This window comes from Cervus elaphus, chromosome 13 (assembly GCF_910594005.1).
Source record: "Cervus elaphus chromosome 13, mCerEla1.1, whole genome shotgun sequence".
Classification (NCBI taxonomy): Eukaryota; Metazoa; Chordata; class Mammalia; order Artiodactyla; family Cervidae; genus Cervus; species Cervus elaphus.
The window spans coordinates 27293073-28446505 of NC_057827.1; the positions used below are offsets into that span (position 1 = coordinate 27293073).

General features: G+C 42.3%; 11 protein-coding genes, 1 non-coding gene and 2 pseudogenes across 26 annotated transcripts; 8 read left to right on the plus strand and 6 right to left on the minus strand.

The window, feature by feature from the left end:
* Positions 1-13917: 13917 nt before the first annotated feature.
* Positions 13918-18240, minus strand: MEX3B (mex-3 RNA binding family member B). Its single transcript, XM_043922212.1, has 2 exons — positions 17633-18240; positions 13918-16809 (listed from the first exon to the last, which is right to left on the minus strand). The coding sequence occupies exons 1-2, from the start codon at positions 17898-17900 to the stop codon at positions 15332-15334; spliced, it is 1746 nt and encodes a 581-aa protein (XP_043778147.1). The 5' UTR covers positions 17901-18240; the 3' UTR covers positions 13918-15331.
* A 69483-nt stretch (positions 18241-87723) lies between these two features.
* Positions 87724-199230, minus strand: EFL1 (elongation factor like GTPase 1). Its single transcript, XM_043921791.1, has 20 exons — positions 199113-199230; positions 198244-198353; positions 196806-196873; positions 195072-195156; positions 189961-190094; positions 187997-188134; positions 186192-186406; positions 180184-180307; positions 177891-177967; positions 177046-177182; positions 175653-175775; positions 172347-172446; positions 166538-166689; positions 166141-166307; positions 163574-163712; positions 117282-117413; positions 114997-115144; positions 108859-109844; positions 96816-97000; positions 87724-88046 (listed from the first exon to the last, which is right to left on the minus strand). The coding sequence occupies exons 2-20, from the start codon at positions 198332-198334 to the stop codon at positions 87858-87860; spliced, it is 3390 nt and encodes a 1129-aa protein (XP_043777726.1). The 5' UTR covers positions 198335-198353; positions 199113-199230; the 3' UTR covers positions 87724-87857.
* LOC122707272 lies at positions 111188-111293 on the minus strand. The gene has a single exon (XR_006344785.1). It is a non-coding gene; the product is annotated as a small nucleolar RNA U13 (small nucleolar RNA).
* Positions 199231-199263: 33 nt separating the features above from the next.
* On the plus strand, positions 199264-219372 carry SAXO2 (stabilizer of axonemal microtubules 2). The gene is made up of 5 exons (XM_043922493.1): positions 199264-199415; positions 199857-199928; positions 201106-201285; positions 207406-207608; positions 216815-219372. Exons 1-5 carry the CDS (start codon positions 199378-199380, stop codon positions 217756-217758), a joined length of 1437 nt encoding a protein of 478 aa, XP_043778428.1. The 5' UTR covers positions 199264-199377; the 3' UTR covers positions 217759-219372.
* Positions 219373-232917: 13545 nt separating this feature from the next.
* ADAMTSL3 (ADAMTS like 3) lies at positions 232918-596036 on the minus strand. 5 transcript variants are annotated; one of them, XM_043921940.1, is made up of 29 exons: positions 595899-596036; positions 594361-594464; positions 531105-531224; positions 475485-475612; positions 447633-447678; positions 438120-438356; positions 430827-430953; positions 402717-402791; positions 394492-394649; positions 382495-382606; positions 378744-378882; positions 377115-377165; positions 375868-376072; positions 372142-372289; positions 369619-369703; positions 353616-353905; positions 338796-338925; positions 330097-330289; positions 329824-330003; positions 317990-318143; positions 303923-304994; positions 296108-296235; positions 293468-293596; positions 275354-275536; positions 260254-260437; positions 257604-257808; positions 251540-251640; positions 235915-236129; positions 232918-234934 (listed from the first exon to the last, which is right to left on the minus strand). In XM_043921940.1, exons 2-29 carry the CDS (start codon positions 594427-594429, stop codon positions 234828-234830), a joined length of 4971 nt encoding a protein of 1656 aa, XP_043777875.1. In that variant the 5' UTR covers positions 594430-594464; positions 595899-596036; the 3' UTR covers positions 232918-234827. The 5 variants fall into 5 exon arrangements, 4 of the variants coding, with proteins under 4 accessions (XP_043777875.1, XP_043777877.1, XP_043777876.1 ...); XM_043921942.1 differs by having other exon boundaries at positions 235898-236129; XM_043921941.1 differs by lacking the exon at positions 595899-596036 and adding an exon at positions 594906-595302.
* Positions 577855-593681, plus strand: LOC122707001 (annotated as a pseudogene).
* LOC122706387 (translation initiation factor IF-2-like) lies at positions 595322-613922 on the plus strand. The gene is made up of 4 exons (XM_043921552.1): positions 595322-596776; positions 597476-597621; positions 601293-601415; positions 613847-613922. The coding sequence occupies exon 1, from the start codon at positions 595322-595324 to the stop codon at positions 596681-596683; it is 1362 nt and encodes a 453-aa protein (XP_043777487.1). The 3' UTR covers positions 596684-596776; positions 597476-597621; positions 601293-601415; positions 613847-613922.
* Positions 610515-717699, minus strand: SH3GL3 (SH3 domain containing GRB2 like 3, endophilin A3). Of its 7 annotated transcripts, XM_043921947.1 has the most exons (12): positions 717278-717327; positions 667324-667392; positions 665711-665771; positions 662036-662108; positions 659605-659748; positions 654058-654191; positions 650163-650223; positions 639761-639864; positions 635314-635423; positions 622858-622908; positions 621603-621799; positions 610515-611182 (listed from the first exon to the last, which is right to left on the minus strand). In XM_043921947.1, exons 5-12 carry the CDS (start codon positions 659726-659728, stop codon positions 610977-610979), a joined length of 987 nt encoding a protein of 328 aa, XP_043777882.1. In that variant the 5' UTR covers positions 659729-659748; positions 662036-662108; positions 665711-665771; positions 667324-667392; positions 717278-717327; the 3' UTR covers positions 610515-610976. The 7 variants fall into 7 exon arrangements, with proteins under 7 accessions (XP_043777882.1, XP_043777879.1, XP_043777880.1 ...); XM_043921944.1 differs by lacking the exon at positions 665711-665771 and having other exon boundaries at positions 717278-717699; XM_043921945.1 differs by lacking the exons at positions 621603-621799; positions 665711-665771 and having other exon boundaries at positions 650065-650223; positions 717278-717699.
* Positions 694878-717156, plus strand: LOC122707002 (annotated as a pseudogene).
* Positions 717700-852262: 134563 nt separating the features above from the next.
* BNC1 (basonuclin 1) lies at positions 852263-882201 on the plus strand. Of its 3 annotated transcripts, none has more exons than XM_043922555.1 (5): positions 852263-852366; positions 870024-870123; positions 871172-871407; positions 873783-875647; positions 880073-882201. In XM_043922555.1, the coding sequence occupies exons 1-5, from the start codon at positions 852358-852360 to the stop codon at positions 880752-880754; spliced, it is 2892 nt and encodes a 963-aa protein (XP_043778490.1). In that variant the 5' UTR covers positions 852263-852357; the 3' UTR covers positions 880755-882201. The 3 variants fall into 3 exon arrangements, with proteins under 3 accessions (XP_043778490.1, XP_043778489.1, XP_043778491.1); XM_043922554.1 differs by lacking the exon at positions 852263-852366 and adding an exon at positions 853399-853599; XM_043922556.1 differs by lacking the exons at positions 852263-852366; positions 870024-870123 and adding an exon at positions 870138-870376.
* Positions 882202-948302: 66101 nt separating this feature from the next.
* Positions 948303-1027233, plus strand: HDGFL3 (HDGF like 3). Of its 2 annotated transcripts, none has more exons than XM_043922623.1 (6): positions 948303-948428; positions 998160-998236; positions 1003136-1003274; positions 1005994-1006152; positions 1010187-1010333; positions 1022368-1027233. In XM_043922623.1, exons 1-6 carry the CDS (start codon positions 948318-948320, stop codon positions 1022371-1022373), a joined length of 639 nt encoding a protein of 212 aa, XP_043778558.1. In that variant the 5' UTR covers positions 948303-948317; the 3' UTR covers positions 1022374-1027233. The 2 variants fall into 2 exon arrangements, with proteins under 2 accessions (XP_043778558.1, XP_043778559.1); XM_043922624.1 differs by lacking the exon at positions 948303-948428 and adding an exon at positions 949154-949819.
* TM6SF1 (transmembrane 6 superfamily member 1) lies at positions 1023265-1054423 on the minus strand. Of its 2 annotated transcripts, XM_043922622.1 has the most exons (11): positions 1054207-1054423; positions 1048400-1048503; positions 1045458-1045555; positions 1040535-1040638; positions 1038142-1038224; positions 1037398-1037519; positions 1035361-1035465; positions 1033524-1033616; positions 1033213-1033332; positions 1023943-1024104; positions 1023265-1023400 (listed from the first exon to the last, which is right to left on the minus strand). In XM_043922622.1, exons 1-11 carry the CDS (start codon positions 1054296-1054298, stop codon positions 1023398-1023400), a joined length of 1086 nt encoding a protein of 361 aa, XP_043778557.1. In that variant the 5' UTR covers positions 1054299-1054423; the 3' UTR covers positions 1023265-1023397. The 2 variants fall into 2 exon arrangements, with proteins under 2 accessions (XP_043778557.1, XP_043778556.1); XM_043922621.1 differs by having other exon boundaries at positions 1023265-1025201.
* A 35210-nt stretch (positions 1054424-1089633) lies between these two features.
* LOC122706997 (cAMP-regulated phosphoprotein 19-like) lies at positions 1089634-1090781 on the plus strand. Its single transcript, XM_043922625.1, has one exon. It carries the CDS (start codon positions 1089687-1089689, stop codon positions 1090215-1090217), a length of 531 nt encoding a protein of 176 aa, XP_043778560.1. The 5' UTR covers positions 1089634-1089686; the 3' UTR covers positions 1090218-1090781.
* Positions 1090782-1095184: 4403 nt separating this feature from the next.
* Positions 1095185-1143696, plus strand: BTBD1 (BTB domain containing 1). Its single transcript, XM_043921713.1, has 8 exons — positions 1095185-1095747; positions 1106919-1107075; positions 1112660-1112765; positions 1120155-1120352; positions 1131065-1131257; positions 1137917-1138004; positions 1141169-1141315; positions 1141829-1143696. Exons 1-8 carry the CDS (start codon positions 1095347-1095349, stop codon positions 1141985-1141987), a joined length of 1449 nt encoding a protein of 482 aa, XP_043777648.1. The 5' UTR covers positions 1095185-1095346; the 3' UTR covers positions 1141988-1143696.
* The last annotated feature ends 9737 nt before the right edge of the window (positions 1143697-1153433 follow it).

The window sequence follows — 1153433 nt, forward strand, 5'->3', positions numbered from 1 at the left end:
CAAATTTGGGACTATGCTGCTATTAAAAAAAAAAAAAGTGGTTAAAATGATAAGTTTGTGTTAAGTATATTTTAACCACCATTCCTTTTTAAAGTTGTGTTAGTCACTCAGTCGTGTCCGACTCTTTGTGGCTCCCTGGACTATAGTCCATCAGGTTCCTTTGTCCATGGAATTCTCTAGGCAAGAATACTAGAGTGGGTTGCCATTTCCTGCTCCATCTTTTTAAAGTTAAACATAAACAAAGAAGGGCATGTGAGTCAAACAACATCTAGACCTGTCATGTCTGACTCTTTGAGACACCATGGACTGTAACCCACCAGGCTCCTCTGTCCATGGGATTCTCCAGGCAAGAATACTGGAGTGGGTTGCCATGTCCTCCTCCATGTCCCAACCCAGGGATTGAACCTGCATCTCTTATGTCTCCGGCATTGGGAGGCGGGTTCTATACCACCAGCGCCACCTGGGAAACCCTTTTCTACTCCTCTCCAATGAGTCCCCTTAGGAATTTGGAAAAAGATGTGGACCCTACAGATGACTTCTTCAGCCGGCCCAGAGCCAGTGTTCATGTCAGAGCCCCTGCTTGGAGAGCAGGTCCGGTCCTCACTAACCTCCACATCCAGTCACTCACCAACTCTTGTCACACACCTGGCAGCAAGTGTGGTGCACCCTCCACGGGCTGTGTCAGGACCACTCGGCATGAGCAAGTGTGGTGCACCCTCCACGGGCTGTGTCAGGACCACTCGGCATGGGCCAGTGTGGTGCACCCTCCATGGGCTGTGTCAGGACCACTCGGCATGGGCCAGTGTGGTGCACCCTCCATGGGCTGTGTCAGGACCACTCGGCATGGGCCAGTGTGGTGTACTGTCCACGGGCTGTGTCAGGACCACTCGGCATGGGCCAGTGTGACTGAGCCACCAAGAAGGTGAACACTTCCCACAGCGACGGGAATGGAGGCAGGCGCCCCCCGCTCTGCTGCTGCGTGAGCACACCTGAGTACAAGTGTCCAGTCACGCGCTACCGGACCTCAGGGTGGACAAAAGCACACCATTTACAGAAAAGTGAAAGCCCTGGAGCTACACAGCACGCAGGAGAGAAGATTCGAGTCTCATGGTGTCTTCAAGTCACTGCTGAGCCGTCAGGAAAAAGGTTAACGTAACTTGGTTCATAACATGAAGGCTGCTGGGTGGAGTTTCAGCTTTAGACACTGGACAAGGACCAGCTTTCTCACAGTTAGACTGGCCCAAAGGCAAAAGGGTGATGAGGTTCCAGACAGAGAATGACAAATACCGTATGATTTTACTTATATGTGGTATCTAAAAAAAAAAAAAAAAAGAGTGAAGATAACAGAACAGAGTCATAGACTCAGAGAACAAACAGGCAGTTGCCAGAGGGGACAGGTTGGGGGGAGCAGAGAAATAGTGGGGGAGGATTAAGAGGTATAAACTTTCAGGGCTTCCTGGTGGCTCAGTGATAAAGAATCCATATGCCAATGCAGGAGACATGGGTTCAATCCCTGGTCCGGGAAGATCCCACATGCCACAGAGCAACTAACCCTGTGGGCCACAATTACTGAAGCTCACGCGCTCTAGAGCCCATGCTCAGCAACAGAAGAGAAGCCCCCACAATGAGAAGCCTGCACACCACAACTAGAGAGTAGCCCCTGCTCACTGCAAGTAGAGAAAAAGCCCACACAGCCACGAAGACCCAGCACAGCCAAATAAATTAATTAATTAATTAAATTATTTTTTAAAAAAAGATACCAACTTTCAGTTGATATCAACAAAATAAATGAGTTACAGTATGAAATGTACAGTGTGGGGAATACAGTCAATAATTGTGTAACATCTTTGTATGGTGACAGATGACAACTAGACTTATCATTTTGAAACATATAGAAATACTGCAACACTATGCTGTATACCAGGAGCTAACATGGTTTTGTAGGTCAGTTACACTCCAAAAACACTCCTAGAAAAAGAGATCATACCTATGATCACCAGACGAGGCAGGTGGGGGAGTGGAAATTGGATAAAGCAGTTATAAAATAAATAAGTACTAAGGAGATAACATACAACATGGTAAAGATAATTAACACTGCTCTATGCTATATATGGAAGTAGTGAAGAGACTAAATCATGACTTTGCATAACAAGGAAAATATGTCTGTTTCTTTAAGGTTGTGTCTCTGTGAGATGATGTATATTCACAAACCTATTGTGATAATCATTTCATGATATATATGTCAAATCACTGTGCCATGCACCTTAAATTTATACACTGCTATAGAACAATTATATCTTAGTAAAATTGGAAGGGGGAGAAAAATGATGACTTCTCAAAACTCTTCAAGAAAATGGTGGCTCCAGCATTGGTGGAGGTGCTGTTTGAACTAGATTACATTTATTTATTTTTAGCAAAAAAAAAATAATAATTATATCACTGTCATGTAGCATAAACTTGTGGAATTGATTAACTTATTTAATTCCTTTTTTCAATTAAAAAAAACTTCTCACTGGAGTATAGTTGCTTTACAATGTTGTGCTGGTTTCTGCCGTACACCAAAGTGGATCAGCTACACGTACACATATACCCCCTCCTTTCTGAACCCCGTTCCCATTTTGGTCACCACCCAACATTGAGTAGAGCTCCCTGTGAGATACAGGAGGTTCTCACTAGCTATCTATCCTATTGGTTAGTCACTCAGTTGTGTCCAACTCTTTGCAACCTTGCGGACTGTAGCCCACCAGGCTCCCCTGTCCTTGGGATTTCCCAGGCAAGAATACTGGAGTGGGTTGCCATTTCCTCCTCCAGAGATCTTCCCGACCCAGGAATTGAACCCAAGTCTCCTGTGTCTCCTGCATTGGCAGGTGGATTCCTTACCAATGAGCCACCTGGGAAGCCCATTAATAGTATATATACAGGATTTAAACTCCCTTCTTGTGCCAAGATTCCCTAATCACCTCATTGCATTCCCTCCCTCTGAGTCCAGCTGCTATCTCCCTGGGGTGGGGCGCTCACCACCTCATCTTGGGTCGCTGATCTTTTTTTGTGGGTACTCAACCCTGCCTACCACCAGCAACCTCATCTTCTTAAAATATCATGTTCCTTCATGTGCTGCTCCATTCCAAGTTCCCTTCCCAACCCTGTCAAATGTACATGCTTCTCTCTGCCTTCCAAAATTTTGATAATCTTCCTCCACCCCAGTGAGTTCATAAACTTTGCTCGAGGTAGATCTTCGATCTTTCATGTCTCTTTTTAGCAGGCTGCTGCTTGGATCTTTATATATATATATATATATATCAGCACCTTTCCTAGGCAGAGGGAATGGTTCGGACAAAGGCATAAATATGTAAAAGCACAAGATATAGTCCGGAAATAGTAAGCAAAAGCTTACTCTAAGCTTGCACTAAAATTCCATGACACTCCATTTAGTCATCACCTCAAACATCCTCATTCCTCTATTTTTAATAACAGTTTTCTAGCCACTGAGGCTTAAATCCCCAAATCACCCTGCCCAACCTCACCAGAAATGCCCTCTGCCCTGTCACACTGTTGATTCTACTAGGTTGAATGAATGAAATAACGGTCCAATATCAGCAATTTCACATGACTCAATCTAATACATTTCCAAGGCTCTCTCCTCTTCTCTCATCATCCCGGATGCTCTACAACTTAGCACCTCCCCACCTACCTCCTGGTTCCCCAGTGGACTCCCACTCCAGCCTGTCCTGGAGTTTTCCCAGCCCATCTGGCTCACAGTTCTCAGAAAACACTATGGGATTTCCCTGCTGGTCCAGTGGTTAAAAATCTGCCTGCCAATGCAGGGGACACAGGTTCAATTCCTGGGCTGGAAAGATTCCATATGCCATGGAGCAACAAAAGCCTGTGAGCCACAGCTACTGAAGCCCACAGGCTCTAGAGCTTGTGCTCTGCAACGAGAGAAGCCACCACACTGAGCAGCCTGTGCACCGCAGCGCGAGAGCGGCTCCTGCTCCCCGCAATTTAAGAAAGTCGCTGTGTCACAGCCAAAATAAATAGATAAGTAAATAAATGCATACTTTTAAAAAAAAGAAGAGAGCACGATGGAAACCACATCCCCTGATGCCTGCAAGACACACCAAACCCCAATTCGAGCTTTCCAGACTCTCCACAGCCTGTATCCAACCTGCTTTTGCAAACTTACCTTCTACATTCCAGTTCACCTGGAACCATTGGTGGAAGGGGCCTTATATTCAACCAGTGACTCCCAAACCTAGCTACACATCAGAATCTCAAAGGGAGCTTTTACTTTATCAGCCCATCAATCAGGTTAGCCTCACATTCATTCATACATAGGTCTACCATGCCTAGCACTTTTAAAAAAACTGTTTTCATTAATAGACCTTATTTTTAGAGAATTGTTATGTTCACACCAACATTGGGAAGAAAGTAGAGTTCCCATCTCTCCCCACACCCCCTGCCCACCCCGCCACACATGGCATACACACACAGCCTCCTCCGCCATCAACACAATACATATGTTACACTCAATGAACCAACGCGGACACATCATTAACAACTACAGAAAATGTTTTTGAATAGGTAACATACAATTTTTTTTTTAAAGCTGCAAATGCTACAAAAAGATACACTTCTCTCTCCAGCCCCAGATTCCTGGCCGCCAGTCTCCCTCCCCAGAGGTCAATATTATGAATATACAATTATACTTGTAGTAAGTCTCCATATACAATTTTAATACAAATGAATAGTGTGGCATACTATATACACTCTAATGTACCTTAATGATTTCCCCTGAAGAATACATATTGTTCAATATCAACACAAATCAATCTGCTTAATTCTTTATAACAGCACTCTGCAGGGTTGTCTAAGGTCTAGTATTTTTATCTTTAACTAACTACTCCCTATTAAAGGAATTGTTGTTTAGTCGCTAAGTCATGTCTGACTCTTTTGTGACCCCCATGGACTGTAGCCTGCCAGGCTCCTCTATCCATGGGATTTCCCAGGCAAGAATACTGGAGTGGGTTGCCATTCCCTTTTCCAGGGGATCTTCCTGACCCAGGGATTGAACCTGTGTCTTCTGCTTCGGTAAGCATATTCTTTACCACTGAGTCACCAGAGAAGAGAAGGAATAGAAGAAACTTTTTAAACTGCAGTTTTCCAGACCTCATCCCAATTGTACCGAATAAGAATTCCAAAGGGATAGACCCAGAAATATCTATCTTATATGTGTTTTCCAGGTTCCTCTCATGTAGGGATTAATATGCTGACAAAACTGGAAATGGAGGATGTTTAGTGATTTTCCCAAAGGCTCAGACCAAAGGCAGAGGTAAGAGAACCACAGGATTTCCTGAATAGGAAATGTGGGAGACTGATTGGATCTGAGAGGTACACTATAAAAGTGTGACTGTGATGTAACCCCAAATATCATGGTCCACTTTATCAAGAGGTTTTAAGTGATTATTTTCTTGCTGTACCATTCACTGGTGTTGAAGTGCTTTCTGAGTCATCGAAGGAATATTAAGGCAATGTCATCATGATTTTTAATGAGAAGTATGTTTTACTGGCCTCAAAATCCATGGGTGGTAGGTTTGGATATTTTCAGCAAGCAGTCTATTAAATTTACTCATAACTCATTGGAGTCACTCTGGGCTGTTCTGTAAAAGCAAGAGTCTTCTGTGTATATGCACAGGGCACGTTTAGAGAGAACTAGCTTTCCAGAACTCTCTAGTCTCCACTTCACCAAAGACGCCCTGTTGGGCAACGCATTTAAGGTCAGTTTCTTAGGCTATAAAATGAGGATAATAATGAAAGCCATATTATTCACTACTTCACGGGGTGGCTATGAGTTGATTCATATGAAAGCATTTTGAAAAGTGTAATATCTCCTCTATGAAATAAAATTATAGCGTTGTATCACTTTAAAGATATGTTGTGCATCAAAATGTTCAGGGGCTTCCCCGGTGGCTCAGACAGTAGAGAATCTGCCTGCAATGCAGGAGACCCAGATTCAGTCCCTGGGTTGGGAAGATCCCCTAGAGAAGGGAATGGCTACCCACTCCAGAATACTTGCCTGGGAAATCCCATGGACAGAGGAGCCTGGCGGGCTACAGTCCATGGGGTTGAAAAGAGTCGGACACAACTGTACGACTAACACTTTCTTTCACTAAAATGTTCAGATGTAGAAGATCAGGCCCAGACAAAATTGACGGACATCACTCACACATCCGAGTCTAAATTCTTCAAATTATTTTCAACCTATGAATGTGATATAATCACATAGTAAAAAAAATTCAAAGGTCATGAGGATATGAAATGAAGAAATAATAATATCATAAGGACTGATAGATAGAGGGTGCATATCATAAGCCATGCATTATCCTCAATGTTTTTCAGAGTAACCCTTTGAGGTGTTACCATTATTATCTTCATTTCATAAGTGAGGCACATAATACAACATTATGAAGCAACTATACTCCAATAAAAATTAATTTTAAAAAAGTGAGGCACAGACAAGTTGAGTAACTTTCCCAAGATACACAGCTAGGAAATGGCAGTGCTAGTTTTCTGTCTTCACCCCCAAATGTCAGCCTTCTTCTCCAAGGGTGACCACTGTTTTACAGTTAATTACCTGTCCGTATTCATTTTCTGTTTCTACATAACAAATAGCCCTAAAACTTAGTGGCTTAAAAGAACAAACATTTATTGTCTCACTGTTTCTGTGGATCTAGAATCAGGATTTGGTTTAGCTGGGTCTCTCTGACTCAGGGGTTCTTAGGAGGCAGTCAAGATGTTGCCCAGGGCTGCAGTCTGAACTGAACAGTGGACTTGGAGAGGGTCTGTCTCCAAGTTTATTCACATGGTGGTTGGTGGGTCTCAGTGTCTCACAGACTATTGGACTGAGCAGCTCAGTTTCTCATGGCCAAGGACCCCCTCAATTTCTCAGCACATGGACTTCTCACTGGATTGCCTCAGGACATGGCTGCTAGCTCCATCCAGTGTGAGAGATCTGAGATCACATCCAAGAAGCCGGTCATTTTATAACCTAATTTCGTAAGTATATCCCATCACTTGTGCCATTTTCTGTTCACTAGAAGCAAGTCACAAAGGCCAACCTACTCTAGAGGGGTGGAGGTTACACAAGAGTGTGAACACCAGGTGGGTAGGGGATCTTTAGAGGCCATCTTAAAGACTGTCTATCGTGGGACTCGCCTGGTGGTACAGTGGTGAAGAGTCCATTTGCAATGCAGGGCCTATGAGTTCAGTCCCTGGTCAGATCTCACATGCCGCAGAGCCTGTGTGCCACAACCACTGAAGCCTGAGCACTCGGTCCAGTCACAACTAGAGAGCCTGAGCGCAGCAGTGAAGCATCTCATATGACGCAATGAAGATACTGCATGCTACAACAAAGACCCAACACAGCCAACTAAATAAATAAATAAAAATTTTTAAAAACACTGCCTATCATGACAGCTTTCTAAAAAGTGTTTGTGCATGCAAAGTGAAAGTGTTACTCCTTCAGCCATGTCTGAGTCTTTTCGACCCCATGGACTGTAGCCCACCAGGCTCCTCTGTCCATGGGATTCTCCAGGCAAGAATACTGGAGTGGTTTGCCATTTCCTTCTCCAGGGGATCTTCCTGACCCAGGGATTGAACCTGGATCTCCTGCATTGCAGGCAGATTCTCTACCATTTGAGCCACCAGGGAAATCCAACACATACAAAACTTCTTTCCCAAAATAATATCCTTGGCATGTGCCTTTACAAACATCAAGAGGATCATCCCATTTATTATAACACAAAGATTCCACCGAGTAGCAGTTGCATAACTTAAGTCCAAGACTGATGGGCAAGCAGGCTTTTTCAAGTAAAATACGCTTTTTACTAGTTTTCATGGTGTGTATTGAGCACTCCTGTGGGCAAAGCTCTGTGCTGGATGTGGGGAACACAGAGGTGGAAAGATAAGACCCCTGACCTCAAGGCATCCTCAGCCTAGTGGGGAGAAAAGACAAAGAGATGGACAATGATGAAGGCCCCCACAGACATGACTGTGGCAGGAGGTTCAAGGAGTCCTGTAAGAGGGACTAAGCATGTCTGATAATTCCAGGAAAAAGTAAAACCTTTCTCTTCCCACAGATAAGCAAACTAAACCACAAACCTACCATTTTTCTCACCCACACCTTCCCTGAAAATACACGCTCTTGTTGGAAACAACATTACAGACTCCTGGGGTAAGCAGCATGCATGCGTGTGTGCTAAGTCACTTCAGTCATGTCTGACCCCACAGACTGTAGCCGCCAGGCTCCTCTGTCCACAGGATTCTCCAGGCAAGAATACTGGAGTGGGTTCCCATGCCCTCCTCTAGGGGATCTTCCTGACCCAGGGATCAAAACTGTGTCTCTTATGTCTCCTGCATTGGCCTCCATGATGCCATGTCTAGACCATGTCCAGATCCTATATGGTCTAAGAAATGCCCTAGAAAAATGATGTCAGTGTGAAAGAGAAAAAACAAAACAAAACACAGAGCTTGGCCTTCTGGAAATCAAACAAGTGACTATATTTCACTTTTTAGTCAGGACGGTTTTGGCATCTTTTAGTCACTGTCTAAATTAGTTCATGTGACATTTTTATGGATTTTTTTTTTAGAGAAAGAGAATTCTGTATTCACTTTACCCTCATTAAATACTAATTTATTTTGTCTACCTGGAAAGACTATACTACAGAATTAGCTTATTGTTCATTGTTCAGTTGGTCACAAAACAGTCACTTTAGAATACATGTCAAAGAAATACCCCTGTGTGTGTAAGGTATTGATCATGCTTTGGGTTCTCAGCAGCATTGCTGTGTGTCCTGAAGTCATTATAGCAACTTGGCCCTGCTCCATCTTTTAGATCAGTTAAAGGTCCGTAGAGTTAAAGCAATGGTTTTTCCAGTAGTCATGTACGGATGTGAGAATTGGACCATAAAGAAGACTGAGCACCAAAGAATTGATGCTTTCGAACTGTGGTGTTGGAGAAGACTCTTTAGAGTCCCTTGGACAGCAAGGAGATCAAACCAGTCCATCCTAAAGGAAATCAATCCTGAATATTCATTGGAAGGACATGCTGAAGCTCCAATACTTTGACTACCTGATGCGAAGAGCTGACTCATTGGAAAAGACATTGATGCAGGGAAAGATTGAAGGCAGGAGGAGAAGGGGACGACTGAGGATGAGATGGGTTGGATGGCATCACCGACTCAATGGACATGAGTTTGAGCAGATTCTGGGAGACAGTGAAGGACAGGGGAGCCTGGCGCACTATAGTCCATGGGGTCGCAGAGTCAGACATCTGACTTAGTGACTGAACAACACTTATCAGTAAGAAGGGAACATCATTCCCATGGTTGACCATTTTGTAACAAATGAGTGCCGGCTTTTTCTGAAAATATCTCATTAAAAAAACACTTTTCTCAGGAATTCCCTGGTGGTCCAATGGTTAAGACTCTGTGCTCCCAATGCAGGGGGTCCTGTTCCATTCCTGGTCAGGGAACTAGATTCCACATACTGCAGCTAAAACCTGGAGCAGCCAAATAAGGAAATAAATATATAATTTTTTTTTTCTCAAGTGGTAATAATAGGGGCTTTGGATTTAGGTACCCAAGTAGGAATCCTAGGTCCAGTGCTTAGGATTGTGTGACCCGAGGTTAAGTCATTTAACTTCCCTCCAACTCAGTTTCCTTATGTTTGAAATGGGCTTAGTCACACTTACCCCTCTGGGTTGGATTAATGTAAAACCCTTAGCACAGTGCCTGATTCTGAGTGAGGACTTATTGAACTATAGCAATCATCACCAATGTCCACTAGACCAGTGTAAGAGATGCTTAATTCTCTCTCACATTCCGCTTCCTAGAAAACAGATGATTCTTAACAAAGGCAGGGAAGAGACATTAGCTCTTTAAGTATCACTGGTCAGGTTTTGACTGGGTCAGGGGAAAGAGAAAGGCAAAAGAGGGGCAGGACTCAGCCCTAGAAGGGCCCTTGGTGCCTAAGCCAGGGAGGGAGGGATTCCCTTCAGGTGAGGAGTGAGTGAACTCATTTGTTTGTTGTTGTTGTTTAGTTGCATAAGTTGTGTCTGACTATTTTGTGACCCTATGGACTGTAGCCCACCAGGCTCCTCTGTCCATGGGATTTCCCAGGTAAGAATACTGGAGTGGGTTGCCACTTTCTCCTCCAGGGGATCTTACTGACCCAGGGATTGAACCTGCGTCTCCTGTACAAACCCACCTCCTCCCAAGTTGCCTTGGCTCTATAAAGCTTTAAGGATAACTACTACAAGCATTGCACTGGCCAGCAGGCTCAAAACCCCCTTGACATGGAGCAGATTTGTTCATATTTCTTGGAAAGATAAGGCTTAAGAGACAAAAGTTCTGCATCACTTAGTGCCTGTTATTCACTGACAGTAACAGAGCCAGTGTTGGTAGGATAAGGGGCCCCATGCAATAGGGGAAGGAGGAAGAAGAGTGGCTGGCCCAGACCCACTTCTAGAGTTTACCCATAAATCTGCCTCATAGCTACAGGCAGCCTGACACGACAGAAAGAGTGCAAACAGAGGCTAGAAAACCCAGGTTTGAGTCTGCAAGGGCTATAGTTTGAGTATTCATGTTTTACTACAAACATGCACCGGAGAATCACAGTGGTTTTTCCCTTAGGTTGTAGGAAGGACCACCGGAGAGAATGGGAAAGAAAACATTTTGAATACTCCAGGCAAACATTTTAATTTTTATTAAAAAAATAAAAATCATTATTCACTGAGTGCAAGCTACCTCTGTTTGGTGAATAACAGTGATTTCCTTCATTTGGAACCCCTGTGCTCACACATCTGCTTTTGACTTTCCTTATAATATTCCCTGATAAAATCCCTGGTGGCTCAGTTGGTAAAGAATTCACCTGCAACACAGGAGACCCGGGTCCAATCCCTGGGTCAGGAAGATTCCCTGGCGGAGGAAATGACCATCCACTCCAGTGTTCTTGGTCTGGGAAACCCCATGGACAGAGGAGCCAGGCGGCCTACAGTCCATGGTGTCACAAAGGGTCAGACACAGCTGAGCGACTAAATCACATAAACCACAAAGTATTCCTCATATCACTAGAGATACCCTGGCTCATGCTGCTGCTGCGGCTAAGTCGATTCAGTCGTGTCCGACTCTTTAGCAACTCCATGGACTGCAGCCTACCAGGCTCCTCCGTCCATGGGATTTTCCAGGCATGAGTATTGGAGTGGGTTGCCTTCTCCACCCTGGGTCATGGGCAATCCCAAAACACTACTGAGGGTCAACTTTATGCATTTTCTAAACTTTTAAATTATTTATTTTCATCCGGTTGTACTAAGTCTTAGTTGTGGCATGCTGGATCTAGTTCCCTGACGAGGGGTGGAACCCAGGTTCCCCTGCATTGGGAGCGCAGAGTCTTAACCACTGGACCACCAGGGAAGTCCCAACCTTTATGCCTTTAAATATCAGGATAATGTCACCAATTTCAAGGCAGTGAAAAGACAGCAGGGAAGATCCATTTTCTTTGTCTACATCAGGGTTTCTCAACCTGGGGTGGATAATTCTTTGTTGGGCTTTGTAGGCTGCTCAGCAGCATCCCCAGCTGCTACCCACTAGACACCAGTAGCACTACCTACCCCACGTGGTCATAACCCAAAGAGTCTCCAGAGATTGCCAAATCAGGTGTCGGGGTGGGGTGGGGGTTACAACATCACCCCCAGTTGAGAACCAGTAGGTCACATAAACAAAGGACACATGCACCAGTAATTTGGGGCAGAGATGTCTGCTGGCTGATATTTTGTTGCTACAGAAAGATTTCAGGTGAGTAGATCCCCTGGAGAAGGAAATGGCAACCCTCTCCAGTATTCTTGCCTGGAGCATTCCACGTACAGAGGAGTCTGCCGGGCTACAGTTCACAGGTGCAAAGAGTCAGACTCGACTGAGCCCCGAGCACAAGCGTGAGAGCAGGAAGTACAGAGGACATCTGACGGCTCCTCTCATGTTCCCAGGTGAACGGTCACCTCCACAGCCACTGACCACCTCCACAGTTGTCCTCTGGGGGGACCTGGGGAATGCAACAAGAGGCCTCCCTGGGATCAGAAGTCATTGTTATCTAACCTCACTAGCAGGACTTCCCTGGTGCCTCTGATGATCAAGAATCCACCTGTAGTGCAGGAGACCTGGGTTCAATCCCAGGGTTGGGATTCATGTGTCCACATCCTCCGCTGGTGACAAGGGCCTACCCTGCAGAGGAAACCAGTGATGGAAAGCTCCCTCTCTTCTCAAGAATCCTGGTTTTACTAATGCATCCCCAAACTTCATGTCAGCCAAGGGGACCCCTCACCGCAAAGAAATACAAGCCATCCAAGGGTGTGTCAGTAGCCTCCAAATCTGATATTTTTTTCTTTCTCATTTGCTAAAACTTTTCAAAATCTGATTTTTTTTTTTTCATCTTTATGGACCATAAAAAATCTCGGTGAGCAAGAGCCCATGAGAAATCCAATGGAAGCTTTGATTTTTCCTCACCTTCTGTGGAATCATTCTGCTAAAACAGCAAAGCTGTTTTATTAAACAAAGCTGAGTTATTAAAGAAATAAGTGCAAAAAAGACTCTTGGTTCTGTTCTAGGCACTTCGGAACAGCTGAAAGAAAGGGGGGATTGGACCGTCATGTTGCTCCTTGCCAGGCCTCAGCTAACCTCCAGTCCTTGAGGGAGTGAAAAACGGGGGTAAACACTGCCTGGGAACTTTCCAGAGCTGAAGATGATGCCAGAAAATTCCCAAACAGGGCCTCTCCTTTTTCTCCTCCCACCCCAAAGGCTGTCTCCTGCCTTTGCACAGAATCACTCAAACCAAACAAATCAGGAGCTATGCTGTAGGCAGCGACTACACTTCCGGACAAATACAGAAGAATACAAAGGGGAAAAGAGGAACCTTCAACATAGGTTATAGTCTGCTCTTTGGACTCACCTGCTAAATGTTACCCATCAGCAAAGATTAAAATAAAAGCCTGCCACATTCCAGGCAGACACGGTTCTCCAGGAGCAGCTCAGCCTGGAAGTCTGCTGGCAGTTCAGTGGCATGGTCTGGTCATTCCTAAGTACTCTCTAGAAGGCAGAGTTGCAGGTCAAGTGAAAGCATGCTGGCTCCAGCCCTTGACAAAGCCCCACAGCCAGGGAGCAGGTGTAGCCTGCCAAAAACAAACAAAAACTTCTCCCAAACAACAACACACAGTTAACACCCACAGCCTGTCAACACCAATTAGCCTGCCTGACAAGCAGAAGCCTATTAAGACCAGCACTCCAACCCAGCCAAGGTCCCCTGCAAGCAGAAACTGTCATCTCCGGGCTTCCCTCAAGGAATTGACCTTCAGTGGAAACCCACCACAGCCCGCACAGCCCTCAGATCCCCTGTACTTTTAGGGGGGTCTTGCTGGGTGCAGTTATGACTTTCCTGGGCTCTAGGCACTTTGGTTCCTTCCTCCACAATAATATTAAAATTTATTTGTGATACAACTTTCAATACTTTGATACCTGGTTTTTTAATGTTTCAGGCAAAATTGAATAGATTTTCGAGGGCCTGAAAATACTTTTCAATATTTTCTTTTTTTTTTCCTTCGAAGAGAAATTAAACATTTTCCTGGGCCCCCAAAAATTTCTCAGATCCTTGGCACTGTGCCCACAATGTCTAATGAAGTTAGCTCTGATTCAGTAGATAACTTGCAATTAAAAAAAAAAATACCATTACCCACAGCCTTAGCCTTTCTAAAGTCCATTCTATGGATAAAATACCGACATAATACACCTGGAAGTTGTTTCATCAATTAAGAATGATTCCTTACAAAGGGAGATGCTGAGAAGCTTAAAAAAAAAATCAAGTCACCACACAAGATAGATTTTCTTCAATATTTTATTTATATAGAAATACTTAAAAAATGAAGTAGCACCATTACTTAAGTTTTACCTTTATTATGTAGAACTTTAAATGTCAGAAAAATAAAACTCTTGATACAATTTCAAATCTTGTCTCAGCAAATATAATATTAGTATTTGACCATGAGGTTAAAGGCCCTTTATCATAAAATAAAATATACTTTGTTTTTTTAAACTTTGCTCAGTAAAGTACATTTAAGCTCAAGTAACATCACCTACATATACATAAACAAGTGGTAAACAAATGTATTAAAATAGAAATACTAAAACTATAGTGGTGCAACAGAATTTTTGTAACTTGCACTGAATTCTATTTATACAAATGTTAGAAAGCATCAACAGTTCCTTTTGACATGTTTATACATTTCCGTTTTTTTGTAATAATATAGAATAAAATATGTTTTATATCACTGAATAGAAAATATGCTGGGTGAAGCAGTTCTAGAAGATTTGTCTGAACCTATAAAATCTCCATCCCAACAGAATACTGTTCAAAACATTACACATTTTATGGTTTGTAATTCTGTCACAATTGTGTGATTATTAAAAAATAATACAGTGTTCTTTGCCATAAGGCCATACTAAAATAAAAAGATTTAACCCAGCTACAAAAAAGTTCACTGAACTTAAATTAAAATACTTGTAAACATCTTTGCAATATGAAATATAATTTTTCAAGTCAAAAAAGAATAAAATACTTCAATCTGTATTAATGCAATTTCTCTTTAAAACTTTTAAACGTTTTTTTTTAATATATAAGAGATATGTTACAGTTTCTTTAACTTTAATAAAGCTGCAGTATCCTGGTATTACAGGAACTCCTGGCCCTTCTACGAACATTCAAAAAGGATCCACTGTGTTCTATAATAAGAATGGTAGGAACCCAGCCACAAAGGGGAACACACAGAAACAGTCCACACACATCCCATAGCACTATTATTATCCTCTTCATCATAATAATTATTGTTCATTTTTTTCCCTACTTTTAAGAAAATGGAAAACTTGTGGGGTTTTCTTCTTTTGGAAGCTTCCTATTAAGTACAGTGTAAAAACTATCATTACTAGAATGTCGCCGTTCCTATTATTTATAGAGCATGCATTTCAGGTGGTTTGGAGGTTTCCCAGGCTACAGTACTCGGATGCTGATATCCTGGCAAGTTCCTTTGTTTAAAAATTAAAATTAAAAAAAAAAAATGAGCGGATACTACAGCTTTCCAAGTTCCTCTTCGGATCTCAGAGTGTGAGCAGGAGGGTGGGGAGAAGGTGGGACACCTCGAGTTAGGCAGAGAGGCGTCGCCAGGGATTGAGGACAGAAGGAAAGGGGGGCAGGGGGTCCTCCTTCGCCCTGCGGTGCGCGCAAGCGCGCGATGCCTTCACGAAAAGATGCGGATGGCCTGAGTGACCGCGGTGTGGCAGACCGGGCACTCGGGCTCGCTCTTCTCGCAGATGCGGTTAGCGCACTCCATGCAGAAGAGGTTGTGGCCGCAGGGCACCAGTGCGGCGATGACTTCGCTCTCAAAGCACACGGAGCAATCTCGGCTGCCCTTACGCCGCAACCCGGAGGAGGAGGAGGAGGAAGAGGACGAGCTGGAGGACGAGCTGGACGAGGACGAGGAGCCGGACGCGTCCGATGACGAAGGCTGAAGGCCCGCCGGCAGCTGCGCCCCCAGCCCATTGGCATAGGCGGCGTAGGCCAGGCCCCCTCCGCCAGGGTCGCTGCGCACACGACGAGCCAGGTGGTGCTCGCCCGCCCCCGGGGCCATGTGCAAGGGCGGGGACAGACGCGGGCAGCTGGCGCCTGGGTGCAGCCGGCGGTGCACCGGCAGCCCCAGGTTGGCGCTGGAGGGCGCGCTGGCTCCGCCCCCGGGAAAGACCACCGAGGAGGACGAAGCAGCGGACGAAGATGCGGAGGAGGAGCAGGAAGAGGACGCGGGAGCTGCAGGTCCGCCTCCCGGGGACCGCTCGAACTGGGCCCAGAGAAGGGGCGCCCCGGGCGGTGGAGCGGGAGCCGGGTCAAAGGCTGGCGGTAGCTCGGGGCAGCCGTCGGGGGAAGGCACCGAAGCCTCCCCCGCCGCAGCCGCCGCGTAGGTGTATCCATTGCCGTTGTTGTTGTTTCCGTTATGAGCAAAGCTGAGCGCGGGGCTGGGGGGGCTGTAGTCCGCCAGGCGCGGGGTGGTGGCTGCGCTGCCGCTGGTGCCCGCGCCGAAGTAAGAGTCTGTGGAGGCGCTGCCGAGCGAGCTGGAGCTGTCGTTGCGGTAGCTGGAGAAGGGCTTGCGGCCCGGAGTGGGCGTGATGCTGGGGGTGGGCTTGCTCCAGAGGCTCCCTGGGCCGGACCCGCCGGACCCATGATGCAGATCGAAGCCCACATCCGTGCCGTTGGCGTGGAAATCGTTCTCGTCGGTGAGCTCAATGATGCCGCCGGTGCGCAGGGCGATGTGGGCCTCGATCTCCTCGCGGGCGCGGTCCACGTTCTCCGGCATGCCCGTCACCTCGAACACCGGCTCCTTGTCGCGGCTGGGCGTCACGATGTACGTGTGCGTCTGCTGCTGGATGCGCTTGATCGTGGCGCCCTTGGGCCCCACCACGAGCCCCACCACACGATAGGGCACGCGCACCTGGATGGTGGTCTGCCCTGGCAGGTTAGGCGGCCCGGGCACTGCGCCGTTCAGCGCCGTGTTCTTATTGCGCGAGGCGCGGATCATTGAGAAGTGCTCGGCGGCGGAGATGATCTCCCTCCGGGCCATGGCCACATCCTCCTTCCTGCCCGTCACAACAAAGACAGGCTCCTCCCCGCGAACCGGGGTCTTGATATAAGTGTTGGTCTTTGCCCGCAGCGCTTTGATTTTACAACCTGGGAGTCCGGGTGCAGGGGAGGGAGTGGGAGACAGAGACAGACACGCCCATTAACCGCGGAGACCTGCGACTGCCCGCAGCGGGCAGCTGGAAGACAGAATGCGCGATGGGCGGAAAGGGGGCGGCTCCCTCAGAGACCCCCGGGCCGCGCCACCGGGCTGGGAAGCAGGTCCCACCCGCGAGGCTCTAGAGGACCAGCCCACTGGCTGCCCAGCCCTCCCCCAGTGACTGCAGTCAAATCCGAGAATCCCAGAAAAAGTCAGCTGGGGAGATGCCGCTGGGACCCAGCGGGACGCGCCGTCCGCCCCGAAGACGCGGCAGAGGGATTCGGGAAAGACGACCAAAAGCCGGGATCCCCCGGCGCGGGCGCCAGGGTGGGAAGTCGGGGGGGTGGGGGGAGCAGTCCCGGGACCCATTGTTCCTCCTCGGGGCTCCATTCCGCTTTGCAGAAATCCAGAACCCTCCTCCCATCCGAGGCTCACTCCTCCTCCTCCCCCCTCCCCAAGGACCGCTCGGAGGCCCCCTCCCCCAAGCATCTATTTAAATTCTGTTTCCCGGGAGTGGGCTGGGTGGGGGGCGCCAGGGGAGAAGGCGGTGATTTTCTCAGGAGAGAGTGTCTCCCGCCGTGGCCGCGGCGCAGCTCTGGGAGACAGCCTGCCTGCACTTTCTTTGTCTGGGGCGCCGGCCCATCGCGCGGCTCTGCCTTCCTCCTCAAGGCTCCCCGGCACCGCGGGTCTCCCAGCCTCCCTCTCCCGCCCTCCCCGAGGGGCGGTGGCCCGAGACCCTCTTTCCTGCATCCGCCCATCCCCTGCCGGACCCACCTTGCCGCCCCACGATCTCGGCGACATGCTCGGAACTGGGCACCGGCACGCACTCGGTCATGTTCACGCTCTTCTTTCGCGGCTCGCTGTCGTATAGAGACGCGCCCTCGTCACTGTCCAGCCCCAGCAAGGAGAGCTGGTCGAGTGCGAGCTGCAGGGCTCTTTGGTCATCCAGGGTCTCTCCGCCGCCGCCTCCTCCTCCTCCGCCGCCGCCCCCTCCGCCGCCGCTGCCGTTGCGCTCCAGGTCTGCAAACAGCGAGCTGGGCATCTCTCGGCCGTGCGCGCCGCGCCCCCGCCGGCCCTGGGCTCGGCGGCGAGAAGCTTCGGCCACAAAGGCAGCCGGGAAGCTAGTGTTCAGGGGCGGGGAGGCCGGCCGGCTGCAGACAGCTCCGTGGCTCTTTCCTCGGCTCCGGCAGGAGTGGATCGCTCCTGGCGGTCCGCGCCGGGCAGTGGCTGCGGGAGCCGCCGCCTGGGTCCCCACCCCAGATCTGCTGGCGGGTGGGGTGGGGGCAGAGCTCGAGCGGCAGCCGCGCGTGCCCCCCGAATGCCCGGCTGGCTGGCCACAATGCCGAGCGAGAAGCGAGCAGGCGAGCGACAGCAGCGTTTCTTTAAGGAGCCCCTCCCCGGCTCCTCCACTCCCTCCCTCCCTCCCGCCCGCCCGCCCGCCCTCACTCAGCGCTTTTTCCTCCTCTCCTCCCCGCCTCTTGACTGAGCCTCTGCAGCCAGACGGCTCCGGAGGGGGACGAGGGAGGCGCAACGTCACCGGCGGGAGCTGACACTACAATGCTACTGACACTATCGCTGGGGGAGGCGATTGGCGCGCGCCGGCCCGGGGGCGGGCGGAGGCCGCAGGCTGAGCGAGCTGAGAGCTAGCGCCCCCCACCCCCGCGCTCGCCGCAGCCCGCCCCGTCCTCCTCCCGCCCGCGCCCCTCCCCCGCCGCCGCTAACGCCTCTCTTTGTTGTCTAATGCGGGACCGGCCGGCCCGGGACACTTGCCTGCACCTCTCAGCCGAGGACAGTCACTATCCCCAGGTCTCCTCCCTTGCCAGACTGAGAAAAGGAAACGCGCCCAACTCTGATGCCAGGGCCCCAGCTCCAAGAGAGCGGTCCTTAGAAAGTCCCGTTAGCGTCCCCAAATAAAGCACCCCTAGAGCCAACGATGCCTCCGGGAGAAAGGTCTATTGTCTGCCCCCCAAAAGACAGACCGATCCCTCGGACAAGAAAGACAGGTCTCGAGATCCTTGTGTGCACTGGCCAAGTGGCCCCCGGCCGGGGCTGCCCACCTGCACGCGAGCGCAGGAGACACAAAGGCATACGCCCGCTCGCATCCCCACTCGTGAGCGCGCGCGCCCGCAATTCTGTCCCCTTGGGCGGCAATTCGCCCAACTGGCCCCGAAACTGCGGATCAGAAAGCCAGAAACAGGCTGCAGTGCCGACCTGGCCCTCCCGGCCTCCGGCGACTTCTGGAATGCACCGCGCAGAGGTCCTGCCCGTGCCCGGCGTGCGGGCAGAGACCCCGCGGGCGCTGACACGCGCACGAGCTCCGCGCCGCCACCGCGGGGACGCCAGTCATACCTCCAGCGGGCGCGGGCGCGGGTGTGCGCGCCCACCACTCTGCGGTCCCTCCCAGCCCCACGGTCGGGCATGCGCAGTGCGCGCGACGAGCGGGCGGGCCCTTTAAGGAGAGCGCGGCGGAGCTCGCCCGCCCCTCCCGCGGCCCCGCCCCAACGGGAGGTGTGTGCTCGCAGCCCGGCCCCTCTTTGTGCGCTTCTCCGGGTTGGGGTGGCGGCGGAGGGAGGGTGCGATGGGACCGGCCGGCGGGGACGGCGAGCTGCGCCCCCTCCCGGATCTCCCGGGGGCCGCCTCCGAGCGCAAGGGAGAAGAAAGGAGGCTTTGAGGGGCGGGCCGGAACGGGGCGCGATGCCCGGCCGCCCCGCTGCTCGGTCTCTCTCCGCCCGAGTCCCCCCTCCGCAGCCAGCACGAGCGGATGCCGCCGGGTCTTGGCGCGCGCGCTCCCCTCTTTTGTTCTGGGCTCCGCCTGGGTCGCCGGGCCCCTTGCTCCTGACCCCGGCCGTTCCGCAGAGCGGCCGGGGCCGTGAATCGCGAGGATGGCCAGCGTCCGCGCCGCGGGGCTCCTGATGAAGACAATGAGGCCATGTGGCCGAACCCACAGACGGGTTTACTCCGGAGTCCTCGCGGTGCCGCGGGGCGATCTCGGGGCTCGAAGGCAGAGGCTCCCCAAAGTGCGCCCTGCGTGACCCAGGGACGAGTGAGGGAGCGCCCTGGGTGGGCCTCGAATCTTTTTAATCCATAAAATAGGGGAAATCAGACAGCCCTCCCCACCTCGTGGGTTCTGGAAATTAGATGTGACAACAGACGGGAGCGCGCCTAGTAGGCAGTCAGACACAGGCTAGACTGCTGAGAACGCGAAGGTGTTTCTGCTGCTTCGCTCACCTGGAGCTGTCTTGGCGAAGAGGTGCTGATTATTTCCTTAGGGAAATGAGACTTGGAAGCCACTTGCAGTGGTTATTTCCGCAGGATGTTTACATCAGCTTCCTGGTGTGTGTTTCTTCAAAGGGGAAGCATGGTGATGGGGTGGGGATCGGGATGGGGGTGCTGAGCCTTCCCAGAGTGTCACCACCTAGACCCCCAGTAGAGAATTCTTCTAGTTTTTAACCTAGTTTTTGTACTCAAGCCCTACCAATTTGAGAACCAGGAGGGAGTGTCCTTGAAGATTCCTGAGGGCTGAGAGTAAAGGGTCCTGGCTAGGGGAGGGGGGTGGCACAGAGAAGGCTCAGCCTGGAGCCCCTCACTAAAGGTCTGTAAACACCAAAGCAGACAGGAGAAGCCCTCCTGTCAAAGGCCTCAGTATTTGCATCTTGCCAACACCATCTACTTTTGGCCTCTCAACTCAGTTTCTAAGAGTTTCATACACTCCTGATCAGGCCAACTGAAGTTTCTTTTTTCAAATAACCGACTTGATGAAGGTCAAATTTTTGCTGGACTTCCATGGCTGATGAGGCCTGTGCCCAGGTAGATGAAGACCCTCCCCCCACCTGTTTCCTAGGCAACAATCCTGTCATACATCCTCCCCTTCACACTGAAAGCAGTGTGAAGCTTTCAGATGGTCAGTTCAGAAACTGGTCTGGAGATACGAATGCTTCCAAGTCCCTCAGTCCTCCCAGAAAGGTGAATACACTTTGTGGATGTGGAAGTGACCCGGGTAATATCTTCTTTCCTTACTAAATCAGGAAGCCAGGATCTCCACCTGCCTGTTGTGCAAATGCTGCATGAAATCTCAGCCCCCATGAAGGATAAGCTAAAACTCTGACCACAGGAGTTCATGGAAAGCTGCCAATCCCAAGGTGCCCATGAACTGCCACGCAGCTCAGGTCACCCTCCACGGACCAGAATTCTTCGGTTAAAATGTGTGCAAAGATAGCACATTTTTGGAAGATACCCATGAAATCTAAGGGCCTCCAGAGAGTAGGAGTTGTATGATCCTGGTGGCCTGAGCTGGGATGGCCGACAGATCTGGTTCCCAGTCCAGTTCTGCCCCAATGTTTCTTGCCTACAAAAAGAAGATAGTATCCAGCTTTCCGTCTACTTCCCAAAAAGGAGGGAGTTGGTTTAGCGGGTAGAAAATGACAGTGAAAAATGATTCATTGTACGTTGCAAAGTCCTAAGCAGAAGTATTGGAAAATGGGTGTTTTCCCCACAGCCACTTCTTACCTCCTTATATTTATTAATAATACTGACTAGTCAGGGTATCTTCTGACACTTGAATGCTATTATAAAAGTAACAATCTGGAAATTTTCATTCTCATTTAATGGCTTTTATAAGCCAAGACATCTTAGAGCTTGCAAGTCTAGTTCTGTTTTAAATAGATGATAACACCCAACCCCAAAGTTTCTGGTTAGACTTTCCCAGGCTCCTTCAGGACCCCAGAGCTTAACTACTTTTCCTGACACAGGACATGTTCCCTAAGGACATCCCCGATGTGGCTGTATTATTTTTTGTTGTTGTTAGCACAAGAGAGAAACTTGCAGAATGTGATCTGGTAAGACAATAGGGAAATTCAGTTGTCATAAGAAAAGGTAAAGTCACGCAAAAACAAGATTAGCAAGAGACCGCCCTGTTCTCCAGAAGCTCCAAACTGTTTTGCACACATCTTGCTTCCCCTTGGCAAACTAATTAGCTGGCAAAAGAAACTAAAATCCTCATGGGAACACAAGTGCACTTTCAATCAATTCATTCAACATTATCAAGCAGCTACATACTTTATTATAGGTGCAGAGTAAAGTGCTGAAGCTACAGAAATGAACAAGGCAGAGGAATCCTTCCCCTTGGATCCCCTGTGTGCGTGGTACATGTGTGCTAAGTCGCTTCAGTTGTGTCCGACTCTGTGTGACCCTGGGGACTACAGTCTGCCAGGCTTTTCTGTCCATGGGACTCTCCAGGCAAGAATACTGGAGTGGGTTGCCATTTCCTTCTCCAGGGGATCTTCCCAACCCAGGGATCAAACCCGTGTCTTATGTCTACTTGCATTGGCAGGTAGGTTCTTTACCACTAGTGCCACCTGTGAACCCCTCCCTGGGACACCAGTCCAAATCCAGTTCACAGCAGAGGTAAGTGTCCAGATGGTAGTGAATCTGCCTAAGGTCCCAGGAAGACCTCATAGTGAACTTTTGAGCTGCGCTTTCAAAGGATGAGGTGGGTGAATTAATTGAAACTAGTGGGTAGCATAGCATATGATAGGATCTCAATAAGTGTTTATTAAGTGAATGAGTGAACCAGATTGAAAAGGCCTAAGGCATAATTTTCTTAATTATATGGATGAATACCAATGTCTGGGAAATGGCTCAGACAACTTCAGCCACAACTACATGATTCTGAATAATAATATTCACAGGTAATAATCATTAAGCACTTATTATGTGCCTGGCACTTTTACCAAATGCTTTATAATGCAATATCTTAATGGGCTTCCCAGGTGGCTCAGTGGTAAAGAATGCACCTGCCAATGCAGGAGATGTGGGGTTGCTCTCTGGGTTGGGAAGAGCCCTTGGAGAAGGAAATGGCAACCCACTCCAGTATTCCTGGCAGGCTACAGTCCATGGGGTCACAAGAATTGGACATGACCTAGCAACTAAACCACCACCACAACTGGTATTCTTGCCTGGGAAATCCCATGGACAGAGGAGCCTGGTGGGCTGCAATCCGTGGGTTCACTAACAGTTGGACACAACTGAGCAACTAAGCACACACACATACACACACAAACACACACTCACACACACACACACAGGTGCAGCTTAAGCCTCTGGAGCCTTCCTTACACAGGCTGTTCCTCAATCTGAGAGGTCAGTTCAGTTCAGTCACTCAATGGTGTCTGACTTTTCACGACCCCATGGACCACAGCACACCAGGCCTCCCTGTCCATCACCAACTCCCAGAGCCTACTCAAACACATCTCCATTGAGTCAGTGATGCCATCCAACCATCTCATCCTATGCCGTCCCCTTTTCCTCCTGCCCTCAATCTTTCCCAGCATCAGGGTCTTTTCCAATGAGTCAGCTCTTCACATCAGGTGGCCAAAGTATTGGAGTTTCAGCTTCAACATCAGTCCTTCCAATGAACACTCGGGACTGATCACCTTTAGGATGGACTGGTTGGATCTCCTTGCAGTCCAAGGGACTCTCAAAAGTCTTCTCCAACACCACACTTCAAAAGCATCAATTCTTCGATGCTCAGTTTTCTTTGTAGTCCAACTCTCACATCCATACATGACTATTGGAAAAACCATAGTCTTGATGAGATGGACCTTTGTTGGCAAAGTAATGTCTCTGCTTTTTAATATGCTGTCTAGGTTGGTCATAATTTTCCTTCCAAGGAGTAAGCGTCTTTTAATTTCATGGCTGCAGTCACCATCTGCAGTGATTTTGGAGCCCCCCCCAAAGTAAAGTCAGCCACTGTTTCCATTGTTTCCCCATCCATTTGCCATGAAGTGATGGGACCAGATGCCATGATCTTAGTTTTCTGAATATTGAGCTTTAAGCCAACTTTTCCACTCTCCTCTTTCACTTTCATCAAGAGGCTCTTTAGTTCTTCTTCACTTTTTGCCATAAGGGTGGTGTCATCTGCATATTTGAGGTTATTGATATTTCTCCCAGCAATCTCGATTCCAGCTTGTGCTTCATCCAGCCCAGTGTTTCTCATGATGCATATAAGTTAAATAAGCAGGGTGACAATATATAGCCTTGATGTACTCCTTTTCCTATTTGGAACCAATCTGTTGGTCCATGTCCAGTTCTAACTGTTGCTTCCTGACCTGGATACAGATTTCTCAAGAGGCAAGTCAGGTGGTCTGGTATTCCCATCTCTTTCAGAATTTTCCACAGTTTGTGGTGATCCACACAGTCAAAGGCTTTGGCATAGTCAATAAAGCAGAAATAGATGTTTTTCTAGAACTCTCTTGCTTTTTTGATGATCCAATGGATGTTGGCAATTTGATCTCTGGTTCCTCTGCCTTTTCTAAAACCAGCTTGAACATCTGGAAGTTCATAGTTCACGTATTGCTGAAGCCTGGCTTGGAGAATTTTGAGTATTATTTTGCTAGCAAGTGAGTTGAGTGCAATTGTGTGGTAGTTTTAGCATTCTTTGGGATTGCCTTTCTTGGGGATTGGAATGAAAATGAACCTTTTCCAGTCCTGTGGTTACTGCTGAGTTTTCCAAATTTGCTGGCATATTGAGTGCAGCACTTTCACAGCATCATCTTTTAGAATTTGAAATAGCTCAAGTGGAATTCCATCACCTCCACAAGCTTTGTTCATAGTGATGCTTCCTAAGGCCCGCTTGACTTCCCATTCCATGATGTCTGGCTCTAGGTGAGTGATCACACCATTGTGATCATCTGGGTCATGAAGATCATTTTTATATAGTTCTTCTGTGTATTTACCAGAGATTCCCTGGTGGCTCAGATGGTAAAGCATCTGCCCACAATGCAGGAGACCTGGGTTTGATCCCTGGGTTGGGAAGATCCCCTGGAGAAGGAAATGGCAACCCACTCCAGTGTGCTTGCCTAGAAAATTCCATGGATGGAGGAGCCTGGTGGGCTATAGTCCATGGGGTCGCAAAGAGTTAGACACAACTGAGGGACTTCACTTTCTTTCTTTCTGTGTATTCTTGCCACCTCTTCTTAACATCTTCTGCCTCTGTTAGGTCCATACCGTTTCTGTCCTTTATTAAGCCCATCTTTGCCTGAAAGTTTCCCTTGGTATCTCTAATTTTCTTGAAAAGATCTCTAGTCTTTTCCATTCTATTGTTTTGCTGTATTTCTTTGCACTGATCACTGAAGAAGGCTTTCTTATCTCTTCCTGCTATTCTTTGGAACTCTGCATTCAAATGGGTATATCTTTCCTTTTCTCCTTTGTTTTTCACTTCTCTTCTTTTCATAGCTATTTGTAAGACCTCCTGAGACAGTCATTTTGATTTTTTGCATTTCTTTCTCTTGGGGATGGTCTTGATCCCTGTCTTATACAATGTCACAAACCTCCATCCATAGTTCATCCGGCACTCTATCAGATCTAGTCCCTTAAATCTATTTCTCACTTCCACTGTGTAATCATAATGGATTTGATTCAGGTCATACCTGAATGGTCTAGTGGTTTTTGCTACTTCTTCAATTTAAGTCTGAATTTGGCAATAAGGAGTTCATGATATGAGCCACAGTCAGCTCCCAGTCTTGTTTTTGCTGACTGTGTAGAGCTTCTCCATCTTTGATTGCAAAGAACATAATCAATCTGATTTTGGTGTTGGCCACCTGGTGATGTCCATGTGTAGAGTTTTCTCTTGTGTTGTTGGAAGAGGGTATTTGCTATGACCAGTGTGTTCTCTTGGCAGAACTCCATTAGCCTTTGCCCTGCTTCATTCCGTACTCCAGGGCCAAATTTGCCTGTTATTCCAGGTGTTTCTTGACTTCCTACTTTTGCATTCCAGTCCCCTATAATGAAAAGGACATCTTTTTGGGTGTTAGATCTAGAAGGTCTTGTAGGTCTTCATGCAACCATTCAACTTCAGCTTCTTCAGCACTACTGGTTGGGGCATAGACTTAGATTACCGTGATTTTGAATGGTTTGCCTTGGAAATGAACAGAGATCATTCTGTTATTTTTGAAATTGCAACCAAGTACTATATTTTGGACTCTTTTGTTGACTATGAGGGCTACTCTATTTTTTCTAAGGGATTCTTGCCCACAGTCTGGGAGGGGTCTTAGCAGTTTATTTACAGGATCACAGATCTTAGCAAAATTTTCAAGAGTAAGGGTTATTTTTTTTTTTAATTCCTTTTCTTAAGGAGTACCCCTTAAATGATGTAACCTTCTAATCTTAGATCCACTATTGCACCTAAGGTCTGGAAGCTAGTAAGTGGTACCTGAGCCTGTGATCTTAATCACCCCTAAGTTCCTTCTCATTTCTGAGACACAGTTCCTCAGCTGGAAGTTGGAAATTTTTCCAGCCTTGCTTCTGTAACAATCACGTGTGTGAGGGGATTTGACAGCGTTTTGTTTTTCTGATGTTTTATGGCTTTTATACCATTAACGTGTATGTAACATATAACACGTGGAACTTGCACATATATTTTAAGAATATTTTAAGAATATGGGAAATGTTCTTATGTTGAACAAATGCAAATAGGGAGCTAAGGTATGTGTGTGTGTGTGCTATTAAACACTCAATAAGCTTTAGAAAAAGCAAATGAATAGGCTAGAAAGAGACATCAAAGTTTGACAGTGAATATTCTTTAAGTGGTGGGTCACAATTTTATTTTCATTTTGCTTTTCTGTATGTTTCAGACTAGGCATACATCTTTATTCAATTTGTTTTTTAAAGTAATGCATGCTTAGTTTAAAAATTAAATAGTGCTAAAAGTCTTATTGGGCTTCCCAGGTGGCACTGTGGTAAAGAACCCTCCTGCCATTGCAGGAGACATGAGAGATTTGGGTTTGACCCCTGGGTCCAAAAGATCCTCTGGAGGAGGGCATGGCAACCCACTCTAAGAAAAGACAACCAGCATAGTGAAAAGTCTCAAAATCATGATGTAAGAGAAATAATGGAGGGAATTTTATGACTCTTTGGACAAGAGGAGTTTGGGGCTAACAATATTTATTCCTCAGAGTTGAGAGTGACAAACAGATTAAAGTAGTAAAATAGGGACTTAGCTGGTGGTTCAGTGGTTAAGACTCTGTGGTTCCAATGCAGCAGGCACAGGTTCAATCCCTGGTCAGGGATCTAAGATCCCAAGTGCCTCACAGCCAGAAAACAAATAAATATAAAACAGAAACAGTATTGTAACAAATTCAATAAAGACTTTAAAAATGGTCCACATCAAAAAATCTAAATAATAATAATAAAACAAAAGATAAAGTGCCTCATAGTCACAAGTCAATCCTAAAGGAAGTCAATCCTGAATATTGATTGCAAGGACTGATGCTGAAGCTGAAGCTCCAACACTTTGGTCACCTGATGTGAAGCACCAACTCATTGGTAAAGAACCCCAATGCTGGGAAAGATTGAGGGCAGGAGAAGAACGGGGCAACAGAGGATGAATCAGAGGTTGGATAGCACCACTGACTCAATGGACGTGAGTTTGACCAAACTGCAGGAGATAGTGAAGGACAGGAAAGCCTGGTGTCCTGCATCCATGGGGCTAAAAATATTCAGACACGACTTATCAACTGAACAACAACAACAGTCTTAAGTGCTCAGTAAATAGAGGTTTAAAAAATCAAAAGTTGAAAGAGACAAGGCAGGGAATGGATGGTTTTAGGATATTTAAAGAACTACTCAATGGGAGATGAGCTCTGTGAAACTCTGTGGAGCAGAGCAAGGATAGAAGCTACTGGAAGGCATACTGGCAAAGGATAATAATTTGCTTAAGCAGCAGGTGATCAGGGTGGGCCACCTCACAAGGGATGCTCACAGACATGAGGACCACTGGACCAGGAAACACCTACAGAGGGCTCATGGGCTGGCTGGGCAGATAGGTAAATTTAATCACTCGTAAAATTTTGAGGTTTTTTTTTCCTTTTGGTCTGTTAACATTCAAGTAGTCACCTAGTCTCTGAGCATCAGTTTTCTCATTTGTAAAATAGAAATATTAGTCCTTATGTAGGCAGGTAACAAATGTGAGATAGTCCTTCTTGCCAGTGGGATGTAGGCATAGTCTAGTAGATGAGGGTTTCCTTGTTTTCTTGTCAGACTTCTTATAAAGTGATAGAATACAGAATGGGGAAAAAGTAGTAAAGGCTCTTTAGTCTTTTCCAAGACTTTCTATGAGCACATTGTCTCTGATCTCATAACTTTTTTTAAAAAAAGTAAGGAATACTTCTATAACCTAGAGAACTTCTCTGTGTATATTAAACATCACCCCAAAAGTCAGGATGCTAATTAATAAAATGCAGCTGGTGAGCCGGTGGTAGAGACTTCACCTTACAATGCAGGGGTTGCAGGTTCAACCCCTGGTTGGGGAGCTAAAATCCCACATATGTCAGGGCCAAAATACCAAGACATAAAACAGAAGAAATATTTAACAAATTCAATAAAATTTTAAAAATGGTCCACATTAAAAAAAATATTAAAAAAAATAAATACAGCAATGATATTCTCACAAAGAACTCTGAACTATTATCTAGTTTATCCTCATGATAAAAGCATTTTTTCCCATGCGTTTGAGTTCAAACAATAAAAATTATGTTAAGGCCATTGAAATTTTAGCTAATAATAGAATCAGTTTTGTCATGTTAATATAATAAATCTTGTGGACGATGGTCCAATGGTTAAGAATCTGCTTTGAAATGCAGAGGATGCAGGTTTGGCTAAGATACTAGTCAAGGAACTAAGATCTCACAAGTTGTGGGCATGCCATAACTAAGACCTGAAGCAGCCAAATAAATATGTTTTAAAAAATAAAACAAATCTTCTGCAATTTTATCAAAATTCTACCATTAGTAAAATGTGTAGGCAGCCATATCAAAAAGATTCACTGACCCTGACAAGCAAAGAAATACTAGTGAAAGAATGCTTTGGAGTAAGCACAATCGCTAGTAAACCTAACCAAAGAATTAAAACAGAGGTCATAAAGTAAATCTCAGGGGTGAAAAAAGAAATGTGGTCTCTAGCTGGAAGCATTATAAATGAGAAGTATAAAGCGAAACACAATAAAGCATACAAAATCATTGTGGTTAGTCACATCCAACTCTTTGCAACCCCATGGACTGTAACTTCCCAGGCTCTTCTGTCCATGAGGATTCTCCAGGCAAGAATACTGGAGTGGGCTGCCATGCCCACCTCCAAGGGATCGTCTCAACCCAGGGATCGAACGCAGGTCTCCCACATTGCAGGCAGGTTCTTTACCATCTGAGCCACCAGGGAAGTCCAAGAATATTGTAGTGGGTAGCCTATCCCTTCTCCAGGGTATCTTCTCAACTCAGGAATCAAACTGGGGTCTCCTGCATTGCAGGCAGATTCTTTACCAGTTGAGCTACCAGGGAAGCCCATACAAAAGCATTAAACAACCAAATAAAGCAAATGCCAACAAGTTGATAAAAACAAATATGAGGAGAATAGATTCCTTCTTGAAGAGAGTTTGATTCTCAGGTTTAATTTTACCTTCTAAAGGCCAAGGTCATGGTCTCTGGGGCTGGACTGCTTGGGTTTGAGAGCTTCCAGTCCTGCTAGTTATATCTCCTCTTCCTGGGCTTAGTTTCCTCATCCATAAAATAGAAGTGGTTATAGCACCTGTCTCCCTGGGCTGATGTGAATGAAGTGTGAGGAGTGATACTTGCCAAGGCACGGGGTGCTGCTCGCATAACTGATAAGGAAAACTCTGAAATAAAGAGTAGCATGTGCACTCTAGTGTCTGACTATGTTATGCATCTGTAAAAAATTAAAGCTGCCTACATCAGCATCAGATGAGAGCTAGATAATTACAATGGACATGAACATTCAGAAATAAACACAAACTGTAAAAGTATTTACTCTATGACAAGGGTAGAAATGAAAATGAGTGGGGGAAAAGATACTCCAAAAATGACTGTGAGATATAGCTGGCTGTTTAGAAGCACTACATTGGGTTGATATTCTTTTTAACCTCATTGCATACAATGGAATAAATTCAAGATGGGTTGAGGAATTAAGTTTGAAAAATGAAATCATGAATGAACTGAAAGGAAATCACCACTGCTGTGATTTTTAAGTTGGAAAAGGGCTTTCTGAGCATGATCCTAATGGTGGAAGTCATTTAGGGAAAGGCTTATGTAAAGAAACTATGAAACTGTAGTGCCAGACAAAATAATGTACAGCAGGGCTTTCTCAAATGTGAGGTACCAGCAAGGACCTTGGGAGGCACAGAGATAAGTCTATTTTATTTTAGTCATTCTATATTTATTTTAATTGAATTATAAGATCTTAGTATACCAAACCTTAGAATTTACTGATATCAAGGCAAGGAAGAAGCTAAAGTTGATATGCATGCTTAAAAGGAAGTCAATTTGGACACAATATTAGATAAATAATATTAGAGTTTGTTCTCAGCTATTGTAACAAATACATAATGAAAATGTTTACTATTTACCATAGCCAAGACATGGAAGCAACCTAAATGCCCATCCACAGATGAATGGATAAAGAGGATGTGGTACATATATACAATGGAATACTACTCAGTCATACAAAAGAAAGAAATGCCATTTACAGCCACATGGATGGACCCAGAACTAAGTGAAGTGAGTCAGAAAGAGAAAGACAAATATATATCACTTAAATGTGGAATCTTAAAAAAAAATTATAAAAATCAACATATTTACAAAACAGAAATAGACTCACAGGAAATAAATTTATGGTGACCAAAGGGGAAACGAAGGGGAGGGACAAATTAGGAATTTGGGATTAACAGATACACATTACTATACATAAAATAGATAAATAACAAGGAGGTACTATGAGCACAGGGAACTATAGTCAATATCTTATAATAACCTATAATGGAAAGGAATTTAAAAAAGTATAAATATATATGTAACTGAACCACTTTGCTATACACATGAAACAGTAAATCAAATACATATGTACACATATATATAAGCAAATGTTGTATGTGTGAATGGTGATTAGAGGTGGAACTGGGTGAAAAGGTGTTCTAATTAAGTTAATTCTCTAAAATTCATTTACAATTAGAATTTTATATTAGGGTTTCCCAGGTGGGGATAGTGGTAAAGAACCTGAAATGTAGGAGATGTAAGAGATGTGGGTTCAATCCCTGGAGGAAGGGGAGGAGGAGATCCTCTGGAGGATCCTCTGGAGGAGATCTTCTGGAGGAGAGAACGGCAACCCACTCCAGGATTCTTGCCTGGAAAATTCCACTGGTAGCAGAGCCTGGTGAGTTGCAGTCCATGGGGTCACAGAGTCAGACACGACTGAGCAACTTTCACTTCACTTTAAACCTATCACCTACCACCATGTGGTACAGGGAACTCTGCTCAATGTGATGTGGCAGCCTGGATGAGAGGGGAGTCTAGGGGAGAGTGGATACACATATATGTGTGACTGAATCCCTTTGCTGTACACCCGGAACTATCATAACATTGTTAATTGGCTATACTGCAACATAAAATTGAAAAAACTTAAAAAATTTTTTTTTAAACTGAAAAACCAAAATAATAATAATAATAATATACTATTTGAGTTTTATACTTATCTTATTGAGATAAGTACTAGATGGCATCAACATCTGCTACTTGGGTGGCATCACCGAATCAATGGACATGAGTTTGAGCAAACTCCGGGAGGTAGTGAAGGACAGGGAAGCTTGGCGTGCTGCAGTCCATGAGGTCACAAAGAGTCGTACATGACTTAGTGACTGAATGAACAACAATAACTAGTATTATCTCCATTTTCTCTGTGGTTAAAGATTACAAGCAACCCTATCATTGCTGGATGGGATAGTTGTAAAGAATCTTTCCACTTGCTTCTCACTAGCTACTTCTTTTCCTTTCTTTTTTTTTTCTCCCCCTCCTTTCCTGCCTCTCTTCCTTCCTTCCTGCTCTTCCTTCTTGACACAAATTTGTAGAGAGTGCCCTGTGCACCAGGCACTGCCTGGGCCCTGAGATTCAAGGATAATCAAGATAAATGTTCTCGGGGAGTTTACAGCCTAATGAGGAGACTAGCGTTGATCACACACAAATAAATGGATAATCACAAACGGGGACAGGTATGCTGACAGACAAGCATGTGCTGATCTGTGCGTCACCTTTGATTTAAGGTTTCCCACTGAGGTGGGAAGAAATGTAAATCTGTTTTTCTCTTAAAGCCAGGAGCCTTACATATTTTCACAAACCTCCCAACTCCCTACATCCATGGCCAATGTAATGAAGATTCCCCATGTAGGTTTAGGCAAAGGAGACCTGGAAACTTATGATTCTTAAAGGGCTTTGTGTTGAGGAGGAGAATCCTAGAAAGAAAAGCCACCTGTGCTTTTAACATTATCAGTTTGGCCTTCTGATCACCTGTTGATCTTAGATCTTTTCACTAACAGTGTTTTTGGTTTCCGGTCTTGGGAAAGGAATGATTATATCTTTACCATACCTAAGTGGAGTTTAGGCAAATGTCCCCTAAGAGGCAGAAACCACTGGTCTTCCCCTCTCCTCCTCCCCTGCCCCATACTGAACAGTCCCACTTTTCATTTATTTAGTATATACACACAAGACACAACACACACAAACACACACACACACAATTTTCCGGTACCTTTTTCAGGTTTGGTGCAGGTGCCCCAGGTTTGGGGGTGGGGTGCATCCATGGGAACTGGCTCCCCCTGGGATGAGTTTCCTATCCTCACTAGCTTGTCATCTGCTGCCAGACAGGCTCCAGAGAGCTGACCTGGCTACTGTGAATGAGCCCTTCCCCGCCCGGGAAGCCTGGGTTCCCGTCATCCTCTCCATCCTGCCTGTGGTGCCTGCCTGCCAGGACTCTCTGCTAAGTCACCTACCGACTGCATAGCAGGAGTGAGTTGTTTTGGATAGTTTAGTTTTAGTGTTTTTTTTTTTAAATTTTTATTTATTTATTTTTTTTGCAGGATTTGGAAAAGCATCAAATACCAGAATCAGAGCTGAGACAAGAATAAGGAAATGGCTTGGGAAGGGAGAGGATCTTGTCTCCAGAGCATCTTTTATCCTTCAAGCCTGCGACTTTTTAAAAAGACATCTTATATGTCCCCAAGCAGGGAGTGATCACCAGCTTGATCAAGGCTAAAGGCAGAGAGGATGGAAGCCAAACTCCCAGGACAGCTTCTTAAGCCCTTCAGGACTTAACCCCCAACCCACCACCACCAATCACCACTATTACTATCAGTGCTACTATCATTGCTGCTACTACTATCATCACTACTGCTCCTGTTATTCCTACTGGAGTACTATTGCTATTACTGCTGCTGTTACCACTTCTGCTATTCCTACAGTTACTACTGCTGCTACTATTCCTTCTCCGTCTTCTCCATCCCCTCCCCTCCTCCTCCCTCTCCTCTCCTCCTCATCAGTATCATGATTTAGCCATTATCAGGAAGCACTTTTTAACCTTGCAGGTTTGCTGTCACACCAGATGTGTATAACCAGCGTGATGCCGCCATGCCTCCCTTTCTCATTTGTGAAATGAGGGTGGTCCTAGGACTCACTCTGGAGACTGTTGCTTTAAGTGAGTTGATGGATCTAAAGTGCATCCCATAGCACGCAGCGCTTAGGTAGGGCTCAGTCAATGCCAGCTATTATCATCTCAACACCCATGGGATTTTTCCATCAACATAGCTCTCTATAACACCGCCTTGAATTCCCCTCCTATAAAAATTCTTTTCCTCATGTAATTTTTCAGCATTCTTTTAGACGCCATTCAAAGGCCACCTCCCCGATGAAGCTTCCCAGGCCAACCCTGAATCAAACGCCATTCCTCTCCTTTTCATCTCCCAGCTAAGAGTTAGGGTCTGTCATCAGCACCCCTTTCCTTCAGCCTGATATAGTAAGTCCCTTACAAATGACCCTTTAAGTTGTGAACTTTCAGCAAGGAACCAGAACCTGTGCCATCAGTGTTAGGCCTGAGTGAAACAGCAGCTTGCCCTCCGTCTCCTACTGCTGGCAACCCTTCCGCTTTACCATCTCCCACCATATCTCCCTCCTCCAGTCAGCAACCCTTCTTGCCTGTTCACTCGATGCCAGCCCCCGTGTGCCTGCTGCTTTCTGCACTACTGTCCTTCTCAAGGTACTGTGTGTAAGATTAAAAATATTTCCTTTGTTTTGTGTGTTTGCTTATTTTTTATGTATTATTTGTGTGAAGAGTATTATAAACCTATCACAGTATGGTACCATTTAGCCGATTGTGTTAGTTAGGTACCACGGCTAACTTTGTTGGACTCGCGAACAAACTGGACTTATGAAGGTGCTCTTGGGACATAGCTCGTTCGTATGTAGGAGACTTACTGTATTATTGTTCTTCGTGGATCCTCTTACTGCCCTTGTGAGGCTACAGGTTCGTTGGAGAAATCTCTACCCCACTTTTTTCTATGTTATCCCAGAAACTACTTAACCTCTGTGTCTCAGTCTCCACTTGTGAAAAATAGGAGTGCAAGTGTGCTAAGTCACTTCAGTCATGTCTGACTTTGTGCGACCCCATGGTCTGTAGCCCACCAGGATCCTCTGTCCATGGAATTCTCCAGGCATGAATGCTGGAGTGCATTACCATTTCCTTCTCCAGGGGATCTTCCTGACCCAGGGATTGAACCTGAGTCTCCTACATCACCTGCACTGGCAGGTGGGTTCCTTACCTGTAGCGCAAATAGGGAAAATAGGGTGGGGGCAGAGGGATATTAATTGTATGATGCTCATGGAGTCAGCACAAGGATTTTTGTAAATGCTACATGTAATCACATCATGCGGTCCCTGTCCCTAGCACCGAGGAAGCAATATCACCCAGTAAGATGCTCAGAACACGTTTGTGGAGAGATGCTCATGACAGCTGACATGGTGAAGGTGAGAGGGTCTACAGTTGGAGGGCTCAGGGTCGCTGCGGTGAATGGAGTCAGCAGATGTGCGGGCCACAGAGAGCCCTAACTGTCCCCACTCACAGCAGGCGAGTCTGCAGCCACACTGACGCCACTGTCCCCACCGGCCTCCAACTGCAGGCCCCACTGTTCCGAGGGGGCCGCATCTGTGGCTGCAGGCCCGACACCATCTGGGCATCTGCCCCAGCACGTGTCGGCTGGCTCCTCCAAGGCACAGGCGGCACTGTCCTCCTAGCATCACATCTGCAAGGCAGCCCACCCGCCTCTCACGGAACACAGCCAGCTGAACTTGAAACAGAGTCAAGGCCCAGAAATGGGGAAAGAAAACTGGCCGTGATGAGTCAGTCTGAAGGGAGCATCGTTCAACCTCACCAGCCTCTGTTCCCCATGTTTCAGAGAACATTCATCACACCTTTTTCTCCAGGGTGTAGATCTTCCTCAAGGTCAGCAATTTTTTTTTTAATTCAGGTATTATTGTTATTTTTAATTTGGGGTATAGTTGCTTTAACAATGCAGTAATTTTTGAACTTCAGGTATTTTTTTTATTGGGATATAATTGCTTTACAATGAAGCATATTTTTTAATCTTCTGCTTAACTCTTTTTTTTCCCTTTTTGAATTTTTTATTTTGTATTGGGGTATAGCCGATTAACAATGTTGTGATCATTTCAGGGGAACAGCGAAGGGACTCAGCCATACACACACATGGGTCCATTCTCCCCCACACTCTGCTCCCATTCCGGCTGCCACATAACGTTGAGCTGAGTTCCACGTGCTGTACAGTAGGTCCTTGTTGGTTATCCTTCTTAAATATAGCAGTGTGCACATGTCCATCCCAGACTCCGTAACTATCCCTTCCTTTCCCAGCAATTATAAGTTCATTCTCTAAGTCTGTGAGTCTCTTTCTGTTTTGTAAGTTCATTTGCATCATTTCTCTTCAGATTCTGCACATAAGGGATGTCATCTGATATTTTTCTTTCTCTGATTTACTTCTCTCAGGATGACACTCTCGGTCCATCCATGAGCTATTAATACAAGGCAGCAATATTTTTAACTTTTTGTTTCAAACTTACATAAAAGTTGCAAAAACAAGAATAGTGCAAAGAACCTTCATATACTCTTTACCCAGAATTTACCCCATTAACATTTATCCCACTTGCTTTTTGTTGTCTCTCCCTCTCAGTATAAACAAAGATGCAGATACAGATAGATATAGATATACACAGAACTAGTATGTACATCACAGTGTGTACATCATGGCTTTTACCACTAAATACTTCATCATATTTTTTTATAAATAGGAGTATTTTCTTACAAATTCATATTGCAATTACCAACTTCAGAAAATTCAACATTGATACAACACTTTCATCCACTCTGCTGTCCTATACCAATGTTGTTATTAAGGGTCAGAATTTAAAACTTTAAAAATTCTCTTCAAAATAAAGAAGATGAAGGTATTTCCCTGGTGGTCCAATGGTTAAGACTCTGCACTTCCACTCAGGGAGCACAGGTTTGACCCCTGGTCAGGGAACTAAGTAACCTGGGCTTCCCCGGTGGCCCAAGCTGGTAAAGAATCTGCCTGCAGTGTGGGAGGCCCGAGTTCAGTCCCTGGGTTGGGAAGATCCCCTGAGGCAGGGAAAGGCTACCCACCCCAGTATTCTGGCCTGGAGAATTCCATGGACTGAATAGTCCATGGGGTCGCAAAGAGTCAGACACGACAGAGTGACTTTCATTTTCACTTTCTTTCAGGGAACTAAGAGCCTGCATGCTGAACGGCGTGACCAAAAATTTTTTTTTAAATTAAAAATATGAAAAGCTCAGATAGGTTGAATAGGGTCATATTTATTTTAAGACCTTCAGCTTTGGGGGGGTAGATGCTAACGTGTGCACCTGAGCGCACACACACATACACACTCGACTGGCAGTGCTTTAAGCATCGCATCTTGGTCTGCCTTACATCCGTTTATGTCTCTGTTATGCTGACAAACTGTCCAGCATCCTGAGTCCGTTGTGCGGGCTGGTGTCACAGGTGTTCTAGAAAGGGTACCCCTGCAGGTAATGAACACCTCAGGGAATGACTGAGGAGGAGTGGGAGTGGGCTCTGCCAAAGCCTGTAACGACTGATGTATTCAACTCTTTCTACAGTGAGCCATCCAGCACCTCCCCCAGGTCGGGCATCAAAGATACAAATGTCAGAGATAATCTCGGTCCCAAACTTGCTTACATGACAGCTGAGAGCACAAACTTAGGACTAGGAAGAACCTGGGTTTTATTTACTTGTTTTGAGATGTGGGTGGGTTACCAAACTCTGAGCTTCAGAGCTAGAAATGGGGGTGAGAGTAAAAACTACCTAGGATGTCTTCCCTGGCACTCCAGTAGTTAGGACTCTGTGCTTCTGAAGTATGAGACAGTGGGCCTCTGGGCTGGACTCCTGGTGTTTGTCAAGCAGAGTAAAACTGAGCTTTTGTTCTCACCCAGACACTCCAAGGGCAAATCTAGTGGCAAAAGTTGAGCTCTGCTGAAGCAAAGAGATAAGGTGCCCACTCTGAGGTCAAGGAAGACATCCCTGTCTGTACATGCACAGAAAGCTTTCTGCGGGTTGAAAAGGGAGGGGTTAAGTGTGGACAAGTACCCATAGGCCTCTGCAGTGGGATCTGTTTTATTTATTTATTTTTCATTTATTTTTATTAGTTGGAGGCTGATTACTTTACAATATTGTAGTGGTTTTTGCCATACATTGACATGAATCAGCCATGGATTAGTGGGATCTGTTTTAGCAAAATTTCCACCTGCGCCTTGGGGAGAGTCCATGGACTAGTCAGTGAGTGGTGAAGAAACAAAATAACTGGCCAGATGTCAACAAAGACCTGGAAGGACTGTCCTATAAAAGCGATGTAATCACCTCTTCACTGTGTTCCCCCTCCCGAGGGACCCCACACCCCCCTCCTGGTATGTACCTCTGCCTAGTTTCTGACTTCTGACTTACTGCGCTCCTCCCCATTAGAAAGGACGGCCACACCCTTTCTCCCCAGGTGCACAGCACTGCCTAGTTTTTGACTTACTGTGCTCCCCACTCAGGATGCCCACATTCCTCTTCAGGAGTGCAATTCGGCCTTGCTTCTGTCCTAAATAAATAACTTGTTTCTCTGTGCTCCCTCCCATACATTGTTCAGTTCAGTTCAGTCGCTCAGTCATGTCCGACTCTTTGCGACCCCATGAACCGCAGCACACCAGGCCTCCCTGTCCATCAGCAACTCCCGGAGTCCACCCAAACCCATGCCCATTGAGTCAGTGATGCCATCCAACCATCTCATCCTCTGTTATCCCCTTCTCCTCCTGCCTTCAATCTTTCCCAGCATCAGGGTCTTTTCCAATGAGTCAGCTCTTCTCATCAGGTGGCCAAAGTATTGGAGTTTCAGCTTCAACATCAGTCCTTCCAATGAACACCCAGGACTGATCTCCTTTAGGATGGACTGGTTGGATCTCCTTGCAGTCCAAGGGACTCTCAAGAGTCTTCTCCAATACCACAGTTCAAAAGCATCAATTCTTCTGTGCTCAGCTTTCTTTATAGTCCATCTCTCACATCCATACATGACCACTGGAAAAACCATAGCCTTGACCAGACAGAGCTTTGCTGGCAAAGTAATGTCTCTGCTTTTTAATATGCTATCTAAGTTGGTCATAACTTTCCTTCCAAGGAGTAAGCGTCTTTTAATTTCATGGCTACGATCACCATCTGCAGTGATTTTGGAGCCCCCCAAAATAAAGTCAGCCACTGTTTCCACCGTTTCCCCATCTATTTGCCATGAAGTGATGGGACCGGATGCCATGATCTTAGTTTTCTGAATGTTGAGCTTTAAGCCAACTTTTTCACTCTCCTCTTTCACTTTCATCAAGAGGCTCTTTAGTTCTTCTTCACTTTCCCATACATTGTGCTGTCTCTCTAATAATAAACTTTGTACCTATTTTTAAAGTGTTTGCCTCCTGAAAACATTCTTGCTTTCAAAAGTGGGCAAGAGCCAGGGTCACTTTGCTTTTAGCCTTTAGCCCCTTGTGGTCTAGTGGCTAAGACTCTTGGTTTTCATCCAGGTTAAAGTGAAAGAAAGTGAAGTCGCTCAGTCGTGCCCGACTCTTTGCAACCCCATGGACAGTAGCCTGCCCCTGGCTCCTCCGTCCATGGGATTTTCTAGGCAAGCATACTGGAGTGGGTTGCCATTCATCCAGGTTACCCAGCTTCAATTCCTGGGCAGGGAAAAAAGACTGCTCTTCCTCTGAGATAACTTCCACTGCAGGGGGAGCAATTTGGATCCCCATTCAGGAAGTTCTGCATGCTGCCACAGGAAAAAAAAAAAAAGGCCGCTTTGCAGAGTTGCTCTGATGATCTGATGAGAACATTGGTCCAAAATGAGTATAATACCTGGTCCATGGAAATACGCCGTAAATGCCAACTAGCATGATCAGGGGGAGACGGGCACATAACCATGCATTTATTATACACTCAACCTATTGATATCATGGTGGTTTGGAGTGCCAAGGGATCCCCAGATAAGGAGGCTCTGGGTCTTTCAAGTGGAATTGGAGATGTCTTGAGAGGAGGAATTTGAGCCAAGATTGGAAAGGACAGGAGGGAGCCTGGAGGCTGAAGGGAAGGAAGAAGGAAGGAAGGGGAGGTAGTCCTCATTCCATGCAGAGGAAATTGCACGTGCAAAGCATGGATGATCAAGAGACGACAAATTACTTCACTGTGGCTGGCCCCACAGTCACAGGGGCTGGTCTCTAGGAGGTGAGGCTGAAAAATGACCAGGGGCACCACAGCACCAGTGATATGCAGGCAAAATTCCCTCAAACACTTGTATGTTAATGTCATCAACCACACTGCCTTTGGTCAGCTTCAGACCCAGGAGCCAGATACAGCTAGAACAGAGTTAGGCCATGCATGTGGTCAGCTCATCCCTCTACTTTAATCACTCAAAACGGCCAGACGCTTTTTCATGAGAAATACTCTTTTTCTGATTACAAAATGAATAACGTTCATTATTGCTCTATTACCTGATTGTGTATGTGCTCAGTCCTGTCTGACTCTTTGCGACCCCATGAACTGTACCCTGCCAGGCTCCTCTGTCCAAGGGATTTTCCAAGCAAGAATACTGGAATGGGTTGCCATTTCCTTCTCCAGGGGATCTTCCCAACTCAGGGACTGAACCCATGTCTCCTGTGTCTCCTATGTTGGCAGGCAGATTCTTTACCACTGAGCTACTACAGAGGATTGCAAAAAGATTTTCTTTAATTTCTTCTCCCACTTTCAGTGAAGAACCTCTCAGTCACGGCTTTGTTATCTGGTGTGTTGAGTTAATCAAAGGCAGGTTATGGAACTCCTGCAGTCTCCTTGCTTCCACCTTCCCTCCTGTCTTTGGTATATGCTGAGTAAAAATCAGCTCCCTCCCGTTGCCCCAGCATCACTTCTCATCTTGTTGCTTTCTTTTCTTTGGGTTGGGGAAGTGTCCTGTGATGCTAGTCATGTGCTGGTTTCCTCAAAAGTGGCCCATTTTAAAAGCAATGGATTTTGCCAAAAGTCAAAACTGAAGCTTTTCAATAAGACACGTTCACCGTGGTTTCTGACTGGAAACTGGTGGCTGAGTTACCAGGGAGCTTTGTCAGCTCATACAGCCATGCCCTCCCCTCTTCCATCCCGCTCATGGGGGTAGGGGCCATGGGCTGGGGTAGGGGGCTGTATATGGGGCTATACCTTCCCCTAGGTGATGCAGAGGAACAGCCCTGGTTAAGAACCTCCCCATCAGAAGGGGTCTGTTTACTCACTTCAGTCAGTGGGAAAGGACCCCAGAGCAAACTAGTTACACCAAACCCCAAAGCTTGAATCCCCTCATTAGAGTTCTACTCACCCCATTGTTCCTTTAAACAGCACAGTCTCCTGGAGCTTTAAAGTGCAGTTTACTTTCAAAATGTCGGTGCTCGCTCCTTCTCTTCCAGTAACAGATTCGCTCAGTGAAGTCAGGCTCTATAATCTGGCCTCCACTTGGCTCCAACAGCAGTTAGTAAAAACAGCATGAAGCAGAAGTTGGGTCCTTTAGATGGTTAGTCCTGTTCACTGGGGCTTTTCCAACATAATGTTTTTGTTTTCTGATTTTCAAAATATGATCTTACACACAGGCTCATGAAAAGATTGTGGTCCACTTCACAAAAGCACTTTAAGAGTATATAAGAGTGGGTTTCCCAGGAGGCGCTAGCTAGTGGTGAAGGATCCACCTGTCAATGCAGGTGACACAAGAGCTCCAGGTTCAATCCCTGGGTCAGGAAGACCCCCTGGAGGAGGGCATGGCAAGCCACTCTAGTATCCTTGCCTGGAGAATCCCATGGACAGAGGAGCCTGGTGGGCTACAGTCCATGGGGTCGCAAAGAGTCGGATACGACTGAATCGACTGAGCACAGCACAGTGAAAGGAGAGTGTAGGTTTCCCCTTGCATGCACTGATAATAGGATCCAGTTTCTCTCCATAGGTTTTATATAAAATTCTTGAGGAATGCAGTTTACCCATCAGAGAGGCACAGCTATCACAGACAAGGCCTGGGTGTCCGAAGCTCTCCATGATCCACCTTTGAATGTGAGCCATTGTTAAAAAGTCTATATTGAATTTGTTACAGTTTCGCTTCAGTTCTATGTTACGGTTTTTTGGCCAAGAGGCATGTGGGATCTTAGTTCCCTGACCAGGGATCAAGCCCACACCCCCTGCACTGGAAGGCGAAGTCTTAACCACTGTACCCTCTGTGGATTGCCAGGGTAGGCAAATCCACAGAGACAAAAGCAGACGGTGGTGACCAGGGACAGGGTGGGGAAGCGGGGATGAGAAACAATTACTTGACAGGTATAGAGTTTCCTTTGGGGGTGATGAAAATGTTTTGGAACCAGATAGAGCGGGTGGATGTACTAACTGCCACCAAGCTGTTCACCTTACAATGGTTGTTGTGGTTTAGTCGCTCAGTTATGTCCATGTGACCCCATGGACTCTCAGCTCACCAGGCTCCTCTGTCCATGGGATTTTCCAGGCAAGAATACTGGAATGGGTAGCCATTCCCTTCTCCAGGGGATCTTCCTGATCCAGGGATTGAACCCACATCTTTTGCTTTGCAGGCAGATTCTTTACCACTGGCAAGCCCCCAGGAAAGCCCATAAAATTGTTACTTTTATGCTATGTGAATTTCGACTCAACAAAACACATACACACACACAGTTACCCATTTCCCAGAACCATCCTCCCTCTCCTCCCCCCATCAGTTCCTGGGGTCCGCCCCCAGCCTCCTGCAGTTCACCCTTCAAATCCCAGGGTGCACCCCCTGACTCCCATGCCCCCAGGCCTGAGGCCCCACTGCGCTCCCTCAACCCTGGGAACATTCCTTCTCTTCCAACAGCCAACTGAAACGCTGTTCCCTCTCCCAGCAAGTCTGAGTTTTCTGTTTTCCTGTATTTTCCCACGGATCAAAGTCTGGTTCTTTTGTGTGTGTGCCCTGTCCCCATAGCTCATTAAACAGCCTCCCCTGAAAAAGAGAAAAAAAAAAAAACTTGTCTACATATTTCTCCTACCTCTGCCTTGGCCTTCCTTTCTGCCTCTGTGGAGATCTTGCTTTATCATTTATCCCCCTCACCTGGGCTTCCCAGGTAGCGCGGTTGGTAAAAAATCTGCCTGCTCAATACAGGAGACATAAGGGATATAGGTTTGATCCCAAGGTCAGGAAGATCCCTTGGAGAAGGAAATGCAACCCACTCCAGTATTCTTGCCTGGGAAATTCCATGGACAGAGGAGCCTGGTGGGCCGGAGTCCATGGGGTCACAAAGAGTCAGACACGACTGAGCCCGGTCACACCCTCTCCACTCAAGTTCTCTCTATCTCCTATATCTTTAAATTCTTCCTCATATATGCTCGCTTCCCATTAGAATGTCGGCCTGTCCCACTCTCTCCTTCATAAAGAATTCCCTCCCTTCACTCCACACCTGATTTGAGCTCCTGCCCAATGTCTCTGCCTGTTCATGTAAGATTCTTGAAAGAACTATCGCCTCAGTTTCCTCCAGTCACCTCTGAAGTCACAAAGGCATCCTGAAGTCTGTCTCACCCTGCTGCTGAAAGGACTCATTCTGCTAGATAATTCCACCACCTTTAGGTCCCAGACTAGCTTTCTCTTCATCTAAGAAAGCTTTGCAGATGCCCAAGTCTGGGTTGAGATCTCCTAGGTGTTTCCCAAAGCTCTTATGCTTACTTTGTCTAGAGCATCTGTCTTATCGCACTGAGGTTGCCTGTTCAGCCTGTCCCCTCACAATGAAGAACACCTGAAGGGACACATCTGTGTTAAAAAAAAAACACCACCACTCTACACTCAGCACCTAAAGCACTTGCATGTTGAGTCAATGCACTTGTCCTCCTACTTTTCTGGGTGTCTCCTATGCATTTGTGCCTGTGTGTGCATGCTAAGTCACTTCACTTGGGTCTGGCTCTTTGCAACCCCATGAACTGTAGCCTGCCAGACTCCTCTGTCCATGGGCTTTCCCAGGCAAGAATCCTGGAGTTGGTTGCTGTGCCCTCCTCCAGGGGATCTTCCCCACCGAAGGATGGAACCCACAGCTCCTGTGTTTCTTCCATTGAGAGGTAGATTCTTCACCATTAGCACCACCTGGGAAGCCCCCAGATGTCAAGCAGCACTTATCAAATAATCTTTCATTGCTTTCTGGTTCCAAAACACTAACCATTAAATTTTTTTATTTAGCCAAGTATATTTCTGGACCTTTTGCTCTGCTCCACTCATCTATATTTAGTTTGAACTTGCACATATTTTAATATTGAAATTTAAATCATTTTATTGTAACTATTTCATCTGTCTTTTAAAATAAAGTTTGAAATTATTTTCTGTATCTCCATTAAATAGTCTCTTGACTTTTTATTCTGATTATAATGTCTATAAATACATCATAGAGAAAAATCATCTTTCAATAGCATTTAGCCTTCCCACATGAAACATAGTATAGTTATTTATTCAAATCTTTATTTATATCTTCCAAGAATATTTTATGTATTGTTTTCTCTTTAGATATTATGTACTTCTTAAACTGGGTACTGTGAACTACCACTTTCATTATTTTGCTTCGGTGGCTCAGGCAGTAAAGACTCTGCCTGCAATGCAGGAGACATGGGTTTGATCCCTGGGTCAGGAAGATCTCCTGGAGTAGGAAATGGCAACCCACTCCAGTATTTTTGCCTGGAGAAGTCCATGGGCAGAGAAGCCAGGCAGGCTACAATCCATGGGGTTGCAAAGAGCAACTAACATGTATATATATCTTGCTTTGTGTGTATACATATATTCAATTGTTGTATGGACCTAACAGAAGCAGAGGATATTAAGAAGAGGTGGCAAGAGTACACAGAACTGTACAAAAAAATCTTCATGATGCAGATAACCATGATGGTGTGACCACTCACCTAGAGCCAGACATCCTGGAATTCTAAGTCAAATGGGCCTTAGGAAGCATCACTATGAACAAAGCTTGTGGAGGTGATGGAATTCCAGTTGAGCTATTTCAAAGCCTAAAAGATGATGCTGTGAAAGTGCTGTACTCAATATGCCAGCAAATTTGGAAAACTCAGCAGTGGCCACAGGACTGGAAAAGGTCAGTTTTCATTCCAATCCCAAAGAAAGGCAATGCCAAAGAATGCTTAAACTACCACATGATTGCTCTCATCTCACATGCTAGCAAAGTAATGCTCAAAATTCTCCAAGCCAACCTTCAACAGTACATGAACTGTGAACTTCCAGATGTTCAAGCTGGATTTAGAAAAGGCAGCGGAACCAGAGATCAAATTGTCAACATCTGCTGTATCATCGAAAAAGCAAGAGAGTTCCAGAAAAACATCTACTTCTGCTTTATTGACTACCCCCAAAGCCTTTGACTGTGTGGATCACCACAAACTGTGGAAAATTCTGCAAGAGATGGGAATACCAGACCACCCTACCTGCCTCCTGAGAAATCTGTATGCAGGTCAAGAAGAAACAGTTAGAACTGGACATAGAACAATAGACTGGTTCCAAATAGGAAAAGGAGTACGTCAAGGCTGTATATTGTCACCCTGCTTATTTAACTTATATGCAGAATACATCATGCGAAATGCTGGGCTGGGTGAAGCACAAGCTGGAATCAAGATTGCTGGGAGAAATAGCAATAACCTCAGATATGCAGATAACACCACCCTTATGGCAGAAAGCAAAGAAGAACTAAGAGTCTCTTGATGAAAGTGAAAGAGGAGAATGAAAAAGTTGACTTAAAGCTCAACATTCAGAAAACTAAGATCATGGCATCCGGTCCCATCACTTCATGGCAAATAGATGAAGAAACAATGGAAACAGTGACAGATTTTATTTTGGGGGCTCCAAAATCACTGCAGATGGTGACTGCAGCCATGAAATTAAAAGATGACTGCTCCTTTTTACACAAAAGCAGAGACATTACTTTGCCAATAAAGGTCTGTCTAGTCAAAGCTATGGTTTTTCCAGTAGTCATGTATGGATGTGAGCATTGGACTATAAAGAAAACTGAGCACTGAAAAATTGTTGGTTTCGAACTGTGGTGTTGGAGAAGACTCTTGAGAGTCCCTTGGACTGCAAGGAGATCCAACCAGTCCATCCTAAAGGAGATCAGTCCTGAGTGTTTATTGGAAGGACTGATGTTAAAGCTGAAACTCCAATACTTTGGCCCCCTGATGGGAATATCTGACTCATTGGAAAAGACCCTGATGCTGGGAAAGATTGAAGGCAGGAGAAGAAGGGGATGACAGAGGATGAGACAGTTGGATGGCATCACTGATTCGATGGACATGAGTTTGAGCAAGCACCGTGAGAGTTGGTAATGGACAGGGAAGCCTGGTGTGCTGGAGCACATGGGGTCTCAAAGAGTCAGCCATGACTGAGTGACTGAACTGAACCGAAGTATTTCATAATAAAAGAAGATCATAATATCTCAATTGTTTTATTCCCTTGTAATGAAGTAACTTTATTAAATTCAAAAGGACAATTTCCTTTTTAAGAATGTGTTCAAGAATGCTCCTTTAGCTACAGTTACCTGGCATCTAGTACTGTATGTTATTATGTCTCCTTAAAATGATGACATCCTTGTCTCTCTTTCCAATATTGTACTCCTTTTATTTTTCATGTCCAATTACATTGTCTAGTCTTTGTATTGCTTCAAGCAATCACCCTCCATCTGTCAGACATGGTAACAAAAAATCAGAGTTCTGATGAGTGTGTGATCAAAGCTCACTCAGAGGTACAAAGGCAGTTGAGTTTCCATGAGATCCTTCACTGAAGGAGGAGTGGTGCCGACTGGAAGTCAGGGGGTTGACAGAGAAGATTTCTTCCACTTTAAATGGTACAGACATTAGGTTAAGTTCACATTGGGTTTTGATGAAAACATTAGCCTTCCTTAAGAATCAGAATACTGGGCAGTACACAAATATGATTCTAAGTTTCATTTTTGTACTAAATGTTCTTTAACCCTGATAGCCAAAAATGTTTGCTTTTTCAGAAAGAGACAGAGAATGAACTTATGGTTGCCTGGGGGATGGGACAGTTAGGAGGTTAGGGATGTACACACTGCTGTACTTAAAATGGATGACTAGCAAGGACCTACTGTAGAGCCCAGGGAACTATGCTCAGTGTTATGTGACAGCCTGGATGGGAGGGGAGTTTGGGCGAGAATGGATGCATGTATATGTATGGCTGAGTTCCTTTGCTATGGGTAGCAAAACTATCCTTTTTGTTAACTATCCTTTGCTATGGTTAGTTCCTTTCAGGTGGATAGTTTCCACCTGAAACTATCACAAAATTGTTAATTAGCTATAACCTGATGTAATATAAAAAGTTTAAAAAATAAAATAAAATATCTGAAACAAAATGTTTGTTTTTTATAGGTTCTCATGCTTTGGACTAATTTCTAAATTAAGAAGGATAGACAAAAAGTTGTCTTCAAGAAGGAATATCTTCTGTTTTGAAGCCCCACCTTTTCCACCAGCCCCCCAGCAGTACCTCATCTTCGCTCTCACCTAAATTGCTCTCCTTTCTGAGCGTTGCTTCTCTGATTGGTTAAAAAGTCACTGGACTAGATGACTGTCATGAACTTATGGGACTGTTGATCTATGTCGAAAGCACATTTCCTAGCAGTATTCACTGGTTGATTAACAGATTTGTTGAGATACCAAAACAGAGAAATGTGTTTCCATGGGTGTTGTTGCCAGGAGTTGCTGAAAAACCATTTTTGGGGGTAAAATTGAGGATGGGCTAGAGATGGAACTTCTAAATTCCTTCTGAAAACAAGTGCTAAGTCCAGGACTTTAGAAACAATTATCTGAACACATTGTTCAACATTATTTCTTTTGCAAACATTTTCCAAATGTCCTTCAGACACAGAACTTCCCATGCCTTCCTGAATGCTACTTTGTAGACACCTCTGTTCCCCTACTTTCCACACTGCACCTGAATTATCTTTTCACTTGTTCTTTGTCCCTATGAGACAGTAGGTTCTCTGTAGTGTGCGGCTGTGGCTTATGACCTCTGTTAAGACTATCAGCCTTTAGCTTAGCACGTGGCAGAAGATGCTAGAACTTCTGCTGAATAAATGAGACAGACAGTGAGTAGGTGAATAAATGACTTGAACCTACGGCTCTGAGGTATAGACTTATGCTATATGGCAGCCACATGTGGCCACTTAAAATTCATTCAGCCACATGTGGCTGGTGACTACAGTATCAGGCATCACAGATTGTAGAAAATTTCCATTATGGCAGAAAGTGCTTTTGGCGCTGGCCCAAACTCTTATGTGCATTGCATACACACGTACACACACCCCACAGGATTACAGGGACTCTCCAGTGGAGTTACAAGGAGGGTCATCTCACTCCGAGAGGCTTAGTTGAGTCACTACCGGATACGTATGGCTCCCCTGCTTTTGATGGAAAGAAGAGTTTCTAGAGGAAATAAAAGGGTGTGCCTTCCACTCCCAACTTCAAACCCTCTTAGAGGTCAAAGTGCAAGGAGACACCCAACTGCCACGATGTTAGATGGGATTTCATTCCTTTCCCAGATAACAAGCCTTCCATGATATTCCCATTACTCTATACTTTCGATTTATAAAGGGAAACTCCCATGTCTCACATGATAAATCATCTTTATTTATTTAAGGCTGGGAAGAGGCCAAAAAAGCAAACTGTCGGCGAACAGCACGCTGTAACCACAAATGCCTGCCCAGAAAGCCCTCGTGGAGTGCACGCGTTCCCTGCAGATTCCAAAACACTCTTTGTTGAGCAACGCTTGCTGGGGCATTCTTAGGTGTGCTGTGTGTTTGTCCCTGGGGCTTGATCTTAAGCTCTGCTCATCCATCACCTTCTGAAGGTCCACGGATTCGGGAGAGATGCCTGGCCACGGGGACGACAGCCCCCTTCAGCCAGTTAGGGCTGTGCTCAGATACTGCCAAACTCCCCCATTCCCTTTTTGGAAACAAAAAGCAATGGTTACTGTGTGCAACAGGGAAATCCCTGGGGCGATCACTGGATTCTTTTTTTTTTTTTTTTTAATTTTTTTATTAGTTGGAGGCTAATTACTTCACAACATTTCAGTGGGTTTTGTCATACATTGATATGAATCAGCCATAGATTTACACTTATTCCCCATCCCGATCCCCCCTCCCACCTCCCTCTTCACCCGACTCCTCTGGGTCTTCCCAGTGCACCAGGCCCGAGCACTTGTCTCATGCATCCCACCTGGGCTGGTGATCTGTTTCACCATAGATAGTATACATGCTGTTCTTTTGAAACATCCCACCCTCACATTCTCCCACAGAGTTCAAAAGTCTGTTCTGTATTTCTGTGTCTCTTTTTCTGTTTTGCATATAGGGTTATCATTACCATCTTTCTAAATTCCATATATATGTGTTAGTATGCTGTAATGTTCTTTATCTTTCTGGCTTACTTCACTCTGTATAATGGGCTCCAGTTTCATCCATCTCATTAGGACTGATTCAAATGAATTCTTTTTGACAGCTGAGTAATATTCCATGGTGTATATGTACCACAGCTTCCTTATCCATTCATCTGCTGATGGGCATCTAGGTTGCTTCCATGTCCTGGCTATTATAAACAGTGCTGCAATGAACATTGGGGTGCACGTGTCTCTTTCAGATCTGGTTTCCTCAGTGTGTATGCCCAAAAGTGGGATTGCTGGGTCATATGGCAGTTCTATTTCCAGTTTTTTAAGGAATCTCCACACTGTTTTCCATAGTGGCTGTACTAGTTTGCATTCCCACCAACAGTGTAAGAGGGTTCCCTTTTCTCCACACCCTCTCCAGCATTTATTGCTTGTAGTCTTTTGGATAGCAGCCATCCTGACTGGCGTGTAATGGTACCTCATTGTGGTTTTGATTTGCATTTCTCTAATAATGAGTGATGTTGAGCACCTTTTCATGTGTTTGTTAGCCATCTGTATGTCTTCTTTGGAGAAATGTCTGTTTAGTTCTTTGGCCCATTTTTTGATTGGGTCATTTATTTTTCTGGAATTGAGCTTCAGGAGTTGCTTGTATATTTTTGAGATTAATCCTTTGTCTGTTTCTTCATTTGCTATTATTTTCTCCCAATCTGACGGCTGTCTTTTCACCTTACTTATAGTTTCTTAATAAAAATTCAAAACTGCCCACAATCTTCCAGGCAGCAGCTTCTATGAATGGAAGATTTTTTATATGAAAGGGATCTCAGAATGCTACTGAACAACAAATGCCACGTAGAGCACAGATTGTCACTGTCTTAGGCTGGACGTGTAGAAAGGAACCTTTATATCAAGAAAGTGTCAGACTTCCCAGGTGCTCCAGTGGTTAAGACTCCCCGATCCTGATGCTGGGGGCACAAGTTCTATTGCTGGTCGGGGAAGTTTTGCATGCCACAAGGGGCATGGCAAAAAAAAAAAAAGAAGAAGAATATATCATTAAAAAAGAAAGTAAGTGTCCCACTCTGTTTGGCCCTGGGAAGCACACATCAGTCCAGAACTTGGGACAACACACTGGGGAATTGTCTAGAGCACAGGGCCTGATGAAAATGGCAAAGATGATGAGGAAGCACTGCCTTCCCAGGTGGCTGAATGGTAAAGAAACTGCCTGCCAATGCAGGAGACACAGGAGACATGAGTTTGATCCCTGGGTTGGGAAGATCCCCTGGAGGAGGAAACGGCAACCCATGCCAGTGTTCTTGTCTGGAGAATCCCGTGGACCCAGGAGCCTGTGGGCTATAGTCCATGGGGTCCCAAAGAGTTGGACATGACTGAGTGTACACACACACATAACCATTGCCTTTGGCTACTAGAAACCATATTGGCTGACATTTCTCTGGACGGAAGGATGAGGATTCAAAATATGCTGTCAGGCTGACATTGTGGTGAGGTAGATCTCGACAAACAAGGATAAACTCTGGCAACAAAAGAGTTTATTTGGTGGCAAAAATTAATTTGTAAAAGTAAATGCCTAAGAGTTTCAGATAACCGCAAGCTCATTATAAGGCAACACAATAATTGGGATATTAAAAATAAAAATGTAAATGCTCATGAATGATACGGACTGAGTGGGGGTGGCTAAGAGTGCCCTCAATGCTAGACACCAGCATTCACCTCCAAGGGCTTTCTTAGGAAAGGGGTTCAGAGCGGCATGATCAGGATGTCATGGGCTGGGAGAGTTGAGTCTGGAGAAAAAGTATTTGATGGTACTGATGGATATCCACAGATCTCTTGAAGCTCACCTTATAGGGGAGAGATTCGATAGGCATTTTACCTATGTGGTTTATTGTTCTGAACGAGTCACTGAGCAGAGAAATGAGAAGCTAGGGGAACCATGCTAGAGGCATGACTTCATTTAGTCCTTAGGATAACTCCAGCAGATCAGTCTTATTATTCTCATTTGACACATGAGAAAGATAATTATGAATTATCAAGCTCAAGGTCACAAGTTTGTAAGTGGCAAAGCGAGGACTCAAACCTGCACCTGGGAGTCCCCTTCCTCCAGGAAGTCTCCCCTGATTATGTTCCCCCTAACTATACAGGAGGGTTTCTCTGGTGGCTCAGATTGTAAAGAATCCACCTGCAATGCAGGAGACCCGGATTAATCCCTGGATCCAGAAGATTCCCTGGAGAAGGGAATGGTTACCCACTCTAGTATTCTTGCCTGGAGAATCCCATGGACAGAGGAGTCTGACTGGCTACCATGGGGAGCAAAGAGTGGGACATGACTGAGCAGCTAAGCGTGCACGCGCACACACACACAACTATCCAGGAAGTCTACCCGCTTGACCTCTGACCTCCCTGTCTCTCAGGTGCACCTCTCCTCTAGGGCTGCTTCTCTCTCTTCATCCATTCCCTGGGATCTTTCATCCTATGCCCTCCACAGAACCCACACACTCACAAAGTTTCAATCTTCATCACTCCCTGTTGGCAGGTCCCAATTATTACCTCCTTAGCTTGCCAATTTCCATTGCCCCATTTCATCCCTTAGGGCAGCTTTATCACTGGTAGGTACATAAAGTTCCAGACAATGACCAAACACAGCAATCAGCCCTGCTTGAACATCTACCGGGCTCAGGGGGAGCGGAGGGAGGAAGTTATCAGAAAACAACCAATGAGAACAAAAGATGCTCAGAAATCATCATCTGATTGTCAAAGAGCACATTCTCTGCATAATTAGCTAGTACTCAGTCCCTGACGTCTAGGTATTCCCCATCCATTGGAAGAAAAAAAAACAAAGATATGCTAACAAATAATTTCAGGTACTTTGAAGTGATGCAGGGGCTTCCCTGATGGCTCGGTGGTAAAGGACCCACCTGCCAATGCAGGAGACATAAGAGACACAGGTTCGATCCCTGAGTGGGGAAGATCCCTTGGAGAAGGAAATGGCAACCCACTCCAGTATTCTTGCCTGGAGAATCTCATGGACAGAGGGGCTTGCCAGGCTATAGTCCATGGGGCTGCAGAGAGTTGGATACTACTGAAGTGACTTAGCACTCATGCACAAAGTGATGTAAGGAGCACAGAGGCGGAAGAGTGAGGACCTGCTGAGATGTCTCGGCCACCGTTCTGAAGGAGTTTGAGGGCAGACAGAGTGGCCGGGGCTTTCCACACAAAGTCACATTGGAGTAGAGAGTGTGGAATGCCACCCATAGTGGTGGACCTGCGCTGTCTGGAGATGCCAACAAGTATGGGGTGACTTGGGGTGTTAATCACAAAGGTCAATAAGTTCCCCTGTCCATGGGATTTTCCAGGCAAGAATACTGGAGTGGGTTGCCATTTCCTTCTCCAGCGGATCTTCCTGACCCAGGGATTGAACCCACATCTCTTTCATCTCCTCCACTGGCAGGTGAGCTCCTTACCACTTGCACCACCTGGGAAGCCCCCACAAAGGTCAAGCTGTCAGTTAATAATGAGCAGAGGTGAGGAGATGGGCATTTGGCATACATGTGACTTGGGCACACATGCTTGGTACTCATTAAGTTTGTTTATTAGAAAAAGAGCCCAGAGACTTTGAGGAGGGAATTTTGACACTACCTGATGATCAACTAGAGATGAGATACTTTCTGACCCTGCAGCTCCACTCTAGGACTTTATCTTACAGGAATGCCCGTTGTTCAGTTCAGCACTTTTTTTTTTTTTTTTTTTGGCAATAGTGGAACACTGGAAAAGATTCCAAAAAATGTTTTTTGCCAAAGAATTACTTGGCAAATTATCGAAACATCATACAATGGAATATGATGGAGCTGATAAAAAGGAATGAGTTAAATAAATATGTATCCACATGGAAGGGCTTCCCTGGTGGCTCAGTGGTAAAGAACCTGCATACCAATGCAGGAGATGCAGGTTCAATTTCTGGGTCAGGAAGATACCCTGGAGAAAGAAATGGCAACCAACTTAGTATTATTGCCTGGGAAATCCCATGGACAGAGGAGCCTGGTGGGCTACAGTTCATAGGGTTGCAAAGGGTTAAACACAACTGAAGCAACTTAGCACGCACACATCAAGACTTTGAGGACTTATTGCAAGATCATACCATGCATTCATTCAGCCTTTCACCAAGCCGCTTACTGTATGCCAAGCCCTCGTCTAGTATATTAGTTAGCTGTTGTTTTTGGCTGCTAGTTACAGGAAGCCAAACAAGTTATAGTGGGTATTTTTCTCTCACATAACAGAAATCCAAGAAGTAGGGAGTCTATGACTTGTATGGTGGCATCCTATTTCATTAATAACATTCTATATTTCTGCTTTACCTTTTTTTCACCATTCTGGTTTATAGTCTAAAAGTTGCCTAATGATCACAATATGACTGCTGCAATTCCAGTCATCACACCTAAATTCCAGTCAGCAGGGACGAGGACAGGGAAATGGCAGTAAAGGCATATTTTCCATCTGAATCAACCTCTTTCAAAATAGCTTTAGTGGAAACTTTACCCAATTTTAATTTGTATTTCATTGGCCATTTCTATGTGCAAGGAGAATGAAAAATGTAGATTTTTACTATAACTTGATACAATAAAGAGGGAGGAAAGAAAAAGAGATGCTGGGAAGATATTTCTCACAGCTGGGCACCATGGGTGATGCAGAGATTAACACACAGCTCTGCCTTCAAGGAGCTCAACCTTCAGGGAGAATAATTTCCTTCCAAAATGGTTAAAAGAATAATTACATCTTGAGGCATAAAGTTTCATCTCAAGAAAGAGACTCTGTAATTTAGGACTGCACCATCCCAGAAGATTCTAGACCACAGAGAATTTTGCTGAGTTTATTTGTTTTCATTCACTAAGAATTGCATTTCTGTCTATGAAATCGCTTGGGCCCTGCTCCTACCCACCAGCATTTATATTTATATTACATATAACTCTGTGGTAGGAAATGGGAGAATTATTTGCTAATAGCAAATGTCCACAGAATTTCTGGGCAGATTTCCCTGTGAGACAAATGACAGGTAGATGCAGAAGGGGTTGCAGTCCTGTCTGTCCCCTCCCCTCCCTTAGGTTAACCCCAGTTACACTCAGGTTGTGAGCGCTGCGGCTTTATTAAGAGCGGGATTCCTGTAGGAGGAGTGCAAAACCCTCTATCTGTGCATTATGTAGCTCCAAATCCAGACACAGGAGAGACACATTTTTCTCTCTATTTTGTTTTAAGCAGATCCCTTGTTTTTAGACAAAGTCAATGTGGTGGGCTCTGGTGGTTTTCTGCCCCCAAGGGAAAAGAGTGATTTTTTTTTTTTTTAAGCTGGTTTCTTCTATTTCTATCTTGGCCAGGGGTGAGGATTTCCCCCAGAGCTAAGAATAGAGAAAGTATTAGTTTTTCAGTTGTGTCAGACTCTTTGAGCTTCCATGGACTATAGCCTGCCAGACTCCTCTATCCATGGGATTTTCCAAGCAAGAATACTGGAGTGGGTTATCATTTCCTCCTCCAAGGGATCTTCCCAACCCAGGGAAAAAGCCCATGTCTCCTGAGTCTCCTGCATTGGCAGGTGGATTCTTTACCACTTAGCCACCTGGGAAGCCCCATTTTTTTAAGCAAGGAAGAGCCAAAGATCTGTAGGACTGGCTAGGCAGAGCACAGCTTTAGAGCAGGGCCACTCAGCAGTCAGGCAACAACCTAGGAAGTGCAGCCCGAACTCAGACTAGTCAAGACACTAGAGATGAGGGGGCAGGTACACAAGCTGCCAAAGGGATAAACCAATAACCACTGGTGAGTGATGGGTATCAGAAGCCTGGAGGAGGACCTGGTTTGGAACTGAGCGACTTTGTCCCAGCCTCCCATTCTGCGTAGGGGAAAGATGAGTCCAGAGAGTCTCCGTGAGTGAGGGGTTTCGTGGGTCATCACGGAGAAACCTCAGTCAGATTTAAGCTCTGAGAAGACTATTTCCTCTCTTCTGCTGCCCCATAGGTCTAAAGACAAAAGAAGGGCTTCCCTGGTGACTCAGTGATACAGAATCCACCTGCCAATGCAGGAGACTCGCATTCGATCCCTGGGACTGGAAGATTCCCTGGAGGAGGAAATGACAACCCACTCCAGTATTCTTGCCTGGAGAATCTCATGAACAGAGGAGCCTGGCAGACTACAATTCATGTGGTGGCAAAGAGTCATACACGACCGAGCAACTGAACAACAACATGAGCATAAGGTGCCATAAGAATGAAGCAGATGCCTCAAAACTCAGCAGGGGTGGAGGGAGAGGGGAATTTATATGGAGACTTTCTTGTCACTTGCTACAGGAAACACATTTCTTCAGAACACCTTGATAGGTGAGTCCTAGAATGAGCTCCATTTGACTCATAATGAATCTAGGATCAGAGATGGAGAGTGACTTATTCAAGGTGACCCAGTCGATTAGGGACAAACAAACATCAGGTTCCAGGTCTTTTGATACTTGGGTCAGATCCAGGCAGGGAGTTTCACCCAGTGATCCATCCATGGACTCTGGAGTTTGGTTTGACTTCATACTCTCCTACCTGCTCACATCTCTGAGCTCTGCTTAGTCATTTGCAACTTAAGGATAAGGATTCTATCTTCTCACAGAGATGCTGTAGGACAAGACTGAGATAAAGCACACCTGTAATACACTTCACACTGCACCTGCTGCTGCTGCCGCCGCTAAGTCACTTCAGTCGTGTCTGACTCTGTGCGACCCCACAGACGGAGGCCCACCAGGCTCCGCCGTCCCTGGGATTCTCCAGGCAAGAACACTGGAGTGGGTTGCCATTGCCTTCTCTGGCACCTGATGCTAGAGCTGCAAAATTGCCACCGTGACTAAGGGACTAAGGGGACATCCCTGGCGGTGTAGTGGTTAGACTTTGCCTTTCAATGCAGGGGGAGAAGGTTTGATCCCTGGTCAGGGAGCTAAAATCACACATGCCTCAAGGCCAAAAAACGCATAAAACAGAAGCCATATTGTAACAAATTAAAGACTTTTTAAAAAGGTCTGCATTAAAAAAAAACAAAAAACATGAGGAGACTAGAGTGGACCCTGCCCCTATGACAGAGGGAGCTGGTCAACGAAATGTGAATTTCTCTGGATCAAAAAAGCTGAGTTCATCCTCCCTCCAAAGCTTCCTGCAGACCAGAGTCTTGGCCCCCAACTAGGATTCGAAGGGGAATTTAAACCCCACCCTCCTGGTGTGCCTGACTTATCCAGAGACAGCAGACAGCACCGCTTGCCTGGCCGACACAGCCAGGCTCCTCTGTGGACCCACTGAGCTAAGAGACTCGGCCCACACTTCCCAGCCCCTCTTGCCCCTCCCTTCCCGCGCGGCCCTGCCCTCTCGGAGTCGGGCCGGGTGGAGCCAGGCCCTTGGCAGCAGTGCGGAGAGCCGGGGCCTCAGGCAGGGGCGTGGCCAAGGCGGGCAGGGGCGTGGCCGGGGCGTGGCCAGGGCGGGCGGGAGCGGGCCGGGGAGCGCGGAGGGAAGCCTGTCTTTGGGAACCGCCTTCCGCCCAGTGGGTGCCAAGGCAAGCAGAAGGTCTGACTCAGCCCAGCTGCTTCATCCGAGCCCCTCGTCACATGCTCGCGGTCGGGACCACAGGCCCCGGCGACGATGGCACTTAACCGTGAGCGAGCCAGCTGACGGCCCCGCTGTCCCTTTCCTGGTAGGGCCCCTGAGGATTTCGTGAAATCTTGTTCCTGTGGTTGCTATGGACCACTCTTTGAGTTCTAAAGTTCAAATGTAGCCTTTTCTTTTAAAAAAATCTGCCACAATTCAAAGTGAACTGTGTTTCTATAAAAAGGAAAAAAAAAATAGTGCTTTTTCGGAAAAACCATAGCCCAAACTGGAACATTTAAATATGAGACTGATGTATAAATATGCATACCCTCTCATAAAAATAGAGTGGTTTCAGCTTATGCTTATTTTTTCCCTTCATGTGTTGAGTGACATTGAAAATCCACCAAAAGCCATCTTGTGGGGAATAGAGTCAGTGGGTCATGCCCCTCCCCTACTGATGGAGACAATTTTTTTAAGCATTATTTGTTATTAGCCATTTTATTCATTTGGCCACGTGGGATCTTAGTTCCCAGACCAGAAATGGAACCCATGCTCTTTGCATTGGCATTACAGAGTCTTAGCTATTGGACATCAGGGATGTCGCCAGAAACAACTGTTAATCCAGGGAATGGATCTTCAAGCTGCTTACAGAGACAAAATTTGTTGATTAAATAGTCATCCAGTCACCTATTTCCATTACCTCGCACTGAGGTGTGTTTCCAGACCCCCAACCAGAGATGAGGGATGGGCATGGCCTGAAAGGGATGGTGTTGAAGGGTCCACAAGGAATGTTTCAAAGGAAGGAAAAGTGGGGAAGACTTGGAGGTCCATGTTCCCCTCAAAGAGGTGCTAGGACTGCACTTGCTCCAAGAAGAAGCTAAGGGAGCATCTCCTCCAAGTCAAGGCCACTTCATTGTGTAAGAGAAGCCTCGGGTTCAGGTCCCACTGCCTCTCTGCATGGTTCTGGCCCAATTACTTCACGTCCCTGACTCATTCTAAGATGAGCCGGATCGTGCTGATGCAGAGGTGTGCTGGGGTGACTAACTGAAAACATGCCTGCTCAGCCAGGAAGAGACGTGGGCAGTCCCTGGGTCACCCACGGGAGAGGGCTGGGCGGGTTTGGTGCTCTGGCAGTCGAAGCATTTATTTTATTTCAGGAGAAAAAAGAATTGAGAACAAGACCAAGAATAGCCAAGAGTGGGGATGACAAGACAAGAAGAGAGCATCTTGTAGTGCCCGAAAGTAAAAAGTGATTAAACACCCAGGCACAGGTGTGGACGGGAGTTTGTCAAAGGACCACAGGGAGGGTGAAAGAGCCCCCACTACGGCCAAAGCTGGACCGATCTGAGCAACACAATTAAGGGACATTGGATAATAAACCAAAGTATAAAACAAATGGGCTTCCCTGGTGGCACAGTGATAAAGAATCCGTCTGCAATGCAGGAGATGCAGGAGATGTAAGTTCAATCCCTGGCTGGGGAAGATCCCCTGGAGGAGGGCATGGCAACCCACTCCAGTATTTTTGTCAGGAGAATCCCCATGGACAGAGGAGCCTGGTGAGCTATAGTCCACGGGGTAGCAAAAGAGCGGGAAATGACAGAGTGACTGCACAACAACAACATAAAATAAATACCCCTGCCTCATACTGATAGAAATAAAAGATTGAATAACTAAGTGAGAGAGAAGAGAGCTGCCCCATGCAGAAGAATCCTAAATCATTCCTGTTGGACGCTGACCCTTCCAGGAGTTGGGCATAACTCCCCATCCCTTATGTGTGGGTCATGTGTCCTGGCTTCCTTCAAAAGACCAGAGGATGGAAAAGCACGGGGAAGGGGCAAAAAGAGTAGCTTTGGGACTTCCCTGGCGGTCCAGTGGTTAGGACTTCACCTTCCTATGTAGGGGGTGCTGGTTCGATCTCTGGGGAAGCTAAGATCCCACGTGCCTCAGGGCCCAAAAACCAAAACATAAAACAGAAGCAATATTGTTACAAATTCAGTAAAGACTTTAAAAATGATCCATATCAAAAAAGACTTTAAAAAAAAAGAAATAGAGTAGCTTTATGGTGCAGAAGCTGACAAATCCTGTGTCTCCCAAGTGACCAAGGCCAGTGTTGGCAGCCGTATTTCACACTGAGAGTACGTACTATTGATGTCGATGTCATAGGCTCTTTCTTGCAAAAACCCATAACCCCAGTCTAATCATGATCTATTCCAAAAGAGGGACATCCTACAAAACACCTGACCAGAATTCCTGAAAACTGTCTAGGCCACCAAAAACAAGGAAAGTTTCATAAATTGTCAGCCAAGAGGAACCTAAGGAGATGCAAAGACTAAATGTAATGTGCTGTCTTCAATGGGATTCTGGAACAGAGAGAGGACATAGGGAAAAACCAAGAGAATCCAAATAAACAGTGGACTTTAATTAACAATAAGGGACCACTAGGCATATATCCAGAGAAAACCATAATTCAAAAAGATGCATGCACCCCAGTGTTCATGGCACCACTATTTATGATAGCTGGGACATGGAAGCAACCTAAGTGCTCATCGACAGCGGAATGGGTAAAGAGGATATGGTTTGCATACACAGTGGAATATTATTAAGCCATGAAAATTGTGCCATTTGCAGAGATGTGGATGGACCCGGCGAATGTCATACAGAGTGAAGGAAATCAGAAAGAGAAGAACAAATATTGTATATTTAATGCATATATGTGGAATCTAGGAAACTGGTACAGATGAACCTATTTGCAAGCAGAAATAGAGATACAGGCATAGAGAACAAATGTATGGACCCCAAGTGGGGAGAGCAGGGTGGGATGGGTTGGGAAATTGGGATTGACATATATGCACTATTGATACTATGTGTAAAATAGATATCTAATGAGAAGCCACAGTATAGCACAGGGAATGCCTACTGGATGCTCTGTGGTGACCTAGTGAAAGAAAGTGAAAGTGAAGTCGCTCAGTCGTGTCCGACTCTGCGACCCTGTGGACTGTAGCCTACCAGGCTCCTCAGTCCATGGAATTTTCCAGGCAAGAGTACTGGAGTGGGGTGCCATTGCCTTCTCCAGGGGATCTTGCCAACCCAGGGATTGAACCCCGGTCTCCTGCACTGCAGGCAGACACTTTACTGTCTGAGCCACGAGGGAAACCCAAATGGGAAGGAAATCCAAAAAAGAGGGGGTGTGTATACACACATACATAGACACATCTGATTCGCTTTGTTGTAAGCAGAAACTAACACAGCATTGTAAAGCAATTATACTCCAATAAAAATAAATAATAATGGACCACTGTTGTTCCATTGATTCTCCTAGTGTCCCATACTGGTAGGTAAGGTGATAATAATAGGAGAAACTTTGTCGGGGGGTGGGGGGTGTGTAGGAGAACAGTCGGTACAATCTACTCAATGTTTCTATAAGTCTAAAATTCTTCTATTCTTGAAAAGTAGAGTCTATTAATGTAAAGGAGGAGGAGGACAGGAGGAGGGAAGATAATTTTTAGTACTTGCCTCCATAAAGAGCTGACTGAGAGAGGGTATGGTCAGCAGAGGAGGTGAGGGTGACTCAGAAGAGGGGGAAATGGGGTATCCTCATATCCCCCAAAGTTTCAGGGAGATGGACAAACCTCCAAGGTGAGCCAGGGGGAGGAACTGGCATCAGGGACCTGGGTCCAAGGCTGTCCGTGTGCCTGCAATGCAGTAGGAACACCCAAGGTGGGGAATTTCTGGTTCTTGAAACTTAATTCTGTAAAGGAGGAAAATGTCTTTGCTATTTATAACCACAATAGCCCTCTAAGGAAGGGGTGCTCCAGCCCACAAAGACGCTTTTGTTCTGCCAAACACCTCTATGAATGCAGACTCGCCTGGAGCTGACTCTGGAAGGGGATGAAAGGCAGAGAGAGGAAGAGAAGAGATGGAGAAGAACCAGCAAAGTGGCAGAAGGCTCTGCAGGGTGAAAGGGCCAGTGAGAAGCCCTCCTGAAGTTCGGTCAGAAGGACATTCCTTTATAACAGGAATGTCAAGTGTGCTGTTTTAAGTTGCTTGCACTCAAATCCACCACCTGAACTTCCTTGGTGACCCACAGCTCATCCATAGATGCTCCAAAAGCAATGGCCTGGAACATCCTCAGTTGATTTCCTGGAAGAGAAAGAAGGTGGAGAGTTTCCGTGGGTCATCACTTGGGTGGAGATAAAGAGGAAAGTGCAGGGAAGAGAGCATCAGATAATTCAGTAGATGTGCAACACTGGGTGTGGAGGTGCCTGTGGGGATGGAGACCCCCAGGGAGCCCCAGGCATCTTGGGGAGAGTTGAGCCTTCCTTGCATCCTTTGGGGAGGGGCTCCCTGGAACAAGGTGTGAGCCAGGATCTCCTGGACCTCCATGGGCTGGGAGATGCCCACTGACAACTGGGCTCTCTGCACTACTTTCTCAGTGTTGGCGGACTTGCCAACAGGTCCATGTGGACAGAATGGCTGGGTTCATCTGTCCGAGGAAGTGTGCCTGGGGCCCTTCCGAGGGAAGACAGGCACCCAGAACTTGCAAACTCAGCTCACACCACGGAGCCCTGCACCTAGTAGGTCCTCTAACCCTGCACACCTAGTTCGTTTCCCAGCGAAGCTTTGCTTAGAGAACACACCAGCCTGATTGCATCAAAAGAGCACAGTGCAGTGCCGTTCCTTCCATCGGGTGTGTTTGCCTCGTTGCTGACAGTCATCTCTGGTGGGTAATGACGAGCACACCATTCACTAATTAACACCCCCAGAAAACATCTGTTTTTCTTCTTTCTGGTTGGTATTTGGAAATAGAAATCACCGAGGATCTAAACCATCTGTGTGTGTGTGTGTGTGTGTGTGTGTGTGTGTCTGTGTCTGTGTCTGTGTGTCTGTGTGTGTGTTGGCGGGGTGCAGGGTGGGACAGCAGGCAGGCAGCCAAGAGTGACTCTATTTAAAATCTCCCTGACCAGCCGCAGCTTGCTGCCTGGCACAGAATAACTGGCGTGGGTTAGGCTTTCAGTCAGTGGTGGCTGTGGTTGGCTGTGGTCGTTACTCTTGTCAGGAGCCACTGAAGGTTTGGGATGGTAGGGCATGAGCATCCATCTCTGGATGTAGAGTGATGGGGACAGTGTGTTAGTCGCTCAGTCATGTCTGACTCTTTGTGACCCCACAGACTGTAGCCCACTGGGCTCCTCTGTCCGTGGGATTCTGCAGGCAAGAATACTTGCGTAGGTTGCCATTCCCTTCTCCAGGGGATCTTCCTGACCCAGGGATTGAACCTGGGTCTCCCGCATTGCAACGGGTTCTTTACCGTCTGAGCCACCTGGAAAGCCCCTGGGTTCTGGCAAAGGATAAGCTTTAGAATATCACCTCTGATGCTGGACACAGGAGGATGAGCTTGTGGTTGGATGTGAGATTTTTTCATCTGGACCAGAATTCTTCTTTTTATTTTCTTAATTGGAATATGATTGCTTCACAGCGTTGTGTTGGTGTCTGTTGCACAGTCAAATGGATCAGCAGTGTGTATACATATAGCCCCTTCCTCCTGAAGGGGGCTGAGCCTCCCTCCCACTCCATCCCACCCCCTAGGTGGTCACAGAGCTCCCCCGTTACCCAGCAGGTTCCCACTGGCTTTCTGTTTTACACGTGGTGGCGATGTGTGCCAGTGCGATTCTCTGTTTGTCCCACCCTCCCCTTCCCTTCTGTGTCCACATGTGCATTCCCTATGTGGACCAGACTTTTTAATACGTACATGTGACTAGTAAGTTTATATGTTGCTGGGATGACATTTTTAAAAAAATGAAAAGAACTGCACAGCTGAAGTTGGGATTTTTTTTTTTTTTACTGTTCCATGTCTATACCCCCTTGAGTTCAGACTGTTTGATAAACCAGCTATATAGGTATAGATGTTCATGTGGGCAAGTTTAGAAAACATTTGTCAGGAGAAAGATGGGCATAAAAATCAGCTAGATAAGGAAAGAAAAATATTCACTTTTTGTGAATAACATTACAGTTTTGATGCAGTTTCTTTGTAACTTCTGATTTTGATGTAATGTCAAACTTGCAGAAATGTTGCAAGAGAAGTACAAGGTGTTCCCCTGCACTACTCTCCACCCAGATTCACCAATTGTTCACATTTTTGCCTTATTTGCTTGATTTTTCTCCCTTTATTCTTCCTTTTACCTCTTTCTCCCTGGAGATGTGTGTGTGTGTGTGTGTGTGTGTGTGTATTGATATAGCCAACTATTTTTATAATATGCTAAGTACATTCTAATATCTTTATAAATATATTAAGTTATTGTGACTATTAAAAAATAATAGATTTTAGCAATGTACTCATGTAATTTAGACAGACAATTTCTGAATCATTTGAGATGAAATCAGAGATACCAAGCCCTTTATCCCTAAATACTTTAGTGTCTATTTCCTAAGAATAAGGCTCTTTCAGACCCATAGTGCCAGTATCAAAATCAGGAAATTTAGTATTAATGCTATTATGTAATCCACAGTCTGTATTCAAGTGATATCAGTTGTCCTAATCATCTTCTTTTTAAGTTTATTTTATTTTGGCTATATTGGTTTTTCACTGTGGCACCGGATTTTCTCTAAGTGTGGCATGCAGGCTTAGTTGCCCTGAGGCGCGTGGGATCTTAGTTTCCCGACCAGGGATCAAACCCAAGTTCTCTGTATTGGAAGGTGGATTCTTAACCACTGGACCACCAGGGACATCCCCTAATAATCTTTATAGTAGTTCCCCACCCCCTGGATCAGCAACCAACCCAGAATGTCACAATCCATTTCATTTTCATGTCTCTTTAATCTCCCTTAATCTATAAGGGTTCCTCAGTCTTCACCTTCCATGACCTTGATATTTTTAAAATACAGGCCAGTTAATTTATAGGAAGTCCCTCAGTTAGGGGTAGCCTGATGTTTCCTCATGTACAACCCATTCAGGTTATACATTATTTTTGTTACAAATGCCCCAGAAGTAATGAGTCTTCACTGTGTCTTATCATGGTGCATATGAAATGGACTTACCTCACTGTCAGTGATGTTAACATTCTCACCCACTGATGGTCAGATATTAAGGAAACTGGGTTACACTGGAGGACACTGTTTATAAATAGCTTTTTCACTTAACAATTGATTACAAATATTTGGCATACTTTAAATATTCTTATACAGAATCATTCTAATAGAAGTGTCATTTTCCACTGTCATATCATATTTACTTATTAAACCCCTATTATTTTGCCAAATTTTAATGTTTTGCCAAATATCTCCTACCATGAGCAATGCAATGTTGAATATTTTTATAAATAATTCTTTTCTATACCAAAGACTACTTCCTGAGAGTAAATCCCTAGAATTGAAGTTGACAAAGGTTACGAATAATTTTGGGCTTCCCTAGTGGCTCAGACACTGAAGAATACCTGTAATGCATGGCACCTGGGTTCCATCTCTGGGTCGGGAAGATCCCCTGAGAAGGAAATGGCAACCCAGTCCAGTATTCTTGCGTGCAGAATGCCATGGACAGAGGAGCCTGGAGGGCTACAGTCCATGGGGTAGCAAAGAGTAGGACACAATTGAGCAACTGAACACGTATTTATGTTGTCATCGTTTCACACACTTGTAAATGTAGTTGTAAATAATTGTTCCACTGGTAATTAATTTGTGGAGTTAGGTCTTCAGTTAAAGAGCACAACCAAGGGACTTCCCTAGTGGTCCAGTGGTTAAGAATCCTCCTTCCAATGCAGGGGATGTGGGTTTAATCCCTGGTTGGGGTGGGCGATGAAAGATCCCACATACAACTAAGACCTGACACAGTCAAAAAAAAAAGGAACATGACCTAGAAGCATGGTGGTGAAGAGCACAGGCTTTGGGATCAGGCTGACCTGATGTTGAGTCCTGGCTCTGCTGGGTGACTCTGGGTGGGTCAGTCACAGTGGGTCTCAATTTTCTCAACTGTAAGCTAGGGGATAATAATAGGGTCGTGGTGAAGATTAAATGAATTATTGTGTGTAAAACGCCTGCTACTGGGCACTCAGTGAATGTTGGTTGTAATGGTTGTTTTGTTATTGTAACCCAGTCTACTGAGGACTGCATTCAAAGAGATTCTGATTCACCAGGAAGTGTGTCAAGGAGATGAGAAGAGCAGAGTCCAAGAAGGAGCAGCATGGTGGGGCTGGGTCCTGTACTTGTTATGCAACATCCTGCATTGATCTGCTTTACAGACTCTGTCCAGGCTCAAAGTTAAGGAGTCTGAGTGGTTAGAAAAAGTGTTGAAGTGTTAGTCACTGAGTCGTGTCCTACTCTGTGTGACCCCATGGACTGTAGCCCGCCAGGCTCCTCTGTCCATGGGATTTCCCAGGAAAGGATATGGGAGTGGGTTGCCATTCCCTTCTCCAGGGAATCTTCCTGACCCAGGGATCTCCTGCATTAGCAGGCAGATTATTCACCATCTGAGCCACCAGGGAAGCCCTCTGAGTGGTTAAGGGGTTATCATTGTTTTTCTTTAAGTATTTTTTTAACTTTTAATTTTATATTGGAGTATAGAGAATTAACAACACAGTGATAGTTTCAGGTAGACAGCAAAGGGATTGTATCCATTCTCCTCCAAACTCCCCTCCCATCCAGGCTGCCGCTCAACACTGAACAGAGTTCCCCATGCTGTACGTAGGTCCCCGCTGGTTATCCATTTTACATATAGCAGAGTGCACCTGTCTACTTCAACCTCTCCAGCTATAAGGGGCTGTCATTTTGATGGGTTTACTTTTCTGAGCTGCGTAGATGCCTGTCCCTTGGTGACTTTCAACAGCTATTTAAGGTCCCTGGATGTATGTACATCTGCAGGCTGCTGACTTGGAGTTTCAACCTCAGTCAGGAGCACTTTGTTGTTGTTGCCATTCTCCTTCCGTCTCCTCCAGCATCAGACTCTTTTCCAGTGAGTCGGCTCTTCGCATCAGGTGGCCAAATGACTGGAGCTCCAGCTTCAGCATCAGTCCTTCCCATGAATATTCAGGACTGATTTTCTTTAGGATGGACTGGTTTGATCTCCTTGCTGTCCAAGGAATTCTAAAGAGTCTTCTCCAACACCACAATTCGAAAGCATCAATTCTTCAGTGCTCAGCCTTCTTTATGGTCCACCTCTCACATCTGTACATGACTACTGGAAAAACCACAGATTTGACTCTACAGACCTTTTTCGGCAAAGTGATGTCTCTGCTTTTTAATACTTAGGAACCCCTAAATGACGAATGGACTTGGAAAACATTGAGCCCAGTGCCTGGTACATAGTAGGGGCTCATCCAAGGCAACCTGCTTCCCTTTCCCCCACCCCCTCCCTCCCCATTCCTCACGGACACAGCAGACGATGGGTCAAAGCATGAACCAGCAACCTGGTCCTAGTCCGGTCCTGCTCGTTACCTGCTGCACGATACTGGGCAGGTCAGGTTCACTATCCTCTGAACTTCTCTTTGCTCCTCTGTGAATCATGGTTTGGGGACAACATGCTTTCAAAGGGCCCTTTCAACTCTAATATTCTATGATTTTATCATATAAGATTTAATAGAACTGCTTTTTCCTGGAAGCTCACACCTTTGCAATGTTTACGCACAGGAATCAAAATATAAAGCGAAGGGTGCAAACTGCCCAAAGAAGAAATGCCTGAGGGTGTTCAAAAGGACCTCCATCCGCTTAGCCTCTTATCATCTGACCTGCTTGCCAGGCGCTAAGTGCCTCCGTAGAAGCTCCCAGTTGCCAGCCCCCCATAGAAGCCAGGTTTCCTGTGGTGGCCCCACTAACTCACTACTTGTCAGACCCCAGCTATGCAGTTGTCGGTAGGGAGGGTGGAATTCTTTCCAGCCTCATGATGGAAATTTCAAGAAAATCATGTGAGACCTTCACAGGGAGCTGCACCCTCACCACCGCAAATGGTATCATGGCGAAGACAAATACGTAACATTTCAGAACTTGGGAGAGACCCACGCTCAGAAAGGGAGCAATCTGGCTGATGCATGGCCATCCTGTGGTCCAGCCAAGGGAAAAGAAAAACAACAAAGTTTCTAATTACCCAGCCACAATCCTGTATTTTGATGGCAGAGAAAGGAAATAACAGAGTTCTCCTCTAGTCCCAGGCACGCCAAAGGGGCCAGGAGAAAAGTCTTCAGCCCAGACGACTGCTGAGCCCACGGCTGGCCCTTGGCCCAGGCGGCCCCAGTCGACACTCCTCAGATGAACCCCCAGAAGCTGATGGTGGTCCCCAGTTCCTCCTCTGCCCCTTTTGTAGGAGTATCAGCAGCAATTACCTCCTTGAGACCTCTTAACTCTCTCCTATGCCCTTTCTCAGACATATGTGTTGGGGTGGGAGGAATTGGGGTCAGGGAGATCAAGCAACAACCCTAACTTACCCGATGATAAACCAAATTGCAGCTCATCCATCCCAGGCATTTCTGATCTGGGTGCTTCTTCACTCCGCACTCTCTGAAGCTCTGACACATCCTTCAGCTCTTCTGAATGTCACCTGTGGCCATGAGTTCAGTGAAATTCTCCTGTCTTAGCGGACTGCAACAGTAGCGGACTGGAGCTTCAATCCTAAGATTTTAGAGCATGATTCATACCCCACCTCAAGAATTTGTCAGAAGCGTCAGCACAGAGAGTCTGGCATGAAAGACACTGCTGTTTAGTCGCCAGGTCGCGTCTGACTCTTTACAACCCCATGGACTGCGGCCCGCCAGGCTCCTCTGTCCATGGGATTTCCCAGGCAAGAATACTGGAGTGGGCTGCCATTTTCTTCTCAGGGGATCCTTCCGACCCAAAGATTGAAACCTGAGTCTCCTGCATTGGCAGGTGGATTCTTTACCACTGAGCCACGTGGGAAGACCAGCCTGTCGCTATACCCGTCATTGAATCAATGGGAACCCTGGAACCTCACCCAAGACTTTGCAGCACATGAAGGGCAGAGTTGGATTGGGCGTCCTGGTCCAGATCCTAAACTTTGCTTAGGGTGTCACGTGGCTGTTCTTAACTGTGAGTCTAGGCCAGGAAGTTCTCAGGGAGCAGGGATGGTCCCTGGGGGACATATTAGAAACACAGATCCTCTGGCCCCTGGCCCACTAACTCAGCAACTCTGACTGTGGGTCCCAGAACTCTGCGTTTAACAAGTCCTACAGGAGATTGTGAGGCTTCCTAGGTGACGCTAGTGGTAAACGCAGGCAACGTAAGAGAGGTGGGTTGGATCCCTGAGTTGAGAAGATTCCCTGGGGGATGAAATGGCAACCCACTCCAGTATTCTTGACTGGAGAATCCCATGGACAGAGGAGCCTGGTGGGCTACAGTTCATGGGCTCGAACAACTGAAGTGACTTAGCATGCACACACAGGTAATGCTGAGTCAGGGTCAAGTTTAAGAATTTGTATCCCTCAAGATGTGGATTTTTTTGGAACACTGAACTCCTCAAAAACAATAGTATATGACTTTTCACTCTTCTTCCCACATCTAGCATGGGACCTGGCGGTCAGGCAAGTCTCAGCAGCAGGCTGTGGTCCTACGGCCCCTACAGCCTCCAAAGGAGGCGACCTCGATGGAGGGGAGAAGCAGGGGGCTCATTTTCCAAAAGGGGCATCTATTTAGTGATTGCTGTTTAAGATAAAATGAAGATTGTTAGGACTACACTGAAAAGATATTAGGGGAAGTGGTTGAAACCAGATGGTGAGAAGGGCGGAGAGAGCAGGCAGAAGGCGGGCCTGTTTTAAGTGATCACTTCCCACCCAAGCAGCCTGCCCTCGTCCAGTTCACTCACTGACTTGCTGTTTGTTTGTTTGTTTCTTAAATATTTACTTATGTGGCTGTTCAGGGTCTTTGTTGTGGCATGCAGGATCGTTCAGCTGTGACATGTGGAATCTAGTTCCCTGATCAGGGATCAAACCCGTGCCGCCTGCATTGGCAGCGTGGAGTCTTAGCCACTGGACCACCAGGGAAGTCCTCACTCACCATTTTTAGAGCTCCCCAAGTGCCTGTATTCAGGAACAGTGTCACCTGAACAAACTGACTGCTGGGGAAAATTCCTGAAAGCAGTTTGCCCAAACAGATCAATATTTAATTTCTAATGAGCAGCTTTCAGTTAGATTCTCGGTTTGACTGCCATCTGATCACTCACCTGTGGCCATGCATGGCAGGCCTCATGCTCCAGCCAGTGGCCAGATGTGTCTGACTTTACAGCCGTGTTACCCTGGTGTTCCATCCCACGGTTACAGGTTACACCTAGGCCAGTGGTTCCTCACTGGGGCAACTTCACCATCCAGGAGACATTTGACAATATCTGGGGACATTTCTGGTTGGCACAACTGAATGATTTAATGGCCTCTAGTGGAGGTAGAAACGTGGATGGTGCTAGACATCCTTCAATGCACAGGAAAGAGGCCCCACAACTAAGTGAGGGGTGCAAAGAGAGAGTCTCCAGCACATGGCTTCTTTCCCTTCTGTGAAACCCTAGAGTATATCATCCATATCAGAATTGCTCCCCCAGGACCCATGACAAGCCTGGGGCTTTGCATATAAGAGTGGGTTATTAATAAATATTTGGTGAGTGAATCTTTCATCATTAGCTGGTCAGTATGTCTAGTGATTAATTTTCAGACATCTCATGGAATTTGGTCACTTAAAGAAGTTTCTCAGAATATTCTAAGAATGTTCATAACTCCAGAGAGAAACCTGCCAGCTGAGGCCCCCATGACGTGGCTGGGAAAACCAGCTCATTGTATTTCCCAGCCCTGTCCACCAATTTCTTGCTTATATATCACTTTATCTTTCAAAGCAAAGAATATAAAATAGCGATGTATCAGGCTTGTGGAGGAATGTTTTCTCAGATTTCAAGTCATCAAAGAAAACAGAAAAGAATGGAATCAACAACAGAGAAACTAGTCTTTTAAAAGTGAATTATAAGCAAACTAAAATTAAAGGGAGAAAATTATCTGCAAAACATATTTGCATTAGAAGTGATCATGAGTTCAAATGGATTATTGTTGTTGTTCAGTCACTAAGCCATGTCTGACTATTTGTGACTATTTGTGACTCCATGGACACACCAGATTTGCCTGTCCTTCACTATTTCCTATAGTTTCCTCAGACTCATGTCCATCGACAGTGATTCCATCTAACCATCTCATCTTCTATTGTCCCTTCTCCTCCTGCCCTCAATCTTTCCCAGCATCAAGTTCTTCACATCAGGTGGCTTCAGCTTCAGCATCAGTCCTTCCAATGAATATTCAGTACTGATCTCCTTTAGGATGGACTGGTTGGATCTCCTTGCAGTCCAAGGGACTCTCAAGAGTCTCCTCCAACACCACAGTTCAAAAGCCTCAGTTCTTCAGTGCTCAGCCTTCTTTATGGTCCAACTCTGACACCCATACATGACTACTGGAAAAAACATAGCTTTGACTATAGGGACCTTTGTCAGTTAAGTGATGTCTCTGCTTTTTAATATGCTATTTAGGCTTGCCATCACTTTTCTTTCAAGGAGCAAGCGTCTTTTAATTTCGTGGCTGCTGTCACTGTCCGCAGTGATTTTGGAGCCCAAGAAAATAAAATCAAATGGATTAATTTCTTGTAAATATGTAAAAAAAAAAAAAAAACTTGAGCTTAAGAAAGAAGTGGTCTTATATTCTAGCACAACTGGTGATCATTTATTGAGCACTTAGTATGTGCTGGGAACTATACAAAGTGTTTTATGTATTTTATCTCATTGAATCCTCACAACTGGCATTTGAGTTCTGAAACATGGTGATTTTCACTTTTCACAGATGTTGAAACTGAAGTACTGAGAGGATAAGTAAGTTTTCCTGGTTCTCATAGCTGGTAAAAAGGCAGAGTTGGAATTTAAATCCAGATTTGCCTAATTAAATCCAATTCTCACTAGAAAATAGATAGCTAAATGCTGAGACTGTAATCACTGTACAAATTCAATTCAGTGACTATCTGAGTGCCATTTACACCTACTAAATTAGTTAACACTTTTTAAAAACTATTATTCAGTTCCACTGCAGATCAGGCACTAGGAAAAGGTGTACCCACAGAGCTGGCGACACCATGGATGGATACACACTTTGGGGAAGCAACACCGCGGAACCCATCAGAAATTAAAACCACGTTCGCAGTGTTTCTTCCGTGATCAGAAGACTGGTTCACTGTGCTGTTGGAACAGCATTCTGTATGAGGGGCAAGAATGTGTGGTCTGGGTCTTGGCTTTGCACTCTTTGCAGTAGAAAGACAAGTGTCTTCAGATATGCGAGCCACTGTGCTCTTATCTATATGACCTAGCCCCGCCTAGGAGCAGCTTCCCCCAAAGGACTGGGGTGGGGTGGAGTGTGGCATTGGTCAGCTGACTGGGCTGGACGAGGGACAGGATGTGGTCCTACTAAAGCCCTAGGATGGGGTGACCCAGGCACTAGGACCCAGACAGAGGGGCACAGCTATGTTCCGAGTTGTACCCTTCCCAGAAGACTCTTCTTTTGGTCCCAAGCTGGACTCTCACTCACCTGGCTATAGCTGCTCTCAGAGGTGCCCCACGTTGATGTCCAGATATTGAGCAGGTGGAGCCAGGAGGTTCCTAGCTAGAACCTACCATCCTTTTCTGAACTGGAGGACAGCTGTCTCCCTGTGCCCCTGCTGTGAACTCTGGGAACTGCAAGGGGCTTTCTAACATCCCCATCCCAATTTCTTCTGGAAACGAAGCAGGAATTTTCTATTTCCTTCAGTCGTCTCTTTGCCTGATCTATATTTTGGGCTTTCCTAGTGGCTTGGTCGGAGAAGGCAATGGCACCCCACTCCAGTACTCTTGCCTGGAAAATCCCATGGACGGAGGAGCCTGGTAGGCTGCAGTCCATGGGATCGCTGAGAGTTGGACACGACTGAGCGACTTCCCTTTCACTTTTCACTTTCATGCGTTGGAGAAGGAAATGGCAACCCATTCCAGTGTTCTTGCCTGGAGAATCCCAGGGATGGGGGAGCCTGGTAGGCTGCCGTCTAAGGGGTCGCACAGAGTCGGACACGACTGAAGTGACTTAGCAGCAGCAGCAGCAGCAGTGGCTTGGTGGTAAAGAATTCACCTGCTAGTGCAGGAGACACAGGTTTGATCCCTGGCTCGGCAAGATGCCCTGGAGAAGGGAATGGCTACCCACTCCAGTATTCTATCCTGGGGGATTCTAGGACTAGAGGAGGCTGGTGGGCTACAGTTCATGGGGTTGCAAAGAGTCAAACACTACTTAGCAACATAAGCTACAAACCCCTCCCTATATTTTAGTGGAAGCAGCAGACTGGGCATCCCAGCACTGCCGCTCACGCACTTCAAGTCTCGTTCCCCTGCTCCATCAACACTGTTACCTGCCTCACAAGGCCGTCCTGAAACAAGATACACTGTGTTTTGTAAGGGCTTGGCATGTAACAGGCAATCAATAAATATTCACTTTCCCTTTTTCTTTATTTTCACCCCTTCAACAGATGACAGGTGAAAACATCTCGGAGTGTCTTCATTTTGTATGATAAGGCCCATCTCGTGTGGGGCTTTCCTCTCCCTCACATGTTTTCTTACATGGTCAAAGGGTTGCACCGCAAATCCCTCCTGGTAAATCAACCAGGGGCAGGCAGGGCAGTACAACAGGGCTCCACCAGGGGGCAACAGAGAGCCGGGCTCCACGGGGCAGGGTCTGCACAGGTGACCGACCTCAGGAGCAGGCAGACACACGAGGCTGCGGAAGCCTGGAGACCCTCCCAGGCTCTGTCATTAGGGACTGAAGATTTAGGGAGAATGAGCTGTGTCACCAAACTGAAAACTCTAGAGGTGCAGACCTAGGCGAGGTGAGCCCAGCATGGCTCTTAGGTTAAAGAGGAAGTAGTTCTATAAACTTCTATTATATTTATAAAATATAAGCATATTAATATATTTATAAATATGAACATATAAATTATATTATGTATACTATAAATATGTGCCTATAAAGCCATGTGCTTTATATTTTAAAATAGATTCATAATATATATATTTATATTATATATTATTTATATTTATATTATAAACATATATAGAAGTTTAAGATCCCCCCAATAATATCCTTACTATATCAGCACATTTGATTAATAGCATCTCTTATTACTATTACTCCCCTATCTGAGAGGGTTTCTTCTGGACTATATTTAGGCTGCAGCATGTGGGTCTTAGTTCCCCTCACCAGGGATCAAACCGGTGCCCCCGGCATTGTGAGCACAGAGTCTTAACCACTGGACTGCCAGGGAAGTCCAACCAATATTTATTTTATCTGTGGTCATGTCTAATGTCAAACCCAGTATACTCAGGTCATAGAGATTCTCCTGGAGCATGGTGAAGACAGCCCAGCAGTCACAGGCTTCAGGACCCGGGGCCGGAGGTGGTATTGTGTAGGAGGAGACCATCCAGACAGGAGGAGGGCTTGGAAATCCTGCTGTCTCCTCTCCACTGCACCACAGAAGGAAGACAGAGGAGGAGACACAGTGGAGCAGACACGTGCGTCATGGGCTCTCCACTGCAGCCCAGCTCACAAGATGTGGTGGGGCTGGGTATTAAGACGAGGGAAAAGCCAGAAATGGGGGGAGGGGCCCGCCAGAAAGGCTACAGAGTCCACAGTTTAGCAGGGGTCAGGTGGAGGGTGTGTCTGAGATTCAGAAGGCTCTGCAGGACTGAGAACAGTTGGCCAGGGAGAAAAATCAGACTTTGAACTGCAATAAGAACACAGACTGCGAGTTAATGTCCATACCCAGGGAGAAGTAGCCCACGGGGAGGGTGGGCATCCCTGCCTCTGTGTCTGCCTTCCAGCCACCGCGACCCTCCCCCAACCCCTTCACAGCAGCCGCACCAATGTCCTCAGGTTTCAGCGCTGCCAGGCTTTCTCCAGCCACAGGACCTTTGCACATCCCCACTCTCCTCCCTCCAAACTCAGCCCCCTGTCTCGGTCATCTTCTCCATGCTCTCCTTTACGACAACACTTGTCAGAGTACACGTCTGTCCCCTCCTTCTTGGACCTCCCTCCCTCCCGTCTCCCCCACCCCACCTCCCTAGGTCGTCCCAGAGCGCCAGGCTGAGCTCCCTGTGCGATGTGGCAGCTTCCCACTCTGACTGTTTTATAGATGGCAGTGCATATGTCTCAGTGCTACTCTTTCCATTTGTCCCACCCTCTCCCTCCCCTGTCCGTGTCCACAAGGCTGTTTTCTACATCTTTCTATTCCTGCCCTGCAAATCGGTTTATTGATACCATTTTTCCAGATTCCATATGTATGCAGTAATATACAATACTGGTTTTTCTCATTCTGACTTACTTCAGGCTGTATGAGTCTCTAGGTTCACCCACCTCAGTTCTGCCTCTGTCTTGGATCAACACCCGCCTCCCCCACAAGATGATAAGTTCCCTGGGGGCAGGGACCATGTTTCCGTTCACCCGTCACTGTGTGCCCAGCACCCAGCACAGACACTGGCGAATGACAGACCCTCAGTCACCTTTGCTGAATGATTGGACACACAGCTGAATGAGTGAATATGTGGCAACAACTTCATTTCCACTTTTGGAAGAAGGTCAGTGGGGAGCTGTGTCTGCACAGAAGATGGGGGAGACGGGTCAGAAGCGGGGCAGATCCTGCCCTCCTGGAAGAAGCAGGCCTGTTCCCACATCATGCCAGCTTTTCTTTCACCCCCAGTCAGAGCAGCACTTTTCTTTTCAGATGAAGAACCTGAAAATTTGCAGGGTCTTTTGGAGAAAGGAATGGTGACCCACTTTTGGAGAAAGGAATGGAGTATTCTTGCCTGGAGGATCCCCTGGACAGAGGAGCCTGGAGGGCTACAGTCCATGGAGTTACAAAGAGTCAGACACCACTGAGAGACGAACACTTTCACTTTCACTTCGGTTTTGCATTTACTTCTCATTATGATAATTTTCAGCAGATGAGAAAAGTGAGAAGGACAGTATAATATCCATTGGAGAAGAAATATTTTAAAGTAAATTATGGGCACCTCCCTGGTTGTTCAGTGGTTAAGACTCTGCTGTTCCGCTGCAGGGGGCATGGGTTCGATACTTGGTCGAGAAACTAAGATCCCACATGCTGTGAGGTGCAGCTCCTTAAACAAGTTTATGACAGGACAACGGGAACAAAATGATATTTAGAAAAATAAAGCAAATTACAGCTATCATGACAATTTTCTGTCAAGACTTCAATTTTCTTCTTTGCTTTATTTATGTATCTTTGTGTCTGTTGTTAGGGGTCTAATGGTTTATGATGTCTATCTTCTTTGTGAATTGTACCTTTCATCTTTACAAATATTCATCTCTGTTTCATTTAAAAATAAGTAAATAAATTTTAAAAGAGAAGGACACTTCCCTGCATAACCCAAATACGGATTGGGTTGATCCATAATAGGATGATCAGGAATTTCTTACTATCACCTCACACTCGGGCCTTGTTCAGATTTCCCCCACTGAGCTCCAAAATGTCTTCTACACTTGGTTTTCCTAGAGCCAAACGAAGTTCTTGCCCAGAGCAGCATGTTTTGAAAACCATCTCAATTGTCTTAATTCAGACCATATGCTGACCAGCGTGGAACCAGATGTCTTCCATTTACACACCGGCATCCTCGGTCCTTCTTCCTTCTCATCCATTCCTGGACAGCCTTGCAAATCCAGGGAGGAATCGCCAAGGAGCCCAGATCCCTGGGGGGAGAGACCCACAGTGCTCCCCCAACCCCAGGAGAAGCAGCATCATGCAAGTCAGAGGAGCAGAGAGATGAGCCAGATGGAAAGTATTTTCTTTTTCCAAACTTGCCAAACCCTCCCGGGAAATCTTGCCACCCCCTTCTGGAGGAAGGTGCTGCCCCCAGGCGAATCCTGCGGGGGTTGGGGGGTGGTGGTAAGGTTGACCTTTGCAAAGTCACCCACTTAAGAGACAAGGCACTTTCTCTGGCTCCCGGCCCCAGCGAAGCCGGCCTGAGGTCGGCCAGAGGGGCTGCAGACGGGCGTGTCACCAGGATGCCTGGGAGCTGAGCTGGGGGGTGGACAGAGGACTTGGCTGTGCCAGTGAGATTTTTTTTCCCATCTTGATGGGAATTTTGTGGTTTTCACATTGCCTTGGGATAAAATAGGACCTGGGTTCATCGTCCCCTGAGGAGGTGGCTGCTGAAGTGTCCTGCAGATGACTCTCTCAGGTCTCCAACTTATACTTTGTTCCTTCGGGGGCTCTGGGGGTACAGCTTCCCCTGCCCCCTACCCTTGGATTCCTTGCCTCTACATGAGGGGACATGTGTGTGTGCTCAGTCACTCACTCGTGTCCGACTCTTTGCGGCCCTATGGCTCCTCTGTTCATGGGATTCTCCAGGCAAGAGTACTGGAGTGGGTTGTCATGCTCTCCTCCAGGGGATCTTCCCTACCCGGGGATCAAACCTGAGTCTCTTAGGTCTCCTGCATTGGCAGGAAGGTTCTTTACCCGGCAGGCAGGTTCTTTACCACTAGCACCACCTGGGAAGCCCAAAGCATCTATACTCCAATAAAATTTAAAAAACAAACAAAAAAGGATGGAAGAGACTCCTGGCTCACTGTTCCCTCCTGCCCCATCAGTGCAGATGCTTCTTTGAGGCAAGGCCTGTGCTGGGAGATGGAGGGTGTTCAGCAGAGGCCTGGCCTCTACCCACGAGAGGCCAGGAGCATCTCCAGACATTGCCCAGTGTCCTCTGGGGGCCTAAACCATCCTCAGTGGAAAATCCCTAGTTTAGGTCCTAAACAGAGACTTGTTTAAAAAGCCAGGAAAGTTCCAGAACTGTGCATACCAGGTCAACACAGGGAACTCCGGTGATGGGGAAAACTCCTGAGCATGGGGCCTGGCAAAACTGGGAGCTCTAATGTGTCCAGAAGGACGCTTGTCTCCCTCCTGCTTTCCTCTTCCTCTGGCCTGGGCTGGTGAGAAGGAGGTAGACGGAGGGACTGGAGGCAGCCAAGGCCTGACAGCCAACTCAGGAGAAGAAGGGCGGGAATAAAAGGATGAGGGGCCTGAGGGGGCCAGGGAAAAGACACAGGAGGTCAAGGGGAAGTGATCCTCTGGCAGCCCCTGCTGGGTAACCCTGAGAGAGGAGGGCTGAGGACCACGTGAGCGCCTGGCGGAGGAGGAGCCCCTGGGATGGGGCTGAGGGGCCACGTGCTGTCCCGGCTCCCCCCACAGACTCTGTGTAAAGCCTGGACTGTACGACTCCACTGGCCATCTTACCCCCTCCCCCATCCTCTGCAGGGGCTTGATGGTCTTGACCTGTCGGCACGTCAACCACATCCCTCTCTTCCTTCCACACAGGGACTGTGGTGCTAGGCTCACCTGTAAGTGTGTGGTTGTTTATTGTTACTTCTGCTGAGGCTCCTCCAGAGGAGGTCAGCATCCTCAGGATCCAGGAGACCCTTTGCTGCTGGTCCTCCTGCCTCTCCCGGTCCCTTCTGCCACCAAGCCCACCTCCCCACCTCACTGAGAGGTCCAGGCCTCTGGGTCTCAGTCTCTCGGGCCCCTTGGGGCTTCAGTCCTTCCTCCAACCATCTCCAAGCAGCCCAAACTCACCTGTCCTTGTGGCTCCTCACCTGAGTCCTCCAGCCTGCCCCGCTCAGCTCGGCTATGTCCTCTGCCTGCCTCACCCACCTAGGAATTTGCCAATTGATGCTGCTTAAAGGTCACCAAGCCCTTCAGGTCACCAAGCTCTCTGAGCAGCTGCCAGTCTGCCACCAGCCCCTCTTCCATTTTCCATGACCCCATCCTCACTGCTGCCTTCAGGACACCAGAATCATCTCCAGACTCACTTCTCAGGAGGATCTTCCTTCCTCTTTCACTAAAGAGCAAAACCAGATGAAGCAAAGGCCAACAGGGGACTTGCTCTGTTTCAAATATGACCTTCTCTCCAGAATCACAGTTTCCGCCCAGGTCAGACCACTGTCACCTTCTGCCCGAAGCACCATAGTCCTTCCCATCAGACTTCTACAGAGCTGCCAGAGTGACCACTTGTGAAAACATATGTAAATCAACTCATGTCACCCCATCTAGAATCCTCCAAGATTTTGATTGCCCCTAGGGAAAAGATGAAATTCCTCAAATGGCCTTTTCTGTCTGGCATCACTTCCCTCCAAGTTCTCTCTGCTCTGGCCATGCTGCTTTGTCTAAAGTCTTCCAGACCTACAAATATTCCCCCTGCCACAGGGCCTTTGAACACTGTTGGATCTGGAACATGATTTTCTTACCCATCTTGGCCCCGTTGTTCAGTCGCTCAGTCCTGTCTGACCCTTTGTGACCCCATGGGCTGCAGCACGCCAGTTTCCTCTATCCTTCACCATCTCCTGGAGTTTGCTCAAACTCATGTCCACTGAATCAGTGATGCCATCCAACCATCTCATCCTCTGTTGCCCACATCTCCTCCTGCCCTCAATCTTTCCCAGCATCAGGGGCGGTTCCAGTGAGTTGGCTCGTCACATCAGGTGGCCAAAGGACTGGAGCTTCAGCTTCAGCATCAGTCCTTCCAAGGAATATTCAGGGTTGATTTCCTTTAGGATGGACTGGTTGGATCTCCTTGCAGTCCAAGGGACTCTCAAGAGTCTTCTCCACCACCACAATTCGAAAGCATCAGTTCTTTGGTGGTCAGCCTTCTTTATGGTCCAACTCTCACATCCATACATGACTACTGGAAAAATCACAGTTTTGACTATAAGGACCTTTGTCAGCAAAGTGACATCTCTGCTTTTTAATAACGTTCCTTCCAAGGAGCAAGAGTCTTAATTTCATGGCCAAGATGTGCTCCAAGGTCACTTTCTCAATAGAAGCTTTTTTCTGGTCCCCCAGGAGGTCAGGTTGCTTTGGCTTACATCCCTTCTTTCCAAGCCACTTACCCTAGAGAACTGGAATTTCATCCCCCCCAACTAGGACCACTAATATGTCCAGAGTGCCTGGCTCAGCCTTTGGTATGTGGTTGGGACTCAGTAAATGTTGCTTGTTGGACGAATCTCACCTCCAGTCCTTCGTTCTCAGTGGACTGTGTCCTGATCTCTCTCTTTCCTCCCTCTCTACCCACACCCCACATCAAAGAGTCTACTAGAGGTGAACTCTTTTAACCGCCGTTCCCTTCGCCCCACACCCAGCCCAGCTCGCACGTCAGAAGTGGGCATTTGTGCCTCCACAGCTGCTCTGAGCCGACCACGAGAACACAGGGGGTGGATTCCACAGCTGCTATCGAAAGCCTTTCAGAACGGCTTGAGTCTTTCCGCTGAACACTAGACTGGGTGAATTTCTTGGAAACAATGTGCTTCTTACGAAAGAGATGAAGTTGAATGTTTCTCAGCAGCTTCTTCCTGGTCTGCCAGACTGCGCCTTGCTAGCTGTGCGCTTTCTGGCATTTTCTGGCTCTCATTTCCATCAGGGAAACTGTGCGCCAACACCCCGGGGGGCCGTGTTGAGAGCCAAGGCCCAGGAACTGGAAGGGCTGAGTCTGAGGCTCTGTTGCAACCACTTATTAGCTGTGTGACCTTTTGGGATTTATCCAAGTTCAAGGCACTTTAGATCAACATCTGTCAATGGGGAAATAACTAACATGAACCTGAGTCAGTTGGGAGGCAGGTTTGGGAATATGAGGTCTGCATTCTTTTTTTAAATTTTATATATTTTTTCTTTGGCTGCACCAGGTGTTAGTGGCAGCACATAGGATCTTTAACTGCAGCATCTGGGATCTTTTTTAGTTGGGGCACTGGAATATAGCTCCCTGACCAAGGATCGAACACCGGGCCCCTTGCACTGGGAGCTCAGAGTCTCAGCCACTGGACCACCAGGGAAGTCCCGAGGGCATCTGCTTTCTAAGACCTTAATTTTTGTATGTAAATAATGCTAAGACCCAGAGGGAGGGTGATGAAAGTTCCCTCCATTTAATGAAAGAATGAGTGATCACTGTGTGTGCATGTTTTCCCAGAGCCCATAAGATTTGGAAAATATACCATTTATGGCAAAGCGGAGCGTCTTCAGACCACCATCACAGGAAAACAGAAGCAATCCCACCCCTCTGGCTCTCACCCACCTGCCTTTATATGACCTGTAGCTCTTAAAAAGGAGGCCCCTAGTTTTTTCTTGAAGTTCTCTGAGAGTGTCTCTGAGGTGGGCCCTTGAGCTGTGAACATGTAGCTGTGCTTCCTCGAGCCCCCTGGGTGTTGAGACTGAGTCACGGGCGTTAGTGGGAGAGGTGTCTTTGCTCTCTCCTCAGCTGCCCTTTGGGCCAGGAGGAAGGAAATTGTGCAGTCTTATCTCTCTGGGGGCTCAAAGATTTAGCAAAGCAGCTTTTCCAGTGTTCACCCAAAGCCTGCAATGGGTTTAGGGGGACAAATCTGAAATGCAGATCCTCTGTGAATTCAGAGTTGCTCCTGTCTTCTTTCCTTGCCACTGTCAAGAGCATGTGTGCTAAGATGCTTCAGTTGTGTCTGACTCTTTGAGATCCTATGGACTGTAGCCCACCAGGCTCCTCTGTCCCTGGAATTCTCCAGGCAGGAATACCAGATATGTTCCAGGGCTACTCTCTCAATCCATCCCACCCTCTTCCCCTCTGTGTCTGTTCTGTGTCTGCCTCTCCACTGCTGCCCGGCAAGTAGGTCATCAGTACCATCTTTCTAGATCCCATATACATGTGGTGTGGTGCTGTACTTAGTCACTCAGTCATGTCCGACTCTGCAAGCCCATGGACTGTGGTCCACATATGTGTTAATATATGACATTTGTTTTTCTCTTTCTGACTCACTTCACTTTGCATAGTAGGCTCTAGGTTCATCTACCTTATTAACTGAGTCAAATGTGTTCCTTTTTATGGCTGAGTAACAGTCCATGGGGTCACAAGAGTCAGACACGACTTAGCAACTAAACCACCAACCACCACCAATATTCCATTGTGTATATGTACCACAACTTCCTTATCCATTCATCTGTTGATGGACATCTAGGTTGTCCATTCCCTTCTCTAGGGGATCTTCCAGACGCAGGGATCGAACCTGGCCCTCCCACATTGGCAGGCGGATTCTTTACTGTCTGAGCCACCAAGGAAGACCTGAGTAGAGCTAGTGACAGCCATCTGAGTGCATCCCAAGCTACAGCTCGGGAGCACCTGTCTGGTCCTATGGAGAACAAGGTGCCAAGGAGCCCATTCACTCAAAACTCCATAAACCCCAGGACACCAGCTGCTGCTGCTGCTAAGTCACTTCAGTCGTGTCCGACTCTGTGTGACCCCACAGACGGCAGCCCACCAGGCTCCGCTGACCCTGGGATTCTCCAGGCAAGAATACTGGCCATTTCCTTCTCCAATGCATGAAAGTGAAAAGTGAAAGGGAAGTCGCTCAGTCGTGTCTGAGTCTTTGCGACCCCATGGACTGCAGCCTACCAGGCTTCTCTGTCCATGGGATTTTCCAGGCAAGAGTACTGGAGTGGGTTGCCATTGCCTTCTCTGCCAGGACACCAGGGCCCACCTCCATGTGGCCTTTCAGATACAACACCACCAAAAGGAAGAGGGAGCTCAGCATGGTAATCCGTCCCGCCTGGATGAAGGCAGCACATCACTTAAGAGATATTAACCTTTCCTAAATCATAACTGAAAAAGACAACATGCACCCCAATGTTCATCACAGCACTATTTACAATAGTAATAGTAATAGTCATGGAAGCAACCTAGATGTCCATCAGCAGATGAATGGATAAGGAAGTTGTGGTACATATACACAATGGAATATTGGTGGTGGTTGGTGGTTTAGTTGCTAAGTCGTGTCTGACTCTTGTGACCCCATGGACTGTTCCTCAGCCATAAAAAGGAATACATTTGACTCAGTTCTAATAAGGTGGATGAACCTAGGGCCTATTATGCAAAATGAAGTGAGTCAGAAAGAAGAAAAACAAATGTCATATATTAACACATATATGGACCACGGTTCATGGGGTTGCACAGAGTCGGACATGACTGAGCGGCTAAGCATAGCACCGCACCGCATGTATATGGGATCGAGAAAGATGGTGCTGATGAACTTCTTGCCGGGCAGTGTGGAGAGGCAGACACAGAACAGATTCAGAGGGGAAGAGGGTGGGATGGATGGAGAGAATATCCCTGGAACCCATACATTAACATGTAACATAGACAGCCAGTGGGAATTTGCTGTGTGATGCAGGGAGTTCAGAGCCGGCGCGCTGTGACAATTTAGAAGGGTGGGATGGGGGGGGTGGGAGGGAGTTCACGTGGGAGGGGACATACGTATTCCTGTGGCTGATTCATCCTGCTGTACGGCAGAAACCAACACAATAGTGTAAAGCAGACATCCTCCAGTTAGAAACAATTTTTTTTTTTTTTAAATATTAACCTTTCCAGGGAAGGGAGTTACTGCAAGAGAGAAGCCCGGGCAAAGTCTCAGGTTTGAGGGTATTTTTGCCTTCTTTGGAGAAATATCTGACCAGGAAGCACTGCTTTTTCTATATCAAATTCCATCAAATTCCATCTCAAAGGCTAAATTCTATTTATCCTGAAGGGTTGAAGGTGTGGTGGTGGTGGCAATTTTAAAATGTTTCAAAGCCTCTGACAACAGCCAAATGAATTCACCTCTCATTGACATTCTCAAAAGTGCAGTTGTTTTAATAAAGGAAAATATATTTGGAAAGGATAGGCTGTAAAATTAAAAGTGTGTATTTTCAATGATCTCATGTGCTTTGCTGGACAGAAAAATTCCCCTGGCTCTGGTTTTTCTAGCCTCTCTTAAAGATAAAACAAGGGGAATAAACATCCATAACTAGACATCTCATAAGGTCACTTCTTTTTTTCTTTTTTGAATTAGGGCACATAAAAAAGGAAACATCTAAATCTGATGTTCAAACAACCTTTCAGTTTGATCCATTCTTCTCGCCTTGAGTACGTTTTATAAGTGCCCCAAATCTTTGAGCCTGTTCCTCCCTTTCTTTGCTCCTACCAGGTTTGAAAGGCAAATAACTTCTTCCTCCATCAATGTTCTGTCCAGAATGAACACCATATGGATGCTCTTTTTCAAACTGAATTATTTTTGGTTAGTTCTCTCCTTTGACCTTTAGCCTTCCAATCCTAAAATAACAGTGTACACATTTGAAAAGACTTAAGAGTTTCCATATCTACCATGGGGTGGAAGAAAGTTAATTATCCAAATGAGGCCTTGCAAATGTTACTTAAAATTAGACCTAAGAGGTATAGCGCACACTTTTGCTTGCAAATCACGAAGCAGTTAAGAAAATTTTCAAAAAGTGCAAAGTATAGCTTTATTTTCTTTATTATTACTTTTTAATTTATTTAACTATGCTGGGTTTTAGATGCAGCGCAGGGGATTTTTAGTTAAGGCAAGTGGGATCTAGTTCCCTGACCAGGGATCAAACTGGGGCCCCCCGCATTGAGAGTGCAGGACTGGAGCACCAGGATAGTCCCCAAAGTATAATTTTAAATTGGTAATTAAAATCTCTATGGCACTTGTTTTCAAACTTAAGTATGCATCGGAATCACTTGGAGGCCTTGTTAAAACAGCACACTGAGTTCACCTCAGTTTGATAGAGGAAGTCTTAGATGGGGGCCGAGACTTTGCATGTCCCACAAGCTATGACAAACCTAGGCAGCATATTAAAAAGCAGAGACATCACTTTGCTGACAAATGTCCATGTAGTCAAAGCTGTTGTCTTTCTACCAGTCATGTACGGATATGAGAGTTGGATCATAAAGAATGAGTGCCGAAGAATGATGCTTTCAACTTGTGGTGTTGGAGAAGACTCTTGAGAGTCCCTTGGACTGCAAGATCAAACCAATCAATCCTAAAGGCAATCAACCCTGAATATTCATTGGGAGGACTGATGCTGAAGCTGAAGCTCCAATCCTTTGGCCACCTGATGCAAAAAGCCAACTCACTGGAAAAGACCCTGATACTGGGAAAGATTGAGGGCAGGAGGGGAAGTGGGCAACAGAGGATGAGATGGTTGGATGGGATAACCAATTCAACGGACATGAGTTTGAGTAAACTCCAGGAGATGGTGAAGGACAGGGACTGTCTTCAGTCATCCTCATGACTCAAGATCAAGTCTCTGGCTCTCCAGCCCTGGGCCAGGGTTGGCCAGGTTGGGAGGGTCTTGGTCCCTTCACTTCTGCCCTTGCAGGGAGCACTTCTGTATGTCCTGCCCCCTTCCTTTCTTGGAGTCCATGGCATGTGACTCTCTCATGAACTGCAGGACACACAGGCCACAGGCTGGGAAGCCTCCCCAAGGCTCATCCCTGAATTGAGAGAAGATGCTGTCTGTGCCACAGGCTCTGTCTGTGGAAGGGGATCAAAGGAAAGTCTTCTCAAGTTCCATGGTCCAGTTTGTATGTTTAGGTTGACATTCATAATCCTCTGTTTTTAGAATCTGATCTAAATTCTTGGCTTTCATTATTAATTTTATATCCCCCCCACCCCCCCAATTTCGGAAGTTTCAAGTGCTCTTTGCCTTAAAAAGAAAGGATTACTTGGATTGCTTCATGAGGACACACCTTCTAATTCTTGAATTTACTCATCTATTTCAGCTGGAGAGCTCTGGGCCTTACTTGTTGTAAGACAAGTTCAGTCGCTCAGTCGTGTCCGACTCTTTGTGACCACATGGACTGTAGCACACCAGACTTCCCTGTCCTTCACCATCTCCCAGAGTTTGCTCAAACTCATGTCCATTGAGTCAGTGATGTCATCCAACCATCCCGAGGGAAGGAATTTTTCTTACCCAGTTTTAAGGGCATGGGTTGACCTAATATCTGAAATCAATTATTTCTCTAAACTCACTGGCCATAAATCTGAGCAATATAGTTAATGATTTTGAATCTAAGACACTGGTAGGTTTACCTAAGTTTGAGGCACAGGATAAAAATACCATAAATATGAAGATCTTCCTCTTGTCCTCTGTTATAGTGAAGATGTGACTTCTGTGGATGAGTTCTCTGACCCTGACACAAATCAGGCTGCAGTCCCTGGAATCCTTTTGTGATGTGCTCAGAGAAGGAGGTGCAGCTGGATGAGATATGGGACCATGGGCCATGCAACGTCTTCCAGGTTCTCTTTTCATTCAGCACATGTGAGGATCCAGTGAGGATCTCTCTCCCTGTCCCCTCGCACCCCAACACTCGCCCCCCCCCATACATCTAGGGTCATAACAGGAGATGGATATTTCTCCTCAAGCCAAGTAGTGCCAGTGGTAAAGAATCTGCCTGCCAATGCAGGAGATGTGGGCTCGATCCCTGGGTCAGGAAGATCCTATGGACAGAGGAGTCTGCAGGCTACAGTCCATGGGGTTGCAAAAAGTCAGACAGACATGATGGAGCGACTGAGCACATCGAAGTCTCACCCACCCACTTGCCGCCCCTTGCCCACCTGTGCCCTGGGGCTGTCTTAGAAAAGGCAAGAGATTGATGTTGCCTGTGTCTGTCCTCTGAGATCTTAGCACCTCAATGCCAAGGATCCTCCAGGAGTGAGGGTCTTGGTTGTGTGGCCCCCCCCACTGCCCCCTGTCTATAAATGACTGCCAGAGACCAAGCCTGATGTAAGAATAGCAACACCCCCATCCCACTTTGGGACAGGTTAAATACTTGGTTCAGGCTTCTCAGGTGGCCCAGTGGTAAAGAACCCACTGGCAAATGCAGGAGATAGGTTCGATCCCTGGGTGGGGAAGATCCCCTGGAGGAGGAAATGGCAACCCACTCTAATATTCTTGCCTGGGAAATCCCATGGACAAAGGAGCCTGGCGGCTACAGTCCCAGGGGCATCACAAGAGTTGGACATGACTGAGCGTCACAGCTTCTTGGCTCACTTTCACTGCATTTCATACGTGCAGGTGAGGGTCTGAGTGTGGCCCAGGGACAAGAAGTAGACACACACCTCAGTGAGCTGTCACACGTGATGGGGCGTCCCTGGCTGGGGCCCCTTCGCCAGTTACACAACACGGCCGGTGACTCACGTGGCGGATCGGCTGCACCCTGTGGCCTGCAGTCACCTCACTGCTTGCTGATACCTCCCCAAACATGGGGAAGGAAGAGCGGCCATCTATCAGGCTGACGTGCTCCGCCAACACCAGCCCATCTGGCAGGGCCGGCAGAACGCAGTGAGCGCTCCAGCTCTCTTGGGGTTGTGCCTCTTTTCTATTAAATGCAGCATTTGCTGATAAAGTGGAGAGTCTAAGAATACTTTACATGGTACATCTGGCAGTTTGAATGATGTTATTCACAAATGCTATAAATCGATGTGTTAGCTCTTCCTGTGTTATCCAAGTTTTTAGATAACCAGTATGTAGTGGAACTCTCCTCAATTAATTCAGATTATCAGTATCTGTTCAACTTGGACAGACAGTGAAATATCTAGCTACACTTTCCCCAAAGGCAGGGTCAAACAGACTTAACCAGATTTGCCAGGGCTCTAGTGTTAAGAGTGACCTAGTGTATTAACACAAAACAAAACAAATAAAAAAAACCCTAAACAAAAAAAACATTAAAAGCATTTAGAGTCTGGTCTTATAATTTTATGCATTTTGAAAAAGAATCCTTCTTTAAAGTGGCTATAAAAGGTATTAGGGAAACATAAAAAGTTACAAAATCTATTTTTGACTGGACTCATTTGTCCCTTATATGGGGATCTCCCTGAATGAGGCAACTGAGGAGATTTAAGGAAGACATTTACAATAAAGGCAATAATCTCATCATATAAGATAATACCCTTCAGTAAGGCTAAGAGGAAACAGCCAAGAGAATTACAGAAATTTACTCTTTTTTTTAAAAGAAAAATATCAGTTCAGTTCAGTTCACTCAGTCGTGTCCGACTCTTTGCAGCCCCATGGACTGCAGCACGCCAGGACTCCCTGTCCATCACCAAATCCCAGAGTTTACTCAAACTCATGTCCATCGAGTTGGTGATGCCATCCAACCATCTCATCCTCTGTTGTCCCCTTCTCCTTCAGCCTTCAATCTTTCTCAGCATCAGGGTCTTTTCCAGTGAGTCAGTTCTTCACATCAGGTGGCCAAAGTATTGGAGTTTCAGCTTCAGCATCAGTCTTTCCAATGAATATTCAGGACTGATTTCCTTTAGGACAGACTGGTTGGACCTCCTTGCAGTCCAAGGGACTCTCAAGAGAGTCTTCTCCAACACCACAGTTCAAAAGCATCAGTTCTTCGGTGCTCAGCTTTCTTTATAGTCCAACTCTCACATCCATACATGACTACTGGAAAACCATAGCTTTGACTAGACGGACCGTTGTTGGCAAAGTAATGTCTCTGGTTTTTAATATGCTGTCTAGGTTGGTCACAACTTTTCTTCCAAGGAGCAAGTGTCTTTTAATTTTATGGCTGTAGTCACCATCTGTAGTGATTTTGGAACCCCAAAAAATAAAGTCTGTCACTGTTTCCACTGTTTCCCCATCTATTTGTCATGAACTGATAGGACCAGATGCCATGATCTTAGTTCTCTGAATATTGAGCTTTAAGCCAACTTTTTCACTCTTCTCTTTCACTTCCATCAAGAGGCTCTTTAGTTCTTCTTTGCTTTCTGCCATAAGGGTGGTGTCATCTGCATATCTGAGGTTATTGATATTTCTCCCAGCAATCTTGATTCCAGCTTGTGCTTCATCCAGCCCAGTGTTTCTCATGATGTACTCTGCATATAAGTTAAATAAGCAAGGTGACAATATATAGCCTTGTCATACTCCTTTCCCTATTTGGAACCAGTCTGTTAATTTAATTAACATTTATTTAAATATGAGTGATACAATATATGAAGGAACGTGAAAACAGAAGGTTTAAAGGCCAACAATTGAACATTACATTAAAACTATTGTTTTGATGGACAAATAAACCTTAAGATGAATCAGCTGTAAAAGTGACTTGGTTTAACTAATCTAAAGGTAGCTGGTCTTGCAAGTTTGTGGTCTCTTCAAAGGATGTTAAATGCTGTTAAACCAAAGATTACATATAAAATATGTTTAAGTGGAGGATGTAGCTGCAAGTGAGATGCTGACAACAGGCAGAGGTGGGTTGCTCAGTGTAGAGGAGGCAGCCCCCACAGCAGGGTCTGCACACCCTGCCCTCAGCACTGAGCAGACTGCCCTCATCATAGCCTGAGCTTTACTGCCGGGGGCAGATACACACAGTACGGAGGAGGCCCTGGAGGAGGGCATGGCAACCCACTCCAGGATTCGTGCCCAGAGAATCCCATGGACAGAGGCGCCTGGCAGGCCATGGTCCATGGGGTCGCAAAGAGTCAGGCATGACTGAAGCACACACAAAGGGAGAAGGGTCCAGTGCAATGCCTATAGTAACATCTTGCTTTGTAGCAGAATCAATTACAAAAAAATTCTGGAATGCCCTATGTAAAATATTATACCAATCAACTTTATTGAAAGTGAATGCAGAGATGACGCAGCATAAAGAAATTTTCCCAGTATCAAAGCCTGGGTGACCTTTCCTCATTTATTACAAAGGGAAGGATCAGCCAGCAGGGCTGGTTACTTATTCTTGCTGAGGGTTCTCTGCTTTTCTGCGTGCTCCACAATCTTCTCTTCCACATAGAGACCCTTCCGCTTCCGCACTGCGTTCATGTACTTCCGGGCCTGGTTCTCGGAATCGGCCTTTTCCCCAAAGTGCAGGTACTCCTCCTCGGTGGTTGGTACCCAGAAGGGGTCGCTGGGGATGATCTTGTAAAGGAAGGTGACAGAATGTGCTAGATTAGACAACTATACTTTTATTCCCAGTGCCGATTCATACAGTCTTAGCTTAAGAAACGAATGCTAAGCAATGAAGAGGTAAGCTTGCTAGAAATGGTAATAAACAACCATGAACAAATGGAGGCAGATTCAATGAAACCTGTAATATACACGTTAGTCTTTACTCTTAGAGCCTTTATAGAACACTAAGGAAGTAAGACAACTATGACTTTTGAATAATGTAATAGGAAAAACTCTCCCCTACACTACGATATCCCTGGGTAGAGGTGTTATTTCATTAATTTCGCCTTTGTCCTCAGCACAGATCAACACATGGGTCTGTTCTTGATTATTCCGAATTTTTGCTCCAAAATTCAGTGCAGTATTAGGAGGTCAGTATTGCCAACACGCTGACCACATTCTACAAAATCGGCTTTACCAATAAGGACAGTGAGAGTCTGACTTTCATATGTCTTGTTCTTTTTGTTGTTTTTTTCTTATTTTCCAACTGGGCAGAAAAAGGTGGTATGTCTCAAGTGGTCTCAAATCCCAATACTCTTCTGTTTAAGACACAGAAATGAAAGAAGAATTTATTTTATAATAGTCACTCTTCAATACAACAGTAGGAAATCTCTGTGGACCAGGAAGGGAGAGAAGAGAGCCCACACTGATAAACAGAGGTACAAGCCCCATCCACTTCCCACAGGGAGACAAGACAGGAATGGTCATGAGGGCCAGACTCTTACTGCCCACTGAGAAGGGACGGGCCCAAAGCCACATACCCCAGGCATGTGGGAACCAGAACCAACCAGTCTTCTGGGGAGGTGGAGTAACTGTGTCTGGGGCTGTGGCTAAAAGTGACTAGTAGGTCACGAGAGAAAAGCCATCACCTTCTGAAGATGAGGCTCAGCCCATGCAGAGTCTGCGGTCCTGCACCATCCACACTGGGAAAGGCCCTGACCTGAGCCTCAGCCCTCAGGACGGCAGAGGAGGAGAGAAGCCCCGCGGCAAGTGACCCTGCCAGCGTGACTCTCCGAGGACAAGAGGAAATCTAGCACCACAAAAGACAGGCGCCAGACTCAACAAAAGGAGAACGAACAGTCAGAGAGAGAGAGATAACAAGGCAATCTGAAGACAAAGTTCTAGAGAGTTCATGTAAAAATCCTCCAAGAAATAAAGGAGATGGGGGTGGGGAACAGCAGTCATAAACCAGTAGGCAGTTGTAAAACAGAACTAGACCACACGTCACAGTCTCCTAAGTGTGTAAAAGCACAGACAGTGCCCTCAGGCTGAAGTAGTAGACATGAGGACTCAGGTGTCCTCAAGGTATATGTCCATAGAGTACAAGCAACATCTCCAAGGGTGCCATCAGCAAAGGACTGGCAGGAGGCTGTTCAGTCAGTCACTAAGTCGTGTCCAACTCCTTGTGACCCCATGGACTGCAGCATGCCAGGCTCCTCTCCTCCACTACCTCCCAGAGTTTGCTCAAATTTGTGTCCATTTAGTTGATGATGCCATCCAGCCATCTCACCCTCCACTTCCCCCTTCTCCTGTTTTCAATCTTTCCCTGCATCAGGGTCTTTTCCAATGAGTGGCCTCTTCGCATCAGGTGGCCAGAGTGCTGGAGCTTCAGTATTAGCATCAGTCCTTCCAATGAACACTCAAGATTGACTCCCTTTTAGGACTGGCAAGTTGCTGGGGTCCTGCCCACTCCAGGTCTCATCTGACAAGGCAGCAGAGCAGTGCGAGGGGTGATGCTGCTGATCTGGAAGTCCCCACATGTGAGAGGATGTGGAGTGGCCAAGACGCTGGTAGCAGCCTGGGCGCAGGACAAAGGCAGCTGCAGGTGGGGACTTCCAGAGATCAGTGGCCGCTGGAAAGATTCCTGAGACTGTTTGGTGCCACCATGCTGGCTCTAGCAGCTAGATGGGACCAGACCAGGCAAGCCACTTCCCGGACAAGGCCACTGAGGCTCTAGAGGGCACCATGCTGAAGCTGAGGTCCCCACCCTCTCCCCACAGAAGGCCCTCTCTTTCTTGGAGAGGGGAAGGGGAAGAAGGTCAGGAAATGGACCATTTACTTGGGTGGTCATCCACAAACACTCCTTGTAGGACACTAGTTCTAAGCCAGTCATTAGTGTCCCCCTCTAGCTAGTTGGATGATAAACCCATCATGGAATATAAAGAAGCCACATGTTCTTAGCAGGTCTCAGCGGTAGCAGTGAATACATTTTTGTTGTTGTTCAGTCGCTAAGTCGTGTCCAATTCTTTTTGACCCCGTGTACTGTGGCACGCCAGGCTTCCCTGTCCTTTACTATCTCCTGGAGTTTGCTCAAATTCATGTCCATTGAGTCGGTGATGCCATCCACCTCATCCTCTGCCACTCCCTTCTCCTCCTGCCCTCAATCTTTTCTAGCAGTAAGTGAGGGGCTGGTTGGGAGACAGCGGACTTGGACTGGCCAGTTTAAGACCAGAGAGTCCTTTTTCAAGAATGCAGGACCCAGGAGCTTCAGAAGGGTCCCGTTTCCCCTCGGCACATATTTCTGAGGTTTGCTCAGTTTGCTTCCCGAGACTCTGGGGCTGCTGTCTGTGTTCATCTCCTGCTGCCCAGGGACTCGCCTGACACAGGCCCAGTTGCCTGCACCTCCTCTGTCCTGCACCGGCAGCTGACGTCTTCACCTGCACCCCTCCTGTATCTAGGTTCTTGCCCTGACATGTCGAACAAACTCTCAGGAGAGGGGAGATGGAGTACTCTTTGTCAGGAAGAGGCTAGCCTGGTTCAGCCCCATCTGACTGCAGGAGGGTCATTATGAATTTTCTTTGTGGGTGATAAGAAGGTGACCCTAAAAACAGTACAGGTGATGCTCACAGAAAAGCATCTCTGAGGCAGGAGAGCAGAGCTTGCTATCAGTTTTGAAGAAAAGGTGCTTTCTTCTAATTGGCTCATCCAGAATTCATGTGCCTGTGGGGAGGATATTTTTTGCATCTTCAGAATCTAAAGAGGACTTCATCTTCTAACTCACAGGAAGGAAGGCACCCAAGTGCTAGTTGTTGCCCTGAGCGTTAAAACAACAACAACAACAACAAAACTAGAAAATAAAAAAGCTTTGGGAGCTCTATTTCAACGTTTTGCCCCGTCCTCCCTATGATCACAGCCGGCAGGAGGGAAACACCATGTCCACATCCCATGCCTGGTGCTGCTGCTATCGCTTCTTCCTTACCCTGCACGGCCTCCAGCGCACCCCCTGGGGGAATCTCAGCATTAACAGGGAGACTCGAGGTTATGCTGACATACATGGAGAACAGCAATGACTGGTAATATTTCTTTCTGTGTCCCTTATTAGCTCCTTTTCTTCCTTTTTTGCAGAAGGGTAAAACATAGAAAGAGAAATTATGAGATTGCTGACTTCAAAGGTTTCCTCGTGGAAAATGCCTGTAATTTTATTTTCTCTATTTTTCTGAAGCACTTTCTCTCAAAAGCTCTTGATTGTAAATTATATGGTGTGGCAGAATACAAATGAAAAACAGTGCCTTGGAGTGAGAAGCCAGATCTCGACAACTGTGTTATTTCTGAACCTAACTATGGGGGGGGGGGGCGTGGGGGGCGGCGGGAAAAAAACTGAGACAGCCAGAAAATATCAGATCAGTAACATTTAAGTGTAATGGATTTTCAAGACTTTCAAAGATTTGAAGCTTTGGGGAATGGGATCATGACAGGTGGCAAGGGGATGACAGAAGGATGGTACAAAACTGGAGCTAAGTTTTCTTGACTACACTTCCCCTACAGTTGTTTACTGAAGGATTGATTTGTAATAACAAGCTATAACTAAGCCCAAAGCTAGTATTTTAAAAAAACTACTATTAAGTATATAGGATTAACTTTCAATCCCCCACCTCTTTTTTCACATTTTGAGAAAGAAAACTGATGATTTTCATAGCAACAAAAACTGCCTATTTGGTCAAAATTTGCTGTTTTATATTAACTGTTCCTAAATACCTATTCTCTTTTTCTTTGGTAACAGGTATTTCGGGTGGGCATACAGAAGACCGAGGTTCTGGGGGGAGGGGTAGATAGTCACACCTTTTCTATAAAGCCTAAGACAGTAGGTAAAATAGACTGTAGGCCACACGGTCTCTGTCTTAACTAACAGAGTCCACTTGAAAGCAGCCATGTAAGATATGCAAACAAAGGGGTATGGTTATATTTTATTTACCAAAACAAGTAATGGGTCAAAGAGTTTGCTGACTCCTGGTGCTAGTGGCAAAGAAATCACCTGCCAAGGCAGGAGACCCAAGAGATGTGGGTTTAATACCTGTGTGGGGAAGATCCCCTGGAGGAGGAAATGACAACCCACTCTAGTATTCTTGCCTGGAGAATCTCATGGACAGAGGAGCCTGGTGGGCTACAGTCCATGGTGTTGCAAAGAGTCAGACTCAACTGAAGTGACTTAGCATGCATGTATGACCCGGGTAAGACCACACTGCTAGCCTCCTTGTCAGGTGGAGCCTTGCTTGACGTGCTGGATGAGTCGTTTTGGGCAGTGGGATGAAGGGGAGTGACTCGGGCAGCATCCTCTTAAAGGGATAGAGTACGCCCTCTAGCTGTTCCTGGATCTTACTGGCTGGAATGCAGGGGTGATGGGAGGAGGTGGAACAGCCGCTCCAGACCACCAGTGGACAACGAGTGCTGAGAGAGGCAGCCCTGGACTCGAGAGAACCTTCTGCTTTATCTGAGCCACTCTGCTTTGGGATTCTTTCCACAGAGCAGCCTCATCAGTTTCATACACAATGTTATTTGCCAGTTGGGAAAGGATGAGAAGTTCTATAGATTTTTTTAAAAAATATGTGCATTATAGAATCACTTTCAAGGATAAGAGTGACTATAAGGTGATGAAGTATTTTAAACAAATAGAATAAGTGAATTCCAATACAGAACTCTTCCAATGATGGTGCCATTTCAAGAGCTCTGAATATGTGTCTTCCATCTGCATCTACAGAGAATCCCACTGACCACTCAACCTACACTCTCTTTGTTCTGATCAAACATCCTGTCACCCAGTTTTTTGCACCAGAGTTGAGCTAGGTCTTCTTAATGAGATGGACTCGTCATCTCTTAAGACATTCAGAAGCAAAACATCTCTTAAGACATTCAGAAGCACGAGCTCCAAGTTCTGAAGGCTGTTTTCAGTAGTGGTAGCGCAAGTGAAGAAAGTGTTTCATTTCTCAAGGTCATTACTTTGAAGTGGAGTAAGTCTTCTAAGTATCACTTTGCTGCACTGTCCTATAATCACACATCTGGTTGCTAGAACGTTTGGGAGACAATGCTGTTTTTCATTACGAACATCAGTAGTATATTTACCCTGCTCCAATATCTTGCCTCGAGAATCCCATGGACAGAGGGGCCTGGTGGACTTCAGTCCATGGGGTTGCAAAGAGTCAGACACAACTGAGTGACTAATGCTTTCACTTCTTGATAAACATAGTTCTTCAGAAGCTGCCTTTATGAATCCATCCCTTCTATTTCTTACTGGTTTGTGCTCTTATGTAAAAGTTGAGTGCCAAAAACCAAAACCAAAAAGCTAGAAGTCTGGATAAGTGGGAAATTATTGCCCATAAGCATGGGGATTAACAAATAACTTACATATTTTGTGCTACTGTTTTCTACATAATTAAGTCCAGCAATGGTATCTACTCAGACATAAGCCAGTAAAGCCATAGAAACATCATTTAGTTTTGAGACAAAAATGCAAGAAAAATTTCATAGGAAATCATTGTTAAAAGGTAGCTTGTACCAACAACCAAAATATGTAACCTAAATTGGAACAATATTAACTTTAGTTCTATCAAGCACAAAGAATGTAACCTTCTTTTTTTAAGGAGAAGCAGACACAACAGGGTGTTCTGGACTAGCAACTAAATTTACAGATTTAGATGATATAAACTTGCCCAATTAAAATCAAATTTGCCCTGTCCAGGGTTAGTTTTTCTAAAGTGTCACCATTCTTTACTCTTCCAGATTCACTTGACTAGAGAATTCATTTTAAAGAGAAAGCTCTCCCTCAATTATTTCCATTCCCCTGTATTGTCTAAATTTAAGCTGTTCATTTTAAGTGTTCCAGAGAAGGGACCCAGTTGGCTAAAGAAAGTAAAAGAAGTGAGAAGAGCTTAGCACAGAACCTAAACCACGAGCTTTGTCTAAATTGTTTAAGGAAAAAGTCTGGATTATTTGTTTGAAGTTGAGTTCCTTGTGCTATACAGTAGGTCCTTGTTGGTTATCCATTTTAAATACAGCTGTGCATGCATGTCCATCTCAAACTCCCTGACTATCCCTTACCCCCAGTAACCATAAGTTTGTTCTCTAAGTGTACGTGTTTTGATGAGCCATTTTGTGCCACCACACCTGAAGCCCACAGGAGCCCCGAGTCTCCATAATGGGGACTGTAGAACATGAAACACAGAATAATTTAAAGTTCTCTCTTAATACTTAGGAGTATATCTACCTAAAGAAATGAAAGACCTATATATAGAAAACTATAAAACACTGATGAAAGAAATCAACGAGGACACAAACAGAAGGAGAAATATACCGTGTTCATGGATTGGAAGAATCAATATTGTGAAAATGACTATATTACCCAAAGCAATCTATAGATTCAGTGCAATCCCTATCAAGCTACCAATGGTATTTTTCACAGAACTAGAACAAATAATTTCACAATTTGTATGGAAATACAAAAAACCTTGAATAGCCGAAGCAATCTTGAGAAAGAAGAATGGAACTGGAGCAATCAACCTGCCTGACTTCAGGCTCTACTACAAAGCCACAGTCATCAAGACAGTATGGCACTGGCACAAAGACAGAAATATAGATCAATGAAACAGAATAGAAAGCCCAGAGATAAATCCACGAACCTATGGACACCTTATCTTCGACAAAGGAGGCAAGGATATACAATGGAAAAAAGACAACCTCCTTAACAAGTGGTGCTGGGAAAACTGGTCAACCACTTGTAAAAGAATGAAACTAGAACACTTTTTAACACCATACACAAAAATAACCTCAAAATGGATTAAAGATCTACATGTAAGACCAGAAACTATAAAACTCCTAGAGGAGAACATAGGCAAAACACTCTCCGACATAAATCACAGCAGGATCCTCTATGACCCACCTCCCAGAATATTGGAAATAAAAGCAAAAATAAACAAATGGGACCTAATGAAACTTAAAAGCTTTTGCACTACAAAGGAAACTATAAGCAAGGTGATAAGACAGCCCCCAGAATGGGAGAAAATAATAGCAAACGAAGCCACAAAGGATTAATCTCAAAAATATACAAGCAACTCCTGCAGCTCAATTCCAGAAAAATAAATGACCCAATCAAAAAATGGGCCAAAGAACTAAACAGACATTTCTCCAAAGAAGACATACAGATGGCTAACAAACACATGAAAACATGCTCAACATCATTCATTATCAGAGAAACGCAAATCAAAACCACAATGAGGTAGCATTACACGCCAGTCAGGATGGCTGCTATCCAAAAGTATACACACAATAAATGCTGGAGAGGATGTGGAAAAAAGGGAACCCTCTTACACTGTTGGTGGGAATGCAAACTAGTACAGCCACTATGGAGATTAGTGTGGAGATCCCTTAAAAAACTGTAAACAGAACTGCCATATGACCCAGCAATCCCACTCCTGGGCACATACACCAAGGAAACCAGATCTGAAAGAGACACATGCACCCCAATGTTCATCGCAGCACTGTTTATAATAGCCAGGACATGGAAGCAACCTAGATGCCCATCAGCAGACGAATGGATAAGGAAGCTATGGTACACAATGGAATATTACTCAGCCATTAAAAAGAATTCATTTGAATCAGTTCTAATGAGATGGATGAAACTGGAGCCCATTATACAGAGTGAAGTAAGCCAGAAAGAAAAACACCAATACAGTATACTAACGCATATATATAGAATTTAAAAAGATGGTAGCAATAACCCTATATGCAAAACAGAAAAAGAGACACAGATGTACAGAACAGATTTTGGGACTCTGTGGGAGAAGGCGAGGGTGGGATGTTCTGAGAGAATAGCATTGAAACAAGTATACTATCAAGGGTGAAACAGATCACCAGCCCAGGTTGGTTGCATGAGACAAGTGCTCAGGGCTGGTGCACTGGGAAGACCCAGAGGGATGGGATGGGGAGGGAGGCGGGAGGGGGGATCGGGATGGGGTACACATGTAAGTCCATGGCTGATTCATGTCAATGTATGGCAAAAATCACTACAATATTGTAAAGTAATTAGCCTCCAACTAATAAAAATAAATGAAAAAAAAAAAAAAAAGTTCTCTCTTGTAAGAAGCATAACTGTTTGCCTTTAAATGTTACAAGTGCTTTTTCCCCAGAAGAAACATTAAGTTTCATTTTCAAAATATTGGTGGTTTTCTTACCTACAATATATCTTTGGAAGGGAAAAAAGGATTAAACGTTCTGTCTTAAATTTTACATCAAATTAAAAAAAATGAGTGTGTGTGTGTGTGTGTGTGTGTGTGTGTGTATTACAAAGCACATATAATCTCAGGTGTTCCAGTCTGGATGAAAAAATGCCATCTGCTTTGTCCTGTTCATCTGACCAAGCAGGACCAGATAAGACCAACCAGACTGGGAAGTGGTTGGCTCCCAGGGGCGCCCCCTGTGGGAAAGCACAGCCTGAAATGACAAGGAAGGAACTCAGATTTGGCTTCTTACCTCCCAGTGGCTGAACACCAGCTGTGGGCTGGCCAGGCCACTGGTCCTTTTCCGGATCTCATCGGCAAAGCCGAAGCTCTCAGCCACGGGCAGCACGGCCTTGATGATGAACATGTCTGTCCCCTCTTTCATCTCCTCCTGCAGCACTCGTCCTTCTCTCTTTGACAGGACCGCGTAGACCCGACCTGCAAAGCCGCACATCTTTTAAATTCATCGACCGGTTACATGTCTTGAGCTGCACCGAGATGCAACTGTTCCTACACCCTCTTAACCCTCTACTAATGATTAACTTTGGTCCCAGTAATTCTGGCTTACAAAGGCATGGGAAATATCCCAGCATTTATTTAAAAGGATAAGCGTGACAATCACAGAAAAATTAGAAACAAGTAACAAAAGGTGAAATCACCCCAAAGTGCACTACCCAAGACAATCTCCTCCACACAGCAAGGAAAGAGGGAGACCTTTAAAAGGACTCTGGGTACACTGTCACTAGGAGCTGTCGTTGAGTATGAAATCCAATGAGTTAGTGTGACTGGGCTTTATAAATGTTACAAGTATTTTCACAATTACAAGATATTATTAATGTGATGATTATAATTATAATGATGACAAGCTATTTGGGCCTAGTAAGCAAGAAACTGGCACAATGACATTTTTATACTAAAAATTAAAGCCATATATATATGTGTGTGTGTGTGTGTGTGTGTATATATATATATAAATGCTTGCTCATATTTAAGCTGATAGTATTTCAGTGGTACAAGAATATGGGTTTTATTCCCCGAAAACTGATTGTGTTTGGAATCTTTAACATCTGGTGAGAATTTTTGGCTTCTGGGCTTCCCGATGGCTCAGTGGTGAAGAACCCCCCTGCCATGGCAGGAGACCTGTGTTCAATCCCTGGGTTGGGAAGATCCCCTGGAGAAGGAAATGGCAACCTACTCCAGTATTCTTGCCTGGGAAATCCCATGAACAGAGGAGCCCAGCGGGCTACAGTCCATGGAGTCATACAGTCAGACATGACTGAGTACACACAAGTTTTAGCGCCATGTCACAGGAATTCTAGCAAATCCTCTTGGTTAACACCTTTATTTCAACTTCAGGCATAATTCTGCCCTCCACGCAGAAGGGAGACAACCTCCCCTCTGACTGGCCTCTGTGTGAGCGCCACTGGGTGCTCCAGATACCCCTCCCATCAGTAAGCAGAACAAATTGCAAAGAGCAGAGATAAACCAAAAATCACAGACAGTGGTGAGGAACTTGCTCAAATGAGGGGATGGATACACAGCCTCCTCCTTCAGCTACCACTTAGACAAATTACTTCTAAGGACACAGCAGTCTACAAACACGTTATCCTGGAGAATTCACATTGCAGTGAAGCAGAGCACAAGTCTCCTGGGACTACGGCATGGAGTCCTGGACTCTGCCATCCTCAACAACAGGGCAGGGAGCTGGCGTGGAGGTCGCCCACCTTGACTGACATTTTACTTTTTAGACTAGAAACTGAGTGCACAGAGCAAAACTGTCTGAGCTGGCAAACTTTTCTCTCTGACTCAGATTTCCCCCTGGTGGTGGTGATGAGGAAGGAGAAAGGAAAACCAATGGCAGGAAACCCATTGTGTCACAAATAAAAACTTAAAAACTCTGATGGGCCTTCGCATCTCCAGGCTTAGCAGAAAAACAAATTAAAAATGGCCACAGTGATGACAGGGACACCTGTGCTCTTTTCTAACCCACTGAACGCTGCCCCCTACCCCCAGCACCGCCCTCCCCATGTGTCCAAAGGGGCTGACACTGGCTTCTTCACCATGTGCTCTGTCTTCAACGGCCAGCTGCCCTGAGCTCTATTAAAACTGCTTCTTCTGAAATTTCAGCCATTTTCATATTCCCCCAGGTGGCACAGTGGTAAAGAACCCCCTGCCATCACAGGAAGATGTGTATTTGACCCCTGTGTTGGGAAGATCACCTGGAGAAGGAAATGGCAACCCACTCCAGTATCCTTTCCTGGGAAATCCCTTGGACAGAGGAGCCTGGCAAGCTGTAGTCCGTGGGGTTGCAGAGAGTTGGACATGACTGACAACTAACACACACATCATCATCATCAACCTAAGTGTCTTTTCCTCAGTCCTTACTCTCTGTGACTTCTCTGCAGTTTCTGCAACTACTGATCAACACTCTGACAAATCTCAACAATCTTAGGGCTACCTTCCTCTGACCCCTGGCCCTCTGACCATCATTCTACTGTCTACGACAATAATTCTTACGGGTACGATTTCTTCCTGAGTATTCTTTGAGGCTCCAAGCTCTTCTCCAAACCACTTTCCTTTCAGAGAGCCCCTTCATTTCTCATTGGTGCAGTTTAAACGATTAACTTTATGTCTGGGATGCTTGGGACTCTATTTCTTAGCCAGGCCTCTCACTTGACCTCCCACATTTACTGAGACTGTGGCCCTCAGGGCATCTCCTTGGTGGAGGGTGTGCTAAGTCACTCTGGTTGTGTCCCACGACCCCATGGGCCTTTAAGCTGCTTGAAGAAAGCATCAACCTTCTCTCCTCCAGTGTTTCTCTGACATGACCTTCCTTTCCTCTGGCATTCTGACCACTTTCCTGTTTGAACTAATACAACTTATTTACATAGCTTTTAGAACACAGTATCTAGAACTGAAAGCAATATTTTAGTTACAGTGTGAAAAGCTCTTGAAAAAAGCAGAACAATTAGTGTCTTTATTAGCGATTCCCCTCTGGGCTGTGCAAGAGTTGCCTGAAAATTCATATGAGGGAAAAAAATTCACTGGAATTAGCCAGCATGTGAACTAATCATCTTTATTTACTCTGCCACCTCATTCTAATGGAAGTTTTAAGGTGGTTTATGCAAGTATAGCCAAAACAAGGGGGTAGGGCGGGAGAAAGAATGAGTAAACTGGGGCAAATGCACCATGAATAGGTGGGCCAGTGGGGATGAGCCGACTGATTCCGTCCCACTGCGGAGGTTAGAAGCTCTTCCCCTACCTTCACGGGTCACGCCAGCAGGCCTGGATCAATAATTGTAATCGAAACTGAACGTAATTAATCATGCAAATTTGGCCCATTCCATCTTAATTCTGCTAAAACTAAAAAACTGGGACACAGTGATGGATCACTGAACAAAGGAAAACAGTCACAATAAAAAAAAAAAAACCTAGATACACTTGGTGCTCATGACAGGTGTGTCCAATCCTTGGGAGCACTCAGGGACCCTCTGTACAGCTGCTGTTCAGCTGGGAAACACATGCAGCCGCATCAACGAGGATTCGTGAGCCTGTGGCCCCTGATGGGAAATACCCTGAGGCCCTCTTGACTGGGCATTTGCTCCATCACCCCAAGTTGTTAGTTCACTCACTCAAAGGAAGCTCACTGTACGCCCAATGGTATGCAAGGCAGCAGGGGAGAGGCATCCTCCAGGATAGACGCCAGCAACACGAAGGTTAACTGCCTGGACTGGTTGTGATCAGGGCTCCGGTTTTAATGACTACACTATAAATGTCTCAGCCTGTACTCCAGGCCCTTTATGACCTGGCAGGAACCCAACACGCCAGCTCCTGAAACGGCCAGACCCTAGTGCACGGACCCTACGCTCTTAGCCAAGATAAATGGTGCGCTGCCCACAGGACACGTTTGAGGTTTTTCCACTCTGAGCTCAGTTTCTCCAACTGAGAGCACACTCGGCCCAACTTTACAGTCAAATCCTTTCCATTGTCTAAAGCCCATTCAAAAACAACTTGTTCCACGAAGCGCTCTGTGAGATCCTAAACTCAAAATTATCTCTTCACCATTTGGGCCTCACTGGGCCTCATCTGTTCTTTTGTGGCATTATAGATACTTAGGTATCAACACATATTTTCTTCTTCCACACTAGGCAGTAAGATTGGTCTGCAGATTCTACAATCTTTAGAGCTGAAGTCTGGCAATTAAAGTTGACTTTTTTCTTTTCTTTTCTTCTGAATTAGCAAAGGAGGCAGTGGTTCATAGCAATGTTTTCTCTAATAGGAAACAATATGAATTTCCAATGTGGGGATGATGGGAAGTAAACTATAGCATATCAGATTGATAGGATATCATGCAGAGATTAAAATGCACATTATGACTACTAAGTAGCCAAATGGAAGTGTGTTTATAAAGTAAACAATAAATGCAAAAAGCAGAACACCTAGTAGCCTCTAGCATAATACATAACAGCTATGCAAGATGTACTACTGTGTGCAAAGATTGTACAAGAAAATGAAAAACGATGGGTTGATTTCCAAGAAGGAAGATTTTTCTTTCATCTTATGGTTTCTGTTACTGTTGGTGACACTTGTGGTTTAACTTCCACACACACACACACACACACACACACACACAGAGAAATTGGTGGGCACTTCTTATTCCTACTACACTAACTTCTCTTCCTTTTGTCATAGAACACCCAGACTGCTAAATCAAGCCAGTACGGTTGACAGGATGCAGATGGTCTTCAACCAAACATGAGATAAAGTGCGCTGTGGACACAATGGGGAGTGTGGGCTGGTGGCTATAAGATAGATGGATTCAGCCACAGGTCTATAGGAAATGGATGTTAACCCTCACTCCCACGCAGGATGGATGTCCTGAGTTTAGATGGATCAGTGCTCTGCTCACAGCTCTGTCCTTACTATGATAATCAGCTACTTAAAAACCCAGAAGGCATGGGATCAAATCCCAAGTTGACATGAAACTGGCAAAGGTAATAAATACTTCGACAGGATTAGGATAACTATCTAAGAACCCAATTTAACAAGGCACAGTGTGGGTAAACACAAGGTTTCACTGTTGGGTTCAGTCAACCAGTGGCCAGGATTAGAAATATAGTGCTGCATTCGCTATTGTTGGCGGTTAGTCATTCAGTCATGTTCAACTCTTTATGACCCCATGGACTGTAGCCCACCAAGCTCCTCTGTCCATGGGATTCTCCAGGCAAGAATACTGGAGTGGGTTGCCATTTCCGTTTCCAGGAGATCTTTCCAGACCAGGGATAGAACCTGCATCTCCTGCACTGACAAGCAAATTCTTTACCACGCAGGAAGCCCCATTAATGCTGCAGAGCAGTTCCTAGAAAACCAACTAGAAAGGCTATTTAAGTTCAATAGAAGTTTCTGGTGCTGCGGACAAAGACAATTTAATATCTAGTTGATAAACACAAAATTACTCCATCCATCAAAGCTTATTTCAAAGTTCTGTCACTTTCAAAAGACTTACCTGGTTTTGAATTTTGCTATCCAAATGTCTCATAAAATTTCATCAAAAATTTGTACTTATTCCCTAAATTCAATTGTATTTTACTAATTTTTTTACAAAATCAAGCTCTTGTCACCTTAACTCATCTCTCAAAACAGGAACCATGCTTAACACAGCATTAGCATACATAGCTCAATGAATTTTTGTTGCACTGAATTATAAGATGCTGGTGAAATATAAAAACAATTACAACTATGAGATAAAAATAGGTTTTTAAACATAAACAGTAATATAAGTAGGCTTCTGATACATTAAAACACATATATTTATAACAGTATAAGCATTTATCCCTAAAATAAGACAGAACTACAGTAATTGTAGATGTGATTAAACTAATACTATCTAACAGAAAAGTCATTTTTTATATGTGAAGTTTTCACGCAAAGATAAAAAACAATGAAGAGCAAGAATGACAGATATAAATACTTGGAAGAAGAAATATGAAGAGAGACAATTTACTAGTTACATGATGATCAATTAAAAACAAACCAATTCTGACATCTATTCAAGCCCATTAAAAAAAATTTTCATGGGTTAAAAAAATTCTAATAAAACGACACTGCTAGTTAAGTAATTTTGCAAGTAAAGAAGGTCATTTTCTTGGTATTATTTCCCCAGACAAAACAATTTTAAGATGATTATTTTTTCTGTAATATTTCCCATTTTGACCATAAGCAATTCTACACATTTATAAAAGGATTTCTAATTTCAACAATCTGTGTAGAAAAAAGCTTTAAGAGACTAACGCATCTTACTAAATATAAAAGGCCTGAACTCATCCTTTTGTCAATTTTTGCCAATTCTTGGAGAGTTAAAGCAACTGGCAGGCTTCCCTGGTGGCTCAGTGGTAAAGAATCTGCCTGCAATGTGGGAGATGAGGATTCAGTCTCCAGGATGAAGTCTTCCTGGAAAATTGCTGACCATCCAGGTAGGAGGCAAAAAGTCTCAGGAATATAGAGATCTCCTCATTTCTTTCTCCAGTTGTAGGTGATGATTTAGAAAGAAAAAGCAAAACGTAAGAGAACACAAGACCTGACTACCCTCACAGACCTCCAGTACTAAAAACCGGTTATCAAAGCCAAAGCATTCCCCCAAACGAGAGAAAACAGGTTTAGGAGGTAATTCTCTAGTTTAAGAAGGCTTCAAACCAGTTAAAAAAAGAAAACAAATTCCAGATCAAATCTAAACACAGTTTTCTGTAAGGCAGTAGGTAGGGCAGTCAGTCGGTCTCTGAGAAATGTGTTCTGAAGGCCAACCAATGACACTGATACAAACTGTGTACAGTGGACCCTTGAACAGAACAGGTCTGAACTGTGTGGGTCCACTCATACATGTGTTTTTCTAAGTACATACTATGCTGTTGCTGTTTAGTAGTTCAGTTGTGTCCAACTCTTTATGACCCCATGGGCTGTAGCCCACCAGGCTCCTCTGTCCATGGGATTCTCCAGGCAAGAATACTGGAGTGGGTGCCATTTCCTTCTCCAGGATCTTCCCAACCCAGGGATCGAACCTGCGTCTCTTATGTCTCCTGCTTTGGCAGGCAGATTCTTTACCACTGAGCCACTTGCAAAGCCCAAGCACATCTTACAGTACTACACAACCTGCATCTGAAGCCACATATAGGGAAGGCCAACTCTAAAGTAATATATGGATGTTCAGCTGCATGGTCAGTCAGTGCCCATAATCCCTGTGCTGTTCAAGGGTCAACTGTACTAACCCTTCTCCATGTTCACAGTTGAGATTTGTACCTGGATAAGGCAAGGCAAAGACGAGTTCTGCTTTTAAGGGAGAAGACGGCAAAGAACCCTGAGGGCTGAGATAAGCATCTCTTCCTAGAAAATGTCAGAAGTGACTCTGCTGGCCAAGTGGAAAGTGCCCGGTGAAGATCAAAGAGCAGGATGACAAGAGATGCTCCAAGGACCGTGGGGCACAGGCAGGGCCCTGGTGGTGATCTCCTAACACAAACGAACACATGGGCACAGAGGACTGACTCCACAAAGGCGACTCAACAGTCTCCTGGGGACTTCTGGTAAATGCCAACAGCTGATCCTGCCTTCGTTTGCTGTGCTGAAAAAGCTGTCTTCTCAGAAAGGTCAAATGCTGCTCCAAATGGATAATGCAAGGAGAAATGGCAGTTTGGGGAGGAGACATGTGTTCCTGTTACCCTGGGAGTGCAGTGGAGAGACAGGCAGGCACAGACCTACCTGGACCCTGGGCCCTGGGAAGATCATTTCAAACATACAAAGGAAAAGAAAAAAATCAATAAAACAGTTTTCAGGATAACAAACCCTAAGATGAAACTCCTTTTTGGGGGTAATGGGAGTCTGAAAATGTCAATCATGAATGATCCCAATGAGAAAAAAAGAAGGAAAAATCCTCCCCACCCAAAATAAAGCTGTCAGGTCACATGCCTGATGTGCCTCTGACTCCTGTTTTAAGAGGACACACACAGGAGATGGGAGAAGAGGAGGAAGATAGCACCTAAGACTGACGGGGGGCGGGGGGGGAAGGGGCGCGGGGAGGGCACAGTATGTCCCAGATGGTGAAAACCAGAATAAGGTGAGCTGACCAAAATTACAGTTATAAGCAACAAAAGGGTCTTTTCTATGACTTTCAGAACGAGACACACTTACAACGTGGAGAGGTTAGTGTAATGTTAACAGAGGACAGCAGGATAGCAGAGGCTGGTTTTCCATACCTATGTTAACTCCATTTTCCCCAACAAGGAGACTAGAGAAGAAACCAGAACAAGTAGAACAAACCTCATAGAGGAAATGCTGAAGTTCAAGACATCTGAGAAGTTGACAAGCAACTTCTTAAACCTTCTTGACCCTTCTCAAACAAGTTCAAGTCTCCAAGACCAGAAATGTATCCTATCCTGTGGTCCTAAAGAAATCTGCCCTTTTCAGAACTTATGCATAGCAGAGTAGCTGCCAAACTACACACTAAGTAACAAACTCTTTAAGGATAAACTACAGACTAGAAAATCATATGCTAATTTCTTACAAAATTTTAAGAAAACATAAAGATTTGTATGTATTTATACAAGCATGAGTTAAATGAAGACATGGACTTTCTAACACAAAGTCGTTATCAATCGAAGCTTATTTCTTCCTCTAACATGGCTAGTAAGTTGGTAATGAGGGGAATGCTATATACAGAAAGGGCCTCAACTTCATCAAAACATCTGATTCACTACTTTTCACCACTTTTTTTTGCATCATGGGGCATGCAGGATCTTAGTTGCCTGACCAGGGATTGAACCTGTACCCCCCTGCAGTGGAAGTGTGGAGTCCTAATCACTGGAGTGCCAGGAAAGTCCCTGATTCAATACCTAGTGACCTTCCTTTCTCACCAGGACACATTAAAAAAAAAAAAAATGAAAAACGAATCACTGTGTTAAGATTATGGTGTTGAGAATTTTCTTGGCCTTAAAAAACTACCAAACATCCTTCATTATTATTGTAATGTTTATTACTATTTTACACACACACACACAAAATCTAAGAAAAAAAAATTATATAGACCCAGTTTACTCATATGTAAATACAGGGGTTCTAGTAGGACTATATCACTTCAGTTACTGAAATTTAAATCCAGCTTTTTGGGGACAAAATAAGGACAACAACAAAAAAAGCTTATTAAAAAAAGAAGTGAAGTTGATCCTAACTCCTCACAAGTTAATGACAAGATGCAACTGCTGAGACTGTGTTAAAAGAATGCTGTGCCACCCGTGGGAGGTAACAGCGTGTCTGTGTTCGGTCCTGGTGAGATAGTATCTTAGATTGCTTAATTTAAGAGGGAGGCTGACCAAATAAAGTATGTCTAAAGGACAGCAACTGGATTGATGAAAGGATTAAAAAAAAAAAATTCATATCCTGAAAACCAGCTGAAGGACATGGAGAGTTTTCCCCTGGATGTAAAACTAGAAAATAAATGCTCCCCTCAAACATATGAAGTGCTTATGCATGTGAGAGGGACCAATGATGGGATGAATGGCAAGACACTGGCAGGAAACAAGACTTTTTGCTCAATATGAGAAAGAAACTGTTTAATCTCAGAACTGGCTGTGAGCTACTCATCCACAGAAGTATTCAAACAGAGCACCTGTCAGGGTAGGAGAGATAGGAGGATACTTCTGAAGTCTTCTTCAAGGATCTGAAGGAATCAAGACTAGTTGGTTCTAATTCTACCTTTACCTTTTAAACTAAGACAGTTAAGCTGGCTTAAAACTCAACATAAGAAAAAAAACAAACTAAGATCATGACATCTGGCCCCATCATTTCATGGCAAATAGAAGGGGAGAAAGTGGAAACAGTGACAGATTTTCTTTTCTTGGATTCCAAAACCACTGCAGACAAGGACTGCAGCCATGAAATTAAAAGACACTTGCTCCTTGGAAGAAAAGCAATGACAAACCTAGAAAGCATATTAAAAAGCAGAGATATCACTGCCAATGAAAGTCCATATAGTCAAAGCTATGGTTTTTCCAGCAGTCATGTATGGATGTGAGAGTTGGACCAGAAAGAAGGATGAGTGCCAAAGAATTGATGCTTTTGAAATGTGGTGCTGGAGAAGACTCTTGAGAGTCCCATGGACAGCAAGGAGATCAAACCAGTCAATCCTAAAGGGAATTAACCCTGTATATTCACTGGAAGGACTGATGTCGAAGCTCCAAAACTGCGGCCACCTGATGAGAAGAGTCAACTCCTTGCAAAAGATCCTGATGCTGGGAAAGACTGAAGGCGAAAGAAGAGGGCAGAAGATGAGGTGGTTAAATAGCATCACCGACTCAACAGACATGAGTTTAAGCAAACTCCAGGAGACAGTGAAGGACGGAGGAGCCTAGTGTGCTGCAGTCCATGGGGGCCCAAAGAGCTGGACGTGACTTATCGACTGAACAACAATAACAACAATGGAAATATGAAGAAAATCTGGGAATGGTCTAGACCTGTGTTCGCTGAACTCATCGATGGATTCCGTGAGATATTAACAGGATGCCATACTCAAAGTAGGCTGAGAAACACTGTGTGTTCCAGGCCATATCGGCAGATCTGACACCTGGCACACGCTGACTTTAAGCCATCCAAGGGTAGCCGAATCTCTGTGCCTTTGTTTAGCTCAACTGTTTTTCAAATGCTGCTATGTGTGCTCAATTCCTTTCACAGGAACTTTACTGTGATGCAAGTCTAAATTTCTTTGGGGGGGAAAAAAACCCCAACAACTTAGATTTATGCTTTTAGCAATTAATTAGCAAAAGAACCAAACTAAAAGGAAAGCAAAGTAAGCACATACTGACTCAAAGGACCCCAAAGCTAGAGAAAATCCAGCAATTTGGTCCACTTGCTCAACCAGTGCAGGATTCTCCATCTGCCCTCCTCACTGCAAAGCAGCTCCATGATCTCAGGAGGGTAAGAGAACTACTGGGTGCCAGGCCTGGTTCTGGGGCCCGTATTTGTGTTCTCATGTTACTTTCCACAACTTCCAATGAGTTATTACCTTCCTTTTTCAGAGGTGAAGAAACTAAGTCTCAATGAAGTCAAATCTTTCAAAAGTCAAAACAGTTACTGAGTCCCAGGCTCAACGTCTCCTAAAGAGATCCTAAACATTCTTCTCCCAAAGAGAGAAAAATCAGGAGCAGCATTTGGTATAATGTTAGCAGTCGATAAAGTCCTCAAGTCTCCTCAGAAGAGACCCAGAATTCACAGAAGCCCTTTGGGTTAGGGGCACAAGAGTGTTGTCTCTTTGATCCTTGTCACAACTTTGCTTACCGAGATTGATATGGCAATTGATTCCCTTGTGAAAAACTACTGCACAGGTTTGGATGGTAATGTATATGAGCAGTTTAAACCTCATTTACCAGACCTTTCATTACAGAAATGAGTCTTTCTACTTTTGCAGAATAAAATATCCTTAGTTGTCCAACTTCCACTACCTTGCCCCCAAGATTTTTATTTTACATTTAAGGTCTCTGGCTTTGCACGATCTTGCTATTGTTTAGTTGCTTAGTCATGTCTGACTCTTCGTGAACCCATGGACTGTAGCCTGCTAGGCTCCTTTGTCCCTGGGATTCTCCAGGCAAGAATACTGGAGTGGGATGCTGTTTCCTTCTCCAGAGCATCTTCCCAGCCCAAGGATCAAACCTGCATCTCCTGCATTAGCAAGAGGATTCTTTATCACTGAGCCACCTGGGAAATCCTATTCTAAGATCTTGTGCCGTGTGCTCAGTCACTCAGTTGTGTTTGACTCTTTGTGACCCCAGGGACTATAGCCCACCAGGCTCCTCTGTCCATAGAATTTTCGAGGCAAGAATGATGGAGTTGGCTGCCATTTCCTAGTCCAATGGCTTGGCTTTCCTGTTGGTAAAAGATGCAGGAACCCTACATGGCTGGAGCCCCACACCTTGATAAAAGTGAGAACGCAGCAGCTGTGACAAGGATGGTATCAGCTCCTCTTGGGCCCCTTAATTGCGAGCTACCCTTTCCTTTGGCTTGGGGAGTCTCCAATATTCTCTCCAGGGTCCTTCTTGCCTCACCCCATCGTGGCCTACCTCGAGGGACTCAGAGCCTGAGTTTGGGGCTGTGTGCTAATGCATGCAGGGTGGCCCATGGGGAGGTGGCTAAGATCTTAGTTTCTTGAAAAATCAGACAACAATGTAGCTTCTGTGAAAACATATTAAATGAGTTTGGTTTCCTAATCTACAAGAGGTCACTACTACTCAGGGCACCTGTCTTTCCCTCTCCCGCCTTACCGAGAACATCACTGGTGGCCATGATGTCGCATGTGTACATCGCTGCCATTAGTCGCTGCGGCTTCACCTGCAGTGCGTAGCGACAGGCTTCCTTCATGGTGGCTATGAGCTGCCCTGAGAAGGGCCCGTAGCAGTCAGTGAGTGGAGACTCTCCTCTCTGGGAAGCCCTTTTCTCAAAGGGCTCAGAGCCATGGTCTTGCAGCTCCTGCTGTTCGTCTCTACATGAGCGGGTGTCACCTTCCCCCTGACCCTCCTTCGCCAGATCACCCGGTTCTTGACTCTGTTTATTACTTGCTGTCTGTTCTTCAAACTTACTCAGGTCCCATTTTTCCAGGACGAAACACACACCCATGAGCGGCTCCTCGCACATGGGGCCAGAGAGGGTGGCTAGCTGGAAGCCGCTCACAATGCTGTTGCCCAGGTCTCGGTACCGACTGGCTTCTTTTGAAGCTTTGCCATTGAAGCCTGTCCACACTGAATTCTGAAAATCCTCACTTTTATTTACTAGTATGTTGGGCCCACATTTTCTTGGGCCAAATGACCAGATTTGGTCCACTGTGTTCCTCCACTTCCTCCCGGTGAGGTGGTGCTCGAGCTTTCCTTTGAATTCCCAGATTTTCTCTTGGGTCTTCTGATGGATCATCTGAGAATTATTTTTGCCCTCGTTTAGAGAGGACGTTAACTGCTCCATAGAACGAATCAGGTCACTGCTTTCTTCTAGAATCTGAGTGACCTCCTCTGGGAGCGGCAGGGCTCGGACACTGAGAGTGGCAAGTTTGTTGGGAGTCGTCATGGTGATGAGCCCATCGGAGTCAACCTGGATTCCTTCAGGGATTTTGCTCTGATCCTCCTTTGTTTGGTGGATGACCGCAACTTTCTGTTGTTTGCCGATTTCTTCATTGACCATGTCGACTTTCGGGGGTTTTGTGATTGTTTCTCTGAATGGAATGATGGGTTCAGATACACTGATTTGAATCTTTGCAAACCTACAAAGTTGAGAGGAATAACACAAGGTTATCAGCAAAATGGCATCAGAACGCCCATGGAGCAATATTACATAATGAATATTCTACAAAAATGCAGATATATAAAATTTATTTCACTAGGTGAAATATTGGTGATTTACATTCTATCAGAATTCAAAAACCACTTTCACTTCACATTGAAAAGACTACCTCTAGTGGGAAGAGACCTTCAGTGAGTTCCTTGCATATACCAGAATCTCACTGCTTTGTTCATTCATTCTCAAAACAAATAAACCATGTTATTTAGATAAGACTGTTTTGAGTGGAGAATAAATGTTTTAATAAGATTGACATATTAATTCTTTAAAATAATATTTGCCAGTTGAAGAATCTGGATAAGGAAAGCTCAATGATGAAAACTTAATAGAGAGAAAAAAAAAATTCACAGAACATCAGGATATCCACTCAATTCCTGACAGTGTACTTGGCTTTGATGAGGCTCATGGTGAGGCCGGCAAGACTGAGGAGCTTGTGAGCGGCTCTCTCCTAAAGACCTTCTGCAATGACAGGAATGTTCCGTACCTGTACTGTGATTACTGAGCACTTGAAATGCAGCTAGTACAACTAGGGAAATCAAGTTTTATTTTTATTTAATTTTAATTACATTTAAATAGCCACACGTAGCTACTGAACATCTGAAATGTGGCTAGTGTGACTGAGGGACTGAATTTTCAATCTTATTCAACTTTAATATCTGGCCACTGTACTGGATCACAGAAGTCTTGACCCTCAGTGTGGCATCAAGTTTGGAAAGCCCCTTTTCTCACACGCCATCAAGTTTAGTTTCACACTGCACTTTCTTTCAGATGACCTGTAAGTTCACCGAGGGCAGGTTCTGGAAACTGGCAGGGTTTGAGTCTGATGATGATAAAACCAGGCCATCTTTCTTTTTCTCTTATTTTCTGTCTACCTCATTCCCAGGTAATACTAAGGATTTGGTCTGGTCTACCATCGGCAATGTGGATGGATATATGTATAAATGTACATATATATGTACATACATAAGCATACATGTATGTACACATATATACTATGAGATATCTCTGGATCCTGGAATTATGCTTTTTCCCTGGGAAATGTAATTCAATAAGGAAATTAAATACTGAAAGTAAAACGTTTTGAAATGCTTACTTTTTATTCTAGGTTTGTTTTTGCTTTATACATTTTGTGGGTATAGGGCAGGTATTTGGTTTATCTGATTTTATACTTTTTGATAAATTTGAAAATTCAATAAATGGTTTTCTAAAAATAATGTTACCACAAGTGGTTTTATTTATTTATTTATTTTTCTTTTTTTTCTTTCACGTCAGACAGGTAATGTGCCGATGTCGTAACAAGGTTTGTGAGGGAGGCACATGTCACGCAACAGCGTGAACACCCAATCATCATGCTCATGAACTACAAAAGGATCACAAGTGGTTTTAGAATACAGAACCCAAATAGAATCATAAAATGTGGAAGAAAATTAAAATGTTGTGAAAAAATAATCCCTTTCAAGGAAGATGGTCTTGCCAGTATGTTTACTTTCAAGGATTAGTTTATTCCAATGCTATATATATTGTTGCAGAATATACAACAAGATGGATATCTACCTGACACTTTATTATTACTCTGACACTTGAACTTGATAAAGGTGGCAGACACAGACAGAACTGTAGTTCAATCTTACCTAAGAACTGGCACTTGTTTTCAAACATTCACATGCTCTGCACTGCCAGGGTTTAAAGAACCTTTAGCCTGAGATGTAAAATTTAAGATAAAATAACAATGAAAAAAGATGTATATATACATATATGTCTGTGTGTGTTTTCTTCCCACTAATCCCTTATTATGTACGAGGCACTGTGGTACATGGTTTACATGTGTTACTTAGTAGGTGTATTACTAGCCTCATTTTGTAGAGGAGAAAATGAAGTAAGAAAGATCAAATAATTTCTCCAAAGTCACAGAACAAGTAAGCTGGGTTTCAAGTCTAGGTCCGACCTCAATGTGTTTAGCCATTATGCTATCCGGAAAAATCCAATTAAACAGCATATTAAAGGAATAATTCACTACAATACTAAGTAGCTTTTATTATAGGTTATAAAAATTGATTTGTATTAGGACATCTGCTAAAATATCACATTAAAAGTATCTAATAATCTATTCAACTATCTTTACAAATGCTAAATGGCGTTCAGTAAAATTTAATATCCATTCCTGTTTTTTTTAAAAAGAAAAGCACTTAGAAATCTTAGAAACAGGAAAATATTTTTAAAATTATCATTATTTAGAGAAAATAAGTTCATACACTGAGAATACTCAAGAAAACAGATTGCACAGCTACTGAAACTGTGAGAGTGAGTCCATCTATGACACTGTCCCATTTTCCTTCTAGTATAAGGTGCAAAGGGCTAAAAGTCTCATTAGTCCTTCTAATTTCTAACGTTTCCAAGAATTCTCCCACAGTCATCACTTGTAAGAATAATCAGGATCACTCCGCATCATGGAAAGGTTGGTGTGTGTATGTATGGTTGTCATACCTGCAAAGTGCCTCAGAGCTAAAGGTTCTTTAAACCCTGGCAATGCAGAGCATGTGAATGTTTCAAAACAAGTGCCAGAGGCTCAGACTACATTAGTAATTTCCCGTGGCTTCCTGCCATATCTGAGCATTACTGCCTTGAGAGGTGGATGGTGAGAACTCTGACAGTTTTGCTGGCCAAAAGACCATAGGTAGCCCCATTGTCTCTGAAACCTGTACTAACGCATTCCTGAACATGTATGTCAATGTCAAAAGGGCTTATATATTAGAAGGCAGGTTCTGTCATATGAGAGGTTAAAAAAACTTTAGAATTTTCTATATGTTCTAAGTATAACTGCAAACTTTAACAGTCATATCGAACAGTACACAAAGCAAAACTCCACTGATCTATGACTTGTCACAATGTGAACACTCATGTAAACCACTACTCAAGTTAAGAAACATTACTAATCCTCAGAAGGCCCCCTCATGTGTTCTTCCAACCCCATGAATGTAACCACTATCTTGATTTTCACTGTAATCCATTTTAAATTATTTTTTATCACCTAAACATGTAACCCCTATAGTACATATGTTCAGTTTGGCCTGCTTCTTGGACTTCATGTAAATAGAATCAAACTTATTTTTTTCAGTTGTCTTCTTTTGCTCAACATTATGCTGTGAGATTCATCCATGTCTGCACAGTTAGCTTGAGATTATTGTATAAAATTTCATAATTTTTTATCCAAGTTTTTTTTCAGCTTTTGCCTATTAAATTTTTTGTTGCTATGAATATTTTTTAAAATTTATTTATTTTTTAATTGAAGAATAATTGCTTTACAATATTGGTTTCATTTCTGCCATACATCAAGCTATGAATATTCTTGATACATCTGTCCACTGTGTGTTACATACAGATAGAATAAAAACGAGAGTGGATTTGCCAAGCTATAGGAAATAACTATCTTCTACCTCAGGAGATAACACCAAGTAACTGCTGACTTGAAGTAGAATTCTAAATACCAAAAAGTAGTATTTTTAAAGGCAAGTTAATGACCTGAGAAATGTAAGGTTACTTAACACTGGGTTTTACTTTGGTAGCAAAGAGTGCAAAAAGAAAGAAAAGAGTTCAAAAACGCCAAAAAATAACTTTTAAATATTATTAAAAAAATAAAATAAAATAAACCCTCTGAGGGACTTTCCTGGTGGTTCAGTGGTTAAGAATCTACCTGCTAATGCAGGGGACACTGGTTTGATCCCTGGTTGGGGAACTAAAATCCCACATGCCCTGCGGCAACTAAGCCCGTCCGCCACAACCACTGAGCCCAGGCAACCTATAGCCTGTGCTCTGCAACAAGAGAAGCCACTGCAATGAGAAACCCAAGCACCATAACTAGAGAGGAGCCCCCGCTCCCACAACTAGAGAAAGCCCGAGCACAGCAAAGAAGACCCAGCACAGCCAAAACTAAATATATAAATAAAATCTCACACACACACAGAGAAAGAGAGAGAGAGAGAGAGAGAGATACAGAATATAAACCCCCAAGTAGGTGGTGCTACAGAAGCAGCTCTCCTTATTCTACTGTATTATTAGTAGTAGTACAGTAGAACTACAATACCACCTACTACTACAACTAGTACCACTACCACCAATTCATCAAAGGGCCATTCATCAAAGAAAAATAAATGATCAATAAATACATTAAAAAACGTTTCAGTATCATTACTAAGCATAGAAAGTGTATATTAACAATGAACAAACATTTGTCTTCCAGACTGATGAAATTTTTAAAAATTATGATATACAGGGCTGCCAAAAGTTTGGGAAAAGGAACACTTTCAAATACACTTTGCTAGTTACAGTGTAAATTGGTACAGACTTTAAGGATAATACGGATCATAAGCCTAAAAAATATGCCAGCAATATAATATGCCACCTTTTGAGTTAGCAATTGCTAGCAATTAGCAGTTTATCTGAACTAAATAATCAGAACTGTATATATAGATATCTGTAGATAGTTGAGTATGCATAGAACAGACTAGGGATTTATCAACCCAAATGTAATGGTCATATTATCTCTGCATGGCAACTGAATGATTCTTTTTATTCTTCTGTATTTTCCTAATTGCTATAATAAACATATATTACCTTTGGAATAAAGAGGAAAAACGTAACTCACAAAAAGTTATTTGGGATGCCTATTTTATGACACTTACATATCACTATGATAGAAAAATATGAAGATTTACTGAAGGTTTGTACTGCAGAGATGACATCAATAAGGAAGAAAGTCTATCCTAATTACAGCCTAAGTTCACAAAATATGATTTTGTTTTGTTGCCCTGACATACTGTGTGTATATATGCTTAAAGTAAAATACGTATTTATGAAAATATTTTATGACTTACACTAAAAATGCAAAATCATGCAAGTAGAGCAGTGAATACTGTTAGTAAAATTAAATCTATGATCCAATAACACAATAACAATTCATGTTTAAGTTGAGGGCACTTAGTTTTTCTCCAACAACAAACCATAGTATAAGTTCAAGGGGTTTAGCAAACACTAAAATATCCCATTGATCGGGGGCTCCATCTCGGTCGTCACCTAACCTTTCTTTTAGGTCATCCAGGCAGCGCTGAAGGTGCACTTCCCCTGCTGTGACTAAAACGTGCTCTCCTGTTTCCTGAATTAAAATCTGGACACAAGGATCAGCTTGGTTTAACAGTTTCATTCCTTTGACGAGTTGAGGCATTTCACCTAGGTTAACAAAATGAAATACTGATTACAAGGTAAGGACTAACATAATCTAAAGACAGCATACATGGGAAAACTCATGACAAATTCTGAAGGGAAAAGCATAATGCGATGAACTTTTACAATAATGGTTTACTCTGTTTTTCCAAATAATACAGCAATGTGAAGAAAACTATCCTCTAATAATTTATCTGTACAGACAGCTAACATGAGACACATGTCACAAACTTATCATCAAGGCTCCCAAAGCTGAGCCATACCACTTCTTCAAACTCTCAGCAGATACAAATTACCATTATTATACTTGTAAATCACCAAAATATATTAGAAATGTATATACATGTAGAAATGTAACAGAACTCTTTCCACACAGTACCTACAAAACTATAAAATCAGTGTTCTAATTAGTATGAGAAAAATTGAGGTCAGAAAAAAAAATCACCATCTTCATTTCATCAAAATCTGTGTAACTGGTACGTGGGACTGTAAAAATTGATATCATGACTTAGTAAAGCCAGTGACGCATGTCTTCCATTGGACTGTGTGTAACTTTGTGAGGTGCATTTTTCAGTAATAACAGTCACTAAAATCAAGCGCTATAATAAATGGAGCCTAGAAACAGATCTGTGCAGCTATCTTACAAAGTGTTATGGTAAGGTTTTAAAAAATAATGAGGCCTCATTGTGGAAGGCAGACTCCAAGATGGCCCCAAGTCACCCTCGTCTTCTGCTAGCCTGACTCCAGCACAGTACTCTCCCACAGGGAACCGGGCTGGCCCGTCGGACCAACACAATATTGCAGAACTGGTATGTGACTCCTAAGGCAGATCACAGAAGGCTTCTGCTTTAGTGTCCTGGACTCCTGGTGAAAGCCAGTCACCACACTGCACTCCAGGACCACCAAGCAGCTCTGAGGAGAGGTCCCTGCGGAGGAACCCAGGTCCGCAGTGAGCACCGACTGGTGAGGCCCTGTGAGTGAGACCACCTTGCAAGTCCAGGCACACTTTCAGACGGCTGCGGCCTGTGGTTACACACAACTACAGCTGTATAAGACCCCCTAACTGAACCCTTCCAGAACTCCTGACCGGAAGAATCGCCAAAAATAATAAATGAGTCGTTACTGTTCTCTCAAGTCACCGAATTTTGGAGTAACATGTTAGGCAGTCCTAGGTAACTAACAGAATTATAAACCACAATCACAAGTGATTGGGCTGGCCAAAAAGTTCATTCGGGTTTCCCTGTACCATCATACATATCTGTTAAGGGTCTCCGGCAACCTCAGTGGCTAGGATGTATCTCAGAACCTGGGGCAGAGACAAGCTTTCTGAAGGCCCGGCTCTGAGGAGAGAGGGGATATACAGATGCAGGGGCAGTGAGACTACTACACACGCCAACAGAAATCTGTGTTTGTGAGCAAATCACATGTTTGCTCTCTGGTTCCCCTAGAGCAGTCTGGAAGACGCTTCACTGGCTACCCCTGAACGCTGGGAACAGCGGAGTCACAGGGAACAGTGGGTGAGTGACAATCACAGGAAGTAAAGTACAAGAGTCAGTGAGGACTGGCCAGGCACATAGTAGGAACCGAAGACTAAGTCTTAGTTGTTAATACTATAGGCCCTGGTGTATGTGGGTATCACACAGCCAGATAGAAAGGGGCAGAGAGTGCTTTCCAAACACAAAGGGAATGCCCAGTGTCCAGATAATCTAGCACACCCAGAGGGAAGCAGATGTGATTCTGAATCAAGCAGTCTTGTATAAGATTCTAAAGAACCAGTCTCATAAAGAACCAGTCACATAACACAGTCACATAAAGCTCACATGTGAGCTTTGCTGAGACATGACCCTGTGCCAGGGTTCTGGGGGATGCAGAGACGACTCTGTTTCTGCCATAAGGAAGAAGATAAAGTCTCCCTGGATGGCAAAGGTATCTAAAGATGCCAGGTTCCTAAGATACAGGTTAGATTCCCCTGGAAATGGCGGTGGTCTGTGTGGCCTTATGGCTGGTTAAGTTACCCCTGTTATATACCTCCATGAAAATTCACAGTCTATACTAAAACAAACCAGGAGAAACCAAGCATTAAATGCATGCATTTAAAAAATGTAATGAACATCACATGCTTTTAAAAACAAGGTCATCTTACTTGGGTGTTTTGGTTCAATAGCAACCCTCACAATAGGGGTGGCTTCGAAGTTGAGAGGTATGAATGGGGGGCAGGATGGTGAGGAACACAGTGTGGCCGACTTCAGCACGAAGTCCTGAAGGCCTCCAATTCCTGCAGGGAGGAAAAGACCCATGGAGTCAATAAAAGACGACAAATTCTGAATTTATGTTAGAAAAATAATGTCAACCCAGTATATATGTCACAGAGAAAAAACACTTAAGAAATCAGGCTAAAACATACCTACTTTGTCCACAGCAGCGATCCTGTCCAGATATGTATGTCTAAAAACATCACTTACTTTTTAAATTGGAACTCTTAAAATTTTTAAATATGTTAATTTGATTATTAATTTGAAGATGAGTCACTATTGAAATAATCTTTTTTGCCAAATTGACTTGCATGTGGGTAAAGGGAATTTTAGAGACTTTCAGACGAGAGTATCAGCTACCCCCCATCCCATCCGTCTCCTGCCCTGATCCACTTCAGGCTCCCAGCTGGGAGTTGCATAAGCTTCTAGAGCAGGGGTTTCCACCCTCTGGGCTGCATTCTGGTATCTCCTGTCAGATCGGGTGGTGGCATCAGACTAGAAATAAAGTGCAAAATAAACATAATGTATTTGAATCATCCTGAAATCATCCCCACACCCCCAGTCTGTGAAAAAACTGTCTTCCATGACATTGGTCCCTGGTGCCAAAAAGGCTGGGGACTCCTGCTCTAGAGGATACATATTTGTCTTTGAACAGATAGGAACAGAGAGAATGCCTCCAAAAGTGAGATGAAGGGGTCATACTGAACCTCACATCCAGAGTAAGAGCAGACAACACTTTAGAACAAATTAAGAAACACATGGGCTTCACATGATAGCTCAGCTGGTAGAGAATCCACCTGCAATGCGGGAAGATCAGCTGGAGAAGGGATAGGCTACCCACTCCAGTATTCTTGGGCTTCCCTTGTGGTCAGCTGGTAAAGAATCCACCCGCAATGCGGGAGACCTGGGTTCGTTCCCTGGGTTGGGAAGATCCCCTGGAGAAGGGAAAGTCTACCCACTCCAGTATTCTGGCCTGGAGAATTCCATGGACTGCATAGTCTATGGGGTAGCAAAGAGTCAGACACGACTGAACAACTTTCACTTTAAGAAACACACAGAAGGCCCATTTTTGTGCTTTTGGTTTAAGGTAAACACTAAAGAGGGCATGGAAGGAGAGGCCACCTGTTTTAGGAGAAAGTGACACAGGTGAAAGGGGCAGGGCTATGCAAGCAGCATTCCGCTTCTCCATCTCCAGCTTAGAGACAAGTATGCAAAGGAAACAACTCCGCTGCTGGCTGACAATGGATGTAAAGGCAGAGGGTGCTGGGGTGCCACACCATGGACCACCCATCCCGGAGGAGGGAACTGAAGCAGAGCTTTGTGACACACGAGCCCAGAAGGTGGCAGAGGCCCCTCTGAGTCTGATCACACAGGGTGAAAAGCCCCCTCCAGCTGCCCCTCCTGAAAGTCTCCAGGCATCACTCTCCCCACTACATTACAGGGTCACTCCAGCTATAGGAACACCTTCTTCACATTGGGCTGGAACATGTCTACCCCATCTCTACACAGTGCTCGGAGTTCCATTCCTCAAAGGTCCACAGAAAACGTGCTTCTTCCACTTTTACCAACTACCCTTTGGGTTTCAGAGGCATCTGTCAGGCCCTTTTAATGCCTTTCTGTCTCACACTAAACCTCATTAGGTCCTTTGACTTTAACTCATGACGTGACCGCGAGAACTTTCCTGTGCAGGGGACCCTCTTCAGACTGATGTCTCCAAGGTGCTGCCGGTTCATTTCCTTGGTCAAGGTCTACACTTCTTACTGTTGTGCATCTTGGCCCAGCACACAGAGACATCTATGCCTGGCCACGGCTTCCTGTTAACGTGCCCTACGTAGCATGGCAGACCTGGGTCTGCCCAAGTTTCCATCAAGTCTACTAGAAATAACAGCATCTGCCATGAATACAGGGGGTGGGGACAACCTCACAGTAAATACTCCCCCTCAAACCTCATCCATCCTGTTCTGACCTCTGGTGAGCAGGCACTTCCTTCCTGCTCACATAGCACATGGTTTCAAAGAAACGATAAATGCTGGTCTCTCCTCTGTGTCACCAGGGAAGCAGGCTGCAGATAGTCACTATATTCTGAACACTGTCTCTTTAAAAACTTCTGGTTTACATTTTTGCTGTCCTTGCTACTTAGATATGCCCAGATTTGTGAACATGATTGCGATTCCCCTAAAAACAGAAAAACAGAAAGTCAATACTACAGTATTCCTAGTCAAGATTAAGATTTTAAGGAAAAGATGATGCTCCAATGACAGTCATTGGAGTTATTTGGGTGAATCACAATAAAATGACTTAACAATCACTTTGAGAATTTCTTGTTGCACTATCAGATAATTATTAAGATAGAACTTCATATTTATACAAAACACATTTTAAAACAAGCTTTCTGTTTTAAAAATGATGCCATCAGATACAATTAAAAAAAAAAATAGGGACTTCCCTGGTGGTCCAGTGGCTAATTCTCTTTGCTCTCATTGCAGGGAGTTAGGGTTCGATCCCTGGTCAGGGAACTAGATCCCACAAGCTGCAACTAAGAATTTGCATGACACAACTAAAGATCGCACATGCCACAACCAAGACCCAGTGCAGCCAAATAAATAAATAAAAATTGAAATAAATAAATAAAACAAACCACCATATCCCCATGTAATACCATTCTAATATTGTCACTATACTCACTTGATATATTTCCCTTTTTAGTCCTTCCTCTATTGGCACACATAATTTACACTGTTATAATCTCCATATAGCATCACTGACTCAATGGACATGAATCTGAGCAAACTCCGGGAATGCCTGACATGCTGTAGTTCATGAGGTCACAAAGAGTCCAACACGACTTAATGACTCAACAACAACAACAAAATTTCCATATAATTCTGTGCCTTTTTTTCCTATTTAAATCATGGGATTTTCACTTCACTTGTTTAAATCACAACTGTATCAGTTAAGGAGGAATGATTCCTTCACATACAGTACATCTGCTCAAGCATTTTTCAACTGGGATCACGGCTGAAGGACATGTTCCCTTCAGGGAATTATTTCAGAATTTCTGGAATAGGAGACGTGATAGGCCAGAAAAAAAATATGTAAAATTAGCATTTCATGAATTTGTTTCAAGGATTAAAGAGGATGCAAAGTTTTTTCCACGCATATTTCTAAAAAAGCATATGATTTAAAGAAAAGAAAGAAAAAACAGGCTGAGCAAACAGGATTTACTAAACAGCAAGAATTCTAGCTTGTTTTCATACAAATGCCAGTAACTTCTGTCTGACTGTAGATGAAGGATCCAAGTCCTCGCTGGTCCCAATTCTTCTCTATAAACAAGGAATATTAGCTATTTTGGGAGAGTGAGCTCTAGCCTGGGCTTCCCAGGTGGCTCAGTGGTAAAGAATCTGCCTGCCAACGCAGGAGATGCGAGAGACACCAGTTCAGTCCCTGGGTTGGGAAGATCCCCTGGATGAGGAAGTGGTAACCCAATCCAGTATTCTTGCCTGGGAAATCCTGTGGACAGAGGAGCCAATCGGGTTACAGTCCATGGGTCGTAAAGAATCGGACACGGCTGAGCATGCACTCATAAACTCTAGCTCAGAGACTGGGGTGACACCTGAGTAAACACCGAGTTCTCCCACTGGGCACACACTGGCCCTTAACAGAGTATATACCATACCCTTCAAATGCTTCTTAATCAAAAATCAGCATTTTTGCAAACACTGTCAGATCAAAATTTTTTTCCAGGCAGTCTCTGTTTCCTGTTACAAGCTATTCCATTTTTAGTTTTTTTGAGAAACTACTATACTGTTGTCCAGTGGCTGTACCAATTCACATTCACACCAACAGTGTAGTAGCGTTCCCTTTTCTCCACATCCTCACCAACATTTGTTATCTGTGTTGTTTTTGATGATGGCCATTCTGACAGGTGTGAGGCGGTGTCTCATCATGCTTCTGGATTTGCACTGCCCTGATGATTATTGATGCTGAGCATCTTTGCAAGGGTCTGTTGGCCATCTATTTCCCCTTTGGAAAAATATCTATCTAATTCTTTGGCCCATTTTCTTAGTCAGATTGATTTTTTTTAATGTTGAGTTATACTAGCTGTTTATATATGTTGGATATTAACCCCTTATTGGTCATATCATTCACCTATGATGATACGCAAAAAGATATTTCAAATGAAAAGTAAAAGTATTATTTACAGTCACCAAGATATGGAAGCAACCTGAGTGCCCATCAACAAATGAATGGATAAAGACTATATGTATATAATGGATTACTACCAATCCATAAAGAAGAATGAAAATATTGCCATTTGCAGCAACATGGAAGCACTTGGAGGGCATTATGCTAACTGAAATAAATCAGACAGAGAAGACAAATACTGTATGATATCACTTATTCTTGGACTCTAAAAAGTACAACAAACGAAGAAGCAGACTCCCAGGTATGGAGAATAAACTAGTGGTTACCAGTGGGGAGGGGCGAGGGCAACAGAGAGGAGGGGAGGACAAGGCACAAAATCAGTGGGTGTACAACAGGCTTAGGGATGTACTCCACGATAGGGGGAGTAGAGTCACTATGTTATAATAACTGCAAATGGAAATAACCTTTAATATTTACATACAAACTTTTTTAAGTATTCCATAAACAAGTAACATAAAGGAGCACACCTTTTATGATGTGAGACTGAAAATACTGTGTGGGACTGGAGAGATGGATGGGCCTTTTGTCGACAACTGTTTTCCTTTAACGACCCCCTGCTGCACAGGTTGAATCAATTGAGAATGAGGTCACACTGGCAGCAGGAACATGGTGAAGTCACTACTGAGTTCTAACACTGCTTCATGGGGACAAGACTTCGAGCTGTCTGGACAGAGGACGGCATTACTATCTTTAGCAAAGTTTAGATGTGTAAAGTGCTCTTTCATTGCTGGTATAAAAATATTGGAATTGAAAAAAAAAGAACTTTGTGGTAAAACATGTAAGGGCTCTAGACAGAATATGGTCACCTAATCTCCAAAGTTTTATTTCAGGCCAACTTTAACATCACTACACCCAGAACCACCAACCTGTTCCTCTTAAACTGTTTAATAAGCCCAAATTAATGGAATCTTCACAGTAAATCCAACCGTGGATGTCTATAGAGCCTCAGGCCTATGACAGTAATAAACATTACTTTAGAAGACACACAAGGATTCAGACAACTATCACACAAAAAAAATGTTTTTTCTAAAGTACAGGTTCACAGAGTAGTGGTTGAGAACCTAGAAAACCTTCGTTCTGGTCCTTCTGTCTTTGAATACCAAGGAAGCCCACATCCTCTGCTTCTCATTTGTGTCTTTATTCTACACCTTTCCCATCAAACTCGGATTCTACTCTCTGTGAGTCAACTACAAAGGCTATCAGGGGATCCATGTGCTTTATAACCCTTGTCATGGAGACAGCAGGCAGGCAGGTATGATATAATAAATAAGAAATGGGCCTTTTCCAAGCCTGCTTGCCTAGCATCTCCAGCACAGACCAGTACTGCTAACGTTTGCAGAGGATTATCAAGTCTGTCCATTATGCTAAACACGTTTCTTAAATCAACTGCCCTTTAGCTTCTTGGTGTTATAGGAGGCCCAAGGGAAAACTCTCGCAAAATGACATCACTGTGTCAGGATTTTTTTTTCTTCTCCTAGGGACAGATGGAGCTCATAACCAGCTAATAACAGTTTTAAGAAAGTTTCATCAGGATCTGGGGCCTTTTTCTCAACAAAGAGGCTACAATAAATGGAAAATGTAACACCTTAAGAATCAAAACCTTTTTTTTTTTTAAAGCGCTGTGTAGGCTTGCTGTATTCGTCTCTACTTGAGAACAGGTGGAAACTTGGCGTCAGGGTCCTGAACTAGGCTAAGGGAGCTATAACTAGGGTTCACTGTGGAGTTTCAATTTGTGCATCAGGACCACTTTCATTTATGCCCCCAACCACCATTCTTGTGAAACAGAATCACTTGGTAGAGCTGGCTGTCACCAAGGGAATTAACACAGTTGGAAGGGTCTAGGAGTCAACAGGGGAAGAAATTTCACCTTAGACCTGGAGGCAACGCAGAGTACCGGAATAGTGCCGAATGGTGTATCTCAAGGTGAATGAAAGGGCAGTCAGTATAAAACAGTCTTCTGGTTGTCTCTTGGCATGTGATATCATGATAAAGAATCTACTGATGCTAACCCGGGAGAAAGGATGATGAACATAATTAAGAGAGTTGAAAACAATATTTTCTATTAGAACAGAAATCAACGTGAAGGACTATGGGGATGGAACACAGCATATATTAATGCAAACTGCTGGAGTGTGGTGGGAACCCAAAGTGGTTTCAGAATACCTGGTGCACGGAACACAGTTCGGGGGCTGGTGAAACAGGAGGCTGAAGGAAAGCAGAGACAGTGTGTCAAGAGATGTAGATGTCAACCTGAGTTTAGACTTTACTCTGAAGGGTGTGGATGTGGAAGACCGCAGATGAGCTAGAGAAGCGAGGGTAAGCTGTCAAGTCTTGGGGGTTACTTAGGAATTGGAAAGAAGGGGCAAGGAGAAACGAGGATGGAATCCAGATTTCTAACTTGGAAAACTAAGCAGATGATTACTTAGTCAAAGCATTTCTCGACTCTTGAGGTTCATAATTTTTTCCTACCATTTTTACTAGTTCTTTATGTAATAAATACTTTAACTCATCACACTTTTTCCTTCAGACTACAGTTTCCCCATTTATTTTGCTTCTATTTTTTCTTTTTAGTATCTTTTTGAGCTTTTTCTATTGGGTGTCTAAACTCCAGAGCTTACAAAGTTGTGCTGTCAAAGAACAGAAATTGATTCAATGTTCAGTTACTTTTCCAATAACTGAGTTTTCAGGGCAGGGGCATGACTGGGCACTTCATAGAGTTTCTTCAGTGAACAAGTGAACCTGGGGGGCTTCCCGGGTGGCCCAGTGGTTAAGACCCTGAGCTTCCACTGCAGGGGGCATGATCCCTGGTCAGGGAACGAAGATCCCCATGCCACGTGCGGCCAAAAAGTAGGGGGTAAAAATCTGAAGGGGGACAAAGGCAGATGAACAAGCAATTACAGTGTAATGTAGTAAGTGTCACAACAGGAACAATACAAGGTGTGTTTATGTAGGGAGAGAAATTGAGAAGTTAAAGACTTCCCAGAGAAGTTGACACTCAAGGGTATTTGAGATAACTCTGAGTGCTGAGGCCCAGGTAAGAGTGGAGGCCCAGGTGAGAATCCAAAGTCATTACCTACAGCTGCAGTGAGGATCAGGAAGCAGGAATGAAGAGACACTGGCATCCCGTTCATGCCCGTTTCTCTGAGATCTTGCAACTGCCATCAATTTTTTCCCTTAGGCAACATGCTTCTTGTTATGTTTGATTTGGAATCAGAGGGACTTGAATTTAATTAAAGCCCTCACCTTATGCCAGTGACCTGATCCCTCCCTAGTTTTAGTTTCCAAGTGCACTCATGGCACATGGTACTTGCGTAGGTTACTGTGAACCTCAAGTAAGTTAAAAGGATAAGAGTCCCTGGCAGAGTCAGCACTCATAAAGGGAGGCGGTGGCAGTGGTGGTTCTAATGGTCATGGTAGTATCAGCAGCTGTCTTCGCAGCAGTTCTGTTAATTAATCAGGGTTTTCTGGCGTATGTATGAAGAGCATATTTAATTTTTTATATATACCATTAGTCAGTCAACTGTATTGAAGGTTGTAACAACTTCTTGCAAGGCACAAGCTTATAATCATATCCATTTATAAGCTTTGAAGCCTGTCCCACTGACCTAAATTTATATTTTGTATAGTAACACATGGTTTTAAGTGATGCTCCTTCAAAGATGTGATTCCAATTCAAAGATTTCAGTAAGATGGAGGAAACGTAAGATGTTTAGAATATAAGAAAAATAAAACACCTAGTACAATTTTAAACAATAACAGAAATTTGTTTCAAGATTTAAAAAAAAGAGAGATGACTTTATACAACAGGGAAACTGTAACTGGATTTCTTCTAGCTTTAAACTAAAAATATTTCCAATTAAAAACAGGAGGCAGAGACACTTCTGGATGAAATGGCAACTTCATCACAAGTATACAAAAGATTCTAACTGAAATGACCTAAGGAGAAAACAAACGAAGAACTGAATGACCACTGAAACTATGGAGGCCACTTCAAACTGTGAGTCATTTCTGTTAACTGTAGAGCAAATTAAAGAAAAATAGCAAGTGTCAGTTCATAACTCAGTTCTTGAGAAATCAATACAACTTAAAAAAAAAGATTGTATATACAATGTACTAGTGGTAGTCTATTTGATAACAGATCAACAGAAATGAATGAAGAGCCCAGAAACATGTGCGTGTGAAGGTGAAAAAGTAAATGAAATGGAAAAAATAATACAACTGTATCTATACCATATACCATCTAGAAAAATAAATTTCATGTGGACTTGAAAGCACAAGTCAGGATGACATCATGAGACTGCAAAGTCTTACTATATTATAAATCTATAAAACAAAAATACCACAAAGAAAGTAAAAAGTTATAAAATAGATGATTTCAATGCCAAAACAAGACAAAGGATTAGTAGGCATAATATATAAAGAACTAGTACAAATCAACAAAAAGGAAGGCAACCAACAGGAATGTAGGCAAAGAATATAAACAGCTCTAAGAAAAGAGACCAGAAGAAAAGGAAGCTCAAAACACTCAAAAAAATACTAAAAAACTTAATCTCATTAATAATAAGTTAATGTAAATGAAAACCATGAGATACTATTTGACACAAATACAACTGGTATAAATCAGAAGAACCCACATGCTGGCAAGTATATGCAGAAATCATAGGTCTTGTGAACTGGAAATGGGAACAAAAATTGTTACAATCATATGAATCAAGTGAGAGAACAAGTTTGTGATGTTCCACCAAATATGATAGATGTGCAACTCACTGGTTTGATTTCTGCTTGTATTTCCCAAATCAGTGTGAGTAGAAGGCTCAATAGTGGACCAGGAACATACCACGAAGAGTGGTACGACCCTAGGTGATTTGGTAACTGGCAGGAACATTTCCGGTTGGGGCGGACTGCCGGCATTCATGGGCAGGGCCAAAGATGAGGGCCTTAGGAGCCTGTGCAAACATCCCACACAAAGGATTCTCCTAAGCTGCACGGCTTTTGAGTATTCTGCTGGACAAGCCTGTTCATAATGATCTGAGTTTAAATTTAACTCCATCTGAAAAACAAGGTACTTTTGGCACCGATTAACACATGTTGCATTTTCAGGAGTTTTATTCTATTCACCATGAAAATGAGCTAGTCACTGTTTTAGCAACAGCCACTTCTGGCGCCGAGTCGTCAGCACAGTACGTGAGCATCACACACATCCACGGCCATCACATGCACAGTGACTACAGCGTGTATCTAACTCGATCTGTCATCTAGTATAGTGAGATGGGAACGTTTACTCACTGCAGGTTGAAAGTGAAAGTTGCTCAGTCAAGTCTGACTCTTTGCAACCCCATGGACTATATAGTCCATGGAATTCTCCGGGCCAGAATACTGGAATGGGTAGCTTTTCCCACCTCCAGGGGATCTTCCCAACCCAGGGATCAAACCCAGGTCTCCTGCATTGCAGGTGGATTCTTTACCAGGTGAGCAGGTTACTTTATCGTAAAACAACAAAAAAAACTTTTTTAAACAGTAAGAAAACAACCTTTCTGAGGCTTCAGCACCTTGAATACTTGCACTGTTTGAATTATCACACAGCCATAGACCCTGGGATTATGTAGTAAACACATTACATTTGCATTAGCCAATTTAGGCCCTAGAAACCGAAACTGCTCTCACCTCTAGACTGCCAGCCAAAGACTTCCCTGGAGCCTGGTGTGCGCGGAGGGAGTCTTGGATTCCTACCTGATAGGGAGCTGGAATGTTTCTTGAGGTTAATCAAGGTCCTGAGAGTGGGGCATACAGCAGCCTCAGACTCAAGGCCCTGCTCTCAGTTCCACGGGAAGCCCCTAATCTCTGGGTCCATCCACAGGCTGCCCTGGCATGAGAAGTGAGCCTGTGTCACCTGATGCCACCTCTGTGCCCTTTACCATCTATAATGATCACTTTTCAGTGGTAAACATTTTCCTCAGTGTCAATTCCGGAATTACGGAATATAGTGGGGCCTACTGAACCCTACGTTGTTGTTGTTTAGTTGCTCAGTTGTGTCTGACTCTTCTGCGACCCCATGGGCTGCAGCTCGCCAGGCTCCTCTGTCCATGGGATTCTCCAGGCAAGAATACTGGAGTGGGTTGCCATTTCCTTCTCCAGAGGCTCTTTCCAACCCAGGGATCAAACCCACGTCTCCTGCATTGGCAGGAGGGTTCTTTACTGCTGAGCCACCAGAGAAGCCCTGATGTCATTATTAATTTGAGAGTAGGGCTCAAAACAGTTAGTGAAGCAACATTTCACACAATTCCTGAGCTTGTTAAGATTTATGTCAACAAATTTCTACTGATAATTATGTCTGTGCTGAACACCACAGAGGAGGCAGAGATAAAGCCAACCAAGATCCCACAAATTTCTCTCATTTAATAGTATAAGCACTCCTAAAACATTTTTAAAACTCTATCACATTATTGCTGATAATTTATTCCAATCCCTGAATCTTGGAGCTGGAGATTTTTGTGACTACTGCCACATGTCTAAGTCCTGACATGGCACAGTTACTGTGGCATGGCATGGGTACAACTTACTTGATATCAGAACTTACTGAAGAAATGTAATTCCTAAGGTGAAAAGATAACAATGCTAGACTGTTAATGAAATTTTAAGCGAATACAGGTTATTTTAAACCAAGCCAATACCTTTTCCAGGAAATCCATTACTTCTCTGTAAGAAGCAGCTTTCAAAGTGGTTCTCTTATTGTGGCCTGATCACTTCAAAGATCAATGAAGTAAGAATTTTTGATTGAATTTTTTAAAAATGTTAACAGTAGTACAACAAAGCTACAGTAATCAAAACAGTATGGTACTAACAAACAACATTGTAATACAACCAAGTCCAATATAACTCCTAATAAAAAAAAACAGGATGGTACTGGCACAAAAACATAACACAGATCAATGGAACAAGACAGAAAGCTGAGACAAACCACGCACCTGTGGTCCTTAACCTATGACAAAGGAGGTAAGAAAACACAGTGGAGAAAAGACAGTCTTTTCTGTAAGTGGTGCTGGGAAAACCGGACAACTACATGCAGAAGAACCAAGTCAGAATCTCCCCAACACCATGCGCTAAGGCACTTTAGTTGTGTCTGACTCTGCGACCCCATGGACTGAGTCTGCCAGGCTGCTCTGTCCATGGGATTCTCCAGGCAAGGATACAGGAGTGGGTTGCCATTTCCTTCTCCAACACCATACACAAAAATGTGAGCTGGATTAAAGACCTAAATGTAAGGCTGGGCACTATAAAACTCTTAGAGGAAAACACAGGCAGAACACTCTTTGACATAAATTGCAGCAAGATCTTTTTTAATCCACCTCCTAGAGTAGTAAAAATAAAAACAAAAATAAAAAAAAGGGATCTAATTAAACTTAAAAGCTTTTGCATAGCAAAGGAAATCATAAACATAACAAAAAGACAACCCTCAGAATGGGAGAAAAGATGTGCAAATGAAGCAGCCGATGAGGGATTAATCTCCAACACATACAAACACTCGTGCAGCTCAATATCAGAAAACCCAAATAACCCCATGAAAAAATGGCCAGGAGATCTAGACATTTCTTCAAAGAACACATACAGATGACCAAAAAGCACATGAAAAGATCCTCAGCATCACTAATTATTAAGAGAATGCAAATCAAAAGTACAATGAGGTATCACTTAACACCAGTCAGAATGGCTATCATCAAAAAGTCTACAAACAATAAATGCTAGCGAGGGTGTGGGGAAAAGGGAACCCTCCTACACTGTTGGTGAGTATGTAAACTGGTACAGTATGGAGGTTCCTTAAAAAACTAAAAACAGAACTACCATATGACCCAACAATCCTAGTCGTGGGCATATACCCAGAGAAAATCACAATTTAAAAAAAACACATGCACTCCAATGTTCACTGCAGCACTATTTACAACAACCAAGACATGGAAGCAACCTAAATGTCCACTGACAGAGAAATGCATAAAGAAGACGTGGTACATATACACAATGGAGTATTACTCAGCCAAAATAATGCCATTTACAGCAACACGAATGAACCTACTGGTACTGTAAAGAAATCAAAACGCTCTATAAAGAACAAAGGACTCTATACTAAAGAGTTGGATTAGTGCAGACTCAGTTAAAAAAAAAACAAGTGAAAATAAATAAAGCAGGATTTTACTCAGAAGATATAAAGAATGCCTACAAATCACTACAAAAAGGCAGACAATCTTAAAAAAATATAAACGTAGGTAAAGACTTAATGACAATTCACAAATGAGCAAGATCAATAGTTAATAAATAAAAAGGAGTTTAACGTCCCTGGTCATCAGGGAAACCAACTACTACTCCATAGACATCGGAGTGGCTCAGACAAAAACAAAAACAAGTGTTGGCAGGGAGATGGAGCAACTGAAACTTGCAGGCCCTCCTGGTGGAGCATAAATTTGTACACTCACCGAGCCTCAGCATACACCTGCCCTATCACAGCAAATTCTCTTCCAACAGACGTGTACAATGTTCAGCAGAAAACATGCACATGAATATTCAGAGCAACAGTACTCCTGACAGACCAATACCGAAAATAAAATACAATGTCCGCCAACACAAGAACAGATAAATGGTGGCAGTCACACAATACAGCAACTAGAACAAACAGATTACAACCGTGTGCAATGACATGGATGAATCTCACATTCAGAGTGAATGAATACAAAAAGCCCAACCCAAATGCATTCTCTATAACTCAGCTTGTACAAAGCTTAAAAACGTGTAAAATTCACCTATGTTAGAAGCCAGGACAGTTGCTACTCTTTGGGGTGGAGGGTGCAGGTGACAGTGACTGGAAATGCACGTGGCTTCTGCACTCAGGCAGTGTTCTATCTCCGGGTCTGGATGCTACCAACGCTGGGCTACGTTCAGTTTATGAAAACCTATTAACCTGTGGTTTAAAAGATTTGCATTCTTTTCTATATGGCTATTATGTATTAATAAAGCTACTTAAGGTAGCTACTTAAGCTTTATTACTTAAGGGTGTAATTGGCACAAATTACATGGGTATATAAGGTGCTTCTGAGTCTTTCAGAGATGCCATTAGCTGCAGCTAATAAAGATAAACCTTTTTTAGAGCCTTTCAAAAAGAACTGGCAGGAAGAGCGAGCGGACGGTTTGTCTTGTTCACTGTGTCCTTTCTCTGCACATCATCTGAGGACTAATGAAAGGTATCATTCACTTCAATGTCCTTTCATAGATTCTTCTGAACATGTTTGCCCTTGAGCAAATCACTTCTTTATTCAAGTAAGTGCATCCAGGAGGAGACTGGCTACCTACCCTCTGTTGTTCTTACTCTCTGGTTCTTCATTCAGAGGTTGGTCCTTTTAAAACATCCACTGGAAGATAAACAGTTTAGAAAACTATTCTTTGGGTTTTGGTCTGTTTCATTTGTTCTTGTTCAGACTCTAAGTTGTGTCCAACTCTTTGCTACCCCATGGACTGCAGCACACCAGGCTTCCCTGTACTCCACTATCTCCCAGAGTTTGCTCAAACTCACGTCTGTTGAGTCGATGATGCCATCCAACCATCTCATCCTCTGTCGCCCCCTTCTCCTCCTGTCCTCAACCTTTCCCAGCATCAGGGTCTTTCCCAATGACTCGGCTCTTCGCATCAGGTGGCCAGAGTATTGGAGCTTCAGCGTCACCATCAGTCCTTCCAGTGGATATTCAGGGTTGATTTCCTTTAGGATTGACTGGTTTGATCTCCTTAATGTCCAAGGGAATTTTAAGAGCCTTCTCCAACACCACACTTTGAAAGCATCAATTCTTCAGAGCCCAGTCTTCTTTACGGTTCAGCTCTCACATCTGTACAAGTTTCACTGGGGGTGGGGCTGGGGGGGGGGGGACCCATTCCCAGAAAACACCACATAATTCTCTAAGACTGCCTTATTTATATATAAAAAACATTCAACACAATATCCAAGAATTTCCAAGTGTCTCATTCCATTTTTACCAGCTACCACTGCTGAAAACTAAGGACCATTAGAGTAAAATAATCTCAGCTCCCATCATCAGAAATGTTCCTTGGGCACTAAGAAAAACAGAGTAAGTGCTATGAAAAGTAGGTCAGCAAAGTAATGTGAAAGCTGTTTCCAGTTGACTATTTCCATAATATGATCCATGGCGGCCTTGTGTATATTGGTCTCTTCAGCAAATATCCCAGAAATACTGTGAGGTAAGATGATCATTTCTAACTGACCTCAAATAGGAGTCTGGCAAACAGGGTATGCCGGGCGGCCCTCCTTGACTCTACCAAGGCACTTGGGTCTGTTTTCTCAAACAGCCACAGGTGTCCTTCTGATTTATGAACGAGCTCTGTCTCCAGTGCAACCTGTGGCAAACTAAAGAATTCTGCCATGACAAAAGGCAGAAATGCCAACTCAGCATCTATAAAGCACCTTGCACAATAGAGACTAATGGGAACCACTGACTCAAGACTTCCCAGACTGTGCCGACTAGGTGAAGCTGGATGACCAATAACCAAATCCTAGCGGTGCCCTGGTCCTCACCAGTTCACACAGGATCTTCACCTTCCTGACCATCACCTTCGCTAGGAATCCCAGGGGCTGGTCCTCACGGGCTCACGAGCCCACACCTGCCACAGATACTCAGGCACTTGTGTTCTCATGGTGCAGAAACTCTTGAGGGGTCTCCGATGCAGGAGCAATGCTTCCTTTGAATGCCATACGCCTTTAGAGGGTAGACAATGCTAGTGACCCAATGTCTTAAGAGCCAACTCTTCCGGGCCTTACTCCTACCTTCAAAGGTCTCTGTCACAGGAGCAACAGGGTGGCGCCACAAGGCAAATCCAGTGATAGGTGTCATGCCATTCCTCCCTTAGCTACTGGCCTGTCCTGTCACATCTGGTTTCTTGTTCCTTAGGAGCAGTTTCCTTCCAGGAGGTCTCAGTGATTTTCAAGGGCCCTTTCCACTAACACCTTTGTATGCCCCTCATCTGAATCCTGGAAGGTGAAGCAGCCCATGCTGAAGCTGATCCTTGGAACTTCAACTATCTGAGTTACTATTCTACAGGAAGATAATGACTCGCGGTATTTGGCTCAGGAGCAGAAAAGAAGGGGGCAGTGACCATACTGAACCCCAGGCTGTGGGGAAAGCCCTCAGCAAGATGGGAAAGCGGCCAGCTTCCCAGATTGAGTACCGGGTATCAAGTAGGTCACTGCTTCATGGAGGGTAAAATCTGCTCTAGAAGCATCTAACGTTTGCACACGGTTTTTACAGCTTGCTTGTAAAACATCACTGTCCCTAAATAAAAGACAGAAACATCAAATTTCTACTTCAGCAAGTTCCTGGGCTTCCCAGGTGGCACAGTGGTAAAGAACCTGCCTGCCAATGAAGGAGACACAGGTTCAATCCCTGGGTCAGGAAGATCCCCTGGAGAAGGGAATGGCAACCCACTCCAGTATTTTTGCTGGGAGAATCCCACGGACAGAGGACGGGGCAGACTATAGTCCATGGGGTCACAAAGAGTCAGACACGACTGAGCTTTGAGCACGCATACCTCAGCACTCCCTAGAGCTCCTCCCTTTCAGAGGTAGGGAATCTGAGGGGTACAGAGGGGAGAGACTGATCTCACATCAGTTTCTGGCAGTTCCAAAAAGAGTCCAGTTTTCCTGACTCCCAGGACAGGGCTTTTCCTCTATGCCATACTTCATCAGCGGATTCCACAGAAGATGAATTGCCATTTTTCCAGCACCAATAAATAGCCATGATATTTTTGCTCCTTTCCAAAATCCCTAAAATCTCATTCAGATTGCCTGTCCTTCAGTGAAAGAAAAGTAAAAATGATGAATCTGGTAAAGAAGAAGAGAGAGGAGGAAGAACTGGTGGAGACAAGGAGGCAATGGATCACTCTATCCCCGTAGAGCTGGTTACAACAGGGTGTAGAAGCACAGTGCAGCAGTGGGGAGTGGGTGAGGTGTAATTCCTAAAGACTCCAGTACCTGAGCCCCTGCGCTTGCATTGCTGGGGGCACAGGTTCGATCCTTGGTCGGCGAACTAAGATCCCAGGATGCTGAGTGACACAGCCAAAAGATCTAAAAATAAATAATTTTAAAAAATCATATTCCTTGTTATTAATACAACACCACTGCCTCTCGTTGTGCTCTTTGGAATAAAACAAGCCTTTAAATTCTTCTGAAAGCTAGCTATCACATCTCCCGCAACATTTCTGTTTCCAGAAAACTCCCTAAAAGCTTCTTACATTTTTTTTTTTTTTAATTTATTTTTGGCTGCACTTGGATCTTGGTTGCTGTGCACAGGATTTCTCTAGTTTCAGCAAGTGTGTGTCTACCCTCCAGTTGTGGGTCACAGGCTTCTCACTGTTGCAGCTTCTCTTGTTGCTGAGCACAGGCTCTAGGCGCCTAGTCTTCAGCAGTTGCGGCCCACAGGCTCTAGGCATGCGGGCTCAGCAGTGGTGCACGGGCTCGGATGCTCTATGGCATGTGGGATCTTCCTGGACCAAGGATCAAACCTGTGTCCCCTGCACTGGCAGGCAGGTTCTTATCCACTGTGCCACCAGGAAGTCCCCTCTAAAAACTTCCATTCCCTCTGTGCTCCAAACATAAATTTAACAAAGTAGTACCTTCAGGTCAAAAAATAAGCTGCCCACACTGGTACAATTTCAGGCAGTCATTTGTGTGAGAAAGGTCTACGGTGTGTGGATGAAAACAGGTTTGCTGCAAGCTAACAGTCTGAGGCAGCTGCTAGTTCAGTCTTAGGTTTCCTTCATGAAGCCTGGGAACCAGTTCATAAAGTAAAAGGTGCCCGCAACAATCACCTGTATGTGAAGTATTCTTCTGTGAGGAAGGGTAAGGACAAGCCCGAGTCCAGCCAGAAATGGCAGGAGAGGATGTCTTTCTTGTCTGTGAACCATGTTCTATAGTCATGAAGCACGAGGAGCCAAAATGTGGTCTGAAGTCTGGCTTAGTCACCAGAGCAGTCGGCCTGTGGAGGCAGCGGCAGACCAACAAGTGGAGGGAAAGCCTGGGCACCCCCCCTTCCATCAGGGCCAGAGCCTCTCGGGATGGTGCATCTCTAAAGGCATGGGATGGGGAGACAGCGAGGAGGCTGCAGGTAAAAGGGGTCGCCCGGCAGGAAAGGGGAAATGGTGCTGACAGTCGCCGAGACGCAGGTTTGCAAGGGAGACGGCAAAGCTAAGTGGGGGCTTGTCCAGGGAACTGTACTATAGAAGCCCTCTGGCTGTATGTTAAGTATTCAAATCATCGATTTCTCCAAAGTGGGGAGAAAGAAAAGTGGATAGTCATATTTTATAATAATTTTGCCCTGAAGAGCTAAACTTTGTTTTCGTTAGTAACTCATATAGTGCTTTACATATGCCAGGGTATATCTGCCTAATTTTTCAAGCACATGGGATAAAAATAAATACAGCAGTGAAGTTCTGTTTTTTTTTGTTTTTTTTTTTAAAGCAGGCAGCTCTCTCACTTGCTTCTTTGCTAAGTTCATCTCTTTATTTTGCAGTGGGTAGAGGTGGGGCGAGTGAAAGTGAAAAGTGTTAGTCGCTCAGTCGTGTCCAAATCTTTGTGACCCCATGGACTGAAGCCCGCCAGGCTCCTCTGTCCATGGGATTCTCCTGGCAAGAATACTGGAGTGGGCTGCCATGCCCTTCTTTGGGGGAATCTTCCCAATCCAGGGATTGAACCCGGGTCTCCTGTATTGCAGGCAGATTCTTTACCTGCTGAGCCCCCAGGGAAGCCCGTTTTGGCAGGAGAGGCGGGGACACCTGACTCCTTAGGATGTGGCATCACACCACCACTCAGGGCACCTTCCATCGTTCCTCACCCCGGTCCTGGCCCTGCTGTCCCTGCTCCACTGACCACAGCGGAAGCCGGCCGAGGAGAACAGGACCGGTGATAAACTGCACCCACCCGGCCCAAGCCTAACGGAAGGAGTTGAAAGAAATGGAATAACAAAGGTTGAAAGGATGGGCCAGCAAAATGTATTCTGTGGCTCTGAAGCACTGAATTTTTAGCCATTCTGAATACTATTGCTGCGTTTACAATAGGCCCTTGTGTTCTCTGTTTGTGAGCCGGGTCAGCTGGTAGCTGGCTGGCTGCATTTCTCTGGGCGCTACTGAAGGCAACAGTAAAACAAAACCAAGAACAGAATTCCCTAAAAAGTGCAGAGCAGTGGGAAGTCGCCCAGAACACTGTCAGGTTATCTTAGGAGTCCAAAAGTAGAACACAGAACGATACTTATTATTACTGAGGGGCTCACCTTTCCAGGGGGGTGGGGTGCGGGGGCACTCCAGGATCTCAGAGGCGAGGAGAGATGTGAGGCAGCTAGAACAGGTGCTCAGCAAAGCGACCCACTCTTAACAGCTATGATTATAATCGGTGCTCATCATTACTTTTAATCTGAATGTTTCGTCTTTGACACTGTTAGGGAAGTCATCATCATAGACATCTATCTCAGAAAGCAGTGACTGCTACATTACTATGCCAAGACCTGCAGCTGAGACATCCAGGATTCTCAACAGTAAATACTCCTGGTACCCACAGGAACGGGTTTCCCAGGTGGCTCATCGAGTGGTAAGGAATCTATCTGGCTGCCAAGTAGAAGACATGGAGTTCTCAGTAATGGTGTGTGTGTGTGTGTACACATCCTTCAAGCAGAAGACATGGAGCTCTCAGTAATGGGGTGTGTGTGTGTGTGTGTGTGTACACACCCTTCCCCATCACTCTGAATTAGAACATTAGGTCACCTATTTTAAATGATAAAAATTAAAATTACACCTCTACTCCACAGGTAAGCCAACATAACAACCCAGATGGGTTTAACAGTGACATATGCATGCATTTTTTTTGCTTGCATATGCAATACATACTAAACAAAAATGGGGTTTATCAGGAGAAAGGGCAAGACTATCAACATTTCTCTATGTGCCACTGCTTTGCTTAATTCACTATATTGCTTATCTCCCTAAATAAAAAGAGAAGAAAATGAACTAAAAATATATAATTTACTGGGAAGACCCAGAGGGATGGGATGGAGAGGGAGGCGGGAGGGGGGATCAGGATGGGGAACACATGTAAATCCATGGCTGATTCATGTCAATGTATGGCAAAAACCACTACAATATTGTAAAGTAATTAGCCTCCAACTAATAAAAATAAATGAAAGAAAAAATTATAAAGATATATAATTTAATTTTTAAAGATGCTTGGATATAAAAATCAGTTAGCAAAATTCCTGCAAATTTAACAACTAGCTCTTGTAAGCTGTTTGCCTTTTCTGTGTCCTATAGGGCTTACCCTAGATTTTCTAGACGTGAACTTTCTAGAAATGACTTTTTGGAGCTTCCAGTTTGCATGAGTTCCTGTAGAAACAGCCTGTAACCCTCAGGGTCCTTGAATCTTTGATGACTAAGGCTCACTCTGCTCTTACTTGCAAGTCTACCCCTGAATTGACCCCTCAGGATGACGCGCACCAATGCCAGTAATGCGGGCGCTTGCTTAGGTAGTCTTTCCAGCACCAACCCTGCGGCCTCACTGAAACCATGGCCTGGAGTGACTTTAGTTAATGTCTAGAGCTACGCTGGTTGTCATTGCCCTGAACTTGAAACAGAGATCACCATACCACTTTGTGTTTTTTTTTTTAATTACTAAAAATGTTTTACCATACCACTTTGGAGTTCTATTTCACCTTCTTACATAAGCTATTTTTGACCTATTTTTAACAGTGATGTCACACATGTTCTCTATTACCTTTCAAAGGTCACCTTTCAAAGGAAGTTAGCAGGGGGATGATAAGGACCGGAGCTACTGTAGGGCTCTTCTACAGAGGAGGCATCTGCAGGTGAGCAAAGGAACAAATGCTGTGACATGTATTTGGAGTTCAAGTTTCATTTTTTTTAATAGTGAAAAAAAATATTGTAAAATGGGTATCATTTCCACTAAGGCTATTGGGGTAAGACAAAATGCACATGTTTTAAATCAAGGGATTGCCTATATCCTATAGTTGCAAATTTAATTTCTACTTTGTTCCAAAAGTGACTTAAATTGTATTTTCACATCAAACTGGTGAGAACTTTTTTGAATAACTTTTTACTACTAACTTCAAGTTTTAGTTTATTTTATAACAGCCTGTGCAGTTTCTATTAGGAGGACTTCACTAAAATTTTGGGCTTCCTAGGTGGCACTAATGGTAAAGAACCCTCCTGCCAATGCAGGAGACTTAAGAGACAAGGGTTTGATTCCTGGTTCAGGAAGATCCCCTGGAGAAGGGAATAGCATCCCACTCCAATATTCTTGCCTGGAGAAAACCCATAGACAGAGGAGCCTGGCGGGTTACAGTCCATGGGGTCGCAAAGAGTCTGACATGACTGAAGCGACTTAGCATACACAGCATTAAGATTTACTTGTGACCTAGAATCTAATTTTAAAATTTGATGTCTACATAGAACACAATGTTTCATATATACCCAGTGAATCCACCTTACATTCTAATGGGGGAAACAGACGAGCCCAGAAGGTTCCAGAAGTCATGAATCACATTTTCCTCCCTCTCAGAGTTCTGGAGACAGAAAGAGAAGCTTGATGTTAACTTCATTTTCTTTTCTTTATTTTTTAAGTGGGTGTTCTGCTTTAAGCTACCTGGATTTTCTGTAGTATTTTCTTTATTCTTGAAATTCAGATTTTTGTCTGACATATTCCTAGGAGTCTTCTTTTTCCCACAACCATGCCTATTACTAAGGGTGTCTTTTCACTACGAGGACTCAAGTCCACAGAAAACTTTGTATTCTTTCTTTCGAGCAAAGACACATATACACATGTACACATTAGTATACATTATTTACACTGAATTGTGTTTATTGCATGTTTTCAATCTTTTCACTGAGGATTTTAACCTTTTTTCTTTTTGGTTCTACTAGAATTTTTTTAGCTTTCTTTTCATTCACTGATTCAGGTTTCTTCAGTACTGCATCTGCTCCTCATTGCTTTGTTTTAAAATTCTGTGGCCATATTTTTAATTTCCAGTAATTTTTCCTTGTCTCAGATCCTTTATTTTTGGTGACTGCTGGCTCTGGTTTTATCAATGTAGTAGTTTCCTAATCTTACTTGGATAGTTCATTTTTCTAAGTTTTTTCTAGGTCAAACAGTCCTATTCACTCCTGACGGTTAAACTGGTCTTTTTCTTTTGAATTGTCTTCTATTTCTCTATATTCACTGGCATCTTCTACATTCACTCCAAGGGAGGAAGTGACCATGTTAGTTTTCTGAGTGATGAACTGTAACAGATAACACACGTTTTCTGTTCTAATCTAGAGTCTTCACAAAATGAGGAGGGAAGAATTTAGAGTTATTGGAAATTTCTTTGCCATCTTGGTGATGAGATCATCTCTATGGTGTAACAAAGGGCCAGCAAGCAGAATCAGGGAAGAGGGTTTACTTCTGTCTCAAATAGTATCATTCTCATGTCCTGAGTGAAATAAGCGATAATACTGATTTAATAGGGGTATACGGGTGTATGTATGTGTGTGTGCATGCACAAATTACCTTTAATGTCTGTGGAACATTTTAAAAACAGACTGTATGTCAAAACTGAAACCTCACTGAAGTCCTTAAAATATATTCTGTACAGCTATTATTTTATTCTCTGATCTTTCATGACTTTTTCCATCCTAGTTTACATGCTCACGTGATTAAAAAAAGAAGGATTATATGCCATGAAAGTTATTAAAACTGTATTTCCTTCACCTTAGGTACTTAAGGAAAAGTGACAGTTTTCTTTGCCCCTCTTTTCTCCTTGGCTGCATCCACAGCTTTCCCTAAGCATATTACTTATTATCTACATCTCAGTAAATCATATGTATTTGTTATAAAAAAGAAGAATTACAACAGAACTGAGCTGCTAATTTCTAAGATTACTCCAAGTAGTAAAGTTTTCTTTTACAGAAAAGAAAGTTTAAAGTTTCATTGTTCAAATGTAGCCTATCTGGAACACCTGGAAATAATTTCAAAGTTTTCAAAGTCACTATTCTAATAGATACTACTTCCAACCTTACCATTACTGGCCTTTGAAATATAGAAGCTGAAAGCTGACTGGACAGATCAAATACTGTAGATAAAAGCATTGTGAAATGCATACAGTGTTATAAAAACATAAGGTGGTGGTATTAAAAATGGATTTGAACATGAAACCCCAAACTCATTCATTTCAGTGATTGCCTTAAATCTTGGAACAAAGGCAGAAAATAGTGAGACTAATCCAGACCCAGTTCTGCATCTCCCTGGGATCATTTCAGGCCGGTCAACTCTAATCAAATTACACTCCATCCGCCAGGATTAGAAACAAACTGAGAGGTTTTGGTCAAGTGCCATGGTTTTTCACTCAAAGCCATCATGCTCACTTTATTGGGGGATGTCTGAAAATTTTGTGATCAAATCTGAAAGTAACTTTTCAAGAGCTGTGTGCGGTTGTTCTGACAAAGAAGAGCTGTATACTCGTGGTCAAATTAACATCTCTGGCCGTAACTAAGTAGCTGGTGAGAAGATAATCACGATGACAGTGGACAGGGGATACAAAACCTAAAAAACCTCAGACTCTTAACACACGCATGCTAACTGAATAAAATTTACAGTACCACTCTCATCCATCCAGAAATATATGGCCAAGATATAGTCAAGAACATGGAAGAAAAGGACTGCTCAAGATTCAACTAATGGGTTTTTTTGTTTTTTTTTTTTTAACAACATCTGAAAAGGCAAAGAAAGTTACGCACACTGAATCTTAAAGTAACAAATACAGTAAGAAAGATCAGGTGCAGGAATATACAGGACCTACTGAAATAACTCAAATATAAGCAGATGTACCATTTGGTCCTTCTAGAATTATTCATAAATAATTATTAGCAATCATGGTGCTGACTAAACAAAGTGCTTCATGCTTAACCAAGTGCTTTAATAAACATTACCTTATTAGGGTTTCACAACAGCATAGTGAGGAAGCCCCCACGTGAACTGTCAGGGGGTTAGCAATGAACTTGAAATGTGTCAAAGGAAACGATACACTCCGAGTGCAGTGCCTCTTGACACTGTGAGTGAGGGCCCAATTCACGGGTGCTGAACTGCACTAAACCAGTGATGTTCACTAACAATTTTACAGGACAGATGAAAGATGCAAAAACATGTGCGTGCCTGGGCACTGTTAAAGAAAACCTTCGGAAGGACACATGCTGGTTTGTTTTCAACAATTATATCAGAGAAGAGGCTGCAGAGAGGAAACTACTAATTTTTGACATTTCTATTCTGCCTGGAATTTTTATAGACATGTATTACTTTTGAAACTCAAATGAATGAAATCAAAATAAAATGTACCAGCTAAATTTGCCAACAAAGAAAGGGTGTAATTCTGAAGACAGAAAACAAATCGTGTGTGTGTGTGTGTATATATATATATATTTAAAATAAACACACCCTAGGATTATGCTATGGTTTGTGAAATTACTGGAACTTAAGAACTGAATAGTGAACTTCATGATCAAATACACTTGCTAGAGGGAAAAAACACAGATTCACCCGTACTTATTGTGCATTAACTGTCATATGCTAAGCAGATACCTACCAACTTAGGACTCAGAGAATTCTATTTGCACTCAATTTACCCAGAGCATTCCTTATTTATACCCAGTTAGATCACTTCCAGTTTTGCAGATGAGCAACCCTCACACCCTGAATATAAATTCAAAGATTGCTATACTTTCTAAATATCAAGTTTTTAGTCACGAATGTCTACAGCATTATGACATGTAAGCTCAGTTAAGCTGTCTACATTCTTCCTAAATTTGGAGGCAAGCACTTAGCTAGAGTAAAATTTGGCAAAGCCTTTAAAAAGGCTAATTTTTTCCTAGTGTTGTAAACTGCCTATTATGATGAAGTACGAGGCATATTTTGCAACTCAAATTCTAAAAAAGGGCAGTCTTCCCTCTTCTGGCTCATACATGATTAACTGTTATTAAACACACCTAGCTTTCAAATCAAGAAGCCAAATTTATTCCTTAGAAATACATGTGGTTTGACCAACTGGATATGCTCATAAAAATCTCTTTTGTGAACCTGCATGGCTCCCCAATTCCCATTCCACTTGGTTTCTCCCACCTAACCTGGTTCCCGCATCCCCACCCCCACCCTGTCACCTCCTAACCCCAGACACAGTGCTGTCGCCGACCCTGCTGGGGTCACAGTAACTGAACCAAGCTGCTCTCCTCTGTCTCAACCCTGAAAAACTCCTCTGCCTTTACAGTTAGCAGGAGTGTAACCTTCTAGGAAAAGTGAAAGTATTAGTTGCTCAGTGGTGTCCGACTCTTTGCGACCCTACGGACTGTAGCCCGCCAGGCTGGGATTTCCCAGGCAGGAATACTGGAGTGGGTTGCCATTTCCTTCTCCAGGGGATCTTCTTGGTCCAGGGATGGAACCTGGGTTTCCTGCATTACAGGTGGATTCTTTACCATCTGAGCCACCAGGGAAGCCCTGTAACCTTCCAGAAAGGACTTTAATTTAAAAAGTTTACTGAAAACTTCCTTGAGAGTCTCCAGGTAAGAAAACAAGACAAACTGACCTCTTTGACAACTGAGTTTGGGCAGTGGTACTGTGGGACTGACTGGATCCTCAGCCCCAGCCCCTTTACCTGAAGGACGCTATTCCCAGACAAGATCGAAACTCATCCTTCCTTCTGTCAAGCCAAAGGGTCTCCTAAGACTCATTCCACAAGTTATTTCTTGAGCACTTAGTTCAAAGCATACTCCTGGATACTGTCAGAGACACAAGGACCGGGTGTCATCCTGAGAGAATTTATAGTCTAAGTCTTATTTATGTGGTGGGACACATAACATTTCAGTGTTGACTCTTAAATTCAAAGAGTGCTTTGAAAAACATGGAGGCCAGCCATTAACAGAATTAAAAATACAGTAGGAAATGCCCTCTGAAACATTAGAAGATCTAAAAACAGAGTAAACTGTAATAAAATACACACTACAGAAGCACTAAAATCAAGCATAAAACAAAACAATCAAGGACAAAGCATATCAGTCATAACTAGAGTGACAACAGAATTCATTACCCAAGCTAGCATTTTCAAAAGTGAAAGGGGGTGCTATTAGTAACATCTCCAAGACAACAGGCATAAGCCAGGATATCTGAGTAAGCCAGGCAGTGAGGTCTCCCTGCTTACAAAAACAGCTGCTTTACTAAGAGAGGAAATCGGAGTAATTGTTTCAAGTGATCATCTTCCTTTCAGAATCTGAAAATCAAAGAGGCATACAGAAAAAAATGGAAAACAAAATCAGATACACAAACAATATTCTTTCTACAATTTCTGCAAAGAACAAAGCTCCAGACTTGTTACATTTTAAAATAAATTTAAATTTGGTCGTAATACTATGAGTTTGGGAAATATTTTTATATTATTTAAAGTCAGTATATCTAAAATTATCTATATCAGCAAGCTAACACCCTCTACTTGTTCAGGCTTTTTATTTTTTAGACACAAGTCCATATTTTAACATAGGTTTAACATACTGGATTCAGTTGTAAACTTGCCTAACCTCATAAAGGAAAATCCTTCCAAATTTATTATGAAAAAATCTTTGAATATATTTATGTAGAAAATTAAGACTTTTATGGGCCAAACAAATCCAGAAAACACTCAAAGTTACTCAAAATATGAAGATATTTTGAAAGTCCTGAGAAGACTGATGTTACATTACTTATAAACTCCTATAGCCATGAGATTTCAGGTGTGAACAGCCCTAAGGTATCTCCTGTCTGGCAGATTAATACACCTGCACATGTAGGACAGACGGCCACACTCACGTCACGACACCCAGCCTAGATGTCTGCTCCAAGCCCCACAGCTCTGAATTAACGCAGGTCCTCGGGAGAAAGTAACTCCCGGTGAACACACTGAACATCAGGAACAAAGCGGCAGGCAGCCCAGGAGCACACGACTGGTGGTCACGGGCTGAAGTTCAGGTTCTTAGTCCTCTGGTCTTCCACTCCCCGTTCCTGACCTGTAGGCCCTCAATTTTCCCACATGGAATCGAAAAGCCAAAATGCCAACAAACTGGGGAATAACTGTAATAATATCTCCTAGAACTTCCACAGACTTTCTTTTCCTCCTGCTCAAAATTCTATTTCATCTCTGTGCTCAGAAGGTCCAGCTGGGAGGGGAGCACACAGCCACCTGTCTACTCACTCACACTTCACTTACAAGCGTCCCAGTGAAGTGCGCTGAGTGTGTAATAGGGCTGCGCTCAACACCAGAGACGCCCAAAGGAGGAAGATCCTCGGCCTGGGAGCTCAGAAACACCATCTGAAAACACAAATGGTGGAATGGAAGAAATGCTTTAACGTTTAACGTATTAAAAGAGGTACAAGGAACTGGAAGCAAGGAGCCGGATGTCTCTGCCTGGAGCAGCGGGGGAGGCTTCAGGGAAGGTGCTTGTGCGCCGGGTCTAGATTTCAAGTTGATCAGGCAATAAAAGGAAAGGAACATGTGAGGAGAAGAAACAGCAGGTGCTGAAACACAGGGTGATAAAAATCCTGATCTGTTCACTGTTGGTGGGAATGTAACTGGTGTAGCCCTATGGAAAACAGTGTGGATGCTCCTCAAAAAGTTAAAAATAGTATGTATGTATGTATGATCCAGGTGTATGATCCAGCAATTCCCACTTTTGGGTATACATCCAAATGAAATGAAAACAGGCTATCAAAGAGAAGCCTGCATTCCTATGTTTATGGCAGCGGTATTCACAGTAGGCAAGATATGGAAACAATCTACGTGTCCATCAACAGATGGATGGATACAGAAGTTGCCACACACACACACACACACACACACACACATTATTCAGCCATGAGAAGAAGGAAATCTTGCCTTTTGCAGCAATACGAATGAACCTTAAAGAGTATTACAGTTAGATAAATCAGAGGAAGACAAACATGGTATGATGTCACATATACACGAAATATAAAAAAGCCAAACTCAGAGAAACAAGAGAACAGAATGGTAACCAGGGGAAACTGGGGAGGTGGTATTCAGAGGTACAAACTTGCAAGTAGCAGGTAGTCAGTCCTGGGATCTAAACCATAGCACCGTGATTACAGACAACAGGACTGCATAATAAACTTCAAAGTTACCAAGAACTTAATTGTTCCCACCACAAAAAAGATACACAAAAAAGAACCCCCCTGTGAATGCAGGAGACAAAAGATGTGGGTTCTATCCCTGCGTTGGGAAGAGCCCCCTGGAGAAGGGCATGGCAACCCACTCCCACATTCTTGCCTAGAGAATCCCATGGACAGAGGAACCTGGCAGGGTACAGTCCACAGGGCCACAGAGTCAGACATGATTGAAGCGATTTAACACAATGAGAACAACAACAAAGACACAGTAATTACGTGACGTGATGGGGTGTGAGCTAACACTACTGTGGTGACCACACTGCAGTGTACAAACGTATCAAATCCATGTGTTTTGCACACCTGCACCACAAACACTGTTCAATGTCAACTGCATCTGAAAAGAAAAATTTAAGAAGTGCTGATGGACTCAGGAGTGGTAAGAACTAAAGCCCAGGGTTTGAGGTGGGGGAAGCAGACAGTGGAGGGTCTGTGAGGCGTGGACACAGAACAGGTCTAGGCTCCCAGGCGTGCGACAGCAGCAATGAGGAGGAGCAAGGGGCCAGAGGAAACACTTCTCCTGCGGGAGGGGAAGGGGGTGTCTCATCACTTCACCTCTGTGTGGTCTCTTTTCCAAACTGGGTACGACCAACAGTCTCACTGTTCAGCTTCTCTCTCCTCCCTTTTGAGAGGAGCCAAGCTATTTCTCTTCCTCTGTTCCCAGTAGTTTTCTTCCTCCTTATAAAAGGAAAGACCTGAATTCTCGTTTTAACTCTTCCTTCACAAGCTTACAGAAGACCCAATCTTGCCCTGAATCTCGGGCTCCCTTTTCCCTTTTTATAGGAAGAAGGGACTGGACTACACGAACCATAAAATTCAGGGATTGTGAGCAGAATGCCCAAAATCATTATAGCATATTTTCATTTTAACACTCACAGGAAGCACGGAGACCCTGTAACAGAAGTATTCTGAACAATCTCAGCTACCCTACCGTCTACGACACAGCATCTGCCTCTGATAAAGGATGGCTGGGATGGTGTAAAAAAACCACCTCACTCTCGGTTTTCTCATGTGCAAACTGAGGATAATACATTTACCACTCGAGTTTGCTGTGAGACTTAAGCGAGAAAACTTATGTGAAACTGAGTCACTGGACACCTGGCATGCAGTAGGTGCTAAGTCAATGTTGGTGAAATTTAGCTTGATATATTACCTTTCAAGTACATTTCTGTATGTGACATCTCTATGAGTAGCAGTTAACAAAAGATATGCAAACATAATGACATTGATTAAGTAGACTGTTTAGAAAATGAAATTTCACAATTCTCATTTTCGAAAAATTGAAGGCTTGTGGTACTGAAGAAAAACAACCATTATACAATAAATCTAACTGCTGCTTCTGTAAAGAACGAAAAGAAAAGGTTCCTCTCATTACCCTACTCCTACCCCCGGGGGAGAGGGTCTTTGCCTTTGATTTTCAAAGCATATCTGATTTCTTCCAGCCATCACAGAGTCAAATAAGATGGATTTAGATACAGCAGTGAAGGAATAATAACTCTTACTTCAATTCTGCACTTGAACCAATAGACCCAAACCCTTTGAAATATGATCATCAATGCAATTACATGCTGAACTGCTGTAAATTAACAAACAGTCATCTGGGAAACATAAAGCAAAACTGGTGACAATGTGCTTCTAATTGCACGGTAGAAGAAGGGAGATCAGGATATTAGTGTTATTTTACATGCTGCTTCACTGCCCACTGACCGGCATAGATTTTCATAATAATGTTTTTTTCAACTATAAACAACCCAAGGAATCATAACTCAGTTTCCAAGGTGAAGAGGAAACCGAAGGGAAAAAAATATATGTAATTGAAACAATCCCTTTAGTATTTGGAAGAGAGCGGGGAGTGGCAGGAGAAAGAAAGAAAGGGCCAAAATAAATTTAAACGACTGCTTGGAAATCAATCTTCGGGTTCACACAAGGAACTAAACTGATTTCAATTTCCTTATCTTAATGATTCAGACATCTCAACCTCTGATGATAAAAAAATGCCTGCCTTCATGTCTGCAAGACTCTGACCTGGACAAGAGGGGGCAGTTCACAGCGCCTGCATAGAATCCTGTTTGTGTTGACAAACTCAGTCCAGCAAAGCACAGAACCTACTCAGCAGTCGCTTAATACTCTTTATACAGACGTAGAGGCTACAGATTTTACATGGGGGATCTGGCATGGAGTACAGGCTCACTCATACGCTCAACACACAGAAACCCGTCTTTGTTCCTGTTCTCTGATGTGACAATCTGTGGGAAAGGCTGCCCCCTGGTGGTCACCTAGGTGAAGCGCCACCCTTGCTGGAGGAGGAATAACTAGATAGCTGCACATGGCCTTCCACCACCCTAGGATGGCTTCAGAGAGCAGACTTGGCCCACTCCACCCCTGCCCAGAAATCTAGGCTGGTATAAAGGATGATCTTCCCCTGCGCTTTCAGTGAACTTGGCAACGCTGCTGAGTTGGTTCAAGTCCAAGAAAACCATTCTGCACCTCGATTAAGGCACGGCCATGCACAGCTGGCCCTTGTATATACAATCAGGATGAGAACCGCTTTTTGAAAACTCCTGCTTGTTACAGAAGATGTTTAGAGGGATGGAGTTCCTATCTGTCAAGCAGCCTCTGGAACTCTGGTTTTCTGAATGTCATCCAGAGAAATCTACAGATGGGGGTGGGAGTGGGGGCAGAGAGGGTACCGAGAACAGCAAAGCAACTAAAAGAGGCAGGAAAGCCCAACTTAGGGGCTACAATTAGGAAAGTTCCTGGAAAACCAGTTAAGAGAGAATGAAAGGCTTATCGTAAAAGATCATCTGATCCAAGGTTATTTTCTATGGATGTGCCTTCAGGTCTGGAAGTTCCCACAAAAGTGGTCAACTTGCCAGAGGTCTCAGCTGGCATTATCGAGTGTCTCTGCTCATGTAAGAGGCTGCCTTACTGGCTAGTTTGGGATCAAAGCTGTGAAGGGCCTAGAAATAATTTGGAAGATTAAATGTAAGCACTCAGCATGAGAAATCTAACCTACTGGATAATATGTTAATGGAACCAAAATATAGTGAGTATGAAATCCATGTATGTGAGAGAATGACGAGCCCATAAAATTAAGAAAATAAAGATTTATCTTTTCAGAGCAAATGACAGTTCACGTGTTTAAAAAAAAAAAAAAACTCCCATCTTGTTTATTTTTTTTCTTTTAAGAGACTTTGGATACTGATAAAGAAGGCTTATCAGAGATACTGATAGCCCCTCCTCTCTTCCCTGAATCCCTAAACCTCCAAATCTCAAGTGAAATGTCCACAGAAAGGTAAAAATTAGGGAAAGGCTATGTCAACTCAGGAAAAGGTTTCATCCAAATGCCAGGAAAGTGTGAAAAATGGAGCTAAATTAAAGGTCACCCAGGCATCCTAGAATTAATATATGCCACTCAGGGGGCAACTGGTCTCTCCACAGTTGAAAATAAGAGATTCTGGACCTCATAAATACCTACAGTAAGAAAGCCCTGGGCAGGCGACTTCATTCCAGGCAAGACCCTGGCTGGGGCAGAATCAGTCATTCTGGATGCTGGCCAGTGGACTTAGTTTCCAGGGCCCACAACAGAGGCACTTATTTGAAAATAGGAAGAACTTCTCCCCAAACAGACTGGTACTGGTACAATTTAACGGTTTAAAATGATTCGGTCATAATTAAGTTAGGAGGCCAGAACAACACAGAGCTGGGTTTAAGTCACAGTCTGTTCCTAAGCTCCCCATCACTAGAAATGGCTCAACACATTAAGGATGTCAGCTCTTCCCAAATGAATGTATCAATTCACACATATAAAATTATTTCTTATGTATGTAGGAAAAAAACTTATGCACGGACAGAAGTTTGGAAAAATATACATTATACTGTATATTCTAAACACCTACGGTAATTACCCCAGGATGGTAATTCACCTAGTTTTTTCAGTATTTACTGAGCTTTACAGTAAAAGCAGGTGATCAAAATTTACTTCTGTAAAAAAAGTCTCAATGCAGATATTTAATTTACTGGGATGAAATAAAATGATCTCAAGTTCATATGGAAAAATAAATGTTCAAAAAAAGCCAGGAAAAAAAAGTATTAAAACAAAAAGTGATAAAACCAGATTAAGAAAGAATTGACTAAAATCATCAAAACCAAACAATACAGACTGAGGATAGAAAACAAGAGCCTGGAATCAGACAAGTACAGTATTTGTAGAAATTTAACGGTGACAAAAGTGGTAGAGAAACTCAGGGTTTGGTGGGGAAGGTTTATTTGAGAAACTGAGGGCAGAACAGCTGTGCAGCTGGAAGGAAAAAAAAGAACGCTGGAATATTTGGCCAGTGGGTAACCTGGTCCATGCCAGAGCTTAGCTGGGCACACAGGAGCTATGTGACATGAAACAGTTCAAGAACAATGTAAGAAAGAGTATAACTGCCAAAAGTATGTGATACAGGATAAGAGAATTAAACAAAAAGAAAAGAGGAAAAGTATCATGCGTGGTCCCTAAACACCACACATTTGAGAATATGCAGCAGCAAGTGGGGACAAACCAGTTCTCAGCTATGGGGGGTGAGTTCTGCCTTATCTAGGGAACTCTCTTAGGACGTTGGAAAGGGGCCTCAAACGGCTCCTGGGAGGGGGGCAATTTTGGCCTTTACAAAGCCTAGGACAATGCTCTTCTCTTGCCTGGACCAACACACACAGAAAAGAACCAAAAAAGACTCAGATATCTCTGCTTCTCCAACACCAGAAAGCCTCTTGTAGCCCAGAATATACCCTGTGAATCTCCCAGAACACCTGGGATACACGGAATGGAGGAAGAAGCAATTCGTTTTAGTGTCTACACGAGCCAAAGGAAGAATCTCCAGTGATAACAACACCCTGGCGCTGGGGCACCAGACCACCTTATTGCGTGAAAATGTCACTATCCTGATACACTTTTAAATGAGAAACACTCAGACCAAGCAAGGAGTCTACTCTCATCTATGAAATTATAGAATATTTATGGTGAAAAGCAAATGTGCTCACTTCTAAAGGAAAGTGCTCCACACTCTTTCTTTTGTACTTGAGAACATTTTCAACTTTGGAGAAATAAATGATCAACACTAAGTAGCTCTGGCTGCTCATGTGTTCTTTCAACTAAGCTCAGTGATCTTCCTATCTGATGAAATGATTCATTCAACCAATATTCACTGAACGCAGTGCAGAGACTCACGGGGCCCAGTCAGTAAGGTATCTGCAGTCAGTGCCTTATGCCCAAATTAGAGCTTGTGTGAAGTATTAGGATAGTATAAGCCAACTGTCCACCAATGACGGAGAAAGGGGCTTACTTCCCTAGGAAGAGGTGAACTGACCCTCCTCCCCATGCTACAGAACTGGAAAAAGGACAAGTACTTTTGAAAAAACCACAATATATTTTATTCCAGGGCAGAACATAGCTGCTTTTAGCCCCTACAGCTCTTAATACAATTCTAGAGATCCAGCTAAGGATGTACCTTACAAATGACAGTTTAAGAAAATTAATATATTTCCTTTTAAGAAAACAAACTATTCTGCTTTTTTGTGAAGTGCTTTATATTTAGTAATCACTATTATTTTCAGAATAACATTTCAGAAGAATATATACCCAATTTATAGTTAATACCTTCTTGAAAAAGTGAAAGTGAAGTCGCTCAGTCATGTCCGACTCTTTGCGACCCCATGGACTGTAGCCTACCAGGCTCCTCTGTTCATGGGATTTTCCGGGCAAGGGTACTGGAGTGGGTTGCCATTTCCTTCTCCAGGGGATCTTCCTGACCCAGGAATCGAACCCGGGTCTCCCGCATTGCGGGCAGGCTCTTTACCCTCTAAGCCACCAGGGAAGTCCTCACCTTCTTGAGAAGGGCTCCCCAAGTGGCTCAGAGGTTAAGAATCCACCTGCCAATGCAGGAGATGTGGGTTCAATCCCTGGGTCGGGAAGATACCCTGGAGAAACGAATGGCAATTTGGTTCAGCATTCTTGCTTGGGAAATCTCATGGACAGAGGAGCCTGGCAGGTTATAGTCCATGGGCCCATAAAAGAGTTGGACATGACTGAGTGTGTAACACACAGTCCAATACCCTCCTTCTTGTGGGGGAAAAAAAAAATTAAACGTTAACTCTGAATCTACCCCAAACAGCTCATGGCTTTGCTGAGGCACATGACGTGGCCTCTCAGGGAAGAACATGGGATGCTACCACGGTCTATGTCTTCACTCTGTCTTCAGGCTGGTACACATGCTTCTCAGAACTTCTTTACCTCTCCCAACTTGCAAGCCAGTGCCTCTGCCTCAGCCACTCCTCCTCCTCTAAGGCACCACTTTTGGAGTCAGGCTCTGACCCAAATGCAATGGCGTTCTTGATATCAGTGGTGGCAGTTCTGAAGTTTCAAGGATTCTCCCTTTCTGCCTTGCTTCTCTGGGAAACTAATTCCTTCTGCCATCTCTGCTTCAGGGTCTCTCTTGAGGAAGTTACTGAAAGTTCTGATTCTCTGTTAACTCTGAATAACGAAGGATGAGAGGGCGAGTCAGAGAAATAGTTTCAGTAGGAACCAAAGCTTCCCTGGTGGCTCAGTCAGTATAGAATCTGCTGGCAATTCGTGAGGCCAGGGTTCAATCCCTAGGTTGGGAAGATCCCCTGGAGAAGGAAATGGCAACCAACTCTAGTATTCTTCCCTGGAAAATCCCATGAACAGAGGAGCCTGGCGGGCTATAGTCTAGGGGGTTGCAGAGTCAGACACGACTGAGCAACTTAAACCACTACAGGAGCCAAAGCATCTGATTTTTTTTCTACACACATTCTTTTGGAGGATTTTTTCAAACAGCCTTCACAAGAACAACAGAATGTTTATGGTGGCTGGCCTGAATTTTTTCAATTAGATCAAAAGAGCTGCATTTATTAATAAATAAGTGACATACTAAATTAGAAAAGTGTTCTTTAATCTTCATAATTATATGCTTCACTTGTGATTTATTTTCTTAATATGTGTGACTATTGGCAGTCAATTAGCTAATGATAATGTTTCCCATGGAAATCAATGGTAAATAACCATGTTACTGAATTAACATTTTGCCTTTTGATTTTTTTTTTGTAACAAAATAAAGGGCATCCTCCTGCTGCTTTCCATTATCTTCATCTACAAGATGAAATGAAGGATCAGAGGGGTTAAGTACCTTGCCCAAGGCTACAAAGCTGAAAAGTTGCTCAGCTGGAATTTTAACCCAGAGGATCCTATTTCTAATCCATATACTTCATACTTCTCCACTCAATAGCATAAATTTTATAAAATAGCACCAATGGTGTCAAAGAAAGACATTAACACTGTCTTCTCTTCTGATCTTTTAAAAAATCAAATTAGATGATGTTTAAGGTAAAAAAAAGGTAAAAAGAAAAATAAAACAGATATCTGGCTGTCACCTGTTCTTCAAAGTGGTTGTACCAATGTACAAATTACATTAAAAGGTTATAAAAGTTTCAAAGGCCTCATCCCTACAACATAGGATATTGCCAGATTTTAAGAATTTCACCATTCTAACAGCTATCATGATCGAAAAATATATGCATTTCCTTGATTACATTCACATCTAATGAGTCTACCACAGTTTAGTCATACCAGAAACATATTTCTCCCTCCAACATCACACTTTCTCTCAACCACATGGTTTGTTTTTTCTGAAAAAAAAAAAAACAAGAGATGTTGAGCCTCTATAATTACTGCCACCACTCAAAATCCACAGTGACTGTTATCACTCAAAATCACTTCAAACTATTTTAAGAGTCTTTACAAATACTTCCTTTTTGGAAAATTTTTAAAAAATTCTATTGAACCATTTACCCTCTCTCCCAAGACTATAGTAAATATTATAGCCAAATCTTTATGCACAATATTAGTAATTTCCCTCTGAATCAATTCATAAAGGTAGCACTTGTGGGTCAAAAGATATGATGATTTTCCAAGGTGTAATTATCTTTAAAACTCTTGATACATATGCAAGTGGTACTCCAATGGAGGGTATCAATTCAGGGGTACATGAGTGTATCTTGACAGTCAGTTGTCAGCTGGACAAAACTGAATTTGGCCTTGTCAACCAGACTACTGTGTGACTCATCACAGATATCATCCTAAACTGCATAAGCCATTTACAGAAGTCAAATTATTTCCCCACTCTGGCAGGCATTAAAAACACTAAGAGGTCCAGTGCCTCACCATCAGTTTTTTAAACTTGACCTTTGCTTCATCCATTACCACCTACTCTTTCCTACTTCCTATATCTGACATTTGATCTGTTAGTATCTTGGCAGCTTCCATGCTCTGACTTCCCCGGCCTCCCCAGGGTTGGCATGAAAATTATGCAGATTCAGCTCACAAGTATGTTTCCAAAATCATCTGAAGTGGAATATGACCTGCAGTACATTTACTATTATGTGTATGTTCTAAATACAACTGTTCACTTTTTCAATTACTGTATCTGAAACAGGCTTGGCAGGTAGGGCCCAAATCATATAGAAATGAGGAAACTGCAACAAGCTGATGAGCTGAGTCTGTTGAGGTGGCTCAATGATAGGTGAGCCCCTCCCTGCCAACTAGGTCTCAGTGATATTTCCTCCAGGTTTACACCTGGGACTGCTCCAGAATGTCTAAGAATAGTCTACAGTCTCTCCCTGATAGGCACTAGATTCAGGGCAAACTTCTATTGCCACATCTGAGCAATCCTCACTAAACATCCCATCTCCACTTCTTCCCAAACCATCTAGCAGTCCCATCTAGTCAAGGCATAATCCTATGTTGTTGTTGTTCAGTCACTCAGTTGTGTCCGACTCTTTGCGACCCCATGGACTGTAGCCTGCCAGACTCCTCTGTCCATGGGATTCTCCAGGCAAGAATACTGGAGAGGGTACAATCCTATGATCTAACAGCTAGCAAAAGTACACTGTGGTTTCTCCCTAAGTTATCACATGCTTTGAAAATTTCCAAGTCTTCCCTCCTCTTACGGTCAACCAGGTCTTTCACACTGTTGAGTTGCAGAGGTTATATTCTACATACCACTCACCACTGGAACATGTCACTGCATCCTTCATCTTTCCCCTTTCATGACCTCTTTTTCACTCTGAAAAACAACTATCATCGAACTGTCTTTCTCTCTCTCTCTCTCTCACACACACACACACACACACATACACAAACACTCTCTCTCTCTCTCCCCCTTTGCTTTCACCCAACCACTCCTTCAGACTATTAACCCACAGCTTGCCTTTCTTTACTGAAAAACTTCAGCAAAAATCATTTCAATTATCTGTTCCTTTATTTCCTCTAACAAGCTAGTCTCTATAACTGCCATGTAAGAGTAAAAGAGAAATATAGTATTTGGAGACGGATATCCTTCAGTTGGGACACCCCTAGTGGCTCAGACGTTAAGGAGTCTGCCTGTAACGCGGGAGATCCCAGTTCAATCTCTGGGTTGGGAAGATCCTCTGGAGATCTTCCCACTCCAGTATTCTTGCCTGGAAAATCCAATGGATGGAGGAACCTGGCAGGCTACAGTCCATGGGGTCGCAAAGAGTCGGACACCACTGAGTGATTTCACTTCACTTCACCCTTCAGTTAGAACTGGACGTGGAACAACAGACTGGTTCCAAATAGGAAAAGGAATACATCAAGGCTGTATATTGTCACCCTGCTGATTTAAGTTATATGCAGAGTACATCATGAGAAACGCTGGGCTGGAAGAAGCAGAAGCTGGAATCAAGACTGCTGGGAGAAATATCAATAACCTCAGATATGCAGATGACACCACCCTTATGGCAGAAAAAAAAGAACAACTAAAGAGCCTCCTGATGAAAGTGAAAGAGAGTGAAAAAGTTGGCTTAAAGCTCAACATTCAGAAAACTAAGATCATGGCATCTGGTCCCATCACTTCATGGCAAATAGATGGGGAAACAGTGGAAACAGTGTCAAGACTTTATTTTTGGGGGCTCCAAAATCACTGAAGATGGTGATTGCAGCCATGAAATTAAAAGACGCTTACTCCTTGGAAGGCAAGTTATGACCAACCTAGATAGCATATTAAAAAGCAGAGACATTACTTTGCCAACAAAGGTCCATCTGGTCAAGGCTATGGTTTTTCCAGTGGTCATGTATGGATGTGAGAGTTGGACTGTGAAGAAAGCTGAGTGATGAAGAATTGATGTTTCTGAAGTGTGGTGCTGGAGAAGACTCTTGAGAGTCCCTTGGACTGCAAGGAGATCCAACCAGTCCATCCTAAAGGAGATCAGTCCTGGGTGTTCATTGGAAGGACGGATGCTGAAGCTGAAACTCCAATACTTTGGCCACCTCATGCAAAGAGTTGACTCACTGGAAAAGACCCTGATGCTGGGAGGGATCGGGGGCAGGAGAAGAAGGGGATGACAGAGGATGAGATGGCTGGATGGCATCACCGACTTGATGGACATGAGTTTGAGTAAATTCCAGGAGTTGGTGATAGACAGGGAGGCCTGACGTGCTGTGATTCATGGGGTCGCAAAGAGTCAGACACGACTGAGCGACTGAAGTGAACTGAACTGAACCCTTCACATACTCGTTTGTTCTCATATAATGTTTAGAGTGGCAGCAGGTTAATTAACAGTCAGTTTTTAGGTCATGAAGTTGTATTCATCTACCTATTCAAAAGATGTTATGCAGTTTTAGCCAGTTACTCCAGTGAGTAAAAATGTGGATTCGACAGACACATCTGAAAATGAGCATTTTACTAAACCATATGGTAACAATTCCATCCGAGGTAACAGACAAGAGGGCTCCAGCCATCCAATAACCTGCTCAGCTGCCTTGAGGCTAAAAGGAGCAATAGCTTGTCACATTTGTTAAGTGCGACTGCAGTACACGGGTTGAAAAGTGCTGAATTAGAGGACACATAAAAATGTAATAAAAAGAATGCTGCATATAAAACTAAAGAAATCTAGCCAAAGTTATCAGTAAGATTCAGGCTATGAATACTTTCACTTGGGAAAAAAAAGAAAAAAAGAAGAACCAACTCTTCTAAATAAAAAAGAAAGAGATGGTAACAATTGATAAAATTATCAAATCACAACCTGACAACCAACCAGGTATAAATTTCTTTTAAATGTAAACTGGTAATTTTTTTTCTTTTTACTGTGCTGCACAGAATGCAGGATCTTAGTTTCCTGGTGAGGGATAGAATCTGTGCCGAAGCAGGTATAAGTTTCTTTCATGAGGTTTAATCAAATTTAAGGGCCAAAAAATTCTTGTGTTGATAAAACTGTTCTGCAAAACAAGAAACAATAAAAATATCCCTTAATTTGTTATTCCTGCATATAGCTTAGTATAAAGCTGATATTTAAACTACACAAATACATTCAAAAAACTATAGATTGGGCAAACTTACAAATACTATAAACATTTTACAGAAAAAACTACCAAAAATTGAATTCACTGTTCCATTAACATATTGAAATACACTCATCAAATAGTTTATCCCAGGAATATAAAGGTGGTTTGATATTAGAAAACATGTTAAAGTAATTCACAATATAAGTGGATGAAAAGAGAGAAATATCTATCACCTAAAAGATGTGGAAAACACCACTTAATAAATCTCAACATCAACCCACATTTAAAAAATTAATCTAGCAAGCAGAAACAAGAGGATACTTTATTTTCATTATACAGACTATCCAAATCCAATCTCATGGAAACACTAAAATGTTTACAGGAATTCCTCTACCTTAAAAGAAATAAGACACTACTCTTACACTACTCTTCAGCATTGTTCTAAGAGTTACAGAAAATGCACTGAAACAAAAGGGAAAAAAGCTATAAATGTTCTGAGAAGAGATTATCTCAAAGAGAAAAATAAACAGGCTATGAAACTGTACAGAAAATACAATTTTTTTGTATTAAAAATATACTACAGGGATTTTCCTTGTGGTCCAATGGTTAAGAATGTGCACTTCCACTGCTGGGGGCACAGATTCGATCCCTCACCAGGAAACTAAGATCCTGCACTCTGTGCAGCAAAACAACAACAAAAATTACCAATTTACATTTAAAAATCATTCCGAAGGTAAATTTTGTGTAACTACATTTTCATCACAATTTAAAACCCCTAAGTATACACATGCAGAGATTTTAAAAAAGACTGGTGGCTCTCCCTATGTAAGAGAGAATTCTTACTTGGCTTCTCTGCACTTCTCAAATAGATCTCTATTGTGACCCACACTATGCTGATAACTTTCAAAGATGATTATCACATTCTATAGAAATTTCTCCAGAATGACACTGTCCAAAATGGTAGCCATTAGTAACAAGTGGTTACTGAGTTCTTGAAATGTGACTGGTGCATCTATCTGATGAAGTAAGTTTTCTTAATGTTATCTGCTTCTAATCTTTAATGGCATATGGCAAATGGCTAACAACTGAACAGTATAGTTCTAGAGGGTAGAAAAGATGGAAGTTTCCCATTTTGGAATCACCATGACACCAAGAAAATAATGGCAATTTCATTAATCATACAAGAAAAGTCTGGATGAAATACTGGAAAATTGAATATAACAGTGTATGAAGAAAATATGCAACGCTCAAGTATTATTTTCTTCCAGAAACACGAGGACATCTTAATAATCAGGAAATAACTAAATATAATTCATGACATCAATTATAGCAAGGGGAAAAGCTCTATAACCCTGTCTTCAGATGCTGAGAATGCATCAGTAAGATTTAAGTATTTATTCCTGATTTTCAAAAATCTCAGAACTTTCCTAGCATGATTAAAAAATATGAATCTTTGGGCATCAGCAAACCTGTAACTAACATACTAGGAATATTTCCATTAAAGTCAGGAGGAACAGCTATAACTGTTGAGCAGCTATAACTATTATTATTTATCATACCTTTACAGGCAACATAAAAATAAAAAGAAATAAGACAACTATTACAAAATCAGAATAAATTATAATCTATAAAACAAAAGTTGTTAAAAATCAGCTGAAACTATTAATACTAAGAAATGAATAGTAAGGCTGCTGGTTATTCTTTCCAAGTGGAAATGCTGGTAAGAAGTATATTTAAAAGAAATCCACTAGTAAGTGAATTTAAAGTATTACAAAAGTACTACAAAGGCTCAAGAGTCCCAAAAATGTTGAGCTTTCCCTTGAAACAATCAAATCAAATCTGCTAATAAAACTCTTCAAAGGTTTGACTCTTCAATCACCCCACATGAGTAAGGATACACACACTCTCCCCCCATTCAATGCACACTGACTTCCTACCAACCCAGCAAACAACCATGGCAAAACTAAAACTATTTCAGAAAAAGGCTAATTAATATTTATTTTCTTTATGTTGAAAAGAGAACTATCATGTTTCCTCTTGGAATATGCCCCTGAAATGTTAAAGAGTTAACCATATGGAAGAGATCTAAAAGTGTATGAGAGAAAGCTAAAGATTTGGAATCCTAATTCAATTTCCCCTCACATTTTAATAGGAGCCTGGAGCAAACATTTATTTTTAGAGATACTCTCAGCAGAGAACTGAACAAAAGACTATTGTGTGTTCAACCTGGTAAGGTCTCTGTGGTCCCATCTCTACCAACTTTTCAAACATCAGGTTGGAGTTAAATGATTTTCAACCTTCAATTGACTATTTCCAGACCATAAAATCTAACCACACTTATCAAACGGTGTAAGTATTCCAAGTGAGTTATAGCTGAGGTCAAATGTGAAATCTGCATTTTTCAAGTGCCAGTAAAAGAACTTTACTTTAGACTTTGACTCCATACACTGACTTGCTCAAGAATGCCATATAATGTTTTCATTTCCTTCTCCAACAAAAATTTTCATCTGCAGCTGATAAATCTGACTCGGTATCATTTTGGATGAAAAGCATATGGGTATCAGTCATACCACTCTACAATTTTCTTATTAAAATAAGAACTGCACCTTTTTCTCTAAGTTAACAAGAATAAAAAAGATGAAGTTAACAGGCATGCCTGATCACTATAAACATTGCTGTCTCAATTTGTAGTATGTGTCTAGCCACAGGCCTGCTACAATATAAAAAGAAAGAGGAAATCACCTTTGATCCATGGTGTGGTCATCTTAAAACACGTCTTCGAATTCTCTGACGTATCACCCATTGAAGGTGGAGTTAGTTCCCTCCTTGTGATTCTGGGCCAGGCTTAGTGACTCTTACCTCTTAATGAAGAAAATGTGGCAAAAATGAGGCTGAAGGCATTAAGGGCTAGGCCACGGAGGCTGATGCAGTTTCCTCCTGGGATGCTCAGCTGCAGAACCCTATCAGTGTGGTGCAAGGAAGCCACGTGGAAAGGTCACATGTTCCAGCCCTAGCGCCACATCCACACAAGGTCCCAGCCAACAGATAGCGTCAGTCAGCAGACACGTGAGTGACAAGCACCTTCACATGACTCCAGTGCCCAGGCTTTGAGCACTTCAGCTGACACTGTGCGGCATGGAAACAAGCTGTCCCACCAAACCTGAATCGCAGATTCATGAAACATTTAAGACTGCCTTTGTTTTAAGCCACTAGGCTTTGGGTGGTTTGTTTTGCAGTAACAGATAACTAGAACATGTAGATTAATTCAACCATGTTCGGCCATTCAGTTTCTTCTTTTCAGTCCCAGCCCACCCCATCCCACTCTCCTCCTCCCCCCTCCCCTCCCTGCTCATCCCCTATGACAGGAAAACTTTTTAGTAAACAACAACTATGCTGGCATACCTGGTCTCAGTCAACTCACTCTAGAAACCATAGCTAGAACCCCAGCATTTATCACTCTTGCTGGCAATCAGCTTTCTCTTGTTCTCTTGCTTCTCAACTCTTAACACACCCCTGTCCTGCCTTAAACTTACTCCTCACTCCAAAAAGTTGTATTAAACACCTGGCTTATGAAACCGCTACTACTGCTACATATACTCCAGTTTTCACATCAACGAACAAGTGAAATTTGCCTTACAAACTGGTAACTAGTTCAAGATGTTCTGATGGAGCCACTGAAATGGGTTTCTCAACCCAACCTAGTAGCCATATCAAAAATTTACTCTTCCTCTAAGGAATACTAGGAAGAGAAATGTCCTAATAACTGACATAAGATTTTTCTTTAAAAAACACAAGCCTGAAAAGTTAAAGCTAGAGGGGACCTTGGAGATGATCTAGTCTAGGACTTTTTTTCAATCAGTGGTATACTGACATAATCTAGGGACAATTTTTATGACAAAAGTACTAAGCATTTTTATTTCACTCTATCCTCACTGAAATATCAGCCCGCCATAATATAATGGCAATTATAAACTTGAATTTTGTTTGTAATTTATTTTTACATGAGTTTGTATGTATCTTAGAAACATGATGTACATAAAATTTTGTTTATATTTTATAGCTACAGTAATAAAATGTATCCATACAATGCTGTTTAATGTTCTATCCTTAAACTTTAGGATATATGATAGATATAATAAAAGAAGCTCTGAAAGTCCCTAACAGTTTTAGAAAAAAAAAAAGTAGCTGTTCTATTTTTACAATAAGATTGTTAGTAGAAATTACTCTAATCCAAATTATTTTGGAAAGCTGGGGACCAGAAAGGTTATACAATTGGCCCAAGGCCATATACTAGTTAGTGGCAGAACTATGAGCAGAATTTTGGTATACTCATGCTTTATAGTCAAGCATAGGGTTCGAACAGATCTAGGTTAACAGACAGAAAACAATTTCTGTATGCTTCAATTTAGAAGGTAAGCTGAGATTGGCTGGATTCCAATCCCTTCAATATTGCATTTATAATCATTCTGGCAGACTATCTTCCTCCCTAATGTAAAGAAACAGAACCGTAATGAAGGGGCTTCAGGCAACACCAGGCAAATGTCAAGGAAATGTGGTTTAGAGTGTGAACAGGCTCTTCAAAAACCATTCACCATCCCATATCCCCTACCTTACTTGTAGAGACTGTAAGAGACTCAACCTTTGGCTTTCACTGCAGCTAGGGGTGACCACATGACAAAATCACAAAGAAGCAAGGATATATATAATACAATGGTCACTAACAGGGCATCTCTTCCCAAATAAAAACACCAGTCCAGGGGTAAAAAAAGGCAGTGGGGGTCGGGGAGCAGTGCCTGCTTATTCCAACCTCAGGTTGTGGGGTTTCCATACAGACTGGCACCAGTGTGTGCTGGCTGAACACCAGCTCCGCTTCACACCTGCCCACACTTCCCACATCCAAACCACTGAACTTCCTCACCACTCCACAGAGCAAACCAGACCTTTTCATCCCAAACATATCTTAGTTTCTAATTCTACTGAGAAAGGTGAAAGCTGGCATAATGGAATAATCAGAACACACATGACAACTGATATTTAGGAGAGATGAATAAAGCCTCTATGAGTACTTCTTAGTAAGAGATATTTTAGGTATTTGTCTAATAGACCATATATGGGGTGGTCACTGCCAAAGGGTTTTAAAGTAACATCAACCAAATCATCCAAAATAAATAAACTAATGACAACAAAAATAAACGAAACATCAGTGTTGTGAGGGCCTTTGGCCCGTGTGCCCTCTTCCTGCCAGGAATGTCGATGCAGAAGCCATCTTGGATCCATGGGGACAAAGCCCCAAGCTAAGGACTGCGAACAGGCGAAGAGAGGGACCCTGCTCCCTGATGACATAAGACAGCCACGGCACCAGTCCTCAACTGTCCATCCTCTACCCCAATCTTCCCACTGAGGGAAACTGAAGACTGTGCAGTTGGTTTTTTGATCACTGGCAGTTAAATACAATCCTAACGCTCCTACAAAATATATCTCACTTTTCTGTTTAATTCATTTTGTCCCAAAGTTGTGTGTCCATCTTATTTTATTAACAACTGAAATTGGTAAACAAATGTTTAACCAACAGGCACCTTTACCAACACCCTACCTCCTACCACTGCTCCCAAATAACTTCAAAAGATCAGTAAAAGAGAATGAGGTATTTCTCTCTTCCCCAAGACAAAGAAAGCTTTAATCTGTGGGAGGTCTCCTGCAGATAGCAGGGTTACGGCTGCCTTAGGAGGCAGATGAGAGAGACATAACACAGCTGGCCTCAGGGCTGAGCAGCACACGGCTATCTAGAAACAGACAGAAGGAAACCAGAACTACTGCACATCATGTTCCTGACCTCTGCTGGGGAGAGAGCACAAACAACAACCCTTAACTGGAGGGGATCCGACAGAAACCATGCACTGAACCCTTGCTCAGTACTTCTTTTCACTTGAACGTTGTGTTAGAGATCTTCCACCTCACCTTCCATTTAAGAAAAAAAAGTAATTGAGCGTGAGGAATACAGGAATCACAAGGAAGGCTTATAAACAAAAACAGAGTGCTTTCTATTCATCTTCCCATGTCCTTCCTGATAAAAAAATATTTTGCTCGTTATGGAAGCTCATAAATCATGTCAATTGTTAGGGTTCAACAGCATTTTCCAAAGGGGATGAAAAGAATGGGTAACACTGAGGAGAGGCTAGAAATTCATACCCCAAAAAAAGCAAAAAAAAAAAAAAATTTTAATTACGTATTTCTGCAAGGGAGCATCAAAACACAAACTTCTTGGACTAAAGTGGACAAAATCCAGCAGCTCCAGACCAGCAGTCTAGACCGTTTCTCTAAAACATAAAAAGAAGCTGGAGCCCAAGGAGTCACCCCATAAATAACTCTACACCTGACAAGGATTCCAAGGGTTCAGAACGGGACCCAGCATTCCATATCACACCCAGAGTGACTATGACCATCCAAAGAAAATTCCTTCATCTGAGCTTCAAGGTTGCACTGAGGACCTTTAAAAGTGAAGTCCGCAAAGAAGTAATGAACATTATGGAGATGAGGAACAGTATTTATGGATTTATAATATAAAACAACATTCAAAAAAAATAAATAAAATAAAACAACATTCAATGGATTAAAAAATCCTGGAAGAAGACAGACCCTTATATCAGAATAGTTTCTGATACTTTAGAGCCTGAAGTGTCTTATTCATCTGAACTGACTTTACTGTGAGCAGAAATTCTTTCTCATCCCCAAATGAATGGAATCTCAGCTTAGTCACCGATTTCTTAAGCAGTTACTTTTTTTTTTCCCTACCATAATTTACAGCAAGTTACTGCTGTAAATGGGATTCCCTGGTAGCTCAGCTGGTAAAAAAAAATCTGCCTGCAATGCAGGAGACCCCAGTTCAATTCCTGAGTCAGGAAGATCCCCTGGAGAAGGGATAGGTTGCATACTCCAGTATTCTTGGGCTTCCCTGCTGGCTTAGACAGTAGAGAATCCTCCTGCAATGCGGGAGACCTGGGTTCGATCCCTGGGTTAGGAAGAACCCCTGGAGGAGGGTATGACAACCCACTCTAGTACTCTTGCCTGCAGAATCCCCGTGGATAGAGGAGCGTGGTGGGCTCCAGCCCAGGGGGTCACAAAGAGTCGGACATGACTGAGCGACTAAGCACAGCACAGCACTACTGCACATGCTGATTACTGAAATGCACTAGGTTAAAACCAAAGGACATGACCCAAAATAAACAAACAAACAAAAAGAATGAGATCCAAGTCACTTCCCTCAGAGATCTCACGTGATGTGGGTGACATGTCAGGCCACGTCTCGGAACGGAGCACAGATGTGACACACAGCATCACCCTACCTAGCACGTTTCCTGGAGGCACCTCCTCGAGGTCTTCCAGTTCCCTTCCCATCAGAAGGTACAGGTTTTCCAACGTACAGCACGCCATGTGGGGGACCGGGGGAAGGTCCTCTAATGGAGCTGAGAAGCCTAATGGCACCTGGGCCAAAAAGAAAAAAGAACAGAAGCTGAGTTAGGAGACGTCAAAGGAAAACTGGTTTGGGTTAATACCTACAAAGTTACTTTGATTCATAAATAAGGTATAGTGCAGTCAACATTTCATGTAAACCCAAAATATTGAGATCTGAAATGGTGTGATATAAAAATAAGTCTCAGTTTATGAGTAAATTCTGAACTAGAGAGACTTCTCATATACATAAAACCTGTCAAGAATTCCACATAATCATAAACTTTATGGCTAATATAAATTCTGCTGTGACCTGGTAGCAAGATATTAACACACAAAAATCCCCATACCCTTTGCCAGTATTTATATGAACTGTGTCAGACACTGCTGGACACCAGAACCACTGGGCTATTTTTTCAACACTCATTGTTACTATTATCACTTAAAATAGCTTTAACATTATTATATTGTCATGTCAATTACAATCTTATAATGTCCTTTAAGCATATGACAAGGGCTGGTGCTAGTGCTGAGTAACACAGGAAAGTGAATAACTTTGAGGAGTAGTTAGATGTCATAAATATGCCATGTAAGGGCCAAACAGCCACTCTTCTAGGCTGGGCTGTTAATGTGGGAGAGAGCGTGCTGTGAAACGTCAGGGACTCTGGTGAGAAGACACACGACACTCACACAGCAAAGATGAGATACATGGAACTCTTTCTACATCCCATTTACTCTCATGGAGATTCTGTCTCAAATTATTCAAGATACAGTCTTGAATTTTCAACAATTTCCATATAAATTCAAGTGCCCCAAAGGCATGTCAACGAAGGAACCGACTTATCTTTGGTACCCAAGGCACTGTGCTGGTGCTGTGAAGAGGAAAAAATGTCCAGGACATCACATACAAAAAGATAATTATCACTGGAAACATAGAGTGAATGGCAAGAAAGGAAGAACAGGTAAGTAAATGTATAAAATCTCAAGAGGAGAGAGAAGCTACTGTGTTAGGGTAGACTTGGAAACTTCATGAAAATGATGACCTCTGAGGTACAGGCTACATGTACATGCGTGTGTTCTGACTCACTGACAACTCTATAGGGGAGCTCTAAAGATAGGCTGGAAGAAATTTAAAATATAAGGATCATGGAAGAAACAGAATCATGCACAGACAGTAGAACCATTCTAGAACCATTTCTGTAGTTCTACAGAACTACAGAAAAATTACAATTAGTAAGACAATTTAGCAAGATAGTCATACACAGACCAACATACAAAAGTTAACTAACTGTATGTCTATAGATTAGCAGTAGAGAAAAAAGTACATACATATATATTTAAAACAGTAACTTTCAGAATACTAACAAAACATAAGAGAGTTAGGCATAAGTAACAAAAGTGATTAAAGATTTTTATGGAGAAAATGATAACACTTTAAATGACCTAAATAAATGGAGAACTATACTTAATACATTTATGGATAGATGGTAACCAAGATGGTAAGAAGATCACAAGTAGATTTTTATACCCCTTATTACAACACTTTTACCCTCTGCTAAAAATTAACTCCAAACACACCAACTGCTGTACTTCTCCTTGCTAAATCTGAACATGTCACAGACCAGCACAAACTGCTCAGTCACCACTCGGCATGGCAACAGGTCCAAGGATTTGTCCAAGGATCCATCTGCTGCTCACACTGATGGAATAAACATTCAAGGCGAGGAGGAGCTGATGGCACAGACTTCTACCACCACCTCCCCCTCTCATCACAGCCAAGCACAGCAGCACCCCTGGTTTACCCATGCCAAGAGGAGCACGAGCATCTTAGAAGCCCCCAACTCACAGCTTCTCGCTGATGTTGCCTGGCTCCCTGGACCTTTGGCATTCATCCTCTGACCTTTATCATTTAATTACCACATACGCACCTTCTGTATGTCCAAAAATGTTCTGAGACAGCTCTGGCTTGTGGTTTCTTATTTACCCTTTGGTCCAGACACACTTAGATGCTGGCTGTTCACCGACTGTCAGACCCTCCTGATCAATGTCTGGGACCTGCCTGCCAAGAAACGGCTGCCTATCACCTGTTCAAGGCCCATGCCTTTGGCTTGTGCCACCTGGGTTTTGGATCTTTATGTCTTGAACACCTGGCATCGTCCTGGCTCCACCATGACATCTGTTCTTCTCAGTTCTTTCCTCTAGCCTTGAATTTCTAGAAAAGCCTTATAAATTAACTAAATAAGGTTTGAAAACTTGATTCTTGTACTAGCCTAATTCCCTAAATGCTATCACTTGAGACAGGTTTATCAAACTGTACCAAAGTGACACAAGAGGAAGCATAGAGATTCACTCAAATGCGCCTCCCTAGAGATCAAACACACCTACCAAGAAGGTAATCACTAATCGAACAAGAAAGCAGAACCATGAAACAATATACGAATGTTTTACTTCCTGTTCTTACCTGCTGCAAAAACTCAAGAGGACTGTATTTGGGTCCCAGGACAAAAATTCTCTTTCCTCTTCGTGCCACACCACTGAACACTCGAGCGAAGGCGATAAAAGACTCCTGCTCACTTTCTTCCGGGGGCACGGGTTTGGGGGTCTCACTTTCCACCTCCTGCTCATCACCTGCCGGAAACAGAAGCAGCATGAGTGCCCAGATGCTCTCTGCATCCAGGAGCAGCTGAGAAAGAGAGGCGACAAGGAAGACACTATTGTTGGCTGAGATTGAGCAAGGAAACACCAAGGATAGAAGTATACTGATGAAAGCTACCTTCAAAGCTAAAAGCCCAAGAGCAGAAGGACGAGTGTTCCATCCGTATCACCGAGGATGGAGAAACTACTGAGAAAAGCTGTACCTTTTGGCTCTTCTCCCTGTGAACTCATTTCAAGGGCGCCTGCATCTTGGGTGGGCTCCATGGGTGCCTGGCCCTGCGCCGCTGCCAACTTCTCCGCGTGCCTTCGTCTTGCACGCTCTCGCCTCTCAGCAATCTCCTCCTGAGTGAGAGGTCTACAGGACACCACAGACAAGTTAACACCTGGCCACAGCAAGGATCTCAGTCTGTTCCAGCCAAGAAACAGCTAGTATTAATATGGACAGCAAGGAGATCAATCAGTCAATCTTAAAGGAAATCAATCCTGAATATTCACTGGAAGGACTGATGCTGAAGCTCCAGTATTCTGGCCACCTGATGCAAAGAGCCAACTCATTGGAAAAGACCGGGATGCTGGGAAAGCTTGAGGGCCGGAAGAGAAGGGGACGACAGAGGATAAGACGGTTGGGTGGCATCACTGACTCAAAGGACATGAATTTGAGCAAACTCCAGGAGATAGTGAAGGACAGAGAAGCCTGGCGTGCTGCAGTTCACAGGGTTGCCAAGAGTTGGACACGACTTAGTGACTGAACGACAACGTGGCTGGAGAAGACGGTGGTTGGTCCCCCGGCCCTTCCTGGTGCAAAGTTTCTCCGAGTTCTCTCCTTCACCGCAGCAAGAGAAGAGAAGGCCTATCACGCTTTCTCTGGGAACCCTGCTGCTGCTGTTTAGTCACTCAGTTGTGTCTGACTCTTTATGACCCCAGGGATTGTAGCCTGCCAGACTCCTCTATGGATGGATTTCCCAGCCAAGAATACTGGAGTGGGTTGCCATTCCCTCCTCCACTGGGAATGCTGCGTCCCCAGCTACTCTGAGCTCATGAGATGACATGCAAGAGCCCGTGTCCCCTCAGTCACACACAACAGCATGGAACCATCCTCAGGCACTCACGATCCTCCTCTATAGGGCAAATGGCCGGAAAAGAAAGGGAATGAGTAACAGATACCACAGCTCAGAACACTCTTAACAGAGAGATACGCAGACGAACTCAGTAAGAAAGCGAGCTTTTCTCCATGAAAGTAAGAAAATACACCTCCACGGCGAACTAGGGTCCAAAGGGAAGGGCCAGGCTGAATGCTGGCAATCAGGCCGGACAGAAGGTCCAACAGTGACTATCAGTCACGGTGCCAGACCTGAGTTCCACCAGAGGAAAGGTGTGAGGGCACATGTCTGTGTGTTTGCTGGGGGCTCGCCTGGGGGTGGGGCACCTTGCCTGATCCTGCCACATTGTGCCTGCCTCCTCTACCACCCCCCAACTTTGGTACTATGACTCCTGTTCACGCCTCCATCTCCGGCTGATGACCTCGTCTCCCATCCCACCATTCCCTTCCCCTTCTCTCTCCTGGAAGCCACTCAGATGGCCGTACAAGAGTGCACTGGTCCCGTGCATGCTACATGCCATGTGCTCCTGGAGCTCCTAACTTCAGGTGCCCTAATCCCCTTTCTACATCATGTGGGCGGCCCCACACATAAGTCACCAGCTGTCCACTGCTGTCCTCTTCGGACACCCACCTGCTAGACAAGACCTCCCCTCAGGACTGGACACCACTTCTATTCCCTTAGCACCTGCCCCTTGAAATCGATGAATTTGGTTCTAGGAGTTGGCCCCTTGTAGTCACACCCACCCCAATGCAGGAGGCAGGGCTGTGCCATCAGATACAAAAAAAAAAGGGGAGAGACCTTTGAGGATGGCTTGCTCAGGGTTGTCGGGAAGTCACATATGCTGGCATAAGCTCCTCTCCACTGGAAGCTCTCAGTGTTAGAGGCCTTTCACACACAGGATGAAATTTCTAGGCTCTTGTTCTGTCTTCTGGAGCAACACCCAACAAACGTACTCCCCTCTCCCTGCCTTTTGATCATCTGCCCTCACACCCTTCCCCTCACCCTTCTCTTCTTCAGGCTACACACTCCAGCAGCCCTGTCAATCAACCCTTAAGTAACTTATCTTGCTTCTAGACTTTTTGTAAGAGTATCTGAAAAGTATGAATTAACCTATGGCTGATTCTTATTGATATATGACAGAAAACCACAAAATTCTGTAAAGCAATTATCCTTCAATTAAAAATTAAAAAAAAAACAAACATGGAATACCTTATCATCACTATAAACAGGGAGGTTAAAAAAAATAAAACAAACAAACAAAACTGATGCACTGGTTAGCACAGACAGAAATGGTCACTTCCAATGGGCTTATCAGTTCAGTTGAGTTCAGTCACTGAGTCCTGTCTGACTCTTTTCGACCCCATGGGCTGCAGCATGCCAGGCCTCCCTGTCCATCACCAACTCCTGGAGTTTACCCAAACCCATGCCCATTGAGTCAGTGATGCCATTCAACCATCTCATCCACTGTCATCCCCTTCTCCTCCTGCCTACAATCTTTCTCAGCATCAGGGTCTTTTCCAATGAGTCAGCCCTTCACATCAGGTGGCCAAAGGATGGGAGCTTCAGCTTCAACATCAGTCCTTCCAATGAATATTCAGGACTGATTTCCTTTAGGATGGACTGGTTTGATCTCCTTGCAATCCAAAGGACTCTCAAAAGTCTTCTCCAACACCAAGTTCAAAAGCATTAATTCTTCGGCACTCAGCTTTCTTTATGGTCCAACTCTCATATCCATACATGGCTACTGGAAAAACCATAGCTTTGACTAGACAGGCCTTTGTTGGCAAAGTAGTATCTCTGCTTTCAATATGCTGTCTAGGTTGGTCATAGCTTTTCTTCCAAGGAGCAAGCGTCTTAATTTCATGGCCGCAGTTATCTGCAGTGAATTTGGTGCCCAAGAAAATAAACTATTTCATAACTATGGCACAGACATTGTGTTAATTACTCTGCATATATTACAGCACATACTTATCCAAACAATTAGATGACACAGGTGTTCTTACTCCTGTTTTACAAATAAGAACTGGAGCCTTTGGAGAATTACATAACTCGACCCAGAGTCACATGGACAATAAACAGAGGAGCCGTAATTCAGACCCAGATCTGACTCCAAATTCCATACTCATCATCTGTGGCTATATCCTCCATTCAGAAGGAATTAGAAATGATAAAATCATCACATTAAGTAAATGTGGTTTTATTTGAGCTTTGGTTAAGAAAGAAGCATATCTGTTCACATATATTAAATCCCCATTTTGTCAGAGCTCATAACAAGATTAGCATTTACATTCATGAAGTTAACATCAAATGTACAGAGTCTTGCTGTCCATCAACGTATCTATGCATCCACCCAGGTAACACCTGTGACGGGTCAGGCACTGCTGTGAGCGCTGGGAGTGGTGACACAGGTAAAGAGAGCAGACAGAAGAGAAGGCAGCGCGGTTTTATTCGAAGAACCCATTGTGTCAACTAGAATTTACTGAGAATAAACAGAAATTCACTTGCAAGAGAACAGAGCTCTACTAGTCAAGGAACGTCTGTGGGTGCTGACTTACTGAGGCTGTAGCAGAGCTAACTGTGGATGACAGTTCTGAGGGGACAGCAGTGACCAACAGTAGGGGTGAAGGTGACCAGAGGTGAGAATGTGGACTGGACATTCAAAGGGCAGACTGGGGAGGTGAGGCTGGAGAAGAAAGGACAGAGGTGACAACACAAAACCACCCGCCCTCAGAATTCCAAGCTGAATGTCCATGCCCTGACCTCCGTGGAGCCGGCTGCAGGGGTGGGCTGGGCGAGAGACAGAGAGAGGGCTGAGGAGCTGGCTGCAAGGGTGCTACCAGTAACCACAGCGCCAGGGAGCTGAGATGATGGGAACTAAGGGAGCAAGGAGTGCAGTTTCTGTCTGAACATCACACCCTGTGACCACAAGAAACTGGTTCTTAAGAAGGAAGCCAAAGCAGCAGACTCAGGGATTCGGGGGGAGAGGAACTGCCTGAAAACCTCCTAGCAGGATCTTACTTAATAGGCACTTAAACATGCAGTAAGAATTTCTGATAGAGTACTGGAGAAGATGGTGGTTGAGAATGGTCAGAGCAAAGGCCCAGAGTTTAAAAACGGTGAGCAGGATGGAAGGCTGCTGCCGAGATCTAGCGGTGGAGATTAACAAGCTGCATAGACGATGGAGGCCAGATCCCACTGGTGAAGTGGACGCCCGTAGGCTGTCCAGCTGGACAGATATGGATTCACATACTCTTCTGGCCTCCTTCTAACTATGTGACCTTAAGCACACTCAGTTCAGTTCAGTCGCCCAGTCATGTCCGTCTCTTTGCGACCCCATGGACTGCAGCATGCCAGGCCTCCCTGTCCATCACCAACTCCTGGAGTTTACCCAAACCCATGCCCATTGAGTCAGTGATGCCATCCAACCATCTCATCCTCTGTCGTCCCCTTCTCCTCTTGCCTTCAATCTTTCCCAGCATCAGGGTCTTTTCAAATGAGTCAGCTCTTCACATCAGGTGGCCAAAATATTGGAGTTTCAGCTTCAGCATCAGTCCTTCTAATGAATACTCAGGACTGATTTCCTTTAGGATGGACTGGTTGGATTTCCTGGCAGTCCAAGGGACTCTCAAGAGTCTTCTCCAACATCACAGTTCAAAAGCATCAATTCTTCGGCACTCAGCTTTCTTTATAGTCCAACTCTCACACCCATACATGACTACTGGAAAATGCATTACTACTTCACTTCATCTTTTTAAGGCCTCTTAACTTCCCCAGGTTAGACTGAAATAGTAAATACTTGCACTGCAGAACTACTGTTAGATTTAAACGGCATAATCAACAGCGAGGCAGGAATATTACAAGCTTGATAAACTGGAGCCAATTATTAGTGCTATTACCGTTATTATTTAGAACCTAAAAAAGCAAGATTTGAGATGATGCCTGAGGTACCAGGCCCTTCTTAAGAAGTACTATTGATTTATATTCTTTCTCTCAGGTTATTTGAAAGATTCCCACACAGAAACCTCCCAGAGTAGATGTGGACAGTAAAGAAGAGGAGCCTTCAAGCTCCTGGGTAGAGTGAATCTTTTCACTCCAGACATCAAGATCCTGAAAGGAGAATGGCAAGTGGACCGGCCAAGTTAGACACTGGGACGGCGGAACCAGCTAGGAGACTAGTGCCATGATTCCAACGAACGACTGGGATCTAATCACTCATACTAGTGGGGGAGGAGGACCCGTACCAGTTCATACGACGTAGAAGAGATTCTCCAAGGCTTCAGAAATGTGAGAAAGGATCTGTCTCCCACGGCTGCACTCCACCCATCTCTCCACACACAACAAGACACACAGACATCAGCAGAGGCACTCACACGTTCCAAAGTCTCTACTGACGCACACAGACAGCCTAGGTTAGAACCTGTCTGACGTCCAATGACTGTTAGCTGTGGCTACCACTATTCTAACTGCTCTTCTTCAGGTTTATGCCAATTCAGGGACCTCTCTGTTGGTGCAGTGGTTGAGAGTGCACGTTCCAGTGCAGGGGATATCGGTTCAACCCTGGCTGGGGAACTAAGATCTCACAGGCCATGGCACATCTAAGCCTGTCTGCTGCAACCAGAGAAGCCCGCACGCTGCAAAAAAGACCTGATGTAGCAAAAAAAATAACAAACTTTTTGTTTTTTTGGAACATGAATTTGAATTAACAGTCCCAGAGCTGATTTCAACAACTGTGTCCTCCAGAGGGATCACAAAAAGATCAAGTACTCAGTGAAATTTATGTTCCCACAGGGGCTGCTACACAGGAGTTCCGGGCTGAGGACAGAACTGCACCTTCCCCACCGCACACCCTCCCTGCACCCCATCAAGCCCACCCCAACTCCCTGGCCCAGCCTGGCTTCCCGATGATCCTTACCTTGGCTTATTCTGAGGCAAAGCCTTAGCATCAACTGCAAACATTTTGGAAACAAAGATAATAACTGGAGCGGTATCTTCACTTCCACATTTCATAAAAGCTAAACAGACAGGAAAGAAAAATGTTACTTTAATAATCCAGGCTTTTCTGAAAACAATAAGTTTAGAACATGGCATCATCTAAATACATAAGCAACCTATAATCTTTTACAACTATAAGAAAAATTCCATTTAGAAAAGAATAAGATTGCTAGAAAATAGTAGGGTGAGAGCAAGAGAACTGGCAGAAAGGAGAAAAGAAAAGCAAAACTGACAGGGTGGGAGGAGAGCTGGAGGAACTCCAGGTAGGAAATGGGCTTAACTACCCACCAGAAGCCCTCATAACTGTTTCCAGTGGAGAAGGGATAGAATTAAGGAATTTTACCAAGGGACAATAGTCAACAAGGTAGCTTATTAATAAAATAATCAGTAGTTTTTCCAACCTCTCAGAAAAGTAAGTTAGAAAATAAAACAGACAAAAATATCATGATAACAAAAAAAAAACCTTAGAAATGAAGATTAAGATGCAATACTACAAAGATATTGATTTTCCCTAAATCTATAAATCTTAACAATTTCCTAATCAGCATATGGACATTTTTCTTAACCTACATTAAAAAAATACTGGTTAAGAAAAAAAAAACCACTGGTGAGTAATTTTTTTAAATCACCCTACATCAAAATAATTTACACATAAAGAATTCAAGAGTAAAATTCAAATAAGAAGGAAGTAAGAATTAAGTATCTATCAGAAGTCTTGCCAGGGAAAACTTTGAAAGGCTTTGAGGAACAAAGCAACATGCCTTGACTCCCATTCTAACAGGCTCACCCTGGCTGCAGGCAATCAAGAACAGACTCAGGGATACCAGCTGGAAGGCTATTATAACACCCAGGTGAGAGATCACGGTTGCTTGCCCCAGGAAGGCAGAAATGGAAATGTTGAAAAGTAGTTAATTCTGGATATATTTCAAAGGAAGAGTAAACAGGATTTGAAGATGGACTGGAAATGGGGGCATGAAACAAATGCGGAAATTAAGAGCACGCCGTTGTCGTGGGAAGCCTAGAGACTGGACAAGATGAGCAGGAGAGTGACTGCAGACAGATGAGATCCAAATACCAAGCCTTGCCTGGGGCATCCCACAGTTAAAAAGTCAAGGGGATGGAGAAGAATCGGGAAAAAGATCAAGACTAAACAGCCAGCTCCGATGGCAAGGATGTGGCTTGGTTTCTTAGCCTCAAGAGGCTGTTAGTTCAATCTGGAGATTCCTTATGAAAAGTTCCAGCAAAAGAGATTTAAAAGAGCCTACCTGGTGAACTGCTATTCATGCTGAACCTATAAAAACAACCAGGCCAAGTTTAATGAAACTAAACTTATTCTGCAAACAAATGAGTCTTAATTTGGCTATCCTGGGTAGAAATGAGAGTGACTTTAGAGAGAAAAAAAATTATGTTTCAACAGAAACTGTAACACACACTTGGGAATATTAGATTCTAGTTCTGTTACCATCTTTGAGGTTGTGTTTTACTATCTGTAAACTGGCCTGGATCCTGAATTCTTCTGGTTTCCTCAAATATTAGGCTATAACTCTCCAAACTATTATTTCCACTTTTTCCTCCCACTTTTGATGTGGAAACACCGAGAACCAAAGTTGCTCCTCTCCTGAAGCTCTGCAACTTGAGAAAAATTTAAGAGAGACCACCACACAGTAGCCCATTTTGGGGCAATATTTTGGCCCACTGCTGTGTAAGCCACTCAGGAAGTTTACCTGAACACTGGAGGACATCATCAAAGACATTTCAAATTGCAAATGATACTTGACTCTAACATCTAGAAATCTGGACTGGTTGCTCCCTAGGTTCAGAAGCTGGTTTATAATTTGCTCCAACCATGAACCTTTTTGTCTTCACAGAAATGCCTCTTAGAAATACCTGATTGCTTGCACCTTAGAAGCCTAACTTTGAGAGCCCACCTGCATCACTGCTGGCAGAAATGGATTTAAAGATGTCTAGTTAAACCTACTGTCAGGACTAAGAGACTGGCTTAATGAGACACAATCTACCAACTTGGCTTCTGGACTGTGAAACTCCACAAAGAAGGTTCAAAGGCAGAACTGCAGAAGAACAAAATTCGCCATTCCACAAGGTGTTTCTTTAGCGGAGGGTTAATTTAGGCTGATTGTTCTTAAGGAGCAGAGAACTTAGGAAGTTGTTCTTTTTCTGTCCCCTTAGTTGTCTAAAGAATTGAGATAAAGGGCCTGTTCCTGGAATACAACTGTAACCAGAAATATCTGCAAAGAGAAGGGGCTGCTATGGTGGGCAAATCTGGCAGGGCTCAGCGATCAGAGCCCACTCTGTGGCCCGGCAAACACTCTTTGTAACCAGACTTTCACTTTTTCATTTTCCATGGCAAATGCCTTTCTCCCCTTTGAAGTTCTAACCACTGACAGTATTTAAGGTGAGGGTTTCAGACATTTTAGAAGTTATTCTGTTTTCCCAGGTCTCTCCCTTGTACATATGTTATTAACTTCTGTTTGATTTTTCTCCTGTTTTAATTTAAAAAAAGTGGAGGGGGGGTTGGGATAAATAGCCAGGGAAACAGGGAGACAAGGAGAAACAGGTGGAAGCCCAGAAGTCAAAGAAGAAAGGGTCTCAAGGAGGAAGGAGGGATTGACTATGTCAAATGGTGGTGACATATCTAGTTAGGAAGACTGGGAACTTGCTGAGAGATTTAACAAAGGAGAGTCAACCATGGGTCTGAGAACAGCAGTGATCTGACGGCAGGGACTGCAAATCCAACAGAACGGGAGAAAAAGAGGACAGCGTGATGAGCACAGATGAAGTTCATGGAGCCACATGAAGCTGGGAGCAAATAAGGCTCCCTCTCAGGGGGCGAGCATGTGCGGGGCTTCAGGAGGGAACACAGACCCTGGAGTCACTGTTCCACAGGCCCTGAGACACAGTCCCCTCAGGGATGCATTCCTGGATACCTGAGAGGACGGACAAAGCATGACGATAAGATTATGAACTGTGATCTGGGCAAAAGGGAGAGGTCTCAGATCTCCTCACTCCACTAGCAGAGCAAAATGGTTCCGGCAAAACTGAAATGTTAGAAAACAAACAGCAACTGGAGAAATGTTTGTGAAATTGTTTACTGGGGCAGTTGGCCATTTGGCTATTTAGCAAGCTAGCATTCAGCAAATTGGTCTAGAGTAGTCTTGACTTAGGATGACCAAAAATACATCGACTGGCGTGTTCGTCTTTACCTCACCTGCTTTCAGGGCCTGGGTTTCTGGTGGGAGAGAATCAAAAGTCTGTGATCCCGCACACATCAGCTTCTCCACTCTCTCAGCTGTAATGTCGAGAGGACTAGGAAGCTTCTGACACACCATAGCTGAAGTCTGCTGTTAAGGCCTCAAAAGCCTGAGCAAGTGCTCTTCACCCCGGCAGAGACAGGCTGTGTGCAAAGTACGGGAGTAACAACCTGTGTCTATACGACGCCTGGGCTGTAAGGAAACACTCTGGAAGTCACATCTCAAAACGTGGATACAATCTCAGGGAGTTCATGGACGCTCTAGAGCCCAGAAAGGATGTCATGGTAGATACTTTAACATTGACATCCTACGGAACAAATGAGGAAGGACAACAGAGCTTAGGAGTTCGGCTACCTGTGACCAAGTCCTCAAAATCTTTCATACAGTTTCAGTCTCTAACAACTGGCATAAAACCACCATCAGCCACTAGCTGTGTCGTTCCAATTTTAGTATATGTGCTGCCGAAGCGAGCACCAGCCACTAGCTGTGATACAAGCAGGTCCTCCAACAGAGCGAGGTCACTGTAGGGGTCTGTGTCTATTACAGTTCTGTGGTCCACTGTTGGCCCACTCCCCAGACACTGCACTCTCAGCCCACCCCATGGGTACTGCTAAGTACACACAGATCAGTGACAAGAAGGTTTTAATAGTCTAAACTCCTCTATAAAATTACTTTGGTTAGGACTTCCCTGGAGGTCCAATGGTTAAGACTTCACCTTCCAATGCAGGGGGTGTGGGTTCGATCCCTGGTCGGGGAGCTAAGATCCCACATGCCCCTTGGCCAAAGAACCAAAACATAAAACAGAACAAAAGCAATACTGTAAAAAATTCAATAAAGATGCTAAAATTGGTCCACATAACAAAAGTCTTTAAAAAAAAATTAAAAAAAAAAAAAAAGAAGATAGTTTAAATTCACCTACAAAATGACTTTAGTTAAGGTAAGCCACTTAAAATCAAGTCTTTTTGGAATCACTAATTTGAGAGGAAAAGTATAAACAAGGTAAAGAAAATATGGGTTATAATGAACCAGTGATCTTAACACAAACATCTCAAGTATCTACTCCTATGTAAACCTTAGTCTAAGAGTTTTGATTTTATGGATTAAGAAACAAAAATTTAAAATGTTTTTTAAGAACATTCAGATTTGTATTAATCTTAATTAATATTAATATATTCATTTCTAAAGTATTTAATACAGTTTCATAGTAAAATATTAAATAACCCCAGAAAAAACTTACTCTGAATTGGCATGCGTTATTTTCAGAGGACCTCCTGATGGCCAATAACACACTGTTTTTTCTTGTTCTGTCAAATCTATGATTTCATTAACAACCATTAATATAAAGGATACCAAGAACAGCTTGAGATATGGGCAGCCACTGACTGCAGATAGCATTGATCTGAACTCTAGGATCTGAATGCCGTGCCTCTCGGGCTCCGATTTTTAATCCTAAAGAAGTCACGATTTTATCAGTTTTTTCTTTGTCCCTATAGTAAACGAGAGATGGGTGGATGGGAGGTGAGATGAGAAAGATCACATCAAGATACAAAGGGGCAGTGAGGAACAGAAACACAACAGCACATGACACATTTATTCCTAATGCACTACTTGATTATAAAAAACAAAAATGCTGGGGCGGGGGGGGGGGGGCTCCTGCCACAGGATGAAACTGCTCAACCTCTACTTTTCACTTCCAAATGAACTTCTCTTGAAAATGTCCCATGAAGCACCATTCCACAATCGTCTTAAACACGCTATGTCAACTGGTAAAGTGATTTTATAAATAAATACTAAAACCAAAAATCATGATTCCAACGCTGGTACAACTTGGAAATTTACTAAAGCAAACTTTCTTTTCCATTTGCATTGGGAAAGGTTTTTTCCCTAAGTGACCCCATAAGTGATCCTCAATATCAAGCAGCTTTTCTACTACATTTACTATTTTAAACTGAGTTTGTAAAAATCAAAGTCTATGTTTCTTTCCATCCTTTTATCTCTTTGCCTCAGCACTCTATAAAATATTTCTGTTCTGTCCCTCCCGTCACCCTGTAATTGGGTTACACATACTCCTTTAAATGGTTTCCAAGCTCTGTAAAGGCTTTCTTCACTTTCCCAGTCTACCTAGCTTTCGGAAGGGTAACTCGTCAAATTGCAAATTACACTGCCCAGAGATAAACAATTTATAACTGTCTTACTTTTTCAAGAGAGCATCATACAAACTCCATATATTTTCCAGGATCAACTGTACAAATAAAGGTTTCTTTCCTTTTGCCTGTAAAGTAAAAAAGGATGTGTGGGTTTAAAATTTCTGAATATTTCATCACTATCTAACGTATTCATTCTTGATGAGCTTTGTTATCAATGCTTCACTTCTACTAGAAAATACTTATTCAACAACAAAGTGGAGGAAAGTAGCTACATGAATGCTCTAAACAGCCAATAATCCACAGTCAGTTACAACTCACTCTTCTCTTTCTGAACCGTGGACACCACACACGAAACCACTCGGGGCGTGGTGGGGGGAGGTGGATGCATCATCGCGCTGTCCTCCCACTGCCATCAAAAGAACACATGGTACCCAAGCTGAGAGCTAAAACTCCACTCTAAAATGTCCATGGACTTCGTTCTAAAGGATGTTCTTAAAATATGAACACTGTTCAACTTCAAGGAAGAAGGTATTAAAAAAAACAAAACCCCTACTATTTCTCTCATCAAACTATACAAAATCACAGCATAAGCACTTTGAGATGAATACTCTCATAGGTACAAGAGATGGAATATAAACTGAAACCCTCTTTCTCAAGAGCTACTGGCAAGGTATTGGGAAATTAAGTCATTACCTTTGAATGATTGGTAAAAAAAAATCATAAAGGCCTAAAAATGTATGCATCAAGATGCCTATCGCAGCTTTACTTAAAATATCAAAATATTTGAGAAACAGAAATAAAAACTATGTTCAATCTTACGAGAATGATTACACGAATGATGATATAACAGGGTGTTTATTACATGACAGGAATTGCTCTTAAGACTTTTCTTGGATATTTCATATAATTATCATAATCACTCCATGAGATAAATATTACTATCTTCAATTTGTAGAGGAAAGAAACAGACACATGTCACAGAACTAGAAAGTGGTGGAGCTGAGACTCAAAGAGAATCAGATTCTCAAGCTATGCTCCTTGCTACTTCACTCCACTGGCTCCTTTTTAAATTTATTATTTATTTATTTTTAAATTTTTTACAATGTTGTGTTAATGCTACTTTCTGCATTTGTCCCCTCTGCCCTCCCTGTGTCCACAAGTCCATTCTCTACATCTGTGTCTCCATTCCTTCCCTGCAAATAGGTTCATCAATACCATTTTTCTAGATTCCATATATATGCATTAATATATTTTTCTCTTTCTTACTTCACTCTGTATTAATAGGCTCTAGGTTCACAAACCTCACTAGAACTGACTCAAATCTGTTCTTTTTTATGACTAATATTCCATTGTATAAATGTACCACATCTTTATCCATTCCTCTATTAATGGACTTCTAGGTTGCTTCCACGCCCTGGCTATTGTAAACAGTGCTGCTGTGAACACTGGGGTATGTGTCTTTTTCATTTATGGTTTTCTCAGGGTGTATACCCAGGAGTGGGGTTGCCGGGTCATATGGTAGATCTGTTCCTAGTTTTTTAAGGAATCTATACACTGTACTGTTTATAAAGAACTTTCAATGACAAGTGAAAATGGTCACAATAGGATGTCAAGCGGAAAAGCGGCTACATTGTATAAACAGCACAGTCTCAGTCTAGGGATATATGTTATCTAAACAGAAAGAACGAAAGAAATGAAAACCATATCATTAGCAGTGTTGGCCTGTGGTATTTTTTTTCTTTCCTATAGCTTTATATAAGGAATGCCTTCTAAAAGGAATATACATGCTCTTCAATGAGAATACATTTATAAAATCCTTAATTTTACATTAAAAAAAAAAAGTCTTCAAGAAAAGCATCCTTCCTTTGAGGCTAGGTGACTCAGCAGCCCTACAAGACCTCCACCGACAGAATGAAGTGCTCCAGGAAGCATCCGCCTCACCCATCAGCAACGCATGGTGACTGCTGTTCAAGGAGGAGGCCTCGGCTGAGGCTAGGAATAGAGGCCACACAGTGATGTCTACAAGAGCTGTCTCTTTAGGAAGGGGACACACAAATGCATGATGCAAAATATGTGTTTTAAGTTCACCGGCCCAGGATCTGGGATTTCTGCTCCTCTTAAACAGGAAAAACCACCACCACCACCACCACCATGCAGTCCTTTGATCCTGGTAAAGAACTCTATTTAAGCAATACTTGGACATAAGACACATGAGCTCTAGCCAAATATATACAGTAGAAAATCTCCCATAAACTGAGGCAAATTACAAGTGTGTTACAGGGCAGGTTTTCACAGGGCAACAATGTGACCACCGATCAACATGGACAATAGACCACATTACCTGATCCACCTTCATAATCTTCTTAGCCTTCATATTTATATAATAATCTCCCCACAATGTTTTCAAAAGAACTTCCTTTCTGATGCCAGTTTTTTGACTGTAGATTTTGGCAAAGTGCTCAATTCTGAAAGAAAAGCAAGTGTTCACGTTATTAATAACAACAGAAAGAAGTATGAGTCTAGCTAGCATTTGGGTGTTTCTGTGCCAGGTACTGTTCAACGTGCTCTGAATTCATTTCAACTCTCTTACAAGGTAGGTACTAATTATCTCCCCCCTCCTCACAGGAAAGTATAATGAAGCACGAGATATCACACAGGTAGCAAGTAGAGCTGGGATTCAAAGCCAAGCAGTCTCGCCCATGCTCCTGTCCAACTTTCCCCACATTCATATGAATGAGAATTCGTGCTATCAATCCCTTTCTTAATTCTGCAAGCGTAAAACAAGAGGAACACTGGCCAAGGAAACAGGCTCCAGCTGTCCACTGCAACTGTGCCAACAATAAACTCTGTTTCAGCCTTTCACTGTAAGTTCCTATTGCTCATGAAGTAAATAAACCCTACAGCCAGAACCTGCCAAAAAAGGCTCTGTAGCATCTGAGATTAAACAGGAAATACATATACACTTACTTAGCTCTCTCCAGCCCTTAGAGAAACCAGTTAGCAGCAGGTCTGCTCTACTGCAAACCCCAGCCAAACAGGAGCAGTCACTGGACAAATAAGAATGCTATATATTACACCATCTGCACTGTCTGGATAAAGGACCCCCCCAAAAAATACTTTTTGCAGGGAACAGTATGTTCCTACACAATCTAAGCTTTGAGTTCAACTCTCAAAGTACCAGCAACTTACAAGACACCTGCTGTATTTTCCAAAACATCCAGAGGTTAACTACAACCAACTCCAATTGGCTGACATTTCTCTTATGATAATGAAAGCCTGGTGGGAGCAATAAGAAGCGGATGAGTGGAAGTTGATAATTATGCTTGGAACCAGAAATATGAAGAGCACCAGGCAGCAACTTAGAAGCAAAAAGAGACACTACAGAAACTACTGAAGATAGGGAGGAGCCAAGATGGCGGAGGAGCAGGACGGGGAGACCACTTTCTCTACTACAAATTCATCAAAAGAATAACTGAACGCAGAGCAAACTTCACAGAAACTACTGAAGATAAAAACCCAGTGCCCCCTCTCACCGAGAGTCACAGGAGAAAAAAATACCCAATCAGGAAGCAAAATTCATATCACATGGTTATAAGTCATCAATGTTCTGAAAGAGCTGGCCTCAAGGGTCCATCCCATGCAAAGTAATTCACTATTTAAAGCTTTATTTCCCATTTGATCCAAAAGGTATTAACTTAGTAGAGGTCTTAAAAATTTTTTCTAAAAGTTTAATTTTTATTATATTACATTATTTATAACTTTTATATATTTTATATTTATTTATATAAGTTTATAGTGATATTAAAATATAAACTGTATTATTATGCCAGATGTAAATAAGTTTATACATTTACATGTTATACTGTTTCATGTAAAACTTTTTATACAAGATTATAAATAAATTTGTATAAACAACATGTATATAACAGGGCTTCCCTGGTGGCTAAGATGGTAAAGAATCTACCTGCAATGCAGGAGACACAGGTTCAATACTTGGGTTGGGAAGATCCTCTGGAGAAGGGAATGGCAACCCACTCCACTATTCTTGCCTGGAGAATCCCTCGGACAGAAAAGCCTGGCGGGCTACAGTCCATGGGGTCGCAAAGAGTTGGACACGAGTGCACAACTCATGTATATAACAATACATAATTTATATATAATTTATTTGTGTATGTTGTTGCTTGCTCACTCCTGAATTTTTTTTTTCTAATGAAATTTCCTTCTTTTAAAAAAACAGTATCTCCTCAACAGGGGGTACAAATACTTACTGTCACTTACTGTTCTGATCAGGCACATTCTATTCATGCTTCTAGGATTTTTTTTTTTATGTTGATTTGTGCTTCCCAGACTGTTATATTTTCTGTTATCCTTTACAACATGTCAGATATAAGTCCTATTTTTAACTCACAGAGTGGTAAACAAACACTTTCACAAATACTAAAACTGCTATAGAATCATAAATTAAAGTAAGACACTTGCCCATCTGCTTATAGGTCACTGTCTCCACCCTTTTCTAGTCTGTCATTTCTATACACATACCTACACATACAGACACTTATAAATCTTTGAAAATCTTGCTCTTCATCCTTTACCTTCTTTTTCATCCCCTGGTTACCACAAAAGTTGCTTATCAACATCAAACCTTTCTCCACCATTGCTCGATGCTTTTATTCTTTTATCTGTCATTAGTTATAATGACAGCTTCTAGCAGGACTTCTCCATTCTTGAGTTCTATTTTAATTCACTTCCTCTACTGAGTAACTTCAAACAGGATTCTCAGAAAAGATCTGCAGAACATGTTTTCCAGGACTTTACTGACCCATCAATCTTTGGCCAGTCCTCCTGAATGAGGATGTGGCCACGTATGAAATTACTGGGCCACATATGCTTTTGAGTCCGAGGTACCCAACGGGCTAATATTAATTGCAGGATTCTAAGATGCTGCAGCATGGAGAACTACTAGGAAGGGCTTTTCCTTGTCTTCTCGTTCCTGTCCCTGTTGAACAGGGTTGGGCCTCAGCTCTGTTTACCTTAACCAGAAACTATTAACAGACCCTTGTTGCCACCTACCCAAGCCACTGTGTTGCTGCTTTTTCAGAGCAGATTCTCCTGGAGTAACAACTATTAACAGGACACATTCAGGCCATACGGCCACTAGTCACACTTCTTAATCCTGTCCCACTACGTGAGAGTTCATAGAAACATTTTCTAAATTCTGAAATGTGCTCATTTCTCACGTTCTGTGACACGTGGAGTTCCCTATTCACTGACATTTTAGAGGAAAATTGGAAGGAAAGGGTCTCCAGTGCTTTCATTTCCAACACCTTTCCCATTAGTTAACATGTCAACTGGGTGTTCACTGGAAGGACTGATGCTGAAGCTGAAACTCCAATACTTTGGCCACCTCATGCAAAGAGTTGACTCATTGGAAAAGACCCTGATGCTGGGAGGGGTTGGGGGCAGGAGGAGAAGGGGACAACAGAGGATGAGATGGCTGGATGGCGTCACCGACTCAATGGGCATGAGTTTGGGTAGACTCCGGGAGCTGGTGACGGACAGGGAAGCCTGGCGTGCTGCGATTCATGGGGTCGCAAAGAGTCGGACACGACTGAGCGACTAAACTGAACTGAACATGTCAACTAGCTGAGAACAGGCACTAGCAGATCTCCAAAGATGACACTGGCTAATACAGGGGAATTGATCTATTGACTGAAAGTAAGTTAAAAACGTGCAAAGTTATGAGGGATACTGAAGTTCCCCTGATTTCATTCATTCAAATCTCTCCCCATTCCTTCTTCCATGATCAACTCCCCCTAATTCATGAGATTTAGACTAAAATTCACATAAAACATTCAATTATTTATGAAAATAAGTACTAGAAATGGACAAGCCCCCCACCTTGTGGCTCACTAACAAAATGCTTACAAAGTAAGAAATCAATAGGTCTGACTCTCTTATATGACTGAATGGATCACTGAACTTTTTTCAGCTCAAAGAAACTCTTAGACATTATCTTAGACCTACATTATTTTTCAAATGAAGAAACTGAGGACCAGAAAGTTGATAAAGGTAAGTCATCAACTACATATGAAAATTACAAATTTTCAGGTTTGTTAACTTCCATTTTCACTATAATCCATTATCTGAATGTATTTAAATCTGATATGATCTTTATAGTAAACCAAGGAATCTATAATTTGTTACAAACTAACACAAAAAAATTACAGTATTACAATTTATTATGCCGCCCCAAGCAAATGTGTTCAGTCAAAATGAAGTTGAAGAGTAAGTTCTTGTAAAAAGGGAGATGAGAAATAACCAAGGTTGGTTTCACCTGGTCCCTTATTCCTGGTTCTATTATCCCCATAAACTGTATGAAAGGTTAAGCCCACAACCAAAGGAAATTTCATTATATCCCACAACTGTTTATCCAAGTCGAAGACATTTTTTCCCAAGGTAAAAAATCCTTTGAATTTTCTGATTGCACGAGTAAGCAATGGTTGTGGTTAGAAATGTGATCAATTACCTAGCACATTCTAAACCGCCATCACTACTACTTGGCCTGAGCACGTACATATCCAGAAGGGCAATGAGAGGAAACAAGGGTCCCAATGTTCCACAGTGAAGATCCCACAGGAGTACCACGGTAAGGAAGCACGAATTTCAGTGCCAGGCAGTCTTTAAACTTAACAACAGCTCTGCCACTCAGTGGCTGGCTAATGTTTAAGAAATCATCACATCATCTTCACTGCAGCATTACTGACAATAGCCAAGGCATGGAAACAACTTAAGTGTCTATTCACAGATGAAAGGATAAAGATGATGTGGTGTGTGTGTGCGCATACACACACACACACACACACACGAATAGTATTCAGCCATAAAAAAGAATGCAAACTTGTCATGTGCAACAACATGGACAGACCTCGAGATCATTAGGAGATATGTCAGATGAAGTAAGACAAGAACAAATACTGCGTGCACTTACACATGTAGAAGCTTTAAAAAACAAAACCAAAAAAAACAAGCATCTTACAGATACAGAGAACAGATTGGTGGTTGCTAGAGGCAAGGAGTAGAGGGTTGGCACAATGGTTGAAGGGGGTCAAAAGGTAGAAACTCCCAGTTATAAAATAAGTCATAGGATGCAATGTATATAGCATGGTAAGGAAAGTTAGTAATAGTGCACTGTGTAACTGAAAGTTCTTAAGAATCAAAGTTAAAAATCCTCATCTCACACACACACACAAATTTTCTAACTATGTAGTGTGACGGAAATTAGACTTACTGTAGTGATCATCTATATACAAATATAAACAAATATTTACACAATATGTACAAAGATAGATTACTTTGTATACTTGAAATCAGTATAATGGTATAAGTCAATTATACCTGAACAAAAACAAAGTGGGCAAAGAACATGAAAAGACATTTCACCCAAGAGGATATACAGATGACAAATCAGCTCATGAAAAGGTTCAACCTCAGAAGCTGTTAGGAAAACGCAAATTAAAACCATAATAGCACATGGCTAGCCTAGCAGAATGGCTAAAAAAAGAAAAAACAGAAATAGTGATGATACCAAATGAGGGTTAAGATGTGGAGAAATGGATCACCACACATTGCTGGTGGGAATATGGTACACCTACTCTGGAACAATTTGATAGTTTCTTTAAAAATCAAACATATAACAACCCTAGCACTCAGCAAATGCACTTCCAGGCATTCATCCCAGAGAAATGAAAACTTATGTTCACATAAACACCTACACATGAATGCTTATAGCAGCTTTACTCACAGTAGCCCCAAACCAGAAAAAACCCAGACATCCTTCAATGGGTAAATATTTAAACAAACTGTGGTACAACCAATACCATGAAATAGGAGTAGACAATGAAAAGGAAACAACCAGTGATGAATGCAACAATTTAGATAAATCTCCAGAAAACTACGCTGAAAAAAATCCAATCTAGAAAACATTCTATGTTGTTCAAGCACATTTCTATAACATTCTTGAAATGACAAGTTATAGAAATGCAGGACAGTTAGTTGTTAAGGAGGAGTTGGGAGTGGGATGGAAGTAGGTGTTGCTATGTTACTGCAATGCAAAGGTGCGCTGGGGTGATGGATTATATCAATGTTAATAGCCTAGCTGTGATGTTACACTACAGTTCTACATGATAGTGCCTTTGGAGGGACACTGGGGAAAGGAGGAAGAGAACATTCCTGTATTCTCATACATTACAACTGTACGTGAATCTACGATACCTCAAGATAAAAAGTTTAATTAAAGCACCAGTTGTATACAGAATCCACAGAGAGATTTCAGTAGAGTCAAAGACTTACCCAAAGCCCCACCCATCTATTGCACTTGTAAACACCACATTCCCCTGGTCAGGTGAGAAGTACAGGTGGGAGTCATCCGTGTCCTCCAAGCCAGTGCTCCAGTCATACACCTGCTCTCCTTGTTCAGAATTCGGGTTCACCTGAGATTCAGCCTCTCTCTCCGCTCTTTCTTCTAGCACTTTAGAAGTAAAAAGAGTTCCTGTGAGTGCATTAATCTAGGAGAGATGGCAAAATGGCAGAAGGTCATTCGGATGCATGGCACGCCCATGTCAGGAGACACACTGTCTAATTCTCCTTAAGTCTAGACTCCTAAGTCACAGTCTGGACTCCATGAAGCCCATGAGGATGGAACTGGTGTTTACAGCAATCATTAACTTACATGTTATCAGCCACTTATTTCAATACCCAGTAAGACTAAATTCTAAGGCTTTTGGAAGGTCATTTCTTTTTTTAATGCAAACACTGATCTGTCATATCTTCAATTTGTTTTTCAGTATGAGGGCCAGGTGTCACTAGAACTCCTGGTTTCCAAGCCCCACAATCTGAGTTTATGACTTTTGTCAACTCCCTCTCTGTCTCTCATGTCAGATGTTTGAACTGTTCACCCCTCTCTTCAGGCCCTCTTCCTGATCTCTAAGCCCCAAAGATTCTCACTCCTAGGTGACCAATCTTATTTCCTACCTCAGAGAGAAAACAGAATCTACTGTTCAAAGAGCCTGCAGGCTTCTCATCATCCAACTTGTAAGTCCATCTCTACAAACACTGCCCCTTCCGCGGCAGGGCAGGAGTATTCCACCTGTACCGTGCCTGTCTCTTCAGGGAACTGGATCCACTGACCCAGACTTTCTCACTGCTCTACCTTTATCATTTCCTTCCTGTAGCAAACAAACATTCTCAACGTGGTCTCATCGATGGCACCCCACTGTCTTGAAAAAGACATTTCAAACCTCCACGCATGGCATGCAGGGTTCACCAGAATCTAAACTGTATTCCTTTCTACTCCCATCTCTCATCACTACTGTACTTGATCTAGTTCTTCACTTGTAACTTCAATAGTTCTTTAATAATTTACATTCTTTGAATGGAACTTGCACTATGTTTTTCTTTCCTTTATATAATGAATCTGTATATGTTATTTCTTCTCTCTTGAAGGCCTTTGCCATAATTCTCCCCTGGCACATATTACCTTTCTTCCATCTCAAGACTCCTATTATAAGACTCTCCCTAACTCTCCCCTTCCTATTGACCCATTCTGGGTGAGGCAGGCCTCATTTATGTTCTCAAATCATATTTAGGGTTTGTCTCATTGTTCCCCAAACATCTTTTACGTGTTTTTCTCCCTTATCCCATCGTGAGATCTTTGAAGATAGGGACTCTGACCTGTCTGTCTTTACATTCACAATCCTTAGCATGAAGTAAACCTTCAAAAACTCATTTATTCAACACACAGTTATGGTAATGTCTGCTGAATAAATAAATGAATGAAAGCTTTGGTAAAATTTCACCCAAATACAGGTAATAAAAAAAGCCAAGGAGTTTCCTAATATTGGCTTCACTTACAAACCCAACCACAAGACTTTAAACAAGAGAACATTAAGACCTATTGTCCAAGTTTTCTATTCCAGGATGCTCCCAGGAGATGGAGGCGACTCCTAAGATGATGCTAGCTCTATTGCCCCTGCTGCAGTATGATGACTCCAACACATTTAAGTGCATTTTCTGCAGCAAAGCCTCATACTAGCAACTTCCTTACAACTCTCCTTTGAGCCACAGTTTTTAAAGTACCGAAATAAAGGATAAAATACCTGTTCTAATATATTCTTAAGGTGACAGTAGGCCTCCTGTGGGGTGAATTTCAGTTCCACTATCAAGCGATCTATCTTATTGATCACTAAAACCGGACGGATGTTTTCGAGCCAGGCTTGCCGCAGAACTGCCTGTGTCTGATTAAAACAGAAAAGAAAATGTAAAGCTCATGATTTAAATTCAAGCACACATGAGAAAATCCTGATTAATAAGTAGCTTATTTTCATGCTCCTTTATCACATATAACTCAGACCATGCCAGTCAGACACAGGTATTCATTAGACATCAAAAATATATAACACAGAAGCAAAGAACTGCAGGCAGGAAATTGTTCTTGCCTTTATGGAACTGACAATTTATTTAAGAATGATAAATAAAAATTGTGTACAAGGTAGTAAGAGTTTTGTAAAATTAAACACAAACGAGAATACACACAGTTTGTTCAATAATCATTAAAAAAAACAAAACCCAAAAAAAAAAACAACAACAAAAAAAAACCCACTCATGCTGTAACACACAGGTGGAAAAACAGAGTGTGTCCCCAGAGGCTCGCTGTGTACACTTTCCTGATCATAAACCACTTCTCAGCATTAACCACTATTTGAAGTGGTTTGAAGTCACATCTGTTAATTTAACTTAACTTGTCAGGACACCCAGCACACTACATAGACTAAGGTTTTGCTTCTCTAGATGCAGGACCTGTGCGCTTATAGGCAATCAGAGAAGTTAAGAGAATAAGTACAGCACACCTTCCTGGAATGATTAGATTTTCTCCATTTCTACAAGAAAACCTCGTTTCATTGTGCTCTGCTTTACTGTGCATCATAGGTGTTGCTTTTTTTCCCTTTTTTTGTTTTTTAAACAAACTGAAGGTTTGTGCAACTCTGCATCAAGCAGGTCTATTGGCGTTCCAATAGCATTTGTTCACTTCTTGTTGTTCTGTCAGATTTCAGTAATTCTCATGATACTTTACATTTTTCATAATTAATATAGTTGTGATCTGCCATCAGTGATCTTTGATGTTACTTTTACAACTCAATGAAGGGTCAGAAAAGGTTAAGTAATTTTTAGCAATAGAGTATTGTTTTAATCAAGGTATTTACATTTTTTTAGACATAATGCTATTGCATACTTAAGAAACTTCAGTATAGTATAAACATAACTTGTATATTCACTGGGGAACCAAAAAAATCCACGTGACCTGCTTTACTGCAATATTCACTTTACTGCAGTGGCCCAGGAACAAACCTGAAATATCTCCGAGGTATGCCTGTAAAGGAAGCTTTTTACTCTTCTTTTTAAAAATCACTAAAACAAAGGATGGTACAATAAGAAGTAGGACACAAAGGTGACAACATTTTTAAAGAAAAAACATAAGGTTTCAAAGAAAAATTATTTTAAAACAGATTAGAAAGTCACTCTGAGTTTCATGCTGACCAGAGCTGTATGTTCACTCCGGCCTTAGGGAGAACTATTTGAACTTTGGTGGGAAAGGTAAGAAAGTGCAGATTAAGAATCTGGAAAAGGAAGAGAGGGGAGGAAGGGAGAGAGTGTGTGTGTAAGTGTGAGGGGGCCTGCAGACTGGGAAACCAACAGAAGAGACTTTCCCACGTAAGGGAGAAGCAGCTCAGAATTTTGCTGTTAACAACCCCTCACAGTTGACAGACTCTTTCACTGGAGGAAAGCCCCCAGACCCCCTTACATGCCTCTCTCATTTCCACTGAGACCCTCTCCCAGAGGATACCACAGACATGTCAAAGTACCTTAAAGTCATTCTAATATCCCTTCAGAACTCGGGTTACTTAACTCCACCACAGACTGGAACACTATGGAATGTGAAATGGCAACTAGCTTTCCGGTGTCACAGAAATGTCTAAAGTGCCACATCGTCACTGATGGTGAGTGCCTCCTCTCCCCCTGCCTTCTCTAACTAGTTAAACATTTCCAGGCTACCATCCACTACCTGCGGGCAGACCCCTTCCACAGCGTCCACTACGATGATGCACCCGTCACAGATACGAACAGCCGTGGACACTTCTGAGGAGAAATCCACGTGGCCTGGAGAGTCTATAAGGTTAATCAGGTACTCCTCATTGCCTGAAATGAGATTTGAAAACACATATTGAGCAGTGCAGGTATGCAACCCTCCTTCTCGGGCAATTGAGAGCAGGGGAGCTTCTAAGAAATGACTGAAGAAAAGCTCTGTCACATAAAACAAAAGCCATGAGGTCCTCAAAATCATTCAGCATTTTCATAGCCCAACCCTTCATTTCATTTTAGCTTTCATGCTAAAGCTCCCAAAAGGGAAGAGATTTACCCAAGGTCACAAAAGCAGTCACAAGTCAGAAACATACCCAGGTCTATCAATCAGCTTAGTTACTTCCTGTAAAGGTCACAGGTGCCTCTAGACTTTGCAACTGGGGAAACAACACTTGTCTGTTCATCTGGCTCAGAATCAGAATAAGAAACCCTGGAGTGAGAAAAGACTGATGTTTACTGCCTGGAACCCATGTAAATGTCTTAGGCCTCTGCAATCTACTTGGAAATTCTCTTTGTTCATATGACCCCAGACAAAAAGTCAGAGATCAAGGACCAACTATGTTTCTCTCAATTTCACACTGCTAATATATGCCATTATTGTAAGGCACAGGGCCTGCTCTCAGAGTCACTGAAAGAGTAACAGCAGTACACTTTGGTCTAAGTCTTACACACAAATACACACAATTTAAGATGAGAGGCTTGAACATGCTTAAAAGTTGACAGCACCAGGACACAGGAGGTTAAGTCCAGAGCACAAGCCTTTCACAGTGACAGCAGGCAAGCAAAGACACTAACTATATTACATTTTGAGGGGTAGTGGCAAATAGCTGAGAGAATTCTCCTTTTCTCTGTAAAATAGAATGGACAAATGTCTGCTGAGATTGTGGGAGAGGGACTGAGAGGGGGACTCGAAGGGACAAGAGGGTTTAAGAGAGCGCCAGTGGCAGAGAATGAGCAAGGTCTGACAGAGAACACACGGAAGTCTGCCAGCAGCCCAATGACCAGCCGAGAGCCCAGCCCAAGGGTACGAGGAAAATGTGTAGTCAGCTTCACCAAGGGTTAAGAGTTTTACTGGGAGGACAGGAAGCTGAGACAGCAGATACACTGAGGGCCTCAGCAAGACTGTCAGAAAAAGACAAGTCTGGATAGTAGGAGGCAGAGATGAAATGAAGGATGCTGATGGGGTGCAAGACACTGAAGGGCTTCCTGAAGTCAAGTGGGTCCCTCGCTACACAGGTGAGAGAGCTGGAAAACTAAAGATGGTGGAGAAGGCAGTATTTAAATGGGAAATATCAGACAGAGAACCAGTAAGGGGTGATATTAAAATGCAGAAAGCAGCCATGCCAGTGGGTGGGTGAAGCAGAGGTGTACACATCACTACCGTTGAGAAACCAAGCTCAAGCTGTTGGAAGAGGCCATTTTTCAGATACAGGAAAAGCGACCTTGGTGGATTTGGGTAGAAAGGAAAATGGTGAACCAGGTGCCAAAGTCACTAATAAATGGCGACCAGGGACTGTAACCGGAAGCTGAGGTGGTGAGAAGGGGTGGAGGATAACTGGATAGATGGTAAGAGGCTTGAAGGAAATGGAGCTTTAAAGCAATGGTGGAAGAACTAAACTCTGAACCAGAACCAGGGAAGAAGGAGAAGGGTGATCCCATGTTCTTACCCAGGGACAGAGTATGACAGAATAAACAGCACTCACTCAAAAGAAGGACAAGAGAGCAGTGACTAGAAAACAGCCAGGCAAGGGGAGGAAGGAAAACTGACAGAAGACGCTGAGGATGGAGGGACACATGTCTACCTCGGAAAGTTTTCAGAAAAAGGTGTGGGCAGGAAGGGAATAGCGAGGGGTTGGGGCAGGTATGAGAAACACGGGGACAAGATGACTGAGAGGCCAGATCACGTGACCTCCACTTTGGGCAGTGACCAAAGACAACAGAGATGGGGGTAATGCCACAAGAGATGCCCTTAAGGAGCCAGAGCAACCCCTGGTGGACAGCAGAGAATTTCACTGAAGGGGGAATCAGGGGTGGCCTGGACTGAATGACTTTTGAGAGACTCCTGGTCCAAATAAACAGGCTGGAAATGTATTAATAGTTACTTGGTTCCCAGGATCCCTGAAGTAGGAAATGGCTACGCACTCCATTCTTCTTTCCTGGAAAATCCCATGGACAGAGGAGCCTGGAGTGTTACAGTCCATGGGGTCACAGAGAGTCGGACAGGACTGAGCACACATTCATTATGCAGGACTACTGCCACATGCTAACTACTCTGTCTCTGGGAAGGTCTCTTAATCTCTCTGAACTCCGTTTTGCAAACATGTAAAATGAGGAGAACCTCCATTTCCCAGGATTGCCATGAGGATTAAAAAAATCACGCAGATGAGACATGCAGCTCAGAATCAAAACATGGTGCACCCACCTTCTTAGATCTTAAATCATCTGAATGCTTCACAAAGTAAAGTACCCATTATCTTTAGAGGAAAAAATATCTGACCTTTAGTCAAACTAGGCACAAGGGAACCCCATCCTCCAAGCCCAGTCCCAAAGGAAAAGGACAGTGATCAGAAACACGAGTGAATGTTTACGTGTCTGGAAGTGACAGTGGCTACTGATCCGTGCTGGCCTCGTGTGCATCTGGATGGCACGAGTCAGTGTCCCCAGGAGGACCAGAGGGTCACAGAGCTGAAACCCTCTACTCGCCCGTAACCGCAGACCCCTTCGCCTGGTGGCTCAGATAGTAAAGAATCTGCCTGCAGTGTGGGAGACCCAGGTATGATGCCCAGGTCAGGAAGATCCCCTAGAGGAAGAAATGGCAACCCACTCCAGTATTCCTGCCTGCAGAATTCCCATGAACAGAGAGGCCTGGCAGGCTACAGTCCATGGGGTCACAAGGAGTCAGACACAACTTAGCAACTAACACTTTCACTTCCTGGAGGTGTTTACAGAGGGGTGACCTTAGAAGTGGATCTGTCTGCAGACAGCCTCCACATCCTTGGTCTCCACATTTGGAGCACATATAAGCTACCTGGCTGCCTCCTGGGTAAATACTGAGTGTCCCCCTGAACCAGGCTGTCAGCTAGCACATATGCCTGAAGTACAAACTGAAAGCCTGTTAGTGAAAGCCCACTACAATATATATACAAAGCTCTATACTGTACTTTACCATTTTTTAATAATTGCCAGTTCTTTTAAAAACTGGATGAGTTTACCAAAAATCTCGATGCCTTTTCTTGAAAAAAACAAAACAAAACAGAAAAACACAGGGCATCTGTCAGTGGGAGCTAAAAAGCACTAGCCCCCACCCAGGGAGAGGGGGTGTTTCACGGGCAGACCAAGTCTACTCTCTGGCTCACAGCAGTGCCACCCAGACTGCCTCATTCATGTAGAGGTGCTGACGCCAGCACCACACCAAGAACTAATGATACAGTACTTAATAATCAAATGAGACTCGTGTTGGAATAAGTAGTTAACTCTTTGGGCGATGGGCGGGCGGGGGATTTAAGTTAGATGCCTACCTCACAGCTTGCAAGTACACACATACACATGCACAGTTATGACAGGATTAAATGTGAAAAAATAGAATAACTGGGGGAAAAACTAGAGCAATTTTTATTTCAATCTTGTGTTTTACTGTATATTTTCTACATACTGAATTTTCTACAACACATATAAAACTTGTAAATTTTTAAAAAATTTTTAAAAAGATGAATCAGAATGAAACCTTCATTTTAGAAGTTCTGTGATAGCAATTATTTGTTCACAGGTATAAAGAATGGCTACAGAGTAGAAATGACAACAGGCCTTTTGAGACTACTTAAAGAACAGTCCATGAACTTCTAAACTCTTCAAGTTCATAAAAATAAGGAGAGATAGGAAAAAAACTGACCACTGAGCCATTTGCTGGATCACAGAATTAGGACATACTCTTTAAAATGTGAAAGGTAGTTTTTTAAAAATTAAGGCATTACTTTAAATACATTGGGAATTCATGTACCTAAGAGCTTCAAAACTGGTTTAGTTCAAAACCATTTTAAAGACTGATCTCAGAGAGAAGAGTCACGCCCCACACAGCACAACTCTTGGTGTTAGTGTCAGAGACAGGACACTGAAGGATAAACCACAGGCCAGGCCCTCAGGGAAATGAGATACATCTTTATTACTTTCTTCTCCTTATCAAAACTCACATGTTGTGTAACATTTCCAAGCAGTACAAAATAAATATTTTGAAAACTGTGAGTTTTCACATAATCCAGCCCCTGATAATTATGGTTAAGGTTTTGGTATACAGCCTTCCAGACACCTTCATCTACATACTTACTATATTCTTATCATCAAAACACATTTGTGTCTTATAAGTATTTACTTTGCAACTTGCTTTTTGTCTCTGACCTTTATCTTTTCTATATAATCACACAGTTGTTGGAAAAGCTGCAGAGCACCTCACAGCATGGATGTATCAGTCTACTTAACTATTTTCCAAAGACAGACACTAAGGCATTCTTTTCATTGATACAGACATTAGGGTGAATATTAATGAACTTACATCTCACAGCCTTATATGACTATGTCTGTCGGACAAATCCATAAAAGTATTACTGTCAGAGTGGCATCCTGATCTGCGGATAAAAGCTACAGTGACCATGGCAATGCAGAGTCAAGTAAATAAGACTCTAGATCTAACAGGGAGGCCAGAGGACAGAACAAGGACCCAGCAAGGAAATGGGACGATAAGACTGAGCCAGGGTCCTATGACTCCAGACCTTCCCAGAGGAGGTATCTCCACAAGCACCTGGGTGGACAGGGGCAGGTGTGAACTGCCAGTGATTCTGCCCTCAAGCCAGTCAGAGGCCCCCATCTGTACCCAAGTATGGACAGCCTGACTCTGATCTGAAAATTGATCACCTGGAAAGGCCAGAATGAAGTTTGTGGAAGGTAAAGCAAAAAAACCTGAGGCGTGAAACTGATTTGGAAAGAGGAAGGAAGACACAAAAGATACGAAACCACTGTTCTGTAAAACGGAGACCGACGTACCTTCCGCGTAATGCAGAGAGATGGCACTGGATTTCATAGTGATCCCTCGGACCTGCTCGTCTTCTCTGCTGTCCATGTACCTCAACTGCAAAAACGCAACCTTAATGTTAAAACGAACTGATGTGGACTTTTGTTTTCAATATTTAAATTTTTAGGCTTATTATTGCTGTGAAGTTATTCATTAGGTCCCACTATTATTACCTTTTAAATCTCTGCAGCATTTTTCTTGCCTAGTATCATGTAGTTCTTTCTCCTTTCCTTTTTCCTTGATCAGTTTCTAGATATTTATCAGTTGTAATACAGGATAATGATACAATGTCTACATTGCTAGTAATTCTTTTTAAATTAAGACTTTCTTTTTAGAGCAATTTTAAGTTTCTAGAATAATTGGAAAGTAAAGAGGTTCCTAAGTGATTCTACACACAGTTCCCTCCCTGTTATTTACATTTTACATTGTATGCAGTGTGGTACATTACAATCAATGAATTAATATCAATAGGTTACTATCAATTAAGGTCTATACTTTACATTAGGATTCACTCTTTAAATGTACAATGATGTGTCCATCATTACTGTTATCATATTTGTTAGTTGTAAGAATCTTTTGAAGAACAAATTTGGCTTCTTTGATCTTTTCTACTTCATTAACGTATGCTTTATTATTTCATCTACTTACAGTAGAGTTATTGTACTTGTTCTAACTTCTCAAGTAGGAAAAATAAAAGCACTTTGTTCCACCCAGTTTTTAAGCCTCCTCTGGACAGGACTTCCCTGATGGCTCAGACAGTAAAGCGTATGTCTACAACGCAGGAGACCTGGGTTCGATCCCTGGGTTGGGAAGATCCCCTGGAGAAGGAAATTGGCGACCCACTCCAGTGTTCTTGCCTGGAAAATCCCATGGACAGAGGAGCCTGGCAGACCATGCAGTCCATGGGGTCGCGAAGAGTCGGACACGACTGAGAGACTTCACTCACTCACTCAAGACAGTATTTTGGGCCAATCTCCTGGGGACCTGACCTGCTCCATTCTTCCTTTAGTATCTCAGGTCTACTTTTCAAATTCAATTTTGCTTCTCCATCTCCTCTTCTCTGTATTACCAATCACTGGATAAATCCTGCTGACTATATCTTAAATTCACTGAAGGAAGGAATATCTTTATTTTTCTACTACAAATAAATCATTCCAAGTCCTTTCAATTCACAGCTAGAAACAAAGGTCTTTTTCATTTCATTTCCTAAAACACGATTTTCCTCACGACCCTCATACTTCAGAAGCCTTCTTTTGGTACTCAGGTTAGCCTTCAAGATCATCATAATCTGATACATTTTTTTGTACCAGCACATTTTCCTTTCTCAGTAATTGCTAGGCAAATGTTCCACTCAAATAAAGTGCAACTGACAAATTAGCCTTAACCATTTTATCCACATAATTTCCTGCTGTGAAGCATCTATTCCACCTGTGAAATCTTCCACAATTGTGCCAGGTTATCATCTGACTTGCTGCAAAAGCTCATTCTTGCACTTATAAAATATTAATATAAACTAATATAAAAGCAATACAGAAATAATTTTTTGTCAACAATCTATTTTATCTTGCTAAATGGACTGCCAGTCTCTTAGATGCATGAACTATGCTCTATACTTTTGGGGTCTTTATGAACACAACAAATGCTTCATCACATTGTAGATTTGCTAATACTTACTGAAATGCAAATATATATCAAATATAATATACCTTGCCTGCCAGGCGGCTGGAGATGATTCCATTGCTAGATATAAGACAGTCAGCCAGAGTAGTTTTTCCTGTTAAAGTAACAATGTTAATTTAAATAGACTTCTTTTCTTAAAGGGGGAGGTAGGTAAATTGCATCTACATATTTAACATTTAACCATAAGAACTGCTTTACCAAGTATTTCCTATTTACCTACAGTAAACAAAAGAAGACACAATGAGCATTTTAACTAGACTTTTGAACAGTGCACTGTCTGGAAGGGCAAAGATTCTAGCACTCCACAGTGCTATAATCTGTATCTCCAACCCTGTGGATCAACCTCACTTTAAAAGCTGTCCAATAACTTTTTTTATTGAGGCATACTTTACACAGGGGCTTCCCTGGTGGTTCAGTGGTAAAGCCTCTGCCTGCCAATACAGGAGATGTGAGTTCAATCCCTGGGGGGTGGGGAAGCTCCTCTGGAGAAGGAAATGGCAATCCACTTCAGTATTACTGCCTGGAGAATCCCAAGAACAGAGGAGCCTGGCGGGCTACAGTCCAGGGGTTGCAGAGTCAGATACGACTGAGCGACTAAACAACAACCCTTATCCTAGCGCCTTGCTGGCAGGAAGGGGACTTTAAGATACAGCATAGCCTGTCTTTTCACTTTTATCTCCTCCTCCCTCACTTTCAGGATGGCATATAGGTTTTGTTTCACACTCCCACCTCCTATCTTTGCTGTGACTGGGTGAACAAAAGGCAGTTTGAAACCAAGAGCAGGCTTAGCAGGAGGCGATGCTGTGGCATGAAAGCAATGTCTGTCGGGAGCTAAGCACCATGGGTCAGCCCACCTTGCCCTCTTGTGTCCCAGCCTCTGGTCACATACATTTCTTTCTCCCCTTCTGACACTATTCCCCCTTGAAATGAGTGTCCCCATCTGCCATCTTGAATCACCCTTCAGGGTTCATCTCTAATACTAATTATGCTATAAAGCCTTATTTTTTCTTAACCCATTTCTAGCTTCCTGACTCTCCAGCTCTCTCAACCCTTATCATCGACTTTTTGCCTGTCTCACTCTGTGTTGCCTCAACCCCCAAATCACCTCTACAGCTGAGGGGGTGCCCTGTTCATAAATTTCTACCGTCTGACATAGTGGGCAAAGAACCCTGAACTTAGAACACAGGTTCTGAGAACATTATGTTAAGACTATAGACGTGTTATATTAGAAAGCCATTTCAAAAATACTTGATAGCGTAACAAAAACTCAACTTCTCATTTAAAAACCAGTATACTATCTAGAACACCAATCCCCAGTTGGCTGTGTTCTACCACATCGAACTTTTAAAAGAAATAAGACTTCCAACTTAGCATCACTCCAATAACACATGTGTCATTACTGAAAACAAGCTTAATTACTTTAATTACTGAACTGAAAACAAGCTATTTAGAAAGGGCTCTTACCATGGTCTACGTGAGCCAAAACACAGATATTCCGAATGTTAGCCGTGTTTTTCTGGAGTTGAATCATCTTATCCAAACTATTGAGCACCATGGTCACTTATTTCCTGTGACTAAAAATTAAAGACGTATTACAAATGACTACAGATCTGGACAACAAAAAAGGGTTTTTAATACTGGGAACTGACAAGATTTCTCAAGTTCCTTCAAGTAAAAACCCAACGAACCGCTTATTAAAGGCAGACCTAAGTCCAATTTGAGCACTTCAGCAACTACTGTATGTACTACGAGTGTGGATTTTACTCATCCTTCCGGATCTGCGATGAATCACAGAGCTTCTTAGGGTTGGGTGCCCAGTGACACCAAGAACTCTGCCCTGTACTCTGTACAGAGGTGAATTTCTCCAGGTCAGTGATGACGTATCGCAAGGGTCGTAAGCAGGAGAGAAGATGCTGGCATCTCTCTTTCCGCTCCTCGATCTTTTTCCAAGTCCCTCCTCCTATCACTCTCGCTTGCTTTCACTGGAGGGGAAACATTCAACTTGATGATTGCTACGGAGCCCGAATAAAGTTTTGGGTCACGTGCTTATTTGCTGAGCAGGTGCAATGAACGTCTTTCATTCCTTCCCACATTGGGGAAAAGAAAAAATAAACCCTCATCTCCACCTTCCCTTCATCACTCCCTTCTTCTTTGAGGACTCCGAGTCCACAATGAAAAGCAGTCGGGCGCGAGCGGACACTTAAGCTCGGGCGGCAGCCGCTCCCATCCCGAGTTCGCCCCCGGCCCCGCCCCGCCGCCGCGGTGCCCCGGGTGCCCCCACCGCCTTGAGCTGCCAGAGGAGGACGCCCAGCGCCCTGCGGGCCCGCACTCACCGGCTCCCGCCGCCCAATCAGTCCTGCTCGGACCCCGGCGCAGACCACACCACGCACGTCGCAGACGCCCACAACCAGGTGTCTCCCGAATGCCCGCGCGCCGGGGGGCGGGGCTAGCGACGCACGACCTTTGACCCGCGCGTCTCTGTCGCCGCCGGAAGCCGGCGCCGCGTCCGTCTCCTGGGCTCCCGCGGTTGCCTTGACTACGGAGGCCGCGGTGGAACGGCGGAAGTTGCAAATTTGGAGGAGCCGAGGAGCCGGGAGCATGAGGACTTGGTGTCTGTGTCAGATTTGTACTTGCGGGTAAGGAACGGCCGGCGTGGCGGCGGCCGGGCTTGGAAGTGAGCTCGGGCCGCGGGGGCGGGGACGAAGCCCTCAGAGTGGCCGCCCCGCGGAGGTGCGGGGACCCGGGCGCAGCGACGTCCCCACTTATCCCCGGGTCCCCAAATGCTGGCCGCGCACCCGGCCAGCTATCTTGGGTTAAGCAGTTCTGCTTTGTGGGCTCCTGGCACTTTCCAGGTGGCGCTAGAGATAAAGAACCCGCCTGCCAATGCAGGAGACCCAGGAGACGAGGTTCCATCCCTAGTTTGTGAAGATCCCCTGGAGGAGGGCACAGCAACCCACTCCAGTATTCTTGCCTGGAGAATCCCATGGACAGGAGCCTGGCGGGCTACAGTCCATAGGGTCGCAAACACGATTGAAACGACTGTGCACGCACGCACGCATTTGTGGGCTCCTATCCAGGGCGCAGACTCCCAATGCCATCCAGCGGTGGGATTTAATATGCCTGTGCAGCAGCGGCCGGAGGTCAGGCTGGTAAGTGGGGATCTGATTCGACTGGGAGAGTGTATGCCCCACACTATTTTAAAAATTAATAAAAGGAAACAGAAGAATAGAACGGTGTGCAAGTCGATGAGGTTTCGATCCATGTTACGCTTTCTTTTATCCCTTGCTTTCTTTTTTTTCCCCCCACTCCTGCCTGACCGATATTTTCTTTCCCAAGCCCATCCAGCCTGTGCTCCTTTGGAATCTGACTTCCTGAAACCTAGAATTGGTCAGTGAGTCCTGACAACCTCCGGTCACCTAAGAAATAGTCTTCTCCTTCCTCAACTTCCCTGTTGACCCAGGGATTAGATCACTGTTTGCTCAATGAATATTATGAATATGTCAGCCCTGTGGTATTGTAATCTCCTCCAAAGGACAGACACTTAGAATGTTGATGAAAGCAGTTTTCCCCTTAGTTTCATGGTAAATGTTTATAATTAATAATCCAATATGGATTAAAAGGTAAATCGACATTTGAGGATTTGATTCATATTTGAAAACCTAATGCACAAAAATTAATTATTATTTCTAATCTTTCATTTCTATCCAACCCAAGTTCCTTTCCCATCCAGCTGTCAGGAATTTTCAGTCTTCATGATGTTGGAGGCTCCCTTTTCTTCAGGCAGTTAAATGATCTGGGTAACTGAGGCATTGCTAAAGCAAGGAATCTTCTCTGGGCTTTAAACATTGGTAATGCTTCCCACTGACATGTCTCTTGCTGAAGTTCTAAGAATCCTCTCAGCAGTAGTGCACCCCTACTTTCAAGTGTATGTTTGAGGTACAAGAATCTTGGCAAAGCCAGGAGCCACAGTTGGAGGGTTCACCTAGCCAACTCTTGACATTTGGCCACCACCCACAACTGTGATAGAATGGGGCAAAGATCCCTGCTCTTCTAAGAGAACAAACTCATTGATGTTTCAGTACACTGCCTCTGTCTATCAGGATCAAGATTGTTGGGCCCCTTTGGGAAATTTTGACCCGTGTCTGTTACTTTTTCATCTTGCTGTTTTAATCTTTTTTCCCCCCTACTATGTAACTAAAAATTTCGAAATGTCTATTTCTTTCACTTTATCAGTCAAAACTGCCATCTATCATATTTTCCTCTGCAGTGTGCACATACAATTGCTCATGTGAGTTAAACTGTAATGAGTTTTTTATGTTTGCATAGGCGACATCATTGCCCACATGGAACCACAAGGATTTATGAAAATTCTGGCGGGTCTTGTGCCACAACTGAATATTTGGAAAAATATCCTACATACGGCATTGTTCTTCCACCTCAGAGTCTGAAGCCCAAGGAAGAATATCGAGCATATGGTGGCAAAATGGAAGGAATAACAACATTTAAGTAAATATCAAGAAACAATTTGCTTTACTTATTTTTTCACCACTCTCCTGGTTTTAATAAAGTTTTCTTTAAACTATTTAGTTTAACTCTTTAAACTATTTAGTTGATTTAAGTTGAACTAATCTAAAAAGCAAGAAACTGGTTGAGTCACAACTTGAGAAAGACAGAAAGATGAGAACTAAGCTAGAATGACAAAACTGAGAATGTAAAAGGGAAATATAAAAAGTTCTGTTGATTTCTTTTTTAACCTCCTAAAATCTATGTGTTTGTCTGCTTTCCACTGTGACCAGAATGCAATAACTTCCTAAGGGTTATGTTTGTATCTACTCCAGCTTTTGCATCTCTGATCTGTTTTCTAACTTGAGGTGACCCAGATGACCTTTCTTTTTTTAATTTTATTTTTCACTGAAGTATAGTTGATTTACAATGTTGTCCCCGTCTCTGCTATTCAGCAAAGTGACTCGGTTACACACTTACAGACGTTGCTTTTTTAGCGTTCTTTTTCATCACAGGATTTTGAATATAGTCCCTGTGCTATACAGTAGGACCTTGTTGTTTATCCATCCAATAGATTAATATAATAGATCACAATCTGCTAATCCAAAACTCCCAGTTTTTCCCTCCCCCACACCCTTGGCAACCACCAGTCTGTACTCTATGTCCGTGAGTCTGTTTTTGTTTTATAGATAGGTTCATTTTTGCCATATTTTAGATTCCACATACAAGTTATATGGTACTTGTCTTTTTCTTTCTGACTTACTTCACTTACTTATGATAATCTTTAGTTGCACTCATGTTGCTGCAAATGACATTATTTCATTCCTTTTTATGGCTGAGTAGCATTCCATTGTATATATATGTACCACATCTTCTTTATCCATTCATCTGTCACTGGACATTTGTTTCCATGTCTTGGCTATTGTGAATAGTGCTGCTGTGAACATAGGGATGGTGCATATATCTTTTTGAATTATAGTTTTGTTGGATATATGCCTGGGAGTGGGACTGCTGAATAATATGTTAGCTCTATTTTTAGTTTTTTGAGGACCCTCCATACTAATTTCCATAGTGGCTGTACCAACTTACATTCCTACTAACAGTAGAGGAGAGTTCCCTTTTCTCCACATCCTCTCCAGCATTTGTTATTTACAGACTTTTTAATGATGACCATTCTAGCTAATGTGAAGTGGTACCTCGTTGTAGTTTTGATTTGAGTTTCTCCAATAATTAGTGATGTTGAGCAAGATGACCTTTTTAAAATGCAGATCCAATTCTATCACCTCCCTGCTAAAACTGGTCTTGTATTTTCCCATCATATTTAATATACGAACAAATCCCTTCATTGCTTGGTCCCCACTTTCTTCTCTGATTTATTTTCACTGTAATGCCCTTTGCACTGTTGGTTACATCCCATAGGACATTTTTCATTTCTTGAATGTACTAAGTTTCCCTTGTCACATAACCTTCCAAGATACTATATTACCTGCCTGAAATTCTTCCTGTATCTTACCCTAGTTTACATTGGCTCAACCTATGGATCTCAACTCAATTATTACTCAGAAAAGCCTTCTCTGACACCCAGTTTTTGGTGAGGTAAAAGTCCCCTATATAAGTTCTCAAAGTATCTGCCTATTATTTATCATTAGATTAGTCTCAGTGAAAGCAGGAACTGTGTGTCTTCTTATCTCAGCATTCTATTTCCAGAAACCTATTACATGCCTACTAGCTCATAGTAGGTGCTCAATATTTACTCAGTGCGTGAAAGACAGAAAAGTTCTTTAAGCCTCAACTTTTCACTTGGCTCAGCACTTTTGATCTCTTTGTATCTTTGTCAATTCAATTCTTTTCTTTATTCTGTTGATGTGCACACTATATTCAAGGCACAAGCTAAGGCATTAAAAAATATCAATAAACATAGGTTCTTGCTTTCAAGAACCTGTACTTGTACATCAGATTTCTATAATTTAGGGTTTTTAAAATGCTCTAGGACAATGTTAACTTTTAGTATTATCCATTTTCATTTCAAAGGAAGATCATTTTACTTACATAGCAAAGGTGGAGACCTTCAAACTTTTAGTCCAATACTTATACTTTAACATTTCAGGCAACTCTTATGGTTCCTTCTGTAGGTGTGTGGCTCTTCCAGAAATGTGAAGATCTTCCATAGTCCTCAGACTTTTGTGTGATTTGGAATCATCAAGAAAGGCTACAGTTATAGGTTCCAGACCACCACCTAAAACAGTCAGTAGCTAATGGAATGGATTCCAGGAATATGCATTTTTAACCAGCATCAGTGGTAATTCTGTTGCTACAGACTCAATGCAGTGGGCAGGTCCTGGACTGTCCACTAGGTCTGATGTGGAATGGAAAGAAGGGCTTCCCCACCCTTCCCCTGTTTATAGTCTTTTAACTATGAACGGTCCCCAAACAAAAATCAGACAAACAAGATAATCCCAGATCATAGTAAATGAGATGAAGGAACTAAACAGCTAGTTGAGATAGAGCCAAGGGGAAAGGTTGCTCTTTTTTTCTCCACCTCTACTCCTTTCTTCCTTGATGCCTTAGTGATTCATAATGGAGATTTGAAATAAAGTTCACAATATTCATATTTGTTGAATAAAGATTTTGCATTTAACCAACTCTAAAAGATGAAGAAAGTTTAACCTGCCACATGTTTCTTTTAAAAAGTCAATTGCTTTTCAATTCTGGGTTTTCTCCATTGCCTTGTTCAAGTAGCCTTAATAGTAAAAATAAAATAAAACTAAATAAAGATTCAAATATACCAACAAAACGAAACCTTCCATTTCTTAAATCATCTTTCCACTTAGTAAAACACTAGATCTTTTTGTATTTTGACTAGGGAATTAGCAGTATCGTGGCTCAGATGGTAAAGAATCCACTTGCAGGAGACTCAGGTTTGATCCCTGGGTCAGGAAGATCCCCTGGAGAAGGAAATGGCAACCCACTCCAGTATTCTTGCCTGGGAAATACCACAGACAGAGGAGCCTGACGGGCCACAATCTATGGGTCGCATAAAAGTTGGGCACAACTTAACAACTAACAACAGAAGTATTTCCAAGGACCACATTCAAGGGATTTGAAACTCTTGGTTGACTCCCTCATGTTGACGATGTTGACTGGGCAACAGATGGCAGCTGATTCATCTGTACAATTGAAAAATAATGTGTCATTCTGTTCTATACTTTTCTGTACTGTAGGAAGATACTGTAAAGAGCAGATGTCTGGACTTGTACAGGACTTTTGGTCCTTTAGAGGATTACAGTTGTAGCAGAATCGATGACTGCCAGAGTTGGCAGGAAGACTGCCCTGAAAGTCTGAGTCCAGACATGTCCAGAGTTTTAGGATATATCAGATGAGTAAGAGTGCATTTACCCTTCACTACGTCTCCATAGAAAGTTGTTTTGGGTTTGGAGGTACACTTTCTAACATGTAACCAATCTAACTAGAGAAATGAAGACTTCTAAGATTTCTCTGTCCTCTCCCTGATTCTTCCACTTCCTGGTTGCATTTTAGCCTGTTCCTCTCTAGCTGGTATTTGGGAAGAGCAAAGAACAACTCAGGTATCTTGAGCAGCAGAGGTATGTGATGTCTACTGTTGTTCATCTTCTAAAGTATTTCTCAAGCCTTTGTTAAGTGTCAGGCACTATGCTTGGTGCCTGGGATACAGTGAGGAGCAGAAACAGTCCTGATCTCTGCGCTTACAGACATCTGCAGTCTAGTGGAGGTGGCAATCAAAAACATCATTCAGAATGAGTATAAAATTGCAACAGTGATCAAATCTAGGAAGGGTAGGCACCAGGTAACTGGAGAGTCAGAATAAGAGGCTTGACTTTATCAGGGAAATGAGAAGAATGATCTAAAATCTGAAGGCTGTAAAGCACTTAACTGGATTAAGAATGTAAGAACGTGCTTTCCAGGCAGAGAGCAGCATGAAGTAGGAAGGAGAAGGCCAGCAGGGGCAGAGGAAGCACGAGGTGAGTTGAAGCCAGTGGGAGAGGCCATGCCCAGTTTCTTCTGTAGCTTTAGAGCAGTAAGAAGCCACTGGGGGTTTCTTTTTGGGTGTGTGTGTGTGTGTGTGTGTTTTTGTGTGTGTGTGTTTGTGTGTGTGTGGCAGGGGGTATGGAAAGATTGGAGAGAGAACTAGTGAGTGAGTTTAGGAAGCTACTGAACTGATGTGGATGAGCTGATACAAAAGCTTAGAATATCAGGGTGGTGGATGAGACACAGAAAAGCAGTTAGATTTAAGAGAGATTTAGGAGGCAAAGCTGATAGGAGGTGGTGATAAACTAAATTTAAGAGGGAAGTGAGGCATGAAGGGGCTTCCTAGGTGGCGCCAGTGATAAAGGAACCTGCCTGCCATTGCAGGAGACATACAAGACAACGGGTTCAGCCCCGTGAGGCATGAAGGGTCGGTCTAGGTTCCTGATTGTGCAGCTGAAGAAGTGGTGCCATTCACCAAGATAAGGAACAAGCAAAAGGGGCCAGAATTGTTGGGGAGAAATATTTTGATTAGGGGTATAGTACGTTTTGAGGTGCCGTTGACTAGCTGAGGGGCCTTGTGAAAACTGGTCTGGATCTAACAGAAGTGGTCTAAGCAGAGATGTAAGTTTGAGAGGCATTTCCATCTAGTTAGTGATGGCAGCTGTGGGGATGGAGGAGCTGTGCTCAGGAGGGAACATGGGATGAGCAGAGGAGAGTGTGCAGACCCAAGTGATGAGGAACTCTAGCACTTCATGACTGAGTCTAGGAGGGTGAAGCAACATAGGAGACTGAGAAGAAATAATGAGGAAGACAGGGAGAAAGAGATTTCCAGAAATAGAGTGGTCAATAATGAAAGTTACTACTGGAGAGGTCTGGTAAGATGATGACTAAGACTGTCCGATGCATTTCACCATATAGAAGTCACTGTGGACCTTGAAACTGTACTAGAGAGGGCTGTGCTGAAAAACCAGGTTGAAGTGGGTTGACAGGGGTGAGTTAACAAGTCTAAGAAGTTACATTGTGAACAGAGAAGGGATTCAGTGAGTTTTGTTTTCGGGAGGTTATGACCACATACAGAAAATACTGATTAGTAAAAAAATGGTTTGAATAAATCATAAAATAAGTGACCACAGCCAATAGAAAAGAAATGCCAATAGAAATATCAATAGAAAGTCAATGCCAAAGAAAAGAAAGCAATTTGGAAGACTTTTAGTAGTAGTAATCAAAATAATCATTCTTTATGTGTACAAAATAGTCATGTGTATGCTGTACATGCATATATGTGTCAGTCCTTAAAACAACCCTGTATGAGGTAGATGACATTATGGTTCTATTTTATATATAAGGACACTGGAACAGACAGGTGAAGTTATCCAGTATTAATACATGTAGCGAATGACAGAGCCAGGATTTGGGCCCAGGTGGTCAGTCCAAGTCTGTGGTCTTCTCCAGTTCAACAGACAGCCTCAGTGTCTGCAATAACATAATGTTTATCAAATGCCCAGGGTGGCCGGGGTACTGTATGACCCGCATCCCTGGCAAGAGCTGCCAGGGAATCAGAAGATGAGTAAGACTTACATCCATGCTATGAATATGATTGATGTCTAAAGGCCAGAGTCAGATGTACGTGACTCCTTTAACTGATTATTTAAAGATGAACAGGAAGACAGCATGACTCAACAAAAAGACAGCATACCCAAACAGTTCATTAAAGTCTTTAATAGGATGAATAAGGGTTTTGACAAAAGTGGACCCAAGGGATATAGTTAAATTTTTTTTCAGATTCATTTAAACCTTTAACCTGTGATTTCCTTCCAGGTTAGATCAAAAATTCAATTCTTGGAAGATTTTATTTCTGTAAGATCCAATTAACCAATGATCCATTGTAAAGAGGTTTGGAAAAACTGATTTTTTTTAATATTTATTTTTCTTAAGATATTTAGTCACTGGGTAGGACATAAAGGAATTCAATATTCTCTTTCAAGTAGTTTACCAACCATCACCATTTTAATACCTTCTAGACTTTTCTAGTGGAAGTCTTGAAAACTTTAATACTGAATTGAAAGAGTTAAAAACAAAAGAACCTGTGAGGCTATGTTTCAAACTTATATATTTCAGGTCGGATTATCGTCCTTACGAAATAGACAAACAGCCTCGCCATGCACCAGAAGAATATAAACCAAAACAGGGGGTGATTGATCTTGGCACCACCTACAAACGGGATTTTAATTCTTACAAAGTACATCCTGTGGTGATAGTTCGGCCTCTGGAGAGACAACAAGTTGAAAAAGGAAAGCTGGACACTGTCCCAACCTATAAAGGTAACTTGCCATCTCCAGAATTAAAGCACCAAAAAACAAAAATTTAACCTTCAGCTTTGACATCCAACATGGAATCGCAGTTCTGGCAGACTGCCAAACTTAAGTCTCCAAGGCTTAGGAGAAAACTTCTTTCTCTTTTGTCAAAATAATATTGTATAGTGAGGAAAAAAGACCATTTGCTTGGTTGAGAGTTAAGAGACCTGGGTTCCTGTCTAAATTCAGCCACTAAGTTTTCTCTATCTCAAACCATGAAAACAAAGGATACTACTGAACAAGCATTATGTCCTATTTGTCACATTATGCCATTTTGAGTTGGCACTTCTCCTTTCCTCCCAGTATGAAACTACTGAGCATTCTGCAGCCTTTGAGAAAGTCAAATAAATAGCAACCCTCTTCACCATTCAGGTTCTGAACCAACCAAAAGAGTGGCAGGGAGAGAACCAAAATATTGCCTTTTATGCTGATAAAGGCTAGGATAGAGGATGACACTTACCTCTGTTAGCAGATGGTCCCTGATACTGAACTTCAGAATAAAATAGGCGTGTTCACCCAGTGAGACAACGTTGGATCCTCACACAGGCCACCTGCTCCTCTAGGCCTTCCAGCATGGAATACCTTCTGCCTGCTGGCAACCAACTGCAGGGAGGAAGGGGCTGGACGATGTGTGACCAGTTTCTTTCCAAAAATCAATCTGGTTTTACAACACTGTTGCTTTGGGCAGTTCTTTATTTTCCAACAATAGTCTATCTGGTTAGTTCATACTATTTCTATATTTTTTGTTAATAATGTAATTGCATATTTAGGCTTACAGTCTTTTTACTCATATGTGATATAACTGAATGGCTATGTCCTAATATGAAACCTTTTTATAAAAGTGATGCCATCCACAATAACAATAATGATTTATATTTTAAACAAATAATAACTGAATACACACTTATTCTTTAAACATCACTCTTAGCAGTTTAATGGGTAAGTAAAGTGTATGTTCCCTGGAAAAGGAAATGGCAACCCACTCCAGTATTCTTGCCTGGGAAATCCCATGGACAGAGGAGCCTGGTGGGTTACAGTCCATGGGGTCACAAGAGAGTCACTCTTTTTAAGACTGAATGACTAAACAACACAGTATATGGAATTAGTATAGTATGATCTATAAGTCAGCTCAGTAGGGAGATCAGGAACAATGTTCTTTGTTTTGTTTTGTTTTTTAAGCTATGAGCATATAAGACACCATACAAGGAGCAAATTTTTAAGACAACACATACAGTGAACATATCATGGCTTCCCTGATAGCTCAGTGGTAAAGAATCCGCCTGCAATGCAGGAGACCCCGGTTCAATTCCTGGGTCAGGAAGATCTGCTGGAGAAGGGATAGGCTACCCACTCCAGTATTCTTGGGCTTCCCTTGTCACTCAGCTGGTAAAGAATCCACCTGCAATGTGGGAGACCTGGGTTGGAAAGATCCCCTGGAGAAAGGAAAGGCTATTCACTCTAGTATTCTGGCCTAGAGAATTCCATGGACTGTATAGGGTCGCAAAGAATCAGTCATGACTGAGCAACTTTCACAAAGATTTTCACATACAGTGAACAAAGATATTTTAATAATCTAATACAGCATATAGTAATTGCTAAGATATATATTAATTGCTATGCATAGGAGATAATGTATTAATAATAATTTGACATAAAACTGGTGAAATGTTTGTACTAGGTCTTTTATTTTCCATTTATTTTTATTAGTTGGAGGCTAATTACTTTACAACATTGTAGTGGTTTTTGTAATACATTGACATGAATCAGCCATGGATTTACATGTATTCCCCATCCCGATCCCCCCTCCCACCTCCCTCTCCACCCGATCCCTCTGGGTCTTCCCAGTGCACCAGGCCCAAGCACTTGTCTCACCCATCCAACCTGGGCTGGTGATCTGTTTCACCCTAGATAATATACATGTTTCGATGCTGTTCTCTCGAAACATCCCACCCTCGCCTTCTCCCACAGAGTCCAAAAGTCTGTTCTGTACATCTGTGTCTCTTTTTCTGTTTTGCATATAGGGTTGTCGTTACCATCTTTCTAAATTCCATATATATGTGTTAGTATACTGTATTGGTCTTTATCTTTCTGGCTTACTTCACTCTGTATAATGGGCTCCAGTTTCATCCATCTCATTAGAACTGATTCAAATGAATTCTTTTTAATGGCTGAGTAATATTCCATTGTGTATATGTACCACAGCTTCTTATCCATTCGTCTGCTGATGGGCATCTAGGTTGCTTCCATGTCCTGGCTATTATAAACAGTGCTGTGATGAACACTGGGGTGCACGTTTCTCTTTCAGATCTGGTTTCCTCGGTGTGTGTGTCCAGAAGTGGGATTGCTGAGTTATGTGGCAGTTCTATTTCCAGTTTTTTTAAGAAATTGCCACACTGTTCTCCATAGCAGCTGTACTAGTTTGCATTCCCACCAACAGTGTAAGAGGATTCCCTTTTCTCCACACCCTCTCCAGCATTTATTGCTTGTAGACTTTTGGATAGCAGCCATCCTGACTGGCGTGTAATGCTACCTCATTGTGGTTTTGATTTGCATTTCTCTGATAATGAGTGATGTTGAGCATCTTTTCATGTGTTTGTTAGCCATCTGTCTGTCTTCTTTGGAGAAATGTCTGTTTAGTTCTTTGGCCCATTTTTTGATTGGGTCATTTATTTTTCTGGAATTGAGCTGCAGGAGTTGCTTGTATATTTTTGAGATTAATCCTTTGTCTGTTTCTTCATTTGCTATTATTTTCTCCCATTCTGAGGGCTGTCTTTTCACCTTGCTTATAGTTTCCTTTGTTGTGCAAAAGCTTTTAAGTTTCATTAGGTCCCATTTGTTTATTTTTGCTTTTATTTCCAATATTCTGGGAGGTGGGTCATAGAGGATCCTGCTGTGATTTATGTCGGAGAGTGTTTTGCCTATGTTCTCCTCTAGGAGTTTTATAGTTTCTGGTCTTACATGTAGATCTTTAATCCATTTTGAGGTTATTTTTGTGTATGGTGTTAGAAAGTGTTCTAGTTTCATTCTTTTACAAGTGATTGACCAGTTTTCCCAGCACCACTTGTTAAGGAGGTTGTCTTTTTTCCATTGTATATTCTTGCCTCCTTTGTCGAAGATAAGGTGTCCATAGGTTCGTGGATTTATCTCTGGGCTTTCTATTCTGTTCCATTGATCTGTATTTCTGTCTTTGTGCCAGTACCATACTGTCTTGATGACTGTGGCTTTGTAGTATAGTCTGAAGTCAGGCAGGTTGATTGCTCCAGTTCCATTCTTCTTTCTCAAGATTGCTTTGGCTATTCGAGGTTTTTTGTATTTCCATACAAATTGTGAAATTATTTGTTCTAGTTCTCTGAAGAATACTGTTGGTAGCTTGATAGGGATTGCATTGAATCTATAGATTGCTTTGGGTAGTATAGTCATTTTGACAATATTGATTCTTCCAATCCATGAACACGGTATGTTTCTCCATCTGTTTGTGTCCTCTTTGATTTCTTTCATCAGAGTTTTATAGTTTTCTATGTATAGGTCTTTTGTTTCTTTAGGTAGATATACTCCTAAGTATTTTATTCTTTTTGTTGCAATGGTGAATGGTATTGTTTCCTTAATTTCTCTTTCTGTTTTCTCATTGTTAGTGTATAGGAATGCAAGGGATTTCTGTGTGTTAATTTTATATCCTGCAACTTTACTATATTCATTGATTAGCTCTAGTAATTTTCTGGTAGAGTCTTTAGGGTTTTCTATGTAGAGGATCATGTCATCTGCAAACAGCGAGAGTTTCACTTCTTCTTTTCCTATCTGGATTCCTTTTACTTCTTTTTCTGCTCTGATTGCTGTGGCCAAAACTTCCAAAACTATGTTGAATAGTGAGAGTGGGCACCCTTGTCTTGTTCCTGATTGTACTGGGTCTTTTAAACAACCATAGTAAGATTTTCTTTTTTTCTCTGTAAAGTTCACTTAAAATACAATAATACTGATAATCCTTGATGCCTTGACTATTTACATGTAACATACACACATGCACACACACACTCATACATCCAATACTAGTTCTGGCTTCTCATTACCTGGGCTTCCTATAGATTCATGTACTTCTACTCCCATAACCCAATGTTGAGTATTCCTGGGTTCCTTCTGGCCTCCCCTCTCCTGATCTTTCCTAGTGAGGAAAAGTTATCCTTGTATTTCCAGGTTGGGGGCATGAGACAAGAAAACCTATGGGCCAAGGGGACATATTACCATCCTGTGTGATGACCACACTACAGGCTCTGTAGATCCCTCCATAAGGACAGATCTGTAGCTGAAGAGGAATCACAATGGGAAGAGCCTCTCACTATAACCTAACAGAGAATAGAGGGAAGATGGAAATGGGATATGATTAAAAACAAAAAAACTACAGGATGGTGAGAAAGGCGTCATCTAGATTCTGGAGATGTGGCTCTATGGAACTGGTCACTCTTAGACAGAAATTTATCTTCCCCCAGCAGCCTTGGTTTAAAAACTTATTCAGACTAAAGTGTACATAAAGAAAATAGGTCAGTATTTGATTTGATAAATACTTTTTAGGGATTACTCTTCTGTGTGCCAGGCATTACAAGGAATAGAGATCTGAATGGAGCAGGGTTGCTGACATTTAGAAACTTTACAGGTGAGGAAAAAAAAGAGCAATATAGCATGAAAAATTAAATAGTCATACAAGAAATATATGAAATATCACAAGGAGGGGGGAATGATTCATTAGAAAATTATGAAACAATTAGTGCTTCAAAAATTTAGACTGAACAAGATATCACTGCAGGCTAGTCTGAGAATGCATCAGAGACTAGTAAGTATTGATGTATGGAAAGAGGATGGACGTCCTAAAAGCTAGGGTGAGATGAGCAAAAAGTCATAAAGCCAGAAAAATAAAAGGGTATTCAGTGAACATGGTGTGGACCAGAGAATTTCAGGATCTGAGTAATTAGTGTCTAATTCCAAAAATGTAGCTTAAGATTGTGATGTCTTGGTTGTTAGACTGAGGAGCTTAACATTTTACTACTAGTCACTAAAATTTTTTGAGTTCTGCTACCAGATAGGATATAGTAGATGGCAGAAAGCCATAACCTCCACTGAAACAGCTAAAAACATACATAAATTTTTAAAAATCTTGTTTTAAATAGAAGCAAAGAACTAAATTTACAGAAATGGAGGAGCCCTTCCTAGATAAGCTGAGGTGGCCAACTGTTCACTCCTCTGGAAGCATCTGTCAAGTCTAGGCGAGGCTGAAGATTGGGGTGGCATAAGCAGGGGACTCTTCTAGGGGGAAGGGAAATCAGTGGAGAAGCTCACACATAGGCAGGTATGACAATTAGAATCTATAAGTACCCCAGATGCAGGGCTGGTTTCCCTTGTGGGGTGTTTGCTAAGTGTTGAGGGGGCATGGTGGGCTAGAAGACGGCTAGAAAAAGCTCACAGAAATGTCCCACAGTCTCTCTTGGGAACAGGTGCTTGGAAGACAAAGCCCTACTAGAATGAAGGCAAAGCTACAAACACATCACAGGTCTTGTCCGAAGAAATTTGTAATTAGAGGAAGACTTTGTCTAATTAAAGATGTCACTGAACGCCAGTCTTGCTCAGTTCCTGATTGGATCAAGGTGGTCTGCCCCACATCCTATCTGCCCAACAGGAGGGAAAAGCAAGCTGTCTTCTGTTGAAAGTAACACTGATTAGTTTTTATGATTTTCTTATGCATAACGTCCAGCATAAAATAAAACCTTATAAGACCTATGAAGAATCAGGAAGTATTTGAAGAGATAATGGTCAAAGAATTTCCAAAATTGGTGAAGGAATTCAGGCCACAGATTCAAGCAGCTTATCAAACCGCAAAATAAACACAAAGCCATGTCTGGCAACTGTCATCAAACTTCTGAAAACCAAGTAAAGATAACTTCTTAGAAGTAGTAAGAGCAAAACTACAGATTATTTACAAAAGAAAAGTTAGAAATGTACTTAACTTCACCAGAAACTATAGAAGCCTGAAGACAATGAATGACATCTTTAATGTTAAAAAGAAAAAAAAAATTGAGAATTTCAAACCCAGTGAATCCTAGAATTTTATATATAGTGAAAATATCCTTCAAAATAATGTAAAATAAAGAGGTTTTTAGGGAAGGGAAAAAAAAAAGGAGAAAAAGTGTTAGTAGCAGGTACATACTACAAAAGTAATTAAAGGAAGTTCTTCAGGTTGAAGGAAAATGATTCCAGAGAGAAGCATGAAGAGCAGCAATCAATGAGTCTGTAAAGAGAAAAACAGTAGAGAAAATTGATGAAATGGAATGCTGATTCTGTTAAAAGATTGCAAAGTTGAATAACCCTAACCACAATGACCAAGGAGAAAAATAAAAAGACACTAACTACAAATATCAAGAATGAAATAAGGGTCTTGCTGTAAAGTCTGTAGAACCTTATTTTACAATATTTTTTCTTCTATTTCCTTATTCTTATTTTCGATAATTTCATCAGGTTGCTATTCATTGCATGATTGCCTCAGATGGAAAAACTTATAATTTAGAAAGTAAAATAAACAGGACTTGAAAATGACTTGAAACAGAGAGAAGGGAGTGAGGGAGAGAAAATTAACTGGGTGAAATCTTTACATGAGGTGCCATATTCAAAATAGTGTTTTATTGTTATGTTATTTAGGGAAAATGAGTCTGAGCAAGATGGTGAACTCAGTTGGGGCAAACTAAGTTTCAATTTACCTCTTGGACATTTGAATAGAGATTGTCTAGGAGGAAGATGGATATGTTGGCTTGGATTTCAAGGGAAGTCTGCAGTAGAGATTCAAGTTTGGGAGTCATCAACTTACAGGTAGGATTAAAACTGTGAGACAAGTTTGATGATGTGTAGATTGAGAAAGAAAGGATGGAGCCCCCTGACTTTATGAAAATTGGTCCCACATTCTTGGTGCCATAAGACAACGCAGAGAACAGAGCCCCAACTACCAAGAGAAAGAAACTGCATATGCCGCTGAGGACTTTTGTCCTCAAAGAGGAACCCAGAACAGCTCACTGTGTAAAGATGGAGTTGGAGCTCTGCATCTGGATGTTCATGATGAGCAAACACATGCAAGCACCTCATGGACTTAAAGCTGTTTAGAAGAAAGCAAACTTCCCATCTAAACTGAATGGCCCTTATCTAACAAGTGCAGTACTGTAGTTGCCAAATGACCAGATGCATTGTTAGATGTAGATGGCATTATGTTTGATTTTTTTCCATAAGTGTCATAAGATACTAAGAACCAATGATATTAATAAAGGCCATGATGTTTTAAAGGTATTACTAGAGTGTTATTAATAAATATTATAGGAAAATAATAAATTTCCAGGCATATGAGCATAGGGATATTTAAAAGAGGCAAACCAATTTTCTGCAGATCTCTGGAATTAATACATTGCTATCAAATCTTATCTCTAAAATTTTGCTTCCTTTTTGAAAACCAAACTTTTTTGGTAAGGGAGAATATTCTTTTCTATTTAGTTTCTCTCATGAAATTAACATCTTTTTTGTAGACATTTTGGCAACAAAGGGTCTCCCTGTATGTTTTTATTGAACCATAGACCTTCCATTAACATCCTCTGGTTCCTTAGTTACTGAAAAGTAGTGCTACAATTTTATACTTGAGGTAGCAAACAACAGAGAGTCCTTCATGGTGACTCAAGAAAAAGCGAGTTTGTGGTAAAGCTTCCTGTGAAGTGGAATTGGAAAACTATCAGCTGCAGAGGAAGCTTGAGAGAGAACTACCCCTTGCCCACCCCACCACCGCCATCAGCTAGCTGGCTTTTCTCACAGCATCCTCATACTCCTGGACACATCTTCTCTGATCGCCCTCCAAGGTCTAGCCTTCCCAGCCTATGTAACATGTCACTGTTTCCTTATGAGTCTATTCCAAAGTCTTCAGCCCACCATAGCTCTCCAATTCTGCTTCATGGCACCTTTCACATTCTTCTCCCACAAATGTAAGTTCACAAGACCAAGAATGTGCATGACCCAGATCATCTTTTCTTACCAGGTCTCTACTATCCGAAAGATTGCCTGCTCTTAGGTTATTCACTCTCATTCAAACATCAGTAGCTTGAAGGTGGTGGGAGTAATCATTATTTGGTAAAAAATGTGGCTATTTTGGCAGAAATGCCTGTGACTGAGAAGCTTTTCTCTTCAAAAGAAGTATCCACAGAAGGAGCATTTGAACTTTTGCCTTTCCAATAAACACTGCATGGCCTTTAGCCTAGACTCTAATTCTTTATCATGTATATCTTCTGTCTCTTATAAATTAATTTTTGGTATTTAGAGATACGTATTTTGGGGTAAAGTCAATTCCATAGCATTTCTCAGCTTTCTCCCTTTCTCATCTAGAAACAGAAAGCCTAAATAAACCTCAGTTGAAATATATGCACTTCAGTTTTCCATCCATGGTCGAGGTGAGCTGCAAGAAGAAGAATTAAGGTATTTAACACGAAATCCCAAGTTCAGCCCTGATGTTCATTTCTAAATTCCATACTTAGTCTCTCACACTTTAGAGAGCATTCAATCTGGGCCCCTCACCTCCAGATGAAGCCCATTTCCTGAGGAGGAAAATCGAAGCCAGTGCTCCTCCTGGGATAGTACAAGTTACCTTGGGCCTTGTATATTTGCTCAGGGAGTCCTGTTGGCTTCCAGGGGTACAGTGGAGCTGAAGTTTTCCCTACTTTGAGGAGTCCCCCCAAAGTAAGGAGTAATATCCACATCACTCTTGCCCACACAGCAGGGCCCTTGGTTTTACGTTAATTCCTAGCTTTTATGTTTCACACTTCAGCATGTTATAACAAAAATCCCAACCAGTTCCTGGGAACACAACCCAACTGTTTTCAAAAACAATCAACAGTCAGGCTCAGATGTTCCATTCCCATGTTAAATCACAAGAATCTGAAAGTGGAAAGTTGTATGTATTAAAGTGGGGAGATAGGAAGAGGAAAGTAGAAGTGAAGGAAAAAAGGAATAAATCTGAGGGGAAATCAGTGGAACTTCCTACTTAATTGGTGTTGAGATACCTAAAGGAAATGCAAGGACGGCAACGAGACAAGTCAGTCACGATTTTTAGAAGGTGGTGGTGTCCTTCAGTATTTAAAAATGCTCTCTCTCTCTTTTAAATTTTCAAGATGATTATAGAGCTTGGGACATTCAGAAAAGTGAACTCTACAAGCCACAACAAACTTACTATCCCCCTACTGTGAGATTTGGAAATTCAACAACATTTCAGGATGACTATGTCCCTCGGGAGATAAAGCCTAGACAAAGCTGTAAACCCAGCCCTGCGGTCGAACGCTCTACCATCCCCTTTAGCGGTAACACAAGTCATCGCCTTGATTATGTGCCTCATCAGCCAGAATTCAAGCTGGCAAAGCCAAAAGACAGCTACAAGCCACCCGACCAACCCTTGGAGGACCTCACAACCCACCGATGCGACTTTCAGGGTCTCGTTGGTGAAACAGCAAAGATCTGCAGACCTGCACACACCAGAGTGGCCCAGGACGCTCCATTCGAAGGAAGCACTGAGTTCCGGGACAGTTTTCAAGCATGGGCACTCCCAGCACCGCAAGTTCAGAAAGTGCCGGAGTACTTCCCTCCCGCAGGCACCATGCAGCTGCAGAGCACCAGCCACCTCGACTATGTCCCGCATCAGGCCACGCGTGTGCTTCCCATCAGGCCCGCTTCTCGTAGGAGAAATCATAGCTTTCCTTTCCAAGGAAAGAGCACCACGATGCAAGATTTCCCAGCATGGGAAAGCTGCCGTCAGGGACTCATTAAGCAGGAGCCGCAGATCCCCAGCCCGTCCGGAAAATTCGATGGCCTGAGCACTTTCAGGTCTCACTACGTGCCCCATGAACTAATTCCCACCAAGAGCTGCAAACCTGCGGACGCTCCCTTGAAGAGGTCGCTTCCGTTTGACGACGTCACCACGTACTCTCTGGAGTATATGCCCAAGAAACTGGAGACCTGCCCGGCTAGCTACCCTTCCCCTCCTGGCTACCTGTTTGAAACTACAAATTCCCGAGGTCACAAATTCTTCCGCAAGATCGCTCCCGTGGTGAAGGCCTTCTAATTCTCAAATCAGGTTTAAAAGGAAGCGGACTTACACCATGTTGGCTTCTCAAGGACAAAATCAATTTTCTATAGTAGGAAAAAAATTTTTTTTAAGTGAAAACTAATCATTTTTTAAATTTTTAAACAAGAAGTTTAGAAAATCTGTCAGAGGAAATCAGGATTTTTAAATCCATTTCGAATTAACATTTTAACCAAGATTGTTCTTTAGTATGCATTTCTGAGACTTAAATTATGTACATTCCCATCAGAACTATTTTTAATCCCAACATACTGTTTGGTAACTTGTTTCAATCTATTATCATTTATACTTGTGTTTATACTTATGTCAAGTATATGGTTATTCACATAGGTGTTATCATTCATCAAGTGCCTTAGGACTTTTCTAGAGCACCACGGAAAATGACACACGGATTCTTCTTTCAAGATGACAGTATTTTTCTCCTTAGACTTCAAGGTATCTATGAGGTGTTCTCTGGTCAGGTGTTCATTGGTGGCTGTTAAGATGGCTGCACTGCTCCTCACAGGGTTCAGGTTAGTAAGAGGCACCCTAACGTCTCCGTGGGTTGGAAATCGAAGCACCTGAGTTCACAGTTCCAATGATGTTAATTTCTTACTGTGTTACCCGAGGCAAGGGACTCTTGTCTTTGAGTCTCAGTGTCTTCATCTGTAAAAGAATGTCTGCTCTGCCTACCTCACAGAAACTTTGCTCTGAGCATCAGGTCCTGTGATGCCTGGAAATCCACAAAGTAAGAGTGCTAACCAAGAATCAGGGGTTGTTCATAAGTCACCTAATCTCTTTTTGTACCTGTTCCTTCATTTTCATATTAGGAGAATTCCCTACTCAATACTCCCTTTTGGCCTGTAGCAAGGATTGTAGAATAACCTAGCCTGCTTCGAGCTGATGAGGAGTATGACTTCTGAGAGGAGTCTTCCCCTTTAAACCTTCACAAGCACCCTAGAAGTTGTTACAGAGAATGGAGAGTGTGGGTAGGGGAATAATGTGGTTTGAATGACACTATTTCCAAAAAGGAAAAAGCATTTGCAGAAGTTTAGAGTATGCCCAGTCGCTCTGAAGAAAATGTTCAGGGTAACCACCGGCAATTATGCACCCAATTGCCGCTCCCAGAATCACAGTGCAGAAGAAGAACCAGGCTCAGTAGGAGCACAGTTACAGTGTGAAGAGCAATGCCAAGAAGGGAGGGAGGGAAGGAATGGTGGCACCAAGTGAAGTAGACAGAACACACTGCGTATATAAATGCTGAACATCCCCTAATGAATGAGACTCTTCCCCCGCCCCAACCCCAGCCACGCCATGCCGCACATGAGATCTTAGTTCCCAGACCAGGGATCGAACCCGTGCCTCATGCATGGGAAGCGTGGTGTTCCAACCACTGGATTGGCAGGGGAGTCCCATGAAATAAATTCTTATTGGGTGTTTTTGGGGGTAATATGATTTATTTTATCTCAAAAGTTTAGTCTTGTAGTTTTAGAATAGTTTCAAAATATATATCCATAACTAAGAATAAGTCCATCAACATTTGGTTAAAGTATTTTTGATTATGTAGCAGTAAATTGTTTTCATTTACTTTTGTATTTATTAGGGGAAATTATCTTGAATTATATGTATCTAGTAATATTAATAAAGTATCACTTAATGAATTTTCATGAAATCATTTCTGCAACCAATTTTCTCTGGAAGAGACCTTGTTAATAAAGTATGTTCTAGGTTAAGGTATGCATAATTCACACACACACACAGTCACACAACATTTTAAAAGCACTGGAAACTAGTAATATTTAACCATCTGCCAGATTTAGAATGAGTTTCCACTAAGCCAAACTTGGATGAATCTGATGAAGAATGGGGGACATTTGGAGACAAAAAGCAGTAGGAAATTTCATCCCCACCCCATCCCGTCTCTACCCTGTCTCCCTGCATATCCTTGTTGTGGAAAATAAGACCACAGAATTAGAAAGGCTCTGTCATTCATAAGAACTGGAGGGACAACACCACCAAGAGTGAACACTAATGTGCACCATGGACTTTGGGTGATTATGCTGTGTCAAGGTTAAGCCACCCATTGTGACACCCACACCCTCTGGGCACAGGCTATTAAAGGTCGGGAGGCTGTGCAAGTGTGGGGGCAGGAGGTGCAGGTTAACTCTCTGTTCTTTCCACTCAATTTTGTTGTGAACCTAAAACTGTTCTAAAACAATAAAATGATTAAAGAAGAAAACCAAAAACTAGGCGGCAGGAAGAATGGAGGGGGGTGTTCAGCAGTCAGAGGCTGGGAATCCCCATTCCCCAGCCCCTTAAAACATCTGATTTATAGACTTTTGTACAAACTACCCAAGGCCCTCTCTGGGGCTTCCCTGGTGGTTCAGCTGGTAAAGAATCATCCTGCCAATGCAGGAGATGCAAGAGATGCAGGTTCAATCCCTGGGTCGGGAAGATCCCCTGGAGGAGGAAACGGCAACCCTCTCCAGTATTCTTGCCTGGGTAATCCCATGGACAGAGGAGCCAAGTGGGCTATAGTCCATGAGGTTGTAAAGAGTCAGACAGGACTGAGTGACTGACACACACAAGGCCCTCCCTGAGAGTCTCTGTGTGAGAGTAGCCTGTGAGGGGAAGAGGAGACCTCTGAACATTCATCAAAGAAAGGGAAGATGAACCTGGTAATCCTACATTAGAAAATTTCAAACAAAGCTGTTTAAAAAGAGTGCTGCTAACATACTTTTCGAAGGTCACAGTGTCCAATACAACAACAAGAAACTTTCACCTAGTCTTCTCTCTCCTGTTTTACGTGGTGCTGTTTTACGCGGACATGCAGATTTTCATCTTGTGTCACAGACTTAGGATTTTCACCAATGTCACCATCCCCTGCCCCTTCAACTGCACACATAGGTTGCCAGCTGCTCTCTAGGGCAGCTAGGTCTGTGTCTCCATCACCTCCAGTATCCCCAACAAGACTTCTTTACTTGAATTCATTAGGAAGGTACAGTGGTTAGCAAGGAAACATGGCCAGGAGATGCTGATGGTCAGCAAGCCTTGGAAGATGGGAGCCAGAAGAGGGGTGAAGACGCTAGTTTCTTCCATAGACAGACTAACTTATGTGACCTGGTATACGTTGCCTTCCCTGTCTGAGCCCTGTTTCTTCATCTACAACACAGACTTCAAAGGCTGTGTATCCAGAATATATAAAGAGCTTTTAAGACTCAACAATAAGAGGAAAAATGGATAAAAGATCTAAACAGCTACTTCACTAAAGATTATACACAGATGGTGTATTAGTCTGCTAAAGTTGCTGTAACAAAGTTTAACAAAGCAGGTGGTGTAACCATTTTATTTTCTCACTGTTCTGGAGGCTACAAGTCCAAGGTCAAGGTGTTGGTAGAGCTGGTTCCTCCTGAGGACTGCAAGGGAGAATCTGTTCTGTTCTTCCCCCTGCTTCTGGAGCATTGCTGGCAACCTTCAGTGTTTCTTGGCTTAGCAATCTCAGCCTTTATCTTCTCCCTATGTGCAGGCATCTGGGTCCAAATTCCCCATTTTTATAAGACTACCAGTCATGGGACTTCCCTGGAGGTCCAGTGGTTCAGATTTTGTCTTCCAATGCAAGGGTGTAGGTTCCATGCCTGGTCAGGGAATTAAGATCTCACATGCCTCATGACCGAAAAACCAGAACATAAAACAAGCAAATATTATTACAGATTCAATAAAGATTTTAAATAATGGTCCACATCCGAAAAAAAAAAATACCAGTCATATTGATGTTCACAGACTCAGGTCTTCGACCCACCCTAATGTTGCACACCCTAATGGTCTCATTGTTTGCTGATCATTTGCAAAGACCCTAATTCCAAATAAGGTCACATTCTAGGAGTTAGAAATTTTTTTGGGGGGAGGGGGAATGGACAAAGTTCAATCCATAAAAGATGACAGAGAAGTATATGAAAACATACTCAACATCATTAGCCAACAGGGAAATGCAAATTAAAACTACAATGACATACCACTATATTCCTATTAGAATAGCTACAATACACACAGACACACACCTGACAGATGGACATCATTAGTCAATAGGGAGATTCAGATTAAAACTATGAGACACCTATTACCCAGGTGTCCCACACTGCAGGTAGATTCTTTACCATCTGAGCCACCAGGGAAGCCCAATCAGACACCACTATGCATCTAATAAAATGGCTACAAAATACACATGCACACATGTATACATGTCACTCAATCATGTCTGACTCTCTGCAACCCCATGGACTGTGGCCTGCCAGGCTCCTCTGCCCGTGGGATTCTCCAGGCAAGAATACTGGAGTGGGTTATCATGCCCTCCTCTGGGAATTTTCCTGACCTAGGGAATAAACCTGCATCTCTTATGTCTTCTACATTGGCAGGTGGGTTCCTTACCACTAGTGACATCTGGGAAAGCCCACACATATACACATACAGACACAAACATGACAATCTTGTACTGATGAGGATTTGAGCAGCTGACACCTGTATGTCGTTAGTGGGAACATAAATTTTGGAAAACAGTTTGACAGTTTCTTCTAAACATGCACCTATTATATGAGCCAGAAATCCACTTCTAGGTAGTTATCAAAGAAGAATGAAAATTTAAGTTTTCCACAAAAGCCTGTACATGAATGTTTATACAATTTTACTCATCCTTATTCCACACTGGAAACAATCCTGATGTCTTTTAACTGGAAGAATGACACATATCTCTACTATACTCAAACAGACTCAATTCAAGGAACAAACTATTGATTTCCCAATATTATGCATGAATCTCAAAGGTGTTTTGGTCAGTGAAAGAAGCAGGGCCTCAAAGGCCACATAATGAATGATCATAATGAATGAATTCTGGAGAATGTAAAACTGTAGGGACAGGAAATAAATCAGTAATTGCCAGGGGGTGGGGGATGGAGAAAATAGTGATTACCAAGAAGCAAGATAAAGGGATTTGGGGTATAAAGGAGCTGTTATGTGAGAAAATGTGGTGGTTGACAAACAACTGTCTGTATTTGTTAAAACTATGAGAACTGTAGGGGCTTCCCAGGTGGTGCCAGTGGTAAAGAATCCTCCTGCCAGTGCAGGAGATATGAGAAAATGTTTCAATCCCTGGGTTGGGAAGATCCTGGAGAAGGAAATGGCTACCCTCTCCAGTATTCTTGCCTGGAGAATTCCATGGACAGAGGGGACTGAAGGCTACTGTGTATGGAGTCTGCGAAGAGTCAGACATGACAGAGTTCACATGCGTGTGTGCGTGCACACACACACATGAGAACTGTAAACCACAGAGTCAACTTGACTGCATGTCAAATGATAAAAACCATCACCCAGGAGGTGGGGAGAACCCAAGAAGGCACACAGACTGTGACAAAGGAGTGTAACTGTACAACAGATGAACGCCATAACCACACTGAAGCGGGCGGGAAAAAAGGGGGTGACCTGAGTCACCCTGGAAGAGGGTTCTGCTTGGAAGCTCTAAGGCAACAGACAGAAACAATGATGTAACCACTCTACATTCTCATTGGTATATTTTTTCTTTCACTTGGAGTATGCATCATCAATTCTGAGACTACTTGATATGTATATGAAAGTCAAACCAGAAAAATACATTGCAAATAATGCACCCCAGGCTCGTCCCTCTCAGAGAAAGAAGTTGTCAAAAAAAAAGAAAAAGGTATAATCGTATTATACTTTTACTATAATCATGACCTTTATGGTGCTGGATTGGCATCCAAGATTTCAGTGTAAATTCATACATATGGAAGGAAAATAGTTGTGTGTGCATGTATTCACTTGTGTGTATGTGTGTGCACATGCATGCATGTGCATGTGTGTGTGTGCATGCATTCATGCCCTAGTTTATATGCAGTCAACCTTTTAACTCTCCCAATGGCCAAACATAGAATGATTTGAGCAACAAATATATATATATATATATATATATATATACACGGAAGGAAGGAAAGAAGGAGGGAGGAAGTAATGGAGGGAGGAGGGGAAAGAGGAAGGTCAAGTAGGTTGGCAGTAAAGAAGGAAAAATGGGTTAGAGAAAAAAACACAAAGAGCCAAAAGTCATACAAAACAGAAAAGTACAAATTACATTAAGATATAAATTTTCATCCATGGGACTGGCAAAATTTTCAAAACACTGGAAACCTATATAAACTTGGTAAAAAGTGGAATTCTCATATACTGTTGGTAGAGACATTTTGATGGTAATTTAGCAGTATCCAGATGAGTATGTCTGTCAATTTAAGTCCATATCTAAAATCCATCCTATAAGAGTATTACCCTTTAGGCATAAAGATATATGTTCCAGGATATTTATTGCAGCATTAGTTTATGATAGCAAAAAACAGAAACAATTAAATGTCCGTCATCAATGGACAAGAATGAGGTAATAGTAAATACAACAATTTAAAAGAATGAAGTGACCCTTATGTACTCAGATGGGGGAAAAGTCAATAACATATTGATCAGTAGGAAAAAAACAAGTTTCATAAAAAATATGTCTGGTTTATTATAAAGAAAGGACAAACCAGGTGTGTTTGTAATATAAATATATCTTTGAGCGTGCAAAGTAAAACATCTGGGGTGATACATGTCAATCAGTGTGTGGTCTCTATCTTCTGAACAAAATTGGAAACTAGGTTTTCTGTTGAGAATCAGAGTGGCTGTTCTGAACATTTTCCATTCGAGGAGAATGGTTCTGGCTGGAATTGTGTTGGGAATAGGAAATGCAGCTGACACTACATCGACAAAACATAGTGAAGGCTCAAAATGGAAACTGAGCCAATGGTCAGGGTCATCTCATTTTCCCCAGCAACTCATGATGTGGAGGAGGAAGGAAGAGCCATAGAGTGAGCATCTGCTATGACTCAGGCTGCTAAGTGCTTCACACTAAATCAATTAATCAAAACCTCCCAGGCACAAGACAATCTACAGAATGGGAGAAAATATTTGCAAATGACACAACCAATAAGGGCTTAATTTCCAAGATGTACAAAGAGCTTGTACAACTCAACAACAACAATAAAAACCTATCCAAAAATAGGAAGAAGACCTAAATAGATATTTCTCCAAAAAAAGAAAAACAGATGGCCAATAAACACAGGAAAAGGTACTCAACATCCCTAATTACTAGAGAAATGCAAATCAAAATTACAGTGAGGAACTACCTCACACCAGTCAGAATGATCATCATTAAAGAGTCTACAAATAAATGCTAGAGAGGGTGTGGAGAAAAGGGAACCCTCCTACCCTGCTAGTGGGAATGTACACAGGTGCAGCCACTGTGGAAAACAGTATGGAGGTTCCTCAGAAAACTAACAAGAGTTACCATATGATCCAGCAATCCCACTCCAGGGTATAAAATGGACAAACTGAAAATCAAAAGGATACATGCATCCCGATGTTCATAGCATCACTATTCACACAACCAGACATGGAAATGACCTAAGTGTCCATTGACAGAGGAATGGATGAGGATGTAGTACATATATACAATGGAATACTACTCAGCCACAAAAAAGGATGGAATAATGCCATCTGCAGTGACATGGATGCAACTAGACATTATCATACTAAGTGAGATGTCAGAAAAAGAAAGACAAATACCACATGATATCACTTATGAGTGGGATCTAAACAATGACACAAATGAACCTACATATGAAACAGAAACAGAATTAGTGACAGAACAGACTGGTGTTTGCCAAAGGAGAGGAGGTTGGGGGAGGGACTGAGTGGGAGGCTGGTGTTAGCAGACGTAAGCTCTAGCTCTTAAATTTAGGTCTCTGAAAAATTTTGAGTTAATGCTTTTTTTTTTTTTTTGAGTTAATGCTTTGTATACCTTACATGCTAAGAGTCCAAGTTCATTCTTTTGCATTTGCATATTCAGTTGTCCTTCACCAATGAGGAAGAAATTGTTCTTCCCTCATTGAATTGATATTGTCACTCTTGTAGAAGATCAATTGACATAGATATTATGGATTTATCTCTAGACTTCCAATTCAATTTCATCAATCTATGTGTCTATGCTATGTTAGCACCATGGTGTTGTTCAGTCACTAAGTCACATCAGACTCTTGGCGATCCCATGGTCAGAGTGGACTGCAGCCTGCCAGACTCCTCTGTCCGTGAGACTTCCCAGGCAAGAACACTGGAGTGAGTAGATCCAGGGATCAAACCCGCGTCTCCTGCTTTAGCAGGTGGGTTCTTTACTCCTGAGCCAACAAGGAAGCCCAAGTTAGTACTGCACTGTCTTTTGATTATTATTGTCTTGTATTAAGTTTTGAAACTGACATGTCTGAGCCCTCTAACTTTGTTCTTTCTCTAGATTGCTTTGGCTATCCTGGATCCTTTATATTTCCATATGAATTTTAGGATCAACTTGCCAATTTCTGCAAAGAAGCTGGGTTTTTTTGTTTGTTTGTTTGTTTTTGCTTTGGGATTTTTATTTATTTTTCTTCCATTTATTTTTATTACTTTACAATATTGTAGTGGCTAATACTTTACAATATTGTAGTGGTTTTTGCCATATATTGACATGAATCATCCATGGATTTACATGTATTCCCCATCCCGATCCCCCCTCCACCTCCCTCTCCACTGGATCCCTCTGGGTCTTCCCAGTGCACCAGCCCCGATCACTTGTCTCATGCATCCAGCCTGGGCTGGTGATCTGTTTCTCCCTTGATAATATGCATGTTTCGATGCTGTTCTCTCGAAACATCCCACCCTCGCCTTCTCCCACAGAGTCCAAAAGTCTGTTCTGTACATCTGTGTCCCTTTTTCTATTTTGCATATAGGGTTAGCGTTACCATCTTTCTAAATTCCATATATATGCATTAGTATACTGTATTGGTCTTTATCTTTCTGGCTTACTTTACTCTGTATAATGGGCTTTCATCCATCTCATTAGAACTGATTCAAATGAATTCTTTTTAATGGCTGAGTAATATTCCATGGTGTATATGTACCACAGAAAAGCTGGGGTTTTGATGGGGACTGTATTGAATCTGTAGATCAATTTACTGTCATGTGAATAATATTAAGTTTTTTGATCCATAAATACACAATGCCTTTTCATTTATTTAGGTCTTCTTTAACAGTCCTTGGGCTTCCCTGGTGGCTCAGATGGTAAAGAATCTACCTGCATTGCAGAAGACCTGGGTTCTATCCTCAAATGAGGGAAATTCCCTGGAGAAGAGAATGGCTACCCACTCCAGTATTCATGCCTGGAGGATGCCATGGGTATGGGAGCCTAGTGGGCTACAGTACATGGGGTCACAAAGAGTCGGACACGATGAAGCAATCAACACATTCTTTAATGTCCTTTAAAAAAAACTTTCTGTAGTTTTATAGTGTTCATTTTTTAAAAACTCTTCTTCCCTCTATGATTAACTGCTTTTGGACTTTAAACTCATTTTAAATGGGTCTGTTTCAGTCCTTTTATTACACTGCACGACCCAAGTGTGTTCTGCACTGATGCTGCACTGTTTTACTTAACAACAGTTTTGCAGGACACTCCGGCATCAGATTAGGAAAGTCTTTCTATACTCCTATTGATTTGTTTTTCTGAAAATCTCTTGTCCTCACTCACTCTCCCATATGAAAGTAAAAATCATATGAGTTTCTGTGAAAAGAATTCTACGGCAATTTGAATTGGAAGTACATGTTCTGGTTCATTTAAGGGAATGGGCTCCTTTATAGCATTCAGAGTATCTTTACTTATCCAAATTTTCTGTTATGTGTTTCAACAATATATTGTATTTTTCTTTGTGGGTTCGGCGAGGATTAATTTTATGTGTCACTTCTCATCCGTACCTAGCGAAGTGACATTTTAATGAGGTTTGGACTTAGAATTGATGTTTGAATGGTTTAAGAATTCTGAGGATGTTGATGTAAAAGAACAAAATTAGAACATTTCCTAACACCACTTACAAAGATAAACTCAAAATGGATTAAAGACCTAAATGTAAGGTCAGAGACTATAAAACTCTTAGAGGAAAGCATAGGCAGAACACTCGATGACATAAAGCAAAGCAACAACCTCTATGACCCACTTCCTAGAGGACACTTTGCTAAAGTTAAGTTGGCCTGGTATGCTGTGACTGGGACCAAGGTGGCCATTAAGGTCATAAAGAAATGGAAACAGAGGCTTCTCCAGCCTCCAAGAGTTCTTTCATGAGATAAATAGTATGAAGCTGCTAGACCATGAAAACATCGCGAAACTCCTCGATGTCATTGACATGGAAGAAACTCTCTTCCTGGTTACGGAATACATGCGCGGGAAAGACATTCGCACCTCCCTGGATGAGCAGGGCCGCATGACCGAGAAGGAGGCCCAGCGCCCCCTTCCGGCTGCTCCTATCGGCCCTGAACCATGGCCACGAGCGGGGCACCGTGCACCGGGACCTGAAACCAAGCAACTTGCTCCTTGCTGCTGACCAAATGTGAAGATTGCAGACTTCAGTCCGAGCAACAAATACCACCCTGGAGAGAAGCTAAAGACATTCTGCGGCCGCCCTGCCTACGCAGCCCCTGAGGTATTTCTGGGGTCGATGTACTTAGGCCTGCCTGTGGATGTGTGGAGCCTTGGCGTCATCCTGTACGTCATGGTGACTGGGTCCAAAACCTTCCAAGGACGAGATTACTGGAAGATGAGGCAGAGTGTGCTCACAGGGCATTATTATGTGCCTGACTACCTATCATATGAAAAAAGAACATTAATAACAAGCATGCTGACCCTCAACCCAACAGACAGAGCTACTTTACACCATCTTCGGCAGCATCCATGGGTCTAGATGGATGAGAAGGAGCCACTCCAGCCGCTCTGTGAAGAGGACTTGGAGGTGACAGTGCAGAAGCTTCTGGGCTCTAGGTGGGCTGAAAGCCAGAGCTCAGAAAGCCTGGGCTTGAATAGACCCAGGGTGGGGCCCCAGTCCATCCTTGTGAAGCCCTCCCTTGCCATGAAGGACTTCACCATCCAAAAACTCCAGCCTCCAAGCAATGAGATTCCCACCATCATACCAGCCTGGCTATTCCTGAGGGAGACCATTCGGATACCGGAGACAACCCATGATTCAGATGAGATCACTGACCCTACCACTCCCCCACCTACCCCATCTTCCTGGTGTGACCGTGGGGCCACTCCCTCCACCCATGGCACCCCCGACACCCGCCACACCTGCCACACGCCTGACACCCGGGGCACTAGCGATATCTGCTGCACAGGTGGCACCCGAGACACCAGCAGCATCCAAGACATCAGTGGCACCCGTGACACCCGAGACACCAGCGGCATCCGAGATACCTGTGATACCCGCGGCAAGAGCGGCACCCATGACACCAGCGGCACCCGGGACACCCGAGACACCAGCGACACTCATGACACCCATGGCAAGAGCAGCACCCAGGACAAGAACAGCACCTGAGACTCCAGCGGCATCCGAGACGTCAGCGGCACCCGTGACACCCACGGCAAGAGCGGCACACATGGCAAGGGTGGCAACTGTGGCAAAAGCAGCACCCGAGACACCAGCAGCAACCGGGACAAGAGTGGCCCCCGAGACACCCACGGTACCCGTGACATCAGCAGCAAAGCCCCAGAGGGAACCACTACCCCCTGAATGTGGCCAACACCACCGGAAGCTCCTACCAAGGCGGGCAGTCCCACTCCCCAGCCACTCCCTCTCGCCTCAGCAAGAAAAAGAGGGGCGTGGCTGGGAGAATATGGAGGTTTATAAGAAAACATTGTTGTTGTGGGCTGCCCAGCAAAACCCGCACAAGTAAAATAGGCCCAGAACAACCCATGGATGACTGACCAAGACAAAAGGAGCCCTGCTGAGCTCCCTGGGACCCAGTCAAGTGGACTATGGGATTCAAATCCAGCACCTCCACGGCCTTCAGGAGCCCTGGCCAGCTCAGAGGATGGTCTGGAGCAGGGGAGACCAGAAGAGGTGTCACCCTGACCCAGCTGCCCCTCCTCTGCATTGGGTGAAACTTCACAGACTAGACTGTCCCCCAGGGCATGTCCCCCTTTCCCACACTTCCCCCTTCCATGTAGGTGGTGGAAGGGATAGTTTCTGCCAACTCCTTGGTTCTTCATAGTTTTAATAAACTTTATTTCTCCAGAAAGATGTATCTCTGTCTGTTTTGCATCCTCTCCAGTTAGAGAAGTGTGTACCATGTAGTAGTTGGAGTTAATGACTGAAGAATTAGCATGATCATTCTGAAGAGCAAGAATTGCTGCACTGCAGGGCGGAAATGCAGAAAGAGTGTATTATTCTCTCACACTGACAATACTGAAGAGTTCCAGTAGGGCCAAGGGGAACTTTTGGTCCCTGTAATCGTGACATGGAAGCTTAGGATAGAATAGTAAGTGCCCTGAACTAGCCAGTGTTTGGTGTGGTCAGGTCCCTGTGCAGATAAGTTTCCTGAATGTCCTGCAGGAGTTGGGCTCTCTCCTCTCTCATGTGGGGAGGGACCTGATGGGTGGGGTTTGAGTCGTTACAGTATCTGTTTTATGTTCTGGTGTTTTGGCCTCATGGCATGTGGGATCTTGGCTCCCTGACCAGGGATCAAACTCGCACCACAAAGTTGTAACCACTGGACTGCATGCATTCTTAGTCACTCAGTCATGTCCAAGTCTTTGCGACCCCATGGACTATGGCCTGCCAGGCCCCTCTACCCATGGGATTTTCCAGGCAAGAATACTGGAGTGGGTTGCCATGCCCTCCTCCAGGGGATCTTCCCAATCCAGGGAATGAACCTGCATCTCTTATGTCTCCTACATTGGCAGGCCGGTTCTTTACCACTGGTGCCATCTGGGGAAGCCCACAAATATACAGTGCAGACTCATGACAGTCTCCAGTACTGATGAGGATGTGAGCAGCTGGAACATCTGTACGTCATCAGTGGAAAACAGTTTGACAGTTTCTTCTAAACATGCACGTATCATATAAGCCAGCAGATTCACTCCCAGGTATTTATCAAAGAAGAATGAAAACTTGTTTTACACAAAAGTTCACACATTTATAAATTTTACTCATAGTTGTATAATATTTGTACAATTGAGTCTCAATCTGCATCTGTGCATGTCATACTAGAGACGTGTGTCATACGGGAGATGCGTGTCATACTGGAGATGTGTGTCATTTTCCTATCTGTAGTACGGAAAAATGACACATATCTCTACTATACTCAAACAGACTCAATTCAAGGAACAAACTGCTGATTTGCCCAATATTATGCATGGATCTTAAAGGTGTTTTGGTCAATGAAAGGAGCTGGGCCTCAAAGGCCACATAATGTATGATCACACTTGCATGAAATTCTGGAAAAGGTAAAATTGTAGGGACAGAAAATATATCAGTAATTGCCGGGGGGCTGGGATAGAGAAATTACTGATTACCAAAGAGGAAGATAAAGGAATTTGCGGGGTAATGGAGCTGTTAAGTGAGAAAACATGGTGGTGGTTGACAAACAACTGTCTGTATTTGTTAAAACTATAAGAACTGTAGGGGCTTCCCAGGTGGTGCCAGTGGTAAAGAATCCACCTGCCAATGCAGGAGACTTATGAGATGAAGTTTCAATCCCTGGGTTGGGAAGATCCTGGAGAAGGAAATGGCTACCCTCTCCAGCATTCTTGCCTGGAGAATTCCATGGACAGAGGAGCTTGGTGGGCTACTATCCATTGGGTCTGTAAAGAGTCAGACGCGAAAGAGTACACATGCACACGCACACGCACACACACACACACGAGAACGGTAAACCACAGAGTCAACTTGACTGCATGTCAAATGATAAAAACCATCACCCAGGAGGTGGGGAGAACCCAAGAAGGCATACAGACTGTGATAAAGGAGTGTAACTGTACAACAGATGAACGCCATAACCACACTGAAGAGGGCGGGAAGAAAGGGGGTGACCTGAGTCACCCTGGAAGAGGGTTCTGACTGAATGCTCTAAGGAAACAGACAGGAAGAATGCTGTACCCACGTTGGTCGTATTTTTTCCTTTCGCAGGGTGTATGCATTATCAGTTCTGAGACTACTTTCCGTGTATACTAGAGTCACCAAGAAAATACATTGCTGGTGAGAGCCAGGCTCCCTTCCTATCAGAGAAAGAAATTGGCAAAAAGAAAAAAGAAAAAGGTATAATCATACTATACCTTTACTATAATCATGACCCTTATGGTGCTGGACTGGTATCCAAGACTTAATTCAGTGTGAATTTTCATAGATACAGGAGATATGTGTGCATGTGTACACAATACATATATGTATATGTATATATATGGAAGGATGAAAAGTAGGAGGGAAGAAGGGATGGAAGGAGAGAAGGAGGGAAGGAATGAAGGAAAAAAAAGAAAAGGAAGTATCAATACACTGTTGAAATACTTGCTGTGTTCCATTGCTTATCTCATGTGACCTTGGAAACTCCAAGGGGAATTTCAATTTCCACAACATGAATTTCCTGTAGAAAGACTCACTGCTAATTTTGAAGCGCTATACAGTTAAGCCTGAAACAATGGGTTGGGGTTGGGTGGTGGGGGGTTGAGGCACCAGCCTTCCCTACCGTGGAAAATCCATGTATAACCTGTAGTTGACCCTCCAGGACACTCAGTTCCTCTGTATTCACTGTTCCGCATCCATGTGTTTTTTATCCGGCCCTGGATAGTGTAGTATTTACCAGTCATAGAAACCTGTGTGTAAGGGGACCCGAGCAGTTCAAACCCAGCAACTGTATGAGAGCTGGATGGCATCAGGAGAGGTTACTCACCAAACCAGACGGTATTAGCTCTTCTGTGCTGCCGCTTTCCCGCCTGCTGCCCGCCTCCATTCCTGCTCCAGGCCGCACACACTCGGAGCTTCCTTCCCCCCTTGGCCTTCTCTCAGCTGTGATTCACAGGAAGTAAGTGTCCGGGGCAAGGGAGTGAGAGTGGACCTCTGCGTGTTCTGCTCTGAATCCTGTAACCCACACTCCCAAGTTCAGCCCAGAGCACTGAGCCCACCAGGGTCCAGCCCACCTGGACCCACAGAAATGCCGCCAAGGTGACATTACCCCAGGCCAACCAAAACCAGAACGCAAGTGAGTCGCCTGCATTTATGAGGATGCCACTGAATAATCAAAGTACATTTATTTTTGAATTACTAGTCAGAATCATGACAGAGAACTCTTATGTGATAGAAACAGTAGTAAAATACAGTACACAGCAATGTCATTTGAATGATATCAAAGACAAACGGTACAACAGCACATGAAATACAGCAACTTTAACTACAAAGATGAAGAAATTTAATAGGAAATTTTGTTACTAAGAAAAATATATGTCCCATATCTTTATTACATACTGTACAAAATAAAATATTGCACCTATAAGTCATATAAAAATATATACAAAGAGTATTGTACAAATGCTCTCTCTTTTAACTTAAAAACCTCCAGCAATCAAGTGTGATTGGTGATGAACAACTCAGGGGCTGGCATGTCCTCGTCACATCCCCACACCCACTCCCCACCGCCACACCCTCCAGTACAATAGCGCTCATCCAGGTGTCGGTGAGGCTGCAGTGACAAGAGCTGCGGTGCTCAGGATACGGCAGGGACTCAGCAAGCTTGCCCAGACACACCCAAAGCCAGAGCCCACTGTTCACTTACGTGTGGCCAGGGACTAGGGCCAGCACACCTGCCTCAGCAGACTCTGCTGCCACAGGCCACAGGCAGCTGTGACCCTGAAGAAAGACGGATGACCACTTATTTGGGGCTGGGTGCCAACTAATGCCGTAACTGGTAAGATGGAAGGAAAGAGCCCCCTAACCAAATCAGCTTTAGAACATATAACATTTACTCCAAACTTCATCTTCACTCTGACACCATCACTGACCCCAAACCCAAACCCAAACCAACTCTGACCTAACCCTAATCCATAAAGTCAACTGCAGCCTCAACCCCAACTTAGCTTCCATTCTCAACTAACCTAACCCTAAAATTAAAACCAACCCTAAACTTACCAAACCCCAACTCTAACCCTTCATCCTAACTGTACATTACAGCTCAACCCTAATTCACTTTGGATTCACTGAAAAATCAGTTCAAACTAAAACAGTTATTTACTATAAATGACTCTGGTCAGCTATCATGTTTCGTAGTTACATTACTTTCTTACAGTTTTTCCAAAATAAAAATCCTTAGGAATATTATTTTCTGCATAAATTAGGTCTTATAAGACTTTGATTTTCTGTTTGTGTGCAAGAGAATAGTGCTTAGAAAAGTCTCATTCACAGCTCTTAAAAGGATGCTTTGAATATACTTCAAAATCAGTAGACAAGGTGGACTTTCCCTCTCCTTTGAATTCTAAGATACCTCATTTGGTCACACATTTCCTTCCACAGTTGGGAAACGGCAGCCATGTTTACTCTGTGTTTCCTTCCACAGGTTCTCTTAAGAGCGAGGACAAGGCGCCATTCCCTCCAGGACCTCTGGGTCAGTCAGGGTTACAAACCTGTCCAGAGTGACTCTCTCACAGACGACATGTAACAATCCATAGAAATGCCATCAGAGTCAACATCTTAACGACTAGTGGCCAGAGCTTCTAAAACATAGATGCCTTATCAACCTGCTGCAACCCTAGAACTGAGAGAAGCCATCAGCTGCTGTGTTTCCCAAGTCTTCAGGATGTCCCACTCTGTGCTAGTCTACAAACAATAGGAAGAGGCAGCTAGTGACAGTGCACTGGTGACCTTGGGGGTCTCCCGAGGTCCCAAGGGCAATGGTGTGCCTGCTACTTATGGGATTTTATGTTAGTCCTGGAATATATCACTTAAAGGAGTTAGAATTAAAAACCAGTCAGGGGGACATGACAGCATCCAATGTTAACAGTGGTGATTTGCATTGACTTCAGTTTGATCGTAGAATCGAGAGACTTTTAGAGAAGTATTACACATGTTTTGGAACAAGCTACATGGGGGAAAAAGAGCTTTTACATTTTTGTTTTACCTTCACAGCAGCATAATGACCCCCGCAAAGTTTTATCCTTCTTGACACGACTGACAGCACCTTCGTTTGTAGTGGTCTAATGAACACAAATGAAGATGCTTTACAAACGTACAGTAGTGAGTTGTGTCTGTGCAGTCTCCTGAAAAAAATATATATATACATATCCATTTAACACGGAGCTCATTAGGAACCTAGTTTTATGAAAAGTAGAAACAGATCACACAGTGAAGCAAAGTAACTAGGCTTGGGTTAGAGTCATTGCTCTGCACTGGAGTCAGAAGCGCCCTGAGGGCTTCCCTGGTGGCTCAGTGGATAAGAATCTGCCTGACAGTGCAGGAGATATGGGTTCAATCCCTGGTCCGGGAAGAACCCACATGCCATGGGGTAACTAAGTCTGTGAACTACATGGGCCTATGCTCTACTGACTGGGAGTCGCAACTACTGAGCCCACATACCCTAGAGCTCATGCTCCGCAACAAGAGAAGATATTTCAATGAGAAGTCTGTGCACTGCAACTGGAGAGTAGGACCTGCTTGCCACAGCTACAGAGAAAAAGCCTGTGCATCAACGAAGACCCAGTACGGCCAAAAATAATAGATAAATAAATAACATTTAAAAAAGAGTGCCCTGGACCCACTTCTTAGCTGGGCCAGGTGGCTTCTTGCTGCCCTGTGGGGACTTCAGATCCCTCGGGCCACCTGCTCCTCTCACTAGCTTTGGGGGCGTCATGGACCCTGGGAAAGACTTACCAAAGCTATGGACATGCTTTCTAGAAAAATATGTACATGATTCCATTTCACATAGAACTTTAGGACACTGGAATGCCTGCCCAACCCCATCCGGGGAAGCCCTGGCAGAGGGGCTGAGACTCCAGGTAGGAGGAATTCTGTGGAGAGGTGATCGGTGTCTGCGAGAAGGCCACTGGTCACCACTCCCTCAACTGTTTTTTCTCTAAAGAACACCGAGCCACACCCACATCAAAGCATCTACTTCCCCAACATTCCAAGATCCCACACCTGTTCAGAATGACCCTATGGATGAGACCCTGAAGGTTGGCTCCCTGAGGTCAGGTTAGGACAAAGTTTGGGGGCGGCTGTGATACCTGCGAGGGGTACGTACTGTCACAGGAAGGCCCCAGGCAATGCTGCCAGGAAGCGGGTTTCTTCCCTGGTGCACAGCGTGTCTTAGTCACCGGCTTGCAGCTCCCTGGGTGGACACAGTCAACTTTCCGAGACTGGAAGCCTCGGCCACAGGCTGTGGTGCAGGGCTTCCAAGGGCCTGCACGCCAACATGCGTCACAAGCTCCCAACAAGCAGTTCCTCTGAACGATGGGTCTGTGATGAAAAAAAACAAACAAAACAATGCAAAATGGGAGAAGTCTGGGATCAACTCTTTCACTGTACCGACTTTTCAATGTATGAAAGATCTGACAGTTAGGACCTTATTCACTGACTTGCACTGTTCCTGGCGGACTAAGTAAAGAGGTGGAGGAATCCGGACCTTAATGAAGGCAAGCAAAGCACATGTTTCCATGAGCCTTCGACACCCATTCAAGGCCTGCACCCCAAAAGGCCACTCTCCAGAGAGAACAAGATGGCAGAGGAATAGATGGGCACGGAGTACCTCTCCACGGATACATCAGGAACACACAAAAGTATTCAGACACAAAAGTGCCTGCAGAACACCAGCTGAGAGTGGACAGGAGTACCTGACAAGAGGAAAAGAATATATCAGTTCAGTTCAGTTGCTCAGTCGTGTCCGACTCTTTGCGACCCCAAGAATCACAGCACGCCATGCCTCCCTGTCTATCACAAACTCCCAGAGTTTACTCAAACTCATGTCCATCGAGTCGGTGATGCCATCCAGCCATCTAAAGAATATATAGAACCATGCAAAACTCAGTAGGATGAAGAAACTAAGGGAAAAAAACTGAAGTTTTAGTAAGACTGGACCTGCCCTTACCTGCCACTAGCGCATGCGGGAAATGAAGCAGGAGGCAGGGGTCCCATCCCCACACTGGGGCAACTGTCTGAGTCAGAGGAGAAACGTTTAAGGTTGAGAGTGAAACAGCTGATCTGTGGCAGCCTAAATGGAATGAGAATCAGACAGTCCTTGCCACAGCCATACACACCCTGGACAGGGATGCAGGTCCCCTAGAAGGTGCAGCAGCTCGGAGCTGGAGTTTAGGGATTGTGGAGCAATCCCAGATCGAGGGCTGCTGTTGACTGCGGAGAGATGGAGTGAGGGGAGGTGAGGGAGGAGATTGTGGTGGGAAATGCCTGTGGAGGAAAGCCAGGCAGCCATGGAAGCAAGGCGATACTGCTGAGTCACGCGTAGAGGATGGAGCCACCACCATAGCCTCTCTATCCCCACACGCCAGCATCAGCAGCAGAATAATAGAGAGGCTGGCCTGTCAAATGCCTAACACACTGAACTACAGTGTAGGACCCCAGCCAGGGTGCCCCTTTAAGTGTCTGATGTGCCAGTCTACACTGTAGGAGCCCAGCCAGGGTGCCCCTTTAAGTGTCTGATGTGCCCATCTACACAGTAGGACCCCAGCCAGGGGGGCCCCTCTGTGTGCCTGACATGCTGAACAACGGAGAAGGACTCCAGGCAAGGGAGCCATCTAAGTGCCTGAACCAGTGGAGCCACGGAGAAGACTGGCCAAAGAGGCCTTCTGATTGCCAGCTACAACAGGCTTGAAGAAAGACTCTGAGAGGGCCATAACTCCTGTGGAAGAGTCCATGCCCCTGCACACCTGGCACCACCAGGGTCCCCACAAGCCAAGCTGCTGCGCCTCCTTCATGCTCAGCTCTCACTGGCACAGAGCTGCCACAGGCAGAAAAAGTCGTGTGTCTGTGCACACAGGGTCGCTTTGCTTGTGTCCGACTCTTTGCGACTCTGTAGACTGTGGCCTGCCAGGCTTCTCTGTCAGGGAGGGGTGTTCTCCAGGCAAGAATACTAGAGCGTATTGGCCAATACTGGTTGCAATACCCTTCTAGAGCACTATATTTTCTGCTGCCTTAGCCACCAATTCCCCTGAGTACCTGGTGCTGCCAGAACGCCTGCGACCCAAGTAGCTGCACCACCTCCACACCTGGCCCTCACTGGGGCAGACCCAAGTCCTCCAGGGCAACCTCAGGAGCAAACCCCAGTGGAAGACCCACATGCAGAGGTTGAAATAAAACCACAATTGAAACCCAGGGGCAGTGTGGCTAAGGAAGAAGACCCAAAACCTTCCCACCAGCTGTACAAGCTGCAGATTAAATTCACACAATCAATTAGGCAGATTCTGTGTCTATGGAATATATAAAAGGTCATTGAGAGCTCCCACAGAAGAAAATGCACTAGTTCTGATAGCTGTGGACATTGGAGGCAAGAACACACAGTAGAAGGACCAGATTAGAATCTGAGCTGCCCCCATAGCAGGCCCAGAGATCAGCACAGTGTTGGAAGACATCCTAGGGAGGTGAGGTGGACTGTGACTCCCAGCGAGGGAAAGGACTCTGATAGCAGGGACTCAAGAAAAACTCATGTTTTGACTTGTTCTGTCAATTCTTTTGGATTTTTTTCTTTTATTTTCCTCCCCGCCCCCCCCATTGTAGTTGTCGGTTTTATTGGCACTATGAAATCTAATAAGCTTTTGAGGGTTTTTTTTCCCTCAGTCACATTTTTTATTGTTGTTATAAACCTCTGCCTCTACGTTGGGCTTTTGCAGTTCCGTGGAGCTTTGCTTTTTTTTTTTTTTTGACTCTTTTCTCTCTTTTTTTTTTTTAATTTTTTAAACCTATTATTATTTTTTCTACATTTATTCCTTTGTTTGCTTTTCCTACTGTTCTTTGCCCCTTGCAGTTAATCTTTAATGTATATAAATCTTCTACATCTACCTCTATTTAACTTTGCATATCTATTCTTTCTTTCTTTTCTTTCTTTCCTTTCCTCTCAACATTTTGTTAGTTTTATTTTCATTGCTTTATTCTCCAATTGGCACCTTGCTTTAGTTTAGTTTTCCAGTTTGTGCTTTAGTGAGTTTTGTTCTTAATTGGTAGATATAATTTTTGGTTTCCTTTGTTTGCAGGATCAATTTATTGTACCTTATTTTTGTTGGACGGTTTTGATTTTGGTCATGGGTGTATATGTATATGTGTATATTCCATTATTTTAATTATTATTTGCCTGATTTTGTAACTGCAGTTTGTCTGGGATACATCTTTGGTTTCTCATTTTTGGATATTTGTTTTAATTTCACTTAATGCTGTAATAAACCACTTGCAGAATCTTCATTCCTGACCAGAGATCAAGCCCTGAGCCTTTAGAGTGGAAGCACTGACTCCAAGACCCTAGACTACCAGAGAACTAACTCTAGGGAGTATCAAATAGTGAGAACTCACACAAAGGAAACCACTTGAATACCAAACCTGGCATCACCCAACCACCAGATGAGGTTCTTCACCTCATCTAAACAACGAACAAAAGTACAAACCCAGTCATGCAGACAGGATTACCACCTCACTCAGCCTTGCCAATCAGAGGAAAAACAAATAAACAAACAAACAAAAAAAAAAACTCAGCACAAATCTCACCCTATACGAAGCTTACACAAACCACTGAACCAACCTTAGGAGGGAAGAGACCAAAAGGAAGAAACAATTCAACCTTGAAGCCTGGGAAAAGGAGGCCTCAAACATAATAAGTTAAAAAAATAATGAAAAGGCAGAGAAATACTACACAAATGAAGGAACAAACTAGAAACACGGAAGTCTAAATAAATGAAGATGAAACAGGCAAACGACCTGGAAAATAATTCAAAACAATGATAGTAAAGATGATCAAAAACTTTGAAAACAGAATGGAGAAAATGCAAGAATCAATTAACAAAGATCTAGAAGAATTAAAGAATAAACATACAAACAACACAATTACTGAAATTAAAAGTACTCTAGAAGGAATCAATAGATTCCTGAAGCAGAAGAATGAATCAGTGAGCTGGAAGATAAAATGGTGGAAATAACTTCTGAAGAGCAGAGTAAAGTAAAAAGAATGAAAAGAACTGAGGATAGTCTCAGAGACTTCTGGGACAATAAAAAATGCACCAACATTCAAAGTATAGGGGCCCCAGAAGAAGAAGAGAAAAAGAAAGGGTATAAGAAAGTTTTTGAAGAGATGATAGTTGAAAATATCCCCCAAATGGAAAAGGAAATAGTCAATCATGTCTAAGAGGCATAAGAGTCCCATACAGGATAAACCCAAGGAGAAACACACCTAGACACATACTAATCAAACTAACAAAGACTAAACACAAAGAAAGAATATTAAAAGCAGCAAGGGAGAAGCAACAAGTAACATACAAGGGAAACCCCATACACTTAACAGCTGATCTTTCAGCAGAACTTCTGCAGGCCAGAAGGGAATGGCAGGATATATTTAAAGTACTGAAAGGAAAAAATCTACAGCCAAGATTACTGTACCCGACAAGGATCTCATTCAAAATTAATGGAGAAATAAAATGCTTATCAGACAAGCAAAAGTTAGGAGAATTCAGTACCACCAAACCAGCTTTACAACAAATGTTAAAGGGACTTATATAGTCAAGAAATACAAGAGAAGAAAAAAGATCTACAAAATCAACCCCAAACAATTAAGAAAATGGCAATGGGAACATATATATCAATAATTACTTTAAAAGTAAACAGATTAAATGCTCCAACCAAAAGACACAGACTGCTGAATGGATATAAAAACAAGACTCACATATATGCTGTCTACAAGAAACTTCAGACCTAAAGACACATATAGACTGAGAGTGAGAGGATGGAAAAATATATTCTATGCAAATGGCAAGCACAAGAAAGCTGGAGTAGCAATCCTCATATCGGACAAAATAGACCTTAAAGATTACAAGAGATAAGGAAGGAAACTACATAATGATCAAGGGATCAATCCAAGAGGAAGACGTAACAATTGTAAATATCTATGCACCCAACACAGGACACCTCAGTACATAAGACAAACACTAACAGACATAAAAGGAGAAATTGACAGTAACATAATAATAGTAGGAAACTTTAACACCCCATTCACACCAAAGGATAGATCATCAAAACAGAAAATTAATAAGGAAACACAAGTCTTAAATGATACATTAGATGAGATGGATCTCATTGATATATTCAGACATTCTATCCAAATGCAGAAGGATACACCTTCCTCTCAAGTGCACATGGAATATTCTCCAGGATAGACCACATTTTGGGTCACAAATCAAACCTCAGTAAATTTAAGAAAACTGAAATTGTATCAAGCATCTTCTCCAACCACAACGCTATGAGATTAGATATAAATTACAAGGAAAAATTTGTAAGAAACACAAACACATAGAGATTAAACAACATGTTTCTAAACAACCAACAGGTTACTGAAGAAATCAAAAGGGAAATAAAAAAATTTCTAGAAACAAATGACAATGAAAACATGACAACTTAAAACCTATGGGATACAGCAAAAGTAGTTCTAAGAGGAAAGTTTATAGCAATACAACCCTACCTCAAGAAATAAGAAAAACATCGAATAGACAACCTAACTTTACACCGAAAATGACTGGAAAAAGAAGAACAAAAAAAACCCCAAAATTAGTAGAAGGAAAGAAATTATAAAGATCTGAGCAGAAATAAATGAAAAAGAAATGAAAGAAACAATAGTAAAGATAAAATTGACAAGCCTTTAGCCAGATTCATCAAGAAAAAAGGGAGAAGAATCAAACCAACAAAACGAGAAATGAAAAAGGAGAGGCCACAAAAGATAATGCAAAAATACAAAGGATTATAAGAGACTATTATGAACAACTATATGGCAATAAAATTGATAACTTGGAAGAAACAGATTCTTAGAAAAGTTCAATCTTCCAAGACTGAACCAGGAAGAAACAGAAATTATGAACAACCCAATTACAAGCACTGAAATTGAAGCTGTGATCAAAAACCTCCCAAAAAACAAAAAGCCCAGGACCAGATAGCTTCACTGGAGAATTCTATCAAACATTTAGAGGAGAGCTAATGCCTATCCTTCTGAAACTCTTTCAAAAAATTGCAGAGGAAGGAATATTTCCAAACTCTTTCTACGAGGCCACCATCACCCTGATACCAAAACCAGACAAAGACAACAGAAAAAAGAAAACTACAGGCCAATATCACTGATGATCATAGATGTAAAAATCCTCAACAAATTTTAGCAAACAGAATTCAGTAACACATCAAAAAGGTCATACACCATGATCAAGTTAGTTTTATTCCAGTAATGCAAGGATTCTTCAATATAAGCAGATCAATCAGTGTGATACACCATGTTACAGATTGAAAGATAAAAACCATATCATCTCAATAGATGCAGAAAAAGCCTTTGACGAAATTCAGCACGGATTTATGACTAAAACTCTTCAAAAAATGGGCATAGAAGAAACTTACCTCAACATAGTAAAGGCCATATATGATAAGCCTACAACAAACATTATTCACAATGGTGAAAAACTGAAAGCATTCCCCCTAACATCAGGAGCAAGACAAGGGTGTCCATTTTCATCACTATTATTCAACATAGTTCTGGAAGTCCTAGCTACAGAAATCAGAGAAGAAAAAGAAACAAAAGGAATCCAGATTGGAAAAGAAGAAGTAAAGCTCTCACTGTTTGCAGATGATATGATACTGTACATAGAAACCCTAGAGATAGTATCAGAAAATTACCAGAGCTAATCAATGAATTTAACAAAGTTGCAGGATAAAAAATCAATACACAGAAATCACTTGCATTTCTACATACTAACAATGAAGAATCAGAAAGAGAAATAAAGGAATCAATCCCATTCACCATTGCAACAAAAACAATAAAAATATCTATGAATAAACTTACCTAAGGAGACAAAAGAACTATACACAGGAAATTATAAGACACCAATGAAAGAAATCAAAGATGACATAAACAGATGGAGAGATATTCCATGTTCCTAGGTAGGAAGAATCAATATTGTGAAAATGCCAAATACTATACTGCCAAATACAATCTACAGATTCAATGTGATCCCTATCAAATTACCAATGGCAATTTTCACAGAACCAGAACAAAAAATTTCACAGTTCATATGGAAACACTTTTCATTTGGAAATAGCCAAAGCAGTCTTGAGAAAGAAGAATGGAGCTGGAGGAATCAACCTTTCTGACTTCAGACTATACTACAAAGCTACAGTCATCAAGACAGTATGGTACCAGCACAAAAACAGAATTATAGACCAATGGAACAAGATAGAAAGCCCAGAAATAAACCCATGCACCTATGGGTACCTTATTTTTGACAAAGGAGGCAAGAATATACAATGGGGCAAAGACAGCCTCTTCAATAAATGGTGCTGGGATAACTGGACAGCTACACGTAAAAGAATGAAATTAGAACAATTCCTAACACCATACACAAAGATAAACTCAAAACGGATTAAATACTTAAATGTAAGACCAGAAACTATAAAATTCTTAGAAGGAAACATAGGCAGAACACTCGATGATATAAATCAAAGCAACATCCTCTGTGACCCACCTCCTAGAGTAACATAAATAAAAACAAAAGTAAACAAGTGGAACCTGATTAAACTTAAAAGCTTTTGCACAGCAAAGGAAACTATAAGCAAGGTGAAAAGGAAACCCTCAGAATGGGAGAATATAATAGCAAATGAAACAACTGACAAAGGATTAATTTCCAAAATATACAAGCAGCTCATATACTCAATGCCAGAAAAACAAACAACCCAAACAAAAAGTGGGGGAAAGACCTAAACAAGACATTTCTCCAAAGAAGACATACAGATGGCTAACAAACACATGAAAAGATACTCAACATCGCTCATTATTAGAGAAATGCAAATCAAAACTACAATGAGATATCACTTGTAACCAGTCAGAATGGCCATTATCAAAAAGTCTGCAAACAATAAATGCTGAAGAGGGTGTGGAGAAAAGGGAACCCTCTTGCACTGTTGGTGGGAATGTAAATTGATAGAGCCACTATGAAAGACAGTATGGAGATTCCTTTAAAAACTAGGAATAAAACCACCATATGACCCAGCAATCCTACTTCTAGGCATATACCCTGAGGAAATCAAAATTGAAAAAGACACATGTATCCCATTGTTCATTGCAGCACTATTTACAATAGCTAGAACACGGAAGCAACCTAGATGTTCATCAACAGAAGAATGGATAAAGAAGTTGTGGTACATATACACAATGGAATATTACTCAGGCATAAGAGGAATGCATTTAAATCAGTTCTGATGAGGTGGATGAATCTAGAACCTATTATACAGAGTGAAGTAAGTCAGAAAGAGAAGGATAAATATCATATTCTAACACATATATATGGAATCTAGAAAAATGGTACTGAAGAATTTATTTACAGGGCAGCAATGGAGAAACAAACATAGAGAATAGACTTATGGACATGGGGAGAGGGGAGGAGAGGATGAGATGTATGGAAAGAGTAACATGGAAACTTACATTACCATATGTAAAATAGATAGCCAAGAGGAATTTTCCGTATGGCTCAGGAAATTCAAAGAGGGGCTCTGTATCAATCTAGAGGGATGGGATAGGGCAGGACATGGGAGGGAGGTTCAAAAGGGAGGGGATATATGTATACCTATGGCTGATTCATGTTGAGGTTTGACAGAAAATAACAAAATTCTGTAAAGCAATTATCCTTCAATAAAAATATAAATTTGAAAAAATGACTTGGGGAAAAAAAAGACCACTCTCCTGAGGAGTTGGAACAGTCTGTTCAGGTGAGGAGGAGGACACTGATACATTTGTTAACAAGCTACGTTGTGTCTGTATAAGCACTTGAAATATATTCCGGTATGAGTATGAACTTGTGAGTGAGCCATCGTGTCCATTACGGGAAGGGCCTGAGCTTACACTGAGGACACACTATCACTTGGACACCGGACCAACCCACTTCTTAGCTGGGCCAGGCGGCTTCTTGCTGCCCTCGGTGAATGTCACAGTCTGGCAGGCCACCTGCTCCGCTTGTGCTGACAGCAGCACTAGCTCTGTGGGCATCATGGACCCCAGGGAACACTTATCAAAGCTATGGATCTGCTCTCGAGAAGAAGACATATGTGATTCCATTTTGGTAGTGAGACCTTTTGGGAAGAAGGATCTGCCTCTAGTTGCCTCACCCTTTAAAGCAGATCAGAAAGTTAATGAACCTCTGCTTTTGTTGTTGTTGTCAGAAAGGGTCCACTGTGTGTGTATATTTATGTGTATAACCATGCACCCGAGAACTTTCCAAATACTTTTCCACTGACTTATTTATTCCTCACAACTATCCTACATAGTAGGTACTTAATTTTTTTTAATGAAGTATCAGTGACTTGCAATATTATGTCAGTTTCAGATGTACAACAAGGGCTTCCCTGGTGACTCATATAGTAAAGAATCTGCCTGCAAAGCAGGAGACCCGGGTTTGAGCCCTGGGTTGGGAAGATCCCCTGGGGAAGGGAATGGCAACTCACTCCAGTATTCTTGCCTGGAGAATCCCAGGGACAGAGGAGTCTGGTGGGCTACAGTCCATGGGGTTGCAGAGTCGGACACAGCTGAGTGAGTAAGCACGGCACAGCACAGCATATTCCCTGTGCTGTATATCACACCCTTGTATCTTGTTTATTTTATACCTAGTAGTTGACACCTCTTACATCTCCTACCCCTATCTTGTCCTTCCTTCACCCCTTTCCCCATTTGGTAACCACTAGCTTGTTTCTGTGTCTATGAGACTGTTTCTGTTTTAGACATACATGTGTTTCATTTCTTAGATTCCACATACAAGTGATATCATATGGTATTTCTCTTTCTCTGTCTGATGACTTGCTTTACTAAGCATATGTACATTCCAGGTCTATCCAAGATGTTGCAAATGGCAAAATTTCATTGTTTATGGTAGAGTACCATTTCATTGTATGCCATTCATATACACACACAAACACACACCACAACTTCTCTTTACTCATTCATTTGTTGATGGCTACTTAGGTTGTTTCCACGTCCTGGCTATTACAAATAATGCTGCTATGAAAATTGGGGTGCATATATTTTTTCTTTAAATTTTGAACTTTTTATTGGAGCATAGCCGATTAACAATGTTGTGATGGTTTCAGGTGGACAGCAAAGGGACTCAGCCATACATACACATATATCCATTCTCCCCCAACTCCTCTCCAATCCAGGCTGCCACATAACACTGAGCAGAGTTCCCTGTGTGGTACAGTAGCACATCATCTTTTTGAATTAGTGTTTTCATTTTCTTCGGGTTTATACTCAGCACTGGAATTGCTAGATCATCTGGCAGTTCTTTTTAAGGACTCTCCATGTTGTTTTCCATAGTGGCTGCACTCATTTACATCCCCACTAATAGTGTACGAGGGCTCCTTTTCTCTCATCCTCACCAACATTTATTATTTGGTGTCTTTTTGACAATAGACCTTCTGATAGGTGCAAGGTGATGTCTAATTGTGGGTTTGATATACATTTCTCTGATGATTAGTGATGTTCAGCATCTTTTCATGTGCCTGTTGAATGCCCTCTGATTACTGAAAAGATAATTACCCTGGAGGGTGAGCCACCTCAGAGGACCCATTTTGGGGTATCTGTTGTTCTCTAGGGCAGAGCTCCTGGAACTAACATATTTGTATCACATGAGAATATCTCCCCATCCCCAAAGATGACTGGAAGAGGGCCCTAACCTGAGCTAGTTGTCACTGTCTTTCTCCCAGGAGTTTGGAAGTTGCTGGAACAACTTGAAGGCTGGAGTAGCAGTATGGAGTGGCCATACTCTGCCACAAGGGCCAGGGAAGTAGAAAAAACAACATTCTGCAGAGATGAGAAGAGAAATGACACTAATGACTTCTCATTTCGTGGTGATAGTCCCTCCTGAGGTTTCACAGCATCATCCCTTTGGATTGGAATGTTTTTGTGTTCCTATAAAAGCCTTCTTATCCAAACACATAATCTATAAGGAGTGAGAAACACCACTGGGAATGTGATAAGATGGAGAAAATTCTGATAACCTGAACTTCTCAAAGAGAGTGTGTGTGCCTGCTAAGTTGCAAGAGTACTATACATAGTTGGAAGCAATACTTTGATTAGCAAGTAGGGGGAAGACTCCATCAAAGGGTTTACTTAAGCAATATTGTCACATCAAACTGATTATAAGATTTATAAGAGGAAGAGGGATGAGGGTTTCCTGTTAAATGGAGGGTTTTTGTTTTCCCCTTATGGGGCCAAAACTTGGGTTCCTTTAGACAACAGGACAGAGATAGAGTACTCTTCAGCCATCCCTTATGTAGAGATCAATGTTTCTACTAAAAAGAGTTGAACCAACATTCCAAGAATATTCAGAGGATACATTTTAAAAGATACCAAATTGTTGTATCTAAGAATGGCTGTCCTATCTTAAGAACTCTCCCACTATCTTTGTATAAATCATTCCAAGTTGACTTTTGTTTCCAGCCCACAGGACCTTAGTTAATACAGCTACCTTTTCTGCTTCAATAGAAGACAGAGTCAGTGGGAAGTTAGAAGAAACTATTCAGCTTCCTAAATACACAAGATGATACAGGAACATTGAGCTGGACACCAGTGAAGATGCTGAAATCCAAGAGGCTGGCCACTTGAGAACCCAGTAAAAGAATGCAAGATTGCTCCAGCAGAGAGCATTGCTTCCTCATGGCCATGGATGGGACTGCAGATGGTGATGCCTGAGCTGGGGGGTTCACAGTCTGTGTCCCAACACTGAGGACACAAGTGGAGCTCATATGTTTTTCTATGTAAAACATGAAAGCAGAAACGGCAGCAGAAATCACAAAGTAACCCTGTTTCTAGTCTTTCTCAATTTCTCATTCCTCTTCAGTCCAGCTCTGCTCCTGCCTCAAATAACCCCTTTCATCATCAGCCAGATGGCACTATTGATTCTGTAGGGCAATAGATTTCAAGTCTGCCTTATTATCAGAAGTATGTGGGCAGCTTAAAAAAGATGTAGATTCAGAAAGAATTTTTTAAAAAAAGACAAAAGAGATATAGATTGCCAGCTTCCATTCCCTTCCAAAGATTCTAATTCATTAAGTCCCAAATTCTAATTCATTAAGTACCAATTGAGAGCCCAAGAATCATTAAAGAAACTTCCCAGGGAATTCTGACTTGTGGCTGAGGTTAAGAATTTCTGCTCTGGGGAACTGTCTCGGTCCTCAAGCATTTCCTCAGATCCTCATGTTGTCTTCTCACCTCTATGTGGGCTAGTTCTACCCTGATAATTCTCACTCCCTTTAAAACTCTTTCCACAATGGAAGCCACACCTCTCAAACTCTTCCCAGGGTCAATAAAAGAGGCTAGCAGACACCCCGCTCACCACTGATTCTCTACCCATGGCCACGAATAATGTTCAGTTCAGTTCAGTTGCTCAGTCGTGTCAGACTCTCTGTGACCCCATGAATCGCAGCACGCCAGGCCTCCCTGTCGATCACCAACTCCTGGAGTTTACTCAAACTCATGTCCATCGAGTCATGGACATGAGATACCCAGACAGACAGAAGACAATCTACAGAATGGGAGAAAATATTTGCAAGTGACACAACCAATAAGGGCTTAATTTCCAAGATGTACAAAGAGCTCATACAACTCAACAACAACAATAAAAACCCTATCCAAAAATAGGAAGAAGACCTAAATAGACATTTCTCCAAATAAAGAAATACAGATGGCCAATAAACACAGGAAAAGGTACTCAACATCCCTAATTACTAGAGAAATGCAAATCAAAATTACAGTGAGGAACTACCTCATACCAGTCAGAATGATCATTAAAGAGTCTACAAATAAATGCTAGAGAGGGTGTGGAGAAAAGGGAACCCTCCTACCCTGCTAGTGGGAATGTACACAGGTGCAGCCACTGTGGAAAACAGTACGGAGGTTCCTCAGAAAACTAACAAGAGTTACCATATGATCCAGCAATCCCACTCCGGGATGTATAATAGACAAACAAAATCAAAAGGATACATGCATCCTGATGTTCATAGCATCACTATTCACACAACCAGACATGGAAATGACCTAAGTGTCCATTGACAGAGGAATGGATGAGGATGTAGTACATATATACAATGGAATAGTACTCAGCCACAAAAAAGGATGGAATAATGCCATCTGCAGTGACATGGATGCAACTAGACATTATCATACTAAGTGAGATGTCAGAAAAAAAAGACAAATACCACATGATATCACTTATGAGTGGGATCTAAACAATGACACAAATGAACCTACATATGAAACAGAAACAGAATTAGTGACAGAACAGACTGGTGTTTGCCAAAGGAGAGGAGGTTGGGGGAGGGACTGGGAGGCTGGTGTTAGCAGACGTAAGCTTTTATATATAGCATGGATAAACAAATTCCTAATGTGTAGCACAGAGAACTACATTCAATATCCTATGATAAACTATAATGGAGAAGAATTTTTAAAAAGAATGTGTATATATGTATAATTAAATCACTTGGCTGTAGAGCAGAAATTAACACACACTTGCATCAGTCAACTACACTTCAATTAAAAAACAACTTCCCAACCACAATTTGACATGGACAGTAATATCCCATTGTGAAGATTAGGAGCTCAGAAAGTTCAAAGTTACACCAAGAAGAGAGTGGCAGAACTCCAGATTCCATTGGTGGCCCTCTCGGCTCTCTCCTCACTTTCTCTGGCTGGAGCATGTTCCCCTAGGGTGGTGGAGCCGCCAGATGGAAGGCATCTGGATCTCAGAGTGACCTCAGGGAGCAGAGCTCTTCTACCCTCTAAACCATCTACCAGTTCAGACTTTTATGTCAGACAGAAGCATTCTTCTTGTGTAAGCCCCTCAACAAGATAAAAGTTTACTTTATTCTCTGTCAACCCACTGTCCCAACATCCTAATCAAACAGTTCCTAAACAGAGGAATAAATTTAGAATAATTGAAAACACTAGGATCCAGATTTAATCTGTAAATTAAAGAGAACTGACGAATTTGGAAAACTCAGCAGTGGCCATGGGACTGGAAAAGGTCAGTTTTCATTGCAATCCAAAAGAAGGGCAATGCCAAAGAATGTTTAAACTATTGTACAATTGTGCTCATTTCACATGCTAGGAAGTTTATGCTCAAAATCCTTCAAGCTAGTCTTTAGTAGTCTGTGAACTGAGAACTTCCAGATGTACAGGTTTGGTTTCGAAAAGGCAGAGGAACCAGAGATTGAATTGCAAACATTCGCTGGATCATAGAGAAACCAAGGGAATTCCAGAAAAACTTAATACTTTTGCTTTCCTGGTAGCTCAGACAGTAAAGAATGTGCCTGCAATGCAAGAGACCCGGGTTTGATCCCTGAGTCAGGAAGATCCTCTGGAGAAGGGAATGACAGCCCACTCCAGTATTCGTGCCTGGAAAACCCCACAGGCAGAGAAGCCTGGCAAGCTACAGGCCATTGGGTCGCAAAGAGTCGCACATGACCGCGTGACTGACACTTCTTCTTTGCTTCATCGACTATGCTAAGCCTTTGATTGTGTGGATCACGTGGATCACAACGACCTGTGGAAAATTCCAAAAAGAGAAGGGAATACCAGACCACCTTACCTGTCTCCTGAGAAGCCTGTAAGTGAGTCAAGAAGTAGTAGAAAGAACATGAAACAACAGACTGGTTCCAAACTGGGAAAGGAGGACATCAAGGGTGTATATTGTCACCCTGCCTCCTTAACTTATACATAGAGTCCATCATCCAAAATGCCAGGCTGGATAAAGTACAAGCGGGGATCAACATTGCTGGGAGACATATCAACAACCTCAAATATGCAGAGGATACCACTCCGCTCTAATGGCAGAAACTGAAGAGGAACTGAAGAACCTCCTGATAAGGATGAGAGAGAGCAGAGTGAAAAAGCTGGCTTGAAACTCAATATTCAAAAGCCTAATAAGATCATGGTGTCCAGTCTCATCACTTCATGCCAAATAGAAGGGGAAAAGTGAAAGCAGTGACAAATTTTCTTTTCTCAGGCTCCCAAATCACTGTGGATGATGACTGCAGTCATGAAATTAAAGATGCTTGCTCCTTTGAAGGAAAGCTATGACAAACCTAGACAGCATATTAAGAAGTGGAAACATCACCTTGCCAACAAAGTCCGTACAGTCAAAGCTATAGTTTTTCTAGCAGTCACATACCAGTGTGAGAACTGGACTATAAAGAAAGCTGAGCACTGAAGAACTGATGATTTCAAATTATGATGCTTTTCAAGGGAAGACTCTTTCAAGTCCCTTGGATTGCAAGGAGATCAAACCAATTAACCAATTTCCTAAAGGAAATCAATTTCCTAAAGGAAATCAAGGTGATGAGATGGTCAGAAAGAATCACCGACTCAGTGGACATGAATTTGAGCAATCTTCGGGAGATCTGAAGGACAGGGCTTCCCTACAGACTGCATGCTGCAGTCCATGGGGTTGCAAAGAATCAGACACGCCTTAGTGATGGAACAGCAAGAGCATAACATACACCACTGAGGATGGCACCTTAAGAAATCATAATTGAACTGTGCATTATGAGAGGTAATGTATGGGAGGGATGATGCCATTTTCAGACATGATAGTGCTTATCTGAGGTGGGAGAGGTTGTGTGCTGCCCTAGGGTGGGGCCAGTACCTCTTTGTGTCATCACAGCCGGACTCAGAACTGTTGGGGTGCTGACAAATTATGTGATGCTGCTGCATCCTTACAATGCGACCCAGGCAACGTCCAGGACACTGAAACGAAAGCACAGTGCAGTATAAACAACCTTGTGAGAAACTTCCCTGCTGGTCTGCTGGTGAAGACTGTGTTCCCGACGCAGGGGGCACGGGTCCGATCCCTGCGTGGGGAACTAAGATCCCGCAGGCAGTGAAGCATGGCCAAAATAAATAAAGACTGATCTTAAAAAATTAAAAGAAAACCACCTTGTGAGCTCATCGTGCTGGGGTACCCAAACCATGTGCTGTGGCACTGTTGCCAGAGGCCAGCTACAGGGGGTTAGCTGGCCGAAGGAAAGTTGTTGTTCAGTTGCTCAACAGTTTCCGATTCTTTGTAACCCCATGAACTGCAGCAGGCCAGACTTCCCTGTACTTCACCATCTCCCGGAGTTTGCTCAAACTCTTGTCCATTGAGTTGGTGATGCCATCCAACCATCTCATCCTCTGTTGCCCCCTTCTCCTCCTGCCCTCAATCTTTTCAAGTATCAGTGTCTTTTCCAATGAATCGGCTCTCTCCATTAGTGGCCAATGTATTGGAGCTTCAGCTTCAGCATCGGTCCTTCCAGTGAATATTCAGAGAAGGTAGGGAGGAGGGAAGCCCAGCTGTAAGGATCAGATTGCCCTCCTTCAGAGCCAAACAGCTACCTAAGTTTCCTTTCATCCTCTTTTCCTCCTCAGAAACTGAGACCACCCCTGGGGAGAAGGAGTGAAAAGCACAGGGCCAATCCCTAATTGACCAGGTTAACATTCAGAAATCACTGTGCTTAAAAGCATATGCTACAGCCAAGTTTGTGCTTCCCTGCTTAGAGCAAAAATGGAGGCTTGTGTGTAGGGGTGAGCTGAATTACAGGAAGAAAATTAACATTCAGCTCTTAAATTTTTCTGTACTAATAACCCATATCAATTTTTTCTTGTCATTTGTTTTATGCTTGAAAAGGTCTTTCCCATCCTCGTAGTTCTATTCCAGTTTAATGACTACACTGAAGCACTTTAACCAAGGCAGAATTTATTCTGTTGTATGCTGTGAGTTTGGGCTCTCATTTTATTTATTCCTCTTAAATTAGTTGACCACTTTCTCTCTTATACAATTGCTTTTTTAAATTTTCCAACAACATTACTGAGATACAATTCACATAGCCTAAAAGTCACTGTTTAATGTATACAGTTTACAGTAAGTCCCCTACATGTGAAACTTCAAGTTGAGAGGTTTCAAAGATGCAAATGTGCTCCTGTATGTCAGCTATCGTAACTGTACTACTGTACTTTTTCAAGGTCCTGTAACGTAAGATGAAGAATGTTTTATTTTGTGTTTGCTTTTTATGTGTTATTTGTGTGAAAAGTATCATAAACCTATTACAGTGCAGTACTCTATAGCCAATTGTGTTTGTTGGGTACCAAGGCTAACCTTGTTGGACTTACAAACAGGCCTAGAAACAAGTTCCCTTTCATGTATATGATTTTTAAATATTTTCTCCCACTCTGTGGGCTGTCCACGTTCTTGATCACATCCCTTGTAGCAACAAAGCTTTAAATTTTCATGTAGTCCCATTTATCTATTTTTGTTGTTGTTGTAGCTTGTTTTCTGTATCATATCTGAGAACCATCTCCTAATCCAAAGCATGAAGATGTATGGCTACAGAGTTTCTTCCAAGGGCTTTATTGCTTTAGCTCTTAAATTTAGGTCTCTGAAAAATTTTGAGTTAATGCTTTTTTTTTTTTTTTTTTGAGTTAATGCTTTGTATACCTTATATGCTAGGAGCCTAAGTTCATTCTTTTGCATTTGCATATTCAGTTGTCCTTCACCAATGAGGAAGAAATTGTTCTTCCCTCATTGAATTGATATTGTCACTCTTGTAGAAGATCAATTGACATAGATATATGGATTTGTCTCTAGATTTCCAATTCAATTTCATCAATCTATGTGTCTATGCTATGTTAGCACCATGTCGTTGTTCAGACACTAAGTCACATCCGACTCTTTGCGATCCCATGGTCAGAGTGGACTGCAGCCTGCCAGACTCCTCTGTCCGTGAGATTTCCCAGGCAAGAACACTGGAGTGAGTAGATCCAGGGATCAAACCCGCGTCTCCTGCATTAGCAGGTGGGTTCTTTACTCCTGAGCCACCAAGGAAGCCCAAGTTAGTACTGCACTGTCTTGATTATTATTGTCTTGTAGTAAGTTTTGAAACTGACATGTCTGAGCCCTCTAACTTTGTTCTTTCTCTAGATTGCTTTGGCTATCCTGGATCCTTTATATTTCCATATGAATTTTAGGATCAGCTTGCCAATTTCTGCAAAGAAGCTGGGGTTTTGATAAGGACTGTGTTGAATCTGTAGATCAATTTACTGTCACGTGAATAATATTAAGTTTTTTGATCCATAAATATACAATGCCTTTTCATTTATTTAGGTCTTCTTTAACAGTCCTTGGGCTTCCCTGGTGACTCAGATGGTAAAGAATCTACCTGCATTGCAGAAGACCTGGGTTCTATCCTCAAATGAGGGAAATTCCCTGGAGAAGAGAATGGCTACCCACTCCAGTATTCATGCCTGGAGGATGCCATGGGTATGGGAGCCTAGTGGGCTACAGTCTATGGGGTCACAAAGAGTTGGACAAAACGGAGCAATCAACACATTCTTTAATGTCCTTAAAAAAAAACTTTCTGTAGTTTTATAGTGTTCATTTTTTAAAAACTCTTCTTCCCTCTATGATTAACTGCTTTTGGACTTTAAGCTCATTTTAAATGGGTCTGTTTCAGTCCTTTTATTACACTGCACGACCCAAGTATGTTCTGCACTGATGCTGCACTGTTTTACTTAACAACAGTTTTGCAGGACACTCCGGCATCAGATTAGGAAAGTCTTTCTATACTCCTATCGATTTGTTTTTCTGAAAATCTCTTGTCCTCACTCACTCTCCCATATGAAAGTAAAAATCATATGAGTTTCTGTGAAAAGAATTCTACGGCAATTTGAATTGGAAGTACATGTTCTGGTTCATTTAAGGGAATGGGCTCCTTTATAGCATTCAGAGTATCTTTACTTATCCAAATTTTCTGTTATGTGTTTCAACAATATATTGTATTTTTCTTTGTGGGTTCGGCGAGGATTAATTTTATGTGTCACTTCTCATCCGTACCTAGCGAAGTGACATTTTAATGAGGTTTGGACTTAGAATTGATGTTTGAATGGTTTAAGAATTCTGAGGATGTCGATGTAAAAGAACAAAATTAGAACATTTCCTAACACCACTTACAAAGATAAACTCAAAATGGATTAAAGACCTAAATGTAAGGTCAGAGACTATAAAACTCTTAGAGGAAAGCATAGGCAGAACACTCGATGACATAAAGCAAAGCAACAACCTCTATGACCCACTTCCTAGAGGACACTTTGCTAAAGTTAAGTTGGCCTGGTATGCTGTGACTGGGACCAAGGTGGCCATTAAGGTCATAAAGAAATGGAAACAGAGGCTTCTCCAGCCTCCAAGAGTTCTTTCATGAGATAAATAGTATGAAGCTGCTAGACCATGAAAACATCGCGAAACTCCTCGATGTCATTGACATGGAAGAAACTCTCTTCCTGGTTATGGAATACATGCGCGGGGGAGACATTCGCACCTCCCTGGATGAGCAGGGCCGCATGACCGAGAAGGAGGCCCAGCGCCCCCTTCCGGCTGCTCCTATCGGCCCTGAACCACGGCCACGAGCGGGGCACCGTGCACCGGGACCTGAAACCAAGCAACTTGCTCCTTGCTGCTGACCAAATGTGAAGATTGCAGACTTCAGTCCGAGCAACAAATACCACCCTGGAGAGAAGCTAAACACATTCTGTGGCAGCCCTGCCTACGCAGCCCCTGAGGTATTTCTGGGGTCGATGTACTTAGGCCTGCCTGTGGATGTGTGGAGCCTTGGCGTCATCCTGTACGTCATGGTGACTGGGTCCAAAACCTTCCAAGGACGAGATTACTGGAAGATGAGGCAGAGTGTGCTCACAGGGCATTATTATGTGCCTGACTACCTATCATATGAAAAAAGAACATTAATAACAAGCATGCTGACCCTCAACCCAACAGACAGAGCTACTTTACACCATCTTCGGCAGCATCCATGGGTCTAGATGGATGAGAAGGAGCCACTCCAGCCGCTCTGTGAAGAGGACTCAGAGGTGAAGTGCAGAAGCTTCTGGGCTCTAGGTGGGCTGAAAGCCAGAGCTCAGAAAGCCTGGGCTTGAATAGACCCAGGGTGGGGCCCCAGTCCATCCTTGTGAAGCCCTCCCTTGCCATGAAGGACTTCACCATCCAAAAACTCCAGCCTCCAAGCAATGAGATTCCCACCATCATACCAGCCTGGCTATTCCTGAGGGAGACCATTCGGATACCGGAGACAACCCATGATTCAGATGAGATCACTGACCCTACCACTCCCCCACCTACCCCATCTTCCTGGTGTGACCGTGGGGCCACTCCCTCCACCCATGGCACCCCCGACACCCGCCACACCTGCCACACGCCTGACACCCGGGGCACTAGCGATATCTGCTGCACAGGTGGCACCCGAGACACCAGCAGCATCCAAGACATCAGTGGCACCCATGACATCCGAGACACCAGCGGCATCCGAGATACCTGTGATACCCGCGACAAGAGCGGCACCCGTGACACCAGCGGCACCTGTGACACCAGCGGCATCCGAGATACCTGTGATACCCGCGGCAAGAGCGGCACCCATGACACCAGCGGCACCCGGGACACCCGAGACACCAGTGGCACCCAGGACAAGAGCAGCACCCAAGACACCAGCAGCACCAGGGAGAAGAGTGGCACCCGAGACACCAGTGGCCCCCCAAGACACCCACGGTACCCGTGACATCAGCAGCAAAGCCCCAGAGGGAAACCACCACCCCCGAGTGTGGCCAACACCGCCAGAAGCTCTGACCAAGCTGGGCAGTCCCACTCCCAGCCACTCCCTCTCGCCTCAGCAAGAAAAAGAGGGGAATATGAAGGTTTATAAGAAAACATTGCTGTTGTGGCCTGCCCAGCAAAACCCACACAAGTTAATTAGGCCCAGAACAACCCAGGGATGACTGACCAAGACAAAAGGAGCCCTGCTGAGCTCCCTGGGACCCAGTCAAGTGGACTATGGGATTCAAATCCAGCACCTCCATGGCCTTCAGGAACCCTGGTCAGCTCAGAGGATGGTCTGGAGCAGCCTGGGAGACCAGAAGAGGCATCACCCTGACCCAGCTGCCCCTCCTCTGCCACTGGGTGAAACTTCACAGACTGGACTGTCCCCTGGGGCATGTCCCCCTTCCCCCGCACTCCCCCCCTTCCATGGTGGTGGTGGAGGGGATAGTTCTTGCCAACTCCTTGGTTCTTCAGAGTTTTAATAAAGTTTATTTCTCCAGAAAGATGTATCTCTGTCTGTTTTGCATCCTCTCCAGTTAGAGAAGTGTGGAGTCATGTAGGACTTGGGGTTAATGACCTAAGAATTAGCACCATGATTCTCAAGAGCAAAAACTGCTGCACTGCAGGGCAGAAATGCAGAAAGAGTGTATTATTCTCCCACACTGACAATACTGAACATTTTCAGAAGGGCCGAGGGGAACTTTTGATCTCTGCAGCCTGTGTTAATCATGACCAGGAAGTCTAGGATAGGATAGTAGGTCCCCTGAACCAGCTGGGTGGTGTGGTCAGCTCCCTGTGCAGATGAGTTTCCTGAATGTCCTGCAGGAGTCCCTGCTCTCCTCTCCCCTGTGGGGAGGGGCCCTGATGGGTGGGGTTTTGTTACACTATTGCTTGTTTTATGTTGTGGCCTCATGGCATGTGGGATCTTAGTTCCCCGACCAGGGATGGAACCCACATCCCTTGCATTGGAAGGCAAAGTCCTAACACTGGACTGCCAGGGGAAATGCCGTTTTGGACGTGGGGGTTTGACCACAGGGACTGGATGATTTTAAAACACTAGATTTGTCAGCATTACCTGGTTCCCTTGTTCAACGAGCCCTTGAACACAGGGGTGACTGGAACAGGGTCTTCTCCCCAGAGGCCTGTCTCTGGGGATGCACACTCTTGGCGGCAATGCCTGCACCGTTCCATTGGCTCTTGTGCGCTTACATGTCACTTGCCGACTGCGGAATCCTTCACCACAAGACACAGAGCACTCTGACCACGTGCCTGTGAGCCACCTAAGAACAAAAACTACAGGAGCTTAGTAGGACAGTCCCTATGGGGACTGTCTTCCAAAGGGAAAGCCCATCCTAGCAGTATGACTGTTTCAGGGCCAACACATGTGTCTGGGAGTGGGCAGCAGCACAGTAACTCCCAGCCATACTCTAAGATTTCCTTTCACTCAGAAGCAACAGAATCACCGTGTAGAGAGCACAGCATCGGGATGGGATAAAGTCATCCTCAGGGAGCTAAGAGCCATCAGCTGTGTGGCCTCAGAGAGCAGAGCTAGGGCAAAAGTAGGTGGAAATTTTGGAAAGGTGAATTTCAACTCATTGAAACCAAAGGGAGGAAAAAAGGAGGTGGCACCTGTGTGCTCCTTGTTGTTGGTTTTGTTTGGTTGCTCAGACGTGTCTGATTCTTACAACCTCATGGGCTGTAGCCCACCAGACTCCTCTGTCCGTGGGATTTCCCAAGCAAGAATACTGGAGAGGGTTGCTATCTCCTCCCCTAGAGGATCTTCCCAAGCCAGGGATCGAACCTGTCTCCTGCAGCTCCTGCATTGGCAGGCAGATTCTTTACCACTAGCGCCATCTGGGAAGATGAACTGGAAGACTGGGATTGACATATATACACTACTATGTATAAAACAGATAACTAATGAAAGGCTACTGTATTGCATAGGGAACTCAGCGTGCTGTGGTGACTAAATGGGAAGGAAATCCAAAAAAAGGGGGATGTATGTATACATGTGACTGATTAACTTTGCTGTACAGTAGAAACACATCGTAAAGCAACTATCCTCCAATAAAAAATAAATAAAAGATGTTTCTGCTTATAGAGTGGACAAGGCACTCTAGAGAGGAGACAAAACTCAGGAGGCTCCTGAGGTGACCCTTATGAGGAATGACAAAGACATTGGGAACAGTGGAAAACTGACAGGAATGGATGGAAGTGAGAGGAAAGGGGGGTGGTAGCTTAGGATGTAGTCATTGTGATCTGGAACACGAACTAGGGGCAGATCAGATTTGGTGGAGATTATGAGTTTGATTTTGGATACTTTTAAAACTATTGATTTGTGTCATCTATGATATCGAAAGGTTATTAATGGCTTTACCCCTGGGGATGCAGATGATACCACTCTAATGACAGAAAGTGAAGAGGAACCCTCACCTTGATGAGGGTGAAGGAGCAGAGTGAAAGAGCCAGCTTAAGACTACATAGTAAAAAAAAAACTAAGATCATGGCATCTGGCTGCATTGCTGCATGGCAAATAAAAGGGGGAAAGGTGGAAGTAGTGACAGACTTCCTCCTCTTGGGCTCCAAAATCACTGTGGATGGTGACTATAGCCATGAAATCAGAAGACGATTGCTTCTTGCCAGGAAAGTGATGAGAAACCTAAACAGTGTGTTGAAAAGCAGAGACATTATTTCTCTGCCAACAAAGGTCTGTATAGTCAAGACTGTGGTCTTCCCAGTGGGCATGTACAGTTGTGAGAACTGGACCACAAACAAGGCAGAACACCAAAGAAGTGATGCCTTTGAACTGTGGTGCTGGAGAAGACTCCTGAAAGTCCTTTGGACAGCAAGGATATCAAACCAGTCAATCTTAAGGGAGATCAACCTGAATATTCACTGGAGAGACTAATGCTAAAGCTGAAGCTCCAGCACTTTGGTCACCTGATGAGAACAGATGACTCATTGGAAAAGTCTTTGATGCTGGTAAAGATGTAGGGCAGAAGGAGAAGAGGACATTAGAGGATGAGATGCTAGATGGCATCACCAATGCAATGAACATGAACTTGGACAAACTCCGAGAGATGGTGAGGGGCAGGGAGGCCTGGCGTGCTGCAGTCTATGGGATCATAAAGAGTCAGACATGACAGGCGAATGAGTAACACCACCACTTGTGGGGGTAGAGTCTAAGGAATGGTGCTTTCCACTAGTGCCTCTTGTGATACTGGCCTACTGCCATATCTCTGAGGTGAACCCATGATCATCTTCCCTGTGCTCTTAAGGTCCATTGTGAGTGCAGGGAGCAGGTGAGAGTGGCAATTAAGACCAGAAGCTCTGAAATCAGGCTAACCCAATTTGAATTCTGGCCCTCATAACTGTGTGGCCTAGGGGTGTTTTTCCAACTGTACAATAGAGAATGAACAACACTGGAGACATCCCTGGAGGTCCAGTGGTTAAGACTCTGAGCTTCCAGTGCAGGGGACTTGGGTTCAATCCCTGGTTCGTTACGTGGTGTAGCATAACCAAAGAAATAAAATAAATGTTTTAAACAAGAAAATGAACAATATTGACTTGATAGGCGACTGTGATCCATATAAACTACTTAGCTGAGCACCTAGTATAGTCCACATAAAACAAATCTTAGTGGTTGAGTTATTCAGTCCAAATTACTGTGCATTTTAAAACAAGTGAAACGCTGGTAGCAAGGAGAGAAGAGTGACTGCACACACCTCGGGGGGCAGTCCCGGATGTTACAGGGCTGGAACGCAGCCCGTGGCTTCCGGAGCTGGTCACAGAAGGCCTCGCTCACTTCCTGCCCGTTGGCCATCAGGCACTGGGGTCTCTGAACTTGGGCTCCCAAGTGGCCGCACGTGGCAGAACAATGAGTCCAGTTGCCAAGCTCCCAGAAAGTCTCTGCAGAAAGAAAAGGAATGTCACAGATGGCCGCCAGAGGAAAAGGGATGATGGGTTGGAGACAACCCGGCCAAAGACAACTACGAGCTGCTTGCTGGTTAGCTGCCCGTCGGGCTCTCTGAGCAGCACACAGAGAATCTGCCATCAGATGGGGTAAAGGGGTCCTTTAAATCTCATTTTCCCTTGACTAGCTCGTTGTCATAACTGCGGGGGGTTATTACAGCCAGGATGGAGCTGTTGGTCCTGCAGCTGGACTGGAACCCAGTGTGTCTGATGCCAAATCTAACTCTTTCAAAATACTCCTCACATTTCACAAAGGCCCCTTGACAGTTCAAGGCAAGACATACAGCCTGGGAAAGGGGTTGTCTCAGGCCAGCCAGATCTGCCAGAAAAGCCCCAGAGAAGGAGGAGAAACTCTGTGCAGTGGGCCAGCTTCTCAAGACTCTCCCAGCAGAGCCAAGAGGACAAGAGAGGAGGGTCTCTCCAGGGGATGCCCTAATGGATTCTCTTTCTCAAAAGTGGATCAGACTGAGAGAGATGAAAGATGATTTAGCGGGGAGCAGGGATTAAGCAGACAGGTTCAAGACACATTTCAATTCCATTCTTCCTTCTCTACTGATTCTGAATCTAAACTTCAGATGAGTCCTGAAGCTGAATAAATAATTTGCCATAGAGCCCTCTGGAAAGGTGAAAATGGGAGTTTCCTTTAAAAAAGCTGAAGCGGACCACCTCCAATAATCTTGGCTTGTTTTCCTTTTGGTCCTTGTTCCAAGAAGCCCTTCTTTTCCCTTTTGACACTGGATAAAAAGATGAAGTAGGACATGACGATGACAGATTTGTGTATGATCACGGAAAGTACCAGATTTTCTTGTAATAATCACAAGTAAGTAATAGCTACCAGCTGTGTCCACAGGCTGCTCCACTGAGTACACCTATGCCTTTAACTTAACTGTTTTCCAGTACTTCCTTCTGATGCTGGAATTTTGTCCTAAGTTGTATATCATTTGTAAAGCACAACAGTACACATTTTTAGCTACCCGACAGTTTTTTTAAAACATTTTTTAGAAATAGCTAAGTTTATTGAGAAGTTTCCAGTGATAGGTACTGAGTTAAACACTTTAACATCATTTTTCCATTTAATTCTCATAGCCATCCTGTGATTTAGATTATTTTTACTTGCAGAGGTAGAAATGGAAATAAGCTATGTGACTTTTCCAAGGTCCTGCAGCTGGAATGGAACCCAGTGTGTCTGATGGCATACCTAACTCTATGTCACATTTCATAAAGGCAAGACAGTTCAAGGCAAGACATACATGCATTTCTTTAAAAAAATATACCTCTTTTTATTGAGGTATAATTCATATATGATAAAATGCTCATATGTCAAACATGCAGTTCTATGAGTTTTCACAATTGTATGTACTTAGGTAACCATGATCCAGAGCAAGGTATATACATTTCATCACTCACAAAGCTTCCTCTTGTCTATGAAGCAGGTTAAAGGCTAACAGAGTTTTGCCAAGAGAACACACTGTCATAGCAAACACCCTCTTCCAACAACACAAGAAAAGACTCCACACATGGACATCACCAGATGGTCAATACTGAAATCAGAGTGATTACATTCTTTGCAGCCAAAGACGGAGAATCTCTATACAAGTCAGCAAAAACAAGACTGGGAGCTGACTGTGGCTCAGATAATGAACTCATTATTGCCAAATTCAGACTTAAATTGAAGAAGGCAGTGAAAACCACTGCCTTCTGAATGGAAGACCATACCTGAATGGCAGACCACTCAGGTATGACCTAAATCAAATCCCTTATGATTATACAGTGGAAGTGACAAAAAGATTCAAGGGATTAGATCTGATAGACAGAGTGCCTGAAGAACTATGGACTGAGGTTCGTGACATTGTACAAGAGAAAGTGAGCAAGACCATCCCCAAGAAAAAGAAATGCAAAAACGCAAAATGGTTGTCTGAGGAGGCCTTACAAATAGCTGAGAAAAGAGGAGAAGCTAAAGGCAAAGGAGAAAAGGAAAGATATACCTATCTGAGTGCAGAGTTCCAAAGAATAGCAAGGAGAGATAAGAAAGGCTTCCTCAGAGATCAATGCAAAGAAATAGAGGAAAATAATAGAGTGGGAAAGACTAGAGATCTCTTCAAGAAAATTAGATATACCAAGGGAACATTTCATGCAAAGATGGGCACAATAAAGGAAAGAAATGGTATGGACCTAACAGAAACAGAAGATATTAAGAAGAGGGGGCAAGAATACACAGAAGAACTATACAAAAAAGATCATCATTTTCTGGAAGAGTTTGAGTAAGATAGGTGTTAGCTCTTCTCTAAATTTTTGGTAGAATTCAGCTGTGAAGCCATCTGGTCCTGGGCTTTTGTTTGCTGGAAGATTTTTGATTACAGTCTCAATTTCCTTGCCTGTGATGGGTCTGTTAAGATCTTCTATTTCTTCCTGGTTCAGTTTTGGAAAGTTATACTTTTCTAAGAATTTGTCCATTTCATCCAAGTTGTCCATTTTATTGGCATAGAGCTGCTGGTAGTAGTCTCTTATGATCCTTTGTATTTCAGTGTTGTCTGTTGTGATCTCTCCATTTTCATTTCTAATTTTGTTAATTTGGTTTTTCTCTCTTTGTTTCTTAATGAGTCTTGCTAATGGTTTGTCAATTTTGTTTATTTTTTCAAAAAACCAGCTTTTAGCTTTGTTGATTTTTGCTATGGTCTCTTTAGTTTCTTTTGCATTTATTTCTGCCCTGATTTTTAAGATTTCTTTCCTTCTGCTAACCCTGGGGTTCTTCATTTCTTCCTTCTCTAATTGCTTTAGGTGTAGAGTTAGGTTATTTATTTGGTTTTTTTCTTGTTTCTTGAGGTAAGCCTGTAATGCTATGAACCTTCCCCTTAGCACTGCTTTTACAGTGTCCCATAGATTTTGGGTTGTTGTGTTTTCATTTTCATTCATTTCTATACATATTTTGATTTCTTTTTTGATTTCTTCTATGATTTGTTGGTTATTCAGAAGCGTGTTATTTAGCCTACATATGTTTGAAGTTTTAACAATTTTTTTCCTGTAATTGAGATCTAATCTTACTGCACTGTGGTCAGAAAAGATGACTGGAATGATTTCAATTTTTTTGAATTTTCCAAGACCAGATTTATGGCCCAGGATGTGATCTATTCTGGAGAATGTTCCGTGTGCACTTGAGAAAAAGGTGAAGTTGATTGTTTTGGGGTGAAATGTCCTATAGATATCAATTAGGTCTAGCTGGTCCATTGTGTCATTTAAGGTTTGTGTTTCCTTGTTAATTTTCTGTTTAGTTGATCTATCCATAGTTGTGAGTGGGGTATTAAAGTCTCCCACTATTATTGTGTTACTATTAATTTCCTCTTTCATACTCGTTAGTGTTTGCCGCACATATTGCGGTGCTCCTATGTTGGGTGCATATATATTTATAATTGTTATATCTTCTTCTTTGATTGATCCTTTGATCATTATGTAGTGTCCTTCTTTGTCTCTTTTCACATCCTTTATTTGAAAGTCTATTTTATCTGATATGAGTACTGCGACTCCTGCTTTCTTTTGGTCTCCGTTTGCATGAAATATTTTTTCCAGCCCTTCACTTTTAGTCTGTATGTGTCTCTTGCTTTGAGGTGGGTCTCTTGTAGACAGCATATATAGGGGTCTTGTTTTTGTATCCATTCAGCCAATCTTTGTCTTTTGGTTGGGGCATTCAACCCATTTACATTTAGGGTAATTATTGATAGGTGTGGTCCCGTTGCCATTTACTTTGTTGTTTTGGGTTCACATTTATACAACCTTTCTGCATTTCCTGTCTAGAGAAGATCCTTTAGCATTTGTTGAAGAGCTGGTTTGGTGGTGCTGAATTCTCTCAGCTTTTGCTTATCTGTAAAGCTTTTGAGTTCTCCTTCATATCTGAATGAGATCCTTGCTGGATACAGTAATCTAGGTTGTAGGTTATTCTCTTTCATTACTTTCAGTACGTCCTGCCATTCCCTTCTGGCCTGGAGGGTTTCTATTGATAGATCAGCTGTTATCCTTATGGGAATCCCTTTGTGTGTTATTTGTTGTTTTTCCCTTGCTGCTTTTAATATTTGTTCTTTGTGTTTGATCTTTGTTAATTTGATTAATATGTGTCTTGGGATGTTTCGCCTTGGGTTTATCCTGTTTGGGACTCTCTGGGTTTCTTGGACTTGAGTGGCTATTTCCTTCCCCATTTTAGGGAAGTTTTCAGCTATTATCTCCTCGAGTATTTAGATGAAGGTAAGCTTCCAAACTCATTCTATGAGGCCACCATCACTCTAATTCCAAAACCAGACAAAGATGCCACAAAAAAAGAAAACTACAGGCCAATTTCACTGATGAACATAGATGCAAAAATCCTTAACAAAATTCTAGCAAACAGAATCCAACAACATATTAAAAAAATCATACACCATGACCAAGTGGGCTTTATCCCAGGAATGCAAGGATTCTTTAATATCCGCAAATCAATCAATGTAATACACCACATTAACAAATTGAAAGATAAAAACCATATGATTATCTCAATAGATGCAGAGAAAGCCTTTGACAAAATTCAACACTCATTTATGATTAAAACTCTCCAAAAAGCAGGAATAGAAGGAACATACCTCAACATAATAAAAGCTATATTTGACAAACCCACAGCAAGCATCACCCTCAATGGTGAAAAATTGAAGGCATTTCCCCTGAAATCAGGAACAAGACAAGGGTGCCCACTCTCACCACTACTATTCAACATAGTGTTGGAAGTTCTGGCCACAGCAATCAGAGCAGAAAAAGAAGTAAAAGGAATCCAGATAGGAAAAGAAGAAGTAAAACTCCCACTGTTTGCAGATGACATGATCCTCTATATAGAAAACCCTAAAGACTCTACCAGAAAATTACTAGAACTAATCAATGAATATAGTAAAGTTGCAGGATATAAAATTAACACAGAGAAATCCCTTGCATTCCTATATACTAACAATGAGAAAACAGAAAGAGAAATTAAGGAAACAATACCATTCACCATTGCAACAAAAAGAATAAAATACTTAGGAGCATATTTACCTAAAGAAACAAAAGACCTATACATAGAAAACTATAAAACACTGATGAAAGAAATCAAAGAGGACACAAACAGATGGAGAAACATACCGTGTTCATGGATTGGAAGAATCAATATTGTCAAAATGGCTATTCTACCCAAAGCAGTCTATAGATTCAATGCAATCCCTATCAAGCTACCAGCGGTATTTTTCACAGAACTAGACCAAATAATTTCACAATTTGTATGGAAATACAAAAAACCTCGAATAGCCAAAGCAATCTTGAGAAAGAAGAATGGAACTGGAGCAATCAACCTGCCTGACTTCAGACTATACTACAAAGCCACAGTCATCAAGACAGTATGGTACTGGCACAAAGACAGAAATATAGATCAATGGAACAGAATAGAAAGCCCAGAGATAAATCCACGAACCTATGGACACCTTATCTTTGACAAAGGAGGCAAGGATATACAATGGAAAAAAGACAACCTCTTTAACAAGTGGTGCTGGGAAAACTGGTCAACCACTTGCAAAAGAATGAAACTAGAACACTTTCTAACACCATACACAAAAATAAACTCAAAATGGATTAAAGATCTAAATGTAAGACCAGAAACTATAAAACTCCTAGAGGAGAACATAGGCAAAACACTCTCCGACATAAATCACAGCAAGATCCTCTATGACCCACCTCCCAGAATATTGGAAATAAAAGCAAAACTAAACAAATGGGACCTAATGAAACTTAAAAGCTTTTGCACTACAAAGGAAACTATAAGTAAGGTGAAAAGACAGCCCTCAGATTGGGAGAAAATAATAGCAAATGAAGAAATAGACAAAGGATTAATCTCAAAAATATACAAGCAACTCCTGCAGCTCAATTCCAGAAAAATAAATGACCCAATCAAAAAATGGGCCAAAGAACTAAACAGACATCTCTCCAAAGAAGACATACAGATGGCTAACAAACACATGAAAAGATGCTCAACATCACTCATTATTAGAGAAATGCAAATCAAAACCACAATGAGGTACCATTACACGCCAGTCAGGATGGCTGCTATCCAAAAGTCTACAAGCAATAAATGCTGGAGAGGGTGTGGAGAAAAGGGAACCCTCTTACACTGTTGGTGGGAATGCAAACTAGTACAGCCGCTATGGAAAACAGTGTGGAGATTTCTTAAAAAACTGGAAATAGAACTGCCATATGACCCAGCAATCCCACTTCTGGGCATACACACTGAGGAAACCAGATCTGAAAGAGACACGTGCACCCCAATGTTCATCGCAGCACTGTTTATAATAGCCAGGACATGGAAGCAACCTAGATGCCCATCAGCAGATGAATGGATAAGGAAGCTGTGGTACATATACACCATGGAATATTACTCAGCCAGTAAAAAGAATTCATTTGAACCAGTCCTAATGAGATGGATGAAGCTGGAGCCCATTATACAGAGTGAAGTAAGCCAGAAAGATAAAGAACATTACAGCATACTAACACATATATATGGAATTTAGAAAGGTGATAACGATAACCCTATATGCAAAACAGAAAAAGAGACACAGAAATGCAGAACAGACTTTTGAACTCTGTGGGAGAAGGTGAGGGTGGGATATTGCAGAAGAACAGCATGTATACTATCTATGGTGAAACAGATCACCAGCCCAGGTGGGATGCAAGAGACAAGTGCTCCGGCCTGGTGCATTGGGAAGAGCCAGAGGAATCGGGTGGAGAGGGAGGTGGGAGGGGGGATCGGGATTGGGAATACATGTAAATCCATGGCTGATTCATATCAATGTATGACAAAACCCACTGGAAAAAAAATAATAATAATAAAAAAAAAAAAGTAAAAAAAAAAAAAAAAAAAAGATCATCATGACCCAGATTACCATGATGGTGTGATCACTCACCTAGAGCCAGACATCCTGGAATGTGAAGTCAAGTGGGCCTTAGGAAGCATCACTACAAGCAAAGCTAGTGAAGGTGATGGAATTCCTGTTGAGTTATTTCAAATCCTAAAATATGATGCTGTGAAAGTGCTGCACTCAATATGCCAGCAAATTTGGAAAACTCAGCAGTGGCCACAGGACTGGAAAAGCTCAGTTTTCATTCCAATCCCAAAGAAAGGCAATGCCAAAGATTGTTCCAACTACTGCACAATTGTACTCATCTCACTCGCTAGCAAAATAATGCTCAAATTCTCCAAGCCGTGCTTCAACAGTACATGAACTGTGAACTTCCAGATGTTCAAGCTGGATTTAGAAAAGGCAGAGGAATCAGAGATCAAATTGCCAACATCCATTGGATCATTGAAAAAGCAAGAGAGTTCCAGAAAAACATCTACTTCTGCTTATTGACTATGCCAAAGCCCTTGGTTGTGTGGATCACAACAAACTATGGAAAATTCTTCAAGAGATGGGAATACCAGGCCACCTTACCTGACTCCTGAGAAATCTGTATGCAGGTCAAGAAGCAATAGTTAGAACCAGACATGGAACAACAGACTGGTTCCAAATCGGAAAAGGAGTACATCAAGGCTGCATATTGTCACCCTGCTTATTTAACTTATATGCAGAGCACATCATGCGAAATGCTGGGCTGGATGAAACACAAGCTGGGATCAAGATTTCTGGGAGAAATATCAATAACCTCAGATATGCAGATGAAACCACAGCTATGGCAGAAAACGAAGAACAACTAAAGAGCCTCCTGATGAAAGTGAAAGAGGAGAGTGAAAAAGTTGGCTTAAAACTCAACATTCAGAAAACTAAGATCATGGCATCCAGTCCCATCACTTCATGGCAAATAGATGGTGAAACAACAGAAACAGTGAGAGACTTTATTTTTTGGGGGCTTCAAAATCACTGCAGATGGTGACTGTAGCCATGAAATTAAAAGATGTTTTCTCCTTGGAAGAAAAGCTATGACCAACCTAGACAGCATATTAAAAAGCAGAGACATTACTTTGCCAACAAAGATCCAAGTCAAGGCTATGGTTTTTCCAGTAGTCATGTATGGATGTGAGAGTTGGACCATAAAGAAAGCTGAGCACCGAAGACTGATGCTTTTGAACTGTGGGGTTGGAGAAGACTCTTGAGAGTCTCTTGGACTGCAAGGAGATCCAACCAGTCAATGCTTAAGGAAATCAATCCTGAATATTCATTGGAAGGACTGATGCTAAAACTGAAACTCCAATACTTTGGCCACCTGATGTGAAGAACTGACTCATTGGAAAAGACCCTGATGCTGGGAAAGATTGAAGGCGGGAGGAGAAGGGGACAACAGAGGATGAGATGGCTGGATGGCATCACTGCCTCAATAGACATGAGTTTGGGTAAACTCCGGGAGTTGGTGATGGACAGGGAGGCCTGGCGTACTGTGGTCCATGGGCTCACAGAGAGTCAGACATGACTGAGCAACTGCACTGAACTGCACCGCCCCTCCTCCCAGGCAACTACTTCTTTATTTCTGCCAACATGCATCAGTAGTATGTGTTCTTGGACTTCATACAATACGTACTCTTTTCTGTCTGGCTTCTTTTGCTTAACATGTTTTTGAGATTCACCCATATTTTTGTGTATATCGGTAACTCACTCTTTTTTATTGCTGAATACTATTCCATTGTATGAATATACCATGGTTTGTTTATCCATTCTCCTATTGATGGTCATTATGAAGTAAAGACTATAAAGAATATGCTTGTAGGTTTTTCTTTTTTTGTGAACATGTTTTCATTTTTCTTGGGTAAATACCTGTGAATGTAATTGTTGGGTCAAGGATAGGTGTGTGCTCAACTTTATTAGAAACTGCCACATAGTTTTCCAATGTGGTTGTCCCATTTTATCCATCTGCAGTGCACTGGGAATTTCTTTTGATGCCAAAATGTTTACGTCATCAGTTGGTTTTCACTATTCTGGTAGGTGCGATACTGCATCTCATTGTATTTTGAATTTTCATTTTCCTGATTCTGTCTGTCAGTCCTTTTTGTGAACTTCAAGTCTTTTGCCATTGTCTTTCTCGGGGAGGGGAGAATTCATTGTTAAACTCTAATAGTTCCTCATATATTCTGGATATAAGTTCTTTATCAGACACAGGTACTGCCAATCTTTCTCCCAGTCTAAGGCTTATGTGTTCATATTCTTAATAGTGTCTTTGATTAGCAGATTTTTGATGAGGTCCAATTTGATTTTTTTAATTTTATGATGAATGATTTTTGACACAAATGAATTGAAAAAGTAGATCATTATTTCCTCCCATACAGAACTCCTCAGTGGCTTCTCATGTTTTGGGAATAAAACTCCAGTCTTTACCTTGACCTTCAAAGCCTTGAATGATTTGGTCCTCAGAAGCTCTCCACCTTCATCTCACACCCCTTCTCCTGCTACCCCACTGAACCCTCACCACATGAATCTTCTTTCTGTTCCTTGACCACGCAAAGCCTGTGCTCACTTTACAGTCCTCACGCTCACTGTTCCCTCTGCCAGAAATGCTCTTTCCTCACCTCTTGGGATGGATGGCTCCGCCCCATCCCTTAGGCCTGGACTCACGTATCACCTCCTCAGAAGGGTAAAGTAGTTATATGCAATCACCATTGGGCTCACCACCCTATTTCCTTCTCTTCATAGCATTTTCCACAGAGAAATATCCTGTACACTTATTTGTTGACTGGTTTATTATCTATCTCTCTGACTGGAATGGCAAATCCTTGACACTAGACATATTAAATACTTAGGTGTTCAGCTAGTATTTGTTAAGGTGACAAACGAATTTCTTTGAAATGCTAGCCACTGAAGGGTTGGCATATTCCACAATGTACACACACACATGTGTGTGTGGTGCATGTGTGTGTGTGCAGGAGGTGGTAGAACAATGTAGGTAATTTCAATAAATCAAAGTTTTAAATATTCCAAAGATGTCAACTTTACCAGAAACTTCAGCCTCATGAGTATCCAATCTTTTAATTAACTGATTTGAAGGCATTCGTTTGATTTTCATGTTCCATTCCACATGGAACTTCTCTCTGCCTGTGCACATCCTGATTTCTCTGCCTGGAACATTCTTCTTCCTCCTCCCAGAGCAACATCCTCACTTCTGTGGAAACCTGGTTGGCTTCTCCAGAGAGCATTAGGGACCCCTCCTCAGAGCTACTGTGTCCTTTGGAGCTGACTCACTGGAAAAGACCCTGATGCTGGGAAAGACTGAAGGCAAAAGGCAAAGAGGGTGGCAGAGGATGAGGGATGAGATGGTTAGATAGCATCACCGACTCAGTGGACATGAATCTGAGCAAACTCCAGGAGACAGTGAAGGACGGGGAAGCATGGCATACTGCAGTCCATAGGGTCGCAAAGTGTCAGATATGACTTAGTGGCTGAACAACAAACAACTATTACAGTCTTTGTCACTCTGCTTCAAAATATCTGTTCACATGACCATCTCCTTCTCTAGACTATTAGCTTCTCAAAGGCTAGGTCATCTATGCATTCCCAGCTCTGGCAAAAGCAAGCAAACACTGGGCAAATATTTGCTGAACATGGCTATGTTTGTGTCTGAATGTTTGTGTCTTTCTAAAATTTGTGTCAAATCCTAACATCCAGGAGGTGGGGGCTTTGGGAAGTAATTAGGTCACATAGGCGGAGCCCTCATGAATGAGATTAGTGCCCTAAGGAAAGAAGCCCCAGGGAGCCCCTTCATCCCTTAGGCCATAAGAGGACACAGCAAAAAGATGACTGTCTGTGAACCAGGAAGCTGGCCCTCATCAGACATCGGATCTGGCCCTACCTTGATCTTGGATTTCCCTGCCTCCAGAACTGCAAGAAATAAATGCCTGTTGTTTATAAGCCACCCCCTCCATGCTGGTCTGTGCTATGTTATTATGGTAGTGCAAACAGACTAAGATGAATGTTGAATGAATGGATGAAGGTGCTTCTAAGGATGGTAGCACTATGTCTAAAAGAAGAGAAAATGGTATCACATAAATAACCCTAGAATATGATCTCATAAATAACATGAGCTGGCTTGTTGAATGGCGACTCAACACGATTTTCTCCTTCTATGCTCTCCCTGCATCCACATCTCTAGAATCTCTATTTGCTGAATTACATTCTACATGACGTAACCTGAAAATGAAAGACACTAGCTAAAGATTTAAAAGATTGAAATGATGTAGCCTTTACTGTTCCTATAGAGTAGACAGAATAAAACATGAGGTCAGACAGCAACTTCTGTGTGTCCTTCTGCTATTCACCCATTTTAATCTACAAGGAGCTGAGATCAGCAGTACGGGTTCCTTGTGATTCAAGCATTTCTGACTTTCTTTTTTATCCTAAGTACCAAGGACCTTTATTCTCAAGTCTGATGTTGAATCTGTAGCTGTAGATAATACGTCAGTATTTTGAGAATAAAGGGTCCCATTATCTTCATGCTTTGCAAGTCCTCAGCCACAGAGTTAAGCCTCATTCTCATAAACATTTTGATTTTCTTAACTCTGCCCCTATTTCTTGGCCTCTTAGAGTTTTGCAAGACACACTTAGATTAGGTTCTTATGACTAAGCACTGATATATAACAAAGTTAATATGTGTGGGAAAACATACTTGTGAAAGAAGACCAATGAAAGAATCAATTCAACAATTCTTAGCAAATCTTGCCTCTATAAACATTTACCAAGTTAGCAATCATCTTGCAACTAGAAAACCAATATCTGTGTTACCACAAATAATGATGCACATTTGGGATATGAGCTCCATGGGCTTCCTCAGGAGTGAATTTTTTTTTTAAAGCTTCCATATGGAAGGGACATGTTGAACAAGTTCTTAGCTACACAAACACATAGCATCTCTACATGTTTTTTGGATTACAGCCTCACTAACAAGGTAGGAAAAAATACATTCACCAGAATTCCAGAAGGGACTGGAGGAAGCAGCTGGGGCTGACAGGCTCCTCCCCTCCAGACAGCTATGGGAACAGGACAAGGGGTGATGCGTTATAGGGGACCTCACGTGGTGACAGGTACACGTTTTTGGGAGGGTTATGCAGCATAAGTGTAAGGGCAGACAATGGTGGAGGAATGCTGTATATTGTGTGACATCATTCTTGATTCCTCCGTCATGTGACTAGAGTCACGCGCTGCCTGACTGCAGAGACGTCTGAAGAGAAGAGGTGTGTGGGGCAGGACCGAGACACCATGCAGACTCCTGAGGGGAGCGGGGAAGGAAGGGGTAAGGCCGGAACTGACTTCTTAGGGACCTGAGGGAAGGCACTAGCATTAGACAGGCTAAGCCTGCCCCATCTGTTGAAAATCTTCCATATTACGATCCTAGAGGACCACAGAGGTCTTTGGGCCTGGCGTGCTGCAGTCCATGGGGTCACAATGAGTCGGACATGACTTAGAGACTGAACAACAACAAGAGGTACACCAGGGTCTTTCTGGCCAGCACTGAGAGTCCAGGAGGGTGATATGAGGAACACAAAGAGACAACTATGTATTTGGGCTCTAGCACACACTTTTATGAGTCTCAGCTTTCCTCATTCATACAGCTGGATAAAAGATTACTGCCCCCAACACTGCGTTATTGTAAACATCAGAAGAGGTATGGACATGAAAGCGCTTCCTGCGTGACTATCCCAGCTCCCCATCTATTTATGTCTCTGTGCCTGCACGTGTGCTAGGTTGTGTCCGACTCTCTGCAACCTTATGGACTGTAGCCCGCCAGACTACTCTGTCCACGGGATTTCCCAGGCAACAATACTGGAGTGGGTTGCCATTTCCTCCTCCAGGTGATCTTTCTGATCCAGGGATTGAACCCGGGTCTCCCGAATTGCAGGTGGATTTTTTACCGCTGAACCATCGGGGAAATCCATTTATGTCTCTGGGCTCCTCTAACTGCCAACAAGAAAAGCCATGGAGAAAGCTCTTTCCATCATCCTCTTAGTTCAGCAGTGGATTCTATAATCTCATACTGGTTCTGCCATTGATCCAATATTATCCATTTATGAGACACTTATTTAATACTTACACCTGTCTGAGGTGCTGGAGATACAAAGGGGGAGTAATGAATGATCTCTCATGTCAGTCTAGCTGACTTCTGTGATTAACTCTCAATCACTTCCAAACTCTGGGGGGAAAGAGGAGCATTATTTATTGAGTCTTCAAACTGTTGCAACTTGTAGCTCATTCTGGTGACAAGAGTTTGTTGAGTTGCAGATATTATCCCTAAAGACAGCAGCAGATGCATCCAAATGCCATCCTGTGCCAGGGGCTCACTGCAATGACCTTTCCCAAACTATAATACTGACTCCACTGCAAGCTGTCTTGACTCCACTGATTAGTAATTATTGAGCACCTGCTGGGTACCTCACACTATATTATATTCTTAGGACACAAAAGAAACATTAGACATGGTCTCTACCATGAAGGGACCCACAATTTAGTGGAGGAAACAACTGGAGACTAATGTGTGTCAGGACTCAGTCAGGGACCAAGCAGTGAGACCCGAGAAAGGAGAGGTCCAAAACAATCAGAGAAGGACTCACATAGGAGATGAGAATTCAGGTGGCTTAAAGGATGGTGAGGGAGCTAATTCTTAGGCAGGTCAATAAGGAGACCAGGTCCCTCGAGGAGGAGAAAGGGACAAATTTTTTTTCTACATTCCTTGTCTTAGTCACTTAAGACATTTTTTTCTTAAGCTCTGAGTTGCTACAACAACAATCTACTTCCCCTAAGACTAACTCTCTTTAAGCCCAGAGCTAATAATTATATAACAACAATGTATCTTGAGGACATGTTTCTCCTTCTTAACAAAAACCTTCTGACTAATCCTGTTATTTTAAGATGTATGTTGTGGGGGCGGGTCTAGAAAGACCTTTAAAACCCTGAAATATTCTTTTAATCTATTGCTAGTAACCAATTGAAAAAGTATATAAAGCCACACCAGAACTAGTGAGTGGGGGCACTCTCCGCCCCCATCTGATGTCTATGTCAGAAGCTTTCTCTGTCCCTTTTTCACTGTAATAAAACTTTGGCCATATGAAGTTCTGAGTGACTGAAACTGTGTCTTTGGTCCCGAAGCAAAATTCTCTCCTTTGGAGATAATGAATCCGACACTGTTCACCAAAAGCTATCAATGGGAGGTATTGGGGCAACATGACTAAGGCAGTGAAGACCACCTCTTCCTGGGAAAGCAGTATGAATGGAAGCCAGATTTCCAGGGAAGCTGCATGGTGTGTGTGTGTGTGGTGTTGGATCACAGGGTGGGAAGCTGTGTGTGTGTGTGTGTGTGTGTGTGTGTGTGTGTGTGTGTGGTACTGGATCACAGTGCGGGAAACTGTGTTGCCTAGAACAGAGTTTAGTTATAAATTAAGGAGATGTAGAGCCAGAATGGGCTTCCCAGGTGGTGCTAGTGGTAAAGAACCTGCCTGCCAATCCAGGAAATGAAAGAGATGTGGGTTTGATCCCTAGGTTGGGAAGATCCCCTGGAGGAGGACATGACAACCTACTTCAGTATGCTTGCCTGGAGAATCCTACAGTCAGAGGAGCCTGGCGGGCTACAGTCCATAGGGTCACAGAGAGTCAGACAGGACTGAAGCAACTTGGCACACAAGTACACACACAGAGGCAGAGTATGAAGGATCTTGATTCTGGGCAGAAAGTTTATATCTCATTGTAGGTTCTTAGGCAGAGAAGCAGCAGCAAGGCAGTCACAGCCTTCTGAGAGAAGAACAGGTAAGACAGAGTATTAGATTTAGCGCCTGCTTGTAAGTGGACAGTGACAGCAATAGTTAAAACCATATAACGTCCACCAAGACAACAAGGACTTGGTGCTTACCCAGCAAGTGGAGGACGGATGTTGCCATTGCCTTTCCAAGAGCATTGGTGGCTGTGCAGACATAGGTTCCTTCATTTTCAAGGGAAAGGTTCTGCAACAACAGGGATCCATTGAAAAGCAAGGAAATATTGTCACTCAGAGATCCTCCTTTCTTCAACCAAGTTACATTAGGCTGAGGGACACCTTTGGAATAAAAACAGATATGACAAAGGCAAATTCCTTTAAGAACAGAGCCACAGAACCATATGACAAATACCATTTAGCATTCTGACCACAAGCCAGCAAATGGGTTTCATCACACGTAATAGGAAAAATGGCTCTTTCTATTTCTACCACTCCTCTATGGCAGGTGAGGGATGCTGCTGAAGCAAACGGCTTTGGTCAGCTGAGCACAGGGTAGTTTACATCTGTGAGTCAAAGAACAGGAGCCAAAGAGGGTGGGCTTGCTCTGCAGTGGAAAGGGAGAGTAGTCTGAAGTTGAGTAAAGGTAATGCAAGGCTGGTTGGAAAACAGGAGCTGATGAAGCCAGATCAATGTGGAGGCAGAGAAACAGAAATTCCTAGCAGTGGGTTGTCGCAAAGAAGACTTTCGGAAACAAAAATATCAAATATGGATCGTTAGGTGGCCCACGGTGCACATGCAATGCGACGTTCCTCCTTCAGGAAGGACACAAAATCTTTAGGGAAATAGATTTTGCTCATCCCCACTTTTGTGAAAGAGGATACTACCAGGGAACACAAAGAAGGGTTGCGTTTTACATTTGGGTCAGTGTGGGGTGAACAGACTGTACGTGACATCTCGGGACGCAGAGAGGAACATGAGGGATTGAAAGAATTTCTTCCCTTACATCTTGAGAAGTCTCGAAGTCTCAGCAGTTTGCTGGGCTGTGGGGTATAAAGCTCAGAGTAATTGCATTAGGTTCCTTTTTAAAAAATAAGTCCATTTGCATTTTAAAAATTGGTATCTTTTTATTTTTTTATTTATTTTTTGGTCGCACTGTGTGGCATGTGGGATCTTAGTTCTCTGAACAAGGATTGAACCCGGGCCCCCTGCATTGGAAGCGCAGAGTCCTAACCACTGGACCACCAGAGAAGTCCCTCATTTGATTCTGAAGAGTTGGGGTGACCTCAGATGATGTCTGAGATCCAGCGAGGTTACTGGTTTTGAGGATGTCCCATCTTCCTGCAGTGCTCTGTCTAGAGAGACTGGCAGACACCACAAGTCTTTCTGACAAAAAAGAGATGTCACTGCTCTAATTATGAAATCTGTTATGCATCTCACAAAAGGCAAAACATGCTTCATGAACCCTTGGATTCTCACAGCTTTTTTCCAACTCTGGGGAAGCAGTCATTGTTTCATTGTTAGCTTTGACTTACAGCTAAGGAAGCTGGTCAAGGCAAAACCAGCCCAGAACCTAAATATCCAGAGAAGTGCTAATCACAGGTGTACTTATCTTTTGTTGTTGTTTCTTTTCAAATATAAACACAAGGAGAGGTTAAACTTCCCTAAAGACACCAGCTAGCAAACCCTGGATCTGAAATTCACACCCATGCACTTTCCTCCAGAACTTACCTCTTAACCAGAGTTTAGGTAGGTCCTATATATTTCTTGATAGATTTATTACTAGGCATCTTATATTTTTTACTTCCATATTAAGCAGGCTCTTTTAAAAATACATTTTATAGTTGTTTATTGCTGACAATTAGGAAAGCAATAAACACTGGCATATTTATCTGCTATCTAATCATCTTACTAAAGTTTATTATTTTGAACAGTTTTCAAGTAATTTTCTTCTTTTTTTTAATAGTAAACAATCATATCACCTCTATGTAATGACAATTTTATCATTTTTTTCCCTATATTTATATCTATGAAAGTGAAAGTGTTACTCGATCAGTCATGTCTGATTCTTTGCAACCTCATGGACTGTAGCCTGCCACACTCCTCTGTCCACAGAATTCTCTAGGCAAGAATACTAGAGTGGGTAGCCATTCCCTTCTCCAGGGGATCTTCTGAACCCAGGGATCGAACCCATGTCTCCTGCGTTGCAGGCAGATTCTTTACCATCTAAGCCATCAGGGAAGCCCTATGTATTTTTCTATTAACTATTACATTGTATGAACTAAAGTCTCTAGAACAATGCTGAAAAATAAGTTAGAGCAGGCACATTTCTCTCGCTTCCAACTCTAAAGGGAACATAACTCATGTTTTATCCTTAAGCAGGTGGTTTGCTTTTGTTTTCTGATAGTTGTCAAATCAAATAAATTTCCTTGTAACTCTAACTCACATGGAAATTTCTAAAACTTTGAGTTAGTATTTGTGAGAAAGGGAAAGTGTTAGTCACTAAGCTGTGTCTGACTCTTTGTGACCCCATGGACTGTAGCCCGCCAGGCTCCTCTGTCCATGGAATTCTCTGGGCAAGAATACTAGAGTGGGTTGCCATTCCCTTCTCCAGGGGATCTTCCCAACTCAGGGATTGAACCCAGGTCTCCTGCATTGTAGGTGGATCCTTTACTGACTGAGCCACCAGAGAATTGGCTTTTAAAAAACTTAAAATATTTAAATATACTAATTTTCTTTTGAGTACAGCTTTGACTATATATCTTATACTTTGAAATGAAATAAATCATTACCATTATTTCATTCATTCAAAAATGTTTACAAGATCCCTACTCTGTGTGAGACTCTAGGCTGGAACTAAGGATATGATGTGCACTAGGTTTCCTCAAGAAACTTAATTTTAGAAAGGGGCTTTGTGGGGAACAGATGATTGCAGTAACATGACATAAGGGCTTCTGACAAACACTGGATGCCACTGGCACATAAAAACTGTATTTGATGCAGACTGGAGAGAGGGCTAAAATTTTAACATGCAGGAACAGCTAAGCTAATACATGAGGACAAGGGGGTGGGGATTGGGGGAAAATTGTTTTACATAGAGGGAATGGTGTACAAAAAGGCATACACATGAAGGAAAATATAATGCATTTGGGGAATCATAAATTGAGTTTTTTTATGACTGAAGTTTAAAGTACATTATTAATATTATCCATAGTAAGGAGTTTGGTGGAATTTATCCTAAAGGAAACAGAAAATGGCTTAATTATTTGAAGCAGTGGTAACATATTAGATTGGTGCTTTAGAAACATTGTCCTGGATGTGATGCAAATGGGGAAGGGTAAGGCAAGGGGCAGCAGGACCAGTTAGGTTGTCACTGAACCAACTGAGGTGAGACACAAAAGGGTGGGAGCAGGGGAACTAGAGAGAACAGATCAACTTAGTAAATACTCAAGAAGAACCAATAGGACTTGGTGACGGATTTGATACAGGGGAGTGAAGGAGAAAAAGGATTTAAGGAGGACAAGCAGATAGAGGGTGGTACCATTAACTGAAACAGGGAAAATAAGAGGAAGAGCAGACCTGCATAGAGAATCTGATAAACTTTTTTTTTCTTTTAAAATAACTGTAGTTAGCCTCCAACTAAAATAAATAAATTTAAAAAAAAACAGTCAAAATTCACAAATATTTAAATGGTTAAGGATTTGGAGGGTATAATAAAATATTTAGGAAAGAAAACAAGAAAATAAAATAACTGCATTTTACTATTTTTTTAAATCAGGGTACACTGCTTTACAATGTTGTGTTAGTTTCTGCTGCATAGCAAAGTGAATGTATACATGTACCCCCTCCCTCCCAACCCCCGCCCACCCCACCCCCATCCCACCCCCTAGGTCATCTCGCAGCACTGGGCTGAGCCCCCTGTGTTAGACAGCAGCTTCCCACTGGCCGTCTATTTCACGCATGGTAGTGTATGTATATCGATCCTGATCTCCCAGCTCATCCCACCCTTCCCTTCTCCTACCCCATGTTATATGCCAGTCATAAAAAGAATAAAACTGGGTCATTTGTAGACGTCGATGAATCTAGAGTCTGTCATACAGAGTAAAGTAAGTCAGAAAAAGAAAAACAAATATGAAATATCATATATTAACATATATATGTGGAATCTAGAAAAATGGTACAGATGATCCTATTTCGAGGGCAGGAATAGGGAACATGATAAGTTGCTGTAAACATGTTGAGGCCTGAGGGGCAGGCATCTGATTTATCACACACTCGTAGGAGGCTGCTGGAACACTCCAGGGACAAGGCCCGTCGGGTGACAGCGTCATACTCTCCCTCTGCCGTGCTCCGGAGCTCCAGAGTCCCAGGAGAGAGCGTTTATTCAAGCTGGCCCTGACTTCTGTGGGTGCCATCTAGGGGACACCTCTGGATCACCTGACTCTTGAGGACACGGGAACCCGTAATAACTGGAGTCACCTGGAAGAGAGCTCATACTCGTATCTGGCATCCTGATTTCTGTGACTGTGGTCAGGGGACACCTCCACATCACGTGGCTCTGGTGGCTGATGGGGCTTATATTTGTGGGTCCCACAGGGTTCTGACCAGTGGAGAAAGAGTTCTTAAACTCCCCCAGGGCACAGCGAGAGGCCAGAGACACAGGTGCTCTTTCTTCCTTGAAGGAAGTCTATTAGCTAAGCATCCTGACTATGTCCACGGGACAGGTTTCTGACAAAACCTGCATCTGGGGACTGACAGTGATCCCTTCCAGAGACAACTGAGGCTGGCAGCTGTCTTCAAGCTCACCCTCTGCCGTGCTCCGGGGGTCCGGCGCTCCCTGGAAGCAAGCTTTACTGTTGGTGAAAGTGAAAGTGTTTGTCACTCAGTCGAGTTCGACTCTTTGTGACCCCATGGACTGTAGCTCACCAGGCTCTTCTGTCCATGGAATTCTCCAGGCAAGAATACTGGAGTGGGTTGCCATTTTCTTCTCCAGGGGATCTTCCTGACCCAGGGATTGAACCTGGGTCTCCCGTATTACAGGCAGACTCTTTATCGACTGAGCCACCAGGGAAGACATCACTGTTGGTACGCTGGTGTATACATATTACACTGGAGTACAGTGGATTAACGATGTTGTTAGTTTTGCGTGTAGAGCAGAGTGATCCAGTTACACACATACACGTATCTATTCTTTTTCAAACTCTTCTCCCATGTAGGTTGTTACCGAGTACTGAGCAGAGTTCCCTGTGTTGTACAGGAGGTCCTTGTTGGTTATCTGTCTTAAACATAGCACTGTATGTATGTTGATCCCCAACTCCCAATCTATCCCCCTGAACCATACCCCTTTGGAAACCAAAGGTTCTCTTAGCCTGTGAGTCTGTTTTTGTCTTCATTTGTATCTTGTACCGTGGTTTTTGTAGCTGCCAGCCAGGGGATGCACCTTGATCTGGTGGCTCTGGTGGCCAGGGGTGGGATGAAGCGGTGGGAGGATAGGGAGGTGTAGGGGATGGGGGGATTGCATTCCTGGGTCCCATGGGACCGTGGCAATCAGACAGATGGTTCTTGGAGGGCTACCACCTCCCGAGCACCGCCCAGGCAGCGCGCTGAAACACACCCCCAGCCTTTCTGAGGACGAGGTCTCTTTGCTTGTCCTGGAGCTTAGGTCCGAGGGCTGGCTTCAGGTCTGGCTCACATTTAGTGGCCTGTGTAGCTGCTTTTAGGGGAGGTAGGCTGTCAGCTGTAGTGGCCTCTTGGCGCTTGGCCTCCGCCTCACTCCATCTCACCAGCATCACCCAGAAAAGCAGCTGACAGGCTCATTTGGAGCCCTAATTTCTGCAATTGCCACTCAAGGGACACCTCCAAATCCTCTGATCCTGGTGGCCATCAGGGACCACATTTCCAGTCCCACAGGACTGTGTATGTCTGGGTATGTAGAGAAAACCTGATCCTGAGGGTCTCACTTCCAGCCCGCCTGAATCTAGGTGATGAGAGTCTCCCTGTGGGACACAGACAGGTCTTGGCACGTCCTTAGTTATGAAAAGGTGTTAAAAATACAGGAAGCTGAGAAGGGGAGCAGAGTTTGGGGAAGAAAAGACACATGTGTATGCACGGCTAAGTCCCTTCACTGTTAACCCGAAACTATCATAACATTGTTAACTGGCTATACTCCAATACAAAATTAAAAGTTTTTTATGTTAGACAATCGGGAGCTGAGCTGAATGACAAATTCATCTGCATGAGGCTGCTCCTTCAAAATTGGGACATGTGGTTCCTTCAGCTACTGTACAGAAGCCAACACAGAGACACAGAGTGGTTGAATGGATGAAAAATGAAGAGCCATCCACGTGCTGTCTACAAGAGACTCCCTTTAGATGCAAGAAGGGCAGTCCAAGAGGGAGGGGATATATGTGCATATATGGCTGATTCATTTTGGTCTACAGCAGAAACTAACACAACATTGTAAAGCAATTACACTCTGAGGAAAAATAAAGAAATTGTTCTTCTCTGCAGTATATAACTCTGGCTGTCTTCTAAAGAGGGTGATGCTTTTCCTTTAGAACACCTTGGAAGTTTAGCTGCATGCGTGTGTAGGCAGGGGCTGTATAAGAGGGAGAGAAGAACTTCAAGTTCCCATGGCAATCCCAGGAGGTTAGGGGTGAGGACAGGAAGGCTGAGGGTGAGCAAGAACAGGGAGGAGAAGGGCTGAGAAGTGACATGCCTTTGCCATGATCCCTGAATCTTTGGCTTTTCTTGAAATATTTGCCAAATGCTTGGTATTCATGGATGTCTTACTATGAACAGAAACTAGTCAAGGAAGTGAGTTGTGCATTCTTGGCTGATGGAGGGCAAAAGAGAGACCACAACAGGTCTGTGTCAGAGTGAGTGAGAAGCAGAGGGTTCGGGGCAGTGCAAACTCCCCAAGAATGACTGGAAGTCAGTTCCAGAAGGCTTTGGAAGCTCCAAACACTGCAAATGATAGGGATCATAGATAATTCCACTTTATTTATTGTTAATTGAAAGATAATCGCTTTACAACATTGTCTTGGTTTCTGCCATATATCAGCATGAATCAGCCATAGGTACACCTATGTCCCCTCCCTCTTGAACCTCCATCCTACCCCTCTAGGTTGTCACAGAGCCCTGGTTTGAGTTCCCTGAGTCACAAAGCAAATTCCCACTGGCTATCTATTTTATATATGGTACTGTTTATGTTTCCATGCTACTCTCTCCATTAACCCTCTCCTTCCTCTCCCTCCTGTGCCCACAAGTAGAGATAATTCCACTCTAAACCTAAACCTCAGCCTGGCAAGGGGTATAGGATACTGAGTTTATACAGACTGCGATGTTCTACACAGATAAGGGATTTCAGAAAATAAAGCCAGAGTTGGAAAGTTTGTAGATGTTGAAGGGGAGACAAAGGTCTCTAGCACTGAGGGAAGGAACATCTCAACACCTAGAGCATCACCACCACACATGGGGATGTTTTCCAAGAACTGCAGAGGCTGGGGGAAACTCCAGCGGAATTCTTTATGGTTTTTCAAACCTACAAATGTTTGCTCTGTTGAAAAAGCTATAAAATATCAGAAACAGTTTAAACTTATTTATCTAACCTCAAAGACAGGCTATTTCTCTCAAGACTTACAGATCTGAAATATTCAATGTTCTCTTTCCACAGTGCTGAAATCATTTTTGGAAGGCAAATGTTATGGGGGGAAAAGTTCAGACCTGGAGGGGCTGTGAAACACGTGTTGTAAAACGTCTGCACCTCTGGGGTGCCTTTAAAATGGTCACTGTTTAAAAACACATTTCCTTCATCCTTGAAAGGCCCATGAAATATTCTACACTATAAAATCCTTTGGCCTCTTCAGGCTGCTCTAAAATGCTAGATTTTTTTCTGTCAATGAATCACATACGTTATACTTATATGTTTTGTTCATTGGTTTGTTTCCTCCAGCTACTCAACACTCAGAAAATATTCTGTACTTTTTCCCCACATATGAAAATTGAAAGTTTAAGCTACCATTACTCACCTCCAGGGGATGTGAAGAAATGATGCTGCTGGTTTATAAGATTAGAGGTGAATCGAATACAGTGTAGGCAAGGCACAAAGGCAGTCATTACTAATAAAGAAGACAAATAAACAAGAGTCCACAGTTTCACTGTCAAAGAGAATATCTCAAAGCTACGAGCACAAAGGGTAGACACCCTTCACTGTGGGGTCTCCACAGGGTAGGACATTTTGCAAGGCATTTTCTTCTTCTGAGTTAGTTGCAGACCTTTTTGTTCTTATGGCAGTAAATACAGTATAACCATGGTTTTTGGTTATAAAGGCATCAGTGATGCCATCCGTGTATGTGAGCACTCAGTCGCTCAGTCATGTCCGACTCTTTGTGACCCCATGAGCTGTAGCCCGCCAGGCTCCTCTGTCCATGAGATTCTCCAGGCAGGAATACTGACCCAGGCGGGAATACTGGAGCAGGTTGCCATACCCTCCTCCAGGGGATCTTTCTGACCCAGGGATCGAACCTGCATTTCCTGTGTCTCCTGCATTGGCAGGTGGATTCTTTACCCCTGAGCCACCTGGGAAGCCATATCCAGAACCTCCTCCACATACAAGGCTATGGCTTTTACTATTCACAGAATTCTCTCAAATAGAGGAACTACTTCCTCTTCTCTAGTAAAATGATGTCAACAGACTGGTGTAGTCAGGTTCCCAAGTAATTTGATCTGAGGACCTTAGAGACAACCCGGGTCATCAGATCAGCCCCCAGTTTCAACATCAAGAGTCCTTCCTCAAAGGTTTCTTTTTTAAATTGTGTTTATTTTTTCACCCCAGTTTGATGCTTTTTTCTTTTTTAAAAAAATTTTTGGAAGATAATTGCTTTACAGCATTGTGCTGCTTTCCGTCATATCCTCAAAGGTTTTTAAAAGGTGATTCTTGGGACTTCCCTGGTGGTCCAGTGGTTAAGAATCCACTTGCAATGCAGGGGACTCGGGTTTGGTCTGTGGTTAGGGAACTGAGATCCCACAAGCCTCGAGGTAACAAAGTCCGAGCACCAAAACTACTGAGACTACTTGCTCTGGAGCCCAGGTGCCACAACCAGACAATCCAGGCGCCACGAGGAAAGATCCCGGGTGCTGCAACTGAAAGCCAGTGCAGCCAAATAAATAATAAAAACGAGCTTTTTCTGCCACAGAGGAAGGGTGCCAGCAAGCCCTCGTGCTCATCCCTGACCTCTCAACAGCCCTGAACGCCTGCTCTGCCTGGGACCAAGCAGTTCTCTTTAGCTCCGACAGTCACATCTTGTGAGCACTATGTCGTATCTCATAGTTCATGACAGACATATCTCAGTTCACTGCTGGACAGTGTCTGCCAGGGTCCCATTTATAGTCTGGAAAGGGCCTGTGAGACTTATACTATCTATTATCTCAAAACCAAAAAACCTTGCAGTGTTCCCTGAAGAATAAGAGTCAAAGTCAGAGCTGGAGCAAATCAAGAATAGTGATAACACACTGGAGTTAAGCAGTGGTGAAAACCACTGACCCTGGCATGGGGAAGCCGTCAACAGCTCAAACAGGGGCAATCTGGGGGCATCCGGAGGCCCTTCCTGGTATACTGCAATGTTGGTGACCCGTCAGTATAACACTAGGGCGTAAATGAACAAGCAGCTTTGACATGTCCCTTAAAAGCTACATTAATTGTACGGCTTGTTTGGCAGTCATGTACCATGACCTACAAGTTGATCTTCCTCCTGCCCCCACCAAATCCTGCAGAACCTCATGTGGGTGGTGTCAGTGGAGCTCCCGGGGTGAAACCTCAAGGCTTGGTTGACTCCCCAAGGTTCCCTTTCCTCCTCCCTCAAGGCATTGACTCTTCTCTTGTGTCTCTGAGCTGCCCCACTTCCTCTGTGAAGCGGTTCCCTTCTCCTTAGGAGTGATGGGGAGTAAGATTCAGTTTCCCCAGCTCCAGAGCTTCGACTCTTCTTGGAGGAGAAAAGACAAAAGCCCTTCAACATGCAGGTACCGCTGCTCACAGCAGCTCCTTCTCCAGCCCCAAGAACCTCACTGTTCTCATCTAACCGTGTGTAACGCTAAGATTTTCTGTGTCTTCCCTCCCTCTTATCACTTGGAAAATTTCTACTAATTCTTAAAGCTCTGTCTTAAGGTTGCTCTTCATGACCCTCTCTGACCCTGAAGCTGGGTTCTTTCCAGAACTCTGAACGTGTTGACATGCCTGATGCACCAGAACAAGCCCAGAGCATGGATCCCACCCTGCCCTTTAACCCCAGCCTCCGGTTCACTCCTTGTTCCCCACTGCTCCCTGGCGAGAGGCTCTCATTTTGAGAACATTTGCGGTAAGTTCCAGAAGACTCTTTGGCCCCCCTTACTGGCTAAAGCACTGGTTCTTAACCTTGGCTGCACATCAGCATCATCTTGGGAGCCTTAAAAAACCCCATTCTCAGGCCATATGGCAGAGAAATTAAATCAAACGCTTTCAGGGCGGGGGGTGGGGTGGGGTGGGAGGTGATGTCCAGGCCTGAACTGACACTGTATGTGTCAGTTGCTCAGTCACATCTGACTCTTTTTGCAACCCCGTGGACTGTAGCCCATCAGGATCCTCTGTCCATGGGATTCTCCAGGAAAGAATACTGGAGTGGGTAGCCATTTCCTCCTCCAGGGGATCTTCCAGACCCAGGGATCAAACCCAGGTCCCCTGCATTGCACGAAGATTCTTTACTGCCTGAACCACCAGGGAAGCCTCAAACTGACACTATCCATGATAATAAAATGACTTGTATATTACTTGCCAGTCATGAAAATAAGCACATGGGTGTTGAATTATCAAATACAGAGCTAGGGGAAATAAATGAACGAAAAATAAGAAAAATTAAAGGGGCTCCTAAATTGGGATGTTACTAGAGATGTTGAAATTATATTTGGGTTCTTTGTTATCACACCAAAATGTAGGGTGTTCTCTCCACAGTGACAGTTTTTCTTCCATCAGTGGTATCTGAATGCCTTTTTTTTCCAGCCTGAACCGAGAAGCCCTCATGCTTTTTAAAATTTCTGGAGGTTGAATTCCAGTGAAATTTCCTCTCCTTCAGCCCCCACCCAGTGTGGGTCCTGTGTATCCCTCTCTCTTACCAGGAAAGCACAGTTAGGGCCAAGGAGTGAATGTGGACAAACGAGTCATTCAAGGGCTTCTGATGGTTCTGTGTGTTTTACATGAGAGATGTCTCCAGCCTCCATAGCCATCCTGAGCTCTTCATTCATGTCTGGGGGTCTCACAGCATCAAAGAGCTGAAGTCGAGATCCATGGGGCAGACAGCAAGTTGGGCCTTCTTTACAGGTAAGTAGGTATGATTGGTTTTAGGCCTTGGCTCTTACTGCCTATATTTTTTATCTTTTGGCCCCACCACGTGGCATATGAGACCTTAGTTCCCCAACCAGGGATCGAACCCCCTGCACTGGCAGCATCAAACCTTAGTCACTGGGCCACCAGGTTAGCCCCTCTTACTGCCTTAAAAGACAAGCTCCCTCACTACTCCCTGGCAGATCTCAGACAGGTCTGGGGACCTCTGCACCAGACACCCTGGCTTCCACTCCCACCACATTCTGAGGAGCCAGGAGAACACAGGGCGAGCCCTGGCACCACTCAGAGACCCGTTGGAGTGAAGCCACTTGTTACATTAGAACTTGAGCTTCAGATGATCACCAAGAGGAGACCTTGGAAAGCAGGGCAGAGGAAGCAAGTCTCTGCCTCCAAGATGAACATGCAGTCCGGCAAGTTCCGTCAGGGCTGAGTCACCTCCATCTAGGGGGGCTTAGTGAGTCTTCATATCAGAACCATGCTAACGCAAAAACCACGGGGGGAAAGCTGTGGTAAATCTGATATAAGATATCACTGTGGAGAGGTTATACATTAGTTTGGGAGCAGGAACCTGCCACAGGTCGTAAGACCTATTCTAGTAGCCCAACCAAGCGTTTGCAAACAGTAGCAGAACCAATTCTTAAAAAAAAAAAAAATTTTAATATGAAGAAGTCCAGTTCACAAAACTGAAAAAATGCGGCAGTCTTTTAGTTACACTGTTATGTTGGGGGAGAGAGTTGGTTCATCCACTGGTCTGTTGATGGTACATAGGAGAGAGGTAGGTAGTTATCTGCAGGGCAGAGAATAAACAGGCACACTGTGAAATGACAAGCTCAAAGGCCTGTGGGTCAGCTGTTTTCACCACGTAAAGGGCTGAAGGTTACCATGGGGCTGGGTGTCTGAAGTTTTCAGGACAGATGCATATTGCTGGGACCAAAGACAGGAGCAGATGCAGATATCTGGGGATGAAAGCAGTGTTGCTGATGACAGGACTCGCCCATGCTGCAGTCTGAATGCTTCAAGAGATGGCGGGACTCTGCAAACACAGAAGCCCAAGCACACGGCTTTCTGGCAATAAGAATGAAATTTGCCAGGTGCTTGAACAGCCCTTTCTGTTTCTGCACATCTAGCTAGATTCTGCACATCTAGCTCTTGATACCATGTTCCAGCATTTCTTTTTTTAAATTTATTTGGCTGCATTGGGTCTTTGCTGCAGCACACAGGATCTTTAGTCACAATGTGAACACTTAGTTGTGGCCTGTGGGATCTGGTTCCCTGACCAGGGCTTGAACCTGGCCTCCCTGCATTGGGAGCACAGGGTCTTAGCCACTGGACCACCAAGCCGTCCTCCAGCATTTCTTTCTACTTCTTGATCATATAGAGACTCATGTTTCCTCCAAATGGGAAACTGAGATAGATCAAAGGTGAGAAGAAAATCATGTTTCAAGGAGCATTCAGGATAGAGCTTTAGCAGATCCTCAAAGAATAGACAACTAGTTTATAAGTGAGCTTTTTCATCCAATACACCAATAACCCACGTATATCAGCCTTAGGTGAGGCAGTAGGGAGTCATTACCAGACCGACTCGCCATGTTCCTTTCCTGCTACTGCAAACAAGGGGAGACCTCCATCCTCCTGGGGACAGAGAGGGCAGACTTGGTCTGACGTCTGGCCTAGTGCTGGCTGGCACCCTGCAGGCCAGCCTCTTGGTGGACTCTGCCTGGAACCGAGACCTCCCACACCAGACGGTCCTCCAGTGAGGTTGGGCCCTGGTTTTGCCCATACCTGAAGCCCTGACACCTTGTCCCCAAGCTGCGGCGCCTCCTCAGTCCTGCCTCAGACCTCAGCCTTGACACTCTCCTCTCTGGTTAGACCACCTGGGTCTCCATTCTGCTGCCTCAAGCCCAGAGCCTCGTCCTCCCTCCAGTTCCTCAAGAGTCACACAGACTTGGGACTAAATCTCAGCTCACACATCTGAGTTAACTCATTAGCAATACAAAGATAGTAATGATATCCACCTCACAGCCTGTTCAAGCTGACACATATTAGGGACTCAAGTTAGGGTTAGGTTAAGGGCTATGTATTCTGAAAGTTATATGCAAAATATTGTGGGTAAGTGTATTTTTCTGGAAAGAGAGTCTTTTTTTGTGTGGGGGGGCAGGAAGCAGGGGGACAGCCAAAGGGATTTGTGACTTAAAGATGTTAAATCACCACCATTGAGTTCCACACCATGCAGTATAAACCAACACTTGATGGGGGAAAATAATTGTCAGAGAGATGAGGCTGTGCTTAGGAATTCAAGCATATCATCTTGCTGCACAGCAAAAACTGTCAAAATCCTCCCCTGGAATCATTAAAGTCAGTAAAGAAAGCTAATAATTCAGTTACACTTCAGCAAAACTCTAGGTATATTTCACAGCATTCTAACTCTTAAAAAAACCCCAATCAAGAGAGTACCTTTAAAACTATATAATCTATTTCTTCTGAAATGGATCTCCATCTCTTATATACGAAAGGCTTTCCTTCTCTCTGCTCGACTCCTGGAGTACCCAGCCCCCTGATGCTACCAGGTTAGAACCGAGCTTCTACCATCTGCTGGACACACGCTGTGCGCACTCATTTTGTACCTTCTACCCACTTATCATTGGAAAAGACCCTGATGCTGGAAAAGGTTGAGGGCAGGAGGAGAAGGGGACGACAGAGGATGAGATGGTTGGATGGCATCATCGACTCAATGGACATGGGTTTGGGTGGACTCCAGGAGTTGGTGATGGACAGGGAGGCCTGGCGTGCTGCGGTTCATGGGGTCACAAAGAGTCAGACACGACTGAGCGACTGAACTGAACTGAACCCACTTATCTCCCACAACCCCTCCTATCAGTAGGGAGATGAAAAATGACAGGAATGTAGGGCTTAAATCTATACCACGGTTAAGTTTATATTTTTTAGAAGGCAGTTTGCCTTATTTTGTTAGTTTTTCTTTAAACAACAAAGCATTATAGCTAAAGTTCTGTTCCCAAACTTTTTCCCTTCTTTTCTCTTCGAGCAGTACCAACAAACCTGACATTGGTACATACATGTCCTTCCCATGAAAGTTTGTATATTTTTGCCATATGCTCATATGCTCACAAATAAAACATATGATTGTGCCATGGGTTTTAAAACTTTACATGCTATTATATTGTATTATGATTATGATTTTAATAAGATATAATTGAAACACTATAAAATTCACCCTCTCAAAGTCTACAGTTCAGTGTTTTCTTAGTATATCCATAAAGTTGTGAAACCACCAGACCTATCTCACTCCAGAACATTTTCCTGACCCCCAAAGAGACACCCGTGCCTATTAGTCATTACTCTCCACTCTCTTGCATTTTCCTCTCCTTTTGGCCACTGGCAGCCTCCAATCTGTCTCTACGGACTTGCCCACTCTAGACATTTCATGGAAATGATCTTTCATGTGATCTTTCATGTCTGGCTTCTTTCACTTAACCTTGATTTTTAAAGATTCATCCATGTCTTAACACGTGTCAGTATTTCATTCCTTTTTATGACCAAATAAAATCTCATTGTATGGATATACTACCTTTTGTTTACCTGTTCATTAGTTTATGGATACTTCAGTTGCTTCCACTGTTTGGCTATTAAAAAGGAAGTTGCTATGAGCATTTGAGTATGAGGTTTTGTGTGAACATGTGTTTTCATTTGTCTTGGGTATATATTTAGGAGTGGAAGTGTTGGGTCATATGCTTAACTTTTGGGGAAACTGCCAAACTGTTTTCCAAAGCATCTTCCTAGCTTAACTCCATTCCAAATCTGTGGACCAAATAGAGTTTCTTAGAGACTGAAGAGGAGCCCAACACACGAGAACAGTTTAGAGCAGAGGCTCAGATTAGCCGCACTGCTAATGAGTTTAAGGGATAAGAATAACAAGCAACCCAACACAGACATCACAGAAAATTATAGGATAAATGATGTTCTTACTAAGCATTAACACATGAAAAAATATGTAGCTATTGATATTTACTGGGCATTTTCCTCAGATGAGCTTCCCTTTCTTACCAGAAGGTGGCAGAGAGGGTGCAGTTTAAACTCCCACCTCCCTCATTTTTACATCTTTTTCTTTTTTTAAAGAATAAAACAATCACAATCTCCCAATTCATCCCACCTCCCCTTCCCCACTTGGTGTCCATACATTTGTTCTCTATGTCTGTGTCTCTATTTCTGTTTTGCAAATAAGATCATTGATACCATTTTTCTAGATTCCACTTATATGCAATAATATATAACACTTGTTTTTCTCTTTCTGACTTACTTCACTCTATATGACATAGCTAACTAATGAAAACCTACTATATAGCTCAGGGAACCCCACTCAGTGCTCTGTGGTGACCTAAATGGGAAGGAAATTCAAAAAAGAGGGGAAAATATACATACGTATACTGATTCACTTTGCTGTCAGTAAAAACTAACATAACATTGTAAAGCAACTACCCCCAATAAAAATCAATTTAAAAAATAAAAATAAGACAAATAACACTTGCAACTTACAGCTTTTAACCTTAGAAATACAGATTCTCAGGTCCTATTATTTACTATCATTATTAGAAAATCATGCAAGTGTGACTAGGGAGAATCACTATTGATATCTATACCACATGGGTTAAATAAAACATAAGCTATAAGAAAGAACTAATAAATATGTCTAAAAGTTATGAATAGATAAACCCACTCTAATTATTATAAGCATTTTAAGGGCAACTGAAAAATAAAAATGTATACATGCCACAGATTGATGGGAATAATCACAATTTGCAACATGATAGAAAATGTAATTTCAGAAAGCAGTATTCAAATTTGTCAGTGTTATGATGCCCTCATCTATTAAATCAGAGACTGTATTAGATAACAGCCAAGGCCCCTTCTTCCACCGATACAGTCTATTTCCCATTTTAGAGAGGCGAGTAGGACAGATACGTGACTCACCTGCCGTCATACACGAGGGTCACCATCTATATCTAAAAAGATGAATCTCCATGAACAACTATGTGAGTTATGGCTTCTGCCCATAAGAAAACACAGTAAATTCACTTCAGGCTTATTTAAAATGGCACACAACTCAAAATGAGGGGTTTATTTTGAAAAGGAAAGGACTCCTGATGAGTTCCTGGGGTCCGGTCTGTAGGGGTGGCTGCCAGGTAAAGAGAGACCAAATGGGCCCATTCCTAGGAAGGGCTGAAAGTGGGGCGGGGACGGGGAGGTGGGAGGGAGGAGGCAGAAAAGCCCCGAGAGAGTGAGAACTGTACAGGGTCCAAGAGGCTGCCGGAGTCTGAGTGGTCAGAGACGGCCCACACACTGCTGGGGGCTGGCTGGAGAGCAAACCGCGACAAGCTTAATGGTGTTAGCTGCAGGCTTCCCTCCTGAAGACAGTTTCCGCTGAATCCAGTCCCTGACCTATGACTGCAAATAACACATCCCACTCCTCTCAGAGGCTTGTCCCCCACCAACCCCCACCCCCCACAAGTCTAATTGTGAACTATTATGGGGAAATAAGAAGTTTAGAAATAATGTTAAAAGTTGAGGTTTCTCTTAATAGAAGTCAGATCTATTTTGCAGAATCCTCTGCAGGTGTAGGGCCATAGAAATTCTAGATATGTGTGGCTTGGCAAACTGCACAGTTCCATTCTGCTTTTCTCCTTGCTAAGGCCAGAGAATGCTGGCCCTTCTATAAGGGTGGGTGTGTTTTGCCAGAAAACTCACATATTTGCGGGTGGAGTCAGTTGGGAGGCTGGAGGGATTTTTCACAAGTCCGGGTAAGGACTTCAAACACTGCAGGGACTTACAAGGGGTGAAAAATAATACCTCAGGGGTGAGCAAATTTCCACTGTTGGTGAAGCTGGAGGTGCAGTTCCAGAAACATGACAGGTAAGTGACCATCACAGGGAGGCAGAGCCTCAGAGCTGCAAGGCTGTGCTCTAGAATCCTGCCATCACATGCACCTTTTCTGTGGTACCTGGACCAGCTCCTCGGGTTACCCTGGGCTCTCTTGCCTTGGCAAGATTCATCTTAAGTGGCTGCAACTACAGGTACCCCAAAAGAATGTGGAAACCAGGCAAATACAGTTCTCTCCAGAGAATTTAATCAATGCACAGTCAATAATAGGCATATGCAAGGTCACCTTAAAACAGTAGATCTTCATTTTGAGGAGTTTATAATATTGATCTTAGTTTGGGGATGCACAGGCTCAGGTTAAGTCTTAAGAATCTGTGGTTTAAAGAGATGGAATGGCCCTAGATTAAGATGAGATCGGATGAAAATGTAGTTTTTCTTAAGGAAAAGGTAAATCAGTTAGAAAGAAGGTTTATCAGCTGTTGCAAACAGAGCAGAAAGAGCCACCGAGGCATAGAATGGTGACGCCCAGCCAAGGACAGTCCAGGACAGACAGACCAGGCCAGAGGACCTCGACATCCCCCCTTGCTGACTTGGCCTTCTCCAGCACAGCCTTGGTCAAGCTGGAGGACACAGCTAGTGATTTCCCACACAGCTCCTCGCTCTGACTCCGTACTCTCTAGGCAATCACCTGCTAGAAGCTGGCCTTTTGTGCAGACCTGCCACGGGGACGGAGAGCTGTGGTCTGGCCAGAATGAACATGCCGGCTACAGGGAAGTCGTGCTCATGTCCTCCTAGCCTCACTGAGAATGGGTAAACTGTACTCTATTTTACACACGAGCCTTACGAGCTGGTGTACAGGCACTCTTGTGAGACAGATCTTCTGTCCGGGTGCTGAAAAATCAGATTTTTAAGCCCACAGGACTGTCTGAGCTACCAAAATGCTAGCTGATGCCTCCTGGCCACCCTGGGCTGGCCTGTGCCCTCCCACTAGAAATGGCCACACTCACCTTTTACAGGACACTGTATGGTCACATTTGCTTGCAGGGGTGCCTCCACGAAGCCGCCAATCACAACGGAGAGATGGCCATGCTCTGGTCTGGTGATGTTTCTTCCAACAGACAAGACGACAGGTGCCTCTTAATTCAAAGGGAGCAGGAAACTCTGTTAGATTCAGGCTTTTGCTCTGAGTGACCTCACCGCACTTGGTAAACTCTGCCAAGCTCCTGGAGAGCAGGTGCAGACTCCTGGCTTGGTCCGCATCCCCCGTGGTGCCCCACGGGGACTTGCACTCTTACAGGCTGGAGGTGCTCAATGGGTGGATGCACAGATGAGATATCTACAGAGATTTCTACAAAGAGGCAATGCAACCACCATGTACAGACTGTGAGGGTATTTTGGCTTTATAACCAAAACTGGGGATAAATTAAAGGATAAAATTAGGGGATAAATTAGAGGATAAAATCCTCTTTGATCATTTGAAAAAGAAGGAAGTCAGAAATTCATTCAGAGAAAAGGCATGGCAGAGCAGGAGTGACATCTCTGCAGTGCATCCTTGGATAAGTAAAGGCAGGACCAAAACAGACCAGGTCCCAGGATCATCTGACTCTCTTTCTGGAAGGAAAATGTGGATGAAACCTGCACAAAACTTGCATGGAAAAAATAAATAAAAACAAGGTCATAAAGAATCAGGAACTCATTCACAGACTTTTACTTTCCTGGATTTTAAGAACCATGTACTTTTACCAGAGTCATTTATGAAGTCATTCAGGAAATATACTCTGTGCCTGGGCTGGACAACGGAAATACCAAGTTGGAACACAAACATTCTTGTCCTCAATCAGCTCAGAGACTGGTGGAAGACACCTCTACCATTACAGGGTGATGGGTGATGAGGTAGAGAAACATGCTGGTTGCCCAGGGGTCTCTCAGGAGCATGTGGGGTGAGGGAAGGTCACGTTCTTCTACCATAGAGCTGCTGCCGTGGCTGGTTTCCCTCCTCCACCTTAGCATGGAAGCGTTTGGAGGGAGGGGCCGTGCTGGGTCTGCATCGCAGCACACAGGCTTCTCTGACTGTGGCGCACAGGCTTCTCCGACTGTGGCACACAGGCTCGGTAGTTGCAGTGTGCGGCCTCAGTTTCCCAGAAGCAAGTGAGATCTTGGTTCCCCAACCAGGGATTCAACCCACATCCCCTGCATTGGAAGGCAGATTCTTAACCGATGGGCCACCAGGGAAGTTCTCACATATTTCTTTACTTTTTTTTTTTTTAATCACTAATGCATAGCATGTGAAAGAGTAACAACATTTAGCTGTTTGGTAACCATGTCGTCTGCAGAAGAGAATTTGGGAATGATCATGTTCAGGTGGCCAAATGTTCCATTTGTTCCTGGAGTGCCTGGGGCACTGAAACGGTATGCTGGGAGTTGAAAATACAGGGACTCTTGGGCTGAGAGAGGACTGTCATTGTCATGGTCCTTTGGCCCTTAAGGACCTTGCACCAGCTCTCCCATGAATCTGGGTCATCCTGGGATGGACTTAAGAGGAAACTTGCAAGCTGCAAGAGAGACTTCTGTTTCTCCCAACAATCCAGAACCTCAAAACTGAGGTTTTCTAGAAAGGAGCAGATGCTCGCAGAGGATAATCACCCAGGAGGATCAAGGCACAGAAAATCAAGGTGTGAAGGTCCTACCATGGGAATGCAGCCAGGAGAGGGATGGGGCACCAAGCCATGCAGATCCAAAGAGCTTTGAAAATCAATTGGTCCCACCTCCTCAGGCAGGTTATAGATGTGATGGACTGCCTACGTCAATGCTTGGCTGTCTAAATGCTGGGTTCCAATCCCTGATAATTGTCTTTCTCCTCATCTTATCTTAGTTATTTGAGCCATAGATACCAGAAACCACAGAGCAGAGAGTTGGAGGGTAACTTTCTTATTTGACTTTTGATCCCAGATCATGAGCCTGCCACAAGGAAGCATTGCTTACAACTTTGCCAGCTAAAAATGTTCCTTCATCAAAAAGCACACTTTAATATTAAAATGAGTTTGTCTACTTCCTGGGACAATTTACACTAATTTACAATGACAATTTCCTGAAAGTGTTTTTAAGGATTGGGCAGAGGAGTGCCATTGGGAGGTATACATCAACCTTTAAAGGATAATTATCTCTTTCATTGGATGGTGGCATTTAAAAACAAAAAGTCAGCACTATTAACACCACCAATTAAACCCCATCTTGTTAATTTCCAATTCTTAGAAGGTGAACTCTAGAGCAGCTGTTTTCAAAGCGTGGTCCTTAGGCCAGCAGTGTCAGCATAACCTGGGAACACGTTAAAAAGGCACATTCTGGGACTTCCCCGGTGTTCCAGTGGTTAAGACTTCTCTAAGACTGCACTGCAGGGGTCATGGGTTTGATCCCAGGTTGGGGAACTAAGATTCCACATGCCTCAAGGCCAAAAAAAGTGCACATACTCAGACTTCATTCCAAGCCTGCTGTGTCAGAACCCCTGGGAATGGGGTCTGGAGATCTATGTTTTAACATCCCCTTCCCCAGTGATTCTGCTGTGCGAAGCATGGCAACTGCTGCTCCAGAGTTTAATGTTAAAAAACCAGACCACACCCAGGCACTTCAGGCTGCATAATGGGCATTACCTGCATACAGCACAGAAGAACTTTCCACATCTGAACCGAGATGATTAGCTACAGCACATCCATATGTTCCTTGGTCTTTCTTTGTAGGTTTCCGTATCTGTATTTTCCCCATTCCATCCAAAATGATTCTGTAGAACAGTTAGAAAGAGGATGTGTTCATGTGACACAATGAACTACTTGAGAACCACAGCGACCCAAAGAGAATGAAGACATTGACTTTGGGCTGGCAAGGATCCAGAAGATAATCTTGTCAAGCTTCCTGCCTATAAGCAGACCACTATGTAGACTGGAGCTGGAGGAGGGAATGGCAACCCACTCCAGTACTCTTGCCTGGGAAACTCCACAGATAGAGGAACGTGGCAGGCTACAGTCTATGGGGTCGCAAAGAGTCAGATACAACTTAGCGACTAAACAGCAACATACAGACTGGAGGGTGGAAAAGTCACTCTTTTTGGCTAAAACTCATTGAGACGGTAGAGCTGGACTATGCTCAGAGATCCAGACTTCCTATCTCACTCTGCATGAGAGCAGACTCTTCCGGATGGACTCAATGCTTAATTTACCATGTTTTAAAAAAGAAACTAGTGTTAGTTTGCTGGAGGTTAAGCCCGCATTTTCTGCCCCGAGCCTTTCTAACAGACTACAGATGTGAATTTTTCAGTTCAGATTTTCACGCTGGAAGTGAGTGGACCTTTAGTTACTGCTCCCTGGCAATGGTTATTTTCTCATGGTCTGAAAAGCTCAGTGGAAGTAACAAAGCTACTGCTGCACTGTATTGGGTTTTGAGCATGCTGTTAAGAATCAGGGCTACACTGCGTGAACCCCTTATGGTTTCCCAATTATTGACATTCACAAACATCTGCATGTAAATACCACTTAGAAAATCAGAGCTGGCCAAGAGTATCCTCACAGGCGAGATACTGATTCAGGGAATGGGAAAGAATACTTGTTTCACTTGAATTTTAATTTTTTCTTATTGATTTGAAGATGCTAATAGATTATCTGGATCAGCAGTCCATATACTATTCTTTTACCTGCCTTCTTCCCATTTTACAGATCTTAGCAACATGGATTGTTCTGTTGTTGTTGTTCAGTTGCCCAGCCATGTCCAACTCTTTGCGACCCCATGGACTGCAGCACGCCAGGCCTCCCTGTCCCTCACCATCTCCCAGAGATTGCCCAAATTCATGTTCATTGCATCGGTGATCCCGTCCAGCCATCTCATCCTCTAATGCCCTCTTCTCCTTCTGCCCTGCATCTTTTCTAGCATCAGTCCTTCCAGTGAATATTCAGGGTTCATATCCCTGAATATGGTTTGATCTCTTTGCTATCCAAGGGACTTTGAGAAGTCTTCTCCAGCACCACAGTTCAAAGGCATCAATTCTTTGGGGTTTTGCCTTCTTTACTTCTGCCTTATTTACAGTCCAGCTTTCACAACCGTACATGACCACAGGGAGGACCAAAGCCTTGACTACACAGACCTTTGTCAGCAGAGTAATGTCTCTGCTTTTCAACACACTGTCTAGGTTTGTCATCACTTTCCTGACAAAAAGCAATTGTCTTCTGGTTTCATGGCTGCAGTCACCGTCCGCAGTGATTTTGGAGCCCAAAAAGAGGAAGTCTGTCACTACCTCCACCTTTTCCTTTCTATTTGCCATGCAGTAATGGGGCCAGAAGCCATGATCTTAGTTTTTTTACTATCTAGTCTTAAGCCGGCTCTTTCACTCTGCTCCTTCACCGCTCTTTAGTTCCTCTTCACTTTCTGCCATTAGAGTGGTATCATCCGCACATCTGTGATTGTTGATGTTTCTCCCACCTTCCGGCTTGTAACTCATCCAGCCCAGCATTTCTCATGATGTGATCGGTGTACAGGTTAAACAAACAGGGTAGCAGCAGACAGTGCTGCCGTACTCCTTTCTTGATCTTGAACCAATCAGTTGTCCCATACAGGGTTTTAACAATTGTTTCTTGACCCTCATACAGGTTTCTCAGGAGACAGGGAAGATGGTCTGGTATTGCCATCTCTCTAAGAGTTTTCCACAGTTTGTCATGATCCACACAGTCAAAGGCTTTATCATAGTTGATGAAACAGAGATAGATGTTTTTCTGAAATTCCCTTGTTTTCTCTATAATCCAGCAAATGTTGGCAATTTTACCTCTAGTTCCTCTTCCTTTTCTAAACCCAGCATGGACATCTGGAAGTTCTTGGTTTGCCTAATGCTGAAGTCTAGCATGCAAGATTTTAAGCATGACTGACTGTTTTGACCAACTGCTAAATACTCTATGTTTCTTCATGAACTGAACTGGGCCACTTCATTTCCTGTCACTTTACATTGCTTGCTTACCCTCTGCTGTAGCCATAAAGAACCTCTAACAGTTTCCAGAACATTCCATGGTCTTTCATCACCCTGAGCTTTTGCATATGTTGTTCACTCTATTTGGAATGCCCTTCCCCACTTTTGGCAACTCTGACTTACCCACTGAGTCCTGGAGCAAATGTAATTTCCCTTGTAAAGCTTTCGCCAATACTCCTAGAGTTATCTTCTGCCCCCTCTGGGCTCCTTCTGGTTTGGTTCATATATTTATTTGATGAAATATCTTTTTATTCTCATGAGATTGTGATCTTTTCAAAAGCAGGGACCAGATTTTATTCACAGCTGTGCATTTTCAATGTCTAGCACAGTACCTTTTATATAGCAAGTTTTCAAAAACATTTAATGACTCAGTGTATGAATGGCTAGAATAGAACAGAATAATAGTAGAGAATCAATGTACTAGAGAATGCAAGCTCCCCTGCAACCCACAAATGAAGTACACAAAGGTGGGAAGAGACCAAAACAGCTGAATTGCCCAGAACAAAAACAGGAATAAGGCAGAGGTAGCTATGACCGGGGATAGGCTCTCACTATCAAATCCCTGTTAAGGAACAGTTGATTAAGAAAAAAAGTAAAACTAATAACTCTACATGACAAATGTTTATACATGAAAATCTTTTCTTAAATTATTTCATATGTATGTTTGTATGATTTAGCAATTCTCAAAGGATTCCTTTGTTTCACTGGCCTCAGTTTTACAGTACAGCAAGAAGTCACCGAGAAATAGCTGAGCACACATGAACCTTCCTGCCAGGTGATGTCACCCAGGATCCAGGCTGGACCAGTCCCTGGGCTGGAGAACCAGAAGGTAGAGTTCTTTAAGGAATCTGATCTTGACCTCCACCACAAAATCTTATTCTTTACTTGAAGTGATAATGAAGCTGATCTCTCCACAGACATCACCCCTAGGGAATCCACCCACAGCCTTCGCTTCCTAGCTGTGATCTCTTACTCAGCTGGCATCCAAACACACTCCACGCCTACACTGTTGCCTCCTATCGGAGACGGGCGCTTGGAAACATCATTCCATTTCTGCATGACTTCAGTTGAAAAGATTTGTGAAAGTCAGAAAAATATATCTAAACTTGAGAACTTTTCTTGCATAAAGAAATTTAAACATAAGTTGAAAAAATTAACTAGGTGTATTGGAGAAAAAATGGAACTAAAAATAGATCTTTTAAAAATTCCCTTAAAATATTAAAAACAAAAACTCTTACTAGCCAAGTAGGACTGCTTCAGTGTCAAATGGCTGGTCCTTAAAGTATGCAGAAACAGGTCTGAGTTAGGATGGCAGAATCTTTATGGGATCTTCAGTAGCCTCAGCCACAGAAACTAATGCAAATTCCACTTGAGCAAGTCAGATGATCACAAATCAACTCAGTTCAACAAACACTGACTTGAACTAACCACAGTCTTCTACCACATCCCTCTAGTACTTTATGGCCACAAATCAGCTGATCAACTTTCTCAGCCTCTGTTTCTCATAGTTTCTTTTTTTTTTTTTGAAACAAACTTTATTTTGGAATGATGTTGGCATTACATAAAAGCAACAAAGATAGTACAGAGGGTTCTTTTTTTTTATTTTTTAATCTTAGAAAAGTCTTTTTATAAATCTTGAAGAACTAGCAGTATTTTTTTTTTTTTTTGGTTTTGTCATACATTGATATGAATCAGCCATAGATTAACATGTATTCCCCATCCCGATCCCCCCTCCCACCTCCCTCTCCACCCGATTCCTCTGGGTCTTCCCAGTGCACCAGGCCCGAGCACTTGTCTCATGCATCCCACCTGGGCTGGTGATCTGTTTCACCATAGATAGTATACATGCTCTTCTTTTGAAACATCCCACCCTCACCTTCTCCCACAGAGTTCAAAAGTCTGTTCTGTATTTCTGTGTCTCTTTTTCTGTTTTGCATATAGGGTTATCGTTACCATCTTTCTAAATTCCATATATATGTATTAGTATGCTGTAATGTTCTTTATCTTTCTGGCTTACTTCACTCTGTATAAGGGGCTCCAGTTTCATCCATCTCATTAGAACTGATTCAAATGAATTCTTTTTAACGGCTGAGTAATATTCCATGGTGTATATGTACCACAGCTTCCTTATCCATTCATCTGCTGATGGGCATCTAGGTTGCTTCCATGTCCTGGCTATTATAAACAGTGCTGCGATGAACACTGGGGTGCACGTGTCTCTTTCAGCCGCTATGGAAAACAGTGTGGAGATTTCTTAAAAAACTGGAAATAGAACTGCCATATGACCCAGCAATCCCACTACTGGGCATACACACTGAGGAAACCAGATCTGAAAGAGTACAGAGGGTTCTTATCTCCTTCTTTCTTGGTTTTCCCTGATGTGAACATCTTCAGCATGTGATACTTTCATCACAACTAAGGCACCAGCATTGGTCCATCACTGTTGTTAACAAAACTTCAGTCTTTATGTAGATTTCATTAGTTTTTCCACTAATGTTCTTATCCTGTTGCACAGTCTCCCATTCAGGACATCGTATTGTATTTAGACATTGTGTCTCCTTAGTCTCCAGAAGGTCTGTGACAATTTTTCTGTCTTCCCCCGACCCCTTCCCTTTTTTTGATGACTTTGACAGTTTTGAGGACTACTGATAATAAATAGAATGTTCCTCAATTTGGGTTTGGCTAATGTTCCTTATAATTTCTAAAGTGAAATTGTTGAGCAATCCTGAAAGGGTGGTACTTGGGTCCCAGGGGTCCGTGAGGTCAAAACTATTTTCATAATAGTAAATATTGATACTATACCATTATTTGCCTTTTTCACTGTGAGTGTTGACATTTGCACTGATAGTAAAAGCACTTGTGGATAAAACTTGGCACCAAAATGGAATCAAAGCTATGGCAGCAAAGTGTACCAGTAATCACTGTATTCTGGTTACCACACACTTGCAGTAAAAACAAAATGCCAATTTCTCATAAGAATGTCCTTAATGAAGCAGTAGAACTTATTTCACTAAATCTCTACCCCTGAGTGTAACTTTTCTAACATTCTGTACAACAAAACAGGAAATACACACCATACCTCTGCTGTCTGCCAAAGTCTGTGGGTGTGACTGAATTGTTAGCTGAACTAGCTCCTTTTTCATGGCATACTACTTTACTTGAAATAATGACTGACAGATAAGCCAGGGTTATTTGGATTTAGGTATTTGGAAGATATATTTTGTAATGAACAAAAATGAGCTGGCCAACGCAAGAAAAATAACTGACAGTAATTGTTGATGATGATAAAATTCAAGCTTTTATCATCATTTTATCAAGTGAAAATTAGAATTTGAGAAAATCAGTCATGCTCACTATGAGTCTGACTGCTCCCCAAAGCTCAAAGCCTTTCCTGAAAAGTTGGGATAGTAATATTAAAGAATACATGTATTTTTGGTATTGTATAATGGAATGTGTTAACATTTGGAAGATGTGTATAACTCAGTCAGCCAACATTTTCCAAATGACCGATGTATGACATTATAAAATCTAGTCTAGTTAAAAGATCCATTCAAAGAACAAGATAAAGCAACAGATTTCATTGTAACAGACTATCAAAATCTCCTTAACATGGTTTTAGATTCCACATTCCATCTAACCTTTAAGAAACTACCGCTTGTCTATTTTTAGTGTAGCATTAAAGAAGAATAGCCATAATTACCTTAAAAGATTATGAATATATTCCTTCTCCTCCCAACTAACCTATCTATATATGTATGAAGCCCAATTTTCTCCATAAACTTCAATTAAAACAACATATGGCAACAGACTGAAGGTAGAAGCATTGAGGAGAAAACCCAGCTATGTTTTATTAAGCCAGACATTAAAGAGATTTGCAGAGATGTAAAACAATGCCATTATCATTAATCTTTAAAATACTGCTTTTCAAAAATTATGTTATTTACATGAACATGAATTGGGCTTACTACTATTACTTCTAAATGGATTAATAAACAGCTATTTAAAATGTTTCATGGTTTTAATTTCTAACAGCATAAACATCATGAGATATATTAACATATTGACATAAAGTTAATTCATATTAACAAAAGTTCTTTGGCTTCTCAGCATTTTTTTAAGTTTGAAGGAGTCCTAAAACCAAAAGATTTGAGAACTGCTAAGTAGTTGATCTGGAAGGTTTATTCCACTTCAAAAACTACATTGTACTCTAATGTTCAGAGTTCTAGGCAAAAAAAATTAAAAATTAGATTTGTTCTATCTTTCCATTCTAAGACAGCCCAATGATTTATTATAAAAATTGAATTTTACCTAGATTTCTTTTAGTGCTTCACACATTAGGTGATGCAGAAAAAAAAGGATGATAAAAATAAAACTTGCATTTTTAAAGTACCTTATGGTTTGCAAAACAATTTAACATCTATGTCTCTTAACAATCCCTGGAGGTGGAATAAAGAGCTGTTGAATGCAAATTGAAAGAAAGCAAGATGTCTACAGCCCTGTGTGTGTTAACAGCAAGATTTGGAGACAGTAGAGAACACAAAATGAGTGAATGTTTTTGTTATTCCGTTATTTATGTAAAATGAACGAAATGTGACATTTTTGCACTGACATGGATAGCTATTACAATAAAATAAGGTGACTGAATACTGTACTTCAAATATCTCAAAAAACTTTGATCCTTATCATCTTACTTTTGGACTTTGTGACATAAATCATTGCCTGATATTAGAAAATGACTTCAGGTAATCTTTCTACCAAAGCTATTATTTATGTGACTCTCTAACATCCCTGGCGGGGTCCAGAAGACATGGCCCCTGGTTCTCACTGGCCATGCATTAGTCATGAGATTCTGTTGCTCAGTGATCTCATTGAGAAGGTATCAACTCCTGCCCTGCCAGACTCATGGGGCTGGTGTGAGTTCAAACGAGACACCACATCTCCCAGATATAGAAGATTCTTGCAGCTCCTGCACATTCTAAGAGAACTGCAAGTATGTTTTTTTAATGGCCTGATTGATTTCACTTTTTTGGAGGCATAATTTTTAAATTTTTTGGCTGCACCATGCAAACATGTGGGATTTTAGTTCCCCAACCAGGGATCAAACCTGCATCCCCTGCATTGGAAGCACAGAGTCTAAACCACTGGACCACCAGGGAAGTCCCTGATTTTATTTTTAAATGTTAAGTGACCTGCAAAGAGAGAGTCTGTAGATGCTAACATTTAATCTTATGGTATCCAGTTTTGTACCACCTTCATGGTAGTGACTGTGATGGTACAATTTCATTTTTAGAATTCCAATGCATATGTGAATGCCATGCCCTAACATTTTGGAGTTTCTTTCCAAAAGGATCCTGTTGGAAGCACATTCTTAGGAGAAGGAATTTGACAATATTTTAAGGAAAGCTGGAATATCCATTTAGAAGGCATCTCAGAGTAAACACTGTACTCTGACTGTACTTACTTTTCTGAGGGCTGTAACAGTGCTCCATCCTTGGTCCACGTATAGGTAGCCTCACTGGGGGTGACAAGCTCACACAGTATGTTGATGGCCTCCGTCCTTCTTGTAATGTAGACTGTATTTCCAATCCTTGAATTTACTGTTTTATTAAAGGAAATTGAGGTGGGTTGGCTCTGCCTCAAGAGGACAGGTCCCTTCGGCTTGAATGTCAGCTTGCCTGAGTTTTTGGAGTTCGAGCTTTGGGGCACACTTCCAGTCTCCCCCCTTAGCTGAGCCGTGGGAAGTGCCTCTCCAGGGATGCCCCTCCAGTGCACATGTGCAGGCTGTCCCTTGGTTAACTCGGCCACCAGCTGATATATCACCTGGGATGCCAGGTCGTCGCTGATCTCCCCTGTTTCCATGAGCTGGCTCATGTTCCTGATCAGTTCATCAAACTGGGCGGTCTCCATGCTATAGGCTCCCTGCTTAACTGCTGCTTCAAACTGCTTGTTCTCAAATTCCCAGGAGTTGGCGTTTCCTGCAGAAGGGCTGCAGTGGCCCAACAGAGCTCTCAAGAGAGACTGATTGTTAATTTGGCCATTGTGCAGATAAAGCTCATTTTTGTTGTTCCACATCAGCCTCATCTTATGCCATGTGGCTCCCAGATTATTGGCCTCGTTGTTGTCCACCCCAGGATATTCCCTGGTGTGCCCTCCAAGGGCTGGGGGTGCAATGAGCCGGTTGTCGGTGCCAATGAGCTTAAGCACCACGGTCTCCTGTGCGGGGCCGGCGATGCACCGGTACTCACCAATGTCAAGGGCCGCAAGGCTGTGAATCTTCAGTGAGCCTGACTTTGTGAAGCCAAGTCGCTTGGAGTTCTGCAGACAACGCCCGTCCTTCTCCCACTGTATCCGAGATTTCTGGAATCGTCGCACGGGGCACTTAATGATCACAGATGTGTTGGGCAGCAGATAGGCTCTGCTCCCGACGGTCAGGTTAATGCGTTTCTCTTCCCTTGTCTGGATGTAGACTCTCTGGACACCAAGGATCTGAGGACCCTGCTCCCCGAGTCTGGCCTTCATCTCTGGTTTCATTTCTGTTGGAAAAATAAAGAAAGCAAAATACAAATATCTTTATAATGACAACATTTGTCCATTCTCTTCCAAGGCTGACATAAATCAGCAAATTCTTTTCTCTTTTAAAACATTTGAGAACTAAAAATATATATATATATATATATTGTTATTTATGCTATATATGTATGTGTGTGTGTGTATATATATACACACACACACATATCCATAGATGGGGACAAATTTCACTTTAGCAGCAAAGAATGCAAGTGTGAATGAATTGCATGAAATAATGTCAATTATTTTATAAAGGAGCCTTTGGTTTGGGGAGGCATGAGGTTAAATGGTTAAATATTTCCATCAATAAGGGGACATCTGATGTGTGGGGCCTCCACCATCTGGGAGGCTCTTGAGGATCTAGTATGGCTCAGCCAAGGGTATCCAAAATCTGAAGGAGGCAGTGAGTGTGGGGAGGTGAGTGAATGTATTTGAAGGATTTGAAAAGGAGGATGCAGCTGGGGACCATAGCAGCTCACCCAAGCAGGCCAGTGAAACTAGCATGGGGGCCTGAAGAAGCCAGTGATGGAAGAAGAAAAGTTCAAACTGGCACTGAAAGCCACCTGAACGGTGAGAGAGAATCTCAGCACTACCATCTGAATAAGTGATCTACTCTCTCCGAGCCTCCGTTTTCTCACCTATAACATGCAGGTGATGTTAACATCTTCACTGGAGGATTGTGAAAAGTCAGGGCATTTTTATCAAGTGCACAGTAGTGGGATGTATGAGCTCTCAGACATTGTTGTCAGCTGACAAAGGTGGGTCCAGCCAGCATCAACGGGGCAGGCTGAGAGGGATCACAGGTGGGCTGACTCTTCCTTGTTCCTGGGCACCAGCCACAGGTAATGGGTGGAGACCAGACAGGTTGCTCCCCAGATCCCATCCCCCAAAAGGAGCGGCTCTTCTCCCTCCCCCACTCCCTCTGCCCACCCCTCAACCACTCACTTTCAGGAAGGAAGGCCTCAATGCATCCTGGGGTGATACTGAAGTGAGTAGGTAGGGGGATGTGATGTGGGTGGGAGTCTGATTCCTCTTTGAAGATGTATGTAGGTCCATGGACCAGAGGGCAGGAAGCATCAGGGAGTGACAGAAGAGAGACTGAACTCACATCAATGATGTTGTGGAATTAAGGTCATGAGACAGGGGCCTAAGAGCCTCAGAGGACCCCGGTTATGGTTCTTCCAACGGTTACGGCTGTAACACTGGTAGGGTTATGCTGGGAGGAGAACTAGATCGAGACTCCATTTCTGCTTTTGTCTTTGAAACTTTTTGGCCTTGCTGCACAGCATGTGGGATCTTAGTTCCCTGACCAGGGATCGAATCTGCACCCCCTGCAATGGAAGTGTGGAGTCTTAATCGCTAGATCACCAGAGGGAAGTCCACTTAAGATGGACTTCTCAGGCCCTGGGCACTACCCAGATTGTGTTTGTTGGAATAACTCTTGACTTCTCTTGGGTGGTTCATGATCCCATTAGGGTCTGGCTGCTGCCTGCTTAGGTGTGGGGGTGGCAGTAGGTTCAGAAAAACAACGGGGGTAGATGCATAACTTCTGCATTAGAGTGTGTTCTAAATGAGGGACAGGCATAATAAGTCTGCACGCAAATTCCACTGAGATGCCATTTCTAGGCCAGGCCCCTTGTCCAAGGTTTTGCCAATGAACTCTCCCTCCCCTCGGATCAGCTTGAAGTGGAGCCAGATGGCCTGTCGTGTGTACATGTTTACCTGTTGGGATAGAGATTCTTCACAGAGGACATCAAGATCCTCTCAGTCACTTAAGACATAGAGATTTCTTTTTAGGTTGGCAACACAGAATTTTAAACTTACTGCTGTTCAACAGTGGTCAAAAGCAGGAGGATTCCTGCTAAATTTGTGGTTCACCCATTATTATAGGCAGAGATGCCATCTTTTTTTTTTTTTTTTTTTTTTAGCAAACCCCTTGGTCACAAAGAATCGGACATGACTGAGGTACTAACACTTTCACTTGCAAACACTGGGCTTCGCCGGTGGCACTAGTGGTAAAGAATCTGCGTGCAATGCAGGAGACATGGGTTGATCCTTGCAGGAGATCTTTGGGTTGGAAAGATCCCCTGGAGAAGGACATGGCAACCCACTTCAGTATTCTTGCCTGGGAAATCCCACGAACAGAGGAGCCTGGTGGGCTACAGTCCATTGGGTCGCAGAGTTGGACACGATTTGGCAACTAATGTGAGGCTGTCACGGCTAACGCCATGGCAGGCAGCCTAGATTAGGAGTAGGCCTGGTTTCCCGGGGTAACATAATTATCAGGCCTCCTGGAGCCAGCCAATCAGCATATGCCTAGCCAGAAGAAAGGGAACCTATCAGGGGAAAGCTGAAAGCCCCACGTTGGGCCAACAAAAATTACCTTGCAACTGTGTAACCAATCAGCTTGCGCCAACTACCCACTGCGTAACCAATCCGATTGCGCCAACTACCTGCTGCTTATTTTGACCTAATAAATACCCGAGAGAACTGGGGCTCGGGGCCTTTTGTCCTCACATACCTGGTGAGGGCGGGAGGCCCTGGCTCGAGTCAGTAATAAATTCCCCTATTGCAAGTTGCATTGTTTCAAGGAGTCTTCTTTCCCGACTGGGGACTCGGACTACGGACAGAACACTAAACAACATTTATTTATTTGGCTGCACTGGGTCTTAGTTGACGCATGCAGGATCTTAATTGTGGCATGTGGGATCTAGTGCCCTGACCAGGGATGAAACCCAGGCCCCCTGCATTGGGAGCATGGGGTCTTAGCCACTAGACCACCAGGGAAGTCCCAGAGATGCCACTCATAACAGCAGTCTGCACAACAAGGGCTCGATCCATTGCAACGGACGGCGGCTGTAGCCCTATACCAGGTCTTGCTGTAACACTGCTGCTCCGAGTGTCTCCTCTCCCGACAGTGTACATTATGAGGAAGTTGGACCACTCCCAGCAGAAGGGCCCAAGCAGCTGGGAGACAGTCCTGGGGTTCAGGCCAAGGCTATTGACTAACCACCTGGGAGTATTTCTCTGCTTTCCCAACTTGTATAGACTCGCAAAGAGTCAGACAAGACTTAGCAACTGAACAACAATAACACAGACATAACTGGTGTGTAAGAGTTTCAGTATCAACTCTGACTAGAGGCAGTGGTTCTCAAACTTTGCTGCCAATTAGGAGCACCTGCTGTTATTATTTTTTAATTTTACTACCCTGGGTCCCACTCTCCAGAAATTCTGACTTATGGGGAACAGAAGCCTGGGTATCAAAATTTGTAAAACCTCCCCAGGAGACTGAAATGTAGAGCAAAGATTGAGAACCACCACCCCAGAGAGTCTCACTGGGTTAACTCAAAGATAATTTGATGGGCTGCTACTGGTGAACAGGGAAGGGAAAATAAGAAACAGCCACTGTGTTTTCTGTGAGAACCCTGCCAAAATCTTTACAACATGCAGTGTCCTCTGTAGGAGGAAGCAGGAGGATGCTTTGTGGTCTTACCATCAGGAATCCTTGTATTTCCTCTGAGTAATTAATTCATTTCCTACCCAATGAACACTGAACTGTGTCATTGACCAGGTTGCCTTTTCCAAGATAGCACTTATGTTATCAAGTTTAGAGCTAAATTTGTGCCTGCATATGATGGAAGTGTAAAATTTAAGACATAATTATATATTAGTCTTGCTTATTTCCTGTTTTATTAGCATGGGTAACTCAGAGGGGAAAGAATCTGCTTGCAATGCAGAAAGCCTGGGTTTGATCCCTGGGTCAGGAGGATCCCCCGGAGAAGGGAATGGCAAACCACTCCAGTATTCTTGCCTGAGAATCCCATGGACAGAGGAGCCTAGCGGGCTAAGGTCCATGGAGTCACAAAGAGTCAGACACAACTGAGTGACCAACACTCACTAATTTTAATTAGCTGGTTGCTTTTTATGAATATTTAAAAGTGGCCTATTGTCACAATGCAGGGTGTGTAATGTATGTGTATACACACATACCTAGCCATAATACCTACATACATGTGTTTATATATACTGATACAGGCATCTTTTTATTACTATTTAAAAGAATTCAGTTGAACACCCCATCTGGTCATTGTTCCTCCATGATGGATTATGGGAAAGACAGATGGTGAATGTGGATGGCTTTGAAAGTCACCCTTTAAATCAGAGTTTAAGCTGGGTCAAAGTCAGAATTTTGAACTTGTGCAACTGAGGGAGGGGTGGAGAGAGACTCTCTTAGGGCTGCTACAGATGAGGCCATCGCTTGAATATTCCCGCTTGTACTGGGAAGGGGTCGAAGCCCGCACGGGGAAGGAAGTGCATGCCTAGCTCAGGGTTCAGGCTGGAGATGACCTGCAGCTGGTATGAGCCCACACAGCATCCTGTGTGAAGATGGGTTCTAGTTACCATGGAGATGGGTTCTAAGTACCTTTAGAACTGGCAGCCAGATGTCCCCAGCTAAGCTTGGGGCTTAAGGTATTAATAGATGGGGCCGTGATGCCTTCAAAAGCAGGCTGGGGAGTCTGCAGGTGACAGGTGGTGTTTAGCCTTGGGCAAGGACTGGCCCATGGCTGGGTGAGCCACACAAGAAGCCCAGCCGCTCCCTCTGGCTGCATGCCCATCTGCTGGAAGGCAGATCCATTCCCAACCAGGCCTGGTTAGCCACTGCTCACACCAGGTATAGAGCAATTCAGTGACCAGGTGTGCCTCGGCAGTGCTCTGGGACCCAGGAACTGCTAGGACTTGGGCCAGTTTCTCTCTGTGACTCCTGTCAGTTCCTTCGGAGCAGTGCCTGGAGCCTGGCATCCTCTGATACAGCTCTTGGGTAGGAATCTGTCTGGTTTGGAGTGACTGCCTCCCTCTGCATTTCTATGTGCCCCCAAACTGCCAAACCAAACAAGCCTGAGGAGAGAGAGTGTGGACAGGAACCCATGGCATCCTACTGGGGGGCTGTGGGCAGTGTGGGGATACCAGGCCATCCCGCCATCTCTCGCATGGCACTGGACGTGAGAAACACCACATCATTCAGCTTTTCTAGAAAATGAAAAGCTCTTCCTTCTGAAGGTCCTCTTTCCGGCCCCTGTGCCAGCCTTCCCTGCCCCGTGCCCAAGGCTGTCTGCATGCTCGTGTCCTGCCATGATTCAGTTGTATCCCTGCCGTGACTCTCAGCCTTGGTGCCACACCAGGTTTCTGCCCCGAGCCATCTGTGCTGGGTGTTTACACTTGCCTCACCAGCACTCGACTCCTGCCACTCCCAGATGGGCCTTGGCTGCAAAGCGGCTCTAAGTCATCTTATTCCCATGCTGGAGTCCTGGCCCTCAGAGTCCAGCCTGCAATTCTTTAAGGCAGAAACTGGAGTCGCCTCAATTCCTCCCTGTCCACTGGTCTGCTGGCCCTTCCTCTCATTGACTTACAGGTCCATGGGATTGTTAGTGTCCATTCCCAACTCTCCAGGTAGTGACGTCACATTGGTAGCAGGAAGCCACATGATGGGAGAATCTATACCACAGAAATCAGCAAAGGTAACAAACAGCAGCTCCCTCTCCCTCCTCACCACCCTCCTGGTCCCAGAGTTGCTTTTTAAACAGACAAACACACCCTTCTCCTTTGAGCTCCCAACTCTAGCCTGGCAACGGATACTTAAATGGGACACCTGAAATGTTAGAATTCATCCTCACCACTTTTGTCCTTATATTCCCTCACCGAGATATTGTCATATCCCCTTGACTAGACTCTACTTGCACATTCATAATTTCCCAATATATCTATGTGTTCACCACTATTCACAATAGCCAGGACAAGGAAGCAATCTAAATGTCCACCAACAGAGGAATGAATAAAGAAGATGTGGTACATATATACAGTGGAATATCACTCTGCCATAAAAAGGAATGAAACTGTGCCATTTGCAGAGATGTAGATGGACCTAGAGACTCATACAGAGTGAAGTAAACCAGAAAGAGAAAAACAAAAATCATATAATATCACTTAAATGTGGAATCTAGAAAAATGACACAGATGAACTTATTTGTAAAGCAGAAATAGACACAAAGGTAGAGAACAAATGTACTGACACCAAGGGGGAAGGGGGTGGTTGGGGTGAACTGGGAGATCGGACTTGACATGCATACACTACCATATATAAAATAGATAACTAGTGAGAACCTGGTGTATACAGCACAGGGCACTCTGGTCAATACTCTGTGATGACCTAAGTGGAAGAAAATTTAAAAAAGAGGGGTATATATGTATATGAATGGGTGATTCACTTTGCTGTACAGCTGAAACTAACACACCATGGTAAAGAAGCTATACTCTAATAAAAATTAATTGAAAAATATATCTGTATAGCCGTCCAAGTAAATAAAATAAAATCTGACAATGTCATTTCCTTCTTTGATAAAATTTAAACTCCTCAGCATGGGTTTCTTTTTTTTTTTTTTTTTTCATTTATTTTTATTAGTTGGAGGCTAATTACTTTACAATAGTGTAGTGGTTTTTGTCATACATTGACATGAATCAGCCATGGATTTACATGTATTCCCCATCCCGATCCCCCCTCCCACCTCCCTCTCTACCCGATCCCTCTCGGTCTTCCCAGTGCACCAGGCCCAAGCACTTGTCTCATCAGCATGGGTTTCAAGATGCTCTCCAGCCCACTTCTCAAGCATTCTGTTTCACCATAACCCATTTTCAGCCTCTGTTCTAATTCTACTGAATTTTTTTGTCAATAAAAACATTTGTTTTGCATTTTATACAGAACAACCTGGAGTCTGCATCATGATAGTTACCCAGAGGTGTACACACAGTATTATCCACGTCATCTGGGGACCAGGGACCCACACAAACACAAGCAGGAGTTATGAGGGAGGAAGCGGGGCACAGCAACCGTGTATTTTTAATTCTTTCTTAAAAAGAAAAAGCAGTAGAACCTTCTGAGTCTTGAAATTTGTGCGTATGAGGCTTCTAAAACAAGCAGGGCACTGGTAGCTCCTGGGGAAGGGGCAGCATAAGAACCCTGATAAATAAAGGGACATTTGCTTGTGGCAGGGGATGAGAAGGGAGGCTGACTATTTCTCAGGCCTTAAGCCCGGCACCTGAGATTCAACGGAGACCACGTCCAATCTTCAATCATTTCCCTGCTCAGAAAGAGGCACTGGTACTCCTGGGATGAGGCCATGAAGACACCATGCTGGTCACTCCCAAGTCCCTGTTCTACAGCCCAGCATATTAAAGGGGAAAAAGGTCACAGGGTAGTGGTTTGTGTGCAGTTTCCCGAAATGCCCCACTCCATTTGCCATCCCCCACCTTTGTCGACACTGCTCTCTTTTTTCTCAGACTGTCCTGTATCCCATGTGGGTCTAATGATCAGACACATCTTTCAGAATTCTGCTCAAAGCTTCCTCCCTTATGAAACTCTGCTTCACATCCCCTAGAGGGATCGAGCACTGCTACATCCCATTATGGCATCACTGGCACTTTATTCTTCGTATTTGTTTATGTATGTCTCTTTCCTACTGATTATGAGTTCTTAGAGACCAGACAATGGTTCCTCTTCATTTTGTACCATAACATCTAAAACACAGTAGCATCTGAAGAACGATTGTTGAAAGAACTGATAATGAAATACTACCATCTGACACTGAAAACAAGATATGCCCAGGCAGAGAGATCATCTCTGTCCTTAGGGCACTGCATAGTGCCTGGCACATAGTAAACTCTTACTGTTTATTGAATGAATAACAAATAAATGACAAGCAAAAGATAAAATGTATGCTGCTGGATGCTGCAGGAGGTAACAACCAACCAGCCCAAGAAGGGTGCTGGTGAGGCAGCCTAGTGGCTGGCTGGGTTTCCAAGGGCTGCAGCTCTGTCAGGCAGGTGGGGCTGGGTGTTCCTGGAAGCTGAGAAGGCTTAGAGGAAGAGCAGAAGAAGGGAAGATGATAGTCTGAGCTGAAGAGGCTGGTACAAGGAGGACCACCAGGAGCTGGAGAGAAGTGAGAGGATTCAACTTAACCTGGGAAGGGGATAAGGCATATTTCTCTTAACAGTTTGGGGCTTCCTGGGCTTCCCTGGTGGCTTAGAGGGTAAAGTGTCTGCCTGCAATGCAGGAGACCTGGGTTCGATCCCTGGGTCGGGAAGATCCCCTGGAGAAGGAAATGGCAACCCACTCCAGTACTCTTGCCTGGAAAAATCCCATGGATGGAGGAGCCTGGTAGGCTACAGTCCATGGGGTCATAAAGAGTCGGACATGACTGAACAACAACACATTTGTTTCTTTGTTTGTTTGTTCTTGACATTTCAATCATATGGGACATGTCTGGGTGCCTCCCCACCCTCAACCATTTTGATGTCAATATTTGGATTAAAAATAAGAATTCTTCACCAAAATTCAGGAACCCTTAAACCAGGAGCCATCACTGAAAAAAAAAAAATCTAAACTCAAACATTACTTTCTTCAGACGCCTGATTAGAAGCCAAGCCAGGTAGACATTTAATAGCAATCTGAGACTTTTAATAACAATCTGAGGCTGATCTAAGCCTGACACATTTGAAAAGTATGTCTTAAGTACAACTCATTATACATGCTTTGGGGGCCTATATATGAAAAAAATGTCCAGAGCTATTGCCTAACTACCCCATATAAACTCATATCCTAATGATCCAGAAGACACAATATTAGTTACTGTTACATTTTACCCCATCTTAAAGCCATGACAGGAATTAAAGGAAGGTAGTAATGACATTAAAAATAACTAATGTTTTTGAGCCTACAGTACGCTCCTGGCACTGCTTCTAAGCACTTTCTAGGCATTAATTCTCAGAACAATTCTGTGGGGTAGGTATAATTACCATTCCCATTTTATTGATGAAAAAGTCTCACAGAGATTGATTCTGTGTCAATGTCACATGACGAGATACTGAAAGAAATGAAATTAGACTCTAGTTGGCTTAATCACAATGTCATAATACCTTTTGGAGACTAAAGAAATTGAGAAATATTATAGAGGAAGGTAGGAATTGTTCTGGTCCTTCAAGAATGGGAAGAGTGACAGTCACTAGATATGGTGAAGGGAAGAATTTATAGGAGGAAAAGTTGGAGGTGGGAAAACGCAGGGAAGGTTTGGGGAGAAGCAGGAAGGGGCCTCTAACTGGAAGGACTGTATGGTGCACCACTGGCCTCCAGGGAAAGCTCAAAACATCTTGCCCACCCCCACCTCCAAGTCTTCACCCATTGCACATCAAAGGGTCAAAATGAAGAGCAAGAAGACTCACTCCTCCAAAGAGGATAGTTTTCACTTAAACTCAAGGCACTGATTAGGACACATTTCTAAAAATGGAGCCTTGAAAGGGAATAAAGATCACAGCATAGTCAGGCTTGATTTTTCTTGTCTTCAGACCCCTTCCATCCCTGAGGGATCAGGCCTAAAAAGAAGACCATACATTTCCAGTATGGTGAGCAAAGCAGGTGGATGTGACGTGAAGGAGAGAGGACAGTCAGAAGGTCACTATTCTATGCCACAAGCCTTGACATTTTTAGTGGAATAAAAGTGAGTTCATTCATGGAGACATGAGAACTTGGGAGTCAGTACAGTGATTAGGAAATAACTGCTATGATGAATTTCTTGGGAATTCTTAGGAACAGGAAAAAAATCCACATATTATTGCCCAGGTAAATCAGATAACATGAATATGAAGTATGTTTAATCAGGATGGTGACATTATTTTCTTTAGCAAATCCCAATATCTCAGGTCAGGGAACTAAAAAAACAAGCCAACAAAAACCATCTAAAAGTAGGTGATCACCCACCAGGGTTGAATGAGTAGGGTCATTGAAGCAGTGGGTTAAGGAAGGGCATAGAGATCTGACTACAGCATTGGCTAAGTGTGTGATGACGACATGTTAGTCAAGAGGAGTGGTTTCTAGTGCAAGAGCAGGAAGTCTTGGGACAACAGTGCAGGAAGGTCACAATGAAGCATTAACTAAAAAAGCAGACGGTGAGATGGGGGTAGGAGGAAGAGCAGAAAGCTATTTGAGTACCAAGGAATGAGGGATGAGGATGGGGGAGTTAGGGTGTTTGTGATGGACATGTACACTCTGCTGTATTTAAAGTAGATAACCAACAAGAACCTACTGTACAGCAAAGGGAACTCTGCTCAATGTTATGCAGTGGCCTGGATGGGAGGGAAGTTTTGGGGAGAATGGATACATGTATATGTATGACTGAGTCCCTATGCTGTCTACTTGAAACTATCACAACATTGTTATAAGCCATACCCCAATACCATGGTGTCCCTTGACATGCAGTAGAAAGCAGAGTAAAAGGATAAGTTTTAGGGAGAAAAAATAAAGGACTCCATACCATTGTCTAGCTTGCCAACATGGAGGTCATGGAAGCAGACAAGAGACAGGAATTTGTGTTCCCAGCACAGCCCAAGCTGGGAACTGCATGCCAAGGTGTGATGGTGGTCAGGGAAATTGATCACGTTGGGGACTAGGGATGTTAGGGTATGAGGAAGTCATCAGCATGGGTGCAGTTCGTCCTGGATGTTGGCAAATGGCAGAGAGAAAGAATGGACCTGTAGTGGTCCTAGAGAAAGGTAGAAAGGATCCTGCGGGTCAATGCATCTGAAGATGGGGGCCATGTGTGTGCTGTGAGATGACAGAGAGAATATGGTGAAGAGGCAGCAGGGGGAGGACGTGAGTGCCAAGCTCATCCCTGGCTCATTCCTGGTGGTGGGGAGAAAAGGATGCCATTGTTTTTGCAAGCCAGGGCCACTGATCCCTGCGGATGGCATGAGGCCAGACTATAGCTGAAGTGGGGGCCCAGCTTGGGCTGTGCTGGGAACACAAATCCTGTCTCTTGTCTGCTTCCATGACCTCCATGTTGGCAAGCTAGACAATGGTATGGAGTCCTTTATTTTTTCTCCCTAAAACTTATCCTTTTACTCTGCTTTCTACTGCATGTCAAAATAGTTTATAATTGCATCTCATACCACACTGCGTGCCCTAATAACCACGATGTGTTCCCACATGTTACTCTGCTATTATTTTAGAGAAAGCTGCCAGAATTTAATTTCACTCTCCTCTAAGGTAGTTTATGGTCCAGCTGTATTGCTATGCAACCATCCACAATTAAGAAAAGTCAGACAGATAAGCAGCCTGAACCGTGACACTGCACCATGTACCACAGACATCCTTAAAATCCAGGACACTGTAAAACTTGCGATCTCAAAGTTATGGAATCTCAAAATTTTGAAGATTTAGTCTTAAAGCATTCCCAGGGGCAGAAAAATGAATGTTGTCCACGAATCACCACACAGAGGTGGCTTAAAGCATGGGCCCAGGAATCAGATGGACTCATGGTCAAGGAGGCCAAGAGGCCCAACCAACAGCCACAGGTCTGTGGTCAAATCTTGGACCTTCTCTTCGTCTTGGGCTCCTCATCTCTCAATGGGGATGACACCTGTCTCAGAACTGCTGGGAACTAAATGTGACGATGCAACAATGCCTGCAGGGAGGTTCACAGAGTAAGTGCTCAGTAAATGCTATAAAGCTATGACTTAAAAAAAAAGTCATTGTTGTTTTTCTTACTTTGTTTTGTAAGTTTCTTCAGGAAAGTTTTTGGTAAACTTGGTAGTGTGTGTGTGTGTGTGTGTGTGTGTGTGTGTGTACATATATTTCTTTTCCTAAGAAGCATTAAAAATAATAGCTACCTTCTGATTTTTTTCTTACCATAAGTTCAGGAGGGTACCTGAGGCATTTAGTGTTCCTTTTTATGTGAATACTTAAAGACAGTGGGAAACAATCAGGAAAGGGACCCTATCCCGTGGTCCCCTATGCCCGGGCCACAGAGCAGTACCGGTCGGTGGCCTGTTAGGAACTGAGTCACACAGGTGAGTGAGCAAAGCTCCATGTGTACTTCGGCTGCTCCCCATCGCTCTCTCATCACCCCCAGATGGGACCATCTAGCTGCAGGAAAACAAGCTCTGGGCTCCCACTGAGTCTGCATTATGGTGAGCTGTATAATTATTTCATTACATATTACAAGGTAGTAATAATAGAAATAAAGTGCTCAACAAATGTAATGGGCTTAAATCATCCCCAAACCATCATTCCTCATTGGCTATGGAAAAACTGTCTTCCACCAAACTGGTCCTTGTTGCCAAAAAGGTTGAGGACTGCTGCCCTACCCCATTTCTCATGCCCTATTTTCAGCTACCATGGGGGCAGCCCTCCACTCATTTTTCATCACCCTCCTACATGAAACATGCATATGCATATGTACCTATACTAATTCATGTACACTGAAGATAGAGATGACTGCTACATGCATTTTAGCTTTTGGATATAACGAAACTATAATAGTAACTCTTTATACTCAGCTTATCATTTATAATAAACTGAAGAAGTATCTAAACTGTCAACTTTAAAAGCCAAAGCTATTTCACATTTTCATCCTTGCTGGTTTTAGATTATTAGAGTATCCAAAAGAAGAGTTACTTGAATATTTAAAAATACTTATCTCATCTACTTTAAATAGGACAAATCCCCACGTATCATTAGCAAAGTGAATCAGAAAGTACTTCACTTAACTTATGGTTGCCAGGGGGAAGGATGGCATAGTTAGGGAGTTTGGGATATTTCAGCTTAACTTCTACTAGGAACACTCATGAGTTCTAAGTGGGGGAAATCATGATGAAGCGGAGAACATAAGGAAGGGTAAACCCAAGTGAGGAAGCCTAGGGGTGCATTTGTTAAGAGGGTGGACATTTCTTCAAGCTGACTTCTCTTAGAGTTGTACCTTGGTCATCAACATTATACCGTCTGCCACTGGTGACAACGCTGAGTTCTGCTTGATTTTCTGTACCTACAGACTAGAAACGAGCTGCTCTATGGAAAACGACGCCACTGGAGGAGGAGAACAGAACGAGCAGAGTCCACGGTGTGGATTTCCATACTTACTCCTGCACACAGGCATCTGGCAAGATCTCACCAGAGGGGGTCCAGAAAGATGCCGGCACAGCGTCTCACTGAGGGGGACCCGACGGCCTTTGGCCGTCAGCTTCTGGCACATCTGCTGTCTCCGCTGGGTTCCAACACCACAGCTGACAGAACACTGTAAGGAGAACGGTGGGGACAGAGTCAAGCGGAGCGAGAGCACACACACGTCCCCAGCAAAGCCACGTCTCCCTCCCCTCTTTTCCCTCCTGCCCTTCCTTCCTTCCTTCTTTCTTTTTAAAAAAAATCTATTTGTAAGGTGGGATTCCCTGATAGCTCAGCTGGTAAAGAATTCACCTGCAATGCAGGAGATGCCAGTTCAATTTCTGGGTTGGGAAGATCCACTGGAGAAGGGATAGGCTATCCACTCCAGTATTCTGGGGCTTCCCTTGTGCCTCAACTATTTTGTAAGGTATAAGGCCCACTGTTGTTTCCAGTTTTACTGAGATATAATTGATATGTAACATTGTATTAGTTTAAGGTATACAACATAATGATTTATATATGTTGATTACTACAATAAGTTAACAGCCAGAATCTCACATGGTTACAAGGTTTTTAACCTTGTGACTGAATATTTTAAGTGAATGTTTATCAGAAAAAGAGACACAGATGTACAGAACAGACTTTTGGACTCTGTGGGAGAAGGCGAGGGTGGGATGTTTAAAAAGGACAGCATCAAAACATGTATATTATCAAGGGTGAAACAGATCACCAGCCCAGGTTGGATGCATGAGACAAGTGATCGGGGCTGGTGCACTGGGAAGACCCAGAGGGATCGGGTGGAGAGGGAGGTGGGAGGGGGATCGGGATGGGGAACACATGTAAATCCATGGCTGATTCATGTCAATGTATGGCAAAAACCACTACAATATTGTAAAGTAATTTGCCTCCAACTAATAAAAATAAATGGAAAAAAAATAAATAAAAAAAAGTAAAAGAAACAGATCCAAAAAAAAAAGAATGTTTATAACTGACATAGTTTTGTTATAACATGAAGCAAAAAAATTTCAGAGACAGGATAACATGTATGTTTTAAATAAATACTAAAAACCCAATGAGATACCATTTCCCATTTCAAACCCATCAAGATGGCTATTATTAAAAAAAATAGATGTGGATAAACTGGAATGTTGATGCACTGCTGATGCGAAAATAAAATGGTACAGCCTCTATGAAAAAGTTTGTCGGGTCCTCAAAAAGTTACACAAAGAATTACCATATGATCCAGTAATTCCACTTCTCGAAAAATATCCAAAAAAATCAAAAGCAGAAACTCAGATGTTTGTATACCAGTGTTCATAGTAGCATCACTTACAACAGCCAAAAGGTAGAAACAACCATACGCTACATGGCCTTTTATGTTTGGCTTCTATCACTTGGCATAATTCTTCGAGGCTCATCCATGTTGTAGCAGGTATCAGAATTTCATTCCTTTTTTATGGTGCAATGATATATGTATATACCACATTTTGTTTATCCATTCATCTGTTGATGGACATTTCGATTACTTCCTTTCTTCTTTATGAGATAGTAACTAATTTTTAGTAATTAATTGCTATGGGATTCTGGGGCCTTGTAGTTGATGTCTCATTTGTTTTTTATCTATTTATTTATATAGTAAGATGACTTTGCTTTTTAAAAAATGATATAATACAGATAATAATGTGGTATCAATTTTGTATGGGGACTAGACTTATTGTGATGATCCTTTCATAACGGATACAAACACTGAATTTCTATGTTGCACACCTGAAATGGATATGCCAATTATAGTTTAATAAAAACTTTAACATTAAAAATGGCATATACCCATGACCAAGAATTGAAGAACTAGAAAAACATAAAAGGAAAGGTCTTTTTAAAAAACACCCAAGCTGCTATACATAAAATAACATTGATATGTGATAATCATTGTGTGTATAAAAATGATAGCTGATAATCATAATTACATGTGTACATGTAATTTTAATTTAATGATTTACTATAATTTTATTAGGCATATTAGGAAAAAATGAAATAAGATGAAAAGAGTTCAAGTAACTAATTCCCAAAAGAACTCTCTGCAGTTAAGGAAGATGAAAGAAACCAACAAGAGATTCAGGTGGTTATTGGGTTGGCCCAAATGAACTTTCTGATCAGCCTGATATTGTTACTGATATATTCTGACACCTGAGAATATCTATTGACTCGCTGCTAAGAAGAGGGACAGGCACATTCACATTTCCTCTCACCCATTTCTTCTCTCCAAACATTCCATTTGTTTTTGTTAAACTATTTAGCTAATGTCAAGATTTTCTGATATTTATGTTCTGTTCTGAGATGCCAATGCTGGCTGATTAGTCTTAATTCTGCCCTTAAATGAATTTATGATTCATTGTCTGTCTTTTTTCACCAGTATCTGTGTCTTTCTGGATTTTTTACTGTGAGTCATCTTGGTGTGTCTTCTTGGCCTTGAAAGTCTTGATCCCATACCATAAGACAAGACTTATGCATGGATGATCTGACTGCCTCTCTGTTGCCTTCCCACATGGAGAAAAAACAAAATGCAAAGGAAAATACTTGGGTCATAGTTCCTTTTTTAAAAAAATTATTTATTTAATCTTTTGGCCACACAGCATGCAGGGACCTTAGTTCCCTAACCAAGGATCAAACCAGTGTCTCCTGCATTGGAAGCACAGAGTCTTAATTGTTGGATGGCCAGGGAAGTCCCTTTCCTTCCCTTTTGAACTGTGGAACGTTTCACTGTCTGCTGGCATCTAATGCTACCGTGAAGATGTGTGAGGCCAGGCAGGAGATTTTTGTTGTTTGTTTGACTTTTACGCTCAGAGGCCTTTTGCTCTTGTTTTTTTAACCCATGAAGTTCAGCACCTTATTTGCTGGCTGTGTTTTACTGGGTCATATTTTCTTGGCACGTAGTATGCCACTCTGACCTGAAGGTTAAAGCTTTTATTAGAGGAAGTTAATTCTCCTTATTATCTCTGAATATTTTTTGTTCCACTTGTTCTTCTCACAAATACCCATTACACTCATGTTTAATCCTTATTATCTCTGAATACTTTTTGTTCCACTTGTTTTGTTCTTCTCACAAATACCCATTACACTCATGTTTAATCTCCTCTGCCTTCCACATCCATCACTGCCTCTAAAAACCAATTTTACATCTTAACTCTTTTCCATATCATTTTATATGAGTCATTCCACCTTATATACCATAGCTTTCTGTTTTCAGTTGTTTTATTTTTTGTTGCTTGTAAAATAACTTTTATGTCTGCTATATAAAATTTTTCTTTTCAGTTTTTTCCCCTATTCCAAATTGTCTTCTCATCTCCTTCTGTTGACTTATAACCTCTTTATGAACTCTAAACCTCATTTTAGAGCCACTCCTCCCTCCACTCCATCCACCCACTCCTACCCCCTCCACCCCCCTGCCCTGGGCCAAGATATCATGACTATAATTTCCTTGGGAGTACAGAGACTATTTTTTGACACTTTTCTCTGGCTAGTATCATTGTGATGCTGTTGTTCATGTGACTCTTGCCCCCTGTTCCTTTCCCCATGGCCTGACTTCTTTCTGATCCTTCACTTTCCCCCATTTCAGTTCTGACGCTTAGTTTTTATGCTGCAGCTTTAAATGTAGCTGGCTGTTTGTGAATAATACGGGTTGGGGGATGAGCTAGGGTGTTTCCATCAGTTTCTTGTCTTCCACAGTCTGTCATCAAATTTTTATTTCCTCCGCCCACATCTCTCTTCAAACTTTGGCATTTGAAGGGCTAGGGTGACTCAGGGAACAGTCTCTTAAGTAACTGCAATCACCCAGCAAGCATCCTTCATGCCACTCCATCTCTGCAGCCTTCCTGGTCTACAGGGCCTCCACACGTGGTCTCTCCTGCAGCTCCATCTGCCTGACGGCTCTGGAGGGACATTCACGGTATTTTCAGGGGCGGCACATGGTCCCCCTTCTAGTGTCTATAATCAAGATCCGCTGAAGCAGGCCTTTTAGGACTCTCACATTTACTCCTCGGGAAATCTACCTCCTGCTCGTGCCTGAAGAAATATTTGTCAGCCCTCAGCCTTCTCTTTTTCATTTTGGTTCAGATTTTATGGTCTTTGGCAAGTGTGTTTCATAATTTATAGTTTGGGCTTGTGGCTGTTTCATTGTTCATTGAAGACAGAGTGTTCTCTCTCTTTCATTATCTTTGTGGGGTTTTTTGTTGGGTTTCAAAGAAGGAGAATGGAATTTTTAAAATTCTTTTATTGTTCTCTTCAACAGAAAGCCCTAATTATTAGTATTTTTTCAGTGCCAAGGGAAGCTTTTTGTAAGCTTTTGAACAAAATAAAAATTACCATTTAGCAACTTATGATGTACATTAAATCCGCTACATAGGAAAGGGTTTGGTTCCAAGAGCACATTCGTAAGTCCAATTTGTTCCTAGGTCCAACAAGGTTACCCTAGGTACCCAACTAACACAATCAGCTATATAATACTGTCTGTAATAGCAATAGGTTTATAATACTTTTCACACAAATAATAGATTTTAAAAAAATAAAGAAAACATTTTTAATCTTACAGTACAGTACCTTGAAAAAGTTCAGTAGTACCACCTACATCACTGCTGCTTTTTACACTTGCTTCCAAACATCCTGGGCTTGAAATAAAGACACTGCACAACTGTATTCTACACAGGACTCTACAGGACTCTACACACAAGCACAGCCAGTCGTAGAGGAGGCATGCATGCGACAATGTACATCAGACCCGTGCAGCAACTTACATGATTGGACATGCAAAAACACATTCTCATCTTTTAAAGTTTGCAACTTGAAGGTCTGTATGTAGGGGATTTACTGTACTTTTTTTAAACAAGTCAAATCATCATCTAGGAGTTTTCCATATAACATAAAAACTGTAGTTAAATAATTGCCAATCACCATTCACAAGCCATTTCTAATGATCAACATTTGACTTTTTATCCCACTATGAATGGGAGGATCATTTGCAAACCCCTTTTCTGGATGGAGATCTTACATGACCTTGTGTCTGCTAAGTTCAAGGTTAGCGTGTCATTTGCACATGTCCACGGCTGAGAGAGTGGAGATGACAGAATCAGTGCCATTAATTATAAGTTACAAAACAGCAACTTTATGCCAAAGCTTTGTGATTATTCAAAAGAAATATGGTAGATTCCTCTGGAAGAGCACATGTAACTTTGTAATTATTTGTCTGTGACCTTCAAATTGGAAGGTCTGTTGGGCAGGATATAAAATCCTTGGCTCACATTTTCTTTTATTAAATATATTACTCCACTGTTTTCTACTGTGATGTGGCATTGTTGAGAAGTCTGATGCTAACCTGATTTTCTTTCCCTGATAAGTGACTTTGTCCTTTTGCTGAGATACACTTACACATTATTCTTTACCTTTAAAGTCCAGTGGTTTTAGTAGAGTATGTCTTGATATGGACCATTCTGGGTTGATTTTTCCATGCATGCGGTATGCTCTTTCAATATAGTGATTTGAATTTTCTGTTTATAGTTTTGTTCTGTTGTTTTGGTTTTCTTTTCTCAGGACTCTAATAATAGATACATGATTTTCTTTCTCTGTTTTTTACAGCCATCATTTTTGCTTAAACCCTTTTTATTTTTCTTCAGTTATTTTCAATTCTCTCCTTTCTTTTTTTTCTCTTATTACACTTTCTGCATCTGGTCATTCTTGTGTTCCTTCTCGTTTAGTCTACATTTCTGATTTTTTCCCCCTTAGTTTTCTAATTCTTTCCTGAACCCTGTCAGCTAATTTTTCATATCCCCCCATTATTTATTCACCTCATTTCAGAATTTTTCTATTTTTGATTTGTTTCTATAGATGTCTTAGTTTCTTTTAGCTGATTTTATAATAGTAAGTTATATTTTCATCCACCTCAAGGTCAAATTTTCATTATGTTGCTACATTATTGATATTTTTTCTTGGGGTATCCTTCTATGGGATTTGCTGTTGGTTTTGTTTAAATGAAACAGATTTTTCTCTGTACTTTTGAAATAGTGTAAGGGGGTGTTCAAGGGACTTATTTCACTATAAAGGACTCCCTCCTCTGGTGCTGAAATGAAGTATTCAAGGGTTTGGCCACAGTTTTGAAACTGACTCTTCTGGACTCTTCTACTCCCAAGGAGCTGAAGGAACTGAACATCTTTCCTTTATCCCTTTGTTCCTTTTCAGCTCAGCTTAACCTTCTGGCAGGTTTTGTTGCACATTTCTACAGTCTTAGGGATGTGAGTTCCTCCAGTGCTCTCCAATCTTCTTAAGGCCCTGAATGAGTCTGCATGATTTTTCTTGCTCTAAACCACAAACAGGAACCTTGAGTCTTCTCTCAGTTTCACTGATTATCTCAGACCGACATGCTAAAGGTTCTACTATTCTGGAATAGGACTACTTTATTGTGGGGATATTTCTATGTTCCATGGCTCTTATCCTTGTTTCTTTTCTATTAAAAAAAAAACCTCTAACTTCTACACTTGCTATTACATACAGTTTGCCCCCCCCCGCCCTTATATCACTTCCACTAAAGTTACTATCTGTTATCTTTTCCTTTCTTTTGGCAATCCCAATTGCCTTGTTGTCTCTTTTGTTTTTTTTTTTAATGAGAGATTTTGGAATATTAAACAACTATGCTACTATCATGATTTTGCTTCACTGGAAGCCTCCTAAGCATTTTTAAAGGAACTGCTATTAACAATACACTCTTTGATATCAAGGTATTCATTTTTCCATGTTCAGTTACCACTTAAATGCTGATGATTCCCAAAACTATAACTTTACTGTAGATCTTGCGTGAGCTACAATTCTTTATTGATACCTTTATAGACCTTCAAACCACACCCGTTTCAAAAATCAACTCATTTTCTGTCCCTTTCAAGTCACCTTCCAAGCATGTATTTCCTTCTCTAATTGTTAATATCATCTTTGTCCATTAATTACCCAAGATAGAAATCTAGGACACTTTTTTTTTTTTTTTGCTCATTTTTATCAATTCAGTTACCGAATTTGCCAGTCAGTTCTGCTAAATCTCACTCAAAACTACCCATGATTATTGATTCCAACTGCTCATTATCTCTCATTCTTTTTATTTCCATTTTCATCAGACAAGGTCCCTCAAACTCTAGGCTCCTTCTTCTTCCAACACATTGTTCAGAACTGTTGTCTAAAAACTCTGCCTTTTATTTCTCTATTCAGACACCTCCTACAATACCTTCAGTGACTGTCGGGAATAAACCCAAAGTCCTTCACAATCTGGCTGCCCTCTCCTTCACCTCTCACCTTCCTCCATTTCTTTATCGCAGCCTCTCTTAAGCCACGTAAGATTGATGAGCTCACAGCCTGTACCTGTGTGTATACTCCTGTCTCTGCTTAGGACACCCTGCTGTCTCATTTCCACACATCTGGCACTCATCATTTAACAACCAACTCTTAATCTACATCTTCTACAACACTTTCCTGGGACTCAGGGAGACTTAGATTTTCACATAGTTCTGTAGATGGGATATCTTTATTCGTCTTACATATTTTTTTCATCTATCTGCCTTTGAAGCCTTGGTTGTCCCAGATTCCTGGTACCTGGGGCAATCAATTATGAAAGTGAAAGTGAAAGTCGCTCAGTCGTGTCTGACTCTTTGTGACCCCATGGGCTATATACGTCCATGGAATTCTCCAGGCCAGATTACTGGAGTGGGTAGCCATTCCCTTCTCCAGGGGATCTTCTCAACCCAGGGATCAAACCCAGGTCTCCCACACTGTAGGCAGATTCTTTACCAGCTGAGCCACAGGGAAGCCCAAGAATACTGGAGTGGGTAGCCTATCCCTTCTCCAGTGGGTCTTTCTGACCCAGGAATCAAACCGGTGTCTCCTGCATTGCAGGCGGATTCTTTACCAACTGACCTATCAGGGAAGCCCGCAATCAATCATAGCAGTGCTCAGTAAATGACTGTGAGGATGCAGGGCTGTGGCAACAGGCATATTCAAGTCAGAAGAAGCTTCTATAAGTTTCTTTATTTAAGTCTACAAATAAGGGCATTTCCATCCTACATACCTGCTTTATCAGTAAGCTGAAACTGTCTTATTGATAAGATAGTATACGTGTGTGTGTATGTGTTTCTGGAAAATACTTTCATGCAATTGTGTGATAGTACATATTTTCCAACAGGGTTCATGGAGAAAAGGGCCCTGATTATAACATTTGCCAATTTCTGTGGTGTAAATACTCCCATCATGGCTAATGTCAAGCTGTTATTGGAATATCACTGACTACACAGTAGGACGGGATCACAATTGGTTCTCAAAAGCCAGTACGAACTGCCTCTAACACATGTTGGAATACTCCCTTCATAGGTCATAAATAAAACATCTACTGAAAACTGGAAAGCCATGTTTGGAAATTCATGTGTGCTGGGCATATCTTGAGCTATACTTTGTAAAATGTCTCATGTATAGAGACCATATCCTTTATATTTAGCATATGGACAGATTTCAAGAATTGAAAGGGTTGGCAGGTATAGGTAGTTGAACACAGGAGGTGAACTCAGAGATGATCACAGGTGTTGGAAAGACAGTGCTACATGGACAGAGACAGGAAGTAGGTGGGGAAGCTGGATGGGATGAGGGTGTCCCTTTGCTTGAGGATCTATCCTACTTGAAGAGCTAAGGATGAGGTATTGAAGAGAAAATCAGAAACTGTGTCCAGAAACAGAAAATCACCTATAGAAGTCAGAGAAGTCACACCACAGAATCATCTCTGGAAGGTAAATGTAGTGATAAAAATCAAAGGGTCAAACACTGAGCTTTTTGAAGATTTGGAAGAAAACAAACTAATACAAAACACACAGTCAGGTAAACAGGAAAAATAAAAAACACCAAAGAATATCCTGAAGGAGAATGATGAAAGTGGATGAAATGGCCAAGTGCTCCCTCGAAGCACAGAGAACAAAGAATGAGGAAAGGCTACTGGATTTCAGGCCGCGCGAGGGGCCACAAGACAACTTTAGGAATGACTGCCCCATAGAAGAGTCAATGCTTCTTTCTTGTAGCTACAAAAGCAGCATAAGAGTTGAGGCTCATTTCCACATAAAACTTGGTTCAGATCTAAGGAAATCAGGGAAAAGGAATGATACAGTGAATGAACAAAGCCCAAACATGCCATGAACAGAGTGAGTGAATTACAGCTGCAGCCTGAGAGGCCTGGCATGGTGAGAAATGGAAATTCTGGCGTAGCTTTTTGGTCTTTCTGGGACCAGGGGTAGTGGCCAGTTCCCATGGGGAAGGGACACATCCAGAACCATGAAATGGATGGCTGCCCTGGAATGAGCCATCCCATAGCAGAGGGACGAGGCTGGCAGAACGCTTTAGGGAGGGCGGCAATTTGGCATCAGGATCTCTGCCGAAACAAGGCAGCTCAGAAATGAGAGAAAATATTAAATATCAACAGAAAAGCTGAACCGTGCAGGAGAATACAAACTGCAAGGCAACACATGTGCCCGACTGGACCCAAGTCTGAACACCAGCTCTGCCCAGCTGTGACATGGGCATACCTGCTCCTCCTCCAGATGCACGTTTCCTGGAGACGTGGCCTTGGCTGGGTGCAGGCAGATGTCTAGATTGGGCTTGGGCTAACCTCTTGAAGTGTGCACAAGCTTGCTCTTGCCTCCACGATGGCCGCCTAGGAAACTCATCTGCCTCTGGCCCAAACCAGCTCACGTGGATAACCTCCTTTGTCTCCTTTTCTTCCTCCCAACAAAACCCCTCCCAGTGAATGATTTTTCCTGTCCTGTTAGCTAGCCTGAGTTTTTCTACAGATCACGACTCCAACACACTTTAACATGCCTCCTGTCTTTGCGAAGACACTTGAGGAAGAATGTTTACCTGCTCAGAGGTTTGCAGGGCCCAAGGACCTGTCAGCGATCTCGTGGCCACTGACTGCAAGGACACAATCAGCCAGATGAGAGCACCATATGGGGGCTCAGGAAGTAGCCTCCCATTAAAATGCTAAAAAAAAGCTGGGTCATTATGAGTTAGAGCTGAGAAATGCTGTATGATTTTAGAGACTAGAAGACTTCAAAGAGGAGGGAAGCTCAGAGCTGGGCCTGGGAGTTGGAGGGTATCAACAAGAGCAAAGACACAAGGCAAGCTTGAGTCAACACAGTGATGGATGTTCATTTAGTGAAAGATAACCAGCAACTGCAAATTCCATCATTCACAGAGAGAAGGAACAGTAGAGGAAAGTGAGGGTATCGCCCCCTGTCTCTCCTTTCTAAAAGGCCAGTGGGAAGAGTTTGTTCCAGTAAACGAGATGGAACTGTGAAGGCCTCTGCTTTCTTGGAGAAAAGAAGAGATGAGGAGGGCACATCCAGATTCAGGGGCCTGGTTTCCATGCCACCACTGCTCATACCTCATCTTTCCCTTTTCCTGCCTCTTCCTTGTGGGTTAGGGCAGCATGTGCCCAAAGACATTAGTGCCCAGGACAATCCCTGCTGTGCACACACTGAAGGGTTGAGCAACTCTCCCAAGGAGAAGGGGGCAGGTGAGGAAACGCTTCCCAAAGGGTACTGTGCCTGACAGTACCCAGGGAGTCTCATTCAAATGCATATTCTGATTCCTTAGGTCTGGGTGGGACTTGAGATCTCTTACAAGATCCCAGCTTCCAAAGAGATCCCTGTGAGGTTGGGGTTGACATATACACACTATTATGTATGAAACAGACAACTAACGAGAACTTACTGCATAGCATAGGGAACTCTATTAGTGCTCCGTGGTGATCTACATGGGAAGGAAAACAAAAAAAAACAGAGGGGATATGTGTGCACGTATGGCTGATTCACACTGTGGTAGAGCAGAAACCAACACAACATTGTAAAGCAACTATACTCCAATAAAACTTTTAAAAAGAATAAGCAAGACTGGAAGAGCTGGAATAAGAAGAAAGGGGGCTGGGATGTGAGTCCCATTCGTTCAAGGAAAGCCCCGCAAGGAATCGAAAGTTGATTTTTCAGGCAACAAGACCTTTAGGAGTTGACCTGATAGACGGACTGGTGGGAATACTATGAGGTGTTAAGATAGTTTGGAGAGGGGGAAGATGGTACAGAGGCAGGAAATCAGGTGGGCAGTGTAATACATAAAAGAGAACCCTTGCAATAAGGTCAAAAGGCAAGGATTCTATTCCTATTTCACAGCCTATTTTAGCTATTTGGGTTTAATTTTCCCCTCTTGAAAAATGGGTATTGCTACTAGACTATATTAAGTCCTAAATATGCACTAAAATGTTAGTTTGGAATTCTGCTTATTGCAATTAATGTGAGCTTGAGAGGATAAAGAGTAAATTCAGCAGTGGTATCAATGGAATTCAGAGGAAGTAAAGGTATGAAACATTTTCAGAAAGTTGAAATGACAGGGTTTAATAAATAATTCTATATAAGGAGACATAAGGCAGAGAAGAATGAAACTGATTTTGAGTTAATCCTGGGATACAATGACTTTGGTTCTCTCAAAAGACAGAAGTCATGGGATTTGGTGTAGGAGAAATATGATGAGTACAGATTAAGAAATATTGAGTAAACACTGAAAATGAATCATTATGGGTGGGTCTGGAGCAGGGCACTCACACAACCCAGAGAGTAAATGTGTTCTGAAATTCTGCACCCTGGACATTCCACTCACATCAAAGGAGCCCCAGCTCTCATCTGAGAGAGGACATTCTAAAAGGCTGAAAGGGAGGAGGAGCAGAAAAGAAGGGGCTGTAAAGTTGGGATGGCCCTTACCTTGGACCAGTCTCCCACAGTCCAATGTGGAGGACAGTCTGTCCTGGCACAGGACTTACGGGATGAGGCCTTGGGTCCTTGACACAGTTCCTCGGAGAGATTCAAGAAGCTGCCATCCGTTAAGAGCTGCCGACAGGTGACCCTGCGATTCTGCGTTCCCCCTCCGCAGGTCCTGGAACACTGGGAGGACACAAGGAAGTGAGTCCACGGGCTCAGCCCTCTTTGGTTTAGTGAAACACAGGGCTCTTACAATCATAAGCCTGGCTGCCATACCTGCTGCCACTCTTCAATATGCCAGCTAGGAGGGCAGTCAAACTGGTTGCATGCTTGTAAGGCATGGGGCTTCTCATCTCTGCATTCCTCAGGTGGGGAGGGGGACTCCCCAGGGTGCAGGCAGTATACTTCTCGAGTCTGGATGCCAACACCACAGGTAGCTGAGCAGGGTCCCCAAGAGCCCATGTGCCACCTGTACCAAAACAACAAGTGGGCAAAATTCACTGTCCAGTGGACTCAGTGGGACACCCAGAGCATGGACAACTACACGCTCCTCTCTGGACTTCCAGCCTCCACCCTCCATATGCACAGCATGAATAAATGCAATTAAAGTGCAGAAATACAATGTTAAAAGGCAAGACATGTCAGAAAAATGCTTAAAGATTTCACCTGTCTAGGAAAGTCTGGAGTGAAAGAGAAGCAGATTTCTCTCCATCCTAGCCTACCACCATATATCATTAATAAAATCTTGGTTTTGTTTTGAATAGAGCCCCAAGGCAAGGATGATTTATATAAGGTGTCAAAAGAAATTTTAAATGCTTAAAAGCACACTTCAGGAAATTTTTAGGGCACCTGGATTCATTATTTGGAATATCCCTAAGAAAATTCTTTTATGTTAGGATTGGATTTACAGCACATATATATACATAATGTGATTCCTTTCCAATAAGATCTCGGAAAAATCAGGTTTTCTCATGAAACATCTGCAAAAATGAAAAACCAGGGCAGTTGCTTTGGGTACATATTTTCAAGTTGCCTTCAAAAATGATTCTCTCAATTCACGCTTTCGCCAGAAGTAGAGAGAGCCTGACTTCTATAGCCATACCACCACTGGACCGTACCATTTGAAAAAGGCTCTGCCCATCGGATGGGTGAAAAATTGTATACAATGATTATTTTAAAACTTGTAGATATTTAATTATTAGTAATCATGAATCTTACCCCAGCTGTAAAATATTTTTCTAAGCTCCTGGCTTATCAAAAAGACAAACTTTAACAAGAATATAGAGAATTTAACAATATATTTGAAAATTTTGATGAAATAGATATGCTATTAGGCAACTACAAAAAGTTCTTTTGAAGAAAAGGACTAGATTGTGCTAATTTTGTGATAAAGTTCCTACAAGTTTCTAAGAAACAAATGAATTCTTATGTTACTTAAAATATTCCAAGGTAAAAAGGAAGATTAAAATGTAAAGAAAACATTTGATTACAATCTATGATTATATATTTTTAATTTTAAAAAGAGAGAAACAGAAATCCTAAGTAACAAGCATATTAATCGAAGGATTAAAATAATACACAGTATGAACATTCATTTGGAAGGTCTGATGTTGAAGCTGAGGCTACAATACTTTGATCACTTGATGCAAAGAGTCTACTCATTGGAAAAGACCCTGATGCTGGGAAAGATTGAAGGCAAAGAAGAAGAGGGTGACAGAGGATGAAATGGTTAGATAGCATCACCGACTCAATGGACATGAGTTTGAGCAAACTCCGGGAGATAGTGAAGGACAAGGGAGCCTGGTGTGCTGCAGTCTATGGGATCGCTAAGAGTCAGACACGACTTAGTGACTGAACAACAACAGCAACATACACTGTGAACTGAACATCTGTATCCTTCTCCAAACTCCAAAGATCCCAAGAATACTTATATTACTTTCCAAATTGTTCTTATCTTTTAATTTCTTCATATATATTTAATTTCTTTCTATATATTTAATTTCTTAATGAATTCATCTTTCATTTGGCGAATCTGTGAACTATCTTCATTAGCATTAGATTTTTTTCATATGCTTTGGAATGTCATTTTGCAGGCTCAACTGGAAGGGGTTTTCTCTCCCTCCACTACCTTTAAACCTTTTCTCTGTCTCTCAACCCTTTCCGTCTACAGTTTGGTTTGCTGCCACCGAGCCCTCTGGGGTCCAGGCTAGAACCAGGTCCGTGTGGCCCATGTGGCACAGAAGCACTACGAAGACACTGATGACCCGACCACTGAGCCAACAGGTAAGCCAGGGCTGGGTCTGCTCCCAGGGCTCTACTGCATCTGTCCTTCACCTTCACAGGTGAGTAGCTTCGGGTAAACAAAGGCTTCTGGTTGTGGTCAGCAGCAGCTTTTTGTCACAAAGAAGTAAGGAATATGGGTCCTTTTCCATGAATTAAAAGAAAGATGCTCAGTCTCGGTTACCCAGAGGATACGAACTCTCACTGACCCCAAATGCTGTGGGGCTAAAGCCCAGAAGAACTATAGGTCCAATTCCACTCACCACTTCCCTCTTCTGTTCCTTTCCCAGCCTATGTAGTTATTTCCACCATTTCCTGGGTGTGATGTTTCCCTTTTTTATACTGTAGCTATCACTGATCTGTATTTGGAGCAGAATGTGAAATTAAAACATGATCTGAATTGGAAGTATATTCATTAAGCTATTAATTAGGCTACTAATATATAAAGTTCCAATAGCTTTAGGGGTGAGGAAAATCACCAATAGTAGATACTCTGACGACAATCAGACCACACAGCTAAATAATTAGAAGGCTTTTGTTGCAATATTAAAACAACTCAGCCTAACTATGTAATTTATTAGGAGCAACTTTGGGATGGTCAGTCTTTCAAGAAAGTATATAACTACTAAAATTGATCAGTGACATAAGGGACTGGAAGGGGAACCATTCTTATTCAAGAAACAGGTAACAATTTCTTATTAAGAGACAATGAACACAGCATTTTTTGTTTTAATTCAAGACCTGGGTAACAAGTTGGTACAGAAACACTTTACTCTTGCCTTTTGTCTCCCCACCTCCCTGTCTAGCCATGTTGAGTCCTGTCACAGAAGAAGGCTCTTCTTGGACTAGTGGAACCATTATGTAACCCTGCCCGTTTCTCTCTCCTGGAAAAAGCAAACTCCATAAATAGCAGACACTCAGCAGTTAAAGGACAGACCAAAGGGAGTAACCCCAGAAGAGCAAATAAACATACAACGCCCCACCTTGGAGAGTTAAGGCTAATACATCAAACACATTTGCCTCTGGGTAAATAAAGATCTACTGACTGTCCAACCCAATCTCACTGGTAAGTTTCACCCTGGGGTGATATTTTACTGCTATTGCCCTTGGAGTCAGTAAATATTTGTATGGAAAGTATTGTGCAACACCCTGTTCCTGTTATTCCTACACCACTGGTTTCTAGAACCTAAAACATTTTTGTAAACTTACCTTTATTTTGGCATCAACCCTTTGTCTCTGCTGGTTTTTTTCCAAAATAACTCTCAACCTTCAAAACCTTTATTAAACTTGCAACTTTGAAATGAGGAATAGTATTTCTCTTCACATAAAAACAGACCCTTAATTTTGCAAAGTGGCCAAGATATATTGTGTGCTGTATTATTCCCAGCTTGAGAGCTCTGTGGGCAAGACTGCTGAGGCAGATTATGTGCAAGATCCCTGGCCAAGGCTGAGTGATGAGGAACCTGCTCATGGGTCGGTGCATGGATAAACCAGCACGCTCCCTTCAGGAACATAAAGGGACAGTTTCTAGATCTGTAGTCAGATCTTGCCCCAATTTGGTGAGCAAAAGAAGGATGGCACTGCAAACCAAGCTCAGCCCTGCCTTGGCCTCCTCGGCAGGTCAAGCAGAGGCTGTTATTCTTATAACTAAAACAAACCCTGAGCATTTCAAAGGACTCATGAGTAGACATGAAGATAATTGCAAAAATACTCGACACAGCCCTGCAGATGTGAGTGAAAAATGCAACCTGAAGCATGACTCAACAATGAAAGACTAGAGCTGAAAAGGACCTTGGTGATGATAAAGCCTAACACCTTTGATCAACATTCAGATGAAGAAACTGGGCCCTAAGAGCCAAGGGACATGTCTGAAGTGTCCTGATGGAGGCAGAACTGGCCTCTACTCCATGCTCCAGATCCATTCCCACTTCTTTCTGCACTGTTAAGACACATCCCTACCATGTGTCCAAGGTTAGGATCCCATTTCACACTGTTGACTTCATATACCAGGGAGCAGAGAGCCGCTGATCACTTTTACGGGAGAGTATTAGCTTATTTCATGGATAAGGGCTCCAGGCAGAGGGCCAAGGTCCAGAAGGCATGAATGAGCAGGAGCATGGGTCAAAGTGAATAATTCAGTTTGGCTGCTAGGCAAGTTCAAGTTCCTTTGGGTGTGTGTGAGTGAGTGTGTATGTGTGTGTGTGTGTGTGTGTGTGTGTGTGTGTGTGCATGCACACATGCGCTGTGATAAGGTGAGAGAAGTCATGACAGGAAACGTGGTTCAAGAACCTAAAACCATGGTCACCAAGGACTTTATCTGCTCTCATGGGTTGAACTGCTTTCTTCAAAACGAAGCTGAAGTCCTAACCATGAGAACTCATAAATGTGAACTTATTTGGAAATAGCATCTTTGCAGATGATAGAGTTAGGCTGAGGTCATCAGATGTTGGGCTCTAACTCAATAGGAGCAGTGACCTTATAAAAGGGGAAATTTCAATGCAGAGACCTACAGAAGGAAGATGCTATGAAAACACAGGGGGGATTTCCCTGGTGGTCCAGGAGTGTGGCTAAGACTCCACACTCCCAATGCAGAGGGCCCGGGTTCCATCCCTGGTCAAGGAACTCGATCCCACATGCCACAACTAAGACCTGGTACAGCCAAATGGATAACTAAACATTACAAAAGGAAAACACACAGGGAATGCCATCCACAAGCTGCTACTGCTCCTGCTGCTAAGTTGCGTCAGTCATGTCTGACTCTGTGCAACTCTATAGACGGCAGCCTACCAGGCTCCTCCGTCCCTGGGATTCTTCAGGCAAGAATACTAGAGTGGGTTGCCATTTCCTTCTCCAGTGCATGAAAGCGAAAAGTGAAAGTGAAGTTGCTCAGTCGCATCCGACTCTTCGCGACCCCAGGGACTGTAGCCTACCAGGCTCCTCCGTCCATGTCCATGGGATTTTCCAAGCAAGAGTACCAGAGTGGGTTGCCATTCCCTTCTCCCATCCACAAGCTAAGGATGCTCAAGCTACCAGAAGTTAGAATAGGTTTTCCCTCAGAGCTGTCAGAAGGAACCAACCTTGATTAAGGGTTTCTAGACTCCCCATATGTGAGACAGTGAACTTCTGCTGTTTAAGCTACTCAGTTTATGGAACTTTGTTATGGAAGCCCAAGGGAACTAATACATACGCCAAAGTAAAGAATGTGACTTTTCCACAGGGAAAAGGAAGTCACTGGAGGGTTTTTTGTGGGAGTTCACATGGCCATTCTCTAATTTAGAAGACAGTTTCATAGTCATACGTGTACATACAGATCAGAGCAGGAAACATTACAGGCAGGACTCAAATTTTATGATAAGTGGTCAGGGACATATCTAATTTGGACCCAATCCAAGGACGCTTTCAGATTCACATGCAGGCAGGCTTTAAATGGGGGACACTCAGACGAATTACGGGAGGCTAGCTATTTCGGTTAAGGTAATTAATTAAAAATTTATAATTGATTTCAATATCTCTACCTTTGTTCTCCCCATCTCAGGGTTTTAGCAGTCTCTTTTAAGTGTACATTTTTTTTTTTTTGGCCATGCAGTGCAGCATGTTGGGAATCTTAGTTCCCCAACCAGGGATCAAACACACATCCCCTGCATTGGCAGCTCGGAGTCTTAATCACTGGACCACCAGGGAAGTCCCCTAACTGTAAATTCGATTTATCAAATGCTCCAATGGCTTCCCGGCAACTCTCGGGATCAAGTCCAAATGCCCGTCATGGTCCTGCTATGTCTGGTTTCATCTCTGGTCTGGTCTCTCATCTCCTGACTTCCTTTCTGTCAAGTTTCTTGAACACACCAATTTCTTCCTTTCCTCGGGGCCTCTGTATATACTGTTCCTTCTGCCTAGAACACTCCCTCCTCTATGCTTCCCCTGGCCAACTTTCACTCCTCTTTTACATATCAGCTTACATAGAACCCTCAGGGAGGCCTCCTCTGAATGCCTGCACCCAATCCTCAGTCCAAACCAATCCATATTAGGTCCTTATGCGACTCTTGTTCTTGAGACTTTTTCTGTTTCTTTATAGCATGTATTATAATTTAAGTAATATACTTATTTATGTTTGTTTAACTCTTCCTCCTACTCCATCCCAAGACTCAAGTTGAAGGAGCCAGATTAAAAACCTTGCAGAGCATGAGTCCAATTTCTTGGGACAACAGGTTGAGATATTAAACTATGCTTTTCACCTCCTGCATTTCCCCTTGTCCTTCACCCTGGTCAGACAGGTAGTTTCCATCTCACAGAGCCTCACCAGAGGGATGTGGTAGGGGTGGGGGGAGGAGAACAGAAACTAGCTTCTCCAAAAGTATCTAAATCATTGCTTCTGATATTAGATTAAGAAAAAACTGAGAAACCTAAGATGAGTAATTTGGATTCCTAAGGTTTTCAGTACTTAACATGAGTGCTATTTCCCCTGAGATAAAGGGGAATCTCAGCATCACCTCGCATACACTTGATGTTCTTGGAGCGGTCCGGATAGACTTGATGATAAAGTGGGCATCCTGACTCCCAGTTAGATTAAACCTTCTAATACTCCTACTGTGTTGTGTCTTCTGCCGTGTTCTACTAGTATTCTGGTGTGGATGACTCTGGAATTCAGTAAACCTGGGGGCGGAAGTGGGAGGTCTAGGGAAGAAGATTTCCCTATGCTGTTTCTGGGCCTTGCTCACCAAAGTAACTGTGTAGGTCTTTACTGCCTCGTCCCAGTTGAGTACAGCAAGATCGATCTAACGTAAGTCAAGAAGTTCCCTGGGGACTTCCCTAGTGGTCCAGTGGTTAAGAATCCTCCTTGCAATGCAGGGGATGCAGATTTGATCACTGGTCAGAGAATTAAGATACCACATGCCTCAAGCAACTAAGCCCACACAGCAACCACTGGGCCCTTGCACCACAACTAGAGAGTCCACGTGCCACAGTGAAAGATCTCGTGTGCTGCAACTAAGACCCTGCGCGACCAAATAAAGATATATATATATATATATGAGTCCACATGCCACAGTGAAAGATCCCGTGTGCCTCAACTAAGACCCTGTGCGACCAAATAAAGATATATATATATATATATGAGTCCACATGCCACAGTGAAAGATCCCGTGTGCCTCAACTAAGACCCTGCGCGACCAAATAAAGAGATATATACCATGTGCCACAGCGAAAGATCCCGTGTGCCGCAACTAAGACCCTGCACAACCAAATAAAGATATATATATATATATATATATATATATATGTATATATATATATGAGTCCACGTGCCACAGTGAAAGATCCCATGTGCCGCAACTAAGACCCTACGTGACCAAATATATATATATATATATATGTATATATGTGTATATATATTTTAAAGAAGGAGTTTCCCATATTTCCTTGGCTGACAATCTAAGTCAGAAATATAGCAATGGATATAAAATGCTATGCCTGGTTCCCTGTAGATGTGGTCTCCCCAAGGATGAAGCCAGTTTCCTCCAAGACTGAGCAGGTTAGAGACCAAGACCCACAAAGAAAGGACCCATCTGCAGGACAAAGAAGCATGGATCTCCAGGATGCCCTCACTCGCTGGATCCTCACCACCAGCACCCTGAGACCACCAAGGCAGGACTTTCTTCCTCACAGCCAACACATCTCATGGAATCAAACTCAGGAAGACCAAGAGACTTCCAGAAGCACAAATTATTTCCTGAATAACCATAAAAATCCATCTTTACTCCTGGATGTAACAAACATAATAAATGTCCTCAATTGCTTAGGATCCCAGACATAATTAAACTTACCTTTAGTGAATGCAGGTACCTAATTAAATGTGTGATAAAATTACTAAGAGGCAGAAAGAAAATCCAGCAATGAGGAAGAGAGGAGGTGACTGGGAATGAGCTTTCAACTTTTGGCTTTAAATGTATCACAGAAGAGGGGTCAAGATTATACAGGTAAAGGATAGAGAAGAGAAAAAACTGGGGGCTGGATTTTGGAATGTCTTGTGAGAAACTAGTGATGCTGAGTTATAATCCTCTGTAGCTAACAATAGCCAGGGACAGAGAAACATGAGGAAAATCTACCTTTCCTTCTGACAAAAATCCCCAGCATCTTATAAGGACTTAAGAGAGGAAGCAGATTAATTTTTAAGGTCAACCTTTCAGGCCAAGGAGACCAAAAATAAGCCAACATCGCCCACTCTTTGGGAACTCTTAACAGTACACCCCACAATCTGAGATCTCTGGTAGGTCAGTGGGAAGGGTGAGAACACACTGGTGTGATTTCTGGATAACAAGTAGGAGATCACTCAGTTAGTCCACAAATATGGATGGAGCACCTCCTGTGTACCTGTGCTAACTTGACCTCAGAGCCTGTGTTCCCTGATGTGGATTCAGGCAAAGAAGGTACCCCTGAAGGGACAGACATGAGACAACAAAACTGCTGAGCTCATGGTGTTGCCAGCAGCAGCCAGTTCACATTCACTCATGTTTGATGCAAACAGAAGGCAGGGTAAAGGGGATTCCTGCTTAATCTAGCAGTATTCGTGTATTTTAGTGAGAATCTGGCTGGCACATACCTTGAACGGAGAAGGGAGAACTCTGATCCCCTTGGGTGACTCCCCCTCAGCCTCAATACACATGCGTGATTCTCTGCGGGGAGCAGAAGACTGCACGTACCTGGGCGGACAGGGCTCTGTGTTACAAGCCTGGCTCATCGCCGGAGGGCGGTGGACCATATCACACAAGGTGTCATTGACCGTCTGCTGGGTCTGAAGGTGTAAGCACACTGCAATGGCTTCTTGATGGCCTGGAGGTTGGAAATAGGAAAAAAAAAAATACGCAAATGACTTAGAATGACTCATTGTGGGGAAAAAAGAAAACAGGGTCTTTGAACTCCTCATTCTTAAGCCACTGCCCTTTGGACTGTATTGCTTGCCTGCAGGATGCATTTCCGGGTCCACATGGAGCAACTGACTGTGGCTTTCCCAAAGTCTCCCAGGCTCTGTTATTTCCTCAGTTACTTTGTAAACTCCCAAATGGTCACTTTGAGGTATCAAGAACCACCCCTGAGACCCCATCCACCGTCACACTGATCTGCGTTTCAAACACACTCAAGGCCAGGAGTTCCTGCAAATGAATCATCCACATGCTTCTTCCAAACATATACAATAATTTCCCTAAGAGGAATTTTCATATCAGCTCCTAAATAACACTTTCTCACATGAGTGGAATCAAACAGTGTTTGTCCGCGCCTAATGTATATTGGACATGAGTCTGAGTAAACTCTGGGAGTTGGTGATGGACAGGGAGGCTTGGTGTGCTGCGATTCATGGGGTCGCAACACGACTGAGCGACTGAACTGAACTGAACGGAACTGAATGTATATTGGACTGCAAGGAGATCAAATCAGTCAGTCCTAGAGGAAATCAACACTGAACATTCACTGGAAGGACTGATGTTGAAGCTGAAGCTCCAATACTTTGGCCACCTGATGTGAAGACTCATTAGAAAAGACCCTGATGCTGGGAAAGATTGAAGGCAGGAGGAGGAGACGACAGAGGACAAGATGGTTGGGTGGCATCACTGACTCAATGGGCATGAGTTTGAGCAAGCTCCGGGAGATGGTGAAGAACAGGGAAGCCTGGTGTGCTGCAGTCCATGGGCTTGCAGAGTTGGACATGACAGAGCGACTGAACAACAAATGTATATTGGGATGCATTTTTAAGGTTACGTTATAGCATGGTTAAATTCATAGAGCCAGAAAGTAGTTTGGTAGATGCCAGGGGCAAGATGGGGGTGAGTAAGTGTTAAATGGGGACAGAATTTCAGTTTGTGCTCAGTCGTGTCTGACTCTGTGATCCATGGACTGTAACCTGCCAGGCCTCTGTCCACCAGATTTCTCAGGCAAGAATACTGAAGTGGGTTGCCATTTCCTCCTCCAAGGGATCTTACTGACCCAGGGATCAAACCCTTATCTCCTACATCTCCTGCGTTAGCAGGCAGATTCTTTACCACTAATGCCACCTGGGAAGCCCCTTTTGTACCCAAGGAGTTCCAAAATGCAATACAGCCAACCAGCTTCCCTGTTCAAATACAAACTTTCACAGGCACATTTTTCCTTTGAGGCTAGACAGGTCTGTCTGACTCCAAGGCCTAGTCTCAACCATTATTTTGTTTGTTGAGACAAATTAGAAAAAAAAAAGATTACTGGGAAATCAGAACTGAGCAAAATATAAATCAAATTTTGACGGAAAAAAATCAAATAAAAATTGTAATAGCAACCAACTATGCTATTTGAAATATGCAAATGTATTCAGTTTCATGCAAGAATGTGTGTTCCCCATTGCGGTTCTTTTCCCAAATGCCATGTTTCAATTCAACCATTTTACAATATTTCGCAGAATACAGTATGGACCAAAATATATATAAAATATATATTCGAGATGTTGAGTTCTTTTCCCTAAATTTCTTTGCTTTCTTCAGTTGTAATCTTATGCTCCTGGGCATAGTAGGTTGCAGTCTTAAATCTCCATGCATCTTCCAATGAATTTTTTTTTAATAAACACTAACTTGAAACATGAAGAGACACTGCTACAACATTATAACTCAGGTTCCTCCCTATAAATGTTGACCTTTCTTATTAATTTTACAGGGACACAGATGTTCATTTTCTAGCAAGTTTTCTTTCTTTTTAATCTGAGAAAAATGCAGTTGTCTTTCACATATATTCTAATTTATAACCAGAATTATTTACAAAATACACTTGAAGATTATTTTGGAACATGAGTGGGTGGATCTGAAAGCACCAAAGTTACCTCATTTTAAACATTTTTATGGAATTTCACAATAGTTGTGACAAATTAAAGCAAGTTTACTCAAATTAACCATTTTTATGGAATTTCACAATAGTTGTGACAAATTAAAGCAAGTTTACTCAAAAGAATATAAAAGTTTAATGAGAGATTTAGGATACTTATTGAGGTGGAATGTATTTTCCAAAGGTGGCCATGAGAATATCTCCCATCTCTCACACTGAACCTATGACATGACTTCACCACTTTCCACTTCAAGAGATTTGAGCAAACCTTTATCCTCAAAAGAAAAAAGTTATAAAGATAAGTTTACTTCATCTCATTTTTAACAAAATTTGGACAGTAATCACAAATACGCATTTAGAAGATATAAGATAAATCAAGTGTTGAAATTTCAATGTACTTTCTCTAATAAATCCTTTGGTAGCATGAAGCAACTTTCTTCACTTCACAGTTGACTTCTGCAATGTCATAATATGAGGGTTATTTTATTTTTTGGCAAAAAATATCTAAAGCCTACATCAAGAAATGAATTCATAATTAAAGGGTAAAAACACAGACGCTAAGAGGGGAAGCAGAGCCAATAAATGAGCTAATACATTCTCTTTTGTTGGTTTAAGGTTAGTTCAAGTTGGGTTTCTTGCAAATAAATCTTGACTAATTCAACATGCCAAGTAACATATCTCACACACACACTCACACAGAGTAAGAAATACTCGGAGCAACAACAAAAAATTCTACAGTCAGAACCTTTAAGGTGTTACCCGGTATTTAATATGGTAAATTACTTTTTAAAAGTTGGAAAATGATTTGAATAAGAAAATTATGTTGATATAATAAACAAATGGCCTTTGGCACTCAGAAATAGATGCAATATGCTTTTTTAAGCAGAGGAACATTAACAAAAATTATTCCTATATTAGTCTATAAAGAAAACTGTATTAAATTCCATAACCTAGAAATAATGTAGGCAATATTCCTTGACTATAATACAGTCCAACTATAAATGAAAAATAAACAATTAAACCCCCCAATCTGAACATCAGAATTTAAAAATAATCATTTCTGATAAGTGGCACTAGTGGTAAAGAATCCACCTGCCAATGCAGGAGGTGCAAGAGAGGTGGGTTCAACCCCTGGATGGGAAAGAGTACCTGGAGAAGGAAATGGCAATCTGCTCCAGTATTCTTGCCTGGAGAACCCCATGTACAGAGAAGACTGGTGGGCTACAGTCCATGGGGCCTCAAAGAATCAGACACGACTGAGTGACTGAGCACACACACACACAAAACTCCTAGGTTAAAAACAGTAACTAAGCTACACAGTGTTTGACAAGAAAAAGGAGCAGAGGAGGGCTTAAAGCAACAGGAGATTAGATGAGCAACACTTGATGATGCTATTAATATTATCAAGAAATGGATGACTTTTTCCCAAGAAAATCTAAATTATGAAACTCACTTTAAAATTCAGTTCAGTTCAGTTCAGTCACTCAGTCATGTCCAACTCTTTGCGACCCCATGGACCACAGCATTCCAGGCCTCCCTGTCTATCACCAGCTCCCAGAGTCTGCTCAAACTCATCTTGATTGAGTTGGTGATGCCATCCAACCATCTCATCCTCTGTTGTCCCCTTCTCCTCTGCCTTCAACCTTTCCAAGAATCAGGGTCTTTTCAAATGAATCAGATCTTCCCATCAGGTGGCCAAAGTATTAGAGTTTCAGCTTCAACATCAGTCCTTCCAATGAAAATTCAGGACTGATTTCCTTAGGATGGACTGGATGGATCTCCTTGCAGTCCAAGGGACTCTCAAGAGTCTTCTCCAACACCACACTTCAAAACCATCAATTCTTCGGCACTCAGCTTTCTTTATAGTCCAACACTCACATCCACACATGACCACTGGAAAACCCATAGACTTGACGAGACGAATCTTTGTTGGCAAAGTAATGTCTCTGCTTTTTAATACGCTGTCTAGGTTGGTCATAACTTTCCTTCCAAGGAGTAAGCGTCTTTTAATTTCATTGCTGCAATCACCATCTGCAGTGATTTTGGAGTCCCCCAAAATAAAGTCAACCACTATTTCCACTGTTTCCCCATCTATTTCCCATGAAGTGATGGGACCAGATGCCATGATCTTAGTTTTCTGAACATTGAGCTTTAAGCCAACTTTTTCACTCTCCTCTTTCACTTTCATCAAGAGGCTCTTTAGGTCTTCTTCATTTTCTGCCTAAGGTGGTGTCATCTGCATATCTGAGGTTATTGACATTTCTCCTGGCAATCTTGATTCCAGCTTGTGCTTCATCCAGCCCAGCATTTCTCATGATGTACTCTGCATATAAGTTAAATAAGCAGGGTGACAATATACAGCCTTGACATACTCCTGTTCCTATTTGGAACCAGTCTGTTGTTCCATGTCTAGTTCTAACTGCTGCTTCCTGACCTGCATACAGGTTTCTCAAGAGGCAGGTCAGGTTGTCTGGTAATCCCATCTCTTGCAGAATTTTCCATGTTTATTGTGATCCACACAGTCAAAGGATTTGGCATAGTCAATAAAGCAGAAATAGATGGTTTTCTGGAACTCCCTTGCTTTTTCAATGATCCAGCGGATGTTGGCAATTTGATCTCTGCTTCCCCTGCCTTTTCTAAAACCAGCTTGAACATCTGGAAGTTCATGGTTCACGTATTCCTGAAGCCTGGCTTGGAGAATTTTGAGCACTACTTTACTAGCGTGTGAGATGAGTGCAATTGTGCAGTAGTTTGAGCATTCTTTGGCATTGCCTTTCTTTGGGACTGGAATGAACACTGAGCTTTTCCAGTCCTGTGGCCACTGCTGAGTTTTCCATATTTGCTGGCATATTGAGTGTAGCACTTTCACAGCATCATCTTTTAGGATCTGAAACAGCTCAACTGGAATTCCATCACCCCCACTAGCTTTGTTCATAGTGATGCTTCCTAAGGCCCACTTGACTTCACATTCCAGGATGTCTGGCTCTAGGTGAGTGATCACACAATCGTGATTATCTGGATCGTGAAGATCTTTTTTGTACAGTTCTTCTGTGTATTCTTGCCACCTCTTCTTAATATCTTCTGCTTCTGTTAGGTCTATACAATTTCTGTCCCTTATTGAGCCCATCTTTGCATGAAATGTTCCCTTGGTATCTCTCATTTTCTTGAAGAGATCTCTAGTCTTTCCCATTCTATTGTTTCCCTCCATTTCTTTGCGCTGATCACTGAGGAAGCCTTTCTTATCTCTTCTTGCTATTCTTTGGAATTCTGCATTCAAATGGGTATCTCTTTCCTTTTCTCCTTTGCTTTTCATTTCTCTTCTTTTCACAACTATTTGTAAGGCCTCCTCAGACAGCCATTTAGCTGTTTTGCATTTCTTTTTCTTGGGGATGGTCTAGATCCCTGTCTCCTGTACAATGTCACAAACCTCTGCCCATAGTTCATCAGGCACTCTATCAGATCTAGTCCCTTAAATCTATTTCTTACTTCCACTGTATGTGGCTGCACGGTGCTGGAGCGGCAAGCAACTGAGAGGAGATACTCTATATCCAAGGTCAGTAGCGGTGACCCTGAGGAGATACCCCATGTGCAAGGTAAGGAGCAGCGGCTGCACTTTGCTGGAGCAGCCGTGAAGAGATACCCCACGTCCAAGATAAGAGAAACCCCAGTAAGATGGTAGGCGCTGAGAGAGGGAATCAGAGAGCAGACAGATTGAAACCACAATCAGAGAAAACTAACCAATCTAATCACATGGAACATAGCCTTGTCTAACTCAATGAAACTAAGCCGTGCCGTGTAGGGCCACCCAAGACGGACGGGTCTTGGTGGAGAGTTCTGACAAAAGGTCATTCATTGGAGAAGGGAATGGCAAACCACTTCAGTATTTTTACCTTGAGAACCCCATGAACAGTATGAAAAGGCAAAAAGATAGGACACTGAAAGATGAACTCCCCAGACCAGTAGGTGCCCAATATGCTACTGGAGCACTACTCCAGAAAGAATGAAGAGAGAGAGCCAAAGCAAAAACAACACCCAGTTGTGGGTGTGACTGGTGATGGAAGCAAGGTCCGATGCTGTAAAGAGCAATACTGCATAGGAACCTGGAATGTTAGGTCCATGAATCAAGGCAAACAGGAGACAGCAAGAGTATACGTCGACATTTTAGGAATCAGCAAACTAAAATGGACTGGAAGGGGTGAATTTAACTCAGATGACCATTCTATCTACTACTGTGGGGTAAGAATCCCTTAGAAGGAATGGAGTAGCCATCATAGTCAACAAAAGAGTCTGAAATACAGTACTTGGATGGAATCTCAAAAATGACAGAATGATCTCTGTTCTTTTCCAAGGCAAACCATTTAATATCATGGTAATCCAAGTCTATGCCCCGACCAGTAATGCTGAGGAAGCTGAAGTTGATCGGTTCTATGAAGACCTACAAGACCTTTTAGAACTAACTCCCAAAAAAGATGTCCTTTTCATTACAGGGCCCTGGAATGCAAAAGTAGGAAGTCAAGAAACACCTGGAGTAACAGGCAACTTTGGCCTTGGAGTACAAAAATGAAGCAGGGCAAAGTTTTGCAAAGAGAACACACTGGTCATAGCAAACACCCTCTTCCAACAACACAAGAGAAGACTCTACACACAGATATCACCAGATGGCCAAAACCTAAACCAGACTGATTATATTCTTTGCAGCCAAAGATGGAAAAGCTCTATACAGTCAGCAAAAACAAGACCGGGAGCTGACTGTGGCTCAGATCATGAACTCCTTATTGCCAAATTCAGATTTAAAAGAAGAAAGTAGGGAAAACCACTAGACCATTCAGGTATGAACTAAATCACTTCAAAATTAAGGGTTTGTATATGACAGTATGTGGGGAGGGGACTTGAAAATGATCTCACAGATCCAGCAACAATTCCCCTCCCAATCCTGCCCCCAAGAGGGAAAAATAAGAACTGAATTTATATAGTTGTAGAAACAAATTCTTTCAGACTTTTAAAAGAGATGTCATCTATGATAGGAACTATTTAAGATTATTGAAAGGTATGGAAAACTCCAATTCATTTAAAAAAAAAAAACTAGTATAAACCTGATGACAAAAATCTATAAAAGAGAAAAAACAGATCTACTTAATATAGTGTTGCCTTACACAATTTTACATGACAGATGCAAGCCTAGGGCCATATTGAAAAGGATAGTTAGCATATGTTTTCCTCTCTGCTGATTAACCAGTATGATAGAATAAATACTACTATAAACTCTCAGGCAATGAAAAAAGGAGAAGCATAATATCATATGGACCCAGAGGAATGCCATTTTGGTGTTAAAATGCAAGTTTTATGGCACTCCAAATAGATGAGTTCTTTTTAGGAGCCAGTTGAGAAGACAGCTGGTAAAAATTAAGGATTGTTAAAAGCCACTTGGCCTCATGAAGGGCATCATAAACATTAGTGGAGCCTGAGAGGAAGTGATCAATTATATCAAGAGTAGCTGAAAGAAACTCCAGCTCAAGGCTTGTTAAGATTTGAAGGGATTTGAAGAGAACAAAATGGTGACTGCTAATGTACCATGTCGGAAACACATCTCCATGGGGAGTATGCCCAAATGAGCCCATGGTGGGCCAATTCAGCTTTCAGACCCCTTTCCCATTTGCAGGAAGGCATTCTTGTACTCCACCATGCTCAGTGGAGGCTACCAACTTGCATCAATATCATTCATATCTAAATGCAAAATCATAAATTAAATATGGGGTTAGCCAAAAAATTCATTTGAGTTTTTTTCCATAACATCTTACAGAAAAATCTGAACGAACCTTTTGGCCAACCCAATAGTAGCACACTTTAGTCAAGTCAAGAGTATAATAAAAAAATTACATTGTGACTTCAAACCATGGGCATTCACCAATCAAATCATTCACACACAAATATTCAGACACGCTCAACCAGAAACAAACAGATAGGAACTTCCTATGATCCAACAGATAAACCCACCAGCCCATCCAGCAGATAAACCCATCCACACAGGCCTTTCCCTTGCCAGTTTCCATTAGGAGATGCAACTCTAACTAGTTAAGGTTGAACTCCACAAGCAGGCTTTAGATTTCACTCCCTTCCATCATACGAAGTTTGTTGACACTTTGCCTTTCGCTTTCATTCTGGAACTTTCTCATTGCCTTTTTTTAAAAGAAAATTATTAATTTGGCTGTCCTGGGTCTTTGCAAGATCCTTAGCTGCAGCATGCAGGAACTAGCTCCCTGACCAGGGCTCCCCGCACTGGAAGTGTGGCTCTTAGCCACCGAACCACCAGGGAAGCCCGCTCTCATTGCCTTTTAAATGCACCTGGACTCCCTGTCATGAGGTGACAGCGCACACACAGCCTTACCATAACAAACCATGCCTTCTGGCCATCTTCCTCTCTGTGGGCCCCTGACACCTCTTGTTTCCCTTTTAATCCCTTTTTTACAATACAACTGGACCAACCTTTTTGAAATAAACATTTCATCATTAATTTCCATTTTAATGACTTGGATGGCTTCTCATTGTTCTTAGGATAAAGACCCACAGGAACATGGCCCGTAAGACCTTCACTGTCTGGCCCCTGCTTTCCTTTCCAGCATCATCTCATATTAAACCCCATCTTTCTCAATACACTATAAGTGCCCAACTTCTTCAGCTCTTGGAATTTCCCATGTGCCCTCTTGCCACATAGCACCCTTCCACATGATCCTTTTCCTGATGGAAATTCTCTTTGTACCACTGTCTCAAACTTCTCTTTTGCTTAATTTCTCATCTTTCAGACTTAAAGTTCAAATGTAATTGTTCTTAGGGAATCTTTTCCTGACCTCCCAAATTAGGTCAAATTCCTCCTATTATGTGCTTTCATAGCATCATATACTTCTTTGTAAAATTTGTTTCTAGTTATTTTTTGGTCACACCACATGAAATGTGGGATCTTAGTTCCTTGACCAGTGATCGAACCTGTGCCCCCTGTGATGAAAGTGCAGATTCTTAACCACTGGACCGCCAGGCAAGTCCCAACCATATGCTTTTTTTGTAGCTGCAATAACCAGCTGTAAGTTTACACATATGGGTGTGTGATTATGTGATGAACACATTTCCCCCTCTAGATCTGAGTTGCAGAGGTGGGAACTATTTGTCTCTATCACCTAGGTCAGCACCTTGCACAAAAAAACACAATAAATATTTGTAGGATGTTGTTTCCAAATGAAACAATAAGAGAGATTCCTGCTACTGTCAAGACCAATTCAAAGTTGGCATCATCTATTGTATTTTCTGTTGTTCTTGCAATTCTGGACAGTGCAATAAGAAATAAAACCTAAACAGGATAAACAACTATTGGAAAGAGAAAATCATCATTAATTGCAGATGATGATTTACTTGAGGAATTCAAAGAATGCACTTGGCACAGTTAGATGCATTAAGGGGTTCAGCAATTTAATCCGTTTTCTTTTAAAAGGAAAAAACAATATTCTAAGATGAGTAACCTCCTATATTATAAACTATATTATAAACTCTTATATTATCCCACCAACATTTATAACACACATGTGTCAGGCACAGTGATCAAACACTTCTCCAACATAACCTTGCTTAAGAATCACATTTAATCCTTTCATTAATCCTAATAATGTAGGTGTGGCTCTTCTCATTTTACAAAAATAAACCTCTGCAAATTTAAACAACTAGCCCAAAGGGAGGGGCAGAACTATGGTTCAAAATGAGGCCAGTCAAAGTCCACATCTGTGGACTAGGCTGTGATTTTAGAAAACACAAAGGGAGAAATTGGAGGTCATAAATGCAACAAATAATATAAGACACAAGAGAAAATGTTAGTGAGGAATGTTTATGGTGTGCATGTGTGTGTGTTCAGTCATTAAGTCGTATCTGACTCTTTGCGACCCCATGGACTGTAGCCTTCCAGGCTCCTCTGTCCATGGGAATCTCCAGGCAAGATTACTAGAGTGGGTTGCCATTTCCTCCTCCAGAGGATCTTCCCCACCAAGGGATCGAACCTGCATCTCTTATGTCTCCTGCATTGCGGGTGGATTCTTTACCACTAGCGCCACCTGGGAAGCCCATGTTGATAGTGTAGTAAATTACAAAACCTTATCAGTGGGTATTTAAAGGCATAACTTTAAATAACTTTCAGGATGTACATACACATATAACACAGTGCTGTCTATCATATACTTACATACACTCTGGAGACTGGAAATTGAGTATGTTTGCATTCTTTATACTTTTGGGAATTGAGAAAGAATTGTTGCCACTCCAGTATAAAAGCAGACTTGTAAAAGATTCTTAAACATCAATGGTTACAACAAATTGATTTACTTTTATTTCCTGTATGATGTGAAGGCAAGTTAAGACTATACAAATATACAATATCAGGATGGGAATCAGAGGTTTATCTTTTTGAAAATATATCACTTGCCTATCTTATTTTTCTACCAGAAACAGGAATGCTGAAGAAATAACTGCATGCCTGTGGAAACTTTATTTTCCTGTGGTTTCCAGTCATTGCAGACTTACCCTCCCTGTTATCCAGGATGAGGGTTAAAATCCACATGCAAAACCACACATAAGTGGGCTTGCAGAGGCTGAGCCTCTAAAACCACATGAAGATGGATTACAGAGAGGCAAGTGTCACTGCCTGTAAGCAATGCAGTAGGGACAGTAAAGCCAACATAACCGAGAGCGGTGCTCCCTTGGGACGAGGACCGTGCCTTCATCCTACATCATGGTACTGAGCCTGGAACTGAGTGGAGAGCATAGAGTCCAGCACAGAGCAGGTGTTCAGTTTCATGCATTTAGAGGATTTTATAACCCTCCAAGCATTCCAAGTATTCAATAGAATTGAGTTATATATTTAAAATGAAATTTTAAGCTTGAACTCAAGAAATTAAAAACATTAAGAAAATATAAGCCTGAACCCAAGAAATTAAACCATTGCTTTTTTCAAGGTGAAGAATCTTACTATAAGCACTTAGAGTTCAACCCCTCAATAAAGTTGTCCACTCTCTATTTTGGACTGTGTGATACACTCTGACTCTCAGCTTCCCTAGCCATACCATTTGGGTTCATGGGCATTCAAGGTTCATCTAATGATATTATCCTGAATTACACAACACCGGATAGCCTCACAAGGCTAAATTCTGTTTAACTGAGAGTTGAAAGATTAGCAAGCTGAGCCCTGTTAAAATTTGCAAAATGTGTTCCAGTTATACAAGAGGATGTCAGAAACAAATAGACACCATCCCATCCACCATGTGAATATTGAAATGCACTTCTAACGTGTGCAAGACCTTTCTCTCCTCACAGTTGGCCAAAAGGCCCACAGTGCCAATAAGGATAAATTGAACTGGTCAAGTTTCACAAAACTTGTATGCCTTAAACAGATACAGAGATCATTTTACTACTCTTAACTATATATCCAAGAGAAATGAAGATGTACGTCTACACAGTAATGTGTACATGAATGTTCAGAGCAGTTTTAGGCATAGTATCCAAGAAAACATGTGAATAAACCAAAATCTAGCTGATGAATGGATAAATATGGACATATCCATACAATAGAATAGACTTATGTTACTACATGGATGAATCTTGAGAGCACACTAAATGAAAGAAGGTGGTCACAAAGATTGCTTACTGTGTGATTCCATTTATCCAGACATCCAGAAGAGATAAAAAGTAGTAGTTGTGAGAGGCTGCTGGTAGCAGGAAAATGGGGGTTTGAGAGGAAATGGGGGGGGGGTGATTTCTTAAGGGTGCAGGGTTCTTTTGGGGTCAAAGTGTTCTATAATTGTTTTGATGGGGTCTTCCCTGGTGGTCCAGTGGTTAAGAATCCACCTTGCAATGCAAGGGACACGAGTTTGACCCCTGATTGGGCAACTAAGCCTGTGTGCTGCAATCAGAAGAGTCTGTGTGCTGCATGAAAGATCACACATGGCACAACTAAGACCCAATGCAGCCAAATACATCAGAGTTAAAAGAAGATTGTGACGATGGGTACACAACTTTGTGAATATAACAAAAAACACCACGTTGTATACTTCAGATATATAAATTGTATGGTATGTGAATTATATCTTAATAAAGTTGTTACCAAAAAAACAGAAAATCATGCCAGGGGTCCAGGCCTCCTGGAGGTGGAACCCAGGGCTGTCTCGGTGGGCACTGGGAACATAGCAGATCCGAACATTTTGGCATCAGGCTCCAAAAATGAGGTCTAATAGACTCTCTCAACTGAATCAGAATTCATCTTGTCAACTTTCCTCGGGCAACTCTATGTGGTCTGTTAAGTTCCAAGGACCCAATATGCCATGCTTTCCCATCTGGAGGGCCTTCTTGGTCAGGAAAAAACTGAAGTCAAGGATGACAGAGTACTAGATGCAAGACTAATTCTACCAATGGCAGTATTCAAAAGCCTGAGATTAATACAATAGATTTGGAGGTATGCAAGCAACAGCCGGGGGCTTTCCAGGTGGTGCTAGTGGTAAAGAAAGTGCAGTAACTCAGTCGTGTCTGACTCTTTGAGACCCCATGAACAGCAGCCCACCTGGCTCCTCTGTCCATGGAATTCCTTAGGCAAGAATACTGAAGTGGATTGCCATTTCCCTGCCTGCCAATGCAGGAGATGTAAGAGACTCAGGTTCGATCCCTGGGTCTGAAAGATCCCCTGGAGAAGGGCATGGTAACCTACTCCAGTATTCTTTTCTGGGGAATCCCATAGACAGAGGAACCTGGCAGGCTACAGTCCATGTGGTCACAAAGAGTCAGACACAATTGACTGAGCAGGCATGCAAGCATGCATGACTATCTCTGCAGGGCTTCCCCCGACTCATCAGGAGAGTACCAGTTCCCAGATTACGAAGGGCATATCAGTCTTAAGGCTTCCAAGATATAACAGAAAACATGTCCAGGACCCTGAACCCAGAGGTTTGGGCCAAAGCAGACATGAAAGTGAGGAGGAAAGTGAGACTTCTATTCCTGGGAGGGAAGAGACACAGCAGACATTTAGTGTTGGGTGAAGCAGGCTAAACTCCTGGCTAATTGAGGTGGGCTTCTAGGAAGCAGGGAGAAGCAAGCAAGAGAGAGAGAGAATCTGGAGGCAGAGAAGAGTTCTTCCTAATTACACAGGGATACCACCATATGATCCCTGGTGGCTCAGATGGTAAAGCATCTGCCTACTATGCGGGAGACCTGGGTTCAATCCCTGGGTCGGGAAGATCTCCTGGAGAAGGAAATGGCAACCCACCCCAGTATTCTTGCCTGGAAAATCCCATGGATGGAGGAGTCTGGTAGGCTACAGTCCATAGGGTTGCAAAGAGACACGACTGAGTGACTTCACTTTCACCACCATATGAAAGACAGTAGCTTAATTGAGGCCTGGGGTAAAGCATACGCCATTTCACCTGGGTTTACTGATGGGCTGGTGTCCAGGATGGGTGGATTTACAGGTTGAACTACACAGGAAAGAGAAAGACAGATACCTCAAGTCACAGCGACTGGATGGCAAGCACGGACAATGCACTCCACCTGCCTGGGGAAGAGGCCAGGGCACAATGACTGGTACACGAGCTCCTAAGACCTGATGGGGAGTGCCCAGTAAAGGGCGCAGGGCTGCCAGGAGGAGTGGAGCAGGCTGTTGAGCCAACTGCCTCCTCAGGCAGCAGCTTCCTTAGCTTTCCCACCACTGGCTGGCACTGAAGTCAAAGCATTTCTTTCTTTCTTTCTTTTTTCTTTGACCATGCCACACGGCATGTAGGATCATAGTTCCCTGACCTGGGATCAAACCCATGCCCCTTTCAGTGGAAGTGCATGGTCTTAACAACTGGACCACCAGGGAAGTCTGGTTAGAAGATTTCTAGCCCCCAACTTCAGCCACGACAGCTGGCTGGAAGGCATAGTCAGGAGTCAGTGAGAGGATGTCAGGGGCCTGGGTTGCTGAGAGAGGAGTCCCCTTCGTGTCAGTAGAGGATCTTGGTTTCCCACTGATTATTTCTGTCCTTTTACTTCCAGCAGAGACAGAATGACTAGCTGAACTTCTCTCTGCTCATTCACTCCATTTTGGATCCTGGAGTGCTTGAAGCACCTTGGGGCTAATTTCCACCCCAAAGGGGCCACCTGACAGTATGACCACTTCCTAGTCCTATCAGGGTCCCTGGCTATGTGTACACACATGTACACACACATAAATCATGGTGATCAGTTTGCTCCATACTGGTTTCTGGTTCAATGTGCAGGTATGAACCTAAAATATTTTCTGAGGATAACTTCTGAGCATCAGATAAGGCAGTCCCAGGCTGCCTCATTCTGTAATTCTGACTTATGCACAACACTACCTCAACTAATCATTTCTTGCATTTTCCTATTTATTCTCTATCAATTGGTGACCTCTGTAACCATCTCAGTTAGGCAAATGCTTAGGAACACAGGAACACAGGATCTAGTCCCACTGTCCTTTATCTTTCTGAAATAATGATGATGAAAACTGAAAGAAAGAACAGGCACAGTTTTCAATTATTCAAATGACTTCTCCTCCTTTGGACTTCTGCTAGTTTGTAGATGAGGCTTTACCGGTTTAGTATTGCTATTTCTCAAACCATCAGCAACGTCAGACACAGCTGTCCCTTAAGTAAAAGATCAAATACCTCCCAAACAGGTGGCGGTGCAGGGGGTGAAGCCAGCGTATTCCCAGTCGTAGGTCGTCTCACTGTCCTGCTCCTGCAGGGAGGCGGCCAGCTGTCGGGTGGCGGGGCTCTCATCACAGGGCTGCAGGAGGCAGGGCCGCTCCGTGGGCAGCCGGGGGCCCTCACACTCTTCCTCTGGCAGCTCAGTCTCAGTTTGCGTGAAGGTCAGGAGCACGCGGCACTTCACCTCTCGCACCTGAACACCTGGCCCACAGGTGGCGCTGCAGGTGGACCAGGGCTCCGGAACAAACCTGCAGGCAACCGGGGAGCCCCAAGGGTCGGAGCAGGGGAGGACACGGGCCGTCAGTCCAAAGAGATCACAAAGCGGGAGTGACAAGCATTCTATGAAGCAAACAAGTAATTTCATTCAGAGAGGATTCAATATGTTTCGGAGGCTGTCCTTTTGTTGGTGCCTGAAAATGTGTCGTGGACAAACGTTCCAACCTCATCAGCAACAGAAAGAAGCTTTTACCAGAGATACACTGAACTTTTGCACCTATTTTATTTAATTCAAATTCTGTGCTCTGACCTTTGCATATCATCATTAAAAGGTTTTCTGTAAGATTTGGTCATAATAAATCATGTAGAGATAATTTCTACTCTGAGTTCTTTTATAACATGGAGATGTTCACCAGTATTTATTCAAGAAATCTTTTTGGCACTTACCCTGTCTTAACAGGCAGAGTTTTATTAAAATGTCTTGATATTTAGGAACAAAACTGTAGGATAACAAATGCTTTCTGCAGAGCGGTGGTGGTGGTTTAGTCACTAAGTTGTGTCCAACTCTTGCGACCCCATAGACTGTAGACCACCAGGCTCCTCTGTCCATGGGATTCTCCACGAAAGAATTCTGGAGTGGGTTGCCATTTCCTTCTCCTTCTGCAGAGTAGATGAAGCTTTAATATTCTTTTTTATTTAATATATGGGCTTCCCTGGTGGCTCAGTGGTAAAGAATCTGCCTGCCATTGAGGGAGACATAGGTTTGATTCCTGGTCCAGGAAAAGCCCCTGGAGAAGGAAATGGCAACCCACTCCAGTATTCTTGTCTAGAGAATTCCATGAACAGAAGAGCCTGGCGGGCTACAGTTTATGGGGTCTCAAAGAGTTGGACATGACTGAGCAACTAAACAATATAGAACATTTTCATATATAACAACACACAAAACTTCTGAATTTTCTTGAAACTATCATAGCTGTTGCCCAATCTGACTGAATAAAGCATGTATTTCTTATCCTGAATCTTTATCCACTAAATCACAGGGTATCCTCCTTTGGCCTACAGGTCAAATCCCGTCCATCTATTTCTGCACAGCCTACCTGCTAAGAATGATTTTCATATTTTTAAATGGATGGGGAAAAAAAAGGATAATATTTTGTGTCATGTAAAAATGACATAAAATTCAATGTGTGTCCATAACTAAAGATTTATTGGAATACAGTCATGGTCACTTGTTCAGCTTTGTTTATGGCTGCTTTTGTGTTACGTGCCAGGTCTGAGGATTTGCAATATAGACTATTTGGCTGGCAAAACCTAAGATATCTATTATTTGGCTCTTTATAGAAAATGTTTACTGATTCCTGCACTGAATTTAAGACACAGACTCCATCGGGACATATATTTTTAAGACAATATGAAGCAACACTTACATCATGAGATACTAATAAGTGATAGGCTGGAAAGACAGCAGTGATTGAGTAAGTCTGGAAAACTCTGTTTTCAATAATGTTCAATAGGTTTATTTACCGAAAAATTTTTCCCATAACTATGATATATGAACACATACCATACATACTCAAGGGGGGTGGATACGACGTGCATGATTTCCTAAATTTAAGTGAATATAGACCTCTATTCATGGGAAAATGTTGTACTAAATAACTTCAGAAAAAATGCTGCTGAGTTGTTTGCTTCAAATACAGTTACAAGGCTTAATGTTTAAAATCTCAGAATGAGCCAGTTGTAAAGATCTCTCAGAATCACCTAAGCATTTCTCTCTACATGAGGCTTCACCACAGTTGTACACAAGAGCCCAACAGAATTGAAACATCATTGCTCTCCATGAGCAATAAAGAAATATCAATAACACCTCCCTTTTTTCATTTTGTTTTCTTGGAAATTGTTACTGGGAAACTATTTTCTAATCCTCATTTTCCACGACTCAGCTCCTTAGGATGCAGTAGTACTGGAGCAATATTTGCATCTTTACTCTTTTCTGTGCTTGCTGCTTTCCCATGGGAAAACTGGAAAGGAGACTGATTAAATTTAAGAAGACACATCCATACAATGTAGGATTGTATGCTGAAGTTCACTCAATAATAGGATGAGGTCATTGAAAAGAAGAAGGTGAATCTATGAGAATTGATAAGGAATATTCTCCTTTTGGAGGCTATTAAATGAAATAAGTATGTGGTCTTATGAAATAAGTATCATAGGCTATGATCTTTTGTCTAGCTACACAAAAGGGCACAGACATGCCTATATAGTGTATATATTACATATTGTTGTTCAGTCGCTAAGTCACGTCCCACTCTTTGCAGTACGTGGACTGCAGTACCCCAGGCTTCCCTGTCCTCCACTAACTCCCTGAATTCGCTCAAGCTCATTTCCATGGAGTCAGTGATGTCATCCAACCATCTCATCCTCTATCATCCCCTTCTCCTCTTTCCCTGAATCTTTCCCAGCATCAGGATCTTTTCCAATGAGTTGGCTCTTCGCATCAGGTGACCAAAGCATTGGAGCTTCAGCATCAGTTCTTCCAATGAATATATTCAGGGTTGATTTCCTTTAGGATTAACTGGTTTGATCTCCTTGCAGTCCAAGGGACTTTCAAGAGTCCTCTCCAGCACCACAGTTGAGAAGCATGAATTCTTCAATGCTCAGCCTTCTTTATGGGCCAGCTCTCACATCCGTACATAACTACTTGAAAAACCACAGTTTTGACTAGACAGACCTTTTTTGGCAAAGTGATCTCTGATTTTTAACACAATGTCTGTCATAGCTTTTCTTTCAAGGAGCAAGTGTCTTTTAATTTCATGGCTGCAGTTACCATCCACAGTGATTTTGGAGCTCAAGAAAATAAAATCTGTCACTTTTTCCACTTTTTCCCCATCTATTTGCCATGAAGTAATGGAATTGGATGCCATGATCTTAGTTTTTTGAATGTTGAATTTTAAGCCAGCTTTTTTACTCTCTTCTCTCTTTCATCAAGAGGCTCTATAATTCCTCTTTGTTTTCTGCCATTAAGAGTGGTATCATCTGCATATCTGAGGTTGTTATTATTTCTCCCTGCAGTCTTGATGCCAGCTCATGATTCATCCAGCCCAGCATTTCTCATGATGTACTCTGCATATAAGTTAAATAAGCACGGTGACGGTATACAGCCTTAACGTACTCCTTTCCCAATTCTGAACCAGTATGTTGTTTCACATCTGGATCTAACGGTATATATTTATAGCCTCTATGTTATCTATGCTAATTTATATATAGTTTCTCTTTTCAGGAAGTAATTGTAAGAGCCGGGAACTGGAGTTTATAGAAGGAGGCTTTTACTATATTTTGTTGCTGTTTTTTTAAGATTAATTTTTATTGGAGGACAGTTGCTTTACAATGCTGTGTAGTTTCTACCATACAGCACAGTGAACCAGCTGTATGTATACATGTATCCCCTCTTATTTTTTTGCATTTCCTTCCCAGTTAGGTCACCACAGAGCACAGAGCACTGTGCTATACAGTAGGCTCTCATGAGCTTTCTATTTTATATATAGTATCAATAGTGTATTTACATCAATCCCAATCTCCCAATTCATCCCACCCCATTCTTTCTGCTTTGGTGTCCATACGGTTGTTCTCTACATCTCTGTCTCCATTTCTCTTTTGCAAGTAGGATCATCTATACCATTTTATAGATTCCATATGTATGTGTTAATATCTGGTATTTGTCTTTGTTCATTTTTGTTTTGCCCCTTTTAAAGCCTTGAACTTTCTAACCGTAAGCATACTATACTTCTATGGTCATTAATTTTTTCTCTTTTCTCCTTCACAATAAAAACTAAAGCTGGGGATTATGTTTTAATGGGAAGTAGATTTTTTTCATTCAGATTGGACTCTTACGTCTCATAGATTCAGAATCCTGAGAGACGGTGGAGTAAGTGAGAAGGCCCATCTTAATTTCCAGCAGGGAACATGATGGTTACATTTGATGTTTTTCAGGTGTCCTGGATGTTTCAAGTTGGTTATCATTTTTTTTCTTAGCTTGTGGGATCTTAGTTCTCCAACCAGGGATTGAACCCCAGCCTTCAAGAGTGAAAGTCTGGAGTTCTACCCACTGGACCACCAGGGAATTCTATCAAGTTGGTTTTCAAAGATCCTTTTAAGTGTCCTCTTAAAAAACAAATATCAGAGCTGTCCAAATTATCTAGGAGTGATTTGGGGGAGGCGAGATGGGGAGTCATGGTAACTCAAAAATGTATGCATCATCCCGCATGATTTTCTTCTACACATTATTTTTTATTTAAACAAAGGACATTATCATGTTCATGCAGTTCCAAATCTTGTTTTGTCTTTGTTCCCCCCTACACACACACACACACACACACACACACACACACACACAGAGTAATTTTTTCTTTAAAGAAAAGAAAGTCATACAGCTGCACAGAAGCATTTGAAGAGCAATGTCTGGGCAAAATGACCAGAGAAACAGCATGTTCCCTGTGTGTTTGCACAGTGTATGCATGCGTGCTCAGCTGTGTCCAACTCCACAACAGAAAAGATTTTTTTTAAAAAAGAGCAATTCAAGGGACTTCTCTGATGGTCCAGTGATTTCTTCCAATGAAAGGGTGCAGGATCAATCCCTGGTCAGGGAATCCCACATGCCTTGAGGCCAAAAACCCAAAACATAAAAAAAAGAACAATTCACTTATAAGACAGCCTAGGCAGGAGATGATAAAACCGCAGAATGAAACGGAAAACTACAGAGCTGAAGAAACAAACTGTGAAATATAACATCATTAGAAACTAACAATTCAGGAACCAAGAGAAAAAAATAGAAGAAACATGGCTGAAGGTCAAATTAATAACATAGAAGCAAGACTTGGAAGTGAATGCAGTGTTGAGACAGAGAAAGAAAAGTTCTAAAGCAATTAGAGGGGTGAATGGAGGGCTGGTCTGCAAAGGAAGCTTCTGGGTGATGGAGATGTTCTGTATCAAGAATGGGGCTGGGGTTCTGTGTTTTGTGTCCACCTGTTAAAACTCACCACTTTAGACAGGCACAGATTTTGTATATAAATTATATCTCTCTAAAATTGATTTTTAATGCAGTTTTTAGAGATAAAATGAGAGAGAATCCAATACTGAAGATAGTTGGATTCTTCAAGTAGAGGTTTCAACACATGAAATAGAAAAAAAAAGTTCATAAATAAAATATGTGAAAAATGTGCCTAAAATACAGCCTGGAAAGGTTACACTGTCTTCCAGGAAAAAGTGATACAAAATGATTAATGTAAAAACCTAGAGCTTTCAGCAGAATGCCCTCCCTAAAGATACCCACACCCTAATCCCTAGAATATATGAATATGCTGTTACATGGCAAAAGGGATTCTGCAGATGTGATTAAGGTTATGGACCTCAAGATAGGGTGATTATCCCAGTGGGCCTAATCACACAAGCCCTTAAAAACAGAAAGAATTCTCTGGCTGGAATTGGAGAGGTGCAGCAGAACAAGAGGCAAGAGTGAGAGCATGAGAGGTACTCAGCCGCTGTGGCTGGCTCCAGGAGGGAAGGGGCCAGGAGCCAAGGAATGCAGGAGGCCTCCAGAAGTGGGAACAGCTCCCAGCCAAGAGCCAGCAAGGAAATGGAGATTTCAGCTCTGCAACTGCATGGATCTGCACTCTGCCAACTGCCTGAATGAGCCTGGAAGTGGATTCCACCCTGGGCCTCCAGAGAAGAGATCAGGCTGACAGACGTCATGATTTTAGCCTAGTGGGACCTATAGAAATCAGCTAAATCTATTTGGTTTCTGACCCACCGAACTGTGAGATAATACATTTGTGCTGTCTTAAAGCACTGCTGCTTTAAGTGCTAAGTCACTTCAGTCGTGTCCAACTCTGTGCAACCCCATAGATGGCAGCCCACCAGGCTCCCGTCCCTGGGATTCTCCAGGCAAGAACACTGGAGTGGGTTGCCATTTCCTTCTCCAGTGCATGAAAGTGAAAAGTGAAAGTGAAGTCACTCAGTCGTGCCTGACTCTTTGCGACCCCATGGACTGCAGCCTACCAGGCCCCTCTGTCCATGGGATTCCCAGAAGAGTACTGGACTGGGTTGCCACTGCTTTCTCCAGTCTTAAAGCACTAAGTTTATGTAAATGAATACACTTAAAAATTAAGACTTTGAGGATGAAGAAAAGAATTGCATAAGCATCTAGGTACAAAAATCAAGTCCCTTATAAGAATAAAAAGTCAGGTGGACTTCAGACTCAGCAACATTCAAAACCAGAAAAAGATGAACAAAAGTTTTGAGAGAGAGAGCTGGGGTCCCAAGAATATTATGTCCAGTCAAACTGTTATTCAAATACAAAGGCAATAATTTCCTGTCATATAGCAACAGTAATAGTACTAACCTAATGGGGTTAAGTTGGGATTAAATGAGATGTCAGAATGAAAAGTTCAATAATTACAACAAAAATGACAACAACTAACAATCATTATATTGTTATTTGTGTGAGACACTGTTCCATGTACTTTGCATATATTTTATCATTTACTCATAGCAACAACCCCATCAGAAAGTAGTAGTATTATTCCCATTGTACAGATGAGGAAACTGAGGGTAATTTATCAAAGATAACATAGTAGTCACTGGCATTATTTTACCCTGCCTCAGCAGCATCATAGGTGAGAGATGCAAGTTAAGATCATCCAAGATGACAATGAAAGGATTCCAGGAAAATCTGACAATACTATTTTGGGGCATTTATTTTTCTGACTTCAAAAATGAATAAACAAACACCAATATCCACTTGTTAAAATAATTTTTTTGCTATTAAAGAAGAAGAATGCAACATATATCTGTGAAAGGAAAGCATATTTTGGGAAAGAATATTATCAGAAACAGAAGGAAAGGCCACAGCATCTCCTTAAAATTTAATACAATAAAATTCAAGGGAACATTCTACAAAACAAAAGATAAATGAAGAGATTAAGAAAGTCAAAACATGAACTTCCCTGGTGGTCCAGTGGTTAAGAATCCATGTGCCAATGTAGAGGACTAGGGTTCGACTTCCGGTTTGGGAAGATCCCACATGCTATAGCGCAATTTAGCCCGTGTGCCACAACTACTGACGCCTGCACTCTAGAGCCCACTCTCTGCAACTAGAGGGGCCGCCACAGTGAGAAGCCTGCACACTGCAGCTAGAAAGCCCCTGCTTGCAGCAACTAGAGAAACAGAACATGCAGCAACAAAGACCAAGGCAGGAAAAAAATAAACAGAACACTCAAAACGTGGCTGGAGAAAATCTCTGGCTTGGTTGAGAAAAGACTGAAAAAATACAAAAATAATGCAAAGTTGCTCTAAGAGAGAAGAAAATCCAAATGAATAGTAGGAAACACATTCATGGTAAGGACAGCAAATGGTTGTTTGAAGGGCAGATGTGCATCCAAAACATAGAGGAAAAAAACACAAAAAGGTGAGGGAAGTATCACATGTTAAAAACAGAGAAGAGATTCAATTCAGAAAGTTGATGAACCTTTCCAATAAATAAGAAAAACAATAGAAAAGAGGCACAAATACAACAGAAGAAAACTTTCATGCACCCAAGAAAGATTTCAATCTATGTCCCCAAAATTCTCACTGTTTACCAAAATTTGAAAAGAAAGTAATACCTGGACTGATTCTTTAAAAACCCTCTAATTTTAAGTATATGGAAAAAAATCTTACACCTAAGTTAAAAAAAAAAATAGGTTCATAACACAAGTATAAAGGACAGTTTAGGCACAAAGAAGATAGTTATTAAACAAGAGTTCATACGTCTGCTCATCTGAGGGTATAAGAAAGGGACTCCTAAATGCAGAGTGTCTGAAAGATTTATGCCATCTATATAATCTCCCAGAAAAAAAATGCACAAAGATACACTCCCATTTAATGAGAATTTAATTTTTAAAATTACCATGGGAGAAAAACAGAAATAAGTTTCAGCACTGCATACTGAACACTGCAGTATCTTTTGTTTAAATTTTAAAGAGGAAATTTGATGGTAGGAATTAAATGACTTCAATGTGTCCATCTTCTGGCCCCCAAATTCCACCCCAGCAAATGTGTCCTAAGGAGACAGAGATGTAGAAAGGTGCAATTTGAGATTTGCTACAGTTTTATTTATTATAGTGAATAATTAGATACAAATTGCAGAAGGCCAGAAAGATCTTTCTAAAAATGTAATTGTTGTGATTACATCACTTGTTAAAAATCCCTAAATGACTCTCACTGCCTCCAGATGAAGTCCAAATCCTTTATGAGCCATGGAAGGCCTCCAAGACTTGCCCACTTTCCCGGCTGTCATTACCACCTCCTTAGCCTCCAGCCCCCTCTCCTCACTCAGTACCTCAGTGTCCAGTGTGGTGGCCCCCATGGATCAGTTGGCCTACATACAACCTCAATCCCTGACGGGCTGTTCCGATACCCATGTACATCTTAGGGCATCACTTCATGTAGCAGCTCTCCCAGGAAGCCATCCCTGAGCTTTAAGCCTCACAATGCATCTGATCGCTAACTTCTCTGTCTGCCCTATGAGACCAACTCAAGGATGGGACAGCCTTGAATTCAGGTCTCCTAACATAAAATTGGAGCTCTTCCTCGAATCACAGGCCAGAGAATCACCATCCATCACTTAGTAGATCTGAAATGTTGGAGATAATTCCTTAATCTAAATGTTTGTTTCTTCATCCCTAAAATGAAGCTAATAATAATGCCTCCTCATGGGGTCATTGTGAGAATTGGATCAGAATTAATCCACATACAACACTGAGGACACAGTCTGGCACAAAGTCCTCAATATTAGTTGTTACTACTGTTGTGAGAAAAACAGAATGTCTAAAATATAACCTGATTCAATTTGAGCAAACACAAATGGAAAAGCTAAAATGGCAGTGGAAAATACACAAAGTGTTCTGAATCTGTCTCATTTCCTTGGTTCTCATACATGCTAAACGGGAGGGAGGGCAGTGTGACTAAGGAAGCTCTGTGAATTCCGTAGAAACTAGGAAGGCTCCAGGGAAGAACTTTTAAAGCAATGATGAACCATATCAACTGTCAACACATTCCACAGCTGAAAGCTAACATGGTTAAAACTGCAGTTCCCCTGGCTTTGCTTTATAAGCTGTAATTTTTATTTTCCTAATTAAAAATAAAAGCCTTTTGAACATCCGTTCTCTATGTAAAGTCAGAGCTTGAGCCACGGTAAACCACAGAGGCAGAAATATTTATCTTCTCCAGGCGGCTTTGGCAGGCATTCTTCAGGGATCCAAAATACAGCTATGTTCATCTTCTCACTCACTGTCAACAGGCAAGCATCCCCAAACCACAAAGACAGGGGGAATAAAAGGATGAACTGGAAGCTGAGATATGTTGTGGTTTTGTTTGGAAATCAAGGGAATGACTAGAGTCAGAGTGGTGGGAGGAAACCATAAACTTCACACTAGACAGCGGGAACAGGGCAGAAACTGCCAGGCAGTGTGAATTATAAAGGAAAATTGCAGAGAGACCACAGAGGGAGGGAGAGGGATGGCGGGGAGAGGCAGCCGTTCAGGCCCAGGAACAGGTGCTGGGGAGGAAGAAGGGGTCCTACAGGAGGAGAGGGCGGGTCAGCTTTGCTCAGTGAATGTGAACAGGAAGAGCCACCACCAAAGTCAGGTGGGGCTAACAGCACATGCAGGCTTGAGGATGAACATGGGGCTGGACCCTGCTGCAGCTTACACGATATGGCTTTTCCAGTTGGGTAAAACTTAAGAAAGACCCTGGCTTCCTTGGTGGCTCAGTCGGTAAAGAACCTGCCTGCCAATGCAGGAGACATGAGTTCAATCCCTGGGTCAGGAAGATCCCCTGGAGAAGGGAATGGCTACCCATTCAGTATTCTTGCCTCGGAAATCCCATGGACAGAGGAGCCTGGCAGTCAACAGTCCACAGGGTCACAAATAGTCGGATATGACTGAGCAACTAAAACCACCACCACCAAGAGGGACCCTAGAGATTATCTGATCCGATAGTTCCCAAATTTGGATGCACCACCCCCCTCGCCAGTCACCCAGAGTTTTTGCTAAAACATGCTGCTGACAAATCCATAGAGCTAGAAGTAGAACAGAGATGATCACAGGCTGCAGGGGAAGGGACAGGGGATGGGGAGTCAGTGATTCCCGGGTACAGAATTTGTGGTGGGGATGATGAAAACTCCTGGCGATGAATGGTAGTGAGAGTTGCACAACAATGTCAATGTACTTAACACCAGTGAACTGAACACTTAAAAAAGGTTAAGATGCTCCATTTTATGTTATGTCTATTTTACCACAATTTTAAAAAGAACTGGCAGAGCCAAAAGAAAAAAAAAATGCTCTCAGAATGCCTGACTTGGCGAGGTCCAGAAATCTGCATTTTAAATAGCATCACAGGTGCTTCTAAAAGAAGCAATCTGAGGACCACACTTTAAAAAGTGCTATTGTGGGGACTTCCCTGGTGGTCCAGTGGTTAAGACTCCAAGCTTCCAATACAGAGGGCACAGGTTCCATCCCTGGTCAGAGAACCAAGATCCCACATGCCCTGTGGCATGGCCAAAAAAAATTTTTTACAGTGGTATTCTGATGATCAAAAACAGATCTTTCTCTTTTAAAGGTACACACTTAAATATTTATGAATGGAGTGACATGCTGTCTGGGTATGCTTCAAAAATGCCCCACTGAGGGTGGAGGCAGTGGTGCAGATGAAACAAGAGTGGCTCTGAGTTGATAGCTGTTGCAGTTGAGAGACAGACTCATGGGTGGGGTTGTCATACTGTTCTCTCGTCTTTCATACAGGCTTAATATTTTCTATAACAACCAAAAAAAAGCTTTTTTCAAAATCCAGGTAGGTGCCATTCCCAACAGAAAGGAGAACACAGTTAAAGTGAAGGAGGCAGCTTGTTATAGGCAAGGAACAGCCAACGGCAGCGAGTGCTGGAGCACCCCATTCCCGTCTAAGTTGGGGGTTGGGGTGAGGTCAGAGATGAGGCTGGGAGCCAGGAAGGGTGATACCTACCCCGCTATGACTCATTGGCTGGTCAACAAGCATAAGTCTTCGGGAAACGGGGAAACATTGGGATATGATGAACATTGTAAGAAAAGATTAGACTTCTGCCTTAGTCAGACTGGGTGGATCTGAGGAAATCAAAAGTGAAAGTGAAAGTCTCTCAGTCATGTCTGACTCTTGGCGACCCCATGGACTGTATAGGCAAGGAATTCTCCAGGCAGGAATACTGGAGTGGGTAGCCATTCCCTTCTCCAGGGAATTTTCCCAACCCAGCAATTGAACCCAGGTCTCCCACATTGCAGGCAGATTCTTTACCAGCTGAGATCAAGTGGGTAGCAAATTAGACAGTTGTTGTAGGTGTCCTGGTAAGTGACTTCAAGACCTGAACAAAGGTGATAGTAGGGATGGAGAGAAGGAGAGCTGCAATGGAGATTTTAGTAGCTATGACTTCACAACTCTAGTTAATTATAGACAGGGGAAACACGAGCAAGAGGCAAGAATGACTGCAAGCTTCCAGTCTAGGGAACTGACAGCAAAGCCTTTAACCAAGAGAGAACACACAGAAGGATTAGCAACGGTGATCTAATTGTGTTTTTTTTTAATTAATTTTTATTGGAGTATAGTTGCTTTACAATGTTGTGTTAGTGTCCACTGTATAGCAAAATGAATGAGCCACACATGGAATATCGCTGTGCTGTGTTTAGTCGCTCAGTCATGTCTGACTCTTGGTGAACCCATAGACTGTAGCCCAATAGGCTCCTCTGTCCATGAGGATTCTCCAGGCAAGAATACTGGAGTGGGTTGCCACTGCTTTTTCCAGGGGATCTTCCCAACCCAGGGATTGAACCCAGGTCTCCTGCATTGTAGGTGGATTCTTTACCATCTGAGCCACCAGGGAAGCCCCATGGAATATTACTCAGCCATAAAAAGGAACAATATTGGATCATCTGTAGAGGCATGGGGAATGTGGACCTAGAGAATGTCATAAAGAGTGAAGTCAGAAAGAGAAAAATAAATATCATCTATTAACACATACATGTGGAAGCTAGAAAATGGTATAGGTGATCTTATTTACAAAGCAGAAATACAGACACAGATGTAGAGAACAAATACTAGATAACATCTAACTGTGTTCCGAGAAGAGACCCTGGCAGGATGTATCATTCAAGACTGAGAACTTCCTGACCATCCTTGTGTGACAGCTACAGACTCCCTTGCAGGTGTCCAAGTTCCTTTTCTTCTCTAGATTTCATCCCTTACAAAACCATAGGAGATCAGAGCTGGGAGAAGGTTCCAGTAGCATTTAGCCTAACACCCTCCTTGTACAACTGAGAAGTCTAGAGATGGTAACTGTCTAAAATCCTGATGACCTTTTTAATATGTCTAAGGTTGCCCTAACTTCAAATGAAAAACAACAAGAAAAATCAAATACATACCTAAAACCCTTCCTTTTCATCAACTTGACTACCAGTCTTCCTTCTTGAATAGTCAAGTACCCATTATCCCATTTCCTTGTAATTCAGAATCCATTCCCTAAAGATCTGCAGCATTTTACTTCTCTACACTTTGAACACCACTGTTCTAAAATTAACTGAGTTTGCTCTGCCAGGAACTGTCTGATGTGGGCCCTGGTTATAAGCAAGATGAAAAGACAGCCTTCAGAATGGGAGAAAATAATAGCAAATGAAGCAACAGACAAAGAATTAATCTCAAAAATATACAAGCAACTCCTGCAGCTCAATTCCAGAAAAATAAATGACCCAATCAAAAAGTGGGCCAAAGAACTAAACAGACATTTCTCCAAAGAAGACAAACAGATGGCTAACAAACACATGAAAAGATGCTCAACATCACTCATTATCAGAGAAATGCAAATCAAAACCACAATGAGGTACCATTTCATGCCAGTCAGAATGGCTGCTATCCAAAAGTCTACAAGCAATAAATGCTGGAAAGGGTATGGAGAAAAGAGAATCCTCTTGCCTGTTGGTGGTAAAGCAGACTAGTACAGCCACTATGGAGAACAGTGTGGAGAGTCCTTAAAAAACTGGAAATGGAACTGCCATATGACCCAGCAATCCCACTCCTGGGCACACACACTGAGGAAACCAGAATTGAAAGAGACACATGTACCCCAATGTTCATCGCAGCACTGTTTATAATAGCCAGGACATGGAAGCAACCTAATGTCCATCAGCAGATGAATGGATAAGAAAGCTGCGGTACATATACACAATGGAATATTACTCAGCCATTAAAAAGAATACATTTGAATCAGTTCTAATGAGGTGGATGAAACTGGAACCTATTATACAGAGTGAAGTAAGCCAGAAAGAAAAGCACCAATACAGTATCCTAACACATATATGGAATTTAGAAAGATGGTAATGATAACCCTGTATGCGAGACAGCAAAAGAGACACAGATGTATAGAACAGTCTTTTGGACTCTATGGGAGAGGGAGAGGGTGGGATGATATGGGAGAATGGCATTGAAACATGTAAATTATCATATGTGAAATGAATCTCCAGTCCAGGTTCGATGCATGAGACAGGGTGCTTGGGGCTGGTGCACTGGGATAACCCAGAGGGATGGGGTGGGGAGGGAGGTGGGAGGGGGGTTCAGGATGGGGGACACATGTACACCCATGGCGGATTCAAGTCAATGTATGGAAAAACCAATACAATATTGTAAAGTAAAATAAATAAATTAATTAATTAAAAAAATAAAATTAAATTAACTGAGGAAGACTTTGTCAGACAAAACAGCTTCTCCTCAGTCCCCAAAGCTGTTCCTTGGTTTCCTGTGAAGTCTGAATACTATCTGCTGCACCTATCCTTTAAGGCTTTGCTCCCTTGCTCTTTCTAACAGTGAGCCTTCCTTGGATCTATTCCTTCCTCCATTTACAACTCCTACTCTTTCATGATTCACTTTTTCTTTTTTTGAACACATGATCCACTTTTTAAAAAATATTAATGATTTGGCTGCACTGGCTCTTTGTTGCAGCATGGGGGATCTTCAATCTTCGTCTTCAATCTTACTTGTGGCATGTAGGATCTTTTTAGTGTCAGCATGCAAACTCTCAGTTGTGGTATGTGGGATCTAGTTTCCCGACCAGGAATCAAACCTGGGCCACCTGCACTGGGAGCTTGGAGTCTTAGTCACTGGACCACCAGGGCAGTTCCCAAGATCGACTTTTGACTCCACTTTTCCCCCTAACCTCCACACTTCCACCATGAGCCAAACACTCCTCTCTACAGTCAGTTATTCTCGGGTCATTCACCTCACGGTGTTCACAATGTCTTCTGGGTTCACATCCAGATGTTCTGCACATGTCATAAATGTGATGTGCCAGTTTTCTTGGCCCCCTTGGTCACTGGAAGCAAGGTGCCTTCTCAAAGAAAAGGAATCCATGTGCCCATGGGGCTCACTGCTGGGTTGCACCACAGTGAAAACGGACATTGACAGATGAGAGCCTGTTCTGAGAGGAGCAACGGGATTGGTAAGGGATCTAAAAACAATACACAAAAACCACTGAAAAGGCTAAGAATGATGGGAAAGATAGTGCTCTAGGGATTCAGTTTTCTGCAAATTTGTGAAAACTTGTCACATGGGACGAGGCATAGATGTGTTTTTTTCTGTTTCGGAAAGCAGAAATTGGAAGGAGGTTATATTTTGGCTCAAAAGGAAAAAAAGTACTGCAAATAACTCAGGTTGCTCAATCCAAGAAAGAGCTCTCAATGCAGTGAACTGTGCCCTTGCTGAAGGTGTTGAAGAGAGAGACTGGCCACCCAGCCTCTGAGATCCGCTTTGCTCTGACATCCTGTGAATTGTTCTCCCTGTGACAGCCTGTCAGCACTGCAGGCTTCACATATCCGATGTGGAATCAGCTGTCCTGTCCAATTCCTCAAGTCTATCACTGATGCTGTTTTGTTTCTAGATTCCTGGGTGAGATTCAATGTCTCAGATTCCTTGCTCTCTTTAGGCCCCCATACCTTCACCTCCAGAATGTTTCTTGACATGCTGTTGATACTATATCTCCATAGATACCATGACAGCCCAAACTTGCCAAATCCCGTGTGGACAGAAGTCATTGGATTTTTTATCTCTCTAGAGTTTAAGCCTGGCCTTCTCATTTTATAAGTAAGGAAAATGAGACACAGAAAAATGAAAGACTTGTCAAAGGTCACATGGTTACAAGTGGTGGTTCTAGGCTCCAAGACTCCTGGTGCCATGTTCTTCCATGCCCCATACTACAGCAGCTCTGGGAGTTCTCCTGATAATCACTCAGGCCATCATGTTACATATCTGTAACTTAACTAGTTTGATAAACATTTGCCATGTCTTATCCATGGAATGATCAGTTTATTTGGTTAACACTGTGATGGTCTTTGGTCAAATCATACGTGTTAATCTAGATCTAGATATTACCCCCAATCTGGTAACTGTAACAGACTACTGAGTCTGCTTTGAGTTAAAAGGCACTGTTCTTTTCTGTGCTTCTCGTAGATGCTGCCAAAGTAAGACTGCTGAATTGTGCAATAGAGGAGACTTCTAGCCAGTTCAGGCTCTCTAGAGTCTGCAAATCCAGGTCATTTGGATTTGAAACATATCATTGTACTCCAGTGAGTACAAAAATGACATATATCATGTTAACTGGCTAGGCCTTGAACACTCCCATAAAAGGTCCTGGACTCACGTTGGTTCTTCTGTTGCTATTCTGGTCTCTTCTAGTTCTTGAGCTTGTTTCAGCCAAGGTAATTTAGCTTCCACTGGACTTTTTTCTAAGGAAAAAGGAACATAAACAACAAGCTTAATTATTGTTAATCATTCAAGAGTTGGACATGTGATTCTTATTTACTGGAGATTTCATCAAATTTTTTTTCAAATGAACAGTGCATGAAGTGGCTTCTGGACGAAACCAAAAATTTCTGTCATGTATTTTTTTAATTAACACATTATCAGAATGCAACCAAACAATCCCATGACACAGTTGAATACATTCTCCAAGTTAGCATAAAAACACCTTTTATAAATCAGTACCAATCTCTGTTGTTTGCATATTAAAGCTCTGATTTCAACCAGATCAGTTTGCTTTCTTTTGCTACACATTTTTTGCCCACTGAGTGAAGAAATTAATAGAGACAAGCAAATAACATAGAAGGCTTAGAAAATTGCGAGGAGAAAAGTCTGTATTATGGTTTACTCAAACTTTAAAATGTTGCAGTTGTTAAGAGGGATGATTACCAATTACAGTTGGCCTTCAGGAGCAAGCTGGTGCCCTTCTCTGTCCTTTGAAGCTTCCTAAGATGTGAAGAAACCATCTAATTATGAAGTGAGAGGGAAATAATTTTGGACTGCTTTGGAGAAATCACAGATGCCAAGAAAGTGGCTATAAAAGTACCACTGACTGCAGAAAAGGAGAAAAGACTTCCCTGAAGAAGTTATATAATCAGTATTTGTACCTTGCATGGAAACCAGAGATTTTTCCAGAAGACAGACATCATGAAAGAAATGAAGAATTAGTTGCTTATGAGGCTATTTGTATGAAGAATGCACCAAGAAATCATGAAGAAGAATCTTACCATCCTCTCTAATGGGCCAATAAGGACGATTCCTTGGCATTGACACTTGGGAGTAATACTTTTTCCATTTCCAAAAGGAAATACTTGTCACAAGGATTGGTAATACCTTACTAAAGTGCGTGTATGGAAAGACTCCTGTCTAGAGGGGAACACATACATACCTAAGAGGTGGTGCCAAGGTTTGCTCACCCATGGATGCTACCCACGTCTGCTAATTCATATGGAACAAATGGAACCACACAGAAATTTCTGAGTGCATCTATAAACCTAGACTGGAGATTAATTTATAAATCTAGACTTTCAGTCTAGAAAGTTTTCTTTGTTCATGGTAGACAATAGGACGTACGATGAAGAGGACATTGTTCCTTCCACTCTGGTGGAAGGCAGGTAGGAATTTTCCTATTCCTCTCTCTCTTCACCCTCCTCCTCCTTTTCTTCAAAGCAGGCACTGAATCACTAATTTTATGTCCACTTCTTTCTGGAATTATTTCTCATCTGATCTCCAGTAGCATATTGGGTACCTCCTGACCTGGGGAGTTCATCTTTCAGTGTCCTATCTTTTGGCCTTTTCATACTGTTCATGGGGTTCTCAAGGCAAGAATACTGAAGTGGTTTGCCATTCGCTTCTCCAGTGGACCACGCTTTGTCAGATCTCTCCACCATGACCCATCCATCTTGGGTGGCCCTATACGGCATGGCTCATAGTTTCATTGAGTTAGACAAGGCTGTGGTCCATGTGTTATGTCCACTAAGAAATGTTAATATAAGCCTACACAGACAGGAGCCACTGTACCTATACAGTAATCTCCTACATGTGACCCTTCAAGATGTGAACTTCCAAAGATGTGAAATGTGCATCTGGTTTAGCAAGGAACCAGAACCCGTGCCATAAACATCAGGCATGAGTGACCCTGCGGCCTGTCTTCCGCATCCAACTGCCAACAGTCCTTCAGCTCCACCATCTCCCACCCCCTCCTTCCTCCAGTCAGTAACTCTTCTTGCCTGTTCAATCGATGCCAGCCCATGTTCTGCACTACTGTACTTCTTAAGGTACTTACTGGAAGATTAAAAGTGTTTTCTTCATGCCAGTACCATACTGTCTTGATGACAGGATGGCATGGGGAAGGAGGTGGGAGGGGGGTTCAGGATGGGGAACACATGTACACCCGTGGCAGATTCATGTCAATGTATGGCAAAATCAATACAATATTGTAAAGTAATTAGCCTCCAATTAGAAAAAAAGTGTTTCCTTTATTATTTGTTTTTTTTTTAATGTATTGTTTGTGTGAAAAGCATGATAAACCTATTACAGCACACTACTATATAACTAATGGTGTTAGTTGGGTACCTAGGCTAACTTTGTTGGACTTACAAACAAATTGGATTTATGAACCAGCTCTCAGAATGGAACTTGTTTGTATGTAGGGGACTTATTGCACTGAATCAACAAGATCTAAGTTTCTCTTCAAGATCAATTAATGACACAGGTTTAACTTCTTTATCTAGGTGGACAGGTCAATCTGTCAGTGAACAGTTTTTGTAAGAAAGTTAGTATGTTTAAATGCAAATGCTGCAGTATTAGTCAGAGAGCTGTAAAGCACCACCTGATTTCACTTTAAAATGCACCATAAATTTACCTTTTGGTTTATAACAGGGGATGGGAATGATACATTCTTCTTTGATGTGCAACTTCAGTTGTGGGTTACAGCCACCAACATGCTGTCCACGGTGGTTGATGCACAGCACAACTCGATAACGTAACCCTCGGCCACAAGTCACTGTGCACTTCAGAGATACAAAGAGAAGTCAATGAAATTCTTCTACATGAATATTAAACACAAAAGATCATCAGATAAATATTACATAAGAAAGGGGATGGAGGCTAATTTCCCATGATTCTTATGCTTCAGGGTAATCTTCCCTTGCAAGATTACTTCCAATTCTCACTTTGAAAAGTATTTCAGGTGAGGTCACAGCACAAGAAATATTGAAATGCCCTAAAATCTTTCTATACAAATATGAAAGAATAGGTTTTTCTCAAACTTGATTAAAAATTCACACATCATCCAAAACAATCTGTGAAGACAAAAGAAACCTTTTCAAACAATTGATTAAAAAGATATCAAATTTTGCTGAACCATGCTACAGGATTACCTTTCTATTCTGTGTATAGAAACTTATCTTGCAAAAATATCATATGAAAAGGCCCTCTAAGAGTATTCAGCCAAAAATGTAGGAAAAAATACTATAGGTGTAATAAGGCAGTTAAAATGAATGAAAACATTATGTTATTTTCTCTAAATTTTGTGAATTTTGTGTTGTCAGCATTTCTTTTCTTGAATAATTTATTTATGATTTAGAAGGTACTGTTGCCTATGAATGGAATTTTTTCAAGTCATGAATATCCAGGATATCTTTGCAGTTTATGTACATTATGTTGGTAAGTATATATGTATGTATGCATTTTTTTTTTTAAATCAAGACTAGTTTTTAGGACTACTTAAGGTTTACAGAAAAATTGAGCAGTGATTATAGTGCAATAAAAATAAAGTAAAATAATTTTAAAAAAGAAAAACTGACCAGTTAGTATAAGAGTTCCCATATGCCCCCTCTTCCTTACACACAGTATCCCCCAATATTAATATCTTGCATTAGTGTGGTACCTTTGTCACAACTGATAAACCAATACTGATATATTATTCTTAACTCAAGTCCAGAGTCACATTAGGGTTGTCAACTTTAAAATACTTGTAATTTCTTACAATTTCATTATTCTAAATATTTATTTAGATATTCAATATTTGTGTTTTGTATTCTTTTTTCTTAAAAAGTCACCTCCTTGGTAGGGGAGGGATAGAATGGAAGTTTGAGATTAGCATATGTAAACTTGCATATAGAATGGATAAACAACAAGGTCCTACTGTATAGCACAGGGAACTATATTCAATGTCCTGTGATAAATCATACTGGAAAAGAATATGAGAAAAGAATGTATAAATATGTATAACTTGATCACTTTGTTGTGCAGCAGAAATGAACACAACACTGTAAATCAACTATACTTGAACAAAATAAAAATTTTGAAAAGTCACCTCCATATTATTCAAACTTCAGGTCCCACCAATCCTGGATCCACCCCTGGAAGAAGTCAAGAAGCCTTGGGCACATGCCACAGAACAGACAGGGTTCTGCAGATGTGATCTCACTAAGGGGTTCTGATACACTGGCAGGTCAACCACTTCATTCCTATTTAACAGATGAGCCAATCAACAACCCGCCAACTAAGGACCTTCCTCAAAGTCAAGTAGTTCCTAAGAGGCCAAGTGGAATTCCATCCCAGAGCCTCCTGCTGTCAAAATAATGACTTCACCACTGCTTCATAAAGCTTGAAGATTCTTTCCTAAGTCCATAGATGTTTCTTAAAATGTCAGAGAAGAGTTTTAGAGGATATGGAGGCCTTTTGCAGCATAGACCCATCTTCAAGAAATTCTTAAAAAGATGGGAATACCAGACCACCTTACCTGCCTCCTAAGAAACCTGTATGTAGGTCAAAAAGCAACAGTTATAACCAGACATGGAACAATGGACTGGTTCAAAATTGGGAAAGGAGTACGTCAAGGTTGTATATTGTCACCCTGCTTCCTTAACTTTTATGCAGAGTACATAATTTCAAATGCTGGGGCTGGATGAATCACAAGCTGGAATCAAGATTGCCAGGAGAAATATCAACAACGTCAGACACACAGATGATACCACCTCAATGACATAAAGTGAGGAGGAACTAAAAAGCCTCTTGACAAGGTTGAAAAAGGAGAGTGAAGAAGTTGGCTTGAAACTCAACACTCAAAAAACTAAGATCATGGCATCCAGTCCCATCACTTCATGGCAAATAGAAGGGAAAAAGTGGGAGTAGTGAGGAATTTTATTTTCTTGGGCTCCAAAATCACCAAGGATGGTGACTGCAGCCATGAAATTAAAAGATGCTTGCTCCTTGGAAGGAAAGCTTTAACAAATCTAGATGTTGTATTAGAAAGCAGAAACACTACTTTGCTGACAAAGGTCCATCTAATCAAAGCTATGGTTTTTCTAGTAGTCATGGATGGATGTGAGAGTTAGGCTGAGCACCAAAGAACTGATGCTTTTGAACAGTGGTGCTAGAGAAGACTCTTGAGAGTCCCCTGGACAACAAGGATATCAAGCCAAGTCAATCCTAAAGGAAATCAACCCTGAATATTCATTGGAAGGACTTATGTTGAAGCTGAAGCTCTTGGCCACCTGAGTAAAAGAACTGATTCATTGGAAAAGACCCTGATGCTGGGAAAGACTGAAGGCAAGAGAAGGGGACAATAGAGGATGAAACAGTTAGATAGCATCACCAACTTAGTGGACTTGAGTCTGAGTAAACACCGGGAGATAGTGAAGGACAGGGGAGCCTGGGATGCCACAGTGCACAGGGCCCCAAAGAGTCAGACACGACTTAGTGACCGAACAACGACATATCAGTGGCTTCCAAATAGGCTGCCTGCCTCTGGGTTTTCCCAGCATCAGTCTATCTTACCTCATTTACTTAAAATATAACACATTTACTCTCTTCAACAAAAAGAGTGAAGCTTCATAGTAACCACCAGATCAAGAATACACTTCTAGGGACTCCCTTGGTGGTCCAGTGGCTAGAACTCAGCCTTACCAATGCAGGAGGCCTAATTTCAATCCCTGGTCAGGGAATAAGATCCCATATGCCACAACTAAAGATTCCTCATGACACAACTAAAAAGAGCCCGCATGCCACAGGAAAGATCAAAGATCCCACATGCCTCAAGTAAGATCTGGTGTAGCCAAATAAAATAAATAAATATTTTAAAAAAGAACACACTTCCAGTGTCAGTTTTAGCATCTCTGTCTTAATCTTCCAATTCTTAATAACATGAATTCTCTCTTTTATCCAGATGAATTAGGGCCTTTTCAACCTCCAGTCATTCTGTGTCATTTCTGCTTTACTCCACCATCCTGGCTTAGCCATACCCCACAGTGATGCCTTCTCTAGGCTCCTGCATGGTTTAAGTCTGCGAATCTGAAACATGGGTTCAGCAATATAAGGGCAACAAAGACTTTCCAAATAACTCTGTTTCAATCCCTGTTCCTTTCAGATATACCATGGTTCTCAATCATTCTTACCTGCTCTGATGCCTCCAACATTCTGCCTCACATCATCCTTCAACTGTCTTCTCAGCTCTTCAGGAGTAGGAACCATGTTCACATACAACTTCTGCATCCGCCATGTTGCCCAGTACAGTATTGGCCACAGAGCAAATAATCATTAAAGTCTGAGACTGAATTAAAAGTGGCATATTCTCAAATCTTACCTGAGACCACTCCATGGCGATCCACTTGGGACAGTCGAACAGATTGCAGGTTTGCATCACCTTGGGCTTGGGCGCGTACATGCACTTCCATTCTTCCACCTGAAGTATCGCTCCGTGCATGGACTCCTCCACACACACAAAGGTCCGCCTCTGAATCCCGCCTCCACAGGACACTGAACATGCAGTCCAAGGGTTATGTTCCCAGCTCAAAAGCAAACAAGTGAAAACACATTATTCATTTGTTGCTTGCTTCAAGTTTGCAAAGTTGACTGCAACAAGTACAGTCATAAGACTTTAATCTCAACTACTACACACACTGTGCTGTCTTGACTCCTTGGTCCTGAAGGTTATTGTCAGATGGGAGTAACACACCTGCCCCAGTATATTATAACAACAGGGCCATTGTGTGAAAGCATCTGCAATCTGACTCTAAAGTATAAAAACATCAATGGACAGTATTACTAGGGAATCATACAAAGTCAGTCAGAAAGAACCATCCTAACATGTCTAGGTATAAAAGGGAATGCAAATATCTAATCAACTGGAATGTGTTAGCTCCCTCTGTAACGTGCTGTGCTTAATCACTCAGTCATGTCTGACTCTTTACGACCCCATGGACTGTAGCCTGTCAGGCTCCTCTGTTCATGGGGATTCTCCAGGCAAGAATACTGGAGTGGGTTGCCATACCCTCCTCCAGGGGACCTTCCCAACCCAGGGATCAAACTCAGGTCTCCCACATTGCAGGCAGATTCTTTACTGACTTAGCCACCAGGGAAGTTCCCCTCTGTAATACCTAGGTATAAATGCATGCTTGACATCTCCAGTGACAGAAAATATTACGTTTGAGGCAGCCTATGCCATGTAATTCTTAGAAAAATCTTATGTAATTGAAGTCTTTGTTCCCTTAGCTCTCTGTAAAGGGTCTAGTCTCATACATTTAAGACTACTGCTACAGATACTATGGGCTTCCCCAGTGGCTCAGACAGTAAAGAGTCTGCATGCAGTGCGGGAGACCCAGGTTCCATCCCTGGGTCGGGAAGATCCCCTGGAGAAGGAAATAGCAACACACTCCAGTATTCTTGCCTGGAAAATCCCATGGACTGAGGAGACTGATAGGCTACAGTCGATGGGGTCGCAAAGAGTTGGACACGATGGAGCGACTTCACTTTCACCTTTCACAGATACTAAAGCTCCTTGCAAACTGCCTAGAGCATATTACAGAAAGGAAAAGGAAACATGTAACTCACCGAGGGAGAGGCTGGAAGTGGTCGTAGGGCATGATCTCTTTAAATCCATCACTAGAAATGAAGTCATGAGAATATAATTACTACTCAATACATTTACTCATTTGACTAGTACAGATGTCATATGACAAAAGACAGAGCTCTTTCAAATTATATTGACACTTAATATGCCAACTGTTCTGAACCATTTCCCCCCAAATTTCCTTTCCACTTGCACACTTTTGCTACCATCTCCTTAATTTTTAGGGACATCTTTGATAAACAACTTACCTAATTCTATATGAAAATGAAGAAAATGAAGCTAGCAGTATATACTCATTAAAGTAGTATATGTTCATCATCTCTTAATTTCAATAAATCTATTTATTCCCTTTTATCCTCTTAAATTGTGATAAAATAAATTCATGATATTAACATACTGTCTTATTAGCAGGATCTTTAGAAAACCACTTTGTTTAACAGAATCTGTCTTTTGAAAAGGCCTCCATTCGTGATTGTGTCCACCTGGGATTACAGGAAATGCACAGCTTCGAGATAGGAAATGAAATCCACTGAGAACGCTTCTCTTTCCACTTGCACACTGCCTCAGCCAGCTGGCAGAGAGCTGGGGGATTCTGGGACTTGATAGTGTGCTGTTATTTTAGGATCCTGTAGCAAAGCCAAGAAACTTCCCCAATCCAACTTCCCCAATCCAGAAGTTGGATTGCCAACTTCTGGCAATCCAAGTCACCAGGTACTAAATTATGCAGCAGGATGGTTTATGCATAGCTTTTCTGCTCTGGCAGTCAGACTCTCCACTTCCTGCACTATGCATTATTTATGCTGAGTTTAAGGTGAACACTTCAAAAGTCGAAATGTGGTCATCGGTAATCCCGTTTAAAAAGCTAAAATGGTGAATTATCAATATTCACAGCTGGTAGGTGGACTAGATGTACTTGAATGAAGAGACCTTTAATGCTGTATACACAAGACATGGTCAGAGAGGTTCATGATGAAAAGTGAAAGGTCACAGCACATGGACACAGAGCCCACAAGCGCGAACCAGATGCGTGAGCAGATGAGCCTAATGCCTCCTGACCAGGTTAGAAATGGGTTCGCAGGTACCTGCCACCAGGGTACATTCAAGGTCATGCAATGGAACTGTGTTGCTTGATAAGGATGGATCAGTCACAGCCGCCGTTGATTTCTTTTTTTAAATGTTTAATTGGAGAATAATTGCTTTACAAAATTGTGATGGTTTCTGCCATCCATCAACATGAATGAGCCTGTGTCATATAGGCTCCCTGTGTCATACGGCAAATTCCCACCAGCTGTCTGTTTTACATGTGGTAATATATGTTTTCATGTCACTCTCTCAACTCATCCCACCCTCTCCTTTCCTCATTGCGTCTACAAGTCTGTTCTCTATGTCTGTGTCCCCATTGTTGCCTGGCAAATAGGCTCATCAGTACCATCCTAGATTTCATATATATGTGTCAATATATGATATCTGTCTTTCTCCTTCTGACTTACTTCAGTCTGTGTAACAGGCTCCAGGTTCATACACCTCATTAGAACAAACTCAACTGCATTACTTTTAATAGCAGAGTGATATTCCATTGTATACATGTACCAAAGTGCAGTGATACAGACCTTGATGGACAAGGATCCATGCTGCATTCCTTCAGTTTGGGTTTTGGTTTCACATTTTCAGGGTAGTAATGGCAATAATGGTCAGGAACCACTCTCTTCAAGCGGATATCCACACATTCAGCAGAATTGAGCTGATACCCTAAAGCGGCAGAAGAGAAGTGTCTGAGTATTGCATCCATTTGGGATTTCCTTGGCAATGTTATCGCTTGCCACACATTTTTTTCTTTCTTCTTTAAGAAACTCAACTCAGTGGTTCTCAACCCTGGTTGTATAACAAACAGAACCATGTGGGAGCCTTTAACACATACCAGCACCCAGGTCCCCTTCTGGTCCAATGAAATCAGAAGCATTATAGTCAAGAAATCAGCATTCCCACAGGTTAAAGTGGGAGGAGTGGGTCCTATCTGTTCCCATGGCCACATTGCAACTGAAGAAATATGGCTGTTCCTTTATTCCCAGGCCACCTAGAAGGTAGAAGCAGCAGATGCCCACTGCTTAATCAGAAGAGGGTGTAAGGCGCTTTAGCAAAAGCACTAATAGAGAGCTAGCAATTGGACTGAGTGCTGCTTCCAGTTTCCCAAACTCCTTTAGGTTTATAGCTACTGTGGGGGAGCGAGTAAGATCATGAGTGTCAAAGCTTTGTTAACAATGTAAACCTATAAACAAAGGCTGGGTGATATGGTACAGCAGCAGCAGCAAAGTTATGACCAACCTAGACAGCATATTAAAAAGCAAAGACATTACTTTGCCAACAAAAGTCTGTCTAGTCAAAGCTATTGTTTTTCCAGTAGTCATGTATGGATGTGAGAGTTGGACTATAAAGAAAGCTAAGCACCAAAGAATTGATGCTTTTGAACTGTGGTGTTGGAGAAGACCCTTGAGAGTCAGAAAGGAGACAGAAAGGACATCCAACCAGTCAATCCTAAAGGAAATAAGTCCTGAATACTCATTGGAAGGACTGATGCTGAAGCTGAAACTCCAATATTTTGGCCACCTGATGCAAAGAACTGACTCATTTGAAAAGACCCTAATGCTGGGAAAGATTGAAGGCGGGAGGAGAGGGGGACGACAGAGGATGAGATGGTTGGATGGCATCACTGACTCAATGGACATGAGTCTGAGTAAACTCTGGGAGTTGGTGATGGACAGGGAGGCCTGGCGTGCTGCAGTCCATGGAATTACAAACAAAGAGCCGGACATGACTGAGTGATTGAACTGAAGTGAACCGAACTGAGCAGGAAAAAAAAAAAAAGACTTTTTAAAAAAGACTCTCAGGTTCCTCTAAGATGACTGAAATGTTTGACCAAGATTGAGAATGACTACTTGTGTTATAACTTGCATTATAACTTAGCACTTACTTTTTAAGATTTCTGTTTTGATATGGACCATTTTATTTTTAAAGTCTTTATTGAATTTGCTACAGTACTGTTTCTGTTTTATGTTTTGGTTTTTTTCTTTTTCTTTTTGGTCACAAGGCATGTGGGATCTTAGTTCCCCAACCAGGGATCAAACCTGCAACTCCTGTATTGGAAGGCAAAGTCCTAACCACTGGACCACCAGGGAAGTCCCTGTTTTTAGCACTTGTGATTAGAATGTTATAATAGACTCCTTTGAAAATTTTTGGAGCTCATGCACAGAAGGTGATTCAGTGTTATATCTCTTTACTGTTGTCATGGCACTATGCAAGGCTCTTGTTTCCTTATATTTCCCCTTCTTCCATTACAATCCCCCAGAGACATCTATTTATTGTTAATGTGTTAAATATACATCCATCTTTTGTAATGTTGTTTCATGTGTATCTGCTTTGACTAAATAAATAATACTGTGTCTTAAATCGTCTTCTGTTTTCTACTTTTCTCACTCAATGTTACATTTCTGAGAAGTACCCTTGTACTGAGCTATTGTTTCGCTCTTCTGTATAATAAATATTCCATTGCTAGTACACTTTACTCATTTCCTGCCCTGGGGTACCTAGGTTACCTCTGATAACAATGAACTTTCTAACTGGGGAAATAGCATTTTCTATACAGGGGAACAAAACCCTCCTATCTACATCTCCCCCTGCCTCATAAGCCTTCAAAGAAGAAGGAATGAAGACTTATTCCTGATTCTATTCAATCAGTTTGTACAGTCTCTGAGGAAAGTGAACATTCCATATGGATGAGGGCTATAAATTCAAAAAAACAACTCACAAAATGATGCTTCTATTTCCTGAAAGATCTGATTCCAAGCTTCCTGTCACTATATAAGTGTCATGTTAAGTTTTTTAAAAAGGTAATTTTTCAAAACCAGAATGAGCTCTTCAGAAGAAAAAAAAGTCCAAAATTAAGTTCTCAGCCTTAATCAACTGGTATAAAGTTCCAAAAATACACTTAAAGGCCCAATGTCTGAGAGCAATCTGATTTTATAAAACACTAGACAGCTTCCTACAAGTTGTGGCTTAAATGTAAGCTGAGTGTAGAAGGACAGACTGGTATGCATTATAAAAAGCAAGGTCAAAAACCACAGGAACGAAAATCCAAATGGAGTCGATAAAATATGACTTGGGCACCAATATCTGCCAGAAAGTCTGCAGCATCAGACAGCAATGCCAGTCCGGGTACTTTCCCTGAACTAACCCCACGTGTCCCACACAGATGACTGCAGACAAGACCGGGGAAGTCCACCCAAGTACTTGGAGACCAGCATACTAGTCTTCCTCATTATCCCAGACTCTGAAATGCATTTACATAAATCATATAGATTCGATTACTAATATAATTAGATTTTGGTAATGCTTTCCTTGTGGGTTTTATGTGTGTGTATTTTCCCCAAAATAATAACAGAATGAAATTATAGCTCCTCGAGTCAAAGAAAAATTTCTTTGTTCTAAATGGAAACATATTTCTAAAAGGAGACAAAGAGCATACAGGTGTTTATAATTTGGGGAGAGAGACAATTAATTTTCCTCCTTAATCTTGTCACAGTACACAGATAACTAAAAGAGAAAGAAATAAGACAGACTGCTTTCCTACATTAAGAACAAATGTACTGAAATTCTGCTGGTGTACAGAAAATGGCAGGATGTTGGGGGAACCTCTGAAAGGAGCCTAACATGTTCCTTCTGTCCTCACAGGCAACGCCATCTTTGGTGACAGACTCACAGCCAGGCAATTCCTTTGAAGGTTGGAATCCCGACCAGCAGGGCTGATTGTGGCTTTCCTTGGGCATCCAGATATGAGAAAACCTATTCTCCCAAGAACTGAGCCAAGTGAACTAAGCTGAGTCCCACTGTACATGTCCCTCCCAGAATGGAAAGCGTCTCTTTTAACTTCAGTGTCCAAATGAAAACCCATATTTAACTGTGTGTGAAAGCTAGAAAATAAATTAAAACTAAAGAGACATTTGTTGTTTTTCTCATGGATAATTAGAATCAAAAAGAATTCTTCAGGATTAGAATTTTAAAAGACATAGAATTTGAAAGCCTCCCTATCTCTTTGCTCTTATTTTGGGGTCCATGAGAGACATGCAAACATGTTTCCAGTTCTTTGCTCAAAGGAAAGGGTGTTCTCTAAATCCAGTTTTCACCTGTTTTCAAGAATAAGGCAGATGCATGTTCATTAACCCCACTGTGCCCCAGGCCGTGGAGTAAGATGCTGCGTGGTTACACGTCTCTAATTAGCACACTAACTTTAAAGTCAGCTTCAAAAACACAAACATGTCATTTTTAACTCTGAGCTCTAAATATTTAGGAACGAAGTCTGTGCCTCACCTCCTCCACACGTCACAGTGCAGGGAAAGAAGTCAGTTTGTCTCCACTGATGGCTGATCGGCTGGTAGAAGAAGAACTGGACCACGCTGTCCTTAGTCACAGTGTACCTGGTCTGGACAGAAAGAACTGTGATAACATGTCTGCATGCAATGAAATAGCACCTTCCACATCTTTCAACATGAGGTGAATACAAGTCACCTAGGGAGACAAACGCGTCTATCACAACACACTCTCGTACATGAAGATTCCCAGAATGTTAAGATGTGATAGCATTTCAATTAAATTTGTCATAAACGGGATTCCAGAAGATCTTCAACCATTCTCCCTGGAGTCATTTTTCCAGGTAATGCCATGCTTGTGAATGAGTTCACAAAAATGTAGGTGGACTTTAAAAAAAAAAACTTTATTGGCAAATAGTTGCTTTACAATGCTGTTAGTTTCTACTGTACAGTAAAGTGAATCAGCCATTTGTATACATACATCCCCTGTTTTGGATTTCTTTCCCATTTAGGTCATCACAGAGCATTGAGTAGAGTTCCCTGTGCTGTATAGTAAGTTCCTATTAGTTATCTATTTTATACATAGTAGTGTATATATTGAAGAAGGAAATGGCAACCCACTCCAGTGTTCTTGCCTGGAGAATCCCAGGGACAGGGGAGCCGGTGGGCTGCCGTCTATGGGGTCGCACAGAGTCGGACACGACTGAATCGACTTAGCAGCAGCAGCAGTAGTGTATATATGTCAATCCCAGTCTTCCAATTTATCCCACCCCTTCTTCCCTGCTTGGTATCTATAAGTTTGTTCTCTACGTCCTTGTATTCCTTCTTTACAAATAAATTCATCTGTATCAATTTTTTCAGAGTTTTTAGTTTGCTTAACATTTTTTTCTTCCTGATACCTATGATTTTAATTTCTATGAGAACAGGAACTGAGATGTAATCTGGGTTTGCTTACAACATGGCACATAATTAGGAATCTTACATTTTTAATAACAACATCCCTAAGCATCTTTTAGCAGATCCTTCTGAAAGTACAATTACAGAAACTCAAAATGTACACAAATCCACAGTGTTTGCATATGAGCCTTGCTGCACCTAGTTAACAGAGAGAAGGTGCACCGCTGAGCGTGAGAGGGCAGTTACGGACAGAGATAAGTTTACTTTCAGGTTATTTTATTTCAGCAAGTCCTCTCCCTTCTTTCTTTTCTTCTCTACTGATTGAACAAATGAGTGAATTGAGGAAAAGTCCCAGAATGTAACACAAAGAGAAAAATAGAGGGAAAACAAAGATTAAGCTTATGGGGAACAGCAGTATTCCTAGCAGAAGTGCCAGTATTACATGGAGTTAAAGAGAAAGAAAAGAGGGACTTCCCTGGTGATCTAATGGTTAAGACTCTGTGCTTCCACTGCAAGGGGTGCAGGTTTGATCCCAGGTCAGGGAGCTAAGATCCCATGAGCTGTGCAATGTGGGAAAGACAGAAGTACTCAGTCTAAAAATATTCATAAAGTTCTGAGCAGACATCATAAAAAAATGCAACATCATGGACAAAGAGAAATTCTAAAAGTTATCAGAAAAAAGATGATTCCCCACAAAGGAGTGAGAATCAGAATGGCATCAGATTTCTCATAGGCAATAATGGATACAAGAAAACGAACATCTTTAAGATGATGAGGGACAATAGTTTTTAATATAGAATTCTACAACCAAATTATTCACTATCAATCAATGATCACTTGTCAACTTACAATCTAAGATCAAATTAACAATCAGTAATCAGTGAAAAAATATTTTTCTCAGAGACAAAATGACAGAAACATGACCATTCAAAGACTAGAAAAATAAACTACTTAAGGGTATACTGAAAAAGAACTAATATAAATGCACGAGAAAGTAATGAGATGCAAGAAGCAGTAATGATGAAATGATCAGTAAAGCTTATTAGTAAATATAAATAAGAATTGACTGAAAAAGAAAAGTTTGATGTACTAACTTATAAAACAATTAAAAAATTGTAAAATTATCAAATGAAAAACTCCAGACAGGAGATGCGTATGGAAGAAGGGAAAGTTACAGGGATGGGATGAGGTTACAGAGGCAGAAAGCACTTCTAAGGAGTCTAAGAAGTTTAGAGTTTTTTAGATTCACGAAGCACCATGAAGCTTAAGCAGAAGAAAGTTACTAATTACATCATAGTCAAATTGATGAAAAAACAGGAGAAAATGGTTGAAAACAGACAAATAAGACACGTTACCCTCTAAGGGACATAAATAAGTCTGACAGCTGACATCTCAACAGAATAAATGGAAGCCAGAAGACAGTGGAGAGATATCTTCAAGAAAGAGTTTCACAATGACAAAGAGGTCAAGTCACTACAAGAGCTAATGATTCTAAAAGTTAGTGTACCTAACCACCAAGCTTCAAAATATGTAATTCACAAGTTGACAAGAATAGAAAAAATATAGACACCTCCACAGTCATAGTGATAGTTTTATCAGGTCTCTTGTGGTAACAGAATAAGGAGACAAAATTCAGTAAGGCTATAATTTTGAATAAAACCATTAATAAGCATGACCTAATTGATATATGTAGAACACTGTGCCCAACAACAGAAGACTACACATCATATTCTTCCAAAATTTGCCACAAATTGTTTTCACAAATTTCAAAACATTGAAATGATATAATGTTCTCTGAATACAGTAGAATTAAGGTATAAAATGATGTGATTTCTTGAAAATTCTGACATACTTGGACACTACACTTGGAAATATACTGTAAGTCAAATAATATATCACTATGAAAATTATAATACAATTTAACTGAATGATGAAGGAAAAGATTTCATATTAAGCATTGTGGAATGAAATTTAAGGCATGCTTTGAGAGAAATTTATGGAGTTAAAATTGTATGTAACGGAAAAATTGGATGAAAAATCACTGATCTAACCATCCATTTCAAAAAGTTAAAAAAAGAAAAGCATATTGAATCCAGAGAAAGAACAGAGATGGTAATAATAAAGACAAGAGCAGACGTTAATGATATGAGAATGAAATTATGTATTAGTGGCTTATAAAGCCAAACAGTGTTTCTCTGAAAAGTTTAATAAAATTGATAGCCCTCCAACATGAATGATTAAAGGGAAAAAAAAAAAGCAAGTAGAGACAAATAATCAATGTTAGGAATGAGACTCACCACAGATTCATAATGGAAGAAATAAGACAATACTGTAAAAAAAAAAACCTATGTCAATAACTTTCAAAAAGCTAGTTGAAATAGACAGGTTCCTTGAAACAAAACTGCCACATCAGGAAATCAAACATCTGACTAATTAGATAACAGCAATCTCACATAAACTGTTACAGAATAGAGGAAGTATTTCTCAATGTATTTTATAAAGCTAGCATAAAATTAACACCAAGATCTGACAAAGACATTACAAGGAAAAAACTCACCTCTCCTGGACATAAATACCAAAACATAATCATAAATAAAAATAATTTAAAATCATAACTAGTAATATATAAAAGGGTAACCCTTTTTGTTAATAATAAAATAACAAATACTTGTAGGTAAATACTGACAGTAAATTCTAATAAAAAATAATGACCAATAAAGTTTATTACAGGAAGGTAAGATCAGTTTAACATCCCCAAATCAATGTAGTTCACTGTATTAAGAGGAAAGAAAGGAAAAAACATAATCAGTACTTCTATTGAACATTGTACTACACGTCCTAAGTCATGCAAGAAAGCTCCAGTACTTGACACCTGATGGGAAGAGCCAACTCACTGGAAAAGAACCTGATGCTGGGAAAGACTGCGGGCATGAGGAAAAGAGGGTGGTAGAGGATGAGATGGTTAGATAGCATCACTGACTGAGTGAACATGAATCTCAGCAAACTCCAAGAAATAGGGAAGGACAGGGAAGCCTGGAATGCTGCATGTAGTCGTGGGGTCTCAAAGAGTAGGACATGACTTAGTGAGTGAACAATAACAACAATGTAATAAAATTTCTTTAAAGTATAAAACAATTGGAAAAGAAGAAACCAAACTCGTTATTTGTGGGTGTCATAATTGTGCATGTACATAATCCAAAAGAATTCACAAACTATTAGTATAAACATGTGAATGCAGTGAGAATATAATGTCAGTATATGGAAACCAATTAGATTTTCATTCTCCAGCCGAAAACAAATAGAAAAAATTTTAAAACATTTACAATAACATCAAAATAATAATCAAATATTTGGAAATTAATAAAAGATATGCAAAACATACACACTGAAAATTATAACCATAATTGAGAAGACTTTCAAAAGAACTAAATAAAGGGATGAATATACCATATTTATGGACTGTAAGACAATATTGGAAGGTGAATTTTCTCCAAACTGACCTACAGATTCAAAGCAACTCAAATCAAAATCAGCAGAATAAAAATTTAGGAGCATATTTCAAAGTTGACATGGAAAGGGAAGGAGGCAAGAATATTAAAGATAATCTTCAAGAACAAAGCTGAAGAAATTACACTGTCAGATATTGACTTTTCTAATGTTAGAGTAATTAAGTCACAATGGTATTGCTGCATATAGACAAATAGGTCAGAAGAGAGTGTAAAAATAGAGCCACACATATATACTTTGGAATTTAAGATAGATGGCAAAAGGATTGTCTTTTCCACCTAATGGTTTTGGCTCAACTGGATAGTCATGGGGGAAAAGATACTGATTCTACTTCATGCATAAGTATCAATTCTAGTTGGATTGTAGCTCTCAGTGTAAAAGGTAAAATAGTAATGTTTCTAGACAAAAATATACAAGAATATTTTTATGATCCAGAATAAAGCAAAGATTTCTAGCCAGGATACAAATATCTTACACATAAAGTTTAAAATTAACAACCTATAGCACAACAAAATTAAGAACTTCTGTATGGGGACTGGTAGCCGTAAATACATTTAATGGAGAACAAAAGTTGAAAATGAATTAATAATTTAACTCTAGAAATTAAAAATACAATACCAAGATAAAACCCATGTAAAGAGAAAAGAAACAAAAACTAAAATTTACATGAATAGAATTCTTTATAAACTCTGAGAGTTAACAAGACTAAAATCTAGTTCTTAGATACCTCAGAGACTAGCCTTTGGATGGTTTGAACAAACAAAAATTAGGCAAGGAACCAGAGAACACGTTTAGGAATGAAAGAGACATAGGTACAGGTGAGTTTTTTGTTGTTGCTGTTTTGTTTTGTTTTAGTGATAAAGGAAGGCTATGATTACATTTCAAAAGTTAAATTTAAAAAATTAGATGAATTGGACACTTTTTGAGACAATAATAAATTGAAAATGTTTCTACCTTTGTGATTCATGGCACATGCTTAAAATGAGATGGAATTCTGACTGAGAGGAATGAGGTAGGTAAATTTTATTTTCTGTTAGACACTGAACTATATCCCCCACAAAGTTATGTTGAAGTTCAAACTCACAGAACCTCAGAAATGCTCTTATTTGGAAATGGGGTTTTTGCAGGTCTAGTCAAGCTAAGATGAGGTCATCAGGATGGGCCTGACCCAGTGTGACCAGTGTTCTTCTGTTACCAACCAGGGTTCTTGGCCTCCTTGATCAACAGAAATTGATCTGAGGCCAGATAATAAATTCCGGCGAGACTTCATTGCAGCTCCTTCTGCAGCGCTGGGAGAGAAAATAAACAACAGATTCCCCTGCTCCCCAAGGGGACGAGAAGCAATCCTGAAGTGGGGTGAGGACAGGGGTGTGTCCAGGGAGTCAGACTGCAGGGTGACGTAGGTGGTCTGCCCACCCCTCAGGTAGTGACGTGTGCAGGGGGCATGCTCAGTACTCTGCCTTTGTTCCCGACACCCAGTTTTGCTCCTGACACCCAGTTTTGCTCCAGGCTCTTCAAAAGTGGCAGTTGGGCTTTTCGGTCTCTTTCAATCTTTTGTCCAGAATCTGCCCCAACTGTGCATGCACACAGTTATTTTTAGCCCCATATAACTTATTTGTATTTTGTCACATGAGAGGTGTGTCTAGGTGCAACCATTGCAGTGAAAGGTTCCAGGTCCCAGCCTGTCTCACTCATATAAAGTGAGACATTTGGGCACAGATGTGGACATGCACAGAGAGAAAGTGGTGTGAAGAAAAGGTAGAAAAGCCGAGGATTCAAGAAGCGAGGAGAGAGGCATGAACAAATTCTCTTTCATATCCTTTTCAAGAAACCAGTCCTGCCCACATCTTCGTTTTGGACTACTAGCCTCCAAAACTGTGAGATCAATAAACATCTATTGTTTAAGCGACCCAGTTTACTGTGCTTTGTTACCGTAGGTTCAGGAAGTGAACGCATGCACTGACTCTGAAAACTGTTCTGCTGTGTTTTGAAACACCTGTGGACATGGGGATTTAGCCACCGTCTGCACCATACTGCAAGGCTAAAATCTTCTCTTTCAGGGAGAGGAAAACAGATAGTTTCAAATCCTCTCATCCCTGGGTAAGTTAGATGTGCTGCCATAACTCCCCAGAAAGAAAAGAGAGACCTTGTAGGTAGAAAACATACACAGTATCCAGAGCTGTGGTTGGAGGAAACCAGAGACAGAGGCTTGCCCAGCTGAAAACCAACATGAATGTACTTAGCGCCACTGAGCTGTACAGTGAAACATGGTGAAATAAAAACACTTTTCATTTTACCACAATAAAAAACATTAAAAAAAAGAAGAAATTAGAAAATATTTTTCTACAGAAATACAAAATATCCAAATAGAGAAAGAAGATAGACAACTAACATAAAAAGGAACATTTCAGACTACGAGGAAAACTTTTTTTTTCCCTTGAAGAGGGACATACTTTTTAGAGGGGAAAAGCCACCAGCAATCTTTATTAAAATAGTTAACCATGGAAACAGATACCTTTCTCAAAGCCACTTATGTTTATTTTACTAGATTATTCTCATACACATATAGTGAAAGCAGATATTCACAAACATCTACTTAGATACTCAGTAAATTCTTACTGAAAGGATAGCGCCTCAGGGTCCAACCAACAAAGCACACGGCATCAACTACAGGTTCGAGACTCTCTACTGCTACATGGTGGCCACATACACATATTGCAGAAGCAAAATAATATCTCAGGGGCTCACATGCAAAATACTGTGACTCAGTAGCAGAGTGACAAGAGTCATCTAGATCTAGTCATCTAGAAATAGATCATTCAGGAAAAGAAGGATGCTTAGTGAGAAATCCACTAGGAAGAAGAAAAAGTGCACTTTTTTTCAAAAAAGGTCCAAACATGAAAATACAGCTTCTGAAAAAGTAGAAAAAAAGAAATTCCATTTCATTGGTGCAGTGAGTTGCCAGATTTCAGAATCGGCACAAGAGCCACAAAAGAATCCAGCATCCCATGGATGCCTTCATATTTTACTCATCACGTCAGAATATAGTTGTTTTCAACCTTCCATTTATTAAAAGTCCATGATGCTGTTGCTGTTGCTCAGTTGCTAAGGTGCGTCCAACACTTTGCAACCCCATGGAAGCAGCGCAACAGGCTTCTTTGTCCTTCAGTATCTCCTGGAGACAGCGGAGACGTCCATGAAATGAGGTCTAATCTAGGAACTGTATGCAAAGGTGCCTTTGTACTTCAGTGCACCCAGGACTGAGCGAAATTATTAACAGCACTCTGTGGGGTAGAGCTGATGGAGGTGATGGAATTCTAGCTGAGTTCTTTCAAATCCAAAAAGATGATGCAGTGAAAGTGCTGCACTCAATATGCCAGCAAATTTGGAAAACTCAGCAGTGGCCACAGGACTGGAAAAGGTCAGTTTTCATTCCAATCCCAAGGAAAGGCAATGCCAAAGAATGTTCAAACTACCACACAACTGCACTCATCTCACATGCTAGAAAGTAATGCTCAAAATTCTCCAAGCCAGGCTTCAACAGTACATGAACCAAGAACTTCCAGATGTTCAAGCTGGATTAGAAAAGGCAGAGGAATCAGAGATCAAATTGCCAACATCCACTGGATCATAGAAAAAAAGCAACAGAGTTCCAGAAAACATCTGCTTTATTGACTACACCAAAGCCTTTGACCGTGTGGATCACAACGAACTGTGGAAAATTCTTAAAGAGATGGGAATACCAGACCACCTTACCTGCCTCCTGAGAAATCTGCATGCAGGTCAAGAAGCAACAGTTAGAACAGGACATGGAACAATAAACTGGTTCCAAATTTGGAAAGGAGTACATTAAGGCTGTATATTGTCACCCTGTTTATTCAACTTACATGCAGAGTACATCATGCGAAATGCTGGGCTGGATGAAGCACAAGCTGGAATCAAGATTTCTGGGAGAAATATCAATAACCTCAGATATGCAGATGACCTCACCCTTATGGCAGAAAGTGAAGAGGAACTGAAGAGCCTCTTGATGAAAGTGAAAGAGGAGAGTGAAGAAGTTGGCTTAAAACTCAACGTTCAAAAAACTAAGATCATGGCATCCAGTCCCTTCACATTATGGCAAATAGATGGAGAAACAGTGCAAACAGTGACAGACTTTATTTTCTTGGGTTCCAAAATCACTGCAGATGGTAACTGCAGCCATGAAATTAAAAGACGCTTGTTCCTTGGAAGAAAAGCTATGACCAACCTAGACAGCATATAGAAAGCAGAGACATTACTTTGCCGAGAAAGGTCCAGCAATCCATGATTTATCAATTAGGCATGCATGGATGTAAGAGTTGGACCATGAAGAAAGCTGAGTGCCGAAGAATTGATGCTTTTGAACTGTGGTGTTGGAGAAGACTCTTGAGAGCCCCTTGGACTGCAAGATCTAAACCAGTCGATCCTAAAGGAAATCAGTCCTGAATATTCACTGGAAGGACTCATGCTGAAGCTGAAACTCCAATACTTTGGCCACTGATGCAAAGAACCGACTCATTGGAAAAGACCCTGATGCTGGGAAAGATTGAAGGCAGGAGGAAAAGGGGACGAAAGAAGCTGAGGTGGCTGGATGGCATCATCGACTTGATGGACATGAGTTTGAGCAGACTCTGGGAGTTGGTAATGGACAGGGAAGCCTGGCATGCTGCAGTCCATGGGTCGCAAAGATTCAGACACGACTGAGCAACTGATCTGAACTGAACTGTCGGGTAGAGCTGGTCTTCACATTCTCTCTCAGGTTGAAGCCAGCTCTTCCTATTTTTTTTTTTTTTTAAAGATCAGCTGTTCTTAGTTGATTGGAATGGAAAGAGATACAGTGAAATACAAGGTTGACCATCATCAGGGACCTCACACACATTCTTAACCTCCCACTCGAAGGAGAGCCATCACTTGATTGCCTCATAGGCCAAGGAGAGAAGAATGGAAGCAGAACTCCCAATCTCAGTAACAACACAGGCTGGGTAGTACTACAGTGCTCTGACCAAAAAAACAGTAACCCATGGAAAAGGATATTTCCTAGAAACCCACAGAATTTGGACAAGCTTGTAAGTCAGGGAAAACCATCAGAATTATTCTTGCTTCATCACAGCATCTCTGATTTGCCAAATTCTCTCCCACCAAGTACACACTGTCATGAAAGAAAATGGTTTGGGCATGAAAGTGAGGCTTTATTTATGCATGAGTCAGTTGTGTGTAACACCCTCTTTGATAAATAATACATTTTTAAAAAAAAAAAACCTTTCTAGTCAAGAGAGATCAAAAGCTTTCCAGAAATTGAAGTTAAAACCCAGAATTGTTTATTAAATCTGAGAAAACTAGAACTCAAGAGACAGGAAAATAGAAGACTGAGTACAAACTCATACAGTGGCAACATGCTGCTAAAATGCATTCTATTAAGAGGTGAATATATAATTTGGACATAAAGGTGTAAAGTAGTTTTTGAGTGTTGTTTTTCAGTTGCTAAGTTGTGTTTGACTTTTTTGTGATCCCATGCCCTCCAGGCCCCTCTGTCCATGGGATTTCCCAGGCAAGAATACTGGAAAGGGTTACCATTTCCTTCTCCAGGGTATCTTCCCAACCCAGGGATCGAACTCCTGCATTGGCAGGTGGATTTTTTTTTTTTTTAACCGCTGAGGCGACCAGGGGAAGCCCAATTTTAACTACACACATAATATATGACTATATTTCTAAGAATTAAATTTTAGAATATTGTAAGTAAAACTAAGATCACTCCCCCAAAGCACTGATACCCTTAAAATAGCCACTATTTTCTCAGTGTTTTCAGTTTGGAATGTATCCTCTCAAATCTTAAAAAAATGTATATACACACAGACATACACATATTCATATACGTACGTGTGTGTATACAGACACATTCGAAGTAAATAGTTAATGTGTGTATGTGTGTTTATGCATGATGTCAATAAACAACACATTTTCCATGTTAATACCTTCACCAAACAGTACCATAAAATTTTAACCTTTGTGGCTATTTTTCTCATCCCATCACTGTATTAATGTTTCCTACTCGGTCAGAGGTCTCTAAATTGACTTGAGAGGAATACAGATCTTCTGAGTAGGAATGAAAAGAGAATTTTTAAAGACGGTATGTTTGTGTTTGTGTGTGTGGGTTTTACTACTTTAGCATCAAATGGGAAAACCTTAAAAGAAGCAACCCAAGCCCAGAGTTTATGTACAACAATGGGTGAGAGAGAATAGAAGGAAAGAGAGATGACAATTAGGGCTTCCCCAGAAGACCTTCCCAAGGCTGCTGTCAAGGAACAATGTTGGGTTGATGCTCCAAGGGTCTGACAACAAAAGTCACTTCAATGTCTAGGAATGGCAAGTGATGTCCAGGAGTGGCAACTTAAACGTCTATAAATGTCTATACCTTCAACGTCAGGATCACACGAGGGCCTGGTGTGGACCATGGCAAGTGAGGACGTGTGCCCTGTGGAGAAGGCAGCTGTTCCACAGCTGCAGCCAATTATCACCATGGTGGAATGCAAGCTGGTGGTCAGACCTTCCCATTTTTAAAGTGAAGCAGGGAAAAAAAGAACACTGGTATTTTAATGTTAAAATCTCTTGATTTTTTTAAAGGTTGACAATTTAAAACCCAAAGTTTCAAAACAACAGCTCCACCCAGGCTGACACTTGGCTGGTCACACTGGAGGCTGACTTTGCAAAGAGGACAGCAGTTTGCAACTCTCCTCCAACTCCAAATGTCTTTCTCTGCTGGCACAACCAATGCTTTGATGAAACTTTGACAAGTTAACATGGAACAGTTCTTTAGAAGGCACTGGGTCTTCTCACAGGTAAATATATTCCTGGTAACTGGAGCTCTTGTCTTTCTTCCCTTTCCATTTTGAATGAGTTTCCCAAAAGGGACAGATAGGACAAAACCATCCACTGAAACACCCCTTTCTGCATGTTTTAGGTATTTTCGGTTGTATCAGAAGAATTTCAGATTGTGTCACCTTGGAAATACTTTGGCCACTGCATTTCATGTCCTCTGAGTGAAAGAAGATGCCCCCGATTTACCCAAGAGAGGGGACACAGAGCCCTGGTCACAGGAAAGAAGAGTTCTTGTGAGGGGACCTCCTGACAGGTGTCCAGACAAGTGCTCATGATGAGACATTACTGAGAAAAGAGGAAAGGAACAAAAGGGAGGGGCCTCTGTCTCCTCTGCTCTGCTTTGCAAGGGGAGCAACAGAAGAGCTGTGGTTTAAGACATGGAGCATTTAACCACGGACCATTCTCACTGAACTCCATCGAGAGGTTTAAAACTGAACACAGCAACCAGAGACTACAAATTCAAAACAATCATTCCCCTATAAGAGTGAAATTTGTTTCTTAACTATTGGGGTTGAGGAACAGAACCTTGAGAGAGTTGAATGATTTTTAAGAACTGACTGTCAAGGTGAAAATATTAATGACACATGCCCTGTATAATAGCAGTCATTGACTGCCAAGCAAACAAACATGTTCTTTTTCAAATTCAAGATATGCTGGGCCCCTGATGCATGACATTTTATGAAGAGACTCGTCCTACCTTGAAGATGAAATCAGCCATCAGAGGTCCTGGAATCTTAAAGGTTTGTCTCTCTGAGCCCTTCTGAAATTCCACTGTTGTGTTTTCTACAACAAAAACTCCAGGACTGTTAAAGCTGTGCTCTCCTTTGCTTCCTTGAAGTGTTTTTGATTCAATAACTAAAATTTAAAAATAAAGTTTTAATGAAAGTATCTTAAAAGCATTTCATTTCAAAAGATATTTTAGTACGTGTAATTGCATCTGATATCAACACAAGTACCTCCACTCAGTTTACAAACACTGATTCAAATTGGTGAAATAAATATATAAGCTTTTTGTGTGTGCGTGCTAAGTTGCTTCAGTAGTGTCCGACTCTGTGCGGCTCTATGGACTGTAGCCCACCAGGCTCCTCTGTCCATGGGATTCTCCAGGCAAGAATACTGAAGTGGGTTGCCATGCCCTCCTCCAGGGGATCTTTTTAGTTGCCTGTAAAAAGGAGCAAACAAAATTTCTAGCTCCAGTAAGGTCTACTCAACTCTTTGGAGTCATAAGGGCAAGAAGAAAACTTCTCTCTATATTTTTTCATGATGTAGTTATTACTTAAAGGTATGTTACTAATTTTCTCACCCCTTCAGATCATAGGCTTAGACTTTACTAAACTACAATAAAATTTGAATTTGCTTTAAGATTTTTTTTATTTTGAAATAATTATAGATTCACAGGAAGTTTCCAAAGTAGTGAAGAGGTCCTATATACCTTTCATTCAACTTTACCCAATGGAATGGTTATATCTTATCCAACGATAATACCATATAAAAACTAGGAAATAGACATCAGTACAATGTGTGCCTATAGGCCTGTGCTATTTTGTCACACATCACCACAACCAAAACACAGAACTATGATATCACCACAAAGATCTCTCTCATGTGTCACCTCTTTAGTCACAGTGGCTTTTTCTTTTTTTCAAAATTTATTTATTTTTTGCCTGTGTCACAAGGCATGCAAGCTCTTAGTTCCATGACCAGGGATGGAACCCATGATCCCTGGAATGGAAACACAGAATCTCAACCACTGGATCAACAAGGATGTACCTCATATTGGCTTTTAAATGAATATTAGTTCTTTACAATCTCTAACAGAACACTGCTGATGGTTTAACCAAAATAACACTCCTACTTTATTTAAATGATTTTTTTCTTTACTTTTCCTTTTTTCCCCCTTTCATTTTATAAATGTTCCCATACTTAATAGAGCTGATTGACCTGCATTTCTGGCTCCAGCTCTACTCCTAACTCACTGCCTTGGCTTCTTATGGCCTATTTCTAAAATGAGGAGTCAGAGCAGACAATCTCCCAGGTCCTTTTCTCTGAAACCTACGCTTGACTCACTGGTATTCAGTGGTTCTTTAACCATCTCAAACAAAGGACACAACAGAACTACAACTCCATTCAAGCTAATAAAAAGCAACAAAATGATCTGGTTTTAAGAGGCTGCAATCCACATGCTGCTGTGCTTTGGCAGTTTGGTGGGGTTTTTTTTGCTGATTTCTCTCTGCCACTGGAGCAGCTGCAGGAATTCAAGTGCCCTGGACAGACTGTGTAACAGGCATTAGGAGACATCCCTGATTATCCCTGACAGGCAGGCTGGGAACTTTTCTGGGAAAATTCAAAGACTGGACACAGGCTCCTTGATCTGCAGGAATCATTAGCGGTCAAAGAATAATTCTGGCTACTCTCAGACACACAAAACCCCAACCACTTTGGCCCTGATCTCCGTGACCACAGTAGATTTTTGGAAAGTGTGAGATTAAATTCATTTCCTAGTTCCAATGAAGATATAAAACTGAATGCTATAAAGCGAGTTGTCAGTAAAAATGAGATGGGAAACTAGAGATGGTAAGAGGGCCCTACACTGGATGAATTAGACCTTGAAAATAAAGGAGGAAAAAATCATGAGCATTTAGGTAATATCAAAAAATGAAATGAAGTTGGGCAAAATCCAACGCTGCAAAGAAGAAGGCATACAAAACACCAAGTTTCTAGACGGAGATTGAGCCTGAAGTGACTTGACTAAATTCAAGTAGTGTCCGATGGATTCGGCGGCTGTGTTGGGGCAGTGATTGTTTTACCACTGAGCTGACCTTCTGCATCACAGCTTGCCAAGCTCCATCTGGTTGCAGAGTTATGGTGGCGGTGGCAAGGGGGGGCGGGGAGGTCAGAATCTGGAAAGGCGATCTAGGGGGAAGGGAAGACCAACATGACATCTATCTTTTGAACCATTTCTGTTTATTTGGTTTTCATTGTTTTTAATGTTTATTTAATTATCTACTTGGGCTTCCCACGTGGTGCTAGTAGTAAAGAACCAGCCTGCCAATGCAGGAGATAAAAGAGACTTGGGTTCGATCTGATCCTTGGGTCGGGGAGATCCCCTAGAGGAGAGCATGGCAACCCATTCCAGTATTCTTGTCTGGAGAATCCGATGGACAGAGGTGCACAGGGTCACAGAGTGGACACGACTGAAGTGACTTAGCACACATGCATGCAAGTATCTACTGCATTTTCTGCTTCCTTTAATATTTTTTCACAACATTTTGTTGTTCTTTTGTTTTCATTTATTTTTAGGCCATGCCATACAGCATATGGGACCTTAGTTCCCCAATCAGGGACTGAACCCATGGTCCCTGCATTGGTAATGCTGAGTCTTAACCACCAGACCACCAGGGAAGTCCCCGATGTTTTGGTTTTTGATTCTGAGTCCATTCTATTAACTTCAATGGTGTCCAAGATCTTTAGTGATGAAGATGTGATAATACAAGGTGCAAAACCAGTTTTCAAGTGCATATGAATTACCCAAACTACTCCTCTCCTCCACTTCTCATAAAATATCTTTATTCCAATTATTTCAAAAGGTTTCCCACTCTCTGGGTCACAAACCCTGGCTGCATACACAGGAGGTCAAAAGCAGGTGCCCTGACCTCAACTGCGTAACTTGATTCAGAAATGAGTGGTCAATAAAACTAAGGGAAGTGCTCTGATGAAGCCACCTTTTGATGGTTTGTGGATCCCAACACTGCTGACACTTCGGATTAACAAGGTCACTGTGATGAATTCACAGTGAAGTAGAAACCAGTGCTGTTCTTCAGGAGCTGTCATTTTTACGGGGGTAAACTTGCTTCTCCTTAGTGCCTATGCCTCTTAAAAGTAATTGGCAGAAAAGGGGTTTTTGTAAACCAACAATTCAGACAATGTATTGATTTATGGATATGTTTTTTAAGTTGTTGTTTTTATATTATTTGTTTATTTATTTAAATTGGAGGATAATTACAATATTGTGATGGTTTTTGCCATATATCAACACCAATCAGCCACAGGTAAATATGTGTCCCCCCATCCTGAATTACCCCGTCACCTCCTCCCCACCTCATCCCTCCAGGCTGTCCCAGAGTGCCCTGGGTGCCTTGCTTCATGTATCAAACCCACATTTGTCATCCATTCTATATACGGTACTGTACATGTTTCTGTGCTATTTTTTCAAATTAAGGTCCAACACTGGTGTATGTACTGCAGGCTTACATTGTGATGTGAAATCCACAGCTCATGAGAACTGCACTCACAGCCCTTCAATCCTCAGAGCCCTCAAGGACCCTCTGTGTTCCTATAGTAGGACAGCTAGTGCTGGGTAAAGACCCCAGGAAATGTGTAAACGCTCCCACCCTGCGAAAGGCAGAGGATAACAGCCTCTTTTCCTGCTGCTGCTGCTGCCTTCTTTCTCCTCTTCAGGCTTAAATGACTAGGGTTGCTTGCAGAGAAGAGTCAAGGAAGAGATGCTATGCATAGTCAAATAGATGAAAGAGAAATATCCTATGATATTGCTTACATGAAATTTTAAAGAAAGATACAAACAAGCTTTGGCATTTGTTAGCTGGCTTAACAAAGAAATATATTGGAAATCCCCTTATCCTCTGCTGCTTAATCTGAAGAATGAAGTTAGTGTTGTCGCAAGAATAAATAAAATTACACACCAGGAAAAAAAAAAAGAGGACCAAAAACCAAGACGCTCTTTTATCCCCAAATCTTCACAACTCAAGTCTACAATAGTTACCTTTACATATTTTGATCCACATTAGTTATTTTTAAACGAAATGACTAGAAAGATGATGAATGTTCCTAACTGCTTCTAGCTGAAAGGCCTGCCCTGAGAAGTATCAGTCCAGGCTTCTTTTGAAAGAGACAGGGTCATGCTAATTATCCCAAGAGGTCTCAAATTCTCAGAAGGCCACAAAGTATTGTTAGGTAAGCATGTAATGAGCATTTAGCATGGCTGCCTTCGTTATAAATACATCAAACTTATGCTTCTAGTTGTATTTTATAGTGTATGCACACTTCACTCAGCATCCATTTCCTCTGATGAGTCATTATGCTCATGCTTATATTTATACATCTCTATACAGTGAGTCCCCTAAATATAAACCTTAAAGTTGCAAACTTTCAGAGATCAGAATGTGTGTTCGCATGTCCAATCAATAAGTTAGTTCACATGCCCGGCGTACATTGTCACATGTGTGCGTCCTCTACAAGTGCTCATGCTGTGTGCAAGTACAGTAGTGCAGCATCTTTATTTCAAGCCCAGGATGTCCAGAAGCAAGCATAAAATAGCAGTGATGTAGCTGGTACAGTGTAGTCAATTGTGTTAGTTGGGTACCTAGGATAACTTTGCTGGACTTACAACAAATTGGATTTACAAAACACTCTTAGGCTGGAACTCATTTGTATGTAAGGAACTTACTGTATATGGTCATCAGACAGCACTTAGAGGACCAAAAAAAAAAAAAAAACCAATTCTTACAATCAATAATGGAGGTTTTCAGCTTATGGCATCTTGCCTTCTCCAGTTTATTGCCAGTCAACATATTTCATGTTGAAGTTTTGCTTCAATAAAATCCCTTTTGTGGTAACCCTCTTATTATTTCCATTTTTGAAATTTTAGGGAAATCTGGAGCTGTGTGCTTGCAAGCTGTGAGGCCAAGCTTGCAAAAGGACCGGATATTCAGCTCTAATCACCTCGAGGCAATATGCAAGATGGATATTCTGTAATTAAATTCCACAGCAAAGAGACTAACATTATGTTACTGAGTGTCCTCAGTTTTTAATGACGTAGCCTTTTGGAGGGTGGCACTTAATACAGATCTTAAAAAGAATGATTTATTACTGCAAAGTCAGCTTAATTTCAGGACTATATCTTTGGAATAAAATTAAGAAAACACTTATACAAATCAAGAAAATAAAGCCACATCTATATTAAGATGTTAAGAAATGCTAACTAATTCCTTTGTAAATGAAGCCAGTTCATTCTCTTCACTGGCAGAGAAAGGTAACTTTCAGAAATACTTCTGAGCCAGTTTTGAGAATGTTCAGAAGGAGAAATACTCCAACCAAGAGATCTTATCACCTTTGGAGAAATGGGAATATTTTTGAGCTCTGTTCTTGGGACAGTGCCAGTCTTAAGTTATATTTAATATGCCAGAACAGGTATGTATATAAATGAGTATTTTACCTCAAAGTATTCATCTTTACTAAACCTGTATACTGCCTACTTATTCTGCTTTTTGAGCTTATTAAGCTCTCTTTAGAGCTGAATTTTAAAGAACTGTCTTTAGTATCATGAGAAAATCAGGCCCAGTCATTGCATAATTTTTTTCTAAAATATCTTTTTGATATGCTGTAAAATTCACATGCCATAAAATTCACTCATTTAAAATATAGTTTTGTGGTTTCAGCATATTCACAGAATTGTGAAACCATCACCACAATCGAAGTTTAGAACATTTTTGTCACCACTCCTCCAAAGAAACCCCATATCCATTAACAGTTCCCAGACCTGCCACCAATCCAACTCACCCTCGCCCTATGCAACTGCCAACCAACTTTCTGTCTCCTTAGATTTGCTTACACTGGACACTTTATATAAAGACAATCATATATTAATAATACATGGCCTTTTTGTGACTGACTTCTTTCACTTAGCACAATGTTTTCAAAGATCGTATCTATTGTAGCAGGCTTCCCAGGTGGCGCTAGTCGTAAAGAACCTGCCTGCCAATGCAGGAAATATGAGACTTGGGTTCCATTTTTAAGTAGGGAAGATCCTCTGGAGTAGGAAATGGTAGCCCACTCCAGTATTCTTGCCTGGAGAATCCCATGCACAGAGGAGCCTGGCAGGCTACAGTCCACAGGGTCACAGACACTAGGACATGACTGAGCACAGAGACATCTATTGTAGCACATGTCAGGGACTTCATTCTTTGTTATAGTCAAATAATATTCTACATATGCTACATTTTATTTACCCATTCATCTGTTAATGGACATTTGGGCTGTTTTCACATCTTGGCTATTATGAATTATACTGCTATGAATATTCAGTACTTCATAGTTTTGAACCAAAATGTTATTTTACAACGTGATCATTCAAATCATTCACAGAATTTGGATCTAAATGATTTTCATCTGTTTTCAAACATCAAGTTGGAATTTACAAGGATGAAGATTTATTCTCATCGAGTGTAGGCTGGGACTCCCCTGGTGGCCCAGTGGCTAAGACTCTGTGCTCCCAATGCAGGGGCCTGGGTTCCATCCCTGGTCAGGGAACTAGATCCCACGTGCCATAGCTAAAGATTCTACATGCCACAACTAAGACCTGGCACAGCCAAATAAATAAATTTTAAAAAAGAAACAGCTCTGGTGGGCTTTAAACCATTTTATGAAGAAGCCTTAAAAAATGTTTTGATGCATCATTCTAGAGAAAGCCTTGAGTGAACTGACCACTATATGGTTGTAAACATTTTAATATTTTAAATAGATCAGTCACACTCTTTTAGTCATTATTCATACAACAAAGTAGGGTTAAAAAAAGACTTTCCAATAATGGCTCACTCTCACTGTCCTAAACCTATTCTCTTCCTTCCCTAATTTAGGCCATAATGTGCTACGGAATTTCTTTTTTTTTTTTTTTTTTAAGATTTTTAATCTATATCTTTGGTGACAAACACATTTTGATATAAACATTCCTCAAAGGACATTGCTGGTTAAAATACCAGTACTGAATCTAAAGTATATAAATACATACATACACCTGCACATACACACTTGCAAGCTACAGAAAATGTACGACGCTTATGGCCCTGAGAAATTCTTACAACTTGAAAATCTAAGATGGTGGCTCAGGAGAAACAAAAAGGCAAAATATGCAGCATTTTAATACAGTGGACCTTGATTTGTGTGGCTTTAAAATAGCTATATTTATAACTACTTAGTGTTTTGTACTTTTTATAGAAAGATAGAGCTGAACACAGTGAGCTTCTTCAAGGCCAGGGACCCCAGTCTTGGCAGAGATGCAACTTCCCCAGAAAAATACTAAGAAAGTCCTTCGCATGGACACAGGAAACCCTGGGATAGAAATATACAAACTTCGGTATTCCCAGTTTCTTTGGGTCCTAAGAGACCAGAAAGGGCTTCCCTCATAGCTCAGTTGGTAAATCATCTGCCTGCAATGCAGGAGACCCGGGTTTGATTCCTGGGTCGGGAAGATCCCCTGGAGAAGGAAATGGCAACCCACTCCAGTATTCCTGCCTGGAGAATCCCATGGACAGAGGAGCCTGGTGGGCTACACTCCATGGGGTTGCAAGAGTCGGACACAACTTAGCAACTAAACCACCACTGAGAGACCAGAAAAGCTAAGACAGAGGAGATTTCATGTGACTTTGACCAAAGAAACATACAATCCCATCCCTTTATTGTTTCAAACTCTTAGGATTCTGGGAAACCAGTGTTAACTTTCAGTGCCCCCTAGATCTAGGCTGTGATGTGCTGTCAACAGAGCTTGTACTTGTCAGCTGTATTCACTGATGCAGCTCTGTGTTTTAAATTTTGTTTTGCTATTTTTTATCCCAAACTATTGAGATCTCCAGAAGACTCTTGAATCTAAGTTTACTCTCCACATAAAAAATAGTTCATTACACATATAACTTGATTTCCTCTCCTGTCAGGGGATTAATCCCAAACTGGTATACTTCCCACTAGGACATGAGAACCAAAAAAATCAGGGTCATAGATCATTCCTTAGAGATACAGACCATTTCAGTGGGCGTCTCAGTTGTGTCTCAGTTATATAAATATATACATACATTTTCTTTACTATATAAGCTTCAGAAAAGAAGAAAAATGTTAAGATTAAATCTTGCTTACAGAGATGTGCAGGTCCTTTCACTGTAATTCTCACACTTCGACTTCCCAAAGGAACAGCAATTACATTTTCTTCCCCTAGGAAAGAACACAAGACAAATGTAATAAAACTTCTGCACTAAAGGCCCATTGAAATAAGCAACTCAATCAAAACTAAGGGCATGTATAAAGTGTTCTTAATTGTATGTCATTTCCATCTTCAGTTAGGAAATCTTCAGGAAACAGCTATTGTGTCTCAGGCATATTAATATACTCACAAAATTTTACTTAAATATTGGGTTGGCCAAAACATTCATTTTTTCTGTAAGATGGCTCTAGTAGTGCTTAGTTGTCTTTAATTTCATTAGAAACAATTTTGTTAGACTGCATTAAGACAGCTGTCATATCAGTGTGCATTTAAAAAAAAAAAAACTTACCAAAACTGGTGAATTTTTGTGCAGCCATGTTAATAATAAAGATGGAAGAAAAAAAGCAACATTTTCAGCATATCATGCTTTATATATTTTATTATTTCAAGAAAGATAAAAACGCAACTGAGAAGCAAAAAAAAGATTTGTGCAGTGTATGGAGAAAGTGCTGTGATTAACTGAATGTGTCAAAACTGGTTTGTGAAGTTTCGTGCTTGAATTTCTAGCTGGACAATGTTCCACGATCCAGTAGATTAGCTAAAGTTGATAGCAATCAAATCGAGTTATTGCAAACAATCTAAATTATACCACACAGAGATAAACAACATATTCAAATATCCAAATCAAGTGTTGAAAATCATTTGCACCAGCTCGACTGTGTGGATCACAATAAACTGTGGAAAATTCTGAAGGAGATGGGAATACCAGACAACCTGACCTGCCTCTTGAGAAACCTGTATGCAGGTCAGGAAGCAACAGTTAGAACTGGACCTGGAACAACAGACTGGTTCCAAATAGGAAAAGGAGTATGTCAAGGCTGTACATTGTCACCCTGCTTATTTAACTTATATGCAGAGTACATCATGAGAAAGGCTGGGCTAGAAGAAGCACAAGCTGGAATCAAGATTGCCGGGGAAAATATCAGTAACCTCAGATATGCAGACGAAACCACCCTTATGGCAGAGAGTGAAGAGGAAGCCTCTTGATGAAAGTGAAAGAGGAGAGTGAAAAAGTTGGCTTAAAGCTTAACATTCATAAAACTAAGATCATGGCATCTGGTCCCATCACTTCATGGCAAATAGATGGGGAAACAATGGAAACAGTGTCAGACTTTATTTTTGGGGGCTCCAAAATCACTGCAGATGGTGATTGCAGCCATGAAATTAAAAGACGCTTGCTCCTTGGAAGGAAAGTTATGACCAACCTAGATAGCATATTAAAAAGCAGAGACATTACTTTGCCAACAATAGTCTGGTCAAGGCTATGGTTTTTCCAGTGGTCATGTATGGATGTGAGAGTTGGATTGTGAAGAAAGCTGAGCGCCGAAAAATTGATGCTTTTGAACTGTGGTGTTGGAGAAGACTCTTGAGAGTCCCTTGGACTGCAAGGAGAGCCAACCAGTCCATCCTAAAGGAGATCAGTCCTGGGTGTTCACTGGAAGGACTGATGCTGAAGCTGAAACTCCAATACTTTGGCCACCTCATGCGAAGAGTTGACTCATTGGAAAAGACCCTGATGCTGGGAGGGATTGGGGGCAGGAGGAGAAGTGGGCGACAGAGGATGAGATGGCTGGATGGCATCACCAACTCAATGGGCCTGAGTTTGAATGAACTCCGGGAGTTGGTGATGGACAGGGAGGCCTGGCGTGCTGCGATTCATGGGGTTGCAAAGAGTCGGACACGACTAAGCAACTGAACTGAGCTGAACTGAGTTATGTTAATCATTTTGATGTTTGGGTTCCACATAAGTTAAGCAAAAAGAATCTTCTTGACTCTGCATGTGATTCTCTTCTTAAATGTAACAAAAAGTCCCATTTTTTAAAACAAATTGTGACAGGTAATAAAAAGGGGATGCTGTACAATAACGTGGAACAGAAGAGATCATGGGGCAAGGGGAAAGAACCTATCAACAACACCAAAGGCCGATCTTCATCCAAAGAAGGTGATATGGGGTGATATGGTGGAATGGGAAGGGAGTCCTCTACAATGAGCTTCTTTCAGAAAACCAAATGATTAATTCCAACAAGTAATGCTCCCATTATACCAACTGAAGACAACACTCGATGAGAAGTGTCCTGAATTAGTCAACAGAAAACCCATAATCTTCCATCAGGATAATGTAAGATTGCATGTTTCTTTGAGACTAAGGCAAAAGCTGTCACATCTTGGCTGGGAAGTTCTGACCCATCTGCCATATTCACCAGACACTGCTGCTTCCGATGTCCCTTCAATTTGGTCTTTACAATATTTGCTTCAGGGAAAAATTTTCAATTCCCTGGAAGATTGTAAAAAGCACCTAGAACAGTTCTCTGCTCAAAAAGATTAAAAGTTTTGAGAAGATGGGATTATGAAGTTGCCTGAAAAATGGAAGAAGGTAGTGGAACAAAATGGTGAATATATTATTCAATAAACTTCCTGGTGAAAATGAGAAATGTGTCTTTTACTTAAAAAAAAAACCTGAAGGAATTCTTTGGCCAATCAATTTTTAAAAGTATTAAAGAAAAAGTTAAATAAATGCACTGAGCAACTTGAATGAGTCCACAACTAGGGCCCTAAGGTCACACTCATTCATTTGAGGCTGCTTGTGCCCTACAAAGGCAAAGGTGAGTAACTGTAACAAAGACAATACAGCTCACAAAGACTAATATACTTCCTACAGGGTTCTCCACCAAAAATTTTTGACAATACCTGGCCAAGATAATTATTTAATGGAAACCCTGCCCCCTGTAGATTCTTTTTTCATGCTGTTACACATTCCGAAAGTAATATTCATGACCACATAATAATCCAGGGGTATATGAAATTCTATTCCCCAGTCTCCTATTTGATCTTCAAGTCTATGACTAAATGATGTTAGTACATCATCAACAATATGAATTACTTCAAGCAGATGTTGTGTTTTGTTTGTTTAACTTACAGCGAAGAATTTTTGATAGCCTCTGGGTGAAGTTGTTGAATCAAAGGATGTCACTATGTTTATTGACTTGTTTATAAGTTTTATTAAATAAAAATACTTACTATTAAAATTAGAAAATTCAAAAAGCATTCCAGACAAAATAAAGCTATTTCCAATCCAACTGCCCAGAGATCATCACTTCTAGCACTGTGATAAATATCCTTTCCTGATTTTATATTTGTTTGTTTTTGACACACATACATGTAAAAAAAAATGAACACTATTTAAATGCTCACTATTTTGGGAGGAGTTAGATAAACAGTGATACGCCCAGGCTAAAGATCTTTCCAACCCAGGAATTGAGCCTGTGTCTCTTGCATCTCCTGCATTGACAGGTGAATTCTTTACCACTAGCATCACCTAGCAAGCCCTGAAGGAATACTCTACAACAGATAAAAGTAACAATAGGAGGCTGCATTACTTGATGTGTAAAGACTGCTAAATGACTGATGAAAAAAGCAAGTTAATATATGTTTTTACCCAGTGTTAGATAAGTACAATCCTTTGTTTTCCTGGTAGTTGGATCACTTGTGAATGTATCCTCAAGCAGCATATTGCTTAATTTTGCTTGTTTGGGACCTTGGTTACAATAGAAAGAAACTACATACATTTGTGTATATTCTTATGTGATTTGCTTTTCTTTGAACAATGCTGTTTATCTGAAATCAAGTCATGTTGATGAGCCTAATTGTCCTTCATTCACTTTCACAACTGTACACAACATAATAGTTAAATTAAACATCTTTGAATCTCCTTTTCCAGAAAAAAAAAAAGAAAAGAAAAAAGCAAGTTAAAAAATAATTATATGGCCTAGTATTTCTTGAATATGATGTCAAAACCATAGGTAACAGATGAAAAACATAAACTGGACTCCACCAAAATTAAACTTTTCCACGTCAAAGGGTACTATCAATAGAATGAAAAGGCAAGGCAGGCAGTGGGAGAAAATATCTGTAAATTATGTACCAAATAAGGGGTTAATATTCAGAAGAGATACAGTTTCTACAACCCAACAACGACAACAAAAATCACCCCAATTCAAAAAGTGGGCAAAGGACTTGAATACACATTTTTCCAAAGAGGATATACAAATGTCAATAAGCACAAAGAAATTAGGCTCAACATCACTAATCATTCAGTTCAGTTCAGTCACTCAGTTGAGTCCGACTCTTTGAGACCCCATGAATCACAGCACGCCAGGCCTCCCTGTCCATCACCAACTCCCGGAGTTTACTCAAACTCATGTCCATTGAGTCAGTGACGCCATCCAGCCATCTCATCCTCTGTCGCCCACTTCTCCTGCCCCCAGTCCCTCCCAGCATCAGGGTCTTTTCCAATGAGTCAACTCTTCGCATGAGGTGGCCAAAGTATTGGAGTTTCAGCTTCAGCATCAGTCCTTCCAGTGAACACCCAGGACTGATCTCCTTTAGGATGGACTGGTTGGCTCTCCTTGCAGTCCAAGGGACTCTCAAGAGTCTTCTCCAACACCACACTTCAAAAGCATCAATTTTTCGGCGCTCAGCTTTCTTCACAATCCAACTCTCACATCCATACATGACCACTGGAAAAACCATAGCCTTGACCAGACTATTGTTGGCAAAGTAATGTCTCTGCTTTTTAATATGCTATCTAGGTTGGTCATAACTTTCCTTCCAAGGAGCAAGCGTCTTTTAATTTCATGGCTGCAATCACCATCTGCAGTGATTTTGGAGCCCCCAAAAATAAAGTCTGACACTGTTTCCATTGTTTCCCCATCTATTTGCCATGAAGTGATGGGACCAGATGCCATGATCTTAGTTTTCTGAGTGTTATGCTTTAAGCCAACTTTTTCACTCTCCTCTTTCACTTTCATCAAGAGGCTTTTTTAGTTCCTCTTCACTAATCATTAGGAAAATGCAAGTCAAACCCACAAAGAGATATCACTTCACACTCATTAGGATGGCCATTATTAAAAAAAGACAAACATGCAAAATAACAAGTGTTGGTCAGGATGTGAAGATATTAGAACCCTTGTGAACAGCTGATGGAAATATAAAATAATTTTTCAATCACTATGGAAAACAGTTACTCAAAACATTAAATACAGAGTTACAACATGATTCGGCAGTTCCACTTCTGAGTATACCCCCAAAGAACTGAAATCAGCGACTCATACAGATATTTGCACATGCACATAAAAAGCAGCATTATTCCAGCCAAAGATGAACTCAACCTAAGTGTCCATTCACTGATGAGTAGAAAGCTATCACGTGGTAAATATACACAATGGGATATTTTTCAGCCTTAAAAAGTAAGGCAATTCTAGGTCTTCTCTGGTGGTCCAGTGGTTAAGAATCTGCCTTACAATTCAGGGGACTCAGATTCAGTCCCTGGTAGGGGAACTAAGATCCCACATGCCTCAAGTCAACTAAGTCAGCACACTACAACTACTGAGTCAACGTGCTCTAGGGCTGGTGTGCTACAACAAGAGAAACCCACATACCACACACTGCAACTAGAGAAAGCCCGCATGCTGCAACAAAGGTCTGGGGTGGCCAAAATGAAAAAAAAAAATTAAAAAGTATTTTTTTAAAAAGACAATTCTGACACATGCTATGACACATAGATAAACCACAAAGATACTAGGCTAAGTGAAATACGCCAGTCACAAAAGGATATGTATGATTCCATTTATATGAGGTATGTTAAGTTCATAGAGACAGAAAAGTAGGATGGCTTTTGCCAGGGGATGGGGTAAGACATATTATCACAATCTATCTCTAGAAATTTTCTCATTTTGCAAAACTGAAAGTCTGAGCCCACTAAATAACTCTCCATTCTCTCTCACCAAACCATTGACAGTGGTTTCCTCCCAGGAAAGAAAAGAATTCTGGGAGTGCCTGAATGGAAACATAGTTCTATATTTTTTGAGTTCTCTAGAATAAAAATGCACCAGTGAGTTACTTTTAAAATACAATTTTTAAAAAAGCTAAAAACATTATTTACTGAGGAAAAAAGAAAATAAAGGACCAGGGCCAAAATGTTTTTGCTGGATGAGTTTTGCGAAACCTTAAGCAAACAAGCAAGTTGCAGATAATAGGAAAATGAAAGCTTCCCAGTTAGTGAATACCAGCTAAAATAACTGATACCCAAACCAAACACAGAGATCACATAAATAAATATGTGAACTAAATGTTAATTATCACTATGGATGTAAAAATAATAAACACAACAAAGCAAATAAATTTCAGAACTCTATCCTAAGGATCACACATCATGACTAAATACAGTATATTATAAAAATGAATGATTGATTCAACATCAGAAAAAGTATTAATATAATTGGTTATATTAACAAATCAAGTGAGTTAAATATTATGAACATTTTAATGAATATAAAAAGGTATCTGACAAAATTCAGCATGCATTACAATAAGATTCCTTTTAAAACCAAGGACAGAAAGAAACACCCTCAGTTTAATAAAGAATCAGAAGCCATGAGCAGATATAATGGTGAAATATTAGAATTATTTCCACCATGGTTAGGAATACAACAAAAATTATCATCATTTTCCCCCACACTCATCTTTGTCAGTCTAAGTAGAAAATAAATTATAGGAATATATATTGGAAATAAAAAAATTTAAAACCTTAGTTGTAGATAATGTAACTACTTAAAATTCAAGAAGAAAAAAATTACTAGAGACCAATATTCCTAATGAATATAGATGCAACAAGTCTCAGTAAAATACTGGCAAACCAACCTCAGCAGCACTTTAAAATGATCATACACCATGATCAAGTGGGCTTTACTCCTGGGATGTAAGGAGATAGGACAGTTCATCAAATATGAATCAATCAATATAATACATCATGTTAACAGAATAAAAGAAAAATCCTATTATCATCTCAATAGATACAGAAAAATCATTTGACAAAATTCAATAATGATAAGAACTCAACAAATTAGGCATAGAAAGAACATATCTCAAAATAACAAAGGGCATATATGACATACCCACAGCCAACATCATACATAATGTGCTTTTTATGCTTTGTTCTGTATTTTCCAATTTTATATAATAAAAAATGTATTTTTTCTTACGATGTTATTTTTTTAGGAAATTTTCCAGTGGCTTCAGATTTTATGATGACATTTCCAGTAATAGAGAGTGACAAGGATCTCCAAATGGAGTCAGAAGAATAACAATTCTTAATAAGCTGAGGCTGGCCAAAATCCAAAGGACAATAACCAAAAACCTGTATACTTCATTGTGTCATTATTTAAGGTGGAAGAGTAAATAATATTTTGTTGATGAATACACAATACAGACAATTTAACTTTTTATTTGCTAACTTCCGTGAGAAATACCTCTATTTTAAAATGATAAAAATAAGGAAATCATAAAATAAGCTTTAAGTAGGTCCACAAATACATGGTCTTCATTTTTCTTTCTTCTATACTTTCAAAGTTCTCTGCAATGAAAAGGGCTTGGAAGCAAAGATTCCCCATTGACAGTAAGTATTGCCTATGTCTTGGGCTCTAAATACCATTCCCCGCTAAAAAGAATCAAGACTTCATGAAGAAGAAAAAAAAAAAAAAAACCGGCAATTCTAGGTCTGGAGAAGGAAAAAAGATTCAAAGTGAGCCTAGAACACCCTGTTGTTGTTTCAGAACACAAAGCAGTGTTTAAAGTCCAAAGGAATTATGTCAAAAGGGTTCAGCTTGAACTGCTCTCACTGGCCACATTTTGGACAATATGCAGCCCCAGACGAATAGTGTCTATAATATGAGAAAACATTTAAAAACAAAAAATTAGAAAGATGGTAACAATAACCCTATATGCAAAACAGAAAAAGAGACACAGATGTACAGAAGACTTTTGGACTCTGTGGGAGAAGGTGAGGGTGGGATGTTTTGAGAGAACGGCATCGAAACATGTATATTATCTAGGGTGAAACAGATCACCAGCCCAGGCTGGATGCATGAGACAAATGCTCGGGCCTGATGCACTGGGAAGACCCAGAGGAATCGGGTGGAGAGAGAGGTGGGAGGGGGGATCGGGATGGGGAATACATGTAAATCCATGGCTGACTCATGTCAATGTATGACAAAAACCACTACAATACTGTAAAGTAATTAGCCTCCAACTAATAAAAATAAATGAAAGAAAAAAATAAAAAATAAAAACAAAAAATCTCTGAATACAGAGTGAGAAATGAAAAACAAAAAAGACTGGGGAGGTTCTTTATAGAAGAATATCAGAAAGTAAATATAGAGATAAGAAAAGAATTAGAAAATAGCCATTTGCAACCAAACCCCAGAATAAGCACTATTTTAACAATAGATGCTAAACCCCATGTGCGAAACTGTTGCAAAACAGAATATTTACCACCTTGAGATAACATTCTGTAGGTTTCTTACAAGGAAACATGGATCTGCATAAGATAGTGATCTGTGTTTCCCCACCTTAGACCACTGATCAAACTCAACACTGCTACGTCACAGACTTCCTGATGTGATGCAACATAAAGCACTTTGTACCATGGTTGACGTGCTCCTACCTGAACAGATGTTCAGTCCAGTTCCAATCAAGCCTTGGACCTCACTGCTCTGTTTATAGGAAATATTGAGAGAGATCCACAAAAAAAGTGGCAATCAGATAAACCCAGAAGATGGGAAATTCTATAAGAAAAACGGGATGAACACTTTACCAAGTCAACATTATGAAAAAACAAATGGTCTAAATAAGAGACACATCTGTTGAGAAGGAATGTTATGGAGGCTTTTTCACAGAATAGCTACACTGGCCAGGGCTTCCTTGGTGGCTCAGTGGTAAAGAATCCATCTGCCAATGCAGAAGACCTGGGTTCGATCTCTGGGTCAGGAAGAACCCCTGGAGAAGGAAATGTCAACCCACTCCAGTACTCTTGTTTGGGAAAATCCCACGGCCAGAAGAGCCTGGCGGGTTACAGTCCATGGGGTTGTAAAGAGTCAAGCGTGACTGAGTGACTAAACAATAATAACAACAAGACAGACATCTATGTAATGAAAATTGTTTTGAAAATAATAAATAAGAAATCTTTCCTAAGAAATCCTCTTTGGGTAGATCAACTGGGCTAAGTAACTCTCTCAGAAAATCTTTGTGAACTTAGACTGTAGTGTCTTTGAGAAGCATTTATCCTGTGTGCGTATGTGTGTGTGTGTGCACACATTCCAACTGCTATTCATTGACAATTAAACAATCAAGTGAAACCTCTCAGACTAGAAACCCTGGCACTTTATTTTAGTCAGATAGTTCACACTTGGGGGAAATACATGGCTGTGTAGAGGGAAGTGAACCCCCAGTTGCTTACAATACTACCTTGTCGGGAAACGCACAGTGCAGGGCATCTGGGCAAGGCTAGGAAGGCAGCAATCTGCAAGAGTCCTCACTTAAGGATTTAACATCCTTAGATTACAGAAAACTTATCTCCACTGTACAGTTTTAAATGCCGTCTCTCCTAAACTGCAATTCCTGTCTGTTTCTGTAACTCTCCATAGTATATTAATATTTGATACATCTCATGTCCCTGTAGAACTTTTACAGAGCAGCACCTCCCAGAATTACCTTGAGAACTTATTAAAACACAGATTCCTGCTCCTCCCACAGAAATCCTGTCCCACAAGCTTAGGGTGGAGCCCAAGAATGTGTCCATCCAGCAGCCTCTGTGTGACGCTGCTATGGAGCATATGTGAGCTGTGTTTCTGACAGCACTGAACCAGGGCAGAGTGAGGAAAATTCCGGGTTTTTAGGACAGGAAGCAGGGTGGTTCTGCAGTCACAACTTTTCAGGATTTCTCCACCATTCTGCAGAAAGGCACAATTCTAGGTCTGACCAGAAATAGAGAGCGAACCCTGATGAGGAAGAGAATTTTAAAGAGGGAGGGGCCAGCAGCACTAAATGCTCTTCCACTGGGGGCTTCAAGTGCCTTTTGGATGAAGCAGTAAGAAGTTTGCTAATGGGATTCATAAAGACAGTATCAACTGTGCAGTAAGCACAAGAGGCTGCCATCTGAGGAATAAATGACAAAAAAGGAGATACAGGAAATGTAAACAGTTTTTCCAAAAGTTGTCAATAAAGCTAAGTGAAAGATTTGGGTGGCAGCTGGAGATGTGGAGAATTTAGAAGATCTATATACATATACACATATATTACGTATATAATTATGTAAAATATATATGTTGTTGAGTTGCTAAGTCGTGTCCAACTCTTTTACGACCCCATGGGCTGTAGCCTGTCAGGCTCCTCTGTCCATGGGATTTCCCAGGCAAGAATACGGGAGTGTGTTGCCATTTCCTTTCCCAGGGGATTTTCCCAACCTAGGGGTTGTACCTGCATCTCCTGCATTGGTAGATGGATTCTTTACTGCTGAGCCACCAGGGAAGATATATATATCTTATACAAACACACATATATATACACACACATATACACACACATATATTTTGCAAATTATGCTTCCATTTAAGAGATCTGGTCACACTTAACCCTGCTGGGAAAAGGAGACAGAGAGAGAGGATAAAGGAGAGAGATGATAGGTGGGGTGAGATCTCTGAGGAAGCAGAGGGGGCTGGAATCCAGGACACAGATGGAGGGATTAATTAGCCTTGGAAAGGAAGACGGACACTTGTTCCTCTGTAATGGGAGGGAGCAAAGAATGGACGGGCGCAGCTGCAGGGCGAGGTCTCTACTAACGGTTTCTGTTTTACTGAGTTTTGGGGTTTTTTACAATCTTCTTTGGAGTCTAGCACAGAATCAGTTTTTGTAAATGGTCCATAAATGTTTGAAAAGACAGTATGTTCCCTCAAAATGCAATGCTCAATAATACCTGTTAATGTAACAGGACTTAGTTCCTACTAAGTGTGTTCAAGTCTTCATAACAGTTTTATTTGCTTCAATTTCTTCTTACAGACCTATAGGGCTATTGTTTTCTTTGTACATTTTTTAATATTTATTTTTGGGGCTTTCCAGGTGGTGCTGGTGGTAAAGAAAATGCCTGCCAAGCAGGAGACACAGGTTCCATCCCTGGGTTGGGAAGATCCGTGACAGAAGGAAACACCTACCCACTTCAGTATTCTTGCCTGGCAAATCCCATGGACAGAGGAGCCTGGTCAGCTACAGTCCATGGGGTCACAAAAGAGCCAGATCTTAGTGACTGCGCATGCATGTATGCAAGATTCTACTAGCTTTGATATTAACACTGCTAACATGCTTTCTTGTCTCCCCTGTTACACTGGGATACTTAAACCCCAGACAAATGGCCTCCAGGTAAATCCCCCTCAGTTTGGAGCTAACAGGAGCAAGCTGTATCTTGTGTTTCAGGACAGGTGAAATAGACACCACTTAAAACCTTCTCTCACAAGTTTGCTTATGAGGCCACCAATCAGGTCTTATTTGGGGGCCACTTTAAAATATTAAACTCTCTAATGGTATAGAATCCAACGGTTGAGAACATGGCAGATGGCAGAAGGTTTCTTCTCTACCCCACCTAAACAATGTTCATAACAGCAGGTCCCCGACTGGGAAATCTAGATTTGGTGGTAGTGTTGGGAACTGGTTCCTGCTGAACACCTTCATTGTTTGGAACTACTTCAAAACAGTTCCATTGAAATTTGGGGTGAGAGATCCTTGATACTGCTACTCACTATGTCATCTTCCAGGGCTTCTTCTCAACACACTCTGCATTTTTTTTTTACTCTACAAACTACTGGGAGAGGAAATATGGAATCATGGCTAAGATCACAGACCACAGAGTCAGGCAACCTGGTCTATAATGCCAGCTTCACCACTTACAACCACTGTGTGACTTTGGGCAAGTTTGCTACCTTCTCTGTGCCTCAGTTACATGTGTAAAAATGAGGATAATAATACTTGTTTCAAGGAGTTGTTGAGAGGATTTGATAACATAATACATGCAAAGGATGTAGAAGAAAACTTAACCAGCAGTCGGGCTGGGTAAGTGCAAGTTATTAAAACCAGGCTGAACACATACGATGCCCCCAGGCACGATCCTGGGTAACTTGAGAAAACTGCCTCCTTTGTTCTAATAAAACGCCATTCCTATAATTAAGAAAACTGAACTTTTGCAAGTTTAAGTGACTTGTCCAAGATCACAGACTACCCAAGCAGCAGGGCTGGGGTCAGAACCAAACAGTGCACTCTTAACCCTTCTACTGTTGAGACCCAGTTGTCACTGTATAAACTCCCACTCTCCCATCACAAGTACATTCACTACACTTGGATTTTATGGGCTTCACTTGTTTGATTTTGCAATCACTGGGCTGACCCAAGGATCTATTACGTTTGCTTCCATTGACTTCCCTCCCACACATAAACGCTCAAGTCCAGCTGTTCCATCATATTTTTTCTATGTCTCATTTCCTGCTGCAGAGATCACCACTTTGCTAAGTAGCAAAATGTACAGGAAATAAACTGTCCACACAATATTAACTAATCAATAAACATCAGTTTCAGCCCAGGAGGACTGCAATTTACACCAGATCGTTTATTCGCACTATAGAGTTAAGTTAGAACTGCACCCACCTAAATACATACATTCCAACGTAACATGAGAAAAGAGATGAACTCTTCTATTACCCTCACCTTGACAATCTCATTCCCACTTTTCCATCTCTGGTTTTTAATTTTTTTTAAATTTGGTTGGGTATTTTGCTGAACAAAACTTTCGGCCATACATATTTCATGTTATTTTTTGACCTTGCATTTTTTATTCTTCTGCTTTTTTAGGCTCAAACACACACACACCACCCTCCATCTTCTCTCCATTCCCAAGGAAAAGAGGAGCTTTTTTTTTTTTTAAGTAAGTATTGAATAAATGCTAATGCTAATAATAATTCTATGAAAAAACTGAAAATAATACTTATCCTCCTTTAAAATAACAAGTGTGAAAGCATTTTGTAAAATGAAAAACATATAAACACAAAAATGGTGTTTATTAATACTCTTACACACATATAACCACTTGGCATCATTTAACCTAAAACAACATTGTATACAACAGGGGTTGACAGCTTTCCAAATTAGGGTGGTCAAGTTTTGTTCTGTCTTGTTTTTACTTCTTGGTCTTGCACCATAGCATGTGGGATCTCAGTCTTCTGACCAGGGATAGAACCTGCACTTCCTGCATCAGAAGCATGGAGTCCTAACCACTGGACCACCAGGGAAGTCCGTAGGATAGTCAAGTTTGATTTAAGTTTATCTGTGCCTTTGTGGGTATGGTGGAGGACTGGGAGATGAAAGAAGAGAAAGCCAGTGTGTGGCTACATGGATTCTGAAAATGGAGGGCTGATCATATACTTCCTTTTGACACCGAGGTGGGACAAATGAAATGTGCCAGGGAACAAAGTTGGGCAAAATAAAAATCAGAAATTAACAACCATCTTTTAAAAGCAGACAGGGGACTCGGCAGGATTGAATTTGGTGAGAGAAACTGCTGCAAGCTGAAACCCAATTTCTACACCTCTGCTGTAATTACATCCCTGCCCTGAGCTGCTCATGTGCTACATCATGTATGGCGTTTATTGCTGCATCTGCAAATGAGTGTCCTTAGCTATTAGCCTTGGTATCTATGTAGAAACATCTGCTTCCAATCTGGAGGTGTAGATATTTAATGGCTTAAAATGCCTTTACCCCAAAAGAATATGTAACAGGCAGAGTGTCTAACAGTACAGCTACTGTGTTGGTTTCCAGGACTAGTTTTGAATAGCAAGTGGCAGAGGGAACTGTGGCCTTCCCCAGTGGCTCAGCAGTAAAGAACCTGCCTGCCAATGCAGGACACATGGGCTTGATCTCTGGGTTTAGGAAGATCCTCTGGAGGAGGAAATGGCAACCCACTCCAGTATCCTTGCCTGGAAAACCCCATGGACAGAGGAGCCTGGTGGGCTACAGTCCATGGGGTCACAAAAGAGTTAGACACAACTTAGCTACTAAACAAGAGGGCTCTATTTTACATACAGCACCTGACAACATTGTTCTGTCCGATGTTTCCCAGAATCAGGGTATAAACCTTCTTCTCTACCCTTTACACTGCAGCTAAGAAATCCAGAGCCTGGTAAGGACCAAATGGCCACTTGCCTCTGACTCTGTAATGGGATACCCCCAAATATGCCATTTTGGCATACCGATTACTGGCATACAGATGGTGGCGGCTGTGCTTCACTGGACCGGCCTTGAGGAGATACCCCACGTCCAAGGCCAGAGAAACCCCAGTAAGACAGCAGGCGCTGGAGCAACTGTGAGGAGATACCCTGCATCCAAGGGCAAAGGAGAAGTCCCAGCAAGATGGTAGGAGGGGTGAATTCGCGTTTAGAATCAAATCCCATTCCCGCCAGAAATGCTAAGAGGGCTCAAACAAACCTTGTGCGTACCAGGACCCAGGGACTCCAGAGACTGAGATAGAACTGTGTCTGAGTGTCTCCTGTGGAGTTATAGGTCAGCAGGGGCCTGCCACAGGGTCAGGGGCTCTGGGTGCCGCAGACTTGGGTATGGCATAAACCCTCTTGGAGGAGGTCACCATTAACCCCACCACAGAGCTGTGAGAACTTACACAGGACTGGGAAAAAGACTCTTGGAGGGCTCAAACAGTACCTTGTGCACCAGGACCCAGGAGAAGGGAGCAGTGACCCCACAGCAGACTGGCCCAGACTTGCCTGTGAGTGTCCAGAAGTCTCCAGTGGAGGCGTGAGTTGGCGGTGGCCTGCTGCAGGGTTGGGGGCACTGAGTGTAGCAGTGCATGCCTGGGATCTTTTGAAGGAGGTCGCCAGTATCTTCATTACCTCCACCACAGTTTGGCTCCAGGTAAACAGGAGGGAGGGAACACAGCTCCACCCATCAACAGAAAATTGGATTACAGATTTACTGAGCATGGCCCTGCGCTCAGAACAAAACCCAGTTTCCCTCTCAGTCAGTCTCTCCCATCAGGAAGCTTCCATAAACCTCTTATTCTTCTCCATCAGAGGGCAGACAAGCTGAAAACCACAATCACAGAAAACTAACCAATCTAATCACATGGAACACAGCCGTGTCTAGCTCAATGAAACTATGAGCCATGCCATGTAGGGCCACCCAAGACCGATGGGTCATGGTGGAGAGTTCTGACAAAATGTGGTCCACTGGAGAAGGGAATGGCAAACCTCTTCAGTATTCTTGTCTTGAGAACCCCATGAACAGTATGAAAAGGCAAAAAGATAGGACACTGAAAGATGAACTCCCCAGGTCGGTAGGTGTCCAATATGCTACTGGAAATCAGTGGAGAAATAACTCCAGAAAGAATGAAGAGACGGAGCCAAAGCAAAAACAACACCCAGCTGTGGATGCGACTGGTGATGGAAGCAAGGTCTGATGCTGTAAAGAGCAATATTGCATAGGAACCTGGAATGTTAGGTCCATGAATCAAGGCAAATTGGAAGTGGGCTAACAGGAGATGGCAAGAGTGAATGTCGACATTATAGGAACCAGCAAACTGAAATGGACTTGAATGGATGAATTTAACTCAGATGACCATTATATCTACTGCTGTGGACAAAAATCCCTTAGAAGGTATGGAGTAGCTATCATAGTCAACAAAACAGTCTGAAAGGCAGTACTTGGATGCAAACTCAAAAACGACAGAATGATCTCTGTTTGTTTCCAAGACAAACCATTCAACATCACAGGAATCCAAGTCTATGCCCTGACCAGTAATGCTGAAGAAGCTGAAGTTATGGTTCTATAAAGACCTACAAGCCCTTTTAGAACTAACTCCCAAAAAAGATGTCCTTTTCAATACAGAGGCTTGGAATGCAAAAGTAGGAAGTCAAGAAACACCTGGAATAACAGGCAAATTGGGCCTTGGAGTACAGAATGAAGCAAGGCACAGGCTAATAGAGTTTTGCCAAGAGAACTCACTGGTTATAGCAAACACCGTCTGCCAACAACACAAGAGAAGACTCTACACATGGCCATTACCAAATGGCCAACACTGAAATCAGACTGATTATATTCTTTGCAGCTAAAGATGGCGAAGGTCTATATAGTCAGCAAAAACAAGATGGGGAGCTGACTGTGGCTCAGACCATGAACTCCTTATTGCCAAATTCAGACTTAAATTGAAGAAAGTAGGGAAAAGCACTAGGCCATTTAGGTATGACCTAAATCAAATCTCCTATACAGTGGAAGTGAGAAATAGATTTAAGGGACTAGATCTGATAGACAGAGTGCCTGTTGAACTACGGACGGAAGTTCGTGACATTGTACAGGAGACAGGGATCAAGACCATCCCCCGAAAATGAAATGCAAAAAAGCAAAATGGCTGTCTGAGGAGGCTTTACAAATAGATGTAAAAAGAAGAGAAGCAAAAGGCAAAGGAGGAAAGGAAAGATATACCCATTTGAATGCAGAGTTCCAAAGAATAGCAAGGAGAGATAAGAAAGCCTTCCTCAGCCATCAATGCAAAGAAATAGAGGAAAACAATAGAATGGAAAAGACTAGAGATCTCTTCAAGAAAATTAGAGATACCAAGGGAACATTTCATGCAAATATGGGCACAATAAAGGACAGAAATGGTATGAACCTAACAGAGGCAGAAGATATTAAGAAGAGGTGGCAAGCATACACAGAGGAATATACAAAAGGGATCTTCACGATCCAGATAATCATGATGGTATGATCACTCACTTAGAGCCTGACATCCTGGAATGTGAAGTCAAGTGGGCCTTAGGAAGCATCACTACGAACAAAGCTATTGGAGGTGATGGAATTCCAGCTGAGCTATTTCAAATCCTGAAAGATGATGCTGTGAAAGTGCTACACTCAATATGACAGCAAATTTGGAAAACTCAGCAGTGGCCACAGAATTGGAAAAGGTCAGTTTTCATTCCAATCCCAAGGAAAGGCAACGCCAAAGAATGCTCTAACTACCACACAATTGCACTCATCTCACACACTAGTAATGGTCAAAATTCTCCAACCCAGGCTTCAACAATACATGAACCGTGGACTTCCAGATGTTCAAGCTGGTTTTAGAAGAGGCAGAGGAACCAGAGATCAAATTGCCAACATCCACTGGATCATCAAAAGAGCAAGAGAGTTCCAGAAAAAGCATGTATTTCTGCTTTATTGACTATGCCAAAGCCTTTGACTGTGTCGATCACAAGAAACTGTGGAAAATTCTGAAAGAAATAGGAATACCAGACCACCTGACCTGCCTCCTGAGAAATCTGTATGCAGGTCAGGAAGCAACAGTTAGAACTGGACATGGAACAACAGACTGGTTCCAAATAGGAAAAGGAGTACGTCAAGGCTGTATATTGTCACCCTGCTTATTTAATTTATATGCAGAGTACATCATTGCCAGGAGAAATATCAATAACCTCAGATATGCAGATGGCACCATCCTTATGGCAGAAAGTGAAGAAGAACTAAAGAGCCTCTTGATGAAAGTGAAAGAGGAGAGTGAAAAAGTTGGCTTAAAGCTCAACACTAAGAAAACTAAGATCATGGCATCTGGTCCCATCACTTCATGAGAGATAGATGGGGAAACAGTGGAAACAGTGGCTGACTTTATTTTTGGGGGCTCCAAAATCACTGCAGATGGTGACTGCAGCCATGAAATTAAAAGACGTTTACTCTTTGGAAGGAAAGTTATGACCAATCTAGACAGCATATTAAAAAGCAGAGACATTACTTTGCCAACAAATGTCCGTCTAGTCAAAGCCATGGTTTTTCCAGTGGCCATGTATGGATGTGAGAGTTGGAGTATAAAGAAAGCTGAGCACCGAAGAATTGATGCTTTTGAACTGTGGTGTTGGAGAAGACTCTTGAGAGTCCCTTGGACTGCAAGGAGATCCAACCAGTCCATCCTAAAGGAGATCAGTCCTGAGTGTTCATTGGAAGGACTGATGTAGAAGCTGAAACTCCAATACTTTGGCCACCTGATGTGAAGAACTGACTCATTTGAAAAGACTCTGATGCTAGGAAAGATTGACGGTGGGAGAAGAAGGGGATGACAGAGGATGAGATGGTTGGATAGCATCAATGACTCAATGGAGATGAGTTTGAGTAAACTCCGGGAGTTGGTGATGGACAGGGAGGACTGTCATGCTGCAGTCCATGCGGTCGCAAAGAGACAGACACGACTGAGTAACTGAACTGAACTGAACTGATTATTTTGATATAAAGGTACTAAGAAACAGCCAGTGCAAGGACACTGTGTCCCTCCACTGGACGAAAGCAGGAGATAAAGCTTCCAGGGGAATGTACCTCCCTGTACTGAGGGGTAGAATGCATCTGTATCACCAAATACAGAGAATTTCGAGTTGAGAAGCCCATGTAAACCAATATAAACATATAAAATTTCCTGGGCTCTTTAGGAAGACAAGCCATCTCTGTAGAACCTTTTCATTAGAGCTGTGGATAATTCTTCCTATGAGATCCTAGGACTAACTTCTCTGACCTCCATCCACCTCAAGGTCTGTGCTTTTTAAAATAAGAAATAAAGTACAAATATATTTAATAGATTTTCAGAACTAAAAGATGTCTTAGACATGATCTGGGCTAACACATTCAGGACACAGATGAAAAAGTCCAAGTTCCTGTGATCTTGCCTAAGATCACAGACAGTGGCCAAGCAGAGGTTATTACCCTAGTCCAAAAATTCCAGTCCCAAAATTCTGTTGCACAATATTTAGTCTCACCGAAAATGTAACGGGAAGCAGAGCTATCTCCAGTGAAGAACCTGTATTCATTCGTGCAAAATTTATTGAGCTCCTCTGATGTGCTCAGTACCCTACAAGCTCCAGGAATAAAATGATGAAAATGATAGATACAGAGTCCACTTTTGCAACATCTGACCAGCAGAAGAGACGAATTAAGCAAACAAATACAGCTCTCTCTTGAACAACACAGGGGTTAAGGGCACTTACCCTACATGCAGTTGAAAATCTGGGTATAATTTATAGTTATCTCTCTATATTTGTATCTAAGTTTCCACATCCGGGGATTCACCCAGCTGAGGATCATGTCAGTACTGTTAGTATGTACTATTAACAAAAATTTGCATATAAGTGAACCTCTGCAGTTCAAACCCATGTTATTTAAGAGTTAACTGTAAATGAAACAATTACTTCTTGCAATAAAGGCTAAGAAGGAAATAGAAAATAGAAGGGCTGACTTTAGGCAGATTGGTCAAGGAAAATATCTCTGAGGAGATGATGCTTAAGCTCAAGGTTGAGAAAAAGACAGCCAAGTTAAGAGCTAGGAGAAGTATGTTCTAGGCTCAGGGATTGGTCAGTGCAACAGCCATGGAGGAAAAGGTCCCTGTGAAGTCAAAGATCTTCCAGAAAACCGAGATGACTAAAGACTAGTGAATTAGGGCAGGACAGCACACATGACATGACATAAAAGCCAGATACATAAGACTGAAAGTCATGGGAAGGGGTATGGATTTTACTTTTTTTGTTTTGTTTTGTTTTTTCCATTTATTTTTATTAGTTGGAGGCTAATTACTTTATAATATGGATATGGATTTTAAAATAAGTGTAAATATAAAGGCAATTTACAAAGAGGTATTAAGCCAGGAGTTCCTGGCCAGTGTGGCTACTCTGTGAAATACAGCCTCTATAACATTCCTTCTTAACAGAACCTACATGTCATTGTCCTCTTGTTTTTCTTTGCAGAGGACATAGAAGATGCACAAAAACATGTGGAAGAGCAAGGCAAGGGTGAAAGCAAGGGCCCTACATTTTCAATCTTGGGATCTCCATCCATGCCACGCTCTCTCTTGTGAATTAAACATCCCATGAAAATGAATGGAGTCTGGGAATTCCCTGGTGGTCTGGTGATTAATAATCTGCCTGCCAATGCAGGGGGCAAGGATTCTATTCCTGGTTGGGGAACTAAGATCCCCACGAGCTGTGCAGTGGGGCCAAGAATATTTTTTTAATGTAAAAAATAAATAAAATGAACAGGATGCTTGGTTGGAATATTCTTTTGCCAGACACAGTCCTGGCATACAGCACTATCAATCAGAATCTCACCCTACAAAGATGAAGGCAGGGAGGCAGAAAGAGATGAGGTAAAAAGGCAGGAGGAAGGGAGAGCAATCTGTTTACCACCTCAGCAAGCCCGTTATAGTCAATAACAGTCTTCTTTGTCATGGAATAAGTTAAGGGTACAGATGGTTTTTGGAAATAACAGTCAAAACAGAAACGAAGAGCATATGAAGAGGAAAAAAAAGAGTGCATGAAGAGAAAACGTTGTAAGAACTGCCCCATGAAGCAGCCCCATAGTCCACCTAGCCCAAGATTCTGTATTTTCTAGGAGATCCAAAGATGCTTGGTAAGAAGGTGTGGGGTTCCAGGTCAGCCTCAGGTGTCACTGCATCAATAAACTTAGCTGTCACCAGGGAAAAATGTACAATTGACCCTTGGACAATGCAGGGGGTGGGGATGGTGGCAGTTAGGAGCAACAACCGCCTCCAGTCAACAATCCAAGCATAGCGCAGGGACTTTCCAGAGTGGTTAAGACTGCACTCTCAACTCAGGGGGCTGGGTCAATCCCTGATTGGGGAACTAAGATCCCAAATGCCATGCATCGCAGTGAAAAAAACCCCACAAAATCTGAGTATAACTGATAGTCAGCTCTCCATATACACTTTCTCTGTTATCTGTTCCATGTGGGTGGGTCCAATCAACTACAGGTCATTTATTCATGTAGTATTTACTGCTGAAGAAAATGGAAAACCATGAAGTTCAAACCTGTGTTGTTCAAGGGCCAACTCTACAAACTGATCAGGCATGGTGAGCTTATTTATTTGTCTCAGGGGTGCATGGTCCTTCTATGGACAAGGTCAAAACAATGGCAAAATCTGGAAATACAAGTGAGTCCCCCAGTACCAAATCCAAATGCTCCAATCAGGGGTGTATGCTTTTTTGTTGCTGTTTTTAGACTCTTCTCTCCTTAAAAAGCTGAGTGGCCTCCAGCTCTCTGTTCCAACAGCCAAAGCTATGGATGCCAGTTGTGAGTTCAGCCTCTCTCCTCCTCCCTCCGAACAGGAAATGTGCATGTTGTATGTGGATTAATTTCTGATATTTCTCACAGCTAAGGTTTTGGCTCCAGGCTCTTCCACCTTGAATCTGCCTCCCTGCAGAATGGAAACAGGGCCCAAGAGCAGCCTCATGCACTTTCTTGCTAGCAGGGCTGTGCCAACAGCATCTCCCTGCCCTGGCCTCCTTCAGCGTGAGACTTGGGGAAGATAGGAATGACGGCTTGGCAAGGTGAGGCCCAAGGAGCCTGGTGGACTCTGCAGGCCTGGGGATGCACACTCAGGGAGAGACGTGGCTTCATTTCCCACATTTCTTTCACACAAAGCATCATTATAGGGAAGTGCTTCCATATGGCCCATGGAAAATCTCAGCCAAAAACAGCTTCAGTTGGCCAGATTCAGAGCAGTAACAGACATGAAGGGGCCGTAATGAAAAGCAAGGATGAGAAGCACCAGGTTTTCATGCAGGCAGGCAGGCAGGCATCTTTGCTAACTTTAGCCTCAGCCCTAGAGCAGGCAGACAGAGCCTGGACTTGCCAGCGGCATGCCCCCAGCTCTACTAGCTCCCTTTAGGGATCTGTCTCTGAGCTCCAGCTGCTCTTCCTTTGCATAAATTATTCGAAAGTATTAAATGTTTAGGGACCCTTCACTTGAATTGTTCTGAACTGGTATCAAGGGTCTGAGACCCCTTCAAAAACTCAGAATGGCAAATTTGAGGTTTATGGGGACACATGCATTTTTTTCTGGAGAGAAGAATGCATAATTTTCAACAGATTCTCAAGAGGATCTGTTATCCTAAAGCTGAAAATCAATGAAAGAGAGAAAGACAGAGAGAGACACGCAGAGAGAAAATGAAGTACCTTACCAAGTGTGAGGAACAGTGAAGTCAAGCAGGAAGCCCCTTTTCAGCCAGTACAGCCCCCATTACAATCCCCTCCCAGGGCTTCCTTAGAAAACTTCTTCAAAAAGACTGGTTTCTTGACACAATTTCACTCAGCTTCTACTCTAGTTCGACTAGAATTTTCTCAATTTCTAATCTCTCTGAGACCCTCACAAGACGACACCTTTCCTGATGAGATTTGCACATTCTTTCAAGCCAACACCATGTCAGCGCTTTCCCGATGCCCGAGTCAGCGGTGACTTTCCCTATTGTCATCTCATCCCAAAGTCACTCTAGTTAACTCTAGTTAACAGCACAGCCTGGCTCTTCACTCTCTTCCTCTGGGTCTCATTCTTTCCTCTATCTTTGGTTTGTTGTTGTTCAGTCGCTAAGTCCTATCCGATTCTATGTAACCCCCGTGGGCCGTAGCCCGCCAGGCTCCTCTGTCCATGGAATTCTCCAGGCAAGAATACTGTGGTGTTTTGCCATTTCCTCCTCCAGGGGATCTTCCTGACCCAGGGATCAAACCTGTGCCTCCTGCATTGGCAGGAGGGTTCTTTACCACTGAGCTACCAGGGAAACCCCACAATTCACTGTTTTTTGACACCTTTGACGTGATTTTCCTCTGTACCCATCAGTAGCACTCTCAAAAACAATGCCTGGGTGGAATAAGTGCTGGTTTTGAAATCTGTTTACATTTAATATTATGTTAGAGAGTGACAGCCTTTGGTACCTAAATGACAATATTTCTAATAAAAATATTGCTAGCAAAAAAAAAAATAAAAACAAACAAACAAACAAACAAAAATATTGCTAGCATTTACTGAACACTCTCCAGGTGCCAGACATTATTTGGAATGCTGGGCATGACTGACTTATCTAGTCCTGACAGCAACTCTACAGAGGCGGTACAACTTCTGTTCCCAGATTAAAATGAGAAAGTCAAGATACACAGAAAAGTTCAAAATCTTGCCCTGTTTACACAGCTAGTAAACAACAGACCCAGCATTAAACCCAGGCAGTCTGGTCCCAAGCACCAATTTCTTAACTGTCTCTTCTCTCTTCCTTAGTATCCTCATCTATAAAATGGATTGGACAATATCAAAACTACCATGTAAGGGGACAGGTGGAACTAAATGATATGCATTTGTTATAAACCATTAGATCAATATTAGCAATAACAGAATGGATGCAATGTGGTACACTTGGTTTCCTAGCTCCTAGGAAATTCCTAGCTCACATGCCACAGTTCTGGTCAATGAGGCAAAATTCCCTGGGGAGGACTTCTCTCCCTGACTAAAGGGAATATTATTAAAAGAATGCCTTTTGCACCACCTTCTTCTTTATCACCTGACATGCTGGATGTGTTGTCTAGACATTTAACAGTGACTTAGCAACCACAGGTGAAAGCTATAGTCTAGGCTGATGAAAGAGAGACAAGAGCCTGGTTCCACAAAAACACAGTAAAATAGCTTCCCCAAACCTGACTGTCTACTCCAGACTTCTGCTTAGAAAAGATATGTAATCTCCTGCATCTATAAGTTGGGTTTCCTGTGATTTGCCATGGAATGCATCCCTCCCTGGTCCACATCCCTCAAAGCCAGCTCCTTGGAGAAGCACATGGGACCTCCACGAATTTACGGTTCCCAGTCTCACCTAGGCCCCTTGCAGCTACTCCTCTGCCTCTTTACCATCCTCTGGGGAGGATGTCGCACATGGGGCTTCTAGGATCTTAGCTCACTGGCCCCAGATTGAACCTGGGCCCCAGCAGTGAAAGTGCAGAGTCCTAACCTCTGGGAATCGTCCTCCTTACTATGTTTGAAGAGTTCCTTACCCACTTCAAGTCTCTGACAGTCCCCTCACTTTTTTTATTGAAGTACAGTTGATTCACAATATTGTGTTAGTTTCTGGTGCACAGCACTGTGATTCAGTATTTTTGCGGATTATATTCCATTACAGGTTATTACAACATATTGGGTATAATCAATTCCCCACGCTATGCTGTATATCCTTGTTGTTTATCTATTTTATATACAGTAGTTTGTATCTGTTAATCCCATCCTCCTAATTTGTCCCTCCCCCTTCCCTCTCCCCTTTGGTAACCAGAAGTTTGTTTCCTATATCTGTGATTCTGTTTTATTTTTATTTTTTTAAGGAGTCTGAAATCTTTTAATAATTCCTTGGCATCATAATATTAGCTCAGTTCAGCTCAGTTCAGTCGCTCAGACGTGTCCAACTCTTTGCGACCCCATGAACCGCAGCACACCAGGCCTCCCTGTCCATCACCAACTCCCGGAGTTTACTCAAACTCATGCCCATCGAGTCGGTGATGCCGTCCAGCCATCTCATCCTCTGTCGTCCCCTTCTCCTCCTGCCCCCAATCCCTCCCAGCATCAGGGTCTTTTCCAATGAGTCAACTCTTTGCATGAGGTAGCCAAAGTATTGGAGTTTTAGCTTCAGCATCAGTCCTTCCAATGAACACCCAGGACTGATCTCCTTTAGGATGGACTGGTTGGATCTCCTTGCAGTCCAAGGGACTCTCAAGAGTCTTCTCCAACACCACACTTCAAAAGCATCAATTTTTCGGTGCTCAGCTTTCTTCACAGTCCAACTCTCACATCCATACATGACCACTGGAAAAACCATAGCCTTGACCAGACTATTGCTGGCAAAGTAATGTCTCTGCTTTTTAATATGCTATCTAGGTTGGTCATAACTTTCCTTCCAAGGAGCAAGCGTCTTTTAATTTCATGGCTGCAATCACCATCTGCAGTGATTGTGGCGCCCAAAAAAATAGTCTGACACTGTTTCCACTGTCTCCCCATCTATTTGCCATGAAGTGATGGGACCAGACGCCATGCTCACCAAACACCAACTTGGGCTTACTGTCTACAACAGACAATTCAGACAATAGTACATTTTGCAATTGAAAGAACATTAAACCTGTTTCTCAAGTCACTAAGTGCCCTTCTGCCACAATTATTCCCAAAGCTTGCACAGATATTTTGTTGTACTCAAATTGTTTTTCTACTGTTAATCCCTTTGCCAATGCTTTATCCTAAAGAAGAAGGAAGTGATGTAGAGACCATAGCTTTCAATGGAGAAAAGGATGGCTGGAGAGTAGGGTCATCTCCCTTTATCCTTCAGCCAATGTTAACTACATGTCAGACACTTTTTCATACGTAGTTTAATTTGATCCTCATAATGACCCTAAGAGCTGAGCATAATTATTATCCCCACTGGTGAATCTGTTTGAGAGTCTTCACTCTAAAGCAGCTGATTCTACCTCCTAATGAACAGAATGTAAAAAGAAAAAAAAATATTGGAACACAGTTAATTTCTCACCGTGTTCTCCAAGGGCACCTAGAGTTACTCAGTTCTTAACATGGTATGATTGTATACCCCCTCCTTTAGTCCTGGGAAAATCCTTCCCTCCATTCATTCTCTCATCTTCTATTTACTTCTAAACCCACTGCAATCAGGCTTTGGTTTTAGCCAGAAATTCATTGAAACCACTCTTGCTAAGGTCACAGATTTGGCTTCAAATTGCCAATGAGAAATTTTTGGACTTTTATTCCAGTTGACCTCGAAACAGCATTTCACATGGCCGACTATTACCTCCTTTTTGGAATTACTTATTCCTTCAGCTCCCATATTGCTTCTGCTAAGTTCTGAGTTTACCTACTCTTCTCATTATCTTTTCACTTGAATCCCTTGAATTCACTTGAAAAAGTTTGAGCTTTTTCCCTGGCTAAATTCTCATGCCTTCCTAATATATTGTATATACTCTCTTTGGATAAACTCAGTTAATTTATAACTAAAGGGAATTCCCTGGTGGTCCAGTGGCTAAGACTCCACACTCCCAATGCAGGGGGCCCAGGTTTGATCCGTAGTCAGGGAACTAGATCCCACGTGCTGCAACTAAGAATTCCAATGCCACAGCTAAAGATCCCGTGTGTCACAATGAAGATGGAAGATCCCCTGAGCTGCAACTAAGACCCGATGCAGCCATAAAAAGTTAATTACCTTAAAAAATATATGTATTAAAAAATGCATAACTAAAGACCATTAACAACAATGGACTGTCACATTTCAGATCAATTCTTTCACCCCAAACAAAATATAATTAACATCTGTTTGAGGGCATCAGAAAAGTACCAAAGCACTGACTACTTATGGGGCCACATTTCTGGAAAGAAGAAAACCCAAGGAGGTGAACCCTTATTTTTGGTATGCATCTCCTCTTCATGCATTCCTTCCCCAGATGGACAGAAAAGAAATCCACCCAGCTGCTCAGGCTGGGAAATCTGCATCATTCTAGCTTCCTCTTTCTTACAGTTTTCACTCAATGAATTAGCAAACTCTGCTGACTCTCTCTCCTAAATCTCTCTGCCCTCTCTGCTCCTTCCTCTATCTCATTATTTCATCATTATTTCAAACACCCTTGAGTATTTAAATGCGGCATCCTAGTTGGACTCCTTGCTTCCAGGCTCAGCTCCACATGTTGCCAGAATCACTTCATTAAAATGCAAATCTAATCAAGTCCCTCCACTGCCTAAATTGCTGTAATGACTTCACTTAACCTGAAACATGACTTGCTACAATGAAGGCCTTTATGATTCCTTCTGAATGCCACTGTATCTTTCCTTCCACCCTAACTGATGTGAAATCCTAGGTTACTCAAGGAAGTCCAGGCTTCACTCGAATGTCACGCCATGAACTCTGTATTTCCTCTGCCTGGAAAACCCTCTCCACCCTCCACTCCTCCTCTAGCGTTCTCCCCATTTTGGGAGAATGAGTAAAATCCCCATTTCATAGACTTCCCTAGCAGTCCAATGGTTAGGACTCTGTGCTCCCAATGCAAGGGGCACAGGTTCAATCCCCGGTGGGGAACTATGATCCCACAAGCCAATCAGTGTGGCCAAAAAAATAAATAAACTTTTGGCTTCCCTGATAGCTCAGTTGGTAAAGAATCCCTCTGCAATGCAGGAGACCCTGGTTTGATTCCTGGGTCGGGAAGATCCCCTGGAGAAGGGAACAGCTACCAACTCCAGTATTCTGGCCTGGAGAATCCCATGGGCTACAGTCCATGGGGTTGCAAGAGTCAGACAGGACTGAGCGACTTTCATTTTCACTTTCTGTTTCATAAGTTAAATCCAAATAAACTCAAAGAAATAAGATTTTAAAGTAGGAACACACAAACAAAAAAGCACTGGCAGAAGGCATACATGTATAATTTTTTTCTCTTTAAGGCAGGGGGGGTAGGCAAACTACACCCTGAGGGTCAAATTTAGCCTGCAGGTTAATTTTGTAAATAAAACTTTATTGCAACACAGCTCTTTCCATTGGTTCACTGGTTGCCTGTGGCTGCTTTTTACCTGCAGCAGCAGTGCTGAGTAGCTAAGACAGAAACTATAGAGGCTAAAAAGCCCTTAAATATTTCCTCTCTACTCCTTTACAGAAAAAGTTGACTGACCATTAATTAGGAAAAAAAAAAAAATTAAACAGATATCACCAAACTTAAAAGGTGGAGAATTCTGTGTATCTATAATTTAGAAACTACTGATTCTGCAAACACAAACAATACTGAAAGTCAAATGACAAACTGAGAATATTAAAAACAGTTACAACAAATAGTATATATTCATGATAAAAGTGAGGAAAAGATCACCATCCAAATAGGGAAAAAAGTAAATGACTTCAGCAACTAATTGAAAGATAAAAAAGTATAAATGGGCAATAAATGCAGGACAATATTTCAATAAGTACAGGATATTTTCTACCTTGTTAGCAATCAAAAGGGGGCAAAAGAAATAATGACTCCTAGTTTACCTTAAAAAAATCAGCAAATTAAAAAAAATAGTTGTACTCTGTATTAGCAAAAGTTCAAAGAAACAGGCAATCTAAGAAGAGGTAATGGGAATAAAAATTTGATCTACTACACTTTTGGGGAGAAATGTGTCTCTTAGAACACCAGTCAAAAGTTCTTACTACCTAAAAACCTCAGCAATGGGAAAATGTTATTTTACTATCAGATCGTCTAAAGCACATGCTGTTGTATGGTAATGTCTTGGGTTTAAAACCTACTTTTTTCAGGAGACACGTGTGACTTTGACTGTCCCCGCACCAGCCTGCAGGTGGCGCCATCACCAGCACAGACACCACAGTTGTCCTCCTTGGCGTTGCTCCCCAGTTGCCGGTCGCAGCCCACTGCCTGCAGACAGAAGATACCGTCAGGAGTGGGTAGAGATATGGGCATATCAGACCTTATGTATTTCAGAAATCATACCGATGGTGTTATCCTTCTTAAATGTATGAGTTGGCTCTCTTTGATGAGAACACAGATTTTAAAATATATAATAATAAATAAAGGGACTTCCCTGGGGTTCCTGAGGTTAGGATCTCTGGATTCGCCTCCCAATGCCCAGGACGTGTGAGTTTGATTCCTGGCTAGGGATCTAAGATCCCACATGCCTCATAGCCAAAAAAAAAAAAAAAAAATCCCAAAACATAAAACAGAAGCAATATTGTAATAAATTCAATAAAGAATTTGAAAATGGTCAAATCAAAAATTAAAAAAATCTTAAAAATAAAAATAATATACAAAGCTTTACAGCACCATGTCATTTATATATAAAATTCTTATCCAAAGACCAAAGAATTAAAGATGAATGGAGGCTGCCCTTTGACACTCTCATCCTTAGTTTTTTATTTATACTTCTATTCAGCTATTTTATGTACATAAAATGAAAGGAACATTACAAATACTTCCTCTCTCCTCCTCCCCCAACCCCTTCCCTCTCTTTCTATCCCTACCCTAGTCCTGTTCTCTCATTTCTTCCCTCAGATGACCACTATTTTGAGGTTGATATATATCCTTCTGTTCCATAGTTTAATTTAATTTTTTTCTATTTTTAATCTCAATCTATACCTACATCACTGGTCTTCAGATCATAAAGAATCTGCCTACAATGCAGGAGACCCGGGTTCAATCCCTGGGTTGGAAAGATCCCTTGGAGAAGAGAATGGCAACCTACTCCAAGATTCTTGCCTGGAGAATTTCATGGACAGAGGAGCCTGGTGGGCTACAGTCCATGGCGTCGCAAAGAGTCAGACACAACTAAGTGACTAACACACATACCTATATCTTATTCATATTGATAAATCCATCTCTCTCAATATCCTGTATCTGGATCTTTGTATATCCTTCTGTATCATTATCTATATTTATACCTACATATTTTTACTTATATATGTATATATATGTGTGTATAAAATTCTTCTAAAACCTTTTATCAATAATTTTTAAAATATAAGGAATTAACAAGAGAGATATCTCAGAATATGCTTATACTGACATCCTTCAGTCTCTTGTGAATTATTACTTTTTGTAAGTGAAGAGAAGTGAAGTGAAAGTCACTCAGTTGTGTCCAACTCTTTGAGATCCCATGGACTTATTAGTCCATGGAATTCTCCAGGCCAGAATACTAGAGTGGGTAGCCTTTCCCTTCCGCAGGGGATCTTCCCAACCCAGGGATCGAATCCAGGTCTCCCACATTGCAGGTGGATTCTTTGCCAGCTGAGCCACAAGGAAAGCCCAAGAATACTGGAGTGGGTAGCCTTTCCCTTCTCCAGGGGATCTTCCCGACCCAGGAATCGAACCAGGGTCTCTTGCATCGCAGGCAGATTCTTTACCCACTGAGCTATGAGGGAAGCTTTTGTGAGTAGTGTGTGTGCATCTGCTGAACTGTGAGCTTCCTTATATGGGAAAAAGGGCTACATCTTATATTTATTTTTATTTTATAAATATGACTTTTACATGACATACACCTAGTAATATTAACACTAACTAATGAGCTGGTTTATTTCTAACTCTCTGCATACTTTCGGTGTTATTTGTATTTATATGCCTGGTGGTTAAGTGCAGAGACCTTGGAGGCAAACAGCCCGATTACAACAACTACCCAGTCCTACCACCCCTTTCAAGATGCAGGATGTACAACAATGCAAACTACTCTAGGAGACTCATTTTCCTCAAGAGTAAAATAGGGACACTCACACATACTTCACAGAGGGTCTCTACTAGGAATGAAATGAGAAAATACATGTAAAACTCCTAGTACAGTGATTAGAATACTCGAAGGGCTCAACAAAAGAGAGCCCCTTGAATCACCCCTCTCTGTTTTTCATTTTGCCTGGACTCCCGGGTTGAGTCCTACACTTCGGCTTGGGGGAACTGCTGGATCAGAGTCTGTATCCAAGGTGTTGACGGGAATATAAAACTGGAGGAAGTCGAAACCACATCTATCGACTATTCTTTTCAAAGTGCTGCTGCTGAAGGGAAGGAACAAGATCAAATGAAAGTTTCAGGGAGAGGTGGGAAAAGTTCCAAGGAAGTTTGAGGAAAAGCCTATGATTAGAGATATTTTCAAATTCACAGAGGGATGTTGTGAAGAAAGGCTTTACATTTGTTCTGTGTATTTTCAAATGGTGAAAGATACAGGTTTAGGTGTAATTTAGTTCAATATGAGAACGTTTTTAGAGTCAGAGTTATCCAACAATAAATATTCAATCACAGGCTAGGTAGGAGACTTTGGGACAGGAAAACTGAAGAGGGGATTAAATTATTTGATGAGCAGCTGAATCCTCTGAGACCCTTTCATTCTGATTATATGATTTTTTATAAAGATAATAGTGAAACAGTAATAATAATAGTTGATTTTTATTGAATGCTGGTGTTATGCCAAGCATGTAATATACATTATTTCATTTAATTTTCATGGCTACCGTTTGATACCTTTTATCTCTATTTTACAAATTAGACATCTGACTGTTTCTGAGGTTACATGACTTTCCAACATTACACAACTAGTATATTGTTTGAATATCCAGGTCCTCTGACACCAGAATCTTATCACTATGCTCTATCTTCCTCACCTTTAGTATCAGCAGATGGAAAACAACAAACCCAGTTACACAGGCTATTATATTAATATTTACTAAGTACATGTGGAATAACTTAAGAGTGATTGATTTTGGAACCATACTTGCATGGTTAAGATTTAATCAATGAGTAACTTGTGTTCAAGCAACTTTCTCCAAGGGGAGTAATTCTACCATTAAATTATAGAAATACTGTTCCTGGGCCAAGCTCTGTCCTCACACATGTGAGTCCCTGAGCACTTTGCATTTCATGAGAATGAGAATCGCTCTTTATCTGGTCATTCAGGAAGGGTGTGGGTTTAGAAGCTAGGATGGGCTTGTTTTGAAGGGTGTTTAGAGCCTTGCAAGATCTTGCACAATCAAATACCTCCCTGAGCACTGATATTTATTTCATAATTTTTAAAGTTACAGTTCATCCAAATCCTGCAGCCAAAAAAAGCATGTGAAAACATCACAGAAAAATAATATCTAAAAAGATCTGATTGCCTTGTGATTCATAGGAGATAAGCCAAAACTGCCCTTGAAATTGAGGGACTACTGAATACTGGCTCTCAGATCTCATCATAATCAACAATGAGCAACTTTTTAAGAATTGCCTGAAGCATTTTCAAGTTCAGTAACTTCTCCTGAAGTCAAGATCTCTAGCTGTAATAATTTAAAAATCGCTAATTGATAAACATGTCAATAAAATGTATTAACATCCACACAGCCAATTTGTACAGAGCCAGGCATTACAGTCTAAATTAATAAGATGGATTCCTATTTTACAGTGCAGTTGATGAGACAAGTTACACAACACAGGGGATAATATAAGTAAAAATTTAAGATATATGAGCAGTGCTTTGGGGAATAAATACTCATATATAAATCGTCACTTCAGTGAAGGATTATTTCATAGTTCCAGCCTATGATTTCTTACACTGTTCATAGAAGTCAGTGTTTAAATAACAGTCTTTACTCCAGATGGAACAAAGTATGAATTTCCCAGATCAGTCAAATTTAATCCTTCAAGAAGCAAATAATTTTTTGAGTCAACTTCTGTTTGAGATCTCTGAAAATTGAATTCTACATTACCAAAAATTCTAACATTTCTGCCTGAAAAATCAGAGTATATGGAGCTATGGCAGTCATTAGGAATATTCATAAATAATTAGTTTCTCCCTTAAGCCCATGGAGGACTGCACTTCCCCACCCCCTTAGAAATAAGTGTGGTCATTGATTGTCTTTGGCCAACAAAATATGAGTCTAAGTGTCTGCATCTCTTTGGTTAGAAGCTTCAAGGGTCAGCGCATGAGTCACACGTTCCCCTCCTCACTGCTGTAGTTATTATGTAAAACGTGTGTGCAAATAAAGGCTCCTTCAGTCTGGGTCTCAGAGACATTCAAGGGCAGAGACCCCTGCTGACCCACATTGGCCAAGTAGCATGAATTAAAAGTAATCTTTGTTTTAAGTCATGGAGCTTTTGGGGGGTTGTTTATTACTGAAGGAAAACCTAGCCTCTATTATATTGGAGTTCTACTTAACTATTGATGGATAGAGCAATGTCATTAACATCACGGTGTTGCTTGAAATTGAACACTTCACATTAAAATCTAGATTTCTGGTTCCTGTTAACAAAAACTGATGTTTATATATGGTTGATCCCTTGAGCACATCAACAAGCAGGTATATATTCTCCAGCTCATGATAGCTCTCATTACTCACTATGACTACACCTGAGCAGTCTTCCTCCCTGAGTGGGGTGTAGATATTTGAGTTTCAACCTCTATCCTAAACTGTCTAAGCATCGCTCACCTATTGTGCTAACTGTCGTCTGCTAGAATAGCATCTCATTTCCAAACTTCAGTGATACTTGCAGTAACACAACAAGTAAAAATATCATCAATATAGCACAAAGGTTAAAAAAACAGATTTTGGAATTCAGTTTCTTGGGTTCAAATTCCAGCTCTACCATTTTCTAGCTGTATCATCAGGGCAAATCACTTAGCCTCTTCAAATTCCAGTTTCCTTATGAACACAGTGAGGATTATGACTATCCCAGCTTCAGAGTGTCTGATGTGCTAACACAGCCGAGGACTTAGACAGTGCCTGACCCCGAGTAAGCATCCAGTATGTGTTGGATGCTATTCTTTTTACTAGAAACACAGAGTGATTTCTTCATTTACCCAGTCGTCAAGGAATTCAATAAACCTGAAAGATACATTTGACTTGTTCTGCAGATCTGGTTCCAAACAGGTCCTATTTCTGGTAAAAATCAGGCCCCCAAAGCAAAAGCAAATTTCATTGAGTGAGTATGGTTGTCTAATGCTAGATGCTGTGCTCAGACTCATGGTAGGTTCTTCCCAGGAGCATGGTGACACAGTCATGTAAATAAGCAAACTCTAAACACACTTGCAAAAATTATTTGCAGCCTCTGCCAAGTGAACATCAGGGCTCAGTTCACTGATTCTAAAGTAATCAGAGAGAACCACACAGTTTAATTTCTCCCATCCCGATAACTGTGGACAGCCATAGCCACACAGTCCACAAAAGGGAATTTATATGAACATTATCCCGTGGAAGGAAAGATACTGAATTCAACTGAGAAGCATGCGAGTCACTTCTGAAGAAGTGCATACAATTCTTTTGACCTGGATAGCCTTACCAGAAGAGCACTCAGCTTTCAGCAAGCGACCACCTGCCCAAAAAATCCGCTTGCCCGTCAGACTCACAAAAACATGATAGGAAGCACACACTCTACTTTAATTTTTTTTCCATCTGATCCTAGTTCCCCAACCAAGGATCAAACCTGCACCCTGCCCTCTGCATTGGAAGCATGTAGTCTTAACTACTGAACCTCCAGGGAAGTCCCAGGAAGTACACATTCTAGAGGGACTAATTCAGCATTGAAAACCACCTTTATCCTGTGTACCTGCTCAGTCACTCAGTCGTGTCCAACTCTTTGTGACCCCACCAAACTTGAACTAGAAAATTCAAGATTTGAGGCTGAGAGAGAAATAAAAGAGACCAAGAGATATGAACAACCTTTGCATCTGCAAGTAGATAAAACTCATTTATTCAACCAGTTTTTAGCTAAGTACTTTGGATGGGGACAAACATTGTGGGAGTACTGGGGGATGGCAGTGAGTTGAAATGTACAAGTTAAAAAGATAAAGAATGTCACGGTAGCTCAAAAAACAAGATCCAACTATGTTGTCTGAAGGTAGAATTGACTCAGCAATGGATTACATGTGTAGATGGAAAGAGAAGACTCAAGAATGTTTTTTTTAAAAAAGGTACAGATGACCCTATCTGCAAAACAGAAATAGAGACAAAGACGTAGAGAACAAACACACGGACACCAAGTGGGGAAAAGGGGGTGGGATGGACTGGGAGATTGATACTGACACGTATACACTACTACGTATAAAATAGATAACTAATGAGAACCTACACAACACTGTAAACAACTGTACCCCAACAAAATTTTTTTAAGAAAAGAATGACTCCAAGGTGTTGTGGTGAGCAACTGGAGATTGTTTTCCAGATGGAGGGATATAGGAAGGAGAAGCTCATCTGATAAGCAAGACCATGGTTCCTCCAAGCATAAGAAGTCAGAGATACCTGGAAGGGTCTGACACTTAGTAGATGGTTAGGGTCATTTGCTACTGTTACTGCTGTTTTTGTTATGCACATAATAGGGTAGATGGAATAGTAAACATTCCCTATGTTTATAATTTTTTCCAGTGATCAAAGGAATGGAGTAGAATTCTATCCCTTCCCAACAATCCCCACACTGTCTCAGCAACCTGTCATAGTCCCCTGAGTCCTCACCCCTATTACAAGCCATGGGGGGTTATACCTCAGTAACATTCATCACAACTCTGCAAAGATCACTTTAAAAAAAGTCTGCTGGAGTACACTCATGCTAATTACTTAGTAAGTAAGTCACTGCTCCCACAGGCCTCAAACAATGAATTACTTTTAACAAGAAAATTCAGAGAACCTATCAATACCAATAAATCAGTAGTTCTCAAAGTGGTGTCTCTGGGCTAGCATCATTAGCACCTCCTGGGAACTTGTTAAAAAGCAAATTTTGAGGCCAAACCCTAGACCTTTTGGGTCAGAAGCTCTGGAATTGGGGTTCAGAACACTGTTTTAACAAGTCCCTCAGGTAATTCTGATGTACTTTCAAGTTGGAGAACCACTGATCTAGAAAAATCCACAAGTCATATATTATAGTCTTTTGACTCTATGTGGGCAAAATTTACACTATTTTGAATAAGTAAAATATAATCTACAGGTGAATAACACTCCTTAAAATACGTTTTACATTAAAATCCTCAGAGGCAATATTTGGTCTGCATGAACCGAAGTACAGAAGAGAAAGGTTATCTTTACTGACAGTGGTTGCAGCACAGGCTGGAGACAGGGGCCCGGGCAGCAGCTGTGTCTTACCTGGCAGATGCCACTGATGCACATGTCCAAGGAGTCAGCGGTGCACCGAGTCCCATCCAGGACTTTGGGTGCCAGCTCCACCACCAAGTTTTGTCCCCGGGCCTGACACCTGAGCGCGCAGGGGGCGGCAGGGTCGTTGTACTGTGGAAGCCATTCATAATAACGTCCCTGGTACTGCACATCATTGTAGGCTGAACACTGCTGGGCTCGGAAGTCCTCTGCATCTGGAGGGCAGTCCTAAGTCAGAGAAAAAGGGCCACAGGCACATCACGAGGTGAGCTGGACCAGCACAGGCTGAGCAAGAGTCCCATGAGAGCAGACCCCCACCTCCTTCTCTCCAGAAGTCACTTCATTCCTTCGTTTTTTTTTTTTTTAACTTCAGAATCTTCAGTGTGGAATTCTACTGTGGAATTTTCTGATCACGGAGGGAATCACCTAATTTATTCTGATTATTTTTCCACTCAGGTAGTTTTTTTTTCAGATAATTAAAGCTTACCCTATGTAAATGCCAAATTCTGCTCTATTTTAAGCATACTGAATATAATATACATTTTCAAACATATTACATAACCTCTTTGTTTTTGAAACAAGGGAAATGGAATGTTTTTGGAGTTTTCCTAAGGTTGACCTAAGGTCTTCCAAAGGAAATATTAATCATCATCCATGCCTTCAGGAGCCATTTCAACGTAAATGATTATTAGCCATTATTTTAACTGGCCCCAAATTGCTGCACTAATGTGGGAACTTGCGTTTGTTTCACTGTTTTTGTCGTCTAGTTCAGAGCCTTTCCTCTCTTGCTCTCAGGCCCCCAGCCATCACTTTACTGGTACCCAGTGCCTGCCTTTGACGCTCTAGAATGGAAAGAGATAACATAGCTTTTTCAAATCTTGTCTACAACAAAAAGCAAATCAATAGCCCCAAGAAGCTCTTATGTGAAAGTCACAGCCGACTGTTTGCAACCCTAGTCCATGGACTTCTCTAGGCCAGAATGCTAGAGTGGGTAGCCTCTCCCTTCTCCAGGGGATCTTCCCAACCCAGGGATCAAACCCTCTTCTCCAGTAGATCTTCCTGACCCAGGAATCGAACTGGGGTCTCCTGCATTGCAGGCAGATTCTTTACCAACTGAGCTATCAGGGAAGCCCCAAGGAGCTCTCATACTAATGGTAAAAAGAGTTTGTACAAGTTTTGATGACTCAAGGATCTTATTTAATTACTAACCGATCTCATCAGACATTTCCAAAGCAAGATGCTGAATGACCAAAACGTTACTTTACTCTTCAAAACTGAGCACAGACTTCCCAATTAATGGGAATGAATTCACTTTTTAAAGAAAATAGATTCAGAGAGGTAATATTTTTTTTTTGTATTGCAAAAGAAATAAATGTTCATTGTAAAAACTCTGGGAATAGTTTCTATTCAAAAAAAGAATAAATAACAAAGATTCTTATACATAAATCTTTGACCAAACTTTATTATTTCCCAAGGACAAACTCCTGGAAATAAAATTTCTGAGAAAAAGGATATGTTTCATGAGCATTTCAAAATATTGCCTCATTGCCCTCCAGAAAGGTCTTCTTATTATCATCAGAATATATAAGTTCCCTTTTGTCAGTATCTCTTCTTGGTTTGGATATAATTTTCCAAAATTTTTTCTAATCATAAGTGTTAAATAGAATTTCAATTTTTTTTAAATTTCAACGTTTTAATTTGCATTTATTTTCATTATTTAGGTTTAGTATCTTTTCATGTATATTTGCTTCTTGCATTAATTCTTCAAAAATTTGGTTTTTGTCCTTCATTTATCTATGGAATGTTTGTGTTTTTATTATTTTAACAGATAAAGCTATTAAATCTCAGAGTGAAGTTATCAACTCTTTGTTGTTTGTATTGAAAATATTTTTCTCATTTAATTTTGTTTCTGGTGCTTTGTGAAGTCAAGAACTTTTAAATTTTTATGTAGCCATATTCATATTTCCTTTCAAGGTGTCTTTCTTTACTAATGAGATATGCTTTTCACATCCTGCCATGAAAAAAGATAAACACTTAAATGTATTTTTCTAGTTCTTTATAGTTTAGCAATTATGTTTAACTCGTTATTGCATTTGGAATTTATTTCGATCTATGGGGTAAGGTAGAACTCTAACTTTATTTTTCTGCAAATAGTTATTAACAGATTATCAGTCAGAATTTTAAAATATAATTTCTTCTATTTATCCCCTTTTCACTACTTGATTTTTGTATTTTACTGTGTTTATGCTTTGGACCTTTATAAAATGCCTCAAATCCTTTTTGAATATAGTATTGTCCACGGAACTCTCCAGGCAAGAATATTGGAATTGGTAGCTTTTTCCCCTCCAGGGGATCTTCCCAACCCAGGGATCGAACCAGGGTCTCCTGCATTGCAGGCAGATTCTGTACCAACTGAGCTATCAGGGAAGCTTTTTTTGAATATAGGTATGGATGGCATCACCAACTCGATGGACATGAGTTTGAGTAAACTATGGGAGTTGGTGATAGACAGGGAGGCCTGGCATGCTGCGACTCATGGGGTCACAAAGAGTCGGACAAGACTGAGCGACTGAACTGAACTGAGGGAACACATAAAATATAATTAATAAACATACCCCTGGAATTAGTTGTATTACTTTGTTGTGAATCAATCTAAAATCTTATATTGTGTCCACATTTTTCTTTGTTTTAGCAAGATTAACCCTTAACCAAGGTCACACATATGAAAGAATCAAGTTGAAGAAGATTAAGACTGGATGACATTTTTCTCTTGGAATAAGGGCTTTGTCTTCCATCTAGCCATAGAGAAGATCATCAGTGATAAAATTATCTCAACTCCTCTTTCCTCAACCATGGCCTATTTTCTCTGTATCTGACTCTTTGAAATCCAAACCAGAGAATTTAAGAGAGCAAGGTAAAAATAACTTCCCTTGCATCAGGCCCACTTACCATCCTAAGTGTGCTCCAGGAACTGCAAGTGCTAGCTGACTCCTGAATGTCTTAAACCCCCCAAATCAATGAAGCTTTACAAAATCAGCTAATTAACAGAAAGCAGCTAGGAAGCCAGCCGAAGCTGAGCCCTCGCTGAAGGGGTGGCCAGGTTGGTCTGTGGGACCCAGCCTCCTTTGCCAAGGCTGACTGTCAGAGGCAAACAACTAGTCCATGCCAGGTCAACCTTTCCCAGGAATTTGGAATTGCAACAGAAGAGTTGAAGCTGAAAACTCACATTACTCTGGGCTAGTTTTATGTGATGCATGTTGAAGCAAAGTGAGCCAGTTCCCACAGCAAAGAAGAAATAATTAGACATGAAAGAAGGTCAGATCACAAACCATGGGTTTCAATTGAAGGAATAAGTAACCCGGGCTTCACTTTCTGATTCCTGGGTCCTCAAGATGTGCTTATGCCTAAATTCCACTAAATATCCACCCACCCATTCAGTGAATTCCATTTCTTTAAGCTAATCTGAGTGGGCTTCTATTCTTTACAAATGATGACCCCTGATTAAGACAGCCATATATCTGGACAGTGTTTTCTTGTTTACCAGGAAATATCACTGACATTCTCTCATCATCACCACCCTTCACATGAGGTAGGTCAGGATTATCATTAGCCTCGTTTTCATAAAGGGAGAAAACAGATCCAGAAGGTCTTCGGTCACTAGCCCAAACACAGACAACTAGAATATGACAGAGCCAAGACTGAGTCCCAGAGTAATGAGCATTCCATTCCATGATACTGCTTTCTAGTCATTCTGGGGGACACTGACTACTTATATAAATGCTTTCATTCACAAGGTGCTCTTCCAATGTCAACACTAAGCCTGTCTAGTCTGCTTCAGCTGGGTCCCATGCCCTGGCTCGAGACAATCTAGGGATCCTTGTGTCTAAAGTTTAGTTGATGCTTGGGAAGCTTGGATGCCAAACATCCTTCTGCTTTCCTCTCTCCGAGACGTGTTTCTTCACATCAGTTAAGTTCAAGACTACACTTATTTATTAAATATACTTTATGGGCTTTGCCCAGGTGACATGCTGTGAGGAACACAAAAGAAGAATATCATCCATAAGCTACCTAGTGAACTTGTTATCTTATTGGAGATGTAGAATCTATGTGCATGGAATTCACTGAAACAGTAGGTTATCTATTGCTGTTTGTAGACTTAGAGCAGGACTTTGCAATGAAAGAAATAAAATTGTTTTCCAAGAATTAAATTTAAAATTGAATAAATAGAGTTGATAAGGAAAGAATCAATCTGATAAGGAGAGAACAGATCCTAATCAGGAAGACTTGACTCAGTCAGGAAGGAGTAGCCGGCCTGGGAGGCACAGAAATGGAAAAGGAGAAGGAAGAGGAGAGAGATGAAGGAGGAAGATAAGGAGGAGAAGGGGAAGAGATGGGGGGAGGGGAAGGTGGAGAGGGAGGTGGAGAGGGGATGAGATACAGCAGACAACAAACAGCACCCATTCAAGGACCATTCTAAAGACAGAGGTCTCCCTTCCTTCCTAAAGCCATGAGAATACATCAACTTGTATGGACGACTCAGGGAGAGAAGTTGAGACTATCTGATAAACTGAGTATTTTTATGCAAGAGAGATCATTTCCTAAGAGATGATTTATATAATGGGATTGGACCAAACTAATTTGGATTAGACATATTCCCCTAGATAACCAGTGAGTAGGGACTCAGGAGAAATACAATTTTTGTATAAGCAAATTTGAACATTTTATCTTATCTTCCTAACCATGTTGTAGTATGAGCTAAATTTCATGATCCTCTTACATAGCAAATGCCAAATTTCCCAGCATAAAAATAAATTACCATAGGTGGCTATTATCAGCTAGAATAAGCAAATGATGCATCATGAAGAAGTAACAGTTCAGAAGGGACCTAAATGGTGATATGATGTGAATAGGACAAGATATGACAGACAACATAAGCAAAAGGCAAACAGTAGAAATAAGTTCAATATCTATGAGGCACAGCCTTGTCCAGCCAGGATGAATAAGAGATAAATCTCACCAACTGCTGGAGGGCCTGAAATGCAAGTGAGGGGAACTGAAAGCAAAAAAGACCTACAGTGGGGAGTGACAAAGAAAAGGGACACAATATATGGCATTTTAGGAGGGCCAGGATGATAGCAAGATGGGCTGGAGTTCTGGAGACAGATATGAGAGGACGTGGTCCTTGCCTAAAGTAGGAGCAGAGTATAGGATCCAGAGTATAAAGGATCTTTCAGGGGTCACATCAAATGTTACCTCTTCTGGAAAATTGTCAGGGAGCCCAGGAAACCCACTGTGCAGAATTACACATGCCTCAGTCTATGTTCATATAAAAATGTGTTCAGGCTACAAAAACACTCTTTCCAAATTATGATATATTCATTTTAAAAAATATGTTCCCTTTGCTCTCTTCTAGCTTTACCTTTAATCCCATAAAGCCTGGTATAAAAACATATGAGTGAGTGAATTCAAGTGCAAGGCCTCCTCGGTGACATGCATGACTGCCCTTGGAACCTCTCCACTTCTCCATACACCCCTGATAAGGATAATTCTTCCCTAAGGCCTCAGTGGCCCAGCCCTGGCTGCAAGAGTCCATGCTGAGTGCTGATCGGAGGGTCATGTCTGAGGACAGCCATTACCTGAAGCCATAGGACTGCACACAGACATGTTCTATTCCCTTCATCTCACAGGCCTTCCAGCCCAGTCTGATCTCCCCTAATCACTTTCAACTTTGTAGGGAGTATGAGGATTAAATTTACTTATTCATGAAAAGGCACTCAAAACAATGCCTAGGATTTTTAGTAGTACTTAATGAGTCTGAGCCATTGTTGTTGCTATTATTATTGATCTTGGTTAGGAGTTAGAAAGCTGGTACACATGTGAAAAATTACATGGTCCTAAGGCTGAGAGCCTGAGCCTTCAAATAACCAGGAACAGAAAAGTATTAGCAACCTCAGGATCAGGACCGAATGTCAGGTCTCCAGGGCTCACTGGCAGTGCCTTCTGCTTCTCAATATAGCACACTCCCCTATGTGGCCACTGAGTGACATCCCTTGGATGGAATGGGAGATCTTGCAGTCCCATCACATAGAGTTCTCAGATCCCCAGCAGTGTAGGTGCAGGCATCTTTGGATCACAAAGCAAGTTTCCCTTATAAAACAGTACCTGACCTGGGAATCACTGAAGGCAGCTTCCTTCAGAGGAGTGGGTGACATGCCCAATCCCCAGGGACAGAGGAGCCACTGACTATTGAACAAGTGTGGGCTATTTCAGTGAGGACATTGGAAGCATTGAGAAGCAACAGCAGGACTCATAACTCAGTTCTCCCTCCACTTGATGAGGGCTGCAGAACAGTCGCCACTCCTGCTCTCTGGACTCCTTGGAGATTTCAACAAGGTTATTCTAAATCCCTAATTAATGAAACAGGAAGCATCTCAAGTAATTACACGTAAAAAAAGAAACCAAGATGTGACCATATTCATACCCTGAGTTCATTCTGGTTACATCCACTTAAGGGGCTTCCCAGGTGGTTCTAGTGGTAAAGAACTCACTTGCCCAAGCAGGAGACATGAGAGACATGGATTAGATCCCTGGGTCAGGAAGATCCCCTGGAGGAGGGCATGGCAATCCACTCCAGTATTCTTGCCTGGAGAATCCCATGGACAGAGGAGCCTGGCAAGCAACAGTCCATGGGGTCAGAAAAGAGTTGGACACAACTGGAGCGATTTAGCATGCACGCATGCACATAGACTTATGGCATTGAACACCCTTGCAAGGTTTCTATAATCACTTCTGAAAAGGAACAGATCTTCTTACAGATCATCAACCCTGCAGCTACGGCTGCATTTATCCATGTGGTCTGCAGCAGGGCTTGAGTATCATGGCTGCAGATACTTGGCACATGGAGAGGGAGGGGTGCCCTGAATACTACTGATATGAGAGATCTGCCATAGGGTGCCCTTCTTCCCTGTAAGGAATGTTGTTGGAAACTCTGCATTTGTAATGGCAAGTGCAGAAATTAATGTCCTATTCTAATGAAATCTCTCTAACAACCCTTGTAGGACTCCCAACTCTGAGAAACAGAAGAGGGTGACATTTACATGGCTGTCCTCTCCCCTAGCTCCCACCTCCTAAGCATCTCCTTCTTACCAGCCTAGAGATGCTAAAGATTTCTGCAAATTCCTCTGAGGGGGGCATCAGTTAGAGACCAAGTTACTCTCAAGACCCTCAGAGCCTCAAAGGCATCAGACCTTCACTCAAACTAATGTTTGTGTTTGACCATTGCAACCAATATGCACCAATTTTAGAGATTACATTTTATCTCTATATCGTATGGCACAATAATCCTAGACCTTTATCACCCTTGTGCTGAAAAGAGCAGTCTTTTGGAATTACCTAGAACAGTCTCTCACACACACACCTAGAATGAAATCTCAGAATGCAATATCTTGATCTGGGCATTTAAAATGAATCCCCCAGATAGCTTCACAGAGTACGGCTTGACAGTATACTGTTGTGAAATTTATTCTGGAATGACTGCAAGTAATTTGCCATACCAATTTATCTGAGAAGACAAGCTGTTCTATGGTGTTCATCAGAATAATGCACCTTCCCCAAGATGGTCACAACATAATCCTTAGGACCTGTGATTAGGCTACCTTATATGGCGAAAGGGGCTTTGTCCAAATCATCCTTTGACTACGGTTAAGGACCCTGAGATGGGGAGATTATCCTAGATTATCTGGGTAGGTGAAACTTGTTCAGTTGTCATCAAAGGCCAATGTGACTACATAAAAATGGACAGAGAGATGTAGTGTTGCTGGCTTTGAAGACGGAAAAGGGGTCCACAAGCCAAGGAATGAGGGCAGCCTCTAGAAGCTGGAAAAGACAAAGAAATAGATCCTTCCCTGGAGACTCCAGAAGGAACGCAGACCTGCCAACATAATAATTTTAGCCCAGTGAGGCCGTTATCAGACCTCCAACCTCCATAACTATAAGATAAATTTGTGTTGCTGTAAGCAAGTGTGTTGTAACGCATTACAGCAGCAATTAAAAAATAAAATGTACCCAGGAAAAAGGCAGCAGACCCAAAAGTCATGTTTATAAGTCCCCCAGGCTGCTCATGCATCCACATGCTAGACTCTGCTTATACCTAAATGCCAGCCTGTACCTACTTCTCTCCCTCCTCCTCCCCTCCTGGATTCCAGCTCACTTAATTGTGTACCTAAGCACACGTGTGTCACTCGATTCTCCAAGCTCATCTTGTCATAAGGACACACGAAACTTATTTGCTTTGTCTCCCAAAATCCCTTTTAGGACAGAGTGGACACAAATATACTGACCTGAGGGCTGGAAGTCATTGTATTTTGAGTGCCCCCAAAATTCGTTGTTGTTCAGTCGCTAAATCATGTCTGACTCTTTGTGACCCCATGGACTGAAGCACGCCAATCTCCTCTGTCCTTCAATATCTCCTGGAGTTTGCTCAAACTCATGTCCATTGGGTCGGTGATGCTGTCCAACCATCTCATCCTCTGCCCAATAAATAAGAATTTTTCCCACCCATATTTGAGAGAGAAACATTTCTGCTTCGTCACTTAATAAAACAGACTGAAAATATGGCTTGAGTTCCACAAACAAAAGGTCTTGCTAACACTGTGTGTTCTCCACTCCCCAAGTCCAGAGCTGCCCATGGAAGAGAAGTTCTGGTCTATAGAACAGAAATGCTTACTCAGGACTGCAGTCTCACACTGGCCCAGGACAGAGGAGGAGGAGAGAGCACAGTCCCCCAGTAAGTGAAATATTTAAAATAAATGGACTTAGATCTCCAGGGTTTCAGAATTTCCTTTGAACTCCTGTCATTTCAATTTGGGTATAAAATAGGATTTGTGTTTTCTGATATTTATTTTGCATTGCACATTTGTATTGGAATTTTATTTTTTGTTCATTTTGATCACTGTAGGATGAGAGTAAGGTTTATAAAGCCTTCCCCAGGTGTGATTTTCTTGAGTCACGACCTTCAGTACTCCTTAATACATTTTGCAGGGGGCAGGACAGGTGTTTTGGAGCATGAGAAACAGCACTAGAGAAGTTCAAGTCTGTACTCTTCCCACGTGGGCTCTGGAAAATAATTTCACCCTCTCAACCCCAGTCCCCTCATTTGAAAAAACTAACCACACCTCATACGCAAACATCTCAGAGATGGTTGTGAGGGTTAGGTGAAATCCCATACATAGAGCACTTTGAACTTGGAAGGCATTTGTAAATATTATGTTATTGTTTCTATGAAATCAGAAATTATTAAATGTTTACCAAATTAGACCATAATGTGACCTAAAAAAGGTAGTATAAATGGAAGGTATGAGATACACAAAATCTGTCATCAATTAAACAAATATTCAAATTTTCCACAAAGAGTACCAAGAGGCCATTAGCTCTACAATACATAATATTATTACTTAAAACATGAACATATTTTATGGGATTATATATTTTTATGACAGAACTTACATGATTGCTGCAAGTCTTGTATCGAATATTCTGCCCTTCACAATTCCTGGTGGGGGGGGAAAGAAAATAAGGATTTCATGGAAGTTGCAAGCAGGGGAAAAAAAAGTGAAAACAAGGCACTTGTAAAACTTTTATTCATGAACACTGACTCAAAGATTCAAAGTTTAAATTCTAAGAAATAACTTTTAGGAATCAGGAGGCCAAAAAGTCTCACAGAAGTGTCACAATAGTGAATTCTTTAGCTGAATTCACGTAATAGTATTACTTAAGCACAGTTTTAGCCCTAGGGTTCACATAACCACTGAAATTAATAGTATTATAGTATTGTGTGTATAATGTGTGCATATTTTTTTTCCCCCTGTGGAAAGGAAAGGAAAGCTGCTGGCACCCCCCTGTGGTAGCACCCCACTGTGGGAGAATTTCTCTTCCTTACTTGCTGAGGTCGCCAAGTTAACTGGGCCCTCTATACAAAACATCATCTCACTTACATGTGAAATCTAAAATATGACACAAATGAACATATCTATGAAATAGAAACTGACTCACGGACAACGAGAATGGACTTAATGTTTGCCAAGGTAGGGCAGTTGGGAAGGGTGGACTGGGAGCTTGGGATTAGCAGATGCGAACTAGTATATATAGGATGGATAAAGAACAAGGTCGGACTATACAGCACAGGGAATTATATTCAATATCTATGATAAACCATATGGAAAAGAATATAAAAAAGAATTAAATATGCATAACTGAATCAGCATGCTGTAGGGCAGAAATTACACTGTAAATCAACTACACTTCAATAAAGTCTAAAAAGCAAAAAAAATTTTAAAGCATAATTCCTAAAAAACAAAAAATTTCCTAATGCATTGAACAGGTATATTTAATCATATTTTCATATGTCACTACATTCACATTAACTGTTAAAATACTCTAAAGAAATACAACTGTCTCTGCCAGGAATTAGCTTGAGGCAATGCTTATATTTTACTTCAGCCACTGGTCTTACTAAACAAATGCTACAAAATAGTGTTGGGGCAACTTTCTCAGACTACTGATACTGTAGGGTCTGAAGTCATATCCCCATATACATATAGGTTTGAGAATCCAGGATGACTACCACACACATTCCCCTCCCCTCCAGCCACTTGCTCTGGGACCCTGCACTCATCTTCCAGGCAGACTTTCCTTCTGGACGTCTGGAATTCCATCTGGCAGGTCCCTTCCTCAGTGCAGGGCTTGCTGCTCTATATTTTCTATATACATTAACTCCTTAAGATAACTCACCTGTCAACTTTTCCAACTTTTCCATGGAGTTATGTTTTTACCCTTTAAGTTTCCCTGGTCAATTCAATGGCAAATTTGGAGCCAGAAAAGCTAAACACAGGCTTAACTCACAATCTTGAATTAAAAGTCAATTGTCACTATGTCATTTGTTTTAGAATAGTTAATCTGGGAAGAACAGAACTGCTACAAATTGAATCCAAAGAGATTATTTTTTTTTTTTGCTGGTGTGATTTAAATATGAGCCTATATGAAATGACTGAATCAGTCTATGTCAGAAATATATAACTCACTGCATACCCTTTCTGACGACTCTATTTTTATCAACTATAAAAAGAATAAGTGAAAACTAATAATGTGCCAAGAAGTATAAAGGAGGAAAATACATCATGAAAAAATCCCATCATCAAGACCTTTACCCTTAATATTTTAGCATTTCATCTTCCAGTGTTTCTGCCATAATTTATTTACAGATTTATTTATAGCCAATTCAACTGTGTATTCAGTTTAATATTATAACCATATTCCTACTTTATTAATAATTCCTTGGAAAAATTATTTAATGACTACATAATAAACCATTATAAATACATTACTTGTCTTATAGTTTTGCATTTGAATTTTTTTAAATTGTGGTAAAATACACATCACATAAAATTTATGATCCTAACCAATTTTAAGTATACTATGCAAAACTGTAAGTATATTCACACTGTTGTACAGACACTGGGCTTCCCCGGTGGCTCAGACAGTAAAGAATTTGCCTGCAATATAGAAGACCTGGGTTCCATCCCTGGGTAGGGAAGATCCCCTGAAGTGGGAAATGGCAACTCACTCCAGTATTCTTGCCTGGAGAATCCCATGGACAGAGGAGCCTGGCAGGTTACAGTCCATAGGATCACAGAGATTCAGGCATGACTGAGCAACTAACACACACACAACACACACACACACACACACACACACACACACACTAACTTTTGTAGGCACTTGCGCTGTCTCTTGTTTTTCCCTACTTTTAAAATTTATGTATAGTAAAATTCACTTTTGGGGGGGTTCACAATTCCATGAGATTTAACAAACCCATACAGTTGTGTAAGCACTGCCACAATCAACATGTGGAACAGATCCATCACCCCATAAATGCCCTCAGGTTGCCCCCCTGTAGCCAACTTCTCTCCACCCTCAGCCCCTGGCAGCCACTGACTTGTTTTCTGCCCCCATTAACTTTACCTTATCCTGTAAATGGAATCACACAGCATATAGTCTTTTGACTATATCCATCCATGTTGATGTGTGTACCCGTAGTTCACTCCTTAACTGCTGAACACTATTCCACTGTATGTATCACACAATTTACCTATTCACCAGCTGGATATTTGAGTTGTTTCCAGCTTTTAGCAATTGTAAACACAAATGTAAACATTGACACACAGGTTTTGTGTGAACACAACTTCAGTTCTCTTGGGTAAATAAATACTCATAAGCAAGATTGCTGAGTCTTCTTATTTTATATAATAATTTTCTGCTAAACATTTTTATGCTTCCATTTTTGTTCAAATTTAGGTTACATATCTAGAAATGGAAAACAAATACCAATCATTTGATCTTATGACTCTTCCATGCATGCATTTTTAACTCCTGGTTGGCTAAGTATTATTTGACTTGGTCATTTCTTCAAGAAGGGTAACTGTCTCCCACATTACTGAACTTTGTACTTCACAGAGGAAAGGTAACGCTGCAAGATGTACTACTTTTTTCATGATCTTTCCCCTCAAAACTATAGACATGCTTTATTGACTTCTGACATTTAGACTTGCAGAAGACAAGTCTGAGTTTTATTCTATTGTACATGTATTTTATTTTTTTGTGGAAGCATATAGTGTTTTGTTTCATTAGCATTTTAAGTAAAAACCACAGTCAGGGTGTACCTATTAATAGACACGTGTTTATTTTCATCTATTTTGACTAAAATATTTGGCCTTTTTGACTGGAATACTCAAGGTCTTTATTTTCAGTGTTGTATATTATTCTCAGATTATAATTTTGATTACTGCTCTTGTTCCAAGAATACTTGTAATTCTTATGTGCTGTGCAGCTTGTGGGATCTCAGTTCCCTGAAGAGGGATTGAACCTGGGCCACGGCAGTGACCATGAAAGCCTGGAATCCTAACCACAAGGTCACCAAGGAACAACTCTGATACACTTTTTCTTTCTTTGCAATCCTTCATGAACTCATCCTTCTCCACCTACATTTCAAACCATCCTCACCTTACTTTCTGTTTCAATTGCAGCTTGTATTCTAGTCTCTTCATATCTGTTTTCTGGAAGATGCAATCCCTAATGGGAGTTAGAAAACTTATGGGAGAAAGACATCTTGGAGTGAAATGAAGAGCACTATAGCTGCCTCCAAAAGCATGACCTAAATGATAGTTACATTTCTGAACTGAAATACAGACCAGGTAGCCAGTTTTCATTTGGCTACTGCTTCTTATTTTTATTTTTTGGTCTTTATTATATTTAAAAATGTATACATGTGTGCATTCCCTTATACATTTTGAAGATGAATGTTATAAAAGTAAATCCAAAGCATTAGAGTTACAGACCTCATACTGGTTGAGCATTACCAATCTAAGATCCAAAGAGCAGAATTCAATAATGATAAGATTCAGTTGTCCTTGAGGTTTATGCTGGCTTTAGAAAAGGCAGAGGAACCAGAGATCAAATTGCCAACATCTGCTGGATCATCAAAAAAGCAAGAGAGTTCCAGAAAAACATCTATTTCTGCTTTATTAACTATGCCAAAGCATTTGACTGTGTGGATCACAATAAACTGTGAAAAATTCTGAAAGAGATAGGAATACCAGAACACCTGACCTGCCTCTTGAGAAACCTGTATGTGGGTCAGGAAGCAACAGTTAGAATTGGACATGGAACACCAGACTGGTTCCAAATCAGGAAAGGAGTACGTCAAGGCTGTATATTGTCACCCTGTCTATTTAACTTATATGCAGAGTACATCATGAGAAACGCTGGGCTGGATGAAGCACAAGCTGGAATCAAGATTTCTGGGAGAAATATCAATAACCTCACATATGCAGATGACACCGCCCTTATGGCAGAAAGTGAAGAACTAAAGAGCCTCTTGATGAAAGTGAAAGAGGAAAGTAAAAAGTTGGCTTAAAGCTAAACATTCAGAAAACTAAGATCATGTGATCTGGTCCCATCACTTCATGGCAAATAGATGGGGACTGTGGCTGACTTTATTTTTTTGGACTCCAAAATCACTGCAGATGGTGATTGCAGCCATGAAATTAAAAGACGTTTACTCCTTGGAAGGAAAGTTATGACCAATCTACACAGCATATTAAAAAGCAGAGACATGGGTACTCTTTCTACCCCCTTCTGATGTCTATGTCAGAAGCTTTCTCTATCTCCTTTATACTTTAATAAAACTTTATAAAAAAAAGAGCAGAGACATTACTTTGCCAACAAAGGTCCGTCTAGTCAAGGCTATGGTTTTTCCAGTGGTCATGTATGGAAGTGAGAGTTGGACTATAAAGAAAGCTGAGCACGGAAGAATTGATGCTTTTGAACTGTGGTGCTGGAGAAGACTCTTGAGAGTCCCTTGGACTGCAAGGAGATCCAACCATTCCATCATAAAGGAGATCAGTCCTGGGTGTTCATTGGAAGGACTGATGTTGAAGCCGAAACGCCAATATTTTGGCCACCTGATGCGAAAAGCTGACTCATTTGAAAAGATCCTGATGTTGGGAAAGATTGACGGCAGGAGGAGAAGGGAATGACAGAGGATGAGATGGTTAGACGGCATCACCGACTCAATGGACATGAGTTTGGGTAAACTCTGGGAGTTGGTGATGAACAGGGAGGCCTGGCGTGCTGCGGTTCATGGGGTCGCAAAGAGTCAGTCACAACTGAGTGACTGAACTGAACTGAACTGAGGTACATGGAGGCAACAAATTAAAGTAACTCAGCCTTGTGCTGTGTGGCACTCCTAAGAGTTTTAATCTGTTCCAATTTTCAAACAATGAATTAGGTTATATTTTATCAGTTATACATTCATTCATTTAATCAAAACTGTTTGAGTACAATATATGTATTAGGCACAGGGCTGAATGCTGGTGATACAGAAATGAATTCAAATTGTTATTGAACTAAAAAGTAAAGATACAGCTCCAAATTGATGCGATGAGTTTAATAATAAGCTATACATGGGGCCTATAGAGACAAGTATCCAGGTATATAGTTCTCTTGACTGTTCTCTGAGAACACCTTTCTATATTATCAAAGTAGGCTGATTCAGTCTTAATATTTTATAACACTATATATTTCCATCTTTGTGACTCATCAAAGGTATAAATTAAAATTTATTAAACTCCCAACCAGGATATATTAAATTTTAAACATTCCAGAATCACCAAACTGGGGGTCTGGCGGGAAAAATTTATGAGGGTGGAGAACTCTCTTTCTTGGTCAAAAGGATACAGCTCCATTCTCCTGGGAAACAACAGCCAGGCCAGTGGACAAGGTCATCTACTTACATGACTCATTTCATTGTGTTTATTATGTGTGGATAAAGGGAGAAAATAAATTATAGAAAAAAGTGAAAGGGTAATTTGAAGTACTCTGTTTTTTTTTTGGAAAGGTCCCAACTGAGGAAAGAGCTAACAGATTAGGGAGTTCAGTTCAGTTGCTCAGTTGTGTCCGACTCTTTGCGACCCCATGAACCGCAGCACACCAGGCCTCCTTGTCCATGACCATCTCCTGGAGTCTAACCAAACTCATGTCCATTGAGTCAGTGATGCCGTCTAACCATCTCATCCTCTGTCATTCCCTTCTCCTCCTGCCATCAATCTTTCCCAACATCAGGGTCTTTTCAAATGAGTCAACTCTTCGCATGAGGTGGCCAAAGTATTGGAGTTTCAGCTTCAGCATCAGTCCTTCCAGTGAACACCCAGGACTGATCTCCTTTAGGATGGTCTGGTTGGATCTCCTTGCAGTCCAAGGGACTCTCAAGAGTCTTCTCCAACACCACAGTTCAAAAGCATCAATTATTCAGTGCCCAGTTTTCCTTATGGTCCAACTCTTACATCCATACATGACTACTGGAAAAGCCACAGCCTTGACTAGATGGACCTTTCTTGACAAAGTATTATCTCTGCTTTTTAATATGCTATCTAGGTTGGTCATAACTTTCCTTCCAAGGAGTAAACATCTTTTAATTTCATGACTGCAATCACCATCTGCAGTGATTTTGGAGCCCCAAAAAATAAAGTCAGCCACTGTTTCCACTGTTTCCCCATCTATTTGCGATGAAGTGATGGGCCCGGATGACATGATCTTAGTTTTCTGAATGTTGAGCTTTAAGCCAACATTTTCACTCTCCTCTTTCACTTTCATCAAGAGGCTTTTTAGTTCTTCTTCACTTTCTGCCATAAGGGTGGTGTCATCTGCATATCTGAGGTTATTGATATTTCGCCCGGCAATCTTGATTTCAGCTTGTGCTTCATCCATGTGTTGTTCCATGTCGAGTCCTAACTGTTGCTTCCTGACCCGCATACAGATTTCTCAAGAGGCAGTCAGGTGCTCTGGTATTCCCATCTCTTTCAGAATTTTTCACAGTTTATTGTGATCCACACAGTCAAATGCTTTGGCATAGTCAATAAAGCAGAAATAGATGTTTTTCTGGAACTCTCTTGTTTTTTTCAATGATCCAGCAGTTGTTGGCAATTTGATCTCTGGTTCCTCTGCCTTTTCTAAAACCAGCTTGAACATCTGGAAGTTCATGGTTCACGTACTGAAGCCTGGCTTGGAGAATTTTAAGCATTACTTTACTAGCGTGTGAGATGAGTGCAATTGTGCAGTAGTTTGAGCATTCTTTGGCATTGCCTTTCTTTGGGACTGGAATGAAAACTGACCTTTTCCAGTCCTTTGGCCACTGCTGAGTTTTCCAAATTTGCTGTCATATTGAGTGTAGCACTTTCACAGCATCATCTTTTAGGATTTGAAACAGCTCAACTGGAATTCCATCACCTCCACTAGCTTTGTTCGTAGTGATGCTTCCTAAGGCCCACTTGACTTCACATTCCAGGATGTCTGGCTCTAGGTGAGTGATCACACCATCATGATTATCTGGGTTGTGAAGATCTTTTCTATACAGTTCTTCAGTGTATTCTTGCCACCTCTTCTTAATATCTTCTGCTTGTGTTAGGTCCATACCATTTCTGTCCCTTATTGAGCCCATCTTTGCATGAAATGTTCCCTTGGTAGCTCTAATTTTCTTGAAGAGATCTCTAGTCTTTCCCATTCTATTGTTTTCCTCTATTTCTTTGTATTGATCACTGAGGAAGGCTTTCTTTTCTCTCCTTGCCATTCTTTGGAATTCTGCATTCAAATCTTTCCTTTTCTCCTTTGCTTTTTGGTTCTCTTCTTTTCACAGCTATTTATAAAGTGATAACCAAAATCTTCTTGTATCATGATGACTTATAACCCTAGAATGCTTTTGATTCTAATTTCAAAATTAGGGAGGGAAATTATAAAACCATGGTTTAAGATTGTATTTGAATTGATTTAAATACGGGAACACAAAAACTGCGGAAACTTACAAGGAATGACAGTTTTTTAAAAAAGTGTATTAGAATTTCAGTAATAATTTTTCAGATGCATTTTTAGTAATTGTTTCATTTTAATGATTTAAATGAAAAACAAAACTAATTTTGAAAAACTTAACACTGAAAGGAAAGCACTTATTTCCTGGTGGCAGCTATGGTTATGTCTCATAACTACTGGTTATAACCATATGGTTTGGGTCTATACCCCAGTGCCATCTGCTATATCCTAATTGTGAGGCATTAACTGGAATCTTGAATGTTGGACCTGAAAATCTAAACCTAAAATGTAAGTGTATCTCTACTAAAAATCCCACTACAACTGCAGCAAAGTGATATGAAAAAAGAGCATTTTATTTCATGAATTCTCAAAATATAAAGTACCATTTTAGACACATTCCTTCTCCAGTGACTTTTCATGGTGAACCTATCATGTACTAGGATGTGGATATAAGGATACAGGAAGGTTATCTCTTGGTTCCCTTAATAAGTCAGTAGTAAGGGTTTTTAAACTCAAGCATCTGGTGGACATTTTTCACATCCTACTTTACTTTGTCCAACTGAACACACGCTGAACCTACACTGACTGGCCTCTATTGATGTGGCATGCTTTGGTTACAATTTAGCATGAAAATGAATGGCCACTTTATGAAGAGGAATAAAGTAAAATGCAAGTTATTTTAAAGCTAAGGACACTGAAGTTCTAATTCCCCAAGCAGGAACCTGCCAGCTTATTCTGGAAATAATTCCTTTGGCTCAAAGCAGCTGAGCTACAGAAATATGACTTCCAAGTTTTTAATTTCATTCTAATTATTATTTGTAAGAGCTAATGGTTATCAGGAGTATATAAAAATTCAAGAACATCATTTCACAATTATGTATTTTCTATCCATTACAACATTCATAACACCCTGAAATTGAAGATTTTTGAAGCCATAAATTTTATGAATATATAAAAAACATATGTTGATTCCACATGAGGATACAGTAAAAACATTAATAAAATTTCCCTGGAGTTTATAGCACTATAATTTATTGTGTTCATTTGCTGATATATTGACTCAAATACTAGTGTCTTAAAAACTAACAAGCATGTGTTTTCAAGAATAGAAATATATTAATTTTTTAAAACAGTAGTTTAGTTAACTTAAACTTGTCTTTCCCATGGTTGGCACTTGACTAGAATATCAAATTGCAAATTTCTGCAAGCAAAAGAGACATTCTGGCTGGCATATGGTCCACAGTGCAAAAGAACTATGTGTATTTAAATGTAATCAAATTCTGAAATAACTTTATCCACAAAGAAATACATAAGCAAAATAGCCACATTCATGTCCTTTCTTAAATCATGAATTTAAAGGACACTGACAAAAAGAGAAGGCACTGAAATGCTTTCTAAAACTTTGGGATAGCTTTCCGTTGGTTTTTATGTAACCACCTCCGCATACCTCTTCCAAGAAAAGTTGACCACAAAAGCTCAATATTTATGAAAATTTAATGAGTCTCTAAGGCTGTTCAAGGATAAGGAGACCTGATAAGCTTTCCAGGGGAAGTAGATTTCCTTCTTAATAATCTCAGCATACTTCCAAAATTACACTGAATGTCTCAATATGCAAGTGGATACATAAGGTTTGGGGCTGCCTAAAAGGTGGGGAGCATGAATGACAGAATTATTAATGACCCTGCTGCCTTTCCTCTGAAATAATCTAATTTAATTTTTACGGAGAGAAATAATGTTACTGCCCCTGTGTTTTATCAGAGTCATGGAAAAAGTGAGTATATCACAGGCCTGGCCTTGTGTCAGGAGCTAAGCTGAGAACATAGATCCCCTCACCACACACTTGTCATCCTGTAAACATCCCAGAACACACTACACTCTCATTCAACATTTTTTTCTTATATTTGGTAAAGAATCTTCCCTACTTTCAAATATGTATTCAAATTGGATGAGCTCAGGGAGCAAGAAAAAAATTTGGAGAATCTCAGGACCAAATGTAAATTTTAAAACATAGGTTAAGAAGTGTACATAAACAGACTAAAAAATACTGCATAAGTCCTAAAAAAAATACTAATTCAAGAATGGTGACTTGAAATACAGTAGCAATATTTAGGCTAGAACTGTTCTGTGGTCCCTACAATTATTTGTGAAATATTTTAGGTCCAAAAAAATGCCAGAAGGATGCAAATTCATGTCTACACCAGTAAGCTTCATCATTTCTTAAAAGTTTTCTTAGGATTTAAGAAACGTGTCATTACAAATTTGGTGGAAGCCCCCTGCCAAACCTCCTCAATCCTATTCCCCTGCCTCCCGCCCCTTGGTGAGAAGTAATCAAGTAAATGGCATCATAGTTTACATAACCTTCCACAGCGTGATTTTTTTTTGTCTCAACACTGTTTCTGAAAATATTCATGTTGATAGATCCAATTCTAACCCACCAATTTTTATGACTCTAGAGTAATCCAATTTATAAATACAGCTCAAATTCATCAATCCTTTTTATTTATTGATTGATTTTCTTAAAAGTCTATGAAGGTTTATGTTGGTCCTGCAATGGCCAATCTTACACTGTCACTTAGGGTACTACATTTGCGGGCTTCCCTGGAGGCTCAGCAGTAAAGAATACACCTGCAATGCAGGAGACATGGGTTCTATCCCTGGGTCAGGAAGATCCCCAAAGGAAACGGAAACCCAGTCCAGTATTCTTGCCTGGGAAATCCCATGGACAGAGGAGCCTGGCAGGCTACGGTCCAAAGAGTCAGATACAAGTGAGTGACTAAGCAACAACCACAAAGGGTACATTTGCACTACTTTCTTAGGATACATACTCTAGTGGGACTGTTCCATTGTAGGCATTTACAGCTTCACTAGTACCAGATAACACACTGTCATTTAAAGTGTGAATACCAATTTTCATTCCCATTAGTAGTGCAGAAAAATTTTTGTTTTTACATATCAAGGCCAATACTCGGCATTTTTAAACTGAAAAGTTTCCCAGTCTGAAGAATATGGAATATCTCACTTTGTATTTTTTGCATTTTTGTTGTTTGTGACGTTAATATTTTCATGTTTTAGACTATACAAGTTCCCCTTCTGTGAATTTCCTGTTCGTATCCTTTTCCCATTCTTCTACTAGTTTGCTTTTGTTTTATTGTATTTTAATATCTCATATGCTAATTCCTTATTGGTTATACTCATTATCAAGATTTTCTTCCACCCCATGCTTTTCTTTTTTTTGGCCACAACACAGGGCATGAATGCAGGATCCTAGTTCCCTCACCAAGGATCAAACCCATCCCCATGCAGTGGAAGTGCAGTGTCTTAACCACTGCACCACCAGGGTAGGTCCCTATAGTATATATTTTTATGATACAAAGGTGTTTGCTTAGTCTGCTTGAATTTATAAATATTTTCTTTTGTAACTTATGCCCTTCATGTCTTAGTTAAGGACACAAAGCTCACCCAGAGATCATACAGATATTCTATATATTCTTCTTCTAAATGTTTTCAAGATTGGCTTTCCATAAGCAGATTTTAACCCACCTGGAATTTATTCTTTAATGGATTGACATTTCCCAATATTTTCCCTTTGGATATTAATAATCATATTTGAACCCCACATATGGAATATTCATCCTTTCTCCACCAATTTTTAAATTGCTGTATGGTTGACGTTAATTCAGTCAACACAGAACACTTCTTGTATTGAGGGATCACAAGGATCCCTTAAATTGTCTTCTATAGTCCGTACCTTCTTTCCACCCACCCCCACTTCTTCTTTAATACCAGGCAATTACTGATCTGTTCTACATGTCCATAATCTTTGCATTTCAAGACTATTATACACAGTTCCCGCAGGGAGCACGGTGAAAAATGGATGGCGGCCTTCAACCCGGCGCCCTCCAGGTCCTCTGGCCTCCGGTGGGCAGGTGAATTAGGGGCCTGCAGGCCGGGACCTCCTGCGGGCGGGCGAACTGGGACCCCTGGTGGGTAGGTGAACTGGGGGCGCACTCACTCGGCCAGCTTGGGCTGTCTTGCGGGGCCTCAGAGCCCTCACCACCCCCACCCACTGGAAGCCGCAGCAAACCTCACCCTCACCCTCACCCTCACCGCTGCAGCCTAATGGCGGCGGCCGCTCAGCGCCCGGATCTCGCTAACCAACCACTGGGTTTCTTGGCCCAAGGCTTCAGGGCTTAGGCCAAGGGTCTGCGCGTGTCGGGTACCTGAGGTGACCGCTCACCGCGTGGGGGCTGACAAAGGCTTTAACGACCCAGAAGGTGAGCGGAGCCGTGGTGGGTGACGGGTAGAAATGAACGGTTCGGCAGTTGGTGGTGATTCTACCAAGTCCTTGACATCGAAAGATACTAAGAGAAATGATGGAATAACTTATCGCATGCAGCCAATAGTTAACTGCCCATCGCCCTTTGGGAAGATTTACTGTCCATTTATAGAAGGCCTATGTCTATAATATGAAAAAGCTGCTCTCAGCTTTCCCCTCAACCTTTCAAAAGAAAACTGTATCTAGGCCTTCTAGATGCAAAGAGGTTGCTGAAGTATGATAAAGTCAAGTTAGAAAATCACCTATCTTGTAAATGCCCCCCTTTTTTTTAACCATAGAAAAGACATGTCTTCTGGAAATGACTTTTCTAAATGGAGTTGTTTGACCATCTCTAGAAGCGACCTCAGGAGCCCCCAAGGCCCACATTTGTCCAGTGGGTTAGAGGACATGGAATGGATGATATTGAGGAAGTAAAGCAGGTTCTAGGTCAGACTGGCCATCCTTAGAAGACATTTCCATATGATAACCATTGTTCTGTGTGTGCGTTTTATTCCTCACCACTGTATAAATATAGTTGACAATAAGTACTTTTTGGTAATATCTAGTCTTTCTAACGGAGAAGGCAATGGCACCCACTCCAGTATCCTTGCCTGGAGAATCCCAGGGACGGGGGAGCCTGGTGAGCTGCCGTCTATGGGGTCGCACAGAGTCGGACACGACTGAAGCGACTTAGCAGCAGCAGCAGCAGCAGTCTTTCTAAATGTTCTGAAGTCCTGATATATGGAAGTAGTAAAACTAGAAGTAGTAAAAAGACATTTTGTAAACATCTTTATGTTAAAATTCCTTTGAAATACTGTTGGGGGTGGTGGTGGTGGCCAAACCACCTCTTTGAACATTGCATTGTATCTATGCACTGGTTGACGACTGGGGGTAGCCGGGGAAGAAGGAAGTGCAAAGAGCTCTGTGCCTGAGTGTTTATAGTGGGGCAAGACTAAGCACTGTGTTTTTTATGTTTGTGCATTTTATTTCACTTTGTTGTGTATATAGTTTATATAAGGGACAAGTGAGTCCTAATTTACAACATTTAGTCTTTCTAGATGTTAAAGAGATTGCTAGTGGAGGACAGAAATAGAGTTAGTAAGTTAATACATTTTGTACATTTTGTGTGAAAATTTCCAGGGAAGATCGTCTTCTGAAAAATTGAGCTTTATTGCCCTCTGGGTTGGTGGAGGGGGGAGAGATGGGAAAGGGGTTGGTCTTAGGCTAGAATGCCTGTATTTTGAAGACATTTTCAGATTATAACTGTTTCATGTGTGCAGTTTATTCAAGACTGCTCTGTATATAGTGGACAAATGAAGTCCTTATTTGAAACATCTAGTCCCTTTAGATGTTTAGAAGTGCCTGACATAAGTTTAATGTAGAAGTCATAAAATATCATTTGTAAATATCTTTTTGCTCAAATTCATAGGAACTATTGTCTTTGGGAGTGTTGAATGTTAAACCACCTCCATGAGCAAGTATATTGTTGTTTGTATTTGTTCTGTAGTTTGGAGGAGGTGGGAGAGAAAGAACTGCAAAAGGTAATATGCTAGTGTGTCCGTACCTGGACATATTCAGACCAAACCATTTTCTGTATGTTATATGCATTTTGTTTGGTGGTGTATATAGTGGATAAATGAGTCCTAATTTTGCAACATCTAGTTTCCAGATTGAAGGCAGGAGGAGAAGGGGATGACAGAGGATGAGATGGTTGGATGGCATCACCGACTGAATGGACATGAGTTTGAGCAAACTCCAGGAGGTGTTCTGTGAAGGACAGGGAAGCCTGGCATGCTGCAGTCCATGGGGTCACAAAGAGTCGGACACTACTGAGTGACTAAACAATAACAAAGTCTCTGCTTTTGTAAACATCTTTTTATTAAAATTCCTGTGAAATATTGTTGTTTGAGGGGGGTGGCCAAACCACCTCTTTGAACACTGCATTGTATTTGTGCACTGGTTGAAAGATGGGGGTGAATGAGGTTGCCAGTGACTGACAAAGTAGTCAGTAAAAAAAATTAGCACAGTTTAAATAAAATTAGCACATTTTGTACACATTGTGTGGAAGTTCATAGGCCAGCTTGTCTTCTGTAAATGACTTTTGGATGTGAATTTGTTCAGTCGCCTCTAAGCATTACATATGCCTGTACTTGTCCACTTGATTGGTGGTGGAGAGAGGAAGTGAGGGAGGGAATTGTTCAAGCCAAACTGGTCATATTTAGAAGATACCCTAGATGATAAGCACTGTTATGTGTCTTCTCTTATGCTCATGCTCAGTCGTGTCCGACTCTTTGTGACTCTTTGGACTATAGCCCAACAGGCTCCTCTGTCCATGGGATTTTTCAGGCAAGAAAACTGGAGTGGGTTGCCACTTTCTCCTCCAGAGGATCTTCTTGACCCAGGGATCAAACCCACATCTCCTATGTCTCCTGCATTGCAGGTGGATTCCTTACCTGATGAACTACTGGAGAAGCCCCCAAATAATTACTATTTCTTGTCTTGTTCAAGACTTGGATGGGTGAAAGTTTATTTAGCAGTGCTGTGTACATAATGGACAAGTATCTAGTCTACTTTTACAAGTATCTAATAAAAGACAATATCTAGTCTTTTAGATATTTAGAAGTGCTTAATGTGTTTAAAAGTAGAAGTAGTAGAATAATGCTTCTTATAAATAGCTTTTAAAAACTGATGGGATCACAAGCAAGGAAATCGAAACTGTCATCAAAAATCTTCCAGCAAACAAAAGCCCAGGACCAGATGGCTTCACAGCTGAATTCTACCAAAAATTTAGAGAGGAGCTAACACCTATCTTACTCAAACTCTTCCAGAAAATTTCAGATGAAGGTAAGCTTCCAAACTCATTCTATGAGGCCACCATCACCCTAATTCCAAAACCAGACAAAGATGCCACAAAAAAAGAAAACTACAGGCCAATATCACTGATGAACATAGATGCAAAAATCCTTAACAAAATTCTAGCAAACAGAATCCAACAACATATTAAAAAAATCATACACCATGACCAAGTGGGCTTTATCCCAGGAATGCAAGGATTCTTTAATATCCGCAAATCAATCAATGTAATACACCACATTAACAAATTGAAAGATAAAAACCATATGATTATCTCAATAGATGCAGAGAAAGCCTTTGACAAAATTCAACACTCATTTATGATTAAAACTCTCCAAAAAGCAGGAATAGAAGGAACATACCTCAACATAATAAAAGCTATATATGACAAACCCACAGCAAGCATCACCCTCAATGGTGAAAAATTGAAGGCATTTCCCCTGAAATCAGGAACAAGACAAGGGTGCCCACTCTCACCACTACTATTCAACATAGTGTTGGAAGTTTTGGCCACAGCAATCAGAGCAGAAAAAGAAGTAAAAGGAATCCAGATAGGAAAAGAAGAAGTAAAACTCTCACTGTTTGCAGATGACATGATCCTCTATATAGAAAACCCTAAAGACTCTACCAGAAAATTACTAGAGCTAATCAACGAATATAGTAAAGTTGCAGGATATAAAATTAACACACAGAAATCCCTTGCATTCCTATATACTAACAATGAAAAAACAGAAAGAGAAATTAAGGAAACAATACCATTCACCATTGCAACAAAAAGAATAAAATACTTAGGAGTATATCTACCTAAAGAAACAAAGGACCTATACATGGAAAACTATAAAACACTGATGAAAGAAATCAAAGAGGACACAAACAGATGGAGAAACATACCGTGTTCATGGATTGGAAGAATCAATATTGTCAAAATGGCTATTCTACCCAAAGCAGTCTATAGATTCAATGCAATCCCTATCAAGCTACCAACGGTATTTTTCACAGAACTAGACCAAAGAATTTCACAATTTGTATGGAAATACAAAAAACCTCGAATAGCCAAAATAATCTTGAGAAAGAAGAATGGAACTGGAGGAATCAACCTGCCTGACTTCAGACTCTACTACAAAGCCACAGTCATCAAGACAGTATGGTACTGGCACAAAGACAGAAATATAGATCAATGGAACAGAATAGAAAGCCCAGAGATAAATCCACGAACCTATGGACACCTTATCTTTGACAAAGGAGGCAAGGATATACAATGGAAAAAAGACAACCTCTTTAACAAGTGGTGCTGGGAAAACTGGTCAACCACTTGTAAAAGAATGAAACTAGAACACTTTCTAACACCATACACAAAAATAACCTCAAAATGGATTAAAGATCTAAATGTAAGACCAGAAACTATAAAACTCCTAGAGGAGAACATAGGCAAAACACTCTCCGACATAAATCACAGCAAGATCCTCTATGACCCACCTCCCAGAATATTGGAAATAAAAGCAAAAATAAACAAATGGGACCTAATGAAACTTAAAAGCTTTTGCACTACAAAGGAAACTATAAGCAAGGTGAAAAGACAGCCCTCAGATTGGGAGAAAATAATAGCAAATGAAGCAACAGACAAAGGATTAATCTCAAAAATATACAAGCAACTCCTGCAGCTCAATTCCAGAAAAATAAATGACCCAATCAAAAAATGGGCCAAAGAACTAAACAGACATTTCTCCAAAGAAGACATACAGATGGCTAACAAACACATGAAAAGATGCTCAACATCACTCATTATCAGAGAAATGCAAATCAAAACCACAATGAGGTACCATTACACGCCAGTCAGGATGGCTGCTATCCAAAAGTCTACAAGCAATAAATGCTGGAGAGGGTGTGGAGAAAAGGGAACCCTCTTACACTGTTGGTGGGAATGCAAACTAGTACAGCCGCTATGGAAAACAGTGTGGAGATTTCTTAAAAAACTGGAAATAGAACTGCCATATGACCCAGCAATCCCACTTCTGGGCATACACACTGAGGAAACCAGATCTGAAAGAGACACGTGCACCCCAATGTTCATAGCAGCACTGTTTATAATAGCCAGGACATGGAAGCAACCTAGATGCCCATCAGCAGATGAATGGATAAGGAAGCTGTGGTACATATACACCATGGAATATTACTCAGCCATTAAAAAGAATTCATTTGAACCAGTCCTAATGAGATGGATGAAGCTGGAGCCCATTATACAGAGTGAAGTAAGCCAGAAAGATAAAGAACATTACAGCATACTAACACATATATATGGAATTTAGAAAGGTGATAACGATAACCCTATATGCAAAACAGAAAAAGAGACACAGAAATACAGAACAGACTTTTGAACTTTGTGGGAGAATGTGAGGGTGGGATATTTCAAAAGAACAGCATGTATACTATCTATGGTGAAACAGATCACCAGCCCAGGTGGGATGCATGAGACAAGTGCTCCGGCCTGGTGCACTGGGAAGACCCAGAGGAATCGGGTGGAGAGGGAGGTGGGAGGGGGGATCGGGATTGGGAATACATGTAAATCCATGGCTGATTCATATCAATGTATGACAAAACCCACTGGGAAAAAAAAAAAAAACTGATGGGAAACACTGTCTTTGTAAACCTTTGTTAAACCTCCTCTCTAAACAGTACACTCTGTGCTTATCCATTGGGTTGAAGAAGGTAGGAGGGAAGATTGCAAAGATGTTTTGCTAGTGTGTACTAGAAACCTTTCAAATTATCCATTGTTCTATGTGCTACATGTATCTCATTTACCTTTACTGTATATATTATGTATGTACTGGACAGATGGGTCCCAATTTTACAACAGCTAGTCTGTAGATATTAAAGAGGTTGCCAGTGTATGATAAAGTGAAGTGAAAGTTGCTCAGCCATGTCCGACTCTGTGTGGAGTCAGACTGTCCATGGAATTCTCCAGGCCAGAATACTGGAGTGGGTAGCATTTCCCTTCTCCAGGGGATCTTCCCAACCCAGGGATCGAACCCAGGTCTCCCACACTGTAGGCAGGTTCTTTACCAGCTGAGCCACAAGGGAAGCCCAATGTATGATTAAAGTGGAGTTAATAAATTAATATGTTTTGTATACTTTGTGATATAATTCATTGAAAGGCTGTCTTCTGAAAAGCAAATTGTAAATCACATCTAAGTGAAATATGTGAGTGTACTCCGCCCACTGTTGGATGGATGGCAAATAGGAGGAATTGGGAGAAATGAAGGGTTCTAGGCTAGAATATTCCTTCATAGAAGACACTTTCAAATATAACCATTGTTACATATGTGTAGTTTATTCAATACTACTGTGTATACAGTGGACAAACAAGTCCTTATTTGAAACATCTAGGTTTTCTAGATGTATAAAAGTATACAACCTATGTTGAAAGTAGAGTTAAAGTAATACCTTTTAAGTATTTTTTCTGTTAATTCATAGGACTGGTTGTATTTGGGGAGTGGGATTGTTAAACTTGAGTAAACTCTCCAAGAAAAGTAAGTTCATTGGGTGGTGGGGAAGCAGGGGCAGGGAAGAACATACAGAGAGAAGGGTTCTGTACCCATCAGTCTTTAGACAAGTTCAGACTATCTAAACATTATTCTGTTTATGCATTTTAGTTAATACTGCAGTGTTTTAATCATAATTCTGCCAATATCTTTATCTAGAGGCCTGTTGCCATTTTTGTACTTTCTGAAATTTTTGTTGCTAAGAAAGTCAGGATTACATTTTTTACCTTCCAGATTGAGTTGGTATAGTATATTCTTAGTTATCAAAATACTCATAGCCTTGGGACTTTGAAATGGTAAATATTCATGATGTGTGAAAAACAATACATAACTATATGGTCATCCAGGTCATTGCATCTATCAGTGATTCATTTCTTTTTATTGCTGTGTAGTATTCCAAGGTATTGATATATTATAGTTTGTTTACCTATTCACCCACTGAAGGGCATATGGGTTGTTTCCTTTTCTTTCTTTTTTTTTTTTTTTTATATTATGAGTAAAGCTGCTAAAAACATTCAGGTTTCCATGTGAAAACAAGTCTTCATTTCTCTGGGATAAATGCCTAGGTATACAACTGCTGGGTTATACAGTAGTTACATGTTTAATTTTTTAAGAAACTGCCTGTGGCCATACTGTTTTACATTCTCACTCCCAGTATAGGAGTGATTCAGTTTATCTGAATTCTTACCAGCATTTCATTTTGTCAATTTTTTTATTTTTTTAAAAAAGCTATTCTGATACATATGTAATAATGTCGGATTGAGACTTTAATTTGCATTTCCCTAACAGCTAGAGTGGAGAAGGACATGGCAACCCACTCCAGTGTTCTTGCCTGGAAAATCCCATGGACGGAGGAGCCTGGTAGGCTGCAATCCATGGGGTCGCTAAGAGTTGGACACGACTGGGCGATTTCACTTTCACTTTTCACTTTCCTGCATTGGAGAAGGAAATGGCAACCCACTCCAGTATTCTTGCCTGGAGAATCCCAGGGATGGCGGAGCCTGGTGGGCTGCTGTCTATGGGGTCACACAGAGTCGGACACAACTGAAGCAACTTAGCAGCAGCAGCAACAGCTAGAGATATTAAGCCCATTTTCATGTACCTATTTACCATGTGTGTATCCTCTTTAGTGAAATATCTGCTCAGCTCTTTTGTTCATTTTCTAATTGGATTCTTTATTTGTTTTAATTGTTGACTGTTTTGTTCTTAATATAAATCCTGGTCCTTTATCAGATACATGGTTTGTAAATATTTTCTCCCATTGATCTAGGTACTAATACTACAGTTTTGGCTATGTAAGTCTTACATCAGGTGGACTGATTCCTTTTACTCTATTTTTTTTTCAAAATTGTTTTAAGTATTCTGTGCCTTATACCTTTTGATATAAATTTTAGAATAATCTTATTTAATTTACAAAAATAAAACTTTGCAAGAATTTTGAGTGAAATGAATCTATAAATCAACCTGGGCCCAGCTTTATGCCCCACTTGTCTCCTCAGTTCAGTTCAGTCGCTCAGTCATGTCTGACTCTTTGTGACCCCATGAATTCCAGCACACCAGGCCTCCCTGTCCATCACCAACTCCTGGAGTTTACTCAAACTCATGTCCATCGAGTCGGTGATGCCACCCAGCCATCTCACCCACTGTTGCCCCTTCTCCTCCTGCCCCCAATCCCTCCCAGCATCAGGGTCTTTTCAATGAGTCAACTCTTTGCATGAGGTGGCCAAAGTATTGGAGTTTCAGCTTTACCATCAGTCCTTCCAATGAACACGCAGGACTGATCTCCTTTAGGATGGACTGGTTGGACCTCTTGTCTCCTAGAATATTGCAATCAGGGGATCCTTGACTGAGAAATCAGAGCAGCACAAATAAAAATACCTAAAAAACATCATCAGGCAATGAGATAGACCAGCCACATCTCCTTAATATTAAGCTCACACCTCTTTTCCTTAAATATGAACAACAACCAACAAGGATCACCAGAAATCTTAGAAAAGTCTTTATCATGAAATATCATGACATAAACAAGACAGAAAACAGTAATTCAAAAAGAATTGAGACAATGCAAGGGAAAGAAAACCACCCCCCCCCCCCCCCGCCAACTCTATCTATATGCTCAGAGACAAAAGAGAAGATACTGCATCTGAAAACCAGGGACAGATTGCTTTAAAAAATAATAAATTAAGGAACAAAAAATATCTCAGGAAAAAAAAAAGAGAAAGAGGAAAAATGAAGCTACCTAGAGAACTGGAATGTAAGTTCAGGTAAATCTCCCAGAAAGTAGGGCAAATGGACAAAGAGAAAAACTGTAAGTCTAATATCTGAATAATACATACATATACAACTTTTTAAAAATTATAAATAAAAATTAAAACAAAAATATCTTTTTGTTAAAATTGTATAATCTCTAACATAGTTTTCAATATTATTCACAAAATTACCCATTCTTACCTATCCCTTAGAGCCATACTATAATCAAGAAGGCTTTTTAAAATCAGTCCGGGATTTAATAATTCATTCATCTATTTATTAATGGAATAAAATATACTAAATTTCCAGTACATGCCAGTGGTAATGTGGGGCACAGCACAGAGAGGAAAAATACATGTATACCACCTAAAATTTTGTTTCAATTATTTAAAAAAAATTTTAAAACACAATAAAATAAACACTCTGATAAAACCGTATTCACAAGATCCTATAGAAGCACAGAAGTACTGCATATAACCTAGAAAATGGTAGAAACTGCCAACAAATGCTTTAAGGAAGAAATGGAGATTCAAAGGAGTTTCCAAAGTCAACTATGTGTTAACAACCAAAAGGAGAAAAAAAGATGCTTCAGGCAGAAAGAAGAGCACTGACAAAAGGTGTGAAGTGATAGGTGAGCACACATTTACTTATTTACCCATTCAAGTAACAATGTTTGAGTTCTAATCACATGTTAGATGTTAGACCTTAGAGTGGTAAAGTCAATGTCCCTTCCCTAAAAGGAGTCTTACCTGCCAATAATGAGAAGCATAAGAGAGGAACATCAAAGTTAGACTCAGATGTCAAGATAGATTTCCTAAATGAAGATGACCATGAAGAATAAGTAAGAATTAGCCAGATATCACACTAAAAAAGACACAAAAGAATACATGACAAGATGCAGATGGTTAAGACAGTAGATACACAAAGAAGGACCGTGTTTAAAAATGAAGGAAAGAATGTAAGGTAACAAATACACCACAGCAGTATTTTCAAACATCATTAGAAAATAAATTAGAAAAAAAATTCAAGTGGCAAGGATCTTGAAAATCATTCTCAAACACACAGGAAAATAAATAGATGAAAGTGGCTGGAGTAAAAGCAGATGAACAGAAATAACTAGCATTCATGAAAAAGAGGACAAAACAAAAAGGCAAGAACCAACAGTAAATGATATAATAGAAGAAAACTTTTCCTATAATGAAAAAGGATCTAAATCTGTACAACAAAAATGGCCACCATGTGCCAAGAAAAAATAAGAGACTGATATATAGAAACAACATTGTAAAACTCTTGAGAGAAAAAATAAAGCCTTCCATAGGCAGCCAGGCAGTAAACTACCAAAAAGAGCCAAAAAAATAAAAAAAGAGCCAGCCTGAGAGGTCTATGAGCAACATTGTATGCCAAACTTTGTGAAGAAAAAACTTCTGAGGCTTGAGAGGAAAAATTTGTGTCTCAGGAATTTCATGCCCAAATAAGCCATTCACTGTTTATGTGTGAAGTCAAGAGAAAAACATTTTCAGATATAGAAGGATTCATAAAGTATAAGACCCACAACTTTTTCCTGAAATTAAGAAAGCTATAAAGTCTTACTGCTTGAAGTGTGGTCCACAGACAAGCAGCATTGACATCACCTGGGAATTCATTAGAAATGAAAACTCCTGGGCCCCACTCCAGACCTACTGAATCAAAGTTTATATTTTAACAAGATCCCTAGGTGATTCATATGTGCATTAAAATTCCAGAAGCACAGCTCAAAACATATCCCTGCCAACAAAGTGATGATTCAGAAAGAAGAACTGAAAGTACTGACAATGAACATTGAAATAATATATGTATCCAAACTCAATTAAGTTTCAGTGATGGTTTGAAATATGATTATGAAAGAAAAGATAAAAAGGGGATAAATGCTGCCAAGAAATTGGGTATAAGATCCCAAGTTATAATAACAAAATCCCACTGAGTGGAAATGAAGAAGGAAAGCATAGAACATGCATTGACTTACAAATAAAAAGAGACTAGTATTTTATTATTGGCATTGATAGTTATAAAGTAATTATTAAAGTATGATTTTCAAGCATCTTAAATTTAATCATCAGAAATATAAAAACAGAATGGTGACTCAGTAAGTAAAGAATCTGCCTGCAATGCAGGAGACACAGGAGACTTGGGTTCAATCTCTGGGTCAGGAAGATCCCCTGGAGAATGAAATGGCACCTCACTCAAGTATACTTGTCTGAAAAATCTTATGGACAGAGGAGCCTGGTGGGCTACAATCCAATGTATATATATATTATATATATATATATATATATACACACACACACACACACACACACACACATACAATTTTGAAATTACCAGAGGTAAAGTTCAGCAAAATAAAAGAAAGAATGAAAGATTTTAAGTAGAGAAGGTCATCCAAGCACATATATTGAACTCTCTCCCTCTTATAACTGCCTAGTGAAATAACCAACAAAGCATATTAATAGGTTAACATCTCTACATCATAGCTAAAAATTCATAGAGGCTATACACAAGCCAGAAATTTCAATATACATATGAATAAGACTGAATTAAAGGATGGTACACGAATATACTATTCACTTACACAAAAGAGAAGCTTGCAGGAGACACAGGTTCGATCCCAGGGTCAGGAAGATCCCCTGGAGGAGGAAATGGCAACTCACTCCAGTATTCTTGCCTGGAAAATCCCACAGACAGAGAAGCCTACAGTCCAGAGTCATGGGGTCACAATGAGTCAGACAAGACTGAATGAGCATGTGCCCACACGCATGCGCGCACACACACCCACACACACACCCACACCCACACACACACACACACCCACACACACACACACACACACACACACACACACACACACACCCCTACCTCTTCAAACAGTGCTTATACCCTGTTGTCTATCTCACTTTTCCTTTTAGGACTCCAATTATACATGGTTTAGACCTTTTCATCTTATATCCATACCTTTTCATCCTTATTCTATTTTTGTTCATTTTCCCTGTGTAATTTAGCCTGGATATTTCTACAAATCTATACTTTCTTCTGCTGTTTCTAATCTGCTATTATGGCCGTCTGTTTAGTTCATGATTTTAGTTATCATTTGCTTCTATTCTCAAATTCCCATACAATTCCATTTTATGGATTCCAGTTCTTTGGTGAAATCCTATATCCTGCCATCTATTTTTGTAAATACTTATTACAAGGGTTTTGTTTTGTTTTTTTGATACACAGGTCCTAATACCTATTTCTAACTCTAGTACCTATTTCTATCATCTGATTTTCCTCTTGTTCTTGTCCCCTGGTAAGACTGGTAATGTTTTATTGAATTATTGGCATAATCTATAAAAATTTGTATACTTTCTTGTTGGTGTCATCTTCCTCTAGGGTGTTTTTTTAAGCTTCCTGGAGGCAGTTGAAACAGCAACAAATTTCATTATTCAAATTAGGGTTGAATTAATTAAGACTGGGTTTCAGTCTTCGTAATATCTAGTCTATTTAGGATTAGATTTCCCTTTCTCCTAGGGAATAGCCTTTCAAGGATACAAACTATCACCTGAGGTGTTTACCATAGTTTTGAATTCCAATTTTTATGTCCTAGAACTATGAAACTGCCAATAAATCTGGTCAGTTTCTCAGCCTCTTAGAAGCTGCTTTCTGCTTGACTTCTCTGCCTCTTACTGCTTAAAAACTGGTAAATGCCTGGATAAAAAATATGACTCAGATAAAGTCATTTTCTGCATATCACTGCCTTCAGGGATCTGGCAGTCTCAAGTTCTAAGTCCATGAATACTTTTTACTTCTCAGTTTCTGGTTCCTGGGCTCCCCTGGTGGCTCAGCTGGCTAAGAATCTGCCTGCAGTGCCAGAGACCTTGGTTTGATCCCTGGGTTGGAAAGATCCCCCAGAGAAGGGAAAGGCTACCCACGCCAGTATTCTGGCCTGGAGAGTTTCATGGACTGTATAGTCCATAGGGTTGCAAAGAGTTGGACGCAACTGAGCAACTTTCACTTCTGGTTCTAAATTACCCATCATTAGACTGCTGATATCTGTGATAGTTTTATTACATCCAAAGCATGGTCCAAAGTGAAGTGAGACAAATAAGGACAAAAAAGTAGATTTTTATAAACCTATATGAATTCAATTTAAAGGCAAGTCTTTTAATCTAAGATTATGTCTACTTTTTAATGCTTAAATGCAAAAATTCTGATTGTAATTCTTTCTTGAAAAGCCTGTGATAGTGGACCATAGTTGCATTTTTTATTTGTTTTTATTTTTGCCTTTATTTGACCAAATAAAATATTGACAACCTATATCAGTTCCAAATATGCTTTTTCTTTTTGGACAGTTTCCTAGTATTTGAAATCCAAAAATCTGAGATTCTTTTCCACAGTCTACTAATCTACCTCCTTCTTCAACATTGGCCCTTTCTGCTTTTTCCCTATTTCCTTTTTAGGAATAAAAGCCTCTTTTCATTTCCTGCTCCAGAAACTTTACATATGCTGGCTCCAGTATCTGGATGTTATGGCCCATTACCCTCCATCCTCATATAATCCACATCCTCTAAGCAGTCGAGTCTCAAAAAGAGACTCTCAGTACAGAGGCCTTCCCTGTGTTGGCATTATTTACCCCCTTGACAAAATGTTAATTTCATATAATTTGATTACATACTTGTCTATTGTTTGTTCCTCTAGACTATAAGAACCATGAGGGCAAGTTCTGTGCTAGTTTATTTTTTTCACTTATTCATTTGGCTGTGTTGGGTCTTAGTTGCGGCCTGCAGGATCTTCATTGCGCCATGTGGGATCTTTTGCTGCAATGGACAGACTCTGTAGTTGTGGAACTGGGTTTCTGGAGAGAGAGCCAGTAGTTGTGGCACACAGACTTAGTTGCTCCATGGCATGTGGGATCTCAGTTCCCCAACCAGGGATTGAACCTACATCCCCCACATTGCAAGGTGAACTCAACCACTAGACCACCAGGGAAGTCCCTCTGTGTTAGTTTAATTCACAATTGTTAAACTCCTTGCCCACACCAAGGTATAAAAAACATCTTGGAGCTGGAGACTTGGGTATATAAGGATTTCTGAAGATTTTTTTTGAGAAATCTATGCTGCGAGCCTAAGCCTCAGTCTGCTGTAACAGAAAGACAAGAGACAAAGGCTTCAATCTGCTAACCCCCAGTCAAGAGGAAGAAATTTGGGGAATGCCAGCTGAAGAGTTCAATAGGTGGCTCTTGCAGTTGGTTGGTATCTAATTCACACTTGAGATACATAAGGGCTGAGAGCTCAGCTGCAGTGGACCGTGTAAGCAGAGAAAGTGTTGCTGTATTGGCTCCTAGAACTAGGGAGTTTCTTTAGCAAAGTTCACAGGAGGGTTTCCAATGAACCAGATGCGGGCTGCATGCAAGACAGTCAGTGTGAGTTGTGTTAGGAACAAACATACCAGGACAGCTGCTGAGGGGGTGAGTATACATAAATAGGGAGCGGTGGGGACATGTCTAGGTGTCCTAGAATAGGAAAGAGCAGCATTACCAAGTTAGAGGATTGCGAATACCACATCTCAAGTGAACTGCATGCAAAGGATCCCAAGGGATTGGGTGGTGGGGAAGGAGGAGATAACATCTCAGAGAAATCCATCAAAGTGCTCACAATAGATAAAAAGTAGCTTTAAATACTCCTAACCAGATAGCATCAATACCTGCTCCCTAAATTAATGGCAGGGACTTCCCATGTGACTCAGTGGTAAAGAATCTTTCTGCCAATGCAAGAGATGAGGGTTAATAATTGGGCTGGGAAGAAGCCCTGAAGGGAATGGCAACCCATTCCAGTTCTTCCCTGGGAAATCCCATGGACAGAGGAGCTTGGCAGGCTACAGTGCATGGGGTCACAAAGAGTCAGACACGACCAAGCAGCTGAGCACACACACACACAAGTCATGGCAGCACTCTATTCCTCCTCCTCTCCTCTTGCCAAAATCTCTTTTTCTGAGTAAGTACAGAGAAGGCAGAAAAGGCTGAAGAGTTGCCCTTCCTAACTTGAAGCCCTTCCAGTAGCAGCCAACCACAGTTAGGAGAGAGAAGACACAAATTCACACTGAGATAGACCACTTGGAAAAAATCATATTCTAGGCAAAATCAAAGCACTTGTTAAATAAAGTAATAAGCATGGAAGCATTTTGGTTGTATGACAACAAGATGAAAATGCCCATTCATGGTTCTTAATATATTCCTCTAATTCTTTTTTAACAAATACAAGTACATACCATTTTTATTTTTTAATTTTGCCTTTATCTCTTTTGCCAGTGGATAAGTGGAATTTATGGTGTTTAACCGATCCTTGATTTGAATAAAGACCATTTATACCAGTGATTCAAATGGAACCTTGATCAAAATTTTGAGATTAAGTAGTCTTATCCCCTCTGTTTTCCCTAATTATTGCCTTGGCATTTATCACAGGATATATTTTTTACGGGGGCAAGGCATGAGGGATGATGCCAAGGAAATATAAAATGCTCTAATATATGGGGTTTGGCTTTTATATTTAGTTGGTGATTAGGGAGGTACACACCACTTTTAAAAAGTAAAAGACAAACACAAATAAACCCCACTCTTTTCCTATCTGAAAGTGAAAGTGTCAGTCACTTCCAACTCTTTGGGACCCCACAGATGGTAGCCCGCCAGGCTCCTCTGTCCATGGAATTCTTCAGGCAGGAATACTGGAGCAGGTTGCCATTTCCTATTTCAGGGCATCTTCCTGACCAGGGATCAAACCCAGGTCTCCTGCATTGCAGGCAGATTCTTTACCGTCTGAGCCACCAGGGAAGCCACCAAATATTTAGACATTGTAGATGTTATACCACAACCACAGTACTTCCTAAAGCCATGAAGCCAAGTTGTCTTCCCAACGCCACCCATCCAAAGGCGCTGATGTCCCACGGAGAAGAGTAGATAAAGCTGCCACCTACCTGCCAGTCAAACATCTCCGCAGAGAATATGAGGCTCCTCCCCCGCAAGTCCTCGAGCAGTCACTCCAGTCTCCCCAAGCATCCCAGTTGCTATCTTTCTCTTCATCTGAACGAGTGTTTCTTGAGGTCTGGAAAGTGGAAAGCACAGTATATTGTAGACAAAATGCTAGAGATATCCCAAAGGCTTTCCTAGTTTTTCCAGAGTCTGAGTCTAAGCTGTTCACAAACACTAAAGTTGCCTGAAAGTGCTTTCCTTCAGAGTGGTTACATCAAACACACACAATAAGCTGGGGTTTTTTAAAAAAAATATTTATTTATTTGGCTGCACTGGGTCTTAACTGCTGGTACACGGGATCTTCGATCTTCACTGGGGCATGTGGACTCTTAGTTGTGGCATGCAGGATCTAGTTCCCTGACCAGGGATTGAACCGGGGCTCACTGCATTGGGAGCACAGAGTCTTAGCCACTGGGCCACCAAGGGAGTCCCACACATAAGATAGTTTTATATGGAAACTAGAGGCACATGAGTACCTTTCCACTTATGAGGGTTTTATCCAGATGGCTTCCCAGCTCAGTTTTAAATGTGATATTTTATCATTTCAACATTTAAATACATTGGCTAAATATTAAAAATAATATTTATTATTATTAATTTGTTTTATAACTTCATAGCAGGGTCCTAGCTTGTACCTAAGGCATTCTCACCTCCTGAGAGAGGTTCTACCCCAAGAAGGCAAAAGCTTCAGGGTCCAAGAAAATAGAGAAAGTTCAATTATGAATACAGTTGGTTTAATTTGTTTTCTGGACTTGCTACCATTGATTTATATCAATATAGTGTGTGTGTGTGTATGTATGTGTGTGTGTGTGTGTGTTAGTTGCTCAGTCATGTCTGACTCTTTACAACCCCATGGACTGTAGCCCACCAGGCTCCTCTGTCCATGGGATTCTCCAGGCAAGAATACTGGAATGAGTTGCCATTTCCTCCTCTAGGGGATCTCTCTGCCCCAGGGATCGAACGCAGGTCTTCTGCATTTCAGGCAGATTCTTTACTATCTGAACCACCAGGGAAGCCCTTATATCAAGATACGTTAGAGAAAAGAGAACTGGGAGAGTTTAAAAAATTTTAAATATATAGATGGATATAGGCTCAATGGTAAACAATCCATCTGCCAGTGCAGGGAATGTAAGAGACATGGGTTCAATCCCTTGGTCAGGAAGTTACCCTGGAGAAGGAAACGGCAACCCACTCCAGTATTCTTGCCTGGGAACTCCCATGGACACGGGCACCAGGTGGGCTACAGCACATGGGGTGGTAAAGAGTCAGATACAACTGAGTGACTGAGCACACATGCACATAGGAATGAATAGAAATGGTGTGTATTACTTAAATAAAACTACAAAACTTTACAGAGGACTAAAGCAGACTCAAAGAAATGGAGAAACATACCATAGTCCTAAATAGCTGGACTCAGTACTGCAAAACGTTAATTCTCTCCAAATTCATCTATAAATTCATAACAACTCCAGTCAAAATCCCAAAAGGGGGTTTTCTGGACCTTAACAAATGATTCTAAAGTTCAACCAGTGGAGTAAATGTCTATAAGAGCCAACAAAAAACTGTAAAAGATGGGAAATTAGAACGAAATTGCCTCAATTAAAAGAGTATAGAACTGGCATAGCAATAAGCATTCATATCTATTACATTTTCTTAAGAAGCCCAGAAACAGACCCAAGTATAAGGACATAGTGTAGAACCACAAGCCAGTGTGATGAATGGTTTAAAAGAAAACCATAGATAACTTCTTCACAAGATACACCAAAACTAATTCAGATATATTCCAGAAATCAATATTTCAAATGTGGAAAGTGTAAAATAGTAAAAAAGTTATAGACTAAAAGTCACACAGACTTGATGTAACAAAGATTGTCCTACATATATCAACCAAGGTAGAATTCCTAAAGGAAAAGACTAACAGATTTAATTACATGAAAATGGAAACACACACAGCATTTTCTATCTCACCTATAAATAACGGGATAAGTATGTGAATATCCAGGCTTCCTAGGTGGCTCAGAGGTAAAGAATTTGCCTCCGAATCCAGGAGACATAAGAGACGCAGGTTCGATCCCTGGCTTAGAAATATCCCCTGGAGTAGGCATGGCAATTCATTCCAACAGTCTTGCCTGGTAAATCCCATAGACAGAGCCTGGCAGGCTACAGTCCATGCAGTTGCAAAGAGTCAGACATGACTTAGTGACTAAACACCACCAACAAATATGAATATCCACACGAAAATGCAGCAATAAAAGCACAAGCATATGGGCTGGAAGAAAACCACCAAGATGTCTCTAAGGATGGAGGGAACAAGATGAGGAGTGAAGGCTGTTGGGGAAACACATAAAAGGAGTGCCAAAGGAATGTTTTATTCTCCTCCCACCCCCCATAAAAGATCTGACGCAAACATGACAAAACATTCAATTTGATGAAGCCAGGTGGTACTAGAATCGGTGGATTTGACATTTCTCTTTAAAAATTTGGGGGTTAAAGGGGCTTCCCAGGTGGCTCAGTGGTAAAGAATCTGCCTGCAATAAAAATTTGGGGGTTAAAACGCAATCACTGAATGTCCATAGAAGTTTGGAGAAAACAAACACCCATTTTAGTACCACCTGGCTTCATCAAATTGAATGTTTTGTCATGCTTGCATCAGACCTTTTATGGGAGGGGTGTCCAGAGAAAAGAGTCAGAGATTAATTAAAATGTTAGCAGCTGCTACCTCTAGGTGGAAGGATGCTGAGCAATTTTACTTCTTTTCTATTTGTTTCTCTGCATTTTGTAAAGTTCTTTTGTAAAGCCAACACTTTAATGTTTTAATAGAAAACAAGCAAGCAAACAAACAAAACCACATCCTGTTGACATACAGAAAAGCTCAAGTCAGACAGGACTTCAAAAGTGAGTCCTATGTTAGAGACCAGGAGAGTTTATGCAGGAAACCCTGACATCTAATAAACTGTAGCAAGAGACTCCACTAGATATTACACAGATTTCCTTAAGCCTTTAGGCCAAGTTACCTCATCCAACCAAAAAAATAAATAAAAAATTAAGAGTGGGATCTGCAGAAAGGACCTTCAAATGTGAAGTGAAGAAATAACAACTCCTAGCAAGGAGGAGGTTTTCCAATAATTTTTACCCATGTCTCACCGGTCAGTCGGTTTCCTGGCTTCTTACCAAGTCACCTATTTATAGCACAGTAAGCAGCCCTACTAGAGGCAATATTTCAGCAAAAGTCAAGTGAAAGGAAAGAATAAATATCTGGCAACTGATCAAGTCTGTCATCGGGGATAAGGGCTAATTAAACCCATATTATTTACTGTTCTAATTAGACCACTGTTCAGTTCAATTTTCTACACCAAATGTCACCACACAGAACTGTGTCCTGTCTATAATGTAATATAAAATAAAGTTTTAATTCATTAAAAAATACAATAAGCAGTTTAATACATTCATCTGGGCTTTTAGGTGGTGAGTTCAAATCATTTTAGGTAAACATTTAAAATATACACAGCTGAAATTGATTTTTCATTTTGTCACTTGATATACTGATAGGTTGAATGTGAAAAGTTGAAAAAATCATCATATATATTTTAAAGTGAAAGTCCAGAGTTCATTGCAATATTGTTTTAATTTGTTTTTATTCCCACTGTCCCATCTGTTCAGTTTAGAGTTTCTTTTCATAACTTCTCCACCTATACGTACCAAAAAAAAAAGTTTCTTGATTCTAAAATAACTAAAATAGGCAAGTTATAAAGGCAGGTCTTTGGTTTCTCTGATTGAATCAATGACATTATTTTTCCCCTAAGAAAACAGAAAATGACATCTCAAAGGGGTCCTCAAGTTCTTCTCCTCTCTCTGGCCATGAAGACAGTTAGATTTTGCTTTGAAATGCCACTGTTATTTCCTACCAGCCAATCTTCATTCCCATCTCATCTATCTTCTTTTCCCAAGAGTAGCAATGACATCCCTGTTTTATACCCACTTTTCATCTCTTCCATTTGATGCCAACAGCATGATGATAATAATGATAACACAAACATTTAGAAAAACAAAATCTCTTTTGGAGCTGAACAAAGTGCCACAGGGTCATTTCTGAGCATTTATATTTGTGTGTATTCTTCCTTATAGTGAAAGAGAACTTGCCTCTCTGGAACTTTAAGCCTTCCAGAGCAGTGGATGGTGAGTCTCCATCCTCTGCTATAGAAAAACTCTTCTTGAGATTTCTCAAACCAGCTGGTACCCTCAATTGTCCCAGCTGTCTCAGGAATGTTTCCTCTCTGCATACTCTGCAGCCTCCACATTTTTTATTTTAAAATGTAGCATCCAGAATATAACATTGCTATCTAAGAACAATACAGACTACACAGTATCCCTATTATCCCCGTTTCTTTTGATGAAATCTAAGTTTCCATCTCCCTTTACTCCCTCCCTTTCCCTTCCTCCCTTCCTTCCTCCTTCCCTCCCTTCCTTTCTTTCCCCTTTCTTCCTACCTTTTCCAGTCACATCATTTATTGGATCTCATTATGGAGGCAGTATTGCATAATGGTTAAAAGTTGTAAGACTCTGGTTAAAAGTCATAGCCTTCTTAGCCTTTCTAAAACTCATTGAAAAATAGAGATAAATTTACTCCCAATAGTATTTAAATAAAATACCGTCTATATAGACTGTATCACACAACATCTCAGTAAAGGTAATAAGTGACTGTCTCAATCGCTCTCTCACCCAATGTCACTCAGTTGTGTCCTATTCTTTGTGACCCCAAGGACTGTGGCCTACCAGGCTCCTCTGTCCATAGGATTCTCCAGGCAATAACAGTGGAGTGGGTAGCCATTCCCTTTTCCAGGGGATCTTCCGGACTCAGGGATCGAACTTGGGTCTCCCACATTGCAGACAGATTCTTTACTGTCTGAACCACCAGGGAAGCCAGAATGTCTCAATAAGTATAAGCTAGCTATTGTTCTTCAAAATAATGTCTTTTTTTCTCCAAACAATGACAGGAGAGCCAGCTCTCCCCCATCTTAACTTAGACAAGACTTAACATTAATCGCTACTGAATTTCCTCTTGTTGGTTTTGGCCCAGAATACCAGCCTGCTGAGATCTGTTTGAACCCTGATCCTGTCACCCCATCGACAAGTCACGTTGCTCAGCTTTGCAGTTTCCATGCTCCACCCAAGTCTCTGATAAACATGCTAGACACAGCTCCCTCATCTTACAGAATTCCACATGCACATTTCTGCTTTTTTACAATAGTAAGCAGACCCTATTGCCAAGTAAGCAGCCAACTAATCAGACTTGGAATCTGTGAACACAGTTTAACATTACAATAAAAATATGAAACAAAAACCAATCACCATCATCAAGCATGAGGAGGCAGAAAGATTGGTGGGGAGGGAAAAAGCCAGCCATCAGGAGGAATTGAATCACAGATGCTGGGGTGGGGTCTGTATTCTTGGGCTGCATGTTGGTGGTGAGTCTCCTGAGAGAAGAGATATTTAGCAGCCCCACTTTGGTCAGCTCCAACTCTGAAATCTAGTGACAATAAAGTATGTTTGACTGATATTAGTTCCATATTTGACCTGAGGGTCACCCTGAAGAGGCAACTTCTGTTTGTAAGTTGGGTACCACTATTCCCCATTCCTTCTTCTCAGACATCCACATGAGCTGTCTGAAAAGAGATTAAGTGATTAATTAAATTCCTTGTTATTAACATTTTATAAGGTCAGTTGTTATCTGAATCCTTTGTTGTTGTTGTTGTTCAGTCACTAAGTCGTGTCTGACTCTTTGAGATCCCATGGAATGCAGCATGCCAGGCTTCCCTGTCCTTCCCTGTCTCCCAGAGCTTGCTCAAGTTCATGTCCACTGAGTCAATGATGCCATATGCTAACTGTCTCATCCTCTGCCACCCTCTTCTCCTCTTGCCTACAATCTTTCCCAGCATCAGGGTCTTTTCAAATGAGTCAGTTCTTCGCATCAGGTGGCCAGAGTATTGGAGTTTCAGCTTCAGCATCAGTCCTTCCAATGAATATTCAGGGTTGATTTTCATTAGGATTGATTGGTTTGATCTCTTCACTATCCAAGGGTCTCTCAAGAGTCATCTTCTTCAGCAACAGAATCTGAAACATCAATTCTTTGGCCCTCAGCCTTCTTTATGGACCAACTCTCATATCCACACATGAACCCTATCCATAGACTTTACCCCTAAGTCTAAGTCAACCAACATCATGTCACTCAGCGACCCTGTTCTGGGCCAGACTCTGAAATGTGCACAAAGAAAAAGCTGAAGAATCTGGTCCTGCACAAAGCAGCTACCATGTTTGTACAGAGTGAGCATCCTTGTCATAGTTGGTGTTGCCATTTTAATTGCTAAGTTGTGTCCACCTCTTTGCAACCCCATGGACTGTAGCCTGCCAGGCTCCTCTGTCCATGGGATTCTCCATGCAAGAATACTAGGGTGGGTTGCCATTTTCCTTTCCAGGGGATCTTCCCAGGTCAGGGACTGAACCCATGTCTCCCACATTGGCAGGTGGATTCTTTACCACTGAGTCATCAGGGAGGCCCATCCTTGCCAATACTTTTCCTATATTGCTTCTAACATTCTCAACAAACCCTTGAGGTGGATATTACCAATCTTCATTTTATAGATGTACAACGGTAGCTTCCAGAACCATATGCTCAAGATGTGGGGGAGCCCACACAGAACTCCTTCCTGCCTGACCCAGATGAAGCCTGCTTCTGTTCCCAGATTCTCCTTGCCTGCCCTTCTGGACCAGGAATCCAATCAAAAGCAGCAGCAACTTATCACCACTCCCAGTCGGCATTTCATATCTTGGATCGAACAGATCTGCTGCTGAGATTCACTTGACCACAACATTCCTTCCATATCTCAATGAAGTCTTTTTGCTTTTCTCCCCCTCTCTATGTTGTAAGCCTATTAAAAAAACAGAGACATCACTTTTCAGACAAAGGTCCATATAGTCAAAGCTTTGGTTTTTCTAGTAGTCCTGTACGGATGTGAGAGTTGGACAATAAAAAGGGCTTAACAATGAAATGGACAAATTCTTAGAAAAGTATAACTTTCCAAAACTGAACCAGGAAGAAATAGAAGATCTTAACAGACCCATCACAAGCATGGAAATTGAAACTGTAATCAGAAATCTTCCAGCAAACAAAAGCCCAGGACCAGATGGCTTCACAGCTGAATTCTACCAAAAATTTAGAGAAGAGCTAACACCTATCTTCCTCAAACTCTTCCAGAAAATTGCAGAAGAAGGTAAACTTCCAAACTCATTCTATGAGGCCACCATTACCCTAATTCCAAAACCAGACAAAGATGCCACACACAAAAAAAAAAAAAAAACAACTATAGGCCAATATCACTGATGAACATAGATGCAAAAATCCTTAACAAAATTCTAGCAAACAGAATCCAACAACACATTAAAAAGATCATACATCATGACCAAGTTGGCTTTATCCCAGGAATGCAAGGATTCTTTAATATCCACAAATCAATCAATGTAATACACCACATTAACAAATTGAAAGATAAAAACTATATGATTATCTCAATAGATGAAGAAAAAGCCTTTGACAAAATTCAACATCCATTTATGATAAAAACTCTTCAGAAAGCAGGAATAGAAGGAACATACCTCAACATAATAAAAGCTATATATGACAAACCCACAGCAAACATTATCCTCAATAGTGAAAAATTGAAAGCATTTCCCCTAAAATCAGGAACAAGACAAGGGTGCCCACTCTCACTACTACTATTCAACATAGTTTTGGAAGTTTTGGCCACAGCAATCAGAGCAGAAAAAGAAATAAAAGGAAAAGGATAGGAAAGGATAGGAAAATGATAAGGATAGGAAAAGGAAAAGGATAGGAAAAGAAGAAGTGAAACTCTCACTGTTTGCAGATGACATGATCTTCTACATAGAAAACCCTAAAGACTCTACCAGAAAATTACTAGAGCTAATCAATGAATATAGTAAAGTTGCAGGATATAAAATTAACACACAGAAATCCCTTGCATTCCTATATACTAACAATGAGAAAACAGAAAGAGAAATTAAGGAAACAATACCATTCACCATTGCAACAAAAAGAATAAAATACTTAGGAGCATATTTACCTAAAGAAACAAAAGACCTATACATATAAAACTATAAAACACTGATGAAAGACATCAAAGAGGACACAAATAGATGGAGAAATATACCGTGTTCATGGATTGGAAGAATTAATATTGTGAAAATGAGTATACGACTCAAAGCAATCTATAGATTCAATGCAATCCCTATCAAGCTACCAATGGTATTCTTCAGAGAACTAGAACAAATAATTTCACAATTTGTATGGAAATACAAAAAACCTCGAATAGCCAAAGCAATCTTGAGAGGAAGAATGGAACTGGAGGAATCAACCTGCCTGACTTCAGGCTCTACTACAAAGCCACAGTCATCAAGACAGTATGGTACTGGCACAAAGATAGAAATATAGATCAATGGAACAAAATAGAAAGCCCAGAGATAAATCCACATACCTGTGGACACCTTATCTTTGACAAAGGAGACAAGAATATACAATGGAAAAAAGACAACCTCTTTAACAAGTGGTGCTGGGAAAACTGGTCAACCACTTGCAAAAGAATGAAACTAGAACACTTTCTAACACCATACACAAAAATAAACTCAAAATGGATTAAAGATCTAAATGTAAGACCAGAAACTATAAAACTCCTAGAGGAGAACATAGGCAAAACACTCTCCACACAGCAAGATCCTCTATGACTCACCTCCCAGAATATTGGAAATAAAAGCAAAAATAAACAAATGGGACCTAATGAAACTTAAGAGCTTTTGCACAACAAAGGAAACTATAAGCAAGGTGAAAAGACAGCCTTCAGAATGGGAGAAAATAATAACAAATGAAGAAACAGACAAAGGATTAATCTCAAAAATATACAAGCAACTCCTGAAGCTCAATTCCAGAAAAATAAATGACCCAATCAAAAAATGGGCCAAAGAACTAAACAGACATTTCTCCAAAGAAGACATACAGATGGCTAACAAACACATGAAAAGATGCTCAACATCACTCATTATCAGAGAAATGCAAATCAAAACCTCAATGAGGTACCATTACATGCCAGTCAGAATGGCTGCTATCCAAAAGTCTACAAGCAATAAATGCTGGAGAGGGTGTGGAGAAAAAGGAACCCTCTTACACTGTTGGTGGGAATGCAAACTAGTACAGCTGCTATGGAGAACAGTGTGAAGATTCCTTAAAAAACTGGAAATAGAACTGCCATATGACCCAGCAATCCCACTCCTGGGCATACACACTGAGGAAACTAGATCTGAAAGAGACACGTGTACCCCAATGTTCATGGCAGCAGTGTTTATTATAGCCAGGACATGGAAGCAACCTAGATGCCCATCAGCAGATGAATGGATAAGAAAGCTGTGGTACATATACACCATGGAATATTACTCAGCCGTTAAAAAGAATTCATTTAAATCAGTTCTAATGAGGTGGATGAAACTGGAGCCCATTATACAGAGTGAAGTAAGCCAGAAAGAAAAGCACCAATACAGTATACTAACGCATATATATGGAATTTAGAAAGATGGGAACGATAACCCTATATGCAAGACAGAAAAAGAGACATAGATGTATAGAACAGACTTTTGGACTCTATGGGAGAAGGTGAGGGTGGGATGATCTGAGAGAATAGTATTGAAACATGTATATTATCTAGGGTGAAACAGATCGCCAGTCCAGGTTGGATGCATGAGACAAGAGTTCGGGGCTGGTGCACTGGGATGACCCAGAGGGATGGGATGGGGAGGGAGGCGGGAGGGGGGTTCAGGATGGGGAACACATGTAAATCCATGGCTGATTCATGTCAATGTATGGCAAAAACCACTACAATATTGTAAAGTAATTAGCCTCCAACCAATAAAAATAAAGGGGAAAAAAAAAGGCTGAGTATCAAAGAATTGATGCTTTCAAATTGTGGTGCTGGAGAAGACTCTTGAGAGTCCCTTGGACTGCAAGATCAGACCAGTCAACCTAAAGGAAATCAACCCTGAATATTTATTGGAAGGACTGATGCTGAAGCTGAAGCTCCAATACTTCGGCCACCTGATGCAAAGAACTGACTCACTGGAAAAGGTCCTGATGCTGGGAAAAATTGAAAGCAAAAGAAGAGGGTGACGGAGAATGAGATGGTTAGATGGCATCACTGACTTGATGGACATGAATCTGAGCAAACTGCAGGAGATAGTGAAGGACAGGGAATCCTGGCGTGCTGCAGTCCATGGGGTCACAAGGAGTCGGACACAACTTAGCAACTGAACAACACAACATGTTGCAAGCAGAGCTCCACTTAGGTTTTTCCAAAATATTTGATTTTATCTAAATTATTCCATGAGGAAAGCCTGCCTTCTTTAACTTTTTATTTTGTATTGGAGTATAGCTGATTAACAATGTTGTGATAGTTTAAGGTGGACAGTGAAGGGACTCAGCTATACATATATATGTATCCATTCTCCCCTGAACTCCCCTCCCATCCAGGCTGCCACATAACACTAAGCAGAGTTCCCTGTGCTATAGAGTAGGTCCTTGCCGGTTATCCATTTTAAACACAACAGTGTGTACATGTCCATCCCAAATGCCCTAATGATCCTTTCCCCCCCATCCCTCCCCCCGGCAACCAGAAGTTTGTTCTCTAAGTCTGTGAGTCTCTTTCTGTTTTAAAGTTCATTTGCAGCATTTCTTAGGAATATTCTTGACCAATGTTCACAGGCCAAGATGCATTTGTTAATTTTCTCATACAAACATATACCAAGGGCTTGCAGTGTTCAAGGTTCAGTGAGGATGAGGCTCAGGTCCTCAAGACAGTAGCAGGTGAGAGAGCCTAAAGGATCAGAATCAGCCCTCGCTCACTGAGAGCCATAGACACAAGGGACCAGAGCAAGTAGATGCTGAAACAGAAACAATTTCCACCTTGGTTACTTTCCAGTTTGTTGTTCAGTCACTCAGTGGTGTCTGAGTCTTTGAAGCCCCATGGAATATAACCTGCCAGGCTCCTCTGTCCATGGGATTTCCCAGGCAAGAATACTGCAGTGGGTTGCCATTTCCTTCTCCAGGGAATACACTAATTCTGCTGGGAGCACTGGGCTAACCCTCCAATGTCCCCATCAACTTCTCCCTTGTAGTGGAATTGCAAGTATGTTCTTATTTTTGACTCAAATATATTTTCTAATTGTAATGGAATTACAACACTTTCTACTTTCTTCCTTTTGCTCATTTATATCTCCCAGTTTTATACAATGAACATGTATACTTTATGCAATAAAACACCCAATAATAGTTCTTTTTCTTAAGGGGGAATAAAAACACTAAAAGGCACCCTGTGAAAACACATCCAGAGATGCAACATGTTGTACTGTTTGGTTAAAACTATCAAGCTTCAAGATCTTTTAGGAAACTCTATTTTCCTAAGTAAAGTTCTACCTAGGGAATATTCTGGAAGAAAAATTTTAAAACAGTAAAAATGTTTACTCATTATATAATAGGACCAGTTTTAAAGCCAAGAATATTGTAGGAATAAGTGTACTTACAATCTCATAAAGGCTTGAGGACTTCTTGCCTTCCTTGCATCCCCATGCATAAATCAAATCATAAAATATTTCCCTGACAAGTTCTTAAATCTGTGACTTATAATGAATAGTACAGTTCAACTAGTCTTACAAAAACGTTAGTAATTAAACACAGATTTCACATATAAGGTCATTTATTGCAAATGCTACATTAACAACTCCATATTAAAAACAACTCAAAATAAAATAGGTTCCACTGGCATACAACTGCCCAGACATCAAGTAAATGTTCATTCCAGTGTTACCACAAAGGTTATTTTAGGAGATGACAAACAGCTCAGATTTTTGTTTACAGTAAATACAGTCTTCCAGGTCAATACTACCTTGAGATCTTTAATAACAATTTCTTAATATGAATTGAGGAAATGATGTAAAATGTCACTCAAGCTGTCACAGTGATTCAATAATTCAGTTCAGCTAGAATACCTAAAATACCAACATATTGAAAGCTGTATGCTAGGCATATGCCTCTGTCTTCTCGGTTCATTCTACACTCCACTGGGAGGTACATATATCCACAGGTCATTACCATGATGGTCAGTGACCACTAGGATTTGGTCCCCCCTTTCCTAACCAATGTGTTACCTATTATTTTGTTGTTGTTCTTCAGTTGCCAAGTTGTGTCTGACTCTTTGCTACCCCATAGACTAGCTCTCCAGGCTCCTTTGTCCATGGGATTTCCCAGGCAAGAATACTGGAGTGGGTTGCCATCTCCTTCTCCAAGGGATCTTCCCAATTCAGGGATCGAACTCATGTCTCCTGCATTGGTAGGTGGATTCTTTACCACTGCACCACCAGGGAAGCCCACCTACCTTCTGAAAACTGAAAACCCTTCACTGATTCCTTGGGACAACTGTTCTCTACCTCCAGACTCTCCATGACCTGCTCTATCTCATCCTTCAGCTCTAGTTCCTGCAGATTAGACTCATACCACATCCCATATTCCAAGCACACCATATTTCCCATGATTGCCCAAACACATTCGTCATGTCCTGCTTCCTTTTGCAAACCCCCCAAAAAACACCAAGACACTCCTCTTGGAGCCGTTCTATTTGCAGGTGACCAGTAAGTGAAGATCTAGGACCAACCAGACCTCTTTCCCTAAAGCTGAGGTCAGTATAGTTTGGGAGAGCTTCTGAGCAAGCCTCTTGCTTCTGGATTTTTCCTGCCATCCCATCACTACCTAGGAGGCTGGCCTCAGGTCTGGGATTCCTCACCTCACTGAGTCTCCTTCCCTAGTTAGCCAGGTTATGTACTCCAGTCACTGTCACTATCAACTTCCTGGTATAGAATATACTTCCTGCATCAATATATATACTTCCTGCATCAATATATATATACTTCCTGCATCAATAGGTTGATGCAGCCTGTTGTTCCAGTCAATCCTAAAGGAAATCAACCCTGAATATTCATTGGGAGGAACTATGCGAAGCTGAACCTCCAGTACTTTGGCCACCTGATGCAAAGAGCTGACTCACTGGAAAAGACCCTGATACTGGGAAAAATTGAGGGCAAGAGGAGAAGTGGGCGACAGAGGATGAGATGGTTGGATGGCATCACTGACTCAATGGATATGAGTTTGAGAAAACTCTTGGAGACAGTCAAGGACAGAGAAGGACAGGGAAGCCTGGCATGCTGTAGTCCATGGGGTCGCAAAGAGTAGGACACGACTGAGTGACTGAACAACAACAATTATTCTAGTAAAAGAAAAAATCTCCAACAAATGCCATGAAGAGGTCCCAAATCATGGCAACCATAGCTTCTCTGTGTCAGAATGAAGGAAAACCAACTAAACACTTCCAGACTTCTGAGAGTGAGGCAGGCCTTTCATATACAGCAAGTTATTCCAGCATGTTAGGTGGAAGAACTAGGTCCCAGCAGGAAAGAGGACAGATTCAGATGGGGATAATTTGAGGAGTGATTTATTTTTTATACACACTTTATTTTAAAAACTGATTTATTTGGCTGCCTGGTCTTAGTTGCAGCATGTGGGATCTAGTTCCCTGTTGTTTTGTTGTTCGGTTGCTAAGCTGTGTCCAACTCTTTGTGACCCCATAGACTGTAGCCTGCCAGGATCCTCTGTCCATGGGATTTCCCAGGCAAGAATACTGGAGCGGGTGCCATTCCCTTATCCAAGGGATCTTCCTGACCCAAGTATCGAACCCGTGTCTCCTGCATGACCAGGGATTAAACCAGGGTCCCCTGCATCAGCAACATGGAGTTTTAGCCATTGGACAACCAGGGAAGTCCCTTGAGTAGCATTTTAAAAACACACTTTACATACAGCATAAATTAACACGACATTATATATCAGCTGTACTCCAATCAATGAAAGAAAAGCTTACACACACTCTACTCAGATGAGGACAAGGTATAGGGAAACCTCAGGGCTGATACAGCACCCCGTAAGACAATTCACATTATCTTCCTGGGCCGTGCTTGCAAGATGGGGTAAAGGCAGGCAGGGGCTACATGTAAAGGACTGGTTGATAGAAACTAAGGCCTTTGCTCAAGAATTACAGGGGACTTCCCTGGCAGTCCAGTGGTTGAGACTTCACCTTCCCGTGCAGGAAATTGCAGGTTCAATTCCCGGTGAGGGAACTAAGTTCCCACATGCCTCACAGCCCAAAAACCAAAACATAAAACAGAAGCAATACTGTAACAAATTCAATAAAGACTTTAAAAAATGGTCCTCATCATAAAAAAAAAAAATCTTGAAAAAAAAAAGAAAAAGAATTACAGCCCACAGCAACCTCATAAAGTGAGAGCTGGGCAAACAAATACACTTCTCTCCGCCCTCAATCCACTCCTCTGCAGTGCTCACTACTGGCCAAAGCCAACCAGGAGCCAGAGGGCCTGGGGAGACCACTGATGCAGTCCACACAGGTCAGCCTCCCAGGGTGGGCGGGGTATGCAGCACAGGGTGGGGAGCAATGAAGAATGAATCTGGAGGGCAAAGGGAAGCTTTCCAGCCCAGTAATTTATTGACTCACTGGAATATTTTTAAGCAGAGGAGTGACTTCGGTAAATTGTATTTTGGAAAAATTACTCTGGCAGGAGTGTGGGGAAGGACTGAGGGAGGAGAGCCTCACTTAAGTGCAAAGCTGAAAGGGCCACTGCATAGAGCAGACAGGAAACAAGAGCCCAGGCTAGACACCACCAGTGTCTGAAAAAGGAGGGCGTAGATGTGAGGGGCTTTGTTGTTGTTTTTTCAGTTTTTTTCATTGAGACAGACTTGACATATTAACATTACATTACATTAGTTTCCGGTATACAACATTGTTGTCATTGTTCAGTTGCTCAGTTGTGTCTGACTCTTTGTGATCCCATGGACTGCAGCATGCCAGGCTTCCCTATCCTCCACTTGCTTGCTGCAGCTTGCTTAAGTGCATGTTCATTGAGTCAGTGATGCTCATCCTCTCATCCGTCTCATCCTCTCATCCTCTGCTGCCCCGTCTCCTTTTGCCTTCAGTCTTTCCCAGCACCAGGGTCTTTTCCAATGAGTCGGCTCTTTGTATTAGGCAGACAAAGTATCAGAGCTTCAAATTTAGCATAGTACAACATTAGTTCAGTTCAGTTCAGTCGCTCAGTCATGTCCGACTCTTTGCGACCCCATGAACCGCAGCACGCCAGGCCTCCCTGTCCATCACCAACTCCTGGAGTTTACCCAAACCCATGTTGATTGAATTGGTGATGCCATCTACCCATCTCATCCTCTGTTGTCCCCTTCTCCTCCTGCCTTCAGTCTTTCCAATGATTCGTTATTTGTACACATTGAGAAATGATCACCATAAGTCTAGTTAACATCCATAACCATATATAGTTGTAATTTTTTTTCTTGTGAGAAAAACTTTTTTCTTAATTTAATTAATTTAGTTATTTTTGGCTCCACTGGGTCTTCATTGCTGCATGTGGGCTTTCTCTAGTTGCAGAGAGAAGGTATTACTCTTCATTTCGGTGTGCAGGCTTCTCTCTTGTGGTAGAGCACAGGCTCCAGGGCACATGAGCCCTAGTACTTGTGGCATATGGGTTTAGCTGCGCCACTGCACCTGAAATCTTCCTAGACCAGGAATCGAACCCATGTCTCCTGCATTGGCAGGTGGATTCTTAACCACTGGACCATCAGGGAAGTCCAGGAAAACTTTTAAGATTTGTTCTTACAGACATGAAGTTTCTTATAGATATAAAGAGCTAGAACCAACAGGACCTGGTAGTTGACCAGATGCAGGGAGAAAGGAGACCCTAGGATGACTCTTGGGCTTCCAGATGAAATGACTTGTGGGAGATGCTCATCTCATTCAGCTTCAAAAGCATCCTCAATGCCATCCCTGAGGTGAGATGCTCAGTGATGTTGGGTACTGAATTCCAGCAGTGCCTAGATTACAGCTAAGATAAAGGGAGCAAATTGGTGGTCCCAGGAGGAATCTGGCCTGTGGGTCTGATTCATCTAACTATAATTGTGTAGTTTACCACCAAAAAAGGAATTATTCATAATGTTTAAAAATATGGAGATTTCACATAAAAATCTAGATTTCTGACCTCTCAGGAAAAGGAAAGAGAAAATCAGTACAGGACTTACATCCCAACATGGTAATAATTCAAACAAAGCATGGCCACAGAGTTTGTAAGGGGCATGTGCCCTCTAATTTGTCCCCATTCAGCCACTACGAGGATTCACACTATGTGCCTTATCCCCAGGGTTGCAACTGGGAGTTTGCCAGTAACGAATGACTGTCGTTGTGAAGGTAATCAGTTGACATGTGTGTTTGTAACTGATGTCAGATTGTTCAGTCTTGCTACAGAACATGTTTTAGTGAGTAAAAAATATACACACAAATTACTTAAAAATGGGCTTCCCAGGTGGTGCTGCTGGTAAAGAATCTGCCTGCCAATGCACACAGGAGACACGGGTTTGATCCCATCAGGAATATCCCCTTGGAGATGGAAACGGCAACCCACTCCAGTATTCTTGCCTGGAGAATCCCATCAATAGAGGAGTCTGGTGGGCCACAGTCATGGGACCTCAAAGAGTCAGACATGACTGAGCACAACTTAAAAAAGAAGAATGCTTTGTTGTCTTCATTGGAGACTGAGTCCAGCAATGTGCTCACAGAAGTAGAGTTTAAGAAGTTATTCCATGGTGCTTAATGTCTAAACTCTACTCTCCTTAAATCCCTGGGCTTTGTCTCTGGGGTATTTCACTAATATAACGTATTAGTGTATTTAAGAAACTCAAATAAAAATTCCCAAAGTGCAGACAAATCATATTCTGGAATTCACCTGTGTTATCACTAACACAGGACATCATAGTCCCCAGAGAGCCCATACCAGGAATTACACAGACCACCTCCCCACTACACCCCTACACAATCCCATATTAAGGATGAGAACATCTAGGCTATTTTTTCCATGAGTGCAATGTTCCTGGCCACTACACAAGTCAAAAAACAATCATAACCTCCAACTGTAGCAAGAGACATAAATATAAGTGACCCCATACAATAGGGTTTGGTTTAGTTTTGACTGTATTTTTGGTTAAAAAGAAATTCCTAAATACAAAGCTACTTTATATGAAGAAAGAGTTGATAGATATTATTGATAATACTTTGGTAAGTTGGGGGAGAGTGGATACATGTCTATGTATGGCCGAGTCCCTTTGCTGCTCACCTGAAACTGTCACAATATTGTTAATTGGTTATACCCTAATACAAAATGTTTTTGGTGTTAAAAACAAATAAATAGAAATAATTTTTTTAAAAAAAAGATTCTTGAAGGGGAAGAAATAAGATAATATTTTGGTGAGTCATCCTGAAGCACGTACAGCACAACAACAGGTAAGACTGAATAGAGACGAAAACCAAAGGTTGCCAAATATAAAAGTCTGATGGAGAGTAATGGCGGGCTAGGTGACCAACTATCCCACGGAGAACAACTAGAAAAGAAAAAATGTCCTCCATACATGAAATCAAGACATTTTCAGACAAACAAAAACAAGAGAGAATTCACCATTGGCAGACCAGTCCTGAAGAAAATATGAAAAGGTGTTTTTAGAGGACTTCCCTGGCAGTTAAGAATCCGCCTTTCAAGCTGGGGATGCAGGTCTGATCCCTGGTGGAGGAGCTAAGATCCCACATGCTGAGGGGCCACTAAGCCCTCGCACTGCGCCTACTGAGCATACCAGCATAACCACAGAGACGCCCGCAACACAGACCCCACGTGCCGCAGCTGAGGCCCATGCGGACACACATAAACACATTTTTAAAGGTGTTTCTAGGGTTAAAGGGAACTTGGAGATGTGGAAAGAAATGTATAGCAAAAGTTAAAATGGTAAAGAAGAATGTGGGTCATTCTAAATAAAGAGCAACTATATAAAACGGCAATTATTGTGGCTTACGGTATTTAAAATATCTCTATGGCATTAACATATCTGATAACAACATCATATGAATCAGAAGCGTGATAAATGACACTAAAGTATCCTAAGGCCCTTGTATTACCTAGGAAGAGGATAAAAGGGCTATTTAATACTTGACTTTGATGAATCAAGAATACATGCTTTGCTAAATGTAGAATTACCATATGATCCCGCAATCCTACTCCCAGGCATATACTCAGATAAAATTATAATTCGAAAAGATACATGCCCCCATATGTTCATAGCAGCACTCTTCACACAGCCAAAACATAGAAACAATCTAGATGTCCACTGACAGATAAAAGGATAAAGAAGATATGGTACATATGTACAATGGAATATTACTTGGCCACAAAAAAGAATGAAATAATGCCATCTGCAGCAACACAGATGCAACTAGAGATTAACATACTAAGTGAAGTCAGAACAAGAAAGACAAATAACATATGGTATCACTTACACATGGAATCCAAACTATGGCACAAATGAACCCATCTATGAAACAGAAACAGACTCACAGACATAGAGAACAGACTCATGGTTGCCATGGTGGGGAGATGTGGGGGAGGGAAGGACTGGAAGTTTGGGACTAGCAGATGCAAACTTATATATAAGTTAGTATTGTTGTTGTTGTTTGGTCGCCCAGTTGTGTCCAATTCTTTGTGACCCCATGAACTACAGCACACCAGGCTTCTCTGTCCCTCACTATCTCCCTAAGTTTGCTCAAACTCAAGTCCACTGAGTCAGTGATGGCATCCAACCATCTCATACTCTGTCATCCCCTTCTCCTCTTGTCCTCAGTCTTTCCCAGCAACAGGGTCTTTGCCAGTGAGTCAGCTCTTTGCATCAGGTGGCCAAAGTATTGGAGCTTCAGCTTCAGCATCAGTCCTTCCAATGAATATTCAGGGTTAATTCCCTTTAGGATTGACTGGTGTAAATTTATATATATACAATAAAAATTGGAAAGCAAGTGGAGGAGACTTGCAAGAAAGTCAAGTAATATTGACTAAAAATTAAACATGAAATTTTAAAACATAATAACTCCACCCTCCCAAAGTTTTTCATAATCTTTTGCCATATTCTAAGAGATATCTTTGAGGAAATAATTTATTATTATTCTGTGAAAGAACTTTCATCCCAAGTTTGGCAAGTCCTTCAATTTCACATTTCCTTATCATCTATTAAATTCACAAAATTAAATAATTTTAATATAAAATGGCATGCATCATGTGATGGCACTGTTATAGAATTATGTAGATTTATATATCCTATTCAAACTCCTATTTGTACATGTGTTTGAAAATGTCTAGAAATGCTATTTACAAAGTATGAGCACTAGTTATTTCTAGAAAATGGATTATAGGGTGATTTGTAGTTTTCTATAATACTGCCGGAGTTTAAAATAACAAAAGATAATTTTAGTGTTAATTATTTTGATAAACAAATAAATCCAACCTGCATTCAAAGAAGTCATTCCACTGTGGCTTCAAAACCCAAGGCAATTCAGGATCTCCCTAGTGAATGCTTGCCAAAAGGCCTTCATTGGAGGCTGGCATTCCTGTGAGCAATATTTATGGAAACTGCCTCAGGGCATCTAGACGCTGTGTGAACAAGGTACACAGTCCAAGGCTTCCAGCCTCACACATCTCAACATATATTCTAGAAATGAGACAGGCTGGGACCTGTGACCCTTTGGCGGCAGTGCTGCAGTGCTTGTACCTGACCAAACGTCTCTTCAAGTAACAAAATGCAAAGAAACTATAATAGACTAAAAATAACTGGGTGTATGCACAGCTGTGGCAAATTAAGGACCACAAGATGCAAAAAGACCAAAAAACCCCTACTGCCATTTCTGAAGAGCCTGGAGCAAAAGCAGGGTATTATGCACGCCCCCTGCACACAGCATCACCTAAGGGGTGGGCAGATCACCTAAGCCACCCCTCCAGCCCAACCACGGATATACTCCTACCCTCACCACATAAAAGGAACCAGCTTTTTGGGAAGGGAGCAAGGGAACACATTAATTCTTTTTGCTATTTCCTACAGCTACAGGAGCCCCAACAAAGTCTTGCCTGAATTTCTTGTCTGGTTTCTAGTCAATTTCTATTGATTGGGGAAGGCCAAGAACCCTGATCAATATCGGTTGGTATCAGAAGGATACTTCTCAGTTGAGTAGTTTTGTCCCCTGGGACATCTGGCAATGGAGACATTTTTGGTTGTTGCAACTAGAACAAGGAGGTTTCGACTAGCATCTAATGGACAAAGGCCAAGGATGCTGCTAAACACCCTCCACTGTATAGGACAGCACCATCCCCCCTGCTCCCAGCAAAGAATTATCTGACCCAAAATGTCAACAGTGGCAAGGATGAGAAACGCATTCATGAAGGATGCATGTCCATATGACCCAGATGCTTTACTCTCATAATGACTTATGTTGGTTAAAGTGAAAAAAATTATTTTCTAAACAAACTTAACAGGCAAGCATCATTAATACCCTCAACCTTCAGCTAAGTCTTAACAATGCAAAATGCTTACTTTCACTCCCTACACTGGAACAAAATAATACCCTGCATATGTATAACACTTCTAACCATTTTAAAGCAGGTTCATGAAGATTATATACTCTCTTGCCCTACATTAAGAACCGCAGAATCATCGTAAAAAGCTCTTAATTTCAACATACCTCAAACCATATTCAAAGCCTTCAAATTTGACAATCCACAGTAGACTTTTCTTTCCAAGGGCAAAAAATAAGCATAGACTTTCATGTTTAATGATATCAAGTTTTTAAAAAATTCCTTTTTGACTTCTCTCAGTGATTTACTTCCATCCATGGTTAGCCATTGCACATAGAAAAACACAGGTTTTGTGCCAACAACTCATCAAGAATATTACCCAGACCACATTGGAGGGACATAGGCTTGAAACAAACTCCCACAAGAAATATTATTTGACAGCCATGAAAGTAAGTAGTAAAAGAAACCAACATGTTGTTTTTATCCCATGCCTCTCCTTCTGGGATCAGCTGAATATCTGCATGCTCTGGGCCACCACGGTCACCCCAGGTAAAGAAAGAAAACTGAGACATTGTGCATATCTGAGACTGGTGACTCTGAGACTGGAAGAGATGACAGCAAAATCCCAGTTCCTTCACTAGAACTTGTGGTCTCTGGTGGTCCATGGTAAAAAATCCACAGGCTCAGTACCTGAGCCTGGAAGATCCCACATGCCGTGGACCAATGAAGCCCATGCTCCACAACAAGAGAAAGTACCACAAAGAAAAGACTGTGCACTGCAACTAGAGAGCAGCCTCTGCTCGCCACAACCAGAAAAAAGCCCTAGCAGCAACAAAGATCCAGCACAGTCAAGAGTAAATAAATAAATAAATAAAGATTTTAAAGGAAGGACTGGGAACTTCCCTGGTGGTCTAGTGGTTAAGACCCCATGATGCCAATGCCAGGGGCCCGGGTTCAATCCCTGTTCAGGGAACTAGATCACACATGCCACAACTAAAGGTCCCACATGTCGCAACTAACAGCTGGCACTGTCAAGTAAATTAATTTAAAAAAAAGAAAAAAAAATAAAATAAAATAAAAGAAAAGAAAAAGAACAAGGGAGGATAACTACTCCTCAGCCTGGGAGGCCAGGAGTGTTTTCTGGGGAGGTATCACTTGAGCTGAATCTTTATGGTGTGCAGGAATTTAGGAAGCCTAAAGAGTGAACTGCTGCTGCTGCTGTGCTCTGTCATGTCCCACTCTTTGCGATCCCACGAACTATACCCACCAGGATCCTCTGTCCACAGGATTCTCCAGGCAAGAATACTGGAGTCTGTTGCCATTTCCTACTCCATGGGACCTTCCCAACTCAGGGATCAAACTTGTGGAGAAAGGAGGAAATATTTGCATAAATTCTAGACAGTTGTATGCAGAGTTATCAAAGGAATATGGTAACATCTAGATGACTTTATTTTTTGGGGCTCCAAAATCACTGCATATGGTGATTGCAGCCATGAAATTAAAAGACACTTACTCCTTGGAAGGAAAGTTATGACCAACCTAGACAGCATATTAAAATGCAGAGACATTACTTTGTCAACAAAGGTCCATCTAGTCAAGGCTATGGTTTTTCCAGTACTCATGTGTGGTTTTTCCAGTAGTCATGAGAGTTGGACTATAAAGAAAGCTGAGCACCAAAGAATTGATGCTTTTGAGCTGTGGTGTTGGAGAAGACTCTTGAGAGTCCCTTGGACGGCAAGGAGATCCAACCAGTCCATCCTAAAGGAGATCAGTCCTGGGTGTTCATTGGAAGGACTGATGTTGAAGCTGAGACTCCAATACTTTGGTCAACTGATGTGAAGAACTGACTCATTTGAAAAGACCCTGATGCTGGGAAAGATTGAGGGCAGAAGAAGGGGATGACAGAGGATGAGATGGTTGGATGGCATCACAGACTCAATGGAAATGGGTTTGGGTGGACTCCGGGAGTTGGTGATGGACAGGGAGGCCTGCGTGCTGCGGTTCATGGGGTCGCAAAGAGTCAGACACAACTGAGTGACTGAACTGAACTGAGAGATCTGTTATCATCTCAGTTGATTTTTATCTACTTCTTTAATATGACCTTATGTTTACACTAGCCTCATTTCAAGTGCTTGCTATATACACACGTGGATACTGGCCATCACATTAGACAATGCATATATAGAAATATAATAGAACAAGAAGTTCTATTAGATATCAGTGGTATAAATAATTGTTGAAAATATGGTCACACAATTGAAAGCAAAACCAAAAACTTTTTTGGAAAATAAAGTTTGCATGTGTGTGTATGTATACACACACGTATGGATTTAAAATACAATCTTATGTTAAATAAATCTTATGAATCTTATGTTAAATAAATCTTATGAATCTTATGTTAAATATTTTATTTGATCATGAGTTTAATTAACTTAAAAAATATCCAGTGGTAATTTTTAATAATAGAACTTCAACTTTCAAAGTCATCAAAGATGATGAACTCAAGTAAAATATGATCTGTACAGCAAAGTACCAAGAATAAAGAAACATATCCCAAATTTTGGCTTTCCCAAAAAATATGAATATGATAAAGAAGTAAACAAAAAGTAACAGAAAAGAGAGTAAGTATTAATAAAATTGGGCACTTGGTTTTCAGCATTTTAATTTCTTTATATCCTATGTAATTGGTTCTGTTTTCCACAATGTTAGTTTTGCTCTTCGCTGCTTCTCGTGCTACCTAAATCCTGTTATTGCATCATCTGTTTATATTCTTTCTTTAACTCTGAAGCTCCCTTTTCATCTAATTTTGTGTTTCCATACACTCAAGTGTTTTCTTCAATTTTATCAACAGCTTAAGAAAATGTTATTTAAACTGTATTTGTTTCCTGCAATAAACTACCTTCTAAATATTCCTGCTTTGGAATATAATTTTGTGTTCTGAGGCAGAGTTTTTTTCATATTTCTCATGTTATTATTGTTGACTTTTACTTATCGTACAGGGAGAAATCTCTCATAGACTGGTGATTGTCCCACAAAGTTATGGGGTAGATTCTTGTTGAGTGGACAGATTCTCATTTCTTACCTGGACACTACAGGCAAATTTCTTATATCTAGGCTTAGGTGATGAATGAGGAATAGGTAGTGAATCAAGACTGAAAGTGGAAGGGAGGGGGTTGGAGGGAGAATCAAGATAGAGGGGATATATGTATACGTAAGTTGATTCACTTTGTTGTACAACAGACACTAACACAACCTTATAAAGCAATTATACTCCAATAATAAAATAATAAAGTAACTTAAAAATGTTTAAAACTAAAAGCAACCCCAAAGAGAGAATATCAGCTCTGTAGTTTCTCCTCTACATTCACTAGAGACACTGCATCAAAGAATGATGTTTCCAGATGCTGTTTCCTGCCCATACCAGTCTCCACACCACATCAAGTGACCTTGCCAGCACAGCTGCTCACCTTCTTAGAAAGGACCCAAACATGCTGGGGAAAACCCACTTCAGAGAAAGGCACAAATACCCACAGGTTTTTGTTCCATCCGGCTCCTTTTGAGCTTGATATTCCTGAACCAAGAGCTTCCAAGTATTAACTCACGACAGCCAACAAGATTCCAGGAGCAATCACGTCCATCTCCCTGTCATCTATCTGAGACTTAATTTCAAGGTCACTTTAAATTTGACTCTTTTTCTAACCTACTGGATGATCCCCAGCATTTAGTTATGTCAGTATACGTCTTTCCTTTTTCCCCATAATAATATAAAATGCCCAAATCCTCAAAGATCTTGAAATTACATTCATCAGTAATTCAGAGCTACAATCCAAGGTAACTTGCATGAGTACCAAGTCACTTCAGTCATGTCTGACTCTTTGCAACCCTGTGAATGGTAGTCTGCCAGGCTCCTCTGTCCATGGGATTCTCCAGGCAAGAATACTGGAGTGGGTTGCCATCTCCTTCAGAGGATCGTCTGACCCAGGGATCGAACCTGCATCTCTTGGGTCTCCTGGACTGGTAGGTAGATTCTTTTACCACTAGCACCACCTGGGAGTCCTCTAGTTAATTGAGCCCTTCAGTTTGCAGCTCAATTGTCACTTTCTCAGAGGAACATTACCTGACTGTCTGTCTCATCAACTAGACTGTAAGCTCCATAAAATTTGGTATTTGTTCTGGTTTCATCTCCCAGTGCATCTCCAGCACTTGCATGGTACCTGACATACAACAGGAACTTAATGAAAGTATTTATTAAATGAATGCATGAATCAATAATTTATTTAATAAATGCATAGAGATGATACTTTCAATCTAATGTATTTGGGGGGGAGAGATAATAAATCAAGGAATTAAAATGTCTCTAGTACAGAAAAATTTCTCTAGGAACCATTTTGAAAGAGAAGTGGGCCAGAGCCCTGAGCAGTGAATTTCTCTCTTTTGTTTATTGACTGAAATTTGTTCTTCCCTAAAGTAGCCAAAGAATTGAAGCTTTTGAATTGTAAAACAGAGAAGACTCTTGAGAGTCTCTTAGACTGCAAGGAGATCGAACTAGACAATCCTAAAGGAAATCAACCCTGAATATTCATTGGAAGGACTGATACTGAAGCTCCAACACTTTGGCCCCCTGATGTGAAGAGCCAGCTCATCGGAAAGACCCTAATGCTGGAAAAGATTGAGGGCAGGACGAGATGGGGTTGACAGAGGATGAGATGGTTGGATGGCACCCCTAACTCAATGGACATGAGTTTAAGCAAATTCCAGGAGACTGAACAACTGAGAGCGTGCACGCGTGTGCATGCACACACACACACACAGGAAGATAGTGGAGGACAGAGGAGATGGCATACCACAGTCCATGGAGTTGCAAAGAGTCAGACATGACTTAGCAACTGAACAACAACAAAGTAGCTGTTGATTCTGGTCATGACACCAAGCTATTCCACAGAACCCACAAGAGAGAAAAGAAACCAAACATGTACTACCCAAGTTCTCAGCAAGTGTGGGCCCAAACTGGCTCATTTTTGCCAGTGTTAGGCCTCTTTTCATTACTATTTAAGCAGAAGCTTAAGGGAAACTAATTCTGTCTTCTGTGGAGCTGCGTTGAGTTAGCAGCTGTGTTGTAATTGATAAAGAAACAAAACCCTCAGGCTTGTAATAGCTGATACCTGATGCTGGTTCAGCTTGAATCCATAATCCATTGGCTTCAAAAGTTGTGTGGAAATATGGGGATTTGGAAGGTCATGAAAGTGGAGGACCCAATTAATATCTGAACATCCAAACTGAAGCCTCCAGAAGTCTGGTTTTACATTAAACAAGCCTTCCACATCTTTCCCAAGGACACAATGAAGGAACATGAAGAGGGATAACTTTAATGTGGAATCACAAACTGTTAGAGCTGGAAAGGGCCCTCAGCTTATCATGTTTACAGATGGTGAAACAAAGGACCAAGAGGAAAAACTACACAGTCAATCTAGTGACAGAGGTCTTGCAACTCTGCTTGCAACTCAAGACTCTTCCTCACTAAGCACAAAGCCCACTTTCATGAATGGTTAGTCAACTGCCATCCTCCCATCTTTTCCCTTCTCCACTATGCATCCTAAACAGCTAAGCCAGATATGTCCCTTTAAAACATCGCTTCACTTCCTGACTTATTTTCTGACTTACTTCACTCTATATGGTAGACTCTAGGTCCAACCACATTTCTAGAAATAATCCAATTTCATTTCTTTTTATGGCTGAGCAATATTCCATTGTATATGTCTTCTTTACCCATTCTTTATCCATTTCTCTGTCAATGGACATTTAGGTTGCCTCCAGGTCTTGGCTATTGTAAATAGTGCTGCAGTGAACACTGGGGAACAACAGACTGATACAAAATTGGGAAAGGAGTGTGTCAAGGTTGTATACTGCTACCCTGCTTATTTAACTTATATGCAGAGTGCATCATGCAAAATGCTGGGCTGGATGAAGCACAAGCTGGATTGCAAGGAGAAATATCAATAACTTCGGATATGCAGATGACACCACCCTTATGGTAGAAAACAAAGAGGAACTAAAGAGCCTCTTGATGAAAGTGAAAGAGGAGAGTGAAAAAGCTGGCTTAAAACTCAACATTCAAAAAACGAAGATCATGGCATCCTGTCCCATTACTTCATGGCAAACAGATGGGGAAACAATGGAAACAGTGACACTTTATTTTCCTGGGCTCCAAAATCACTGCAGATGGTAACTGCAGCCATGAAATTAACAGATGCTTCCTCCCTGGAAGAAAAGCTATGACCAACCTAGACAGCATTTTAAAAAGCAGAGACATTACTTTGCCAATCAAGGTCCATCTAATCAAAGCTATGGTTTTCCCAGTAGTCATGTATGGATAAGAGAGTTGGACCATAAAGCTGAGCACCGAACAATTGTTGCTTTTGAACTATGGTGTTGGAGAAGATTCTTGAGAGTCCCTTGGACTGCAAGGAGATCAGACCAGTCCACCCTAAAGGAAATCAGTCCTGAATATTCACTAGAAGGACTGATGATGAAGCTCCAATACTCTGGTCACCTGATATGAAGAACTGACTCATTGGAGAAGATGCTGCGAGAGATTGAAGGCAGGAGAAGGGGATGACAGAGGATGAGGTGGTTGGATGGCTTCACCAACTCAATGCACATGAATTTGAGCAACTCCAGGAGTTGGTGATGGCCAGGGAAGCCTGGTGTGCTGCAGTCCATGGGCTCACAAAGAGTGGGATGCAACTGAGCGTCTGAACTAAACAGAACATTTTGGTGCATGTGCATTTTTGAGTTATGGTTCTCTCAGGGTATGGTGCAGTGGTAAAGGATCTGCCTGCTAATGTAGGATATACAAGAGTTGCATGTTCAATGCATGTTCAATCCCTAGGTTGGGAAGATCCCCTGGAGTAGGAAATGGCAGCCAACTCCAGTATTCTTGTCTGGGAAATTCCATGGACAGAAGAGCCTGGTGGGCTACAGTCCATGCAGTCGCAGAGTCAGACACGGCTGAGTGACTGAACACACACACACACATACACACATACACTCTCTCTCTCTCTCACACACACACACACACCACAGGGTATATACCAGTAGTGGGATTGCTGGGTCATATGGTAGTTGTATTATATATTAGTGAATATATGTGGAATTAAGAAAAATGGTACTGATGAACCTATTTGCAGGGCAGGAATAGGGATCAGATAAAGAGAATGGACTTGTGGACACAATAGGGGAAGAGAAAGTGGGATGAGTTGGGAGAGTAGGATTAACACATATACATCACCATGTGTAAAACAGAGAGCTAGTGGGCAGCTTCTCTACAGCATAGGGAACTCAGCTCAGTATTCTGTGATAACTTGGGGGATAGGGAGAGGTCTAAGAGGGAGGGGATATATGTATACATATAGCTGATTCACTTCACTGTCCTGCAGAAATTAACACATCATAAAGCCATTATACACCAATAAAAAAAGAATTAAAAATATCATTTCACATCTGTCACACACACTTACTCTTCAACAATTTAGTATATTCCTACTAGCCACAAGACAAAATCCAAAGTCTTCAGCTTGTTCATCAAGACCCTCCACCTTCTACCCTCCTACCAGCATTCCCACATCACCTTTCTCTATATGTACCAGCCACTACAGGCCAATTTTTCTGGTCATCACTCATCATCGACCTGGCCATGCACACATTTGCTTATGCCATTCCCCTTATGGTGACACACTCATGCATGCTTGCTAAGTTGCTTCTGTCATGTCCTACTCTTTATGACCCCATGGACTGTAGCCTGCCAGTCATGGGATCCTCTGAAGACTCCTCTGTCCATAAGCTTCTCCAGGAAAGAATACAGGAGGGGGTTGCCATGCCCTCCTCCAGGGGATCCTCCCCACCCAGAGATTGAACCAGTCTGGTGCCAGGGAGTCTGCGTCCACCAGATCTGATGACCACCCCACCGCAAGCTGCCCTTATCCATCTAGGGTGACCCAGAGTCTGAAATAGGAGCCACTTCTCCATCCTTGAAACAGCCAAGCAAAACTATCCCTTTTGTTTCCTTCTCACGGAGAACAATGGATGTTTGGGAGCCATGGGTTTGCCTTAAAACAAAACAGGATCATAATAATCCTTAGGAAGTGGACAAAAAATAAACAAAAGCCCATTTTGAGCAGTTAGAGCCAAGGCTTGAATTTTGTGATATATGAGCATGTTCTGAAAAGGAAGGAGGAATCTTTTTATTCGCCAGGAGAAATCTTAAAAGCTAACACTGGAGAAAGTCCTCCTGCCAAGGTCACTGCCACTACTGCTCTGGGAAGGGAAAAGCCTTCTTTCACAGCATCCAGCCTTCCCTTCCACGTGTGGACAGATCTGGCTGGGGCACCTGACAGGAAATATAACGCGTGGGAAATGGAAAAAGTTACTGAGACCATTTCTCCTGCCAGGGCATAAAGAGTCCAACGTGGGGACACTACTACTGGTTTGAAGTGCCAAATAATGAAATGTTGTTTCAACACTCTTTCCAAACTAGGGAAGAGGAAGCGAAAGATGAACAGCAGAGGAAAGCAAAACAGGAAAAGGTTGCAAGGGGAGAATCAGGGAAGCAGAATGACCACAACCAGCTCTTAGCGGACAAGAGTTTCAGATGCTTGCAGCAAGAGGGCAGCCCAATACTTCCTTAAAGAACTTCACTTCCAAATGACACCAAGACCACATTATCCAGGCAGCATCCTTTGAAACCCAATCTAGACTGTCACTTCTGCAAGTTTTGGACATTTTCTTGGTGTCCAAACACAGACAAAGTATGAGAAAGTTCCAGCCCTTTAATTATCCCTCAGAAAATTCCATAACAGAGCTCTGTTTGACATTATTGAAAATTATTTATCCCATTAGATGTTAAGTAAGGGAAATTCCTATTTTACTTCACTTATTAGAAAAATGATAAACTACTTTAAACCTGAAGTGTACTGTCTTCATCTGAGGTTAGCTTCATATAAACACCCTTGTAAATATCATTCACATTACACAATGCTCTTCATAAAATGACCCTGGTTACTGGATAATAGTCAGAAGCAAGGACTTAAAAGTGAAATAGACTTTAATTGATGTACTGTCACCCAGGAGCCTTTGGCTTTGGTCTCAATCTAAACTTTCCCATGGGTATAAATAATACTAAGACACTAAGACTCATCCCCAATATCCATGTCTTCCTCCTTTTTGAAAAAAGATTATTTGATGTGGACCATTTAAAAAGTCTTTATTGAATTTGTTATGATATTGTTTTTCTTTAAAAAAAATTTTTTTTGGCCCCAAGGCATGTGGGACCTTAGCTCCCCAACCAGGGACTGAACCTACGTCCCCTGCATTGGAAGGTAGATCCTTAACCACTGGACCACCAGGGAAGTCCCAGATCCATTATTATTATATACATTAATTATTACATGACTGAAATACAGCACTTTTAATAACCTTTTAATAATCTCCTCACACGATTATAAAATTGTGTGTTATGTTTTCAGACTAGTGTTAATTAGACTCTAGTAACTCATATCTACGTTTTAATCAGTTTCCCTTGCCCCCAACATAATAGGCAAAGAAATTAGATAGTTGTAAACATCAAACTCACTACAAATGTATATGCTTTTCTTTAGGGAAACAAATGAGTATATCATTCAAAAGGCAAAGGAAAGCACACTTTTTTAAAAAGGTACTAAAATCAAAAGAGGGTGATGTTAGATTCCTGATTTCACTCATTTAAATTGAAGGCAAATGGACACAAGGGTAGAAGAGATAAAAATGGAGTGATGAGGGAACCAACTCTTACCCAAAGGGAGATGATACAGGTAAAGTTAGAATGTAAGGACAGTTACAACACCATAGAAGAGTTAAAAACTAAGTACAAACAGCAACAAACAGAACAGAAAATACATAAATAAAAATCCCATAATCAGCAGGCAAATATTAAGGCATCTCCCAGAATGCTGATGAAAAGGATAAGGAAATTCAAACAAGACAGTAAATAATACATGTGGAGATCAAAGAATAATGTTCTAATACATGGCTTGTGTTTTTAACTGTATAGAAGGAAACTTTTCTGAGATAAAGACAGATTGCCACACAAAGATTGCAGAGGTTCATTTCAGGCAAAATCATGGAAAAGAACCACACACATAAACACATTCAGACCAATTATCTGAAGTACAAAGATTTAGAACTAATCCTACAAGCTTCCAGACAGGAGAAACATACTTGATTACAAACTAAGGAAAATCCTTCTAGCCAAGAATGACTTTATTATTTTTATGTTATCCATTTTGTTTTTCTTAATTTTGTGTTATTTCTCCTTTGTTTCTTTTTTTTTTGCTAAGACTTATCAGAGTTTTATTCATGTTATTGCTGCTTTTTTCCAAATAACTATGTTTAAATTTAGCCTTTCAAGTGTTTTTAACTATTCTAATGAAGAAAATTCTGCTTTCACTTAGATTAACTTTTTTTTCTAAATTCCTTAGGTATATTTTGCTTTCCTATTGTCAGGAGTTGAATGTTTGTTCAGTTCCTTTCTATTCATGCTTCCTTATGAAATTTCCTTTAATTATAGCTTAAGCTGTATATTTTAACATAAGGCATTCTTTTTATTTTTCATTTTCATTATTTTCCATATAACCCACAATCATGGATTTTATTTCACCTTACATCCGGTAATCATTGGCTTAGCAAAGAGGCCTGTTTCATTTTGCATATGACTGGACTTATTTCATTTCTACTTTTTTTACATATTCTGTTTTATTGCATTGTGATAAAAATGTAGTATATAGTTTAATATGGGTAATTTGCTGACTTTTCTTTGTGAGCTAGTATATGGAAATATTTTTGAACTTATGCCTGGGTTTCTTTTTTCTAAGATATGCTTTCTGTTTGGAAAGCGTATGGTTGAATATACATCTATTAGAGTAACTATGTTGAGTATATCTCAATTTATATAACCTTACTGATTTCATTTCACTTTCAATAGTTCTTGAGTTGATTTTCTTAAATGTTTAGATCATAATTTCTTCAAATAATTATAGTTTTGTCTCATCTTTTATAGTCTTTGTAACACTTTTCTTACGGCATTAGCTCTGTATTCTCATTTAATACACAGAATTTTTATATGGTTCTATTATTCCTTCCTTATTTCAATAAGATGTTTTAAAACTAATAGGATACTAACTAACAATATTCACAAAGAAATTTTCCTTATGGTATTACTGAACTGAAAAAAATTGATTGGTATTCTGGTGCTGCAGTGGCTATGAGGAGATACCCCACATCCAAGGGAAAGGAGAAGCCCCAGCAAGACTCCTTGTCTAACTCAATGAAACTATGAGCCATGCCGTGTAGGGCTACCCAAGACAGATGGGTCATGGTGGAGAGTTCTGAAAAAACATAGTCCACTGGAGAAGGGAATGGCAAACCACTTCAGTATTCTTGCCTTGAGAAACCCATGAACAGTATGAAAAGGCAAAAAGATAGGACACTGAAAGATGAACTCCCCATGTCAGTAGGTGCCCAATATGCTACTGGAGATCAGTGGAGAAATAACTCCAGAAAGAATGAAGAGAGAGAGCCAAAGCAAAAACAACACCCAGTTGTGGATGTGACTGGTGATAGAAGTAAAGTCCGATGCTGTGAAGAGCAATATTGCATAGGAACCTGGAATGTTAGGTCCATGAATCAAGGCAAATTGGAAGTAGGCAAACAGGAGATGGCAACAGTGAACATTGACATTTTAGGAATCAGCGAACTAAAATGGACTGGAAGGGGTTAATTTAACTCAGATGACCATTATATCTACTACTGTGGGCAAGAATCCCTTAGAAGAAATGCAGAACCCTCAGAGTCAACAAAAGAGTCCGAAATGCAGTAGTTGAATGCAATCTCAAAAACGACAGAATGACCTCTGTTCATTTCCAAGGCAAACCATTCAATATCACAGGAATCCAAGTCTATGCCCCGACCAGTAATGCTGAAGAAGCTGAAGCTGAACGGTGCTATGAAGACCTACAAGACCTTCTAGAACCAACACCCAAAATACATGTCCTTTTCATTATAGGGGACTAGAATGCAAAAGTAGAAAGTCAGGAAACACCTGGAGTAACAGGCAAATTTGGTCTTGGAGTATGGAATGAAGCAAGGCAAAGGTTAATAGAGTTTTGCCAAGAGAACACACTGGTCATAGCAAATACCCTTTTCCAACAACACAAGAGAAGACTCTACACATGGACATGACCAGATAGTCAACACCAAAATCAGACTGATTATATTCTTTGCAGCCAAAGATGGAGAAGCTCTATACAGTCAGCAAAAACAAGACCGGGAGCTGACTGTGGCTCAGATCATGAACTCCTTATTGCCAAATTGAGACTGAAATTGAAGAAAGTAGGGAAAACCATTAGACCACTCAGGTATGACCTAAATCAAATCCCTTATGATTATACAGTGAAAGTGAGAAATAGATTTAAGGGACTAGATCTGATAGACAGAGTGTCTGAAGAACTATGGACGGAGGTTCGTGACATTATACAGGAGGCAGTGATCAAGCCAATCCCCAAGAAAAAGAAATGTAAAAAGGCAAAATGGTTGTCTGAGGAGGCCTTACAAATAGCTGTGAAAAGAAGAGAAGCAAAAGGCAAAGGAGGAAAGGAAAGATATGCCCATTTGAATGCAGAGTTCCAAAGAATAGCAAGGAGAGATAAGAAAGCCTTCCTCAGCCATCAATGCAAAGAAATAGAGGAAAACAATAGAATGGGAAAGACTAGAGATCTCTTCAAGAAAATTAGAGATACCAAGGAAAAATTTCATGCAAAGATGGGCACAATAAAGGACAGAAATGGTATGGACCTGACAGAAGCAGAAAATATTAAGAAGAGGTAGAAAGCATATACAGAGGAACTGTACAAAAAAGATCTTCAAAACCCAGATAATCATGATGGTATTGATCACTCACCTAGAGTCAGACATCCTGGAATGTGAAGTCAAGTGGGCCTTAGGAAGCATCACTACGAACAAAGCTAGTGGAGGTGATGGAATTCCAGTTGAGCTATTTCAAATCCTGAAAAATGACGCTGTGAAAGTGCTGCACTCAATATGCCAGCAAATTTGGAAAACTCAGCAGTGGCCACAGGACTGGAAAAGGTCAGTTTTCATTCGAATCCCAAAGAAAGGCAATGCCAAACTACCACACAGTTGCACTCATCTCACATGCTACTAAAGTAATGCTCAAAATTCTCCAAGCCAGGCTTCAACAGTACATGAACCATGAACTTACAGATATTCAAGCTGGATTTAGAAAAGGCAGAGGAACCAGAGATCAAATTGCCAACATCCGCTGGATCATGGAAAAAGCAAGAGAGTTCCAGAAAAATATCTATTTCTGCTTTATTGACTATGCCAAAGCCTTTGACTGTGTGGATCACAACAAACTGTGGAAAATTCTTCAAGGGATGGGAATACCAGACCACCTGACCTGCCTCTTGAGAAATCTATATGCAGGTCAGGAAGCAACAGTTAGAACTGGACATGGAACAACAGACTGGTTCCAAATAGGGAAAGGAGTATGTCAAGGCTGTATATTGTCACCCTGCTTATTTAACTTATATGCAGAGTACATCATGAGAAAAGCTGGGCTGGATGAAGCACAGCTGGAATCAAGATTGCCCGGAGAAATAACAATAACCTCAGATATGCAGATGACACCACCCTTGTGGCAGAAAGCAAAGAAGAACTAAAGTGTCTCTTGATGAAAGTGAAAGAGGAGAGTGAAAAAGTTGGCTTAAAGCTCAACATTCAAAAAACTAAGATCATGTCATCTGGGCCCATCACTTCATGGGAAATATATGGGGAAACAGTGAAAACAGTGACAGACTTCATTTTTTTGGACTCCAAAACCAGTGCAGATGGTGACTGCAGCCATGAAATTAAAAGACGCTTGCTCCTTGGAAGAAAAGTTATGACCAACCTAGACAGCATACTAAAAAAAGAGAGACATTACTTTGTCAACAAAGGTCCATCTAGTTAAAGCTATGGTTTTCCAGTAGTTGTGTATGGATGTGAGAGTTGGACCATAAAAGAAACCTGAGCACCGAAGAACTGATGCTTTTGAACTGTGGTGTTGGAGAAGACTCTTGAGAGCCCCTTGGACTGCAAGGAGATCCAGCCAGTCCATCTTAACGGAAATCAGTCCTGAATATTCATTGGAAGGACTGATGTTGAAGCTGAAACTCCAATACTTTGGCCACCTGATGCAAAGAACTGACTCACTGGAAAAGATCCTGATGCTGGCAAAGATTGAAGGCGGGAGGAGAAGGGGATGACAGAAGATGAGATAGTTGGATGGCATCACCGACTCAATGGACATGAGTTTGAGTAAACTCTGGGAGTTGGTGATGGACAGGGAGGCCTGGCATGCTGCAGTCCATAAGGCTGCAAAGAGTCAGACATGACTGAGTGACTGAACTGAACTGACTGATTCCGTGTTAAATAGGGCTTCCCTGGTGGTTCAGAGGGTAAAGAATCTACCTGCAATGCAGGAGTCCCAGGTTTGATCTCTGGGTCAGGAAGATCCCTGGAGAAAAGAATGGTAACCCACTCCAGTATTCTTGCCTGGGAAATCCCATGAACAGAGGAGCCTGGCAGGTTACAGTCCATGGGGTTGTGGAGAGTCGGACTGATAGAATAAACACATAAGTTAAATTTACCACATGCCTTCATGACAACTTTTGAGACAATGCTAAAGTTTTTTTTAATGACTAAATTTTTCATCTAATAATGACTGAAGTATAAACTATTTTTCATCCCTAGGAAAACCACATTTGGTCATGATGTATTAACCTTAAAAAAAAAAACTTCCTGGATTTCATTGAATAATATTTAGGATTTTAGACTTTGGTTCATGAGATTGAAGTATAATTTTCTTCTCTGTGCTTTCTTTGATATGTCAGTATTATACTAGTCTTTTAGAAAGCTTTCCATCTCTTTCTACACTCTAGAATAGTTTATATTACATAGGAAATACATGTTCCCTTAAATGGTTATTAGAATTCATAATAGAAAAATACCTTGATGACTTTCTAATTAACAGATAACTGGCTGCTTTTTCAACTTTTCCAATGGATATTGCTCTATTTATGCTTCCTTTTTTATTTTAGGAGTTTAAGTTTTATTTTATAATTATCCACTGTATTCAATTTTTCCATTTTATTATAAAATTATACATTGTAACTGCTCATAATTCATAATCCTTTCTATAGCTGTTACATTGCTTCTGATTATTTGTGTCTTCTTTATTCCTTAATCAGTTCAGTTCAATTCAGTTGCTCAGTCATGTCCGACTCTTTGTGACCCCGTGAAACGCAGCACCCCAGGCCTCCCTGTCCATCGCCAACTCCCAGAGCCTACCCAAACTCATGTCCATAGAGTCAGTGCTGCCATCCAACCATCTCATCCTCTGTCCTCCCCTTCTGCTCCTGCCCTCAATCTTTCCCAGCATCAGGGTCTTTGCAAATTAGTCAGCTCTTGGCATCAGGTGGCCAAAATATTGGAGTTTCAGCTTCAACATCCGTCCTTCCAATGAACACCCAGGACTGATCTCCTTTAGGATGGAATGGTTGGATCTCCATGCAGTCCAAGGGACTCTCAAGAGTCTTCTCCAACACCACAGTTCAAAAGCATCAATTCTTCGGCACTCAGCTTTCTTTATAGTCCAACTCTCACATCCATACATGACCAATGGAAAAACCATAGCCTTAACTAGACGGACCTTTGTTGGCAAAGTAATGTCTCTACTTTTTAATATGCTGTTTAGGTTGGTCACAACTTTCCTTCCAAGGAGTAAGTGTCTTTTAATTTCATGGCTGCAATCACCATCTGCAGTGATTTTGGAGCCCAAAAAATAAAGTCTGACACTGTTTCCACTGTTTCCCCATCTATTTCCCATGAAGTGATGGGACCGGCCACCATGATCTTAATTTTGTGAATGTTGAGCTTTAAGCCAACTTTTTCATTCCCCTCTTTCACTTTCATCAAGAGGCTCTCTAGTTCTTCACTTTCTGCCATAAGGGTGGTGTCATCTGGGTATCTGGCAATCTTGATTCCAGCTTGTGCTTCTTCCAGCCCAGCGTTTCTCATGATGTACTCTGCATATAAGTTAAATAAGCAGGGTGACAATATATAGCCTTGATGTACTCCTTTTCCTATTTAGAACCAATGTCCAGTTCCATGTACAGTTCTAACTGTTGCTTCCCGACCTGCACACAGGTTTCTCAAGTGACAGGTCAGGTGGTCTGGTATTCCCATCTCTTGAAGAATTTTCCACAGTTTATTGTGATTCACACAGTCAAAGGCTTTGGCATAGTCAATAAAGCAGAAATAGATATTTTTCTGGAACTTTCTTGCTTTTTCGATGATCCAGCGGATGTTGGCAATTTGATCTCTGGTTCCTCTGCCTTTTCTAAAACCAGCTTGAACATCTGGAAGTTCACAGTTCACATATTGCTGAAGCCTGGCTTGTATAATTTTGAGCATTACTTTAGTAGCGTGTGAGATGAGTGCAACTGTGCGATAGTTTGAGCATTCTTTGTCATTGCCTTTCTTTGGGATTGGAATGAAAACTGACCTTTTCCAGTCCTGTGGCCACTGCTGAGTTTTCCAAATTTGCTGGCATATTGAGTGCAGCACTTTCACAGCGTCATTTTTCAGGATTTGAAATAGCTCAACTGGAATTCCATCACCTCCACTAGCTTTGTTCGTAGTGATGCTTCCTAAGGCCCACTTGACTTCACATTCCAGGATGTCTGACTCTAGGTGAGTGATCATACCATCGTGATTATCTGGGTTGCGAAAATCTTTTTTGTACAGTTCTTCTGTGTATTCTTGCCACCTCTTCTTAATATTTTCTGCTTCTGTCAGGTCCATACCATTTCTGTCCTCTACTGAGCCCAGCTTTACATGAAATGTTCCCTTGGTATCTTTAATTTTCTTGAAGAGATCTCTAGTCTTTCCCATTCTATTGTTTTCCTCTGTTTCTTTGCACTGATCGCTGAGGAAGGCTTTCTTTTCTCTCCTTGCTATTCTTTGGAACTCTGCATTCAAATGGGAATATCTTTCCTTTTCTCCTTTGCTTTTCGCTTCCCGTCTTGTCACAGCTATTTGTAAGGCCTCCTCAGACAGCCATTTTGTTTTTTTGCATTTCTTTTTCTTGGGGATGGTCTTGATACCTGTCTCCTGTACAACGTCATGAACCTCCATCCATAGTTCATCAGGCACTCTGTCTATCTAGTCCCTTAAATCTATTTCTCACTTCCAGTGTATAGTCATAAGGGATTTGATTTAGGTCATACCTGAATGGTCTAGTGGTTTTCTCCACTTTCTTCAATTTCAATCTGAATGTGTCAATAAGGAGCTCATGATCCGAGCCACAGTCAGCTCCCGGTCTTGTTTTTGCTGACTGTATAGAGCTTCTCCATCTTTGGCTGCAAAGAATATAGTCAATCTGATTTGGTGTCGACCATCTGGTCATGTCCATGTGTAGAGTCTTCTCTTGTGTTGTTGGAAGAAGGTGTTTGCTTAATCAGACTTGTCAAAAGTCAGTGTATTCTACTGGTTTTCTTAAAGGAAGATTTTTTACCTATAATGATGAAATATATTGTTTTTTGGATGTTACTCTTGTTTTATCATTTTTTTATGCTTATGTTTACTTCCTTTGTGTTACCTTGACATCTCCTTTTACACTTTTTGAGTTGAACATTTGTTCATTTATTTTTATTTTAAATCTTCCCTGCTTTTGAGACCAAAACCTTTCTTTCAGTACTGCTTTTATATAGGGTCTAATTTTTAAAATATAACTATCTATCTGATCGTTAACTATTCTACATCTTTCATGGTACTACTAATCACTGGCAGGACCTCAATGCCAGGACTAACAGAAAATCCAATATAATCCCAGCAGGATTACTAAAGAATGGAAGGACTGCTTTCCCCTATTGTGGACTCTAGATTATTACACAAGATGATATGTCAGATAAACCTGAGGGAAATTTTTGAGAATACTGCTCATTTGTGCCTTAGCAGTATACAGGTTAGTCTATTTTGTTCTTCCTGTCCTTATGATGCCTATTGTAGACCAAATCAGAAGGGAATATTTCTCCCTTGTTCGCACAATATGCATAGCTTCCCCATATCCCTTCTGCAAGTAATTAGATCAAAGTAAAAGAGACTGAGGGCTTTCCAGGTGGCACAGTGGTAAAGATTCCACCTGCCAAGCAGGAGACAAGGGTTTGATCCCTGGGTCGGGAAGATCCCCTGGAGAAGGAAATGCCAACCCACTCCAGTATTCTTCTCTGGATAATCCCATGGACAGAAGAACCTGGTGGGCTACAGTCCATGGGGTCGCAAAAAGTTGAACATGACTTAGTGACTGAGCATGCACCAAAGGAACTGAGGCACTTGCAAACCTTATTGGTAACCTCTGTCTAGGCAAAGACTCCTTCAAATTCTACTGTATGTCTTAAAGGTGAGGATTCCTTCTTGTTACCAGCAGATTGTGAATATCTCAAACCCAGTTAATTTACTGAGAGTTATTTGGTAGCTGGTTTGACAAACGCTAGGCTTCCCGGTGGCTCAGACTGTAAAGAATCTGCCTGTGATACAGAAGACCTAGGTTCGATCCCTAGGTTGGGAAGATCCCCTGGAGAAGGAAATGGCAACCCACTCCAGTACTTTTGCCTGGGAAATCCCATGGACGGAGGAGCCTGATGGGCTACAGTCTATAAGGTCTCAAAGAGTCAGACATGACTGAGGGACTCACACTTTTCACTTTGACAGACATTGCTCAATAGTAAAATACAAACAAACAAGCATTTAAGCTACTGAGATGCAAAAATCATACATATGTTTTAGTTTATGAAAAATTTTTCATTGACCCCAGAAGTATCTTTATAAATCTTATAAGTGAGCAGAGGCAACTTACCACAAAACAGGCACACATGTGTTGTGACACTGAAGAGTTATAGCAATTTGATCAAGGAACTACTATATTAGCATCTCCAAGCCCAGGGAACCTGGACTCCCATCCCCAGCTTTCCTAGCTCTGATCTTGTTTTGCCCATACCAACTTAGAAACAGCTTGAGGATGAAAAATAATTAATTTAATTAACAGAATGCTATTTTTTAGGTTATGATTCTTGTCAATGTCATTAATTACAGAATAATGTCTACAAATCCAAATTAGCATAATAGGTGACTCAATAATTCCTGTGTGCTCCAGCTCAGTTGCCATGTCGAGTCCAACTCTTTGGGACCCTGTGGACGGCAGCCCATGAGATTTCCCAGGCAAGAATATTGGAGTGGGTTACCAATCATTTTCTCCTCCAGGGGATCTTCCTGACCCAGGGATCAAACCTGCGTCTCCTGCATTGGTGTTCTTTATCACTGAGCCACCTGGGAAGCCCCAGTAAATCCTTACAACTGCTATAATCAATCAGATCACAAAAACTCAAAAGAGAATTCTTTTTTTTTTCCTGAAAACTGTAAAATATGTGTTGGAGACTTTTTCTGCTTGAAAGAACCCACACAGATGCATCATAAATTGCTGCCATTAAAACTTACTATTTGGACTTAATATTGTTCTGAGTTCATAGTCTATATTTTATAATTACACTCTTTCAAGCTGTAAAGCATTATCATAAAACAAAAAATATTAACAATGTTTGTCTCAGAGACTCACTATTCCCTTTATGCTAGGAGGCTCACCACACTTTCCTCCGGTCTGAACACCAACCTTTAATTAAATGTCTGTCTGCAATGTCTATTCCTCATATACCATTCCAGATGTCTATCCAGTGAGAAGGGGTCCCTGGGCCATTTTGTGGTTGATGTCCAAGTCACTTTCCTGCTTTTACTGGGCAGTAAGCCAAATAAATGATCTAAAGCATTCAAAGTAGACATCAAAATTAATAAATTTTACTCATACGAAATTCAGGATCATGCACCCTGTTTTATGAAGCATGAGTGCTGTCAACAAACTAGAGGAGATTTTTTTTAAATAAAGTCATCCCCCTTTAAATTTACTCAACACCATTGTCTCCAGACAGGGAGACAGCTTCCTTCAGACAAAGCAGAGTGAGTATGGCATAATCATTTGAAAGATTTGAGATAAAATGTAGCTTATTGCAGAGCAAGTTATTTTCCAAACCTCTAGACCCACAAACTTTCTCTGGTGAGTTAAAATGACATTAAATTCCATGCATATGTGTGCAGCCCACAAAAACACCAAAGGACAATGAATTTAGCACCAGCCCAGGATTCCAATCACAGTGAGAAGCTGTGACTCACAGTTTCTTCCCATCAAGGGCAGTACCTAATGTGTAGACACCCAAGTTCCTCATCTCCAGGAAGAAAACGTTCCTCTCTAATTCTCTGCTTTCCATCAACACCTTCAGCCTAGCATCACATTAGGATTAGTTTTGACCATTCTTCTCTCCTGCTGGGCTGCAAGCTAGTTGAAAACAGAAACTGTCTTGTTACTAGTTTTATCACCAAGAGCTTCTGTATCATAGGTGATCAATTTGTTGGACTGAATAAAAGATCTAGTTCATTTTTGTTCAGGAGGGTTTAAGGAGACATTTCACATTACCTTTCCCATTACATTCTTGTGATTACACCCAGTCAAATTTAATGAAATGCTGAAAATGGAAATAATGTGGCAGGTCATAATAAATGCCAGTTCAGAAATGCCTTAAAAGTGTGTTTCTCCAATACAATGCAGTATTGTGCTCTTTCCAAGGGCCATAACTTACCCAACCCATTTTGACAGATTCTAATGAACCAAATGTCGTGTATGACAATATCGATTACCTGTGCTCACTGCAGTTTGATAGCAATTGCATCCAGAGAAACACTGTATCCTAAGCTGACTGTTTCTAAAGAAACATACACCTTTCACACAAAGAAAGATAAACAGGAATGAATGATGATCTGATGAAAATCCAATCTGATTTAAGAAGTAGAAAGATAACCTAGCACAAATGAGGAAAACTCAATAAATTCCATGAAATTCCAATGGGAGAAAAATAACAGCTTTCTGGAATATGATCAACTGGTTAAAACAGAGTGGAACATTGTTTACATAGCTTCTAATATAGTTCTACAGCATTTCCTGTAATTTATACTTACTATTAAGGATAAAAGCTACAACCTAGGTATATATTATTGCCCATTATTCAAATGGAATAGAGTTTTCTTAGAAAATCCATTTTTAAGGAAGAACATGGATCCCAACACGTTCCTTTAATTTCCACTTTTACATGTATGTTCTGATCTGATAAAGGAAGCATCTGTTAGATGGATGAAATATACAGAGATGACTCATTTATCTGACACTGTTAGGGAAATGAGTAATTTTCCAGATAAAGAAGGATGCCCTCCAGAGTCTCATTTTTAGCTTAACTCTTTTAAAATGGAAAGCATACATTAAAGTCTTTAAATTAGGGACCTAGGAAATAAACTTGACAACTTCTTGATGCTCAGCATCATTTCAGGGACCATGACATAGATATACTACCATGTGTAAAATAAATAGCTATGGGAACCTGCTGCATAACACAGGGAGCTCAGCTCCATGTTTTGTGATAACCTAGAGGGATGGGATGGGGGTGGGAGGGAGGCTCGAGAGAGAGAGAATATATGTATATACATCGCTGATTTCACTTTGTTGTACAGCAGAAACTAACACAGCATTGTAAAACGTTTATATTCCAATAACAAAATTTTAAAAATAAATAAATAAAAAGCTAACTGCCCCCAAGCACTAAGCTTTTGAGTCCTCAAGGATGGTTTTGGCTTTGTTGTGAAACTGAGCTATGGTCTCTCAAACCCCAATCTCCACCCTACATTCTGCCCCAATTCTTGCCCCTTTGCCACACAGAGTGACCCAGCACCACTCTAAGGAGGATTCTCCAGCCTCAGTCCTCTGTTCAACACTCCTGGCTGTGGATGGCATTTCAGATTCAGCTCTGCAGGCTTTATTCCTGGAGTTCCCACCTGGACAATGCATCGGTTTGGAACCTCCTTCCCAGGTGACTCAGTCGTAAAGAATCTACCTACCAATGCAGGAGATGCAAGAGATGCAGGTTCTATTTCTGGGTTGGGAAGATCCTCTGGAGAAGGAAATGCCAACCCACTCCAGTATTCTTGCCTGGAGAATCCCATGGACAGAGGAGCCTGGTGGGCTGCAGTCCATAGGGTTGCAAAGAGTCAGACACAACTGAGCGACTGAACACAGCACATTTAAGACGAGAGAGGTGACCAGTGCTCCTGGTCTTATCACTAGTGCCTTCTCTGGGTAATCAGTACCCATAAGTGACCTAGCACCTTCTAAAATGTTCCATATCATTTTTAAACATCAGATTTTTTTTGTCAGTTTTTTGGGTTGGCCAAAGAGTTCATTCGGGTTTTTCTATAAAATGTTACAGAAAAATCCAAACAAACTTTTTGGCCAACTGAATACCCATGGTGTTATCCATATTGTAAAGAAAAAAGTTAGGACCTACAGGTCCGCTACCACACCACTAGATTACCTGCTCTTTGACAATTCTGTCTCTCTGAAATTAATGCAAAAAGCCTAGTCCTGGGTGGTCTTTTTCTTTTTCTTTTTTTTCCAATTATTTTTATTAGTTGGAGGCTAATTACTTCGCAACATTGCAGTGGGTTTTGTCATACATTGACATGAATCAGCCATGGAGTTACATGTATTCCCCATCCCGATCCCCCCTCCCACCTCCCCCCCCACCCGATTCCCCTGGGTCCTCCCAGTGCACCTGGCTGGGTGGTCTTTTTCAATTTGAGATCTAGAGAAGTACAGTATTTTCGAACTTTTTATGCTGAGTTTCCATTCCTGACATAATCTGAAAAATTAATCTAAGCATGTTATGGCTCAGCTGAGGGGTGGGGGGAGGGGACGTCCAACAGCCAAACAGTGCCCCTGTTCCCTTTTGTGTTTATGTTGCTGGTTGTTTTCAAGTTGATGGGTCACCCAAAGTGATGGGTTTTACTTTCAAGGAAATCTTTCCCAAACCAGAGTGCAAGTTCTCAGCTTTTGAGCATTACTGCAAGGGAACATTTCCAGAAGGTCCTCTTCCCAAGGTCAAACATGTCCAACCTCAATTTTTAATACCCTTTACATCACAAAATTATTCTATTAAATGATTTAACATGAACAACTTTAATGAGTAATGCAAATTACTGTTTCAAATTAACACTTTATTGATTAGCATTTGTATCAATAGATAGATATTCATGTTCACGTTACAGTATGAATTTCACCCAAATGTAGGGTGAAGGGAATCAGTGCGTGTGGGTTTATGTAGGGGAAATTGAACACCTGCACATAAACATCTCCCAAGGCTGAATCCTGCAGACATCTGTGCTCTATAAAGTGAAAAAAGGAAAACGTTTCCATAGGAAAATAAAGTTTCTCCATAAAAGACAAAAGCAAAGGTGAGGTCTTCTGCTTTATTAGTGAAGTTCTTCAAAGAAAGACAAGAAAAGAAATGACCCACAAGGCATAGAACTTGGTGGTCGCTTATTCAGTGTGAACCTTGATTATATCCATTCCCTAATCTTTTCCATTTATTAAAACTGCCCCCACCCTTCAAAGTATTCCAGTATTGTTAGCCACTCCCCCTGAGTGACCCTTCCTCACTATTTATAAAGAATATTTATCATGTTTTAATGATCAAAATATTGTACAGTCATCTGTAGAAAGCCTAGAGAATATACTTAAAAGAAAATTTAAAACATGCATAATTCTGCAGTCCAAAGATAACCACTGTTAACAGCTTGGGGTATTTCTTGGTGTTTTTCTTTCTGTCCACATATGAAAAAAATTGGAGACTTCTATGATTTTGTGACCCAACCTTACAATCTATGGATATAATGTTAATGTTTCCCATGTTATTTTGAAAGCGCACATATAATAAAAATTTTGTAATAGTCCATGTGAGAAATCCCATAATTTATTCAACCATTTCCTTATGATTTAATATTTAAATTGTTCCTGGTTGTCACTTATTATGAATAATGATGAGATCAATGTAATTTTGCATAAAATTTTTTTTAAAAAAAAACACCTTAAAATATTCCCTTGACTAATTCCCAGAAAAGACATAAGTTGGCTAAAAGTAAACATATTTTTCAGGCTCTGAATAAAGATTACAAAACTGCTTATCAAAAAGCACTGCACACATTATTATTCAATAGCATCACATAGCCTAACTTTTTGTGTCACAATTGCCAGCACAAGGTTTTCATATTTTTCCTTTTTTAAAGTAAAGTTGGGGGAGAATGCTATTTGGTCATTGCTTGGATTTACATTTTATTGATTACAAGTAAAGTGGAGTTTTTCCACATGAGTTAACAGGTTTTTTGCTTTCCTTTTAGAAGAATAAATTATTTTCCTTTATTATTTTTTAACTTTTCCTTACAAAGTATTTTACACAGTATTTTAGCATAATTTGTATATATCATTTTCCTTTAACTTTTCATATGAATGATTTTCAATAAATACACATTTTTAAGCCTTCTAAATAGTCAAACCTACCAATACACTCTTTTTTCCATTCATTCTAAGTTTCTCCATTAGAAATTTGAGAAACATCTACTTTTACAGTCTTATTATATTTTTATGGTTTAATTTTTATTTAACTCTTCAGTCCATATGGAATTTATTTTGGCATATGGAAAAGACTTTAAATTAACTTTCTCTAAATAGTTAACCCACTGTTCTATACCACATGTTGAATATAGTAAATGTATACATTTACTGAAAGTATTTGAGACTATAAGTTTACCTCTCAATATAGATTGTAGTTAATTATGATGTTTTGATAGAGTATTCTCTTTTCGGTTATTTCCTACAAAGTGTGTAATTATATTTCTCATGTCCTCTTTGGCCAATAATTGCTTTAGGAGAATATTTTTAAATGCCCAAGAGTTTATAGTTTTTGTCTTAAAAACATCTTGTCTTAATGTTTATTTGGATTATTTAGATTCAGAGAACTCGGGCTACATTCATCTCCATATGCTAATTTTTCTACATTTGCATATTCCCTAAATTCTAAGGTGCTGCTTCTCACTTTTTTAAAAAATCAGAATGCAATATAATTAACACATATATTAGCAATATTTGTGGATTTTCTTCACAAAATCTTTTAGTAAATCAAAAGTGACTTATAGCACTTATTTAATTTCTTCTTCTCTTCCACTCAATCTCTTCTGTCATTTGTGAGCATATATTAATAAGTTAGCTCTCTGAGATCTGTGTAACATAGCTACCATCTTATTCTCATCAATTTTATTACCCCGTCCTTTTCCTTTGTTACTAAGTTTCTGAAATTTATTTTCATAATCCAATTTTCTGTGAAACCAGAATACTTAATAGTGACTACATCTTGATCTCTTTGAAACTGTGTGTGTGTGTTTGCTCACCCACTCTTTGCGGCCCCATGGACTGTAGCCTGCCAGGCTCCTCTGTCCATGGGATTCTCCAGGCAAGAATACTGGAATGGGTGCCATTTCCTGCTCAAGGAGATCTTCCCAATCCAGAGATCAAACCGACATCAATGAACAAGTATTTTGGTAAAGGGGAGGAAGCAGAGGAGGATGTTCTAAGCAACCAGGACAATTTGTATAAAGACACAGATGGAGAAGAGCCACATGAATGGACACACAAAAGCCTCATTAATAAAACCAGGCCTAGACTTCCCTGGTGGTCCAGGGGTTAAGAATCCACCTGTCAATGCAGAGGACAGGGGTTCGATCCCTAGTCAAGGAACTAAGATCCCATGTGCCACAGGGCAACTGAGCCCGTGTGCGCAACTACTGAGCCTGAGAGACACAACTAAGACTTGACACAGCTAAATAAATAAATAATTTTTGTTTAAGTTTTGGCTTTTTTTCCCAAACTTATTTATTTTTAATCAAAGGAAAATTGCTTCACAATATGGTATTGGCCTCTGCCATACCTCAACATGAGTCAGCCATAGGTATACATGTGTCCCCTCTGCCTTTAACTTCCCTCCCACTTCCCACCCCTTCCCACCCGTATAGGTTGTTATAGAACCCTGGTTTGAGTTCCCTGAGCCATACAGTGAATTCCCAATGGTTATCTATTTTACACATGGTATATGCTTCCATGTCACGCTCTCAAAAAACCCAGGCCTGGAAATTTATTGGAAGACAATGCCAAGAGAATGTCCAGATGGGACACCCCAACAGCTACACTCTTGCTCCCCACTGGGTCTTGGAATGACCCACCAAGCACAGTAGCCAGCAGCACCTCGACCTCAGGCCCACTGATCTCAACTGGTAACTCCAGCCCAACCGTGCACAGAAATGTCCAGGCTGGAAAGCTGAGTGACCACCTGTCCCAGTTTGCCTGGATGATTTCAGTCCCAAGAAAACTGGGACAGTTGGTCACCCTACGAAAGTGGACATGAGACTTACATTAAAAGTATCATAAAAGGTTAGATAGAAAATAACACTAGAGACACTTTTAAAGGTATTTATGATTTCTTTATTTGGCTGTGCTGGCTCTTAGTTGTGGCATGTGGGATCTTAGTTCCCTAACCAGCGACTGACCCCATGTCCCCTGCATTGACAACATGGAGTCTTAGCCACTGGACCACCAGGGAAGTCTCTGTGGACACTTTCAAGGTACTTTTCCAACTGGTCTCAGGCATCCATGTGCCAGAACCATCCACCTACCACCTCAACAGCCCTCAAGAGGCCTCTGCTACCCAAAGTCCACATCCAAGAAATACTGTCCAGAGTGATACAGCCTCAAGCATGAGCAGACAAAAGTATCCATGGAATGACCCAAACCTCCCAGAGCCTTAGCCCCGCAAGAACCTCTTTGCAAGCCATGCCTGTACTTTTGTGCTGTAGGCCAGCACTTGCCCAACCAAAAACAACATTTCCAAACTCCAAATCAGCCAATCAAAACATAATGCTTAAAACCTCTCATGATAGGGTATAAATTCCACTATTGCCTGGACATCTAGCCCTTCCAACTTCAGCTTGCAGAGAGTCAGCAAAGTCTTTTCTGGCCTGACATGGCTCTCTCACCCAGCCAGCGAATCCACTCACCTTTGTCTTGTAGCTCTTTCCATCTCTGTTCTTCCTCCTTGACAAGAAATAACATGCTTCCATCCAGTCTTCTACCTGCCACCTACTCCCCATCCTCACAGCAAGCCTGAAAGGCCAGCTTCCTGGCCCTAGCCCTGCCTTGGTTCAAGACAGCAGACAGCACTAAAATCCACTCACATTGCTATGCCTGAAGCGGAAGAGACCACAGTAGATTGTGAACCCTGACATTCATTTAAAAGAAACTTACATTTTGTAGCAGAGAAGAGGGGCCCAATGTCTTTCGTGTGTGTGTGTGTGTGTGTCCCAATAAAGTTTTACTTAAAAAACTTAAGACTGGGGCAGGTTTTGACCTGTAGGCAGTACTTTGTAGGCTACTGATTCAAGTGACTTGTTCAAGGTCATAGGTCTGATGAGTATCAGAATTTGGATAGAATTCAGATCTCCTGACTTCCAATGTGCTTTTCCATTCCACTATGTTGTTGCCTTTATAGTTTGCATTCATCACACACTACCTTGTTTTATTATTAATCTTATATGGCTACTTATGATCTTTTGGTAGTCCAAGAGGCAGTGGACATTCAAGGATTGAGGGTGACACAGTAGAGTGATTAGAAGTAACCTAGTCTCAAAGTGCTTGAAAACCTAGTGCATCCTGGGCAGGGACAGGTCAGACCTCAGAGAGAAGAGAAATCTGGGCACAGGCAGCAAGGGCTGCACTGGGAACTGTTTGGAACTTCAACAGCTTGTATCTACCATTTAACTCACCTGATGAACGTAATTTGAAAAATTACACAGTACTCCAAAAATGAGTCAATCAGACAGCATTAGAAGAGGAAAATGTCTGCATGGTTCAAAAGCTCAAGTGACTCTCCATTAACCAATCTTTTTCTTTTATGCTTGAGAATAAGCTGATGTGCAAAAAACTCCATGATAATGAAATTCAGAATGCATGTGTACCAAAATGAATCAGAGCAGAACGTATGGCTACATGTGCAGTATTCATGTATCTGCAATGTGCCTGAATTAGGAATCAAGTACAAGTCATTCCCATTAATGTGTTCCTGTCTCCTAGCATCAATCTAATGAGAAAGCAAGCTCATGGTCTAACTCTTTGGAATACTGAAGGAGCCTAACTACATTTGACCAAGATTACTCACTAACAAAGGAATGAACTATTCAAACTCAAATGGCTCGCTGCTTAAAAACATTATACACACAGGCCAGAAACAACAAAGAAAACTCTCCTATGCAGAGAACATGTGAGCTGCCCATTTGGATCCCCAGAGACACTGGCAATGTCCTATAGGTTCAAGGGTCTTGTCCATCTCCCTTCATGAGAAACTTCAGAAGCTGGTATATACTTCCCAGTTTAAAAACAATTATATGAATAACTTGGGAACATCAAGTGATATTTCTGAGGCCTGCCAACAGTTTAACCACAATGAAGCTCCCAGCCAAGATATTCATGAAAAGTTCAGAAGAAGTTACTTTGAGAAAGATGGACTCGCAGCAAACAGATTTCTTGTCCTTAGAAAGAATACATAACTCAATACTCAAAGAAGCAAAATGAAAATTCAATTTGTTCATAATCATTGAAGAAAAAAGACATTTCGAAGCAGTTTAGAAAGAAGACTCCACAAAGAGTTCATTATCAACATGTTATTGTTACGATGCATATTAAAAATTCATTCAAACATTGCTCTCATACTTTTCCTTCCCGCAGATTAGATGTAAAAAATGTCTTAACTGAGCTGCAGGGCAAAAAACAGACACTTGGCTTTGCTACTTCTTGGCTGTGTGATCTTGGGTAAGACACTGTTCCTCTCTAGAGCTCCACTTCCTCACCTGAAAAAACAGAATCCCTAAACTTCCTTCCACCTCTGTCATTCTATAATTCCAGGGCCACACATCCTCCCTGCTGATGGAAATAGTAAAGAAAATACAAACTGAAGTGGCATTTTGAGACAAGAAATCATACAAGTAGGCAAAGAGTTAACTTGACTCCAATGATGACATTATGATGACGTTATTCTAATTTTTGACAAACAGAGAATTTTACAATCATAGAGTTTTACAGATGTAGAATGATTCACATCAAACTCTGAATTTGACTTAGGAAAGGAAATGAAACTCTTGAAAATAATGCTGTCTAAGGTTAGAGGGGGTATGGAGGAAGGAGATGCTAGAAGTCAGACTTTAAGAGCTAAAAGGAGGAGGAAAAAGTAGGAGGAGAAAATAAGAATTTGGAAATCAAGTAGTCACTGAAAGCAAAGGTAGATGAGAGCATAGGTGACAGTGATTTTAACTCGAAAAAAAAATCTTGAATCCACTTAAATGTGGGCAGAAAGAGACAAAATAAATACCAGATCACTCAGTGACAGATGGTGACAGGGAAGAAGAGATGATGGGTGTAAACAGTATAAAAGGATCTCTGCAGGGGACTTCTCTGGCTGTCCAGTGGTTAGGACTCCATGCTTCCAATGCAGGGAGTTCAGGTTCTATCCCTGGTGGGGAAGCTAAGATCCCACATGCCTTGAAGCCACAAAACCAATAAAATATATAAGGGCCTCTGCAACACAAAATCCAGGTGGTTCTCTCCCAAATGTCCATAAGCTTACATTAAAACTTATCCTAGGTTAATTAAGTTCCAATACTTTGATCACCTGATGCCAAGAGCCAACACACTGGAAAAGACCCTGGTGCTGGGAAAAACTGAGGGCAGGAGAAGAAGTGGGGGAGAGAGAACGAGATGGTGGGGTGGCATCACCGACTTGATGGACACGAGTCTGAGCAAACTGCAGGAGACAGTGAGGGACAGTGAAGCCTGATGTGCTGCAGTCCATGAGGTTACAAAGAGTCAGACACGACTTAGCAACTGAACAACAAATAGTTAATTCCAAATTCTCAAGGAGTTAAGAATGAGCTCATGAAGCAGCTTATGAATATGAAATTATTCCCTTGGATCTGCTAAGGTCTCCAAAGGCCTATTCACTGTAATAGCAGTGGTGGTTTAGCTGCTAAGTGGTGTCCAACTCTTACAACTCCATGGACTGTAGGCCACCAGGCTCCTCTGTCCATGGGATTTCCCAGGCAAGAACACTGGAGTAGGTTGTCATTTTCTTCTCCAGGGGATCTTCCCAACCCAGGGATCAAACTCAGGCCTTCTGCATTGCAGGTGAATTCTTTACTGATTGAGCCATCAGGGAAGCCCATTGTAACAGTGGAATTGGGATTTTTAGGAAAAGAGATCATTTTTGACATGATTCTTCCAAGAGAAGCAGCTGGGCGTATCTCAGAGTGGGAGAGCCTAAAGTTTAGAATATAAGTTTCAGTTTTTTTCACATAACCATCTGGGTGTCCTTGAGTTAAGTCATTTGCACGTTCAGAGTGTCTATTTCCTTGACTCCTGAAATGCGGCATTTGAGAAAAGTCTCACCAGCTCTAAAATTCTATGATTCTCTAACTAATAGTTTACTGCATCACTGGCATGACTGCCTTGATCATCAGCATGATCCAATTAACACTCTGCAATGTAGAATATGTCTGTAGTTTCGAAAAGTAGACTATTTAGGACAGGAAGGAGTTTGGAACATGAAACACAGTCACTTTGTTTTTCAAAACAAATGAGGGGGCTTCCCTGGTGGCTCAGTAGTAAAGAATCTGCCTGCCAATGCAGGAGACTTTGGTTCCATCCCTGGTTTGGGAAGATCCCACATGCCATGGGGCAAGTAAGCCTGTGCGCCATAACTGCTGAGCCAGAGCCCTAGAGCCCAGTGCTCTGCAACAAGAAGCCACCAGAGTAAGAAGCCTGTGTACCGCAACTAGAGAGCAGCCCCTGCTCAGGGCAATTAAAGAAAAGCCCGCACAGCAACAAATACCCAGCACAGCCAAAAATATTTCTTTTTAAAAAAATGAGGACTCTGAGGTCCAAAGATGCTGAATGACTTTGTTAAATTACAAGCCAATTAGTGGCAGAAGCAAGACAAAGGCTGCCTGACCAGTCCTGCCTGCACCAAAATGCATGGCTACCAGGTGGCTTCAGGATGGCATACTTCACTAGAAGCTGCCCCCGTCCCCTTATAACCCATAGTGCGCTTTTTATGTGACTCATTAAACACAGCCTACATCACAGCTGGGCTTTACTGGCCTCGGGGCTCTTAGTTTTCCAGACATCTAATCCAGGGGACATTGGAAGAGTGGCCTGAAGGTCGTCATGAAAATAGACCAGAATCGAGTACTTTAAAAGTCCTACAGGGTCATCGAAGACAGCAAGTTATCTACACACTGTCTGCCTCCTTCCCATTTTATCAAACGAGTATTCGATAGGCGGAAGTTCCTAGTGAACCCAGTCCTGACCCACAACTTCAGGAACCAGACAGCAGCCTCCACAGCATAAGCACCTTGTCACTCTGGCTTCAGGCTGCTGGGACAGTGGGATGGCTGCCCTGAAAACCTCTGAGAGGCAACCTAGGGATTTCTGTGTAGGAGCGATGCTGCCTGCCATGCAATATGCTGCCACCTGCTCCGAGATGAGACAGCTGGTTGCAGATAGCACAAGGTACAGACATTAAAACCTGAACTACATTGGATCCAGCAACCTGGGTGAATCTCTAGATATCATAATGTGGGAAAGAGTTGAACACAGATGAGTATGTGCTGTATGATCCCATCAAAACTGGGTCATTTGTGGAGACGTGGATGGACCTAGAGTCTGTCATACAGAGTGAAGTTATAAGTCAGAAAGAGAAAGACAAATATTGTATATTAACATGTATATCTAGAAAAATGGTACAGATAAACCTCTTTGCAGGGCAAGAATAGAGACAGCGACATGGAGAACAAACAAATGGACATCAAGTGGGAAAAGAGTGTGAAATAAATTGGTAGATTGGGCTTGACATACATATACTATTGATACTACCTACATATAAAATAGATAATTAATGAGAACCTACTGTTTAGCACAGGGAACTGTATTCAGAGCTCTGTAGTGACCTAAATGGGAAGGAAATCCAAAAAAGAGGGAGTATATGTATATGTAGCCCAGCGGTGGCCTGGTGGCCCAGCAGTCAAGAATTCACCTGCAATGCAGGAGACGCAGGAGACTCAGGTTCAATCCCTGGGTCAGGAAGATCCCCTGGAGGAGGGCATGGCAACCCACTCCAGTATTCTTGCCTAGAGAATGCCATGGACAGAGGAGTCTGGTGGGCTACTATCCATGGGGTCGCAAAGAGTCGGACACGTCTGAAACAGCTGAGTCTGCAGGCACATGTGTACGTGTGACTGATTCACTTTGCTGGACAGCACAAACTAACACAACACTGTAAGGCAATTATATCCCAATTTAAAAAAAACAAAAAATAAAATAAAAACCAAAATGAATCTATAACCGTGATAGAAGTCAGACTAGTGATTACTTCCTGGGTGAGAGATATTGACCAGAAGGGGTCCATGGAGCTTCCTAGGGTGGGGGAATGTTTGATTGCTGGATCTGAGTGGTAGTTACACAGGCATAAAGATATTTAAAAACTGGTCAACTTCAACACTTCAGATATGGGTGTCATTTACTATAATTATGTTATACTTTAATAAACAATGAATTTAACATATTGTGTGCAGACCCTTGATATGAATGGAGAGTATGCTTCTTCCTTTTCTTTTCCATAAGAGTATCTGAGATTCTCCAAATTGAATCTTTGCAAATAATATTACTAGCAATAACAATAGCTACTTTTATGCATCAGAACCTGTGCAGGCAGACATAGGAATTACCTGAATTGTCTCCTTTGATTCTTAAAACATTTCCGTGAGGTTGACCAATACCATCATGTATCTCACAGATGACAAAACTAAGGCACACAGAAGTGAAGTAACTTGTCCAAAGTCACACAACAAGTAAAATATCAGAACTGAAATTCAAACCCAAAGCAGTCTGGCTCCTGAGTCTATGTTCTTAACTTTTCGTCACATTTGATGGTATGTTGCAGGAAGGAAAGTTTTCAAACTGAGGAATATTTTATCTAACTTTTCTCTGATATTACAGTGCAGTTTGCACACTCAGCATGAAGAGGAAAAAGGATCCAGGGCTTGGGCTGATAGGTTAACAATTCTCTAGTTGATTACATTCTTGAGATTCATTCAACGGATACACCTAGTTTGGTACAAATGCCTCTTTTTTTTTTTGCCTTTAATAGCAAAGGGTAGGTGCTATTATTGGCTTGTTATAGCACAGTGGGAGCAACACAGAATGTTTTCACAGGCTATCCACTGGGCCCTCTAGAACACTATGTCCTAGGACAGAATTTCCACCGCATGCCATATGCTTTTAAGGTCTGCCTTAGGCTTTTTGGAAAGACTGAAGGGACTTACTTCCCTCTTCAGATAGCTTTTATATTGTTATGATATTAAATATAATTTATCTGTAGAAGCTGGAGAAGGCATTAACCACTCTTTAATTAAAAAACACAAAGCTCGTGATTTTCCAGACATCCTCTTCTATCCTTTACTGGCTCCTCAATTAGTTTCTCTGAAGCTTTCCTAAGGAAACCTATTAAATCATTAATTTCTCAATTAAAAGGAGACATAAATCATAGCTGAAGCTCCAACACTTTGGCCACCTGACACAAAGAGCTGACTCACTGGGAAAGATCCTGATGCTGGGAAAGATTGAGGGCAGGAGAAAAAGCGGGCAACAGAGGATGAGATGGTTGGATAGCATCACTGACTCAATGGACATAAATTTCAGCAAACTCCAGGAGACAGTGAAAGACAGGGAAGCCTGGTGTGCTGCAGTCCATGGGGTTGCAAAGAGTAAGTTACGATTTAGTGACTGAACAACAACAACAAATCATAGATCCTCTAAAAATTCATCCAGGAGAAAGGGCAGAAAGCAACTTGATGGTTTAGCCCCTCTTAGCAAATAGGCCCAAAGCGTTAACTGAGGTCTATATTATGAAAATGACTTCCCAGGTGGATAAGTGGTAAATAATCTGCCTGCCAATGCAGGAGATGTGGGTTCAATCCCTGGGTCAGAAAGATGCCCTGGAGAAGGAAATGGCAACCCACTCCAGCGTTCTTGCCTGGGAAATCCCCATGGACAGAGGAGTCTGAGGGGCTACAGTCTGAGGGGCCACAAAAGAGTCGGACATGACTTAGAAACTAAACAACAACAACAAGGTATCAGTGTAAATTGAGAATAAGAAGTCATAGTACTGCAGGTGCAGTTTTGCTCTCTGCATCTCAGCCAAGCTTAAGTCTTGCTCTCCAGTGGGGTTTTGTGCAGTGATTTAAACACACACCCATGTGCACACAAGCACACTCACACAGAAGCAGGCATCTGTTTTCCTTTCTGGAAAATGGGCTTGAAAAAAGTAAGTTTTGGTACTGGTCAAAAAAATTAAATAAGAGCTCAGAGGGCAATGAAAGCAAAGGTTAATCAGAAAACAGAACTTTTAGATAATTTCAGAATTACATGATGAATTTGGCAATAGCAAAAATGAATAAATTTAAATATTTATCTTAATATTTAAATATTTCCGATGAAAATCAGAGACCGTGTCTCTCAAGCCAGTGCCACAACCAGAGCAGGAGCCACCCGCTGTGCAGGAAGCTACTCGCAAGCGTGGGCAGCCCAGGGTTTCAGGGTCCTTCCTGATGTCATGGGTCTATTGTACTAGTTGTGCCGAGGAGGAAATAGAAAGATTTTGAAGCTATTTTTGAGAAACTGTTTCCTGCCCACTGGCAAATGGCAGAGCCCAAAATAGGCTCTCCAGTGAGGTTCTTACCTGGTCATCATAGCGATATGTGAGGAACTGCTCCCCAGTTGTGTCCTCCAGAAAACTCCCCTGAGGGGAAAGTGCAAACTCAGGAAGGAAGTAGGCCCCAGGAGACTTCTCTGCTGTGGTCTGAAAGGCAAGATTGCTTGGTTACACATAAGGCCCAGTAAGGACCCCCAGTGGGCTTCCCCGGTGGCTCAGTGGTAAAGAATCTGCCTGCCAATGCAGGAGATTCAGGTTAGATCCCTGGGTCAGGAAAATTCCTTGGAGAAGGAAATGGCAACCAACTCCATTATTCCTGCCTGGAAAATCCCACAGACAGAGGAGCCTGGCAATCTACAGTCCATGGAGTTGCAAAAGGGTCAGACACAACTTAGCAATCACACAACAACAACAAAGGACCCCCAATAGGCAGTCTCTGAAAAGGGTGAGTCCAAAAGAATCCAACCACGAAAGGTTTCACCAAGAAAAGGCAAGTGCCTATTTACAATAGCCAAGACATGGAAACAACCTATTTTCTTTCTGTTGTGATTGTTTGGTGAAGGAGTAAGAAACACACTTATTTTTTCCATCCTGTAACAGAAGTGCATATAATCCTCTCTTTTTTTGGAGTTCCTTCTTATGTAGATCACCAGAGAGCACTGAGCAGAATTCCCTGAGCTATACAGTAGCTTCTCATTAGTTATCTGTTTAGGGCACAGAATATGTCTGCTGGACATTGTCCCTAAAGTCACCCTGGGAGGAAAAGGAAGGGGCACTAAAGCCACAGCCCCTACAAAGACAAGAAGACCCCAAGACATGTTAGCAGTGTTCCACGGAGCTCTATGTGAAATATCAGGAAAAGTAAAAAGTCTTCCTGGTATTAAAGCTTGTCACCCCTCAGTATTCTTTAGTGTGGAAAAAATAGAAGACACTTATGGCTTAACTATAGCTGATTACCTTCTGCTCTGTGAGCCACTGTTCTGACTTTAAATTGCATCTATTAGACTTCTACAAATAAAAGCTGGAGAGGGTGTGAAGAAAAGGGAACCCTCTTGCACTGTTGGTGGGAATGTAAACTGATACATCCATTATGGAGATTCCTTAAAACCTAGGGATAAGTCTTCCATATAACCCAGCAACCCCACTCCTTGGCATATACTCAGAGAAAACCACAATTCAAAAAGAGATACATGCTTCCCATTGTTCACGGCAGCACTATTTACAATAGCCAGGACATGGAAGCAACCCAGATGTCCATAGACAGAGGAATGGATAAAGAAGATGTGGTACATATACACAATGGAATATTACTCAGCTATAAAAAGGAACAAAATTCTGCCATCCAGAGATGTGGACAGACCTAGATACAGTCATACAGAGAGAACTCAGAAAGAGAAAAACAAATACAGTACATTAATGCATGTTTATGGAATCTAAAAAAATGGTATAGATGACCTTATTTGTAAAACAGAAATAGAGACACAGACACAGAGAACAAACTTTTGGACAGCAAGCGGGGAAAGGAGGGTGGGATGAATTGGAGATTGGGATTGACATATACACATTATTGATACTATGCATTAAATAGATAACTAATGAAACCTACTGCATAGCAAAGGGAATTCTACTCAATGCTCTGTGGTGACCTAAATGGGAAGGAAATCCAAAAAGGAGAGGATATATATATATACATATAGCGGATTTGAGCTTCCCTAGTGGCTCAAATGGTAATGAGCCACTCAAATGAGTCTGCCTGGAATGCAGGAAACCCAAGTTCGATCTCTGGGTCAGAAAGATCCCTTGGAGAAGGAATGGCAACCCACTCCAGTATTCTTGCCTGGAGAAGTCCATGGACAGAGGAGCCTGGCGGGCTATAGTCCATAGGGTAGCAGAGAGTCGGACACAACTGAGCCACTGACACACACATAGCTGATTCACTGTACTATATAGTATAAACACTATATTGTAAAACAACTATACACCAAAATAAAAATAAATCTTTAAAAAATCACTTTTGAAGACTAGATGAATTACTAGGAGTAAATTTCTCATCTAGCTTATGTTCCTTATAGTGTAGAAGCTCAAACAAATATATTTTCCTCCTCCTTTTGTTCCCCTCCAATCTCCAACAACCTGTGTAGTAATTTCCAAATACTGATGTTCATCTGGTTAAGAATTCACTGAGGAAATAAGCATATAGATTTCTAGATCATATCTGGAAAAAATAGTTAAAAAAAATAAAAACTGAGGTGGGAATAAAAACTTGCACATGAAAATCAAAGGTGAATTTGATGGTAAAATTTATTTCTGTATTTCCTAGGAAGCTTCAGTATGTGTAAAAGTATTGTTTTTCTCACCAAAATAAAAACACATCTAGGTAAACCTCAGAGCCAAATTTTATATAACTACTAGAAAATAATGGATTCTATCTTAAGATAATTCATGGAAGCTGATAACCAAAATGCTCAGCAAAGATCAATAAATGTTACCTGCCTCTATTGGCTTCAGAGATCATAGAATCATAGTTTTAAATGCCTGAAGAGGCCTTAGAAGTCATCTAGGTCGAACTCCTAAATTTAGAAATGAGTGAACTAAGGCTCTGAGAGTTAAGATACTTGCCAAACAGCACAGAGCAGGAGCCAGTGCTGAAACCTGTTAGCAATCATGTGCAAAGACACAGTTAGGTCATTTCACCAAAGGCTGGGGGCTGGGAGCAGCCTAAGATCACCACCCGAAACTAGCTCCCTAAAGACACAAAGCCTCCCTGTATAATGGGCTTCTCAGATGCCTCAGCAATACAGAACCCCCCTGAAACACAGAGGAAGAAGGAAACGTGGTTGGAACCCTGGGTTGAGAAGATCTCCTGGAGAAGGAAATGGCAACCCACTCCAGTATTCTTGCCTGGGGCAAGAGGAGGAACAATCCAAAGGACAGAGGAGCCTGGCAGGCTACGGTCCATGGGGTCACAAAAGAGTTGGACATAACTTAGCGACTAAAAAACTACAATCCTGTATAACGCTTATCTTTAGTTGACCATACATTCAACACATACTTATTGAGCACCTACTATATGCCTGAAACTGTTCTGAGTGCTTTGGATACAATGACATACAAGAAAGATAAGGTATCTCTTTTCATGGAGGTTATACTCTAGTGGAAGAGATAGATTTTTTAAAAAGCAAACAAATTTCTAAATATGAAAATTAAAGCTCTAAGTGCTATAAAGTAAATAAACAGAGGGATTTGTGAATAAAGTTGGGAGAAGGTTGTTTAACTTTATATAAGAAGTGGGGTGTTAGAGAAGGCTTTCAGAGTCTCTTGGACAGCAAGGAGATCAAACCAGTCAATCCTAAAGGAAATCAACCCTGAATATTCATTGGAAGGACTGATGCTGAAGCTGAAGCTCCAACACTTTGGCCACCTGATGCAAAGAGCCGACTCACTGCAAAAAGACCCTGGTGCTGGGAAGGACTGAAGGCCAAAGGAGAAAGGAGGAGATAGAGGATGAGATGGTTGGATGGCATCACCAACTCACTGGACATAAGTCTGAGTAAACTCCAGGAGATAGTGAAGGACAGGGAAGCCTGGTGTGCTGCAGTCCATGGGGTCGCAAAGAGTCGGACACAACTAAAGTGACTTAAAACACACGCACATACTAGATTCCAGGGATGCCTGGTTCCAAGATCATCATCTGTTTATCCCCATCATCTTCTTCGACCCTCCCCACCTCAGCTCCTTTCAGCTGTCTCACTCCAAGCTGGCTCTCCTTCCTGGGCTCCTCTGAAGCTGCCCCACCACTGAAAAAAAAAAATGCTGCCACATTTACTCCCAAGTGGCTGCTTTCTGCAGCAAGGGGGACTGTCCTAAGCCTCTGTGATCAGAGTATTTGCCTGCTGTGCTTCTTCTATGCTATTAACAACAACTACAAACATTTCTTAAGCACCAATGAGCTTTTTTTTTTTTTTTTGGGCTGCTGAAATTCGATTGGGTAAAATGACCTGTTTGCCTTACATTTTGTTCACTGTATTCCTATTCCAGGCTTCTGCCTCTGCCCAAAGGCATCTCAGTGCAGCACTGTGGAGGCAGTTCCAGAAGGCTGAGGGCTGTGTCTCCATCATATCTGTGTTCCCCATGGAGATGTCTGGTGTGATTCAGTGAGAGTCTGACTGATGGCCACACTACCCGAGCCATGCAATAGGGGGCGAAACTTCTCGCCAAACCCATTCTGTGAGAATTAAAGGCTACCAGACGCGAAGAGTCAGACATGACTGAGCGACTTCACTTTCACTTTTCACTTTTATGCATTGGAGAAGGAAATGGCAACCCACTCCAGTGTTCTTGCCTGGAGAATCCCAGGGATGGGGTCGCACAGAGTCAGACACGACTGAAGTGACTTAGCAGCAGTTCCTGGACTAGGGCTTCCCTGATGGCTCAGACAGTAAAGAATCTGCCTGCAATTAGGGAGACCTGAGTTTGATCCCTGGGTCGAGAAGATCCTCTGGAGAAGGGAATGGCTACCCATGCCAGTATTCCTGCCTGGAGAATCCCATGGACAGAGGAGGCTGGCAGGCTACAGTCCATGAGGTCTCAAAGAGCCGGATATGACTGAGTAACTAACACTTTCACTTTTTCTTTTCAGTCCCTGAGCTAAACCAGATTCTCTCTAGGCTCACATCACACCCTCTGTCACTGATAAACTGATTTTGCATTCACCTCTCTTGACCAAAATCCTTCCTCCCGAGTCAATTTTCAATCCTGTGAGAGTTGATGCTGCAGCCAGGTGCAGTCCAAGTCCTCTCCATCTGTGGTGGTCAGCATGGGCCACCATGCTTGTGTGAAGTCTGAAGTGCTGACCTGTAGCATCCCAGGATAATGAAAGCTCAGTGCTAGAAGGGACCTTCTCAGTCATCCGATCCAGCCTGTCCCCCTCAGCAATCCTGCCCGATGCCCTGCAGCCTCTAAGTGAATACCTTTATGACAAGGAGCTCACTCCCTCAGAAGGCAACAGGAGTATGTCAGAATCTAGCAAACTAGGGTCGGGAGAAATTGTGAGACTGGGATTGATACAGCTTCCCTGGTGGCTCAGCAGTAAAGAATCTGCCTACGATGCAGAAGATGCAGGTTCGACCCCTGGGTCGGGAAGATCCCCTGGAGGCAGAAATGGCAACCCACTAGTCCAGTATTCTTGCCTGGAGAATGCCATTGGCAGAGGAGCCTGGTCGGCTATAGTCCATGGGGTCACACAGAGTCAGACACAACTGAAGCAAAATGCAAAATGCACATATAATAGATAACTACTGAGGACCTCCAGGACAGTTCAGGAAACTATACTCAGTGCTCTGTGGTGACCTGACTGCTCTGTGGTGACCTGACATAGAAGAGGAGATAAATGTTAAAATAAAAAATAAAAGAAATCTAGCAAACTCTTCTGAAGTGGCCCATTGCTCCCCAAGGTGGAATGAGGTACCTTCCCACTTTCTGTCATCCTCCCCCACAGCCTTCCCCGGTCTTCCCCTCCCCTCTAGCAAACACACATATACTAAGTTGAATTCTAAAGCCTGAACACAGCAGAATCTAGGCAGGGACTAACATTTGAGTCACAGATCTATAAAACTGGAAGAAACTTTTGCTGTTGTTGTGCAGCCACTAAGTTATGTCCAACTCTTTGCGATCCCATGGGCTGTAGCCCAGCTGCCAAGTGAAAGTTCACCCCCATCCCATCCCTCAGCTCCCTCCATAGGGACAGTCTTAGGAAAACCAGACTTTTCTTTAAGGAGAAATGGCTAAGTTCTCTTATGACTTCAGAAAGCAAGCAACCTGGGCAGCGATGAACACACACTGACATCTCACCAGATAAGGAGCCAACTTCCTAAATGTTGGGGAGACTTGGTGGCAGGTGGCGCCTCACAGGACCGGGTGACTGAGGAGGTCAGGCCCCTCAGGCAGCAACAATTGAAGGGAGGACGGGGAGGTGGGGTGGGGGAAGGGAGGCTGGACCAGGATATGTGCAAGCTTCCCATGACACAGATCCAGAACCAAGGAGAGAAGCTGCCAAAATGCATCATCCCACCAGCCACTGTCCACAGCTGCTGAGTCACCGGGACTGGGGGTCAGGAGGAATCCAGATGGCCCCTTCAGGGACCCAAGGATGCAGCTTACTCACCTCCCCCTCCAGCCGAAGGCTTTGACTTTGGCAGGAGAGAGTAAGTATGGAATGGCGATTCAAGGACAAGATTTGCGTGTCCTAGACTCCATGCATATAATCAGAGCTATGGTTTTTCCAGTAGTCATGCACGGATGTGAGAGTTGGACCATAAAGCACATAATTGATGCTTTCGGATTATGGTATTGGATAAGACCCTTGAGAGTTCCTTGAACAGCAAGGAGATCAAACCAGTCAATCCTAAAGGAAATCAATCCTGAATATTCCTTGGAAGGACTGACGCTGAAGCTGAATCTCCAATAACTTTGGCCACCTGATGCAAAGAGCCAGCTCATTGTAAAAGATCCCGATGTTGGGAAAGATTGAGGGCAGGAGGAGAAGGGGGCGACAGAGGATAAGATGGCTAGATGGCATCATCGACTCAATGGACATCAGTTTGAGCAAACTCTGGGAGATGGCCAAGGACAGGGAAGCTTGGTGTGCTGCAGTCCATGCAGTCGCAAAGAGTCAGACATAATTGAGCTATTAAACAACAACAAGCCTCCATCAACACCCCAGGTAGGATAGAGAATGTCTCTCAAGACTTGGTAAAAGGTTTGGCTGATGTGATGGAAGGAAAGACAAGTGGAGGAGAAGTGGGTGTTTCTATACAAAAGAATGGGAACCCAACATGCCTCAAAAGTCAAGTGGTCACTGTTAACATTATACAGTGAGATTCCCACTGAATTTCAACAAGTCAGTTTAAACCCTTCTCCCAAGCTTGGTCTGAGCACTATAGGTGGATGTCCATCTCTCTCCAGAGCACGAACACAGCTAAGCACCACACCACTGATCTCTACAGAACTGTGGTCAATAAAGGTCACTAAGGTTCTTTCCTGGGCTTCCCTGGTGGCTCAGACAGTAAAGAGTCGGCCTGCAATGCAGGAGACCCAGGTTTGACCCTTGGGTTGGGAAGATCCCCTGGAGAAGGGAATGGCTACCCACTCCAATATTCTTGCCTGGAGAATCCCATGGACAGAGAAGTCTGGCAGGCTACAGTCCATGGGGTTGCAAAGAGTTGGACACAACTGAGTCACTAACACTGACTTTTCACGTTCACCTTTCAAGGCTCTTTCCTACCTACCACTGTGAAGTCATGTCTGTACTGGAGAGCTGGACTGTACTATCCCTGATCATCCAGGCTCTCTTTGGATCTGACCCATCACCCCAGCCTGCCAAGGCTCTTTTTGGATCCTGACTCCATTTATCAAGGTTTGCATCGCTCTCTCCCCGCTTCGTGTCAGCCCGAATTTGAGCATGCGCTCTGCCTCCTTGTTTCAGCCACAAATACTTCACTGGGACAAGACTGAGAATGAGGCTCTTCTCCAGGCTGACAGGGACTTTACCAGCTTTGAGTCTCCTCATTTCAGAATCCCCAGCTTGGTCACTAGAGAGTCAACAAATACCTTGTCAGATTCTGTAGTGACACAGACAACACATGGAAGTAAGACGATAGTTCCAAGAACTGAGACTCCAGCTGGGCTTTATAGGTCAGGACAAAAGCCAAAGGATACGAAGGCATAACCCTGAGTCACTATTTTTTAGATTTTTTTTTTATGTTAACCATTTTTAAAGTCTTCATTAAATTTGTTACAATATTGTTTCTGTTTTATTGGGGGTTTTTGTTTTTGCTTTTTGTCATGAGGCATGTGGGAGCTTAGCTCCCCATTGAACCCATACCCCCTCTGCATTAAAAGATGAAGACTTAAAAAAAAAAAAAAAAGATGAAGACTTAACCACTGGACCGCCAGGGAAGTCCCCTAAGCTACTAAAGCACTACAATTCCCTGTGACACCAGGGTTTAATAGAGGCCAATTAAAGTCATCATCAGGAATTTGAATGCATAAGAAGTCAGTCTCAATTAATAGCAGCTAAGGTCTACAGGGGAGAGTTCAGCTCCAGGATGGAAGGTACCGACCACTCCTACAGGTGAAAGGTCCCTTTATATTTTTTTCCTTTTTTTGGCTGCACTGTGTGGCATGTTGGATCTTAGTTCCCTGACCAGGGATCGAACTTCTACCCCCTGAATCCGGAACACAGAGTCTTAACCACTGGACCGCCAGGGAAGGGAGTTCAGCTCAGTTCAGCTCAGTCATGTCCAATTCTTTGCAACTCCATGGACTGCGGCATGCCAGGCTTCCCTGTCCATCACCAACTCCTGGAGCTTGCTAAAACTCATGTCCATCGAGTAAGTGATGCCATCCAACCATCTCATCCTCTGCCATCCCCTTCTCCTCCTGCCTTCAATCCTTCCCAGCATCAGGGTCTTTTCCAATGAGTCCTCTTAAATGATAATATTTGTTAAAAAAAAAATTAAAAAATGATAATATTTGTTGAGTCTTAAAGTGTATGTTTTACACAGAATCCCCATACTCTGGGTCAGCCTGCAAGGAATACATTCCCTGGAGGGTCTCTGGGTGTCATTCCTCCCATCCTGGATTACACATGGGATTTTACAGTTTCTACCTTCCAAGGTCCGTGAGGGAATAATCAAGTTAACCACCATTATTTAAATTTAGGATACCAAGTGCATTTTTGTTCCAAGATGCACGATGTGCATTCTGTTTCCTGAACCTGAAATGAAGGCTCAAAAAGAAACTTTCTGGATCATTTCGGTTTTTCAAGTAGGATGTCATCATCCCAAGATGTTTTACTTCATAATTAAATATGAAATATATTTATTTTGCCAAGGTTGACAGGATCAGCTGAAAGAAAATGACTTTTCACAACTATTTGAGTCTTTAAAAAAAATGGTACTAGGAATTTAAGGTTCCTCTTCTCTATTTACCATCAACAGATGAATACAATGGGCTTCCCCAATGACTCAGCGGGTAAAGAACCCACCTGCAATGCAGAAGGCACAGCAGATGCAGGTTCAACCCCTGGTTCAGGAAGATCCCTGGGAGGAGGAAAATGGCAATCCACTCCAGTATTCTTGACTGGGAAATCCCATGGACAGAGGAGCCTGGCAGCCTACAGTCCACAGGGTCATAAGAAGTCAGACATGACTGAGCGAATACATTCTATCTTACTGGGTTGAAAGGCCTATCACTTGAATAAATGTGTGACTACGAGTACATCTCAGCTAAAATATTGGATTGGTCAAAAAGTTTGTTCGAGGTTTTCCATACCATGTTACAGAAACACCAACACCAAGTCGTTGCAAACTTCACCTTCACTCTGAGTCACGTTTTCCAAAGAAACATGAGTGGCAGACCCTTCTGGGTCCCTCCTAGTGCTGAGAGGAGGGTGTTGCCTTGTGGGTGTGCATCTTCGGAATGAGCTGTTCCATGGAGAAGGTCTTTCCTTGAGTTTAAATTTATCCTGTTAAGACTCTTTAGCAAACTGGAATGTGGATCTTAGCAATGTCATCCATAGCAGCACTCTTCCACCTGCCACTAAACACATGGTGTAGTGGTGTTTAGTTGCTGAGTTGTGTCCCACTCTTCTGCGACCCCATGGACTGCAGCTCACCAGGCTCCTCTGTCCATGGGATTTTCCAGGCAAGGATACTGGAGTGGGTTGCCATCCCCTTCCCCAGGGGATCGTCCAGATTCCTGCATTGGCAGGCAGATTCTTTACCACTGAGCCACCAAGGAAGCCCCACTAAACACATAGTCTCTCTCAAATTTCTCTGTTTCTCTCTCCTTCCATCTCCTTCCCCTACACACACACACACACACACACACACACACACCTTTAATCAGCCCTGGCAAGCAGGGCCAAAAGTAACCTGTGAAAAGACCTTGCTGGAACAGACTTCACCTTGTATTAATAGTTCCTTGAAAGGAGAAAATCTGAACATGAAATCACAATACTTCTTTATATATGTGAACCCTCTTCAGTCCTCAGCAATAGGCTTGGTGCATATAAGAAAGTCAATAATTAATTGTCTTTCCTAGAAAAACCAACATAGGTTGCCCTTCCACCCCCACGGAGAGCCCAGCATGACTGATGTTTGAATATTCTTTCTGCCACAGAAAGACGAGAATGCTCTGGCTGAAGACCATGCTGGCACTTCACAAGGGGTTATTTAAAAACTAGACTATTACTCTAAACGGGGAGAGGAAAGAAAGCCTGCCTGTGCCAATATACACAATATAGATCCTCTTTCCCCGGAGCCCACCCTTCCCACAAAACTGTACTTAAGAGCCCATTTTTCAAGGACTTGAAGTAAGCTCACCCATTGGAAAGAGCCTCAATCACCAAAATGTCACGTGAAAATAATTCTAAAACACCTCAGGGGAAAGAAATTGAAAACTGTATTCCCTGAACAGTGCTCCACAGGTAAAGAAAAAAGCTAGATGGATGATCATCACAAATCTTCATCAGTTGTAAACTTCCTACCCAACTCTTTCCTTCTCCCAACCCCTCCCCTCCTCCTGGTCCAGTCATACTGATGACTGTCAGTATAGAGAAGGAAGTGATGGTTTATTTGAGGAAAGCGAGCAAAACTGTGGATGCTGAGAAGTGCTGTGTGTGAGAATGATCCAGAAGGGAAACGTGCCATGGAGAAGGGAGGTGTTTCCTGGGAGAATCTCTGTAACTCCCTCCCCAGCATCATCATGTCCACCCTATCAGGGGTACAAGGCTGAGGGAGGACCAGTCTCGGAGGATCCAGTCTGGGAAGTGGAATCTACCCTTTGATCTCAAAGTGAAATATGTATTTTTCCCACAGCCCCTTCCCCATTGACACTCATGATTACCTCCCCGGCAGAGAAAAGGCATTTTTGCTTTTTAAATAGAGTACAAATCACTATTTTACTTTACCCCAAATGGCAGGAGGAGGGACTCCCCAAAAGATTGCTGTCCAGATACTTCCTGATGGTATGTCCAGGGTTAACATACTGTTTCTTGAGCACCTACTAGGCACTGAGGCTGTTTTAGATACAGAGAATTCATCAGTCAACAAAACAGGCAGAAATCACTTTTCTCAAGAAGTTCATATTCTAATTAGGGGAAACAGAAAATGAACATAATATGTAAGTTGTATAATGTCACACGGCTTCCCACGTGGCATAGTGGTAAGGAATCCACCTGCCAATGCAGAAGATACAAGAGACGTGGGTTTGAAAAGAGCCCCTGGAGAAGAAAAGGGCAAGCTACTCCAGTATTCTCGCCTGGGAAATCCCATGGACAGAAAGACCTGGTGGGCTACAGTCCATGGGGTCACCAAGAATTGGACGTGACTGACCACACATGCATGGCATGGCACGGCATGGCATAATATCATATGGGGAAAAGAAGTTGGAAGTGCTGGGGGGGTATAAATTGCAATGGCTTTTTGTTTTCTTTAAGGTTTTTTTTTTTCATGTGGATCATTTTAAAGTTTTTATTGGATTGATTTGTTATTAATACAGTATTGCTTCTGTTTTTTATGTTTCGGCTGTATGGTGGCAGGGCATGTGGGATCTTAGCCCCCCAATCAGGGATTGAACCCGCCCTCCCCTGCATTTAAAGGTGAAGTCTCAACCACTGGACCCACTGGACCACCAGGGAAGTCCCTGCAGTTTTAAATAGAGTGGTCAGGATAAGGGGGGCAAGATAGGGGAGGGTTTCTTAGGGAAACACTTCTTATTTTCCACTTTTCCAAACACACGAGTTGGAGCCTGCCCTTTTCCTTGCAGGCATCACAGCGTTGACTCTCTCTAGGAACCTGGCTGGGATCTGCCAGGCTCTGGAGTCATTTGCTTCTACCTACAGCAGCGCTGTGACGCTTTGCTCCTTGGCCCCAAGCGCCTGTCTGCCTCCACAGCTCTCCGACTCCAGCCAGGCCAGGCCCTAGCCCTCCTCTCCGGCTGTTCCGATGTCTCCTGCTCCCAGCGAGCCACAGCCCACCCCGCCCAGGCCCCAGGAGCACAAGTGCAGGCCTGAGTAGGCAGGAAACGCCGTTACTGGACAACAGATTGATTACATGGGGACAGTGGCTTTGTTGCCAACGTCAGAGTCCAACACTAAGCATAACGCAAATCAGTGTATATCCCAATACATGAACTTGTATAAGCGCATCAGTGAGAGAGGAAAAGGAAGGAGGGAAGGGAGGGAGGGGGAGAGAAAGGGAGGAACAGAGGAAGGAAGGAAAAGAGGGAGGGAGTGGAAAAGAGAGAGCGAGCAAGAGACGGGGAAGGAGGGAGAGAGAAAGGGAAGGAGGGAGAAAGAGAGAAAAATGGAAGGAAGGAGGGAGAAGGGAGAGAGACGGGACAAGAAAGAAAAGGAGGGAGGGAGGGAGGGAAGAAAGGGAGGGAGGGAAGAAAGGGAGAGAGGAGGAAGGAAGAGAGGGATGGAGAAAGAGAGAAAGAAAGAAGGAAGAAAAGGAGGGAAAAGAAAGAAAAGGAGGAAAGGGAAAAATGTTACCAGTGCTTCCCCATTTGGCAACGAGACATCACCCAACCTGACACAGTCCAGAAACACATCGGGGACACGGTCATGTTTATTCAAGGTCTTTCTCACCCTCACGGCTTTCTTTCTTTCAGGAAACAGTTCGTCTATGTGGCTGAAATCCTACAGGCTTTCAAAACGCAGGCTTCCAAGAGAAGAAAAAGACAGAAATGTGCTGTTTGCACATACTCCCCAAAACATTTATATTCATCCTAAGCCAGTTTGTTTTTCTAAGCTCAGCAGGGCAGGAAGTCTTCAGCGCTAACACGTCAGCAGAGCTGCCAGATTTGCCTTTTGGATGCTCCTGCCTTTCAGAATTCTTAAACAAGCAAGGCAATAGGAAGATGGTGATTTACAGTCAGGATGTCTTTGTTCCATGTGTAGAAAATGGCATCATTCAAATTCCCATAAACCATCCAAAAATACTGGGGGTTTAGCATCAAGTGGTAAAGACTTCTTGAAAACCCAAAGTGATGCTTTTATAAAATTAAGATGCTAAACAATTCAATGGTTAACAAAGCTATACTGGAGGCATAAATCAGAAGAAACTGTAACAAACAGATTATCTTCTGTTTTTTTTTTAAAAAGAGAAGGGCAAACTACAGTGTTTGTTCCAAGCAGGACGTTGGGTGTGACACAGGTTTGGGGGTTTAAGTTGGTATATTTTTAAGGTATAATTTTAATTTTTTAATGATGTATGGAATGATAGTAATTTTCTTTTGCAGGCTTAAAAACACAACCCCATCGTTCCACATTTGTTTGACATGAAAATGTCACTGAGGTTTAAATCCTGAATAAACATAGGATTAGTTTTACGAACAGTACCAGACACATGGAAAGTCACACTCATAAGCCAAACTTGGAGATGCTGGACACCTGTTAAAAGTGGTGATGGATATTCACATTTAGAAAGGGGGCCAGATTTGTGGTGGGGAATCCAGGGGTCCAGCCGACCTCCCCATAAACTCCATGGGTCCTGCCATGTTCTTTCACGTCTCTAGTTCTTGTTTTTTTCTTGTTGTTTGTTGTTTAGTCAGTAAGTCCAACTCTTTTTGACCCCATGGACTGTAGTCCACCAGGCTCCTCTGTCCATGGGACTTCCCAGGCAAGAATACTGGAGTGGGTTGCCATTTCCTTCTCCAGGGGGGTCTTTCCAACCTAGGGATCAAACCCACATCTCCTGCATTGCAGGTGAATTCTTTACTGCTGAGCCACCAGGGAAGACTGGTACTGTAATTGCAATTACTCAATTAATCACTTAATTTGTAAGAAGCTGTACCAATGAATGCCACGATGATTCATGTTATCACAAAGTCCCCAAAACAGTGGATATGTGTATATGTATGGCTGATTCGCTTTGCCGAATAGCAGAAATTAATGCAACATTGTAAATCAACTATACTCCAATTTAAAATTTAATTTTAAAAAAGAAGTATGAAATCCATTGATGACTATCAAAATTTCTCAGTGTAACTTTCCATCTTAATCTAACTTACACAATATCTCTTACAATCCCTCTATATTTCAAATGACTTCTTTCTTCTAACAAACATGAATTTTCTTTGACAAAAAAAAAAAGTTCCCAAAACAAGTTTTTGATGTCAGCAGCAATATAAGAATGTATTGAGTATCACTTTAATGGAAGTGTTGAGCTAGTCATCAGAGACTGAACAGGAGACAGTCCATGTTCTCAGGGAGCTCACTGTCTAGGGTTGGGAGTGGACTGAGAAGAGATCAACACGTAGATCATTCAAAATCAGGTGAGAGGGAGGGACATGATGCTGCAGGGGCGCATGAGAGGGACATACCCGAGGCAGCGGAGGTAATGGGCGTAATGAACCACAGAGCAAGCTGGATGAACAGTGTGTGCACCTGGATCGAGCGAGGAGAGGAGAGGAGTCAGCGAGGCAGACTTAGGCTGGATCTCGATGTGGGTCTGGTGAGGCAGGTCAAAAAGTCAGTGTTTATTCCTAGAAAGCATCCAATGGATATTATGTAGAAAAGTGAAACTATTCTTATGGAGAATGAATTGGAGGGGAGTGAGACAGAAGGCAGGCTCCTGTAATACTCCAAGAGGGAGAAGACAAGAACGATAGGCTACAGAGAAGAATATGAGCCATAACAAATTAATGTATCTCAGAACTTGGGGGGACACATATGCACCTGTGGCTGATTCATGACAATGTATGGCAAAAACCACCACAGTATTGTAAAGTAATTATCCTCCAATTAAAATAAATTAATTTTAAAAAAGAAAACAATTATGCCAGCATATTTGAAATACTGGTATAGTCAAAATTTTACTAGAAAAAAATTCTACATAAGCAAAACTGACTAAAATAAAACCAAACAGAAAGGGACTCCCCTGGTGGTCCAGTGGTTAAGACTCTGCACTTCCACCACGGGGAATGCAGGTTCAATCCCTGTTTAGGGAACTACGATCACATAAGCAGTGCAGCTAAAAATAAAGAAATAAAACAGAAAAACCTCAATGGTCCTTTAACTATTATAGAAGCAGAATCAGTATTTAATATTCTTCCCATGAAGAAAACAAAAGATCCAAATGGTTTTAAGGTGAGCTCTACAAAACATTCAAAGCATAAAGAATTCCAATCTTAAAAAGAAAAAAAACTCTTTCAAAGAACAGAAAACAAGGAACACCCAATAATTCATTTTTACGAGATTATACACTTGATAACAAAACTAAACAAGAAAAAATTACATATCAATATCACTCTTGAAATGAAGATAAAACTCCTAAAGTAGATATAAGCAAAATAAATCTACCATCATATAAAAAGAGACCATCAACAGCAGAATGCATCAATAAATTTTGGTCTATTTATACCCTGGGACACAACGGAGCAATGAAAATGAATGATCTCGGCTCCACATATCGAGACAGATGACATTTTAAACCATAACACTGAGCAGAATAGACAACAGTATGATTTCATTCATATAAAACTCAGAAAAGGCTAACCTCCCATAGTGCATTATTTGGGGATAGGCACTCAAGTGGCTAAAATAAAATTCACCTTTTTTTTGTAGTGATGTCTGAGCAGAGAGGAGGATGCAGAAGGGAAGGAACACACAAGAGACTGCAGAGGGATGATAGCATCCATTTCAGAAGCGCCATGGTGGGTACAGAGGTGTTCATTTACACTCTCATGGCTGTGAGGGCTGGGTATTACACTCAGTATATGGCCATCTCCCTTTAAGCACTGTGTTATATAAGGAACATTATCTGTATATGCAAAATAATCATCAAAATAAAATGTTATAAAAATTAAAATATATATGCAAAATAATTATAATCAAATAATTTAAGATAAATTAATACTAATATAATAAGAAAACAAGCTTTAAGTCAAACCTGTAAGTATATGAATGTTTATATTTAACACAAGATGAACATAGCCTTTTATTTATTTTATAAACATACCCTTTTACATCAATGGGAAAGTGGTAGATTAGTCAATAAGTTCTTTGGGACAATAGGTAAATTAGGAGGAAAATGGGCAAACTCAGATCCCTTCTTCAATCAATGCATCAAAATCAATTTCATATGGATAAAAAATGTAAATGTTAATATATATGTGTGTGTGTGCCTGAATGTGTGTATATATACACACTCAATATATTCCAGAAAGTGGTGAAATTTTGCAAGATCAAGAACTGTGAAAAAAAAAAAAAAGTCTGATATCTGTCTGATTGTTTACCCATTGTAAGTTACTCTATCTTTCACCTGAAAGTTCTGAACATATTTATAATATAATTACAATATAATTATAAATGTTATGATTATAATATTTCTAATTTAAAGTATTTGTAGTGACAGACAACAACTAGACTTAATCACGGTGATCACCTTGAAATGTTTAGAAATATTTAAATATTATGTTGTACACTAGGAACTAATGTGGTGCCATAGGTCAATTGTACTTGGAAAACTAAGAAACAAACAAACTCAAAGAAAAAGAGGTCAGAGATGTGGGAGCATTGGATGAGACAGTTAAAATTTCCAGCTATAAGACAAATTACTAGGGATGTAATATACAAGATATTAAATACAATTAACACTGTTGTACATTATATATGAAAGTTAAGAGGGTAAATCCTAAAAGTTCTTATCACAAGGAAAAAAATTGTTCTATTTCTCTAATGTTGTATCTCTAGGAGATGATGGATGTTCACTAAATCTATTGTGATAATCATTTTATGATATATTGGGTTGACCAAAAAGTTCATTTGGGGTTTTCCATTACATCTTATGGAAAACCTTGAATAAGCTTTTTGGCCAACCCAACATGTAAGTCAAATCTTTATGCTGTATACCTTAAATGTATACAGCATTGTATGTTAATTATGGGACTTCCCAGGTGACTCAAGCGGTAAAGAATCTGCCTGCCAACACAGGAGATGCTGGAGATGAGGGTTGGATCCCTGGGTTGGAAAGATCCCTTGGAGAAGGAAATGGCCACCTACCCCAGTATTCTTGCCTGGGAAATCCCATGCACAGCGGGGCCTGGTGGGCTATGGTCCATAGGGTCACAGGGAGTTGGACATGACTGAGCTACTGAGCACATACACACACACACACACACACACATTAATTATATATTAATAAAACAGGAAGCAAACATAAAATTTAATCATCCAAAAAGAAAAAAAAAATAGTTTAAGAATTCTAGGGAATTCCCTGGTGGCATATTGGTTAGGACTCTGCACTTTCATGGCTGAGGACCCAGGTTCGATCCTTGGCGGGGGAACTAAGATCCCACAAGCCACGAAGCATGGCCAAAAAAGAAAAAGAAAAAAGTTTAACACTTGGCTTCCTAAAACATCTCTACTAACTGCGTTCTTTTCCTATGTGTGAGCCACACTTCCCTGTTTCTTTGTGTGTCAAATTTTTATTGAAAACTGGACATTTTAAATAATATAAGGTGGCAACTTTTAACCATCACCCTTAGAAGTCATAAATTTTACCAGAATATGTGTATGTTTTTCTTTGTGTCTTTTTATATCAGTCTTGATGGTTCAGGGAGTCCTTTCAGACTCAAGTCTTTTCTTCTTTCTCTTCTCTTCATTCAAGGAAACCTTCTCCCAATAGTAGTTTCACTGTAGTCTCTTCCATCCACGGCTTTTTCTCCTGCTGCTGCTTCCATGGTTTGAATACCAGGTCTCCAAAATCTGTTCTCCAAGTCCCTCAGCTTTTCCCTCATGATTTATACTCTGTGGTTTTCCACTGTTGTAGATGGTATTTCCTCCACTTGGACGTCCTTCAACTCATCCCCTGGATTTTTTACTTTCAAAATTTCATTTGTTTTTCGTTGGGGAAAACCATTTGGGGCTGTAGTGGAATCTCCTTACATACTCTTAGTTTGTGGTTTTCCAGTTTCTTTCTGTTTCCTCCAAGGCAGCTCTATTTCTATACAAGAGGAAAACTCCATATAAGAGTTCTGTAATAGAGATGTCTGTTCTGAGTGGGCTGCTTGTTATTCCTCTTTCTGGCTGCTGAGTCCCCTTCGATGCTGCAGCTTTTAAACTCTTGTGTGCATAAATATTGGTGCTCAGATACGGTAGAACAAAGTAGCTACCATCCCACCATGCCAGGGAGAGGCACAGTCAGTGTCCCTGAGGGACCTCAGAGAACCAGCTGGCCAGGTAGCAGTCTCCTATCAAGACACCAACAGAAAAATTCTCTTGGGACTTCCCAAGCGGTCCAGTAGTTAAGACCTCACCCTCCAACGCAGGAGGTGCAGGTTCAATCCCTGGTCTGGAAGCTAAGTGCCATATGCCTTACAGTAAAAACGCCAAAACATAAAACAAAAGCAATATGGTAGCAAATTCAATAAAGACTTTTTAAATGGTCCACATCAAAAAAAAAAAAAAAAAAAAACTTCAAAAGAAAAAAAGAGAGAGAGAAAACTTCTCTGCCCCCAAGCCCTACTCTCTTCCCAGAGCGAGAAAAGCTCAGAGACACCATTAAGCCTGCATTAGAACCAGCCTGCCTACCAGCTCCAGAACCTACCCATGGCCAGAGGGGCAGCTGGCATCAGATGACTACAAGATTACATGATCCTGAATTACTCTGATATAGCAACCATACAGAATGAAATATATTTATATGCATATCAGATCTTGATGTGGGGAAAATCTTTAGAAGTACAACATCAAAGGCAGAAACTACAAATATTTATACAGCTAATATTAAATTTGAAAAGTGAAAAATCAAACATAAAAATACCTGAAACATACATAACAAATGATTGTTAATGCCAATGTATAAAAATAGCCCTTAAAAACAAGTTAGAAGATGAGGAACAGATTAATTTTAAAAATGGGCAAAAGACATGAATAGGAAACTTGCAAAAGAAGAAAGGCCAACAACCAAGAAAGGTATGATATCAGTAGCAATAAGAAAGAAAGTTAAAACACTTACCAGACTGGCAAAGATTTTAAAGAATATACTACTCATGGCCAGCAAGGATCAGGTTTGAAACACATTTTAGCAAGTTGGACTTTCAAATGTTTAAATGCAAATGAAGAAAAAAATCGCAATCTTAACTTTCTAAATGTACACAAAAATTGCTACACTCCAAATAAAATCTCAGAACAAATTCGTGTTTAAAAGCTTAGACAGGGAGGAGCCAAGACGGCGGAGGAGTAGGACGGGGAGACCACTTTCTCTCCTACAAATTCATCAAAAGAATAACTGAATGCAGAGCAAACTTCACAAAACAACTTCTGATCGCTAGCTGAGGTCATCAGGCGCCCAGAAAAGCAGACCATTGTCTTCGAAAGGAGGTAGGACAAAATATAAAAGATAAAAAGTGAGACAAAAGAGCTAAGGACGGAGACCCGTCCCGGGAAGGGAGTCTTAGGCGGCCTTGCTTGGGCTAGGGTCCGGGCCTGAGTGCCCTGAGGACAATCGGAGGGAGCTTCTGTGAGGTGCCAACTTGAACTGTGGGAGACCAAAAGAGAGAGAGAAAATTAACCGGCCGGAACACACTGCCGGCCGTTCGCAGAACAAAGGGACAGAGAAAGGCCCGAGAAGAGCTCGCAGGCTGCGGACCGGCCCAGCCCCGCCGGAGGCAGGAGGCAGGGGGGAGGGGAGGGTCGCGGCGAGACACAGGGCGCAGGCACCCGACCTGCGCGGGCAGGGACTGGGGCTGGGGACGCAGAGGGCGGAAGGCGCGCGCACCCGACTGGTGCCAGCGGAAACTGAGACTGGGTCCGCGGAAGGAAGTGAGTGCGCCACACCTGGGGATAGCGCGCCCATCAAGCCCCTCGCTGCCTGGACCGCTCTGACGGGGAAGGCACAGAGAGCAGGCGCAGCTTTTCCTTCCGCGCTTTTGTGTAACACCCGAGGGCTGGAACCTAGCGCAGCGCGGGGCGCGCTCCATATAGAACAGCCGGGAGCCTGAGCAGCGCAGACGGAGAAAGCAGCGTCAGCCCCTCCCGGCAGCGCCAGCCCGCCCCCGCAGGGCCAGCCCCTCCCCGCAGCGTCAGCCCCGCCCCGCAGCGCCAGCCCATCCCCGCAGCGTCAGCCCCTCCCAGCAGCGCAACGGAACTAGCTACCTGAATAAGAGTCCACCTCCGCCCGCCTGTGTCAGGGCGGAAATGAGGCTCTGAAGAGACCGGCAAACAGAAGCCAAATAAACAAAGGGAACCGCTTCAGAAGGGACTGGTGCAACAGATTAAAATCCCTGTAGAAAACACCGACTTCACCGGAAGGGCCCTGTAGATATCGAGAAGTGTAAGCTGGAACGAGGAGCTATCTGAAACTGAGCCGAACCCACACTGACCGCAACAGCTCCAGAGAAACTCCTAGATATATTTTTACTTTTTTTTTTCTAAGTAAGGAAAAAAAAAAATTTTTTTTTTCTTTTTATATTTTTTCTTTTTTATTTTTTCTCTTTTATTTTCCTTTAAAATTCCCTATTACTCCCCCATTACTCCTTAACTTTCATTTTCATAGATTTTTACGATTTTTTTAATTAGGGGAAAAAATTTTTTTTTCTATCTTTCTTTTTTTTGTTTGTTTTTTTTCTTTTTCTTTTTTTTTTCTTTTTTCTTCTTTTTTTTCCTTTCCATTTTCTCTTTTATTTTCTATTTTTCTTTTTCTCTTATTTCTTTTAAAGTCCTCTAGTACTCCTCTACTACTCTTCATTTTCATTTTCACTACACTATAACCTTACAAAAAAAAAAAAAAAAAGAGAAGCCCTATCTTTAAACCGAAGATTATTCTCTCCCAATCTTGACTCTCTGTTTTCTACCTCAGAACACCTCTATTTCCTCCTTTCCCCTTCTCTTCCCAATCCAATTCTGTGAATCCTTGTAGGTGTCTGAGATACGGAGAACACTCTGGGAACAGACAGCTGCGTAGATCTGTCTCTCTCCTCTTGAGTCCCCCTTTTTCTCCTCCTGCTCATCTCTATCTCCCTCCTCCCTTTTCTCCTGTTCATGTAACTCTGTGAACCTCTCTGGGTGTCCCTAATGGGGGAGAATCTTTTCGCCATTAACCTAGAAGTTTTATTATCAGTGCTATATAGTTGGAGAAGTCCTGAGACTACAGGAAGAATAAAACTGAAATCCAGAGGCAGGAAACTTAAGCCCAAAACCTGAGAACACCAGAAAACTCCTGACTACATGGAACTTTAAGTAATAAGTGACCGTCCAAAAGCCTCCATACCTACACTGAAACCAACCACCACCCAAGAGCCAATAAGTTTTAGAGCAAGACATACCACGCAAATTCTCCAGCAACACAGGAACATAGCCCCGAATGTCAACATACAGGCTGCCCAAGGTCACACCTAACACATAGACCCATCTCAAAACTCATTACTGGGCACTCCATTGCTCTCCAAAAAGAAGAAATCAAGTTCCACGCACCAGTACACTGACGCAAGCTTCCCTAACCGGGAAACCTTGACAAGCCAATCGTCTAACCCCACCCACTGGGTAAATCCTCCACAATAAAAAGGAACCACAGACCTCCAGAATACAGAAAGTCCACTCCAGACACAGCAATCTAAACAAGATGAAAAGGCAAAGAAATACCCAACAGGTAAAGGAACATGAAAAATGCCCACCAAGTCAAACAAAAGAGGAGGAGATAGGGAATCTACCTGAAAAAGAATTTAGAATAATGATAATAAAAATGATCCAAAATCTTGAAAACAAAATGGAGTTACAGATAAATAGCCTGGAGACAAAGATTGAAAAGATACAAGAATTGTTTAATAAAGACCTAGAAGAAATAAAAAAGAGTCAATTAAAAATGAACAATGCAATGAATGAGATCAAAAACACTTTGGAGGGAACCAAGAGTAGAATAACGGAGGCAGAAGATAGGATAAGTGAGGTAGAAGATAAAATGGTGGAAATAAATGAAGCAGAGAGGAAAAAAGAAAAAAGGATCAAAAGAAATGAGGACAACCTCAGGGACCTCTGGGACACTGTGAAACGCCCCAACATTCGAATCATAGGAGTTCCAGAAGAAGAAGACAAAAAGAAAGGCCATGAGAAAATACTCGAGGAGATAATAGCTGAAAACTTCCCTAAAATGGGGAAGGAAATAGCCACCCAAGTCCAAGAAACCCAGAGAGTCCCAAACAGGATAAACCCAAGGCGAAATACCCCAAGACACATATTAATCAAACTAACAAAGATCAAACACAAAGAACAAATATTAAAAGCAGCAAGGGAAAAACAACAAATAACACACAAAGGGATTCCCATAAGGATAACAGCTGACCTATCAATAGAAACCCTCCAGGCCAGAAGGGAATGGCAGGACGTCCTGAAAGTAATGAAAGAGAATAACCTACAACCTAGATTACTGTATCCAGCAAGGATCTCATTCAGATATGAAGGAGAACTCAAAAGCTTTACAGATAAGCAAAAGCTGAGAGAATTCAGCACCACCAAACCAGCTCTTCAACAAATGCTAAAGGATCTTCTCTAGACAGGAAATGCAGAAAGGTTGTATAAACGTGAACCCAAAACAACAAAGTAAATGGCAACGGGACCACAGCTATCAATAATTACCTTAAATGTAAATGGGTTGAATGCCCCAACCAAAAGACAAAGATTGCCTGAATGGATACAAAAACAAGACCCCCATATATGCTGTCTACAAGAGACCCACCTCAAAACAAGAGACACATACAGACTAAAAGTGAAGGGCTGGAAAAAAATATTTCATGCAAATGGAGACCAAAAGAAAGCAGGAGTCGCAATACTCATATCAGATAAAATAGACTTTCAAATAAAAGCTGTGAAAAGAGACAAAGAAGGACACTACATAATGATCAAAGGATCAATCCAAGAAGAAGATATAACAATTATAAATATATATGCACCCAACATAGGAGCACCGCAATATGTACGGCAAACACTAACAAGTATGAAAGAGGAAATTAATAGTAACACAATAATAGTGGGAGACTTTAATACCCCACTCACAACTATGGATAGATCAACCAAACAGAAAATTAACAAGGAAACACAAACTTTAAATGACACAATGGACCAGCTAGACCTAATTGATATCTATAGGACATTTCACCCCAAAACAATCAACTTCACCTTTTTCTCAAGTGCACACGGAACCTTCTCCAGAATAGATCACATCCTGGGCCATAAATCTAGTCTTGGAAAATTCAAAAAAATTGAAATCATTCCAGTCATCTTTTCTGACCACAGTGCAGTAAGATTAGATCTCAATTACAGGAAAAAAATTGTTAAAAATTCAAACACCTGGAGGCTAAATAACACGCTTCTGAATAACCAACAAATCATAGAAGAAATAAAAAAAGAAATCAAAATATGTATAGAAATGAATGAAAATGAAAACACAACAACCCAAAACCTATGGGACACTGTAAAAGCAGTGCTAAGGGGAAGGTTCATAGCATTACAGGCTTACCTCAAGAAACAAGAAAAAAACCAAATAAATAACCTAACTCTACACCTAAAGCAATTAGAGAAGGAAGAAATGAAGAACCCCAGGGTTAGCAGAAGGAAAGAAATCTTAAAAATTAAGGCAGAAATAAATGCAATAGAAACTAAAGAGACCATAGCAAAAATCAACAAAGCTAAAAGCTGGTTTTTTGAAAAAATAAACAAAATTGACAAACCATTAGCAAGACTCATTAAGAAACAAAGAGAGAAGAACCAAATTAACAAAATTAGAAATGAAAATGGAGAGATCACAACAGACAACACTGAAATACAAAGGATCATAAGAGACTACTACCAGCAGCTCTATGCCAATAAAATGGACAACTTGGATGAAATGGACAAATTCTTAGAAAAGTATAACTTTCCAAAACTGAACCAGGAAGAAATAGAAGATCTTAACAGACCCATCACAGGCAAGGAAATCGAAACTGTAATCAAAAATCTTCCAGCAAACAAAAGCCCAGGACCAGAGGGCTTCACAGCTGAATTCTACCAAAAATTTAGAGAAGAGCTAACACCTACCTTACTCAAACTCTTCCAGAAAATTGCAGATGAAGGTAAACTTCCAAACTCATTCTATGAGGCCACCATCACCCTAATTCCAAAACCTGACAAAGATGCCACAAAAAAAGAAAACTACAGGCCAATATCACTGATGAACATAGATGCAAAAATCCTTAACAAAATTCTAGCAAACAGAATCCAACAACATATTAAAAAAATCATACACCACGACCAAGTGGGCTTTACCCCAGGAATGCAAGGATTCTTCAATATCCGCAAATCAATCAATGTAATACACCACATTAACAAATTGAAAGATAAAAACCATATGATTATCTCAATAGATGCAGAGAAAGCCTTTGACAAAATTCAACACTCATTTATGATTAAAACTCTCCAAAAAGCAGGAATAGAAGGAACATACCTCAACATAATAAAAGCTATATATGACAAACCCACAGCAAGCATCACCCTCAATGGTGAAAAATTGAAAGCATTTCCCCTGAAATCAGGAACAAGACAAGGGTGCCCACTCTCACCACTACTGTTCAACATAGTGTTGGAAGTTTTGGCCACAGCAATCAGAGCAGAAAAAGAAGTAAAAGGAATCCAGATAGGAAAAGAAGAAGTGAAACTCTCACTGTTTGCAGATGACATGATCCTCTACATAGAAAACCCTAAAGACTCTACCAGAAAATTACTAGAACTAATCAATGAATATAGTAAAGTTGCAGGATATAAAATTAACACACAGAAATCCCTTGCATTCCTATATACTAACAATGAAAAAACAGAAAGAGAAATTAAGGAAACAATACCATTCACCATTGCAACAAAAAGAATAAAATACTTAGGAGTATATCTACCTAAAGAAACAAAGGACCTATACATAGAAAACTATAAAACACTGATGAAAGAAATCAAAGAGGACACAAACAGATGGAGAAACATACCGTGTTCATGGATTGGAAGACTCAATATTGTCAAAATGGCTATTCTACCCAAAGCAATCTATAGATTCAATGCAATCCCTATCAAGCTACCAACGGTATTTTTCACAGAACTAGACCAAAGAATTTCACAATTTGTATGGAAATACAAAAAACCTCGAATAGCCAAAGTAATCTTGAGAAAGAAGAATGGAACTGGAGGAATCAACCTGCCTGACTTCAGACTCTACTACAAAGCCACAGTCATCAAGACAGTATGGTACTGGCACAAAGACAGAAATATAGATCAATGGAACAGAATAGAAAGCCCAGAGATAAATCCACGAACCTATGGACACCTTATCTTTGACAAAGGAGGCAAGGATATACAATGGAAAAAAGACAACCTCTTTAACAAGTGGTGCTGGGAAAACTGGTCAACCACTTGCAAAAGAATGAAACTAGAACACTTTCTAACACCATACACAAAAATAAACTCAAAATGGATTAAAGATCTAAATGTAAGACCAGAAACTATAAAACTCCTAGAGGAGAACATAGGCAAAACACTCTCCGACGTAAATCACAGCAAGATCCTCTATGACCCACCTCCCAGAATATTGGAAATAAAAGCAAAAATAAACAAATGGGATCTAATGAAACTTAAAAGCTTTTGCACTACAAAGGAAACTATAAGCAAGGTGAAAAGACAGCCCTCAGATTGGGAGAAAATAATAGCAAATGAAGAAACAGACAAAGGATTAATCTCAAAAATATACAAGCAACTCCTGCAGCTCAATTCCAGAAAAATAAATGACCCAATCAAAAAATGGGCCAGAGAACTAAACAGACATTTCTCCAAAGAAGACATACAGATGGCTAACAAACACATGAAAAGGTGCTCAACATCACTCATTATTAGAGAAATGCAAATCAAAACCACAATGAGGTACCATTACACACCAGTCAGGATGGCTGCTATCCAAAAGTCTACAAGCAATAAATGCTGGAGAGGCTGTGGAGAAAAGGGAACCCTCTTACACTGTTGGTGGGAATGCAAACTAGTACAGCCACTATGGAAAACAGTGTGGAGATTCCTTAAAAAACTGGAAATAGAACTGCCATATGACCCAGCAATCCCACTTCTGGGCATACACACTGAGGAAACCAGATCTGAAAGAGACACGTGCACCCCAGTGTTCATCGCAGCACTGTTTATAATAGCCAGGACATGGAAGCAACCTAGATGCCCATCAGCAGATGAATGGGTAAGGAAGCTGTGGTACATATACACCATGGAATATTACTCAGCCGTCAAAAAGAATTCATTTGAACCAGTCGTAATGAGATGGATGAAACTGGAGCCCCTTATACAGAGTGAAGTAAGCCAGAAAGATAAAGAACATTACAGCATACTAACACATATATATGGAATTTAGAAAGATGGTAACGATAACCCTATATGCAAAACAGAAAAAGAGACACAGAAATACAGAACAGACTTTTGAACTCTGTGGGAGAAGGTGAGGGTGGGATGTTTCAAAAGAACAGCATGTATACTATCTATGGTGAAACAGATCACCAGCCCAGGTGGGATGCATGAGACAAGTGCTTGGGCCTGGTACACTGGGAAGACCCAGAGGAATCGGGTGGAGAGGGAGGTGGGAGGGGGGATCGGGATGGGGAATAAGTGTAAATCTATGGCTGATTCATATCAATGTATGACAAAACCCACTGAAATGTTGTGAAGTAATTAGCCTCCAACTAATAAAAAAATTAAAAAAAAAAAAAGCTTAGACAGCTAAAACCATAATATGGTTATGAAGCACTCTTGGTCTTAGCACATTCATTCACTCATTCATTCTGTATTTTTGAGCACCTGCTCCATGCCAGGCCATAGTACTAAGGATGACAGTGGTAAAGGAGACAGACATAGTTCTACCCTCGAGGAGTTTAAATTCTAAAGAAACTATTATGAGAGCATTTCAGACAAATTTTGCTAATTTTAAAACACACTAATTATATGGTTACTTAACCTCCCAATCTAAAAGCTAATATTGACGGACATGTTGAAACATTACTCAAAACACATTTAAATCATAAGCAGCTTATCAGTACAGTAAAGGGAAGAAAGAGCTTCACTTACTCCAGCCTTGGTAAAGATTCAACTCCAGGGACTTCCCTGGTGGTCCAGTAGCTAAGACTCTGTGCTCCCAGTGCAGGGGGCCTGGGTTCAATCCCTGGTCAGGGAACTAGAGCCCAGATGCCGCAACTAAAGATCCCGAGTGCCATAACTAAGACCTGGCACAGCCAAATAAATAAACAAAAATAAACATTCAGAAAATAACAGAACTTCCCTGGTGCATGCTAAATCACTTCAGTCATGTCTGACTCCTTGCTATGGATTATATCCCACCAGGCTCCTCTGTCCATGGGATTCTCCAGGCAAGAATACTGGAGTGCGTTGCCATGCCGTCCTCCAGGGGAATCTTTCCAATCAAAGGCTTAAGCTCCCGTCTCCGGCATTGCCAGGCGATTTCTTTACCACTAGCGCCACTTGGGAAGCCCTCTTTGGTGTCCCAGTGGTAAAGAATCTACCTGCCAACAGAGGGGACACAGGTTCAATCCCTCGTTCAGGAAGATACCACAAGCCACTGGGTGGCTGAGCAGAGCTCTAGAGCCCATGAGCTGCCAAGCAGAGAAGCCACCACAATCAGATGCCCAGTCACCACAGCAAAGAGCAGCCCCAGCTCACCACAACTAGAGCAGCCTGTGTGCAGCAACAAAGACCCAGTGCAGCCAAAGATAATGAATAAATGAGTAAATAAATAATTTTTAAATAAATTTTAAAAATGACAATTCAGTGTGACTACATCTAATACTTACATTTAGTTGATGGCTGACTATTACTACAAATCTGTTGGTCCCCCCCACCCCCACAGCAAGTCAACGCCAACAGTAAAGAACTGACTGATGTCGTTGGTTGAGTTTAGGAATAACTGAAATGCAAATGGATCACAAACATTCCTTGTGAGGAAGGCAGCCTATATCCTGTTTGAAAAGCAGTTCTGTTCTGATGAAAAGTGTCTTTAAGTGTTCAGAAGGAAAAATGGTGTAGCAGCTCAAAGGCTTGCCTGCATCTACTCAGGGATTTGTGACAGGCTGTAAAAGAGAGGCGTTTGCTACTTGGCGTAGTGCAGAAACCCAGGCTGCGGAGATGAGGCCAGACCAGGAGGAAGACAGAGGGAGGATGAGCTAGCTGCCAGAAAGAAGCTGAAAAGGGCCCATCATGGGTTTCTCCTTGTCCACGGGGAAGTCACTTGCATGGGGAGACGGCTTCATATTCCTAGAACTTTGCCACCCTCAGTTAGGAGACAAGAGAAGGAAGAAACAGCCACAGTATTGAACGGCTTATTATGTGCCAGGCATGTATTACATGCTTGACAGTTTATCTAAATTAATTTCACATCAACCTTGCAAGGCAGTTCATATCGCCACCACTTCTTTAAATAAGGGGATATACTGAGGTTCTTTTGCCTTTTTTTTTTTTGGCTGCACTGGGTCTTAGTTGTAGCATGCAGGATCTAGTTCCCTGACCAAGGATTAAACCTGAGTCTGTGGAGTCTTAACCACTAGACCACTAGCAAAGTCTCAAAATTGAGATTCTTGAGGTAGAGAGAGCTGCTGAGTATCACAGTTAATGAATGGCAAAGCCTGTTGGAAACTCATTTATTTCTTCCTCACAGAGCCATACAGAATATAAAATAACTTCTTTGGGCAAAAAAAAATATATGAGGTTAAACATCTAGAAGAAAATATAAGAAGATATCTGTGTGGTATCAAGGTAAGAAGGGATTTCTTTAAAAGGACATACAAGGCCAACTATAAATGATAAGATGAATAAACAGCTATCCATTCATTCAATCAATACTTGTGAACATCTACCAGAGACTGCCTGAGGCACTTGGGATCCATCACTGAAAAAATAGACCAAAATCTCTACCAACAGAGGATTAGTATCCAGCATATATAAACAACGTCTACAAGTGAGAAGACAAAAAAAACTCAGAGTAAAAGGTATGACAAGCAGTTTACAGAAGTAGAAACCCACATGCCAGTAAACATAAAAAAAAAATGGGTATTTAACTAGCCATCAAGAAAATACAAATTATAAACATCAAAGAGATACATGTAACAAATATGAAACTGGCAACAATGAAAAACCTGGAAAATACTGAGTGTCATTTGAGATGATATGGTACAAGAAGGATTCCTAGATTTTTGGTTAGACTATAAATTGGTACCATGACCTCAGATAATAATTTGTGCAATAATAGCTAGTAAAGTTGAAGATGGTGTATTATTTCTCTCAGCAATTTCCTCCCTAGGCACAGACCCTAAAGAAATTAACATATAAAAGAACATGTGATAAAATTGTCCATAAAAACAAAATTGGAAACACTTTAATTAGATGTACGACAGGAGGGTAAAGAAATATGTGTTCTGACATCTTCGTACAATAGACCATTACTCAGCCTCAAAAATAAATGGGTGAAAGCTACACTTAACAACATGGATGAATCTCACTAACATAATGTTGAACAAAAAAAATATGAAGTTGCAGACTATTCACAGTATAATTTCACTTACATAAAGTTTTAAAAGTAGAAAACCACAGTACAGGAACTTCTCTGCTGGTCCAGTAGCTAAAATTCTGCATTCTCAATGCAGAGGGCCTAAGTTTGATCCCTGGTCAGGGAACTAGGTCCTACATGCCGCAACTAAGAGTTCACACATCACAACTAAAGATTTCGCACGCTGCAACTGAAAGATTCCACATGCCACAACAAAGATGGAAGATCGTGCCTCAGCTAAGACCTTGCACAGCCAAATAAATAAAATAAATATTTAAAAAATAAATAAAACAACACTACAAATTTTGTTTAGGAATATGCAGTAAAAGTATAAAGAAAAGTAAGGGAATTTTAAATTCTAAATTCAGAGTAGCTATTACATCTGGGGACAAAAGAGGAAAATATACCTACTTCTTTGTATTGACAGTGTTTCATTGCTTAAGCTGGGAGGATATACATGAATAGGTACTGTGTTACTATTTGTGTGTGTGTGCTCAGTAGTGTCTGACTCTTTGTGACCCATGGACCGTAACCCACCAGGCCCCTCTGTCCATGGAATTCTCCAGGCAAGAATACTGGAGTAGGGTGCCATTTCCTACTCCAGCAGATCTTCCCGACCCAGGGATCAAACCCAGGTCTCTCACGTCTCCTGCATTGGTAGGTGAATTCTTTACTATTAGCACCACCTGGGAAGCCCTATATTACTATTTAATCTGATCTAACTCTTAATGATTACATAATAATAAACTTAGCAAACTAAGTATAAATCTATAAAAATAGACCTTGCTTATGAGAAATAAGCAAGGACTCCTCAAATATAAATTAATGCTGTTCTCTGTAAGTTGTAAACAGATAATCTTTGCTTTGGGTTTCAAATCTACCAGGAAACCTTGACTTAAAGAATCAGCACAAAATGTGCAGCCAGGGACATAAAGTACTGAAAACAGTGAAGGAGACGTCCTAACAGCTTTTCGTAAAAGCACAGTGAGAAAACAAAGACAAAAAGTCAGATTAATGGTGTCAGGTTGTCAAAGGCTACCTTGGAGATATCTCAGGGCAAAGGCTGAAAAGTGCAAGAGGCCCAGGTTTTTAAAACATGGGCAAGTGTGGGAGAGACCCAGAATGGTCTGGGGAATGGGCACTCCTGAACTTTGAGACTGAGGGTATGGGAAAAGCAGAGGGTTCATTACTAGAAGGATTCGGGGCATGTCTGGATCAGAGACCCAGCAAGGCTACAACAGGAACCATTCTGTCTTTCTCATGCTATTTACTGGGTTGGCCAAAAAGGTCATTTGGGTTTGTCCATCACGTCCTATGGAAAAAGCCAAATGACCATTTGGTCAACTCAATACTGGTCTCCCCAACTCAGTATGAACCTCTTCCAGGGCAGAGAGGAGGTCGTCAAAGAGCTCTCACATGTCCAGGGATCTGTGCTACACTGGGATGGGCCCAAAGGTAAAGCAGACAAAGACCTCAGGGGGTGAGAGAGCAGGGTCAAAGGTGAAGTCCAACGGAGGAGAAAGACATATAGAGAATGAACTCAAAGTCAAACACGAAGAGAGGGGAGGTGAACGGTGGTGAGAGGACTGGGAAAGACTTTGCCAACATCTTGAACCTTGACAGAGATAGGACTAGGAACAGAGGGGCAAGTGGAGAAAGGCCTGAGAGGAAGGGAGAACAAGCAGAGGAAGGCAAGAGGCAACAACGGTTCTATATGACAACGGCATGGGTACACAACCAGACACACCACCATTTGAAGGAAACAGTAAGCCACATACAAGGGCAGAGTAAGAACTCAGTGATGCCCATCTCAGCCATCAAGAAATTCTGACCAAGTGAAATTTGCCCTCTGCATCCACAGGTTCCACATCTGCAGACAGAAAATATTCAGGAAGGGGTTTCCCTGGTGGTTCAGTGGTTAATACTCCGCCTGCCAATGCAGGGGGTGCGGGTTCAATTCCTAGCCAGAGAACTAGTATCCTGCATACTGCAGATTGCAGCCAAAAATTTCAAAAAGCAAATAAGCAAACACAACATTATGAATCAACTATACTTCAAACTTATAATGTTTTTTAAAAAGAAAAGAAAATATTTAGGACAAAATTTTCCCAGAAGTTCCGAAACAAAACTTGAATTTATCACACACCATTGACAACTTCCACAGCATTTACATTGTATTGACAACTATTTCCAGAGTATTTACATTGTATTAAGTAGTATAAGTAATCTAGAGATGATTTAAAGTCTACAGAGGATGTGCTTAAGTTACATGCACATACTTGAGCATCCTTGGATTTTGGTATCTGCAGGAGGTTCTGGAACCAATTTCCCTACAGACAACAAGCGATGATGCATCTACTTCCTTTCATTCTCCGCACTAATGCTAGTTACATCTTGACTCAAAGGAATGACCTGTTTTATTGAGCCAATACCTCAACCTGAATTTGTGGCCAAAATTCAAATATTGCCAAGTGAATTCTGATAAACTTCATTACCTCTGATAAAGACTGTGCAAGCTTAGGAAGGCTGCTTGGGATGTCTTCCTCAACCAGTATTATAATAAAGGCAGTTTGGTCCAGCTGACATTGGGCTAGATAATGACCCAGTGAGACATGTGTTTGGGAAGCAAATCAGAATAGATTCACATTTCTTTACAAGTTATAAACAACACATTTTTGTAACCAGAGAAATAAACAGAGCTCACTTCTAAGAAAGCAAACATTTGTAGGAAAGTCACTAGATGACATCTGCTCTCTGATGGAAATTTACGGAAAACAGCATGATCCAGGCCAAGCCAAGGGAAAGACCAATTAGTATTATTTAGACTACATCATTATTACACTTCCTTGTACAATAAACAATCACCTACCCTTTCACCTACAAATCTCTCTACCCTTTAACACCAATGTTCTCCAACTAGACACTAAATGCTTCCTTCTTCCAATGGTCAGTAATCTATTCAGCGCTCAGTGCCAAGAGCAAGGATGAACATTACTGGTAGGCTCCTTTGGCTGATCTAACATATATTAGGAAAAAAGGGTGAAAAGGGATGGAAGAGAAGAAAGAGTGAGAAAAGAAGTAAAATTAGTAAAGGAAGAAGTGCCTAAGACCATGACAGGTAGAGTCGAGTCCCTCTACCCAATCACTAGCCACTTGCATTGAAGCTATACATTGAGAAAGACATCGAGTGAATTAGTGAAGTGAGTTTATCTTAGCTCTGACTCTCACTGGTTCTGAACCTTGGTTAGGTCTGTTTGGGGATCCATGATCTCTAAGGCGCTCTTTATCCTGTCCTTCAGTTTTCAAATACAACTGGTCTAACACATACCATGCCACAGAGGATACAGACAAGCCTGCTACAAGGAGTCCACCCACAAAGCGACACAGTCAAGATGTCAGCATTCATGCAACTACGGTAACCAAGTCCCCCTACCCAGAAACTGTCCCAGATGACCACAGGAAAACAGAACACAGGAATATCAACAGTTTTGAATAACCATTTTGAAATAATGTCAACCATATGATAAAAAATTTTAAGGATTTTTTAAATACAGTATTTATTTATTTGTTTGGCTGCATCAGGTCTTAGTGGTGGCATATGAGATCTTGGTTGCATCACGCAGATCTTTGGTTGCGGCACACAGACTCTGTAGTTGTGGTGTGTCGGCTCAGTAGCTGTGGCATGCAGTCTTAGTTGCTCTATGGCATGTGAGATCTTAGTTCCCCGACCAGGGATCAAACCCACATCCCCTGCATTGCAAGGTGGATTTTTAACCCCTGGGCCACCAGGGAAGTTCCTTAAGGACGTGTGTGTGTGTGTGTGTTAGGTCAAGTATAAGCAGGATCCAATAAAGAAAAAGTCACCAAGGGCAGATTTTTAAATATTCATTCTTAAGAAAGTGGTACAGCTGGAGACCATGAGAAAGCACAAGAAGAGCTTCACTTGAAGTCACTCTTACCAGGGACCAAGAGCAGTCAAAGGCGGCTGGGAGAGGGGAGGCATTAAACTAAGTATGCAGACAGAGCTAGGACCTCAGCTCTCACAGTTAGTCCTTTAGGATGCTAGATGAATCAAGTTGCAATTAAAAGAAAAAACGATATGATCAAAAATGATATTTTTTTTAAGATTCTTTTGATGTTGACCATTTTTAAAGTCTTTATTGAATTTGTTACAATATTGTTTCTGTTTTGTTTTGCTGCTGCAAAGCATGTGGGATCTTAGCTCCTCAATCACACCCCCTGCATTTGAAGGTGAAGTCTTCTCCATTGGAACCACTGGACCACCAGGCAGGTCCCAATAATTATATTTGAAGTATTTAATGATTGTTAAAGCACAGGTACCAACCAATCAGATGGCAATCATAATTACTGATTTGGCCAGGTAGGTAGGTATGGCTGGTAGGTACTTACTTAACTAATCCCAGATCCATTCCTGACCATCTTAAAGGCAGATTTCTAGGGTATACAAACAAACCATCAAGGAGCCTGTGGTAGCCATTACTGCTGTTCACTACATATTTCCAGTTCTCCTCTTGGGCCCATGGTACGAGTGCATGACCCCAACCCTTTGAAGTTAGGCATGGCCATGTCACTTGCTTTGGCTAACAAAGCAACAAACACCTAACAAAATGTGAGTGGTATGTGTCACTTCTATCCAGAAAATTTAGAGAACCAGCCCTCAACTTGTCACATTTCCTATTCTCTACAGAAATGGCAATGTTTTAGATGGTAACAGCACTGAGAAGAAATGTGATAGATATATAAATGAGTGAGAAAAAGCCCTCTGTGTATTATGCTGCTGAGATTTTTTTGAAGGTTACTGCAAAAGATCTAGCCTATCCTGACTGATGCCAGGAAAAATCTGCCCACTAGTTTTGGGAATAATCAAAAGGTGATGGGGCCGTTGCAAACACCCATTCAAGGACATGTGAACAGATTAAAATCAACTTGGAAACTACAAGCATCTGCAGCATTCAGTTCAGTCGCTCAGTCATGTCTGACTCTTTGCAACCCCATGAATTCCAGCACAACAGGCCACCCTGTCTGCAGCATTAAACAACAGTAACAGAACATGCAAGAGGTAATATTTTGGAAACAAAGTTTTACTCTAGGAATCTAAACTTTAGGTAGCATTTTCTGTGAATATTTAAGAAAACAAAAGTGATCTTGGACTTTGAGAAACAAGATATAAAAGATGAGTTGATAAGACAATAGTTTTAAATGAAAGGGAAGCTGGCATTAATAAAAAATAAGGAAACAATCTTAATACAATAAAAGAAGTAAAGAACAGAAATTACAGAAAATAAACCAAATGTAGTTTTTTAGAATACTAAGATGAGAGATCAGTAAAAATGAAAAAGAGCAAGGGAAACTCTTTAATCTAAACAACGAAGAGAAAATATTTTGAAGATAAAATTAACAGAGCATCAAGGACCTATCATATAATAACAACATATGTTATCAGAGTATAAAAAGGAAAAAAGAAATAGCATAGGGTTAAAAAATATATTTGAAGAAATAATGGCTGAAATTCTCCCAATTCGGGGAAAACCATAAAACCAAAGATTCAAGAAGCTGAATCCTTAAAAAGAATAACATCAAAGAAACACACACACACACAATACCATAATCAAACATCTGAAATCAATGGACAAATAAACACTGCCTATAGGAGAACAGCCAGAGAAGGCAATGGCACCCCACTCCAGTACTCCTGCCTGGAAAATCCCATGGACGGAGGAGCCTGGTAGGCTGCAGTCCATGGGGTCTCTGCGAGTCAGACACAACTGAGCAAATTCACTTTCACTTCTCACTTTCATGCGTTGGAGAAGGAAACGGCAACCCATTCCAGTATTCTTGCCTCCCAGGGACGGGGGAGCCAGGTGGGCTGCCGCTAATGGGGTCGCACAGAGTCGGACACGACTGAAGCGACTTAGCAGCTCAGCATAGGGAAATAGCAATTAAAATGATAGTGGGTTTCTCATCTTAAACCAAAGAGGCCAAAAAGAAGTAGCAGACATTTCAACTGCTGAAATTTAAAAAAAATAAAAACATTTGGACCAGAACTCTATGCCCAGCAAAAATACCCTTCAGGAATAAAGGGGAAATCCAGACATTCTCAGAGGAAGGAAGACTAAGAATTGTCACCAGAAGACCTACCTTTAAAGAAATGATAAAAGTACTCTTAAAAAAAGGCAGGACTTCTTTGGTGGTGCAGTGGATAAGAATCCACCTGCCAATGTAGGGAACGAAGGTTCAATCCCTGGTCCAGGAACATCCCATATGCCATGCAGCATCTAAGCCCTCGCATCACAACTACTGAACCTGCACTCCAGAGCCCATATGCCATGCAGCAACTAAGCCCATGCATCACAACTTCTGAGCCCAGGGGCTGTAACCACTGAAGCCTGAACACCCTAGAGCCCATGTTCTGCAACAAGAGAAGCCACCGCTATGAGAAGCCCATGTGCCATGACAAGGAGTAGCCCTGCTCGTCACAATTAGAGAAAGTCCATGATCAACACTGAAGACCCACTGCAGCCAAAATTATTTTTATTATATTCTTTTTTAAATTATTCTTTTATATTTAAATTAAATTAATTTTAAAATTAAAATTAATTAAATTCCTTTTTAAAAGATATGTGAAAGAAGGTAAATTATAACAGAAGATCTGAAACTCCAAGAAGGAAGAAAGAACAATGTAATGGGTAAAAATAGGGTAAAGATTGTAGAATGCCCTTGTCTTCATGAACTTATAAAAAAAATTTTCTTTTTATTATTTTTGGCTGCACTGGGTCTTCATTGCTGTGCACAAGCTTTCTCTACTTGCAGACAGCAGAGGCTACTTTTCATTTCAGTGAGCAGGCTTCTCATTGTGGAGCACAGGCTCTAGAGTGTAGGTTCAGTGACTGTGGCACAGGGGCCTAACTGCCCCGGGGCATTCGGGATCTTCCCACACCAGAGATCAAACCCATGAGCCCTGCACTGGCAGGCAAACTCATAACCACTGAACCACCAGGAAAGTCCTTCATGAGCTTTATTAAAAACTACGTTTGATAGTTGAAACAAAAAGTTATATCATCTGATGTGGTGCTCAATGTATGAAAAGAACACAATTAAGATAATTACCATATTAAAAACAGGAAAAGGTAAAACCTAAATTAAGGTAAAGTTTCGACACTTCACACACTGTCTGTGATAAGATAGCACCACCATAAGAGGGTTAAGGGAAAGAGAAAGATTCAAAACCTTTACAGATAAATCAACATGTAATTCTAAAAAAATTTTCAAGAAGACCACAGGAAGGCAATAAAAGGGAACCACAGGAATAAGAGACAGAGAAACAAAACATAAAACAGCTAAAACCCTAAAATAGGGACCTCCCTGGTGGTCCAGTAGCTAAGACTTGGCGCTCCCAATGTAGGGGGCCTGGGTTTGATCCCCGGTCAGGAAACTAGATCCCACAGGTCACAACTAAGAGTCCACATGCCACAACTAAAGATCCTGCATGCCACACACACAAAAAAAGATCCCACATGCTGCAACTAATACTTGGTTCAATCAAATAAATAAATAAACACTTTTAAATAAAAAATAAATAAACCCTACAAATATAACATACAGTTATAACAGCAATAATATATATTTATATAACATATGATTAAAACATATCAATAGTTACTTCATATGGTTGAAATACACCATATACCAGATAGAGACTGGCTGAGTGGATTTAAAAAAGTACACAACTCAATTATATGCTTACTATAAGAAATCACTGCTATGTTATCAAGTGTGAAACAGATCACCAGTCCAGGTTGGATGCATGAGACAAGTGCTCAGGGCTGGTGCACTGGGATGACCCAGAGGGATGGGATGGGGAAGGAGGTGGGAGGGGGGTTCAGGATGGGGAACACATGTAAATCCATGGCTGATTCATGTCAATGTATGGCAAAAACCACTACAGTATTGTAAAACAATTAGCCTCCAACTAATAAAAATAATTAGGAAAAATAAATAAATAAAGTGATCCCCGCAGGAAAAAAAAGAAATCACTGCAGATACAATTATATGGACAGGTTGAACATAAAAAAATATTAAAGTAAAAGAAAAATATATTATGCCAATAGCATATTTAATAGTTATTTCTTTAAAGGAGTGGCTATATTTAAAAAGATAAACTTCAAAGCAAAGAAAATTTCCACACAGGAACATTCCACCAAGGAAATATAGGCACACTAAATGTGTATGCACCAAACAACAGAGCTCTAAAATACTTAAAGCAAAAATTGATAAAATTGAAAGGAAAAATATGCAAATTTACAATTAGAGTTAGAACACCCCATAACAGCAATTGATTGATAACTAGATAGAAAGTCAACAATGCTACAAAAGAACTAGACAACACTGTCAATCAGGAAAATTTAATTGACCATTAAAGAACACTTTACCCAACAATAGCAGAATATACATTCTTTTCAAGTGCCCATGGAACATTCACTAAAATAGACCATATTTTTGGACATGAAACAAACCTCAACAAATTTAAAATAATTGGAATCATACAGTGTGTTCTCTGGCCATAATGGAATTGAGCTAGAAATCAGTAACAAAAAGGTAACAGGAAATTCTCCAAATAGAAACTAAATAACATATTTCTAAATAACTCATGGGTCAGAGAGAACAGCTCAAAGGAAACAGAAAAATTCAAAAAATGAATTAAATTAAAACATATCAAATTTTGTGGAATATGGCAAAACAACTTACAGAAAGAAAAATTTATAGCACTAAATGCTTACATTAAAAAAAAAAAAAGAAAAGATCTCAAACTAGTGATCTAATTCCACTCCAAGAAAATAAAAAACAAAGAGGAGAAAATCCAAGGCAACCAGAAGAAAGAAAATAATAAAGAGCACAAACCACGAAAACAGAAAAGCAGCAGAAGAAATCAATGAAAGAAAAACCTGACAACTAGAAAAGGTCAACAATATGCATCATCAAAACAATAAATTGACAAAGAAAAAATCAAGACTGATGAAGAATAAAGAGATGATACAAACTACCAATGGGCTTCCCTTGTGGCTCAGCTGGTAAAACATCCACCTTGCAATGCAGGAGACCTGGGTTCGATCCCTGAGTCAGGAAGATCCCCTTCTCCAGGGGATCCTGACCCTTCTAGTCACCCTTTAGTGCGTTTGATTATGTGGATCACAATAAACTGTGGAAAATTCTGAAAGAGATGGGAATACCAGACCACCTGACCTGCCTCTTGAGAAACCTATATGCAGGTCAGGAAGCAACAGTTAGAACTGGACATGGAACAACAGACTGGTTCCAAATAGGAAAAGGAGTACGTCAAGGCTGTATATTGTCACCCTGCTTATTTAACTTATATGTAGAGTACATCATGAGAAACGCTGGGCTGGAGGAAGCACAAGCTGGAATCAAGATGGCCGGGAGAAATATCAATAACCTCAGATATGCAGATGACACCAACCTTATGGCAGAAAGTGAAGAGGAACTTAAAACCTTCTTGATGAAAGTGAAAGAGGAGAGTGAAAAAGTTGGCTTAAAGCTCAACATTCAGAAAACTAAGATCATGTCATCTGGGCCCATCACTTCATGGGAAATAGATGGGGAAACAGTGGAAACAGTGTCAGACTTTATTTTGGGGGGCTCCAAAATCACTGCAGATGGTGATTGCAGCCATGAAATTAAAAGACACTTACTCCTTGGAAGGAAAGTTATGACCAACCTAGATAGCATATTTAAAAGCAGAGACATTACTTTGCCAACAAAGCTCCGTCTAGTCAAGGCTGTGGTTTTTCCAGTGGTCATGTATGGATGTGAGAGTTGGACTATAAAGAAAGCTGAGTGCTGAAGAATTGATGCTTTTGAGCTGTGGTATTGGAGAAGACTCTTGAGAGTCCCTTGGACTGCAAGGAGATCCAACCAGTCCATTCTAAAGGACTGTTCATTAGAAGGACTGATACTGAAGCTGAAACTCCAATACTTTGGCCACCTCATGCGAAGAGTTGACTCATTGGAAAAGACCCTGATGCTGGGAGGGATTGGGAGCAGGAGGAGAAAGGGACGACAGAGGATAAGATGGCTGGATGGCATCACCGACTCGATGGACATGAGTTTGGGTAAACTCTGGGAGTTGGTGATGGACAGGGAGGCCTGGGGTGCTACAATTCATGGGGTTGCAAAGAGTCGGACATGACTGAGTGACCGAACTGAATTGAATGGAACTGAACAAACTACCAATATCAGGAATGAAACAGGGTATCACTACAGATACCACAGTTATTAAAAGGATAATTAGGGAAAACAACAAACAACTCCACATGCATAAATTCAACAATTTTGATGAAATAGGACAATTCCTTGTAAAATAGAAACAACCAAAATTCACCCAACATAAAAAGGATAATCTAAACAGTGCTATAACTATTAAGGAAATTGAATTCATAGTTTAAAGCCTGTCCAATACAAAAGCTCCAGGATCACATGGTTTCTTTCACTGGAGAATTTTAACACAATTTAAAAAACTAACACCAGTCCTACACAATCTGTTCCAGAAAAGAGAAGAGGAGGAAACACTCCACAACTCATTTTATGAAGACAGTATTACCTTGATATCAAAATCAGATAAAGACAGTACAAAAAAAAGAAAGTACAGGTGACTAACTCTCATGAAGTTAGATGCAAAAATCCTCAAACAAAATATAAACAAATAAAATTCAGCAGTATACAAAGAATGATACACCACGACCAACTGTGGTTTATTCTAAAAATGCAATGCTGTTTTTATTTGAAAATCAAACAGTATAATGTATCAAATCAAGAGAGTAAAAAAGATGAGTCACAAGATCTTATCAACTGATAAAAAAGGTATTTGACAAAATAAAGCACTTATTCATGATAAAAATTCTTAGCAAACCAGAAATAGAGAACTTCCTCAGCTTAATAAAGAGCAATAATCTACAGACAATGTCATATTTACTGACGAAAGACTAAATGTTTTCTCCCTGATATCAGGAATAAGGTAGAATGTCCACTTTCAGCACTCTTATTCATAGAACTGGAAGTCATAGCCAGTGTAAGAAGGCAAGAAAAGAAAACAAAGGCATACAGATTGAAATGGAAGAAATAAAACCTTATTTATAGATGATGTGATTGTTTAATCACTTCCTAGTCACCTTATTCATGATGAAGGTATTCCCACCTTATTGTTAAAGGAATGGCCAAATACATGACACATGACACTAGACAGATGAGACAGACAACAGTTCATTAATCATATATACTCAAAGTCCAAGGGAAAAGCCAATACAACATCCCATGCATGCGTGCTTGCATGCTAAGTCGCTTCAGTTGTGTCTGACTCTTTGCTACACTATGGACTATAACCCACCAGGCTCCTCTGTCCATGGAATTCTCCAGGCAAGAAATATTGGAGTGGGTTGCCATGCCACCCTCCAGGCGATCTTCCCTACTCAGGGATCTGACCCATGTCTCTTACGGCGCTCCTGCACTGGCAGGCAGGTTCTTTATCACTAGTACCACCTGGGAAGATCACCACATGCCATACAGGACCCCATCTCCGTCTCACTCAGGACAAAGTAAACAAGCAGGGTCAAGGGACAGGCTTTGTAGTATCAAGAGTGTGAGGTGACCTCTGGCTCTCTCAGGAGGATATGACTGGCTTGTTTGAGTAATTCTGCAGGCTGCAGGGGACAGAAACCCACTACTTCGTTATAAGCAGGAACTTTGCCTCGACACTTAGATAAGGAAGGTTGTAAGCCCAGGAGACCATATCCATGGGAACAGAGTGAGGAGGGGAACAGTCAGACACACATTCAAGGCCCTCGTCGGTTCACCAGATATTAAGGCAGCACATAATACTGGGCCTTAATTTTAGGCCACATTGTCTACATAGAAAATCCCAAGGAACCTACCAAATAACTCATAAAACTAATATTGTGGCTCAGCTGGTAAAGAATTTGTCTGCAATGTGGGAGACCTGGGTTTGATCTCTGGGTTGGGAAGATCCCCTGGAGAAGGGAACGGCTACCCATGCCAGTATTCTGGCCTGAAGAATTCCATGGACTGTATAGTCCATGTGGTCACGAAATCAGACATGACTGAGCGATTTCCACTTTCACTTTAGAATGGCTGCAGGATACAAAGTGAAAGAAAGTGAAAGTGAAATTTGCTCAGTTGTGTCCGACTCTTTGCGACCTCATGGACTATATAGTCCATGGAATTCTCTAGGCCAGAATACTGGAGTGGGTAGCCTTTCCCTTCTCCAGGGGCTCTTCCCAACCCAGAAATGGAACCCAGGTCCCCTGCATTGCAGCCAGATTCTTTACCAGCTGAGCCACAAGGGAAGCCCAAGAATACTGGAGAGGGTAGCCTACCCCTTTTCTAGCAGATCTTCCTGACCCAATAATCAAACCTCGGTCTCCTGCATTGCAGGCGGATTCTTTACAAAACTGAACTTTCAGGGAAGCCCAAAGCAGCACCCAGAGTTCTACTGTATTTCTGTGTTTTAGCAAATGACATGTGGATAATAAAATGAAAAGCCCAACACCATTTACAATCACTCCAAAAAATGAAATATTCAGGTACACATACAAAAGACAAGACATGTAAAAGAATTTTACAAAACGCTTACGAAAGAATCCAATAGATCTAAACACTAAAGAAACAGACTATGTTCATGGATTGGAAGATTCAGCATAGTAAAGATGTTAATCCTCCCCAAACCAATCAATAGGTTTAACACAATTCCTATCAAAATTCCACCAAGATTTTCTGTATAATATAGTCAAGCTTATTCAATACTTTATATGAAAATGCAAAAAAATAGCAAAAATAATTTTGATAAAGAAGAGTAAAGTGAGAGGAATGATTATATACAATTTTAATACTTACCATATGGATAAAAAAATTAAGATGGCATGGTACTGGAGGAGGGATATACACATAAATCAATAGAACAAAATAAAGAATCTGGTAACTTCCCTCATGGCCCAATGGTTAAAGGTTGCCTGCCAAGGCAGGGGAATTAGAGATACTAAGGGAACATTTCATGCAAATAAAGGACAGAAATGGTATGGACCTAACAGAAGCAGGAGAGATTAAGAAGAGGTGGCAAGAATACACAGAAGAACTATACAAAAAAAGATCTTCATGACCCAAATAACCATGATGGTGTGATCACCCACCTAGAGCCAGACATCCTGGAGTGTGAAGTCAATCAAGAGGGCCTTAGGAAGCATCACTACAAACAAAGCTAGTGGAGGTGATGGATTTCCAGTTGAGCTATTTCAAATCCTAAAAGATGATTCTGTGAAAGTGCTGTACTCAACATGCCAGAAAATTTGGAAAACTCAGCAGTGGCCACAGGACTGGAAAAGGTCAGTTTTCATTCCAATCCCAAAGGCAGTCAATGCCAAAGAATGCTCAAACTACTGCACAATTGCGCTCATGTCACACACTAGTAAAATAATGCTCAAAATTCCCCAAGCCAGGCTTCAACAGTACCTGAACCATGAAATTCCAGATGTTCAAGCTGGATTTAGAAAAGGCAAAGGAACCAGAGATCAAATTGCCAACATCCGTTGGATCATCGAAAAAGCAAGAGAGTTCCAGAAAAACATCTATTTCTGCTTTATTTACTATGCCAAAGCTTTTGATTGTGTGGATCACAACAAACTGAGGAAAATTCTTAAAGAGATGGGAATACCAGACCACCTGACCTGCCTCCTGAGAAATTTATATGCAGGTCAAGAAGTAACAGTTAGAACTGGGCATGAAACAACAGACTGGTTCCAAATCAGGAAAGGAGTACATCAAGGCTGTATACTGTCACCCTGCTTATTTAACTTATATGCAGAGTACATCATGTGAAATGCCAGGCAGACTGGAGCACAAGCTGAAACCAAGATTGCGGGGAAAAATATCAATAACCTCATATATGCAGATGATACCACCCTTATGGCAGAAAGTGAAGAGGAACTAAAAACCCTCTTGATGAAAGTGAAAGAGGAGAGTGAAAAAGTTGGCTTAAAGCTCAACATTCAGAAAACTAAGATCATGGCATCTGGTCCCATCACTTCATGGGAAATAGATGGGGAAACAGTGGAAAGAGTGTCAGACTTTATTTTGGGGGGCTCCAAAATCACTGCAGATGGTGATTGCAGCCATGAAATTAAAAGACACTTACTCCTTGGAAGGAAAGTTATGACCAACCTAAAGAGCATATTGAAAAGCAGAGACATTACTTTGTCAACAAAGGTCCGTCTAGTCAAGGCTATGGTTTTTCCAGTAGTTATGTATGGATGTGCGAGTTGGACAGTGAAGAAGGCTGAGTGCCGAAGAATTGATGCTTTTGAGCTGTGGTATTGGAGAAGACTCTTGAGAGTCCCTTGGACTGCAAGGAGATCCAACCAGTCCATCCTAAAGGATATCAGTCCTGGGTGTTCATTGGAGGGACTGATGCTGAAGCTGAAACTCCAATACTTTGGCCACCTCATGCGAAGAGTTGACTCATTGGAAAAGACCCTAATGCTGGGAAGGATTGGGGGCAGGAGGAGAAGGGGACGACAGAGGATGAGATGGCTGTATGGCATCACCGACTCGATGGACATGAGTTTGGGTAGACTCTGGGAGTTGGTGATGGACAGGGAGGCCTGGCATGCTGTGATTCATTGGGTCACAAAGAGTCGGATACAACTGAGCGACTGAACTGAACTGAAATGAAATGAAGTAAAACTCCTTTACATAAATTCACCTTGAGTGTGTGTGTATGCTAAGTCACTTCAGTAGTGTCCAGCTGTTTGTGACCCTACTGATCGTAGCCCACCAAGCTCCTCTGTCCTTGGGATTCTCCAGGCAAGAATACTGGAGTGGGTTGCTGTGCCCATCTCCAGGGGATATTCCCGACCTAGGGATTGAACCCATGTCTCTTTTGTCTCTTGCATCAGCAGGTGTGTTCTTTACCACTAGCACCACCTGGGAAGCAAAATTCACCTTACTATCGAAGAAGAAAGAAGAAAGAATCTGTGAATTATAATACTGAACACACATTAGGGCATCCTTTGCACTTTTCCTGTCAACTCTAGTCTTATACTAGCTTTTCATTAAGATGACTTTCTATCTTGACCTCAAGGATTGTCAGTCAATGAATTCATTCATTGAATCTCAGAATTATGTGCTAATCTCACAATCTTAAATTACAAACAAAGCTCTGAGCTCAGTATTTCCACATGACAATCTAAAAAAGCTTCCCAGGTGGTACTAGTGGTAGGGAACCCGCCTGCCAATGCAGGAGACATGGGTTGGACCCCTGGGTCATAGAGATCCCCTGGAGGAGGGCACAGCAATGCACTCCAGTATTCTTGCGTAGAGAATTTCATGGACAGAGGAACCTTGCAGGCTGTGGACTATGGGGTTACAAATAGTTGTACACGATTGGATCAGCTTAGCACATGCACATGTCCTGTGTGCCATGGGTCTGTTTTTTAATATTTATTTATTTATGTGGCTGTGCTGGGTCTTAGTTGCAGCTTGCAGGATCTTGAGTTGCGACATGCAGGATCTAGTTCCATGACCAGGGAGCAAACCCAGGCCCCCTGCAGTGGGAGCACAGTTTTAGCCGCTGGACCACCAGGGAGGTTCCTCCATGTGTCTTTTGAAAGACAAGCTTCCTTTGGTAACCGCTGAAGTGGAAAAAAACTCAACATCTGTCTGTACTGGCAAGGAAGAACCTTGGGAGCCAAAGCTCCCTTGATACACCTTGTGTCCTGGGGTAGGCATCAAAGATCAACTGACAATACAGGAACAAATCAGCAGTGAGGCCAAAAAGGACAGAGACATGTGGCCTGTCACACTTGAGGGATTCACCAAAGTCCCACTGTAGAAAGATATATCAGCATATAATATGTATTGCTCTGTGTACATATATGAGTATGTGCCTATCTATTAGACACTTTAATCAATTAACTACAAAATAAAGTGAGGCTAGTTCGCTCCCTAGCATGGATTGAGCTGTTTCCCAACCCTTATTCCCAAACTTTCAGTTGTCTTTCAGAGTGTCTGGTTGCTCCTAAATGTCCATCAACAGAGGAATGGGTAAAGAAGATGTGGTACCTGTATGTAATGGAATATTACTCAGCCATAAAAAGGAAAGACATAGTGCCATCTGCAGGGATGTGGATGGACCTAGAGCGTGTCATACAGAGTGAGGTCAGAAAGAGAAAAACAAATATTGTATATTAATGCATATATGTGGAATCTAGAAAAACGGTACAAATGACCTTATTTGCAAAGCAGAAATAGAGTCACAAATAAAGAGAACAAACTTATGGATATCAAGGGGGGATGAACTGGGAGATTGGGACTGACATATATATACACTACTATGTATAAAACAGATAATTAATGAGAACCTGCAGTACAGCACAGGGACCCCCACTCAGCGCTCTGTGGTGACCTAAGTGTGAAGGAAATCTAAAAAACAGTGGACATAGGTAAACGTCTCACTGATTCACTTTGCTGCACAGCAGACACTAACACAACATTGCCAAGAAACTATATTCCAATAAAAATTTTCATAAATAAAAACAATCTAGAAAACCAGCAGCAAAGAAAAAAAAGAGTGCCTGGGGAAATTCTCTGGAAGTCAAATGGTTAAGACTTGGAGCTTCCACTGTAGAGGAGTTCGATCCCTGGTTGGGAAACTAAGAGCCTGAATGCTGAAAAGTGCAGCCCCCCAAAATAAAAAAATATATATTTTTAAAGTGTCTGGTTGCTAAGAACCTCGTAAGGATCCACAAGGAATCAGTCAGATGCAGAGTGGGCATCACCCAGGCAAATGGCCTCCCTGCATCAGGGGGCTGCACAGGGCCCATCAGAGCACAGTCCCCGGCCACTCCACGCGTTCCTTCCCTGCTCTGTGCACCAAATGCTTTCCCGGCTCTGATGAGGGGAGCTGCTAACACATCCCAGAAAGTGTTTACAGAGTGAGCAGCCCCGGTGCCCCTCCTCCCAGGGCTGTGACCACAGATGCCTGCCACATGCCAGACCTCCCAGGGACCGGGTGGAGGGCCTGCAGGTCAGTCCGGAGCGCCTGGGCTCCCTCCAAGATGTCAGGCCACCAAGCCTGTCCTGAGGAGGGAAAGGACCGGCTGGGGTCCTGGGAGGGCCTGCCGCCCTCAGAGAGCCACAGAGGTAGGGAGTAAGTATATTCCATATATACGCTGGTGTCCTACCAACCACCACTGCATGGAAAGGAAGCTCCACATTCTCAGTATGAAGTGTTTGCACTGAAAGGAATTTCACTTTAACAGCTTCAGGGCATTGGACCCACTTCCCTCTGCCCATTCCAGCAATTCCTGCCTCTCTTCGGTTTCAGCATCAGTGAAGGGTGACTACAATAATTGCCAGCAAATGAACAACCCTTTCTCCAGAAGGGTGGTCATGCCCCCATGCATTCAGTCTGGCTCCTCCCCACCGCTGGCTTCCACCTTCCACCCCAGCAAGGGGACGGTCATCCCCTAGGCTCCAGAGAACCAAACCAAGCAGGAAGAAAGTCTTCACAGTCCCTGCCTGCACCCCAGGGCTTTCTCCTTTCCAAACTCTCCTAGAGTCTTGCCCCCAGATTTCACTGAGCACAAAGTCTTGCTGATAGTTTTATCCCTGTCCCTGACTGGCACCTTATTTGGGGGACTTTAATATGTATGGGTCTCTCTTTCCATAACTTATAGCTATTGTTGTTCATTCCTTAAGTCCTGTCCAACTCTTTGTGACCCCATAGACTGCAGCACACCAGGCTCCTCTGTCCTCCACTATCTCCTGGAGTTTGCTCAAATTCATGTCCATTGAGTCGGTGATGCTATCTAACCATCTCATCCTCTGCCACCCTCTTCTCCTCCTGCCCTCAATCTTTCCCAGCATCAGGGTCTTTTCTAATGAGTCAGCTCTTCGAAGCAGGTGGCCAAAGTATTGGAGCTTCACCTTCAGAAATAGTTCTTCCAATGACTACTCAGGGTTGATTTCCTTTAGGATTGACTGGTTTGACCTCCTTATAGACTAATTTCTTATTCACTTTATAACATAGCTTAACACGTACCTTTAAATGAGCACACCACCACTCAGAATTCCCTGCTCTCATAACCAAGGTGGCCATTTCTATCTAGATTTAAGGATGACAGTTCTTTATTTTATTGGAGCAGAATTGCTTTACGATGCTGAGTTAGTTTCTGCTGTACAATGAAGTGAATCAGCTGTATGTATACACACATCACCTCTGTCTTGGACCTTCTTCCCACCCCTCCACCCCACCCCTCTAGGTTATTAACACAGAGCACCCAGCTGAGTTCCCTGTGCTATATAGCAGCTTCCCACTAGCTATCTGTTTTACATATGGTAGTGTATATATGTTAATAGTGACAGAGTTTAAAATGTCTGGACTGCTACTAAAATGACAACATTTTTTAGTAATATCAAATGCTAGTGGCCATACAGTGAGAGGAGCTTCTTTGGTAGCTCAGGTATTAAAGATTATCCACCTGCAATGCAGGAGACTTGGGTTCGATCCCTGGATGGGGAAGATCCCCTGGGGAAGGGAATGGCAATCCATTCCATTAGTCTTGCCTGGGAAATCCCATGGACAGAGGAGCCTGGTGGGCTACAGTCCATGGGGTTGCAAAGAGTCAGACGAACACACACACACAGTGAGAAGGGCACTCTCCTAAGTCACGAGTGGGAGTGTGAACAGGCACAACTTGGCAATTAAGAAAAATACTTGTGAATAAACATGTTGAAGATTTCATTATTTATCCTAAAAAACTACAAAGCAACCAAGAGGCAAGATCAGAAAATAGGGAAGCAGGGTTCAATCTTAGCCAACACCTGGACCCATTATTCCTCTTCAGGAAAGAATGAGCTCTGTGAACAAAAACAGCTAGACAAGGAGTTGGTGAGTTCCTGAAGACAAAGATCAGTAAAATCAAAGGGTGGAAAAATAAAGAGACAGACCATTCCCCTCTAGAACTAAACAGGAATTAGTGTGGGGAGTGAGGAGACAGAAAGAACCAATGAAGAAAGAAAAGGGATACACAAGAACAACACTACTTGATGCAGAGAATAAAATTCACTGTCCAGTATTCACAGAAGTTTAGAAAAAAATGAATTGTTAAATATGCTTGCCACATTCATAAAATGGAGCACTTCGAAACTGAGCATTTAAAAACTTAAAACTTTATAGGCTGCATACTCTGGGCGGGGAAAGATCAGAAATTAAAGCAAAATAATTTACAAATTTGTTTGAAAAATGACAAAATACTTCCCTTTCCTCTGTCCTATAAAATTTCTAACTTTATATATATATATATATATATATATATATATGCATTTATTTGGCTGTGCTAGGTCTTAGTTTACATGCATGCAGGATTTTTAGTTGCAGCATGCAAAATTTTAGCTGTGGCATGAAGGACCTAATTCTCTGACCAGGGATTGAACCCAAGCCCCCTTCATTGGGAGCACAAAGTCTTAGCCCCTGGACCATCAGGGAAGTCCAAAAAATTACCAAAATTAATTAAAGAAGCAGGAGTAAACCTGAATAATCCAGTAATCACAGAAAAATGTTTAAAAAGTTGTCAAAGAACTTCTTCCCCCAAAAGGTCTTGGGTCCCATTTACTATCAGGGTAAAACTACCATTTATTTTGCTTTCAAACCTTCCAAGAATAGGTTATTCCTGTGCTATATAAACTGATCCAGAAAAGGAAAAAATGATGGAAAATGTTCCAATCCATTTTACAAAGTTAACAAAAATTTTGATATTAAAAACCTGGGAAATATAGCACCAACCAACATTACTTATGAATACAGATGTAGTACTTTTCAACAAAATATTTGCAAACCAAATCCAGCTGAATATTAAAAAGGCAGTATGTCATGGCCAAGTACAGTTAATGCCGGGAACACAAGGAGGATTCAGTATTAGAAAACCTATTAATATGATTCATCATGCTAGAAGGTCAGAAGAGGAGAAGTATATGATCATCTAGATAGCTCTGAAGAACCTTAATAACCAATCATGTTGGAAACTGTAGCTTTAAATGGAAACCACTGGCAATAGTTGGTGCAGTGAGGGGACACAGCACCCCAGGAAAGCAGGCTACACTAGGTGATGGCCAACCAGAATTTAAAAGCTGTGCTAGGAGCCTCATTTTTCAACCCCCTCCTTCCAGCCAAATATCAGAGGAGGAGATCAACATGCACAAAAGTAACCCTAGAATGGAGACTGTGAACTAAGGCACTGTTTGTTTTTTTCAAACTGTAAACACAGCCCATTAACGGGCGATGAAATTCATTGGGTCTTAGCCAGCCATTTTTTCATAGAATCACTTGGAATGGAATGGATATAAAAGACAAATACCATAGTGAACCACTCATGGAAAGAATTAGCATTGTTTTCTGAAACTTTTGTTCCAGAAATATGAATACATAGATATATACATGAATTGAGTCACGATGTTAAATGCACTTTGACAGACATAGAGAACAAATGTATGGACACCAAGGAGGAAGTGGGATGGATTGGGAGACTGGGATTGACATAGATACACTGCTGTGTATAAAAGAGATAACTGACGAGAAAAGGGAACTCTGCTCAGTGCTCTGTGGTCACGTAAATGGGAGGAAATCCAAAACAGAGGGGATCTATGTACACATATGGCTGATTCACTTTCCTGTACAACGGAAACCAACACAACACTGTAAAGCAACTATATTCCAATTTTTAAAAAATCTTTCAAAAATAAAAAGCTTTTTAAAATAAAATGCACTTCCTCCTGTGGGCTACAATTAAAAAGCTGAAGTAACACTGAACTAGAGGATTAAGAGGAATCAATTCTTAAATTTCTACTTGCTACAGACCAAAGTTTAGGGCTAGAGTTAAAATTATGAGTGAGACAGAGAAGGCTGAGCACTGAAGAACTGATGCTTTTGAAACGTGGTGCTGGAGAAGACTCTTGAGAGTCCCTTGGACAGCAAGGAGATCAAATTAGTCAACCCTAAAGGAAATCAATCCTGAATATTCATTGGAAGGACTGAAACTGAAGCTCCAATACTTTGGCCACCTGATGCGAAGAGCTGACTCATTGGAAAAAGACCTTGATGCTGGGAAAGACTGAAGGCAGGAGAAGGGGGCGACAGAGCTCGAAATGATTAGATAGCATCACCGACTCAATGGACATGAATTTGAGCAAACTCCAGGAGACAGTGGAGGACAGAGGAGTCTGGCGTGCTGTGGTCCACAGGGGCTCAAACAGTCAGACACGACTTAGCGACTGAACAACAATGACCAGACAGGAAGGAAGGGGTCAGAGCCTCCCGCTCTAATAGGCACACCTACCTCATGACGAAAAGCCACTAGCTTCATGTCATGAGGTGAGACCTGGCTACAGTTCCTCATTACTGAGACCCTTCCCAGTTCAAGCATATTAGTTTGTGACGGTGGTGTCAGTGTAGCTACTGAAGCTTGCTCTCTGGTACTATATTACCTCAATGCAATGAGGTAATTATTACCTCATGAGGTAATATTTGAGGTATATTACCTCATGAGGTAATAAATGAGGTATATTACCTGACTTTATATGTATATATTACTATATTACCTGGCTTTGCCAGATTAGAATAGATTATTCAAAAATATTCACTCCCACCCCTCACTCCACACATTCAGACAATCTCTAAGGGAGGAGCATACCTGCCCACTCCAATAATTTTGTTGGGATTTTTTGGGGGGAGGCTTATAATTTAGGCAGCTTTATTTTTTATCTTTCTAAGTTAATTTTTACTGGAGTATAGTTGTTTTACAATGTTGTTCCTGCTGCATAGCAAAGTGAATCAGCTATACATGTACATATATCCCCTCCTTTTGGGATTTCTTTTCCATTTAGGTCACCACAGAGCATTAAGTAGAGTTTCCAGTGGTATACAGTAGGTTCTCATTAGTTTTCTACTTTATACAGAGTAGTGTATATATGTCAATCCCAACCTCCCCATTTAGCCCGCCCCCAGCTCCCCTTCTGGTGTCCATTCATTCTCTGTGCTCTCTATGTCTGCGTGTTCCACGTCTGTGTGTTCTCTATGTCTGTGTCTCTATTTATGCTTTGCAAATAAGTTCATCTGTACCATTTTTCTAGATTTCACATACAAGCAGTATTATACAATATTTGTTTTTCTCTTTCTGACCTACTTCACTCTGTATGAAACTCTCTAGGTTCAGCCACATCTCTCAAAATGGCACTACGTCATCCTTCTTGTGGCTGAGTAACATTCCATTGTATTCCATTGTGTGTATATATACCAATCTTCTTTATCTAGCCCACTCCAATAATTTTGGATTTGGCCATATAACCTGCTCTGCCCTTCCCTTTGACAGTCTTCTACATGAGTTGCTTTGGCCAGTGGGATTTTACAGAAATGACATAAGCAGAATGCATAAGGAAAACCCTTGTACTCTTAGACTTGCTTTCATGTGTCTCTTTCATCACCAAGAGAAGAACATGCTCTTCTTAGCCTGCTAGTCTGATGAGAAAGATGACAGACATGTGGGGCAGAGCCTCATTATAAAGAGAATCCCTTTTGGAACAGAATCCTCACAAGACTGATGCATACAAAGTTTTAAAAATAGAAAAAAAATAAGAAAAATGCAATCAATGAACATGTATCGCTAGATAAATTACTCCAAATAAATTATAAAGAATCTGATCTTGCTTTTAAAAAGTTCAAGAAGTAATACAAGAGTTAAAAAAAAAGACATTTTTTTCTATCACAACATTGTAAAGCAATTATACTCCGATTTTAAAAAATAAATACAAGTAAACATTTTAAGATGACAGAAGAAGTGAGTTTAGTGAAAAAATGGCAAAAATAAAAACATTACAGATTTGAAGAGCACACTAAAATAAAAAAACCTTTCCGGAAACACATGTACATGCTTATGAAGGTTAAAAATTATCTACATCATGTCCAGGTGAAAATATGGATTTCAGGATAAGGAAGAAATCATGTATGTATCACGGCAGAAAAGTGAGACACAAACAAGGGTTAAAAATCAGATTGGCCCCAAGTTCTCTTCAGTAATACTCTAATCAGGGCCAAAAACTGCAGCATCAAGATCTATAAAGACCTGAAGAAAAAGAGTGAGAAAAGTTTTATTTGATTATGTTGTTGTATTTTTTTCTGTTCTTATTGAGAAATATTAACTATACGTTTGTTAGGTCTCCTTTGTTACCATTTATTTTTAATCATGTGTGTTTTCTAGTTCATCTCCGAGAGTACTCATTCTGTACCCAAAGCACGTCCCCAGTTGCTTACTGCCTTGCATTCACTTGTTTCTGTCCTAGGAGCGACTATTTGCTAAAGAACAGCTGGAGAAGGACATGAGGTGTGAGGGAATGAACCAGACTAGTCAACAGCTTCCATACCGCGTTGTTGCCTGACTCCTTCTCTTATTAAAGATGCTCTTTCCTTTTCTCTAGAGTCACATCTTCCTTTTATTTTCAAAATTCAACAGTTGTGAGATTCTCAAAAAACCCCTGGGACTTCCTTGGTGGTCCAGTGGTTAAGAATTGGCCTTGTAATGCAGGGGACACAGGTTTGATCCCTGGTCAGGGAACTAAGACCCCACATGACTTAAGGCAATGCCAGCAAGGAAGAATCTATGTGCCACAGCTAAGTCTCAATGCAGCCAAATAAATAAATAAATATTTTTAAAAGAGACTTCTAGAGTAGGTAACTTGAAAATTTTAAATGTCAGTTCATCAAAAAAACATAAATAAAATGAAAATACTAATGATACAACAGAGAAATCATTTGCAATATATTAAGGACAAAAGACTAATATTCTTTATCTATAAAAGGCACACACAGGTTAATGAGAAATTCTCAGTTGAAAAATGGGCAAAAATATGAAAATAAAATCTTTTATTCTATTTCTAATGCCTCAAAGAGACCATACACAAAAGCAGTAATACAAATGGCCCTAAAGTATTTTTAAGAATCTTTCACTACTAAGATTTCCTTAAATCTTACACTGCCAACTACTGTGAAGTAAGATGACATTTTTGTAGATGCTTTCTGAAAGACAATTTTTTAAAAAAATATTTATTTATTCATCTGGCTGTGCTGAGTCTTAGTTGTGACACAAGCTATCCTCAGTCTTCACTGTGACATGTGGTATATTTAGTTGTGGCATTTGGGATCTATTTCCCTGACCAGGGATCAAACATGGGCCCCCGCATTGGGAGCTTATGTCTTAGCCACTGAACCACCAGGGAAGTCCCATGAAAAGCAATTTGATAGCATAAATCAAAGGTCTTACAACTGCACATAGTTTTTGACCCCAAGATGTTGCTTCAACAAATACATTTTCCTAGAAATGTATTCAAAGAAAATAATCACAAATATGAGCAAAGATGGATCTGCAAACATATTTTCATAGTAGCATTATTTGCAAGTTCAAAAAAACTAATGAACTTAAATGTTCAGCAGTAAAGAATTAGTTAATACAATATAGCACACCAAATGATGCAATATTATGAAGACATTAAATATTATTATAATGTGAGAATAAATATAAAAATATCTAATACATAGAAATATGCTTCATATTGTTATATCGTTACAAAGTTATCCAAATACAGTGTAACCACTTTTTAAAAGACACATATATATGCTACTACTAAGAATATTGGAAATATATACAACAAAATCCTAACAACTGTTAGAATGAAAGGTGATTTTATTCATCTTTGTCCTTTCCTGTATTTTCCACATTTTTTATAATGAGTATGTTTCGTGCTTTTAAATCAGGAGAAAAAAATGAAATTTCAAAAGAGAAAGTGAAGGGAATTCAGATTCCTTTAATACTAACAATGAATTTTTATTAATAAAATACTTATTCTTCCTTTTTAAAAAATTTTTTTTTCAACATAACATGCTATTATATTTATAAATGAAGGCTTAGGGAACAAATGCATTTCTGAGTATTTGACCACAATAATTTATAGCATACATTGGCTGGAGCTGTTCAGTGCTGACAAAGTCCAGAAAGTAATTGCATAAAATACTTGGAGGGGAAATTGCTTTATGCTTCCATGCTATTTATGGAAATTAGCATCTTTGTAAAAATAAACTGAGAGCAATCACAATCATAGACCTTGAAATGTGGTTTCCATAAGATGTTAGCTTTGCTGCTTTAAGACCCATTAGCAATGTGGAGGGGAAACATTGCCTGTTTTTTTTTTCTCCTGTTATGAAACTGTTGCATATAATTGGTTTTTTCCTCTTGGATCCTTAATCCCTCCCTTTCTCCTGACTGCTTCCCTTTGGAATGCATATATACTGAAGTGTTCACTTTGCTCCTTAAAACCTTTCTAATGATCCTGGTTCCCTTCTCAAAGAGTATTACCTATTTTCTTTATTCAGTGCCTCATCTTTTGCAATTCACAGCTTGCCCCAAAACGACTCCTTCAAACATAACTGACAATTTCCCAAGATTGGGGTGAATTTTCACCCTGATGTGTTCCTAAAGCAAGCTCAAAACCTAAAGGAATCTTCCATACTTCCTTTGTTCTCTCTCAATCCCACATGATCACTAGTCAAGTTCCATCCTTTCAGGCTCTAAAATGGTGCCCAGAATCACACCCTCTGGTCAATGACTAACTCCCCCACTCCTCTCCCCACTTAACCCCCATCTCCCATCCTATGTACTCTTATGAACAGTTAAAGTTCTCATCATTACCAACCTGCACTGGTACCAACAACGTCCCAAGTATCTCTGACTCGAATGTGCTCCTAGTGGTCCAATGGAGTCATTCTAAAATTTTTTAAATATTTATTTATTTAGTTCTTTGTCTGTTCCAGGTCTTAGTTGCAGCACACAGGATCTGGGATATTTAGTTGCAGTATGTGAACTCTTCATTGTGGTATGCGAGATCTAAACTTCCCCAACCAGGGATTGAATCCAGACCCCTGCACTGGGAGTGTGGAGTCTTAGCCACTGGACCAGCAGGGAAGTCCCTCCAACGGATGGTAAAGATGGTAAAGAATCCGCCTGCCAGTGCAGGAGATGCTGGTTCAGTCCTTGGGTCAGGAAGATAGCCTGGAGGAGGGAATAGCAACCCACTCCAGTATTTTTGCCTGGGAAATCCCATGGACAAAGGAGCCTGGTGGGCTACAGTCCATACAGTCACAAAGAGTCAGAAACCCATGCATTCAAATAAATGATCAAAAATGTTCACTTGCTATGGCTGTTGTTCAGTCGTCAAGTCGTGTCTGATTCTTTGCGACCCCATGGACTGTAGCTTGCAGGTCTCCACTGTCCATGGGATTCTCCAGGCAAGAATACTGAAGTGGGTTGCCAACTGCCTTCTCCAGGGGATCTTCCCAACCCAGGGATCGATCCCAGGTCTCTTACATTGCAGGCAGATTCTTTACCACTGAGCCATCAAAGATTGTGGTGTAGCCCACCAGGCTCCTCTGTCTATGGGATTCTCCAGGCAAGAATACTGGAGTGGGTTGCCATGCCTTCCTCCAGGGGATCTTCCTGACCCAGGGATCGAACCTGTGTCTCTTGCATTGGCAGGCAGATTCTTTACCACTGCATCACCTAGGAAGCCCCAGCCCTAGGATTAGAACCAATTAAAATCAGTTCTATCGATTAGAATTGGTATCTATCAAAATATTTACAGGGACTTTTCTCAATGCCAAAACACTGGAATTTAGGGGGCAAAGCAGATGACAAAGAGGATCTAAGTATCCACATTCTAAAAGGAACTACCAGGCTTTTCCTGGGGGTCCAGTGGTCGAGATTTGCCTTCCACTGCAAGGGGCGCAGGGTCAACCCCTCATCAGGGAGCTAAGGGCCCACATGCCTTGTGGCCAAAAAACCAAAACATAAAACAGAAGCAATATTATAACAAATTCAATAAAGACTTTTTAAAAAATGGTCCACATTAAAAAAAAATCTATTAAAAAATGTATAAGAAAAAATAAAGAGAACTACCAACATAAAGTGGATCTCTCCCTTGGAGTTCCTTAAGAAGGGACACCAGCCAGCACCTCACTCCTTCCCCTCTAAGAAGGAGAACTGAGATGCACTGAAGAAAAAAAAAAGAATCACTCATAGAGATCAGGGATCCCTGCAAGGAAGGACTGTCGATCCACTCTCCAGGTGGGCAGCAGCTTAGACTGGATCCACTGCTCTGTCCTGGCAGAGACAGACTGGAGAACTGAAGGGAGCTGGCCAGACAGGGAGGAGGCAGCGCTGGAGCCTCTACCCCCACCATCTGCACAACAAGGATGTGAACACTGTAGCCCTCCAGGATCCTCTGTCATGGAATTCTCCAGGCAAGAATACTGGAATGGGTTCCAATTTCATTCTTCAGAGGATCTTCCCAAGCTAGGGATCGAACCTGAGTCTCCTGTGTCTCCTGCACTGGCAGGCAAATACTTTACCACTGAACCACCAGGGAAGCCCATGGATCAAGTGGTCAACACCAAAGGATCTGGATTCAAACCATTCTGCCAGCATCCACTCAACTGGGCTGCCTGGAAGAGGATCCCGGCAGTATGAGACCCGCCGGAGCTGGGCCTCCTGCTTCAGAACAGGCAGGCGCTGCAGAACTCACACGTGCCGCCCAGTGGGGCAGAGTCAGTGAGAGCCGGACAGATGATGACAAGGACCAGACAGTGGCATCCAGTTAAGTTAACACCTGTTTGCTCTTCTCCCCATCCCCTCTCCTCGCTTCCAACTTCAGGAAAGCTGGGCCCAGAGTAACTAAAAGGAAGAAAGATCTCCAAACCAGTCCTCACCACTGGTTGAGGTGAGAGGAGAATGGACCCCAGTACAACCCCACTTCAGTTACCTGGAGCCCAGTGTTAAGGCTAGACTAGACAGAAGGGAGATGAGATTTAAATCAAGTGGGGAATTGAAATTTTAAATTGAACTGGACTTTTAATTAATGCAGGGTTTCTTCAGTGATCCAGTGGTTGAGAATCCACCTGCCAATGCAGGGGACACAGGTTCGATCCCCAGTCCAGGAAGATCCCACATGCCGTAGAGCAACTAAATCCATGTGCCACAACTACAGAGCCTGTTCTCTAGAACCTGGGAGCAGCAACAACTGAAGCCTGTGCTCCACAAGAGAAGCCACTGCAATGAGAAGCCCGCACACCACAACTAGAGGGTAGCCCCCACTCGCCACAACTAGAGAAAGCCCGTGTACAGCAACAGAGACAAAGCACAGCCAAAACTCTAAAAATAAATAAATAAATAAAAATTTTTAAAAAATAAATGCAAGTGAATTTGCCCAAGAGTGCATGGAGGCATGGAAACAGATTGGATTTGGCCAAGCATTGCTGGAGCCCGTGACTGGCTCTGTGTTTATATCTGCCTGAGCTGAGACTTCTCAATGAAGAAGGCTGGAAGAGGGTTGGAACAGCAGCAGCTGTCTTCTCAGGGAAGATCTGGGTCCCTGAGGAGAAGGCCCAGAGCAACAGGAAGCATCCAGGGCCAGGGCATGACAGGAAGAGGGGAGGCCTCTCCAGCTGCCTGACTGAAGGGAACAGCGAGCTCCTCCAGAAATGGTCAAGAGCGAGTTAGGAAAACACGAGGCTGCCGACCTCATGGCTTGCTCTGCAATCTATCACGATTATTGTGGTCAGTGATTATAAAGGCTTCAGTTTTAGCTGATTCAATAAAGATAATCTAGTTTTTATTAAGTGAATTGGCACATCCCTTCCTCCTTGTATCTCAGCCTCACAGGGCTGTTAACTCTCCATCAGCCAACTGCAGCAAAGCCCACGTGCAGCAAAGAAGACCTAATGCAGCCAAAAAACACCCAGAATGATTCATTCAGTTCAGTTCAGTTGCTCAGTCGTGTCTGACTCTTTGCTACCCCATAAGCTGCAGCACGCCAGGCTTCCCTGTCCTTCTCTATCTCCTGGAATTTGCTCAGATTCATGTCTATTGAGTCTGTGATGCCATCCAACCATCTCGTCCTCTGTCATACCCTTCTCTTCCTGCCCTCAGTCTTTCCCAGCATCGGGGTCTTTTCCAGTGAGTCAGCTGTTCACATCAAGTGGCCAAAGTACTGGAGCTTCAGTTTCAGCATGGTGGTGGCAGTACTTATAAGGAAAAGTGAATGTGAAGTCGCTTAGTCGTGTCGGCGGACTCTCTGAGAACCCATGGACTGTAGCCTACCAGGATCCTCCGTCCATGGGATTTTCCAGGCAAGAGTACTGGAGTGGGTTGCCATTTCCTTCGCCAGGGAATCTTCCCAACCCAGGGATCGAACCCAGGTCTCCCGCATTGTAGGCAGATGCTTTTACCGTCTGAGAGAGACTAAAGACGACCCCAAGGGGACTTCCCTGACTGTCCAGTGATTAATTAAGACTCTGTGCTTCCAATGCAGGCGGCATGGGTTCAATCCCTGGTCAAGGAACTAAGATCCTACATACCATGTGGTGTGGCAAAAAAAAAATTTTTTTATTATTTTTAAAAGAAGACTCCAAGGGCCCCTCAAACAACCAAATCCTCAGAGGAGGGGCAGCTTTGAAACAAATCCAGGCTGGCACTAAGGAGATAACCAAGTGTCCAACCCTCGGGTAGGAGCAGAAACGGATCGAGCCTTCACTATAACATTCACCCAGGCCCTGTGATGGGACCACCCATAGCTGCAAGAACCTTCCCTGAGAAGATCAAGTCCCACCTCCCAGCCTCTGCAGTATTCTCTTGATGCCTCTTGGGTGCCCCCTACAGTTCCCCAGCAGAAATTACAGGCACTTGGCTTGTTTGAAGGACATCAAATCAGTCAATCCTAAAGGAAATCAACCCTGAATATCCACTGGAAGGACTAATGCTGAAGCTGAAGATCCAATACTTTGGTCACCTGAGGCGAAGAGCCGACTCATTGGAAAAGACCCTGATGCTGGGAAAGATTGAGGGCAGGAGGAGAAGGGGACGACAGAGGATGAGATGGTTGGATGACATCACCGACTCAATGGACACAAGTTTGAGCAAACTCTGGGAGATAGTGAAGGACAGGGAAGCCTAGCATGCTGCACTCCTCAGCAACTGAACGACAACAACATTTGCTTTAAAAGGTTAATATATCAAGGGCTTTTACTACCTGTTGTTGTTTAGTCATTCAGTCAGTCGTGTCTCACTCTTTGTGACTCCATGGACTGTAGCCTGTCAGATTCCTCTGCCCACAGGATTCTCCAGGCAAGAATACTGGAGTGCGTTGCCATCTCCTTCTCCAGGGTATCTTCCTGACCCAGGGATCAGACCCACATCTCCTATACTGGCAGGCAGATTCTCTACCTTTGAGCCACCTGGGAAGTCATGCCAGACAGCTTTTTGTTTTTTTTTTTTTTTTCCCGTTCACAATGGATTAACTCCTCCAGAAAAGTCTGTGAGGTAGGCACCCCCTCTCTACAAATGTGGACACTGAGATGCAGAGATGTTTGTATAACAGGCCTTGAAGTGGTGCAGCTGGGATTCCAACAGCTGATGCTGCAAATGATAAAGACAACTAGCCTGAAATCTCCATTTACAACCTCCTGTGCACACACTGCCCCATACATGGAAAGAACACTGCCAAGCCACACAGATACGGAAAAATTCAAAAGAGGTCAGTGAGTGATTCAAGCTGGGAAGACACTGCCCTTGGCCAAAGGTCAACAGACTGCCTCAAAGCTCATTTTAATTTTATAGAGTGGAAGAAAACAAAATGAAACCCCGTGCTGTGAAGCCTCAGCCCCATTTGACCAGGAACAAATCTCTGTTTCAGGTCTGATGAGATGGAAAAGAAAGTCTCCACCCACCATGCCCCAACGCTATACCTCACTGACTACAGAAATCCTAAGATTACCCTGAAAAGATTTACATCTGTTCTAATAAAAGCTATCTATTAAAATGTGGATGGGGAAGCATCAATAAAGTGAATAACGGGGGAGAAGCTGTACCTCACTAACCAGTTCTGTATGAGTCACAGAAATCATGGGACACTGGAGCTGAAAGGGGCCTTAGAAACACTAAGTCCGAGAGTGAAATGTGAAGCAGAGAGGTCTGATTAATCTCTCTCAGGGTGTATCTCTTTATTTATGTGCACAAGCCCATCTAAGAGATGTTAGAGCCTTATTAAGCATCAGGCCCTTTGCCAGACCCTGAGAGTACAGAGGCCACTAAGCCATGTGATGACAAGTTACATGATCAGGGAGGGGCTGCCTTGTTCTAATTCACACAAGATACCGAATGGACCAGCATGTTCTAACTCACACAGGGTGCGGTATGGGTTTGCAGCAGCTCTCAGGACAAAATACTGAGATGTGCTCTGCACTTTATTATTTTTTAAAGGTTTTATTGATGCGGACCATTTTTAAAGTCATCATTGAATTTGTTACAAAACTGCTTCTGTTTTATGGTTTGGTCTTTCAGTCTCACAGGGCATGTAGGATCCTAGCTCCCCTACCAGAGATCAGACCCACACCCCCTGCACTGGAAGGCGAAGTCCTAACCACTGGACAGCCAGGAAATCTTGCTCTGCATCTTATCTGGTGGCTCAGTCAGTAAAGAATCCACATGCAATCCACATGCAATTGCAGCAGACTGCCTGCAACACAGGAGACCCAGGTTCGATGCCTGGGCTGGACGATCCCCTGGAGAAAGGAATGACAACCCACTCCAGTATTCTTGCCTGAGAAATCCCATGAACAGAGGAGCCTGACGGGCTACAGTCCATGAGGTGCAAAGAGTCGGACACGAGTTAGCGCCTAAATCATCAACAAACTGCTTGGCTGAATCCAGTCTACAAATACATTTGTCTGGCTTTCAACCCTTTAAAAACTGGGAGATCACATAGGAGGTCTGGATAACTAGCTATCTTGAGCAACAATATGATCCAGCAATTCTGAGTTTGCACTCTCATTTGGCAATGATGGCTGGAATTGAGTAGAGGCTGCCCTTAAGAGATGGAGAAGGTACCATCAACTTTGCCACAGTCTCAGCTATTCCCAATTGCCTCTCAGGCAAGGCAAACTTCCTTCCTTTGTTGGCATCTGCCCAGGAAGTATATGATGATACAGTGCTAGAGCTGTCCCCCCTAGACTGGTGAGAAAGACAAGAGACTAAAGAAAGGCTGCATAGGGCAGGCATATTGGTGGCCTCCACTCCATCTTCCGGGCCTGCAGGAGCTGGGCTGGTTGCTGGCACAACCAGTAGTACAGTGGGCGGCTTTGCACTTGGCCTGTTGCTGGCATCCTCATCTGGATGTGGGGGCTCTGAGCCATGGGCCACTGCTGCCCCGCCCACCAGGTCCGCCAGCCTCCTCACTGGATGTTGGGCTTCTCCAACAAGCACCTCGTGCCCTTCCCCTCCAGCAATCCGAAAGCCCATACAGCCTCTACAGGACCCACCTGCTCGCCATGCAGCCCAGCCCCACCAGCCAAGTGATCACCACTGGCCCCAAGTTGCTTGAGGCGGCAGCAGCTGAGAATTGCGCCAAGAAGCTGAGACTGGCCTTCCTAAGGGATTCCATTCCGGTTTTCAATCTGTTGATTCTGGGTGTAGATCCCAACAGCAGCCCCCTGCTCACCCTCCCCAGACCCCAATCTCCTGCATGATCAGGAGTCACCCCCATCAGCGATTCCCCCAGCCACCTCGGCAGCGCAGGACCCTCACACTTCCCTGCTGAACACAGCTAGAACTGTCATCTTCGTGGCCAGTGAAGCAGGCAAGGCAGCCATTCTAAAGCACATTTGGGAGGATGAGGAGGAAAACCGGTATCCACCACCCTGGTCCAGCTTTGCACGGGGAGACTTTGCTGATTTCTGGAAGAGGGAGCATCCCAACTCCTGACCTTGCCTCTCAAGAAGTATTCCACTTTGTAACCGGCACCAAGAGAGGCTACAGCCCCAGTAGCTGGGCTGGACCTCGCTGCCAGCCCACTGCAGACTTCATTTTAGAAAAGCAGTGTTGTGCCGGTGGAAGCTGAAAGGGTGTGGCCACCAGTGCTGCCAGGGGGCTCAGGCTATGTGCCGTGACTCTAGGTGACTCAGTTATTAGAAAGAGTATTTGTGTGTATAAAGAAAGAAAGAGGGAGGGAAAGGGGAAAAAGGGAAGACAGGGAGAAAGAAAGAGCAAAAAGAACTACAAAACAGTATAATATGTGTTGATGGACATACACACAGAATACTTATTTAGTGGCTGAGCTAAGGCCAGAACCTGGGCTCTGCCCATTCACCATGCCCTGGCCTCCAGCAGCCGTGTGCCTCTCCAGGGCACATGCAGACAGCCATTCCAGACTGAAACAGACAGGATCCATCGCAGCCCCAAGTCACCCCTTGTATATAGTATCCACTGTGATATTAGGACTCAGAGAGGACCCAAGGGATTGGATTATTCTTATAGCTAAGGCAATGAGAAATACCATTTGCTGGAGGTAAGAAACAAAATTAGATTCTCTTTGGTATGCGATTAACATCAGTCATACCACATCTTAGGTGATTTAGAATAATACTCTTAAGTAAACTGAGGGATGCCTACCATTCCTCTTCCCCATCTTATTACCTGCAGGAGGGCAGAGTGCATGAAGATCAGCCACATTAGCAGCCACCAGGGGCTCTTCCGGGAGGCCATGGGGTCGGGTCTCCTGGGGGCGTCTCACTCGTAGCCTAAAGAGAAGGAAAGATTTGGTTTCCATTCAGCTCCAGACCCAGCAGTGGCAACACTCATGACTTACCAGATCAACAGAGGGAGGAACCCTGAGCCCCACATACTGTCTTGGAAAGCTTTGTGTTGGCCCTGGATGGAGCTACCTACTGTAGAGTACAGGCTGTCTGGGGCTCTCTTTAGGAGGAGTCCATGTCAAAGTCAGGAGCGCAGCTAGACCCGCCTGCACGGTGCAGCCCATACCTCCAGCCCTCCAAAAGCCAAGCCATCTCTGCACCAACCACTTCCCAGCCCATTTGTCAGCAGTAGGGTGTGGCTGTTGGCATCCGACTCAGGGAAGCCAGCATGGAGCCAAGGGTTAGGGCACCTGCCAGCTTCTGCTACTTCAGGCACAAATGAGTCTAAGCCCTACTAAGCCAACCCAGAGAGGGGAAGGAACCTGCCTAAGATCACACCGCAAGACAGTGACCATTCTAGGACTGGAATGCAGGTCTTCTGCTAGTTCGAGGCTTTCCCCACCAGAAGACACCGTTCATCCTCCTCGGAGACCCCGCCCTGCAGCCAGAGAGCTGAGTGAGGAGGGGCTCAGCGGGTACAGCTTTGGAGAAGCCAACGAGCACAATCCTAGAAGTAGGTGAGGGCAAACCAGCGGGAGGCTGGAGGGCAGCGGGGGCTTTCCTCGGCGTCCTCCTGACGGTTTGCAGGGAAATCAGGATGGGTCGAGCCTGGAAAAGCCGAGGTCACCCTCGCCTCTCGCTTCGCCTCGCGGGCGCCTTGGCGAGCTGGTGTCCGGGGGCGGGTCGGTGGCTTCTCTCCATCTGGAGAAAGCATTAAGGGCCTGGCCTAATGCGATCCGCAAATGTGCTGCTGTTTCCGACCTGAGGCGGCGACTCTGGGCCGAAGGGAGGCGGCCAGTGCGGGGCCCTGGGACGGTGCGCCCCCCTCGCTCGCTCGCACCAGCAGTCCCCAGCGCGCACTCCTCCTCCGAGTACCCGCCGCCTGGCGGTCCCCGCGCCCCCGCTGCGCCCCGGTCCCGCACGCCCGCTGGCCGCGGCGCGCGCGGCGCGCAGCCCTTGGCGCTCTAGGCGCTTGCAACCCGCTTGCCAAGCGGCCGGACCTTCCGACGCCCGAGCCCACTAGCTTCTGTCAGCCCGTTTTCTACCTAGAAAGCCCCCAACCCGAAGATTCCCCAAGTCGGTGGAGTTCCCTCACGCTTAAGCGTCCCCGAATGTCTCTCCCCAAACCACTGGGACCCCCGGAGCCTGCCCGGCCAGAGGTCTCCGAGCCTCGCCGAGCGCCCGGGTCCTGTAGTTCCCGGGAACCGAGTCGTGCCCTGCCGCTCGGAGCCCCTCAACCCCACTGCGCTGTCTTGCTCCCCCCAACACCCGCGATGGAAGAGCCTTCCCGCCCCCGGGCGCCAAGCTCAGAGCACCCACCTGGCGCCGCAGAAGCGTCCGGGAAGTGCAGCCAGGCGGCGCGGGCTCGGCGCGCGCTGGGGAGAGGCGGACGGGAGCGGCCCGGTCCACACCTCGTGCGGGATCCGGGACCCGGACCTTCCCCGACGCCGGCCTCCAGCCCGCGGCGCCGCAGTCGCCGCCGACGCCGAGAAGTTAAATGGGGCTGGGACGGGGGCCGCCCCGCCTCTCCCGCCCCCTCCGGGCGTGCGGAGCGCGGCGCTGGCCCCGGCCCAGAAGCGGAGGGCGCGCGCCGCCACCTGCACCGCCCGGCAAGTGCACGGCGCGCCCGGGCGTCCGCCCGCCCTCGCGTCGACCCCGCGCCCTCCGCCAGCGCCGGGGACGCCGCGGGCTCGAGGGGAGCGCGTGAGGGGCGGGAGCCGGGCGGCTCGGACGCGCGGGGCTGCGGCGACGGCGAGACTCGGCTGGAACGCTCCTCCGCCCGCTTCCTGGAAGCCACTCCTCGCCCTGGGCCGGCCGCCAGGCGCGGTGCCAAGAGCCGGGACTGCCGACGCCGCCACCGCCGCCGGCGGCGGGCGCGCGGGGAAAGGCGGCCGCGAGCCAGCCGGGACGCCCCGCCTCAGCCGGAGCCGGGAGCGGGGATGCCATCGCCACCCCCCACCCCGTCCCAACCTCAGCGAGCCTCCGCCCGCCCCGCCCGGGCTCGGGCGCCGACTCTGCTAAGTCAGGCCCAGCGGCCACACGGAGGTTTGCCCGGAACCGCTGGCTCGTGCCTGCGAGCCTCCGGCGCTCCCGGCCAGGCATGACCAAAGTCGGAGACCAGTGGCCCCTCCCGGCCTGCCCGCCTTCGCCTCCAGCGGCGCCCAGAGCACACGCCGGGCCTGGGCCAGTGGACTCCGGTGAGCTCGCTCCCCACTAGGACCCTTGGCCACCAGGGACCACCAGGGACCGACCACCAGCGACCTGGTGCCTCTTGCTATGAGCCGAGCTTGGGTAACAGAGCTGTGCAGCTGCCCAAACCCCGGGGTACCCAGGCCTGAGATTTGGGGTGGCGGCGTCAGGGACCCGGAGTGGGGTGAATTTCCTCGTGGAGGTGGTGAGAAGTAGGTGGACTGCTTGTCCCTAGCCTTGATCTAATTTCAGAAGTATGAATCCAAGGGCCTCGGGATGGCTTGAAAAGTCTCATTATGCCTGGGGCTAAGTCTTCACAGTCCCCATTTCCTTGGGTGCTTAGTGTGTGCCAGCCACCTGCCAAGCTCTTCATGTGCAGCTCATCTTCACAAGGGCCCCAGGGTGTTAGTAACATTCTTCCCATTTCATGGATGGGAAAGCTGAGACCCAAGGGACACATAACTTGTAGGCAGTAAGTTGCAAAGTCAGCGCTGGAGCCTGCATCTCCCCTCTTTAAAGGCTCCACTGTTCAGCCCTGAAGGTTGTCTCCTGCCTGTTCTGTGGTTGGTACCTTACAGGTGGTGGTAGAGCTTTACCCAGAGGAGCTGGTGCTGCCTGTCTACCTCCATCATCTTCCCTTCCTTACTGTGGGACTTCCTCTGGCCCAGAGGAAGACCTCCAGGACTGTCTGTGTCTCTCCACTCCAGGTAAAATGGCCCGAATCTTTCAGGAAGTGAGAAGAGGACATTCAGTGTGAAGCGGGCAGAGGAGAGACTGGTCACTAAGTGCAGGGGAGGCTGGGCTAAACCAGAAAGAATGCAGCCATGTACAGTGGATTCTCCTTATTTGCCATGTAAGTTTTGTTCTCATAAAGTTAAGGGAACTTTAAAATGAATTTGGGAATACCAAACCATTGCTCCTGGGGAAAGCACAGAATTAGACTCTTGCCAGCCTCTGAGCTAAAAAACTACCTGGTGGCTTAAATGGTAAAGCATCTGCTTGCAATGTGAAAGACCCAGGTTCAATCCCTGGGTCAGGAAGATCCCCTGGAGAAGGAAATGGCAACCCACTCCAGTATTCTTCCCTGGAAAATTCCATGGATGGAGGAGCCTGGTGGGCTAAAGTCCATGGGGCTACCAAGAGGCAGACATGACTGAGCCTCTGTGCTGCGTTCTTGTCAACTGATCAATACATAACATTAACTTATGTGTCTTTCTCCTTAAAGACATCTTTGTTGTTATTGTTGTTGTTTAATCCCTAGGTCATGTCCGACTCTTCTGTGTCCCCACGGACTATAGCCCGCCAGGCTCCTCTGTCCGTGGGATTCTCCAGGCAAGAATACTGGAGTGGGTAGCCATTCCCTTCTCCAGGGGATCTTCCTCACCCAGGGATGAAACCCACGTCTCCTGGATCACGGGCGGATTCTTTACCACTGGAACCACCAGGGAAGCTCTAAAGACATCTTACTTAACATATATTATTGATTCATTAACGCTGAACCCACAACTTGTGCCCAAATAAGTTGATCTCACAGGTATCTCATCTAACACAAGGGTTTTGTCCACAGGGCACATCGCAGGGTTCCTCTGCTTAGGAGCATGAGACAGCAAATCAGCACTGCTCTTGAGGGCCATTTTAAACAACAGAATCACCAAGGGAAAAAAAGAATAAAACGTGAAAAGTGGCACTGAATAGGCCATCAGAGAATGCTTGTTTACAGTATGAGAGCTGAAACAAGGTGGAACATGGGGCCTGGATGAACCTGAGCTAGGAACATGTATATCAGGCAACTCAAAATTTCACCCCTCATCAGAGAACCATGAATGTGCTGCAAATCTTGATTTGGGGGACTGCAAATAAATTTTAGCAAGTAGGCAAGTTCGCAGATACGGAATCTGCAAATGATGAGGATTGACTGTGTGTGCTTCTCCTGTCAAGGTGTAAATTCAAAGCCTGAGCATAACATGCCTGCATGATCAATTGCTCAGTCGTGTCCGACTCTTTGCGACCCTATGGACTGTAGCCTGCCAGGCTCCTCTGTCCATGGGGATTCTCCAGGCAAGAATACTGGAGTGGGTTGCCATTTTCTTCTCCAAGGAATCTTCCAGAACCAAGGATCAAACCCATGTCTCCTGCACGGTAGGCGGATTCTTTACCACTGAGCCACCTGAGATGCCCCTGTCAAGGTATGGTCGAGGAATAATGATTCCAAACACAATATACCAGACTCTGTTCCAGGTACTTCGCTGGTATTAACTCTGTCCTTACACCAGCCCTTGGTAGCTCAACTGGTTAAGAATCCGCCTGCAATGCAGGAACTCCCGGTTCAATACCTGGGCCAGAAAGATCTGCTGGAGAAGGGATAGGCTACCCACCACGGTATTCTTGGACTTCCCTGGTAGCTCAGCTGGTAAAGAATCTGCCTGCAATGTGGGAGACCTGGTTTGATCCCTGGGTTGGGAAGATCCCCTGGAGAAGGGAATGGCTACCCACTCCAGTATTCTGGCCTAGAGAATTCCATGGACTGTATAGTCCACGGGGTCACAAAGACTGAGTGAAAGACTGAACGACTTTCACTTTCACACCAGCCTATGGGGTAAGTATCATGTTTATTCCACTTCACAAACTAGGAGACTGATGTAGAGAAAGGTTTAGACACCACATGTTCTTAGCAACTAGACTATACTGCATCTCGCGTCATTCACATTCCAAAATAGAGCCTATTGCAAAAATCACATGAATATTCAAAATGAAATGGAGAATTCAAAGAGAGATTATGCTGTGCAGTGGCAGCCGGGCACTCCCTCTGACTCAGGAAGGCACCGAGAAGTCTCCTGCCTTGGAGGAGAGTGGGATTGTTGGAAGCATTTGAGCTGCTGGGCTCTCAGGTGTTAATGGCTCAGCGGGGACTTCCTGTCTCATGTTCCTTGGCGCACTCAGCCTCCAGGGACTGCTCACACCAAGGAGGACGCCAGGGATGAGCCTTTCTCTCCCACAGGTGCCGGGGAACATCAAGCCAGCCCCTTTAAGGAACAGTTGGGAGAACAGCAGGGAACTGGTGAAAAGCAGGTGAAGCATCAGCAGTTCCCTGATGGACGTTCCCCTTCCTGCTCACCCTAGCGGGCTGAGTAGTCAGTCCTGTGAGTGCCCTTAAGGCCCTGTGAGTTCATGTTACCCATCCAAGCTCTGTCTGCTCGCTGCACAGCAGGCCAGTAACCAGGAGACCAGGTGTCGAGGCAAGGAATAGTGACTTTATTCAGAAAGCTGCGCATCCGAGAAGATGGAGGACTAAAGGTCTAGAGTACCATCTTACGGGGTCTAGACACCAGTTTCTTTCATAGAACAGAGAGAGGGAAGAGGTCAGGAAGTAAAGTAAAAAGGCCATGGGTCTTGCAGAATATCTCCTGGCTTGGCCAGCACTGGGGAGCTAGGAGAGGATGTATTAATTTCTTCAGGGGTCAGGGTGTCTCCCTGGGAGCTGAACAAAGGTACTTTAGTTTAACGTCAGGCAGAGGGGCAGGGTTCCCTGAGGCAGGCCATTATGTGTGCTTACAGCTACAGACAGCATCCTTTTAGTGATGAGAGTACCAAAAGCAACAGGAAGCAAAGCTTAAAAGAAACAGATCCAACGTGGAGTCAGGTGTGCTCTTTCCTGTTACATCAGGACAGCGAACTGCCCAAGTCTGGGAGGGTGGGCTGAACCTCACAGGTCCTGTCCCCAGATTCACCGTCTAATCACCCCCAGAGAGCTCTCCATCACTCTACCCAAGTGTAAATGCAGAGCCTGCTTCAGTGCCTGTACCTACTCCACCCTGCCACCCACCCTCCTCTCCCCTGAAACCTCCCACAATGTTTAAACAAGACATTGCCAAAGACGCTGAGGTGGGGAAGATTGGGGAATGGTAAGAACAGAAGGGAATGAACTCCCTAAAAGCTGTATCTGTCTGATCAGGCCACGGGGTGGGACTGCAGAACCAATCTCTCTGGTGGGTGGGGGAGGGGGTGGGGGTGGGCAGGATTCAGACCCCTCACTGCCCAGCTCCTGGACTCTCCCCCTATGAGAACCCCCACCACCTGGGGACAAAGGCAGTGCCTTTCAATTTGGAGAGGTCTAAGAAATCAAATTCCATTTCCTCCCTAAAATCGATCCTCTTGCATTTCCAGTCTCCCTTATCCATTTCCTAACCATGTTCCCAGCATCGCCTACTGACAAAAACCAAACACAACAATGCAACATTTGTATCAGAGATATATAGAGAGGTAGAGAAAGAAATGGAACCCCACTCCTGTACTCCTGTCTGGGAAATCCCACGGACAGAGGAGCCTGGTGGGCTACAGTCCATGGGGTCACAAAGAGTCGGTCATGGCTTAGTGGCTAAATGACAACATACAGAGAGGACCAGGAAGTTCCTACCAGTGATGCTGCTCTTGGGGTCGGTGTGGATTTCACCCTGAGAAGTGATGTCAAGTCAGGGCTTTGGCCTGAATTTGTTCCTGATACAGAATTACTCTTTCTGGTTGCAGGTCTTGTAGATGGACTTGGGAAGCATGCTCAAGGCTGTGTTGGAGGCTGGTGGACAGGAGCCCTTGGAGACAAATCCTAGAGAAGTTAGAGCTGACTGCAGAAGGCACAGAGGAGCCACTGAGGTGAGCGTGGTGTCTTCCCGGTGTGAGACTGCCCGGGGAGTGCTTTTACAGGAAAGACCTGGAAGGGAGCAAGGGACACAAATAGGGATGGGTAGAGAGCAGAGACAGCCTGTGCACACGAGTACGTGTGGACACACACACAGACAGCCTCAGAAACTGAGAGGCATGCCCTCATGGTAGTTTGAGTCACTTTTATGGAGCAGTTCTTCTGGGTTTCCTTTGGCCAGTCGTCTTGCTTTGCCTGGTTCTGAGTCCATATATGGTACATCTCAGGATCCTCCCAGGTTGGCCCACTCTCTTAGCCAAGATGGATTCTAGTGAAGAGGCCTATGGGTGGGTTGACATCACCTACTATGGGGTGGTGCCCTCTCCCTTTTTCACCTTCGAGGAGCCTTTCTGCGCATGTGTAGTCGGGAAGATCTCCTAGAGCTTGGGAATGAGGAATACATGGTCTTTTATCGCTTATCTAGGCAGGACTCAAGCTCCTCTCTCGCGCCTGCTATTTTGGGACATCTGTCCACTGGGGAGGAACTCCAGCAGCTCAGCCTGAGGCCCACCTCTCTCCTGCCTCACTCTCATAAGCCAAAGAAGATGCTTCAGAGAAGGTCCCGGCTTTAAGCCCCTGGCTGCCACAATCACATAAATGGGAGGCGGGTGTATGTTCCCATGACGAGGGTTTGGACAGAGCATCTGCCCCAACAGCATCTAGCACACCTGGCTTCTCAGGTGTTCCCCACCCCACATGGGAAACAAGCTCAGCTAGAGCTGGTCGTTTTCTCTCTGTCCAGAGCCCGTCTTTGGAACAGAAATTTGCTTCATAAAAAGTGTTCAAGTCTCCTGCCTCATAAGCAAAAAAAAAAAAAAAAAGGCCCTTGGGAAGAGGGGTGACAAGAGTGAAGGTTCTACTTGGCGAGGGGCTCTGTGCGCTTTGGCACACCCTCTTGGTTTCTGCTCTTGTCCTGCACCTAGACCCCCAGGGAGCCCCTTGGGGAGCCGGATCCATGATTTCAGGACTTTCTTAGAGGTATGAGATCCATCATGTCAAGGCAGGAGGCTTGGGCCATTCATACTGCTGTAGCACTGGAAGTCTGAGCCAGTCAGAATCTCTGTCAGGAGAGTGAGGTAGTGTTGGACAGACTTTCTAGAAAGCTCCAAACCTTTGGGGTTGGGCAGGGGAGAGCTTTAGTCCCCCAAAGTGTTGCAAAGGAATGGAGTTGGATTTTGGTGATCCTTCTCAGGGCCAGCAAAGTCTCCAGGCCCCCGACCCAAGGCTAACTTCATGTGGCCTCTAGGGCTGGGAAGGGGCTGACCTGACCATTTTACGTGCGTCTCATACTCTGATTGTACATGTATGTGTGTGTCTTGTGCTCAGTCATGTCCACATCTTCGCGACCCCATGGACTACAACCCACCAGGCTCCTCTGTCCATGGGGTTTCCCAGGCAGGAATACTGGGCTGGGTTGCCATTTCCTCCTCCAGCGGATCTTCCTGACTCAGGGATCGAACTCTCCTCTCCTGCACTGCAGGTGGATTCTTTACCACTGAGCCAGGGGAAAGCCCATAAGCTTATTGCATACAAGCAAATCCTTAGGCCTCATTCAAGACTATGGCTTCTTTCTTTGCACATAATTCTAACAGGTTTGTTCATCTAGTTTTCAAGAGTAAATCAGAGGCTCTGAGTTAGAAAGGGACAGAATCTCTACTCAGAAAAGGGATACTGGCAGCCTAAAGGTGCTACAGAAAAACTGTAAAAGGCACAAAAGAAGTAAAAGACACCATAAGTCTGGTACAGTTTTGTTCACACTGGTAGGGCCTGAGAGGATCACAGGGTCACTCCAAGGGCTTTGTTCATGCTCGTGAACCCAGGTTATCTACAAATGCACTTGTTCATCACATTAAGTTTATGGATGTATGGAAGTACAGGCTACATTTCAGAAAAATAATCACTCATCAAAGGGCTAAATTGTAAGAAAAAGAAAACAAAGGCAGGCACCATGTATTCCTTTAACAAGTCACCTTTAGCTTCCTGAAAAGTTCACACCTGTCGTGAACAGTCCTGCAGTGAACATTGGGGTAAATGCATCTTTTTCGATTACGGTTCTCTCAGGGTATATGTCCAGTAGTGGGATTATAACAAAGGTTCGTCTAGTCAAGGCTATGGTTTTTCCAGTGGTCATGTATGGATGTGAGAGTTGGACTATAAAGAAAGCTGAGCACCAAAGAATTGATGTTTTTGAACTGTGGTGTTGGAGAAGACTCTTGAGAGTCCCTTGGAGATCCAACCAGTCCATCCTAAAGGAAATCAGTCCTGAATATTCATTGGAAGGACTGATGCTGAAGCTGAAACTCCAATACTTTGGCCACCAGATGCCAAGAGCCGACTCATTTGAAAAGACCCTCATTCTGGGAAAGATTGAGGGCAGGAGGAGAAGGGGACGACAGAGGATGAGATGGTTGGATGGCATCATCGACTCAATGGACATGGGTTTGGGTGGACTCTGGGAGTTGGTGATGGACAGGGAGGCCTGGCGTGCTGCGATTCATGGGGTCACAAAGAGTCGGACACGACTGAGCAACTGAACTGAACTGAACTGATGGTACTTTTATTCCTAGTTTATTAAGGAATCTTCGAACTGTTCTACATAGTGGCTGTACCAATTTACATAACATGTAAAATAGATAACTAGTGGGTGGGGCAGCGGGAAGCTGCTATATAGCACAGGGAGCCCAACCTGGCGCTCTGTAACGCTCCACCTTAGAGGGTGGGAGGCTCAAGAGGGAGGAGATATATATATATCTCCTCAACTTCACGACTGAAGCAACTTAGCATGCATGTATTTATACACACACACACACACACACACATATATATATGTAAATAAGAAAGTGTTAGTCGCTCAGTCATGCCTGACTCTTTGCGACCCCATGGACTGCAGCCCACCAGGCTCCTCTGTCCATGAGGTTTTCCAGGCAAGGTATGTGTGTGTATATATATATATATATATATTTATATATAACTGATTCACATTGATGTATGGCAGAGACCATGACAACACTGTAAAGCAATTATCCTTCAATAAAAAAGTTCACACCTAGCACATCATCTCTGACAATTCCAGGAGACCAAGCTTTTATTCCAGAATTGATCCATTTGAGCAAAAAGAACAGAGTGTAACATACTCTGTACACTTCACTGTTTAAAAATGTGATACCAGTTTTCTTACAAGGTGTCAAGAAGAGTTGTGCCCAAAGCATTTTCTCCCACGCTGCACTGCATGTCACTCACCCCGCACTGCAGAATGAGACCTGCTTGTTTAGTCTGCTTCCTTATGTGTTCCTTACTCTGTCCGCTTGGCAATATTTGGGTTGGAAACACCACAAAGAAATACTTGAAAAGTCTTTTTTCAAATATAAGTTCAATAAAAACATTTCTATGTGTTACATTTTGCAAAACACACAACTTCAGGAGAGTTTAGATAGCCAATTAAGCATTGTTATCCCTTCTTTACCAAGACTTGGGCAAAAATTTTCTATGGATAAATATGAAGAACTAAATTCCTTCAGATGCCACCATTCATATCTGGTCAGTTTTAGGCTTAAAGAACAATTCAGTTCAATACAGCAAAATGCAATATTTATGTTTTTTGCAATATATATTAAATTTTTGCCAGGTATGTCTAGGTCCTGGGAATACAGTGACATAGAAAGATACAGCCCTGCCTGAAGGAGCAAATGAGATACAGTGTGATAAATTATTTCAGAGATATAAACACAAGGAGCTAGAAAACTTTTGCATAGGATGGCAACTGATTCAGTCATGGGGCTTTTAAAGATGTCTTAGGAGAAGTGATATTTCAGCTATGAACTAAACTTTCTATTTTTTTTTTTTTTTTTTTTTGAGGAATCTCCATACTGTTTTCTATAGTGGTTGCACCAGCTTACATTCCCACCAACAATGTAGGAGGGTTTCTTTTTTTTCCCACAGCCTGTCCACCATTTGTTATTTGTAGAGGTGGCTCAGATGGAAAAGAACCTGCCTACAATGCAGGAGAACAGGGTTTGACCCCTCCATCAGGAAGATCCCCTGAAGAAGGAAATGGCTATCCACTCCAGTATTCCTGCCTGGGAAATCCCATGGACAGAGGAGCCTGGTGGGCTACAGTCCATGGGATCTCAAAGAGTTGGACACAACTGAGCAACTAACACTTTCAAGCTTTCATTCTGCCTTGTGTGAGGTGGTACCTCATTGTAGTTTTGGTTTGCATTTCTCTGATAATTAGCAATGTTGAGTATCTTTTCATGTGCCTGTTGGCCATCTGTGTCTTCTGTAGAGAAATGTCTATTTAGATCTTCTGCCCATTTTTCCATCAGATTGTTTGTTTTTTTGTTGTTGAGTTGTGTGAGCTGTTTGTATATTTTGGAAATTAAGTCCTTGTTGGTCCCATCATTTGTAAATGTTTTCTCCTAGTCTGTATATTGTCTTTTCTTTTTGTTTATGGTTTTCTTTGCTGTGCAAAAGCTTGTAAGTTTGATTAGGTCCCATTTGTTTACTTTTGTTTTTATTTCTGTTGCCTTGGGAGACTGATATTGGTATGATTTATGTCAAAGAATGTTTTGTCTGGCTGTAGTTTTAACAGTCCAAGCAAGAGCTCATGATGGCCTAAGCTGGTACAAGTGGTAGTGAAAACAGAAGAAAATAGAAGGATTTGAGACAGTTGTTAAAGAATTTTTAAGACTTGGTGAATTACTTAAAAGAGTAGAGAGGAGAGACAGTCAAGGTTGATACCCTGATTCCTGCCATGGGCCATGGGTGATGGCAGTGTCATTTGTGGAGATTGGGAGTGTAAGAGGAAGAGGAGTGTGTTGGGTGGAAAGAGAAAGAGCGAGAGATGATGACTTAACTTGGAACATTCTGAGCTGGAAATCCCTCTGGGTCTAGAATCAGGATGACAACTTGGGCTGGAGATTTAGCTTCATGACTCATCAGCATATGGTTGATACTTGAAGCCATGGAAGTTGATAGTGTGGATGAAAACAGCCAGCTCATCCACCATCTATCCATATATCCATTCATCAGAAAAGGAATTTCTGTATGTCCTCCAGTGTGCATGCAGTATATGTATGAAAGTTTGAAAGTTTAGTCGTTCAGTCGTGTCCGACTCTTTGCGACCCCATGGATTGTAGACTACCAGGCTCCTCTGTCCACGGGATTTTCCAGGCAAGAGTACTGGAGTGGGTTGCCATTTCCTTCTTCAGAGGATCTTCCTGACCCAGGGATCGAATCCAGGTCTCCCACATTGTAGGCAGACACTTTACTGTCTGAGCCACCAGGGAAGTCCCTATATGTATAATTTCTCCTAAACAGTGAAAATATCACACGTTTCTTTTTCTCAAAAAAAAAAAAAAAAAAGGAAAGAAAAAACCACCATCATTGTGAGGCACTTTTGATTTCTGTCTGTCTTCACCACTTGCTCATAGGGTTGAGTGGCTCTGGCCAGAAGGATGTTTCCTCAGCTCTGTTCTTTTGCTCTTTCATTGTGAACTTCAATCTGAAAAACACACCCACCCCTGAATCCTCCAAGGCAAAGTTTGACATTCAATCCTAGCCTGGGGCTCTGGTTTACCATCAAAGCATGAGTGGGTCTTATTCGGCCTTTCCCATGAAATTGCTAAATGCTGTTTCATTAAACGTGGTGTGCCAAAGAAGTGTATTTTTCTTGTTGTTTTTTAAAAACCAAGGAAAAAACCAAAAAACTCTGTGAAACAAGTATCCCCAAATTCATGTATGGTGTCAGGAAGATTGAGAACAAAATGACTAGTGTTCTACAAAGCATAAATAAGAAAAATGGAAAAGAATTTTTTCTTTAAAAAAGGAAGTCCCTAGGTATACCTATGGCTAATTCATGTTGATGTACAGCAGAAAACAAAGTGATATTGTAAAGCAATTATCCTTCAATTAAAAATAAAAAAAATTTTTAAAAAACCCTGATATTGACATGAACTGTCAGATCAGGTAGAGACTTCATATCAAAGATGATTTGAACTCATATGTTGTATTCAAACTACCCATTCCCCACTGAAACCACTAAATGGATACTATATCAAATTCTCTATGAATGCTGGAAGCTGAGGAAGGGAATTTCCCCCATAACTGCCACTCACAGGGTTGATGCGATACACCAGTAGCCATTGCTCTGGTGACAGTGGCCCTGTGACAGAGGAAGAGAGCTGTGCGCTGTGAATGTCATCTGATGACGCTGCCAGGAAGCTAAGGCAACTATGGTCATCTTGTGGGAGAGTCAACATCACCTGTTCTTTTCTAATTTATTTTTATTTATTTATTTATTTTTGACTGTGCCGCACAGCATGCAGGATCTTAATTCCCTGACCAGGGATCAAACCCATGCCCCCTATGATGGAAGCATGGATTCAAAACCACAGGACTGCCAGGGTTTGTCCCAACATCACCTGATTCTTTTACTACATCTGGCCTGTGACCTCTCAGGGATGGTCCCTCTGGAGGGGCATCTCCCTGTGTGGTATGCCCCTGGGCTGCCTCCTGGAGTGTATGCAAACCACAGACCATGGTTTTCACAATGATCAGTTTAAGGTGACCAAAGTGTGTCACCCTTCTGGTGAAGGTTCTGAGGAGCAGTAACCCTTCCATCCTTGGAATCTCAAGAGTCACAGGAGCCTTTGAAGAGCGATCATCTTCTGAGTTGCATCTAGATGAACTGGGAGAGTCAAGAGGCAGAGGCGGTGACAGCTGAGAGCAACACAGCCTCATGTCCTTCCGTTATGGGTGCTCAGTTATTATCATCCCTGTGGCATCACATGGACAGTTATTAATATGTACATAAGGATTGAATAGGCTTCCCAGGTGGCACTAGTGGTAAAGAACCCACCTGCCAATGCAGGAGAGCATGGCAACCCACTCCAGTATTCTTGCTTGGAGAATCCCATGAACAGAGGAGCCTGGCAGGCTATAGTCCATGGGGTCATAAAGAGTTGGACATAAAGAGTGACTAACACAATACTGCATCAGTTTCTTAGGGCTGTCCTAACAAATGACTATGGCTAGGTGACTCAAAACAACAGAAACTAATCATCTCACTTCTGGAGGCCAGATGTCCAAAGTCAGTGTGTCAGCAAATCCATGCAGCACCTGAAGGTTCTGAGGAGAATCCTTTCTCACCTCTTCTTGGCTTCTGGGAGCACCACTCCAATCTTTCTCTGTCTTCACATGCTCTCCCTGTGGCCTGCTCCCCTATGTCTGGTTCTGTGACAAATCCCCCTCTCCTTTCTCTTCAGATACCAGTCACTGGGTTCAGTGCATGTGTTTAGTCATTCAGCCATGTCTGACTCTTGCGACCCCAAGGACTGCAGCCCACCAGGCTCCTCTGTCCATGGGATTTTCTAGGCAAGAATACTAGAATGGGTTGCCATTTCCTCTTCCAGGAGATCTTCCCGACCCAGGGATTGAGCCCGTATCTCCTGTGTCTCCTGCATTGCAGGTGGATTCTTTACTCACTGAGCCACTGGGGAAGCCCCATTGGATTCAGGGTCCATCCTAAATACAGGATGATCTCATCTTAAGACCCTTAACTTGACTCCATCTGCAAAGACCTTATTTCTGAACTTACATTTTCAGGTACTGGAGATGATGACTCAGACATTTCTTTTTGGAAGCCATTTATCAACCCCTCCAGGCACCAATACTAAAGTTTACTCTACATTCTATGTCCCACCTGAAATGATGCCCAACGAAGTTATCCAACATAGCTTATCCGAGGTTCTACGACTGAGACCAAAGGACAATAAGGTACTCTAATAACAACATACTAATATAAATGTAGACACAGAATGTAGAAAGAATTCTCACAGGTCCATAATAAATGACTGAAAATGGTCAAAAGATTTGAAGAGGCACTTGCAAAAGCTACACATATGCCCAATGAGCATATGAAAAGATGCTCCACATCATCACTCATCATCAGAGATTGGTCCATGGGAGGCACAAAGGGGCTTAGAATTACAGTACTGTATACTAAATAAGAGACTTTCTACACTAAGTCCCCTACATACGAATGAGTTCCATTCCAAAACAGTGCATAAGTCCAGTTTGCTCATTAATCCAACAAAGTTAGCCTAGGCACCCAACTAACACAATAGGCTGTATAGTACTGCAGTGTCATGGGTTTATAATACTTTTCACAAGAATATTACATAAAAAACAAACACAAAAGATAAACATTTTGAATCTTACAGTATAGTACCTTGAAAAGTACAGTAGGGCCAGCTACCACTTTTATGTGGTATAGGGGAGTGCAGGTTCAATTCCTGGTCAGGGAGCTAAAACCCACATGCCTTGTAGCCAAAGAATCAAAACGGAAGCAATAGTAACAAATTCAATAAGGACTTTAAAAATGGTCCAGATTTTAAAAATATTAAGAAAGCAAACAACAACAAAAGATTATCTAGTAGCTATTTATATTTAGAGTTGTGGTGGCTTAGTGTCTGCTTCCTTACCTTTGTGCACAGGTCTGGAGGTTGGCTAGAGTCACTCAGTTCTGGCCCACGCATCTCCCTGCAGTCAGCTGCTGCTGCTGCTAAGTCACTTCAGTCGTGTCCGACTCTGTGCGACCCCACAGACGGCAGCCCACCAGGCTCCCCCGTCCCTGGGATTCTCCAGGCAAGAACACTGGAGTGGGTTGCCATTTCCTTCTCCAATGCATGAAAGTGAAAAGTGAAAGTGAAGTCGCTCAGTCATGTCCGACTCTTCGCGACCCTATAGACTGTAGCCTACCAGGTTCCTCCGTCCATGAGATTTTCCAGGCAAGAGTACTGGAGTGGGGTGCCATTGCCTTCTCTGCTGCAGTCAGCTAGCTTGGGCATGTTCTCCTGATGGAGATGCACAGGTGCAGAGTACAGGTGGAAAGCTTGAGTATTTTTCAAGTCTCCATTGGTATCCAGCCTGCTACCATCCCACAGGTCAAACAATTCACCAGCCTGCACCCCAGGTCAGGGTGGTCACAGGAGGAACTTGCAGCTGCACGACTGCACTTCGGAATCAATTCAACATTAAGAATGACCAAGGCCTTTTGCCAACAGTGTGTCATGTTTATTGGGTGGTTCACAGGTCAGCTAAAACACATGAAGGGGAAAGACCGGAGGCCATCAGTCATGTCAGGAAACAAAATATTTAGCAGTTCTTAGCTTCAAGTGTTGGCTTCCATCACAGCTTGAGGAAGACGGGCCAGTCCCTGACAGAGCTTATGGGTGCTGTTTATTTTTAGCAACAAGAAGCACATACATTTATTTAACCAGTGACTTTTAAGACAATCAGCAAAAGAAGAAAACTGTATTTCCATGGAGCCAAGACAAGAAAATCATTTATACAAATTAAACTGATACAAAATACATTATAAAGAGAACCACACATACAAAAGTCATTAACTTGGTCAAAGAGCAAGAATGCCACAGAACAACCACGCTGAGAACACTGGTGTGAATTCATTTCGGTTATGAAACTTATGTCCGAGAGAGTCTGAGTTAACACATTTACTGAGGTAAAGGCACAATCACTTCCACATAGTTAATGGGGAAGAAGCCAGATTCCCCATGCAGAATTCCTTCATACCAGTTTTCATCTATTTGATTGGTTAATGTAATGATGTCCCCTTCTTTAAATCCTAGTTCTCCTTGGTTTTCAGGCTCAAAGTCATAGAGACCACGACAGCAGGGCTGGTCCATGGGAACGTTAGAACCTGTCCGCATCGTGTGGAGACAAAAAGCACATGGTTAACATGACGGAGCATCCGTGGGGCATTGCAAAGGTGGAGGGTTGCAGAGGCCAGGAACAGCAGGCCCCTGCCTGCCTTCCTGTTGAGCCAGGACAAGGCTGGCTTAACCCCCACTGTGGCCTCTGCTCCCCTCAGCTCTCCCTCCTTCCCTAGCTGACCTCCTGAGCCTTGGCTTTTCTCATCAGTTCTCCTAGCCAGAAAATTCAGGCCCAGCCCCTGTTCTTGAAGCAGCTGTTCAGCTCTGCCCGCAGCCCAAGGGAGGTGCAGAATTTTACAAGGGCTAACCCCTGCCCTCAGGGAGCTCATAGTTTCTTTCTGGAGAGTGGACAACACATGAGAAACATCTGAAGAACGAAGATGAGGGACTTCCCTGGTGGTCCAGTGGTTCAGACACTGTGCTTCCAATGCAGGGGACGTGGGTTCAATCCCTCATCAGGGAACTAAGATCCCCGCATGCGGCACAGGTGTGGCCAAAAAATAAAATAAACTGATAAGAAACCAAGGCCAAAACAACAACAAAGACGAGGTAGTATATCACCTACAACTCAGAGATTCAGAAGGAAGCAGAAAAGGCCTGGATGGTCAGGGCCATATTCCTAGAGCTGGGAACCAGGAGGTGGAACATGGCGGAGTGTAAGACTAGAGAGACAAGAGCAGAATCTCTACAGACCAGCCTGCAGCCTTGGGATTGTTGTACTGAGCCAGTAGTTCTCAGGACAACATTTTTAACGTAATTATTTTTTCATTTCAAAACCAAAACTAAACGTGGTAAAAAGATAAAGACAAAAAGAGAGAGTAAATACATGCAAAATTGACTGCTAATGAAGAGGTGCATGTGTGTCCGCTAAGTCATTTCAGTCCTATCTGACTCTGTGTGACCCATGGACTGTAGCCCTCCAGGCTCCTCTGTCCATGGGATTCTCCAGGCAAGAATACTGGGGTGGACTGCCACACCCTCCTCCAGGGAATCTTCTGGACCCAGGGATCGAACCCACATATCTTACAACTTCTGCATTGACAGGCAGGTTCTTTACCACTAGTGCCACCTGGGAAGCCCCAATGAAGAGGTCACCAGTGTTAACGTGATGGCATAGAAGCTTCCAGATTACTTTATGAATATATTTGTGTATGTATTTAACATATAATTATTTTCATAAAAGAATATTCCTATTTTATTACTGTGAACATTTTACAGGTTACTTTTAATTACTGAACAGTTGTCAACTATATCAGGATAACATAATTTCTTTATTGTTGTTTTGTTTTGGCTGCGTGGTGTGGCACATGGGATATTAATTCCCTGACCAAGGATCAAACCCCTGCTCCCTGAATTGGGAGCTCATAGTCTTAACCACTGGACCACAGGGAAGTCCCTAACATAACTTCTTTAACTGATATCCTATTAAAGGATATTTAAAGGTCTTCCTTTCCTTCCTTCCTTCCTCTTTCTCTCTCTCTTCCCTTCTACATTTCTTCCTGTTCATTTTCCTATTTGTTTCCTCTTGGCATTCATTGATAGCTCTTTGAAAAATATCATAATATATGTGTATTTACAAATATGTACATTTAATTCCTGAGGGTAAACTTCTAGGAGAAAATTTGCTGTTCATAGACATAAATTTTTCCAAGACTTTTAAAATTTACTACCAGTATATTTTTCTATTTTCTTTGTCTTAAAAGTATTAGGTGCCCCTAATATATTATGGACTTTTATACTATAAATATTAACCTCGTATCTGTCATATTTGATATATACACTATTTCCAGCTTATTATATGTATTTTTTCCTTTCATTTTGTTTTTGGAGTGTGTACTGGGGGTGGGGCAGGGATGGGAGTTTCTGTTTTATTTTGGCATCCATGCAGAAATTTTAAACCACATAAGCAGTCAAAGTGGTGAAACTTTTCATTCATGGTTTCCCTTCCACAGTTATACATAAATATTCAACTAAATTTATCCCAGTAATTTTTTAAAATTAATTTTTATTGTGAAGATGTTTTCCTTCAATCCATTTTTGCAAATAAAGGTATTATTTATTTTTAATAATGTTTAAGCAGCTATCTGAACACAATTCATTAAATAGTAATAATCCATTATTCTCCACTGATTTCAATACTACTTTTGTCTTTATCATATGTTTAATTATCATGTGCACTTGGATCTATTTTAGCATTTTCTACTTTCCCCCACTGATGCATTTCAGTAACTGTACCACACCATTTTAAATAATGTAGCTTTAAAGTAAATGTCCCTTGGACTGCAAGGAGATCAAACCAGTCAATCCTAAGGAAATCAACCCTGAATATTCATGGGAAGGACTGATGCTAAAGCTGAATCTCCAACACTTGGCCACCTGATACAAAGATCCAACTCATTGGAAAAGACCCTGATGCTGGGAAGGATTGAAGGCAAAAGGAGAAGGGGCAGCAGAAGATGAGATGGTTAGATGGCATCACTGACTCACTGGACATAAATTTGAGCAAACTCTGGGAGATAGTGGAGGACAGCAGAGCCTGGCATGCTACAGACCATGGGATTACAAAGAGTCTGATATGACTTAGCAACTAAACAACAACAAAAAGTAAAAGTAATTAGTAACGTAAGTTCTTCTCTATTATTCTTTCACAGGCATCCCTTGGAGATATTGCAGGTTTGGTTTCAGACCATTGCAATAAAGCAAACATCTCAATAAAGCAAGTCACACACATTTTTTGGTTTCTCAATGCATACAACAGCTGTTTACACCATCCTGTAAATAGCATTGTGTCTAAAAAAACAATGTATACACCTTAATTTTAATATATTTTATTGCTGAAAAATGCTAACCATCATTTGAACCTTCAACAAGTCAATCATTTCTGCTGGTGGAGAGTCTTGCCTTGTTGTTAATGGCTGCTGACTTATGAGGGTGGTGTTTGCCAAAGGTTGGGTGGCTGTGGCAACTTCTTAAAATAAGACAACAGTGGAATCTGCCTCATGGATTGACTCTTCCTTTCACAAACGATTTCTCTGTAGCAGGCAATGCTGTTGGACAGCATTTTACCCACAGTAGAACTTTTTTCAAAATTAGAGTCAGTCCTCTCAAACCCTGCTGTTGCTTTATCAACTAGGTTTATGTAATACTGTAAATCCCTTGTTGTCATTTCAACAGTCTTCACAGCATCATCAGTAGATTCCATCTCAAGAAACCTCTTTCTTTGCTCATTTATCAGAAGCACCTCCTCATCTGTTCAAGTTTTATCATGAGGTTGCAGCAGTTCAGTCACATCTTCAGGCTCCACTTTGAATTCTATTCATTCTCTTGCTCTTTCCACTACATCTGCAGTTATTTCTTCCACTGGAGTCTTGAACCCCACAAAGTCATCCGTGGGGAATGAAAGCCACTTCTGATAATGTTGATATTCTGGCCTCTTCCCATGAATCACAAACATTCTTAATGGCAAGCAGAATCCCTTCCAGAAGGTTTTCCATTTACTTTGCCCAGATTCATTAGATGGATCACTGTATGTGGTAGCTATGTTGTTCATTCGCTCAGTCATGTCCGACCCTTTGTGACTCCATGGACTACAGCCCACCAGGCTCCTCTGTTCATGGAATTCTCCAGGCAAGAATACTTAAGTGGGCTGCCATTTCCTTCTCCAGGGGATCTTCCCAACCCAGGGATCAAACCCGTGTCTCCTGCATTGGCAGGCAGATTCTTTACCATTGAGGCACCAAGGAAGCCCCACATAGGCAGAGTAGATTCAGCATAATTCTTAAATGCCTTAAGATCTTCAGAATGGTGCATATGCATTGGCTTCTACTTAAAGTCACTGCTGCAATAGCCCCTAACAAGAGAGATACCCTGTCCTATAAAACTTTGAAGCCAGGCACTCACTTTTCTTCTCTAGCTATCAAAGTCCTAGATGGCACCTTCTTCCAATAGAAAGCTCTTTCATTTAGACTGAAGATCTCTTCTTTAGTGTAGCCACCTTCAAGAATTATCTTAGCTAGATCTTCCTGATAACTTGCTGCAGCTTCTCCATCAGCACGTGCTCCTTCACCGTGCAGTGGTTAAGAATCCACCTGCCAATGCAGGGGACATGGGTTGACTCCCTGGTCCCAGAAGATCCCACACATGGCAGAGCAACTAAGCCTGTGTCCCACAGCCAGTGAGCCTGTGCTCTAGAGTCTGTGCTCTGAAACAAGAGTTCCTCTGCCATCCTGTGTTTTCCATTTCAATTTCCTCTTTCTATTATTATGAAACATTCTTATTTCTCTCCCCATCCAGACTTTAAGTAAGAATTGAAACAAGTTCTGCTAGAGACTGTGTTCCTTCCTCAACAAGTCTTTTCCAGCCAAGTAAAGAGAGAAGATAAATTTGGGGCTGGTCAAATGAGAAGCCGCTTTGTCCAGGGGAGGGACCAGGAAGTGGCAGAAAATTCAGCGAGCAGCACCTATTCTCTGGGGGCGGTCCACCCTCAGTACCACCCCCACTGCTAACCTTCTGCACACATTGTCCACCCCACGTGGGAGTGAAAGCCAAGCCCCACCCCCACACCTCGCTTAGGGAGCATCTGTCAATGAAGTTCCTCAGTTGGACTGAGACGGTCCCCTCTTGCCTTCCTGCTGCAGTGGTTCTCAATCTGGAGGCACGATAAACACCCCCTGCCTGAGCTGACCCCAGACCAATTAAATCAGAAGCTCTGGCAGTGGGACCCAGACACTGGATTTTTAAAAATTTCTCAGGTGTTTCCAATTTCCAAGAGAGGTTGTGAACCACCAGCCCCATGGCCCTCTTTCCCTCCAAGTCCTCTGACAAGAGGCTGGGAGTGTCTGGGAGCTAGTAGGGAAAGCGGGGTGGGGAGTGATGGCAGAGAAGGGGAGGCTGTCCCTCTTCAGGTGGGAAGCTCCTTCCCAGGTGTGACTTCCAGGTAGGTCAGCATTTTAAAATCTGGGCCCCCTGCCCCATTATCTCTGGAATCTTCCTGATGCTTCCAGCATGTAGACAGCTCCTTCCATGACAGACCCCTGTCCCACCCCAAGTTTGTATATTCCTTTTGTCGTAATGATGGGAATTGGGGATTGTTTAGTCGCTCAGTAATGTGTGACTCTTGGCAACCCCGTGAACTGTAGCCCACCAGGTTCCTGTCTACAGGATTTCCCAGGCAAGAATACTGGAGAAGGTTGCCATTTCCTTCTCTAAGGGATCTTCCCGGACCACGGATCAATTCTGTCTCTCTTGCATTGGCAAGTGGATTCTTTACCACTGAGCCACCAGGAAGCAGGAGGATTTAAATAGGGGGCCTGGTTCATGATCTTGAATGTGGACAGAATAACCTTCACTGATTTCAAAGCATTAGGGAGTTGTGTGTTTCCAGGCCAGACTTTCCATTTTCCTTTGGAAATACAGCTCGGATCTGGGTGGGGTGGGGGCGCTGTGGGAGCTGGTCACTGAAACCCTGTAGCAAGTCAAGCTGCTGAGTCAAAGTCAATCCCGCTAGTGAATAACTGCTCCAGAGTGGTCCACTAAAACCATCAGTATTCTGTCATATCTCCCGCTACCAGCTTTTGACACAGAGGGAGTCAACTGCCAAGCACCATGATGGTTTGCGGAGGCATTTCCTGGAACACAAAACATCCGTGCTAGAAGGGTCTTTGGTGGTCTTCCACAAGCTTTCTTTTTGAAGAAGAGGCAGTACGTGCCCCTGAGAGGTCACAACAGCCTGGCCCCAGAGCTAATGGCAAAGCCAGAAAGAGACACCAGCGCTCCGCCCGTGACCTCCTCTCCTGATGTCACCTCCTACATACTCTATGCCACTGCTAAGTCTTGCCAAGAAACTTCATAGGCTATCACACTGACTATAGAGCTGTGTGTTTGTGTGTGTGTGTGTGTGTGTGTGTGTGTGTACACATATGTTGGGTTGGCCGAAAAGTTAATTCTGGTTTTTCCATAACATCTCATAGGGAAACCCGAATGAACTTTTTGGCCAACCTATTTTTCCTCCCATTCACTTTGTAAGCTACCTGTGATGACTGAAATAAATACTAAATGGCAGACATGCACTTATCCCAGCCCCTGCCTATGCGTGCATACGTGTGCCCTCGCTGCACACACGCTCTGAACCAATCGGGGGAGAGACACGTCCCTCCTGTCTCACTTCATTTACTCCAGGTTAGGGACCACTGCCATACTTCCCACTTCTGACTCCGAAGAGCTGGAACTCGACCAGCCCTCACATCACACTCCATCAGCAAATCAACCCCAAACATGGCGTCTCTCCCAAGACCCGGGAGTGGAGAGCCCCTGGGCGAGAGTTCCCCAACTCTGGTGAGGCGTGAGTGCTGGGTTCTCCCCAGCCTCTGCACTGTCCCCCCACCCCCAACATTCACCCACCGAACACAGCTCTCAACAACAGTGCAGGCATCAGTAGGTCCACCCCCAGCAGAGCTCAGTCCACTGTTCTGAACTGTACATGCAGCAAGATGGTATTGGGAAGTGTCATCCGATGCCTTCATCACACTGGGTCATCTTGGCCGTCTGGGGCCCCCAACCAGGGAGCCATGGCCTCCTGTCCTTTAGGGAGAGGGTGGGACCCACATATGAGGGATCGATGTTTAACTGGTAAGTTCCAAAATAATGTCATTTCAGTTGTGAGATGGTGTAGACGCTGAGGCTTTGGGGCTTTCATGCCTGAGCCAGGCAGGCTTTTATGAGATTTGAAGTTGGGGGTGGGGAGAGACTTCTGGATTCCAAGGAACCAGAGGTTGAAGAACTTGGAGCACAGAGATTTGTCTTATAAGCGTGGGGAGGGAGGGACTGTTTCTTGCCACCAGAGAAGAGACAAGAGCACTTCCTGGAGTCAGGGAAGAGGTAGAAGAGGGCAGTTTGAAAAGGCTGAGATGCTTCCTGATCCCACGCTGGGGTGGGGGTCTTGTCCCCACTTCCCACTGGAACTGTAGAAGATAGGCTTCAAAGAGCTCTAGACTTGGGGGTGCTGAGCACAGTGGAAATGGTGGGTGGTGTAATTAAACAGGGGTTCCCCTGTGGCTCAGTGATAAAGAATCTCCCTGCAATGCAGGAGACGTGGGTTCGATCCCTGAGTCCAGAAGATCCCCTAGAGGAGGGAATGGCAACCCACTCCAGTATTCTTACCTGGAGAATCCCCATGGACAGAGGAGCCTGGAGGGATACAGTCAATAGGGTCACAAAGAGTCAGACACAAGTGAAGCCACTGAGCACCCTCACATGTAATTAAACAGAGAGGGTGCCTGAGGGGGTCACCTGGGCTCCCCATGCACTGTAAACACCTCCTCAAGACCAGGCAGGAAGTAAGGAAGAGCTGAGGGGGCATCTGGACCAGAGATGACCTGGGGGTGGGTGCACAGGCTCCCAGTGCAGAGGTCCAGTAACCCAAGGGCAAACCTGACCCAGGCCCGGACCTGGTGTGATAAATCTCCTCTGTGGAAGCAGTTAAGACCCTGACAAGCTTCCCCACCCATCACCGTGATGTTCCCCAAACACCCTCTGTACCCAGGGAACATCTTGAGGGTAGAGAAGGAGGTAGGAGAGAGCCTTGGAGGAAAAACCAATAGCCCTGGCAGGAAATTTTAGCTAAACTGACCAGGTTTAAATCCTGAATCGAGCAAGCAATAAATGGACAGTCTGCACTTTCTATTGGAAGAGACCAAGTTACCTTGAAATGGCCAGATTACGTTTTTTTCCACCATTAGAAGAAATGGAAAAAAGATTAATTTTTTTTTCTTTTGGCCAACAGTAGAAATGGAAAAAAGATTAAGTTGTTTCCGCCATCGGTCTGAAGAGAGGCTCAAGAGCAAGTTCGGTTAAAGAGGAATTGAGTTTGTGCTCACTCCGTGACAGTGTGTGAACTTTCCCTCTGCACAAAAGACAGGGCAGCGTCACCACAGATGGGACGCTGGAAGTGAAGGCAGAAGAGGTGACATGTGCTCAGTGGGATCTTTTCAAACTGGCCATGCTTGGCGCAGACATGTGCAAGGAGCCTGAGCGCCCGGTGCCCAAGGATAAGCTGCACCTCTTCCCAGATCTTCCCCGAAGAAAGGAGGGGTCCCACCCAGCACCGCATCTTTGCTAAACACCCACCTCCTCTTTCCCCTGGGACCTTCCGCCACCACCTCCCTGTACAAGCTGTCTCGTGCATGGTACTTGGCACCTGAACCCGCTGAGAATCTCTGCACGTGAGCTCCTGGCAGCCGAAGCCCCTCCAGTGAGGAGGCGGCCTCCTCCCGCCCTGGCCGGGGAGCCTGTGTTTATTTTCTCTCACTCCTGAGGCCTGGATTCACGTAATGTGAGAGAAGAGGTGGGGAAAACACAGTCTCTTCCTTGTTAAGGCTCTGAAACAAAGATTATTTTAACAGAGAGAAGGGAGTGTCCCTATTGAATATTTATTATTCAAGCTCTGTTCCACACCATTAGGGAGTAAAAAAAGAGACCCAACCACAAGAATTTTAAGGAAGGTGGTCGGTCAGTCAGTGCTGCATCGGCAACATGCAACAGGTCGGGATAATTGTGTTCTCTCTAAAAGAAATTTAACTCCCTTCTGGGCAATAATGTGGCCTGGCTTATGACAATACTTGGTCCCCTCTTATTTTAACGGAAGGAAGATTCTCTGGAGGCTCTTCTCTGACTCCAGTTTTTATCTCCCCAAGTCCCTGCTGCAAAGGGCTACTCACGTGAACAGAACTGCCAGGCACATTTTATTCTGGTAGCCACAGTCCCACAATGAATACCACAGTCCTGGTCAGCTAGAGGGATAGAAGACTAACCCTCAGTTTTCAGTATTTACCATGTGCCTGAAAACATTCTAAGTGCCTACAAGCAGATTTAATTCTCAGAGGAGCCCTTTGATGAGGTACCATTTGTCACTGTTGTTGTTCAGTAGCTCAGTCCTGTCTGACTGTGACCCCATGGACTGCAGCCCGCCAGGTTCCTCTATGGATTTCCCAGGCAAGAATACTGGAGTGGGTTGCCATTTCCTCCTCCAGGGGATCTTCCCAACCCAGGGGTCGAACCTGCATCTCCCACATTGGCAGGTGGATTCTTTACTGCTGAGTCACCTGGGAAGCCTGAGTTACTATTATTTCCCCCAATGTGATGGAGAGAGAAATGGGGGTTCCAAGCATTTAAGCAGCAGTGCTGAGATCTGACCTCCATCTAGGTCCAGAGTCTGAGCTCTTGATCACCGTGGCATGCACCCACTCTGAATATCATTGGATGGTGAGTTTATGCCCACTAGGTTTCCGAGCCAACCGCAGTCAATGGGGTGGTCCATCAGCTGGGTTGGAAAGAGCCATGGGTCCTCAGCAGGGCAGGCTCCTGGAGCTCCCGGGCCTGGGATGCTCTTCAAGAGTACTCTCCACCTTAATCCGTCTCTGATCCTAGAAGGTCTGCCCACATCCCACCCCGCCCTGCCAGTCACTGGAGGGATGTCCTTCAGGGCCTTACTCCCTGGGCAGCTTCAAAATGAGCAGCTCAGGCTTCAATAAAAAATACCATTAAGTCCCATACATACGAACGAGTTCCATTCCGAGAGTGCATCTGTAAGTCCAGTCTGTTCGTAAGTCCAACAAAGTTAGCCTAGCTAACCAACTAACTAGTTGGCTATATACTGCTGCTTTTACGCTTGCTTCTGGACATCCTGGGCTTGAAATAAAGACACTGCACTGCTGTCCTCTCTACAGGACTGTACGGTGAAGTACACACAAGAACAGCCACTTGCAGAGGACGCATGCACATGACAATGTATGCCAGACATGAGAAATAACTTGTGATAGCTTTGATTGGAAATGCAACCATTCACATCTTGGAAAGTTCCCAACTTGAAGGTTCATATGTATCAGACTTAGTGTAACAAGCAAATAAAAATGGGTGTCTATTCCAGGAGGTGGGTTAGACCCCAGGGTGGAGCTGGTGTGCTGGCGTTTCTGCAGCCCGGCCACCTCATGTACTCCCTCCCCCCTCTCTCTGCCACCAGCCAAGACCTGGGAGCCTGTTGTCGAAAACATACTTCTCGCCCTGACTTTGAAGAAGATCAAGGAGGAAGCAGAAGTGGTAAGAGGGGCAGGGACATCCTCCTCTCCGTGACACTAAAAGTCACAGCTCTTTCGTTGTCCTTGAACTTGCTGTATTTTCAGATCACCCAAGGAACCCACTGCACTCTCGTCTCCTCTGGTGGCCCTGACTTTGGGGATTTCATTACCTGGAAGCACTGGTCAGAGCATCACAATCGAAAGGCAAGTGACAACCCCCACTCCTACTTTGTGGTGAGCAGGGAAGGGGATGGAGAGAGAAGTAAAATTCACACACCTGCTGTCAACATGCGTGCCTGTCAATGTACAAGGTACAGAGTCTACAGAAGCTACTGACCTGAGGAGAGCTCTTTGTCTTTTAGTAAATGCCCCAAACTGCTGTGCCTTTTAGAGATTTTGTTCCTGCTCTTTATAGTGTTTCTCTTGCCTCTCTTGTCATCAGGCTGCGACCTGTCACTTTTTCCTGCCGACAGTGGACCTTCCCGGAGCAGTCCCCCAGGCCTTTCTAATCTGCTCCTTGCAGTCTGCTGTAGGCTGGGAAATCAGATAACCAGTTATGAAACATTAACAACTGCTGTGTCCTGGGCGCTTACACTATGTAGCAAGTACCATGTGTGCCCAGTACCTCTTATTTACAGGGTCTGATATAATCCTCAGAATAACCCCCTGCAGGTAAGGTGAGAATTCCTAGTCTTTTGATGACAGAATTCTGACTGAGAGGGATGGAGTGAAAGCCGGGACTTGGGCCTTCCTCTGAAAGGCAGGTGACACCTGTCCTGGCTGGGTGAGCCTGTGTTCTGCTCACTTCCTGGTCTCAAGTCGGGAATGCAGAGGTGTCTGCATATGACTTCTGCCACCCATGGGGAGAGAGGAAGGTACCTGACAGCAGGTGGAATGGGCAGCCAGTTAGGAGGAGTAGTCAGCCACCCAGAGACTCACTGTACCCATACCATCTAACTAGAGAGTTCATCTCTTAATGGGTTGGGCCAAAAAAGGACTTGGAACTTTCAAGTCTGTTTCTGCTTCAGACTCAAACACTGAGTGTGTACCCTGGGCCAGGCACCATCTCTCTTGAATTAGAACCAGCGTATCTGGTTCAAGCTCCCTTCAAAAGTTGTCATTTTTTTCTTGATCAAAAAATCTCAAGCTCTGGTAGCAAACATTTTTTTGAAGCTAACACTTTTGCTTGAGCTGACCCAGATACAGCATTGGTATATAACCCTGACGAATACTACAAAACCCATTTTTGTTCAACATCTGAAAAGGACTATTTTCGTTCATTTGATAAGACCATATGAGACAGACAGTTTAGATCCCTGGGTTCTAGCTCTGGGTGAGGTCACCTCTGGACCCTGGTTTCCTTACCTGCAAATTTTACATATAGATCTATGGCTAATGCCATGGACAGAATGTCTGTGTGCCCCCAGTATTCAGATGTTGAAGTCCTAATCCCCAAAGTGGTGGTATTACCAGGTGGGGATGCTGGGGGATGACAAGGTCATGAGGGCAGAGCCCTTGGGAATGCACTAGTGCCACCAAGGAAAGACACGACGAGAAGACAGCCATCTGCAAACCAGGAGGGGGTCCCTCACCCGACAACGAGTCTGCCGGCACCTTGATCTTGAACTTCCCAGACTCTGAAACTGTGAGAAATAAATGTTGGTTGTTTTAAGCCACTTGATCTAGTATCTGTTATAGCAGCTCGAGCTAAGACAGTTAAGTCGTAAACTAGTGAGTAAGGTCTAGTAAAGGTTTATGCACAATCTAGAAATAAGAACTCTGTATTTATCCATAGGAGATGTAATTTGTTAAAATAACTTGTCAGTGGAACTCAAGCTTAATTATTATAATCTATAAAAATAAGCACCTGTAATTTGTTTTTACCTTAATACCAATCCTCTAACACTCACACAGATTACAGGAGATGGATTTAACTAGCAAGGTTTGTGCCCTCCCCCATTCATTAACAAAGCTTTCCCTTGTGTACCAAGATGACTTGCACAGACTTCTTGGAAGCTGTGGCCCATTATTTAGCAAAGTTTCCTGGGAGGTGAGCCCTCTGCTACAACCAGGCCCAGGGCGTGTGGGTTGCCTTTGCCACTCTGAGTTAAGGGAAGGAGAAGATGAACAGCAGCCTTAATCAGAGGTGGCTTCCTGGCCACTGGCAGGGGGATCAGCTTGCACACTGTGTTTTGCTTGGCCAGCTCCTTGCTTTGTACAGTGTGGATTAGTTGCCAGTATTTAAAAATCAGGAGATTGCACATAAATATGTGATTTCTGGCTTCTCATGGAAAAATCCTAAGGGCTGGCTATCCTCGGTCCACATTCTCGGGCAACAAGCGGCTGCAGTTGGGACGGGGCGAGTATGTACTCTATCCGCTACAGGCTCCTCTGCCTGTGGTGCTCCTGACTTGGAGGTCTGCAGTCAGACATCACCGGCCTCACTGTTTTCTTGTTGTTGTTGTTGTTTAGTTGCTCAGTGGCATCCGACTCTTTGTGACCCCATGAACTGTAGCCCACCAGGCTCCTCTTTTTCCCGGGCAAGAATACCAGAGTGGGTTGCCATTCCCTTCTCCAGAGGATCTTCCCAATCCAGGGATCGAACCCATGTCTGCTGCGTTGGCAGGCAAATCCTTTACCACTGAGCCACCTGGGAAGACTTTCCCACAATCTGGCATCATGATTTGCATCTGAGGCCACATCCACTCAACAACTCCAGAGGGGGTGTCACCCATGTGGATTCAAACACAAGGTCCTCTGGAACTGTGCTGCATGGCTGCCCTGTTTGTAATCCTTGGAGACTGACTTCACTTGACTATTTTTTTTTTAAACATAAGTATATACATGAATATTTAGATAACATTATTTTAAGTTTTAGCTTAAAGACCAAGCATATCATTGTAGAATATATGCTAAGATTTTAAAATATGCATCTGAGATAATAGAACCATTTCAGTCAAGGAGTATTAAAATTTTGACAACTAAATTGGAAATTATGTCCAACAGGCTTTTCAAAAAGTCTTTTAACAGACTATTTAGCAGAGTTACAGGAAACCATCCCCTGCAGCAAGAAAACCTTTCCCTCTGAAGCTTTCTTGAGATAAAGAATAAAAAAAGGACCCTTCCCCCTTTCTCGCATCAATGCCTATTGATTAAGAATAATAATCAGAGCTCACACTTTAATTTTTAATAGTATTTTTTAAAATACAGAAAATATAAAAATGTTCAGTCTGTGCACTTTGCAAATTTTCAAGAATGCTGAGTACTCATAAAAGATAAATTTTGGAGCCACAGAATTTAGAGCTGGAAAAGAAACCTGGAACGTATTATGTTCGATCACTTCATTTAGGAACAAGTGTAAGTCAGTCCAGAGATGTTAAGAAACTCTCCCAAAGTCACACAGCAAATAAGTGCCAGAATTCTGAATTCCAACATGAGATTCCCGTTTTTTGTTTATATCTCTTTGTCTATAACTCTGACTCTGAACCACTACTGATAATATACAGACTTGGAGATTGCAGGCAGGCTGATGGCAAGGGAAAAAAAGACCAAGGAAAGAGTGGGAAGGACAGGAGAGAAACAGTAAAAAAGGATCTACTAACCGAGCAATCACCGTTGTCACCGCTGTGTGAAATTTTAATTTCCTCTTTGGAAATTCAGGTTAAAAATACATCCATTTCTATTTGCAGAGTCCTCATCTTCTTTAAGTTTCACACTTCACACTTTACTTCTGAATAAATGTTTATTTTCTAATGTAATCCTAGAGATTTCACTCCAATGAGGGGAAGGACTTAAGCCCTAGACATTACATCCGAGCCCCCTAAGAAGTGTCAAGGAATTTATAAAAAGTCTCTTTATACCCAAAGGGAGTTAGAATGTCTTAATATACATCATTTGAGAGATTTATTTCACCTCGCTCTGAAATGCCTGGAGCACATGTTTGAAACCCACACTTGTTCACTCATCTCTGCCTTCCACATTCTTAACGTCAGTCTGTTTGGCCCATATTAACCCTCAGTTGTGATTATACAAAGTGGCGCCCTCTTTAAGAACAGCAGTGCAAAAGAAAACCTCCGTAGGGACTTCCCTGGTGGCACAGTGGATAAGAACCCACCTGCCAATGCAGGGGACACAGGTTCAATCCCTGATCCAGGAAGATCCCACATGCCCGTCGGGCAACTAAGCCCACGCATCATGACTTCTGAGCCTGTGCTCTAGAGCCCAGGAGCCGCAACTACTGAAGCCCTCACACCTAGAGCCCATGCTCCGCAACAAGAGAAGCTATTGCAATGAGAAGCCCACGTACCACAACTAAAGAAAGCCCGCTTGCAGCAATGAAGACCCAGCCCAGCCAAAAATTAAAACATAAATAAAATTAGAAAAAAGAAGGCCTTCATAAATAAGTGAGTTGATTAAAAAGTGTACAATAGCCTCTGTTCTCTAGTCTTTACATTTAGAATTCAGCAAGGTAGGGAAGATGCCTAAGCACAGGTCACAAGTTCCTTTACTATTTTCCTGAAAACTAAGGGTTTTCTGGGAACGGCCCAGGCACACATTTTAGCGCGAAGACTTTTCTTGGCCTCCTTTTCTCTTTGGGGACAAGGAGGCAGCATACTCCAATGAAGCCTCATGACCCCACACTCGGGGGCTTGGACAGGCAGCGGTTTCTCCTCGCCAGAGCCTAAACTTGGATTTTGTCTGCAATCCATCATTTCAAGATGTGATTTCCACCACCACCCCCCTCTCCCTTTTTGGCTCACTTTATTCATTCTCTTAAGTACCTAGAAACCATATTATCAAAGATTCCATCTCAGTCCCACCATGGATTCAGCCTAATTGATCTATGTCCTTTCATCTCCCCCCACCTCTTTTTTTTATTTTTTCTTTAGAAATAAGAAATGATGAAGAAAATGTTCTTGGAATTCATTTCTGGCAGAGTCCTAGGAGCTTTGCTTTAAATTGTTAGTGAAATGCTTGACATTTTTCCTTCACTTTATAAACATTATGTGCAAATCATTCAGAATCCTAATGGAAAGTAATTTCCCATTAATTCCGGCTGTAAAATGCCATTTTCTTTTGAAATTGTGCCTTAGAGACAAACAGTACGGGACCCCTTCACACTCGCAAATTCTACCCACGAGTCAACGAAGAAGCCCAGGGCTGGGGTTGGGGACTAAAGTAGACGCAGATGTTACACGGTGGCATGGCATGCAGTGTGCTGTAACGGAGAATCCAGTTGTGGACACTGAGCCTTCCTGAAAGCCATCTTCTACACATCTGTGATCTCTGGCTGACCATCACCCAGCTAACAACTTAATCTGCCTGGGGACTGAGCTACTGGCCAAGAAGGAGGGGACATAGCACTACATGCACAGTCTGGATGAGGAAGCCAAGGAACGGACTGTCCTATCACTGGTTTCTTCTTCCAAGTCAGATGCATACAACAGACTCCCTTTGCAACCACTTGCTGGCCCTATTCCCTCCGATCAAGAATCTTGGAAAGAAATCTTTCCTGATGCTCTTGAACGTTTGCTGACATTCCCCGGTATTATTTCTTAACGAGATAAAATGAAAAATCTGTAAGATGTAGAACTACATATGACTCAGCAACCACACTCATGGGCATATATCCAGAAAGAACCATAATCCCAAAAGACACATGTACCCCAGTGTTCACTGCAGAACTATTTACAGTAGCCAGGACATGGAAGCAACCTAGATGTCCACGAACAGATGAATGGATAAAGAAGTTGGGGTATGTATAGATAATGGAATATCACTTGGCCATATAAAGGAACAAAACTGTGCCATTTGCAGAGACATGGATGGACCCAGAGAATGTCATACAGAGTGAATTAAGTCAGAAAAAGAGAAGAACAGATATTGTATATTAATGCATATATGTGGAATTTAGAAAAATGTTAGAGATGAACCTATTTGCAAAGCAGAAATAGAGACACATAGAGAACAATGTACAGACACCAAGGGAGGAAGGCAGGAGTGGGATGAATTGGGAGATTGGGATTGACATATACACTCTACTATGTATAAAATAGATAATTAATGAGAACATACTGTATGGCACTGAGAAAGCTACTTAATGTTCTGTGGCGACCTACATGGGAAGGAAATCAAAAAAAAGGTGGGGGGACATTTGTATACGTGTGGTTGATTCACTTTGCTTACAACAGAAACTAACACAGCATTGTAAAACAACTGTACTCAGTTGTGTCCAACTCTTTGTGACCCCATAGACTGTAGCCTGTCCATGGGATTTCCCAGGCAAGAATACTGGAGTGGGTTGCCATTCCCTTCTCCAGGGAATCTTCCCGACCCAGGGATCGAACACGCATCTCCAGTGTCTCCTGCATTGATAGATGAATTATTTACCCCTGAGCCATTTGGGAAGCCTTTCTGGGGCTCTAGGGTCTGCTGATTCTAATTCACTCAGATATAATACAGGGAGGAAGGCAGGCTGGGGTTGGACTTGCTTTCAAAGTTTTTAGTTATATTTATAACCAGCTTCTTTCTAACAGAAATTTTGAAATGGCTCACAATAACATATGTATTCAGAAGAGAGGTTTCACAGACCAGAAAGAGAAAAGTAAAGCCAGAAAAAATTAAGGAAACAATGTATTTTCATACAAACAATAGAACTTGTGAGTAAAGGTGGGAGGGGACTATTAAAAATGATACCAGAGGGACTTCCCTGTTGGTCCAGTGGTTAAGAATCCACCTGCCAATGCAGGGGACACAGGTTCCATCCCTGGTCCTGAAGATCTCACATGCTGCTAGGTAACTAAGTTTGCACAGCACAGCTGCTGAAGTCCATGTGACTAGAGTCTGTGCTCTGCAATAAGAGAAGCCACCGCAATAAGAAGCCCACACACCACAACTAGAGAGTAGTCCCCCGACTGCAACTAGAGAAAGCCTGCGCATAGCAACAAAGACCCAGTGAAGCCAAAACTAACTAACTAAATTTTTTCAAAAATTATACTGCAGCAATAGACATATGCTGGGACTGTCCCAAGCGAACTAGGACGCATGGTCACCCTCATCAAAGGGGAGGAGGTGCACAGGGACCAGCTCTGGCCATTTTATAATGATCGCTATGCTTGAATTTCGCATCTGGCACTGAGCTTCCTGGGGGTGGGGAGAATAGAGAATACAATGGACACACAGTTTTCTTTAAAGAAGGAAGTATACCTATTCTTCAAAAGCCATTGACTTTTCCATTATTAAATACATGCTTATTTATTCAAATATGCTTATTGAAATACAATTTAAAGAATATCTTTTTAAGAAGGAAAATACTGCCCAGAATCCTACCATTTAGCCTGGCCTACATGCACATATTGATATATAAGATTGTAATCACAGTACACTGATAAATCTGTGTCTTTCTTTTCAACTTCATATCAAACCATACACATTCGAATGTTTTGACATAATTTCCATGTCAGTGAGTTTGAAAAGCTGCACAATATCCCATTTGATAGACCATCATCTATTTAACCATTATCCTAATGTTGACAAATATATATAAATAAATATTGGTCATTAGGCTGTTCCCATTTATAACTTGTTCTTCTTCTGTATAGTGCTGTAATAGGTACAGGAATATGCTTTTGCTTAAATTATTTCTTTAGGATACATTTCCAGGAATGAAGCCACTGAGAGTATGCAAACATTTTTATTAATTTTGATTGATATTGTTGAGTTGATTTCCTAATGAGTCACCCCAGGGTTGGCAAACTCTGGCCTGTGGGCCAAGTAACGTTTGAATGGAATACAGCCATGCCTCATCCATTTCCATACTGTCTGTGGCTGCTTTCACATGAGAACAGAGTTGAGGGTTGCAACCAAGACCAAATAACTGACATGGTATAAACTTTTTATCACCTGTCCCTCTACAAATAAAGCCTGCCAACTCCTAGGTTATCCTTAATGTACGTTCCCATACCACTTGAACATTGTACCACGTTCTAATGGAAATGAATTGTGTGAGGTCTGATGTGTTCTTCCACAACATATGTGTAGTAGATAGATGTGTGTGTTAGAAACTGCAAGCTGGCCACCAACACTCTCTCTGTCCTCTTCACGGTGATATAGTGGTGGGATGTGGCTCTCCAGCTAAACCCACTCCCCCAACCTCTGCAGCTAGTTGTGGTCCTGTGACTAGGTCCATCCCAGGGGGTGGGAGTGGAAGTAATATCAACCCTCTTTGGTTTACTTCCCTAAAAGGAAACCTCTAGACCTGGACGTCCATTCTTAATTTCTATCTCATTTGAACCATTGCTTTCTTGAGTCTCTGTACAACAGTAACTATTCTTACCCTAACTCATGCAAAAACTGGTACCAGAAGTGGGATGTTGTCATGATAAAAGTTAAAATTAGTGGCCAGGCCGTGAAGAGGAAGAAACAGATACAACTGGCATGAAAGTCAGTGATCCTAATTAGGGTGTGGAAAAACATTTGGTAAAACTTTTGCCTGTGGTAACTTTCAAAGCATGCTGCATATCAGGAGCTCTAAAGGAAGAAATTGGGGAAAACAGAATGTGACTGGATGGTAACTGCTCCTTGGTACATCTAACTACTTATTGTAAGAAAGGGAAGAATTGCCCAGTTTGCAAGCAAAAAGGGAAGACAGAAGAATCAGAGGTTGGGTCCTGGAGCATTAGAAAAGCTTCTGTACCCCCAAAGAATGGACGATGGGCAGGCTGTGTTCCAAGTCATTCTCAGAGACTTCTGTAAACTGAATGAATGCACCTCATTCCACAGCAAAGATTTATGTAAAGGTATTGCCTTCCCACTCATCTGCTATTCCAGATGGCCTCAAGGTAACCTCCATAAGTTAAGAAAGGTTAGCTGGGATTTCCCTGGTGGTCCAATGGTTAAGAATCTGTCTTGGAACAGAGGACACAGGTTCATTCCCTGGTCAGGGAACTAAGATCCCACATGCTGCAGGACAACTAAGCCCACACGCCTCAACTAGAGAGTCTATGGGCCACAATGAAGAGCCTGCATGATGCAAAGAAAATTCCACGTGCCACAGCTAAGACCCAAGAGAGCCAAATATAGAAATATTTAGAAAAAGAAAGGAAAGGTTAGGCAAGAAAGGAAAGAAGTAAGGCAGTCTTAAGAGCTATATCTAAGAAAGAAACTTGGATGTGATTCCTGGCACATGAGAGTGCTTGGGAGACACAGATGAGAAGCTATTACATTTTTGGAGGCCTTGAATTGGGAAAAGGAAGTGCTGGTCTAACCTGAAAACATCTGCAACTACTGAACCTTGAAGAACCCTCAAGACACCTAAGCAGCAGTAAGCACAACTGTCAGAGGAAGCGGCTTTCCAAAGGCCACTTCAGATGTGAAGATGTGGAAGCTATGAAAGACCTCTGAGAAGACAAATCTAGGGACCTGCAGGATAAAGGACAAGAGCTAGGCTTCTCACACCTTCCAGGGAGCAGAACCAGGGTCTAATCTTCTTTCATTGACTCAATAGGGGGTCCCGCAGAATCCATCATTTCTTTGGACAAGTGTGTGCATGCTTAGTCACTAAGTCATGCCTGACTCTTTTCGACCCCATGGACTCTTCAGTCCATGGGGATTCTCCAGGCAAGAATACTGGAGTGGGTTGTCATTTCCTTCTCCAGGGGATCTTCCAAACCCAGGGATCAAACCCGCGTCTCCTGCATTGGCAGATGGTTCTTTACCACTGAGCCACCAGGGAATCCCAGCCAATCACTAAGGATTATAAAATAGGTATGTCTTCCAAGGGGGAAGCAGCGGGGTGGGAAAATTAGGAGATAGGGACTGACACGTCACACTATTGATACTATGTATGAACTGAGAACATACTGCACAGCCTGCGGTGCCCTGAGTGGGGAGAGAGCTCGAGGGGGAGGGGATACACGTACGTGTGTGGCTGATTCACTTTGCTGTACAGTAGAAGCTAACACAACACTGTAAAGCAACTATACTCCAATAAAATCAATTTTAAAAATTAAAAAATAAAATAGGTGTGTCTTTAATTCCAAACAATGTTGGAAAACAAGAAGGACCATAAATTATGAGAACTATACGGAATATCTGATAGATGGAAATCAAGCAGCTGGAGAAAATGAAGCTCAAAATGGTCCCCAAAGAGAGATGCAACAAAAGAGGGTGCCCCAAACTCAGAGTAAGTAGTTTTGGGAGCTGGAGGACTAGTTGGCATTCTGGGAGAAGAGCAGCCCGATGACTCCTCCCACCCTGGCCTTGTACCAAGGACCTGGGAGACCAGGCGTCTGCCTCCAGGAAGGAGTACTGAGTGCAGGGACCTGAAACGGTGCCGTGAGGGAGGCAGCCAGCCAGAAATCTAGAAACCACTGCACCTCACTCAGCAAAGCATTTGTAATCCCCCAAAACCACGGGAAGTGGGCAGCAGTAACAGACACAGCACCACAGGCAAACTGACATGGAATCTCAAATGAGATGTTGCACACAGAGCAAAGAATTGTTTTTTATCCATTAGTACTTGGCAAAAACTGAAGCCTAATGACACAGGCAAGGAGAAGCAGGTATTGCTATATTAATAGTAGTGTACCTGTTTTAGCAGGTAATTTGGCAGTATCGACGGTCTCTTAAATGCATTCACTCTAACTCAGCAATTTCATTTCCAAGAAGGACTTGCCCATCAGCATGTAGAGTCAGATAAAGGACATTCCTTTTAGAAAATAACTGGAAGCAACCTTAATGTCTATTAATACGGGAAATGCTATATATAATGGAAAACTATGAAGCCATTAAAAAATAATAGGATAACACATATACAATGGAATATCACTCAGCCATAAAAAGAACAAAATAATGGCATCTGCAGCAACATGGATGGACCTAGATTGTCATACTCAGTGAAGTAAGTCAGACAGAGAAAGACAAAGTCAGACATATATATACATAAGTGATATACGTAAGATCACTTATATGTGGATTCTAGAAATATGGTAGAAATGAACTTATTTACAAAATAGAAATAGAATCACAGATATAGAAAACAAACTTGTGGTTACCAGGGAGGAAGGGGGAGGAGGGTTCAACTGGGAGATTGGCATTGACATATACATGCTACTGTATATAAAATAGATAACTAATAAGGACCTATTGTATAGCACAGGGAATTCTACTCAACAATCTGTAATGACCTATATGGGAAAAGAATCTAAAAAAAGAGTGAATACATGCATATGTATAACTGATTCACTTTGCTGTACATCTGAAACTAACACATTTTAAATAGACTATACCGCAATAAAATTTTTTTAAAAAAAATAGTGGGGCAGATCCATATGCATGATGTGGGAATAACTCCAAGAAACAATGGTACATTTACAAAAGCTAAGCATAGCACAATACCTCTAGTACAAGATCTTGTATTTGAAAAAGTGAAGGGTCTAAAGCAGTAAGTATACAGTATATCTATGCACATAAATAGATATGACAGTGTTCATACAAAATGTTTAACACTGGCAACATCTAGGAAGGGGCCTGGGGTATAGTGAGTGATCACAAGAAACTAAAGTATGACTTACACCACTTGAATGCTACTTTTCTCAGTTCAACCATTTTCTTTAGGCATATATTTGTGCCATTTGTCTAATTAAAAAATAATGATGCAACACTTATGGCGGTGCCTACTACATAGCAGGTGCTCAGCCAATGCTGATTCAAATTTTTTTTAAATTAGGGAAATATTTTACAAGAGTTAAAAATTTAAATATAGAGGATAATGCAGCATGATGTTTCTATGGCCAAGGTTTGACACACAAAGGTGTGTCAAGGTGGTAGGTATAGATCTGATAGACAGAATGCCTGATGAACTATGGACAGAGGTTCATGACATTGTACAGGAGACAGGGATCAAGATCATCCCCAAGAAAAAGAAATGCAAAAAAGCAAAATGGCTGTCTGAGAAGGCCTTACAAATACCTGTGAACAGAAGAGAAGTGAAAAGCAAAGGAGAAAAGGAAAGATAGTCCCATCTGAATGCAGAGTTCCAAAGAATAGCAAGGAGAGAAAAGAAAGCCTTCCTCAGCAAAGAAATGCAAAGAAATAGAGGAAAACAACAGAATGGGAAAGGCTAGAGACCTCTTCAAGAAAATTAGATACACCAAGGGATCATTTCATGCAAAGATGGACTCAATAAAGGACAGAAATGGTATGAACCTAACAGAAGTAGAAGACATTAGGAAGAGGTGGCAAGAATACACAGAAGAATTGTACAAAAAAGAACTTCACGACCCAGATAATCACGATGGTGTGAACACTCACCTAGGGCCAGACATCCTGGAACGTGAAGTCAAGTGGGCCTTAGGAAGCATCACTACAAACAAAGCTAGTGGAGGTAATGGAATTCCAGTTGAGCTATTTCAAATCCTGAAAGATGACACTGTGAAAGTGCTGCACTCAATATGCCAGCAAATTTGGAAAACTCCAAATTTGCAGTGGCCACAGGACTGGAAAAGGTCAGTTTTCATTGCAGTCCCAAAGAAAGGTAATGACAAAGAATGCTCAAACTACCGCACAATTGCACTCATCTCACACGCTACTAAAGTAATGCTCAAAATTCTCCAAGCCAGGCTTCAGCAATACATGAACCATGAAATTCCAGATGTTCAAGCTGGTTTTAGAAAAGGCAGAGGAACCAGAGATCAAATTGCCAACATCCGCTGGATCATCGAAAAAGCAAGAGAGTTCCAGAAAAACATCTATTTCTGCTTTATTGACTATGCCAAAGCCTTTGACTGTGTGGATCACAACAAACTGTGGAAAATTCTGAAAGAGATGGGCATACCAGACCACCTGATCTGCCTCTTGAGAAACCTGCATGCAGGTCAGGAAGCAACAGTTAGAACTGGACATGGAACAACAGACTGGTTCCAAATAGGAAAAGGAGTACATCAAGGCTATATATTGTCACCCTGCTTATTTAACTTATATGCAGAATACATCATGAGAAACGCTGGGCTGGAAGAAGCACAAGCTGGAATCAAGATTGCTGGGAGAAATATCAATAACCTCAGATATGCAGATGACATCACCCTTATGGCAGAGAGTGAAGAGGAACTAAAGAGCCTCTTGATGAAAGTGAAAGAGGAGAGTGAAAAAGTTGGCTCAAAGCTCAACATTCAGAAAACTAAGATCATGGCATCCGGTCCCATCACTTCATGGGAAATAGATGGGGAAACAGTGGAAATAGTGTCAGACTTTATTTTGGGGGGCTCCAAAATCACTGCAGATGGTGATTGCAGCCATGAAATTAAAAGATGCTTACTCCTTGGAAGGAAAGTTATGACCAACCTAGATAGCATATTAAAAAGCAGAGACATTACTTTGCCAACAAAGGTCCATCTAGTCAAGGCTATGGTTTTTCCAGTAGTCATGTATGGATATGAGAGTTGGACTATAAAGAAAGCTGAGTGCCAAAGAATTGATGCTTTTGAACTGTGGTGTTGGAGAAGACTCTTGAGAGTTCCTTGGACTGCAAGGAGATCCAACCAGTCCATCCTAAAGGAGATCTGTCCTGGGTGTTCATTGGAAGGACAGATGCTGAAGCTGAAACTCCAATACTTTGGCCACCTCATGCGAAGAGTTGACTCATTGGAAAAGACCCTGATGCTGGGAAAGATTGAGGGCAGGAGGAGAGGGGGTCGACAGAGGATGAGATGACTGGATGGCATCACCGACTCAATGGACATGAGTTTGGTTAGACTCCGGGAGTTGGTGATGGACAGGGAGGCCTGGCGTGCTGCAGTTCATGGAGTCGGACACTACTGAGCGACTGAACTGAACTGAATGTGGTGGAATTTGTCCTTGATATAAGTACTCAATACAAGAAAGCAGGAAAGGGTGCATTACTAAGGGGTAAAGGGAATTCACCAAATAACCTAAGAGAGAAATTCAGAATCTCAGTGTAACCACACAAAATACAGCAATGAGCAGTGAGCAAGCACTTTCAGCACAGCCTTGCAGAAGGGCATGCGGTACCCACAGAACGGTCAGCTCACCTGTTGTCTTTGCCGAGGAGGCGGTGGACACCCCATTGAGCTCGCTGGGACTCCTTTTTATGGGCCGTGGCTTGTATTCTCGCTTGGGGACATTGGATGCAGCTGATATCCTGTGATATACACATTTTAAGATCAGTCAGACATCTGATGAAAAATTCAAAGCCTCCAAACCTACATTTGTTCTGCCTTGTGGACCTACACATTTAGGTCCTAAGGTGATGGTCATGAAGGGGGTGATTTTTACACAGTGACCCTTGAGTAGCCCAAAGTGATGGCTCTGATATCCCAAATGTAGTTTTTTGGCTATATGCAGGCATCGAAAAAGCAAGAGAGTTCCAGAAAAACATCTATTTCTGCTTTATTGACTATGCCAAAGCCTTTGACTATGTGGATCACAATAAACTGCGGAAAATTCTGAAAGAGATGGGCATACCAGACCACCTGACCTGCCTCTTGAGAAACCTGTATGCAGGTCAGGAAGCAACAGTTAGAACTGGACATGGAACAACAGACTGGTTCCAAATAGGAAAAGGAGTACATCAAGGCTGTATATTGTCACCCTGCTTATTTAACTTATATGCAGAATACATCATGAGAAACGCTGGGCTGGAAGAAGCACAAGCTGGAATCAAGATTGCTGGGAGAAATATCAATAACCTCAGATATGCAGATGACATTACCCTTATAGCAGAGAGTGAAGAGGAACTAAAAAGCCTCTTGATGAAAGTGAAAGAGGAGAGTGAAAAAGTTGGCTTAAAGCTCAACATTCAGAAAACTAAGATCATGGCATCCGGTCCCATCACTTCATGGGAAATAGATGGGGAAACAGTGGAAACAGTGTCAGACTTTATTTTTTGGGCTCCAAAATCACTGCAGATGGTGATTGCAGCCATGAAATTAAAAGATGCTTACTCCGTGGAAGGAAAGTTATGACCAACCTAGATAGCATATTAAAAAGCAGAGACATTACTTTGCCAACAAAGGTCCATCTAGTCAAGGCTATGGTTTTTCCAGTGGTCATGTATGGATGTGAGAGTTGGATGATGAAGAAAGCTGAGCGCTGAAGAATTGATGCTTTTGAACTGTGGTGTTGGAAAAGACTCTTGAGAGTCCCTTGGACTGCAAGGAGATCCAACCAGTCTATCCTAAAGGAGATCAGTCCTGGGTATTCATTGGAAGGACGGATGCTGAAGCTGAAACTCCAATACTTTGGCCACCTCATGCGAAGAGTTGACTCATTGGAAAAGACCCTGATGCTGGGAAAGATTGAGGGCAGGAGGAGAAGGGGATGACAGAGGATGAGATGGCTGGATGGCATCACTGACTCAATGGACGTGAGTTTGGATAAACTTCAGGAGTTGGTGATGGACAGGGAAGCCTGGCATGCTGCAATTCATGGGGTCGCAAAGAGTCGGACACAACTGAGCAACTGAACTGAACTGAGACATACCTTATTTTACTGCACTTTGCAGAAATATGCTTTAAAAAAAAAAAAAAAGAACAACTGAAGGTTTGTGGCTACTCTTTGTACAGCAAGTCTCTAGGTGCCATTTTTCCAAGAGCATTTTCTCACTTTTCATCTCTGTATCCCATCTGATAGTTCCCCAAATATTTCAAACTTTTTCTTAGTTATCCTATCTGTTGTGGTGATCTGTGATCAGAGATCTTTGATGTTTACTGTTGTAGTTAATATGAGCTCCAGAAACTGTGGCATGTGAGCTGGCAAGCTTAATTGATAAATGTGTGTTCTGACTGTTCTACCTACCACCTCCAGCTGTTTCCCTCTCTCTCTCCTTCTCCTTGGGCCTCCCTATTCCCTGAGACACAACAATATTGAAATTAGGCCAATTCATAACCCTATAATGGCCTCTAAGTCTTCAAGTGAAAGTCTCATATCACTCACTTTAAATCAAAAGCTAGAAATAATTACGCTTAGTAAGGAAGGCACATTAAAAGCCAGGAGAAGTCAAAACCTAGGCTTCTTGTACCACACAGCCAAGTTGTGGATGCAAAGGAAAAATTTTTGAAGGAAATGAAAAGTGCTTCTCCAGTTAACACCCAAGTGATAAGAAAGCCAAACAGCCTTATAGCTGCTATGGGGAAGAGTTGTAGGGGTCTGGATGTAGCTCATGGATGACTTTGGGGGGGGTTCAAGACTTCAGTGAAGGAAGTCACTGCAGATGTGGTGGAAAGAGTAAGAGAACTAGAAGTGGAGCCTGAAGATGTGACTGAATTGCTGCAATCCTCTGATAAAACTTGAATGGATGAGGAGATGTTTCCTATAGATGAGAAAAGAAAGTGGCTTCCTGAGATGGAATCTATTCCTGGTGAAGATGCTGTGAAGATTGTTGGAATGGCAATAGAGATTTAGAATATGACATGACTTAGTTGATAAAGCAGTAGCAGAGTTTGAGAGGGTTGACTTCAATGGTGAAAGAGGTTCTACTGTGGGTAAAATGCTATCCAACAGCACTACCTGCTACAGAGAACTCGTTTGTAAAAGGCAGAGCCAACCGATGCTGCAAACTTCATTGTCTTACTTTATGAAACTGTCACAGCCACCCCAACCTTCAGCAACAACCACCCTGATTAGTGAACAGCCATCAGCATTAAGGCAAGATGCTTCACCAGCAAAAAGATTAGGACTTGCTGAAGGCTCAGGTGATGGTTAGCATTTTTAACAATAAATATTTTTAAATTAGAGTATATATTGGGTTAGCCAAAACATTCATTTGAGTTTTTTTTTCCATAAGGTGTTACAGAAAAATCCCAAAACAAACATTTTGGCCAACCCAATACATAGTGGGTTGTTTTTTTCTCTTAGACATAATGCTATTTCACACTTAAAAGACTACAGTTTAGCATAAACAGAACTTTTATATGCACTAGAATCATGTGACTCACTTTACTGCAATATCCACTGTATTGTGGTAGTCTGGAACCAAATTCTCAGTATCTCCAAGGTATGTCTGTATTTGTAAAGTACTTTCTCTCATAAAGTCTCTGAGGCACCTAGCAAGTACCAGGGATGAATTGGGTACTCAACAATGTTCACTTCCTTCTCTTTTTCCTCTTATAAAGATAGAATTATGAAAAGACACACATGTGAGCAGATGAACCACCTGCCTTCAAAAGTGGATGATTCAGAGACTGGATACACCTTGTGTCTTCCCTTCTATAATTACTGCATTGATTTAAGCCAAAACCCCTCCAAATTTACTCATTATGATAATCCTATATAAAACAATTATCTGTTCTCAAATTTGGTCAAAAAATAAGGTAGTATTTCAACCCAGTATTTCAATTAATAGGGTTACCATGCATGACACCTGTATCACTGATTTTCAGAAAAGTAGACAATAGGCTCATCAGTAAAGTCATAAGGAACACAGCAATCTTTCTTTGACCACTCGGGGGCATTTTTGGCTCTTTCAGTATCAGTCAATATTGTAAACATGCCCTGATATTTGTGCTGGGGAAGTAAAAATACATCTCGTTCGAGATAATTACATACTAACTGGTGGGCTTCCCCAGAGGGTCAGTGGTAAAGAATCCGCCTGCCAATGCAGCAGATGCAGTCTGACCCCTAGGTCAGGAAGATCCCTTGGAGTAGGAAATGGCAACCAACTCCAGTATTCTTGCTGAGAAAATCCCATGGACAGAGGAGCCTGGCAGGCTACATTCCATGGGGTCACAAAGAGTCAGATATGACCGAGTGACTGAGCACACACACAAGAACCTACTGTGTAGCCCAGGGAACACTACTCAGTACTCTGTAATGGCCCATGCAAGAAAATAATCTGAAAAACGAGTGAGAGTGTTAGCAGCTCAGTTGTACCCAACCCTTTGCAACCCCATGGACTGTAGCCCGCCAGACTCCTCTGTCCATGGGATTCTCCAGGCAAGAATACTGGAGTGGGTAGCCATTCCCTTCTCCAGGGGATCTTCACAACCCAGGGATGTATGTACATGTATAACTGATTGACTTTGCTATACACCTGGAACTATTAATAATACACACTGTCTGAAGACCATCTCACTCCTCCCCACATCCCTAGATGCTGGGGAGTGGCCCTATGCCATCCTACCTTCAGCTAAACTCTCATCATGCCAGCAATGAAGACAGGACCGCTCTGAAAGGGCTGAACCCCAGGGCAAATGTGCAACCTGGGTTGCCCTAAACACAGGTCATGGAATAAGGGACTTGAGCAAAACGAGAAAGGAGAAAAGCTGCCAGACCTCCTTTCCAGGTTCTGTCCTATTGGACAAAGTCATACGATTATTATCTCAGCACAATCCACACCCAACCATGAAAGCCAGTGGAAGAAAATTCAAAACAGAAAGGGGCAGTGGGAAGGGGGAACTGGAGAGAAAGAGAGAGAGAGATGGATTTCTACTGACTTCAACTCTGCAGCCCTTGTCTGGCAGTCAATGGGGAGGCACTTACCTCATCTGTAGCTTGCTCTGCAGCTCCTGCAGAATCTCTGTGGACTGTCTGTGATAATCTAAAGCGGCCTCGACAAACACGGCCAGCTGGCTGACTTGTTCTACCTGCGGCACAAGTGGAAAATGACTCCGTGGAGGCCAGTGCCTGGGTCTTGTTCAGATAGAGGAGAGACTGGCCTTTCAGGGAAGACCTCCACCCCACCACCACCACCAACCCTGTCTGCCGCGGCTATGGTCAATTTCGTTTCATTTCATTGCAAAGTAATAATCACACAGGTCATGGTAGAGAGCTAGATATGCTGGAGAAACATGTTCAAATCTTTTGATTATGAAGCTGCTTTAACTCAATTAAAAAAAGTCTGTTTTTCCAATTAGATGATATTCTCGGGAGATGTGTATGCTATAAAGCTCATGGATCTGAAAAAGGAGATAAAACTTTTCCAATGACAACTCAAGCCAACATTTAGTAAATGAATTTGCTTCCTTAGTGAAGTATCTCCACGGGCACTTTTGAGCTAAGTCACATCAAGAAAGTAAGTATAGATCTCAATTATAGGAAAAAAATTGTTAAAAATTCAAACACCTGGAGGCTAAATAACACGCTTCTGAATAACCAACAAATCATAGAAGAAATCAAAAAAGAAATCAAAATATATATAGAAATGAATGAAAATGAAAACACAACAACCCAAAACCTATGGGACACTGTAAAAGCAGTGCTAAGGGGAAGGTTCATAGCATTACAGGCTTACATCAAGAAACAAGAAAAAAGCCAAATAAATAACCTAACTCTACACCTAAAGCAATTAGAGAAGGAAGAAATGAAGAACCCCAGGGTTAGCAGAAGGAAAGAAATCTTAAAAATTAAGGCAGAAATAAATGCAATTGAAACTAAAGAGACCATAGCAAAAATCAACAAAGCTAAAAGCTGGTTTTTTGAAAAAATAAACAAAATTGACAAACCATTAGCAAGACTCATTAAGAAACAAAGAGAGAAGAACCAAATTAACAAAATTAGAAATGAAAATGGAGAGATCACAACAGACAACACTGAAATACAAAGGATCATAAGAGACTACTACCAGCAGCTCTATGCCAATAAAATGGACAACTTGGATGAAATGGACAAATTCTTAGAAAAGTATAACTTTCCAAAACTGAACCAGGAAGAAATAGAAGATCTTAACAGACCCATCACAGGCAAGGAAATCGAAACTGTAATCAAAAATCTTCCAGCAAACAAAAGCCCAGGACCAGATGGCTTCACAGCTGAATTCTACCAAAAATTTAGAGAAGAGCTAACACCTACCTTACTCAAACTCTTCCAGAAAATTGCAGAAGAAGGTAAACTTCCAAACTCATTCTATGAGGCCACCATCACCCTAATTCCAAAACCTGACAAAGATGCCACAAAAAAAGAAAACTACAGGCCAATATCACTGATGAACATAGATGCAAAAATCCTTAACAAAATTCTAGCAAACAGAATCCAACAACATATTAAAAAAATCATACACCACGACCAAGTGGGCTTTATCCCAGGAATGCAAGGATTCTTCAATATCCGCAAATCAATCAATGTAATACACCACATTAACAAATTGAAAGATAAAAACCATATGATTATCTCAATAGATGCAGAGAAAGCCTTTGACAAAATTCAACACTCATTTATGATTAAAACTCTCCAAAAAGCAGGAATAGAAGGAACATACCTCAACATAATAAAAGCTATATATGACAAACCCACAGCAAGCATCACCCTCAATGGTGAAAAATTGAAAGCATTTCCCCTGAAATCAGGAACAAGACAAGGGTGCCCACTCTCACCACTACTGTTCAACATAGTGTTGGAAGTTTTGGCCACAGCAATCAGAGCAGAAAAAGAAGTAAAAGGAATCCAGATAGGAAAAGAAGAAGTGAAACTCTCACTGTTTGCAGATGACATGATCCTCTATATAGAAAACCCTAAAGACTCTACCAGAAAATTACTAGAACTAATCAAGGAATATAGTAAAGTTGCAGGATATAAAATTAACACACAGAAATCCCTTGCATTCCTATATACTAACAATGAAAAAACAGAAAGAGAAATTAAGGAAACAATACCATTCACCATTGCAACAAAAAGAATAAAATACTTAGGAGTATATCTACCTAAAGAAACAAAAGACCTATACATAGAAAACTATAAAACACTGATGAAAGAAATCAAAGAAGACACAAACAGATGGAGAAACATACCGTGTTCATGGATTGGAAGACTCAATATTGTCAAAATGGCTATTCTACCCAAAGCAATCTATAGATTCAATGCAATCCCTATCAAGCTACCAGCGGTATTTTTCACAGAACTAGACCAAAGAATTTCACAATTTGTATGGAAATACAAAAAACCTCGAATAGCCAAAGTAATCTTGAGAAAGAAGAATGGAACTGGAGGAATCAACCTGCCTGACTTCAGACTCTACTACAAAGCCACAGTCATCAAGACAGTGTGGTACTGGCACAAAGACAGAAATATAGACCAATGGAACAGAATAGAAAGCCCAGAGATAAATCCACGAACCTATGGACACCTTATCTTTGACAAAGGAGGCAAGGATATACAATGGAAAAAAGACAACCTCTTTAACAAGTGGTGCTGGGAAAACTGGTCAACCACTTGCAAAAGAATGAAACTAGAACACTTTCTAACACCATACACAAAAATAAACTCAAAATGGATTAAAGATCTAAATGTAAGACCAGAAACTATAAAACTCCTAGAGGAGAACATAGGCAAAACACTCTCCGACATAAATCACAGCAAGATCCTCTATGACCCACCTCCCAGAATATTGGAAATAAAAGCAAAACTAAACAAATGGGATCTAATGAAACTTAAAAGCTTTTGCACTACAAAAGAAACTATAAGTAAGGTGAAAAGACAGCCCTCAGATTGGGAGAAAATAATAGCAAATGAAGAAACAGACAAAGGATTAATCTCAAAAATATACAAGCAACTCCTGCAGCTCAATTCCAGAAAAATAAATGACCCAATCAAAAAATGGGCCAGAGAACTAAACAGACATTTCTCCAAAGAAGACATACAGATGGCTAACAAACACATGAAAAGGTGCTCAACATCACTCATTATTAGAGAAATGCAAATCAAAACCACAATGAGGTACCATTACACACCAGTCAGGATGGCTGCTATCCAAAAGTCTACAAGCAATAAATGCTGGAGAGGCTGTGGAGAAAAGGGAACCCTCTTACACTGTTGGTGGGAATGCAAACTAGTACAGCCACTATGGAAAACAGTGTGGAGATTCCTTAAAAAACTGGAAATAGAACTGCCATATGACCCAGCAATCCCACTTCTGGGCATACACACTGAGGAAACCAGATCTGAAAGAGACACATGCACCCCAATGTTCATCACAGCACTGTTTATAATAGCCAGGACATGGAAGCAACCTAGATGCCCATCAGCAGATGAATGGATAAGGAAGCTGTGGTACATATACACCATGGAATTTTACTCAGCCGTCAAAAAGAATTCATTTGAACCAGTCCTAATGAGATGGATGAAACTGGAGCCCCTTATACAGAGTGAAGTAAGCCAGAAAGATAAAGAACATTACAGCATACTAACACATATATATGGAATTTAGAAAGATGGTAACGATAACCCTATATGCAAAACAGAAAAAGAGACACAGAAATACAGAACAGACTTTTGAACTCTGTGGGAGAAGGTGAGGGTGGGATGTTTCAAAAGAACAGCATGTATACTATCTATGGTGAAACAGATCACCAGCCCAGGTGGGATGCATGAGACAAGTGCTCCGGCCTGGTGCACTGGGAAGACCCAGAGGAATCGGGTGGAGAGGGAGATGGGAGGGGGGATCGGGATGGGGAATAAGTGTAAATCTATGGCTGATTCATATCAATGTATGACAAAACCCACTGAAATGTTGTGAAGCAATTAGCCTCCAACTAATAAAAAAATTAAAAAAAATAAAAATAAAAAAAAAAAAAAAAGAAAGTAAGTAAATTAAGCTGTTTTCAGGCTTCCCAGGTGGCGCAGTGGTAAAGAATCTGCTTGTCAATGCAGGAGATGCAGGTTCGATCCCTGCCTGGGTCAGGAAGATCCTCTGGAGGAGGAAATGGCAACCCACTCCAGTATTCTTGCCTGGAGAATCCCCATGGACAGAGGAGTCTGGTGGGCTACAGTCCATGGGGTCGCAAAGAGTCAGACATGACAAGCAACTGAGCAGCACACAAGCTGTTTTCAGATAAGAAAAGAAGCCAGGGAGCAGGTCATGCCCCAGGGCAAAGATATGCCAGCCCCCTGTATGTATTTATTGCCAACAGCACAAAATAATTTCCCTGACATAAACAACCCAAAGGAATGAACTAGGAAGACTCTGGCATCTCTTTTCCCATGAACCAAGACATTCATGAAATTTGAGACCAAATTACAGTGGATGAAAAAAAAATAAAATCAAAAAGTTATGTTATATAGAGAGCCCCAAAGACCTGGGGATGCAAAATTTGAGGAAGAGACGTCTCCAGTGGGGTATCAGAGCTCTGCCCCCAGCTTCCCTATATGTCTGGGGGGCTGTAACAGAAAGGAGGGATGAATGGAGCTCATTTCCACAAGCCTCAGAGGAGGGACTACTGGGTGGAGGTGATGGGGAGGGAAGGGGTTCCAAGAGTGAATGCCATGAACTCCAGAACCAGACAAAGCACAAACCAAAATCAATCCCCCTCTTTCCTAAACTTCCCCAAAGTGTATACCTCATCTCCTTACTTCATTTCTCAGTAACTTAGGGGAAAGTGTGCCTTCTTAGTCCCTCCTACACATTCACCCTGCAAAACCAATCATGGGCTCCTTTGCCTTCAAAGACCCAAGCTATTTTCATTTTCTATTACTGACTGTGCTTTATCTGTCTACACTTTAATTCTCCTTGCCCACGCACGTCATTTTAAACACAGGCTCACTGTTCACGTAAGATCTACATGGACTTCCGCTTGGGTCATTCTATGATCTGCGTCTGCACAATGAAATCCCATCATATCACATTTACATAACCACACTCTGTGGCTGGAAAAGCAACAAGCCTAAGCCTGAAATTTCCAAAAACCCAATAAACAAAACAAAGACAGCCTGGCCCCTGCAAAATTCTAAGGATTTAAGTTTCACCTCTTTGATTTAAATAAGTCCAGCACCGTGGTCTAACAGGATCACAGCAGAATCTGCTTCAGATTCCTCACAGTGCAGGAGCTGTGGCTGGTTAACAACTGCACCACACTCCTCTGTCTTTAGTAAGGTTTATTTATATACATACATACATATTTTTAAAATAATTTTATTTATTTACTTTTGGCTGTGCTGGGTCTTCATTGCTGCACAGGCTCTTCTCTAGTTGTGGCAAGTAAGGGCTACTCTCTAGCCGCGGTGCATAGCCTTCTCATTGTGGTGATTTCTCTTGTTGTGGAGCATGGGCTCAGTTGCTCCATGACATGTGAGATCTTCACGGATCAGGGGTTGAACCCATGTCTCCTGCATTGACAGGTGGATTTTTTACCATTGAGCCACCAGAGAAGCCCAACTTTTTTTTTTAAGAGAGTGTACTTTTTTTAATGTGAACCATGTTTAAAATCTTAATTGAATTTGTTAAATATTGTTTCTGTTTTATGATTTTTTTTTTTTGTAGCCACAAGGCATGTAGGATCCTAGTTCCCTGACCAGGGATTGAACCTGCACCATCTGCATTGGAAGGTTGTCTTAACCACTGGACTACCAGGGAAGTCCCCAAAGTCACTTTCTAGGGGCATGTGACTAAGCAGAAGCAAAACCAAAACCATATAACAGGTCTTTCACTATTTGTTGGATGTGCTTTCTTTCTATTAGTGCAATACTTCCTAGATGTCTTCTTCCATATATCACAAGTCCCTTGATATGTCAATAAAATAACAGTTATAAATTCCCTGACGGCTTAGCAGGTAAAGAAACCACCTGCCATACAGGAGACACAGGAGATTCAAGTGACTCAGGTTAGATTCCTGAGTCAGGAAGATCCCCTGGAGGAGGAAATGGCAACCCACTCCAGTATTCTTGCCTGGAAAATCCCATGGATAGAGGAGTCTGGCAGGCTACAGTCCAAAGGGTTGCAAAAAGTCGGACACAACTTAGCACATATTCATTCATTCAATAGTAATAATAATGGTGTGGAAGAGTTCTATGATCAAATAACTTTGAGAAACTGCCTTGTGTATTCTCTCTTAGGACTGTCTTAGAGATTAATTTTTCATATATTCATATAATGAGTCTGAAAAGCCTTCCGATAAAGAAAACCTGTTTAGTTTTGGTTAACCCAGGGTTTCCCAAATTTATTTGACTGTGGAGACATTATTGACAAAACACAAACTGCATCCTGTGGAATAAATTTTGGGAAACTCCACTCTAGATCAATGAAAAGCACCCAGGAATCTGGAATCTAGTCAGTTCACTTGTCCTGGGAGCCCATGGACAGAGGGAGGGTTCCCAGGCTGGGCGTTTGTATCAAGAGAGCAGAGAGAATACTGCAGATGCCTGCCTTCGTGGAGCTGGGGAAATGGCATCTTCTGTGTGGTATTTCTGGCTCTTGCCAAAGTCAAAGACCTACATTCCATTATGTCAAGTCATGAGGAATAAACCTCTCTGCAAAGACTGAAGAGGAGCATGTTAACAGGTCTCAGGGTGATTCAGCATTCCCAAGAAAATGGCAGTGGGGGGACCTCCCTGGTGGTCCAGTGGCTAAGACTCCCCACTCCCAATGCAGGGGGCCTGGGTTCCTTCCATCCCTGGTCGGGGAACTAGATCCCACGTGCCACAACTAAGAGTCCACATGCCTCCACTAAACATTCTGAGCACCATAACTAAGACCCGGCGCAGCCAAATGCATAAAAATAATTGAAAAAAAAAAATGGCAGTAGAGACTGGGAACCAACTTCTGAATACCCTGTACCCCCACCTCAGAGCTCACTGCCGGGGGTACAAGGGCCCCTCTCCTAGGGGGCACTGCTCTTGGTGCCTCTGAGGGCACAGGCAGTCCCAGCCTGACCCAGCGAAGGAATCATCCTAGACCTGCCCCTCTGGGCTCCTGGGAAAGCTTGGGGCCCCAAACACCTCCTGCTTGCACCTGCATGGAGAATAAGGAAGCTACTCAGCCCCCAGCCTGAGGTGAAGTAATGCTCAAGGTCCCCAGTCCCACTCTTACTGACAAGTCCCCCAGGGACAACAGTGGGCGGCCAAAGGGGACTCTTCTCTGATTCTCGAATTCCCAACTCTGCCCCAAATAGGCAGGAAAGCAGATGCCACTTTCCCTTAGGAGTGTTGGTGTGAACCACTCAGGTCCTTCTCACCACCCCTTCCTTCTTTCCACACCAGAGGAGGAGGAGGTCTGTTTGATTGATGAGATCAGGGCGAATGGATCCTGCACTGGAAAGGCCAGAGGGTCTTGGCCTGGGAGGTCTGTTTTCTTGAAGAGAGTGGGTTTGTGAAGCGACTTTTCTGCTCGGCCCACCCACTCTGCGAGGGTGGCTCTTCAGTCTAGACCAGGCCTGGGGGAGGTAGCTGGAGTCCCACGTGGACACAGGCCCAAGCTGCCCACATGATTTTCCAGACAGTCCTGTCCTCCAGGCAGGGGGCTGGTTTGTCCTCCTTGTATGCCTCCCCCCCTGCCTCTCAGTGGGGAGAATGTAGATGGAGAAGACAGATAAGCAGCCTCACCTGGAAACCCCTACCAAAGGCCCGTTGACCACAGAGAATCAAAGGGAACTGGAGAACATTTTCCAGACCTTTCCTCCTCAACAAGACTGCCAGACCACCTGGATATGGCCAGACACTGTCGTGGAAAAAGACAAGGCTGTCCCTTTCTGGGTCTGCGGTTGCCACAAGAAGAGGATGAAGGCAGTCTTCCGGAGCTTCCACAATAACTTGTGAGTCTTCTCGACTGTAAACCTGGGAGGGGCAAAGTTAAGAGCAGCCTCCCCCTCATGAGTCACTTCGTAAATGGTAGCTCTCGTCACTGTCATCACCACCACCACCATCCGTCTCCTTAGCACTGTCATTATCTCGAGAATCAGCAACCACAGCACAGATGGGTAAGGACCACTGTGGCTAAAAACAGCACAAGGAAAGGTGGGGAGAGAAAGAGAAGGAATCTAGTACCAAGGAAGCCTGCAAAGGCCTTCACCCTTTCCTTATTCTGATCTCTTCCCATCTCAATGGTCGATTTCCATGGAGATGTGGACCCAGGTCCTAAAATGAGGGAGCAGACCATGCTCCTCAGAGCTGAATGAAACCACCCCACCTTTACCCGCTAAAGGAAACTTTAGGGGGAACCCTGAAATTCATGCCTCTGTGAGTTACAAACTAGCCTTCTCCCAGGGTAGCATGGGAAGGGGTTAACTCATTTGAGACAAGCAGAATACTGTCCCTGTCAACAAATGGACAAATGACTGAGCTTTTACAAGGAAGGGATTATTTCTGATTTTGATTTATACTAGAAGGAAAGCTGAGCTCTCTTGGGTCAACCACCAAGGGTAAAGAAACTGATTCAGGCCTCCCTAATGGAGTACTTTGCAATAGCTTATCACAGATCATGAATGAAGGTCACGACAAAGCACATGGGTTAGATAGCACGTTTGCCACAGAGTTTAAATCCATCTTTATAGGGCACAGGGCTGGAAGGGCAGTCTTTACTGCAGTCCAATAAAGAATACATGCATCTGATGCCTCTCAAAACACTGTCTAAATACTTCATTTTTGAATCAATATGGCAACCAAAGACAAAACTAAAGCAAATGGCCTATGGCTTGGGGATAATTTCAAGGAAATTTGTATTTTTAAGGGAAAGCAAACAACAAGGGAAAACTGTTATATCGCTTTTCATTTTTCATAAAGTGTAAAAAAGAAAAAATCTGATAAAATATTTAAAAGGAGAAACATAATAGAATGTGCTTCTCGGCACTGGGGTCTAATGGACACGGGAACTTCAAATTGTTTCCTCCAGGATTAATGTCTTGTCAACATTAAACATAATCTTTCCTTGACATCACCATGGCAGATAAAAGGTGCTCGACACTTGGCTTGACTTGACTCAAAAGATGCAAGACCTCAGTGTACCTCTTAATAAATTATTGTAAGTAGAACATAGTTTTGCAGATATATAAATCCTCTGACTTGTTCCAACAGGTTGGAAAGTTCAACAAATAGGTCCAAAGTAATGCTGGGCTGAGGTGGCTCATGGCCTCACCAAGGCCAGGCTTAGGGCAGGAACTCCAGAGGGAGGCTGGTGGCCAAGCGTTCTTGAAAAATGCCAAATGACCTCTCATTGCCAAGGCAGAGAAGAGTGGCTTTCAACCTTCATGGTGTCCACTTGGGGGTTACCATCCTGTTTAGTTCCATTTCTACCTGGTCTTACCAGGTGGAAAAGTATTTGCCTGCAATGCAGGAGACACAGGAGACGCAGGTTTGATCTTGGGTCAGGAAGATCCCTTGGAAAAGGGAATGGCCACCCACTCCAGTATTCTTGCCTGGGAAATCCCATGGATGGAGGAGCCTGGTGGGCTACAGTCCATGGGGCGGCAAAGAGCTGGAAATGACCGAGCAACTGAGCATGCACACAAAATCTAACTTTACTTGTACAAATAAAATAAGAGCCAGTGGCAAGAATCACGGTACAAGAGAATGTTAGCATTTCTGAGGGATCTGTGTCAAGACCTTCACAATCCCCAAGTTCACAGGTACTACAAGGGTACAGCTGGCCATGCTTTTATATCCTGAAGGTTCACTGTGACAAGCAAAGGCATCGGAGAGTTGGATGATGAGTGAGGCTTCCCATGAGCCAAGAAAGCTGCTCCTCCTCAAACATCTGCCTCACAGAGCACATTTCAGTTTTAGCAAGACCACAAATTACCATATTCTTGGGCTTTCCACTCACCTGCAAAACCACCAATAGTATGGCCTCAAATATCATAACGGCAGGTCTACCGCGCATTTCACCCAAGACAATCCCGCCTCCCCAGGGCCGACCTGAGCACATCTCTGAGGTAATCCCAGGATAAACAGGACCCTCTCCAGATCTGAGATTTGAGTCAGGACTTGCTGGATGTCTGAAGCTATTTCTGAGGCAGGAGATAATGGTTACAGAAAATTCCAGAAATTTGTAACAACTAAGGATCCCGAGTTCCTCAACATGCGGACCCTCGTCATACAGTCAATGTTTTCATTCACATTAAAGCCTCCTGTTTGGTGTAAATACTTACATCATTTTCTAAAAAATTAAACATGCTTCTTTCAGCCAACTCCTTTGACTCTTCAAATTTTTCTACTGCTTGTCTGACTTCTTCATCGGGTATCTTACCTACTCGCTTCTTTTTATAATCGTAATCCAGGCGGCGGCCTTCCAGCTTTTTCAGGTGGTGCTAAGAGACAAAGGAGTACTTCAAAGAACTGTTACACTCAAACACAACACAAACAAATTGTTGGCATTTCTATGAAAATAGTCATTGCTTTTTCTCAGCATAAACTCTAGGGGGCAGGACCCCACGTTATACTTCTTTTGCGTGCACTCAGCATCTATTAGCAGCTCTTTTCACTGCTGGTCAACAAGGAATATTTGTGGAATGATTGAATGGGTAGACGGATGGATGGATGGAAGATAAACTGAATGAGTGTCTATATGGAACATAAAGATGCAGAATCAGTTTTTAGATTAATTTTCCAAGGTTCTCTATAGAACCCTTCAATTGAGCTCCATCAATTTCCAGGCAATTTCCAACCAAATTAACTATACTCCCAAAAATGTATGTTTCTTTTGGCAACTCTTCACTAAGAAGTAGATTATAAAACACAAATTTCTAGTATCCTCTTGAATACGTAGGGATCTTCCATAAATTTCCCAAATAATTACAAAATAAGCTGAATAAATGCTATTGATGAATGCAATATACACAGAGGAAGGAAAGTATGATGTCTTTAAGAAAGAAAAACAATTACTAATATTAGAGGTGTCCATTCAGGGAACACAGTGCCTCCTGTGGTAATAAGTTCCCCATTACAGTCTGTGTCTAAGCTGAGGGATCTCATGTCAGAAATATTATAGAAGGGATCACTATACAGGTCAAGGGAGTTTACGATTATAACCCCTGGAAAACAGATATCTGATATTGAAAGTGGAAGTCAAAACAGACTCTCCCATTGAAGCACGTGGGTAGCTTGACTATTCTTTCTAGTGGGAAGCACTGGTTCTAACTTCCACAATGGCTGGGTGAAAAAAATATGAGACAAAAAGCCAGAACCATCTCTCTTACACGTTCCGTGACTCTGGGCAAGTCTCTAAACCCCTCCATGCCTCCACAACTATGCTTGTAAACGGGGACAACCAGGCTTAACCTGGCTACTTATGGGTGATGAAATGTCTGTAAAAGTTCTTTGAATCCACAAGACCTTTTATAGGTATGTCAGGCATATGTTAAATGAATGGGTTTTCCAGTCAGGAGGTCCAAGAAACATAAAGCATAGTTGAGACTATGAAAAGCCTACTGAATATTGGACACAAGTCTTGATTATCTATAGTATTTAGGTTTAAATGTATACAGTTTCTCCATCAAACCAGAGCTGAGTAACAAGAGGTACCACTAAAAAATTATTTTTGCATAGGGAAAAACATTTAAGGCTATGTGTATTTTGAACATTTATCCCACTTTTTATTTAGGATCCATATTCATATCCAGCCACCCTACTGAATCAGGTCAAGTGGAAGAGCAATGTCATCCGGTGAGTTCCTGTCTTTCTTCAAGGACAACAGCACAAGAAGAAACGGCATATTATGTATTTCCACAAAGAAGGTATTTGGTTTAAAGGTTCTGCATTTGGGAAAGATACCTTGGTATCCCTGCAGCTCATAATACCTCTTCTCTAGAATCATCTGTTCAATAATAATCTGTGAGCACAAAGGCTGTGCTAGTCACCATGACTACAAAAGTGAACAAAACCTGACTCCTTACTCCAAAGCTCTTTCTCCCAAACAACAGAAACAGAGAAGCCGTTGACACTCACAGCACAAGGAGCACCTGATTAAGTCCGGCAGAGAACAAGAGCTTCCCAAAGACAGAACATCTGAACTGAGACCCGTGAGGTGAGATGGCTCAGCCGGGAGAATGGGGGAAAAGGGGAACAACAGAGAACAGAGAGAGAGCCCAGTGCCACGGGGACTGTACATAATTCAGTGAGGCTGGGCAAAGAGTTCACGTGGGAAGGGGCGAGCTATCAATCCCAATCAGTCAATCAATAGAGAGGAGGGAATTAGGGACTAAGGTGCTGGATCTTTACTCCCAGTGGACAGCTGCTGGGGGGGCTTGTCCCTTAGGAAGACCACTCTGGCTGCGATGTGGAGAGTGGACTGCAGGGGCCGAGATGTAAGGCTGGGAGTCAAGGGCTGCTGTGCTGATGTGTTTAAACATTAACCAGAAGAAGTCAATAGAGAGAAAGGGGAAGAAGGGAGGTTCTGGAGAGAAGATGAAGGATATGGCAAAGGCCCTGAGGAGGTGAGGATGGAGGACTCTGGGGCCCAGTTACTGGCCTAAGGGAGCAGAATAGACACCAGTTTCCCTGATATGGAAGAGAAAAAGGAGGACAGTGGGAGTAAGGCGCTGAGCGAGGTGCTGGGCATGGGGTAGCAGAATGTTCTGGGAGTTCCTAAATGGAGGCTTTCATTTTTCGTTCAACCTCCCCGAGTTCCCCTCTATAGCCCTTGGTTTCAGTGTGAATTCTAAACATCTACCTGGGCACCCAGGACTCTCCCCTGGGAAGCTCTGGGATACAGCCCAGGAATCTGCATTTCTAACATGAGATGATGCTATTGCTCGCCCTGGGACCACACCAGGAGAATCACTGGGCCTGAAAAAGAAAAAGGGGGATCTCCCCAAAGTTCAGATGACTTCCAAGCTGGTCCCCGGCTGCACTCAGATCACTCCTCAAGGCCCCAGGAATTGGGTCTTCTGGGCAGCTTCTCAAGAGGATGCCCAAAGGTCTCAGTGCAGGCTGTCCCTCAATAGAAGTCCCTGGTGGGGTGGAAGTCTCAAGGCTGCTTTTGCGCATCTGCCAAACACCATCAAGTAAGTGGTGTGTGATTATTTGTGGGTCCCTGAAAGCTCCTAGATATGCTCTGGAGGGCCATTTTTAACATTTTCCAAACACAAAATTGGGCTTCCCTGGTGGCTCAGACTGTAAAGAATCTGCCTGCAGTGTAGAAGACTCGGGTTCAGTCCCTGGGTTGGGAAGATCTTCTGGAGAAGGGAATGGCAACCCACCCCAGTATTCTTGCCTAGAGAATCACATGGACAGAGGAGCCTGGAGGATTACAGTCCATGGGGTCGCAAAGAGTCAGACATGACTAAGAGACTCACACTAACACTAAACACAAAATGCTGATTCCTAGATACTGATTTCCATGAGAAGTAATGGAAAATAATGATCACTAGTGCAATGAATCGAAAGACGCGGCCTGGATGGGAGGGGAGTTTGGGGGAGAACGAATACATGCATATGTATGGTGGAGTCCCTTTGCTGTCTACTTGAAACTATCACAACATTGGCTATACTTCAGTATAAAATAAAACATGTTTTAAAACTAAAATAAAAAAGATTTGAGAGAGTAACACTGAAACACATACATTACCATATGTAAAACAGATAAGCAGTGGGAATTTGCTATATGACATAGGAAACCCAAAGTCAGCGAGTGCTTTGTGATAACCTAGAGGGGTGGGATGGGGAGGGAGGTGGGATGGAGGTTCAAGAGGGAGGGGACATGTGTATACCTATGGCCGCTTCATGCTGATGGATGGAAGAAACCATCACAATATTGTAATTATCCACTAATTTAACATAAAAATTAAAACAATAAATAAGTAATAGATGGTGGTATTTTAAAAAAAAGATGCAACTAGTACTGCATGATTTTGATGATCAAAAAACCAGTACAAAGTTCTGGAATCATTTTGTTATGTGAAAAACGACTGTAGAAATAGGTATCTTGAGCTTGGCTTCTAGCTGGCTTCAATAAGACACAATAAAGGTCTAGCCATCCTGGACTCTTTCCTGGTAAGCCAGGTTACCATAACTGAGTTATTATTTTACCACCCACAGTAAAATGATGCTTTCACTGAGTCGCTATGGAAATGTTCTAATGACTTTAAACAGTATAAACATCATATTAAGTAGCAACAGGCAGATTTATAGCCTAGAAAACTTACCCCAATCTCTTTTAAATCTTTGTCTTGTAGTAACTGAAGTGGATCAATAAAAGTTTGCTTTACATTAATATCAAGAGAGTCTTTCACCTCAGCCATTAGCTTCATGGATTCACCAACTTCTATCAATGCACTGCCTTCAACAGAGAATACAAACAAAAAAGGTTCTTTAGCAGACTTAAATCTAAGTAAACAATGATATTTATTTAACTCCTTCCCCAAAGTTTGTGATGATCAATGATGTGAAACAAGGTCCTCAGTCTGGGACCTCTGAATCTTGACCCAGAGAAAAGAAAATGTTAAAACAAGAAAGTCTTTCTGTTTTACACATTTTCCTCACTGCTTCTGCACTTTCCACTGCAGAGGATTAAAACCAAAGCTCCGACAGACTGAGGCACTTGCCGTATCCGCCACTAGAGGGGGTTAAAGCTCCTTGATTTTAAACTGGTGGTTTTGTGAACTGGCACCAAAGGTTCCTTAGAAACTAGAACAAAATCCCTCTTTGTAAACAATGAAACAGTATGTGTTTCATATGAATTCATTTTCAAATGAATTCATTCATGGGGGCTAAGTATTAACCAATAAAGATGACAACAGAAATAAGTGAACAAATCCTCATCTCAGCTTCTGGCTTCTAGGTCTTCTTGAGGCCTTGTATTGAATACTCCTTGTATTCTTGAGATGGTTCTAAGGCTCCCGACCCTTTCTGATCAGAGAAAGCCTGGCAGTGTCACACGAGCAGGATGGGCAGGACCTTCTCCTGCAGTGAGGTGCAGGCCAGTCACACCGGGCCGGAGCAGCCACAGGCAGCTTTAGCTGGATTGAACCCTGATATGTGGCGCCAGCTAACCTGCAATAGTACGCAAGTAGGCATTCAGGGGGTGGAGGGGGAGGCGGTGGTTCTAGGTGGCTCGTGGTAAAGAATCTTCCTGGCAATGAAGGAGATGCAGGAGACTCAGGTTTGATCCCTGGGTGGGGAAGATCCCCTGGAGGAGGAAATGGCAGCCCACTCCAATATTCTTGTCTGGGAAATCCCATGGACAGAGGAGCCTGGCGGGCTGCAGTCTATAGGGTCGCACAGAGTCAGATGTGACTGAAGCGGCTGAGCATGCATGCACACACTCTGGTAGCTGAGCACAAGGAGGGCTGTAGTGATCAAGCTGACCAAACTATCTTTGCATCGAAGCCCCTGCCCTGTCACCTGACCAGATGCACTGCAGGACTGTCCACGGATGTCAGGGCCTGCCTGGCGGCCTCTCCTGTTCCCTTCACTGGTCAGCCTTCAGAACAAGGAATAGGCCATCTTGGTCCCAATCACCCAGGAAATAAAATAAAATTCACATTATACTGCTCCAAAGGACACTGATACCCTCTGAGACTAATTAATGTTTTAACATTTGAGGGTTTTTTTTTTTCAAGTTTTCAAAAGCCTTTCCCCCCAGTTTCCTAAATGAATTACTATGGCCTAATATCTGAATTCTCAATTGCCATATCTTGCCTTGTTACCACTACAAGAGGAGCAAACATGCCAAATTCTCCGGGAAGACTTAACAATTCAATTCACCCACAATTTAATTTATCAATTGAAAGTAATCTCAATCAAATTTAATATGCTTTTTTGTGGCATTCCCTAGCGGTCCAGTAGTTAGGACGTGGTGCCTTTACTACCATGGGCCCCAGGTTCAATCCCTGGTTGGGGATCCTGCAAGCTACACAACGTGGCAAAAAATAAAATAAAATTAATAGTTTTTTGTTTTAGTAGAGGGAACTTAAAAGGACTCTAAATCTCATCTGGAAAAATAAAATAGGTGAGTATGTCTGTGAAATTTTTATAATATCTAGGGGAAATTTTAGTTAAACATATTTTTAAATGATGATATTTAAAACAACATGGTACTTGATCAAAGCAGAGTACAGATCCAGAAAACAGAAGAGAAAGATCAGAAACAAATTTAAAATATTATATATGAAATTTTATAACAGAAAAGCTGTAGCTGAGAAAGGTTGAACTTTTCAATAAAATATTAGGGCAACTAGCTGTGTATTTGTGAGAACACAAAATTAAAACCCTACTGCACAGTATTTGCCCATTAAACTCAAGAGCTTGGAAATTTAAGGGTAAGGAAAGAAAACATATGTATGAAAATGAAGTATAAATAAACATTTGCAGTTTACTAGTGGAGGGGGAGGGGTGGAAATGTTTTTCTAAACATGATACCAAAGCCATAAACCACAAGGGAAGATCAATGAACCCCACTAAATAAAAAGCAAAAATCTCTTTCCAGTAAAATGATCTCTATCTACAACAGCAGAAGGTATATGCATACCTGGGGCAAAACTTCATCCAATATAGTGACAGACAAAGAGTAAATATTCTGACCACTGAAAAAAGCTCATAGGGACTTCCCTGGTGGTGTACTGGCTAAGACTCTGCGCCCCCAGTGCAGGGGGCCCAGGGTTTGGTCCCCGGTCAGGAAAACTAGATCTCACAAGCCACATCTAAAGATTCCACATGCCACAACGAAGATGAAGATCCTACATGCTGAAACTAAGAGCCAGTGCAGCCAAATAAATATTTACAGAAAAGAAAAAGTTCACAGAATAGTAAGAAAAAAAAAGTGAACACCTTAATATAAAAATAAGCAAAAGACACAAATATAAAACTCACAAAGATGATGACAAACATGACTAAAAAACCAGCCTCACACATAATCCAAAACATGAAGTTAAAACAGTGCCCAGATACCAGTTCTATTTGCTAGAAATCAGATTATCAGTTATTTAAAAGGAAACTAAAAGGATAACTCTCAGAGTTAGTATAACTGTGCTGGGAAACATTCTCATACCCTTCTGGCAGGAGTGTCAATATGGTATAACCCTTCTGGAGGGTCATTTGAAATTATGCTTCAAAAACCTGAAAACTAAGCATACTCTTGACTCAGCAACTTAATTACTAGGAATTTCATCTAAGAACATAATCTTGGATATTTCCAAAGCTTTATCTAGGAAAGTGGCTATCATAAATGCTGCGCAAATTTTTTTCACATTAAAAAAATCTAAATATCCAGTAAATGGAATTAATTGAACAAACTATCGATATATGGAACATTATGCAGTCTTTTAAAAAAAAGGACTGTGTGGAATACTACTCAGCCATGAAAAGGAATGAAACTGAGTCATTTTCAGGGATGTGGATGAGCTAAGAGTCTGTCATACAGTGTAAAGTAAGTCAGAAAAAGAAAAACAAATGTCATATATTAAGGCATATATGTGGAATCTAGAAAAATGGTCCAGATGAACCATTCCTACACGGCAGGAATAGAGATGCAGACATAGAGAATGGACATGTGGACATGTATGGTGAGGAGGGGAGAGTAGGGTGAATTGGGACAGTAGCATTGACACAGACATGTTATCACATGTAAAACTGATAGCTGGTGTGAAGCTGCCATATAGCACAGGATGCTATATGTGCTCTGTGATGACCTGGTGCTCTGTGATGACCTGGTGCTCTGTGATGACCCAGAGGGGTGGGATGGGGGTGGGCGGGAGGAGGGCAGGGCGGGGATACATGTACACATATGGCTGAATCACGCTGTTGTACAACAGAAACTAACATAACATTGTAAAGCAATTATCCTCAAAAAAAAAAAAAACACAGTGGAAAGTAATGTGGAAAATTGTTTAATAACATGGACCATGTTTATAGTCAGTGGGAATAAGCAGATTACAAAAGGGAATTAGGGTATACATACTATCAGTTTAGTTCAGTCACTCAGTCGTGTCTGACTCTTTGCGACCCCATGAATCGCAGCACGCCAGGCTTCCCTGTCTATCACCAACTCTCGGCATTTACTCAAACTCATGTCCATCGAGTTGGTGATGCCATCCAGCCATCTCATCCTCTGTCGTCCCCTTCTCCTCCTGCCCCCAATCCCTCCCAGTATCAGTGTCTTTTCCAATGAGTCAACTCTTCGCATGAGGTGGCCAAAGTACTGGAGTTTCAGCTTCAGCATCAGTCCTTCCAATGAACACCCAGGACTGATCTCCCTTAGGACGGACTGATTGGATCTCCTTGCAGTCCAAGGGACTCTCAAGAGTCTTCTCCAACACCACAGCTCAAAAGCATCGATTCTTCAGTGCTCAGCTTTCTTCACAATCCAACTCTCATATCCATATATGACCACTGAAAAAACCATAGCCTTGACTAGACAAACCTTTGTTGGCAAATGCTATCTAGGTTGGTCATAACTTTCCTTCCAAGGAGTAAGCATCTTTTAATTTCATGGCTGCAGTCACCATCTGCAGTGATTTTGGAGCCCCCCAAAATAAAGTCTGACACTGTTTCCACTGTCCCCCCATCTATTTCCCATGAAGTGATGGGACCAGATGCCATGATCTTAGTTTTCTGAATGTTGAGCTTTAAGCCAACTTTTTCACTCTCCTCTTTCACTTTCATCAAGAGGCTCTTTAGTTCCTCTTCACTTTCTGCCATAAGGGTGGTGTCATCTGCATATCTGAGGTTATTGATATTTCTCCCGGCAATCTTGATTCCAGCTTGTGCTTCTTCCAGTCCAGCATTTCTCATGATGTACTCTGCATATAAATTAAATAAGCAGGGTGACAATATACAGCCTTGATGTACTCCTTTTCCTATTTGGAACCAGTCTGTTGTTCCATGTCCAGTTCTAACTGTTGCTTCCTGAGCTGCATATAGGTTTCTCAAGAGGCAGGTCAGCTGGTCTGTATTCCAATCTCTTTCAGAATTTTCCACAGTTTATTGTGATCCACATAGTCAAAGGCTTTGGCATAGTCAAAAAGCAGAAATAGATGTTTTTCTGGAACTCTCTTGCTTTTTTGATGATCCAGCGGATGTTGGCAATTTGATCTCTGGATCCTCTGCCTTTTCTAAAACCAGCTTGAACATCTGGAAGTTCATGGTTCATGTACTGCTAAAGCCTGGCTTGGAGAATTTTCAGCATTACTTTACTAGCATGTGAGATGAGTGCAACTGTGTGGTAGTGTGAGCATTCTTTGGCCTTGCCTTTGTTTGGGACTAGAATGAAAACTGACCTTTTCCAGTCCTGTGGCCACTGCTATAACCCCACTTTAAAATTTTAAAAACTGTATATGAATAAATACAAGAATAAACCAAAGGTATTAATATAAAGAACAAACAACAAAGAGTATAACTGGGCCCATCAGTGGGGAGGTAACTATAGGTGATGCTGGCATCTTCTTTTATTTTACTTGCCTATGTTTTCTAAATGTCCTAAGATGAACATGTATTATTTTTTTAATTTTAATTAATTTAATTTTTGACCATGTCATGTGGCATACAGGATCTTAGTTCCCTGACCAGGGATAGAACTGTGCCCCTGCATTGGAAGTGTGGAGTCTTAACCACTGGACTGCCAGGGAAGCCCTGAACATGCATTTCTTGATAATAGGAAAAATTAATAAGGGTTGTTAAAATGAAGGTTTTGTGCATTACCAAAACTCAACGAAGGCTGTGTGCTCAGCTCTCCCCAGTGATGTGGTAATACTCACCAAAAGTGGAGCCTTCCCCGAGCTCCTTGCCGTATTTCAGCATGCAGTCACCCAGCAGGCCCTCCGTCTGCGGGTACCCAGTGGTTTTCACCTGGCCTCGGATCTTCGACACAGTGTTCAGCATTCCTAGCTTAGCTCTGTATGCTTAAAAACATTATCATTTGTAATTCCTTAAAGTGGAACGGCAGAGTGACAGGTACACAGCATTTAACAAATGCGGCTGCGAAATCAAGGTCGCCCTAGACTCAATGTCAGAGACCTGAGACAGGAAGGGCCCTGTGTGACCCAGTTTCTCACATGGTTTCCTAGATTACTAACTAGGATAAGTGCTAAGGGCCATGATGGAAAAAAAGAAATTAGGGCACACAGTGTTGACTCTCAAATAATATTATAGTAAGCGAGGCTATCATTACCCTATCCACAGCTAATTCATTGAGTCAAGACGCTGACACTGGAGAAGACATATTTTCCTAGGGACCGGCTGCAAACTAAGAATAGAATGTCTGAAGTGGGTGTTTCAAACCAATTGGTGGTTAACACGCACCCCCACCCCCAAGAGTGCATCCAGACTGATGATCTTCAATGTCATGGTACAAGGGCACTGCATGGCACACTCCTATTTAGGAAGCAGAACCAGTAGGAGACGGACACTCCCATGGTGAACAGGAGTCTGGGTTGATGCTCCCTTGGGTGCAGCTCTACTTCTGAACCCAAGGAAAATGGTGGGTGGCCACTAGATCCTTTCTCTGACCTAGGCCATGAGGGTTGACTAATCCCAGCTCTGTGCGACACCCCATGCTAACTACTAGGACCTCAGAGAGACCTAAGACAGGGACGCCCTGGTGAACCAGTGGTTAAGACTGTGCTTCCACTGCAGGAGGCATGGGTTCAATCCCTGATCAGGGAACTAAGATCCCCCATGCCACTCAAGGTGGTCAAATAATAATTTAAAAAAAGAGAGACACCTAAGACATACTCTGCCCTCAAGGAGTTCACACATAGTTCTTGGAAGGCAAAAAATCCAAGATGTCACTACACAAATAAAGTCTTATGTGGTACATAGAAAATAAAATATAACAATATGCTGAATAAAGATGAAAAGATGCCCCCATCTTGAAAGTTCAAAAATAGTGTAAGATGCAAAAAAGGAATGCTTATGGTTTATAACCAACAGATAAAGGGGAGGCTGCTTTGACTGAAGAAGAAATTAATACAGAACAAATCAGGAAATACTTAGGGGAAAATGGTACTATGAACTGAACTCCAAGCTAAGGATCTGAGATTTTATTCTGCAGGTGAGGTGATGTTTGAGATAATTTTAGGCAGTAAAGGGGTAAACTTTTATTTTCTCTGATTTTAATAATTACATATTTATTTTCATGTATTCTAGGCTAGTGCTTCCCAAACTTTAATGTGCCTGCAAAACACCCAAGGATTCTGTTAAAATGTAGAATATTTTATCCGATATATGTTTTTAGATTTATTTCCTAGATTTTCAGATGTTTGGATGTGTGCTGATTCCTACAGACGAGGGAATCACAGTAATTATATACAAATAATAAATTCATACAAAGTAAAAGCAGATTTGGAAATCCACAGAATTCAAAACTTGGACGCCCTCTGTTGGTCTCTATAATTTAGAACTTAGGAAAACTTCATCAAGGGAATCCTGCTTCAGTGCCTAGGAATGAAAGACCTCCTGTCAAGAAGCTGCAGTAACAGTGGAGCTGCTCATGTTTCTCAGGTTTATCCGATTCACTTCATCAGCATTTGAGCCATGAAGTGAAAGCAGTTTCAAAGTCACTGACACTGTTAGAATAGGATGGCAGAATTAAAAAAAAAAAAAAAAAGAAGCAGCAACTGAATAAGAAAGTATTGACAAAATATTTAGTGGGTTTCCAAAGCATCTCTTTGCTTAGAAAAGTGTCTTCATGCTTCCCAGGTGGCACTAGTGGCAAAGAATCCATCTGCCAATTCAGGAGACACATGTTCAATCCTTGGGTGGGGAAGATCCCCTGGAGAAGGAAGTGGCAACCCACTCCAGTATTCTTGCCTGGGAAATCCCATGGACAGAGGAGCCTGGTAGGCCACAGTTCATGGGGTTGCAAAGGATCAGATATGACAGAGCACACCCGCATGCATGCAGAAGTGTCTTGCTCTAAGACCAAGACTCCATCCAAATAATGTCTCCGTAGTCCACAGAAGTCTCTGCTCTGTTTGTCATCAGCTAAGAAACACTGCAACTACCTTTAGTCACTCAACTTTAAACTACTTAATTTCATTATTTGGACATAGAGGACACTGTTTCTAGATCATGTCAACCATACGCTCAGTAAATATTGGTTATTAGAATCTGTGTTGCTCAGTAAAACTCGGTTATTAGAATCTGTGAATGAACAATTGAATATTTCAAGACATTTTCTAACTTTACCTGGATTTGGCTGAAGATATTCTGTGGCTTTTGAAAGAATTTCTGCAACAGCTTTATTGGTAATGTCTATTTTCTTTTAAAAAAAGAAAGAAACATAAAAATATTAGTAAATGACAAACGAATTCAACAGAAAAACAAACAAGAATAAATTTCATTTCATTAAGTTAGTGTTTATAACAACACTGTTACAATGATTTTAACTCAAATGAGCCTTTCAACATTTTGGGTAGAGGGAACATTTTCTTAACTTTTAGATTCTGGGGCATCCTTTCAATAATTGCTCCTCCCAATGATAGTGGAGAACACTAACTTCTTTTTCAGCATTAAATTGAATATTAATGTAATATTTAGGAAACTTGGAAAAGTTATTATGCTCCACTAGATTACTGGATATACTTGAAGGTCTCTCAAAACCAAGCCTAGATGTTTCTGAGCCAAACTTTCCATGATTGCTGGGTGAACTTGAATTTCTGTACTTATATAGGATGCCAGAATACAGATTCACATGAGAAACTATGGGCTTCCCTGGTAGCTCAGTGGCAAAGAATTGGCCTGCCAATGCAGGAGACTCAAGACTCAGGTTCCATCCGTGGTCCGGGGAGATCCCCTGGAGAAGGAAATGGCAACCCACTCCAGTATTCCTGCCTGGGAAGTCCCATGGACAGAGGAGCCTGGCGGGCTACAGTCCATGGGGTCACAAAGAATCAGATATGACTTAGCAACTGAACAAGAACATGAGGAGCTACTTCAGTAAGCCAGCAACAGAGGAGGCATCATGACTGTTATCACTGAAATACACATTCTTCCGTTCTGTGGTCAGAAGATGTTCACCTCAGAGGCTTCCCTGCTAGATTAAGACTGAATCTCCTTCCACAAAACCAATTCTGGACACTGTGGCTTTTGGTTAACCAGAAGATAAATGTGAGCATATACAGTAAAGTTAACTATGCACATTTCAATAGCTTTATTTTATACCATTAATAGTCGAAAAGAGAATGTTTTAAAGGAAAGGGATATTCCACTCATGAGAACAATTTAAAAATCATCAGTAATGAGAATGAATATTTGTTTTAGGTTTGATGTTAAGCTTGAGGGAATCCTAAGCAATGCATTTGTATTGTAGTTTGAAAACGCGAAGGGAATTTGCCTAATTATATAATGAGTTGGTGATAAATGTGTAAGCATTTCATCTGTTAAGTGTGTGACTAATGGAACCTAAAGTGAAGTTCACTGAAAATGATCACCATTTTTCTATACTGAAGTTGTTCTTGTTTAGTGGCTAAGTCATGTCCAATTCTTTGCAATCCCATGGACTGTAGCCTGCCAGGCTCCTCTGTCCATGGGATTCCCCAGGCAAGAGTACTGGAGCGGGCTGCCAGGCCCTCCTCCAGGGGATCTTCCCGGCCCAGGGATCAAACCCATGTCTCCTACATTGGCTGACAGATTCTTTACTGCTGAGCCACAAGGAAAGCCCAATACTGAAATTACTAAATGTAGGAATAAGATTCATACGTTTAGTTTAAGGCTTAAGACTTGGGTTTGAGATTTATAACTTTGTATAAATTCAATATTAATTAAAGCACAATTTGAAATGGTCATTCCATGTACACAATTCTCTTGGGACATGAAAAGCCACCAGGTATCTAAGAATCACCTCTGAAGGGTGAGGGTGAGAGGAGACAGAGGCAAGAATACTTTCTACTTAGACTCTTCTGTTTCTTTGGGGGGAAAACACCAAGAAACAAACAGCCCAAAACTCAACAGGCCTTGCTCTGCACATACTGGCAGTGCTTCCAAGACAGCCCAGGAATCAATACAGGGAACGAATCCTTTACAAATGAAAGAGGATGCCACTAACCATGTTGCAAATATGGCCAATCAAGATAAACACTGAAAAAATAACTCGTTGCATAAAAACAAACAAAAAAAAATTAAAAACAAAACCTTGCTTCTAGAATAAGTGGAAATACCGGGGGTAGGGTGGGTACATGTGTTCAGATTAAGAAAATGCAATGAAGGGATTTCCCTGATGGTCCAGTAGCTGAGACTTCGCTCTCCAATGTAACGGGTGTGGGTTCAAACCCTGGTCAGGGAGCTAAGATTCCACATGCCTCTCAGCCAAAAAATCCAAAGCATAAAACAGAAGCAATACTGTAACAAATCTGATAAAGACTTTTAAATGGTCTACATGAAAAAAAAGCTTTTTTTTTTTTTTTAAAAAAAAGGAAGAAAATGCAATGTACATATCTCAGCAAACCATCAGGACATATGGGAGAAAGCAGAGAGGTGACAATTATTTTTGTAATGTCTCCCTGGGCATCTTTGGTGGCTAATTACCCCTAGAATTTCCATATGTGTTGGTACCTACCTCTGAGGTGCCCCAAAGTCTAGGTCCCTGATACTCCCAGACCTCAGTCCTTACAGAGCTACTGACAGTCCTGGTTTATAATATTCTCTTTTTAAAAAAATTATTTAAAGAACCCACATCTGTCTTTGTATCTCTCTTATTCCCTGTGTAGTTTATCTGTGTTTTCCCTTTCCCCTCTCTTGCTCACACTTACTAGAAGTGGTCTTTCAAAAAAGATAATTCTTGGTTTTATTGATTGAGTCTACCTTTTTGCTGTTATTATTGTGTATTTGATTAATCTCTCATTTATCTGTATTGATTTCTTCCTTCCACCTAGAGTGATTTGTTTTGCTGTATTTTCCTAATTTTTAGTTTGAATGATTTTTTTCATTCTCTTCCAACATTTTTTTTCTATTAAATGCATTTAAGACAGCTATATATCACAGGTTTTGACACATAGAATTCTCATGACTAAGTGATCTTTAATTTTACTTTCCATTTCCTCCTGAGATAAGAATTATTTTTGCATGTTCTTCCATTTCCAAACATCCAGAATTTGGAAACTATACCCTCTTTGTAATTCTTGTGTTCTACGATTTTACTTAGGAAATTTGTTTTTTTCCCTACAGTCCAGTAAATAGTTGATTACTGAAACTGCTTTGAAGGAATTTGAAGTGACTATAAATTCTCAATTTGAGAAATACAGACATCTATATTTACTTAAAATCAAATTTACTAGTCATATTTTATGCAATTTCCCTATGATCCTATTTATTATTGTCAATTTAATCTGTTGTTTTATGGGACAGCTATGCATTTTTGTCAGTTCTCTATGTGTTTGAGATTGCTTTTGCCTTCTATATTTAGATGCCATGTTATATGATGCACAATGTTATATGATGTCATAGTATTCCCATAGACTACATGATACATCTTCCGATAATGTTTTAAAATCTTCTTCTTCCAGTTAGTATTCTTTTGGCCTCAGATTTTACTTTGACATCACTTTTATTCCTCTGTTGTGTATGGTTAGCATTTGTCATGGAATATCTCTCTCCATTTGTTGTTGTTCCATCATTAAGTTGTATCTAACTCTTTGTAACCCCATGGAGTACACCACGCCAGGCTCCTCTGTCCACGGGATTCTCTAGGCAAGAATACTGGAGTGGGTTGTCATGCCCTCCTCCAGGGAATTTTTCTAACCCAGGGATCGAACCCACATTTCTCATGTCTCCTGCATTGGAAGGCGGGTTCTTTACCACTGAACCAACATTAACTTTGTCATTTCTATGTTATGTTTCAGGTGAGTCTAATATCATCTAATTCACCTCTTGTAGAAAGTCCTTAAAGCTTCTTGTCACCTATTAGATATTTCCATGCTTTTCGATGCTGTAATAAAACAGATAATAGATTTTATTTTTATATTTCTTCTGTCACTCACTTGGGTTTTGGGAGGAAAAAGAAGTAATCAAGAGAGGTTTCAGTCCACCAACTGCAACTAAAATTCCTGAAATGTGCTTTTAAATTTAACCTTTCAACTGAATCACTTTGTTAGTAACAAAGTTGCATAAAATATCTTTATTTATCAAGAAATTTTAGTTATTTTAGGTATGCCAGTGATGTTTAAATGTTCTGTGTTTCTCATTCTTCCAAAACTGTTTCCAAAAGCAAAACAAAATAAGCTTTCTGTCAAGGCATTAACATTGCTAGAAAATTAACTGTGCTCACCCAGAAAACAAGAAGCTCCCTGGAGGACAGTGAGGCCAGGTCCAGAGCATCCTGTAGAGGGTAACCCCACACACACACCCCATGGCACAGTCTGGGGCTGGACTCCCTTCCCCAGCATCTGCTGAAAGCCCTGCTACCTGCTACCGCCTGTATCCGCCATGTTACACCCAAGGAAGCCTTTCCTTGGAAAGCAGAGAAAGCTCTGATTTCTCTCAGTCCTCTCTCATTGGGGGAGTCTGATTATTAACACAGGGTTATATTTAAAGGTCCCAAAACAAAGGGAAGGGAACTGAGGAGACTGATAACTAGTAATGGTCCCACTTTTGCCTCCGCCTAAACTATTCCACGGGCTTTCCCTTGTGACTCACTGGTAAAGAACGCTCCTGCCAATGCAGGAGACACAGGTTCCATCCCTGGGTCAGGAAGATCCCCTGGAGAAGGAAATGGTACCCGCTCCATTACTCTTGCCTGGGAAATCCCATGGACAGAAGGGCCTGGCAGGATATAGCCCATGGGGTCGCAAAAGAGTTAGAAACGACTTAGCGACTAAACAACAACAACAAAGGACTTCACACAGGTGACCAGGAAGCTTGTTCAGAGATACAGAGTCCATAGTCTTCCTTTGCAATGTGATAACAATCATTTCTATAGTACACTCACTGGATTTTTTAAATGCTTTCACACATAGAATTTTTTTTTGCATAATTCTTAAAACATCCATGTGAGGCAAGCAGAGCACACATTATCATCCTTGCGTCACAGGTCACGAAAGTTTGAAACAGCTTATTCAAGTAGATGTAGCTGGTTCCAGTGGCAGAACCAAGATAAAAATTGTTATGCAGCTGCTGTAACACATGGAAACAGAGTCTTCCACACATTAGATCAATGTTTACGTATTTGAAGAGTCTCCTCCCAATAACACATTTTGACTCTCCAAGATACTTAATCACAATTACTTTGGCTGAAACTGTTCACTAAGATGGGCCATCTTTTGAGCATTCTGACTTTGTCCAGTAGAGGGCACCAGTTAGCCATAGCCCATCTCTCAAGAGCCAGAGTCTTGATTTGAAGAACTGCCTTTTGGATTTCATAATCTACACTATAATTCACACCTCCTAGATCCCCACTCTAATATCCTTTATGATATCAGTATATGTCATATCACAGTAAAAGTCAAATTTACGAGATAATTTACATTAAAATGTTCTCTTACCCTTTCCATGTCAAGAAATTCGTCATCTAGTTTTGTTCCTTCAACACCACTTATTTTTTCACTAAACAGCTGTAGAAATAAACACAAGTAATTGTACAATCATTCATTATCACAGTATTTGACTCAAATTATTACCAAAAAAAATATTCAATTCCAAATTGTTGGATTTTTTTGGATGAAATCCTTTAAGAAAATCATTGGAAGGAGTAACCATGGCTAAGAATATGGGAAAATACACACTCCTCACTCATTCAACAGACATCTATTATGCACCTACTATATGTAAAACACAAGGCAGTTTCTCTAGTAGAAACATAAATAAGATCTTTTATCTTTGTTGCGGCAAGTGGGATCTTTACTTGTGGCATGTGAGATCTAGTTCCCTGACCAGGGAACGACCCAGGCCGCCTGCATTGGGAGTGTGGAGTCTTAACCACCAGACCACTTATTTTGAACACACTAAGGTTCATCCGTGTTAAGGAGGAGATGGAGAATGAATGGTGTAATTGATTTAATAAGGTATGAGAAGTATCTGCTTTATGTAATTAGTGGTAACTACTAAAAGCACAAAACAATTAACATACATATAATACTATGAGTTATAACATGGTATCCACACCAGCACATCAGTGGAAAATCAATGTTTCCCTATCCAAAAGAAAACAAAGATAAAGGATATTCAGGAGAACATAAAAGGTGACAAGTGGAAACTACAAAATTAAGATAGTAATCACAAGTCCAGAAAGGTCAGTAATCATTATCTATGCAAATAAGTTCAACACATGAAAGGATAATTAATAGAGTCGATTTTAAAAATCCAGCTGTATAGCTTTTAAGAGACATACCTAAAATGTAACGCACAGGAGAGTGAAAATATTAATAGATAAATTATCTTCTTGTTATTGTTTAGTTGCTAGGTCATGTCTGACTTTCTGTAGCCCGACAGGCTCCTCTGTCCCTGTGATTTTCCAGGCAAGGCCATTTCCTTCTCCAGAGGACCTTCCCAACCCAGGGATTGAACCCAGATCTCCTGTATTGCAGGCAGATTCTTTAGCATCTGCAGCCATGAAATTAAAAGATGTTTGCTCCTTGGAAGGAAAGCTATGACAAACCTTGACAGCATATTAAAAAGCAAAGACATCCCTTTGCCAACAAAGGTTCATATAGTCTAAGCAATGGTTTTTCCAGTAGTCATGTATGAATATGAGAGTTGGACCATAAAGAAGGCTGAACGCCAAAGAATTGATGCTTTCAAATTGTGGTGCTAGAGAAAACTTGAGAGTCCCTTGGACTGCAAGGAGATCAAACTAGTCAGTCCTAAAGGAAATCAACCCTGAATCTTCATGGGAAGGACTGATGCTGAAACTGAAGCTCCAATGCTTTGGCCACCAGATGTGAAGAGCCAACTCATTGGATAAGACCCTGTGCTGGGAAAGATTAAGGGCAGGAATAGAAGGGGAAACAGAGGATGAGATGGTTAAATAGCATCACCAACTCAATGGACATAAATCTGAGCAAACTCCGGGAGATAGGGAAGGACAGGGGAGCCTGACCTGCTGTAGTCCATGGGGTCTCAGAGAGTCAGACACAACTTAGTGGCTGAAGAACAACAACAAAATTAATAAGGAGAGACCTGATCTAATAATAAATGGAGCAATTCACCAAAATTCTGGTATAATATAATCTACCTAACAGCATAACTCAGAAAAAAAAATAAAGCAAAAACTGAGAGAAATAACTGAAATAACAAATCCACAATCATTAAGGAGATTTAACACAAGTCTCTCAGAAAACTGGCAGATCATACATGATTAAAAGAAAATAACTTGGAAGGGATACAGATAGTTTTAATGATCAAATTAATATCTTTGATAAAATATGCACAAATATATATATCCCTCCAACTAATAAACAGATAATATATAGTCTTTGCAAGTACAGATAGAACATTAGAAACAGTGATCATTTACTAGGTCACAAATCAGTCAACACCATACAGAACACATTTTTAACCATAATTCAATTAAATTAGAAATCAACAATATAAATAAATATGCAGGTATAAAGTTTTAAAATTCAGTCCTAAATAACTATGAGTTTAAAAGGAATTCCCAAGAGGAGTTACAAAAAAAATAATGAAGATACATCAAAATCTGTGAGATGCAGCAAAATCAGTGTTTTGAAATCAATGTGTTACTTTAAATTCATTAAAAAAAAAAAAAAACACCTCCATGTTTCAAACTGATACATGTCATTCAATCTAACTCAACAAACATCTTAAAGTCTACCAACTAGGTCAATATGCTAACGTACAAAGATCAATCAATCTAAATACATTTCAGGGCTTCCCTAGCAGCAGCAGCTGGTGGCTCAGTGGTAAAGAATCTGCCTGCCAGTGCAGGGGACATGGGTTCTATCCCTGGTCCAGGAAGATCCCACATACCGCAGAGCAACTCATCTCATGCCCCACAACTACTGAGCCTGTGCTCCACAGAAAGAGAAGCCCGAGCGCTGCAACTAGGGAGGAGCCCCTGCTCGCCACAACTAGAGAAAAGCCCGGGCAGCAACGAAGACCCAGTACAGCAAAAATAAACTTCCTTAAATACATTGCAACCACTTACGCTGAGAAGCAGAAGTAAACGGCCGTAACACAACGAGATGCAGAATAGAGAGAAGCACAATTTACTCTTCAAACCCAGACGGAGGAAAGCAAATTAAATGGATGAGAAGGTGCCAAGAAATTCCCAGAACTGACCAGAAGGGGGACAAGGAGACTCATTAGGAGATAAGGGACACACACACACAATGAAGAGGCAGACAGTGAAAGAGTGTCCAAATTTTAATCTAAAACTCTATCTACCCTCTTCAGCTTTAAACACTAGTAAGCCCTCACCTATCCAGCTTCTCCATCATAAACACTGCATCTGACCTGGGCTTGCGAGATGGAAGTAACGAATCTAAAATACACATAGCTAAGGAAATGTATCTCCTGTGATCTTCCCCTCCTGAGAAAAAGGGTCATGTTGCCAATTAGACCTGTCCCAGGATGGCCTGTTACTATAATCAGAGATGGCAATCTTCATTCACCATCTACTTCTCGGTGGGTTCCAATTTAATCAATGATGGGAAAATAAAAACCGTTATCAAAGACTACAACAGAGCAGTGATGCAAAAGACATTTATTTGGGAGACATGAAGTTTTTGCTTTTCATCTAGATGTGTTGGGGTTTTACTGGTAAATGTTAACACAGCCTTGGACTTCTGCTTGTGCAAAAAAAAAAAAAAATCTGTTTTCAAAGAACTCTTGGCTTCTCCAACTTCTTCCCTTTTATGAAGCAAGAAATTGGACAGCAAGAAAGCCAGAACCTAGGAGAAAATGTAAAGAAGCATATTTTATACCTCAGGATTTCAGAATGTGTTTTGGAACAGTATTTTCCAACACACGTGCCACAAAACACCTGTTGCACAGGACACGAGGAAGAGTCAGACAGAACAGCTCCTTCACCATGTCCTTGGAAACACGGCGATAAACAAAATTAAGCAGACCTCTACTAAAAGAGACTTTTCAGAGACTTTAAAGTGGAAATGGGCATTGTTGATTTCCAAGGGGGTGCATGTAAGATAGAGCATTTACCACCCATATCTGGTCATGGGAGATGTCTCAGCCAAGTAGTATGTGCTTTGAGAAGACCTGAAACAAAAATTTCACCTTCTTTATTGGCTCCTTTTTTTTTTTCATTTACCAGTCAGTAGTCGTGTCCTGCTGTTATCAGCTTGGAAAACAAGGCAAAACTCAAGTGTAAATCTAAATCATGAAGGTTATTTGTAAGTTGTTAACATTAGGAGATGAGCACAGGGCACTTGTGAGTTCTCTGTGCTAGTTTTGCAACCTTTCTGTAAGTCTAAAAATATTTCAAAATACAAGATGATTTTTTAAAATCTCTGAAGGCAGCCGAGAGCAACCAAGGCAATCAGGATTTCAGAGGCCCAAAATCATGAAGAAGGGAAACGCACTGAGAAGAGCAATACATTCACAGCTGCTTTTTCCCTTTGGGGAAATTCTTGCCTTGCAACACATGATATAAAAGCTAAGCAGAAAGCCTCAGCTTAGAACCTGCAGCAGCTTTGCTGGGCTGGGAAGAGGGAAACCAAAGTGCACTGTAACCTAGGAAATCAAGCTAGAAGAGGCCAAAATTTCAGGAAAAGAAAAAAGGACATATAAAGAAGTAAACCCAGTAGGCTGTGTGCAATTTTCTCTCAAGGCTTTTGACAATTCTTAAGCTGCATATGCACAAGGCAAGATGCTTGGCTACCAGCAAAAAGTGGCTGCTAGAAGGCTAAAGATCGAAGTGGAGATTTCTGCATTATCACAGTGATCAAGAGACAAAATTATAGAGTTCAAGATGCCCCAAAACAAGAAACCTCAGTAAACACACCCTGGGTTTTTGGTTCAAACCCTGAAGGCCTAAAGGCAAGGTCGAAAGAGATGGGCCCTCACAAAGCCTGATATGCAAACTTGAATCAGTTCAGTCCCTGTGTGCATTAGGGTTATTGACCTTTACCCTCATTATGTGGCAGAATAAAACTTTCTCTCTGGAGGAAATCTTCATATACAGCATCTACCATTAAAATAAAAAAATCATTTACCATGCCAAGAGACTGAACCAAACAACTGAAAATTAAGGGAAAAATAACAACCCAATAGGCAATCCCAACACTGACATCAAAAATTATCTTTAAGATAATTATGATTGGCAAACCCACAGCTAATATCATACTCAGTTGTGAAAAAAGGAAAGCTATCCTTCTAAAATTAGGAACAAGACAAGGCTGTTCACTCTCACTACTCTTATTCAACATGGTATTGGAAGGCCTATAGTTAGGGAAAGAAAAGAAATAAAAGGCATCCATATTGGAAGGAAGAAGTAAAACTGTCACAATTTTCAGATGACGTGATTTCGTATATTGAAATCCCTGAAGATTTCACTTAAAAACTATAGAGATAATAAATACAGTAAAGCTGCAAGGCATAATATCAATATGAAAAAGTTTGTTGTAGACGTAGAGAATGAACTGACCATTGTTGGCAGGAAGGATGGGGGAAAGGGATAGTTTTATTCAATTCACATAAAATTTAATAACAGAAAAAACTAACCCATGATGATAGAAATAAATGTAATGGTTATCTTTAATTCTGGGTTACCAGGGAGCATTTCAAGGAGCCGGTCACTTTCTACATTGTGAATTGGTTTTGTGGATGTGTTCATGTTGTTCAAATACATCAAGCTACATATGTGTGAGCTGTCACTTCCCTGTATGTATTTTATAAAAAAAAAAAATGTTTAACTCACTCTCCCATGAGCCCTGCATTCAATGCTTTCAATAGTTGCAATTATCATATTTTCATGATTTATTTATCCACAGGGAAGCTTAATAAACAATACTGGTCCACTTCTTCCTCCCTTGTCTCAAAAATAGAAATAAAGTTCATTGTCTGACTATTTACATCTGGAAGGGTCTGCTTCTTAGAACTGTGACTAAACCATACAGAATCGAATCACCTAAATTCAAAAGAACAAAAAGCCTGTAGGCTATCACATGGTATTGCATCCACTGTGCCCTAAATGCTACTTTCAGTTTAATCGTTACAGCAGCAGGATAAAGTAATTAACAAATGTCAACAAGAGAAAGTAGATAGATAAAATGTTGCAGATGTTGAATCAAGATGGTGGCTTGAACACACACATCTTCCTCTTCACTGTACCAAATACCTTTAAATAAACTTTTTATATATGTATATAGAGAGAGAGGCATCTGACACATACATAACAGTGCTGAAAAACAAAAGGGTGCTAGCAGCAGATCAGAAATGGTGAGAAATTCCTAGAAGACAGAAAGCAGATGGGATTAGCAAGCTGAGGAAATGGACCAATATAGACATGGCAGAAAACCGCTCCTAAGATAAAAATTAATACAGAGAAATTCCAAGTCTGAATAAAACGAGCACAGATAGAATAGAGTGGGCTCCCAAGAATTCATCTAGAGACTTGATAAAAAGAACCATATAGAAAGCTACAAGGATCAACAAAGACTGCCCAGCCTGTCCCCATTCCCACATCTATACCTGAAGGCGGGGTCTGCAGTCACTCCATTTTGGTTCAAACCCCTGACATATTGCTGATTAGAGAGTAACTGGGCAAAGTATGGAAGCCCTCTGTGCCTCCAATTCCTTATCTGCAAAATGTAGAGACATAAGGCTTATTACATATATATACATATACATTCACCATTATATATGTGAATATATATAATATATGTATATATTATATAATAGATATACATGGGTGCATGCGTGCTAAGTAACTTCAGTTGTGTCTGACTCTGTGACCCTATAGACTGTACTCTCACAGGCTCCTCTGTCCATGGGATTCTCCAGGCAAGAATACTGAAGTGGGTTGCCATGCCCTCCTCCAGAGGATCTGCCTAACCCAGGAATCAAACCCATGTCTCCTGCATCTCCTGAATTGGCAGGCGGACTCTACCACTGTGCCATCGGGGAACCACAACTATAATAACTTGCAGCCAAACTCATTCCTACTTGATAGACCTTAGTATTGATACACCTTGAATGGTTCTATTCAACCTGCTCTCACCAATGACCTTTTAGTTTCTAAACTCCCAAAATAAATTTTCACTCTTCACTAACATGGTCTCTCTGGGTATTCTGACTCTATTGACCAACCTCTTCCTCAGAGTTCCTCTTCTTGGCCTGTGGAACCTAAGTCTCTTCTCTTTCATCCCTGGATACTCCTTTATTACCACTGAAGTTATTTTTTTTTCTCATCCTACACACACTCCTCCCCTTCCTACCCCCAACTCATCAGCCACTAAGTACTATCCTACATCCCAAACATGTCTTGATTCCATCACCTTCTCTCCACTTCCATGAACACATCCTCTGTTCAGGCCACTACTCTGAGAACCTCCGAGCTGGGCTCTTTTAACCCCTCCTCCATAGAGCTGCCAGTCAGCTATCCGAAATGGCAACTGAATAATGTCATTCCCCGCACTGATTCAGTGGCTTCCCGTTGCCTTTAAAATAAAACCCACCTCAGCTTCCCCGGTGGCTCAGTGGTAAAAAATCTGCCTGTCAATGCAGGAGACACAGGTTCGATCCCTGATATGGGAAGATCCCACATGACACGGAGCAACCGAGCCCATTCGTCACAACTACTGAGCCTGAGCTCTAGAGCCTCAGGAGCTGCAGTTACTGAGACAGCATGCCAAAGCCTGAGCCCTTGAACTTGAGCTCCACAACAAGAAAAGCCACCACAGTGAGAAGCCCGCGCACCACAATAGACAGCAGATCCTGCTGGCAATTAAAGAAAAAAAAAAGCCCATGCAGCAAAGACCCAGCACAGTCAAAAATAAATAAATAAAATTAATTTTTAAAAGAATAATTTAAAAAAAGCCCTTAACAAAATTTCTTTTTAAAAAACTCATCTCCTTAAATAGTGGACCATGCCCTCCGTGATCTGACTGCTCTAGTCGCTTTCCCGCCACTCTTGATCAACACTGCACACCCCTTCCTTCCTAATCCTGAGTCCCTTGGAGTATCCTGCCCCTTCCAGCCTTTGCACATGCTATTCCCAATGCCTCGGAAGGCTTTTCCCATCTAGCTAACCCCTAACGAGGCTTCAAGGCTCAGCTCGAGTGTCACAAGGATGACCTAGCTGGGTGCCTCTCCTGTGGATCCCTCCACCCAGTAAGTGTTAACACAGCACTTATCCCACTGACTGTCGGCCAGCCCCACGCAGGGGCCTGTGAGATCCCTGAGAGCAGGATCTCGTCTGTCCTACTCATGACGGCATCCGTAACACTAGAAGAGTACATGCCAAACAGTAGGCCTCCTGGCCAATAACTGCTCCCCCTCCCACTCCCCGTCAATGCACCGAAGGACACTGAGGTAATCCACGGAAATGTTAAGGATATTGCTTGAAATTCTATCAGTGACTCTCTGCTCTGCTCAGTTGCTCAGTTGTGTCTGATTCTTTGCGACCCCACAGACTGTAGCCCGCCAGGCTCCTCTGTCCATGGGATTTCCCAGGCAAGAATGCTGGAGTGGGTTGCCATTTCCTCCTCCAGAGGATCTTCCCAACCCAGGGATTGGAGTCTCGTGTCTCTTACATCTCCTGCATTGGCAGGTGGGTTCTTACCACTAGTATCACATGGGAAGCCCTTTCTATTAATGACACTTTTCTCCAGTAAAAGTCCAGGAAAATTTGATCCTGAATGATAGCAAGGAAATAACTATACTATGTCTAATCATGTGGTCTCCAATGAAGATAAGAAGATTCCAGTCAGTGAAATTAAGAAGGTTAAAAAAAATTCTCATTGTACAGTTGCTACATGGCAATAACAGAAAAGAAAAGCATGATGATTAATTGAAGGAAAGCAAACCTGTTGCTTTAGTAACTTCAAGATAAGAAAAATACTATTAACTTCTGATTCTGTCTGGGTCACTTTACAAGAGCTATGTGGAATATAATCTCAGAAACTTAGAAAAAAAATTCCTCCTATCAAACAAAATAATTGAACACAGAGTTACAAGTGAAAGGCATGAACCTATATGACTTCTCTTTGGGAATTGGAAGACACATTGTTCATGAGAAAACAACAAAGAATAGAGTATCTAGATTTCCTTTTAAGTCAATAGAGCAGCAACTTGTAAGTGTTGAAGCTTTCAGAAGAAAATGCTGATTCACCAACACCATCTTGCAGAAAAAAAAAAAATCTCCAGGACCACAAAGGTTTAGGCTCAGATCTCCCTAACTGTGCTCACACTCCACTGTTACTTCCTCTCATGCTGACCTCACTCACCCCCCAATACTCCAAGAAGAGCCAGACTAGAGAATTCCCTGGTAGTCCAATGGTTATGACTCAGTGATTTCACTGTCAAGGGCCTGGGGTTCAATCCCTGGTCAGGGAACTAAGAACCCACAGTCTTGCAGTTCAGCAGGAAAAAAAAAGCCAGACTTATTTGAAAATTCAAAACAGGTGGAGAAGACGTCACCTTACATAGTTTAATCCCTTTCTACGGCCTCTGTCATATCCTCTGACCCTAGCTGTTGGGTTAAATTAACATCCTGTACACCAAATATGACCTTCTCCATTTACTAGAAGGTTTTGGTGACCGCTGGGATAGTTGATGTTTTTGCCAACACGTGGGCCTCATGGAGGAGAATCCCCACTGATTTCACATTCAGTTGGTACCGGAAATGTGATACCACTGAGGGATACAAAAGATAACAGCAAAATCAAAACTGAACAAAATAACCCCACAAGTATTGAGGCCACACCAGATGCTTAAGTTAAACTTGGGTCTGTATCTGAGCTGAGGGCCAGATGTCATAAAAGCTTCCCAAGCTTGGCCCCAGGGAGCAAAGAAACTACTAACATGAACTCCTCCTGCAAATTCTGCATGTGTGTTCAGTCGTGTCTAACTCTTTGAGACCCCATGGACCGCAGCACACAAGGCTCCTCTGTCCATGGGATTCTCCAGGCTCAAGAATACTGGAGTGGGTTGCCATTTCCTCCTCCAGGGGACCTTCCAGACTCAGGGATTGAACCCACATCTCCCATGTCTCCTGCACTGCAGGCAGATTCTTTACCATTGAGCCACCTGGGAAGCCCATAACATGACCTTAAACACAATTAAAAACTTGAGGTAAGAAAGCCTCAGTGCTGCTTGGAATGGCTTGGATGCACCACCCATGTCCCCTTCAACATGGCAGCCTCATGCAAGAAAAGCCCGTCTCAGCAGGTTCCTGGGAGATGCAATTCTGGACCTTCTCTGTCTCTTCTCCGAAGAGCCTCCATTCTCCTCCAGGGCACCCACCCCGTGCCTCCTCCATAAACCCTCCCACACAGCCCTGACCTTCCAAACTCTTCTGAGGACATTTTTAAAGTACTCGCTTGTTTCCACAGGGTCATCTGAGCTCAAGGCTAAAGGACTCAAATCAAGCGAGACGTCACTGATATTGCAGCCATGAAACTGTAACAGTACAATGTACAGTTGGTCTATTTGGAGGTGCTGATCAGGGGGAAAGAAGAGGTAAAAAGCAATGTTACATTCTTTTCCTTCCCATGAAAACTTTCATGACCTTGCTCTACACTTTACAGCAATACTTCCTTTCTGGGGTGTGTCCCTGAAAAAATGTGTAATTCTGTTTTTTCATGATTCAAAACATGCTTTTAACTCACTTCAGCAGCTTGTTTACTTAAAGGCATCATCAAAGAACCCTTTAGTAAAATAAAATGATGCTAATGATGTAAATATAAATTCAGATTTGGGTTCATCTTCTGTTCTCAAAATGTGGACCATCTCTATGGTTTGCTGAGGGCGGGGAAGATAACTATTTGAGCTTTTTAAAATTGTTTTTCTTTTTTGTTCTTTTGTTTATTTTTTAAATTGAGATATAGGTGATTTAAATTCCGGGTGGTTCAGCAGGTAAAGAATCTGCCTGCAATGCAGGAGATACAGGAGAAACGAGTTTGACCCCTGGGGTGGGAAGATCCCCTAGAGGAGGGCATGGCAACCCACTCTAGTATTCTTGCCTCGAGAATTCCATGGACAGAGGAGCCTGGGGAGCTACAGCCCAGAGATTCGCAAAAGTCGGACACTGAGAGACTCACACAGCCTTGATTTAACAACTAGTACAAATCTTTGTGCACGACACAGTAATTCAAATTTTTTATAAGATTTATACGCCATTTAATGTTATTGTAAAATAAGTGGCTCTATTCCCTGTACTGTACAATATATCTTTGAAGCTTATTTATTTTATCCAGAGTAGTAATATTTTTTTCAGTTCTACATGCTCTTACCCATATAGGTTTTTTCCTACAGTCACACACGAGGTTTCACTGGACACTTTAATCAGGAAAAGACCTTACTGTGATCTCAATGCAGATTTCAGAGTCTGCATGCATTTTGCCTCTTCTTTGCCAAACTGAAACTATTGACTCAGAAAATTTAGTAATTTTGCTTTTTAAAAAGCAGCCTAATGACAAAGCAAAAAGGAAAGTCAATGGATCAAACTCAATTCCAGAGCCAATATGAGGCAGCAGCATTAGTGTGACCACAAAGCAAATGCAATTCCCAAGGCAGGTACCAGAAACTTGCAGAAATGGGGACAGAAAAGGCCAGTCCGGCAGCAAAAGGACAGGAGTGTGGACTGTCTGCCCACATCATGTTTGTAGAAGACGTCATTTGAGGAGACTATCTCCAAAACTCAAGACTGGGACTGGAGCTTCCAACTGACATCACAGTTGTTGAGGGTATCTTCTATTACAGCGCAAATAAGCAACACCCAGGATGAAAGGTGCAAGCAAATAATCAGGTCAAAAGAAGAGCTTTCTGAGACTCCCCTGGCAGTCTAGTGGCTAAGACTCCACCTTCCGATGCAGGGGAATGGGGTTCCCTCCCTGGTCGGGGAGCTAAGAGCCTACACACATCGCAGCCCAAAAACCAAAACAGAAGCAATATTGTTTTTTTTTAAACAGAAACAATATTGTAACAAATTCAATAAAGACTTAAAAATTGGTCCACATCATAAAAAAAGAAGAGTTTTCTATCAGGATGGTCTCTCTTGTCTCCCCAGACTCCTCTCACCTTGAAAATGCTGAGAGTCCTACAACGTCTGGTTCCCTCAGCTCTAGCATTCTCTCCTGGGAAATTACGTACACTCTCAAAATCTTCACTTACCATCAAGCACCCAGATTATTATCTTTAGCCCCAAATCACTCCCCTGAGATCCATATTCACATATCCAGCCACCTCCTTAATGTCTCCATTATATCCTGCCCCACAAAGAGCTCATTTCCCTCCTCCCTTGCCCACCTGCCCAGATAGCACCAACTTTCCAGGTGATAAGAAAGGAGACCATGTCAAAAGCTCCGATGTTACGACTTTTCAGCTTTGACCTCAGAAGTGCATATATATCCCAAATTAATTCAACTTGACTTAGGAAAATAATCAGATGCATGCTGCTGCTGCTGCTAAGTCACGTCAGTCGTGTCCAGCTCTGAACAAAGAGCAAACACAGCCCCAGAGCCTCCGTCCATAGTCAGCAACACTGGCCTCCACTAGCCTCAGCTTGGACACAGCCCCAGCTGAGGGGCTGGGACATCAGAGAGAGAGACCAGAGAGCTGACCACCACCCCACATTGACCCAGGACTGGAAATAAATGAGCATTATAATTCTCGAACTGCTGGAGGATGTTCTAATCTGAACAGTTTGCTGCTGGGAATCTGTGCTGGTTATTTGCCTATTGACCCTCAGCCCCAGCCCCACCCTCCTGCATCTACTAGGTGATGCCAAGGCTGGGACTCTGCAATCTACATGCGTCAGGCTTGCATGCCGCTGGCTTCTATGAGGTTCTGATGGTGGAACGAGGGAGGAGGGGGGAAAGGCTCTGTTTCTGCTTTCAGCCTCTGTTAGCATCCAGCGAGCAGCAGCACAAGCTCCATTTCCTAGTCTTTCTTGAGTACCAGCTCTGGGGTGTCCCCCAGGGGATTCAAGTCCCGGCTCTCATCACTCCCTCAGGGCAGAGCCCAGCCATGGCAGCCCTCCTCTGACCCCTTAGGTTTTGAGATCACAGCTCTTATTTTTGTCCCCCAGCATCTAGAGGTAGCAGCCGCTTCCACTTCCTGAAGTTACTCATGTCTGGATGACTTCAGCATCCACTTGTGTTCTTTCAACCTTCCAAACCTGGTACAGTCAGAAATCCCTCTTTTTTTGTTAATAATTACTTATTTTAATGGAAGGATAATTGCTTTATAATATTGTGTTGATTTCTGCCATATAACAACATGAATCCGTCATAGGTACATATATATGGCCCCTCCCTCTTGAGCCTCCTCCCACCTCCTACCCCATTCCACCTCTCCAGGTTATCACAGAGCATCGGAATTGAGCTCCCTGCGTCATACAGGAAATTCCCACTGCCTATCTAATTTTACATATGGTAGTGCATATGTTTCAATGCTAATCTCTCAATTCTTCCCCCCTGCTCCTTCCCTCACTGTGTCCACTAGTCTGTTCTCTTTGTTTGCGTCTCCACTGCTGCCCTGCAAACAGGTTCATCAGTACCATCTTTCTAGATTCCATATATACCCTGAGGAAACCATAGTTGAAAAAGACACATGGACCCCGATGTTCATTGCCACACTATTTACAATAGCTAGGACATGGAAGAAATCCCCCTTAATTGAAATACTTCGTGTGGTTTCTGTAACCTAAATGGACCCTGAGTTATGATACAGAATTTCTTTTGCTTTGTGGTTTGTTTTCTTTTGTTATAGATTTTACATTCTCTGCTCACAAAATATCACTTCCCATGGCTGAAGTCTCTACCTCTGGTTAACATTTGTTCTTCCAAGGAGACTGCTCTCCAGAGTGGAAGTGGAAGAATACACATCAGTCAGAGGAAACTGAAACCTCGTGAAGGAGGCTGGCTGGACCCACAGACAACTCTGGGCCCGCGATCCACATAACTCAACTCGCAGCTTCTAAATTCAATTTTATGCTGAATATTTAAAAGGTTAAGAGAAGCATAGGCCTATTTGAAATGTTTGGGTTTTTCTCTCTGTGGACACAAATACATCCTAAGATCTGATGAAAAAGAATCTTTTTCTGATCCCTCTCTCTCTTGTGGCCCCTCTCCCAACAAGCTGCCATCCTATGTAGTCCTGTCCATTCAGGCTCAAGCTGTAGGAACCCCAGTCTAACTCACCAGGACCTGACCCTGGACAGTCTTGCACTTGTCCAGGACATGATATTTGGATAACTGCATGGAATTAATCATTAGCATGGAAAGTGACAAAGCTGACCTCCCTTCACAGACAAATTAATACCAGGTAGGTTATACCAGCATGAGATAATTCTCGCCAGATATCTCATGTCTCTGCATGTCTTGCAAGCAGAAGCTTTGCTCCCTTTGTCCCAGGCTATCTTTTCAAGGATGCTCACACAGCGACCAGTCTTAGAAGATATGATGTTTCTCTCCAGGGAAAAGGACAGATGTGTTGTGTGCACACATGAAGCAACTTGGCACACAGGCACGCAAACAAACTCATCTTTATTCCTGGAGAGAAACATCATATCTTCCAAGACTGGTCGCTGTGCAAACATCCTTGAAAAGACAGTCTGGGAAAGGGGAGCAAAGCCTCTGCTTGTAAGACAGAAATAAAACAGGGTGTCTCCCTTTGGAGCAAAGGTAAGGCAGGCTTACTGCCCGTAACAAAAGGTTCAGGTTCCCTAGGCTCGGGATTCCTCTCCCACAACACAATCTACTTTGTGTACAGGAGTTATGTGACCCTCTTCACATCTGTCTTATTGGAATTCGGTCTCGGAAACTAGCACTAGAAAATTGTGCTACTCTGGCTACTACTATTTTTGTGAGTAATAAACTCATTTGTCTGGGCTTCCCAGAGTGCATTAGTGGTTAAAAGACCTGCCTGCCAATGCAGGAGACTGAGAAACTTGAGCCAATCCCTGGGTCAGGAAGATCCCCTGGAGAAGGCATGGCAGCCCACTCCAGTATTCGCGCCTAGAGAATCCCATGGAGAATCCCTGGCGGGCTACAGTCCATAGGTCACAAAAAGTCGTAGGCGACTTAGTGACTTAGCGCACACACATGCAAAGTCGTTTGTCTCTGACCCAGAATCCTTGTTATCTTTTGCAACATTCATGAAACGGAACAAGCTAGCTTATTAGCTTGCAAGGAGAGGAAAGTTTCAGACCCTCCACAGTTTTTACCACACATCAGCTAATGTGAAAACAAAAACTATCACACTTTAGAGGATGAAGTAAAGAACTGCTTCATAATTTGGAACTGGGAAAAATGTCTTAAACAAAATACATGAAAGGAATACCATAGAGGGAAAAAACAGATAAATTTGACTACACTAAAATTAAGAAATTTCATTCACCAATGGACACTATTAGAACAGTGAAGAAGATGTTCACAATAGTAAAAAAAAAAAAAAATATTGATGTACAACTGACAAAGTAAATGCAGAATGAATATATATCCTGTAAATCAGTAAGGAAAATACAGAAAATCTGATAGAAAACCTGGCAAAATAGTTTTGTACAACCTTCACAAAAAAGGAAATCCAAGGGCCAGTAAACAGAAAAAGGTGCCTAGCCTCATTCAAAATCAATGAAATAAAAATGAAAGCACCATGGAAAATCATTTTGGAGAAGAGTTTGCCATTATCTAATGACAGGCACCACTGACCCAGCCATTCCTAGCAGCAGCATCAGTACTAGCCCCAAACTGAAAATAACTCAGAAGCCCACCAACAGGAAAATGGATAAATAAATCAGGTATTTTATACCCCAATGAATGAACTATAGCTACATAAAACAACATGGATGGCTCTTACAAAATGTTGAGTTGAAAAGAAGTCAAACACAGAAGGGAATATATATCATGACCCTGTATTTATAAGTTAAAAAACACAGGCAAAAGTAACCCATTGTACTCAGGGATGTTTGGGTTGTACAATTATAAATAAAAGCAATACATGACGGGCTACAAAAGGCAGGATAGTAATTGCTTTTAGGGAGAGAGAGGGGTACATAACTCTGAGAAGCTACATGGGGACAGGTGGTGTCTGGGATGCTACTGGCTTGTCCTTGTCCTTGTAATGTACATACTTGTCTTTGATGGGATAACACCAGTATTCAGTCTACAAATAACCAACAATCTGTATACTTAAGTTTTATATCCTTAAAAATTACTGAATATATACCAAAAAGACTGAGGAAACAATATCCAGGTCATGAAATTGAACTCAGCCCATAAACCAGAAGCTCACACAGAGCCTTTCCAACTCAGCCCTCTGCCTGCCTCATGGGTTATCACCATCCTGACTTTTGGGCTTCCCTGGTGGCTTAGACAGTAAAGAATCTGCCTGCAGTGCAGGAGACCTATGCTCGATCCCTGGGTCGGGAAGATGCCCCGGAGAAGGAAATGGCAATCTACTCCAGGATTCTTGCTTGGAGAATCCCATGGATGGAGAAGCCTGGAGGGCTGCAGTCCATGGGGTTGCAAAGAATAGGACATGACTGAGTGACTAACTCTTTCACTCTCGCTTTTGACTTTTACCCTCAAGTGTACATTATCAAACACCATGGTTTACCTCGGTCTGCTTTTGATTTTTCCCTAAATGAAATCAATAAAATACTTGCATTGAGTCTGAAAATTATTCTTGATAAATCAACGCACTCCTGTGATGCATATGCTTCTTTGAACATAATATTTTTGTAATGAATTAAAGAGTTCAGTTGAAACAGAACTTTACAAGTGTGTGTGGATTCATGAAAACAGCAACTGAAATTAAGCAAGAGAACCTTATCCATGGGATTCCCTGATAGCTTAGTTGGTAAAGAATCTGCCTGCAATACAGGAGACCCCGGTTCAATTCCTGGGTCGGGAAGGTACCCTGGAGAAGGGATAGGCTACCACTCCAGTATTCACGGGCTTCTCTTGTGGCTCAGCTGGTAAAGAATCCATCTGCAATGCGCGAAGCCAGGGTTCGATCCCTGGGTTGGGAAGATCCCCTGGAGAAGGGAAAGGCTATGTGTGGATTCAGGAGAACACCAACTGAAATTAAGCAAAAGAACCTTATCTATGACATTAATTCAGTGGTGTTCATTTGAATTTTACTGGATTAGCAGTTTTATTTGTATTTAAGTTGAAATAAGTTTGGAGTTCATGCTTAAAGCTATAAGCATAAGTTAACAGTTTCAAGTTCATCCATATTTAAGAACAATATAATAAACTAAATTTAACTCAACACACGGAGTCCCTTATAAAAAGGGGTCCGGTGTTCACACAGATTTGAGAAACCCTGCCTAGGAATTGCCCCCCCCCCAACACACACACAATTCTTCCATCTCACTCTCCTGCCTACACCCTACTCCACCTTTACCCCAAGATAAAACCACAACTTGCATTTTACAGCTGGGAACATTTAAGCAAAATGCTTTCCAAACCACCCATGTCATCTCTGTGAAGTATGTCAGGCACTCTGCATGTCAGCTTTGGAATTCCCCAATTCCATTTGTCATATAGGTGATCAAAGCTGGGGACCAAAATGGAGCACAAGCAAAAAAGGGAAGTGTGAAAACAGTTTATTTGGGCTAGGTGACAAATCTTTGAAATGCTAATAACAAGTACCCATAGCTCATACTTTGGCATTGCAGCTGCTTCCTTATGAACTCAAGAGTAGAAAGCCCTCACCCAGTGCTTTTCTTGCCTACTGCCACTGTAAAAAATTACCAAAACCTTAAGGGTTTAAAACAATACAGATTAAGACTTTCTTGGTGGTCCAGTGGTTAAGACTTTGTGTTCCAAGGTAGGGAGTGAGAGTTCGATCCCTGATCACAGATCTAAGATCCCACAAGTCTCTTGGCCAAAAAAACATAAAACAGAAGCAATATTGTAATAAATTCAATAAAGACTTTAAAAATGGCCCACATCAGGAAAAAAAAAAAATCTTAAAAAAAACACACAGAAGTCTACAATTGGTGTTTCCAGGCTAATATCAAGTTGCCAGCATGCCTGGTTTCTTTCAGAGGCTTGGGGGAGAAACCATTTCTTTGCCTCTTTGGGCTTTTAGAGGTTATATTCGCCTGCATCCTTCACCCCGACCCCTTCCTCGCAACCCTGCAATCTTTTACTTCCACCTTCACTTTGCCTTCTCCTCTGTCCTGCCTCTGTCTTATTAAGGACTCTGTGATTACATCAGACCCAACCAGGAAATTCAAGGTAATGCTCCCATCTCAAGATCCTTAACTTAATTGATACCAAGCAGGGCCTGTGGGGCTCCCGGGCAAAAGCCTTTCCGTGTCCCCCATTTCTTTGATTACAGAAAACAACCTTCATTCAGCCTCCATGAGCTTCCATGAATTTCAATGGGGAGATTTGAGTATCTGTTAATTAGGGAAGGGAGGGGATGCGAGACCAGGGAGAAACAAGCAGCCTTGGGGCAAGGTCCTGGTTCCCCATCAAGGGACACAACAGTATCTTTGAGGTATTCTGCAGACACTGAAACCCCTGCAGATGGCAGAAGTTAATGATCAATGATGGTATACTGCCCACAAGCAGGTAGACCCTAGACCAGCTCGACCTGAAGACTGAGGATGCTGACTCCTTCTTACCTCACCATCCACCCATCAGAAGAATGTCCACGAGCTGACGACGTCCTCTTTGAAAAATTACTATAAAACTTCTCACTGTCCTCTCCAAGTGGACACATAGTTTTTCAAAGCAGGATCCTGCTGTGTTCCCATTTGCCTGGCAAAGCAATAAAGATGTCCTTTTTCTGTGTGTCCTAAGCCACTTCAGTCGTGTCCAACTCTGTGACCCTATGAACCATAGTCTGCCAGGCTCCTCTGTCCATGGGATTCTCCAGGCAGGATACTTGAGTGGATTGCCATTTCCTGCTCTAGGGGATCTTCCCCACCAGGGACTGAACTCGCGTCTCTTGCATATATCCTGCATTGGCAGGCAGATTCTTTACCACTGGCACCACCTTTTAATATGTCAGAAGCAGGAAAAATGTTGCCGGTTGCTCCTTTATTGAGTTAATGAGGATTCTCTGAGTGTTCTCTGCAGAATAACACCTTATCGGGAGGGAGCTGATGAGGGGAGAGAAGGAGTGAGGTGACAGCCAGGCCAAGAGGGGGAAACAAAGTGCTGGTCATATTGTGACTCTGTGTACATGTGTGTGTGTGTGTGTGAGAGAGAGAGAGAGAGAGAGAGAGACGGGGGAATGGACTGATGGAAGGAGGGAGGGAAGGAAGGGGAGGAAGAAAGAGAGGAACAGGGGTAAAGGTCAGGAGATGACGCTGGTGTCTGACTACACTGTTTGGCACCTTTGGTTTCACAGAAAGACAGGAGAGCTTTCTAAGACTTAGCTGGAGGAAAAGTCTTAGGTGAGCATTTTCCACAGAAGCAGGACCAGCTCTTCAGACGCTGGGATAGGCACAGCTCATTCCTCCACACTGTGGCTGCTGCTCAAAAGCAAATTCTCTGGAACAGAAGTACCTCTAGATACTTTGACTCTAGCAGCAGTCTTTTCAAATTTTTAATTGGAGTATACTTGCTTTACAATGTTAAGTTTCCGTTGTACAATGAAGTGAACCAGCCGTAGGGATACATATATCCCCTCTTCCTTGAGCCTCCCTCCACCCCAGCCCCGTCCCACCCCTCTAGATACTCACAGAGCACCAAGCTAAGCTCCCTGTGCTATACGGCTGCTTCCCACCAGCTCTCTGTTTTATTCCTGGGAGTGTGCATATGTCAGTGCTACTCTCTCAATTTGAGATGAAACTACTGGGCCCTCAGAGAAGCCAAGGATTAGTACTTGGATTAGTACTTATTAATACTAAATAAAGGGAGAGTTTAAGAAGATGAAGATTATTAAACATATTTTAACTGGAGGTGTATTTTTAATCAACTGAACTATGTATCTTTACCTCTTACGTTATGTAGCTAGTGTGAATGTATGTGGGTTACAGAAAGGTTACCTCACCCACAGTCCCACCAAGATGCTGGCAATAAGAGCTCCTGAAGAGGTCTTCTCTGAGCCTCATTAAAGGATAGAAGCAAGGATGGGCCAAGTGCCCTGAAGAGACCAGTGACGTTTATTCCTCTTGAGAGGACCCGTCAGAGCCGTCCCACACCTCTCCACGGGACCCAGGTCTTTAGGCCTCTGGACCACGCGCACCCCCGTGGGGAACCCTCACCACAGCGAGCCTGTCTTACTACACTGTGGGTAAGTACCTCATGCCGAGGGACCAGGCATCCAAGGGCCTGGCTCCCCTAGGTCCAGCACTTTCCCCAGCTCCCCTCTGACTCTAGACCCCCGTGAGCTCGCAGCTGTCCAACACGAGGGCACCATGATAGCCTACTGCCTGTGGGGTGGGGGTGCTAGGAGGAGATCCCAGAAAGGACGGGGAAGGTCAAGTGTGGCTTCTCAGAAGCCAAGGTGAGTTGGGCAGGGGAAGGGCACCCTCTCAGAACACTGGGGGAGCAAACCGGCATGTTTCACTGGGACCCTGGAGATTAAGCAGCTGGTGGGGATGCTCACAGGCCAAGAGAAGAGGAGTCTCTGAACTTTGGGATTTTACAGTAGTAAATACCAATAATGGCAGTATTAGTAGTAATAATAAAAATGTAAACATAATTTTTATCACAAATTAATTGGAAATGGCCACCCACTCCAGTTTTCTTGCCAGGAAAACTCTGTGGGATGGAAGAGCCTGGCTCCTTCAGTCCTGGGGTTACAAAGAGTCAGACATGACTGAGCACACACACACACTTTTCATTATCCAATCATATTATAAAATATTTTGTATTAAACCAAAACAATAGATATATAATAATAATGATCCCATTATCATTAAATACAATAAATTAGTGTTTGTTATATTAAATATAGTGATATTATTATTATTGTTACCATATAACAAAATGTTTTTAAGTTTTCATTTCATTAGGAAAGTACACTTCTTTTTTATCGCTGTTTCATTTGAATAAGGACCTTTCAATACTAAAATTATACATATATATTTGCATGTCTAAACATTGTTTTAAATTGGGGTAGAGTAGCTTTATAATGCTGTGTCAGTTTCTGATGTACAACGAAGTGAATCAGCTACATCTATGTATATGTCCCCCCCTTCTTGAACCTCCCTCCCCTCACTCCCATCCCACCCCTCCGGGTCATCACAGAGCACTGAGCTGAGCTCCCTAGGAAGAATATAATCTTTGAAATCAGGTAAATATAGATTTGCTAGAAACTCGCTTCGTTCCCTTATTTGTCCTTCTATTTTTCTCACTTTGCTAAGGACCAGTGACCACTTCAAAGGAGGTCAGAAGTTCACATGTGGAGCTGGAGAGTCAGAGGGACTGGACACCAGGCACTTCTGCCAGCCCTGTTTCTCCTTGTCCCAAAGGTGGCTCTGCAGAGCACATGCCTTCTATTAAGAGCAAGGCCTAAGGCTCAGACACTGGGATGCCAGGGCCCACAGCATCCCCTCACTCAATCTGCTCTTCTGACTGGCCAATTTTCTTTTGAAAGAAAGTGAACATGGCCCAGTCGTGTCTGATTCTTTGTGACCCCATGGACTGTAGCCCACCAGGCTCCTCGGTCCATGGAATTCTCCAGCAAAAATACTAGACTCAGTAGCCATTCCCATCTCCAAGGGATCATCCCAACCCAGGAATCAAACCTGGGTCTCCCGCACTGCTAGCAGATTCTGTACCATCTGAGTCACCAGGGAAGCACCAGGAGACAGAGGGCAAGCCTCACTCCCATACCCCTGCTTTCTGGTGGACATGTTCTAAGCGACCCTTCCCAGAGCCAGAGAAAGCATTAATTGGCTGCTCCCCTCTTTTCACTTTGGCTGCCAGGAAGCTCAACAACAAATGTGAGGATCAATAATAGCAACTCCATGGACTTTCTCACATGTGTATTTACATGAACATATATTCCCATAGGGGGCTTCCCAGCTGACCCTAGCAGTAAAGAACCTACCTGCCAGAGCAGGAGACATAGGAGACTTGGGTTTGATCCCTGGGTCAGGAAGATCCCCTGGAGGAGGGCATAGCAACCCACCCACTCCAGTATTCTTGCCTGAAGAATCCCCACAGACAGAGGAGCCTGACACACTACAGTTCATAGGGTCACAAATAGTTGGATGACTGAAGCAACTTAGCACACATGCATATTCCCACAGACCTCCACAAGCCTTGACTTTACAACAATGTATTTATATTTTCCCTGGTCACAATTATTCTTTTTTACATTTTACTTCCAAAATTTCTTGTAAACTGTTTCAAACCCTATGTGGTACAAGAGAATATAAATACTATATACCAAGAAAAAAAATGTTTAGGTTAAAATTATAAAAATTTGCAAAAGCAATTCACAGACGACTGAGGCAGACATGATGTCTTTTACATAATAACCAAACTGCAAAAAATCACTTAGGCCACCAGATAAGGCAGATAAGGAATCAGGGCCCAGACTTGTCTAAGCAAAATGATGTTTCTTCCCTGAAAGATATAATATAGTGCGTTATCAGCTTAATTTAAAATGCACACAGCTTCTAAACAATAAGAGGCACTTTTCTTTTCCATGAACAAAGATGCTTTATTCACATGTGAATAAAGCAAAGATTCTTTCTGTTCTATCTACATGAAGCAACTCTGCATTTCTATACAAAATGAGGTATTTTGCACCAGGCAGAGCCGTATTACAGAACCACTGTGCATTCTGGATGAGGTTGTCTGATTGCACATGCATTAAAAACAAAAAGCACTTTGTATTACCAAATAAGAAAAAATAAAAATACTTAAGCCCTCCATGACACTCTCTTCTGTTTCTCCTTCAGCACAAGCGTTGATGAGCAAACCATACATTAATGCATTCATTGCCAACCTAGCACGGGGCGTGCTCCATAAGGGTGGAGAAAGTGTGTGGGCCCAGAGTGAAAGGACCAAATAAAAGAAACATGAACCTCCATACCCACTATTTTTGAACAGCTGTTGGTTAAATTTTTTCCAAGGGTATAATTTTAAATAGGTTTTGTGAGGCTGGGGGTCGGAGGTGGGGCCCAGGGAAGAAATTCCCCCAAAATGATTGCAAACTCGCTGAGACAGAAAAGGCTTGTTGCTGTTCAGTCACTAAGTCGTGTCTGACTCTCTGCGACCCCACAGACTACAGCGCACTGGGCTTTCCTGTCCTTCACTGTCTGAGTTTGTTCAAACTCAGGTCCACTGAGTCAGTGATGCCATCCAACCATCTCATCCTCTGTCGCCCTCTTCTCCTCCTGCCCTTAATCTTTCCCAGCATCAGGGGCTTTTCCAATGACTTGTCTCTTCACATCAGGTGGCCAAAGTATTGGAGTTTCAGCTTCAGCATCAGTCCTTCCAATGAAGGACTGATATTCAGGGTTGAGTTCCTTTAGGATTGACTGGTTTGGTCCCCTTGCATTCCAAGGGACTCTCAAGAGTCTTCTCCAGCACCACAGTTTGAAAGCATCAATTCTCAAAAGATAGTTTCTACTTATTCTAGGGTTAAATCCCTGAATTATTCATATTTCAGGATAATTACAGAAGCATTATAAAAACAGCATATTCTTTAACGAACTTTGCTCTTTTGTTTCCAAAAGTTTAAACTGTCTTCTTAAGACTGTAAATATAGGGACTTCCCTGGCAGTCCAGTGATAACATTCCACCTTCCAACACAGGGGTTGGGGTTTCAATCCCTAGCCAGGGAGCTAAGATCCTACATGGCTCACGGCCAAAAGCCAAAACATAAAACAGAAGCAATATTATAACAAATTCAATAAAGACTTTAAAAATGGTCCACATCAAGAAATCCTTTTTTAAAAAAAGAGTATAAGGATAGTTCTTAAGTTAAAGAGGATCCAACACTGACCAACCTATTAACAGGAACCGACACTTATCACAGCAATAAAACTGGATTTGAAATATGCAGTCTTAACTTAAAAACAAAATTCTTCATTACTCCCACATTTGAGCAACAAATTACCAAGAAGTCCTGATCTCCTGGGTGAATAGCTAGTAAGAAACGACACGGCAGAAAATATAAACTAATTTAAAACCAGAATCCAGACTTCCCTGGTGGTACAGTAGATAATAACTCACCTGCCAGTGCAGGGGACATGGGTTGGATACCTGGTCCAGGAAGATCTCATATGCCATGGACCAACTAAGCCCAAGCACCAAAACTACCAAACCCATGCTTTAGAGCCCATGTTCCACAGCAAGAGAAGCCCTGGCTCACAGCAACTAGAGAAAGTCCTCTGGTAGCAATGAAGACACAGTGCAGCCAAAAATAAATAAATATAAAATATAAAAATAAAACTAGAGTCCACAATGATCATTTGGAAGCAAAACATGAAAATCATCATGGTAGTCCTTGCTGTCCCCCAGCCCTCGGCAGTGTGCATGGAGGGACTTTACTCCAATAACAATATCCTTGGGTTCTGATCTTAGTACATGCAGGGCATGCCTCCCCAATCTTCAACTCCAAAGCAGGCCAACCTATGTCATCCTGTATTCTTCACCTAAGACAAGGCTTAAGCAAAATGGCCTGCTCCGTAGACAACTCCAATGCCTCACCTCTATGTCTCATCCTTTTCCAAGAAAAATTTCTTAAATGTGTGGTTCTTTTAAAAAGCATACTCCCCTGCCCTGGAACTCAGACAGGTTCCTGCCCCTGGGCCTTTGCACAGGCTGTCCCCTCTGCCTAGCACACATTTCCAGCAGATATCTGCACAGCCACCTTCCTCACCTGAGTATTTGCTTAAATGTCACCTTCACAATGAGATGTACACTGACCATCCTAATTAAAACTGCAATTTAAAACTGCTCAATGTGTATTTTAAAATATTAATTCCATTAATTCCATAAAATACTAATTCCACGTGTGCATGCTAAGTTGTGTGTGACTCTGCAATCCCAAGGACTGTAGCCCGACACGCTTCTCTATGGAATTGTCCAGGCAAGAACACTGGAGTGGGTTGCCATTTCCTGCTCCAGGGGACCTCCCTGACCCAGGGATTGAACCCACGTCTCCTTCTTGGCAGGCGGATTCTTTACCATCTGAGCCACCTGGGGTACACCCATAAATGCTCACGAAGTGTTTAATTCCCAGTAAGATCTTAGGGGAGGCGACTTTGTGACAGCCTGTCTCCTGTTCCCACCTCTGCCCCTCTTAGGTCTATTCTCAAAGGAACAACCAGAATGATCTTGCCAAAATTTAAGTCCACCTCGACCCCCCAATATTCCAGAACCCTGCAATGGCTTTTCTCTCCACTCAATATAAATGCCAAAGTCTTTGCAGCAAGGCCCCACAGGAACAGTCTCTCATCCTCCTTGACCATCCCTCTCTCCTTTGCTCATTCTGCCCCAGCTACTCTCCTGCCCTGGTACTCAAACAGGCTCCTGCCCCTGGGCCTTTGCACAGGCTGTCCCCTCTGCCAAGCACACGTTTCTAGCAGATACCTGCACAGTCACCTTCTTTACCTCCAAGTATTTGCTTAAATGTCACCTTCTCAATGAGATCTACACTAACCATCCTATTTAAAACTGCAACTGCCCCCATGCCTACCTCTATTGCCCCAACCCATCCCCCCTTTAAAAAAAAAAAAGTTATTTATTTATTTATTTAGCCACATTGGGTTTTAGTTTTGATGGCAGGATCTTCACTGGGTCATGCAGGATCTTTGGTTTAGATGCACAGACTCTCCAGTTGGGGCACTTGAGCTCAGTAGGTACTCCCCAGTATATTGGGTCTTAGTTCTCTGAGTAGGGATCAAACCCAGGTCCTCTGCATTGCAAGGCAGATTCTTAACCACTGGACCATCAGGGAAGTCCTAATCCATCTTCCCTTTGTTCTACATTTTCTTTTTCTCCCAAGGCCTCATGACTTTTGAACCTACCATGTAATATACCTATTGGTTTTTTATACAAACACATCCCAAGCACCTAGAAGTGTCTGGCACATAGTATGTACTCAATAAATAAGTTTCAAATGAACAAATGATTCCTTGCAAAGATCCAAGATGAATCACTGAAAAGAAATTAAAACCAGTGAAAGATATCAGTAAAGGTCATTAGCTAAAAATAAGTACATACAAAAATGAATTTTCAAATCTTGATAATAACCAGCTAGGAAAATTACATATTTTTAAGCAGAAGAATTATTTATATAAATAGAACCTAAGACAGTAAACAAGGAAGAACAGAGCTATGATGCTCCGCAGCTTCTCAGCCACTCCTAGAAGCCTTTGATCTCTGAAGGAGAAGGGGTTTGAAAAGTCACACACTAAAAAACACACAGGAGAAAAGAGCCAATTCATGCCAGCAACAAAAAACATTAAATACTTCGAGTACTTAAGAAGAATTTGTTAGACCTATATTGAAATAAAGCCTACAAAATTGTTACTGAGGAACATAAAAGAATTCAAAAGTAAATGGCAAGACATGGTAAATTCATAAGTGGGAGGATTCAAAAGTCCCAAACAAGCTGTTTTTCCACAGGTAATTATATAACACACTCCCAACAACTCTTAATGGCAACATTTTGAGAAAACTGATAAATAGATCCTAAAACTCATCTCGAAAATAAAAATGCAAAAAGAAAAAAAAAAAAAAAAACAGAAAGTGCCCAAATCCATAGAAAGAGCAACAATCAGAATAGAAGGTTTAGAAATAGAGCCAATATGTAGCATCTGGTTTGACAATGCAGATGGCATTTTAAGATCAATAGGAAGAGGCCAAATTATTTAGTAAACTCACCAACCACATTATGGATGAGGAAATGACAACCCACTCCAGTATTCTTGCCTGGGAAATCCCATGGACAGAGGAGTCTGGTAGGCTACAGTCCATGGGGTCACAAAGAGTTGGACACGACTGAGCAACTAAACAGCAACTGTTAACCATATAAATGACATTGAGGGGAAAGCAGTGCTATAACTGTGTGCGCTGCCGTGCTTAATCGCTCAGTTGTGTCCGACTCTTTGAGACCCCATGGACTGTAGTCCGCCAGACTCCTCTCTCCATGGGGAGTCTCCAGGCAAGAATACTGGAGCGCGTTGCCATGCCCTCCTCCATGGGATCTTCCCAAACCAGGGATCGAACCCAGGTCTCCCACATTGCAGGCAGATTCTTTATAGCTTCAAAAAAACTTTTCTGGTGAATTCACAGTTTAAGTATTTTAAAAATGGGGGACTTTCTTCATGGTCCAGTGGCTAAGAATCCATGTTGCCAATTCAGGGGGTCTGGGTTTGATCCCTGGTCAGGGAACTAGATTTGACATGCCACAACTAAGATCTGGCACAGCCAAATAAATAGATAAATATTTTAAAAATGAAACCATATAAATAAAGCCACCATAGGTAGGTGAAAATTGGTGTAATCTCAGATGGAAACCTTCCTAAGTATGACTTCAAAATCAGAAGCTATGATAAAAAAGACTAATAAAAACTCACTATTATAAGTAAATAAATAAATTCTATTACATTAAAACAAACAATTTCGTTCTGTCCAAAGACACCATCCAGTCATTAGAGAGTGAAAAGACAAGCCAGAGAGTAGGAGAATACATGTGCACAACGTGTAACAGCAAAGGCCAGTACCCAGAATGTATTTTAAAACCGCCATAAATAAGAAAAAGAAAACTACTTTTCAATGGCCACAGTACCTGAACAGGCACGTCACTAAAAGGGAAATTCAAGTGGCCAATGAATAAATAAAAATGTTCAGTCTCCTGGTGTCCAAGAAAACATAAAGTAAAACACCAATGTGTTATCCGTACATACCAAAGTGTTGGCAACACCAAGTGTTGGTGAGGATGTAAACTGTATGAAGAGGTTCTTAGAAATCAATAAAACACAAACACCACGTAAGACGCTAAGCCCTATTCCTGAGTAGTAATGGGAGACAGGTGTGCTGAGAACTGGGCGCAATACGAAACTGATCCGGAAGCAGCAGCAGTTAGGTGCAGCAGCCTTGCTGTCTTCTACTGGGTGTCTTCTACCTACACTCACATCCCGCGAAACGTGACAATCGCTGCAGACGTCACTTACAGTGAGTACCAGAACTGCTGGAGCTCTGAGGCAGCCGCAGAAAGGTGCAAAAAGCTTTCTATTGTGATTACCAAACCCTGTAATCTGCACCTTTAATCTGCAAGCCGGCTATTTCCACCACACCTGTGAAGAAAATGCATCCTCCCCAAGAGAAGGTAATTTCTTCAACACTAAGTAGACCCTTAGGGCTTCCCTGGTGGCTTAGCAATAAAGAATCTGTCTGCAAAGCAGGAGACTAGGGTTCGATCCCTGGGTCAGGAAGATCCCCTGTAGGAGGAAATGGCAACCCAACCAGTATTCTTGTCTGGAAATCCCAACGACAGAGGAGCCTGGTGGGCTACAGTCCATGGGGTCACAAAAGTGTCAAACACAACTGAGCGGCTAAACAACAACAACAAAACTAGACCCTCAGGGAGCAGGCTGCAATTTACACACGCAGTTATCACAGTCTAAAACCAAAGCCACATCTCCAGATGCCTTTAAATCATTCTCCAGATCAGAAGTTTGTATTATTCCTGGAGAGAAATCTGATCTCTATATAACTTGTCTGAAAGTGAAACTACTGCAGTTAACATGATTTATAAAGTACCTATTTTTCTAATGAATCATCAAATTTCTTTCCTTTCCTACAAACTGTCTGAAAGGAGGCTGATAAGTCTTAAATGCAAAATAGGTTCTCATATTTAACTAAGATCTTACATCCTAACAAAAAAATAAATCAACCTTTAAATGTCTGTTCTCCTTGTGATATCAATAACCCCATCTGAATTCCACCTTTTCCTTCCCATTAAACAGGACCATGATAAGCAAAGTGAATTTTTTTTTTTAAATGTGTAAGTCAACAGGAGACAAAAACATTGGAGCAAAAAGTACTTTTATGATGTTCTTTACAAATCTAAAATTGAAATTTCCTTAAGATATAACCTTCATAATTTGGTTTATATCAGCATACCTTGGAGATATTGTGGGTTTGGTTCCAGACCATCACAATAAAGTGATGAACACAATAAAATCACAGAAATTTTTGTTTTCCAGCACATAAAAAAGTTATGTTTAGGCTATACTATAGTCTTCTAAGTATGCAATAACATTATGTTTAAAAAAATAGTTACATAACAATTTTTAAAAAGCTTCTTGATAAAACGTGCTCTACATCATCCAAGCCTACAGCAAGTCATTATCTTTTTGCTGGTGGAGAGACTCAAACAGAAGCAGCAGGGAGAGAATCTCATGAGATGCTCCAGGTTTGGATTCAGTATAGAACCTTTCAAGAATTAAAGCTCTGTCCAATTGCTTTAAGGTACTCCATGATCACAATCAGCAATGTCTGCCCCGTTCATTCATTCATATGTATGTAATGAGCGACCACCAGGATCCTGTTCCCGCTCTGTGCTAAGTCCCAACAAAACAGTAAGACAATTCCAGTCCTCAAGGAGATCCAAATCTACCCAAGGAAACGTGTGTCATTCACTAAACAAATATTTACTGAGTGCCTAGCTGGAGTCTCCTCTTGGCCTGGAGACTCCATGACTAATAGTCAATAAAATGACCACAGAATGGTAAACAATGAGAACTGTACTGATTATAACCCCGAGTAAATGACTGCATGCAAGTTCAGTCATGTCTGACTCTTTGTGTGACCCCATGGACTGACCCCCAGCCTCCTCTGTTCATGGGATTCTCCAGGCAAGAATACTGGAGTGGGTTGCCATTTCCTTCTCCAGGGTATCTTCCCAACCCAGGGATTGAACCCCGTGTCTCCTGCATTGGCTGGTGAGTTCTTTACCAATGAGCCACCAGGGAAGCTTGAGTAAATGATTACTAGTGTTTTAACGAGTTGTACTGGGACCTGAGTCAGGTATACGAAATCCCGTCACTATATAGGGTTTTTTTTTTTTTTTAATAGGGTTTTAAGAAGCAAACAAATAAAAAACAATTATGAAGCTCCAATACTTTGGCCACCTGATGTGAAGAACCAACTCACTGGAAAAGACCCTGATGCTGGGAAAGATTGAAAGCAGGAGGACAAGGGGACAACAGAGGATGAAATGGTTGGATGGCATCATCGACTCAAAGGACATGAGTTTGAGAAAACCTGGGAGATCGTGAAGGCAGGGAAGCCTGGCATGCTGCAGTCCATGGGGTCGCAAAGAGTCGGACATGGCTGAGGGACTGAAAAAGAACAAATACAAAACAACAGGGCCTGGGTTCCAAATGGGGAGATCTGGATAAAGTCCTGGAAAATGGAACCAGAATCCAGGAGCCTAGCAAGTCCTTGATATTTTGCAGGATGTGTTCTTTCAGGAAAAGGTGCCAGTCTGCTGAAAAACTGACCTATGAAATTGGACAGGATCCCACTGAAAGGAATGGAGTAGGGAAGTCCTGTTGACCACTTGATACCAGCGAGGGGGCCTCAGAACAGATGCCAGCTCACATTGCATGATTCTGAAGGAAGGACCCACATTCTGAGTCAAGGTCCCAAACTCTAACCAGTTCCATGGAGCTTGACAACATTTTGGTTACCAATGTTTTGCAGGGGACTACAGATGGCCACAGTCCCTTATTTGGGGTATGGGATAAAGAAATAAGCCCCTGTATTGAATATAATGACTGTAATAAGGTATAACGACAGTAGTAACTTTGCGGGCATTTCTATATACATATACTTCATCTACTTTTTAAGCCTTATGAGAATCATACATATTGAACCTGTAACTATAAAGTATTTAAGAGAAATTGACAGAATGTATAAATGGTATTGTTTGTGGGATTTCATTGGTTAAATTTATAAAACTATTCAAAGAGCAAGTGAAATGAGTGCTTTTTATTTTCAACACCAGTATTACTAGATTTACAAATGAATCTACAAGATTTCACCTATGGGTGATGTCATGCATGTGTGCTCAGTCATGCATGCTAAATCTTATCCAACTCTTTGTGAACCCATGGGCTGTAGCCTGCCAGGCTCCTCTGTCTATGGGATTTCCCAGGCAAGAATACTGGAGTAAGTTGCCACTGCCTCCTCCAAGGGATCTTCCCAACCCAGGGATCAAGCCAGCGTCTATTCATTGGCAGGCAGATTTTTACCACTGAGCCGCCTGGGAAGCCCTGTGGGTGATGCCATGACCTTCCAATGCATCACATCAGGAAGTAAGGGCCTCTAATAACAGAAATTTGTCTAGCTTTAAACCAACTTTTCTCCTCTTTCATTGTTTGGCTAATATTCCTTAATTCAACATATTTCCAAGCAGGCTAACTTCTTCCAAACGCTATGGAAGCTCAGCAAATATAAACTAGACAAGCCAAGCTCTGTGTCATCCAAAGGTCTTGCTCAAAATTTTCAAGCAGGGTTTGCTTGTGACTCAGAATATACACACTAAAATGTCATTTAGTCTCCCACTCTTCAGAGCACATTTCAAATACCAACCTCCTTTTGAAACCAACTTCCATACCACAACAGTGCACGCACCACATGGATCTCTCTGAATCTGAATTCACTTACACTTTAAGCTTCAACACGTTCCAAAGCAAAGAGATGTTCAGATCTTGTAAATCTTACCCACACCACTTCACAAAAGTCTGCCCTATTGCAAGAATGCATGTTCAAGAAAGAGGTTAAGACTCTTGAAGAAATGCTAAAATTAAATCCAGAGAAGGTTCTAGCCCAAAGAAATGCTTCACACAATACTGACAAGTTGAAAATCTTCAGCCATTGATGTTTGGTAAAGAACCTCACTGCTGTTTAATTATCCAAGGTCATTTCCACTTGCCTCCATCAAACTTTCTCCAAATCAGAGCCCTTGTTGTCAGTTCACTCAATAAAAAAACATATGACCTGACTCTGTGAGCTCAGGAAGGGCACCAAGCTTCCTGGAAAGGACTTCTCTTTCTCTCCCCTGTGATGCCAATTCTTTCGACGTCATCCCAGATTCACAATGTTCCAGCCAGTGTATCTTCTTACAAAGGTATCAGAGACGAGGATCCATTTTTATTCAAAATACCCTGACACCAAATGTGTGGGTTTTTCTTTCCACCCAACAACCAATTCCCTAATTCTCCAATACCAACTGAGTGTCTTACAATTGAGTTCTGACACTGGCTACCTAAAGCTGGCATCAGACTCCACAGGTTTCAAGGCTCCATCCCATAAGACTGCCCAGACTTCAGATACCAGGCACAAGTATGGAGTCTCCAGGTTACCCACACCTCTGTCTGACTTGGCTATTGGGGACTGAACAAATATTCACAACCTAAGAGTGAAGAGTTATGTTTTATTCAGTGGGAATTTTTAGGACTTAAGCCTGGGAGGCAGCATCTCAAGTAAGCCTAAGAGGACTGCTCCAAGGAGGGGAGGGGGAAGAGTCAGATTAAACAAAAGTTTTGCAACAAAGAGCAGGTAGTCAGAACATCAAAAGATTGTGCTTAACTGAGTCCAATTCTTTGTGACACCATGGACTGTAGCCTGCCACACTCCTCTGTCCATGGGATTTCCCAGAGAAGAATACTGGAATGAGTTATCATTTCCTTCTCCAGGAGATCTTCCAGACCCAGGGATCAAACTCACATCTCCTGTGTCGGCAGGGAAATTCTTTACGCCTGTGCCACCCGGGAAGCCCCTACTGACAACGGGTACAAACTATCCAATAGGCTTAATTCCCCTTCTTGATTTCACCTGGAAAGGACACATTGGTTCAGCTTCTTCATTTTCCATAAAAGTAGAGGCCCAGAAGGGTTAAGTGATTCTCCCAAGATCACAAAGCAGAGGCAGATTGAAATCTAAAACTGCTGTGCCCCAGGGTTACAGGACCATTCAATATGAAAGGATGCTTGTGTTTCTAGTTAAATAGGAAGAAAGATACTGTTTGCAAACACAGCAAGTTGCCCCGAGGCTGTCAGCTACTACTGGGGACTAGGGAGAGGTTCAACCCCAACACAAGAAGCAGGAAATACCCTGGAAAAGCAAACCGGATGAAAGAGGAGAAAAGGATGGAGAAATGGAGGTAACAGTAGTTAACCCTGTGTGCATGCATGCTCAGACATGTCCGACTGTTTGTGACCCCATGGACTGTAGCCTGCTAGGCTCCTCCGTCCATGGAATTCTCCAGGCAAGAATATTGGAGTGGATAGCCATTCCCTTCTCCAGGGGATCTTTCTGACCCAGGGATCGAACCTGGGTCTCCTGCACTGCAGGCAGATTCTTTACCTTCTGAGACACCAGGGGAACCTTCACCCAAGGCTCTGCCCCTTCCTTAACCTGCAAATTGTCCTGGGTCTTGCCTTCTCAGAGAGACATGACCTCATCCCAGTAGCTTTCGGTTAAATGCTTGGCCCTCCCTCTCTGTTCCTCCTATGGACCCACGCATTCTCCCCTGCCTCACACCCACCTTTCTCACTGCCCCAAATACCCTCAAGAGACCTCAGTGAGCAAACCAATAGCCTCATCAAAGAAAGAACATGTCATGCTGTCCATAGAGCTTTTTGTCCTTGGAGAAGTAAATTAAATAAGTCCAATAATATTTGTTCTTTAACAGTCTATGCCAGTCTTCTGATATCACAGTCCTTATTTTGATGACAAGCTTCCAAGAATTTTTCAATTACGGCAATTTCAGCTGATTTCCATTCCCAAAGAACCTCCACCTAAATCTACCAAGGAGAATAGATACACCATATTTCTTTAAAATATGCGTGTCTGGCAACTCAAAAGGGTACCATCTGGTTCGCATAATTTCTGCATGAAATTATGCAGTTTCTGAAAAGCCTATACAACTTATATGAGCCACTCCTGCTGCAACAGAAGCCAAAACATTCCATGGCTATTGTACAAATCGACTCAGGTTAACTGAGGCTGAAACTGGCCATGGTCCTTATAATGATCAACACCCTGAGAACGCAGCTCACCAATTAAAATATACATATTTAATCAATGTCATACTAGAGAGGAAAGATAAACATGGAAATGACATCATCCTCAAGAATCATTTTTGAGCCCTGGGAATAGTAAGTAGAGAACTGGCAAGACAAGCAATTGGGACTCTTTCAAAATGAAGCAAAGGAGAAGGCAAAATGAAGTCGGAATAATTAAAACAAGAAGGGAGCAATCATGGAGAGGAGGGAACCCAGTGAGGGGAATCAGTACGGTTTCCCTGGTGAGGAATCACAGTGAGACGCAAAACACCTAACAACCTGTACCCCATCCTAGTAAAAACATCTAGGTCATTCCTTGTCAGCAGTGTAAACTCTGGATAGAGGAGTCCATAGGTGTGTGACAGCCAGTGACCTTGGGGTACTCAAGTCTCCTGAATTACAAAGTAAGAATGTATTCCAGCGCAGGACTCTACCCAGGTCACCAGGATGAACCAGACTTGTTAAGTGACTGGAGAACCTCCAAAAACACACAAGCCAATTGCAGATGCAGACAAAACGTTTTCAGCTTTCCATCCAGGGCTTCAGGAATGCTCACACCAGCATATGCAAATTCCCTAGACGTAGAGCTCAGAACAGAGGTTGGCAAACATTTTCTGTGAAGGACCAGAGAGTATATCTCAGGCTTTGCGCTCTATGTTGTCCCGTCACTACTATTTGATTCTGCATTGTGCCATAGACATATGAGCATGGAAATGAGCTGGGGTGTGTATGCCAATAAAACTTTATTTACAGACTGAAATTTTAATCATATGTCATTATCATGTGTCATTAAAAATGTAAAAATCATTCTCAGCTCACAGGTTATACAAAAAAATAGACGATGGGCTGTCTTGGACCCATGGGCCAATTTACCAACTTCTGACTGAGAACTGCTATTCAATAGAGGCTAAACAAGTGACACATGGTTCAAATGAAAGATAAAGACACCCTGAATTTATGCAAAGATTGAAAATCATGAGAAAGAGAGGCTATCAAGGAGATGAAATGAGATGCTGCCTCTAAAAATCCTTTGCACAGTACTCAGCACCTCTACAAAAAAAAAGCTAATTAGCATCATTATTATACTCATGGAATGATGCGTTGATTGACTGCAAAACATTCTTCCTGGATATGAAGACAACATTTCCTGGATGAGAAGAAGTTCAGACTCCTAATTTATGGAAGTCAAAGCTCCAAATAAGGTAGATACCAGAGACGAACATAAAATACAAAAACAGAATATTTTAATTTGGTGCAACACCCCAGGTATTCACCTATTGGGAGCTCAGTCGCTCAGTCGTGTCTGACTCTTTATGACCCCATGGACTGTAGCCCGCCAGGCTCCTCTGTCCATGGGATTTCCCAGGTAAGAATACTGGAGTGGGTTGTTATTTCCTCCTCCAGAGGATCTTCCAGGCTCAGGGGTCTAACTTGCATCTTCTGCATTGACAGATGGATCGTTTACCACTGTACCACTTGGGAGTCTCCATTTTCTATAAAAGTTGTGAGCCTGAATTCATGAGAAAAGAATGCAAGCACCAACAGTCATTCAGTCTCAATAGGCATTTCTAAAGACTTCCATGAGAGCCGGCCTGCCTGGGTTGTATAAGAGGTAGCCACTGACCAAGCCTGCCTCCACTTCTGCTTGCTGTCTCTAACCCTTACTCCATGACAAAGACAGTGGCCAGATGTGGATGGTCAGATAGCTTCTATCTCCCCCTGCCCAGCCCTGGCCCCGACCAGCACCAAACAGACAGTGGCAGAGGCAGCAGCAGGTGACAAGGAAGACGGTGGATGGCTGCCAGCCTGTGTGGTGGACCATGGCACTGGGCATTGCCATTAAGAAGTCAGCAAAAATGGATGAACAAGCTCAAAGGTGGTGGATGAAATGTGTTGGTGGCCCAGACTTCTTTATTGCTGATGAAGCAACAGGAAAACCTTCATATGTTGAGGAAAAAAAAAAAAAGGTGGCACATCAGAATTTCCCTGGTGGTACAGTGGCTAAGAGTCTGCGCTTCCAATGCAGGGGGCCCAAGTTCGATCCCTGGTCAAGGAACTAGACCCTACATGCTCCAACTAAAAAAAAAATCCCACAGGCCACAACTAAAGATCCCAAGTGCTGCAACTAAGACCTGGTATGGCCAAGTAAATAAATATGCAAAAATAAATATTAAAAAGGTGGCCAATCTGCCATGGCATAGTTGAAGACTGGTACTTCATGGAAAGCTTTATGGAGCAAATGATCTTTAACAGCAGAACCTGAAGACCATTTTTTTGGACTGAATCTCCACTGAATACTCCAGACAACAGGAAATACACTGTTGAAATAATGTTCTAGGCTTGTACATTCCTGGGCAGGCCATTCTCGCCTAAGCTGCATCCTAGACCTCAAGAGAAGCAGGAGAACGGTCTGTCTATTGGTACAATACCAGACAGTGGAATCAGTATCACTCAGGTCATCCCTGTGACTGAAGGGCATGTGACTGTCAGCTATATTAAGCACACACTCCAAACACAGGATGAAATAGAACATATGGTATTCAGCAATTGCTGGGAGATGGAAACAGAGGAATCCCTCAGAGCAATCCTGGGAAACTTCAAAGAACACTATAGCTACTCCTGCCCAGATTTAGTAAAAGAACTTAACAAGTATGAACAGATGGATCAAAGTGGATTAAACAGTACACTAGAATCAATGCTATCTCAAAGAATTTTCCATTAGTGTTGCTTTTGTTTTGTTAACCTTTTGGATATCTCATTATACAGCAATTTTTTAATTTGTATTTTATTTATTTATTGGCTACACTGGGTCTTCATTGCTGAACAGGTTCTTTTCTCTAGTTGCAGAGAGCAGGGGCTACACTCTAGTTGTGGTGTGCAGGCTTCTCATTACGGTGGCTTCTCTTGTTGCGGAGCATGGGCTCCAGGCACATGGGCTTCAGTAATTGTGGCACTCAGCCTTAGCTGCCCCACAGCTTATGGAATCTTCCCAGACCAGGAATCAAACCCATGTCCCCTGCATTGGCAGGCAGATTCTTAACCGCTGGACCACCAAAGAGGTCCAGGTGTTGTTACCGAGGGAGTCTTAGGACCTGAATTTTCTTTTCATCTAGAGTTGCTAATTCAGGCTTTACTCAACTTATCTCAGAAGTTATAGATGAAGGCATTGACAACTGTCCTACTGATGTCAGACGTCTTCTCTACAAGAAGATTGTCCTCTCTGGAGGTTCAACCATATTCAAGGACTTTGCACATCACTTGCAAATAGATTTGAAAAGAACCATAGATGCCAGGCTGAAATTAAGGGAGGAACTGAGTAGTGACAGATTGAAGCCAAAATTTATCAATGTACAAATCATTACACCCAAAACGCAGTGACAGGCAGTTCGGTTTGGAGGATCCATGCTGGTTTCCACATCAGAACTCTGCCACATATGTGCATCCTGTGTGTGCATGCTCACTCGCGTCTGCCTCTTTGCGAACCCCCTGGATTGCAGTCCACCAGGCTCCTGTGTCCATGGAATTTTTCAGGCAAGAATACTGAAAATAAATTAATTAATTTAAAAAAAAGAATGGAGGCTATATGTATACCTATGGCTGATTCATGTTGATGTATGGTAGAAACCAATGCAATAGTGTAAAGCAATTATCCTTCAATTAGAAATAAATAAATAAAAATAAAGACACTTTTCAAAGATATATTAAAAAAAAAAAAAAGGATACTGGAGTGGATTGCTACATCCTTCTCCAGGAGATCTTCCCCACCCAGGAATCGAACCTGCATCTCCTATGCCTCCTGCAACTCCTGCATTGCAGGCAGATTCTTTACCCTCTCTGCCACCAGGGAAGCACCATACCCACTTGTACTCCTTCAAAATAAATCTGGGCCTCCATCCACTATTTCCCAGGAAAGAAAGCCACTGTTGAAAATCAAGAGAAATAAATGTGAATTATTGGCCTTGGGCTTCCAAGTGTCTAAGTCTTCACTGCTGCTGCTGCTGCTCAGTCGCTTTAGTCTGACTCTGTGTGACCCCATGGACTGTAGCCCACCAGGCTCCTCTGTCCATGGGATTCTCTAGGCAAGAATACTGGAGTGGGTTGTCATTTCCTTTTCCAGGGGATCTTCCCAACCCAGGGATCGAACCCGAGTCTCCTGCATTGCAAGCAGATTCTTTACTGCTGAGCCACCAAGGAAGCCCCAAGTCTTTGCTGCTGCTAAGTCGCTTCAGTCATGTCCGACTCTGTGCGACCCCATAAACAGCAGCCCACCAGGCTCCCCCGTTCCTGGGATTCTCCAGGCAAGAACAGTGAAGTGGGTTGCCACGTCCTTCTCCAGTGCATGAAAGTGAAAAGTGAAAGTGAAGTCGCTCAGTCATGTCTGACTCTTAGCGACCCTATGGACTGCAGCCTACCAGGTTCCTCTGTCCATGGGATTTTCCAGGCAAGAGTACTGCAGTGGGTTGCCACTGCCTTCTCCAAAGTCTTTGCTATTTATTGCCAAATTAGGGCATTGTATAGGTTGTTTCACTCTGAAATTTCTACATTACATGCTAAATGCTAACACTGTGCCTAGTCCTAAATATCATTCCATCATACTGAGAACTCAGCCCTTGAAGAGATATGACCACAAGGTTTAAATGAAAACTCTGTCTTTTCTTGGAAAAAGTGCTTGATCTAAGATGTCAATTTGAAGGGATCCAAGATTAAAAAAAAATTCAATATTGGTTAATTTTGTTAAACAAATTTAACAAGTTATTGGGTTGGCCAAAAACTTTGTTCAGGGACATCATACAGAAAAACTCAAATGAACTTTTTGGCTAACCCAATACATAAGATTAATCAAAATCTTTCTTAAGATACATAACTTTGACTTATGAGATGCCAAGGTTCAATGAAAACATCGGGGAAGGGGTCCTATCTACCTTAGACTATTCTAGAAACCATCTATTCTTTCATCCTCTTCTCAGATTAGTCCCAAGTAGGTCAAAGCACTCGCTCCCCCTCATTTCTTGCCAACGTTCTCACAGTCACGTGAGGCTGCCCACTCACTTCTCAGCCTGCCTTCTGCTGCTCTGTCTGCTCAGCACTGATGAATTCGTATCTGGACTTGACAGCTCTCTGCCCTCATGCCTGATCATTCCACAGTTCCCACATCAAGACAGCCAAGTTCCATCAAAGAGTCTAACACAATAGCACATGGGCAAACACTCAGCCTGGTTCCATCCAATCTGCCTTCCAACAAGGTTTCCAGGAAACATCCAGAACAAAAAGCCAAGAGCTGTCTCTACAGAGACCATATTCATCTCCTAAGCAAGTTCCTGGCCACACCACAAGTGACCAAGAATTATCCTTCTACTATTCAAACTTGAGGAGAAGTTAACCTGCAGATAAACCATGTGTGCTAGTTGACCATTTGGCGGTGCACCATGTAAATTCATCACACATGCTTCTTCCGGCCCCGCACAGCTCTTTTAAAATTTAAATGAATTGCCAATATTTCAAAACCAGGAAATTCCATTTTTTAAAAATCTGGATTTTGAACATTTCTCCCCCCTCCCCGTCAAATCAAGAGCATCCAGGCAAACAATAGGTTGGAGTTCAACAGAAGGAGGTTATCCAGGTTCCAATTCTCAAAACCTGCTGCATGTTCATTCAATATTAGCAGATGGTTCCAGTAGTGTTCAAAAGACTTAGAATTCCACAAGGGACAAACTGGGCAAGAAAGACCAGACAGTCAGACCCTCTAAGAAAGGATTTGATTTGGGTAACTCAAAGGACCTCTGCTTCAGGGAAGATGGAATAGATACACTTTCTCTATTCCTCCCACAAATTACAACCAAAATCCTTGGCATTATATGTAACACAAACCCAGGAAGGCCCAAGCAGGTAGAGAAAAGGAGGTACACTGAGTAGGCACCTCAGGGCCCAAGAAATGACACAGTAGTGAGCTTCCATTTTCTTATTCTTTCATAATCCAAGACTTGGAGCTGAAGAAGCGGCAGTCTAGAAATACCAACAGATACAGGAAAACAGACAAATAAACTCAATAAAGGCCTGCTCTCTCTAGTCGAAGGACCAGGGAAGGGGCAGTCTAGCAACACAGAAATTACTAGACAATATCTAAACTATTAGAAATTACTAGATAATACCCACATCCCCAATGGCTCAGCAGTTAAAGAATCCTCTGGCAATACAGGAGACACAGGAGATACGGATTTGATCCCTGGGTCGGGAAGATGCTCTGGAGAAAGAAATGAAAACCCACTCCAGTATTCTTGCCCGGGAAATCCCATGGACAGAGGAGCCTGGTGGGCTACAGTCCAAAGGGGCGCAAAGAGTTGGATACAACTGAGCGACTGAGCATGCACACACTCTACTCCAGCTTTACTAAACACCATAGAAAGAACTGTGACCCCATCCCCACTGACACGGTAAAGGATGAGTGGAATGCAGGAACTTGCATCTTTGTCACATTATTACAAGATGACCCAGCACCCCCCAATTCCCTCTTTCCCTGGGTGGTGCCAGAGAAAGCCAAGCAGGGAGTCCCTACCAGGCGATAACAAGCTCTACCCAGCTCCTCCCTCCCCTTCAGTGTCAGCTGAGACCACATCGGGGAGCCTGGACCTCCACTCCACAGCAGTACTAAGGAGCCCACTCACCCTTCTTGCGGGCGAGGAGGCCAGAGGAGGCCTTGTAGGAAGTCAGGGCTCCTGCCACCGCCCAGCAGTAATGAGGCCACCCCTCCCATGGGTGTGAGTTGAGGCCACGTGGGGAACACCAACAAGGCACGTCTATCCATCTCGGCCAGAGGGCTATCAGCAGAAGCTTAGTGAGGCACCAGAATGCCCACTCCCACACAGCAGTAAGGAGGCACGAACCTCAAATGTCAACAGTCTAAGTGAGAAGCCTGGACACTAACCCCACTGGGAAGTAACAAGGCAATGCCACCACCTTCCCCTGCCAGAGCAGCGGAAAAGAAAGCCAGTAAAAACAGACAATTTAAATGAGATCTAGAGTCTCATAAAATAATACTGAAAGGCCCGAGGTTCTATTTAAAAAATCCCGCCATCATGAGGGTATGGCCAAGATGGTGGAGTAGGATGACCCTGAGCCCACCTACCATGGGTACACCAAAACTATAACTATTTACAGAGCAACTATGGATGAGAATGACCCGAAGACTAGAAAAAAAGGTGTTCCACAACAAGAGATGTAAAGAAGGAACCACAGTGAGACAAGTAGGAGGGGCAGAGACATGGTGTAGTCAAGATCATACCCCCAGCTAGACATCCACAAACAGGAGGATATTTACAATTGCAGAGATTCTACCCTAGGAGTAATGGAAACAGTGACAGACTTTATTTTCTTAGGCCCCCAAATCACTACAAATGGTGACTTCTGCCATGAAATTAAAAGACACTTGCTCCTTGGAAGAAAAGCTATGATGAACCTAGACAATGTATTAAAAAGCAAAGATATCATATTGCCAACTAAGGTCCATATAGTCAAAGCTATGGTTTTTCCAGCAGTCATGTACATATGTAAGAGTTGGGCCATAAAGAAGGCTAAGCACTGAAGAATTGATGCTTTTGAACTGCAGTGCTAGAGAAGACTCTTGAGAGAGTCCTTTGGACAGCAACGAGATCAAACCAGTCCATCCTAAAGGAAATCAACCCCGAAAATTCACTGGAAGGACTGATGCTGAAGCTAAAGCTCCAATACTTTGGCCACCTGATGCAAAGAGCCAACTCAATGGACATGAGTTTGAGCAAAGTCTGGGAGATAGTGAAGGACAGGGGAATTTGCTATGCCGTGGTCCATGGCGTTACAAAGAGTTGGACACAACTGAACAACTGAACAATGACAAAATAGCCACAATAAGTAGGTAAATGTTAAAAAGATATAAATATGAAGTCAAAATTACTAAATGTGAAGTGAGGGGGAGTAGAAATGCAAGATTGTTAAAATGCATTCAAGCTTAAGAGGTTATCAACTTAATCATGTATATATATGCTGTTATATATAAATCTCAGCTGGTAAAGAATCCACCTGCAACGTGGGATACCTGGGTTCAATCCTGGGTTGGGAAGATCCCCTAGAGAAGGGAACAGCTACCCACTCCAGTATTCTTGCCTGGAGAATTCCATGGACTACATTCCATGGACTGTATAATCCATGGGGTTGCAAAGAGTCAGACACAACTGAGTGATTTTCACGTCACATATATAGACCTCAGGATAACAAAACCTACAATAAACACAAACACAAAAAAAAGAAAAGGGACTCCAAAATAGATTTAAAGCATAGACTGTAATAAGAGATAAAGAAGGGCATAACAGAATGATAAAAGGATCAATCCAACAAGAAGATACAACACACACACATGTACATATGTATATGTTCATACATCAAATGAATGAAATACATCAAAATTAGTGAAATGCAACTAACGCAGTGCTGAGAGGAAAATACATAGCACTCACTGCATACGTTAGAAGAAAGGTCTCCAATCAATAATCTGCTTCCCTTAAGAATCTATAAAAAGCAAGTAAAAGGAAGGAAATAATAAAACAAGAGCAGAAGTCAATGAAATTGAAAAAGCGAAACAATGGAGAAATTTAACAACCTGGTTCTCTGAAAAGATCAATATAACCGACAAACCTCTAGTAAGACTGACAGAGAAAAGGGGAGAAGGTATGGAATCACCAGTATCAAAAATCAACTCTATACACATTTAACAAGGGAGTTGATAATGATTAAGAGAAGAATACTACATATAATTCTCCACACATAAATCTGATAACCCTAAATGAAATGGATTGATTCCTTACAAAAATCACAAACTAATGAAATCCTCAAATGAGACATCTCCAAGCCCAGATGGTTTTACTGGAAAATTCTACTAAATGTTTAAAAAAGAATTAACACAAGTTTTGTGTAATTTCTTCCAGAAAACAGAAGAGTGAGCACTTCCCAATTCATTTTATTAAAGCAGTATTACCTGACAATGAAATTAGACACAGTGCAAAAAAATAAAGACCAATATTTCGTACAGAAACAAAAATCCATGACAAACCATTAGCTGATTCACATCATACAGAAACCAACATAACCCTGTAAAGCAATTATCCCCCAAGTTTAAATATATCTTTAAAATAAAAATACATGGGATTAGAAAGGAAACCATCTGTACGGAATATAGTCATCAAAATATCAAAATATTTATGATACTTTTTTTTTTTTAAGTTAAGCAACGTGGGCTTCCCTGGTGGCTGAGTGGTAAAGAATCCTCCTACCAATGCAGGAGACACGGATTCTATCCCTCATCTAGGAGGATCCCACATACCTTGGAGCAACCAGGCCCCTGTGCCACAACTATTGAGCCTGTGCTCTAGAGCCCGGGAGCTGCAGCTACTGAAGCCGGAGCGCCCTGGAGCCCTGGTCCACAAGAGAAGCCACCTGAGTGAGAAGCTCATGCATCGCAGCTAGAGAGTAGCCCCAGCTCGCCTCAACCAGAGAAAAGCCCCTGCACAGCAACAAAGACCCAGCACAGCCAAAAGTAAATAAATAAATTATTTTAAAAATATTTTTTAAAAGTTACGCAACGTGATAGAGAGGGCAGATGCCATTTGAATTGCATGGTCAGGAAGACATTTCTGACAAAGTGGCCTTTAATCTGTGCTATGATCTAAACGACAATAAGGAAACACTTTGCAAAGATCTAGAGGAAAGGCATGCTAGGCTGAGGGAACAGCTCTGGCAAAGGCCCAAAGAAAAGAAGACTTCAGCACATTAAAGCAGCAAAGAGAGGCCGGTGTGGCTCAATGGCAGCGGGAGAAGGAAGGGAGTGGCCAGGCTATGAGGCTTCACAGGCCAGAGGAGGAAGCTGGGGTTTTATTCTAAACACAGCTGGACGCCACTGAAGCACTGAAGACTTGTGAGCAGTCTACATTACATTCACAGAACGACAGGGTCTGAGATTCCTTTTCAGAAGAGCATCCAGGTCACTGTGGGTCAATGGATTGTACCTGGTAGGAAGCTGCTAGGTCCCAAAGTTCTAGAAATTGGTGAGAAGGCTCCAGCAACCATGTGGGCAAGAGGTGACAGTCAGGAGAAGGACAGTAGAAGCAGAGCCAGAAAGAGATGAATGGAAGAGGGATGTATTTTGAAAATAAAACCAAGAGTTATTAGCATTTTCTGATGAATTAGGGATGAGAGGAAGAAAGCAATCAAAGATGAATCTTGTTTTTGTCTTATTTTGCTTGAGCAGTTGAACACATGTTGGTACAACTGACTTAAATGGGAACCACCAGCAGAAAAACAGGTTGGGGTGGAGAAAATTAAGAGTTCAGGTTTGAACATCTTAAGTCTGACAGCCTTTTAAATATCCAAGAAGTGAGGTGCTGTAGGCAGTTAGACTTAGAAGTCTGTTATGGGTCTGTGATCAGGAGGAGCGTCTAGGCCAGAAACATAATTTAGAGAGTCATCAATGTATAGATCATTTCTAAATCCATGAGGCTGGATAAAACACCTTGGCAGAGTTCGAGGTTGAGAAAAAGAGGAGCTATTCCAAGCCAGAGCCCTGAGGCACTCCAGGATTTAGGGCTCAAGGGAACAAGAAGGAGCCATTAACGGAGATCTGAAGCAACAGCCAAAAGCCAGAGGAAAACCACACAAGTGTAGAAGGGGTTGTAAGCAGAGAACGGTACACTGGGCCAAAGGCTGCCGAGTGTCAGCTGGGGAAGTGACCCTCAGACTCAGCAACCCAGACAAGGTGGTCTCTGCCCATGAGCAAGGAGGAACACAGATTCAGATGAGGACATATGACTCAGATATCAGGTTCATTGGTAGGGAGTACCCAAGCTATGTGGCCTGAAATAGCAGCAGCTTCTACCACTGATGGATGAGTCGATCTGGCAAAAGCACTTGGTGATGTCAGTGCTTGAGAAAGACTTAGCCAAATGCCGGTGGGAAAGACACTACCACCCAATGAATGACAAAGTCAGAAGGAAGGCCACTGGGCTCGGGAAGGTCACTGCTGCTGGTGCTGTGGTAAAAACAAGTGGGGATGAGCCGGGGAATTGCAAGGGAAGAGCTCATGAAAAAGGCATCTCACAGAAGAACTCAAATAGTTAGAACTGCAGCAATGTCTTCCCAATTCCAAACTGGATTCCTCCAGATTCTTTCCCCCAATTTAACACTTTTCCAGGTTTCTAGTGAAAAGTAAGGGCTTCCCTTATAGCTCAGTTGGTAAAAAAAAATCTGCCTGAAACACAAGAGACCAAAATCTAGCTATCCTCACTTGGCTGATGTAGAATCTCCAGAATACATTCACCTATTATTTTGTCAAATAAAGTCGTGTATCGGTTATGCTTATTGTCAGTTTCATTTTCTGGGTGAAGTATGCCAACAATAGCAACCTCCAAATACATAAGATACACACACACACCCCACTTAATTTTGGAAAATATAATTTATAGTCAGTTTTTTAATAAAGTTGAAAATTTAATCTGAAACAAATAGTATATACATACACACACACAAAAATCCCCTTTTAAATGCATTTTTAATTAAATCCTAAGAGATAGCCTAAATTATATTTACTTTAGAGAAAAGGCATCAGTGGTAAGAAATGCTTGAATTATACTGTGTTCTTCAGAGATTAAAAAATTAAAACCAATTTAGTTTCAGCACCTACTCTAGCATCCCAAGTTAAAAATATATGGTTAACACATAGACCCAATGATTAATTTATCAAACAGTCTATGTGGAAAGGAGCAAGCAAGTTTCAGCTTAACACATTTTCTGATGCACCTACATAAAAAACAAAGAATCATAATGGACTTTGCAAAGTGCATTTTTATCTTTCTCTCTAATGAGAAAGTGAAACAAGAGACATTCACTGCCTCCCTAGAGATTCTCATAATTTACAAAGAATATCCTTCTCTATAGTGTTTACCCATAAATGGCCACCCTGTGCATTTAGTCATTACAGAGAGAATGTCTTGGCCCCTTAGGACCACTCATCATGTTTCTGATTCAGGCATCAAAAGGGAAAGAGGGGGAAGTTACCAAAAAAAAAGCTTTGTTAGGAGCTCCCCACACCCTATTGTGTTTCTGGGTCACGTGATAGAACACTGCTACGGAAGGGTAAAAACAAGGAAATTTAACAAGAAGGGTCATCACCCCTCTTGTGTCCTCACTAGTTGATTAGTTTGGGGCAAGAAGAACAAGAGGAAAGAATAAAATCAGGCTTTCATGGGATGGGGAACCAGGCTCTCAGAAGTGCAGAAAGGGAACAAATATAGCTATTAGAACAGTGTCCATATCACAGTAAGCACAGATGTGGCCTAGGCATCCTGCAACAAAAATAAAATGCTGTCAAGAAAATTACTATGAAGTGAACATAATTAATACAAATCAATGAGCGGTGACATATAATTATTATGAGTTACATTTTTATTGGTCAGGCATGCCACTTAACAAGAAACCACAATGACCTTTCTAAGCTATTTGTGTATGTGTGTTTGTCACTCAGTCCAACTCTTTGCAACCCCATGGACTGTAGCCCACAAGGCTCCTCTGTCCATGTAATTCTCCAGGCAAGAATACTAAAGTGGGTTGCCATTCCCTTCTCCAGGGACTATTCCCCACCCAGGAATCAAACCCAGGTCTACCTGCATTGCAGGCAGATTCTTTACCATCTGAGCCACTGGGGAAGCCCAAGTTATTTGTATTTATCTCTAGTAACTCAAACTGCATCCCTACCAGTAGAAGAGTAAATCTCTCTACTAAAAAAAAAAAAACAAAACAAAAAAAAACCTTTTCAAGAGAAAAAAGTATTTAATTATGATCTTGGGACACTTGGGTTATAATCCCAAATGTTGAAGGAAAGGATTAATTAAATTTTATTATTAACTCAACTTGTACTCTTCTCATTTTAGTTGATTTCTTCCTCTTTCCTTTTAGCCTCCATGTGCTGCCAAAACGATGCATAATCCCTGGGATTTAGAGTTCTTCATTCTCTGTAAAGTAAGGGGACTTTTTTTTTCCTGCAGAGATAGGTAAGGTATCGAGAAAGCCAGAGCACTTAACCAGGAAGTTGTAAGTTATTTCACCTTTTCTATCATTGAGAAAAATCATCTCAATTTGTCAAGGTCTTGGTTCCCTTATTTGTAAAAGGTCCACTTTATAATCTTTATCTTTCTCTGAAATACTTTAAGCAAATTACTTAACAATTTCAGAACTGAGATATATTAGATATAAAGAGAGATATAGTTAGTTACCTACTTTCTTGAGATATAATTTATATACCATACAATTCACAACTTAAAGTATATAATTCAATGGTTTTTCTAGTATATTTACAGAGTTGTATGATCATCACAAGAAGTTTTAAAACAGGAACATAGCTTCTAAGGGCTTCCCTGGTGGCTCAGCGGTAAAGAATCAGCCTGCCAATGCAGGAGACCTGGGTTCCATCCCTGGGTCAGGAAGATCCCCTGGAGGAGGAAATGACAACCCACTCCAGTATTCTTGCCTGGGAAATTCCATTGACAGAGGTGCCTAGAGGGCTACAGTCCAGGGGGTTGCAAAGAGTCAGACATGACTGAGCATGCACGCATACAGCTTCTAAATCCTCTAATTCACTATACAGATGGGTTAAATCATGTTTCCCAGGTCACAGATCTGGTCAGTGGCACAGCCAGGCCTGGATCCCTGGGAATTATTAAGCCATTGACATCATCCCAGTCTCCCTTTCCCCAGCCCTGGGAAAGTTCTATGTGAATTAAAACCTGCTGTTAAAATGTTGCCTGGGAAGAACATCTGGCACGTTTTATGATCATGCTCCCTCTTATTTTATTAAGCCTGGTCTAATTTCTCCACCAAATCTGTCCCACTGCAAGATTTCTTAGAAAGACTTTCAAAACAGATAAAAACGTATCTATTAGGCACTTTGACCACAAAATGTGATTTGCGAAGCCCAGAGAGAATCTGTGATGTCTTTCTTTTCAGATAAAGTCACAAAAAGGTTTTAGTTCATGCAAAAGGACTAAATTAGACCCTCTGCTCATTTCCTTTTTTAATGGACTGATGATGAGTAGTTAAACTAAACGATCTCATCTTTAGCATATTATTTACCAATGTCAATAACTTCCTGGGATTTCAACCATTCACTCTGGTTAGTGGTCAGAAACCAATTTCAATCCTCTTAGGGCTGTGTCCTGTTCATCTCTGAGATTTGCTCCCATGAAGTCTATTCTCAATAAAAGAATATCTTTCAAAAGAGGTTAGGACCCTGCAGAGGATGAGATGGTTGGATGACATCACCAACTCAATGGATGTGAATTTGAGCAAACTCTGGGAGGTGGTGAAGGACAGGGAAGCCTAGCAAGCTGCAATCCATGGGGTGGCAAAGAGGCAGACACGACTGAGCAACTAAGCTAAGAAAGCTCCTGTAGCAAGCCTAGCTAGCTAGTGATTAAGCCGACACTGCCCTGACCACAGAAGCAGTAGGCCTCCGGGCTGCCCACCCCTCAGTACTGAGCTCACGGCAGACTTGCTAACTGCTCCCACCTTTTATTTTATTTTTACTTTCTGGCTGCATCGCATGTGGGATCTTAGTTCCCCTACCAGACATCAAACCCACACCCCCTATTCTGGAAGTGCAGAGTCATAACCCTTATACCACCAGGGAAGTCCCTGCTCCCACCTTTAAATGCACCCACTTCTTAGGTTTCCATGATACTCCTCTCTCCTCCATTCTACTAGTTCTTCCCTTCTTGTGCTTCTCCACCCCCACGCTTTCACTTATCCAATAAATATTTATTGAGTGGTCACTGCTTATCAAGTCCCGGCCTAAACACTGTCCCTAAATGTGGGTGCTCCCTACAGTTTATGAGTATAACTCCCTGTGCATTTTTTGACTTCCATTTGCACTTATATTTTTAAATCTCCATTGAGGCTGGAAATTCCCTCAAGTCTATAGCTCCAATCTGGATCTCACCCACTGGCTCCCAGGCCAGAGTCATCTGAGTATCTCACGGATTTTTCAAAGTGCCCAAAGCCAGCCTGCAGTGACCCCACCATCTCCCTGGTCACCTAACTGGCCCCTCATCCGGGACTCCTCATTACCCCAATAGTACCACCAACCACCCAGCATCCCCAGCTGGACACTGCGCACCACCCAGTTTCTTCATGGAAGGGATGTGAGTGAGAGAACGGGCAGCACTTTTCAACATGAGACAGACAGAACGGAATCCTCTGATTCCAGCTGCTTTTCAGGGACCGATGTGTGAAAGAGGCAAGAGAAGACCTCATCAGAAGAGTGAATTCTGAATGAAATCTGTCCAAGAGACCCAGAAGTGCCGGTGTAGGGTTGATTTTACAATGTGAGTTCTGCCATGGCTGGGAGACTGAAATCTTAGAATAGGAATTTGCTTGTCAGTAGACACCCACACCCACACACACACCAATCACATGCCCGTTTGCCTGTCTTCTTGTTTCCTCTGCTCAGAACACCTATCCTTTCCACCCACACCCTCCACCACAATTCCTTCTCATATTTAATTTTCAAATGACGCGACTCTTCCTCCGGGAAGTTCTCCCTGATGCCCCTATTTTATTATCTGCCATCCACTGTGCGTGGAGGTGTGTCCAACACTATATGTTTACGCGTCTGTCTCAGTGTCTTCCCACAAAACTGGCAGCTCTTAGAGAACAGGAGCCTGGTGCCCAGGCCCGGGCCGACACCGGGAAGACTATGCGGGAGGAAGGACGAGCGTAGACAGCCCAGCCCGGAGCTGCGGGCAGTCAGGCAGGCGGGGTCCACCTCCAGGCCGGGAGCGCCAAGTACACAGCATCCCCGGATCCGCCGACGCCCGCGCGGCTGCCCAGGAGTGGCAGGACGTGCCCCGGGGGGTCTCCCAACCAAGAGGTGGGAGACTCGAGGGAGGCCCTGCCGGCCCTGCACCCTCTGTGGTCCTCCTCCCGGCGCGGGTCCGGGAAGAGAGGCACGGAGCAGAGCCTCCAGGCCTCGAGACGCCGTCTCTGCTCGCCAGAGCCCCTGCGGCCCGCCACCTCTGGTCTCCCCTCCGCAGAACCTCTGGGAATTTCAGTGGCTGAGGATGGAGCAGGGGGGCCGGGGGCTGGCAAGAAGGAGGCGCCAAGAAGCGGAGGAGAGCCGGCGGCCCCTCACTCCACCCCCGCGCCCGCTTAGGCGGGAAGAAATCGAGCCCTAAAAGAGGCCCCTAAGGGCGCCGGAGTCTCAGAGGCCCCGGAGCCTCGAGGGGACCGCGGCTCCCCTAGCCCTCCTCCCTCCCTCCTCCGTGCGTCCCTACCTGGCTGGCTTTGTGGAACTGCTTTTTCAGCCCCGCCACAGACATCGCGACGGCGCGGCGGCCGGGGCTGCTGGTCCCTGGACTCGGCCGGGTTACTCGGCCGCGATGCGCAGGGGGAGCGGGCGCCGGGGCCGGTCCCCGTGCGGCTGGGCTCCGCCGGGCCGGCCTCCCACGGCCACGGCCACGGCCACAGCCGCTGTCACACGCGCACACACGCGCGCACGCCGATGGCAACACTGCGTTCCAAAGCCCCAGCGCAGCCCATTGGCCAAGCCGCGGAGATATGCAAATGAAGCCGCTGGGGCCGCCCACGCTTCATTGTTGCGTGGAGACCCGGGAGGACTGGAGCTGCTGCGAAAATGGGCCTGCGAAGCTGGGCGGCATAGGGATGTCCCCGGGTCCGGAGAGCAGAGCCATACAGGGCTGTTTGCAGGGCGTGGGACCGGATGCCTCTGGCCATAGGACTGCCCTGGATGGGACGGAGGAATCAACTCTCTATGCTTTGGGCAATATCGCAGCTCTCAGGGGCATTTTTGGTAGGTTTCTGTTTTTAAAAAGGAACACACCCCCCATAATACAGGCTTCCCTGGTGGCTCAGATGGTAAAGAATCTGCAATGCAGGAGCCCCGTAATACGCCTTGTTGTTCAGTCGCTCAGTTGTGTCCGGCTGCAGCACACCAGGCTTCCCTGTCCACCATCTCCTGGAGCCTGCTCAAATTCATGTCCATTGAGTCGGTGATGCCATCCAATCAACTCGTCCTCTGTCGTCCCCTTCTCCTCTTGCCTTCAATCTTTCCCAGTATCAGGGTCTTTCCTAATGAGTCGACTCTTCCTATCAGGCGGCCAAAGTACTGGAGCGTCAGCTTCAGCATCCGTCCTTCCAATGAATATTCAGGACTGATTTCCTTTAGGATTGACTGGTTTGATCTCCTTGCCATCCAAACGGTCCACTGGAGAAGGGAATGGCAAAGCACTGCAGCATTCTTCCCTTTAAACCCCAGGAACAGTAATACGCTTAAGGGGAAAGAAAGGTAACAGGACACAGAATAGGAGGAATTGGTCTGTGGGCAGCACGTCTGTTTCTTCTCAACCCACTGGATGCTCTGGGTGCAATCCAGCCTTCTAGGAGCCCAAGGGTTACCAGGTAATTTATTAAATACAGTGCTTAGCCCACTGTCAACTATGTTAAGAGCAGCTGTCTCCAAGGAGCCTTAAAGGAAGCTCTCTGTATCCAGGGGAACTCACCCCAGGAGACCAGCTCCCTCAGTAATTCTTACCAACTGTGTCAGCTACAGGGCACCCATGTACATGGAGGCCTAGCCAGGGATCTGAAGCATCCCACTGACCTTCGAGTCAGACCTGTGCCCAACAGGCCAGCCATCTGAGCTGGAAGCTGGCCTCCAAAGGCCCCTGAGTTAGTCACTCAGTCATGTCTGACTCATGGTGACCCCATGGACTGTAGCCCACCAGGCTCCTCTGTCCACGGGAACTCTTCAGGCAAGAATACTGGAGTGGGTTGTCATGCCCTCCTCCAGGGGATCTTCTCAACCCAGGGATAGAAACCAGGTCTCCCCCATTGCAGGCAGATTCTTTACCATCTGAGCCACCAGGGAAACCCCCAAAGATTCCCTAGGGCCCCCAAGACTTAGAAACCACTTTTAGCAGCACCTAACACTGAAAGAAACAAGCATATTCCTCCTCCAGTCTCCACCTAAAAGAAAGAAGTTCCTCTTTCTACACCTTCAACAGATCCCATCTGGGATGACCCAAGTTCAGTTCAGTTGTTCAGTCGTGTCCAACTCTTTGTGACCCCAGCACACCAGGCTTCCCTGTCCTTCACCAACTCCCGGAGCTTGCTCAAACTCATGTCCATCAAGTCAGTGATGCCATCCAACCATCTGATCCTCTGTCATCCCCTTCTCCTCCTGCCTTCAATCTTTCCCAGCATCAGGGTCTTTTCCAAGGAGTCAGTTCTTCACATCAGGTGGCCAGGTGGTATTGGCGTTTCAGCTTCAGCATGAGTCCTTCCAATGAATATTCAGGACTGATTTCCTTTAGGATGGACTGATTTGATCTCCTTGCAGTCCAAGAGACTCTCAGAGCCCCGGTTTACACCTGTTCCCTGGCATCCACTCCTGATATCTGCATTTCTCCAGGATAAAAGTCACACAGCCTCTTCTTTGACATTAGCTCCCAACTCTCTTATTCCTGAGGTCATCCTAGTGAGAATCATGGACTAGTATCTAAATCTCCCTGTGCCTAAGTTCCCTCACTTTCCCTTTGAAGGGTGGGAATGGGAGCATTCTTCCTCAGATAGGGGAGGTAATGAAGGAACCTAGTGAAGGAGATAAAGGCAGCCATCCAGAGGGTTAATTAGCATGACTTGTGCAAGTGCTCGAATGACCTACATACAGCTGACAGCAGCCACAGACAGATAACTAGGTGTGAGGGTTGTAGCAGCTAGGTCCAAAGAGTATAGCAAGACAACCTGTTCATACGACAGGCTGACCTCCACTCAGCAGCAGGGGAACTGCTACCAGGACAAGGGCAACTAGGGGCCAGGGCCACCTGGAAGAGGCTCACCTGCCTTCTTTCTCTGTGTCCAGGAGTCGTGTAAACAGAACAGGTTTGAAGGAATTTCTCCTTAAGTCAGTCTGACTCTGCGCCCTTTAGGAAGGGGGGGAGGGGTTTGAATTTTTTATTAATAAAACTTTTTAGCCTTTTCCCCTTGGTTGATAGCACACTCCAGTTCAGTTAATTTTGGTAACTGATCTCTTAATTTTATCAAGTGTAGAACTGTCATCATAGTCTCATCATTTCTTAACTTCAGAATCATTCATATACATTTTTCCTTCATACAAGCATTTGTGACTTTTCTTAATTTTTTTCTGTGATAAGTCTCAGAAGTTTGCCAGTTTTATTGGTTGTTTAAAACAGTTCTTGAGTTTTTTCATCATTGCTATAGTTTTTTTTTCCTCTCATTAATTTATGTCTTTATTATACATTCTTTCCTTCTGTTTTGTTCAGGGGATTGAAGTTATTCACAGTAGAAAATGACTCTAGACGGGAAGAAAAATACACTGGAGAAGGATAGCATGCAGCCCAGGTGTTCAGGGGTTGTAGGGAACCAGGTCGGGGGATGAGCAGAAACTAGGAATCTGAGTGGTCAGATCCCCAGCTTGTTGGGATGTGCTGGTTGCACCACATGTTCAGGCTGTGGCTACCAGAATGACCACTAAGCTGCTTCTGTTTCTTTTAGGCACTCATTCCAGGTTCAGAGTTCTAGTTCCAGGGAGCAGCATCTGATCAACCAAGCCTAGATGTTCTGCCCCAGCTCTCCATGTCCAAGACCAACATCATGGTGGATTCCCCTGATAGGAAAAGAAGCTTCAGAAGCTAAGCAGCCAAAAACAATTGCCTACAAACAAAACACGAATGCCCACTAATGTTTATCTGGGGATTCCTTCAGTTGAATGTATTTTATTTATTTGTTATACTTTCTGGTTTTATAGTCAGCATATGTAAAGCTATGAATTTTCCTCCTTGATATGGCTTTGGTTTCACACTTTGTTTTCATCATATAATATAGCTCTTCTGTTTGTGTTCTAAATAAATTTGTAATTGCAGTTACAAAGAGGAAATTACACTTTGATCCAAATTTTATTCAGGACAATTTTTAAAAACCTTTTCTAGGTGGTTTGATTTTTCTTATTCATGGTATATGAAATTTGAGACTTGTAGTACTATTGTCAAACATGTCTTTAAGTTCTTTTCTTTCAACATAGTCTATTATGTGACATTTTATAAATGTACCACAGAGGTTAGAAATACTGGGTAGTCTCAGTTTCTAGGGTACAGTTTTTAAGTTCATGGGTAGCGGAAGCATGTGTTCTACTGAAGTTCCTAGCTCAGAGGGAGATTTCAAAGTCCCACTAACTGGAGTCATGTTGGCCAATTCAAGGTTTGCCTTTTACATCACCATCAGCCCTTCAGGGCCCAAAGGCCCATAGCTCCTCAGTCTGCTGAGAGAAGAGAATACAGATGTCTGGGGCTATTTGACAGAGTTGTCTGCATAGAATGAAACCAATGGGAGAGTCTTGAGGCACAAACAAGCATCACCCTAATTTGAAGGATCTTTGGGCTCTTGATGATCTTCAAGGTCCATGACAAGAGAGATGCTGTCATGGCACTCTGGACAGATGGCCCATGTTTTGCCAGAGGTTTGGGTGTTCTCCTGTGTTTCTTTCTTTATAGTACTTGGCTCCCTCTTCTCCTTTCCCTTCCCTGGTCCACAGAGGACAATGCACATTCACATCTCTCTTGTCTTGTGATCAGGCCAGCTTGTCAATTAGGCAGTCCTCACGCCTGGCCCGGTCATGAGCGACACATCTGTCTATGTGGGCAGGAGCAGAAGAGCCTTGGGCGGGGGATTGACAGGAAAGGAAGCTTATTGATTAACTTCTCCAAATATTATCCCATCATGCATGTTATCTGTCCCTACCTCCCTTCAAATAGCTCCCTTGGGACTTCTCTAGTGGCCCAGTGGCTAGGACTCTGCACTCCCAATGCAGAGAGCCCAGGTTCAGTCTCTGGTCAGAGAACTAGATTCCACATGCCACAACTAAGACTTGGCACAGCCACATAAATAACTTAAAAAAAAAATAGCTCCTTTTAAAACTAGTATCTATTTGTTTCAAAGGTTTTCTTTGCTTTTCCTTCTTTATTTTTGGAAGTTATATACTCAGTTTTTACCCACTAGTGGTTACCATTGTTCTATAAAATATTTGACTTTATATTCTCTCTCAGCATCAATAATTAAACATTTAGGGAAGCCACAGCATGACTAGAATGAGCAGTAGTCAGGGCACCTGGACTAGGGTCATCTTGTCACCTCCGTCAACTTAAACCAGCTCACGCTTTAGCCCCAGCCAGCTGAGAAGCTTCCACCAGAGACCAGAGTGGGTCCACTTTCCTTTGTCTGAAATAGAAAATGAACCAGTTTGAGACTGGGATGCAGGATGTTGATTTTTAAGTAAGGGAGGAAAGATGGAGAGAAGAAGACAACTTAAACAGAAATTCTAAGATAAGAGAATAATGAAATTATTTTAAATTCAAAATAAAAGTTTTCACAAGTATAGATTTTCCGTGACACAGTAACACCTACAATTTGAAGCTATCAAAAAGTGAAAAGGAAGGGAACTTCCCTAGTAGTCCAGTGGTTAAGATTTCACCTCGCAGTGCAGGGGATGTGGATTTGATCCCTAGTTGGGGAGTTGAGATCCTACATGCCTTGTGGCCAAAAGACCAAAACATAAAACAGAAACAATATTATAACTAATTCAGTAAAGACTTTAATATTAGTTCACATAAAAAATATATTTAAAAAAAGAAGGAAATTTTACCTTGGGAATCACCACTGAAGCAACTGCTCTTAATATTTAGGCATGTTTTCCTTTCACAGCCTTTTTCTATGCAAAATTTAAACACAGCAGGATCATGACTATGCATACTACTTTATTTTCTTCTTTATTCCCTTAATTATGTGAGCATTTCTACAGTCTAGTCTTCACACACATTATTCTCATGACAACTTAATAACCAATTATGTAGACGTGTCAAATTATATTTGATCGTTTCCTATTACTACTAATTTAAAGGATTTTACCCCAAATTTTTCATCACTTAAATAATGCTACATGAAAGGTCTTTTTCCATATTAGAACTTCTTTCTGTATTTAGAAATAGTTCCTTAGAACGGATCCCCAGATGTGAAATTAGTGCATCAAAGACTTGAACAGTTCTAAATGTAAATTGCCATTTATGGAGCATAGTTATAATTGCTCCCACTGCCCATGGTCATTAGAGAACAATATTATAAAAAGTGAGGGAGTGTCAAAGAGACATAGATCTATGTCTACCATTTGTCTTGAATTCCATGACATGAATCCTGAGGCATGATATAAGCTTGAGACTGCAGTTCTTGGCTGTCTTTGGAGAGCTGAGTTCAAACACATCAGTCTTGAATAATCCTAAAGTGTTAGTTTAACCATGGCCTCTCAATTTCCAACTTTACTCTCTTTTTTTTTTTCATCTTTCACCCAGACTCTGTTTTGGGGAGGCACTGTGGGTTACTCGTGCATGAAAGGGTGGCACTCTGGCCCATGAAATGGCATTTGTACAATATGCCAAGTATTTAGATAAACTTGACCCAGAAGCATTCCTTCTCCCAGTTTAATATCTCCACATACCTGCTTGCAGCAGCAAGTTGAGAGCATGCTATGATTTTGTTTTCCTTGTAACTCCGTAGGTCTTTCACTGTGCACATGTGGAAAAGACATGTGCCCATCAATGAGGTAACAGAGCAGATATGATGAATCCCAGATGTTCACCGTGGCAATTTGCCTTGAACTTGCAAGACCACAACTGGGAACAAACGTATAGATTTTCTTCACTTTTTGTTTTACACGAAGCTGATGGAGAATCAATTGATCAGTTCAAGAAAAGGCCAGAGAAATCTTTCCATTTTAAAATGGAGAGGAAAAACACTGAAGTATTCTTGTGTGCTTCAAAATGAGGATTGGATGAAGGGCTACAATCAACAAACAGTGACAGTAAATGTAATTAACTGGTGAATTAATCCATCTCATGGTTATACACAATACATGACTCCATTATTCTACACTCTAAAAACGTTCAGTTTGCATTCTAGGTCATGGTGAAATTCTAATTAGTCTTTGTTAACTGCATAGTGCAGTTTTCATTTTCACATGTCACCCCACAAGCTTTATTTTGAAATAAATGCCAGAGATGAGCAATTAGTGAGAGGTGCCCTGGTGGCTTTTGTAAACCACTGCTGCCCCCTTGTGGTGCTTCTGAAAAGTGGGCGAGATGGACATTTAGGAACTTTTATCAGATGGTGGTTAGTTGTAGGTCGTTTACTTATATTTCAGTTTTTTAAGAGCATACTAGCACCTCTAGTCTTGTCACAACAGCTCATCTGAATGGTGCTGAGTGCAAAAAATGTTGCTGGAGTTTGGAAACCTTGAGATTCTGGGTCACTTCTGGGACTTTGGCTAATCAAGCGTTGCCTTGCAGTTCTTATTGTGTAAGACTCTCAAGAAGGGCTGCTCTGTCACTAAGACATTATCCAGAGAGGAAGCAGAATAATAAATAGAGGATGGTGGTCATGGTATCAAAGGAGGAATTTCAAGAAAGGAAGTAGTCAGCAGAGCCAGTGGTTACTAAGCAGCCCCCAGCATCCCAATTCCATTACTCTCTATCTCCCTTTCCTCCCTTTATTTTTTCCTCCATAGCTCTTTATTCTAGATGCCTGATACTTTAATAATATCTAATCTTTAATTTTGTATTATCCAACTCCACCACCAGAATGAATAAAAGCTCTACAGCAGGGACTTCCCTGGTGGTCCAGTGATGAAGAATCTGCCTTTGCGATACAGGTGACACAGATTCAATCCCTCTTTGGGGAACTAAGATCCCACATGCCTAGAACAACTAATAAGCCCATGTGCCACAACTAGAGAGTCCACGCACTGCAATGAAAGATCCCATGAGCCAAATAAATCTTAATTTTACAGAAAATTATTTAAATTAAAAAACATTTTTTTTTAAGTTCTATGGCAGTAGGACAGAAGTTCTAATAGAACCTTCCATGATGATGGAAATGTTCTCTACCTGTGCTGTCCAAATCCGAGAACCACTAGCCAACTGTGGCTATCAGTCACTTAAAAAGTGGCCACAGTGGCTCTCAATTTCTACTTTAGCTTTAATGAATTAAGATTTAAATAGCCACACGTGACTAGTGGCTACTGTGTTGTATGGAGCAGCCCCAGAAGGCTAAGAGTATTCTACTCTATTTCCTGCCATGCTCCCAATACCAGAAGACAATGTGGAGGCCTAGAGCCCCTCCATAAACATATTCATTTAGTGAATACGTGACTATGAAGACTCAAAGCAATGTATTCTATTTAGTAAGAAGTTGTGGTTGAGGCTTCCCTGGTGGCTCAGACAGGAAAGAATTTGCCTGCAATGCAGGAGACTTGGGTTTGAGCCCTGGGTCAGGAAGATCTCCTGGAGAAGGGAATGGCAACCCACTCCAGTATTCTTGCCTGGAGAATCCCATGGACAGAGGAGCCTGGCAGGCTTCAGTCCATAGGGCTGCAAAGAGTCAGACAGGACTGAGCGACTACCACTTTCACTTGTGTGTTGAGGTGAAGCAGTCAGGGAGGAGCTGTGGTCCAGGCAGATGCAGTTAGAAAGCCAAGGAGATGGGAGGGGTCATGTTCGTGCTGCACGTCCAAGCTGATGTGAACAAGGGTCCTGCCAGCACTGACTCCCACGGCCTGGTGGGCGGCAGTTCTGCGCTCAGAGACTGAACTAAGAGCCAGGAATCCTACCAGGAGGGTCAGCGGAGGGAGGGAGCATAGGAAACCAGCTTCTCCCATGGGCCATCTGGGCAGGGATCCATAGCAGTGCTGCCGTGGGGGACAGAGAACTCCTATCTGTCTGTGGCCTTTTCCTTGAACCTGCAAGTTCCCCAGGTCCTTTCGTGGACCATGAGGTTGACAACAGTGACCTCACAGGTGTGACAGGACTCAGGGAACAGCTTTGTTAAGTGCACAAGACAGCCTCATTAGTATCGTTACTACACATGGTTTCTTCCTCTTCTGATCACTGCTCATGGAGTTGCAGAGAAGTCTGTGACCCTCCCTGGCCAGAGACTCTGACCCTGGACCCCAGCAGTCCAAGCTTGCACGTCTCCTCTGCGCGTCTGCTCCAGGCACCTACTGGGACTAATGCTCTAAGTGTGTCCCCATTCCCCCAGGGGAAAAATGTCAGATTCCTTTTATAATATGTGCTAAATGAAGCAATGAAGGACATTAAGACATCGATTCTCAGGACTTAGAGGTAATAATTATGGAATTATAGATCATAGGATCGTTCTAAAAAGACCCCCAACAGACATTCAATTTTAAAGAAAAGAATGCTTGTCGGGCTGCTAAAAAGTGTTTTCCACCCATTTTCCTATGTGTGTGTGTGTTAGTCGTTCAGTCATGTCTGACTCTTTGCGACCCCATGGGCTGTCGCCCACCAGTCTCCTCTGCCCAAGGAATTCTCTAGGCAAGAATACTGGAGTGGGTTGCCATTTCCTTCTCCAGGGGATCTTCCAAACCCAGGGAAAGAACCCTGGTTTCCTGCATTGCAGGGAGATTCTTTACCATCTGAGCCACCTGGAAAGCCCCCATTTTCCTATTAGCCCCCTTATTTCAGAGGAGAAGTCAATCCTCAGATTGACTTCATATTCTCTTTCCACTGCCTTTGTGAGAAGAAATTGTGGTTTCCTTTAAATGTAGTATTTGGTGCGTTTACAAATGTTGCAAAAAGGTGCTTAGCATTTGGTATTTCAAAAATCTCCCATTTGTTCTTTTTTTAAAATTTATTTTAATTGGAGGATAATTACTTTATAATATTGTGGTGGTTTTTGTTATACATTGACATGAATCAGCCACGGGTGCACATGTATCCCCCCATCCTGAACTGCCCTCCCACCTCCCTCTTTACCCCATCCCTCTGGGTTGTCCCAGAGCACCAGGTAAGAGTGCCCTGCTTCCTGCATCGAACTTGCTCTGGTCATCTATTTTACATGTGATAATATACAAGTTTCAATGCTATTCTCTCAAATCATCCCACCTTTGCCTTCTCCCAAATACTTTGGCCATCTGATGAGAACTGACTCCTTGGAAAAGACCCTGATGCTGTGAAAGATTGAGGGCAGGAGGAGAAGGGGATGATAGAGAATGAGATGGTTAGATGGCATCACTGACTCAATGGACATGAGTTTGAGCAAGTTCCGAGAGTTGGTAATGGACAGGGAAGCCTGGCATGCTGCAGTTCATGGGGTCACAAAGAGTAGGACACGACTGAACGACTGAACTGAACTGAATATTCCATAGTGTATATGTACCACAACTTCCTTATCCATTCATCTGCCAATGGACAGCTAGGTTTCTTCCATGTCCTAGCCATTGTAAACAGTGCTGCGATGAACACTGGGGTACATATGTCTCTTTCAATTCTGGTTTCCTCAGCATGTATGCCCAGCAGTGGGATTGCTGGGTCATATGGCAGTTCTATTTCCAGTTTTTAAGGAATCTCCACACTGTTCTCCATAGTTGGCCATACCAGTTTGCATTCCCACCAACAGTGTAAGAGGGTTCCCTTTTCTCCACACCCTCTCCAGTATTTATTGTTTGTAGACTTTTTGATAGTGGCCATTCTGACTGGCATGAGATGATTCCTCATTGTGGTTTTGATTTGCATTTCTCTAATAATGAGTGATGTTGAGCATCTTTTCATGTGTTTATTAGCCATCTGTATGTCTTCTTTGGAGAAAAGTCTGCTTAGTTCTTTGGCCCACTTTTTGATTGGGTTGTTCATTTTTCTGGTATTGAATGCATGAGGTGCTGGTGTATTTTGGAGATTAATTTTTTGCCAGTTTTTTTGTTTGCTAGTATTTTCTCCCATTCTGAAGGCTGCCTTTTCACCTTGCTTATAGTTTCCTTCATTGTGCAAAGCCTTTTAAGTTTAATTCGATCTCATTTGTTTATTTTTGTTTTTATTTCCTTTACACTGGGAGGTGAGTCATAGAGGATCTTGCTGTGGTTTATGTCAGAGAGTGCTCTGTCTATGTTTTCCTCTAGGAGTGACTTTTATAGTTTCTGGCCTTACATTTAGATCTTTAATCCATTTTGAGTTTATTTTTGTGTACAGTATTAGAAAGTGTCCTAGTTTCATTCTTCTACACGTGATTGACCAGTTTTCCCAGCACCACTTGTTAAAGAGATTGTCTTTTCTCCATTGTATATTTTTGCCTCCTGTGTCAAAGAAAAGGTGTCCATAGGTGCGTGAATTTATCTCTGGGCTTTCTATTTTGTTCCATTGATCTATATTTCTGTCTGTGTGCCAGTACCAACAATCTCCCACTTGTTCTGAATGTGCATTTTGTAATCCTACAAGTTTACACAGTGTCTGTGCTGGTGTGTATTTAAAAGTTGGCTCGTTGCTGTTACGATGACTGTCCATAGAGGGTAGCAAGGGACCTCAAAGCGAAACAGCAGAACTTAAAATATGGTCAAACATGTGATTCTGCAGCTCTATAACGCAGTGCTTCTCAATCTTTGGGTTTCCCTGGTGGCTCAGACAGTAAAGAACCCACCTATAATGCAGGAGATCTGGGTTTGATCCCTGGATCAGGAAGATCCCCTGGAGAAGGAAATGGCTACCCACTCCAGTATTCTTGCCTGGAGAGTTCCATGGACAGAGAGGAGCCTGGTGGGCTATAGTCCATGAGGTCGCAAAGAGTTGGACACAATGAGTGACTTTCACTCACTCACTCAATCTTTAACGTGTACACAAATCCCCTGGGTATCTAGGGAGAATGCGGGCTCTGATTCGCTGGGTCTTCCCCAAGGGCTAAGATTCCTCATTTCTGACAAGCCCCCAGGTGATGCCAGTGTTGCTGGGCCAGGGACCACACTTCGAGTAGCAAGGCTGTAAGTGACAAGTCCTCAAGAGTCTTAGAGAAACCCCAGGATGTAGCTTTTCTTATTTAACACACGCTCATTCTATAAGCAGTGGAAATGCACCATAAACAGGATTCTTTGTGTTTAAATGACCTGGACGGGCTGAGTTCCAGGTTTGTCTTTCCCTTGACCATGGGAGCAACATTTTCTCTCCTGTGGCGCAGCTACTATGCTGGTAAACATCAGAGGCTGGTATTGTTTGCCATCACCTTCGTCCCAGTGGGTGTGGGATTCTGAACCTGATTTTGCCAGATTTTGTCCAAACAGTAAAATGTGTCTTTGCCCCTGAAATATGCAACTGGTGGCCTGCAGCTACTTTCTGTGACCCGGACCATCAGAGGCCCCTGGGCTTGCAAAGGGAACGAAGCCACGGTGTGTATGGGACATGCGTTGTGCACTCTGACAGCAAGCCTGGGACACATGTACAGTTCCTCATTCAATGATGAGACTGAGCTCAGAGAGATGAAGCGGCCCCAGTAAGAGGTAACTGACCCACCTCCCAAACTCTGGCCTCGGAAGTCTACCCATTGGCCTACCCAATGCGTGAAAGTGAAGTCGCTCAGTCGTGTCGGACTCGTAGCGACCCCATGGTCTGCAGCCTACCAGGCTCCTCCGTCCATGAGATTTTCCAGGCAAGAGTACTGGAGTGGGGTGCCGTTGCCTTCTCCAAAGGAAGACCTAGCACTCCAAAAATAAAAACACCTGTTTGTTTTTTTTTCTAAAAAGAACCCAATGAACTCTATCACCCCTACAAAATCTGAGAAGTAAATGAGTGACTTAAGATCTCACCTGAGAGTCTGCAGGTCATAATTGGATGGGCTTTTAAGTTCATTTAGTTTTAAGCAAACCTGAACTAAGCTGTTAGAAATCAGGAACCTGCTGACCCATGGGAGGGGCAGTCAGGACTGGAAGGGGTCCCAGTGAGGATTCTGGGGGCTGCTAATGTTCCATTTCTCAGGCTGGGTGCAGAGTACAGGAGAGGGCTCCCCTGGCGAAAATACAGTAAGCTGTACCCATAAAACATGTGTACTCCTCTAGCTACACCAAAAAGTTACCTAAAGTTCATAACTTGGAAAGATTTTGACTACAAAGAGCAGCCATTTTAAAAAACAGGAATTAAATCATAATGCTTAAATCAATGACAATAAGCAAATGCCCTGAATGCTCCCCTTTTGCAGATCCATCACTTCTGCTTAAAAACAAAACAAATCACCAATTACCTAATCTCGGCCACCCCCATGCAATGCACTGTAAGGCTAAAAACTTCAAAAACGGCCCCTCTCCTCTCTGTTTTCCATTCTGCTTTTCCTCTCTCCCCACTGACGCTTGGGGAACGACCTCACCTGATTTTTTTTGTAGAAAATTGAGTCCATCTGGTAATAGCTCCCTCCTGCCCCCTCCCCCCAATTTGAATGTGGTCCTGGGAGCCCATGTTTTCCCACCATGCTCCCCTCTGACAGAGAGGAGAAGGAGCTTCATCTCCTCTTGGCCTCTCTTCAGCTCACACCCCTCGAGTCTGGTCCCGACACACACCTCCGGGGCGAGGGCGTTGGGGGTGCGGATCCCCTCCCCACAGACAGAAGGCCAGATGTTCCAGACCTGGCCCCAGCCTGTTTCCAAGGTCTTCAGTTTCAGGAAAATAACCTGAGCCGCTGCCCCACCCCCTGAGGATACTGGTAGAATCCTCCCTTGAGATCTGAGTTCACCTTTTACATAGTCTTGACCCCTTGACTTTTGTCTTCTATTTCCTGACTTCCAGGCATACACAGGGCCTAATTTTAAATGGCTTTGGAAGTTTAGACGTTCAGGCTTTTGCAAATGATTTAATTGAATGGCCGGAAATGCTCAAGTTTCTCAGAATACCTAGAACTTTTTTTTTTTTTTTAATTTTTTTAAGCTTTCTTTTTTCCATTTAATTTTATTAGTTGGAGGCTAATTACTTTACAATATTGTAGTGGTTTTTGCCATACATTGACAAGAACCTTTTAAACTCTTTAAACTAGGTGCTTCAGCTGTGCAGTCAGAGAGCTGGAGGCCCAGGCCTGGTCTACCTGTCCACAAGACACAGATAAAGTGTCTAGCAAGGAATTTACCAGGTGTCACACAATCTGGGTCCCAACCTGCTGGAGGGCCCTGGAGAAGCCTGGTTTTCCTGAAAGCTAAAACATCCATTCCCTTAATGATGTGCTATGCTAAGTCATTTCAGTCACATCTGACACTTTGTGAACCTTTGTTCACTTTGTGAACTTGAGGCTCATCTGTCCATCAAATTTTCCAGGCAAGAATACTGGAGTGGGCTGCCATTTCCTCCTCCAGGGGATCTTCCTGTCCCAGGGACTGAACTCCCATCTCTTTTGTCTCCTGCACAGGCAGGCGGGTTTTTTTACCACTAGCACCACCTGGGAAGCCCCTTAATGATACATTTCCCAAAGTTCATAGTTGTGTGATCTATTTAGTCCACATGTGATAAAGTAGTCTCTGCTCCCATAAACCCTACAGCATTCATGCATTCCCAGGGGGCACCTAACTTGGGGAGTGGAATGCAAGTACTTCCTCAGCTGAACATCTTGTTCAGGACATAACCTGCACAATTGTTCACAGCACCCCTGTCCATCATTTTGGAGATATTTTAGGTAACTTTTGATATCTTTCTGTTTCCTCTACTTTCAATCATATCAATAATTATTTTCAACCACTCCTTCTAAGGATACTTTAACTTTATTTTCATGCTTATGGTACATATTTAACAAATCCCCAGAATCTTTACCCAAGGTATCAGATTTATTTCTTTAAAGCGTCTTAGTTCCACTTTACTGTTTAAAAATGGATTTTTACAGAACTTGGTACACCATAGAGAATTATTTAATCAAATTACATAGCATATAGAGGGCTTCTGCCAAATTAGTAAGGCCTGCCCAGACAGAATGAAAAGAGGCAAGAGCTGTAACACAAGTGTATTCAGCTCCGTTGCACTTTGTTTTCAAAGTTAATATATTGCACTTTGTTTTTAAAGCTAATATATTGCCATTTGTTTTTAAACCTAATATAAATAAATAAAAGGATTGGGAAATCGCAAATACTAATTAATACATCCAACATATTTAAAATACATTTGTGGGTATTCTCTCCTCCATTCTTTTCTAGAGCCCATGGCTTGCAAGGCTAAGATAATTCAAAAGGATGCTCCTAACATAACCCAAGTCTGGGGAGAAGGCAGATACTCTTTAGAATGATAAAATACAGGAGATATGCCAACAGCACAGATAGCTGATGTATTTTAGATAATCCACCTGGAGACCAGATGACCATAATGGTCTTTTTCCCTCCAACCAGCAGGATGTGAGACTCCCTCCACCCTCTCTCCAACAACAAACAAAAGAGAGAAATTCACTGCTAAAGACTGATCCATAGATTGACAGTGCACACCCAAGGCCATGACCAAAAGTAACCATTTTAGGGAGACTATGAGGAATAAAAAAAACTGGGAGTGGGGAGTAGGAGATGGCAAGGAAGCATTCCAAAGGGAACCGTTTTTGCTCATGCACTGAGTAGTTATTATAAACTGGGGTCAAACATGGGAGATATACTGAGAAGACAAACATGATTGTCCATAAAGGTCCCTTAAAACTCTATGGCCTACTGAGACTGGGATTGACATATATACAGCATTGTGTATAAAATAGATAACTAACGAGAACCTATTTATGGCACGGAGAACACTCAGTGCTCTGTGGTGACCTAAATGGGAAGGAAATTCAAAAACAGGGGGATATCTGCATATGTATGGCTGATTCACTTTAATGTACAGCAGAAAACTAACACAACATTGTAAAGTAACTATACCCCAATAAAAATTTAAAAAAAAAAAACAAACCTCTATGGCTGACTACTCCTAAACGGTACATGGCATGAACCTGGGTAGACTCACCCCTCCCACCCTTTTGACTGCAAACAGATTGATTCTATCACTAGAACAGAAGTTAAGAATTGATTGAAGGAGGTTTTTCAGCTAAACAAAGCAGACATAACACATGTTTATCTCCACCTCTTCCCTGATTCCCACAGAAGGACACTAAGAGAATTAGAAAGAGAGTCAGAGAAGAGATGACAGACTAGAGATGTCAACCAAATTTGGGAAAATTGAAAACAGTTGAATAAATGGTGCTGCCTTCACTGAGCTCTGAGAGCAAAAATCCGACCGCCTGCAGAGGAAATGAAACTGGTTAAAAAAAGAAAAAATTGATTCCCAGTAAAGAAGCCTGGAAAGTTTCAGAAATCAAGGCACAGACACCTTCAAAGAGAAAGAATAGGGTGGGCTTGGCAGTGCAGGGCAGAAAGGAGAGCTGGTTTAAAGCTCTAATAAGGAGGCATTGGGCCCCCAGATTCTAAGTGCAGGCTGGAAAGCCATGGGAATGACCCTGCCTGTTTCCAGAGAAACACTGGATGAGAGCAGAGAAGTGAGCTCAGTAAGGCCCTCCTTCCCCCTTCCCACCTCCACGCGGTTCTGACACGTGGGTTTCAGGAGGGCGCCTGTAAGGGAAAAGCATGGAACTGACAGATGAGTTGGTGTGTTTGGCCCCTGTAAGAGGATTGTTTTGGCTTCTTAGAAGGCACTAGTGGTAAAGAACCTGCATGCCAATGCAGGAGATGTAAGAGAAGCAGCAGGTTCAATCCCTGGGTTGGGAAAATCCCCTGGAGAAGGGCATGGCAACCCACTCCAGTATTCTTGCCTGGAGAATCCCATGGACAGAGGAGCCTGGTGGGCTACAGTCCATGGGGTCACAAAGAGTCAGATATGCCTGAAGTGACTTAACACACATGCACAAGAGGATTGTTCGGGTTCTTTTAGAATGTTTGGGGCTGAATCAATGATAAGTAACTGCTATGAAACTAAGTAAATAAAAAGTAAAGCAATTATTTTAAATCATATAATAAGGGAAATAAAATCATAATACAATACACGGTATAGCTGTGAACAATATTTGCATAATCAAAACAATGACAATAAAAAATATCAATTTGACCAAAACACTATATAAATTAGGAAGATGGGGAAGGGCTATATGGTGGTTTAGGGGAAAAACAGAGGTGCAATGTTTGTGGAACATATAGTAAGTTAACCTTAAAAGTGCATCCCAGGGATTTCGCTAGTGGTCCAGTGGTTAAGAATCTGTCTTGCAGGGGACACTGGTTCAATCCCTGGTTAGGGAACTAAGATCCTGTATGCCGTGGAGCAACTAAGTCCATGTGCCTCACGAAAGATCCTATGTGCTGCAACCAAGACCAAACCCACCCAAATATTAAATATATATATAATGCATTTCAATACACATTAGGTGCAGACAAATACTGTTCGATTCCATTTATAAGAGGTACTGAGAATAGTCAAATTCATAGAGTCACAAAGTATTGGGTTGGCAGAAAAATTAATTCCAATGAAAAACCCAAACAAACTTTTCAGCCAACCCAATACATGGGTATCAATAGATGCCAGGGGCCAGGGGATTGGAGTCATAACAGTATTTCAATAGTAGGAAGTCAATAAGTGACTTCTAAAATTTAAAAAATTATAACTAGTAATATATATACATTATGTAGAAATAGCAATGTTTAAAAAGAGAGAAAGAGAAGAAAAGGCTAAATGGTTTAAAAGCATGCATTCTGAGTGGTGGCAATGGGGAGCAAAAAGTAGGATGCAGGCAGGCTTGGGAAAAGGCGTGCTTCCTTTCCTGTAAGTCGTGGGGTATTATTTGACTTCTAAAATTGTGTGCACATATCACTTCAGTAAGAATCAAGCTACATTTTTAAAAGGAATTCATTGGACATTCTTTAGAATTAGGTGTGCGTGTGCTCTGGATGGAGAGGGGATTAGACCACCTCTTTGCTCCCCTAATCACCAGCAGATGTGTGGATTTCTTCAGAGTCTGACAGAGGGGTTTTAAGAGACCACAACACAGAGACAGCCTCGCAGCTGACCAGTCAGACTGACCTGCTTTATTGGAGGCTCCGTCCTTCCTTCCAGCTGAAAGGCCATGGTTGTCTAGCCTGATGAAAGTGTGGTGCAGTACCTGCTGTGCCCATTTCAGTTCCATAAAACTTAGCCAAGAGGTTCCTGCCTTGGCAGCTCAACAGTGGTTTTCAGGGGTAAAATATGCCCAGAATGAATGGTAATGCTGCTTGGAGGGGAAAAGGGTCTATGTAGAAGCAACAGTGATATCGCATTAGAGCTACTGGAAGGACACCCAGTGTGGCAATGGATGTGTTAGCTGAGGACTGGGATTACACCTTATTTTGCAACATAGAAGTCACTTCCCATTCAGGCCTCCCAGAGGAGATGCTAGGGGAGATGGTGTAGAAGCGAGTGTACAGCTTCACTGTGTGGTACATTTAGAGGAATGGCAAATTTATGGACAAAACGGAGCTGATCTTGCTCATGTGCTAGTACAGTAACTAGGCAGGCTTTGGGGGTGCTTAATGAATGTGTACATAGGATAGGTTGTCATCCTTTAGGTTTCACCCATGTATATCTTTGTTTTAAAGCAGGTTTCCTATAGATAGAACATAGTTTTTTTTTAATTCAATGTGATAATCTCTGACTTTTAATTGGAGTGTTTAAACCATTACATTTAATTAATCATCAATATGGTTGCGTTTATAGCTACCATCTTGATATCTGTTTTCTATTTCTCCATTTGTCCTGTTTCCCCTTTTCCATCATAAGATATTTTAAGATATTTAAGGTGTACTATGTGATGATTTGATATACATATATATTGTGAAAGTATCCCTCCACTGAGTTAATTAACACATCTATCCTTCACCTCATATATTTATCCTTTTTATGAGAACATTTAGGTTCTATTTTCTTAGCAAATTTCATTTATACAATACAGTGTTATCACCTATAGTGATTGGGACATACATACATTAAATCCTCAAACCTTATTCATCTTATAAATGAAAGTTTATACCCTTTTACGAACCTCTCCCTATTCCTCCCAACCCTCTGCAACCACATTTCTGCTCTATTTCCATGAGTTAAACTTTTTTCCAGAGTCCACATACAAGTAATGCCATGAAGTATTTGTCTTTCTCTGTATAATTTCACTCAGCAAAATGCCCTCTAAGTTCATCCATGTTGTCACAAATGAAAGAATTTTCTTTTTTAAATAAATAATAGTTACATGTGTGTATACACACACACCATGAATTCTTCCAATTCAAGAGCACAGAGTATCTTCCCAATTATTTGTCTTTCAAATTCTTTCAACAATATCTTATAATTCTCAGTGTAGATAATTAATAGTGTTTAAATTTCCATACAACCCAAAGTGCCCAAAATGTTCTATACACTTGACTCAGTGCAATCACTATCCCAATGGCATTTTTCACAGAAACAGAAAAAACAATCCTGAAATTTGTATGAACCCACAAAAGACCACAAATAGCCAATGTAATCTTTAGAAAGAAAAACAAATTAGGAGGCATCACACCTCTTGATTTTAAACTATATTACAGAGCTATAATAATCAAAACCATATGGTATTGGGGGAAAAAACAGACACACAGATCAATGAAACAGAATAGAGAGCCAGAAATAAACCCACACCTCTGTGATCAGTTAATCTATGAAACAAGAGCCAAGAATATAGAATGGAGAAAGGGCAGTCTCTTCAATAAATTGTTCTGGGAAAACTGGATATCCACATGCAAAAGAATGAAATTGGACCTCTCTCTATCTTACACCATACACAAAAATCAGCTCAAATGGATTTAAGACTTGAACGTAAGATCTAAAACAATAAAACTAGAAGAAACCAGGGGTAAGATCCTTGACATCAATCTTGGCAATGATTTTTTTTTTTTTTACTTAATACCAAAAGCAAAGACAAAATATTTGGAAGAGTTCCCCACTGTCCCACCCCCACCAGGGCTGAGATTCAGACCTTGATGGAGAGGGTGTATAGGTGTGGCCCATTGGATGGTGAAGCAGTTCACTGAGGTGTCTTGGGCCAGGTCTGACAAGCAATAAACCATGTGCCAGGGTGTGGACTATACTTACTGAGGAGCTATCCTCTGGGATGCGAGTGGAACTTACTGAAAAGCTTCTGCAGGGAAATGCACTGGAAAGTTGCCCATCAGGGCACCAGCAAGACTTGTTGGCACTCCTCCTGCCGGGTGCCTGGGAGACTTGCCAGAAGCTGGCTGCAGTGCTAGCAGAAATCACTGGAACCACCCACTGGGGTGGCCCTGAAACTTGCATGAGGATAAGCCCCATGGGGTTTGGCCAAAAGCCCCAGAAGCAAGAAGAGAGGCAGGAAACGAAATCCAGAAGCAGGAAACGAAAAGCATCTTTGTCCTCCAGCACCCCTCCAGCACCCTTCTGGGGCAGAGCTTGATACTATGCCAGCAGATGGAGTAGCAATGTTTACACAGCTCACCCTAGTATGATAAAGCAGAGCAAAGGAGGGTGGGTAGGAACTGAGAGGCAATAAAGTGATAACTGGCACAATTCAGGAAAATCACTTAAATCACCATCATTCATTAATTGCTTAAACAACCCTATGATACATTTTTCCTACCCTTTCTGGGCTTCATACACTTTGAGTGCTTGTTCATATGACACTGATTTTGTGACATTGTTCTCTATCGACAGACTAGAGAAGTAATTCAGTATTTCTTCTAGCATGCTTGATGGAAATCTGTTTTTTTTTTAGTGTTGATAGTTCAGAATAGCTGCCTTCAACTTCAAAGCCTTTTGTAAATCCCCCTGAATCTGCCTGCCAATATAGGAGATGTGGGTTTGATCCCTGGGTCAAGAAGATCCCCTGGAGGAGGGCGTGGCAACCCACTCCGGTATTCTTGCTGGGAAATCCCATGGACAGAGGAGCCTGGCACGCTAGAGTCCATGGGGTCACAGAAGAGTCAGACACTCGTGACTAAACAACAACCACCAGTTGCACTCCTGGTCTCTTCAATAGCTTGGAGTGAGGACCTGGGGTGTTACTGGTGTTGAGTGGGGGGCACGGGGAGTGGCTTCCTAGCACAGAAGGAAGGAGGGACAGGACACATGTAGAGGATGGACATGCAGCTCAAGCATCGCAGCCTAGCAGAGGTAGGCTGGGGTGGCTGCTTTCTCCGCTTAGTCCTGGAGGGGAACCTGCTGACCCCGAGAAGGGACCCCAACAACCTAGAGACTCTGAGACTTCAGCTTTATTAGCTTGAGCATCAGTCAACTTCTGTCACTACAGAATCGCAAAACTGACTTCCTAGCTGTCTTCAAAGGCTTTGGAGTGGTTTCTGAAATTCTGCTTTAGCCTCAAAGGGTGTGGACTTTATTCAGAAGACATTGCACTTAAGAAGAGTTTTAGAAACAAGGCAGCCTATTGGGATAAATGCCCAGACCCCTCCCATAAAGGGTCGTTTTAGAAGCAGCAACAGTCACAGAATCTCCAGCTGGTTATTTTTTTTAAAGACAGAATATGATGATTACCAAGTCATATCAAGTAGAGATATTTTTATCTTCTTTTATCAACTATATCACTTCTTTCAAACATGAAATGACTTTTGAGACAGAGATAGCTGTCAATATTCCCCCCAAGATGAGCCTCCTTCAAAGAATAGTGCATCTCTTCCAGTTGTGCACAGATCTAACAGTCCCAGGTAGGGAGCAGGAGGGCAACTAATGATTTTTCCAGTTTTGTCCCCTCCCCTCCCCCCCAAACATCAGACTATCTGTATTCTTGGCCACACTTTCTTGGATAGAAAACTAGAAAAATTTGACATGTAGTTAACTATATTCTTGCTCATGATTTTTACCCCAGATTTCCTATACTATGCTCCTGAGTAGAAAAAAACAGAGGCGCTGGAAAGTTTAAGGCTATTTTTCCCAAAGGTTATTATTAGCATGGGCCAGAGGACAGGGAGGTGGATGAAGGGAGCATTTATCCCATAACAGGGTGGGCGGGAGGGCGGAATTGAGGCCCCAGAGAGGCGTACCTGCTTCAGCCATGTCTGCCCTCCATCTGGTATTTTCAGATGCCAGCTATGCCAATCCTTAACATTCTCTGCCATTTTATTTATATTCATCTCTATCACAAGAGAAAGCTCAAACTATTACTCAATATCCAAAAGCAATCATTTTTTAATTATTTGGTTTTTAAATGAACAAAACAAAAAGACAAATAGGAAATATTTGCAACATATCACCAACAATGAACTTCAATACCTAAAATTCTACATACCAACATCATCCAAGTAGGAATAGACTAATATAAAAAGATACCATTTGTAGAAGCCACTGAACATTTTGGGTGCCAGAGAAGGGCTGGGGTGTGGGAACAGGTGGTAAAAATCTGTCCCCTAAATTCATATGTTGAAGTCCTAACCCCGAGTACATTAGAATGTGACTGTAGGGACTTCCCTCATGGAACAATGGATAACACTCAATGCAGGGGGCCTGGGTTCAATCCCTGGTCAGGGAACTAGATCCCACATGCCACAACTAAGACCCAGCACAGCCAAATAAATTTTTTTTTAAAGAAATGTGACTATATTTAGAGATAGGGTCTTTAAAGAGGTAATTAAGTTATAATGAAATCATTAGTGGGCCTTAGTCCATCATGATGAATTGAGTAGAGTCCTAGACACTGTGGAAAGTTCTGAGAAGGAAATGAGGAGAAAGAAACAAGTTTCACAAATTTAAAATATTTTGCTGGATCAGCCCCTACCTTTGAGTTCTGAGACTTCTTCATGAGAGATATAGAGTCAACATACATATGTGGACTTCTCATTAGATGAAGTGGTCCTAGATTATTAAATAAAATCTACAATTTCTTTGAAATTATTTAAATCTCAATGTACCACAATTTCACTATCCACTCCAAAAGATAAAGTCAAAGAAACCTCTCGAAATTCCAGCTTCTAGGTTCCACCATCAATTAATGTTTTTTTTCTGTTTTTGTTTTTGTTTCTATTTTTTGGCTACACACAGCATGCAGGATCTTAGTTCCCCAACCAGGGATCAGAGCTGTGCCTCTCGCAGTGGAAGTGTGGTATTCAAACCACGGGACAACCTTAAAATTAGATACAAAAGCCCTGTCTTCCCTGGGTCACTGGTTTTTAGAAGTTTCTCAATGTCAAAGTCTTACTTGTAACAAGTAGCAGTCCAACCTCATGTTGTGTAGTCATTCACTGGGATGGAGTGGTGGGAGGAGGGCTGGGAATAGACCCCGACAGCAAGTGGTCAAGTTCCAGGAGGGCAACTAGGACAGGTAATGGTGAAGCAAGTCGGGGGGTTGGTGGGTAGGCCAGGAGTTGGACCAAAAGAACCAGGGCTAAGAATTTGAGGAACAATAGGCAAAATCTCAGAGCACAAAATCTGGATCCTAAGACTGGGCAAATGTCTAGGCAAGGGACTTGGGTGATAGGCTGGGGTGAGTCTGTTTGAGGATCCTACACAGAAGCTGATGTGCTGCAGACTCCCTTCCCTTCTGCATGTGGCCCTGAACAGGGTCGAGGGCCAATGGATTTCCTGGTGTTTGTAAAACTGTCTCCACCATCCCCTAAAAATATTAGTCGCTCAGTCAAGTCTGACTCTTTGTGACCCCATGGACTGTGGCCCACAAGGCTTCTCTGTCCATGGGATTCTCCAGGCAAGAATACTGGAGTTGCCATTCCCTTCACCAGGGGATCGTCCCGATCCAGGGATCGATTCTAGGTTTCCTGCATTGCAGGTGGATTTGTTACTGTCTGAGCCAAACCAGCATCAATCCTCTATCTGCCTCTGAATCTCCTAGTTGACTTATTCAAAATATAGATTACAGATACTCCTCATTCAGAGCTGCCTCCTCCTACCAGGCCAACCAAAGGGCCTGCACTGAAGAAAGAGCCTTTGCAGAACTCCCCACAATTATTTTTATATTTCTACATTTTTACAACTTCACTGCAGTAGAGATTCCTGCCTTCAGAAAGTGGTAAAGAGATACAACTAGCTGGAAAGGTAGTCTGGATTCTAGGACAGCAGTCAGAAACACCATTTTTTCCAACTTTGTAGACCTAGTAAGTTTTACCCATGAGCCCTGGTCTCATCCCCTGACCTTGGTCTTTCCAAGCTCCTCATTCCTACTGTCCCTACTGAAAAGCTCAGTCTGACTCCTGTATCTCAGAATGACAGACTTAGGTAGGAAGTTGTCAGGCTCCCTTCCCAAAATGGGTGTTGTTCAGTCGTTCAGTTGTGTCTGACTCTTTTGTGACCCTATGGACAGTAGCCCACCAGGTTTCTCTTGTCCATAGGTTTTCCCAGGCAAGAATACTGGAGTGGGTTGCCATTTCATTCTCCAGGAGATCTTCTTGACCCAGCAATCAAACCCGAATCCCCTGTGTCTCCTGCAATGGCAATGAGATCCTTTGCCACTGTGCCACCTGCAAAGCCTCCAATGGATAGGGACTTAAAATAAGGTCACTGCTCCTGGCAGACTGGCTCAGCACAAAGGATTCCCACCAGCTTTGGCTCCACCTCCAATATGAGGTCCAGTTCACTGAGGGGGCTGCTTGGACTCCCATCTTTAGTGTGTGTTTCCTAGCACTTTGGGGGACTGATGCCCGGCCCCAGCTGCTAGCTGTTGGGGTTCTTTTGGCCTGAACCATTTCTGGAGACTCTGCTTTGTGCCTGGTTGTATATCCCCTTCAGACTCCATCCTAAGTGTCTGTCTAGTTCCAAACCTAGCACGTAGTAGATGCTATGAGAGGTAGCAAACATCTAAGGGTTTCCTCAGGGGCTTAGTGGTAAAGAACCTACCTGCAATGCAGGAGATGCAGGAGACGTGGGTTTGATCCCTGGGTCAGGAAGATCCCCTGGAGAAGGAAATGGCAGCCCAGTCCAGTATTCTTGCCTGAGAAATCCCATGGACAGAGGAGCCTGGCGGGCTACAGTCCATGGGGTCACAGAAGAGATGGACACAACTTAGCGACTAACGACAAAAACAACAAACAGGACCCATATGCTATAATGAAAGAATCATCCCCTCTCTGCTTCACTTTGACCCCCCAAACATAGCCTCACTCGGAGGCTCATTAAACTCTCATATTGAAACTTGAGATTCAGCCACATGAAAAAAACAATCATTCCAGTTACAAACATGAAGCATTTGAGGGAGACTGAATACGTACTTACTTGATACAGTCAGGTCTCAGCTTCCCCATCTGTAAAACAAGGCTCAGTCCCCAGATCCCTCAGGATGGACCAGCAGCTCCCGATGCCAGGAAAGTGCTTCAGCAACATCAGGTGAGCTGTACAAATGAGAGGTAATTTGACAAGCCAGCCAGCATGGAGCAGCCCATCGAGTCAATGCAGAGTGCTCTAATGCACTTAAAAGCCCAGAAGCCAGCGGGGCTGAGTGATAATGGCCTCAACACCACCGGGGATTTCCCCAGCCTAATTTCCAGGCCTGATGGCCATAGTGTTCCATCTCCTTTGGACTAATGAAGGCACAGCGGAGACAGAATCTGACAGAGAAGCTCACCCTGGCCTTTGTCTAGATTTATGGAGAAGAGAAGCTGCCAAGCAGGTAGATTAGACATCAGCAGGGCTTCCCTCAGTGTGATGAGGTCTCAGGGGCATCACGGCTGTGAGATTTAATGTGAGTGTAGATCAGTGCTATGTGCAGAGACCAGGAGGTGTGGGAGTTACTGAAAGGTCTCTTCTACTTTCACTCATGTGGCCCCAGTGCATTTCACTATTCAAATCTGTAACTTCTTCATCTGTCAACTACAGCTAACTGTTATCTATCCCCAGAGGTTGTTGAGAAAATGAAACCTATGGAAAATGGCAGTATTGGGCCTAACACAGAACGGAAGCCCAATAAACAGTAGCTTTTTTTGGCGGGGGGGGGCCGCTCCGGGTCTTAGTTGTAGCACATGGCATCTTTGATCTTTGTTAAGGCATCCAGGCGGCTCAGCGGGTAAAGAATCCACCTGCCAGTGCAAGGGATGCAGGTTTGATCCCCGAGTCATAGGAGCCTGGTGGGCTATAGTCCGTGGGGTTGCAAAGAGTCAGACACAACAGCGACTGAACACGCCACGCATGCAAGATCTTTCTTTGCAGCATGTGAACTCTTAGCTGCAGCATATAGGATCTAGTTCCCTGAACAGGGATAGAACTCCCTGCACTGGGAGCATGGAGTCCTAGTCACTGGACCACCAGGAAAGTCCCATGTAGCCATTTTTATATTATATTATAGTTGTCATATTTTCTGCTACAGTGAAATATTCACCCCAGTGACCAGACCTGAGAAGTGAGTCTATTTATCTTTCAGACCCAAAGACTCAGCCGAGCCCTGAATGGGACATATGTTCTTTTGGGGAAGATATACTTACACGGGATGTATCTGCCTAAGATGGCTACTTTTTCTCCCAGCTTCTTCAGATACCAGTTATTAGACAAATGCATACAATTGATCTCTCCCCCCAGAATTCCCTAATCTTAGCTCTAGATGCTCCCCTTCCCATTTCTAACCACCCCTTTCCCACACTGGACCTTCATACAGGAAAGCCATAGCCTGTGCTCCCTACAAGTACAAAGAGAAGAGTCCATGCCTCTCTCTCCTATTCCCATTTTTGGCCACACCACAGTATATGAGATATTAGTTCCCTGACCAGGAATCGAACCCATGCTCCCTGCATTGGGAGCACAGTCTTAACCACTGGACCACCAGAGATGTCCCTCTTATTCATTCTTATCACTGACTCTTCCCAAAATCAACTCATCTTTAATACATAATCTCCCTGCTTCTGAGCCAGGAAGGTAGGTGCTCACAGTTAAAGTTTTCAGCTCAGTGGAAGAAGAGTAAAGAAATTTCTATTAAGTAGAGTTGACCAACATATACACATATACATATATATACATACATGCACACAGACTTTGTGAGAGAGAAATTCAAAGGGTCAAAGTCCAAACCAAAGTTCATACATTAAAAGACACAGTGTTGTTAAGAGTTTATTTCTCCCCAAAATTAATCTGTAGATTAATTCCAACTGAATTTCCAAAGGACTTTTTTTGTTGAAATAGATGAGTTAATTATAAGTGGCAAGGCAAAGGACCTAGAGTAATCAAAGGAATCTTAAAAAAATAACAAAGCTTAAGGACACACACAACTTGATTTCAAAATGTACTATAGGACTTCCCTGGTGGTCCAGTGGTTAAGAATCCACACAGGTTTGATCCCTGGTTGGGGAATATCACCTGCTGCAGGGTTACTGAAGACTGTGTGCCCTAGAAGCCCATGCTCCACAACAAGAGAAGCTACCACAATGAGAAGTCCACACACTGCAACTAGAAAACGCCCATGCACAGCAATGAAGAGCCAATGAGTCCAACAATAAATACATTTACTCTTAAAAATGTACTCTATCTCATTAGAACTGATTCAAATGAATTCTTTTTAACGGCTGAGTAATATTCCATGGTGTATATGTACCACAGCTTCCTTATCCATTCATCTGCTGATGGGCATCTAGGTTGCTTCCATGTCCTGGCTATTATAAACAGTGCTGCGATGAACATTGGGGTTCACGTGTCTCTTTCAGATCTGGTTTCCTCAGTGTGTATGCCCAGAAGTGGGATTGCTGGGTCATATGGCAGTTCTATTTCCAGTTTTTTAAGATTTGAACCAGTTCTAATGAGATGGATGAAACTGGAGCCCATTATACAGAGTGAAGTAAGCCAGAAAGATAAAGAACATTACAGCATACTAACACATATATATATGGAATTTAGAAAGATGGTAACGACAACCCTTTATGCAAAACAGAAAAAGAGACACAGAAGTACAGAACAGACTTTTGAACTCTGTGGGAGAAGGTGAGGGTGGGATGTTTCAAAAGAACAGCATGTATATTATCTATGGTGAAACAGGTCACCAGCCCCGGTGGGATGCATGAGACAAGTGCTCAGGCCTGGTGCACTGGGAAGACCCAGAGGGATCGGGTGGAGAGGGAGGTGGGAGGGGGGATCGGGATGGGGAATACGTGTAAATCTATTGCTGATTCATGTCAATGTATGACAAAACCCACTGAAAAAAATAAATAAATAAATAAATAAATAAAAAGAAGAAGGAAAAAAAAAATGTACTCTAAAGCCACAGTAATCAGGAGAATGTGGTATTAATAGGAACAGATAAATAGGTTACAGGCAGAGAACAGAGTCCAGAAATAGGCCCACACATATGAAGACAACTGATTTTCAACCAAGCAATTTGCACCAAGGCAATTCAATGGAGGAAAAGAAATCTTTTTCAGTAAGTAGGAGCTGAAATAATCAGATAAACATGTGGGAAAAAAACGAATCTTGACTCCAATCACACACCACACAAAAAAATTAATTTGAGATGGATCATTGACTTAAACATGAAAGTTAAGACTACACATTTTCTAGGATAAAAAACCAGGAAAATAGGCAGATATTTTTTATACAAGACACACAACACAAAGAAATTTTTGACAAACTGAACGACATCAAAATAAAAATATTCTGCTTCTCAAAAGACACCACTGAGGGACTTCCCTGGTGGTCCAGTGGCTAAGACTCCATGCTCCCAATGCAGGGGGCCTGATTTTGATCTCTGGCCAGAGGCCAGAGAACTAGATCCCACATGCCACAACTAAGACCCAGTACAGCCTAATAAATAAAAAATTTAAAAATACATCATCAAGTAAATGAAATGGAGAACCACCTGGTGGTAGAAAAATAACCACAATACATCTATCTGAAGAAAGACCTGGCAAGAGGAAGACTAGAATAAACCTTGTAGTGTTTGACTGAATAAAAAGATAAGTATGAATGCCTTATAAAGTTTTTGATTTAGAATTGATATTTTTCCCAGCCCCGAGAGCTGGAGGGCCTAGAAGCAATGATTCCAGTAGCAATGAACACTCCCAGGACCCACATGTGATTTCTAAATATTATTCTTCTATAATAGGATAATGGCTCCTTGGAGAAAGAGCTGATTCCAGGAATGGAGCAAGGTATGGTACAATATACCATATATGGTACAATATACCATGAGATGAAACATCTCATCCCCCCCAGAAAACATGGATATGTTTTTTTTTAAATGGTGGGAGCATACCTAAAGGACACAGGCGCCTACCTGACAAGATCCCCATTGTAACCTCAAATAACTTGGGAATCAAATTAAATAATCATGAGAAAACAATTTGAGCATCAAATTGGATGAATTCTAACCCACAGAATAAAATAAAGAATCCACATGTCCACTCTGATATAAATAAATATGTGCTGACAGCTCTTCCTTATGTGTAGAAGAAATAACAATTGGAAAATAATTGTTTTAAAATTATCAGTGAATGCTAGAACTAATGGGTGAAAGTTTGATACATAAAGGGATATTTACATAATCTAAAAATATCTCCCATAATTATGAAGGGTAAAATAGAACTTTACAGAGAAGAAACTTGGTGGACACTGTCTTAACCAAGTGATCAAAGTTAACATCACCAATATTATGGCAAACTCACATTATGTCCCTCCTAAGGCGATACACAGACAGTAACACAACATCACACCTGGGGGGTACACTGCCAAACATTAAAAATTTAAATTTAATCAGTGGAAACACCAAACTGACCCAAATCAAGGGACATCCTATTAAATACCCAACCTGTAGTCACTGCATGAGAGTCACTGGATGAGTGACCCAACCTGAGTCACTGGAGAGGGAACTGAGCACAAGTTCCAGAAGCAGGGAGGGCAATTACAGCAAGACTTCAAGAGCGGTCCAATTCAAACCAGGTGTGAGAATAGGCTTGGAAAGATGCAAAGACACTTCTTCAGAACTTAGCAGGAAAGTGAAGATAAATCACCTTTTAAATAGTAAGCAAGAGAACAGTATGGAAGTTCCTTAAAAAACTAAAAATATGACCCAACAATCCCACCCCTGGATGTACACCCAGAGAAAACCATAATTCCAAAAGATACATGCACCCCAGTGTTCACTGGAGCAGTATTCACAATGGCCAGGACATGGACACAAACTAAATGTCCATAAAAAGAGGAATGAATAAAGAAGACGTGGTACATACATATATGCAATGGCATATTACTCAGTCACAAAAAGGAATGAACTGGGTCATTTGTAGAGATGCGGAGACTGTCACGCAGAGTGAAGTAAGTCAGAAAGAGAAAACAAATACTGCATATTAACACACATATGTGGAATCTGAAAAAATTGGTATAGATGATCTTATTTACAAAGCAGAAATAAAGACAAAAACAGAAAAACACATGTGTGAATACCAAGGGAGAAAATAGGGTGGGATGAATTTGGACATTGGGATTGACATATATGCACTGTTAACACCCAAGATGGATGGGTCATGGTGGAGAGTTCTGACAAAACGTGGTCCACTGGAGAAGGGAATGACAAACCTATTCAGTATTCTTGTCTTGAGAACCCCATGAACAGTATGAAAAGGCAAAAAGATAGGACACTGAAAGATGAACTCCCCAGGTTGGTAGGTGCCCAATATGCTACTAGAGATCAGTAGAGAAATAACTCCAGAAAGAATGAAGAGATGGAGCCACAGCAAAAACAACACCCAGTTGCAGATGTTACTGGTGATAGAAGAAAAGTCCGATGCTGTAAGCTGTAAAGAGCAATACTGCATAGAAACCTGGAATGTTAGGTCCATGAATCAAGGCAAATTGGAGGTGGTCAAACAGGAGATGGCAAGAGTGAACATCAACATTTTAGGAATCAGAGTACTAAAATGGACTTGAATGGGTGAATTTAACTCAGATGACCATTATATCTACTATTGTGAGCAAGAATTCCTCAGAAGAAATGGAGTAGCCATCATAGTCAACAAAAGAGTCTGAAATGCAGTACTTGGATGCAATCTCAAAAACGACAGAATGATCTCTTTTCATTTCCAAGGCAAAGCATTCAATATCACGGTAATCCAAGTCTATGCCCCAACCAGTAATGCTGAAGAAGCTAAAGCTGAACGGTTCTATGAAGACCTACAAGACCTTCTAGAACTAACACCCAAAAAAGATGTCCTTTTCATTATAGGGGACTGGAATGCAAAAGTAGGAAGGCAAGAAACACCTGGGGTGACAGGCAAATTTGGCCTTGGAGTACAGAATGAAGCAGGGCAAAGGCTACTAGAGTTTTGCCAAGAGAACGCACTGGTCATAGCAAACACCCTCTTCCAACAACACAAGAGAAGACTACACATGGACATCACCAGATGGTCAATACCAAAATCAGACTGATTATATTCATTGCAGCCAAAGACAGAGAAGCTCTATATAGTCAGCAAAAACAAGACCGGGAGCTGACTGTGGCTCAGATCATGAACTCTTTATTGCCAAATTCAGACTTAAATTGAAGAAAGTACGGAAAACTACTAGACCACTCAGGTATGACCTAAATCAAATCCCTTACGAGCATACAGTGAAAGTGACAAACAGATTCAAGGCAGTAGATCTGATAGACAGAGTGTCGGAAGAACTATGGATGGAGGTTCATGAATTGTACAGGAGGCAGTGATAAAGCCCATCCCCAAGAAAAAGAAATGCAAAACAGCAAAATGGCTGTCTGAGAAGCCCTTACAAATAGCTGTGAAAAGAAGAGAAGTGAAAGGCAAAGGAGGAAAGGAAAGATATTCCCATTTGAATGCAGAGTTCCAGAGAATAGCAAGGAGAGATAGCAAAGCCTTCCTCAGCGATCAATGCAAAGAAATAGAGGAAAACAATAGAATGGGAAAGACTAGAGATCTCTTCAAGAAAATTAGAGATACCAAGGGAACATTTCATGCAAAGATAGGCACAATAAAGGACAGAAATGATGTGGACCTAACAGAAGCAGAAGATATTAAGAAGAGGTGGCAAGAATACACAGAAGAACTATACAAAAAAACATCTTCATGACCCAGATAATCACAATGGTGTGATCACTTACCTAGAGCCAGACATCTTGGAATTTGAAGTCAAGCGGGCCTTAGGAAGCATCACTACGAACAAAGCTAGTGGAGGTGATGGAATTCCAGTTAAGCTATTTCAAATCTTAAAAGATGACGCTGTGAAAGTGCTGCACTCAATATGCCAGCAAATTTGGAAAACTCACTAGTGGCCACAGGACTGGAAAAGGTCAGTTTTCATTCCAATCCCAAAGAAAGACAATGCCAAAAAATGCTCAAACTACCGCACAATTGCACTCATCTCACATGCTAGCAAAGTAATGCTCAAAATTCTCCAAGCCAGGCTTCAACAGTATGTGAACCATAAACTTCCAGATGCTCAAGCTGGATTTAGAAAAGGCAGAGGAACCAGAGATCAAATTGCCAACATCCGTTGGATCATCAAAAAGGCAACAGAGTTCCAGAAAAACATCTACTTCTTTATTGACTATGCCAAAGCCTTTGACTGTGTGAATCACAACAAACTGAGGAAAATTCTTATAGAGATGGGAATACCAGACCACCTGACCTGCCTCCTGAGAAAACTATATGCAGGTCAAGAAGCAAGAGTTAGAACTAGACATGGAACAACTGACTGATTCCAAATCGGGAAAGGAGTACTTCAAGGCTGTATTTTGTCACCCTGCTTATTTAATTTATATGCAGAGTACATCATGCAAAATGGCAAGCTGGATGAAGCACAAGCTGGAATCAAAATTGCTGGGAGAAATATCAATAACCTCAGATATGCAGATGACACCACCCTTATGGCAGAAAGCAAAGAAGAACTAAAGAGCCTCTTGATGAAAGTGAAAGAGGAGAGTGAAACAGTTGGCTTAAAACTCAACATTCAAAAAACTAAGATCATAGCATCTGGTCCCATCACTTCATGGCAAATAGATGGAAAAACAGTGGAAACAGACAGATTTTATATAGGGGGGTGGCTCCAAAATCACTGCAGATGGTGACTGCAGCCATGAAATAGAAAGATGCTTACTCCTTAAAAGAAAAGTTATGACCAACCTAGACAGCATATTAAAAAGCAGAGACATTAGTTTGCTGACAAAGGTCTGTCTAGTCAAAGTTATGGCTTTTCCAGTAGTCATGTATGACTGAGTTGGACCATAAAGAAAGCTGAGCACCGAAGAACTAATGCTTTTGAATGGTGGTGTTGGAAAAGACTCTTGAAAGTCCCTTGGACAGCAAGGAGATCCAACCAGTCCATCCTAAAGGAAATCAATCCTGAATATTCATTGGAAGGACTGATGCTGAAGCTGAAACTCCAATACTTTGGCCACCTGATGGGAAGAACTGATTCCTTGGAAAAGACCCTGATGCTGAGGAAGATTGAAGGTGGGAGAAGAAGAGGATGACAGAGGACGAGATGGTTGGATGGCATCACTGATTCAATGGACATGAGTTTGAATAGGCTCCAGGAGTTGGTGATGGACAGGGAAGCCTGGCGTGCTGCAGTCCATGGGGTCGCAAAGAGTCACACATGACTGAGCGACTGAACTGAACACTGTATATGAAATAGATCACTAAAGAAAACCTACTGTATAAGACAGGGAACTTTACTCAATGCTCTGTGGTGACCTAAATGAGAAGGGAATCCAAAAAAGAAGCCAGAGGCAGAGGGGCAGGGGGTTGCTTCCGGGTTGGCTCAGGGGTAAAGAATCCTCCTTCAGTGCAGCAGACACAGGAGATGCGGATTCAATCCCTGGGTCAGGAAGATCCGTTGGAGGAGGGCACAGCAATCCACTCCAGTATTTTTGCCTGGAGAATCCCAGGGACCCAGGATCCTGGCAGGCACGCAGTCCATGGATTCTCAAAGAGTCAGACGTGACTGAAATGACTTAGCACACACGTATAGCCAACTTACTTTACTACACAGCAGAAGCTAACATAACATTGTAGAGCAACTATACTCCAATAAAAATTCATAAAAATGATAAATTTTTTAAAATGGTAAGCAGGTAAATCAGTTTATCCATGGACACCTAAAAACCTAAGACATGTTTGAAATGAGACAAAATCCTGCCCTGTTCCCAATCTTAGTTTATTTTATGACTTATGAACATAGATGAGTTTCTTTCATGTGCTGTGGAAGGTACGGTAAAAAAGCTAGAAGTGATACTGGGCAGACACCCTGGCATTTGTTGGTGGAAATATGGGCTTGTCACAAGTCTGAGCTGGGCTCCTGATCCAAACACCAAAGAAAATGAGGCTTTCCAACATTGTGATGCTATGCAACTTGTACTGGCATCTGGACAGTGCAGCAGCCCAGCTCTTACAGTATTCCCATCTGTCTTTGAACCTGGATCCAAGAGATCTGTAGCAGCCCACACGGGCTGATGACAACATTCTTTATGTCTCATTAATAACTTTTTTCTCAATTACTGTCTATGCAAGATTCTCAAAAGTGATTGATTTTATGAGAGCCAGCTAGCAACAAAAAGCATGACCAAGATAAACTATGTAACTGATTATAGGGACTGCTTGCCTTTTCATGTCTTTTCTTTCTGCTTTGTCTTGAAGCCTAGTTTTACAACAGGAACACAGCTTCTCTCCCTCTTCCTTAGGATGTATGCTATAGAGGACACATCCTATTAACTCCTCAGGAAGGTCCAACTTCACACTCTAGGGTACACAACCTATTTCAAGGAGTCTTGGATTATTGCCCCTTCTAAAAATCTTTCATGCTGTTTGTCTCTTATGCCAGAGTTTCTCAACCTTGACACCACTGACATGTTGGACTGGATAATTCTTTGTTGTGATGGAGAGTGGAAGAGATTCTCTCCTTTATGGGAAGTTTAGCAGCATCCCTGGCTTCCACCAGAGCTTCTCCCACCAGTGGTGACAAAATCTCTCTAGATAGTGCCAGATGTCCTCCCAGGGGCCAAATTGTCTCTGGTTAAGAACCACTGCCTTAGTGAGAAAGAGAAAAATAAATATCATATGTTAACACATATATGTGGAATCTAGAAAAATGGTATAGATGATCCTATTTGCAAAGCAGAAATAGAGACACAGATGTAGAGAACAAATATGGAAACCAAAGGGGAAAAGGGAGGGTGATAAATTGGGAGATTGGAATTGACATATATACACTGCTGATACTATGTATAAGATAACGAATGAGAACCTACTGTATAGCACACGTAACTCTACTCAATGCTCTGTGGAGACCTAAATGGGAAGAATATTCAAAAAGAGGGGATATATGTAAATATATAGCTTATTCACTTTGCTGTACATCAGAAGCTGACAGAACATTATAAAGCAACTACAGTCCAACAAAATTAATTTAAAAAAAGAACTACTACCTTAAACTGAAATCTTACAAAAGACTGAAACATTTTACAGCTGCTAAACTTTATAGCCAGTCTGTTTACTCCCAATTCCAGGCTTTCATAAAAATCTGGGTGAGATGTAATCCCAACATCCGACTGTCTCCCTGGGCATCTGTCCATCTCTCTCTGATTGCAAATTGCAGTACCTCATTGATCCTTCTTTTCATAGAGTCCATTATCCATTCATATGTTGACTCTAAGAGATGTTTGCTCAAATCATGTCTGCTGTGCATAATGGTCTCAGCAATTTAAAAGCTTCCTGCCAGCAGGCATTTCCCACTATTGACCATGGTCTTCTGGAAAACGTACGGTGCCTTTGCATGAGTATGGTTGGGTGTCTCACCGCATTCCGTGGCTTCGAGTGTCATCTTGTCTACAAACAAATAATTGAGCATTAAGAGTTTCTGTTCATTTGCTGGCGATTTTGGTCCCGTGGAAGTGCTGACTGGATAGAATCTCATGATGTTGGTCCAGGACAGAAGCTGGGTTCACCTTTGGGGCAGAGAATGCTTCTGGACATCCTGGGCTTGACATGAAGATACTGCACTACTGTCCTCTATAGAGTCGTGTACAGTAACATACACACAAGCACAGCCTGTGGAGAGGATGCACGCACAGACACATGAACCGACTTACACACACGCGCACATTCACATCTTTGAAAGTTCACAACTTGGAGGGTCACATGTAGGGGACTTACTGTGCTCTCCAAGAGTGTAACAGTCTTCCTTCTGGCCTCAACCCTAGGCGGTTTGGTCCTTCTGCTCTTCAGGGAAGGCCACAGAAATCTCTGAGATACGCATTTTACGTTAGCTTTATTCCCAACAGGGTCTGGGTTCACTTTTTGGGCAGAGAATATCTATCCTCTCCTCGGCCTTTAAGTACTAGGACTTGCTGAGTTTTGACTGAACACTTCCCCAACTAGTTATAGTCAGCATTTCCCTGCTTTGTAGCTAAGTACAGACTGGTGTCTAAGGTCAGCTGATAGTAGTGGCAGAGCTAGGATTCAAATCTACATAAACAAAGAATATAGTCTTTCCATTTCTCCCCTTGTTTCCCCAAAGTGAAAATGGTGAAAACAAGGAGCCTGTTTGTGGGTAAAGGAGAGAATTCTTGGAGAGCAGTTTGATTGCTCCCTCCCTTTCTGGAAGTGATTGTCTTTTATTGTTGTTTTTCAGCCATCCAGTCATGTCCGATTCTTTGTGAAGTGATACGGATGGCCCAAAGGGAAGGGCTGAGAGGGGCAGGTGTCACCTGCCAGGGAAGGGGAGCTGGGGGACGAGGCGGCGCAGGGCAGGAGAGGAGTCTGCTATGCACAGGTTCAGTGGGCAGCGCTGAGGATTGTGAGCAGGCCGGTTATGGGGTGGGTGGGGTGAGGTGGGAGGGAACCAGACCCGAACAGCCACATCCAGTGTGGCCCTTCCTTGACCACACGAAGCAGCCTCGAGCTGCAGTGAAGGAAACGGGTGGCTATCCCAGAAACAGAACCTCAGACATCACAGGTTTACAAGGGAGCCTGCCACATGTGGACACAGTGGGGAAGGGGAGGGTGAGACGAATTGGGAGGGTAGCACTGACATACACTACCATGTGTCAAAAAGACAGCTGGTGGGAGGCTGCCGTATAACACAGGGAGCTCAGCTTGATGCTCTGTGATCTGTGATGATCCAGAGGGGTAGGGTGGGGCGGGGGCAGGGGCAGGGGCAGGGGGTGGGGGAGGGAGGCTTAAGAGGGAGGCGATAAATGTGGACATATAGCTGGTTCACTTTGCTGTGCAGCAGAAACTATCACAATATTGTAAAGCAATTCTACTTCAATAATAAAATAAAACAACCAAAAAAAGGGCCCTTGCCAGATAATTAGTCCAACCTCTGGCTCACCATCTGCATCTCATCCTAGCACTTCTTGAGCACGACCATCAGTACAGACCTTTTGCTGAGTACCTATTCCTTTTTGAAAGAAAAAAAAAAAAGCTACAGAATTGTTAGAAAAAAATAATACTCCTTTTCATCCCATTTTGGGCATACATCTGGCGTTATGCTTTTTAAAAATTAATGTGTAGGACTTCCCTGGTGGTGCGGTTGTTAAGAATCTGTCTGCCAATGCAGGGGACTTGGGTTCGATCCCTGGGCCAGGAAGATCCCACATGCCTTGGAGCAACTAAGCCCATGAACCACAGCTACTGAGCCTGAGCGCCCTAGAGCCCGCGCTCTGCAACAAGAGAAGCCACTGCAATGAGAAGCCCGTGCACCACAATGAGAGAGTATCCCCTGCTTGCTGCAACTAGAGAAAGCCCACAGGTAGCAAGGAAGACCAAAAATAAATAAGTAATAAATATACATTGTTTTAAAAATTAATATGTATGGTCAGTAAGGTATTTGTCTTTATTTGCAAGGCTGATTTAAACTTCACAGATACAGACATTTCCTGGGCGGTCCAGCGGTTAAGACTCCACTCTTCCAATGTAGAAATGCAGGGCACGTGGTAGGGGAACTAAGATCCCACATGCCATGTGGTGTGGCCAAAAAATTAATTTTTTTAATTAATTTTTAAGTAAAAAGATAAAACTAACAGATACATATACTCTTTGGTGTTTGAACATGAGCATGTTTTTTCTTTAGATATTTTAAAAGGTGAGATACTGTGGTCCAAGAATTTTCATATGTGATGCTGTCCTCCTAAAGGGATTTATGAAAAGTTATCTCAGGACTTCTGCTTTCTCGCTGCCGTTAAAAGCTGCTGGCTACAATGTTTCTGCCTTGTGCAAAAAAAAAAAAAAAGTGGAGCTTTATTTTAAAATTAGATCCCAGGGTTAATTTAAAGATTATGCCAAGTGTATGTTGCAAATCCACTCATTCCATCTGACCTGCAGGAACACATCTGCTCTGTGTTCGCCCCACCCGACTTCTGACGGTGGCATATGTCTGATGCCTTTGATTAAAGAGAAGGGTTTGTTGGGATGTCATGTACAGTATATCAAAGGAGATCAGGCACCCGTCTGCAAGTCAGATGACAAGAGGGGTGATCAGGACGGTAACAGGCTGAGCAGACATTGTGAAGAGTCAGCTCAGCGGAATGAGTCATAATTTGGAAGTGTTCATTACCGGTGGTTTTAGCCATAATCACGCACAAGTCCCAGGGCCTGCAGTGTCAAGTGAAGCTAAGTAATCGCCTCAGCATTCATTTGTCCGAAGCACAGAATTCCAACCAAACTGTGGAACCAGCCTGGTAAGGGAGAGTCCGCAACATTTGGCAATAATTTTCCAAACTGGGATCTGACCAGCTGTTTAGTCCACGGGTCCAGATTAAGGAAGCGCCTTACCTTTAATCAAAGCGTGATGAAAAGCTTTTGTTCCTTCATAGCAAGGCTGGCCCAAGAACATCATTTCCTTTTTATTTGAATGGAAATATACATTGTTTTCTGGTATCTTCTCTAACTTCTAGAGTAACTGGTTTCTACACTGGACCATCACTTGCATTTTCTGTGTCTCATGAGACGTGAGCTGTCCATCGTGATGCTGAGAGATGGCAATAGAGTTAATGCTTCCTGCGTGGAGCTACTTCCCAGACTGTTAAGTTCTTCTTCTTTTTTTAAAATTAATTAATTAATTTGGTTGCATGGGGTCTTAGTTGCAGCGTGAGGGCTCTTCACTGTGGCACACGGGCTCAGTAGCCCTATGGCATGTGGGATCTTAATGCCCTGACCAGGGATTGAACCTTCATCCCCTGCATTGGAAGATCCAGATTCTTAACCACTGGACCACCCAGGAAGTCCCTGTTAGGTTCTTACTGCTGTGATGTACCCCAGCAGCACTGGCTTGCTGTGGACCATTGTTAAAAATGCAGACTCCCAGGCCCCACCCCAGACCTAGTGAATCAGAACACCATGTTTCAGGTGAGTTGGGCATTGCACTCTTTTCATGGCCTGATCAGTCTTAAAAGACGAAAGGATGCTATTTATTAAAAATACAGAGGAGGTTCTTTGTAAACTGCTTTTGTGTTACCCTCAGTCTTCAAAACATATTTATGAAGTGATGAGTTGTGTGTCAAACTCCTAGCTCCTATCCAGGAGCTAGGATAAAAGGTTGAATGGACAGACTTCCCTGATCATCCAGTGGTTAAGGATCTGCCTGGCAATGCAAGGGACATGGGTTCATTCCCTGGTCCAGAAAGAACCCACATGCCTCAGAGCAACTATGCCCGGGTGCCACAACTACACAGCCAGCACACCGCAACTACTGAAGTCCACGCACTCTAGAGCCTGTGCGCTCCAAAACAAGAGAAGCCGCCACAATGAGAAGCCCGTGCACCACAATGAAGACCCAGGGCAGACAAAAATAGTTAATTAAAAAAGAGTGAATGGAAAAGGGCCTGTCTTTTCCTCTGTCTTCACTGTCACATGTGTCTTTTAATGCTAGAGGTTTTTTTGCTTTTTGCTTTTGTTCTTTTTACACAAAGCTCTGTTTTCCGTTGTTCCACCCTTTAACATGGAGAAGGCAATGACAACCCACTCCAGTACTCTTGCCTGGAAAATCCCATGGATGGAGGAGCCTGGTAGGCTGCAGTCCATGGGGTCGCACACAGTCAGACACGACTGAAGCGACTTAGCAGCAGCAGCAACCCTTTAACAAACAGTGTCTCCAGGTGGACAGTGGCCAGTGTGCTGGGAGGCTCCATCTCCCTTTCACGCCTGGGGCTGAGGGCAGATTTCCTGACCTTTGTTCTGCGCGGGAATTGGAAATGGGGTGGGGAGGTGATCTCCATCCCAGTTCTCCAGGCAATTCAAAGAGCCCACACCCAGCACGCCCAGAAGAAGCTCCCCCTTGTGACTCTGGCTGTTGTTTCAGAGGATATGGAAGGGGAAGCAGAGCAGCATTTTGGATTTTAAGGCCTGCCTGTGCAGGAGGCCAGGAGGAAGCCTGAAGGAGAGATTTTAGCCATCTCCTTTTTCTCAGCCCTGGCATCCTCTGCCGATGACAAAGTCTTCCCTGCCCCCACCCCCTGTCCCTGGTGGACGTAGTCATTTATGTGCCAGAGGGCAAGATGCCTCTAGACAGGCCACGTGAGTCCTGCTGGCAAAGCAATGAGTTAGGGGCTGTTGGTGTGGAGGGCAGCCAAGGCTGGGTCTCACTTGGCACTGTTTTACAGTTAAAGGCATGGAGGAATTAGCTGTTAATCCAGCCCCACAGAGCTATATGTAGTATCTACTCCTCCTAGATTCTGACACATGTTTAATTTTACCCTACGTTCCTGAAGCTGAGGGAGATTTGTTTTTCTATTTGCCTATCATCGTGGATATTTGATGATAGACGGGAAAGGAAGACCATGTGCTTTTATTTTACTCTGTCAATTTCTACAGAAGTCAAGGAACTACATTTCAAGGAAAAAATTAGATAAATATTGATGAAAAGCACTTCTTAACACTTTAAAGAGGTGGCTACCCTGAAACAAAAGCCAAAACTGTATCAAATGCCTAAAAGCTAGTAGTCCCTCTAAGCAAATGAACAGAGATTACCTAGTTCCTTCTTTATTTCTTTTTTGTCCCCTTTATTTTATTTTTTATTTATTTTAAATTGGAGGATAATTGCTTTACAATGTTGCGTTGGTTTCTGCCATACAACAACGTGAATCAATGTGAATCAGCCATATGTATACATATATCCTCTCCCTTTTGAGCCTTCCTCCCACCCAACCACCCGCCATCCCATCCCTCTAGGTCATCACAGAGCACTGAGCTGAGCTCCCTGCGCTGAAAACAACTTCCCACTAGCTATGTATTTTACACGTGGGAGTATATATATCAATGCTACTGTCTCAATTCATCCCACCCTCTCCATCCTCCTCTGTGTCCACAAGTCTCTTCTCTATATCTGCATCTCTATTCATTCTTCTTTTAATGTGGGTTTTTTCCAGTTTTATTGAAGTGCAATTGGCAAATAAATATCTATTTACGTATACCACATTGTGCACCTTAAACTTACACAATGATGTGTCGATTATGCTCAATAAATCTGGGGGGAGATTGTATCTACTTAGATTTCCTAACTATATTTCATTCTTTTCTTCCTCCTGCCAGTAATTACTGGGCACCTACTCAGTGGAAGTAAACGAAGCCCAAACAAGTGAAGAAAGCAAAGGCTGCCTATGCTGAATCTGCTCAGCTAAGGGAAACAACTACTATCACATGCATTTTGACAGAGATTCAAAGGCAGGCAGAGAAGTGAGTAAGCTGTATGGTGGGAAAGAACAGAAGGCTTCAGGTGTGCCCTGACTGGATGCTGTTGGCAAGGGGAAGCTGGAGGTGGACTAACTAGTTGCAGGGTATCCTTTATGATGGGGTTTCCCTGGTGGCTCAGCTGGTAAAGAACCTGCCTGCCAATGCAGGAGACACAGGTTCAATCCCTGGGTTGAGAAGATCCTCTGGAGAAGGAAATGGCAACCCGTTCCAGTATTCTTACTTGGAAAATTCCATGGACAGAGGAGCCTGGTGGGCTACAGAGGTTGCAAAGAGTAGGACATGACTAAGCAACTAACACTTAACACTTTCCACGAGGATGAAGTCAAAGCACAGAGATGGCAAGAAACATCACCCTTGATTTCCTCACTAAGCTACTGGGTCAAGCCAGCCCTCCTTCTGCTCTACAAGTTACAAAAACCAATAAATCCCTTTATTGTTTGAGCTATTTTGAGTTGGGTTTTCTCTTTCTTGACCTTGAACTTATACAGAGGGGATTCCTTTTCTGGAAGAGAGACAGGCCCAGCTGACTTTTGAGGCTGCTTCATACCTCCAAACACTTTCCAGGCAAGATAAACATCCGCATCAAAGACTACTGCTGAGCAAACAAATTACATGTTTAACTCTAAATTCAAGCTAAGATGGAAACCTAGACTCTATGGGAATCAGGAATACTTTTCTTGAAGTAAATACATATTGCATAAGGGACTGAATGGGATCTGGGGAGCAGATAAAAGGAGGAAGAGGCTAGGCTATGGCCTGTGATATTCAGTACTTAACAGTACACTTAATGTGCCCAGTATTTGAAACTGTCATAGCAATGCCCCATTGCTGATAAATTTGGTTTTGTTTGGCAGCAGCAGCCCTGCTGTTTCTCAGACACGTCAGCATCCCAGCCACTAATGATGATTAAGGTCTCAGAAGTCCTATGGCCTACCTCTTCCCTACATCCCTTCAGAGGACTTCCACTTCTCCAGCAACATCCCCACCCTGTGTATTTTATACAACAGGGTCCATGCCAGAGCCCTGCAACAGATTAAAAAAATGTAATCTCTGGGATCCAAGATAATTCTTTTTAAAATAAATAAAGACATGACTGTCACATGGATATTTCCCCTCTGTCTTGGCTCTTTTACTTTCTCTGGCTGAGAGGGTGAGCTGAATCCTAAACCTGAATTTGAACCTAAGTGTGCTTGTTAACAGTTCCAGAAACACCAGGTCATCCTCCACAGCAAGGACAGAGAAGACACGACTTGTTGTTTCTCTTACAAAAAGGAATTCATGGGACTTCCCTGGTGGTCCAGTAGTTGAGAATTTGCCTGCCAGTGCAGGGAACACAGGAGACATGGGTTTGATCCCTGGGTCGGGAAGATCCTTGGGAGAAGGAAATGGCAACCCACCCCAGTATTCTTGTCTGGGACAGGTTATGGACAGAGGAGCCTGGCAGGGGTCACGGGGGTCACAAAGAGTTGGACAGGACTGAGTGACTCAGCAGACACCCAACTAACTCCACTCCCAAGAAGAGAGCAAGGAGTGGGACGAGTGGAGAGTAGTGTCCCGCGCTGACACAAGTCCCTGCACCTGAAAACAAGGGACATCCAGGTTTGCCTTGTAAACTGATAGCCCTCGTCCCACAGCAGCAGTCACCAACCTCTTTGTCACCCGGGACAGGTTTCATGGAAGACAATTATTTCACGGACCCGGGGCAGGAGGATAGTTTCGGGATGATTCAAGCGCATTGTATTTATTGTGCACTTTATTCCTATTATTATTACATCAGCTCCACCTCAGATCATCAGGCATTCGAGCCTGGAGGCTGGGGACCCTGCCATAGAGAACCATAATGGCTCTTTCAGTAAGAGGTGTTAACACTGTGAAAGGCAGGAGAATCTGTGGACAAATGCTATCATTTGGCGTCAGATATGGGCACAAGTCACTGGCAGAAGAGCTACAGTCACAACACAGCAACTAGATGGAGAGCTCACCTCCTTCCTTTCATGCCTTCCAGGTCCAAGGTACTCAGGGACATGGCCTGGGGCAGCCATGGGCTGAGCCTGGGCGGAGATCCTAGCAAGGCCCTGTGTCTATGAGTGTCTGCCTAGCAACCTCTCACAACATTTCACTAAACATGCAGAGAACCATTTGACACATACCGCCCTCTGCCTGGATCCTGCCCGACCCTGCCCTTTGCATAATTTACTCCTCTTCATCCTTGGCTCTGAGCTTATTAGCTCACTGTTCACTTTCTCAGGAAGGCAGTCTCCTAACACCCTCACCCCCTGCTCCTCAAGCCTTTCCTGTCCACTCTCAAAGAACTATATTCCTTTCCTTTGGAACACCTATTTGGCATGTATTTGTGTGTTTAAGTGTGGGTGTCGTGCTTTGGTGAATTTCTGTTGGCACCAACAGACTGTCAGCCTCAAGAGAATGGCGACTGTGTCTGGTTTTACCTCCTGCTGTATCCTCAGCAGAATGGCTGGCACAGAGAAGGAGTTTGAGTATTTGTGGAAGAATTGAATCAATGAAGAAATGAATGATTTTACTAACACACCAGAGAAGGAAGATTAAAACCAAGGTAATCCACCCTCCCCATCCATTAACACATGTGAAGATGAAAAGGGATCACGGTCAAGAGCTTGAACAATCAAGGCACAACTAGGATTTGAATCCCACCTGTCAGTCATTACTGTAGCATGACCAGAAGCAAATTACATAACTTGGCATCTTTCTTTTCCTGTTATCTGAGGATAAGAAGAAGACCCACCTTATACAGTTGTTGAGGATGAACCACATGTAAAGTGGCTAAAAGAGTGCCCAGCACAGAATAAGCACTCAGTAAATAGCAACAGTGACTGATTCCTCAAGGAGGAAAAGTTAGAGGGTGAGTCGGAGTTGAGAAAGATCCAATAGAACATATGTTTTCATATAGAAGGCTTCCCTGGTGGCTCAGACACTAGAGAATCTGCCTGCAATGCAGCAGACCCAGGTTCAATTCCTCGGTCGGGAAGATCCCCTGGAGGAATGAATGGCTACCCACTCCAATATTCTTGCTTGGAGAATTCCATGGACAGAGGAGCCTAGCAGGCTACAGTTCATGGGATCGCAACAAGTCAGACACTACTGGGCAACTTCACACACTTTCAGATAGAAACTGAGGTTATCTGCTGGTGATGGGGTAAAGGATAAAGCAGACGGAGCTTTGATAATGGCTATTACAAAACTGGGCAAGGGAGTTGACGTGACTGTAAGGCAAAGTTGAGGGTTCAGCTCAGATGGAAAACTGTGAATTTAGAGCAACAGCAACCAGCAGAATTGAATAATTTCCCCAGCAGCTCTCTGCATCCAGAGAGGAGAAGCAGTAAGAGGGGAAGGCTAGAATCATGTAGGACAGGGGTTTTGTAGGATGGCAATCTCAGAATTAAAAGCAGGGCAGTGACAGGATGTTAGCAAGGAATAAGACCTGGTGCATGCAAAAATTTATGATAAAAGTGACATTTCAAATAAGAGAGTACAAGACTATTCAATAAACAATAGTGGGACTGTTAGGTAACTCTTTTGAGAAAAGACAAAATTAGATTGTTGCCCAATATAACAGATTAAAATAAACTACAAATAAATTAGAGTGGAAGGTGGAAGGAAAGAAGGAAGAAAGCTAAATAAACTCTGGGTGACAGTTTGTGCCATCTTGTCAAGGGAAAGGCTTATCCAAACCCAAGAACCAAATCAGAAATCATAAATTAAAAGATTAATATGACTAGATAAAATGTAAAGCCTCTATGCCAGAAAAGTAATTCTTAGAGTTCAAACTGGGGAAAACATTTGCAACATAATAGCTAAAAGGAATTTGTGATTCAATATATAAAATATCCTTTCTAATCCATAAGAGATGAAGGCAGTAATAGAAAAATAGACAAAGCACATGCATAGACCATTCACCAAAAGAGAAATGTAAATGGTTAATAAATATGGTTAATATGGAAAATAAAAAAAGGATTAATCAAAACAATCATGTGTTAAGTTTTTGGGAAAAGACAGACTGTACAATCAAAGATGTTGGGGAAATTGGCCAAACTTTTGAAAAAAAAAAAAGTTAGGTTTTTAACTATGTCAAACACCAGAATAAATACAAGAGGGATTAAAGAATTAAGATTTAAATGTAGTGAGAAAATAAAAAATGAATGGGAATAGACAATTATATTTTTATATTGTTGATAAGGAGAAAACCTTTCCTGATAGAACACCAAAGCTCACAATTTTGACTAAATAAATATTTAAAACTACTATAAGGAAAAAAAAGCTTAAAGCTATAGGAATGAAGTCTTCAAAGCATGATGAGCAAGGGGCTAATAATACTATTTCAAGAGCTCCGGAAAATTAATGAGAGGAAGCTGAGCATACCAAGTAGAAAATCCCAATATCTGATACATAATAAAAATTCAATAAAATAAACAGATGACACAAACAGGCTATTTACATAGGAAGTTAAAAAGTGAAAAGATGTACTATTTATCCTTATTAAAAATCAAAGAAATGGTAATTTAAACAACTAAACATTATCCTTTTCTAATTTCAAATTGACAAAGATCTTTAAAGATTGATAGTACCATATTTTGGTGAGATTGTGGGGAAATAGATATTCCAATACTTTATGGGTAGGAGTGTAAATTGAAACTACCTTTCTGAAAGACAATTTGCCAATGTGTTTTAAAGCCTTAAAAGTGTGCCCATTATTCGACCAGTCATTATTTTCCTAGGAATTTATCCTAAGAAACTCATTATGTATATGTACAAAATTTGCTTATAGCTCTATTCATCACGGCTTTATTTTATGGTTAACAGTTGTAAGCCACCTTAATATCCAATAGAAGAACTGGTTACAGTTCTGTAGATCTGGGCAGATCTATAGATATGAAGAGATTCATGATACAGTTTTAAGTTGATAAAGTAAGTTACAAACAGCATGTATAATATACAATTATAAACAGTAATTATCTCTGGGGATGAGCTTACGAGTCATTTTTACTTTCCTTCTGTGGTTTCTCTATATTATTGTCCAGTTTTCTTTTGTTTAAAGTACTGACCATTTTATTTATATATTTATTATTTTTTTTTTTTGGTCATGTTTCACGTCATGCAGGATCTTAGTTCCCCTACCAGGGATTGAAACCTTTCCCCTTGCATTGAAAGTGCAGAGTCTTCACCACTGGATAACCAGGGAAATCCCAGTATTGTCCAGATTATCTTTGTAAACAAATACTGATTTGTAATCAGAAGAACAGATAGTAAATATTATCTTGAAAGTGAAAGTCCCTTAGTCATATACAACTCTTTGCGACTCCATGGACTGTAGCCTGCCAGGCTTCTCTGTCCGCGGGATTCTCTAGGCAAGAATACTGGAGTGGGTTGCCATTCTCTTCTCCAAGGGATCCTCCTGACCCAGGGATTGAACCCAGGTCTCCTGCACAGATTCTTTACCTCTGAGGGGAGGACAAGCGAGAAATACGGGGAATAAAATGTTATATTCTTAAATATTCCAGATTTCTCAAGTCTGTAGATACAAATGGGGACACATTCTCAAAAAACCATCTGGTTCAGTGTCTCTTGACCCATCTTGGGCCATCTTCCTGGCTCCCTCAAAGCCGCGGCAAGTCGTTTCTTAGAGGAGGAGGAGGGGCACCGCAGATGCTCTCCGTCTTGAACTCCATCCCCTCCTTCAGGTGTGCTGCCCTGAAGCCACTTGGGGGCGCCTGTGACTGTGACACTGTGACCAAAGGTTCCAGCCCAGGCAGGACACACACCCCAGGACGCTAGTGCCCAGAACTCTGTAAATGGCAAGCCCCAGTGCCGCACAGGTGCCTGGTCTCCCCACACACTGCGCCCCCGCCAGAGTGAGGGGAAGTCCTCCTCTCCCATCTGGACCCTAATCATCCCCCAGAGCCCCTCCTCCTCCACTGCCACCCCCACCTCTTGAAAACACTCCGCCTACTCCTGCCTTCAGCCCTCCCCTGATCCAGTCCCATAAGAGCCTGCTGTTTCTTTTTTTTTTTTTTGGAAAAAATAATTTTTAAATTTTAATTTATCAATCTTTCTGTATCAAAGATGTTGTAGCCATTAGATATTCCCTACACTTTTTTTTTTTTTTTTTAATTTTTAATGGCATATAGTTGCTTTACCAGAGAAGGCAATGGCAACCCACTCCAGTACTCTTGCCTGGAAAATCCCATGGACAGAGGAGCCTGGTAGGCTGCAGTCCATAGGGTAGCTAAGAGTTGGGCACGGCTCAGCAACTTCACTTTCACTTTTCACTTTCATGCATCGGAGAAGGGAATGGCAACCCACTCCAGTGTTCTTGCCTGGAGAATCCCAGGGACAGAGGAGCCTGGTGGGCTGCCGTCTATGGGGTCACACAGAGTCGGACACGACTGAAGCGACTTAGCAGCAGCAGTTGCTTTACAATGTTGTGTAAAGCTGTACAGCTTCTACTGTACAGCAAAGGGAATCAATTATATATATACATATATCCACTCTTTGTTAGATTCTTTTCCCATATAGGTCATCACAGAATATTAAGTAGAATTTCCTGTGCCATAACAGTAGGTTCTCATTATTTACCTGTTTTATATACAGTATCAATACTATATGGGCTTTCCAGGTGGTTCAGTGGGTAAAGAATCTGCCCACAATACCGAGGACACAGGAGATGTAGGTTCAATAACCTGGGTTGGGAAGATCCCCTGGAGGAGGGCATCCTACTCCAGTATTCTTGATTGGAGAATCCCACGGACAGAGAAACCTGGGAGGCTACAGTCCATGGGGTCACAAACAGTCGGACACAGCTGAGCGCAGTATGCACATTAATAGTGCATATATGTCAATCCTGATCTCCCAATTCATCCCGCCCCCCTCATTTTCCTACCCACCACCTCTATACCCCTGCCTCCTCCCTTAGCCAGAACCGATAGAGCAAACAAGCCCTAGGAAAAATCACAGCTTTAAAGTGGACAGAGGTTTGTTGTGCGCCTACTGTGTGCACAGCTTTTGGAAATCAGTGTGAGCACACACCCAGGTTCTCCAGCCGCCCCCCAGCCACATCCTGGCAGGGAGGGGTTTGTGCCACCACCATCTGGCTAGGGAGAGACAGAGGTTGTGGTGAATCCCCACATTCTTAGCCTAAGATTCACCTGATAATTGCATCTTCTGACGCTGTCCAGCATTTGCTACATGCAGTCTCCTCACTTCAAGGAAGCTGTGTGCTTACTGTGGCCCCCAAGGCACGTTGTTGTCAACAGGTCTTAGTCTCCCCGGAGACCCCTGCCAAGCACCAAAGGGTGAACCCCAGATGGGACACAGAAGGGTCAATGCTCAGGAAAGCAGGCTTGTCCGGTGCAGAGAACACCGGCCAACGAACGCGCTCACCCACAGGGCTTCGCTTTCTCTATCGCGGTGAAACCTGTCCCCCCATCTGCGGTGTGGATGAAGCCTGGAGGGCAGGGCTGGCATTGCCACGTAATGAATGCCCCCGAGGTGAGTTGGGAGCCCTGGGCTGGGCGGAGGGTGGTGACGGTCTCCAGGGAGTACTGAAGTGACAGGAAATCCCTAATGGGAGGATGACCTCATGCTGACGGTGCTGGGGAGTGCCCGCCCCAGGCTCAGTCTGGGAAAGGTAGTGTCCTGGCCCAGACACCCCGCCTGAGGGGTCCTCAGAGGAGGGCTGAGGGAATACAGACTCCAGAGGCTGGAGTTGGCACAGTCAGGCTGCTGCTAGACCAATGCCTTGCTGCAGGCGTTTTTGGGGCCCTTCCATGGATGCCTAGGAGAACCTGGACACCACGTACAATGGGGAGAAGATTCCACCCAGAGGTGGCCCTCATTAGCCCAGAGGGCAGGGCAGGCACCTGTCTAGTGACACCTGGAGGACCCTGGGCACGTGTCTGTGACCAGGACTCACTCCCAACCCTCACCCTGGATGGGTCATTCTCTGTAACTCTGGAATCAGCAATCGGGACACACCCAGCATAGAAACTTCCTTTTGGAGACAAGGATGGGCCAGATGGAGAAGGAGGGGACTGCAGGACCAAGGCCGAGGGCTGGGTTGCACACTTCGGGCAAGTGGCTCTGCCTCGAACGTGCCATCAGTAGCAGATCCAGGGCTCAGGGCTCTGAAATTGTCCTGTGGAGGCTGGGGGCTCCTGAGAACACTGGTAGCATCTCCGGCTTTCCCTCCAGGCCCGAGGTGGCTCGGGTAGATGTGATCAGCACCCACGGGCAGAGGCCAGCGCTTGAGCCTCTCCCTTCCCCACCCCCCGCAGAGTGGAGGAGGCTCCTGGGCACCAGGCAGCATGGTGCACTGGGGCGTGTGGCAGAGCAAAGAGCCTTCCTTTCTCTCCTAGCGCTTAAGGGGGCAGATACCCTGCATAGGCTTCATTCCTTGTCTGTGATCTCTTCTGAAGTGGGCGTGCGTGAACCCCTAGTCAGACTGGGGGCCAATGGATGGCTTGATGGAATCACCGTAGCAGCTGCCTCTAGACCAGATCCGGAAGCAGTTTCCCACCTCATCTAGTCCTGGAAGGGCCCAGAGGTCGAGAGCAATTTCCCATCCCTGGCTTGGGGTGAGAAGAGCAATTTCCCATCCCCAGCTTGGGGTGAGAAGAGCAATTTCCCATCCCTGGCTTGGGGTGAGGAGGGGACAGGCGAGCTCCAGCACCCAAGGTGCTCTCCACCCAGAAGAGGGGAGCGAAGGCCCCCTGACACAATAGGACGTGATTTCAAAAGCACTCTTGGGACTTCCCTGCTGGTCCAGTGTCTAAGACTTCGTGCTCCCAATCCAGGGGGCCAGCGTTCGATCTCTGGTCAGGGAACTAGACCCCGCATGCTGCAACTAAGACCCAGCACAAATAATTTTTTTTTTTAAAGCACTCTTTCTCACCCTCCCAAGGAACTCAGCTCACAACTTAATAGTCACAGAAAAATGAGAAATGGATCATGACGTGTCCAGCCTACAAAAGAACCCTGTGGAAGACGATACCTGTAGAGGTTTTGCAGGGAGGGGACATTTGAGCCTACAGGATGTCTGTTCAGTATTTGCCCTTATCTGTGGTTCTTCAGCTATTTGGGCTTCCACAGTGGCTCAGTGCTAAAGAATCTGCCTTCCAAAGCAGGAGACACAGGAGACAAGGGTTCAATCCTTGGGTCAGGAAGATTCTCTGGAGAAGGGAATGGCAACCCACTCCAGTATTCTTGCCTGGGAAATCCCAAGGACAGAGGAGCCTGGTGGGCTACAGTCCATGGGGTCACAAAGAGTTGGACACGACTGAGCACACACACAGCTGGTTAGCCTGAGCAGTAAGTACAGGAGATGTAACTCTCAGGAGATCTGAGAACGTCTGACAAGGAATCACCTAATAACCACCCCAACCTTGAGGAAAAAGAGGGAAAGAACTGGGGACTAGAAATGTGGGCAAAGTGCCTGGAGAACTCATTTGCCTGCACTGCTAGAATATCAGCTTCCTGAGGGTGGGGATTTTTTTGTCTGCTTGGCTCACCCACTGTGTTTCCAGCAACTAAAATAGCACCTGACACACAGAAGACACACAATAAACATTTGTTGAATAAACAATAAATAATGCAGGGAGGTAAACCCCATACCGGGCTTCCCTGTTGGCTCAGACGGTAAAGAATCCGCCTGCAATGCGGGAGACCTGGGTTCGATCCCTGGCTTGGGAAGATTCCCTGGAGGAGGGCCTGACAACCCATTCCACTCATGGGGTCGCAAAGATCCAGAAATGGCTGAGCGACTAAGCACAGCACAGCACAGTAAACCCCATACCTGTCACTGCTCACCTCAGAGCAGACTAACCACTCTCCTGGGGACCAGTCTCTGGTACAGCCCTGCTTTCTGCTGGGTCAGACCTCATCCCCTCCGTCAGTACAACTCCACTGGTGGCCTCCATGCAACAGGAATGGCAGGTGTTGGGGAGGATATTATGAATCAGGTAGAGTCTCTCTCCCCTGGGTGCTCCCAGTTCGGTGGGGAAACAGGAGACAGACGGCATCAGCAAATCGCTGTGTGGGGAGATGTGTGTGCACAGGGTGGACACACATGACAGGGCTGGGGGAGCCCCAAGAGACGGCACCCCCTGCTTGGGAGCAGGACTCTGAGTTCCAGGCAGATCTAGGCTTGAAACCCGTCTCCACCCTCATCTATGCTGGGTAAATTACTTAACCTGGGCTTCCCAGGTGGCTCGGTAGTAAAGAATCCACCTGCCAATGCAGGAGACACAGGTTCAATTCCTGGATTGGGAAGATTCCCTTTAGTAGGAAATGACAATCCACTCTAGTATCCTTGCTGGGAAAATTCCGGGGACAGAATTTGGGCCAGTGGGCTACAGTTCATGGCGTTGCAAAGAGTTGGACAAGACTGAGCATGCACACAAAGCAAGGCAAGTTACTTAACCTAAGTTTTCATTTCTTGTCTACCAAATGGACATGATGCCCTCCTCATAGTTTTCTGTGAGGATGAAATTGAGATAAATCCTGTTCAATGCTCAGCCCAGGACCAGATTTTTCGTATCTGTTAGTGATGGTACTATGATTATTCTTACAGTATTAAACAGGAAGTGACATTTGAGATGGGGCTTAAACAAGGGCAGAAAAAATAAATGAGTAGCTCTAGATGAGAATGAGTGAAGTTATGGTAACTGAGTATGTCTGCAGAGGAAAGGAAAGCCAAAAGAATAGCATTCATGGCCTCTGTTTGCCCTAGGAAGGCAACAGAAAATATCTGATAAGAAAAGTAGGATGGGGTTTGAGTAGGAATTGGGAGACATTTGGAATAGCTGCCTTTGGGATGGGAGAGAAACCTACTAGGAAAGGATAAGAGTTAATGGGATCTGTCAAAAATTCAGTTACTAGGCTGAAAATCTTTTTTTTTTTTTTTTGGTCACTTTTTTTGTTTGTAATTTTATTTGGCCACGCAGGGTCTTAGTTTTGGTATGTAACATCTTCAGTCTTCACTGTGGCATGCAGGATCTTTAGTTGTGGGATCTAGTTCCCTGACCAGGAACTAACCAATGACTCTAGGTTCTGGCACAGAGTCTACCATGTAGAAGTCATCCCATGAATATTCACTGAATTCATGAAGGAAGGAAGATGTGAAATGTCCTAGTTAAGCGAAAAAAGCAATTGAAGACAGACAGGGACTCTGGTCATTGCCTGCTAAACCTATTTGAAAGTGAAAATGAAGTCGCTCAGTCATGTCCAACTCTTTGCGACCCCGTGGACTGTAGCCTGCCAGGCTCCTCCGTCCATGGGATTCTCCAGGTAAGAATACTGGAGTGGGTTACCATTTCCTTCTCCAGGGGATCTTCCCAACCCAGGGATCAAACCCGGGGTCTCCCACATTGGAGGCAGACGCTTTAACCTCTGAGCCACCAGGGAAGCCTAAAAAAGAACCCTGGAGAATCCCAAGGACAGAGGAGCCCGGTGTGCTGCAGACTACAGGGTGGCAAAGAGTAGGACAGGACTGAGAGACTGAACAACAACTGAATCTCAAGGTGACGGTTGAGTTAATATGGCCTAAAAGTGTGAGAATTGTAACTCCATCCAAGTTATGCACTTCCTTAAGAGAATTAGGTATGAACAAATAGTAACTGAACTGCTCACAATTAGAGATAACTCTATTGTACATAAGGAGGCAATGTAGAGTGTTTTATATTAACATTCGTATTTCATACTTTTATAGATATGAGAGTATTTAAATTTTCTGTCACATTCCTTTATGGCCTTAAATCAGCAAAGCCCAGGCTTCTGCCATGACAGGAACCAAATGTTACTTTCTAAAGAAAAGAGCTGCGAGATCAGGGAAGTGTCAGGCAATTCATCAGGGGTAAGGAGGATGGGATGCCGAGACAAGCCCTTGATGCTTTAGGGCATATTAGATACTTAACCCTTTCCGTAAAACAGAAAGGCTTTTTTTTTTTTTTTTTTTAAATGGAGAAAACATCTCTGAAGTCAGGCTTTCCCTTCAGTTTAAAGAGCATTTGGAATCCTAACTTACAATTTAACAACTAGAGCTAGAACAGGTCTTTAGAGCTAATAAGCTGACACGGCATCTTCCTCTGCAGATGAGCACGAGACAGGGAGCCCTGTGTATGAGCATTGTGCTTGTGAGCGCTGTGCTTAGTCATTCAGTCGTGTCCGCCTCTTTGTGACCCTAGGGACTGGGGCCCACCAGGCTCCTCTGTCCATGGAATGCTCCAGGCAAGAACACTGGAGTGGGTTGCCATTTCCTCCTCCAGGGGAATCTTCCCGAACCAGGGATAGAAACCATGTCTCCTGCTTGACAGGTGGATTCTTTACCATTGAGCCACCTGGGAAGCCCAGGGGGCCCTGAAACCTGGTCAGTGGCAGAGCTAGGACACTCGCCAGGCTCCCAGGTCCCTCCTCCCCCCATGAAGCCACCACCTGGAGCCTTCCACATTTGTGCATACTTTGAAATTAAACAAAGCAGTGCTTCTAATTCACAAGGTTTCTACTAGAGACCATCATAATTAACTTAACCATGTGCCCCCATCCTGAAATAAAATATAGATGGGACATGTTATTATGTTTGATCTAAAATTAATGCTCTTGAATCTAGAAAAAATAGTATAGATGAACCTATTTCCAAGGTAAGAATAGGAGAAGCAGGTGAAGAAATTGGACACATGGACACGGGGCAGAGGTGGGGGGAAGAGGAGAGTGGGAAGACCTGGGAGACTGGGATAGACATATATGCACTACCATGTGTAAAATAGCTAGCTAATAAGAAGCTGCTATAAAGCACAAGAAGCTCAGCTCAGTTGTATGTGATGACCTAGAGGGGTGTGATAGAGCGTAGAATGAGAGACAGGTCCAGGAAAAAGGAGATATATGTATACAATGGTTGATTTACTTCATTACATAGCAGAAACTAACAAAGCATTGTAAAACGATTACTATTGTTGCTTAGTCACTAAGTCATGTCTGATTCTTTATGACCCCATGGATTGCAGCATGCCAGGCTTCCCTGTCCCTCACCACCTCCCGGAGCTTACTCAAACTCATGTCCATCGAGTCGGTGATACCATCCAACCATCTCATCCTCTGTTATCCCCTTCTCCTCCTGCCCTCAATCTTTCCCAGCATCGGGGTCTTTTCCAAGGAGTCAGCTCTTTATATCAGGTAGCTAACATACTGGAGCTTCAGCTTCAGCATCAGTCCTTCCCATGATCTCCTTGCTGTCCAAGGGATTCTCAAGTCTTCTCCAGTGCCTGAGTTCGAAAGCAGCAACTCTGGCACTCGCCCTTCTTTATGGTCCAACTCACATCCCTACATGACTACTGGTAAAACCATAGCGTTCAGTATACAGGCCTTTGTAAAGCATATTAAAACAATTTGTTGCTGGGCTCTGCCCCCAGAATTTCTGATTTAATGATCTAAGGTAAGGCCCAAGGATTTGCATTTCTAGCCAGTTCTCAGGTAATGCTAACGCTGCTAGTCCAGAAGAGAGGCAAATGATGGAACATCCCGTGCATGCAAAAAAATCTTGGGTTTTTTCCTAGCTCTTTACCTGTCAGTGTGTGGCTGAGGAGCAGCAGCATCAGTATTACCTGTGAGCTTGTTCTAAAGGTCTCAGGCCACCATTTCAGATCCACTGAATCAGAGTCTTCAGTATAACAAGATCGTATGTAATTTATAAGCATATAAATTTGATAGGCACTGCTCTGTGTAGCCCACTGATTCTCTAGCCTGGCCCTAAACTGAATCACCTGGGGAACCTTTTCAAAAATACTTATGTCCAGGCCCTACCTCTAAAGACTTTGATGTAATTGATTTAGGATCCAACCTGGGCATGGGTAGAGTTTAAAAGCTCCCCAGAAGAACTTTCCTGTTGGCCCAGTGGTAAAGAATCTTCCTACCAATGTCAGGGACATGGGTCGGATCCTGATCTGGGAAGATCCCATATGCAGAGCAACTAAGCCTGTGTACCGCAACTACTGAAGCCTGTGTGCCCTAAAGCCCATGCTCCGCAACAAGAGAAGCCACCCCAATGAAAAGCCCACACACAGCAACAAGAGAATAGCCCCAGCTCTCTGCAACTTGAGAAAGCCCACACATAGCAGTGAAGACACAGCGCAGCCAAATAAATAAACAAACAAAAAGTTTTTTAAAAGCTCCAAAGGGTCTTCTGATGTGCAGCCATGGCTATGAATCAACACACTGGCCATAACCCTCAGGTGGGAAAAGGTTCCTTGTCAGGGAAGCTGTTGCAAATATTCAATGATGAAAATTTGAAAGAGCAGTCAAAAAGCTGCAAAGTCATCACTAACTGCCGAGAGTATAACTGGGTCAGGTAGAGAAAGGTTACCCCCTTTCATGGCCCGACAAATAATCTCAATCTCTTTTTCACTCCTCTGTTCATTTTGCTTGGCTTCGACCTCCTCTTCTGTGTTACTTCCTCTTTCTTACTCTTTGAACGATATATATTAGTTAGCATAAAAAATACTTTCCCTGTGAGTATATCATTTCACTACACAAAGTGCCTTAATATACATAATCTTATTCAGTTCAATTCAGTCACTCAGTCGCGTCCGACTCTTTGTGACCCCGTGGACTGTACCATGCCTGGCTTCCATGTCCATCACCAACTCCCAGAGCTTACTTAAACACATGTCCATTGAGTCGGTGATGCTATCCAACCATCCCATCCTCTGTCGTCCTGTCCTCCCCCTGCCTTAAATCTTTCCCAGCATCAGGGTCTTTTCCAATGAGTCAGTTCTTCACATCAAGTGTCCAAAGTATTGGAGCTTCAGCTTCAGCATTCCAACGAATATTCAGGACTGATTTCTTTTAGGATTGACTGGTTTGATCTCCTTGCAGTCCAAGGGACTCTCAAGAGTCTTCTCCAACACCACAGTTCAAAAGCATCAATTCTTTGGCACTCAACTTCCTTTATAAACTCTCATATCATACATGACTACTAGAAAAACCATAGCTTTGACTAGACAGACCTTTGTCAGCAAAGTAATGTCTCTGCTTTTTAATATGATGTCTAGGTTGGTCATAACTTTTCTTCCAAGGAGCAAGCGTCTTTTAATTTCATGGTTGCAGTCACCATCTGCAGTGATTTTAGAGCCCAGGAAAATAAAATCTGTCACTGTTTCCACTGTTTCCCCATCTATTTGCCATGAAGTGATGGGACCAGATGCCACAATCTTAGTTTTCTGAATGTTGTTTTAAGCCAACTTTTACACTCTCCTCTTTCACTTTCATCATCTTTAGCTCTTCTTTGCTTTCTGCCATAAGGGTGGTGTCATCTGTATATCTGAGGTTATTGATATTTCTCCCAGCAATCTTGATTCCAGCTTGTGCTTCATCCAGCCTGGCATTTCGCATGATGTATTCTGCATATATGTTAAATAAGCAGGGGTATACAGCTTTGATGTACTCCTTTCCTGATTTGGAACCAGTCTATTGTTCCAGTCCAGTTCTATCTGTTGCTTCTTGACCTGCATACAGATTTCTCAGGAGGCAGGTCAGGTGGTCTGGTATTCCCATCTCTTTCAGAATTTTCCATAGTTTGTTGTGATCCACACAGTCAAAGGCTTTGGCATAGTCAATAAAGCAGAAGTAGATGTTTTTCTGGAACTCTTGCTTTTTTGATGATCCAGTGGATGTTGGCAATTTGATCTCTGGTTCCTCTGACTTTTCTAAATCCAGCTTGAACATCTGGAAGTTCATGGTTCATATACTGTTGAATCCCGGCTTGGAGAATTTTGAGCATTACTTTGCTAGCATGTGAGATGAGTACAACTGTGAGGTAGTTTGAACATTTGGCATTGCCTTTCTTTGGGACTGGAATGAAAATTGACATTTTCCAGTCCTGTGGCCACTGCTGAGTTTTCCAAATTTGCTGGCATACTGAGTGCAGCACTTTAACAACATCATCTTTTAGGGTTTGAAATAGCTCAACTGGAATTCCATTAACTCCACTAGCTTTGTTCATAGTGATGCTTCCTAAGGCCCACTTGACTTCACATTCCAGGATATCTGGCTCTAAGTGAGTGATTACATCATTGTGGTTATCTGGGTCATGAATATCTTTTTTGTATAGTTCTTCTGTGTATTCTTGCCACTTCTTCTTAATCTTATTAGATGATATGAAAAGGAGAGAGTTCTAAAGCTCCAGTTCTTAATAAAGTTATCTGGCCTTGATCTGTTATTTAAATAACAGGTGAATTGAATGGTTTGGATTTTACTCTCTTTAAAGCAAAACCAATACCAAGTACTAATTGAAATGCTCTGTGTTTGCACGTGGCCCATGACTGACATCACCCCCTACCCCCCCACCCAGTGTGTCTCACCTTATTTCATGTACATCTACACAGCATGTACTCTGAGTGCACACTTAGCATGTGCATATTAGATTCTATAGTACCTGGGACAGTTTGACCATTCCAAACGGCTTTGCCATCTTATAAAAGCCATTAGCTCTGAACTTCAAAAGCATTAGGCTAAGTGAAAGAAGCCAGACATAAAAGACCACCTATTGTATAATTCCACTTGCATGAAATACCTAGGACAGGCAAATCTATAGAGACAGAAGGTAAATTAGCAGTTACCTGGGGCTGGCAGGGGTGGGGGCAGAAGTTACTGCAAATGAGCACTAAAGGGGTTTTTTGGGGGGGGAGGGGATGAAATAGAAATGTTCTAAAATTAGATTACAGCTACAGTGGCACAATTCTATAAATATACCCCAAATCACTGCATGTTGTTTAGTCGCCAGGCTCCTCCGTCCCTGGGATTCTCCAGGCAAGAATACTGGAGTGGGTTGCCATTCCCTTCTCCAGGGTTTCTTCCCGACCCAGGGATCAAATCCATGGCTCCTGCTACTCTCCCACACTGCAGGAGGGTTTTTTACCCCTGAGCCACGGGGGAAACCCAACCACTGCCTGGTCCTGGCAAAATGGATGAATTCCATGGTATGTAAATTATGCTTCAGTAAAGCTACTTTTAAAAGATAACAGCAACAAAACATTAGCATTAAGTATTTCTTCACTTTAAAAAAAAAGTCTTTCCACCCTCATTCTCCTCTAATACTAATCACTGAAGAGGACAGAGCAAAATGGTTTTAATACAGACTGATTTAAGAAAAAATAAACATTTACATCAGCCATGGTTCGATAGCATTTTTATTTGCCTCTAAGTACTGTTGGGTTTGGCAAGGCAAGGAAAGGAGGGAAAAGACAAAAAGGAGGAACGTTTAAAGAGAGGAGAAATAAAAGCTGTGTTACATTGTTAAATACAGCTGCCTGGGGAAGTTTCTGGTCGGTCAGGCGGAGCTGAGCTGTGGGAAAGGGTTAACCCCGCGGGGCTCCGACATCTGGCCGGAGTGAGGGCGTTGGCAGAGCTGGTCCGCCCGTACCAGTCTGTACAGGGGAGCTGTCCCGCCCGCTGATTTATCATTCCCTAATGTCACGGGGATGGGATGTTGAAATTGCGGCTAGAATGTGAAATACGAAAAACACGAAGGTTATGATTTAGCGTCTGGGGAAGATCAGCATTAGCCTTTGGAGAACAGCTTGTAAAGGGAGACGTCGTTGGCAATCGCCTGTGGTTTTCAAGACTCCCGATACTCAAGGAAAGCAAGCTCAGGATTTGGGCGGCCAGAAGTGTTCTGTCAGAGCAGACAGAGAAAGAGACGGAATTTCTAGCAAAACCACCTCTGTGCCTCGCACGGAGATGGCACAAGCTCGGCAGGAGGACCAAAGTGAATTTTTTAATTAAACAGAGCCCTGATGTTGAAGGATAAATAAAATGATGTAGGATGTAAACAGCTTACATCTGTGATTCAAATGACACCTGCGAGAGTCTAGACCTGAGGTGCATCCTGATTTAATTTGTAGTCTCAGAGAAGATGAAGATGAGTAGGAGGAGGGGATCTCCAAATTTTGCTCATTAAAAGAAATGATAGGTTTTATTTTTAGGAGGTGCTAAATAAGAGAACTGAGTGGGAAAATGTTTTTAACAGCTATCCAGGGAAGAAAAGGTAAGTTTGCAAAAAAAAAAAAACAGAACCGTGTGTGTACCTAGTTGCTCAGTTATATCCGACTCTTTGAGACCCCCATGGACCTAGCCCACCAGACTCCTTTTTCCTGGGAATCTTCCTCACCCAGGGATCGAACCCCAGTCTCCTGCACTGGCAGGCAGATTCTTTACCATCTGAACCACCAGGGAAGCCCAAATACAAAACTACATGTGTGTAAATCTTGAATCAAAAATACGGAGAGTCACTACTTTCTGTGATTTCTTTCTTCCCAACTAGGTTTTACATATTGTCTTGAAGGTGAGGGTTTTTTGTTTTTTTGGTTTTTTTGTATTTCCACATGTCAGCACACCCTAGTTTACAGGGGAAAATGCAGTTTCCACATTGTCGGTTATAGAAATGAGCGTTGACAAGCATTCCCTCAATGCTTATGGTGTGTTTTAATTATTTCCTGTCATACCAAATGCATCTACAATATGGATTTTAAGAATTGGCCTCAAGACATGGGTGTGCTACATCGAAAGTTTAACAGGACAGCTTGACTACTGAATCTCGAATATTCATTCATTTGTTCATTCATTTATTCAATCATCCAGAAAAGCACAGCTGCAGGCACCGTACAAAAACGGGCAAGTTGGACCCTGCCCTCATAAAGTACCCAGTCTGCCCGGTGGAATCCCTTCAAAATTTCAGTGGGTGATACTGAATTCATTTAGCAATAATAGAGAGAAAAAAGTAAGTAACTATTTAAGGAGTTCTTTACCTGTCTGGCAACACTGGGACATAGCCTAGAAATCAGTATTTCAGATAACTGAGGATAATCACTCTTCAGAACCAATTAAAAATTATAAAAAGAATTTTTGTTAGGAAGCACCCTGAAATATAAGACTCACTCCCCTCACTCCCCTGCCTGCCTTGATCTCTTTTGGTCATGCTGACCCTAAATTACAGTTACCTTTGCTCTGGGAGCCAGGAGGCTGGGAGCATCCTCTTTGTTGATTTTATATCACAGGGTTACTTTCATTGTTGTGTGACTTGGGGCAGACTTGTTAACCTCTCTGATTGTTGCTTCTTTCTCTGTAAAAGGAGGGATGGATGTCACTAGATGCTCTTTAAAGGCTGTTTCTAGTTCTGGTGTCTTGTCCTTTATTTTGTGCTATTACAGCCAAGTCCTGGGTGACTTTGCAGTAGCAGGCAGTGTGCCCCTGTGGAAAACACCCCTAGGACGTGATGATCTGAGATTCTTGACAGGCCCAGACTGTGCTCATTAGAATTGTATCCAAAGTCCCCAAAAACAGACCCCAAGAGAGGCTCTGCCATGTTCTTGGGGCTTTCCAGCGCATGAATGGGACAGCCTGGCCCTTGTGAACTTGCTAGGGTGTGCAAATGAGCATCCTCTTTATCATTTTCCTTTTCCTTTTTTTTTTTTTTGCTTGTTTTTGTAACTAGTCATTGCCTGGAAGATTGGGGTTGCTTTTTTTCTCTTTTGGCTGCACTACACAGTATGTGGGATCTCAGTTCCCCGGCCAGAGATCGAACCTTTGCCTCCTGTATTGAAAGCACAAAGTCTTAACCACTAGCTCAGACTGCCAGTGAAGTCCTGAGGTTGCTTCAAATCTTACCTCTAGATTAGAGTATAACTTTACATTCACACACCTACCAATTGTGCTACTATTTCTAAGGCAGAGGGAAACCTTTCTTGGCGTGCCTTCCCAAATTTCTAGAACACTGGCACAAAACACATCGTACTTTCAATCAATGAAAGTTCATTTTATTCCTAAAACTGGTACCAAGGCATTCAGCAAGGCTTTGCTAAGACAGTGCCTGTTCTGTTGCTGGAAACAGAGTCGAAAAAGCCTGTCCCAGGCAGGGTGAGGTGGCCAGGATAGGCAGCTTGGCTGGGAGAATGTCAGAAGTGAGCCCTGCACAGACTGCTGGCCACAAGACACTCCTCCTGGATTTGTACGTTTTTCTTTAAAGACCTAAAAATGTAGATGAAGTTCCACCGTTCTTCTATGAAAACAAACAAACAAACAACAACAACAAAAAAAACAGTGTTGGTATTGCTGCAATTCATGCCTTCTTGAGATATTTTACAGTTAAAGGGCTGCTATTGGGACTTTCCTGGTGGTCCAGGGGTTAAGACTCCATGCTCCCAATGCAGGGGTCCCAGGTTAGATCCTTGGTTGGGGAACTAGATCCCACATGCCACTCAACAACAACAACAAAGGCTGCTATTGTTTCCCTATCATAAACGTAATCCATGCCTATTATGTGTGTGGGTGCATGTGCTAAGTAGCTTCAGTCATGTCCGACTCTTTGCAACTTTATGGACTGTAGCCCACCGGGCTCCTCTGTCCATGGGATTCTCCAGGCAAGAATACTGGAGTGGGTTGCTATGCCCTCCTCCAGCAGATTTTCCCGACTCAGGGAGAGAAGCCTTGTTTCTTGCGTCTCCTGCATTAGCAGGTGGGGTTCTTTACCACTAGCGCCATCTGGAAAGCCCCACGCTAATTATAGAAAACTCAAAAAATAATAATAATAATAATACAAAAAAGTAGAAAGAAGGAAAACAAATCAGCATGAGTTGCCTTACTTTAGAGGCAACCACTGGCAACATTTTGGCCTATTTCCTTAAGGTTTATAGTCAACAAATAGTTATTGAGACCCTGTGCCTGGCACTGTGCTGAGTGCTAAGCATGGGACAAGAATGGCCCATTCATCCTCACAGAACTCACAGCCTGTGGAGAGAGACCCTGTGAGTGTGATGACCCAGAAGTATACACTGGAGGGGCTTGACCTCGGCACTCTTCCTCAGTCAGACTCTGAGTTTAGGAAAGGGTTTCTAGAGGAAGAGACATTTGAGACCTGGCGAGTCAAAGGGCGGTGTCCAGGCAAGGGCAGGGATGGTGATGGGAGGAAGGCATGAGTGAAATGTGGGTTCGGGATAGCTGGAGGGCAGAGGGCAGGGGCCTCCGGGAGGAGGGGTGATAAGAGATGCTGCTGGGGAGGTAAGCCAGGCCCTGCCAGGCTGGGTGTATTTATCAGTCCAGTCGTTATTATTCTGTAGCTACAACACTGAGTCCTGCTTCTTTTTCTGTTTTCTTATTTTTGTTTTTAGACTTCATGCTATAGCATAATCATGTTTCACATAAACTATTTTAATGGATACATAATATTCCCCCACTGGATGAGGCATCATTCGCGTATTGTTTTTTTTTTTTTTTAAAGAAAGCTTGTGTTTGTTTGCTTCACATTCCACTCCCTTCATAGCTCTCCAAGGCCTCCAGATAATGACAAATTGGGAAATTCTGAGCAGGATAGATGTATTAATGTTCTTTTACTCTAAATCAGAATTTGAACCACCCACCACCTGTGTTGACTCCTGGCACCAGCTGTTTAGATTCCCTTCCAGAAGTGGAATCAACATAGCTTTTATTCCCTCCTCAAAACAGCCCACTCCGACACTGAGAAAGATCAGCCCACAGAACCAGTTTCTAGGCAGCACCAAGTCCCGTCTTCCTCCCCACCTTGGGTTCTGAGCATCCTCACCTCCTCTCCCCTCCTCTGATGAAATCAAAGCTCTAAATCGGTTGACAAAATATCAACCTTTTATTAAAGAAAAAGCTTTAGAGAAAGAAAAAAGTAATGTATGAAAAAACTCACTCCTTCATCTCTTTTAATCCCAAAAATACAGCAAGCAGTCATTCATACATTTAGTCTCTAACTTATTCAAACAGTACTTCTTTCTTGTTTGGCTACCCTGTGCATAGAGGCTGAAACCTATGCAGCCACTGCCATGTAGACCTTACGCTGAGAAAGAATCTGACATTCAGTGAATATCAAGAAGCATTTTATGACCAACAGCAGTAGGTGCTATGAAGGAAAACATATGTGAAGGGAAAAAGCAGGAAAAATCATAGCAAATTTAAGAGAATGGAAGGAGGCAATATGTCCAGAACATGGTGACAGAGTCAAGGGAGGGTGTTAGATGGACAAAAGAGATTGTCTTCTTTTTACCTCTTTCTCTCTAACACAAGCATAGAATGTCTTATGGGAGATCGAGCGTTTCTACCCATTTGGAAAACAACAGACTTGTCTTTAAACTGGGTAGACCTGGCATCAGGGTAGAGAAACAAGTCATGTCACCTTCAATTCATTCCATTTCTTATTTCGTTTGGTTTTTGAGACCCTGAGGGTCAGTAACCTGGCTATGAAGGTAGCCCTCAGGGCACTTAAAATGCTAAAACCACACATGAATGAAGTCGTGTTTATGTACATGCCCTTTATGGATAGCTCATTGATTTTCCTTCTGTTGAATGTTCTCGAAAAGTATCTTAAGATAGAATGTTTTCATGAACCAGATGTTAATATTAATGCTACATCCAGCAGTCACAGTTTCTCAGAGAAGTAAGCTTGCCTTTAGACTCTATTATTGATTTATTCTGCCCAATCGAATCAGTTGGAAATCTTTTGGTTACAAGTGATAGAGAGCCCCACTCAAGTTGGCTTAAGCAAAAAGGGAATTTATTGGCTGATGTTACTGGATAGTCCTGGCGTAGTGCTAAGTGTCAGGCACAACTTAATGCAGGGGCCAACCGATATTATGAGTACTCCACACAGCTCTGTTCTTCCAGAGTGTTGATTTTGTTCTCACACAGTATCTCCCCTTGGGGTCAGAAGGCAGCCGCTCAAGCTCAGCTTGAAATCCCACTGTGAAAAGGGAGCAGAAGACCACCAGTGCCCACCCCCAAAAGCTGGAAGCGAGGAAGGAGGCCCACCCAAAGTTCAAAGGCTCAGAGTCTGGGAGGTGTGGGCCCCACAGAGGAAACTGGAATTTTTTTAATAGGAGAAAGGTAAATAGATTTAAGAGCCTCACCACCCCCCACCCCAAATCACTATCAAAAAACCTTTTGGTAGGACCCATTTATGCTTGTTGATAGAAGAAAAACTCACAGAATGGAAGAGCTGGAAAGCAAACAAAGAAGTCATCTGGTTTGATCCTCTTTCCTTGGGTGGGATCAAATCCAGATCTTTCCAGACGGATGAAAATGCGTCAATGTTTCCAATGAAAGAACCGAGTCCTGGGCCTGGACATCTCATGATTCTCAACCTAAACACCATTCCCTGTCACCCCTCCTCCCCTCCATGCCCTCAACAGATGAAGAAACGGATTCCACGTTCATTTTCTCCAGTATAAATTCTGCTTTTTATGGCTTCTAAGGCTTCAAATTCCACCATAACATGTCAGATTCACATCATTTTATCATTATGTCATCCGGCTTCCTTCCTATTTTTTTCTTTCATCTTAATTCAGGTTTTGTATCTTGAAAGCATTCCTGAATTTTATAGAGAGCATAAAGCGGATACTGCATAAAATGTATTTTTTGCAGTAAATATTTCTCAGAAGTGTGATCTTGCTCTCATACCTTGTGTAAGTTCCTGAACCTCTTGGAGCCTCTGTTCTCATATCTATTAAAATATAATAATGATATATATTATTATGTATGTATATAATAATAATAAGCCTGATTTTTTGGTAAGGATTAAAGCATTTAGAAGTTTGCATCTGGCATTTAGTGACTGTTCAATAAATGTTAGCTGCTGCTACTATTATTGTATCATTATCCTTATTTTATGGCATCTCCTCCTCTTTGGGTATTTCATCCTTGTACAACCAGACTTTTCTTCAGATCTGTTTCCTCATCGCCCATAAGACAAAAATCAAAACTGGACGTTCAAAGTTTCTCAATCCTCCTCCTGCCTGGCTTGGTTTTAATGCTGCTATTTGATTTGGTTTTCTCTTTGATCTTGTAACTGGGAACCATTCAATGGCCCAGGGACCTAAGTATATGAAGAAAGAGCAGAGATCCTGGCATCTGGATTCTCCACGCAGGGCCTTGGATTGGTATATAAACAACTTTCCTCTCCTGCCAACCCTCTCCTTGGACCGCAACCCTGGGCCCCGCTCCCAGAAGACCTCTGGGCCACCAGGGGCCGGGGCTGAATGATGCCGCCTTTGCACTGGACCTTCCAGCACAGCAGCCTTCACATTTGCCTGATGTGCCTCCAGGGACTGTTGGCTGGACATCTGCTGTTTCAAACGTACCCTCCCCCCACCTCCTCCCACTCTTCCAGGCCTCTGGCTTAGTGCCGCTTCTAAACCTCAAGCCCCAGTCCTGGGTCTCCTCTCCTTCCCTCCAACTTTCACCCCCTCCAACTAGAAGATGTTCATGGTGTCCAGGATCTCTTCTACCCTTCCCACGAGGTTTCGCTACTTTCTCAGGCATCTGAGTGATAGCTTTCTTTCATCTTGTACCATTTATTCACAGTCAGATAGAAATTTCTTAAAGTTTGCTGGCATTTGCTTGGCACCCTGGCACAGCTTCTAGCATGAATGCAGACTTCACTCATTTTTACGAGTTGTAAAGAAGGGCCATGTTACCCTAAAAGCTAAGTGTCCCACTTTTTGCTTGTTTAACCATTTTTTAAATTCATTCATTTGTTTTTCACTGTGCTGGGTCTATTTCTGCACACAGGCTTTCTCTAGCTGTGGCAATGTTGGGGGGGTGTTACTCTCTAATTGCAGTGCACAGGTTTCTCATTGCAGTGACTTCTCTTGTGAAGCAAAGGTTCTAGAGCGTGTGGGCTTCAGTAGTTGTGGCACACAGGCTTAGTCATGCCTCGGCATGTGGGATCTTCCCAGACCAGGGATCAAACCCATGGCCCCTGCATTGGCAGGCGGACTCCCAACCACTGGGCCACTGGGGAAACCCTATTCAACCTTCCTTAAGTGAAGAATTTCAACTTTGAAACACAACCTCTTTTCCTGTTTGTAGTGGTGAGAGGGCAATAGTGAACTTTTTTTTTTTTTTGCAAAATGTTCCAGTACTGGAGCCTCAGTAAAGTTCTGCTTCTAAGCACACCCAGGGGAAATGGGGAAGTAGTGATGCACAGAACTGTCCCAGGGAAAAGAACCCCAGAGGATGACATGGGAGTGCTTTCTCCCAAGGACACAGAGTCCCAGCAAGTCAGGCTTCTGAAGAGGGTGGCTTTAAGTGCTCTGACTCGCCTGCGCTGTGGGCCCATGCCTGATTAGCCACAAGTGTACTACGAGAGACTGAAAAGGAAATTCATGAACAGAGAGGATGTCATATGTATACTGGGTTGTTTTTGTTCAGTCTCTAAGTAGCGTCCAACTCTTGCAACCCTATGGACTATAGCCCTCCAGGCTCTTCTGTCCATGAGATTTCCTAGGCAAGAATATTGGAGTGGGTTACCATTTCTTTCTCCAGGGGATCTTCCGGGACAGGGGATCGAACCCATGTCTCCTGCATTGGCAGGTGGATTCTTTACCGCTGAGCCACCTGAGAAGCCCCATCATGTATATGACCACTGCCCAAAATGAGAGCCAGAATCTCCTGGTCAGGATTCTCTTCAGCTGTTCCTTGTCACAAGGGTGGAGCCTGGCCAGGTGAACTGACCTGACCATCTCCCCGTGTGCACATCCGTGGCTGGCTTGTGGGAAAATGTCCTTACAGGGCTTCTTATGATTCCTACTCGGCCTGAATGAGGATGCCCACTGTCACCTAACCAGAATTGCAGGCAAAGTTCCTGTCCCGTGCAGACAACTTGCAGCTTCCTTGGGAGGGTTGGGGGTTTTGGCCCTCCCCAAACATTTTCATCTTTTATTTTTTCCCACGATGCCCATCTGGCCAATCTGCATTCCATACACTCTCTGAGGTCCAGAGGCTTGTGGGATAAGGTTCTAGGGAGCCCCATGGCAAGGATGGAGCCATACAGCATCACTTAGGGCTCATCACTTTGGCTTAGACTCAAAGCTGGCTGGAACCACTGAGCACAACTCACCTGCTGTCAGGCAGGCACTGGAGGGGGAGGAATGCTGGCTTTTGAAATGCAGGCACTTCCAGAGGACAAGGGTGAAGTCCTGGCCCCTTTGCCAAGTAACTGGGTGGCCCTGCGTGGTTTTACTTCACTCTCCCAGTCACAGTCTCCTCAAGAGTAAAGTGGGGAATGGACAAAACAATTTCTACAGTTCTTGATGGCTCTGACACTCTGAGATAGTACAATGAAAATAAACTCAAGCAATTACCTAAAAGTTTCCCAATTCTAAGAGGAAATGGGGACAGTTGGAACTACTGGAAGGCCTCTGTCTCCTGCTAGGGCCATAGCACAATGCCTGGAAGTGATATCAAACCCTTCTCTCACCTCCGGGGAACCCGAGAGAGTGAGCAGCTTGCTTATGGCACGCGGCATGGCCACAGGGCTTGACGTCAGCATGGGGTCCTGGGCGCCCTCTACCTATACTGACAGGAAAGATGAGGCTGACTTAAATTCAGGGACCATTCCTCACCTGCCACTGTGTGTGAGGTACCCTACGGAGGACACTGAGAAGTAGAAAATATGTGTCCGCCCTGAAGGAGATTTCTAGCTAATCTGACTTTCTTTAGTTACTCAACACGCCTCCTCTTCCCTGTTTACTTCCAGGTCTTTGCATATGTTGCCCCGTCGACCCAAACACTCTCTTTATCCCTCTGTTGCTAGGACTGCTGTCTGTAGCAATGCAGGCTGCATACTACATAATTCTAGATCTGAGTACACAGATCTGAACTGTGCCCAGAAATGTGCAGTGCACAACCTGTACAACTGTACAGCGTGGCTTTGACTGCCATCTCACCCATTTCTCCTATCTGTGAGTAGCTCATAGTCATCTCAGTTTTCAGCTTAGATCATTACCTTTCCTTCTTCTGTTCTTCTTCCTTTCCTCTCTCCTTGCCTCCCTTTCTTCCTGTCTCTCACAATTGTTAAGCAGCTACTATGTGTCAGGACCTGTGCTAGAAGTTGGGTATAAAGCTGAGTATATCTGGAAACAAAACAGACCTGTCCAAGTGGAACTTACATTCTTGTGAAGTATTTTGGGCTTCCCTTGTGTGGATCAGCTGGTAAAGAATCTGCAGGCAATACGGGAGACCTGGGTTCGATCCCTGGCTTGGGAAGATCCACTGGAGAAGGGATAGGCTACCCACTCCAGCGTTCCTGGGCTTCCCTTACGGCTCAGCTGGTAAAGAATTAGCCTGCAATGCAGGAGACCTGGGTTCGATACCTGGGTTGGGAAGATCCCCTGGAGAAGGAAAAGGCAACCCATTCCAGTATTCTGGCCTGCAGAATTCCATGGACTGTATAGTCCAGGGGGTCGCCAAGAGTCAGACACGACTTACGACTTTCACTTTCTTTCTTTCCTCCAGGAAGCCTTCCCCAACTGCACCCATAATTGCCTCCAGTGCCTGCTGATTGAGGAATGGCTCTGACTTAGGGACCTTTGGCTCTAGAACACAGTGCTTCTGGTCTGGAGAGAATCTGAGAAGGACAAATGGAGTTAAAGAGACTAACCTGAAGCCCTGAACCCGCCTGAGCTAGAGCTCCTTCCCTTCCAGCTTCCGGTCCCTGGGAGCACCCTAGGGCATCTGTGAAGCTCATTAGTGCAGCAGCGATTAATATGAAGCCCAGAGCATGGCTTTTCCCTGCCAGGGAGGCCACAAAGTTCCAGAACATCCCAGGGAGGAACGGAGCACCACCCAGGCCTGCCTCCCGGGGCTGCAAAACAATCCCTAATGAGTCGTCTCCAGGGGAGGGTGAAGTCACCTGCCAGGAGGCAGCTAAGCCTCAGGTGTTCTCCAGGAGGCTTAAAATAGCCGGGTTCCCTCCACAAACACCTTCCAACACTGTTTGGGATGGTGGATGCCAGGAAGCTAATGAATCTGAGCTTAGTGAATTAATTGTTGATGAAATAATGTGAATAGTGTGCTTCCTGTTCATCAGTCTCTACAGAAATTAATTAGCCCTGCTTGGCAGCAAACAGGATCAAATTTTCAACTTAATTTATGAATTTGGCCAAACCGTCTATGGGAAGCCTTGCCTGGAGGACCTTCTGTGGCAGCTTCGTGTCCAGACAGGCCTTGCCTTTCATAGAAGACGTGACTACTTTAAGAGAGTCCCAACAAGAGGAGAGGGCGGTGGGGGAGGGAAGAGGTTTGATTGGGAAACTCCAAGCTGACCCCCGCCTCTCCAGTCCTGTCTTCCTGCCTCAGCCCTCCCCGTGGACCCTGCATCTGAGGAAGGTCTGTTAGCTGAATTGAGGGGGTGATGAGTCAGAGCAACGGGGCTAACTTTTCAGGCACGGTCTGACTTCACATTTAATTATTCCGTGCTGTGTGTGCTAGCTCAAATTGCAGGATGACGTGAAAGAAAAATAAATCTAATGAGAAGTGTATTTGGGGGACAATTTTTAAATAGGGAGCAGAGAAATTCTCGGGCCTGGCAAGATCAGTTTGAGCAATTGGTTGGCATGAGGCATGAATTAGAGCCTGTATGCCCAGGAATTGGGCACAGAACTGCTGGCTATTGGGTATTCGGTCAGCTTTGGTCACCGTGGGAGTCAGGCACTCTCCCTGCAGCCAGTGTGAACAGGAATCCCCACCAGGTTTTCCCAGATGAGCACTAGAATCTGATGTAAACTTATAAACAGAGTGACTTGAGTGTTACCAGTCCCTGCAACATTTCTGAGAGTGAGTGAGTAAGTGAGGATCTGTGTGTATACATGCTTTTTTATGTTGCTAAAACTCCAGTTTTCTCATGGAAAAGCCCACGGACCACTGAGTTAAAACAGGAGCAGAGAGGATAATGGGATGTGTTGCAATCTATTATAACTGAACACTTCTGGCCAGCCTCAGGAATCAGGAGGGGACAAGAGACCATGTGGTCATTTCTACCACCCAGACTTATTCAGTAATTCAAGCAGTAACTAAGCAGAACTGTTGTAGGCATTGGAGATCCAGCAGGGAACCAGATAGACACGACCATGCTCCCAGGAAGCTTATTTCTATTAGGAGAATAGACACAAGTTCTTGGCATCTGGTTTCTGATTCTGTTCAAATGTAGACTTGTTAACTTTTTAATCACAGACCACTTTACTGAACTCTGAGTTCTATATTAGTTTCTGTTAGATGGTAATGATAACCCTATATGCAAAACAAAAAGAGACACAGATGTACAGAACAGACTTTTGGACTCTGTGGGAGAAGGCGAGGGTGGGATGTTTCGAGAGAACAGCATGTATATTATCTAAAGTGAAACAGATCACCAGCCCAGGTGGGATGCATGAGACAAGTGCTCGGGCCTGGTGCACTGGGAAGACCCAGAGGAATCGGGTGGAGAGGGAGGTGGGAGGGGGGATTGGGATGGGGAATACATGTAGCTCCATGGCTGATTCATGTTAATGTATGACAAAACCCACTGCAACGTTGTGAAGTAATTAGCCTCCAACTAATAAAAATAAATGAAAAAAATAAAAAATAAAACAAAATGCAGGGCTCCCCTCGTGGCTCAGTGGTAAAGAATCTGCCTGCCAATGCAGGGGACGTGGGTTCGATCCCTGGGCCAGGAAGATCCCACATGCTGTGCAGTGACTAAGACCACGTACCACAACTATTGAGCCTGTGCTCTAGAGCCCGGGAGTCGCAACTGCTGAGCCCACGCGCTGCAACTACTGAAGCCTGTGCCCTAGAACCTGTGCTTTGCAGCAAGAGCAGCCACTGCAATGAGAAGACCTCACACTCCAGTGAAGAGGAGCCTCCGCTCAACACAGCTAGAGAAAAGCCCCTTCAGCAACAAAGACTCAGTATAGCCAAAAATAAATAAACAATCTGTTTTTAAAAAGCACACTGCCTAGTAGATACATACATAGTCACCTCCCACGCATGCATGGTTCTTTAAATTCATATCTGTAATAATGCCCTCAAATTGAGTCCAGAATTTAAAGAGAGCCAGAATCAGCAACAGTTTTAGGACCTAGTAACCCTGGGCAGGAAGTATGTTTGTCCATGATATTGGCTGTTTTGAGGTGATCTTGGGTCCCTGGGAGGCACCCCCTTGTAGGTTTGGGTTCACTGAGAGTCAAATCAGATCAGGTTATATGGAAGGACTCACTAGTGCACCGGATCTGCTGCTATGATCAGGAAAAGCATGTTAAAGGGAGAATGTTGGAACCCAAGCAAGTGCCTACCTCCTCCCTGTAGGCGTTCGCAGCTGCAACCAGACTACCCTTCCCTTTAGAAATCTGTGATGTTATTACCAGCTCACTCCATGGCCTCAGGCTGTGTCTGCCCTTTGTTTACCTTTGTTCTCAAACTGCCAGGTATATAATTCCCTCCAGTAGCTTCTTGGGAGAAGGTAGATTCCCTAAACAAAGGGGTGTGTAGGGACAGCTCTAGTCCGAGAGCTAGGCAGAGCAGTCAGGTGTGCTGGAGAACCCAAGCATGGTCTTCCTTCAGTCCAGCTCCACTGACAGTCATGGTTCCATAACAAATGTCCTTTGCTTTCTTCTCCTCAAGTCACCTGAACCACTATTCCCCCACCTTTTCAGACTGAATGATTCTCAGGCCCCGCTCACACACTAGCCCACCTCCCAAGGGCTGCCCCAGTGGTGTTCCCTGGAGGGAATTTCTTCCTCTTTTCTGGCCTCTCACTGTTCTTAAAAGCCAGCTGTTTGTTTATGATCTTCCTACAAATTTCAAAGTCCTCCAAGGAAAGCCTGTGCATTCTTAACAGGAATTGTTCATTGTAAACTGTCCCCGAGAGTCTTCACATTGACGAGGGACTCAGTATGTGTCTGTTCTGTGTCTATTCCACCCTGAGAACGTTTGAGGACAAATTACTGTTTATAGGAAATGGTGCAATTTAATGAAAGAGGTCTTAATGTTAAGTCCAGTTGTGCTGAACATTCAAAATTTTTTCTTTACTGAGAGCAAATAAACAGTGATCCTCCTTGGCGTCCCACCACCCAGAAATGTGATTTAGTGAGATCTCTTCCTCCCCCCTCCTCCCTCATTCTTCCTACGGTTTTTATGTTACTCTGCCAGAGATTAAAGGGACCAGGAGGTTGGCACTGAGAGTCAAAAGATCAGGATTCAAATCCAGACTGTGCCTCTTACTAGCTGAGGGATGCTGCAAGAGCTATTTAATCTGCCTCAGCTTCAATTTGCTCAGCTGTGAACTGGAAATAAAAATACCTGTCTTGGAACTTCCCTGGTGGTCCACTGGTTAAGAATCTGCCTTCCAATGCAGGGGACACAGGTCGGAACCCTGGTCTGTGAACTAAGATCCCACATGCCTTGGAATTAAGCCCCCAGGACACAACTAGAGAAACCCAAGGGCTGCAATGAAAGATCCCATGTGCCACAACTAAGTCCTCAATGCAGCCAAATAAAAAAAATATTTTTTTAAAAATGCTCACCCTATAGAGTTCACATAAATTAATAAAATCTGTTTTGCCTTATATGCAGAGTACATTATGAGAAACGCTGGGCTGGAAGAAGCACAAGCTGGAATCAAGATTGCCGGGAGAAATATCAATAACCTCAGATATGCAGATGACACCACCCTTATGGCAGAGAGTGAAGAGGAACTAAAAAGCCTCTTGCTGAAAGTCAAAGAGGAGAGTGAAAAAGTTGGCTTAAAGCTGGGAGTTGGTGATGGATAGGGAGGCCTGGCGTGCTGTGATTCATGGGGTCGCAAAGAGTCGGACATGACTGAGCGACTAAACTGAACTGAACTGAACTGTCTTGCCTACCTCCAGGGTGGCTGTGAACACTGAGATGGTATAAGGTACCAGTGCTTTAATATGGTTTACCCCAGTGTGTTCACTGTGTGACAGTCACCAAGTCACACAGACATAACTGTGTGTATCTATCATACTCCAGTAAAGGTATTTTATAAGGTAATACTTCATACAGATATTTCCAATTGTTTTTAAACTATGTGCTGGTGAAAAAGATGAAAGAATGATTTAAAGTTGGTTGCAAGTCACTAACAGTCTTGAATAGATGTTGAGTTTATAAAGGAACTAGTCACATCGGTTCACTGAGACAACTTCATATTTTGTTAATCAGTTCAGTTCAGTTCAGTTCAGTCGCTCAGTCGTGTCCGACTCTGCGATCCCATGAATCGCAGCACACCAGGCCTCCCTGTCCATCACAAACTCCCGGAGTTTACTCAAACTCATGTCCATCGAGTTGGTGATGCCATCCAGCCACCTCATCTTCTGTTGTCCCCTTCTCCGCCTGCCCCCAATCCCTCCCAGCATCAGGGTCTTTTCCAATGAGTCAACTCTTCACATGAGGTGGCCAAAGTACTGGAGTTTCAGCTTCAGCATCAGTCCTTCCAATGAACACCCAGGACTGATCTCCTTTAGGATGGAATGGTTGGATCTCCTTGTAGTCCAAGGGACTCTCAAGAGTCTTCTCCAACACCACAGTTCAAAAACATCAATTTTTTGGCGCTCAGCTTTCTTCACATTCCAACTCTCACATCCATACATGACCACTGGAAAAACCATAGCCTTGACTAGATGGACCTTTGTTGGCAAAGTAATGTCTCTGCTTTTTAATATGCTATATAATCAGTACTTCATAATTCACAGTGTTTTAGTTTTACCACAGTCAAATACAACAGAACCACCTTTTGGTAATCTGGAGACTTGCATTTGAAGTAAAATTTAGGAACTATCTATGAAAAAATATATGATAGGATGAGTTCTCTCACTCATGTACATTTTATCCCTAAAATAATAACTGGGATATGTGCGTATTAAGTCACTTTAGTCATGTCTAACTCTTTGTGACCCCATGGACTGTAGCCCTCCAGGCTCCTCCAGGCTCCTCTGTCCATGGGATTCTCCAGGCAAGAATACTGGAGTGGGTTGCCACACTCTCCTCCAGGGAGTCTTCCTGACTCAGGGATCAAACCCACGTCACTTATATCTCCTGCATTGGCAGGCAAGTTCTTTACCACTAGCGCCACCTGGGAAGCCCAATAACTGGGCTATGCTATGAGCTATTATAATTGTTTGCTTACCACTTAATACTCAGTGCCTTGTAGAGTACCTGACCAATTGTCCCCATTTACTTAAGGACTGGGGGTTTGTGGGATACAGGCTTCTAGTGCTAAAACCAAGAATGTCCAGGAAAACCTGGAATGGTTGGTCACCCTCCCAGCACATGGAAGATGCTCAGATATTGGTGGAAAGAAGGAAGACAGGCAAGCAATTCAGGAGCAATGCAGCATTGGTGGTACAGTGGTGAGCATAGCTGCCTTCATTCAGGAATAAATTTTGGTACTACAAAGCTCTCCTTTCCTTTAAGCTTTCTAAAAATGTATCTTATGCGTGCATACTATAAATGTTTTAAGATTCATATTTAGAAGCCATTACTCTGCACTTTAAACATCATTACAGGATTAAACAGGATCAGTAGTAAAGAATCCGCCTGCAATGCAGGAGACACAGGAGATGCAGGTTCAATCCCTGGGTCAGGAAGATCCCTGGAGGAGGAAATGACAACCCACTCCAGTATTCTTGCCATAAAAATCACATGGACAGAGGAGCCTGGAGGGCTACAATTCAAAGCACACACACACATACAGTGGTTAATGTTTGGCATTACATTGCTCAGACCTCAGACAGACGGAAAGATGTGGCAGCTACACCATCAGACACAATGGTCCTAATTCTTTCCTCCTGACTGCAGGATTTCATTCTAAAAAAGAACCATGGAAATTTTACTGTTGCCCTTATCATTGGACAGTTAAATGCCAAATGCAGAATTAAGGGTGGGTGTTGCTCTCCTGGCCAAAGGCTTGTAAGGCTGGAAGAGACCTCAGCAATACCTCCAACCCCTTCTACGGGAAAGCCAGACCAGAAAAAAGTTGGCAGCAGAGCCAGTCTAGGACTGTCTTCCTGATTTTCTGTGCACCTCACTTCCCACATTGACTTTTTCTTTTTTTTAATCAGCGTATAGTTGCTTTGGGGCTTCCCTGGTGGCTCAGATGGTAAAGAATCCACTTGCAATGCAGGAGACCGCAGCTTGATCCCTGGGTCGGGAAGATCCCTTGGAGAAGGGAATGGCTAACCATTCCAGTATTCTTGCCTGGAGAATCTCATGGACAGAGGAGACTGGTGGGCTACAGCCCATGGGGGTCTCAAAGGGTCAGACAGGATTGAGCAACTAAGCATGCACACATGCATAGCTGCTTTACAGTGTTGTTGGTTTCTACCATACAACAACATGAATCAGCTATATGTATACATACATCCCCTCTCTCTTGAACCTCCCTCCCACCCCCGTCCCCCTTCCCACCCCTTCCTTTTACTTTCCTGCTCTTGGGCTCTTTGCCTTCATCCTATGGCATTTTTAAGCAAATTACAAAATCAGATTCAAGGGTTTCCTGTGCTTCCAGGGCATGTGCACCTACCTCCAGCCCAAACCTGACTGCTCATCTGACTCTGCCCCCAAAAAATGTATATTTAATTTTCTTAATAAGAAGAAGAGATATCAGAGCTCATGTTCTTGCTGCCACGTGAAGGCTCCACAAGAAAGTGACTGTCTGCAAGCCAGAAAGAGAGCCCTCCCCAGAAGCCAAATCCTGCCAGATCTTCAGCCTCCAGAAGTCCAAATCTCAGGTTTCAGAACTGTGAGAAAACTAATTTCTGTTCTTTAAGCCGCCAAGTCTACGGTATTTTGTTATAACAGTCCAAGCAGACTACAGAAGCTACATTCACAAGTCTCCTAATAGCCTGACCTCTCGGCTCCTTAATTGTTTGTTCCTAAAACCTTGACCTCTATCCTACCTAAACCACATACTCCCTGGACCAGAGACTCTCAACCTTGACTGCACATCAGACTCACTCTGGAAACCTGGATTTCACCACAGCCCATTAGAATCAGAATAGTCTGTGATGGCCTAGAGAAGTAGGATTGGGGATGGGGGTTGGAGGGAGGCTCAATAGGGAGGGGATATGTGTGTACATATAACTGATCCGCTTTGTTGTACAGCAGAAGCTAACACAACATTGTAAAGCAGTTATACTCCAATAAAAAAAATAAAAATTTAAAAGAATATTTCTTAAGCTGGGACCTATTATTTACACATTCCCTGGGTGATTCAATGTGTGGTCACAATCAAAATCCAACTGAAATAAATACATTCAAGCACACTCAAATCAATAAAAAGAAAACCTTAGAAAAATGGGCAAAGCATAAAAACAAGCAAGTTACAGAAGAAATACAAATAGCTGATAAATATGTGAGGAAATGGTTAACCTTCTAATGACCAGAGAAATGTAAACATTTTTTTAAAAGATTACTCTTTTGGCAAAAATGAGAAAGATTGATAATATTCAGTGTTAGTAAAGGTGAAGGGCGTATTCTCAGAGAATCTTCCAACACATCCTTCAATCCAGAAATTTCATTACTGGTTATCTCTCCTATAAAAATAACCCTGTATGTACACAAGTATTTACATACAGTTCATAAAGCCAGTCCTTACAACACTATTTGTAATAGTGTAGAAATCCAATAATTAGAGAATAGTTTGATAAGTGATAATAGTTAGCTTCCCTAGTGGCTCAGACGGTAAAGTGTCTGCCTGCAATGCAGGAGACCCTGGTTTGATTCCTGGGTGGGGAAGATCCCCTGGAGAAGGAAATGGCAACCCACTCCAGTACTCTTGCCTGGAAAATTCCATGGAGTAAGGAGCCTGGTAGGCTACAGTCCAGTCCATGGGGTCGCAAAGAGTCAGACACGACTGAGGGACTTCACTTTCACTTTTTATAACTGGAGTATATCCATACATGAAAAATTATTCAGCTATAAAAAGAATGGAGTAGAATTGTAAAGTATTGACCTGGAAGGATATGAATCTATACACAAATAAATGTATCAATCGTATGGAAGAAATAAAGCAAATTTCAGAATAATACGTCTGGTATAACATCATGCTTGTTAAAAAGAAAATTCTCACTACACATAGAGGGAGACACATATGTATTTATACATACATAGAAGACTGTCTTAAAAGACCTTTCAACAGTAATTACCCTTAGGCAATTGGAAAGAAGTAAGGGGACTTTTGCGTCTTACTTTATATTTTGCGGCTGTTTTTACAATAAACAAGTATGAACAACTTCTGTAATGTAAATAGTCTGATATGAGTTTAAATGGAAACTTTATAATGAAAAGTCTTCTGTGCCAGATGTTGGGGCCATTTCGGGGCCATGTCTTGATCATCATTTATATCTCAAAATCTTTCAGGGAATTCCACAGAATATTTGGGGAAATGGGCTGGGTTTTCGAGTTCTCTTCTAGAATTATTCTCCTCAGTTTTGGGAAAGACTGCTATGCAACTCATTGCTGATATAGAAATACTCAACATGGCTGTTTTGCCATCGATGTTTCAGTTAGGTGGATGTTAGGAGAGTCTTCCGTTGTTAAACGGTGAGGATGGACATAAGCCTGTAAATGTGGTCAACAAGTGGGGAAAAAAAAAAAAAAACATATAAACATCACAAAGCTGGAGATCTGTGGTCAAGGCATAAGATTTCCAATGTCAGAAAAGAGGAAGAATGTAACACAGAGATGATGCTGGGTGCTATATAGGTTTCATCTCACAAACAAATGCAATCCATTGATTGTGATGTCTGGGAGTCAGGTTGTGAAGCCCCTGAGGCCATGTTGGGGCTCAACTGGAAAGTCTTCATGATCAACTAGTGATGTCTGCCATGGACACAGGAAGGGAGGTTTACGTAGTGCAGTACCCATAGGAAAGAAGCAAGCAAATTATTTTTATTCCAACAAACCCATTCATTGGAAGGACTGATGCTGAAGGTGAAGTTCCAATACTTTGGCCACCTGCTGCAAAGAGCCAATATATATATATATGCCTGTGGCTGATTCATGTTGATGTATGGCAGAAACAAACACAATATTGTAAAGTATTATCCTCCAATTAAGAATAAATAAAATTTTATAAAAAGATCCTTCATGGTGCAACTAAGACCCCAGCACAGTCAAGTAAATAAATATTTTTTAAAATGTTTATATATATATATATATAAGTATCTTCAGCAAATGCAAGAGCCCAGCTTTGGTTTAATTTCTCTGTAATCAACGAGATTACATGAGAAATATGTGATACATTTGACTGTGTGAAAAAATAATTATAAAAGCTTAGAAAATAAAGTATCATGGATTTAGAAAGAAAACCATTTCAAAGTACTTATGATACCCTTAATTTTAAAAATAAAGACCTCTGCCAAATAAGTGGATTCACAGGCAATTTGCATAGGCAATAAAAGTTTTAAAACAAGTAGGTTGAAGCAAGGCAATTCAGAGTGAGCACATAAAATCAGAACTGTATAGACTGACAGAATATCTTTTTGAAGTAATGTTGAGTGAAAAAATATATATACATGTATGTTATGACACCATAGGTAGAATTTATTCACAAAGGACATATCATTAGGGTACATCCCCCAAAATAGGATTTTTTAAAGCAGTGTGACAGAAGAATGAGATTGTGGATAATGAACTGCTTTTCTTTATTACTTTTGGTGTATAATTAATAAAATTGGGGAGGAAGGACACAAAGTGAACCATCTCACCGAACACATTATCAACTAACCATACCTGTGGTTTAAGCTTGTAACTGAATGGCATAAAGAAGGTACTTCTTTCCACTTGGGGTCAGTTTCCTCTTAATTTTTTTAAAAATTTTATATCCGTGTATGTTTTTTAAGAGCCAAAAATTCTCTGAAAAAGGATTTCTACTTCCAGCAATGGCAGCCTAGCTTGTTGCCAACTGAACTTCCTGTCAAAAAGCAACTAGAGAAACTGGATAAATACTAAAGAAAGTAAAACATATTTGAAGTCATCCAAGAGCTACGCAGGCAGCCAACCTGAGGGGCCAAGATCCTGGAGAGGAGGGACGCACAGAGAGGTGAGCAGCAGGAGGCACCACTTTCCCCTGGAGGCATTTGTCAATTACAAGGCAGCAGTGGAGAGACTGGGATCCCAGTGGAAAGCTGCCAAGGGGCAATCGAGAAGCTGAACAGAGCTTTCAGTGGTCTCAAAGAGCGGGGGCCAAACGAACTTTTGAGGACCATGAAAGAGGAGGTAAACACGCCAGGCTTTCCTCTGGATGTCCTGAAGGACTGTGGCTCTAGGAATTAAGGGAGAACCAGAGAGAGAGAGGTGCTCAAGAAGACTAAAGCCCGGCTTTACCTCATGGTAAGGGAATTAACAGGCTTCCCTGGTGGCTCAGACGGTAAAGAACCTGCCTGCAATGCAGGAGACGCAGGAGATGCAGTTTTGATCCCTGGGTCGAGAAGATCCCCTGGAGAAGGAAATGGCAACCCACTCCAGAGAATTCCATGGACAGAGGAGCCTGGTGGGCTGCAGTCCATGGGGTCACAAAGAGTCAGACATGACTGAGCTACTAATACACACACACACTATCAGTAGTAACTGATAGAATAGTGAACAGAAGATAAGCAATGACATGGAAAGATTGGAATAAAGTTGATATAATTACATGCACACATACACTTTACCTAGTAAACACACTATTCTTTTTAAGTGTACATGCAATCATTTACCAAAATTGACCATATGATGCAGGGTCAAAAATTATGTCTTAACAAATTTCGAAGTCTTGAAAATATACAGCATATGTTCCAAGATTGCAGTACAATTACCTATACATCAATAACAAAAATAACTTTTAATAAATATAATGAATATATGGTATGACAATGTGTAGAGTACAGCTAATGCTAGGCTTAGAAGGAAATTTATGTCTTTAAATGTATATGTTAGAAAAACAGAAGATCAGTTATCTGAGTGTTTATCTTAGGAAACTGAGAAAACCCAAATAGGGGAAAATAAAGGAAATAATAAAGGTAAGAGCAAAAACCAATGAAATAAAAAGTGAAAGGACAATTGAGAGGATCTACAGAACAAAAGTTGAGTCTATACAGACTGACAGAAGGGGTTTCCCTGGTATCTCAGACAGTAAAGGATCTGCCTGCAATGCAGGAGACCCAGGCTCAATACCGGGTCAGGAAGATGCCCTGGAGAAGGGAATGGCTACCCACTCCAGTAGCCAAACCCTTGGCAATATTAATTAAGAAGAAAAAAGGCATAAATAACCAATAACAGGAATGAAAATGATAGATCACTACAGTTCTCACTGGCATAAAACTTCTCAAGAAGAGAATCTCTCAATCTAAAGCTATAAAATAATAATGTTAAATTTCAAAACACTTTGTAATAGCAATTTTAAAATTGCAGATTCCACCAGCTTTCTTTCCTATTTTTAAGATGGGATTCCATACAAATAAATTTTCATTATTTCATTAATCCTGGCTTGATAAAATACTCAATATACACTCTCGCAAGCACAGAATATCTGGTAAACCTGGAATTTCTGCAGTTAAATGTTAGGGAAGATGGAAAATCTCCAGAAGATAGAAAATACAACTTAGAAGCCTGAGATGCTCAAGAGACTCTCTTACTTAGACCTCACCTTTAAGGTGAAATATATAAAAATATTTGAGAAGAGAAGGTAGAACCCTGAACTCCCTCAACCATCAATTAAACTGTCAGTATAGCCTTTTAATTTTTCATACGTATTTCTGGTGACCCTAAATGGCATTAAATCTTCATGGTGCTATATGACTAATTTTGAACACCTCTGCAATTAGAACACAAGGAAGGAAACACAATGTTTAGATTTATAACCATTTTAAGAGCACTCATCATGGATTATGTTCCCAAGTTTTTATTAACCACCGTGTGACATTATGAATTACAATCTATTACTTTGCTGTTAGTCTAAATGTTTACCTTGCTGGGACAGCAAAGCCCTTTAGATCAGTCACCAACGCTAGAATGTTTTAAAAACTTGCCTTTTGATTGCAAACGGCTGGACTAGCTCCCTTCTCAGGTTTGCGTTTTCCAGAGGAGGGGCCTTGTTCCCAGGAAAGCGATCAACAGATGAAATAGGTGAGCAGTGTTGGGAGAAACATCAACCTCAGATATGCAGATGATACTCGTCTAATGGCAGAAAGCAAAGAAGAACTGAAGAGCCTCTTGAGGAGGGTGAAAGAGGAGAGTGAAAACAACTGGCTTAAAACTCAGCATTCAAAAAACTAAGATCATGCCATCACTTTGCCAACAAAGGTCCGTATAGTCAAAACTATGCTTTTTCCCAGTAGTCATGTATGGATGTGAAAGTTGGATCGTAAAGAAGGCTGAGCGCCAAAGAACTGATGCTTTCAAATTGTGGTGCTGGAGAAGACTGTTGAGAGCCCCTTGGACTGCAAGATCAAACCAGTCAATCCTAAAGGAAAGCAGTCCTGAATATTCATTGGAAGGACTGATGCTGAAGCTGAAGCTCCAATACTTTGGCCACCTGATATGAAGAGCTGACTCTTTGGAAAAGACCCTGATTCTGAGAAAAATTGAGGAAAGGGGGAGAAGGGGGCAACAGAGGATGAGATGGTTGGATGGCATCACTGTCTCAATGGAAATGAGTTTGAGCAAGCTCCAGGGGATAGCGAAGGACAGGGAAGCCTGGCATGCTGCAGTCCATGGGAACACTAAGATTTGGATAGGACTTAGCGATTAAACAACAACAACCTGGTGAGTTCAGCTTCCCAGATGGCTTAGGGGTAAAGAATCTGCCTGCCAATGCAAGAGATGCAAGAGACTCAGCTTTGATTCCAGGGTCGGGAATATTCCCTGGAGGAGGAAATGGCAACCCACTCCAGTGTTCTTGCCTAGAGAATCCCAATGGACAGAGGAGTTTGGTGGGCTACAGTCCATAGGGCTGCAAAGAGTCGCACACAACTGAAGCAACTTAGCATACACGCACACACAGTGTGACTTTGAGCCCCTTTCCTCTACGCACTAAGAAAGTCAAATGTGTACCTCTGTCTCATGGGTCTCCCCACCTTTCTCTCTCACAACCCAGTTCTACACCATGTCTTGTCCACTACACCATGTCTTGTCCATATAACTAGACCAGAAGCATGGTAAAAATCCATATGAGCTTCATGTTGAATGTCAGCTTCATGTGGCCAGCTCCACAGAACCAAAGGCATTCCAAGAACAGGTTCTAAAGCCAGTGAAGTGAAAGTGAAAGTGAAATCGCTCAGTCCTGTCCGACTCTTTGCGACCCCATGGACTGTAGGCTACCACGCTCCTCTGTCCATGGGATTTTCCAGGCAACAGTACTGGAGTTGGTTGCCATTTCCTTCTCCAAAAGCCAGTAAGAAATACTTTCAAAGACCCTCCTTTTCGCTGGGTAACCTTGGGCACTTCATTTAAGGCCTCTGAACCTCTGGTTTCCTTATCTGTATAATTAGAATAATAATAGTGACTGCCTCACAGACTTTCTCGGGAAGGAACTGAGAAGTCTTTGGGAAAGTGCTTTGTCAAGGAATCTCAACGCATTGGGGCAGATTAATAAGATTGTTTTATTTATTGAAAATGTGTTAGTCATGCTCTGTCAGACCCTCTTTTCCTACTGGATAGTAGCACCCTTGATGACATTTCATTCTGGTTTATAACTTCTTGGCTACATTTTGTTCATCCATTTATTTGCTATTGTTGCTTTGAAAATAGTCTTATTTCAGTTCTTAAGATTTAGTTTTGCAGACTTCCCCAGTGGTCCAGTGGTTAAGACTTCACTTTCCAGTGCAAGGGTGTGGGTTCTATTCCTGGTCAGGGAGCTAAGATACCACGTGCCTTAGGGCCAAAAAACCAAAACATAAAACAGAAGCAATACTGTAACAAATTTAATAAAGACTTTAAAAAAGATGAATGTGAACCATCCCAACAAACACACTTAAAAAAATATTTTGTTGGGTTCCATGAAAGACTATAGATTCTGGATCCAGCTGTGTTGGTTGGAATCCCAACTCTACACTCACTCACTGAGAACTTTGGCAAGTTACTACACCTCTCTGTGCCCCCATTTTCCTCATCTGTAAAATGGGAATAATGATTGTACCTACCTCATAGGATTGCTGCCAGGGTTAGATGAAATGAAAGCACAAATGAAAGAGGAGTGCCAGGCACACAAAGTAAACACTATGTAAGTTCTGCTATTATTATACCCCACTCAGAGATGTCTTCATTTTCTCCAGGTAAGGCCAGATCTGGGGCTTTGTCTGCTGAGTTCTGTGGTCTCTCTCATCAGCCTTTCCCCTCCCTCCATCTTTCCAAAATGGGACCAGTGTTGGGGCCTGGAGGAATAAGAGAAGGATAACTACTATCCCACTTGCTCTAGATGGGGAGACATTCTTTCTCACACAGCAGTAATACGCTACACATGGGCTTAATGACAGCATGTGGTGCTTTCAATAGGGCACCAAAGGAGGGCTCCCTCCCGGGCACCTACCACAGCTACTGATGACCCCCTTAGATTCTTGGACTGTGTCTTCCTGCTCCAGCTCACAGCATCCTGCTGCATACTTCTGATGCCCCATTCAGTAGTGGTCACAGGCTCCCAAACTTACCAACCCTCAAACTTTCACTATTAAACCCATGGGCCAGGACTTCCTTGGTAGTCCAATGGTTAAGAATCCACCTTCCAATGCAGGGGACACAGGTTCAATTCCAAGTCGGAGAATTAAGATCCCACATGCTGAAGGGCAACTAAGCTCTTGAGCCACAACTAGAAAGAAGCCCCTGCACCACAGTGAAGAGCTCACATGCTGCAACCAAGTCTGCTGCTGCTGCTGCTGCTAAGTCGCTTCAGTCATGTCCGACTCTGTGCAACCCCATAGACGGCAGCCCACCAGGCTCCCCCATCCCTGGGATTCTCAAGGCAAGAATATTGCAGTGGGTTGCCATTTCCTTCTCCAGGGCAACCAAGTCTAGACACAGCCAAATAAATATTTAAAAAATAAATAAATAAATAAACCCACAGACCTGTGCAGAATAGATTTTATGTTCCGGCTGGGAGTGAAACTCCAAGGCCAGAGGCCAAGGAATGGGAACGTAGCTCCTTTCCCCTCTCTCCCATGGCCCCCACCCTGAAGCTCACTCCAAGGCCCTCTCCCACACCTAGGTACTGCTGTATCAGGCTGTGTCAAGGGCTCACTGGTTCCTGGGGAGCCAGGACCACATCAAACTCACATCCTGTCAATCTGACAAGGGTTCTCTCTGAGGCATCTGTGCCTTGGCTTCAAGAAAGAAACAGCCCTTTCCTCTCCATGACAGGCTAAGTCTGTCCTCCTCCAGGTCTCCTCCTCCAGCCAGTATCGAGAGGCTGGGGCTGCCACGGCGATGCCCACACGTTTCACAGAGGTGGTTTCCCCAGCATCCCTGGGCCAGAGTTCCCCAACCCCAGAAGGCAGGCTCCTTGTTTCTCAGCTGGAGACTTTGGTTACCAGTTCAGGCACATGATACCCACACCATCCTGTGACATCTAATTAAAAAAAAAAAAAGAATTTGCATATTTCTCTCAAAATATATTTGAAAGAGTAAATGAAAAATAGGCATATTACAAACCAGTATTATAAATATAATAATCAAGTTATAAACTAAGTGACAATAACTAGAGCAATAACAATAGAAACATGAAATACTATAAATATTATTTTATATATATTTATATTAAAACTTTTATAACTAAATCAGAATGAGTCATATGAAATTGCTGCTTTTCGTAGGTCAAAAGCAGTCACGTATTGGTAATTTCACACAGCTCAATCTAACGCTTAACTTTCTGTGGGCCGGGTATTATTCAAAAGCTTTACAAATAACCAGTTAATTCTAATGATGATCTGACAAGAAAAGAATTATTATCAAGGCCACGCTACAGCTGAGGAAACTGAGAGGCACAATTTCTTACCCAAGAAACTAGCCAAGGGGGACTTCCCTGGTGGTCTGATGACTAAGACTGTACACTCCCAATGTAGGGGACCCAGGTTTGATCCCTGATCAGGGAATTAGATCCTACATGGGGTGGCTAAGACCTGGCACAGGCAAATAAATAAGTATTTTTTCAAAAAAAGAAACAGAAATTTGCCAAGGTCACACAGCTGGTAAGTGCCTTAGCCTGAGTTTAAACCTGAGAAGGCTGACTCCAGAAAGCATGTCCTTCCTTGGAAATGGAGAGGCAGACATAGAGAACAGACTTGTGGACACAGTGGAGGAAGGAGAGGGTGGGATGAATTGATAAGAGTAGCATGGAAACATACACTTTACCATATATAAAGTAGATAGCCACTGGGAATTTGCTGCATGATGCAGGGAGCTCAAAATCAGTGCTCTGTGACAACTGAGAGGGGTGGGATGTGAAGGGAGGTGGGAAGGAGGTTCAGGAGGGAGGGGACATATGTATATCTATGGCTGATTCATGTTGATATGTGGCAGAAATCAACACAACACTGTAATTATCCTTCAATTAAAAATAAACTTTAAAAAACTTTTAAAAGCATGCCCTTTTTTCCAACGGAGTATATTTTGCCATTTTTATTCTAAAATCAGGGATGGATTATGGACCTAAACCCTGCAGGGCAGAGCCTATGAGCTCAGCAGGAAACAATGCCCTCAGGCAAAAGGAACAAAGCACAGTTCTGCCTGGGCAAACACAGCTAAGCAGACAAGGCATCATGTCTTTCTCCCAGCACATTTTTTCTACCCATCTCCTCCTCGTCAGTCTTCCCATCAGGAAAATGGGCACGCATGATGTGCGCTGATGGCAATAGATGCAAGAACTAATTAGCACCTGAAATGTGTATCAGGCTCCCCCACTGTAATAAGGGCAAAAAGTACCCTCACATAAATTCCAGTGTTGCCTCCTGTGGCCCCCTCGTCTCTGGGCAGGAGGTAGTGTCTCGTCTTGTCGAGATCTGATTTCTAAATGCAACCATGTGTTTTCTTTCATCCAAATGACTGTGCTCATCTCAGGAGCAGCCTTTAATTTTCTTCTTGGATCCAAGGACCATCCTTACTTATAGCAACAAAAGGTCCCTAGGACGGTGAGGTAAGATTTGAATTAAGATACCTTGGCATATTCTACTTCTCAGCAATTAACGGGCAACCAGTTTTTAGCAGCACCCACTCTCTGAAGAGCAGTTACTCTTTGTCTCAAGAATCCCTGCGTATCATGTTATCACATTGTCCTGATCAAGCAGCCCCCAGAGGCTGGCTGTCTGCAAAGTGATAAAAAGAGTGGACGTCACAGTTAGGACCTCTGTTGGCTGAGGGTCCAGCCTGATGGAAAAACCGTGAGGTTGTGAGGCATCCAACGGCATCACAGACACCAAACATGGCCCAGGCTGCGAGAGTCGGAAGGGGCTGGCTATCCACTTGGCCCATGACCCAGCATCTTCCTTACTCTCGCCCGCCTTTTTGGCCACTGCTGTTCATTAGCATCTCTCCCAAGAGAAGAGAGACAAGGGGAAAAGAGCCAACTTTTTGCTTGTCCGTTTGGCTCCCTGTCAACAGCTCTAGTAAGTGTGTAATCTGATGGAACCATGGTCCAAGATGAGAATTTGGACTCTTTCCCTCTCTCTGCCCCTTGCCAGGCATGTGAACTCCTGTTACAGCTTCAAGTCCCAGCCTTTTTCCCTAAAGCCCCGGGGGCAAAGTCAGAAGTTAGTCATTCCCTCCCTGGCTCATGGAGCCCCTCTCCAGGACCAGAGAACACTCCTCACATTGTGCAGTGATGATCAGGGCCCAGGTCTGTCTGACACTGGCCAGGGAGCTCCTCTGAGGGTGGGGTGTGCTCTTTCATCGGCTTAAGTCCCACGGGTTCCGGACCGAGACTTGGCACAGGACTGGGGTGTAAGAAACGTATACTGAATGAACAAATAAACCCAGGTGGACCTTCCTTACCCTTTCCTCTCAAAAGCAAGAGTCAATGAGGGTTTTTGTTTGTTTGGGGGTTTTTCCCCATAGGTTTTGATTTGGGGGGAGGGTGCTTGTTTGTTTATTGTTTTTAAAAAAGCAACATCCCAGGTACTTCCCTGGTGGTCCACTGGTTAAGAATCTGCCTTTCCATGCAAGGGATGCAGGTTCGATTCCTGATCAGGGAACTAAGATCCCACATGTGCGGGGCAACTAAGCCCACACGCCACAATGATGAGTCCGTAATGAAAGATCCCACACAGCATAGCTAAGACCCAACACAGCTGAAGAAAGAAATATAAATATTTTTAAAAAAGAAAGAAAACAGAATTTCTAGAGATGGTAAGGCCTTTTAAACAGACTATTTCACATCACTCATTCAGCAAATATTTGTTGACCATCCCTGTTGACCAAGTGCTATTCTGTACTTTAAGTGCTGGAGAAACAGAACATACAAAGGGCCTTGGCCTTGGGACACTTACATTCTAAGGATGGCATTCTTTGTCGAGTACTGACTCTCCTCTATAATTTCCGACCTTATATTCACCTCTCTAGTCTTTTTCCCTGAAGATAAGGAACCATCTGGACAGTTTTCACCAAATAAGCAAAAATACGCAAGGTACAATTACAAGACAAACACTTGTGTAAAACAGCAGGCACCCCGTTTTTGCCCTCTCAGTGGCCCCTCAAATCCATGCTGTTAAGGAAGAAGTTTTTTAGGAGACTGGGTGTCATAGGGAGGTGGCAACTTTGCTGCACAGAGCCAGGTGGGAGGACAGTGGGGTCTTCCCCAAGGTCAGCCACTTCCTTTGACACCATGACAGCCAAAGACTTGGCCACCCGCCCCTGTCCTCCCCGCCCCACAAGGAACGACCAAGGGCTTCCTGATGCCTGTTCTGAGCAGGGAGGGAGAAGAGGAGAGGAGACTAAACCACCTCCGGTTCTGCCTGAGTCAGGTCTTTAAGGGGAAGAACATTTAGTTTATCTAAAGTGCTGTGAATTCCCACAGCCTTAGGCAGACCCGTGTTCCAACCTAAGCACAAAAACAAATACTAAAGCCAAGTAAATGACTGGTGATGAGCCCCAGGTGTGTATTATCATGACCACTGCTTTTTCCTGAGGATTCTCTCTGCCAGGGGAGGGATCCATCCCACAAATGTAAGGTTCAGCCCATTTTTGAGCAACTCCTTTTAGTGCCTGGTACAGAAAGGATGACTGGCAGATGGACCTATGTGCACAGTCCCCCAAGCCTGTACTGCTGACACCCAAAGGGACAGGAACACACCGTGGATGAGGAAGTTCCTCTGGTCTTGCCATTCTGACCACTGGCTTTTAAACAACCGGAGCCATGATTACAAAGTTCCCTGGTGGTCCAGTGATTAAGACTCTGCACTTCTGCTGCAGGGGGCATGGGTTCCATCCCTGGTCAGGGAACTAAGATCCTCACATGCTGTGGTGTAGCCAAAAATACAAATAAAACTTTTTAAAAAGTTAGATCCTTGTGTGGACAAAAAGGCATTCGTTGTATGTGTGTGTGTGTGTATGTGTTGATGAGTTGAAGTGATGACTGAAGTTGTTTTGGCTCTCCTGGTGTCTGGGTGGAAAGAGAACAGGTGTGTGCCTCTGCCAAAAATGACAGCCTACAGGCTCTATCAACGCCCGGGGAACAGAGTCCTCATGCGCCATCAGTGAATTCCACAGAGGCTGGGAGGTCTGCAGATAAAAGCATGAGAGGCACGGCCCACCAAGGCCTGTTTCTGAGCTGTAGGTGGGAATGACTATTGAGAAATATTTCTACTTCCGCCCAGGTATATTCGCCCACAAGAACTACATACCATGACTTCTGTCTCAGAACAGTATTTGCTGCTGTTGGCCAACCAAGCGATTACATGCACCTAGGGACTTCCTGATGAGGTCTTCGGGCTTCATCTGGGGTTTCTCTATCCTTACCTCGCGTCTGTCTATCCCTGAAGGACACTGTATGTGGGTGCCTATTTCCTCTCACACCTGTAGAAGCGTGTGCTGGTGCCTATGAGCAAGTGTGCAGGCACATTTGTTGTCCCATCACTCAGTTGTGTCCAACTCTTTTGCAACCCCATGGACTGTAGCCCACCAGGCTCCTCTGTCCATGGGATTTTCCAGGCAAGAACACTGGGTTGCCATTTTCCTTTGTGAGGGGATCTTCCCGACCCAGGAATCCAACCCCTGTCCCCTGCATTGGCAGGTGGCTTCTTTACCATTTAGTCACCAGGGGAGTCACATTTACCCCTCTTTAATCAGACCAGACAGGCCTCCTGCAAAGTCTGTCTCAGAGTTGAGAACAGGGGGGCAAATCCCACACTCAGGCCATCCCACACTCCTACTAAGAGGAGGGGCAGGGGGCAGCCTAGAAGGCTTGCTGGGGGAAGGGAGGGGTTCTCCTGTAGGCAGCCCAGGCCCCTGGAAAGCCAGATCCCCAGAGAGAACCCAGTGACTAGACAGTGTTTCCCAAACAGCCTGCCATGCGGTTGCAGTTCAAGATGATTCACAGTGACACAGAGCTCAAACTCTGCACTTGGGCACCAGCAGGCTGCTGGTCTGCTGGGCAAGGTCGCTGACACACTAAGGGTGCTGGCAAGGGTGTGGCTGCCACTCCATGTGGTTCCAGTACAGATGTTCCAGGCAGGCAGTCTCGGGATCAAGCTGACACGCATCCTATAGCCTGACAGCCGCGGCGCGAGGTTCTCAGGAAGGGCTGAGTGTGTGTATTAGGTCACTGGGCTCTGTTACCGTTTAACCAGCCCCGGCCTGTGCGGTGGTGACACACATCTGCTGACTGGACGGATCAGTGCATCGGGCTGCAGGCTGACGGGTGGGCCATGCTTGAAAGACTCCTGGCATGTGCCCCTGCCTGCATTTTTCACTCTTGACTGAGAGCATATGCTCTGCACAATCGGGACAGTGTTAGCACACAGGGCCAGCACAGCTTCCTACACATCTGGCTGAGGCTAACTGAATCACTTCCCCCGGGAGGGTGGCTTCCAGCTCTGTGACATCTGGAGATGGGCAGGAAGTGTCTGGATTCATCCCAGAATGATTTTTATCTCCGAATGCTTTTCCAATTTCATCAGGACCTCTGTACCGCATTCTGAATGACATGTCCAAATTTGCTGTGGATGAGAATGACAGATGGAGAAAATTGTCTTTGACCCTTAAAAATTGGTCATGTTTTATGAGGCAAGAGCTTGGGCACTGAGAGGTATTATAGTGAGAGCCCAGAGATGGCTTGAAATATGGAAGTCACTTACGTTGGCACTTTCAAAATGAAAAGCTCCTGCCCAAACTATGAGTTTATCAAAGCAATGAAAACAGCATTTAAATTTTTCTTTTTTTAAAAAATTGAGACGTAACTTAAGAGTAAAATTGCACAAATCTTACACATCTTATGTGTACACCTTGATGACTTTAAAATTTTTACATGTACACATACTCACACAGCCACCACCCAGAGCAAGGTTTAGAATCTTCCCAGCTCCCCAGAAAGCTCCCTTGTACTACTTCCCTGTCAACGGCCCACCCACGAAGGTCCCCACTGTTCTGGCCTTTATTACCATACAGTAGTGAAAAGGATATTTTTATTTTGGAGGTCCTGCTGGTTAATAAATATCTCACACTATACACAAACAACAGCAATTTTCTAAATTGGCACAAGCTTTCAGAGAGGATCCAAGGTCAAGTTTCCGAAAAAATGATTTTGAAACACACATGTATTACAGCACACCAGGCCTCCTTGGAGTTTGTCCAAGTTCATGTCCCTTGAGTTGGTGATATCATCCAACCATCACATCCTCTGTCACCCCCTTCTCCTCCTGCCTTCAGTCTTTCCCAGCAGCAGGGTCTTTTCCAGTGAGTCATTTCTTCACATCAGGTGGCCAAAGTATTGGAGCTTCAGCTTCAGCATCGGTCCTTCCAATGAATATTCAGGAAGGCCTGGCAAGCTGTAGTCCATGGGATTGCAAAGAGTCGGACACAACATGGCAACTGAACAACATGTTACAGCATGTAGGGGTCCTCCTATACCAGATATTTCATAACTAGAAACAACAGATTCCCAGAGGAAAGCTCCTTGTCTTTATCGTTACTGGTGAGAATTCTGGATTTGTTCTTGTTCCAGAAGCCTATCCACACGTTGCTGTTGAGTTCAGCACGTGTAAATGTACAGCCACATGCCTTTAGGTCTTCCCCTCTCTGAAGGGACAGCCAGGACTCAGGCCACGAGCCCTGGCTCTCAGACCTCATTCTGCCTCTCCCCCGGGTCTTACACCCATCCAGGAATGTGGTCCTCGTTGCAGCTTGCTCCTCTCCAGAGAAAAATGCTTAGTCAGACCTAAAGCTAGTCACTGCAGGCCCCACACTGTCCTCAGGAAATACCAAGGGCAAAGGCTGCCGGAGAGAGGATTAAACCCTCTGAGTATTCTGATATCCCCGTATGTAAATTCTGAGGCGGCAGTCGTTAGACTGAGTGGCCATAGCTGCCCACTCTGCCTGACCTGTTGCTGCAAGCACCTGACCTCAACAGGTAGAGTGGCCTCAGCAACATGGACACCCCTTTCCTGGACACACCTTTTCTGGAGGCCTAGACTCTTTGTCTCTCTGGCTTTAGGTCTGAAAACGAGGACTTGGAAGGATTTTCATTTATGTTTAGAAGGGGAAGGGATGGTGGGTAGGGGTTCCTAGCCACAGGCAAGCAGCAGTGCTAATGGAAGAAGCCTGGAAAAGGGGTCTAGAACCAGGGCTTCTTTGGCCCAGTTACAGCCATACTGACCCTCAAAGTAGGACCCAGACAGGCCACAACCTCTCTGCCCCCACATCCTCATCTATATAATGCAGGCCACTGTACAGAAAGACTAATCGGAGCTGTCTTGCCTAGGGTGGGGGTGGGGGAGATCTACTGGGAATGTGTTAGCTAACAGTGTGGGTTTTTTCTTTTTTGGCTACACTGGGTCTTTGTGCTGTGTTGGGCTTTCTCTACTTGCAGCAATTGAAGGCTACTCTCTAATTTCAGCTCCCATACTTCTCATTGCGGTGGCTTCTCTTGTGGCATAGCACAGGCTCTAGACATGCAGGCTCAATAATTGAGGTGCTCAGGCTTAGTTGGTCCGCATGCAGCATGTGGAATCTTCCCAGACCAGGGATGGAACCCGTGTCCTCTGCATTGGCAAGTGGATTCTTAACCACTGGACCCCCAGGGAAATCCACAGTGTGGGTTTCCAACTAAGTTTGAAGCTGTCCTTTGGCTTCTTTAACTGTAAAATGAGGGGTTGAACTCCCTCACATTCCCCCAAGGGCCTTTGTGTTCAACCACGCTGATGACCAGGAGGTCTTCCAACTGCCCTAGAGAAACCACTCCTTCCAGGCAAGCTCCAAGCAAACAGTGTGTCTGATGATAATCCCTCTTGCAGCTACAGGAAGACTGGAACAAGCGGGGAACTCTGTAGGTAACTTTGAAGACCCCCAGGTAGGAAGGAGAGAATGTGCTTGTCCATGCATGAAAAGGGTGGATTTTTCCTTCTTAGTGGCCTAGCTCACTGTCCACACAGGCCCACTGCCAGCAGAGTGACTCTGCACAGACTCATTGTGTTTTGAGAGCTGGCCCTTGGCAGGACTAGGACACATCCCTGGGAGAGAGTATGCCTGGGTTTTCCTTGTTGCCCCATCATGGACTCTCACTATCAGACCAGGGCAACCCTTGTGGGCACTCCAATGAACACAGTGGATTCTGGTCTCTGGGTGGAGGCCACCTTGCCCAGAAATCTGCTGAGAAGTTTCTTTTTAGAACTTTAAAGGCAGGATGAAGAATTACTGCATTTGGTCTTGTTTTTTCTATTTCCAGGTTGTATCCTCATGGATAATTTTTTTTTTTTTCTTTTTGGTTATCTAGTTTATTTACATTTTAAAAAGTTTTTACAATGTTGTATTGGTTTCTGCTATACAACAATGCAAATCAGCCATAATTATACATACATTCCCTCCCTCCTTAGCCTTCCTCCCCCCACCCCCCATCTCATGCCTCCAGGTCATCACAGAGCATCAGACTGGGCTCCCTGTGCTACACTGCAATTTCTCACCAGCCATCCATCTTACACTCGATAGTGCAATCCCTATCAAACTACCAGTGATATTTTTTCACAGAACTAGAATAAAAAATTTCATAATTTGTATGGTCTTTTATTGGAGGGGGCGGAGGGGCTTCCCTGATAGCTCAGCTGGTAAAAAAATCCGCCTGCAATGCAGGAGACCCTGATTCGATTCCTGGGATGGGAAGATCCCCTGGAGAAGGAAAAGGCTATCCACTCCAATATTCTGGCCTGGAGAATTCAGGCCATATGGACTATACAGTCCATGGGGTCGCAAAGAGTCGGACACAACTGAGCGACTTTCACTTTCACTTCATGGTCTTTTTAAAAATATTTATTTATTTGGCTATGCCAGGTCTTCATTGAGGCATACAGGATCTTTAGTTGCAGCATGCGGGATCTAGTTCCCTGACTAGGGATGGAACCCAGGCCCCGTGCACTGGGAATACTGAGTCTTAGGCACTGGACCACCAGGGAAGTCCCTGCATTTGGTCTCTTTTATCTATTGGGCTGGTCTCCTCCAGGTAACTCATATTACTAAGAATAGAAATCACCATATAATACGTGCCAGATTCCGCTTCCAGAATAATTTGAATGATATATGTGTGTGTGTGTTGCTATGATGCAAATACTCTACAACATGGGGGGTTCTATTGATCACAGCCACTTCTCCACCACTGAGACCCTCAGCCCTTTGTGAGAGAGAGAAGTCTCCTACAAGCCGTTTGAATCTTCTTCTTCCGTCATTGTCTTGGAGGTACCTCACCCCCATGTCCTTTTCTGGGGCCTTTGCAATGTCATATTCAACATGGATTGTAGGGTCCTTCCCTTGTTCATTGTTTTTCTATCAATAGTGATCACCTGTCTCTCTCTTACCCACTGTTGCTCAGAGTTTGCTCTGTAAGCACGTCTTCATCAACAGTTCATTCAGCTCTAAGTAGACCTGGTCCTACTGGCTACTACACAGACCTGTGCCTATGCTCTGAGTTCTGATACACAGAATACAAAATGCCCCCTGCATGGCTCTAGCAGTGCTCCATCTTCAGACCATGCTCTGCTTGCCCAAAACTCTTTCTCCACTCAGCAGTCTGCATCTCTGATCATCAACTGTAGCCATGAGGGAATTTTTACAACATGTGGGGTTTTTTTTTTTTTTGGTGAAGGGAACTATTTCCAGGCTGAGAACAACTTAAAAATGTCTCCCCCACCGTGCAGATATCATCAACTTTACCAAACTTCCTGTGGCAAGCTTTCCCGGGAATTTGCTCCTTAACCATTTCATCACCACTCTATGTGGGCTGCTCTACGTGGGAACTGGTTTGTCTCGGTCCATCCGTCATTCACAGGGATCCTCAGTGGTTTCGGGATGGTGCCTTACATATATTAATACAATAGGTTCAGTGGATGGATGAATGAGCTTGGCATCTTTTAACTTAAGCCAGGTCTCCATTTCAGACACTGTTGTTACTGATCAGTCACTAAGTCGTATTCAACTCTTTGAGACCCCATGGACTGCAGCATAGCAGGCTTCTCTGTACTCCATTATCTCCCAGAGTTTGCTCAGACTCATGTTCATTGAGTCCGTGATGCTATCTAACTATTTCATCCTCTGACACCCCCTTTTCCTTTCAATCTTTCCCAGCGTTCTAATTGCAGACATATTAATCTTTAATAAAATAAACTTTGGTTCAAAAACAAGCTGTATTTTTTTTTTTTTTTTTACTATGCTGAGTCTTTGTTGCAGCATGAGGGCTTTCTCCAGTTGTGGCTCATGGGCTTCTCATTGCAGAGCATGAACTCTAGAGTGTGGGCTTCTCTAGTTTCAGTGTGTGGACTTAGTGGCCCTGTGGCATGTGGGATCTTAGTTCCCCAGCCAGGGAGCCCTCACCCCTTGCATTGGAATGTGGATTCTTAACCACTGGGCCACCAGGGAAATCCCAGAAAGCTGTATCTGAAGTGAGGGTTTTTTCAGGGTGTGTGTGTGTGTGTGTGTGTGTGTTTACTGTAGAAAACAATTGCCATCCTCTTTAACAATGGGGATGTCGGTAGGAGAAGCACTGAAATGAAGGTATGTTCTTCCCACTTGTGAGATCCTTCAAATAATTTTTAATGAGTTGAGTTACTTATGAAAAGTGAAAGTGAAAGTCACTCACTCGTGTCCGACTCTTTGCGACCCCATGGATTATACAATCCATGGAAATCTCCAGGCCAGAATACTGGAGTGGGTAGCCTTTCCCTTCTCCAGGGGATCTTCCCAACCCAGGGATCAAACCCAGGTCTCCCACATTGCAGGCGAATTCTTTACCAGCTGAGCCACCAGGGAAGCCCAAGAATACTGGAGTGGGTAGCCTATCCCTTCTCCAGCAGATCTTCCCGACCCAGGTATTGAACCGAGGTTTCCTACATTGCAGGCAGATTCTTTACCAGTTGAGTTACCAGGGAAGCCCTATAAATAATGCCAATTTGTGTTACTTTTCTCCTTTTATTTCCTTCTCCTGAAACATGCTGTATTTTTTTACCCCGTCCCCGACCAACTCTTGAGTGTCTGATTATGTCTATTATCCAAGATCCCCCCCTCCTTGATTTCTCCATACTAACTTCATTAAGGCATATCTCTGGCTCTGATCCCAGACATGTGGGTCTTTGTCCAATCCCCTTACTCCATGCCATGTAGAAAACTACTGGAAAAAAGGACTTCGCTCTCCCCCAATAGCAGTCAACGAATATGAAGGAATGAATGGTTCCAATGGGAGTCGCTCTGTGCTGTTTGTTCAGTCACAGAAGTGATTCAGATTAGCTATGGGGAACACTGACTTCAACTGTTACAGTCTTCTGCTTCCTCTTTCCATGTTTGAAAGTCAAGACATGTAACTTGCATACTCAATTGCTAATCTTTAGATATACATATCATAAACTTTATCTCTACATGTTCATGGTTGGACTTCATAAAATAATTTTTATTTATTTATTTTTGGCTGCAGTGGGTCTTCATTGCTGCACACAGGCTTTTCTCTAGTTGAAGCGACCGAGGGCTGCTGTTGAGTTGTGGTGCCCAGGCTTCTCATTGTGGTCAGGCTTCAGTGTAGACTAAAGCCTAAATCAGGCTTCTATTGTTGTGGAGCACAGGATCTAGGTGCACGGGCTTCAGTAGCTGTGGCTTCTGGGCTCTAGAGAACAAGCTCAATAGCTGTGGCACACGGACTCAGTTGCTCCTCAGCCTGTGGGATCTTCCCAACCAGGGATCAAACTCCCGTCTCCTGTGTTGGGGTGGATTCCTTTACCACTGAGCTACCACAAAAGCCTGGACTTTTTGTTATAGTCAAAAAATGGAAACCATCCAAATGCTCATCACTAATAGAATGAATAATGAATTGTGAGATTTCACACACAGGGCAATTACAATGAGCCATTTATGACTACATTCAACAGTTTGAGTACATCCCATAATGTTGAGTGAAAAAGCCAGACACAAAAGAGTATAATTGCATTTATGTAAAGTACAACAGGAATTATGTTAATTATGAGCTAACAGGGCTTCCCTGGCAGCTCAATTGGTAAAGAATCCACCTGCAATGCAGGAGGCCCCAGTTTGATTCCTGGGTCAGGAAGATCCACTGGAGAAGGGATAAGCTACCCACTCCAGTATTCTTGGCCTTCCTTTGTGGCTCAGCTGGTAAAGAATCTATCTGCAATGTGGGAAACCTGGGTTCAATCTCTGGATTGGGGAGATCCCCTGGAGAAGGAAAAGGCTACCCACTCCAGTATTCTGGTCTGGAGAATTCCATGAACTGTATAGTCCATGGGGTCACAAAGAGTTGGACACGACTGAGTGATTTTCACTTCACCTCACTTCAAAGTACAACAACAGGCAAAACTAATCTTTGCTGTTCGAGATGGTAACTGCCCTTGTGGGGTGATGATTGGAAGGGAACTCAAGGGAGGTTCTAGGGTGCTGAGAGTGAACTACTGTGTTTTGTTTTTTTTAATAATTCATTTGGCTCTGCCGGGTCTTAGTTGTGACATGTGGGGATCTGGTTTCCTGACCAGGGATTGAACTCGGGCCCCTTGTATTGGGAGTGTGGAATCTTAGCCAACCAGACCACCAGGGAAGTCCCAGTGAACTGTTTCTTGATTTGGATGTGATGGAACCTGTTTCCAGCTTGTAACGATCTACTGTGATTACATCTATGATACAGGTATCTCTCTCTGAGCAGATCTCTGCCACATGCACTGTTTCTGGAGAGATTTTGACCTGGATCCCTCTTTCCCGATAGACGTCAAAAATCAAAAGGTTTCAGGAATCAAGCTCTCCAAGAATAATAGTGCATTGGTGGAATAATTAACAACTGCTGTATAACAAATTACCCTCCAAACATAGTGGTTTAAAAGAGCAAACATTATCTCAGAGCTTCTGTGGGTCAGGAACTCAGGAGCAGCTTGGCTGGGCAGGTCTGGCCTAGAACCTCACGGGAGGTTTCAATCAAGATGTTGGCAGGATCTTCAGTCCTCTGAACTCTTAACCAGACCTATAGAATCCAATTCCAAGAGGACTCATTAACATGGTCATTGGAAGGAGGCCTCAGTTCCTTGCCACATGGATACCTCCATAGGGCTGCTTGAGTATCCTTGCAACATGGCAGCTAGCTTCCTCCCAGTGAGAAGGAGTGCAAGGAAGAGCCATTATGTCTTTTATCATTTATCCTCAAAAGTCACATAACAGCTTTCACACCATATTGTGTTCATTAGAAAAAAAGGCACCTAGTCCAGCCTATACACAATAGGGAGAGAATTAAGGTCTGCCTCTTGCAGGGATAATATTTTTAAACTGTGGACGTGTTTTTGAAACCACTGAAGTCCACCCTCTGACCAAAAATTATTGACCTTCTCCCCACACACAAAAGACACCCACCCTTCCAAGGCCACCAGAAGTCTCATCCCATTTGAGTACCACCTCAGAACCCAGCAGCCCATCATTAAAATCAAGCCCAGGTGCAGATGAAACTCCTCAAGTGCAGCTCCTGATTGTGGTTCCTCTTGATCTGAACTAAAGATACAAGTTATCTGCACCACCCAAAGAAACACCCACTCAACCTAAGATGATGGAATAGGCATAAGATAACCACTATCAATGCTTCTGTTCAAAAAGGAGTAAAAAAGGAGTTTTCACCAAGCGTCACTGCTGCTGCTGCTGCGTCACTTCAGTCGAGTCTGACTCTGTGTGATCCCATAGACGGCAGCCCACCAGGCTCCCCCGTCCCTAGTAAGTAGCAGATCTAAAACTCGGCTGGCCAAATGCTGGGAGTTCCTTGATTAGGACTCAGTCCTGTTTCTGCTCAGGAGTGATCCTCATGGCTGTTAGTTCTGTTTGCCTTCCTTTTCCTTGAAAAGTGACCTATGTTTGCAGCTGCAGTTTTCTCAGTTTGCTTCTCATTGACAGAGTTCTGGGAATCCAAAGGCCTCTTTTCGTTTTGTACTTTCTCTGTCCCTTGCTGTCCAATTGTGACTTTTTTTTTTAAACCAAAATGCCATGGAGGCAACACCCTGGCTCCAGTTCCTGAGATAAGAACCTCTCTCCTGAGACATGGGCTCTGATGCGAACGTGCCTCCATACTTCACACCAGTGTCTGGCCACCCTACCCTAACACATCCTCTCAGCCTGTCACTAACATAACCATGAAAACGGGGTGGAGAGGGATTTTTTTTTTTTTTTCCAATTCATGTTGCTTAAAACTGACACCTCCTCCCCCAACCAAAAAATCATCATCATCATCATCTTAGGAGGAACTGATATTAAACATAAGGCAAACAAAGCAGACATTTTTTTAAACTTCCTTTAGTTTTCAGGTCATGGAATGACGTGGCTTCACATCTCAAAACAGAGGTCAACAGAAGACAAGGAAAGGAAGATATTTGTACATCATCACACAGAAAGCCAGGCAGCCCACCTCTTGGGCATTCCACTACAAGACCCCTTCTTCCTGCCCCACTGCCATACCACCCAGTATGACCATCTCTACAGACCCATACAGAGAAGGGCAACCTTGGCAGAAAGAGGTCAGGCAAAGGGTGACGCATACGGAGATACATCTCAAGACGTGGTCTCTCTAAGTGAGGCGTGGAGGCAAAAGGACCCAGGGAGAAGTACATACTGAGAATTGTAGTTTTTATGCTCTATAGTACTTCAGAGCCCAAGAAGAGGGAAATTATCATAAGCTCTAAAACCAGCTAAGGGATTTCCCTGGTGGTCCAGTGGTTAAGACTCCACCTTCTAATGCAGGATGTGTGGGTTCCATCTCTGGTCAGGGAATTAAGATCTCACACGCTGCAGGGTGTGGCCAAAAAAAATTTTTTTAATTGTTTGCTAATTCTATCATCTGTGTCATTTCTGACTGAAAAATGATTGGTTTTTAAAAAATAAATGAAAAATAAAACCAGCTAAAACAGGGAAACTTCTAAATGAAGTAAGGTTAAATGCAAATGTGAACATTTTCTTCTTGAAGAGAATCAACATTTTGAAAAATAATAATAATCCAGACAGAGTTTATAAATGAAAGAAAAAAAGGAGAGAAAGTTTTTTGTTTTGTTTTTTCCTTTTTTCTTTTGGCCATGCTGTGCCACATGTGGGATCTCAGGTTCCCGACCAGGGATCGAACCCACACCTCCTGCATTGGAGGCATGGAGTCTTAACCAGTGGAACACCAGAGAAGTCCAAGAGAAAGATTTAAATACCAGTTAACTATTGAGTCTAACAATGAAAGAATCATGAGTAAAACTTTAGGAAGACCTTAAGAATTCACAAAATTAGAAACGAAATACATGTTCCAAAACACTAGACTTCAGCCAGAGGAAGTCTGGCTGCAATAAGGTATAGCAGTGATTCTCAAACAAGTACGCACCAGCATCACCTGGAAAGCCTGTGAAGACAGGGAGTGCTAAACCCCACCCCAGGGGCTCTAATTCGGTAGATAGGGAGAGACCTGAAAATTGGCATTCCGAACAAGTTCCCAGGTGATGCAGAAGGTTGACCGCACTTTAAGAATCACTGAAGTATACTATTCCCTGACAGAAAATGTATCATAAAATTACAATTGATGAATGGATAAACAAATGTATATCCATACAATGGAAACTATAAAAAGGAACAAAATATTGATTTGTCCTACAACATTGATGAACCTTGAAAACATTATGCTAAGTGAAAGAAGCCAGACACAAAAGGCCATGGAGTGCATGATTTCATTTATATGAAATATCTAGAACATGCAAATCCATAGAGACAGAAAGCAGATTAGTGGTTTTCAAGGGCTGAGAGAAGAGGGAAATGAGGAGTGATGCTAATGGGTATGGGATTTCTATGGGGGGTGATGAAATTGTTTAGGAATTAGATAGTGGTTGTAGTTGTACAACCTGGAGAATATACTGCAAACTACTGCATTTTACATTTTACAATGATGAATTCTGGCCGTCTGTGACATGAATGGACCAAGAGGATATTAAGCTAAGTGAAATAAGTCAAACAAGATAAACACCATTGATTTCACTTAAATATAGAATCTAAAAAACAAAGAAAAGAGCAAGCACACAAAACAGAAAGACTCACAGATACAGTAAACAAACCAGTGGTTGCAAGAGGGGAAGGGGGTTGGGGGATGGGCAAAATAGGTGAAGGGAATTAAGAGGTATAAACTTCCAGTTATAAAATAAAAAAAGCTGTAAGGATGTAATGGACAGCACAGGGAGTATAATCAATAATATAATAATATTGTAATAACTGCACAGTGACAGATGGTAACTAAACTCACAGTGGTGATTATAATATATAAAAATATAAAATCAGTATGTTGCACACCTAAAACTATACTTTATATGTGTGTGTGTGTGTGTCTTAAACCAAGATGTACTTTGCCTGCTCAACTGGCAAAATAATAAAAAATAAAAAATTTCAAAAATAATTTTTCATAGGTTAAAGTACAGACTTCTGGGAGGGGGTACAGTCTGACAATGTACCTCTAAAACCTTTCAAGTTTGAGACTCTGCAATATCATTTACATGTATTTATACTAAAGAAATAACTAAGAGTATGTCCAAACAGCTATCCTCAGGTTGTTGTCCAAGCAACCTTGTTTAAGATTTTGGAAATCAGAAAGGAGCTAAATGTTAAACAATGAAGGTTATGTTGAAAAATGGTCCCTCTAGCAAATGAAATATTTGTTTAGTTGCTAAGTCGTGTCTTTGTGACCCCATGGACTGTAGCTCGCCAAGCTCCTCTGCCATGGGGTTCTACAGGCAAGAACACTGGAGGATCTCCCCAACCCAGGGAATTGATTCCGAGTCTCCTGAAAGATGTTCATTACATATTGTCAAATGAAAAATACAAATTACAAACTAGTATATACATTGTGAACCAACTTTTGTTTTAAAAGCTGTATGTGATATAAAAGATCCAGTTACAGAGGATGTCTCTGGTGAGAAGAATAGCATGGATTTTTCTTCTTTTAAGCTATTTTTTTCCTGAAGGTACTATATAGTGCTTTTGTAATAAGGAAACAATTACTTTTCACTTTTTAAAGGAATTGTAAAACTGAGAGGGACAATCCCTTCTCTGAGATGACGCTCTCAGATGTATAGGAAAGGGAAACCAGGAACAATGTGGAAACTCCAGAATAAAATAGGGATGGCCTTTGGAGGCCGAACTCTTTCAGCTGTATTCCTACTATAGAAATCTTTCTGCTGTATTCCTACAATATCCTTCCCCCTGCATTCCTACAGTAATATTCTGTATGCTGTTTTCCTACTGTGATAGCACCAAAGAGCTCCGTTTCTAAAAACATTTGTTTAGCAATGATAGTGACACTGACAGTCGCTCAGTTGTGTCCAACTCTTTGCAACCCCATGGACTTTAGCCTGCCAGGCTCCTCTGTCCATGGAATTCTCCAGGCAAAAATACTGGAGTGGGTAGCCATCTCCTTCTTGGGGATCTTCGAGACCCAGGGATCGAACTCAGGTCTCCTGCATTGCAGGCAGGTTCTCTACCATTTAAGCCACCTGTTTAGCAAGCATGCAAGGAAAAGATACTTCTTGAAGAGTACCATGCGTTCTTAGAGAAGTTTTTTCCCTAAATATCTTATCTCAGGCAGAATTCAGAGACCCCAAATCACTGAGCAAAGGAGATGGTAATGACATCAAATTAGAGCAGCTTAATGGGGCTCATCTCCACTAACAAAAATAGGTAACATTCACTCAACACTTACTACTTTGACAGGCTCCATTCCAAGCATTTTCCATGTATTAACTCATTTAATTCCCACAACCCAATAGGTACTACTATTATACCCATCTTAGAATGGGAAACTGAGGCACAGAGAGGTTAAGTAACTTTCCTAAGCTCACAAGATTCTGGCTGTAGTCTTGTTAGACTTTTTAGTCTCTTTTAACAACAAATCAATACTTCTGGGTCCAAAAACATCTTGCCATTATCATTTGGGAAAGCTTTGTCACTTGTCACTGGGCTATGATGACTATTTCTGAGAGAGTCAGAGTGGTCCTAGAGGCATGTCCTACATCATCATACAACCATTTGTTCCAGATCCTGGAGATGTGGGGTTCCTTAGATAGAGGGTCAGCACCTGTCCAAAATCCCATGCCCAAAAGACATGGGCAAGAGTCTGAATTTTCAGTGTTTTTTTTTTTTCCTGAACCTTCAGAAAGTTATTATATTTGGCAAATGGAATGGGAACATGGGAGGAGTCCTCCTGGGGTGCAGGGAATAAGGGGTGCCTTGTCTGTAGAGAATTTAAAAACAACAACAGAACTAAGTACAAGTCAATCTGCTATTATCTCCATCGCCAACAATTCTCAACAACGTCAGTGGTAAAACACACCAACCTGGTGGACTGGACCCTTCCCACCAACCCCACTCATGAGCCTTGGTACACCACAGCTTTAATTTCTAGTTTCTCTTGTGTTGTGTCTGACTCTTTGTGACCCCATGGACTATAGCTTGCCAGGCTCCTCCATCCATGGGATTCTCCAGGCAAGAATACTAGGGTGGGTTGCCATTCCCTTCTCCAGGGGATCTTCCCCACCCAGGGATCAAACCCAGGTTTCCTGCACTGCAAGCAGATTCTTTACTATCTGAGCCATCAGGGAGGTCTTTACATTTTACCATTTTATTTGTGAGGCTGACTGTCCACCCCAGATACCCTCTCTCTTCACTGTTGTTTTTGGTACCCTGAGTGATGGCTGAGTTGGATGAGAGGCTTTATTTGGGAGGGAGAGAGAGGGATGGCCTTAAAGGCTATGCCTGCCTCTTCTCCCCATGAAGGTGTCTGGGAAAGAGAAGCTGGGAAGCCTGGAATGGGGCCCAACTCTGGCTCTTCCCTTGAAGACAGATGTTGTCCCCAAACTTAGAGTCAGGCTCCTGCTGGGAAAGGGAGTGTCCTGGAGACCCAGCCCTGATGTCCCAGCTTCTCTGACACGTTCTCTGTGCCCCAAGGCAGAGTTAGTCACTTCCTTCTCGTGCTCCCACAGCACCAAGTACACCCATTTTGCTGGCATGCTGGGCACACAGGAGCACTCTTAGATCACCCCACTCTCCAGGCAGCTCCCCGAGGGCAGCAACTTACTTGCTCATCTTTGTTCCCATGTTCTGATGCAGCGACTGACACAGAGCAGATGCTCAAAATGTCTAGTGGGGCCAAAAATGGAATCACATCCTGTCCTCATCTTTCCCCATGAAACTTAGATGCTATGGGTCTGTGAGAAATATGGTCTAGGGTGAGACATCATTCGTTCATTCATTTCACATATGCTTGTGTATGCTTATGTCACCATCATTATGCTTAGGTGTTGTTTTTCTTTATTGTCACTGATCTCAGTAATTTCATTTGTTAAAGATATTAATTTGTTCTATTATACTTAATAAGCATAAAAAAGAAAAATTAGTGTCTCATACATTTTATGTATCTGTTTTTATGAGAGATTTCAATTTACCCATGAAGGTAATCATTAAGAATACATTAGATGGAAGTGGTTGTAAGAAATAGTGCCTGCTTCGCAAGCAAGCATACATGGAAATTATTTGAAAGGCCAGTGCATATAGGGTACAGTTTTGACTGACTAGAACCCATGTTACCTGGAAGAGACAACGAAATTGTATTCATGAAAGGAAAAGCTGATACTCTGAATATTATTTTTTGATTGACTTCAGTCACTTATCCACTGCAGAACTCACTAACTTAATACAAATTACTGATCAAGAACAAGCTTCCAGACCTAGAGGGGTAGGATAGGGGAAGTGGGAGGGAAACACAGGGAGGAGATATATATATGTCATTATATATAGTTATGTATATATAATTGATTGGTTTATCTTGTTGTACAGAAGAAACCAACATAACATTGCAAAGCAATTCAGTTCAGTCACTCAGTCATGTCCTACTCTTTGGGACCCCACGGACTGCAGCATGCCAGGCCTCCCTGTCCATCACCAACACCCAGAGCTTGCTCAAACCCATGTCCATTGAGTCGGTGATGCCATCCAATCATCTTGTACTCTGTCATCCCCTACTCCTCCTGACCTCAATCTTTCCCAGCATCAGGGTCTTTTCTGAGTCAGCCCTACGCATCAGGTGGCCAAAGTATTAGAGCTTCAGCATCAGTCTTTCCAATGAATATTCAGGATTGGTTTCCTTTAGGATTGACTGGTTTGATCTCCTTGCAGTCCAAGGGACTCTATCCTCCCATTAAAAAGAAATTTTAATTAAAAAAAAAAAAAAAGAACCAACTTTCAAAATAGTATTTAACAAAAGGTAGAAAGTAGCAATTCATAAATGATACTGACTAGAAAAGTAGATGTTTTATAAAGTTGTAGAAAATTTTTTAAATAAATTGATAAATCTTAAAAAGATTAATTTGCGATGCTGATTGAGGAAGAGCAATTTAATACAAAATGGGGAAGTTTTTGGAAGGAAATTCAGACATTTCAGGTGGGGAGCGGATGCTGTTCATTCACCCTCTGATGGTGACTCTGGGGACCTGCAAGAGGAGTGGAAGAGGAAGTGGCCCTAACCCTAACCCAAGTGGCTGTCCCCACCCAAGGCCTTCCTGGGGATAAAGACTGTGAGACCTCAGCTCGGTAAAGGAATTACTTACTAATAACGGGTGGGGATGAGCTGGGAGCAAAATGTGACAGGACTCGTTCAGCCTTGTCCAGGCCACACCCAGTTTAGTCAATGATTTCTGAACCCCAAGAATGTTAAAGGGACACAGCAGAGGTCTTACCTGGGGCTTCAGATTTTTTAATGTCCACCTTTTTCAATCCCTATGAGGAAAAAAAAACACCCCCATGTTGCAAGGATGGTCTTGAGAGGGAGTCTGTCCTGAAGACCTTCCAATCTTTTCTCTGAACAGACTACTGGCTGACCCGACGTCCCTCCTCCCCCTTAAGCAGAAGAACCACGCAGCTTGCTTCAACAAGAGCCATGTCAGCAGTAATCACTGTGAGAAAACCTCTCTGCCGAGATGAAATTCAACCTCTGTAGGCGCCTGTGCTGCGGCGGCTTTTTTAAGAATATATTTTCTAGGCACCTGAAATGTAAAAGCATGTAAAATAAATAAGAGCCAATTAACGGTAGCATCTGGGGAGACGCCGCTTAGGGGAAAGGGACTGGAATGCAGGGGAAATCCTTGGAAAGCACGCCACTGATGGCTGCAGGAGCTTGCTGAGGCCTGGCGCTGACCTACCCTGAGAATCTTCCTGGGCCTCCCAGGTGACAGGAGCGCAGGCAGGGCTTCCAAACCAAAGTCCCTTGGGTGGAGTCAGGCTCACAGCTCTGTTTCATTAGACTTGAACAGTGGATTCATCTTTTAAAAGTTGAGAACCTGTAAACAGGACGTGTGCTGTCCAGTTTACCACTGTCCTCGCCACTCTGAACTGTCTGACTTTGACTTGTCCACAACCCAGCCTCTGTGGGCACCTCGCTCTGGGACCCCCAGGCCCTAGACTCTGGTTCTCAAACTTGGCTGCCTGTTGGAATAATCCAAGGGAGCTTTATGAAATACTCATGTCTGGGTCCTACCCACAAAGATTCTGATTTACTTCACCTGGGGCACAGCCTGGGTGATCGTTTTAATAGCTTCCAAGGTGATTCTTTTTTTTATTTTTCCTTTATGACTAGGAAAAACTGAAAAATTTACCAAAAATTTTTTATTAAGGTAAAACTGGTATATTACACTGTGTAAGTTCCATATGTATAACATTTTAATTTGATATCTATAAAATCAACAAAGTGATCACCCCTAAAATTCTACTTAGCATTCATCAACATAACCCATTTGGCACACATCCCCAGTCCCCAGCTTTCTGATAATCCCCAGGTGATTCTAATGTGCCAGGGAATTTGAGAACCAATTGAGCCCTTTAAGAAGGGCTTCCCAGGTGGCACAGTGGTAAATAATCTGCCTGCCAATGCAGGAAACCCGGGTTAGATCCCTGGGTTGGGAAGAGGTTGGGAAGAGGAAGAAACCCAGGAAGGAGGAAATGGCAACTGATTCCAGTATTCTTGCTTGGGAAATCTCATGGACAGAGGAGCCTGATGGGATATGGTCTGTGGGGTCACAAAGAGTCAGACACGACAGAGCACTGGACACACATGCGCACACACACACACTTTGTCATACCACTCCTGTTGCTAAATGCACAATAAAGGTAATTAAAATATGGTCCTGATGCTTAAAGACATCAAGGAAGAAACAGACACCCTGAAATACTTGCAATAGGATATACTGCACAATAGAAGAGGGTGTAAACTGAATGTTGTAAGAGGATCAGAAGGAAAAATGGGCACTTTCCTGGTAGTTCAGCGGTTGAGACTGGACGCTTCCACTGCAGGGGGTAGGGGTTCAATCCCTGGTCAGGGAACCAAGATCCCACATGCTTTGGGGCATGGGCAAAAAAAACAAAAAATGACGGAAGTATATTTCTCTATTTGGAAATACCAACGAAGGCACCACAGAACAAAAGACATTTAGATCTGTGTCTTAAAGGATAAGTAGGAGTCTCCCAGAGAGTGGATTGGGGTGGAGGTACTTGCAGAGCAAAGGTATGGAGGCGCCCCACTGCACAGCATGTTTGCAAAACTTGGCTCTGAGTCAGGAAGAGAATTTCGGATTGCCTTGAAAGTTAGTTTACCCTGCTTATCTATAAACCTAATGGTTCAGGATGGCCTTAATTATTTTTTCAGTATTTTGGCCCATCAAGGTGAATTGCAGATGAGTTTCCCAGCTGCAAAGACAGCAATCACTGGTGTAATCACATCTTTCGTCTGTTACCCAGCACCTTTTCCTTTTCAAATAACATTCCAGAAATTTGAATATGACCCTTATCTCTAGCAGAGGGTAACCTCTTTTTCTCTCATACAGTCATGGGTACCCTGGTATTGCTAATTACCTTATGTTGACTAATTCCAACAGCAGCGTTATTATAAAAATCACACAGAGAAATCGGAGAAAGGAGCACACAATGTAGACACTAATACTTTGGAATATTTGCTTAAAATTATTTTGGGACAGTTAGAACCTAAGTCATCCCGCTAATTATATTAATTCAGACACACTAGTGTCTGTAATTCGTCTTAACCATGTCTTTTAAGAATCCACACTTTGGGGACTTCCCTGTTGGTCCAGTGGTTAAGAATTCACCTTCCAATGCAGGGGTTGTGGGTTTGATCCCTGATTGAGAAGCTAGATTCCCAACTGCCTCAAGGCCCAAAAACTAAAATACAAAACAGAACCAATACCGTAACCAATTCATTAAGACTTTTAAAATGGTCCACATCAAAAAAGAAATGTTAAAAAAAAATCCACACTTTGTCTTCTCCTCTGGACAACTCTCTTAATGCTCTTCAATTCAGGAATTATAGATTTTTAATATTCAGACTTAGTGGGTTATCCAGAGGCTCGTCTGATCTAATTATGGTTCCACCTTCCAAAGTGCACGCATCATCAGAAGTAGAGCATTGTCCAAGATCAGCCAAAATGTCTGTGACTACGCCGGCATTCTCCTTTTCACATGCGTGCATCTTAGCCCCGGGCAATGTACGCGACTTTGATATACTTCAATATTTTCAAGCTGGAAGATCTGTGCAAGATTAATTACAAACTTAGGGGCCTCGTGCAGCTCAGCCCTTCATTATCATTAATGAACACTTCGTCTGTACTAAAAAGAGAGCTCTAATTGGGTTTATTTCTTTCAGTAGAAATACAAGTATCCCTCAGAAGTTTACTTTGCCAATCTAGTTTGTGAAGTAAACCTTTGAATCCATGCAAACCAGAGGATCCGCTGAGAATAAATAAATTTCACGACATTAGCCAGGCAGGGGAAGCCACAATGAAAATCCATTGCATCACAACATATACTTGGTTCATTAATCAGTAAGTAGAACCTGGCCTTAATTATTCATGATAATAGCCCTTAATATTACTAGTTCACGGCAGTGTATTCTGTATCAGTAATGGAGGTCTCCAGTCTTCAAGAACTTATTACAACTCTCTGCTATTAAATCTTCACTGGAAGGTGGGGGTATGAGCCTGACTGGGGTTTTCATGGGAATGTCATGTTCGAAGCATAATAATCAGGCTTTACTGTTCGGGGGAGACTTTCATCCTAGGGATCTCAAAGCGCTTTATGAGCCTTCATTAGTGCCAGGAATGCCCTGAAGGCACCAGGGTTTTACTATCTTCCTTTTATAGGTAAAGAAACAAGACACGGGCTGGTGAAGTGACTTGCCCAAGGTCACAGAACAAATGGGACATCTTGGAGACCACAGGCAGGTTTAGGCAGTGACTGTTTCTCTTCAGCCTTGCAAGAAATCACTTGTGTGTCTGTTGAGCTAGAGAGTCATGGCCATGACTTTCAGTGTTGGGGTGGCCCCCATCCACCCCGGCACACGCAAGGCACTTAAGAGGACTTCAGTGCCTGATGAAGGGAGGAATAAACAGTAGTTGCACTGGTGCTTTCAATTCAAAAATTCCTTATTAGCTACTCCAACTCTTTAATTTACAATTTCTTTCCCACTTTGTATAGCATATGGAAGAGTCCTGTAAAGTATGCTAAATATGCTGCTATCGTTTTCCCAGTTGCACTAAGAAGAATTGTTTGCAGATTTTTGTCCTTTAGGAAGAGAGAGATTTCTATCTCCCATATTAAAAGATTTTAATAAAAGGTCCTTTGCTCAAGTTAGCTTCTGCTGTTATATGGGAGAGTTCTAGATAATTAAGTGGTAAGTTCTCCTTATAAATCCAGCTATTTTTTTCCCCTAAACCCTCAAGCTTCGAAAACCAAGAGAGAGCTTTTAAAATATTATTTTTTATTGCGAGTGACATCTATAATACGGGTCCCACTTTGAGGTTGGTGGGGGGATCTTTTTTGTTTGTTTTGCTTTAAATGTGTGTATTTGATCCCGGCCCGGATTTACATTTCAAGCATTTTAAAAGTGTGTGCACTCCCAATCGTGTGGAATGCCAGGACACCGAGTTCATTCAGCAAGAAGTGAGCTTTCAGCTCTGTCCTTTGTGACGGATTGCAGAGCGTCTCTACCTTAAGGCAGGCGGGTCACCAGGCCGCTGCTGTGACCCCCCCTAACCTGTACCAGGCTGCCGGCAAGCACTCCCTGTCAGCTCTGTTTACTCTGGTAAGACTGATGGCGTCCAGGTGGACTTCTCAACCCCCGCGCCTCCCTGCTCTCCACCCCCACTTTTCCACTCAGGCCCACAGAGATGGCTGCCTTTGCCAATCCGATCGCTAGGCAAGGAGCTGCTGTGCAAAACTGCAGCCCGTGAAAGTGGCTTTTCTCCTGAGTTAAACCAGGGCCTCCACCTGATTCCTCCGTCCTCCCCACCACCAGAGCCCCAGCCCCGAACCACATGTCCTCTGGGTTTTAGGGAAATGTGCCTTGTGCTTGTTACAGCCTCTCCATCTCCCTGGATAAAGCCACTCGCCTGGGAGGGCTGGGCAGTGAGGCAGATAATCCTGTTAGGCATCTGGAGGGCCTGGCCAGGGGATGTTCAGCTCAAGAATGTCAAGACGAGATGGAATGGTGCTGGAGGTGGGCTCCTGGCCCGGGGCTGAGGGTAAACAGGCATTTTCCCTGCTGGACGTCAGCCTTGGGCTGGCCAGCTCCCACTGGCCGCTGATAAGTTGCTGACCCTAAGGACTAATTGCCATGATGGCTGTTATGTACCGACAAGTGTTGTTTTAGCCCCTTGGATGTGGCACTAAACACCAGGGACTCACGATGAGTAAGACTCCATCCCCAGGTAATGTGTGCAGAGATGGGGGAAGGGAGGGGGAGGTTAAAGGTCAAGAAAGCAAACATGTGACAGAATCCAGAAAGAGAATGATCCCCAAGGAGTAGATGGAATTGAGAGGGTGCTTGAAGGAACAAAAAGCACCAGGACATGGAGGGGGAAGGCAGAGTGTCCTGATGGCAGAAATGACCTAAGACAAGGTGCTGAGGCAGGAACTAATAAGCTGCATTCAGGGAACAGTAACCAAGGACTATGGGAGTGCAAGGGTTCACCCAGGGGAGTGAGAAGAGAGGAGAGAGGATGGCTGGAGAGCGAGTGTTGGGGCAGGTGGAGAGGGCTGGGAGTGCCAGGTGGAGGGGTTATTCAGGAGGCAAAAAGAAAAAAGTTCTGGAATGACTACCCAGGAAGGTGGGAGGGTAACATGATCCAGGTGGTATTCTAGAAAAATTAATCTGGCACCAGTGTGTACATGGAAAGAAACTGAAAGCAAGAAGCCGGTTGACTGTAGTAAACCCATGGACCATTTGATAAGGGCTGGGAGATGGCTACTTAATCTATTGTAGAAGTCTAGAGCCTTCTCCAGGCCCTACCCTCCACACCTTTCCATGGGTGACTTCATTCACCCCTTAGGTCTTGGCTTAAATACCACTTCCTCCAGGGAGACCTCCCTGACCAACTCCCTATTAGGCAGAGCCCCTCTGTCATATGTTCCCAGAGAAGCCCATTTGCTTTGTCATAATTACTTCACTGTGGTGTGTGTGTGTGTATGTTAAAAATATATATATATAACATAAAATTTACCATCTTAACCATTTCTAAGTATACAGTACAGTTGTTGTTGCTGTTCAGTTGCTAAGTCACGTCAGCTCTTTGTGACCCCGTGGACTGTAGCCCGGCAGGCTCCTCTGTCCTTGGGATTTCCCAGGCGAGAATACTGGAGTGCGTTGCCACTTACTTCTCCAGGGGATCCTCCCAACCCAGGGTCAAACCTGCATCTCCTGCACTGGCAGACAGACTCTTTACCACTGAGTCACCAGGGAAGCCCATACAGTACAGCAGTGTTACACATATTCATATTTTTGTGCAACTGTCACCACGACCCATCACTAGAACTCTTCTATTTTGCAAAGCAGGAACTCTGCACCCATGAAACAGTATCCCACTTGCTTCTCCCCTCTCCCCTGGCAACCAACATCCTACTTTCTGTTTCTAGGGATCTGACCACTCTCAGGTACCTCATATAACAAGTGGAACGGTACAGTATTTGTCTTTTTGTAACTGGCTATTTTATTTAGCATAATATCCTCAAGGTTCATCCATCTGGTAGCCTGTAGCAGGATTTCCACCCTTTTTAAGATGAAATATACTCCGTTGTATACATATCACATTTTGTTTATCTATTCATCTATTGATTCACATTTGCAAAATTGTTTAAAAATACAATGAATCTGAGACAGAGTCCCTTATCAGAACTCCAATATAGGGTCTTCCCTGTTGGTACCGTGGCTAAGACTCCATGCTTACAATGCAGGGGGCCGAGGTTCAATCCCTAATCAGGGAACTAGATTCCACATGCTGCAATGAAGATCCGGCGCAACCAAATAGTTTTTAAAAAATAACTCCAATATGAGATTAACATATGAAATAAAATTTATATCATGTGGCCAGAAGATAGTAACATGGAACAGATTCCTTCTCTATCTTGTACATAGTACAAAACCTGTATGCAGGTCAAGAAGCAACAGTTAGAATCGGACATGGAACAACAGACTGGTTCAAAATTGGGAAAGGAGTATGTCAAGGCTGTATATTGTCACCCTGCTTATTTAACTTTTATGCAGAGTACATCATGTGAAATGCTGAGTTAGATGAAGCACAGGCTGGAATCATGATTGCAGGGAGAAATATCAATAATCTCAGACAGGCAGATGACACCACCCTTATGGCAGAAAGCAAAGAGGAATTAAGAAGCCTCTTGATGAAGGTGAAAGAGGAGAGTAAAAAAGCTGGCTTAAAACTCAGCAATCAAAAAACGAAGATCATGGTATCTGGTCCCATCACTTCATGGCAAATAGAAGGGGAAACAATGGAAACAGTGACAGACTATTTTGCGGGGCTCCAAAATCAGTGCAGATGGTGACTGCAGCCATGAAATTAAAAGATGCTTGCTCTGTGGAAGAAAAGCTATGACAAACCTAGATAGCATATTAAAAAGCAAAGGCATTACTTTGGCGACACGGGTTCGTACAGTCAAAGCTATGGTTATTCCGGTAGTCATGTATGGATGTAATAAAAATGGCTAAGCACCAAAGAACCATGCATCTTCAAACCACGGTGCTGGAGAAGACACTTGAGAGTCCCTTGGACTGCAAGGAAATCAAACCAGTCCATCCTAAAGGAAATCAACCCTGAATATTCATTGGAAGGACTGATGCTGAAGTTGAAGCTCCAATACTTTGGCCACATGATGCAAAGAGCCAACTTATTTGAAGAGACCCTGATGCTGGGAAAGATTGAGGGTAGGAGGAGAAGGGGACACAAAGGATGAGATGGTTGGACGGAATCACCAACTCAACGGACATGAGTTTGAACAAACTCTAGGAAATACGGAAGGACAGGGAAGCCTGGTGTGCTGTAGTCCATGGGGTCACAAAGAATCAGACATGACTGAGCAACTAAATAATAATATTGAGCGAGTGTTAAGGTGGGTGCTGCTTACTTTAGGTACTCACCCTTCTCACCTTAAACTACCAAAATGAGTACATGAGGGGTGATGAAGTACCAGTTCTCTTGGCCATATATCCCCAGGCATTCTCCACTCTGTGGCATTACCTGTCCAGAATATGCACAGGCTGGGCAAATAGGACTGGTCCTACCAGCTGTGTGATCCTAGAGGCTCCCACAACCAGAATGTTGTCACCTGCTTACTGGCCACAGGAGTATGGATTCAGTTCCTAGTAGGAGCCCAAGAGCCCTTTCTCTCCCATTGCCCTTCATTCACTGCTCCCAGCAATTCATATTAAATCCTAGATAGCAGTCCTTCCTTTAGAGTAGGTCAATAGTGGTTTAAGACAGCTGTTTAAAAGTTTATATGATACCTTGAGAACTTAATTATGTTGAATTAGTCCATGGTGCTTTTCAGGTCTGTCCTTCTACTTTTCTGTAAATTTATCCTGTTAATTTTTGAGAGTTTGATATTGAAACTCCAATCAAAAAATCTTAATTTATCTACTGAAAAAATAATTGGAATATATAATAGAACTGTATGTAACTTTGTTCTGTATTTTTCAAGTTTCCTGTAAAGTGTTCTCTCTCTCACACACACACACACACACACACACACACACACACACATACACACACACCCTGGGGCCAAGGAAGCAAAGAAGAGAGGTAGAGAGGTTGTAAATATTCTTTGGCGACATGAGTTAGAAGGAAGAGGATACGAGTAACTTAACACCTCAAATCCTTTCCTTAGTCACTGGCAGGGACATCATCCTCCCATCCTTCAAGTTACCACTTTGTTCTGGCCATTACACAAATGTTTGGTGGGCACAGTTAGCATGACGGAAGTGTGCACTGAGGTCTCGTGGGTGGAGGAGGGGCCTCTGCTGACCTATGTCGAGTGTGCTTGATTGCCCCCAGGCTCGGGAACTGCCCTGAGCCAGGAGCAAAGTCATCAATAAACATCTCTGCCTGAGAGAACCAACCAAATGTGTGTAAACAAGAACTGTGAGCTGGAAATAACTTACACTGGTAGTTGAATAGAATGATCACATCCCTTGACATATACCCACAGTTCAAAGATTCATAAGGCATTTCAGTTTAGGTAGAAGCTGTGGTTGGGAAAATAATGTGTAATAAGATTGTGCAACCTTTCAATACAGATAATAAAAGAAATTCAAAATTAAAGAATCATATCTAACACTTCCTTTTTGTAAATGAACTTTAAAATTGTCCTTGGAAGTCAGAACACCTATTGAAATGTAGAGACACTGAAGATATGAGATTGATATTGAACTTCTAATATAAATTATACATTTGGAATCAGGGCTTGGTCAAAATTAAGTTCACACTTTAAGCCCCTCTCTAACTCTAACCAAAAGACAGTGAAAGATAAAATGTAAAAAACAGAACACTAAAAATGTATAATAATGCTCAAATAGAAAATAACCACTTCCAGGGGCTACATATTTATCAGAAATACAAGCTTTCAAGCAGTGGTACTTTTGATGAGTTCAAAAGTACCCCATGATGGGGCTTTCCTGGTGGCTCAGTGGTAAAGAATCCACCTGCCAATGCAAAAAACATGGGTTTGACCCCTGCTCCAGGAAGATCCCACATGCCGTGAAACAACAAAGCCCATGCACCACAACTACTTAGCCTGTGCTCTAGGGCCCAGGAGCCGCAACTATTGAACCCCAGGTGCCCTAGAGCTCATCCTCTGCAACAAGAGAAGCCACAGCAATGAGAAGCCAGTGTACCAAGACTAGAGAGCAGCCCCTGTTCACTGCAACTAGAGAAAAGCCTGCATAGCAGCGAGGACGCAGCACAACCAAACATAAAATTATTTTTAAAAATAATTTAAAAAGTACCCCCATGGGAAATGGGGAACCAAAGCCAGGATCACTGCAGAACCACACAGATCCAAACACTGAGCAGTGACATGGCTTTTCTCAGGTCCTGGATGCTACGTAGAGTTTCTCTCATCTCCTTAAGAATGTGGCTACTTCACTGTTTATAATAGCCAGGACATGGAAGCAACCTAGATGCCCATTAGCAGATAAATGGATAAGGAAGCTGTGGTACATATACACCATGGAATATTACTCAGCCATTAAAAAGAATTCATTTGAATCAGTCCTAATGAGATGGATGAAACTGGAGCCCATTATACAGAGTGAAGTAAGCCAGAAAGATAAAGAACATTACAGCATACTAACACATATATATGGAATTTAGAAAGATGGTAATGATAACCCTATATGCAAAACAGAAAAAGAGACACAGAAATACAGAACAGACTTTTGAACTCTGTGGGAGAAGGTGAGGGTGGGATGTTTCAAAAGAACAGCATGTATACTATCTATGGTGAAACAGATCACCAGCCCAGGTGGGATGCATGAGACAAGTGCTCGGGCCTGGTGCACTGGGAAGACCCAGAGGAATCGGGTGGAGAGGGAGGTGGGAGGGGGGATCGGGATGGGGAATACGTGTAAATCTATGGCTGATTCATATCAATGTATGACAAAACCCACTGAAATGTTGTGAAGTAATTAGCCTCCAACTAATAAAAAAAAAAAAAGAATGTGGCTACTTTAAGAACCACAGGTCCAGGTGATAGCCTTAGTTTGTTTTTTACAGGCTTCGTTAATGAGTGAGGGAGTCCCACCTTAATCTCAATTTTACACCGTGATACTATATCTGGTCCCCACTCTTAAATCAACAATGAGGGGTTGCTTTAGTTGTGTCCAACTCTTTGCGACCCCATGGACTGTAGCCCACCAGGCTCCTCTCTCCATGGGATTCTCCAGGCAAGAATACTGGAGTGGGTTGCCATCCCCTTATCCAGGTGATTTTTCAGACCCAGGGATCAAACCTGCGTTTCTTATGTCTCCTGCCTTAGCAGGTGGGTTCTTTACCACCAGCACCACCTGGGAAGCCTAAATAAACAAGGATTAGATGAATTCAATCCAGATGAAATGACAATAAAAAAGCTACCTGAAAATGATTTTAAGATGACTGTTTCAGGATCTTCAAAGAGGTAAATGAATGAGTAACATGCATAAAAGAAGAAAAAAATAAAGAATAAAAAATTATGAAATAAAATAAGTAGAAATGAAACAAGAACAGGGGAATATGAAAACATAATAAATCTTAAAATTGAAAAATGTATTTATTAATATAAAATATATTCTTCTATATTGAACACAAAAAGAAAAGTAGAATATTGAGAGATAATACAGGAAATTTACTCAAAGTGAGCATAGAGAGATAAATAACAAAGATCGGGGGCTTCCCAGTGGCCCAGTGGCTAAGACCCCACACTCCTAATGCCAGGAACCTGGGTTCAATCCCTGGTCAGGGAACCAGATCCCACATGCCACAACTAAAGATCCTGCACACCACAATGAAGATCAAAGATCCTGTGTGCTGCAACTATGACCTGGCACAGCCAAATAAATGAATAAATAATAGATGAACTATGGATGGAGGTTCGTTACATTGTACAGGAGACAAGGGATCAAGACCATCCCCAAGAAAAAGAAATGCGAAAAAGCAAAATGGCTGTCTGAGGAGGCCTTACAAATAGCTGTGAAAAGAAGAGAAGCAAAAAGCAAAGGAGAAAAGGAAAGATACACCCATTTGAATGCAGAGTTCCAAAGAATAGCAAGGAGAGATAAAAAGCCTTCCTCAGCGATCAATGCAAAGAAATAGAGGAAAACAACAGAATGGGAAAGACGAGAGATCTCTTCAAGAAAATTAGAGATACCAAGGGAACATTTCATGCAAAGATGGGCTCAATAAAGGACAGAAATGATGTGAACCTAACAGAAGCAGAAGATATTAAGAAGAGGTGGCAAGAATACACAGAAGAACTGTACAAAAAAAGATCTTCACGACCCAGATAATCACGATGGTGTGATCACTCACCTAGAGCCAGACATCCTGGAATGTGAAGTCAAGTGGGCCTTAGGAAGTATTACTATGAACAAAGCTAGTGGAGGTGATGGAATTCCAGTTGAGCTATTTCAAACCTTAAAAGATGATGCTGTGAAAGTGCTGCACTCAATATGCCAGCAAATTTGGAAAACTCACCAGTGGCCACAGAACTGGAAAAGGTCAGTTTTCATCCCAGTCCCAAAGAAAGGCAATGCCAAAAAATGCTCAAACTACCGCACAATTGCACTCATCTCACACGCTAGTAAAGTAATGCCCAAAATTCTCCAAGCCTGGCTTCAGCAATACATGAACCACAAACTTTCAGATGTTCAAGCTGGATTTAGAAAAGGCAGAGGAACCAGAGATCAAATTGCCAACATCCACTGGATCATCGAAAAAGCAAGAGAGTTCCAGAAAAACATCTATTTCTGCTTTATTGACTATGCCAAAGCCTTTGACTGTGTGGATCACAATAAACTGTGGAAAATTCTGAAATAGACAGGAATACCAGACCACCTGACCTGCCTCTTGAGAAACCTGTATGCAGGTCAAGAAGCAACAGTTAAAACTGGACATGGAACAACAGACTGGTTCCAAATAGGAAAAGGAGTACGTCAAGGCTGTATATTGTCACCCTGCTTATTTAACTTATATGCAGAGTACATCATGAGAAACACTGGGCTGGAAGAAGCACAAGCTGGAATCAAGATTGCCGGGCGAAATATCAATAACCTCAGATATGCAGATGACACCACCCTGATGGCAGAAAGTGAAGAACTAAAGAGCCTCTTGATGAAAGTGAAAGAGGAGAGTGAAAAAGTTGGCTTAAAACTCAACATTCAGAAAACTAAGATCATGGCATCTGGTCCCATCGCCTCATGGGAAATAGATGGGGAGACAGTGGAAACAGTGTCAGACTTTATTTTTTTGGGCTCCAAAATCACTGCAGATGGTGACTTCAGCCATGAAATTAAAAGACGCTTACTCCTTGGAAGGACATTATGACCAACCTAGACAGCATATTAAAAAGCAGAGACATTACTTTGTCAACAAATGTCCGTCTAGTCAAGGCTATGGTTTTTCCAGTAGTTATGTATGGATGTGACAGTTGGACTATAAGGAAAGCTGAGCACCTAAGAATTGATGCTTTTGAAATGTGGTGTTGGAGAAGACTCTTGAGAGTCCCTTGGACTGCAAGGAGATCAGTCCTGGGTGTTCATTGGAAGGACTGATGTTGAAGCTGAAACTCCAATACTTTGGCCACCTGATGCAAAGAGGTGACTCATTTGAAAAGTCCCTGATGCTGGGAAAGATTGAGGGCAAGAGGAGAAGGGGACGACAGAGGATGAGATGGTTGGATGGCATCACCGACTCAATGGACATGAATTTGGGTAAACTCCGGGAGTTGGTGATGGACAGGGAGGCCTGACTTGCTGTGGTTCATGGGGTTGCAAAGAGTCGGACATGACTGAGCGACTCAACTGAACTGAACTATAGAGCAGTTTAGAAACCCAGGTAGAAACCAGTTCAGAAACCCAGGATAGGGAGGTTCCAACACATATTTAATAGGAGTCTGGATTAAGAGAATGAAGACAGCAATAGTTAAAGATATACTGGCTGAGAATTTTTCCTCTTATAGAAATACACATCAATTATTGAGCAGGATAACTCAAATCGTGCCTTGGCACATGTTCATGAAACTGAAAAAAGAAGAAGGATAAGAAGAAAAAAATTAAAGCTATGTAAGTGGCAAGATAGGTTTCCTGCTACAGAATGATGTTAGATCAACAGTGAACTACACAACAACAATATCAGAAGCCAGAAGACTTCTTATGGAATTTTTTTAAAAAAAGAATCAGCTCAGAATTCTTCACACAGCCAAATGACCATTTATGAGTCAGAGCAAAATAGTCTTTTTCAGATTTACAGTCTAAGAGCATGTGCCATTCACAATGCTCACTGAAAAGACTACCAAAGGGCTTACTTCAATAAGAAGAAAAGTGAACCCAAAGGGGATGGACGGTGGTATGAACAAAAACAGCCCAAAATCGGGGAAAAAATGAATTGCAGATTAACTGCTGACCATAACTTTGGGCCAGAAGTTACCTGAGATGTATAAGATAAAGAGGAAATGTTGAAACATGAGCCAAAATAAAGAAATAATTCACCACCATTCATAAGAAAGAACTTGGTCTGCTCTAGATTCTCTTTGTTCAGCCATTCAGCAAAGGAGGAATGAGTGACCTGTATTTAATGATTGATTTATACACCAGTCTTATTCCAAGAAAGATTTAGGTTAGCTAACCTACAGCTATTCCTGGTCTATCCTTCATTTTCAGATCCAGGAACTTCCTAAGGGAGTCATTGGCAGCCTTTTGATTGAACCTTTGGCACTAGTCCCAGGGAGGGCTCTCCATGTTAAAATGAATCACGGGATGCAGTATTTTTTAAGCAATCCAGTTCCTCAAGTCTTTTAGACAAGCACACCAAAGACTTTTTAGAAAAACTCAAAGGGAAATGGTACATGGGACTTATAAAAAAAATTCTACAGCACTAAAGAATATGTAAGACCCCAAGGGAAAATCTTCCTCAAGCAGGTAAACTTGAAGATAAAGCTGCTTCATATTTCCAATAACATAAAAGAATTTATTATGTCCATCAATGAGCAATGTCAGTAGCAAAAGAATGCAACAAAAGTATACCCATAACAGCAGAAATTGGTTCTTCATTAAAAGTAATAAAAGTAGAATGAAAAATACAGAGAAGCTACTCATTCAAATAGATGATAATGTCAAGAATGATACATCAAACACAGAATAAATCAATATAAAATATTTTATATGAAACAAAAGAAGACAACAGATATTAAAAACAGGACACAGACCTGACAGCCAAATTGTGAATAAAACATTCCTGACAAAGAAGGAACAGCTGGTTAAGAATTAATTATCAAAGCTCTCAGAATTTGGAGGGAAAAAAGCTTGATATAGGAAATCAAGAGGACGCACCAGAGGTGGGTCCAGTGGCCCAGTGGCTAAGACTCCACCCTCCCAATGCAGGGGGCCCAAGTTCAATCCCTGGTCAGGGAACTAGATCTCACGTGCCACAGCCAAGAATTTGCATGCTGCAACTATTAATAAAAATCCCACTTGCCACAACTAAAAGATCCCATGTGCCAGAACAAAGACCTGGTGCAGCCAAATAAATAAATATAAAAAAGAGAGAAAGGAGAAACATTATATAGTCCACTATTATGTAGATGTGACACCCAGGGATTTCATTCCTAGCCACAAGTTTTCATAAAAAAGAAAAGAAAAAACATTCTGAAAAAAAAAAAAAAAAACATTCTAAGATTTGCAGAGACTTAAAAACATTAGTAAGCTCAGTGCTGGTCAGGGAACTAAGATCCCACATGCCTCAGAGCAACTAAGCCTGAGCTCTGTAACTAGTGAGCCCAAGTGCCACAACAAGAGAATCCTCATGCTGCAATGAAAGGTCCCACAAGACACAACCAAGATCCCATGTGCCACAGCTAAGACCTGACAAAGCCAGCTTAAAAATAATGATATGTCAATGTATGGCAAAAACCACCACAATATTGTAAAGTAACTAGCCTCCAATTAAAACAAATAAAATAGTAATAATAACTGATAGAGATATTGGAACAAAAGAAACAAAAACACTTTGAAAGAATAAAAAGAGGAAGTTTTATATTGTGGGAGACAGTTTCTAAGGGGTTTCCCACAGAGCCCTTTCTCCCAGCGTTCAGGTCCTGGTGAAATCTCCTACCCAGTGTGAGCTGGACCTAGGGAAACTCTTCTGGCAAAGGACAGCAGAAGGAACAGGATATACTTCCGAGATTAGGTTACAAAACGACTCTGGTTTCCACCTGGCTCACCATTTCTTGTCCTAGCCTGCTTTCTCTAAAGGAAGTACTGCCACGTTGTTGTGAACTGCTCTATAGATGTGACAAGAAACTGATAACTCTGGCAAACAGCCAGCCAGGCCTGGTGCCTGCCAAGAGTCACATGAGTGAGCTTGGAACTAGATCTTTTGAGGGTGCCAACAGCCCCATGGGTGAGTGAGAGACAAATGCTGCCCCAGAGAAACCTTGGGATGACTGCAACCCCAGCTGACACCTTGACTCAATCTTACTATAGATCTTGGGCCATAGGTCTTAGCTAAGCCACATTCTACAAGATAATAAATGTCTGTTCTTTTAAGTCACTACATTTTGGGATAATTTGTTACACAGCAATATATAACTATCATACCTATTGTCTGATTATATTTTAGAAGAATGGGAAGAGGAAGAGAAAGAAGAGGAAAGCGCAGAAGAGCATAATATTTCTTTTTGCCAAAGGGAGTCAAGAAATACCAGCTTTGATTCAGTACAGAAAAAAAAATGTATAAAATGTTTAAAGAAAATTATTACTAGGTTTAACAATATGGTTGTTGGCTTCCAAATAGTCAAAGTAAAAAGAACATACTTTGTGTGTTGAAATAGCATGAAAAATAGCAAAGAAACACTGAGAAATCATGTAATGAAATCCCTTAAGTCAGAGCAAGTATAGCAATTAGACCAGGAACCATTTTAGAAAACAAGGAATCTCACGTTGGGTTAAAAAAGAAAACTCAAAAATATTTATTTATTTGGTAAAGAAATATATTTATTGAGCCCCTGCTGGGATACCTAATGAATAAGCCTGACTCAGTCTGACATTAAATACAAACAAGCAATTATGACACACGATAGTAAGTGCAATGGTGAAGGAAAAATAGGACACAAGAAAAGTTGGTTGATGTAACTTTTTCTCCCTTAGTATTTTTAAACCCTTTTATTTTAGGCTATCCACAAATCAGCACCACTTTCCAAACAGCCTTCCAAGATTCCCAAGACATAGCCCTAAAATATACACAAACAAACACAAATTATATTCGCTATAGTCTTTGATCAAAGTGTAGTAAAGTAATAAAGCATACAGTTTAAGAACAAAACAGAAGGCATTAATGAACTGGAAAGCTTTAAATAACAGCTGGCTCAATGAAAAATACTGATAATATAGTAAGAGATGATCCAGAAAAATAACTGGATATATTACATAAGAAAATATGGCAAATGTGGCTAATGATACATTCAGAGTTGAAATCATAGCACAAAAATTTTTTGAAAGGAATTTAGCATTCAATTTAAAGTTCTAGATATAGAGCACTAAAGAAATCCTAAGAAAAATTAGATTAAGAAAATAATGACGATAAAAGAAACTGATGAAGGAACAAATGAAATAGACAATATAGTGAAAAATCTGATTAAGAGGAAAAAAAGAAAAAATTAGAATTGAGAAAATTTACATAATAATAACTATAATATTTTTAATTGTTATATAATGCACACAATTATGTGTTACTTAATTTAAAACAGCATTAGATTTAATTTAAAATAGCACTAGATGGACATTTCTGCCTAAAAATAAATAAAATAAGGTAGAAGAAACAGAAAGCTTGAAGAGTAATAAAGGAAAATGAATAGAAAAAAACTATTAAAAAAAAAACCTCTAGCCCAACCAGCAGGTTTCAGTTCAGTTCAGTTCAGTCACTCAGTCATGTATGACTCTTTGCGACCCCAGGAACTGCAGCACGCCAGGCCTCCCTGTCCATCACCAACTCCCAGAGTCCACCCAAACCCATGTCCGTTGAGTCGGTGATGCCATCCAACCATCTCATCCTCTGTCGTCCCCTTCTCCTCCTGCCCTCAGTCTTTCTCAGCATCAGGGTCTTTTCAAATGAGTCAGCTCTTCACATCAGGTAGCCAAAGTACTGGAGTTTCAGCTTCAACATCAGTCCTTCCAATGAACACCCAGGACTGAGCTCCCTTAGGATGGACTGGTTGAATCTCCTTGCAGTCCAAGGGACTCTCAAGAGTCTTCTCCAACACCACAGTTCAAAAGCATCAGTTCTTCTGCACTCAGCTTTCTTTATAGTCCAACTCTCACATCCATACATGACCACTGGAAAAACCATAGCCTTGACTAGACGGACCTTTGTTGACAAAGTAGTGTCCCTGCTTTTTAATATGCTGTCTAGGTTGGTCATAATTTCCTTCCAAGGAGTAAGTGTCTTTTAATTTCATGGCTGCAGTCACCATCTGCAGTGATTTTGGAGCCCAGAAAAATAAGGTCAGCCACTGTTTCCACTGTTTCCCCATCTATTTGCCATGAAGTTTCCCCATCTATTTGCCCATCTGTTTGCCCATCTATTTGCCATCTATTTGACCAGCAGGTTTGAATGCTGTCAAATCTTAGAGAAACATAATTTCCATGTTAAAAAAAGAAATAACTTTTCCATAGCATTGGGGAAAATGGGAACCTACCAATTGATGTTATAAAACAAAAATGTCCATGGACTCCAAATTTCTTTGACTTACATACACACAATTACCGGCCAATTTCCCTTATAAATAGAGATATGAAAACCTAAAATGGAACAGAATTCCAAAGGATATTGATGCTATAATTCAGTCTCTCAACAATCATTCACTGAACATCTATTACTGGGCAAAGATGATACACCAAGCATTTTATGCTAAACCCTGGGAGATACTAAATTAGTAAGATATGGCCTTTGTCATCAAGGAGCAGAATCTAATAGATGGGGAGGGCATGTAAGAGAACAATTTAAATGTGTTACATGCAAAGAAAACCTATAGCAAGGAATAGGGACATCTAGCCCAGCCTGGAAAAGGAAAACAGAGAACTTTCAGCAAAGACTTCTTGGAGAACCATGAGCTTAAACTAAGCCTAAAGAGTGGGATTTAGCCAATAGGGAGGTGGGGGCAGCAATGTTCCACCTCAGCTGATGAGGTTATTCCAGGCAAAAGAGACAGGAGCGGAAGGAATTCCCTGGTGGTTCAGTGGTTAAGAATCCACCTTCCAATACAGGGACATGGGTTCAATCCCAGGGAACTAACATCCCACATGCTGCCAGGCAACTAAGTCTGCATGACACAACTAGAGAGCCTGTGTGTCGCAACCAAGACCCGACACAGACAGATAAATAAGTATCTTTTTAAAAAGAGAGAGATAGGAGCAGAGACATGGAGGCAAGCTTGCTTAGAAAAAAACTACTATACACAATAGTGACCTACAGGCTTAGGACGGTGTATACTGTTTACACTGTAAGTGCAGGGTCTAAACCAAAGGAGGCAGAGTGTGAAGTACAAACAACAGATGATGGAGGACAGACCCTGAGGAACATCCAAAGTGCAGGTGGAGAAAGAGGAACCCACGAAGCTCATGGAAAATATATGGTGAGAGAGGAACGAGGAGAACCAAGAGCACGAGATGCTGTGGAACTCAGGGAAGTTGTGGTCCACAGAGACTAATACAGCAGAGGACAGTGTGAACAGTGGATGGGAACAAGGAAGTGAGCAACAAGTGTAGACTACCTGAAAAGCTAGGACAAGAAGAGGAAAGAGTGGAGAAGGTGTGAGATTCAAAGGAATGTTCTGGTTTTTTTGTTGTACAGGGTTGTTTCAGACATAATTCTAAAAGTTATGACTTAAAGATATATCATTTCTCAGGATCCTATCAATTGCTCTAGTAGCTCTTCTGCTGGTCAGCTCTCCTGTGGTCAGTCTTGGACTATATTTAACTGATGGGTCATGTGCTTGGGCTAGTTGGGACACCAGGTTTCTCTGTCCACGTGATCACAGATCCTCTCTCCCAAACTGGTCAGTCATGCTACAGGGCCTCTTCCACATGGCCATTCTCTCTAGCAGAACAGTGTAGGCTTCCTTATAACATGGTGGCTGGGCTCCAAAAGGGAATGCAGTAAGTCTCCTACATACAAACTTTCAACTTGTGAACTTGGAAAGTTGAGAACATGCCCTATCACGTGAATTAGCTCACGTGTCAGGCGTCCGTTGTCACACGCATGCGTCCTCTACAAGCGGCTGTGCTTGTGTGTACTTGACTGTTGAGCAGTACAGTATCTTTATTTCAAGCCCAGGATTTCCAGAAGCAAGTGGAAAAGCAACAGTGATGCAGCAGGTACTGCTAAAAAGCGCCAGCTGTTGTTCTGTACTGCTGTACTTTTCAAGGTGCTGTGCTGTAAGATTAAAAATGTTCTCTTTATTTTTTGTTTGTTATGTATTTTCTGTGTGAAAAGTATTATAAACCTATTATTATAATACAGTACTATACAGTAGATTGTGTTAGTTGGGTACTTAGGCTAACTTAATTGGACTTAATGAACAAATTGGACTTATGAACATACTCTTGGGATGGAGCTTGTTGGTATGTAGGGAACTTACTGTAAACTAAGAGAGATAAGCTCAGTATTGCCAACCCTCTACTTGTATCACATCTGCCAATGACCCTTTACCCAAAGCAAATTACATGGTCAAACCTAGAGTCCACATGGGAGGGACTATGGAGCGTGTGAACACTGGGAGACTTGGAAGGAGGAGTCTATTGATACAACAGTTCACTGTAACAGTTAACTGTTTTCTCCCCCTAAAATGGGAGAGTTTAAAATGTTTATAGGCTGGGACCAACAGAACTAATTGAAAGGGTGTATCTTTCAATTAGTATTCAGTGTCTGAAGATACAACAAAGAGAAAGTATTACTAGTAAGTCTCAGTAGGGAAGGGAAGACGAACACCATCCTCTGAGACTGGAGGAGAAGATATTTAACACAGGTGTTTAGGACTTCCCTGGCAGCTCAGTGGTTAGGACTTCACACTTCCACTTAAGGGGGCACGGGTTCGATCCCTGGTTGGGGAACTAATATCCCGCATGTTCCATGGTATGGCCTGATAAAAAGAGAGAGAGAAGAAATAATTAAAAAATAAAAAAAGTAAAACAGGTGTTTAAATGTATTTTGGTTAAATCACTGAGGGGAATAAATAGGGGAGTTTTCCACGAAAATGTGGCACTAGGGTAGAGACACCAACCCCACCATCATTCTGCTTTTCCATCAACACTCAGTCTGTATGCTGAAGCTGAGGAGGCTGATTAAGGTATTGATCCAGGTTTAGAATTTGGTTGTTGGATGCTGCAAAAGGATAGTGGTGCCAGGGAATTATGGGCTATGGGAGATGATAATCTGAGTAATAGAAATGGGGTTCTTACTCCATAGGTAAAAGACAGAGGCCAGGAAGAGACTAATAGGGAAGACAGAGGAGTCAGGAAACCAGATATCTTTATAGGCCAAAATACACAGATGGCAGAAAGGGAAGAGATGTGGAAGCCCGGGGAGGTCCAAGAATCGTAGGGCCAGATTACTAGATAGGCAGACCACATGAACACTGAAATCCAGGAATTAATGAACATCCAGGTGGGGTGGAAAATTCTAGCCAACACCCAGGGTCATTAGTGAATGACAGGTCATGACCAGGAAGTGACAGTTCTGTGGAGGGGCTGCTCACGAGGACAGAGACCGGGCCTGTTGTGGCCTCAGGCACTGGCAATGTCTGACACATACAAGGTACTCAGTATCAAAAATTATTTTGTGAGAAGAAGAAATAGCATATGACATCACTTATATGAGGAATCTAAAAAGAAACGCTACAAATGAACTTACAAAACAGATACAGGCTCACAGACTTAGAGAAGGAACTTATGCTTGCCAGAGGGAAGGACTAGGGGAAGGGACAGTTAAGGAGCTTGGGATGGACATGTCCACACTGCTATATTTAAAATGGATAACCTACAAGGACCTACTGTATAACACAGGGAACTCTGCTCAATGCTATGTGGCAGCCTGAATGGGCGGGGAATTTGGGAGAGGATAGATACATGCATATGTATGGCTGAGTCCTTTCACTGTTCACCTGAAACTATCACACATTGTTGATCAGCTATACTCCAATGTAAAATAAAAAGTTTTTAAAAAATAATTATCTGTGCAACAAACAAATGACTTTACTCCACCTCCATCACTTAACACATGTAGAAAACCCAGGCTCCGAAAGCTATACAGCTAGTGTTCAGCTAGCCAGTGCTTACCACTTCCTTGCAAAACCACACTAAATATGGATTTCCTTCTCAACCTCCCAGAGGCAGTTCATGATTTTATTATTTTATTCTCTCAGAACTATTTAAGTGGCATTTGTCATTCCCTGGGTGCTGGGATGGAATATCCTGAAGCTGAATGAATAAAGGGAGTGGTTGAAAATCTTCCTTGAGGCCTAGAGGGACTTACTCACTTATTGGAAATAATACATCACATGCATTTTCAAGGCACATTTGGTCCTGTAACCATATCCTCACCAGTCTGCCAACATTTTATTGTCCTCTCTTCTTCAGATACTGTGGTCCTACCTTCTTCATTAAGACTCAGAAAATCAGGAAATCACATACACACACTATGGCTGTCCATCCACAGTCATCATAGATTTTTTTTTCCATAGATTCTATAGGCTTTAAGAAATGAATTGGTCTCCAGTTGAGTAGGTCTGGGCTGTGAAAGTCTTCCTGACTCTTATCTTTAAATATTAATAGAAATGAAAACATCCCCCCAAAGGCTATTGACCACTGTGGAATCCAACTGAAGAAAGAGGGTGGTGACACACTCCTCCTTCCCACTGGACCAAGATTTCAAAGCTTCAAATGTGTGGTAAATCTAACCAAAGATAAAGATTTGCAGGTGTTTTTTGCATAAAAGCAAGAAGGGCAGATGTATCCGAAACGTGCTTCTAACCAAATGGGACATCTGCAATCCATTAGGGGTGTCCTGAAGAGAGAAAGTGAGAGGAGAGGTCTGGGCAGAAAGCCTGCTCAGCAGAAACATGAGCATGAGGACGTGTGTGGACCCTTCTGCCAGGATCTGAGGACGGTGAGGTTCTAAGACAGGTCACCTTTTCAGGGGTAAATTTACATCTCTGCCCAATAACCTGGTTACTCTTTTTTTTTTGGTTCCCTTCTATCACGTTATCTTTGAAATGTCAGTGCCTTCTCTTTACTCAAGTACACCTACATGTTTTAGTATTTAAGACTTGGCAGCCACCTCAGATAAAGACAGCATTCCCCTCTGTGAGTCTGCAGACCTTCCTTTCTCAGCACTTGCGGAGAGTGATGGGTGTCCTGACTCGGCTTCTTACACTCCCACAGAACAAAGCAGAATTGTCACCACGGCATTACTGGCAGGTTACTCACTGGCTGTTATGTGCTCTGTTTCAGACTCCCAAGAAAACCACTAGCTTTGATTAGAAGGTGTGTAACAAAGGCTGTTGCGAAATACCCATGGCTGTGAAAATGATTCGGAGGTGTGTGACTCCTAGAACGGACGTTACGAAGGTCACTCGATTTTAATATATAGGCTCTATGCCCAGGGCTGGCTTCTGGTCTCCCTTTGAAGTCTCAGACTGAGCTTCAGTGACTGGGTCCAAGTTGAGCATAACATGTACCTAGGGTGCTCCTTCTGTAAGTTCCTTCATGAGCGAACAGGTCTGTTTCCTGTATAATGTCTCTTACTGACTTGCCTTTGGATAAACCATTAGTGCTGGGGCATTTTGTTAATTACTAAACTCCTGGTGACAGACAAAACTGGCTTGTTAAAACTTGTGTGGTAATTTGAGGATTTCAAGCCACACCTCTGAGAAATGTTGGTATCAAAACTGATTTGGTGTTGAGACAAGGTGTTAGAGGCCACAGTTTGACAAAATGGATCCCCAAGTGCAGTTGGCAATTACATTTTTAGAAGTCTTCAATTATGCCATTTTATAAGAAGGTACTTTTAAGAAGCTACAAGTCAAGAATGTGTTTTTAAATCCCTTCATATACACATTTATAGGTTAGCCCTTATTTAAGAAGCACCAGAAGAGCCCTGTTCTAGATACAGTAAGAATCAACAACAGTCCCTAACTTTTGAATCTCAAAGCCAAGAAGAAAAATCTCTTCAAAAATTAAAGTATGTGGTCAGTGCATTTCTGGAAAATATTTTACTTAGGATCAAGGAGATAAGCATGACCAGAAAAACCGACGTGCTTTCATTAGAAGGATCTTCTCACCTGCCCAGGATTTGTGGATTTAAGGTCTGTGTTTGGAGATTCTCCTAATCTTTTATCATCTGAGAGTGAAAGATTGAATAAAGACTGTTATAACAGAGGGCACTTGGTATTTCATTTATCCTTTATCCCAGAATAATCTTCCAGTAAAATTGAATATAAGTTTCTACACCAGAAGAGAAGCTTTCTATTTCTATTTCTATAAGGAGGAAAAACTCAAATTGGCTTACATGATAAAACTGGCTTAACTGTTCACAAATCTAAAAGGCTGAAGCTTTCATGCATGGTTTGATCAAAGCTTCAGCTACAGGTAACATCAGGGATTAAATGACTCCTTCATGACAATGGGGAAAGAATTTGGCTTCCCATAACCATCAAGCAAAAATTCTGAGCTTTGAGCTGATTGGACTATGATAGAACCAATCCCTCTGACCAGGAAAATACCTTGGTGTTGATTGGGGCTTCCCTGGTGGCTCAGATGGTAAAGAATCTGCCTGCAATGCAGGAGACCTGGGTTTGATCTTGGTGTCAGGAAGATCCCCTGGAGAAGGGAATGGCAACCCACTCCAGTATTCTTTGGGAGGATTCCACGGAGAGTGGAGCCCTCCACAGAATCACAAAGTCGGACACAACTTGGCGACTAACACTTTCACTTTCTTTCACCTGAACCAATCACCTGTGGGGTTCAGGTTGGGTCCCTACCTAGGAGAAACAGCTGCTACATGCTTTAGAAGGAATGAAATGGAGATTGAGGAGGCAATCACAACATAGCATCTGCTGCAATCCTTTTTCACACATAGACTCTGGATGATAATTTTTTTTTGGCTGTGCCAGGTCTCTAGTTGCAGCACGTGGGAACTTCGTTGGGGCATACAGGCTCTAGTTCCCCGATCAGGGATCGAACCTGGGCCCCCTGCATTGGGAGCTCGGAGTCTTAAACACTGGACCACCAGGGAAGCCCCTAGTTAATCTTTATTCAGTATCAGAGATGAGGGCTATAAAAAGGAATCTATTTCCTCTAAATTTGATATGAAAAATTTAAAGATGGTTTTTACTGCTTCAAAAACTTAAAATGCATAACTCTAAGTTTTTTTCTCCAACAGCTCTCTTTCCCCTTAAGAATACTCCCAAAGAAATATTTTTAGCTTGATATCAGTGGGTAATTGAGAATGATTTAAAATCCATCCTATGGTCCATCTTCCCTAACCCTTTCTTCCCAATTTCCAAAAGCAATATGACCTAATCTTGAATTCTCAGTTATAGGAACCCAAATATTTTCTCCTTTGACTTGAAGTAAATTTGCAGAAGATGCCATATTCCAAGGTATAATGAACTTAACAAGTTTTCTTTTGACACATGTTCACTTGTTTCCCTTTCCTGATAAAACCCACTCCAAATCCATCAGCTTGATATGCAAAGGGCCAATCTAAGGGATTTCTAACAACTAAGTATTTTTTCTAAACTTTACTTAGAAACAGAGCTCCTTGAGTTCAGAGTTGGAACTGAAAGTACTACATAAAATTGTACAGTGAGGGATCCACTTGTAATATTTTCTTTCCACTGCCTTGGTGAAGAGAGAATGAGCTGTTCAGAAGGCAGGGCTTCTTATGACTGTCGCCAATTGTTCAAAGGCCGTGGAGGACAGATTAAGTGAGAAGCTAACTTCACATATCCCAGACATATCAAAACAACAGTAGTAGCCAAACTCACAAAATTTTCTCCGAGTCTTACACTTGCAAGACCATCATAAGCATTTGACCTGTCTATGTCAGAAATGAGTATTCTTTCCCAATTGTTGAGAGTGCCAATGATGCTCACACACCGCAGCACTGGCAGACGCAATCAGGGAAGCAGCTGAGAATCGGGCCTGGGTTTGTTTGCAGTTGGGAATTTACGACAGAATTTATCACTCTTCTTCTGACATCCCCTCCATGAGATTTAGCAGTCTTGGCTACCAAACCCACAACACAAGACCCAGCGCATTCCCCTCTGTGGAGCAGGACCTTCAGGTGTTGTGGTTCCCTTAGTCCCTGACCTCGTGTGAGAGGTGGAGAAACAGGAACAGGTCTCTGCCACCAAAACCCCGTGCCACCTCTGGGACAGCCTCATCTCCTTCCTCTCCATAGGGAGCAGCCCAGAGGCTGGAGGGAAAAAGTTGCAACACTTGGGCCAGGCCTGCAGCAGGCCGGCCTGCCCCTCAGCAGGCAGCTGGGGGTGGTGGGGTGAGGGGGTGCAGTTTGGCCTGAACCCTGCTTAGTCAGGTTCCACTGCTGAGCTGAGCTCCAGATGTGCCCAGACCTGCCGCCACCAGGTGTCTGTGTCTGGCTTGGGAGGTGACCGAGCCAATATGACTCTTGCCTCCTCGTGTTTCCCGACACCGTCCTCTGAGGAACGTGGAGGACTCAGGTGAGGCCACCTCAGAAGGCTTCTGACAGAGCCATGGCTCTCTGCCCACCCTGCATGTCAGAAGCCTTTCCCTGTCAAGCCCCTTTGGCCTCACAATCCTCCTGCCAACCGCCCAAGGGCAGTTCCTCCTCCAGCCACAGGTAAGATCAGAAGAGAGGGGGGCAGCCACCCACACACCATGCTAGAATACACTGTTCCCACCAGTGGTGCCCAAAACTCCACAGAGCTAAAGCTAGAGATTTTTTCCTTTTTATTACAAGGACCCTATGGTTTAAAATACCCTTTTTTAATTAAAAAAAAAAAAATTTTTTTTCAAGTTCATTTGTTCCCACTGGAGAAAAACTTCTTGTGAGAATCAGTTTTTCAGTAAGAGGCAATTCTATATTTCATAGAACTATTATCAACTAGATGGAGTCTCATCAGTGTATAAACACTGTAAAAGTTTACCAGCCCAGAGACTTCCCTGGTGGTCCAGTGGTTTGGAATTTGCCTTCCAATGAGGAAGTGTGCAGGTTCGATCCTTGGCTGAGGAGCTGGGATCTCATATGCCTCATGGCCAGAAAGCCAAAACACAGAGCAAGGGCAGTGCTGTAACAAACTCAATAAAGACTTTGGGAATAGGCCACATCAAAAAAAATCTTAAAAAAAAAATCAAAGTTTATCAGCCCATTAGTGAGCTCTGAATCCAGCACAAAAAGGTTGCTACTAAACTCCAGGTGGCTTTTGAGCATTCCATTTAAAGCTTAGGCAGGCATTGAGCCATTCTGCATCAGGAATGATACTCACCCTACAAATGTTTACTGCACATCTACTATATAGTACAAACCCAGGCCCCAAGAAGACATCACTATATATAGCAGAGGGTGCACATGAACAGCACATAGGCCAGATTCACCCCAAAAACATACTTTGCTTGACTCACACAGTATTTATCAAAAATTTTAATGAGTTGCCAACTTTTAAATATCAGGATATTTCCAGCTTCTCTTGAAAACTCAGGAAAGCTCACATTCCCAGCTGATGACAAGCAGAATAAAAACTGATCACCTCACACAGGCCCTGGCTCTCAGCGCAGACAACCCCTACCTGTCCTGCCTACCCCAGCTCAAGCTGCCCCTCCTCTCAGGATACACCAACAGTTCTCAGGGTGGGCCATCAGAGCATACCCTCCCAGGAAAGGCCTCACTCAGGGACAGGGCAACCCAGCCAAGCCTTTCACTTAAGAAGAGCAGCTCTGGGCTTCCCTGGTGGCTCAACAGTAAACAATCTGCTTGCCAATACAGGAGACATGGGGTTCGATCCCTAATCCAGGAAGATCTCACATGCCGTGGAGCAGCTAAGCCCATGTGCCACAATAAGAGAAGCCACCTCCGTGAGAAGCAAGGGCACGGGCATAGCAACTAGAGAGTAGCCCCCACTCAACGCAACTAGAGAAAAGCCCATGCAGCAACAAAGACCCAGCACAGTCATAATAAATAAAAATATTTTTTAAAGGAATTACTTTAAAAAAAAAAAGGGAGAGAGAGAAAGCAGCTTTATGCCTCCATAAGAACAGGTCACGGGGTTTTTCTTAATTTACGCCTTCTCAACTTTTACCCTTTTTAATAAAGTTTTTTTTTTAATCCCTGGTATCAGTGAAGATATTATTTTTTATGCTCACTACAACAAGAAACTGGACACAAAAGAGAAATGGCCAGGCTGAAGCAAAGAAGCACACAGAGGCAAAAAGGGAGAACTGTGAGAACGGGGTAGGCCCTTGGGGTACACCATTCACCAGCTGAAGAAGCTGAGGCCTGGAGACAGGAAACTCATGCCCATTACTGACCAGTAGAAGAAGAGAAGCATGGTCTGGATGGTCCTTACCTAGCCAGTGCCACATCCTTTTCTTCATTTAGGGGTGGTTTCTCTGATCCAGTTTCTGCTTACATGTTTCCAAGGAGAAGCAGAGAAGTCCATCAAATCTAGAAATAAATAGGAGGGCTGATGTCAGAAGTCACACTTATCAGGCATATGGTTTTCGATGAACCTGCAGAAAATAAATCAGCAATTTTCATCTAGTCCTACTGATTCCCTATATGAGCCCAAATTGTTACATTTGGAGAAATGTATATGTGCATCCTCAGGTTTCCAGGAGGCACAGTGCTAAAGAATCCGCCTGCCAAAGCAGGAGATGCAGGTTTGATCCCTGGGTCAGGAAGATCCCCTGGAGGAGGGCATGGAAACCCAGTCCACTATTCTTGCTTGGGAAATGCCATGGACAGAGGAGCCTGCCAGGCTACAGTTCATGGGGTCGCAAGGAGTAGGACATACTTGAGCATGCATGCATGTATATGTGCATCCCAATGGTGCATGTTGGAATAGACAGCCTATTTTCACATTTTCAAATTGTGTATTGCCAAAACTCCTCCTTATCTGTAACTAGAGTTAAACAGGTTGATCCTGATTTTTGCTGCTAGTGAAAGGTTTTACTAAAATATAATTAAGTTGTAAATTAATTTTACAACACAAAGATACTGACTAAAATTGTCAATGAGACAGAATAAATGTATTTAACTGGGCCACTGTCTGGGTCTTTGACATTTCAGTGTATTTATAAAAAGCCTATACGGCCATTCAAGAATGCTGAAACCATGAACTTCTCTGGAAACGAATTTAAATTAATTACAAGATCAGTTTTATGAGCAGCAGAAAGGGAGGAAAATAGCGTTTACAGAACAGAAACTACCTTATTTAACTCTACCTATCTAACTAGGGACAGAACTTCATACCTACTTTTAAAGATGAGAACAGTGAGGCCAAGAAAGCTGTCCTCCTCAACCGGTTTCCAATTGTGGGAACCAGCTACACCCAAGCCATTCTAACTCCAAAACCTGGGCTTTGTCTGCTGAAGCCACTCATAACACAGAAGTCACAAAGATGAGTAATGACCAAAGAAGTCAAGACAAGGACGCATCACGACCAGGCTAGAGAATGTAATAAGCACAATAAGAGACGCAGCTGCAAGTGCCTGGGGGTCAGAAGAGGACAAAAGCAGGCAGAGTGGAGGGCTAGTGGATCAGGGAAGGCTTCTGAGAAGCGGTGACATTTGCGAAAGGTCCTGAAGGATGCATTGCATTACAACAGGCAGAGAGGAGGAGAAAGGTTAAAATGCTGCGAGTGGGAAGGAGGAGGATATGAATGGAAGGTAAGCTGTTTAGGTTTGCAATTCACAAAGCAAAGCTTCATAATACAGTCATGTGAGAAAATGCATCTTGCCAACACCTTGCCAAGGCAGGGCAAAGAGAGACCATCACAGGCGGTCAGGCAACCTCGTACATGCACGGAAGGGCACCACGCTGCAGACCCAGGACACGGCCAGGACGCAAGATGTGTGTGTCCAGCCTGCCGGGCACAGGCAGCAGGAGCTCTCTGGACTCCATGAAGCCCAGATTCTCCTACTTTCCTCCACAGGCACCACAGCTGCTCCTTTCTCTCCTTTCCCACTCAGAGGTCTGTGAGGTTCAGAGCCAGGAACCTCTGTCTGAATGACTGCAACTCCCTTCTTTTCCCTTCCATCTCATATCTTTTTTCACAATGTGCAAGGTTTGTTTGTTTGTTTGTTTCCTTTTTCCCCTTCAAAGATCTTCACTAGCAGCAAGGTAGGTGGGATAAACTGGGGGAGAAGAAGGCAGGATCCTCACTAAGTCCAGCCTTCAGAGAATTCTTTTATGGACCTGAAAAGGGAGAGAAGGCAAGACTCTCCTGCAGAGTCTGCGTCTGCCCCAGCGTGGGGCAGAAGAAAAGCTGGGTCCTGTTTCAGCAGCCGTGGGCCATATCTGTCTGCTCCTAGGGGTGAAGGACGCTGTATCCCCAGGACAGAAGGCCAGGTCCCCCCGCAGGCCGCCTCCCCTTCTCCTCATGGGGGCCGAGTTCCTTCTAGGTTTCCCAGGACATTTCATTTTGTCCTTAACACCCCATAAGGTAGGTGAAAACTTAATCCCATTCTACAACGGAAGCAACTGAGGGTCAGAGAGCAGTCACTCGTCCTCGGGACGCGGTAAAGCGGGAACAGACTCTGTAACTCACACTACAGAAAGGAAGCGGGACTGCCCCGTTAGCCGTTGTAATAAACCTTCCTGGCGCCCTCCTTTCTCCACATCCTGGGATACGTCCCCCACCCCCACCCCCACTTCCTCTGGAAATAAAGTTTTTGGTGATGAGGGTGGCACAGCCCTCTTCTTGGCCGCAGTGGGACCCCGAGTGCGCCCCGGGGCGGGCAGGGCGGCAGGATCATCGCCCGCGATGGGAGCCAGAGAGAGAACTTCAGAGCGTTTCGCCCTTCCCCGGGAGAGGCAAACACCGACACGTCCGTGTCTTTCCCGACAAGTGCCTTCAAGCCCGGCGGGGGCAGACACCTCCGCGCCGGCCGCCGGCGAGGTCTCCGCTGTCTGCGGGGGCCACGGCCTCGCCTCAGCTGCATCGATTTAGCGCGTTCGTGGGCCGCTCCGGCGGGAGGCGGCTTCCCAGCGGCGCAGCAGCAGCGCCTGAGCTGCGGGCGACTCGGCGGCCCGGCGGGAGGGGGAGGGGAGAGGGGGAGGGGCGCCCCTCGGGGCGCAGGGGGCGGGCGTGCGGGCACACGCGGTGCGCGGCGGGCGGGGGCGGCCACCGCGCCGCGCGGCCGGGGCGCCCGGGGAGCCGCCCACTTCGCCGCGGCGGGCCCCGACGGCCGGAGCTTGGATGAGGCGGCGCCCGCCGAGCTGGGGCGGACGCGGGGCGACCCGGGACGGGGACACGCGCCGGTAGCCCCGGCACTGCAGCGGCCGCAGGATGGCCGAGGTAAGCACGGCGCCCTCCGCGGACGCGGGGCCCTCTCAGCGCGCGGGGTGGGGCGGCCGGGAACGCCACTCGGATCCGGGGCCGCTCGGTTCTCGGGGGCGCGCCCCGGGCCACCTCCCCGAAGGCCACCTGCGCGGCAGGGGCGGCGGCGGTGGCGCGGCCCTTCCCCGGGGCCGGGCGTGAGGGAGCGTTTCCGCGGCGGGGAGAGCCCGTGGGGGCGCCCGGACCCGTCTCCGCCCGACGCCCCGGAGCCGCCCGACGCGCTCCGGGTGTGCGACCGGGGTCGGCGGGCGAGGGCGGTTCCCCTGTGTGCCCGGGGCCGCGTCGAAGCGTCGAAAGTGCGGGGTCGGGAGGGACCTGGCGGCCGCGTCCTCCCTGCGCGCGTTTTCGCGCCCCCTCAGCACCTCCACTGTTCGGTCCAGGACGTTGGGACTAACTGTTTCAACCGCTCTTACCGCAGAATTAATTACACAGCTGCTATTTTAAAGTGACCGTTTTTCACCTGGATTTTGTTTCTGGAGAACTGAGCGTGCCTTCGAGTCCCTCAGAGAATTGCGGAGCCGGGCGAGGGGCAGTGACGGGGGCTCCTGTCGGGAGGGGGTGGTTGGATGGGGGTGGGAGTCTATTGTACAAAACTACAAATGGAGAAGCGGTCGGGTCGGGCGGCTTCCCGGGACAGCAGAGAGTCGAGGGTTCAGGATCAGGTTTTTATAAACGTTCCAGCTGACCAGCCGGGTGCGCGGAACGGTTCAGAGCGAGATGTGGCCGCAGCCCCGGGAATCGGGGTCGGGCTCAAGTGTTTCCACGTCAGAGTCTAACAGACGGGGCTCTGGCCCTTGCGGGGGGACGGACTACCTGAGGGTGACCGGGCCGGACCAGGCTGCGGAGCCGGCGGAGGTGTCGAATCCCAGGCCGCCCTCGGCTTCCCGGCCCGGAGATGCCGCGACCGCCCGCCTCCCGCGCTACCAAGCAGGGTCCTGGCCCGCGGGGCGGTGGACCGGGGCCCCCCGCGGGCGGAGGAGGGGGCGGCGGCCACTCCGTGGTCCCCGCTGCTCCTCGGGCCAGACCCCGAGCCCTAGCGGCCGCCCGGCTTTGCATAAACTCCTAAGGATTTGTCAGCCAGATGTGACAAGATTGTCGAGAGCGGCTAGTGAAGGAGGAGATCTGATATTAATCAGCGCATAGCTCGGAGCCAAACTTTCTCAAATGCGGTGTAGAAACATGTTCTTCTCATTTTAGGCATCTCTTTGTGGCGGCGGGGCTGCCACCGGTCTGACTTTGACAGTTAAATGGAATGCCAACTAGCAGCCTTAATTGTATGAGTAAAGTTGTGTGTTGTTGGGGGGAGGATCAGACACGCTAAGTTTCAGTAATGTCCCCTCGTTTTATGGCTGTGCTCACCGCAGCCCTCTGAAGACAGGGCGTTTAAATGGGGCCAGACGCCTGGTCGCAGCCAGGCCTCTGCTGTTAACACTTAAGGGGCCTAAAAGAGGCCCCGCTGGTGTCCTGGGAATCCCTGTCGGGGTGTGTATGCGTGTGTATGCGTGTGTGTGTGTGTGTAGGGGAAAATATGTGTTCCTACAGCTTTGGACTCATAGAGCAGATTTAGCAACCATTTTTTAAAAAGCATATTCTTCTTATCAAAGCAACAAAGATTTTGGCTTGACAGTAAGTGAATTGAAAAATAGCATTTAGCAGGTCATTTCTTTTTCTGATGTCCTTCTGTTCCTTATTGTTTTAATTTGCTGTTGGATTTCATAGCATCTTTTCATAAGATTTCTTGGACTCTTAATTGCAAATATGTGCTTATATGTTTTGTTCGGTGATAAATATGATGGCTTCTCTGTTGTCCCCAGATCTCTTCATGTATTTATTAATATTTCATTTAAATTGAATTTGTCAAAATAAAACTTTTGTGCATCATGTAAAAGAACATTACTTCAAATGTTACGGATTGTCCAGGATTTGATTTTTGCTTTAAATAGGTATGGAAAGATAGCCACCTCTTTTGCTAAAATAAATTTTGATAAATAGCTTTATCGTTTGTGGCATACCTAAAAGAATAAGATGTGTCATCATTTGATTTCTCATCTTGTAAGTTTGCTGACTTTAATTTCACCAAGGAAGTTGGTTGAGCATGTTCTGTTGTAGCTAAAAGCTGAGAAGTGGTGGAATCTTCACTTAGCACAAGTACTGCTCATATTTTGGGAACTCCTGTTCAGACATCTGCATAATTTAATTTGGAATATCATCTGTGTCCATTGTTGTATTCCCTTCAGAATAGTAAGGATTTAGCAGCATGCTTCTCCTTCAATCAGAGAGTATAATGAGTTTGAAGTGGTGATTTGGCTGTTGATATCTACAGGAATGTGGAATGATGATCTGTCTGTTCTGGTTATAATTCACACTAGACATATTAACCCAAATGGAGTTATTGCAGTAGAAGCATAAAGTTTGCACAGAGGGTTACCTTTATATTATTTTAATTTTTCACACCTCTCCCATGCAGCAGTTAGGCCTGTGTCCCAAGCCCATGCCAGCATTCTCTACCTCAGCTTGGAAAGAAGTATGAACCAACCTATTGGGTGAGAAGAGCCATATCGGTTTCCCTGTGGAACAAATCATAATTGTCATTTAAGCATACACTTAGTATTTATGAACGCCTAGGGATAAGTATGAATGAGAAGACATTTGAAAAGTTCAGTTTGCCAGTACAGTTAAACCACAGTGTACAGGGTGAGGGGTATAGGTGTCTTTCAGCTTTTGTGTATGGCTTTAGAAGTTATTTTGACAGTGGCCATTAAAGAGTTGCCCTGAAGGTTCCACAAGGTAAATTACTTGCAGGAGGAGCGTGCTTTACCCGGGGGTGAATTTTCACCTCTACAGATGTCATTTAGAATGAGTTACTTTTGTCAGAAACAGTCCTGTTTTAAAAGAACGAGAAATACCACAGCTAAGGTGAAATCTCAGTGCTGAGCAGCACATCTTTTTGATATCTGAGATCAAGATTTAGAGAGTCAATAGATTTTCTAAATTACTATTCTGAGCAGTCTATAGATTTTGAAATTTTATTTATTTAGATATTTTATTTTTGATGACTTTTCTGGGAGATGTTAAAGATAACTGAATCTGCACAGAAGAGGCATCTGGAAAGGGTTTTTTGGTGTTGTTTTTTTTTTTCTTTTACATTGGTTTCCACCTGAAAAATCTTATTTGCTCTTGTCATTCTTTGAAGCCCTTTTTCCTAATTCTGGAAATTCCAAGATTACCGTGCAGCCCCATTTCCCTACTCTGACACATGCCTATTTTATCCAGAAAGGGTGGGTCTAAACAGAACAGACCTGGTTCGCCAGGGTCCAACTTGGGGTCTCCTCAAACTTCGCATGAATAAGCAAACCAGCTGTTGCTATTCCAGTCCACACGTGGACTCATGATTATAAACCAGCCTAACATATCACAGGAGGATTCTGCCTTGCTGGGTGGGGGCTGATAATTTCAGTTAGCTAATGTGAGAGAATAGAGAGAAAGACAAATAAAATGTTGTGAAGGCCAGGCCAAACAGCCTATGTGGAAGAAAATGGTTGTCTCAAGTAAACTTAATCCAGGCAGCTAACTTTTTTCACAGAGTTACATTAGTTTGTCTACTCTTACAGATTCTTTGTGTGATCCTTCAGTAGGTGCTAGCGAACATCAAAGTTGTTTTCAACTCTGCGTCAACTTTCAGAAGCATTGTTCTCCTTCTGTAGCCCTCTGATTATTTCTTTCATTACTCCTTATGAGAATAAAATTTTTATACAGACAACTCTGTTTCACAATAACACCATGCTGAATGTTAAGACAGTGGTCAGGATGGCATACGTAAATCTGATCTTTTTAAAAACTTCGTTTGGAAAATCTTGGGTTTTTTTTTTTTTTTTTACTATATTTAGTCTTTAAAATCTAGTTCTCACTAAGTCCCTGAAAGGTTTGCAAAATTTTACTTAGCAGTGTTCATAATTTCATCATTATTTTGCATCAGCAGAAAGGGTGAACTTGCTTTGTTTGTGTAGTTAGAATTATCCTGAAGTGTAAATGTGTTTTTGTTTGTTGGTTTTGGTTTTTATTTCTTTTTCCCTAGGTTGTGATGGTTGTGTCCAGAAGTTCCCTACATGAATAACGTTCTTCCATTTTTTTTTGTCAAAGGTTTCTGAAGATTACAACTGAGGTCTCTCAAACATAAAGGAGAAAAAATGTATCTATCATTTATATAACTGTATAGTTTTTTTGTTGCTGTTGTTGTGGTTTTTTAAAAGAAGAAATATTTGGTTTGGCTTCTATGGTCTTATTTGCATATTTTTCTGCTTTTTATATTTTCTGTTTTTAGAACTAATAATTTTAAGGGAAAAAAAGGCACAGCTGTTAAATTAGTTTGGCACAGAGTTTATACTTTGATTTATAGAGATCAAAAGAACAAGTATTTTCCCCATCTCCCTCTTTGAACTGAGTAGCAAGAGAACACTCCAAGTGTGTCACGCATGCTTTCTACTCACAGGTAGACCTGGCCTAACATCTGTTCCCTGAGTTCTACCTCCCACCTGCCCTTTTCTCTGCCAGACCCCTCTCCACCCTCTCAGTCTTCTTTGACCAGCCTCTCTTTTCATCCCATCCTTGCAGTGAGAAGCCAGATTCTGTCAGTTTTCCTTCAGTGTCGTTTTTATATTGCAGATGCCACCTTTCCGGTTTCTGAGGCTTCTCACATCCCTCTTTCAACCATGCTCACAGTAAACGCTTGTCTTCCCATTGTTAAGAACGTGATGATTCCATGAACCTAAGAGAGAGACTCATGGCTGCCCATCTGGACAGCCCACCCACACCCCGACCCTGTTTTGCCTTTCTAAGTCGGCTCTCGTTGCCCATGACAGAAATCAGCCTCTTGGGCCTGACGCACGTATTCAGGGTGAGCCTTCTTTTTGCCTAGGACTGTGGTGTTTCTTGCATACACTGCTGAGAGCATGAAGACTCCTCTGGCCTCTACGTAACATTGCTCCCTCCCTCTACATCATCTTACTCAAAACTAAAATTTGCGGGAGAGGTGGAATCTTGATTTATCATTTTTTTCACTTTTTGTTGTTCAGAATTTTAAGCAAAATTAGATTAGTTTAAGAATGCTTGGTGATACGTGCTTGGAGATTCCACAGTGATCAACTTTGAGCCAATCCCATTTCGTCTGTTTCTCCTACCCATTTCCCTCATCGTCATCAACACTGAATTCCTTTGAAGTAAATTCTGAACATTCATACTATTTCATTCATAAATATTTTAATATGTAGCTCTAAAATAAAAAGCTCTTTTTAAAAGAAATGCAATATACTGACTGTATAGCACCTAAAAATTAACAATAACTTTGGAATGTTGTTAAATTTCTGAGTATTCAGATTTCTTCAATTGTTTCTTGAAGTTTATATTATCATTGACTTGTTCAAATCAGGATTCAAATAAGGCCCATAAACTGTTTCTGTTAATCTACAAATTTATGTTTTCCTTTTTTCGTTGCAATTTACCTGTTGAAAAAGCTGGGTCATTTGTCATATGGAGTACTCCCCGGCCTGGATTTGGGGTTTTGTTTTCTTGTTATATCACACAAGGATGTCACACAATCCTTGTGGTATCTTTGTGAGGAATGTTTAAGCATTCCTCCGTCTGCTGTACCAAAAGGCTTGATCTAATTCAGATTTGAACTTTTGGGGCAAGAACACCCATATGTAGTAGTGTGTATCCTCCAATGCTGAGGCAAGTGACCTGGTTGGTGTCTTTTCATTGAGTTGCAGAATGCTAGTATTCTAATTCTTCGTTTATTTATTCACTGGAATACTCTAAAAAGAGTCTTTGCCTCATCAACCATTTGCTTGCCCTGCAGTACATTTTGTATAAAAAAGGATGCATGCTTGATCCTTTACCTTTTTTTTTCTTTTTTTATCATTTTTTTGGTTCCGTAGCATCCTCGAAAGATGGCCAGTGAGTTTTACATTTGTTTTTACTATCTTTTGAATTTCCTGCGTTCTAGTAATACTGAATGACTTACACTAATTTTTAGCAAATCATATTCTCTGTTCAGCAGTTCTTGGCCAACCAGGATGCATGGTTTTCCTTTGCCAATGAAGCCATGTACTTGCTCCCCTAGAGCAGACACTGGGAGTTCCTCCTCCTGTCTCCCTGAGGCTCCCCACAGTTACCTATTACCTGTACATGGTAGATGCGTTAAAAACAAATAATGACAACCCCCCCCCCAACAAAAAAAAAAACAAAAACACAACAATTCATTAAGATTTTGGTTGCATTTTGTCAAACTACTATGGAAGACGATGGCGCGATGCACTTCTGGTCCATGGAGGGTTCTCCAGGTGGACTTCAGTGTGGTGCTGCCAGCAGCAGATAAACTGCCTCCCACAAAAGGACCACATGGGTTTCTTCTCCCTTCACCCCAGTTGTCCTGGGACACCTGGCAAACAATGATACTACTTTCAGAATCCTAGTTGTAACTGTGGGTTTGCATGTGTTAGAAAAACTTAATGGAAAGTGGATGAAGTTAGAGGGAAATGGCAGGAGGGAAAGTAGGGAACAACAACAACAAAAGCCAATTCTAGTAAGAGAAGGTAGAAGTACAAAATGTGTGTAAGAGGCCAAGAGCAGTGGGGTAGAGATCTCCCACCCTTGAATCAAGCATTTTTCCAAACCAGGAAGGCTAGATCTGTAGCCAGGAGAGAATGGAAATACATTGTCACTGTAAATGAAAAGAAAGAAGTCCTCTCCGCAAAAGTAAGGGTGGTCCAGCCACTTTAGAAGATGTTTTATATTATAGATTGGCAGTTTTTGATATGCAGTGTAGATTTCCAGGACTCAAAACATATGAAAAGCAATTGTCTATATTCAGCATTTAAAAATACAGTTTGTAACAACCTGAATCACTTTTCGTCCAAAGCTTGGTGAGTTTTAAAAAGTGATCTGTGATTTAGCAGACCATATCCTTTGATTTCAAGTTGGGAAGTTATGATTCTTAGAACTGAGAATCTGGCCCAGCCTGAGAATCTCACACTCAAAGAGAGGACCATAAACTAAACTTGGCCTCAGTGATCTCTACTATTAATAGCAGTTTTTTTACATAATTTTTATGTTGCCTTCTCCATAGTCAATAGGAAGTTGTTGTTCAGTCACTAAGTCATGTCCAACTCTTTGTGACCCCATGGACTGCAGCATGCCAGGCCTCCATGTCCTCACCATCTCCAGGAGTTCGCCCAAGTTCATGTGAATTGGTGATGCCATCCAACCATCTCATCTTCTGCCACCCTCTTCTTTTGCCTTCAGTCTTTCCCAGCATCAGGGTCTTTTCTAGTGAGTCAGCTCTTCGCATCAGGTGGCCAAAGTATTGGATCTGCAGCTTCAGCATCAGTCCTTCCAATGGCTGTAGGATTGACTGGTTTGATCTCCTTGCTGTCCAAGGGACTCTCAAGAGTCAATAGGAAGATCAGTGTGTAAGTTAGGAATGGCACTTGGCTGCTAGTGAAAAAGCTCCTAAATAATAGTTGCCATCCTTTCTGCTCAGCCATCCTTAGGGCCTGATTTCAAGGTTGGACTCATGTTTGCAGCTATGAGGTCCAGGCATCATGCTCTTGTTCCAAGAGGAAAGAAGGAAGAATGGCAAAAAAAAAAAAAAAAGTCCCTCAGCTGAGTCTGCTCCCATCAGTAAGGAGCTTTCTGTAAACCTCTACCCAACAATTTATACTTACACACGTCAGTCAGTCCTTAGTGATCTGGCCACCAAAACTGTTAGTCACTCTGTCATGAACAACTAACTGGACTTTGGAACCCCATGGACTGTAGCCTGCCAGGCTCCTCTGTCCAGGGAATCCTCCAGGCAAGAATACTGGAATGGGCTGCCATTACCTTCTCCAGGGATCAAATCTGGGTCTCATGCATTACAGGCAGATTCTTTACCAAGGCAGATCAGGCAAAGGATATTGGATGTGTGTCTGTAATTAATACGCATGGTGCAGCTCTCTCATTGGTTATTCCTTATTCTTTTAATACTAGTTGGAAAGCTTATGGAATAGCAGACCCAACGCTAGCCACGAGGTTTGGAGTTTCACTTGTCTTGTTGCCTCTTTCAGGGATGATTCATTATGGGACAACTTTTTGGGAGGTCTTTATCATAAGTATTTTTAGTAGCTCTGTCTGTGCAGAGTCAGATCACCAGAGCCCAGAGGACCTAAGATCTGTTATAGGCCTGGGAGCAACAGCAGTTTTGCTATGCTCTTTGGTCTTTTCAGCTCTCTATCTGTATATCCTCATTAATGTGGCTGATCAGCCTCAGAGGTTGGCAGGAGCAGATATCCAGCCTGCTTTATAGTCAAAGATTCCAAGACATGGAGCTGAAGGCTGTATGGCTCAACAGGAAGCAAGATATAGACTGAGGTCAGTTGTAGATTGCAGTGTCTCTCAGAGAAAGATGCTCAGTATGAATGAGAAGGAATTCAAGAAAGAGTTCAGTTTCCCCAGCTATGCATCCAGAGGTGTCACTTTAGCAGGCAAACCATATTATTAATAGTTTCATACTTTTTTCAAAGACTCACTGTTAGACTCAGGACAAAATCCATACTCCTTGGCCTGCCCCAAGAGATCCTGTGCAGAGTGGTTTCTGTCACCTTTCTGACCGTCTCTTTCTACCATGGACCTTATAACTCTGCTCCAGCTTCCCTGGCCCCTTTCTGTTCCCTGAACACCTCCAGCCTCTTTTCATGCCCCAGAGCCTTTGCACTTGCTCTGCCCTCTGCCTTCAGTCTCCAGTTCTTCACTGGCCCCTTGCCATCCCTTGGAACTCAGTTCAAGTGTCTTCTCCTCAAAAGCCTTTAATGATGACCCTGTTTGAAAGGCATTACGCCGCCTCCCCATGCCACCCAGGAAAATTGCTAGCAAAGCTTTCTGCATGTGTCTTTAATAGCACCTGCCTTATTCTGAAAAGGTATTTGTTTACTTGTTTATTCTGTCTCCCTCCTCCTTGAGGGCAAGGACTTAACCATTCTCATTCAACACTTTAGCCTCCAGAGTTTAGAAAGCCTGGCTCATAAACAGTAAATATTTATTCAGTGAATGGGGTTTCTTTACCATTGCGAAACTTTAGTATCCTTATAGTTGCCATTGAGATTAAATGAAACCATAAATACAAATGCAGTTTAATACCAAATATTGGTATTCCAAGATATAATCTGCCTTCAATATCCAAATTTGAGACCACTTTCAAGTAGCCTGTAAGTTCCTCAGCTTCCTCATCTATAGAATGGGATGGTAGTAAGAAATGAGATAGCTTATAAGGTACTGCTTACTGCAGTCCATCACACATGATAAATAATCACCATCACAAACTATGTGACCTTGTGCAGATTACAAATCTTCCATAAATTTAAGTTTCCTGAGAATAATTCCCACCCCACAGTGAGGCAGTGTAGACTGAATGAGATCACCTATTCCATACAAATGCCATTGTGTGGACAGACAGATGCTGGAAGAGTAGCTCATCTCACCATTGGACTCAGAACTGTCCAGTAGGATTTTGTGTGATGATGGAAATGTTCTTGTCTCTGCTGTCCTGTACAGTAGCCACTGGCCACCTGTGGCTCCTGAGCACTTGAAATGTGACTACAGTGACTAGAAAACTGAATTTTTATTTTAATTAATTTTTAAATAGCCACATGTGGCTGCTACTGTTAAGTCACTTCAGTCGTGTCCAACTCTGTGCGACCCCATCCCTGGGATTCTCCAGGCAAGAACACTGGAGTGGGTTGCCATTTCCTTCTCCAGTGCATAAAAGTGAAAAGTGAAAGTGAAGTCGCTCAGTCATGTCCGACTCTTCTAGACCCCGTGGACTGCAGCCTACCAGGCTCCTCCGTCCAAGGGATTTTCCAGGCAAGAGTACTGGAGTGGGGTGCCATTGCCTTCTCCGCCACATGTGGCTAGTGGCTACTATTAAGGCAGATTAACTTGACGCTACAAAGCCGTCTGGCTGGTATGCAATTCAGTTCTGTTCCTGAGCCAGATTACAAATGACTCCCCTCAGATGGTCAGTATCATGAGTCTGGAAACCCCAAAAGTCCTCTGTGATTTTTTTCCCCTGACCCATTCCATCTGGTCCCCCAAGAGTATCCCCCTGAATTTATCTTCAGTGATATGAAAATGTTTGCATGCACTAGAGATGAAAATAGCTTTGAAGTGGGTAGTTTGTATTCTCAAGCTCAATAATTCAAATCCCATCAAAGGCCCGCACTGTCCGGCAGTGGATATCTGTGCGTGCACCCCACCATGTGCCCATTCTGGCTGCTGCTAGGAACTGCAGTCAGCCTTTCTAACAAGAGGCCCATGGCAGCGTCTAGCCATGCTCAAGGTAGATCACAGGTATCCAGGAGAGGAAGTGGGGCCCTCAAATCTACCTAATAGCTAGGTCATAACTTTCCAGACTTACAGCCCAAGACTGCAAATAACTAAAGCAGCCATCCCGTGCTAGGTGTGTCAGTAATTTCTGGGTGGATGAATGAGCAAATAACAGTGACAAAAAAGCAAGCCAGAATTTTGAATGTTGATTTGTAGCACATCAAAGTGACTAATAACAATTCAGAAATAGTCTGATTAAAATGAGTGCGTAAAAAGCATAATCATGCCTTGATGAATTCAGAATGTGGTAAACATCTGCTTTATGTTTCTGAAGAATGGAACAAGTATCAGAATTCTAAAAGAAAGGATGTAAGTTTTAAGAGTTTTCCATTTTGATTTACATGAGTACTTTTCGTCCTGTAATTAGAATTTTTGGTTTGATTTCACTCTAGGAGTTCTAATTTGTCTTTAGACAATAGTGCTATAATTCTACTACATCATGGAATTCTGAAATGGGTGGAAAAACCCAAGGACTTTAATATTGGAAGTTTTCTTAGATGCTGTAATCAGCTTTTTTTAGTTCATAAATAATTCCTCTGAGATGTATTTCCATCGATATTTAATGAGCTTTATTAAACCTTATTCAAATAAGTTCATATAGAACTACATGATTTTTTTTTTATAAAGCAGCATTCACACACTGGAATTATAGATAAAGCTGCTTAAAATTCAGGCCCCAAACTAGAAGCTTCTGTATCTGAATAGTCAGGTTAGATCAGGGAGTCTCAGCTGGGGGCATTTGGCAATGTCTGGAGACTTTTTGGTTTTCACAACTGGGGAAGAGGGGAGGTGTTACTGTGGGTAGATGCCAAGGGTGCTTCTTAGTATTCCTACAATGTGCAGGACAGCCCGCCATCACAGAGAATTACCCAGCTCAGAATGTCTGTGATGCTGGGGAAACCCTGAGTTAGGTGTCAGGAGATGCAGAAAAAATTACTTTCAACCTTAAGCTATGAAATGTGTTTGGAATTGTTCCTTCTATAGTTTTGATGTGCTGGGTCCAAAGTAGTGAGCTTTTCAAGCACTGTTTAGGGAGTAGAGGAGGCGTGTGCTCAAGGACATCTTTCTCTGATTCAGATAGGTCCTGTTTTTTAAAATGTGAATTCACTTTGTATAGTTCAATTACCTTGTTTTTAAAGAGTGAATGCATCTTGAGGGACATTATCCAAAATAAGAACTTTTCTTCTTTTAAAAATTTCCTTGAAGACAGTCATATTTGTAGAATGTAGGTGGTGAAATATTTCAGAAGTTTAGTGCTTAGTGTGAGATCTGTGAAAAAAAAAAGAATATAGATGATTGGTTCACCTGTGAGCTGATGTTCAGAGAGTTGCAGAAGTTTAGAAGCTGGACGACATATGAATGCCACAAACTAACCTAATGATGCTCTTCTAAATTTTGACAGTGTGTAATAGAAATTAAACCATCACTCATCTTTATCCTTTAACCTCCAGCCAAGATAACTGTATAATTATGTGTATATGAGTCTAGATGTGTGTGTTTATGTATGTAATACATTTTTCTATGTATATACACAAGTAGAAACTCTGTAATGAAAAAATAATATAGTGTCTTTCATTAGAGCAGTATTTCTCAATCTTTTTCATTTTTCACTCCCACATACATCTAAGGAGACTTTAGAAATTTTTTTCCTAACTGTGCCTCCCCCAATGAGATTTTAGTGTCACACCATATACTGTATATCTGTTTATGTATGTATGTGTGTGCTTTATACATAAAAAGAATAGACCAGTTCTCACCTTTTGGGGGTGGTGTACTCCAGATGAGAATGTATGCATGATTAGAGTGAGAGACTGTTCTGATCACCTGGAGTTCTTTGTGTTATAGTCTGTGACTTAGTACAGAGCGAAGCCCTTTGCCTCTAGATCTCCTATTTTTTCATAACTTCTTGACGGGACTAGGTAACAGCGTCGCTACCTGCTGCACACCTCATTTATCAGCAGCCTTATTCTTTCACCTGAAAATCTCTGTCTAGTTCTTCTGTTCAGGCCCGTTGTAATCCAAAAGAAACCATAGATAACATTCAAATCATGCCATTTTAACCTGTATTTAAGTAAGGTCACTGATTTTTTTAAAAAGACCTTATTTTTTTTTTTTTAGTACACTTTTAGATTCACAGAAGATTTGAAAGGAGAGTGTTGCACTGTCCAAAAACCTTGTTTGTGTTTTTTGGTAACTTCTTACCAAAAAATGGAAGCAAATTTTTTGGCCAACGCAATACAAAGATTTCCCATATAACCCCTACATCCACATAGGCATACCCTGCCCTATTTTCAACATCCCTCACTGGATGATAACAATTGATGAACCAGCATTAACACATCATAATCACCCAAAATCCATGGTTTAACCTCCAGAGTTCTTTCTTGTTGTTGTATATCCTGCGGGTTTGAAAAACATATACAACGTTGTGTATCTTATCATTATATCATCGTACAAAACATTTTCAATGCCCTCTTATGTTTTACCTATTCATTCCCCAACACCTGTCAAGCCCCTGGCAACCACTGGTCTTTTTTCTGTCTCGTTCAGTGCAGTTCAGTCGCTCAGTCATGTCCGACTTTTTGCAACCCCATGGACTGCAGCACACCAGGTCTCCCTGTCCATCACCAACTCCTGGAGTTTACCCAAACTCATGTCCTTTGAATCGGTGCTGCCATCCAATCATATCATCCTCTGTCGTCCCCTTCTCCTCCTGCCTTCAATCTCTCCTAGCATCAGGGTCTTTTCAAATGAGTCAGCTCTTCGCATCAGGTGGCCACAGTATTGGAGTTTCAGCTTCAACATCAGTCCTTCCAATGAACACTCAGGACTAATCTCCTTTAGGATGGACTGGTTGAATCTCCTTGCAGTCCAACGGACTCTCAAGAGTCTTCCCCAACACCACATTTCAAAAGCATAAATTCTTCGGTGCTCAGCTTTCTTTATAATCCAACTCTCACATCCATACATGACTACTGGAAAAGCCATAGCCTTGACTAGACAGACCTTTGTTGGCAAAGTAATGTCTCTGCTTTTTAATATGCTGTCTAGGTTGGTCATAACTTTTCTTCCAAGGAGTAAGCGTCTTTTAATTTCATGGCTGAAGTCACCATCTGCAGTGGTTTTGAAGCCCCCCAAAATAAAGTAGTCAGCCACTGTTTCCACTGTTTCCCATCTATTTGCCATGAAGTGATGGGACCAGATGCGTGATCTTAGTTTTCTGAATGCTGAGCTTTAATCCAGGCTTTTCTGACTCCATAGTTCTGCCTTTTCCAGAATGTTATATAGTTGGAATCATACAGTATGTAGTCTTTTCAGATTGGCTTCTTTCAGTTAGTAATGTACATTTACTTTTCATCCATGCCTTTTCATGGCTTGATAGTTCATGTCTTAATGCTGAATAACATTCTGTTGTTTGGGCATACCACAGTTTATTTATCTATTTGCCTGCTAAAGGACATCTTGGTTGCTTCTAAATCTTAGAAATTATGAATAAAGCTGCTATAAACATCCATGTGCAGTTTTTGTGTGATAAGTTTTCAACGCTTTTTAAATACCAAGGAATGCAGTTTACTAGATTGTGTGGTAAGAGTGTGTTTAGTTTTGTAAGAAACCACCAAACTGAGTTTCAAAGTTGCTTTATGTTTTGCGTTGTCATCAGCAATGAATGAGATTTCTGTTGCTCCACATCCTCACAATCACTTGATACTGTCAGTGTTATGGATCTCAGCCATTCTAATAGTGTAGTGGGCTGATTTTTAAAAGTTATATTTTTATCAAAATATAATTCACATACCATAAAATTCAACTGAGTGGTTTCACTGTATTTATTGAGTTGTGCAACATCACTGCTATCTAAGAACTTTAGAACATTCCATTACCTCAAAAAGAAACTGATCAAAATTGAAAACATCTGTGTTTGAAAGGATATCATGCAGAAAGTGAAAGGATAATCCAAGGATTGGAGAAAATATTTGCCACTCATATATCTGGTAAGGGACTTGTACATATCTGGTAAGGGACTTATACCTAGCATATATAAAGAACTCTTATGACTCGATACTAAAAATACAACCCAATTTAAAAATGGGCAAAAGATCTGAATAGACACACAGAAGGCCACTGAGCACTTGGTGGGAAAATAAACCTTTAAAAACAGTTTGGGGGGTTCTCAGAAAGTTAAACATAGTTACTATATGATCCCTCAGTTCCACTCCTAGGAATATATCCCAAAGACATGAAAGCATATGTCTATCATAAACTTGTTCACAGGGTTTCTTCGGGGGATGATGGAAATGTTCCAAAATTGTATTGTGATGATGGTTGTTCAACTCTGAATATTCTAAAAATCATTTGTTTACTTTAAATGGGTGTTGTATGATATGTGAACTATTAATATAGTCTCAACTTAAAGCTGTCTTTAAAAACAATGAGAACAATAAAAGAACACCCCTTTCGCATTAGCTCCTCATCCTACCTGCTCCCCACAACCCCAGTAACCACTAGTCTGCTTCGGGGCTCTATGGATTAGCCTGTTCTTGACGTTTCACATAACTGGAATCATTCAGCCTGTGACCTTTTGTCCTTGGTTTCTTTCATTATCATAAATGTTTTCAAAGTTCACACATATTCTAGCAGGTATCAATACTTCATTCTTTCCTATTGCCTAGTGATATCCCATTGTATGGCCATACCACATTTTGTATATCTGTTCATCGATCAGTATATATGGGGGTTGTTTGCACTGTGAGGATAGTAAATAATGCTGATTTTAAAGTTCAGGTACAAGTTTTATGTGGACATAGGTTTTCAGTTCTCTTGGGCTTAAACCTAGAAGTGGAATCAGTTGGTGGTAAGGTAACTGTGTTTGTGAGGATCGGTCAGACTATTTTCCAAAGTGGCTGCACCATTTTACATTCCCACCGACGACTGATTTTTAAGTGAAAACTAGTTGATATGCTCCTTAATGTGTCCTCGGCCAGATTCTCCCCTTCTCTGTCTACACACAAGGCCACACAGTCCCTTAATTGTCACATGGAGGTTAAACCCCCAGTCGTAGGGCTTTCTCATGCCTGCAAACACCCAGGCACCCCCCAACTGTCCGAGCTCTCTTGAATCATACGATTCCGCCCAGCGCCTCCTCCCAGAAATCTCACTGACAGAGCTCCAGTGAGAGCTTTTTCTCTTTAATAATAGATTACATTCCTCAGGCCTCTTATCCCCTTTTGAGAAATCCATCTTAAAAATATATGTGAACCTCTGTTCTTAATCCTAGAACTTTGTTGACACACACATCTGTATCTTCTGTTTCAGTCGTATGTTTGCACACTCCACACCCCCACGCCACACCCACCACCTTAACCTGCACCTGGGCATTGACGCAGGGCTTGTCCAGCCTGCGTCTGGCTGTCAGTCACACAGTCCAGTCAGCAGAGTCAGGGAATGATCCTTAGTGTGGTCAGCCATTACATGTCCTCAGATCTGTCTTGATATTCAGCATCTGCCCTGTTTGGGGGAGGGAGTAACGAAGTACACATGTGCATTTCTCTCAGTTCAGATCATTCTCCTATTTACTTGTTTCAGGGCAGCCCCATTATCCCTTTCTGGGTTGCTGTTCTGGTCAACTTATAGATTTAGTGAGAATGTGACTCTTCTACACCCTTTTCATGCCATTTCCATAATAAGCAGGATATCTCCTTCGTGCCTGTAATCCTTTCTTATAAAGAGTTCTAGGGTTGTAACCCATCCTTGCATGTGGAATATCTGTGTAGTGTGTTTGCTGTCTCCAGGGCCAGGGTGAGCTGCTCCTCTTTCCAGGGGACAGTAGCATGTCTGGGCCTGGCATGGAGGGGGCACAGGTCATTCAGCCAGTGCTGCTCAGTGGAGGAACGCATTCTGTTCTGTAGATGCTGTGTGTGTTCCACACATCGCTAACATGTCCGGTGTCCCCATGTTCTCTCCTGTAGGCTATCGGCTGTACTCTGAACTGCAGCTGCCAAAGCTTCAAACCAGGGAAGATCAACCACCGTCAGTGTGAGCAGTGCAGACATGGATGGGTGGCGCATGGTAACCATTTCCCCGCCTTGGCCTGTAGTGTTTCCTCTAAATAACGCAGTTACTCAGGAACTGGTTTAATATCCACGAATGACAGCTAACATCTGAAGTTACTGCTGTGTGCCAGGAAACAGACTAAGAGCTTTATATGTGTTATCTCTTTGGATCTTAACTCTGAAAAGTGTTTATCCACTGCCTTCTGAAGATGTAGAAAGTGGTGCTTCAGGGCTGTTCTGCAATGAAAGAAATAGTCTGTGCATATACAGTAAGTAGCCTCTAGCCCAGGGTTGCTAGATGAAAAAGCAGAATGCTCAGTTGAATTTGAATTTCAGTTAAACTGTAATTTTTTTTAGCCTAAGTATATCCCAATTAATATTTTTGGTTTAAGTATATCCCACTTATTTGTTGTTTATCTGAAATCTATATTCACATTTAACAGGAACTTCCTGTTTTTTTATTTGCTAAACCTGACAACCCAGCACTACACCAGCCACATGTGGCTATGAGCCCTTGAAATGTGACTAGCACAACGGGCGAGCTGAATTTTTAGTTTTATTTTTTTAATGTTAATTAATGTAAATCTAAATTTGAACAGCTGTGTTTGACTGGTGACTGTTGCGTTGGACAGCGTGGACTCAATTGCCGAGCCTGACAACTGGAGGGTGGCAGACGGGGGCTCCCACCCCAGTCTGAGGGCTTCCAAGTCCAGGTTCTCCCCCAGGACCTGTGCTTCCTGGTTTTCCATCCTCTTGATTACACACCTGCCGCCTTCATTTTTACCAGTTCCACAGGTGTGGTCCTTACCTGTGGCTGTTTACTCCTTAGGCACGCCACAGGAAAAGTGGAAAAGAGGCCTCTCAGGGTGCTCCATTTTATCTTAGAGGTTCCTGTGAATAACGTGGAGCCAAATAGCCATTAAGATTATTAATTGTTTGCATATTTGTGGCTTTTCCATTGGCACAAATAACTGAGAGTTCGCCCTTCGCCTACTTCCCAAGCAGTGTTTTTCTCTTAAAGGTAGAATCTTGAAAAACAACATTTTTTCAATTCCCTTTTTCAGCTCTGAGTAAGCTGAGGATCCCCGCCGTGTACCCCACAAGCCAGGTGGAGATCGTCCAGTCCAACGTGGTGTTCGACATCAGCAGCCTCATGCTGTATGGGACCCAGGCCATCCCTGTCCGCCTGAAGATCCTTCTGGACCGGCTCTTCAGTGTGCTGAAGCAAGACGAAGTCCTCCAGATCCTGCACGCCTTGGACTGGACCCTCCAGGATTACATCCGAGGATATGTGCTGCAGGTACGGGGATGTGGGTGCCACTCCCTGAGAGCCGGACAGGTGTAATGCAGTGCCACCAGTGCTCCAGCTGCTGGTAGTCATCCCTCCCTTTCATCGTCATTCCTCTTGGCCTCAGCCTATCTCACATTCTGGGAGAAATCCATTGCTTTCCTTGTGGCACAGTGGTAAAGAACCTGCCTGCCAATGCAGGAGATGTAAGTTTGATCCCTGGGTTGGGAAGATCTCCTGGAGGAGGGCATGGCAACCCACTCCAATATTCTTGCCTGGGAAATCCCGTGGACAGAGCAGCCTGGCGGGTTATAGTCCATGGGGTTGCGAAGAGTCAGACATGACTGGGCACACAGACACTGGTATCTGTTAGACTTCAGGGAGTGAGAGCATTACATGTTCTCTGATTTGGGTTTCACTTGCCAGCTTGCACAGTCAACATTGCACACTCACTCATACAGTCAACCGTTGGCCCCATCCTTGGTGCTGCCTCCATTTCTTTTATTATCCATACGACATCATTGGTTTCCAATTTTACTGAGGGTGTGGAGTTGAGGAACTTACATTGCAGAAAGGCACAGCAGACAGTTCCAATTTTATCCCATGCCTTCCTGTCCTTTAAAGCCCTCTGCCATCTGCCCTCTGCCATCCACACACTGTTGATCTTCCTTCCCAGGCCCCGATGACTTGTGATAGTTCTGTGGGCGTGCTCTCGCTTATTGTTTCTCCTACCAGTTCTCTTCCAGCCTTCTTGCCTCATTTCTGCATCGCTCCGTCATCCTGTGCCTTTCATCCCTTCTCTCATCTCTCTCCTTTGCAGAGTAGTTTCACCTCTCTTTGTGTTCTAGGGGTCTACCTTATGCTTCCTATCCAGAGAGGCTATCAAGGTATTTTCTCAGGCAAAGAACATGTTTCCTGGATTTCTCTGACATAGGAAATAGCTACAGCATTTTCTTCCCTGTCACTATGCTAGAAAATGTCAGCTGACTTTGATAAAAATTTCAATGAGATGGGCAGGTGAATGTATTTCCAAGACTCACATACATTCAGTGTAACTCAGCTAGGCCATAAACTTGAAACAAGCACAAATAACAACCATTTACTGACTTAGTCCCTCTTCCAGTCATCTCACAAGGTAGGTCGATTATCCCCATTTTCCAGGTGAGAAAACAGAGGCTGAGTGCTTCCGGATCTTGCTGAAGTCCCTCAGGTTGCATGCAGCAGACTTGAAATGTGAATCCACTCTCTGACTCTGACAACACCTGCAGGCTTCCTCTGGAACCCTGTTGGCTCACCTCGAGTGTGGGACCCCTCAAAGGCCAGAAACCACCTTTTATGTAGAGCAGCATTATGCTTTTACATTATGACATAGATCAATATTTAATGATCCTAATAATCTTGCTTTCTAGTGTTAGGATTAAAAATATGGAATCAATTACCTTGAACCTCCAGCGCATGAAAAATTTATGATGTTACATTCCTCATCATCTTCAAAACTCTTACATGCACTGTGAAAAATCTCAGTAGGCCATCAAATACATGTTCTGTGATAAAATATTTATTGTAGTTTTGGGAAAAGTTAGGTCTTGCTAGAGTTTGAAAAATCTCCAACACTCCAGTGTAATTACCGCTCTGCTTTGTGAACACAGGCAATAGATCAATACAGGTTCATTTGTATTTTGATGTTAGTTGCTTGGGAAAGATAATTCAACCTGCAGCAAATAAATACTTGAGCTATATCTAGGCCTGATTTCCCATCTATACTGTTTAGATAAAGAAGTTACTGTTGCTCAAATGATACATATTTTAATTTTAGTGGGAGAAAATTATTATGCCTAATCAAAGACTACCAATTGGTTTGAAATAGGATGGAAAATAATCACCAAACTTCCCTTAGACTTGAGTGATATAATTTTATTTCTGTCTTCTGGACCACCACTAACATTTGTACAGTTTATTTTTCCACAGAGAGTTTCTTTCCTAGGAGAGTGGGGTGAGTGAGGGCTGAACTCATCGAGCCCAGTGCTCCCAGGGGTGTCTTTTTCTAATATATACAAAAGTGTCCCGTGATGCTGGTGGAGGCCCTAACCACATGGCATGACTCCTTTCTTAGAGAAGAGGGTTGTGGTGGTTGCTATTTAGTCGTTCAGTCACATCTGAATGTTTTGCAACCCCATGGTCTGTAGCCCACCTGACTCCTCCGTCTGTGGGATTTCCCAGGCAAGAATACTGGAGTAGATTGCCATTTCCTACGCCAGGGGATCTTCCTGACCCGGGGATCAAACGCACATCTCCTGCATTGCAGGCAGATTCTTTACCGCTGAGCCACCTGGGAAGGGTAAGGAACAGTAAATTAATTGTCCTTCTAAATTCTGGTTTGGGTTTAGGATGCCTCGGGAAAAGTGCTGGATCACTGGAGCATCATGACCAGTGAGGAGGAGGTGGCCACCTTACAGCAGTTCCTTCGCTTTGGAGAGACCAAGTCCATAGTTGAGCTCATGGCAATTCAGGAGAAAGAAGAGCAGTCGGTTGTCATCCCACCTTCCACGGCCAATGTCGACATCAGGGCTTTCATTGAGAGCTGCAGCCACCGGAGTGCCAGCCTCCCTGCTCCCATGGACAAAGGAAACCCCAGCAGCGTCCACCCCTTCGAGAACCTCATTAACAACATGACCTTCATGCTGCCTTTCCAGTTCTTCAACCCCTTGCCCCCAGCACTGATAGGGTCACTGCCCGACCCCTATGTGCTGGAGCAGAGTCAAGACCAAAGCCAGGACCCCAAACAGGAAGTCCATGGAGCCTTCCCTGACAGCAGCTTCCTCACTTCCAGCTCCACCCCATTTCAGGTTGAAAAAGATCCGTGTCTCAGCTGTCCCGATGCTGTCACCAAAAAGGAAGACAGCACCCACTTCAGCGACTCCAGCTCGTACAGCATCATCACGAAGCTCGAGAGGACACAGCTGTCCCCCGAGGCCAAAGTGAAGCCCGAGAGGAGCAGCCTCGGCACAAAGAAGGGCCGGGTGTTCTGCACGGCGTGTGAGAAGACCTTCTATGACAAGGGCACGCTGAAGATCCACTACAACGCCGTGCACCTGAAGATCAAGCACAAGTGCACCATCGAAGGCTGCAACATGGTGTTCAGCTCCCTGAGGAGCCGCAACCGCCACAGTGCCAACCCCAACCCCCGGCTGCACATGCCCATGAACAGAAACAACAGGGACAAAGACCTGAGGGGCGGCCTGACCCTGGCTGCCTCAGAGAGCGCCAAGCGCCCAGGCCTCGGGGTGACTCTTCCAGACTGCCGGCCTCTCCCCGGCTACGCTGGGGCCCTGGAAGACCCCCAGAGCCAGCCAACCTTCCCGAGCCTCAGCCACAACGGGGTGCTCTTCCCCAACCTGAAGACTGTCCAGCCAGTCCTGCCTTTCTACCGCAGCCCAGCCACTCCGGCCGAGCTGGCCAACACCCCCGGGATGCTGCCCTCCCTCCCTCTGCTGTCCTCGTCCATCCCAGAACAGCTGGCTTCCAATGAAACACCGTTCGACACCCTGCCCAAGAAGAAATCCCGCAAGTCCAGTATGCCCATCAAAATAGAGAAGGAGGCCGTGGAGACAGCAGACGAGAAGAGGCAGCCTCTGAGCTCTGATGAAGACATGCCCCTGCAGGTGGTCAGTGAAGACGAGCTGGAGACCTGCAGCCCCCAGTCAGACGGAGCCCCAGAGGAGCCACACACACCAGCAGGAAGCTCCGAGAGGCCTCGTGTTGAGGAAGAGAGGCCCTGCTATCTCAGGCCAGGAATTGAGTCCAGTGGAGCCATCCGCCAGACTCCTGAGCAGGCCACGCACAACTCGGAGAGGGAGACTGGGCAGAAGTCAGTGTTGAACACTGTGCCACGGGACGCGGAGGAGGATGGCCGTGAACCTCACCTCACCACCAGGGTGGAGCCCTGTGTGCCTTTTCCCGACTATATCAAACTGCAGCAGCACCTGCTGGCCGGGGGGCTCTTTGGTGCCTTGTCCACCCAAGGAATGGCTTTCCCTTGTTTCGAAGATTCCAAAGAGCCGGAGCACTTGGGTCAGCCAGCATCAGTGAGGTCGAAGGAGGAGAACCGCTTCCAGTGTGACATCTGCAAGAAGACCTTTAAAAACGCTTGCGGCGTGAAGATGCATCAGAAAAACATGCACGCCCGGGAAATGCACACGTGCACAGTGGAGGGCTGCAAGGCCACTTTCCCCTCCCGCAGGAGCAGGGACAGGTAAGACACCTGGTGGCGATCTTTGCTTCCAGGGCAGTGGGTCTTAACCTTTAATAAGCACTTGAGTCACCTGGAGGGTCATTAAAGCAGACTTCGGAGCCCCACCCCTACTCTTTCTGTCACAGCAGGTCTGGGACCGGATGTGAGGGTTTGCATTGCTAAGTTCCCAGGGGACACTGAGCTATTCCAGGGGCCACGGACTGAGGAAGAGTGTCCTATAGATCCAGGTCCCTGCGTTTTCGACTCCAGAGTTTAAACTCATTTAGTTATAAGACCTGACATGAAATGATGTGAGGCTATCTGATCTTTTAGAGTCTCCCTTTGTGTGGGGTTTTGTATATTTCAGTACAGAAATGTTAATGGATTTCTTATGGGGACATTACCGTGATATTACAGTGAATGCATCACTCTGCCTTTCTAAAGCCTGAGGAATTTTGGATTCAGAAACACATCTGGTCCCAGTGGTTTGGGATATCAGGAACCATGAACTAGTTCACGCATTAGAGGAGCAAAGGAGGCAGGGAGCTTTTCACGTTAGGATCATAGCTTCCCAAAACTTGTCTGACTTTCATTTCAAACTGATCTCCACAGAATGAAGCATTTTCTCTGATTTCTAATTAACCACTCTATTTGAAAAGAAGAATAACTGCCTGATTGAAGATGTCTGAAATATTGAGTTATTAAAGAGTAAAGGCAATTAACAGGTTATTTCCATGTCTGTGACATGTAGTTGAAAGAGGAGAGGTCTTGTCAATGCTGGGTTTTCATGACCCCACAACACAGAATCAGACTGCTCTCCAACTGCCGGGGGATAGAGTACCCCTCATCACTGTGGTCACACAGCACTGGCATTCCTCTTATTTTTCTTGATGAACTTGGGTCGCAGAACCATGCTTCAGGTCGCCTTCCTCCCCAGCCTTTAAAGGGAAGAAGAAGCTTACCGAAAAATGATACCGGGAGGCTTTAGGGAAAGAACCAACCCTCTGATGAGACCAGCCCTCAGCTGCAGCATTAGAGATGCTAAATGGTTCACAGAACATTAAAATGTTAACATTTGTCCAAACAAGCTTTATTTCAAGCAGCTCAACACCCCCATTGCCTTAGTCCAAATTGTAGCCCCTAATTTATTAACAGGGCGAAAAGGTATAGACTCCCACACACATTCCTGGACAGGACTCCTAAAAACACACTCATTGACTCAAGCAGAGAGGATAGGGCAGGGGTGATATTTGTTAAAATTCCTGTTTCCGTTTCTGGATGTTGCACCCAACCTCCAGGACACCTAATTAGTGAGCTGGTCCTCCTCCTCCAGCCTCAGAGAGAAGAATTTGTTCATGAATAAGCTGTTGTTACAAAGAAGGGATAGTCCTGTCATTCAGATTATCCTTGTTATTTATGATACTGTTCTGACCTACATCATCTGCCAAGTTAGAAGGCATATTGAATTTAAGATACTATTCGTATTTATTCTTCATGTATTTAATATTTTCCTGTTTTTGGATCTGTCTGAGATGCGCGCCTCCTCCCCACACCACAGGAAAGCATCTCGCATGCTAAATGTAAACCACTAATTCTAGTAATCTAGAATTGGTACTGCATTTTCCCTGGGATCTGTGACTAAAACAATACCATCTTGAACAGGACTTGGCTAGCAGTCCCAGATCCACCACCATTTTTCTGAGTCAGAGATGAGAATTGTGTTGCTGTGAGGACAGCTGCCTTCCTGTCTTCAAGCCACGGCTACTGCCCACAGCACTTCCTAGGACCCATTAAGGGGACTGCCACAGCACTGTGGGTACTTAGCCTGTGAGTGTTTAATCACCTCTGTGTTAGGTGCTCTGGACACAGGCCCTGCCCACAAAGGCCCGTGGGGAGGCAGCAGTGCACGGGCGATTACAACTGACTGTGGTGGCTCTAGAACGCGGGGGATACAGACTGTAATGGGCATGGGAGGGCATCTCACCAAACTCCTCGAAAAGTTAGGGTTGGTTTCCTAGAAACCATCTTCACATGGCATTACATCTAAACCAACCACTTGCGAAAGTTTTGATGTCACAACCCCTTTACAAATTCTTAAAACCTCAAGAACTTGTGTCTGGGTGTATATCTATCAATATTTACTGTATTAAAAATTAAAACTGAAAAAAATTAATATGTACATCACATCACTTAATAAATTAGTTTATTACAATTTTATGAAAAATTACATTTTCCGGACAAAGAACTTTAGTGAGAAGTGGCTTTGTTTTACATTTTGCTAATATCTTTAGTAGACAACGACTGGATTCTTCATTCAGTCTGTTGAAATATCACGTGTCATGTGGCCTCTGGAATACCACTCCAGGCGGCGCTAGTGGTAAAGAACCCCAGTGCAGGAGACTTAAGAGTCATGGGGTTCGATCCCTGGGTGGGGAAGATCCCCTGGAGTAGGAGCATGGCAGCCCGCTCCAGTATTCTTGCCTGGAGAATCCTATGGACGGAGGAGCCTGGTGGACTACAGTCCATGGGGTTGAAAAGAGTCAGACCCGACTGAAGTGACTTAGCACACACACATGCACACCAGTGAGGGAATGAGGCTGAAAGGGAAAATCATGTCTTAGTATAGTTATGAGACGAGTCTGACTTGAGGGACATCCTGAAAAGATCTCAGGGAGCACTCGGGGTACCCGATCACACTTTGAAACCCACTGGTATCAGCTAATCTACATAGTCAGGAGCAGGGGAGGGGAGAGTTGGAGTGGGAGGTTGAGGTTTAAGTGAAGAAATGCAGACCTGGGCAGGAGGCACAGTGTTAGCAAAGTCCTGGAAGCAGAAAGCCCAGCACGTGGTCCCGGGGTTTTGCAGATGTGGTTGTCACTGAACTTAGGGGACATGGCACCTTGGAAAGTGCATCTAGCCCTCAGGATGGTTAAGGAGGAGAGAGGGCTGCCCACATGTTAGTGTTTGGTGTTCGTAGAATCCTCAGCAGCTGAGCACAGGACCCAGAGGTTCCCTCTGTTACATCAGGGACTTTTCTGCACGGGGTTCCAGTAAACGTGTTTGTCTGACCCTTTTTTGACTACTTGTATATCCTGGAATCTATATGTCAATCTAGTGTCTGGTTTTCTGCTGAGACATACCTGCCCCTTCAACCCAGGATGCTGACATAATCACAGGGCAGAGTTGCAGTGGAGAAGAGCTGCTTGCAAAGTGGGTGATCTGGGAGCATAATTCTGATTATGTCCCCCAAATAGAAAGTATACAAGGATTAAAAAGAAGTTGAGTAACAAATTTCATGCACTTTGTGTAACATCCCCTCTCTGCCCCCCCCCACCAAAGACATCTTTGGAGATTTAGAATAGAAAATCTGATTTCTTGTTATTTTGGTGAGGATATTTTTCACAGTTTGACCCTGGTACGCATCCTGATCTGTATTGGTGGAGGTATGTTCCCTGCTCAGAATAATTCTGCAATCACCTTTGAGATTATGCCCTGTAGTAAGGGGTATTTTTGCTCTTCAGAAGTTAGGGGATCTCTGAGCAAGGCCAGCATTGATTGACAAGTTACATCCAAATGATATATTATGAGTAAAAGGCATGTGTCATAATGGATACTCATTATCTGCCCTTCAGGACTAACCATTGGGTGGGTGATTGGCAGTGTGCTCACAGTGCTGCACTTGCAAAATTCCTGTCTGGTATATAGTGAAATGTTGCAAATACGAACTAAATTTCACACACACGCACACTCACACACACATTTACCACTTCTAGCCTCTCACCTGTAGAACTTCCATGTGGTGATGTTTCGTTCAGATGCTCTAGTCCACGATGCAAACCACGTAGGAAATCTTAATATTTTATGGTAGCCACATTAAAAAAGTGAAAAGAAACAAGTAAATTTAGTAATGTATTTCCTATCATTCAGTCTATTCAAAATATTATTTCAGTATATGACACTGGCCACCTTTCAGGCACTCAGTAGCTACTTATGAGTAGCCATTCTTTGGGACAGTACAGCTCTGGAAGAGCCTGTCTCCTGGTTTCATTGAAATAAAGTCCTGCTTAGTTCCTTACTGTTTGTGACCAGTTTTCTTCTGGGATCTCCTGGTTCCAGTGTCCTAGCTGAATGGGCCTAACTGAAGCAGTCTAGCCATTCTCTAAAGATGAGGTGCGGGAACTTACATGTCAGTCAGACTGTGCAAGCTGAAGAGAACTACACATTCTGTCAACTCCCCTGGTCAGATGCTGGCTTGGGACAAGCAGTGGACGGCAGCGGGCAGTGTCCACCACACAGGCGCTGCATCCTGAGCCCCTTAGCATCACTTCCCTCACGCCACAAGCTTTCCCGGTATCTGCCTAGTGTCTCTACTCAGACTGAAGACTGTCTTTAAAACAACAAAGATGACAGCCCTACCCATTGCTAACCACCTTTTCACTCTTGTAGACACAGTTCAAACCTAAATCTCCACCAGAAAGTATTGCCCCAAGAAGCTCTGGAGAGCGGCGAAGACCCCTTCCGGGCAGCTTACCTCCTGAAAGACACAGCCCAGGAGGCCTACCAGGAGGCAGCTTTCACACCGCAAGCCTCCCAGACATCTGTCATCTTCAAGGGGATGAGCCGGATGGGCAGTCTGGTGTACCCGCTAGCCCAGGTCCACAGTGCCGGCCTACAGAGCTACACCTCTGGTCTGCCCAGCGAGGGCACCGTCTTGGATCTGAGCACTACCTCGAGTGTGAAGTCGGAGAGCAGCAGCCACTCCTCTTGGGACTCAGACGGGGCCAGCGAGGAGGGCGCTGTGCTCACAGAGGACTGCGACGGCAACTGTGATGGGCCAGGCCTGGTGCCCGGGGAGGACTACCCACTCTGCGTCCTGATGGGGAAGGCTGACCAGAGCCTTGCCAGCTTGCCTTCCGGGCTGCCCCTGACGTGTCACCTCTGTCAGAAGACATACAGCAATAAGGGGACCTTCCGGGCCCACTACAAGACCGTGCACCTCCGCCAGCTGCACAAATGCAAGGTCCCCGGCTGCAACACCATGTTCTCATCTGTCCGCAGTCGGAACAGACACAGCCAGAACCCCAATCTGCACAGAAGCCTCACCTCCTCTCCTAGTCACCTGCGGTAACAAGACAGTGGACCACTTGGCTTGAATAAGCACTGGTCGAAATTCAGGAATAAGGTAGTCCAAAGGATAGTTTCTCACTCTGTTTAATACCATTGGGGGCAAGCAAGGCAAAGAGAGTGTGGGTTGACTTCATAGTCTTCAAGAGCAGGATGAGCAGAAGAGAGGCCTTGTGAGAAGCTGTCATAGGGGCAGCGTTTCCTGTTATCTTTCTCAGCCCAAGAGGTTTTTCACTGACATAGCAAACATTTGCAGCAATGCGGTTTTCCCAGATTTGTTTACACATCACCTGGGAGAATGCCAGGTCTGTCTCTTGACCACAGGGGCCCAGGACCCGGAGGGGAGCTGGAAGGAAGGTTGTAGTATTAAGGGTCAATGAAGCGTCCTGCAGACACAGACTGTCACCACAGGTGACACCAGGAGCCAGTCCCAAAGATCACATTTTTGAGTTCCTGCCTTAATGAGTCCGAAATCCAAACTGGAGTTTGGGAAAATGACTGAGACTCTCCCTCTGATTGGAGGAGGGATTGGAGGATTGCTTTCTTCCCCCTATAGGTCTCATGTGTTACTCTAGGGAGTTCTCAGAGAAAGTGGGTTGGCCTCTTAACATGTAGGAACACGGATGTTCCCTGGGATGTTAGTTCTTGCTCCATAACACACATTCAAGAAGCTAGCGGGGAGTACTTCATGCACTTAAAAATAGTGGTCTTCAATTTAATTTAAAATAAGTTTGATAGTATTTAATTTGTGTTTATGTTATGTGAGTATTTGGGGTGAGTGCAGACATGTCACCGTGTGACCTTTGAGTCTCTGCTCAGAAGCAGAGCGAGTGACAGCCTAAAATTCGGAAACACTGCCTGTTTTCGCTTGGTGAACTCCAGTATCTGTTCATTTAGAGCCCCCGTGGGACGAATGCAGGTGTGATGCTGGCAGGACCATTTGTATATAATCAGCCAAAGCATTTAGAGAATGTGGTTCTGACAGTTGTTGTGTATTTTCAGTATCACTGGATCCCTCAGTCTTCACCCTCTTACAGATGTGTAAGATTAGGATGAACTTTCGAATTTACATGGTAGAAAGAAAAGTAGGACATTATTGCCATACTGTATGTCTTAATATTTAACTTATTCTGAAATATATTCTGTACCATTATACATATTTCCTGTTGTAGAAAAGAAACTTAACAGGTCCTGTGAAAGGAGACCATCTCCTGAAATTTGGCATTTGCCCTAAAAGCCCATGGTTGCAAAAAAAGAAATTGATTTTGTATTAAACTTTCAAGTTAATCACTTTTTAAACTCATGGTTGGTTTCAGTAATGAGAATCGGGGAGTCAAAAGAGATACTATTCCTCTGGCCCAAAGGTGAAAAAAAGCCAATAATGTGTTAATGATTATTTCAACTTTTTTTTAAAAATAAATGTGACAACTTAAACCTTGTCTCTGCTTAAAGTGAGATGTATCTTTCAAATGTTTTGTTACACAGCTGTTCCATATTCCAGTGTCCCCAAGATGGAAAAATTTGTATACAAATGAGTTTTCTATGATTTAATAAAAATATATGGCACACTTTTTGTTGAAAAAGGCAAACATTTGTCAGAGCAGTTTTGTCACACATCCTGCCTGTCATATGAGTGCATGCAGTCATCATACACACACACGCTGTGAATCTGACAGATCCCACCACCCAGGGGAGGTCTAGTGGACAGGAATCAGTAACTACTGTGACTGAAGTGACTTAGCACGCACACGCACGCCACAGCCACACAGGAACTGCAGCGGTTCATGAGTTCCAAAGAAATTAAGTGGTTACTTCCCTGGGAGAAGGGGCTTGGTATCAAATATCAAGGAAAATACTGGAATTTTTAAAAATACTGTGCTGTCAAAAATAAGTCTTATGACCAATGCTCAAAATACAATTAAAGAGCTAAGCCTCTTCTTTCTTAAATATGCAGTTTTTTTTAAATTTTTGTTATCTTTCAACTTCCTCACGTCTTTTTTCTACCTTTCCATTATATGTTGGTGGTGATTTAGTCACTAAGTCATGTCTGACTCTCTGCAACTCCATGGACTATAGCCCGCCAGGCTCCTCTATCCATGGGATTTCCCAGGCAAGAATACTGGAGTGGGTTGCCATTCCCTTCTCCAGGGGATCTTCCCGACCTGGGGATTGAACCCAGGTCTCCTGCATTGCAAGTGGATTCTTTACCGACTGAGCCACCCAGGGAAGCCCCTCACCAGAGGGAATTTTTTTTTTTAATTTATTTATTTGTTTGACTGTGCTGGGTCTTAGTTGCAGGACTCAGAATCTTCTATCTTCATTACAGCATGCAAGCTTTTTTTTAAGATTCCTTTTTTTTTTTTTTGATGTGGCCCATTGTCAAAGCCTTTATTGAATTCATTACAATATTGCTTCTCTTTCATGTTTTGGTGAGTTTGCTTTTTTTGGTTTTGGCCCCAAGTCATGTTCTATCTTAGCTCCCTGACTAGGGATCGAATCCTGACCCCCTGCACTGGAAGGCAGAGTCCTAATCACTGGACTGCAAGGGAAGTCCCTACATGCAAACTCTTGAGTTGGAACATGGAAACTCTTGGCTGCAGGCTGTGGGATCTAGTTTCCCAACCAGGGATCAAACCGGGGGCCCACTGCTTTGGGAGCATGAAGTCTTCAGCAATGGACCACCAGGAAAGTCCTTCAGCCTCTCTGATTTTACCCCTGTGTGCCTGGGGGTGGCTATGTTAGTCTGGGTCCTCCAAGAAGCAAATGCCAGTAGATATAAATGTACACAGTAGATCTAGACAACACAGATTATATTAAGAGACACTTGAGAGAAAATAGGAAGGGAGCTGGAAAAAGCTGGAGGAGCCGGCAAACAATGCAGGTCTGACCCCATTTGAAGGAGGGAAGGTTGGGTGAAAGTATGTGAGCCTGCCTTGAACCTGAGGAAGATTCAGCCAGGCCTTTGGCAAGTCCTTGAGCACAGATGAACCTTCTGAGCAGTCTCCCACCTCCCAAGGTGCATTCCCTGGAAATCGGGTCCCTGCCGTACTCCGTCATTGGCTGCGAGCAGCCCGTGGGAAATGCAGCAATGGACATAGATCCCAGTGGCTGGAGCCCTTGGCCAGCCCTTCCCTTTCTAAAGCTCCTGGGGCTGTTCGAGGTAGATTCAAACCTTTATTCTTTTCTGAACTCAAGTGTTCATTTTCTTTTTGAAGACTGATGCTCCCACCTCATCCCTCCAGCTGCCTCAAGGATGTCACTCCGTCACTCCTCTCTCCCATTGATTATCAAATTCATCTTTCTAAGGGTTCTGTCTCTCTAGCCTGCAACATTTGCAAATCTCTCTCATCTTAATGATTAAAAGAAAGAAAAAATTACTCTCTGTCCCCCCTTCCCCAATCCCTTCTGGTGACTCTTCTTTCTTCCTCCTTGTGCAGCCAAGAACTTTAGTAGATTTTTTAAAATATTTATTTATTTTGGCTGTGCTGGATCTTAGCTATGGCATATGGGATCTTCAATCTTTGTTGTGTCATGTGGTTTCTTTGAAGCATGCAAAGAATGCAAACTTTGCGGCTTGCAAACTCTGAGTTGCAGCATAAGGGATCTAGTTCCTTGACCAGGGATTGAACCCAGGCCCTCTGCATTGGGAACACGGAAATCTTAGCCACTGGACTGCCAGGAAAGTCCCATTATAGTGGATTTTGCTGCTCTCCTATCACTGCACACTTGTTGCTCCCAGTGACTCCCAGATGGTCGTGTTCATAGGACACATCTGGTTCCTTGCTGTACCCTGGTCTGTCCCTCACTCTCCTGCTTAGTTGGCTCCTTCATCCCCATGACTCAGACTACTTGCTCTCTGTAGGCTGATGCCTCCTTAATCAGCACCCCTAGCAGGATCCCTCTAGAGCTGCCCTCTTGACTGTTGGTTACCATGGAATAATCCACAGCATCTCCAGCTCAACTTGTCCTCCACTCAGTTGTCGTTTCCCCACCAACCATTTTCTTTCCATTTCCTCAAATTGAGGGAGTGGTGCCATTACCTGACCAAACCAAACAAACCCTGGGGGCTGTCATGAGTGTGGTTATGAGCATAGCTCTTTAGTTCTGACTGACCTTGGCCAGGTAACAGCTTCCCTGGGTCTCAGTTTCCTCATCTGTATAATGGGTACAAAAATCTCTGCCTCAGTGGCTCGTGATGAGACTCAAATGACATGGTCACACAAAGCACTTAGCACAGTGCCTGGCACATACACACTCATCTAACGTTAGCCATAAGCATCGTCTTCATCAATAACATCATTCCTATTTTAGACTTATCTTTACATCTCACTCTCAACAGCAGCACTCAGTCACCAAATCTCAACACATATACCTACAAAAAACACTTACACTAAATGGGAATGAAATCCAGAAAAGAGGGGAGGTATGTAAGCAGATATCTGATCCCCTGTGCTGCAGAGCAGAAACTAACACAACATGGTAAGGCGACTATATTCCAATATGGAACTTTCCTGGTGGTCCAGTGGTTTAGGATCTGCCTTCCAGCAACCTAAATGTCCATCAACAGATGAATGGATGAAGAAGCTGTGGTACACATATACACCATGGAATGTTACTCAGCCATAACAAGGAATACATTTGAGTCAGTTCTAATGAGGTGGATGAACCTAGAGCCTATTATACAGAGTGAAGTACATAAGAAAGAGAAAAACAATAATTATTAATGCATATATATGGAATCTACAAAGATGGTACTAATGAACCTATTTGCAGGGCAGCAATGGAGACACAGACATAGAGAACAGACTTGGAGACATGGTGGGGAAAGGAGAGGATGAGAGGAATGGAAGAGGAGCATGAAAACCTAGATGTTACCATATGTAAAATAGGAAAGCAGTGGGCATTTGCTGGGAGCAAATGCAAGGAGCTCAAACTCGGTGCTCTGTGACAACCTCAAGGAGTGGGATGGAATGGGAGGTGGGAGGGAGGTTTAAGAGGGAGGGGACATGTGTATACCTATGGCTGATTCATGTCGATGGATATTGTAAAGCAATTATCCTCCAATTAAAAGTAAATAAACTTTAAAGAATCCACCTTCCAACGCAGTGGACGCAGGTTCAGTCCCTGGTGCGGGAACTAAGATTCCACATGCCTCAGGGAAACTAAACCTGCGCACCTCAACTACTGAGCCCTTGCACCAAAACAAAGACCCGGCACAGCCAAAATTTTTTCTAAAAAATGCTCTCACATCCTCCCTGTTTTTCCTGTTCACCATCAATGTCAGTTCATCAAGGAGATCCTCCACTCCCTTCTCTGAGAGTCTTTCAGCAGCCTCCTCCTTTTATTTCTCTCTCAAGCCCATCCTCCAGACAGCAGTCCAACGTCTGATGGTGTGACCCCCTCCAGGTGCTTCCCCTGGAGCCTGGCCTTGGCCAGGCAGACACCCCTGCAGTTGCTTCACCATCCCTGGGCTGGTCAGGTCCCGAACGCCCTGCAACTGCTGCTTTCTTTGCAGAAACTGCCTTCCCAGTCCCTGACCCACTAACCCTTGGTCCTCCTTGGAGACTGAGCTCAGGTGTCATCACTTTCAGAAAGCCCCTGGCAACCTCCTCTGCCTCCCTCTTGGTGTTGAGTGAAGAGAGCCGGTTCTAAGCACCCATGGGTAGTCAGGTTTACTCACTGACTTGCCTTCCCCTGCCCCCATATCCTCACTGGGCAGTTCTGCTGTCAACATTCACCCCTCACCAAGGGCTTTATTTGTGGCCTCTGGCTCTCAATCAGCAGAGAACTCCAAATGCAATAGACATAGTCCCTGCTTTTGTGGAATTTAAAGCTCAGCAAGGAAGACAGACTGTGGAAAATTCTTAAAGAGATGGGAATACCAGACCACCTTACCTGTCTCCTGAGAAACCTGTATGCAGGTCAGGAGCCACAGTTAGAACTATACATGGAACAACAGACTGGTTCAAAATTGGGAAAAAGTACATCAAGGCTGGAATATTCTCACCCTGCTTATTTAACATACATGCAGATTATATCATGCGAAATACTGGGCTGTGAATTCCAAGCTGGAATCAAGATTACTGGGAGAAATATCAAAACCCTCAGATATGCAGATGACACCACCCTTATGGGCTTCCATGGTGGCTGAGGTGGTAAAGCGTCTGCCTGCAATGCGGGAGACCCAGGTTCAATCCCTGGGTTGGGAAGATCCCCTGGAGAAGGAAACGGCAACCCACTCCAGTATTCTTGCCTGAAAAATTCCATGGACGGAGGAACCTGGTGGGCTACACAGTTCATGGGGTTGCAAAGAGTCAGACACGACTGAGCGACTTCACTTTCACTTTCCACCCTTATGACAGAAAGCAAAGACAGAATGCTACCTCTTGATGAAGGTGAAAAAGTAGAGTCAAAAAGCTGGCTTAAAATTCAACATTCAAAAAACTAAGATCATGGCATCCGGTCCCATCACTTCATGGCAAGTAGATGGGGAAACAGTGGAAACAGTGACAGACTTTTTTTCTTGGGTTCCAGAATCACTGTGGATGGTGACTGCAGCCATGAAATTAAAAGATGCTTGCTCCTTGGAAGAAAAGCTATGACAAACCAAGACAGCGTATTAGAAAACAGAGCCATCACTTAGCTGACAAAGGTTGGGATGGTTTTTCCAGTAGTCATGTATGGATGTGAGAGTTGGCCCATAAAGAAGGCTAAGTGCTAAAGAATTGATGCTTTTGAACTGTGGTGTTAGAGAAGACTCTTGAGAGTCCCCTGGACTGCAAGGAGATAAAATCAGTCAATCCTAAAGGAAATCAACCCTGAATGTTCATTGGAAGGACTGATGTTGAAGCTGAAACTCCAATACTTTGGCCACCTGGTATGAAGAGCTGACTCATTAGAAAAGACCCTGATGCTGAGAAAGATTGAAGGCAGGAGGAGAAGGAGACGACAGAAGATAAGATGGTTAGATAGCATCACCAACTCAATGGACATGAATTTGCGCAAACTCCAGGAGTTGGTGAAGGACAGGGAAGCCTGGAATGCTGCAGTCCTTGGGGTTGCAAAGAGTCAGACACGACTTAGCTGAACAACAACAAGGAAGACAGACAATAAACCAAAAAAAAAAAAAAAAATTATACAAGCAGAATTTCCAGAAGAGAGGTCTCTGTACAACTTCTCTCCCTAGCAGCCCTCCCTGCTGGGTCCATCTGACTGAGGGCATGGGGTCATGACCTCCCCGTGACCTCCCCTTCTAGAGGTTGGTGCTCTGTCTCCCCTCCTGGACATGTGGCTACATCAGTGTAACTTAACTGTCAATTTCCTGCACATCCCTAAACCTGCAGCTGTGTGGGTCACCCTTCTGTTTATATTCACATTAAAGAAGTCCCACACTTGAAGAGAACTCATCTCAGCAGTCACTTTCTCCATCAGCCTTTGAATGTAAAAACAGCATGAGCTTCCCAGATTCTGGAAGCAAACTCAAATCAATAGAACTTCAACTGACAGATGAAAACTAGCTTCTTTGCCCTTGGTCATAGGGATCTGATCATATCTACTCTTGCAATCAAGCTTCCAAAAACCATTTGCTCCTCTAGCAGAGGGTCAAAGACCACTGGGAGTCATAGAGAATGGACTTGTGGACACAGTAGGAGAAGAAGAGGATGGGATGAATTGAGAGAATAGCTTTTGACATATAAACACTGCCATGTATAAAATAGATAGCTAATGGGAAGCTGCTGTTGTAACACAGGGAGTTCAGCTCAGTGCTCTTTGGTGGTTTAGACAGTGGGATAGTGGGAAGCGGGGGGGGATAAATGTGTACTTACAGCTGATTCACGTTGTTGTGCAGCAGCAACCAATACAACATTGTAAAGCAATTGTCCTCCATTTAAAAAAGAACCCCCCCAAAAAAATAGACCATGGGGAGCGTAAATATGACCCATCTTAGGGCTTATTCTGAATGAACTAATTCCCCTCACATCCAGGTTTTCCGGACTTCTTCGACTCTATTAGGAAATTGTGTAGGTCACTGATTCTTTTTTTTTTTCTTTAACTGAGATAAAATTAACATAACGTAAAATTTACCATTTTAGCTATTTTAAAGTGAACAATTCAGTGGCACTTAGTATATTTACAATATTTGCAACTGCAACCTCTATCTAGTTCCAAAACATTTTCATCACCCTAAAACACAACACTGTACCCATTAACAATCACTCTCCATCACCCCTCACACCAGCCCCTGGAAACCACTAATCTGCTTTCTACCTCTATGGATTTGCTCATTCTGGATATGTCATATAAAGGGAATGATACAATATAGTCATAAAATATAGTCTTTTGCATCCGGCTGTTTTCACTGACTGTAATGTTTTCAAAGTTCATACATGTTGTAATATAATGTCCTTCCTTCTCCTGGCTAAGTAATATTCCATTATATGAATATGCCATAACTATTTTAATTTGTTTTTCCATTCGTCAGTTGGTGGACAGATGGGTTGTTTCCACTTTGGGGCTACTTTGAACAATGCTACTATGAATATTCATATACAACTTTTTGTGTAAACTTTCATTTTCAGTTCACTTGGTTATGTACCTAGGACAAAGTTCATACATGTTGTAATATAATGTCCTTCCTTCTCCTGGCTAAGTAATATTCCATTATATGAATATGCCATAACTATTTTAATTTGTTTTTCCATTCGTCAGTTGGTGGACAGATGGGTTGTTTCCACTTTGGGGCTACTTTGAACAATGCTACTATGAATATTCATATACAACTTTTTGTGTAAACTTTCATTTTCAGTTCACTTGGGTATGTACCTAGGAGTAGAATTGTTGGGTCACAACATCGAAACTATATGTTTAACTTTTTGAGGTATTATGGGGACTGTTTTCTAATATCATTGGTTCTTTTTTTAATTTTTACTCTTCGTTTACTGAATTAGGATCTAAGCAAAGGCCGTACACTGTGATTGGTTAACGTGTTTCTTTTTTTTTTGTTCGTGTTTCAAACTTTAAAAATTTTATTTATAAATGTAGTTTAGTATATGTACATATCATTTCACATATATGTTTTTATGGATTTCTTTGATAATTTTAAAATTCTATGAGAATTCTTAGTAGGTTTATTTTTATCTATCTCCAGTCATATTTCAATTAATACCACATTTTTAATACAAAATATTTTCCTTGGAGGGGCTTCCCAGGTGACTCAGCAGTAAAGAATCCACCTGCCAATGCAGATATGGGTTCAATCCCTGGGTCAGTAAGATCTCCTGGAGGAAGAAATGACAATCCACTCTGGTATTTTTGCCTGGAAAATGCCACGGACAGAGGAGCCTGGCGGGCTACAGTCCAAAGGGTTGCAAAGAGTGAGACGCGTGACCGACTCAGCATGCACGCATATTGCTTGGATTGTGTAGAGATTTTTTTTTTTTTAATTTTATTGGAGGAGGGTTGATCTACAATGCTGTGTTAGTTGCAGTAACATGTTTCTTAAGTGTCATAGATTCATCCTCCATTTCTCTTTGTTTTTACATTATAACTGCTATAGATAAAGTCATGTGTGTGTGCTCCACCATGTCTGACTCTTGGCGACCCCACAAACTGTAGCCTGCCTGGTTCCTCTGTCCATGAGATTTTTCCCCACAAAAATACTGGAGTGAGTTGCCATTTCCTCCTCCAGGGAATCTTCCGGACCCAGGAATCAAACCTGTGTCTCCTATGTCTCCTGCATTGGCCGTCAGATTCATTACCACTGTGTCACCTGGGATTCCCATAGATAAAGCACTGATTCTTAAATGTAATTGCACATTGAAATCACCTGGGCATCTTTTAACAGTACCACTTCCTAGATCAGAAAGTGAACGTGTTAGTCACTCCATCATGTCTGACTCTTTGCGACCCCATGGACTGTAACCCGGCAGGTTCCTCTGTCCATGGGATTTCCCAGGCAAGAATACTGGAGTGGGTAACCATTCTCTTCTTCAGGGGATCTTCCCAACCCAGGGATTGAGCCCGGGTCTCCTGCATTACAGATTCTTTACTGTCTGAGCTACCAGGGAAGCCCATAAGAAAAATAAAATCATATATTAATGCACATTTATGGAATCTAGAAAAATGGTACAGATGAACCTATTTGCAGGGCAGGAATAGAGACACAGACAGAGAGAACAGACTTGTGGACATGGTGGGGGAAGGAGAGGCTGGGACAAATGGAGAGAGTTGCATGGAAACATATATACTACCGTATGTAAAACAGGCAGCCCGTGGGAATTCGCTGTGTGACTCAGGGAACTCAAACCAGGGCTCTGTGACAACCTAGAGGGGTGGGATGGAGGTTCAAGAGGGAGGGGACATACGTATACTTATGGCTGATTCACAGTTTTGTCTGGCAGAAACCAACACAACATTGAAAAGCAATTATTCTCCAATTAAAAATAATTGGTTTTTAACACCAATACAGTATACTAATGCATATATATGGAATTTAGAAAAATGGTAACAATGACCCTATATGCAAGACAGCAAAAGAGACACAGATGTAAAGAAGTCTTTTGGACTCTGTGGGAGAAGGCAAGGGTGGGATGATTTGAGAGGATAGCATTGAAACATGTGTATTATCATATGTGAAGCGGATTGCTGGTCCAGGTTCGATGCATGAGACAGGGTGCTCAGGGCTGGTGCACTGGGATGACCCTGGGGGATGGGATGGGGAGGGAGGTGGGAGGGGGGGTTCTGGATGGGGAACACCTGTGCACCCGTGGCTGATTCATGTTGATGGCAAAAACCACTACAATATTGTAAAGTAATTAGCCTCCAATTAAATAAATTAATTTTAAAAAATAATTGTTTTTTTAAAGTACCACTTCCTAGGTCCCATCCTCAGAGGTTCTGATGTAATCAATCTGCTTTTTGGCCTTTGCTAGGAGGATTCTGTGGAGAAGGCAATGGCACCCCACTCCAGTACTCTTGCCTGGAAAATCCCATGGACGGAGGAGCCTGGTGGGCTGCAGTCCATGGGGTTGCTTGGAATCGGACCCGACTGAGCGACTTCACTTTCACTTTTCACTTACATGCATTGGAGAAGGAAATGGCAACTCACTCCAGTGTTCTTGCCTGGAGAATCCCAGGGACGGGCGAGCCTGGTGGGCTGCCGTCTATGGGGTCGCACAGAGTCGGACACGACTGAAGCGACTTAGCAGCAGTAGCAATAGCAGGAGGATTCTGAGGCTTCCCAGATAATTCTCCTCAGCCCTGGTTGAGAACTTCCAGTATAAACAAAGAGGACTCAGAGATGACATCGTTAACTGATAACTCCTGAACCTGCCGTTAGAAGTCAGTGCTTTCAGATCTGCTTGATCATGAGAAGTTTCTGAGACACTTACTAAAAAATACTGATTCCCAGGCCCATTCTCTGGAGATGGCTTGGTTAGTGGGCCTGAGGGGGAGCCTGAGAATCTAAAGTTTCAACACACACATTTCAGGTCTCCCTCATGACCTGGCAGATTTTGGAAGCCGTATCACAAATCTTTGCTTCTCAAAGTGTGGGCCTCGACCAGCCACATCAGCATCAGCTGGAGCTTGTAAGAAATACAAATTCCCAGACTGCTAAACCAGAATGTGTATTTTAACAATTTCACAGGAATTGTAAGCACACACATATCTTAGAAGCACACTTAGACTTATAAATCTCAAGCAGGATCGCCCCTGGACAAGTGTTTCTCAAATGAGACATGCATTGTTGTTATTTAGTTGCTCAGTCGTGTCTGACTCTTTGCAACCTCATAAACTATAGCCTGCCAGGCTCCTCTATCCAAGAGATTTCTCAGGCAAGAATACTGGAGTGGGTAACCATTCCCTTCTCCAGAGGATCTTCCCGACCCAGGGATCAAACCCGTGTCTCCTGCATCACAGGCAGATTCTTTACCACTGAGCCACCAGGAAAGCCCCTTACGTGCATTATATCATTTCAAGGGCTCGCTGAATGAAGCATGAGTGGTTCTCTGAGCTTCTGATCTCACAGGTCTGAGACACAGCCAGAGAATCTGCAGTTAAATAGGTGATGCTGACGTACTTGGACAGGGGACCACGCTTTGAGAATCCTTTGTCTCCAGACTCGAGTTTCTCAGTCTGGGCACTCTTGACATTTGGGGCCAGAGAATTCTTTATTATCTGTAGGGGGCTGCCCTGTGCCCTGCAGGATGTCCACCTGCTTCTCTGGTGTCTGCCCACGAGGTGCCAGTGACACCTCCAAAATTCTGACGACTAAAGATTTCTCCAGGCATTTCCAAATGAACCCTGGTGGGAGTAGGTGACAAAATAGTCCCCAGGTGAGAGCCACTGATCCAGATCATTCCTAAAAGGGGACGGTCCTATGAGTCGTCCCATTTTTGGGGAGAATAGACTTGACCTCTGGCTCAGGCAGCCTCTCTCAGCCTCCCCTCCCACCCCCTGGGAGATCCTGGGAGGGGCATCTACAAAGGAGCCTGAGATGCCCTGGGGCAACATCTTTGACCCCTGATTTACTCATGAGGAAATGAGACACAGGTCCCAGCACCCTCAGGGTGCAAGAGAAACGTCTGGACACTTCCCTGCTGGTCCAGTGGTTGAGAGTTGGCCTTGCAACACAGGGGACGTGGGTTCAATGCCTGGACAGGGAGCTAGGATCCTCCATGCCCCAGAGCGACTAGCAGCTAAGCCCAAGTGCCTCAACTAGAGAGCCTGTGCACTGCCGCAAAGGATCTCGCATGACACAGGAGAAGCCTGCGAGCCACAACTAAGACCCAACACAGCCAAATAAATTAATTTAAAAAGGAAGAAAAATAGAGAAGTCTCTGAATCTCTGCCTGACAGTCAGTCCAGCCCCTGTCACCCTCCCTCATGACCCACAACTCCTTCTTTGCAAGGTCTACTCTTGGCTATTCATTAAAACCGTATTTTTCAAGAAACTTTTAAAGTGGCTTCACATGTACACCCATGGCTGATTCATGTCAATGTATGGCAAAAACCCCAATATTGTAAAGTAATTAGCCTCCCATTAAAATAAATTAATAAAAAATAAATAAAAACTAGTAGGCTTGCAAAAAAAAAAGTGGCTTCAGAAAAAGTGTATAAAGTACTGAATGTCTATTGGTCACCTGAGGCTTTTAAAGCTACAGCCTAGAACCTGTGATTGATTCTTAATTGGTCTTTATTGCAGAGGGCTGAGAATACTAAGAAAAAACAAACTTTTTTTCTTTTAAAGGAGCTGTTTTGGGTTTCCAATCTTTGATGCTCCCCCACCTTTCAGATTGTTGGTGAATAGTGCCCTCTGCTGGAATTTCTTGGTTTTGCACTTAGCATGGTCCTGTCTGATCTGGGAATGTGTTTGGACATCCCCCTCTTGCCCTCCAACATGCCAGTTCAGTTCAGTTGCTCAGTCATGTCTGACTCTTTGCAACCCCATGGACTGCAGCACGCCAGGCCTCCCTGTCCATCACCAACTCCCAGAGTTTACTCAAACTCAAGTCCATTGAGTCAGTGATGCCATCCAACCATCTCATCCTCTGTCCTTCTACTCATCCCTTTTTCCTCCTGCCTTCAATCTTTCCCAGCATCAGTGTCTTTTCAAATGAGTCAGTTCTTCACATCAGGTGGCCAAAGTATTGGAGTTTAAGCTTCAACATTAGTCCTTCCAATGAATATTCAGGATTAATTTCCTTTAGGTTGGACTGGTTGGATCTCCTTGCAGTCCAAGGGACTCTCAAGAGTCTTCTCCAACACCACAGCCCAAAAGCATCAATTCTCCTGCGCTCAGCTTTCTTTATGGTCCAACTCTCACATCCATACATGACTACTGGAAAAACCTTAACTTTGACTGGATGGACCTCTGTTGGCAAAGTAATGTCTCTGCTTTTTTTTTTTTTTAATGTCTCTGCTTTTTAATATGCTGTCTAGGTTGGTCATAACTTTTCTTCCAGGGAGCAAGCGTCTTTTAATTTCATGGCTTCAGTCACCATCTGCAGTGATTTTGGAGCCCCAAAAAATAAAGTCTGCCACTGTTTCCACTGTTTCCCCATCTATATGCCTTGAAGTAATAAGACCAGGTTTAAGCTTCCCTGGTGGCTGATGGTAAAGCGTCTGCTTTAAGACCAGATGCTATAATCTTAGTTTTCTTAATATTGAGTTTTAAGTCAACTTTTTCACTCTCCTCTTTCACTTTCAACAAGAGCCTCTTTAGTTCTTCTTTGCTTTCTGCCATAAGGGTGGTGTCATCTGCGTATCTGAGGTTATTGATATTTCTCCTGGCAATCTTGATTCCAGCTTGTGCTTCATCCAGCCCAGAATTTCTCCTGATGTACTCTGCATATAAGTTGAATAAGCAGGGTGACAATATACAGCCTTGATGGACTTCTTTCCCCGTTTGGAACCTGTCTGTTATTCCATGTCCAATTCTACGTGTTGCTTCCTAAGCTGTATACCTCCAATGCCAAGGCCAGCTGAAAAGAAGACATGCTTCCTGAATGTTCTTAAACCCACTTCCTAGAGTTGAGTGCCTCCACCTCGGGCACTGGTCTCAGGGTAAAGCTTCACACAGGCTTCCTTCTGTCACTCCCCAGTTTGGCACATGCCTTCCTTAGAACCGAAAGTAAAACCAAGTGACTGAGACTCTGAGCTCTCAATCCAGGGGGCCCAGGTTTGATCCCTGGTCAGGGAACTGGATTCCACATGTTGCAACTAAGACCCAAATAAATAAATGATTTAAAATAAACAATTTTTTTTAAGGAAGGTGAAACCAGAGGCCCACCTGCTGTCCAGTCAGCCCACACATAGAGGAATGATGTGGTGGAAATGACGTTTGAGGCCTGCAGGCTCCTGGTTTCAACTTTCACCTCTGCCCCTCCCTGACTGTGGGGCCTTAAACATCTCTCACGCCTGAAGGCCTCATTTCTCTGTCTATCACATGGCAGTTTCATATTGTATTTCAGAGTGCTCTAGGAACTTCAGGGGGCCTCACAAGCCAAAGGGGGTATGAGGAGTAACCAGGTGGGCAACGACCACCAGAGAAGTTCATTGCCATTCTCTCTGTTCTCATATACTATATTTTAATATTTTGTTTTGTGTTCTGCTAAAAAAAATAATAATAATATATATGGTGTGTGTATGAGAGTATGTACTGTGTGCTCAATTGCTAAGTCACGTCTGACTCTTTGTGACCCCATGGTAAAGAATCTTCCTGCCAATGCAGGAGACACAGGTTTAATCCCTGGGTCAGAAAGATCCCCTAGGGAAGGAAATGACAACCCACTCCAGTATTCTTGCCTGGGAAATCCCGTGGACAGAGAAGCCTGGCAGGCTACAGTCTATGGGGTCATAAAAGAGTTGGACAGGCAGAAGAGTTGGACTAAACACACACACACACACACACACACACACCTTCTTTGGGGCTTCCCAGGTGGCACTAGTGGTAGAGAACCTGCCTGCCAATGCAGGAGACATAAGAGATGGGAGTTCCATCCCTGGGTCAGGAAGATCCCCTGGAGGAGGGAACAGCAACCCACTCCACTATTCTTGCCTAGAGAATCCCATGGACAGAGGAGCCTGGCAGGCTACAGAGTCAGACACAACTGAAGGGACTTAGCACACATGCATACATCTTGTTTATCCACTTAGGTTGTTTCTTTGTCATGGCTACTGTGAAGAATGCTATAACACACATGGGAATGCAGATATCACCTCAAGGTAGTGATTTTATTTCTTTTGGACATACACCCAGAGCAGGGATTGCTAGATCATATGGTAGTTCTATTATTAATTTTTTTATAATCAGTTCCAAAGAATCGTTGCCAAGACTAGCATCAAGGAGCTTCTCCCTTGTTTTCTTCTAGGAGTTTAACAATTTCAGGTGTTATTTTTAAGAATATAATCCATTTTGAGTCTTTTTTTTTAATAATATGAGTCTAATTTTTTTCCTTTGCATGTAGTTGTCCAGTTTTCCCACACCATTTATTGAAGAGACTCTTCTTTCCCCCACTGTATATTATTGGCGTTTGTCAAAAACTAGTTGACTGTATATGCATGGGTTTATTTCTGGGCTTTCTGTTCCACTGGTCTATGTGTCTATTTTTATGCCAGGACCATATGGTTTTGGTGATTATAGCTTTGTAACACAGTTTGAGTGAGGAAATATGATGCCTCTAGTTTTCTTCTTCTTGCTCAAGATTACTTTAGCTATTCTGGGCCTTTTATAGTTCCATATGAATTTTAGGATTGTTTTCCTATTTCTATGAAAAAATGTCATTGGAATTTTTATAGGAATGGTGTTAACTCTGTTGCCTACAGTTCAGACTCCACTTGGATCTCCCAGAGTATCTCAGTTAAGGACTGTGCTGGCTGCTGACAAGGATGGCTTGAGGTCAGGATCCAAGGTGGGACATGCCCATCCACCTTCCTGAGGGACAGAAGAGGAAAGCTGTTGCACAGTCCTTGGGTAAAAAAATAAACACAGTCAGGACAGCATGCCTTTCGGTAAAGAAAGTGGTCTCTCAGACCTAAAATCCAAGCCACCAGAGTACAGACATGAGAATATAATAAAGTAGTTGTTGTGGTTGTTGTTGTATAGTTGCTAAGTTGTGTCCAACTCTTTGCAACGCCATGGACTGTAGCTCGCCAGGCTCCTCTATCCATGGGATTTCCCAGGCAAGAATACTAGAATGGGTTGCCAGGGGATCTTCCTGACCCAAGGATTGAACCCACATTTCCTGCATTGCAGGTGGTTTCTTTACCACTGTACCACCTGGGAAGCCCATAATAAAGTGGTAGTGTTTCTTAAATACTGGGGGTTTTTCTGAATGTGGGTGCGGGATGCTGAAGGTAAATGAAAACACAGAAAAAGATACAAGTTAAAAAATCCCACCCTGCCAACATTCTTTCATCTTTTTCCTTTCTTTTGTTAAAAGAAAAATAATATCTGTTTAATTATTTACTTTTCATTTTTATCTAAGTAACATTTATTCTGGCTATTATGTTTATAGTCTCATAGATATTTATATTTATTTATTTCTAAGAGCTCCTTATTCCAAAGGAGTCATTCTTCTTGGGATGCGTGGTTTTCAACTGCCTGTGTTCTTTTCCCATTTTGCTTTTGCTATTGCCATGCACTTCTCTTTCTGATGACTTTTCACCTTTGAATGGGGCTGGTTAGTTGCTAAAGAATAGAGTGAGGATGAGTGGCTAAGAGGAGGGAGAAAATGGAGAGACATTCTGTATGTGCGTGCATGAAATGTTCTATAACATTAGTCTATAGCGAGGTGTGTTGTAGCACTTAGGAATGCTTTGAAGCATATATGAGATAATTCAAAAAATCAGTGTCAAACAGACAGAATTTATATCATATATCAAGAAATTCAAGCATAAGTAACTTCTGGGGTTTGTCTGGTGGCCTAGCCTGGCCAGGGCCAGCAGCAATGCAATTCTCTCTTGACCTTCCCTTAATTGTTCCTTCAGAGGGACAAAGAGGCTGCTCTGACTCCAGCCTCCACACCTGAACTGAAGGTAGGAGGAAGGGGTAGAAGAGTGGCACAAAATACGTTTTTCTGTATCATCTAGAAAAACAAAAGTTTCCCCAGGAGCTCCTAGTAGATGTCTGCTTATGGATCATTGACCAGAACCATGTCATATAGCCATACTTAGCAGCAAGGGAAGCAGGGAAAGCAAATATTTAGTTCTCCTTTCTTGTATAGCCAGGCTTCCCTGGTAGCTCATAAAGAATCTGCCTGCAATGCTGGAGCAGGACCCAGGTTCAATCACTGGGTCCAAAAGATCCCCTGGAGAAGGGAGTGGCAACCCACTACAGTATCCTTGCCTGGAGAATTCCATGGACAGAGGAGCCTAGTGGGTTACAGTCCACAGGGTTGCAGAGAGTCAGACAGAACTGATCGACCTAACACTTCCACTTCCTCTATAGTCAGTAGTAAAGAATTCACCTGCCAGTGTGATGTGGGTTTGATCCCTGGATAGGGAATATCCCCTGGAGAAGGAAATGACAACCCACTCCAGTATTCTTTTTTTTTTTTTTTTTTAATGGAGCAAAGGTTTTAATCAACATGGTGTGGGCATATAGACTGTCTTACAAGGTAGTTATTCTCAGCAAAGATAAAGATTAAAATTCCAGACTTAAAAAACACAAGGTGATTCCTATCAAAGAGGGAAGAGTTTCAAAGAGTTTCTCATTATCACCATAATGAGAAACTAACAAAGGAAATGCCTGGATTCCTCAGCCCCAGGAAAGGCTTGCCTCTCTTAATTCCTTAATATTCAGGAATTAATAAGGACCAAAGGATTCCTGACAGATCCAAAACAGCACACAGGAAGCCTCCTGTTAAATGCTTCCTGACAATTCCCCCTATTTTATTATGTTTGTTGAAAAAAGGTCCTGACCAAATGATTTTGGTTAGTATTAACCAACCTTATGGAAAGGTGACAATAAACAACAAATATAATTATCAAGACAATCACCAAATTTACAGTTCCAGACCTGATGCTGTAGGTAATACTTTGAAACCATCCTTGTGGGTCTAGCCCAGATAATTTGCTCAGCTAAAGTTTCCAAATTAGTGGAAGAGGACAGATGTTTAGAAAAAGTTTCAAAGATTTTTTTTGCAGTAATTGTACATTCAGAGACATTATCATGTAAATGAAATTTGATTTGTTCCCAGTTGTAGGTACTATGATTGAAATGAACAGGAATAACACAAAATTGGCAATTAATACAAGTTACAGAACATAAAGTCTTATTAAATTGTAAATTTCCTATGGCCATAACAAAAGGAAGTGAGACACAGGCCTGTATAAAATATGACTGATTATAGCAAAAGAAATAGTTACCATGACCACGACTGGTCCCTGTGAAATGTCCAGTCCGAGTCCCAAGTTCTCTGGTGTTGGCAGCAAGTTTTTATGTTTTATATGTCTCATAGTTCAGGCCCAATTTGTTTATCGAGGACAATTCGAGGAGGAGGAGGAGGTGTCATTCCACTGTCAAGCCAGCCAAGAAGTCCTTTGTCATAGTAATGTTTCAACGTAGTGTTAGTAACCTTTTACATAATGTTTTTTGTTCTTTCCCTAACTCTTTCCCTAAAGTTTCAGTAGTAAACATGGTTCACAGACACAGAAATGGCAGCAAAGTCCGAAAGTCTTCTTTTGGAGGCAGGATGAAAACCCAAGTTTGTAGGCCGATGTTTATGCATAGTTTTCCTGGGCCCAGGTAATGGAAGGACTTCATAGCCTAAAGAAATGTTAATTAGTTTTCCCTCCTCCCCAGGGTGTGAGGGTTCCAGGGAGGGGGCATATAGGTGGAGTCATTGGTTGATATGATCGGTCTTTTCTCCGTCTATTTTATGACCTGTAATAAAGGGGGGTTGGGTAAGTAAGCCCAGTTAAGTCTGATTTGTTAATCCAGCTCAAGCAGGGGTTGTGCAGGTCAGCATACCGATAGGAAGGTTTTCAGGACTCTGAGACATTTCCAGCTTCAATAGGCCCTCCGGGGTCACTCCGTCCGAATCTTGCCACGTGTACCAGAGTCCCTGTTTCTGGGCACCACTTGTTGGTCCTTTAGTGGACCAGAACCTGGTGGTCCGGAGTCGATGATGAGAGAGTGAAAGAAGGAAAGAGGCTTGTGAGGCTGCCAGGGTTAATACCATGACGGGCGGCCTGGACCTAAGTTTTAGCTTCCCCCGAAATGGTAAGATTCCCTACCCCCATCAGGTAACCTGGAGCCAGCCAATCAATATGCGTCCAGTAAGAACAAAGGGAGAGCTGAAAAGCCGGCGAAAGTCTGTACCGATAGAATTACTTTGCAAACATGTAACCAATCCGCTTAAGCCAGCTACTAACCGCTTTTGCATATCTTATAAATCTGTGTAACAAGCTTGAGCTCGGCGCTTTCTGACCCTGCACCACTGTGATGTTTGTGGCAGAAGGCCCTGGCTCGAGACAGTAATAAACTTCCCTTTTTGCGAGTTGCATTGTCTTGGAAGCCTTCTCTCTCTTCCCGCTCGGGGATTCGGACATCGGGCATAACATTTGGGGGCTCGTCCGGGATCCCTTGACCGGGAGAAGGGAACGCTTACAGGACAAAGGGGAAGGATAAATAATAACACCGGTGCTCAGGAAGCAGGGAGGTATCTGGCACAGAAAGAAGGCTTTTTATAAAGGGGGAGCCACACGGCGTAAGGCCGGGGCCAGCGGACGCGCTGGGCGGCAGCCGACTCCGCGAGAAGGCTTTTTATAAAGGGGGAGCCAGACGGCGTAAGGCCGGGGCCAGCGGACGCGCTGGGAGGCAGCCGACTCCGCGGGAAGTAAAGTTCCTCTCCCGACCCCGAGTCTGGTGAACAGCGGACGCCATTCGGTAAGGTGAATCTGCTACCGGGAGGCAAGAAAATTCAGGGGGCCCGAAAACCCAGCGCTGTGTCGTCGGCCGACGTTTGTTTGTCCGTGTGTTTGTCTTTGGCTCTCCGTGTTTTTGTGTGTGCCGGCATTGTCTCTAGTCTCGTTCTCTTCTGGTGCATCGTTCTTTCTCACTTCTGACTTATTCTCTCTCTCCCTTACCGTTTATTCTTTGACCATGGGGCAGGGAGAATCTACCCCACTTTCTCTCATGACTGACCATTTTTCGGATGTCAGGACCAGGGCCCATGACTTGTCTTTGCTAGTCAAAAAAGGTAAATTAATAACTTTTTGTTCTGCAGAGTGGCCCGCCTTTCAGGTTGGATGGCCTCCGGAAGGCACCTTTCAACCGTCCATCATACAGGCTGTGAAGGAGAAGATTATGGCTCCTGATCCCTGGGGCCATCCGAGTCAAGTCCCCTATGTCATGGTCTGGCAGGATCTAGTGGAAAATCCGCCTAAATGGTTAAAACCTTTTGTTTACAAACTTCCTACTTCCTCCAGTTCACAGGTCCTGGTGATGGAGACCCCCCCAGAGGAAACCAAAAAGAAAGAGGACCCAAAACCAGTCCTTCAGGAATCATCTTATCCAAACCTGATAGATCTAGAAATGGAGATAAGGCCTCCGCCATATGTGCCCTCCTTGCAATCCCCTCCGAGGAGAGAAGCTCCCACAGGTGAACCGAGAGGATTAAGAGGGCCAACGGGAACCGACCGTGAGGGGGGACCGGCATTGGGGACCCGGGGGAAAACTAAGGGAGATAGGGGTAAGCAAGACCCTGGGGACCCAGAGTTACCTTCATCCACTGTTCAGGCGCTCCCTGTCCGAGTGGGACCAACTAACCCGGACGGAGAGCGAACCTATCAGTACTGGCCCTTTTCCACGAGTGACCTGTACAATTGGAAGACCCAAAACCCTCCTTTCTCAGAGAAGCCCCAAGGCCTCATTGACCTCTTAGATTCCATTTTGTTCACTCATAATCCCACCTGGGATGATTGTCAGCAGCTGTTGCAGGTGCTCTTCACCACGGAAGAACGGGAGCGAATTCTGGCAGAGGCACGGAAACGGGTACCAGGGGTCGACGGGAGGCCAACCGCCCAGCCTCATCTTGTGGACGAGGGGTTTCCTCTGTTGCGGCCTAACTGGGATTTTGAGCGGGTGGAAGGTAGGGAGCGTCTCCGAGTGTACCGCCAGACTCTAATGGCTGGCCTGCGGGCTGCAGCAAGAAAGCCGACAAATCTGGCAAAGGTAAATTCAGTAAGGCAAGAGCCCACTGAAAGCCCGGCAGCCTTCCTAGAGAGGCTGATGGAAGCTTTCAGGCAATATACACCTATGGACCCCCAGGCTGAGGAGTCACGCGCTGCAGTTTTGTTAGCGTTTGTGAATCAGGCAGCCCCAGATATTAGGAAGAAATTACAAAAGGTAGAGGGATTGGGAGAACAGACAATACAGGATTTACTGAAAGTAGCTGAAAAGGTATTTAATAATAGGGAGACCCCAGAAGAAAGGGAAGAGCGAATTCGGTGGGAGGAAAGGGAATTAGCGGAAAAGATCAGGAAAGAAGAGAGGGAACATAGGGCGAGGGAAAACCGGAAGAACCAGAAGGAACTAGCCCAGATTCTTTTTGCGGGGTTAAAGGCCGGAACAGAATTGAGGGAACCTCGAGACCCCCGGACGGGAGAAAAAGAAAAACCAAAAAGGCAGGCCCTAAAGAAGGATCAGTGCGCATACTGCAAAGAACAGGGGCACTGGAAAAACGAGTGCCCTAAGAGGGACTCAAGGAGAGGAATGACCCAGAGAGAGAAAATCCCCCCCGGAACTCAAGTTCTATATGCGGGGGAAGACAGTGACTAGGGGAGTCGAGACTCGGCACCCCTCCCCGAGTCCTGGGTAACCATACATGTGGAGGGGAAACCCGTTGGCTACATGGTAGATACTGGCACCCAACACTCTGTTTTAAATAAAAAACTGGGACCAATGTCTAAGAAAGCCAGCTTAGTGCAAGGAGCCACGGGGACAAAAAGATATTGTTGGACCACAGAACGGAAAGTAAATCTGGGGACCCACCAGGTGTCCCATTCGTTTTTGGTGATACCAGAATGCCCAGCCCCTCTACTTGGAAGAGACTTGTTGACTAAAGTTAATGCTCAGATCCATTTTGACCCCGGGGGAATGTCAGTCACGGATGGACTTGGACAACCGATACATGTCTTGTCCCTAGCCTTAAGGGATGAATACAGACTTTTTGCGCCTAAGTCCTCAGAGACCATAGCACTAGATGTACAACCGTGGGTCCATAAATATCCATTGGCCTGGGCAGAAACAGCAGGAATGGGACTAGCTAAACAGAGACATCCGGTCGTCATCGAGCTAAAGGCCGAGGCAATTCCTGTGAGGGTGAAACAGTACCCTATGAGCCAAGAAGCTCGGCGGGGGATCACTCCCCACATTCGACGGCTCATGGAGGCCGGAATTCTCAGGCGATGCCAATCCCCTTGGAACACCCCCTTGCTGCCGGTGAAGAAGCTAGGGGGGACAGATTACAGACCTGTCCAAGACCTGCGAGAAGTCAACAAACGGGTGAGTGACATACACCCAACTGTCCCTAACCCGTATACCCTCCTGAGCAGTTTACTGCCTGAGTACACTTGGTACACTGTGCTGGACTTGAAGGATGCCTTTTTCAGCCTACCCCTGGCAGTCCAGAGCCAGGAGATATTTGCCTTTGAGTGGACTGAGGGGGAAGGCCAACTGGTGGTACAATTAACTTGGACCCGCCTCCCACAGGGGTTCAAGAACTCCCCTACCTTGTTTAATGAGGCTCTGAGTGAGGACCTCTACGAATATCGGGCTTGCCACCCAGAGGTCATTCTGCTACAATATGTAGATGACCTTATGTTGGCTGGAACCACAGAGGAAGCTTGCGGCCGTGCCACTGGGGACCTATTACAGACCCTAGGCATCTTGGGGTATCGCGCTAGCGCAAAGAAGGCACAAATAGCCCGGCAAGAGGTCATCTATTTGGGGTATGAGATCAGGCAGGGGCAAAGGTGGCTAACCCAGGCCATGAAAGAAACAATATTGCAGATACCAGAGCCCAAAACCCCCCGCCAGGTGAGAGAGTTTCTGGGGACTGTTGGATATTGCAGACTGTGGATTACGGGGTTTGCTGAGAAGGCCCGGCCCTTATATGAGGGAAGTAAAGAGACCCCAAAGTGGACTTGGACTGAGCCAATGAAACAGGCTTTCCAGACACTCAGACGGGCCCTACTAGAAGCCCCAGCCCTTGCCCTGCCTAACCCAAATAAGCCATTCCAGCTGTTTGTAGATGAAAAGCAAGGAATAGGAAAGGGGGTCTTGACTCAACAATGGGGACCATGGAAGCGGCTGGTAGCATACCTTTCGAAGCGATTAGACCCGGTGGCCGCTGAGTGGCCCCCTTGCCTTCGCATCATTGCAGCTACAGCCCTCCTCGTCCGCGACGCTGACAAGTTGACGTATGGACAGCAACTCTCGGTTTACACCCCCCACGCCGTGGAAGGGGTTTTAAAGCAGCCGCCGGGTAAGTGGATCTCCAATGCCCGCTTGACACACTACCAGGCCTTGCTGCTCGATGCCCCACGGGTGTGTTTTCAGACCCCTTGCTTCCTAAATCCGGCCACGCTCCTACCCAACCCAGAGAAGGACAGCCCTCTCCATGATTGCAGTGAGATACTGGCTGAGGCCCTGGCGGCACGAAAAGACTTAACTGATGTACCCCTAAGCAACAGTGAGCTAGTATGGTTCACCGATGGGAGCAGTTATGTAAAAGATGGGCAAAGGAAGGCGGGAGCCGCCATAGTTGATGATTCAGGGCAGACGATATGGGCTGAGACACTACCCCCAAACACTTCTGCACAAAAAGCAGAATTGATTGCCCTAATACAGGCTCTGGAGCAAGCCAAAGGGAAGAGAGTCACCATTTTTACTGACAGCCGATATGCTTTCAGCACTGCCCATATTCAAAGTCCCATATACCAAGAAAGGGGATTTCGGACAGCTGAGGGAAAAGAGGTCAAAAATCTGCCTGAGATTCGCAGGCTTTTGGAAGCTGTCCACCTGCCCCGGGCAGTAGCTATAGTACATGTCCCCGGTCACCAGAAGGGAGAAGACCCTAAGGCGCGGGGCAATCGTGCTGCTGATGCGGCCGCTCGAGAAGCGGCCAGCCGGGACTATGCCGCCCCCATATTAGCCGTGGGACTTCCACCCCCTGGTATGGGGACCTTGCCACCAGTTCCCGAATATTCCCTCCCTGATCTCGCCTGGATCAACAAGGATACCACCCTCCAGAAAGATGACCAAGATGGATGGTACCGAGACCAAAACAACAACCTGATCTTGCCTGCCACCCTGGGTCGTCACCTGTGTGAACACCTGCACACAACTACACACTTGGGAGAAAAAAAGACCCTAACACTTCAGATGGCCTGCCTGAGGTTCCCTCGACAAAATGCAACTGTACGAGAGATAATTCAAGCCTGCGAAGCGTGCCAGCTGATGAGGGCAGAGAAGAAGCAGCACTCGGGAACGAGGTACCGAGGGGAAAAGCCAGGGCAACATTGGGAGATAGATTTCACCGAGGTAAGGCCAGGCAAGTATGGGTACCGCTATCTGTTGATACTGGTAGATACCTTCTCGGGGTGGGTAGAAGCTTTCCCCACTAAGGGAGAGACAGCAATAGTGGTTGCTAAAAAGATCTTAGAGGAGATAGTGCCTAGGTATGGGCTGCCAGTGACTATGGGCTCTGATAATGGACCTGCCTTTGTGAGCCAGATTGTACAAGGGCTGGCCCAAGCTCTGGGGACGAAATGGAAGTTACATTGCGAATATAATCCCCAGAGCTCAGGACAGGTTGAGAGAATGAATCGGACCCTAAAAGAAACTTTGACAAAGTTGGCAATAGAGACTGGCGGGGACTGGGTGACCCTCCTCCCCTTTGCACTCTTTCGGGCACGTAACACCCCTTATAAGCTGAATCTTACTCCTTTTGAGATTCTGTATGGAAGACCCCCTCCTGTGTATCCTATTTTCGAAGGAAAATGTCTGCCACCCCCTACTTTGGGACAATTCCAGCAAACTCTGATAGCATTAAGTAAGGTGCATAACCATGTTTGGAAATTGATTCGAGAGATACAAGAGGGCCCTCCCCTCACATAATATTAGCCCAGGTGATTGGGTTTGGGTAAAACGACACCAATCTAAAGTATTAGAACCTAGATGGAAAGGCCCTTATGTCGTTCTCCTTACCACTCCTACCGCTGTCAAGGTCGACGGGATTGGACCCTGGGTTCACTGCAATCACGTGCGGCAAGCCACATCGGAAGAACAGGAAAAAGCGCGAGCAGAATGGAAGGCGAGTCCTCACCCGTCAAATCCTTTGAAACTGAAACTCGTCCGCTGGGAGGCCTCCTAATTCTCCTGCTGATGGCAGCTCTCATCGACCCAGGAGCGACCAATCATAACCCCCATCAACCTGCTAAGATCACATGGAAACTCAACGACGGGCAAACTCATGAGCTGCTCAACGAGACCTCAGGAATCCACCCTCCAAACACCTGGTGGCCGGACCTGAACTTCGACCTCTCAAGCCTCTTCGCAAAGCAGGACGGTCTCTATGATAAGTACTATAGGGATGGGATAAAAAACCATAGGTTGGGGTTTTGGGCTTGCCCAGGCTATGTAAAAAATAACTGGAAAACCTGTGGTGGCATAGAAAGCTATTATTGCAGGAGCTGGAGTTGTGTGACCTCTTGTGATGGACCCCAGAGGTGGGATGTCGGAAACAGAGATCTAGTTAGCTTCACCTTCAAGGACCGTAGACACCAGGGGCCTCAGGTATGAGTACGATTTAACCAGGAACGGGCGAAAAAAGAAAACCGCTGGACCTCAGGACTGACTTGGGGTTTTCAGCTTCACGTAAATTGGCCCGGCCCCTACCCAGGCGAGCTTTTAATCATTAAACAGGTTATTGAGCCGGTGCAGGTACATAGTTTAGGTCCCAATCTGGTCAGAGCATTACAGGGGCACAAGGCGACCCCCAAGCCAACCCCCTTCAGACCAAGCTTGCCAGGAACATTTAACATCTCCTCTACCCCGAGCCTCAGAGGCAAACTGACAGAAACCCCTGGCCCTCTGGCTGTTACCATTAGCTCAGCAATTCAGGACCCCCTATGGGCCTTAGTGAATGCAGCCTTTACGGTCTTAAACCATACCAACCCTAATGCAACCCAGTCCTGTTGGCTTTGTTATAATCTTCACCCCCCCTTCTATGAGGCCATAGGCCTCAATGTCTCTTACCACTTATCTTCAGGCCAGAACCCACCCCCATGCCGATGGGAAGAACGCAAGGTTGGCCTCACAATGAACGAAGTTTGGGGACAGGGACTCTGTTTGGGCACAGTGCCACGTGATAAAACTTCCCTCTGTGCCCGGACTATTAGTAACCTACGCTTATATGGCAAAAATTGGATTGTGCCAGAGGTTGGGGGCTGGTGGATTTGTTCACATACTGGGCTAACCCCATGTTTAAATGTGAAGGTTTTTAACCAGAGTCAAGAATTCTGTGTCCTGGTTGCTGTAATGCCAAAAATCTTATACCACTCTGAAGAGGTTATGTACTCACATTGGGACCGAGAATTGCTAAGACAAAAGAGAGAGCCAATCAGTGCGATCACCATGGCAGCCTTGTTCAGTCTTGGGCTGGCAGGAACAGGGACAGGAATAGTTTCACTATCTCTGCAAGGCCAAGGGTTTTCTTCCCTACGAGCCGCCATAGATGAAGATATAACTCGCATAGAAGAATCAATCAGCCACTTAGAGAAGTCTCTGACTTCCTTGTCTGAGGTGGTCTTGCAGAATAGGAGAAGATTAGACTTGATTTTTCTCCAACAGGGTGGGGTCTGCGCGGCTCTGGGAGAAGAATGTTGTTTCTATGCAGACCATACAGGAGTGGTAAGAGAATCTATGGCAAAAGTAAGAGAAGGGCTGGCGCAACGAAAGAGGGAACGGGAGGCCCAACAGGGATGGTTTGAGTCTTGGTTTCAACGCTCCCCCTGGCTGACCACCTTAGTTTCCACCCTCCTGGGCCCGCTCATAGTGCTATTATTAACACTTACATTTGGCCCTTGTATTTTAAACCGGCTAATGTCATTTATTAAAGAACGTCTAAATACCATTCAGATTATGGTATTGAGGCAGCAATATCAGATGGTAGCCCAGGATGAAGAGAAAGATTCCTCTACAGGAACAAGAAGACAGGGGGGAATGTGAGGCTGCCAGGGTTAATACCATGACGGGCGGCCTGGACCTAAGTTTTAGCTTCCCCCGAAATGGTAAGATTCCCTACCCCCATCAGGTAACCTGGAGCCAGCCAATCAATATGCGTCCAGTAAGAACAAAGGGAGAGCTGAAAAGCCGGCGAAAGTCTGTACCGATAGAATTACTTTGCAAACATGTAACCAATCCGCTTAAGCCAGCTACTAACCGCTTTTGCATATCTTATAAATCTGTGTAACAAGCTTGAGCTCGGCGCTTTCTGACCCTGCACCACTGTGATGTTTGTGGCAGAAGGCCCTGGCTCGAGACAGTAATAAACTTCCCTTTTTGCGAGTTGCATTGTCTTGGAAGCCTTCTCTCTCTTCCCGCTCGGGGATTCGGACATCGGGCATAACAAGGCTAATATTCCCTGGGTTACACAGCCAGCTTTCGCACTCCAGAGAATCAGCCAGAAATAGAGAGAGAGAGAGAGAAAGAAAGAAAGACACGGAGACCCAAGCTCTGATGGAGCAAAGGTCCACGCCAGTATTCTTGCCTGGGAAATTCTATGAACAGAGGAGCCTGGCAGGATATAGTCCATGGGGTTGCAAAGAGTCTCAGACACAACTTAGCAACTAAACAACAACAGCATAGGGGAAGTGGCAACAAAGAAGGAGTTTAGAACTTCCTATGGAGTTAGTCAAGTAGCAGTAGTTTCAAGAACAGACTCACAGATAGAAAACAAGCTTATGGAAAGGTGGTAGGAGGAATAAATTAAGAACCTGGAATTAACAGATACACACCACTGTATATAAAAGAGATAAACAAGGACATATTGTATAGCACAGGGAACTACATTCAATACTTAATAATAACCTATAATGGAAAAGAATATGAAAAAAGATAGCAAAATACAAAAATAGCAAATATAACACCCCTTGTACTATTAGAAATGAACTTTTCATCAGCCATATTCCAGAGTAAAAAGAACAACCTAATCAGATATACTGAAAAAGAAAAAGCCAAATTTTATTTTTAAAAAAAGTATCTGATGCATGGATTCTTATATGAGTAAATATGTACTGTTAATAAATAAAATTTAAATGATCTGTCTTTAAATATTATTTAGTCCATTCAAATCTCATCAGTTTACATTTTCTCCTTTAATCTATTTTATCATTCATGACCATACCAATATTTGTATATAAATCACAGGTAATAAATATGTGTCAGGGTTGCTGTGTATCTATTTTATTCTGGTAGTGGTTTCACCATCAAAAATGTTTGGAGAAGGACTTCCCTGATGGCCTGGTGGATAAGAATCCGTTGCCAATGCAGGGGACACCAGTTCAATCCCTGATCAGGGAGGAGTCCACATGCCATGGAGCAACTAAGCCCATGCCACAACTCCTGAAGCCCATGCACCTAGAGCCTGTGCTCCGCAACAAGAGAAGCCAGTGCACCAGAATGAAAAGTAGACCCTTCTTGCCGCAACTAGAGAAAGCCAGCTCCCCAAAACGAAGACCCAGCGCAGCCAAAAGAAAAAAAAAATTGGAGAAGACTGCCCCTTGCAACGAACTTTGAGGTCTCTGATCCTTCTCAGATCAGGAGGGTTCTTGGTCATTAACTACATAACTCACTCAAGCTATTGTACCTGGAAAAGGAATTTATCAGAAGATGTTAAGTGGCTCACAAAACCTTTAGGAGAACCAGACAGCAAGTCAGGTTTGGAGCCTCCGCAGCCAGGAGCAATGCTTGCCTATCCACACAGGTGACTAACCCAGCAGAGACCTCTCTTCTACCACTGCAGACCACATACCAGCTGGGACCTCGGTCACTGGTTCTGGATGCCCTGAAATTCTGCCACACTGCACCCAAGGCCAGACCCCTCCCTAGACAACCTTCCAGATAATGGAATCCACAAAGTGCCTGCTTCCTCCCAGGCTCTCTTACGCTTTCTCTCTCTTTTTTTTAATAAGTGGATTTTCTCTTTTTTTCTGAATATTTATTTCTTTTTTACTTTGCTGGGTCTTTGCTGCTGCTCAGGGTTTTTTCTAGTTTCAGAGCGCAGGGGCTACTCCCTAGTCGTGATGCTCAGGCTTCTCACTGCAGTGGTTTCTCTCGTGCAGAGCACGTGCTCTAGGCACTCAAGCTTCAGTAGCTGTGGCACACGGGCTTAGCTGCCCTGTCGCATATGGGATCTTCCCAGACTAGGGATCGACCCATGTCCCCGAGGGGGCAGGCGAATTCTTAACCACTGGACCACCAGGAAAGTCCTGGGCTCTCTTTTGAAACATAGAAAGTGTTATGCCCGTTGCAGAGCATAGAACGCATTCTCTTTGATGGTTGCTTTTGATGAGCTTTGAGGTGGGGAATAGGAGGGGAAGAAAAAGAAATGCCTTTACTTTGCCAATTTTAATAGTAGTTTTCCAATTTGGATAATTTAAACATGTATTTTCTTTCTCCTTTCTAAATCAATTCAGTCATAAATCTGTGTTATTCTTTTTCCTTTAATTTGTTTATCAATAATACTAGTTTACTTTTCTACTTATGAATATACTACTTTTATCCTTATTAATTTCTTATGCCTGCTTTTCTTCCATTCATTTTCTGTTTTCATAAGTTGAATACTCAATCATTTATTCTTACTCTAGTATAAGAATTTGCTGCTAAGAATTTAATTCTTATTATGGAGGTTTTAAAATATAATGTTATTATTATTACTTTCTATATAGTACAATTTTAACTTTTATATCTTCTTTGATCCAAGATATAATAAATTCATTTTGTTTTTATTTCCAAGTATTACAAGACTCTTTCTTTGTTTGTGTAACCTTGGGTTATTAATTTATGGTTTTTGTTGCATCATAATAAGATGTGGTGTGACCTATTCATTTTCAGCTTTGAGGAATTAATTGAGGTTTTCTGTGTAGCCTGATACACAATTAATTTTTGTAGATGTTCCATAAACACTGGAAAAATTAGACCTAATAGAAGATTCTTAAATTTCTAGGTGGACCATTAACAATACTTTGTCAGTAATTTCTAGTTTTATTCTAAGTTATCAGAAAGTACTACTGTAATAATATTTTCAACTTTAGGAAATTTAATATTTCCTTTATGACTTTGTACATGATCAGTTTTTCCTAATGATCTGTGTGCTTAAGAAGGTGTGTTTCCTGCAGTCAGGGTGTAAAAGTTTTATACATGCATAAAATCTGCCCTCTTGGTTATATTGTTTGTCTTCGTTATGCCTGCTGATTGTGACCATTTGATCTGTCTTGTACTTGTAGTGGTATGTTAAATCCTCCTACTAGTAGTAGTGTTTTCCTATCTGTGCCTCCTTATAACTCTTGTAATTATAGGTGGTTGCCATGTTACTTGGTACATGTGAAATGTTAGTAGCTCAGTCATGTCAACTCTTTGAAACTCCATAGACTGTAGTCGGCCAGGCTCCTCTGTCCATGGAATTCCCCAGGCAGGAATACTGGAGTGGGTTGCCATTTCCTCTTCCAGGGAATCTTCCTAACCCATGGATCAAACCTGTTTATCCTGTATGGCAGGCAGATTCTTTACCGCCTGAGCCACCGGGGAAGCCCTACTTGGTGCATAAGTGTTAGTCGCTCAGTCGTGCCCGACTCTTTGCGACCCCATGGACTGCAGCCCACCAGGCTCCTCTGTCCATGAGATCTCCCAGGTAAGGATACCAGGGTGGGTTGTCATTTCCTTCTCCAGGGGATCTTCCCAACCCAGGGATCGAACTCAGGTCTCCTACACTGCAGGCAGATTCTTTACCAACTGAGCTACAAGGGTTGTTATATGTTAATTGGGAGGTGTAGTTTATCATCTTTATCTTTTATGTGTAATGCTTTTTGACTTAAATGCTGCTTTCACTGATATCAGGACCACACCTCCAACTTTCATTTCCATTTGCCTAGTATATTTTGGCCTATTTATTTTATTGTATTTCTTTCTCTATTGGATGTACTCTCTTTGTTTTAATTTTTAAATTATCTTTTGGTATTTAGAGATGTTTGCCAAGTCACAGGATATTTGTTTAGCTGTTATCCTTATATTTAGACCTTTTATAATAACTTTATTTTTTATCTTTTATTTATATATACATTTAACAATAAATATTTATTTTTATACATTGGGCTTGTTAATTATGAAAAGTATCCAGTGACTGCCACCTGTTGCCTAAACAACAATCCATGAACTTAATTCTGCCATCCCCAAAACATATTTTTCTTCCACCCTTGACCCTCTTTTGCTTTAGAGCTAAAGTTACATATATAAATGAATTTGAATTTTGTAGTGTTCTCTGTCTTCTAATACTTTTTTTTCCATACCAGACAGCATTCAGGATCTTACTTCCCCCAACCAGACATCAAACCTGTGTACCCTGCATGGAGGGTGCCGTGTCTTAACCACTGGACCACCAGGGAAGTTCCTTCTAGGTACAGGTTAGTGGTGGTTTCACCTGTTTTTCCTATCAATCTGTATTGTCTTTGGAGAAAGTATGGAAAGACACAAATTTAGGTGGCCACCATCATCCAGGGATACCTGGAAGTTCTCCTGAATTTTGAGAACCCAAAACAAAATGCCTCCTCTGAATGCATGTTCTTCTGACTCATGAGAACTTGACAAGCCACCTTTCAAGTCACCGAATAGAGCTTCTTTGTGTATGCATGCATTTATTCAGATTTGGATTCTCAGAGTTCCATCCGTGCCTTGCATTTGCCCCCAACATTCTTCTTAGATCACCTCATGCATGACTCAGGTGCTGATGGCATTCTCCCAGCATATCCTAAGGTAAAGAACTTGTTAGAGTTCAATGATCAAGCCTCTCAAAGAGAAGAGGGAAGAAGCTAGGGCTGGGGCCCAAGGTCTATGTCTGGATTCTGTGCCAGAGCCAGGCCCTCACACGTCACTGATAGACCAAAAGATACTAGTTGAGTGTCACCTGTCTGTCCTGTAGCCCACTCTCAGTGTTCCCTCCCATCTTAAAAAAAAGAAAAAAAAAACAACAACTAGGACCTGCTGGGCTACAGTCCATGGGGTCGAAAAAGAGTTAGACACAACTGAGCAACTAAACAACAACCACAAAACTCTCCTTGATCATGTTTGTGACTTCCAGAAATTAATTTTTTGTCATGCGACAGTCCTCCTCTGTAGAAAAGAGCTAGGACATTTTCTAGTTTTTTTTCTTTATTTGCTTGTTTGTTTCCATTGGGATTGAGATAAAAGGAGTAGGTTATCTTTACTCAGCTCACCATTTAACCCCGAAATCTTATATAAAGATATCACCCTTTTACAGTACCATGTAAATTCCAATGTTAAGAAAGAATACATAATGTCATTCTTTTTTTTTTTTTTTCAATATTTATTTATTTATATATTTGACCTCTCCAGATCTTAGCTGCAGCATATGGGATCTAGTTCCCTGACCAAGGATGGAACCTGGGACCCCTGCACTGGGAGCTGAGGGTCTTAGCCACTGGACCACCAGGGAAGTCCACATACTGTCATTCTCAGTAGATGTCACCAGCTCATTAACTGCCCACCCTGTGTGCTGGACTCCAGAGAAGACACAGTTCCTTGAGAAGCTTGCAGCCTTGTGCATCAGAAGGATGGATATGTAAGATAAATGATCAATAAATGCCTAGTACAGATACCGAAGACATTAGCCTTTGATAAAAGTCTAAATCATAGAGGGGAGTTTTGATGCAGGAGAAGAACAGAATTGGGCCCCAAAGGGTGGGAGCCCTTAACCAAACAGAAGTTGGGAAAGGGGGAAGATGAGCATAGGTAGTACCCGGGGCATATGTTGTGGTCTGTATCAGTAACAGTGGTGCTTTTGTCATTAGCTTATGCAAATTTCCTCCTTTCTTTGATAACCTGGAAGGCATTTTGGTCTTCCCAAAGCTGTGGTTACACCTATTGATTCATCACCTCTAATTTTCTTTTTCTCCTCGAATGAGTAAAATGCTACATAGTGGGTTAGCGTTTTTTAAAAAATTATTATTTATTTGGCTGCACCAGGTCTTAGTTGTGGCACGCAGGATCTCTAGGTGAGGCAGACGACCTCTTAGTTGTGGCTTGTAGGATCTACTCCCCTGACCAGGGATGGAATCCAGGCCCCCTGCACTGGGAGCACAGAATCCTAGCCACTGGACCACCAGGGAAGTCCCTAGCCTTTATTAAAGAGAATAGTTATTTACCACAGAAGCTTTGGGCTTCTCTAATGTTTGGTTGGCTGGTGAAATCTATCCTACATGTCTGAAGATAATTTATCCTTTTCTGTTTACCCAGCTGCTTTCTTGATCAGTTCAGTTCAGTCACTCAGTCATATCCACCTCTTTGGAACACCATGGACTGCCAGGCTTCCCCATCCATCACCAACTCCCAGAGCTTGCTCAAACTCATGTGCATTGAGTTGGTGTTGCCATCCAACCATCTCATCCTCTGTCATCCCCTTCTCCTCCTGCCTTCAGTCCTTCCCAGCATCAGGGTCTTTTCAAATGAGTCAGCTCTTCACATCAGGTGGCCAAAGTGTTGGAATTTCAGCTTCAACATCAGTCCTTCCAATGAATATTCAGGATTGATTTCCTTTAGGATGGACTGGTTGGATCTCCTTGAAGTCCAAGGGACTCTCAAGAGTCTTCTCCAACACCACAGTTCAAAAGCATCAATTCTTCAGCACTCAGCTTTCTTTATAGTTCAACTCTCACATCCATACATGACTACTGGAAAAACCATAGCCTTGACTAGACAGACCTTTGTTGGCAAAGTAATGTCTCTGCTTTTTAATATTCTGTCTAGGTTGGTCATAACTTTTCTTCCAAGGAGCAAGTGTCTTTTAATTTCATGGGTGCAGCCACCATCTGCAGTGATTTGGAGACCAAGAAAAGAAAAGTCTGTCACTGTTTCCATTGTTTTCCCATCTATTTGCCATGAAGTGATGGGACCAGATGCCATGATCTTAGTTTTCTGAATGTTGAGTTTTAAGCCAACTTTTTCACTCTCCTCTTTCACTTTCATCAAGAGGCTCTTTAGTTCCTCTTCACTTTCTGCCATAAGGGTGGTATCATCTGCATATATGAGGTTATTGATATTTCTCCCAGCAATCCTGATTCCAGCTTGTGCTTCATCCAGCCCAGCATTTCACATGATGTACTCTGCATATAAGTTAAATAAGCAGGGTGACAATATACAGCCTTGACGTACTCCTTTCCCAGTTTGTAACCAGTCTGTTATTCCATTTCTAGTTCTAACTGTTGCTTCTTGACCTGCATACAGATTTCTCAGGAGTCAAGTAAGGTGGTCTGGTATCCCCATCTCTAAGAATTTTCCACACTTGGTTGTGATCCACACAGTCAAAGTCTTTGGCATAGTCAATAAAGCAGAAGTAGATGTTTTTCTGGATCTCTTGCTTTTTTGATGATCCAATGGATGTTGGCAATTTGATCTCTGGTTCCTCTGCCTTTTCTAAATACAGCTTGAATATCTGGAAGTTCATGGTTCATGTACTGTTGAAGCCTGGCTTGGAGAATTTTGAGCATTACTTTGCTAGCATGTGAGATGAGTGCAGTTGTGCAGTAGTTTGAACATTCTTTGTCATTGCCTTTCTTTGGGACTGGAATGAAAACTAACCTTTTCCAGTCCTGTGGCCACTGCTGAGTTTTCCAAATTTGCTGGCATATTGAGTGCAGCACTTTTCACAGCATCATCTTTTAGGATTCGAAATAGCTCAACTGGAATTCCATCACCTCCACTAGCTTTGTTCATAGTGATGCTTCCAAAGGCCACTTGACTTCACATTCCAGGATGTCTGGCTCTAGGTGAGTGATCATACCCCTGTGGTTATATGAGTCATGAAGATCTTTTTTGTATAGTTCTTCTGCATATTCTTACCAGCCCTTCTTAATATCTTCTGGTTTTGTTAGGTCCATACCATTTCTGTCTTTTATTGTGCCCATCTTTGCATGAAGTCATCCCTTGGTATCTCTAATTTTCTTGAAGAGATCTCTAGTCTTTCCCATTCTATTGTTTTCCTCTATTTCTTTGCACTGATCGCTGAGGAAGGCTTTCTTATCTCTCTTTGCTCTTCTTCGGGACTCTCATTCAAATGGGTGTATCTTTCCTTTTCTTCTTTGCATTTAGCTTCTCTTTTTTCTCTGCTATTTGTAAGGCCTCCTCAGACAACCATTTTGCCTTTTTGCATTTCTTTTTCTTGGGGATGGGCTTGATCACTGCCTCCTGTACTATGTCATGAATCTCCATCCATGGTTCTTCAGGCACTCTGTCTATCAGAGCTAATCCCTTAAATCTATTTATCACTTCCACTGTGTAATCATAAGGGATTTGATTTAGGTCATACCTGAATAGTTTAGTGGTTTTCCCTACTTTCTTCAATTTAAGTCTGAATTTGCAATAAGGAGTTCATGATCTGAGCCACAGTCAGCTCCCGGTCTTGTTTTTGCTGACTGTATAGAGCTTCTCCATCTTCGGCTTCAAAGAATATAATCAACCTGATTTTGGTATTGGCCATCTGGTGATGTCCATGTGTAGAGTCTTCTCTTGTCTTGTTAGAAGAGGGTGTTTGCTTTGACCAGTGCATTCTCTTGGCAAAACTCTGTTAGCCTTTGCCCTCCTTCATTTTGTACTCCAAAGCCAAGTTTGCCTGTTACTCCAGGTATCTCTTGACTTCCTACTTTTGCATTCCAGTCCCCTATAATGAAAAGGACATCTTTTTTGGGTGTTAGTTCTAGAAGGTCTTGTAGGTCTTCACAGAACCCTTCAGCTTCAGCTTCCTCAGCATTACTAAGGCCATTATCTTCATTATCTCAACCATAGTTTGGTCTCAGGTCAAACAGTAGGGAGGGAACACAGCCCTGCCCACCAACAGAAAATTGGATTAAAGATTTACTAAGCATGGCCCTGCCCATCAGAACAAGACCCAGTTTCCCGCACAATCAGTCTCTCCCATCAGGTGAAGTTGCTCAGTCGCTCAGTCATGTCCGACTGTTTGTGACCACATGGACTGTAGCCTACCAGGCTCCATCATCCATGGGATTTTCAGGCAAGAGTACTGGAGTGGGTTGCCATTTCCTTCTCCAGGGGATCTTTCCAAGCCAAGGATCGAACCCAGGTCTCCCACATTGCAGGCGGACGCTTTACCATCTGAGCCACAAATGCTCATCAGGAAGCTTCCATAATCCTCTCAGAGGGCAGACAGAATGAAAACCACAATCACAGAAAACTAATCAAACTGATCACATGGACCTTGTCTGATCACAGCCTTGTCTAACTCAATGAAACTATGATCCGTGCCATGTAGGGCCACCCAAGATGGACAGGTCATGGTGGAGAATTCTGACAAAATGTGGTCCACTGGAGAAAGGAATGGCAAACCACTTCAGTGTTCTTGCTTTCTTGATATCACCATTCAAAAAATACTAGTATAGTCCTGTAGTGGTGAATTTTGTGTCAACTTGGCTAGGCCACAGTGTCCAATTATTTAGTCAAACATTATTCTGGACATTTCCACGAAGGTGTATTTTGGATAATATTAACATTTAAACTGGTGGACTTTGAGTCAAGCAGATAACCTCTCATAATGAAGTAAAAGTGTTAGTCTCTCAGTTATGTCCAACTCTTTGTGATCCCATGGACTATAGCCTACCAGGCGCCTCTGTCCAGGAGATTCTCCAGGCAAGAATACTGGAGTGGATAGCCATTCCCTTCCCAAGGGGATCTTCCTGACCCTGGGATTGAACCAGGTCTCCTGCATTGAAGGCAGATTCTTTACTGTCTGAGCCACGAGGGAAGGCCCATAATGTGGGTGGGCCTCATTCAATCAGTTGAAAGATTTATAGAACAAAGACTGGCCTCCCCTGAGAAAGAGAAAATTCTGCCAGCCAACTGCCTTTGGACTCAAATTATAACTCTTCCCTAAGTCTCCAGCCTGACAGCCTACCCCATCAGATACACACACACACACACACACACACACACACACACAAACACACACACAAACACCCCCTATTGGTTCTGTTTGTTTGGAGACCCTAACTAAATACAAGTACCTAGGTAACTTCTTCATGAGAATGAATTTAAGGACTAGTACTCCTTGGAAGAAAAGTTATGACCAACCTAGACAGCATATTAAAAAGCAGAGACGTTACTTTGCCAACAAAGGTCCATCTAGTCAAGGCTATGGTTTTTCTAGTAGTCAAGTATGGATGTGAGAGTTGAACTATAAAGAAAGCTGAGCACCGAAGAATTGATGCTTTTGAACTGTGGTGTTGGAGAAGACTCTTGAGAGTCCCTTGGACTGCAAGAAGATCCAACCAGTTCAACCTAAAGGAAGTCAGTCCTGAATGTTCATTGGAAGGACTGATGTTGAAGCTGAAACTCCAATACTTTGGCCACCTGATGTGAAGAGCTGACTCATTTGAAAAGACCCTGATGCTGGGAAAGATTGAAGGCAAGAGGAGAAGGGGACGACAGAGGATGAGATGGTTGGATGTCATCACTGACTCAATGGACATGAGTTTGAGTAAGCCCTGGGAGTTGGTGATGGACAGGGAAGCCTTGCGTGCTAAAGTCCATGGGGTTGCAAAAAGTCAGACATGACTGAGTGACTGAACTGAACTGAACTGATAATCACATCTGGGCTTCCCTGGTGGCTCAGACAGTAAAGAATCCACCTGCAGTGCAGGAGACTTGGGTTTGATCCCTGGATCAGGAAGATTCCTGGAGAAGGGAATGGCAACCTGCTCCGGTATTCTTGCCTGGAGAATCCCATGGATAGAGGAGCCTGGCGGTTTACAGTCCGTGGGGTTGAAGAGTCAGACACAACTGAGCAACTAAGCATGGCACAGCATTATCACATCTAGGGCCTTTAGAAAAGCATTCACCAAGAACAGACTGCAGTACTCTGTAATGAACCATATGGGAATAGAGTCTAAAAACATGGATTTATGTATAACTGACTCACCTTGCTGTACTGCAGAAACTAACACAACATTGTAAATCAACTATACTCTAATAAAAAAGTTAATTTAAAAAAGAAATGAAATAGATAACCAACAAGGACCTACTGTATAGCTTAGGGAACTCTGCTCATTGCTGTAAGTCTCCTACCTGTGGACAACTTCTGTTCTAAGAGCACATTAGTAAGTCCAATTTGTTTGTAAGTCCAACAAATTTAGCCTGGGTATCCAGCTAACACAATTGGCTGTATAGTACTGGACTGGACTGTAATAGGTTTCCACAACCAGAATACTCAGGTTTAGGGATCAAGGGGTGGAAGTTGGAGTGTTCCTAATAACCCACTCACAAAGCATGTGTTTCCAAATGTGACAGGTTTCTGCTAGTTTAGAGGTCTCCATTTCTAAGGGAAGAATGTTTCCACTAGGGATCTTAATTGATTAACACCCTTGAATTTTAAGTTGAGACTACCATTGGCCAATTTGGACTTTAATGTGCCATTCAATTAACAGGCAAAGAAGGGGGTCAGCTACATCACCCCTGATGAGGAGGAGGTCTATGTGTGGGGCCCATTGCTGCCATCATGGCCACTTTGAATACAGAGCATTCAGTAAGCACTAAGGTGGATGGGGAAAGAGACTTACTGACCTCCTCAGATTATGTCTTTTTATCTGCTTTATTATTTGATGGCAGGTGCCCTTTGGTGAGCACCCGCATAAATATCCCTATACTCTGTGCCCTTTCAAGGAGGTCCATCTTCATACCTGTTCCCTAGATCTCCTTGCTGGGTGGGTACTAAGTCGTTTCAGTCGTGTCTGACTCTTTGCAACCCTGTGGGTTGTAGCCTGCCAGTCTCCTCTGTCCATGGGATTTTCCAGGCAAGAATACTGAAGTGGCTTGCTATGCCCTCCTCCAGGGAATCTTCCTGACCCAGGGATCGAACTCGAGTTCTCTTGTTTTTCCTGCATTGGCAGGCAGATTGTTTACCACTAGCACAACCGGGGAAGCCCATAGATCTCCTTATCACTACAATATTGTTCTTTCCATGTCCCTGACCAACTGGCCAACTTAGAAATTTCTACCAAGGGACTTCCCTGGTGGTCCTATGACTAAGGCTCCAAGCTCCCAACGCAGGGGCCCTGGGTTCAATCCCTGGTCTGAGAGCTAGATCCCACATGTTGCAGCCAAGAGTTCACATGCCACAATTAAAGATCCCTCATGCCACAACTAAAACCTGATGCAGTCAAATAAAGAAATATCTTAAAAATAAATGAATTAATAAACCTCTTCCAAGAGATAAATATAGTTTCTCATCTCTAGGTATTACACATTGAATGAGTTGTCAGTGAAATGGACCACTTGAAGTTGCGCTAGGAGAGGGAATTTTTCTCCAATAATGTCTTTCACGAATACTTCTAATTAAGGCTGTAATACTACACAGAGCAGGTCACTTCCTGAGGGTTTCAGGGTCTTGTGAAGTATCATTAGGCCTGAGTTTTTCTTCCTTAGCTGATTGGTAGTAAGGAATTCACCAATAAAATACAGGTATAAAAGGGAGAGAAGAAATTAAGCAGGAGTAGGCATCATATGAGTCTGAGACAACTGCTCGTGTAATTAATTTATTCTTTCAGAATTTGCTTAATTTTGAACTCTATTAAACAATGTCTATTTAATCATGAATTGCGGCTATGCATGCTCAGCTTTATGACTTAATGAGCCAGATAACTCCTAGTTTATGATGAGAAACTCAAATTACATAGCCATTTGATACCCCATGGTTAAACATTCTAGCTCTTCCAGAAACGAGTAGGAGCCAGTTCTCAGCTGGAGAATGGGTCATGACTTTGCCCCTTAAGTGAGACCTTACTTGTTATTCTCCTATAGGGCTTTCCAGGGGCCCATTCACTTTGTCCCATAGTCTTTTCAAGTACATCTGAGTCATAGGAACCAAGAAGCAAAGCAGAGACCTGATGCAGAGCCTTTTCTCATTGGAGCCCCCCTCAAAGCTGACATGGTGCCCTGTAAATGAGCTGGAACACTATCAAATATAGCCTATACTTCCTCCAAGAGGAAAATCAAGCACTTCGCCTCTTTAATGGTTGTCAGTGCAAGATAGTGTGTGAATTCCTTTAGAAGGGATATCCCAGCATGCTTTAGACCCATGAACTTCTAAAAACCTTTTTGAGGTAAACCCCTGAAACTCTCTGACTATTAGCTCCCACCTTCTGGCACACATGTATCTTAATTAGACACCTAAGATACCTTCTACCTCCTGGTCAGGGCTTCCCAGATGGCACGAGTGGTAAAGAATGTGCCTGCCAATGCAGGAGATGCAACAGACGTGGGTTCAATCCCTGGGTCGGGAAGATCCCCTGGAGAAGGTAATGGCAGCCCACTCCATTATTTTTGCATGGGAAATCCCATGGACGGAGGAGGGTGGTGGGTAGTAGGCCATGGGGTCACAGAGAGTCAGACACAACTGAGCATGCACACATGTACTTCCTGCTCATCAGAACCAAGCATCGTTATATCATCAGTGTAGTGAGCTATTTTCATTTTCTATCTCAAGACAACCAATATTTCAGCCAATAGATCATGGTAGAGAACAGGAGAGTTGACATGGCCCTAAGACAAGTGAAAGTATATCATTATCGCTGCTAGGTAGAAGCAAACTGCTTCAGGAAACCCTGCAAACTGACATAGGAAAAAAAAAAATCATTTGTTGCATCTATAGCTGTGTACTAAGATTTGCTCCAGAAAAGATGTTACATCTTCAAAAGCCATTGCAATTGGCATCTTCACCTGATTAAGGATAATGAGCTGTCGGGACTTCTCTGGTGGCCCAGTGGCTAAGACTCTGAGCTCCCAATGCAGGGGGCCCAGGTTCAATCCCTGGTCAGGGAACTAGATCCCACATGTCACAATTAACATCCCACATGCTGCAATGAAGACCCAGCGTGGCCAAAAAAAGATGATCAATTGTCATTCTTAAAGGTCCAGCCACCTTCTATGCAGCCCAAACATTGAAGGTAAATTGACACACAATAGAATCAACGTCCTTGCATCTTTTAAATCTTTGATGGTAACAGTGACCTCTGAAAACCCTCCAGATATGCCTCTGATTTATATCCTGGCAGGGGAGAAACATTTCAAAGTCTTCTATTTAACTCTTCCTATTGCAATAGTCCTCATTCAATAGATCAAGAAGCCAGTGTGGGAATTCTTAAAGTTGCTGAATAGGTCTATTTCAGTTAAACATTCAAGAACTATGGAAATAACCCAGTTTATTTTGCTAACCTCAGAATGTACTAATGAACAAAACCCAACTCATGAATTTAAAATAAAATGATTCTGAAAGACTTAAAATCAAAGTATGGGCATAGACATAGACAATATGAAAACATAAAAAATACAGTCCTTAGCATCAAGGTTATGATCTAGAAATACCTTTATCCACTAAAAAGAAGCAGGGCTTCTGGGAGAAATTACTGATTCCATATTTGGGGCAAGAAAATTAAAAGTGAAATTATGAAACCATTAGGTAAATTTGAATGCAGACTGTAATATTGGATGATATTAGGGAATTACTGTCAATTTTAAGAGTCCTTGACTTTTAGAGATACACATTGAAATGTTTATAGATGAAATTATATAATATCAGGTATTTGTCTCAAAATAATCCAGGTTTGGGAAAGTGTTCAGAGTACAAGCAAGATTGGCCATCATTTGATAATTGTTGACACTGGACAATAGATACAATGTAGGTTCATTATACTGAGTTTTTTAAATACTTTAGCACATGTTTGAAAATTTCCATAACAAAAGCTTTGAAGATTCAGCAAAAAGAATTATACAAGCTAATAATTTAAAATTGAGCAAGGTTAAATTAAATGAAAAAATGGTTTACAGAACAAAGAGAGACTTTATAATGTTAAAGGGAACAATCCACAATGAAGTTATAGCATTCATGAATCTTTTTGCAATAAATAAAATTCATAAGACAAAAACTTCAGAAAATAAGAAATTGGCAAAAACCAATTCATTTGAATTCATAATTCATAATTCATTTCTCTGAGCACATGACAGTTACAATAGATAAAAAATAAGTAGACCTATAAAGGCTCTGAATTGTATAATCAATAAGATTGGATTCTATACCCAAGCATGGTGAATACATTCTTCTCAAGTACCAATACAACCTTTATAAAAATCAATCTTTTGTAAGGCCCAAAAGTAAACCCCAGTAATTCCAAAAAGTAGGATAAAATCAGACTCCATTGTGTTCTAATAATGCATTAAACCTAGAAATTTTTTTGATGTGGATCATTTTGAAAGTCTTCATTGAATTGGTTACAATATTGCTTCTATATTATGTTTTAGTTTTTTGGCCACAAGGCATGTGAGATCTTACCTCCCATCCAGGGATCAAACCCATATACCCCTTGCATTGGAAAGCAAAGTCCTAACCATTGGACCATCAGGGAAGTCCCCAAACCAGAAATTAATAACACAAATAGAATCTAAAACACTCTCATGCATCACTCATGGGAATGTCAAATGGTACAGTCCCTTTACAGTATAGTTTAGCAGTTTCTTAATGTGTCAAACTTACACCTATCATATGACCCAAACGTCTCATTCCTAGGTACCTACCAAAGGAGGGGGAAAAAAAAGAACACACATGTCTACATAAAAACTTGTACACAAATATTCATAGCAACTTTATTTGTAATAGCCAAATTCTGGAAACACCCACTATTCCTCCACAGCTGGATGGATAAACAACTTATATTCATACAATGGAATGGCACTCAGAAATGAAAAACTGAACCATGGATACAGGGAACAACACAGATGCATCTCAAAATAATTATGCTGAATAAAGGAAGAGTGGGCATCCCTGAGTTGGACCATAAAGAAAGCGGAGCACAGAAAAATTGATGCTTTCAAGCTGTATTGCTGGAGAAGACTCTTGAGAGTCCCTTGGACAGCAAGGAGATCAACCAATCAATCCTAAAGGAAATCAGCCATGAATATTCATTGGAAGGGCTGATGCTGAAGCTCCAATACTTTGGCCACATGATGCAAAGAGCTGAGTCATTGGATGAGATGGTAGGATGGCATCATCGACTCAGTGGACATGAGTTTGAGCAAACTCAGGGAGATGGTGAAGGATAGAGAAGTGATAGGGAAGCCTGGCATGCTGCAGTCCATGGGGTTGCAAAGAGTCGGACACAACTTAGTGACTAAACAACCACAACAAAAAGAAGAGTACAGTGAAAGCTGTGAAAAAAAGAGCACGGACTGCATGATTTTGCATTTACATGAAATTCTAGAAAAAGCAAACTAATTCATAGTGACAGAAAGCACATCAGTGGTAGCTTGGAGAAGTGATGATCACAAAGGGTCACGAGGAAAACTTCTGGGGGTTGTGGGTATGATCATTGTCTTGAATGAATTGATGCTTTCATGATTATATACTTTTGTCAACACTTACCCAGTTGTGCACCTTAAATATGTGCAGTTTACTGCATACCAATTATACCTCAATTTATTTAAAGTCTCAGGAATAAACTTCATAAGAAACATACAGGACCTAACTGAAGAAAATCTTAAAAGTCTACCAAAAAAAAAACAGAAAATAGATGTGAACCTATGGAATGACAAACTACTCTTCCATGGGAATGCTCAATTTCATAAATCTGGTGCAATAAAAATACCAAGGGATATTGATTCAGATAATTATTTGAGATTGAAAATGATTCCAAAATTATTCTAGATAAATGAAAATGTCCAAGATATACAGAAATAGAAGAGTAACATTGGCACAGGAGCATACAAATCAACAGAAGAGAATCAAGAGTACAGAAGTATAACCCCCAAATAAGCAGGCATCTGGGATCTGATGAGGATGGTATCTTAGATCAGTGAAGAGAATGAGTTAACAACTGACATTGTATAATGACCTCTCTATTGTGGAGTTGTAATTCTCTCTCTCTTTCTCTCTGTATCACCACTCCCCCAAAAAAATCCTACAACAATAAAAATTTTAATGTTAATGAGAGCTTCCCAAATGGCACAGCGGTAAAGAATCTGCCTGCCAATGCAGAAGATGGCAGAGACACAGGTTCGATCCCTGGGTCAGGAAGATCCCCTGGAGAAGGGCATGGCGACCCACTCAAGTGTTCTTACCTGGAGAATCCCATGGAGAGAGGAGCCTGGCAGGCTACAGTCCATGAGGTCCCAAAGAGTTGGACATGACTGAGCATGCACAATCACACAATGTAAATGAAACCATCAAGTACTGAAACCAACATGGATAAATGCTTTTATAACTGTGGAATGAGAAAAACCACTAGTAAGTTTGAAGCAGAATCTCAAAGGCACAATGGGAAAGATTGGTCAGTTAAACCACAATAAAAATTTAAAACTTCTGTAATGAAAAAGTATTCCAAAAACAAATTATAAGCAATGAAAAACACATGCCATACATATGGCCAATAAAGCGCTGATTTTCCGGGTTAGCCCTCTATATATCAGTAAGATCAAGATAAATAACCCAATAAAAATAAAGAAATAAGAGAAAATTCAAAGAAAAGAGAAAATAAGTAACCATTATGCAGACAAAAAGATGCCATGTGTTGTTAAAATTAAAGACAATGTGAATTAAAGCATCACTTTAGTTATCTATTGCCGTGGGACAAATCCCCCACCCCCAAAAAAGCTTAGTGACTCAAAACAGCAATAAATGGATTCCCCTGGTGGCCCAGTGGCTAAGGCTCCAGGCTCCCAATGCAGGGGGCCTGGGATTGATCCCTGGTCAGGAAACTAGATCCCACATCCACAACTAAGAGCTGGTGCAGCCAAATCAATACATAAAAATTTTAAAACAACAATAAATATCAATTATCTCTGATAGTTATTGCATGTGGGAATTCAGAAGGGACCGAACTGGGAAATTCTAGCTTGAGTTCTTTCATGAGGTTACAGTCGAGATGCTCACTGGGGCTGTAGTCATCTGAGGGTATGAATGGAACCAGAGGATCCGTGTCCAAAGTGGCTCACTCACATGGCTGGCAAACTTGCCAACTTGTGTTGGCTCTTGACAAAACCTTCAGATCCTCCCCAAGCAGGCATTTCCACACTGCTGTCTGCGTGCTATTTGAGACACTTCCACAGGGCAAGCGATCCGAGATAGCACAGTAGGAGCTACAGTGACTTGTGACCTAGCCTTGACAGCCATGCACGTCACGCCCACCGCACTGCATTGGTCACACAGCGACAGCCTCGTGGGCATGTCATCTGGGCAGTCACACAGCACCCTACATTCGGAAGAGCCCCACACTTGGTTTAAAGTTCTGATGTTGCCATACTGATTTTCTTGATCATTTAATCTTTGGACTTTCATAAGTGAAGTGAACAGGAACCAGGGAGTACACATGTGAGCAGAGAAGATAGTTGCCATATGTGTGTTCACTGCTATTCCTCACCACTCCTTTGCCTGCAGCATTAGCAACGCATAGAATTCTGGAGGGAAGTCAATGAGACCCAAAGCAAGGAAAACATCAGCATGTATTGAAAGCCTCTTTTTTGGAGTAGTGGGGAAATGGGCATGTATTTTTCTTCTAATGTTTATTTCTGTGGTTGTGCTGGATCTTAGTTGCAGCACTTGGGACGTTCAGTCATCACTGTGACATGTGAACTGTTAGTTGCAGTATGTGGGATCCAGTTTCCTGACCAGGGATGGAACCCAAGCCCCCTGCTTTGGGAGCTTGGCATCTTAACCACTGGACCACCAGCGAAATCCCCAAATATATAAGTGAAATAAAGAGTTAATTTTGTGGTCACTTTCACTGTTCTGGTTAGAAAAAAACTATGTATATATTAGCAATGAAATTTGAATTGTGTGATTTTGGCATTTCTGCCTATGAGTTAAGTGCTCTTATATTTATTGTGCAAACTGGCATTGCACATATAAAGATGAACAGTAAAATTTGTACTGATATTTCAATTTTTCTTTATTTAACATGATATTAAATAGCAAATAAAAAACATCACAATGAGTTGGTAGAGACTGCCAAAGAAAAGGAAAAGCTTTGTGCATAGTACCTTTATTGGCATTTTTCCTGCTTTTTTTAACAAGAGGTCTCAAATTTTCATTTTTTCAGTGACCCTTGCAAATTATGTAGCTGGTCATGGTCACACAGACCAGCTCTGACTCAGTGTGAGACGAAATTCAGAGGTGGATGTAACAGGGAGCTGTGATCATTGGAGGCCATCTCAAGGTGTGGCTACCACATGCAATAGGCTTGTTTACTACCTTAAAAACTGGAAAAAATTTATTTTTTTTTCATTTATTTTTATTAGTTGGAGGCTAATTACTTTACAGTATTGTAGTGGTTTTTGCCAAACATTGACATGAATCAGCCATGGATTTACATGTGTTCCCCATCCTGATCCCCCCTCCCATCTCCTTCCCCATCCCATCCCTCTGGGTCTTCCCAGTGCACCAGCCCTGAGCACTTATCTCATGCATCCAACCTGGGCTGGCGATCTGTTTCACACTTGATAATATGCATGCTTCAATGCTATTCTGTCAGATCATCCCACCCTTGCTTTCTCCCACAGAGTCCGAAAGTCTGTTCTATACATTTGTGTCTCTTTTTCTGTCCTACATAAAGGGTTATCGTTACCATCTTTTTAAATTCCACATATATGCGTTAGTATACTGTATTGGTGTTTATCTTTCTGGCTTACTTCACTCTGTATAATGGGCTCCAGTTTCATCCATCTCATTAGAACTGGTTCAAATGTATTCTTTTTAATGGCTGAGTAATATTCCATTGTGTATATGTACCATAGCTTTCTTATCCATTCATCTGCTGGTGGGCATCTAGGTTGCTTCCATGTCCTGGCTATTATAAACAGTGCTGCGATGAACATTGGGGTACACGTATCTCTTTCAGATCTGGTTTCCTCGGTGTGTATGCCCAGGAGTGGGATTGCTGGGTCATATGGCAGTTCTATTTCTAGTTTTCTTAAAAACTGGAAAAGATTCAAAGAGGATTATTTTTTTTTAAAGAGGATTATTGATGAGCATGTTGAGAAATAGGTGTGTGTAGTTGGAAATGTCCATGAGTAATTTTGGAGGCAACATTGATGAATGCATGTACCTGCAACCCAGAGAATTTGTTTTTAGAAATTTTGTTCAAAAGCTCTCACCTTCAACCATTATGGAAAAGTATACAGGCAAGGATATTCACTGTAGCCTTGCAAATAGTAGTGAGAAATTGTTAGGGGAAGCACACTGATTGAAACCGCCCACCTTGGCCAGGCACCATAGTAACCATTTGCATGAGTTGTTTTATGGCAGGAGATCCTGATAAGGAATACAGAACTAATAGGCCACCACCAGCTGGAAGAGTTCGGGAAAGATCGGAAGAGTTCGGGAAAGATCGGAAGAGTTCGGGAAAGATCGAGAGGAGACACTACCTGTCCGTCCACTTCCCAGAATCCCTCTTGCTAGCATCCATCTTGGCTGAGCGATGCGTGCGCCACCAGGAAAGACTGTGAATTAGAATGATTGGCCAAAGACCACCCGGAAACTAATCCCATCACCATAAAACCCAAGACTGTGAGCCACGAGGCAGAGCAGTTCTCCTGGGTTCCCTTACCTACTGCTCTCCACCCGGGTGCCCTTTCCCAATAAAATCTCTTGCTTTGTCAGCATGTGTCTCCTCGGACAATTCATTTCCGAGTGTTAGACAAGAGCCCAGTTTCGGGCCCTGGAAGGGGTCCCCCTTCCTGCAACAAAACTAGAAACAACCTAAAGACATCTTTATCTCCTGATGTGGAAAGCTACCTACCGTTGATTGCTAAATAAAACAAGCAAGTTATAGATCAGTATGTTTAGGAAAATACTATTCAGGATTTCTGTAAGTAGTAGATGATAATAGTGGCTATCACTAGAGAGTGAAATTGGTTGAAGACTGGTAGAATAGAGTCGGGGGGGAATCTTTACTTATTCTTCTCTGTTGTATTAGTAACAAACAGTTATTACTTTATATTTTTAACTAAATTTAAAAATCTCTTTTTAATTCTGTTCCAATGTGTTAATGATGCCTTCCAATTATGCGATCTAATAAAGGTCATCAGATCATTCATTCACATGTCTAAAGCATGTTTAATTGCTGAGCAGAACAAAGCCAAAAATAAGTATCATGTATCTGTCACCAGTATTCTTGCTTGGGGTATCCCATGGACAGAGGATACAGTTCGTGTATCCCATGGCGGACTACAGTTCGTGGGGTTACAAAGAGTCCAACATGACTTAGCAAAAAATATATATATATATATATATTAAAGGCTCTAAGAATCCCCACAGTAAAGATGGCTTAACTGTGCTTTAACTTAGCATTTGCCTAACTAATGTGACTACATAATTCTTTCTGCCCTACACTTATTACTATACCAGACACAGATCCAGGCAAGAGGAATTCTCGCCCTGGGCCCTGCATGTCACAAACACTGTTCAGGACCCACAGAAAAGCTTCTCTGCATCACTGTCCCTTTCTCCTCAAAACCAAAGGTGACTGAGTCAAAACACAGCGAAGGCTTGTGGGTGGCTCCACTGCCAGCGTGAATGATCAACACCAGATGGGACTCTGGAGAAGTTCTGAGTGGGAGAAGCCCTTGGGTAAGAGGAAAGAAAAATTAATGTGTCACATCCTTCTCTGATAGCATGAATGCAATACGTTTTTCCATAACAAAACATCTCCTCCAGGTAGGACTGTTTCCTTCTTTTCCTGTCTTTGTATTCCACCTCACTGTTTTGGTTTCAACCAACAGCTGCCCAGGGAGGAGAATATGTTGCAGTACTAAACAATTAGAACTAATTTTAAGTGTGTATACATATATATATGGGCTACTCAGATGGCGCTAGTGATAAAGAACCAGCCTGCCAATTCAAGATATGTGAGAAACACAGGTTCTATCCCTGGGTGGGGAAAAATCCCGTGGAGAAGGAAATGGCAACCCATTCTAGTAATCTCGCCTGCAGAACCCCATGGGCAGAGAAGCCTGGAAGGCTATAGTCCATAGGGTCACAAAGAGTTGGACATGAGTGAAGTGACATGGCATGCACACACACACACACACACACACACACACACACATATACATACATACATACATACATACATACATATATATATATGAAAGTGGAAGTGCAAGTTGCTCAGTCGTGTCCAACTCTTTGTGACCCCATGGACTATACAGTCCATGGAATTCGCTAGACCAGAATACTGAGGTGGGTAGCCTTTCCCTTCTTCATGGGATTTTCCCAACCCAGTGATCGAACTCATGTCTCCTGCATTGCAGACAGATTCTTTACCAGCTGAGCCACAATGGAAGCCCATATATATATAAATATTTTATATTTTATATAGATAAATATATATATTTATATAGATATATTGTACAATACTGATTCTTTACCTTGGCATAAAATACACATTTTATGCTCAAATGGCAAATGCTTTTTTTTTTTAATTTTCATGAAAATATTTTGTAAAGTTTAAAGTTAAAATTAAAACATTTTGGTTTTATATAAATTATGTAAGTAGTGTCAAAAATTGTTGAGGGCTATTTTTCCAAAGAAGATATACAAATGGCCAACAGGTATATGAAAAATATTCCATATCACTAGTCATCAAGGAAATGCAAGTTAAAGCCACAGTGAGATATCACCTCACACCTGTGAGAATGGCTATTATCAAAAAGACAAGAGATGAGAAGTGTTGGCAAGGATGTGGGAAAAAGGAAACCTTCTGCACTGTTAGTAGGAATGTAAATTTGTGCCGCCACTATGGAAAACAGCATTAAGTTCCCTCCAAGAATTCGAACTAGAACTACTACATGATCAGTAATCCCATTTCTGGATTTCATATCTAAAGTGACTCTCATAGATGAACTCATGTATTCATTGCAGCATTATTCGCAGCGGCCAAGATATGGAAACAAGTTCACATCTATCAATGGATGAATGGATAAAGAAAATGTGGGGCGGGGGGGTTGTGTGTGTGTAGTTGACTAAAAGAAAAATGCACAATGCAAGAGCTGTGAGTTAAGCTTGCTGAGGACGGTAGCCTGGGAGATCTGAAGAGGACTCTGAGAAGCTGTTCTGAAGAAGTGGGAGAAGTCTAGTTTATATATGACTTTTTTTTTTTTTAATATATATGACTTTTTTTTTTTTTTTGCTGGAGAATATACTCAGTCAAGTATGCATCTTTGTAGAAGATTGCCACTAGCCCCAAAGAACAAATATCACAAGTTAATGATTTTAGTGCCTCTCTAGGTATGGGAAGATGAAAGAAACTGGGTTCATTAAAATTCTTCCTGACATACGTCTAACTATCTAAGGGGCCTGTTGTCCACAACACAAAGCACAGAGCATCCTCTTATCACCTTTAATTTCCTCTGTCTGAAGCACAGGGTGCTTCATCCTGTTATCACCTTAATTTCTCCGTCTGAAGCACAGAGTGCGCTGCCAGTCAGCAACTACAGTGGGTTAATCTTTGTAAATCGTATGGTGGGCAAAACACTCTGCTCTTCTTTCTTCTCTATTTTTTGGCCGCACTGTGAGGCTTGCGGGATCAAATTGATGCCCCCTGCAGTGGAAGTGCAGAGTCTTAACCACTGGACTGCCAAGAAATTCTCCTCTTCTTTTGTGTGTGTGTGTATATATATATATACACACACACACATGGGATTCCCAGGTGGCACTAGTGGTAAAGAATCTGCCTTCCAATGCAAGAGACTTAAGAGATGTGGGTTCAGTTCCTGGGTCAGGAAGATCCCCTGGAGAAGGAAACGGCAACCCACTCCAGTATTCTTACCTGGAGAATCCCATGGACACAGGAGCCTGGCAGGCTACATACATATATGTATGGAATATAATTCAGCCATTAAAAAAAGAAAGAAGTTCTGCATTTGCAGTAACATGGATGAAACATGAGGGTTTTATGCTAAGTGAAAACACGAGCTTGAACGGCATGGGTCCATTTATACTCAGATTTTTTCCAATAGTAAATACTGTGGTACTCCACAGTCTGAGGTTGGTTGAATCTGCAGATTTGTAACTGTGGATATGGAGGAATTCCATATGCAAAGGGCCAACTATAAGTTATATGCAGGGGAAGGTTAGCATTCCTAACTCCTGCATTGTTCTAGGGTCCATTGTGCTGTCTGATCTCATATATGGAAACTAGAAAAGTGGAACTTATAAAATCAGAAAGTAGATTGGTGGTCACCAGAGCATGGGGAATGGATGATGGTGATCAAGGGATACAAATTTCCATTATAAGATGGATAAATTCTAGGGAATCTGATGCACAGCATGATGACTAAAATTAACAATACTGAATCATCTACTTGCAAATTGCCGAGACTAAACATTTTTTAACTTCTTGTATTTATTTGTTTTTTGGCTGAAGCAAGCAACATACAGGATCTTAGTTCCTTGAACAGGAATTGAACGTGTGGCTCACTGCACTGGGAGCCTGGTGTCTTAACCACTGGATCGCCAGGAAAATCCAGAGAGTAAATCTTAGAAATTCTTACCACACAGAAAAATAGTAATCCATGAGTGATGGGTGTGTTAACCAACCTTATCATGATAATCATTTCACTGTGTGTGTATGTGTGCTCAGTCCCTCAGTTGTTTGCTATCCCATGGACTATAGTCCCCCAGGCTCCTCTGTCCTTGGAATTCATACTGAAGTGGGTTGCCATTTCCTTCTCCAGGGGATCTTCCAGACCCAGGAACCAAACCCAGATCTTTTGCATTGGCAGGTGGATTCTTTACCATTGAGCCACCAGGGAAACACCATTTCACTATATACATGTATATTAAATCATCACATTATGAACCTAAATATACACAATGTTATATCTCAATAAAGTTGGGGAAAAAAATCTGTCAAGGGTACTAACAGTTAATAAAGAGAAAGGTGTATAAGCCAGAATTTTGGCCCAGAAGTAGAAGTATTCTTTGTACCAACTATAGCAGATTGTTTGAATTTAACATTAAAAGATATGGCCTTATCTATTCTGATAAGAGAAAATAGTTCAGAGGTTATATATGATATTGTAGGAGATCAAAAGATGAGATTATGCCACCTGAAAGTATGCCTCTTTGGCATAAGGATTATTTTGAGCTGAAGGCAATTAAGAAGCTGCAAATGAAAAAAAAAAAATGTTCTTTCCTCAAAAGCAGGTCATAAGTTTTCCTTAGTGCAGCTGTTTCCCCTCCCTCTCCTATACCAGGACGAAAACAATTCTTATTACTGGAGACAGAAAGTCAGCACCAAGATGGGTCTGCACAAACAAATCTTACTAAAATAACCATTATCTTCCATTAGTTTCCTCCCTTCCCACAATTTACCACCCCTAGAATCCAAAAATCACTGCGGAGGGTGACTAGGGCCATGAAATTAAAAAACACTTGCCCCTTGGAAGGAAAGTTACGGCAAACCTAGACAATGTATTAACAAGCAGAGACATCACTTTGCCGACAAATATACGTACAGTCAAAGCTATGGTTTTTCCAGTAGTCATATACAGATGTAAGAGTTGTACCGTAAAGAAGGCTGAGGGCCAAAGAATTTATGCTTTCAAATTGTGGTGCTGGAGAAAACTCTTGAGAGTCCCTTGGACAGCAAGATCAAACCAGTCAATCCTAAAGGAAATCAACCTTAAATATTCATGGGAAGGACTGATGCTGAAGCTGAAGATCCAATACTCTGGCCACCTGATGAGAAGAACTGACTCACTGGAAAAGACCCTGATCCTGGGAAAGATTGAAGGCAGGAGGAGAAGGAGACGACAGAGGATAAGATGGTTAGATAACATCACCGACTCAATGGACATGAATTTGAGCAAACTCTGGGAGACAGTGAAGGACAGGGAAGCCTGGCGTGCTACAGTCCATGGGGTGACAAAGAGTCAGATATGACTTAGCAACTGAACAACAACAGAAGCCCAAACCCCTTTTCCTTTTTGTCTTGTCATTTTTCCATATTGATCATCCTTTGTTAAAATGTATACAAGCTCCCAGGTCTAACTGTTTGTTTGGGGTCCTAATTGCTTTTCTATGAAGGCCTTCATGCATGTAAAAATTTAAATTTGTATTAACATTACATAAAATCTGTGTGCCTTTCCTCTTGTTAATCTGTCTTTGTCAGTTTAATTCTTAGGCCCCAGTCATAGAATTTTAAAAGATAAAGAAAGTTTTTTCCTCCCCTACAATTTTTGTAGTTCTGCCCTAAGATAGAACAATATTGATGAAAATATACATAAAATAACAACCATTCTAAGACACTAATTATAGTCCAACTAAATGTTGTTGAGGCTATTTGATTTAATTTAGACAGGTATGAAATGCCCAGAAAGAGTTCACTAAAACTACAGAAAATCCTCAAATGAAAAACGAATCATGGTATTTGCTGGAAAATTCAAATAATCTTGAATTTTTGTTATTTGCAATTATTTGATATAAACTGTTGCTTGCTACTAAGAGTATTAGCAGAATTTTATTTTTTAAAATTATTTCACTTTCAAAAGGATTCATTTTTTTTAATTTTAGAGAACATGTTTTTCTAAATTGAAAGAAGCTACAAATGAAATATGCAACAAAGGTGATAGTCCAGTAAAATACTAGGATATCAGAACATGGAAACAAAATAATTTGCTTGATTCTAAAGGAGAAGACTTACTTACAAATGATCCTGAAACTAATTCTATGAAGACTCTTTTCTGATCAAATTAAATCAAGAGGTTGTTGTTGTTTAGTCACTAAGTCATGTTTGATTCTTTGTGACTCCATGGACTGTAGTCTCCCAGTCTCCTCTGTCCATGGGATTTCTCAGGCAAGAATTCTGGAGCGAGTTGCCATTTCCTCCTCCAGGGGATCTGCCTGATCCAAGGATCGAACTTGCACTTCCTGCATTGCAGCCGGGTTCTTTACCACTGAGTCACCAGAGAAGCCCAAATCAAGAGGTAGTCTCATTTAAAGAGAAATTTGCATCAGTCAAGCAAGATACTGCTATTTTGGTTTTCTACAGAATATTTCAACACTGAAAAAATTTGAAAATAGCTGAATAAATATAGTATGTATACAGATATTCCTTTATAAGATGATAAAAATCATGATAAATACTAACATTAAATGATGATATTAAAATATTTTATAATAATGTGATTTCATCATATAATAGTATATGATGAAATTTTAAAATTTGTATAATTCTATATTAATAATCATTTTATATATTCAACCCCATTGTTGCATATCATGATATCCATGATAAATAAAATAAGTAAAATTCTTGGTTTCTTTCTGAATATAGGTATTACTTTGAGAATATTAGCAATTACAGTTGTTACTGCTCTAGGAGAGCAACATTTTTCCAAATTGTAATAATTAAAAAATTTTTTTTAAATCATCCAAGAACTACAGTGGTATATTACAGACATTAGTAATGTCTAACTGACATCATTATCAATAAAATACATGTTATAGAAATATTGATTTTGCTGAAATGAGGGCAGGAAAATAAATGTTATGTGATGCACATAAAAACAATTGATTAACCATGTGTACCTTTAATTTATTACTCACCCAAACATCACTGGACCATCAACACAACAAGGCAGACATGCATGATAATAATTATTTTCATCATCCTCGATTTTTGCCATGTTTCAATCACATAAAGATTCTAGCTGCTTACACATTTTCCAGTTCTATCATTTTGAAAGAACACTTGCCAAAGTAAGTGAGCAGAACATATTTTGTCTAACAATATGTTAGCTTTATTTATAACTTTTAAGTACTTTTGTATGATGTTGTTGTTTAGTCACTAAGTCATGTCCAACTCTCTGCAACCCCATGAACTGTAGCCTGCCAGGCTCCAATGTCCGTGAAATTTTCCAGGAAAGAATACTAGAGATGTTGCCATTTTCTTCTCCTGGGGATCTTCCTCACCCAGGGATCGAACCTGCATCTCCTGCATTGGCAGGCAGATTCTTTACCACTGAGCCATCAGGGAAACCCATTCTTGTATGATACGTGGTTTTAATATATACCGTTGACCTGAGTCTCCCAAGTATTAGGAAATCTGCTTATGAATATCCTGAAAAGCAATATTTGTTTGGGAAAAGTTGATGTATAGACATTAGAGGTCATAATGTTACCAAAAGTGTGTGGAGTCCGGCCAATCGCGTTTCAAAAAGCCAGTAAACAGTCCAGTTTGGAGGAAAGGAAAGTTTGCTTTATTTTAGATGCTGGCAGCTGGTGAGGGGGGCGGTGGTGGAAGTCTGTCCAAAGGCCAGCTCCTGCCACCTGACAATCAGTGGGGCAAGAGCTTTTTTATAGACAGACGTTGGGGGTTGTGGGAGCTACATGCAGAAACAGCACAGTTATCTCTGACAGTCATCTTCAAATCCGTCATTGGTGGTCTGACCAGCATCATCCTGATTGTTTTAGGTACAGTTAATCTTCAGTTCCAGGGTCCATTTGTTTCCATTTCTTTGAGGCCAATTCTTAGAATTGTAGCAGTTTATGTAAGGAGTATAGTCTGGTCATCATGTAGTTAACTTCTTCCACCTGGTTTCTTAGTATCTGTAAGACAGTTCATAGGAGATGCCCCAGAATATTATCTATAGCCCTTGAGAAGGAAGTAAAGGCCCTTGACTATGCTTAATGACTACATTATCATTATTTGGTCTCCTTTGACTGTTTTCCTTTGTTTTTGCATTTCTCATTTCTCTGATTAAACTTATTCTTTTTTTTTTTTTTTTTTTTGATTAAACTTATTCTTTGACCAAAGGTTTCCACAGACAAAAGGCAGGCAGAGGACATGGGGTGGTGGGGGGATGGGGGAGAAGGACCATAGGGTCCTGCTCTGTTTCAATAAGTACTATTTCTGATTCCCCTGCCATTTCCTTTGACTTACCGCCATCATCCTTTACTATTATTTTTCTTTCCATCAAAACTTTTCCGTCAAAACTTCCTCCACAGTAATTAGTTCTACAGATTTGAATCATTGACTTTTCTGGGCAAACAATGGTCTTAATTCAGTGCTCTGCATCACCAGCCAAGATCTCATGGTTGTGGCATCCCTAAGCCCCAAAGGACAGGCTATGTGTTGTGTGTGCCATCATTTTGTTTTGTTTCTAGTTTTTGGCCGCCCAATGCAACATGCAGGATCTTAGTTCCCTGACCAAGGACTGAACCCCGTGCCCCCTGCAGTGGAAGCTTGATGTCTTAACCAGTGGACCACCAGGAAAATCCCTGTGCCACTCTTTTTATTTAGTACGCATGGTAGACATTGCAAACTGAACACAGAATCTTTCCCACTGGTTCTGGATGAAGGTTCAAAATGCATTTTCCTATATGGCGTTTCAGGTAAAGCCATTGTTGATAATTTGGAGTTGGCACAGTTAGTGAAATCTATTTGCCATCCCTGGCCTAGAGCTAGGTCAGGTGATGGGCATACAGATGTAAATGAAATAGTCCCTCCCCCTTGAGAAGTTCAAATTTTATTGGTAAGAGGTCCTTAACTATCTAGAAAGGATTCTGTGTACTTTCTAAGAATTATCTCCCATTCCTGAAGTCACTCGGAAAGTAAGAAATCCTCTTCATCCTTTAGGGATTTGTCAAGAAAATCAAACATTTAGACACAAAAGCATATAAATGGAGTTGATTTCAGAATTTTTAAGCCATGGTCCACCAACATTCATTTTTATTTTGAAATAAACTTTATTCAAGTATAACAATTATAAAGATGTGGTAAAAAGCACGTGTACAACATGATTATCATAAAGTGAACACATCTGTGTAAACATCCCCCAGGCGCCCAAAAGTCCCCTGTGCTCATTCACAATTATCATCTCCATCTTCCTTCTTAAAGATAGTCACTCTCCTGATTGCAGGAGAAGGAAAAGGCAACCCACTCCAGTAGTCTTGCCTGGGAAATCCCATGGACAGAGGAGCCTGGCAGACTACAGTCCATGGGGTCACAAAGAGTCAGCCATGACTGAGCACCAGCACCCATCCTGGGCTTCTCATACTATAGATAACTTCTGAACATTTTGTGAATGGAATCTCATAGTATTTATTCTTTCATGAGCCTAGCTACTTTTGCTCAACATTTTTAGATGAATCTGTATTTATTACATGTTTAGTAAGTGATAAATTATTTCCCAAATTGGCATACCAACTTATACTTCTTCCAGCCGTCTTGGAGAGTGTCAGTTACTCCACATTTCTTGCCAACACATGGGATTGTTAGTACTTTTAATTTTAGCCATTATCTTAGGAGGGTAGTAGTATTTCATTATTAGTCTAATTTGCATTTCTCTGATAGCTAATGATTTGAGAAGCTTTTCATTCATTTTCTTTTCACATGCCTAACATCTTTTGTGAAGTTCTTGTTCAAGTTTTTAACCATCTTGCTTTTGGATTGTTGCTTTTACTTATTGACTTATAGGAGGTTTTTTCCTTTTGGTATTAATATATTCTGAATATAAGCTCCTTGTTGATTACCTGTCTTGTAAATATTTTCTCACACTCTATGGTTTGTCTTTTTATCCATTTCTGTACCCTATTTTCCCCATTTTTCTTTTTTTGGCCTTGCCACATGCATGCAGGATCTTAGTTCCCCAACCAGGGATTGAACCCAAGCCCCCTGCAGTGGAAGCACAGAGTCTTAACCACTGGACCTCCAGGGAAGTCCTTCACTTCTTTAGTGTTGTCTTGGCTATTGTTGCCTCCTTGCATTTTATACAAATTTTAAAATCAGCCTGTCCATTTCCACATCCTGCTCCCCCCAAAAATTGTTGGGATTTTAATTTGGTTTAATTTGGTTCTATATATCAGTTTGGGAATGAATAACACATTTATGATATTGAGTCTTCCAGTCTGTGAAAATGGTATATCTCTTCATTTATTTAACTCTTCTATAAATTCTCTAAATATAATATTTTATAGTTCCTGTGCAAAGTTCTAATAATTCTTTCATTAAATTTATTCCTAAGTAGTTGATTTTTTTGATGCTATTACAAATGATAGCATTTCTAAAATTTCATTTTCTAATTGTTTATTGCTGGTGTATGGAAATGCAACTGTTTTTCTATACTGACCTCTTTTTTGGTGATACTGTTGAATTCACTTATTAATTCTAATAGATTATTTTAGATTTAGTACACACAAAATTATGTCCTCTGCAAGTAACAGTACATTTATTCTTTTCCAGTCCTCATACTTTTTTTTTCTTTACCTGAATTCATAAGTTAAAAATCTAATATAATCTTGAATATAAGTGGTTATAGCAGAAATCTTTACCTTGTTCACAATCATAGGGAAAATTTTCAGTATTTCACTATTATGTATAATGTTTGTTATAGATTTTTGTATATACCCTTTATTCTGTTAAGAAAGTACCTATCCCTAGTTTGCTATTGCTTAAAAAAATACATATGATGAAATAACTTTTCCTGAGTTTCTTAAAATGATCATGTGATTTTTCTTTAATATATTAACATTGTGAGTGACATTAATTTTTAGTGTTAAGCAACCTGCAGTCTGGATTAGATTCAAATTTGTCATGTTATATTATTCTTTCTATGTATACCAGGATTTGGTTTGTTGATATTTTGGTTCAGTTTTATTAAGTTGTATTATGAAAGCCATTGGTATATAGCTTGCCTTTCCTGTGTTATACTTGTCAGGTTTTGATATTAAGATCGTGCTGGCCTTATAAAACAACTTCCCGGTCTTCTTTCTTTCTGTATTCTCTGAAAGAGGTTGTGTGAGTTGGCACTTTTTCTTCCTAAAATATTTGCTGTGATATACCAGTGAACCTGTCTGAGCCTGGAATATTCTTTGGGGGCAGATTTCCCTTTACTGGGGCTTCCCTGGTGGCTCAGACAGTTAAGAATCCTCCTGCAGTGCAGGAGACCTGGGTTTGATTCCTGGGGGGGAAGATCCCCTGGAGAAGGGAATGGCTACCCACTCCAGTATGCTTGCCTGGAGAATTCCATGGACAGAGGAGACTGGGGGACTACAGTCCACGGGGTTGCAAAGACTTGGACAGAACTGAGTGACTAACATTTTTTCACTTTTTCACATACAGATGGAATTTCTTTCTATAGTAGATTTAGGACTATTCACATCTGTGTTTCTCCTTGTGTGAATTTTGGTAAGATATGTTTTCCTAGAATGTTTTCAGTTTCATCTAAATTTCTAAATATAACAGCATAAAGTTGTCCACAATGCCTTTTTATTATTTTAAATGTCTATAGAATTTGAAATGATGTCTCCCTTTTCATTTCTCATTTATTATTTGTTGTTTCTCTATTTCTTTTGATTAGTCTTGACAGAGGCTTATCCATTTTATTAGTCCTTTAGAAAACCAGCTTTGTTTATCCTCTCTATTTTTTATGGTTTTATTTATTTCTGCTTTTTGTTATTTCCTTTCTTCTCCTTTTTTGGGTGTACATTTATGTTCTTTTCCTAAGTTCTCTTTAAATATTTTTATTTATTTTATCTATTTCATTTTGGCTGTGCTGGGTCTTTGTTGCTGTTCGGGCTACTCTCTAGTTGCAGTGTACAGGTTTCTCATTGCAGTGGCTTCTCTTGTAGTGGAGCATGGGTTCTGGGGTGTGTGGGCTTCAGTAGTAGTGGCACATGGGCACAATAGTTGTGGCTTCCGGATTCTAGAGCACAGGCTCAACAGTTGTGGCTCGTGGGCTTAGTTGTTCTGAGGCATGTGAGATCTTCCCAGATCAGGAATTGAATCCATGTCTCCTACACTGGCAGGCGATTCTTTACCACTGAACAACAGGGAAGCCGCTTTTCCTAAGTTCTTGATATAAATGCTTGAGATCACTGCTTTTCATCCTTTTCTTCCTAATATATGCATTTAAGACTCTCTACACAGATTTAATTTATTCTCACAAGCAAAATACATGATGTTTCCAATATTATTCACCTCGAAGTGTATTTTGAGTTCCATTGTAATTTCTTGACACATAATTAGACAATAAAAATATTGTTTAATCTCCAAATATTTGGGAATTTCCTAGTTTCCTTTTCGTCAGTGACTTCAGAACTTAATTCCACTATGGTCAGAGAATACATCATGCCTAATTTTATCCTTTGGAAGCTGTTGAGATTAACTCTGAAAGTCAGCATATGGTCAATTTTGGTAAATGTTCCATATATTTGAAAGTAATGTGTATTCTACTGATATTTGGTACTGTGTTCTAAACCTATCAATAAGATTGTGTTTATTACTTGTTGTTGTTCAGTAGCTCAGTCGTGTCCAGCTCTTTGTGACCCCATGGACTGCAGCATGCCAGACTTTCCTGTTCTTCACTATTTCCTGGAGTTTGCTCAAGTTCATGTCCATTGAATTGGTGATGCCATCCAACCATCTCATCCTCTTCTTTTCCTGCTTTCAATCTTTCCCAGAATCAGGGTCTTTTCTAACGAGTCAGCTCTTCACATCAGGTGGCCAAAGTACTGAAGCTTCAGCTTCAGCATCTGTCCTTCCCATGAATATTCAAGGTTGATTTCCTTTAGGATTGACTGCTTTGGTCTCCTTGGAGTCCAAGTGACTCTCAAGAGTCTCCTCCAGCACCACAGTTGGAAGGCATCAATTCTTCAGCACTTGACCTTTTTTATTGTCCAGCTCTCACATCCGTACATGACTACTGGAAAAACCATAGCTTTGACTATACAGACCTTTGTTGGTTTATTACTTACATTACTTAAATCACATACTTTTTTTGTTCATTTCTTCTATCAGGAACTGATAGATCATCATATGACTCTTTAACTTATTAAAATGTCATATGTTAGTGCTTTAGCTACTTTCTATACTATCTTAGGACCTGGGGCCTTTTCATTCCATTTACCTCATCTCACTTTTTGTGAATTTTATTTTTATTTCTCTACACATATAACCCAAGTATTCAAAGTATATTTTAATCTACAGCTTGATAGCTTTAATCAGCTTTAGAAAATTCTTGACCAGCATGGCTTCAAATACTGCTTCTATCCCATTTTCTCTCTTTCCTTAACACTGAGACTTCATATTAGGTTTTCTCACCTTATCTCACAGATAGAAAATACTTTAGAAATACTAACCAATAGAAGGCTTGTGTGGCTAGACTACATTCTTTTCTGTTTTTTCCTTCCATTTATCTCTTTGGGCCTAAGTCTGAATATTTTTCCTTTTGACCTACCTCCCAGATCACAAACTCTCTTTAGCAGTATCTAATCTGCTATGAAACCATGATTCAGATATCTGTTGCTGCATAACAACCCATCCCAAACTGGGTGGTTTTAAACAATTGCCACCATTTACTTGTCCATGATTCTGCAACTTGAGCCAGGCTCATTACAGACAGCCTGTCTCTGTGTCTGGAGAGGGTAGCTTCCTGGGGTTGGAGGACCCAAGACGGCTTTGTTCACATGTGTGGCACCTCAACTAGAAGGGTCAGAAGAGTTGGGGGCTGGCTGGGTTTCTCTCTCTCTGTGTAGTCTTTCATTCTCCAGGGCCTGTCTGCCTCCATTTTTCCCTCCCCTTCCATACCAGAAGGGTATTTATAATTACTGACACAATGGGTCAGGTCTCCAGGAGGGTCAAAATGGAAGCTGCCACTCCTCTCAATGGCTAGGTAGGCCTAGAGCTAGCAAAGCATCACTTCTCCCACATCCTTCACTCCACACAGCAGCCCTTCAGATGGACTCTCAGAACTCCTGCAACACTACTCCATCCAACATGTTTCTGATTCCCTCACCATCCTCTTTGTTCTCCATGAGTCCTAGGCCTAGAACAATGATTGACATGAAGCAGTACACAACAGATACTTGTCCAGTAAATCAATGAAGAAATGGATGCTGTTGATCCAAGGCTCTCTTCAGCATCACGTATGCAAATATAGGAACAATAGCAGTCAAAGTGGTAGCTAAATTTGCAAATCCTTTGTTTTCAATACTTTCTACATATTGAATCACCTCCTCTCCCAAATAGCTGGTAACTCACTGAAATTCTCCAGTTTGTTTCTCAGCCTGAGACAGGACAGTGAAGGCAGGAGAATTTATTCATTTTTACCATACCTCGAAACATGTGGGATCTCAGTTCCATGACCAGGGATCGAACCCACTTCCTGCATCGGAAGCTCAGTCTTAACCACTAGACTGCCAGGAAGTCTCCAGAACAGTCTTAATAGAAACAGCCTTTGAATTCTGATTATTAGAGAGAAAAATTCCCAGGACCTAAACACTATCCCTTTCCTTCCCCAACTAAGATCCCAGGTAACTCAAGTATGTCTACAGGGACCATTAACCTGTATCTTGGGTCATTATTGGGGAGCTTTGTGTTTCTATACGTGTGACCTGAGTGCAGTTGCTGCTGCTACCCACCCTCACTCCCGCAATGCTGACCCCAACCTTTGACCCCTACCCTCTACCATCGTGGCTCATGCTGATCATGGTGACTTCTGCTGACTTAGAGCTCCCTGGTGCTCACCACAAGTAGTATATTACAGTTCTTTTATTTGACTGTCACATCTTATGACCCTCTTTTTCTTTTAAATCTTTAATTAATTTATTTGTCTGTGTGGATGCATCTTAGTTGGGGCACACAGGATCTTCAGTTGTGGCATGCAGAATCTAGGTCCCCAATCAGGGGTGGATCCCAGGTCCCCTGCATTGGGAGCGTGGAGTCTAAGCCACTGGCCCACGAGGGGGATCCCAACCCTTTCTCTTTCAAAGAATGTGAGAGCAGTTCTTCTGGGATTGGGTCAGAGGACATCGGAGAGATACCTCTAGTGGCAAAAGTAGTAGAAATGAACTCTGATGAAAAGTCCAGGGAGCGCGGTTCTGATGTAGAGTGTGTGTGTAACACAAAAATTTCCCAACTTGGTTTCCACAGTTATTTTCACCATACCATGTCAACAATAACAAAGACAACAATAGAAACTAACATTTAATGAGTACTCACTGTGTGCCAGGCACTGTTTCAACTGCTTTAGATATATCATCTCATATAAAACTTTGGGTGGAGGAATAGATTATAGGTAATTGAAGCAACATGAAATGGATGAACTGGTGGATAGAATTTGAAGGAACTGTTAAAAGAATTTTATCAGAAAGATGAGCCAAGATATGAAAGGAGAAGGTAAAAACAGGACAGAGTTGACAAAAATGTGTGGATGTATGTGTGAAGATATGCTCAGATAATATCCTCAGACACTCAGTAGTGTCCAACTCTTTGCAACCCCATGGATTGCCAGGCTCCTCTGTCCATGGGATTTTGCAGGCAATACTGGAGAGAGTTGCCATTTCCTTCTCCGGGGATCTTCCTGATCCAGGGATCAAACCTGCTTCTCCTGCACCGGCAAGCAGATTTTTTACCACTGAGCCACCTGGGAAGCCAGGTGAGTGAAAAGAGGAGTGGCAAAAGACAGATCAGGTAGCCAAGGACAGGGAGATGCAGCAGCCCATTGGGATTTGAGGATGCTGAAATCAAGAGATCACAGAAAGCTGATCTTATCCCCATTTGTGAATGGAGATCTTTCCAAGTTTCAAGTAAAATTAATATGTTCTATTTTGACAGCAAATAGACCAGCTCTTGGGGCCACACTGAGTAAAATAAAATATATCAGACACTTTTAATGGTCTTAGTGGTATCTCTAAAGGGTTACTTATTATCTGTTAAATATTTGAATAGAGCATTGTTCTGAAATAGCCACAGGAACAATCCTTTGCAGAAAAGCGGAGGAACCAGTCTGAAAGCTCTATCTGCAGTGAAAACCATACAGCAATGCTTCTTCATCCCTGGCAAAACTGTGTTGACAAGGTGGTCTGTATCCAACCTGGCTGCAAGACACATGGGCTCCCAGCCAAGCACATGAGGAGATTCCCGACGACCAGTCAGAGTGAGCCTATAGGGGATCCCATGTGCGTACGTCATTAATCTTTCGTAGGGCACAAGAGGCAGGCAAAAATGTGTGCTGAGAAGCCAGGCCAAGGCTCAATTAAATAAAAACAAATAAATAAATTGGTAGGAACCCCCCACCAAAAGAATACCCCCCAATGTACCTATTATCAGCCAGCTTAAAACACATTAGAGCCTCGTGTGCCCCTCCCTGTTCATACCGTTCCCCCCACTTTCAGAGGTAACCATTCTTCTGAGTTTTGGGTTAAACACTCACTTGTGTATGTGTCTGCCAGTGTGTGTGTTTTAATAGTCTTACCCTACATGTATATATCCCTTTAAATAAATTGTTTGCCTTTTTTGAACTTAAAAAAATATATATTATATGTTATCCTTTGTGATTTAACATTTAAGACACTCTATAAGAAAACACACAGTTCCATCAATTGAGGTAAATGCAAGAATAATTCCACCTTGGATTCAGTGGCCATTTTGATTGTTGTCTAAAAAAAAATACAGCAAAGAGTATATGCCTATATGTCAAGCTTCAAAATCAATTAAAAAGTATTTGTTTAATGTTAAAAAAGATACCTAAAACCAAAGTCTAGACTGGGAGAAGTCTCCGCGTTATTGATATAACGAACTCCCTCCATTAAGTTTCCTTTTCTTGGATTCTGTCTTAACCACTCTACTGGCTTCTTCTTAATAACAAACTCAAATTTCTCTGATCTTTAAAACCAGCCAAACAATCACACAGAATAACTCTCCCTCCATACTTTCAGCTACTCCTTCTCCACCACTGGAAATGAGCTGTCTACACTTCTTGCCTCCACATTTTCACCTTTCACTCATATCTCAAGCCACTGCTCTCTGGTTTCTTCTCATCACCATTTCAGTGAGACAGTTCCCAACAAGGACACCAAGTACTTAATCATCAGATTAAATGGCACCATCTCCTTCTTATCTTGACCTCCCTGTGGCATATATCTGGACATCTCCTTCCTTCTGAAAATTCTTTAATTCTTTGGTTCCTAAGGATATGGCAACCCACTCCAGTATTCTTCTCTGGGAAATGCCATAGACAGAGGAGCCTGGCAGGCTACAGTCCATGGGGTCGCAAAGAGTCAGACACAACTCAGCAACTAAACTACCATCGCCACCACAGGACCACACAGGATCTCCTCTTTTTCTGACTGACCCTTAGATGTTGGTGTTACCGGGCTCTATCCTTGCCACTGCTTTTCTCATTCTGCATGGTCTTCTAGAAACCCTCTCATGGTTTCAACCACGACCTTCCTATTGAAATGACTCCCATCTCTGTGTTCTACCTTGACCACTTCCCCTGAGCTATATATTCATCTCTCCACTAAAACATCTCTCTCTGGATGCCCCGTGAAATCTCAACACACAAAACCACTCATGATCTCATCCCCCAAACTGCCCATTCTTCATGGATTTCCTCATCTCAGTGAATGTCAAAACTAATCATCCCATTGCTGAAGCCAGAAACCAGAAAATAGTTTTTGACTCCTCCTTCTTCCTGGCTACTGGCTGCCCAGTGAGTCAGCAAGCCCTGTCTCAGCCCCTGTCTTCTCTGTCTTGGAGAGAGGTCCCCTCAACTGAGCTCCTGCCCCAGGCTCTCACCCTCAAATCCACCTCCACACAGGCCACCAGAGAAATCTGTCTAAACCCAAACTATGATTGCGTCCCTCTCCTATTTAAAGTCCTCCCATGGCTTCCAACTGACCACCTTTCCCCCTCTTATTTCTCTCCCTTAGTTCCAGTCTGTGCCCACAAGGAGGGAGGACCATTTGGGGAGAGCAGCCAACAGTCAGGGCTTTGGCAGCGGGTCAGAGGGATTTGGTTTGGCATAAGACGATATGAGAACCATTCACAAGTTCAAAGGCAGGGCATGATGACATGATGACACGACTACAGGTACATATGGCAGTCCTACAAGTGGGAGACACGTGAGCAGGCTGCTGTAGACTGAATGTCTGTATCCTCCCAAAATTCATGTTAAAATCTAATGCCCAGTGTATTTGGAAGTGGGACCTTTGGGAGGTGATTAGGTCATGAGGATGGTGTGTGTGTGTTCAGTCGTGTCTGACTCTTTTGTGACTTCATGAACTGTAGCCCGCCAGGTTCCTCTGCCCACCAGGCTCCTGTGCCCGTGGAATTTTCCAGGCAAGAATACTGGAGTGGGATGCCATTTCCTACTCCAGGGGATCAAACTTGAGTCTCTTGCATCACCTGCATTGGCAGGCAGATTCTTTACCACTACCGCCAAGTGGGAATCTCCATGAAGATGGAGGCCTCATCATGAGATTAAGAGATCCCAGATAATTTCACCCTCCTCCCCTTTACCCCTCACCCCATGTAGAGACAGGAAGAAAAGACTATTTTTTTGTGAAACAGGAAGCAGGCCCTCCGGAGACAACTGAATTGCTATGCCTTGATCTTGGACCTCCGAGCCTCCAGGACTGTGAGAAATAAATTTCTGAGGTTTGTTTGAAAGTCACCCAGCCTATAATAATTATGATACTTTGTTATAGCAGCTCTAAGGGACTGACACAGGCAACAGAGGCAAAAGGACCTAGTCTACAGCTAGAAAAGAGGAAAATGTAGGGCTATCGAGGAAGAGTAAATATTTCAAAAGGAAAAATCACCAGATGCCAGGAGTAAGGGAATGCCGTTAGCAGATAAAGTCAAGCACTAAGTAAACAATCCACAGGAAGTCTGAGAATTTAACGCCCCATTATCCGAAGCCCTGGATAAAAGAACAAGAACAGGGGTTAAAACATACACGCTTCTACAGGGCGAGTGAGGAAGGCGGATGCTGGAAGAAGAAACTGTAGGAAAGTCTGGAAGAGGGACAGGCACAAGGAAACATGCTGAGGACCAAAGTCCGTTATACTCAGGAGCCGCGGCAGCCGACTTCTTAAAGGTGAGCTTCAGGATGATGAAAGAGACAGCATTCATTCATTCGTTCTTTGGGCAGATTTAAAAAAAAAAAAAAAAAAAAACTTCGTCCAAAATGTTCCCAGGATTGGAAACGAGTGACCTGCCAGAAGAAGTCCCTTTCACAAAACTCCAGGCCTGGACGGCCGACGCACGGAAAGGCATAACCGCTGACGGACTCTGGAGTTAACGGAGATCCGTGTTCGAATCCCGACTGTCCGGCTCGGCAAATTAGAAAACCTTCGGTGACTTCGGTTAAATGGCTTGCCCTGGGTGGGTCACACCGCATTGTGAAGGGCCGACCTAGGGTGAGACCCCCCCCTCCACAAGGTCGCTGACCCCAGACCGGTGCTTCTTCCAGCAGCCTGATGCTCTGGGCGGCGGGTCTCCTCGCGCGGCCGGCCCCCGGCCTGGGGCGCCTCTGTGCCCCCCTCACCTGAGCGCACTCGTAGAAGCGGCCCGCGCGGGGGGGCGGGGGGAGCCGGGCGGGAGATCTGTCAGCGGGAGGTGGGCGTGGGACTGGGGGGCTGGTGGGAGCGCCCCCGGGGTGGCGCGGACCTGTGGGGCGGGGGGCGGCCAGGTGGTGATTGGCTGGGCTGCGGCTGGCAGCTCCCGGCCAAGAACAAAAGAGAGCGGGCGGCGGGCGGCCTCCGGAGTAGGCGCTGCTGCCCGCCCGGCGCGGGCTTCGGTGCTGGGGGAGGACGTACCTACCACCCGCCCGCCCGCCGAGCAGCCGGGCTGGCGCGCTCGGTTTCTGCGCGAAAGCCGGCCGTGTACCTAGGAATTAACCGGCCGGCGCTGGAGGGGAGGGGTGGGGAGCGGGAAGTGGGGTGTATGGGGGGGGATGCTGAGCGCGCGCGAGAACAATAATAAGATCGTGTTTGCGGTCGCTGCCCGAGGAGGAATTCGGAGGAGGCGCGAGGCCCGGTGCTCGCGCCGCGCCCGGGAGCCCGGGAAGGAGGCCGGCGGCGGCGGCGGCATGAGGCAGGCGACGCGGAGCCTGTGAGCAGCGCGCGGCGGCGGCGGGGACCTCGGCGCGGGCAAGAGCCGAGCGGCCGGGGGCTCCCCTCCCCCGCTGCCGGGCGGTGATTTGCCGGGCCTGCTGAGCCCCCCGCCCACCCCCTCGCCTCAGCCGCCGCCTCGACGCTTCCCCTCGTCGGAGCGGCCGCTCGTCCGCCCGCCCGCCCGGCTCGAGGCCCGCGGGGAGCGCGGCGCAGTCCGTCGGCCCGCGGGGGGGCGGCCTCCCGGCATCTTAGCGGCGCCCAAGGACGACCAGGAAGGGGAGCGGCCGGGATGGCGCGTCCGCGGCCCCGCGAGTACAAGGCGGGCGACCTGGTCTTCGCCAAGATGAAGGGCTACCCGCACTGGCCCGCCCGGGTGAGTACGGCGGCGGCGCGCGGGCCCGCCCGCCCACCATTTTCCCCTTCATGATGGCGCGCCCGCCCCCTTTCCCCGTCGCCTCAGCCCTGAGCGCGGAGCCCGCCGCGAGCGGCCGACTGCGGCCGGGGCTGAGGGCTCGGGCGGCGCTGCGCAGAGAGAACTCGGCCGCGCCGGAGGCGAGGGTTCCCGCGGGCCGCGCCCGCACCCCGCGAGGGCGGCCATCCTTCCGCCCACTTTCGAAGGCGGCTCCGGCCCCTGCAGGCCAGCTGCTGCCTTCCTGCCGGAAGGCCGGCGGTGACCGGGAGCCTGCTTCGCCGGGAAGCGGGCCTGGAGCAGAGGCATCGCCCGGGGCAGGGTGGTTGGCGGACTCGGCGGTCTCGGGGCGAACGTCGGGGCACGTAGGGGAACGTAGTGCAAATGGCTGTCCGCGAGCCGGCGGGCGCCCGCGGCGTCGATCTTGGAAAGGGGCAGTGGTCATTCCGAGCCAGCGGCAGCCTCTTGGCAGTCGTTCATCCATCTCTCAGGGCATCCTTCGCCATCCAGACTTGTTGAGTTTTCCCTGAGCGCGATTCTGGGTGCCCCGCCTGCTCTATCATTGTCCTGGGGTACGAGCATCCCTGGTGCCCCTGCTTCTTTTAAACCGACACCGAATAGTCTGGAGCTGGCAGCTTGGCACTGGCTAGTGGGTCCCGGAAGCTCCTCATGCCTTTTCACCTCCATATTTGTTTTAGGTCGGATTCCAGACCTCATCCTTGGCCCCCCACCTCAGTCCACAATAGCTCTCTCTTCCCATAAGCAGGGTTGTCGCTGTGCACTTTCTCTAGAAAGCATCTACATGTAATACATAACATTAATTTTTTTTTTTACCAGGCCTTTTACTAGCATGTGTGCTTTGTGTTTTAAAATCAGTCCCTTTTACTTTTATAATAGTTGGTAGTTAATTGCTTGACATAAGAAATGTAGTGGAAAGGAGGGTCAAGGCATGTTCAAGTCTGTATTGGTATCCTTGGAGGAAAAGAATTAGACATGGGAAATAGTGGTAGCATAAATATGAATAAAAACTCTAAAAATGTTGTATTATATGCAAGTGAAGATACCCAAGACTCCCCCGCCCCCCAAATACACCCATTCACAAAAAGAAGTGATATCATGGGTGGCCAGACTGAAATTTAGTGAAGTTGAAGTAATGGACGGATGTAATCTTTTTTCTTTTTTCTTTTTTTTTTAGTTTGTCATGATTGTAAAATGGGAAGAACACTGGGTCAGGAATTGGGGGACCCTGACATCTGGTCCGGGCTCTGGTACGGGCTGATCATCTGGACTGTCTGAATATCCATTTCTGCAACTATAAAATGATCATCTCTAGGATTTCTTCCAACATTAACAACCTCAGATTTCAAGGGGAAAAAAACAGTCTCATTCAGATTCCATGAGGCTGTGCAAATAACTTTTATCCATATCTGAACTGTAGGTTGTCCTTAAATAAGGCAAAGTTCATGGTAGAATAATGGGTTGTTTTTTCATATATATATATAGGGCAAGATTTGTTACTTTAGGAATCCTTTAGAGAATCCCTTGAATATACTTTTCAAGTAAGAAATAAACAGAGGGCATATATGTTTGTGGATAGTCAAAAGTGAATTAAAAGTTATCATCACCAGTTGGTCATTTTCTTGTAACACAATGGCTTTCTTTAATCTTACCTTTGAAAAATATTTCCTGAGAGTCAAAAACAAAATAGACTTAAAATTTTATTAACATGTTGGTTGCATAGCTTGGCCACCTGTAGTAATTTTGAAACAAAAAGGTGCTGCAGAAGTGGTCCTAGTTGTATATTTAATTGTACATAAAATTCCTAGGAGTCTTAACTCCATACCAAGGGAAAATGGAAAGTAAAATGAGGAAACAAAATCAATTACATTGTTAGATAAGATGCAATAAATACAGGGGGGAAAATCTGTGTCTGTTCACATTTAACAATGAGTTCCTCAAGAAAAGGACCTAAGTTTCCCTAATTTTCTAAAATATTTTATAGTGAGTGGCATGCTGTAATTTCCAAATAAAGGTAAAGGTTAGAAAAAGAAGAAGGAGGCATTTGAGTCTCTGCTCTTTGTTAGTTGCAGTTGAATGTGTCAGTGTTCTCATTTAATTTTCTTCCCATTTCTAGGAGATAGTATCCCCACTTTACATCTAGCTATAGCTTTGTAGATAATGATATAAAATACTTACAGGAAAAAAATCCCAATTATTCCGATTTCAATACAATTGCTTGATATGAAGGCCAGCCCTGCTGGAATTTTGTATGGCCACAAGGAATCAAACACAGGAAGAAGAACATTGGGGAGACAGTTTTTTTCAGGCTGTGGGGAGGAGCTTTCTAATAGAGCTGATCCACGTGGAATGGAGAAGTGACTTCTCTGCTGTAGAGAAGACATTTGTTTTAGTTCTAGGAATCCCCTTATGAGGAATGTGAGCCAAGAGAATTCAGACCTCTGGTAAATTTGATCAGGTTGGTTTCAGCTTTTGGCTGGGCTTCACACTCTGTGTCCTGGGGCGTGTTCTGTAATCTTTCCAAGTTTCTGTTTACTAGTCTGTAAAATAGGGATAATTCTCACCTCACAGGTATAGTGTATGTAAAACCACTAAGCATTGGTATTGAATGTTCCTTCCTTTTTCCCTTTTTGAATTTCTAACTTTTCCCCTGTATCACTACACTATTTAAAATTTTCAACTCGAGTAAATTTTTTTCTTGTCCAACATTTTATCATGAAAATTTTCAAATATATGGAAAAGTTTTAAAAAATTGTACAGTGAACAGCCATATACCTTACCACCTAGATTTCCACACTTAACATTTTACTATATTTGCTCTGTTTGTTTATATATCCATCCCTCTAGGTGTATAGCAGTCCATCTTATTTTAATGCACCTCACAGTAAGTTGCAGCCATCATTATAATTTACTGCTACACAGTTGAGCATGTGTATCATTAACTCAGTACAGTCAGTTCAGCCACTCAGTCATGTCCAACTCTTTGCGACCCCATGGACTGCAGCACACCAGGCTTCCCTGTCCATCACCAACTTCAGAAGCTTGCTCAAAGTCATGTCCATCAAGTCATTAACTAGAGGTCAATATTTTTAATAGATCCCCTTTTTCCTTTTGAGGTAAAATTTATGTAGACTGAAACACACTTACCGTAAATGTGCCATTCAGGGAGTTTGACAAATGGGTGCACTGGTAGAAGGCAAGCCCCTACTGGCACAGTACCACTACCCAGGAAAGTTCCCTCATGCCTCTCCCCAGGTGGTTCTTGTCCTCCTCCCTTTTCAGATATATTGTTTTAACATTAAATAGCAGCTGGCTGTTTCTGATGGGAATACTTGTGAAAGTGAAGTGAACATGTTAGTCGCTCAGTCATGTCTGACTCTTTGCAACCCTGTGGACTGTAGCCCACCAGGCTCCTCTGTCCATGGAATTCTCCAGGCAAGAATATTGGCCTGGATTGCCATTTCCTTCTTCAGGATATTTTCCTGACCCAGGGATCAAATCTGGGTCTCCCGCATTGGGGGCAGATTCTTCACTGTCTGAGCCACCGTATATAACTTTAGATGGTAACGATAACCCTATATGCAAAACAGAAAAAGAGACACAAATACAGAACAGACTTTTGAACTCTGTGGGAGAAGGTGAGGGTGGGATGTTTCAAAAGAACAGCATGTATACTGTCTATGGTGAAACAGATCACCAGCCCAGGTGGGATGCATGAAACAAGTGCTCGGGCCTGGTGCACTGGGAAGACCCAGAGGAATCGGGTGGAGAGGGAGGTGGGAGGGGGGATGGTGATGGGGAATACGTGTAAATCTATGGCTGATTCATATCAATGTATGACAAAACCCACTGAAATGTTGTGAAGTAATTAGCCTCCAACTAATAAAAAAATTAAAAAAAAAATTAGAAGTTCATTTATGCCTGAGGATAAACTAAATTAATACTAAAAAATAGTTGTGCTAAAATGAGTTTCTGAATCTTTTTGATAATGTACATTATTGGCTAAAAAAAATACTAGAGTAAGTTTATATTTTAAAAGTTCTAATTTTTGGAATTATTTTGCCTACTTCTTGTGAGATCTGACTAGCATGTCAGTTTTTAATCTTCTAAAGAAATAAAGAATTGTCAGGTTGGCCATTTCCTTGCTTGCTTGTGCTTGTATTATTCATGTCATCTTTGTAGGATCGATGTACGGATTTGCCTTGTGGCTCAGATGGTAAAGAATCTGCCTGCAATGCAAGAGAGCCAGGTTCGATTCCTGGGTTGGGATGATCCCCTGGAGAAGGGAATAGCAGCACCCTACAGTATTCTTGCCTGGAGAATCCCATGGACAGAGGAACATGGTGGGCTGCAGTTCATGGTGTTGCAGAGTCAAATATGACTGAGTGACTAACAGCTTTTGCAGGACTCCTTTAGCTAGCTTGTTCATTTAGGGAGAACTCTGTTACTAGTAGATGTTCCATAATTGTGCTCAACCAGGCACACACAACTGACAATAAGTGAATAAATATAACCATCTAAATAAACACACTAGTATTAATTTATATATTAAATATTAGTAAAGTTTACTTTTTGGGCAAAAGAATAAGAAACTAAAATAGAAATTGTACTATTTTCTTCCCATACCTATTAAAATCATCTTGTGTATTTCCTGAGGTGTGAGAAATCTGCTTATGTTACTCCTCTAAAAGAGGCAATACCAAAAAATGTCTTAAAGCTCTTGTGTTTCAACTAAAGAGCTTTTTTAAAATTGAGCGAATTCTCAAACATTGTTAATAGAGTAAACTGATACAATCACTTTAGAAAACTGCCATGATCTATAGTTAAACACATGCCAACCTTGTGACCTAGCAGTCTGTTCCAGGCATACATCCAGGAGAAATGAGTGTTTATGTCCACCAAAAGACTTCTACAGCAATACTCATAATAGCTTTATCCATAAAAGCAGAAGGTTGAAAACAACCCAGATGCCCATCAACACAAGAACAGTCAAGCAAATTTGTAGTATATTTGTACAGTGAAGTACTACTCAGCCATAAAAAGTAACAGACTACTAATGCCCACAAAAATATGGATGAGTCTCAAAAATACAAGATTGAGTGAAAACAGCCAGATACAAGAGAGTACATTCTGAATGATCCCGTGATATTCAAAAATAGGCAAAACATATCAGTGGTGATCAGTCTGTGGTAGGTGGAGGTGGTGGTGGGGTTACTGACTGGTTGTTGTTGTTCGGTTGCTAAGTTGTGTCAGACTCTGTGACCCCATGGATTGCAGCACACCAGGCTTCCCTGTCCTTCGCTATCTCCCGGGGTCTCAAACTCATGTCCATTAAGTCAGTAATGCCATCCAATCATCTCATCCTCTGTCACTCTTGACTGGGAGGAGGCACTGGAAATGTTCCATACCTTGATCTGGATTTGTACATATGTAAAAATTTATCAGACTTGCACATTTGGGGTTGCACTATTGCATATATAATGGGGCTTCTCTGGTAGCTCAAGAATCTGCCCAATGCAGGAGACCTGGGTTTGATCCCTGGGTTGGGAAGATCCCTTGGAGAAGGGAATGGCTATCCACTCCAGTATTCTGGCCTGGAGAATCCCATGGACTCTATAGTCAATGAGGTAGAAAAGAGTTGGACACGACTGAGCAACTTTCACATATATAATGCCTCAATTAAAAAAAAAAGAAAACATGCACTTTGTATGAGATGGGGAAAAGAAAACTGTAATACTCCAAGCTTTTTCATGGATTAAATTTTGCATTCTTAGCTTTCAATAAGAAATGTTTTCCTTTAAGGCTTTAGTCCTACAATGTTACATCTTCCTTTTCCCTTTTGACTATTTTAGAAACTTCATTTTTTACTTCATAACTTTCTCTTGAGGCTTCTTTTTAGTTCTGTGTTCTACCTCTGTCTTTTGTTTAACTGCACTAGAGTCTTTCTGTTCCTTTCATACTAAATCATTCATTACTCTTCATATTTTTGATCTAGTGATCAACCTCTCACTTGTTAAAACTCAAGAATACAAGAATAAAGCATTTGACTTAACCATCTACAACAGTTCAAAGAGCTGTACTTTTTTTGAGCACCTACTGTATGTAAGGTGCTGTACTAGATATATTTTTTCATTTTTATACCAACAGGTTAAACTTGCAGAAGTTTAAAAATACTATAATTGAGTAATTAAAGTGATATACCATGCATGCTAAGTTGCTTCCATCGGGTGTCCAACTCTTTGCGACCCTATGGACTGTAGCCGACCAGGCTCCTCTGTCCATGGGATTCTACAGGCAAGGAGACTGGAGTGGGTTGCCATATCCTAGTCCAGGGGATCTTGCCTACCCAGGGGTTGAACCCAGGTCTCTTAGGTCTCCTGCATTGGCAGATGGGTTCTTTACCACTAGTGGCACCTCGGAAGTGGTACCATACCCCCTATTAATATGCATACTGGTTGGGAATGTTCAGTTTCTAATTCATAGCACTTTCCTGGTTGGTTGGTTGGTTGGTTTATTTTTCCTTCGACAATAGACTGCTAGGTTATGAACCTTTATTTCTGGAGACCAGACTACATGTTTTCAGAGAATCAGTTGAGCCTTAAATTCTTAATCTCAACATAAAGTAAGGTGTTTATAATCTTTATTACTTTTGTCCTAAGTTCATGGAGGTCCATCATTGATTCATTCCTTGTGTAGGGTGGCACAGGTTCATGCAGCCTTTCCCTGAGAGACTGTATTTGCATCGCCAAGGAACTGGCCCATTGTCTCATTTTCTTCTGCTCAACCCTGGGAGCAGATCAATAACTTAAATTCTCACTACCGACGTTTTCCATTGCTTCCTTTTCAACCAGGTGGATCTGTTCTGTCGTATCACCTTTGGAATGCCCTGATGACTACTTGTGGCCCCATGATTAGAAAAATACTAATTCTCTTAGTTTCACTGTATGAGATTGTGTTTGATTCTTTTGGAAATGATGGTTTAAAATGATATATGACTTTGTTGAAAATGTCTGTTAGCTTTAGAAAAACATGACAAAGTTAAAAAGTATAGTAAGCATAACAAAGGAAGAGCCCAAATCTTCCTATTTGTTGGAGAAATATTTTCTATTGCAGAAGAGTCTCCAGATGTTTGATCAAAATATAGCCCACTCAATACAGTTATTAGTCCGCTGCAAACAGACTTCTTAATCGTTTCAAGCAGTGCTGCTGAAAGCATGATCTGTGGATGGCTACCTGTCAGTGACAAGATAGGTACAGAAATTGAGAGCAGGAGTTTAGAATCTTTTTTAGCTATTTGATGTGAATCTGATTTAAAAATGAGATTTGTATTTGTATGTCTTATTTTTCTAATAATTCATCTTTAATGTATTTTACTAAAATGTCTGTAACTTAATAGAATTTTTTTTTTAATTGCTCCTTCACTCCAGAATGGAAGTACTGACTGTAGATTACCATTAAAAGTCAACAATGTTCCTTGCACCGAAAACACTTTGCTCATACTGTAAAACTATTTAAACTGTCTTTATTTAAAAGAGAGAATGGACTGACCTTCATGTTATATATTAATTCCACCTGTGTAACAAAATTTTATTACACTAGAATGTTCATCCTAGAAAGATTAATTTCCCTAGACATACATGTAAGCATCATGAATATGTACCTATAAGTGTAGGTACATAATTTTTGTAATATATACAGTTTTGCATCTTTTCCCCCACTAAACACTATATCTTTAGAAGACTTCAGTGGCAGTGAATATGTTTTTATAACATTATTTCTAACAGCCATCTGATAATTTATGGCATGGACTTATTTTTATAAATTATAACTACCTATTATAGGACTTTTAGTTTATTACTAGTTTTATACTATAAAAGAGTACTCAGAAACATTCTTTTGGCTAAATCATTAGTTACTTCCTTAGGACAAGTCTCTGGAAATTATCTGAGTCGAGGGGCATATGCATATGTTAAAGCTTTGTATTATAAACTTTTCATTATCTTACCCACAACCAGAATAAGAGAACACTTGTCTTCTCACATATTCATTAAAAGTTAGATGATTCAAACTTTTGAAAGCCTTTGTTAATTTAATAAGCACAATTATTTTTATTGCAATATAATGGCTTTACCATGTTACATTAGTTTTTGCCATACAATGAAGTGAATCAACTATGTTTAAATACATCCTTTCCCTCTTGGACCTCCTTCCCACCCCCATCCCGCCCCTCTAGGTCATCACAGAGCACTGAGCTGAGCTCCCTGCGCTATACAGCAGGTTCCCACTAGTTATCTCTTTTACTCATGCAGTGTATATGTGTCAATCCCCCAGTCTTCCAATTTAATGAATATATGATTGAATTAATTTTGGTTTTTAGGCAAAATATATGTATTTATATCAATAATGTATATATATCTTGTTATCAAGTTAGAATGAGTATATATAACACTACTATGAAATCAGTATCCCCATTAGAGAACACGGACTTTCAACTAAAGACACTTAGGTCTTAATTCTAGACTATTAAGAATGCCACAGAACGTAAGAAAAGTGATACCAGATTGGGTTAAGGACTGAAGAAGCATTTGGCGTTATCTTGGGGGTTTCCCTAGTGGCTCAGCGGTAAAGCATCTGCCTGCCAATGCAGGAGATGCGAGTTTGATCCCTGGGTTGGAAAGATCCCCTTGAGAAGGAAATGGCAACCTCTTCTAGTATTCTTGCCTGAGAAATTCCATGGATAGAGGCTCCTGGTGGGCTACAGTCCATGAGATGGCAAAAGAGTCAGACACGACTTGGCAGCTAAACAGCATGGCCATACATGCTGATACATGTGTGTTTGTAGGGCTCATGAGTTGCTGTGAAGCTAGAAATCTTCAGAGATTTACTATTATAACATTTATTATATTATCTTTAGTCCATATCTCTTTGAAAGCCCTTTGGCACAAGGCAGTATAAAAATAAGTATTAGTTGTACATTTAAAGAAAGCCAAGGCTTATTAAAATCAATTGTGAATGAATAGCATGGTGTTGACTTGGTGTAGTTTCCAAAACCTTTATGTGTGAGAGAACATATCTGCTTTGACCATCAAATAGGGTAATCATGAAAGTTACTGTTCAATAGAGCCTAGAAGCTACATCGTAAGAACTACTACTGGCTTGTGCAGCTTCTTGCCTGTTTACTGCATTCCTAGACCATATACCAGCATTTTCCTATGTGTACTTCCTGCCGTTTGTATACATAATCTCCTTTCAGCTGATTAAAATAGAGGTAGGAATTGAGTTTTTCTTTTATCTTCTTTCTTGGTCAAAATTTGCTGTAGTCAGTTGAGTACCATCTGTATGGTTACAGAGAGCCACATGGAGGTAAAAAGAGTGAAATAATCTAAAGATGGGTGAGCTCAAGCCTTTAGAATGACATCCTCCAGATTTCTGAGCAAGACTTCCTGCCATGTATGGAAAGACAACTAGACCAGGAGTTCAAAGATAAGCACTTCATTCTACCACTGTCTTGGTTTGTTAGGTTTGGTCATCTTTCTCATTATAGCCTCTTTATAAAACAGGGAGAGTGCTAATTCTTACTCTCTTCCTTTTCCCTAGTAATCAAATGTGAAAATATACTTGAAGGAACTGTTTGCTAATTAAGTACCTAATAATTACCTCCTAGAAACACCAGACTAGGAGCCTAGTAAAGTCTCAGTAAGTGCTTTTGTGGTTTGGCAAGTGTTTCAGCCCTTTCCTTGTGACTTTGTAATAGTGGGTTGGCTCTAGGCTCTGGGAGTTGTGAGGACTTCCTATTATTACCCCTCCTTCCGATTTCTGAGTGCGATGAGCCATCTCTAGAGATTCCACATAGCTTTAGGTTGGGGACAAACTAAGCTGGACTGTGTTGCAGATAAAAAGGGTCTGTGAATCAACTACTCTTCCCAGTTGATCACTGGGACTCAAGATCTGAGTGGATTCTCTAAGCTTGATTATAGTCTCTAAGTCTTCTCCAAAGTGGAGGTACCATTTCAAAATGGACTGGGTAATTTTTAACTAACACGGTAGTAACTTCCTGGTTTCTATCTAGTAACGTCTAGTAACTTCTATGTTTATTAAGATGAGAATTGTTGTAGTGATAGGTTCAGTTAGGTTCAGTATTCATTAGCAAATATGTAAGTGAGTTTCATAGAAGATCAAAAAACTTTTATGTAGGGAAAAACGTCAAAAAATGAACTCATAGCTTTAGATCTCTTTTTTCCTTTTTGTTACTGAAGTAGAACTTTTGTTTTAATGACATCTTTAATTTTGGAGGAAATGCATATTTAGAGGGAGCAGTATTATACAATCTCAGTTCAGTTTTTCAAAGTTAGCATATGTTAAATGGATTGAAAATTAATTCCCTTTAGACTTTTGTTTGACTTTCAAAATGAGACCAGTTATTTTCAAACAAGGCATAACTGTTCTTATCTCCTTCGCTGGACTGCTTCATGAGGATTAAGTCAATAATTTTGAAAAAGTATTTAGACCTTGGAAATGAGTCATTGTTGCTGATTGATTCTGTAGCAGTCTAGTCTAGTGGCTTTCAAACTTTTTGGTTATAACTGACAGTAAATATTACTTTATATATATTTATATATATATATTTATTTATAATATAAATAATTATTAATTTCATACACACACTCTAGAAAAAGTTTTTCACAAATCATACTAAATGTGATGCATCCTGATATTTTTATATTTCATCTTGTTTAAAATCAGGTTGTAACCCACAAAATCAGTTTCACTACCTACAGCTTAAAAAGCACTGGTCTGGTCTGTTAGGCCAAAGGGAAATTAATCTCTGTGGGTGGTATGTTTCTATAGAACAGTAATAGTTGAATAGCTTACAAATAGCTGTGAAAAGAAGAGAAGCAAAAAGCAAAGGAGAAAAGGAAAGATACCTATTTGAATGCAGAGTTCTAAAGAATAGCAGGGAGAGATAAGAAAGCCTTCCTCAGCGATCAGTGCAAAGAAATAGAGGAAAACAATAGAATGGGAAAGACTAGAGATCTCTTCAAGAAAATTAGAGATACCAAGGGAACATTTCATGCAAAGATGGGCACAATAAAAGAAATTGTATGGAACTAACAGAAGCAGAAGACATTAAGAAGAGGTGGCAAGGACACACAGAAGAACTTTACAAAAAAGATCTTCACAACCCAGATAATCACAATGGTGTGATCACTTACCTAGAGCCAGACATCCTGGAATGCGCAGTCAAGTGGGCCTTAGGAAGCATCATTACAAACAAAGCTAGTGGAGGTGATGGAATTCCAGTTGAGCTATTTCAAATCCTGAAAGATGATGCTGTGAAAGTGCTGCACTCAATATGTCAGCAAATTTGGAAAACTCAGCAGTGGCCACAGGACTGGAAGAGGTCAGTTTAAATTCCAGTCCCAAAGAAAGGCAATGCCAAAGAATGCTTAAACTACCACACAATTGACTCATCTCACACACTAGGAAAGTAATGCTCAAAATTCTCCAAGCCAGGCTTCAACAGTACATAACCGTGAATTTCCAGATGTTCAAGCTGGATTTAGAAAAGGCAGAGGAACCAGAGGTCAAATTGCCAACATCCATTGGATCATTGAAAAAGCAAGAGAGTTCCAGAAAAACATCTATTTCTGCTTTATTGACTACGCCAAAGCCTTCGACTATGTGGATCACAGTAAACTGTGGAAAATTCTTAAAGAGATGGGAATACCAGACCACCTGACCTGCCTCTTGAGAAATCTGTATGCAGGTCAGGAAGCAACAGTTAGAACTGGACATGGAACAACAGACTGGTTCCAAATAGGAAAAGGAGTACGTCAAGGCTGTATATTGTCACCGTGCTTATTTAACTTCTATGCAGAGTACATCATGAGAAATGCTGAGCTGGAAGAAGCACAAGCTGGAATCAAGATTGGGAGAAATATCAATAACCTCATATATGCAGATGACACCACCCTTATAGCAGAAAGTGAAAAAGACCTAAAGAGCCTCTTGATGAAAGTGAAAGAGGAGAGTGAAAAAGTTGGCTTAAAGCTCAACATTCAAAAAACTAAGATCATGGTATCCGGTCCCATCACTTCATGGCAAATAGATGGGAAAACAGTGGAAACAGTGGCTGACTTTATTTTTTTGGGCTCCAAAATCACTGCAGACGGTGACTGCAGCCATGAAATTAAAAGACGCCTTCTCCTTGGAAGAAAAGTTATGACCAACCTAGACAGCATGTTAAAGGCAGAGACAATACTTTGCCAACAAAGATCCGTCTAGTCAAGGCTATGGTTTTTCCAATAGTCTTGTATGGATGTGAGAGTTAGACTATAAAGAAAGCTGAGCACAGAAGAATTGATGCTTTTGAACTGTGGTGTTAGAGAAGACTCTTGAGAGTCCCTTGGACTTCAAGGAGATCCAACCAGTCCATCCTAAAGGAAATCAGTCCTGAATATTCATTGGAAGGACTGATGTTGAAGCTGAAACTCCAATACTTTGGCCACCTGATGTGAAGAGCTGACTCATTTGAAAAGACCCTGATGCTGGGAAAGATTGAAGGCAGGAGAAGGACAACAGAGGATGAGATGGCTGGATGGCATCACCGACTCGATGGACATGAGTTTGAGTAAACTCTGGGAGTTGGTGATGGACAGGGAGGCCTGGCGTGCTGCAGTCCATGGGGTCGAAAAGAGTCGGACACGACTGAGCAACTGAACTGAACTGAACTAAGTAGTTGAATTTTTGAGATGAGTTAGTAGTCCTGAGTTTTCTGTTCTGCTGTAGCCATAGTCTGACATGAAGTTCACATGAACATAAGAAACAAAAGTTATTTTATGTTAGGTCATTTAACCATCCTGGCCAGTGTTTTCCCTGATCTCCAAAAGTATGCAGGTCAAATATTTCTAGTCTCATTTTCCTTCTAATCTTTGAACTCTAAATATACCTATAACTGTCTTGAAGCTAGATATAGTTTCATACATATGACTTCTTGAGGGTAATAAGCTTCATACATTTGCTAAGTAGTCAATTATAAACATTGTTTGACACCTAGTGTTACCTGGCTGATAATATTGAGGATCTGGGGTTTTCTTGGGTTTGTGAGACTAGACTATGGAGGTATCAGGCTGTCTTATGACTGGGGTTGGTGGGCTTTTCTTAACTCCAGAAGACTTATAGGTGGGGTAGGTTTGTGGCACCCTCTGAGGTATATCTAAAGTCATGGGTCTAACACATTTCTAATGATTCTGTATTTTCTTTACGTCACTTTTGTCCAATCAAAAAGAGATTTGCTACTATTACATATAGCAGTCTCAGAAGAGAAATCTCATGCTGATGATAGTAAGACACTCTTCAATTTCCAAAAATGATAATTTCCAAAAAGTTATGGGAAGCAGTTTTATATATCTCACATCTGGCTGATGACTCAGAAAATAAGTACATTTCTATTGGAAAATAGCCCAACTATACTAAGTGGAAATATCTGGAAACAAAAGGGATAACATCGCGTTGATCTTTGTGCTAAGCCAGGTATTGGAGAACTCCGGTGGTTCTCCACTTAGCCTTTTGTCACTGCTGTTGTTTACTGGCCCTGCCTTGTGCCATGTGGGGTCGCAGGGGAAGAACAAAGCGTTTGATAGAGTTATGAAATTTGACGATCTCCACTGTTCATTTTTAATAAGCTCCTTGTCTGGGGCAAAGATTTATTTAACTACAAGGGATCAGATAACCCAGAACAAATGTGTCCCTTGTTTTTTAGTTGTAAAAGCAAATTACAGCAGTAGGGTAGCTCAGCGAGAGTGGGCGTTTAGAGAAGTTTGTTGATGAAAGGGAGATGATGGTGACTGTAGACTCCGTGCCACTAGAATTGCTTCTCATTCAGTATTATTGTAAACTCTGAAAACTTAGCCCTTGTCCTCTCCATTTCCTTGTGGTATTGCAGCTACCTCCTGGCTTCACTCCTTTCTTATCAAAATTAGTCCTTCATGATTACTTCTCGCTCTGTGCACATTTTCATGCACTCAGCCTCCAAACTCCTAAGACCAGCTAGACGTAATCACAAAGACATGCAGACAGGACTGCTCCAGGGTTAATTTCAGTTAGGACCTCAACTCTGCTCATTTCTTTTACTTGACCCGGTCAGCTCCCTTTCCATCCTTCTCAGGTGGTAGTAGATACTTTTACTGCCCTTTTCCAGCTCAACTTCTTTCCCCCTTCTTTTCAGCAAATTATTTTATTTTCATATTTTATATATTCATTTTCAAGGTGCCATGGAAGAGTAGGAGCTTCTTGCACAGGTGAAGCCATGTCTGCCTCCTGTCTCTGTCCTTCAGCAGATGAATGACCTTGGGTACCTAATCTCTTAGCCTCTATGGTCTATAAAATGGAGACAGTAATGCCTACTTTTGAGGGTTATTTCAGGAATTTTGAACATAAGGAGTCTGAAATTTAACAAATGATCAAAAAATATTTGTTTCTCTCTCTATCACCTCTTCCCCATCCTCTTTACTAATACCCTCCCCTTCTTGCTTGACCCCACTCATTTCCTTTCTTCATTCAACATTCAGCAAATACTTTTTTTTTTCCCCAGCAAATACTTTTGAATGCTTGCTATGTCCCAGGTACCCTAAAGATACTAGGGATTAGAGAAGTGACCTAAACAAAGTTTTGTTCTCATAGACTTGAAGTCATCAGTCTCTTCCCCTCCACTAACTCTCTTTTCAGACTAGAAAGAATAATCTCTTCTGTCTTTCTCTATCTGCCTTTGTTGGTGGTCCAGGCTTCTTTAAATAACTGACCTTACTGTCTCTTTCTCACCCCTCAACCAGAAGTCACCATCGCCTGCCAAATAATAGAACTCTTTTCAATCCTGATTGTTGCCTCTGTGGAAATTAACATTGCCTTTAAAAGACTCTCTTCCCTTGGCTTCCCTTATGTGTTTTTCTTCATGAAAGATCTTTCTGCTTCTCTGACCATACCTTTATAGATCTGTCTTTGGCTTCAAGCCACCATTCTTGAGACCACTATCTTCTAAACCTCTATTTCAGGCCCATATTCACTACTGTAAGCTTCAAATTCAGACATCCGTTTACTGACTATAGACAGCTCCATCTAGCTGTCCCTCAGGTACCACATGGAAGGGGAAATGGCAACCCACTCCAGTATTCTTGCCTGGAAAATCCCATGGACGTAGAAGCCTGGCAGGCTACAGTCCATGTGGTCGCAAAGAGTAGGACACAACTGAGCGACTAACACACACATACACATGCACACACCACAAGTTCATCATCAAAACTAATCTAGCCACCCCTCCCAACCCAAGTATTCCTGTTTTAGTTAGAGATTGCTATTTAGTGAGTCATCCTAAAAAATAAAGGCCTCAAATTATGCTCTTTTTTGTTTGCCTCCATCTTACTGATCACCTAACGATATCAAGATGGGCTGTACAAATGGAGGTCTGGTGGTAGTTCCAGTAGAGAAAAACAGTGTGAAATTTGATTCGTTATACAGCCCAGGGCAATGTAAGAGTGTTAAACACAAAAGAACCCGAGGCATAGTCGTGTTGTAAACAGGATGTAATTTCAGAGAAACAGTGTGGCATTAAATTATTAATTGGGTTTTTTGGTGTCATTTTATTTCTAGTTAACTTATGAATGTATCTTGGTTTTATAGTGTATCATTACAATAGTACTACTATTATATTTGTGCACATTTCAGAACATTATGATGAAATTTGATGACAGTTTGGGATCCACATCATATTAGCATACTCTTTTTTAATTTATTGAAGTATAATTGATTTACAGTGTTGTGTTATACAGCAGTGACTCATTTATACATATATACATTCTTTTCCATTATGGTTTACTGCAGGATATTGGATATAGTTCCCAGTTATTAATCCATTCTGTGTATGATAGTTTGCATCTACTAACCCCAGACTCCCAGTCCATCCCTCCCCACTGCCTCTCCCCTTGGCACTCACAAGTCTGTTTTCTAGGACTCTGAGTCTGTTTCTGTTTCATAGATAAGTTAATATGTGTTATATTTTACATTACACATATAAGTGATACCATATGGTATTTGTCTTTCTCTTTCTGACTGACTTAGTACTATAATCTCTACGTCCTTCCATGTTGCTGTGTTCATGCATGCTAAGTTGCTTTAGTCAAGTCCAATTCTTTGCGATCCTGTGGACTGTAGTCCACCAGGCTTCTCTGTCCATGGGATTCTCCAGGCAAGAATACTGGAGTGGGTTGCCATGCCCTCCTCCAGGGGATCTTTCAGACCCAGGAATCAAACCCATGTCTCTTACATCTCCAGCATTGGCAGGCAGGTTCTTTACCACTAATACTATGTTGTTGCAAATGGCATTATTTCATTCTTTTTTGTGGGTGTGTAGTATTTTATTCTGTATGTACACATCTTTATCAGCTCATCTTTTGATGGGCATTAAGGTTGTTTCCATGTCAAGGCTGTCGTAAATAGTGCTGCAATGAACATTGGTGTGCACCTGTCATTTTAAATTAAAGTTTTCTCCAGATATGTGCCCAGGAGTGGGATTGCAGGGTCATATGCCAACTCTGTGTTTAGTTTTCTGAGGAACTAAATTCTGTACTATTTTCCATTAATCTATTCTTTTAATTCTTGTTTTTCTAAGAATTTTTATTGGGAGGAGAAGTTAAATTTTGTCAGATTATAATAATCTTGTAAGTTTTCTCATTTGATCTTTTTGTTAATTGTATATTTTAAATATTCAGTGTACTTGTATACCTGAAAACTCCTTACTTTTTCTCAGTACAGTAGTCTCCCCTTATCCACGGGGAGTACATTGCAATACCCCCCAGTGAATGTCTGAAATTGAAAATAATACTGAGCCCTATATATACCATGTTTTTTCCTATATCTGCATACTATGATAGAGTTTCATTTATAAATTAGGCACAGTAAAATATTAACAACAGCTAATAATAAAAGTTTATCTCAATACACTGTAATAAATTTAAATGCCTTTGTATAAATTTAATGCCTCTTCATCTAACAGAGCACTTATCAGGCACTATGGCCATAACTTTTGCAGTTTAGAGTACAATAGCAAACTAGCATGCATTTCTTTTTCCTTCACAATTTCATGGATAGACAATTCGTTCATACAGCAGATCTCAGCAAATGATGTTTTTTCTTTCCTTATTAAATCGAAAACTTTCACCTTTTCACTTACTTAATGGAAGCATCACTGCTTTCCTTTATCACGTGCAAATTGCCAGCATCACTACCCTTATGTTTGGGTGCCATTATTAAGTAAAATATAGGCTACTTGAAAGAAAAACTGCAGTGCTGCAACAATTGATCTGATAACTGAGACGGCTGCTAAGTTGTTAACAGGTAGGGTATGCTGGACAAAAGGATGATTTATGTCCTATTCTAGGACAGCTTGATTTCATCACGCTACTCAAAATGGCATGCAGTTTAAAACTTATGAAGTGTTTACTTCTATAATTTTCCATTAAATATTTTTAGATCATGGTTGACCACAGGGTAACCAGAACCACAGAAAATGAAACTGCAGATAATGAGGAACTACTGTACATACATCATTTTTTGTTGAGATATAATTTAGGTAACATAAAATTCACCCATTTAAATTATACAATTCAGTGTTTTTTATTATATTCACAGTGTTATGCAACCATTACTAATTCTAGAACATTTCTATCACCCTCAGAGAAAACACATATCCACTAAGCAGTCAGTCCTTATTCATGCTTACCCCAGTCCATGTCAATCAATAATCTACCTTGTTTCTAGGAGTTTTCCTATTCTGGATATTTCATTAGAAAATATCATAGAATATATGACCAATTATATCTGACTTCTTTCATTTAACATAATGTTTTCAAAGTTCATCCATGTTGTAACATATACCAGTACTTTTGTTCCTTTTTGTGTCTGAGTAACATTCCTTGGGTATCCCACATTTTATTTATTTCTTCATCAATTAATGGTTATTTGGATCACTTCTACTTTGGGCTGTTATAAATAAATTATGCTGCAATGAACATATGTGTACAGCTTTGGAGAAGGAAATGGCAACCCACTCCAGTACTCTTGCCTGGAAAATCCCATGGACAGAGGAGCCTGGTAGGCTATAGTCCATGGGGTTGCAAAGAGTCGGACACAACTGAGCGACATCTTTTTTTATGTTTTCAGTCTCTGGAGGAATGGAATGGAATGGAATGGAATTGCTAAGTCATATGGTAACTCTTAGTTTAACCCTTTGTGAAATTTCCAGACTTTTCACACCCATTGTGCCATTTTACATTCCATACAGCCTAATGGCCTTGACTAGAATCTCTAGTATAGTGCTGATAGAAGTAGTCAAAGTGGACATCCATTCCTGATCTCACATAGGAAACTTTCAATCTTTCACCATTAAGTACGATGTTAGCTGTGGGTTTTTCATAGAGCCCTTTATCAGGTTGAGGGTATTTCCTTCTACTCCTAGTTTGTTGAATGTTTTTATCATGGAAGGATTTTGGATTTTGACAAATGCTTTCCCGACATCTATTGATATAATCATGTTGTGTTTTATTTTTTGTTTTATTAATGTGGTGTATTATATTGATTGATTTCTCTATGTTAAACCTCACATTCTTGGGATAAAATTTCTTGGTCATGGTGCATAACTCTCTGTATGTTGCTGGATCCTGTTTGCTAACACAAAACAGAACCCCTGACACACAATGATTGAACTTACAATTTTTGACTTCATGACGGTACAAAAGTGATACATATTCAGTAGAAATGACACTTGATTTGAATTTTGATCTTTTCTAAGGCTAGCGGTAGGCAGTAAGATACTTCTTGTGTTGCTGGGCAATGGCAGTGAGCTGTTGCTCCCAGGCAGCCACACTGTCATGAAGGTAAACAACCAATACACTTAGAACTGTTCTGTACCCATGCAACCATGCTGTATTTCACTTTCAGAATGGTATTCCATAAATTACATGATACTCAGCATTTTATTATAAAATAGGCTTTGTGTTCAATTATTTTGCCCAATGATAGGCTAATGTAAGTGTTCCGAGCACATTTAAAGAGGATAGGCTAAGCTATGATATTTGAAATGTTAGGTGTATTAAATGCAGTTCTGTCTTAAAGATAATTTCAGTTTATGATGGGCTTATTGAGATGTAACCCCATCATAAGTTGAGAAAGGTCTGTATTTTTGTTGTAGAATTTTGCATCTATAGTCATACATGATGTTGAACTATATTTCTATTTTCTTGTAATGTTTATTTCTGGGATCTTGGTATCAGGATTAACAGTCCTCAAAAAATGAACTGGGGAGTGTTCCCTCCTCTTTTGTTCTTTGAAAGAGTTTGTGAAGGATTAGTATTCTTCTTTCAATGTTGGTAGGTTTTAAACCAATGAAGTTTTTTGGACTTGAATTTTCCTTTGTGGGTAGTGTTTTTTAAAAAACAGCTTTATGAAGATGTTACTGACATAAAACATTGTGTCAATTTAAGGCATACAGTATTGACTTGATTTACTTACATATTATAAAGTGATTGCTCCAGTAGTGTTGGTTAACCCTTCTGTTACCTACATAATTACCATTTTTTTGTAGTGAGAACATTTAAGATTTCCTCTCAGCTACTTTCAAGTCTATACAGTATGGTTAACTATACTCACCATGCTGTACGTTAGATCCCCAAAACTCACTCATCTTATAGCTGGAAGTTTGTGTCCTTTGACCAACATCCACCAATTTCTCCCCCTCCAGTCCCTGGCAGCCATCATTCTACTCTTGTGTCTGTGAGTGGAATTTTTTAGATTCTTTGTGGTAGTTTTCTTTTTTATTATTACTTCTGGTAATGTTTTTATTACTAATTCAATCTCTTATTATAGTTGTACTCAAATTTCCTATTTCTTCTTCAGGGAGTTTTAGTAGTTTGCGCCTTTCTAGGATTTGTTCTTTTTATGTAGGTTATCTGGTTTGTTGGTAGACAGTTATCCATACTATTCCCTGATAGTCTTTTTTATTTCTCTAACTGAAAACTGAAACTGAAGTTGCTCAGTCGTGTCCAACTCTTTGCGACCCTATGGACTGCAGCCCACTAGGCTCCTCTGTCCATGGGATTTTCCAGGCAAGAGTACTGGAGTGGGGTGCCATTTCCTTCTCCAGGTCTGAGCCACAAGGGAAGCCTTATTTCTCTAAGGTCACTAGTAATGTTCTCGTATTGTTCCTGATTTTAGTAATTTGAATCTTTCTTTTTTTTTAGTCAATCGTGCGTAAGGTTCATCAGTTTTATTGATCTTTTCAAAGAATAAACCTTTGGTTTTATTGATTTCCTGTATTTTTCTGTTGTCTATTTTGCTTATTTTCACTCTGATCTTTTCTTTGCTTTGAGTTAGTATGCTATTCTTTTTCCAGTTTCTTAAGGTAGAAGGTTAGGCTGTTGATTTGTGATCTTTTTTATTATAGGTACACACAGTTACTAATTTCTAAGCATTGCTTTCAGTGCATCTCATAAGTTTTGGTATATTTTGCTTGTGTTTTCATTTATCTACAAGTATTTTTAATTTTACTTGTGATTTGATTTTACTTTACTCTCCTTTGCCAATTGGCTATCTAGGAGCATGTTGTCTAATTTCTACATATTTGTGAATTTTCCAAATTTCACTCAAATAGTGATGTCCAATTTCATTACTCTGTGGTCAGAGTACATGCTTTGTATGACTTAAGTGCTTTTAAGTTCATTGGAGCATGTTTTATGACCTAATGTGTGTTCTATTCTGTAGAATATTCATATACACTTGAGAAGAATGTGTATTCTGTTGCTATTGAGTGGAGTGTTCTGTAGATGTCTGTTAGGTCTAATTGGTTTATACTGTCTTCTGTTTCCTTTTTAATCTTCTGTCGAGTTTAATTGTTCTATCCATTACTTAAAGCAAAGTTTTAAAGTCTCTCCATCTATTATTGTTAAATTGTCTATTCTCCTTTCTGTTCTGTCTGTTATAATAAGTCTTTTGTCTGATTTCTTTTGTAGCTTTGCTGATTTGGTAAAATGTGTGGTAAGCTCTTCAATTTTTAGATGCTCTAAAATAATTTCTGTTTAGCAAGCAGTTATCAATGATTTAAAAAATCTTAAAACCACTTCAGGCCTGGAGACTTTCTGAAGATTTTTTTCGGGCATCCTTTAAGTCATTTAATGATTGTTTCTTTATTCACATGTTCCATTCTTCTTGAGTAAATTCTAGCCATTTTTATTTCCCTAGAATAGTGTCTGTTCTCATACTGTAATATATACACACACACACACACACACCATCCTGTTATAATTTTTAAAGTCAGTCACTATAGTTACATCTCATTACTAATTTTATATTTTTAAAAGTTTGTATTTAATTAGATTTGTCAAAGATGTGTCAGCCTTATTGTCATTTTTTTTACCAGAACTCCAGCTCTTGGTTTTTATCCCCCCTTATTTGGGTTAATTGGTTTTTCTATATTTTTCCCTATATCATGAAAAATTTCATGATGGAATTTCTGATTCCATCTTCACTACCTTCCCCAAGTATATTTTCCTTTCAAATTTCATGAGATACATTCTTAAATTTTTTTGAAATTCTTTTTGAAAATGAAAATTTTAAAGCTAGGAGTTTTTCTAAGGTCAGATTTGGCTTCAACATTTAGATTTGGATAATTGGTATTTTGTAATCATTTTCAGAGTAGATTTTAATTATAACTTTATTTTTTGACCTAAGAGATGTTTTAGGAGATAATTTTAGAAATTATCATTGGTTACAAGTTTTTTTACAGTGTTTAAAATTGTTTAATATAATTACCCTGTTATCAGAGTATGTAGTCTTTTAAACTGTTTTTTGGTTTGAGTGTTCTTTTAATTTATGACCAACTTTTCAAAAATGTTCTTCATATTCTAAAAAGAAGAGTTCTGTAGGAGCCAATATTTAGAGATGCAAAGGTATAGCTACCATATCTACTATATTTCTACATATCTATCACAGCATTTTTGACTATTTAATAAATTTCAGAGCCTCACTTGGCACAAAATTGTTTATGACTTATAACTCCAGGGTAGTGTACCTTTGTCACAATATAAAGATCCACTCTCTACTACTTCATACTTTTTTTTAACCTCATAAGTTATAGTACTTGTAACCTGCTTTATTTTTGGTATGTATTCGACTATTGTATCTTTTTCTTTTGGGAGGTTGTGTGCTTCACAGATCTTAGTTCCCCAACCAAAGATAGAACCCATGCACCCTGCAATGGGCAGTGGAAATGCAGTCTTAACAACTGGACTACTAGGGAAGTTCCTGGCTGTTGTGGCTTTATCCAACTCATAACTTTTCTTTCCTGTTTTAAGATGTAAATTGTGTAAACAGTATATATGTATCTTACTGTTTTTTGACCACCCCTGGGGAATTTTCCCCTATTCCTCCTCTTTGTTGGTAGTCTTCCTCAAGATTTTATCTGGGGGTTGACTCTGAGTCAGTCTCCTTGGTAGACTTAGCTTTATGAAAAGGAGTCAGATCAACCTTACCTTTAAAGAGCTTGAGATAGGTTAAGGAAGAGAACCATAGATGCATAAAGGGAAAGAATGAGATGTGTGTAGAGAGGGATGAGAAGATTTTCATGTCAATAAGGCAGCTAGACTCAATGAACAAGTAATAAAACTGACCAACCCAGAAGGAACATGAAAAAGAGAATGGATGGAGACATTTTTGTTGACATTTCCTATGTTTCCGCCCCCTTCTTCTGTCATAGGACATTGAAATGTAGTTTTTAGAATTATTTGTTCTAAATAGTTTTTATTTATTCTAAATATTTATTGTCCTATTATTTGTAATAGAACTTAGAACAGTCTTAGAACAGTCTAACTCTTATAGAGCGAGAGAACACTGCATCTTGAATGGACCTTCCTTTTTAAAAATATATCTCTATTTTATTTACTTCTCTCTAATATGTCTTGCCTCACCCCCAATCCTAGTCCAGGTTGGATGGACCTTGCTTTACATCTGGTGTTGTTGCTTCCTGCCTCTCTGCAGTCAATTTTGAAATCTTCAATGAAAAGTTAAGTGATAGTACCTTCTGAGATGTACAATTTAAGATGACTTCCAGTGTTATTATTTTGAGAGAGTGGATGAGAAAACTGAAATGCCTTAAACTTTGGACCAAGTGACTTGCTCAGAGTTACAGAGCAGGTTAATAGAAAGAACTGCAGTACAGTCCATTGGCCTCTTTACTCACCAAATAGGATGAGAGAGAAAAGTGAAAGAAAATACAGAATTCAAAAGAAAAAGAAAATACAGAATTCAGTCTAACCATTTTGAGAGTTATTCAGAAACCCTTATGTAATTTAGAAAATTTAAGGCACCAGTAAGAAAAGGGTTTAAACCAGTCTTGGGATGAGCTATTTATGTGCTAATTGTAATTTCTTCTTTTTAATTGTGTTAAAATACACATAACAAAATTTACTGATTTTAAGTGTACAATTCAGTGGTATTAAGTACATTCACACTGTTGTGTAACCATCACCATCATCCATCTTCAGAACTTTTTCATATTGGAAAGCTGAAACTGTGTACCCATTAAAAAGTAACTCCCCATTCTCTTCTGCATCCAAACCTTTTCAGCCACCATTTTACTTTCTGTCTTTGAATTTGACTTCTGTGTACCTCATATAAGTGGAATCCTATAATATATGTCTTTTTTGTGACTGGATTATTTCTCTTAGCATAATGTCCTCAGAGTTCATCCACGTTGTAGCATGTGTTAGAATTTCTTCCTTTTTGAGGCTAAATAATATTTTATTGTATGTATATTTTGTTTCTTCATTCATTCATTAATGAAAACCTGGAAAGCTTTCACCTTTTAGCTATCGTGAATGATGCTGCTATAAACATGTGGGTACATGTATCTGTTGGCGACCCTGCTTTTAATTCTTTTGGGTATATACTCAAAAGTAGAATTGCTGGATCATATGATAATCCTTTTTAAAAAATTTTTTAGGAAACACCATATTGTTTTCCATAGGGAATGCACCATTTTACATTTCCACCAACAGTGCATGGGGGTTCCAGTTTCTCTGTATCTTTGCCAACACTTTATTTTCTAGGTTTGGGGGGTTTTTTGTTTTTGTTTTTTGAAAGTAGGCATCCTAATGGATATGAAGTGATATCTCATTGTGGTTTCAATTTGTATTTCTTTAATGATTAGTCAGTTGAGAATATTTTCTTGTGCTTTATTGGCAATTTGTGTATCTTTGGAGAAATATATCTCGCAGTCATTTGCCCATTTTTAAATTGGGTTATTTGTGGGGTTTTTGTTACCAAGTTGTAAGAGTTCTTTATATATTCTAAATATTATTAACTCCTTATCAGATACATGATTTGCAAATATTTTTTCCCATTATGTGGACTCCCTTTTCACTCTGTTGATCATTGCACTTGGTGTAATTTATTTAAAAATAAAGCAAAGAAAAGGACTCTGAACAGATCGTCCTGGGACAGTGAATGTGCATAGACATCTGTATGCGTCATACTGGGGAGGACAGGAGCAGTGAGGTATGAGGTCCTGGGGTCCCTGAGATCGTGTCCGAAAGGCGGCAAGGTGAGAATGAAGGCAGGCACAGGTTTGCCCAGGCCGAGCCTTACACGAGGAGTTGGGTGTGACTGAGAACGAGGAGAGTGAGGTGTCGTACTGGGAGGATGCCTGTGAGTGATTATTTAAATGTTTAAATACGATTTTGCATAGATGAGACAGTCAGGGTGGTTTGGCTAAGCTCCCACTTTTATTTGTCAAAAACAGGCAGTGTTTAAGACTATTACGTGATTTAATTTTGTTTGATGCGTAGAACTACTCGAATTTTCAAGTGATGAATTTCATCCCTGAGACATAAACTAAAGGAAGGAATCTCTGAGAAAATTATCCTGTGGAATTTTTGGTGTTTTCTTCCTAGTGTCTACTTTATATTATTAAATATTTGTTTAGCAACCCTGTCAGGAACATACTTATTACAACTTTTTGGTTTTTCTTTTTGGTAGATTGATGCTTTTGGCAGAAAGACAAAACTAATTTCACATCTTCATCCTTAAAAAGAGATGAATTACAATTGGATGCATTTAGCAGATGGTTGTAAATCCTTAGAATATTATTAATACTCCTTATAGGTTAAATTTCTGGGGTACTTCATGGATTATCATACTTGTATTTTGCTTCTGTGATGTTCACCTTTTGTCTGATCACCTTTTTTGTTCAACAGTCTGGGTCATAGGTCCTTGTCTTCGAGCCATTTGGGATAATTACTGCTATCCTAAATTTGAAAGTATGCTAAGAGTATTTGTTTTTTCCAGCCTTTATGCTGTTTCTCCCCTTTCTCTCTGGCTTTTTTTTTTTTTTTTCTTCCCTCCCTTACCCTCTCTCTGGCTTTTTAAAAGTCCTTTTATGCTATGCTTTATGATTATCCAAAGATTTTCTTTGTGGTGCTATAACACATTTGTGTTCTTTAAACTTTTTTTTTTTTCCAGTAAAGAACATCCTGACAAGACAAGGATGTAAACATTGACTCTATTAAATAAGAATGACCACAGTAGAGAATAAACACCTCAGATAACAAGTAGCATCCATTAATTAGTCAAATAGAAGAGAGTCTTTGAAGAGCACATCTAGAATGCAAAATAAGTGTTTAGAGACAAATGGAAGGGAAGAGTTCATGATAAACACAAGTATGTTTCAGAGAGCATCAGCTTGCCAACAGCATGAGCCCTAGAAGACAGGATAGGCAGTTCAAAATTAATTATCCGAAGTATAATAAAGGAAAATTTCTAGATTTTAATTAAGAAAGACCTAACATTGAAAATAGATAAGGCTGATTGCATTTTAGATTATACTACATATTTTGGGTAAAAGTTTTATATCTTATATTAAATTTATAATTCTTTATGCTTCCTATCAAGGAGTGAGGGGCAAACAGTATATTAGCTTGTCACAATACACAATAAACTGTGATGGGATCTTTATTGAATTTGAATTGTTTTTATGGTCTAATATGGGAAAATTCTGTGTCTCATTAAGGTTTCTAATACATAAATGTGGTCTATTTCTTCATTTATTTGGGCTTTCTTAAATGTTTTAAAATTATTTTATAATTCGCTGAGGTAACTTGCATTTTTTGTTGCTGTTGTAAATGAGTGTGTGTTTTTAAATTATGTTTTCATTTTATTGTTGTCCTTTAAAATGTACGAGGAAGGGCAGATATTTCTGACAAGACAAGACATTTCTGAACAGTAAGAATAAGATGGTGGAACTTGTCCTATCAAATATCAAACTGTAGATTTTCTCAAATAGTAATTAATAGTAAATTAAGATAGTGTTTTTGCCTCAGCGAGAGTTGCACTGACTAGGAGAACAGAATGATTACCCAGAAACGGGTCCAGATGAGTGGACTCATGCTGCGATAAGGGTGGCATTGCGGGTGGGGAGGGGGAGCGTGGAGAGTATTTTTAGCAATGCTAGCGTTAGTTATCCACGAGTTAATTATGTAGGATCCATGTGAAGTTGGGCCCCTATTTCACACTGTGTACAAAAATCATCTCCACATAGATAGAAGTGTGAAAATGCTTTTAGAGTATATGAGAGGAATATACAGTTTTTATATCCCAGGGATAGGGAGGAATTTTCTGTGACAACATAGAAAAAACTAGCCTTGGAAGGAAAAATTGATAAATTTTAATACATTAAAATCAACTGCTTCTGTTCAATTCAAAAATCCTTTAATGAACTTGAGTATAAGCCGCAACCTGGAAGAAGTTGCTTGCTACACACAGAAACAAAAAAGCCTTAGTGTACAGAATGAATCAATAAGAAAAAGACAAATAGCTGGATAGAAAAATAGGCAAAAAGACATGAATAGCCATTTCATAAAAGAAATGCATAAATAAGGCCTTGTAAATATCATAAAAGATGCTCAACCTTTTTACTAATTAGGTAAGATGATAATGTTTGCCAAAAATTAAAGAGATTTTCCAATATCATATATTGGAGGGGGTGTGGATCCACAGGAATTCTTTTTTTTGTGTGTCATTAGCTGTGTTTTATTAGACTCCGTGACTTTTTTTAAATATATTTTTGAAGTATGGTTGGTTTACAGAGTTGTGCCAATCTCTGCTGTGCAGCACAGTGACTCTGTTATACACACATACATGTTCTTTTAAAAATTCTTCTTTTTTTTTCTTTCTTTTTTTTTTTTTTTTATTAGTTGGAGGCTAATTACTTCACAACATTTCAGTGGGTTTTGTCATACATTGGTATGAATCAGCCATAGAGTTACACGTAAAAATTCTTTTCCATACGGTTTACTCCCAGGAGCTTGGATATAGTTCCCTGTGCTATGCAGTAAGACCTTGTTTATCCCAGTAGGAATTCTTATACACCACTAAAGGAGTATAAATTCGTCAGTCACTTTGGAAAACAATTAGCTTTATGTTGTGTAGTTGAATCTTGCAACTTTCTGACTCAGCATGTGTAACCCTACAGAAACTCACATGTGTGTGCTAGAAGATATGTAAAAGAATATTCACACCAGCCTGATTCATAATAGCAAAAAAACTTGGAAGTAACCCTGATGTCCTTGATAGAGAATGGAAAATTAAATTGTGGTATATTGATGTAAAAATATTAAGCATTAAAAATAAATGAACTATAGCTATATATTGGTTCCTTTCAGTGTAATTAGGCTAGCTTTGTAATTATCAGTGTCAAAAAATAATAAAGCAACACTTACCCATTTGTGGAAAAAAAATTTTACTGAATTCCTGCTGTGTGCCAGGCAGTGTTTTGGGAGCCAGGGATTTGGTAGTGAACTAGGATGGATGCATTTTCTGTCCTCATAAAGCTTATGTTTTAGTTTAGAGCTGAACAGACGAAGAATAAGCAGGCAAGCACAGCAGTGTGTAGTTTAACGTAACTGTAAGAGATACCGAACAAGATGAAGCAAGGAAGAGGAGAGCATGTGATGTGCTGCCGTGTGGGTGTGTGTTTCTGCACAATCAAGGAAGGGTTTTCTGAAAATGTGACATTTGAGCAGAGTCAGAATTTCTAGAGGAGGAAGTTGTACAGCTCTCTGGGGGTAGAAGTAGGAATACACTTGGCATGTTGAGGGAAGAGCCAGAAGACAAATGCGGCTAGTAAGGAATGAGCTAGGACCAGGGGCGGAAACGTAGGAGATGAGTTCAGTGAGGTTGACAAAATTCATACCAGGGTTCTTAGAGCTTTAGCAATGAGTTTAGAATTTTTAAAAATAGTGAAAGTCATTGGAATGTTTTGAGCAGAATAACATGATCTGACTTATGTTCAGGATCCACTGTTGGGAGCAGAGGTGGGGGTAGGGAGGTGGATGCAAACGGCCCAGTTAGGAGCCTTTTGTGGAAGTTTAGGCATTAGATGATAGTAGAGTAGACCAGAGGGGACAGAAGTGAATACAGGAAGAAATGGTAAGTTTGGTGATATATTTTGAGAGGGTATAATGGAAAGGAATTAGTGTTTAATGAGATATATCTGAATGGAGAGAAGTAAATTAATAATGACTTCCAGTTTCCTAATAGGAGAAGCTGGTTGAACAGTGATGTCATTTACTTGCATCGAGCATACTGAAAGATAAAATGGGTTGGGCCATAAGATTAAGAGTTTGTTTTTAGACCTATTAAATTTGAAATGCCTGTGAGACACTGGAGTATGTGAGTCTGACACTCAAAAGGGAGGTCTGGAGTTTGGGGTTAGAAATATGAGACTCATCAGTGTATTGATGGCATTCATGGAATTGGATGAAATCACCAAGGGAGTAAGTGTAGGTAGAGAAGAGGAGCTGTGAAAAGAAGTGGATGGTGAGAGGAAAAAAATACCAGGAGAGTGTAGTGTCCTGAGAAGAGAAGAAAATGTTTCAATAAATGTGTTATATAATGGAGAAATACATTTGCAGTAGAAATTATAGATATCCGGTTAATATATTACAGATGAATAGTAAAAAGACAGAACCCTATAGAGAAATGCAAAAATGATATGAATAGGCAAATCACTGAAGGGCAAATCCTGAAAGCCAGTAAACCTATGAAAAGATGCTTAACCTTACCATTAATCAGGGAAATGCAAATTTAAAAGAGCAATAGTACCTAATGCTGTCAAAGATTGGAAGGGAGGTCGTTTTTATACCTTGGTGGAAATGTGAATTATTATAGCCCTTTTTGAAAGCAGTCTGGCAATATCTATTAAAATGAAAAATACCTCTACTATATGATCCAGCAGTCTCTTTTCTGGAAATCTGTCTCATGGAAATAGAAGCACTAGTGCATAAAAATCTTCAGTATGTTTACTCTAGCCTTTTTTTAAGGGCAGAAATGCTAAAAATAAGGTAAATACCCATTCCTTAGAGAAAAGTTGGATAAATTATAGGTTATCTAATCACTGGATTATTATGCAGTCATTAAAAATAAATGAGTTAAATCTATGCCAGTTGACTTCAAGGACTTTTAATAATGCAGAGAATTTGATAAAATATTCATTTGGTGTGCATGTATGTGTGAAACATAGCAGGCCCCCCCCAACAAAAAAAAACTTCTGCCTGTGTATAAAATATTTGTATATGAACATGGAGAAAGGCATACTTTGCTGTGAATAATCATGCCTCAAGACTCTCAGGGGGATTGGTTCCAGTACCCCCAAAGATACCAAAATCTGTGGACACCCAAGTCCTTTATATAAAACCCACACACACCCTCCCATACATTTTAAGTCATCTCTAGCTTACTAGTAATACCTAATACAATGTAAATGTTGTATAATTACCAGCATTTGGCAAATTCGGATTTTACTTTTTGGAATTTTCTGGATTGTTTTTTTCTCAAATAATTTTCGTTCCTTGCTTGACTGAATCAGCAGATAAGGAACCATGGATTTGGAGGTTCCAACTGTAATTATGACCTGGGGATAAGTAGATCTGAGGGAGGTTGTAGAGGTAAACTTCTTCTTACCTACCACTCAATAAACTAACACACACATCTCTATTTAAAAGAAAAAAAGGATCTCCATGATACAACAGCTTTTGTGACATATCCCATTTATGTAAAATATATGTGAAAAGTGAAAGCATTAGTCACTCAGTCATGTCCAACTATTTGTGAACACATGCACGGTAGCCCCCCGGGCTCCTCTGTCCATGGGATTTTCCAGTCAAGAATACTGGAGTGGGTAGCCATTCCCTTCTCCAGGGGATCCTCCTGACCCAGGGATCCATCCTGGGTCTCCCCTGTGCTGCAGGCAGATTCTTTACCATCTGAGCCACCAGGGGAGCCCAAAATACATGTACATGTGTATAAAAGACATGAAAAGATAGTCACCAAAATCATCATCTAAAATGTAATTTTTTTTTAATAAAATGCTAAACTAGGATGTACTTGCCATCATTTTTTTTTCCCTCTTCAATACTGGTTCAGATGGAGAACCTTGATATTGATCAGATAAATTCAGTTTTCAGATAGAATAAAGATAATTTTGAAATAAACATAAGATTATTATCACTTTGTGCTCTTCACTAAATTCTGTTTCAACAACCATATTTCTTGTGCTGTCTTAACCAACCATTTTTGGGATATAAACTAAATAATGTGATACTAAAAACAAAAATTAGAACACATCAGTGATCAAATCCAGAAGCAACTAGCAGTGTTCAGTTGAGGGGTAAACCTAACTGAATGTTTGAATCATGAACACTCTTGTCTACTGTTACTACACATACTCACTCAGTAGATATGAAGGGACTCGCATATTGTTTAATTGTAGACAGAAAGTATTTAAATTATTAAATCTGTTGATTTTTAAAATGAAATTGAAGCAGATATCATGACTCTCATTAGTAATGCAAACTTCTCAGAGCACTGTGGAGACATGTGGGTTTGGAAACTGTCATTTACAAAATGTTGGATTCTGGCCTGGCTGGTTTTCTTTTGTCTTGTCTTCATGCATTACTTAGTTCTCATCTTTTTTTCCTCTTTTTAAAACGTATTGTTTTATTTTTATTGGAGTATAATTGCTTGACACTGCTGTGTCCGTTTGTGCTGTACGGCAAGGTGAATCAGCTACATACGTGCATGTATCGGCTTTCTGAATTTCCTCCCCGTTCAGGTCGCCTCAGAGCACCAGTAGAGCCCCCTGTGCTGTACGGTAGGTTCTCATTAGTTACCGGTCATATACACAGTAATGTGTATGTCAGTCCCGTGCTCCTGATTCATCTCACTTCCCCCTTTCCCTCTTGGTCCGTGCTTGTTCTCTATGTCTGTGTCTCTTTTTGCTATGCAGATAAGATCACCTATACCATTTTTCTAGGTTTTATTACTCATCTTGACCTGCCCCCACTTTTGTTGTTTCTCCCTATGATTCAGCTGCTCTTCTTTTGTTCCTCATTTCGCTTTCTTGAAACTATTTTGCGTCTTCTCTGTGTCCAAACCCATTCTGTGATGCTCACATTGCTCCTGTCCCTTTGGGTGATCACCCTCTGCTAACGAGAAGTCCTCAAAGCAGTCCTAGTACAGAAGCACACTAAATTCAAGAATTAATGTGGTCAATTCTGTATAATTATTTGAAACTTCAAACTTTATTTAAAGTCAAATTTTCTTCCTTTCAAAGAAGTTTGTGCCTCCTAAAGGTTGGTGTACTCTAGTAAGAGGTGGGGTCAACTAATTTTGTTGACCTTACCTAGTATATTGACTGCTTATCCAACATTCTTCAGCCCTCTAGGATTGAAATGAGGTAGAAGGTGATAGGACAGTTCATATTAATTGTGAGCTGGTGTTGGTGCTTTCTGGCCTGGGCAACATTTTAAAGCTGATTCCTTTTGCTCATGAATTCTTTTGTGCTTTCTTCAGAGATATTCTGTTTTACCTTTGGCTACATAACAAATTACTCCAAAACTTACTGGTTTAAAACAGTGGACATTAAAGTTTCTGTGGATCAGGAATCTAGGTGTGAGTTACCTGGACCCTCTGCCTCTGTATCTATTACAGTCATTAGGCTTGTCTAGGGAGTGGATTTGCTTCCAAACTCATTCCAGTAGTTGTTGGCAGGCTTTAGTTGCTTGTGAGTTATTGGCCTTATTTCTTCATGAACTGTTGGCCAGAGCCATCCCTGGATTCTTTGCCACATGGGCTTCTCCAGAGAGCAACTCAAGATACGGCAGCCAGCTTCCTCAGGGCAAGCCACCAAGAGGGCAAGAGTCAGTAAGCTGGAAGTGATTGACTTTTGTAACATGGCCTTGGAAATGACATCCCATCTCTTGTGCCATATTCCATTCATTGGAACTAAGTAACTAGATCTAGCCCACACTCAAAAAGAGGGGATTATACAGGGCCATGAATACCAGGAAATGGGGATTACTAGGAACTGATTTAGAAGCAGCCTACCACCAGCAATCCTGGGATTATCTCATCTTCACTTCTCTTGATACAGGCAAATGTATTAATATCTCCTGTGAATAGTCACTTAGTCCAGTCACTACGCCCTGGGCTTGTCACAGTGCATTTCCACCTTCTTCTGCTGTGATCCCCTCACCTCCAGATGGCCCTCTTGGATAGGATTTAAGACATCTCTCATACTGTCTCTACCTAACGGTCCATGGAAGACTGCATTCTTACCACAAGGGACTCTTGGAGCGCACACCAGTCTCAGTGCAGTCATCCACCATTTCATTCTGCCATCAGAGGGGCTCGCCAGGAAGTTTTGTAGTCTACCTCAGGCTTTCTCAAACAGTCTCCTGTGACACCCAAGCTCTAGAAGATTTATCTTAAGATCTCCAGTTGGTCTTGTTGAAACTTCTTTCCCTAGGTCAAGGCACTTGGGGTAAAAAAGCTTTTTCCAAAAATCCTCTCCTAATTTCCACCTCTTCTCTTGACTTCTCCAGCCTTTCTTTGTTTTGTTTTGTTTTCTTATTGTGCTGAACCTAAAGTTTACAAGGTTCTTTGCCCACATTCTTTGTGAGTCTGGCGTGGTGGTTACTCACCTTATTTGGCATGTATTATCTATGTCTTGCATCTTCAACTGAAACTGACGCTAAGGTAGTGCATATTCTGTTTGATATGTGATTTGCCTTCCTCCTACTCCTTCATTGAAGGTGTCTGCCTTGGACAGTTATAGTCACTATAACAAGAAAAGTGAAAAAAAAAAAAAAACAAGAAAAGTGATTAGTAGCTAATTTAGTAGACCAGACAGTAAAACATAATAGAGAAAAGATGGAGGAAAGATTAATAAAGATTGGGAAAGGGAAGAAGAGACAAGAGAACACTAAATATCTTCTTTTTTTTTTCAAATTAAAATAGATAAATATCATCTTAATATTATTGGTTAAATATTATTTTAATAGTGTTCTTGAAATATAGGAAGTACTTTTTAAATTAAAAATGAGGTATTTGAGTTATAATTCATGTAATAAAAGTAAACTTGAAGAGAAAAAACAGAAGCATAAAAAGCCAGACATTATATATATTACAAATACAAATAGTCTCCATTTATATCAATAAAGTCATGCAGTGTTTATAAGAGACCAATCTAACACAAAATAGTAGAAGACAAAAATTAGCCCCAAATTGAGAAGATATCGTATTTGAATAAAACAAGAAATGGCAGTGATTTGTGTCATATAAAATAGAATTTAAGGGAGAAAAGCAGATATTATATATCATTTTTTGTTGACAACATAAAACTCAGTGAATTGACACCAGAAATAAAAGATGTGCCCAAATTGGTACAGATACTGTGAATTGGATTCATTGGTATATGAATTTAGTTTTAAATTATTTTCTTTTAATTTTTTTGATGGAGAAGACAGGGTTTGGAGGATATGAGTAAAAGAGGGAATTCTCTCCCCATTAAAATGTTCTGTATGAAATTTTGCTTATAATTAAGGGAACTTAGAGGAAGACCAGCTAAGACTCTCTTCTAAGGGAATGGGAAAGGCAAGGCTGAAATTCTGCAGTTATAGTATCCTTTGAAATTCAGACCAGGTTTAAAACTGGAGACTCATTCCAGACCCCCCTTGCAGTGGGAAAAGGTGCCTCTGTATCTAATCAGGTGAAGTTCTCATTGGGGCTTCTCAGGCAGTGCTAGTGGTAAAGAACCCACTTGCCAATGCAGGAGACAAAAGAGACTTGGGTTTAATCCCTGGGTCAGGAAGATCCCTTGGAGAAGGAAATGACAACCCACCCCAGTATTCTTGCCTGGGAAATCCTATGGACAGAGGAACCTGGTGGGCTACAGTTCATGGGGTCACAAACAGTCTGACACAACTGAACACACACACAAGATTCTCATTGGTCCAGAGAGGCTGACTGTTTAAAGAAAAAGTCATCCTCAGCAGACATAGACAGCAGAGTCTGGCAGATTAATTGTCCATTTGCTCTTTACCTAATAGAAATTCCATTCTGCAATTATTTTTTTTTAATCAGACTTGATCGTGCATGCTCTGAGCATCAATATTTTTATTGAATTACTCTTACAAAATAATATTTTTGTTTATTTCTAATTAGAGAAGAAATATAGTTTTATAGCACTACCATGCCTATTCCATTGAGGTAACTAGTACTGATAGTTTGGTATGCACCCTTCCTCATGTTTTACTCCACTTGTATATGCATTCACATGCATGCATGGTTTTATGTAGTTACCATTTTTATTCTGCATCATGCTAGCTTTCCAGGTCAACATATATCATCTTGGCTATGGATGTGCCAGAGCCTGACTGCACCATAACTGACTTAACCATTCCTACACTGATTGATGGCCTGCTAGTTGTTTCTTCTTTGGCAGGAGAACCTCAATAAACATGTTGGTTTGTTTATCTTTGTATACTCACTCATGTTCTTATTTCTGTAGGATAGATTGGTTCCTAAAAGTGAAATTGTTAGGCCATGTGGTATGTATGTTTTCATTTTATAACATATGCAATCATACCAGCTTCTTAAATGTTTGTAGCAGTTTATAGTCCTAGTAATTGTTTATGTGGGGTGGGTGTTCACTTCCCTACACTCATTGTTAGGCACGTTTCTAGCTTACAAAAATAATTCATGGAATCCTTTTGCAATGGGTGAAGTCACAAAAGAAATATGGGAGAATTTTTGGGTAATCCTGGAATAGCAAAGACCTTTTAAGCATAATACAAACCCATGAGCCACAAAGGAAATGATTAATAGTTTTTACTATATAAAAATTAAGAATTTCTGCTAGCAAAAAAATGGTGCAGATGAAATCAAGACATATGACAAATGGCTAAAATACATATAACAAATGGTAGGAAAAGGACTGACATAGATAGACAAAATGAGCTTTTACTGATCAATAACAAAAGTAGACAACAACCCAGTAGAAAAGTGGGTATGAATAAGCAGTTTATAGAAATATAATACAAATAACTTTTAGCGTATGAAAGGATACTGAGCATCATCTGTAATTAAGAAAGTGCAAATTAAAACCCCATTTTTCACACAGCAGATTAGATAAGATAAATAGATCTTCTCCATTATTAGTAAAGATGCAGAGATATAGAGACACATTACTGGTGGAAGTGCAATCTAATTGACAATTTGGTGGTTTTTAAAACTATTAAAAATATTTTAATTGGAATATAGTTGATTATAGTTGATATTGTGTTAATTTCAGGTGTACAGCAAAATGATTCAGATACATTTGCTTTCCCAAATTCTTTTCCATTATAGGTGGTTACAGGATACTATCATTCCCTGTGCTATACCAGAGATCCTTGTTATTTATCCATTTTCCATATAGTAGTGCGTATCTGTTAGTCCCTGATTCTAATCTATCTCTCCCCTACCTTTCTCCCTTTGGTAACCATAAATTTGTTTTCAATCTCTGTAGTCTGTTTCTGTTTTGTAAATTTTTCAAAAAAGCTCAGACTATCTTTGTTTTATAGATTCCACATATCAGACATACCATGTGATAATCTTTCTCTGCCTGACTTATTTCACTTAGTATGATAATCTCTAGGTCCATCCATGTAGCTGCAAATGGCATTATTTGATTAAAACTTCTTCTTTGAATTCAATTGTTTTTAGCTAAAGTATGTACACAGTTTTAAAACCCTTGGCATATAAGAAAGTACAGCAGTTTCCTGTCTCATATTGATTACTGTCCAAACAATATTAGTTGATCATATTTTGAAAACAAGGTTTTAACCAACTTGTTATACCTTTGTTATCCTCTCTCCTCCTCTTTTTACCAAAATGTTATTATGAAATTTTTGAAATATAAAGAAAGTTGATATAAAAAGTGGGCATCATACCCCTGCCACCTGGAATCTACATTTAACATTTTCTTTTATAACATTTTATTTTATTTTAAAACATTTCTATCCATCCATCACCCATTTATCTTACTTTTATATATTTTAATTTGTGCACATTATTATGTTTTATTCCTAAACACTTTAGCATGCATGTAATTAACTAGGATTTAATGTTTATTTACATTTTTGAGGTAAAAAGTCACAGTGAAATGCATGAATCTTAAGTATTCCATTTGATGCGTTATGACAAATTTATACACATTAAAACTCAAACCCCTATCAAGATATGAAATACACCATCCCCCCAGAAAATTCTCTTAGGCTAGTTTCCATCAGTCACACCACTCCCACCTTCCCCCAGAGGTAATCACTGTTCAGAGTTTTTGTTTTTTTTATCATAAACTAGCTTTTTCTTTCCTGAAAATTCATGTAAATGGAATCATGTAATATTCTATTTATGCTGTATTCCAGTATTATTCTTTTATGTACATTTCTGTCATTTACCATAATGTTTTTGAGATTCATCCATGTTATTGTGTGATTAGTACTTTTTATTACAGAACAGTATTCGCTTGTAAGAATATACCACAGTTTGTTTAACCATTCTCCTGTTGATGGATATCCGCACTATTCCAGATTTTTACCATTCTGAGTAAAGCTGCCGTTATAGATCCTTATACAAATCTTTGTGTGAACTTGCATTTCACTTTCATTTCTCTTGGGTAAATGTGTAAAGCACTGTGACCATTTGATGTGTTAAAAGATATCCACAATAGATACCACTTCATATCTATTAGAATGACTAAAATTAAAAAGACTGGCCACACCAAATGTGGGTTAGGGTGCAGAGCAGCTGGAACTCATGTATTGTTCAAGGGGTTATAAAATAATATAACCACTTTGGGAAACAGTGTGGAAGTTTCTTAGGTTGTTAAACATACACCTATACTATTGCCCAATAATCCTTCTCCTAGGATCCAAAAAAATGAAAAGCATATATTACCCTCCCAAAAAATTCACAAGAATAATTATAGCAGTTTCATTCACAGTAGTCTGAACTGGAAACAGTACAAATGTCCATCATTACATTGAAGAACAGATGCTGTAGAATACTACTTGGCATTATAAAAGAATGATGTAGGAATGATATTACTAATATAATATGAATTCATCTCAAAAAGACATTGAGCAAAAGAAGCCAATGACCAAAGACTTCTTGCTATTGTTTTTTTAAAACTTCTAAGTTCAGAAACAGGCGAAATTGGTCTATGATGACAGAAATCAGGAAAATAGTTGTCTTGGTAGACAGAAAGTAACCAAGAGAATCTGAGAAAACGTTCTGAGACAACTTAAATGTTCCATACTTGATTAGGGGCTGCTTATATGGGCATACGTGGAGAAGGCAATGGCACCCCACTCCAGTGCTCTTGCCTGGAAAATCCCATGGACGGAGGAGCCTGGTAGGCTACAGTCCATGGGGTTGCTAAGAGTCGGACATGACTGAGCGACTTCACTTTCGCTTTTCACTTTCATGCATTGGAGAAGGAAACGGCAACCCACTCCAGTGTTCTTGCCTAGAGAATCCCAGGGATGGGGGAGCCTCGTGGGCTGCCGTCTCTGGGGTCACACAGAGTCAGACACGACTGAAGTGACTTAGCAGCAGCAGCAGCATATGGACATACACATGTATCAGAATCTCATTAGAGAAAAAAAAAAAAAAAGAATCTCATTAGATTTACATTTAAGATCAGTGTATTTCACTATATATTAATTTTATTCCAATAAAAGTGAAAGTAAACCCTAAAAGTGTATTTTATACCTCTTCAAAATTGAACCTATGTGGCCAATTGCTTAAAAAACTGAGGGTAACAAAGCAATCTATAGATTCAATGCAATCCCTATCAAGCTACCAATGGTATTTTTCACAGAACTAGAACAAATAATTTCACAATTTGTATGGAAATACAAAAAACCTCGAATAGCCAAAGTAATCTTGAGAAAGAAGAATGGAACTGGAGGAATCAACCTGCCTGACTTCAGACTCTACTACAAAGCCACAGTCATCAAGACAGTATGGTACTGGCACAAAGACAGAACTATAGATCAATGGAACAGAATAGAAAGCCCAGAGATAAATCCACGAACCTATGGACACCTTATCTTCGACAAAGGAGGCAAGGATATACAATGGAAAAAAGACAACCTCTTTAACAAGTGGTGCTGGGAAAACTGGTAAAACTTGTAAAAGAATGAAACTAGAACACTTTCTAACACCATACACAAAAATAAAATGGATTAAAGATCTAAATGTAAGACCAGAAACTATAAAACTCCTAGAGGAGAACATAGGCAAAACACTCTCCAACATAAATCACAGCAGGATCCTATATGACCCACCTCCCAGAATATTGGAAATAAAAGCAAAAATAAACAAATGGGACCTAATGAAACTTAAAAGCTTTTGCACAACAAAGGAAACTATAAGTAAGGTGAAAAGACAGCCCTCAGATTGAGAGAAAATAATAGCAAACAAAGGATTAATCTCAAAAATATACAAGCAACTCCTGCAGCTCAATTCCAGAAAAATAAATGACCCAATCAAAAAATGGGCCAAAGAACTAAACAGACATTTCTCCAAAGAAGACATACAGATGGCTAACAAACACATGAAAAGATGCTCAACATCACTCATTATTAGAGAAATGCAAATCAAAACCATAATAAGGTACCATTACACGCCAGTCAGGATGGCTGCTATCCAAAAGTCTACAAGCAATAAATGCTGGAGAGGGTGTGGAGAAAAGGGAACCCTCTTACACTGTTGGTGGCAATGCAAACTAGTACAGCCACTATGGAAAACAGTGTGGAGATTTCTTAAAAAACTGGAAATAGAACTGCCATATGACCCAGCAATCCCACTTCTGGGCATACACACTGAGGAAACCAGATCTGAAAGAGACACGTGCACCCCAATGTTCATCGCAGCACTGTTTATAATAGCCAGGACATGGAAGCAACCTAGATGCCCATCAGCAGACGAATGGATAAGGAAGCTGTGGTACATATACACCATGGAATATTACTCAGCCGTTAAAAAGAATTCATTTGAATCAATTCTAATGAGATGGATGAAACTGGAGCCCATTATACAGAGTGAAGTAAGCCAGAAAGATAAAGAACATTACAGCATACTAACACATATATATGGAATTTAGAAAGATGGTAACGATAACCCTATATGCAAAACAGAAAAAGAGACACAGAAATACAGAACAGACTTTTGAACTCTGTGGGAGAAGGTGAGGGTGGGATGTTTCGAAAGAACAGCATGTATACTATCTATGGTGAAACACGTCACCAGCCCAGGTGGGATGCATGAGACAAGTGCTCGGGCCTGGTGCACTGGGAAGACCCAGAGGAATCAGGTGGAGAGGGAGGTGGGAGGGGGGATCGGGATGGGGAATACGTGTTAATCTATGGCTGATTCATATCAATGTATGACAAAACCCACTGAAATGTTGTGAAGTAATTAGCCTCCAACTAATAAAAAAAAAAAAATAAATGAAAAAAAGTAAAAAGGATCTGGCACTATAAATAAAGGTCTTATATGAAGATCATAAGCTACATCCCTCACTCTTTATTATCAGCCTGAGTTGTTCCAGTTGTCCAGCTGGCTCCCTGCAGGTGCACTGTGAGATGTATTAATGCCCCATGTATGCTCCTTCAGAATCAGCAATGTCACGTACTAACACGGCCCCTCAGTAGCTCATCTGGCCTGCCCCCTACATAAAGCCTACAGTAAAAGCACTGCGTTCTAAATATATTGTGACCTCTCAAAATTACTTGAAATTTTTTAAAGATTAAAATGGCAAGGTTTTTCAAAGTTTTATGGAGTGAAAAGCAAATTGTCTTTTAGTGTGAGATCACTCTGTCAACTAACAAGTGATGGTTTTATATTCTTGAAGATAATTAGGAGCTGGTTTTCAACAGATTTTTTGAATTGTTATATTGCAGGTTATTTCCTTATTATGCTTGGGGTCCTTCTAAGAAAGTATTATTTTCAAAAAAAGAAAGAAAGTATTATTTTCAGATATTAAGATGATCTAATTACCTGTTTGTTAATTCAAATATACTCAAATTTTTAAAATTCTTTTCCTGTCCTCTTGTACACATTTCCTTTTTCCATACTGTGCTTTCTTCCCCTACAGTGAATTTGTTGACTTGTTTATAGACTTCTCTTTACCTGAAACCATTTTATAATAAGATCACAAGCTTTTTTCCCCTCTGTAATTTAACCTCACTTCATAAACTTTCATAGGTAAAATGGTCTTTTTATTTCTCCACATTCTTAGCTGGCCCCCACAATCCTTCTTATTGACATATTCAAAGAGACAAGTTGTTTGTCCTTGTTTTCTTTTCTTAAGCATAGAGATTCCTTTATACTATAACCTTATAATAGTTTTTCTTAGTAATGTTATTGAAAGTGTTCTGTGATGTACAGTTCTCTTCTCCTTCACAGCCAGGGTTACTGATTGTCTCTATGAGCAAGTGTAGGTAGGGCTTCCTTAGATCCTGAGTGAGTAAGGAAACCTTGGTCCTCGAGTAATATTTATTATGCTCCCACCTGGCATCAGGTGCTGCTTTAGGCAGTAGAGCTATTGTGGTGAACAAAACCAAGGTTCCCTCTCACAGAGATTATATTCTAATGTGAAGACACAACAGATATTCACTGTCAGGGGAATTCTTATAATAAAAATAAAGCAGAATAAAAGAATAGAGAATGACAGGGTAAGAGGTGCTATTTTAAGTTGGGTTGTAAGGGAAAAAATCTTCTGATGCAATGCTATGTGAGTAGACATTTGAACAAAGTAAGGGCATGAATGGACCATGAGCTTTTCTAAGAGAAGAGACACTGCCAAGGGAAGGACCTTGGTATCTTTGCCTAGCCTTCTGGACCTCAGGACTTCTCATCCTCCATTCAACCCCACCCCCAACTACCATCTGGACTCCTGTAGTACCTGAAACCTCTAAGGGACCACTGTGTGGCATCTCTTACTCCAGCATTCTGATGAGATTCCCCTGATGTTGGTGCCTGTTTGTATTTTGATCACTTCCTATTCAATCTATTGATGAGAGACAGTTCCCCACATATGTTTTTGGTAATGGCTCAACACAAAACACTGGACAGGTAAGATAGCCAACTATTTATTAATTCCATAAACTCACTCCCAGAGGAGGAAGACACTGCATGCCATGCAAGGCGACCTAGAGGTTGCCCTCAGAAGCAGTGAACAGCTGGGGCAATGGGAGGTAGGTTTTGTAGTATCAAGAGAGTAGGGTTCCCACAGGAGGGTGTGATTGTCTTGTTTGAATAATTCAGAGGCTGGAAGGGAACCAAAACCTGCTACTTAGGGATAGAGAGACACTGTGCTTAGTCCCTCTGATGAGGAGTTTTTGACCAGGGGACCTTGTCCACGGAGCAGAATGAGGAAGAGAACTTGTGGGTAGGCCATTCAGAACCATCCCAGTGTTACAGAATGTTGAGGCAGCACATAATATTGAGCTTGCTGTCTTATACCACAGTCTGAACCAAATTATTTGTTTCCCAGTGAGTACTATGAACTCAGCAGAGTCACCAGAATTATCAGACTTCATAGCTTAAGATTGGAGCTTAGATATCTGAGGGTAATGAATAATAACTTAGTCAAAATAACAATATAATGTTTTAAATAAATTAGCATAGAAGATGATGACCACCACCCCCTTTTTTTAAAGAACTTTAACTCTTTAGCAAGGAAGTTCTGTTGTTTTTTTTTAAAAGCAAAATTTAAGGGTAGGAGAGAGCACAAAGTCCAGGAAGTTACTCTAGTGAGATATGACTGTCTATGCAGAGTATTCAGAAGGTAGAGAATAACCTTTTGCCATATTTTGTTATGAACAGATAGAGTATTCCAAGACCAGTTTGTTATTTTAACAGAGAAAACCAAATTCTGGTTTTGTATTAATAAGTATTTGACATTAATGGGTTTACAAACTTTCACTTTTTAATATTACAAATAAATCCATCAAAACTGAGCCAGCTCTGGCAAAATTTTAACATTTCATTGCATATTTTTAGACTATTATTTGCAGTTATTGTTGTCCAGGGCAAATAAATTTCCCTTCGTACAAATCTACAGCTTTCAGTATCCAGATTTGTCCTCTTTTACACTATGGTACAACCGAGATACTTAACTTCAAGTACAGGACTAACCTTTTCCCATTAATAAACAAGAGCATATGCCATTTGTTACCTTTGCATACATGGTTGTACTTCTTGTCACTATTGCTCTTAGTATAGTCTCAATCTCCATATTAAATTATTATTTAACCAAAGTAACTAACTCCTGTTGCACAGAGGAGTTGAGAAATCGTCACATATAAGTGTTTTAACAAACCAGAAAAGCTCATGGATACACATAATACATATATCCTTTCCAGTACATTTAAAAGTGAAAAGTCATATATTTGTTAAAACTACACTTGGCTGGGGAGAAGGCAATGGCAACCCACTCCAGTGCTCTTGCCTGGCGAATCCCATGGACAGAGGAGCCTGGTAGGCTGCAGTCCATGGGATCGCACAGAGACGGACACGACTGAAGTGACTTAGCAGCAGCAGCACACTTGCTGAAGGCTTCCCACCTGGCACTAGAACCTGCCTGCCAATTCAGGAGACATAAGAGGTATGGGTTCGATCCCTGGGTTGGGAAGATCCCCTGAAGGAGGGCATGGCAACCCACTCCAGTATTCTTGATTGGAGAATCCCATGGACAGAGAAGCCTGGTGTGCCACAGCCCACGGGGTCACAAAGAGTCGGACGTGACTGAGCAACTGAGCATGCAGCACACACACTTGCTGACCAGTCGTTTCAGCATTCTATCTTAGGAATTATTCAAAGATGCAGAGATTATCCTTTAATTAATTTATTAGTCCAAGGTCTTAAAGAAACTGTGTTTGATCTTAACATCCCACAGAATATAATTACTATTGATATAGGAGAGTTTGTCAGAATTGTAATTTAAGTTTACATTTCCTTAATCCTAAACATTATATGGAAGTAATACTAGTATATGGAAGATACTAGTAAATTAGTATCTTCAGGAGAAACCAATTTTATTATATTTTTATTCACCTATGTTACACTCTACCATGATTAAATCCAGATAAAGACAAATAGTTGTTTTTAAACCAGAATTGTAAACCAGTCTTATTTGTTCAAAGATTCACTTTGATTACTTAAATTTGGATTCATGTATAAAAATATTCCTGTGAGAAGGGTTTTTTCCCTTAAAAGGCCACCACATTCAATATAGTGTAGCACTCCTTTAAAAGACTGAGAATTATATGTACATTTTATACATTTTTTAAGAGTATTAGGCAAATAAATGTGCACTGATGCAATTTTGCAGTCTCAGTGCAAAAATGCTGTAGATTTAAGCAGACTTAGTTAATGATAGGAAGCAAAGGTGGCTCATCTGAAGGACCCCCAGCAGGAGGGTGGAATGTCTTATCATTAACATCAGAAACAGCTGGGGAGCCGCCCTACACTTTTGGTGGGAATATGATTTGGTGCCGCCGCTCTGGAGAACAGTATGAAGGTTCCTTAAAGATCTAAACATAGAGCTGCCATGTGACCCTGCAATCCCACTCTTGGGCATATATTCCAGAGAAAAATGTAGTCTGAAAGAATGCATGCACCCCAGTGTGTGTAGCTGGAGGTTCTTAAAACACTGGTTCTTGGGCCTAACCCGCAAGATGTCTGTCAGTTAGCCTGGGTTGTGGACTGAGAAGTCACATTTCTCATGAGTCCCCATGTGGTGTTGATGGCGAGGGCCCAGGGATGAGACTCCAATAACAAGTTTCCTAGGAAACATGAGGCCCCTCCCTCCAGGCCCCACCTCCTCAGGCCCGAGGGACAGAGTCTCAGCTTCTGCCTGACCTCCCCGAAGTGTCTCTGCAGTAAGCAGAGCAGGCAAACAAAGAAAATAACAAGAAGTACTCTATATTCACTTTTTTAACTTCTTGAGGATTGTTATGTTCCTTTATATTAGATTTTTGTAATCTTATTAGCATCTATAACTCAATAAAAACAGAACTCTCTTTCGTTTTAAGAAATTTATATCTAATTTGTTAATACCCTTCCTAGAAAAAGGACAATCTTTCAAACTCATGCAAAGAAGGGTCAAGACTCTTTCGAGTATAGACACACACAGAGGCCTCAACTTCAGGTCTACAGCTTCAGCTGCAGGTTAAAGGACGCACTAAATTCATACACTAACTGATCTGGATCTCAAAGGGCTTTTCTTCTTTCCAGTAAAAGCAGGACTTATTCTTCTATAAACCAGAAGACTGTTGTACCAGATTATTTGCCCTGTCGTACCCAAAAGAAACTAGATCCCCATCCTCCTATTATGGGGAGTAACACACTGCCTGTGTGCAAACCAGAATCAGAACCAAACATAGCCAAGAACCAGAAATAAAAGTGAAAATAAAATTCAGGAAAGCAGAAACAGTAGAAAAACAGAAGGTTCAGTACTTTGGCCACCTAATGTGAAGAGCCAACTCATTGAGAAAAACCCTGATGCTGGGTAAGATTGAGGGCAGGAGGAGAAGGGGGTGACAGGACGAGATGGTTGGATGGCATCACTGACTCAATGGACATGAGTTTGAGTAAACTCCAGGAGATGGTGAAGGACAAGGAAGCCTGGCATGCTATGTCTGTGGGGTTGCAAAGAGTCAGACACAACTTAGGTGACTGAACAACAACTGGAGATAAAGTTCTGTTGCCACTGAGTATTCACTCTAGAAGCCAAAACAAACACAAAAACTGGTGCCTTGGAGGTGCACTCTTTAATTGGATCAAGAAGGTATATCTGCTTGAACAGCTCGGTATAATTCCAAAACTATCAAAGCATAATTTTCAGAACAGGACTCTCAATAAAATACAGTGAGTGCATGTCAACATTTAATACCTTTTTGAGGGAACCAGAGTGATGGTAAAGCCACTGTCTTGACACTGTTTATCACAGGAGGCACAAACTCAAATATTCAAAGAGGCCAAGCAAGTCGTGTAAGTAAGGGAAGCAGGCATCTACAGCATCACCTGGAGAAAGGTAGGCAGGTTATAGCTGAAAGAATAGACCTTGTCTGCAGGCAGCTGTTGATCATCTTCAGCTGATTGTTGCCTTGTGGGAATCAGGCTTAGTGTTGCTCAGCCCTGTCTTCAGTATTTTTTCCACAGTAGCTATTAATCTGGATTTTAATAATGAATCTTCCAGTATTAAAGTGTTGACAACTAATTCAGTATTTTTAAAACACTGTATGAGCCAAACAAAACATTTCTTCAAAAAAAAAAACAAACATTTCTTCAGGCTGGACATGGGCCTAAGAGCCATCAGTTTGTAGCTTCTACAGTAGATGTTAGTTACATAACATTACAGCAGAGGAAGAGTTCAATCACAAGTTAATGTCTTATGTGAAAAGTTTTAAAAGATTTTTTAAAAAGATTCACTTTCACTTTTCTCACAGGAGTGGAAAAAAAAAAAAACCTGATGTGATAGTGTTTTGTCAGCTAGCAATTCAGTGCCTCCCACATACATAAACATATGCATTTCCATATTAATTTCTATTTTTTGTTCATTTAAAATATGTTCACTTTCTGGAGATCTGTATCAAAGCAGTGTGAATATTCTTAACGTTACTGAACTATAAGTTTAAAAATGGGTAATATGGAAAATTTTATATTAGGTCTTTTTTTTACCACAATAATATATGTGTGTGTGTATATATATAAAAAACTGAAAATATATTGAGTTTTAGTCACAATGAAATTATTCATTTTAAATTGTCCTTATAGGATAGTGTATTGAATGTTAACATGTACAAGGTTTACACAGACGTTGTATAGTAAGTGGGCTTCCTCAGTGGCTCAGATGGTAAAGAATCTGCTGATAACGCAGGAGACCCAGATTCAATCCCTAGGTCAGGAAAATCTCCTGGAGAAGGGAATGGCAACCCACTCCAGTATTCTTCCCTGGAGAACTCTATAGACAGAGGAGCCTGGTGGGCTACAGTCCATGGGGTCACAAAGAGTTGGACACAACTTAGTGACCAACACTGTATAGTAGGTAACGGGACAAGCCTAGAGACAAGGAGATAATTTGAAAGGCTGCTATGGCCTTGTCAAAAGATCATGAAAACTTTTTTAGGTAACTAAATTTAGTAATGGGAATGGTATTCAGTTTGGAGACATTTCAGGAGCCAAATTGGAGAAGTTGGTAAAAAACTGAACATAGTGCTTGAGGAAATAATAAAAAAGATTAAGGTTTCTTTCTTGGTAACTGAGTGTGCCAATCCTTAAGACAGGAAACAAAACAAATTCAGAGAAAATTAGTTCAGTTCTAGACAAGGCATGGGATTTCAGGACTTGAAGGAAACCTAGAGGTTACCTAGTACAACCATCTCATTTTGCAGATGTGAAAGTCTAATATTAAGTGATGTTTTCTATATCACAGTTTAAGTCAGAAGCCAGACTTAATTACAAGTTTCTAGACTCAAAGTCCATCTTCTCTCAGTACGCCAGAACATCTGTTCTGTGACACATGGTTCATTCAGTTCAGAGAGGAATTTGTGATGTGTAGTAATCTTCAGGCTGTTGCCATATGTTAGTTAAGAAGGTCTTAGATTTCTTCAAGACACTGGATACCAGACCCTTTTCCTTGCTCGATAAACTACAAGTATGTCTCTCATAGCCTTGTCTTTGTTTTAAGCTGCTTGCAGGACCCATATGGAGAAGGCAATGGCAACCCACTCCAGTACTCCCTCCTGGAAAATCCCATGGACGGAGGTGCTTGGTAGGCTGTATGTAGTCCATGGGGTCGCTAAGAGTCGGACACAACTGAGCGACTTCACTTTCACTTTCCCTTTCATGCGTTGGAGAAGGAAATGGCAACCCACTCCAATGTTCTTGCCTGGAGAATCCCAGGGACAGGGGGCCTGGTGGGCTGCTGTCTATGGGGTTGCACAGAGTCGGACACGACTGAAGCGACTTAGCAGCAGCAGCAGCAGGACCTGTAAATAAAAATGGTTTGAAGGTATTTGTAATTTTAAGCCTGGGAGTTCAAAACAAACGTGGGGGCTACAGATTGGAGATTTAGAAGTCAAGGACCATTCCTTGAAACATTCCAGGAAATAATGGGTCTATATGTAGCATTCTAAAGAGTTTGGACTCTATCCTGTTAGAAGTTCTCAAACTCAGCTGTATGTAAGAATTGATGGATCTGGGGAAGGCTGATGATCTTTACTTTTAAAAAGTTCCAGAGGTTTCATGTGCACAGCTCTAAGAAGCTGTTAAAGGATTTGACACATTGAATATGCTTTTTAAAAACATAATTCCAACTTCAGCTTGTGGGGAGAGACTTGTAGTAGTCCAGGCAAGAGATACCTTTTAGCCACTACATAATATTTTGTTAATTTTACATAATTCTCCTATTTTGTAATGCTTATGTTTCTAGGGAGTGTGTGTGTGTATGTGTAAAAATTTGCTGCTATCCCCCCAAAGTGCATCTTTTTTGTTTCTTTGTTATTCTCTTGAATTACTTCACAGGGACAGATTCCCAAGTGTAATTCTATTGAACTGAAGGAAGTGAGTAGTTTTGGCTCCTGATTATGTGTTGCCATAATGGTTACCATCAGTTGACAGAGTTACTCTCCATATGATGTGTCAATATGACCTCTAGAATCATTTTATAAGGTTCAGGGAAAAGAAAAATGACTGGAATTTTTATTAGAGTAATTTTATTTTGAAAATAGCAATAAATTATCATGACAATGTTTGTTCATGTTTATGCTATTTAACCTGATTTTATCTTTAACAGATCGATGAACTCCCAGAGGGAGCTGTGAAGCCTCCAGCCAATAAGTACCCTATCTTCTTTTTTGGCACCCATGAAACGTAAGTCAACAAAGCAACATAAATTTTCAACAGTTCTGATTTGATTCTGCTAGATGACATATGTTGTTAAAAATCACTTCATATTATTTTATATGCTCTTAAAATCATTATAACCAATTATATGAAATTACAAAGGTAATTATCTTTTCTTAATGTCAAGATTTTTCATTTATTTTGAATATCATTTATTTCTGCTTAAATGTTGGGCATGACCCAGAAGTTTCCTTTAGGATACTTTTCAGCCCTAGGGTGGTTTCCTTACCATTTCCAGTCATTTCTTTTGTAGCTCTTGTATATTTCCCTGCTAGAATTATATCTTCCATTCGTATTTCACAGTCTCTCAGGCCTCTTTACAGTTTGTCAGTCTCTGAAGGAAACGTACCACCTTTGTAAGTTTTTATAATTCTGTTGGTCACTGAGTATAGGTTAAACTGTTGAATAAAGGACACTGAAAATACAGTGTCTCAAATAATATAGGAGTTTACTATTCTTTTTTGGAAACAACCCAGAGAGAGGCAGATAGATCAAGGTGGGTAGTCAGCTCTGTTCCAGGAACCCAGGTTTCTTCTGTCGTGTTGTTCTACCATTCCATGGGGGTATTGGTCTTGTCTGCTTATTTTGAAAAAAAAAACAAAAAAGAAAAAACTGGCTCAGCAGCGCTCATGCATCTTCCAGATAGAGGGAAGGCAGAGAGAGAAGAGGTAAGGAAATGACAGGGAAATTGAATATGTCACTTATACTTGTGTTTATTCCAGTGGCAAGAACTTGGTCAGTCATAAGGCCATATCAAGCTGTAAGGAAGCTGGGAACATAGTCTCTAGCCAGGCAGTCCTGTTGGGAAACAAATTGGGAGGAGGAGTCCATTAAAAGGAAGAAGATGGTCATGGGTACTAGGGAACAGTAGGCAACCTTACACACTGAGAGCACATATGGTTGTTTACAACAAGGACACGAGTAGGAGTTGCAAATGGGAGCAAAAGCTAAAAACTAGGATGAAATCTTGTAAGTCTTCAAAGTCAGGGTTGTCCCCTATGTTCATGTGAATGTTAGCAGAGCCAGGTGTGAACTTCTCCTTACTTTGCTATCTCTAGCACCCTCACATCTTCCTTATTCTCCTACTGAGAATTAGCCGGGAGAAGGCCCTTTAAGACATAGTTCTTGCTTGTCTTCATCTGAGAGACATGTTTCTTTCAAGAGGTTAGTTTTCTTTTCTTTGTTTTGTTTTTATCTAATAGACACTTGTGGACAATGCAACTTAATGTGTTTTTCTCCTTGAAGAGGTTGCCAGAGGCTTAGAAATAAATGTTTTACCAAAGTAATAAGTGCTCAGGGCTTTGTGATACCTGTTTTTGTATTTCCCTCATTCCTGACTCTGTTTTGTGTCTATGCATTATTTTGCTTTTCCTTTAGGACTTAATTCTAAGTGATCTGATTGTATATCTAGAACAAGGCAGAATTTAATAAACAAGATTATCACATTCCCACCATATACACGAAAGTCACCCATTTACCCATATTATGTGATGACTTTGATTCACTTAGTAAACATTTTCTGGGTATTCTTTGAGGCGCTTGAAATAAAAGTTGCCCTTTAAGAGCTTGCCACCTGGTATATTGCTAATAAATGTAACAGAATCATTCCAGGGAACAGTATGAAGGATTTTATGGAGCTTTTTCTTCTAGCATCCTTAATATAAGTCAGTGGCATAATTCCAAGTCTCAATTCAATAAAAGCATTTCTACCAAGGAGCAGTGTGTTATAGTCCATTTGTGAGTTTTCTGCTGGTTTGATCGTCTAGGAGTAGATTTTAAAACATCTAGAGGACAGTGAACTTCAGAAAAATTGTTACAAGATTGTTTTCAGCTGATCATTTACTAGATGTTGGGTGTCCTTGAACCTGAGATTATATGGCCTGGCAAGTGCCTAACATTCAGCCTCTGAAGGCAGAGACTGTGTGACTCGCTGAGCCTGTGTACGCAGTGCCACGCATAGTGCCTGGCTCACGGCAGGTGTTTTCAAAAATAGCCATTGAATGAGTTAAAACTGATTCAATGAAATAAATGCAATGGGGGGAAAGTATGCGAAAAGTGAGGCATTTAACAAGAAAACTATCAGCAGGAGCACCCCCCAGGCAGAGCCAGAATTCTCGGAACATGGCTTTGAATCTGTTGCTCAGACAGATAGGAGATTGGAGCCCACATTTCTTCTGCTACATATAACTCTACCCCTGTAGTTTTAGTCTGGACAATTCTTAAAGCAGCCTTTGCCAGAAAAAAAAAAAATAACATTCTTAGAGCATATTACTTTGAACAGTTTTATTTTCTGGTCTACCCTTTAAAATTTATAAAACATACAGCAAAGTTAACCAATTGAAAGGAGATTTGATTTGTAGAATTATCTGTAAACCAGAAAAACCCGAGATCATCTATCAAAAATAAGAATTTGCTTTAGAATAGCTCATTCAATCAATGTCCCTCTTTCTAGCAATCGCTCACATGGCCAGTTGAATCATTAACCCTGGCTCCTGTGGCATAAAGTACAGACAAGCTCTGGTTAGCATCAATATCTGACATGAACCTCAGGCAGCTTAGCCCACAGTTAATTCCTGTACCTAGAGTCAAGGACGACTGGAGAAAGGTCAAAAGCTGTAGTCTAATAATTCATGTCAAATTGCTCTACAAGTGAAATCACCAGACCCAAAGTCACATGTCCTTCTCATGCTCAGTTTGATTAAAATGTCCAGTAACCTAATAAACTATCTCTGGATGCAGTGAAATGCAATCATGCTGAACAGTTAAAGTTGAACAACCAAAGAAGATGTGGTGATTGGAGTCAGAAAGCATGCTTGGGTAATTTTATCAACTTGAATTCTTGATCAGCTGGGCAGTGTAAGGAAGGGACCAGTACTAAGATCCAGTCAGAAAATGGAATTTATAAAATCAACAGTAAACTGTTAACCCATTATCTCAAAGTTTTTAATATCACTTCTGCTGATAAGTTCCAAATACACACCTCTAGCACAGACGTTTTCCCTGAATTCCACATCACCTGCCCAGTTGCCTACTTGACATCTTCACTGGGATATCTAACTAGGGTTTTCAGATTTAACATCCAGAACTCAACATGTCACCTTCAAATCTTGTTCTCTCAAAAAAATCTTGGCATTTCAGTATATTAAGTTCATTCTTCTAATTTTTCAGTCTGTATCCTTGGCAGGTGTGCATGCATGCTCAGTCATGTCCGACTCTCTTTGAGCCCGTGGACTGTAGCTCGCCATGCTCCTTTGTCTATGAGATTTCCCAGGCAAGAATACTGGAGTGGGCTGCCATTTCCTTTGCCAGGAGATCTTCCCGACCCAGAGATCGACCCTGCATCACCTGCATTGGCAGGTGAATTCTTTACCACTGAGTCACGTGGGAAGCCCACATCACTGGAGATAGACTCAGTTCCACCCTCTCACGTGCCATATGTGACTCATCAACAAATCACCTTGGCTCTTTCTGGAGAGTGAATTCAGAATCCAGCCACCTCTCACCAACACCCTGGTCCTAGTCACCATTGTTACTACAGTAGCCTCTAATTAGTCTCTCCACTTCTGCCCTAGTACCTAGACCTTCAGTGTGTTTTCAGCACAGCCAGAGTGACCCTTTTAAAACATAAATTGTCACACTCAGAACCGTTAATGGCTTCCCATCTGAGTCAAAGCCTTTGTAGTGTCCTCAGCCCCAACATGATTGTGCTCCCATCCTGGTACCTTTCTGACCTCTTCTCACAACTCTCTCTTCACTCATTTCACTCTAGACACACTAGGCATTCTTCCACCTCAGGGCCTTTTGTACTTGCTCTTCCTTCAACTTGCTCTCCTCTTCCCCAAATAACCGCATGGGTCCCTTCTTCACCCTCTTCAGTTCTTGAATGTTCCCTTTTCAGTGAGGTCTTCCCTCTTGATCTGTATTTGTAAAACTGTTAAAATCCACCCCAGTCCTTACTCTGCTTCATCTATAGATTTATTTATTTTTAGCACGTGGTACTATATTTTATTTATCTTTTCTATTGTCTAGACTCCTACCCTTGCTACTAGAATGTATGCTCTATGAGGGCAGAGATGTTCATCTTTTTGTTCCCTGAAGAATGCCCAGCACCTCTGAAACAGCTGACACTTTAGAGATGTTCAGTAAAATGTGAATAAATGAGTCTCAGTTTGAAATGCATCTCAGCCAGGCTGTGGGGCCCACCGTATCATCTGCCAGATTAATGTCATAGACAGTAATGCTGAAGACTTTGGTTTAAATGCTTGGATCTCTAGGCCAGCCTCAGGATTTATTCTCATTTTCTTTTCGTAATTATGACTAATTTAGGATTAGGTTTAAATTGGATGATTCTATCTGCTTTACCACTTCTAATTTTTTTCTTGTCTAATGCCTCATTAAACACTAATGATTTTTTAATTTATAGAAATAATAATAAATATACTAATGTGGCATATAGAGTTAGAATCATTTTTTACTCCAGTGTTTATGTTTTTACTGTATGTCTTAACAAACCCCTTACCTATGAAAGATTAGCATATATAAGTCTTAGTAAGTCTTAGTAAGTGGTCAAAGTAGACATCCTTAAAACTACTTGTTTAACTAAAAACCAATTTCAAAACAAAAAAGAAATTAGTAATTTAAAATCAAAGCAACACAGTCAGTGTTGCTGGCCTGTATACCTCACTGTCCATTTTTTTCTACCTTGAATTATGTGTGCAAAACATCTTGTGATATGTGCCTAACTCAAAGGGTTTATACATACTTATAATGTATATACTAAGATATGCTCTGACACGTGAGTTGATATTAAAAATACCTTACATTTGAAGGTCAGTTGTCAAATCTCTTTCTTATGTGTCTCTGCAGTGCTTTTCTAGGTCCCAAAGACCTCTTCCCTTATAAGGAATACAAAGACAAGTTTGGAAAATCAAACAAACGGAAAGGATTTAATGAAGGATTGTGGGAAATAGAAAATAACCCAGGAGTAAAGTTTACTGGATACCAGGTAACAATTTACTTCATTATCACTTGCTGTATCTCATTTTTAAATTTTAACTCTTTTGGATCTTTTCTGTGTGTCCTTCGTATTAACAGTTACCCACCACCCATCTGAGGTCAGAACTCTTCCCTGCTTCAGTCGCACTTCGGACTAAATGTTCAGGCATACCTTGCTCTGTTGCACTTCACAGATAGTGCATTTTTCACAAATCAAAGGTTTGTGGCAACCCTGCATTGAGCAAGTCTGTTGACCTTGTTTTTCTACCAGCACTTGCTCACCTTGTGTCTTGGCATCATATTTTGGTAATTCTCTCAGTATTTCAAACTTTTTCATTATTCTTCTATTTGTTAATAGTATCCAGTGATCTTTGAGATTACCATTATAATTGTTTTGGGGTGCCACAGACCCCACCCATATAAGATGATGAACTTAATTGATGTGTGTGTGTTCATGTTGTGTGTGTTCTGAGTGCTCCACTGATCAAGTGTTCCCCTGTCTCCCTCCCTCTCCTCGAGCCTCCCTGTGAGACACAATATTGAAGTTAGGCCAGTTAATGACCCTTGCAGTGGCATCTCAGTATTCAGGTGAAAGGAAGAGTCAAGTCTCTCACTTTTAATCTAGAAATGATTCAGCTTAGAGACTAAGGAAGTCATGTGGAAAACTGACATGGGCCTAAAGCTAGGCCTCTTGGAGCCAAACAGTTAGCCAAGTTGTGAATGCAAAGGAAATGTTCTTGAAAGAAATTAAGAGTACCACTCTGGTGAATGTGTGAATAATAAGAAAATGAAACAGCCTTATTGCTGCTATGGAAAAGGTTTGAGTGGTCTGAATTGAAGATCAAACCAGTCACAAGATTCCCTTCAGCCAGAGCCTAATTCAGAGCAAGGCCTAACTCTCTTCAATTCTGTGAAGGCTGAGAGGGTTGAGGAGGCTGTAGATGAAAAGTGTGAAGCTAGCAGAGGTTGGTGCCAGAGGCTTAAGGAAAAAGCTGTTTCTATAACATAAAAGTGCAAAGTGAAGCAGCAAGAGCTGATATAGAAGCTGCAGCAGGTGATCCAGAAGCTCTGGCTAAGGTGCTTCATGAAGGTGGCTCTACACTAAACAACAGATTTTTCAGTGTAAATGACACAGCCTTCTATTGGAAGATGCCCCCTAGGACTTTCTTAGCTAGAGAGGAGACTTCTGCTGCTGACTTAGCTTCAAAAGATAGCCTGACTCTTGTTAGAGGCTAATTCAATTGGTGGCTTTAAGTTGAAGCCAGTGCTCATTGACCATTCTGGAAATCCTAGAGTCTTTAAAGATTGTGCTGAATCTATTCTGCCTATGTTTTATAAATTGAACACCGATACCTAGATGATAGCACAGTGTACTGACCACATGGTTTACTGAATATTTTTAAGGCCACTCTTGAGAACTACTGCTCAGAAAAAAAGATTCCTTTGAAAATATTCCTGCTTATTGACAGTGCATCGGGCCACCCACAAGCTCTGATAGAGGTGTACCATGAGATTAGTGTTGTTTTCTTGCCTGCTAACACCACATCCATTTGCAGTCCATGGATCAAGGAGGAATTTAGACTTTCAAGTCTTATTATTTAAGAAATACATCTTATAAGGCTATAGTAGCCATAGTTGGTGACTCCTCTGACAGATATGGGGGAAAGTTGGTTGAAAACCTTCTAGAAAGGATTCACCATTCTAAATGCCATTAACAACATTTATCATTCAAAGGAAGAGGTCAGAATATCAACATTAAGAGGAATTTGAAAGAAGTGGATTCCAACCCTCATGGATGACTTGGAGGGCTTCAAGACTTCAGTGGAGGGAGTAACTGCAGATGTGGTGGAAATGGCAAGAGAATTAAGAGTTAGAAGCAGAGCTTGAAGATATAATGTCACTGTTGCAGTCTGCTGTTAAAACTTGAATGGATAAGAAATTGTTTCTTACAGATGAACAAAGAGTGTCGTTTCTTGAGATGAAAGCTATTGCTGGTAAAGATGTTGTGAAGGTTGATATGACAACAAAGGATTCAGAATATTACATAAACTTAGTTGATAGAGCAGTGACGAGGTTTGAGAGGATTGACTCCAATTTTGAAAAAAAATTCTGTGATGGCTAACATGTTGTCCAGCTGCATTGTCTGCTACAGAGAACTCATTCGTAAAAGGCAGAGTCAGCTGATACTGCAGATGTTGTTGTTGTCTTACTTTAAGTTGCCACAGCCACCCCAACCTTCAGCAACCACCACCCTGATCAGTCAGTAGCCATCTACGTGACTGACCCTCCATCAGCGAAAAGGTTAGGACCCACTGAAGGCTTAGATGATCATTAGCATTTTTGAGCAGTAAAATATCTTTAAGGTATATACATAGTTTTTTTAGACATAATGCTACTATAAACTTAATAGACTAGGGTCTGGTATAAGCATAATTTTTATATGCATTGGGGAACCAAAAAATTCATGTGACTTGCCTTGTTGTGATATTTGCTTTATTGTGGTGGTCTGGAACTGAACCTACAATATCTCCCAGGTATGCCTGTAATTCTGTTACTCTAAGAGGGTTCATGTCAAGTAGTTACTGGAAAACTGAAGTTGATAGCCCTTTATTTTGAAAATCTAGAGTAAGTTGAACTTTTTCTAATTAAAATAGAATGGTTCTTTTTGCAGTCCACGGTCTTTGCTATTTTTCAAAATGTAATTAGCTAATATTTTATTTTTTTCTTAGGCAATTCAGCAACAGAGCTCTTCAGAAACCGAGGGAGAAGGTGGGAATACCGCTGACGCAAGCAGTGAGGAAGAAGGCGACAGAGTAGAGGAAGATGGAAAAGGCAAAAGAAAGAGTGAAAAAGCAGGCTCAAAGCGGAAAAAGTCATACACTTCAAAGGTTACTGAGAAACCTTTCCCCTTGTTAATATACATAGAAATATATCAACTCTTTTGAGCCTCTTTCTTTAGAGACTAATACATCTGAAGGGAATAGGCAGGTAATCTTAGACGTGAGGGTAACTGCTATGAACTCTCGTAAGGGCTATTTGGCCCTGAAATACCACCTTCTCAGTTGGAGGAGGACTGTTCTTTAATCAAGGATATAAGAGTAGGCATCCCTCTGATAACAATCCCCAGATCAGCTCTGAAGAATTTAAGAATGTAGGAGACTTCAGTACAATTTAGGACTATGTGTGTTACTGTTGATGGAAGCGTAAAGATAGACTCAGACTCTTGTCTCTTTTCTTTAAAGACTGTACTTTGACTATTTTTTCAGTCCTATTTACTGATCACCTGCTCTATGTCAGACACTGTACTAGGTAGATACTAGTGAGCAAATCCAATTCCAGTCCTACCCTCCTATAACTTAACATCCAGTGGATTGGGGGTGGAAACACAGAGTAAAAACCAATAATGAATGTAAATTCTGGAAGGGCTATGAAGGAAATGAATGGGAGCAGGGAATGACAAAGTACATCTATTGAGATAGAGTGGCCAGGCCTTTCTGAAAAGACGAAGTTTATGCTGAGACCTGAAAGAGTCTGGAAGGAAGAGCTGTGTGTGGCAGAGCTCTGCAGGTGGGAGCGTTTGACGTGTTCCTGAATTGCAACAAGGCAGGCATCAGGATCAGGAGGAAGAGACCAGCAGAGACTAAACAATGGAGACTGGTAGGCCGTGCTGACAGCTTACTGACCAGAGATGTATTAAATATGTCTTTGGTTACCTGAACAGTATTGACCAGAGACGTTTCAGTATTCACGTACATAACAAACCACTGGCCACAGGCATAGTTTCTGCCTATGGTCAATAATGTGTTAAGGAGTTGGAATTTTTTTCCAAATGTAACAATAATTTATTGGAGATATGACATGATCCTTGATTTACAAATCAGAAGATTAGGTTTTTCATACAGTAATTCACAAATGCAGTTGAAAAAACTGATATTGTGGAAGTTGTTCACCTTATAGAAACTTTAAGCAGGATAAATGGATCTTTGAAGATAAAGATTGGTACAAGTTTTGCTGTAATGGGTCTGTCACAAAGGTGAATCCTTAGAGAAATTACTTCCATTTAGATTGTGGTATTTAGTGACTGGATATACTTAGGAAACTCCTTAAAAACAAATATCATGGGTTTATTAGACTGTCAGCCTTTTATAGTCTATAAAACCCACCCAACTGGCATACAGGTACAATTGTATGAATGCATATTACTTCCTGTACACCTCATGAAGAACATGGTATCTGCCTTAAATGAGGATAAAGTTTGCAAATGACAGCAAAACAGTTAGAAAAATAACCCCCGTGGAAGACTGGATCTCCCACAGGGATTATTTTTTAAGCTGAATTTCTTTTAGCATTTTGGACTTCACTTAAAACACCCAACTGAATTAATTTTATTTAATTCATGATTGTCTGCTAAGCTTCTATGAAATGTGTTGTGCTACCCTAAATTATCTAAGCTTTCTAAGGTAGCTGAGATATTTAATAGTGTGTATATGTGACTTTTAAACATCCTTATTTTATTTCTCTTGTGCAAACCAGAAGTAACGGAACTCCTGCCTGGGGTGGACTTATAGTATAAAGCAGTGGAGAGGGAAAGGCATACTATACTTACTAAGGCTTATCTATTTTTAAATTAAAGAATCATTCCCTTTGCTTCCTTTACTGTCACAACTTTTGTGATCACTTGAGAACCATGATTTATTTTCAGTATCAATTGAATAAGCTAGCACAATGGTTCTCAAACTTTTACATGCACCAGAATCACCTGGGAATGGGGTTGTTAAAATATATATTGCCCAGTGCCACCCCACCCCAAAATTTCTATTTTAGTTGGTCTAGGGTGGGACCTTAAATATCCGTGAGCTGAGGTTGCCAACCTGGGAACCACATACCTGGGGTAACCTCACTGCTCTCTTTGGCTTTCCAAATATTTCGTTTTTGTTGTGTGTGGTGATTTTTTTTTCCTACATCTGTTTATTAAAGTTGAATGGTTTTCCTTTGTCACTCAAAACCAGTGGCTCACAAACTTTTCTGACTGCATCCAAGTTAGGTTGAGGGAAGAGTCCCACATCCCCCTGCCTTAGTTTCTATGGGAAAAAGGTTCAGTAACCGTAATGAAAAGCCATAGTGAAGCACACTTGAGGGAGGAGATATATATATATATGTATATATCACTTGAGCATTAAGTGTATGTATGATTCATATTGGAGCCATAACAGATACTGGAAAATTATTAGCAGAACATACTTTGCATAGAAGTTATTTACTGTAAAAAGGAGAGCTAATGGACAGGGAGGCCTGGCATGCTGCGATTCACGACTGAGCGACTGAACTGAACTGAACTGAACGGAATCAAGAGAACCTCAGAACAGGCTGAACTGATGCTGATAGTAAACCATTAGCAATCTTAGTTAAAAACCAAAGACAGCAATGGCTGGGTACACAACCGGTTTAAGACCACATTGATGAAACTAGTAAAGGGTGGGTCCTTCCCCAAAACTCCAGGGATTGCGAGGATCTGCATATGCCCAGTGAGAGCTTCCTAAGGTTACAACATATAGCCTGGCAGCCAGATTTCTCAGTGGAATACTGATTGTGACTCATTAGCAAAACTGAAGTAACACCCTATTTCTAGTCTTAAAAAATTATGAAAACCTGAAAAATTATAAAACTTAAAAAATTACTTACAGGGTTACTCGTCTGTATCCTTTGTAGGCACTATAAATTTTAGGGTGTTGTGCCTTATTTTCCATAAGAATTGCAAGTCAGGAACTGTTATTTGAGGATTGCTATGTAAAGCAATTACTCCATTTTGATAATTATACTGTATTTACTAGGAGAACAAAAGTATTTCACCTTTTATATCATCACACTTGATTTAAACTTAAACTCTAGGCACTCCACATTCAGATTATTAAATCTCTGCTTTCCTTCTATGTAAAAAAGTAAAAGCAGTCATTTTAAAGGGACATTTGAGGCTTGGTTGGTCATTTCAGTTAAGTAAAATAGAAGCAATGTAATTATAGATTCTGTCACATAGCTAAAAGGTATTTTCTCTTTAAAAGTTGCATTTTAAAATACAGATTGTCTGAGGCTTAATGAGTTTTCTTAGCTGTTATTTGCCATGTGCTTAAAGATTCATAAAATTTTTCAGAAAGGAAGTGTAAGTAAAATGCTACATTTCATTTTCTTAAAAGTGCACAGTAGGGCCAGCTTTTGATCATTTTAATGTTTTCTGCAAAGGAGCTCTGGCTGTGAACTCTAATTGTTTTCATCCTCACTGCAGAGTTCATCTTGGTTTCAGAAGCAAGATGATAAAAATGGAGCTGGTTCACCAGTATGGCCTTGAGTTCTTAAATAATTCTCCATAATTTAAAAAATTAAATTTGGATCACATGGTGATGTACAAGTTTTGCCAAGATCATGCCATATATGCCATTAAACTGACAGCTTCTATAAGTGCTCTAACATGGGTATCCATGTATGAGTCTAGATAGTTGATCTTGCTTCTCTGGACCTCACGCTCTGCTGTGAAATGATGGGGAAAGACAGGCGACCTTGAGGGTGCCTCCTAGCTTTGTAGCCTTCCTAGAGTGGTATCCATCAACTCTATTTATTCATTGATAGTGTTCCAGGTGTATGACTCTTCATTTTCTGCCCTTCATATCACACTGCTGGAAAGAACTAAAAGGTTATCTAGTCCACCTCTACTTCCTTTCCAGCTGGTTAAACTGAGGCCCAGGGAGGTGAGATGACTTGTCCAGGGTTATCTAGCTCAGTCTTAGTACTCTTCATGTTGTATCATGCTGTATCCTGTATCAGGCCACACAAACTGGATATAGGCCAGCTGTTCCTACATCTCTCACTTGGATTTGTGCATTCAGGGCTCTACTTTTGACTATAATTTTTAACTTGTCTAAACCTTTAGAAATCCTCTAAACAGTCCCGGAAATCTCCAGGAGACGAAGATGACAAGGACTGCAAAGAAGAAGAAAATAAAAGCAGCTCTGAGGGTGGAGATGCCGGCAATGACACAAGAAACACAACTTCAGACTTGCAAAAAACCAGTGAAGGGGTAAGAATATGCCTGTAACGTCTCCTACCTTCCTGTTCACCTGGAAGGCACTCTGCCTCAGAACAGGGTTCCTATCTCAGTGTTAGTAACTGTGGCCTTGGTGATGGAGAACATGCTCAGCTGGACCTATACATTCATTCCCTGCTCCTGAATAAGTGATGAGCTTCTCACAGTCTGAGAACAAAAGACAGCCAGGTGGGAATTACACCTGCCCATCAGTTTGGAACTCAGACAGGATTATTCTCTTTTAAACTAACTTCAGCGGCTTGCGAGTTTTTGAAAAGTTAGGCATGAAGTACTGAAATGGTGAAATGCCACCTCAGAATTTTCCAGTTGTATTTCTTTTATTATAAAATGAATGGCATGTTCAAAATAGGGTGTTTTATACTGCTCCTTCTTTCCTAGAAGCAGTATGTAATTTAATATACCCAGGGGACTTTAAATATTTAAATATTCAAATTATATGTGAATGTAAATGTTTAAAGTAACCAAGGGGGAAAGTTGTCCACTTTGAATCTTGTTCACTAGTGTTAACCTCTGTCAGTAACTTCAAGGTCACAGGCAAGTCAACATTTGTAAAAGTTTTAGTGAAGGCAGATTTGCCCTGGTCATTTTCCATAGATCTTTATGAAGACTAACTAGACAGCGGCAAATCATTTTAAAACAGTATCCATAAAACAAGTAATTATTCTTTAGTTCTGATTTCATTTCTGGTCTGCTTTTGTCAGTACTGTTTACCTCTCAACTGCCTCCTTCTTCCAGTAACCCATGTTGATTCCCAAGTTATGACAATTCTAACTACTCCCTTGTTCCTCTTACACAACGCAGCTTCACTCTGTCCTCTGCCTGCCTTCTCTCGACCTCTCCAGTAAATAGACCCCTCTCAGGAACACTGAGCTGCTAACAGTCACCAAAGGCTTGAGTACCTGACTTATATTTGGTTTTCTTTTTATCTCACCTGCTACCTTCATCCTAGGTATCTTTAATATGCATATAGCAAAAACTCCCACCACGTGTCTCCCCTTTACTACCAACTTCATGTCTGGCTGTACTTCCTGTGACAGAGAAGGAGGCAGTCTACACCCTTACTACTCCATGTGCAGCCTGCAGACCAGGTAACATCAACATCATCTGGAGGCTTGTTAGCGATGCAGAATCCAGGCTCAACCCTAGACCTACCAAACCAGAATCTGCATGTTAACTCCCAAGTTATTCATCTGCACATGACAGTTTGAGAAGCACTAAGCTCTACCTTTCTATCATCAGAATCCAGAATATCATCTCCTCCTACCTTATCCACGGTTACCCCCTCACCCCCATCACTTGTCCCGCCTCTCTCCTGTGCCTTTCCTTTCTTTCCCACTGCTCCTTACTCTCTGCCTCTAAACAGTATTAGGTCTCCCTTATCCTTATAAACAGTATTAGGTTTCCCTTATCCTTATAGGAGCTTCCCTTGTTGGTCATGGAGAAGGCAATGGCACCCCACTCCAGTACTCTTGCCTGGAAAATCCCATGGACAGAGGATCCTGGTAGGCTGCAGTCCACGGGGTCGCTAAGAGTTGGACACGACTGAGTGACTTTACTTTCATGTTTCACTTTTATGCATTGGAGAAGGAAATGGCAACCCACTCCAGTGTTCTTGCCTGGAGAATCCCAGGGATGGAGGAGCCTGGCGGGCTGCCGTCTGTGGGGTCACACAGAGTTGGACTCGACTGAAATGACTTAGCAGCAGCTTGTGGGTCAGCTGGTAAAGAATTCGCCTGCAATTCGGGAGATGTGGGTTCGATCACTTGGTTGGGAAGAACCCCTGGGGAAGGGAAAGGCTACCCACTCCAATAATCTGGCCTAGAGAATTGTAGATCGCAAAGGGTCGAATAGGACTGAGCGACTTTCACTTTCACTTTACCATTATAGATACCTCCCTTCTACTATATGTCCTACTCCTTCCACCTTTCTCTTCATCTCTAATTTCTTTAAAGTTATTTTTTTTCCTCCCAGTGTCCATTGTCTCACCCACTCATGACTGAACCCCTGACATTCTTGTTTCTTCTTTGCTATTTCATTGAAACTGCTCTCCTAAAGGTCCCTAGTGATCCTCCCATTACCAAACCCAGTGTCTGCTTTAGTCTTAATCTGCAGCATTTAGTACCGTTGGCCACTTTCTCCTTCTGACTGTGCCTCCAGCTCACTAGTGTCTTCTGCTGCTTCTCCCAGTTTCTTCTCAGCCTCTTTCCAGAGCACTTTCCTCCAGGCTGTCTTGGCACACTTCTGGTCCGAAAGCTTCCCCTCTGTCCATCTTAGGCACTCACATGGCTTCAACTGTCATATATGACTGATGGCTTCCCATTCTGTATCTATTGCATTGTAGATTCATTTTTCTGTTAATGAAACCATCTCTACTTTAATATCTTAAAGCCACTCAGAAGATAGTTGCTACCGGAAGTAGCAAGAGCAGCAGCGTGGTCGCGGCTGACACCCTGTGTGCCCGTACTATGCTCAGTACTGTCCCTCTCCTTAGTCCTCACAGGGGTCCTGGGGCAGGTGCGGTGGTCTGCACTTTGGAGCTGGGTAACCTGAAGCCGAAAGGATGGGCTTTTCAGGGCCTGAGTTAGAAGCAAGGGCCTAAGATCTTTTTATTTCTACCCTGTGTCTAATAATATAATTTTATATACAAAAAGATATATATAATATCAAGTAGTAAGCAATACCAGAGACCCTACCACTCAACACCAAAAATAGAATATAACAATAACTTGTATCCATTTACATGTTCTTTCCCATCCCATCTTCTTCCTACCCGGAGATAACCACTAGTGTTATATTTACCATTTCCTTCCATTTTCAAAAACTTAGCCCATACCTAACATACAGGTATATACTTAAATAATAATTAAATTTTGCTCCTTTTTGAGCTTTTTAAAAAATGATGACATTTACTCACTACTGTGCTTCGGAGATTCCTTCATGGGGTTATGTGTAGTTTACTCATTTCTCATTACTTTATAATACTCAATTTTATGAGTATATCACAACTTCTTTATCCAGCCTTCTGTTGACAGGCATTTTGGTCATTTCCAGCTTTTTGCAGTTAGGAACTGTGTTGCTGTGAATATTTCCATATTGTCTCCTAGTGTACACATGCAAGGGTTTCTTTAAGGATGTGTAAACTCAGACTGGACAGGCTGAGTCACAACTGTTTTTATGGTGTTTATAAGATAATGCCAAAAAAAAAAAAAAAAGATAATGCCAAATTATGTCCCTAAGTTGTTGGACCAGCTTATACTCCGCCATTCATATATGAGTTCCTGTGACTCACTTGTCATTGTCAGACTTTAAAATTCTTCCCAATATAGTGGGTGAAAATTCTAATCTTAATTTGCAATTCTTTGATCAGTAATGAAGTTGAGCCTCTTTTTACCTATTTGACCACCTGTGCTTCCTCTTTTGTGCAGTGCTTGATTTGCAAATTTTGCCCATTTTCTTACTGAATGTATTTTCCTACTGACATGTAAAGGACTCCTTTACATATTCTGGATTCTAACAGACATGGGTGGTCATGTGCATTGCAGACATCTTCGCCAAGTTTGTGGCTTTTCTGTTCAATTTCTTAATGATACCTGTTAGTGAATAGACATTCTTCGTTTTATTGTAGTCAGATATATCAAGATTTTCTTGTTATGGTTGTCATTTTTCTGTATTGTTTGAGAAATCCATTCCTATCCCAAAGTCAGAAAGATATTCTTCTGTATTTCATTTTAAAATTGTAAACTTTTGTTTTTAACATTGTAGTGTTTAATCCATCTAGACTTGATCTTTGTGTGGGGTACTAGATAGGATCCCACTGCGTTTTCCCCACAGCACGACCATTTAACCAGCACCATGTATTGAACAGTCTCTCTCTTCCTCTCTGATATGCAGTGTCATCTGTCATGTAGCCATGGGTCTCTCTGGGTTCTCTATTCTGTTCCTTTCGTCAGTACTACAGTTTCTTAGTTACAGTAGCTTTATAATGTGTCCTGATATCTTATAGGGCAAGTAGCCTAATTTGGGGGGCTTCCCAGGTGGTACAGTAGTAAAGAATCCACCTGTCAATGCAGAAGACAGAGGAGACGGGTTCAATTCCTGGGTCGGAAGATCCCCTGGAGAAGGAAATGGCTACCCACTCCAGTATTCTTGCCTGGGAAATCCCATGGACAGAGGAGCCTGGTGGGCTACACTCCATGTTGCAAAGAGTTGGACATGACTGAGCACACACACAGGCAGCCTAATTTTTTTTCTTCAGATATTTTTTAGACACCATCTAGGATAGAAGGTCAAGAGGGGCTTTTTTTCTTGATGGGAGAATTTGCAGCACATAGGCTGATAAGAATGATACAAATGTGGAATGATCACAAAATAATAATGTAGGAAAGAATTGCCAAAGTAGGGCTCTTCAGAATGCAATCAGGCATAAAATCCAGTGCGCCTCTGGAGGGGCTGGTTTAGTTCATGCACTGAAATAGGAGGAACTTACCTGCCTCTGTGCCCAACACACTGTATTTTCCTCCTTTTGGGCGTGGGGGCAGGTAAGTGGGTACCTGGGGTGAGAGCTTGTAAAAGTTCTCATCTGATTGTTTCTGTCTCCTTAGGAAGCAAGGTCAACAATTGAGAGTGAGAGCAGGAAGAAGTGTTGAAATTTCGAGAGGAGGAAAAAAGGGATAAAATAGTTAGAATACAAAAGTGACTGGACTTTGGAACAGCAGGAAGGGCCCACTCAAGGTTAGTGGTCATTAATTTAAGAACAGTCAGATGGCTATGTGTTTTTCTCCAGGCATATTCAATTGTGCAATCACAGAAAAGTAGAGAACCGAGTTTATCCAGAATTGGAGTTTGCCCAGAGAGCAAAGTAAAGGAAGTTTGAGGCAGGGAGTTGAGGGTGTGTGTGAGGAAGAGATTAATTACGATGGTGGACACATGGAATCCAGAGCATGTTCAGAGGGAAATAGGGATGTGACGAAGGGACAGGATGAACAGATTTTGAATATCAGAGAGTTCTTGGAGTTGGAGTACTAGGTAAAGGGAATGGGCTGGAAAGACAAGTAGAGATGGAATAGTCAGATGTCTAGATGGAGTTATGGAAGCAGGTGGCAGGGCCGGTGCTCTTGGTGTCTTCAGTAAGACAGGTTTTCATTGTGTGAGCCCTGTTCACATCGCAGAACATGTAGTAGGACCCTTGGCCCCTGCCCATTAAATGCCATTGAAAACTCCAACCTACAATGTTCCCATAATTTCTCCCAAAAAAAGAGTGACCTTGTATTTGCAAATGCTCTCAGTGGTTGAAAATTGCTTGTTTAAGAAATATCCATGGAAATGAGCAGCTAAGGTAAGGTAGGAGACAATGTTTTTAGGGAAGAGGAAGTCCAGGAACTAAGAGGTTAGAGTGTTGCAAAGACAATCTCTGTGCATGTTGACAGCCAGCAGTTAGGATGCTGAATGACAGTGAGCCAGAGCTGACATCTTTAAGGAGTCAGGGAGAGTGACTGGGGAGTCTTGGCGAAGACTGCAGTAGGGAAGGGATGGCGTCTTACAGCATTAAGACTAAAGTCCATAAGGATTTTTTTCCTGGGGGGAAGCACAGAGAGAGGAAGAATAGCTAGAAATAGTAGTAAGGTCAAGGTCACCTTCCCGGGCCTGTAGTATGAGAGCTGCGGCAGAGGAGAAGGTTACCAGCCGGGGGTTGCAGGGAAAGCAGCAGCAGGGTCTCCAGAGGGGAGCTAGATTGCAGTTAGAACAAGTTAATGAGTAAATATCTTGGGAATGAAGAAGGTTTGCTGATGGCTGACTGTAATTTCCAAGGGAAGCTAAAGGCAAAGGAGAAAAGGAAGGATATACCCATCTGAATGCAGAGTACCAAAGAATAGCAAGGACAGATAAGAAAGCCTTCCTCAGCGATCAATGCAAAGAAATAGAGGAAAACAATAGAATGGAAAAGACTAGAGATCTCTTCAAGAAAATTAGAGATACCAAGGGAACATTTCATGCAAAGATGGCCACAATAAAAGACAGAAATGGTATGGAACTAACAGAAGCAGAAGCTATTAAGAAGAGGTGGCAAGAATACACAGAAGAACTATACAAAAAAGATCTTCATGACCCAGATAACCATGACGGTGTGTTCACTCACCTAGAGCCAGACATCCTGGAATGCAAAGTCAAGTGGGCCTTAGGAAGCATCATTACAAACAAAGCTAGTGGAGGTGATGGAATTCCAGTTGAGCTATTTCAAATCCTGAAAGATGATGCTGTGAAAGTGCTGCACTCAATATGCTCGCAAATCTGGAAAACTCAGCAGTGGCCACAGGACTGGAAACGGCGGTCAATTTTCATTCCAGTCCCAAAAAAAGGCAATGCCAGAGAATGTTCAAACTACTGCACAATTTCACTCATCTCACACACTAGCAAAATATTCAAAATTCTCCAAGCCAGGCTTTAACAATATATGAACCATGAAATTCCAGATGTTCAAGCTGGACTTAGAAAAGGCAGAGGAACCAGAGATCAAATTGCCAACATTTGTTGGATCATCAAAAAAGCAAGAGAGTTCCAGAAAAGCATCTACTTCTGCTTTATTGACTACGCCAAAGCCTTTGACAGTGTGGATCACAACAAAGGGTGGAAAATTCTTCAAGAAATGAGAATACTAGACGACCTTACTTGCCTCCTGAGAAATCTGTATGCAGGTCAAGAAGCAACAGTTGGAACTGGATATGGAAGAACAGACTGGTTCCAGATAGGGAAAGGAGTACGTAAAGGTGTATATTGTCACCCTGCTTATTTAATTTGTATGCAGAGTACATCAGGCAAAATGCTGGGCTGGATGAAGCAAGCTGGAATCAAGATTGCCAGGAGAAATATCAATAACCTCAGATATGCAGATGACACCACCCTTATGGAAGAAAGCGAAGAAGAAGTAAAGAGCCTCTTGATGAAAGTGAAAGAAGAGAGTGAAAAAGCTGGTTTAAAACTCAACATTCAGAAGACTAAGATCATGGCATCTGGTCCCGTCACTTCATGGCAAATAGATGAGGAAACAATGGAAACAGTGAGAGACTTTACTTTTCTGGGCTCCAAAATCACTGCAGACGGTGACTGCAGCCATGAAATAAAAGACACTCCTTGGAAGAAAAGCTATCTAAACAGCATATTAAAAAGCAGAGACATTACTTTGCTGAAAATGGTCCATCTAGTCAAAGCTAAGGTTTTTCTGGTAGTCATGTATAGATGTGTGAGTTGGGACTATAAAGAAAGAGGAGTGCTGAAGAATTTATGCTTTTGAACTGTGGTGTTGGACAAGACTCTTGAGAGTCGCTTGGACTGCAAGGAGAGCAAACCAGTCAATCCTAAAGGAAATCAGTCCTGAATATTAACTAGAAGCACTGATGCTGAAGCTGAAACTCCGATACTTTGACCACCTGATGCAAAGAACTGATTGGAAAAGACCCTGATGCTGAGAAAGATTGAAGGCAGGAGAAGAAGGAGATGACAGAGGATAAGATGGTTGGATGGCATCACCAATTCAATGGACATGAGTTTGAGCAAGCTCCGGGAGAAGGTGATGACAGGGAAGCCTGGCATGCTACAGTCCATGGGGTCACAAGGAATCAGAGACAACTGAGCAACTGAACTGAACTGACTGTAATATCCAAGGGACCCAGTGGAAGAGACTAAGGAATTGGGGGATGGGGGGGAGGCTTGCATTTAAGAGATGAGGTTGTAAATGAACACAACAAAGTGTCAGGTATGAGAGTCCAGGATGTGATAGATGCTCTGGAGCCCACTTGTGGCAGGAAGAAGGATTGATGGCTCAGGGCAGAGGGTGGTATTGGAGTGGGTAGCCATTCCCTTCTCCAGGGGATCTTCCTGACCCAGGGATCAAACCCGAGTCTCCTGCATTGCAGTCAGATTCTTTACTGTCTGAGCCACCAGGGGAGCCCCCAAAAGGATTATTGTCTCAGGGCAGAGGGTGGGGTGGAAGTTACATACATTGGTGGAGGAAGAAGAGGTTCTTACAAGGAGCCCGCAGAATTCCAAGACTCCCTTTATGTCTGGATGCCTGCCTTCATCCTCACTCCTCTAGCAGAAGCACGAGCAGAAAGGGGCAGGCTGCAGGGCACATAGAGCTCCCTTCTTGGACTCACCGAAGTGGAGGTGACTTTGTGGCCAGGACACCATGCAGATAATACACCTGCTGTGTTACCTCTTGCCGTGAACAAATAACTCCAAGACTCAGTGGCTTAAAATAGCATTTTCTGTGGGTCAGGAACCAAAATAGCTGTAACTTGTTGATACCTCTATCTCCAGATCTCTCCAGAGCTGCCATTAATGCATTAGCAGGAGCTCAAATCATTTTTGAGTTGAGGCTTGGCTTGCGGGTTGGTCCTTTTCCAGGCTCACTCAGGAAGTTGTTGGCAGGTTTTGGTCACTCATAGCTGTTGGATTGAGGGCTTCAGTCCTTCTTCACTGACTGTTGGCCAAAGGCCTCCCTTGGTTCCCTGCCATGTGAGTCTCTCCATAAGGCGGCTCCAGCATGGCAGCTGGCTTCATTAGCAAGAGAGAGGGTGGGAGCAACACAGAAGTCAACCTTTTGTTCTCCAATCTCAGAAGCGATATCCCATCACTTTTGCCTCGTTCAGATCATTAGAGGAAAGTCACAAGATCTAGCTACTCTAAAAGGTAGGGTGTTATACAAGGGTATGAATTTAAGGAGGCAGGTGTCACTGAGATCCATGTCAGAAAGCTGCCCCACCCTGAACCAAACACTGACAACAAGGAGATTAGAACTGGTTTAGACCAGTCAGGTTCTGCCCATCCCTGACACTGGAGTCAAGTACCCAGATCACAAGGATGTCACATCGTTGTGGGGAGGAAGAAAGGACAGTAAGTGTGGGGCGGACAGCGGGAGGGTTCACTGTAGCCACTAACCAGTATTCATACCTTTATTCTTCTGACTAGGGACCTGTTCTTTCTACCATCTGGTGCTGCTGGTGCCCTCCACATCAGGCCCAGTCTCCTGATTTCTGCATAAAATGGCCTTATCACTCTGACCTTAGTTTGTCTTTTCAGCCTCACTTTTCACCATTCACTCGCATTTATTCCAAGCCAGTGGTTTATCAAGGTTTTTAGTCTCAGGACCCCTTTACTACTCTTAGAAGTTATTGAGGGCCTCAAAGAGTTTTTGTTACAGTTATTGATATTTACTTAATTAGAAATAAAAATAAAATTTTAAGGATATTTATTTACTTTAAAATAATAGTAAACCCATTACTTAACATAAAATAACACATTTTTGTGAAAAATAAATACATTTCCCCAAAAAAAAAGTTCTTGAAAAATTATACACTTTTTTACATTTAAAAATATATATATATCTTTAATATCTGCTTTAATAGAAACTCTCAGGCCATATTCTCATATCTGCTTCTGTATTCAGACTGTTGTGATATGTTATTTTGGTTGAAATATAAGAAGAAAATGTGGTCTTCCATAGACATGTAGTTGAAGATGAAGATAGGAATATTTTAATAGCCGGGCTCAGTGGCGTGCGCCTGTAATCCCAGCTTCTTGGGAGGCTGAGGTCGATGGATCATGGGTGCCCGGGGGTTCAGGACTCTGGCGCTGTGTAGAGCGGGCATCTGCCCTGGCACCAACATGGGGCTCCCTGGGGTACCAGGTTGTCTAAGGAAGGGGGGACCCAGCCAGGCCGGACACAGAGGAATATTTTAATAGTCTATTAAGGTCTTTAGTGTGTATTTCTTTTTTTTTTTTTTTTTTTTTAGTGTGTATTTCTTTGTGTGTATTCTTTAATATTACACCAATTCTGTGAGTGGTCATTTCTTGGAGGTTAGTTGCAGTGTTGAATCTAAACCTTTTATATTCTGTCTGGTTAAAATCCATTGGACCATCTGGCACTATGAATCTCTTCTCAAATTTGGAAAATATTTGTTCCCTGAGTTACTTAAGTTTTCCAAATATTTCACTATGAAATCTTTTTAATCACATTTTAAATATCACTATCTTGTCCAAAAAAATCTTTACATTTTGGGAAGCTGATGATTGTAGAGAGGATTTAAGTTTTCTAGAATCCTAATCTTCACTTAAAAGCCCAAATTTTATCGTTGGCAACGAATACTGTCAGTTATTTTCCATGAAGTAATAGGCTCGTTTCATTTATTTTTGACAAAATGCCAAATACCCAAGTCTGAATAACCATAGTTTATCTGCCATATTTCCAAGAAAAATCGGTGCTCCATAAAAAGACCCTGTGGCTTCTCCAGCCTGTAACTTCTGCTTACTATGTTCAGGGTGTCCTTCAGCCTGTTAGTGTACCTCACATTGAAATGCCTCAAGAGAGAACCCAGTGGATTAGCCAGCCATTGTGCAGTATGAAACTGGTGTGGCGCTGAGCATGGCAGCCAGTGCATAAAGGCACAAGTTCTAGCTGCTTATGTGGAGGAGATTTGCAGTCTAGCAAACAGAACACTGCTCAGAACATCCACCAGTGTGAATGAGCAAGGTATTTTTATCATATGCAGATGCAGATAGAGTGATTATGGTATGAGAAGTTAAAAAATTAATTTGTAATTTGACTTTATTAATATAATCCATTTACTAGTACCTCCACCCAAAAAGCATGTCCTTAAAGTTATAGCCACATTCTGCTACCACTTTCACTTTGTTGGGGGCACTAATAATATTCTGAGGCTACCATCAGACCATGTATTTTAAAAATATTCTTCAACATGGATTGAGTAGTTGTTACTAAGAATTTTCTACCGATGCAAACATAGAATATATTGCCTTTCACATTAATATTAATAAAAAGACATGGTTAATAAGTTTCTTTGGTTGATTAACAATTTTTTGTTGTTTTAATGGGTGTTTTCCTCCTTCACAAGGGAGGGAAATCCTCTAAAGCCTGTGAGTATGATCTTATTTCTAGCGCTTTTCTTTGTTAATAAATAATGAGGAGTCATTAGGCACTGTATCTTGCAAGTGCATAGATTTTAAAATGTAATGTTTTTTTTAAGATTGGCTTTCTCATTTTGGTAAGAACAAAGAAGACTAAGAAATGTATTTCTGCTATCATGAGGGGATAGTAGGTTTAGAAACTTTCCTATTTGAAGGTTCTGGAACTAGTTGTATATTATGTATGGTGCAGGGTAGAGTTTGGCTACATAAGTGAAAAACATACCCATGAATGACCACATGCATCCTTCAAACAAGTTCATTCACTTAGTGAAGTGAAGAGCTGAAGCAGGCTGTTTTCAGAAAAGTATTGGGAGCCCAAGTTCCCTCTTTCATTTATCCCACAAGAACAGTATCAAGGGGGTTAATGCATTTGGGTTAATGATGAAGAAAACAAAAATAGCATGCCAGTGGGGAAATGTAACCTGACACAATTAAAAGTGGGACCCAAACTAAAACACAATCCTTTTAGGAAATGGAAGTATTTTATCTTTGTCAAATGGAAGCAATCTAAACTTTAACAAAAATCTAGGCTTCCTTTCTTTTTGTATATCTTGACTTAATATTATAAACTCTTGTATTTCATTGAGCCATACTATCACAAGTAATTAAGTTATAAATATTACACAGAATAATTTGCAACTCTGCAAATACTTTTAAAATTTTAAGAAATTTACCTTTCTTTGTAATACCAGAATCCTCATAAAGATGGATTGTCTCCATTTCCCCCTTAACTTTATGTATCCCAGCAATGCATTGTCCTGGAGTTTACAGAATGCACGCTACTTCACTGTGTCCTGCCAGACAATAGACAAAGTTTACACTAAAAATGCCCTAGTTTTTCCTTTAGCTTTTTGCACTGATTGGTATAAAGCAAACCCTCAGAGACTATTCTTGCTAAGTATTGTTAATGCTGCAATGCAGATTGGAATCTCAGAAAATCCCGGTGTATATTATAAAGATGTGGGTAGCTTATATTGTTAATATCCAAAATCATCTAAAGGCTTGTTTTCTTTGTGTTTTTTTCCAGACCTAACTATCATAATGAATGCTGCATACTAAGAAAACCACAAGAAGGTTATACGTTTGGTTGTCCAATATTCTCGGATTTGATATGAACCAACACATAGTCCTTGTTGTCATTGCCAGAACCCCAGTTTGTATGTACATTATTCACATTCCTCTCTGATGTGTTTGGGGGAAAAAAAAGACATTTTAGCCTTTTTTAAGGTTATTGACTTAATTTCATGTTATTTGGTTGCATGAAGTTGCCCTTAACCACTAAGGATTATCAAGATTTTTGCACAAGCTCATACAAGTCTAGGATCCTTTATCAAGGCAGTTATGTTCATCATTCTTCTGCCTTTTACTCCACCATCACCAAACACTCAGTTAAATATAAATTAGCATTTTTTTAAAAGGACCACTCAACATAATGCTTAAGGGATTTCTTCTCTGTGACAGAACCCAGGAACCAATTCCTAGATACATAATGTTGGCATATTGAAGGTGAACTTAAAATTGTCCTTCAGTTTTGAGGCCATGTGTAAAGTTGAATCATACTGTAAAATACCTATTCCGTATTAGAAATAGCTAGTTGACAACTTATACTTCTCAAAACTCATGTTGTTACGTACACAAACTCAGTTTCTATATGTGAAGTTAAGTGAGTCTTTTGTGTTACTCCAAGATAAAGGCAATGATTTATTTTCTCCCAATGCCAATACAATTTGAGCTAATCACTCAAGCTGGATACTTTACATTTTAAAGCTGGACTCAGCAGTAGCCCTATGGGAAGTAAGACAAAGCATTGACTTTTAAATATAGACTTTTAAACGATCTGTTGTTTTCTTTTGGAACTAGAATTAGAATAGTTAATACTCATCCACAAACCATTATTATGTGTACATTATTGTTGCAATTGTGATAATAGAAAATTTTATTTATTTTTATGCCAACTTATATTGTGAGAACACATTTAGTCAGTTTGGGTTTTATCAATCCTGTTATGCTTGTCCTTGGAACATCTTTCGCGTATTCGAGGTTTGTAGTTGAAAAGTTTACTGTAAAAAAAAAATCAAAAACAAAAAAATGTATTGTTTTTACAGAATAAATTTATTGGAATGTGTACTGGGAGTAAGAGTTGAGGTTGTAAACAACTAAGTTAGTGTAATTTGGCTTCGTATATGTAATGTGAGGTATTAATGTAATTCATATATTAAAGCAAAAATTGTTAACAGCAAGCTGATAAGAGAATCAAGTGCAGGTGAGGCTTTTTCTTTTTTTAAAACACTCTGGGTTTTAGGGCTTGTATTTGTTTTTTTTTAACACTGGGGGGTAGGGAGAGGAACTGGCTACATGACTGCTTGCATATCTATGTTACTTACCAGTTCAGTGGACCCCTAAATTCACACTGGACATTATCCATGCACTGATCTAGACCCCGTTTTCTTTTAGGTTTTCTTATTTTGGTGACGAGCTAGTAAATAGCATGAAAGAAAAAATGTGAGTAGCTCTGAAAGCTTAGGGCTATTAGTGATGATGCTGGTGATGATGGGAGTGGTGATGATGGCACCTGAGGGCATAAGAGTATGGATCCACTTACCACTCCTGGGCACTGAGGAGGCGGCTGTGTTTTGGGTTTGTTTCTCTCATTTAGCAAATACTGATTTTCCTCTATTATACTCGACTCACGCTTCCACATGATGAACAGTTCATTTAAAAGACAGTAGGAATGCCAATCCAGTTCTTTGTCCTTACAAGGTACCTTTTAATTTTGAATATTTTAATTTAAAATCAAGGAAATTTAATTAATTCATCAAAAGTCCTCTTCATCACTCACACTAAAACATAAGGAGAACGTAGATGACATTTCGAATTGGAACATATAACTGACAGATTTTCAAAACAGAAAAGCTAAAGACCACAGAACTTTTTCTGAAAAAGAAAATACACAAAATGTTTCAAATTTAATAAGATTTGTCTTCATAAAAGGCTAAAAATAATTTATTAAAAATATACACAGAAACACAATAGAAATATTTCCAGTCACCAGTAAAATAAAGGTAATAATAAAGTTATAGATCCCTTCTTAGCTGTTTATACTCAATAAAAAATTTCAGTGAAATGGAAAAAAAAAAATTTTCAGTGAAAGCAGTTTTTGAAACAACAGTGAATAATTCACTTTCCTTGGGAAAACACTTTTCAAACAACATTTTTAAATGTTCGGATAATTTGTCTTTTATAATGAGGTTGATCATAAAGCATATACATCTTATATGCAAAAATATTTCTCCAATCTGTATTTGCTGGTTTGAAATTTTTAATATGCATAGGCCATTTTCACTTTCAAATAGTTTCCTTTTCATGTTCATTATTAGAGGAGCTAAATTGTAATTTTTCACACTTATATTTAATATATGCAAACAGAATATTGAGATAGGTGGTTGTTTATTCACAAATACCTTGAAATGTATCTCTTTAAACAGACTTTCTGAATAACTTCAACTTTCCTTCAAAAAAAGATTTACCCACATAATTCCTATGGTACAGAGTACAGAGCAAGAATTGATATATTCATAAATGTTCCTGTACGAGAAGAATGGGACCACATATAGGTACCAAGATAGCAAAAGTCAGTCATCTGGAGAGAAAGAACATAAAACAATGTTTTTATTCAACTTTTTCATCTGCCTTTGTTTTTATGAAGAATTCGGGTCTGTAGATACAGCGATAGGCCAGGAGCTGGGGAAGAACTCCATATGCTATGTTCAAGGCTAAAAAAATGATTTTCGCTTCTTCAGGGACTCTGTAGACATAAGCAGTTCTAGCATGAAGAGAAGCACCGATGTGAGAAAACTGAGCCTGTCATGTTTGGGGAAAAAACAAGGGGGTGTGGTAAGCATGAGCTCTGCGTTCAGTTGGACACACATGCGTTCCTAACGGTCCATTCAGACCACACTCCTGTGCCCTCAAAACCAGATTTTCAAACAATCCAGAATCCTCAATATCTCATTAAACTTGGGGCCAGTCTTGATATAACCATTCAAATAAAGTAAGCCGCCTTTAGCATGTCTTTATCAGACTAACTGATTTTTAACCCATCTAGTGCCCACCCTGCCCAGCCCCATACCAAACAGTAGTGGCTCAATTTACAAAAGAAAAATCTGAATAAAATCTGCTTTGTCCTGATTTGCATTCTGGAGATATCCTATATAGGAACTCAGCTGTGGCTCACACAATGTGTTCTAGTAAAAATGAAGCAAGTACAGAGATTAGACAGCTGAAATATTTTTAGCATAGCTATTTAAAGAGAAGCTCTGAAAACCTCAGCTTCATTTATATCAATTCTTTCACCTACTCCTTGGAGCAAGAGCTCAAAGCCCTTCAATTATGCATTTTGCTTGTTTTTTTACTTGTATATTTGTTTTTCCTTCAACTTAAAAAATACTAAGGGTTGTTTTGTAAGATAAGGTGGGGGTACGGATTTGTTCGCTCTTTTATAAAATGGCAAATGTACACACAGGCAACTTTTTCACATCAAATTATTGAGACGTCCAGCTTGTCAGCATAAGCTGAATTTACAAAACAGACAGGCAAGCACTTCCCACTTGTACTTAGATACCTGCTCAGAACATACATCCCAGAACATGCCAATTGGCCTTTTTTGATACTTTTCATAAGCACAGGTGAAAATTGTATTAGAAAAAGGCTTCTGTGAAAGTATTTCCTCAGGATCCTTGTATCATTACAAAATGCAGCCCTGGAGTCTTTACTTCATATCATAACTGAAACTCAAGATATACGTGAATAAAAGATTGGGAATTTAAATGTAGTAAGTGGTGACTTATTAGTTTATCAGGATTAGAGCAAAGAGACAAAAGGTAAAAGGACAGAAATCATGAGAATGAAAATGAAATAACTTGCTTTAAATACGTACAAGTTATCTTACATTTCCTTCCATATGAAATCAGGTTATCCTACTAAGTGATTAACAGAACAAAAGTGTTACTTAGCACTTGATTTTATGACAAGAAAAGGACAAGTTTTCATAAAGCAGTATGTATACGGATGGTATCAGCAACAGGCATTTTGACAGGTTACATTTTTATAAAATTCCTGATACATCCTGGGGGTGTCTGGTAGCCTTGTTCTTCTCTGGAAATAGGCATTAAATTAGTGTGAGTGGTATGTTGCCAAGGACAAAGGCCAGTACCGAGGCAGGAATCATCTGTCTGGTGGTCTGTGAGCCACTGAGAGGGCTTTATCCTCAAACACACCGCCCCCAGGGCCGATGCCCAAACACAACCCACCAAATACTAAGCACTTCATCTCTGGGCTGTGAAAACAAAAGAGTTAAGGGCCTTTGAAAGGCTGCCCTGAGGACCTGCTCTTGTGGACATTCTAAGAACCCCCAACAGGAACTTGGCCCCCATCACAATTTTTTTTTCCCAGGGCCAATTTTGAATAAAAATATTTTTCTGAATATATAATCAGACTTTTCTTCTGGACCAGGTGCCATATTTGACCCCTGACTTTCAGAAATGTGCATTTGGTATCTATCTTTTCAGACTTAACATAAATCTCAAATCAAACTTGGGGAAATGCAAATAACAGTTTAAGAGAATAATATGAGCCGTCATGCCTACTTGCATAGGGAACCTGCTTAAAAAGTCTTAATATCAAAAAAAAAAAAAAAGTCTTAATATCATAGGCTCTTTTCCTGCACTGACCAGTGCAGTTAATACCTCATTTTCACAAACAGCAAACTCATGGGAACATTAAAAAATGATCATGTCCTTTAGATTAGATTGTAAGCCCACCGGGCAGGTACTGTGTCTGAATTTTTGTGTGGCACCTCTCACATTGTTAGAGCTCAATAAATGTTCAACAGTAATGGTCTTGTGACTGTCAAAATACAAAAAGCTTCTACAAGGGATTTCTCTATTTTTATACCTATTTTAGTAGGCCTTTTGCTTCAGAATTATTTAATAAGGGGCAGAGGTGATCGAACCCAGGTCTTCTGCAGGCAGATCCTTTACCATCTGAGCCACAAGGGAAGCCCAAGATGATTGCATTTCTAGTTAAAAGAGGTATGTAATTGAGAGAGAAGGCCTGAGGCCGGTCTTCTGCAGTATCTGGTACTGCTCATAGTTCTGACAGTGTATTTAGAGTAGCTTCACCTCTACCTGAGTGATCAGCCCAACCACAGCTTCCTCCCAAAGCATATGCTGTCTGGTTTCCGGGATGCTGAAGTTTCAAAAGACCCTCCGTCTCACTTGAGAAGGGTTCCCTTCGAAGTACACAGCTGAGAAGGGGCTGCATTGAGCTTCCTGGTGATGTTCCCACCAGCACACAAGACCTCCTTAGAACAGGGCCTGGAGAGCTCAACTGAGCACCCTGCTAGCATCTGGTGACCCGGTGACCTTATTGCTACTGAATTGACTCATGGCCAGGATCATAGGTACAAGTTATAGGTCCCAGAAATTCCTCCAGAATTCAGTGATGTGAGGTTGAGCACCTCATCATTTTTCCTAAACTTCATTCTAATCATTTTTTACCTTAATTAAGAGATTATGATTTTTTTTTTTTGAGATTATGATTTTTAAAGAATGAATGGTTGGGATGAAAAATGAGGCAATAAAGGCAAAAAAAAAAAAAGCTTAATTTTAATAGCTCTTGTTTTGTTACAGAGACAGCCTGGAAAGAATTTGAATAAAAATCCCAATCTTAGTTCCAGAAAAGAGAACTGAGTTTTGTGTATCCATGTAAAAATGTAGGCAAAAATGAATGTGAACGTGGTAACAACAGCCAGGCTGTTTGGCTGATACGGTATAAGTAGCTAATTGAGAACTGTGTTACTGTTTCTTAGGGTTTTCTGAACACCATAGTCTTGGGGTTAAGAACACTGAATCTGGAAACAGACTGAAAGTGTCAAATCCCAATTCCACCAGAAACCAGCAATGTGACCTTGTGTTAGGTATGTAACTACCTCTGGCTCCTCTCCTGAAAAGCAAGATAATAATGGAGCCCGCCTCATAGGATTGTTATACAGGTTCAATGGCTTGATCTCTTGTCAGGTGCTTAGGACAGTGCCAAGCACATGGAGTTCTTCCACAAACAGAAAACCCAGCTGAAACGCTTGTTCGTGAGCTGGCACCCTACTTGGTTGAAAACACAGGCGCATGTTTTTAGATTCCCTTGCTGATCTTTTGACAATGCCAAGACTGCATGTCTCCACCAAAGGTTAAGAAGCATATAAAGACAATGAACCCAAACTGTAGTTTTAATACTAAATGAAGATGTTTAGAGGTGAATCAACATCAGAAGCAAATGATTAAAGTGAGATTTGTAATTAGTATACCAATTACTCGTGTTCTTTCTAAACCTTTAGTCTCAAATGTTTCTTAAAGGTTTCCATAAAGGAAAAAACTTAAAAGAATTTGCCTCCCAGTAGAGTCGACTCTGGACAACCAAGTTACCCACAGATAAGCCTCCAGACCCTTTTGTGAGACAGTACATGGCACCTGAATAGACGGGGGGCAAGGGAGTCTCAACCCAGTGGGAAGGGTCATGCGTTGCTTCTATGGCTGCGGCCTGCTTGCTGAATGGCTTGGCAGGCTCCCAGCCACACCCACTGTGAATATGTCCCACAGCTGCTTCCAGTTTCTCTGATGTTTAGGTAACTATACACAACACACAGAGCTACAGATTCACATATCTTCTGAGCAACACAAGGCATTTCTCAAAACTTTCACTGGGGATGCAACAAAGAGGCCCACACCTTTTGATGTGCCAGGCACTGCTCTACACCCTCTGCAGAGATTACCTCATGTAAGTAATCCTTGCAGCAACTCTATGAGGAAGGTACCATTACTTAACAAAAGGAAACAATCAAAGAGGTTCAGTGACAGATCGAGAACTAAACCAGTCTGCCTCCAGAGCTCACGTTCTTAACCATATTAACTACATCTTTTCAGTGCTATTTTAGAAGAAAAAAATTCTTCCACTGATAGAAATTGCAAATGAGTAGATCTAAGCAGCCTGTAATAAAGTTCATATGGGTTTCCAAAATATCTTAAAGGAAAACCCAAGCGAACTTTTTGGCCAACTCAATACTTTTAAAATTAGACTTGAAACTTTAATTTTACATGGAAAGAGACTTGGGTTATGAATAAGTCCCCAGTAGGATTCTTTGGTACCAAATGTGTCCTGGTTTTATTGTATTTTACTTTAGCTCTTGATTTATCTTCTGATTTCTGAAGGCAGCAGGCTTGGCAGATTCCTAAATGGTTTGAAACGAGGGCTCTCATAACTATTAGCCATGTCTTCTGTTGACTTGTACTGACCTAGAAGCTTTTCAAAGATTTTTTTCTTAAGTCGCAGGTTCTTGGGAGTTCACTAGATCTTTCGGTAAAAGCAGATTTTTATAAATTCAGTGGGATCATGAATCCATAAAGCTTCTAAATCGGGAGTGGTAGTTTTTGCAAGCTAGGGGTGCCAGTCAAGCAAGCCTATGGAGAGTGCTTCTATGAAGATTGTCAAATATCCTCTCACAATGAGAATTCATTTCATAAACAAGTATTTGCCAAGCAGAAAACAAATGACACAATGGTAATTCAGCATTCTCACTGTCTGCACTGACTTATTGCAGTGTGATTTCTAGGTCTTCCTGAGGCTAAATAGGTAGCTGTTACAGCCCAGCTAGGAGCTATGGGTATGTCAGACACATGATTCTTGGGTTACCCCTGTTCTGCTGGTTGGGAGAAACATCCTTCTGACACCTATAGGATCCAGTTCACAGCCTCAGGCTACCTTTACAAATCCGTTGGTGAGGGATGAGCCCAAAGATTTCTGCAAGGCCTGGTGTATGGCTGAAACCACCACTGCTGCCGCTGTTTGCTCTGCTCTCCACACTACCTTTCCCAGGACTTCTGCTAGAGTCATGGGCTTCCCTGGTGGCTCAGTCAGTAAAGAATATGCCTGCAAGGCAGGAGACCTGGGTTCGATCCCTGGGTCGGGAAGATCCCCTGGAGAAGGGAATGGCAACCCACTCTAGTATTCTTTCCTGGGAAATCCATGGACAGAGGAACCTGGTGGGCTACAGTCCATGGGCTCACAATGAGTCGGACACAACTTGGTGACTAAACCACCACCACCACGTGCTAAGAGTCCCAGGTGCCTATCTGCCAGTTCAGCCTAGCTAGCAGGTACAGTGTGGGGGTGGTCTTAACTGTTACAGGTTGAAGCACCTGTTCACCCCAAGCTCTGTCCATCCTAAGCCTCCTGACTGCTGACCCCATGCATGACTAAGGCCTTGGTCAAGAGCTTCCTGCCTAGTTCTCTGGTTGTCTCCTGAGACCTGACCAGGCCCAGGACTTGGCCTCACTCCTACCAGCCTCCTGGCTGGTGACACTCTGTTCCTGCATCAGAGCCTGCATCAGACCAGGGGACACAGCATGCAGAGAAAGCCAGCCCGGGCAGGCAAAGCACACGGGCAGTGAGGAGATGCTGCACCCTGAACAATCTAATCAAGGGACCGGTAAGAGCTGCGGGAGGCCCTCAGCACCCTCTGGCTGCTGCACACTCCCGCATTTAAAGGCTTCCTCAGTCTTTTCAAATCTAATCAGCCCGCAAAGCCCAGAGCTCAGGTGTCACTGCCTTTCACCCCCAGCAGGTCCTCTGCCTCGTCCATGCCATGTACAAAGCCCTACTCTATGCTGTAGGACACTGGAGCTTAATTCAGTAAGAGGAGAGGGACAGCACAGTGGGGAAGAATATGGGCTCTGGGGCCACATGGGATTCTGAAATCCTCTTCTGCCACTTAGTAATGTTGTGACCTTAGGCAAGTAACAACTAGCCTGAGTTTTACCTGCTTATCTTTAAGTGAGGCTTTAAAAAAAAAAAAAAAAACTTGCCAAGACGATGCTCTGTGTTCACACAGTTTCTTCCTCTGAGGCACACAGGAAGACCACATTTATCAGCTTCCTTTGCAGCTGGGTCCATGCCAGGCCTGCCTTGAAAACATCCTATGTGATCTTTGCACAGCATAAATAAAACTTGAGTAGTTGCTCCTCCAGCAGAGCACACAGCCTGCCTTTGCACAAGTAGGTGAGTAGAACACTTAGCGTGGCTTGCCTTGCTCATGAAGCAAGGTAATGAGAGCCCAGACTACAAGGGAGCTGTTAAAAAAAAAAAAAGTGGCAGATTTGCGGAGTTTCATTCTTAACCAAATGGTTAAGACTCTGTGGGCACAGGTTTGATCCCTGATTGGGGAACTAAGACCCCACATGCTGCATGGCCAAAAGAAAAAAAGTGGTGGGTTTGAGAATTACCTGAGTGGGAACTAACCAGACCTAGTAATGGGCTACAGATAGAGGATGAGGGAGTGGGAAGTGTAAAGAATTACTCCAAGTGTTTAACCTGAGCTGCTAGATGCCACAAAGGACTATTTACAGAGATGGGGGAAGTGGAAGAAAAGTGGTGGGCAGGATCAGGAGTCCTATCTTAGACATAAATCTGAGATGTCAGAGACTCAAGAATTAAATACAGGAGTCGAAACAGTCTGAGCTAAAGATAGAAATTTGAAAGCCATCACTTTATAGTGGGTATTAAAAGATATGGAAATAAAGACCCAAAAACCAAGGCCTGAGAAAGAGAAATTCAGAGGTCTGCAAGGAGGGCAAATACTAGTTCTCTTTCCTTGTGTCCTCCAAGGAAAGGACAGGAACCATGACTGTGGCTACTGCATCAACCTATTTAAGCTCTAATTCTGTAATTAAGAAGCACCTCTAATTGGAAAGATTGAGCCCAACGTATGAACCTATAAATGCCATTACCATTTGTAAATTCCAGTGTGTCTTTTTGCCAGCAGAATTATTATACCATGGATATCATTAACCGTATATGCTGAGAGCTTCCAGATAAACCTCATTATTAGGCCTGCTTGACAAGAGCAAGACAAAGATAATGATTCTAAAAGATTAGTTCATCTGGGGTGTTTTTATTTATGCATTCATGCCAAGTTTCTTCAGTAATGACCAACTCTGCAACCCAATGGACTGTAGCCCGCCAGGCTCCTCTGTCCGTGGGATTCTCCAGGCAAAGAATACTGGAGTGGGTTGTCATGCCCTCCTCCAGGGGATATTCCCAATCCAGAGATCAAACCAGCATCTCCTATACCTCCTGCACTGGCAGGCAGGTTCCTTACCACTAGCGCCACCTAGGAAGCCCGTTTTTTTAATTTATAGTAGGAAAAAAATTTTCTTCCTTGTTTCTAACATCAGTTGGTTTAATAGGTTATCTTATAAAACTATGCTTTGTATGATGCTTCCATCAATAATTTCACTTCCAGTTGCATGAAGTGAGTGTTCACTGAACACTACTCTAGGCCAGAGGCCTGGCTGAGTAGCAGAAGGGAGAAATGGAATGACAGGCCTGTTTTCCAGGAGCTGAACTTTGTTAAAAACCAGTTTCCCTGGTCCTGGGTAGGATAAGACAGTGGACTTCCGAAACCTTAAATTCAGACAGACATCTTAAAGATAACAGCTCTCAATTCTCTCTCAGTAACTGTGCTGCTCAGAGACTGTGAAACAGCAGTAGAAAATGGCAGTGCTACTCGCAGGGTAGGTGACCTTGAACAAATCATTTAATCCTGCTTGCTCAGTTTCCTCATCTGTATGACTGGATGGCGCACCTACCAGATAGTTAATTTTGAGATTTAAATAATGCAGAAATGTCTTCTAAAGAACTGTCAAGCAAAGGGGACGACATATCTAATAACTATTTCCTTCTCTAACACACAGTGCAGAGGTATTTCTTTTTAGATGCCCAACAATGACAGCCAAATCTCCAGTAAACAGCATATTCTCAGTACCTGAGCTAGACCTCCAGCATGTATCAGGGTTATATCGGGCATCCAGAAGCATCCGGGAACCACCAAGCCATAAAGCGCGATCACAAAGTAAGGGACGGAATAGAACAGATACGCCAGCATCTGCACAGAACAGAGAAAGAATGCCATCAGTAAATGGCAGTTAACCTAGCCTGATGAAAAGCACACATACACACAAAATTAACATTTTCTGCTGAGAAAATGTTAACTCCTCTTTCCTACATGATATCACATTTTCCTATTCTTAAAGAAAATTAGTTTTAGAAAAACCTTAGGCTGTACAACCACCTGACCTGGATTTTAGGATAAGCAGCAGGATCCTTTAGGTACGGCTCCTGAAATTGTGTATATAATCGGCAGAGCTCAGCTGGGCAATCCAAGGCAATCTAAGAACAAAAATGAGTTCATTATAAGAGACAGTCACATCTGGTCCTTAGGTTTGCTGATAAGGCTAAATGTGCCAAGTTTAGTCACAAGCTGCTTTCTATGTAACAAAAGCTACTTCAGAAGCTCATCAGTAAAACGGAGAGAAAATAAATATTCTACAGTTTAAAGAGATCAAGTAGAGGATAACAGTGGAGAAGGAAATGGAGACTAATTCTCTGTACCTGGGGATCTTTCTCGGGTTCAGTTTAAACGTCTAGGTTTGGCTAACCAAAGCACAGCTTGCTTTAAATGATCAGCTTCCCTTTTCCCAGAAATAACTAGCTAACCAGTCCCTACAGGAAGAATAGTACATTTCTATACCAGACATTGTAACTATGCTGAGTCCCCTCTAACTCACCTCCCTGAGGCACCACTCCTGGTGTCCTTAGCCATAAATGTTGTCCCACCTAAGTAACACATGTGAACATGTCAGTGGCGGAGTTGGTTAAAATGGATCCCACCCTTAAAGCCCCATCTTTACCCAGGTTTTTCTCATATGCACAGGGGCATGGAGATGGCTGTGCAAGAAAACAGTTGCAGCTCATTTTTATGGTTGCTGTTTTTCTTCTTTGGACTTGAGGAATTACAGCAGCCAACCAGGAGTGGCATCAGTGCTCTGGTCTGAGCAAAGCCTCTGCACTGCTTTCTCCTTTACATCCTTTCCCCAGGCCACTCCTGCCAGCTGACTCTGTTCCAGGAAGTTTTTGACGATCCACAGAGGGAGACAGCTCTGAGGACTACTCACCCTGACCTACCTGTCATACAGGTCCCTGACAGCCCAAGGACCCCAAAACAATGAATCAGCTGCATCAGTTTACATTTACCATTCTGCCCCCCAACTGCCGTGCAATGCCAGCAGGCTTAGAACAGTATTTGTCATTGCAGCTGAATATAATTAACCATATAATTCTGGCTGCTCAAATGTATTGCTACTGAGGATAAACCATGAAACTGGGATACTCTGAAGGGCCCTTGATCAAGAAAAACACAGCAGTCACTTACTGAGTACTTTTTAGGTATAAGGCCCTCTGCAAGTGTCTGATGTGCCTTATCATTTAATCTTCAAACAATACTCAAAGGTAGGTACCCTTATTTTATACAGGAAGAAACTGAGGCTCAAAGAGGTTAAGTGATGTTTCTGAGACTATACAGCTAGGAAACAGCCAGGAGTCTGACAGCTTACTCCGATACCCTGTCCTCAATCCCATCTCCCTGCTCCTGAGAACACATGAACGCTCTGTGCCAGCTTGATTAGAGTCTTAAGTCACCACCCTTAACAAAGAGATTTCAATCAGAAACATCAAACAAATGAAAAGAATGAGAGGAATGGCTAATTTTTCAGGAGTCTTAAAAAGATTTAATTGATGAAGAGCTTGATCTGAGGACCTCAAGAAGATGTCATGAAACAGCCCAGAAGGGACCACCCTTTGGGAGGAGAGGTTTGGGGTGAGGGTAGGAGGTAGAGGTCCAGGCCTCTAGGCTCTAATTTGTTGTTTAGTTGCTCAGTCGTGTCTGACTTTTTTGCAACCCCATGGACTGTAGCCCTCCAGGCTCCTCTGTCAATGGGATTTCCCAGGCAAGAATACTGGACTAGGTTGTCATTTTCTTCTCCACTAGGCTCTAATAGGAAGTATGTTTTGTTAGTGCCATGGAAAATCTGATTAAAAAAATTTTTTTTATGTTATTGTGGTCCCTTATGCTTACCAAGCCTCTAAACACGCAAAATCCAGTCGCCAGAAGGAGACACAAAACCAACATTAAATCAAAAGGTCTTCTCAGCAGGTCTTTTGCTTGGACCTCTTGAATGACCTAAAATAGAGTTGGTAACTGATGAGCTGCCAAAGAATAATCTGAGATCTACTGAAACAAAGATACCGTGGTAAGAGAATTTCCAAGATTCAAAACCACTAACAAGGTAATTTAGGAAAATAATTCCTCTCCCCAAGTCTCAGTTCCTCATCAGTGAAATGAGGAGATTGGGCCTAGTGATCTTGAAGGGCCCTTCAGGTTCTGTGAGGCCATATTTTTTTAAATAGCATTTTTATGATCTTAAGTGTAAAATATACTCATCTTTAAAATAAACCAGTAACCTGTCATACTACTATTAACACTTGTTGTATTTTCCAGTCATAAATACATAGTTTTATATGTATATATAATACTACATGTGTTAAGTATAATATATAATCTACATTTATTTTTTCACAAAGTTAGGACTTAATGTATAAACAACTTTGCATTTGTTTTTTTGCCTTTCACTACCTATGAGTACTTAACCACATTGTTAAAAGTTCTTTTAAAACTTACTGCCACATGGTAGTGCCATTGTTGGATATTTAGGCATCTTCACTGTTTATACTTAATGCAATGATGAGCAACTTTGTACATAAATCTTTGACAGAATCTCTGATGATTTTCTTAGGATACAGCCCTCAAAATAGAACTACTAAGGTTAAAAAGTTAAATTTGTTAACGTTGATAACACTGCCAAGTGGCTCTGCAGAGTGATTCTGAATTTGTGTTTGTATCAGCACTGTATGACTGCCTATTTCTCCCTGGCCATCACTGTGTTTTAACATTTTTTTTAAAAATTAATAGTTTGTGTGTCTTATAACATGAACAGTACAGATATGCTAGCCTGGAGCCATCAGAGTCAGTGAAGCAAGGAGGAAGGCTATGGTTTGTTGTTTAGTCACTAAGTCGTGTCTGACTCTTTGTGACCCCGTGGACTGTAGCCCACCAGGCTCCTCTGTCCACGTGATTCTCCAGGCAAGAATACTGGAGTGGGTTGCCATTTCCTCCAGGGAATTTTCCCGACCCAAGAATCAAACCTACATCTCCTACATTGTAACCAGGTTCTTTGCCACCGAGCCACTGGGGAAGCCCTTAAGGACATGGTTACTGTCTGCTTGTTTTTTTAACAACCACCTCGTCTTCAAAGGGTATAAGGGGGCACCAGTTATCAACGTGCCAAGCGGAGTTTACATAGCATGTGTCCAAACATTCACAAATGAAATGTTTGTAAATTAAAATGTATTTTAATGAATTCTATTGTAAGTCTTTTTATAAAATGAAGAATCATGTTCTGCTTATCTCTAGTAACTCATATTTTCATGTATCAATTTTACTTAAGGATCTAATATCTATGAAAGGAAGAGAAACTTAGAAAGATGTCACTAGCTTAGAACTGAAGACCTTAACAGAGTACCTGCCGGGCCAGTATTGTTTCACCCTGACCACCTTGGCTGTGACTGGAAGGGAGGTATCTCAGAAGATGTCCTGCAGCCAGTCTCCATGTGCCTGGATCTCCTGGTAATCAGACCCTCTGACTGTGTGCTACTTGGAACAGCAGTGTCTTTCCAGCCTCCCTCTGGGGCAGTAGTGCATAGACAGCTCTGAAAGAGGTGCCCAGGTGCTCAAACTCCAGGCCATTAGCACCCCCAGATAAACCTCATACACTGGGCAATAGTGCGGAATCTAATGGGAAGAGCCAGTGTAACCTGTGGCACCAGAAGTTCCAAAAAGCATGGCCTAGCCAATCAAAGCAGATCTAATCACACAGAAGCAGACCATCTGGCCGCCATAATAAGGTGTGAACCACTGCTGCAGAATCAACACAGTCACGCTGACCGACTGCCCCAAAGGCTACAGTCCCTGGAGGCCTGGTCCAGTCCAATAGCTGGTGGATACAAGTGACCTCTGAGGTTGAGAACAGGTTTACATTTAAATTAATAAAATCACCTTTGAGGGATAATTATAATTTTCTGATGGCTGATTATAGATTCTGAAACCAGCCCAGACAGGAAGACAAGTATATGGTATGCTTAAGAAAAAGGCAGGGCAAATACGTGTTCCATACTTCCCTATTTAAAAGAAAGAAAGAAAAAGTCAAAAGTTTACCAAAACTATATCCACATACAAGTAACATGTAGGATCCCTCCCCATCTCATCTAAAATCCTAATATGGACCAGACAGTATTTTTAATGAAACCAGAAGCATAGGTCAGTTTAAAACTGTTACATATTTATTAACAGGTATGCCTTATTTACAGTACTTTAAAAGTAGACTTAATATAATATCCTGGTTTCTGGCACACATAAATAACTTTTATATCAGCTTTCAAGAATCTTAATTTTCAAGTATATTATCATGTGCCCACCGTGTGTCGAGTTATATATAGTACAAAGAGATGTAAGAAATATCTTCATACTGAATGTAGTGACAAACCCAATATTTACCCCACTAGATCTTTCTAGAAGTCATGAATCACTGATATTAGTCTAGTTGTTCAGTGTACACTTTTGAAAATTGCTCAACAGCATTTCTTAAAAGGAAAGTTGGAAGGGAAAAGAAGTAACTGCAAAACAGCTCTTTGGTAAACTTGGAATTTCTTGGTTCTATCACAACCAAAATAGCTTCCCTATTTAAAAATTATTCCCATTGTTTCAGAAAAGGAAAGTGAATTTTAAGATAAAGTTTCTTACCTACAATGTTTCCTGGCACAAAAACAACAATGCTCATAATAATAGATCCGACCCAATATAGGCCAATGGTTCTATAACTTTCCCTGTAACGAAAAAAATCCTGACTTAGCACACTTGTTTTAGAATACTATTAGTATAAGATGCTCCACAATTGATCACTGTTATAACTAGTAAAGTACGTGAATCGAAAATGTACTGAATCAAGAGTAATAAATCCAGTACAAGGAACCCTGGTGATTGATCAAATTGCATTTCCCTATGTGATGAGCTATAGAATCCTCTTTGTGTCCTTTTGCATAGGAAATTATGCTTGCTACACTAATCTTCTGTTCAACCACACTATGGTAATCACTTTCAAAGGAGGCCTGCATTTCACTATTATTTATGAAACTCACAGCATGAAAGGGAAAAGAAGGTTCAAAGAAGAAAATTGGATCCATTTTTAAAATCATTGTAAGTATGAGTAGTAGGATGCTAATAAATGGACTTTCCCAGGTATCACAGAATTTCAAAGTCCCAAAGATAAATACAGTAAGTGATACATAACCCATGTTCGGAAGGAGCTGCTAGACACATACCTCTAATCTTAATAGGTGATGTTGACAAAAAGTTTTTGCAACCGATAACTGACAACCCAAGATGGTTAGATCGCATCACTGACTCAATAGACATGAGGTTGAGCAAACTCCGGGAGATGGTGAAGGCCAAGGAAGCCTGGTGTGCTGCAGTCTGTAGTGTCACAGAGTCGGACAGGACTTAGTGACTGAATAACAAGTGACAACCCACCTCCATAAGGGACTCAGAGAAATTCAAAAAGGGATTCTCTGCCGGGAAAGAGAAGTGAAGAATACTGTGTGCTTTCTGCCCTGCCCTACCTGCCAAGCCCAATGTATCAGATCCCAGGAGGCTCACTCACGGTGACTGGGACTGTCAGCAGGGGGCAAATCAGAATCTTCTTCCCCAAGAGGACCACAGAAATGCTGGCCCACACCTGGCAGGAGGCAGAGCCTGAGCATTCTCAGAAACACTTGCTGTGTTCCCTGGAGCTTGGGAACATTCATGAAGAGAAGGGCGAGAGCCTAGAAAAGTCCAGAAATTAGCTGGGACTGTCTTGGAGTGGACAAATGGGGGCTGGGGAGGGGCACAGGACAGTTGGTCAAGCTGAATTTCAACCTTGTGAGGAGCTAGAATGTGAGACTTTAACCTGGAGCCAAAGGGAGGCCTGGGAAGGTAGGTGGACTTGAGACATCTTTAAAGGACTCTACCCCAAGGGTATGGCTTCTGGGTTATAGGGGTTCCAGCAGAAATAAGCTGTGGGTGTACCCCATGGGCAGAAGAGTTGCACAATTTCAGTCCACAAGAGCATTGCTCATGTCAGGAATCAGGGTAGTGCAGAGGCACCTATGGTGCATGCGTGTGTTAAGTCACTTCAGTCGTGTCCAACTCTTTGCAACCCTATGGACTGTACCCCGCCAGGCTCCTCTGTCCATGAGATTTCCCAGGCAAGAATACTGGAGTGGGTTGCCATGCCCTCCTCTAGGGGATCTTCCCAACCCAGGGATCGAACCCATGTCTCTTATGTCTCCTGCATTGGCAGGTGGGTTCTTCACCACTAGTGCCACCTGGGAAGGGGTTCCTATGGCAGGGGTCTCCAAAGACCCCACACATGCGCCCCACAAGGCAGAGCCAGCATACCACCTGGCTCCCAATACCCAGAAAATAGCACTGGTCATGTAAGACTCTGCTCCTTTTCCCTTAATTCCACGTACACACACATGCTCCCAGAGGAGTGAGCTGAGAAGTAATAAAAGGACTGACCGTGTACCCCAGCAGACTGCTCAGTCTCAGGGTTAAACCTGAGCTGGAGGGAAAGAGAGAGCTCTGAACTGAAAGGAGTCTGAAGTTTTGAATTACAATGGGCTTTTATTCCTGGAAACACAACATTAAGGGGTCTGCTGGAGCTGTCCGTCGGGGCAAAAAAAGTGTTAGTCACTCAGTCATATCCAACTCCTTGCAACCCCACGGACTGTAGCCTACCAGGCTCCTCTGTCCATGGAATTTCCCAGGCAAGAATACTGGAGTGGGAAGCCATTCCCTCCTCCAGGGGATCTTCCAGACCCAAGGATCGAACCTGGGTCTCCTGCATTGCAGGTAAATCCTTTACCATTTGAGCGACCAGGGAAGCCAGAGGGGCAGTCCAAAGTCATATGTTCAAAAGGGAGTAAATGCTGCAAAAATGCTGTAAATGCATGTCTCACTTGGGTCCACAGAGCCTGTACCCATGTCCATGTGCCCCTCTCTATGTATCTGCCTCTGTACATCCGTGTTCCTTACACACTCGCCTGTCAGTTGCTAAGGTGACCCAGGCACACCCACCAGGTAAGCTGACTTACTCCCAGGCTATGGCTGCCACCATCACCAGATACATCAGATAATGAGCAGAGCCGTCCCAGTAGCAGATCATATGTCCATAGGCCGTGTTCAGATACGGTTCACCCTGAGGAGAGCATAAGAAGTCCACTGTAAATAAAACTCAAACATTTCAGAGCAAAATACCAGACCAGTATTGCATGTAAAATAAAACAGCAGAACTAACATGTTCGTTTGCTGAAGTGAAACTATTCAGAATCCAAGACAATTACAAAATTGGTAGGAACATGAAAATAAACATGTTTTATATACATATATATGTATACAAATATACAGGACAGGAAAGCCTGGCAGGCTACAGTCCATTGAGTCACAAAGAGTTAGACATGACTTAGCGACTGAACAACAGCAATGAAAATATACGTGTACCCTGGAGCCGCCAAAACTAGGGTCTGCCACAGCAGGTGGAATGAGTCCGTGCCTGTCCCATGCTAGGTCTACACAGGTGTATTGTTGTTGTTCAGTCACTAAGTCGTGTCTGACTCTTTGTGACCCCATGGACTGTAGCCTACCAGGCTCCTCCGTCCATGGGGTTCTCCAGGCAAGGATACTGGAGTGGGTAGCCATCCCCATCTCTAGGAGATGTTCTTGACCCAGCGATCAAACCCACATCTCCTGCACTGACAGGTGGATTCTCTACTGCCATCTGGGAAGCCCACATAGGTGTGTACAGTGATGCAAAACAGATGGTATCTCAAGCAATCCTGCCCTTGTGGCAAACTCACTGAGGCCAAGTCCAGTCTGTGACTAAAGGTGTTTATCTCTGGCCAGGCAGGGTGGCCAGGGGAGACCCTGCTGACCAGAGTCACTTGACTGACCTTCAAAATTCATGCTGACCCAGAGGCCTGCTGGGCTGCATGTAAGGAAGGCAGGGCTTTCCCCCCGCTGCTATCCCCTATGCAGGCATGGACAGGCTTCACACCCTGCCCCTCATTCAACCTTCCGAGCAGCACCATGGGATAGATACAAGTGACTCCATTTTACAGATGAGCAAACAGAAGTTCCAAGAGGTTACCTGACCTGCCTAAGGTCACACAGCTAATTCCTAGCAGAAACTGTACTACCAAGAAGAGCTGTGGGCTTCCCAGGTGCCTCACTGGTAAAGAATCCACCTGCCAATGCAGGAGACACAGGTTAGATCCCTGGGTCAGGAAGATTTCCTGGAGAAGGGAATGAAAATCCACTTTAGCAGTCTTGCCTGGAGAATTTCATGGACAGAGGAACCTGGTGGGCTATAGTCCATGGGAGTCACAAAAGAGTTGGATATGACTGGGCAACTAAACAACAAAAAGAAGAAGAGAGATACTTCCAAGAAATTTTTAGTTTTATAAACAGATTATATGATGAGCCATGAACACATTTCCTTGTCCCAGGTGCTTTACGTTCAGGCCACTGCTAGAAAGTCACTGCCGAACCTGCCTGGGTGTTAGTGTCATTCTGGCTCCTCCCCTCTCTCCTGTCTTCCCTTCTCCCATACCTGTGCTCTCCTGCCTTGTTTCAGATGTCTTCCTAAGATGCCTGAAGACCTTTCCACAACAAGGAAGAGTGCAGATCAACCAGCCTGTCAATCAGCCAGCCAAGCAGGGGTTTTTCTGCACTTCCTTGGGGCAAGGACTGCCTGTCATCTTGCCTCCCACATCAAATCACGTGAGCATCACGGGGCAGGGGGGTGGGGTTGTGGGGAGGGAGGAAACAACATACAAATCAGGCTTTAATACTCATGCCCAGCCCACATCTTTTCTCTCTGACGTGCTTTGACTGAATAATACCATCCAAGGTCATGTTGTTTTTGGGGGGTTTTTTTGGCCATCCCATGTCACAAGTAGGATCTTAGTTCCCCTACCAGGGATGGAACCTGGGCCCCTGGCAGTGAAAGCATGGAGTCTTAGCCATAGGACCACCAGGGAAGTCCACTCAAGTTCATGTTTTTCATCATGCATGCCTACACATCTGGTTCTCTGAGCCGTGCTGGCCTCACCCGGTGGCTTGCTGAGCATCTTCCACTGGATGGCTCCAGGGACCCTTCAAGCCCATCTCACCTCCTTTAACTCATCAGCTTGTCCCCTCAGCCAAGCCCCACTTGGCCTATGTTCATGGAGACACCACTCAGCTTGCCCAGCTCAGAACCACAGGGTCGTTTTCACTCCTCCTTCTCTTACACAGTCTGCTGGCAGGTCCCATTGATCCGTCTCTATGATGTCAACCCCAGGCAATCCTCCCTCTCGTCACAGCCTCATTCGAGCCCTCAGCACCCCTCACTAGACCTTTCCTACATGGTTGTCCCACCTCTCTCCTCTCCTGCCGATTCACCACACCCCTGCCCTAGCTCTGGACATGTCATTCTTCACCTCAGAAACCTCCCAAAGCTGGTGGCAACTGCAAGACAAGCCCTACCTCCTCTTCTCTGGCAGCCACGTCCCCCAGCCTGGCCCTGCACCCCTCCCACAGTTGCACCTCAACCCCTCTCCTCATCCCCCTTTTACCACCCTCACCAGCTCAAACTCCAGGCCCTCTTGGCAGCTACCTCCTTCCTAAACCCTCCTCGCTGTGAGCTCTGTGGCCCTGAATTCCCTGGGTATTTCTGCCTCTTTTTTAAATATATGTATTCTTTTTTTTTTTTTTTATTGTTGGCCGCACTGGGTCTTTGTTGCTGCAGATGGGGTTTCTCTAGTTGCAGAGAACGGGGGCTACTCTCCAGTTGCGGTGCACAGGCTTCTCTTTGTGGTGGCGTCTCTTGTTGTGGAGCACAGGTTCTAGGGCATGCAGGCTCAGCAGTTTGGGCACAAGGACTCAGCAGTTACACCCTGCAGGCTCTAGAGCATGGGCTCCGTAGTGGCACATGGGCTTAATTGCCCCACAGCATGTGAAATCTTCCCGGACCAGGGATCAAACCTGCATCCCCTGCATTGGTAGTCAGATTCTTGACCACTGGACTACCTGGGAAGCCCTCCTTCTGTGTTTGTGCCTGTCCTCTCCCAGGCCACTTCAGAGGCTCCTGATCTTCTGGCCAAGGTCTCCAAAGTTCCACCCTCAGCCCTCCTCTCTCTACCTTCTCCTCTCTTCTCAGAACTTCAGGTGCCAACTGTCCTGAGATGGTCCCTACATCTCTTCCCGGAGCTCAACACCTGCAGAGCCTTGCCCGCTAGGCCACCTGCCAGGACGTCCCATACCCATCTGAAACTCCTCACATCCCCAGATGAACTCAGCATCATTCCTGCCTGGCAGTGGGGAGCCCCGTGCTGTTTCTCATCTCGAAGCCTCTGCCCACACTGTCTCTTCTCCTTGGAGTCCCTCCACCCCCAAGTCTATCTGGAAAACGTGTGTCATCCACTGCCATTGCCATTTTTAAAAAAGACTAGGGCAGGGCTTCCCTGGTGGCTCAGTAGTGAAGAAAAAAAAAAAAACACAATAAGCTGCCTGCCAACGCAGGAGACACGGGTTCCATGCCTGGTCTGGGAAGATCCCGCATGCCAAGGGACAGCTACGCCCGTGTGCCACAACTACTGAGCCTGTGCTCTAGAGCCCAGGAGCTGCAACAGCTGAGCCCTAGAGCCCATGCTCCACAAGAGAAGACCCCGCAATGAGACGCCCAGGCGCTGCCACAACTAGAGAGTAGCCCCGGCTCTCTGCAACTAGAGAAAAGCCTGTGCAGCAAAGAAGACCCAGCACAACCAAACTTAAATTAAAAAAAAATTTTTTTAAGCTAGGGCAGCATCACAGAGGGCCCCCTTTAAGTGCTCCCAGAGTCAGGATGGTATCTTAGCCCTTATTTTCCCCATTGCCCCCAGCTCATCCCTGAGACCTACTCATTCCAGCCACTCAAATTCTCTGAAGTTCATCCCTCCTCTCTACCGTTCATGCTTGGCCTCCATCTGGGTCACCTTCATGTCCTCACTGGCCCTGCAGGACACCTCCTGGCTGGTGTCCTAGCTCACAGCACTGACCCTTCCCTTCAAAGCCATCCTTCTCTGAGCTGACTGCATTGTCCCCTGACTCAACATCTTCCCTCACACGAGGGACAAAACCCAAACTCCCTTGGCTTGCACTCAAGGCTCCCCATTACCTGAAACATGAATGATGACTACACTGCTCCTTATTTCCTATGTGACCTTGAGTATATTACTTAACCTCTCTGGGGCTAGATTCATCACACCATCAAATAAGGAAAGAGGACCAGCTCTGTCAAGTGCCAGGTAGATTGATAATGCTGTGATGAGGAGCAGAGCACGTATTCATCATCACAGTCAAATGGCTTTATTAACTGACTCCGTGTTTGGCAGTTTACACATTTAAGACTGACTGACTTGGGCTTTCTTAAGGAGTAATGCATTGATAACAACAGATACACAGATACTGACTTCATTTAAAGACCTCTGCTGCTGCTCCTACTAAGTCACTTCAGTCGTGTCCGACTCTTTGCAACCTCATGGAGCCCACCAGGCTCCTCTGTCCATGGGATTCTCCAAGTAAGAATACTGGATTGGGTTGCCATTTACTCTGCCAGGGGATCTTCCCCACCCAGGCATTGAACCCTCGTCTTTTACATCTTCTGCATTGGCAGCTGGGTTCTTTACCACCAGCGCCACCTGAGAAGCCTTAAAGTACCCCCACTTATTTTAAACACAAGTAGAGGAGGAAGGTGGTGAGTCAGGTGTGAAGATAGAGTTGTAAGACCCAACACTGAGGAGAGCTGCCTCCCATGATCTAATCCTAACTTTTCACTTCACTTTCCACATAACTGAGTGTTCTGCATCCACAGCAGTCAATGAAATAGCACGGGTCGTGCCTTCTTACATGACACGAAAGGATTTCCAGCTAGAGCAATACTGTTGGAGTCGCCGACCCTTCGGTTCCCATGGTGCGTGTGGTGCTAAGCGCCCCCGTACCTCTCTCAGGTAATGCGTCATGAACCCGTCGATGATCCCATCTTGCTCCAGTCCTATGATGAGGTTTACGACGCTGGTAAATCCGAACACCGCGTACACTAGAGCAGAGAAAGCAACAGTTCAGAAAGCCGCAGCTCAGGGGGCAAAGCCTAAGAGCTTGGCGTCCACCAGTTATGATTTCTTTTTTACTTTTAATTTTATTTATTCAGCTGTGCTAGGTCTTAGCTGAGGCATGTGGGATTCTAGTTCCCCAGCCAGAGATTGAATCCCGGGACCCCTGAAGTGGGAGTGTGGAGTGTTAGCCACTGGACCACTGGGGAAGTCCCCAGTAATGATTTCTTGTCATGTTTTCCAGAAGACTCTATAGATGCCGTCAACAAGGACTCACAGAACGTACCTCCCATGCACACAGCTGGAGCCGCCCACCAGTGTCATGACCTGCAAAAGGACACCCACTCGGAGGAGCACATGACAAGGTCTCAGGGGATTCTAGCAGGCTGCCCGACTCCCCTCCTCCACTTCCTGCACGTGGCTGCCAAGGCACATCTGCGTTCCAGCTGGGCGGCAGGAACGAAACCATTCCCCTGTGGCCCAGGAAGCACAGAGGTGACCACTGACTCAAAAGAGATCTTTCACATCAATGGTTACCAGGTGGCCCGACTCACAGTGTATCCAGCGTGCTTGCCTTACCCCACACTGGAGATCCTACAGACAAACAGTGGCTGATGTGAAAGTAACGGTTGTTTTAGGAAGGAAATCTAGTGATTTTTAGAAAACTGGATATGAGGTGGAACCATTGAATATTAAAGAGGAAAAGCCACAGCATCTTAGAGAATCTCACTAAGGCTGTGAGAAGCTCCTCAGTGGGCTGAAAACTACCAGCAACAACTACCAGCTAAGGAATAATACTTTTTAAACAGTGAGTGATCAAATTTAGCATGTGGCAGTTTGTCAATAAAGCTCTCTGTTCAAATCATAACAAATCGGCATCAAACTGTGTGTTGGGCATGGATGGTAAAAAAATTTGGTGGTGGGACTTCCCTGGTGGCCCAGTGTTTAAAAAATACTTTTTAAACAGTGAGTGATCAAATTTAGCATGTGGCAGTTTGTCAATAAAGCTCTCTGTTCAAATCATAACAAATCGGCATCAAACTGTGTGTTGGGCATGGATGGTAAAAAAATTTGGTGGTGGGACTTCCCTGGTGGCCCAGTGGTTAAGACTCTGTGCTCCCAATGCAGGAGCCATGGGTTCCATCTCTGGTCGGGTAACTAAGATCCCGCACGCTGCATGGCACACCCCAAAAGAAAGAAATTTAAAAAAAATTTGATGGTGAATATAAAAACAGCTGTGAAACAAGAAAATGCCCGGGAAGGCAGGCAAGGTTAACTCACAGAGCAGGAAAGCTGGCCTTGCCCCAAGTCTGCAACCAGGAGTGCAGTGTCTACATTTTCCCCAGGCAGAGTGGGAGGCCCTCACGTGCCCTGCCTCCCCATGCCTCTGTGCAGGCCTTTGGTCCAGATCTCGCGGACACTGATGAGCCATTACGTGATCAGCCATTGTGTGTCTCCCAGAAGAGGAAGCCTTCAGCAACTGATCATTCGGCTGTTCTACCGACAATCGCTGATGCCAACAGCAGTGTCAGGCTCTGGGTCACCAATGACAAGGACAGTCCATGCCCTCTAGTCGGGGCTGCATGGACTGATACGAGGACAGAGGGCTGAGAGAGAGGAGGGCACTCAGCCCTGAGGACCCTGGAGAAACATGAGTGCCACTGAGCGAGGGCTCCACAGAGCCTGGAGGAAGGGGAAGGAAGCCGGCGGCAGGAGGCCAGTCTGCAAATGTGGGCAGAGGCCAGACCAGCGGCAGGGAGACTGGAGGCAGAAAGAGGACATGGATTCAGACAGGCCCAGCTCATCGACTGACTGGCTATCAGCGCTTAGGTAAGTTTCATTTCTCTAAGCTTCAGAGTTTTTTATATGCAAACTGGGAGAAATCTGGGGCATCAGTGCTGTCTCACCGGCTGTAACCTTGACCCCATTTCTCAGCGCCTCTGGACCAGATTCTTCGTGTGTGCAGAGAGGATATTGTTGTGAAAGAAAGAAAGTGAAAGTGTTAGTCGCTCAGTGTCTGACTCTTTGTGATCTCATGGATTGTATCTGCCAGGCTCCTCTGTTCATGGAATTCTCCAGGCCAGCATACTGGAGTAGGTAGCCATTCCTTTCTCCAGGGGATCTTCCCGATCTAGGGATCAAACCCAGGTCTCCTGCATTGCAGGCAGATTCTTTACCATATGAGCCACTAGGAAAGCCCTGTTTGTTGTGAGGATTAACTAAAATGATACTGCTAATGTGCTCAGAGTCATATTAGGCACACCACAGGTGCTCAATCAGTGGTGTTTTCATTTATTTAAGATACACGTGTATTTGCCAGGCAGTGGTTCAAGTACTTTATAAATAGCATCTTATTTAATGTTTGTACCAACCCTCCACAGCAAGTACTATTATTTTCCTCATTGTAAAAATATGCATACTGAGGCACCGGACCGCTAAGCTCAAAGCCAAATGGAAGGGGCTGCAAATAGCTGGCTGAAGGCCGAAAGCCAGGAAGGAGATGGTACAAGATCCGAGGTCAGAGGTCAGAGCATGGCTCAGGTCAGAGGTCAGAGCATGGCTCAGGTCAGAGGTCACAGCATGACTCAGGGCAGAGGCAAGGAACAGAGGGGTGTCCTGCCTGGGTCCCAGCTGGGACAGGGTGGGGTGCACTGCTAGCGAGAGTCCTTCGCTTAGAAGGAAGCAGGGCTGCATCTTATGGAAATACTCTCGCACTTCGTATCACCTTACCAGTTGGCTCAGAGTATTCACAGCCACAATGGAAAACAGACAGAGGCTCACATGCTGTGCTCTGAGGTGCACACAAAGGGCCCCCTCCCATGGAGACATACCATAGAACAGTGGGTCCCGAGGGGGTTTTCTTTTGACCAGGACACGAGCCAGCAGGGCCACCAGGAGCAGGACTACGGCAGCAGCCCCCACAATTGTCCAGGAACTGCAATGACCAGAACAGGGAGGTGGTCACTTATCAATATAAACACACGGGTGCATGGAATTTCCTGGCTAGTGAATGCATTCTCTCCCAGCGCAGTCTCTGCCTACAGCCCAGGCACTGTGGCATTCATGAAGTTTGTCTACAGAACTTGGGCCCCTCTGGGCCACCCCATGACTTTCAGGGACCAGGACCAGAGCTATCAGGTCCTCACTCTCTGGTCATCCCGCCCACCTGGGCGAATGACGTGTCTGAGTGCCCTCTACCACTGTCCGTCTGCCATTGTCCACCTGCTCCTCCAAACCCTGTGCCTGATGTCTGACAGGCCTAACCACTGAATCTGCCTCCTTCCATAGGGCTGGCTGGAAACCCTCACACTGAGCTCCAGGGAGCATGCAGGAGTCACAACTACATCACCTTCTAAGGAAGAAGGGCCCCAGGCTGTGTGTATAATCAAAGGGACCAGAGGACCAGGCCAACCCAAGGAGAGAAGAGCTGGGGCTGGGCCCAAGGCCTGAATGAAGCCAGCCCCCCAACACCCAGGAAGCCAAGGTGAGATAGTCTGGGCATAGCCCTGGACTTCCTCCTAGGAAAAGGCATGGCCCAAGGGGACAGGGAACGAACAAATCCACTCCTTGGCAGGACAGAACAAGGGTACAGGCTTGCTGGAGTGAGCGGTCGAGGGACCGGGAGGCTGGTACCTACTCTGCCCCTGCCTGTGGGCCTTAGGAAAGTCATGTCATTGCATCATCTGTTTTTTAGTTAATTAAGACATATTGAGGGACTTTCTTGGTGGTTCAGTGGTTGGGACTTCGCTTTCCAATGCAAGGAGTGTGGGTTCAATCCCTGATTGGGGAGCTAAGATTCCCACATGCCTAGAGGCCAAACAATCAAAACATAAAACAGAAGCAATATTGTAACAAATTCAATAAAGTCTTTTTAAATGGTCCACATCAAAAAATCTTTAAAAGAAAACATATTAAGGAAAACTGCATTGCACACCCCTATAGGCCAGTCACTGTGGATGAAATAGAGAGACCCCTGTCTACACAGGAGGACCTATCTCAGTGGGCTAAGCTCTCTCACCCAGAGGTCACCTCCAGTCCTAAGAGGTATTTTCTCTCTCATACCTCCTGACAAGGCATCCATTTCTAGACGAAGCACTGCCCAATCCATTCCCAGGGCCTGCTTACACTAGGGCCCCCTCGGTGATCCTCAAGAGCTGCTCTAGCACCACCCCTTAGCCAAGACCCTTCCACACCATCACAGAGGATGTCTGGATAACCTTTGCTATATGTCCCCAGGACTTCTGGAAAATACCCTTCACAGCCCACCAACACCTACTAATAGCTGAGGGAAAAACTCATGCTGAAGTTCACTCCACACTCTACAGTTGGATTGGGTGCAGGCAGGGGTCAGAAATCTGCTCCTAATGTCAGAGAGGGAGTGATCCATTTATATGCAGGTAGACGAACCCCAAGGAGAGTGGCCCCAGGTCCAGGAAAACTGTATCCCATGCACCTGGCCCTAGGCCCACTTAAGAGTTGAGGAGTGGTTTCTGGGAATCAGCAGCACCCAGGCTTTCAAATGCTACCCCAGACCTACATATTCAGAATACTTCAGGTGTGGGGTATGGGAATAGGTTAATTTTTTCAAGACACCTGGGTGAGTATGCACAGAAAGTCTGCCTGGGGACCTCTTAAGATTTTCAGGAACTGATGGATGAGTGAGGGAGGGAAGGAAAGGGAGAGCAAGAAAGGAAGGAGAAATGGATGGATGATGGATGAATGGATGTTTGGATGGATAAACGGGTGGACAGATGGATGCATGGATGACATGATGGACAGTGGATGAATGGACAGATGAATGGATGGATGATGAATGATGGATGGATGAATGGATGTTTGGATGGATAGATGGATGATTGACAGATCATTGATGGTGGATGAATGGATGGATGACGGATGGTTAGATATGGATAGTGGATGATGAATGAATGGATTGTGGATGGATGGATGGTGAATGATGGATGGATGGGTAGAGGAATGAATGGATGTTTGGATGGACAGATGCATGCATGACAGATGATTGGTGGTGGATGGTGGACGAATGGATAGATGAATGGATAGATGAAGAATGATAGATGAATGGATGATAGATGGATGGTTAGATAATGGATAGTGGATAGTGAATGCATGAATTGTGGGTAGATGAATAGAAGGATGCATGGTGAATGGAGGACATAGTTCTATGATAAAAATGAAGATGACCATGTCGGTGTCCAGGTAAGAGACTGAAATAGGAGGTTTCTAGTGCCACACATCAGTGGATGCTCCAGGCTCTTCCTGTAGGTTGAGCCAAAGGAGGAGACGATGAAAGAGAGAACTAATATGAGTCAGGAACACACTGCTGGGCAGAAGCATCCTGTGAACAGAGAAGAGGTTAAGGTGCTGTGTAGGCTGAAGGGTCAGGAAGATCCCCTGGAAAAGGGAATGGCTACCCATTCCAGTATTCTTGCCTGAAGAATTCCTTGGACAGAGGCCCTGGCAGGCTACAGTCCATGGGGTCACAAAGAGTCAGACACTACTAAAGCAACTTAGCACACATGCACACACGCATGTGTAGGCTGACAGAAGTTTTCATCGCAGCCTGACTCTGGCAGAGGCCAGGAGACAACTCCCATCCCTGTTCCCATCAAGGACCCGGCTCACAGCCAGCACCATCGCACAGCTGGTGCTCTTCTGGACTAGAAAGCAGTATAAACTGCTTCATGGTGTCTGCTCCCACTCTCCACCTCTAGGGGAGGAGCAAAGGATGAAGAGTAACTGGGGCAACAGAGCATCTGCATCTCCCAGTGACAGCCAAGTGCAGGACCTGCTCAGAATGGGGAGAAATGGGTCCAGCAGGGACCCAGAGGTGGGGGAGGGGTAAGGGCTGCCACTAATATGAGGGTGGAAAAGCTGTTAGTCTTGTAATGTGTGTGTTTGGGGATGAGGCTGGGGAGCAGGGGGAGAGTTTCTGATGCCCTTACATGAACAGATGGCTACTGAAAGGGATCATGTGTGGGTGAGTATGAGTTGTGTATGTATGTGTGTGTCTATGAGATACAGAGAGAGAACTCAATTCTTTTCCTGGTGCCTCGACTTAAGTGGCTTTTTCTGTTCTTCAGGCTTTTGTAAAAGGTCTGGTGGGAAGGAAGCTTCAGCTAATTCAACTAATACAAACTGAATGGGATGCCTGCTAGGCACAAGCCCCCTACCACCCCTACCCCCGCAGACTGGGCAGGACAATGCTAAGGGGAGCCATGGCCTGAGAAGGTAAATTCTGACCACAGAGAAGTAACTCTTGTGGGAAAAGCACAACCCAACAGGGGCTCAGAGGAGGGAGAGACAGAGGGAACAGAGACTCCCCTGCTTGGGGGGTAGTCTGGAAGAGGCAGAGGTGGCATTTTACTCCAGTTTATAAAGTCCAGGTGTAGCTTCAACCATCAGCGACAGGAAGGAAGACGTCCCAGTCCCAGTGAACAGTATGAGCAGCGGCAAGGAGGTGGGGGATTAAGGAGTGTCCGGGACACAGAACCAGGTGGCGCTAGTGGTAAAGAACCCGCCTGCCAATGCAATGAGACTCGGTTTGATGTCTGGGTCAGGAAGATCACCTGGAGGAGGGCACAACAATCCTCTGCAGTATTCTTGCCTGGAATATCCCATGGACAGAGGACCCTGGCGGGCTACAGTCCGTAGCGTCTCAAAGAGTCAGACACGACTGAAGGGACTTAGTGCAGGGGCACAGAACAGTCCAGTGTGGCTAAAGCACCGGCACGGCTGACTGGGCCGGGCTGGAGGGCTGAGGCAGATATGCACAGGGCAGAGCGAAGGGAAACTCCCTGGGAGGCTCTGTGAGAGAGGGCCAGTACTGCCAGTGGGGTGGGGGGGCAGGAAGGAGGAAACAGATGCTAGCCCAGCCTCAGGACTGATGGGGAAGGAGACCGTGGGAGGGTGGGACGGGAGGAGTGGAGGAAGAAGAGGGAGGAGTCAAAGGCTACTGGGATTTTAATCTGCAGGAGGACAGGAAGAATGGCTGGAACCAGTTTTTCAGAACCCCCACAGGGCTCAGCAATGTGCTCAAGGACACACAGCAGCACATAGTTCAGGATGTGCTCAACAAACGCAATCACCGCCTTCCCAGGAGCTGAGATCAAAATCTCAGAGTCATCCTCAGATCCTCCCCATGCCACATGATCCTTCCATAAGCTGCGTGACCCTCCCTCCCAAAGATCCCCTCCCCAAGCCATGTCCCTCTCCCTATACTGCTCCCTGGTCCCCTACCTGGAAGGCTCTGTCCCTAGATCTTCCTGGGGCCATCTTCTGAAGCTCATGTCACCTCCTCCAAGAAGGCTTCCCTGGTCCCCAGTCCCCCCATCACTCTCTCAAATCGCCCCATTTTATGTGTTGATTCCTGTCTCAACAACACACCTCCCAGATCTCTTGTGGTTTCTTCATAGCTATTTCCCCAGCACCTGGAACTGTGCCAAGCATACAGTGTCTCCTCAATAAATTGTTGAGCTGCCCATAATGCCATTTCAGGAGGGCAGAGGCCCCCATGCACTGTATTCACAGATCTGTGACATTCCCTGCCCAAAGATGCTTCTTCCAGGAGTCGTGCCCCAAGACTGGGTCAGACCAAAGGCAGTCACTCCCCATGCCTAGAGAGCACCCCCCTCCGTAGATGAGCGCACTCTGGATAAGGCCCTCAACCCCGGAACCAGTGAGGAGGAAGTCACCGCCCCGTGGGCAGACACTTCTCCGCAGCTTGAAGGTCTGGAGAGGGGGTGCAGGATACACACTGATGCAATTTCCTTAGCACCAACGGCTGTGGGAAACAGCGCAGGTTACTTCCTCCTCTCGGCTGACAGCAGGAACATCGGCAGGCTCAGAAGCCTGGCGCCTTTCCCGCCGCTGGAGCAGGCCGGCCGCTGCCGGCTACTTGGCCAGAGAGCCCTCACAAGAGAGAGACAGGGCTTTGAACCAAGTCCATCTGCAGCCTCCTTCAGCCCCACCCATTTCTCTAGCATGGAACTGGCCTGCCGCTCACCCGGCTCCCTGTCCTATACTCCACGGGCGCCCTTACGGCATCCTGACAATAGGATGCAAATACAGGCCATTTGACAGACCGGAAAACTGAGGCCAGGCCTAGTGCCAAGGCCAGGCCTAGAACCCAGGCCTTTGCCTGTTCATTCCGCGCTATTTCTGCTAGTCATTCACAACAGTTTCTAAAATTAATACGAAATGAGAAGTATGTGTGTGTCCATACATGGAAACGTTCCTGTGAAATGAGAAAGGAACAAGTCGCGGCCGGGCTCCTAGCTGTTGGTGTGTGGACCGCCCCACCCCTGTCCCTGGGCACTTCAAGGGCAGGGGCATTGCCTTAATGACCCCCGTAACCCTGGACACCTGGCTGAGATTCCAGAACCGCGATACCTGGAACGACACCCAGCACTCGGCCCCAGAACTGCGCCCGAGTGTCAAAGATGCCAGCCCAAGCGAGGACCCCGGCCCGCGGGACTCCAGGCGCCTCCCCTCCTCCGGCTGGCCGCGGGGAGCCCTGGCGGCCGGCGAGCCTCTGCCCTGCCTGGCGGTTCAACCCCCTCCGAAAAGTTGCTGGGGCGCCCGCCGCGCCGACCCCCGCCGCTTGCGCGCGCCCACTCACTCGTGTTGGGCAGCCAGGTGGTTGAAGACATAGGTGACTGGGATGGCCGAGAGGGACAGCACGAAGACCCCCGTGGCCGCCGAGGCACTCATCGCCGCTGCCGCGCCGCTCGCCCTTCACCGCATCCCGCGCGGGCGCCCCGCCCCAGCTTCCGGCTGCGCCCGCGCCCCTCGCGGGTGCCCTTCCAGGCGCCCCGCGCCGCGCCGCGCCCGCCCCGCCCGCGCGCCCCCCGTGCCGCGCCCTCAGCAGCGCCCCCTCTGCGCGCCCGCCCGCAGCCGCCCGGTGCGCAGGGCCGCGGCGCAGTCCCGGGAGGCGCCCTGCCGTCCTCCCGCCCAGCGGCGCTGGGGCTCCACCGCCAGCGCGGGGCGGCGCCGAGGAGTGGCCAAAGCCCCCTGTCCGGGGACAGGTGTCCCCTGAGGCGCGCGCTCTGCGGGAAGGTGGCGGCCCGGGAGGCGGGCTCGGGGCGCCGCCGGGAGCTTGTCATCGACGACCCGGAGAGGTTCTGGGCCGAGCTGTGGGCCAGCGTAGGGTGGAGCCACACCCGGGGTGTCGGAGCGGGAAGAGCCCGCGAGATCGTCCACGTGGGGAACCCTCGGGCCAGGATAGGAAGGGATAAAAGATCCCGAAACCTTGGAACCTCTCCACCGGCAGCCGGCAGCGAGTCCCGTTTGAACCCCAAGTCTGAATCCGGGTTTAAACCCCAGCTACGCACTCGCCGGCTGTTGACCTTGATCAAGTAACTTAACCTCTCTGTCTTTCCCCTTCTCTACCAAACGGAGGTCACCCGCGTCAATGTGATTGTGGGATTCACGGAGTTAATGGACCCGAAGTACTTGCCCAGTACTCCTCAGTCCACTGTTATCACCTGCAATTTCCATTTTTTAATTGGAACTGAGACTCGGAGGAATACAATGATTGAAGAGACTAGAACGCCTATTTATTTCTATTCCAGGTCACGTTCCTGGAAGCCAGCTTACCACCCGCCAGCGTGCACAACTGGCTTCCCCACAGATGCCCACCATAGAGAATACCTTGTGCCTACTCTGCCCTGGCTGCTTGAGTGTGTTAGGGGGCAGCCTCAGAAAGCAGCCCCTGGGACAGCCTGGATTCCTCTGCTACGGAGAAATGGAAGGTGAGTGTGGTTCAGAGAACAGCTCAGGCAACCAAGGGAAGCACCTGTACTTAGTGACCTTATAACAACGGCAGCGTGTGGAAGAGGCTCATTTTAAAGAGAGAAGAGAGTGGCAAAGAGGCTCAGAGCCAGGGCCACTCAACTTTTCAAAAGCCAGCTTTCCCTATTCCCTCATCCACTGCTTCTTGGAGGCCTTCTCAAACTCTGAGGTCATCGAGATAAAGCCTTGGCCCAGACTGTAACATATCCAGAGCTTCCCCAAGCAATGTCCTTACCTGTGACCTGGACATCACCGTCTTCCACAATGACTCCTTTACCAGCTGCTTAGCCTCCTTCCTCCTCCCCGACACCAAATATCTCCTCTGAGACCCCTTCTCTTCTCCTAGCCAGTCTCCCAGGCCAGCCCATCCCTTCCATTACCACCCAAACCTTGCCGAATCAGTCTTGCCTTCTCTCTTACACCGTGAACCCCTCTAGCTACCCTGGGTCCTCCCCGCTCAGTCGAGACACATGTTCATGTATGAGTCAGTTTAGAAAGTGCTCCCTCGGTGACAGGCTACGGCCTGGGACCCTCTGCTACTACAGTTCTTACACCTGGACACAACTCCAGAAACAAAATATAGGGAAACTGTATGCGATTAAAAATAACTGCGACCATGAGCAGTTGGAGCAAATTCTGGACCCAAAAGATACAAAGACGGAAAAGCCCAGCTGCCACTTTTGAAGAGCCTGGAACAAAAACAGGGTGTCAGGAGCAAAGTAGGATACTATGCATGCCCCTTTCACATACATCACCTAAGGGGTAGGCAAAACACCCAAGCCACCCCTCTGGCCCAAGCCACGGACACACTGCTACCCTCATCCCATAGAAGAAACAAGCTCAGCCCCCACCTCAGGGATTAAGAAGGGGAACCCATTGTTTGTTTTCACTCCTCCTAGCTGCAGAGAGGTCCCAATGAATGTTTGGCCTCTTGTTGGTGTGTTGTTAGTCACTCAGTCATGTCTGACTCTTTGCAACCCCGTGAACTATAGCGTGTCAGGCTCCTCTGTCCATGGAATTGTCCAGGCAAGAATACTGGAGTGTCTGGCCTCTAGTCAATTTCTATTGAATAGGCAAGGTGAAGAGCCCTGGTTGGTAAAACCTGGACCTGTGTGTCATCTTCATTTGCCATCTTCTCTCTTTCCTTTCCCATCCGTGCTGGGTTTTAATGACCATGTCTGTGCTAGTAGACCCCAAATGATCATTCCTAGCACTGGCGTCTCCCCTCAGCACTGCCCTCTGGCCTTCCACAGGCACGTCCTGTTCAACATGGCCAAACTGGAATTCCCCATCTGTCTCAAGTCCACTCCAGCCTTATCTCATCCAGTGGTGCCACCATTCACCTGGTCATCCAGAATCCTGGGAATCCACATCTGCTCTGGCCAATCCAAAATATCCATGCTTACCACAGTCCTCCTAATGTTACTTTCCAAATATCTCTCAAGTCTGTTTGTGCCTCCCTTCCATGCCATTGCTGTCGCATTATAGGTCTCTGCCATCATCCAGGTTCCAGCCTCCTGCCTCATCTCCCTCCTCTGTCCTCACCTGCTCTGAAAGACCGTGCTCCCACCCTCTTTGCTTTCTTCATTGTACTTTATTTATGCTATCCAAAACCATCTTGTTTACACATCTGCCTCCTGTTCTGTGTCCCTCTCTCCATTATGATGTAAGCACCCTGTGGTCAGGAACGTTATCTACTTTCTTTACTATTCTGTACCCATCACTTGGACTAACAGCTGTCTTGAGCAGGTGCTCAAAAGATATTTGTTCACAGAATGAACATTCTGGAACATCATTTTCTGACAGAAATATAACACAAGCCACAAATGTGAACCTTATGTGTAGTTTTAAATTTTCTCGTAGCCACACTAGAAAAGTAAAAGACAGAGGTGAAATTAGTTCTAATAATATATTTTATCTAACATGATATGTGCAAAAGATTATTGTTTAAATGGTCATCAATGTAAAAAATATCAATGGGAAATTTTACATTCATTTTTTATTTTTAGCAAGAACTTAAAAAAAATTATTTATTTATTCTTGGCTGTGCTGGATCTTTGGCTGCCTGTGGGCTTTCTCTAGTTACAGTACACGGGCTTCTCATTGCAGTGGCTTCTCTTGTTGCAGAGCACAGGCTCTAGAGCTTGGGATCTGTAGTTGTGGTGCATAGTGCCCTGCCACATGTAGGATCTTCTCAGACCAGAGATTGAACCGAACTTGTGCCCCCTGCATTGGCAGGGGGATTCTTAGCCACCGGACCACAACTACATTCTTTTTTTAATACTAAGTCTTTGAAATTGTGTATGTATTTTGTACTTAGAATATATCTCATTTCAGGCTAGTCACATTTCAAGTATTCAACAGCCACACGTGGCCAGTGATTCTGTATTAAACTTCATAGTTCTTGACTTGTTCCTCCTATCAGATCAAGCTGACTTCAATTATGCTCTCTGTTTCTTTAAGAATAGATTGGAAAATTAAATCCCTAATGAACTTATTCAAGCATCCTCAGAGAGTCTACCATGTTTCCAGCATTATTATAAGAAATGGTCACACAAAGATGAATTATAAATACATCTTGCCCAAGAAGACCATAGTCTAGTGTGAGAAAAGCACATGTAAACAAGTAGCATGCAAAAGATTCATGTACAAATTGCTGTAGACATCACCAGTCTCTCTAGAGGAGTTAAGAAGAGCTTCAGAAAAAAAAAAAGAAGAGCTTCAGAGAGGTGAGGCTTTAACCAGCCTTGCTAAACAGATAGAAGTTGGCCAATCTGATGAGGAATAATGGGGTTTTCCAGGAAACGGAAATAACACACGTTAAAGGCAGAAATGTATGAGAGAGCATGTCACTTAATGAGCTTCAGGCTGTTTGCTCTGGTGGGAAGTACTTGTGCATGTGGGGGAGCTGGTAGGAAGTGAAGATGGAGAGGTGATCAGTGGCTCAGTCTTAAAAAACCTTAAGGGCAGGGAGCATGTAAGATTTATGACTGGGTCCTGAATGCTGCAACTAAAGATCCCAAAAGTGTGCAGCTCAGACCCAGCCCAGATATATGGCAGAAATCAATGAAATATTATAAAGCAATTGTCCTCCAATTAAAAATAAAGTAAAAAAAAAATTAAAGACCCAGCACCGCCAAATAAATAAATACTAAAAAAATATTTAGTAGGAGGAGAGGCTGACTTCATCAGAGTAACTTTTACTTTTTTTTTTAACCTGGGGCCAAGATAGTGAAAGCGCAGAGTCCTAACCACTGGACATTCTGGAAATCCCCCAGAGTAACATCTTTAAAGCTCTGCCTGGCAGCTGATGTGGAATAGGGTTTAGAAAGAGGAGAAGTAGGAGGTAGGAAGTCCACTTAAGAGGCTTATTCTAGCGTGAGATGCTGAAGATCTGAACCAAAGTGTTGGCAACGAGAGGGAAGAACGAAGAGTAGCACCTGCTCGCTGCAGCTAGAGAAAGCCAGAGAGCAGCAACAAAGACCCAGTGCAGTCGAAAGTAAATAAATAAAAATTTTAAAATTAAGCAAATGTTTAAAAATTAAGCAAATATCATACAAATAAAATAATGTTTTCGTGCAGATGTCTTTTTAAACAACTTGTTTATTTCTTCATTTTTAAATTTTTGGCTGCACCCTGTGGCATGTGGGATCTTGGTTCCCAGACCAAGGATGGGGCCCACACTCTCTGCATCACTTCAGTTCACTCACTAAGTCGTGTCCAACTCTTTGCGACCCCATGAACTGCAACACACCAAGCCTCCCTGTCCATCACCAACTCCCGGGGTCCACCCAAACCCATGTCCATTGAGTCTGTAATGCCATCTAACCATCTTATCCTCTGTCGTTCCCTTCTCCTCCTGCCCTCAATCTTTCCCAGCATCAGGGTCTTTTCCAATGAGTCAACTCTTCCCGTGAGGTGGCCAAAGTATTGGAGTTTCAGCTTCAGCATCAGTCCTTCCAATGAACACCCAGGACTGATCTCCTTTAGGATGGACTGGTTGGATCTCCTTGCAGTCCAAGGGACTCTCAAGAGTCTTCTCCAACACTACAATTCAAAAGCATCAATTCTTCAGTGCTCAGCTTTCTTTATAGTCCAACTCTCACATCCATACATGACTACTGGAAAAACCATAGCCTTGACTAGACGGACCTTTATTAACAAAGTAATGTCTCTGCTTTTTAATATTGCTGTCTAGGTTGGTCATAACTTTTCTTCCAAGGAGCAAGCATCTTTTAATTTCATGGCTGCAGTCACCATCTTCAGAGGAAGGTGGACTCTTAACCACTGGACCACCACAAAGTATCCCTTCTCTTGAAAAAGCATTGGATATGACTTAAAAGGCATTCAAACAGTAAAGTTGTTTAGTTTTTGATATTCAGTTTGTTTGTTTGTTTGTTTTAGGACCATCCAACTTGCAAGCCACGAAGGCTGATATTATAGCCGTGAAATTGGACTCCCAAGATTTCTGCAAGCAAAAATAGACACACTAAGGTCTGTCCTCTGCCCATTCCCTGATGAGAAAGACAGTTTTTTGTGTGTTAATTCAAAATAATTGACTAATCAGGAATGACACCGAAGGGCCCCTGACCATGCCTGCTTCTGCCGTGGAGGAAAGTGAGAGCAGCACATTAGAGAACTTGGTCATGTAAGGAGGAACTAGGGAGAAAGCTGCTGGCCAGGGACTGAGGGAGCAAAGAGTCAGCCCTGTGTCCATGCTTTAGCTCCCAGTCCCAGCGCCTCTTCCCCTTGTTCAGTTTTCCACTTTTTTCTTCCTTCCTTTCTTCCTTTTCTTTCTTAGTTTTTCTTACTGAGGTATAGTTGATTTAAACACAACATTGTGTTACTTGGAGGTGTACAGCATAGGGATTCAATACTTTTTGCAGATTATACGCCATTATAGGTTATTACAAGATGACGGGTATAATAATTCCCTGTGCTATACTGTATATTCTTGTTGCTTATCTATTTTATATAGTAGTTTTATCTATTCATGCCATACCTCTAATTTGTCCCTCCCATTCTTCCTCTTCCCTTTTCTTCCATTTTTTTATCCTTCTTTTTTTCATTTTTTTACCCTTCTGATAAAAGTTATGATTGTGATCGTTGGAAAGCCTGAACACTCTAGATGCATGTGCAAGGGGCAGTCAAACAGATTGCTCTGTGGGTTATATAGAGACAGAATAAAATGACCTGAGAGTCCACTCAAACAAACATTAAATGATGCTCAACACTGAGTTGGGATGGACTTCCCAGGTCGTTCAGTGGTAAAGAATCTACCTGCCAATGCAGGTGACATGGGGTCGATCCCTGGATCAGGAAGATCCCCTTGAGGAGGAAATGGCAACCCACTCCAGTATTCTTGCCTCGGAAATCCCATGATCAGAGGAGCCTGGCAGGCTACAGTCCACGGGGTCCCAAAGAGTTGGACATGGCTTAGTGACTGAACCACAGCAGCAACAACAAACCCTTAAGTTACCTTAAACCTTGGGTTTGTTTTCAGCCGTAAGTGCTCTCATGATTTCTCTTAATATGCTACAATGATTAACATTAATATATTTTTTAAACTTTTTATTTATTATTTATTTGACTGCATGGGCCTTAGCTGCAACATGGAAACTCTTAGTTGCATGTGGGAACTAGTTCCCCAACTGGGGATTAAACCCCCTGACCTCTGCATGGGTAGTGCGGAGTCTTAGCCACTGGACCACCAGAGAAGTCCCTACGTGGATATTTTGGGGCCCTAACAGGCATAAAGCAGGTGCTGAATAAATACTAACTGAAGGGAGAGGTAAAGATAGTATGTAAAATGTTTGTCCAAAAGTCTCCTGCTGGATGAGATCTGCACCATTGCCCTGAGTTTCCTAGCAACCAAAGCAAAGAAGGAAACATTATAACATTCACAGTGTCCATAAGGTAAAAACAGATCACTTGTTCCAAAGAACTCTCTCATGGCTCCTCTTAGAGGAAACAGCCTGTTATATAGTATGCCCTCAGCAGCCTTCCTACAATAAATATAGAATCGAGTCCCACACAGTTGTCTGTCAGTACATCTTCAGTGCAGGTGGCTGGCATACTGCCAAGAGCCACTCAGTGCGAAGGAGTCAAAAATCATTCCTTGCAGATAAGCAACTCTCAGAAGGCTTGGCTTGGTCCAGTGATACATTTTACAGTATGTGGGGGCAGGAGTGGAAATACCTTCCTGGCAAGCACACTGTCCCTTCCAGTTTAAGCGATATCACCAGTGATCACTGAAACTCTCTCCCGTGGAGACTGGACATCACCAATAGGCTGCTTCTCTCCTGCCGACTGAAATCAATCTGCCAGCTCTGATCAAACGGTATTCATGATTATCCTTCAGGCAATGTTCTGTGAGTATTAATTCCATGTAATAACATTTTCATACAAATGAGTTAATGGAGAGTTTGAAATTATAGTGACTGGCGAGAGAGGAAGCATTCTAAGTGGATTAGTAAGGACAGAGCATCATGGTTTGACAGGAAAACACATGGAGGGTAGTTTGACATTTTTTCATGAGAAGGATGAGCATGGGACAATCAAACCCAAGATTGCTGCCCTGTTCAGACTGCTTCCCAGGTATAACAGAAGACCTCACATGTCAGGGTGTAAGTCAGAAAGAGCTAATTGGAAAGAAGATTGAAGGACTTCCTTGACATTTACTTTTCCTCTCAAGATACCTTGCCATCCTCTGACTAAAGAATTAACATAAAAATAGTTACCATAGGGACTTTTCTGGTGGTTCAGTGACTACAACTCTGTGCTTCCACTGCAGAGGGCATGGGTTCAATCCCTGGTCAGGGACCTAAGATCCCACATGCCAAATTGCACGGTGAAAAAAAAACACCTTTTTTTCTATTTTCAAGACAACTGTAGGCAAAATGTGGAAAACAGAGTTACAAAACAAAATGTAAATATTATAAACGCATACCCTGTAAGGATCATAACTGCAAAAATCAAGGGGTATTGACAGAGAAGAAAGTGTTTCAAATTCTTTTTTTTCAAAGAAAATTGAAACTGAAACCCCCTCCTCAGTCCTGTTCCTCTCCCTTCATCTCTAGAAGCAATCACTACCTTGAAATTGGGGGCATACCCGGTCCACATTTATATACATATAAACAAAATATGGGACTTCCCTGGTCACTCAGCGGTAAAGAATTTGCCTGCCAATGCAGGAAACAAGCCCCTGGTCTGGGAAGATACCTGGGAGAGGAAATGGCAACCACTCTAATATTCTTGCCTGGAAATCCCCATGGATGGAGGAGCCTGGAAGACTGTAGTCCACAGGGTCACAAAAAGAGTTGTACACAACTTAGCAACTGGACAACAAGAAACAATATGTAGTTATTTCATAAAATTTACATCAATTATAATATCCTCATATATTTTTTCACTTAACATGGACTTTTTGAAATCCACTGATTTCTATACACTTCTTCATTCATTTTCACTGCTAGAGCATTCTACCATATGACCATACTACAATTTATTTTTCTTTCCTCTACTAATAGATCTCAGAGTTGATTTTAACCTTTCACTTCTATAAACAGTGTTGTAGTGAACATCCTACAGTTATCTCCTCTGCACATGACAAGAGTTTCTCCAGGTGACAATGTCTAAACACAGAATAGCAGGCAACTTGTGCATATTGTTTGGTGCTCTACATTTGTTCAGTCCAGGCAAACTTTCTGCAAGTTTCTTCACTCACCTGATGAGCTTCAAAAGCAAAGAGTCCTTCCCAAGAGTCAGTTAGCTCGGCTTAATCAAGAAGTTCTCAAAGGTGTCTCCAGTCCACCCTCTGAGAGCCATGGTCCTAATCCATGGCTGGAGACAGATATAATCTTCAAGCCTATATCACACATCAGGAAAAGATGCAGTTGATCCTAAGAAGAATCAGATGGGAAAGGTTAATAATTTTCCCCAGAATATGCTCGTAGCAGAAATTCAGATTTCAGACAATGATTTCAGGCTACAGTTTTCAGATTCAGATTCAGCCTGATTCAGATTTCAGGCTACAGTTTTACAAGGGAGAGTTCCTCCCTTACCCTGAGCTCAGAACATGACATATGATCTTTGTTTTTAGCTCCTTGTGCAGTGGGACATTTTTTTTTTTTTTGCTAGTTTGCCCTTTCATCACCAGTGTGTGTCTCCTTGCAAGGTCCCAAACCTCTGCAGAATGTCAGTTTCAATGTTCTGCATCCAGCAAACTCAAAGCCAGTTCTCCTAGCCTAATGTAGACATAAAAACCAAGTTTCCAACTTAATCGAAACAACAGCCTCCCTGGAGCTGTGGGCACTGCATTGCTCACAAACTCCAGGCGCCAGTCTTTAGTTTTAGCCTCTGGGGATTTCACTTAACTTTATTGCAGTCTAGGCTATGTATTTAAGTGATCCTGTTACCTTGTACCCAGCATTTAGTTATTTGAAGCGGTAGAGTTTTCAGATTATCTAGTCCAGGTTTTCAGGACTTTAACGCGAAAAAATGAAGCTCTAAGTGAGAGGTGAAAATAAAAGGGCATTTTCAGAAATGCACGGTCTCAAAAAATCTACCTCCCTTGAACATTTTCTCAGGAAGCTACTGGAGGACATGCTCCATCAAAACAAGGCAGTATACAATGTAGAAGGTGATGTGGGATTTGGGAAACAGGACCTCCAGTCCGTGAACACAACTGAAAGGTCCCCCAGGAGAATAAGGGGACAACTTTTCAGGAGCCAATCTGGGGAAAAAGAAATCCAGCTTAGGGCAAGAGAGAGGCAACCCCAGGAGAACTGTCTCTAGAAAAAGATGTAATTGCTAGGTTACCTAGTATGTTTGAAGGTATCAAGATATGAAAAACTCCAGAGACCCTGAGGCTATATAGTGAGAGGAAATAGAAAACTAAGCAAATGGCCTCATCTTCTATAGTAGAAAGTTAATAGATAACATCCTGAAAAAAAATCAAGAAATCCAATGTAAACATGTTATTTAGAAATATGGAGCCAAAGCAGGCATTAGGAGACACTGCTTTCCAGGGCAGAATTCAGGGATGGGGAAAAGTAGAACAAAGAATTCTAGTTTTTCTTTCAGCCATAGAAATCTACTTCTATTAAATAGATGTATAACTTGAAAAAAAATAAATAAGAAATAAAATAAGGATGATGGCATAATACACAACATTCACATCATTTTTGAGTTTCGCAGCAAGATCCAAGACAGGTGTCTTTGCATAAGTATTCAAGCAATTAGTCAGTTTTTCAAAAGCAGTTCTTAATCTTTTGATGTACAAACCACTGTCTTTGAAGCTCTTATCACATTTTAATCCCTATTGCTTAGCTTCTTCATTTGTGAACTGGTTTTATAATCAAATTTTCATTTCTGAATAAGCCATTCTCCAACATCAGGTTAACTAACCTCAAGTTGAAATTCTGCAATTCCACAATCCTGAAGAGACCGACTGACTTATCCAAAAATGTCATTTACTCAATTGCAGAGGTGAACTGTGGCTGATCCAGTGGGGACTGATTTCGTAATTGACTGGTTTGTTAGTGACCACGTTGGAGGGTTGTTGACTTCTGCTACTTTACATGAACTCCAATTATGGGATCTTTTTTTTTTTTAACTTTTTTTTCATTTTTTTGTTTTTTAAATATGAAAGTATGATAACACTTATAGGAAACTTGGATAATACAGAGCAAAGATACATATAGTTCTACCATGCTAAGTTGCCTCAGTTGTGTCTGACTCTTTGCGACCCCATGGACTGTAGCCTGCCAGGCTCCTTTGTCCATGGGATTCTCCAGACAAGAATACTGGAGTGGATTGACATGCCCTCCTCCAGGGGATCTTCCTGACCCAGAGAGTGAACCTGCTTCTCTTAACATCTCCTGCATTGGCAGGTGGGTTCTTTACCACAAGCAACACCTGGGAAGCTCACACATAGTTCCGCTGTATATTACAATTATTTTTTAAGTAGATAAATTGAGGTTTTTAGCTGGAGTTTCAATATCAAACTCTCAAAAATTAATAGAATGCATAGAAAGATAGAAGGATATATAGTAGACCTGAAAAGCACTATGAACCAATAAAACAAGGTGCAAAAATTTCATGGTCTAAAGATATTGAAATCATACAAAGTCTGTTCTCTTATCATGGTAGAATTATGTTAGAAATCAATATCACAAGATATTTGAAAATAACCCACATATTTTGAAGTGCTGTGTGACATTTACCAAGAGAGATCTTTTGACCCTGTCGTGAGGCATACAGGATCTTAGTTCCCCAACCAAACCAGCATGGTGGCAACATGGTATCTTAACCCCTGGACCACCAGGGAAGTCCCAAATTGTAGGGTCTTGACTAATAAATATTCAGACAGTAAGAATTCTGTTTATGGTAAAACTGACTGTACCAACTGCCACATTCACTCCTCACTCAGTGGTTCCCCACCTGCTAGATGTCTGGTGCAGAAGGGAAATGGCATAAAGGCAGGAAGCAGAAAGGAGAAGTGGGAAGGAGATATAGAATGAGGACTCAGTACACGGTATACTTTATAACCAGCCTCTGGGTGCTGGAGCGCTCACTGAATTCCTATCTAAACAATCACATTTAAAACATTCATTCACTACACATTTATTTATTGAGTGTGCCACATGCTCCACTAGGTACTGTGGTTATAAAAAAGGAAAGTGTGAAAAAGTGGCCAACCCCTTCACAATCTACAGAGGACTCAGATATATAAAAACAAAAATGACAGGTGTACTTGAGAAGGACAGTAATCATACAGATTAAAGGTACCCAGGGAGGGAATGATTTTTTAAAATATTTATTTATTTGACTGCACTGAGTTTTAGCTGAAGTATGCAGGATCTTTAGTTGTGGCTTTTGAATTCTTAGTTGCAACATGTGGGAGCTAGTTCCCCGACTAGAGATGGAACCTGTGCCCCCTTACATTCAAAGAGTGAGATCTTAGCCACTGCACCACCAGGGAAGTCCCAGGAGAGAATGATTAATTCGGCCAGGGCTTCTCAGAGGAAGTAACCCCTGAAGGACTAACCCAGAGAGGGCATTTCAGAAAGAAGTTATCTACAACGTATGGAATGAAGTGTTAGTTGCTCAATCTTGTCCAACTCTGTGACCCCATGGACTGTACCCTGCCAGGCTCCTCTGTTCATAGGATTTTCTAGGCAAAAATACTGGAGTGAGAAGCCATTCCTTTCTCCAGCGGATCTTCCCGACCCAGGGGTCAAATCCGGGTCTCCTGGATTGCAGGCAGATTCTTTAACCATCTGAGCCACCAGAATGAAATGGAAGCGGGAATACCATAGCACAGCCTGGGAACTGCCAGCCAACACCAGGGTAGAGGAACTAGTGAAATTTTTAAGATGGAGAGGGACACTTTTAGGTTGACCATTATAGATTATTCTAGTAGGTGGGCTGACTTTGAGGTGAAAGGAGTGAAACAGGAAGCAAAAGGTTGAGAGGAGCAGTAATCCAAGCAGAAGAATGAAGGCATCTTATACCAGGGCAGCTACAGTGAGGGTAGAAAGGAGATGCTACTTAGGAATAGAATATACAGATCTTGGTGATTAATTGGATGTGAGAGGCATGATGCAGAGAAGAACTTAGCAGTGGCAGCTTTCTGGGGAGAAGGAAAGGGAACCAAGGGGAAGAAGATACAGAGATTTATGGAAACCTATTGTGATCTTTCTTTCATTTTGATATTTCTTTATTTGGCTGCACCAGGTCTTCACTGCAACATGTGAACTTTTAGTTGGGATCTAGTTCTGTGACCAAGAAATGAACCCTGGTCCCCTACATTGGAAGCTCGGAGTCTTAGCCTCTGGACCACCAGGGAAGTCCCCAGACTGTGTTTTTTCAGAATTCTGGAGACAGAGCTTCCTTCCTTGTGCTTGTTGCTGCCCAAATAAAATCAACTTTTATAAACTAGTGAAGACTGAACACAATTGTGTTGCATACTCTTTGTGATCTGTTGAAACCAGAGGCTGAAATCAGAGAGCAAGACTTTCTTTCCATCTGAGTGCCAGGATCTCAGCTAGGTTTATTTAAGGTAGCAGCAATTTACCTCATAAGGTAAATTGAAGCAGCTTCCAGGAAAGATGTCAACTCAGCTTGATGTGTTTGTGGAGCTCCAGAAAGATTGCTTGTAGGTGTTTGGATATCTACTAATAAAGCAAGTATCATGGGACTTCCCTGGTGGTCCAGTGGTTAAGAATCCGTCTTCCAATGCTGGGGACACAAGTTCGATCCCTGGCTGGGGAATTAAGACCCCACATATTTCAGGTCAACTAAGCCCACATGCCACAACTAAAGAGCCCATGCACCACAAAGAAAACCCAGAGCAGCCAAAATAAAATAAATACATAAATAAAAATAAAAAAGTAAAAACAAGTATTATGCTTATAAGAATGATCAGAGATGAAGATACAGATTTGGGGGTCACCAGCATTAGCTGAAATCATGAGAATAGAAGAGATCACACAGAGAAATGTGGTAGAAGGGAAAAAAACAAGGGCATCAAGGATGGAATCCTGAGTAAACCAACAGGTAAGGCTGGGAACAGATGAGGAGCTTGTCATGTAGGAAATGGAAAACGAAAAGTAAGAGACCTGGGACTTCCCAGGTGGTCCAGTGGTTAAGACTCTGTGCTCTCCAATGCAGGGGCTTATGTTCAATCTCTGATTGGGGAACTAAGATTCCACCTGCCATGTGGTCAAAAAAAGAAAAAAGTTACAGCCATGAAAAATTATAAAAACTTATCACAAACCCAGGCAAGGAGAGTAAATGTAATCAAAGAGGCAAAGAGGAAGTAGTCAACCATCACACCCAATGAAAATGAAATGGCAGCTTTGGCAGTTAGGAGACCACCAGCAGCCTTCGAACTACTCAGTGGAAAGTAGCCAGAGCCATCCTGTCGTTGCTTGAGGATTGGCAGGAGATGAGGATGCAGTGAATGCTGTGATAGGAAGGAAGATGAAAAAGGGGACACTTTGAGGCTGACACAGGGTTGAGGAACATTTTCCTGTTAGGGGAAATAGTTACATATTGGGTTGGTCAAAAAGTTTGTTCAGGTTTTTCCATAACATCTTCCTGAATATTTGTGAGTACCAGGAAAAGATGCCAGTGGAAAAAAGGAGAGTTTGAAGTCACCAGGAAGAAAAGCAAAAGACAGAGCAGCAAAATGGTAAGGGAATGAACAGAAGATAGAAGGTGGAAAACTTAGTCTTGGAAAGAAAGGAAATAAGTATCTGAGGCAGATGGGAAGACCTACTTATCACCAGGTTGATCCAGTTGCTGTTGAAATGAAGTGGGAAATCAATAGAGACAGGCAAAGTTAAATGCAATGTGTTCACATAATCAGCCTGGTCTATATTTACTTTGCTGTAACCAGAGGGGCAACATGTTCTAATGATGTGGACTCTGAAACCCAGCCTGCGGCTTTGAATTTCACTGCTGGCCATGACATGCTTTTTCGTGGAAGGTCATATTTATATCACTGCGGCAGAATCACAGCAACTCTGCTCGGTCTCCGTGGCTCATTTCAAAGATTCAAAATATGTGGGATGGATAATTCCAGCTCTTCAATGCCCTTGGAGCCCTAATATTATTTTTATGAGCTTGACAACAGCCTTGATAATGTGGTGTAAACTAGACTAATTTTAGTTATTTATTTTATACATGATTGCATCAGTCCAACTAGATTTAAAATAGATTGAAAAAGGGAAAGTCACAGCTGTGACAAAAATGTGAAAACTATTCAGATTCCACAGTAGTTACAGAAATATAAATTTGAAAAATGAGGCACCAGCTATTCAATGATTAAAAGCAAAGTCAAATTATTAAATCTATGTGGGGTAGACTTTAGAAAAATAGAGACTGCCAGTGAACACTGAAATTGGTTCAGTCCTTTGAATAGCTGCCAACATTTATTGATCATGTACTCCACATCAGACACTGTTTTAATGTCATCTTTTAAAAAATATTTTAATACTTTTATTAAAAAATCTAAAGATTTTTAATTAAAAAAAATATATTTTACTAAAAATTCTTCATATTTTTAATTTAAAAACATTTTCATATTTTTAGCTTAAAAACATTTTCAAGTTTTAGTTTAAATATTGCTAACATTTTGATTTAAAATACTTAATATTTTACAAATATATTAATATTTTACCTTTTATTTTCTAATAATTTCAAAAATATTTATCTATTTATTTGGCTGCACCAGGTCTTAGTTGGGTGCACAGGTTCTTAGTTGCAGCATGTAGGACCTAGTTCCCTGACCAGGGTTTGAACCAGGGTGCCCTACATTGGAAGCGCAGAGTCAGCCACTGGACCACCGGGGAAGTCCCTAAATATTTAATTTTATGTCATATGAATTTTACCTCAACTTTTAAAATTTATTCATTAAAAAAAAGCACTGAGAACCCCAAGAGCTTTTGTTTATGTGGGTTTATTTATCAATATTTCTTGTGTTAAAAATGTATCTTTATTCACCTAAAAATAACAATGAAAAGAAATATATAGAAATAAATATTAAAAATTTAAAATGATGACAAACAACATATTTTTATTAAAAAATAACCATATTTTCCACAACAGAAAATAGTTAGAAAAATAGTAATGTTTTACATTTTTAAAAAATCTCTTTAATATCTGGCTTATTAGAAGACAGCTGAATTTTATGCTTCTGAATTAAACCTGTTACAATATCACACTGTCAGGTAGCCTTGGGAAAAACATCACTGTACACGCCTAAGAGAATGAAAGAGGCAAATACTGTCTTCATTGTTATTATAAAAATAGTTTTGACCTCACAGACCCCCTGAAAGGGTCTCCAAGAACCCCAGGGGCCCCAGGCATATTTATAAAACTGTGGCTGAAAACAGAGAGGGACGGCTTTGTGGACACAGGACCAGTGTAGGCACACAGAGCCCTTGCCCTGACAGGCCTCACATTTGGGGTTTAACGCTCTGTAGTCGCCATCTTAAAATTCTTAAGAATCTAATCTTTGAACGTGTGTTTTGTAAGGTGGCTTAGACAGTAAAGAATCTGCCTGCGATGCAGGAGCCAAGGGTTCGACCCCTGGGTTGGGAAGATTCCCCTGGAGAAAGGAATGGCAACCCACTCCGGTATTCTTGCCTAGAGAGTCCCATGCACAGAGGAGCCTGGAAGGCTACAGTCCATAGGGTTGCACAGGGTCAGACATGACTTAGGGACTAACACTTTCACACTTTCACTCTGTCAGTGAAGTCCAGTGGGACAGTGGAGCAGGCACCCAGGGCCTGGAGCCTTGGCTCATGCACTGTCCCCCACTTCTGCTGCTTCCCTGCCTCCCAGGGACCAGCTCAAGGCACCCACCCCACCCAGGGTACCCTGAGCCTCCACCTGGCCTGCCTTCCTGCCCAGCACACATTGGCATCCTCGCTCCTGGTGGGCGCCTTGGCTGGGGCTGGGGGAGGATCAGAGTTGAGCGCCATTTGTTCGGTGGTGACTCAGGCAGCTGACTTCACTCTAGAGTAGAAATACCCTGACCTCAGGGTAAACCTCTTGCCTGTCCCCAAATCTAGATATTTACCACGTCCTGGCACAAAGGTTGCAATACCTTTGAGGTTTACGCGTTCCCGCGAGTCGGAGCAACTGGCCTATGGGAGGAGGACAGCTCTGGCCTGGCCAGAGAAGGGAACCCAGCAGCTATTGAGCCCAGTGCATGCCTGGCACCAGGGGACTGACCCCTAGGGGGCCTGTGAGTCTGCACTCAGCCTGCCAGCAACCCTGCACACAGGGGAATTTGACATTGCTATTTAATAATAGCAAATAAGAAACACCAGTACAGGTGGAGGGGGAGCAGTAGAGAGGGAGAGAAAGTGAACAAAGAAAAAAACTTTTTATTTTAGTATCTTAGTGGAATTTGTTAACTGCTGTTTGAACCAGGGCCCCCATGTTCATTTGAAGTTGCTGGTCACGAAATAATTAAGACTGTATACAGACTCAGGGAATAATCAAGACACTTGAGTGGGATTTCCCTCGTGGTCCATTGGTTAAGAAATCTGCCTTGCAACTCAGGGGACATCTGTTTGATCCCTGGTCCAGGAAGATCCCACTTAGCGCGGAGCCACTAAGCCTGCGCACCGCAAATGGTGAAGCCCTTGTGCTCTAGAGTCCGTGTTCTGCAACAGCAGAAGCCACCGCGGTGGGAAGCTGAGCACAGCTAGAGAGCAGCGCTCGCTCGCTGCAACTGGAGAAAAGCCTGCGTAGCAACGAAGACCCAGTGCAGCCAAAATTAACATTTTATATCTATATATATTCTAAAAAAAAAAAAAGACACTTGAGTGTTCCTGCCGTTGGTCCTAATATAATAAACCAACAAGGGTAATTTATCCTAAATGAGTGGGTTCACAAAGGGGGAAAAAAAAAAAACCTAAAAGAGGGGGGAAAAAACCTAAAAATAGAAGTACTTGGATTTATGTATTTACAGTTAAAAGTAATCTATAACTCATAATAGAAAAATGAGAAAAATGTCTTCCTTCATCCTCTAAAATCTATTTGTCCCCTAATATCCTTCATCTCATCTCTGTCCATTGAAAAGAACTAGAAATCATGACCAAGCCAGAAGAAATGAGCTTCATTAGAGGCCACATTTTAGTTTCTAAATATATTTCCTATTAAAGAGAATTGAGGCTCCTTAGAGAAATGACTAATTCCAGGTCAGGACAGCAGACATACAGCTTGACACACTACAAAGCAAGGGAGCTCTTAAAGATTATTGCCATCAGGTCGTAAGGCTCAGAAACCCAGTACTCTTAGCAAAACTTGGCAATTAATATGCCTAAACACGAAAAGTGAAGGCAAGCCTCTGTGGATGTTTGGAAAGGTGAAGCTAGAACAGTGTTGGTTTTCTGATCACCCTCTGTATTCAAAACTTTTCATTTACTTAGTTTTCTTGGCCACGCCCCATGGCATGAGGGATCCTTTATCCCCAACCAGGGTTTGAACTCTCACCCCCTGCATTGGAAGCAGAGTCTTAACTGTTGGACTTCCAGGGAAGTCTCAGTGTCAAGGATTGTCATCAAACCTTCTAGCTCAATTCCTCGTACATGACTCCAAAGAGATGGTTACTGTTTGGGTGAGTAGATATATGGTTGGATGATGAACAGAATGGAAAAGTTAGAGAAACTATAAAACTATGAAATTGATTTACTCATAAAGGGGTGGTTGTGGAGGGTAGCAATGCCAGGAGCTTTCTATTCAGAAAAATTCCTAAAATGAACAGTTTTCAGCAACAAAAGTTTACAAGTTGGTAAAATCAAGGAATAATAAACCAAAGAAAGATGGCTGCAAATTTAGGTGCACTAAACCCCTGATAGTTCAGTTGGTAAAGAATCCCCCTGCCAGTGCAGGAGACGTGGGTTCGATCCCTGGGTCGGGAAGATCCCTAGAGAAGGAAATGCTAACCCACTCCAGTATTCTTTCCTGGAGAATCCCCATGGACAGAGGAGCCTGGCAGGCTACACCACAATCTGACCTTACTGGGTCCCACTGATTAGGTGACATGGAAACATGTATTTTAGTCCATTTGATTACAGTTAATCCGAGTAAGGAATGAGACCAGTCCCTTTTAGTAAGGTTGCTTCAGGGGCAAAACGATTCAGTCTGTCCAATTCTGCTTTCTTCTTCCAGCTTATCTCCAAGGTAAGCATTTGAGTACAGGAAAGGGACCCTGGTGACCTCAAGATACCCTGGTTTCATACTGGTCCTCTGCTCTGTGGGAGCCGGTGACCACTGAGACTCAGCTTGTCTTGGCCTGGCTTCTAGTGTCCACAGCTGACCCTGCAGCTGCTCTAACCTGCAACCCAGTTTTATTTGTCCTGGTCAGAGCTTGAGGACTGTGCTCCAGCTGGCATGTCCTCACTGTAGCTTGCCACGATCCTTGGGCTCCACTGAATTGCTGCCACATTGTCAGTCTGGCCCCTGAACAGGAGGCCCAGGCAGTGGGTTTGCCTCACTCCCACCCAGCAGATCATGGCTCTCAATTCTACTTTCCTAGGGGCTCAAAGGGGCTTCCCTGGTGGCTCAGACAGTAAAGAATCTGCCTACAGGGCCGGAGACTTGGGTTTGATCCCTAGGTCGGGAAGATCACCTGGAGAAGGGAACCGCTTACTCACACCAGTATTCTTGACTGGAGAATTCCATGGATAGGGGAGCCTGGCGGGCTACAGTCTATGGGGTCGAAAAAGAGTCAAACACAACTGAGCAACTAACTCTGTGTGTGTGTGTGTGTGTGTGTGTGTGTGTGTGTGTATGTGTGTGTGTGTAGGGGCAAAAAAAGGCTCAGGAATGAACACTGCATCTTTTCCTTGGCCACCCTAATTTTAGACCAATCCCCTTGAGAAGGAGGCCAAAAATTCACTCTTTCCTCTTCTGGGAAGATAAACCTCCTGTCTTAGGGAAGGCTGCACGGGAACATTACATAAGAAGGAAATAAAATACATCCGCTTATTGTGTGCAAAAATATTGTCACCAATACATAAAGCAAGCAAAAAGTAATATAAGGGTGATGATAGTAAAAATGCAGTAATAGCTTAAGGAAAACTTCTTGACTAAATCATCCAGAAGAAATGTAAGAATTTGGAGAAAAAATCTTCAACATTTTTCTGGCAATTCTAATATAAGTCTAACACACACCCCAAAAGGTGCACAAATCCTAAGAGTATAGTTCAGTGAATTTTCAGAAGTCAGTCTACACTTCTACAGCACCCAGATCTAGAAACAGAACATTAACAGCACCCAGATGCATGCCTCCTGTCATTTCCACATCTTGACATAACACTGCAGATCGGTTTCTTGTTTTTGAACTTTACATAAGCAGGATCACATACTCTTTCAGGTCAGACTCCTTTTATTCAATATTAGGTTGGAGAATGATTCATCTATGCTATTATATCAGTTCATTTTGTGTAGATTTCCATTGTGATAATATGAGACAATTTACATCTCTATCTGTTGAAGATCAACATTTGGGTACTTTCTGTTGTTATTGTTATTGTTCAGTCGCTAAGTCGCGTCCAACTCTTTGTGACCCCATGGACTGCAGTATGCCAGGCTTCCCTGTCTTTCACCATCTCCTGGAGTTTGCTCAAACTCATGTCCATTGAGTCGATGATGCCATCCAACCATCTTATCCTCTGCCTCCCTCTTCTCCTCCTGCCCTCAATCTTTCCAAGCATCAGGGTCTTTTCCAGTGAGTTGGCTCTTCACATCATGTGGCCAAATTGTTGGAGCTTCAGCATCAGTCCTTCCAATGAATATTCAGGGTTGATTTCCTGCAGGAGTGACTGCTTTGGTCTCCTTGCAGTCCAAGGGGCTCTCAAGAGTATTCTCCAACACCACAGTTCAAAAGCATCAGTTCTTTGGCACTCAGCCTTCTTTAAGGTACAACACCACAGTTCAAAAGCATCAGTTCTTTGGCACTCAGCCTTCTTTATGGTCCAACTCTCGCATCCATGCATGACTACTGGAAAAACTATAGCTTTGACTATACGACCTTCATCAGCAAAGTGGTATCTCTGCTTTTAAAAATCTTAGTAATCAAATGCTTATACTGCCTAATTTGCTCAAAGACATATATTTATTTTAAAACACTTAAGTATAGCTCTTACCATATGTCAGGCAATATTCTATCATGTAAGGCTTTATTACATTATCTTCATGGCAACTCTGTAAACGTCATGATCCCCAGTTTATAGACGAGGAGACTGAGGCATATAGAGGGTAAGCAACTTACCACAGGTTGAACAATCACTGAGGGGCAGAACCTGAGTTCACACCCAGGCAGTGTGGTGCTAGAGCGTGTGCTGTACATTTTGCGCTAGTGTAGTGTTAGTCACTCAGTTGTGTCTGACTCTTTGTGACGCTATGGACTGTAGCCCGCCAGGCTCCTCTGTCCATGGGGTTCTCCAGGCAAGAATATTGGAGTGGATTGCCATTCCCTTCTCCAGGGGATCTTCCTGACCTAGGGATCAAACCTGGGTCTCCCACGTTGCAGGCAGATTCTTTACCATATGATACTTTGTGCTATTCAACTTCAAATTATTGTGTGCAGTCAAGGTGAATTAGAAATGGAATTTTTGAACAAGAAAGTTGTTAAAAACAAGTGATGAGATAGTGTTGTGTATTGACCAGGGTTCTTGGCCTTCCCCAGTCAATAGAAGTTGATCAGAGGCCAGACAAGAGATTCAGGCAAGGGTTTACTGGGGTCCCTGCTGCAGCATCAGGGAGCAAGAATAAGCAAAGGTTCCTTTGCTTGCTCCTCAGGGAGGGGAGGCAAGCTTGCTCCTTATTTGGGGTGGGGTTACGGGTGTGCAGAGACATTACTTTTCCAACAAAGTTATCTCTACTCAAAGCTATGGTTTTTCCAGTAGTCATGTATGGATGTGAGAGTTGGACTATAAAGAAAGCTGAGCACCAAAAATTGATGCTTTTGAACTGTGGTGTTGGAGAAGACTCTTGGGAGTCCCTTGGACTGCAAGGAGATCCAACCAGTCCATCCTAAAGGAAATCAGTCCTGACTATTCATTGGAAGGACTGATGCTGAAGCTGAAACTCCAATACTTTGGCCACCCAGTGTAAAGAACTGACTCACTAAAAAAGACCCTGATGCTGGGAAAGATTGAAGGCGGGAGGAGAAGGGACCGACAGAGGATGAGATGGTTGGATGGCATCACCGACTCAATGGACATGAGTTTCAGCAAGCTCTGGGAGTTGGTGATGGACAGGGAAGCTTGGCGTGCTGCAGTCCATGGGGTCGCAGAGTCAGACACGGCTGAGCGCCCGAACTGAACTGAACAGGCGTGTCCAGGGGTCAGGCTGGAGGGATGGCTTAGGTGGTTTGCCCACCCCTAGGTGGTGCTGTATGCAGGGGCATGAACAATTGTCTGTCAAATCCGTTTTTGCTCCAGGCTCTTCAGAAGTTGCAGTTGGATTTTTGAGACTCTTTTTATCTTTTGGGTCCAGAGTTTGCCCCAACTACTGCATGTATGCACTTATTTTTAGTCCCATACAGTTTCTTCATATTTTGTTGCTTATGGAGAAGTGTGTCCAGGTGCAAGCATTGCAGCAGAAGATCCCATGTCCCAGACCTATATCTCACTGTCAGAAGAAGGAGAGGGAGGGAGGAAGGAGAAAAGTGATTACCAAAAACAATAACCTCAGCACTTATGTGTATGTGCTTATTGGTATTGTTGTGGCATCTGAGTAAACTATCCTCAGAGTGCCCTGACTTCTACTTGATTGACAAGTCTAGTTTCTCTACACACTCCTCTTTATGTAAATTTAATTATCTAAAAACCCAACATTTGTGTCAGTTGTCCTGGCCCATGATAATGTGTGCTCTTATGGGATCAGAGAAAGGAGATGAATTTTTAAAATTTTTTATTTGGCTGAGCTAGGTCTTAGTTGCAGCATGTGGGATCTAGTTCGCTGACCAAGAATAGAATCTGGGTTCCCTGTATTGAGAGTGTGGAGTCTTAGCCACTGGACCAACAGGGAAATCCCAGGAGGTGAAATTTTGACAGAAGATGACAGATTCTGGGAATCCATGAGAATTTTATGGTATCTGGTATTTGGAAGAAAAATAGTGAGAAGGCAATAAACCACACATAGGGCCCCAGGGCCTGCCAGTGGGCAAATGTTTGGGTTAAGAAACCAGGGCTATTTGAAATTACAAACCTCGATTTTCCCTTATTCATCTCCCAGAAAGCTAGATCAAAAGGAATGTTATTGCCTGAGGGAACTTAAGAAATAGAGCTCAAAAGATAAAGGACACAGACAATAAATACCTCGTCTTCCCATGCACAAGTCCCACGCACCTCAGCAAAAAGATGCCACAAATCTCTTTGGGACGGGTAGACATGTCCCCCCTATCTCTCAGGTGGGTCGCAGACTAAAATTGTGTTTCAGCCATTACATTCTCATTAAAGTCAGTAAGAGTGGCTCCCAGGTGAAACCAGAAGAGAGATATTCCTCATGGAGGTGAGGCATGTCCATCTCTCTCAGAGCTGGGGGCTTAGAGAGCTTGAGCTGACTTGGTGAAATAAAAAGCCGTCCTCTCCCTTGTTTTTTTTTTAACTTTTTATTTTGTATTGGGGTATAGCCAATTAACAATATTGTGGTAGTTTCAGGTGGACAGCAGAGCACCCAGCCATACATAAACATGTATCCATTCTCCCCTAAACTTCCCTGCCATCCAGGCTGCCACATAATATTGAGAAGAGTTGCCTATGCTAGACAGTAGGTCCTTGTTGGTTATCCATTTTAAAAACAGAAGTGTGTACTGTCCATCCTAAACTCCTTAACTATCCCATTCCCCCATCCTTCCCCCTGGCAACCATAATTTCCTTCTCTAAGTCTGTGTGTCTGTATCTGTTTTATAAATACGCTTCCTTATATCATTTATTTTTAGATTCTGCAAATTAAGGATGTCATAGGATATTTCTTTTTCTCTGTCTGACTTCCTTCACTCAGTAAGACATGGTCCAAAAGGATACACGTACCCCAGTGTTCATTGCAGCACTACTGACAATAGCCAGGACATGGAAGCAACCTAAATGTCCATTGACAGAGGCATGGATAAAGAAGATGTGGTACATATATACAGTGGAATATTTCTCAGCCATTAAAAAGAATGAAGTAATGATACTTGCAGCATAATGGATGAAACTAGAGATGGTCTCCCCTGCTCTTGAAAAGTCTCTAGGGATGGGAGTCAAGTGAAGAGAAGAGACCTCTCAGAGAAGGACCAAGAAGAGGCAGCTGATTCACTGAGCATCCAGGTAATCCACCACCACTCAGAAGAGACCCTGGCAACCATTCACAGTGGAGCACAGTGGTGGAGCCCTTGGTGAATGAGTCCAGCTTGGGCAGCTGGGACAAGAGCCCAAGAAAAGGGAGGGGACGGTCAAGGCAGGAGGAGGCAGGGAAGTGTTCAGGGAAACATGCCCTACAAGAGCCCGAGCAGACATGAAAGCTGACAGAACACTAGAGAAAGATGAAAGCTGAGCTGTTCTGTCTGGAGCAGGAAAGCAGAAGGTGGAATTCTGAGATCAAGGAGGTCAGTAGGGAGATGGAGAGATGGTGGGAAATCAAGCTGCTTCAGAGTAGAGTGACCCTTCACCTGCTTGCTTTTTAATTCCTGGGGCCATGCCTCTAGGAAAGCCTTCTCAGAAACTCTTGACCCTAAAGAGGGAGGAGATGGTGGTTTTTAGGGCTAAAGTCTGCTGCATATTTCCAAAAAATGTTAATGCTTACTTGTAAACAGGTGAAGTGTGTGGAGAAAATTACTCTATAGGCTCAGAGGTCTTAGGAATAAGCCTCTGCTGTGTGTTAATGTTATCGTAGTGAAGTCTGGTGAAGACTTGGAGTGGTTTAAAAGATTTATAAGGGCAATCTTGGGCCATTCTGACTTTTACCCCTCCCCTCTTCCCTGGAGCTCAGACTCAGGTCACAGGCATAATTGCGGCCTTATGAGTCAAGGATATTATTTCACATGCTTATCAGTTTCTGCTGGACACGTGAGTCTTTTTCTGCCTTTAGCTTCTTGACCTTAGCTTCTATTTATACTCACAGTACTCATCCTTTCAAATAGAGGGTAATCCAATAGCAGCTACTTTTTCACATGCTCCTGAAACATAAAAATCCTAAAGACAGAAGCAGTCAGCTCTTCACTGCAGCAGTATTGTAATCACCAAAGCTGGAAACAGTGGAAATTTCCAGCAACAAAGAAATACATTAAGGTTTTGTACACTTGATGCAGCGTGAGAATGCAGTCATGAGAATGACAATTACAAAACTGTGTAGTGACCTTAGAAAAATTTTAGTATATAATGTTAAATTTTAAAAGCAGGATATAAAAATTGCATATACATTACAAAATATAAATACAACCTTGTTAAAATACACAGGAAAACATAATGGAAAACATAAAAGTTATTAATGTAGTGAAATTATGGATAAATTCATGATGCTATTGCCCCAACTTAATTGTATTGTTATCTTTCTGTAAAAGTTTAATTTTGCTATAAATGAATTATAGGTTTATTGTTTTTTTAAAAAATCTAAGTACAAACTTGCATGAAGTTAAAAAAAAAGAGAAAAAATCATAAGGACATAGTAAGTGCATTTTATATTTTTCAAATGTCTTTTCTTTCTTTAGCATTAATTTCCAAAATAGATGTTTTCCTCATTCTCCTGTCTGCCTTTTCTAGAGTTTTACTAGATGTTTTTTCTGCCAATAGGTCTTTTTCTTATAAATCCTCACATTTATTTCTAATTATAAACTAGCACACATGGTGACATATATTACTTTCCTAGGCTGAATTCCAGAAAGCGATGACAAGCAGAGAAAGAAGAGCTCCATAAGTAAGCTGAATTTAGAGGATGGCAAGTTGCCTTTGCTGCTTTTTTTTTTTTTTATCCAAGAAGAAATTTTATTTCTAGCTGAAGCAGGTCCCAGCGGGTTTCCCGCCCCCCCCCCCACCCCCTTCTAAATTATTAGCTTCTTTGAGGAAAGTAGTATGTTCTAGTCATCTTTGTAATGTCATCTCCAGTGCCTTGCACTAGAAGTAGGAAATGAGTGTTGAACGGAATTAAATTGTATTTTGTCAAATGAGAGGTGATACCTCACAGCATTTCAGGGGAAGACAAAGAAATAAACCACATCTTATGACAGACATGCAGGTGTCCTTGCTGTAACTTACCAGTTAGCCAATTCAATTATTGTATTGTAGTCAATTGTAGTCAAATCTCACAATATTTTTACCTTTTTCTTTTTTTATATAATTTTTTAAAAGGTTGTTTTGATGTGGACCATTTTTAAAGTCTTTATTGAATTTGTTACAATATTTCTTCATCTTCTTTTTTTTTATGTTTTGGTATTATGGCTGTGATGCATGTGGGATCTTAGCTGCCCAACCAGGGATCGAACCTGCACTCCCTGCATTGGAAGGTAAGTCTTAACCATTGGACCACCAGTCCCCTACCTCTTTCTTAACCTCAAATGAGATGAGTAATATAAAGTGAGTGGAGTCACTCACAATCCCATCATCCTCAATATAGCAAATTAACAACAGTGGTTATAAACTTTATCTTTTTTATACATATAATATAGACATTTAAAACAAAACAGTGTCCTCTTGAGCCCATAGGAAAAAATGGTATGCTCTACATTTTCTTCTGTAGCCTCCTCTTTCACTCAGCTTTATGAGTTGAGAACACGTTCTTATACCAATAAACATTCCTCAGTAGGTATTTATTGTTCTGGCATATGATTGGTTGTACCATAATTTACCTAACCAATCATCTGTCTAGGCTGTTTTCATTTTTTAAACTTATTATCATGCTTTGATATTCATGGTGGTGGTGGTTTTATTCTATGCATGCTAAATCACTTCAGTCGTGTCCAACTCTTTGCAACCCTATGGCCTTAGCCAGCAGGCTCCTCTGTCCATGGGATTTCCCAAGCAAGACTACTGGAGTGAATTGCATTTCCTTCTCTGATTTTATTCTATACTTTGATCTTCTTTCCTCAGGATAAATTACCATAGGTTGAATTGCTGGGACAAAAGATACATACATTTTTAACTGTGGAACACACATTTCTGAGTCACTCTTCAGAAAGGTTATGCTTCTGTGCAGTCCCTGTTCATGACCTGTGTCCATTTAAAAAGGGTGTAAGTGGGTATTTATCTTACTGATTTACAAGGGCTCTTTGCATGTTAAGGATGTTGTTCTTTTGTCATAAAAGTTACACAAACATTTTTTTCTAGTTTGTCTCTTTACTTTTTTAGAAATATTTATTTTTATTTACTTATCATTTGCCTGTGCCAGGTCTTAGTTGCAACACATGGGAACTTCAGTCTTCATTGTGGCATGTGGGATCTTTAGTTGCAACATGCAGGATCTAGTTCCCTGACCAGAAATTAAGCCCAGGGCCCTGGCAATGGGAGCACAGAGTTTTAGCCCCTGGACTACAGAAAAGTCCCTGTCTCTTTACTTTTAATATTAATATGCTTTATTTATAGATGGACAGAAGTTAACATTTTTTGTAGTCAAATCTGCTAGTATTTTTATTTTATGGATTTAATCTCAGTGTTATGTTTAGAAAGAAATTCCCCATCTCAAAACCAGATCATTTCACTTGCACTTTATTTTGGTTCTTTCGTCTTCTTATTGTTCTTTTCTTCTTTGTTATCATTGTCTTCTTTACTACATAGATTTACTCTTTCAGGTATGTATTTTGGAGAGTGCAGAATAATCTACCTCCAATAAATAAATGTATATATGTAATTGAGTCTCTTTCTAGATTGGCTCATCTGCTGTATTTATCTATTTCCATATAGTAATGTTTAATAAATATATTTATTGAGCACTTAATGGGGCTATTCTAACTGCTTCCATATATTAATTCAGTTAAGCCTTACATCAACTCTGTGCAGCAGCAAATTTATCATGAAACTAATAAGTTTAAGCTTCAGGGCCCCTCACTTGTACAGACTTCATCCAAGAGTCTGGGAGGGGCCCTAGTTATTCACATTATGTTATGTTTTTGAAAAATTTGCAAAACAAAGTATTTTAATGATGGTTGTTTAAGACTAGAGGTTCTGATGAATCTTCCATCACAATTTCCTATGTCACTGGGAGGCACTGGAATGGCCTCTGGCCTTAAGGAGAAGCTGAGTCAGGGATACATTTGGTTAGATTTAGTAGGATAGCCTTATGTGGTCATCAGTCACTTTTGCTGGATGCCCCCTGTAGGAACAGCTTCCAGGAATACATCTACTGCCTTTGTAACAACTTACCTGGCATCATGACACAAAGGTACAAGCCAGCACTCTTATTACAGTATAAATGGATCCTCTGGGACCCAGCCCCAGCGGTATGCAGGCAGTGGAAAAAAACAAGGTTAAAAATAAATAACAACAGATTTCTTTGGGAAATTGTTCCAACCTATCAAATGTAAAATTGCAAGTGGAGGAGGGTTTGGTTTTTATCAACATCTGGTCAAAAAAGAAGTCCTCTCTTTGGTTGGGGGAATATTCTTGATAATTCATTGATTACAATGATAGCTAATCATAGCCTTTTGTGACAGGAATCACACAAAATAGAGTTTATCAGAATTCCTGTTTGTTGGGCACAGACCTCTAGCAGTACTATAAATGTCTATTACACCTCAGACAGAAGGGAAACATTAGAGATAGGTTCCAAGGTTTCACAATAATGCTTAAAAAATATGCATGTTATTAGCAACAAGTTCTGAAAATGCAAAATCTTGTCTAAACAGTCAATAATAAATTTTCTGATCCTGTTAGAGGAAAAGCATAATTTTTCTGTTTTCTCTTTAGAAAAATGATGTCTCAAAATTATTTTCATGCCAGGAGACAAACTATAGGAAAAAATTATTATAGAAGTTTCTTTCAGTCAGTTACTTGATTAAAAAGATTATGTTATTTCCTGGAATTGTGCTGTTTGTGATATTTGTCAGCTTTTTAAAATGTGTGACTTCTTCCATGATAAGGCATAAAAGAAGGGTGTGGGAGAAATTGGAGTCATGATTTTTTTTAATTTATTTTTTAATTGGAGTGAAGTTGCTTTCCAATGTTGTATGTGTTTCTGCTGTACGGGGCGGGGGGGGGGTGAATTGGCTATATGTATACACATACCCCCTCCTTCGTGAGCCTCCTCCCGTCCCCTCATTCTAGAGGAACCCTGAGAGCACCAGGCTGAGCTCGCTGTGCTGGACAGCACCTTCCCACTGGCTACTGCACACGCGGTAGTGCACACAGGTCAGTGCTGCTCTCTCAGTTCACCTCACTGGAGTCTTATGTTAATTCATGTTTTACTTCCCTGTTTGTGGCTCTCAAAATATTAACATAAAGCAGGTTGGGAAGAACTGGAAAACATTTTTTAAAATAAATAAAACTGCAACACTTTAGACATCTCCCCAAAGTGTGATTTCTTATTATTTTTTCTCATTATAAACAAATACTTTTCTAACTGATTTTTCTAATAATTTCAAACATATAGAAAAGTTTGAAAGACTTGTGCAATTAAGAACCCATATACCCCAATTTTCTGATTTTGCATTCTTTTTCTTAAAAAGTACCCCCCCCCCACACACACACACCATTATATACAGTTCAAACTCGTAAAACCAGGTCTATTCTTGACTGTGGTATGACTTTTATTGACCTAGCAATGAATTGACAGTTAAGGAGACTGAAGTAGAGACAGGTCAAGGCCAACAGTTGGACAATACACTGTGATACTGTCTTACTGCTATATACTTAATGCCTACTAGATTTTGTATTATTTCAGCTTTATAGCTCATTTTTTTAAATGTTATTTAATTTTGGGAGCTGTGCTGGGTCTTCATTGCTGCTCGGACTTTTCTCTAGTTGAGGTACACAGGCTTCTCATTGCGGTGGCTTCTCTTGTTGCAGAGCATGGGCTTTAGGGCACACAGACTTCAGTAGTTGCAGCATATGGGTTCAGTAGTTGTGGCTCCAGGCTCTAGAGCACAGGCTCCATAGTTGTGACACATGGGCTTAGTTGCTCCACGGCAGGTGGGATCTTCCCAGACAAGGGATCAAACCCGTGTCTCCTGCATTGGCAGGCAGATTCTTTATCACTGAGTCACCAGGGAAGACCCCAATAATTGTTGTTTTAAGCCACTAGGTTTTGGACAGTTTTGTTACACAGTAATAAAGAGCCAGAACAACACCCATGTAACTACCACTATATACATAACATTTCTGTTACCCTAGAAGGTTCCCTCATGCACCCTTCCATTCAACAACCCTCCAAAAGCTAAGTGCTATTCTGACCGCTAGCACCACATTAGTTTTGCTATGGTGAAGTTTGATATAAATAGAATCATGATACATTCTTTGTGTCTGGCTTCTTCTGCTCAACATGAAATTAATTCATATTATTTCAGATTTGGGTTTGTTCTTTTTCATCCATTGTAGAAATATACCACCATTTATCCATTCTAGTACTGATCATCATTTGTTCATTTATTATGAATAAAGCGGCTATGCACATTCATGTACTTCTTTTGGTAGGCATAAGTACTGGTTTCTGTTGGGTATATACCTAGGAGTGGAATGGCTCAGTCCTAGGATATAGGTGGGTTTAGTTTTAGCAGGGCGGTGGTTTTAATTTTTTTAATTGAAGTGTAATTGCTTTACAACGTGGTGATAGTTTCTGCTACACAGCAGTGTGAATCAGCTACAAGTACACATATATCCCCTCCTGCTTGAGTCCCCTTCCCCGCTCCCCTATCCCAGCCCTCTCCGTCATCGGAGAGCACCAAGCTGAGCTCCCTGTGCTACACGGCAGCTTCCCAGCGTGCTCTGTCACTCAGTCGTGTCCGACTCTTTGCGACACCATGGACTGTAGCCCAGCAGGCTCCTCTGTCCATGGAATTTTCCAGACAAGAATAGTGCAGTGGGGTGCCACTTCCTACTCCAGAGGGTTGAACTCGCATCTCTTGCGTCTCCTGCATTGGCAGTCAGCTTGTTAACCACTGAGCCACCTGGGAGGCCCCAGTACACACAGTTGTGTATATATGTCAATGCTACTCAGCTTGTCCCACCCTCTCCTTCCCCCGCTGTTTTCACATGTCCGTTCTCTACGTTTGCATCACTATTCCTGCCCTACAAATAGGTCCGTCAGTAAGGTGGTGGTTTTAAAATATGCCCATGAATTCTTTGATACTACTCCATAAAGGAAGGGTATGTGTGACCCCTCCTTGAATTTGGACTGGTCTTAGTGACTTATTTGTAATCAGTTGAATATAATGGATATGGCCCTGCATTTGCATGACTTTTGAGGCTAGGTCTAAAACAATTATGCATCTCCACCTGGTTTTCTTGGGACAGTACCTCTGGGAAATTTCCAGCCAGAATTTCTCTAAATACTCTTCTGCCTCATTCTCATTCTCCTTGTAGTAGTCCATTTTTTCATTTTGCCTCAGATGATTAATAGACACATACTCTTTTCTGTATTTTCTGTCCTTTTTTCTCTCTGTTTCAATTTGTACGTCTTCTACTACTTGCCTTCTAGTTATACTAGTCATCTGTTTTGCTGTGTCTAATTTGCTGTTAAACACAATTTGTTACAGTGCTTTTCCAGTCAAGAATCTCTGACTCTTTTTTCATGGATTCTAACTTTCTGGTGAAATTCTCCATCTTCTGTTTTCCTCATCATATTAATCATAGCTATTTCACAGTCCTTGTCTAATAAATCCAATAGAACTGATTGGATTTATCCATAGAACTGAGTCTGTTGTCCATAGAACTTAATCATCTGTAACTGATTTCTATTGTCTCTTCTTTCTTCTCTCTCTCTCTTTTTTAACATGCTTCATAATTTTCATTTTTTTCCTGACAACATTGTAGAAAAAAATATGTTGAGTCTCTGGATGGTATATCTTTCTTCAAATAGGATTGAATTTCCTTGCAGCAGCTCCTACATTTCACCTTGACCCTGTCAAAAGACGGGTTTTATGCTAGCTAATTTTTTTCATATTACTAGCGTGTAACCCTTTCTTCTAGGGCATGTCCTTATGAGATCCCAATCTAATTACTAAGACTCTTTCATTTTAGTGGAGCTTGAACTAAAACTTCTGTCTCCCTAACACTGTCAGTTCAGTTCAGTTCAGTTCAGTCGCTCAGTCGTGTCCAGCTCTTTGCGATCCCATCAATCGCAGCACACTAGGTCTCCCTGTCCATCACCAACTCCCGGAGTTTACTCAAACCCATGCCCATCAAGTCGGTGATGCCATCCAACCATCTTATCCTCTGTCGTCCCCCTTCCCTTCTCCTCCTGCCCCCAATCCCTCCCAGCATCAGGGTCTTTTCCAATGAGTCAACTCTTTGCATGAGGTGGCCAAAGTATTGGAATTTCAGCTTCAGCATCAGTCCTTCCAATGAACACCCAGGACTGATCTCCTTTAGGATGGACTGGTTGGATCTCCTTGCAGTCCAAGGGACTCTCAAGAGTCTTCTCCAACACCACAGTTCAAAAGCATCAATTTTTTGGCGCTCAGCTTTCTTCACAGTCCAGCTCTCACATCCATACATGACCACTGGAAAAACCATAGCCTTGACTAGATGGACCTTTGTTGGCAAAGTAACGTCTCTGCTTTTTAATATGCTATCTAGGTTGGTCATAACTTTCCTTCCAAGGAGTAAGCGTCTTAATTTCATGGCTGCAGTCACCATCCACAGTGATTTTGGAGCCCAAAAAAATAAAGTCTGACACTGTTTCCACTGTCTCCCCATCTATTTCCCATGAGGTGATGGGACCAGATGCCATGATCTTAGTTTTCTGAATGTTAAGCTTTAAGCCACCCTTTTCCCTCTCCTCTTTCACGTTCATCAAGAGGCTTTTTAGTTCCTCTTCACTTTCTGCCATAAGGGTGGCGTCATCTGCATATCTGAGGTTATTGATATTTCTCCCGGCAATCTTGATTCCAGCTTGTGCTTCCTCCAGCCCAGCGTTTCTCATGATGTACTCTGCATTAGAAGTTAAATAGGCAGGGTGACAATATACAGCCTTGACGTACTCCTTTTCCTATTTGGAACCAGTTTGTTGGTCCATGTCCAGTTCTAACTGTTGCTTCCTAACCTGCATACAGGTTTCTCAAGAGGCAGGTCAGGTGGTCTGGTATTCCCATCTCTTTCAGAATTTTCCACAGTTTATTGTGATCCACACAGTCGAAGGCTTTCATGTAGTCAATAAAGCAGAAATAGATGTTTTTCTGGAACTCTCTTGCTTTTTCGATGATCCAGCGGATATTGGCAATTTGATCTCTGGTTCCTCTGCCTTTTCTAAAACCAGCTTGAACATCTGGAAGTTCTCGGTTCACGTATTGCTGAAGCCTGGCTTGGAGAATTTTGAGCATTACTTTACTAGCATGTGAGATGACTGCAATTGTCTGGTAGTTTGAGCATTCTTTGGCATCGCCTTTCTTAGGGATTGGAATGAAAACTGACCTTTTCCAGTCCTGTGGCCACTGCTGAGTTTTCCAAATTTGCTGGCATATTGAGTGCAGCACTTTCACAGCATCATCTTTCAGGATTTGAAATAGCTCAACTGGAATTCCATCACCTCCACTAGCTTTGTTCATAGTGATGCTTTCTAAGGCCCACTTAACTTCACATTCCAGGATGTCTGGCTCTAGGTCAGTGATCACACCATTGTGATTATCTGGGTCGTGAAGACCTTTTTTGCACAGTTCTGTGTATTCTTGCCACCTCTTAATATCTTCTGCTTCTGTTAGGTCCATACCATTTCTGTCCTTTATCGAACCCATCTTTGCCTGAAATGTTCCCTTGATATCTCTAATTTTCTTGAAGAGATCTCTAGTCTTTCCCATTCTGTTGTTTTCCTCTATTTCCTTGCATTGATTGCTGAGAAAGGCTTTCTTATCTCTCCTTGCTATTCTCTGGAGCTCTGCATTCAAATGGGAATATCTTTCCTTTTCTCCTTTGCTTTTTCACTTCTCTTCTTTTCACAGCTATTTGTAAGGCCTCCTCAGACAACCATTTTGCCTTTTTGCATTTCTTTTCCATATGGATGGTTTTGATCCCTGTCTCCTGTACAATGTCACGAACCTCCGTCCATAGTTCATCAGGCTCCCTGTCTATCAGATCTAGTCCCTTAAATCTATTTCTCACTTCCACAGTGTAGTCATAAGGGATTTGATTTAGGTCATACCTGAATGGTCTAGTGGTTTTCCCTACTTTCTTCAGTTTAAGTCTGAATTTGGCAATAAGGAGTTCATGATCTGAGTCACAGTCAGCTCCTGGTCTTCTTTTGCTGACTGTATAGAGCTTCTCCATCTTTGGCTGCAAAGAATATAATCAATCTGATTTCGGTGTTGACCATCTGGTGATGTCCATGTGTAGAGTCTTCTCTTGTGTTGTTGGAAGATGGTGTTTGCTATGACCAGTGCGTTCACTTGGCAAAACTCTATTAGCCTTTGCCCTGCTTCATTCCGTACTCCAAGGCCAAATTTGCCTGTTACTCCAGGTGTTTCTTGACTTCCTACTTTTGCATTCCAGTCCCCTATAATGAAAAGGACATCTTTTTTGGGTGTTAGTTCTAAAAGGTCCTGCAGGTCTTCATAGAACTGTTCAGCTTCTTCAGCTTTACTGGTTGGGGCATAGGCTTGGATTACTGTGATATTGAATGGTTTGCCTTTGAAATGAACAGAGATCATTCTGTCATTTTCGAGATTGCATCCAAGTACTGCATTTCGGACTCTCTTGTTGACCATGATGGCTACTCCATTTCTTCTAAGGGATTCCTGCCCACAGTAGTAGATATAATGGTCATCTGAGTTAAATTCACCCATTCCGGTCCATTTTAGCTCACTGATTCCTAGAATGTCGACATTCACTCTTGCCATCTCCTGTTTGACCACTTCCAATTTGCCTTGATTCATGGACCTAACATTCCAGGTTCCTATGCAATATTGCTCTTTACAGCATTGGACCTTGCTTCTATCACCAGTCCCATCCACAACTGGGTGTTGTTTTTGCTTTGGCTCCATCTCTTCATTCTTTCTGGAGTTATTTCTCCTCTGATCTCCAGTAGCATATTGGACACCTACCGACCTGGGGAGTTCCTCTTTCAGTATCCTATCATTTTGCCTTCTCATACTGTTCATGGGGTTCTCAAGGCAAGAATACTAAAGTGGTTTGCCATTCCCTTCTCCAGTGGACCTGTCTGTCAAATGTGAGGTCTCTGCTTATCTTTATTCTCTCAGCTGCTATTGTTTCTCCTTGTACATGCACAACTTAGAAATTATCCAAGAGCATGAAGTTAATTTATATGATGACTTTGGGGTTCCCTTTTAGGAAGGGAAAGTCTTCATAGTTCCCTCTTTTCTAGGACTCTGCTCCAACCTTGGCAGTTTCATAGTCTGTCTCTTGAATTCTTTCTGCTTAAGAAAGTGAAAGTGTTAGTTGCTCAGTTGTGTCTAATTCTTTGCAACGCCATGAACTATAGCTCTCCAGGCTCCTCTGTCCATGGAATTCTCCAGGCAAGAATACTGGAGTGGGTTGCCATTTCCTTCTCCAGGAGATCTTCTGGATCCAGGGATTGAACCTGGGTCTCCAACATTGCAGGCAGATCCTTTACCATCTGAGGCACTGGGAAAGATGTTTCTGCTTAAGAAACAAGCAGTAGGCGTCGCAGAGCTGGAGAAGCGGAGGAAGAGGGAGCAGTATGTCTGCAGAAGTCCCCGAGGCAGCCTCCGCGGAGGAGCAGAAGGAAATGGAAGATAAAGTGACTAGCCCAGAGAAAGCTGAAGAAGCAAAATTAAAAGCAAGGTATCCTCATCTGGGACAAAAGCCTGGAGGTTCCGATTTTTTAAGGAAACGATTGCAGAAAGGGCAAAAATATTTTGATTCTGGGGATTACAACATGGCTAAAGCAAAAATGAAGAACAAGCAACTTCCTACTGCAACCCCGGATAAGACAGAGGTCACTGGTGACCACATTCCCACTCCACAGGACCTTCCTCAACGGAAACCATCTCTTGTTGCTAGCAAACTGGCTGGCCGATTAAAAAGAGCTGAACTGCATGGATCTTCTAATTCCCATTATTTCTCCTTAATATGTTACTCCTCTGCTTTTTATTTCCTTTTACTCCCTATGTCATTTGAGAGTGATGGCTTTGCAGATAGCGGTAGTGTGTGCTGCTATTGTAAGGGAATATACATGTGTAGAGTTTTGATTAGTTTAACAGTGCACTGATGAAAAGAACATGTTAGAGCAACATAAAGTAATCTACTTGAAAATAATTGTATATATTACCTAACTCCTAGTGTAGGGCTGGATCCAACAAGTAACAAACAAGTTTTGCAGTTTTAATGTTGGCTTTCTTTAATTCATCTTAATTATAGCTTTGTATGTTACTCTTATTTAATATAACCTCTACTGTTGATTTCTTCTGGATTTTCCTTTTGGGTTTTGTAAAACAGAAGTTTAAGACCACAAGTTAGAAGAAAGGTCACATATTTCAAACACAAATAAATGGGGCTCCAAAAGATTTGTATCCTGTGCTTGAACTTGAATGGCCTTAAATCTGTTTCAGCTTTAACAATAGAATTTTACTCGGGCAATATTTGCCCATTCCGGTGTAACTTACGTGACTCTATTGCTTAACAGCTGCTGTTGAAGCTAGTATTCTTATTCAGTTCTATAGTGTTCAGAATACCTTCTGTCATTGAAGATGTGAATGAAGTGTGCATGTGCATCGACTGTTGAATTCACTTTTGTGCCATTTTTGTAAATACAATAGTTTTGCACAACCTCTCACAACTGTCTGTATTACTTTCACATATTGAAGAGTAGATATTGTGCCAACCAGAAGCACAAGAGTTCCTACAAAAAACTCTGTATGTCATTAGAGCTTTTGTATAGTAAGAATAGTTTATAGTCTTGGGGTTATAGAATACCAAACTGAAATCTTTGCTCAGACTGCCATAGACTTAAGCTTTTTCATTTGTTAGTAGTACCCATGACATTCAGTGGCCTTGTGCAAATATGATATGTTGCTTAGGCATATCTTTTGTCCTGTGCAGAACGTTTCATTTTGACTTTTATGAAAATTACTATTCATATAATTTATATAAACTTTTTTAATGTAGAAACTTTTTACTTCCACAGTCAATTTGGGGGCCACTAGAATAAAATACTTTGCCTCTTGTGAAAAAAAAAAGAAACAAGCAGTAAGTTAGAAAATACCCTCAGGGAAAAAGCAGGAGTAAATCTCATGTGCTTCCATTCTCTTTAGGACCGTAGTCCCTCAAGTCTTATCTGCAATATTTATTATTTACTGCTGACAAAATCTCCTTGACCAAACTTCAATCAGGTTCCTCTGAGCCTACTTCTCAACTATGCCTTAGCTGTGGTCCCAGACCTGTCTTTGGCCTGCCTAACTCAGTCTTAGCAAGAATTCTCTAAGTTATAAATAACTTAGTAAGAATGTCTGGGACTTCCCTGGTGGTCCAGTGGCAAAGACTCTGAACTCCCAATGCAAAGGGCCTGGGTTTGATTCCTGGTCAGGGAACTAGATCCCGAATGCTGCAACTAAGACCCTGTGCAGCCAAGTAAATTAAAAAAATAAAAATAAATATTTTAAAAGTATGTTGCTTAATTTCCACGATTTTATGAATTTCCCAGTTTTCCCTTTGTTATTAACTTGTAACTTCATCTGTCTGTGGTCAGAGAAGACATAGTCCACGTGCACCTGGGAAGAATGTGCATGCTGCTATTGTTGAATGAAGTGTTCTGTATATGTCTGTCAGATCTAGTCAGTTTATTATTAAGTCCTCTATTCCTTACTCATCTTCTGTCTGGTTGCTCTGTCCATTACTGTGAGTGGGATATTGATGGCTCCAACTATTACTGTAGAACCATCTATTTCTCCCTTCAATTCTGTCAGTTTTTGCTTCATAAGTTTTCAGCCATTATTTCTTCAAGTGTTCTCTCTGCCCCTTTTGCTCTCTTTTCTCCCTTTAGGATTCCCACAACACTGTTTAATGAGGGGCCGTAGTTCTCTTAAAGTGAAAATGTTAGTCGCTAAGTGGTGTCTGACTTTTTGCGACCCCATGGACTCCTCCATGGAGCCCTCCAGGCTCCTCTGTCCATGGGACTCTCCAGGCAAGAATACTGGAGTGGGTTGCCATTTCCTTCTCCAGGGGATCTTCCCAACCCAGGGATCAAACCAAGGTGTCCTGCATTGCAGGAAGATTCTTTACCATCTGAGCCGCCAGGCAAGTCCCTAGCTCTCTTAGGCTCTTTGCTTTTCTTTTGTCTGATTTACTTCAAGCTTTTTGCTTTCTGGTCTCTGCTTGATAATTTCTGTTGTCTTATCTTGAAGTTTGCTGATTCTTTTTTTTTTTTTCTGCTTGCTCAAATGTGCCTTTAAATTCTTTTAGTGAATTTTTTATTTGAGTTGTACTTTGCTGCTCTGGAATTTCTTTTTGGTTTCTTTTCAGGTTTCCTATCTCTTTATTGATACTTCCATTTTGTTCACACATCATTTTCTTGATTTTATCCACATTTTCTTAAGTTCTTTGACCATCTTTAAAATAGTTGTTTTAAAGTCTGTCTAGTATATTTGCCATTAGGTCTTTTGTAGAAGTGGTTTCTTTCTACTGCTTTGTTTGTTTGCATGGGTCAAATAAACATTTATTTCTTTGTATGACTTGTGGTTTTGTTGTTGTTGGATACTGGACATTTGAGTCTAGTAATATGGTAACTTTGGAAGTCAGATTCTCCTTTTCCCCAGGGTTTTCTATTTTTTAAAGTAATTTTTTATTAATTTTATTTATTGATTTTATTTTTGGCTACACTGGGTCTTTGTTGCTGCAAGCAGTCTTTCTCTAGCTGAGACAAGTGGGGGCTACTCTCTAGTTGCGGTGCACAGGCTTCTCATTGCCATGGCTTCTCTTGTTGTGGAGCCTGGGCTCTAAATACTTGGGCTTCAGCAGTTGTGGCACCTGAGCCTAACTTCCCTGCGGCATGTGGAATCTTCCCAGAGCAGGGATCAAACCCATGTCTCCTGCATTGATTGTTTTAAAATCTGTCTCTTTGCCAAGGACCTGCCCGAGGGGTAAACTTAAGGTCTTCTCAAGCATTTTCTCTGCTGTTCCCTGGGCATGTATGGTCACTTTCTAATTTTTCCCATGTGTACTGTTGCTTTTTTATATACTAGTCTTTATAATACCTGGTTCCACAAAAGGGAAAAAGTGAAAATGAAGGTGGGGTGGGGAAGGGTGCTGGTCCTTTAAAACCCCTGGAAGTCACTTCAGCTAAAGCATCCTGCAGCAGTGGAGAGAGGTACCCCCAACAACAATAGCTCCCCCTCTTTGTCTGTGCCTTTGTGTTCAGAAACAGAAATCCTCTTGAGTACAGATCCCCAATATTTGGAGGATAGGTGCCTTTTTGCCCTCCCTGGCTCCTACAAGCTGTTGACTGAAAAAAACCCACGATGTGAGAGTTGTAAGTTGTTTTATTTGGGGCAAAATGAGGGCTACAGCCTGGGAGACAGCATTTCAGAGAGCTTTGAGAAACTGCTCCAAAGAGGCATGGTAGGGGGTGGGGGGCCGGTGGAGGGGCGATCAATATAGATATGATTTTGGTGAAGGGAGGAATACATGCAATTAAGGACATATATTTTGCAGAAGGTTACTGTTAGTCACGAGGAGCAGACGTCACCATGAAGGATTTTAGTGCATTTCTAGATACAAGGAGAGGCAAGGATTGGGCTCATAAAATCATCTCCTGAAAATATCTATCTGAAGGCCTGTTCGGCCAGTTTCTCCCAGAGCACAGAGGGCCTCGTTCCTGATCTCCACCCTGAACTCCTTTCATGGGGTGTTGAACATCAGTAGCTGCAGTGGCTCATAATTTGATCCTTGCGGAGGTAGATGGCAAGTGCCATTTGCAGCTGACAGAGCTGTGTACTACCATGTGGCTGGTGGTGGAGGACGTGTAGCTGCTACTGTGCAAAGAGCTGAAGTTGATCGCAATCAACAGCAATTTGCTGTCCAAGCCTTCCGCTAGAAGTTACCAGCCTTCAACAGAGTCCATCGTTCTCAAATAAGTACAGCAAACAGATTCTGCTAGTGAAACTGTTTACGTGGGAAGACAGACTCCTGGTGATCCGAACTCTGCTATCTTCCCAGAATCCTCGAATTCACTTATTTTTATTTTCAGTTTGGCCAAGAAGTGCTTTTGGCTATTCTTTGCACTCAATTTTTATCACATTCCACAAGCTTTGATAATGCAGTGTCTTTATTTTTTCTATTAAATTATGATTTTATTGTCCCTTACCAGATACAAGTGTTAGTTGCCCCGTTCTGTCTGACGCTTGGCGACCCCGTGGACTGTAGCCCTGCCAGTCCATGGCATTTCCCAGGCAAGAAAACTTGCATTCCCTTCTGCAAGGGATCTTCCCGACCCAGGGATCGAACCAGGGTCTCCTGCATTGCAGACAGATTCTTTACCACGAACCACCAGGGGAGCCCTAATTTACTTTGGTACCTTTGAGGGGTTTTGTTTGTTTTTTGATTTAGAATACGGTCAATTTTTGGTAATTCAAACACATTTTAAAAAGAAGAAGAAAAGGAAAGAAAAAAGAATCCCTGATCTATATAGATACCAAAAATAGAGGCAGAAGAGGGAGGAGGAAAGGGCGAGGCTGTTAGACGTAGAAGGGCTCCACGCTTGCTCCCAGTATTACCATAGGAAGGGTGCCCCTTTGGAGGGGTGACTAAGACGATTCCTAGAGGAGGGGGCCACGTGAAATCACCTTCTCCCTTCTTACAACCTTTCTTGGCCATGCCCTCCGCCCCCTCCTCTTCCAGACGTGAAACTCCCAGGAGAGCCTAGGAACTCGTCCAGAATACAAGTAGGAGGCGCTCCAGGTGGTGAGGAGGGGCCTAAGGGAAGGAAAGGCCCAGCGTTTCAGCCCCGGTAGAACTCCCACCTCCGGGAACGCTGGGCACCTCGCAAAGGATACCGCCCCAGCCCGAGCTAGCTGGGGCGGCCCCGCGGCGGGGACGCGCCTCCGCCTCCCAGCCCCGCGGCGGGGACGCGCCTCCGCCTCCCAGCCCCGCGGCGGGGACGCGCCTCCGCCTCCCAGCCCCGCGGCGGGGACGCGCCTCCGCCTCCCAGCCCCGCGGCGGGGACGCGCCTCCGTCTCCCAGCCCCGCGGCGGGGACGCGGGCCTGACAACTCGGGGAGGGGCCGGCGGAGGCGCGCGGCCTCCGGAAGCGCCTTTCCCGGAAGGTAGGGAGGCGGCGCCGGCCTCGGCGATGGCGGTTGGGCGGCGGCATCGCTCTCTCTAGCCCGCGGAGCCGCGCCGCTGGAGGATGGCCTCGCTTGGACCAGCAGTTACGGGCGAGCAGGTCCCGGGGGCTGAAGCGGAGCTGGGCGCCGCGGGGCCGCCGCCGCCGTCTACTTCCTCCCTAGGGCCCCTGCTCCCCCTGAAGCGGGAGCCGCTGTACAACTGGCAGGCGACCAAGGCGTCGCTGAAGGAGCGTTTCGCCTTCCTCTTCAACTCGGAGCTCCTGAGCGATGTGCGCTTCGTGCTGGGCAAGGGCCGCGGCGGCGGCGGCGCTGCCGGGGGCCCGCAGCGCATCCCGGCCCACCGTTTCGTACTGGCGGCCGGCAGCGCCGTCTTCGACGCCATGTTCAACGGCGGCATGGCCACCACGTCGGCCGAGATCGAGCTGCCCGACGTGGAGCCCGCCGCCTTCCTGGCGCTGCTGAGGTGAGGGCGGCTGCCGGGCCGTGACTTTGGGCGAGGCTCTGCTTACCCCCCGGCCTCAGTTTTCTCCCGCGTCGGTGATGCTCGGGGAGGTCGAAACACATTGGTCAGCCCGGACGGCTGCCCGCCTGTCGTCAGGGTAAAGACTAGTGTCTGGGGCCCAGGAGCGTGCGTTTTCCCATTTTCAGTAGCGGGGTTTCACCCAGGGTAGGGAATTAGGGATGTGATGAGAACAGAGTTTGGGTCAGGTCGCCCTGATGGCCTATTTGCGACGTTTTAGGTTCTTGTTGGGCGAGAGGGGTAGTTGCAGAGTCTTGGAAGACCGATGACCTTTTAATTTTATTTTTAAATTCTTACTCCTTTTTCATTAATATTAGTTGTCATGATCCAGGAAAGTGAACATCTAAACAAGTACGTTTTGTTCTAGCTAGCTTGCATTCCTGCAGACAAGATTATGTTGGCTAAAAAAAACCTATCTCCCTATCTGTGTTAGAATTGGCTTTTTGATTATGTGAAGATAGAAGGTTGACTTCTGATTAATATTATTTAATGGAGGGAGCTAATAGTCTGGCATTATTAGCTGTTATTCACAAAAGTCCATTTAGGAAGGTGTAAGTATTGTTTTATACAGTTTTACTGAGACTGAGGCCCAGAGAAGTCAAGTAACTTGACGGAGGTAACAGAGCCAGCCCATACCAGAGACCATGTGTGTTTCATTATGAGATGGTTTTAGCTGCCCGAATAGAATGTATTGTTAAAACAATGGTCTTGGATGGTACTGAGGCATAACGGTAGGTCAGGAACAGATAGGTTCTCCACAAAGGCTCACAGCTCACTCAAGAAGATCAGTAGGAAATGGAATACAAAGTTAACAGGTAGAAAAGTAATACCAAAATCCCATTAAAAAATGAATAAAGGACAGGATAGATAATTTAGGGAAGAAAAAATACAATTGGCAGCCAGTGTTTAACCTCATTAGCAATTAAAGAAATGCAAATTAAAAGTATAGTACTTTTCCTCTCCTCACAAACCCTCCAGTTTTTGTTTTGTGGTTTTTTTGGTGAAGATAACATCTGGCAAGCCCTTTCCGGCAAAGGTGGTAGGAAAACAGTTTGGCATTGTAGATTGTTTTCCCCACAGGTAGGAAGTATTCAAGTACTGAAAATGTTCCACACAACAATATTGCAGGACTATTTATAGTAGTGAGGAAGTAGTGTAGCAGAGGGAATGGTTTTAACAGTGATAGGTCCATCTGATGGCATGTGGTGCAGCTGCTAAGGAGGGCACTGAAACCCACTCCAGTATTCTTGCCTGGAGAATCCCATGGACAGAGGAGTTTGGCGGGCTGTGGTCCATAGGGTTGCAAAGAGTTGACTGAAGTGACTTAGCAGGAGTGCAGCTACTAAGTATGATAGTCATGAAGACTAGATAATAACATTATTGTTAAAAAAAAATGTATAATTAGCGTTTGAAACAGTGCTCACAGTAATTAAAAACTGAGAAAAGAAACAGCAAAGATATACTTAGAGAAAGGGAGAGAGGAAATATACTGAAATGCTAACCAAAGTTGGGTTGGAGTGGCAAGATGGTGTTGACTTGTTTTTCATTTGTTTCTCATATGTTTTGTAATTTAGTTCAATTACATTTATAAGAGGGAAAAAAAACAACTCAAAAGCTAATATCTAGATCGTATTAGGATTTGGTTTGAAGTTGACTGGGAGCATTGGTTCTACTTCTTTAGATTTTCTCAGTTGGAAGTATTTTTTTAATAAATTGTTGGTTCACCTTCATTGTAATCACCTGTTAAATTCTTAATTCTCTTCCCCCCTCCTTACAATATTGTAATGTTTGCCAGTGGGACCTTGAGAGCATATTTAATACTCTCCCTGAATCTGATATTGGCTACGTTTGAGAGCCACTGATCTAAATATTGTTGGGTAGCTTTTTCTCTTAAAAAATACAGAGATTACTAGGATAAGAATGTAGAGAGAAGATGCTGGTTTCATATTTTCACTGAAACTGTTAATCAGTCCGTTGTTTCTCACGAATAGAAAATAAGTGAATTCATCTGAGTCCTTGAAATTTTTCTAGTTTCAGTGTGGTCATGATATTTATGCTTCTTCAGGCTCTAGTCATTGTTTTATTCTGAAAGTGTTCTCTGGACTGATTTTTAAACTTAGGTTATTGGCTGGTTGTAAAGCAAAGATGCTGTACTTACCTATTATTGTGTGACAAAAAGATGCCTCATGGTACTTGCTGAGCTTGAAAAGCAGGTTAGCTTGAGCATACTTTTATGTTTACAACTTGAATTAAACATTACTTAAAGGCTTTTGAACTTGAGTTTGAAGCACTTTAAGAAACTGCTCATTTTGACCTGCCAGACCTTTAAGTGATGTTCTTAGTTGTTCATTTGAGAAACACTGCCTTCCTTGTACTGTTGTAGATATTGGATACAGCAGTGAACAAGAGGAAGTCCCTGCCCTCACAGAGTTAATCATCTAGTAGGGAGAAACAAAGACAAAATGTCAAGTACGAATAAGTGTTTTAAGGAAAGATGATCAACCTGTGGGAGAAGGACTATTCATAGCAAGGAAAAACGTGTTTAAGGCCCAAAGTTTCTCCTGTTAGACAAACCACAAGAGTAAACCAGTGTGATCTGAACAGATAGAATAAGGGGGAAAGTGGCAGAAGATGAGGTCAACAAGATAGGCTGGCCAGGATTGTGCAGAGCTGGAGAGCCCATGGAAGGACTTGGATTCCCCGTATATGGTGGGAATCCTTTGAAGGGTTTTGAAGAGGGAGTTGATAGGAAAAGTGAAAGTATTAGTCACCCAGTAGTGTCCCATTCTTTGTGGCCCCACCAGGACTGCATAGCCCGCCAGGCTTGTCTGTCCATGGAATCGGGTTGCTATGATCTGGTTTAAAAACTCCTTCTGGCAGTTGTTTGGAGATTAGACTGTGGAAGGAGTAAAAGGAGCAGGTGACAGCTGTTCCACAGGTTCTGTCTTTAGCTGTTGTCTTCTTTTCTCCCATTAACCTGTGGTACTACATACTACCCTAGTGGTACCGTGAAACTTCTACTCAACCCAAACCCAGTTTCAAACTGGACAGTCACAAATGAGTGTCTCTTTAGTACACATGCAGATGGTCTGTCAACAATAAAAATAAACACTGAATGAGTGCTTGCCATGTTCTGCTTACTGTTGTTCCTGAGCACCTTGTGTGAACCCAAATTTCAGAACAGTCTTTCAGGCAGGCACACTTCATATGTCTTGTCTCAGGCAGCTTTTGTCATAATAATGCTATAAAGCACCCCAAAAATCAGGGGCTTAGAAAAACAATCGTGTATTCTTCCTCTGAATATTCTTGTTATGTGGGTCAGTTGGGGGTGACTCAGGTGGGCTTGGCTCCAGGCTATAGTTTGGTTCCATTATGCTCCATTTGTTTCTCATCCTGTTTGGACCAATCTTGAAGGTTCTACTCAATTATCCTAATTTTTTTTGACATTGTTTTAAACAGATCACACTGCCTTTAGACTCAGCTCTCTTCATTCTTCACGCTGTTAACAAAGTTATCTCTCTGATATCTAGACATTATCACAGGACTCCCCTGAATCTCTTAATGACTTCTTTTTGCGTATGGGATGCATTTAAACATTTTAGCCCATATACAAGACCTTTATGATTTGATATTTCTTCCTCTTCCTCTCCATCTACCGAGTACCCCAGTTCTGCTGATGGTCTTTTTTTTTTTTTTTGCTGATGGTCTTTTTCTTATTTTAATACTTGCCTTCTAATGCCTCCTTGCCTTTGTACTTCTTTGTCTGCTTAGAAGGTTTACACACTTAATTATTACCCTTCAGGTATACTTGAGGCTTTATCTTTTTATGAAACCACTGCCGGCAGATATGCGCTCTGCCTCTTGTAATGTCTTGTATCAATTTTTTTATCTGTTGCTGTGGAACAAGCCACTCCAATACTTAGTGGCTTAAACATAGTCTTAATATCTTTCACAGCTGTGTGAGAGGTTCTTCTAGCATATTCTTCAGGTCTTCCATGCAGTCAGAGTCTGATAGCAGTTGGGGCAAGGGTCATCTGAAGGTTTGATTCAGATTATGGTTTGGCTGAGCGGTTCTCTCTCCAAGGCTCCTCCAGCTGATCTTTGCAAGGTTAGCCTGACTTCCTGGCGAGCAGCAGGCCATGGCTCCTGAAAGCACAAAAGTAGGAGCTTCTGCATCCTCAGAGTTTAGGCCCCAGGTTGGCATAGTGTTACTTCTGCCATGTTCTGTTGATTAAAGGGAATCAAACCGGGCGAGCCCAGATTCATTATGGGACAGCTTTGTGTAAAGGTCTGGATCATAGAAAGCATGATTTATTTGGGCCATCTTTAGAGATTAGTTATCAAATCATGCCTAATGTATAATGCTGTCATAATTATGACATTACTTTTTAATCATTTTATTACCAAACCATGAGCTTTTTATGGGCAGTGTTGTCTGTTTGTATTCCTAGGACCTGTCTATTATTATATGGCCCTCAGTAAGTGTTTTTGAGTAAAATGAGTGAATCAGTAGTGACACAGTTTCTTGTACATAATCTTATGATTTTTTTAATTTACAATGAAGTTTTTACCTTAGTCGTTTAATTTTTAAGTTGGATTAAATGTAACCTAAGTTTTATATTTTGGAAAGCCATTCATCTTCAGGAAAAAATCAGAAATAGTTTGATGACCTGTAATTATTTCTCTGTGCTCTTGTTCTTAGATGTAGTATATTAGGAACGTTAATTTTAAAATGCAAAGTACTGTGGTAATATTGTGTTTAATTTTAAGTTATAATTTGTAAATATTGGCTTACAGAGTGTTTTTGAATTGCATCAGTGTTAGTAATTTAAAAAATGTGGGGAAAACATGTATGTAAAATATGAATCAAGGTGATTCTTGGATTTTTAAGTAGCCTTTTTTCTTACTAGAAATGAAAATGGTTTCCCTATCAATAGCTAGAAACTTGTACTGAGCTGTGTAGTTGGCTAACGCGTATTTATTAAATCTTTGCCAGGTGCCCAAACTGAGCCTGGTGCTGTAGGAAAGATATGGGAAAAAATGTAAGAAACACAGAGTTCCCTTTCTTACAGTTTATAGTCTGGTATTTATTTATAACTTGCATTGCTCCAAAAACAATTTAAAATGTCTAAAAAGAAACACAAAGGTAAGAAATAAAGCAGTCAAGATGAAGCTAATATAAAAATGCATGCTATACTTACCATACAGACTTAATTTTGATCATTTTAGCAACTATTACAAAACGGGAAAGCTGGCCAGAGAGTTACAATTCAGTGTTTGTCAGATTAAAAACTGGCCAACTGCTTAAGAGATGCACAACTCTTATCTGATAATAAGATCAGTTAAAAAAAATCCCTGAGGCTGTCCTATCATAAAGACAACATTGCTGAGATGAATAATGTCCTTAATCTACGTCTTTAGATATAAATATACATGTTTCCTAAATATATTCAAGCCAAAGGTATATTACCGAGGTATAGTTTCAGTTCAGTTCAGTCACTCAGTCACATCTGACTCTTTGCAACCCCATGGACTGCAGCACTCCAGGCTTCCCTGTCCATCACCAGCTCCCGGAGTTTACCCAAACTCATGTCTATTGAGTCTGTGATACCATCCAACCATCTCATCCTCTGTCGTCCCCTTCTCCTCCCACCTTCAATCTTTCCCAGCATCAGGGTCTTTTCCAGTGAGTCAGTTCTTTGCATCAGGTGGCCGAAGTATTGGAGCTTCAGCTTCAGCATCAGTCCTTCCAATGAGTATTCAGGACTGATCTCCTTTAGGATGGACTGGTTGGATCTCCTTGCAGTTCAAGGGACTCTCAAGAGTTTTCACCACCACAGTTCAAAAGCATCAGTTCTTCAGTGCTCAGCTTTCTTTATAGTCCAATTTTTTTTTTTAATAATCCAATTTTAACATCCATACATGACCGCTGGAAAAACCATAGCTTTGACTAGATGGACCTTTGTTGGCAAAGTAATGTCTCTGCTTTTTAATATGCTATCTAGGTTGGTCATAGTTTTTCTTCCAAGGAGCAAGCATCTTTTAATTTCATGGCTACAGTCACCATCTGCAGTGATTTGAAGCCCCCCAAAATAAAAGTCTCTCACTGTTTCCCTGTCTATTTCCCATGAAGTGATGGGACCAGATGCCATGATCTTCGTTTTCTGAATGTTGAATTTTAAGCCAACTTTTCCACTCTGCTCTATCACTTTCATCAAGCTCTTTAGTTCTTCGCTTTCTGCCATAAGGGTGGTGTCACCTGCATATCTGAGGTTATTGATATTTCTCCCAGCAATCTTGATTCCAGCTTGTGCTTCATCCAGCCCTGCGTTTTGCATGACGTACTCTGCATATAAGTAAAATAAGCAGGATGACAATATACAGCCTTGATGTACTCCTTTCCTGATTTGGAACCAGTCTGTTGTTCCATGTCCGTTTCTAACCGTTGCTTCTTGACCTGCATACAGATTTCTCAGGAGGCAAGTAAGGTGGTCTGGTGCTCCCATCTCTTGAAGAATTTTCTGCACTTTGTTGTGATCCACACAGAGGTTTTGGCAGAGTCAATAAAGCAGAAATAGATGTTTTTCTGGAACTCTCTTGCTTTTTCGATGATCCAGTGGATGTTGGCAATTTGATCTCTGGTTCCTCTGCCTTTTCTAAATCCAGCTTGAACATCTGGAAGTTCAGTTCATGGTTCATGTACTGTTGAAGCCTGGCTTGGAGAATTTTGAGCATTACTTTGCTAGCGTGTGAGATGAGTGCCATTGTGCGGTATTGTGAGCATTCTTTGGAACTGGAATGAAAACAGACCTTTTGTAGTCCTGTGGCCACTGTTGAGTTTTCCAAATTTGGCATATTGAGTGCAGCACTTTCACAGCATCATCTTTTAGGATTTGAAATAGCTCAACTGGAATTCCATCACCTTCACTAGCTTTGTTTGTAGTGATGCTTCCTAAGGCCCACTTGACTTTGCATTCCAGGATGTCTGGCTTTAGGTGAGTGATCACACCATTGTGGTTATCTGGGTCTTGAAAGGCAATTTGAATGGAGTTGTGGGCCATATGTTAGTGACTCAATCGTGTCTGATTCTGTGCAACCCCGTGGACTGCAGTCCACCAGGCTCCTCTGTCTATGGGATTTTCCAGGCAAGAATACTGAAGTGCCTTGCCGTTCCCTTCTCCAGGGAATCTTCTTGACCTCGGGATCAAACCCAGGTCTCCTGCATTGCAGGCAGGTTCTTTACCACTGAGCCACCAGGGAAGCCCTGTGGGCCATATAATATAGTCTAAAAACACAATTCTTTGGTTCCTGGAATGTTCTTCCTACCCTCTTTTCATGTTTTGGATCTCGAGTAGAAGTTCTTGTGGGAACCTCTTCCAGCTTTTTTTGTCAGGGACCCCAATTATAGATTGTTACAGAACCATGTACTTTAATTTTCTGGAACTGGTTTCCTTAAGCTAGAATCTATTCAAACAATGGTAATAAAGGTCCCGCATCTCAGCTCTATAGTTTATAACTCTAGTAATTTTTGCCTGAAAGCAAACTAAGACAGATATGAAGACTTCTTCCTATCTCTCCCTTAAAAACTTAATCAGTTTCTCATTTAACAAGGGAATTGAGCATGTTGTTAGCCTTCTGTCCCAGTTAAAATGACTATAGAGAAATACAAAAGCAATCAATCCATTACAGTGAAGACAAAAAAGGGAGAAAGGTTGGAAGTCAGTGTAGAAAAGGGACAAGGCAGGTGGAAGTGTGTTGATAATGAAGTGGAGTGGCTGGAGCCCAGAATCCAGAGAAGAAGGAGCTGTGGTGGAGGTGGGGGCTGTCTTTCCTGGCTGAGCCCCGGCATGGCTCTAGGTTGAGAGCTGGTGGTGAGCAAGGTGAAATGAGAAGGTCATCCCCTCAACCAACTCTTGTATGCTAACCATCATACACCACCACCCACCCCCAGCCCCGGCACCCCCTCCACAATAGCTGACAGACTCCTCTTTACATAAACTAGACCAACCACCTGGGGAGAACTAGGATGCTGGCTTATCTTAGGGAATTCAGAATAATGGCATTGAAAGGGGTGGAGGAGGTGTGGTATCTAACCTAAAGGCTGCTTTCCCACTCTCAGGTAAGGTGTCAATCAACAAGCCTCCCACATACACAGCTCCCCACCCACCTCTCCATTTTGGAGAAGGTTTTAGCTGGAAAGCAATCCTACTTACACAACAGCAAAGAAAACACGCCAGCTACTGGAATGGTCACTGGAGGTAATCATTAAACTTTTGACGTATGAGGAAAATCAGAATATGAATAATAAAGACCAAGAACAAGCTGGTCCTCGAGGAAGTAGGTAATTCAGGGAACAGAAAGGAACTTTTAAAACTTGGAGACTGAGAACATTTTTTGCATCCATGAAAATGAGACATGGTACTATGGAGTTTAAAAAAAAATAATACTCAAGAAGCAAGAATTCTTAGAAATTTAACTGTGTGATTGCTGGGGGGGGGGGAATAGAAGGGCTGGAACACTTGAAATCTTGTGAAATACAGAGGGAAATAGAGATTAAAAATGAAGCAGTATAAAAAATAACTAACGTTTACTAAGTATTTGTGTGTATTTTAACTGATACTAATAGATGGGGAAACAGTGGAAGCATTGTCAGACTTTATTTTCTTGGGCTCCAAAATCACTGCAGATGGTGATTTCAGCCATGAAATTAAAAGATACTTACTCCTTGGAAGGGAAGTTATGACCAACCTAGATAGCATATTAAAAAGCAGAGACATTACTTTGCCAACAAATGTCTGTCTAGTCAAGGCTATGGTTTCTCCAGTGGTCATGTGTGGATGTGAGAGCTGGACTGTGAAGAAAGCTGAGCGCCGAAAAATTGATGCTTTTGAACTATGGTGTTGGAGAAGACTCTTGAGAGTCCCTTGGACTGCAAGGAGATCCAGCCAGTCCATCCTAAAGGAGATCAGTCCTGGGTGTTCACTGGAAGGACTGATGTTGAAGCTGAAACTCCAATACTTTGGCCACCTCATGTGAAGTGTTGACTCATTGGAAAAGACCCTGATGCTGGAAGGGATTGGGGGCAGGCGGAGAAGGGGACGACAGAGGATGAGATGGCTGGATAGCATCACCAACTCGATGGACATGAGTTTGAGTAAACTCCAGGAGTTGGTGATGGACAAGGAGGCCTGGCGTACTGCGATTCATGGGGTCGCAAAGAGTCGGACACGACTGAGCAACTGCACTTGACTGACTGACTGACTGACTGAATCCTCACCGGAGCATTATGAAGAAGATACTGTTGTTCACATTTCTTAACAGAGAGGAGCACAATTGATAACTTGTTTAAAGTCGTGTAGCTAGCAAGTGATGGAACAGATTGAAACTCAAGCGATCTCTTCTTGAGTCCAGGCAAATTAAGAGAGCTCCCACCTGACTGGACTGAGAGTCTAACACTGAAAGCAGTCAGAAGCCCAGAAATGGTGTGTTATGGTAGACAGCTCTTGTGTTTCTTCAGCCTGTTTCCCCATCTTTAAAATGCAGATAGCAGCACCTCCCTTCCTGTGGGAGGATTAAATGAATTGGCATCTGTCACATGATAGAGACTCAACAAATGTTAATTTCCCCTTTTTTTATTCATCCCCCTACCCCTGACTATAAGAGACATAAGGGTTTTTTTAATTCCGTGCACTCATCACTAAGTGGCACGTATCGTTAAGTGAGTATTATGAGGGTGATGTAGATGGCTGGCTTGAAAGGTTTTGGAAAAATGGTTGAAAACAGTGTAATCTTGAAAAACAGCAGCCTTCACTTTTGCACCTGAATTGTAAGGGAGTTGCTCAATCGTGTCCGACTCTTTGTGAGCCGATGGAATGTAGCCCACCAGGCTTCTCTGTCCATGGGATTCTCCAGGCAAGAATACTGGAGTGGGTAACCATTCTCTTCTCCAGGGGATCTTCCCAACCCAGGGATCAAACCCAGGTCTCCTGCATTGCAGACAGATTCTTTACCATCTGAGCCGCCAGGGAAGGATGGGAATGAACAGCTTCCACTGGAAGTAGTTGTAAGGATAATGATCTTATTGGATGCATGCCAGCATTTGGTTAAAGTGGGAAGTTGAGGGACGTAACCAGCTAGAATTTTATCTTGGGCGGTGATTCTGGCCACCAGAATAGAGAAATTGAAAAGCAGAGGGAAGGGACGTGAACTAGAACCTCCTTTCCTCATTCACTCTATAGTGTTCTGAAAGATATTCATGGGCTTTCAAGTGTTCTAACTCTTAATTCGTATTGCTAAAATAAAATACTTTTTCTCAATGCCTTATTTCTCCAGCACCCTCAGCTGCTCTGAATGTAACTGAGAATTGGGCAGTAAGCGCAAGAGTCTCTGAGGAACCACTGAGGAACTAAAATGAATATGCAGTAGCTTCAGTATAATTCAGCAGGAACTGCCCAGGTCTTCTCTGAGATTCTTATCCTCTATGTGCACTTCTAGGAATCTGATTTATCTAGTAACAGGTAGAATCAGCTCCTGAGGTGGTGGGTAAGGTGGTATTGGTTTGATAGTATTTTGAGAGAAAATTGTACCTTTATACCCAAAAGCACATAGCAATATGGGGTCATTTAAGATATCAGTAAACTGTTTTATTCTTCTGAACCCCCGTACTCTAGTCTTTGGTCATAATGCTAATTCTGGGATAATAAGGAAAGGTTAAAAGATGCCCAGAATAAGAAGACACCATCATCAGGAAATAAATGGATGTTTTGACATTTAGAGATGTGAACTAAAGCTATCTGTAAGTTTGCTTAAGTGAACACTTTTTGATGAAGAAGAGAGAAAGCTGCTATGGAATGCTAAAAAGCCTTTAAAAATTTGGCTTGAAGACTTAAAGACCTAACTTTAGTCTTCTCTATAAATGGAGACTGCCTACCTCTCAGGATTGATTCAGAATAAAATCAGGTGATGTATGTGCAAATAGCCCTGGCAAGTCTGATGTGCTTTTCAAGTTACGTTTCACTTTGCTCATTATCTTTTCAAATATTCCTCAGAGACTTCAGTGGATTGTTTGTCTAAAACCCTCCTGACTGTCTCTGCAATTTCCACTTGCTTCCCAGATTTCTGTATTCAGATGAAGTTCAAATTGGCCCAGAAACAGTTATGACCACTCTTTATACGGCTAAGAAGTACGCAGTCCCAGCCTTGGAAGCACATTGTGTGGAATTTCTCACCAAACATCTCAGGGCAGATAATGCCTTTATGTTACTTACTCAGGTAAGTTGATGTAGCTAAGGTATGTATCTTTTAACTTTAAAAATTGGGTTTAACTGTATATGAATATTTAATATTTCCTGGAGAATTAGTCCGAGATCATTATTTTAAAGCATATGAAATCTTCTGATTTCATTGAGGGAAATGTATCAGGTTCATATGATTTTAGAATAGAAAAACAAATTAGAGTTAATGTATCATATAGGTGAAGAAACTGAAGAAAGTGTTAGTCACTCAGTTGTGTCCGACTCTTTGAGACCCCATGGACTGTAGCCCATCAGGCTCCTCTGTCCGTGGAATTCTCCAGGCAAGGATCCTGGAGTGGGTTGCCATTCCCTTCTGCAGCGGATCTTCCTGACCCAAGGATCAAACCCAGGTCTCCTGCATTGCAGGTATTGCAGGCAGGTTCTTTACCATCTGAGCCAAGCCTTATGTAAATAGGGTGTTTCATCTCTGTAAAGTTATATAGCTCTTTAGGATTGGAGTTGAGATTAGTGTCCAGTGTTGTTTCTGCTGTGATTGAGAGTATGAGAGTATGAAGCCTTCTGGACCTTAGTGCTCTATTTTTGTTGGATCTGAAGTTAACATTGAGTATTTCAAATCCAGAGCAGTTGTTAAGATTTATTGTATTCTGTCATCTTGGTGACCCACTTCTGGAGGGTTTAGAATTTATTTTTATTTTTGAACACCAAAAACATTTTGTACTGGGATATAGCCAATTAACAGTGTTGTGATACTTTCAGGTGAACAGTGGAGGGACTCAGCTGTAGGATATATATGTATACATTCTCCCCAAACTCCCCTCCTGTCCACATTGGCACATAACATTGAGCAGAGTTCCATGTGCTGTATAATAGGTTTTTGTTGGTTATCCATTTTTAATATAGCAGTGTGTACATGCCTTTTCCAAAGTCCTTAACTGTACCCACCCCACCCCCCCCCCACCCCCCCTCCCCCCGCCGGTAACCATGAGTTCATGTTCTAAATCTTTCTGTGAGTCTCTTTCTGTTTTGAAAGTAAGTTCATTTGTATCTTTTCTTTTTTGATTCTACATGTAAGGGATGTTCTATGATATTTTGGAGACGTTCAAATTTAAGAATATTCTTTCTTTGACCCTTATGAAAGTTTTCAACGAGTATACTATAAATACAGAAAAGTGCACACGTCATACATGTATAGTCTGAATGTTTACATACTGAATACATTTATGGAACCATTAACCAGTCCTCAACATACACTATTTAGCACTTGTTAAATGCCTGTAGTCTGAGCTTCATACTCAAGATACAAGTAAATTGATTTTTTTCTTTTTAGACAATGTAATGATACCCTTTTACGAATTATTTAAAAAAATCCTGAGCTAGTCTGTAACTCAGTGCCAGGGGGTGAATTGTGTCCCCAGAATTCACATGTTGAAATTTTAATCCCCAGGACCCTCAGAATGTGACCTTACTTAGAGATAGGGTCTTTACAGAGGTGAGAGAGTTAAAATGAGAGGGGGGGGAAATGTCTAAGCTGATAATATGTAATCCTGCTGAATATTAGTAGTGGAAATAATCATGGATATACCTTAGCTTAACCCTCTCATTTTCTGAATGAAAAAACTAAAACCTGGCTAGTTAACTACCTGCCCAAAGTCTCACAACAGGCTGGGTGGAGTCACACTTGTTTCCCATTGTGCATCCATTCTGTCACATCACAAATGATTGATGATACTTTTTTTCTTTTTTAATCTCTGGTCATTGAGTATTTATAGTTACAGAAGAAAGAACATGCTGATGTCACCTCTTCTTGGACATAATCACAGAACTCCATGTCTGTGTGTATTGTATGCCAGACACAGGCTATTCCATTTGTATATATTATCACATTTACTCCTTCTTTAAGCTGTGATGTTATTTAATATTATTATTATTATCCTCCTTTCAAAGATGAAATGGAAGCTTAATGAGGTAAATACCTTATGTAATGTAAGATAGCAAGTGGTAAAAGGTCTCAACCTTAAACCAGTAGAGTATGGTGATATTGATAATAACTGCAGAATGTATTGAGTGACTTAGTGTGTGCCAGGTCCCATTCTAAATACTTCGTATGCATTAATTCATTTAATCTTTACAATAACTTCAGGAGTTGTAGCTATCCTCGGTAAAGATTTTCTTATCATCCCCTTTTTATATAGAAGCACAGAGAGGTGAAATAACTCAATAAAGATTATATAACTAACAAGTGATATCTGTTGTTTAGTTGCTAAGTCATGTCCGACTCTTTTGTGACCCCATGGAGTGAAGCCCACCAGGCTTCTCTGTCCATGGGATTTCCCAGGCAAGAAGACTGGAATGGGTTGCCATTTCCTTCTCCAGGGGATCTTCCTGACCTGGGAATCAAACCTGCATCTCCTGCATTGGCAGGTGGATTCTTTACCACTTGCACTTTTTTTTTCCCTTTTCTGAACTTGTGATGAAAATCTAATAAAGAAGTTGATATTGTGTGAAGAATATTATTATTGTGTATGATTACACACACATGATTATTGTGTGAAGAACTGTGTGAAGAATTTTATTGTGTGTGAAAAGGGTCACTTAACTACTTTCATTTTTTTAAATTCAGTCATAAAATTTAGAAACCAGTAGGACTTTCCTAGCTGTCCAGTGGTTAAGATGCCGAGCTTCCACTGCAGGGGGCTTGGGTCAGATAGATCCCTGGTTGGGAAACTAGGATCCCATGTGCTACATGATGTGGCCAAAAAAAGAAAAATTAGAAGCCAATAAATTAAACTTTGATAGTGAAAATCCACTTTATAGTTCAGTAAGCCAAAGTCAGCTGTATACTCTTGCTCAACATGTATCTTACTTTCTTTTGCTTACCATTAAGTCTCTGGGATTCATTCCTTTTGTTGTAGATCTACACACAGCAATATGGGCCTGAAAGTCTGCATTTCTAACAGACTTTCAGATGATGGTGGTGCTTCTGAACCACATTTTTTTTTCATTTATTTTTATTAGTTGGAGGCTAATTACAGTATTGTAGTGGGTTTTGTCATACATTGACATGAATCAGCCATAGAGTTACACGTATTCCCCATCCCGATCCCCCCACCCACCTCCCTCTCCACCCGATCCCTCTGGGTCTTCCCAGTGCACCAGGCCCGAGCACTTGTCTCATGCATCCCACCTGGGCTGGTGACGTGTTTCACCGTAGATAGTACACATGCTGTTCTTTTGAAACATCCCACCCTCACCTTCTCCCACAGAGTCCAAAAGTCCGTTCTGTATTTCTGTGTCTCTTTTTCTGTTTTGCATATAGGGTTATCATTACCATCTTTCTAAATTCCATATATATGTGTTAGTATGCTGTAATGATCTTTATCTTTCTGGCTTACTTCACTCTGTATAATGGGCTCCAGTTTCATCCATCTCATTAGAATTGATTCAAATGAATTCTTTTTAACGGCTGAGTAATATTCCATGGTGTATATGTACCACAGCTTCCTTATCCATTCGTCTGCTGATGAGCATCTAGGTTGCTTCCATGTCCTGGCTATTATAAACAGTGCTGCGATGAACATTGGTGTGCACGTGTCTCTTTCAGATCTGGTTTCCTCAGTGTGTATGCCCAGGAGTGGGATTGCTGGGTCATATGGCAGTTCTATTTCCAGTTTTTTAAGAAATCTCTGCACTGTTCTCCATAGCGGCTGTACTAGTTTGCATTCCCACCAACAGTGTTAAGAGGTTTCCCTTTTCTCCACACCCTCTCCAGCATTTATTGCTTGTAGACTTTTGGATAGCAGCCATCCTGACTGGCGTGTAATGGTACCTCATTGTGGTTTTGATTTGCATTTCTGAACCACATTTTGAGTAGCAGGGCTTAACATATGTCACTGAGGAAAAAAGGAACTTTTCAGTGCTTTGTTGCTCTTAGAACTCAACATTACTCCAGATTTTTCATGTGAATTAGCCCACGAATTGTCATGTGAATGTCTTGTTCCTGCCAAGTGAATCATTTGAACTGAGCATGTTCATTTACTTGAGAGGGCCTATGCCAGCATCCCTCTAAAACAAAGAACCAGTGTGCTGTCCCAGCATGGATTACACAAGGAAAACACTCTGGGACAATACAGTCATTAAAAATAGTGTCACACTCAAATTTAGAGAAAATTAATTTTACTCCTAAGTAGGAGCAGTAGATTCCCAGACAAATATGATATCGTATTGAATGACTGAAAATATTGCTACTCTGAATAAAATAACTTTTACCAAAAATTATTTTTCCTAAAAGTAAAATAATCCATTTTTCTGCATAAATACTAACTCAGCTATAAACACTGAGTTGGCCAGCTAAAATATCTGCCAACATTAGAATTTTACTTACTTTTAAACTTGTTTTTTTGAATTATAATGTACATCCTGATAAAGCATATGTTATAAGTTTGACTTCTGACTTCTTAAAGCTCAACTTTGGTGAAATCATATAGCAGTTGACTCTTGACCAACATGGCCCTGAACTTAGTGGGTCCACTTATACATGTAATTTTTTCGGTAGTAAATAGTACATGATTTGTGGTTGATTGAATCCGTGGATATGGAAGAACCTCAGATGCAAAGGTCCAACTGTAAGTTCTGTGTGGATTTTCAACTGCACAGAGGTCGGTGCCCTCAACCTGCAGGTTGTTCAAGGGTCAGCTGTATACTCTTTCGCTCAACATATACAGTACTTCCTTATGCCTACCATTAAGTTTGTGGGATGCATTCCTGTTGCTGTGTGTAGTTGTAGATCGTTCATTCTCATTGTATAATATTCTATCATGTGAATTTACTTATTTGCTTTTCTGTTGTTAGGCCTGGTTTTTGCTTAGGTTCCCAGAATTTTAATGCTCTAAAACTTTTGTACTTTATTCTCTTCCCCCCAATCAAACAGGAAATGGGGGGGAAAATCTGTTTGTTCTGGTATGCTTAACAATTGATGTTATCATTTAGTGAAAGGATCCTAAGACTGGGATTTAAGGGCTGGCTTCTCCTGTGGCTCAGCTGGTTAAGAATCCGCCTGCAATGCCGGCGACCTGGATTCAACCCCTGGGTTGGGAAGATCCCCTGGAGAAGGGAAAGGCTACCCACTCCAGTATTCTGGCCTGGAGAATTCCATGGACTGTATAGTCCATGGGGTCACAAAGAGTCAGGCACAACTGAGCGATTTTCACTTTCACTTTGGAACATAGCTGGCTAGAGTCAGTGCACCTCCCTGAGCCTCTCTTTTCTCATCTGTGTAATGGGAAGATGTCTGCCTTATCTACCCTAGATTGTTTCATTAAGGATCAAAATATGTAATATAAAAGTGCATATGTATGCATATAAAAATAAAAATAACAGTTGTTAGTGGTAATTGAATTAATTGTTATCTTTTGGACATTTGTGCTTTTTCGCTTTTATTTCTGATTGTGGAATGAAAAGTTTTAAGCATATTATAATTTATTTTAAGTATGAGTTTCTATATAATTGGCAGTTACAACTGTTTACAGTGTTACTTTTGAATATGGACAGCCTGAAGTTAGAATAACTGTGAAAATAAAATAACTATCTTTTTATATGTTTAGGCTCGTTTATTTGATGAACCTCAGCTTGCTAGTCTTTGTCTAGACACAATAGACAAAAACACAATGGATGCAATAAGTGCAGAAGGGTTTACTGATATTGACATAGGTAAGTTCACTGTGAATTAAAATGTTACCTTTTAAGTACAGTAATGCGTTAACCTAGCGAGCCTTGTTGGCAGAGGAGCTGTTTTTAAATCAGTGGTTTTTCCAGGTGATTTTAAGTCTGCCTCTTTAAGAGTTTTGCTTTCTCTATTTTGCTGAAATAGTCCTAAAAGTCTTAACTACCTCATTGCCTTTTAAAAGATAGCAGATCAAACAAATTTTCATGCTTACCATATGCATAGCATTATATTAGGGCTCTACAAGAAATACAAAGAAGGGTAAGATTTGATTTTTTTTTCTTTAGGAAACTGTCATCTATTTGGAGAATCAGGGAAGAAATATGTGAAAATTAAGATTAAGACATTACACAGAAAAGATGACATATGGCAAAATGTCTTTTCGCCTTTTCAGAATTAGATACATAGAAAATAATTACTATGCAAATCCAAAATGTGGAGAGAGCTCCTCATAATGGGATGTTAGGAGAATCTTGGCACAGGAAGTTCTGACATAGGCCTTAGGGAATGGATAGTATTTGAGAATGAAGAGGGGAGGGCATTAGAGGCAGGTAGAACCACATGAAGAAAGCGTGTGTAGAGGATGGGCAGTGCAGGGCAAGTGAAATCCAGGGTGTGGGGGCCATGCAGTCACAGGCTCAGGAGCTTGAATTTTGTCATGTAGGGGAGCAGAAAGAGCGGATCCAGCCTGTAACTCTAAATATCACCATCATCTAGTAAGCCCAAAGTATCTTTTATCTTATTCTGGGCTCCAAATTTGTGTAGCCAACTATTTACTTGACATCTTCGTTTGGAGCTCTTACAGGCATTTCCAGTAGCACAGCTATAAGAAAGCCATTGATTGTCCCATACCCCCAGTTATCTTTTCTGTTCCTTTCCAGTTGGTTTTTTTTTTTAACTCTTCCTTAATGACACCACCATGCATAACTAAAAACCTAGAAGTTATTTTTAACTATCTTTCATACCCCACATGCAGTTTATCAGCGTATGTTCTCTGCTCTCCAGTCAAAAGTATGCTGGGGGAATTCCTGGTGATCCAATGGCTAGGAGTTGGTGCTTTCATTGCTGGGCCCAGGTTCGGTCCCTGGTCAGAGAACTAAAATATGACAAGCTGTATGGTGCAGCCCACCCCCCACCCCCCTAAAAAATAGTATCCTGAGTTATGACTATGTCTTACTTTGCCTGTTGCTCCCACCTGGTCTTAGTCACTGTTCTCATTCACCTGGATAAGCTTTGTGCGCTCCTGTTGTCTCCCTGCTGCCACTCACTCTTTTTTTTTTTTTTTTACTTTATTTTTATTTTTTATTGGACTATAATTACTTTACAATGTTGTATTGGTTTCTACCATATGACATTGTGAATCAGCTATCTGTGTGTGTGTGTGTGTACCCTCCCTCTTGTGCCTCCCCCGCCGTCCCACCCCTTTAGGTCATCACAGAGCACCTAGCTGTGCTCCCTGGGCGATACAGCATCTTCCCACTGGCTGTCTGTTTTGCATATGATAAGGTGTGTGTTTCAATGCTACTCTTTCAATTCATCCCACCCTCTCCTTCCCCTATTGTGTCCACAATTCTGTTCTTCACATCTGTCTCTATTCCCGCCCTGTAGATAGGTTCATCAATACCATTTTTCTAGATTCCATATATATACATTAATGTATGAATATTTCTTTTTCTCTTTCTGACTTATTTCACTCTGTATAGCAGGCTCTAGGTTCATCCATCTCAGATCAACTGACTCAAGTTTCTTCCTTTTTATGGCTGAGCAATATTCCATTGTATATGTGTACTGCAACTTCTTTATCCATTCATCTGTCAGTGGACATCTAGGTTGCATTCCGTGTCCTGACTCTTATAAATAGTGCTGCAGTGAACATCGGGGTACGGGTGTATTTCTGAATTATGGTTTTCTTATGGTATATGCCCAGTAGTAGGATTGCTGGGTCATGTTGTTCAGTCGCTTGGTTGTGTCCAACTGTGACCCAATGAATTGCAGCACACTAGGCTTCCTGTCCTTCACTGTCTCTTGGAGTTTGCTCAGACTCATGTCCATTGAGTCAGTGATGCCATCCAACCACCTCATCCTCTGTCACCCCCTTTTCCTCCTGCCCTCCGTCTCTCCCAGTGTCAGGGTCTTTTCCAGTGAGTTGGCTCTTCACATCAAGTGGCCAAAGTATTGGAGCTTCAGCATCAGTTCTTCCAGGGTTGAATATTCAGGGTTGATTTTCTTTAGGATTGACTGGTTTGATCTCCTTGCTATTCAAGGGACTTTGAAGAATCTTCTCCAGCTGGGTCATATGGTAGTTTTATTCCTAGTTTTTAAAGGAATCTCCATACTGTTCTCCATAGTGGCTGTATCAATTTACATTCCCACCAGTAATGCAAGAGTGTTCCCTTTTCTCCACACACTCTCCAGCATTTATTGTTTGTAGATTTTTTGATGATGGTCATTCTGACCAGTGTGAGGTGATACCTCATTGTGGTTTTGATTTGCATTTGTCTAATAATGAGCAATGTTGAGCATCTTTTTGTGTGTTTGTTGGCCATCTGTATGTCTTCTTTGGAGAAATGTCTGTTGATGTCTTCTGCCCATTTTTTGATTGGGTTGTTTGTGTTTCTGATATTGAGCTGCAAGAGCTGCTTAAAGTTGGGGAATTAATCCTCTGTCTGTTGCTTCATTTGGAGTTATTTTCTCCCATCTTGGGGGTTGTCTTCTCATCTTGTCCACTCACTCTTGCTTTCATCCTGTCCATTCTCTCCACAGCAGCAAATTGTATCACCTCCTTGGCTTCCAGTGTCTTCCCACTGCAATTAGAGTAAGATTCAAATCACTTACAGAACTTACAAGATCCTACATGATTAGGCCTTTTATTGGGGTAGGCTACGCTTGGCCATGGTGCTGATAACAGATATACCCCAAAATGCAAGCTCAACACATTTGCACAGATAAACCCCCCAAATGCATACTGACTCCAACACAAAGAAATTGATTTCACACTCACACAGCAGTCCAAGGCAGTATCCCTGGCCGGTGATTAGCTTTCTGCTACTTCCTATGGCTGAGCTATTATCTGTACCTTGATGACAGATATGAAAACACCCATGTTTTATGAGCTTTGGCCTTGAAATGGCACCCTCGTCTTGGCTCTTACTTCACTGGACAGAATTCAGTCACCAGACCCCTCCTAGCTTCAGGGGAGGCAAGGAGATGCAGATGATTCACATCCCAGGAAGAAGAGAAAACAGAAGTTTTCTAAAGAGTTGGCAGTCATTACTTACCTCTCTCTCTCTCACCTGTCCCCTGCCATTCTGTTCCTCATTCTCTGTGTTCCATTTACACTGGCCACAGTTACTTTGATTTTTTGAGCCTTTGTATTTGCTATTCCTTTTGATTGGAATCCTTTTCCCCACTCTAAATCTTTGTATTATTGTTCAGTCACTCAGTCGTGTCTTACTCTGCAACCCCATGGACTGCAGCATGCCGGGCTTCCCTGTCCTTCACTATCTCCCAAAGTTTGCTCAGACTCATGTTCATTGAGTAAGTGATGCCATCCAACCATCTCATCCTCTCTCGCCCCCTTCTCCTCATACCCTCAATCTTTCCCAGCATTAGGGTCTTTTCTAATGACCCTTGGCTCTTCACATCAGATGACCAAAGTATTGGAGCTTCTTTGTATGGCTACCTCTTTTTAATCATTCAGATCTTAGGTTAAAGGTTACCTGAGATGTGCCATCTCACACCCACTTAAAGTAGATACCACATTCCCCTAAACAATCCCTGTTGCATTACTCAGATTTCTTTTTCTCTTAATGTGTATCACTGAGTATCTTGTCTGGGTCTTTGTTTCTGTATATGTTGATTGTCGACCTTCCCCTTCTAGATTGTAAACTTCTTAAACTCTAAACTCCTTTGTCTTGTTTACCACTGTACCTCCAACACTGAAAGCAGTAGAACACAATACGTGTTCAGTTAATATTTGTTAGATTAATTGGCTGTGTCTAGAATGTTGCCTTTCCTTCCCGTCTTGGCTGGTTCTTACTCAGTCTTCATGTCTTGGCTCAGATTATAACTCTGCAGAGACTCCTTTCTTAAAAGCTGCTACCCTCCCCCTTCCATGAAATTTAATATATTCCTGTTTACAGTAACATCTCTGTCTTGGTTTGCGTGTCTGTTGCTTATTACCATGGGAAGGATTTATACTCTTCCTACGTTACCCTGAAGGGCAGGCACTGCATTAGGCTCCTCCCCAGCACCTGCGCATTGTGTGCTCCTGAGTTTTTGTTGAGTTACTGGATGTTTGAGAGCCCTGAGCACTCCACCCATTGGCAAGGAAGCATGGCTCAATCCCAGTTTCTTTGCTTTGAAGGGGCGTCAGGTGCTCCACTTCAGTCCACTCTCATGTGAAATAATGCTGCTGACATCAGGGTGACTCACTCCAAGAAGCTGTTTTGTAAATAGCTTCTACATCAGTCATGCCATTGGGTCCTGGAAGTCTTGAAGTAGGCTCCTTGCACAGGATGAAAACCCCATAAATATTTGTTGATTAAATTTGACTCGCAGTGGTTTAGATTAAACCCAGTATTGTATTATGTATATAAATATAATCTTATGTGCTTTCATGATCTTTATTAGGCTCTCAGCTGTCATTTCTTATTATAACACATCTGTTAATAGAAGACCTATGTGTTCTCACCTCATAGTCTAGTTTGCCTCAAGTGTATTTGTTAAGACTTGGGAATGAAAGAACAGTCTAGGAGCTGAGAGGAAGCAAGCCCTGGCTTCAGGAGCTTTTTTCAATAGCTGTTTTACATTCTGGGGGTGCTTTTTCTCCTCTGGCGTTTGAATACATGCTCTAGAGGCATTTGCTTACCTTTTTACAAGTAGTGAGATACTGTTTCTCTCACAGCATTCTGTCAAAGGAAAAAGATAATACATCCTTTGATAGAATAGAATCAATTTACATTATGCCAGGGGCAGTATAATGTGCCTTTTTTTTTTTTTTTAAGTCTTTAAGTTTCTGTGTTTATCTTTACTGCAGTAACTAGCATACAAGGTAGAGACATATATGTTGGAAGTTGTCTGTTTTTCTATTGAATGATTAAATATTATGGTAATGATGTCTTCCTAATTCTGTAACTATTGAGGTATATTGATTTACATTCATTTTCTGGGTATTCCTGGGGTCTTAGTTTATACACATCTACTCAGCTGTTAGAGAAGAAAAAAACTTGAGTTTTTAAAAATCAAAAGGTTATGCTTAACCTTTTCATTTTTAACATACTGTTGAGCCCCTTCTGTGTTCTAGGGACCGTGACATCTTTGCTGGAATGATACCTGTGTTTGTTATTAAACCAATATTTGGTTGTGGTATGAATGTGTAGGCCACTGCAGAATAAAATTTTGTTTTTAACAAATTTTTCTGAGGTGTGTGTTTCTGGGCAATTTAATTGTATTTTAATGTTTTCATTGATTTCTACAATTTCTAATTTCTACATCCTCATTTTTATTGAAATTTAACTTAAAATACAATTGTTAGATATTTTATAATAGTGCCTACTATATTGAGGTTCTTTAGAAAATAAGATTCTCTAAGTAATTTTTCTGTACATCTTGAACAGTCTTTTTTTTTTTTTTAAAGAAACAAGGCTTTCATTTTGACCATTTGAGAAAGATACCTAAAAAATGTTTTACTTTGCTTGTCCTTATTAAACAATACATATTGACTATAATTTAGGATTCTTCTGGTTATTAGTACTCATTATTATCAGTATCAGTTATTGTAAACTGAAGCCGTTAGGTCTCTGAAGTTTTTTTTAACATCTCTTTCTCTTTGGGTAAAAGACTCCACACTGTCCTTTTCAAGTACTTCTGCCTACTTTTCAGAGTTTTTCTCTCTTCTTGTCCCTGTTAGATTGCAGCATGTCATCTCATGTTAATATGTTAGCCTCTAAAACCCTTTTCTCTGAACTTACTGCTTCTGTAAGTCTACTGTAGCTTAAAAATAACTCAGCCTATTTTAATTTTGCCCATGATAAGAGGAAAAGGATTCTGAGTGAGGGCCTGAGTTACGGTCATGACATTTATACTCAGATGTCAAATAGGGCTTCAAACTTGGTATGTCCAAAATTAAACTTCAGCCTCTCACCGCTTCCTCTCCCCACCCTACTTCCGCATAGTTGCTCTCATCCCAGTTGGTGCCACTGTCAGCCCACCATTGCTTACCATTAACCTGGACTCAGGCTTCCTGTCACCCCTTTATCCAGTCTGTTAGGAAGTCTCCTGTCTCCTTTCAAAATATACCCTGAATCCTGTCATTTTTCACCACTTCTGCCTGGTCCAAGCCACCATCACCTCTCACCTGGGACCCCACAAGAACCTCCCTACTGATAGTGTTTCCACTCTTGCCTCTGTTACCATCTCTTCTCATCACAGCTTCCAGTGTGGTCCTTAGAGAGCATAAAATGTCACAGCCCAATACCCTCTAAGGGTTCTCTTTTTCACTCAAAAGCCAAATGATCTGCAGGGTGCCTTAGGAATGCATCCTGCTTCCCCCGTAGTCTAGCTTCCTCACCTCCTACTTTCCCTCTTGCTCACTCACTTCCCGCCACACTGGCCTCCTGATTCTTCCTCAGACACGCCAGGCACACCCTCGTTAAGAGACCCTTCGCACTGGCTGGTCCTGGAGTGCTGCTTCTCGAGATGTCTATCTGGCCTACCAACCCTGACCCAAAGCCTCCTTCAGATCTTAGTTCAAATGAGGCCGATCCAAACCATCCTGTTTTAAGCTGCATTTCTGATTATTCTACTTACCCTGCTATTTTTTCCTACATTTATTATGTGACACATTATGACTTACTTATGTTTATTTAATGATTACCCCATTAGAATGTAAGCTCCATGAAGGAAAGAATTTTTAGACCTTTTTGTTTAATAATGTATCCTTGGTGTCTAAAATAGTGCCTGACACATTGTGAGGGGTTAATCAGAAATATTTGCTGAATGAATGAATTAACCGTAATCTGTAGATTCTATGAATTTGTTCATTACTGATTGGGAGCCTTTTTCTCTGACTTATTATTCTTATCCTGGATATTTGAGTTTGCTTGTAAATAGCATGAAATATATAAGGAGATACTGTATGTAGGCTTTCATATATGATAATAAGTTCAATATTAACCTTATTGTAATTTTTTAAAGAATTCTTTGCAGTTCCTTTAATATTTTTTTTTCCTTTAATATTTTTAAATGTAGAACCTATAGCTTTAAGTCACCTATTTTTTATTGAGAGTTGAAATTTTAATATAAGCATATTTGTCAGTATTTTGTTAAATAGCAAAATATTCCTAATTTGACTTATTTTTGTAAATTACCTGTAGACACACTCTGTGCTGTTCTAGAAAGAGACACTCTTAGTATTAGAGAATGTCGACTTTTTGGAGCTGTTGTACGATGGGCAGAAGCAGAATGTCAAAGACAACAATTGCCTATGACCTTTGGAAACAAGCAGAAAGTTCTGGGGAAAGCACTGTCCTTGATCCGCTTCCCACTGATGACCATTGAGGAGTTTGCGGCAGGTAAGGCTATAATGTGTCCAAAATCTACTTGAAACTATTGCAGTGGGCAGTCAGTCTCCCTGTGCGAGGGAGAAAAACAAGCTATTTATGTATGTACATTTGTGTGTGTAATTTCCTCCAGTTCTCCTGATAGCCCTTGAAGATAATATTGTAGGTTATATACATACTTAACATTTGTAAAATTATATATTTTATATCTTTTAAAAATATTATAGATACATAGAAGTTATACGGTATCTTACAGGTTTAAGAATGGAACCTGGAAAAAAAAAAGAATGGAACCTGGAAGGGGTTAAGCACCTTACCCAGAGTTACAATGACAGATCTTTCTGACTCTTAGAGGTGATGCTTCTTAGTTCTATGACCAGTTCTTATTTCCCCTATCAACACTGAGTATATTCTGCTTCTAAGTCATGGCCAGATTGATTTAAAAGAAAAAAACCTCATAATTGTTTACAGTTATACTTCTTTATGTTTATTGGACATTTGTATTTTTTTCTTAACATTCATGACTTTTATTCTATTTGAGGTATTCAAGTTTTTCTTATTATGTTCCAGTATTCTCCCAAGTTGTTTTTTGCTGGTTGGAATCACTTGTTTTTTTCTTTCTGTAAATTGTTTTTAACATCTACATAGTAAAATGGATAAATACTGTGAACACACCTATGTAACCGCACATACCACTTTATAGTACATTATCATTTCCCTCCAGTCTCCATCATGCATGTCTCTCCTAGCCTTTTGTCTCCCTCCCAAAGGTGACTACTTTGTGGCTTCTATAAATGAGTTTTGTCTGTTTTTAAACTTACTATAAAGGAAGCCATGCATTCAGCATGTATTCTTTTGTGTGTGGCTTCTTTCTCTTGACACTGTGTCTGTTAGATTCATCTACATGGCTGTGTATGGCACAACCACACACTTTTTCATTGCTGCATAATCTGTATGGATGAACCATGATTTATTTATCCACTTTACTGTTGGACATTTATGTTGTTTCTATATGGGACCACTGAGAACATTCTTATACCTGTGGCTTGGTGTCTATATGTGAACATTTCTACTGAGTATGAGCAGTACAGTTGCAAAGTTGCAGAGTGTACATATGTTAGCATTGGTAGATCCTACCAAACAGTGGCCCAAAGTAGTTGTAACAGTTCACAGTCAAATACCAAACTTAGTCAAGAGTTCATTCCAGTTGCCTCATATCCTCTCCATTATATGTATATAATCTGACAGAAGACTTGTATCCAGAATATGTTAGACACGTATATAATGTGTGTATACACAGCTAATATCCCCCAGTCTGTGAAATTGTCTTTTCATTATCTTAATGCTGTCTTTTTATAAATAGAAGATCTTAATTTTAATGAATTAATTTATCAATCTTTTTGTTTAAGGTGAAGACTTTTTATGTCTTCCTTAAGAAATTTTACCTGCCTCAAGGTAATAAAAGATATTCTCTTAGATTTTCTTCTAGAAAGTTTATTGTTTTACATTTAACTTTTCAGTCTGTAATCCAGTTGGGTTTTTGTTTTTTGTGGTTTTTTTTTCCACACGTGTGTGGTATGAGGTTAGGGGTCAACATTCATTTTTTCCCTATGTGACTGTATATTAAAAACTACCCTTGCCCCCATGCCCAGCAGTGCTAAAGTGAAAGTATTAGTTGCTCAGTCATGTCTGGCTCTTTGCAACCCCATGGACTTTAGCCCTCCAGGTTCCTCTGTCAATGGAATATTCTAGGCAAGAATACTGGAGTGGGTTGCTATTTCCTCCTCTAGGGGATCTTCCTGACCCAGGGATCAAACCTGCATCTCCCACACTGCAGGCTGATTCTTTGTCATCTGAGCCAACAACAATGCTAGTGAAAGTGAAACTTGCTCAGTGTCTGACTCTTTGTGACCCCGTGGAATAATTCTCCAGGCCAGAATACTGGACTGGGTAGCCTTTCCCTTCTCCAGGGGATCTTCCCAACCCAGAGATCGAACCCAGGTCTCCTGCACTGCAGGTGGATTCTTTACCAGCTGAGCCACAAGGGAAGCCCAAGAATACTGGAGTGGGTAACCTATCCCTTCTCCAGTGGATATTCCCGACCCAGGAATCAATCTGGGATCTCCTGTGTTGCAGGCGGATTCTTCACCAACCAAGCTACAGCAGTGCTAACTTCTGTAAATCAACTCACTGTATACGAATGAATCTATTTCTGTAATGTTTATTCCACTCTGCTGTTGTATTGTTTATACTTGAACCAAATCTGTGGGGTTTTCATTTCTGTAGTTTTAAAGTGAATCTTGAGATCTGATAGTGAAAATCCTCTAGCTTTGTTCTTCTGGATTGTCTTCGCTATTCTTGGTCTTAAGTATTTTCATATAAATGTTTTAAGCAGCTTGTTAAGTTTCCACCCAAAAAAAGTCATGGGTTTCTGATTGGAATTACACAGAATCCATTGATTGGTGTGGGGATAATTGATATTTTTATGATACTCCGTTTTCTAATCCATAAACTTTAAGTCTTTAAAAATTTCTCTTAGTAGTATTAATATTAATATTTTCTGGTAGCAGTCTTGCATATATTTTGGTAGGTTTATTCTGTACATATTTGACTTGCTAAATGTTATTACAGTGATTGGTTTTTTAATTTTCATGTCCTAATTAATTGTTTGCCACTAGAAATGCAGTTGGTTTTCCTGTATTGACTTTGTATCTAGGGACCTTGCTAAATTCACAAATTCTAATAATTCATTTGTAGTTCATTGTGCATAGTCTACATGTACAGTTATGTGATCTGCAAACAAAGATAATTCTGTCTGTTCCCTTCTAATCCTTAGACATTTCTTTTTCTTGCCTTAGTGTATGACTTACAAGTTTGAGCATGCTAAGAGGTATGAATAAGTGAATATCTTGTATTATTTTGTCTTAGGCAGAAAGTTTTCAGTATTTCCCAACAGAGGAATTTATGCTTGCTGTAAATTTTTTGTAGATAGCCTTTATTGGATTAAGAAAGTTTCCTTCTGTTACTACTCTACTAAGAGTTTGACTGTGTGCATCACAATAACTGTGGAAAATTCTGAAAGAGATGGGAATACCAGACCACCTGACCTGCCTCTTGAGAAACCTGTATGCAGGTCAGGAAGCAACAGTTAGAACTGGACATGGAACAACAGACTGGTTCCAAATAGTAAAAGGAGTACATCAAGGCTGTATATTGTCGCCCTGCTTGTTTAACTTATATGCAGAATACATCATGAGAAATGCTGGGCTGGAAGAAGCACAAGCTGGAATCAAGACTGCTGGGAGAAATATCAATAACCTCAGATATACAGGTGACACCACCCTTATGGCAGAGAGTGAAGAGGAACTAAAGAGCCTCTTGATGAAAGTGAAAGAGGAGAGGGAAAAAGGTGGCTTAAAGCTCAACATTCAGAAAACTAAGATCATGGCATCCGGTCCCATCACTTCATGGGAAATAGATGGGGAAACAGTGGAAACAGTGTCAGACTTTATTTTTTGGGGCTCCAAAATCACTGCGGATGGTGACTGCAGCCATGATATTAAAAGACACTTACTCCTTGGAAGGAAAGTTATGACCAACCTAGACAGCATATTAAAAAGCAAAGACAAAAAAAAAAAAAAAGCAGAGACATTACTTTGCCAACAAAGGTCGGTCTGGTCAAGGCTATGGTTTTTCCAGTGGTCATGTATGGATGTGAGAGTTGGACTGTGAAGAAAGCTGAGCGCCGAAAAATTGATGCTTTTGAACTGTGGTGTTGGAGAAGACTCTTGAGAGTCCCTTGGACTGCAAGGAGATCCAACCAGTCCATCCTAAAGGAGATCAGTCCTGGGTGTTCATTGGAAGGACTGATGCTGAAGCTGAAACTCCAATACTTTGGCCACCTCATGCAAAGAGTTGACTCATTGGAAAAGACCCTGATGCTGGGAGGGATTGGGGGCAGGAGGAGAAGGGGATGGCAGAGGATGAGATGGTTGGATGGCATCACCGACTCGATGGGCATGGGTTTGAGTAAACTCCGGGAGTTGGTGATGGACAGGGAGGCCTGGCGTGCTGCGATTCATGGGGTCACAGACCTGAACTGAAGAGTTTTATCATGAATTTTATCAAATGTTTCTCCTCTGTTGAGATAGTGATGCAGTTTTCCCCTTTAATTTTCTTAATATGCATTGTTTGATTTTCCAAGTTAAACCTTTGGATTCCTTACATAAACCAGACTTGGTTGTCATGCATTATTCTTTTTATATATTACTAGATCCTCTTTACCAAATTTAAAAAATATTTTTAGGACTGCTTCATGAGAGAAATTAGTCTACAATTTTCCTTTCTTATAATGAAATTATCAGATTTTTGATTATCAAGTTTATCCTGGACTTAGGATAAACAGAACTTAGGAATATTTCTTTCTTTTTTCAGTATTCAAAAGTTTATATAAAATTGGTGCTGTTTTTCCTTAAATGTTTAAGGGAACTCATCGGTGAAGTTATCTGGATCTAGTGTTTTCTTTGTGGAAGTATTTTAATTAGAGGTTCAATCTCTTGAATAGAGTAGGACTTTCAGGTTTCCTCTTTTTGTAACAGTTTCATCTAGACCTTTAATTTATTATTATTATTTTTTTTAGTTCTACCAGTTTATTGCTACCAACCCATCTCCCTCCACCCTCGTGCAGACATGCTCAGTCATATAATCCTATGGACTGCAGCCCTCCAGGCTCCTCTGTCCATGGACTTTTCCAGGCAAGAATACTGGAGTGGGTTGCCATTTCCTTCTCCATAGACCTTTAATTTATTAATGTGAATTTAATAATATCCTTTTATTATCTGTGAAATCTAAATTATGTCCCCTATTTCATTTCTGATACTGATTTATTGTGTCTTTAATGAGCTTTGCCTGGGAGTTTATCCACTTTGTTAATTTTTTCCAAGAACTGACTTCTGGCTTTATTTATTTATTTTTTTTACAGAGAAAACTTTATTTATTTATTTATTTTTTTAAATTAGTTGGAGGCTAATTACTTCACAACATTTCAGTGGGTTTTGTCATACATTGATATGAATCAGCCATAGATTTACACGTATTCCCCATCCCGATCCCCCCTCCCACCTCCCTCTCCACCCGATTCCTCTGGGTCTTCCCAGTGCACCAGGCCGGAGCACTTGTCTCATGCATCCCACCTGGGCTGGTGATCTGTTTCACCATAGATAGTATACATGCTGTTCTTTTGAAACATCCCACCCTCACCTTCTCCCACAGAGTTCAAAAGTCTGTTCTGTATTTCTGTGTCTCTTTTTCTGTTTTGCATATAGGTATATATGTGTTAGTATGCTGTAATGTTCTTTATCTTTCTGGCTTACTTCACTCTGTATAAGGGGCTCCAGTTTCATCCATCTCATTAGGACTGGTTCAAATGAATTCTTTTTAACAGCTGAGTAATATTCCATGGTGTATATGTACCACAGCTTCCTTATCCATTCGTCTGCTGATGGGCATCTAGGTTGCTTCCATGTCCTGGCTATTATAAACAGTGCTGCGATGAACATTGGGGTGCACGTGTCTCTTTCAGATCTGGTTTCCTCAGTGTGTATGCCCAGAAGTGGGATTGCTGGGTCATATGGCAGTTCTATTTCCAGTTTTTTAAGAAATCTCCACACTGTTTTCCATAGTGGCTGTACTAGTTTGCATTGCCACCAACAGTGTAAGAGGGTTCCCTTTTCTCCACACCCTCTCCAGCATTTATTGCTTGTAGACTTTTGGATAGCAGCCATCCTGACTGGCGTGTAATGGTACCTCATTGTGGTTTTGATTTGCATTTCTCTAATAATGAGTGATGTTGAGCATCTTTTCATGTGTTTGTTAGCCATCTATATGTCTTCTTTAGAGAAATGTCTGTTTAGTTCTTTGGCCCATTTTTTGATTGGGTCATTTATTTTTCTGGAATTGAGCTGCAGGAGTTGCTTGTATATTTTTGAGATTAATCCTTTGTCTGTTTCTTCATTTGCTATTATTTTCTCCCAATCTGAGGGCTGTTGACTTCTGGCTTTATTAATTTTCTTTATTGTATATATGTTTTCCATTTCACTGATTTCTGCTTTTTTCTTTATTATTTCCTTTAATTTTAATTTGCTGGGGATTATTTACTTAGTCATTATGACTTTTTGAGATATACTCAAAACAGTGACTTTCAACTTTATTCTTTTCATGTCTAGTTTTCTGTCTAAACATCCATTTTCCCCCCAGAAATTTTGATATGTTGTATTTTCATTGCCATTCAATACAAATTATTTTCTAATTTTCTTGGTAATTTTTTTTCTTGCTCCAAGGGCTATAAATACATAGCTTAATTTTCAAATATTTGGGCATTTTCCTTCCCAACATTAAGACAGAAATTTCTGTTTAACTGTTTTATCTCTTAGCAGCTCCTTTCTGCTTGGTTTCTTGGTGTCATGGTTTTTCTTGCTTGTGCGTAGCTTAGAAATTGACTAGTACTTCAAGGAGAAGTGATGCACAAGATGTTGATCTTGTTTGTCTATTAAGTATTCTCTTTCAGATCATTGTCTGGCTGCCTTGGTGGTTTTTTGTCTCTTCAGTTGAGTGAGGACTACCATAGTTTCTAGATTGCCCGTTTCTGTGTGACATTAAAACTCTGTGAAGCAGATCAGCAAATATTCCAAAGAGAATGTGATGACAAATATAGGGCTTAATCTCCCTTCTGAAACACTGTCTCAGTTGTTTAGTGTTAATGTGAAATAACTGTTTTATGTACTGTTTCATCTATAGTTCTCCAGGCAAGAATACTGGAGTGGGTAGCCATTCCCTTCTCCAGGGGATCTTCCCAACCCAGGGATCGAACCTGGGTCTCCTGCATTGCAGTCGGATTCTTTACCATCTGAGCCACCAGGGAAGCCCGTAGTTGTTCTCAGACGTAGGCTGTTCCATCCTGCAGACTTCTTAATATTTTTATATAATCATATAACATTTCTTCTTTTGCTGTTGTGCATGCTGTTTTCTGTTGTGCATATTATTCTGTATTATATTTTTCAAAAATGTTTTGGGGAGAATTCCCTTTATAGTCTCTATCTTGCTATTGTGTGTTTAACACTTTTTTTTTTCCTTCTAGAGATTAGGAAATAATAAATTGTGCATTTAATTTTTCCCCTTCAATTTTCTTAATTCTCCATTTCATAATAAAACAGTATTTATTGGCCTTCCCTATTTCAGATATGAATGTTAGTATGGTGTTTCATCCTTTCACCCTTTCCAGACTACTTTAGGTAGATTGTACACCCACACAACATGCTACAAAAATACAACTCTCTTAGACTTAACTGTAGGTTGTATTGGTTTTAGTGCTCATCCCGAGTGTATTCCTGATTACTTTCTTTAGGTATATGGTATGTATTGGAGAGTGTTTTTCATGATCTGAAGACTTCTATTTTCAACTAAGGAAATTTTATTATACAGGCATACCTTGGAGATAATGTGGGTTAGATTCCATACTACCCCAATAAATTGAATATCACAATAGAGTGAGTCACACAAATTGTTTGGTTTCCCAGTGCATATAAAAGTTACATTTACACTGTATTGTTGTCTATTAAGTGTGCAGTAGTATTATGTCTTAAAAAACGAAGTGCATAGCTACATTTAAAAAGACTATTGCTAAAGAACACTAGCTATCATCTGAGCCTTTAGCAAGTCATAGTTTTTTTTTGTTGGTGGAGGGTCTTGCCTTGATGTTAATGGATGTTTACCAATCAGGGTGGTGGTTGCTGAAGATTAAGGTGGCCTTGGCAATTTCTTAAAATAAGACAACAGTGAAATCTGCCACATTGATTCCTTGCACAGATTGTTTCCTTTCACAAACGATTTCTCTGTACTAGGCAATGCTGTTGGATAGCATTTTACCCACAGTAGAACTTCTTTCAAAATTGGAGACAACCCTCTCACACTCTGCCATTGCTTTATCAACCACGTTTATGTAATACTGTAAATCCTTTGTTGTCGTGTCAGCAGTCTTCACAGCATCTTCACCAGGAGGAGATTCTGTCTCAAGAAACCTCTTTTCTCATCTGTAGAAGCAACTCCTTATCTGTTCAAGTTTTACCATGAAAGTGCATCAGTTTAGTCACATTTTCAGGTTCCACTTCTAATTCTAGTTGTCTTCCTGTTTCTACCACATCTGCAGTTACTTTCTCCACTGAAGTCTTTGAACCTGTCAATGTTATGCATGAGGGTTGCAATTTACTTCCTCCAAACTTTGTTTGGTTTTGATATTTTGACGTCTTCCCATGAGTCATAAATGTTCTTAGTGGCATTTAAAATGGTAACTGCTTTCCACATTTTCAGTTTACTTTGCCCGGATGCATCAGAGGAATCACTGTCTGTAGCTTTACAAAATGTACTTCTTAAATAATAAGGCTTGAAACTCTTACACTCTTTGATCCAAATTTAGCATAATTCTTAAGGACCCTAGGATTTTCAGAATGGTGAATGAGCCTTGACTTCAGCTGAATGTCACCAGCTGTATTAATCCCTAGCAAGAGAGTCAACCTGTCCTTTGAAGGCAGGCATTGACTTCTCTCTAGCTGTCAGAGTCCTAGATGACATCTTCTTCCAGTGGAAGGCTGTTTGTCTACATTGAAAATATGTTGTTTTGTGTAGTCACCTTCATTAATTATCTTAATTAGATCTTCTAAATAACTCATTTCATCTTCTGTATCAGCTACTTCACCATGCCCTTTTATGTCAGGAGGTGACTTCTTTCCTTAAACCTCCTGAACTAACCTCTGCTGGCTTCAGATGTTTCTTCTGCAGCCTCCTCACTCCTCTCAGCCTTCACAGAATTGAAGAGAGTTAGGCCTTGCTCTGGATTAGACTCTGGCTTAAGGGACTGTTGTGACTGGTTTGATCTTCTATCCAAACCACTCAGACATCAGCTTTAAGGCTGTATCACTTTCTTATTATTTATGTGTTCATTGGAGAAGCACTTAATTTTCTTCAAGAATTTTTCCTTTGCATCCACAGCTTGGCTAATGTTTGGTGCTGGAGATCTAGCTTTTGACATGCCTTCCTCATTCAGCTTAATCATTTCTAGTTTTTGATTTAAAGGAGACATGTGTGACTGTTGCTTTTTCTTGAAACACTTAGGAGGACACTGTAGGTTTGTTAATTGGCCTTATTTCATTATTGTTGTATCTCAGGAGGAGATGTGAATGGCTGATCAGTGGAGCAGTCAGAACACACACATTTATCCATCAAATTCACAGTCTTATTATGGGTGTGGTTCAAAACTATTATAGTAGGAACATCAAAGGTAACTGATCACAGATCATCATAACAAATATAATGAAAAAGTTTGAACTGTTGTAAGAATTACCAAAATGTGTCACAGAGGCACAAAGTGAACAAATGCTGTTGGAAAAATGATGGCAATAGACTTGTTTGGTGCCACAAACCTTTAATTTGTGGAAAAAAATAAAAATGTATCTGCGAAACATAATAAATTGAGATGTACCAGTACCTTGAATTATTGCATCATCCTATTTTTGTTAGTTCTTAGGAATGCTAGTTACTATATGTTGATCTCTGCTTTTTATCATCCATTTTAATCACCTTTAACATTTTAATTCTTTTGTCTTACCTCTTGTTATTCTCAGAAAGTTACATGAGTTTTCACCTCCATCTCTCTTCTGATCTTATGCAATTCCAGTTCTTTTTTTCCCCTCTAAAATGCATGTTTTAAGTTTGTAATTGTATTTTTTCTTCTTTATAGTCTCTATCCAGACTATTCTCTATCCAGAGATTCCAAATGAACCATAGGGCCAGGTCTGGCAGGTTGATATATTTTGTGTGTGATATTTTAAAATTTTTTATTAAAAATTAGGGTGTTTTGTGTTAAAATCTGATTTATAGCTTCCTAAACCAAATTTCTAGTGTATTGCAATTTCTTATTTAAATTGTTTTTCCAGCCTTGGAAGAGATCTCCTGGCATCTTTTATGAGGAATAGCATTTATTCCTGGGTAAATTTAAGCAGTTTGGAGTTTCTCAGAAGCAGTAAGTGAGAGAAGTATAGCATGTGATATGCTGCTTTCACAACTCTTCCAAGTCTTAACTTCTGCCCTCTGCTGATTTCAAAATCCCACAGTGAAAGAGCACTGTGCCATTTATTTCCACCTGTACACATTCCTTTATTTGATTATAGCCTTAGACAGGTGAGGAATGGAAAGGTCAGGATAACTTGTCTACCACTGGAAGCATTTCTTCACTTTTCCTTTCTGATAAACAGAATCTTCAGAGAGGGTGAATGGATAGCAAAGTCCAGAGATCTTTCTCTGATCTCAAGGTTTCACCTAAGCTTTGATTTATCGTTGATTTACACACTTATATATTAGGTTAACTTCAGATGAATTTAGTAAAAGTTTTAAATATATGCTAAAATTACATATTATAATATGTAATTACAAAGTGATATATTGAGCAAGTTCCAGGAGTTGGTAATGGACAGGGAAGCTTGGCACACTGCAGTCCATGGGGTTGCAGAGAGTCAGGCACGACTGAGCAACTGAACATATGCTAAGATTTTTTTTTTACCTCATTGTTACTTTACATCTTTCCCATTTGAATGCACCTTATTGTGTGGAATATTACACAGTTAGGAATTGTAGTGAAGTTAGTTTTATTGAGGTTTATGCTTTTATTTCTACAGGTCCTGCTCAGTCTGGAATTCTGTCAGATCGGGAGGTAGTCAATCTCTTTCTTCATTTCACTGTCAATCCTAAACCCCGTGTTGAATACATTGATCGACCGAGATGCTGCCTCAGAGGAAAGGAGTGTTGCATCAATAGGTTCCAGCAAGTAGAGAGCCGGTGGGGCTACAGTGGCACAAGTGACCGGATCAGGTATCTGCCATATTGGAGTCTCAGGAGTGGGCAGGGCAGTGATTAGCCTTTGACTCTCTTGTTCATATCCTGGGAGATGATTAACCAATTTTATTTTATACTTTGTTTAATACATGTCTAACTTGATACAGCAATAAGGGAGGCTTACTGGTCTCCTTACTGAATTATGAGCGAGAGAATCTTTCAGGAAACAAGTAAAGTAAGGAAGGATTGAATGGGGCTATGAGTTTTGTAAGGATTGTCATGGTGGGGAGCTGAAGTCTAGACCTTAATTGATCAGACACTGTTTTAACAGTCTTGGGGCTACAGTTTAATATATTGAGCATTAACTCGGTTGGTTTAAGTTTTTTCTTTGCATAGATGTTACATGGAAAATATCTTAGTATACATTTATAACAATTTCAAATGGGAAAAAATTTTTTAATCTTAAAAGATGTATGCATATAATCCTTTTGGAATTTATATTTGCCCTACTGTGTTTCTTAGGCTAAATGTGAAAATAGGATATGTATCTGTTTTCATAAAACATACCTTTTGGATTTTCACATATTGAATGTTAATAACACTTTGGTGTAAAACTAGAAACTAACAGCAAGTTTGTTTAAAACTAGAACTCCGAGGGGCAGAGGACGCCTATAAATATTGGGTTAAAATAGAAATAAAAATGCATTTGTGGCCTATTTAGTAGTAATTCACACAGTGAGAATACTATATATGAAAACTTAGGGGATGAGGCCAAAGCATCACAGAGAGAATTAGCAATAATTAACTACTTTTACTAAATAGAGTAGAAATAAATGATTTAACCATTTCACCCATGAAGCTAGAAAATGAATAGCAAAAAACCATATGAAAAGAGAAAAGAGATAGATAAACATAGAAATTAATGAATTAAAAATAGTAGAATTGCTAAATCCATAAGCTGGTTCCTGAAAAGACCAATAAAGCAAACCTCTAGCAAAGGTAATAAAGAAATTACATCTGCAAATAATGGAATATAATCATATACTGAGGACGTTTTTATTTTAATTCTGGGTTTACTCTGTGCTAATAAATTGAACATCTTCATGGAATGGATCATTTTATAGGCAAATATAAATAATCAAAATTGCCTGAAGAAGAAAGCCTGACTAGACCAGTTACCATGGAAGAAATTAAAAGTTATCAAAGAGCTGTCCCTTCACAAGGTGGTTTTGACAGGTGAGTTTGATCAGACCTTCAGGGAACAAATTGTTTCCTTGAACATTGACAGAAGAAAATACTTCTTGGTTAATTATTGAAGGAAGCCTAACCCTTATACAGGAATCTAACAAGCTCAGTGATATAGAAAAGGCATCCTACCTAAAATAGCTTATTGAATCTAGCAGTACCTCACAAGGATAATACTATAGAAGCAAGTAGATGTAAATCAGAAATAGGTGTACATCAACTATACTCCAGTTTTAAAAAAAGATAAATCAGAGTTGGAAAAATACCTCCAGTGGAGATAAATATGCAAGATCCAAGTTCTGACATCTTAAGTTTAGTTCTGAAGCTGTAAGGTTACAGAAATTGAAGTGTTTATAACATGAAAGGCACACATATTGCTCAGGAGAAGGGTGGCCATTCCAGATACAGAAACTTAAGAGAAGTTCTTCCTGTGGTTTCTTAGAAAGAGGACACTGAGCAATGCATTGAGCATCTTTTAAGTAACATCCATCCAACAGTGACTTTTCTAGGACTGTTCCTAATAAAGTCCATCAATGGAAAAGTAGTGCAAAGAAACCATAAAAGGGAAAGTTTGTTTGGAGATTGAAAGAATGGCTCAATACTAGGAAATGTGTTACTTTAACTCACCATGGTAGCAGATCAAAGAAAAATAAAGTGTATTTGGATAGATGTCAAAAACTTTTGATAAAATTTCACCCTCAATCCAGGTATAACCATTAATAGGCTAGGTCTAGAAGAATACTTATTTTAACACAATAGACTATTGAACCCTCAAGATAGGGGTGCGTGGTAACCTTGCTGTTTTCAGCAGTATTCTTTTAACACTGATTGATGTAGGCATAAAGGATAAAGAAATATAGTAATTAGCACAGCATTATAAATCAAGTATACTTCAATATAAATAAATAAATAAATATTGGAAAGGAAGAGTCTTTTTCATTTTTTTGCAGATAACATCTGTTAGTAGTTCTGTACTCCATCAGATCTAGTTCTCCCTCTTTTATAAGAAATATTTTGTATTCCCCCTTTAGTAACCTGAAATGAAATTTATAATGTGTTTCTTTTTCTTTTTTTCTTTTAAGAGTAACTTTTTCTTGTATATTTAGTTTTAGCTTTTTCTCTAGTTGTATCGGAGCGGGAGCTACTCTCTAGTTGCAGTGCCTGGGCTTACTGCAGTGGCTTCTTGTTGCAGAGCACAGGCTCAGTAGTTGTGGTGCTCGGTAGTTGTTAGTTGCTCTGCACATGTGAAATCCTTCTGGATCAGGGATTGAACGCATGTCCCCTGCAGATTCTTTATCACTGAGCCACCAGGGAAGCCTGTGTTCCATTTTTTTCAAGTGGTATAATGGCTTAGTTGTAATGTAAAGGAAAATAAATATAACTGATAGTAAAATAAAATACATATAGGCACTTGGGCAGCAACAAATGACAAGAAGCAATCAGACATAGTACCTGTGCATACCAGCACACAGACAGCTGCAGGTGCAGAGAACAGGATGTGGAGTGCTGCTGCCAATTTTGTCATTTTCTTTAAAGGTTTTCAAGCGAAGCACATTACAGTTCATCCTATTTTTCCATGTTTGAGAACTCATCTACTCACTAGAATTTATTTGTAACCCCCAAATCAACACCAGTAGCGCGTTCTCAGTCATTCCCAGGAAAGATTTGAATCATTCTTAGAATTTAAGATTATACTCCACGTAAGTCGGGTATGTGTGTTGTTGTTTAGTCATGAAGTCATGTCTGACTCTTTTGCGACACCATGGACTGTGGCCCTCCATGCTCCTTTGTCCATTCTTGTCTGGGATTCCCCAGACAAGAATACTGGAATGGGTTACCATTTCCTTCTCCAGAGGGTTTTCTCAACCAGGGATTGAACCCTCATTTCCTGCATTGGCAGGAGCCTCCAGGGAAGCCCGGGGTGTGTATACATATTCCCCCAAGAGCAGTGGTTTAGTATTCGCTGATTCTGTGTTTGTAAAAACTATAAAATATAACTACCACAAACAGTGAGAATTGACCAAAATTCTGCTTCCTTGATTTGAATTGTAATCACCTCTTATAAAAGTCAGTGAATATTAAAACTGCCGTAAAAATCTTTGGTCTGTAAATAAGTTTTAATTAGATTCAAGGCTCATAGTTAAAAATAGGTTTTTTATCTGCATGAATTCTGACCAGACACTTGAACTGATTGGGGTTCTTTGTTTTTGGAGCCTGTCCCAAGCATTGCAGTAAACCTGGTGGCCCTGCTGCCTGCTAGTAGTGCTTCATAATCCTCATGAAAACAGAGCATATCTCCTTGGGGTAGAACGCCTTTTGAGAACAAGTAGTCAACCCAGACAGCTTCAGGATCAGTAAAAATCTGTTAGAACCAATAAAAAAGAATACTGGTCAGTTACAAAATGTATATGCAAAAGCCAGTGATGTTCTCATGTCATTAAAATTCCATTACAGGGATGGATGGTGCTGGTGGTTAGCAGCAGTGTGAATGTGCTTAATACCACTGAACTAGGGACTTTAAAATACTTAAGATTGTACATTTTGTTATATATTTTGCCACGATAAAAATTTTTAGGGAGTTCCCTGGCAGTCCAGTGGTTAGAACTTAGCACTTTCACTGCAGAAGCCCAGGTTCAATCCCCGGTCAGGGAAACTAAGATCCTGCCAGCCACACAGCACAGCCAAAAAAAATAATAATGTTTGAATTTTCATTTATAATAGTAAAAACAGACCCACCTGCAATAGTAACAAATAACAAAGTAGCAGAATTAAATCCTATAGGAAATGTGCAGTGTGGTATACCACCTAAAAAACTGAAGAACTTTGACTGAAATAAGACAGTGTCTTTCCAAACTAACCTCTGTGTTATGCAGTTCCTTATAGAGGTCACATGTTTTTGGTAGGGAGGGGTGGGTTGGCAAAACTATTCCAAAATTAATCTGCAAAAATATTTCTTTTAAGAGAGTGGTATTAATAAAATACGAAAAATATTGTAAAGCTATTATAAGATAGTACATATACACAGTTCAGAAACCAATCTAATGTAAATGAACATCAGAATGTGAGGCAAGAATTAACCACTAGGAAAATAAAGTTCAGTCTTTACTGATGCCATCTTCCAGCATTTGCATAAATTAGGATTTTAACATTAAAAAAATGAAACTGAGAAAGTGTTGGAACAGAGTGTTTATTATGAGGATGAGACAGACCTTTCTAAACTTTGCATAGATCATAATTGGACTACAAATAAGTCAGAATGTTTAAGTCTAAAACCACCATAAAATTGAAAGATAAATGACAAATGAAACTTTCTGAAATGGATGTTACTGACAAAGCTTTCAAATCCACATGAAAAAGACACTCCTCAGCCGAGAAAAATGGGGAAAGAACATGAGTGGGATTTTCATTAAAAGAGAAAATCCAGTAGATAGTATGCATATAAGCAAATGTGCTAACTCATTAATAGTGGTGGTGGTGGTGGTTTAGTCACTAAGTAGTATCCAACTGTTGCAACACCATGGACTGTAGCCTACCAGGTTCCTTTGTCCATGGAATTCTCTAAGCAAGAGTACCAGAGTGGGTAGCCATTTCCTTCTCCAGGGGATCTTCCTGATCCAGGTATCGAACCCAGGTCTCCTGCATTGCAGACAGATTGTCTACTGACTGAGCTAAGAGGGAAGCCCAAGCTCATTAATAATCAAATATAAATAGAATTTGTTAGTATCTCAACAGTAAAAAGATGATACTTGTAGTTGTTGAGAGTGAGATAGCAGTGATTTTCATTCCTTGTTGGATGTAAAGTTTTATAATCTGCCCAGAAAGCAGTTTGATAAAGTACATCTAATGCCTTAAGAATATACCTTTTATTTTCCCCAGAAAATCTCCTTACAGCAGTTTATTCTAGGAAATAGTCAAGGCACTGTGAAATGATTTAGCTATAAGATTGTTCATCATGGCATTGTTATATAACAACAAAAATTGCAAACAACCTAGATTATCTAACATATAGGAATTAGTTAAATATAATGAATCAGTAATAATCTTTCACCTTTTTATATGAAGTTATAAAAATATATACTGACATGGTTTTTAAAATAGGGCATGTATATTCACAGAAAAAAGTCTATTTTTCTGTTCTTTAAAAACAGAAGTTAAAAAAATTTAAAAAAAAATTAAAATAGAAGTAAAAGTCTGAAAGGGAAATGCACCAAATTAAAAATGAAGTTATCTCTAGATAGTATGTTTAGAGATGCTTCAAATTTTTCCTCTTATTTGTTTAGCTGCATTTTCTAACTTTTTAAAATAGTATATTGCTTTTTTATAATAAAAACTATATTATACATTTTAAGGAGAGTCTCATACTGGGAGTTTTAGCATGATGTTTAAGAGCGTGACCTTTTGATTCATGCAGCCCTGGTGTTGTGTCCCAGTTGAGGAATGCAATTTTGATCCAGGCAAGTTGATTTTTCTAAACCTCAGTTTCTTCAACTATAAAAACTGAGGATGATAAAAATAATACTGTTACTTAGTTTATAGAACTATTATGACTAAAGGAAATAATTCATGTAAAGAACTGGGCTCAGTGCCTAACACAGGAAGGTCTCATAAAGTGGTAACGGTGTGGGAGTAGTAATAGTAAACTTAAACTTGTGACTTCAGTTCTTGAAGCATGAAATGTTGAGGATAACGCCTTTATGTTATAGATTATTTCTTATTATACTATCATTTGTGCCATTTGTGCTTGATGCTAGTTTTCATACATTTGTAAATAGAGTGAGGTGGGTCTGTTTCTTAATTACAGTGACCAGACTGGACCTGCTCGTTGTTCTAGCATGGAATCCCATTCTGATCCGCCTGTGTAACTTGGGTCCTCTGCGCAAGTCCTCCACCACCTATGCTGTTACAGCAGCCTGCTTCCTTCACAATTCTTAGCACAATTTGTAATTAATGATTTAACTCTTTGTTTACTTATCTATAATCAGTGTCCTCCACATAAGTGCAGTAGGGCCGGAGACTGTCTTGTTGACCATTATTTCCGCAGGGCCAGGCGCAGTGCCTCCGTCTAATAGGCCCTCAGTAAGCAGTCATCCAGCCGAGGAATTGTCAAAGTTTGGGATGCTGCTGGTTGACACATCTGTGTTCATGAAGGAGATGTGCAGGCAGATGTGGACTAAAATTACCACAACAGAAGTGGGCATGTAGGCTGAAATGCTTGACTCAAAGGTGTATAGTACAGGCAACAAATTCTAGTTAAGTTCCCATTAAGTTACTCTAGCTAGAGGTTTTTGGAAAGCAGAAGACATTTCTAAAGATGTTTAATTTGTAATAGTTTTCTTTATTATGAGTAAAGTTAGATGTGCTGAGTAACACTTAAAAAATGTATAAGCCTTTAGAACATGAATGCTTATTGAATTTTGTATGTTATTTGATATTTGGCCTCATTCTCTCAGGTTCACAGTTAACAGAAGAATCTCTATAGTTGGATTTGGTTTATATGGCTCTATTCATGGTCCCACGGATTATCAAGTGAATATACAGGTACACTTTTTTCACCCACTCTATACCGTCTGAAATATATAACAAGTGTAATTTTGCAGTAAGGTATTGTTTGATGAAATCCAAGTTTCAGTATAATTATCAAAGGCATCAGAAAGCCTACTAGTAGCATTTTAAGCCTAGAGGGTTCCTTTTTACAATTGATCTAAAATGTGTGGTTTCAGAAAATTGGGGTCCTGGGGCTCTTAAATGAAGCATTCACTATAAGGAGCTCTCCTTTGTCCAGGAACCCCTTCTGTTAGCCCTTCCTATCTGCACTGGCTATCTGCAAACACCCACCTGCTTTGTTCGTGATACTTGAACTCTAGGGCATGAAACTGCCTAATTCCCTATAACTCAGGTGACATCTCTGATCTCTGATGGTCTGACTGTGCCCTGCCCCATTCTTAGGTCTGCTCCGCCTTAGTTTTTTCAGATAAGGCATGATCACTCACCCTTGGAAGAAAGTGAAAATTCTCTCTCCTTCCCTCTCAGTCTACCAGTGTTCTCCACGCTTTCCATTGCATGCCCTAGTTAGTAAAATTATTTTTGAAACACATCCACATTGTACTTTTATCTACTATACCCATATACCCATGCAGTACTATACTAATTTTATACATAAATAAAAACAAAACAAAGGGAAAAAGGAAGTAAACAATATTTCAGACTTCCATCAACAGAAAAAACTGCCCTCTCCAAAATGTTATTAATATTCTATTTTTAATAGTGAAAACATGAGTGAACTTTGTGATCAAAATGCATCATTAGTCTTTAGGACCACAGGACAATTCAAAGACCTTGTCTGATGACACCCAGAAAAGATACTTCACTTCCTCCTAAAGACTCACAAAGTAGCTCAGTCGTGTCCAACTCTTTGTGAACCTATGGACTATACAGTCCATGGAATTCTCCAGGCCAGAATACTGGAATGGGTAGCCTTTCTCTTCTCCAGGGGATCTTCCCAACCCAGGGATCAAACCCAGGTCACCCACATTGCAGGTGGTTTCTTTACCAGCTGGGCCACAGGGGAAGCCCAAAAATACTGGAGTAGGTAGCCTATCCCTTCTCCAGTGGATCTTCCCAACCCAGGAATCGATCTGGGGTCTCCTGCATTGCAGGCGGATTCTTCACCAACTAAGCTATCAGGGAAGCCCCCTCACAAAGACACCTCATTCCAAATGGAAGAATTGCTTTATTGGCTGGGCTAATGAAATCATGCTCATTTTTAAATCCTGTCCACTAAAATCTAGTGAAATTCAGCTATAAATTTATATCACTCATATCAATTCGTTGTTCTTATAAATCAGAAAGTTACAGTTTTAATATTTTTAACAAATAGGTTCAAAAGCCACTGAAATTTGATTAGAAAATAAAAAATCAGAGAAGACCTCTGAGGGGTATAAAGATTTTCATGATCACTCCTGGTTTTACTGTGTATATTGTTGAGATCCTATCTAATAGGATCCGTAAACCCACTTAGGCAGGCTCTGTAATCTGCAGGCCTGGGAGAGCGAGGGCCCCACGATCATTCTCTATGGCTGAAGAGCCTTTTCTTCCTTCAGTGTCCCTCATGTGTTACAAGAGACCCCAGAGCCCTTGTTTACAAACTGAGGGAGGGCATCAAGGTTATAGGTGTACTTAGCTGATAAAATAGAAAATGAATAGAAATAGAACTTCTCTTTATGTTCTTCCACTGAGTGACTGGTCTTATTCACCCTCTAGATACATTACCAGATAGATCTCCCTGGGTTTGAATTTCAACTCTCCTATCTCCACGGTGTAACTGTGGGCAGATTATGTGACCCCTGTAAGCCTCAGTTTCCTTGTTTACTTTGATAGGCATAGTACCTCCATTATAATGTTCTGAGGACCAGTTGAGATGATGCCTGTAAAGTGTTTGAAACAGAGTCTGTTGCTATCATTGTTGCTCTAGTTTTATAATTTGATTCTCACAATAGCCTTAGGAAGAAGGCAAACAAATTTTTTCCCAAATTAAAAGATAAAACTGAGGTTCAGAGAAATGAAGTGGCTTGCTCTAGGTTACATTGCCACAACCAGATCTCATGTCTCCACTGCTTTCTTCCCGGGCGCCGGCATGTCTTTTGTTTCTTTTTAATTTTTTACTGAACTGTGATACAGTGTGGTCCCTCCGTATCCTCGAGGGGTTAGTTCCAGGACCCCATGTGGTTACCAGAATCCATAGATACTCAAGCCCCTTATATAAAATGGTGTCATACAGTCAGCCCTCCACGTCCACAGGGGCCAATTGTATACACAGAAAAGTACACTTAGTTATAAGTGTATGACTCCCTTTTCATACACTGTGGACTCACTTGTGTAACCAGCAGCCTGATGAAGGAACAGTGCATTACAGCACCCCAGACATCCCACATGATCTTTTCTGGTCTCTCTCCCCCCGAGGTGGCCACTGTCCCAATCTTCCACTGCATGTACTGGTTCAGCCTGTGTTCCTATTACTCTTTTTATCTGAAGTATGCAAAAAGATGGCTTTGTGAGCCTTGGCTTCCGCACATACTGCCTTTGCATGAAGACTTTTCTCTTACAACCTGGACCTCTGACTTGAGCTTTTTAAACTCTTCTGTGGAGCCTCTCCACTTCCTGACAAAATCAATGTTTCCTGTCCTCCACTTCATCTCAAGCACAACTCTCCTACTGCAGGTGCTGTTCTGAATTGTCCCTGTTTACTTGTTTTCTCATGACTAAAAGCTCCTTGAGGGTGTCTCAGTGCCTGGCACAGATTATGGGACAGGCAGAATTATCATATTTTAAATATCCACATAGGATGTTACAGGAATTTCCCAGCAACAAGACAAAGGCTAGCAAGGAGTAAAGGCTCATTTCCTTCAGGATTCTAAAATCCACACATTCTTTAACACCAGTTCCCAAGCCATGTGTCCTTTTTAGAAGCTTCTCTTCTACAGCCAAGGCCCAGTCATCTGACATCCTCCCATCCTCGCTGTGGTGAATGGGTTTTCTGACAGCATGTTTCAAGCCATCTTTGGTGGTTAGAGATGGCAGAGAAAAGTGACAACAGAAAGAAGTAGAAGCCTGCTGTGCTGTTCCTAAGGGCTTCATATTCTTTTCTAGGAAACTTTGTTTCAGTTGATGTAACTTAAATTTAACTTTTCTTTTAAAAATTACAGATCATTGAATATGAAAAAAAACAAACACTGGGACAAAACGATACTGGATTCAGTTGTGACGGAACTGCTAACACATTCAGGGTGATGTTCAAAGAACCCATAGAAATCCTGCCCAACTTGTGCTACATGGCATGCGCAACACTCAAAGTAAGAGTCTTCCCAAATGTTCCACCTGGTGAGCTGTGGGGCCCGGGGTTTCCTCCTGCATGTTACAGAGCACGTGTTTCAGTAGCAGCTGAGAATCACTCACAATACATCCTTGGTGGAAGCAGGGAAGGCAGGAAGCTGGGAGCTAAATTGTACCATGGCTTTTAGAAAAGCAGTGTCTCTCAGCACAGCTCTGCTTGGGAAGAAATGGTTAGTTCTCTACAAGAATCTAGCAGCCATTTGTTTGAGCAGGAGATTGCAAGTTTGTTAGAAGATAAAACAGTTTTCTTTTTTAAACCATTTCACTGTTCTCTAATACCCGAGCTCTGCGTTCAATATTTTTAGTCATTAATTAGCTTGTAGCAGAAACTACAGTTTTCAGTAAATGACTTGGCATAAATTTTTGTACAAGAGCTATAAAGAAATAAAGTAGATCGTTAATCTAATTGAAATGCCACGTCCAGTTGAGCTTATTGAATGAAAATTACTAATGAACCATTTGCTCTCATTTAGGGTCCAGATTCCCACTATGGCACAAAAGGACTGAAGAAAGTGGTGCATGAAACACCTACTGCTAGCAAGACTGTCTTTTTCTTTTTTAGTTCTCCTGGCAATAATAATGGCACTTCAATAGAAGATGGGCAAATACCAGAAATAATATTTTACACATAATTCAGCTTTATAACATCCAGCTGAACAGTACCTAATTCAGCGTTATAATACACCTCGGCTAAACAGTACCATGCAGTCTAGTGTCAACGGCAGAAAGAACTGGTCACAAAAAAGAGTTTGAGTGTTATGAATATTTATAACTGTAAGATGAGAGACATTTTGATTTCTTAGGTAAATAAATGTTGACTTAAATCTCTGCATGATTTAACAGATGATTTCCATTTTCTTGTAACCTTAAAGGGAAAAAAGAATAGGTTTAATTGTTTAAAAAAAAAACAGCTATTTCAGCTTTATCTTGTATAATTTCTTAAATCAGCTGACTCATGTTATTTCAGCAGTGTTATAATTGAAAGATTCTTGTTTTATGTAGCTTGTTTGTGTTTTTTGTTTCTGTTTGAACTGTTTTGAAGGTTACATAAGATGAGGTAGGTCAGTATTTCCACAGAATTCCTACTAACTCAATTTTCAGAAAATGAAGAAAGCTGACTTCATCCTTGGGGTTTTGAAATATCTGGTTGTTAGCATTTGGCATATTGCTAGAAATAGGCTTAACAAATGCCTCAGAAAATTTTGAGTGCATTTATAGAAAAAATATTTCATAATAGTCTAGTAATAATATAGTACAGTTTTAAACGATAAATTGAATTTGTACAAATTCATAGTAATCTATTATGAACAGAGGATCTAAAGGTGTACTTTAAGACTGGATTCTTTTATCACTTAATCTTTATCACTTAAAGTATGTATAAACTGTACCCATCTCTCTGAATGAGGCATGCTGTTGAGAATTCCCAAAATTGAAATGATGATGGTGATGGTGGTGGTTCCTGGCTACAGACATCATCAGTTCAACATTTGGTGAATTTACACGGGAAGTTATGGAATCTTACACAAGAAGAAATGGACTGAAATACTAACATCTCTAACAACTGCTTTAATATCCAACAGAATCACACCTGCTGGAAAATATACTTTCTGAACACCTACACAGTTCTGTCCAAGAAATAAGATTTAATATTTATGACCTCATTGTCACAAGTGCTGCTGCCTTAGGAGGGGATGGGAAGTATATTGGCAGGGTGATATTTATACACTTTTATAAAGCAAAATTTTTCTATAAATAACTTTCTTTTTCTTTCCCTTGAAAATGATTATCTCATTAAAAATGTATGTATAATTAAGCTCTATCAAATAGTTATGGAAGATGTGCAGAAATCACAATTCTTTTTAGTATCAACTTAAAAAGAGTTTTTTCTAAATGGTAATTAGGATAAAAAATTTCCATCCAAAGTAGTATTTCACTTGATATTTTCATGAAGGTAGGGAGGTGTGTTGGCGGCAGAGGTCTCTTAAAATGGCTTGAGGAAAAGGGAAAATTTTCCCTATCTGGTAATATGATCTTAAGACTGTAAACCTCAGTTAACTGGAATAACTCTGAAATGTGTGGTCTGGTAAACTGAAGATTAACCAGCAAACACTTTAGTTTTGCTGGAAAATACAACTGCAGATAATAATTCTGCCTTAAAAAGTACAGTATGCCAGAGGTAAGTTAATGTTTTTTGACGCTTGAGGTATTTCAGTTGCTTCAAGTGTGTTACACTGAATGATAATAACTGAAAGCAGTCACAGAAGGGAAAAGAAATGGAACAGTTTACTGATACGGGATATCCCCTGGAATTAAAAAAAAATAAATATCTATTATCCTTTTATTTTTTGTTACTTGTCTTTTTTTTTCTAAAAGTGTTTGCTGCGCAGTTGTGTCTGACTCTTTGTGACCCCATGGACTGTGGCCCACCAAGCTCCTCTGTCCAAGAGATTCTCCAGGCAAGAATACTGGAATGGGTTGCCAAAGACACTATTTTGAATAAAAATTCTAGTTAATTGAGGTTTAATGTTATTTGTGTGTGTGTGTGTGTGTTCAGTTGCTCAGTCGTATCTGACTCCTTGCACACCCATAGACTAGCCCACCAAGCTCCTGTGTCCACGGGATTCTCCAGGCAAGAATACTGGAATGGCTTGTCCACTCCTCCTCCCCACCCCAGCCTGATCAGCTTATCGCAGAACAGGCCAAATTTGAGAATTCTCCCTTGGCCTTGATAATAGGTTGGAGTGAGGGGACAGAGCACAAACGCTGTGGACATTTAAATTTTTTTAAACACTGGTGGCAAAGAATTTCTGCCCAAAGGGAAAAAGAACAGGAGAGGGTCAACCAGGCTTTCAGAATAAACAAATCTGGATTTAACAAGAGAAACTTTTTTTTTTCCCCAGCATGTCTGTGGACTGCCATCTCTATTTGATGGCCATTTGGAGATCATTTCAAGTCCATTCCATAATTGTTTTCTTGCTAAGCTTCCTTTATGCAGAAAAATGATAATACAATTAAGATGCTTTCAAAAGTCCCCAGGGAAATTAATTTGTTTACAGGATTGTGTATCATACGATTAAACCAACAAGGAGGAACAGAGGCTTTCTTTATGGGCTAAAACCCATAAAACTGTCACAGGCAGTGAGGTCACAGGCAGGCGATACTCAGGGTCCCAGTGAGCTCAACAGGTGCTCTGTTTTTTGTTTGTTTTTATTTTTGTTTTCTTCACCGTTCTTAAAATTAATTTTTATTGGAGCACAGTTGCTTTACAGTGTTGGGCTAGTTTCTGTTGTACAACAAAACAAATCACCTATACCTATACATATGTGAAAGTGTTAGTGGCTCATTCGTGTCCGACTCCACGACCCCATGGACGTCTGGCTCCTTCATTCATGTGATTCTCTAGGCAAGAATACTCAAGTGGGTTGCCATTCCCTTCTTCAGGGCATCTTCCCAATCCAGGGATCGAACCCCAGTCTCCCGAACTGCAGGCAGACTCTTTACTGTCTGAGCCACAAGGGAAGCCCAAAAGGAGTACGTCAAGGCTGTATATTGTCACCCTGCTTATTTAACTTACATGCAGAGTACATCATGAGAAACGCTGGGCTGTAGGAAACACAAGCTGGAATCAAGATTGCTGGGAGAAATATCAATAACCTCAGATATGCAGATGACACTACCCTTATGGCAGAGAGTGAAGATGAACTCAAAAGCCTCTTGGAAGTGAAAGAGGAGCGTGAAAAAGTTGGCTTAAAGCTTAACATTCAGAAAACTAAGATCATAGCATCTGGTCCCATCACTTCATGGGAAATAGATGGGGAGACAGTGGAAACAGTGTCAGACTTTATTTTGGGGGGCTCCAAAATCACTGCAGCTGGTGACTGCAGCCATGAAATTAAAAGACGCTTACTCCTTGAAAGTTATGACCAACCTAGATAGCATATTAAAAAACAGAGACATGACTTTGCCAATAAAGGTCCATCTAGTCAAGGCTATGGTTTTTCCAGTGGTCATGTATGGATATGAGAGTTGGACTGTGAAGAAAGCTGAGCACCGAAAAATTGATGCTTTTGAACTATGGTGTTGGAGAAAACTCTTGAGAGTCCCTTGGACTGCAAGGAGATCCAACCAGTCCATCCTAAAGGAGATCAGTCCTGGGTGTTCATTGGAAGGACTGATGCTGAAGCTGAAACTCCAATACTTTGGCCACCTCATGCAAAGAGTTGACTCATTGGAAAAGACCCTGATGCTGGGAGGGACTGGGGGCAGGAGGAGAAGGGGACGACAGAGGATAAGATGGTTGGATGGCATCACCGACTCTATGGGCATGGGTTTGAGTAAACTCCGGGAGTTGGTGATGGACAGGGAGGCCTGGTGTGCTGCGATTCATGGGGTTGCAAAGAGCCGGACATGACTGAGTGACTGAACTGAACTGAACTGATAAATATATATACCCTTTTTGTTTATTTCCTTAACATTTACTTCACTACAGAGCATTGAGTAGAGTTCCCTGAGCTGCACAGCAGGTTATCTCATTTGTTATCTATTTTATATGGTGCTCAGTCGCTTTAGTTGTGTCCAACTCTTGCAACCCAATGAATTATAGCCCACCAGGCTCCTCTGTTCATGGGATTTCCCAGGCAAGAGTATGGAGTGGATTGCCATTTCCTTCTCCAGGGGATTTTCCTGACCCAGAGATGGAACCTGGGTCTCCTGCATTGCAGGCAGATTCTTTACCAGCCAAGCCACCCTGTATTTTATGCATAGTATCAGTAGTGTATATGTACTTAAACCGTGGCCATCCAGATGCACCCTAGAGCCATACTTTTGAGAGCTGCTCCCACATCATCCCCACAGGGGAACTCCAGTCTCACCAGCTCAGGTCTCTGCTCTGGGATTTTGGTCATCTTCCCAAGAATGATGTGTGCAGCACAGACGTACACCCCCTCTGTAAGCCACCCCTGCTGCATCCTTGCCTGTGCCCTCATGAACCTCTCTCCATCGTAAAACCATTCAGATGCTTTGTGGCACATGAGTAGTATTCCTTCAGCCTGAGGTGAACCTCAGTAACACTGAAGCAGACAGCACCTAGGAGTCAAAAATAAGTGCACTGGGACTTCCCTGGTGGTCCAGTGGTTAAGACCTCAGCTTCCACTTCAGGAGGTTCAGGCTTGATCCCTGTTCAGGGGGCTAAGATCCCACATGCCTAGTGGCCAAAAAGTCAAAACACAAAGCAGAAGCAGTGTTGTAACAAAGCTAATGAAGACTTTAAAAACGGTGGTTATCGTTTTAGTTGATAAGTTGTGTCCTGACTTCTGTGACCCCTTGATCTGTAGCCCACCAGACTCCTCTGTCAATGGAATTTCCCAGCCAAGAATACTGGAGTGGGTTGCCATTCTCTTCTCCAGGAGTTCTTCCCAACCCAGGGATTGAACCCAAGTCTCCTGCATTGGCAGGTGGATTCTTTACCAATGAGGCATACCAAAAAAAGAAAGTCTGTAAAAAATAAGTGCACAAAATTGAGAGATGAATCAACTCACATAAGGGGCTTTCCTGGTAACTTAGTGGTAAAGAATTCTTGCCTGGGAAATCCTATGGACAGAGGAGCCTGGCGGATTACAGTCCATGGGGTTGCAAAAGAATCAGATACAATTAGCGCCTAAACAACAAACACACAAATGATTGGTCTGTATCATCCAACAGTGCACCATTAATAGAAAATTTCCGCTTGACAGCACTGAATCATATATCTTAATTGTCTTTTACATACACCAAGTCTGCATTATCACAATTTTCAAATTTGCAGGGTAGAAATTTAATAAGACTGATCATAATTAGCTCTAGTTTGTCTTCCTTGTTAAATCTCAAGAGAAGTACCGCTAACATTTAATCCTTCCTGTGATCAGGCTGGGACCATGCATTCAATCACACAGTGCGGTCTCCCTCAGCAGTCAGCCTACTTCCCAGGGAGCTCCAATAAAAATAAAACAGACGAATTAGTGACAGTGTGTATGTTGAGTTTAACACAGTGCTTGGAGCATTGTGGAAACCTGAAAAGCGGCAACTCTCTTTTATTGTTGTGTCTATAATGGTATTATTATTAAAACGTCATCATGGATGCATGGCTAGAAAGGTTGGAGTTTAGCAGTTATATATGAACTATTATGACCATCATCACCATTACTAACATTATTTCAACTTCAGCCTGAAAGCTTGATTAGAATGGTTTTGAAATTACTTATTTTTCAAGACCAGACCTGATTCATATAGAGAATCTGTAAAGAAAGTATATTGCTTCCCTATGTTTCTGGACCTTGCAGGCTGCTTCCCGCATCCATGGCTGACTGCAGTAAATGCAAACACCCAGAGTTAGATTCTACACTGTTGATTGGCTACTGTGGCATGTTAATTCGATTCGTATGCTTTTTAGAAAGAGGAAGCATTTTCACAATTTTATTTGTATTTGTAGTCAGATTAAAGAGCACACATTGCGTATCTGTTATATAATTCTGTTATATAATTAGTAAGCAGATTTGCAATATACTTTCTTTACAAATAATTGCTAAACTCCTACCTTTCTAGCCATGCTTCCATGGTGAGGTTTAAATAATGCCATTAGAGACACAACAATAAAACATAGTTGTCAGTTTTCAGGTTTCCACTATGCTCCAGGTGGGCTTCCCTGGTGGCTCAGATGGTGAGGACTGCAGGCAATGAGGGAGCCTAGGGTTTTATCCCTGGATCAGGAAGACCCCCTGGAGAAGGAAATGGCAACCCACTCCAGTATTCTTGCCTGGAGAATTCCATGGACACAGGAGCCTGGCATGCTACAGTCCATAGGGTCACAAAGAGTCGGACACGACTGAGCGACTAACGTGCTCCAGGCTCTGTGCTAAACTCAACATTCATGATATCACTAAATCTTTTTATTTTACCTTTTATTGAAGTATAGTTGCTTCTACAGAGTTGTGTTAGTTTCTGCTGTACAGTAACATGAATTAGCTACCTGTATACATATATCCCCTCTTTTTTGGGATTCCTTCCCATTTACGTCACCAGAGAGCCTTGAATAGAGTTCCTGTGCCATCCAGTAGGTTCTCATTAGTTGTCTGTTGTATACATACTTATGTATACATGTCAATTGTGATATCCCAATCCATGCCACACCCCCTTTCACCTTGACAACTTTACAAGGTGATTTCCACTTTGCAGGTAAGAAAAGAAAGGCTCAAGGATAATCAGTGACTGTTAATGTTGAGAATTCTCTCATAAGCTTCTAAGTTTTGAGAAAAGATTTGAAGGAAGAAAGCAGAAATTCCACTCAGTAGAAGCAGATATATGTTTCTTTTTTTTTTTTAATTAGGGGAAAACTACAAGAGAGCCTTCCACACACTAAATGCTTCAAGAAGTTTCTAGAAGATAAGATAAAATGGAAGAAGATTAAGGAATGCTCTGATGACCTCTTTAAAACTCTTGTTCATAGGAAAGTGGAAGTGCATTCAACAGAAGCTTACTGGAGCCCACTGTTCTTCAGTCGAAAAATTGTGTCAAACTCTTTGCAACCCCATGTATTGCAGCACACCAGGCTGCCCCGTCCTCCACTATCTCCCAGAGTTTGCTCAGATTCATGTCTACTGAGTCAGTAATGCTATCTAACCATCTCATCCTCCACTGCCCCTTTCTGCTTTTGCCTTCAGTATTTCCCTGAATCAGGGTCTTTTCCAGTGAGTCAGCTCTTCACATCAGGTGGCCAAAGTATTGGAGCTTCAGCTTCAGCATCATACACAAATTTATCAAATTTACTAGATTGATTCACGAATGTCCTTATAGTTGATGTGTTCTAATCAAGACCCAAACAAGGTTCGCTTATTACAAATGGTTGTTAATCTCTTTAGGTTCTTTTAAAAAAAAATTAACATTTTACTATTAATAGTAGGTACCTATGTCACAGTAAATGAGCCAAATTGATACTCTATTATTATCTAAAACATACTTTATTCAGGTTTTCTTAGTTTCTGCCCTGGATCCCATCCAGCTACCACATTGGGTTTAGTTACCTTGTCTCCTGAGGCTGTTCTTCACTGTAATGGTTTCTTGGCATTGCTTGTTTGGAATGGCCTTGATATGTTTGAGGATTACTAGTCGGGGTTTTTGCAGAATGTCCCTCAGCTGAGATTTGTCTGTGATTTTTCTCATGATTAGACTAGGGTTATTGCTTTTGATATACACTCCCTGCATCGCATCTCATTTCCTTCTTCTTTTGTTACTGTGAAGCCATTTCTAGACCTTATGTAATTTCATCTATAGTTTAGTTGTATGTGTGTGTTTATTGCATTTTTTACATATTTATACAAAATCATAATGGCTCCCAAGACAAAATTAATGGTAATCCTGTAATATCATGAAATATCTAATAGATACTAAAAGTTGTTCTTCTATAGTTTTTATAGTGTCTTTGTTTGAATTAAAATCCCAATAATAGGCACATATTGCCATTGGTTGCTTTATTTCCTTTGAGTATTTTGTTGTCATTTAGTTATGTGTGTGGGGGGAGGCATATGAGCAGGGGTCTTTTTTTCCATAATATTACTTATCTGGGAAACTCAAAATATCTCACCAATTATACTCATGGGTTCCATATGACCTCAAGAATATTAATCACTCTGTGCATCAGACTCTACATCTTTAAAATGAGAATAATTAGACACCAATCCAATTAGTAATCATTTATTATATCCCCATAAGAACAATGACATTATTTAAATATTTTTAAAAATAAAGTTTTAAAGGCATTTTACTATTATACAGAGCATATGATTAAGCATATTGAAGGTGACCTTGAGATCAGGTACCCATATGAACAACATGAAGTGATACACAAAGATTTGCTTGGGCCAGTTCAAGGTATCCAGTAGTCATGTATGGACTTTGGACAGTAAAGAAGGCTGAGCACCAAAGAACTGATGCTTTCAAATTGTACTGCAAAGAGATCAAACTAGTCAATCCTAAAGGACATGAATCCTAAATATTCAATGGAAGGACTGATGCTAAAGCTGGAGCTCCAGTACTTTGGCCACCTGATGCAAAGAGCCAACTCATTGGCAAAGACTCTGATGCCAGGAAAGATTGAGGGCAGGAGGAGAAGGGAACGACAGAGGATGAGATGGTTGGATGGCGTCACCGATTCAGTGGACTTGAGTTTGAGCAAATTCCAGGAGATAGTGAAGAACAGGGAAGTCTGGCATGCTGCCGTCTGTGGAGTCGCAAAGAGTCAGACACGACTGAGCGACAGAACAAGGTCACGCTATATTTTATCATCAGCAACTGGGAAAATGTTTGCTTTATAGTTTTTTCTTTTTTATTGGAATATAATTGCTTTACAATGCTGTATTAATCTCTGCTATACAACAATGCGAATCAGCTGTATGCATACATATATCCCCTCCCTCCTGAGCCTCCCTCTCGCCCTCCACACCCATCCCACCCCTCTAGGTCATCACAGACGCCGAGCTGAGTTCCTCGTGTTATACTGCAGTTTCACACTAGCTGTCTATTTCACACATGGTAGTGTATACATGTTAGTGCTACTCTCTCAGTTCGTCCCACCCTCCCCTCCCCCAACTGTGTCCACAAGCCCACTCTGTACATCTGGGCCTCTGTTCCTGCCTTGCAAAGCTCTTAAGATAGTCTTTGTATCATTGATGTTACTCCGTTTTTCTAGTACACATATCAGTATTGGTTTATCTTAATCCTGCTTCATTCTCATGTACTTTTAATTTGAGAACTCATATTTCTCTTCAATTATGTAAGATTATCAGATATCTCTTCAAATATTCCTACTCTGACTCCCGCTGGCCTCTTTTTCTTTAGCTCAGGTTTGTTAGCATATCTGAAGCTGTCCTCCATATCTCTTAATTTTACTCTGGTATATTTATATCTGTCTCCGCCAATCCCTGCTACGTGCATGTGGCCTCAGATGCCAGTGGAGTGTTTTCTACAAAATTAAGCCAAACTCTTTTGTTCAACAGGCAATACCAGGGAAGCATAGTTTATCACTGAACCATTGAGAAGAGCACACTTCCCTTCTTATAATCCAAATGTTTATTACTACAGGAATGATTAGGTTACCTTTTTTATTTCTATGAAATAATTATTTAGGGTACTATGTACTAGGTTAAAAGTTGTTGACTTCTATTTACTGACATGGAAAAATTGCTAAGACATCTTAAATAAAAAAGCAAATACAAGTAATGCATACAGCAGATGCCGGGGTCCAGCCCCAGCAGGATCCAGGGGAACCCTCAGGATGAACGGCGTCGGCGAGAGAAGACAGATAGACAGACACACATACAGAGAGATGTTGCGTAGAAGAGGTAGCTTTTTTTTTATTTTTAGGATAGCTCAGTTTTTATAGAATGAATGTTACCTCCCCCTTAAGTCACCACATATTACATCAGATATTGGTTTCTGCATCCGTCAATATTTTTTTCCCCATGTTTTTCCCCTAAGCATTCATATAGAATGTTTCCGATTACAGGGTTTATACTTAAATATCCCGTACATAATCTTCTTGCCTCAATGGCCTAACATTCTCACTCTAACAAAAACAATGTTTCATAAATCTCAGGTATAGTGTAAATTCTTTGGACAATAAAACAATACATGGGAAGGGTTACAGTAACATGTTTGACATTTCTGAAAATAGTACCACGAGAAAAACCTGATATTTTTCTTTACCTGAAACCACAAAATCTCAATTTACAACGATTAACTATTAAACAGCAAAAACACCTCTAAAGCAGCAAAACACCTCTATTAATAGTAAAATAATGGCAATAAAGCTAGTTAATATAAATCTTCTATTAAAATCTTATATACCCCATTTTCTAACTTTACAAAAATACCCATAATATCCCATATTGTTTAAAGAAAGGGAAACAATGAACAAGTAGCAGCAAGGAAATAGCAATAGTGAAAACCCTTTCAACCAAGGAGAAAGTAAACTAAAGCAGTATATCTACTTCTAAATCTAAACACCTCTACTCTTTTCTATTCTAGAACATTATAATCTTTTAAGCAAGCAGTCAAACTATACCTGTGGCCTTTCCTTTTATGACTTGATGTTTATGGTCGTGTCCTGAGCCAGAGCCATCTTAAGCATTTCCAAAAAGACTTGGACTTTTCCAGCGAGGCCTTATTACTATATATTATAATTTCCAAAAATTAATAGAAAGCCCAACAACAGTAAGACAGAAGGAAGAAAGGGACATACCGGGCCCCTGGGACAACCTCGAGGGGAAGAGCTGCCTTGCAGGTTCCTTTCTCGTCCCGGCGGCTCTCAACAAGCAGACATCATTTGCACCTATACACACTCACAATATATGTGTATGTGTATATATACATATGTGGAGGAGGGCATGACAACCCACTGCAGTACTCTTGCCTGGAGAATCCCATGGACTGAGGAGCCTGGCAGGCTAGAGTCCCTAGGGTCACAAAGAGTCAGACACAACTGAAGTGTCTTAACATGCATGCATATATTTATATATAAACTTTAATTGATATACCTATCAGTCAGACTGCAAAGTTTAGAGCCAGTCATCACTAAAGAATTGATGCTTTCAAATTGTGGTGCTGGAGAAGACTCTTGAGATTTTGTTGGGCTGAAACGAGATCAAACCAGTCAATTTTAAAGGAAATCAACTCTGAATATTCACTGGAAGGACTGATGCTGAAGGTGAAGCTCCAATACTTTGACCACCGGATGTGAAGAGCCAGCACATTGGAAAAAGACCCTGATGCTGGGAAAGATTGAAGGCAGGAGGAAAAGAGGGCAACAGCATGAAATGTTTGGATGAAATCATTGACTCAATGGACATGAGTTTGAGCAAACTCTGGGAAATAGTGAAGGACAGGGAAGCGGCGTGCTGCAGCCCATAGGGCCACAAAGAGTCAGACACGACTAAGCACAGCAAAGCACAAACCCACCCTCATCATGCTCAGAAACTCCCTAGAAATGCTCACAGTTCCCTGGTCAGAGAACTAAGATCCCACATGCTGCACTGAATGGCCAAAATAAAA

Bases quoted from the DNA above. Each gene is read 5' to 3' on its own strand.
- SH3GL3 (XM_043921944.1), bottom strand. From the start codon at position 717,322: ATGTCTGTGGCGGGGCTGAAAAAGCAGTTCCACAAAGCCAGCCAG. The intron at 622,909-635,313 runs GTGAGCTGACCG...TATTTCTCACAG, and splicing joins CTCCTCGGCAAAGACAACAG to TTTCAGAGTCTGGGAAGTTC. The intron at 621,800-622,857 runs GTGAGGGACCCC...CTGATTTCCCAG, and splicing joins GCCGGCAGACTCGTTGTCGG to CCTACAGCAGACTGCAAGGA.
- SAXO2 (XM_043922493.1), top strand. From the start codon at position 199,378: ATGAGGACTTGGTGTCTGTGTCAGATTTGTACTTGCGG. The intron at 199,416-199,856 runs GTAAGGAACGGC...GCTCCTATCCAG, and splicing joins TGTCAGATTTGTACTTGCGG to GGCGCAGACTCCCAATGCCA. The intron at 207,609-216,814 runs GTAACTTGCCAT...TAAATTTTCAAG, and splicing joins CACTGTCCCAACCTATAAAG to ATGATTATAGAGCTTGGGAC.
- BTBD1 (XM_043921713.1), top strand. From the start codon at position 1,095,347: ATGGCCTCGCTTGGACCAGCAGTTACGGGCGAGCAGGTCCCGGGGGCT. The intron at 1,112,766-1,120,154 runs GTAAGTTCACTG...AATTACCTGTAG, and splicing joins GTTTACTGATATTGACATAG to ACACACTCTGTGCTGTTCTA. The intron at 1,138,005-1,141,168 runs GTACACTTTTTT...TAAAAATTACAG, and splicing joins ATTATCAAGTGAATATACAG to ATCATTGAATATGAAAAAAA.
- LOC122706387 (XM_043921552.1), top strand. From the start codon at position 595,322: ATGTGCTGCTGTTTCCGACCTGAGGCGGCGACTCTGGGCCGAAGGGAG.
- LOC122706997 (XM_043922625.1), top strand. From the start codon at position 1,089,687: ATGTCTGCAGAAGTCCCCGAGGCAGCCTCCGCGGAGGAGCAGAAGGAA.
- TM6SF1 (XM_043922621.1), bottom strand. From the start codon at position 1,054,298: ATGAGTGCCTCGGCGGCCACGGGGGTCTTCGTGCTGTCCCTCTCGGCC. The intron at 1,045,556-1,048,399 runs GTATGTCTCCAT...TCTCTGCTCTAG, and splicing joins TCGGGACCCACTGTTCTATG to TGTACGCGGTGTTCGGATTT. The intron at 1,025,202-1,033,212 runs GTACTGAGAATA...CAAACATGACAG, and splicing joins ATGCTGGAGGTCTAGCTCAG to GCTCAGTTTTCTCACATCGG.
- HDGFL3 (XM_043922623.1), top strand. From the start codon at position 948,318: ATGCTGGAAGAAGAAACTGTAGGAAAGTCTGGAAGAGGGACAGGCACA. The intron at 998,237-1,003,135 runs GTAAGTCAACAA...GTGTCTCTGCAG, and splicing joins TTTTTTGGCACCCATGAAAC to TGCTTTTCTAGGTCCCAAAG. The intron at 1,003,275-1,005,993 runs GTAACAATTTAC...TTTTTTTCTTAG, and splicing joins TAAAGTTTACTGGATACCAG to GCAATTCAGCAACAGAGCTC.
- MEX3B (XM_043922212.1), bottom strand. From the start codon at position 17,900: ATGCCCAGCTCGCTGTTTGCAGACCTGGAGCGCAACGGCAGCGGCGGC. The intron at 16,810-17,632 runs GTGGGTCCGGCA...CCGGACTCCCAG, and splicing joins CGAGATCGTGGGGCGGCAAG to GTTGTAAAATCAAAGCGCTG.
- BNC1 (XM_043922555.1), top strand. The intron at 870,124-871,171 runs GTAACCATTTCC...TCCCTTTTTCAG, and splicing joins ACATGGATGGGTGGCGCATG to CTCTGAGTAAGCTGAGGATC. The intron at 871,408-873,782 runs GTACGGGGATGT...GTTTGGGTTTAG, and splicing joins TCCGAGGATATGTGCTGCAG to GATGCCTCGGGAAAAGTGCT.
- EFL1 (XM_043921791.1), bottom strand. From the start codon at position 198,334: ATGGTGCTCAATAGTTTGGATAAGATGATTCAACTCCAGAAAAACACG. The intron at 177,968-180,183 runs GTAATGTGGTCT...TTTACTTTACAG, and splicing joins AGATTATGAAGGTGGATCAG to GCAAAAGGAAAGAAACCTTT. The intron at 88,047-96,815 runs GTAAGAAGCCAA...TTCCTTTACAAG, and splicing joins TGGTGTTCAGCCACTGGGAG to ATCATCCCCAGCGACCCCTT.
- ADAMTSL3 (XM_043921940.1), bottom strand. From the start codon at position 594,429: ATGGCCTCCCGGAAGAGCCCCTGGTGGCTGCTAATGTGGCTGATCTTC. The intron at 475,613-531,104 runs GTAAGAACCTCA...TCCACTTTCCAG, and splicing joins CATATCGCTATGATGACCAG to ACCTCAAGAAACACTCGTTC. The intron at 372,290-375,867 runs GTAAGATTTGAG...GTATCTCTGAAG, and splicing joins TCGCCATGGAGTGGTCTCAG to TGCACAGTGACTTGTGGCCG.